The following is a 1,139,982-nucleotide window of genomic DNA, read 5'->3' as shown; positions in this document are numbered from 1 at the left end:
TTTCCTGAGCAAAATTTACTTTCAGCGAATATAATCCAAGAAAACTGGATTAATTCAAGTCAATTTTTTTCCTTTGGAAACAACAAAGATATTCACCACATTCTGACAGAATAATCTGCCTGAAAACTTATGAATGTGCCTCCTTGCTCCACAAAGCACCTGGGCTTCTATCTCTTGTTAGGATTGTGCTATTGTTGACCTCATGTAAAGGACAAAGGAGAAAGAACTGATTTTCTTAAAAAAAAACATTTTTTTGCTAAATCAAACAGTGAACTAGTGTTTCTATTGAGTCGTGATTACTTTTGTCTGTTACTGGCTTATAGGACTCATTGTGACAGATGTTGACTGATGTCCATCTGCCACTAAGTATTTAGAAATCCTTACTGCTCAGATATCAATATTGCATAACTGCACATCTGACAGCCCACTACATTTAAATGAGGTACAGATTGCTCCAGAATGATGCAAGAAATCAAAACACAGTTTGAGTCACTGAACCAGCTTAAGAAGGTACAGTGGGGCAAAAAGTAATTTGTCAGTCACATATCCTGCAAGTTGTCATACTTAAAAAGATAAGAGAGTTCTTTGATCTTAATCATAAGTATCAATCAACTGTGAGAGACAGAATGTAATCCAGAAAAATAAGCGAAAATACTGTTTCCACTGACTTGAGAAGTTCTTCTGTCCGCCACTCATTACTTGTATTATTGTTACCTATTTAAACTGGCTATCTGCAAAACAGACGCCTGTTCACACCCTTAAAAAGTCAGACTGCAACCTCTCCACCATGACCAAGACCAAAGGGCGTTTAAAGGGAACCAGGGACAAGATTATTCACCTGGACAAGAATAGGATAAATCAATCTACAAAAAGCAAGCAGCTTGTTGGGAGCAATTAAAAAAAAAATGGAAGAAATAAAAGATTAGCAACAATAACCATCCACATGGAACTCAATGTTAGATCTCACCTGGTGGGGTACAAATGATCTTGAAGAATGTGGAAAAAAACAAGCCTAGAACTACATTCCTAGAAATACATTAGGGCAACTAGTCAATGACCTGTAGAGTGTTGGGACCACAGTATTCAATTCAATTTTATTTATATACCCAAATATTACAACATAGTTGTCTCAACAGGCTTCACTAATGGAAAAAAAATAAAGCCAATTATAAATACAAAAGCTGATTAGACTAAGCTAAACTTGGCATCCTTGCCCTTAAACCCTCCTTCTTGGTAAGAAAAAACTCCTTAACCCTTGTGCTATCCAATGACCCCACCCTTACATTGACGTGTTCTCCCTACCACGACAAAGGTGGATAAAGGTGGAAAGATTTCATGTAATCCATGGACAACAGTGAAGATAAATCATTGAAGAAAAAAGGTTCAGAGCACTGTCTTGCGGGTTCCAGATGACCCCACTCCCAATGTTAAAGTGCCAAGGATAGCACAAGGGTTACAAAACGGATTAATAAATGATCACGAATAGAGGAGAGAGGAGAGGAGAAGTAGCAAAGGTTACTATAGTAACACACAAAATTGTTGTGTTTTCAAATCCTGCAGTTCTCCAAAGGTCTCCTTCTTAACCCTTGTGCTATCTTAGATGACCCCACCCTTACATTGACGTGTTCTCCCTACCATGACAAAGGTGGATAAAGGTGGAAAGATTTCATGTAATCCATGGACACCAGTGAAGATCACAAATCATTGAAGAAAAAAGGTTCAGCGCACTGTCTAGTGGGTCTAGATGACCCAACTCCCAATGTTAAAGTGCCTAGGATAGCACAAGGGTTACACCAACACATGTCCAGGCCTGTCTGAAGTTCTCCAGACACCATCTGGATGATCAAGAGGAGGATTGGGAGGATGTCATGTGGTCAGCTGAGGCCAATGTTTGGAGGGAGAAGAATGAGGAGTTGCACCCTAGAATACCATACTATTGTGAAGCACGGAGGTGAAAACATCATGCCTTAGGAGTGCTTTTTTGCAAGGGGACAAGACGTAGGATCGGTATTAAGAAAAATACTATGGTAAGATTTTGGGCAAAGACCTCCTTTTGTCAGTAAGAGCATTGAGAGCTTTTAGCCACACAATGATCCCAAACAAATTGCATGGGCAAAAACTGAGGTATTGGAATGCATGTCAAGGTTCTGTAGTGGCAGTCTTTACAGTGAGTTGAAAGTCCATGTTGTCCAGGGCCAGCTGCAAAACATCAAAGCTCTAGAGAAAATCTGCATGGAAAAATGGACCAAAATAGCAACCACAGTGTATGTAGACTTGGTGAAAACCTACAGGAATCCTCTGTCATTGTCAATCAAGGTTACAATACAAATTATTGAGGTAACCTTTTGTATTTGACTAAATAATAATTTTAGATAAGTACATTGTTTAAAACTCATACACTGTGATTTCCTGAATTCTTTTTTACTTTCTGTCTCTCATAATTGAAGTGTACCAATGACCTAAAATGACATGCCTCTCATCCTTTTAACCCTTGTGCTATCTTAGATGACCCCATCCTTACATTGACGTGTTATTCCTACCATGACAAAGGTGGATAAAGGTGGAAAGATTTCATGTAATCCATGGACACCAGTGAGATTCACAAATCATTGAAGAAAAAAGGTTCAGCGCACTGTCTAGTGGGTCTAGATGACCCAACTCCCAACGTTAAAGTGCCTAGGATAGCACAAGGGTAACGCTGGACAACTTGCAGATTCTCTGACTTTTTTCAGCAGATTCATTCAAATCTCTTTTGTGTTCATAAATAATTAAAACGTTGACAAGAAACTCCCATAACTCCACATCACCTTTTTTTAACAACACTACGTCTGGATGATGTATCCTGCTTTTTTATTTTTATTAAATTTAGCTGAGTTAACATAAGCTCCTCCTCAGAAAAAAACAAGGATTGTCTGTGCTGCAAAGACAAAATTTATCAACCAATATTTTATTTGATCTTATCAATTTGCAAGCAAATTTATCACATTTACATTAAAAGTTAACATGCTTTTGAAATTGCCTTTTTATTTTGTAACCTAGATAATGTCAATTAAATTTTTAATGAATTCTTGTTACACTGGCCCTCTTTATTTTCAAATGAAAAGTTAGCAGTTTTCAATAGAAAAGCTGATTTTTTTATACAAATTTTTAATAAAATTTATCAAATTACAAAAAAATTGATTCACCTAAATAATAAATTATCACTTTTTTTCTTTCTTTTTTTTTCTCTAACTTGTCCTGTCCAACAGCTGGGCAGGCAGATGAGAGCTGAGGGCCTCTTGTGTTGGACATATTTTACTTTAACAATAGGGGTTATTAATCTTCAGACAAACCAAAGGTATGTCTGAATAAATCCCTTTTGTAATTGAGGCCAAACTTTATTAATTTCAACCATGTTTAAAAATCTTTGGTGTTGGACCGGACGGAAAAGGAAAGAAGGGAAGAAGAGAGAGGGATGTTAGAGAGGGGGGAGGGGAGGGGGGATAAGACAATGAAGCAGCATAAAGCAACAAGTTTACTGGTTGTTTATCATTACGGTAAGGTTCAAATGTAGTACAAAAAGGGCGGGGCCTGTCCAAAAAAAAAATTATCACTTTTTATGCAAAATGTTTCACTTTCATCACATTTATAAATTGATTTTATGAAACTTTGTCTCCTTAATTTCTAACTTTTGAAAATCTACTCACAAACTCCTTTTTTGAGGTAATATTACTAGGAAAAGCTGCCTCTGCAAAGAGTTTGAGACTGTTTACGATCAGCATTGCTGACTCTGTAACTTTGCTGGAAAAGTTTTCCTTCAGGAGGAATGCAATCACCTTTTCATCTCGTCTTGTTTCATTTTCCTTTATGGTTTATTTTTTGCCATCTTATAGCTCCAGTCATGTTCAGTTTTGGTCTCACTCAATCATTTGCACTGATGCAGTCACGGGGTATTCAGCTGCATCTTGAAAGGGTGTTTAAAGTTTCTTTATACTTATACAAGACAGTCCTTTGATTTAATAAACTAAAACATGAAATAAGGATTTAAAACTTAATCAACTTTCTTCTATTAGACTTGACGAGGGTCCTTTAAAGTGCAGAGCTCCAAACCACCACCTACCTTTCCCAAATGGTTAAGTCTGCCTCTGCTTGGAAAATCAGACGTTAACCAAGCCTCAAACATTTAATCTGGGAGAAAAACAGTGCTATGGTACCCATAAGTTTAAAAATATTGCACCAACCAGAATAAAAAAAGAACTTCATTGCTGCAAAATTCTTGTCTGGTGAAAACTTCACAGTACATCAGGTTAACTAATTTACCATCTAAGTTATTAACCTGACTGAGACATGTTTCTGACGCAGAATGGGGATTTAATTTGAAACAAACCGAGGTACTAAATCAACAACCAGCTTTGAGACGACAGGAACTAAGAGGACAAACAGTCACAAAAAGTCTGATAAACCGTCACTATACTGGTCAAAGATGGCAGAAGGAATTGATGGAACACTTTCTGTGCATCGATTGTCAACATGTTATTGCTTCGACAGAGTGTAAATTGGAATTCACATAATTAATGAACAAACGGATTTCACTAAGAATGAACAATATTTATCCTGATACAAAGATAATATTTGTAGAAATTGACTTTATACAAATGGTTGCTGTTGTAAATGCTGCACAGGGTGTTTTCGCATCCTTAGCTGGGCTGATGGAATATTTTGTTTTTTTCATCCACAAATCAACAGAGAACATTTTTTTGTGAGTTTAAAAAACAATGCACAGAACGAAAAACTCACAAGGAAATGAATTGTGTTTTATCTACAAAGGTGGCTTTCCTTATCTGTTCATGCTCATCTTTTTTTATTATATATCACACTGATAAAAAAAACATCTTCACTTAATATAAATTAACAAGCAAAGTAATTAGATTTATAAATACAAACCATAACAGTTCAAAGCTATAAATTATTCCCAACATCAATTATTAAAAAAGAACAAAAAAAAACCCAAAAAACAAGACAATTGCAAAAAGAAGGATTTCACAGATAAAACTACACAAGACTGGAGCACTTCATTATTGTTGTCAAAATATTCCAAACTTTAAGACGTACTCGATGTCTCTCAGTGTAACACAAGGACCGGGCCACAACCGGACACACATGGCCTCACTAACAATAAATCTTATCTTATATTAGTATAAACTGTACCATAATTACTGAACAGTGAATACAAACCCACTGCGTTCATTTTGTACTCATTCATGCGTCTTCTGACTACAGGTGCTCTCCTTTCACATTCAAAACAGATAATTCTCCACTTTTGCTCAAACGATCCTTCACTTCAGAGTAGTTTAGCAGTAACAGTTCATTTTCGAGGTACTGGGATCCGCATCTGCTGCAGAAGCTGTGTGTTACAAATCCTTGCAAACACAGTCAAGGCTGTAATCATCTTCTTCCTGTGGGGGCAATCACTGTTAAAGAGATATTATAAACACTTGGCTGCTCTTAAATATGATATCTATATCATGGCATGAAAATGAGTAAGGGAACAGCTCTCATCCTGCAAATAAACTGTCCACTCAATTCATGTAAGGCTGCCTTCAGCAGTGTTTGGAACAATCCTGTTCCACCTCGACAGGTCCATAAACAGACCAGGCAGCAGTCAGAGCGATCTCTTTAAAATACAGAATTAAATGGGTGAATGGTCGCTGGGGTGTAGGACACTCGCTCATCCTTCACCTCCTTCTTGAAAAAGCAAATTAAGAATAAAGTTTCATTCAGTTTTGAAAGAATAGAGTGAGTGAGAAAGTGCCTAAGAGACCAGGATCCAGAAGAGCAGAAGCTGTTTTTCAGTCTGAGCTTCTTATCAAACACACACAGAAACAACGGGAAGGCTGTTTGCTGAAAGCTGATTTCCCAGCTGCCTGCACACTGTCGGGGTCAGGTGGAGGATATGCACTCTAGAGCAGGGAGCTGGGATCTTCTGGAGATGGAGGGGCTGTCTGTGTCGGACTGTGGCGCATGGGGAGAATGTCGTAATGGCTGGGAATGTGGCTGCTGCACGGAAGGTCATAGGGACTCTGGGAGAAGCCGGTGGCCATTCCGTTGGGTCCCTGCAGAATGCTTACAGTTGGCTCTGTGATGGTTTGGGTGGAAAGAACAGAGAGAAAACTGGTAAATATGTTTGTGAGACTGAAAAGGAACATATGGGATTAGGACAAACTAAAAGAAGATGGACTTTCTATAGTGCGGCAGATCACATTTTCACTTCTCAAGAATGACAAACCCTTTCGGTTGCACAGCATGGAACAGTATGAGTGGAGCGTAAGCTGCAGAGCCCTGCCGACTCAACACACCAGAGCAATAAAGCACTCACCAACTTCATAGACGTTCCTGCTCACAGTGCCCAGGAGGGTGGCGGTGCCGCCAAAGGGCACTTCTCTGTGGGAGGGGGATTTCATGTCCACGTAACTGCTCTCGGTGTGCTTGCAGGGCAGCCCTGGTGGGTCCCTAATGGTGGCGTAAGGATTATCGCTGTTCAGGGAGCAGGAACTGTTGCTACACATGGAACTCTTGACGTAATCTGTAAAAGTCACAAAACAAGGACAAATTCACTCACATCCTATGTCTGAATTCCCTCACCACTCCATAACTAAAAACCTGTATGATGCACAACTATTTAGTGTCCTGAATTTTAAAAGCAATTTGAACATCAGGCTCAGTACCTTTTTTATTAAATAGCAAATATTGCATCACCAGTTTCAAGGAGTGAAAAAATCTCATAAATTAGAGCACATTATTTGACTATTTCCACTGTGATATTATGATGAAAACATTAATGTTTTATTAAAAAAAAATTTAAACACATTTATACACAACGCAATGCATTGTGGTCTATATTCGCCATGCACACTGGAGACTTCTAGGAAAATTCTAGGGCAATGGATTTTGGAATAAAAGATTCAGACAGCTCTACAATAAGCCCAACGCTCTATATAGTGCACTAAGTAGTGAGTAGTGAAGGAGTTCAAACACAACTCTAGTCTTCAACTCCTATAAATGTTGAAATGATGGATTCCTATCAAAGCCAGTTTTATTCTAGAAGAACATTCACAACAATGTACGTTGACACAGTGCTATGTCAAACAAAAGCACGTTGACAAGTAACTAATGGTGGTGCAGTAATCAAAGTACAAAGGGGAAAGAGGGGAAAGCTCATCTCATCCATAACAGTCTCATCAGTGTGATAAGCGGCCTCATTAGAGACCACAGCTCAGCTGTTGTCACACTCCTGGGTCCCTTACATTCACCACTGACTGCAAAGTGTGGTAGACAAAGTGACGTATCAGGCACTGAGCCATAAAAAGCAATTAGTGTTAGATGAAAATCTCTGCCCACCGTGATATTGTCCAAAGTGTAGAGAGTTTTCACATAATTCACAGAGACTGTACAGATGGAAGAATTTGGGTCAGTGAAAGGCCACAGTTAGCGGGGGGAAACCCCAAATGGGAAATTTGCTTCATGGGTTGTTCAGCATGAAAGGATTTGGTAATTATAGTGTCAGTGTAGCAGAACGGGATTCCACATGCAGGGTAGGTCTGATAATACATAAAAACAAACTGTTTCTATGGATAATTAGTTACCTTTTCGTGAGCTTCTTTGAGTCTGTATTTCACCCTGTTGAACCTCTGGGAAAATGCAAGAGGACACAGTCATCACATGTTGCCGCCTGCACCTTTTGCTGTGTTTGTCTAATTTCAGGCCAGTCTTGAACCATTTAAACCTACATAGACACTTAACACAAGGACAAATAGGCAATTTGCAATATGCAGGTTGCCACAGACACACTTAATGTCAGAATTATAAGCCCCAAATCAAACGAAAGCTGTAGATCTGACTTGAAACTGACTCAAAGCAGTATTTGTAAATTATGTGATTTAGAATAACAAAAGAAAATGTCTTTATAGATCATAAATGTTTTTGATAAAGTATGTTTTATGCCTTTTGTCTCACTAGAAGACTAATCTTAAAGCATGTGATGTCATAACCTTATTTATCTGTCATTATTGCACAGATTCAGGGGCACCTGCCTCTTCAGCAAAAGCCACCCCCCCCACTTGCTCCCCAATTTTTGAGTCAATATTAGTATCATTTTTGACAAAGACTAATTACTAATTACTAAAAGCTTCGTTAAGCATTGCAAAATAGCAAAAGCAATATTTTAAATGAAATCTTGAGCCCCTCAAGTTCCAATTTGTTTTAAAAGATTTTCAAACAGTTTTTTTCCACTTGCTACACTCCCAAAGTCTTCTGTCCCTCTCCTGCCCCTCCATATAAAATTATCTAGCACCGCAACTGCACAGATCTAAACATTGATTCCAAAATCTGAAGCTAAAACTATCCTCAAAGCAATATGCTTTAGCTTAGTGTTTCATTGCAGGCACCCTGTTTTTAATTATTACAGTTTTTTCCTGCATTTTCTAAAGCAGCTGAACTGTAGGCATGTGCTCAAACCTGCTTGAAATTATTGTTTTAATAAAGAACTGATGCAATATTTTCCTGAGTCTGGGAAATGATTCAGCTATGTCTGGGCTTAGCATAATGATATTGGATGCATAAAAAGTTATGTAATGTGCTTCTTGTTTTGAGAAGTAATATTTAGGAAAACTCTAATAAAGAACTTTAACCATGCTTCATAAAAGCTTTCATTGTCATTATTGTCAGTTTTATGCCTATAGTTTTCAGAAAGAAAACATTCTCTCTTAATACATTTTAAATGTTTAAATGTACATTTTAAAATCATTTGAGATTAAAATAATTTGTATAAAGTAGAAATTTGTTCTAGCAATACAAATACAGTACAGGCCAAAAGTTTGGACACACGTTCTCATTCAAAGAGTTTTCTTTATTTTCATGACTATGAAAGCTGTAGAGTCACACTGGAGGCTTTAAAACTGTGAATTAACACATGTGGAATTATGTACATAACAAAAAAGTGTGAAACAACTGAAAATATCTCATATTCTAGGTTCTTCGTGGTAGCTACCTTTTGCTTTGATTACTGCTTTACAAACTCTTGGCATTCTCTTGATAAGCTTCAAAAGATAGTCACCTAAAATGTTTTTCACTTCACAGGTGTGCCCTGTCAGGTTTAGGAAGTGTGATTTCTTGCCTTATAAATGGGGTTGGGACCATCGGTTGTGTTATGCAGAAGTCAGGTGAATACACAGCTGATAGTCCTACTGAATAGACTGTTGGAATTTGTATTATGGCAAGAAAAAAGGAGCTAAATACAGAAAAACGAGTGACCATCATTACTTTCAGAAATAAAGGGTCAGTCAGTCCGAAAAATTGGGACATTTTTGAAAGTGTCCCCAAGTGTAGTCACAAAAACCATCAAGCACCACAAAGAAACTGGCTCACATGCAGACCGCCCCAGGAAAGGAAGACCAAGACTCTGCTGTGGAGGATAAGTTCATCCGAGTCAGCAGCCTCAGAAATCGCAGGTTAACAGCAGCTCAGATTAGAGAGCAGGTCAATGGCACACAGAGTTCTAGCAGCAGACACATCTCTACAACAACTGTTAAAAGGAGACTGTGTGAATCAGGCCTTCATGGTAGAATATCTGCCAGGAAACGTCTGCTAAATAAAGGCAACAAGCAGAAGAGACTTGTTTGGGCTAAAGAACACAAGGAATGGACATTAGACCAGTGGAAATCTGTGCTTTGGTCTAATCAGTCCAAATTGGAGATTTTTGGTTCCAACCACCGTGACTTTGTGTGACGCAGAAAAGGTGAACGGATGGACTCTACATGCCTGATTCCCACCCTGTAGGATGGAGGGGGCGTGATGGTGTGGGGGTGCTTGGCTGGTGACACTGTTTGGGACTTCTTTAAAATTGAAGGCACACTGAACCAGCATGGCTACCACAGCATCTTGTAGTGGCATGCTATTCCATCTGGTTTGCGTTTAGCTGGACCATCATTTATTTTTCAACAGGATAATGACCCCAAACACACCTCCAGGCTGTTTAAGTGCTATTTGACCAAGAAGGAGAGTGATGGGGTGCTGCACCAGATGACCAGGCCTCCACAGTCACCGGACCTGAACCCAATCGAGATGGTTTGGGGTGAGCTGGACCGCAGAGTGAAGGCAAAAGGGCCAACCAGTGCTAAGCATCTCTGGGAACTCCTTCAAGACTGTCGGAAGACCATTTCAGGTGACTACCTCTTGAAGCTCATCAAGAGAATGTCAGGAGTTTGTAAAGCAGAAATCAAAGCAAAAGGTGGCTACTTTGAAGAACCTACAATATGACATATTTTCAGTTTTTTCACACTTTTTTCTTATGTGTATAATTCCACATGTGTTAATTCATAGTTTTGATGCCTTCAGTGTGAATCTACAATTTTCATAGTCATGAAAATAAAGAAAACTCTTTGAACGTGAAGGTATGTCCATGTATGCATACAAAAGACTAATATCTCTCATTAAATCTGCTTTCCTGCTTTTTATTGTTTGTGTACTCAGTAGTGACCACTAAACGGTCAAATTAACAGAATACTAATCACGCTGTTTAGGTATGCACATTCTTAATTTCTCTATTCTTACATCCTGAAGGTGGGGTTGTTTTGACCCGATGTAAGCCATCAGAAGAAGTGGAGAAAATGAAAGGAGGACTAATGAGCTCATGGTAACCTCTATTCATCTCTTCTCCTGAGCTTTCTTTCTTTGTCTCAGCTGCATATCTTATCACTCCAAGAGCAAAAGGTTATGTTTAACAAGAGACCCTGACTGCATTTTTATTCACAGCATTCTAGTGCCACAAAGGTCTTCATTAATGACCCATTTGCCTTTGATCCTGAATGGAAAATGTTTCACGTTGCGCCCTTAAATCCAAATTCAATCTGTATGTTATAACCAGGGAAGGAGTGGAACTGACCTATGCCGTTCATGTTACAATAGGCTCTCCACTCAGCACCGTTTCTGCTTTTCAATGTGCTTGACTGTGGAAGGAGAAACAATTGGTTATTTTCTGCAGCATGCCAAAGCTAAATTAAACTTTGAGCAAACCTTAAGTAAAAAGCATATGTTCGTACTTTGAGTGTCAAAGTGCCGTCCAGGTTGCTGGAAATAGTTGAGACCACATTACACTGAGCCACGGTGTGGTAGCTGGGGTTGGAAAAGCACTGGTTGCTGCCGCTGATGCTGCTGTTCTGGCTCTGATTGATTTCAGCTCCACTGCTTCTCATCGCCACTGTACTGCCACATTCTGAGAGGTTCAAAAGATGGATGCATGTATGTGTCACATTCTAACATGGTGAATTATTTAGAATTTCTCAACATTTTAAATATGCAGAATAGCACAAACTGGAGTAATTCCTCCACTAAAATTGATGTTGCTTTTTAGTCAGTGATCAGAATGGTTTTACCTGAAAGAGAATAGTCAGTGTTGCTGATTTGCATTGTCTGTGTGTAGGACACACTTGGCTGGATCTCATGGCCCTTGTCCCTCTGCCTCTGTCTGTACCACACAAACAGACTGAGCATTGCCATGATGATGAGGAGCAGGAAGATGATGCCCATGACAGCCCCTGCAGACTGGCGCTCCGAGCCTCGTGCTGGGCTAATCTTTGTGTATGGGTTCAGCTCCTCCATCATCAGAGCTGCTACATGAAAAAGTACACACATAGTGGTCGATTTAAACAGTGTGTACACATCTGTGTTAGGGTTATAATGCAATACATAATATCAATTGGCTGAGTCACCTCTCACCTTGATCACAGCGGATGCCTTTATATCCGGAGCTGCAGTAGCAAGTTCCCGTCACATAGTCACAGGTAGCATTGTTCAGGCACTCACACAGCTGCTGGCAGCCGTATCCAAATGTACCAGCGGGGCACTCTGCATGGCAGAGAGGTGCATTAATATATCCATCCGAAATAAAGCACTTACTGAGCAGGAGCCAAAGTGTTCAGAGGACACACTCATCCAAAAGGTAATTTAACTCAGAGCTAAAATATGCAGGGCCTACGCAACTCTGATCACAGTTGGTCCCAATGAAGCCTGTGCGGCAAGCACACAGACCCGTGATGTGGTCGCAGTCTGCGCCGTTCTGGCAGTGGCAAACCTCTGAGCAGTCCCTGCCATAGAACCCAGAAGGGCAGCCTGGGAATGAGACGTAAGAAATCATAAGGTAGAGGAAACAAAAAGACTGGTAGACAGCATAAAGATTCAAGGTCATATTGCAAGGGACCAAGACAAATCAATACAGTTCAATGTCTCCACTGCATACTCAATAAGGGACAAAGTGAATGAAGGAAAATTAAAGATTTCCTGCTTCAGCAGAAAATGCAGTTATACTGTTAATATGGGCCTGAGGAAGAGGTAGGGAACAAGTCAACTGGGAAGGATGAGGGGGAAAAGCCATAAAAAAAGATTGTTAATTTATGTTTGATGTCATGGCACTGCAAATTATAACAAAAAAATTATTGGTGCTGGATTATGGAATTGAAATTACAAAACACATCCAAGTGGTTCTTTTGTCTTCGTCCCAAGCAAGTGTTTGTCTTAAATAGTAGATTAAGACTTAGTATGGACCTGTTACCCTTTATTGTCCAAAATGATTTGGAGGATGCAGTTCTGCATATTGACCAGTAGGTGTCCCTGTGTCTTTATAGAATGTAAGAGAACTCACTCTGTGTGCAGTAGAGACCAGTCCAGCCGGGGCTGCACCTGCACTCCCCATCATAGGGGCTGCACTGGGCTCCGTTGTGACAGCTGCACGAGTTGAGACAGTCAGGGCCCCAGTGCCCAGAGGGACAGACTACAGATGTCAGAGACAGAGTGAAGTTCATGGTCACACACACTCTCACATAATTACCCTGTGTCTGACATGCATGCGGCATGTGAAGCGCTGGACGTGTGTACGACAAAAGCCAAGATATCCTCTGTGTGGTTTGACAGCATAATACCTGCTACACTTTGACCCTTCCTCCACTTCACACACAATCAATTCTGATTATTACCCTCCACCTACAGTTGGCATTATGAACAGACGTGGGTGCCATGTTGAATATGTATTAGGGGTCGTGTTATTTGTAACTTGAGCACCATGAATGTTCACACACACAGATGTGCACACACACACACGAGACACTCCATCCTCCCATGGCATGGCAGCTCAAAGTTCCGGTAATGATCTTTGGCCTATGGAGCAGTAAATCAAAGAGCATTATGTAGTACAACAACCATTTAAGTAAGCCATGTGTTTTACATCATCTTTGGGCTGAGACCAGTTCTTGTGAATGTCTCGGGTCATGAAAATAATTAATCTGTATGAGGATAAGTGTTAGAGACATAATAGGGAGAGGAACAATGCGAGGCAGAAATGAGGTTTAAAAAAAAGATGGATCAGCGAAGTCGTACCTTGAGAACAATCGCCTCCTATCCAACCGGGGTAGCATTGGCAGGAGCCGTCAATGGGGTTGCAGGTGCCGTTGTTGGTGCAGAGGCAAATCTCAGCACAGCCCTTGCCGTACCTGCCATTTGGACACACTGCAACACAGGTCAAATAACATATTTGTTCTCAGAAGGTTTTTGCCATTTGTCAGTAGACTTAGGGTCACTGAAGGTGGAGTTCACACTTCTTCCATTAGAGGGTAATATGCTTTTTGAATCAACATGTAACGAATTGATCTGTTTAAACAAAAGGAGGAGTCAATCACTCCCTCCTGTGGCACAACTGCCCTATTTCCACCCACTAGAGTGGAATGAGTGATGCGACACAGAATTAAAATAGACCGTGTACACAGACCACTGTCTAAATATTTTATGAAATTAATATTTCAATGCAGTCTGGCACTCTTCTATCAGAGATGTAATTTCCATTGCAACTTCCATGGTGTGTTTTGGGTGGACAACAGAACAAATGGTATTCAAGGTAGCACTAATCATTGGGATCTAGGAGATGCAGCTGCACACAGATGAAACGTCGCATATAAAGAGAATAGTCCAGTGTTAGAAACATCTGAGAAGGCGCCTTGCTGTGAAAAAGATGGGTCGGACTCATTTTCATATCGGGTGACTTTAATGATTACATTTTAACTTGCTTTCCCCTCTTCTTGAGAGCTCTTTCAAGCTCCTTCAAGCAGGTTGTCATTAAGCCACGAGGTTGGCTCCCCCATGCTGCTTTTGGGGATTCGAGTCTCAGCTCACTAGGGGAGCTTCATTAGGCAGGGACTTTGTGCGCTGGACAGGGGATAGGAAAGGATGCAAATGAAGGTTCAGAAAAAAGAAAAATTTGAATGCAATGGTCACTTTTGTCCTTTCATCACCTGATGCCAAACGTAAAAAATATTTAAGGCAACAACAAATCAGGACTTACTCTTATCTTTACTCTTTTCTCTCTTTCTTCAGTTAAACTATTAATTTTTTATTTTTAAGACACTGCTCAAAGGCATTAAAGAGAATTTGAAAACCTTACATTGCCTTTCTGTAATTCATCCAAAAAAATCAATTACTAGAGATAAAAATCTATAGAACATCAATAAGGGGGAAGATTTTTAATACAGAATCTTCCTGCACTTCATGGTCAGTGAAAAGATCTGAACAAGAACGATGCAACACAATAACAAACAGTCAGAAATGACTCATTTTAGACTGTAAAAATGCAATTTAACAGATTGAAAATTTAAAAGAAATTATATATTTATTACTAATTTGTATAATTTCAAATTTAAAGTCCAAAAAAATGTTTAATTTATTTGCTTTAAGTGTTCTTCAACACATTTGACACAAAAACATTTTAAAAACATAACCTAAATCGAATGAAACCATTTAGAATAAATCACTGATACCTTAATGGCATCATTACCTGTCGACGTGTGTTGATTCCAAAAACCAAAATGGCTAAAAACCCAAAGAGAATTGCACAAGCATAATACTCAAATTAAGCACTTCATAAAAAAAGCTAATCATTTTAGATGTCTGTACAAGATATTTTCAACCTCTTTCCATAGAATTAAATCACTACAGAGGGAACGCACCAAAGACATATTGGCTTGTATCTGAGTTTTAATAAGAAGAGCAGATGTTTACATGTCGCTTCCTTTGTCTGTGTGCGTCTAGAAGGGAATTTACAAGCAGCTCCCTTTGCACAGTTACAAAGTGGGACATCAATATTTATTTAATGTGGTATTTGTTGGAGAAAGTGGGTCTCATCAATTTATTAAGTTTTTATTTTTTATTTTTAAGGCTGTTCTTTACGTATTTTTCAATATTTTTTTGGTGGTGTGCTCTAATAAATATTCAGTCATAGTTCAAGAGTTGTAACAAATAGTGTAACATCATGTCAGCTAAAGACTTACCTTTTAGGAATGGCTTTTAATACTCAATAGTTAGTGGTATTTTTTGTTTTACTCATTTTAATTTATGTTTTTATGAATGTTTTTATGTATTTTACTGCCTTCTGTAATTCTTTGCTCTTGGTTTTAATTATTTGTCTTAGTTTTTTTATTTTCCTTTTATCTATATTTTTTGTGAAGCACTTTTGGCAACCTGATGGCATTGTAAACATGGAACACTTAAACAACGGACACTAAACTGTTGGAGAAATTGTTTAATTCCAATCCAGAAGTACCATTTAATTGTTTACTAATGAGGCGCTGTGTGATTTTCAACCCTAAATATACATTTTGGGTTATTGTTTTCTCATAGTGAAAGCTAAAATGTCAAGAGTTGATTTACTTTGCCAAAAAGGAAACTGCAGCAAAAGGTCAGAAGAATTTAGAGGACTACTTGCCTTGATTGCACAGAGAGCCAGAGAAGCCGGACAAGCACTCACACTGACCGGTGACATGATGGCATGGCCCGGTGCTGTGCACACACTGTGGACACGTCTGGCTGCATCGGTGCCCGTAGAACCCCGGCGAACAGGCTGCACGCAGCAGAGCGTGTTAGTAGAGGACAGAAAATCAGTCATGAGCGTTGGATGGAACAAGAGGTATATAATTATGAGATGCAGCATAAGAGCGATCAAGGGAGCAGAGAAAAATCATGGATGGAGGAATTAAAAAGAGAAAAAAGAGAGACAGCAAAAGGCCAGCAAGAGCAGAAAAGTCAGTTATTATTGTAATCAATGTCAATTTATCTGCAGTCACAGATAGAATAGTAAAAGAGTTAGGGGAACTGCAAAAGTCTGCTTTATGACAGGTCTTGAGAGAAGTTTTATGGTTTAATATATCAGGAAACACAACTGCGTTAATAATGCAGGTTTTATTTTAAATATGAAAGTTAAGAGAATTTTCAGAGTCTGAGTGTAATATTACTAGTAATATATATGTAAAGTTATTAGTTGTGCAACCATAAAATAAGGGCTGTGAGTTCTACATATGAGCGTCTTGTATTAAAATTCTACGTTTGACCTAGACATTTTACAAAAAACTAACAAAAAAATTATTGATCAACACCTTTTAAATGAAAATATAATCTAATAAGAACTTATTTTGAGCATTAAGCAAGCAAATATGTATCCGCTTTTGGAGATGGAACAATCCTCCGATTGAAACTTGCCTGGAATAATACACCACAAAGCTGCAGCCATGTGGTTTCTACCTGATAGCTAAATTACCTGTGTATATTTGAATGAAGTTATCATTTCTCACAAAGAGGAAAAACATGTGTGGTTTGTTTAAATCTTATGTTCTACTCAAGATGATGTTTACTGGTCTGTAAGTGCGATTCTTGCTCCCAATCAGCAAGCTCCTCACTTGAGAGCGACTTCAGACAGACCCCATTCAGAAAGCAGAGCTGCTGCTCCCAGTGAGCATGCCCACTGATGAGCCTCAGGCGAGGACTGTGAATCTCCCACTGTGAGCTGGTTGTTAAGGACAGTGTGGGAGTGAGAGGAGTGTGTGCTTGTGTGTGTGTCCAGGGGGTGTTGTAGGGAGAAGGGGGTTGGGGGGGGGGGGGGTTGACGTGATTAAATGATAGTTGTGTGGAAGGATTTACACTCAAGTTATTATGACCAACAGCCAAGTGCCTCAGCTCAGTTGGCTCACCCTTTAACAATTCTTCAAAGATCAAAACAAGGTCAGGACTGTGATGGGGTGTGTTTCTGTAGTGTTACCAGTGTCACACAATTCTTTTTTTCTTCATGTCTTAGATGAAGAGGAGCTGCCTTAACATGAGGAAGAGGCTCACTTCTTTTGCATGAGGTCCCTCGGTATCCAGGTGCGCACACACATGTGCCATCCTCAGGAGAACAGGAGCCTCCGTTCTGACAGGAACAGCTGAACGAACAGTTGGGTCCCCAGAAGCCTTGCAGGCACACGTTGTCACAGTGGATTCCTGCAGGCATGTTAACAAAACGAATACTCTGTGAACGCACAGTGCAAGAGGGCGAAAAGCTGGAGTGCAGTCACATTTCCGAGCAGAATATCTATAAAGACGCATCTTCACAGAACTGCATCATATTATCCCTGCATTTATCCGATCTATGCATGGCTATTTAGCAGGCATGGACCCTCAACTGATTTTAGTAATAAAAAAAGAAGATTCTTCGGTTTGAAAAGTGTGTTTTTTTTATAGCACAGCCCATCTTTCACACTCCTTTCCTTCTTTCCAAATGTATTTTATTTTTGATCTGACTGGGGCTTCTTGCCAATGTACTGTGTTGATTAACAGGGTTGGACCTCCAGAGAGCCAAAGCTTGTCTCCCATTCTCTTTCAGCAAAGCTGGGGTTGTGTGTGGAGCTGAAGGGAGGTGCTCGGGCTACAAGAGCGCAGTCTGGAAGTGTCAGTGTTTGGTACAGCTCCAACCAACAATTGGAAAAACACAGCATCCTCGCAGGGTTCTCTCTGCGCGCACGAATGCATTAACACATCCATCAGAGCAACACGTTTCCTCTCGGCTTCTCAGAAAAGCCGGATGAAAGGAAGAAGGGTACACAGTGCGCTACATGCAGAGCTTCAAAAATGTAAAATAATGTATAACAATGCAGCCCCACACACACATATTTAGCGTCAAACACTCATATGTGCATGAGGAATATGCAGACTCTCATCCACCAGCCATGTTTGAGACTTCATTTAAAATTTCCTTTGAGTGGGAATATCTGAGGAAGGTGTTGCCATTAAAGTGGCATTAGAGCAGTTCCTTTAAATTAAACCTGAACTAAACTCCGGAGACTAATGTCACAGTGTATCCACAGCAGAGCAGGCGTGAAAGACTAAAAGAGAGGAAACGTTGAAACTGATGGGATGGAGGGGTTGATTAAGTCAGGAGACGAGCTTTGGACATCAAAAGAAGGGCAACACATGTTGAAGTGTGTGCGAGGTTCTGCAGAAGCAGACAAAATAAAAGGGGGGAATCAGTGACTGTCCTTACTGTTTGAAAATGACTGGGGACAGGGTATTGCACAACTCTGTATATGTGACAAATGGAGGGTTTATGGACACGGAGTGACAGAGAAGAAAAAAAGACAGACAGAAGCCTGAAGTCTCTTCAAAGAAGGTTTCTTACAGAGAAACTACCAGAGGTCCAACTGTCTGCTTTGCACGAAATGAAAGTAACAGCAAATATCTCTCTGACTTTTTAGCTTCTGCTCTCAGAGCACATGAGCAACTTTTTATACTACGTACCTGCTCTATGTATGGATGAGGTGATCTTAAAAAATAAAAAAGACATTCCAAAAAAAAAACAGACTAACCTGTATCTTGTATTTTCTGGAGAAACTAAATTGTATGTTTTTTTTATTTTTTACTTGTCCTGTCCAAAAGCTGAGCAAACAGATGAGAGCTGATGGCCTCTTGTGTTGGACATATTTTTATTGAACTGGATGGAAAAGAAGAGGAGGGAAGAAAAGAGGGATGAGATGAAGGGGGTAGGAAGATGATTGTAGAAGGGAGGGGGTAAAATAATAAAGCACCATAAAGCATCAAGAAATAAGATGCTAGAAGTTTACAATCCTTACTGTCAGGTATAGATGTATAATAACTCTAAAAGGGGCGGGGCCTGTCCACACACACACTCAAATGTTACAAACATACCTGTTGGCACCAAAAATCTTCACATATAATTATGTTAACTACCGTTCACACACGCATACTTATGCATTCACGTTAACACATGTGAAACATTTTATTCAGTCATGTAAACTATTTGTGCAAGGGTGAGATAACACCTGTGCTCGAGTTTATGTTCTTCTGGGGTGGATGATGGAATGTAAAAAAAAAGAGGGAGAGTGCCCAGTCATCCCCACATCAAAACCGTTGCCAGGACCCCCAACACCCGCACGGTATAGCAGTCTGCCACCCAGGCCAGGGCCAGCAGGACCATCACAGGGGCCCCAAATGCCAGAGTGCAAGGAGACACAGGGGAACAGAGAGTGCAAGCTCACCAGAAGAAAAGCCCCCCCCCCCACCGCGCCTGGGGGGCCCAACGCGGGGTCCCGCCCCGGGAGAGCACCTCCAGCCATAGATGAGCTAAATGCTAGCTCAGACGAAGACGTAATTGAATCTATAAGTGGGTACATCAGAATGGAGCGGAGCAGGGAGCTTGTGGTCTGCCAATTGTAAATGTTACGTAACAACTACAAGCCTTTTTCAATTGCACTCTATTGTCTGCTCCTGATTCACAATGATTTGAATACAAGAAATACTCAGATATGCAATTTTAAGCTTAATTTTCATGTCCTTGATCATGATAAAATGCTACAAGAACATGCTAAAAACACCCAAAACACAAATCTCATTTGAGTGGGTCTTTCATTAAATAAACAGCAAGATGACAGAATAGTATGTTAAACTCTCAATTTTTTAAAAACAGGTGGGATTATAGTGTTTGTAGCAAAAAATACTATTCGACTTTTTGTAAATGCCAGTTTATTCTATTCCTGACATAGTCCCGTGACAAATCCCACATAGTTCTCCATACATGTGTGTTTGCCCGACCCACTGGGCTGCTGCTGCTCCCAGTTCTGCACCCTGGTGACTCAATTAAGGCTGACAGATGGTCCCGACCTGTGCAGGATTCAGAGCATAAGAGGCCTGGTTTGCTGGCTCCGTTCTTACAACTAATAAAACCCACATTGTTTCCCAGAATAAATGCCCTAAGCTCTAGAGGCTGAATGGAGTGGGCTGCTGAGAACTTACAGGCTTGACCTTTCCTCCTGAATCTTTTCCCTCTCTGACTGCTCCCCACTACCCGAGCTCAGAGACCAGAACCTCTGCTAGGCCCCCGGAGTTTGACATTCAGATACGACGCTTCATTTTTTGAGCATAATGATCCTCACCCTATCCATGACATTCACACTTTCCTTCGAAACAGAGGGTGTACACATGTCCTTGTAAGTTTTTGGCAAGCCAGGGAATAAGAATTCATACAGTGGAAACAGCCTACAAAGCAAATGTTTTGACTTTAATTGAATTTTTGTTGAATCAGATTTCACAATAACCTGAGGATTATAAAATGCATTTTGATCTAATCTTTTTTTATTTGAAGACAAAGTTCTGTTGTTGTACAATTAACAAATGCATCACAATCTTGACTGCAATGCAAATAATCCACTTTAAACGTAACCTCTTAACTTAACCTGATTCAATTAACCAAACAGTAATTAGATGCTCTGTAAAATACTTGACTAACTTTTCTAATTTTATTTCTGTCAATTATTTTGAGTGATTATGTTTTACTTTTACTTGAGTAAAAGTTGTTGAGGTAAGGTTACTCTCACTTGAGTATAATATCTATATAGTGGACCCACCTGTAATGATTTATAATCTTGGTGCCATTTCTGTTCTTAACCCTTGTGCTATCTTAGATGACCCCACCCTTACATTAACGTGTTCTCCCTACCATGACAAAGGTGGATAAAGGTTTCATGTAATCCATGGACACCAGTGAGATTCACAAATCATTGAAGAAAAAGGGTTAAATCACTGTCTAGTGGGTCTAGATGACCCTACTCCCAATGTTAAAGTGCCTAGGATAGCACAAGGGTTACATGTGAGTCTGCTCTGCTTTTTAAAGGGACAGCACTAACCTGTCCAGCCAGGGTGGCAGCGACAGTGGCCACTCACAGGGTCACAGCCGTCAGCGTGGCCGCAGTGACAGCGCTCACGACACTCTAATCCAAAGGTGCCATCCTGTGAATGACACAAATTACAGAGTTATGCCTTCACACCTACAGAATAAGGACCAAGGGGAGACCTTCAGATAAAACAACTTACTGGGCAGGACTCATTACAGTGTTCCCCCCTCCACCCAGGAGAGCAAGCGCAGGTTCCATCTAAAGGGTCACATGCAGCGCCATATCCACACAAGCATGTCTGGTTACATCCCAGACCCCAAGTTCCACTGGAACACAGGATGGAGCAGTCCACACCCTGCCAGCCTTTAGGGAGAGAAAAAGGAAACATCAAAGAGTTCACAGCTATTTCAGAGGCTTCATGGACACCCAGCTACTTTACAGTATCCTATAGTTATATAAATGACCAAAAAATGGTCTGCTACACTGATCTTAATCTTAGGTTAATCCCCGAAGATTAATCTAAATTTAGGGCAAATGATTCATTTGAAAAGCAAATATTCAAAGTCTGTTTATCATCTCTGAGGGAAGTAATTCGGTTTAAAGCCAGCAGTAACACATAAACATGAGGCAGTAAAGCTATTTATATATGTAGCTTTAGGAATGTTGGTCTGTTAGTTACCTAGTATATCACTTTAGACGAGACGGTATCGCTCTGGACTGACTGTGCAGATTTAAATAAGATTTGAGGCTGCAAGTTGAGCCAAAAGGAAAAATCTGATTGACTTTACTGGCTTCTCAATCGTTTCTTAAGGACTTGAACATTTTAAGGACAATAGGATTTAAATTGTGTTTATTAATTCTATCTAGACAATGTCCTAGAGTTCTTTAAAATCTGTTTTTTTTTTTGTTAAGACTTTTTATGTAAAGTGCCTTTGGACAGCGTTTTTTTTTTTCTTTTTCCGAAAAATAAACTGAGTCGATTGCACCCTCACAATTGCTTTTATCTGTTCTTAGCAGTATTGCATTCTTCGGTTCCAGTGAAAACTTATTATTTACTATTCCTCCAGCTTCAGCACAGAACGTATCTATAAGGATAGTGTCTGTAAAATGTTTTGTTGTTGACACACAATCATTAATGTTGCATCCAATTGATTTACAACTAACAAGCAATAATATTAGACCAACATAGAGTAATATAATATTTAGCTAAATGATATTACAAGAGTCTGCAAGTATCTAAATAATGACTTGAAAAGACTGTACCTCATTAAATGTTTTACAGTGGTGATGAAGAGCAATGCCAACATGTGGTATGGAGTGAAGCCCAGAAGAAGGATGTGTAAGAGAACACTGTAAAAAATGACTTTATTGTGATTTGAAAGACATGGCAACCATAAAGCAAATGGATAACAGAGATGACAACGTGGGCTTGTGACTTGAGACTGTATTTAAGTTACACATGCAGTAAGCAAAATTATTGTTATTATGTTTTACTTAAAGGCACTCCGATTATCTTTTGATCATTTGGAAAAGTGTTGGTTCCTAGTAGTCTTTTAATTATGATTATGCTGTTTTTAGGTAAAATCAGAAAAAAACTGATGGTTTCTAGGACATATTTCTGCATAGCAACAGTAGTTCTTTAGAAATTGGCCTTTGTATGTGAGCGGGACCGTTAGTGCAGAGCAACCCCAACCCTCTTCCCCTCCCCTACTCATCGCTCAGAACAGGCAGCTTACTTTCAACGTCACAAATACTTTTTTTTTCCAAATGACATTTTTTGACTGGTCATAATTCCCAAAGATTTGAATAAAAAAATACTCAGAGATGCAATTTTGATCTTAAATTTTTCATGAGAAAAATGCCATGAGAGCATGTTTTAATACACAGAAACACAATTTTTATCATAGTGGGATTTTAAGTTTTTATTTTCGCACTCAACAACTAGACATTCTGACAAAGAGTGACTGCTTTCTATGTTTCGTGGTAAATTTGTGTCATACTAACACAATTAATGCATATATGTGTGTTTTAATAGTTGATTTGGGACACACCAGCTGTTGCAGTGATGTTTTTTGAATTTGAAACCATGAGCCTGATGATTCCAAAATTTGACTTGAAAAACGTACTTCTGTGCTGTAAAGTGAGATATTACTTTAGCTTTAGAAAGCCAGCCATCAATCGGTCCATTCATTCATCCATCAATGTACAAAGATAACACTTTAAAAATCAAACTATAAAGTGAAACAATTAACTTGCCAGGAGCAGTTATACTCTAATATAGAAAAAATGGCGGAGGAATTAAGCACCTTTAAAATCCAACCAACATTATTCCCTGATTTCTGTCTCACAGTTGAAGTGTACAGAGACCTCCTACATCTTTAACCCTTGTGCTATCCTAGGCACTTTAACATTGGGAGTAGGGTCATCTGGACCCCACTAGACAGTGCGCTAAACCTTTTTTCTTCAATGATTTGTGATCTTCACTGGTGTCCATGGATTACATGAAATCCTCTCCACCTTTATCCACCTTTGTCATGGTAGGGACCCCACGTCAATGTAAGGGTGGGGTAATTTTGACCCCACAAGATAGCACAAGGGTTGAAAGTGGGCAATTTGCAGAATCAAGAATTAACAGATATTTTTTTCTCTACTTTAAGCTGCGACATGGTACAAAAATTGTAAATAAAAATGATTACAGTAGTAAAGTTTAACTCAAAATTACCCCTTAAATAATTAAAATGTATTATGTGAATGTTAGGGAATCCTGCCTTTCTGGATTTGCATGTTTGCATGCTCTAAAACACCTGACTGAAATGAATAGGCCAGTCTGTTTATCTAAATCAGTAGTTTGGAGCAGGGGAACGTGTAAAACACAGAGCAGAGGGACCAGGCAACCAGCTGATTTATGTGCAACATCCTTCACCAAAGCAAACACTGAACAATAACAAATGCATAAAAGGCAGGCACAAGCTGGCACCGGTGTGTGATAAAAAAAATATATTTCACCCAAAAAATAAATAAATAAACAAAGATTTTACTGCACAAAAGTGCTAAAAAACTTCAGTTCTTGCATGCACTGGATGTATTGCACACTTATGAATGTTCATCCAAGTGAAAATTCAACCTTTCAAATAAAACAGAACACAGTCAGAGTAATATCTCATTTAATGAAGAAGTGGACACAAACTCATACCATGAGTCAATTATTATTACCTTCCCTGCAGCTGCAGGAGCCATCATGCGGGGAGCAGGATGCATGATTGTGGCAGGAGCAGGTGAACATACAGCTTGGTCCAAACAGACCAGGAGGACACAATGTTGCACAGTCCTCACCCTGTGGAAATAAAAAAAAATAAAAAACAAGGCCAATATATGAACAATAACTTATAATCATAAAGTATTTGTATATGCAGAGGGAGAAAACTGTTAAAGTTCAATTAGGAGGACCACACTTGATCTCACACAGCTATCACTTTCTAGCATCTAATTATGCACTTCACAGATTCTGACGGCACATACTCCCAGCCATGCTGTTAATGTCTCAATACATCTGTGTTTTTTCATCAAGAGACTGGCAAGACTCCAAGGCCCAGGAATCCACACGTTTAACCCATCCTTCTTCAGCCAAGCAGCGACTAAATCCATCCTTCTGTCTACCCATCTTCACTTCATTATTCGCCATTTCTCCTCACAGTGTTTAATGTTAATAGGCTGTGGTCCTTGACTTGCAAAATGATTGATGAAAGATGTAGACGATGTCTTAACATGAGTTCTGGAGAGGTTTTCAGATACTCCTACAAAGGAATTCATTTAGGAGAAACATTATGGGATGTAAACAGCAAATGTAAACTAAAAAAGGCACTGATGCAGTCATTCGGGGAAGTAACAGGTATGCGGCGTAAATGGACTGCACCTGTGCATATCACTATGTCCAATACTGGCAGCTGCAGACTTAAAGAATCTGGGGCAAATGTTCCTTACCATCAGCTTTTATTCTACAATGCTGGAGAGTCATTAATTGAAGACCAGTGGGTGACGATGAAGGCTCTTATTGGGGATGAAAATGTTTTCATTCTTCTCCTCATTGGTTTCAGGGAGACTTTGATTTTCCTTATGGGTCCACTTGCAGTAAGTTGTTGATGTGAAGGGTGCAAATGTATTTCTTTTAATAGATTTCATTTGCAAAACTAGTTTATCAAATCATTGGATGTGGGTTTTCTTCAAACTATTGATATGGTCTGAGTAATAAAGTATGCTTCAAACCTTTTTTTATAATGTTTTGTGTTCCCAAGCTTGCAGGATGGTTAAAAGCTTGGAAATTCTTGAGTTTTCCAGCAAAAGCAAGAAAAGACCAGGTTCGATGATTATTAGCCAGTCACAGAGTTACAATATTAATTTAGTTGTAATTCAACAAAAAAAAAACGGGACAAAAATTGCAGAAAAAGCTAAAAAGGGAGTGAGCTCAAGCTCAAGTTTATAACAAATACCAGTACTATTTCTACATCATTACTGGCTGGTTTTAAAGAAACTCCACAATGTAACAAAGGCAGTATCAATGAAGAAAAACTACAGACTGCAATCCTGACTCTCTTACAGCAGCTTGATATTTCTGAGTAATCCTAAGTTTAAATATGAAATTTAAAACTCATTTGGTGTTTTATTCAGTTCCACAAAATGACTCCATAACCTTAATGCATCTTTGATTAACATTTGTTTTTCTTTTTTATACATTTCCTACTTAATTTAAGCAGAATGAAAAGACACAGGTTTACAGTGTGCTGTCATGTGCTTTTTAAATTAAAAATACATTTCTGGAATAAACTGAAAATATACTTTTGGCAATTTTTAGAGCAAAAAAATAGCTTCACTCTCACTCCTGAGGACACTCCTTAATTTCCTATAAAATTATTAGGTCCATTTTTACAGGACAAACCAGCAGAAAACAAACACATGCACATTTCTTAGGAAACGGGACAAAAACCTGCTTAATACACTGTTAAACATTGCAGGAGCTTTAAGCAGTTCAACTCATTGGACTTTTATTTTGCAAAGGTTTGCATTTCTACTATATATTTGAGAGATCATAAAAACAGATGTACCAAACAGTGGCACAAACATATATTATGATTTAGCATTAAATTAAGCAAAAAGAGGGTACAACCCTGGCAAATAAGTTCAAGAATCTCGCAGGCACCCCTGACAGACTGCTGCATGAGAGATCTGCAGCCATGCCTGCAAGTCCTTTGCCGTTGCTTCAAAAGAAAGTATCTGGTAAAGGACACAGAACAGTCCCTCTCTGTCCTCTGCATCCTGCTGTCATTAGAATTGGCCTGCTTTAAAGGCTGAGCACAGCACTGCCCACCTTCACTAGCCTTGCCCCTTCCATCTTGAGATCACAACCAGTGCATGGGTCTCCACACCTCCTCCTTTTTAAACCCTGGATGAGTGACAGGTGACACAATGACTTAGAGTTCCAATTAGAGGCCCAGAGGAGTCCTGAGTGGATCTTGCTTCGCTCACCAGAGTGCTGGGGGACTGCTGGCTGCTCACTGCTCTCATTATCATTTTGAACTCAGTTTAAACAGAAGGCAGGAGATGTGCCGGTGGACGCCAGGGGCAGAACACACATCTTAAAACATCTCTCCTCCCCGTACACCACATAAAAGCGGCTGTCTGTGAATGAAATTTTTATCAATCGGCTGCAATAACCTTTGTTCTACTGAAAATGACAGCTTCAAGACTGCTAACAATAGCAGTTCAGCTACAGTTGTTAAGCTCAGAAAAGAAATTTAACCTGCCGTGGGGTTGGACAGAGCGGGTAGGTGCAGAGATTTCTGTCTTTCTTCTGAGCACAGGCAATTTACTGGTGACTGGACCCATGGATAAAATGCCATGTAGCCACAAATGACCACACGGATTTTGCTGTATCCATGACTGCATTGAATTCCGCATGGTTTCATTCTTGTGGCTGTCGAAACCAGAATTTGGGCTATTCTCCAGAGGGTAACGGCAGCTCTCTCATTAGTTATTTGATTCATATTCCTTCAGAGCAAGGAGGGATAGAAGTCTGAAAGTGGAGAATCATTATTAATACACGGGCTGTCAGTCCATTGCACGAAAGAAGTACCTTACATAACACAGCAGATGGAGGCAGCAACCAGACCTGAGACCCTGAAAAGAGGCCTCTTTGTCCTTGGCTAAATAAATACATTCATATCTATTAGTACCTTAATATAATCAAAGACCTTTTTTTCCAGCAGAAAGTCACTAGCTGACACCACATTGATTAAGCTTGTACCCACTGAGACTAGATGCAAATGGCAACACTAATTACCAATGAGTCCTTCTCCTCAGCAGTTCATCTAACCGCTGGATGAGTTCAAATTTGATGCAGCACCACACAAAGTGAACTTGTGAACCTTAACTATGGGGCAAGCGAAACCTGATGGGTGGTGTGTTTTTGACCACCCAAAAAGGCAGACCTTTCATTTAAATCCATATTTCACGATACGTGTTGGGAAACATTAAATTATTGAGTGCGTATAGGGAAGATTGTAAGGGACAGTGCATGAAAAGGTAACATGTAATCACTTTGTTCCAGTCAGAATGAGCATGTCCAATTACTACAGCTAAATCAAGCGTGCAGTTGCTCAGCCTGTTCTAACATTTTGCTTCGTTTGTCCCCTGATAGGTCTCTAGAACAAAGATGCAGCAGGGAGGCTTAAGTCTTATCAGTGGACCCTTGAGGAAAAGACTTCCCTTGCAGTTGGTTGTAACTCTTCCACTAGGCAATAATTGCAGACTGCATGAGACTGAGTTGTGTAGCAGGTATACAATTCTGAACAGTCATTTTTTGTTGTTTGCAAAGAAACAACTTTGTTAAGTTTAAAAGAGGGAAAAGAAAACATCACTCACCTCCCCTTACACACAAAAACACAGATCCTCTATTTGAGCTATGTCTGTTCCCATCTGAATGCCTCCTTTTCTATCCTGCCTCTGCCCGCTAGGTCTGTTTAATGTATCTGGCAGACCCTTCCCAGCAGCCGCCAAAGAGAACAGGTGGAGCAAATTAAGACGCAGTCTGCAGCGCTGCTCGGTAGCTCAATTCACCACAGTGGCCCGCTTTAAGACACAAGCAATTTCCGCTGAAGCGCATTACTCCCAGATTTGTACCTTTTTTTCCCGTTGCTGCAACTCGGTAACTTCAGATGAAAAGATAAGGAAACACAGTGGGGAAACTCATCAAAGTTGTACTGCTAATTTGACAGTTGTGAAAGGACATGCTAAAACCCCTTAGAAAAGATTCAAGATTAGAATTTATCTCATTTGTTGGAGGGCGACTAATCTGACTTTGCTCTCTATTTGTCGCTGCTGTTTTACAATGCCAAGCATGTTATGCGACATACACAGAGACAATTGTTAAAGTCTGCTCAGGGTTGTAAAATACCTTTTAGTGGGATAAAGTCTTGTGCTGCAATAGAACACATCCACAGAGTAATAAGCAATAACAGAAGCCCTCACACTGCTTTTGACCATCTGAGTACAAAAAGCTTCTAAAGCAAAACTGGGATCACATCAAATCAAGCATTTTTCAAAAGCTTTCTCCTCATCTATTCTTCCTACATCATTTGTATGAATGTTGCTTGATGCAGACTTCTTTGAATGTAAGGTGTGTGTTTGAGTGTGTCGTCTACATGTGTTAACTTTTAGAAGAAAACACAACCGATCCACTGGCAACATGTCTCACCTGAACAAAAAGTTAGTAAGTGCACATGATAGTTACCATGAAGCCAGGGGCACAGATGCAGACTCCTGTGACAGGATGACACTCAGCTTGGTTGGCACAGCTGCAGGAGAGCATGCAGCCCTCTCCATAGTATCCAGGTGAGCAGGTCTCATTACAGTAAAGCCCTGTCCATCCTGCAGAGCAAGTGCATTCACCAGAAAGTGGATGGCAGCTACAAAATAATAAGAGAAAATGTGGGACAACATTTTATTTTAACTCAAAGTTTTTTCACGAGTTGTTCTTGAAAAGGATTAAACGTTAAAGCTTGTATCAACAGTCATTCCTGAGCCTATACAGTTCTTTAACATGGATGGAGCATCCTTTTTTTTATCTTTCTGTTCGGGCTTCCAGTTGGAATCAGAACATTAACACTGTATTAACTATGAATGTTGCAGAGAAATTATGGATGAAGCAAAGGTCACTGTTAAAGGCAAACTGAATGAGACGGGTGAAGAACTCCAGACTGCAGAATGAACACTGAAAGGCTAGGAGCGAGTCAAAATTAAAAACGCAGAAGTCTTTATTCAAATGCAACAGGAGGAAGGTTGAGGTGCTTTGCTTCAGGCCCTGGTCATGTAAGTAGCATTTGGTGAATCTGTAACTTACCTCACAGTGTTGCTGCTGTTACAGGGGCAGTACTTGTCACATATGAAACCGTACAAGCCCGGAGGACAGAATCGTTCTTGGCAATTGGGGCCTTTAAACCCGGTCTCACACAAACAGGCTCCGGTGATGTGGTGACATTTTGCATTATTCTGGCACTCGCACTTCTGCTTGCATTGTGGACCGTACGTCCCCACGGGACAGTCCTCTTGGCATCTGGCAGGGATGAAAAATTTAAAATAAAATAAAAAGAAGCTAGTGACAACATATTTAGGTTTGTTCAGCTAGTTTGTTAGCAAAGATTTTTTTTTAAAAAACCATTTACTATTAAAGTTATTTCCCAGAAAAGAAATGAATAAATAAAACAAATAAAGAGGTTTGTGATTAAAAAAAAATCTGACTTTAGGCACAACTCCATATATTATGCCTATTTTAGAATCTAAATTATGAATTTATATTTAAAAGCAAGGCTAACATGATCAGCTTTTATTAAAGGACTTTTCAGGTCACTCCTGAAAGCAGTTAGCATTTCATCGCGTCTGAAGTGGGCTAGGCGAGACTTCTATTTTCCCCAACTACAGAAGTCCAAAATTATGAGAGGTTTCAGAAGCACTCCAAGAGATCAAGCAAGAGATTTCTGGCTAAACCTGGAAAAATGCCACACAGAGGAGCCTCTGGAGCTCAACAAAGCTACTGTATGACAGAAAAGTTTAATTACATTTGAAATTGTTCAAGTCATGTCCTACCCTTTAATTTCTCGATGGGAGTTCGAGGATGAGGAGTGTCAAATGCAATCTCACATTATTCCTTGCAGGTTAATTCACCTACCCCTGACACAATGAATGAGGGTAATTTCACCAAATAATAAAGTAAAGGAAAAGGCCATGTAAGGGAAGTGTTTCCATCAAAGAGACAATTACTTTAGGTGGACTAATAAATGCAGGCTACTCTGGGCTGCTCTGGCAGGCATTGGAGACTAGAAAGATCTGTGGATTTCAATGAGACCTTAATATAAGCACATTACTAAGAATTAATGAGCAGAACCCAAATAGAATGGAGTCCATGGTGAGATCAATGGACAGGCTGTGGATGAAGGCTGCAGACGTGAAACCTGGCTGGCCAGCATGCACTACAAGATTTATTACACATAAACACCTCTATTAAAAGCCTCCTCTCCACCTTCAGATGGAGTAATGGCCGTTTTTAAATGTTAATTTCTCTAGGGGCTTAGATTGTTCAAGATTTTCTTTGTTTTACAAGAAAAAAAAGCCAGGTTTCATTAAAAAAAAAATCAGCAACAGCAAATTTGTGAATGTCTGTACAAAACCGATGTTTTCTATGGTAAAAATGAAGACAAAATTAACATTTGAATAGAATAGGTTGTTGAAAATGTTAGTATTTAATAATTGATGTCTCAGAGAAGTCATCTGCCCACCTGCGTCCACTGAAGCCAGCTGCACACCGGCATTGCCCTGTAACGTGATCACACAGTCCACCGTTGCGACAAGAACAGTCTTTGCTGCAGTTTACCCCATACTTGCCTAGTGGACAGGGCTGGGCACAAACGGAACCCTTAAAAACACCAAAAACAACCAAAAATAGGATGAGACTCATAAGCCACAATTAACCAGACCTTAAATACCCCAAATCTGCTGTAAATCTTTTCTTCATATTTAAGTTTTAAAAAGCAATCACCGTAAGTAAAAAGAACTGTTTATTTACGATGAACTCTGATCAAAGCAGGTTTTGCTTGTGTTTTTTTAACATTTACTCCACACATCAGCTTTGCAATCTAATACCATTTTTCCAGGGGCACTGCAGACAACCAATCATTTTTCTCTCAGGCTTTTCCTCTTTTATTGCATTTTTACAGCTTGTGTGACCTACCGTCCAGCCGGAGGGGCAGGAGCAGTCTCCGGTGATGTGGTGGCATGTTCCTCCATTCTGACAGGGGCACCGCTGTTCACACTGAGACCCATGACTACCGAAGGGGCAGCGCTCTCCACAGCTGCCAGCACATGAGCCAAAAGTTAAATGTCTGGGTGCACACCCGCATTACTTCAAAGAAAATGTCAAAGGAGCAAACATGCTGCTGGTACTCACAAGGCTCCTGTGTACCCCGGCGGACAGATACACTCCCCAGTTTCATGGCTGCAAGTAGCCCCATTGAGACACTGACAAGGTAACTGACACCCCTTGCCATAGTAACCGTGCTCACAGGGCTCCTCACAGCGCCATCCCTGGTACCCATCTGTGCAAACACAGGCACCTGTGATGGGGTTACACTTGGCCCCATTTTGGCACTGGCACCGGTTGCTGCAGTGAGGTCCCCAGAAGTCATTCTCACAGCCTGCAGGCACACAGAGAAAGAATATCAAATAGGCCCCCCCAAAAAAAAAAAAAGATTTAAAAACAGTGTTTACTCTTTCGAATAATTGCTTTAATATTAACTATTTTAACAGTAAATTATTCACGAAATATTGTCTCTAATAAAACGAATAGCTCATCAACAGTGATAACCATTTCAAGGAACAATTCATTTAATAAAGTTCTGCTTTTTTCATAAAAATTACCCCTTCAATGCTTTTTAAAACAGAAGATTACCTTTTTATAATTAACATTTCAACAATCCCAAAGCCATTTTTTTTTGTAAAAGGACAAAACACCTTAATTTATTTGATTCGCACTAAATAATGCAAAGGTTTTTGTAAAATGAAGCTAAAATTTTCCTACTGCACCATTAAAAGTTAATTAGTCTGAAATTTGGTAGTCTATATCTGGTAGTATAGTCTACCAAAATATTACATAGATATTGCATACTACATACATGGCTAAAAGTGGCTACATTTGGGGACTTGTAGAGATGACATATTTTTAGTCCTTTGTTTGGGCTTTTCTTCCATACTCCTTCTCCACATTATTCAAACAAAAGCCTATCAACAGCCCTTTCCCTTAAATTAATTTTTTGTCTTCACTCCAACTCAAGGTAATCAACTGCATGAATGCAGGCTCATATCCAAGCATGCCCTCAGCAAGAACTAGACAAATGTGGTCCAAAGGGTCCTTCACAAAGCTTTAGTGACACTCTCACACAAAATTAAAAGGAACTAATACAATCAAATGACACAACCTTAAAAAAAATTCAGTTCTTATGGTGAAGCTTGACATTTCAATTGCTGTACTTCCACAAATCCATTATGTCCAATAATACCACCTCCAGCTTGACAACAACAGAAGTCAACACAAGCCTGCAGATGTTATCCTTAATGTGTTTATGCAAATGTTATTACTATCAAATGCAGCTTCTATCCATCAGCTGGATCCAGCACTTATAGAACTGAAACTGCCAGCAGACGTGATAAGAAGCACGGTACAACCAAGAAGCTATTACAGAACCATTTTGGTGTTTACATTTAGGAAGCGCTCCTGTAAGTTTAGTGTGAGGTAAATAATAACTGAGCTTTTGTTCTTGTTGCAAATGATTGGAAAATTGGTATGAGTGTCAAAAGTAAAAAAAACAAAAACAAATGCCTGAATAAAAATAATTTATCAGAAGATTTTTATTGTTGATATGATGCATCTGTTTAAAAACCGTTAAACAGTATTGCAAATTTGCAGATTTGTGCAGAAGCTGTTCACACAAGCCATGTTATAGATAACTCAGTATTATAGGATCTTCTTTGGGTGTGATTAAATTAAAAAAATAACTTAAGAATGTCTTTGTAATGTCACAAAATGCTATTTGAGGTTTGAAAGTTAGACCTATATATGGCTACAATTATTCTCTTTGACATTTATGCAAATATCCAGGAACTGTCGTCTCTAAGCAGCACTGTTCAGCAAAAATAGTCCTTCCAGATGTGAACTATTCACGTTAGATAAACAACCAGTGCTGCTTTGCATGGGTAAGTGCAGAGCTCACTCACATTACTTAGCAGTATTTTGCTGAATAATGTAAAAACAAACACATTTTTCAGGGAGTTGGTCTGTTTACAAAAGATAAAATCAATAACCGCAAGCAAACGGATCATTTTCAAGGTTAATTGAACCACGTTCTTATAATGCGATGTACAATCAGCACTGAGATCTTTACTCCCACAAGCATAATAGTTCATTGGAGAAAAGTGATGATATGGGTGATTATTGAAGCTTTGTTACTCCAACATCAGCAGTAGGATTATAGCAACAGCAGCTGTAGAGCCTAAAGTGGAAACCAAGCCTGTGATCCGATGAATATGCAACCATAGACTCTTGCATCATCGCAGATGTACTCCTTGAAACCCGAAGATGCTGCTTCCCCCATCTTGTATGCTCACTTTGCCAGAGCGGTGATCAGGCTGAGTCGGAACTTAATGAAGTCTCTTTCATGGATGACACTGAAGCCTGTTTTTGCAGGTTCACAGCAGGAAGATGATAAGCCCTCCCTGATAGAGGCAGGTCTGCTCTGAGGGGGGTCTCCAAAGTCTGGGCTGGTCCAGTATTACTCGAGCTATAGGAAAATCTAGAGGCCACACTGTGAGCTCCACACTGATTTGATCTAATCTGCTCCTGGCCTGCAGTCTGCCATGAATGAGATCCCTGAAGGCCGAGCTGCTGCCACGCAAACGACCCCAGCACATTAAACCTGAGGTGTGCGGGTAACCGCCGTAATGGATGAGCATTTAAGCTTCAGCTTGCTTTAGCAGCCTATAAGTACTCATCAGAGCTCCCTCAGCACAGCAGAAAAATAGGCAGTGTCAACATAACTGGGGGTATCATAACTTTGGGTTTCATCTCAAAAAATGGAGCATATTAGCAGCCAGGGCACTTTACTGGGGTTTTATTACATGCATAAATCAATGCACGATGTCAGAAGAAATAAATGCAGGTCAGAAAAAAATGTAATGAAGGTGGATTTGTCTTGAGCTCAAGTTGAGTTGTTTTCTTGTTTGTTGCAACTTAAAGTTTTTAACTTTCTTTAGCTTATAGTTAAAGCCTCAGCACATTGAGAGCAAAACCCATTACATCCCTGCCTCTGATGGAGAGCAGTTCTCAAACATTACCCAGAAGTCTCCCACTTCCTGCCTCTGACAGCATTTAACTGTGATTAAGGAGTCAGAGTTCATGATGAGCTCCAGGCAAAAACAGAGAGAAACAGCAAAGTAGAATAACACAAAGCATCAGGGCCTCGGTTTCTTGAGGGCACAGCTAAATTGTGTGCAATGATGAGGACCCCTGTGGGCTGTGGAGTGTGGGCAACAAATCAGTATCAAGGGAAGTTGCAGTCTTTCTCTTTAACTGGTATGGTTGGGGTCAGTGCACCTAACCAGAGGACACAGTCCCTTGTCAGCCTGGACTCTCAGTCCTTATAATGCATAACAGTTGAAATGTGAATAACCTCACACACACAGAGAAAGGTCCAATCCCAAGATGCTGAACAAAATCCCCTTGCCTGGAACAAAACAGATCACGATGAGGGATACAGGTAGGTAGGAAACTTTGGAAGGTGAACTCTGAAGACAAAGCTGAGAGAGCCATCATTGTGGTTAGTGAGCTTTGAAGTGTGCTCAGGAGTTTGCATAATCAGCGGCTGGCAGCAACAGGATTTAAACCATGCAGCTCTCAACAGCTGTCTTCTCTCAGAGGTTCTCCTGAACTTGGTCTCTACACCAGAATGTTTGTCACTGTTTTGTATCAGGAGCGGTCGGGGCCATGTAAGCTTCTCAAAGTTAAATTCAAAACGAGGAAGTGAGTCAATCTCTTTAAACAGAGAATATCTCATTCCCCACTCTGAGTTTTCTAGTTCATTTATTCAGCTGGATCCACAACAAAAGAGAACCACAATTATATCCGAATCGCGTCCAGTGTAAATGCAGACCACTTGAGGTTGCTGGTGCAGCGTGCTGTTTGCTGTTTTTTCTAACTGTAGCTGGAAAATCCCCATTATTGCAAAAGGGATGTTTGGCACTCAGTAAAAACCTCACTCTCCTAGGCCCAAGTCATTCATTGTCAAGTAACGCACATTACTGACACTTGAAGGATAACTTAAGACGTAGAGGCACAATGCCCTGCTCCTGAGAGCCTTTTCCTTTAGGCTTATTTTTCACAGCAGAGCTCGGAAGTGTGACTCATTGATTTGACAAGTTTCACTTTTCATCGTAAGACAAACTGTACGTTCCACACTGTGAGATTCACACTTTGCCCAATTTACTTTGTCCTTATATCTTTCTTCGAAACATAGATTCTTAAATTACACATATGGCCGGTCCTGGTTCAGACAAACCACAGCTTAAAAAGCAAGAAGGAGACAGACTTTCTTAAGACATTTGAAAAGTTAAAGTGTTTCCTACAATTTAGGTAAAACAGGGTTATGCACTGCTTTTTGAGACAGAAGTTGTTCCATAAAAGCCCTACTTAATGTGCATTAAGTTATTCATCACATCTACCCAATTCATGATCGTGTAGACTAAAAGTAAAAAGCAGACAGGGCTGGCTTGAGGTCTGGAGAAAAAGCAATGACAGATGTAAAGTCAAAGTTAAATGTCTCTCGGTTTTGTTAAAATGGAGCCTCTAAATGCTGCCAATATACCAGAAGACAGGCCCTGCTACCTCGTCTCTGTTCTGCTGACATCTGTTAACCACCCATTTATTTTTCCCTCTTAAAACGGAGACACTAGAAAAAAACTTCCACATCTACAAGAACATGACAAATGGGATACTAGGCATAAGAAGCTGCCAATAGTTGTGTGGACAATTCTGCTGAATTAGAATAACAGCGCGCTCATGCTTCTGCTGTTGGGCGTGTCTTCTGTCCTGCCCTAATTCATCTTAGCAAAGCTCCTGCCTGTTTGCATTTCCCAAAGGAGACGTGTGGCACAAATCTGAGCAAAGAACATACCAGAGCAAGTCTGCGAGGAGTATGCTTTACCATGCCATATGCTCAGTCCTGATACCACATTGCACTTGGATAGGGAAAAAAAAAAAGCAAGATCTGACTGTTGTCTATTTGGAGTCACTAAACTAATGAGCAAAGGACTTAATTGTTTTAGGACTGCACATTGCTGATTAAAATGTCTGGCTTAGTTGTTTATCCTGAAAAAAGATCTGACAATTTGTCTGAGTTCTATTTAGGATGTGAACTCTGATCAATATAAGTGCAGCAGGTGCCAGCCAACTCCTCCACAACTCAGCCCTAACAGGGTTAACAAGACCGGCGGTTGACCAAGACATACAAGGCCAGGTCATCTTCATTCTAAACAAGCACTTTAAAGTGAAGCCACCTAAAGAGGCCTCTCTTGCTAATAAAACTGGCTGTGTAGAACAAACTGGAAAAGATCCTTCGCCTCAGTGCAGTAAACAAGTCACTTGTTCAAAAGAACCTGACACGGCTCATGAAATCTCTTGGATCAGCAAGTTGTTACACAGCCCACTGCTCCCTCCAATTAATAATTTACCCTTCACCCTGTCCTGTGAAAACAAACACCTTTACACTTAGCCACAAGACAGAAGCAGTAAAAGGAAACAGAGCAGACGCATGAACTCATCCAGAGTTATGTATCACAACTGCCTTCACAACTCAAAACAGTCACTGGGATTAACTGGACAACTCAAAACACAATGTCACCCGGATAAAACCTAGTGTCACTATGGCTAATTGGCACATATTGATTTCCTTTTTTTAATTATTAATTCTAATTAGGGTGAAGTGGAATGTGTCGTGGGGCACCAGCAGTCAATGTGAAGGAGTGCAGTCAAGGAATAGAGACTGATGAGGGTTCATAAAAGACCAATATGACCCCCCCCCCACACACACACACACTACGACTACGTCATATATTATGAATGTCTATTCTTTAGGTAATTTACTATGTGATAGCTGTGTATTATCCTTAGCTCAAACACTGCCCGTAAATAGATAATTTTTATATTCAGTCATTTGCGGAACAAATGCTATTTTTTGAGAACCACTCTCCAGCAGAGGCAGGGATATAATGTGTTTTACTCTCAATGTGCTTTAACTACAAGCTAAAGAAAGTTTAAAACTCTTTTTATGGAGTATTTCTTGTATAATAAAATTAGACACAATGTGCTTAAAATAGCTTTTTTTAGGTACCATATTCTTCTGAGTATAAGCCGGTCCCAAGCCCGGATAAATTGAGAGGGTTGCGTCAGGAAGGGCATCCGGCGTAAAACATTGCCAAGTTAACCGTGCGACTCATCCTCGACAGAGAGGTTGTTTCGCTGTGGGGACCCCTGATGGGAAAAGCCGAAAGAGAAAGAAGAAGAGTTTTGGGGGAATTGTTCCAACGTGACACAGAGGATGAAGAATTCATTTGATTGAGGGATTAAAAGTGATATAAAGTGTTTGGCTGCTTTGTTAGCATGTTCTTTAGGTTATATCTGAATAATTGTTCAGATGTTGCGCTAATATTTCAATTCCTCATTCCACCATTTCATGAAGCTAAATAAGCATTAGTGTCTTACAGTAGTGAAGTCTGCAGATATTTAGTCTGTTGTTATCTATATTCTGTTATTGTGATTTGTGTTTCGGGATGAAATGTCTATTCTTGTTCTCCATAAGTGCGACTTATACTCCAGTGTGACTCATATATTTTTTCTTATTTATTATGCATTTTTTTTGTCTGCAGTCACTTATACTCGGGGGCGACTTATAGTCCAAAAATACAAAAACTAAACCATTCTAAATCTCCAATCCCTTTCTGTCAAACCTCTTTAAAAATACAAACAAGCACAATTTTTTCCCAAAACAAAAAGCTGAAATTATATTTGTTGGTATATAGTGAATGCAAATATAAGAAACGTCTAAAACATACACAATACAGCAACTTAATAAAAAAAAAGCAATTTTTCTTTCAAGTAATAAAAATTAATATGAGCCTAAATGTGATTGCATAGCAGTCGTGGTGGCAGCAGGTGAGCTCTGTGCTTCAGCAAATAAATAAATCAAGTCATAAGCCTTTATCAGCTCTGTTTTCCCCTTTGATCACAGGGCTGCACACTGTTGTGACTTAAGTATCTTAATTAGAGATCTATGCCTGACTTCATTTCCAGAAGTGGTCTTAATAAAGGAGACGCAAAACAAGAGAAAGCTGCTGCTGTCCATTGTGTCTTCATGATCCTAATTAACAGAGTGAAAATGACTGCTAAGCCTTCCCAGCCTCTAGTTAGGTCCTTACTTTGAAAACGAAAGCTGGACATACACATTTTTCTGCACTAAAAACTGTTTTATTTGATACCGAGCAGAGTTACAGGTGAATTAAGGATTGACCAATAGGGGGTACTGACATTTTTAAAGCAAGGTGTTTTGAAATCTGCCCCACTTGAATTAACTATGTACTTTACAGCTGTGGGAAAGCATAGCATACAAAAGCAGGGTCTGATGGAGCACTGCCAAACAAAAGCACAAAAACAGCCCAGCATGTGACACTAAACAAACAGCACAACCACCTGCATCTACAGGGCTGGCCCTGCTGAGTCACACATTCAATGTTGAGAACAAAATAGCTTTAATTTCACTGTGAATTGGGCTTAACTGACCATTATAGACACACTTTTCACTAAGCGTGTGTACAATGTTGGAAAAATCAATTTATAAAATAACATAATGGTTTTATTTACCATTTATCACTTTTGCATTTCTATAATCCTACTTGGCCTATGGCTTGTTTATCCATGCCTGATGGAATTACGAGAATTAATACAAACAACAAAAAAATCAGATTTTTTTTTATTTTAGATGTTTATTATAAACTGAGCAAAATTATTCATGGTTTCTGAAAAGATTCTTTGTGAAAAATCTGTATTAATATAGTTCCATCACAGCAAACAGACAACTTCAATTTGCATCATCACGTTCAAAACGTCCGCTCAAACTTATGACATGATTCAGTGTTTGTGCTTGGAAATATTTCAAGCTACTTCTGGAGGTAATAAGACGGCTATTTATTGTCAGCCTATATTGCGTCATAGACGCAATAGAAGGAAATCTCTTCATATTGCCTAAATATAGCTTTTTGTGAGTCGTTTCAAAATATCACAGTGACCACAAAGCCTGTGAAAAAGAGCTGCTCTCCTTTAAAAGACAATTTGTTGGTGGAACTGAGAGAAATTTCTGGATTAAGTGCAAAGAAGACTGTATTTATATGTACTTCTTTGAAGTACTGTATTATATTAAGTCTTAAAAAGTAAAAGATGCACATTTTTTTCTTGGATTAAACAATGGCTGATGGCACTTTAAGTTTTAAAAAAAAGTCATTGAAGCTGAGTATGATTGAATAAAAACAGTTACCAAGCAGATTATGTTAATAAAGTTGGCTAAACATGATCTATATATTTTTTGTGTCTCGTGACACATAAAAGTTAGTGCTTAGAACTATAGAAGTTAAAATTGTTATGACAATTTTGAAGGCAATTTTTCACAAAAAAACAAACAAACAGTTGCAACGTTGACGCCAAACACGTTTTTCAAGGATGTATTTATATAAAATAATAAAAAAAATATTTCTTTATCCATCCCACAATGGGGAAATTCTTTCTCCGCATTTGACCCATCCCCTGGGGGGAGCAGTGAGCTGCAGGCCAACCGCGCTTGGGGGGCCAAAGCTGGCTGGGGAGAGCGGGGATCGATCCGCCAACCCTTCGGTTATTGGACAACCTGCTCTACCAACTGAGCTAACCTGTTATTACATTTACGCATATACAATATTTTGGTGAAAACATGCAACGTAGAAATTTTTTTGTGATCAGGACCAATAATTTATTTTATCAAAATGCTGTCGATCAAAGCATTGTAAATGTAAATGTTTTAAAGCATAACTTATGAAACACTATAGAGCCGGAAGCAGAGCGCTGGTTTACAGAATCAAGTTATTGAGTTATTTTAAAAGTACTGAAATAAATTGATTGATGTGGATTGGAGCTATTTAAATACATTATTTATAGCTATAACAATTGGACATCTCTAATTATAGCGTTTTTGCAGGTATATGCCGTATACATTTGAAATGGACATTGAAAATAAGATTTCATTTGCACTTCCCCACTCCTGCAGGAAATACGTCATTCATGTGTAAAGTGTGTTGTCCCTTCATTACAAGGACAAACAAGAAGATGTTGCAAAGAAAAGAATCTACAAGATCTACATCTTATCTCATTATGACAGCATGGAATATGTCATTGCTAGGCAATGGCAAAAAGTCAAGCATCTCTTACCAGCCACTCTGGGCTTTGATGAACTTGAGCATTCAGCTCCTCCACACAGATGTAATGACAAACGCCAGCTGCTGTCAAAAATAAAATGGTGGACTCAATGAGAGTTTCAGTTTTTGATATGTTCTCTAAAAGAATGACAGAAAAATTGGAACGACATAAACTGTTGCATTTGTGCAAAAAAAAAAAAAAGTTAAGCTAGTTTTATTCAGGAATGAGGCCAAGCAACACAAGCAGCTGCACCTACGTGATTCCAATCATTGTTTTTTAAACCAGGTGATTAAGACTTAATATGCAAGGTTGAACATGTTTCCCCATGAGTGACTTTGATTTCTCTATTAATTATTTCATACTGTATGTGAGCAGAACATGAAAAAAACTGGCATTAGGTACAAAGACCCACCCACTGACACAGCTCTGTGACTGAACATTCTCAAAAGCCACGTTCTTGACTTTTATATTATTAACATTTTCTTCATTGTGTGCCGGCAAGCAACAGTTATTGTTTGTTCAGTCAAAGCAAAGATTTTATGCACCTCATGTGTTCAAGCATATGGATTCAGTATGTGTTTCTCCCCGCCATTAACACTAAACATGATTTAGCTTTAAGAAAGTCAGTCAGTCCGCCTACCTAATTAATACTAGCGATAAAGAAACACACACACAGAAGGAAACACAAGGATGATTGCATTTTAATGATCTCACATTATGCAAATGTTCATTATAAAGCCATTAATCTAGCACTGTGTTTCTACTTTCCTGTCCATCATAAATGGCAGCAACCTGACAAATTTGAACAAGAAATGTTGAACAGGTCTCATATTTGGAGCTCTCTACTCTTTGCTGTACATTAAAAAAAACGCAACCACTGTTAGAAAAGATACTCAAAACTATAACTGAGAAAATCCAACAGGATATGGATTTACAGAACTAAAAATCCAGAAAAAATATTGACATAAAAATCCTTTGGGTGAAAAATATCTGCCCAAATCCCTTTGAATAAAGCTGAAACTTAAACATAAAAATGGAAAAAAAATGTACAATCTGAAAGATCAAACAATAACTCAGACTTGATGCTAATCTAAAGAGTTGAAAAGCACTGGCAGGACACACATATGTTACACACCGAACAAAGAGCACAGGGGACAACACCCAAAAAGAAAGGCTGAATGAGGCATGACTACTGTGAGATTGCACAGATTTTCATAGTTAAACCCCAGAGTGTCTGGGATATTCCACTGCGGATAGAGGAAATGTATGGTAAGATCACAGGAAACACAATTTAATCCTCTGACTGCTCAGAAAATGAAGGCTATTTGGAAACGAACACTCTCCTCACAGTTCAACACAGAGGAGGTTATTTCATAATTTGGAGGAGCCTTTATGCCCGTAACTAAATAAACAACTTGAAAATAAAAATAAAAATAATTTTGTACTAAAAAAATCAGGTAGTGCTAACCTACAATGTAAAAACAGGCCACTTAGAATTAAGTCAAAAATTCTTAGCGGAATGGCAGATTTTCTTTAAATATGCAAAAAAGTTTGCCAATGGGGTAAGAAAAATGTTCTTACCAAAGAATTCTTATTTTAAGAAAACAATTCTAGTCACTGAGACATGTTTTCTCAAACTAAAGATATTTTCTATTAAAAAAATTACTTGATAAAACAATTTCTCTCGAAATCGTTTTTTTAAGTTTTTTGTTACTTTCTTAAGATTTAGTATTTGCAGTGAAAACCAATAATTTCTCACAATTTAGAAGAACATAAAGACAAAACATTGACAGAAACAACAAGAAGACCAGCTACCATAATTAATGACTTGTTAAATAATATGAATTGTATTAATTAAACTGTTTCCAATCGTTTATTTATCTTGCTTAGTAGTTGTTACAAAAAATATTACAATTACTAACAAATGGAAAACATTCATAATGATTCAAGTCTTAAAAATGTAACTAAATATCTGAGGACTTGAAGTGTTTCAACAAAACTGCAGGTGCAAAAAACCTCCAATGTAAGTAGTAGCAATAGTAAATGACAGGATTTTCTCTTTTGAGCTATGATTAACACAAAAAAATTACACAACTAAAAATATTCATTTTCTGTATATATTTCTGAAAAAAAATCCCAACTGTTTAGAGATTTTTCATGAAAGGAAAAACGAGAAGAAGAGGAAATCCAGCAGTTCTCAAATGAACGACTGGCTCTGAAAAGAGTTTTATTATTCTAGACTCTGAAACTTGCCAGGCACATGAATTATTCTCCTCAGTTCTCAAAGTCAAAGTGGAGTGAAAAGTGTACAGTGACAACTTAGGGAGCCTCAAGTGTGAGGAAGAGTGCTGGTGTAAATTTAAGAGGGTAGAGATAAAAAATCAGGCAATCTGTGAAGAGCAAGGTCAGTATGCGGTTTACATGCTTATACTGATTCAACAAAAAACTAAAAGGAAGATGGTCAGCTTCATTTTTTTTAATTAGTTGTCTCTTTAAAAATTTAGAAAATAATTTCAACTAAAATGTTGTGGATCCCTGGAATTAAATCCTATTTAGCTGAATGTGTTTCTCACATGACAATCGATCTGCATAAGAAATGCAAAAAGAGAGACAGAATTGCAACACAGACCTGTTTTTTTTAGACATAAAGTGAAAGAACCACAGGTGTAAAGCGTCTTTTGGGAATTACGTTTCACAGGAGTACTCTTTGATTTGTGATTGTTCCCTGAACCTGTCAGCCTTTTGTGTCAGTTATCTCCTTTAGCTCTACTGAATAGATATAAAATGCAGGAGACAGTGCATTAGGAACACCTACAGGACTGCATTATTCCTCACACTTTAATGTGTCAGTCATTTGTCAGAAAAAAGTAACAATTGTGGAATCAATCTTGTTTTTAATTTTGTTTTACTTTAGCAGTACAGCTCATTTAAAGTGTGTCTTTGAAGGGCACAAAATGAATCTTCACAAATAAATCATTGTGTCCGGCAATAATAATCTTTGCTTTAAAATTTCCTTTGATCCTTATCAGCTAGGTGCCCTTTTATCAATGTTTAGATTTCTAACCATATCTCTTTGTTTCACTTAGTACAACCCTGCTATGTGATAGTGTCTCCATATACTTTGTCCTCTTCTTTTTTTTCCTCTGTGGCAAAAAGGCACAATTTAATTAAATTTCAAGGCTTTTAATGTCTGTATCACTCTAATCAGAGAAGGGACGAGTCGTTTATCTTGACCTTGGTGGAATTAACAGAGGACGGTTTGTAGACGTTTATGAAAAAAACCGCTCTGCAAGGCTAAGATAAAGCTGTTTTTGATTTTTGATGTTGTTTAATAAAATTCAGACGTTACAAAAACTGTGAATATTTTAGAGTTAAGAAATTATAAAATACTACAAAACACATACATTTTTCTGCTATGATTATTTTGTATAAATGTAAATAAAAAGAACTGTAGCGTTGTGGAAGAATCCATTTTTTTAAGTTGGAACAACTTTTTTGGTTTCTTTAAGTTCCGCGTTTGCAGAAGTTAAACATTGACATGGTAGCTCTTCATCAGTCACACACTGTGGCCACATGGGCCGGCAATCAAAATAAGTTAGGGTAAAATGACTATCTCACACAAAGAAGGTGCAATGTAACCTTTTGAGGGGGTGACATGACTGCAGGCGAAGCAGAACACGGTAGAATGCAAAATACAACCCCAAATACCCCAGGGCCTGGAGGCAAATTTGATTAAAAGTTTGTTTTTCTTCACTCTCAACAAACGGAGGAGCTCGTCGATGCGGCACTGACAGTTAATTGGACTTGGCAGGGCCACAAGTTCATTCGTCAGCATTGTGTTGGGCTTGCCTGGGAGGAGCAGGACAATCGATGTCCCTGAGGACAGCCTGTAATCACTGCAACACTCCAATGAAGTCCAGGGTTAAACATCAGGAGATTGCAGGTGCACCAGAGGATCTGAGAAAAGACTGCTAATATGCTCCCTCTTCCAAATCACACCAAGGACACTGCGCTTAACATGTGGTGATCCCAAAAGCGAAGGCTAATCTAAGCATTTATTCATTAAAAAAAATCCTCCTGGGTCTATGAATTTAGGGGGTGATTATAATATTTGGTGCGAACATAAAAATAAATGATATATAAGACAGGATTAAAAACTGAAGTCCTTCTAGGGTTCAGTAGTAGTTTGAAAGCTCACAAAACAGCTGATTAAAAAAAACACTATGTTTTAACAACAACATTGTGTTTCTGTTAAATATCAGTGGGTGAAATCTGCAGTTCTTTTAAGCATTTAGTAGCCCTCTGTAAAGAAAATTAACTTTTGGTGCCTCTCTCTTGTTAATCAATGTGGTAAATAAATTAAAAAAACACAGCAACTGGGATATATTCATTTGATTTTTTTAACATCTAAAATTAGTGCTTAGAAATGATCAAATTAAAGCAAATTTTTCATCCAACTCAGAAACTTGTCACATTAGGTTTTAAGGTCTGGACCATTTGCTTGTGGCTTACGGAGAAACTTGGTTCAAAGGTTCAAAATAAATAAAACCCCATTAAGCACTAAAGAGGGTTTACAACACAAATCTCTGAAGTGCTCATTTATTGATAGGAAACAATGGTGTGGTTGAGAATTCTGCATTTGTTTTGATCACACCAGTCAAAAAGTAAAAAAAAAAAACAAGATTCTGCTGTGCAAAAAAACAATAGTCAGCCGATAGCGGTTAAAACAAATGTGATCAGCATTTGTTGGACACGTGATGCACGTTCAAAATTCTACCGGCTCACAGTTTCCTGTCATAAAAACAATAACATGCGGCCCCCATGACTTTCTAAGGACTACGATTTCTTGATTGCAATTGCTTAAATTATGTTATAAGCCGTTGTAAACCTGTGATGACATTCTGTGGCTACTTGATCCCCACAACCTGAAGGGCCAAGCAAGAATAACAGATTCATTTGTTTCTGTGATCAAAACCACAGTGGTTTGGACTTTGGAATAGGATAAATATTGTGTTATGTTCTTAATCACACAAAGTTTACAGTGAGCATTTAATCCTGAAAAATATTTAGCATTTCATATGAATCCAGCTCTAGTGTTTTTTTTTCCAGAGACTTTTTCTTTGATTTATTTCTGGTCTTCAAAAAGAAATTCACAGTCATTTGGGTACAAATGTATTTAGATGGATTTCTGTTCAATGTGAGGACATGAAAAGAATCCCAATGCAACGAATTGTTCATTAAAAAGTTCATCTACATTTAATGGTATTATAAGGGTTTGAAGAATGCAGGCCGAATGGTTGGTCTTCATACATTTTCACCTCGCCAAATCTGCCCCTCGTTGCAAAACATTTGGACATCCCTAGATGAATCTTCTTAAATTAAGCAGGACAAATGGTGTCAAATTCAGATAGAGTAGAAAAAAATACATGGTCAATGCTTAAAAAAGGCAGTAGTGGTTACATAGAGGAAATCTACAAGTCTGCACGTGGCTTGGTTAACAAAAGAACATTGCACATTTATGTAAATAACATACTTTTATGTACATGAGCACTACAAAGTGGTAACAACCTAAAACAGATATGGGTTCCAGGGGTTATTCTTTAGTTTTACTATAGTGAATTCCCTTTGAATGAGAAAACACAGCATTTGACAACAAGTCAAGTGTAACCCTGTGCTGTATTCTATCAGTGCAGAGTGGAAAATGGGCTTAAAAAAGCTTTGTTTTTACATAAGAATTCAGGTGATAGCTTATCTCTGGATACAGTTATCCTAGCATTTCCGCTTTTTTAGACACTCTGACCTTCTCTTAAGGACAGCAGATAAGGCTTTTTAATGTCCTTATTAAATCAAACCATCTACAAAAGCTCTCAGGGCTCTGCAGTGTGTTCTTGGAGCTCATAACTCTCTTACAGAGACTAATGACAGGAACCACAGTGATAATGAATAGTGGGTTTGAATGTTGTATCATCCTGACAATCACCACGATATGCTATCCACCAGCTTTTTGTTCTTAGGTTATATGCAAAGCCATCACACATGCATATAAATACATGCACACACATACACACACACTTTAGGCAGTCTCCCAAAGGTAATGGAGCAGTGAGCTCTAGGGGAATAATAAATCCTGCCTAATGGGATGGTGCAAAAAATCTTCAGAGCTTAGCAAAGTCAATTTGCACACTTGAGGCTTATATTTCCAGAAAATGTTATAGGTTTCCTATGATGCATGTGCAAAATGTCTTCAAAAGATTATAACTGTCAGCAAGAATATTTTTACTTATTAATAGTTAATTCATCATAGACATTAGCGTGTGTGAATAAATGTGTTATGTGTAATTAAGGATGCTGTCAGCCAAAGTGGGAGAGTCTACTTCAGTTCATATGAAGGACTCCATATCTGTCAGGCAAAGTCTCTCGACTTTGATTTACACCTTTCATAAGTTACTTTGAGACATGCAAAAAAAAGTAAGAAAGCTGTCTGAGCTGCATTCTGAAATTTCAGGTTGTCACAGCTCGAGTGGGGACATCTCTGTCCTGCAGGCTGATTTCTATGCTTTATTTATTTTTTTAATGACCACAACTGTCAACGTGAAACTAAAATGCTGAATGTATTTGTCCTTAAAATAATTGCAGATAAAATTAGATAGTTAAAGCCGCATGGTTTAAATAATTTAAATCAAGTGTAAACATCTCCATGACTTATCAGTAAGTCATTTTAAAAACAAGATACTAAACAAACAAGCGGACATGACGTGTTAATGTGTAAGGGTTTGTCAAAGGCTGAGATTCAGGAGACTGAGGGCAGGTTACAAGTTCAACTGATAACAAAATGAGACAACTTAACCAAGATGACTGAGTTAAAAACAACAAAAAAATGCATGATCAAACTAAAAAACATCTGCAAGCAAAAAGCAATAGGAAGATCAGGTAGAAATTAATAAACTGGAAGGAGTTAACAAAACCAGTTGTGACTAAAAAATAACGTGAACAATGAACAAAGAAAAAGCATAAAACCTCAGCCAACATTGAGGAGGTTCTAGTATGTAATAGTCTCTTTTTTCTTTTTTGAATTCTTAAGCATTTCTATGATTTAAGGGCCAGATACCTTTGCCCTACCTACAGCTGATTACCAGGATCAGGTGTGACCTGCCAATCAAAAATGCGAAGGCTGAGTTAGTTGGAAACAAGCCTCAGCCCTTTATACCCAAAAGGGATCAGTGAGTGTGCACATTTCTATTAATTTATATTAAAGTGTCCTTTTGTTTGGTATCAGCATCACCTTAATTCCAGAGTTAAAATGTGAAAGACATTCTATACACAAAAGAGTCCAGCAAACAGCATTAAAGTACTAATTCAATTCAATTCAATTTTATTTGTATAGCCCAAAATCACAACAACAGTCGTCTCAATGGGCTTACTACAAATGCTTAAAAGCTAACAAATAATTTGCAACTTGAAGTAGCGCTGTTATTCTTCTTTGTGTTGGCAGTCAGAAAATTCTGTGGGATTGAATATATGGGGTCTTCCTCTTTTTGAGACCAAAAGGCAAAAAAAAAAGGGAATTTTATGCGTCCAAATAAATAATGTATTGATTTGGCTTGTTTGAAGAATCATCTCAAAACCATGACAACAATGCGCTATAGCTTGACACTAGTGTTGAGAATGAATGAATCTCAGCACAAAAAATCAGCAAACGTTTCTCAAAAGAGACAGTACGTGACATTTTTATAAAGTTTAAACAATTTCCCCTCAGTGATTGAGACATTTTAGAACATTTTTGTACAGAGTGCTATAAGGATTCAGTTTACCCCTTTCAAGCAAACTCTTTGTAGAAGCTGGTTTTTGGGGACACACAATTACACATCTGCATTCTGAAACTTGCTGTAACGGGTGTGCAAAACTAGGAGGTAACCTAAACACTCGTCAGAGTGTATAAGAAATCACTGACTCTTCAGCAGATTTCCAGATCCTAGAAGGCTAAACACACAGGCTTTAATCTTTCATACAGGTCTTATTCGGGAAAGTATATGACCGGTACCGGTCTGTGAGTCACTTGATACCAGACTGCAGACCAAAAATACAAATGGTAACTTACATTATTTCTGTTTTGTTTCATTTCTGATTCTAAAAGGATTTTTTGGGGGGAAAGCTACAAGATTTTTGTCCAACAGCTGAGCAAGCAGATTAGAGCTGAGTGCCTCTTGTGTTGGACAGATTTTATTGTTACAATTGGGGTTTATGGATCTTCAGACAGACAGATTGTATATTTGTATAAACACCTTTTGTATTTGAGGCTAAGGTTTATTTAGGAAAATTATATTTGTGTACATTCCTTGTTGGACCAGACGAAAAAAGAAACAAAAGAGAAGAGAAAGAAACAGAGTGGGATGTCAGAGATGGGGGATAAGGGGTTAGAGTGGGGGTAGTCGATATTACAAAGTTAAAACATAAAAGTGTCGTAAGTAAACTAAATTACATATTTTAGTTCACACAGCAACAAACAAAAAAAAGTCTGCACACAACTATTTACAGGTTAGAAGCATAATCATACATTAATGATTAAAGATTTATCTCCCAAGATTTCTGCACATAGACAGGTACACACAATATTCCCATTATTATAATAGTATCTGACATTAAACCGGTCCACGGCCTAAAAAAGGTTGGGGACCACTGGTTTAAAGCATAAAAAAAACAATATATTGATCATCTGTCTTCTTTCAGTTGTAGTTTCTAATCTAAACTTTTTCATGTAACAAAACAAGTCATTGAAACAGGAATAAAAAACAGAAAGTCAGGCACAGGGAGACTTCTATACCTCTTTGTTAATAGCAGCGGTTCTTGTTAACTTGAATTGCTTTCTCTCTTTAAATTGTAAATTATTGCAAAACATATAAGCTGTGAAGACCTTTTCAAATTTTATAATACTTTTCATGACTTCTCAACCTCATGAGTTTTCTGTCACCACTTCCAGCAAATGTAATTTTGTAAAGGCTAAACATTGCTAAAGATAAATATCAGTCATTTGCATTCCGCCGTAGCACTGTATTTTTCTTCCCTACCTTTCCATTTACCCCTTCAGTCTGCTATCTGACAGTCTCTCATGTCTGTCTGAATGACAACTGACTTAGACTGTCAGCTACTTGATAAAGACATTAACTGATTGTCTAGAGGTTAAGAGGTGTAGGATGTGCTTGTGCATGTGCTGATTTTTTTAATTCACTCTTTGAATCCTATAGAACGGAGATTGGAAGAAATTATTGAATTGTTGTACAATCGGTCTCAGAAAACGTTGGAAATATTAAAAACTTGAGCAACACTTGATGTATACTTTTTCATTGTTAGGGCAGTTTAAAATATCCAGAAACAGTGTGTTAAGGAGATAATATTCAATAGAAGGGAAGCTAAAGGGTTAAGAGGCTGGTTGGCTTAACAGATTTTTATGGCAAACAGTCTTTCTCAAAATGCACATCTTTTTAATGATAATCTACCAACCCAAAGTACTTTAAAAGAGTTTGAAGATAATAAATCTATATTTTTATAATTTTCATATATAGACATTTTTGTAATCCAAACAACCTTCAAAACTATTAAAAGATGCAGCATTGTGTGTTTTTAAATCTAAGAAAGATATAAAAATGTGACTTTTTTTTGGCAGCTGTTTAACTTCAGGCATCTACTTTGGATTTGAAGCCAAATTTGCCTAATAATGTTTTAGATTAAATCAAATGATGTGATCAACACACATGTGTGAAGACCTATATCCATTATGGTGAATAAGTCACTGAAATTAAATTTCTTATTGCTTCACAATGCACTGAAAACTGACCCTTAAGGGTTTTTTATGTTTCTTCTCATTTCACTGCAAACAGAAAATACAGCATGTGATGCTGTAAAAAAAAAAGCAGCAGTCTCCATGTAAATATCTAAGAACGGACAGATCCAAAAGCCTCAATATTACCGTTGATAAGACACATTTTAAACTAAAATTGTAATTCTTGCAGTTTGGATTGAACAAATTAAACAAAATAATGATGCAGGTGTAAATGTTTCCCCTTAATAACAGAAACTACTGTTATATACCAAAAGGACACCAGTTGGTCGAGCTGTAGAACTTATTTTCACTGCTAAATATAAATATATTGTATATGTAAGGAGCATCAGCCACTACAGTGGTCCATTTTCTTTCCTCTTGAGAGAAGCATCATTGCCTGGGTGCTTTGATCCAATCAAACTGAGTGTGGCGGTTGGAATCAACTTTTACAATCAGCAAAGATACCCCTTCAAAATCATACAGATCGAAAAGTGTCTCCACACGCTTGTCTAATGAGGAATTCAATCAATGTAGACATCCTTTCTAGATGTTGAAGAAGGCAAATCTTTTTCTCTCTTATTTTTTCTTTTTTTGTTGACATCATCAACTGGAAATAAGGTGACATGTTTTTTATCATGCACAAACAGTACTCAAACACATGCTTCCACATGCTTATGCAGCACCTGAAAGATTAATGAAGATTAAACTTCAAAAAAGCAAAGTTAAGTGAAATTTAGACTGATCCGCCAAGAAAGAGTAAAGCTAGATATGAGTTTGCCCCTCGCCTTTGACAGCAATACATGTTGACTGTAGCTCCGGCTCACACTGACAATAATATATAAACACTTGACGTCTGCCAGAGGAGAGTGTTTTTCAGCCAAAATGAAGACTCACAGCAGCATTTTGGTCTGGTTTCTTTTTTCCCCGTTTTATTTTTATACCTCGTGGAAAGTGAATTGAACATAAAACAAGCTGATGAAAGGCTAAATTTGGTCTTTCCATTTGACCCAGAACAATGAAACTGCACCCTTAAAATTGTTTAAGCTAATAAAACATTTAAGCCCTAAAAATGAATGCTTTGCTTTTCAATTAACATAAAACAACAATTACATAGAGTCGTGCAACAGTCCGTAAAAAAGCGCTCATGGGCCACATTTATCAATTAATGACGAGGACAGCAGCCGCAAGAGCGGCTGCTTTATCATTTTAATACACAGAAGGATACCTCATGGAACACGGCTGACCAACCACATTAGATTTGCCTGTTAAGTGTGATAGATTTCTTGCAAGAACACAAAGGATGTTTTGTGGTTAACAAAGCTCAACTGCGGCCCAGGACTTTTCAGGAGCATTGATTTATAGAATCCCTGCACAAGTGCCCAAATGTTGTGAAGAAAGAGAAGTTCATTTAAGAAAAAACAAGAAAGGCTTTGCACTTGTAAAAAAAAAAAAAAGTCTCAGTGCAAGCTCTGGGAACATGTCATTACTTGACTGAAGCTCATGAAATCAATGCTTCATTACACCTAATATTTTTCAAGTGATAGCAGTCACAGCTAACTATACCTTTTGGAGACAGCAACTACATTTATCACTTTCTTTATTTGAAAGCTGTTATTACCGCAGTGTATAGTGACCTGGTGTGACAGACTCATCACGAGGATTAAATTGTGTTGAAAAGAGCTGACACTACTCAGCAAGAACGTTCGAACCCCAGAAACTCATAAAACAGAAAAACGTATCGTTTTTTATTCAATAAACTCACAATATCACCCAAAAACTACATTTCATCACAGCATTCTTTACACCACTAGGTCCTCCATTAGCTGCAGACTACAAACAATAATATCTCTGCATTCGGAGAACACAGTATATATATCAGCCGGCAAAGATTACTAAAGATGTGCTGTTCAGTTCAATAAGCAAAGCTCCATTTAACTGAACTGCTTCTGTAAAAACTGCTGCCACCCCTTTGCTTTTGGGTTTATATTTCGTTTCATTTACTTGATGACAGTTCTATTGAAAATACTTATAAAACACAGAATTTGAAAGGAAAACCATCATATTTTAATATCAGAAGAAAAATCAAATTAAAAGAGAGAAGAATACAGAAAAATAATTAAGAGGGCACTTCAGTAAAAATCTGTAAAACTTTAAAAAAAAGGCATTAAACCTGTAAAACAGTTTAATAGAACATGTGCAGCACTATGTGAGAAACACAAAACACCATCACTGATCACACTAACCACAACCACCATACATGTTTTCTGCAAACAGCAATCAACTTCCTGTTTTTCTGTTTTATCTTTCTAACAGCACGTCCTTGAGATGAGGCTAAGACACCTCAGAGCTCCTGACTTGTCGCAGGGTAGGCCTGATCTCAGTGGGACTATTGCTCCAGGCCAATGAATTGGTTAGCTGCAGCAGGTGGACAACAGCAGGTGAAAAACAGGCGATTTCATCAGTTTCCACAGACTTTTTCTTTCTTTCTAATCTCTCCCACCTTTTCACTTTCTTCTCTCTGGCTACAAATGGTCTAACTCTTTATTTCCACCACCTGACCCATATACAAAACTCCTTCCTGGTGGGTGCTGCTCCAGAAACTAAGTCCAAGCCTTTGATCCAGCTCCAGTTCGCTGGCTGAAAGGCTGTCACTTCAGCTTTAGGTCGCAGCATCCCACGGCAGCTCTTCATCTCCAAGCTTGGGCGACACACTTTATCGCATTTACACGTCCTTTGTCATGTGAGCAGCTCATTCTGCCCTCTCCTCAGCTAGAACCTTATGGAACTGGCTTTTTAAAGTCAACACAAACACCCCAACTCAAACAAAAAAAACATTAAAATCCACAAAGAATAAACAATAGTAACTCAATTGTTAAAAGTTTGCTCTATTGGGCCATGTGAACCAGATTCTCGAAACCACATTCTATCTGTGTCGACTGAAAGGAAAATTTACAGTCACAGACAAAGCGAAGGAACATGCTGAACCATTCACACGAAGGAAAAGGAGGCCAGATTTAATTTAAAAATTGGCACGCATTCCTAATTTCTGCAGATGAAAGCTCATAAATGAAAAAAGCCTGGAATCATGCCTGGTATGGAAATCTGAAGTTATGAATAATGCCTCTGTCTCCGTCATCAAGTCTGTCCTAACAAGGTGGATCGACTAAACACCTGTAGGCTGAAAGGCACACGTGGCTGCACTCCTAACAAACCACGAGTGGGATGACACTACCTGAGGGTCCTCAACTCCACATCAGTCCTGCTGGACCCTCAGCAGCCTGTGGGAAGCAGCAGCAGCAAAACAGCTCCGGCTTGTGATTTACGCCTATGAATCCACCTCCAATGGACTGGTGCTGCAGCTGGGGCGGCTGATTTACACACCAGTGCTAATCAGTGAATGGCTCTCTTTATAATGAAAACTCGTCGCAACGCTACTGATATGATTTTATCTGTCGTTAATCATTCCTAAAAAAATTGCTGCAGGCAATAGCAGCTAAATGCCATGGCATGGTTATGAATTGGAGGTCAGAAATGTTGATGTGGGATATGGTGACTGGGTCACTAGAGCTGCTATCTTTGTCAGGAAGAAAAAGAGCCCCCTGTATGCATACTTCTTTGCAAGCATAAATTCTACAAAGGAAGATATAGATTATTCCGGCTGCCTGGCCTTATAGAGGCGTCGGCATTTAACTGACTGCAGAATGCCTGGCTCAATCCTCCCATCCACTCTTCTAACCCTAGCAAAGTGGGAAAGGGGGAAACAATGGTTTGTTTCAGCTTGGCGCTGATCCATCATTTTACTGAACAAGAAATAGGCACCGGTCTAATCATGATTAGGACCATAACAGAGAGTTTGGTAGACACAGGGGGATGCAACCATCATTCATCCGCAAGATTCATCAAGCAAATCACTTCCACTTCCAGCAAATGAAAATGAATTCATTGTGACTTACCTGTTCCATTGGCTGTGCTTGCTAAGAAGAGAGGACACAAAGCTGAACAGCTTTGAGATAAACGGACATTGAGGCAAAAATAAATTCACAGCAAAGTCTTAAGGACTTACTGGCTGTGAATGTAATTTAGGAATAAATGAGTCTAAGTGAGTAATTGCAGGTTTAGAGGTAAAGTGCACTTACCACTGGAGCAGTCCAATCCTCCCCATCCAGGCTCACACTGGCATGAATCAGGCGACACGCAGCGGCCATGGACACACTCCTCAGTACACAGTGCTAAGACACAGAGACATCCCCTCATCAGTGCAATTAACACACACATCCTCATACTAACACACATGCAAGTGGAGTGAAAGAAATCATTAAACCACCTACAAACAACCTCTGAAATTACTGCTGGAAAAAAAAAGGTCAATACAATTTTAAACTCAGTACTTCCAGGTTAAGACTCAATCCCAGTCTTAGCACTCAGCTTTGACATCCGTCTCCGACACTTGACAGAGAGCTAAATGATTTCTTAAAAGAGTTTTTGGTTAACATTTTTGGTTTATTGCACAGCTTTACTCTCCACAACGAGCCATTATCAGCAGGCTGAGCCGTGACAGAACACGTTGTAAATCACCTCTAATGCTCTGCCATAAAGTGAAGCTTTAATGTTGCAGGTACGCTGCAGTGTTTACCAAGTGTGCAGTTTTCTTGATCATTCATATTGAGCAACACAACTCCAAATTGATCGGGGCAGCATTAGTATTCCTGAAACAGTCTTCTCAAGAATTAGGGGTTTTGTTGAGCTAGAAAAAAAGAGAAAACTTTTTAGTCTTTTTTGTCACCGTATTTTAAATCAAAGAATTACAGTTAAATAAAAATAAATTCTTAACTTTGACATATATAAGGCAGGGAAGGTCATTTGGCCGGTGATGTTAAAATAAGCAAGCTCTTATCTGAAATGCGGCCAAGCAAATATGACCAGTAAGGAACCCTGTCCGATGGGAATCGGCAGTCGAGGCTCGTGGAGGGATGATGCATAATCAAAAGGCAGTAAAGTAGACAGTCTGTCCCCTGTAGAGATCAAACCACAGCCATCACTTCAAAGTTCTGCTGGTTTTGTTCTCTACTTTGTGTCTTCTCAGGAGGACAACATCTGTTTGGGCTTTTTTCTTTCTTTGAGCAATAATGCAGCTCTGCGTGCAAGACTACGAAGCATGCAGAGAGGTCAGCGGGGGCTGGCTGCCAGCCCGAACAGAGCTGCTATAGATTATCACTCAACCAGACTTCGATTAGGATCCACCACCGACGAGTGAAATACAGCAGAAGAGACAGGAGTGAATCCAAAACACCCATCAGCCATGAATAATTGCAAAAATGCCCCTGCTTCAAAAAGCTACAGCAGAGATTGAAAGATAGTTTATAGAGGACTTCAGAACATTGGTCCTTTTGCAGAAAACTGTCTAATTAGAGTTACCCAGCATGAAGAAAAAGGAGAAAAAGCTCCAATATTTGTGCTGACGAAGGCAGCGAGATTGACTACCTGTAATCAATGTGTCCACACTATGCAGAGAACTCAAAGGGAAGAGGAGACAAATTCAATGTCACCATGATGAGTTGATTTCATTTAGTTTCAATCAGCAAATTCAGATTAGCGAGAACAGGGAAATGCAAATGTGTCAAAAAAAAAAAAGAAATATGGAAATTAAGTTTTGAATATGTGAAAAAAGGATAAAGCACACCCCTCTCTTGAGATCAAAACCGTTGTACTGAAGGGAAGGCATTATAAAGTAGGAGGTAGGTCTTTCATTTTAATTGAAATTCATGAATCACTCTGCCTAACTCATGTCTAAGGAATCTGTTGGAAAATTGAGTCTTTCATCTAGATAAAAGGCTAATCTAACTCATTATGCAGAGGTGTTATCAGAACAAGGAACAATGGAGCTAATTGGTGATTGCTGTGCAATGTTATCCAATTTGATATTTTTGGCAATCAAACTACAATATCTTATAGTCCCCCATAAAAAATATTATTCTAAAGCCTTGTGGTAAGCTCTACAAGTCTTGACCATGTTCTTTTATTGTTTTAGATTTTTTTCTCTGTAAATGTTAGCCGACCTTACATTAATTTGACTTTTTTAGCTTATCTGCAACAACTTTGCTCCACTTTATACTGTTTTGAATTTCCGCATCACTTGTCTTTATGAAACTTAGTTAAATTGTGCATCCATCTGTTGCTTCTTTAAGGAATTTTGTGACTATTAAAAAAAAACACCTCATCAGAATATATACAAAAGTGACATGATTATATTTTAGCTGTAAAAGCCCATTTAAAAAAGTGTGCATTGCAGAGTTTACCACATATTTTCATTAAAGGTTGCATTAATAAATAAAAAAAAGCAAAATTATGTTTTCTACCATGTCATATAGTAAAAAGCAAAGGGAAAATTACAATAATATACTACAAGTAATGAGGCATTCCCCCAAACGGTTACAAATACAAAGAATTGATGCACAGATTTCATTAATCGAGGATGCCTCAAGAGTCTCGTACATTAAAAGACATAAGGAAGCCCATATCCCCCATCTTTAACATTTTAAACTTTTAAGGGTAAGCTATCACCTTTATTGGAAGGGACTGACAAGTAATGTCACATAATTCAAAAAACCTCCATAAAAACCATTATGAAGCTGAAGTATTCAGTAAGTGATTTTGCATGCAGTATTTTAATAATTTCTTCTCTAGGTAAAAATGCTGCCACCACATTATCTTTAAGTGTTGACATAGTTACACTGCTGTTGATCTGAGTTAACCTGTTTTATTCTCTTTTGTTGGCACAAAAATGTTGAGGAAAAACTGTATTAAGGTGGCTGAAACAGGAAAGTTGTTGTAAAATGAGCTAAGTGTAAACATTGTGCACCAAGAAGGACTGGTCTGCCGCAGTCAAAGTATACAAAGGTACAAAAACAATAAAAAAAAAAACATACACTAGTTCATCAAAATGCAAATGCAAAAACTAATCAAAAGTCAACTACTTCTACAACTAGAGCAATGTTTTAATTATTTTCTGCATTGGACAGGCAAGAGCCATGCAGGAATCATCCATCCCTAATGCCTCCTAAAAAGATAGGTACTCATCGCGCTGCAAAGTCTTTCAGCCTCTGAAGATATTAGGAGCTCTTGTCATTAGCAAGTTCCTCTCACTCCTTCATGCACAACTATAATAATCATCCTTATTAGAAGGGAAATGAGATCCTCACATCCTCTTCTTAGGCTGGTAACATCTTAAGGTAATGACTTACGACAGATCAAAGGTCAAAGAAATAAAAAGGACTTGTCTTTGGAAACTTCAAGCGCTAATTGAAAAGAAAGGGATCCAAGTTCAATTCATTGTGCAGAAATTCAAACAACCGAGGTAGTGCAAAATAAATAAATAATATTTAGTGTGAAACAAAGTCAGTGTTAGTGGTAGTATAACTTGGATTTTAGCTGCTTTTAAGGTCTAGCATTTTTTGTCACTTCTCCGTGGAGCTAATGAGGTCGTTGGTGTACCACGACAAAAAAGAAAGAAGCAGCCAAGACTAAAAAGGCAAACAGTCCTGAGGCATTTCTGACTTTTAATGAAATATGTTTGATAAAAGACGCAACACCAAATAAAGAGTCCTTAAGAAAACGGGGACATTTAAATTTAGCCGACAGCAAAAAACGTCCTAAAATAGAAGACTAAAGTTCATTTTGGGTCGATTTACCTTATAAAGTTACCTTTTGTCAATGTGTGCATACGTGCCTCAGGAATACAAATCTTTTAATCCTGGAGGTGACTTCAGGGATTAAAAGGGAACGGTTTGCAAAGGCAGCAGAAAGCAAACACTGGCCTCTTGGCCTCCATAAACTCAGTCCCTCCACACCCCTCACTCCAGAGATGCAGGGTTAAACTGCTGTGTTGCGCTTAATACAAAATAAACCAAGTGTGTATTTTACAAAAAGAAAAAGACTAATTTTAGATGCACTTACTCAGTTAGTAGAATCACCAGCTTAGTAGTCTGAAAACCTATTAATGGAGTAATGGTTCCACAGTCAGTTAAACGGTTAATGAATGCATTATTGATCAGTCTGCACCTCACTGCTGAAGACCACCATACAATCACACAAGCTTGTTCTGTTGGTTGGCCAGCTTCCTAGGGAATGGCTACCCTGAGGCGATTAAAGTCTTGACAAGGACAAGCTGAGCTGTGGTCAAAGAGCAAACCCACATGGCCGCTGTCATTGTATTAGAAAACACCCCTCACCATGAAAAAGGGCTGGGGATGTATGTAAGTGCAAACTTATCTAAAGAGAATAAAACATTAGGTCAGAAGAAGATATCAAAAATAAAACTCTCAGAGGCTACTGTAACATGGTCTGTCTTTATTTGACCAACTAAAAAAAATTCAGTTTGAAGTGAAGGGGTGGAAACGGAAGCCAATCACTGCTAAGAAGATAAAAATTATTGTGAAACATCTTTATTAGCATGTTGCTACAGACTAATTTTTAAGGCTTCTGCTCATTTTAAGCTATTGAACTCAAACACAGTGTTATATTGGCTGCTGTCCAACCTCAGTCTTCAACCAGCACCTTCTTATTTAATTAATTTTGTAATTGCTATCCAATTTTAATTATACTTCCCTTGCTAGAAAAGTCAGAACTGGTGTAGATTATCTTTGTACACAAAATATTGTACATTTAAATAATTCGAGCCACATAATATTTAATAAATATACAGTGAATATGGCAGTGCGTTATGGCAGTGCGTTATGGCAGTGCGTTAACAAAAGTATTATAGGGTACATGACAGGAGTAGAATAGAGTAAGAGAGCGGTGGCGGCCTAGTGGGCTAAATTTGCAAGCATCCACTGCAAAGATCAGTTCTTTTTACTCCTTTTTCTCAGATGTCTTGCAGATAAAAGCTGAAATGTCATCAGCGAGGACAAATGAGTTAAAGAAAAAGGATACTCACGAACACACAAGTCTCCGCTCTCAAAGTAACCAGGGCAACACTGCGAGCGGCGCCGATACATGGTCCTCACTCCCCGTCGGTAAGCTGTCTTATAGCTGATCCTAGAAAATTAGGCACACACAGACAGCTACGTGATGGAAAGCAAGACTGAAGGACACGAAAGATACAGAGCTTAAAAGTTACTTGACATTTTGTTGCTTTTGGCAAATTGGTGGAAGGAAAAGCAATAAAAGAGAAATATCTGTTTTAGACTCTTGTCCTCAATATTATCGTAAATTTATGACAGTTGAAAGCATCTCTGTAAACAGATAAAATATGATAGGAACATAATTTACTGAGAGGTAGATAGTTGCTACAAGGTAACAAGTTAACAAGGGTTTTAATTAATAGTCTTCACAGACTTGGATTTGATGATTTTTAAAGACAGTGAAGATCAGCTAAAAAGCGATTGTACCTGTGTCTTGTGCATTTGAACCAGTTGAGGATGTCTGTGCATCTCGTGTAGTAGATCTGGTCAAATGGATGAGCATAAGACTCCTGGACAGTGACTGCATAGCTGAAAGGCAAGAAAAGACCCTTTTTAGCAAATATAAAGAGAGATTAGTTCACACAATATTGTCTATCCATCCATCCATTTTCCTGACCCGCTGTATACCTTTCAGGGTCACGGGGTACACCCTGGACAGTTCGCATAGTATAGTTTTTCTCAATATTATTTTATTTATTAAAATGCAACTAAAAGTAAAATAATCAAATAGAAAACATAATCTTCCAAATATTCCAAATTTTTATATGAAAAGAAAAAGAAAAGTTTAGGTCTTCAATTGATCATAATGGACACGTAAGCGCTTTGAGCATCTGGAAAAATGTGGGCCCTGAATGGGTTTCTCCGCAGTTTCCGTGGTGGCCCCAAACTGGCTTAAATGGGCACTTATTGGGCTAATGTACATCATATAGAATCAACAGATATATTATATTTTATATATATACTGTATATACACAGTATTAGTGTCCAAACTGAGAATATATATATTCTCAATTTAGACACTATTCAAATTCCTCATTTATATAATGGGAAAAAATAGATGTATATCTGGATGTTTTGATAAATAGAATGTTTGATGTTCAAAACACTTAAAAATATTGTGTCATCCTTCAGTATTCATGCTTTGCACAGTCTCTGGATAATCACAGTGAATGCAAGAGTCTACTGGAGGACATTGAGTCATTGTCAAAGCTCCCATTAATTAGCAGTTGTGATTTTAATCGTTTAGCTCCTCATGTTTTGCATAAACCTGCCATATTTTAAAGGATCCCAAAGGCAAAGTCTGCAGTTTCATTTAAAAGGCAGCAGATGCACACATGGAATAAACATGGTTTTTATTACAGTTAAAAATGAGGAAACACACATTTGCTAATATGCTTCACTCCATGTCTATAGGAGGACGTATACCCCCCTTAAAGACATGAATTTTGCAGTTCTGTTCTTTGTCGTTTAGATTGGTCATTGATTTTCCTGGTTTAGTTTGGAAAATTATAGGCTTGAAGATGTTTTCTAATGCCAGGTTTTGTTCCATTTTAGAACTAGCAACTTCTTTGAAAACATGCTTTGGGTCTGGTTGTTCTTAAAACGATGGTGACAGCTTTGTTAGACCCTAAACACTGAAATTAACTCTTAGGGGGGTGCAAACAAGTAACGCACATACTACCCTGCTGTGACAGTAAAATGTCACTCATAAATTTGACTTTTAGATAATAAAACTATAATAATAATAATATATGCATTTTCTTTACATCAAATACATTTTAGAAGATCATTTTTAATTTGGTCGGACAAATAGCTTCATACCCTCAAATCAAAAACTACAATCGTTCCTGTTTCTGTTTGTTTCTTAGAGCTGACACTGTAACGCTGCGCTAATACTCTTTATTCCAGCACTATGGATGTCATGATTGATTGGGAGGAGAGTACACTGATCAATCTGCTTGCATATTGCTTTTGAAGCTACGACTCCTCTCAGCTCCTGAGCTGTGACTTGAGCCGTCCGAAATCAATAACCCTGCAAAGACTTTTGACAGTAGATAAGGAATTATGGCTACAGGCAAATAAAACAAAAAAAATGATATTAACAACTGACAATGTCAGTCGTAGGAGTCTGAACTTTCAACTGACATCAAACCAAAATGTTCTGCACTGTGGTAAAGAGATGCTCACCTCTCCCAGTGGCTGCAGACATTGGGGTCATCGGGGTTGAGACTAAAGCCATTAGTGGTGAAGCTTAGAATGAGGAGCCAAGCCAGCAGGGCAACTGGTGACCCCATCCTTAAGTAAGCAGGGGAGAAAAATATATGTCAATGGAGAAATTGTAGAACATTTTTCTGCAAAACAAGTCCCTAAATATATACTGGGAGACAATTATCACATTTGATGTATCAAGAATTGTTAGTTGTAGAACGTTTTTTTGTGATTTGATAGGATGGATAAGTATATGATGCAAAAAAAAAAATATCAAATTTAATTGAAGAATATTTTTATGAATGACTAGATCATGAATACAGCTTTTTTTAAAGTTGTTTTTTTCCTTGCTTCACATTGTTTTTTCCCAGTTTGCCAATTAATAATGTCAAAAGATTTCTTGTTTTTGTTTTATTTTACAACAGATGTTGATTTCATTAAATACAAATAGGGTTATTAAAACTTGCCCAAAAACAAACAGATTTTACATAAAACTCTTGTGTTGCCTATGCTTATTAAGATCAATAAAAATGATACCAGCTGTTCACCTAACTGCAGCTCAAAGTGCATTAGTCTCTGAAGAAAACAACATTCAGTACAGAAAAAAAAGAAGGTGAAAATTAAATTCATTCTAAAAAACTGCAGCTGCTCCTCTGGGTGGTAAAATGTCAACAGTGAACAAGAAATACTAAGAATTTAAGGAGTGGCTGTCTGTGATCTAAAAAAATCTGTGCTAAAAAAAATGACTCATCAATACAGTTATAGAACCATTTGTATATTTTTGCTTTCATTTTGGATTTGGTCAATGTTCCATAGACAAAGAGGTGTGTTTAAATCCTGACTGATGATGCCTACCTTATCAAAATATTAAAAATATGTTTTAAAAACAAAACATTTTGTTTTATAAATGTGTTTTGCTCTGCTGCTTAGTTCCTTCATGAATGCCTTTGAAAAGGTCCATGCTTTCAGAGTCGAGAAAGAACTTTTTCACAAGATTTATATAATAAAAAAAGCTACAGAAAAATGCAAATGATCAGAGAGCGTGACAGTGATGGATTCTCATATGCAGGTCTTACCTTTGCATATCATCAAAGAAGATAAACAATGCATGGGTAACAAATGTGTGCCTGCCATGCATCATTTTTCATATGGTAATGCTTGTTTGACATTTACAGTGAAGTGGTGACAAAGTGTGATAATCTGGGACGGCTTTTTCAGAGTGAGAGGTTTCTTACTCGATCAGACAAGCAACCAACCAACCCATGCTTGTAGAGAAATTTCCTCTTTTATTTTTTTCATGTTTCTGTGCTCTGTACTACAGTGTTACACGCATTTTTCTGAGAAATGCTGCTCTTGAACACAGACATTTACATGTTTTGCTTCTCCTCCACATTTGATGGCCTCATTCAGATCACTCACAAAAAGAAATCAATCAGTTCTCCACTTAAAGTAAGTAACAATTCACGTGAATAGACAGACGTTGAAGTCATGTTCATTTCCTTAGGAGAATGATCAATCAAAACCCAACCCTTTACAGGCCACAGCTGCAGTTTCTGGAAAAATCCTGTTAAGTGCCGCAGCAGCACTGCTTGATGGACCAAAAAGCTTTTATTGTTTCTGTGGTTAGACAATCACCCTTAGTCATTTCTCTTAGGAACTATGGACATGCAGAATATTCTAAGCGAATACCTAAGTTGTCACATTAGTCAAAGCTCCATGCTCTCTGTCACAGGCCTGAGGCATACCGCCAAGAGGTGATAAAACCAGGTATATTCTGAATATAGGGAGGAATAAAATGTGTAGCCGTAATAGTTATGACTGAGAGCAAGTTAAGTACCACAGAGATCTTCAAGACAGAAACAGTCAGAGATCTAAAAGCCAGAGGCACATGGCCTGAAGCTCACCTAATCTTACAGCCTGTGGTCCCTGGACGTTTCTTTATGAATGCTGATGCGCTGCGGAAGCACAAAGTGACAGAAGTGCAGCTGTGCTCAGATGCAGACACTCGCCGGGAGAGGTGATGACAGGTCAAAGCTGTAAGAGGGAAGAAAAATAATGAGGTTATGATTACACAGTGAAGACACACGTGTCCACGTAGGCTCTTACGCAAATGTACGCACACAAACTCATAGATTTCTCATGGGATCAACAATATCAACAGGCATGTCGTTAAAATAAGCCACTTTACTCCATGCAGCCTCCTCATCCAGATACACCACTCTCATTCTGCTTCTCAACCTTCCCACATACCTACCGTTCACACTCACAGAGTCAACCAGAAAAAAAAGCCCACATAGACTCAAGAGGGGTTGGTAAAATGAACCGTTAACACTTAGCACACGATGAGTGGTTTGCCCACAATGTGAAAAGATTACACTATCTGCAGTCAAAAACAACGCTTACATCGCGGCTACTGCTATGACAATTGAGGTATACAGAGAAAATTTGTGTGCTTGTTTTCTTTCACACTACACTGCTTTAATAATTCCTCTAGAGCAGTGTTTTTTCGACCTTTTTTGAGCCAAGGTATACTTTTTCCTTGACAAAAATCCAGCGGCACACCACCAACCAAAAAAAAAAAAAAAAAGAAAGGGAAACTCTATGGTCTGTATTGATGTACAGTTTCTCAATGATCTTGCACGCATTTTTTGTAAAAATTACAGCACAAAAACTTTGAAGTTGCAGCTGTTTTTCCTAAAAGTTGCAATAGTTTTCAATAATAATTTTCATCTAAATAAGTTGAAAATGTGCCCAGGTAGTTTTTTCCTCCAGTGTATTGAAATGCAAGTTCATAACTTCATATAAACAAAATAAAATTATACTCTTTTTAAACTGTCATTTATTCTAAAATGTTTTGTTTGTGCAAGAGCAGCTGTAATTTTTGAACAAAGGAATAATCACAGAATGCTTGATACATTTTAAACCAAAAAGTTCAAAGTTCAAAGTTTAAAGTTGTAACTGCATAAAAATGTGAACAAGGTGAATTTTTATTAGTTTTTCTGTAGTTTAAATCAAAAAAATGTAACAAAAATGTATTTATTTTTGGGTGATCAAATTGTTTCGTTTTATTACTTATATTTAAATTTAACTTCAAGTTTTTCAAAAGTGAATAAAGTCTGTAATTGAATTTGTCCTTTAATCCAAACATTAGAAAGCACCTGTTTCTTTTATAAAGCTGACTTGGACCAAACACTGAAATCTCTGACTATAATTCTGTCATGACGTCGATGACGTGGCAGATCCAGTAGCTGAAAACCCGGAAGTAAACTCAGACCCGAAAATCTTGGAATAGATTTATTTTGGAAAGTCCAAGATTGATATGAAGTTAGTTTGAGTGTAGAAGGTAAGTATGGAGCGTGGATCGCTGTAGGCGTCCAAACCGGCGTCCTGAGGACGGCGTCGAAGATGGTCGAGAGCGTGGTAGGAGCTTGCGGTAAACGCTACGAGCGGGACCAGAGCGTAGTGAGGAGGACTTCGTGGCCTGAGCAGATGGACGCGAGGAGTTCTCGGGGAGGAACCAGCGGCACCCGTGGAGGAGAAGACCTGAAGGCGTATAACAAGGAGAGGCAAGTACGAGGCTTGACTTGAGTCGATCAACGTAACTTGGTGGCCAGGCATAAGCACCGGAGAGTGTAACGAACTGGCGTAGAATGCTGGGGTGGATCTCCATATGAAGGTCTGCAGGTGATGAGATGATGAAGGACAGCTGGTTCCAATCAGCAGAGCAGGGAGGGGGGAGGTAGGCTGACAGAGGCACCGTGACAAATTCCTTCGTTCTCCAAAAAAAACCTGCTTATTTACAGACGTTTGCATTTGTTGTGCTTCATGACAGTTAACAGCAGAGAGAGCTGAGAGATTCGATGCATTTTCCTTGAAGAGCTCCACAAAGCTGTTAGCAAACTACTCAGTATGAAACCTGAGCCTATTTTGATGAACAGGGCTAATATTCTGGTGATTATAAATATTTTTTGGATAAGTGAAATTTGTAATTTCCGCGACCCAGGGTTGGGGACCACTTCTCTAGAGGGTCAGAGAGCATGTTCAAGATTTCTCTCAATAAACACAATCTCAAAATAGGTTTTTTGTAGGATAAAACATTAAATTCATGATTGTGAACAATTGTTGCATGTCTGTAATGTGGCATTTAAACAAAATGCAAATTGGATTTAGATGGGACAATAAGCAAATATTTGAGAAGGTAATTGTGTTTATTTTTTCCCAAATGTTTAGCATTGTGAGATCAGTGGGAGCGGCATGCTTTCTCGTTTTGTATTTAACAGCTTATGAGGTTTAAGGGATTAAGTGTAATTTGGGTCTAAAATGTGTTTGCACTGGATCACAAAACTGTAGGAGGGAAGTGCAGTAGAGCTGAGTGGCCCACTCCACTATGGCCAGAGGTATAAATACACAGTTTAAAGGAAAGAAGCAGCAGTGTAATCAGTGTGAACCCCTGGAGATGCAATACTATATTCATTCATCTTCTTCTGTTTGTTCCCTTTCTGGGTCACGGGGCTGCTGGAGCCTATCCTGGCCACTAATGGGCGAAGGCAGGCGACACCATGAACAGGTCACCAGTCTGTCCCAGGCAATAATGTATGGAAAGTACTATTTAAATAAAGTTGATTGGATCTAATCATGTGATAAGTTTGTCAATGTATCTTACAGTCCCCGCAAATATTAAATAATGGCAAGTGATGAGCAAGGATGTATATTTTCTTCTAAAAAAAAACGTAGTCAGTGAATTTTTTTGAAAGAATGTTCAAGTTATGGTTTGTTTAGAGACCCCCTCCAGTAAAAACTGTGTTTTTGGTGTTTTTAACATGTTCTTGTGAGATTTATCTGATGATAGAGGACATATATGAAGAAAATTACGCTAAAAATTGCCTGAGTATTTTTTTATTCAAATTCCCAGTAATGGGGAGGGGAAGGGGGGTAGGATTGCACTGCCACAACTTACCGCCTACAACTCAGAGATGAATCGCTGCCGTGTCCTAGAAATTGACAAAGGTTTTCTAATTTTAGCTAAAACTATTCTCTTTCTCTTTCGGCATTTCCCATCATGGGTCGCCACAGCGAAACAACCTCTCCTTTGAGGATGAGTCGCATGGTTAACTTGGCAATGTTTTTACGCCGGACGCCCTTCCTGACGCAACCCTCAAAACTGTATAATCATAATTAAAAGACATCTAGGAAGGATTTCTAAATAGACCAAAATATGGTCAAAGTGGGATTTTAAAGAAGACATATGTTGTCCAAAAATGAGAAGTTACCCATTTTTCAAGTCTCCCATAGAAGATTTATTTATTAAATAGTTTATAAAGTAGATCCTTTTTCGGTACATTAAAGTTTTTTTTTTTTTTTTACTATCTTAATGTTCAGCATAAAGATAAAAAAAACTACATTTGCAGCTTTTGATTTGAAAACAAACTCGCCAAAGTATAATGCCAAATCCTGCCCTTTCGCTTTGGTCACACTTGACCGAGAAGGAGTTTAAAAAGTGCAGCACAGAACGTGTCAGCAGTCATTTTGACTTGAACAATATAAATGTCAAGGACAAAAATCTCTGTGATATTTTGCCGTGCCCAAACTCATCTGTACAATGTTTTTAATCTTGTGGCGTGATGTTATGTTTGTCTAAGAAAAGGCAAACAAAAGGAGTGCAAGATTGGGTAAAAGTAACAAAAAAACAAAAACAAAAACTTGGGAGAGAAATCACTGTGATTCAAAACCACTTGTGTCTCCAAGTCCCTCCCTTGTATCTTTCCCCTGGGTTTGCTCTTCTGCTCTCACTGTTCAACTTTAAAGAAGCCAGTTGTTGTCCAGAGACCACAACCGCCTTCCATGTGTTTTTCTCCACTTTGTCATCACTTTGATTACTGAGACTCTGAAGCCCCCCCCAACCTCCCTGTCAATGTGTAGCTGCAGCGAACAAACAGCTGAAACAGCAACATCCTTTGGACTGCTGATGGAAGACTTCAGAGTCAAGGTGTGTGCAGGCTACAAAATCCATTATCAAGACTTCTGAATCTTCACACGTGCATCCTGTTTAACCGTGGACATCTGCTCTAAAAGAAGCAACATTACTTCAAATCAGTCCCTTTTTCTTTGCCTATCAGCAGACGTCTGAATGAAATAATGAAAACCAAGTGTCTTTAGTGTTTAACTTTTTCAAGAGTAGCACAATTAACCATACTGTCCCCTGATGTGCCAGTTCCAGCACTACTGCATGACTAATATTCAGCAATATTCAAAGAATCTCAGGTGTGTTTCACCCTCATCTTGGAGCTCCCATTTTCCCAATGCTTGGTAGAAACCAGTCTCCGGGAACATAATTAGGTGTTGAATTCTCCTCCAAAGGAAAACCAAGAGAGAATTCCAGATTAAAGTCGTGTTGCATGGTGGCGTGCCGTGCGCAATCAGCTCATTTTCACACCTCTAAATCCAAGTGGAAGGCAAACATGAAACTTTTATAAGAATTCTTCCAACCGCTCAATCTGTTTTGTAATGACTACTGAAGGATTCCTGCAGCACCATAATTTGAAGTGATCTAAAGGTTACAGATGTTACCACACAGCACAGACTGCCAATGAGATACACTCACTAATGGCTGGTTCTGTCTCCGATGTCACTGAAGGCCATTTGCACAAAATACTTATAGTTACTGTGCAATATTTTCAGAAATTTCTGTTAACTTACACTTCACTATTCTCTAAAATTAGCAAAATGGTTCAATTTAGGAGAAGCAAAAACATTAAATGCCACCTTTTTTAAAGCAAAAAATTTCTGGCCAACACAATAAGGACTAATTGATTTTGCATTACGGTATATAGTGGGCCGGCTCAAAATGTCTAATTTGGAAAACTTTCCAACCTGGGGGGGTTCAGCATCCTAACATACTAAAATAATTTTATGGTTTTATACCTCGAGATCTTTCAAACAACTTATGTTGTGTCCTCAATCCACCGAGATGTGCTGCAAGGAAAGGAAATCAACATACTGTGACACACTCTGACAAGAGCAGTTATTGTTAAAAAGCACATTATTAGGAGTTTTTATTTTAAAGCAAGTTTCTCTATCTTGAATACTTTGGTAAATATTTCGTGAAATAAAAAATTTCAAAGATTTATCTTATGAGCTAGAGATTTTTTCAAAAATTACCTTCACTTCAACAAGCTTCAGTCTCAGAATAAATTGACATGATCTTGAATACGTTGAAAAAATGCAACGATACAGTACTAAGAGAAAAGTTCCAATTTAAATTTTAGAAGGCTCTTCTTATAATAAATATGCTGTTTTTATCTCTCGCTTTTGTGTTTTTATTTACTCTATGTACTGACACAGATTGCATGGAAAATAGGGCAATGGCTCTCCTGAATAATGCAAAAATACTGATCATTGACAAAAAAGTTATTAGATAAAAATAGTCTGCAGCGTATAAGTTGTCGTAGGCGGTTTTTTTACACCCTCCATGTGGCAAAGACTATTTTTTATTATTTTATTCTAAAAATATTAATTTTGTGTAAGATGATATGAAATGTTGGTTAAATGAGACTATATGCTGTGTAGAGCATTTGCTTATTCACTTTTCTACTTCTAAAATGCTAAAGATCTGTTTCTATTTGACCATCTGCATTGTGGTTTTGGTTTAGGGTGATGACATTTTTATCGGAAGTATGCAAAACACTGACAGAAGATTTAAGGCCGACCGCTCCAGACGCTGCACAAAGCAGTCAGCAGTAGCAACAAAACTTTCATGAATTTGATTCCGGCTTGGTTGTTAAGGCACCTGGGAAAATGCTGTGCGTCGTTTAACAGGAGCTTAATTCTGCCCACATGGTTTATTCATGTGGCAACCGCTGATATCACGACTCTCATAAATCACACAGTGCGGCACTCTGGACATCCGCACATTTGGGCAGGGCTCACTAATCTCAACACAATCTTTCATCTGAATAACCTTGCCTTACCGCAGGGCAGACTAACACCAGACACAGCCTGTTTGTGGTGTTTTTACTTTTTTTTCCAATCTGGGCACAAACAGTCTCTGCAGCCCATCTGAGCAAACACTGGTTTACATGCTCACAGAAATTAGGCCTCCTGCTTCTGACCACCAGCAATTTCTCATTATTGCCTGTGGTTGGACATCGGAGAGACAGTTATGGTTTAGCGTTAGCTTTATGAATTTAGAATGATACACACAAGGGAGGGGAGCGGGAGAATCAGAGGCCATCTGCTCAATAGCTGTTCAAAAATGTGACACTGACTGCTAACTTGACCGTCAACTTTAGTTAATAATCTAAAGCAAATAAAAAGTTTATCTTCGTTATTTCCCTTTTAAATATCATTACACAGATTTGTTAACATTTTTTTTATGAAACAGGTCCAGGCTCTGAGGTCATTAACATGCCCCCACTGACCTGTTTGCCACCAGCATGTTGCACAAGACAGCTAATTAGTGAAAGACCAGTTAATGAATTAAATGTCCCTCATTGCTCTGCCTGCTCTCTTGAACTCTTACCGTTCTGTACTTCAAGTTTTAAAAACAACCTTAGGTATCACAAAATGGAAAAACCAGTCAAATTGCCCTCTGTGCTCCATCTGTCAGCGCTCCACAGCCTGGCTGTGGCCTCTTGCTGCCACCAGGAGGAAGCACCAGTCAGGCTCTACATGCACCAGTAATGATCTTGTTCCACACAGACAATTAGCCACCCCGTGACTGATTGCAAGTAATGGGAACTGCAGGGGAACAGTTGGACACCTTTGGACGAATTGATGTGTGAATATTAGCCTGTTGAACTTTCTGCTCTCTCCAAACTGCATTGTCCTTAGTGGAGAAGAGAGAAGATTTGCCTGCAAGAATGGTTAGTACTTTACTGTAATTCTACTGCTTCTGAACACCTGAGGTCAAAATCAGCTGAAGGATGGCGCTGACAGAGAAACAGATGGAAAAAAAGTGAAAGGAAGGAGACACTGAACATGGAAGTAGAGTCAAGCTTAGCAGCTTGCCATGAAATGCTGAAACAACAGCAGGACTGCAAGGGCAATTTTACACTCCAATAGTTTCACGCCTCAGCCACCAACTCTGAACCTTGTGTCTTCTTTGTGTCTTCATTTATTTTTTGTCAGTGTCCAAGATGCGAGAAGCCAAGCAGTGAGTAACCCGTCGAAAATGTCGCAGGGTAAGCAGTGTGTGAAGAAAACACGGGGAGCAGGGAAGGGGAAAGCCATTGAGCGTGCATGCCGTTCTCTGAGTTTTTGAAGGGCCTGACATTACAACGCAGAAAAGAAATGGCATAAAATAATCTTATAGTGGGGCTCAAGTATTTATGTCATTCTTGCAAAATATGAGATCAAAGTGATCAAAATTATTGGTGATTAAAAGTTTTTGAGTCTACACTGATGGTTTAAATTTCCAGACTGAAGCATCAAAGGTCTTCAGCAACAAAATGTCTGCAGTTGTAGTTCAAAACTTTAAAACTAGGGGGGTAAGATTTCTTTAAAGCAACTATTCAATTCATGTCATAATTTGTGGTGCTGATGCAATTCATAGTTAATATTTTTTCATTTTGAACGATGTGATTCATTGACCTAAAATCGATCCAGGACATCTTTAGAAAAGTTCAACCAGTGTGACTCAGAGATAAATACCTGGGTTCTAGGGATGTAACGATTAATCAATTAAATGATTTCTATTCCTATGATCCAACTTGATCGATCTGCCTGAGGCAAGTTTGCATTGAATCGACTCAACCTATACCATTAAAAATTGTTTCACAATGAGATAAATTGAAAATCGATATTGGAAAATACATGGTAGGCTTAAGTTTACTATAACATAAAAACGACCAACTGCATTACAGCGGACAGACAACACACGTGATGACAGCAAAAAATAATCAAGCCATCATTACTGTCCAGTGTGTGGAAACACAGAATTTCACAAAGATATGTGGCCATATAGTGTGATAGAATGTTCTCATAATCTCCCCCTCGGATTATTTTGATGTGGAAAAACAAGAGTGGGGTGAACTTCATGAAGCTAAAATGTGAATGGATTTACCATTAAGTCTTGTTTAGTTGTTAGTACACGCTTAATTTTTACTTGAATATCAGAAATACAAGGAATGTGGAAAACACCAGCCACACTGTTTGGCACCCAGGTATTTATCTCTAAGTTATGGTTATTTATCCATCCATCCATCCATCCATCCATCCATCCATCCATCCATCCATCCATCTTCTTCCACTCATCCAGGATGGGGTTTTGGGGGCAGCAGCAAAGATGCCCAGACTTCTTCTCCTCGGCCACTTCCTCCAGCTCCTCTGGGGTGAACCAGAGACGTTCCCAGGCCAGCAGAGAGAAATAGTCTCTCCAGCATGTCCTGGGTCTTCCCCGGGGCCTCTGCCCAGTGGAACATACCCGGAACACATCCCCAGGGAGGCGTCCAGGAGGCATCCGAACTAGATGCCCGGGTCACCTCAACTGGGCCCTCTCAATGTGGAGGAGCAGAAGCTCTACTCCGAGCTCTCTCTGGGTGACAGAGCTCCTCACCCTATCTCTACGCACCCAGCCACCCTAGGGAGTATGTTTCCACACATTGGACTGTAATGATGGCTCAATTATTTTTTGCTGTGATCACACGTGTGTTAGCCACTGTGATGACACTTGATTTGTTTTGATTTATTGATTTATTTCAAGCATTGTAGTCAAAGCAATAAAGAAATTACACATATTTATCAAACTCATTCCAGAAATGTTGAAATGCATACTTGGTCGTTTAGACGTTATAGTAAAATAAACATTCCGTGCCCCTATCCAAATAGTATTTCACAATATGGATATAATTGATTTATTTCATTTTGAAACTATTTTATAATGGTATAGGTCCATTCTATTAACAACTGCCTCAGACAGATCGATCTGGAAGGATCATAGGAATATAAATAAATTCTTTGATTAATCGTTACATCCTTGTTTACTACTGTATGTCAGTGTGTCCTGCAAAAAAATATAAATAAACTAATGCAAGAGAGTAGTAAAGCAGCATATCCCACAAAGGTGGTGTTCTCAATAAATGTAAAGGATTATGAAGATTTGATATTGAGACGGTTTTAAAAAAGAAGTTAAATTATGTTGCACAAATGGATTAAGATGTTCCAATCCCATTGGGTAACATTTAATTTCACATCTATTATTTAATAGCATTAACAATTTCCAAAAAATATATAAAATTAAAATAAATTCTAAGAAGATGTACGTGTTGAGAAAATTAAGCGATGATGGTTTATGTGAAGGCTTTCATTAAAAAAGAACCATTTGAAACTACCCAAAACCCACATCTCTGATGTGCTTTCACTGCTCATGTAACACATTAACCTTCTGCATCACTTAATGATCACTGAAAGAGAACTGACCTGCCATCATGATCATTAAATCAGAAAATATGCTCCTGCAGCGTTCATGATGCAACCAGGTGATCTAAATTTGGTGAAGAGAGAGCTCTGTCATCTGAATTTGCATTAAAGATGGAGGCCCAATTTTTGCCACCACGACCTTTTAAATGTCCTTGAATCCACTTGAATTACAACACGCCTACTTAAATTGAAAGTTTGGAAAAAATGAGAAATAAATGTGCTTTGGGATACGTTAGCAGCACCACTTAACACAAAACATCTATGCCTTTGTAAGTAAAAACGACCTACTGGAGCTATTGATAAAAACTGTTCTGACATAATGTTCTATAAAGAAATGGACACTATATTTAAGAACATTATTTACCAATAAATGATTATTAAAAATTATTGGATAAAACAACAAGGATTTGCAGACGGAGAATTTTTTCTGATACTTTGCTAGTTTTTATTTTAAAAATTGTTCATCTTTTCTGTGGAAATAGTTGCAAACATATCTATGAAGACTCTCATTCATTCAGGTTGATATAAAAACATTGTTTACATGTCTAGATGTATGTTCAAAAGGGATGAAACTTTTATCAATTAAGTTAGGAATTCTTACATTAAAACTATTTTTCAAAAGTAGTTATTGGCTGCAACATAAAAAATTAACTTTCTTTCAAAATATAAACCTGATAATAATTTTTTGAGCCCCAGCCTACAGTTTATCTGCATTTGTTTTAATTTCCTTTTATTTTTTCAAACACAAAATAGCTAAACAAAGAAATGATGTGCAGAAAATGATAACATGCTTGAAAAAGTTTAGTTACATTTACAGTTACAGTTTAAATACATGCAAAAGTTTTAAGTAGAATGTTGGGGGGAGGGGTTGTTGTTAAAAGCAAGTTTTATTTGCATAATCCCCCCGCGAAAAAACACAAAACTTTTTGACAGCATTCTGGCTTGTCCTCAAGCAAACTGCAGATGGACCACCATGCACTTTGAGATCAGCAGCATTTTGCTTGCAGCATTGACCCACTTTTTTAGTTCAGTGTTCTCCTCATGGTGGGCCCTCCAACATGAACACCAGCCAATGTGAGAGATTCCAACCACTGTTTAAGTTACCCGGAGTTCTTTTATCACCTCATAAACTCTTTCTGCTCTGTGAATGATCTTTGGAGTTCCACCACTGCCGGGAAAAGAAAGGATAATCTTGAAATTCCTTCATTAAAAATAAACCTGACTGCCTGAGGATTTGTCGAGTCCAAACACAACACAAACACAACAAGTTGTTTATTTTAGTCCAATAAACACCAGTAACACCTTCTCCAGCCCTTTAAAAAATGTTTGCCAATGATAAAACTGACATAGATGCAGTGCTCTTTAAGCAATCAGACATCTTTGTCACAACAAGACCTCAAATTTTATCTGAAAATTAGCAATTTATAGTGAAAATTCACCCGTGTTTCAGTGCAAAATATTCAAACTAACTCATTGTATTTAATAAACCAACAAAGCATAATTGTCACCTGCTGGACTGGCAGATTTTAGTGCTTTTGACTGACTTTATGACAAAGTGAGTGATGGAATTTTTTTAATCTCACTTATTACTTTGGTTTTATGTATGTGGTACCTGCTTGTACCAAGTGTTAAAAAAAATAAAGAATTATTGTTAAAAATACACTATATATATACTGTCAAAATGTATTTGCTACACTCTTTCAACCTCTATTTCGCTGTTCATTAAACAACCACAGATGTAGCAGACAAGAAGGTTCTTGCCAGTGAGGGAAGAGTAAGGTATTGTGCCTCAAACTCAAGCTGTCTGGGTGGGATTGAATGAAAAGGTTTTGTCTGCAAGGCCAGAGACGAGATTGAACATTCTGCTGCCTGGTGTGGTATTCATGAGTCACTCCAGTTCTTCAGCAGCTAAGTCCCAGCTGTGGTTCAATTTGTGATCCATTCAGTGTCCTGACTGATGACCATTGATCACAAGCAATGTATCTGGGTGCTGAATAAGCACTGGGGTTTTATGGTATAGGGCTCAGCCTGCCTCAGTGATAAGACAAAGATCCATCACCAGAAACTGGAAGCGCTCCAGAGTTTTCCATCTCACAGCGATCACCCAAGCAGGGAGGAAATGTACTGTTTGCAACATTTGTTAAACAGGTGTAGCGCAGCATGAGGCTGAGATGATAGTAATATGTCATGGATGCTGATCAGTGCAGGAACGGAGCATACATTTCTGTTCCCTACATTTTATTTCTCTCATACAGAACACCTCAGTTTCACACATCCCTGAAACAGGTAACAATAAAAAAAAACACCATAATGCTATCATGGCTTCTATAAAAGGTGACAAAGACAAGAGGCAAGGTATCGCTCTTCTATAAGCTTTACAGTATTAATGGACCGTTGAGCATGGCGGATCATTTGTCTGCTTTGATCATTTGTCACACATCAGCAGCCAAACGTGACATGGACACAGCACTTACCTGTCTGCATGAGTCAGTATGAAGATCAGTCATCACAGATCATGTTACAAGCTAACTCTGTAGTGTGAAATGTTGAGACTTTAAAACACTAAGACTAAGGTCAGACTTTTTGGGTCTTTTTTTCTATTTTTGTTTACTGTCAATGTTTTTCAAATTGTTTTTTAAATTCCATTTGGCAGATTGTTTTTTTAAATATATTCTATGACTATTTTAATAGTAAATAGTATTTCTATATGAGTATTTCTATACGAGTATTAGAAATCTTGATAAATACATTGAATCCGTTTATTTTTATTAAGAAAAAAAGGGAAATCACGCCCATTTCAAGTAATTTCCCCAACACTTCAAAATGCTCTTAGTGCTTCTCAATACCCCCTTGATGCTGTCAAATTAACATGAAATATTAAATTTCCCCATGTTTCTTCACTTTTGCGTAGTAACTTCAATTCTAAGGAGGGAATGTCAGCCATAGTTTTTCAGTTAATCATAGTCAATTATGTGCATTTTAAATAAATTATTAAATAATGTTTGGAATCCATTAATAAGGCGTAAAAGCCTTACCAGCAAAAAGCAAGGCATTGTGGAAGCTATATACAGTATTTATAAATATACCTGAGATGGAGAGTGGCTTTTGGCTGTCTAAGGCACGATGATGAATAATAGCCTTATCACCAAAGCACAACACGCTGAGATGCTATCGCAGCTCATTTCCTCATCTCGTGGATCCTGTATCTCTAGTGGAATATTCGCTGTGCAGTCTCTCTGCACAGTTACTGACAGCCAATTCATGTCAAAACACTTGAGCATTCTGGCAGGGGTCTTTTCAGAAGACAAGGGGGAAATAGTGGCAGGTGTAAGCATATGCATCAGCAGTATTTGCAAAAAGTCACCAAATACCCACAAGGGACGTGCCTGTCATTAAAACAAACAAGAAAAGAACTGATGAGTGCATTAATCAGAGACTGACCAAGCATTGCTGAAGAGAGATAGTCCATGATGTTCCTGCACCTGAGGGATGGGGGATTAACGTAGCCCTGTGCCGGGGTTCCTGCATCTGAAATCTGCCTGAGCTCATCGTTTCTGCTGCTTGCTAAAAGGCTGTGGCTTGATATCAAGCTCAGGCAATCTTTTTCCCCAGCAGAGCATTGGATGACTGGCATCAATGTTGCGCATTGTCAAATTATTAATTAAATTCATGCAAGCATAATCAGATGCAGACATGGTGGGACCTTTGGGACAACAATTGAAGTTGGATCTAAATTGCAAACATCTTCTTGTTTCTCAACGCCAGCCAACTATGCGGTCGTAAGACAGAAAATCTTGTGGCCTTTAAAATGTTGCATCGCTTTGCACTTTTCCATCACAATGTGAGGAAAACAAGCATGACTTTCATTGCCCCCCCCTACTGTCAATTTTCACAACAAGTAATCTATTTATTCACTTGAAAAAAAAAACATGTTTGCTTTTACAGGCAAACAGCATAGCACAAACAGCAGTGTAACTATGCATGCAAAAACGAGACAGATGAGATGATATATGTTTTTTCATGTAATGTAAATACTGCCCCTTTCAAAAGTATGACAAAGTTTGGGGTCCTGCCTCCACGTGTTTCATTAACTTTTGCTAATGTAGTTGCTATGGCTCCGGGGTATTTGCTGAATACTCAGTGTTCTTTTGCCGAAATAATAAGATCTATCAGTCACCGCGGAGCAAAAACAGCTTCATTTGCAGAATAAAGGTCATTGTGGCTGTAACTTCTAGAGGACTCAGACAGAAAGCAGTGTACGCCATAGCAAACTTTAAAAGAAAAACCGCACTAAAGTATTACAGTCTGCTGAGACAATCCCCAAAAATCAGGGTCAACATCATGACAGTGTGAGGATTATGTGCAGTCTGCCCTGGTGAATTGAAAGAGCTCTTCCATTAGACCTTAGAATACCGCACAATCATTTACAAACCCTGAACCACTGCAAGCAGAGACATACAAGCAGGTTCTCTTTCAGCAAGGAAAGCACTGCTTACCATTTCTGCCAGCGACTGTTTCCAAATCTTTTATTTCATGACTGATTAACAGATTATTGAGACTGCGTGGGACCAAACCAGCAGCCTATCAAGCAATGATTGCATTTACTCAAAAATAAAAAGGTATGGAATTAGTCATCTAACTCAGACATAAATTTAAAGTGTATGTGCCTTGTTGTTTTTTGTTTGTTTTCTTAACACCCCCCCTTATTTCCAATCTACCGAGTGAGTGGGAATGTAAAATCGAAGTAGGACCATGGAAAGCATTCTTCTCCGTTTTCCAATAGAATGTGTTCTTGTGGAGTGAGAAAGCTGTCAGCCTTCCACTGGCACACTGCTACATTAATCAGCACTAATTAAACATATTGATTAAGCAAAACATGGGGATTTCCAGTTGAATAGCTTTACTAGACTTTAGGGTCTACCCAACAAAAACATCCTCAAAAAATTTGCACTCAAAACTCAAAGAGCTTAGGGAATTTTGACAAAAGGGGTATCTGCTAATTTTTTTTCTATAAATAATACCAAAAATATCAGTGTCTCTATGGCAAAAGGCAACAGCTGTCATTGAGACAAATGACTCTGTTGAGAGTTTAAGCTGCTGAGGCTAAATAGTGTCCGCCTGTTTGTTGCATTGGTGGAAAAAGCCCCTGGCAGTCATAAACCTAACCCTGCAGGACAACGTGGGGCTTTACAGCATTAACAGACTTGAAATGAAATGCTCTTAGCTTGCTAGGTAAACCATTAATTCACATAAAAAAGGATAAAAATACATTTTGAAGTACTAAAATCGGAACCGTTTAGAGATACTGTTGCCTCGTCGTAAATAACTGTTTGTTTTGTTTATTTTATTTTTTCTTTTATTTATCTGCTTACCATATCCAGACATTTTTTAAATGTTTTTTTTTTATCATTTATGTCAAACTTTAATTCTGTCAGAGTTGTTACAACAATACCAAGTGTAAGGCCCCACCTCCATTTTAGTGTTGATCCTCTGAGATAAAATGTGCAGAGTAAAAATGATTCTGTGGGAGTTATTCAACACTCTTTAGTGTTAAAGTTGTACTGATAGTGTCAATTATTAACACCCAAAAGAGTTATGTATAACTCAGCAATATGTTCAGTGTCACTTTAACACTGTGTAGATAAGGGCTAAATGTTATCTGGCTCAGAGCTAAAATCAACTCTTTCAGTGTTGCAATAACACCTGATCTAGCAAGATTCGAATAAACAAATACTCAGAAATGCAGTTTTAATCTTAAATTCTTTTATATATGTCTTCCACCATGAGGAAACTACTACATGAACATGTTAAAAACACCAAAAACATGTGTTAGTCTGAATGCATAAGTAGGCATGTGTGAATGTTAGTGGTAGTATGTCCATATAGACTTGTTTGTGTGGGAACCCTTTTGGAGCCAACAGATGTGTTTGTAACGTTTGAATGTGTTTGTGTGGACAGGCGCCGCCCATTTTAGATTTTTCATGCATCCTAACCTGTGATTATAAAGCTCCAGCAACTTGTTGCTTTCTAACGCTTCATTATCTTACCCTCGCTATAATCACCCCTCTACCCCCCCCCCCCCCTTAATCTGTCATCCCTCTCTCTTCTCTCCTCCTTTTCTTTTCCGTCCGGCCCAACAAAAAAATATTTACAAATATAATTCACATAAATAAAGTTTAGCTGAAATTACAAAAGGGGTTTATTCAAATATACATCTGGTGTATCATAAGATGCATAACCCCTGTTGGAACAGTAAAATATGTCCAACACAAAAGGCTTTCAGCTCTCATCTGTTTGCTTAGCTGTTGGACAGGACAAGTTAAAAACAACCATAAAAAACAATTTTCTTTAGAGTTGGCCTTTAACTCCTAAATCCAACCATTTTTGCTTTAGTCTTTGGTATAACCTGATTGTATTCCTGCCCAGTTTCAGGGCAGAGACACTACCACTTTATTACTCAAAATTGTCTCTCTGCGTATTTGAGTAGAGTGAGTAGGGGGCAGTAATTCATTGTTAATTGAGAGGAGGAAGCATTAAGCTAGTATGTCTCCTTTTAGGCCCTAAAAGGAGACATACTAGCTTAATGACCCTAAAATTTAGGGTCATCCTCTAGAAAGGTCTAAATTAAGAGAATCAACACACATGGATGATAGTTTAAAAAAATAAGAATAATTCACAGAAATGTGTTTATTATGCTTTTTTGTGTACTTTACCAATAATCTAACGCTTAAATTTCTTCACTGAGTAAAGATCCTGCTAGTCTTTAATTTAACATCCAACAGAGAAACAACCTTTTAGCTACAAGAAACAGGAAGACGTCTTTTGGTCAAGGCATCGTTCCTAATTAAGAGTTAGGGGCCGAAAACTAGATTTTAAAAAAGTAGATCTATAGAAAAATTTGTTTGTGCAGTTTAGATTAACTAATGAAAACTTTTCTGACAAACTAAAAGAAGAAGATCAAAAAGCAGAAAAAAGTTTAACCAGAAGCAGATTTCTTTTTTTACATCCCTCATGTTTCATCAACGCCTAGTTACAAAGCAAACAGATCTGAAGAACAAGTCAGTAAATGTGAATGTGAGGATAATGCAGCATAGATGTCATGTGTTGGTAAAACTTTAAGCCAATGAGACAGAACTGTAACAGAAGGTCTTCAGAGGACACAGCAGAGGAGCAGCATCTCATTCAGACTAAAACAATCTTATTTGGTTTAGTGTAACATGACTTTTTACTCAGCATGCATTGCTTTGTAAACATTGTATTTATAAGACAATGTGACACAGATCAATGAAGTCAAAAGCGCCTGTTATTTAAAGAAGTCACCCCTTGCAGGTCCACTGTATTTAATGCTGAACTTATGCCACCAGCTGCTGTTTTCCAAACACATCAAACAAAAAAAATATCCTGCGATTTAACAATTTCAGCTCTATAACACATTTTGCAGCTCAATATAATCTGGCATGATTCCTGCATGGTCACTAAAATGTGGACTTATTGGTATTGTGCTGCCTTAACTGTGTCTACTTGCTCACTCTTGAAAATCAATAAAATGGTTTATGGAGAATCAATAGTGAGACTGATATTTAATATCCTTAATCCTCTCCTTGCCTTTAAACATATCAGTGAAGTTCAGCTGGATTTATTTTAATGGGTTAAGAAATTAAAATACCAGAAGTTCCGACTTCAAAATGTTCTCAAACTGCACTAAATAGGGATAATAATTTCTAAAATCTACTGGTTTGATTTTAAACAGTACTCCCCTTTGTGCCACCACAAATGCGGTTCGATGAGTGTCGATGTAGACCAGCAATGGACCCTATAGCAAAAACGAAACAACAAACAGCATGGCTTCTCACTACAGGGCAAATACAGAGCCGTATATAGATCCATAAACATATAAGTAGAGACAATTTTCAGACAATAGGAATACATTTCGAAATATTAGTTACACCTCCTTTTATTTTCACACTTTGGAATTAAATGTCACAGTTAGATTTTTGCCCATTTTCCCCAAACTTCAGTGGTCAGAATTAATAGATGAGAGGACTTTGACTGCATTGTCTCACTGACCAGATACAACACTGTAAAAGAAACCATGTCCACATTTGGCAACATTATTATCGGAGCTCAGAATATTTAAAAATCGATATGCAAATGAGTTTACTATTAATATTCAAAGTCAAAACTTTTTTTTTTCATTTGCCATTATGTGCATGACATTTTGGAGAATTTTCCCACAGAAACAATACATTTCTCAGTTCTTTGATGACATGATCAGCAGCCTAAAAGTGAAACTCCCACATAAATTCAACTGAAAACTATACTTGAAAAAACTTGATAAGATAATGTAAATAATAGATGTGCACATCTGGATGTTTGCAATGGTGATGATGTTGACTGAGGAATGATGCTGAAGTGTAATTATAGACAAACAAAATATCACCCCACTTAGAAATATAAACAAAAATTGGCTCTTTGAAAACCTCCTGGTATAGAGCCAGAGTTGAAACCAAACCTGCATGGCTGTTGTGACAAGGTGCATTTGTAATAAACTGTTTTATGATAAATTGTTATAATACACAGAGCCCATCCAGAGCATCTGCCACAATTTATGCAGCTCCAGCTGAGCAAAAACAAGAGTCTGGCTTTTGCGGAGACTCATGAGTGTGCGTGTTTGTGTGCAGAAAGCACTAACCAGTTATTTGATATAAGTCATGGGTTTTACAAAGAAGCGCCTTGCTCTGTTTGTTTTGGGTTATTCTCACACAGGAAATCAGCATCTGTAATGATTTCATTATCACACAATGGTGCATATCTGATTGCAGTAGAGACTAATGCAAGTTTAATCAGTGGTTACAACTTGCACTCTATTGCCATCTAGCGGCTGAAAAATAGATGAGCAGGAATCTGCAAAGTGTTAAAAATTTCCGTCACCACGTTCACTTTTAAGTCGGGATTTACCTAGTGTTTTATAGGAGTCCTGGTGCTTGTTTGGGCCCCCAAAAAAACAAACAAACAGCACAAATGACCAGCAGGAATGTGTTGCAGTTAAAATAAATCCAAACAATAAAACATTGCATTCAACCACAAGAGGCAAACTTATCTAAAAATGACCAAAAAAGCGAAAATCAATTAGCCCACTCATGCGTACTGAGCGTTCAATGCACCAAAGCAGTTTTTTTTTTATCAGTTTGGTGTCAAACACCTGGGAGGGTGAGTAAAAACAAAACATTAGACATGCTGCAATACCTTGATGTTCACACTCTGGGAAATTAGATAGCTCTTTTCCTTGGCACGTTTTCAAGTGACAGAGACTCGCCAACAATTAACTAGAAAGCTCCATTTGTCATATCAACCAGCAGCACTTCTCTCCTAACGCCAGGGAAATAAAAATAAAAGGTAAAAACACTGCAAAGTTCACAGTTGTCCACTGGAAATGCATGTGTTTCTAGTTGATGTCGTTCATCAACATCTGCACAGCCGATTGTCAGCAGTGGGAGCCCGGCGGCGGCGGCGGCGGGGACGACCCGCATGCTGCAGCATCATTAGGCTGCCCTGACGACTCACTCAACACCGATTTTCTGGGGAAAGCGTCCAACTCACCCTTTGTTTCAGCATCCTTCCAATGGAAAAGTTGACGCTTGCAAACACAAGAGGAGTCACTGCGCGACACACTCCTTCATCTTCAGGAAGCCTTGAAACTCTGGCTGCAGGTAGTTTCTGGACTTAAACCCGAGCAGGTGAGACCAGATGACCGCAGCTCCTTCCTCCCGTCTTCCCTCTCCTCTCTTCGGACGAAGCGCGGCCCACTTTAAACTCTGGTGACGTCATGGCTGCTCCCTGATCCTCCCAGCTTCACACCTCCTGGCTCCTCCTGTACCACGGATGGTCTAGTCCAAAAATGTCCTCCTCGGGTTGGAAAGATGCAACCTGCAGGAAACAGTATAATAACTCCCTGCAGGACTGCAGATCAAAAATGGCTGAAGTATCTGAAATTATCTGGAGTGTGAACAGGCAAATTGCCCAGAACAGCATAATTATCATAATTAAAACATAGATTTCTGCAAGGATGCATATGCTCTGAGTTCATATGAACCTGAAACGAAAGATCCAGACACTACAGACAGGTTTTTCTTTAAAAAGATGCTTAATTTATTCAGATGACTGCTTACAGGTCAGCTGATAAAAAATTACAAAAGTATGAAAAGGAAAAATATTACCTTGGGCTTCAGGAAGTTTTGGTATCATTTCAAACTCTTCATTAGACTTTACCGGATTGTTGGGGTGTTCTGAAACATTTGTGTAGTTGTCAAAAGATCAAAAATAGTTTCCCAGTCTTCTAATAACAAAAAATAAGCTAAACATTGGATTAATTCTAAACCCTTCCTAAAAATTCCAATGCTTTAAGGAAATACTTCTTAAATCCAAAAGGAAAGAGATTACAGCCTGCATTGAGTAAATAATAAACTTTCAGATCAGTCTGTGAGTACAGCTTATACCAAAAATATTGTGACTGAAATAAAGTAAGATTCAAATTCAAAGGTGGCCATTTTATGGATTAAACAGATGTGAGTTTGTGGTCGGCAGATTTGTTTACCACCTGTTTCATTTTTATATAAAACATGTCTGATGCTAAAAACTGAACAGATGGAGTCATATCTTTAATGGAGTCGAGCATACAAGCTCATGTAAATACATTTCCCCCTGAGCATTTATATATATGGGCACAAGGACCAGTTGAATGGCTCATTAGGAGTTAACAGTTAACTTTGCATGGATGTGTTCAGCTGATCCGACCAATCACAATTTCCAAAAGAGGAACTTGTGACGTCTGACTTTACTGTTGCTCTGCTCTGTTTTGTTCTCAGTTCTTTAGACTGTTTAAATTGTGCAACCAAGATCCTAGATTGTTTTTTTAAAGCAAATACTAAGAAAATTATTTAAATGTTTGAGCAGCAATTAAGCCACAACTAGGGAGTGTGAGGGATCCTGCCAGTTTTTATGATGAGATTATTATTATTATTATTATCATTATTATTATTATTATTATTATTATTATTATTATTATTATTATTATTATTATTATTATTATTATTATTATTATTATGATTATTATGATTATTATTATTATTATGTAAAAACAGCTAAATTGGATTTTCTAGTTTTTTTCTCCTTTTGTCTTTCATAGTTGAAGTGTTTCTATGATCAAAAATATAAGCCTCTCATATCTTTTTTTAAGTGGGACAATTTGCACTATTGGTGGTTGACTTAATACTTTTTTGACCCACTATAACAAATATTTGGGGGTTTAATATAAACACACATTCAGGCATTTTACAGTAACAGGGAGTCTGTTTCCCCAAAAAGAATTCAACTGACAATAGTTTAACTTTATAAATTATCCAAAATACAAATTACTCTTCCACTGACATGGTAGCTGGGTCCTTAAATGATCATCCATCCATCTTCAGAACCTTCAGGGTCATAGGGCTGCCTGCTGGAGCCACCCCAGCCTATGTTTAATGAAGGCAGGGGAGACTTTGAATAAGTGGCCAGTCTGCTCACATGCACACTTAGGGGTAATTTAGAGATAGCAATTAACCTATAAAGCATGTTTTTGGACTGAGGGAGGAAGCCGAGGTGCCTGGAGAAAACCCATGCATCCATGAGGAGAACATGAGAACTCCAAACAGAAAGGTCCCAGCTGGGATTTGAACTAACCAGGTGAGGTAACCACTGCACCACCATCCAGTCCTCCTTAAATCACCTTGACAATATAAAACAGCTCTACCCTCAGACACCCTTTTGGATCAATACGAACTCCACAGTCAAACTCCATCTAGGTAAGTCAAAGAAAATGAAACTTAAACAAATTAGCACTTAACAGAAAGGATGACAGAACAAGAGGAACTAAATATGCAGACTAAATAAAGTTAGTTGTGCTGTGCTAAACAAACTAACTACCTGTGTGCATCTGTGGGTGAGGTACCATGGCTGTTACTCTAAATAACAAAACATGAAAATGATGTGGGAGGTGTGCAGAACTCAGAACTCCTGTGTGGTGCTGGACACTCCCATCACAGAGAGTGAGTGTTAGTTATCATCCTACCTGCATTCACACTACACGTCTGAAACCTAAGACCTGCAAGGTGAGAAAAAGGAAACACGTCTTCCACAGAATCTCATTGCAGTTTATCATTTTGTTTTTATAGAAACAAATCCACAATTTAAAAACAGGGAGAGTTGTATTCTTTTGAATTAAAAATATGATGAATCGAGAGCTTTGATGATGGCTATGAATCTGCGTACAAAGACAAATGGTTATTGCTTTCTATGAATGCGTGCAATCATATTTATATGCGCAATCAGTGTATTATCAAAGCATTTAAATTACAGCACATAGCCTTCCAAAATAATTATTTATAAGAGGAATTCTTCTACTTTACCATCAGTGTTTGAAATCACAGTATTTCTCAAGACATGCTTCATAAATCAAGAATCTGCTTGAAAATTATAAACAAGCAATACATTTTGTACTTTTATGTTCATATTGTGAGTAAATATGACACCAATAACAGTGAATAATGGAGATGCTTCATGAACACATTCAAAAGATGAAGACACTTTGAAAATAATTGGATAGTTGCAAGTTAATGTCGTTATAAAGAATTAATTTAAAGAAATATGACAGACACAACTGCAAGAAAAACAATCATTTACATGTTTATATTTTTAACAATTACAACTATTAACTGTTGACTAACATAAAGTGTTATTTGACAACCTCATTAAATGATTTCACCATTCTTGCAGCCATCGACATCATAGTCATTGAAAATTTCCTGAAATGCTCTACCTGCTTTATTCATTTCAATATTAGAATTACCAAAGGTTCAGTGTGTGATTTCATCTTCAGCAATACCCTCAACCCTTTAATACTTCCCTTTGTACGTTGGATATATAAATCATTGTTCACTCTATGTGGCTGTTTGCGAGTCTGAGTGATGTTATACAAGATTTATGAGCTCTCTTTAGATCTAAAACTTACACTAAGCCTTTGAGATAAGTAAGAAAGAAAGAAAGAAAGAATGAAGGAAGGAAAGAAAGACGTTTGTGCACTCCTTTGTGCCATCCATTTATAAAACCGCAGAGTCAAAAGTCCCAACAGGTAGCAATAATTCCACCTTTTCTTGCTATAGCCTGGTTTCCATTAAATGTGGTCTAGTAGTTGTGTATCACAGTTTTGAATCCTCAAAAGTTTAGGAAGTATCTGAAAGTTGTCATGCCCACTTTAATTCCCCTGCTAACTTTAAGGGTCACCTTACTTTGCCAACATTTTTCTGCTCTGTACAAAAGAGCAAATTTAAATTTGAAATGTTAGGAGGTAAATAAACTAACTAAGATTTACTAAAAGTAACATTTCCCTCCATTCAGTCATAAAACTACAAAGTTTAATAATTGTTCATGAAATCTTACATGCTTTAGTCAAGAGAATTTGACCACATCTAAATATTCAGTTATTCTTTTTCAATAGCTGCAATAGCACTCCATGGATTTCTTTTCACATTTAAGAATTATCGCTTAATGTGAAATTTAAAAAATACCATTGAAAATATAATATAATAAAGTATAATATATGACAGATCTGTTTTGTATCAGTTTTAATACATTTTCTTTTTGTTTCTTCCATACTTTTTTTAAACAAGGTTAATGATTTCTAATACAAAACATCCAAATATCATTCTCAGAAATTGTAATTATGTTATATATGACCAAATAGTTGATGAACATTCAGTACGTCTGTTAACCTGCCTGTCATAAGATCCCACTTAAGTTTTAAACTTGTACCGTCGAGCAAAGACGTGCTTTTTATTGATGAAAACTTCAGGAATGTTTTAGTGAAAAGTGTCAGACTTACCACTGTTTGGTGATAAGGAAGGCTTTGCTTATAGTGCATGATGCACAGTTTGTCTGTGTAACTGTTAAATGATGAGCCGAACTTGAGAACAGATGCCAATTTTACAACCTGCTCAGTTTCTGATCCTTCCAACAAACACAAGGCTAGAACTACACATGGTTTAGCAAAAGATCTTTCCAGTCTTAATCTTTTTTTTCCCCCATCATAAAACAGATGTGGCAGACAGATACATTAGTTTTCTCCTCTTGTAGGTGTGTGGACTGGGATTTTGTTAATTGTAAATTGCAGTAAAAGCATGTTTCCCACTTTGAACAGAAAACAGAGATTTTCACAAACAATGTCAGTTATTTTAGATTGCTTTGATTTAACATGGTTTAAAAAGGTTATTGGTGGGATTGTTTGACATTAATTACTAATATTTAGAGAAATCTGTCTTGCTGAACAAGTTAAAAGCAGTGAAAAGGTCAAAATTCTGCAATGTTTTAAACATACCAGTATCGGTAATTCAGATGGGGCAGTTCTTAACGTTTTGTAATGGTTTTGCAATAAAACAGCATTTTGAGATGAACAAGAGAATGTGCCAACATTATTAGACTGACAAAGCAAATAAACGTTCTGCTTCTGTCCCAACCCTCATAGGGAAATCCATGCAAATGCAGGAATGAGAAAAAATAAAAAGATGTTTTTAATCAGTGGGGAAAAAAATAATATCTTTTAATATTTCACAGTTTTATATGTGTGAAACCTTCTTGTTGTATGGGGTGGTGGGTCAAGAGCCTTAAGTTTATTATCTCCAACCCCAAGATAGGAACAGTGTGATGAAAACTGATGATCTTACATAACCAATGCTGATAGAAAACAGCATAGAAGAAAAAAAACTGACATAAATTCATTTTAAAATGCTTGTAAGTATTAGAGTAGAGCTTTACTGCAGTCTCAATGGGGAAGATCACTTCCATGTACTTCCTTGTTACATCACTCTACACACCTTTATAATTAGGCATTCTCTTCAAACCAAGTGCAAAAAACGCCCACTTTGTCTCTTTGCATTCTAAATGCTTCACCAGCCATCCTCCACCTGCTTCTCCACCTGGAAGAATGCTTTGGCATTGTTTGGTCATTAACCACCATTAGATTCTAGGCTCTCTGGTTTATTCATCTGTGGTTCATGCTTACAAATATGCAAGACGTCTTTGGTCCAGAGCCGAACCGCCAAAGACTATGGACTAATATCATGCACATTTTTCTGCATCACAAATAAATCTTTTCTGGAATTCCTTATGGTCTCTCCTTGTTGAAATATTGCTAATCTATGTTAAGTTTTCTCAGCAGTCTCAGTGAACAAGTTAGAATTCCCATATCAGTTTTTACACATTTACATTGATCAACTTCAGTGTAGCAGTTGGATGTTCTCAGTTGGCTGGATGTAGGACTGGTGTGCAAGAAACCAGGGTTTGCTTCCCAGGGGGCGCAATGAGCTTAACCCTTGTGCATCATTGGGCAAGACCCATCATGCCTCAAGTCTGGGTCTCCCTGTGCCGGTCCCCAGCCAGGATAAAATACAGGATTGTGTCAGGAAGAGCATCCAGTGTATAAATGTCTGCCAAACCACCTGTGAGAATCGGTGAAAGCTGATTGACTGTGGCAACCCCTGATGGGATGTGCTAAAAGATCAACAACAACATCAGTGATTCTAAACCTACTTGATTGGGATAAACAGAAAGTTGTCATGAAAAAAATAGTTTATGTGTCACACTAGACAGTAGTTTCTTTTATTCATTTTTTATATGACACCTCTGATTTTGCTTTGATGATCTGACATTATAAGATAAGACAGTCTGTTTGCTCTTTTCCCTGTTGCTGAAGAACGTTTATCCATAATTCTTCCATTTTTGTTTCATAAAACAGAGCATTCTGGCCTTTTGGTAAAAAAGATTTTCTACATATTGTTTGGACATCTAGCATAAGAGATGTTGAGAGTGTGAATATCATCTGAGTTAAAAGTTTTAGACATTTACTTTAATATTTTCAGACATCGTTTTTGCATCAGGAGACAGCAAACCAAGGCAAAAAAAACTTAAAAAAAACTTGTTCAGGCTGAGACATTCTGCTAGGGGCTGTGCAGCAGTGCTGGAAACCCAGAATATGCTGTGCCTTGTTTGATGCTGTGGATGTATTGCCTCATCCACCACTTCTTTGTCTGAGAGGTTGGGGATTTGTGGACAGAGATTACAGCAGAAAAACAGGCAGCTTCTGAAGCAGAGATAACAGCAGCCACTTGCTCCTGCAGGGAAGAGAAAAAGACCAGGAGCTGAGGAAGCAAGCATATACGCTTGGATTAAAGAAGTTACGTTCAAAGTGCAGCAGCTGTTTGGGGACAAGTTACTATTCATATTTTTATTGAATGGAAATCGGGTTGTCTGGTTTTTACTAGTTTTCACCTACCAAAACTCACAAGTGGGGGCACAAGCAGCTTATTTCGTGAATTTTTACCATTTTTAGGAAGTTAGTCTTTGGTGATCAGCTTTGCAAAAATATCTGAAAACTATCAAAGCCATTAGCATGATATTAGCGCGATCTATATGCATGAAATAACTACATACATAAAAGGAGGCTTAACTTTCACACAGATGTAATTTTTGCACACATTCACCTCCACTGTGTTGTTGTGGTTACTTGTGTACTTGCATCACAGAAAGAAGGCCCAGGTTCAAATCCCAGCTGGGACTTTTCTGTGTGGAGTTTGTATGTTCTCCTTGTGTTTGTGTGGGTTTTCCTCAGGCACTTCCTCCAAAATAATGCTTCACATGTCAATTGATCATTCTAAATTTGCCCATATAGGTGTGTGATTGTGTGGCCCTGCAACCTGTTCAGGGTGTACCCCCACCTTTGCATAACAGTAGCTGGGTTAGGCTCTGCCAGCCCCTGACCCCAACAGGGATTCAATGGAATCAAAAAAATGGATGGATGGATTTTCACTAACATTTCTGTTATTTCCTCTGGCAGCTGTACCTTAAAGAAGGCATCTACAAGAGCAAAGGTTTGTTCTCTCTTGAAAATGACTTGCAGGTGTTTTATTTAGAGTAGAGTCCAACTGCTTGCCAGGATTTATCTAACGGATATTTAAAAAATGTGCAGGAAGTTGAAACTCCAAATCCTTACCTTGAGTGAATCATCAGTCGAATAACTTTTTCAATGGTCCACTTCTAGACAGCATCACGAATCCAAATGTTTTGATAAAAGAATAATAACTGAAAAACATTAAAATATTAAAGAAATGTGTTTTACATACATTTTTTTTAAAAACAACAACACTGAATTTATTGAATGAGCTACGTTGTTACCCACTTACTTTCAAGAAGGAACAAATGAGGGTCTTATAATTGTTTTTTTAATTAGCTGACAAAAGATGGCAAAAGACACAAAAATCCTGGAGTGATGGCACAAAACAACTCCCTGCCTACAGAGTGGTGTCAATGAAAAAAATGACAAAGAAATACTATTTTATTCTGTTGTACTTGTATTGTCGTTCTTCTTGCAAAAGTTTTGTTGTTGTTTAACTTAAATTGTTAACATTTTGTGTGAGGTGTGTTTTTTTACTTGCATTAACAGTAAAATGATAATGATCATTTTAACAATCGCTTCATCTTGCCTCTTAAAAAAAAGCTGTTCAGTCTTTCTCTGCTATCTAACTTGATGTTGACGGAATGGTCCATTGCCACACAGGGACAGGGGAGGACAAAACACTTTCACACGAGCAGTCTTATGCCATTTCAGTAATTTGGGCTTTTTATGACAGATTTAAACTATTGAGGAAATTATTTTAGACCATGTTTGTAAATGCCCCCCACACACACATGTGCAACAAGTCCGCCCCTGTACAATACACGAACTTCCCTCTGCTGCACAGGACTGCGATGCCAGCAGTCACCGGCAGAGGGCGCACTGCAATCAGGGCCTGACATGGTGCCCGGAAGACCAAGGTGTAAACATTTTTGTGACGTTCAGCTCACGTCCACCCGTTAAGCGAAGCATCAGCTGCGCTGGGTCTGCAGGTCGTGACAGCACTGCTCCGTTTTCGTTCCACTGGTTCGTCTGGCCGCCTTGTCCCTCCGTCCTCACGGCTTTCATTCCACAAAAAGGCCGATTCCTGAGAAAAAACATGCAGAAGAGAAGGAAGCCAGAACCGATCCAGCTGAACCCGATTCCCGACGGAAACACACTGAACGGAACCGGAGCCTCCGAGTGAGTGTTGGCGATCAGCTGTTTGTCACATACGAAATGTTACATAATTATGTTTACCACAGGAATTTAGAGCTTTTGGTGTGACAATAATCTGAGACACTGTCTGCACCGACTGTGGGATTATTTATTTATTTCACAGTTAAAACTGATTAGAAAGATAGGTTCAAAAAGTACTACTAACACAAGAACCTCTATTAGAACAGTACTAAGAAGACGAGCAGTGAATCCAAAGATACAATAGCGTCAAATATTTGTAAAAATGTTTCAAATAAACAAAAATTGCAGTGTTTTTTTTTTAAATTTAGGGGATCTGCTTAGAGAATCAGAGAAATCAAATCTCTGTCACAGATTAGTGTTAATACAGCTCTCCTCACTGTGACTGATCTAATCATCACTGTGAAATAAAGTGGCTCTCCAGCTCTCTTCAGCTGATTTCTGAGGGGAGGCACTGTTTAGTGATATGCTTGTGTGGGTTGGAGGTAAAGAGAAAAAAACCAACATGATAATGGAGAAATAAACCTGTTGTGACACCTTGTTTAGTGTAAATCTGTGGAAACAATTCTTTGTCATTCCACCAATAAGCTGGATCCCATTACATAACATGGTCTTCACTATGAAGCCTGTTTGTGCAGGCAGGATGCTTTCTGGTTTCTTTATTAGATGCAGCCTCTGAAAGTGATCTGTAGCCTTTGCAAATGAGCACATGAAGGAAATCTAAATCAAGGATTGGGGATATTTTTTTTTAAACTGCTGAGAGTATGTGGTAATACTGCTGTTTAATGTAATGTGAGGATGCTAACCTGCAAACAGGTGTTGCTTTGTTCTTGTTGTTTTTTAAGCAGGTTTTTTGGGGTACATTCTGACAGTTATCTGAAACAGTCTAAAAAGCACTTTCTATATTCATATAGAAAAAAAAAGGTCCATTAAATTACACAGATTTTACTTTCCTAGCTCCATGTGAAACTCAACACTGTATGGCTCCATAACAGACTATAATGTGAGTGCTTGATGGCAGTCATCTAGTTTGGTATGTATTCTCCAGATCAATATTAACTGTAGAAAGCTCTTCTTCACATTAGCTCCTCCAATCCTGGCCCTTAGTAACATGTGATCCAAAATGTTGTTGTTCACCTTTCGGCATATCCCTTCAGAGGTCGCCTCAGTGAATCAGCTTTTACCGATTTACTGAAGGGACATGTGTTTTTGGCAGTGATTTTTACGTCGGATGTCCTGTATTTTTGCTGACTGGGGACCGGCACAGGGAAGACCCAGACTTGGGGGGGGCCCCCCTTGGGTCTTGCTCAAGGACCAACACTGGATGAAGCCTGGTTTCCCATGCGCCAGTCCTACACTCAGCTAACTGAGCCATCCAGCTGCTTGACATGTGATCCAAAATGTATTTTTTAGGTTCCGACATGAACTTTTAACAACATTGACTGACGTATGTCAAAACAGGAAATCCACTATTTTGCAAAAAAACATTTTGTGTGATGAAAAGAATGAGTCAAGTAACCATAAAGGTTAGTTATATGTATATGTCTAGCATTTCTAAGCATTGGGTAGTTTTCTATTGTCAGCATAATTTGACAAAAGTACGTTTTACTGTGTAAGCCTCATTCTCCTGCCTCCCTATGTTGTTTTGAACACACCTGTGCGTACAAATGTATCTCCTTAACCCTGTGGGTAGAAAGGGAATCAAAGATATAACAAGACAAAACAATATTTCATTAACTAATCTGAAACTCTCCTCTTGCTGCATAGAAGCCTACTCTTTTTTTTTTTAACAGATCTGAGTTCCTTCATTTAAGTTTCTTAATATTCATCATTTTTGTCATAAACTGTTTTCAAATCCACTGTTTTTGCTGACATTTGTCTGCAAGGCTCGGTGCAGAGCTGCAGAACGGGTTTCTTTCGTACCTTTATCTCCCATTAGATGTCCTTGAATATGACGCGAATGGATACAAGAAAGGCCGGCTACGTGCGCACACCCCCTGCACCTCAAGTGGTGCTGCCCCTGTGGTTGTTGCACCCACATATATTGTGTTGAGTGTGTTTCATGCTAGTTCTTTTCTCATCTCCTCCACCTCCAGCTCTTGTTGACAAAACACCCACGCCGCCCACATCTACATGTAGCTCGTTTCCATGGATATGCAGCCCTACTGACAAAAATAAAAGCACTTAAACCCTGTCTTTGCTGCATGACGGAGCATTAGAGGAGAGCTCAATGCCCAGCTTTGAGTAGTTATCAGTGAGTTGTGGTTCGACATGGACGTAAAATTCATAGCTGTGATGAAGCTGAAGGAGACCTCTACAGCAGGAGATCAGTCAATGCTCCTATGATATGTAGAAATCATACTTCAGGGCTGCGCAAAACTGCTATAGTACCGAAATGATCGGAATTCGTTTTTAATACAATGTAATTTGATTTATTTCAATTATTTTAATTCCAATTCCCATTTCAAACCCAGCTGTGTTTGGTTATGAAAAACTATTTCCACAAAACATTTCATTTAAAGTAGGTGAATATTAAAATGTCATTAATCAAACTAGACATTCTTATGGTAAAAAGTAACAGAAAAGGTTTGAAGACTGAAGGGAAAAAAAAGAAATAAGCAAAAGGGGATGAATGGATTTTGCTCTGTTAAAGGAAAGCTCTATTAATTTAATAGATTTTTTGAAACCCAAGAACATGTTACATTGCAAAACCTCTTCTCAAGTCTCCAAAACTCTAAACACAAAATGGCACTTTCTAAATGCACTGAACATGCTTTTGTGCATCTGACACAACAATCTGACACCATTTTAAAACAAAATGACACATATAAGTCACCGTCCCAAACACCTCAGTGGTTAACTGTTACCATTTCAATCAGGAAGTCGGCACGATAAAAGACCACAGGTGATCCACTTATTTTTTTTTTTTTTACAAAAATGGAAGATATAGCAGACAGGAAGAGGAAGAGGAAGGGTGAGAATGAGATGATGTTGAAAAGGTCTTGTGGCAGCTATGTGGCAAGATGCAGCCTGATTATTTCTCTTCTCTTTTTTTATTCTATATCTTTTTTCTGCACATTTGATCCGCAATTTTCATTTTCAGTTTACTGTTTTTGTGTGCTCATATTTGTGTTCCCCCTGATGTAAATGCATCGGCTGTGCATGTGTTCCACTGGAAAAGTTCCTGTTTCAAAAGGATGTGTGTGTATATGCAAAATATTCCTGTACATGTGAAAAATCTGAAGAGTTTTTATACAATTTAACTATTTTAAATGATGACAAAGCATATTAAAGATCACAGGGCTTTTCACCACACTAACAGTGTGGAGTTAGTTAAATAAAAATCTGGTAATAGGAATAAAGTGTGTGCCGCTTGATTTTGATCATGCTACAAGTAGTTTTGGTTACAGTGTGCCTTTTTGCAGAATGAATGAGGTATTTCTCAGTGTGTGTGTGTGGGTGTGTAGTTTTGTGAATATTTTGATGAAACCAGCATGGTTTGCAACATTGTGTGTTAGAAATTGGGGGGAAAAAAACGTCATTTACTTTAAATGAGGATGGAAGAGGTTTCTTAGTTGCTCAGTTGTTGGAGTGAAGAACAAACATTTATATTGTAATATTCCTTCACACAGCGGCTCATTGATAAATTCTTTACTTGAATGAGCACAAATGTGTTACAACTCTTTGTTGTGAACGTTGGCGAGGCTAAAGAGCATAGGAGATTTTCCCTTCTCCTTTTTCCCACTCCTGCTATAGGACACCTAACTCCAATCTGTCTTTATCCTCTTCTGTTTAAGGACGAACCTGGAGTCTCTGCAGAAGAAGCTAGAGGAGCTTGAGCTGGATGAGCAGCAGCGAAAGCGCTTGGAGGCCTTCCTTACACAGAAGCAGAAAGTGGGAGAACTGAAGGACGACGACTTTGAGAAAATCTGTGAGCTTGGTGCAGGCAACGGAGGTGTCGTCTTCAAGGTCTCGCACAGACCTTCTGGTTTGATCATGGCAAGGAAGGTAAGCCTTAAATGAAGTGTGGACTAAACTCAGTAGCTTCAGCTTAGAGAAAACTTGTACAATTGAACATATTGAGGTAAAACGAAAAATCGGAGTTCCTCTGTGTTGCAGCTGATCCACCTGGAGATCAAACCAGCCATCAGGAACCAGATCATCCGGGAGCTGCAGGTTCTGCATGAGTGCAACTCTCCATACATTGTAGGCTTCTATGGAGCTTTTTACAGCGATGGAGAAATCAGCATCTGCATGGAACACATGGTAAATCTATTTATTAAAAAATATATGAATTTCGTTTTATTATTCCAAACCAACCAAGTAAATGCTTCAAATTATATGATCATATAACATAACATACAATAAATTCAAAGGTAGCATTGAACTAAAATAGAATAACCTGTAATTTTGCCAGTCATATACTTGTTGTATTGCTGATTACAAGATCCTTTAGTATTGTTTATGTAAGAAAAAAAATGAGGTTGATGGCTTCATGTGCCTTTATTTTACTGACTTCCTCGTGTTTCCTCTGCATTCTGCTTGTAGGACGGTGGCTCCCTGGACCAGTCTTTGAAGAAAGCAGGCAAAATCCCAGAGCAGATCCTTGGCAAAGTCAGCATTGCTGTGCGTAGCCCCAACACTTCGCCTACATATTTCATGTTCCGAGAAATTTTAAGCAAGCTGAGCAAAGAAAAACATTTTTGGTTTAGCTAAATGCATTCCTCTGTGTTGATGTGAGGCGTTTTGGTTCTTGCAGGTCATTAAAGGGCTGTCTTACCTGCGTGAGAAGCACAAGATCATGCACAGAGGTGAGAATTTATTCTGTAGATCCTCCTCTTTCCAAAGAAGAACAAAACAGAATCCAGAACTATTTCAGAGCCTGGAAAGGGAATTATTTGGGGTTTTTTTGAGGCGGTGATGGAAAGCAGAAGGAATGGATGCTATGAACGTAGTATTCAACTTTTAAAAGATGTTTTTACTTGTACTTGATGAAATCTGAAGCGAGAAATGTTCTCCAGTAATTTAAATTTGTGAATTGTCTCCTTCAGATGTCAAACCTTCTAACATCCTGGTGAATTCCCGAGGTGAGATCAAGTTGTGTGACTTTGGAGTGAGCGGGCAGCTGATTGACTCCATGGCCAACTCCTTTGTGGGAACTCGCTCCTATATGTCGGTGAGTCAGGATCATATTTCTTCAAACGCCAGTGATTTTTTTCTTTTTTAATTGATGAAAATAAATACTGTCTGACCGAATGTGGATTGTTGTGCAGCCAGAGCGCTTACAGGGAACTCACTACTCAGTTCAGTCAGACATATGGAGCATGGGCCTGTCTTTAGTAGAAATGGCCATTGGACGCTTTCCTATCCCTCCACCTGATTCAAGAGAGTTGGAAAAGATTTTTGGGTTCCCTGTGGAAGGGGAAACGGCCTCCAGTGAATCTCCAAAACCACGCCCACCTGGACGGCCGGGAAGTTGTAAGTATGCGATGACATCTGTTCAGCTTGCCGGTACATGCAAATATGCAGAATTTACAGCTTGCTTTTCATTTCTGTACTCATCCCAGCATATGGACCAGACAGTAGACCGCCAATGGCCATATTTGAACTACTTGATTACATAGTCAATGAGGTTTGTTCATCTTTGTACATTCTGAAGTCATTTAATAGATTTGTGCTTAGACTCTGCTGATGCGAACACATTTGTTTTCTTAGCCTCCACCAAAGCTTCCTGCAATTTTCAGCTCTGAGTTTCAAGATTTCGTCAACAAGTGGTACGTATGGAAAACTTATTTACCTACATTCAAATGTTCTGCAAGCCACAATACTTTTGCTTGCCTCCTCTGCAGCTTGATAAAGAATCCTGCAGAAAGGGCCGATCTGAAGCAGCTAGTGGTAGGTAAGACCATCTACTGGATTTAGTCATCTGGAACCCTAATTCCCACTTTACTTTTCAGGTACATCCTTTCATCAAGCAGTCTGAAGCAGAGGAGGTGGACTTTGCTGGCTGGTTGTGTAGCACCATAGGACTCAGCCAGCCTCTGACACCCACCCACACCACCACCATTTAAGATGTTGACTAAAGAATTTGTATTTTTGAAATCAGCTTACACCAAGAATGCACTTAAGGATGTGCAGCCATTTCTAAACCCGATGTGTATAAAGTAAAATGCCAAGTGAAGCATTGTGCTAAAAGATTTTTTCTAGTAATTAAACTATGAAAAAAGCTGCTAAATCTTTGTGCTGGTTACTGTTCTGTGCTCTATGCTTAACAATCCCTGAGCTTATGTCATATTTTTAAACCTGGAAAATAAATATTTGAACAACAGCAGACTCCATTTGAAACTGGTTTATTGAATGAACTCTAGTCTGTATGTTCATGCCTTGGGCTTTTCAGCTCCCTTCTTCTTTGCAGATCTTTTCTTGGGCTTCAGCATCTTGGCCTTGATCTATGAAAACATTTAACACTTCGTTAGCAAAAACAGTCGCTACACTCATCTTGGGATGTTGCTGCGTAAAGTTGGACTTACAGTCGGGTCGTGCTTCAGGATGGCATGACGTCTTACTGTCTTGGCATACGGGTTCAGCTTGAACATAATCTTCAGGTTCTTCAGAGGATTCTTCTTCATTACTCTGCGGTTGATCTTTTTGCTGTTGTAACAAATCCTACTGTTAATATGAATTCCTGCTTTCTGCATTAAGTGCAAATACATTTGTGCATAACTCAGAACTTCCATGATAATCAGAGTTCAGAAACACGGACCAGAAGTGGAAATCATCACAGCTCGCTAGTTAAAGGTTGGAGGGTAAAGGTAAGGTTACGTACTTGGGGGCACGAAGTGCCTTCTGGATCTCCTCGCTCTTCAGAATCCTGCTTAGGTCTGTGTTAGTCATCTTATGCATTGGAAGGCTGGAACAAAAGATCAGCTTAAGTCCACAGAAAAACCAACTAAACCAACTTTACGTGACAGTGTTGCTTCAGCTCAGAACTTCGTTAAATATCACAAAGATCAAAAACACGGACCATGAAGTAAGAAGCTCATCATGACATGCATGAGCAACGTATGTACGGTAGTAACTGATGGACAGTGCTGAGACATACTTGTAGTCAACCTTCAGGGTGGCAGGCTTACGCCAGGTGCCGTACAGGTCATCCAACTTGCGGAAAGCGCTTTCTGTCCAGATGCAGAAGCGCCCAACGTGACCACCGGGAGCAAGTCTCAGGAGGTTCAGTTTGTTCACGTTCTGCAAAGTGATGCCTAAATGAGACAGAAAAACAGTTGTTGGTTTAGTAAAGTTATTTTAGCCAGTGCTGATTTCCACATCATAATGTTCATAAACAGATTTATTCTGGAGCAAAAGTTATGAATGCAAAATGTGTCTAGTAACCATAGCAATCATTTTCATTTGTTACACAAAGGCTGCAGGTTAATAATAGTTTCCAACAAAAAGATGAATTAGACAACAACAGATGGTAAATGCAATCATACAGAAGACCTGGAATATTCCTGAAGGCTTTAGTCAAACCAGCATCTTGGTTGTAGATTATGCACGGCCCTTTGCGCTGGATACGTCTACGATTCCTCATCTTACCCTTGCCCGCACGCATGCGCTGGGAGGCGTATACCTGACAACACAACGCAAGTTAGACCACTGCCCAACAACACAATGATAGAATACTGTGTGCTTTGAATTTAAACGCTTCGTTTCAGCAAGATCAGCAAGGATCCACCCATTGATGTAAAAATAAATATACTATTTTTTTAATTAATTAAACCATGTTGCATACAATCTGATCATTCTTTAAAACCTGTTAACCATAGCTAAACTAAATGTGTTTAGTTGAGCATTGCAGAGCATTTCACCTTCTTGATGTCATTCCAGGCTTTAAGCTTCTTCAGCAGCAGCACTGCCTCCTTAGTCTTTTTGTAGCCCTCAACTTTGTCTTCAACCACCAATGGGACTTCAGGGATTTCTTCAATGCGGTGCCCTGATGAAATGTTACATAAACAAAGTCCATACAGTTAGAGTTGTCTTTTTATTGGTTTAAATTTTGATTTGCATTAGTTAGCCGTTACGTTTCAATAAATTAATGAATTTAGTTTATCTGTATTAACCTGGATAAGGTATTTCTTCAGGTTACCTTTGGACATCACGAGTGCAGGAATGGCAGAGGCAGCCAGGGCAGAGCAGATGGCGTAACGCTTCTGGGGTGTGTTGATCCTGCGGTGCCAACGGCGCCAGGTTTTAGTCGGGGCAAACATGCGACCACCACGGCACATCTTAACGAAAGTCAAGGAGGTCTGATGCCACAGCAAGAAACACTGAAACGCTTCTAACCTGCTCAGACTCAATGATCACCAGCCATCTGCGCCAGTATAAGACGGTAGGCATTCTGTCACTGGTCACAGAGTCAGACGCAAATTACACCATCATAGCAAGTAGTACCGCTTTCCTAAAACTAGTTTAAAAAAAAACCCGGATCAAATGGATACATTTCCAAAAGCACCCTGGCCAGAGCGGTGAGTACCACCACCTCGCACACGTGGAATACGGGCCACAGCTCTTCCTGTTCCCCAGGACTCTGCACTGGTCTGGTGACCTGGAATACACAATTATACGCCTGAGTTTACATTTATATACACATCACAGTCACCTTTCAAAATAAGAATAACTAACCTGCCAGCTCGCTCACAGCATATGGCTGACGGTTGTTCTTGCGCATGTTGGTGTGCACAAAGTTTACAACATCAGGGCGAATCGGGGCCTTAAAGACTGCCGGCATCAATACGTTTTTGCCGACAGATTCTCCTTTCTCGGAGTACACCGAGATGAGAGGTCGGGCACACGCCTAAAGGAAATAAATGACAGTCATCAGGTAAGGAACTTTCAGAGACAACATAAAAGATCAAGTGGCCTTAATGAATTTTCAAATGCACTTATTGTTAAGTGTTACGAGCTGAGGCGATTTCCAATGGGTCTTCCTGTCGTTTATAACAAATTTCTAAAACGCTAGCTAAATTTTAAGACCTTAGTTGAAGCATCTTTAATCATATACTCAGAATTTAACAAAAAAAAAGCATGTATATGTTGAGCAAATCGCTGCAACAATCGAGACTGAAGTAGTAGTCACACGTGTAACTCGGCTAAACTAGCCTGTTAGGCCAAAATGGCTCCTCGTGAAACCTTCGCTAGCTAGCAGTATCTTGTTTTCATTTGCAGTTGTACAAAGAAAATGAGACAGCTGTGCGAAGCTATTTGAAACATAGTACAGTTACAGTACTCTAGATGAGCATGATCTGATTCTATTCGTAAAATCTCACCATTTTTGATAGTTATTTTTCGGCTCGCCGGGAACCACGCTCCACTCGCTATGGCGGCCACAGTGAAAAGGAAGTTGGTGACTTTTCTGTGAAGATTTATCCCTCCGCTTCCAGAGCGACGACTTCCGTTTAAAACCTTATGTGCATAGTTTTTTGTCCTTACCTAAAGTGAAAAATAGAATATGAAGTAATTATATTGATAATAAATATGACAATTAAATATGTTAAATTGATCATATTTTTTCCTAAGAATAAAAAAACCCCACTTTTTTCAATTGGGACTATATGTCGACTCCACGTTGGCGCATGAAACTAGAAAGCCCGAACTACTTTCCCATGTCTCTTTTGAAGGTAATAATATTGACTTTTTTGTGTGTTATTAAAATTATTTGTTTTCAAAAGTTGTTTTAATTTAACTTTAAATGTGTTGGATTTCTGTAAAACAAAATTATCGCTGATCACAATTTGACCTATGACCTGATGTCGTCACACTGTGGAGAAGCGCGGGAGTGTCAAAACATCAACAGTGGCTCACATTTTTAGCTATAGTTTGGGTTCTTATTTGCGGTTCTTTGTATTTTGAGCGATCGACTGAAATTACGTGATGGGTTCGAAGGTGATACTTAACGCTAAGGAGTTTTTCTCTATTCTTCGGTGAGTGCTGTTTAAACAGTGTCGACGTGAACGAAAACAAATCATTTATTTTACATGTCGCTTGACCAATTTCTATTATAATTTGTAAAGATGTATGTCGATTTCAGGTCGCTTCAGGTTGAAAGTAGCAACGATTCAGTCACATTTGAGGTAATTTTAGCTGAAGTATTTGCAGCGGTAAAGTCTCTGTTCTGGGTTGATAAAAGTATGAAGTTGTTTGTTTAAATAATATTTATTAATTCCAGGAGGACATCCATATTGTAAAAATGAATGGGGACAAAATTGCTGCAGTGAACATGTATTGTGGCAACCAGACCATCTTTGTTTGTGAAAAAGCTGTAAGTATTCTGAACTTTTGGATGGGTCAAATAATTAGGAAGTGGGAAGCAATTGATGACTTTTTTTCCCAATAGATTGGTTATATACTGATGTGGGTTTTTGATTTTTAAGTGTATGCATTTTTGATGCAGCTGATATTTAACTTCTGTTCTCTTTAATGCTGTAATGTCTGCTTTCTTTAGACCCCAAAAAAATGTCAACCAGAGAATCAGCAAATGACATCAAGCTGTGATGATAACGACGATGACGATGCTGCTGATGATGATATTGATGTTGATGATGCTGATGATGATGGTGCTGATGATGCAGATGCAGATGCTCTGCAGACAGAACTGGTGCCACAGCCACTCACAATCATGAAAGCAAGGTGGGGATAAAATGTTCAACATTTTGCTTATATTTACAAAACGTAAGGCCATTTTCCAAGCTGTGTTTGTAATCAACTGTTTTCCTGTCTCTAAAGGCAGTTGCTGTCTTGGTATACATTATCTTTGAATCCTGGTATGTCGATTGCTGACAAGAATCCCGCCTTACATCCTCTTTGGGTGCGCTGTGACATGTCTGACCCCGCTGGAACAACTTGGCTTGGGGCCGAACCAGTCTGCGTCGACACTAAAATAACTGCCATCAAACTCTACTCCATCACCTGCAAATGTATTTCTTGGCCATTTATCCCAAACTAACTCATCCTTGAATCAATAAAATCATATTATTGTAACTGTTTCACACGTTTTACTCATCCTTAGGTTCAACTGTGGACAAACGGTCTCTCATAACCTTAGAAGAATTAAAACAGGAGCATAAAAAAAGGCACAACTCGTCTTCTGTAAGTGTGCGTGAACTTAAGTTTGTCTGCATTTTATGATCCTTTGTTGACATACATTTGTCAATGCTTCCAGATAGGGATTAAAGGCAGTGCTAGATTCAGTCTGTTTGGCTCCACTGTTGTCGAGAACACGACAATTGAGTCGCAAAGCAGTGTCACAGTGGACCTGAAGTGGAGTCATGTGGAGAGTGTCCTTGAGGTCCCACCTCTGTCCTCGACTGCAACACTGGTGAGCAGCAGAGACTCACACTGCCTGTGTTTTAATAGAAAGTATTTCATTATTTTATACATCAAAGTATAAAAAAACAAATAAGGATTTTTCACGGAAATTTGAGCTTTAATGTCTGATTTTACTTCCCTTTTTTTGGGTCTTTTTTTAATTGCAGAATATTAAAGTTGCTACTGGAGACATGAGAAGCCCCATGTTTGAGATGTACAGAGAACTAGAGTTTCTACAGGTGAGTTTCTCATCAATTAAGCTATAAATGTGCAGATGGCCTTCTGTTAAAATAAACTCAAGTTTTCTGGTTTTTGTTTCTTTTTTAGACTTTAGCAGATGGTTTGAGAACGGGTGAGACTGAATGGATGGAACCTTTGGAAAGCATGTCAGCTGTTAATCTGACCAAATCCTACCTAGAAGGTATTAACTTTTAGAAAAGTGAATGCACCCCAAATACTCCATCTAGTGGTAAAAAAAAATCTTTTGTTTCTGTTTTCAGAGCTTCAAAGTACAGCAAAGACACCCCGAGATCAGCCAGCAAAGACACCTGAGGTAACATAATACTGTGCTAAAACCTTTTTTTCTTCTTCAAAAATGCACGTAGCAAAACTTATGTTGGATCTGTTTTGTTTTTTTGTCTGTTTTTTAAGACCTCAAAGAGGAAGTCTGAAACGGAAACTCCAATTTTCAACTCTTTCTTGGAAAGAGGAGACATGGACTTCGTGGAGCAGCTTTGGATTCGCATGAGAAAAAGTCAGTCAGGTTGTCTCTGCTGTCAGAACTGGGGTTGCCTTTCAAATGGACAGAAGGAACCATTCTTCTCCCACTTTCTTTCCACGGCAGGCGTAACCTCATACCAGGATATTGGAGACTGCCTGAAGTTAGTCATTGACGCCCTAAGATACGGTGACATCAAGCCCTGGGTAATTAGCAATGTAGCTTTAAAAAAAAACAACTGTTAATTTCAATGAAAGGATTTATAAGCACTCTGTTTTGGGGTGTTTTACAGATTCACAGAGACAGCAGCAGCTCCCTCAGCAAGCTCATTCTACAGTCCTACCACCAGCAGGTGGATCATGTTTCTCTGACAGGCATCACTCCTGTCAGCATGCTGCTAGAAATGGGTTTGGACAAGATAAGAAAAGACTACATCAACTACCTGATTGGTAACCACCTAACTATTGCTGTAAAGCTCCCCAACTAAAACACAAATACTTTTTAACCTAAGATTCTGTTGCACTTCTGATTTATAAATTCAAAGTCTGGGAGGACTTTAAAAAAAATACAAACTGCAAAAATTTTATTGCAAACATTTTTCTTGTTTCAGGTGAAGAGCTGACCACTCTGAATCACTTGGTAAGAGGAAAGTATTTTTAAAAGACCCATCTGACACTTCTGAGATGTGTTTCATCATAAAAACAATGTTTTTCTCAGTGGTATTATTTGAACACGGAAGTCGATTTGCAAGAGCAAGTGGCTCGACTCAGAAAACTGCACCATCTGCTGGACATCATCGTGACCAGCAGTACCTTCCTGTGTCTGCCCTACGACCGCCTCTTCCATCTCACTCAGTAAACAACTGAAGATTTTTATCGCAAGTTTAATCAAGCTGAAAAAGAACGTTACATTTTCGTTTCATTTGCAGATCATGCTTGCAGTACTACAAAACAGCCGCATATGATGAAGAGCACGAGTTTAAACTCCAGATCAAACCTGCAATGATCAGCCATTTCTATCAGAAGTAAGTTCTGTCTGTTCTGCCTTTTGAAATGACCATTATTTTGAAAAGCAAAAATGTATTCCTCTATCTTTAATGAGATTTTATTCAAGTTGGGCAAACATTTGGATCTTATTTTCCTTTGTAACTTTAGCATGATTCTTCTTTTTTTTATTCAGTTCAATTGTAGAAATCCACTAGAGCTTCTTTTTGGTATAGAAAACACTACAAACATGTATGTGATGAGTTCTGCTTAAGCAGTAGAAAAAGTAGTTTTGTGATTTAATCGAATGTCAAGCAGAATGTCAGAATGCCAAACAAACTGTGGAAGTATAACGAAATGTTTGCCTTATATTAATTTGGAATCTTAAAGGAGCGTCTGTTTAGTGAGAAGTCAACCCATCAAATCAGATCAAACAAAATCCATTTTGATCTCAACTTGCAGCCATAAACAACTTATTTTATTAAGAAAAAAAAATGTATAAATGCCACTAAAAGAGCATAATCACAAATGTTAAACCAGACTGGTTGGGTTTTTACCACAGAGAGCACCCCATTAAGTGGGGGGTGGAGGTGACCAGCGGACACACCCCCTGGGAGGTGCGGACATCCTTGCAGCTCAGCGACAGACCTCTAGTTGATCACGTCGTCTTTGAAACCGGTAATATGTCCCCCCCCAAAAAATCTGAGTTCTATTTAGTCAATATAATGATGATGAGTTAATTTCTTAAAATATGTTTTTTTCCCCCCAGATTATCCAACGGACACAGCTAGTGAGGACTGCGAAGAGCCTGCTTTCTTTTCAACCATGTTGTGCTGCAGCCTTGTCAGCTGTGCATAATTTAGTTTAAAATTGCACAAAAACATTTAGGTGTTTTGAGATTTGTGTTAGCCACTGAAACTGTTATTAAAAACCTGCAGTAACCCCTTTTTGTTTTATTCTGACATTACCTTATTGATTAAGTGTACCTCTCTGTCCATCTGTCTGTCCATTTTTCTTAAGAGAACAATGGCAGAGAAAATAATACATTCATTGAAGAAATATTGGCCAAACAAATTAGTTTAATTTAAAGTACAGAGGATAATAGTGGCTGTTAGCAAAAACAACATTGCACTTCAGTGTTCCAATATGGAAATCAATATATTGGAGGTGTATTCTGAAAGTTTTGCCTTCTAAGTTCCAGTATTTTTCCGGAAACTTTGTATTCACACTTTAAATTAACACTCAATAGTTTTCTCTAAGCTCTGTTCAAATTCTCACACATAACTCATTAAAAAGATAAGCTCTTGGACCACATGTGTGCACAGACTGTTGATTTTGGGGTTTGCACACTTTCTAGTTCCGCCGCCGCAGCAGGAACATAAGGAAGATGGCACAGAGCAGAATGGAGAGCGTGCACACGGTGGGAACAACGATCTCAGTCACCATCTCCATGTGGCTGGTCAGGGGGTCTGCAAGAACAAACACATCCATGCACGTTTTTGTAAAAAAAAAAAAAAACATTTTATCCAATAATCTGGGGACTTCTAATGAAGCTGCTTGTAATGAGGCAAAGTCACAGCACTCAAAGGGTTAACATTTCTCTGCTCATTTAAATCCGTTTTTTTTTAAATCACTTTTTCTGAGCAAAAGGAATTTCTTACCATGTATAAGTCTGAGAATATTGGCAGCAGTACTCCGCTGTTCCTCTATTAAAAGAAGCAAAAGTACTCACAGTGGATTAACAACAATTTAACCCTTTGAGGACTGCATGCATCTGCTGGGGAATATTTCACAAAGCTGCATTCAAGAGTTTTCTAAGCCAAGAAGATTTTAATGTGAAGCCATGGACAATTAGGATGCTAAATTATTTTTTTAAACTTTGTTTTAGAAATTCCACAGGTATCAGATTTACGGACTTAAATTTAAAATACGCTTTGTGAAATACTTCTTCATTTCTTTGAAGCTGCTGTAAGAACAGTTAAGCAGAACAGAATTAAAGCATGCTCAAAAGCTGCTAGCTAGTTTCTTTATTTGTAGTCTGCTGCAGAGGCTTCAGTCATTTAGTCTTTTCTTTTTATAAACCACACATAAAAAAAAGCACAAGTTACATTGATTTGGGGACATGCAACCCAAGGTCTAAACTTCATCATGCACTGGCCAAACCTTGGGCTTTTCTGCATGTTCCTGGGGTATTCTTCTAGCTGGAGGGGCAAACAAAGAAGATATCTCAGGAATTCTGCACCTCAGGACCTCGGGTAAATTTTGTTTTCCCTATTTTGTTTCTCAAAAATAACTAAACAACTAAGAATTGAGTCACCAATAGGCTAATTGTCATTTTCAAATGATTTATTACTCAAAAAAGCAGATTTTAATTTGAAATGGGATCTTTGGGATGGAATCTTAATTTGTTTACCCCAGCTAGTTTTTAGGCCGTATCACTAGATTGCGGTGGAGGGATGTTTCAGAGGAACTGACCTGCTGCCAGCAGCTGATTGCTTGAAGAGCAGGTTTCTACCGCCTTCCTCCTCCAGTTTTCAACCTGTGGATGTTCACCATAAAAGTTTCTTAGTTATGGAAAAACTTTTGCTTTGCTTTTTTAATGGTTTCAATTTTGTTGATTGGAAAGTAACCTCTCTTTGGTTTGGAAATCCGTTGGAGCTGATTACTTGTTTGTAAAACTGGACTGAAGCTTTGGGATAGCGAGGCTTGTTTTTGTTTCTGAAGTCCACATAATACAGTCCAAATCTCTCCGAGTACCCTTCATCCCACTCAAACTTGTCCAGTAGGGACCATGCGGTGTAGCCTTTCACATTTACTCCATCTTTGATTGCTGGGTGACATGTAAGAGGAAATGAGATGAAATTTTGATCAAGCAAGCGGGATTTACCACCAACATTAAAGTCACCTTTCAGCATCTCATTGATGTAGTCTTTGAAATACTGGATCCTCCAATCGTCACACAGCTCCGTGCACAACATTTTCTCAGAGACTCCATTCTCTGTCACATAAATGGTTGGGTTTCCATACTGAGTCTGGATTAGGAACAAAGCATAGCAATTCACTTTTCTAGTGTTGTGTGTGTGCAGCAGATAGCTTTTCTAGTGTTGTGGTTCACCTTGACAAAATTCAGCAACCGTCTAAAACCCCAGGGGACAGAATAGAGCCACTCTGATCCGGGGTCAGGCCAGCGCGGGTCAACCAGCTCAGCCACGTCCCGGTCAGTGAAGAAGCTGCTGCTGCTCCGGCCTGATGGGTTGTTCTTGTGGGTGATGTAGCGAGTGGTGAAATGACCGATACCGAGGAAGTCACAAGTCCCTTTGATGTAGCTCTTCTCTTGGGGGGAAAACGAGGGCAGTCGTGATGTCCCCAGCCCCTGTTGAGCACTCTTCCTTCCTGCATGGCAAAAAAAAAAAACCAACAAGTTAATTCCCGACTGATTAACAGAACAGAGAACTACCGGATCAAGTAGTTGCTGTTCACTTACCAACAAAGTCTTTCATCACCTGAGGGTAGTCACCATGAAAGATGGGGGTGGCGAACCAGCCCAGGGAGAATTGGACATACCTCTCAGATGCTTCAATGTCTCTCTGGTTGCTGATGTCCACCGGCTCACCCCAGTCCCCCGACAAAGAGATGCCAACCAGACCTGCACAAGTCAGCATTGGTTCTCAAAGATACTTAAACGAACAAACAAGTCTTACACACCAGTTTATAGAATTTAAATTTGTATACCTCTTTGTTTTCCTCTCCACTGTGTATCGTAAGTGTGCCAAACCTTAGCGTGAGCCTACAGGGAAAGGCAAGTGTTTATCTTTCAATTTATTACTAAAGTCAGATTTATGGGACAAAAGTTAGCCCCCCCACACATGTGAAGAGTCTAAATCCATATCACTTTTTTTTGTGTACCTTAAACATATAAAGGCACGCGTGGCCGCTTACCTTAATAATGTGATGTGCAGCTCTGTATGCCCCCGTCCCTCTCAACCTTAGCCCAGGGGCGTGTTCTCCGGTTTCATACCCCTCAACTGCTACAGACTGCAGATGGGAATGAAGGTGCTCAAGTCAGGCATTGTCAAGGTTGCTCTTCACTTACTATCATGGTTGTTGATGTTATCATTTCTTCCAATCAGTTTTATAAAGTTAATCATTATTTTTTAATGGAGATTTAGTGACTGTTTTTCCTTTAAAAATGGTATCATGAAGGCAAGATTAAATGGAAACTCTAGCTGTCAACTCACCCATGGATTGCTGAAGGTAATCCAGTGCTTCACTCTGTTGCCAAATCTCTCAAAGCACAAGTTTGCAAACTCATTAAAATGATTGACCATGCTGATGTTCTGCCATCCTCCATATTTCTCTTGTAGAAACTAAAAAAGCAGATAAAAGCTTGAAAGATTCATGAAGCAAAATCATGCTTAAGGAAGGTTAGTACTGTGTAAACCAACCTGAGGAAGGTCCCAATGATACAGCGTGACAATGGGCGTGATCTTGTTTTCCAAAAGTTGGTTGATCAGTTGATCATAATACTGTATTCCTCTTTCATTTATATGGTCAGCTGAAAATAACACCAGAGTTGAGATAGAAACACAATCTTGTGCCAGTTAGAAGCAGTTACTCACACTTTATTCCAGTGGGAATGATCCTGGGCCAGGAGATGGAGAAAATGTAGTGGTTAAGCATCAGTTCCTTCATCAGAGAAACATCATCCTGCATAAAAACAGGAAGTGGAAGCTTAGATTTTATTTTTCTGCCTACCCAGCCCCTTGTGGTTTTGCTAGCTTTGAGAAACTCCACCTTGACTTTGTAGTAGCCCTCACAAGAGGAATCTCCTGTCTCATTTTGTTGGATTTTGCCTTTTTTGTGACTGAACACATCCCAGATGCTCAGTCCTTTTCCATCTTTGTCCCAGGCTCCTTCTGTTTGATAGGCCGAGCCTCCGGCCCCCCACGAAAATCCTACAAAATGCAACATTTTAAAGCATAGATACCTTTTTAAAAGACCCATCTGACACCAGCTTGTTGTTTTTTTTTTTTACCAGCTGGAAAAGTGCCATAATAGAAGGAGCCGTGCTCGTCCTTTGTCCAGTCGAAGTCCTCAGCCGCAGACAGACACAACACCAACATAAGCACATGGCACACACTGACTGCACAGCTGGGCCGCATGGTACCTCTGAGTCTGCAGCACAGTTCCTGACTCGTTCTGCTCCACTCCTTCAAAAACAAGAAGCTTTAATCATACATGCCTGCAAATGTACGAGTTACAAAGACAAACTTGATAGGTCAAAATGTCAATGAACTGCTGGCATTCTGAAAGCATTCAATATTATGAAGCATGAGGGATGGGGGGGGTCCCACGTTTCTAATGCAATGCCTCTTTTCAAATTCAATGGAGTGTAGAAACATCTTGCTGAGGCAGACAGATCCCATACAAACTGTTGTTCCACCTCTGCAAGCAAAGCTAGTGTCACAGAGGTTAATGTATCTACAGTTCACATGACAACCATTTATCATATGCCCGGAAAAAAGAACAGGATTGTTTGACAAAGCAAAATAATTCAAAGTTATACTTTTTTGGAGCATCAATAACAAAGAAAACAAACCAAAAAAAAGATCAAACAATAATTATGGGTTAAAAATTCTTTTTATCAAGCATTTGGGGTCAGACTCATAAAAAAAACATTATTAGAAATTTATTATACAAGTATATCAGCTACATAAGAAACGTAAAAAAGGAATGTACCAATTTCACATATATTTTACACATTACAGACCACTCACTCTTCATAATTACAAATGTTAAATAAAATGTAATTACTTTCTGGTCCTGTTACCTGTAAGCTTTATGAAGATTGCATTTGGAGCAGGCTGGCCACCTGAGTCTGAAAGGCGACAGGGATTTTCCTGGAGCAGCAGAACATGTAAAAAAGCAGAGGTCTCTGAACCCCCCGTTTTCACATTGGCTGCTGAAACGCTACCCTTCTCCAGAGCTGTCCCTGCTGTCAGAGTGAAAGCTGGCAGTATTGTCGGGCAGCCTGTATTGTTTTAACTGTTTAGAAAATGCTGAATGGTTTTCTAAACGAAAGTGTTTGCTCTGCATAATCCATTTTCCTGGATTAGGTTGGGACAAAAGTATTAACACCATAACTTTAATTTTTAACCCAACTAGATTTCAAAATGAAAAAAATAGCAAGCTTGTAGACAACTGCCACATGAAAATTTTTTTATTTTTGTGCTTATTATTTTGTACACAGTGCATCCATATTATCTTCATCCGTTATGTTATATTTGAACAAGACAGCTTTGATTTTTCAGGGAATTTTTGCTATTTTTGTTATTCCCTAATGTTCAAAGTGTCACAAACGTTACAGTACAGGCACCTATTTTAACACAGTTTTAATGCACTTTACTTTACTCACACATGTTCTATAAAATTTGACATTTGACTGCAGGTAAGGACTGAAGGTATAATGTTGAAAATGAGACACACAGGGGATAATGCTAACTCTACAAATCCAAGCACTGTAACTCATTCTCTCAAAATAAGTTAAACATGTTAACTAATCAAAACAGAAAAACAACCAACCCAAATCAAATAAAAACATGTGTTTGGTTACATTAAGTTCACATTTGTCTTCAGTCAATGCACAGACGACCCACAATTCTCAGTAATCATCATCTTCCTCCTCATCGTCCTCAGGCACAATTTCAAGCTCATTTTCGTCTTCCTCTTCATCCTCATCTTCTTCCTCATCCTCTTCCTCCATATCACTATCCACAGCTGCGTTCAGTAGGAGTTTGGTGCGATTGATTTCACTCTCATCGTCAAGATTCATTTGAACCTAAGGGGGAAGGAAATAAGACAACAGCATGCCTGTGAAAACATTTGTCTCAAAATGAATCAGAAGACAATTTGAGTTGGTGTGAAAGAACAAAATCCTGTGAGCTCACTTTTATGGAAAAAAAAAAAAACCAAAACTTAAGTATGGGCTTTAGGAGTCTTCACAGCCAATATACAGATATTGCATTAAGTTAAGAATAAGCGCACACAGTGGATAAAAATGAAATAATTAATACAAAAGCTCCTTTACTTTAACTATGTCCTTTGATGCACTATAAAAAGTGTTCCAGATGTAAAGATCAACCATGTTTCCTTTTACTTTACAAAGTGGGAATTTTTCAGATTTAGTAACATCTTCCATTTTATCCATATGTTTATTTATATATTTACACAGCGAGCTAGGTTGTGGTTTTATGTTCTGCAAGTTCAGGTCGTTTACCTCAGTTTCAGTATTTGAACGCTGAGAGGCCGCATCTTCTGTTTGGGCACTGATAATAGACTTCAAGGTTCCTTCTTCAAACTGAGACATGACACAGATATAACATAAATGTCAAGTGAAAACCCACATCCATGAATTTTTCCCGAGCCTGCACTCACTTTCAAGCGGTTCAGCTGGTCTTGCAGCATGACTTTGATTTTGAGGAGAGTCTCCTCCTCCTTTTTCAACTCCTGCAAGCGGCTGTGCATGTTTCCAGCTCCAGTCAGACCATCACTCAACACTCTGACAAAGCAGAGACAAAGTCTAAGGTTTTCTAGTCTAGAAGTGTAGAGTGTTTTGCATGAAATAATTTTATAATAATTATAAAAAAATGTATAAAATAAGCCATCTTTATTAAACAAGTATAATTTTTATACTTAATTTAAATAGCATGAAAAACATTAACATTAGGTCCAGCTAAAAGACAAATTATATATATATATATATATATATATATATATATATATATATATATATATATATATATATATATATATATATATATATATATATATATTTGTGTGTGTGTAAAACAAAAACCTCTTAAATTACAGTACAATTTAATTAACGCATTTATGAAACGTAAACACACTAAAATATTTGGGTGAATTACACTTTGAAGTATTTTTCTTCCAACCCACACAAATTTGAATTCTATCTGCCAAACGTCTTCTTATGTAAAAAGATTATCATCAAAACAATACAACCCAACGCTAGTCAACGAACAAGCTAGCTTCCACCAGGAAACAGTTCTGCTCGAATTTGTTTACTTATCTAGGTTGTTTACTTACCAAGGTTCTTCTGGTCAATCTTCCCGCAAGACTACCATTACAAAGTCGACTGAATTCGGGAAAGGACTAAAAAAAGGTTTATCCGAAAGGATATATTTTGCATACAGACGTGCAATGCACATCGAGACGACATTAGTTCCTGTGACAAGTTTTAGATCATATCCGGTATCAAGATACATTCAAGTACTGTAGGAAATTTAAACAGTAGTCCGACCGTCTACGAGTTGCAGGTTAGAAACCTATGGTTTTGCATTAGGCAGTAACCTAATTCAAAATTTACATTTCTTCGGCAATCACGTTTTGAAGAGTAAATTTCTCTCAAAATATCGTTAAAAAAACTCTATCAGAAAATATTTTTAGAAGTAATTTTGAACTTCCTGTTCATGTAGAAAAAAACCGATCACAAGATAAAGTACCTCCTAGTCGGTGATTTTGAAGGCCAGTCTACTGGGCGACATCCTGTGGTGAATTGGTGGTAATCCCACGTTTGAGTCAATTTTTCTTTTTTGACATTTCTGTACTTTAACACATAATTTTTATATCACAAAATCTTCAAAGACTGGTATACGTATTAAAATAGATTTTTGTTATGATTTTATTTTTAATTGGTTGTCAATCGATGCATTTCAAAGAGAGTACTGAAGCGGCAGGTGTCAATCTACATGTGCAGTATGAATATGCCTGGGATTACTTTTTGTGCATAAAAAATTTGAACGACTACTGCAGGTCCTATAACAGTTTTTTTCTTCTTCATATCGTGCTTTTTTTCATCTTTTAAAGCTTGTACGTATGCCAAAAAAGTTTTTTTACGTTTGTTTTTAAAGCACTTTTGGTGGTGAGTAAGCTTCAGAAATAGGTTATACATAACACAGTTGTAAAGAAAAGCCATGGCATTGCCTGGCCTTAGACAAACATTTATCACTCTAGGATACCAACCTTCAAATCATTCAGGTTTTTCTGAATTCTTCCAACCTCCTTTGGATAAAACAAAAAAGCAGAGATGAAACAAGTTATTAATTCAATAAAAGCTCAAATAAGTAACAGATGGGCCCTACTAATCTGAACAAGATTAGGAACCACTCTTAATCAGTCTTCAAAAATGTTTAAAGAGGCCATTAGGTTTTTATAGGATTTTTCTTGCTAAGTTCATCCAGATGTGTGCATTGTTGATCACACAGCATGCAAGCACACCTGGAAAATAAATGGAGCCCAGCCAAAATGGAAACATACTTTGCAGTTCACACATATATGAAAAGAGGAAAGCAGTGGTAGGTAAGTTTTACACAATTCTTTGTTTTTGTGGGTTTACAGTTATGGCATTGTGAGGGCAGAAGTAGGAAATGACATTTAAATACTATGAGGTCACAAATCATATTGGTTTATTGGCATATTGTCACATTTGTGTTGGTGTCAAATTGTTTTCAAATCAAAATAAATATGTGAAAATGTGCTTTAATTGTGACAATCAGGAATTGTTTCAGTAGTAAAATCTCACTCCAACTACATTTTTATCTATTTTAAAAGGGTTTCCAGGGGTCTTTAATTATGATTATTATGATTATGTTTAATCTAAAAGCCTGTGACATTTTTTAAGACATATTTTCTGCAGAGTGGGAGTTCTTCATTCGAAATTCGTCTCTGAGTTGTAGGTGGAACTGTTGGCTTGGAAGTAACCCTATGCCAATATCCCATCATTCCCTTGTTTACACTCTTTCCCGCTAGCTTACAACCCCTCACAACCCCAAAATAGGATAAGTTTAGCAAATAAAAAAAATAAAAAGAAAGAAAAATTAAACGGCGAGCAATATCGGGGATCCAGCCATACAGATGCCAGCTCAGACGAGGAAAATGAAGACTGATGGATCTATTTGTCTGCAAGTGGATGCATCAGCACTGGAGCATAGAACGAAGGCTTTGAAGCACCCATGGCCAACTACACCTGGCTGCAGCCTGCAGAACTGCACAACATAGTGCAGGCTGCAGCCAGGGCTTACTCCCCATGGCAGCTGCTGCATCACAAACCTGAGCCTTTTCCAATGGCAGGTTTTTATCTGCTCCTGACCCTTTACGATTTGAATAAAGAAATACTCATAAATCCAGTTTTAATCTTAAATTCTTTAATATATGTCCTCCATGAAAGAAACAGATAGAATGCATCCAAAATTATTAAATGTACTTTCTTGTTGCTCTGTACAACAGCAAAACAATACCATGCACCCAAAACACCAAATGGCTGATGTTCTTTTTAGGGAAACAAACATCTAACTGGTTGCTAGAAACTGTCTTCACATAGATGTATTCATATTTCACCATATTGTGAAGTGTGACCAACTACAAAGCATTAAACGGGTAAAAGAAAATACATGGGAAACCTTGGCTGGATGAAAGTGGAGGTATGCATCAGAGCATCTCAGCAGTCTGAGACTGCAGCTGTCAGCTTCTCAGCGCAGACATGAGAAGCTACAGTGTGGCACGAGGGTTTGGGGCTTCGAGGTGGCTAATACCAAACAGTTAATACCACGCTCCTTATGAGGGACATCTGCTTTCTTCTTGTCATCACGAAGTCTGTCAGGCAGATATACAGAAGTTCTCCCCCTCCCTGACAGGGCTTGAACCTTTAGCTGAGGCCTTAGTGGCAGCTGAAGTTCAGCTTCTATTGTCTGGTAAGATTCGGCAGAGTTTTAAGGTATTCCTGCATTCTGTGGAATACAGAACTGGGCGTTTTTGATGTGGGCCTTCTTGAAGGGTACAGAGAAACGGCGTAAAGAACTTTAAACAATAAAAAGTGAGGTCTTATGTAAAGTTTAAAAAGTCAAATCAGGAATTCAGAGCTCAGCTTTTAATTGGAGCAATGAAACCCAGGGTACTAAACAAGATGCTTCACACATATTCACTGGAAAACTGATGGTGCTTTAAGATCACAGCTAATTTCTTCCAGTTGAAACTTCGCTGAACACAGTAAAACTACTCAGACGGCTCAACCTTGTGAGTAACTCTAAGTTATTCTAGAGTGTACTTTACTGTAAAACAATAGCCCTCAAAAGAGTAAAAAAATATGCGTTTTCTAAAAGTTTTCTAAAAAAACAAAAAACAAACAATAGAGTTTTTAAATTATTTTTTTGTCTTTTTTGTGTGGATGCAGAATAAAGTCCCTTCCGATTGTGTACATCTTCTGGGACAAGGAGAGACATAATGGGGATCGAGGGGAGTCAAAGTAACTTCACCCAAAGAAAGGCCCCTCATGAAAGCAAAGGGTTGAATGGTTCTAGGAAAGTGAGGCCAATCTTAAAGGTAAGAATATGCTGAGTTGTTGAACATGAGCAAACAAATTTGGTGGAACAAGAAATCAAAATGTACTCCATAGTCTAATTCTCCCAAGTATCATGAAACCACCTGACCTGAACTGTGGGTCAGGTCCTCTGTTTAAAGGTGAGGGGAAATGTGTAGGTGGGAGCTCTGGGATGTTTCCTCTTCAGCGTTACAGTGACGGTGACAGAACAGGGGACTGTAAAAAAAAAGGCTTGCGGGGACGGCCAAGCCTTTGTTCCCATGGACCTACCTAAACCTTTACATTTCCTGTTCTAAGCTCCCAAACAGATACGCATGCATTTTGGCACGCACGCACTATGTAGAAAACACATAATAACCAACAAAACCCTCTGCACGTACGCAGAAAGTCATGGAGAGGGGGGTGTCCACTCTGACACACTTTAGAATTAGAAGCTGGAATGAAGTTTGGATGCAATTTGTTGGTTTTCTTAGTCAGACTAAACCATAGTCTGCAGCATTGGTTAATTTTACTGGGTCTAGAATAGGAAGTGGTTATTTCAAGCAATCATAGCAAAAATAAAACTAAAGAAGACAAACAACAAAAATATATATCTATACAGAGATCTGATAAATCTAGCATAGTCATGAACCGATTGGGAAATCTATGTACATACAGTGTGCACATAGGTTTATTTAATATGCAATGAATATTTAGTTAAATGTTAAGTCAAACTGCATTTAAATACAAAATGCGTTCAACTTGTTTGCCATCTCTGGTCTGATTTCATATATATATATATATATATATATATATATATATATATATATATACTAACTGTTCCTAAGTATCATAGGAACAGCTAAGATTCTGCACAGGACCCTTGGAAGGGTCAGAGGGGCATTTAAAAAAAATGTAAAGAATAATAATTTCAACATGATTAATTGTGGAACTGTCATGTCAGGGGTCTGCATTTTAGCATTTCATATGTAAGTAAGGAAAATGTAACTGTCATGGCAAACGTGGGAACTGTACATTCATGGCTTTCTCAGCTCTTATAAAGGAACACAATAATACATACATTTTAGTTGTTTTAAATGGACAAATATTATTATTTGATGCATGTATCTATAGGTTTGGGCAAAAAGAAGTATTCCAAAAAAGACATGGTGAGAAGCATGATCGTATTTTTCTCATGGCAGCACCAGAAGTACCCCCATAAGGCTGCGGGTTACATTGTGAGGCCCCTGAAGTGTTATGAAAGGGCTGTGAGGGTGTTGCTTAGCAACTGAATGGGCAACTTGGAGTAATGAGTGTAGGGCTCAGGAGCTGTCTGCTCAGTGTTCCGGGTCCTGACAAGAACAGACAGGCTGGCCTTGGACGGCCTGCGTGGAGCTGCCACCATGGCCACCTGCTCACAGCAATCATCACCATCGCTCCAGCCAGCCACCGATACAGCACACAGACCCAATTAAGAGCCCTGCATGTCCCCCTTCAGCCAGCCATCACTAACACTCCTGCAAGTCTGACAAGGCTGTCTTTTTTCCTCTCAGCAAATCTCTAATTAACAGCATTGGCAGCGGTGAAGTTGGGCAACACAGAGCTGCTGAAAGGGGCTGGGACTCTGCTCGGGTAATCAGCTTAAATACAGGTTTATTTCCTGCCCCCTGTGCCTGGCTGCTTCCAGCAGAGATTGCATTCTTTTATCTGTTTATCTCCAATTTCCTCTGACTTGTGATGTGTCTCTCAGACACACTGTCACTTACACTCAAGGACAGGACAGTGACCCAAGCCGGCTGCTGCTGCAATCAGATAGTTTTAGAGGCGTGATCAGAGTTAGTTCTGACAGGCCGCGGCGTTTCACAAACTTTTCTGTCAGTTGACATGCTTACCACCTTCTTTTTCTGAAGTTGCACAACAAAAAGCGTGTAGCCATGGCAGCAGATGGGCAATTAAAGTTATATTACCCAGTCCATAATTTTCCCAAACCAGTTATCTAAAGAAATTGTTCTCAACGCTTGATGATACTGAACAAAGCCATGTTGGAATTGGCAAAAATGAAACAAAGTAGGGAGGAAATAATAGTGTGAAATGACCTCATTATCTGATCAGGATTAAGAGAGAAGCGTTCCAGCAGAGAGCAGAGGAATTTCCTTTCAATCGGGAGGTGTTTTTGTTGGACTCCTGTGCAGGGGCGCTGGAGGAAATATCCTCTTCCCCTATTTGGAATCGACTACTGAATCTAACTCCTGATTGTCCTGACATGCACTTCCATGTGCATTGTAAACTGAAATGGGCTAAAATAATGAAAGTGAATGTACACATCTGTTGGATTTTAACAACAAAAAGACAGAAAATCTGCTGGTTGTTTTTTGGGACAGGGAAGCCGTGGTGCGGAGCGGTGGACCTCTGATCACAGGGCTGCAGGTTCATTGATTGCCCATGATTGTTGAAGTGTCCTTTAGCAAGACACTGAACCTCACCTGGTGGCCTGGTTACTGCCCTGCATGACAGCCATGCGTGTAAATGAGAGCAAGGAGAGTGATGTGTAAAGTAATTTGGTATTTGTAAGAAGCTGGAAAATAATTTGTACATTCATTCATTACAGAAGAAAAACAAAAACAGACATTACTTTTTTTTTTTTTTTTTAGCAAACCAAGTTATTGACTTAATTTAAAACTTTACTTGATGAGTACTAATTCAGGTTTGTTTACTTAAAAGCCTTTAACAGTCATGTTTTTAAAAATGATTTTCACCATAAAAAAAATACTGAGCATGTTGATTACATTTATTATACAAGAATTACTGTTGATGGGCCCTGCAACAAAGGCCGCTATTTCTTATTTAGGGATTTTAAGACAAAAAGGTCATTTTATAGTTTTCAATTTCTTAGATATTAAATTTTGCAATATTTCTAACTAACATCACAAAAATGTACTTTAATAATTTTGCTTTCATGGTTGTTTTATTACATATGTCTTCAAGGAGGTAGGTCAGGTTCTGTGTAAAAGATGTTTAGCATTAAACTGAAAAAACAACAACAAGATTCCTTGTGTCTGTGAAACACAAAAACACAACCTGTGTACGCCACCAAAATTAGTTTTCGAGTATTTTTTCAATGGATGGAAAAATGCTTAGCTGAGAGCAGCTAATAGTGGTAGTTTTTGAATAGTTTCAAAGTACAGGAAATACCTTAAAATAATGACATTAGGGGGCACTCAGACTCCAAGCCTCACTGTTTACCTGCTGGGGGGGGTGATGAAAGACGGCTGTCATTTCTCCGGCTGCCCCTACACTGCCAGGGTCTACTTTGGCGAGCCTGGTCTCCAGAGCCCACATCTCATTTTGCCCTCAAATTCCCTCTTTCTCTCTGTGAGGTCGGAGCTCCTCTGGATGAAATTTTAGCAGTGGTGTGAGGGAATGGGTCATTCAGTTTAGCACCTTTACTAACTCGGGTAAAATAAAATACCTCTACTAATGCTGTAATTAGTGATAGTTTAATGATTGAGTATCAACAGCCTTCAGGGATGAAACACTTCGTTGTTTTGCTGCAGAACCTTGAAAAAACAAGACACTTACCGGTATCTGCTTTTTAAGTGAGAAGGGAGTAATGTGTGTTAATATGTGGACTGAAGGCCCCTCTAAAATTTCTTTTTGGCTACGTCAATGTTTAGGATTACAGTATCTGCTGGTCTTTCCACCTTAAAAGTAGTCTCAGTGGCTGGGATGATCGAATATCGATCAAAGACAAACTATCCTTGTCATTTCTTGATTTAGTTGATAACAGACTAGCAATCTTTAAATGTTAAGTGCAACAAATTACAAAAAAATAATCAAAAATTAAAAAAAGGAAAAAATACAGTATACGTTTTCTTACAGCAAAAAGTCATCACATAATAGCAGAGGATTTTGCATCTTACTGAATATTTTACTAGCCAGATGTGTGTGCAACAGGTAATAAAAGGGCAGAGAGCAACGTAGACACCTATAAAGCAGCTATTAATAACAAGTACATAGTGATAACATAGTTCAAGTATAACTACATTATGAGGGAATTTTTTGTGGTGCCCACCCATGGCGCCTAAACTGCCCAAAGGACCAGTCAATTCTGGTTAAACGTTTTGAAATCAAAAGCCTGGTAGTTTTGTTTGAGATACATGGTTGGTTGGATGTAGCTCCAAGTGATTGTCATTCACTGCTTCACTAAAGTTATGGAAAAACAATTTTGACTGTGTTGGACAACACTACGTGTAGCTGACCAAGACAATTAGCTGCAACATGCTAAATGAGCAAATTACATTCTATTCAAACAAGGATCCTACCCAACTAAAAAATAAATAAATAAAAGGACATGAACAAGAAGAACCAACATTAACAAAGAGCCTGCATGATGTAAATGGGTGAAGCAACAATTGTGCTTGTGTGTGTGTGTGGATGGGTGTTTGTAGTAGTGGCATGAATTCCTCTGTTTGATGTGAAAGCACAAATTCACAAGCAAGAATGGAGCGATGCACTGTTCAAAGAATGCAGGAAAAACATCAAACCAAAACAAAATATTACACTACTCAAAGGCCCACTCATATGAAAATTGTATTTTTTGTGTTTTTTACTAAACTAAAACTAAAACTGAGTACTTCGTTATTCGCATTGTAGTGAAACAGGAGGAGCAGAAGAAAAAATGCTGTTGAAAAAACCCTGTAGCAGTGACGAAGGTGCTACAGTCAGCAAGCAAGATAAATTATGATGGGAAATGAGGGTAGGCTTACTCTGCGCCAACAGTCCCGCCCACAGTACAGAAGCAAATATCTGATGAACTCCTGCTGCTCTGCAGAAACTATGTCCTTGAAAGCAACAGAGGGTTTTTGATTTGAGCTAAAAATGACATAATCATGATAAAAAGACCACTGTGAATGCTTTTAAAATAGTTTAAAAGATGATGGGAGGAGGGTTTAAAAAATGTTTACTTTTAAATTGATCAAAATTACTTCCATTGAGAAATTTTGTCATATATGTATTTTGATGATAGCCTTTATAAGTGCCAACAGACTGTTTTAAAACTTTTCAGTTCATCTGATGTGAACATGCATGTGGGTGCCTGTGGTTGTCATGATGTTGGAAATTTATACGTTTCATGGGTGTCAAATTGTTCAAAATTCAATCTTTTAAATAATGTCATCTCAATTTTTGTTATTTATTTCATTCATTAAAAACAATTATAACAACTTAACATTTAAATGAAATATCTTGTCTGTGTTCCAAAATTGTATTCAGACTAGCATAAATGAAAAACAATAACAACACATTTGGAAATATTCCATGCTCTCACATTTTTGTAAAACTTTGATCACAGTGAGTTCAAATGGTATTATATCATCGGTTAAAAATAAGATTCTCAGACATATTTTTCTGTATATGCCATGAATGCCTATGGTTGGGTGTTTTTAGTCTTTAACAGTAAACTGTTGCATGTGAAGTGAGGTCAGAACTACACTAGTGTCAGTATGTATTACATATCCCATGGTTGCAGCATGCCACTTTCCATCACTTTCCCAGGTTAGCCCTGCATCAGGCTTCAGGCTAGCCTACTGTTTACAATACCTCCCCTTTAGCCTGTTGCTTCTCAATGAAACATCTATTTATAGAAGCCACGGGCGTGCACAGAGTGATCTGCTTGATCTGAATGAGGTTTGCCGCTTTTGACAAGGTTAACTGGATTGAGGCTCACACGGATGGACAAAGGACAGGTCACACGAGCTGCTTAGGTTAGAAGACTACTTGCTTTTCTTGTATATTATAGTCGGTGTCACCACGCTGCCAAATACCAGACATGTGAAGAAACTGAGTTACACAAACATTTACTTAAGACCCAAACTCAGTTTTCCTCCTTTTTAATGTGGCAGTCGTGCACGCCTTTCCCCCTACACTCACACAGAACATGAATTTTGTTCATATGATGGGAATTCATCATAAAGTAGGATTCAGAGATGGTGAGGTAATGTTTACACATTTGGCAGGACCTTCCATGGGATGCGCTGCCAAATTTATATTTCTAACTCATGATTTAGCTGGTGGCTTAAGGAGAAATCACAGAAACAGCTTACCGGTATGTCTAAAGAAGTGTCTCAAAGAAAAGTGACAAACCATACCACTTTGACCATTTTTTACTTTTCTGGTGACCTTTTGGTAAAAATCAGATTCTGTAAACTTTCTGCAAAATTCAGTTAGGCCACAATGAAAGAAAAAAAATCTGTAAATTTATTCAACTGTTGAAGAGTCTTTTTCTTCTCTGACTCTGTTTTAACTTCTTGGCGTGTGGTAGTTTTTTTTCCAGACACCAGTTTTACAGCCAGCTTGTTCTTCTCCATTGTGCTACTGGGCTATTCTTGAACCTGCATGCTATAAACAAGGCTAAGTGCACTTTATCAGAGACAGTTTTGCAAGAGGATGATACTGTGACAGGAATGTGTTGAACTTTGTCTGCTGCCACCAAAACAGCAGGTCTGAAATGAAGGGACAAAGTTGCAGGAGCTGGTTACTGGAAATGAATACAAACAAAGAAATGAACAAAGAATCCCTGTTAAAGTCTCTAATTCCACTCACAAATCTTTAACAAAATTGCTTGTCAACAATTTTTATATTTACATTTTATTAGTTCAGACCAAAAAAAAACAACAATAAAATGGCAACATTTAAAAAAAGACTGAAAACCATAACATTTTTAGCACCAATTCACTTTTGTAAATAAAAAGTAAGTAAATCTTTATTTACATAATAATTATCACAAAGAGCGACTCACAAGGTGCTTAATGTTAAAACAAGATAAACCCATGTTACCTGGGTTTGGTATTCGTCTTTTATCGTTCTTCTTTATTCAAACATGATTTTATGTAACTTTACTCACTATTCGCCTGTGTTTCCTGTCAAAGCATGACCTTTTTTGGATTAGTTTCACGTGTTTTGTTGCACGGTTCTGTATCTTGTTTACTATAGTCAAAATGTACCCAAACCAACATGTTACAGTCTGGGAACCAGGCGAATCAGATGGCTCATGTTTCATTTGCTCTGGCACAACACGTCTGGCCTGCCTCCTATTCAAACAGGGTTCCACTTAAAATCCTGTATGCGAACTTCACAAATAAATATAGAAAAATGCATTGAATATAACAAACTTTTTAGTTTGCATTTTCTAACAGTTATGATTATGTTTAACAACTAATGTTGGTGATTTATCAATTGTACACACATCCATGTGGATGAGGAATCTGATTTGGGCCAGTTTTCAAGTGCAAACATGAACTTACAGTATATGTAAGACCCTCTTTATTTTTTCCAACACGTTTCATCTCTTGTCAAAGATACAGACGATCTTTAGTCATATTCAATACTGTAGTTAATCATAAGTTACAATTTATCAGTGTATCAAAGCTTTTACTATCGACTGATCGACACGGTTTTTTTTAAGAATAATTTGATTTTGTTAATTTATCTTATGTAGGGCAGAGTGAAATACTAAATTGATTCAATTTTGAATTGATTCAAGTTTACAATTTGATTCTTTTCCTTAAAAAAATCTATTTCTATTGATTTGTTGTTCACAATTTTCATCAAAAAACCAACTATATTTCATGATGAAAATCAAATTTCACACAACTAGTGATACAAATTAAACAAAAGTCACTAATAAAATCTTCAATTTTTACCATAAAAATGGACTAAAAGCAGTTTCTTGTCTAATACAAAATGCAAGAACTGGTTTGAAGGAAGTCAATTTATGAATCTGAATAATCAATATTATTATAAAAGATCAATTTGATATTAAATACATTTTGTAACCCTAGGCCCTATAGTAAAATATGAATAGAAGTTAACAGGGTTAAGACGTAATTTTAGATTTAGGAGTTAGCAACACCCTATTGATGGACTGGATAAGATAATAGAAAAACAAAAAACATTCATATATGCTTTTAGAAATGAATTTCAATTCATACTCATAGATTTACAAAATTACATATTTTTTCTGCTATTTCCCAAATTACATTGAAATTCCCATGAATGTCTTAATTCAAAGGTTTAGTTGATACAGTCTTCCTAGTTTTAATACTGCATGGTAAAAAGCACAACATGTTAGTGTTGGGCTACAACTCTATGTTTTGGTTGTTTCACAATAAAAGCCCAATTCTCAGAAAAATCCTAAAGACAAAACACTTTGTACAACTGTCTACTTCCCACGTCCCTTTGCCCCTAAGGCAACTCCCATTATTAACCAGTTTCGCTAAATCTAAATAAAGATTTGGTCTTTCTTTTTTTAATATTGAAATAAAGCCTCTTACAGATCTCTGTAAGCAGCTGATTTGGTTTCAAACATTTGGCGAGCCGTTAACTCAGAGTCTCCCAGAAAAAACATTATCAATGTGTGGTCAGGCTAAGCAGGGTTGTGATGGAGTGCAAATCAGTGCCAGTGTGGTCATGTTTGGACAATTTAGTTAGGCTGCAGAGATAAAACCCTCAAAGTTATCCAAACAGAAGGACTCCTAGATCTCACAGCCTCTCACGATCTTGATTTAAGTGATAGAAGTGACTAACAGGGGTGGCAGTCCGGCACTTTAATCCTTCTACAGCACAAATCAGCATTTTTGTCCATTTGTTTAAACTTAAGCTCATCCTTAAGATTTTCTCCATCCAGAGAACCACCCAAACAGAAACTCAACCACCCACACAGCTCAAACACAAAGTTGTACGTTTACGCGCGCTGTTATGAAACACAAGGGGTCTCTCTTACACACAAAGAGAAACTATTGAATACACGCAGTACACAGTATGTGTGGAATTTGAAAAACCAGAAGATGCTAAATAATGATGTTATGTTTTGGATGTATTGGTTCTGGGATTGTTTAATGACGGCACTTCTGAGTCAAAGCTAGTTTTCCTCAGATCAGAGACGGTTTCATTCATGACTTCAATTAAGATCTGAAAAGCCCTTGACTCATTTTCCAGACTCTTATTTTGTTTTATGTCTGGGACAGGAGGCTGGGAGCAGAACAGACAGCTCAGCTTTGCTCATTAGCTCTAGCACTGCTGCCAGAGCTGCATTTAACTTAATAATGAAGGCAAATTAACAGCAGCCCTGGCCGTGCTCCAGGTGCATTGTGGGTGAGAGCGTGGGTTTGGAGAAATTAAAAGAGAGTACCTGGTGAATAGAGAACGTTTGAACAAAAGCAACATAATAATCGCTGGAAACACAACACATTAAACCTGTCTTCTTTGTGAGACGGAATAGTTTGGCTTTTGCTAATTTGAATCAATTCAAAATTAGGTTTTTGATAAATACTATATTTAGTTTGTTTACACACAAACTCTGTTTTCTTAAGCTAATTGAATTAAAGTGATACTCAGTTCAGAGTAAAGCTAACGTACAGTAACTTAATTATTGTCAACGATACATTAAATTGCATGCAATTTCTCTGTACTGTCAAATTTTGGGCAATTTTTCAATCTTTAGTTCAATTTAGCTACTTTAGTTGGATTAGTACAGAAGGCATTTGTCTGGCCAGAGCCAGATGACACTGGAATGAGGGTGAATGGAGCTAAAATGCGCCAGAGGAGAGTGTTTTAAACTGCGGGTTAAGCTTGCGTGTGAGCGGGTGGAGAAGACATCCTCATCCCCTGGTGTCTGGACGCTGCATGTCTGTAATCATCCTCCAGTTCAGTCATTTGAAAAAGCGAGTTCTGCCAAGGGCTAAGTGGTAATGAATCCAAGCAGCCTGGGAAAGAGCACAACAAACCAAAGCTGTGCATGACAAACACTTTCTTTAGCCTGCATACGCCCTCCGCCATGGTTCATTTATACTGCAGAAGAGAGAGCATCATTAGGGCTGTGTGTTGATTTACAGTGTGTATTAGTCTTGACAGCTTTGTTTTCTAATTTTTTGACAGTATAAAAGCAAAGATCTCTGAATCCCCTGCTCAGACTTACATGGCGCCACTTTTTGCTTTACTTGTAGAGTCATTGGAAATCCTGCACATTATGATCTTTCCTTTCCACAGATTTCTGTACCAACACGCAATAAAACTTTACCTGGTTCTTAACACATATTCAAATGAGATTAATGCAACCATAAAAAGAACTCTGTTCACATAGCAACAGTTAATGTTTTCTAACAATAACAGTGTTTCACATAATTTAAAAGGAACTTTTTACAGCATTTTATAAGTTCATTAAAGTTCACTTTTCCACAAGTCTTGTGTGCTTTAAAAAAAAGAAGCTTTCACCTGTCAACCCATCGAACCCAACATAGTAGGGAATGTTGGCGAAAAACAATGTGCTGCGTAATGACATCATTACTGAAAACGCTCTCAAAAACATGTGAATAGAGATATTTCTGTGGCTTCAACTCATGCAAACACATTATTTTGAAAAATGCTCTTTATTTGGAACATGACATGCTTGCTAACATAATCAATCTCTTCTTTCCAACCCTGACGTTTCAATGCATGATGTTTAAGAAACAAATAGAGGAGCAATCTGACACTTCCCTTGTCCTTTGAAAACTTGTTCTCAAGTCAGACTATATCAGAGTCTTTTTTAAAGATTTTTAGATGAAAAGTACAACTTTGTGTACTGCAAAATACATTGTCAGTAGGACAAGCATTATAATCATTCCTGATGCTTTGTACACATTTTCAGGGCCCACAGGAAGACGTTTTTGGAATTGAGCTTGGCACCAGTCTCCCCCATTGTTTTCATATTTGTTTCAAAAGCTCTGTGGATGGTGTGCTTTTCCCTGTGTCAGCAGTGCAGAGCCATATGACTTTCAAACTCTGATATTGCAGTGTTGGCTCTCTCTGAGCAGCAGTATTCACCGTGGAATTGGGGAGAATTCTCACTTTAACACAGTCAAACTACTGGCACTCATTTGACAGCGTGAGCTTAGTACAAGAAAGTCAAGGAGTTTACAGAGCGCTACAGGACCGCCCCTCCCACACCAAGTTCAAATAATGTTGTTCTGGATGTAATCATCCAATTAGGGTTAGGGAGGCATTACTTAGCTGGAACATGCATCAAATTTCAAAGACTTCAAAAAGCCCATGAACTTCCAAACTGCTGATAAGATATTGGAGGCTAAGTACTATAGAATGTGTGTAGGCTAAGGAAAAACATTCCTGTGTGTCTATAATCACATGATATTGCAATTCTATTAGACTTGTAAATAAGAAGAAAATGTCATCTTCATTTTTGTTGTTTATAGTGTATATATTTATTTTTCTTGTAAAGAAATGCAAATGTCAAAAATTCGACTACATTTTGAGATGACAGACGCGATATGAGTGACTAGTAATCTGTCTATTAAAAAATGTCACTAGCAAAAGTCAGAAGCTGTAAATATTGAGCCGTCAATCTTTATTAGTACAGTAGTATTACAGCCCATCTCCATACTTGCAGTTTGTAAGTAGTCTGGCCTAATGGCATATCTGCGTCATACGTGTTCCCCAATATATATGACAAGTCAAAGCAAGATAGTTATTAAAATGTAACTTTCCTGCTCTAGTTTGAACTGAAAGAAAACATCTTGACCAAGAAAACTGGTGACAAGAAAACAAATAAACCTTTGAATACAGCTATGGTCTGTGTATGGAGGAGTTTGATTCTTGGTTTTTCTTCTAGAAATATGTACTGCGGCATAGACACATATTATTATCCAATAGGGCTTCTGGTATTTTAAGAATGAGGTAAGCTCAATTACCAACAAAGGACTTCTCTTACTGGCCTGTCGTCACTCAGGGGTGAATGTGTGCGTTTGTGTCTGTTTGGGCTGAGAAACAGGATCTTGACATTTTTGCATATTTGTGTGTGCTTCATTTTATTTTTATGTAGATAAACATGATGTTAAAATAAAAGTCCTTCTTTAGCCCAAAATGTATCTAAATATCATCACAAGAAATAGAAAAAAACATTGTTAGGAATTAGGCTATTGAATATTGATGCTTTTACAGTCTTTTTTTTACTTAATAGTATACATTTTATTACTGGGTTTGTGATTACTGATGTTATTACTCTTTTGGGAAAAGCTGAATGAGTCGCATGGTAAACTTGGCGATGTTTTACGCCGGATGCCCTTCCTGACACAACCCTCTTAAAGCAACCGGGCTTGGGACCGGCACAGAAGTAGAGAAGGGAACAGGGAGCAGCCTGGAGTCAAACCCAGGTTTCACGGACGGAAGGCGCCGCAAACCAGCACGAGCTAAACCGGCTTTATTAAAACATTTTTTATTTGAATTTAGTGGTTCAAAAAGGTGGTTGCTGGCACTCACTTATTTCCAAATGTAACCACATTTGCAAAAAAATGTGTGTATCCCACAGTGTAGTCAAAAAAATAATAATAAAAATTTTGAAAAGAAAAGGTTTATTGACTTTTGCCTTCAAGCTTAAAGTCTCATTGCAACTATGTTTTTATCTATTTTCAAAGCATTTCCTGTGTTCTTTTAAGTATGATTATGCAGTTTTTAGCCAACATAAAAAAAGCAGAATGGCAGGAGCTCATTAGGAATTCACCTCTAAATTGTAGGCGGAACAATTGTTGTGAAAGTTAGCCTCTGCTCATTTTCGATGATTCTGTCATGGTGCCTGTGGCAGTTCTCCTCCCCCTCCCCTCTCTCCTCTGCTCTGATGATTAGAACCAGCTGTGGACACTCACCTCATCTTCTCACCGCCTTCTTAAGGAGATCCAGCCTCAGCATTCATCGCCAGTTCGTTGCCCTTCACGGTGCTTAGTCTGGGCACCTAGTCCATTCATGTTCGCTACGTCTTCTCGCACCTTACCTTACCTTACCTTACCTTACCTTACCTTACCTTACCTTACCTTACCTTACCTTACCTTACCTTACCTTACCTTACCTTACCTTACCTTACCTTACCTTACCTTACCTTACCTTACTGCCGTCTCGCTCTCAGGTCCATCTCCACGAGTGTCCACCTGGAACAATCCTCTCCAAGATCTGCCGTTGCCAAGCCTCGCTCCCTGCCACGCTCCGCTCCAGCCACGCCACGACTCTCGCCTCATTTCAAATCTAGCCCCAAAGAGAACTCCTACTACGGCAAGACTGCTGTCGGTTCTGGTCACCAGCCGAAATCTTAACTCCAAAGACTATTGATTTTTCCAACCGGAAAAATAAAAACCTTTGTTTATCCATTCTACGTTTGAGTTTTCTCACGGGTTCCAGCATCTGGGTTTGTTAAGTCATACATATCATGACAGATTCCTGTGTTCACACTGTTTTCTGCTAGCTCACAGTCCCTACCAACCCCAAGCTAACATATTATAATTGCGTTTCATGATTTTGTGGAATGCCACACATACTTTTTTTAACATAACAATATATTACTTTTTTAAAGCGTTTAGTCAGTATTTTAATCAGTTTTTACGTTTCAAATTTCTCTGTTTAATATAATATATATATTTTTTTGTTTTTTATAGTCTCCACTTCCTGTTTTATTTTGAAACTATTTCTTCCATTGTTTTATCATTATGGATCTACTTTTAGTATGGAGACAAAATGAATTAATCGCATAAATAAAATTGCCTTTAACTATCCAAGTAAAACAACATTGATTTGAATTTGTTCAAATCAATTACCAAACTATCTTGAAATGTGTTATCTGAGCCTTTCATCTTTTTTGTCCTCAGCATAAAAAAGCATGGAGAAATGAAGCAGGACGTTTGCTACATAAGGCGTATTTCTTAAATACAACAGTATGCCATTTTGTCTGAGGGACAGAGGGCCTCATGCTGTGGTTACGTAGCATATACTAGAAATGTTTGGGTTCCAGCCTGTCCAAGGAGCCGCCTAACGTCTCCATGCTTCCTTATCTTAATGAGCATTAACTGTTTCTGTTCTGTGTCAGCTCTGCAGTTTCATGGAAGGGACAGGAAGGGAGAAAAAAATAGAGTAGGGGAGTCCGACTGAAAGAGCAAAAGAGATAGTGAAGCAGGGAGACAGAAAGAGGCCCTCTGATAGAAAAATTCCTGACAGCTGATAAGAGAGAGAAGGAGATCCAGTTTGCTGCACAGATAGAGTAGGAATGTGCAGCAGCAGATGATGACTGGGTCCATGGCTGCACTGCCCCTATCTGTGCCTGCCAAGACATATCACCACTGACTCCCTGCATGCAAGCCAGTCTGTTTCCTCAAAGAAAAAACACTTTGCTGCTTAAAGCTTTTACCCTTTCTGATTGTTGAACAGCAATATCATTCCCCTGTAATTTTGTCTCTATACTTCACAGCTCATAAGATTGTGGTACATAAACTATTCATACATGCAGGTTGTCTAACTTTAGTGATAATTGGCATACGCCAGAAAGTTCAGGGCTAACTTTTTCTTGGAAACACACAATTTCATGTGAATTACTGGCTTGCCACAATAGCATTAAAATGAACATTAGAGGAAATAAAATCTAGCTCAGACAGTCAGTGAGAGGGGGCACTTTAGCAGTGCAACTGAGCTTCCAGCTTTTTCATTTGCAATAAATCAAAGTGCATAGGTGTAGCCTAAAAAGGCCTGTCTCTCAGTCCGAGGCAGACTGAGAGAGGCTCGGGGCAGATTAAAAGTCAGTGTTTGTGTGGCCCAGACTCCGGCTCAGCTGTCTCCAGAGGTAATCAAACAAGTCTGTGTGGTTCATTAATTTGTCAGTCGACGCGGCAGCAGAGTGCAATGGCGACACAAGCATTCACAGGGAGTTTCTACTGACCTAGCTTAGCATGGCTTAAACAAGAGCAGCTAGTTAGTTGGGAAAGCTATGCCCTACTTTGCTGCAGGACAAACTCATGACACATTGTATTGGCTCATTGATAATTATCTCAGAGATTGGTGGGAATAGGGATGACGGTATAGTCTGATGGGTGCAAGTCTTCACTTTTCCCTTCTCTGACCAAAGTTTTGACCCAGAGTCCCAGCAGACTTACTGTCAACAGGAAACAGCAGATACAAAGCATACCAAGTACTCCAGATCTGAACTGCAATCACTTCACCTTTCAACTGAATAGAAAAGTAAGGAAGAAAGAGTCATGCAATGAAGCACGTCCTCCTGCATATTACTTTTTTCCCCCAAACAACTCAACATCACAGAGAGATAAAATCTGGCAATCTAGACAAGATTTTTTTTCTTTGGCTTGTAAAAACAAAGATAATCCATGAGCCAAACCATGGGTACAGTGCTAACGTGTGATCGTGTAAGAATATTTAACGGCATTAAAAGAAAAAGATGAGAAAGTCGTACATATTTTTCCATTCTTGCAACTCTTCCTTTCAGAGCAGAGAGCGCCTGACAGCAATCTACCAGCTCAGACGCCAGTCTCCACACTATCATCATGGTGTGATGAAGCAGATAGGACTGAGTGCGCTTGCTGCTTCACAGTACGCAGTCAAGCTTGACGATATGGGTGGTGTTGAAGGGGCGGAGTGAAAGAGTTGGGGGGGTGGGGGGTATTGAAAGATGTCTTGGCAATCTGCAATCTGTTGTGAGAAACAGCCAAGAAACATTCAGTCCACCGGTGTGTAGAAGACATCATGGCACCAGCAGAGCGCCAGCATTGCACAAAGCTGGCCAGTGGCTTAGGTCAGACGTGTTATCACTCATTATTTGGTAACATTCAGACTCTATCTTCATCTGCAGGGTCAATTTATTGTTTCCTGATACCTGGGATTAAAAAACAACCTTGTGAGTCTGGTATAAAAGCAGGTTATAGTCTGCACTGACTTCCTCAGATGTGCTTCTCCTATTCAAAAACAAAAAATGATATTACAGTGAGTCACACTGTGTTAGTGGAACCCATCTGCTACAGGAGAGTCTTTCAAGAATCAGATCTTAAAGTTAAAACCAGGATGTTTAATCAGAGTGACTGATGCTCCAAATAACATATATAATATGAAGTGATTTATTAAATAAAGAAACTGAATAATGAGATTGTGCTTGATAAAGAGGAGCCAGTGTGGCTCGTTAGAGTAGAATTAAAAATTCACATGAAGTTCAGGGATTTTGTACAGTGGCCTTGAAATTTAAATCACCCAGCAAATCGCTCAATGCAAAACATATGAAACATCCCAAGGACAATTAAAACAGTAAAACAAATAATAAAAATAACAACATGACATTTTAGAAATCAAAACTAAATTCCAAAAAGCAAAACACAAGGTAAGTGCTACGGGACATCGCTGATTGGATGATGACATTTAATTTATTACATGTAACTTTTTTAAATATGTCTTTAATGTTTGCGTAATAATAACATTTTTATAATTAGTATGCAGCAGATCCAATAGCGCTTCTTGCAAAATAACTTTCGGTTGAAATGCTGGACAATCATCAGCGTCAAAGCTGCAAATCTGCCCAGGACTAAGCTTTTCTGTTTTTTTTTTATTATGTATCATTTTTTTTTTAACATTTCATTTGAAATCCTGGTAACCACTTTTGTTTTTCAAAATGTTTCATTTTTGTTTTGTTTCTTTTTTTTTATTGTATTTTGATTTCTGGAATTTATTTTGTTTTATAAAAATACATTGTTGTTTTTTTATTATTTGTTCATCTTTTTGTACTTGTTGTTGTAGTCTTTAATATGTTTTGGCGTTGAGTGATTTGTTGGTGTGATTTGCACTTCAAGGCCACCGTAATTTTGCTGGAAATTCACTCAAAGCAAACCAAAGAATTCGCTTCATACTCAATTTAAAGGTGAGATTATGGAGACAATATGTAGATTATTTCTTGGAAAAATTCCCAAAAGGTCATAAACAAGCAAGCAGTGAGTTAGCAGGAGGTCCAGGGCTGATTAGTGCAAGTTAATCTTCAGAATTGTTGTCTGTCATACTCTGTCAATAAGATTGAAGCCAGCCAGTGGCATCCCTTTAAGTTTTAACATGTTGGGGATTTCCAAGTCATTTTCGAAACCTCCCATTAAAATAATACAGTCACTGTTGTAAGTAGCAAAACAGACAGCCGCCACAGAGTTATATAACTGAGACAATCTCTTTGTGCCAATACTAAATGTCCAGCATGTTAAAAACATGCATGGAAATATGTGGTTTAAATACTTGTATGTCTGTAATCTAAAATCTGTGCTTTTTCAGAGGATGGTTAAAGCAGATATGGAAAGTTAGGAGGGACACACTTACGTTGTCTTCTACACATTTTTACACATTATTAACACATTTATACACAGTGCACATAGTATGTGTTGTTAACAAATCAATAGACATTAAGAAGTAAAATTTAATATTGTCATGATTAAAAAGGATAATAATGACTAAAATGTTGAAATGCTTTGTAAAGTGCACATTCTCTAAAGTTAGCATTGCTTTTCAACAGTCTTTAGGAGCCATCATGCTTCATGTTCATGTTATATAATGTAGTCTGCCAAAATCACAGATTGCAGGACCAAATAGTTTTTTGATTTTGCCACTGTGCCATAAGAAAGGGCTCTGAGTGTTTGTGCTGGTGTTGGCACAAATTCTGGTCTGTGTTTGTAAGCGTTTCTGCCAATCAGAAAGCACATTTGATCATAATTGTGTAACACTGCAGCAAGGAGGTGAGGAAATCAAAAACAGATGTGGCCTCAAGTTGTGAACACGAGGGCCAGGGCTGTTCTAGAAGATGGGCGGGTGTAGGGGCAAAAAATTCCCTCCGTTATTGATTGCTGGCCCCATGGTGTGTTTGAGGCAACAGCAGGGTTCTAAAGGATAAGATGACTTTCTGAGTTAGAGTGTGCGGGTTGTTGATAGTCAGAAAAGTTAATGTTTCTGGTTTTTAACCCATAAGTATTGATTTAAACACTTCCTAATCTTTTATGAGCTTTAATAAATCACTACTGAAGCTCCGTTGTCAGACTTTTACGTTATTTGCAGCAGAAATGATCCCTGCTGGTTGATTTTCTGAAACTGCTCTCAATGAACAATCAGATTGAACCAAAATACACGCATTATTGTTTGACCAATGTTTTATCTTTGGCAGGTTGTGCTGTGAGGGAAGGAAAAGTTTTCTTTTGAAAGAAGGAATGCAAAGTATTCCCCACAATGCCACACTGCTGCAATTACTCCAGCGCCTGGTGGTGGGCCAAGACAATAAGACGACAGCTTGTGGTGTTGAGGAGGGGAGCAGTTCAACTTACACTTCTCTTCTCTGTAATAAGTGCTTGGGCTATCTGTATACCAGCTCTGTCTTTTAAAATAAACAGTTTAATAAGGATCTGATGCTTAAATCAATATGTTTGAAATGGTCAAAACTCTAAAATCTTTGACAGAAAGACAAAAAAGTTATTATTCTTTAGTGGTCAATGGAGCAGCTCTTTGTCTTTTAGATGCCTAAATATCTAGACTTCATTCTGACGGTCTAGCCTGGCTTTGTGAAAAGAGACAAAAGAAAAGAATTGAGATTAACCAGACTATGGGAGAGTGAGAAATGTGGGAAAGGAGCTCGCTGTTGCCAGAGTGTCTGCCTCCCTAGGCTCTGTCCAGTGCCGCCAAGGGCCGTCTGCCCTCCCGCCGCTGTTATCAGCTGGCTCAGCAGCCGCAAAGAAACAGCTAACCAAGGCACTGTTTATCTGTGCAGACTGTATTCACTGCACATCCCAGCCGCTGGGCTGCGGCACCACCCAAATCTGCCCGGCTCTGAAGAGAAAAGATTGGAAGACCTTCACTCAACGAGAGTTTAGATAGAGGAGACAGGGATACAGATCAATCGGCGACAGTTTCCCAATGCTGTCCGACACTGCAGCCCTCACAAAACCAACTCCACACTTTTGCCTACCCTAAGTAATTTTTCATGACCTCAAAAGGGGAATTTTATAACATGACATTGGGAAAAAAGTTATCCGAGTTTTATTTACTCACAAAGCAAAAAAGTGGAGTTTATTACAACCTTTGTTTAAATATGAATATGGTACTTACACCAACTTCAGCTAGTGAAATAAAATCATCCAGTCACGCTGCTTCCTTCCTTCCTAACTTATAGAAAACTTATGAAACTTCTCTAATGTAAAATTAATTGTTTACATTTTTTCCTGTCAGCTGGAATCACTGGAAGGCATTTATGTTCTTCCTCAAAATATTGATTAATTGAAGTTCCCTTTAAAAATGTGAGCATACATTAGGGAGAAAAAAATGGATAGATGCCTTTGAACCACCCGATTAAACTGTTTCCATCAGACCTGTTGACACAGAGGTATAAAGTCTATCATTTGGATACAGCCATTAGTAACAAACATTTGAGAGACAAAAGTAATCATTTCAAAGAGTTGCTATAGCTGTGGTAGGATGTGAAATCCTGGTAAAATGATTGATTTAATTGCAAAACCTACAAGATGTTACACAGTTGAGTATTGTTATTACAAAATAAAAGCACTTAAGACGTGCAGCAAAGAATAGAGGATACAAATCATCTTGTATCACAGTAAGGTAAAGCATCAGCTAGGAGACATCAAAGTGACCACGAAAAAAGCACAAAGCTATTTGGCAATATTGTATCCAAGAAAAAAGAACACACTAAAAAACTGTAGTGTTGTATGTTCCTCCTGGTATTTTTTCAGGTCTGTTTGCTCCACACTAGAGTTTGTTTCCTGGAATAGCATGCTACGTTTGCCAGGTGTGAAAGCTCCAGTGAACTGTCAGTATACCTGCTTTTAAACTCGAGAGTGGTTCAGTGACCGTGCAAATGCACACAGACTTTTCAGCGGACCGATGATCGCCAGTAAGCCCAAACGAGTTAGTGATGTGATCGCCTATCATTTCGTTTTGAAAAGATTAGCGGTCTGAGAGAAAAAACAATGAACCCTTAATTAGGAAAATATTTGTGTGATGTATTATCAATAATTGTAGTGTAGTAAAGAGATGGCGCTTGTAGTGAGAGGCATAACAGAAATAAGTCAGCCTTTTTTTTCCTGTGTTGCTTTTTTTTTGTCATTTAGCCATAGGGCTGCACAGTGGTGCAGTGGTTAGCGCTCTCGCCTCACAGGCCCTGGTTTGAATCCCGGAAGGGACATTTCTGTGTTAGTTTGGATTCTCTCCGTGCATTCGAGGGTTTTCTCCAGGCACTCCAGCTTCATAGGTTAATTGGTTACTCTAAATTGTCCCCTCTAAATTTGTGATTATTAGGCTGGTAACCTGTCCAGGGTGTGCCCCACCTTCATCCAACAGTGGCCGGGACAGGCTTCCACAACCCTGTGATCTCAAAAAGGATATAATAAGAAAATGGATGGATTTTTTTTTTCCTGGTTAGTGATTTTAATTTTGCCCTTAAATCACCAGCTGTGGTTGAATATGATATTTTCATGTGATTTGATCAGATTCTGCCCATCATAATTTGAAAATAGATCAAACCAAGTGAAGAACTAGCTTTTTTGGGGCATTCTTCATTCATTCTTGGGCTTAAGTATTAATTTCCACATATAAATAACAGTTGGCACAGAGTAAGCCCAAACTCACTTCCTATGATATCATTGTTTTCACTCTTTCCCCCTAGCTGACAGCCCCTCACAACCTCAACCTAACATTACCGGTAACAAAAATGGCCAGCAATATTGGAGCTATCCAGCCGTGTACAGTTTTGAGCCAGATGCCAGCTCAGACTAGGAAAACAAAGACGAACATCGCCTGCAAGTGCATGTTAAAAACACCAAAAACACAGTGTCAATCGGAGTGGGTCCTGAAGGAACAGTGCTTGGTTACTGGGGGATATCTATCCTTAAAAAAAGTCACTCATTCATTTAAAAAAGTAGTTTTTTTGTCCATGATGAAACAAACATACATTTTTTGTGTATGAATTCATATTTTCATTTAAACACACAAGCCTATTCTGGATATAGACAAAAAACAAAACACTTTAGCATCACATTTTCTCCTGCTTTAGCTCCTATTGTTGTTTTTTTGTTTTTTTTTGCTTTTTTCATTGTGGCAGCTGTCAACTCTGAGCTGCTGTCAGATGCACCATTGAGGCTGCAGTCTCAGGTTAACACAGGGGCACTAAAGGTTAGAAAGGCCAGACCAAAGCTGGAGTCGAGACGTCATGGGTCGGATGTCACCGGGAAGTGCGGACAGCCGAGAAGTCTGCAGGACAAACTGTTCAATGGTGTTGACTTTAAACTGCTTAGACTTCAGAGTGGCTGGATCTCTCTTCATAACCAGCCAAAGACCTTACACAGAGGGAGTTCTTCTACCATGATACTCCCAGGTTCCATGGAAGCAGAATACGCTGACCTATCAACACCACTTAATGAGGAGAGCATTTGGGAATTCAAGATGGCGTCATGTGCTTCCATGTCAATCCTCCTCTTCAGTGCATTAAATGGCACAGCTTTAGCTAAGAACTGTACCCTCTGTTGTAATGTTACACTGTAACTGTGCCAAAAAAATTAGAAATCAAGCTTTTTCTGACAAACTTTTTAATGTTGAAAATAAATGTCACATTTCTCTAAAAAAGATAAGAACAAGATAGTTCTCAGAGCAGTTACTTGAAATGTATTCAGTGGATGTGTGATAAAAATCCTGCAAACTCAATTATTATACAAAATGAAAGCCAGCCAATTTTAAAATGTGATTTACAATTGTGTAAAGAAAGCAACAACAAAAAAGAAAAGAAATGGCACATACTTTTCTCACTTACTTTTCCACCTCGTTTAAGCTCAAAAGCACTTTACTGTCACAACTCCCTTTCATGGTGGCTCTACCGCCACACAAGGCACCAACCTGTAACCACCAGGAGCACTGTGGGGTTCAGCACCTTACCCAAGGACACTTTGGCATTGAACCTGTGACTTTATTGACCCACTACTCCAAAATCATCAATCTTTATATAAAAAATGAATGACATCGAGAATTTTCTTGGAAGTAGAACAAGACTTAAGTGGTTTCACCAAGAATCTCAGGGCGAACCGAAGCTCAGTCCAATTGGAAGCGAAACAAGATTTCCTCCAAAGATGGGTCAGAGAGTGGTTCCTGGTCCTGGACCAGGATCCACTTGGACGAATTCAGAGTGAAAATTTGTTTCAGATTATTGGGGGAAAAGAAACTTTGGGTCACTTTGAGCTGACCAAATATTTCCAGTCTGAAAACTCCCTTATTCTTTATTTCTAAATAATCTGAAGTCAAACATGCCATAAAGTTCTAGAAATACAAAAAACAATAAAGTGTAACAGATTTTTATATTATAGTATGTTTTAAACAAATGCACCTGTAAAAGTACTCATGTTGTGTACTTCTGAACTGGCTTCCCCATCATCTGCCTCTTCAACACCATGCTGTGCTGTGATCTGGAAACTTTTCTCTTTCATACTTGGAGCCGTTTCGACTTCCCCAAAGTTTGATGTTGCCAGCTCTCCTAATGGTTTTTGTCTGGATGTGGCCCGAGTGACACAGCAGGTTTCTGTAGATCAAACTAAAGAGGGAAAGAGGCCTTCTTTTCACCGCTGGGCTGAAATCACAGACAGAAAAGATGTTTCTAATTACAGGCTTCTGTCTCCTCTGTGTCTCATCTCTCCCCTGCTTCTGTTTTATTAAATCTGATTATTGTATTTCATTTCATTAAACTAACTTACCTATTTCTATTTAAATTCTTGTCATGGTGATTGTATAGGATTGAAGATACAGAGAAGATCAGTTTCTATGAATGTCCTCTTGTCCCATAAATTACAAATATTAATGTATTTCAGGGGATTTCTGTAGTTTTTAACTAAAAAGTTTTCATAAATCCAACTTTGAAGTCAGTGACAATATCTTGACAGTTAGGGACATACAGCGTTTTTTATAATTCAAAAATTGTTTTTTACTTGTCTTCAGTCGTTTTATGTCTCAAAGTTCCCAGTGACCTTTACATTATATTATTTTAATTATAATTGTTTCATTGGATAATGCAGTTTTTAGCCAAAGTAATAAAACAAAAACAAACAGTTGTTTTTTTGGACATAGTTTCTGTGAAGTGGCAGGAGTTCATCAGAGTTGTGTGTGAGACTATAGACGAGGAGTAAGCCCGTTCCCACATCCCAACATCTATCTGTTTACATGCTCCCCCACTAGCTTACAGCCTCTCACAACCCCAACCTAACATTAGCCATCCAACGATAATGGCAAGCAAAATTGGAGCTATCCAGCTGTACCATTTTGAGCCAGATGTCAGCTCAGAAGAGGAAAACAGAGACAAGTGGATGCATCTGAATAGAGTTGAGCAGGGAGCTTGTGGCTCGATAGTAGCCTCTATGTCAAATCTACAAGCTTTTTTTTCATCTGGTCCTAATTCACAATATTTTGAATAAAGAAATATTCAGAAATGCAAGTTTAACCTTAATTTTCTTTATAAATGTCCTCATCGTGAGAAAAAGGCCACAAGAACGTGTTAAAAATGCCAAATACACGATTTTCACCTTAGAGTGTCTTTAGCTAATCACACAAAAAGCAAAGGCTACATACTATCAATTCCAAATATTTATTTATCGAGACACAAATGCATCCATAGTTTTGGTGGAAAGGTCTTGGCAACAACATATTAAATACCAACCAATTTCAATGCAACGGTAGAAAATAAAGCTGCATCCAAGGGTGTTTGAATCAATCCGACAAGAATCCCAGAAAAAAACTCCAGTGTTTACAAATTTTATGTGTCTTGCTTTAACTTTTCAAAGCAAACCAAAGCTGTTTGGTCCATGCCATACAGTTACAAAATCTGTTTGTTTAAAGGGGCATTTCCTAAAATTGGTGCTGACCAGAAAGACAAGTAAAACATCTGGCTAAACATCAATAGGCACCTGTACTCTGTACTGCTCAATATCTGCCTAAAAGACGTTTCCAAGGAATCCATGTTTTTCTTTATGAATTTGCTTTTCCCGACAGTAAAATCCTAAAGTGTGACAATGCGTCTTTTGTGTGTGACTGCTTGTGAGCTGTTGTTTAAATTTCAAATCTGAAGTAAAAGTTGTTTGGAGACTTCCAGGTCCTGCGAGAAATGCTTGAAAACTGCTTGGGCTTTGGACGTTTGAGGAGAGAGGTAAAAGAAAAGGAGAGAGCGATCACTTGAGAGAAGAAGGAGTGGGGGAGTGCAGGATTGGAAGCTGAGAGCAGTGTGAAGAAGGGGATCAGGGGAATGAATAAAGAGACAGAGACACAGCAGAGGAGAAGGCGTCTGCATCTACCAGCAGGCCATCACTGCAGCAGACATGGCTGGGGTCTCTCTCCCAGCGCCAGGGGCTCCAGAGCTGTGGCCACATAATGAAAGCTTGTTTGAGTTCACATTCAAACATCACAGAGAATGCTTGGAAAAACAGTGCCCCAAGGGCTAACTTTTATTAACCCAGCTAGGATTCCCACCCTTTAACCCTGTTCCCAAAGTCTTCCTCGCCTCTCATGTAGACTCAGAATGTCTGTTGGGTGAAAAAACTGTTATGCTGAGCCTGGATCCTGTAGTTGTTTAATTGTGAATCTGGTGGTGCTCGAGACTCTTCTTGGTTTTAAGTCTGTGAGAAAAGTGGAAGAAATCTTTTTACAAGCAAAATTAATTCAGAATGATTATATTGCACAACGTGTCTTTCTTTACATTTTGCACTTTTCCGTCTTGTCTGAGAGTTACTTTGACTTCTCCGACGTTCCTGTCTCTACCTTTAAAACATACACGAGCCGGCTAAATGATGGCACAGACTCACAGGGGAGGATATTTGACTAAGGATTTCTGATAATAAGATGTGAAGCATGCTTGCATCAGATAGTGGTTTTGTAGACGCGGAAAGGAGTGTGTGTTTGTGCATCTGCAGGTAAATAAAGCAGATATTTGCAATATCAAAGCAAATCTTAAGTTGAGTTGCAACAAGACTGCTCTTTTTCTATGATGTCGCAAAAGATGACACAGAAACTGGTTTGCTTGAGGTTCTCTGAGGGTTGCTGATCACCTTGGATATGCAACATAATTTAAAAAACTGATGAAGTTTCGATCACGGTAACTAATTTAAAAGCACCTGCAAGGTGGGTAATGAGATAACTAATCAAAAATGTCTAATTAGTAAGACACTTTGGTATTTAACTTTGTGTATTTCTTTGCTGACAGCAAAACGAAGTGGCTAGTTGAAATCTTGCACATTGGAAAAACTCTCTTCAGGTATTTTTTTCCTTTTTCCAGGTTTGTCTCTCTAAAGGGGCCACTCATTCCTTGGGGCTTGCAAAAAAAATCTCTCTTTAAAATCCCAAAAGTCATTGATGGTATATCAAGCCCCTGGATCTGCAGTGTCCGGAGATCAGTGAAGGGTTTTAGGTTCAGAGTCAGCCTGGGGGGTAGAGGAGAAACTCCTGTGAGGGCGGCCAGAGAGCTGGGAGTCACTCAGCCACAGAAACCCTGTGTTTGTGTATGGAACGCAGCGCTCTTATCTCCCGCCAGTGCTGACGCCACACTCTTCCTGTTTTAAAATTTACTGCTGATTTTTTTTTCTTCACTCTTGCATCAGTCCCAGCCAATCCTGTTGTTTTTTGGTGTTCTTGTTCTTTTCATGGGAGATTAGATAGAGTCACTGTGGCGACACCAAAGACAGAAGCCGTGCCGCTGTGAATACACAAAGTGTGATAAGCTCAAAGTATTAGCCTGTTCGGGGGGGTAAGTTGACTTACTGATGTTAGTCAAAAATATCACTTGTGTTTTTGCTTTCAAGTAGATGCCAAATTAAGGTAATTTTGGAGCTAAGGTGGTTTGATGCATATTTGCATCATTAGGTGTCATGGGGTTAATTGTTTACCTCTGTGTCAGTTCTGGCACTTAAGTTCTTAAAATGACAGACTGGTATCCTCTTTAGGGTGTAACCCGCCCACACCCAAGCGTAGCTGTGATAGGCCCCAGCAACCCTGTGACCCTGAAAAAGATTCAGCAAGTTCAGAAAATGAACAGATAGATGGAAGTTCTTAAAATGTTTATTATCTAGTGAACAAATATTCTAAATGCCACCATTTGTAGTTAGTCTCTGTATGTTTGTAAAAGAGCAAACTATATTTCCATTTAGGTGAATTTTCTGTTTGATTATAATTTCACTTTATTTATTTATACATGTTTTCAAGTAAAAAGGAACCCAGTTTTATGTGCAAATCTAAATTTGTTGCAGCAGAGAATAGATTTTGTGTGTCCATTCACAAACCTGTTACATTTCATTGTGGTTGTTTTGGTTGTTTTATCCTTAGACTTTTTCTTCATGTGCATAAAAGTATCTTGTCAAATAATAAATGCCACATATCTGCATAATTTTTGGCCACTTGCTGGAGCAAGCCATCTGTTATAAGACCAAATGTAAATGCATCTATAAAGCAGTGCGTGGACTTGTTAACAACGCTTTAAAAGGTTAGCAGAGGCAATTTTTATGAAGCATACTTGAACTTGACTGGTTTCATAAAAGATGTATAAATTCCCTGCAATACTATCCATTATCACACCACATTTTATTCTTTTTTTCTGTTTTTCTTTTCAGGCAGTCTCAATAAATAGTGCCAAATAATTAATTCTAATAGCAACTCAAACATTCTACTAAAAGATGGTGTGTGTGAAAGGCAGTGAATGTTGCTCATGTGTAATGCTATTGCACATTTCTCACCAATCATTTGTCTTGTTGAGAGGTGAGCAGCTGAATGTCTGAGCAGACTCCAAATCAAAATATGTTTTTGCTTTAAGTAAAGGCAGTATGTTTGTTAATGTTGCAGGTCAGTAAAGACCATGGTTATTTTTTCTTATAGCTGGTTGTTGTTTTTTTCTTTTTTTAAATTGTACTGAACAATGCATCTTAAACAGCAACAGCAACATGCTTTCATGCTTTAGTTTGAGGGTTTGATGTTTCTAGGTTGGTATTGGGTAGATTAATGCTGAGGCTTTTGCATGGCGCACAGATCTGTCTTTTTCTCTCTCTCTTCAGATGCATTTTGTGGATCAATTTATGCCACATTCAGTAAAAAGTATACACAGCATCCATCTGTCTAATTAAGTACTGACATAAAAAACAGAGACATCCGTGGTTGTTTCTGAGTGGCAAGACATGCTGTATTTCAAACTGTGTTTTTTTTTCTGTCTTCAGCTGCATAAGTCGTGTTTTGATGTTACACAGCTATTGAATCAGCAATGAAATGTTGACCAGGCTAGACTGCCATAATTGATCTGCAGTTGACGTCAAATGTAGAGAAAATGATGCCTGTATGTATGAATTTTATTTAAATGACAGTTTGTTTTAGCATTAAGCATTAAAATTACATCTTCTTGTCAGTGGTTTGTAAAGTCTGCATTTGACAGCCACTGATTCTTTGCTAGTATGTATGTTTGTTATAAACCAGGTGGACATTCTTCCTTTAACTCTTTAAAATGCCCATTTTTTTGAGGACTGTTTTTGGCCGCATTAGGAAATGTGCTGACAGAAAGATGTTAGAACATCAAAACAGCTCATATTTCATAATTGTGGGGAAAACAACTTCAGCAGCAGTGGGAAGTGTCTGTCTTTCTTCTCCTGCCTGCAGAAATCAAAAACAGCCATCTAAAATACATAAACACAGAAAGAGCTCCCTAACAGGGCTTTGCTGGGGTATTTGTGAGCGTCATAACCAGTCTTCCTCTTGGCTGTCTGGCCTACCCAGCAGCCTGGATGGCTGATTTTGATGGCGCCATGCACTCTGAAACTCTGCCGTAATCAGGAACACCGAGGGGCAGTCTCTATCACAGAGAGTTTCTTTCCTTTTCCTTTGTTTTCCACAGATTTCCTTCCTCGTTTTCTTAGATATTCTCTCCCTACTGATGTAAGTCCAAACAGAGGCCTATTTAGAAAGTAAACAGATGAATGAGGGGAGGTTCTGAGTCTGGCGTCCATGGAGTCAGGCACAGAGTGGAGACGTCTCGCTCCACCCGCCCTGTGCTGACACAGCCTGTAAATATACAGCATGACAAATGGCATGGCTCTGCAGCAGTCCCCTAACGAATCTTTGGCAAGCAGGCTTGATGCCGGAGAGGCTAGCCGGCAGCCTGTGTCTGATTCACTGTCACAAGAGACACATTGTTTATAGGACAGAGAAACACTGTAACACAAACACCAGTACCCCTCTAGTGGGTAACACTTTGGGAAAACCCTCAGTTTGAGGCTCAACGGTTGCCGCAAGGATACAACTGGATGGGAGATTTGCTGCAGCTCCTCATTGAAAAATGATCATTATTTTTTAAGTTTGGCCTTATATGTTGTCATCCCTTCGGGGAGCCCAGATTTGATCCTGGTCTCTTCTTCAGATTCTTGTGGAGGTCCTGCTCCAGAGGCAGGCTTAGATCTGTGTCATTGCCAAATATTTGCCAGGCTCGTTGTAAAGTGGGGTCATATATTTTTAAATATAACATTTATTTGCATGCATTTTCGTAATCGCTCATAAAAGTTTATTTTCTCCATGTTTGGCTCCATTTTGCAGAAATACAGACTGTCATGCTTTCCAAAGCATGGGACACTGCTGAAAACAAGTTTGAAAGCTGATGATAAATGTGTGGTGAAATATTTGAAAACACAATTACCTCATAAAAAGCACCCTACATTTTTCAATACAGATGACATTTGACATGATGCAGTGGATCAGCACAAAAACACACATACAAACACCTGCACAAGTGCACATGAGATATCACATGGCTTATTCTTTTTTATTCCAACGCAATGTACAAATGAACATGAATATTTCCTGCTACCAAAAAGACCTTGTTCAGTGAGATTCAGTCAAGACTTACTCATTTCTATCACATCATTTATCAAAAACCCCTATTACCTACATTTTCTCTTCCATTTTCTCTTTCTCTTCTTTCTTCTTCCTCTTTTATTTAAATACCTTTCTGTCTGATTCTATTTAATTTCCATTTGACTAATGACAAACAGTAGAAAAAAAGAATCATCACAGCTTTAGTTTCCACCAAAAATGCTCACAAGTCTCTTGTTATTGTCAAGCCTTAAGTCTTGAAACTACTTTACTGTCAAAAATAGTTAACCCTTTAACAATTAAGCTTTAGCTCCAGTGTTTACATTCTTTGGACTACTGTAACTCTTTGAACTTTTACACATTTAACACTGATATGCAACACTTGACAGTGGTGAAGCATTATTGCAATCCACATAAATGAGCTGATTCTGTCGCAGAGAAAAGTAGATTTGCGCCACTATGCAGTATTTTCACAAGTAATGTGTTGTATGTCAGTGAAAAACTGATATGAGAAGCTCCTGTTTCACGTTGATCACATTAACTGGGAGTCACGGTGTGTCAAACAGTATGTATTATTAAGGTGTCCGGTGACATCTCCAGTAATAAAGGGTTAAACAACTTGTGGAGTCACAATAGCCACGGTTAATTGTGCAAAATGTTTTGATCGGATCAAAGATCAGATTAGAATTCAATCATGTACATGGGCCCAGAAAAACGTTTTCCGATTATAACAAACGTTTAAAAGGGCCACAATTTCGGTCGGAATAGAAAATGTGTACATAAGCACTTATCTCTAAAATACCGGAAGAGAAAATGAGTCCCGCTGTAAACAAGCCGAGCCGCCACATTCATACATGTGGCAGCTCGGTAATATACAAGATGATCTTCTAAATGTGCTTTTATTATTGTGATATTTATTATGAAGCGCCTGTTCGCTCATCATTTTATTTTTAATCCGTAAGGTCAGTGCTTTTATTGTGGCGGAACGGAACTGAAAAGGGTAAGGAGAAGGCTAACACGCGCTAACAACATTAGCCTTGGATGAACATAAAATCCATGCTGGAAATGCCGCAAATTGCATCTTGGCTGCACGTAAATATATGGGAATAACATCAGCCTTCATTTTGTCGGGACATGACTGGAAACCATCCATGTGATTGTTTGAACGGTTTCTAAGGACTGAGCGGCATTCCTGCTTTGAAAAGCTCACACACCGCCCCAAAGCTGGTGTGTGAGCTGGTGGTCCGAGACATAGTTCTACCGGGAGACACGGTTCTCCTGAGTTCGGCAGCTCGTTCACCTAGAGCTGCAGGACGGATCGGAGTCCGAAGCCTCCCACACATAGCACACACGTAACAAAGCATCCTCCCTTCCCCTCAAACACAAAGCTATAAGTCCGACTGCTCTGCTCAGAGACATGGTTCACTCGGTCCACCGGCAGCCGAGCCCGGACCTCGCAGGGTCCGGACGTCGGGGGGCACGAAGCGCTCCCCCCCGGGGAGGTTCGCCCTCTCCCTTCCCTCCTCCTTGGAGAAGGGGGCGGAGTGCAGAGGCGTCCGTGCGTCGGTGTAGATACCGTGACCATTCGTCCTGCAATAATTGTTTGTGGTCCTTTCGACTAAGTATAACGTCATACTATGGTAACCCCACTTGGACACACTACGTAGCGGGGAGATCCACTCGGGCTCTACCTATTTTCGTTTCACGTTTCCCTTTGTAACCTAAAGTTCTTTTCCCTTGTTAGTTGTTTCTGACATTATTCTTTGTAGTGTTTATAGAGAGATTTTGCCACAACCCACTTTTTAAAAAGATCTGTGGCTGTTAGAATGAACCTGCTGCTCCACACAAGCGAACCGTGTCTCTGATCAGAGCAGTTGGAGTTTCGTAGCTTCGTGTTTGCAGGCAAGGAAGGTGCTGTGTTATAGTGTGCTGTCCAGAGAATTGTTCGGACCGCAATCCGTTTGGCTGCATTGCACTTAATAATATTCATAATAATAAAAGCATGTTTAGAAGATAATCTCGCTCTGTGTTGGAGCTCTGTTTGTTCACAACGGACCACATAATATCTTCTTCTATGGTAGTATAGTAATTTTTCCAAACCAATCAATATCTGATATGTCATCTGACAAACTGACAGACAATCACATAATGTGACATCAGCACTTGTCGAAGGACCCCGAATGGTTGTTGCAGGCCGAATGGTTATGGTACCAACACAGGTCGGTCCTGTTTGCGCTGCAAAGCCTTCTCTGGAGCAAAACACCTTCATGATGTAAAACCAGAGCAGTAGTGACCCACGATTGAAATGAACCGTTTACATGCACAACAATCAGATCAACAATCGGCATAACCCACCTATCTCGTTCGGAAAGAAAGTTTGATCCGAACGAGTCTGATCGGGGCAGAGTATTCCGAACGGCGTGTTTACACGACGCATTTTTCTTCCAATCAGGCGTTCATTCCGATTACTTTTGTTCATGTAAACGCAGCTAGTGATAGGTTGTGTCCGAATTTCTTCACCACTCACTACATAGTGCACTATTTAGTGCGTTCACCATTTTGTAGTGCTGTCCAAATCTACAATTCCAAAATCGAGTGCTCTAGAAATTTCCCAGAAGTCTCTGCGAAAATTCAGTGTACATTGATGTTCTCTAGATTGGCGAATATACACCACAATCCAGTGCGTCTGAACAATTTTTGCTATAAAAAATGTTTTTAAATGTATTTTTTTAATTAACCATTAACATTTTTATTTTCCGAACACAGTGGATTCATAAATGGTTGTCGCAAAATACTGATATCAATTAGAAATTAACTTCGATGATGCCAAATTAGCCTTTAAAAAAAAATAGTGAGCATGGTGTCTGTATTGGTTTTAAAATCCAGGGCAGTAAATAGTCCCGAACTACCGGTATATAGTTTTTTAGTAGTTAGGGATTAGGGTGTGAATTCAGACATAGCCTTAGTGTTTTGGCACTCCCAATGCCAAAATATAAACTTTTATTTTTACATCTGACAAATGATATCATGGAGCTAAATAACAAGAATAAACAAATCAACATTATTCACAAATCCTAGAGGTCCTAGACCTCAAACCTCGAGATGAGTCTTCAGGCCTTGAGGTCAAGTCTTGAGTCAAGTCTCAAGTCTCTGCATGTGAAACTCTAGTTCAAGAACCCATCTCTGCTTACAACCAAAACTGGAGAACCTTGTACTGTGTGCTGTGCTTCTTACTGAGCTTAGCTTTCTAATATTTCTCAAATACAGAATGTAGACAACACTGTCCTTTTGGAACTGCAAGGACACAAAACAGATGCAACTTAATTCAATTTCCACGTGTTTGAAATCAACACTAAATCAGAGGAGAATCCGGGTATGGCAATGAAACCAAACTATGTTGGATTATATATTACATGTAGCTCTGTTTTTGGAGATCTTCATCTGTTATAACAGCCATGTCACTCCTTGGCATGAAAACAAAGTCGGACAACAGAAAAATGGGAATGCAATCATACACTCCTGCACCCTTAGTGAAGGATCTAAGGATTTAGAAACAAAAGTCTGCCTTTGAGGAGTAGAGGTATTTGGGAGAAAATGTTATCTCCCAGGGGGAAAAGCTCTGTTTGACCTCTAAGGACAGACCTGAAAACTAACAAGGCGACACTCTTTCCGCCAATCCTCTCCACCAGGATTTCCTTCCCATGTCCAGGCCCACATGGAGCACCAGGGACATGGGCCACAGTGGGCCACCTATTGTGAGTACTCGACAAGTTCAGTGACTGAGGTCACACAAGGAGCCTGTGAGCGCCAGACTGGCAGGCGATTCACGGTTTCCTCTAAGATTGGAGATCAAGTAAATTGGAGGATTAGGAGTCACTAGCATTTAGGAATCCTAACTACCGCAGCTTCTTCCCTCCAGCACACAGCCGTGTTGAAGATGTGAATCATTATAAAGCTATCATCTATTTTTCATCAGCTGGGTCTCTTTTCAGCATACATGATATCCAAGCATCCTGGTATCATGACTAATTTTAATGCCACCGTGTTGTGTTATGTAGCATTAGCATGTAAACTAACAGCTCCATTAGTCATTCCTGCACTTTTCCCCCACATGAATACTCTGTTACCTCTTAAGAAGGGCCATTTTTCACAGGCTGCTGTGAGCGATAAAGGCGAGAGACTAACCAATTGATTTGATCTGGGTGGTGCTGTCAGGGAAGCCCATGGAGATTCATCTATCCAAGCACCAGTAATGACAACACTGTTGATAACTATCTGAGTGAGAATGATATACCCCTGCTGGAACTCGATAAACCTCAAAGAAGCATTCCCTGCTAGACAGTGTTGCTCCAATTTATGAACAATATTCACAAAATCGAATTTCTTGTAAACATCAACTTTAAATAATACATCCGTGAGATTTTTGTGTAGCTTGGCCACTTTATTGATGACTTTGATGAAACTGGGATTTGAATGTGATCAAAAAATGTTAAAGAGTTCTTTAACTTTCCAAATATCTCCCAAAATATTGCACTCGGACAGTTACAGTATTGTGCAAAAATCTTAGGCTAATATCTCATTTTTTAAACTATTATTCTGGTAAAGTAACCCCCACTCCAGTGACTCATAACTCATTGCTTACTTATGAATGATTAGAATGAATGCAAAGCAGTGTTGTCATTTTAATTGGAAATACAGCTAAGCATCAATTCCAAATCCTATGAAGGTCAGGCATTAAAAAGGCCTTCCTCCCAAAAAAAAACTTTCGTAGATTGGTAAGAAAACTACACAAATCCTTTTTAAAGTCTGGAGAACACATTGTCAAAAAAGGCTACCTTTTTAACTGCAATATAAGCCATCACTAATTTGAAGGTCTTCTTTTTTGAAAACTACATTATATTGTTTTACACTTGTTTTTCACTTTTACCTTAGAAGCAGGTCAGCCTCATTTGAGCCATCCATCCATAGTCTGAACCTGCTGAATCTCGGTAAAGGGAACTGACCACTGCAGCACCCAGCAGCCCCTTCAGTTGAACATATATGCAAAATCTTAAACACTCTAAACCGTGACTGCACACATCTACTCAATATAGGGAAAAGCATGAAAATGTGAAATTTGAAATCTGGTGCATCGGACTGTCACAAGCTTGTAGCTTAAAAATTTGGACAGTGAATTTGCATCTTACGAATGCATAAAGTGGTGGATGGCAGTGAAAGGAAATAACCATTGTGGATGAATCTTTCCGGGACTGCCATATCCTTCAAGGTACAAAAAAATGAAGTGAAAATTACATAGTATTAATGACAAAAACACTACTTGGTTTCAAACCCAGTTGCTGCCTTCTCTGCCTATGCTGTCCCTAATGGCTTTATGTGGAAAATTGAGTGTACTTGAAACTGTACAGATACAGGGCTAAGGTTGACATTTAAATTTGTGATGCTACAGGATGTTCTTACCTCTGACCATAAGGACCAAAGGAGCAGAGAGGGTCTCCCACTCTCAGTGATAGTGAATTGACCGTAATCACTATCAGCCCTGTGTTTGTGAAAGGCTCCCACTCTGTGCAGGCGGCTACATGTCTGACCTGTTTGTGGTGTGCCAAGGTTCTCCTCTGAACTAAAGGCTGAGACTCGGGGTCACTCTGTGTCTGCCGCCTCTATCTGCATGCCATTAGCAGCAATGGCTCTGATGACATGTTTTTCCTGAACCGGCCTTGTCTGAGCTTCTTTGCGGCTGGAGTTGCCCATGGCCTCTGGTCTTGAGGCTTGTCTATTTTAGGAGGTCATTTGGAGCCGGACACGCTGTCTCCCCAAAGCAGCCTGTCTCCTGATACTGATATCAACTGTTGGCTTTTAACAGGGAGTCACGGCATTTTACGAGAGTGACGCCAAGCAAGGCAGTTATCAGGACCCCAACGCCAGATTAACTGGTTGGTCTTCTATTAAGCATCCTTGAAAAGGGAAATGGAGAAGGGCCTCAAAGGGAACAATAACAGCCTTATTAAACATAGTCTGACAGAAGAGGAAAAACTCATAACTGCAGCATCTCAAAGAAAATTATAGCGTTACATAAGACATGTATTGATTTTGGATATTACAAACTGAGACTTAAAATCCAAATTTAACAGTAAAGATGATTTTTTTCTTCTCTTGCACTATATAAGTGGAGATTTATTTAAAAAAAAACAAAATAATAGGCTTGTAGTAATATTTTAGTTAAAACCTGCTCAACACTCCTGAAGACAGTTATTTACTTAAATAATTATTGATGTTCTGGACTAATTTATAGTTATAATCAATAGAAGACCCCTCAGTCTATGTCAAAGTATTTAATTCAAAACGTTTTTTAAAAAATTCAATTCAATTCAATTCAATTTTATTTGTATAGCCCAAAATCACAACAGTCGTCTCGATGGGCTACGAAGTAAAACATGAAATCAAAAGGATCACGAATACAAAGAGTTCAATAGAAAAATTCTAAAATGAACTAACAAACTGACTAAGCTATACTGGCATCCCTGCCCTTAGACCCCCCTTCGCGGTAAGGAAAAACTCCCAAAAAAAACGGATTCCGGAATAAACGAAGAAACCTCAGGGGTGCCCACATGAAGGAGAGATCCTCCCCCAGGACGGACAGGCGATTTACCAGAAATCTTAGAGAAGAATTAACTTATCTAAATCTACAACTACATATATAAAAGTCCAGCAGACGAGCTTCATCCAGCCGTGGTTGTGGGGACAGTCAAAGGCGCGAGTCGAGCCGGAGACAGGAACCACAGCCAGGTGTAGGAGCAGGAGCAGAGACGAGGTACTCGGTCAGGTACAGAGCAGAGACGAGCCAGAGATGAGCCAGAGGCAGGATCCACAGCCAGGTGTAGGAGCAGGAGCGAAGGCGAGGTAAACGGTCAGGAACTGGAGCATGGATGAGCCAACTGGAGTCTGGAAGCACTCCCACTCCCCAGGAGGGGAGAGGAAAAGAGGGACAATACATGAATCGCACTGTACCAAACAGAGGCATGGAGAACTAAATAATAAATTATGATCAAGAATAGAGGAGAGGAAGGGTAGAAGTAAAAAAAGGAAAGAGGACAGAACCCCAGTGCACCATAGTTACCCCAGCTTCAACTTCTAGCAGCCTTTTAAAAGAAATAGTTATTATTAAGTTTAATTTAAACAAATTAACATTAAGTTAAATAATCTCTGAATACTAACTAGTCTGACAATAAGCCTGTCCAAAGAGGAATGTTTTCAGTCTAGCTTTGAATGTAGAAACTGAGTCGGCCTCTCTTACATGAGCTGGGAGTTTATTCCATAAGACAGGGGCTTGGTGACTAAACGCTCTACCTCCAACCGTACTTTTACTAATTCTAGGAACCACAAGCAGTCCTGCATTTTGCGAGCAAAGTGTTCTCAATGGATGGTAAGGGACTATGAGGTCCTTAATATAGGACGGGGCCATTCCATGTAAGGCCTTAAAAGAAAAAAGAAAAACATTAATACTGCTATTGGTCATAACCACTGGAGCAGGAGCTATTTTTTTCAACAAAACAGTCAATAATTGAAATTATTGGTTATTAGCCAATTTCCATATAGAGAAAAAATAGTTTTGGAGTTGTTTTAAATATAAGAAAACCTTGTGAATTTGCCAATCTGATCTACAGTGAACAACTAAATCTGGCAAATGAGTCTGTACTGTTCAGTCTTGCAACTCTAAGCACTGCCCAGTCCAGGTCTGGATAAAAATCATAAATTGTGCATTTATATGTGTGATCTCATACTTGGCATGATGTTTCACTGTGGATTTTTGAAGGGTAAGATTTTCTAGCATTTAGAACATAAAAAAGAGCATTGTTTATGTCAAGTTCCTGACAGGAGAGTTCCAGACAATTGGACAATACAGAAACTGGAGCCCTCTGTATTCAGGCTGTATTTCAGTAGAACGTTTTTCTTTCTTCTCATTACTTTTTTAATCTGCACCATTGTGTTCTGTTTGTGAGCAATAAAATTAATAGAGACAATATAAACACGACCAAGAATCGTATCATAGTACTACACCAGCGTGGATTAATGTACATCCACCTATGTGGATGTGATCATGAATGAATGTTTTCCGAAGACAATCAATCATTTTGTTACTTGAAAAGAATCTGTCGGATCAGAACCGGATTACAAAAACTGTAAAACTATAAAATGAATTAACTCAGTAGGGGTGGGATTATATAAATTTGCTTCACTCCTTTTCAAGCAATAAATCAAGCTCTACTTGACTTTAGTTAATGATCACTGTATTTAAATAAGCAAAATGTGATTTAAGTGACTTTTTTTGTTTTGCTTTATTTTCTGTCTTTTTAAACTATGCATTTCAACATTTCTGTAATGAGTTTGATAAATATGTGGAAATTCTTTATTGCTTTGACTACAATGCTTGAAATAAATCAATAAATCAAATCAAATCAAATCAAGTGTAAAACTGAACTCACTGCCAGTTACTTTTGGTCTGAGTGCTTCTCTGGAACAGAGTTTTGGGTTTCAACTGCTTTTGTTGAAGTCTGACAGCAGTCCAAAGTAAAACTTTATAAAAACAAAAGGAACATCAGTACAGTTTATGATTCAAATTCTTTGTCTTTTAGACATGTGTCATGTGTAAAGCACAATAGAAGCATTTGGGACAATTAAAACCTTGATACACATATGCACACACTTTTAGACAGATCACACTATGATCTGTCAGAAAAGCATAAATGTAAGTTTGGTTCCTGCTGTTTGTGGCCAAAGTTTATCTTCTTCTCTCTTTTCAAACCAGTTAATTTATCCATCCATCCATCCATAGGGATGGGATAATTTAGACTAATATGTTTAAACTTTCTGATTAAATATTAAAAATTTCTTGTTTATTAAGTTGGAATATATAATAAAGAGGATTCATACTGAATAAAAACAATATACTTGACAAACGCTCAGAAAAAGTACAACAATTAACATGTTAACAACACTAATAATGAGAGGAAACATTCAACCACAAATTTGAAAAATACACAAATTAGATTAATTTATAATAAGCAGAAGAAAGAAACTTTTTTGGATCATTTCAGATCGTCCATGATCTGAAACCATCATCATGGATTATTCATGTCCTCTTACTAAGCTTGTTGTTAATAATGGAAATAATAGAAGCAGTAATATTTAACGATACAATAAAGCTGCACTCAGTAAGCCATGTGTCATTAGCTGATAAATTTTGTTTTTGAGTTATTGTTTTCAACTAATACATTAAAAACAGTAAAGCAGTTCCAGTTAGGAGGAAGATTAATTTCATTCAGCTCCTCTTTCTTTTGTTTCTGATCCTCATTCCTTTGAAGAATCAGCAGAAGTCAAAGTAAGTTCATCATAAATGTTATCCCATGGTGAGGTAGTTATCTTTGTTAAAAGTGCTTACTTGCTCTGGAATGCTTAAAGTATTTTTAAAACCATTATAAACTGCACTTTTCATGTTTTCATGTTTGCATGTTAATATGTTTCCCTTTTTAAAAAGACTAAAGCTAGATAAAACTGCAAATATTAGTTTTCTTGCACAATCTATACAATGTTCAGTTCATATGTTCAAACACTAAATAAATAAACTGCAACATTTCTTTAAAAAAACTGACACTGAAATGCTTATATGTATACATATACAGGGAAAATGATACATTTTAAATGTAAAATCTGTTATTTTTCTCATATGGATAGAAGCTGTGTAGACTACTGTGCTCTCATCATGTTATTTTCACATGAATGGAAGTGATTGTAGCTTCAAAACGGGTTCTGAGTTTGTGTTTGTAGTTTTTGTGTGGTGGATTAGAGGTTCTGATGAACAAAGCCTTTGCGAATGCCCAGGAGGTCAGCCCAAAGAGACACGCAGGTAAGCAAGCTCCAGTGCCTGTGAATAGGCTGATAATGGTGCGGATCAGAAGAAATGTGTTTGTGGAGCCTTGTTACTGTCAGCCAAGCCCGAAAGACATGAATTACCCTGAGTGATTGAAAAAGATGACAAAAAGGCCCTCCTGTACTTTTTGTCTCCACCACAACTAAAGTACTTCCAATCAAAGATTTAACAGTACACCTCCCCACCCCTTGGACTTTCTGTTTGTTACTTTGGGTTTAGCAAAAGAATAAATGACTTTCAGCGCATGATGCATGTAAACTCTGTGATCTTCAGATAGAAGGGCTTTCTACTTGATTTCTGAACACAGCATGTCCACCTTTGTTTGAAAAGCAGTGCTGCTGTTTTCCGGTGTGTGAGGAAGAGCTAGAGTTGTCATTTCAAGTTTGCTCAGAAGAAAAACTGACATTTAAAATTAGATTACGTCTTTAAAATGCCCTGTTTAAATTTTTTACAGTTTTTATTCACTGAGGAACTGAACAAAAAGAAGCCTTAAGTCAGTTTGCTAACTTGTAATTTTACCTAATAAAACCAAGGTGACAAGTACTTCAAGCCAAGCTGCATATCCTCTATATAAGTTCAATTACAAATGTGGATTTATTTTAGAAATTAACAAAGGTGGCAGTTCCCCAAATTACCACTTGAGGGTGGTGGCAAAAGGGAGCAATTTCCTTTTTACTTCCATGTAATAAGTCAAATATTACACAAACACAAAAAACTTTTCACATCCCAAATTTCAAAAACATTTCTATCAATTGTGGCTTTTTAAAAAAAAATGAAAGCTTAAATTTGTGCATTATTAGCACAATGTTATTTTTTAATTGGCAGGTGGATAGACCCATAAACTCAACAAAAACTCGACTTTTTTCTCCCCAGTCAACGGTTTTCAGCATGTAGATGAGGTGGCAGGAGCAAAACTCTTGTGTTTGCCCTATTCTGGCGTAATTTTTGCTATTTTGTATTCTGTGGATGAGATGACCTGTTGTTACGGTTTCAGTTTCTTTGCCTTTGTGTTTTTGTTCTCTTTTTGTTCTGGCATATTTTCAGTTCAGTTTCCTGTTTTATTTTGAAAGGTTTCCTGTTTTGTTGTAGTATTGAGTTCTACTTTTGGTCCCCATCTGTCCCAATTGTGTTCACCTGTGTCTTGTCTTGTCTGTGTGTATTTAAGTCTTGTCTTTCCCTTCCACATGTGCTGCTCCAGATCATGCTGTCCCCCCTGTTTCGTGTATATCACCTGTTTCTAGTGTTTCGAGTTTGCCTGCCTACAGCAATGGTTTGTAGTTTTGTTTAGTTTTTGAGTATTAAAGATCCTGTTCCCCTGGAATCCTCTGCCTCCTCCTCCTCTCTGCGCCTGGGTGCTTCCCTCAATCCCCCGTCGTAACACCTGCCCAGTGTATGAATGTTTTATTTAAGTTTATTGTCTGCATGATGTAGAGTTGTAGATAAATGATGTTTACTTACTGTATATAACAATTTTTCCACCTTCATTAAGTGCAAACATTCACACTCTGATTGCAGCAGAGCTAACTTTGACACACAAAACAGGAATCAAATCTGTGGATTACTGATCAGAGTCAACCAATCTACCTCTGCAACACTGTTTTTGTGTCATGTATCTCAACATTTAATTCATGGGACATGCATCTCACTCCCAGCTTTCAAGTCAATATGATCTAGGTCTTAACAGGTTTACACTGCTCATCCTCTTGGTGTGCAGCATCAGCAGTTAGAGCACATCTGCCCACAGGTCTCCAGAGGTCTGTAGAACAGAGAGGAAGGCCAGGGGACAGGCCAGGGTGAACATCTGCCCCCAGTTTCAGACCATCGTACTCAGTTACACTTTGAAGAACTCTTTCCCTGGACATTTTCACACATGCAACACACATGACAATGAAAAGGTTCAGAAACAACGTCTCAATCTGAAAACAAAAAGGCCCAGATGTTATTGGAAGCTGTTGAATTGAGGATTTTGAAACAATGAATCTGCTACTTATGGAGCGATTGTAAATCCACATGCCATAAAAATATTCAATTTAGAACCATAGAAGACCACTAGTAGTCATCGTGGTTTTCATAGGATTCAGCTTGCAGCATGCTTGCAGGACACAGCTGTTATTCAGCAAAGTAGTAAGTGCAAACAGTCAAACACCAGCAAAATACAAAGAAAAAGCCCGGTTTTGGCAATCGGAAAGATTAGGGTTGGAACCACAAATTTGTGGTTAAAATTTCCTGCACTGAGAATATGCAGGAACCTCTGACACTGGTTTTTGTTGCAATCTCAAATAGATACGGTAATTGTTATTCATTGTACACATTTTTGCTTTGACCAACTTACATTAATAATAATTAACAAAAACAACACTTAAAGTTAAACCGTTTTCCTCTTTAACAACCTGTAAGCTGGTCACCATAGCAGACTCCGTTATTGACTTAGTGTTGTTTATCTTTTTTTATTCCTATATGACTTAATAGTGAGAAATTGATTGGAGCTCATCTGATAACTGCTCAGTCCCCCCCAAAAATATTTTATTTTATTTATTTATGTTTTTTTTTCTTTTTTATGTATCCTATGCATTTATTTATTTTTTTCTTAGCTTTATCATTTAGATGTTACGCTGTGGGATTTTTGAAATTGATATTTAGAACTCTGGCCCCCTAATTGTGTAGTAATATGAGAAATGAACTTTATTCCTACACTCATAAAGAAGATACTGAAATTTTGTAGAGACTAAAGGCCTTAAAGGTTGACGCGCCAAAAATTTTGATTACAAGACATCCATCTTTCACCAAAGAAATACAATCTACTAAAATAAATATATAATTAAAATTAGCAACAGTCATTCAAAACCATTAAATGTGACAATTTTTTTATGTGAGGAGGAAAAGAAATTTCAGACATTGCATCATTTCATTTGTACAACATGAAATGAATCCCACTCCCCTGTGAATGCTCACACTTCACCGTTTTAAACGTATAGAGAAAAGCAACATTTAAATCTAGATTTAGAGGTCAACAGCTGTCATGTAAACATATGACCTCCTAATCTGAAATTATTATGTTTCTCTGAATACTGGGTATGTCTTTTTGGTGATGTTTCCTACCATCAATTCTTAACATGCTAATTGGGAATAAAGAAAATAATACACAGGGGGTCACAAACAACAGCACAGAGATTAAACATATGCCCAAAGTCATTTATTCATTAATTTCCCACTCAAAATGTGCACAAAGATCATCTGTCACTGCACTCACTTGCCTGTGCAGGGGCATGAACTTAAGTGACATCCACCTCATAATCCATAGGGTTTAACATCATGCTGACCCACCCTTCTCAGCTCTAACATCTTAAAATCTTCTGGGAAGGCTTTTCACGGGTTTAGGCGTGTGTGTATGTGTTTATGTGAGTGTTTGACTATCCATCCAGAAGTACATCTGTGTGTCTGGATTGCAACGTTTACTCTGATCCTTACCAAAGGTGTTCTATCAGGTTTAGGTCAGAACTCTGTGCAGGTCACTCAAGTTCTTCCACACCAAACTCTTGCCCATGTCTTCCTGGACTTCATTTTGGTCCACGCCAAGTTGAAACTGAAAAGGGCCACTCCTAAACTGTTCCCGAAAAGTTAAGCATCTTCATACTTGGTACAATGAAGTCACACAAGATCCATTATCCAAAATCCAAACTCATTCAAAAGATTATCAGATGAAGCCTGATTTGTCTCCAAAAAGAGTGTGTGTCCACTGTTCTATAGAGTCCGGGGGGGGCCATGACTTGCACCACTGCATCCAATGTTTTGCATTACATTTGGTGATGTAAAGTTTCAGTGGCAACATGGAAAGCCTTTCCACGAAGCCCTACACAGTTCCTGAGCCGTAACTCACTTCCATAAAAAGGCTTTTATAAATGTGGTTTAGGCAGCTATTGTTTTTATGCCTTTTTGACTTGAGATAAATTTGGGAAGTGGGAAATACGAAAACATCTGGTTTGGTCATGAATTGGTTCTATTAAAGCACATGTAGGCTGTGTAGATACTTTCCGACTGCAGCAACTTAAACAAGCTGTTCTGAAAGGATCCCTGCGACATCAGATGTAATTTAAGCTGTGCCAATTTCAAAGCATCTAATACGTCTGCATGCTCCTGATCCTTTCTGACATTTGTTTCACGTGAATCCATTCCAGCATGAGGAACAGCTTCGGTGACTCATGAGCCAGTGGGGTTTTCCTCGAAGCTAATTGAAAATTGCCTGACTTAAATGAGGCAATTCTTTGTAATAACAGTTTTCTTTTTCCCTGCCAGACATGTGATGGAGTTACAAAGGGGAATGTATTTGCAACAGGTGCTTCTAACACAGTGCAGGCATGACGTTCTCCATGTTCACCCTCTCTAACCTCCCTCTGCCCCAAAAGCCCTAAGCTTGCCAGGGAAACCTGATTCCAGTTCAGACATGGCCCACTGCCGTTGCAGCCGTCTTCACTGCTACAACCATGAGAGCAACCCAACCAGAAATGTCCTGTTAAAACTGCATGTGTGGGGTGGTGCCTTTTAGGAGATCCTTAGGAATTTATATTTCAAGGTATAATCAGAAACCATATTTGTCCATAAAAACAGTATCAAAATCATCAAATTTCATGTGTGTATTAAACATAATAATAGAGCAACATTGTATTTAGATTTAAAAAAATTATTTCAAATCTGTTCAGACAAAAATAAACACTGGAATAACCTTTACTATGAATAATGCAAAATTCATACAAACACTTGTTTAGACAAAGAAAAACTTGTATAGCACATAACTTGATGGCTGAAAAATCATATAATTTTAAGGACGACCTTTGGATAGCAACCATAGAATTGTGGTTGTGTCTTTGTCTCATCAATAACAGCAGATCTTGATTTCCAAAAAAATGAAGCTTACTGTGGCACTAATATATTATTCTAGAATACCAAACTACACTTGTTGTCAGTCTATAATTTTTTTTGCCATTAGCAGATTTGTGTTCTTCTCGTGAGTCTTCGCACAACTCTTCACAATGACAGGCTGACAGGGCAAAACAGGCTGTTGGAATGTTGTAAACTGGTACTTAGTACTTGGTTAAAGCAACTCTGACAGCATAAAACAGCCTCAGGCCTTTTTCAGAAGGACTTTACAAGAGTTCACACACCTTCTGTTTTAAGGTTTATCCTGTTCTTCTTGGCACTAGAGACCAAACTTTACAGTTGTCTTCAGATCTCTCCAATTGTGTCATTCTGAGCTCAGATCTAAAGTGTGACTCAGTTACAACATTTACCAAAAGGTCCTAGAGAAATTGTTCACATAAAATATGATGATTATTTATTTTTATTGAAAAACGTCATTGTCCTCCCCTTCATCCCTCTTGCATCTCAACCCTTTAACACCAGAGTTTAAGCTCCAGTTGACATTCTTTGGACTACCATGACTCTTAAACCATTTACACCATTAATGTACCGGTAATTCTAGCAAATTCCGAAGCAGAGAAAAGCAGCCTTGTGTTTATATTCAACAATTCACATTGGTGAAGTGTTGACACATTTAACAGAAATCAACTGATTCTGTCGCGGAGAAAAGTAACTTCGTCTCGATATGCAACACTTTATGTTAGTAATGTATGGCATATCGGTGCAAAGCTGATATGAAAAGCTGCTTTTCTCCCCATCAGAATCAGCTGATTCACGTTAAAAGGTCAAAGAGAATGTTAAAGGGTTAACCGATCTCACAGTACTTGTTGAAGGTGAAACTCTTGCACGATAATTATGCCATCATCATGTTTGACTGAAGGAATGTCATTAACTGGGAGCAGCACAGCGCCTCACGAGCTGTTAAATTTGTGGATATGTATTTCACCCCAGGTTGAAGAATCCACATGTAAACACCCTGATCATGTTACCACGGGCCTGGGTGATGTAGTCCTACATAAATGTCTGTGCCACTGTAAGATACCCCCACTATCAATCGCATACACTTGCTATGATTCCATTTAGAGCACATATTGGATTGTTGCCTGTCTGATTAGCATCTGGTCTAAAAAATTCCCTGCTGGTTGAGATATTGAAGTCTGCAGGTTCTTCAGTTCATTTGTTTCGAGATCTGAGGCTCAATGTGATCCTGTCTAGCAGGATCATTTTCTTGACTCTGCACCTTCACTGAAGAACCTTTGTGTTGCAACATGTCCCCTTTTTTGCTTGGGAACATTCAATGACAGAGAAAATAACTGTCATATGGAAAGGTGATAAGGACAAAAAAATGTGGTTATTGTTCAAAGAACTTTTTAATTTCTTACATGTATGCTTGTTCCAAATTGCAAAAAGTATGTCTTCTGTCTGAGTTTAAAGAAGTGGTTTGCTCGATTTCATTACATCAAAACAGGAGAGAGGAAGGAATTATTCAGTTGTGTATAGAAAAGAAAAGACAAAAAATATGTTCTATATGGATACAAGAAATGACAGCTCCCAAAGACAAAATCTGTAACAAAAACAAAAATTCAGATTTCCGTTACAGCAAAAAGAGATTCAAGGAGTCTGCTCTACCAGCAGAGGGGAGGTTCACATATGCGCAAAATATAATTCCTTAACCTACTGTATGCTTCAGCCTCAAATTGTCATTTTTTTTTTGTTTTTTTGGTTGTTTCATTATTTAAGTGTGTAATTTCTGCTCGGATGTGTTCAATTGTGAACAAATTTCATCAAATTCTGAGGAATTTAGAGTAGACTAAGGATAATTCAAATGAGCTGTTTGTATGTATGGTATAACCATGGAAGCATAGTAAAATGGAAAAATATTGTAAGGTCTCAAAATTCACTACACGCTTATAACACTTCTCATGTTCTATAAATTATGACTTGTTTGTGAAAGAGACAATATCAAGCTTTTTGAAGCTGTTCTGTCTTATTTGTTTATATCTGACACACTGTTTAATTTTTTTTTTTCTTTCAAAACTGTGGCATTTATGAAAATTGATTCTGTCTTACCCATACTAGCTGTTTTGGGTGATAATGTGAATAAATAAAGTTGAATGGAAATACCCTTAGAAGATGCAAAAAAGCAAAGCTCCTGTGTTGCTTAAAAACCAAAGCATACTTCTTGGGCATCTTGATGAAACTCCTAAACAAATTTCATTTGCAAAAATTCAGCAAGTGAGACACCCAACCCTAGTGTAATGCAATGCCCCTTTATGACTTTATCATCATCACAGCCTAACATTTGGTGACATCATGGGTTCAGAATGTCTTCTATAAAAACACTGACAAACTGAAAACACGTTAATTCAGCAAGGTAGGAATTGGAAATGTGTGGCTATATCATACCCTGAAAAAAGTAAAATAAAAAATTAATATGATATATATTTATATATAATATAAAGATATTCACTAAGCAGTAAGACAGGTAGTACTACAATAGAAACAACAGTCATGTTATTTATTATGTCTTTACAAGACCAGAATCTTGAGATAAGATGGAGACAGGATGGTAGAGATGTCTGTGAGCAAGAATTCACCGGTTATGTATTCAGCCAGACTAGAGACTGCAGTTTCTGAATGTGCGACAGGCAGTAAAATGTTGCCTCTGTTTCCCAAGCACAAACTATTTTGCAACATTACATCTGAATTACATCAATTAATAAATAATCTACAACAGTTTTCACAGTTTTATATGAACTGTGTTTTTTCTTTTCTATTTCAAATAGGGTTGCAGCATCATCCCAATACAAATCTTGTTTTACACCATAAGACTGGGATTTTTTTATACTTGTCTTGTTACTTGGGCTAGTTGCACTTTTCAATTCAGTTTTATTTTTTCAGCCAAATATTACAACAATAGTCGTCTAATTTTAAATAAAGTAATTGTGTATTAAACATGGAATCACAAAGAACATGAAGTCATAGAATTCAATAGGTAATGGCTAAACTAAACTAAACAGACTAGGTTAAACTGGGCATCTCTGGCCTTTAGGAAAAAAAAACTAAAAAATTGATTCCAGAAAGAAAGAAGAACCTCAGGAATGTCCACATGAAGGATGGATCCTTCCCCAGAACTTAGAGAAGAATTAGCTTATCTAACTCTACAACTACATGTTTAAATAGTCCAGCAGATGGGGTTTGTCCAGATGGAGTTGGGGGATGGCTGGGGGCACAAAAAAAAGCCAGAGGCAGGGTCCACGGCCAAGTGTAGGAGCAGGAGCACCAATGAGCCAGAGGTGAGGTCCACGGTCAGGTACAGGAGCACAAACTAGACTCGAGGTCCACGGCTAAGTACAGGAGCACGGACGAGTAAACTGGAATCTGTAATCACTCCCGCTCCCCCGTAGGGGAGTGGGAAAGAGGGACAACACTTGAATTGCACTTCACCAAACAGAGGCATGGAGAACTAAATGATAAATAAATTATCAAGAAAAGAGGAGAGTAGAAGTAGATAAGAATAGAAGACAGAACTCCAGTCCACCATACTTTTCCCAGCTTCTAAGTTCTAGCAGACTATTAATTGTTGTTGTTTAAATATTAATTCAAACATGTTAATAGTAAGTTAAAAATTATCTGATTACTAGCTAGCCTGGTAAAAAGCCTCGCCAAAGAGGACTGTTTTAAGCCTAACGTTGAATGTAGAAACATTGGCCTCTTTTACATGAGCTGTAACCCTCTCAATTCGTTGGACACCACTTTCACTGCAATGTTAGCAGAGAAGGGACCAGATAGTGAAGGCATGGCCACCATCCACAAACTGAGTGGAGGGGGTACAAAAGAGGGCAACCCGCTCAGAGGACACAGCAGCCTTGACCCTGTACACACGTAATGGGGGATGAACCCACAGGGACCATGAGAACTTAGGCTACACCACTGTTGGGTTAACCACCTTGGCAACTGGGAATGGGCCAATGAATGCAGGCACTAATTTTCTGCAAGAGATTCAGAGGAGAAGATCAGAAGCAGAGACCTAGACCTTCTGTATGAACTTCTGTACCATTGAATCAATCATGATCAGCCCTTTAGGAACAATTAGATCGAGAAAGGAGGGGAAGAACTCATGAAGCTTCACATTTTTTAGAAAAAGGCAATATTGGAGAAGGTGTTGCAGACCCCTCCTGACATGAACTGCAATAGATCTGGAAAAAAATCTAATTGTTATCCAGGTAAATAAGCACAAAATAGTTTGTCAGGTCTCCTGGAACCTTGTTCATATTTTAGAGGGTGGCTGGGGGATTTGTGATTCTAAAGGGCTACACATAATAACGTGTAGCCCCATAAGCCCCATAAATCTAAGTTCTCCAATCCTGGATTGCTGATGTTGTTCAGTTAAGGTTGTGCTGAAAAACCCAAAAAAAGAAAAAATCCAGGTCTTACAGTCTTCATTATAAGGAGAATTTGCAGCAGCAGGAGTTAGGGAACAAAAAGTCAGTGAAGCCAAGGACTTTATGCAAGTATGTACTCTTCAGGTATAACAAGTGGAACTCACGTGAAAGATACAGGAGAAGTTCTGCATCCAACTTTGATAAGAAGACTGACTCTACAGAGGAAAAGTAATTAATGACCTCTCAAATAGTTTGGTTCTAATCTGTAACCGTAAACTTGGTCAGGGCTTTGTCTAGAATCCAAATCCATGGACTTGCTCGGAGAGGGTTTTGGGTCCAAAAACTTGCTCTTGCTCAAGGCTTTTGCTGAAATTGAGATCACATGACTATCAGAAACTTGAGAATGCATAAATGGTCTAAGACTGTTAAAATATGAATGCTGATCAACACGTAATGAGACAGACACAGACAGACAGACACAGAGTGAGACAGGTAAAGGACCCTATGCTTGCAGATGGAACCAACTTTATGATGTCAAAATGCAGTGGAACATTTCTAAAATATATATATTTTCAAAGCCGACCTTTGGACATTCCTACTTTTTTGTGCCTTTAATCAATTTTATTTTCTTCTGCTTCCGTCATTGTTTGTTTATTTTTTATTACATTTTGTTGTATTTTTGTTTATCTTTCTTTCACTTTTTTCCTTCATCTCACTTTTCAAAACTGAGTTCTATCTTCATACAACTTTGTTTCTGTATGGAATTATGCTTTATTTTCTGGTGCTTGTTTTGTTCCTAAAGCCAGCAAACATGTGTGTCATGGTGCCTCTGTCAGTCTCTCCTCCCCCTCCCCTCTCTGCTCTGCTTTCCTGATTGGACTCAGCTGTGGACACTCATCTCATCACCTGCCAGCATACTTAAGGAGATCCAGCTCCAGTATTCATCGCCAGTTCGTTGCCCCTTTATCGTGCACAACTTGGTCTCAAGTTTTAGTCATGCTCTCTATATTTTTGCCTCATGCTAACTACTATTCTATGGCTCATCTTCAGGACAAAATTCCACAAGTGTCTACCTGGGTCCTATCTCATCACGAACAGCCTGATCTCCATCAGTCCTCCAAAGCCTCCAGCCACGCACAACTCCAAACCTCGCCACAACTCCAAGCCTCACCACAGCTTCAAGCCATGCATCAACTCACAGCCACGGTACAACTCCAAGCCTCGCCACAAATCCAAGCCTCACCACAGCTTCAAGCCATGCATCAACTCACAGCCACGGTACAACTCCAAGCCTCGCCACAAATCCAAGCCAAGCTTCAACTCCAAGCCACGTCACGACTTACCTCAAGTCCCGGTTCCTCTCCACGTCACAACCACAACTCCACGCTACATCACTGGTCCTCGTCCTGAACAATAAATTATCTTATTTTCCATCTAACACTCCTGTGCTCTTTCCGGGTTCCAGCGTCTGGGTCTGTTCAGCAGAAGCGGATCATGACTGATCATGACAAAACGGAATGAGGTGACAATAGTATCAAATAGATCAGGGGTCGGGAACCTATGGCTCGCGAGCCATATATGGCTCTTTTGATGGTCACATGTGGCTCGCAGACAAATCTTTAGTTATACTTTTATTTCATTAGACCAGTCCTTCTGGGACGCGATGCGATGCAAGAGGCGCGCAGTAGTGGTGGTGCTTGGAGAGAAAAATCTGTGCCAGCACTTTCAGTTTACTATTATCTATTATTTCACAGAGTTTGTACCAGCCGGAAACCTGTGAATTGCCGTGCCTAAAACTGCGCGCTCCCGTCTCTGAGAAAGAGCGCGCAGTTGCGGGGACGGGACGTCTGAGGAAGAAAGCAGAGGGTGGGGGGTTGTGGGGACAGGCCGCAGGTGAATCGCGCAGGGATTGTAAAAACGTAAAACCCGCTTCCCGTCACTCACTGCAGCGTGTGAGTGTGTGTTTGGCTCCGCGTCTGCATGTGATAAGAATGTCTCACATCTACAGAACATTCAGACCTACGATCACGTTTAAAGTCTCAACGCCTGCATGAAGCAGAAACTCACCACGTATCAACCGGACTAAACCATCAGCAGAACCACCACGAGAAATACTCATCATTTATTAGCAACAGCATAACAATGTTATAAAAAAGAATCCACAGACTTATTGTACTTTAAAAATGTTGAAATTACATCAAAGCACACATTCACTTGTATAATTAGTTTTAAACATATTGTCGCGGACTGAGTTTAACTTGGCTGTTGGGCCGCGTTAAAAGTTCTGGAGTTCAATGAACGCATCAAGCAGAGATCTGATTGGCTCTCAGTTCTGTCGCTCAGCCTGTTGTTAGGTAATTTGGACCAATGGGGTTCAGCTATGGGCCGAATAAGGAAAATGGGAGGGCTGGAGCGGGAGCAGGGGAATAAAGTTGGGAGAAGTGCTCTCGTCTCAGCGGGAGAGATTCAGGAGTTGCTGAATTAATTGTACGGCGTTTGTTGCGGTCTGCAGTAACCAGAATAAAGAACCTTAAAAAAGGGTAGGGTTTCCGTGCCTCAGTGTGGGAAAGGGACACTACATTGTTGTATGGCTCTTTCGAAATTACATTTCAAAATATGTGGCGTTTATGGCTCTCTCGGCCAAAAAGGTTCCCGACCCCTGAAATAGATGATGATCATCCAGTTTTTTTTTTTGTTGCTTCTATTTCTTTTATTCTATTTCCTATGACACACACATTTCTTACTGTAACATGTTTTGTGTTAATAAATCTTAACTTAATAGTTTCTTTTTTAAAAGCTGATTTGCGTAATTTCCCTGTTGTGAGACTTGCAATTTTAAAAACAATGTATTTTTATAACAATTGGTAAATATAAAGACAAAATTTGCTTAATTTTATTTACTGTTCTTTAAGATCTTTCAACACTGAAGCTTATTAAGCACAAATCAAGAAATAGTTCTTAGAAAATAATTTAATTGAATAACTATATATGAAAACTAACCCTTGTGTAATTTAGTGCAACTCTTATAGTATTTTTTCCTAAAACCTCTCTAATAGTATTTCCATTGTGAATATGTCATAATTATTCAACAGGTCTATATCATACAAAATCAACCTTTTGAGTTCTGAAGTGTATTATATTTGTTCATTCCTCATAATAAGAAACCCCAAAGCTTTTTTTTTTAAATCCGTTCACAAATTTCTGAGTATTCCTCTAAAAACTTGTACTCTGAGCACCAGCCTCTCCCAGCAAGCAGGTTCTCACAAGCTGGCGTAGACCAGTGAGAACAGCCCCTTCCAGGAAGAGTCTGCACTGCCAGCACCACCCCCTTGCTAAAACAAAAAACACACACTTTCTCCATGGAGCTATAGCGGTATTTGACAAAAACACTTTCCTTTTATATGCACAATATGCACACCCATCTTTGCAAAAGTTTGGATGTTTGTTTTGGGGGCGAAACGAAGAAACACCGCTGAGGTTGACTATAGGTAAGTCACAAAATGTGCGGCACCCACACAGAGAGAAAGCCAGTGCCTCAGAGAGCAAGTCGCCTTACTTCTGAGTAAGACCAAAGCTCAGAAAAATAACTCTGTACAGTTATTTACAACTCTGTACTTTCTGTACATATTGTACATTTTTTGTTGTTGATGTGAGTACAGTATTTCTATTTTATTTTATTTATCTATATCACTCCAAAGCTGCTGCAATTTCATTGTATCATCATGTACAATGATAATAAAAAGATTCTGATTCTCATATTTCACTAAAAAAAGCATACTTTTGTGTGCCAAAATTAATATGAAATCATATACATGGATATTATTTACTATAAAAGGCTTAAGAATATAGTGTAGGCCCTTTAAGATACACACAAAAACTAAAAATACCAGACTATTTCAAAATAAGGATGGATTGTACTGGAATTGTTTCAATTCAATTAATCAAACAAATAATAATACTAAAGAAGAAAAAAAAGGTGTATTCATTTAGGCATAGGTATATCAAACTTAAGATGATTGATCATCATTCAATTGGAAATTTAAATGAAGGATAATTAAATGCCATTATAATTAATTCTAATCTTAGACACAGTTCTGTTTAAACATACAATACATGACACATTGAATTCATTACATTTAAAGTTTGTCGAAACAGTTAAACTAATTGCATGAAAAGGGGTGGGAGGAAACAAACCTATATACTCCAATGGACCCCTATTATGATTTCCTTTACTATTTTACTTGTTTTTTTGTTTTTATGTATTTACCATATCTGGTTTGCAACTTCTAAACTCCTAACATTGCATTAATCATCATAAGTTAAGTATCAAAATGGAATTATTTCAAAATTGATACTTAAAAATGGCTTGTATTTTCATACATGTTTCAATGTGTTTTTAATTTTATTTATAACATTTGTTATTATAATATATAATTTATTAATTCAAAATAAAAATAGAAAAGCTTTTCAACGCATCCCACTGGGAAAGGTTAACTGATGGACTTGGCACCAACAACTTGTGCAGCAAATCATTAGAAGTCATAAATGTGTTTAATGTCAGGCTGCGTTCAATATTTTATGAATTAAGCTTTTTCATCTTAAGTATTGAAACTCCCCCTGGAGCACATTATATCTGACAAAGAATCATATCCTCCAGAAATATATTTAGATAATGAAATAAACAGAATTGCATTGAAAGCCGTGCGGCTGAGAACTGATGGATAAACAGTAAAAATACTGAGATGTGCATGGGAGTGACTGACTGAGAGCCCCCTTACAGCACAGATCCTGCATGCATGCAAATAAGTTTCAGAAAGTTTTTGCTTCAAAAACCGAGAGGTGACTGTTTCGCCTTTAAGAGTTAAGAAACTTGAAACCTTGTTTGCGCAACAATCAGTGCAGCTCACAGCCGCCAAAGTGTCTAGACTAGCACATGATGGTAGTCAGCCAATGGCTCCACCGCTCTCCTCGGGGGCCCCGTGTGTGTGCGCCAGTCTGTGTGAGTGTGTGTGTGTGTGTGAGAGAGAGAGAGAGAGAGAGAGAGAGAGAGAGAGAGAGAGAGAGAGAGAGAGAGAGAGAGAGAGAGAGGTAGAGTGGGGAGAAAAGAAAAAGAGCGAGAAACGGAGAAAGAAAGAAAGGGATCTAGGTTGCAGTTTGGTCCAGGTCTGAGCAGAGACGCAGGCGCGCGCTTCAGCCACGGATTCGTGTAGTTTCCGCTTTCATGGAGGCTTTGGCTGGGATTTAAAAAAAGAAAAGAAAAAAAAGAACATCTTTAGAAAGCGGAAAGGATCTTTTACTTCTGCTGTATTTTCATTGGATTTAATTGGATTGAAGTGGGCTGCCTCACGCTCTGCGCGCCGGTGTAGAAAGTAGATCCAACAATTCGGGGAACTGTCATGGACTTGATCTTAAGGCTGCTCGTTGGGATTATGTTACTGGACGTGTTGTGTTGTGTTGTTGCGTGTTTTTAACAAACACACTGAAGGGTCCACTCCGCCTGGACAAGAAGCCAGCGTCTGCAGCCGCTCCGTAGCCCCAGCTGAACGCATGCCTGTCAGTTGGAATGCTGCAGTACGTTTGCGTCGCGGGTCGGTTGTTGTAGATGCAACAAACTCGCCTTTATTCTAATGCACCGTCAGTGCTCATCGGTTGGCTGTGCATGCACTGCACGGCGGTTCGGTGTCATTGATGATTTGCAACGACAGTAAAAGTGTGTGTAGTCTATCCGTACACGAATAACCCCCCTTCTAGTAGTTCGAGGTGTCGTATGTTCAGGACGAAACGCTCAGGTCTTGTGCGGCGACTGTGGAGAAGCCGTTTGATCCCAGATAAAGAGGGGGGAGATGGAAATGGCACAACTAGTGAGGGCTGTCGGGACGATCTGTTCGGCAACAACCCGGAGAAAATTCCCAAAACGGAGTTCAGACCGATGACCCCGAGTGGGTCCTTTGGAAGAGACTTGGGGTGCGTGTGCCCCGTGGAGAGCAGCGGCTCGGGCGTCACGTCGGACCAAGATGAGGGCGCAGTGTGCGTCCAGGAACAGGGGAGCCCCCGCTCTGTTCAGGACAGCGAGTGCAGGACGGTGACGTGCTGCTTATTTAAAGACCGGGACCACTTCGAGGTTAGGGGTCCGGAAACGGCTCAGGGTAACAGGGATCCAGGGTCGTGCCACTTCATGCTGAGGAACCTTGGAGGAGGAGACGGCGGCTCTCCTGACGCGCACGAGGCGATGCCCCGCGTGCTGTTGGAGCAAGAACTGAAGTCCGCCACATATTCTCTTTTGAAAAGGCTAAAGGAGAAGGCGCTGGATACTTTACTGGAGGCAGTGGAGTCCAGAGGAGGGATGCCGAGCGAATGTGTCATGGTTTCCGGGACGGAGCTGAAGTTTGGTGGACATGCGGCGTCTCCACCGCTGCTGGTGTGTAAAGTGTACCGCTGGGCTGACCTCCAGCACTCGGCTCAGCTCAAGCCACTCTGTGAGTGCAAGAGCTTTGGGGCCCTGGACTGCCCCACTGTTTGCTGCAATCCCTATCACTACAGCCGGCTCTGTGGGCCAGGTAAGACCCCCCCTGCAACACATCCTTTATGATCAAACTGACCCCCCCAATGTTGATCCTGCAACTTAATTTTCTATTAGTCTACATGATATGAGAAGCATGTGGCCTAAATTATGCTGTAAACCTGTATTGTCACTCAGATTAGAGTTTCATCTGCTCTCATACTTTAGAAGAAGCATCATCATCTTCCTTCCTTCAACATGAAGCACAGTAACTCCAAACTAACCAAGGACAGCCTGGTTGATAGTATGCTTTTAAACATTTGAAAAGAGGCTCAGAAAACTTTTTAAGGGCCTAAAAATCTTCCCATGACAGAATAAAGCATGACTTTGGCCTACAGCATCAGAACCAAGTGTTTGTCCGTTTCCAGCACTCCTTATAACCCTTGTCACCTTATAGCTTTAGATCATCTATATATCTATTGTCAGTTCAGATGTTTTTAGTTGTTTTTTTTGAGTTTTTACCCCCATATGATAAGATTGTCCAGATTCAGATGTTAGTTCCTCTCCATTGAGTTGGAGTGAGCTCCTCAAGACACACAGACTCCCTGACCCGTATTAAACGTATTAAAACTTGGCTGCGGATGGGGCCTGCGATTTAGTTTAAACGCTGGGCCACTCAACCCCGCTGACCCATTGACAAGGCTTGGTGTCATGTGTAAAGATGCAAGCGTCAGTATTTCTGTCTTCTCACTGGCATTGAAGGCGTATTTTCCATAACATCCACGTTGTCCAGAGCCAGCGGGCTGTTGCAAACATTTTAAAGTCACAAGTTCAGCACTATCAAAATTCATATAGTTGGGAAATTGATGAGTTACTGGATCTCAAAAGTGGAGCAGGCGTCAGAAATGATCAGACTCAAATACAGTAAAGTTTTATCATAAGTTATTTTTTAAATAAGTAAAACATTTTTCATGTAAATTGTTGAACATTTGGTACATCTGCATGTGAAGCGCAGGTTTCCTTTCCACTAAAACCCCCAAGATGAATTGTGAGGAGAGAGGCACATTCCCTGCACTGGGACTGAGGCTCATAGTAGACATAGCTCACATGCGCTCATGCGTGGCTCAGTAGAGCTGGTATTTCTTTCACGCTATTCAAAAAGAAGGGGGGCTATGAATAAAGACTTTAATTACTGGTTTAGATTTTGCAAAACCAGAATGTAAAACATAGAGACTTATATCTAATTATTACACAGGTAATGAAAAGGCTTTGAGTCAAAAGAAACTCATTCCTCAGGTTTAATCTTGTGCTTTATTTTAGCATTATTTTCTATTGTTTGAGTATATGAAAATAAAGTTGTCCTTTAAAGTTTTTTCTCTCTCAGAGACTTAAAAAACAAAACAAAAAAACAGGCAAAGTACTTAAAGTACTGAAGTGGACAGAAACTTCTCCTTCCTAATTTGCCAGGCATTATACTTTTCGAATGAGATCAGTTTCAAGTTGCGCTTTAAAAGCCCTTTTGTCCTGAGGAGGTCCCCTCATGCCATTTAGGTGAAGGAGTGGTGATAATATACAGTTTGCATACTACTGGCGCCAGACTGACTAGCTGTGTATCTGAGTGACTGAGTTCAGATCCTGGCAATTACTGCCGCCACTCTTAAAGGACCCGCTGCTATTATGCTTTTCTCCTTCCCATTTTCCCTGCAGGCGAGGTCACAGTGTGCTCACAAAGTTTTCTTTTCTTTGTGCTTTCCCTCTTGTGCAAGCTATTTTCCTCACTTTTTTTTTATTAGATGAAATCAAGATCCTGAAAACACTGAATTTGAAAAGTAGAGATTAAGTTAAACTAAAAGTTATCGTCAGACTGCGGTTGTAGAAAATAAACTATTCTGGTTTAATAAAAATGCTTAAGAACAATGAACAAATAAAAGTCTTTTGTGTTGGTTTTAGAAGGCTTTTAATCAGCTTGGAGCCTAAAAGACTTGAATTTATAGCAGACTCTAAAGTGTGAATATGTGGTCTCTTGCTCTGAAATGGAACTATGGTGTTGAAGCCTCCCTTGTGGTTGAAATTTAGTTTTGTATTATATCATTCTGTTCCTTTTATTGAAGGCTTTGAACATAGTTTTACGCAGAATCTGCTATAGTAAGCTCATTCTCTAAAGTTTCTAAAGTGGATTAAGGTGTGCACTAAAGTTCGATTAGACAAGTTCCAAATATATTAAACATTTATTTTTTTCCAAACTTAACTGATTTTCTTGCCTCGAAATAGCATGCTGTGATGTTAGCGTTGTATTATAAATGTCAGCTGGATCTTGTCAGACTTCAAACAGTTAAACAGAATTGTGTTTGCACGGGGCTGGCGTTTGCAGAGAAACTTTGGTGATTCTGCAGCAGATTTTCCGCCTAACCTTTCCTCCTTCCTTTCATTAGGTTATTGATGTTGCTGTTTTGTGTTACAGAGTCACCCCCACCCCCATATTCAAGGCTTTCCTCTAATGAAGAACACAAGCCACTGGGTAAGTTTGACTGTCTGCAAATAGTTTATTTATGTGGCGGCTAAAGCTTGTTTATTTTTTTTGAATGTGTGATCTTGAAGTCTTAATATTTTGCACATATTATTTTCCCCTAAGCAGTATTGCACAAAAATGCAATAAGTCATATTGGTGAAAGTTGTATTTTGCCAATGTCATAGTATTTTGTGATGATTTGTTTAGTTTTTTTGGTAAAGTTTGATTTATTTGCTATGAAACATTACGCTGAATGATGCATGAATTTACCTGACAGGTGTATGCAGAAGGAACGCAGCATGACTCCACTCTTTGTTTACACATTCAATATCATTTGATCTAGAACTTTTGGAAATATCGTATGACTATTTTAGAACAACAACACTCATCTCAACACATGCAATCCTCTAAGGCAGTGCTTCTCAATTATTTTTTGCCAGGCCCCCCCTAGGAAAAGAAAATGTTTCGCGCCCCCCCTGACCCCCCCCCCCATAACCCCCCCCCACACACACACACACACACACAGACACACTCGCGCGGTGACAATACATCAGGTCAGTATCTATAAAATTTGTATACCTAAAATTGTATCTTTTAACACTAACAAAAGAAAAAAGCAAAATAAATCCACTTTCAACAAATATTAACTTTATTTAGCCACAGAAACCCTGTTCTAGTCTAAAACAAAAAAGAAGCTGAAAGTACCTGAAATAAAAAAAATCTGTCATTCCTTATTTAAACTAGAAACATTTTGACCAACTGAACCATTTGATGCTGAAAAAAATAATTCAATCAATAAATAATATTAAATCTAAATTGATCTGAAACATTAACACAGCAGCACCAATATATTTAACGTTTTTAGTCTGAAGAAATAGGTAAAAACGTGCTGATTTTTTTTTTCTAAATGACGGATTGTTTATTTCTGATCTCATAAAAGTGCAGCTGTTTTCCTGCATTACCTGCTGTCTTTATGTCTGTCTGACACCAACTAAACCACAGGCAGACAAAGAAAACATGGATGGAAAATAAAGACACGTCATCAAAATGTCTACAATAGTTCATAAAGAATGACATTGTTAGCATGAGCTTAGGAATCTAAGGGCAGCGGTGATCTTGGGCAACAGGCAGCGGTAGCAGTGGTCCGCGTGCCCCGATTCCCCTGGCAGACAGGGCCCACACCACCCCTCCCCTTTCGTTCTCACTCGCGCAGCCGCGGACAGACAGAACAGACAATAGGAACCGAATAGTGGACCAGATTATTTTCCAAGCACTGAGCCGCTGTCACCGCTGCCCCCACGTTAAATTTGCGCACCGGACAAACCTGTGCCTAAAACCGCCACCACCGCGCGCCCCCCCTGGCATCGCTTCGTGCCCCCCCCTGGGGGCGCGCCCCACTATTTGAGAAGCACTGCTCTAAGGACATGTTGGATGTTTTTGAAAAATTATCTTAAATACAAATGGATAACTCACTTATACAAATCATCAAGCACAAGCCGTTAAATGAAATTAGGAGATACGGCTTACAGTATTTTAAATCAACTGTGCAGGATCAAGTATTTAAAAAAAAGAAAAAAAAAACCCAAAGTACTATTGTTCTGAAAAGATGATTTCAGGAACAAAAGTTGTACTTTAGCTTCAGGGAAGGAAGAATACAAATTATGCAAGAATTTTAAATTCTAACAGCTTAACAACACACCAACCCTAAAATACAGACAATATACAGTAGACCTTTAATGTGAAAAAAGGAAATATTAAAGCAGCCTTCAAGTTTTTGACAGTTCACTTAATGTAGTGCTGAGACTGTTTTGATCTATGAAGTCATCTCTGCTGTAAGAAGGACAACGCCTACATGACAAGAATAGTCCCATCAACCACAAACAGGCGAAAGTGGGTTTTATATTGTGGGGTTGTCCTCTTTTTGCCACAGAACTAGTAAACATGCCTCTTTTAAAACATGTAGTCATCACAAACACGACTTGTTGTATAAACTGAAGTTTGCTAATAGTTGTACTTTCTCGAAAGGTTATGATCCTAAGGACATGTCAGTTGGTCAAAGCTGGATTCAGTCTTGTCAAGCTTTTCTATAATTTTAAAATTCTCTTCAGATCTGTCGGACTCCACGTTATCGTATACTGAAACCGAGGCAGCCAGCTCACCAAACAACACACAAGGGGACTTTTCAGGTGGGTGTGTCTTTACAACTGTTAGATTTTTCTCAAAGACGAAATGTTTCAATCTGATGTTATATATTAATCACTGCCAACCAGGAACTAAAGTGATTCAGACAATAAGAGAGTTGGTTAGAGAATTTAAGATGTGATATGAAGAGGTGGCTCAACATCCTGGGTGGCTCTGAGTGCCCAAATGCAGACTTAACAGTTATAACACTACCAACACTTAAACATCCGATAAATTGAGAGATAAAATGTGTCATTTATGCATAAAAGCTAAATATTTTATACATCGGTATGTTAGTAAGTGATTTTCCATGTGCTAGCTCAACTAGTTTAGAATGTCTGCAAGTTTAAGTTTTAAAGTTTTCTTTTTTTTTCCTTTACTTTTATCACAAAGAAGTTCAATGCATGGAAATGCTTTCCTTTTTCAGATGTACCTCATTTTTTCTCATTAGCGACTATTACAAGTGGCCCAAGTTTTGCAGATAAAGGTTTCATTGTGAGTGGAGCAGTTTCACAGAGGCGTGTGCATTGCCTTCAGACCTAGCCATCCTTTAAATGTTTTTCTTTAAGAAATATTTGAGCAGGATCAAATTGTAATGAGATCCAAGCTTGCTCAAAAAACAGACACACATATTTCCACGTGAGTGTGTGCAGACACACACACCGCCTTTAGTGTGGCTGAGAGTGGGCTGCAGAGAGGGGCGGGCGCTCACATGAATGGGGGCCACACTGCGCAAGTACAAATGCTCCTGTCCTCTGATTTGAAATGAAACACTTCTCTCTCACGGCATATAGTAAGCATGCCCCCCCCCCCCCCCCCCCCCCCCCCCCCCCCCCCCCATGCAGGGGTCACAACCAGCATGCGCAGCATTATGTGGACAAGGAATCAGAGCCCTTATTTTGGGGGAACGCATGGTCTGGCATTTCCTGTAAAAGGCTCTGCCTTGGCTCAGGGGTTTGGACACTGAGAACTTGACATGCCAACCTGGCCGAGAAGTATTAAGTCAGCAAGGGCTCTTGCTTCCCCAGTGCACACATACTGTCACCACCTTAGCAAGGCCCAGCGACACTCCCTGAGTCAACAAATGAGGGGCTTGTCAGAGCGCGCACCACAATTCCTCAGAGACTCTGGTTAGGGAGGATCTAGACATGCAAGGCTTTGGTTTCTTCCAACTCCAAGGCTGTTTTTACAGGCTGGGTGCAATCATTCTGCATTGGCTGTGACACACTCGGCCAAATAACTAGAGAAAACAAACGGCCAGTTCTTTGTGGGGTGTTTTCTGTATCAGTGACTTCACTGGTGTTGTATGTATGTCTCTGGTGTTAGATTGAAACTGTTTGGTATTCTCTAGCTTGGTTTCTTCAAAGAGTGTCTGCACCGAGTAAAGAGCAGTTATTTAGCAAATATTTACACTAGATTTCCAAAATATATTCCATTTTAATGACTGGAGTGTCCTCATACTCACCCTTAACAGGTAGATATGTGATCTGTGTTAAATTAAACCTCTGAAGATGTCTTTCTCCATGACTTGCTTTCTGCTCAGTTAGGGAAGTTGTTGATGTAAAACTATAGTTGTCTGAGGTTCAGGTCCCACCCATACTCCAGGAACAAGCTAATCTCTTAAAAGCAAGTCTAGTGGGTATAGACTAGGATGGGGTGTTGTTGAATAATCTCCTACAGTTTGCAGCCCTTGGCTACAGAAATACCCATTGAGCATTCCTCTGCATCAACCTCACTGGTTGAGAAGCCATTCAAGCTAGTTCTGTTATTTGTCAGAGAATGGTTTTGGAAATTTGAAATGACTTGTACTTGTAATCGATGACCATTAAGTCAATACACACTGTTTCGTAAAGGTAATAGTTCAAATGCAGATGCATTCATTTAAAAGTGAGACGGCTTTTATTCATGCAGTCTTGAAGGGTTTTCCCGTGTGCTTATTGCTGTTATAATGTCTGTTGTAATGATCCATATCGTGGGGTGTCACACACATTCACACACATTCCCGCAGACTTGTTTAAACATTGCTGTGTCAGTGTTTGCCCCCAGCAGGCTTTGTGATGTCAGTTCATATCATGAGCTGACCCAGCCTTCAGCACTGTACCCTGGATAAAGTATGCACCAGTGTGTGAGGGAATGCAGTTTTGCTGGTGCTGCTGCCCTCTTAGTCTGACCCTTTCCTCACAGCTGGTACTTCACCGTGTGAACGTATAAAAAAACAAACCTCAAAGCGCTTTCTATTGCTTCCCATTTAACTTTCTGTGATAGGGTTTCTACACATTGATTTTATGTCACTTTGTCACCAACATCAAGGGGGTTCCTTGTGTTTGTTGCTGCTGCAGGCCAACCATTGCAGTGAATTTAAAACGGTAGCCAGCGCAGCTTTGACTGTTGATCACTACACATTTTTTTGGTCATAAGGTTTGGCCATGCGTTGATTTGTGCTTAAAGGTACCTCTGGGTTTAAACTTTTTGTCAGACTCTGGCTCCTCCGTTTATCAGCCTCTAGAGGTCGTGTCCTCAATCAACCCAATGGAATTTGACAGTGTAACACAGTGTAGACGATCATGCTGCTGTGAGCTGAGATCCCAGGTGTGAATGACTGGACTCCTTCACATTTGTTGGGCTGAGTGACCAGAGGACATGTAGGATGATATGATTCACTATCCTTCTTTTTACTGTTCTCTTTCCGCTTCCCAGAAATAATGGGAAATTGGATAGAAGCATCGGAAAGATTTTAAGCTTCTAGATTCAGATAAACATTTCCACAGAATAGTTTTGATTCAGGTTTCTCTATGAGTATGTGTTAGTTGGAAGTGTTCTACAAAAACCAGTCTACACTGTTTCAGTATTGTGCAGCTGTACATGTACTGGTAATCTGACATATTTAAGCAGTGCAGATCTGCAAGTTGTAGAAAATGTTCTTAAATGGAGTTTTTTCTTATTATTGCCACCATGGTCACTTACAAAAGAAATAAATATTAATCAGTTTTTAGTCATTAAATCTTGTTTTTTTTCCGATTTGGGTAGCTATTTTCACGAAAAGCGGACTATTTATTACGTGGTGCGGCGCGTTGTCACTGCTGCAGTCAAGATGTAGCGATACAAAGCGAGATATATATTTATAAAAAAAAAAATACGCCCCTCTCACCCTCCGCGGGTGGTTTCTCCTCCAAGCTCGGGTCCTCTACCAGAGGCCTGGGAGCTTGAGGGTCCTGCGCAGTATCTTAGCTGTTCCTAGCACTGCGCTTTTCTGGACTGAGAGGTCTGAGGTCTTTCCAGGTATCTGTTGTAGCCACTCCTCCAGCTTGGGGGTTACTGCCCCGAGTGCTCCAATTACCACAGGCACCACTGTCACCTTCACTTTCCAGGCTTTCTCCAGTTCTTCTCTGAGTCCCTGGTATTTCTCCAGTTTCTCATGTTCCTTCTTCCTGATGTTCCCATCGCTTGGCACTGCCACATCCACCACAACGGCTTTCCTCTGTTCTTTATCCACCACTACAATGTCTGGTTGGTTCGCCATTACCATCCTATCAGTCTGGATCTGGAAGTCCCACAGGATCTTTGCCCTCTCATTCTCTACCATCTTCGGAGGTGTTTCCCATTTTGACCTTGGGGTATATATATATATATATATATATATATATATATATATATATATATATATATATATATATATATATATATATATATATATATATATATATATATATATATATATATATATGCTGATCGTCCCGATGGGTTGAATAAAGCATCAGTTCAGAGAGAAAGTTCACCTCTTATCCCTTGTTTTTGTCCAGATGATGAAGCAAATTTGTTGTTTTAAAGAAGCTAGCGCAGTGATACAGAACATTTAAGCTATGTGACCGGAACTTCTTTTTTCACCATGTAGTTATCCTGTGGTATATCACTTTTTAACGCACACCCAGCAGCCAATCAGAAGCGAGTATTCACCCAGACCATGGTATTAACAGGATTATAAAAAATTAGGATTTAAACTGTGTTTGTGACTATTTATGTATTCAAATCATTGTGAATCACGAGCAGAAAAAAGATTGTAGTTTTTACATCCAAACTACAATAGGCAGGCCACAATCTCCACTCAATTCTGAGGCATCCACTTGCAGACAAAAAGATTCAAGTATGTCTTCATTTTCCTCATCTGAGCTGGTATCTGGCTCCAAACTGTATGGTTGGATAGCTTCGATACTGCACCGCTAATGTTCGTCTAGGGTTGTAAGGGGCTGTAAGCTGGCAGGAGAGCACATAAACAAAGAAATAATGGGTAAAACTCAATGGCAAAAGTCCCGCCCACAACTCAGAGGTGAATTTCTGATGAACTCCAGCTGCTCTGGAGAATCTATTTCCTAGAAAACAAGACAGTTTTTAAAAATTTGGCTTAAAAATGGCATAATCATATTTAAAAGACCACTGGGGACATGTTTACAATAGATCAAACTGTTATTGGAGTGAGACTTTAATAAGTGGTGGTCTGGATCATATATAAATGATTGTTTTCATTATTGCAAGTTCAGTTTGCGTTGAAGATAGATTTTAAAATTTTATGTCACTGTTTACTTGATGCAAATGATACATTATTTAGGAGAACTGGGAAAATGCCTCCATGGTTATGTTCCTCTTTACTTTCAATGCTTTTCTAAAAATATATTTTGTGGGGGTTTGTTACGTTGTAGCAAACCACCTAAAAAGATGTTTTAAATTAAATGTAATTATTTTTTAAAGGACTTTCTTTAAAAATAAAAAAAAATAAAAAACATTAGCAAAGTTGAAGTTCTACTACTTTCATACCACCAAGTTAAAATGCAAATAATCTCTCAAACCTGGTAGAGCTTGGCGTCATAGTGTTTGGTTGTCTGACAGAGGTTGGTCCCTCTTTGTACAATTTGTTTAAGGACACGTCACATAAAGCAGGAATGATGCATGCTCTGTGTAGTAACTCAGTCTAGCCTGACACGGGGAACTAAAGTGGGGTTGAAGTTTACCTAGTTTACCCAGACCTAACTGTGTCACTTGGTTAAAATGTTGATAAAATGAGCAAAAGGACTTGCTGGAAGAGTGTGGCCATCAGCAGGTAGACCGATTTCCCACACAGAGGCCATACATAACTCCACCTTTTGTTTGACTGACTCTTGTGGAAGGCCAACCACGCCGTCCCTGTGTTAGGTCCACTCAGGCACTGCCTCACACTCATCCAGGAAAAACAAGTCAGTTGACGGATGTATGGGAAAGGGCTCAGATGAGTCACTACAAACTGCTCAGAGAACTTAGAGTTTACTTTGTACAAAGGTTTAGACGGCAAAAAAGTGTCCCTGTTTTTGTTTATACATCTTCAAGACTAATTTTCTTCCTCTGTGTCTCATATAAATCACGATTTACACCAGAGCTAAACAAATTAGGTTTAGCAGTCAATACTAATCAGAGTTGCCTGTCTGTGTTAGGAAGAGACCATCACCAAGGGCTAAACCATTCCCTCTGTCTGTGTCAGACAGAAGGAATGGTTTTTCCAGGAAAAATCAGTGCAGTGGAGTATTACGAAGTTTGCCTTGATTTAAACAAATCAAAGTCATGATGTCCTTTTAACATGAAGACTTATGATTCTATAACCTGATTTTTTATCATGTAAAAAATTACTGTTAAGAAATATCTGCAACTGAATGTGTCTCTAAAGTTCTAAGAGAAAGCACATATGTCCTTTATCACTCGTTGCACTCAATGTTTGAGTGCTGCTGAAAGTCTTGAATACCCCTTTTTTCTTATATTTTTCCTTTCAAGGCGCCAGACTTTGGTGAAATCTTTCATTGTTTGAAGCCATAATTCTCCAGGCGTTCCAAATTGCGTTTAAAGTTTTTCTTGGACATTTTCTTAGAGATTTTCTTTTTCATTTATGCTTGTACTGAACTTCTTTAGAAGATTAATATTTTTGTTCTTTGCTAAGTTTTCTGTTTTGCTAACAGTGTAACAGTACTTGGAGTTTCAAACAAAGGTCAGTGTTAATGTATGAACAAGTAAACAGCTGCAGCATAAATAAAATGGATAAACAGCACAGAAAATGGTCAGTTCAAAGAAGTCTTTTAAGCTCAAATGTGAGTAATCTGTGACAAATTGTTGGCATGTTTTTTTAGATAGTAAATGGTTTTTGTCATCTTAAAATGTCTCAGAGCTAATTGGACACAGCATATCATTCATGTGAGTACATCTAGAAGTATTCCCACAAGATATTATGCCCTGTGTTAACATGTTAGTCTTATTTCCAGACCCTTCCTCCATCCCTCAGACCTCGCAGCGACATAATGCAGACTCATCTCCCCCCTTGAAACCTGGCACATAGCCTCAGGTTTCTACCGCAGCCCCGGGCCTTCTCTGCGCCTGGCCGCCCACACTCCCTTAGGGCCCAAATGCTCCAGGATACGGGATGTGGAAATAATGTGACTCGAGTGCTTCCACTCTGCCTCGCAAAATCAGGTTTTGCGGATTGTTTATTTGAGGGGAAGGAGGCCTCAGACAAACATCCTGTTTTAAAAAGCAGCCTGGGTTTTGTAGCAGTGCAAGGCGGTGAATTGCCCCTTTGACAGCGGGGGAGACGGAGGAATGTTGAAGAGAAGGCCAGCATCTCAGGAGACGAAAGTTGAGCTCTTATGAGTCGTTTGTAATGTCCAGTTTGCAGAGTCTTTAACTGGGGGTGGACAGTTGAAGTTGCACATCGCGAAAGTTTTTTTTTTTGTCTGTGGCGCGTGAAGTCCTGTAGCCATGGTCCTTGTCTCAAGTATCTGTTCCTGTCCTGGGAGGCTGGCTTCCGTTTCCCCTTACGTAACACACATACACATAGAGAAAAGCCATTGATAAGAGCGATAACGCCATTTATCATTTTCCTTTTCTCAGCATTGTTAGGCTTTGCTTTGACAAAGGTCTGCTCTAGGTCTTTCTACCACATGTTAAGTCAGATAAACCTCTGTCCTTACACCCCACTTTTTCATATAAATATATGCCGTACTTTTGTTGTCTGTCCAACTGCAATTTTATGATATATGAGCAAATCTAAAAATACCGTCAGTTACTGCAAGAAAAAAAAAATATATATGGAGATTTATTTCCCTGTCTGTATCTTACAGCTAAAATAGGATTTTGGAAAACAAAATATATATACATATAATGATTGGTTTGGGGTTTTGGGAGACATTTTTCAGCCAAAGGTACTCCCTGGCATGAAGAAGTAATATGACCTCTATGTGCGGAGCGAAGGTCATGCTAATCTAAAGCAGTCCCTGAAACCTCTTGCATGTCAACAGAAACTAGCCTGCTGAGGCTAATGTTTATCTATCTGTGCTTGGCAGGCCACTGTGGTGCCAAAGCTGCTGGGTGTTTGACTGTGTTCTGAAGGGCTCACAGATAAAGATAAATCCTCATAGTGTAGTTCGGTTTCAAGAACAGTGCGGCCGTTTTGGGGTAAAAATTGACTGTTTTAATTTTGAAGCTTACCACAGGGAGAAAGGGCAACCAGTAGAAATAACAGGAGGTGTTCTGTGATTTTCTCTACATTCTCCCTGAGCAAATAAAGTGAGGTAGCTAATCTTGACATGTGCTCAGAGAGAGTTGCTGTTGTCATCTCTGCTCTCGTCATACCGCAGAGCAGCACTGGTCCTCACCAATGAGGCCATTCATTCAACTCGGGGCACAGGGTTACAGCAACAAATAGAGTATGCAATGCCATTAAATATGTACGGAATGTCCAACTGTTAGCTTTGCGTCTTCGTGTGCCCCCTCTCAATGCAAGGGGGGGGGGGGGGGGGGGGGGGGCAATACCCCATTTGAGCAGTCCCCTGAAAATTTGAAAGCCTCGCATTGGTCTCCATGAACATGTGAAAGAAGGTCAACTTGTTAAGTGCATGTTATTTTGTGAACGTTTTGGCTTAACTTCTTGTTCCATAAATGGATCTAAACTGTCTAAGATTAATGGAACTTTGTATTTGAACTTGTGATCCAGTTGCTGGCACAAATTAGGTTTAATATTTTTTCTCTTCTTCAATTTGGAAGAAGGTAAAAACCTATTAGTTTCTTTGTGTTGTTTAACCAGTCTATAAAGTCTACTCCGACCATTTTTTCATCTATTGTAAAAGCGATTCCCAGTGGTCTTTTAAATATAATTACGCTGTTTTTAGCCAAAATCAAAAACCTTGCGTTGTTTTCTAGGACATAGTTTCTGCAGAGCGACAGCGGCTCATTAGAAATTTGCCTTTGAGTTGTGTGTGGGAGTTCTGGGTCAGAGCAACCCCGCCCCCCTAGCCCTCCCTGTTGCTAGGGGAGGAGTGCAGGAAGTATGTGGTCTGCCCAGTGCATTTTCTGCCACAATTAAGCAAATTTTCAAAGAACTTTTTTTTGCTTCTGACTCACAACAATTTGATTAGAGAAGTAGTCTAATGTGCATTTTTGACTTCATTTTCTTTATGCATGTCATGAGAAAAATCCCACAAGAACTTGTTAAAAACACCAAAAACGTGATTTTCAACATAGAACCTCTTTAAGTGTGTGGATAAGCAGTGGAGGCTGGGGTGAAAGCAAAGAAAGTTGTTGTTTTGTATTGTGTTGAAGATGTAATAGATTTGGACAAGCACAGATCCAGAGCCTTGATGTTTACATTTTAAATTTTCCTCCATCTGGAGCATGATCTTCAAGATTTTTGTCTTCATTTCATTCTATGTTTTAATACGGGACTAAATGTGACAAATACAATTGATATATTGATTTTACCAGAAACTATATATTCAAATATATTGTAAGGCCATGAAGTGTGCTCAACAGTCATTTTTTCTCCCCAAGAATCAGTTTCAGACATGCTAATGTAAATACTTTCATCTGGTTTGGTATTTAGGGTAGATTATAACCACTTTTGCCATGTGTGCTTTGCTTATCTTTTATCTGTTTGCGTTTTTTAAGTCGTGGCGATGTGGTTCAGGATGTGCAGTCAGGCTGTCGCATTTCAGGGTAGGGTTTAAACCTCTTCCACTGTCTGTGACTGCCAAAACATAATTTACCTAATCAAATCTGGCCACATCCAGATCTTCATTCACAGGTTTTGAAGTGAAGAAACTTGTCAATTAAGGGAGTTGTTTACACTTGTATTTTAATTAATGTCTTGCTTGTTGTAAATTAGTGGATGGACAGAAACAATGTCTCTCATTTAAAAGCTAATGTTTACCGGTAAATGTCTGAGTTGCAGCAGTTTATGTTTCACCATAGTGCAAATGTTGTGGTTAAAAAAGAAAGAAAAACTGTGGTGCCACATAATCATGACAGGAGTTATTCTTCTCACAGACTCATTGGGCAAAATTATTGTTATTATTAATCTGTCCATCATAGCAGCCTCATCCTCCAGCCCAGTGGAAACCAAACACCAATCTTTCCTTCTAAATTAATCAGTTTAAATAACCTGATTATAAAGAGCTTCTTGTTACCTCTAATTTGAAAGATAACTTTATAAATTTAAACTTGCTAAAGTCCTTCTTGTCATGTCTGGCTCTTTTCAAGTGAAGGGTTTCAAACAAAACAAGCTAGTAAGATACTACTAGGTTAGTACCACTCACCTCTGGACCAGGTTAGAGTGCAACTGTCCCAAAATATGGTTCTTTAGGTAGATGTGATCACTTTGGTGCTGCCTCTCTGGAACTGGCCACTAGTCTGCCTTGCAGAGGTGTGCCGCTGCATCGGCCCCTGGACTCAAGAAATTGGTCAACGGTGTAATGATGGCGATCTGTGACAAATCTAGCTGCCTATAGGAGGAGTTAATGCTGCCCCTTACTGTATCGGAGAATGATTCAGCCATGCTTGTGCACTGATGGTAGTAAGAGTTTATGAGTGGAACCAGGGTCAACGGGCAGCTTAATTGGTGTGCCATGAGTTGGTCCTTAATCTTACAACTAAAATATTCTTATTTGACACTACGTTGTGTGCAGATTGGTTAAATACAAGTGTTTTTGCAAAGAAAGTGGAGAAAAAAAACGTTCACAGTGTATCCTAAACCTTAACAGTCTTAGCACAAATAGGAAGTTAGAAGGCAAAACAAGGGGAGGGGTTCAGGAATGTGCTGGGTCTGTTCTACTCAAACGCTTCAGCCTACTTGGCTCAAATCTTCCTCACACTAACGAACAAACACACTGACACAGACAGACACAAAAAGATAGGTTGCACGAGGAGGTGAAAGAGCACAGCCACCCAGCAGGATCTGCGCTGAGTGTTTTGCTATCGATGTTCTCTCAGACTTTGCTGCCCTTTGAGGCTGCCTGGAGGTATGACATATTCACAAACATCTCCTGCAGTTTTCGCAGAACTTTTTATGTGCTCTGGGAGACTGTTGCAGGCCTCTGCGGGGATCACCACCACCGCCAGTAATGCTCCATTAGTGCAAGGAAACTTGGAAGACAAAAGCCGTACATTTCCTCACCGAAAATAAACAAAAAATACAGCTTTTTCCACCTTAAATTGGGACTTTCACTCACGTGATGAGATTGTTTTGCCATATTAGGCTACTGTGTTTTTTACACCCTCTTTTGTTTATTTGTCTAACTCATAGACTCAGTTAGTTAATGACTATCTGGGACACGGGACCTTTCCTCCCTCATGCGGTCATCACGAAACACAAACTAAGAGAAAGTGAGGAGGAAGTGGATGACAATGTAAAACATTCCCATTGTGACCAGAAAGGCTTGGTGACAGGATTCAGTTTCTTGGGCTCCCACAATGTTTTCTCCCTGCGTATATCTGTGTCTCCGTATCTGTTGCTCCCTGCAGAGAAAAGCCAGACCTCCAGGAGAAAAATCCATAGACATGTAACAGCAGCTCTAGTTAGTGCATCTGTCAGATAAAGCCAACTTTGATGGCAGTGATAGTCCAGACGCCAACCTAAATGTGTCTTACTTGTGGTTTTCAGTCTGCCTATGGGAGATGTTTTCTCCAGCAGTAAAGCTGTCCCCTACTCTGAACTCGAAGGAGTTAGATGCTTAGATGCAGAATGGAGATAAGTGAAATAAATTGTATTGATGGGACTGAGGGAATAGGGATGGAAATAAACCAGATAATTTTATTAAGATTTTCACCAATACAGGGTCGATAGAGGGCAGAAACTGTTCAGCCCATTACCAGATTGAAAAAGAACTAAGCTGAGCTAAGGTAGAATGTGATCTCTTGCACAAAACAATGTTTTCCACCCTTTAATCTGCATTAACAAACTGACAGAGAAGTTTTCTTACTACTTTTCCTCGTCTCCTCAATAAGGTTTTGGATCCATCAAATCCTCGATTTGGACAGAAGTGATTCAGTATGAGGGAGGGTGGCCCTGTAGTTTGGTAGGGAGATGTTAGTACAGAGGGGAAGCTCTTGTTTGTATGCCTGTCCCTGACACCAAGCCTCCCATTCATCTCACTCCAAGGTTGCAAGGATATGTTTACCGCTAGGTAGCTCTTTTCTGCTCCTCCATGAACCCTGTTTCCTACTCTCCCCTGAGATTTTCAAGATCTCTTTTCAAGCATCACTGGATGATCATTAATGATTCTAATACTCTCAAGGCTGTGTACTAATCCTGAATATCCCCAGTGCTTGTAACTTTTTTATGGGAACCTCTGAAGTAGATTGGGTCAGTTCTGTCTGCCATAATTGTCTTTTATTGCTACATACAAATATATTAAATACATATATCCTCACATGAGCCTAAAGCTTTAGACAAATTCACATAGCTGGTTTATTATGCATATTCTGTGTCATGCTGATGCTATGAAAAATTCTGGAGCGATGTAAACAAAAACCTGCGCTTCATTTCCACGTGGTTGTGTGCTTATGTCCAAGTTAACCGGATACCTGTTCGTCCCTAGGGGAATCTTGTAATCTCTGACAAATGTGACAAACTTTGGCCTCCTTTTTTATTCTTCTGGAATTTGTCTTGAGTGCGCCCAAACAAATTGTAACTTTTGCTCTGGATTACTGAGTGTGACGTCACTGTTGACCAACAAATGCAAGCAGGACCTTTACTCTTAAAGGTGCTTTGTTCTGTATAACACAATCATTTTAATTGGAAGTAACGTTCATAAAACAATAGTTCATTAATAATCACCTGTTTAGCTTCCATGGAGAAGCCATCAAAATAGTTTGTTCCTTTTTCTATAACATGTCCTGTTGTGGTTTCTTAAAGGTTACATTTTTACGTATAATCTCTTGTAGAAGAAAATAACTGTTAAGAGTTAGTTCAAGTGTACATAATTATTACTTAAAGCAGTTTTGAACCCTTTTTTATCTTTTCGTTCCTAGTTTTTAAAGACCCACTCCAGGTAAGATTGTGTTTTGGGGTCTTTTTAACATGTTCTTGTGGCATTTTTCTTTTGACGGAGGGCATATATATAAAGAAAATTAAGCTTATAATACCATTTCAACGTATTTTATTTTTTCAAATTGATGGGAATCAGGAGTAAATGGAAAGGAGTTGGAAAAGGCTTTTAGCAGTCACTGAGGTCCTACAATTGGTGGGCCGCACACTCACTGCGCCACTCCATTCCGATGCATCCACTTGTAAATGATCAGATCCATGTACATCTTCATTTTCCTCATCCCCTCTAACATCTGGCTCCAAACGCTATGGCTGAATTGCTCCGATATTGCTCGCAATTTTTGTTACACCGCTAATGTTCGGTTGGGGTTTTGAGGGGCTGTAAGCTAGCGGGGGAACACGTAAACAGAATGATGTTGGGAAACAGGGTGGGCTTACTCCGGGCCAGCAGTCCCGCCCGCAACATAGAGGCAAATTTCTGATGAACTATGGCCGCTCTCCAAAAACTATGTCCTAGAAAACAACATAATAAAAGACAACTGGGAACACTATTATAATAGGACTGTAATAAGACTTGAATAAAATTACTTTGATTTTAAAAAAGCAATTTAGGTTAGTCTGAGGTCACTTGAAGGTATTTCTTGTCTGAACACTTGAATTTGTCTTGTCTGCTTTCAGTTTCATTAAGCAAATGTAGCCTTGTGTTTGTGGACAAATCTGATTTCCTTGTTATTATTATTATTATTATTATTATTATTTGTTATGATCTTTTCCAGAGGGGAACAGAAAAAGCAAACCACTTGTCTAGTTTTTGGGAAACATGCACTGTTATTGAAGTTAAATCCTGATTGACAAATTTGTAAGCACTATTGTGCAGTGTTGTACCAAAGACCAGCATTCTTGCCTTGACTTAAGCATTTTAGGCTTAGTACAGAGAGACATGAGACTTCATTAACTGTCATTTGTTCACATCATTCCCTCTGGCCATAGGAACAGGAAGTGAAGCGTCCATGGCAAGGCGGCACGTACTGACTCCAAGACTGACACTAAGAGGAGAGGCTTTTGAAAATAAAATAACAATAATAACATGCACCACCATTCTAATGAGTAAACAGAGCTGTTAAAAGGTGGCAGGGTTAAATGGATGCAGAGCACCAGTAATTGCTCCCAGCCGTCCTTTTTCCGCCCAGAGCCGACCCTCTGTAAGCCCAATTTAGAGAGATGGGTGTCCATGTTGTGGTCAGAAGGGATGAAGACACTCCCTTTTTTCTCTGCCTCAAGTCTTAACTTCAAGGTTTGTTCTGAGCTTTACTGTGGTTCGAGTCTGCATCACTTTCAAATCAAATAGAAGTAATTAAAGCTCCATAATCACAGCAATTCGGTTCGTAAACACAGTTTAATATTACTAGAGCAGCCAAATGTGACTTTAGCGTGTATAAAAATGCAAACATAAGCACCGATTTTGAGACAAAAGCAGAAATGTAGATCTACTTTTACCATCAACCTTGTAGTACCCCCTCCCTGCTAAATACAAATGTGGAATTGTATAATAAGCTGATAAGCTTATAAGGTGCACTGAAAATGACATACAGGAAAAAGTCTGGGTCTGGTGTTCTCCCTATCTTCTGTGTAGCCGATCAAAGCTCCAGGCCAAGTGTGAAAACTAGATCCAATTGACTAAATTGTTCCGTCTTTCATCTGTTCATCCAAAACGAGGGAAACATTGGCCATTTGGTCTTTTGTGTTTCTGTGTGCAGTTTTCAAACCAAGTTTACCTTGATGTGTGGGCTCCATTTGATTTGAGACAATAGAGGGCTATAAACGAGTTGGAGCTGAGTCCTTTGTGGGGTCGAGTGCGCTGCAGTAAAAGCTGAGCTCAGAGTGGAGGATCTGGAGTGTGGAATTCACTAATGGCACATGCATGTAGGGGCCCCTGAGGAGAGGGGGGTCATTTCAGCAATCAGTGTGTGCGCAAACACACAGAGAGCCTGTCTGCAGCTTACCCCCTTCGCAACACATCCTTACTCCCTCCAACTCTTTTTCTCCCCTCCATAACAGGCCACCTTCAACCAGCAGGCGTTTTTGTCTGCACAAATCTGCTCAAATATTTTAATAATCTTTGTATAAGTGTCTGTGAGTCACACAAGAGGAAGGTTTAGTTGGATGGGAGGTGAGCAAGGCGTTTTGTAGCTTTCGGTATTGTCGATGCTCCACCTTAAAGGCGTTTGTTAATGGGGCGGGCGGTCATTAAGCCCTGAGAGCAGAAAGACTGAAAGGAATGGGGCCACAGGCCCAGGCTTTAAATCCTCTGTGCCAATAGACTCTGTGAAGCAAAATAATGGCATCACTCTGTGTGTGAGTTAATGGGAGCTGATAGCATGAAGGCTGGGGGGTCACCGGGTCACAGGCTTGTGCTAAGTTGTCAGGGAGCTGAATGCCGTCCCTGGGCCCACAGCAGGGGGAAGAGCTAGGTGGAGGGGGAGGGGGACCCCCTGCCTGGCCTTCTCTTATCACCCCCACTCCTGAGGAATGTGAGGAAGATGAGCAAAGAGGAGAGTGGGGCTCACTCATTGAGGAAGGCAGATGTGGGATCAGGGAAGTCTGTTCATTTCATTCCTCAAATAAATGCTGGACAGCTATGGGCAGGGTGGACCTCAGCAGACTCCGAGAACAGTCAACATCATGCGTACGCATGTGTCTCTGCAGTGTGGTGAAGATCGAAGTCTACCAAGGGAGCTGTAACTCACTGTGGAGTGCTGAGGGCTGTCACTGGAAAGAGTTCACAGACTGCAGCCATGAAAACTGAATTAAGAGGCTGATTTACTGAGTAAAAATATTTAAGAACTAAATGCCAGCTCTGTTCCAGAGGTAAAAATTATTTTTATGTAAATTGGCTCATATGAAGCATTATAAAAATGTAGCCAAAGGTGTTGAATCCTGTCACTGCAACAAATGCAAACTGTGTTTTATCATTAGAGCGCCCTCTTGAGACAGAGTCGGGAAGTGCAGATTTTCAACTGACCTCACTACACCCTCAGGATATGTATAGTGTGTGTCTTTGTGTGTGGGTGAGTGAATGTGTGTGGGAGGGGGGGTGAGTTGGACATGCAGTGGTATTTATACACGGCTTAGATTTCAATACAGTGCCTCCTTCAGTATTTATAGGGTGGCCATCTGCTCTGAACAATAAAAAGAGATCGTTAATCCCTAAAACTCAACCCTTCCTTTTTTACAGCTCTGTTTACTTTTGTTTATGTTTTGTTGAATGACCATTTGTTTGTGTCTTATAGATGTCAGTCTGTCGCCTGATGCCCCAAAGCAGAGCCACTGGTGTAACGTGGCTTACTGGGAGCACCGCACCCGCGTTGGCCGCCTCTACACAGTGTACGAGCACGCCGTCAGCATCTTTTACGATCTACCTCAGGGTACAGGCTTTTGCCTGGGCCAGCTCAACTTGGATCATCGAAGCAGCACAGTACAGCGTACAAGAGGCAAAATTGGCTATGGGATTCTCCTCAGCAAGGAGCCTGATGGTGTTTGGGCCTATAACCGCAGTGACCACCCCATATTTGTCAACTCCCCCACTCTGGATGTGCCGAACAGCAGAACTCTGGTTGTGCGAAAGGTGATGCCGGGCTACTCCATCAAGGTGTTTGACTATGAACGTTCTTGCCTCCTGAGGCACACCACAGAGGCTGACTTCCTGGATGGACCTTATGACCCCAACAGTGTGCGAATCAGCTTTGCTAAAGGCTGGGGCCCCTGTTACTCAAGACAGTTCATCACCTCCTGCCCCTGTTGGCTGGAGATTCTCCTCAACAACCACAGATAACACAGATGAAACCTACAGACTATCCCAAATATCATCTACCCAGATTTAATATAAAGTTTTATATATTATATGAAATATATATTATACCTGTAAATATGGAGTCATTTTTACAATGTTACTATTTATGTATGGTGCAATGTGTTTATTGACAAGAGGAAAAAATGGAAAATGCACTTTTGCAATATATATATATATATATATATATATATATATATATATATATATATATATATATATATATATATATATATATATATATATATATATATATATATTTCATACCAACTTGAGAAAAGATACAATTGAATTAGGATGGGCTGGATCTGGTGTGTAGTTTTCATATACTATTGATATCCAGATAAGAAGCTAACACCATTCACACATTGGTAATAAAGTATTCGTATATTGATTCAGCTTCATGTTGATTTCATTAAATCATTATCAGTATTATCTTTTTTTTTGTAGATTTATGGAAAGCCTTTAACATCTTGTCTCCTATAATTTCATTTGAAATTTTACAAAAAATACAGTTCCACTCTGTCCTCTATAGTCAGTACAACAAAAAATAGAAATTGTGCTGTCCTTCTGCTCAGCCAAGCAGACTTTTTTATTTAATTCGGAAAAGTGGGGTGGAATATGCAAATGAGATGGGCAAGGAAGAGCTAATTAAAGGAGTCGGCATTTGTATTTTAGTGTAAAGTCAGAACCATTATTATGTTTTTAAGGCAAGCTAGCTCCACTGATCCAGATGCCCTTGAGGTCCTAAAGAGCCCCGGTAATGTTGACTGTGAGGAGATAGGGTTGAACGTGGTGGTGTAGGAGTTAGCTGTGAGGGAAATTAGGAGTTAAGTAGTCTTCCTATTCCTGTTTGACCAGATCATCACTGACCAGCTTGTGTCACATGGATTTAATTTGAACTGAGCAAAGACGCACCTTGAATCTACCACGATGATACTGGAATGTGTGCAGAGAAACCAGAACATTTTACAAGCCTTCTGGAATCCTAAAATCTCCTGCCAAACTGGATGTGGTTAAGCTGGCTTCCTTCATAATTGCTGGTCTTAGGTTGTCAGGTTGGCGGTGGTGGTAGTTAGAGGAGGGGTGCTGAGATCTCTGCCAACATTCAGCTAAAGAGGCATTCAGTCACACTCATTCTGACAACTGTGAAAGTTGCAAGGATGCATTTGTGTGTTTTGAGTGGGTTTAAGACATCAGGTTGAGAACGTTGTGGAGTACTTTTTAAGTGCAGAGACAGTAGAAAAATGTGGGTTTTTTTTGTTATAGTCTTTATATGAAAGCCTGTTGTCTGACTGTGTGTTCTGCTGAGTGCAGTGTATCTGTCCTTCACCTTCTCCATAAAGGCTCAGACAGCCTTTGAGCCTGCTGCCTGTCTGGAGCCAGCACAATGAAGAGTTCAAAAAGTATAGAGGAGTGGCTCCACTTTGCCTCAGTCTCAGCTTCCACTCTCTTCCTTACAACTGGGGCCATTAATCCTACTCCTTTGTGTCTCTGTTATGGGAAAAAGGCATGCAGCACCACTGGAGAGGAACTTATACACAATTACACGGGGTGGCAAGGAGCTAAAACTCAAAGTGAGCAGATTGCTTGAGCTACCACCAAGAGTGTGAGAGGATTTAAGTAGACAGAAGGAAAGGCCAGGCGACAATATAAAATCTACTGTAGCTGCCTTTCTGGGAGTGCTCCTGCTCTGCTCTACCAAACTGGAATATTTGTGGCAGGACGACTGCATCTCTGGCAAGATGCAGCAATGGGAAAAAACAATGTAAGCAGCTTCATGAGCAAGGGAATGGTATTGATTAAACTGCCGGTTTGTGAAAAGGTTTGTTCCAATTTTGGGCTCCAACAACAAGCCGTCATTTTGCTCATTGGTATAATATACTTAGCTGTAGGTGCAGCATTTGTGTTGATTGTAAACTGATGTTGAAGAGGGGCCCACAATGTAGCAACAGCGAACACTCATTGGTCAGTATAGGATACATGCAAGTCTCTATAGAGTTGCTTTACTGTGCACAGCAGGAAACAGCTTTTTAAAGATCTGCATTTTGATACCCTGTTATTATAGTTTCTGTCCTGCCAAGGCCTCTGAGCATTCTTTAGACTGCAGATTCCTCTACGTAAGCTTCCCCTTTGCTCTGGTTTTTGGTGTTCACATTATGAAGCAAAAGAGATCTGAATCAAGCCACTTAGAAACATCACTTGGGTAAATAAGAGGAAATGCGAAACAATGTGAGAATGTAGGTATTGATTCTGAAAAAGTTACAGAAGTATAAAAAATAAATAAGTTAGCTCCAAAAACCTCAACAGAAGACATAGATTTCCACATCTGTCCCCAGTAAAAGCACGGTGGGGTAATAGCACCTTTTGAAAAGAAGAGACATTACACAGCACTTGAACGCTTCCTGCTCTCTGCCTCATGAGCGGCGGGCCACGGAAGTTCTTTCACCTCGGCTTAGGGTGTTAATTACGACTCTCTGCAGCTCGCCACTTATTGGGCATGCTGGCACATGCAGCATGCAAGCGTGCAGGGGGATCCACGCTTTCAGGAGGGATTATGGGCTAAAACCCAACGCAAGATGGGGAAAAGGAGGTTTATTTATGTGGGTACTTTTCCATTTGTCAAATGCTAAGTTTTAGACAACTGATAAGAAGTACTGTGAACAATGTGTCTGTGCTTTGGGGTAGGAAATGCTCACGAGTGTGTTGTGTCTGAAGCCATCACCAATAGTTCATACTTGAAGTGTTGTTTAACTCAGAGTCCTACAGGATATTTTTGTTTGCAGTTCCTAAACGACAAAATGGGGTTTTGTTTAATGTGCCTGCAGGCTTCTGAGCGAGCCTGGAGTAGGTCATTGAGAAAGCATTTAAGATGGCTTTTCAAAAGCCAAAAGCAGCCCGGTCTTGATGCTTCCCTTCAGAACCCACCCTCCCTTCAGTAATTACAGGGTGCACAGGGGCCTCTCTGACGTATGAAAAGGATTTATTTTAGTGACTTTCCACAGAGGTTAAAAGAATGCCACAGTGTGTTCACATGCACGCACCGACACACACCCATAGGCTGGATTCTGACAGCATTTATCACCCGCCTACCGCTGCTTCTCAAGCTCACTGTCTCAGGTGTGTTATGATTTAAAAAAAAATCTGAATTAGTCGGTACAGCTCATCAGTATCTGAGTTGTATAAACATGTGACACATCGTAGTTGCTGCAGCTTATTTTAGGATAGTTTCTTGAGCTAAATCAAAATCTTTCATCTGAACTCCTAACTATGAATCAAACTAAGTTTAGAGGAAAAATGATCCTTAAAAACTCCATTTGTCCAGGTGTGGACAAACAGTTCTGTCATTGCTTGAGGAGATTAACACTTAAAAAAATTGAATTGCTGCATTCTGTGAGATAAAATCGTTAGTTTCCATGACACAGGCTTGGAGCTGCTTTATGTGCTATAATCAAATCCCTCTCAAGCCCTCTACCTTAGCTGTAAAGCAACAGCACATCAATGCCATGGCTACAGTTGTACAGCTCTGGGTTGCGGCTGTGCCTTTCTGTGGGTTCTTGGAAATGTGACTCTGGGAGAAACAACCATAATGTGCTTGGAACTTGTGTTTAACACTGACTAATGTAATCAAGAAGTAATCCCATATTAAAATATGTTATACTCTTTGATCTCAATAAGGGGCTCAACAACTGCTTTTCACAGGCCCAGTTTCTACTTAAAGCAGTCTAACTCAGGTTTTTTTTTTTTTTTTTTTCCAAGTGGCTGTAAAAGAGAAGATCTAGGAACGCACCACCACCCCCAACCATTTTTTCCTGCAGGCCTCCTAATATGTTCCATATTGGGAGTTTAAATGGGGTGGACTCAGGAAATGCAGTCACACTGCTTTACCTTCCAAGCTTCCAGCCTGAGGTTTGGCTTGCTGAGATGGTGGTTGTGTGGACTGGGGCTGATTGGATGGTTGGAGCTGCTGAGGTGGTAAGCCCGGCCATTTGGGCTTTCTTCCTGCTCTCCTCAGGAGCCGAGAAGTCCACGTCGCTGATTCTGTTTAGCCTCTCTGCCTATAGAGGAGCCACATCTTATTTAGTGCTAAACACTTAAGGCTCCACTCTGAAAAGACTTTTGAAAGTCAGACGTTTACATTTGACAAGGAGGAAACTGTAAAAAAGGGGGTATAAAAGTAAAAAAAAAAAATGTTTTCTCTGAGGAGCACATAAAAAAACTGCAGCATGAGACAGAAACCTCACACTACAAACTTCTTTTCATCTTGCAGCTCAACTGTTTTCAAAGCAATATAAGCTCTTCATTAAGCTTGAGTCAGAGCTCGAACCAACTCTTTCTTTGTTTGACTGGTTGTGGTTGTTGGAGTCTGCTCGGCAGTGTGAGGCAGCTCTCAGAGCCAATATCTCGAAGAGGAGTGCAGATGAGTGAGGAGGCTCAAATTCCAGCTCAGAGGTCAGATTTCGCATTCCTGGGGCACACACCACTGCCTGTTTCTACACTGACATACCTGCTGAGTGTATGAGTGCCAGTAAGGGGCAAGGAATTTGGTTATTAATGCTTGAAAGCACGAGTGTCCGTTCAGGCTACTGTCTCAAAAATCACAATAGTAAGATGCTGCCTCTCGTGTAATAGCAAAGTGGGGGGCAATCCCATGTGAACATGAAGATCAGTATAGTCCACATACAGCATTCCCAACCAACCTGGATTTCCAAAACAACTTATAAAACATGAAGCAGAACTCCTTCCAGGTCCGTTTGCCAGAATTGTTGCTTTTGAAAGTTAGGAATTTAGAGACGGGAGACCGCTGCAGCTCTTAACTGCTCGTGGAGCCTACTGGGCTGCTCCACAACAGCATTTTATTTCAACATGAAAACCTCACCAAACTAAACAAAACAACTTTTTAAGTATTTTTTTTTTTTTTTTTTACCAGAGGAGGGATATGAATACTAGATCTGCCACACACTGGCTTTCATTATTTTAATAACAGTGTTTATTTCATTGTCTCTGAACTAAGTCTGTATGAGAAACACGAGTGGGAGGTCAGCCAGTCGTAAAAATGCAGAGATTTCTCTTTTTTGCAAATACTGTGAAGAAAAAAGTCTTTTTAAAGATCAGAGGGGGCTGTGCAGCATATTCTCAGACTTTCACAACCTCAACTACTTAAAACATACAAGCTCGTCCTTCCTGTGTAAAAACATTTATGGTCTAAGATTTTGGGTTTTGCAATTTCATCACAATCTAATTACATTTACACTTACCGCTCAGACAATACAGCTATTGTCAATTTGTTGATTAAATTGATGAAATCAAAATATGATGTGAGTCCCCAAGTTCTATGCTTTGTGGGATCCCCTTAGGGGCACCATTGTCCCCTGGGGGCTTCTCAGCCAAACAAGAGCAGCTAGTGTTAAAAACACATTTTAATCCTCTAGGGCCGTGCAACATGATCTCCATCTGACATTCCTGGTCCTTTGTTTGTCTCCATTTCCACTGCGTTCCAGCTGCAACTGCTTCCCCCATCCCATGCCATCCAATATGAGGCTGTATAACATCTTAATCTGCTGCTGTCTTTCATCTGGCTCCTGTTAAAGCCTTAACAGAAAGACTGTGAATGCGAACTTCTGTCAGCACCTTGCTGTAAGCGAGTGGGGAGAGGTAGAGAGATAGAGAGGAGCAGACACAAGAGGGACGGTGAACATTTAGAGAAGCAGTGAAGTGGGCTGCACATGTTTTGCACGCTTGAAGATTTGCAGGAACAAATGTCATATCCTCAGTTTGTCTTTATTTTTTCTCACCGGTCATCCTTTTTTTTTTCCCTAAAGCACACAAATACTGAAAGTTAAAACTTTCACCCTAGTTCTGCACCTAAATCTGATTACATTATGCAAACCCCATGTTACATTTAGATGCCTAATCGATGTAAGTTGAATTTATTAACAAGAAGGTCAGAGGTTTCCACAATAGTTGCCAATTCCTTGCAGGATGGACATCTGATTTGAGCCAGGGATTTTAGGAAAGCGGGGGTAAAAAAAAACCAGCAGCTCATTCAATATTTACAATAACAAAGTTATGATTGTTAAAAAAAATTAAAAAAAACTTTGGACAACAGTTTCAACTTCACAGCTGAGTAAAAGAATAATGTTAAAAATTAAAAAGATTTATTACGGTTTGTTTCATTTTTACAGTGATGTTGCTTCACTGCAAAAATATTTTTTTTATTACTATTTTTGTTTCACAATTTAGACATTTTCAACCCTTATTATTGTGTAGTAGATGCATAGAATAGCAAATAACAGAGATATGAAATTAAAATACTAATATCGTCTATCACTATTAATCAATCATTATAATACATCAATTAATTAGTAATAGTTTACATCATCTTCATAATTAAGTCATTCCTACTTACAGTTCTTTTTATAGGTCTAAAATCAGTGGGAAAAGAATAAAAATTAAAGTACCTACTTTGATTTGGCCCAACTGAATTTAAATGAGTACCAATGCATTTTCCCCCTAGATTTACATAAATGTTTGAGTTTCAATAGTTCAGTAAATTTTAATCCCGTCGTTTAAAGTGAAACACAAAGATGTCTAGAAGCCAGGATCAGTTACATTAACTGCTGTGTTCTCTTGGATGTTTGCTGCCAAGCTCAATGGTTAGGTACTCAGATTCCTCTGCAGCTTTTTGTGAACGCCCATTCCCTTGCCTGTGGCAGCAGGTACAAGTGGCGGCAGCCTGTCAGAGCCTAAAGGCTTATTGATGTTCTTACAGCCATTAACATGGCAAGTAATAAATAACAAGAATGAGCCCCCAGCCATATGAGCCAGGTCAGCTCCAGTACAGTAGGACTTTAGGAAGCCATGGACTGTCATTAGGGGCATGCTTACCATGAAGCAGCATGCATTGCACTCTTTGTGTTAGATCCTCTTTGTGGCTCTCCTCTAATTGCTTACATTTTTTCTTCTTTTGGCCTGTGTGAACAGAATAAAGCAATCCAGCAGGAGTAATATAAATGCTGTAATAACTGCCCTCAGGTGGGTTCAAAATTGTCATAATAGCAGACGCCATGCAAGCAGCAAGAAAAAAGAAAATCCTCATTACACTTGCTTCTACATTCTTCCTGAATAGCCAGCATGCTGGAGCTTGTCACTTCTCCTTATAAAGTCTGATATTCATCTGCGTTGCTGCCTGCCATTTTCTGAATCTGCCATTCTTAAAGGGTTGTAATGACGTTCATTTTTAAAAAATATACATAAAGTGTTGTTTCTCAGGAAACCATGCCCCTGTCCCGAGCTTTCAGGTTTTCAGAATGCAGGTTTAAACTGAGGGCAAGGTAAATTTGGCCTCCAGGGTTAGTTCATTTTTGCTGGCACGGACGCATTTTTGGACACAACTAAGCATCTGCTAGTATTTCACTGGCAAGGCCTCAGTCGGTGAGGTACTGTATCAGGGGATTTCTCCCCTCTGGTGATGGCTCCAGTCCAGACTAAGAGCTCTGTTGACATGTAAAGAGAGGCTCCCTGTGTCAATGTGCTCACTGTGCAAGAATACAACAGAATAGGTAGGTGGTTGTTACAGTAGAACAGGCCAGAGACAGTCTGGTGGAGGCTCCAACAGACTGATTGTACATGAGGCGTCAGAGGGCTGTTTTATTTTGATTGGGAAAATATTTGTGAATCCATTTTGAGGTTACACCTACAGATGTGGGTTTAGGAGACAGTAGGAGTTTGTTTTCATCCTTTTCATCTTTCCCTCTAAGCTACCATCAACCCTCCCTTCCCTAACATGCCCCTAACACACCCACCTATCAGTATGTGCACACACACACGCACCCCATACACACAGCAGAGTTTTTAATATCAAAGTGCGCTGTTTGACAGGGCTAAGTTTCAAAACAAGGGCCCTTTTGTCGGGTCCCCCTCCAGCCGGGGAACGACAAGTACTTGTCAACCCTTGTTCAGTTGGAGATGAAGATGAAGAGAGGGGAAAAAGGGTTGGGACAGAATTGGCTTTTCTACAACGCACAAAAGACATTATTTAGGTGTCTGGCTGTGGCTATGAAACTGAATAACTTAATTGCAGCTTATTAAGGACCAGACATACTGTAGATATGAAAACACTTCATTTTTCAGATTCCCTTATACATTTAATATCATACTTGGTAGGGACATAATGTCTAGACGAAAAAAAAGGCTCCTTTGACCTTGCCAAAAAAAAAAAAACACTCAGACATAATTAGTGAAAATATATTATGCTGATATGTTATGCTGCTTCAAGCTTCCCTGATGTTTACCTACACAGTTTAGCTTAATAATATAGTACTTTGCAAATTATCGAAGAAAATAACTGATTCCTTCATCTAGGTATATTTCTCATTTTCTTTATTTCTTTGTTGTGGAATTTATGCAACAGTTTTTTGCCATTTTGTTTGACTCTCAAAAAAATACTAATGTCTGATTATTGCAATCCTTTAGCTTCCTCTTTTAAAGCCTCATTTTAGGCTATTTAGAAAAGTTTCTTTAATATCCAGTCGTAAGATAATAAGCAGTCATAGAAAATATATACAATCCTACTCTTTCATCAATCATACCTCTTAGAATGAAAACATCCCACCCTCTGCTTAAAACTCTTAAATATCATATTTAAGCCACATTTAAAATATCTGATTTACTGTTTAAAAAAAAATCCGAAATGGATAGAAAAGGTGTGGTAACTCCAACCAGAAGAAAGTTCTGAAGAAGAAATCTCACCGACATAAACAGCATATATCATAAAAGACACAGCAGCGATGTTGAAAAATCTAGTTTGTTGTTGTTGTTTTTTTTACTTAATCTGTTGTACTCTTTAAACACTAAGTATTGACACTAATAGATGCAAATAATTGAGCACATGATTATTTTACAAAAAACATTCCAAATTTAATTAATGCAATGTTGGTTAAATTGTAATTAAACAAGTTTTATTAGATCACAGTCATTTTAACATCATAAACATCCAAATGAATAAATCAGTCATCTTCCAGGAAATGTGTTCTTGAACCAGGGAAAAAAAATGAAAAGCCCTCAGGTCTTGTGACAAACAACAACACTTTCATTCCTCAGTTTATGATCATAGCTGTGACGTGCTGCTCAGCATAGATTGTCTAACAGATTACAACTTGACATGCTGTTTTTTTCCCACAATTTAATGGTCAAGTTGAACCTACAGCCCTAAGAGTGGTTATTTGATCATCATCATGAGCTGGAATTTTATCTCCCTGTTGAAACACGAGTGATCCTTAACTATCATCTAACAAATCCAACTTCACCTTTAAAGGAAAAATGTTTGTACCGAGGCAAACAAACTACGTGTAAACTCTGCTCTCACTTGATAAGTAAAGTCAGCATGTGTGCGTTTCAGGCTGCTGGTACAAAAATGTACATTTGAATTGAGCTATAATGTACACAAAAGCAGAATGGAGCACTTGTGGCTTCTGGCCAGACCAGAACCCAGATGTGCAGCTTTGTTTGAACCTTGTTCTGAGTTGTAAGTGTGCAGTGATGAGCTGCCTACTGGACACACACGGAGGAATCTGGACAGCAGATGACTGCTCACTGCTTCTTTATAGTCAAGCTGTTGGCCTAATAAGTGTTCACTACATGAAACATTAACAAAAAAAAACTCCCGAATGTGTCAATGTCACGACACAGATTTAAATGAACTTTCTTGTGCTCTCTAAATAGCACAGTTTTATATCATGATGTTGAGATTATGGGGTTATTTTTTGGTTTAAATTAGTACTTTTAAGTATTCTTTAAAAAACTTTTGCGTGAAAAACAAAACTTTGAAAATAACGTGTTGTTCATGTCTTCCCTTTGAATATTTTATCTTTTATGTCTCTTATAGGTTATATGAACATTGTTGTTGGCATCAAAAAGTCCTTTTGCCTATGCTAACTCCTCTTAACAACTGACTTTGTATCCCATGCAGTATGTTGGTTGTCAACTATTAATTGACATAGTTGGAATATAAACACAAGGACAGTTTAGCCAACACTGGTAACACATCAGCATACCAACTCAATTAATAAGTTACCAATTATACTTTTTCTTATTTTAAAACGTTACTAATAAAGTCCCATTCTGATAATCTTTTGAACAAATGTAAAAACTTTCCCAGTTAACTTTTAATAATGATTATGCCATATTTAGCTAAAATCCCAAAAAAATCTGTGCCATTTTCAAGGACATAGTTTCTGCAGAGTGTAGTTCATTAAAAAAAATCACCACTGAGTTGTGGGCATGGCTAATGGCAAATAACAACCCTACCCCCCTTTCCCTTCCCATTGTGGGGAGGGAAAATGTCTAAAGAACACGAACATGTTAAAAACACAAAAAACACACTTTATGGAGTGGGCTTTGTATTGTTTTTTTGTCCAAGCAATGCCAATCAGGTTTTTGATCACGAAAAGGTAATTGTTCAGTTCCTTTTTTAAGATAGCTTTAAGCTGCTGTTGCTGTCCGTTTTCTTTTGACTCTGAATTCTGAATAGTGGACCATTCTGTAAAATATTTAATTGGACAAATTTCCTATGATCAACTGTAAATGTGGGTAAATTAGTTGTCCCTCTATACTGAGCCAAACAATCCTGTCAGTTTCATCTATTTGCTCTTTCAGAGTCTATAGGTTTCTTAACTTGTTTCCATAAATACGTTTATCGTTCTTCTTTAATCCATCCCATCATGACTGTGGTTGTTGCTTCTCATACTGACGTGTGACCAAAAGATGAAAGTAAGGAGCGAGGTAAGACTTCTCTACTTTCCACCACTAGTTTGCTTTCCACTTCATGCCATACAGATACGACTATTTTGAGGAACTTAAGTAAGGAAAATACTTCCAAAAGAAAAAGAGTTCACATTCTTTTGGGAGTGGCAACGTGGTGAGTCCATGACGAGCACTGTGGATACAAGAGCACAAGAGGAGTGGAAGTGTTCTGTCATGGCTGAACATGGGCGTCTGGAGATGATTAGAGACCATTTGTTTCTGTCAGAGCACAAAGTTTCAGGCTTCACTCTGCGTGATAGATGAATTAATGGAAGTGAACTGGAAAGCATCAAAGGGACACACACACACACACACACACAAGTTAAATACGTTGACACAAAAACTCTGATGAGACTCCTTATGTTAGAGGGTCATTCTGCCAGACCAAATCTGTTTGTTTTTTTCATTCTTTGTGTGTGTTCTCTGCTCTCAACAACAGCATTTTGCATGCAAGTGCTATCCTTGTCACCCAACCAATCTTTTTGTAGTCCATCTGTTGTTTTTTACCTTATTGTCTCTATCCCCCCTCACGCACACACACACACACACACACACACAAACACACACAAACAGACATGCACATACATGATAAACATATTGGCTGATGACTTGGCTAATGCTTGGTCCTTGCCTAAAGAGTAGAGATAAAGACAGAGGAAAGTGGCGAGCGGTGCAGCACATCCCCCTCCCCTCCTGTCCTCCCCAAGGGGATCGGATGTTCTCAGCCGTTATAAGCAAGCAAAGCTTGCGGCCGGCAGACCGTCTGGCTCCAGTGCAGCCCGGGCACATAGACAATGCCAGACCTTCTGTCATAAGGTTTGCTTTCACTGAGGTCAGCTAAACAAGCCTCTAGGCCCTAAACGGATCCATGTGCACACGCACTCCTCTGTGCTTGTACACAAAGTGTATCTGAACTTACTCTGTTTGACTTACTTCTTCCCATTACGCAACAGTGTCAGTCTTGTGTTTGTGTTGTCTGTGTTTGCATTGTCACTGTGTCCTGCAGTCAGTGGCTTCACTCCTTCTTGAGGAAGGGTCACTGCTGGACCTGCTCAGCATACTTTGCATACCATGTTCATAACTTTCTTTAAAGCATTACAGTCTAATGTCACCAATTTGGTGACGTCAAAAAAGAAGCATTGGGCAACAAATAACAGATTTTACATATTCAAGCTCGGAAATTTAGGATTTCGAGGCGAAGGGATCTCTGTTCGTCAGCATGTAAATAATATGTTAACATTTACAGAGAAAGATTTGGATGTTAAATTTACAAATATTCATTACAGTTTTGCCCAAAGAAAATCGTTTCTATCATAATTGCAGCAAAATTTAACTTTGAAAAAATCATGATTGCTTTTGCAAATTATGATTTAAACACCAACATTTAAAACATACTAAGCTGTCAGATCTGCATTTGAAATGTTTCATCTTGTATTGCTTTACTCTTCAACCGACTCATCTAAACTTCACAAAACATAAACATATCAATCTATAAACTAATGAAAAATGTCTAATTTCCCTTTAAGTAACCAAATAAAAAATGTACAAATGCAATTACTTTTATGTTAGGATTTTTTTTAATGCAACTTTTTCAATACAAGATGATAAAAATCATGTGACTTTTTGAACTCCAAACCCAGCCTTGAGTCAGCCTGAGCAGATTTCTGCTTTCACATTTTCCAAGCATTTCGTGTGTTTCTACCAGTGAATTTGTCTATTTTTTATCAATTTGTATAACTTCCATTGTTAAATCAGGAAATCTTTATAAAATTAACAACAAAAATTATAGACGAATTTTCTTTAGGCATGTGTCTGTATTAATACAGTCCATGCAGGTTTGTCTCATTTAAAACTCAGACAATGCATTCACGTGAGCTGCATTTGTCTGCTCCTACGCTTATGCTTCCTTCATGACCCTTTTTCTAAAAGCAGTTAGTGAAAACAGTTTCACGGCAGTTCTGCTTCTGACCGAGAGGATGGGGAGTGCAGAGGAAAAACCTGTTGGTTTCCAGTGTTTGAAGATGCTCACAAGTGTCTGTTCACAGAAGAGAGACATTTCGAGTATGAGCTGTTCCAGCTGGGGCGTTTTTGCAGCCTGCTGCTTTGATTTCATAGCCACCCCCCTCCATTAACAACCCCATTTGAGAGTACTTTCATCAAGCTAAAAATCCCAACATACACTACAATAGCCTCACTGCATACGGTTCATGTGGATTTGAGAGATGAACTACAGAAAAGCAAAGTCGGCTAAGTGCACATGATTTTTCTAACACTAAGACTGCTTTGAAAAAGGTTAGGCATATTCTAAATAGTTATAGTTACCTGCCAGTGTAAAAAATGAAAACCCTTTTGATAGCATGCTGTTAAATAAAACCTCAGTCTTCAAAAATGCCAGGGAATAAATAACATTTTCTCGGCTAACCAAACTTTTTTTTTAACAGGAATAGTTTATATTGTCATATTCCAAGAGTAGGTAAACACAAAACACCTAAGAATAACAACTTAGAATGTCATTTCAAAATAATTACAGCCATGCATTTAAATTATCATTATATATTATTTTTTCATTTCTCCTCTCTTTACTTTTGTGTTCGGTGATTCTGTTCACTATTGTCTTCAGAGTCTCCTTTTCAGTCTCAACCACCCATTTCCTATCTGTGAATGAGCTGCCCTTGGATTATGGAAGCTTGTGGAAGTCTATGAGAAACATGTGTGAAGGCTTGGATGAAGCTGATAGGAAGTCCTTCATCAAACTGCTCACCCATGTTCCTGTCAAAGACTTAGAGCCAGCAGAGGGAGAAATACTCCAGTTCAGAGACAGAAAAACTCTCTGACTTCTGTAAAATATTATTTTCCTCTGACTGGGCAGGTGGAGAAAACCCCTCTTACACAGCTCTCTAAAAAAATTACAGAGCAATTAGGAAAACTGGATTATTCAATATGTTGCCTCTTTTTTAGTTTGATTCACAAAGACTGATCTGTGATCACAAGTTTGACAGCACATCCTAACAGGTTATTGTCATTCAAGATCATTGAAAGTAACAGAATAATGATGTCACACCCATGAAAAATATCAAAGATAAAGAAATCTGTATTTCTTGTAAGGTCTGAACATGTCACACATAATGGTAAGTGTGTGTGATTGTGCCTCTGCAAAGGGATCCACTAAAAAAATGAATTCCATTCTGACAAGCACCTAATTAGATGTAACATTGCCACCCTGTGGTCTCTAATTGTATTAACACGATCAGCATCTATTCGTTTTTGAAAACTATTACATAAAAAAGCGTGACCTTACACTAATAAAAGTAAGATAAAAATGTACAATTTTTAAAAATAAATTATAGGGATTTTTTTAATTTGATGTTGCTAGGTGAATGTTTTTTCTTAGGTATCATGATAAACAGGATAGGTGTTTTCAAAGAGTAAGAAATCTCTGCATTGACCCTTGCTGAGTCAAATCAGTTTAGACTTCTAGATTTGCATTATGAGGTGCTGTGTTGTGTTTTTTAGCATTCAAGTTTTTTGTGCCACATAAGAAATAAGAATCACAAAGAAACGTTGTATTGTCTTTTTTTTTTTAAAGAAAACTGTTAAAGGAAGAAAACTCCTCAAGCCTCACTTGCAGCCAAGTGTGTGCACGAGAATGGGCTAGAAAGAGAATGGAAAAATCCACAGCATTTGGCTAAAGTCGTGTCATAAAGACAGCACTAATGAGCAGGAGGTTTTAAAGGAGGGAGGTGGGGGAGGAAATGGTTAACATATGGATTTGAAAGAGCACAGGCATCACAGCTATGCTGTGTATTTAATGAAACAAGGTACTCCTATTTCCTTCTCCCTGTGCTGTGTCTGAAAAAAAAACTTTCTTATTCAACTTTTGTTTTCATTATTGAAGTGATACAAAAATATGAAAACAATCTGAAGAGCTTAAAAAGAAAGAACCTTAATCACAATTTTCTTAATTTATTGATATTAAAACTCTTTTTTTTTAGATTAACTAGTGTTTTACTGTTATACTAATAACTAAAACTTACAATTTTTTATTCATCCTGAATAGCTTAGGTTAAAACAACTAATGTCCTGCTAGAGTTTGTGCTATTGAGTGATAAACATAAAGTCATTTGTCAAACTCAGAAAATAACTGGGTTGACTTATTTTTATTTTTAGCCTCTTTACATTAAAAACCACATACAATTTTATTTAAATAGTAGGGCTTTAAATGAGTGATGGGGAAATCCACAAAGAGTGAATAACTCATTGCCCTATTACAAAAAAGAAAAGATATATATATATATATATGTGTGTGTGTGTGTGTGTGTGTGTGTGTGTGTGTGTGTGTGTGTGTGTGTGTGTGTGTGTGTGTGTAAATGTATGCAAAAAACAAAAAAACTACTGGAAAGCAGTAAATGGACTTGCTTCATTTTAGTGAAATAAGGGTAGTTTCAGCAAATAAACTTTATTGAGATGCATTATAGAAGAAGGTTGTTGAGACTTTTATTACCATCACCTGTGGTGCCCAGAGGGCATGTACTAATAAAAAAATCCAGACACATGACATAAGAAAAAGACAAGTAACCGCCCCATACCTCTAAAAAAAAAAAACACTAATCTGATGTATAGGAATGTATTTGCTTTTTCAATAAAACAAAACAAAACCTTGTCTTTTAATATATTTTTGCAACTGATGTATATGTTTGAAATGTATTTGTGTTTTAATTGTTTTTCTACACACTGGTGTGTTGTATTTTTTTGTATTTTCAAAAGTTTTTGCTTGATTGATCATAAAACAAACAATACACTAAAACTGAACAACTCAATGTTGTATTTGACAGATATTTGCTTGAAAGATCAAATGGAGCAAAGTTCCATAAACTCTCTATACAGTAAAAATGTAAATCTCTATTTTTACAATGTTTCATCAGGCATTAACCACCCGGTAAACCAAGACCAAACTTTTTAGCAACATTTTCTTTACCCTTTTTCCTCACCTTACTGTATAGGTAAAACGGGTTGCTTAAAGACAACAGTAAAGTTGTTTTGGGGTAACAACCGCCATGTTTTGTCCCAACAAGTTAAGATACAGTAGTTTTCCCTGAATAGATTTCATTAAGATCTTTGTTGTGGGGTTGTTTGATTTTATCACAGGGCCTCCTGAAGTAACAGGGAGACTAACAGTAAAAAATGGTTAAATGTGTATAAAAATACTGATAAGCTTTCACTTGTTGTTAAATATGGTGACTATGATGTGTGCACAAATGTTTAAGGTGTAAGGTCTAAAAACCTGTAACACTAATTTGTACTGTATTGAAAATTTGATTGACAAATATTTTATTGGAGAGAAGGCAAAATAGATACTTCTTCCAATGAAAGGGCCTCATCAGGTTACAATGCAGAAGATTACAAAGGTCATTACTGCTTGTGTACTTAACTTTAATGAGATCATTTATGGAAACACCAAAAATGGTGATGATTTCAGTAAGGCCACTCTGCTGCCTGCAGCTCTTTGAAATAAGCAAGTTTTAATGTTCAGGAGTAATGCTTAATTATCCATTCATGGCCATTTACAAGAATATTGCCACAGGGCCCCCGCTTTACAACAGTCCCCAGTCTGATAGAAATACTGCTACTGTGTGTAGTCAGAATTATTCACTGCATTACCCACGATTCATAGCATAATAATAATACAAGCAATTTAATGCATATGAATAGAATGAGTCTTGGCAGGGGATTTTCTGATTGCTCTGAATTTAATCATACAAAATTTGGTGGTGATGTCACTGACAGTGTACCAGATTATAAAGAAAGCTGTAAAAAAAAAAAAAAAACAAGCTAGATGCAAAGCTCTGTTGTTAGAACTTTTGATCCATAACAAAGGGTGTTATGCAAATGCAATCTTGGTAAAAAATAAAAATAAAGTAGACACAAAATCAATCAAAAAGTTAATAATTGGTTTCTTACAAATGTTGTCAGTTTCTTTTCCTGTTGTGTCTGTACTGTCTTTGCCTTTTTATGTCTATGTAATGCAACAATAAAGTTGCATCACAAACTTGCCTCTGCCAAGCTGGGTCAATTTCAATGTGCATAGTATCAGGTGGATGTTGGTTGTTGCATTAAATATAAGATAACTCTTTTTTCACAGCACTTCAAACAATACTGTACTTATATTATGACAATTTATTTTTACTACAAAGAACAAAACAGTCTACATAACCACCCAAAAAGCCAGGTTTTTATGTTTGAAGCTTGTATGTCAAAGATTTGTTTGTTGATGTTGTTTGATGTTGTTGATGTTGGTAAAAAAAAGTTTCTCTGTTAAAAAAGCATTTTCATTATGGTTTCAAATGTCAAGTAAGAAATAAATATCTAGATTGGATCCATTTAGGTGAAGAAATTAAACCGTTTCACCACAAAGTTAGTTGAATCTTATGTAATGATCTGTGGACAATGTATTGAGGTGTGTATCGAATCATGTTAAGGATATACACACCCCTATTTTTTTTTTTTGGTCAAAGTGGAATAAACCATTATTCATTTGAACTTGCTGCTAGTTTATACATATATATGCAAGAACATACATATATATGCAAGGATGACCATTAGCAAAGACAGCATTACTTTATCCTTTATGACTAATATTCAAAGCAACATCTTTGCTCTATATTTACACTAAGCTGTTGAGTGTCATGTCTTGGAGTTATAAAATAAAGCCAGTGGCCACTAGGTGGTGGTATTGCATCTGTTGTCTTTGAAGTGGCTTCCAGTTCAGCAAAGGAAAACGTAAGAATTAAAGGTTAGTTTCAGTACAGATACGTATTGACAAAACATACAAAAAAGAATAAATCCTGCAGAATAACAGTGGTAACGGTGCTAATCAAAGAATCGAAAACATCACGCTGCTTATAGCCTTGATGGAACATAAACAAGACACTTAGCAAGGCAATTGCATAGCCTTTTAAAAATAAAATCTGAAATAGCTACCTCTTCAATTTGAGATGTTAGTAATAACATAGTTTGGTTCTTAAGGTTTCTGGTGGGATGCTGATGGTGTCCCTTTTTTCTGCAAATAAACCTGAGCTCTTTGTATATCTGAATAGCATGAAACATGTATAGATAGATGGATGGTTGAATTTGATGGATAGATAATACTTTATCTACAGTGAGTACTGTAAAAAAAGATGACTTGTTCTCATAAAGGCTTGTATGAAATTATCATGGCAGGTCAACTAATGAAATAAAAGTAAATGAATTGCTTCTTTAAGTTATTTGACTAAAAATCACAGCAAAGTGTAAAAAAATAAAACAAAACGGAATTTCATAAAACAAGTAGGTTTACACAAGCAGGCTGAGAGGAGGATGCCACAGTACCTTAATGTTAACGGGCCTAGGGCTAGGAGAAGATTTGCAGGAGCTTTTAGTTGGGCCAGAGACTGAAAGATGAGAGAAAGGTCACTTCTTCCACACATATGGAGGTGCCACTTTCTGGCGAGAGATTGGTGGCTGCAAGCAAAAAGATAACAGCTTGCAGCACAAACAGAGATTAAAAATGGAGGCTGAGATTGTAGGGAAGAACTGGACCCCACCCATGTCAGACTGTTCTAAACAGCCACGTGTGATTTTCACGCACTGCCATTAACTGTTTGGGTGATTACAGGTTTGCCAGAAGAAATTGTGATGTCCTCAAAGTTTTAATCACATAATTTGTGGAAAGCTTTTCTTGATCCCACACAGTTTGTGTGATGGGGAGCCGTCATTACAACAGTATAAGTACATGCTATAGGAGGTGGCTCTTAACACTTTAAATGTCTTAGCAATTGGTCCCACAAACAATTTAGTCTGAAGAATATTTCTGTCCTACATAGACTATATTGAAATGTTTACATTCTAATCACCCTTACATTTCTATTGTCTTAGAATGTCATAACTTGTTCATCAAGTCAGAATCCTTTTGGCTCCTCTTACTATGTAAAAAAAATCATTCATCAAGTCAGCATCCTTTTGGCTCCTCTTACTATGTAAAAAAAATCATTTGCAGATGTCTTTAGGCCTTCTACCTGCCTGCTGTGACCCAAAGGAAAGTGTCTGACACTAAAGTGTCACTTAAAGAGGCTAAACAAGAAGCAACCACCAGCATGAAATCAAAAAAAATCTTAGAAAATGAGTTCTTACAACTTCTAGTTTCTCCTTGAGAATTACAAAAAAAATATTTCTTTACTAAATTTCATTTTCTTCTTTTAATAGAAAAAGTCCTCCGTTGTTTTTTTTAGTCCTCCGTTGTTTTTTTTGTTTTGTTTTTTGGTTCACTTGGTGTCAGGTTTATTCAAGTGATTTGTAGCACTTAACAAATATCACTGGATCAAACCACAGATTCAATCCACTTTCAATTCATGTAACATAGTTTCTTGTTTAACACAATTATTATTTAAATGTCAAAATTTTACTATAAAAAAATTATTTTGATATGAAAACCTTCTTACATGAGTAAGGACTTCAACCAAGCAAACTTTAATGTTTGAAAGTAGGAATTTATGAACAACAAAAAAGCTAATTTAGTACCAGAGAAAAAAAAGAAACTGTTAGAAAAAAAATCAACTAAGGAATATTGCACTTTCCAGTATTATATTTCATTATTCGTGATTAATATGTTTTTTAAACCTAGCCCTAAAATGACCCCAATATGAATTTTAACAGACTAGTTACAGGGAAATATTATATTATCAATTCTGAGCAGCTACAAACACATTTTTTTTAAAACGCCAACAGAATAATTTAAATGAATAATAATAAAACAGAAATTGTTAGTTAAAAAAAATATTAACACAATCTCACACCGAATTATTTACAACTCTGTCATTAGGAAAACAAACCTGATATTTCACTAATAATAATAATACATTAATGCAAGCTATAGAATAGTTGTATAGTGAGTAGGATTCAGCAGTCACTTAAAATAGTTACTTGAAAAGTCATAGAAAAATAAAAGATGTTTAATCTGAAAAATATCTTTTCAGGAGCTGCATTTACTTTACTACAGTAGTTTTGCTGACTATATCTGCACATGAGTTTAAATTCTTTTAAGACCAATCAACAGTTATGAATGTGTCCTTCAGTATTATTTTTCCAGTGACACTCCCAAAATAGCTGTTCTATTTATTTAAGGAGGAAGTAAGAAGACATGTTAAGTATGTATTGAAAACAGACAGCAGTCATTGATGGAAGATATAAATAACTAAAGAGAATGAAGAGGGGCTGGCCCCAGAGTCCCATATTTACGACCCCAGTGCACAGCTGTTTACTGGAGGCAGCAGCATTGGGGTCAGTTATCAGGTATACCATAAAATCTCAAATACCATCAAGGGCAGTCGCCTCCTCTCTGTCAGCTCTGAAAAGAGGCATCTGAAGTGAAATTAAATCACTTTTACGATGGGATCAAAGGGATTACTCTGAGGCTTTTCTATTTGTGGACAGTGTAAATGCAGTCAAAGAATTGGATCACTTTTCAATACAAAGTTCAATAAAAGCTTTATTTTTTCATCTTTCAAAAATAAAGAAAATGAAGACAAAAAAGCATTACAAACCACAGGGAAAAGTAGCAACTAGACAGGCTCCGGCATGTTTTTTTTAATTGCTATCTAACTTTTTTGTTAATTCTACTAAGATCATTTAAGTTATTGTGATGTTATCTAGCATGTTTAGTAATAGCCTGTTTGTTTCCATTGAATTCTTCAACTTAGTTAGCTATATTTACCCCAGAAGTGTTAATAAAAATGGTTCATTAGTAATGTTTAACTTTTTGGAATATGTAATTTTTTTTTTTACATTTTAACATTGTTGATTTCTATCTGACTTTTATAATTCCTTATTTTTTCTTTGCAATAGCCTACTTAGTTGGTTTAATGTTGCAGGCTTTATCGAATTCAACATAGGGTGGCTAACTACAGGATTTTATGTTTTTTCCTTTTTGTGAATGGAATGAGGGAGGGGGGGGGTTGTTATTAAGTAAAATGTAGCATACTTATGCAAAACTTTAAGTCAGTTACAGAGCCCTGGACATGACATTCAAAAATGAATAGTACATTTTTCTCTCAAGTAAATAATTTCTGGCCACACTTTAGTATCTTGTGTGCACAAATTCGTATTTTTTTGGCAATTTGTGCACACAAATTAGGGGGCATCAATGTGGCCACAAAAGAACACAAAATACTCATTTGCACACTCAAAATACTGATTTATACCCACAAAGTAAGTCAAGTAACTTGTACCCTCAAAATACTATTTTGTGCCCTTCAAAAACTAACTTCTGCGCATAAAATTCTAATTTGTACAGACCCCCGGAAATGACACAAAAAAATTAATAATTAACTGTGTTTTCTTCAAATAAATGATTTGTGGCCACATTTTTGTATTTTGTTCACCAACAAATTTACATTTTGAAATGTTAGTTTGCATGCAAGAAATACTAAATTGTGGCCCCAAATTGCTAACTGGTGCACACAAAATACAAATTTGTGACAACAAAATATTAATTTAAGGGAAGATTTTTTATAATGGCAAGTTCAGTGGCTAAAGTCTTCGATGATAAAATTCAAAAGCACTTGCTTTCTTTCTTTATCTCAATACTTTTTTTTATGATATGTGATATCTGTACAATAGCTGTATAGAAGGTATGTATGCATTGATAATTATCCTCTCTCCTCTTGACTTTTGTTCTAAACGATGCTTATAAATAAAGCTTTTATTTAAAAAAAAACTAGCCTGATGCAGGTGGAGGGCGGACCAAGTTGGTCAAAAGACAGGAGGAGGAGCAATCTCCGAGACAACCTGGTTGTCAGAGAGCTGCTGATGTTCTCACGGTGACAGGCAGCAGACCTGTCCGAAGTGAAGCTCCACCACAAGCCGCTGAGCCCTGCCTGGCCAGCTACCAACCTTCGTCTCTGCAGCAGGGAACTTGAGCTCAGCTAGCTAACCTCTCCTTTATCAACCAAACGGCTTTTCTGGATAAACCAACCTAACAACAACTACAGTGCCCTTTCTTTTGAAATAACATCAGAAATGTCCATACTGCCATTCACCCCCCCGATCGTTAAGAGCCTCCTAGGATGGAAGAAAGGAGAACAGAACGGACAGGAGGAAAAATGGTGCGAAAAGGCTGTCAAAAGTCTCGTGAAGAAGTTGAAAAGGACGGGACAAGTGGACGAGCTGGAAAAAGCTATCACAACACAGAATATGAACACTAAATGCTTGACCATACCCAGGTAAAGGCGGACTTCTTGACCAGAAGAGGTTTGAACTGAAGGCTAAACTTGCAAGCTACGTTTGTTGACAGCTAATGTTAGCAAACTAGCTAGCTAACCAATATCATTTTCATTAGCAGTTGCGTTATTAAAGCCGGTTTTGTCACATAAAAAACTATTATTTTAGGGTGCAAACATGTAATAAACGTTTATGTTTTATTCATCATGATTGCATTACTATAACAGTAAACGTTAACTTCTATTTGTATGATGTGCAAGATTTTAAGTGAAACTCAGTCAGTGAGCATGATCTGTCATTACATTACATTAAATACTTCACACGTGATGCAATGTAATTAGTTACTATTTAATGTTTCTCCCGAGTACAAACAGTTGCTTAACATGTCAAAGCAAGTTTCACCTGATACTAGAGCATCCGAAGTCCACCCTCTACCATTAATATCAGCTTGGAGCATGTAAAGGCTGTGATGCATCTTGGGAAAGTTGTGTTGAACTTTGTTGGGGATCCCCTTTTGGGATTCTAAACTAATATTTGATCAGCTTACAGCTTGAACAGGCTCAAGTGTCATTCCTTTAGTTTGAATGAATTGCTCATATATGGGTTTTCCTTGTTAAATAAAATTGTGGAAACCACGAGTCTGGTGGATCCAAATTGAATTCATATAGGAAGGTAAAACTTTTTCTTCTTTTGAATGGATCTCATCATTTGTAGACCTAGTGATCTACCACCCTGAGTGTTCTCCAGATCTCCAAACCTGCTGATCAGCTCTATCAGATGTCTCCACATTCTGACTGAATGGACACACTTGGTTCAGGTAATCAGCAGTAAGCAGTGCGGGGAGAGCTGGAAAACTGTCACGTTGGTAGATCTTGAGGACTAAGAATGAACAGCCCTGATCTATGTGATTCTGCATCTAAAAATGAACTTTAACATTTAAATAAAATAGTATTGAAATGATCTTACTAAAAATATTATCAGTAAGGTCTATGCTTTCTTTGAATGAACCCTTTTTACATTTTCTTTATCAGTACCAGTAAAAAGGAAGCTAATGCATGTTCTTTTACAGTCTTTGCATGTTTTGTCCCCCCTCAATTTTTTTTCCCAGCGAGAAAATGTTATTTTGCTGGTAAAAAGGACATTTGAGAAGAAAGAAAACAGTTCTGTAGAAAATGTGTTTAAACTAAATTAAAACTTTTAGTCAGTTTCCAGGAATGTGCTTAGGGCTTTATGCAGGGTGTGGACTTGTGTTTGAATCCAGAATCCGTCTTAGTAAGTTCAGAGTCAGCCAGCAGAATAAGAGCTGTATTGTTATCACTAATTTGTTGTATTTTCATCACTTTAATGTTTCCCGGAAAACAGAGGGCCTCTCGTTTTAAGTAGGCAAATGTTTATGTGACAAAAATGGATTTAGCAAGCAGGAAATAGTGCTGTAGCAAGATTCACTTATGACTACCTCACCTGGTTTTAGTCATTATTTGCTATTGTTGTTGTGGTTGTTTTTGAAGGAAAGACTTTCAAATGGACTTGTTATCACAGCCCATGAATTTTATGCAACAAAAACTGCCTAACTGTGCTGGAATGCTAATGAACATCAGGATTCCTTTCTCTTTTCTGCTGAATAATAAGATTGTGTTAGAAACGCTTTGTCAGTGACAAACAGGGGCAGGGCACCGGCCAGGGAACGTTCAGCAGAGTTAGAGGAACGCTGACCTCAGCTTACCCTGTAAACCATCTCTGCAGGAGGAGGTCCTGAAAACTAAGCCTGAACTATTTAGCTGTGTTCAGTGGCGTCTGGAAAGATTTTTATTTTTTTAAATATTAGATTGAAATGGTTGGTTGGAGGTGGTTCTGTTTATTACTATTTAAGCCGACATGCAAAACTTTACAAAGTGAGGCACTGGTCACAGAGAATGTTATACATGCTGAATATAACACGCAAAGAAGGATTTCAGCTTTGGCGTTATTTGGGATTTCTCCACTAATGTATTTTTTTCTTTCGTTTTTGAGGCTGAAAAAATTATTGCAATGGTATTACACATCAAGAGAAAACACCATGATCACAGCAACCGCTAAACATTAAAAAAATGATCAAAGGATAGGCATCTAATACTAAAAATGTAATTCAAATGTTTTTTTTTTTTTCTGATCATGTTCTCTTTTACCTTCCAAGAAAGATGGATTCAGTTTTATTGCCAATAAAAAAGCCAATCAAACAATGTTAAACAGGTTAAATTGGAAAAAAAAAGACAGAGTTGTTATAGTACCTTTTATTTTATCATAACTTATTTGTGTTTCAGGTCTTTAGACGGACGCCTGCAGGTCTCCCATAGAAAAGGTCTCCCTCATGTCATCTACTGCCGCCTGTGGCGCTGGCCCGACCTGCAGTCTCATCACGAACTGCGGGCTGTGGACCACTGTGAATTTGCTTTTAACACAAAGAAAGATGAAGTGTGTGTCAACCCCTACCATTACCAAAGGGTGGAGACCCCAAGTGAGTGGTACTGATTGCTATGTGGTGCATATTGTTGGATGCATTTGAGGTGCTAATCCTATCCTTTTTGTGTCTGCAGTTTTGCCTCCTATCTTAGTTCCACGCCACACAGATATTTCTACTGACTTCCCACAATTGGATGACTGCAGCCCATCCATTCCTGAAAATACAAATATCTCCACTAACACAGAGCCTCAGAATAACTATATTCCAGGTTAGACACATTTCAACCTTTTTTTGTAATGTATTTTTTTAACACAAAATCTTATTGTCAGATCATTTTTAACTTGTGACAATTTGGTCCTCAAGGCAAAATCTCTATTTTTCCCAGAAACTCCCCCGCCTGGATATATGAGTGAGGATGGGGAAACAAATGATCACCAAGTCAACCTCAACATGGACACTGGTGAGCCTCATGGTGGGACGTCCAGAAAAAGCTTCTTCCTATATCTTGCAACTCCTGGCGTTTCTTGTTGCTGCTCTTTTTGCAGGTTCACCCAGCATGTCGCCCAATCCTGTGTTTCCAATGAACAGTAATCTCAGTGAGTAAAAACAAAATAATCTGCATTTCATAGTGGTTTTAGGCCTCTGTTTTGGTCCTTTTATCCTAAAAGACTGCTCTACTATGCAAAACAATGGATTTTTATTTAAAATGTATCTTGACGCGGTTGCCTAATTTTTCTTTTATTTTTTCGGACTAAGAAAGACAAAAAGTATCCTTAAATTGCTCAATCTAATATCGTAAATGGTGTATACTTATATAGCGCTTTTCTACCTACAAAGCCCAAAGCGCTTTACAGTCACAGACCCATTCACACATTCAAACACACATTCACACACTGGTGGCGGCTCCGGTGCCGGACACTGGCGCCAACCTACCACCAGAAGCAAGGTGGGGTTCAGTGTCTTGCCCAAGGACACTTCGACTCATGGGCATGCTAGGAGGGAATCGAAACTGCAATCTTACGAACATGGGTCGACCACCCTACCGCTGCACCATGGCCGCCCACATTCCTAAGTCATCAATCAACATCAGCACCTGGATGTGTAAAAATCCAAAATCTTGGACATGTTTTCAGTTTGTGACTTTACACTGAAAAAGTTTGGCCTGAAAGGATTTTACCTCGACAGAAAACCTAAAATCCCTCTTTTATCTGTACCAATCCAGATTTACAGCCAGTGACCTACTGTGAATCAGCTTTCTGGTGCTCCATCTCCTACTATGAGCTGAACCAGCGTGTTGGAGAGACCTTCCACGCTTCTCAGCCTTCCCTCACAGTAGACGGATTCACAGACCCGTCCAACTCTGAACGCTTCTGTCTGGGCTTGTTGTCCAATGTGAACCGCAACTCTGCAGTAGAGCTCACACGCAGACACATAGGTACCCATACTGTGAGGACATAACCTCTGACTTCATATGAATTTTTTGTGTGTTTTTTTTTTTTGTATTTGGGTTTCATATTATCTGCAGCTTGTGTGATGAGGTACACTTGTTTCTGTATGCTTTCCAGGACGAGGTGTGAGGCTGTACTACATTGGGGGGGAGGTATTTGCAGAGTGTCTGAGTGACAGTGCCATCTTTGTTCAAAGTCCAAACTGCAACCAGCACTACAGTTGGCACCCTGCCACTGTGTGCAAAATCCCACCAGGTTAGTGCAAAATCCTCTTACATTAATCACAAATAGCAAAGCTGGATTCAGTATTTTTTTCTCTATCAAAAAGTCTAATTTGATTTTTTTTTTTTAGGTTGTAACCTTAAGATTTTCAACAACCAGGAGTTTGCTGCCCTCCTCGCCCAGTCGGTCAACCAGGGCTTTGAGGCAGTCTACCAGCTCACCAGGATGTGTACTATTCGAATGAGTTTTGTTAAAGGTTGGGGTGCCGAGTACAGGTAAATATTTTCAACTTGTTGCCATCGACCCGATGGAAAAGTACTGCGGAAAAAGCTGTTTAAAGTAACTTTTAAAAACACAAGAACTTATTAAGAACCCCAACAATACAATGTTCATTTGACTTTAAGATTAATCTGTAAACGTTGAATAGATAAAAGAATGAACCAACCAGAAAATCAAGCTTAAGTTCTTTGCTTTTAAAAAAAGAATCAAACCTGAATTTCTATTGTTGTGTATATCAGTGTAGGACAAATCCATATTCCCCCTCTACATTGGGTTGCAGACATCTGTGGTGTTAACTGTTAGTGACCTTCATTACATTCTCAAAAAGAAAATGTCCAAATAAAGACTAAAGTTTGTTTGCTCAAGGTACTCGTTTTAGCTGTTTACAATGATTGCATGCAAACATATTATAATTATTGTCCCACCAATTCCTGCATTCCTTGTGGTGATATATATATTACATTTTGCATCGTACAAAAATGGTTCTTCAGCTTGAGATGGTAACAGAGGAGAACGCAGGAGACATAAAGTGCTGTGAAGAGATTGACATCGGATGGTGAACATATCTGAGACTCTCTTTCCTAGAGGGGGTTCCCCGCTGAATGTCTCATCTAGTCATACGTGTTGTATTTCTGGCACCAAACACCTTAGAGAAAAAACATCTCTGGACTTAAATGACTTCAGAAATAGCTGGTTGAGTTTGTAGCATTGGTGAAGGTACTTATCTACCGTAATTAAAACGACTAGCCCTTGTTTTACTGTAGTTACCTCATCAAATTATCTTGTAGGGAATTTACATTTGCAATAATGTTGTTTAGCACAAAGGTCGTCACATTAATATGTTTTTTTTCTTTATCTTGTAGACGTCAAACAGTGACCAGCACCCCCTGCTGGATAGAGCTACATCTTAATGGTCCTTTGCAGTGGCTGGACAAGGTTCTCACACAGATGGGCTCTCCCAGCATCCACTGCTCCAGTGTGTCTTAGGAAGAGGTCTATTCCCATCCACAATGGAAAGGTTGCATAGATTTTAGATGAGGTAGGGTTAGAAACTCCATTCATCAAAGCCACGATCTCCCATCCTGTGCTGATAGCTTTATTCACTTACGAAACACTGTGACATGGAATTTTACGATTATGTTAGGCCTTATATATGCTTTTGTTGCCAAACATTTGTTCTGTTTTCCAGTTTTTGGATTAAATGGGTTTTTAATCATACATTCAGAGATTAGACATGCCTTAAACCCAGATATCTGTCTACCTCTGTAGATTACCTTGCTTTTTGCTAGTCATTTTTGAGTTTTACTCAATTTTTTATTCGTTTCTCATCTGTCAAACCATAAAATACAATTTCATAAAACATGTGATTTTGTCACCAATTAGAATTTACCCAATAGTCTAAGTACAAAGTACTTCCATGATGATTTACGTAATGAATCAACGCATCATAGATGCATTTGATTTTTTTTTAATTGGTATTTTATCAATGTCAATATTCTATGAAAGAGAAAGCCTCATTATTTCTGTGAAAGAATATTTGTATGAAAACTATTTTCCTTGGTGAAATGTTTTATAATTTATTTTTTGCAAATTCTGCAAAAAATCTGTTTTTATTGACGTTTTCAAAAAAATTAAATATACAATTATTTATAGTCGGTAATTTAACATTGATGAACAGCTTAAAACAAGGGTCCTGACTCTTAGGCCCCTCCTTAACTTGGCCTTCTTAGGTATGCATGTTTGAGCCAGTTCAGCTAGTTTCAGAGTGAACCTCAGGATTAATGAAGTTTAATTTGTATTTATTATCTACAGAGTGCTTTGAAAAGGAATAAAATAGACATAGGAAACCTTAAATCAGAAAAACACTGACAATAGCTGACGTCTTCATTTTCTTTCTTTGATTTTGATTTTAATAACACTGAAGCCAACATAATTTGCCTCATTTATTGGTTCTATAGAAACTGCAAGACTGTTCAGCTTTTACTTCTTTGTAATTTTCAACTTTTTTACATAATATTGTGGGGATAAAGGTATAAAATAATTTGATGTTTTACTCCTGTCCTTTACTTGTAATGTCTTATAAGACCAAAAAAAAGAAACTGGTGAAAATAAATATAAGTAACAATTATAAGTTACAATCTTTAGTCCATACTCTGTAATGAAAGTCAAAGTTTATGTAAAAAGTATTTATTTTTAATCGCAGCTTTCTGATTTGGGCCTCTTTAATGAACCAACACAGTGGATTGAATCTTGACATTTTGTTCTTATTAAGGAGGTATGCTATGACAGGTGAAAGTTTTTTTCATCAAGAACAAACTTTCCTTATTTATCCCGAACAGTAAATCCTGCTTGTGGGTAAATGATGCACTTCCACAGAAATGTGTAGAAAAGCTTTAACTGTTGCTCTGATCTGCTTGTGCAATAAACACTGTGTGCTACTTATGCATTATCATAACATAAGGCATTGCTCACTGTCCTTGCTCTGATGCAAACATGTTAATCTCGCACTTTCAGTACCGAGTCATGCAATCTCTAATTGTATGTATTGCAAATACTCAATGCATTTGGTAGTTAGTAGATCTGTTCCTGATTAATCACAATCGGTTTCTCAATTCCAAGTCTAGACACTTTTTTTGTGACCACTGTTACAAAGTGAAATTTTATTAAATAAAATGCATTGTTAAGATGTTTACCATCACTAAAACAATAGTAACTCTTTGTCATGTATGCAGACGACTTTGTGATATTCATTAAGAAAAAAATGCAGACAAATGCAAAGCTTTTAGGAATAAGTTTGATATTTTTTGAGATGACACATTTTCAGTGAAGTTAACAAATCACCTAAATGTAGCAGTATAGTTTTATAGATTCACTCTAACACAGCATATTGGTTTACCTTTTGATTAGTTACTTCTGCAGTAATAACTTATGTAGTGAGACACTGTTTACATTAGTTATGCTGCACCCATTACAAAGATTTACATGATTTTAAGAACTTTCAGGATTTCCCTTTTAGATTTAAACAATTCAAAAGGTAAGGCCAATATATATGAAAAATTTGTGTCTACTATATCCAGATTAATGCATGAAGCTCAAACATTTGTATGACTTGCATTACTGTCATGTATTGAGGTTCACACAGAGCTCAAGCATTTTGTGGGACATTGAGAAGACAAGTTTAGAATCCACCCACTAGGACATGTTACTTCTCAATTACTTTTGAAGAGTCAAATGCTTTTAAATGCTAATAAGCTTACAGGATCAACTATAAGCATCATCTTATACGTGGGAATAGGGAATCAATAGGAACAGAATCTTGTGAAAGCTACAGGTCAGCAAGAAAGATCAAGAGAGACTTTTTTTTCCTTTGTTTTCTTAGCTTTCCTCCCCAGATGATAGTCCACCTATTTCATCTTCATCACCACCAATGGCCATCCAAAAGGCTTTTGCCACCTGAAATTGAGAAAAGGATTGTAAAAAAAAAAAAAAAAAAAAAAAAAACCTCCAGATAAATTCTCTGATCTGTTAGACGTTGTTAGAAATTGAAAGATGATGACCTTCTCTGCATGAACTTTTCTTTGTTCATGTGGTAATGAAGACGCTTTATCTGCACAACAAAAATATAAATCAGATTAACCAAGCTTGAAATCTTGAAATTAAGTTGGACATTCAAATCATTGATGGAAAAAAAGAGCCAAAGAAGTTTTTTTCATTTCCCAATCACCTTTCATTTCCTTTAGTTTAGTGAACAGGCGCTCAAAGTTGTCCACATCTGCATCTCCAGCTGTGAGATTGGCAAGCTCCTGAATATCTAAATCCGTCATTGCATCTGTAAGGATTGGCAAAATAGGAATTATAAGTGTAACTTGTTGTCCTGACTGGATGTATATAATGCTCTGGGAAATTAGTTTGAAAAAACAAACATGGTTATTTACCTACAACAGTGTCCTGCTGTCCATCTGTGTTTACTCGGCTGTCTGTCTGGTTAGTCTCCTCATTAGAAGGAGGACTCTCTTCTGGTAAACTGGGGGGCTACCCCAGAAATAACATTACAGGATTGCATTAATTCCCCAAATCTATGCATATAAGTAATTAAGGAGTGATACATGTGTACATAGTTTGAAACAGCTAGTATAAAAAAAAGAGAAAGAATTAACACTCACTGAAGGATCCTGGCGGCTAAGTGGGTCGTTGTGTCTGGATGCCACCAAACTGCTCATTAAATTAAAACCCTGATTGTGTCCTGGAATGAAAAAGTATGAACTGTCACATTCTCTCCATCCTACAGACAAAACCATAACGGCATCCAAAAATACATCATCCAAAAATATATTACCATCTTTCATCTCCACACTTGACCACACATTAGCATTCAGAGCCTGAACTATTCTTTTAACTCCCGTGGATTCTGGAAAGTCATCTGAAAAGAAAAGAAAAACAAAACAAGTGTGTCAATATAAAACAAACTCAAATGGAACTCATTAACAATTGTAATTCTGCTGTTTGTCAACGTTACCATCTTCATCTGGAAGCTCCTGAGGATTAAGCTCTACAAGTTCAAACGCGTGAGCCAAACACCACTGCTGTGCTTCATGCCTGGTGACACCTACAACACGTTTTGTCCGTGAGATGGGATATAGCATTTACTCGAAGGATTTTTTTGTGTACCATTGATTTGATTTATTGGTTTATTTTAAACATTAATTTTAGACGGTAAGACAACAAAAAAAGAAAAAAAATCACACATATATCAAACTCATTTGAGATGTAAAGAATTTAAAACAGAAAACAGTGCTTATTGATCATCCTCAGAAAATGTTAAATATTTTATTCAAACAGAATTGACTAACCATCTTCACTGACTCTGTCACACACTAGAATGAGGACTTCAGGAGCAAGATCTGCTACCACTGATATCCAGGGGTTGAGCTTTTCTAAGCCACCCTTCTGTAAATGACAAACACAAATGTCTTTAATTTCATGATGATGTGATGATTAGCACGTGCAACTTAAATGTTTAGATTTTGAGATACATACCGTTTTACTATCGAAGTAAGCAATAAAAGCCTGCATAGACTGGGCAATTTCTGAGGACATTTGAGTGATTCTTGGTACAGTACACAGTCTGACATCTGCCGTATAATATTTGTTGTTGATGATCCAAGGATACCAGGCGACTGCTTCCCTTCGCTTTGTCGGCTCAGGTAAAGTCCTCGAATTAAGGATTTCTAAAACAAAACGCAGAGTTAGCAACAAAGTAAATGATGACAGCTAGCTTCTTCAACATTTTTGCAATATTGGCTATGCCAACACAAACATGCAAAAGCGTTTGACTCGACTGCCTACTCTAAAAATAAACAATAGCTCTAAAAGCGTAATATTCAAGCGAAGGCATTTATATCTGTCATCTACTGTGCTAAGGTAAGCTAGCTTCCTTTAATTTTGGGCTTCCTTCCAATCCTAAGAGTACTCACGTTTTACCAGCTCTTCTTCCTTAAAGTCACTATCAGAGCTAGTGATTAGGACACACGGAAGAGTCACATCAGTATTGTCTTCTGCCGCTGACATTTTGCAAAAACAAATGTAAATAGAAAAAGCTCGTCTAGCTTCCTGCTAACGCTAACAAATTTTGATAACCTTTCAACTCTGATTGTCAAGCTGCGTCACTTCCGGAACAACGTCACGACAAACCTGTATTCTACAAATGTTCCATTAAAAAAAGTCATTAGTATTGCCAGTTTGTTTAAAAAATGTATATAAATGATATATTATATTATATTTTTTAAATGTATTCTGTAAAGGTTCGATAAAAAACAGGAAAAACGGAAAGGAGAAAGGGAAAAAATAATGTAAATAATAGTAATCCATCTTTTCTGGTATTGCCGTTTTATTCTGGAAAGATGTTTTGTTGGGTCTTATATCAAAGAATATAAAAAAAGACTGGTTTGCTTTTAAATCTCTTGCTCATTATGGTCAAATTTCATATCCACAAATATAAATTCTATGGTCGAAAACCTTGTTTCATTGAATTCTTTTCGGAGATCAATTTGTGTTGCACTTGCAGTACACATTTTATGTATGTTTTTTCAGGTACAAGAGGATTTGAAGCAATCCAGAACTCATCTAGAGAAAATTCCTGACTCAGAGAAAACCACAGGACTAGCCCCAGACATGGGGGTTCACCAAGGGACACTTCGGGGTGAAGCAGCTTAGAGTTACAAAAGCAATGACAAAATCTATGGTTCACAGATACAGTGGAGTTTCTTGCTGATAATACATATTTTCTTTATTTGACAACATAAACAAGCTAAGGTGTATTTGAAAACAGTAAAAAAAAACTAAAAGGCAGGTACTGGTACTTCCATTCACTAAAGATTTGCAAATACCATGGTAAGGTTTCTTGTGTATTATAAAGTTCTACTGAGGCATCATGGATGCTGAAAAATAAACTTCCACAGGAAGTCTCTTGTGAAGAGTTTTTCAGATGTGCAACAAAAGAAAGATGACTGTTGGGTTAAAACAACCTGCAACTTCAGAACAATTCAAAAAGGAAAGAAAGACAAACAGACCTTCCAGCAATCTCGCCTAAAGAAAAGGGACTTTTTTGATCTATTTTATATAAATGTAACTGAAAACTAAGAGATAATGCAAGAAAAGATAGATTAACAGTCTTTATTGATGGAAAAGTCATATTTTTACATTGATTCATACATTTTGCAGCTGTACAGTAGTGTACAGTAGAGAGTACAGTAGTTAACGGACACTGTTTTTTGGAAATGTTCCAGGGTTAATTCAGGGAACACTTTTTTGTTTTTTATAGTATATTGTATAAATATTCTTTAACCTTTCAAAACTTGAGTGATGGACATGTCATATAATGTCAGACACAAAATATTGATTACTCGGATGTTAGTTAAGTGAATAACTTTTGTTTCACAATGCAAGAATGTTTTGAAAGAAGCTTTATGGGGCATCTTTGTTGTGATCTGTGCATTGGGGAAAACAACCCCTCCACAAAAGGATGGCACACCACAGAGAAGCCCCAATATCAGGCCAGGACTCAGAACGTCACCTGCACCTTAAAGTCAGAATGGAAAATCAAGAGAAATGGGGTCTGATACATTAGCTGTCCCCCAAGAACTATACTGTTTTGACATCTTTTCCCAAAAGACCAGGGTCCCATTCCCACCTGCCGCACAAAAACAATAAACCACTGAGTGCCACCACCTCTGAGCCTCACCAAGAGCCCCAGCAAATATTAGGACATGACATCCATTTTGATGATCTCCGGAGCGTTCATATTTGCATCTACTTACGTGGCCTCTACTTATTTTAATAGAACTCTCAAGTAATCAGGACACAATTAATCTGAATTCCCCATCAGCAGTTACAGCTAAAGAAGCTGCGCAGATGAGCAGGGAAATGTTTTCCAGATCAACCTTTTGACATCCATTTGCTCCGAAGAACAGGGTTTGCTCATTTGATCAACTCTATTCATCTGCTTAAAAGTTTTTGCTGACCTTGACTGCAACTTTACTCCATAAAAAAAATCTAATGATGAGTTTTGGATGAGAAAATATTTTAGGGATGTTGTTGTTTTTTTATTTTTTTTTTAAATCTTACTGTGTTAATCAGAAAAAACTGATTATGACACAGTAAAGACTGATGGTACATGTCTACATTTATAGATACCTCCAGTCCCATGCACTAAAACGCAATGACTTCAAGGTCACTTGACTCATAGATGACATCCAGCACTTGTCACAGGAAGGAAATTAATCATCGCAAAGTTGACAATAGCTTTAGATTTATCTTTACACTCTTTTTTTTTCCCCCAATATGTTTTTTGTAATCTGTATCTGACTTGAGAAATGAGGGCCAAGACTGCCACTCTGCTACAGGAGAGATGGAAGTGCTGGCTGCAGAGAGCGGAGAGCAGCAGATTGTAGCACATCAGCATTCTTCTAAGGAAACAGGTGCCTGATTGCTGCGCTATGGGCGAGTGGTTTACAGCTGTCTCCAGACAGAATCGACTACCTGGTCTAGCATGCCAATAAGACAGCCGTAGCTTCCCCAACTGCTAACCACTGGCTCTCTGCCTGCTGCAGCCTTCTGCAACTCACTCCAGCTCTTTTCTGCTACCAGCTTTTGCCAAAAAATGAGCTTTTGCATTTTTGCAATTTTACAAAAGGTTGCCCTTTTCCCAGCACCATCTGAAACAGATGTGTGCCTTTAAGGGGAGAATCTAACAGCACCTGGCTACTACCTGCATTCTGTCAGAACGCTCAGTGGTCTGAGGAGAACAAAGGAGAGGACATAAGAGATGTCAGGAAAGTAGTCTGAAGGAGTTTTATGAGTAAATAAAAGGTAAAGAACTAGAGTTTATAGTCAGAAAAGTCAAAATGTTTTTTTTATCATGACATATCTAAAATATATTTTAGGTATTCTTTAAAACTAAAACACTTTTCAATGATAAAACCTGGTTTAAAAATATTTCTTATTAATATTTAGGCTTTGTGGTTGCTAAAAGGTTTTAACCATGTTACAAAGTGATATTTTGCAATATTATAAAAACATTTGAGTCCAAGATAAAAAGTGTTGAATTAAAAAAAAAAGGAAAAGGAAATGGACAAGGAAATGTCCTTGTCATCTGACATATAATGTTATTGTTCAGGACATGTGACACGTTTATTTATCATTTATCATATTTTTTTCTCTTTTGAACAAAAAAACTCTGTAATAAGATTTCAGGTTTTGTAACCAAGGGGAACATCACACCCCATCAACCCATCAAAACCAGGTTAACTGACAGCTCTCTACAACTTATGTCACTCTCAGGATAAAATACTACCAACAGGTTATACTTAGCAGCAATGCTTAGATGTTTTAATGAAATATATAACCTTTATTTTGAAGTAAAGTACAAAGTGTTGCCCTTTTTGTCATTTTAAGTGTTTTATGTGTTCACAGTTGTGAAACAAAGATGTCCTTGTTAGTCAGTCCAGCAAAAACCTACAGTTCTTGACACAAGAGAAAACATACACGTTCATAAAATTGGTTAGTTTTTACAATTAGTTTAGTTACAATGCTGCAAAAAATACACAATGAGTTGATGTCATTGATTTTATTAAATGCCTGATATACTGTAATCGGAGAAAAGAGGCACATGCAGCTAGACTTCACAGAGATAACCAAACAGCTTGAGCCAGTAATATAGTGGGAAAACTGTCTGTGATTTCCTTCCAAAAGTAAATATTTGGTGGGTTAGGCAGCCAAAATGGAAAAAGAAATGCTCACAACTTATTTTGTTCAGCAAGAATAATAACTGCACTCCTATCAATCAACACTTCTATCCCTAGTACTCTAGAAAATTGGACAAAAAGACAAAAAAAGGCATAAAATATTCATATTTGTCTGATTGCATATTTTTAATGCAATTTTTTTATGCATTTGGTTCTGTTTGCTCTGCAGATTAAACCAGTGGATCCTCCTGTAAACAAACACCTTTTTAAAATCCTCAAAGGCCGAGTCGACCCAAAGGCAGCAGATTTCCGTCACTTCAGGGAAAGCTTCAGGTTGTGCTGGGGCAGTGTGGTTAATGATTTAGAGGCCCTACTTCTCAGGGACTCTGCGGTACCTTCAGCCGAGGTGCACGGAGAACGGCCAGTAGAACTTTGCCACTGTTGGGTTAACAGCTGGACAAAGACCCCTTCAGCAAACACTCTCCTTTCTGCTCTTGACAAACAGAAGGAGGCATGAAATCTCACGTCATGCCCAGGTCAGCGCTACAGACGAGGGGGAGGCACAGAGGCAGCTGCTGTTCACATGCAGTCCTCCTGGAGGAGCTATTTAGCCAGGAGAGCTCACCTGTGCAACTGCAGGTGGCAAATGGGCAGCTGGGATTATTGCCATGTCATGGTTATTGTACATTCAGATGCAACGTGTCAGGAAGGGCCTACAGGCCAACTGTTTTCGCTAGCTGGAGAATAATTGCAGCACAGCCCAGGTGATGTTCAAATCTGAACTCTACTCTTACTCTTTGACCCTCTTTTTCACTGATCTAAAAATGTCCTTTCATACTTTCTTTAAGTTTCTGTCACACTTTGGTAAATATAAATGTATTAGCTATTATTTTACATTGGGTCGCAGGTCAATAAACCTAAAGCATATACTGGTACAGGTTAAGAATTGCTTGGAATTCAATTCAATGTCTCATTTACTTAGAAAAAAGTTCAAAATTTTAAGATTTTTATTCCTCATCATTTCACGATGTGAAAAAAGTTTTTACTTTTTAAGTATATTCCAATAGGCACTTTAGCATGTTTAAATATAGAAAAAAATGTTTCATTTTTCGTACAGACTAAATAAAATAAAAGAAAATCTACTGCTTAGATCAAAACTGTAGCGTTTCAGGTCTAAAATTTAACCCTGATTTTAGAGACTCGAGTAGAAGAAAATAAAAAAAAAGATCAAATATATGCAAATAAAAATAAACAATTCTATATAATTGTATGCTTCCTTTCTTTTTAGTTGTTTTAATGTCATACAATAACATTTGATTTATAAATTTATTATATTTATCATAGTTAAAGAAATAGTGTTTTGTATAGTATATTTAACCAATTTTTTGTTTAGAGGTAATATAATTTTATGAACTTTAATTCTACAAAATTCAATGAATAAAAATAAAACTTGATTTAAAAAATATAAATAAAAATAAAATATTAAAAATAAAACTTAGATTTAAAAAACAGCAGTATAAATGTTTGTTCTGAAATAGTTGAACATTTTTTAAAATCTTTTTTCTTTAATTTATTATCCTATAATTTACACAGTTGATATATTGTTTTTACTGTGATATGTTGTAATTAAAAAACAGACATTATTGTCTCTAACATATAGATAATGATTTCCATACACTTAGGTTGGATGTGTAATTCAATGTATTTCATTTCTGAACATCCATTAGAATGCTGTCATCATACAATTTACTAACTATGTGTTCATTTAGGTTTAACATCATAGTGCATGTATACATGCACTGAATGTATGTTCTTATCTTTTAAACATTCATACCCTGTTAATTAAGCCCGCTAATGCTCCCCTGGCAAGAGCATCTTGTACCTTGCTGATTGAATTAATTGTAAGAAGATGTTTCTAAAGTAAGAGCTTAATTTAATTATGGTGGTATTTTATGCTTGGTTTGCTTCTGCATGCCTAGAGAGAGAGATAGGCTTGGTTTGTTTTTATCTGTGCTGCGTTGTGATGATTTGTGCATGCAAGTGTGTTATAATGTGTGTATTCTAACCCACTCCTTTCTCTCTGATCACTCCTTTTTTTTGTCACCAGCATCTGGCAGCCAACTGGAAACACATTCAGTCGTCCAAGAGGACCATTATCCACATCCCTTCATTAGGTAGCTTTCGTTGACTGCTGCACACGCTTTTTCTCTATCACACACAGACGCACAAAATTGATCTAGATGCAACCATCCCCGGTCTCAGCACTCAACTGCCCCAGTCTGTGGCCCTGGTGCAGATTCCTTCATTCAAATCACTCTCTGCAGGAAAGCACTCACCGGATGATGACAGTCCCCCATGCCAAGGAACTGCGCAATTTACTCTCAATTGCCATTTAATTTGCAGATTAAGCAAATGAAAAAACATTATGGTGAAAATTTACAAATCGCACAAAGGTCCTATTTTATTGCAGAGCAAGAACGCCACCCACAAAAGAAAAAAAAGAGAGGCTGCTCTGTTGTACAAGCACTGACCCGTTCACTCTATAACTTCTCTGCAGCATTCACATTCACACTGTGATCAGGCATGTGCGTTGTAAATCATTGAGCGATTTTCTAAAATTATTAAGCCTAATTACTAGCAGATGGAATGCTTTATTTGCACTTGGGGTGGCTACAGAGAGTGCTGTGTGAGCAAGGATAATTAGAAAGTTGAACCCCATTGTTGTTAATTAGCATGAATCCAATCATTTAATTACCTTGATTCAGCTGAGGATTCTATGTATGTCTGGCAGAAATCCAGACATACATAGCCTAAAATCCTGGTGGTATCACAGGATGTAGTTCAGTGGTGGCTGGACATGATGCTAAAGGGGCTTTGAGCACAAGACAGTCAAAGCACCTGCTTGTTATTACGCTGAAAAAAAATGAATTGGTGTACAGCATTATTAGATTTAACTCCCTTACTCCCAACTCTTGTTAGATGCACAATGTCTACATTATCATTTGCACATAGCTGAATGTTGATTTAGGGATGATCTAAGAATCAGTTTTCTTTTATTTAAAAATCTAAGAAAATGATCTGACACTTACAGCATCTGAACTTCAGAAGGTTTGATGTCCTCCAAAACATGCAAACAGGCAGACTGTGTGATGTCAAAGGTAGGGTCTCCTCTTTACAGGTCTGTCTATTTCAATGTAAACATCAGATTTGTGAAGATTTTTCCTGTTTTTGCTGTTAAATCACAGCTGAAAATGTGGAAGTGCTCTACATATGATCCCAGCATTTGGGAGAAACCCCCTGGACTGTCACACCAACCTCTGGAAGTGTGACGGAGACACAGATGGAGCCGGTGCCAGGACTGGTCAGGCGCGCTTTGTCATTCTCACACTGGAGGCTGTAGATTATTTCCCTGTAAGGATTTTGATAGTTTTCCCTTTTCAAATGGGAAGTAATGTGTTAGTATAACAGGTTTATGATGAAGTCTGTTACATTACAGAGGTGCCACAAGCCGGTGTGGCATTGACATTTTAAGATATTCAACTTTTTAGTTCAACCCCTGCTTCTTTTTATTTCTACAGATCCTTTTTCGGTATATAACACAAAAATCCTACAATAAACCAGAAACTGTACAAAAAACTCTGAGGGGTAAATGTTATTATCAAAAATTTTTGATCAAACTGTTTTTTTAATAACAAAGATTAAATTAATGTAAAACAGGGAAAAATAATGTGAAAGTGCATTTAAAAAACAGGCGAACCTCCATTAAACTGTACACTGTCAAAGGATTTATTCCAGGCATAACAATTATGCACTATAACTCTTCTTTTGTTTGTTTTGAACCAGAAATGTAAAACCTATTAGCCTTTTTGAAACCTTCATGTTCAATTTTCAATGAATTCTACTTTAATTGCAGGTTGGTGTCATTCCTACATCGTTGTAAACAACCGATGTGATTGGTAAACGCAGAGGTGAGTGCAGAGACTACTAAGGCTACGAGTACAACAGAACTGTATATTTTTTAATAGTTTTTACCGCTTTGGATGTTTAAAGTAAACACAGTAATACTGTAATATGCAATAATGACAAATTATTTTATGTCCTCGTACTGGTTTTTTAGAAAATAATTTAACTTATCTAGTCAGTTCATCTATGACATGTATGGAAAGTGTTGTTTTTCTGGGATGCACGTACCCATACGATAAAAGCTGCCCTTTATATCTTTCTTTTTATATCTTTGTGTGCTAGATTAAATGCACGACATGATGCGGTCCTCTTCATTTCTTTTATCGATTTCCCCACTGTTTTGTTGTGAAACTGTGCTAGACGTTTTGTTTAGATGAATAACTGCAACCCATGGCTGGCAGCGCATTCTGCCACTGACAGAAGGGATAATTCCGTGTGGATCAAATAAATACAGATGTGAAGTAATTAGTTGTATTCCCAAGGAACTCGTTGGTAGCACACATTAAAGATGTGAAGGATAGGGGAGGCTTCCCACAGGCAGCCTTTATCAATTCAACCTGCTGGAGCACAGGAGAGGTCAAAACCCTGTTGGCTATTTCGATAATAGATCTGTTGTGTGTACACAGTGATAAATCAGGTCAAGAAACAACCCTTGAAAGACTTAGACTGCTTATGGCCTTTCTCTTTTTTCTGAACCGTAACATGTGCCTAATCCATGCTGCTGAAGTACAGTCCACACACCTTGAAACGCGTCAGAGGCCCGATGGAGGGGAAGAAGGCGTACATAGTGGATGGGGTGGCTCACTTTGACGACCTGGCAATGGCTGATGAGTTGAAAGTCCCAATTAGAACCAGCTGGTTCACTGCTCTGCAACAGCAAATCTGAAGGGAGGATGATCTTTGCTACTGCTGAAGTTGAAGCTGAAGTTTGCAGTTAGTCCAAAATGCTGCTGCCCGTCTTCTAACTGGTACACGGAAACAAGAACATATCACTCCCATTTTAGCATCTCTTCATTGGCTCCCAGTTCGCTTACGCATTGATTTTAAAATTCTCCTATTTGATTTCAAAAGTCTCCATGGACTCGCTCCAAAATATCTGTCTGACCTGATTCAGGTGTACACTCCTCCCCGCTCCCTTAGGTCAACAAATCAGACACAGCTGGTCGTCTCGAAGACCAGGAGAAAACTGAGAGGTGACCGAGCCTTCTCGGTCTTCGGACCAAAAATCTGGAACGAATTGCCCCTGTACCTCAGACAGATAGACTCACTTAGCATTTCACTTTGGCTTTTAACTGAGTTGGAATCCGGACCTATTTTATGTGTTGTATGCTTTATATTTTCATGTGCTTTTATTAATTTTTGTGTTGTTCAGCACTTTGGTGAACCTTGTTCTGTTTAAAGTGCTTTATAAATAAAGTTGAGTTGAGTTGAGTTGATGTACCACCTGGTCAAGGAGATGTCTTTTCTCTGAGCCAGGTTCAACACTCCACAACTTTCCACTTTTTTTTTTTCACTAAAGATTCCTTGTGTTACTTATGATATCACACATTTTTCTTTAATCAGCTTCACAAGGTTCTAGCAAAGCTTATAGTTGAAAACATCACTGTGCTGAGCTGGCTTTGTAAGATGAACTCACATTACGGCAGTGATGTTTGCCATCTGACCCGCTTCTTCTGGGCCCTGCAGCAGTTTTATCACTATAGTCCTGATCTGTGGAACTCTGAATGGATTCAGGTACGTAAAAGACATTAAGTATTAAAGTAATTCACTTTACTTTATGGTTAATACTGTAATTTATGTGCTCATTTTGTAGATTTTGGTTAAATTGTAACAAAATTTGTACCATATGCTTCTTTTACATTTATTATTAAATTGTGGATTTTCTGTCTCCCTATTTTATTTTTTACAGAAAAGAGAATTTTGAGAGAAATCAGTGGTGTTATGTTAACATTTATATCAGGTTTCTTGTTTCAATGGAAAAGTTACATAATTAAAAAATTACAATATAAAATTACAAAACCAATCGTTTTTTTAGTTAACAATTGTAGGTGCCATTTGACAATGAGTGATGTTGTCTCATTCTGTCAATCACAGTTGAGATATTTGAAAACTATAACTCAAATGTCTCAAAAAATTCAACCTTTGTGCATTAAAACATATTTTATCCTTAAATAGAAAAACAAGTGATTCTTACCTATAACAACAGCAGTAATCTTGGTCATCATAGGATTCTCTCTCTCTCTCCCCCCCCCCCCCCCCCCCCCCCCCCCCAAAAATAAAAATTTCCACCTCTAAATGAACAGCTGGTTTCTTTTTTTAAAAATGAAAGTGCATCACTAATTATCACAAGCGACCGTTTGTATCTGCTGCTCTGGCATTACATGGAACAGTGTGTTTGCCTGTTTGGGTCTTAGTTACCTTTTTATTCTGACGTTATAAATGTATAGCAGGATGAATCTAAGATCTACTCAGAACAAATAAAACATTTTTAATCAGCAGTAGACCATCCATTTACTTCAGTCCTGATCTGCACACAGCTTCTTAGCCTGTGGCCCTTAATTTCTCATACACTTACAAAGTGGCCTTTGATTTTCTGTCATGTGTTAATTACTGTATTTTGCCATTTAACTAGAAGCTTTTTGTAAACTAATTAAAGGCTAATGATTGCGGGCTTGGAGCAGAATGATTTTACTTTAATTCCATTTGAAAGAACAGCAGTCATCTCAAGCTTCTCACGCCTCACTCTGTTTCATTCCTATTAGCTTGTTCTTTGAATCGGAGTGTAAGCATGGTGTGGGGCTGTAATTGTTGGGACTTGGGTGCTGTTAATTATGGCAGAGAGTGTCTGAGCCACAGCCAAGGTCCATAATGCTGGATGAGGCTGCACGGAAAAGCAATTTTTTTCCTTTTTTTACACCAGCTGGGGTCCCGGGGAAAGGGAAGAGTGCCGAGGCTCCCAGTGTAGGCCTACAGCCCAAGGGCTTTTGGGCCATATGGACACAAGACTTTAACAGCCCTTTAATTCTACACCTTGCTCTGTTAATCAAAGCAAAGAAACATCCTGTACTCTTCAATGCACAATTTATTGGTACAGCTTAGTTTTTGTTCCCTTAAAAGTGTAGAAGCTGAAAACAGCAAATTCACTTTGGAAGGGAGAGATTTTACAACAGTGTGCACACCAGATATGAACATGAATGTTTATATGAATGAAATGTTATCTTATCAGAGCAGAGAAATATTGAGATGTATACTTAAGATTGTTTGCCTACTTTAAAATGTATCAATCAATAATGTTACGTTCTACCAAAAAACAGTGCAAAAAAAACAATAATACCTTGAAATGTTTGCTATTTTGATAAATCATCATAGGATAGAGACAAATTAGTTTAAATCTTTAACTGTTTATATATATATATATATATATATATATATATATATATATATATACACTTTTGAGGAAAACTCACTACAAAATTCCTTCTGGCTTGGCAAGACAAAACCCAAAAACACACAACAAAAAAGGAGGACCCCCCCATATCTGTGTTAATGGGAGCCTCCACGGAGAAACCTATGTTTCTCTAAATATTGTAAGGTGCACAGCTTCCAGCCCAACGTTTCAGCCTGAAGAAAGCCCCCGGGCCTCTTTTAGCATTTACTCAGAGAGAGGTTAAAGACATGTAGATCTGCAACCATGCACTGCCTGAAGGGGGCCGTACACACACTTAAGCGCTCACACAGCTTGCATATGGATCATTAGGCACAAGAGGGTAAAAATTACGCCTAATAGCTTCAACAGATGGAATATCTCTTTTTTCATGCTGTGTACAAACAGATCTTGAGCAACACCTTATTTAGGTTATGTTTGTCAACGAAATGGGTCATTTGATAATCACTAACAACAAAGGGGTTCGTGGACATTTAATACAGACGTTTTCTGCCTAAATACTGCGCAGTGTGATGAGCTTGACTAACAAATTCATTTGAATTTTCAACTTTAATTTCAATTTCATTTTGTATCTTAAATGTTTGAATCCACATTGCAAAATGCTCTGGGAAAAACGTTATTTTTTGTTTTTATTTGCTCAAATTAAAACCTAAATAGAACTATATTGCAGAAAAGAGAATATCTAGTTTAACTTTCTCCTATTATTTTCAGAGTTTCATTTGAGTCTCTCGATTGTTCCTCTGTGCAACAGAAAGAGGAAATGGCAATCAAAGAGGCAGGGGAACATCTATTTTATTTATGACCAGATTGCTCGGCTTGATGCGGACACCAAGCAAAGGCTGAATCCTATCGAAGGGTAGAGTACGCAGTTTAAGTCCAAATAATTTACTGCAAAATACCTCTTTTTCTTCCCCTCCTGTCCTGCTGTTTCTGCGAACTGCATGGGCAAAGTCCCGGGGTGCGCCTGCTCTTCCGTTGAGAATGACAACCGTTCCCTTACACTTTTTGCTGCACCATTGTGTGCTTTATGGCTTGTGCAGAAGGAATCACTGTGTAGCATTTGACCTCGCCTTTTACAGTAGTTGAATATGATGATGGCTGTTACACGACTGGAATGTCAACAGCATAATCTCTAGTCCTGTCTCCAGTGAAGCCAGAAGCATATGTTCCAAACAAAGTGGTGGAGGAACAAACATTTTACCTCCTGCTTGACTTTACTCACTCTTCACATGCGTTTATTTATTATGTATTTTTAAACTGACGAACCCCAATATGTTCATTTTAGAAAACTGATAATTTAAAGTTTGCATGAATCCAACACTAAAGTGCATTAAAGTCTTTTACGTTGTGACATGAGACAGGAATCTTGAATTACTTGTCTGCTCAAAGTTAGTTGGAGAAACAGAAGTTTAAAATGAACTGCATAATTAAGTAGTGAAACCATTATGGCATTTCGTAGTTACAGAAACAAGAACGATATCGATCCCAGTCGAGCCCTGATTGATCCCCAGATAGATGGGGTTAGCTTAGATATTCATCAGCTGCCCAGTGGAGGGAGTTGTTATTAAGGGCAGGTGTTTGGAGGCTGTGAGTTAAGGCTATTAGACTCCTGAGGCCTTCTGATAATAGGCTGTCACTCACAAATAGACCCTCCCGCAGCATCCATCAGACACTTCGCACAGAAATTAAAGCAGCCAGCAAGGTCTGAAGGATAGCACACAGTCACCAGAGGCCTCTGGATAATGCACCGGTAATGTGGGGGACTCCGTGAAAGCTTTCCAAAAGGCCAAAATGAAGGCATTGTGTAAAATCACTACAAAGCATGTAGAATGTTTTAAATCCAACTTGATTTCAGGTGTGTTTAATGTTTTTTTTTAGGAATCTGTAATGTCTAAACTATAAGATGAGATCCCACAATAGCTTGTCACGCCCAAACTGCTAGAAGCTCTTGGTCTCCCACCTAGCCTTGCTTCCTGAAGACCTTCCTTAGACAAGGTCAGACAAACACAAAACGCTGTTCACCCTACCACAACTTTACAAAAATAATCATGTTCTTGTGGCCTTGCCAGTTTTCAGATGCCACCCATGTAACAAATGAAATCAAGTCATTTTGAGTGATTGTTAACCAGCTGCTGTATAAGTTCTGGTGCTGTTGGGTTGCAGGCCTTTACGTGTTGTTGTTTTTTTCCTCTCCCCCTCTGTCCAGGTGATACGGTGCCCCCACCCACCCACCCCCACCGCCTTCAAAGAGCATCACCTTCCTGACAGTTGATTTGCTGCTGGAGCCTGGGGGGACAGTGACCATTTTGTCTTGTGGAGACCAGTTTTACGGCTCCTGTCAGCTGGAGGCCGTAGGCTCCGCCATCCCTCAGACCTCTGTACATTCAGAGACTTTGCACTCCCACTGCATCCATGTGGGTCAGGCTTGTATGCACTATTTTAGAGCAGGTTATGTCTCTGTGGGCCTGGCTACCTTCATGGACCTCAACACCTTGGGACAGAAGGTGAGACAGACAGCCTTGGATGAAATGACAGATATGATCTGGGCTCCTCCAGCAGATGTTTGAAGACTTCTCTATTTTAACATATTGGTGGGGAAAAAAATCAATTTTAGGCTGGATCAGGGATCCATAAGAGCAGATAGATGCCTCCCATACAGTGCTCCCTTGGGATCCAGAAAACAAGACAAGGTAAACTGTTGGCACAGAGACCAAATGTGTCACAAGCCCATCTAGTAAACTGTCAAGTCTTATTGTGTCGATACACTGATTCCATCATTTAAAGCTTGCCCTTTAACCTTACACTAGAGAAGCACCTATCCTTCAAGCAATAGGTCATTCCAAAATAAATTACCAGTTTCAACGGGATACCCTATCAGTGTTTAACCCCCAAAGTAACCATAGCAACACTGTATTAAGGTCTTGTCTACTTAGTCAGTATTTGGTTTTGTTGAAAGATTCTTGAGCCATGATTGATATGGTCACCAATGATCACAAATGCTGTGAAATGAAATGAACATTTGGTTCATCTTGAAGATATTTAACCTTTTAAAAATACTAAACATCCAAAATGTTTGGGAAACAACTGAGGCTCCTAAACAATGAAATACATGGTCATTCCAATGATCTGTCCCATTGGTTCCTGCTTTGAAAATGGTATTTGGTCTTGATATTATATTTAATCATTAAACTAAGGCTTTTATCCAGGCGACTACAAAAGCAAATAGCGTACTTGCCACTAAAGGGATAGAATAGAATTGAACAGAACAGAATAGAATGAAACTTTCTTGATCCCACAAAGGGGAAAATACCTTGTTACCTAACTTCATTGAAAAACAGCAGATAGATAGTAAAGACACTAAAAATACACTTAAAAATGAATAATAACAACAATTATTGTCCAGTGTCTGTGAAGCATTCTAGGCTACAAACTGGAAGAAAAATCTGCGAAAGTGCCTTCTTCCCACAGCAAAGTGTTATAAAGTCTCTGACTGAAGGAGCTCCTCAGTGCATCCATGGTTGAATGCAGAGGAGGATGATGACGAAGATCGTCCACGATGGATTACAGTTCCCAAAACATCCGCCTCTCACCCACCACAGTCACAGACTGTAACGTCCCAGAACAGAACCGATCTTTGACAGATCTTTGACAGATCAGATTTGACAGATCCCTGCACCAGATCATGGAAACTCTTCTTGCTCTTGTCAGTGCATCTGCCCCCCTCCAGGAGCACACTTTGCAGAAAAGAGGGCAGATCCAAAAACACAATCATTAAATAGAATAGAACAGAATAATCTTTATTGTACATTGAATTACTAAGTTCTTTAAAGGAGCTTTGTACAAAAGGAACAAGAGCATCTATTCTGGAACAGAAAAAAGTGCAGAAAAATTTGTAACTGAAAGTGCAAACCCTTTTTTAAATCAACAAAAAAGTATTCTCAAACAAGAGAGTAGCAAGAACTGAAACTATGTTTCATGTAATCTAAACCTGGGGAGTTTTTTTTAAACAACTTTTAGGCTCATTGTAATGAAATATCTAGACTTAGGATTTTCCTACTTTTATGATTGTTTATTAAAAAAAGTTCTGTGTTTTATTTATTTGTATTTGCACAAAAAAAGAATAACTACTATGATGTTTTAAATGTTGAAATTCAAAGCAGAATGTTATGTATAAATGTTCCTTTAGTCCGCAGGTCTGTAACTGGTTCAGAATGAATGAAGACAGCCTGCGAATTAATTCTCATCCCCTGCATTGAGCCAAAAATTGAAAAGGATTCACCAACATTGTAAATAAGAATAGAGCATAAAACAGAACGGTCTTCAATAGAAGAAGGGGACATTCATGACAGACTCTCAGCCATCTCACCCCTCACACACAAAGCCTCTCCAAGAGAGAGTCACATGAGCAAACGTGTGTGGACTTAAACATCAATTTAGATTCAAACCTGTTGCTGAAAGCTGCTTACTTTATTTGATGGGAAGAAGTGGGTCACATATGTTTGCCCTTGCTCTCGCTCCTCACATTGTGGAACAGAGGGGCCCCAGCTGCCGCATCAGGATTTTTAATGAAAATGCAATGCAATAGAAAACAGGTACAATCCAGGCTTGCATTTTGCGCGTCTTTGTTGAGAACGACAATGGGTATGAGTTTTAGGGAGTTGAGTGCGTGGATTGGTGGAGTATGTCCATCACTCAAGCCCAGGTATCAACCTATACACTTGCCCCCAGTGTTGGCTACTGAACCTCTCACAGGTAGCTGTAATGGAGTACTATTCACCCCGCTAAACTATTGCTCAGAGGTGATGCTCCATACATGGCTTGCAAATATCTGTCTCTTTTCTAGAAATGTTTTTTTCATACAAAAACTATTGTTGATTTCCAGCCACAAATCAACATAATAATGTGGCTAACTTTAATGTTAAATTATTTGTAATTACAAAAAGACATAATTGATATGAATTATTAACTTTAGGTATTTAACTGAAGATTAATTACAGCTTTTTTTTCCCCATCTGCTTTTTTTCTATTGTGTGGCCCCTTAGAATTCATTTTTAAAACTAAAAAATAATATGTTCATCATTAAAAATATTGCAAGTAGACTGCCTTGCTTTTTTTATGATAGGCTTTACTAGAGCGGTTTATTTTGATGATTGCTGTATGAGAACATAGAGAAACATTGTTAGAAACTTCTTTTAAAAATAAAATGTTTAATAAAGGGTAAGTTAAGTATTTATGTTCAACAAAGTATCCAAATTTTAACATGAAGCAAATAAAATAACATGGGGTTATGCCTGTTTTTGATCTTCATGTTTAGGTGGAGACAAAGTACTAAGATTCCAACGAATGCGGATTCAGACGAACAGCAATTTGCATTCAATGGCAGCAACATTTACTTTGACAAATAGGAATAGCTAACAGAGGCACCCGGGTGCCACTTAGTTATTAACAACTCTTTCACTGGTGATTTATTTGCCTTTTTTTTTTTGAAGAAGTACCATAACTACTAGGTTATAATTGGCTAAATGAGCCCAGTTTAAGCAGATGTCTCTGTCCATACTTGACCCCCTAATATACTGGTAATGATGCCATTTACCAAACACATCAGAACTCTTCTTTCCAGAACAGCAGAGCCCAGAAAAACTACCCAAGGGTGGCTTTACTTCAGATACACTGGGAAACACTTTACACATAAATCCATATCAGGTCACTCCCACAAGTGTTGAACCAAAACTACATGGTAAGGGTTGACAGGATTTTTTGGGGGAAATGGCTGCATATATCATCTTGGTGTGATTAAAAGTGTGATTTATATTTATACTGTTTATTGTGTTTTGTCTGCAGGTGTGGGCTGTTGATCAGAACATTGCATACAGCAACCAAGTGGCCATGACCCAGATGCTTCTGCTGATGACTGAAGGAACGGTGGATTGGCTGTTTAATAGTATCAGTGACGGCGAAAGAGAAATGGTGTGGGAGAGAAACTGGAGGAAACTTATGACTGTTTACATGTTTTGTCAAAAAAAAAAATCTGTCAATATTTAGAGGCCATATTCCTACACTTCGTTCGGCTCCAGTTTTATTTTTATATAGAAAGAAATAACTTCACAGGATAGTTGCTTTACTTGTAACTTAATACTGTAATTATGTGCTAAACTCAATTGATGCTTAGGTGTTGAATTCATTATCATTTTGATAGATGAGCCTAAATAATGAGCACATTAATAATTCATACCATTTTCATTATGCATGTGTATGCATGCTTGAACACCTCATCAACCTGGTGCCAGGCCTTAAACAATAGGATCCTTTTATTAGCAGTATGCCCAAGTTTACGCTTGTTAATCTGCGACTTGTATTATTTTATCAAACATTCATTTAGTTGGTGGCCTGGTGCTTCACTGCAGCACTTGAGTCTCTGCAGCTGTTAATGGCTTCTGCAGTGGCCATCATTAGGGACCTGCATATTACAAACACAATTAAATCCCTGTTGGACACTTTTATTGTTGTATAAGAGCCCTGGCTTTGACAAGTGCAAGCACACAGCCTTCACAGCAAATTATGGGCTGTGTCCTGAGCTTACTGTGGCTTCCGCCTGCCCCTTTTTTTTTTAATCCCCCGAAAGTGGCTAAGAACAACCGTAATTCTTATCTTCTTAAGCCCTAACATGATTTTAAACTGTTTCTCTTGATCAGAATATCTCTATGACAGTAGATGAATGCAAACACGGCTCTCCGTGAAGGGCAGTTGCTTGGCATGGTGACACACAGCAAGGCTCGTCATGTGCTTGGCATGTCTTCTCAGCATTAATTGTTTTTCCTTGCTGGTAATTAAGAAAGGCCCAACACTTTGCCGAGTGTGCCTCCTTCTCAGTGTGTTTGCTTAACAGACATGCAAACTGATTAATGTCCCTAAGAAAGTGTTTGGTGTCGCCACTTTTACTCTAAACAAACTTTTAGGCAAAATTTTCAATTTTAAACAAAATATTTGCTATCTTACGTGATCTTGTTTTATTCTAACCTTTCTGTGTTGTACTGCCACATCCTCTCCAACATGTGCAAGCTATTGGATTCAACATGAAGGTGGAAATGCTCTAATATTATGTTGACTCTGCTTTTCAAGCTGCAACTATGACTCTTTATGTTATGATGGTTGAAGGAAAAATTTCTGTTACAACTCAAAACAGAATGAGCTGCTGCTTTCAAAGCACTGAACCGATTGGGTGGGTTTTTCCGACCCAGAGATGAACCAGGAACATAACTCACCCTTCACTGAAATCATTTAAAGTCCCACTCCGATCATCTTTTGAATTATTGTAAAAGCGTTCCCAGTGTTTTTTTAATTATTGTTTTCTGTTTTTAGCCAAAATAAAAAATATCGTTTTTTAGGACATAGTTTCTGCAGAGCAGCAGTAGTTCATCAGAAATTCACCTTTGAGTAGTTGGCGGGGCTGTTGGCACAGAGAACCCCCACTCCCTCTTCCCATCATCCATCTGTTTACAAGCCCTCCTTCTAGCTCACAGCCCCTCACAACCCCAACCGGACATTACGGGTGTAACAAAAATGGTAAGCGATATTGGAGCCATCCTGCTGTACAGTTTTGAACCAGACATCAGCTCAGAGGAGGAAAACGAAGACGTACATGAATCTAGCCGTCTGCAAGTGGACACATCAGAATGGAGCAGAGCATGGAGCTTACGGCCTACTGTAGATCCTGTCACACCTGCAAGCTTTTTCCAACCACATTTTTTATCTGCTCCAGTTTTTTGTTTACTTATGCAAGGCAGGAACAATATTTAAACCTCTAAGTATTGCGTCTGTCTCATTTTAGACAAAGCACAAACACTAAGTTTTTAGTTTTAATTCATCAAACTAAATATTATATTTGATAAAACAGTAATTTTATAATTTAAGTTTGGAGAAAAACGAAGGAAACTTAAATAAACAATGACTCTTTTGACTTGGGTTTGTCAACAATGTCTCCTCAATTAGTTTCATTTTCATTGCAACTCAGTTGTACGTCTATGTTGTGGGTAATAGCTCCAACCTATATCTTAGTTACTGTCTCAGGCTTGTGTCATTTATACAAAAGGGTGTTCTGGTGTTTGTACAGCAGCTTTAGTTTGATTTCTCCTTTTATTTATTGAGATTTTTGTTTAAACAGAATAAAAGCTGTGGTGTGAAGTCGTACTTTAGACAAATGGCTCCAGGTTGACATTTGGATAATGCTTTTGTCAGTTTAAATAATATTTTCTATAATGTAAGAAGTTTAGGAATATGTTATGTGTTTCTGTAAGTGCCCCTTTGAGGGACTTGTGACCTGTTTGGGGTTAAAAAAAACATTGGCAACCCTTGGTAGGGGGGGTGTTTGGACATCACTGCTAGCAAGCAAGAGATGTTTTCTCATGTCCAACACAAGAAGCCTTCAGCTCCTGTCTGTCTGTTCAGCTTTTGGACAGGACAAGTAAAAAAATACATTGGCTTGGATAGCTTGTATAGGCTCGAGGTACCCTAATCAGGGCAAAGCAGGAATGGATGGGTAGTTAGAAATTGGGATTAGGATTGGGGGTCTGTGTTTGTGTTCAAGTTACCTTGTTCAGTTTTCTGAACAAAGTAATAGTAATTGGATCAAAGCAATTCGCTGTGGCGACCCATGACTGCCAATAGGCAGTAGCATGAAATGATCTTGCCCAAGGAACCACACTGGTTTCCCAGGGTGCGCAATCCTGCTCTAAACCAACTGAGTTATCCAGCCACTAAATCATTGATAGTACAACTACTGTTTGTATTAATAAAGTGAGTATGATTTAAATATTGTATTTTCTGGTATTTGCTTACTGTTGATTTTTAGTTTCTCACTGATGGATTTATTTATGTTTTACAAAAATTGTGGAAAAAGCAAAAACTTTAGACTGGTGAAGAATGATCTTTTAAGATTAGAACTGAAAAAAAAGTTTTTTCAACTTATTTATTAGAAAACTTCAGGATAAACAGTACGGAAACAGTTAAATCATGCTGTGCTCACCACTCCTCTCTACTTGCAAAGTTATTTGCTAAATGTTTAATTTACCCACCTGCAAGAAAGTGATTGTTTCCTAGCTGGAAACATGTGGATCACTGATAAACTCGTTTGTTTGGGATGCCGTAAACAGAACAGTCTCAAAGGATTTCAAGCTGGCTCTGGTGACCTTTGCTCAGAATCTGTTAGTCATTCATCAAGAAAAATCCTCTAGTAAACTGCAAGGAGAAACCAACTTCAAGGAATTGTCTTGACATCTTGACAAATTGTCTCCATTTGCATCACTTTCATATTTAATGAAAGTTCAATAACAACTTAGTGTCGACTCTTAAAATCAAAAGCAATGCTCATGAGAAAATGTTTTATTCATTTAGTTAAATTGGCCTACAGGTAGGCCTAAATTTGTGTATTGGAAGTTGTAGACAACATAGAAAAATGCTGCAGACAATTATTAAAGGCAGAAAGAAATCAAAAGATTAGCCTTCTTTTTAGGGAGCTGCTACATCAAGGAAAGACGAAGCAGACATGAATCTATGCTAATAAAATACATATTTCATTCTCAGTGTTTAAAAAAAAATGAAAATCAACTGCTGCTAGAGAAAAAAAAAGTTTACTGACAATGCTTGGATTACCAATTAGAAACAAGGCTTCCTTTGAGTAACTATGGATTGAGATGGCAGCTTTAAATATCTGTCAATCGAATCATCTTCATACCAGAAGTGTGTTCTTTGTATACATAAGAAAAATATTTATTGTTGGTGTAGAATTAAATGTTGGGTTTAATTCTGTGAGTGACCAAGTCAAATTTGAATTATTTTTTTTTATAAAAACACAATTTTATGCTTTATTTTTACTTTGCATTTATAACAGTGTGAACATGAATACTAGCTGTGAAAAACTAACTATATTTGGATTTACTTTTCTAAAGTCAAATGCCACGACGAGGATTAAACCTGTATTTTCTCATTTCATCCCTATAATATAAAATATTACAGAGACTGAATTTTAAAGGCAATGAACTGCATTTCATAGCTTCTCTAACAATTTTTAAAAAAGAAAAAAAAACTGGCTTTAACCTACCTATTTTTGTCATTTGTTTTTAAATGTTAATATAAATGACACAGGTCAGGGATGAGAAGTTTGATAAATTTTTCGATTTCTTTGTTTTGTAAATGTTTTTATTTAAGTGTAAATGGACCAAAATGTATTGTCAAATCCTGTTGAAATTCTCTAGGTCAGATATAATTTTTTTTAAAGATATTTCGGGGTACTACAATGATCACTTTCACAGATTGCAGCCATTTAGTAACCTGAAGTAAATGGACAATACAATCCTCCTGAAGGATTTCTGCTTTATTCAACAGGCTCAGGTGGCCGGGATGTGTCCTTTCTATGCAGGACTATAGCTAGAGAAGCACAGAACTGTCTGTCTGCCTGTCGATCCATCTTTCATCTTTCTGGATTTTTTTTCTTATTTAAAATTTTTGTTCTACAGAAAAATCCAATAAAGTAAAAATGTATTTTGTAAGTGGGTAAGCTTTCCTTTTTATTTATTCTTTTGTTGGTCATGTTAGTTTTGTGGATACTTTTTTAAAGAGAAATATCGATAACCTTTTTGCTACATTTGAGTTTGATAGTATTTAGTAATACTATAACATTCTTGCCAGGCTACTTTACTTAAAGTCCCCGTATGAAAACTTTTTTTTTAAATGAAAACATTCCCAGTGGTGTTTTGATTATGATTGTGAAGTCTGTGACCAAAATCCCACAGCCTAAATGTCTTTAAAAGCCATATTTCATGTTTACCTGAAGCCTCTGTTGCCATAATCTTCTCTACATCGGCGTGCCCATTGGTCCTAAACTTAGTAGCTCCACCCTTTACCCCCCCTTTCTGATAGCTGCGTCTTGCATCAATGAAGAGTTTGACACAAGGGAGGGCCAAACGACACCGACTGACAGTCTCCAAAACTGAAACATTTTGAAATAACTTGCACAGCAAATAAAATGAAATACCAGAAAGAAAGTGATTATTCGCAGGTAATTTTCCAAATATGTGCGGCCAGCGCCAACATTTTTTCTTAAGCTGCGTTCACACCAAACCCAATTCACGCGGTGGAGGGAGCCAGTTTCAGTGTTAAGTCAATGGTACAGACGTGACCTGAGGTCCAGGTTAAGGTTAAGCAACGGGTTCGGCGCAAAGGTCTCACAGCTGCGCGATTTCGGCAGGACAGCATACCCGTCTGAACTGTTTGAACCAAATCGCCCAACAATACCCGTCCCGGGTGTATTTGTGATTTTTTTCTTTCTTTTCATCAAGAAAATAATAAAAAAGGTCACATTGTTTTATTCTTGTTTTTACCCTCTCTGGTTAATCTGTGACAGCAAGCCTTTAAACTCGGTCATAGCAAGAACACAAATGTGGAGAACACATTTGGCAGTTTAATCCAGCCTTAGACGCACTTAAAATACGTCCGGGCAATGCAGCAATGTGCCATCTTCTCTTTTCTGGCACTGGAAGTTTTGCACGCTGGACGGAACAAATCGGGGAGCTTGTGCAATGCGCATGCGCTACTGGGCTGTTGTGACATCACAGTCATCAATTGAAACCGAGCGTTTTGGCGGTTCACACCGCAGGCTGAAACAACCCAATTCTGATTTTTTTGCCCCTATGTGACCTGTATCTGATCTTTTCATGACAGTCTGCACGACACAGATCCGATCTTTTAAAATGTGATTCAGGCCACTTGGGTATGTGGTCCTGAATCCGATACGTATCCGATCTTTTGAAATGCGACCTCCGTCTGACCGGCCAAGCCACATGGATCCGACCCGTACGTCATTGATACGCTACAAACATCATCATTCTGCGTTGAAGTAGGCGGGAACGAGAACATAAACATCAACCATGGCGGATGATGCTGCTGAGACCAGTCAGTGGAAGAGAAGCAAGGTCACCAGCACATCCACATCCCCATTCCACAACAGTGGGTACAGACAATCCTGGCTCCAATGCCTTCTTAAAATGAGAAGATTTTAATTGTGCTGGCTCCTTTGTGAAAATAAATGTAATAATGCATACAGAGCTCCGATGTTGACAACACTGTTGTTGACATCCATTGTTAACGTTAGCTACTTCCGCAAACAACGAGTGACGGCGTTCACCGTTGAGTACTCTTCTGCGCATGCGGGTCACGTCTGGGTCATTTCACGGTCACACAGGAGATCACAAAAGTTCACATTTAATTGAAAATGTGAACGGCCTTGCAAAAAATTTAAATTTTTCAAAAAATCGGAATTGAGCATTAAGCCCTGCAGTGTGAACGTAGCATTATGACAGTTTGATTTAAGAGGAGAAATACTCGGAAAATGGAAAAATGAAAGGATTTTTTAAGTACATTTGTTCACTTTCATGAGAAAAAGAAGTATATGTCAAAAATTCAAAAAGCATCAATACCATCTGAGGGGGACTTTAAACAGTAAAATCATATTTTAGAAAGGTAAGTTTCCTTTCTACCCAAAGAGGCACACACATTGTTAAAAATGTTACTATTTTTCGTTTTTTCCGTCTTATATGTGTGTTTGATATTAACAATTGTTTATTGTGCAAGTAAGTGACTGTGAATGTCTGTAAATTGAAAAATGTACAATAAAGTTTGTTGGAAAAAAAAAGTTTCCTTTCTACCTATTGAAAAATCCGTTATTCATTTAAATACATCTATAAAACTGAATTTTGAAAACACATTTTTATTCTACACTATTATATATTTTTTTTGTTTGTGTGCATGAATTTCTCCTACACGGTCAAGTTGGGTAGGGCTTTATTTTAAGGAGGAACTTTTTAAGACCAGTCATGTTTCTGACCGGATACATTTAGACGTTGTACCAATTGGAACAAGAACGTCCGATAAATTCACACCACTGAAGTAACATTTACTGGTTTTAGCTGATTGTGTCAATAATCAGTGCAAATTATAGCATAATTTAAAATAAAATTTTCCGGATTGTTTTCTAAGGAGACTTTGCCTTAATGAGACGTTTATAATATTGTTTCTTTCTTACAAATGTGGTTAGAAATCGGTCCTTCCTTTTTCTGCCTTCGGTCGCTATGATGCATTAGCGAAAGCTAGTCTTTCTGCTTATTGCAGAAGTCATGAAGGACATCTTTAGGAGAATACACAGCGTGTTTCTGAAGGTCGCTCTCTTCCCGACTTCATTCAGCAGGTCAGGTCCACGGCCAGCCGCCTCCGAGGTGTTGACCTGCCACTTGCTGCAGCGTAACCTTCCGCCGTGGACCTCATTCTGCGTCCGCTACAGCGCCATCCACAACGACCAGTTTGGACTGTCCAACTTCAATTGGGGGGTTCGTGGATCCAACTATCAGATACTTCGAACGGGCTGCTTCCCTTTTGTGAAGTATCACTGCACCAAAGCACCTGCACAGAAGCTTGACTTTGAGGATAGGTTTTTCACCATCTTAAAAGTTATTAACCTGGGTCAGTACTATATATATATATAATTCACACAAAGTTTGAAAATGTTAAGAGGAAAAATCTGTTTGTTTGTTTATAAATAAATAAGTAGCTTGTGTCACTCTTAGCTGCAACAACTGCAATGATGTTGAATCATCTACTTGTAATAAATATTTAACATTGCCATACTAATTTGAACCTTTACCTCTTGCAGAAATGTTTGAATTCAGCCCCTCTATAGTGTCTTAAGTGACCTACTTATAAGGAACTTGCTGAATTACTTTCATTTATCCCTTTAGGCAAGTTATTTAGAAGTGAGTTTGTGTTTGAGTTGTGCTTCGGCATAACACCAGAGCTTAAGTGTCACCAACTAATCAGAAAGTTTCTTTGAATGTTTTTTGTTTGTTTGTTTTTTGATTAACACAGTATTGTTCATTAGCTGTGGCTAGTTGCTGAAGTCTTAAATCTGAAAAGCAGTCTCAGACCATCACACTGCCACTTCCATGCTTGTCAGTTGGGATGTGGGTGCCTCTTCTCCAAGACATGTACTTTGAATCTGTCAAATATTACCCAAAACTCGTTGAGTAATTATAGTTTTTCTTTTTTTTCTTCTTTTTTTTTGAAAAATGTATGACTGTACCTTTTACTAATTTTTTGGCCAGCACAGTCTTTCTCCTTACAACTCCCCATTATTTAAAAATGTCTCCTGACTCTTGACTGAATCTTGCTGTATGCATTTAGTTTGACAGTTATGTTTTATTTCACAACTAGACAACACACCCTTATGTCCTTATAGAGTGGTGATGTAAGAATGTACTATTTTAATGATAAAAGTTCCACATTTGTTTAATTTAAACAACTGATAATGGGAAAACAGATTTTTGTAACCAAATAAAATTGGTTTCAGTAAGTACATTTGACAAATAAATTGATAATCAAGCAAACCAAATTGTAAAATTAGGTCAGATCAATAGTTGACAGGGATGCCAAAAAATATGAGGGGGAATTTTTCTTTTCATTTTACCAATAGTCAGTTTACCTGAAAGTCTTATTCAGAGTAAGCAAATAAATTCAGATTGTCAACATTATGAGCACAAACGAGTGAAATTTGATTCAGATCCAACTCTTCTCTTCTTTCTATGTTGTATATGATGCATGTGTGTCCTGTTGTTGCAGGAATCCCGTGTCTGGCCTACGGTATTGGGTGCTGGATGGTGATAGGAGCCAGAGAAACCGTCCAGACGAGCGTTGGACCCGTCACAGTATATTTTGCATACAAGGAGGAGGAGGGTGCACAGTACTGACATCGCTGTTGACCACAGAGTTTAAACCATGTCAAATGATTACTCACTTTTATTATACTTATTTTACACACCTGAATCACTTCATTCATTGTCATTGCTTTAACAGACATGAAATCTTAAATGGAAAGGTATTAAACCAAATGTATATTAATTGTCTCCCAAACCATTAATAAAATGGTTTACAAAGATCTGATATTTTCATTGTTTTTTTTTAAAGAGACAGTGTAACTAAGCTGTTGCTGTATTATTTATCGAATGATAATGTGATTATTGTGGGACTGACACATTTACTTCTTTTCCTGTAGCAAATCTATGCACCCTTATCCTTTTTTTTTAACTAATGTTCTCTTGAACACAAAAGATTTTGCTCAAGAGAAAACAGTTTGCAAAGCAGGTCTAATGAAATAAGTTTTAATTACCAAAATGTGGCCTTTTGTCAGGAGTCATTTGCATGACTTCCTTAAGGCCTTCCCCCGGCCTTTGATTTCTGGTAATGTGCTTTGCTGACAGGGCACCCTTACCTCTGCGGCACACTTTTGCCCCCTTGGAGAGGCAGCTTGACAAACTGCCATATTGATTTCTCCCCTCAGCGTCTCCTGTTAATAGCATTTATCAGCGACCTCAATTTTCAGGCCTTGGCCTCTTCATTTTTAGCACAATAGAGCCAAAGAAATAATTTCTTGTTGTACATGGAAATCAATGCACCTTTTTGACCTTCGCTGAACACGAAGGCCACAGCAATGACTTCCACTTTATTCTCCATTTCCTGCTTTGTAAAACGTACTTATCCACTCATCAAATACATGAATATGTGACTAAAGAATTAAAAGCAAACCAGCTTAAACACTACGCCGCCTTTTAACTTACACAAATGGGAAAAAATGCTATTATTTTGAGAGGAAAGTAGGTTAACTACTGAATTTTAACTTTGAGGACTGTAACTTTTGCAGCTACTAATCCAAGCTTAAAAAAAAGATTGTGGTCTCAGTGTTACTAGTTGCAAGCCAGCCTTTTGCTTGTTGTCTGCAAAATGTCTGAACTTCATCAAACATGCATGTGCAAAAGCCTCTTAAATGGTGTGATGACACCTGACTATCTCTTTAATCACGCTAATTGCTTTGAACAAGGAACATTTAGACACACTTACAGAAATCTGATCTTCCAGATCTGGCATCACTCACACCCCCACCCCCTTTTCCTCCTTTCATTTCCAGCTTTTCATCAGGACTGAAAGTGTGCATGGGGAATGCTCAGGCAACCATGTCTTAATTACTCATTGACCCTTTGACCCATGAACTGCATTGATACCACCTGACACAATTGCACAGGCTTGCAGCTCGCCGCATCTTTGTGTTGCGGGGGTATTGCCGGATGATGTGAAATCCAAACTGCAGACCATGTGAGTACAATGTATTTGTTTACAGGGCTTCACCTTTGAGTCACTCTAAACTGCAGGGGATGTCACCCCTCCAGCTCAGGCACAGGCTTAGCGTTACACATTGAACCCTAGTCGCCACCAGAGCGGCTCTAAGGTATCAGGATTGCAAGAGAACTTCTGCAAGCTAAGAAAATGCATCTGCGTGTGGGCTGAGTGATGCTTTTTAAAATGGCGTATACTTGTATAGCGCCTTTCTTCCTACAAGGACAAAGCGCTTTACAGTCACAGACCCATTCACCCAGTCACACACACATTCACACACACATTCATACACTGATGGCGGCTCCGCTGCCAAACACAGGCGCCTGCCTACCACCAGAGGCAAGGTGGGGTTCAGTGTCTTGCCCAAGGACACTTCGACTCATGGGCGTGCAAGGCGGGAATCGAACCTGCAATATTATGATCATGGGTCGACCGCCCTACCGCTGCACCACGGCCGCCCCGTTTTTAATGGTCTCCTCCCATATTAAAGTGTCTAAATTACCCACAGTGTCTAATGCGGTAATAGGCGAACAATTAATGTTAGCTTGGCACCTTTTTAATTGCATTCAGGAGATGGTAATAAGTTTTGTCAAGGTGGAATCTTTAAATACTTGAACTGCTTAGAGTTTAGGTAAGTAAAGCAAACAATTGTTAATATTGAGTGCAGTGTTGTTGTGAAGTAGTTGATAGGGTTCAGCAGGGAAATTGCTAGTCAGAGACCACAAAAAAAAAGAAAAGAGAACAAACCGAGTTTATGTCCTTGATTCACTGATGGAGCCACTCTGTGAATAAATAATTTAATAGGCAAATTGCGCTGGTATTTTCTCTGTCATATAGATATATGGCTTGGCAGAAACAATTATGGTGGGAAAAAAGCCCCTGCAGCTACTGCCAGCGAGGCTATCATCGCGAAGCCTGTGGATCGGCCACCAGCCTCGTCTCTGCGTTTGCTCCGCGAGCAGCGGGGGTATCTGAGCCATCACTCACATCCCTTTAAGGATCACGCTGGAATTACATCTTGATGCGGAAGTGTCAGCCAATGTTGTCACCGTATTGAATGTGAGATGGCACCTTTGGAATTAAAAGATTAAAACTCAAACACAAACTCATTACATTTCACAAAGCATGTCCTTGGTGGTGGACATGTCGATCAGCTTTGAGTGGATTGTCCCCTTTTAATGTTTATTAAAAGTTTAACATTTTACTTATCCATTTTTGGTGTCAAGAGGAAATGTTTAAGATTTTGTGGTTGTGAATCCCAGCTTTTGAAATCTGTTTTGATTTTACGTCTTATTTTACTTTCTTTGTGACTGAAACATCCATCCGCCAGATCTTTCTTTTCTTGTTCAAAGACACTTGCAGCAGAGATTAATCTTGAAGATATTAAAAAATATACTACTCTTCAGGATTGATTAACCCGCCTAAGTTGTGCTTAAATTTAAATATACCACCATCTTTGCATATACCTTTATTTGAGTTGTCTTAAGCCTCTACATTCCATTTTACTCCATTGTTTTCCTTCTCAGTTTCCTGGAAATGCTGCCAAAGCCGGTCCCTCCATTCACACTTCACCCTGTTGACATTAAAAGAAGGATGGAGTTTAATAGTTTTGTTTAGGAGGGTGAAATGAACTATTCATTTTTATTATGTATTATGCAGTATTTAAAGTTTCAGCTCATTAAAAAACAGACACCCTCCACACAACCCCCCCAAGGCTGTCTTTTACCCCCCACCAACATCCAGTCAGGCTCCCCTAGCCACAGGCTCTGCTTGATCTGTTTTTCTTCAGTCAAAATTGAAAATATACTGAAATATTTATTTATTTGTTTATGCCTTGTGTCTCACCAAAAGGAAAAATGTCATAGCGTCTCAGTGGTTTAAACAAGCAGCATCAGTAAGTCTAGAAAAACACAACTCTGCACAGTTTTTTGTTTTTGTTGGTGCAATTTGTTCCACTAAATGTATTTTTCCTCATTACAGACTTACTGTATTGCAACTCATTTATTAACATATTGCCTAAATTGTAAACAAAATAGGAAGAAATGATTAGCAAGTAATTTAAACTAGTGTGGTTTCCAATTTTTGTTGTTTTTTAAGAGGTCAAGTAAATGCATGCAAATAAAACGATACCCATAGTTTTAGCATTTTTTGGGGAATTAATATGAATTTATTGTTGACTTATTTCTAAATCTCTGTGTCCTGATTTTATTCACATATCACACAGCGTCTTGACGTATTTGGTTATATTTTTTTACTTTTTTGACTTAATGGTTGTGTATCATGAATGGCAAAACGCTGCATATATTGTAATTTTGCACCTGACAGCCTGCCTCTCATTATTTGATCAGCCTGCTTCTTACTCGGTCACAACAAGCAGCAACCTACACAGCGGCCCGACGCTAAATTGGAGATTTACATTAAATACTTTGGCACCGATGCTGCATACAAACACAGAAATGGAATAAATCAATTTTGTTCAGAGAAATGTTTCACATGCTTTTTCGACGCAGCGTGATCTCCAATCTCTCTGCAAATGAGCTGCGCTGCCTTGTAATGGTTTTTGCTCCTCGTGGGAGGCCGGCGTCTCAGAAAAGCTGCTGATTGAGGAAGAAATGTAATACAGGTGTAAAGCAGACTTGATAGGGGTCTTACATGAGGGTTATGCATTTTAGCAGTGATATACATACTGTTACATATTTATCAAAGAATATGGAATTTGCTGGGTTGACTCTTTCTGCCCCTCCGAGACTTTTGGAGGGTTATTTCGGCTAGAATGTTGTTAATTCTGTTGGAGAAGGAGCCCATTATGTTGAATTAATAGGAATTAAGGGTTTAAATTGGTTAAGTAAGCACTTCATTAATCGTGAGTGGATTCCTACATGAAAGGAGGTGTGCACAGTGTTAGACAGACTTCAGAGGTAACAAAACGGCTCGATATGAAGTCAGAAATTTTGACAAAGCAGGAAAGTAAGGGTAGGATGGGAAATATAAATTAGTTTAATTTGACTGGTATAGATTTTATGTCAAAACTAAAAAATATGACTTTTTGGGATCTACAATTGGAAATGTTTACTTTTCCGGTTAAATGAAAGTAAAGAAAAGTGGATATTTGAAAATGAAAATATGATTGTGTCAAAACTGGTGATATGTATTAACATCAAAACAGGAAAAATGTCAAATTTTTTGTTAGACTGTAATGATATTTTCGATATGACTTTTTTGTTTGTTACTGCCCTGCGACAGACAAACTGAAGAAGCTTGAATCTGCTCAAGCGTTTCCCCGTGACCCTGCATGGGACTATGCAGGTACAGAAGATGGATGGATGAATGGATGGACCTTTTCTTCAGCAGAAGGACTGAATCTTTGGGTACGCTTCTGTAAAACTGTGATGTTGGCCTTTAGTTTGCACATGGAAGACGCCGCCGTGGCTGACTGTCAGGAGCCTCACTTGACAGGCTTCATGTAGTCAAGGCGGACTAATTGAGGTGTGTGTTTTATCTGGACCTGCTAATGATGATGAGGGAGCGGGAGAAGTAGTCTGTCCCCTTAGGCTGAGGAATAGCACGACTTAGCCAACCCTCTGTACTTATTGTCCAGCAAAGGGGGAATTCACTTAATGCAGTGTTTCAGAAAAGTGGATAACTGTGGGCGAGATCAATAAAGTAACAGAGCAGAAAATGAACGGCGTGTGCTGCGTAGCTGCGTTGTAGACATTTGCTGGAAATCGAAAGGTTTTTGTTTCCAGCTAAGTCATCAAACATGAATGCCAATCTAATGTGCATGAAATATACATATCAAAAGCATCTGGAGCTGTTCGTATTTACCAAGTGTATTTCTGTGCGCCGTAGAGGTTGTAGATTTGCTTGGATGAGCCACATTGTTCCTGTGCGGCCTACTGACATCGCTCGAGGGCAGAGAAGGATGGAACCTGAGAGGGGTGACAGTGATAAATAGCCCTTTTAATAACAGCTGCCCCACTTGGCTAGCAAGTCTCAGTCAGTGTCCTCTGTGTATTTATGCCTATGTTTATTTATGCATCCATAGCATGCAGAAAATCACCACCGTAGGGGTACAATCATTCTTTTATTTGTGATGTAGGGGGGGGGGTGCATTGGTTTAACTTTGGCAAAAGGGTAAAGTGGCTCATCTTAAACTGTGCAGAAAGCCATTTAACCCTCAGTTTGGTCTGTTTGTGTCTGTGTTGACATTTATTCACATTTCAGGGAGTTCTTGACTTCGTCCATAGTTGTAAACAAAACACAAAAGCTAAGTTTTTAAAAAATGGGCCTGTCTGACTTTTACAGCCACAAGGATGGCATCCTGTGGAGATTTAGACAATTAGTTAGAGATAAAGCTCACATTTTTTAAGAGCAAGCTCAATATTCTGACTACTAAGTCCGTTTTCTCAAGGTTCAGGATTTACTTTTATTTTCGAGACCCTTCAAATGATTTATTCACCCCTCGATCTGCATGGCTTTTAATTTTTTTGTGCCTTATTGTTGCTGTGTGACTGAAGTAAAAAAAAAAATCCCTTTTGTCTGCTGAATTATGACCTCAGGCTAGAGTTTGTGAATAGGGAGAGGGGAGGCTGTAGATCAGAAGTGTCAAAGCCTCTTCCTGGAGGGCACCGCCGCCATCGTTCTCACTCAAACCAGTTCCCTCTGTTTAATTGGTTCAATTAGTTAAGTATCCATATACAATGTTGTGCATGCATTTTTCACGACTCCTCTTAACGCTCTGCTTAAACAGAACAACTTCCGGCTATGATTTGCCATTTGGATGAATGTCAAAGAGAGTAAATGATTGCGCTAATTGAGTAATTAAAAGCAGATGTTGGAGCAAAAGCCAACAGCGTACACTTTAAACACTTTGCCCTCCAGAAACCCTACACTGTTTTTGACACCCCAGTTATATATGGTTATCCCAGAGGTGCCTCTGTAATAGTTACAGTTTCACCCTTGTGATTATTCAGTTGAAGTCTCCGCTATTGAACCAAAATGGTGTTTTTATGCCATTTTGACCAAAGGAAATGGTCTGGAAAAGAAAAGCCCATCATGCTGCCTAATGGCCAGACTCAGTGATGCACAGATTCAACAGAAGCTCTCGACAGACAGAGCACGGTGTCTCTGCTTTCAACCCATCTCTCTTACCCCCCACTGTCCTCTGGTGGGACACTACTGGCCTGTGCAAAACTCTTTGGAGGAAGATGATGTTCTGTTGTAGGTAATTAACATTGGAAATGTGCCAGTAAAGAGAATCAGTGCGCCATCAAATCACACAGGAACAGAGTGTATTTCACGGTTTTGACAGCTGTTGTGATTGGAGAATAGCTCCAAGGCTTTATACAAAGTGCCGATCAATAAGTAACAATTTTCTTATTAAAGAATAATTACTTGGAGGTTGCATAAAACTGTCAATGGCTCTTTCAGTTTACACTTTTATTGGAAATGTCTCATTGAAGAAATCCTTCTAAAATTTGATCTGGGATGGAAAGTTTTTTGTTTGGTTTGGAATAGAGAGGATTTAGTTATCTTTAAAACTTTTGGGCAAATGTATAAAAGGGAAGTTCTATCTATTATTTTTTTTATAGCACATTTTCAACAAATGTCATTTTAAAACTATGATAAAATGAAAAAGAAGAAAACACAAACAGCTCCGGCTTTTAGTCCTTTCTGATTTAGTCCAGTTTGTCAAACATTGATCAGTCTTTTAGGTCAGTTAAGATGGCAACAAATTTAATTAAGAGTATTTTTTTAGTTTGAACATAATGAAACTCTGGAGAGGAACCATGGTAGCACGGCTTTGACTGTTTCAAGTTGGAGATTTGAGGTGATAATAAAGTAGAAATTAAAATTCTCTATTTTCAGACAATAACATTAGAAATTAAATTTATATTAACAAAACTGGACAATGTCTTTTTACAGTATATTTCCACTGGTCTGCGCTGATCTGTAGAATGAAAAATAAATTTTAAAAATCTACTAAGCTTGTTGAAGACCAACAGACTTTATACAATATCTCAACCATTGCTTTTCATTATTAAATATTTCTTGCCTCCAAGACGTTAACAGAAGCTTTTTAATAGAATTTTCTGTCATTAGCAATATTGTGCAAATATTATTGTGCATTTCTTGAAAAATGTCAGAAGTCAGAGCTCTGTCTCCCCCTCTGGTGACCAGCAGGAACCACCCCCAGAGTTCTAACCACACTACATCTCCCAGCAACCCCAGCACACACATCCTGGATGTCACACACCTGACTCTCATTCATTCAACCAACCACAGCATATTTAAACACTGCACCGAGTGAAGCTCAGTGCAAAGTATTGTCTGTGCCACCCTGCCTGCAGCACCGAGCATTATACCTGCGTCTGAGCTTCTGTTTCCTGATCCTGTTTTGCCCTTGACTCCATTTACCTGCCGCCTGCCCTGACTATTGCCTGGATCCGGATTACCAGTGTTACTTTTCTCATGCTCTAATGCTCTCATGCTTGTGATTGACCCCTGCCTGCCTGACCCTGATTTAGCTTTGTGGACTTTTAGCTGAGCTAGTAAACCTGCTGCAGTTGGAAGCAGCTGTCTGTTCTTGTGAAAAAAATAAATGGTTCAAATGTTATAAAACAAGTAACTAGATGAATGCCGTCAATTACAGTGTATTGTTATCATGAATGAACTCAAGTTAATGTAAAAGTATGGTCCAGTAGAAGTACTCCTAGAAGTACTATTTTCACAAAGAGTTACTTATGTAAATTTTATTTGATACTAGAAATTGAACATCAGAAATGATTCACCTGCTAAGTTTTTTAAAGAGACGCTGATGGCAGCATCCTTTTAATGACTGAGAGAGCAAATTTTCCCAAAAGTAGTGCAGAGGGTTCCTGATAAATCATGCTATAATAACTCTCAGAGCCACATGCGTAGCTAATGAACTTAATAATTACTCATCCCTGGTTGGAAGAGCTTAGCCCGGGTGAGATGGAAGCAGTGGCTTCTAGAAGCCACAGGAACGGCACAACAGGCAACAATCAACACAGAGTCTGTGCCGGCATCAATCACAGCTGTCAGGCCTTTACCAGTCAGTGTAATTTGCTGGTGTTTTCCTGAAATGAGTACACCTTGTAAAATGTAGCTAAGATCACTTTCCCAAACACCTTGGAGCACAATATGTTTAAACCAATGAGATTTATGTGGAATGATTTATCACGCCACTCTTAGAAAAAATATTATTTTGAACTAAGAAAGTGTTTTATGGGCTCACAAAGGAAATCAAAAATAATGTCCTGCATGGTTGAATGTTAGGCTCCTCTACAGATGTTTGCCTGAGTGTTACAGCTCAGCAGCTTTTGTTTGATTTGCTTTTTTTTTTTGTTTTTTTTTATTGTGGTGTCAATCACTCAACTGATACACGTGCCACTGTGCAGATATCTAAAAATATCAAACTGTCCTGCTAATTTTTACCTGTCTGTCTGTCCGTCTGTCTGTTGTGAGGTTAACTGTAACTCTGACATTTGCACATGAATTGTTTCACATAAGTGTGGGTCTGTTAAAGCACAGTAATATTTAAATATGAGTCAGAGCAGGATGGTGAGTAACACTGGACTGTTCACAGATGCTCCTTTCTGCAGAGCTCCACATCGTGTTCTTTAATTCCCAGAGCCACATCTCAATCATACTCCTTGCTAATTTGAGAGTCACCCTCATTTCATTTTAAACGATTCATTTTTGGCAAATTTGTAAATGGCCCCAATGTGTTCCACAATTTAGTCAATTACTGTTTCAGCCAGCAGCACTCCGGGGACCAGGAACACACATTGCCTGGAGGTACCATCTCAATAATTGTTTCAGAAAAGTTGAGAATGGATTGCTAACGCTCTGTTCCACTTATTGAAATGTCAATTGGAGCCAAAACCCTTTTTGCTTCTCCTCTCACTCTTTCTCACTGCACAGTGATTGCTGTGCCTTTTCTTCCCCGAGTTCTAACCGTTAAGAAACAATAAAACTGAATCTGAGTTTTCTGAATTTTTCACAATTAATATCCTAATTTTGCTTCAGTCTAGGTTTTATAAGCTAGTTTTAAATATAAATAACCCAGAATTAATAGGTTGCCATAATTAATAAATCAGATGCACTTTTCCTGTCAATTGTCAAATAAGTGAAATAGATAACAGAACCCTGCTGTATACTTGTAATTAACTAATAATTACTGGGGTAAAATTAAAACATTATACTCATCAAAATTAGCTTTTAATGGGTACTAATTAAGAGAAAAGTCGTTCTTTATGACACCAAACAGTATGACCTAGAGACCCTCTTTAATTAAGCTATCATCAGCCTTTTTTCTTTTGTTCCACAAAATGTGTTATAAATGGCTGGAAAATGTGTTTTGGTTTGTTTTGCCACAAGGTCCTTCTCACACACAGCATCCAATCCAATTAACCTGAGCTGTGAGTTTGGCAACTGCTGATTAATTGAAGCACTTGGGAAACATTCAATGTGCCAGGATACATGTTAGATTTGGCCTTTATCTGTTGCCTTTGTCCTCCCTGCTGAGCCCAAGAATCTCCTCAACAAGGTGTGTTGTGTTACCTTGAATGAGGGGAATTAAAGTATAAGCATTTAGCTCACTTCAGCTTATTTATGAAGCACCAGTTCACAACTAAAGCTGTCTTGTGGCACTGAGAACAAAGCAAGAATCCAATGGATTCCAGTTCAGTTAGTCATTTCAGACGTGTTATGTGGGGGCCATTGACTATAACAGGATGGATGGAGAATGAGGTCATATGACCTAAAGATTTTTTTAATGTCCATTTCAATCTAGTTTTTTTTTTAATCTGTAATTGTCATCCTCTTGAATGAACCTGGCTATTTATTAAAAAAAAAAGAAACAGTCGGGACAATTAATCCTAATGGTTGCTGGAACACAACTAATAAGTTGGAGATTTGACTTTGTTTCATTACCAACTGTACAACATTAACATTAAGACTCAAACCCTCGAGCTGTTGTCATGAACAATTCTTGAATCAGGTTTATTTCTGTTTTAATCTTGAACTATTTTACATTGGAGAGAAGAAATACAAGAAACAAAGCTGGTGAACTGACCTGGTTCCAGTCAGTAACCATTTTAACCATTTTTAACCAGTTTTGTGTACCAGTGAAAGCTATGCAAATGACAATAAATGAATCTAAACATGCTTCAAGCTGGAAGTTATTTGCCATGTCGTGGAGAAAAACGACTTCTTTTATTTTTAAGGAAAGACATAATCATGGGGAGAACGAGCTCCTGTGCCACAATCTTGGCAGGGACAGGGAGGAAGTTGTTGGGGAGAAATCATTGAATAGAAAGTCTATGTTGAAGGGGAAAGAAATGCACACAAAGCTATGGAAAGGCATTGAGACTTTTTAGGGACATCCATTTATTTATTGTTTTACTATAAGATGTCTCAGTGGCATTGCTGCACAAACAAAAACTTGTTCAAAAAAACAGTTGCTTTGTTTAAAAATATTTATAATGATGCCACAGTGAGTTCATTCAAAATTTTAAGGATTGCTTTTTAATTTAAAGACCCACTCAGAGGAAAATTATGTTTTGGGTGTTTTTAACATGTTCATGTGGTATTTGTCTCATGATAGACGACATAAGGAAAATTAAGCTTAAAAATGCATTTCTGACTACTTCTTTATTCAAATCATTGTGAATCAGGAGCAGAAACAAATGTAAATGCATTGTTGAAAAAGCTCGTAGGTACAAACCACAAGCTCTCTGCTTGAGTCCATTCTGACGCATCCACTTGTAGATGACTAGATCCATTCAAGTCTTAATTTTCCCCGTCTGACCTGGAATCTGTCTCTGAGCTGTTTAGTTGGATAGCCCCAATATTGCTCGCCATTGTTGTTGTATCATTAAGGTTGAGGTTGTGTAAGCTAGTGAGAGAGAATTTAAACAATTGGATGACGGGAAATGGAGACAGGCTTATTCCACACCAACAGTCCTTCTCACAACTCAGAGGTGAATTTCTATGAACCGCTCTGCAGAAACTATGTCCTAGAAAACAACACTTTTCTTTTTTATTCTGTCAAAAAATGGCATATTCATAATTAAAAGACCACTAGGAACGTTTTGATAATAGATGAAAAGATGGTTAGAGGGTGACTTTAAAGCTACACAAGGGTTCTAAAGAAAAAAAGGGGGTGCATTTTTCCCTAAAAGAAACTTTTAGCAAACTTCTTCACTGGGTGATCCAGTTCACATTAGAGTCACTTTTGATAACTGGTGAGCATGTGCAGCATGAACTGAGGGTCAGTTGCACCTGTCTGTTCTGATTACTGGATGAGTAAGTCTGTGCTTCTGTGTGTAAGACCTTCTGCTCTATTCTATAATTAACTTTTGCCTGCGCCCATCAGGTTCCATTCCAACCTTGATGTGTCCATAGTGACTGTTGCAGGCAGCCAGCTTGCCATTCAGTATGTATTAAGCTGTCAGAGTGAGCTGCTTTCCTAAGCCGCCTGTCTTCACTGAACAACCCAGCCTATTAACTCCTATTGACTGTGACACACATGTCCCTCCAAAATGAGCGGTTCCGTATTGATTTTTTCTGAGCGCTTCTCACTTCCCCCTTTCATGCCGCCAAGGGTGAGATCTTTATCTTGACCGATTGTGTATGTTCATCGTATCACTGTTGCCATTTCAGACCCATAAACCCATTCCTGCGACCCCCCCACACCCTTTCGCTGCCTGTGTCTCATGGCTACTCGCAAGCAGCATCGCCTCAGTGAGACAATTAAAAGGCTTGACTCCCTTGTGTCCCCTCTTAACACTGTGGTCAAATGGAGCCGCAGACCTTCCACCGTCTCCCTTCAGGTTAATACAGCTTCCAATGTTGGACCTCCCCCCACACACACACACATACACACACAAAACACAGCTTTCCCAATCAATGGAGCTGAATAGAAGCGTGCCACATCCTCTCACTGACGCTCTTTCAGGCCGCTACAGCCAGAATGAACTGTGACAGCACGTATCGACGTCATATCAAGCTCCACTATCGAGAGAAAAATGATCATCTGCAGGTGAAATCAGTTATTGACATGCTGTGGAATAGCTTCCCACCCCCGGGGGACTTATTGATACAGTTTATTGCATATAAATATTTATCTAGTATGTGTCTGACATAGATTTGTCCAGTTTAGGTTTAGGGGTGTTTGTGTGTGGTCCAGTGAACGGTTGGTCCGTGGAGGGCCATCACTGCCTTGCTCACGCTCTCTGCCACTCAACCATGACTCTGCCTCTCCTTTGTGTTGGATTGTGTTTTTACAAGCAGCATGGAATTGCTTTGGCTGTTGCAACTCTCTTGAAGTTAATGGTAAAACAGGTTGTAATTACATTTTATTGCCTCTCACTGTGGAATATCAAAATGGCTTTACTGTGGCCTTCATATTATTTATTTTTTTTCACGCGAACACCATCAATGGAAGAGATGTTCCACTTTTTATACAAGATGGAAATTCAGAAAACATCCTAATAGCGTTTTATTTTAGTGAATAAGGGCAAAAGAATTTACTTTACTTGATAACCTTTCTGCTTAAGTAAGTGATATTTTTTCTGCTGTTCATTTTGTAAGGATATACCAATTACTTTAATACCTTTGGCAAAAAAAAGAAAAAAAAGATCAGCAAACTATTTTTACAACAGAAAGAAGCCTTTGAGAATTAATCCAAGACAATCTATGAAAATTCATCCAGGTGATGTTAACACAGATTATCCATCTTTGAAGGAACTGATTTAGAATCATTTTCTGCTCTTCCAAAATTCCTAAAAGAATTCAATTCTCTGAATCCATAACAATGTCATTCTTAATGTGCTGTGTAAAAGCCAAAGCAAAATATTTGAAAAAAATATTTTTCAGTCACTGATTCCTTTTTTTTGTTCTAAATACATTGAGAGCATCGTCATTGCATTGTGCACACAAAAACAACAAAAGAAATTCTGATTTAGCATCTGATTTTGTTACTTCTTCTTTAAGAAATTATTTTATTTTCCACTTGTTACCTGTAATATTGACACCTAGTTATCTGTGTAAAAAGAACCTTGAACAGTCAGACTGCAACCTCTCCACCGTACCCGGGACAAGCTTGTACACCTGATCAAGACTGGGATAAACCAGTCTACACTGGACATGCAGCTTGGTGAAAAAAGATCAACTTTTAGAGCAATTACTAGAAAATGGAAGAAATACAAGATCAGTGATGTGACACATGGAGCTCCATCATGCAAGATCTCACCTGGTGGGTTACAAATGATCTAGAGAGTGGTGAGGAAGCGTCTCAGAACTACACTGGGGAATTTGTCAATGACCTGAAGACAGCTGGGACCACAGTAGCAAAAGTTACTATAGTAACACACGCTACATTGTCATGGATACAATTCCTGCAGTTCCCCAGAGGTCCCCCTGCGTAAGCCAGCACATGTCCAGGCCCGTCCAAAGTTTGCCAGAAACCATCTGTATAATCCAGAGCAGAACTGGGAGAATATCATGAGGTCAGCTGAGGCCAAAATAGAACTCTTTGGTATAAAAACACCCCTCACCATGTTAGGAAGAGAAAGAATGTTGAGTTGCATCCCAAGGATGCAGGAATGCATGTGGTTCCCAGAATTTCTAAAAGTACAGTTGGAGGTAGAACCTTTACCCACCAAGCCCCTGACTTGTGGAATAAGTTTCAAGCTCATGTAAATGAGGTCGACACAGTTTCTACATTCAAAGATAGGTTTAAAACATTCCTCTTTGGACAGACTTATTGCCAGGCTAGCTAACAATCAGAGAATATTGAACTTATTGCTCCCCTACCTCGCCTACTGTAATGAAGTTTGGGGAATTAATTATAATTTTATTTACATCCGTTATATATATACTTTACACCGGTATTTGTATTTTTGCCCCACTAGATAAAGTGCGGTTTTGGAAGTTAATTTTATTTCCAAAAGGGAAAAAAATACTCCACACTGACCCTTTAACAAAATATACACCACAAATACCAAAGAACTAGTTGTGACACTCTTTCCAACTACTAGAATCAAGCACTTGTGATACTTGTCCAAGAACATTCTGCATTTGTGAAGCTCTCCTACTGAAGCCGTTTTCTGATTACCATTATTTCTTTCATATTGGGGGATTTTTGAGCATTGAAATTTGAGAAATTGCATCTGAATTTAACTCTAAATCAACTTGATCCTTCCTAAAGTCAAATGTGATTTATTTTAAGGGTAATGACGAATGTACAGTGGAATATTGTCTTTTAAAATTTTAGGCAAAAAACAACAACAGGGAAAATGTGATTGGAACTGAGAATTGAACAAAAATGAACAGAGAAAAAATCAAAACATGTCACGAAACTGCAAATAGCGACAAAAAAGAAAACTATTTATTTATACATGCTAAGGAAGCAATCATAGGAGGAAAAAGACGTGTAAATAAAAACTAAACTAACCGAACTCAACAAATTTTTTTTTTTGAAATTCTCCGTAGTCTGGTAATATTTACAATTATTAAATAGTTGTGAACAAATGTATCCTTGAATCTGGTCCACTCAACTTTTTATTTGCTTTGTCATCATAAACCATATGTGGTATTGATCTGCTTTCCTAATTGATACATCTGAACCAAAGTCAATCAACTCCACAACTCTGAATGAAGACTTATCTTTGCTGTTCCAGTCACAGTATTTGACCTTTCAAAATAAGTTTTGGTTCCACAAAGCCCTTAAAGGTTGTCATACAGTAGGACAAAAGGTACATCTGTGTTGTTTTTTCCTTATTGTTTTCATTGGAAATGTCTGGGGCCTAAAGACGTGCAGCAGCATGGTGTCATATTTATGTGATATTGATTTTTGCAGACAAGCACATGACAGAGTGACATTTTCTCCTGGATGATGCACGAGCATCGTCTCGTAAACATGACAGGCCGTCGCAGGTCAAATACCTCTGTTTCCCATCCTTCCCTGTGTCTCTATTACAGGCTGTTGACTTGTTGGCTGATTTATTGACCACCTTTCATGTTTGTTACCAACCACAAAAGCAGCTTGTGAGTGACTGATAGCTAGACTTCTCCTTTCCATTTGCCTCCCATCTTTTGCTTTCTCAATCCTGTTTGTGACTTTAAAGCTATGAGTGTTTTTGTTAATGCTGTCTTCTGTTTATGACACCATAATTAGAGTTAAGGAAGGACACCTAACTACCCCTGTTCCACCATACTGAGAAAGTCAATAATGCAAGCCCAACAACTTCTCACACAATTGAGCCCTGTGGAAAATCTATATGGTCTGCTGCGCTGCGTCTTTATGGGGCTGTTTCACAAAAAGCCACCAGCTTTGTGAGGGTTTTGTCCACTTTTAACTAAACCCTGAAAATCGATTAGGAGCAAAAACAGAGTCATTAAGTCCCAACACAAAATAGGCTGCTCAGGATGTTTTTGCTACACCTTACTGCATTGTTGTACTGTACAAGCTGTAAACTCTTTTTTTAGAGTTGCATCGTTTATACAGGAAGGGTGGTCTTGAAAAGTCCAACCCATACATTGGACTTTGTGGAACTGGTCACAGTGGACACCAACATATAGCTTTGTAGAAAATAGTTCTGATGTTCTGAAAGTCTTTCTTCAGTTTTGTCGGGTACGTACAGTATGTGTGCACTTATGTAAAAACAAAACTTTTTTTATATATTCTTAAACTCAGCTCAACATTAACTTACAACTTAGCTGTGAGGTCAAAGTCTTAAAAGGCCAATACCATGCAAAATCATTTTTTTGAGCTTTTAAGTGTATTATAATGTTCATTCCTAACGAAAAGAAACCCCAAAGTGGTATTTTGATCCAATCATGCCTTTCGGAGCATTCCTCTAGAAACCTGCACTCTGAACCTCTCCCAACCCATGAAAACGAGCGGATTCTCACAGCTGACATAGACCAGTGAGAACAGCCCCTTTGAGGAAGAGTCTGCGCCCGCTGCCCAGCCCCCAGGCTTACACAAACACACACGTTTTCCACTGAGCTAACGTGATCGGCTAAAACACTTTCCTTCTATACGCACAATATGCAATTTTTGCAAAAGTTTGAATGTTGTTTGTTTTCATGGGAGAAACTCAGGCAGAGGCCGGCTCCAGGACGACAAGATGACGACGGTGGCGGCACCCACTTGGAGCGATAGCTGGTGCCTCAGAGATCAAGTCGTCTTACGGGTTGGAAAAAAAGTTCAGGAAAACAATTTATATTTGATTTTCTTTTTAAAAACATACTATTGTTTGCAAAAGGTAATATATTATTATATACATGGATATTTTTTACTATAAGTGGCTTGAGAATAGCATGGCATAGAAGGCCTTTACTGTAAAGTTTATACTTCTTGACACCTCAGCTGTTGAGAGTGTCACAGAGTATAATTTATTGGACATAAACTATCAAAAAATAGTGATCCATTGTAGTCAAGTGAGATAATTATAACCCTGTTTCTGTAATTTTTTCTCTATTTAAATGTCTGTTTTGTTTTTTTAAGTGTAAGAGAAGTTTTAGACAAGCACTTCCTCTTGCTAATTATTTTATTAATAACGTTTGACTTGATTTCATTCTGTATAAATAAAGAGCTTATAACCTCACCTCTTGCCAATCAAATTTCTTCCAATGCACCTTTTTTAAGGATTGTTGTGAGATTTACACATTGCATTTATAAAGTTATTCACTCTTTGGTTCTATTTTTAAATGACAGTCCTTCAAACCATGATGGATTTGAGCTAAGAGTGGAGATACTGATAGGGCATGGTAGAGGTAGGACCTGCTTAAGTCACTGTCCTCTTGAGTGAATACAATAAAAAATGAAATCTTGGCTCATAAACTATTTCAATATAAATATTATATATTTTACAACAACCTAATTGTTGCTCTTGTGTTTTGCACAACTCTATACTGTGGCCTTCAATGTTAAATGAGTCCCAAGAGGTTTTTTACATGAATGGCTTTTTTAATCTGACAGTTTGAACATTTTCTTCTTCAGCTATTAAGGATTTATTGAATATGTCATGGCCTGGCAGCTACTCCCTCCTCCCCCCTCCTTCCTGTGTTGGACGCGACCAGCTGGATTCACTCACCTCATCTACACCTTCCTTCATAAGCTCCTCCTGGATCATCAGCCGGTGCCAGTTCGTTGTTCCTCCTATGGACTTAAACCTATTGGATCCTCACCTGGTCGCTGTCCTCCTACGCTGCTGTCTATCCGCCTCAAGAAACCTCCAGCCAGCCGCCTCTCCTCGCCATGGTTCAAGCCTCGCCCACGCCGCAGAACTCCCTCAAGGAAATTCCTCCTCAAGATTTCTCCAGCTAGCCTCAGCTCTTTGACTAGAGATAAACCTGTCAAGACCTATTTCAGATTAAACCACTTGAAACTTACCATTGAGTCCTAGCCTCCTTCCGGGTTCCAGCATCTGGGTCATTCTGAACTCACGTCCGCATCATGACAGAATATTTCTGGAAATTTGTCACAAAAAGAATTGATTAAGCAATTAATTTGTGTTAAAGAGATGCAAGTTCAGGTAGTACCAAATAGCTTTATGTAAAGAGTGATTCCTCCTAAAATCCACATTAAAAGGTCAACAGCTTAATTTTTTTGTGTGTTACGGTTGAGCTGTGGCTTAAATGAGGGAAATCTGAGTTTTTGGTGGAAAAAACAAAACTGAAACATGACAAAAAGCTAAAAACTGTACCAAGACTGACTTGACAAAACGGTTGACCTGTAAATGACGAACAGAAAGCCATTGGCTGTATTACTGAGGGAGGTTTCACAGCTGCCTCTGTTGAAAACTGAAGATAGGGGTGTTTAGGTACAATGAAGAAAGCACTAAACACAAAACATGTCTTATGCTTAAAGCAAACCAAGTGAATGAGGTTGAAAAATCCTTTTGACTGTTTTATTTCCATGCATGATGGTTACATTCAACCATAAAGACATGTCACTGTGATTAAAGGAAGGCTTCCCCATCTGTCAGTGCAAAAACTGAAATATTTTTTCAAAAGATTTTATATTTCATTCAAGCTGCAGCTGAGAGTCGTGTTAATGAGGCCAAAAACATGTTGTGATGACAGCCGTCAAATGACTTCCATGACAGTACACAAGCACTGGTGTAATTACAACAAAATGCCAGACACCATAGAGGTCTGCTTCTTTATTCTCTTGCTTTAATTATGAAATGGAAATTTAGCTTAAAAGGTATTGATTGCAGTTTCAGAAAAAGAGTAACCCAAAGAAAAAAGTCATGGGAGGCAGAACAGTTGTGTTGGATGGAAAGCACTTTGAGAGACAAAAGCCAGACACCTACCGTTTGGCTTGCTCTGGTAAATTTTCGTCACATAAGATTGATTAGGGGTTAAATGAGCAGGAGGTTGAGACAAATGTCGGTTATGATCACTTTTACTCAGCTGCAGAGTTCAGCCATTAATTAAACTGTCATTCTGGGACTTGTGCAGTCATTTTCTAAGTAACCGAATCCCCCAGAGTGAGGTGCGTCACTCACTTTACCAAGCAGGAGATGAACCAGTGAAGGCAGCAGGACAGTGGAAAGTTATCTGTCATGAATAAACTAGGCCTCGGAGGACAGAGGCAGGCCCTGCAACACAGAGCATAGTGTGGCTGCTGGATGGGACTTTCTTTTTTCCCCTCAGAAGACCCCACATCCCTGGAGATTAAATGGTATTTGTGTTGGATCCAACATGTGCCCCTGAAAAAGTAAACCAAACGTGCGTCATGTCAGTTCACCCTTGACTGGAAACCTAATAACCATGACTGAATGAACCAGTGTCATAATTAAATCATCACTGCTTCGCTTTTGGTGCGCCTGCAACCCTAACCGCAGCAGGAGAGGGGCATGAGGAACACGGCACCGTCGGCAGTGACAGTGAAACCACCAGCTGGGCTTTTCACCAAGTTGCAGAGGCTGATGGGGCGTCAGCCACCCACCTCACACCCACTCAGACCTTATCTAGATATCTGGGCTATCACTCTCTTAGTTACTTCTCCTGCAGCCTTACTTACAGCACCCACTCAGTACTTTAAGGAGGCATGGTTGAAATATTAGTCATTTGTGTCCTCAGCAACTTTTTTATAGATAATCTTAAAATATCACAGAGTCCTGCTGGTTAAGTTCATTTAAAATAAGATTTTCTGGTTAGGCACCTTGAACGAGGTGGGACATCAACATTAAAACAGACCAGAGGGATTCAAATTATGTCTTTCTGGTCTGGTGGTTTTTTTTCTATATCACATTTTCTCATCAATTTCTCCTGATTTTCTCTCAGTTGTGAGTCATGTTCTACAATCATTTTTAATTGATTTGCAATGCCAGAGGTTTTGGACCTGAAATGGCATACATTGATACACATCACACTGAGGCAAAGAATGAATACTTCCTCTTCATAAAATGCCTGTGTTTAGTGGCTGAGCAATAATGAAACAGTGTTTAATCTGTACTCCATGAATTAATTTTGATGCAATTAGTCAACAGTGGGGCCGCCTTGGTGCAGTGGTTGGCCTCTGATCGAAAGATCGTAGGTTTGGTTCCCGCCCTGCCCGCACATGTGTCGAAGTGGACCGTGGGCAAGACACTAAACCCCTCATTTCTCCTGGTGGTTGTAGGTTGGCACCAGTGTTCAGCAGCGAAGCCGCCATTAGTGTGTGGATGGGACTTTGACTGTAAAGCACTTTGGGCCTTCTAAGAAGGTAGTAAAGCGGTATACAGGTATACGGCATTTACCAGGAAACAGTCACATACTGAAAACACAAAAAGAATTCATGAAAACTGTGGACTGCAAGTGAGATCAAGAAATACCATGTTTTCCGCACTAAAAGGTGCACTTAAAAGCCTTAATTTTTTCAAAAAAACAACAACACTGCGCCTTACAATCTTGAGCATTTCCATATGGATTCATTCAGCTGCAAACAAAGTAGGGCCTTACTGTTAATACCCTAACACGACTAACGTAATAAGAAATATTATTAAAAAAAAGTTGGGAGTTGGCATGGTCACAGTAAAGTTTTTCAGTCTGTTTTTTTTACATGTTGCAAACAAGGTTGGGTGTTACAGCTATTGTTAATACACAAACCGAGCTAACGCTTCTAACGTGGTTAGGGTTAGGGTTAGGGTGTAGCTTGTCACAAACAAGTTCTAGAGTCTGTCAGTCTGACCGACCGACAGATTGGTCCCTGACACTTTTATCTCGCTTAATGCACCTTATAGTTTGGTGAGCCTTATATATGTTATAAGTTCAAAAAAAGACCATTCTTTGTCAGTGCGCCCAACAGTGCAGAAAATATGGTGAATGTACTCTATATTATTTCATCATTTTATTGTTTTATTTTACTTTTATCTAAATTATCTTTTTATATAATTTTGAATTTTTATAAATCCTATATAAATACTATCTTAATAAATCTTATCTTCCAAAGCTATTTTACAAAATTGACCAATAATATTAAGATTAGTTTCTGATATCCCTTGAACAATCAAAACCCTTTTATTATTTGCAGGTAGGGACTGACCAGAAACAAACGGTGCTCGGCTCAGTGCCGTCTCTCCCGATCTGTGTTACCTTAAAGAACAATAGCACATTGCACTGCATGTGTAATGACTGTGTACCTATCAGAGTTCATCCTGTTGAACAGAGGATATTAAGCGGGGCGGTTACAAAGGCCAGGCTTTAATTTGACCTCCCTCTGCCCTCTTCTCCAGTGAGATGGCCCGAGAAGCAGGCTGGTGGTTTGGGCAGTCGGTGATGAATGACTGTATTTGGTGGGCAGATTGTTACAGTTCCACACTAATTGAGAGGTCAACACAAAGACCAAATGTGGTAATTGAGTCACTTGACTGTGGTGAGCTTCAACAGTTCCTCTCAGCCTGCAGCCAGCCCTCCGACTCTGTACTTTTCTTTCTTGTTGATATGCCAGCTAAAAGTTGCTTCAGCCTTTGTTTATTAGTTTTTATACACAAACGTTGCTGTTCATTCAAGTAAGTTTGATTGTTTATCATTATAAGTCATCTAAAAATAATGCTTTTTGGTGAAAATATGTCTTAAAATATCTTTTTACTATTTAATTAATACATTCTTACTTCAAACTCATATTTTAACCTGTAAAATGACATTAAATAGTGTTCATCCTTAAAAACTCTTCCACCTCAAGTTGGTCACTTATGTGCTGTTTGTGTAGATTTTTATAACATTAGGCGATGGATTCATGCTGTAACAGACAGATTGCTCTTGAAATATTTGGTCTGAGCCTCATTTCTTTATTTCTCTCCTTCATTCGTTGCCACTGAGACACGGGTCCTGTGTCGTTGGATGAAATTTAATGGATCAGTTGGCCTTTGCATTTGCTTTGATCCTGAAACATGTGCTCAGCTGAGACTTGGGCAGAGGACCCATCCATTTACACCTAATGGCTATTGCCTTTGGATGTGTTGAGTTGTGAACAACAGTGTGTTTTTATGTGTGTGTGTGAAAAGCTACAAGGACAAATGCATTCTGCATTTAATGAGTGTGGGCCAAAGGGAACCCGGGTAGTTAAAACTGAGAGTTGGCAAGACTATTTTGTCCCTTGTTACCTAGCTCTTCTGTTGCACCTTTAAACTGCAACATGCCACTAAACCACTCTGATGGTCTCGCAGGACAAATGTAGAGGCAGCAACCCTGTGTGAATGGGATTGATGGACCACATTAAACTCTGAGCTACATCCTGCTTAAATGGCTTTGCACTCTAAATCTTTTCCACTACAGCACTGAGGGAAGGGCACAGATTGAGAAAGATTTATCCAAGAGATTGTTGGATTGCCGTATCGGCTGCATATACTTGTTTATTTTTTAAAATGCATGGCAAGAAACAAAGCTTTCTTTGTTTATGTTGGCACATTTCCCAAAAGTCTGCTTAAATGTCTACTTTTTTCCACAGACCCTCCTCCCTCCTCAGTGATTGTTTCAATGCACAGAAATATGGATGTTGTAATTACCATTTGCACAAACAAGACAGAAGCTTCATTGATATGCTGTGGCTGACAAGCGAGGAGCCTGGCAACAAGACAATGGAGGGGGCCGCCAGGGGCTCGACTGCACCAGGGACACGGGACCGTCCTGACTTCACTGTCAATTGCAGACGACCAACAAAGGCTACCCGTCATTCACTGCACACTAGCTTTTTAATTAATTTTCAGTCAGCTCTCCGCAGCGCTGTTGTGTGCTGATGCTGACCCGTAGATCTGAATGTAGATCCTCAGCCCTGGCTGTCAGAAGGTCAAAAGTCTGGGCTCCCAGAGCAGGAACCCTGTTTTCTATAACCCCGGACCCAGGGGATGTGACCATTTTGGTTTCTTTCCTTTTATCAGAACTCTCAAAGATGGATTTTTTACCTCTGTCTATAAGTAAATGAGACCCAGCTTAAGGTAACTGCAAATGTACGTGTCTTTTCCTATAAAGGCAGGTCTTATTTGAAGACACAAACAACAGACAAGCATGATGTAAGTCCATCCTCCTCCACTCCGGGATGGCATTGTTTGCTGGTAAATTTCCAAATTTTCATAACTGTTTGTTGTTATGTTTCACCCAAACAAAGAGAAATAATACAAAGATATTTAAATTTACAAATAATTGTACACATTTAATTATATGTATTGCTGCAAAAAGGTATAACAGTGACCTTGATTTTTTACATTTACTATATCACATTTAAAGTCACTAATCAACAGACCTGTTAAAACAACCAGATATGAATGGACATGCTATATTTTTGCATTCTTGTCAACACAGTCAAGGAATTCCAAGAATTGTATGTCCTACTGTTGCACTTGAACCTAACTACAAATATAAGAGTCCCTTATATAAGCCGGAACAGAATTTATAAAATTAATGTAGTCTCAGAGCCATTTTGATCTGGAATACTTCACAGCAGAAGTCACAACTTGGCTCTTACATCTCTGGAACCTTATGCTTCCACCTTGCACCCCTACTGTGCTTTGAGATCTGTTGGGGCTTAATGGAAGTGGGTTTTGCGTGGTTTGTGTTGAGTGAACCAACTGTCTTCAAAGAAGCTTTTAAATAAGTGCTCTTGGCTTATTTATGGTTTTATCTCTCCATCTCTGTGCTAACCCTCTTTTGTCTCTGCAGGGAGTAAAGTTTAGTCTGATCAACTAATGGCGACAGTGTTGGAGGCTTCTGAGCTTCCTTCAAAGCCAACATGCGAGTTGTTCTTTGCCTCAGCTTTCCGAGGACAGATTAGACCTTAAAGCACCTGATTTTCTTACTTAGCTCTGATTGTTGGCTATGCAGCAAATGTTTTAATGCTAAAATCTCACAGGAACTTTATCCCTGTTTCTCAAAAAAGAAATACTTAAAATATCCAAATTATTTAAAAATGGTTTCTGAGTCCGGCCCTAGTGGCGGAACAAGATCTTATCTTGTCTCTTTAAGCTTTAGATCAAATGGAGGACCATTTTGGTCACAATTAATAGAGCACCCCGTGAGACCAAGAGCCCATAGACTTCTTGAAATACTGAAGAAGCCTTTAGGCAGCCAGTTATATGGCTTTCTTCCCCGTCACTCACATTTGTCGTTACGGCACGAGAGCCTCTCTGACTATTCCCCAGTGCAGTGTATGCATGAGTGTGTGTGAGCTCACTGCCCCAAGCATGTCTCATTTCGAAGTGCTGTCACTCCTTGCTTCCTGGCATCTATTAACACACACCATTATCATGCTAATCTACATTGTATGATTACATAAAGTAATTTATGCACAGTTTTACTCCTTTGCTTCACGGAGAAGCACCCTCCTGAATGTTTTGGAAGGAACACTTCTCCATCGTGACTTCTCCTTAATTTCTTCTTTATATTTTGTCTGTTTACTTTAGTGCACTTTTCACACTAGTCCCATTACTTTACTCGGAAAAAAAATCCATAAAAGCTCTAACAACCCTTTTAAGGCTTCTACCTACTGAGAAAATAATAGTGGAAATAACTAACTGAACTGTGCTGCTTTGATCACGAGAGCAAGTTGAGATCACTCTCCTCGCAGTCTTCTTCGGCTTCATGTGGAAGATGGCAAAAATGCGTTTAGTATTGAAAGCGGAGGGCAGGAGATGAGCTCTCTTCCTCATTTATTCACAGCTAGTGGAGTAATTAGGAATGCAGAAGGCTGTTAAATTAAAACTGAATTGCACTTATTAACATTTTAACTACCAACCCCACCCTCTTTAGACACTAAACAAGGACAGTTTCAGCTCTAATATGCCTGAAGAATCCCGCTGAGGGGACTCTTTATGTATCTCTAAAACAAAGACGTGCTTTAAAGTAAGATCTCCCTTTTGTTTAAACAATCAAGCATTTAACATTCAACGTAATATGCTAGGGCTGCCTCCACGCTGTCAGGAAGCACAGCTCCAGAGCTTCTCAAACTCTGCTAATGGAACTCAACTATTTGTGGTCAGATTGGATAGCTAATGGTGGTCCCTTTGAGGGTGACTCTCCAAATTAAATAGCATGGATTCACATCTGTCAGACAAAACCAGGAAGCTCTTTGTAATCAATGACCCAAACCAAGAGAGGCTCTACAGGGGGCACCTCTGCTATGATGGCAGCAAGCATAAAGAGCCACCAGGGATGGAGGCAGCTCACCTGCGCTAACAGGCACCGTGGTTGGCTGGGTGGAACACACTGGAACCTGCAAAGGATTGCCAGCAGGGTTAATGTACATTTATAGAGCAGGTCAAACTACTTTAGCCAGGCACTGATTTATAATACGGGAGTGCAATGTGACTAAACTGTAAAGGGAATTCTTGTTTTTCTGAGCAAACATTGCCGTCGGTGTTGTGTTAGAATGTTGAACCCCATTAATTTTATCACTCCCCCTCTCTTGTTTCTCTACATCTCTAAATTTTGTTTGGAGGAGAGACTAGCAAGACCTCCCGCTGCTGTGGAGAATTTCCTCTCGTTGTTAATTTTCCCTGCTCCATATGGCGCCGCAGACACTTCACCTGCAGGCTGTAGCAGGCCGTGTAGCAGCCAGAAGACAACCTCGGGCTCAGGCTGTCATTTGAGCAGGCCCTGGCATCTGTCTGAGCAGAAGAGAGCACAGCAGAATAGGGACAGCTCTCCTCTCAGCCTGAGTTTGCCACCTGACAAAACCAGACTTTGAAATATAATAAAACATTATTGCAAAGACGTGCAACTCTACATATGAGCAGAAGGCTAAAAGCCCCTCACTGTTATTTCAGAGCTGGAAGACAGCCAGATATATCGTGCCAAATGTGTGCCTGGGATTCTGTTTTCCAGCACGTTCGTCCACATTTGTGTGTGCGTTGTCAGAGAACTTGGAGTTTGCCTATGGCAGATCCACGGAAGAGAGGGTTTCATCCTGGTTTGTCATTGATTAGAGAAGGGTCTTTAATTCCTTCCCACCCCATGTTGTGATTCATTTGCATTTTGCGTCAGAATGTAATGGAGTTTTGCTCCACGGTTTGCTCTGAAAATCTTGGAAGATGTGGTCTAATGTGCATGCAGCCGCTAGCAAAGAGCTTTCTGATTGATTGGGTCTCTTGTGTCAGCTCATTTTTTTATCCTTTCTTTCCCATTTGAGTAGGATTGTGTGCTTGTTGAGCACTTGGGCAAGATGACATTGTAAAGCAATATATGTAACATATTTCTTGTAATTATTAGCATACGGAGGGTTTGTATTACAAATGTGTGGGATACTATTGTAATGGAGTTCTGTGGTATTTCATCTCTAATCTAATATGTACGTGTAACTTTGTATTGCAGCTTTGTAAATGTTTTGTACAGTTACATTTACGATGAAAATAAATCTTTATTATTTCATCCTTAAACGTAAGCAAAGGTAACAGAAGGGTTACCAATATTATTCTCAAATATAACATGATTTGACATTATTTATGTAAATGAATAATGTCACCTAATTTGGAGAAGGATGGGTGACAGTTTGCTAATTACTGACTGATAACACTGTGAGTCGTTGTACTAATTTACGCCTGTAAAGGCTGTGAGCTGTCCTTCATTCCAGCATGTGCCCTCATTTCCCTTGAATTTCCAAAGTTTCCCGTTCACAGAGGTCTGATTTTCCCATTATGTCTGAGATGAGATATGAGGTTAGGGGAAGCTGCTGGTGCAACTGGATTGGCTGTGGGCTGGCGACCAGGCTTCCCTTTCTTGGCAAAGTTGGGAAATTGTGGTTATAACATTTGTCAGCCTCTGGGGAGGCCATGTTCAGGGTCAAAGCTAAATCTCTGAGCCAAGGGCGGAAGGCTAGCCGATAATTCCAGTACAGATGAGCAGAGAGCTGACCTCAGAACAACTGAGGCCGAGCCATGCTGGTTTCTGCCCACCTGCTCCGTAGCCAGTGGGATAGGAGCGAATTAAGGGGAGCTATGGGTGCATCTTACTCTGGTCTTAGCCTGTCTGGAGGGATCCCTAAAAGTCCTTGAACATTTACTGTTGCACTACATTTTCTTTAGTCCATTTCCAAAATTGTTGCTGCTCTCACCAGAGAGCTGGTTTGGAAGTAGCTGAAAGGACCGTCATTGAGTCTATTCTATTAAAAGATAACTGCAAAGTTTAAAGTGATGATATTTCCATTCTTTTTAATCCACATGTTGATTATCTATTATATCAAGGTGTTGCATCAACATGCAATCACTTTAAAACATCTCACCTATTGTGAGTCATGGCTCATTCAACTGATAAATATGTAAATTAAAATATTTTATAGTGGATAGCCAGCTTTAATCTCATTTGCAGGACGTAAACCAAATTAAATGAGAAAGTGTAGCTCATAACAGTTTCGGAAGAGTGTTGTGAATTCATCTCTGAATTAAAAGGGAAACGAATAAGGCACAAAGCTTGTTTTTTTTTTTTATTATTATTACAAATGTTAATGAAAAATGTTATTGACTTGAACAAATGGAGAATACACCTGGAAATGTATATTAAAACCCCTTTCCAATTTCTCTATGTAGTTTGCAATTATAGTTATTTCAGCAGTAGTGGGGGAATTAATTTTGCGTGAAGACTGATAATGCTAGCAATGTAGGAAGAATGGATATTGTGTTGGATAGGGGGTCTCTGGGTATTTACATGGTGTGGAGGGAGCAAAGCTTTATTTAATTGAGAGAATCAATCAATAACAGCGGCAGCACTTTGTCAGAGAAGGTCTTGTAAAACGAACAAGGGATTCAGAGTAGACAAGCTGAGGCTAGACAGATGCCTTACTAAAGTGCTGCATTTTTTAAATGAAGCAAGTGAACATTTTTAAAAATAAACATAAAAATTACAAGGACACGCATTTTTTGGATAGACGGTTTGGAATCAATAAAGAGAAATAAACACTTTTCGGATGTCCTTCCTAATTTCAAGAGATCTGTTTTGTTGCATCCATCTGAAATAACCCAACTACCACGTGGCCTCCTTTTTTCTGATTTTTTTTTTTGTTATTGTAATTTTACATTTTGCAGAAACCTTTTGTCTAAGTAAGGGAAGCTCTCAGTGTGTATCTATGCACAAGATTTGTTATCCCCCCCTTACATCTTCAAATCCACTTTGCTTCTCGAAAGTTGGTAGATGTTTTCTCATGCACCATTGCTAAAATCCTTTTTAGGCAGAAAAAAATCAATCTTTAAGGAAAATTAGTCCCCCTGCAAACTGGCAGCTATCCCACTATGCAAATTCGTGAGCTAATTCACATGATTTCATCTCAACTTCCAAGCAAATGAGATTTTAATTGAAAATGAGATCTTCTACGGAGTCTCTCACAGGAGATGTGCAGCAGGGAAATGATACTTTTCACAGATTGTTTTACAAGACCAAAGCACTTTTTTTTCTCCTTCTTTTTCATCTGTACCATTTGCAACAGCATAGTGGGCTTCTCAGCCTTTTCCCATGACCTGCAGGTTAGTGAGAGCGCAGAGTGAAATTAGTATTGTGCCTCAGCACCTTCTCCATATAAAAAGGCTGGCTATTAACATTTGTGTACTTTCATTATCCTAATGGTGTTAGCACATGTCCACAGATTGCCACTGCTGGTGCAACAATTTTGTCTTGCTGATCATAAAGTGTCCGAGCGGGTCATTTTGATTATGACATGCTAATTACAAATTGTCTCTCCGTGTCTGTGTATCCCTCCCTCGAAAACTGCAAGCGACCTACTGTCTTTAATAGTAAGCTTTTATGAGTTGGGTAAAAAGAAAATAGCAGCAAAAGCTCTCTGCCTACGTTCCTGACGGCTATGTGGCACTCATGCTTCACTGCTTCCCTTTAAACTTCCTAAATTGTGTTTCACAATAAATAGATGCCCAAGTCCTTAACTGCCAGTATTAGATTAGATACCATTATATGTAATAGAAAATTCTCTCCCTGGAATATTTTCATAAGAGTTTGAGGCATTTGATTAATCTGACCACATTTTATTGCATTAATGATTTTTTTTCTCCCCATTCCACTCTGCTGTAAAGATATTGGATACAGGCTAATGCTGTTTTTTTTCCTCTCCCCTCTCTGCTCACTCTCATTCATCCTCAGCCGTTATTGCAATGCATTGTTGATGAGGTGAGTCGGCGTCTTATGTGCTTTCACTCCTAAAGTCATTCCTAATGGAGTGGAAACCTTATATTTTGTTTCCTAATGAAGCACAGGAGTGGCAGACAGCTCCGCATGGGCTGTCCTGTGGCTGCCTGCAGGTTGAAGCCACCGGCCCGAGCCAAGCTGCTCTGAGGGAGCCAGCAGGAGATGCTGTGCCGGGGCAACAGACGGCGTATGCATGAGCTTATACGCAAGTTGCATAAAGAGCCTAGGAAAAATGTAAAATGAAACAAAATAAATGGAAAAAATGATTCAAAGATACACCAGCTAGCTTTTATGTAGCTTTTGCTTAAGTAACAGTTTAAGAAAAGATAAAGATGTTTGGTTCTACTGTCAATTTTCCACTGTTAAAATTGTTTAAGACTTTTTTCATTTACATGCTTTTATACTGTATATGTTAAGGTAATCAAATTGCTTAGACCTATCCACATTAATATTCTGACTGTTGCAGGACTGATTCTAAATCCATATTGGATTAGTACAAAGCCTGAAAGGAAAGCCAAACAACTAGCCAGTGTAACAGCGCTTACAGACGCATTCTGATGACAATTGTGTTTTTGTTGTTTTTAACTTGTTCTTGTGGCATTTTTCTCATAATATAGGAGACGTATTAAAAAAAATTAAGATTAAACTGCATTTCTGAGTATTAATTTATTAAAAGTGTTGTGAATCAGGAGCAGATAAAAAAAAAAGTCATTTGAAAAAGCTTAACACTTGCAGTGACGCAGCTGCTGCAGTCGGCAAACCACAAGCTGCCTGCTCTGCTCGATTCTGATGTATCCACTTACAGACAATTTTAACCTTCAACATCTTTGGCCAAAAACTGTACAGCTGGATAGCTCCAATATTGTACACCATTTTGGTTTCACCTCTAATGTTAGGTTGGAGGTGTAAGCTAGCTGGAGAGAGTATAGACAAGGAGATGATGGAAAATGAGGGCAGGCTTACTCCGCCTCAACAATCCCACCCACAACTCAGAGGCGAATTTTTAATAAACTCCTGCAGCTCTGCAGAAACTCTGTCGTAAGAAAACGACACAGGTTTTGATTTGGCTAAAATGGAGTAATCAAAGTTAAAAAGCTACATGGATCAATGTTAGAATAGATCAAAAGATGATCGATATTTTAACCATCAAAACTCTATAAAAGTTTTGTTGTTTTTGTTTGATTTTTATTATTTTTATTTTTTTACTTAGAAAACTACCAGGTGGTGGTCACATGTTATGCTATATTAGCTTCCAAGATGCAAAATATTAAAAGATTTAGACAAAAACGTCTTAAAAATCAGCTCCTAAAATTACCAGCTAACCAAGAAATAGGTTTGAGTGACCTAAGACACTTTTAAATGTATGCTTAGGAAATAAATCAGGTGTTCCTGAGTTTTAGTGAACTATTATGGGGAAAGTTGCAGATGAAGGGGACATTTCCAAAAAAACCTAAGCTGGAAAGTTTTAACTTTTGCTATGCAAGTGCTTTTGGTATGGAATTATCTCCACCAAGAAAAAAAGCACACAATAAAAAAAACCTCTTTAGACATTTGTCCCCTTTTTGCCCCAGACGTTCAAAGCTAGTGCATAAGGTATAGGCATTAACACATGATGTCACCATCCATTACTGAGAAGAATAAAGTAAGCAGATTACCTGTCCTCAAAATCCTGCTTTTGAGCCAATGCAATCCTTGGGATCTCTACACCTCTGAATCCAATGTAGAAACTAAGTTGAAATTTATTATGAGTTGATTTTTTTGTCTCTCCTCATAAGATTTAAAGTAATGCTATTAAACATAAATACAATACAACCCTGAGTTAGGGTAGACTTTCATCTTTAAGCCGTTTAAAGCTGCGTTTTTGCAGGTTGGAGGTTTTGGTGCATCTGCAGGAAGTCTGAGCTATTCTGAGCTGACATTTCCCACCAAGGTCACTTTTAAAACAAAATGTCTCCTCTGGTATCTGGGTCACAGCGCATTCTGTTACTTTCTCTGAAACTTCCCTCATTTTCTTCTTCCCACATCTTATAATTAAACACACACAATTATCCCAAATTTAATGGGATCTCAGGAGCAGGCTTTTATTTAAGAAGTAATGAATAATATTTTAATTGCATATGTAACTGTGGAATCAAAATGTGCTCCTCTCATCACGTGTAATTACTACCACATTTTTTTTGTGTGGTGTGGTGTTGACAATAACTGATGAGCATTTTCTTTCAATATTTTTGAGGCTCACAGTGTAACGTTTAATAATTGTGAAAATGATCCACTAGGGAAAAGAGGGGACATAAGCACACTAAAACATATGGACAGAGTCTTTTGTTTATTGATGTCTTTAATTAATGATATAATGCATGCCATTGAAGTGGTTTGACCTCTGATCCGATCATTATTCAGAGTGCAGAAGCATCAATCAAACAGTGCTTTTCTCAGATCTATTTCTGTAAACCCCTCAGGGACGGACGGTGCACCCACTGTATCCTCATTTGTATTCAGCTGACCAGAATCTGTAAAGATCATTTAGGTTTCTGTACATCAGGCACAGACACGACAAGAGGAAGAAGAAGACTACGCACAGTGCTGCTGAAGTTCATAAAGACTAAATTGGATGGTTCACTGGCTCAAAATTCGAAAAGTCATTTTCTTTATACGACTTTGGAGTATTTACTGCTTCTTTCCTCTCTGATCTAGCCTGGAAAATATATGTATTTACTCATCTTGGACGGATGATGTTTTCTTCTCAGTAATAACAGCCTCAGTTGTTTTATGCTGCCTCTCCACATGGAAATATGAATGTTTGCTTTTTGGATGAAGTGCTAGCCAGATTGTCTTGGCTATTTGGAAGAAGTGATTTGCATCGCTGCCCAGCCTGAGGTTTGGACGTTGTGTTGATGTCCCACTCCAGCAAACATCGAAGACCATTCTTTGGATACAGACACATTAGAATAAGTCATTCTGTTGTTAATTTATATGCCTTAATACATCACTCTGAGGTAACTGAGTGATGTGAGCAGCAGAGGGAACGGGCAGAAGAGAGACGGAGAGAGATGCCAAAGGGTGTTTCTTTAATATCAAATGAAATTGAATCCTGTGTAACTTCTCTTATACTGTTTTTTAAGTAGCTCCCAGGTTGTTTGTGAAAATCTGCAATCGGATTGGTTCAGACTTTCGGTTCCCTTAATTTCACCTCAGCTCCCAGATGTTAGGTCTTTGTCTCATTGCTGATCCCTGGCTGATCTATGGTGTTGTCTTTATTCTGCCTCCAGTGCGTTGTGGCTCTGTTGTGTTATTGGGTCAGGTGAATCTATCAAGGACAGAGAGTCAGACAGTTAACACACCAGGGGGATAATTACAGGGTGATTGGTGTCCTCATGCTCTCTGCTCTCACTGTCTTTGTCTCCTGCTAGCTTTGCCTAATGCCACAACATGCACAGCATGTGTGGCATTGGAAGTCAACCAACAACAACACCAAAAAAAAGTGAAAACCTGTTCAGTCCCTGCATCTTGGCCCTTTTACCTGTTCCATCTCTGGGGCCCAGTTTGAAACAGCTGTGTTTATTTGATAGAAAACATGTGCAACCATTGTTTACAGATGTTTGTGTGCTTACTTACACCAACTCACTGAGCAGAACACTAGAGAATTTGCTGCCACCTCATCTACTTCTATTATTAACCTAACCTCCAACCTATGGCTCATGATAGTTTCAGCAGCACCAGAGCTGCCCTGATTCTTTACATTCTCATGTCCTCTATGGCTTACAATTTACAACTTTTATAAAGGTGCCACTTTAATTTGCTTTCAAACAAAAAGCAACTCTCACATTGCTTTACAGCCAGGAACAAGTTAGTTTCTAATTAAGTCCTTGCAACAAATCCCCCTAAAGCTTTGCAAAAAAAACATCCTTAAGTCAAACTCAACTCAACCAATGCAGGAACTTTAAGAAATGTAAGCTTAATTTTAAGGAATGTAATAATTTGTCAGTTCAACATTGAACTGACAAATGCATAAGAAAGAAATATCATTTGAACCATACAGCCAAGGAAAACATTGTTTTTGTTTGTTTATGTGTATTTTTAAATGCACAATGTTCAGTTTTTTTTTTTTTTCTTTTTATTTATTTATTTTTTTTTTGGTTTGTTTGTTATAGCTTTGATTAATAGATAAAATGTTGTTAAGCACGAAAGGCATTTTCCAAACAAGTCTAAAAAACAAAAATTCCTTTATCGTACCGGTACTAGAATTAATATAAAATTTCAGGGTTTGGAGTTTTTTTAAATATCTTCATGTACATATATATTTTAGTATACACCACTACGAACTTTAGTTTATTTTTTTGCCATTTGACACTGATATCCTTTATGCAATTTCATTTGTTTTAATATATATATATATATATATATATATATATATATATATATATATATATATATATATATATATATATATATATATATATATATATATATATATATAAATATACATATATATATATTTATTTATTTTTTTACACATTTGTGTCATTTTGTAAATCGCTAAAGTTTTGATTATCATTATTTTTTTAAATAGTCTAATCTCAGATCTGAGATTTTATTAACATAAAAACCCTTGTTTTACTGTCATTACACTTTGTTATTCACATCAGTGACATCTACATCTCTTCTTGTCTATATGTGCTTTACAAAGTTTTTAACCTTGAAAAGGCTTTTCCTCTTTTTTTCAGTGATGCAGGATTTAATTTCTGTCTGACATGGTGATGACAAGTTTTTTGCACACCTTCTCACTTGCATGTGATCTTGATGGAAATCTCTAGTTCTCTGTTCACACACAGATACACACTTTACACTTTCCAACTTTGAGAGCTGTCAGTGGAGTAGCAGCAGGCCGTTCCAGCACTCTGGACAGTTCCTCCATAGAGACCTGCAGGTTGTTTGCGCCGGAGACCCTCACATCCCTCCTGAAGCCTAACTGGGGGGCACCAACGCTGAGTCCAGCGCTGAGATTTGTCACTTTCACTCCATGAGTGTCTATGTGTGGAGACATTAGTTTATGGAGTAACACCTCCCTTCCCCCACCCGTGCATATCATCCACCCAGAGCCATTCTATCTGTATGGAAATTTGTGCTCCACAGCTGGAATCCCACAAAGCACTGTCATCTACTAATAGTTATTATCGCTTTGGCCTGCTCCCTCACAAAACCCTGCAATACAAGCACATCGCATCTTTATGGTAATGCCCTACAATATAGCTCAAGGCTATGGAGCACAGACCTTTGTTATCATTACGATAATTCCATTCTCACTTGACTCCTCATTATACTCCTGAAGCTGCTCAGGGTTGGATGTAGACAAATTCTTGAATCTTTTTTAATGCATTGCAACATTCAGCTTACATAAAGTCCTTTAATTTTCAGGCTTTTTTATTATTATTGTTATTGTGAGGATTACATTTTTACAGACACTTTTATGAATTAATGGTGCTCTGCTGTAAATTCAAAACACAAGAAATATTGGAGCTCATCATAAGGTTTTTTTATGGTCACCACTTTCAGATTACTGATATTGTTGTGATCTTTTTATTATTTCAATGAAAATTAGAAATAAAACTGTTCAATTAGAGCAAAATTAATTATTTATAATTTTATTTTATACATACAAGGTGTTGTCAAAATATTGAATTTAGCTTAAATAAATCATTACTAATGTGACTGACATTTTTTTTGCTTAGAGAAGTTTGAAGATCATTTTTTATTCTCTCTGGCTCTGATTGTTCAAATTTATTTCCGAGTGGATAAGGTGCTACACAAGGCTGAGTTTTCCAGACTTTTCAGTTTTTACAGAAAAGAGGAGCAGGTGATTTGCTCAACATTTCTGCCGTGACAGCTTTGGGTCAGTTCTATATTCCAGGCAAAGCTCAGAGAGACACCGCAGCTTGTGTCCTTGCATCTCTCTCTCTGTGAATGCCCACACAAGGCCCCTGGATCATACAAAAAAGTAATTGCTGAGTGATTGGAACAGCTTGTCTTGTGCAGCCTGTGTCCCACTCTTGAAGGCTCTCCTCGGAGCACCCTCATTGTCACACAGCCTTTTAGCACCTTTGTTCCTGCCTTCCCCTAGGACCTCACAGCTCACCATTGGCAGATGAGTCCCTGCCTGTGACAAAAGGGTCCCTATGCTCAGCCTCATTTGATGCAGTGATGAACCCCCTCTCCCCTCTTACTCTCCCTCACACACACACCAAAAACAAAATGTTCTGTTTAGCGGTGGAGGATGTGTGGGTCAGGGCCCAGGGGCGGGCTTTTAGGAGACAAATAAACATCCCAGCAAGAGAGGGGTGATGTCTTGTTTACACATTAGCAACCATTTAGCAAGTCTCTCTGTTTTGTCACTGTCCCTCCAGCGGCCTCTCAGACATCTGGTCTTTCTCCACTGTCGACCTTCTCGTTCAGGATTGACAATCGCCTGCTCTGATCGTGACCAGAAGAACTGTGCAGTCAGTGTCCTATTAGCTTACATTAATGTTTCTTTGTTTCAACTTACCACCATAAAACACCTTTTTTTCTTCTTTTTGCTGCTGTTACACTTTAATTGTTGTTTTGTTTCACACACCATCAGGAAAACACATGCACTCACAAACTGCCTGTTTCTAATCCCATCTAATGAGGTGATGACCAACCACTTGTTATAATTGCTTCAGTCTCCTTTTAATTTTCAAGTTTATTAATCATACGTAGAGTTATTTAAGAATGCATAAATTAATCTTAGATTAAAAAGCCTATCAAAACCTCAAAACAATTAAAGAGTAAGGTAAGATTTCCCCTGGGCTGCCACTTTTATTTTAATAGAGAGTTCAGGTGATTATCATACTTTGATGCAGCACTGTGATTAATGCAGACAGTTTTAAATGAATTGTTTCCTCTTGCAGAGAAAAGTGGAATAAGCTCTGGCGCTTTGCCTTCAGATCAGTTATTTTATATAGATATATATATCTTTATATATATAGATAAATATATTTAGTTTTGGCTAAAAATTACTTAAGACCCCTTGATATTGTGTTATTTTTATTTATATTCACCATATAAACTTTCATGATGTCTGTTTATTTTAATTATTTGGTTCAGGTTTATCTGAGAACAACAGTAAATGTTCATCAAGCTCATAAAATTCAGACTTTTAGTGATTTACAGCCAAACAGTTAAAAGACTGTAGCCGTGAAGACATGGATCTGGTTACTCTTTCACCGAAGGCCATGCAGTTTGAGATACATTCTTAATTCGTTCAAAAATATGTGTCTATTAGAAATTCCGTTAAATCCCTCCTAGCATCTTAAGCATTTAATTGCAGGTTTATTGATTTTTCTAATCCAAAATAAGAGAGAAATTTTCGACATTTTGCTTTTCAAGCAATAAATCAAACTCCACTTGACTTTAATTTAATAATCATAATATTTTCTAGTAATGCATTTTAAGTTTGATATCTGTGATTTTTTTCATTTTCTTCAATTAATTATTGAAATAAGCTGATAAATCAAATCAAATCAAATTAAAACTTAACCCAAAAGTTTTGCATGGTGTGTTTATTCATTTGTTTTGAATTAATATATTTCTCTCACGCTATTTCATTTTTTTTCCGCTTTTTGTTAATATGTCAAAGTGAAATTCTTTAGTTTAGCCACTTTAATTTTTAATTCGTTTTTGCTTTTAAAAAACATAATTTTTAATTATTTTACTTTTTATAAAATTAATTAATTTGACGTTTCAAATAAGCAAGGCCGTTTTGCTTCATGGTCATGCGTGATTACGGACAGGTTGTCATTAATGTTCTGTCCCCCTCAAGTCAATGGGGCCAACGGGAACGTGTCTTCTTACCTTCATCAATATTACATCAGCGCGCGGGTCAGATGGAAATGATTAACCCAAACATTTATTGACATTCAAAAGTTAAATGTCCTTCATTTGGGATGAAAGACATTGTTCTCCAGTGTGACTCCTTCTAATTCTGCATGTGTGTGTGTGTGTGGGGGGGGGGTTAAACAAAAGCGGGGGCAGAGTGACCCTCAGAGCAGCTGCTTGTTGTCAGGACGCGTGGAGGCCGTGAAAAGCTTGTGAAGCCGTGGGAACCCAGCACGTGATGAAGTCCTGCAGGCCGCATTCATCAGAGGACCCTGACTGCCGGCGCACAACAATGTGTCTGTGGGTCCCTGCTGTTTAATCCCACTGCGGCCTCCTGCAGGCAGAAAATCACTAACACGGGTTTGCAGGGAAAAAAATCCACAATAATTAATCGAATGGTCCAGACGGAGAAAAATGTGAAGTTTAAAATAAAAAAAAATATTTGTTTTGCATCTCTTCATCCACACGGGGCCCTCAGGCAGCCAAAGGACTAAACACGGAGCATCCTCACCGGTCATGAATCTATACTTTAAAGTGGTTGCCCTCACGAGTGGGAGTGCCTTAAGTTGTGTTTCTTTCTTTTTTTTTTCTTCCTTTGCTCGTTTTCTGTCTTACGACAGCCTTCTGCCATGAGGACAGCGCAGCTGCTGGTGGCGCAGCACAAAGCTTCCGCGCACTCCGAGCGCGCAGAGGAGAGATAGGACAGCGAGGAGGAGGAGGAGGGAGGCGGTGCTGCACGGACAACTGCGTCCCATTCCTAAAGCAAACATCTTTACACCCTTCAACGCAGACTGTCGCTCCCGCATTCGGTCGATCACTCGCGCTGTCACTGACTTCGGAGCGGGAGCTGCGCGAACAGAGGTGAGTCTTCGGGCACAGATTTCTGCGCGTCGTTGACAAGGTCAACTTTTTTATGTTATGAAGCTTTAAAAAGCCCTCTTTTGACATTTGATTTGCTGTCTAAATATCAAATTATTTATATGACACTAATGTTTAAAAATAAGTTGCAGTCAAGCGGCGAAAAAATGTATGTTAGTGCCAGAAATTAGCCTTAAACATAAAAAATATAAATAAAATAACAACTTATAAAAATCGTCAAAAAAGTAAAATTAAACGTTTTATGAAGCAAAATCTTGAATGATTGTTATATTAAACATCTTTCCAGCTTTCGGGCCTCCAAGGATGGACTCCATACCCGCCGGACGAGACTCCAATTCCTCACCAAACTCCAAAGAACTTTCATATCCATCTGCAAACTTGAAGCCCAACCAGGTCGGAGAGACAATTCTGTACGGAATACCCATCGTGTCTTTGGTGATTGATGGCCAGGAGCGGCTTTGCCTTGCACAAATATCAAACACCTTGTTGAAGAATTACAGTTACAACGAGATTCATAACCGGCGCGTGGCGCTGGGCATCACCTGCGTGCAGTGCACCCCCGTGCAGCTGGAGATCCTGCGCAGGGCCGGAGCGATGCCAATCTCCTCCAGGCGCTGCGGAATGATCACAAAACGCGAAGCCGAGAGACTTTGTAAGTCGTTCCTGGGGGCCCACTCGCCTCCCAAACTTCCAGAAAATTTTGCCTTTGACGTGTCCCACGAGTGCGCCTGGGGGAGTCGTGGCAGCTTCATCCCGGCCCGATACAACAGCTCCAGGGCCAAGTGCATCAAGTGCTCCTACTGCAACATGTATTTCTCCCCTAACAAGTTCATATTTCACTCCCACCGCACGCCGGAGTCCAAGTACACGCAGCCGGACGCCGCCAACTTTAATTCTTGGAGACGACATCTCAAATTAACAGACAAAAGCTCTTCCACCGATATATTACACGCGTGGGAGGATGTGAAGGCCATGTTCAACGGGGGTAGTCGCAAGAGAACGATGCCGGGGGGTGGCTCGGAGTCCAGCTCCCCCTTAAAGTCACAAGGCCCCAACCACCCGCGTGACTCACCTGAGGTGCCCGTAAAGATCCTGAGCCGCGAGGACACGCGGGGTGCTATGACGAGCACGCGCAGTTACCCGGTCATCCCGGTACCCAGTAAAAGCTTTGGGATGTTGCAGAAGATCCCCCCGCCTCTCTTCCCTCATCCATACGGCTTTCCGGCGTTCGGCCTGTGCCAGAAGAAGGAAGATGGCATGATGGGAGAGCAGAGCAAAGCCGGTCTGCCCGGGGTCCTGTGGCCTGGTACCAAGGACAGCGCCTATCACTCCTTCCCCATGTTCTGGCCCGCGGCCGGCCCGCTCCCCATGCCCCCGTACCCACAAACTGCACACAAGCCCCCACCGGAGTTGCTCTGTCCCCCCCGGCCCGCAGACGTGGACATTTCTGAGAGCAGCGACCGCAGCACCAACACGTCCAAGGACAGCATGGTGGACAACGACCGCTGCTCCAGCACGCAGTCCACCCGTAACGAAGACGACAAGTCCGGGGATGAGGGGAGGCCGGTGGAGGGGGTCACCCTCCCGCCGAGAAAAATCAGCTACGTGTCCGCATTCAGGCCCGTCATCAAAGACACCGAGTGCATCGCCAAACTGTACGGAAACAGGAGCGCCTACAACGGTTATTTGTCGCCCGACTTCTTGAGCGAGAGCTCGAGCTACCGGTCGGCGTCTCCGTGCGTGGACAGCGACGGGGAGCCGGATGTGGACGTGGAGACCAACAAAACTCCAGAGGAGGAGGAGGAAGAGGAGGAGAACTCGCGGCTTTTGTCTGCGGCGTGTCCTCGGACTCCTCCAGTGGCGCACGGTGCGGACTCAGACTCCAGAGGTGCGCAGCAGGAGGGCCAGGGGGAGATCGTGGCCCCCTCCTCTGACCGAGAAGTGCAGAACAAACACTTGACAGAGCGCCTCATACCTGCACCCTTCTCAGCAGTGAGTGGCTTCAAATGAAACTGCAGCGATAAAAAACTAACAGTTCCTTGGATTTATTTTATTTTTCCAAGTGGTTGCATTTTGGGGTTCTAATCGTGCAGAAGAGTGTGTTCTTGTCTTTAATGTTCACTATTAAGCCTCCACACAAAGTCAAATAAATAAAATAAATAAACTCAACATTCATTTCAAATAGCATCAATTTTTTAGGCTTACAAAAGCAGCAATTCTGTCTCTTTTTGTAGGTTTTTACGCCGGAGAGGGTTGAGCTGCAACAAAGGAGCAGTCCCTATCAGTTCAGACCCACGAGTTACCTGACGGCTGTTCTGACGACAAATGGTTAGACAGCCTGTTTTTATTTATTCTTCAAAAAGAGAGAAATGAAAAAAAAAACATTCTAGAATAAAATCAAAGAGGGGGGAAAAAATCACATCGACTTATTTTCTCTTAAGATGAGAGTGCAAGTAAAGAGGAGCCGTCTTCCACAGTGGAGGAGGTGGAAACGAAAGCTTTTAATGGACAAAGCCTCGAGGAGAACCACCGAGACACAGATGAAGGTATGCATCATTATTATTATTATTATTATTATTATTAATTAGTTTAATCCAAGGGTATATTTATATTCAGGCAAAGACGCTCCTGTCAGAGTTCTCTCAGCACAAAGAGACATCCAAAATCTGGCAAAAGGTAAGAATCCCACCTTTATTATTACCATTAATTGTAACCTATTTCTGTTTATTATCATTATTATTATTATTATTATTTTGTGTGTTTGTTTTTCTGAAGAAGCAAATGCATGTAATTGTTTCCCTGTGTGTCATCCACCACTCTTCTGCCTGAGGGGCGAAGCTCTGCTCAGACATCACCGTGTAAATGCAGTTTAAATGACCTCTAATTAACCTTCACTAACAACCTCTTCTACATGGTAAAATAAAAATAAAAAATACAGCCAGATGTGGATGAAGTTTTCTAAAAATATTTTTATTTTTTGTCTACTTTTCACATTTACAAAAACTGTTTTTTTTCACATAACCCTGATTCGGGAAAAAAAAGACTAATCTTGCCCTGTATAGATAGTGACAGGCCTTTTTCCTTAGTTTTCCTTAACCATCCCTATTTTATTTGATTTTTAGAGGAGCTACAGAAGCAGCTGATAGAGCAAGTTGAGCTGAGGAAAAAATTGGAGCGTGAATTTCAGAGTTTAAAAGGTAAGTTGAGGGGATATGTATATATATATATATATATATATATATATATATATATATATATATATATATATATATATATATATATATATATATATATATAACTCGCCCATATTACTTTGGCACATTTCTCATTGACTTTTTCATATGTGTACTCCAAAATCTTTTTTTATGGAAAATGGTTGTCCTCTCTCTCATGTCATGTTTAAATGAAGACAGGGCTGAAGTGCAGCTTCTAAATATTCTAACAAGTTTTTTTAAACTTTTTTGTTTTATTTATTTTAAATGCACATAAAAAATTAAACGTGAAAAAAAACCCAACAACTTTATGATCAGTCTTGCATACTGCACCATTGTAGACATTTTTTGTCTTTGTTGTTTAAACAGCTTTCAAGTTCCACTTGGACTTTGACAACAATACACTCAATAAATGAAATATGGCAATAAAAACAAAAAAGCAGATATGAAGTGTGCAATAGCTAATAGTTTTTTTTAATTCCCTTTATTTGCTAATTCAAAGTTGATATTGAATTACTGTGGAAACAATTAAAGCTTCTCACTAAAAATAGACTGAGCGTATAATAAAATGGCACTTTTTGTATTAAAAAGTATTGTTCACAACAATAGAGGAGGGTCCATCTGGAACATACGTGTTAAATAAATCTACAAAGTAAATAATATTCCTACACATTTTCTATCTTTTTTGTAAAACTAGTAAATTTGCATTAAATCATGCTACAAGCAAATCATTTCACTAATGATGAACCGGCCTCAGACAAGCATAATTATTACAGCGACAATTACCCGACAATAGCAGTAGTGTTTTTCAAAGACATTTATTAAACTGTACTTCAACCTTTTTTTATTGATTGGAAGAGAAACTGTGGACCACCTACAATGCAGAGTAAAAAAACATTTTACATCCTCAGAAAAGAAAACATTAGAAACGAAAGAAAAATCCTGCATCATTTTAAGCTATTTAAAAGTATTGAATTTACTGGATTTACAGTTTTTAGCACAAATGTATGAAGTAAAGCTTTTTTTTAAAATATATAAATCGACTATTAAAGACATATAATGTTGGTTTTATTGAATATCTGTAGTTTTTCTTATACTGCCATTGTTCCATTTCTTATTAGTTTATAAAGAAAACATTTTGTATCTTTTTATTTTTTAATTTCATTGTGCCTGTAAACGCAAACATAAAAATTAATACATGAAATCAGGTTTCTCTTACGGTTTCTCTTGAGAACAGCGCCCCCTATGTCTTGCAAATTTATACCAGCCTTCAGTCAGCTTTGGTCAGTTTTAGAAGAAATCCATTCTGTCCAACCTTTTTGATCTTATTTTGTTTTCATTTATTATTTATTTTTCCTATTTGTTATATGTATTTTTTTCTTCGTGTATTCAAATATTTTTTATTGATGTAAATATTGGGATTCAACATAATTTTAAGAACAAATGCTGTGAGCATGAAACAATTTAAGTGGTCAGTAAAAGATCCGTAAAAACCTTTTTGTTATTTTGTTTTTATTTTTGGTTTGGTCCCTCTAGCTGCTTCTCCTCAAAACCGTCTATTTTGCTTCTCAGATAACTTCCAGGATCAAATGAAAAGAGAACTTTCTTACAGAGAGGAGATGGTTCAGCAGCTTCACATCGTTAGAGGTGAGAGCAATAAAGCAGAGGATGCGGACGCAGATGCCCTGCTTTAAGATGGAGAGTCATTCGGTAGACAAACATGGTGTAAATCTGCGTTTCAGCCGGAGCTCCTCCACCGCGCGCGGCGTGCTTGAACGCTGTTGATTGTTGTATCTCCTTCTTCATAGAAGCTCACGACGCTTTACACCATTTCTCCTGTAAGATGCTAACTCCCCGACACTGCACAGGATCCTGCTCCTACAAGTCCCCGCTGCTCCCACCATGAGGCGCGCGTGCGTCTGCTGCAGCTGAGAGAGCGCACGCGGGCAGCTCCAGAGCCCGGAAAGTGAGAAACCTTCGCGTGAACTCTGAGCAAACGAACTGGAAAAAGAACGATTGTGTAATTAGTTGTAATATTTAAAAAAGAAACGTATTTTCACCACATTTATGAACCCATCTACATAGTATACGTTTGTTTTACTAATATTATGCCATGTACTATTTATTTTTTGTGGCAAAGTGCAATGACAATGTATTTTGTATGTATTTAGTGTTTTGTTGATTTTATTTTTGTCAACACCAGTTTTGACCATCCAAATCATTGCACCTTATTTTCTCAGTGTTGGAAATTAAACTATTTATTTATGTATTTGTTTATTTATTTATGACCATTTTTTTTGTTTGTTTTAATGCAGACAAGTAGCTGACATTGTATGTTAAGCACTTTAAGCAAATGGATGGAAATCACTAAACATTATGAAAAAACTTTATTGACCATTCATTTGTTGGAGTTAGACGTATTTGATTGAGTCAGACTGCATCAACACAGATGTGGGAGGCTAATTTAATCCATCTGTAGTCTTCTAACGAGTAGCAACACATTCTATTTAAATTGGCTAATTTGTTCCTGTTCTGTTTGTTTCCATTGCCAATAAATAAATGACATTTTATTGAAAAAATAATAATTTATCTTTCTTTTTTATTAGAGCAATCGTTGTATCCATGAAAATAATGCTGTTTTATTCTGAAAAAAATACTTTTTTAAATGCAACAGCCAGTTGTTTTAAACAGGCTTTTGCTATTTTGTATTTATTTTTTCTATCAAAAACAAGTTTAAAGTGAAAATTAAAACAGTGATTCTGCATCCTTTTTAGTTTTTTTGCCTATTGAAGAATTATTCGTGTTTTAGGAATATTATGAATCATTTCAACTTCCGATCTGAACTGCATATTTATCTGTGCATATTTAATACGAGACCGCTGAACATGCACTCAAATTTGTTACAAACACTCAACTGTCAAAACCCTAAAATTGACATTTTAGAACATAGCATTTTGATCGACATATTTCTGTAATCAGTAAGCTAAACGTTCGGCATAATCCAAATGTCATACGAATACCAGATAGTAAAACCACAAATGTGGGCCATTTATTGTGGGATGTAAAAATTTGTTTATTTGAGTGGAATGCAAAAATTAAGAAATGTGGACTTTATCGGTTTGTGTAAGAAACAGAGTAAAAGTAAAACATTAAGCCTCAGTGCTACCTTTTTTTATTTCTGTTGCAACAGCGACCCCATCTGTGCGCTGGTGCAAACAAGTGAAAGAAGGATTTCCCCCTCCTTCTTCCAATGCTGCTCAGTCCCTTGGGTGACTGTGTTTGCGCCTGCGCACCTAATGGAACAAGATGGCGGAGAGTGCGGAACTGAAGGTAAAGCGGGTCTCCCCAGTAGCTTAACAAACATAGGGCTCACAGACTATCAGTATCATTTCTTCTATTGTCGCTGTTTTTGTTTGATATCAGGGACACGAATGGGCTAGTTATTTCGATATAAGACAACGGAACAACAGGACATACTCTGTTAGCATACTGGCTAGCTTGTTAGCATTAGCTTTGTTATTGTTGCCGAGGTTCCGTTAGGTTTTCTCTGCGGTTCACCTGCACAGAAGGCCACATTCTATCAACAACAAATACTATCGCCTAGCACTGTCGGTTGTTTTTAATCCAAAAGGATACTAATATAAAAGATTTAATGTTTTTTTAGTAAACGTTTTACTGATTGGTGTTGTGGGAAATGGGCTGTGGCTATACCCTGGAATGCAGGTTAACTTCATTTCTGACACATGGATAAAAGTCATATAGATATAAATATTAACAGCCACTGTGACCCTACGTAAAGTAAAAAGAAAAGAAAAGTATATCCTCGATTAAATGATCATATGAGTGTTTACAGATATCTAGTTATGTTTCATCCACGTACACTTGCCAGTGGTAGCTATTATGCTAACTAAATCTGCGCTGTCCACCTCGCCCTTTATGTTATTAACAATTTAACATGGATATAACACATACATTAAATTAACTCTTCTCTCTTTTAATCCATATCGCAATCGAAATTATTTAATGTATACTAAACTATCTACTTAGATCTATTCTTTAACATCATCGTGTATATGTGTTAGCATACTTACGAGCTAAAGGAGTCTCCACTGTTAACTTAAGATTATGATTGGAATCTGATTGTAAAAGCTTATGTCATTTTCATTTTTAGAGTGTTTAATTGTACCGTCTATTTCGTTTAACACACAATTTGTTTGCGTCGGTTTTTTAAACTTTATGAAAATGCAGTAAAAATTTGTTTTCGTTGTTGATCGATCATGATCATCATGCTATAACAAATTGTATTTTTTGTTTCCCCAAAAATTTGGTGTTTAGTCGTTTTTTACCTTATCTAATTTCTTAACACGTATAAGAGTTTCAATTAATCAACGACTTGTGAAGGAAGACTTTAATTTATTTTCTTTAAGCTGTTTTATTGCTAACACAAATCACTTTTGGCATAACCAGAGACAATACCAAACAAAACAATGCATGGGAAATTTGTTTGAAAGCTAAAAAGGCCACAATAAATTTGTTTTTTTAAATACCATCCAAATAAAGTCATTTTCACTTCAGACAGATTTTTCTTTGAAAATTATGCTCAATAAGATGTTTAAAAGTCTGAAAATCAAGGAATTCAAATAATTTCAACAATTCAATACATAAAACTGTTTTTTTTCTTGTTTTAACGATGTAGCTTACTATTTTCTTTCTTTTACCAGCAAATGGTAATGAGCCTTCGAGTTTCTGAGCTCCAGGTGTTGTTGGGCTATGCTGGGCGGAATAAGCATGGGCGCAAACACGAACTTTTGACCAAAGCTCTTCACCTACTCAAGGCTGGCTGCAGTCCTGCTGTGCAGATGAAGATCAAAGAGCTCTACAGACGGCGTTTTCCAACAAAAATGGTTTCGCCTGTGGACCTAGCTCTTCCCGGTGTTCACTCTGCATCCAGTTTGCCCGCTGGTTTGGCCCCATTAGGATTTGACAGTCACGGATCACCTTCACCGCTGTTGCCCGTTTCCCTACTTGGACCTAAGCATGAGATGAGTCTGCCTCACCTCTCCTCCGCCCTGCACCCTGTGCACCCTGATGTCAAGCTCCAGAGATTGCCCTTTTACGATGTGCTGGATGAGCTCATTAAGCCAACCAGCTTAGGTGGGTGCATGGCTACCTTGTCAGTTTTGTTTATAGTGAAAACACTTCTCCATCTCATACATACCAGTGAAGAGTTTTGGCTGTAGATATCTAAATGAGGTCATCAAGTGCAACGTAACTTATATAACTAAATATATATGTTTTTTAGTTTCCTCTGACTTGACTGTGGATTCTTTTCATAGTTTCAGACAACACTCAGCGGTTCCAGGAAGCATGTTATGCCTTTGCATTAACTCCTCAGCAGGTTCAACAGATCAGCAGCTCAATGTAAGTACAAGACTTCTCCTTTAAATATCCTCTCTGATCATCTTTTGGTCTATTGTAAAAGCATTCCCAGTGGTATTTTATTTAAGATTATGCCATATGTAGCAAAAAAAAAGTTGTTTTCAAGGTCGTGGTCGCTGCATAGCGGCAGTAGTTCATCAGAAATTCACCTCTTGAGTTGTGGCTGCTCCAGTTGGCACAGAGCAGGTCCCCCCCTCTTCCCCTCCCTGTTGCTGAGAACTTGGAGCAGGGAGCTTTCGGCCCCGTCATATTTTTTACGTCACAATAGACTTTTTTTCAAACTGCTTTTTTTCTGGCTACTGATTATCAACAATTTGTATAAAGTAATGCTTAGAAAATTCAAATTTCAGCTTACTTTTCTGCATGAATGGCCGCCATTATCATACGAATGCCGCTAAAACATGTTATACACAATTTTCATCAGACTGGGTCTTTAAATAACTACTATTGACCACTGTTCTAGGTTCAAACATGCATTGAATTATATTAAGTTATATCAAAATCTAGTTGTCTAATTTTGACTAAGCTCATCATTTGTTTTAAAATTCTTTAGGGACATATCCGGGACCAAATGTGACTTTGCTGTTCAAGTACAGTTAAGGTATGTCTCAAACAGTTCATTTCAGTGTCACTCTAAATGAACAAATGTATTTGTGGTATGTCTGTTTAAAGCCTCTTCTTATTAAACATCCTGAACTAGCAACATCCCTTGAATGCCGCAATTCGATTGTTTTAAGTTTGAGCAAATACATGTATTTAAATATTTCGCTTTATGTTTGTTTTTCTGTAAATACAATTTTAGTTTAAGTTTTTACTAGTAAACACTTCTTAGCTGCATGATTGTTAATATTGAAGGTGATTTGCCATTCATGTCAAATGTGGAAGGGTACATGCAGGGTTATTTTTAGTTTCCAGACCAGACACTGCAGGTGTGTGGACACGTTTCTACCATATTAGTAAATACATTCAAAATGTCACAAAAGCTCCACGTAGGGGCACTTACAGACAACTGTAATGTAAATTTAGACCATTTTTTTTTAAAGAAACCAATTCTTGAAAATACAAAATAATACAGCTGAAAGGTCTTAAACTTCTTTTGCGTTCAAGAGATGAACAGCTGTCTTTAAAAAAACTGAAATAATGAAAAAACTAAGCTATTAAACTAGAGCTATTGTAAAAGATGTTGCTTAAAAGGAGCAAACTTACAAAAATATAAATGTATGTCATTTTTTTTGTCTTTCAGATTTTGTTTATCTGAAACAAGTTGTCCACAGGAAGACCATTTCCCTCCTAATCTGTGTGTTAAAGTGAACGGCAAACCTTGTAACCTTCCGGTGAGGACCGGCACGTGACGTTTAAATGGATTAGTGCATTTCTTCCAAAGAAACTAATGAAATTTCCATTACATGTTGCCTGCAGGGATATCTTCCTCCCACCAAAAACGGAGTTGAACCAAAAAGACCCAGTCGTCCAATCAATATAACGTCTTTAGTTCGGCTGTCCACTACTGTCCCAAACACAATAGTGGTGTCTTGGACTTCTGAAATTGGGAGGGTAGGAACCTTGACACAATATTGTAAATCCTGGTATAAAATGGGACGGCATGATGTGTAACTATTGTTTTTGTTGTGTGGTCAGAGTTTTTCCATGGCTGTGTATTTGGTAAGACAGCAGTCGTCTGCCGTTTTGCTGCAAAGACTACGGGCCAAAGGAATCAGGAACCCTGACCACTCGAGAGCTCTGAGTAAGTCCCTGCTTTATTTGCCCTTTCTCTTCTGTTGTGTGAAAAAAGAAAGAAGTTGCTCCCTTTGTTTTCTCTTATAAGTTTCTGTATGCTTTTGTGTACATTCCCCACCCCCACCCAGAAAAACAAGGGGGGTTAGGAATGTTTTTACTTCCTTAAACATTCCTGGCAAAATTCTTTTGTTGCTTCTCTATAAAAGGAGGCCGTTGTTGTTCCAGTTCAGTTTGTAACAAATCTTCGTGTTTATTTTTATGGGTTAACCCCGAACCCTAACCCTAACCCTCCTGCAGTTGTGTTTTCCTGAAGAATGCGTTTTATAAAGAGATGAAAAACATTTAAGCCAATTTAGGAACTGTAAAAGCAGGTTTAGTCGCCACATTTGCTTAGAATTCCTGTTTCAGAAGTGGTGGCGTGCTGTGGCAGCAGACTTGTGTTTAACTTTTGTTTTTCTACTTATATCTCACAGTCAAGGAGAAACTGACAGCTGATCCAGAGAGTGAGATTGCTACCACCAGTCTACGAGTTTCTCTGCTGTGTCCTGTAAAAATTCTTTACTTACTTTGTTCAAATAATTGCTAAAAGTCTTATTGCTTGTTGTTGTGGGTAAAGAAGAATTTGATACAAAAGGCTAGTTATGAATCATGATGAATATAAACAATTCTTCAAAGAATGGGACAGTCAACACAAACTACTTTGTCTGAATGTTTTTTATTTTAAAATTGATTTCTACTGTGTCAGAGGCTGCTTTACCCTTCAACTCCTTTTAATCAAATGTGATGATTTGCTTTGTTCTGAAAACTGATGTTGCTTCTATGCTCTGTGTTAAAGCTGGGAAAAATGAGGCTGACTATTCCCTGTCGGTCAGCGACATGCTCTCACCTTCAGTGCTTTGATGCTACTTTATACATCCAAATGAATGAGAAGAAGCCGACCTGGGTGTGCCCCGTCTGTGACAAGAAGGCACCATATGAACACCTCATTATTGATGGGTAAGCACAATAGTTTGGTACTTTTTTGACCTGCGAAAGTCATTAAAAAGAGTATTGGTGTGGACACAGAACAAGTGTTGGGTCCAGAAGATTATGGGATATTTGCGTCTTCCACGTTCGATCCTATTTGAGAGATCTTGGAAGCTTTTGTGCACACAACTTCCTTTTTTTTAAGCTGTTTTAATGGGAGCCATTGCAGTTCTTTTGGAAAATATAGCCCATACTGTTGTTTTTAGAGGAATTTAGTTTAAGATGCAGATTGTTTGTTTTAACCAGAACTCTGCAATTCTACATTTTATAGCTAAACCTTTTGTGTAATTAGTTTTGTGACAGTTCAATGTTCTGGCTTCTGAATGTACTTAAATCTCTCAAAGCTGTTAAAGTGGTTGTTTTTGACTCAACAGCTCAAGGCAAATGAAGTGCATGTTTAATAAAAGTATTGAAATAGCTCATTCTCATTGTTTTACAGGTTGTTCATGGAAATTTTAAGTAGCTGTTCTGACTGTGATGAAATCCAGTTCAAGGAAGATGGAAGCTGGGCCCCCATGAGGTCAAAGAAGGAGGTGCAGGAGGTGTCTGCTTCCTACAACGGTGTAGACAGTGGTACGTAGCCAGCTCACTTCTGCCTTCGTGTTCTAACTGTCGCTCTGGAGCCAAACAGAAATGTTCTCCTTTGTTGCAGATGTGTCGAGAACAGAAGCGAATGAGCAGAAACGAGGATCATCTCATGATAATAAGAAAGTGGATGTGATTGATTTGACACTGGATAGCTCCTCTGAGGAAGAACAAGACGACGAGCCACCACCCAAAAGAGTCTGTCCGTCTCTGTCGCCTGTCTCTCCACCGCCCAACAAGGGGTGAGCTCGAAAAGAACAAAAAAAGCCGTTTTGTGTCTCTTTGCTCTCTTCTAACTTTTGTTGTCTTTTTATGTCTTCATTTAAGAGTTTTAAATCTGCACAACCAAGCTTCCCCTGTGGCTAGAGCTCCTAGTATGCCCCCTATGGAGACCAGCTACATTCCTCCACCGCCGCCTCTTATCCAGGATTACCGCCACTATTATCACACCAGTGATTTGCCAGGTAGGACATAAGAAGAATCCAAATATCGTATATTTAATCTCATTCTATCAGATTTTAGACTGTGAGTTTCATCAATTTGTTCTGTCTTAAATTAATTGTTTGTCCTTTTTTTTTTTTTTTCACAGACTTAAACTTCTTCTCCTTCCTCCAAGGAGACAATCAGGTACTTCAACATGCTTTACATGAAAAGTCTCATATGAAGAGCAACATGCTGACATTGGCTCAGGCGGTTGAGCAGGTCGTCCAATGATCGAAGGGTTCGCGGTTCGATCCCCGCTCCCACCAGCCAAATGTCGTTGTGTCATTGGGCAAGACACTTCACCCTCCTTGCCTCCAGTGTGGCCTCCACTGGTGTGTGAATGTGCATGAATGAACAGAAAATGGCAGCCACGCCTCTGTCAGTCTGCCCCAGGGCAGCTGTGGCTACAACAGTAGCTCACCATCACCAAGTATGAATGAGGAGTGAATGAATAATGGACACAATGTAAGCGCTTTGAGTGTCTGGAAAATCCATTATTATTATTATTATTATTATTAGTTGTATTGATTATTGCATTCAAAATATATCTATTTTAAATAGCCGGTAAGTCAATTCCAGAACCACATGTTGATAGGCCATCTTTTAAAAATGTTTATATTTCAACACATAAACAACTTCTTATACCAAAAATGGCGAGTATTAGATTAGAAAGCCACTCTGATGGTTTTCTAACGGCTTTATTAGATGGTAGAGTTTGCTGATAGTCTTTGCAGTGTTCGGATTATGTAAACTAGGGCTGCACGATATGAGGAAAACTTGCGATATGCGATATTAGTGATCAATATTGCGATAACGATAAATTTGCGGTAAATAAACAAATAGAAAAATAAACAAAAACATCATTCCCATTTGATTGCAACAGTTTAAAAATTATACTCCAAATGACCCTCATCGACATGGGGGACAAACGTCAGGGTGGCTAACCCTGGTCCTCAAGAGCCTCAACCCTGTCTGTTTTCCAATTCTCCCTAGACTGCTCGATAATGATAACCAAAATCAGGTGTGTTCAGTCAATCAGGATGTGAAATCACTTGAGTCAGCCAATCAACAGCAAGCTGGTTAAGGAGAGCTGGAAAACAGGCAGGGTTGAGGCTCTTCAGGACCAGGGTTAACATAATAGGCCTCCATCTGATTGGTCAACAATGGGAAGGCGTCCATCTGATTGGTCAAAGCATAAAGGGATTTATTTGATGTGTTAAATGCTTCAAGCTGCTAGAAGATTGTTTTAACACATTTTGGGTTTGCGATTTATTGCGATATTCGCCGTCTTTTGCGATATGCATATTGCAGAGCTGGATATTGCGATAACGATAAATTTGCGGTATATTGTGCAGGCCTAATGTAAACTGATTCAAAGTGCTGTGGACTTAAACAGCAGGGGGGAAAATCATTTTGGCTTCACTCCCAGAAGGACTTTACATATATTTTAACCTATAGATCTTTTGTATGCATTGATGCAAACAATGTTTGTTTTTTTAGAGCAGGATCAAATACATTTTGGGGGGAATTTTTCTTCTTAAAATATCTATTCTGACAGGGTGAAAGTTGTTAAAAAGAATGACTGCTTTGGGTTATGTCTTCAGCAGCTGACAGTGTGTATGTTAGGTAACTACTCACAATAATGCAAATTGAAATATTCTTGTTGCTTCAATACATGAAAAGCTTACTGTGCAGAATATTTTTTTATCCATGGATTTAGAATGTGAGTGTGGTTACTGTTCACTTAAGTAATTCAGTCTCCTCTCTCCTTCCAGCATTATAACATGGCAGTGATGGCTGCAGCAGCCGCGGCCTCAGCTTCCGCCCCAGAAGACCACGAACTGCTCCTGAACCGTTTCCTGCCTTACAACTCCTCGCAGTTATTGCGGGAGCAGCCGGGAACTCCTGGGAGCAGCACGTTAGCCGCCACCAACGGAGGGAGCAACAGCGGGAGCACCAGCAGCCTGGTTTCTTCGAGCAGTCTGCGAGAGCGCGACAAAGACAGAGACAGAGACGCCCACAGCATTTCAGGATTGTCGAGGTCTTCAGTTGAAGCGGCAGCAGCCGCCGCCGCCATTTATGGCTCCATATCTGACGTTATCTCTCTTGACTAGACCGACACAGAACTGACACTCAAGGGAGACCTCAAACAGGAGTTCTTTGTAAATAAAATAAAAAAGGAGAAGAAAGAATACCGTGCTATGTACAGAGAGGAAATCTATTTTCATTTTTACTTATCTTATGTATATAAACTTAGGACACCTCCTGTCCGGTGAGTTACTTCAGTTGATATTTTTCTGTGAATACTGAAGGGTTTTTCCACACCTCTTCATGTGGTCCCTTGATTATATTGTAGCTTTTGTACCTGGTTTTTACAATTTTGTTTCAATATTTCATGTCAATGGCATTATTTCAGCATACATGCACAGAAGTTGAAACATCTTATGAAACATATTTGGATTATAAAGCAAACAGGCAAGCCACAGCAACGCAGAATGAAGTGTTAACCCTTTCTGCTTCAAATCTGTTATTATTTTTTTTGTCATCACTGTAGATTTATTTTGGAGACATTCATGCTGTGGTTGTTTGTTTTTTAAGGATTTATTTATGATATAAGTTATGTCGGATGTCTGCTATTTTTAAAAGAAGCATTCCTTATGCCTCTTCCAACGTTGCCACTAGAAATATTCAATCAAATGTGATATCTTTGTGTGGTTATAACAGAATTCTATTTCCTCGCTTCGTTTCCTCAAATCCCATGTGAGTAATGTTTTAAGTTATTCGGGCTTTACGTAAAATAGATTTTTGAATTGGAAAAGTCGGTGTGTGAATGAAGGGCAAGGGTCCCACAATTGGACCTTTTATATATAGTAGACGTATATCTATATCTCAAAGAGCTGCAAAAATTTAGCATTTTCATTTTAAATCTAGCAGTTTACTTTCTCTATTAATCTTCTTGTGTACAAGAACAATTAAATGACCATTTACCACGTTTCTGTTCCACTTTTAAGAAAAGGCTAGTTTCTGCGCCTCTTGAAGTTAGTTTTTCTTTTAAAATAAAATGGTATGACTGTTCTCTTAATACAGATGAATCATTGCATTTCATCTTTTTTGTTGTAGCACTTGCCTTTTATTTTATTATGTTCTTTTTTTTTTGACATCAAGTCTGTGGAGCAGTGAAGTGTTTCCATCCACATCTACCTGAAATCTCACCGGTTTGAGTTCTATGCTGTTCTGTAGTGAGGCCACGGGATGCATAGCATGTTCTGTTTGTATCTGCAAAGCCTTTAACAAACCTGTCATTGCTTAGCCTTGGAGTGAATCACGTGATGCATTTTGGCCAAGAGGTTTAAAATGATTGAATTTATAAATGGATGCCTCCTTTTTTTTCTCAAACTTGTGCTTACTATTAGGATTATTTATTATCATATATATTTTCAGCATTTGTTTGATTTGTGAATATGCATTGCTGTCATTGTGATATTTCTTTTGTAATTATATTATTAATGCTATTTAAAGATGTCACTGTTGCTCGACATGCATTGTAACATTTTCAGTTTCTGTCTGTTGAATGATGTCAGTAACTCAATAGAAGGTTTTGATCATTTTAAAACAGCTACATGGTCTATTGTGTTAATTTATTGTTTTGACACTCATCAAAATATATTCATTTTTAAAGGCTTTTCTTAGTATTTCCCTCTGTTACACAAGACAGCAGTTTCATGCAGATTTGCTGAAATAAAAGTTCTCAGTATAGAAAAATGATTTCCTGTTTGTGATCCGAGAAAGGGCCTTACTTGGCTATTTAGAGCCTTGTGTCTATTGTTTTTTAGGTTTTATTTAAGAGGGGGGGTGTCTTAGTAATCTTTTTAACTCTTGCAAATTAATCTTTACTACATTATTTTGATTTAAATACCATAGAAAAGTAACCAGAACAAAAGCAAATATGAACAGAAAATAGCAATTTCTCAAAATGTATCAACCGGAACACGTGGTGTGGTAGTGTAATGCTGTAGCAGAATAAATTGTATACCTTTTTGATGGTGGTTTGAATGGATGTCCACAACACAAATTCAAGAGTTGTATTTTATGTAATTTATTGATAGCAGTTAAAAAAAAACTTTTTTTAAGGCGAATTACTTCTTCCACTGACTTCAAGTATACACAAACAGCCCGTCTTCCTGCGAAGAGCTGTGCACTCCAGGGATGTCTTCTTTCTTGTCTTTTTTTGTCGCACAATTTAAGCGTCATCGCGCAGACCATGACGTTAGTAGTGAGATGCGCCTTTGCTAACTGTAATGGGAGCTGGCGATTTTTTCAAAATTTTTATAGTTTAATCTGTGAATGGCGCCAAAACAGGACCCGAAACCTAAATTTCAAGAAGGTAGCCTCTTAACTATTGTCCGAGTGTCCGGATAACTGGCTGTGTTTGTTTCTGAAGCTAACGGAGGGATAAACACAGCTATGGAAAGAACACTGTCGGCGCGGAGCTAGCTAGATTAGCATTTATTGTTGTAAGCGTTTAATGTTTTAATCCAGTTAAATCTTGTGGTTATCAATGAATAATTGATGTTATTTGTCGCTAAATTATTAGTTTGAACAAAAGTTGTCAATTTAATGTATTGATATTTTAATTTCCCGCTATGCCCGTCGTTTTCTAATTGACCTTACCGCGCATGTCTCTTTAACTGCGTCTAGATTCATCACTAAACGCTTTATTTGCTTAATTTACATCATAAATATTTTTAATCGTTACAAGTAGTACCGCGTTAAATCACTAGACGTTAGCGAAGCAGCTAAAGCTAACTTCCTTTTTGTTTTCCCTCCTACTTCAGGTGAAAGAGTGCTGTGTTTTCATGGGCCATTGCTCTACGAAGCTAAGGTAGGCTGTCGGAGTTAGCCTGTCTCTTTGACGATGCGACCCTCCAACGTGTTTGATTCACTTTGATCACATTGAAGTGTGCCTGTTTTTGCAGTGTGTTAAAACAAACATCAAGGACAAACAAATCAAATACTTCATTCATTACAGTGGCTGGAACAAAAAGTAAGTTTTAGGTTTTTTTGTTTGTTTGTTTGTTTTTTACTACCTGCTGCTTAGTGAAGTTTCTTCCAGTGACTGAAATCCTGCTCTTCTAGCTGGGACGAATGGGTTCCTGAAAGCCGAGTGCTGAAGTATGTGGACAGTAATCTTCAAAAACAAAAAGAGCTTCAGAGGGCTAATCAGTAAGTTACCTGATGCTGAACTTTCACCCTGCACTGTGAAAACTTCAATATCCACTGATTTGACATAATTGACTTCCTAACCAAGTATTGTTTTTTTTTTGGAAATTTAGAGACCATTATGTAGAAGGAAGAATGAGGGGTGCTGTGCCGAATAAGAAAATACCTGCTGCATCGCAGAAAAATGATGTGTGAGTGAATGTTCTTTGTGTTGGTGGTGCACTTTGATGTCACTCAACGTTTTTGAAATTATCTATATATTTTTCTTTTTTAAATTCCACAGAAAAACCAAAAAGAACAAACAGAAAAGTAAGTGCATCATCCTTTTTTTTTTTTTTTTTTTTTTTTTAAAGCCAAGGTTTGTATTTTGATATGATCTGCTTGCATTAAGAGTTAAATATTATCCTCAATAGCACATTTGTTTTTGTGCAGCTCCTGGAGCAGGAGAGGGGACGAGTTCAGGAGGAGATCCAACGCATCCTCCACGAAAGAAGAGGGCGCGTGTTGACCCCACTGTGGAGAGCGTAGGTTTTTGTTGTAATCGTGGGAAAGCATGGGATATCAATATTCTGTATTTTACATTACACAGCAATAAAATAATGTTTTATCCTATTTTAAAGCTTCCAGGGTAAACATGTTTTTGTAATTTTTTTGTTCATGTTAATTTAGTTATGCACACCACTGGATCACATTATGTATATTAAAGGAGCTGAAATGGTGATTCATAAGAACTGTGTTTTAGCTGCACAAACAAGCCTTATTTAAATAGAAAATCCACCCAATTAGTCAATTGGGTGCTATAATCGCTGTTGACATTTTCCACTTTTGGGATATATCTGTTGTAGTATTTACTCATTTTCATGTACCGGTAGTTGAATTCTACTAGAAACCTGGTTCCTGCTACCTTCCACTGTTGTATTCATGAAATTCCTCATTTGTAAAGACAATTTTGCTCTAAAATAATCGCTCAAGTATTTTTTTTTTTTTTTTAGGAGGAAACTTTTATTAATCGAGTGGAGGTGAAAGTAAAAATCCCAGAGGAGCTGAAACCCTGGCTTGTTGATGACTGGGACCTCATCACGCGACAAAAACAAGTAAATGTTCTTTTTTTATGTTTTTACCTTCCCTTTAATAAAAGCGTGTCCATGCTTGAAGCCCTTAACCATATGAACTCTTGTCTCCAGCTTGTCCATCTACCAGCCAAAAAGAATGTTGATGGCGTTCTGGAAGATTATGCAAACTACAAGAAATCAAGAGGAAACTCCGACAGCAAGTAAAAGATCCTTTTCTTTTATACCAGCTACAAAATAAAAAGGAGACTGGTGTTGTGATTTTGTGTAGACGCACGTTTCTCTTTCCGAACGCTCAGGGAATTTGCTGTAAATGAAGTGGTGGCGGGTATCCGGGAATATTTCAATGTTATGCTGGGAACGCAGCTTCTCTACAAATTTGAAAGACCTCAGTATGCAGACATCCTGGCCAATCACCCTGACACTCCCATGTCTCAGATCTACGGCGCTTCTCACCTGCTCAGACTCTTTGGTATGCTATCACTTGTGTTTTTTTATTCATAAATTCCAGGTTTCCTTTGTAACGCAGCACAGTTGGCTGTTGCCTAACACAATGATACCAGTAACTTCTTTGGGTATTTAAACAGTTAAAACTTTACAGGATGCTACAGAAAAAATGAAGTTCTCACTTTCATATCATGAGCACGGTTTTCCAAACTTTAGTCCAGTTTTTGTCAACCATAGCCTCACTGACAGTGTGGTCTCATGCCTCATGTTCTGATATTAGTTTGACATTAAAGAAGTGAAATCCGTGAAAGACCTTTTAAGGATCAGATTTCTGATTGTTTATTAGTTTCTTTTTTTCTGTTTCTATATTCAAAGTGAGAATTGGAGCCATGCTAGCCTACACTCCACTGGATGAGAAGAGCCTTTCTCTGCTGCTCAGTTATCTACAGGACTTTCTGAAGTGAGCTTTTCTTCTTTTTTTTTCTTTCTAGTCTTCTAGTGCAAATGACGGTTGAAATGATGGTGTGAAATTGTCTTTCAGGTATCTGGTGAAGAACTCTGCTTCACTCTTTAATGCCAGCGATTATGAAGTTGCCCCTCCTGAGTATCACAGAAAGGCCGTGTAGAGTTTTTTTGTTTTTTTTTCTCGGATCCCCAGCCTTCATCCGTTGAACTTTGGAAATCTCATTTTCAAACACTGCGGTTCACCAAAAACAGAATTTGGGACAGATTGGACCTTTTTGGTTATCGGGAAGAATCCGAGCAAGATGTTAAAATGAGTCCTAGAACTCATTTTCCCCCCTCTTTTTATTTCTAGTTTTCTTTTTGAATGCAGCACATTTCAGTTTTTCCTGACAAACATTTCTGTTCAATGTTATCTTCTCCAAGAGTCCTTTCATCATGTTGCTCTTGAAAGCGTCATTATTTTGTAATAAAAAGGTTTTTCTTTTTTGTTGTTTTGTGTTCTGCATTCATTTTGGACGTGTGAGTTTAATGTTTTGTCTGTAGGAGTTTCTTTTTTTTAAAGTTTTGGAGAAAATCTTTGGTTTCTCAAGCGTTCTATCAATTTCTTAAGTTGCAAAAAATTATATTATGGTTGCCATTTTAATAAGTTAAAACCCCTTTTTTGATTAAAAAAAATAAACTGCTAAATTGGATGCTTGTAAAACACGAGAATTAAAGTTAATAGAGCTACGTCTTAATATTTGCTCGCAGACTAATTTACTTTTTCAATAAAACATTTTTGTGCTGCAGTAAATATTTAACAGATCATTTAAAACTTCTTAAACATTTCTTTGGACTTGCCTGAAATATGAACTGTGGTTTTCCATATTCCATTTGTGGCCTTTTTTCACACTTGTATATCTCTCAGAGAATTTTGATCTGATCTATTTTGAAATACTTTTAAAATAATTTCAGTGTTTTATTTATCCAGCAAGGGTTAAGTCTTTAGTCTGTTTTTAAACTAATTTAAAGCCAATTTAGCCTTAAGTATGGTTGAGCAGGCTGCATGGTGGTGGAGTGGTTAGCGCTTGCCTCTAAGCAAGAAGACTGGTTTGAATCCCAGCTGGGTCCTATCTGTGTGGAGTGTGCGTGTCCTTCCTGTGCATAAGTGGGATACATCCGGACACTGCGGATTCATTCTACATTCCCAAAACATGCTTCATAGGTCAATTGGTGACTAAATAGTCCCTATAGGCTTAAATGTGAGTGTGTGGTTTTCTGGTTCTGCATTTGCCCTGTGATGGAGTGGCAAACTGTCCAGGCTTTACTCAACCTTCATCCATCAGTGACTGGGATAGGCTCCAGCAACCCCATGAGCCCAGTGAGAGGTTCTGGAAATATGGATTAAACTGATAGCCTTCAACCTGTTAAAATCACCAGCTTTTTTCAAGCTATTCAATGGCTTATCTTTTGTTTTAAAAAAACAGACTCAGTTTACTTTCATTTAATAAAAACAATATTTTCCTGCTCTATTTGAATCAGGAATATCTTTTTAATGGGAAAAAGTTGAGTGTAGTTGAATTCTGTCTTTTTGGGTCAAAAATATATTGTGAGTGCAGACCAGAGTGGTCATCCTCCTTCCACTATTTTTCCACCTTTGCTGCAAATGTCTTAAAAGAAAAAGAGGAAATTACTCTTTGTTTCAGGCTGATTTGGGGCCTTTTCTGTTTAATGTCAGCAATTCTTTTTACAAGAACAATCTGGAACTTTTTAAGCTCTTATAAATCCAAATTCCCCCAGCTTTAAAAAAGAAAACGGTAGATGTATTTCACTGGAAATCTGTCCCCTATAGCTCTCTGATGGCTTATAAGAGTCCATCAGAAATGCTGACAGCCAGATCTGTTCATGGAAACACCTGAGCGAACACTCAGCGATCCGCTTGCCTTTACTGCCACGTTTGAGGCTTCAGTCGGTCTTCAGGGGCTTCCATGTGACCCAAGTGACCAAGGAAACCTTTTAAGGCCGCCGTTATGTGATAGATGAGGAAGACATCTGAATGATATAGCCAATGCTAATGAGGTGAGCTTAAATGGGACTGATGGTTTCGGCAGGTTTTCCTGCAAACGTTCTGCTCTGCCAAAGAGAGGAACCAGACTTGAAATGTGGTTCTTTTCCCTTTTGGGATGAAGTCAGTCTTAAATGAGAGTATTGAGGTCTTTCTTAAAGCACTATAACACAGATGCTGCTGAAACAAAGTGGTGCACAGCTGCAAACAAATACATCTAAAAAAAAAACAACTTCATTAAATTCAGATGAGTTAAAGCAAAAAAAAGATAAAATCATCCTGAAATAGAAGCCTCAGCAATGTTGGATTTTTAGAGATGTTATATAAAGAATGCAAGGAAGCTTTACACATGGACTATTTTTAATTTAACCAGAAGGGGGTAGATATAAATCTGACTGTCATCAGCACAGCAGTGAAGAAAAACTGTTTTCTCAGAAAGTAATTAAGAGAAGGAAGCATAGAGGGGGGGGCAGCCCCAAAATCAAGCCCCGTGGAACCTTGCTGGACAGTGGAGTTGTGACAAAAGGAAAAAATATATATACAGAATGGGTGATATTTAGGCTGCCAGATTAGATGTAGACCACCTAAGGTCAGTACCAAACCTTTGCACAGATTTATGTAGCCTGGACAACAAAACCATACGTCAAGGCAGTTCGACATCCGGAACTAATCAGCAGAAAACCGTTCTCTAGATCAGGGGTTTGCAACCTGAGGCTCTGGAGCCACATGTGGCTGTTTTACCCCTCCATAGTCGCTCTCTGGCTGAAGAGAAATAAAATAATAGCCGTTTTCAAAAGTAAGGGGGTACCTAATTAGTAATCATTTAGTTTATATGAGCTAAATTTGAAATTTTAATTCTTTGCTCTACACTTTTCCAAGCTTTTCTCAAAATCAGCACAGTCAAGATTTTTTGTGTTATGAAGTGATCTAGAAATAAGGAAATTAATATTAAAATGAGTCTAGATCCTTTTGCTCCAAAGTCTTGAGATAAAAAAAACCTTCAAATTTCACAATGATTGATTGCTGATTAATTTTAAAGGATGTTATTTTAAAGTTCAATAAAGTTAGACTGGAATTTATTGAAATTTAAAAAGTGCTAGTTTTAGATTTTATGAGGATTTATTTAAATGGGCCAACTTGTACTAGGATGATAGTCTAATTTTGCTTACATTTTGTTTTAAAATGAATCATGTTACACTAGTTTTTGTCACTGTAATCAAAATGAATTACAATTAAGTATAACAATTAAAAAAATGCAGACAACTTGCTTAGAACTAGCAAAAAAAAGACAAAACTTCTTGTTAGGCTGTAAAACATTCCCTTTAAAGTAATTCTATCTGACAATTTGCTTTTTACATCGATATTATAAGAGTTCTTGTTAAGTAAAATTACTTTCTGTATGGACAGATCATGTTACTACTTTCTAGCGATTTTCTTATTAAGATTAACTCATTTTTTATTTTTGCATTGTATATTGAAGTTGTTCTGAAGAGACTGACATTGTTCCGCTTAAATAAGCAAAAAAGCAGCTTTTGAGACCTATTAACATTTGCTTATTGTCTGAGCTGAAAGAGCTAGTCCTGGTCAGGTCCTGAAGGTATGAATTTTAGTCAATCACACCATGAATCCAGGTGAAAATGGGCTATGAAACCTGCACATGTCAGCAGTAAATAAAGGACCATCAGAATTCCTGCTGTTAAGAATTTAGGATGCTTTTCAATACTTTTCAAAATGTTTGATTTATACAAGCATCTACACTTTCCACTACGATATCATATAATTTAACAGTTTATCCAAAAGCCTAAGCCTAATATAAAGGTTCACAAAACAGAGATTTTTACTTCTTTGTATGTCAAGTATTCCAAGTTAGTTTCTCCTGTTTTTATTGTCAACAACTGTAGATGCAGCTATAGCTAATGACCACTAGATGGCAGAGACGATGCCAAAATGATTAGTTCCATTTGAGGTGGACTTAAAATTGTAGTCATTTTTTGGGCTTCTCATCTAAAATTGTTAATCTCTCTGATTTATTCTCCAAAATGATTTCCCTCCCACATAAGCAAAAAATAAAGTTGTCAGAATCAAAAAAAAAGCATAAAAATGTTATAAATGTTAACAAAAAATGACTTTTTAACCACTAAGACTATAAATATCCCAGATAATTAGATAATTTTGCAGACACCAACGTTTGCTCTATTGTAAGACAGTGGTATTGGTATCATTTGTGGTTGATAGCATTTATTTCTGTGTATTACTCCTGCAGAAAGGATCCATCTGCTTAAGCTCTTTGAGGCGAAAGACTGTCAAGTGTTTAATGTGGTTGTGAATGTTTCCCCAGACGAAAACTTAGTGGTAGACTAATTACACAATGGGCATGCAGCCTCGGTAGCACACAGCTGCCAAAGCCTTGTGTGACTGTATGTCATTAGTATTGGAAAAGTGCCTTTTCCACAAAAGGTTGCGGTCACTCTGAGCCTCTAAAACATGAAAGCACCTCTTCCGCTCTCCTGGAGAAGGAATTTGCGAGACATAAACAGCCTGTAAAGTGGAAAACTACATCTGTGTCCATTTGTTTTCCTGACAGGCCGCCAGATTTGGTGATTCTTACTAAGGTTCTTTCCAATAACAGTGAATTGGCTAAATAGCAGAAAAGGACGATGTGATCCATCTGTTTTCAATGTGGCGTGGCAGTGGTTTTATGCTCATGATCTCAGCTCTGCGGGGCCGTATGAAGCTGTGGAGACTTCAGAACGTGTGTGGGCTTTATTTTCTTTACTTACACCCTCAATTTAAAGTAGACACTAAAACATACCACAAATGAATAAGATGCACAATGGAATAGAGGCAAGAGGAGTGCTGTCCTGGATGACACAGATGGTCATAGTTTTATTTGTGATAGTTTCATGTTTCACAGTGAAACCAAAGAAATTCTGACCAAATTTTGTGAGACAAAAGCAGCCCTCTGTCAACAACATGAAAGTAAAAGAGCTGCAAAAGTGCAAAAACTCATCTAACACTGTTTAGCAGCTAGGATCAAATGAGCCATAGTTAAATGCTAATTTAATCTACAGGGACTTCACCATTTCACACATCACCTTTGCAGAAAACGGAGGCTTCTTTTGATGTCGAGCAGGGATATCTAAATCGCTGTGAACTGGCAGCTCTGAATATCTAAAAAGATAACCCTCTGTCTTCCTCCTTCATTAGGCGGAATACTGAGCTAAAATACCTTTTTCATGTCGCCACAGTAAACAGCTTAATGTGCTCCTCTTTCATCTGCTACTCCCCTGAGTCTCCATGCTGCTTTGATCCAAGCCTGAGTGTCTGGGTACGATTGCTCCTCTTCACTGTAGATTTGTCCCAATGTTAATTTGGATTTTCTGATAAGCCATTAAAAAAAAAAAAAAGATTGAAAAAAACGCCCACTCACACAGGATGCTGGTGTCATTTAACTTTCATTACTTTGAACATAAAGACTGAGGTCTTTTTACTAAATGGTTGCTTCTCTTTAAAAAAGAGAACCCTCATTGCTGTAAACCAAAATGCAAGAATGTTTGAAATATTAAATACAATATTAATACAAACTACATCATAATATGCACTGTGTCTGCTAATGCAAATTTATTTGGACAATAAAACCCTTTTTTAAAGTAAATAAAACACTTAAATTCCTATCTTCCTGTGCCGCCTGCAGAGGGCAGACTAGGCTTAGAATTAGGTCAAAACTGAATCATTTGTCAGATGATTTGCCATTTTAAACTGCACAAAAGTTAAAACAAAGGAATGGGAAATATATGCAACAAAAGTATTTTAATAATAGTGTAGCTAAGTGCCATATATAGGGTTTGCATAGAGGTCCATGGAATAGGTGGAGGTGTCTCTTTCAACTGAAGTGATCAGAGGTTTATCATTAAAGAACATCAGGGATGATAGCAGCATGTGTCATTCATGTCATTTTTCTTTTTTTCCCCAATCAGAAATCTAGAAATTATACAACCTACTTAACACAAATTCTTAGTTTACTCTTTGTACTTCATGTAAAAACTGTTTGATTCCAGAAAAAATAGGTAGCTTTTAAAACGTTTTATTCTTTTCCATTAAGAACATGCATGTTTCACAGCTACAGTTTGCAATATTAATGTAATGTTTAGTGCTAATTTCCAGATGTCCAGGTGCTAAAAATTGTGTATTTTTTGCAGTTTTCAATACAAATTTTAAAGCACTTAAAGAAAAACATCCATCCATTCATTTTCCTAACCCAATACATCCCTCTTGGGGTTACGGAGTCACTGGCTGTCCTAGCTACTAATCTCAACCCGGGACAGGTTGCCAGTCTGCAACAGAAAAGTCCTATTTTGATAAAAAAAGTTTTTCTTTGTATTCTCGTATATTAAAGTGAAACAGTTCATCTCTGTTATAAAGTAATGCAACATTTCAACTAAGAGGATTACCTGATTAAACTGCACATAAACCTCTGTAATTTATTATTGATATGTAGATTTTCTGGTATTGCCAGAATGTCACAAGTTAATATTTTACTATTTTAAAATCCTGTGAATTCTCTGCAGTAAACAACAGAATACAGATAATAATACAAACAATCGTGAACCATCTTAGGTTTCCTGAAGAAACTCACAAAATATGTATTTTCAACCATTGTAGCATTTTCATCTGGATGAATAGTTTGACGTGGTCAAACAGAAGGAGAACAGTTTAAGAAAATAAAAATGAAAAAATACTCATCATCGCTTTCTGAAGAATCATAGATGCAAATGGTTGAAGTTGTTGGAGAAAATCTAGTTTCAAATCAACTTTTGAATTGACTTGCATATATTTTTTAAAGACTCATGGATTTCTAACTTTGGTAGTTAATGTTTATGACATCTGACCTGGTGCTTCACTAATTGATCACGATTGGACTCATAAATGAAATTACTCCAGCAACAGCAGGAAAATTAATGTCAACAGAGGTTTTTGAGAAACATTGCATCTCATGACAGAGTTTTTACAGGCTCTGAGCTTCAATTGAGCTTCAATAGCAACAATTAAAAAAAAAGAAAGCTGCTTCATGGGCAGACTATTGAGTGGAATCTTGTTTTTCCAAGCAGGAAGGCAGTGGCTTGCTTCAGGTTTGCAGGATTGTAACAGTAATATCTCATTAGGAGGCTCCAACCATGACAGTTACATCTCCTCCGATTGTGCTGCCAGTCCGTTCCGGGCTGAGTGATTCCTTCTGACCTCGACATGCCACAGCTCTGCCCTCAGAGCTCAAACTATCCATGTGGCTTGTTGACAGCTGCTGCCTTCTGGGGCTGCTAAGGATTGACCTGATGCTGACCTCCTGCCAGTCTGCTGTTGGAGAGTAGAGACCAATTTAGACTGGAAAGGAACGTGTGAAGATGAGAGATGTAATGAGGAGGAGAGGAGAAAGTCTGACACTATCATACGGCACAAATTTGACACACACCTTTGCTGGAGTTGCTGAGTCTAAATTTAACAAATGACAGATTTCCTTTGTGCTTCTAGTGCTATTTTAAAGTTATAATTATTTGTTAGGTGCAGAATAACAAACATTATTTTCAAGTCATCAAGTTAATACACAGAGTGTTAGCTTTCTGTGCATCTATCTTGGTTTGATGACTGTAGAGGCAGAATGGGGTGTATTATTACACATTCATAGGGAAATGTTAGGTGTCCTGGATCTTCACAAATAGTCTATCATCAGCAAGCGCTGCACAGTTGATCAGAATTAGCCTAGAATTTTTTGTGGTGAATATCATACAGAAGTGGCGGAGAATCTGTTAATGATTTATGCACCATCTGCTGTTGATGGTTGCGTTTTGAATGTAAAAAAAAAAAAAAAAAACTGCTCTCGCTGGATGTTTAATCACCTGACACCGTTGTGTTGGAACACAACAACAAAGCTGTTGGATGCACCATAGAATGAGTCGCTCAGATGTTTTGATCCTCCTCCATGATACCATGAGAAATTTATCGCTCCAGTGGAGAAATGCATCTGAAGGCTCTCGGGAGGGCTGCATGCATACAGATATACAGATAGAAGCAGCCTGTCACTGCGATTCCCTCCCCAGGTAGGGTTGCCATTCACACAACCAGGCTGAGGATGCCTCTGCCTTAGCACTGCAACCCTCAGGCCCCTAACTGAAAACAGTCAGCTGCTAGTTTGACTAAAGGTGCGCCTGGGACTTCCTGCACGCTTCGGGACACTCTTCATTCAACCTGGTCTGTGGCTGAAGCGCGTGTCTGCAACATGAAGAAAGGGGGGAGTGTGTTCTGACTTTAGAAGTTGAAGAAAACTTTTCAGAGGGGATTCATCGCCCCTTAGCTGAGAGAACAGCATAAATTATTTGTACTGGCAGATGTTCGCAGCCCCAAATATGCATGAATTTGTAGAGCTGGCAGGCTTCCCTCAGCCAAACGTACTGGTTTTCACTATGCGTGCAGGAGCAGTTGTTATTTTGGCTGTTTTACAGAGAGCATTAATCTGAGCTGTCAGCACCACCAACCACTTTGGTGGAAATTATTTCTCTCCTTAATAGGGGAACTCTGGTGCTACATTTCATACGGCGGTCAGGGGAACATTCTTGTTGGGTCTGTCATCAAGTAAGTGTTCTCCAAAAGAGAGGCTTCTATACTGGGCCTACAGCAAACTCTGTTTCCAAGAGATGAAACCATACATGTACCTCTCAAATTTGTTCCTGCTGATAGAGATGGAGAGGGCCTCAAACCAGGAAACAACAGAAATTAACAGTATATTAACAAATCATCGACTTTTCGCCTTTTTTTTTTTGACTAAAGCTAAAAGAAAGTTGAAGTAAAAGGTCTGTATTGCTTGTAATGTCTTTTGGAAAACTACAACTTATTTATTTGCTTGTTTTAAAGCAACAGTTTAAACTTGATTTGGGAAATATTATTTTCAGGGTCGGCAATATGAAATTCTTTGATAAAAATTTGACAGGTGTACTGATTTAACATGTATGAGTACTATATTTGTTTGGAGTATAAGTGGCAGTTTCATGCATCGTTTGGCCGGGGATGCTAATTATATATATGATTTTTTCTTCTTTGTTATGCTTTTTTTTGGCTGCGGCAACTCTAGAGCAACTTATAGTCTGAAAAAATGATAAATAAAATGTCAAAGCAGTGGAAAAATAACTGTATTGCATAATAGTTCTGAAATAGTAATTTTTACATTTTGGATTTACAATTTACAGTCCCCACATTTGAAAAATAATAAAGACTGGCACTATAGTCCATTTCTGACCTGAAGCGAAACACATGTTTTAGCACCTTCTGTGGTCAGGTATTGTGACCACAGCAGTGGTCATTATGTGAGCTCTACTGCGCATTTAAGAGGGGGAAAAAAAGCAGCAATTTGTAACAGCCGTTGCTCTCGAAACAACACGTTGCTATTTTTCCACACCTTTTATAGGTGTGTAGTCATGACCCAAATATGCTTCACACCTGCGTGTGCAGCTCGCAACAGTAAAAACGAAATATTCAAGCTATCATCAGCGCACCAGCATTCAAAATAACAGTAATAAAGGTAGATGAGAGAACTTGAAAATGTCACGCTGCATCTAACTGCTGAGGGAGAGAAGTGACTTAAAGCCTTTCCAACAGGAGAGCTTTGGCAGACTGCCACTTAGTGAAGTCCCCCTGAGGGCCCTTACTCTTGAATCAGAGAAAATGGGAATTACACATATTAAAGAGGGTAAACGTCAGTAATCACAGCATTGGGAGGATGCTTGAGGACTCATCACGCCTGCCTCTGCTTTTTTAGAGACACTCGTTTCAAGGAGCCACTGCGTTTAGGAGCTGACAGCAACACTGCGGTTACACAACTCAGGAAGGCATCCACCTACAAGATTCCCCACCAGCATACCTCTATTTCTTCTTATTATTATTGTCATCAATTTTTATTATTATTATTATTATTATGAAGGCATGAACTGCAATGACACATTCTGACCATGTTTTTATGCTTCCATCTGTCTCCATGACCTCTTTGTGCTTAAATATTTCTCAAGTGATACAAACAGTATCAGACCAAACGTTTTGAATGCCATACAAGACTGGTCAAACACTACAGGATTTTAATTGTAGGTTTCGCAGGAGGAGAACCTGAGTGATGTTTGATACAGATCATTTTATGTTCAAGGACAATAATTAGGGTTTATGTTTTCTTTAGTTAGCCAGTCTGTTATATGTGAGAGGCAAAGCAATAATTCAGCTAATTTATCAAAACTCAGAATCACTAAAAGAGCAGTGCAATTGGAGGTCATCAGGTCATAAATGGTAGGACTGATTTTTAAAACTATACAATTTTTCCAAGAGAGTTTATTTACAAAATAAATAGGATTGAACCTTGTGCTGAGCTCTGAGGGACACCATGCAGGGGGCGACTTTAGATAATAAATTAACAGAGATAAAGGAGGAGATCATGGACATGGAGTCATGGAAGGAGAAGCTGCTAGACCCTTCCTCGCTTTGTGTTTGACCTCCAGCAGAGAAGGCCAGACCATCTGGCTCCTTACCTTATAGCTCACAGATAAAATGCCAGGAGTCGCTCCTCTTGACTTAATGCTGTTGATACTCTGGCAGAAGACAACTCTTGAGGGAATCTCAAGTAACCATAAATATTTAGGCACCAAAGAGCTTTACAGAGTTTGTATTAAAAGGATTTATTGTTACCACAGCAGATGTGTCAGTGTCACCATCTGAAGACTGGAAGAAGCTGGTGTTTACACCACTGCAATTCTTCTAGAAACTTCAACCAAGACAGAAAAACTGAACCCAAACGAGCTCTTTAGAAACAAGAATGCAAACACCGATCTCAGAAAACAGGTGTGAGCTCAAAAATCATAAATAGACAAACAAGTTGAGGCCTTTTAAGGTCTACTTTGGAAGTACCGGTTGTACGTCTCGGTATGCTTAGATGGAGTTGTTTGCTCCAGATCAACACTCAACCCACTTTTTATGTAAGGTATTTAGTTAAAAAAAAAACAGAACTTCTCAGAAGGATTAATATCATAGGTTTTATCTTTCTTTTAGGACAAGACATACGATGCTTTGCAAACCATAAAATACAGACCAGCTGCATTCTGCAGGGTCTGCTGGTATGTCAGCTTCTCCCCAGATAGCAGCTCTACTTTGGGCATCCCACAGCACATTTGGGGATCGCTGCAGCACCAACCAAAAAACAGAACATGTCACAGGTTTTTGATTTAGGCTAAAATGGCATCATCACAATTAAAAGACAACTGGAAAATCTAGATCAAAAGATGATTCAAGTCGAACTTCTGTTTTGCTTAAAAAATATCCTTTATTTTTTTAACCATGTGTTTTAAAAACTAACATGGGTTGTAGAGCAGAACAACATTTTTTGTAGACAGCAGGTTGCAGGTTTGCTTGTGGTTATGGTCACGGCTCTTTTGTGTCAGAGAGGGCGGCAGGTGTCAGGCTCCATGTCAAATCCCCATGTGAATTGTTTTTCTGGGTGACTCGCCTCCAAAAAATCAGGAAGCAGCTGAAAAATAACACCCTGCAAAATATGCTACAGTTTTTTTAGATTCCAAATATTAAAATTGGAATGCATTGTGAATAGGAATATGAGCCTGGAATGTAGCGACATATGGGAAACTTTCCATCATGTTGTAAGCTCACTGAAAGAGGTATAAATAAACAATCTGAGTCTTTTTATTGCTTCCTCTGTAGCAAACTGATGTTGCACTGACACAGCTGCAGTCCTGTTTCCCTGCTAAGCAAATCACTTGTAGCAGCAGGCTGTCTTTGCAGCCTTTCCTCAATTCCCTTCCTTTACCTTCTGTCTCCTCATCTATGTTGCATGAGGGTGTTATCTGCATCCCTCTCATCTCTGCTTTCCACCCCAGGTTCTGTCTGCTCTGGTGCTTTCATCTCCCTCCCTCAGGGGGAAAGCTGGACATCTCGTCCACCATCCACACCACCACATTCTCTCGTGTCCTGGCTGCTCTGTCCTCATCCTTTTTTTGCTGCCCTTCCTCTGCCCCTGGGGGCCACAAGCTGGCTCTGTCCCAGATTGCTGGAAAATCAAGATTCCTCATTATCCTGTTAACTGTACATTTATCTGACAAGGCAGAAGAGAGACAGAAAGAGCGACCCCTGGCATCATTAAGCTTTAATGGACAGCCTAGAAATGAAGGAGACACCATAAAAGCAAGAGCCGAACCAGACTTTCTCTTTAATGTCTCTGATCGCCCTGACAGGATTATTAATCAGGAACTAAAGGAATTTAAAACCTTTGCTCTTGGCTTCCTCACTTAGCGTCTTTAGCTTGTACCATTACATAGCAAGCCAGGGTCAGGAGGTCTGCAGCTAATTGGTTCTACAGGGTTTTGAATAACAATGAGCTGAGCCCAATTACTGAACTACAGAGAGGCGGAGATGAGATGCGAGGGAGGGGGACCCAGTGGAACAGGCACATGGAGAATGCGGGGTAGTGGTGTGTGTGTGGGGGGGGGCTGTTTCACCGCTACTGTCTCTCCCCTCCTCAGAGCGGGGATATTAATGAGATCAGTAAATGAGTGCTGGCATAGATGGGGATGTGCTGCTGGAGAAAAACAGCCGCCCTGCCCCTGCAGGACAGCAGCAGCTCCTCATTCCAAATTCCATTTGACTTCTAACCAAAGCTGCTCATCCTTTCTGTCCCAGATTTCCCCCCTTTTTCTCTGCGTCTCATCTTCATTTATTAGTGATGTTTTTTTTTTTCCTTCTCCACGCTTCAACACAGGGGATCGGTTTCGGCAGTCTTTTGAAAGGACTCCCATGTCTTAGCCTGTCTTGTTGAGCCTTTATTGTTGTCTTCAGGGGTTTGTATTCAGCAGTGGATAATGTAGTTAGTCCCAGCAGTTTAGAAGCAGTTCAGCTGCATGTTTGTACTCATTTTAAGGCACAACTGAGGTTAAAAGCTCGTCATATCATAACCCCTGCTGATTTGCTCCACACCAAGACTTATTTTTTCTATTTCTTATTGATCCATCCACTCACTCATCCATTAAGCTGCTTCTGCACAAGAAGGGAGATTACCCAGCACAGTATATCTCACATGGTACCTTTCTTACTCTGACACTGCTGATGAAACTGGTTTAGGCAGAAGCATTATCAGATTTATAGAACTAATTTGTTCTATTGGCAAAAGAGCTTTTCATGATGTTGAAAAGGATTTTTCTTTTTTTCTGACTGGTGTTGTTTAGTATTTTTTTTTGCCCTTGAGATATTGTATCAGTGCTGATCTGATCTATGCTCAAATAATCTCTTTCAAATTCATGAATTCGTGGTGAGCAATTCCCACTTCACAGCAGTCATCACTTTCAATAAATCCCAGAGAACCCGTCATTACACCTTGACCTCCTCATCCTGCTGCAAACTGGCGTTCAAGGGCTGCAGTTTGGAAGTATGATTTAAATATTGTTGGAAACCGATATCTCTTGTTTGTCTACAAGCTGGGCTTAACCTGCACTTCACATGCAGCGACGTTAATTGCTAAAGCTAGAGAGTTTATCCTTTTAGAGAGTTCATCCTTTCTGGATGGCTTGTTTTTGACAGTTCTTAGTTAGAGTTGACCTGACAAGGATTTCATTTAATCACACAAAAAAAGGAAAATTTGATGGTTAGCCGTTTAAAAAGTTATAATATATTTAATATACCCATTTTTTAGACCTCAATCTCATTAGTGTGATCTAAATTTGACCTAAAAACCCATTGTATATAACTTGGTACCTGTTTTCTCTCCTGTAGTGGGTTATCATTCCACTTTTCCTCACCATTTCAAAATGGCTGCGTCCATGAAATCTCAAAAAGAATACATGATGAGAGTAACTTATCCATTGATATTCATTTTTTTAAATTACTGTTTTGTAATGATGCAGAATTTGTTGATAATTAATTCTCCTTAATACAGTTATACCTTGTTAAAAAATGTGTATATTATATTTGAGGCAGTGGCTTTCTCTTCACCGAAAAGCATCTCTAGGGTTTACAGAGAAGGATCTGAAAAAGAGAAAAGATTCAGTGAGCGACAGTTCTGTGGGCGGAAATTTCTTTTTGATACAGACTGGTTCCAGCTGATAGAAAGGCTACAGTAACTCAAAAAAACACTGGTGACAACCGAGGTCTGCAGAAGATTATCTCTGAATGCACAACATGTCCAACCTTGAAGCAGATGGACTACATCAGCAGAAGAAGACCACACCGGGTTCCATTTCTGGAACAGGAAACTGAGGCTACAATTCACACAGACTCACCAAAACTGGACAATAGAAGATTGGAAAAATGTTGTCTGGTCTGATGAGTCTCCATTTCTGCTGTGACATTCGGATGGTAGGGTCATAATTTTGCAGCAACAACATGAAAGCATGAATCTATCCTGCCTTGTATCAACGGTTCAGGCTGGTGGTGGTGATGTAATGGTGTAGGGGACATTTTATTGATACACTTTGGGCCCCTTAGAACCAATTTAGCTAACACAGCCTACCTGAGTGTCGTTGCTGACCATGTCCTTCCCTTTATGACCACAGTGTACCATTTTCTGATGACTATTTAAAGGAGGATAAGATGGCATATCAGAAAGCTGGAATCATCTCAGACTGCTTTCCGTAAACTGCACAAAAGTTAAAACAAAGGAATGGGAAAAATATTCAACAAAAATATTTTAATAATAGTGTAGCTAAGTGCCATATATAGGGTTTGCATAGAGGTCCATGGAATAGGTGGAGGTGTCTCTTTCACCTGAAGTGATCAGAAGTTTATCATTAAAGAACATCAGGGATGATTGCAGCATGTGTCATTCATGTCATTTTTCTTTTTTTTCCCAATCAGAAATCTAGAAATTATACAACCTACTTCACAAATTCTTAGTCTACTCTTTGTAATTCATGTAAAAACTGTTTCACAAAAACAAGTTCCTTGGACTCAAATGGGCCTTTATAGTGACCAGATCTCAACCCAGTAGATCACCTTTGGGATGTGGTGGAACGGGAGATTTACATCATGGATGAGCAGCCGACAAATCCACAGCAACTGTGTGATGTCATCATGTCAATATGGACCAAACTCTCTGAGGAATGTTTGTTGAATCAATGCCACCAATCATTGAAACAGTTCTGGAGGCAAAAAGGGGTCCAACCTGGTACTAGCATGGTGTACACAAAAAAGTGGCAATTGAGTGTAGGGTATATCTCATCACAAAAATGTTAATGCTAACATTTTTTGTGGATTTCGTAAAAAGGTTTAAAACCATCTCAATTCCAAAACATTTGAACTTTCTATCAATTCTTTGATGTAGTGGGCTTTACCAGGTCAAGGTCTTCATTGCCCAAGACAAATCTAATATGTAATATTGTAATTCTTTAAGTTTTACACAGGTACTAAGATCTTTGATAATGTTCTCTGCTGATGAAATTCAAATATAGGCTTTGAATATTCACAACTAGCAACTGTCTGGTTTTGAATGAACTTGTGCAAGGCTGACTTGCAAATGCACCTTTGAGTTTTCTTTTCGACGCCATTCTCCAAAATGGATTTGAATCTCATCCTCTTAAAAGATGGGTGTCATTCAATCCAAATAATCTGGTAATGTATTCTGAACTCTGAAATCTGCATACTGGCGTACTGCAGCTGAGCTGTGGCTGTGGTCTCAGAAGAGTTTATCATTATTTCTCATTTATTTTGTCTCTCTAATTACCTAATTAATTCTGTTGTTTTGATTGGGGTGTTTGCCGTTTGTTTTGTGTGGGTGTAATCCTGTTCTATTTGTATGTTTGAAGGAGCAGTCTCGCTGAATTATTCATGCTGTGCTCCAGTGACAGCGCAGCCGTTTAAACTATGAAGGCATTTGTGAAATCCTCTCCTTCGTACAAACACACACAGCTTTCTCGCTCACACCTCTTTCTCTAAGTGCCTGAGGCATTGTAAGTGTTGGGAGGGGCGAGGATTTTCACGAGGCTCACAAGAACACCTCAAATGAGGCGATGGGAAAACATGTCCCTCTAATGTGTCTGACCGCTCTCTGCGATCCCCGAACCGACGTCTAATTTGACACCATTGTGTGACCTTTCATCCCCGCTTCTCACAGGAAGTAGTGCTCCATCCAAGCCATCCAATATGCCTGTTTGTGTGTGCGTGTTTGGGATGTGTGTGTGACCGGGCCCAGAGCCCATTGGGCAAGACTGTGGACACTTGAATCTACACAGACCTCCCAGGATGCTGCTGATGTGTCAAAAATGGCATTTGCTGATTGGATATCACCGTGTCATGCGGCGGGTTGGGTGTCCACTTCACACTTTCAGCTGTGACTTTCCTCAGTGCTGACTACACTTGATAAAGCCCAAGTAAGCAGAAGCATTGCATCTATTCGTGGATTGCTGGTGTCTGGTTTGGCTTTTTTTAGGGAAACGCTGCGTTTCCTCCTTCAGTGTGGTCTCCCTCTCAGAGAGCACTTTGTCAGAGAGAGAGAAGGAGGAGGAATATAGGGAAGAGGGAGGTGATGGTGTTCTCTGGGGATTGTATGTTTGTAGTGTTTACTGCCAAACCCTTAAGGACTTGCAGGCACTTTCATCAGCACTGAGTGGTACATAATACACACTTCCCTGCCTGTGTTCACTTAGCTTTTACTGTATTGTGTTCCTCTTGCTCTCATGTGACTTTTTTAAAACTGCACATGACACCTTAAAGTCCAAGAGCCATTTCGGCCATTTCGGCCATGTGTCTCCAGTAGGTCTGATTGTAATTTTGTAGTGGCTGCACATTTCTATTGTTCATTTGCACGAAGAGACTCTTGCACCAACTGCTGGCTTACAGCTTCTGTCATGTGGATGTGCCCCTCAGAACATCACTGTCCTTAAAATGCACAAGCAGGAGCTCTAACTTTTTCTTTTGATAAACACTATCAGCACTCCAGGCTCAGACAAAGCCGTGGGTATGCATTGTTTTCTGAAAAACTTATTTTTAATATGTTGTTTTGTCTCTATAGACTCTGTAGTCTATTTGATCTGCCCTAAACATACATCTTTAATCTGTGCTGCAGGCTACTTGAGAGGGAGTTTGAGTGTCACTGCAGTCCTTCCACGGAGGCTGGAGGAGGCCTGCTTTCACAGCTCTGCAACTCCCCCATGGGAGACCTGCAGAGGGCAGCATAACAAACACACTTTCACCCTCTGCTGCAGCCCCATTTCCACCTGCACAGCCATTGTCATCAACGTGGGTCTCTATTATCGTACTGGAATGATTCTGGGGAAAGAATATGAGAAAATTAAACCATCACAAGCCTGCAGGCGTTCTGCTGTTTGTAGAAGAGGAATTGAGAGCTAACTGGAGAGAAAAAAAATAATTATTTGAATGGAAGATTATGTTAATTTCAGGTTTTCCAGCAGGTAAAACATAGTTAGTTTGACTTTTACTGTTTGCAGATGTATTCCTGCATAAAACTAGGTCATCGGATTTCTATTGATTTTTTTCATGAAGACAATGAACGTATCCAATGCGGGTTTGAGCAAATTTGTAGGTGCGTTGTCCTTAAAGCAGATGTATTTGTCAATTTTTAAGTTTTAATTGCAAATTTTTGTTTTTATGGTAGTTTGATTTCTGCACTTCCGTCATGTAAATGTGAACTGAGCTTAGAGGTGATGTTGCAGCTACAACAGTGGTCAGAACAGACACACAGGGCCTTCACGACACAGTGCTAAATCTATTAGACTCTTTGCACAGTTTCCACAGGTTCAGTACGATCCTGTGAAGTCTTTTTAAGCCCTTTCCACCTTCATCTGAATGGTATAGCGTCGAAGATTGGCTGCTGTGTCAAGGAAGTTGTCAATCCCTCCAAGAGCTCACAAAAAAGCTTGTCCTCACTCAAATGGCTGAGTGCAATAGTTTGTGCAGCACCAAGTGTTCCTTTCATAGACTTTACAAGGCTCTGGGGATTAGGAAATTGTACCACATTCATCTCATGAATGTCAGGGCTGACAAAAAAGGAGCCCTCCAAATGCACACTGTGCCAATAAGCCGTACGACAAAAAAAAATTAAGAGAAAAACAAATCTCACCTGCCCTCAGCTCTTCAACAACATGGCTGCCTCCACAGTGCCTGCATCAGAAATTCAAGGAACATTCCCCGACTTCAAAGGTTTCCCCAGCGTTTTTTTTTTTTTTTTCATCTCAGTGCACCAGCCCATGGCCAGAACCACAGATTAATATTTCAAAACATGTTTCTTGCTTGCATCCCCCCATGCCTCCCCCCGTCCCTCGCTCTTTTTCTACATTCCCTCCTCTGCCCCCATCACCCCCCCCCCCCCCCGTTCCCTCCTAGCATCATCTCTCACACATGCAGCCCATTCCCTGTTTGCCACTTACTCTTAACCCCACCAACCCCCACCCAGCCAAAAAAAATGTGTGATATTTTTTCATATCTCGTGCATTACTGCTCTGCTGCTCCCTTCAATCCAATCACCAGGGCAGTATGCTTTATGGATTAATAAGAAATGATCCTAGAAGGTCCAGTCAGGCAGCTGAGGCACCAAAAGCAGAAGGATGAAGTGGTGAAACAGAGTGGGAGAGGGGCAGGGTGCCGTCTGGAGTCGAATTTTAATGAGTACCAAGGGGAATATGCCTTCGCTTTTTGCTTTTTTTTAATGTTGGTTTTGGTTTTTTCTGTGTGGTATCTTTCTAGTGCATCACTCTAAATCACTGTCACGCAAACAAGGTATTCCCATCATGCTTCTGGTTTGGCTTAATATCTGTGTCATCCTGTGGCACAGCCACCTCACCGGCACACCTGCTCTGCTACCCTAATTGAACAGATGATCTGCCAATTTGTCATGTTTATCTTCAGAGGCGTTCTGGCATCAATGCCCTGCTCTGCTCAGCCCCCTTAGAACACAGTGCAGATGTTAGCAGATTTCTTTTTTTTTATGACAGATCTTGTAGTCATTACTGAATTATTCATTGCTGCATTAATGTCTTTAGATAACATCTCCAGTCTTTTTTTTTTACTCCATCTCTTCTCTTTCTTCTTATCCTTCTCACAAGAGAAAATGCTATTATTCTCCTCTCTGACAGCAGAGCATGCAGAAAAATATAATTGCCTGTCTTGACTTATTGATATAAAAATAGGATTGAAATTATGCACTAGGGCTTGAAGGTTAGTTGAAAGTTATAATTCAGGGAAAGATGTTGCTCAGTGCAGCTTGGCTCAGTATCTGTCAAGAGTTATTCACTAGCAAAAAGGCAAATCAACGAGAGAAAAAGGTTCTAAAACCTAAAGGGTAAATTATTAAAAACTATGTTTGACTCTGTACAAATACAACATGCAGGAGTTTAATAGTAGTTTTGTATGTAACATATTTCTGTGCTATACTTTTATTTAAACAAACATTTGGTCTTTAGTTTAGCTAAATAATAAATAATAATATGTGCATATTGGACTGGTATGAAGCTTCTTCAACCAGCTGTAATAGATTTAACTTGTGGCATCCTTATAGGCTTGTCATAGTTAGATGGACTTTGAACACACACTCAATAAATCACTTTCACCAGTGGTAGTCTCATGTTCCTTCTGCTGCTCTGATGTCTTTGACTGGCTAGTCGCTACTCATGCCAGTCTCCATTTCCATGGCAACTGGGAGGATGTTATGCAGGTTGGTTGCTGGAAGCTAGACGGAGTCATGGGGAGCTGTTTGATAGCAGCTGTAGAGCAGCAGACAGCTCTGTCTGCAGACAGCTGGTCCTCTGCACATCTGCTGTGCACCATACATCGAATCAGTAGAGTGAATATTCTGGACGACCCATCATTTGTTGCAATTTACAGGCTGGTTTTAGTCTCCTTATATATTTTGGATTGTTTATATATAGCAAACTGGCCTTTTAAAAAAAACACAAACTTACTATATAGTTGGTTTGGTTTTGCAAAAATGTAATGTGGAGTAAAAATCATCATGATGTGTGTGTTTTTTTCACTCTCAGTCTGACTCAGAGATACTTTGATGTAACTGTATCAAAAAAAAGCGAGATTAGAAGCAGCAATGGCCACATCTCTCCTGAAAGGATGCTGCAGTTCACACCTCCACACCTGCTTCCTTTGATATTTTTTCTGTCAGCTGAGTGACTGTCTTCATCCTAAGGCGCAGGTGCGATCGCTCAAGCATTCATGTCAAAACTCCACTTTTTGCCTTTAGACAAACAGGTTACTCGAAAATAAATTGAATTTATTCAGCTCATTTTTGTAAAATAATTTCTGTTCCTGTCCTAAATACTGGGTTGTTCTGTCTTTGATTTTTTTTTGTAAGAATATTTTAGAGAAAGCATTATTGATTGACCTAAAAATCAGAAAGAATTGATTATTGGCTTGCGTGCTAAAAGATTCAACCGTGGCGCATTGTTGTTTTTTTGTGTTCCCACTAGATTCAGGCTATCATTGTAGATGACAGACAACATGCGTCAATATTTGCCTGCTCTTCTGTTTCAGGTCTCTCACAGAGTTTCTCAGCACCACGGTTCTCTCCTGACTTCAGTCCCCGCAGCGATACTTGATCCTGTTTTCAAAGTTGAGCACTTCTGGGGGAAGTTTTTCTAAAGCCAAAACTGCTTGTGTGATTACAGACAGATCGATACTTTGTGGTGTCTCCAGCCAGCTCACCCTGCTGGCACAGGAAATGATGCGATCCATGCAGCCCTGACATTGACAGACCCCGGAGAGGCAACAGCTTCACTCACTAGAAAAACTCTCCATTAGCTCAGTCGGGTGGCTGTGCCCTGTCATTTTTATGCTGCCAAGACTGTGACATTTGTATTATGAGGATGGCAAATGCCTTTCTAATCACCTGCTCGCGGCCCAATTTGAATTTTCATCAACTTGGATAGACAGTCCTGAAGATTCATCATCATGGACAGAAACCTATGCTATCCAGCAGTACCGGGCTGGGGACGGTCACGCAGCTTCTTTCTCCGGGCTACTGCCTTTTAGCTGCTGCTTTGCTGGTCACCTGTGACTTTTCTTATTTTTGTCAGGAAGCCTGGTGATGGTTTCATCTCCGGCATCAGCAGCAGACTGAAAGTGGTGGTTATATCCATGTCAGAGAGCAGCAGCATGTCGGGGCACAGCGTGTGGGTTTTTATGGCTGAGCCAACATCCCTTAAACCCGAGCACTTGTATTGACCCACCTTTCTTTTCTCTTCCACCCTCACTCTCATCCCCCACTGTTTTTCTTGTTTGAAACTGTATGCCCTGCCTGTTGTTATTGATTCCAGAAGATTGGGCCCCAGTAAGTGCTCCTTTGAGTCTGGTGCTATATTTAGAAAGGGGTTTTGTAAAGTTTTGATAGGCTATTACATGTATGGTAAACAGATGGACTACAAAAGGGAAAGGAAGCAACTTTAAATCAAAGAAAAACAATTTGAAGCATTTGCAGCTTAACATAATGACCCAACCATATTTATATATATATTTATGTTTTAATCACAGGTCTCGGGTCTCTACAGTACATGAACACTTTCATAAACTCGATCCAAAAGCAGATTTCACTCTGATGCTACATTCACACTGGGCATGTGACACACGTTTAGCATATGGTGTTCACACTGGATTGTCGCTACCCAATACTAGCACTTGTCTGCCAACTAAAGTTTGAAGAGGCTTGGTGTGAAATGTCAAAGAGCCCAAGATTGGTCTTAAAAATGTGTGTATCGACGCATGAATGTGGGAGTCCAGAAATGCGCGTATATGCACGCTTACATAGACTTTTCAATGAAAGTGCTCGCTTGAATGCACGTTGCTGAGGGTGGTGTGAATGTAGCTTGAAACCTAATCTGCTTTGGCGTGCTGTGACTGAAACAAAGCTACAGGTGTGCAGAAGGCATTCGCATTCGTCTCTGTTTTCTCAGCGGACACATGTACAGTTTAGACCAGCTTTAAGCAGTTCTTAAAAGTCTTTAAGGAGGAGAGATTCAAGCGAGATTTAAAGCTACGTTCACGCTGACCTCGGTTCAAGCGTCCACTTTCGATAAAAAGTTTGAGAAAACGGGCGTTTGGGCCTTTCGCATTAAAAACTATTGCATTCATGGGTAGCTACGCAGGTCTCTAAGACCGTTTTCGGGCTCTAAGATCTGAGACCATTGAACAGCCATCAAAAGAATGTGTGCTTAGCATCTTCTAAACATGCATCAAATGCCTTTTGTGAACGTAGCTTCACAATATTAGCAGCAAAATCTCCCCTCAGATCTGCAGGCCAAGCTGTTTAATGTATGCACACATGATGACAGACTCACGACAGCTGTAATGCATTTTACTTTTAATTCCATTAGCAGTGCATGGTCATCAATTGCTTTCAATGAATTTTCTGTGTGTCTCTTTTTATATGTGTGTGAGTGTTGGGGCGGGCGGTGCTTAGGTTAGTTTGGTCAAGTGAATGTCATTTGATTCCATTAACAATAACAGCACGTCTGCTGTGGCTGCATTTCAGTGGAGAGGTAATTTGGTAATGGCACAGCCCTTATTAGAAAGCAATTATTATTAATGACCAGTGGGTAATACAAGGGCTGATTTAGTACTTAAGGCTCAAGTTTTTTTCTTTCTTGTCTGGTCAGTGTGTGTGAGTGTTGGTGGTGGGTGTGCATGGTGAGGGGGCTGCTGTTTCCCTCAGATTTGATTGCCAACCCCACGCCATCACCCTCACCTCCCGCTGGCCTCCTGCCAAGCAGAAACATTGTCGTTATCAGTGTGCCACGGGCTGGGTAAATGTCATTATTGCAGCTCTCGGGTTCCTCCAGGGAATCAACAGCTACCCGTTTAATTTCTCTAACAGCCTGGGAAACATTTGTTGCATCATCAGCCTGGTCCATGGCAAACATCTATTGCTGCTATGCAATTAACGACATAGATCATTTACATAGTCACAGAGCTAATTTTCATAATGTTCCCTTTATTATCAGAGGAAGAAATTAACCCAGGAATTTATTTACACACCCACTGCAAATGGTAACTGTGTGCTAATTGGCTGTTAGATGATTAATAAGCTTATTGCACATGTTAATGAATGATGCACTCTGAGTTTCAGAGGTGCTCAGGCACTGTGCTTGTGTTTTGGCAGCTTAATTAGACAGATAATTATGCACTTGTTGCTTTCACTTTCAATCAAATGCCATCAAACATTTAAAAAATACTGAAGCTGCTTTTGTTGCTGTGCTTGTTTTATTTGTGCGCTCTTCTGCTAGAGGCAGCCTCCTTGAAATGTAGAATTTTTACAGTTTAAGATTAAATTAAGACATTTGTAAGCTATGATTATGGTGGCACTTGGATTTTAATGCTTGAACGAGTAGGAAATAATGAAGAAATGGTTGGTGGTAACAAGTAATTGAAACACTCGTGTCTGCATGTTGCACTTAAGAAAGAGGCCAATTCATTTCTGCCATCTGTCCTAAACCTTACACTCTTAACATGAGACGAAAAGGGTTTTTTTTTAACATCCAGAACTGTGATTGTTGTTACTTTATTGCAGGTAAAATGCTTGCAAGTGTGATGTACAACTTACCACGGCAAGCCACAAGCTGCCTGCACCACTACATTCTGATGCATCCTCTTGTAGACAAATAGATCCATGTAGTTCTTTTCTCATCTGAGCTGGTATCTGGCTCAAAACTGTACGGCTAATTAGTTCTACTATAGCTCATCCTCTTTGTTGCACCGGTAATGTTAGCTTGGAGCAAATTTCCAATGAACTACTGCTGCTCTGCAGTAACTATATCCTAGAAAATGCCTTTTTTTAGGTTGAAAACAGCACAATCATAATTAAAAGACCACTGGGAACACTTTTATAATAGATCAAAAGATGATCGGAGTGAGACTTTAAACAAAATGCTAGACACATTGTGCTTTTTTTTTAAGAGTAAAATTGTTTTTTCTCAAGGCATAAACAGTTTCAAGAAGATAATCGCCACAAGTTATCACTTTCCTTACAGTGGTTCCAAAGTGGAGCACCTTTGTATTTCTTTAAATTCAGTTGGAGGTTGCGATCTCTCCACATTGTATTGCTCAAAAGTCAGCAACTGTCTGGAGGTAAACTGTCATGGGAAGCTGACAATGCATATGTGACTATAAACCATCTTTCTTTCATCACTGATGCAGCTCTGAGCTAGAGTCCTGGTTGTTCTGCTGCTGTAATCAGAGAATAAAAGAACCTTCCCAGAACAATTCCCTGATTACAGCGCTCTTTACGTGTTGTGTTCAAGACCGAATCAAACTGACACAAAAGCAAAAGAGAGATCCCCCTGTAGAACAAGTCGAGATGTAACCACCCCGCCTTTAATGTGACTGCCACTGAACACTGTGAGCACCAAGTCTCTGGATCTGTTTCAGCTCATTAGCTCCCATACTTGGCGCAGATCTAACACGTTATACTTATATGTCAAATCCACTGAGAGAAGAACAAATATAAAAGAGCTACCGACTGAGATGTTCGAGATATTCAACAACAGATTCATTTCCTGTGGATTATTTTCACCGTTCAACAAACAAGTGATTAATTGTGCAAATTAGTTTAAGTGCAAGAATACAATCTTTCTTTTTGCATAAACAAGGTTCCTCTGTGATGTGTTTGTCTCAAATTGATGTGAGATTCTTTGCAGGGTTTGCCTTGTGGCAAGGTTATATTCACGCCTTGGGCTGTTCTGTATGCAGTTGTGCTCCCCGTCTTTGGGTAGGTTTTCTCCAGGTACGTAAAAGGTTCAAAAACATACATATTAGATTGAATGGTGATTTTAAATTGTAGGAATAGGTGTGATAGTTGATATTTTTCTGTGTGCAGATGACTTGCAGCCCTTCGTAGTCATAGCTGAACCCAAGGAGAGCTGGAATAGACTGTAGTACCTTGAAACCCTCAGCGGTTAAAAAAAAAGAATGAATGGACACGTACCGTATGCTTCCTGTGAAGCATTAGCATTTAACCTTAACAGAGTTTTACTGGAATGCCAATCCTGAATGCTGATGCACTGCACTAATCTACTGTCTCAGCCCTCCTGCAAAGACAGATGAATACCTCCACCACAAGCCAATGGCATTTCAATGGGCTCTTGGCCTCCTGTCAAACCTCAATTTGTGAGTTCAAATGAATGGTGAATTTCATCTTAATTACAAGAAAGACGAGCCAAGCTCAGAGTTCATCCTCATCTTGTTCAGTTTGCCAATTATGGAGCTGACTAGCAATGCAGAGGCTTCCACCCCACATTTCTCAAACTCACATTGTCCCTGGAGCAGAGCAGATTGGTACGTGCCCGCCGTCCCACTGCTGTGGTCGAAATGAGGGAGATGAGATTACTTTGTGTGCATGAAGACAGTTTCACCTAATATCAACTGGGAGCCTGCCCCACGCATACTAATCATGTGGATGTGCTCCTTCACATGAACTAGCTCTCACTTTCATTAGAGTACAAAATGAAACATACTTTTTTTTCCACACAATTGACATTCTGGGGGAGTGAGAGACTTCTGAGGCTGATAACTACAGCAGAGCCGAGCTCGCTATTATCTTTTGCTCATTTTTGTCAGTACTGAGAAGTAAACTAGCTACGAAGCACATAAATAGTAGAGAAATCAAGCCAGAAAGGTGCTTCTACCTCCGTTTAACTGCTGTATAAGAGATTGCTAATTTACATTTTGCCATATCAGATTAAATTTGTGTTCAGAAGATGATCTGTTCCACAGCTCAGTCATGATTATCCTGGTTGCAAGGACAGACTGGCTTTAGAGGCAGAAATTAATTAAATTAGTCCCGAATGGCTAATTGGATCAATTTAGAAGGCAGACACTGTTAAGGATAAGAGTAATCAGCTATGCTGCAGCAATCTTTTATTGCTAGGACACGTCTTGTAGAAAGACGAGGTGCGATCCAGAAGGTTAATGTAATTACTGTCCGCTTCGCTCACTCATTGTGCACAATAATGCTAATTAATCTAAGATCTCTGGACTATAATGAAGCGTGACAACCCAGGTAATTCTGATTATACTTCTAAGGACACGACTGAATATTCTCTGCTCCTCTAATATTTCAGGCTCGGTGATGATGATGATGATGCAATTAGTCCACTCATTCCTCACACTTCTACAACTCTGCTGGTTTCTAAGTGTTTGATCTGCTGCTATGTGGGAATATTTTGTTCTCACCTGTGTGCCTTTTTTGTATGAGTCATGCATTTTAGTCCAATAAAGGCGTGATTTACATTTTATCCATGATGAGCTCTCCCGGCTCACTGAAGTGTAAAGCGATGTAATGAGAGAGACTTGGCTTATGAACAGCGCATTCATATTCATTAGCAACAGACATTAACATATGATGTCTGTGACAGATCTGTGATGCATGTTTTATGAATGCAGTTAATGGCACGCTGACAGCACGGCAGGCCATAAAGGACCAGAGCAATCCACCAAATGAAAGCCACAGAGCAGCGGGACAGTTATTGATTCTCCCCTGTGTCCTATTGATCTCTGAAGTTTTCATCTGGCACAGATCTGCTAATCTGCTGTGTATCAGAGAGACACCCACTGTGTAGCCCATTGACTCTGCTATCAATAGCCACAAAGCTGGATATCATTAAATCCTCATCAGTTTGTTCCCCCTCGGCCAGCCACAGCAGACAACTGAGCACTGTGCCTGACCTCTGAATAACCACTGTCCACTGGATTGTTTATGGCCAAGGCTTTATGTGCCTGACGTTTACTGCCTCTCTTTTAATAGGCCTGTGTAACAGCTTTGCTGTACACAGAACTGATATTGACCCACTGTGTGGCTGGACCTGGCTTTATTCTATCAAGTGAGAAGATGCAGCTGGAGTGGAAAATACATTTTAGTTTTGTCAGTATAAAAAGATAATTAGAAGTCTGTGTGAGACAAGTAAAAAAAAAAAGTTGAGCATTTGATGTGTCCTTTTAAAACATGAAAACTTTTTTTTTTTACCAAAAACAGACAATATTGTCTATTTTTTTACTGTATTTGTGTAAGAATGACTTGCAAAGTCAAAATGTGCTTAACAAATGGAATCACACATGGATTGATCTTTCCATTCATTCTGTTGTCTTTTATAATCACTGAATACCTTTTTATTTCAATTTTCATCTTTTCTTACATTTATGCTTCATTCTTTTTCAGATAACACTGTGTACCACTTTTAAAAGTAAGAAAACAAATCTATCTGAACAGCCAGCAGGCGAAGGAAAACATTGACAATTTATATTTCTTAATACTGACACAAACTGACACAACAATCACTATTGTATACGCAATTAATATAATTACTTACCTTCAGTTAAAAAATATGCAGGTTTTAAATTTTAATTTTCAAAAAAAAAAATTAAGTTACCAAGCCAAAATGAATTAATATATGGATTATTCAGTTTTTACCTTTATTGTGTTTCTAATGCTCTATTGTTGTTTTACCCTTTTGCAATGTTAATATTCTAATTCTCATCTATCTCTTAAGTGGTTTTATTTTTGTGTTTTTGTTTTTTGTTTTGGTAATTTCCCTATGTTTTTAGGGAGACACATGTTCAAGGACAACAGATAAAAAAAACTGAAATTTCTTTGTCAAATTGTTCTCCCATACAACTTACAGGAGCTTCTCCACCACCACTCCTCCATCACTGAAGTCAAAACTGCTTTATGGACTTTTTCTGGTTTTCTGGTATGTCTCTACCATTGAGAAGTTTATTCATTAACACTGGAAAATTACAATATTTTAATTTTAAGATATTTATAAGATCTAAATGTTAGCACAGAAATGTGAAGATCACACATTCACATTTTCTCAAAACATAACACAACATTTGAGGCTCTACCCATTTAATCAGGTTGTTCTTGTCTTTAAACAATAGCCAGACTTAAGCCGAGAGTTGAAAAATTGAAAATCAGTTGCACATTGTTTTTTGTGATGCATGATCTCAACATCTAGTTGTTGTTGTGCTGCAGTGATCCAGAGGAAAATAAAAATACAGTTGAGTATAACTCACAAAGGAGAATGGCTGTTTTAAATGTTAAATGAACATCAGAAATGTTTCTCTTAAATGTCAGAAAGCATGGAAGCTTGGGTGTTGCAAAAAGGTGTTGGGGGTTACCAGAGGTTGAGGTGACGGGACAGACTAGTTCTCACAGAGCAGGAGGAGCCACTCTCCTCCAAAAGCAGTGGGACAAGGACAGGTGACATGAGGATCGATGATGCTTAAGATTTGGGGGCGACAAGGACAGGTGCAAGGGAGCTCCCTCCTACAGGCCATTAGAGACGGATTCTCCCCCGCTAGGGCAGACAGCATGATGAACATCTTCAACTCTGCTAATACTCTAGCTGATCAATAGCCTGTCTGCCTGCCTCCCAGAGGAACAGGCAGGAGCAGCAGGCATGACAGCTGACCCTCAGGTCACGTCTGAGTATGTGTGTGTGTTTGAGCCAGGACACATCCTTATACACATCACACAGGGGGAGACTGAGATGGTGAACTGAGGAGACTAATCAGGAGAAGCGACACGTTGACCTTTGACCTTTCCGTCTCATCTTATCTGTATGGATAAGAATTAGCTTGTAGCTCTTTCGGTGAATGTCTGCATGTCCTTCATTGAAACTCCACATTTATTTCAATACATGAAAGACATTTTTCCATCTAGCCGTGTCATCTTCACAGAGATTACTTTGTTCTGCTTTCTCTTACTCTGCAGTTCTCCTTTGCATGCAGTATAGTGTCCTCGTGAGCATGTACATCAACAGCCCCTCACCGTCTCCTTTGAGAATCAAAGTCGGACAGACGTGATCAGCAGTTGATTAAAAGTCATTTTTGCAGCAGTTTGCAAAAAGAGCACAGACTAACTCTAGGTTGTCATCTTGGCTTTTCTTGATTGTTTATTTTAGGCTTTCCTTTTTTATGGAGATAAAGCAACAACAAAAAAAGTTTTCAAATCAATTTGTAATAATAAAAGATGGTTGGTTGCATCACTGAATGAGCCGAAGATGTAGCTGATAAATAAGGTTTTAATGTAAAAGCGCAATGGACAAGCGTCAAGTCAACTAAGAAATACTCAACCTGATGATGAGTGATTGATTAAAATCCAGCAGTTTAGCCATATTGTTCAATGCCATTAGATAAGAAACAAACGTCTTCTTTCTCATTGAACTGATTAAAGAAAAACAACTTCCTTATTAGTAAGAGTAATAGTGATCACCACCACGAGAGAAAACACTTAAAGAACTCAGCCATTAGCTAAATGATATTTGATTCTATTTGAAAAGGCAAAAAAGTATAAAATAAAACAAAACGTTATCAAAAGAATAGAAGAAGGAATCAGAAACTGGATGCTGGGTCAGTGTCATGGTACCTCTGGGAGTCCTCTCATCCACCTCCCCTCTCTGCTCTCAGTCACAGATTGAACCCATGCTGTTGGCACTTCCCTCATCTCCACTGTAGTATTTTTGGTGGCCTTGCTTCAGTATTCATCGCAAGTTCGTTGCCCTCTATGGTGCAGTACTTGGTCCAAAGTTTATTCTCGTTTACCATGTCAAATTCTTGCCTTGCTAAGTTTGTAATCAAGTCTTCACTCTGCCTAGAGAACTTCCACAAGTGCAGACCTGGGTTCTACCTCAAGCTCATTACCTCCAAGACAGCGTAGTCTTCCAAAGCCTCCAGCCACGCCATCTACTTCAGCCTCGCTGCTACTCCAGCCGCGCCACGACACCAAGCCACGACCTCGCTCTTCATCACGCCAAGTTTCTCACAGCTGCAAGTACCATCTCTTACTGCCTCGTCAATACTCCGCTCAACCTCATTCAAAGAAATCAACATGCCTTCGATCCTCGTCTCGCAGAACTCCACTCTGGTGACAAATCCACAGACTCCTCAACAACTACCCCTTACTAAAATAAAACTTTACTTGTCACTCCTAGTGCGTGTTCTTTGTGGGTTCCAGCGCCTGGGTCTGTTCTCGTCACAGCCAAATCAGTCAGATCAAAGACTGAACCAAATGTCAGATCTTTGTCAAAAAACAAACTGTTCCCTATCTTGTCACAGTAAAATGTTTTAGACCTAACAGGATTTGTCAGTTCTCTGTTGTGTGAAGATCATGTCACTGATTCACTTAGAATTTGAGAACTTTCAAACAAGTGTGCAACAGTGCCGTTTATTTTTTTATTTTTATTTTTTTCAAATCATAACCAATGCATTCGTGCATCTGCCTGCTGCATGAGGCAAATGAACCTTTGTCGTAAGCGATGTTTAAATAAACAGGTTCAAGCAGCCTGACATTTTGGGATGTTTGCAAACTTACAAGTAACCAAGTGACTGATTATTTCAGTGGCAATAACCCTCTTAGATGTAAACTGCAGGTCAGGACTCCCAGAACTCTAAAGAACAGGGGGGTATTCCAGAAAGCAGGTTATGCTAGTTACCATGGTAAGTTTGAGGCTAAGGAAGCTGAAAACCTCAGCTTTCTGTTCCAAAAATGGAGGTATGTTTCAGGGTATGTCAAGTTGCCATAGCAACTCATGCTCTTAACATAACCTGGTCTGGAGCAGGTTTAGTTGGAGGTTAGTTTGTTTTCAGAGAGGTGAAGCAGCATGGCGTGTCCATTTGAAGATGATTTAGTGGATGTAAAAGCTCAAATATTTTTTCCACCGTGAGAGGGTAATAAGACCAGGTATGGATGTTTAAAGATAAACTTTTTTTGCATTGATCTAACTTTATTATTTGCTTCAGTTAAGATCAATCTTTTTTTTTGTTGTTAAGTAAGCTTAAAAATAACTCGTAGTTATCCCCCCAGATGGGGAGAATCTCCAACTGTCACTTGGACAAGTTTACAAATGAACTAAAATATTTTTTTTAAACCTGGCCAGGACTTTACCTTTGCTGTTCTGGCCAGTTTATCCTGGATTTTTTCCAAATCAATGCCAACTCTCCCTCTGTTGCCTTTACAGAATGAACTAATGATGCCCCTTGGTTGAGTGGTGAAACGCATCAAAGAAGACTTTAAGCCCAGACGCCAGGATGAGACTTAAAGTTTTCAGAATGAAGAATGTAATTTTTAATTGGATTCCTTTTCATTGCTGTATTACCTCTCATCGTCTCCATGTCAATAAATGACACTCTGCTGAAAGCCTTCATCTCCTGTCTGCTCCTGACTTTTTTCTTAGCATCTGTTGCAGAATCATCACAGACACTCTTTAATGACTTAATGATTCTCACTTGTGAGGACTGGTGCCTCCTAGTTTAATTTTCCTTGAGTTGTGCTTCCTTGTGTTCCTGTAATGTTCTGTTTTCTGGTTTTGTGTTTTTAGGTCACAGTTTCACCTGGTTTCATTTTATGACCAGCCGTTTCTCTTTTAAAGTAATTAGTCAGTCTATTTCAGTTCATAATGATCCAATTCTGGTGGTGAGGTCATCTGTTTGCCCCGTTCCTGGTTAGTTACCCCACTGGGGTAACTAACCAGGAAATGGTTAGTTACCCCAGTGGGGTAACTAACCCAGTGGGGTAACTAACCCCAGTGGGGTTAGTTACATAATGCAGTAACATAATGCAGCCCCATAATGGGGCTGCATTATGTCATGTTTTAGTACATGACATAATTTTAGCAAAGACACAAACACATAATCTATCGTTTCTGGACTCTCACAATACATTTTGTACATTTTCTCACAGATAGTTCCGACACGGCATTCGCAGTGCAGACTTTTCTTACATAATGATATGAAGCTGGAATGATCTAGCATTCAAAGTTCTTGAAGATATGACTCTTTCTACTCCCTCTTCTAATGACTTTGACTGATCTGGATTTTAGGTGCAGCATCATCTCCTTGCTGTAAAATACTATTGACAGCCAATGTTTTTATTCATGCAGCACTAACATTATAAAGTTGGCTCATCAAAGGAAACTATTATAATAGTAAAACGTCATAAAGAGCTGTGTTAATTAAGAAAAACTGATTAAACAACGATGCTGAAAAGTGATTACAAGGAGGTCACTGACTCTGCTGACCTGATTCTTTCAGGCAGCTCATCCCACAGCATACAAGCTTTAACTGCAAAAAGTTTGTCATTTCTGGTCTCCAGCCAAGTCTTCTTCTGGCTTTTCCCTTCAGGGTTGTCACAGCAAATCAACTCAGCCTGACCCTGTCAACTGCATCTTCTCCCACACCCCTCCCTCTGTCGTTGACCAAGAGTGGCACCGTCGCTGCAGGCACCCTGTTGGTTTTGTAATCACTGTCAGCTTTGGGCTTGACCAGTTTAGTATGTAAATCGTGTTTATGGTTTATAATAGATCATATGCTGTTCCTGAAACAAGCAGCTTGGTACAGGCATCACCCTTGTGCTATCCAAGGCACTTTAACATTGGGAGTGCGGTCATCTGGACCCCACTAGATAGAGCGCTGAACCTTTATTCTTCAATGATTTGTGATCTTCACTGGTGTCCATGGATTACATGAAATCCTCTCCACCTTTATCCACCTTTGTCATGGTAGGGTTAACACGTCAGTGCAAGGGTGGGGTCATCTGGACCCCATCAGATAGCACAAGGGTTACACAATATACTGCTATCTGACCCACACTGGTCTTTAGACAAACCTGTGAAACAATCAAACATCTCCAATCAAAAACTCTTGCTTGTGTTCTAAAAAAGAAAACCTCATAAATGTGTAAGTGACAGACTACGCAAACTTCATGAGAATTTTAAAACTCTCTGGAAACCATTGAAATGAAACCATTGAGAATGGTATTCAGTATAAATAAAACCAACTTTGCAGGTTTGGAAGACATCAAAACTACTGTAGACATTTAATTCCTTCCTCCCCAATATGAGTTGAATGTAATTTGAATGAATTCATGTGATTTCTTTTTTGGTAGTTTAATAATTGTTTTGGGCAAAATACAGTCAGGATTGCAGGGCAACCAAGGAGAAAAAAAGAAAACGTGATCTGCCTTCTGGTGTTAACCCTGATGCAAAGTTTACACCGACCATGTGGTGCTCGATCAAGGACGTGCTAAAAGGGCAATCTTGAATGCGCGTTTAGCCCATGGTGTTCAAACTGTACTGTCGCTACCCGCAACCCAGAGTTAGAAGAAGCTTGGAGTGAAATGTGGAAGCTGTGCTAATCTTGTGAATCTTGATCCAGGTTTTTTTTTCCACAGCTCTTTTCCGAAAAAAACTGTAATGTAACATGTAATTCCAGCTAGGAACAGACCGCAATTATTCACTTCTCCTTAATTTTTTTATTGGTTGGCACTTCCTTGAATTAAAGGATGCCATCCATTCATCACTATCAAATCCAAGACTCTGATTGGTCAAAGTTCACCTTGGTTTAACTTGCAGTATGCATTTTTGGCTGTGATTTTTTGTACATAGAGGTTTGAAAATGGTTATAGAAACTTGCGTTACGATGAAAGCGGAAGTATTGAACGCAGACGCTTTCACGGGAAGTGGCTGCTTGAACACGTGTTGCAGAGGGTGGTGTGAATAGCTTTATAACAGAAGGCTGGTTTTTGAACATTAGCTGATTCTACCAATTAAAACTGATTCTACCTTATGCACCTATAAGTCAGTTTATTTTCCCAAGTGTGCAACACAGGCACATAAATGAGGCCAGAGTAAGAGACAGATAAATATTGATAATGAGCCTACTTTCATCTAGGTTACAGCAGTTGTAAGAGCAAATAAATGAATGAGATTGGCTTCAAAAGCTTGTGAAAATGAAACACATAATGTTTTGTCATCACAAAAAATCTTGGTAAATCTGTTAACCATCAACTTCTTTTGGTTTAAAAGCGAGCATGTGAAAAAATGAAGAGGAAGTAGTAGTGCTTGAATAAGTGGTTGCAGTGCTGCACGAGTGGGTGGATGCGGATAACCAGCATGCTCTAAGGTGCAAACACACACTAAAAGTCTACCGTTGTCACTCACTGAGTCAAAACAACACAGATGCTCTGAAGTTTTTTCCTCCCAATACACTTGTATTATCGCACAGCTCCAGTTGTGGCTTCAATGGCGGTGAGACATCCTGACTTGGAAAGTGAGACTCCATATCTTGAGCAACCCCACAAGCCATAAACCACAGGCAGCAGCTTCTGCAGCCCAGCTTGCTGTGACTTCAAACACTAACAAGCTGGAATAACATTTTGCTTGGGGTGGCTTTTCCTTGACGGCTTCCAACTGCTGGAAAGCTGATGGAAGAAAGACAAGAATTATTACAGGCCTTGTCGCATTTGGATAAAACCTAACCACAGAGCTCAGAAATGAGTGGATCAGAGAATATGTTGTAGCTGCTTCCATCTTAGTGAAAGAGCAGAAGATCGGGAGTGGAATCAATCTGCTGGAAAATGAATGTCCATATCTGGGCCTACATCCTGCTGTGAGAGGCTTTTCAAAGCTGTGTTTAATGTAACTGACACTTCATATTGAATGAGAACTGCTTTAAAAAAAGCCACTTTAAATCTGTTAATGCTACAGAAGCACAGCTTTTTTTGTTGCCATGAAAAAGAAAGAAATGGAGCACCAGAACCGAATCATCTCACTGTGAAATAAACTTTCATTCAAAAGATTTTTATGGTTTATTAAGATCTGCCTCCCACTTCCCATTTCATAACAGGATATATGACATGACCGTGTCTTTGCAAGACTAAACTTACAAAGATAAACTCTAAAAAGTGGACAGATTGACCCCAAATCTGACAGGGAACCATTTTTCTGAGCCACAGTCTTATAAACATACTGTAACCCTTGTGCTATCTTAGATGACCCCACCCTTACATTGACGTGTCCTCCCTACCATGACAAAGGTGGATAAAGGTGCAAAGATTTAATGTAATCCATGGAAACCAGTGAGGATCACAAGCCATTGAAGAAAAAAGGTTCAGCGCACTGTCTAGTGGGTCTAGATGACCCAACTCCCAACGTTAAAGTGCCTAGGATAGCACAAGGGTTACACATACTTTAATTATGCAAAATCAAGACAGTTTTCCCTGGAGGCTTCAATATTCCATATTTTTTATTTATCTTAAAGTCATTCCCAGCGGTCTTTTAATTGTGATTATGTTGTTTTTAGCCCAATTGTTTTTTTTTTTTTAAACTGTGTTGTTTTCTACAACATAGTTTCTGCAGAACGGGAGTAGTTTATTAGAAACCTTTGAGTTGTAGGCGGGACTGTTGGCACAGTAAGCCTGCTTTCATTTTCCATCATCCCTTTGTTTACACTTTCTCTCGCTAGCTTACAACCCCTTAAATCCTCAACCTAATATTTGCTGTGCAACAGAAACAATAGTGCAATATTGGAACTTTGAATAAAGAAATACTCCCAAACGCAGTTTTAATCTTCATTTACTTTATATGTGTGCTCAATCATGAGAAGAATTCTGCAAGAACATGTTAAAAAAACCAAAAACACCATTTTCACTGGAGTGGGTCTTTAAAGGTCAAAGCATGACTTCATATCTGTAAGTTATGAAAGTTGACGTTGGCAATGCAGATTCCCAAAAAGGGAATAAAAAGTAGATGAAAAGAATGAGAGGATTCTCACTAACAATGTGTGTTCGCAGCAGTGCTGCTGAAAGGTCATATTGTGTGTGTGTGAGCACAAGCGTCGAAGACAACAGACATCAGCTCAGCTCAGCTGCAAACAATCCAGCAGAACAAATCTATCACAGATGCACCAACAGACAAACTGCTCAGGGCTGGAGGATGACATGACACTCTAACCCTGCCTCCATCTGGTTCCTACCGCAGTTCTTCCTCCTCTCACCTCAGTGTCAATGTGTAATTTAAGCCTGAAGTGAATCAAATGGGTCCATTTGGCCCATGTCTAGTTTAAACAGAGCTAGTTAATTAAACTATCATTTGGCAGATTCTTTAAAAACAAAACAGCAAGAGATGATTGTTGCAAGATACGTGCTGTTTATTCTCCTGGGAAACAGGCACGAGAGGAGGCTGAGACCACCAACCTTGACATGAAAATAAGGCAGGCAGGTTGTGGATGTAAAGCAACGAGCCCTCTCTAACCAGATAGATTGCTGCTTTCGTGAACCACATAAGACAGGCCTACATCTGCAAAACATTTAAGGCAACTCTGTGCAGTTTAGACATCAGACAACTGTGAAGAGGTGGAAATTGGGGATTTGGGTTTGCGTGATGGAAAGTTGTGTGGTTACGAAAACAGGATGAGTGAAGGTTGGTTATTCATCTGAGCTGGGTGGATTAAACAGAACACCTGTCTTCCCTCTGTCTGTCTGTTTCATATTGTAATAACCACAGCAGCTTAGTAAGACAAATTATGATGTATCATTCTAGACAAAGCTTGATTTTGTCATCAATAAATCTACTTTCAGGGTGCAGTGTGTTGTGCGTGTCTTCCAGAAAGTTGGATTAAATTTAAAAAATGGAAGCTGATGTTGGTGTGTGTGCTTTTCCCACACTGCTTTGATTTATAACAGCAGGTCAGGCTGCATTGCACTAAAAATAACAAAGAGGAGGCAGCACTTGCAGCTCTGTGATTGTATTGATTTTGATAGCTGACCGTAGTGTCTGTGTGGCTTGGGGGCATATTTTATCGAAAGCAGTAAAATAACAAAGGAGATGGACTGGAAGTTCTCTATGTATACCAATCAGAATTTATAAATTGCTCTATTACCTTTATTTCCCTTGGTTACTCTGGGAACATTAGCAATCACTCTCTCATGGGCTTGGCTCATAAAACTAATAATCTAGTGATTTAGTGCCTCGTGGCACAGTTCGCCCAGTCTAGCCTGCTCTAATCCATTCATCTTGCCACCTATTAGTTTTATTTTGGAGGGACAAATTGCTTTCTAAGAGAAAATAGGTCAATAGGTGTCCTCTGCAAGAAATTACTAACAATATAACAGTTTTTTTTTCCATGTATGTGTTTGGAGGAGCAATGAGACTGATTACCATTCCATTTGCATACTGGGAGGTTGCCTCAATTATCTTTTCTAGGCTGCATGACAAATTGCAAATAGTCAAGGTTATATAGGCAACACTTAATTTATTCGACATTTTCTTCTTGCCAAATGTGTGCGGATTGCTTGGTGTGCGTGCGTGCATGCCTGCACGAGTGAGCACGCAGCAAAATAAAGTCAGCATTGTTCTTCCTCTCTGTGTGATCAGGGAGATGGATGTCAGCGCTGTGAGCTGAGAGGACTTCTGCTGCATGGTGGCTCTGCTCCACTGTCCCATTAGCAGGCTCCCCAAGGAGCGGAAGACTTGGAATCAGGGGAGACAAACCCAGATTAGCTCGCAAATCACGGCCCTGGGGAGAGATACAAAACAGGGACTTCGTCACTCTGAGATTGTCTTCTAGCTGACGGTGCAGTTCAGCAACAGTCACTTTGAACTGATATGAGTTGGCAGCAGACCGCGGCACAACAGAGTCCACATAACTGCCATGGTTATTTAGCATCTGGATCACTGCAAGCCTGTGTTCCTCATTTCAGTGACTTAGTCTGTGTAATTTCTTTATGAAGAAGAAAAGTCACGTTTTATTTGACTCAAATAAGCATACCGGTATGGTACTATAACATGACAGGCATTCATTCCTGTGCTGTCAGAGAATAAATCCTGCAGTGTTGCTGCTTCTTCTCAGGGACTGCAGCCACTGCTGCCCGTGAGATGGTTGTTTTTGAGGCCCAACATGTTGCTGGATCTGTAATGAGGCCTGTGGATCCGTCCATGCATCACTCAGAGGTCTGTGGCTGCTCAGCTCGCCCCATCTGGCCAACCGCTGCAACCTCACCACTTCCCCTCCCTGGGTGGGATGACCATCGCAGTGAGCAAAGAGAGGGGAACGAGCAACAGCCCTAAATTGGTTGCCTAACAGATGTGGTCTGTGTGTTTGGTCTGTGTGGCTGTAATTTACTGTACATGAAATGGACTGAGCAGCTTTTAGACGGACAGACAGGGTGTATTTATGCATCCTCAAGTGAACTTCTCACAGTCACGTAGCGTCTTTGTGGTTTTTGGACCTCAGAGGGCATGCGTATCAGCTCGTCTGCACTTCCTCTGTTGGGACACCCACACCTACGCAACTGGAACAATGACATTTATAAAAACTGATGCGTGAAGTTCACTAATATCACTATCTCTGCACACTGTGTGCAGCTGACAGTAAAAGCAAACGCTAAAGGGTGGACCATTAGACTAAATAGAAGCTGACAATTTGAATTCTGTCTCCTCTGGGGATTCACTTTAACCAAAGAGCCATCTCCCATAGTAAACCACAGTTTTTTTTGTTAGTTCATAAAGGGGTGGAGGAGGGAGTTTGTCACATGAAGGGAGACATCACTGTCCCCCAGCGGCCAGCTTCTGTCCCCCACAGGCTCTGCTGATGTAATCTGCCAGACTAAAACTTACATTTACACAGGATGCATAGATGAGATAAGAGGCCCCGAGGCCGGCTTATCTGCTGCTATCGGAGGAGAAGAGCCGAGCCAGCTCTCCCTCTCCCCTCTGTCCTGCAACCCTTTTGCTCTGTCAGAATGTAGCAGATTTGTGTAATGACATCAGAGGGAGACTCAGGCCTGGCGACAGTAGCCCAGAGGCGCCCAAATCATAAACCTAATTGGTGGCTGTCGCAATTAAACTATATAGTAAATTTCCACGTTTTCCATGTGTTGCTTTATTGTTTTTGAAGGAAGCTGTTTTTAAGCCTCTTTTGGAGTTATTAAATAAAAATGTCTACTTTGCTGCATCAATTTTGCTAGTACACATTTGCTATGTATTTATCAAGACTTAAGTATTTTAGTACCTTGCTGGGTGATTAACCTAAAGCAATAATATTTTTAGGAAGTTGTGAAAAGCTAACGAGTACATAACGATAAAAATGTTGTAGACACTTATTATGCATCTTTGGCTTCTTTGCCTGAGGACCCAATATAATGGTCTGTATCTCTCATACACAGACACACTCTGTGCATGCAACTGGAGTACTTTTTGCCAGAGGCACCAACTACACTGCCACATTCAAAAATACAGTTTTTTGGCACAGCAAATTGGCTGGCTTCACAGGCCAGGGTTTAGCGGCTTTCCAACCTCAAAGCAAGAGGTCAGTGTGGAGAAAAAAACATCACACAAGAGCCACAATTGCAGCCCCCAAACATGAAAAGTCTCTTTTTATTTTTGACAGGCTTCCCACTTTTAATGGCAGAGTCTATGTGCTGCAAAAACAAACAGAGAGGCTTGGAGGGCGCAGGCTGCCAGCACCGGTGGCTTTGGTGGTGAGCTGGATTACAGGCCACGGTGGAGCTGTGGCTCAGATGGCACACACTGAGCTTCTCTCTGACTCTGCAACACTCAATTGAGCTCTCCTACTCTTTAGCAGCTCAGTGGTGAACACCACATTTCCAGATGTCAGAGCTGTGGCTTCCATATTAGCAAGTCCACACTGTTGGTTCACTTAGGTGTAAAATATTTCCTGCATATGGTATTTAACTGTAACTGTAATTTTGTGTCTGGAGAGACTTTATAGACTACTGTACTATGTTTCAACTCTGTAACCCATATCCCCATATCAATCTTTCTCCTGCCAGAGTAGATATTTGCTTTAAAAGAGAGACACTTCTGTTATTCAGTTTAGTTTCAAAGAGGATTTATGTGCTGTTATAAAAGCCAAATGCAGAGTCTGAAGTTCCATGTGTGCAATAAAGTCATACCAAACCACACTCTTTTTTGTGTGTTTGTGGATACGCTGCAGTGATGAATATGCCAGTGTTTGCTCCTCCCATTTCTGCTGCAGTGCCTCTTTTTTCCAACACTGCTAATGACAGCAAGCTTAATTAGCACCAGCAGATCCTCCCACTAGCTGTAACTTCATTAGCCATTGTCAACAAGCCAAGCAACACTGCACACAAACACAGCTCATTATGCCTCCGCTCTGTCTTTTGTCTTCCGTCTGATGCAGAACTTTGCGCTATTTATCTCGATACATCTCTTTTTATGAAAACGTATATAAATCTTTTAGTGTAATGAGGGCTCTACGAGATGGGACGGATGCAAAGCTGTAGAGGTCATTTTTCACTCCCCGTGAAGCTACAAAACGTCCAGTTTTGGCTTTATCTTTTAGGTTTAAGACTCAAAATAGATGTGGAGTGGTGAGTGTGTCACTCAGTCATGTTGTTGGTCCACAAATCCGATGGTTAGCATCAAAACAATTTTAATTGCTACAGAGTTCATTGGAGTCTGCTGGTCTACTGAGTGGACAATGGCAGCGACATGAATTTTCAGTCTGTATTGATTTGTTCTGTGACCTGTACAGTCAATTCACATCACCTCAAATGCTTTGGCTGACCCCTATGCAATCTTTGGTGACAAGATTAATGCTCTCGAATGAAGATCAGTGATGCTCTGGTTAGGTTAATGCTCTCCTAACCGTGACTTTGACAGAGCAGACACAACATTCTAAATCTATTCTCAGGGGATGAGTGTTAGATGACTCGCAACTGTTATATTCCGTGCATCCAATTTTATTTAAATTACTTTTTTTTGGCACTAAGCAGTGTTGTAAAGCTGCTGATCTAGAGATAACCACAAGTTTCAGTCCTGACAGGCAAGGATTGTCAGTCCAGTCTTTTAAAACCTCTTCAAAAAAATCCTCCTGGACTAAGCCAATGAATCCTCCAGGGGTGCACACCAAAACCTTCTCATGCAACTTCTGGTAAAAATAGAGATGCAGAAGGGGGTGTATTGTGCTTTTTTGTTGCTTACCCTGTCCCTTGCTAATCTGTTGAGCAGATGGCCAGCAATTACTTCTTTGTCTGTCCCTATATTGCCACTGGCAAGCCACCGGCTTTTCAGATTGATGTAATCTTTCAATATTTATGATTTTCTGGGATTTTTTGGGATGGAGATTGGACACAATCTGTTGAATAACGCAGACAAGTGGGAGGAGGGCAGAGAGAAACGAAATGCAGGCAAAGAGAATGGAGACTTAGAAGTCGATGCATCAGTACTAAAGACATAATTTTCCCTATTTGCAGAACTGCTACTAAATCCCACACAATTTAATCCCATTAACACTGACTAAATGTACCATTTGTTTTAAGATTGCCAGTGGTGGTGTTTATGCTAATAACTTTGTTACCTCAGGCAATTTTACAATTTTAGAGGGCACCGGCTAATAATTAGATTAATTAAAGAAGTCAATTTGAATCCACGTTTAAAATAAAAACAAGAACATTATAGTCTCTCAAAGGCTTTCATTTGTTGGTTCGGGCTTGCTTTCTCTCAGGGCTTCTGTCTCAATAATTCATTTGTCGTATGATCTCTTTTTTTAAGAAGCAAACTGGAACAAACACATTGACAGCAACAGCAAATAACATTATTAATGTTCTCCTTTACCTGGCTCACAAGTAACGTTTTAGCCGATAGAGCTCAGTGGTCAGCTGTCAAGCAGCAGCCTGGCTTTCCACACTGACAACTTACTCAACTCTGTTGTTCTTCTTTTCTCAGCCAAGCTTGTTTCCCCATGTCCCCTCCCTCCATCTCTCTTTTTCACGTTAATAATGTAAACCAGCAGCTCTTAAGGTCATAGAGCAATACTGCCCTTTGGTGAGTGAGTCATTTTGGGTGACCGTGTGACAGTCAGTGGTTCCAGGGCATCTAGTGGAGTCTGTTTGACATTGTGCTGTAACAGGGTGTAAGGCAAGGCCGGATATAGGCATGGGCAATTGATGGGGGGGGGGGGGGGGGGGGTCAGAGGGTGGAGTCAGTGAGACCATTCATTCAACATAAGATTTATAAGACCTATCAAAAATATCAAAGGAGAAGAAGGATACATAGATGAACTGATATGATGCATGGCTTTTTAAGCATTTTAGGGCCATGGAGGGGTATGACTCCCCAATCTCCCAGCACACCCAGACCTGCCCCCCCCCCCCCCCCCCCCCTTATATTCTACCTGCATCCCATAGTTTGGCTGCCTAGATCAAGGCCTGGTGTCAGGGAATCCTAAAAGGCTTCTCAGTAAAGCAAATGTGCTAAAATCTTGTGGATGATAACAAAGGTTTGTGGTCTCATGAGATTTCTCAGATGCTGCACATCTTACATCATCGTTAGGAGCTAGTTAAAACTGCATGCAGCGAGTCATCAACTCTGAGGGTACTTCATACTTGTCATGGGGGAGGTTTCACCTCACCTCTAATGCTGTTTGATGTAAGTTGACTGTATTGCTCACACTTATCCAAACAACTGAGACTTTCCAGCCTCAATAGAAATAACAGCATTTCTGCATAAGCTGCAAGTTTTTTTCTTCTTTCAGTCATGTGAAGTCCTTCCCTTGCCATGTGAATGTAATCATGAACCGTAACTGAGTTTAGGACCAAAGAATCCCTTTAATCACATTAGTCATTTTAGCAAACTGGATTAGAGTAACACAATCTTTGTTGTGCAGCTCAAGGTCCTTTCAATCATCTGCTAGAGTTTAATTCGTAGATCATTTTGATGTGGTTGAATCATTTTGCATTCCAAAATGTGTTCCCCAAAATCTGAATTTCATTCAGACACAGATTCTTGTGTAGAAAGGATTCCAATTACAGGTGTAAACTCCTACAAAAACGTCTCTACTTGTTAATTTTGTGAGAGAACAAGAGAAGATTTTTTTCAATGGTGGCCTGCCTACATCACACTCACTCCTGCGGTTCTGATTTGGCATTATAGTGTGAAGAGTGTAGCAGAGAAAACAGGCATAGGAAATCCACACAACCTTTTTGAAAACAGCATGCTTCATTTAAGTGGAAAACACATCCTGTAGCTCTGTTGTATGGTGGACACACAACATTGACAACACAGGACCGTGACAGCATTAGACAAGAACAGGAAAAGGAGGGAGAAGGAGCTCCACACTCAGCTACTAGAAGGTAAACACAAGGTACTAATGAGGCCTTTCTGTTTCTTAGTTGCTGTCTATTTTTGAATTTCACCAAATGTGACACATACTGTGCTGCATGCCCGATGATTTACATAACCAAGCTTTGACTAAAGATTAAGTTGATGGATGCTAAAATAAACAGATTGTCAGTGAAAGTTTTAGAGCTTTATAGTTTGATATTTCATAGTACTAACACTGTCTATTTACCAAGGCAAACCACAAAAAAAATGGAAAAATGACAATATTTGATTTTATTCTATGTAGGGAAACCCTGAAGTGCTGGTAAAATCATCCATCCATCTTTTGAACCCCCTGAATCCCTTTTGAGGGCACAGGGTTGCTGAAACTTATCCAAGCAACTGTTGGGCGATGGCAGGGTAAACTCTGGAAAGGTCGCCTGTCTGTTGCAGTGCACTGAAATCGTAATATTACATAATCTGTTTGTTTTTTTGCTTTCAGTTACATTTTTAAGGAAAACTATATGTGTCTGTTTGGTAAAAAAAAAAAAAAAAAAAACATTTACTAAGACTTTGTTTTTGATGGAAATGGTTAACAGCCCATCATTGAGTCCCTTTTTCCAAATTGGGATGTTTTTTGATCATGCTAATCAATGAAGCAACACACATTTTTCAAATCTTTTCCCAGAACTCCCCAAATTATTGTCCAACATATTTCTTTAATCTGTGGTGTATTGATTTTTAAATGACATCCCTCTTTTTAAAACCATTTTCATTTACCAAATGAAACAACAACATATAAAGAAGCACTGAAAAATATGTCTGCCATTCTCTCAGTATGTTTACATATTGAAATTATTGATTGGGATTTCACTAGTCTTCTCTATGGGTAGCAATGCTTATTGCAGCCTGTTAGCTGAGTTTGTCCCTGTCATTTTGGTAGGCTGAATGATAGGATTGAATCTTGGAAAGCCTGCATGTAGTAATTACGTCTAAGGTTGTCCCATGTGTGGGACAGTCATGAAGAAGGGCTGTTTTCTGGCATCAGCCTGCTATTACTGTCTTCTGTCAGTTTACCAGTACACTGAGGTAAAAAGTAAAGCCTTTGGGGCTCCTTCAGAAGATATTAAGTGTATTAGTTTGCAGAAAAATTTGGAACATAAAAAAAATTAAAAAAATGTGGAGCACGTCCATGTAACTAGCTTAGATTCCATGTAGTGCTTCTGTTTTTTGTGACTCCAGATAACATTCAAATATGCATTTATCTTACTCTTAGCTCTTTTTAGAAGGGATGTTGATTTCAGAAAACATTACTGTTTTTTTTGTTCTTCCCACTGAGCTATGGGCTGGTTACAGTTCCACATTTCCGTCACAGCGATTTTTGCTTGTTTGTTTTGTCACACTTTTTGTGTTTGCATTTTTTTCCCCCTTTTGATAAGAACTGTCATCCTCTTTTCGTTGATTGTTGTCTGATTACTTATCCAGATAACACAGTCATTTATCTTTCCACTCCTAACACTGGGCTCTTTGTTGTATGGAATCTGTGTGTTTTTGCACATTTGTGCTTCCTGCCTGTGAATGACAAGGCTCCAATGTGTTTATTTATGAATGTGTAGTATTTCAGTGTCTAGATCTCCAAGCAAGTATACCAAAGCAAAGAAGCTACACAAAAACAGCTATTGCTGGAACCGGGCTTTTATTTTCTGTTTTGTGAACAGGAAAGTAAGCAAGGCGTGATAGAAAACGGTCGAGTCATTTATTACATGCAAGTCACGTTAATGAGCCAGTAGTGTGAAATCTACAAATACGCCCGATAGGGTCATGATAAATAGTCCCACACTATCACAGATCTTTGCCTCATTGTGAGCTGTAAAAAAAAACATGGTTGTAAACTGTACACACTATTTCTAAAGAAAAGGATACATAAATTCAACATGTACGCTTAAACCGAATGAAGGAGATCTTTCAACGATGCACAATGTTTGCAGCTGAGTTATACTAAAAGTGAGTTGCTAAAGTTCAAAGTAGCTGGATTGAAGACAATCCCCGCTCTGTCAAGAATTAAAGCCACCTCTGCAAATAGGTCTGTGTGTAATGCCTGAGGGTGGGAGTTTCACCGAGGTTGGGGTTTCCATGTAAATAAACAGTGTGAGGGTCAGAGTGGGCGGAGGGCCTCTTCTCCCTGGGGTTAGGCCTATAGCCTTTTGTTGCCTTTAATCCAAGCACACACTATTGAAAAGCATAAGGGGGTGCCTGGGTGAGATTAGCCTGCCAACTCTTGTGTGTGCTCAAGTTTCTCACAGACTGCCCTCGTAATTTAAAGAGAAAAAAAAAAGACCCATGCCACATCCTCAAGGTGGCCGACAAGTAAGACGACTGCTGGATAATCTCAAACTTCAATGTCATGCAATATTTAGCAATCCTAACTACTCACCAAAGCTTTCATATGACTACAACTATATCAACTATTTGAATAAACTCAATGACATGACTGTAATTAAATGCAGTCTGTGGGTCATATCTGATGGTTTATGTTTCTCTTTATTTTTCTAAATGTTGCTTATAATTAAGATGCAGAGTTTTTACAGCAGCACTTATTATAATGACTTCTTAAATATCCAATAACGTTTCAAGATTTTGTTGTTGTTTTTTCAGTGTAAAAATGATAGGAACTAGTTGTCAAACACGACAATAATTTCATGGTGGTAAAACATATACAAAGGTTTGGACACGCCTTCTCATTTAAATGAATGGGAAGGTGTATCCACCTATTTATATATATATGTGTTTGTGTGTGTGTGTGTGTGTGTATGTATGTATATGTACATATTTTTTCTGCTTGTTACATAGACTCATGTAAAGGAAAACTTGCAGGTAGTAATGTTACAACTGTTTGCATGCTTCCTTTCTTCCTTTGTTTAATGTAGGCTCTCATTACCACGTGGTGGTAACAGATTGTTTGAACTGGAGAGAAAAGCCATTCGAAGCTAATTAAGCAGCCATTCCAGGCTCTATTCACAGGCAGAGGACCGGGGAGCACAGGCATTTGTCAGCGCTTGACCCCGCGTGGTATTGATTGACAACACCAGGTTGTGAATGACAGGCTCAGTGACAGCCGACCAATAGCAGGCTGCCGAGTAAGTGCGCCGCGCTGCTATTGGTCGAGGGGATTTAAAGAGGCAGCGGAGTCCCACGTGGGGTCAGAGCCGAGCCTTCAAAACAAGGCGCTCAGACATGGCTGATGTTCATATCACACAAAGGCAATCATCTTCTAAACCCCCGCTGTGTAACTATTACCTCGATGCTGATAGGTAGGCGCACGATGTTGTGCAACAACCACGAGACTCCTAAACACGTAAAATGAGAAAAAAGGTTAATTTAGTGAATGTTAACGATCGATTGGTCGTTATGGTGCCCTTCACGGTGTTTGCGGGGAATTACAAGCGGATTTTTAGTTTTTTTAAATATTCACTATACGTCTTTTATTTATTGTCTACAAACACCCACCCATGTTCTTATGAGAGTGAAAGGTAAACAAATAAATGAATAAAAACCCAACGCCCCCTCAAAACCTTTTTATCGTCGGTAGTCTAACCCCCCCACCTAAAAAAAAAAAGCTCAATTCCAGCGGTGGGGTTAGAAAAAAGAACATTTAAATAAAGCGCGGAAGTGGAATTTGACAAATGCGGATATCATCGTCGGCACATCAATGCCTGCTGTTGTTGTCGTAACTTACACGGTGGGACGGGCGGCCGATGCCTCGTGGATCCTGCGGGATGATGTCATGTACCGTTGCGCCCCACGTGGGGCCGTCGCTCTCCGATAGGCAGATGTGGCCGTCTTCCTTCCAAGTAATGCGATTGGACAGATAGGCTCTTTCGCGGCAGTTCAGCCCTGCTGCCTGTGTGTGGCAACCGGGCTAAACTGGACAACTGGGGGAAATGCGAGATTGTGGAGAGTACCATGTTACGCTTTTAAAGAACCTCTTCGAGTCAGTAGACAGATTTTTGGAAGCGGTTTTTTTCTTCTTCTCTTCCTCTCTTTTCGGGATTAACCACCGTCAGAAGGAGCACATTCCTTGGAGGTCCGCGGCTAACGAATAAAGTAGTTCATTCGTGCTCGACGTACCAGATTTTCACCCCCCCGGTTTGCTGGCTGGCTGGGTGCGTTCTGGACAGCGAGGATGCTTGACGAAAACGGCGTCCACATTACGAGGGATTAAACGCATGAATTATAACCGTCTGCATTTTCCCCCCTCTTCACTATTCGGGAGCGTTGGACGTTTCGGTATGTGTTTACTATGGTTGTTGTTATGCTACATATATATAGATCGATTTTTGTTCAGGCGCGCGCTCGGTGCGCCCTTTCGGCGGCTCCACGCCGAGGCAGACGGTAGGTGGAAGCCAGCTGCTGTCGGCTGTGGCCGGCCAGCACCCGCCTCCAGTAGCGACACTCATGGATTTGTTTGTCTAATTATTTTATTTATTTGTCAGAGCATTCCGGAAAATTGGATACGACCTTTTAAATTTTAAGAAAAATGACTTCTATTTGCCCTAAAATCTTTCCCCTCAAACGGTGTCAACAAAGACGCTTATATCCATGGAGATGCTTTTCCCCCAAAAAATACATTCATGCTGTTTTTTTAGTCTAATGTTGCAAACAACTTGAAGTGCATTAACTTGTTTTATTTACAGCCATAGGATTAAAGGCGGGTTTCTCCCCCCCTTCTCTCTTCCAACACAGGATTTTCACGACTTCCCCCCCACCACCCCTTGTCTGCCGAGACTGATCAAATTTCAACCATTTTGCCAAAGGACCTGCACACTGGAGATATAAACAAAGAAAGCATTTCAAGATGTACCCACAAGGCCGCCATCCGGTGAGTCTTCTCATTTTTTTGAAGAGATCTTAGCTGCAGGTTTCCTTCTTTTTTTAAAAAAAAACTTGAGAATAAAGGAATAACTGCCCCCCCCCCCCCCCCCCCTTCCCCGACCCCCCATCTAGAGCTGTTTCCCACCCCCACGTGTGCTGCATCAGGATATGCTCCTAAATGGATGCAGATTGTTTCCATGCCGGAAGGGGTGTACTTACAAATGACAGAAAAATCAAGACTTTTAATTCGACTTTGATTCATGTTGATGTAAACCCACCTGTCAAGATCTAGCATTGTCTTATTACTGGAGAGGTGTGATACCCTCCTAGAAGTTGTCTAATTTCAATCTGAGAGCCTCAGATTTTTTTTTTTTTGTTGTTGTTGAAAAACGTGTGTTTGAATTCTTTCAGGCTCCACATCAGCCGGGCCAGCCGGGCTTCAAGTTCACTGTAGCGGAGTCGTGCGATAGAATTAAAGACGAATTTCAGTTCCTGCAAGCACAGTATCACAGGTAAAAACCCAAATGTTGATATTGAAACCGTTGGCTTCCCACATTTGCAAAGGTTACAGTTCACGTTTGGCAAATCATGTTTAGTGGTTTTGAGTTGATGGTGGTGGGGATGCTTGAAAAATGACACCTTGTTGTCTATTTTAGTCTTAAGGTGGAGTATGACAAACTGGCAAATGAGAAGACAGAGATGCAACGCCACTATGTCATGGTAAGATTACCTTTTAAAATGGGGAGCAATTATAGTGCCAAATTTCAAGGCTTGTTAAAGATCCAGTTAGGGGTGGAGTGACACAGCTTATTGTGATCACCTGTACGGTGGCTAGGGCAGGCTGTGACAGGTACGGGCAGGCGGAAACCCCGAGGGGGTTGGTTGCAGCTGGTTGTTATGGAGGCGCTCTTCCTGAAAGGCAGGCGGGCGGGTAGCAGTGGGCCGAGGCTCCATTATAGCCCGACCCTGATCTCCGGGGGCTGACTGCGGCGTTGCCCTCCGTGTGTGCTGATCTGATTATTCTCCTAGGAGACTCCACACTCAGACATGTGCATGGCCATAAATTAGGTGTGAGCTTCTGGCGGAGGCCTGGAGCAGTGTGTGGGAAAATGTACCACTGTAAACAAGATGGAGGACGCGAAACCAGGTCGCGGACAATTTATTCATTCATCCATTTATTTTAATATTTATTTTTGCGCCAACGCTCTTCATAATCCTAAATGATCATCTTGTAATTTAGCGGGCGTTTTAGTCAAACATAGGTGTGTCACTGACGCAAGTCCAGACATGATGCAATCATCAGGTCTTCAGTGGAAGTTTACTCTTTTGTGGCAGGTAAACACACACTGCGAATGACTGAAACGAATGCAGAATATAAACAGATGAAGAAAAAAAACATGTCAGCTTGACAAGGAGGAGGGTTAGGTAAACATGTAGGGAAGTATCTCACAGCCAGCACAAAGTGTCATGTTACGACCATGGCTGTAGGGCTCTGATCTCAGACAGAATGGTCCTCTTGTTTGAGAGTAATTTTCGAAGAAGCTAATGGACTGAATAATGCATTGGCCTCATCAAATAGACGCTGACTGGAAAGCCATTTCTGCCCCGGCTGCCACTTGCGGGCTCCATGGATTACATTTCAGCCAGACAGACTGACCTGGCTGGAAATATCAAGAGTGTTGAGCAATCGCGTTACGCTAAGTAAACAGACATCATGGGGATCTGAGGGTTTAAGATAGTGATCAATAGATCTGACCCTTTCTTCTTGGTGTTTTCACTGCAAACAGCAAAAAAAGGGAAAAATCAATTTATTGGCTGTTGGCTGTGAGAGGAGTGTTTTTATTGGTTTGATCTGAGTAAATCCTTTCTAGTTTTTTGCGCCTTCAACATAACAGGATGATGCATTTAGTAGGGATGCAACAATTTACTTTCCCCACAATTTGGTTCAAACCTCAATTTTTGGATCATGGTTTTGTTTCTGTTCCAAATGTGATTTTTGTTTTACAAAACAACAAACAGCTAAAAGTTTGGTTGGGTTAGATTTGGATAAATGGTGTAACACGCAGTTCGGTTTTAAACAGAGAATTGTGGGTTTCTTAGTAATTAGCGTCTGGTTCAATTGGAAAAAAAAGTGGCTGATGCTTACCTATTGTGTTTCATGTGTTCTAAATGTAAACACTTGTTTACTTTTCAGTATTATGAGATGTCCTACGGGTTGAACATCGAGATGCACAAACAGGTATGTACCGCTGCTTTCTTTGCTCATAGTTTGACTCGTGGATTTTCTATGCTGCAGGAGAAAGTCAGAACCAGGCAGAGTTTGTAAAATGATCCAGGCATTAATAATGTGGTGAATGCAGGCCGATCTGTTGCACGCCAAACTGACAGCGTGACGGCAAACGGGTATACTGACCGGATTTGACTCAGAACGTTGATAAGATTAAAGGTAGACTTTGATGAGCTTCGCCTGTGGGGTAATGATAAAAACAGGCTGATCGGTCTGCTTTTGTTTAGTTTTTGTTAGCTGAACTGGAGTTATGAGTATAGAGCAAAAGTCAAAGAGTTGCATTTTGTGACCTTAGCTTTATGGACCGCACTATCTTGTATTGCTTCACAGATCAGTGCCCAACATAAAGATTATATGAATGAGTAATCCCAACATTCGGCGGCACAGCTCTCTCAAGGCAGGAGTCCCTTCCCTCCCAGCAACTGTCTAATGACAGCATTGACGGCTTAGTGGATTGGTGTGGTGGGGCAATCCACCAGGGTGTGGGGGTGTGTGTGTGTTGCACTGCCACATCTGTCAGGCCTCAGGCCCCTCGGATAGTTTCTGTCAGGCACTTATCGCCAGCGAGAAGAAAAAGGGGAGTGGGGGTGGGGGCCGAATAGACCTCGGGGGAGGGGCGACTGCCCCACTATGTAAACAGGTTAATCGACTGATCCATTTTAGCGCCTGACTTTTATCAGGAACCTCAACAGAGCTGATGGAAGTGCTTGAATAATTCATCAGTGGGGCCCTAACCTGCTGAACGGCATGTTTGTGAGCAAACAGTGCGGGCCCCATCCTCGCTGCTCCCCAGGCTTACAGCTCAGGCAGGGGAGGGGGAGGAGGAGGAGGAGAGGGTGAGGAGTGGTTAACAGACAGGGTTGGGATGGATTATTGGATGCACACAGGCGTATTATTTTCCTGCCAGGAGATTTATTCCCGGGTGAGGAAACTCATTCCTCAAACTGTGCCTTTTTCATTAGCGCGTAGGGACATCATTCAGATTTCTGAACGTACACACAGGCGAAGCTCCGGTGGACTGATGTGGCACTGCCACCCGATCCCTCTCTCCGTCAGCCGCAGCAGTTTATCGATACAAACGGCTCATTTCTGCTGCATGATGTCAGCCCATAATCATCATCATATGCTGCTTGTTTTTTAAGACCTGCATGGGGTTGGAGGCTCGTGTGTTGATTAGCTTCAGACGGAATTGGCTTCAACCTGTAGCTGAAAAACGCCAAACTCCCGCTTGCAGGAATCATTTGATTATTTGTAAAGGATCTTCCATGTTTCGTGCCAAAGCAGTCCTGGTCAGCCAGTAGACTGTTTGCATTGTTCATGCAAAAGAGGCGTGCAGTAAAAAGTGGTTGGAACTGAGTCCAAACACTCAGTGCTTCCATATTCTCCATCTGTCAAGTGGGTCTGGACTGCAGTGTAATAGTTTGAGGGTGTAAGCTTTTGGCTGACAGGCCCGCTTGTGCAAGCTGAAAGTTGCTCTGGATAACATGTGGGATGAACATTTTTTTATTTTTTGCTGGGGCGAATTTGTTGTTCTTTTAAATTTTGATTTACTTTTTTTTTTGAGCTTCCATAAAACCTATACCTTTTGACAGAAATTTACACTAAACATGTACAAAGACAGGTTTTTAAGCAACGATTCACTTTCTTTACGATTCAGTTCAGTCAGTTTTGTTCTGATTCAATATATGATTTTTGAATGACAAAACTACAAAAAACTAAAAATTCAACGAGGGAGTGCACATTTTCTGACAATTCGATTCAATGGTGTACAGCACGATTGGGTTTTTGATTGAGAATTGTGGCATCCCCATTATAAACCATATATTTTTTTAGATGTTGTGTGCTCAAACAGTGGACCCCATAAACTGTCCAGCAAGTTTACAGATAGACCCTGTGCTTTGTTCCTCTATTTAATACTTGTCAGTGTCTCAAGTCCATTTTCCCACTGCTGATAGCACCAAGCGAAATCCTCTCCGCACACCATTGACAAGCCAGCCTGAGAGTGCTCTCATAGTGGTGCTACACAGGTCAGAGTACCTGTAATTGTGTAGCAGTAGTGCAAAGCTTGCCTCTCAAGGGCTAGCTGTCATCTACTTAAAGTGACAACAGACACATTTTTATCTTCCAGTAAAAAAAAAAAAAGAAGTCCTCCCACCACTGCACTGTATCTGTTCTGACAGCAGCAGTGAGCTGAGCCTCTGCCATGTATTTGCATGTTGTGAGAGTGCAGAGGCTGGTAGTTGTTTAAGGCTCAGTGGATGAGACACCCCCTGACCTCCTCGAGCCAGCTGTCACCATGACACTAAGCTACACGGGAATGGACTGTGTGCTCAAGGCCTTTTTTTTTGTTGCAAATCCTGTCAAATGTTCGACTGCTATTTACATGGCTTATCTCAACAAACACAGATTATGCAAGTCCTGCAGCTTTTCAACCATTTCTGGAACTCTGTGTAGCTCTGAGTAGAAGGCATATCAAATTTTATTAATACTTCTGATCATAAAACCTTTATCTCACACTTTTATAGGGGGCTTTTAGTTGCAGGCAACATTTATTGCAGAAGATCACAGTTCCTTTTTTTTTTAACAAGCAGTAAGCAAATTTTGGGAAGCGATATCTCATGGATTGTTGTACTTTTATACATGCTGTCATAAAATGCTTACAGGTTATTGCCTCTGATCCAAAGTTTTACTGTATTTCATAATCTATCTGTAGCTTGTTGTTTGTTTTGCTGGTTTGCCTGACTAAGTGGTTATCCATGTTGCAGCTTGGGTCAGCAGGTCTGGTTCTGTTAGACATTACTCTCCAATCTCTCTGGCTCTGCTCTGAGGTAATATGTCTGGCAGCCCAAACTGCCTGGCATTTCTGCCATGTGTAATAAATAAGCTTGTGATGTGCAAAGTGCATTGTGTATGTGTCCAAGCAGCTTGGAATCAAAAAGAAAATCAGAGAATAAAAAAAAAAATCTCTGCAATATGTTTGTGTTCCGCAGTGGCCTAGGGTTGAACTGCGACTCATAAATTCCAAACATGATGTAGATTTGGCCAGGCGATTTTTTTTTTTTTTCTTTCTCTTTTTTTTCTGCTCCCAGTGAATTGCTCAGACTTGCAAGTCTCATCTCCCAATCCTGCAAGGAGAAGGAGGAAGAAGAAGCTGGCTTTGCAGTGTTTTTACAGAAGATGGGGAGGGTGGATCACGCCCCCTCCCACTGCTCTTTTTTATTTTTTTACCCACCATTCATTTGGTTCGTTCATGTGATCGACAGGCTGAAAATTCAATTTAATGACCTGCCTCCAAGCACGTAATATGATTTTAAAGCCTGTTACGGTCAAGCAGGGGTGCCATTTGCATAATGATCCCAGCCAGATAGGGGCTGCAGCCGTTGCCATGGTAGTTGGTAGACAAGCAGAAGAATGGAGGCAGGGCTCTGGATAAATGGGAGGCTGGGGGTGTTCGGGGGGGTGGTGGTTGGCTAGGCACTTGATTGCAGTGAAAAATGGCTTAAGCTCCATTCTTGGAAAGGCTGGGCTTTTGCAAACTGCATGCTTAACACAGCCCGCTCGCTGTCTTTTAAATGTTATTGATCAGAGATTTGAGGTCCGTTACCCGCAAGGTTATTATGGTTTGTTATCTTTGTTCACAGTAATTCTTAATGCCGATAGTCCACACTGTCACATGTAAGCAAACAGTGCAGTGCAGCTCTCCGACCGCCCCTTCCTTGGGTGTGGTTGTGTGGTTTAACTCTGAGGTTAACTGCAGGACAGTGCAGTTGCTGATGAAGGGGAAGAAGGGCAGAGCGAGAGGATCCTCTCAGCACAGCAGCACTCTGCTTGCTCATATCCGTTTAGCATGGAGTGCACTCTCAGCACAGCTGTGCTCCATCCCCCTGGGCACTCCTAATGTTTTAAATATTTCAAATGTCAATATCACGCTGTTTAGAGGATGTTGAGTCAAGCATTTCTGATTGCCGCAGTAATTGACTTAATCGGTGTAAACATTAAAGGCGGGGTTATACCAAGTCGACTGCCTGATTCATGCCCCGCCATCTTACGTTGGTTGTTCTTCTCTTTTTGCAGACAGAGATTGCCAAACGGCTCAACGCAATTTTAGCTCAAATTATGCCTTTCCTGTCACAAGAGGTAAGTTTTCCAAAAAGTATTTTTTTAAACGGATTTATTTTGACTGTGATCAAGAGAAGTTTCTTTAAAAAAAAAAACGCATTTATGCATGATTATTTGCTCTTATTTTGAAAGTGGAGTGACAAAATCAAGTGTAAAGTTTCAGATTTGGTGTGTCCCAACATTCTGACAGGAATTGTCTTTCCACAGCACCAACAGCAGGTTGCTCAGGCAGTGGAGAGGGCAAAGCAGGTGACTATGACCGAGCTGAATGCCATCATCGGGGTACGTGGACTTCCCAATCTGCCTCTCACCGTGTGTATACTCCCTTTTATTCCTTTATTTGAACTTGGATAGGGACACACCTGCACATGTATGGTCTGAACTGCACAAAGTCATGCAACACCACCAAAACATCTCAACATGTGTTTTGAAGAATGTGTCTGTTTCTGCAGCTTTAGCGTTGGTGACATCTTCTCTGCCTTGTGTGTATAAATATGAGCCCGGGAGCTCTTGAGATCCCCTCTGCAGCTTGCAGAGCTTGCATCGCTTTAATTGGCTCAGGTTTTAACGAGCAGCCTCGTCCCTTACTGTTGACCCGGATAGCTGTGGGAGCCAAAGGCTGAGGCAGAACAGACTTCAGGCAGTGCTCGCAAGCTCACACAGACAATGCAGACAAAAAGTCAGCACTCATCTGTAATGTTTGGCGTTCAACGCCGCTTCAAAACACCATCTGCTCCTCATTGATCAGCTGCACTCCTCCTGGCCTGCTGGAGCAGAAGTGATTAGTTTTACCCGTGACACAAAGTTCAGGCTATCTGAGATCTTATTACCACCACTGAATCTTTAGCATGCACAAGAGGCCAGCTCAAAAGGCAAAGCTGATGACTGGAAGCACATATTGGAATTCAATTGATGCCCCCTTGGTGACCTTTTGTTGGAGGATAATTGCTCCCTTGAATTTGTCTGAGTAAGTGTCGTCAGATGACGGAGAACTGTTTTTGTTTTGTTTTTTTCTTGTTGCAAAGAAAATACAAGCTTCTTTTCCTGGATGATAGTAATTTTTCCTTTGTGGCTTTTTGGTTTGTGTGCCATGTTTATATTTAGAGCAGTATATAGGGCAATATCGTTCCCATTCATTTGAATGGATAGCTGTGACCCATTCAGTGCTGGTCTCTGTTGGCCTGTGATTCAGTTAGCCGCATTAACGATTAACACAATACATATTTGATGAGCCTGCTGCATGATTTTTTCAGGGGTTCCTCCTGTGTGGCACCAAGCCTGCTTTATGAAAGTGAGGCCTCAGCAAAGTCACAGCAGCTCCTCGTGTCAGGGGAACTTGAAATGTAGCTACTGTATGTTTTACGAATACCTTTCCATCAGTTATTCATTAAGGAGAGGCTCTGTTGGCATGCCAGAACCCTCATGTATTTTGTAAAAGCAAGGTGGGGTGAAAGAGTATGTGCCAGGCAGACAGGCAGCAACCAGGAAGCAGCGGCATGTCTTATTGATGGAGCTGCAGGCCATTAGGAGAACTCCACTAAGATATTTTCTTGTGCTGAGATGAACCGTAGCGATGTTGTCTTCTTTGACGAGAAATAAAAGACTCAGATGTGGTCCCTTCTTCAACTGTAAGCAGATCCTTGTCTAATGTTATATGCTGTTTAGTAAAAAAGGGAAAAAATGTATTTAGTAAAGCCCTTTAATAGCTGGTGGACTGTATTTTGGGAGAAAGGGTGTGTGATCTGGCTTTGACCATTCTGTCCTCCTCTTTCAGCAGCAGCAAACTCCTTACCCTGCTCTCATGGTCAGTGCTATCCACATCTGTATTGGTTTGGGTGTGTGCACATGTTTGTGTTAAAGAGCGTGTGCATGGCACTAATTGTTCCCAGATGTTGTCACCATGGCAATTTTGCTACCATACTATAGACGGGTCTTCTGGATTCTTTTTTTTTTCTTTTTTTCTTCTGGGGCATCAGTGAGGGTTGTGTGGAAGAGGGATGAAGGGGAGGCTTTTATCTTAGAATATTTAATTAGTAGAAATAGGGCAGACTCTTTTCTTTATTTATTATTTCCTTCATTTATGGCCCTTTAATGAGGGCGTTTGCTGATCAGCCATGCTTATTACCCATCAGTGCCTCATTAAATGCAATGAGCAAGGATATCTCTCCCTGCCAATGAACTGGCTCCTTAATTTCCCTCATGAACACTGTATTATAACACACTCTTTCGGTCTCTTTACCCCCCCCCCCCCCCCTTCCCGTTTTTTTTTTTCTCCTGGCCACGTTTTGTATTCAGATTGGCCTTTGCCCCATGGAGCAAAGGCCAATCTGCAAGCTTAAAGACCCACTTTGAAGAAAATTGTGTTTTTGGTGTTTTTAACATGTTGTTGTAGCATTTTTCTGATGATGGGGAACACGTATAAAGAAAATTAAGCTCAAAATTGCATTTTTGAGTATTTATTCAAATAAAATCAAGAACAAACCAAAAAAGGCCATTTCCAAAACATTGTGTTTGTTGCGTAGAAAATATGCTTCACTCCATTCCGGTGCATCCACTTGTAGACGACTAGATACATCTTTGTTTTCCTGATCTGAGCTGGCATTTGGATAAAAAATGTACATCTGGGTAGCTCCAATATTACTTTGCATTTTATTTGCACCAGTAATGTTATGTTGGTGGTGCGGGACTGTAAGCTAGTGGGAGAGCGCGTAAACAGATAGTTAGGTAGCAGGGTTGCTCCATGCCAACAGTCACAACCCAGAGCTGAATTTCTAACAAACTCCTGCTCTCTGCAGAAAATGTCCAAGAAAACCCCACAGGTTGTTTGATTTTGACTTAAAACCACATAATTAAAAATTAAAAGATGATCGGAGTGGGTCTTTAAAATATTTTTTTAACAAGGAAGAGAAGGACTAAAGATAGAAAAGATCCTGCTCATACATTTCCAGACATCTTTTGTTGGTATGTGACTTTATCATGGCGAGCTCCTGCCGAGTTAATCCACCACCTTTTGGAATGACCTGTTTCTGATATTCCTAAAAAAATACGCACACATCTCGGGTCTATGTTTTGTTAAAAGGGAACTTTGCTTTTCTGCAGCAGCCACTGAATTATTCAAACTGGTTTGTAGACGGATAATAAATTGCTGATGTTTTTTTATTGGTGTCTTGGCTAAGTATTATTTAACCTTGCTTTAAACTGCTTACTTCCATGCTGAGTGCCTTTTAACTCCCATCTATTTCCCTATGCCGTTCAAATATTGATGGTGAAAATTGGAGGGTTGACTGCGTGCCAGCATGTGACCCCTGTTCCTGGCTCCCAGAGCAGCCTTTCACAAGCACACTCAAAGGCTGAGAGGGAATGAGTGCCAGCTTCTGGCACATAGACTTTCCTCTGTGTCTTACAGGGCTTGTCTGCAGATGTATTGTGCACTTTAAGTGTGAAAATCAAAGTAGTAAACAAACTTTTTTCTGCTTTGGGTGTAAGCTGTTTTAAAAAACGTAGCCATCAGCCTTTAGGTTAGAGGTGATTTCTAAACTCAGATTCTGCAGGATATTTGTCACGCCGCTGCATGAAATGGGGCAGTTAAGCCGAAGCGACGCTAATGCACACGTCTGGATGAAACGAAGCTTTAATGCTTTTCTGAAATTTCACAGAAACTCATTTCTGTTCTCCTGTTGTCGCTGTGATGCTGATTATTTTGAGCCATGGGAAGGTCTTTTATAATAACACGCGCTCTCCTCATCACTGGGCTTATGTTATGTGTGTTTAATATGAACCCACCAGTGATTTTAGCAGTGCTGTTCCTGACAGTCATAGACATGTGGAAGTTTGGCCTCGTGTGTGTGTGTTTGTGTGTGTGTGGCATGCAGCTTCTCCCTCCAACCCACTTGGTGTCTGTCTGTCTATCTCTCCATCTACTTACAGCAGCAGCAGCTCCAGGCTCAGCACCTCTCCCACGCCGCCCACGGGCCTCCAGTCCAGCTGCCGCCCCACCCCTCGGGTCTGCAGCCGCCTGGCATTCCCCCTGTGACGGGATCCGGATCAGGTCTGCTGGCCCTGGGGGCTTTGGGCAGCCAGGCTCACCTTCCAGTGAAGGATGAGAAGAACCACCACGATCTCGAACACAGAGGTGGGGGTTTCAGATGGAATTCTGGCCCATCTAGCTAGTTTATTTAAATTGAGATGTCCATTCACTTTGATTTAGACGAATCGAACAGGTCTAAAAGAAACAATTAAGTGCTCCCTACGTTGAGCAGAACCACCGAGCCTCGAGTTGAGGAGCAGATCCTGTTGGCTCACATTCTGTCTGGGTAATGAGCTGGTACATTCCCAGCCCATGACTACATAAGCTATTCAGCAGCTCCAATATAGAGTGATAAGAGGGGCCTTGTGCCCCGCAGCTGATTCACACACATTCAGCCAGGAGCATTTGTTATGATGTACTAACTGACATGTTTTTCTTCTTGCTCTCTTGGTTCCACTGACGCTTCGCCTGCCATCCTAACGTCTGCGAAACAGAGAACACGGTGAGTGTTGAGAACCGCTGCTTTGTCTCATCTTTATTGCTGGCTCACTTTGTAATCTGCTGTCATTAATAGGAAATTAGATTTTAAATATATAAATCCGGTAGATGGGGGAAACGACTGAGAGATTAAAAAGCCTTGTACTTTCAGCACAATTAAAGAGAGACTTGAACTTCCACTTCTTAAAGGATTTATTTGATCCCCCAGCACTGTCTTCTTTGTATACCAGCTTACTCCCTCTGGCCTTTTAGTATGCTATGAATATTTATACTCACAAATGGAGAGTTGTTTTTGTTTTCCATCCTGTCTGGTTGGACTTGTCGAGGAGTTGTTTGAAATACTTTTTGGAAACGGCTTGTGATGGTTGTGTGAGATTGTGTTTCTGTAGGTCGGGCGAAGTGAATGAGTGCAGTCATGTCTGAAGAATCGGAGCTCCCGGGGCGATTAGCACGACTGTTTTGTTTCTGTGCTGTGGTCCCAGGTCATCTGATAGCAGAGTGGTGACTTTGGTTAATGAGTCACACTAAGCATCTCTTTAAAGGTCAGCCATTATACAGACGGTGGCCCTTTGCCCAGGCTGCTAAGTCCATCAGACATTGTTCAGGCCTGCATTGCTCCTGACTTGCTTCGGCGCTCTGATGAAGGACACGGAGAACCGGGAGATCGTGACAGTTTGCTGGCAAATAGGAAGGCACTGTAAAAAGCCATTGGACACCTGCCGAGTGGCTCCCATTCTTCCTGTTGGCATTCGGAGTGAGCTGTCCCAGCTTGTGTGGGCAGGCTCCACCAAGAAGCAGCATTCAGTCCCACGCTATCAAGCTCATTGGCACGATCTAGCTTCTCTTTCTATATCAGGGCTCAAAGCTTGAGCTTTCAGGGTGCCCAAGCACGCCGCAACAATCAATGCCCAGTGCCCACAACATATAGTTCCCCTTTTATTTTTTTTCCTCGGTCTTTCTTCCCTTCTTTCTCTATCATGCCTAGCCTGGATGACTCTGGAGAAAAGGCTCTCTGTTCAGTCACAACACACTGTTCTTGTCCCTGTGAGGCTGTTTGTTGTCCAGTTATGAGGAGGAGGGATCCAAGCTCAGAAAACAAGCCCTCCTCCTTTCAGTCCAGATAACAGCCCATTCAGTTGTGCGGCTTGTGTGTGAGATTGGGCTTGGCTGGTGTCAGGGTACTGTTTGGAGCTGGCCTACAGCTGCATTTTCAGACTGTGCCAATCATTGTGTGAATAAGGCTTTTTTTAGTGTTTGGATTGGCACGGTGTGTTCTCTGTGAATTTGTAATGGATGAATGAATTGCTGCAGTCTTTTATGAAGGAAGACTAACTGTTGATAAAGCATGTTTGCTTTTCTGCTGGGTTTTTTTGCAGAACAACTCGATATCTCCATCGGAAAGCTTGCGGACAAGCAGCGAGAAGCACCGCAGCTCCTCCGACTACAGTTTGGACTCCAAGAAGCGTAAAGTGGAGGAAAAGGACAGTGTGAGCAGATATGTAAGTCATTAAAAAATGGTTTTTATTTTCCTTGGGCAAGTTTATGCACATTATGATCTGCATTTATTACACAAAAGAGGAAAAATGTTCACAATGATGATGTTTGAGTAGGCTTTTCTCTATCTCTGTGAAAACTCCACACATCACTTGTCTGACTTTCTGCTCTTCTTACAGGACAGCGATGGAGAGAAAAGTGATGATTTGGTGGTAGACGTGTCCAATGAGGTGAGCTCTGTTCCAGAATATAAAAAAACCAGACGCCATTTAGGCTTTTTCATGGACGCCAAAATCTGCTTTCGTTTCAACAGGATCCTGCCACTCCCCGAGCGAGCCCAGCCCATTCGCCGCCTGAAAATGGCATTGATAAACCCCGCCCAGCTAAAAAGGATACGCCCAACAGTCCAGCGTCTGTGGCGTCCTCTGGAAGCACCCCATCCTCCAAGGCCAAGGAGCTAAGTCATGTAAGACATAGAAAGAACTGCAGAATAAAATGAGAACTCCCCAGGAAAAATGTGCAAATAGTATCAGCTGTGGATTAGGAATCTGTGTTTTTAGTACGACTACATGTCAGGGATAATATTCTCCCATGTCAGGATCAGTCAGGTCTGCTCTGCTAAAAGCACGTTGTATTTAAGTATTTCAGGATTGTTGCTGCTGCTTCACTAAAAGATTAAAGCTAAAGCAGTAAGGGGATAAAAAGTGACCCATCTCCATTGTGACCATAATAGGGTTTAGATTAAATAGCAGTTTATGGCTATGCAGAACCGTGAGGGTTGTCAGAATTAGACTAGGTTTGCTTTCAAATTGTTAGCCTCTAAAGTGTCTGTTTTCTGAGATTGTAAATGTGCACACTCTTTTGTGCCCTCGACAGAATGACAAATCCTCTACGCCTGGCCTCAAATCCAACACCCCCACCCCCCGCAACGATGCCCCCACCCCTGGCACCAGCTCCACTCCTGGGCTCAGGCCCATCCTGGGCAAACCACCAGGCATGGAGGCTTTAGGTTTGTATCACTCCCTGTTGTCTCCAGACCTGAAGGAATCTTTTGTCTTTTGTTCTCATTCTAATCTACTTTGTGTTTCTGTCTTTGTCTGCAGCAGCACCAGCGTTGCGTACCCCCCTGTCCTATCCTACCCCATTTGCCATGATGGGCCATCATGAAATGAACGGAGGCTTGACGAGCCCCGGGGTGTACGCTGGTCTGCACATCTCCCCTCAGATGAGTGCCGCAGCAGCTGCAGCTTATGGACGTTCCCCCATGGTAAAAGTTTTTCCTGCTCTTTTTATACAATTACATTTGGGATGACAGAAGCAGTGCCCATAGTTCAGGGGCCAAGTGGGATTTTGCTGTGACCACAGCAGCAGATCTGTTGTTTAAGCACCATGTCATCTTTTAGGGGTTTGATCCTCACACCCACATGAGAGCCCCAGGCCTTCCAGCCAGCCTCACGTCCATTTCTGGTGGCAAACCGTAAGTGTTTTTCAACAAATATCTTTAAAATCTAAAAACTGCATCAAACCTTACATGTTTTTTTTTTATTTATTTTTTCCCCTACAGGGCTTACTCCTTTCACGTCAGTGCAGATGGCCAGATGCAGCCTGTACCCTTCCCACCAGATGCCCTCATTGGGCCTGGAATCCCCCGACATGCCCGTCAGATCAACACACTTAGCCACGGAGAGGTTGTGTGTGCTGTTACCATAAGCAACCCTACGCGTCATGTCTACACTGGTGGCAAAGGCTGTGTCAAAATCTGGGACATCAGCCAACCCGGCAGCAAGAGCCCCGTATCCCAACTGGATTGTCTGGTAAATCATTCTTGTTTTCCTCATCAACAACATTTATGCAATTAGTTCTTTTTGCTCGTTTCATACACATTCATTCCATTAACAATGGGATAATCCTTTGTTGAGGATTACATCCAGTGGAGACGGGAAGCACATCCCGCTTGACAGTTTGACTGCTAAAGCGTTTGTACAGACATGTTGGCGATCTCTTTAATCGCTGCCTGTTTTAAACTGATACAAGACTTTGGCAGGAAAATGTTAACAAAATATGAAACATGTGAAAATCTTCTAAACAAACAGGGGGATTTGGCAACTTTCAAAAGTGGTTCAGGTTCAATTTGAGAGTACATTTATCCTGGTTTAGTATGACCGCAAGCTTTTGTCTGAATTTTCCCAGATTTGTTCCGATATCTCTCTCTGGCTTCACTGCTCTGAGGAAATATTGATTGGCTTTGTCCTCTGCACAACAGAACAGGGATAACTACATCCGCTCCTGTAAGCTGCTGCCCGATGGTCGCACATTGATTGTTGGAGGAGAGGCCAGCACTTTGACCATCTGGGATCTGGCCTCTCAGACCCCCCGCATCAAGGCTGAGCTTACCTCTTCAGCCCCAGCGTGTTACGCCTTGGCCATCAGCCCTGATGCCAAAGTCTGCTTCTCCTGCTGCAGTGATGGAAACATTGCCGTTTGGGACCTGCACAACCAGACTCTTGTTAGGTGAGGAGGGGGGAAAAAAATCATTCCTAGTGTGTGGGCTTCAGCCCGGCAACAGAACGGCTCTTGTGTGAGTAAGTTTTAAACAGGATGTCAATAAACGCTCGCATGCCTTCTTATTTTCACTGCAGGCAGTTCCAGGGTCATACAGACGGGGCTAGCTGTATTGACATATCCCACGATGGCACCAAGCTGTGGACAGGCGGTCTTGATAATACGGTTCGCTCTTGGGATCTAAGGGAGGGTCGACAGCTGCAGCAGCATGACTTCACCTCACAGGTACAACCCTGAAGTGGAAGGAAACGAGCAACTACAAAAAAAAAAAAACAGACGATCTGACTCAGAACTGTATGTAAGTGCTGCTCTTTTCCATCTGCAGATCTTCTCCTTGGGCTACTGTCCAACTGGAGAGTGGCTCGCTGTGGGCATGGAGAGCAGCAACGTAGAAGTGCTTCACCACTCAAAGCCTGACAAGTATCAGCTACACTTGCATGAGAGCTGCGTCCTCTCCCTTAAGTTTGCCTACTGTGGTATGTAAAGAAGAAACTGTGTGCTCTATATCTCCTTACCGTATGTTGTTCTTAATTCTATAACTGCAGAAATCATTTCACGGTTTAAGCATTTTTCTCAAGGTTAGGTCTTGCTAAGCATTTATATATCTAATCCAAGGTGGTTTGTTGGCACTGCTGTTTTCTTTGCAGGCAAATGGTTTGTAAGCACTGGGAAGGACAATCTGTTGAATGCTTGGAGGACTCCTTATGGCGCCAGCATATTCCAGGTATGCAGATCAATACCCACCGTCTGCAGTGGGTCAGGAGTATGCATAGTTGCCTGTGAGAGGAAGGGCACAGTGTCCGCTGTCTGGCAGGACTATCCCATCAGTGAAAACTGAACCTGAAATATTGACCCGACAAGAGTCTTTTTGAGGGCTGTTACAGCAAAACTTGATGTCACTGCAATCTTATCCAGCCCTGCGTCAGCTAATCCGCTCCATTTAGATTTAAGTGCACATGAGTGTATTAATTGCCTTCAGGACTAAAGTTTTTATCTTTTTCTCTCAACAGTCCAAGGAATCCTCATCTGTCCTGAGCTGCGACATCTCAACAGACGACAAGTACATAGTGACGGGCTCTGGTGACAAGAAAGCCACCGTTTATGAAGTGATCTATTAGAGCAGGCTATATTTAAGCATGCTCCTGCTCAGGAACAGAAGACTCTTCCTACATCTTTCTTCCCGCACACAGACAGCATGGATGTTGCCTGCAGCCCTGGAGAAGATGGGCAAGATGTTTGGCAGAGCCAGACAGGAATAGATGCCTGAGCTGCACTGACAGGATTCTGGGTCGTTCGGCTCTGCCTTTTTCGTACCTACATAACACTTGTACAGCAAGTGCAGTTTCCAAGGCACTAAGAAGAAAATAATGTCTGGATTTTTCTTTTCTTTTTTTTTTTGTGTGTGGATTTTTTCCATTTTAATTCTGGATGTGGAGATAAAGTTCCAGGACAAACCTTGAAGCAGTGCTTCACTCTGGAGCTTTTCCATGGAGGTCTTGTGAAAAGTGTACATAATGGAGTAATAAATGGCCTTTTATAGATTTATATTTTGGTGTCCAGTTACGCTTGTGATGGTTCTTTCTGGTTCTCTCCGTGATTTTCTGTACCCTCTGGGGATGGAAATTAGATTAGGACTCTGTAAAAGGATATTCTTTTTGAGTTTTTCCCTCCTCGGGCTTTTTCAGTGTCCAGAATGACCTTTTTGAAAATCTAATTTGGATTTTTATTTTGTTTTTTATTACCCACCAACAGCTTTTTTTCTTCCCCTCCTTTGCCATACACTGGTATTTGCCCCGTGGATTGTAGCAGTAAAAAACTCTGCAATGCCCTTTTTGTTTCTTCTTTAAACTGGAAAGGGAAGAAGAAGCATGAAGGTGGACCTGCTTACCCCGGTCGACAGAAACTCAACTCTAAAATGATCTATGATTGAATGCTGGCTGTGTTCCATAAACATAACTAAAAGGATAATTATCAACTGGAGAACTGGTGGTTTTACAAAGGAACAGCTGCGATTTCAGTTCAGTCTGTTGATTCAACTGTTTTATTAAAATCTATTGCTCTACTGGGCAAAGTCATCAGTCTGTTTGAGTTAATTATTGCCTTACTTGTTTTGTTGGCCTATGACTGATATGCAAGACTCACATGGAAGACGCATAAAGATGGAAGGTGAAGCCGTGACCGCACCTGATATTTCAGCAGTAGTCTATTCTTTCTTCATATACAGTAACTCTTCATGGACACGAGCTAAACTGTAGCATCCATGCATCATCAACCACGAAGATTGTACAGTTGACAGTTGTTCATAAATAAACTTTTTTTTTTTTTTTAAGTAAAAAAAGTAAACGTTGCCTTGGCTATTGCCTTACTGGTTTTGTAGAATTTTTAAGGAATATTTCCTTGTGCAGGATCTTTATTTGCTAATAGTTAGCTGAGGATTAGCACCAAAAAAACAACAACTTTAGATTTGATTTGATAGTGAACTGAAGGTGACACCAGATGTTCCTCCATTTTTACTGTGTATGCCGTTTACCCAATGAGTGTAATTCCAGCAGATTCTGAAGTGGAGAAAAGTAGCCTTGATAGTAGGGAATTGCTTGTGAAAATGACAGAAATGATGACATCCATACGTCACTAATCAAGTCCGTTGGTCAACGTTCAACCTGATTTAACTTGCAACGTGTGTTCAATTGTACGTACAGCCCAAAAACAGTTCTAGAAACTTGCGTAGCTAGACTTTCAAATGCAGAAATGTGCATAAACTTATGTTTATATGGACTTTTCATTGGCAGTGGCCACTTGAATGCACGTTTCAGAGGGAAATGTGTAGGTTGCTGCATAGGGTTAACAGAGGCAGTTAATTTAGTTATGTTTCTTCCTCTTAAAAATTGGTTCTTTGAAGTCTACTTTACCCCATGTGGTAGTGGCAGTTGTAGCATCAGCTCTTCCAGACTGCAACCTGCATTTACAGCACATCCAATATCATCTGCCGGCTCTCCTTGACAGTAAATGGAAGTGCATCACCAAATGGCTGTAAAAGCATCTGGATAAAGGCTTAACGGCTGTCTCAGGAGACTTGAGCGGAAGACATTTTGGGTGCTGTTAAAAGACCTTTTTGCTTTGGCTTTAACTCCACCGATTACTGAGCTTACATTAATATTTTAAGGATCTAACTTGATGCAGCTTTCATGGCCCCACATTGGACAGGATTTTTTTTTTTTACCTTGTAGAGGTTGGCGGCGCAACCAATTTGCACATCTGTCTGTTCTCTGACACAGTAATGTCAGAGAATTATGAAGGGTCACCTTCAGAATAATGACATAAACACAGCCCTCCAGTTGCTTTGAGTGGTCTTTTGAAAGTTGAATGGTTTTTGGGTAGAGCGGGTTGAATAGTCCAGTCCGTCCACTCCAAAGCAATGCTCCTCCAGACGGCTTGAAGTTGTGAACCCTCTACAAGGCCGCCTCTCCTGAGATGTTGTTGTTAGATTATAAAAGCGGGGCCGGATGCTTTCAGCATGGAGCCGGCTGCCTCGCTCTGCTCTCACGGGCTCATTTGTTGAAGGCTGGGATCTTTCTTTTCCCACATTGCTCAAGTGTGTACTTCCTATGTGCATTTGTTGCTAACCCTTCTGCTCAAGTACAATTTCCCTCCTCTCCTAATCAAATAGTGGCATATCTGCGGATGAAAAGTTGGGCCTGTGAGTGCCTATCGGTGGACACTGAGAGGGTCATTGTCTCCCCTTCCGCTGATCCGTGTCTCAACAGACAGCTTTCAGCAAGTTCTCACACAAAAGGCCATGCTGCTCTCCACCATTTGAAGAGGGCAATAGTGCAGAATAAGAAAGTAGAGTGGCCTAAGTATTTAACAGAAGCTCAAAACACAAGAACATGGTCCAATTCCCTTTTTTGTCCTAGAATAGTTAGTGGCAACACTTGAAGACCATACAAAAAATAATAAAAAGACGGTACCAATGTAAAAACTTGGCTTTGTTTTTCTTTTTCAGCGTCCAGGCCATCACAGTTTGAAGGCCATCACAGTTTCTTATTCTTTCAGTTAGTCATGTTTTTGACCCTCTCCCATCGCACAGACAGATCCTTGTTTTTCCGTGTCTTTTTTGAAAACCGAAGCGATGGGCACAATGCTGAAATGCAGCATGATAATCCTCTAATCACCTGAGCATTGGCAGCCCTTGCTTTTATCAGCAGTGGATGTGAAAGCCCCCAGTGCCTAGTGATTACAGCATTTGATCTGGGTAATAATGTCTTCACTGTTGCCCTGCCTAGGACCCAGAGGCAGCAAAACTAATCCACAGTGCATTCTAGTGGAATTGCATTACACAAAGACCACCGGGGTTCTCTACTGAATGGGAGGGGTGGGGACAGAGGGGGTTAAAGGAAAGGGTTGCCATGGAAACAGGCTGCTCTCTCTTTTTCTCTGTCATGAGGATACACAAGTGCACACTCGTAACACACGCACACAAGCACTCCCCCCTGGGACAGATAAATGAAAGGCAGGTTCTGTGTTTGCTTTGAACAGACCCACCAATCTCTGAGCGGGCTAAGCCCCGATAACACCAAGCCTGTACAGTCACCAGCCACTGACAGCAGATAAGGACTCCAGCAGACCAGAGCAGTCATCACCCGACAACAAGGATGAACAAACCTGGGAGACCCGGATTCATTTGGATTAGGCTGGATTGCCACTGCTGCTTCTGATGCTGCTGCCGCTGTGCTCAGACTTCTGATGCTTACAGGAGTTGCTACATGAGAACATGAAGTTGATGTTCAGCCTGTGAAGGGTTTAGTCAAAGGGCTCAGCCCACACTGGTGGGCTGGGTTTTATTTAGATAGTGGGGTCAAGGCATTTTGGAGTTTTGAAAGGCCAAGAAGCAGGCAAAATCTTCCTCTGTGCTGAGGAGACACCTCACACGTTACCATTTGATTTGATTTTATCTCAGGGAAAAACTACCATGACAATATTTAGAGTTTGTTCCAAGTATCCACTAAAATCTACTAATTCAACACTGTGAGTGAACAGACTTTTTTTTTTTAACCAATACCCCGAGAAGAGACCTACATGCTCTTTGATGTTAAGATCAAGACAGCTACAAGTACTTCTTTATTATGTGCATTATGCTAAGATGCTAATTATTTTTCCACACACACTCCACGATTAAAGCACAGCTGGAGGTGTAGAAGCAACACGGCTAATTACAGAGGAAATGGTGATGTTGAACTAAAGTGCTGGGATCTGAATTTCTCCCTGTCCCTTTCTCTCTTTTAATTTACTCTCTGCTGCTCAACGAAATGGAGTAACAGGTCTGTATCTGTCTCTGGCAGCTGTCCTCCTTTAAAAAGCAAACTACTTTATATGTATCATTGACACAAATGAAACACTTGAAATTTTTACATCACAATTAGATTTTTGAGTTTTTGTTGCTACATAAGGCTTTGTTTAACATTTTGTTTATTTTATGTGTTAGAAAAAACCCTTAATCAGTTCTATGCTCAGAAGACCTTTTTTTATTAGGTTTTAGAATAATAACTGAACAAAAAAAAAAAAAATTAATTACATGTACGTCCTCCTATTAATAATTAGACAAAAGCCCAACTCAAAATGCAAGAGCAGGCACAAAAAAACAAGCACAACCCCTGATTTGGGAACTTTAAGCTTTATTTTTTTCAGAGAAACCCTCTTACTAACATAAATAAGGCTTCAGTTGACTCTACTGATCATTTAATGTCTGACTTAACTTTTTCTTGACCTCAGGTAATATCTGACTTCATGTGCTCGCAGAGAGGTTTCATGGTCCCCTGATTCCAAAGAACCTGTCCTTGTCCTGTAGCTGTAAAGTGAGCTTAATTACTATCCAGAATGTTCTAAACTTTATTTGATTTATTTTATCAAATCTGAAAAAGTCTAATAGTCTACTTCTCAATTTCAAATACTTGGTCTAGCCTAAGCGATTAGCTGAAAAGGAATTCCATTCCATTACTATTTTACAACGAAACAGTAACTTTGTGTTAATCATAAAAGGGAACAGAGGTGAAGTTAAGTTTGTGGCTCCTTTTCACTTGTGAAGCTTCACATAGTGTTTCCTTCTAACAGTAACCACTGGTGCCACCTTCAATGAACCACATTTCTCCTCAGATGAAAGAAAAAAACAAAAAAACTGTGGTGTTTGCCCTTCTCCACACAGACGTCATGTTAGACAACCCAGTCTCATCCTAAAATGTGTAGTAGCTACATTTGTCCACATTTTTAGGATGAGACTGGGTTGTGTTAGAGGTTACAGCTGAAATATAGTTACATTTGTTCAGTCAAGAGGACCCAAGTCTTCAGCTTTCTTCAAGAAGGCATTAAACAGTTACAACAGGTTTTAAAAGTATAACCTTTGTGTGCCTGAATAATAAAAAACAGTAAAACGTGTGAATTTTAAATCTGTTTCATGAATGATAACAGCCAACACTTTAATAAGTTTACTAATAAAGTTGCCTCCTTTCATTTAAACAATTTTAAAGTAAAAGAAACATACAAATCTATCATAAAAGAACAAAACTGATTTCTATATATTTGTTTTAAAACAGTTTTTATTCCTGTTCAATCTTTGCAATTTGTTAAGTGCGTCAAAAATATTTATATACCAAAAATATTTTACGACGTTAATAGTAAAAAGTCACATACTACTTTTCAAATAACACACAAAAGCACTAATATTAAACTCCAAAAACGTTATAGACTCCAAATTGTGTTTTATCCCCAAATGAAAGGCACTAATTCACTGGTAAAATGGATACAAATAAATCAAATGAAGGATTTTAAATTTTTTAAATTTTGTGTGAACTGACCCTGAGGAGATGCATCATGTCTGTTCATATTTCCTCGTCTGATGACAGAAAGCATGGGACTCTAATACAATCCTCACAAAGAAAACATTGTTTTTTATTTTATTTTTACTTCAGAACTCTGCAGTCTTCAATGGACGGATGCAGAGAGAGGGGCGCCTGCACTCTATGCTTTGATCACAAGAAGTGCCACTTTTAAGATTTTTTGGAAAGCTCCCATGCCTACAAGCTTAAAGTGCCCATATGACCCGTTTATTCCACCCTCCACTAAATAATTGTGTCATAGATGTGATATTTATTTTTATTTGTGCGACGTTGCAAACTGAATAAACCGTTTGGCACCCAGTTTAGCACCATTTACCAAATTGTGGGAGGCTGAATTTGCTTCCAGTCTCTATGGACCCCCACACACACAGACACACACACACACGCTATTGGTAAGAAAAAAAACGCTTTATTTTTAGTCCTGTTTGGTTCATTGAAGCTCCTGTCATTCCCAATGCCCCTGCTGCGTCTGACAAAAGCAGAACCTTTTTAGATTGGAAAGACGGAGGGGCAATATTTCAGATAGATCTGTTTTTTTGAAAATACATTATGACATAATCATGTTTTCTCCCTAAAAACCCTGGGGAAGTCTGTCTGTCAGATTGCAGTCCTCTTTTGGCTGTCTGGTCTGAACAGAAACAGCAGTTGCGTGTTAATAGAACCCAGAGGCCCTCTGAAACCTTACCCTTTCTGCTTTACACTCTCAGCCAGGAGATTAAAGTCAGGGAAACATTACAGGAGGCTGGATAATTGCCCCTGTGTCTCCAGCAGACAAAAGGCTTCGGCAATTCCCTCAGTAAATTGTCAAGAGAGACTCAAGGATCCTTCAAGGCTGCAGCAAATTGTACAGTGCTGTCTAACAAACTACCAATCTCAGGATATTATGGGGCTTCCATATATCCTTGGACATAATGACAGCTTGCAATGCTGTAATAGAGTGCAGGCACAAGATAGCTTTTGTGAACACACTTCCAATAGAAAAATTACTACCCTGGCCCCTAGTCTGGTCAGGGCTTTTTATTTTCGCTTTTGTTCCCATTTATATTTTGATTTATTCTTCCATCATTTTTATGTTCATTTCTGTTCAAAGCTGAGTGCTTGTTGCTGGCACCAACAGATGATTGCAACCTTTACTCTTCAGCACCACTTGATCCCCCTGACAGGAAAAAAAAAATCTGCAAGCAGTTAATGAGTCGTCTTCCATGCCCGGCGCTAAGGGTGACTACAAATTAACAGAGGCTTTTGTCATGGCTCTATTCTGCTCCATCCTCTTTCCAGCTCTTTCTCTCCTCATTTTTTGCCCCCACTCCCTCCTCTCCGTCATGCCCTTCCCTCTGCTCTTCAATTTTCTCCGTCTACCTGCCTGCTTCACGCTCCAGCAGCACCACTGCAGGAGCAGCTCCTTCTGGCTCTGAGCAGCATTCATTGTCAGCACGATTCATGTTTAGAATTAGCCATTTAATGAGAACAAAAGAAATTAATTGGTGGTTTAGGCCTAATGAGACGTCTGTGAAATTAACAGGCCTCGTCAATGGAAACAAATAAAATCCTTCAGCGTGTTGTTGGGGAGCATTATTGTGACAAAGCTTTTGACACAATGATGAATAGCAGGTCAGGAGAGACCATCTGTGCTTTTTTAAACCCCTGCAGGAGGGGGATGGAATGTGGGCTGGCTTGAAGAGATGGTGATAAAAGAGGGAGAGAGGCAAAAGGGAAGAAAAGGGATGGGAGGAAAGAGGAGGGGAAAAAAGGATCGGGGAAAAAGCTGAGAGAGAAAAAAAACACAAATTCACCAGCTTTATTCATCAGCCTTTAGCATGATACCGCTGTCTAACCATGGTTACAAAGGAAATAAAAAACAAGGATATTAGCATGTGAAAGGCTCTGGGTCTCTCACTATGCGTCCAGAAAGCCAAAGAGCTCTGATTTCGAGGGATATTTAACCTCCATTCAGACAGCAACAAAGGCCTGGCTGTCACGCTGAGAGCAGTGGTTAAGCCTGATTGGGGCTCAGGGGGGAGAGTGGGGGTTGGTGGGAACAGGCAGGATCACAGACCTCATTTGTTCCCCCTCTTTACTTTAGCCTGTCTCTATTCCCACTGAAGAGCGGCGTTTCCTCTCCACACCCCCCTCCTCCCTCACCCCGCCACCATGTCTCTCTCAAAGTTGTAAATGTATGACCTGAGGAATAAATTGGAAGGAGATGAGGAGGCAGCAAAGAGAGGCAATACGTCTCTATCATGTTGGGTGACCTTTATTTACAGAGTGCCCAGCAACATCTCTATCTGTGTTATGCGTCTGCCTGCCTTCCTTCCTCCTTTTTATTTTTTGCTATTATTTTTTAGTGGCTCTGTTTTGAAAGTTGTGGACATTTATCTGCACATCCTCAGCTCAGACAGCGACCCGGCCCCTGCTGTCACTCCCCGGCCACCCAGCGGGGCCGGCCCAGCCCTGCCCGTTTGTGTATCATGGAGAAACTGTTTGCCTTCCTGGGCTGATCAAATAAACAGGACATGTCTTTGGGGGTGGGAGATTGGAGGACTGGGGTTGTTTAGCTCCATGAGTGAAGATAAGGAGTTGTTTGATGGGGAAGAGAGAAACAAGAGCGATTTGGGTCTGCTAATCTGATTTACGCAGAGATGGTCTGGCCATTGCAGGGAGCTGTAATTACAGAGGGATTAGGGACCCCCCCCCCCAATAAGAAAAAGCTGCTAAACTACAGAGAGGAAAGAGATGGATGGCTTTAGATGCCTAAAACTGCTCAAGTGTGGACATTTAGCCAAAGTGGAATTACGGAACTGGTTCGCATGCATTTACACCCTTTTGTTGACACAGTTAGCTTGTTTTCTGTGGCCAAATGTACGGTGGCCTTGAAGTGCGAATTACACCAACAAATCAATAGACGCAAAAATGTATTCCATTAAATATTGGAAATCAAAACAAAATTTCAGAAACCAAAACACAATTACAAAGAAAAATCTTCTTCTTTTGGTTTATTGTTTTAACATTTCATTTAGATTTCTGGAAATTTTGTGTCCTGAAATGTTTTTATGTAAATTGGAAAAGGTGGGTACTATGGGACATCACTGATTGGACGACGTTTGTCCATCATCTCATCCAAAAGTTATGTGGCACCGGATATGCTCCGTACTAATCAGAAAACTTTTGTTAGTGTGAAGACATTTAAAACGCATAAGAAAAAACTCAAACATCAAAAATCAAGCGTCCTCATCCAATCAGCAATGTCCCATGTCTACCCTTTCCTATTTCCTATGTTGTTTGGTTTTATAACATTTTATTTTGATTTCAATTGATTTCAATTGATTTCACTTACTTTCGTTTTCCAGAAGATGTTTTTTTTTTATTACTATTTATTTTTCCTTTTTCCAATTGTTTTTGTGATCTTTAATATTCTTTTGCATCAAGTGATTTGTTGATTGAACTGCAGGGCCACCAAACAATTGTCATCAGAATCCCCTTTGGAGCCTGGGAACATCACAGGAGCATGCTAACATGTTACATTTCCGTTACAATGATTTATGGAGCATTTGGGTAAACATTTACACAACCCATCATTTCAAAGATGATCAATTTCAGCCTTAATATTGGTTTAACTATTTGGCATTAGTGTTGTAAAAGCCACTCTTCTCTTTATATGTCTGTAAATTTGAAAAGCGCAGCTGAATAATTACACTGCCGGAGCCGTCACTTCATCCACAAGAATGACTTGCACGCTTGGCCTCCGTTTCTAAAGTGTGCTTGGCTAATCCACTCATTGCTTTGTGCATTCAATCCTGTGAACCATAGGGCACCCGCTTGGATGCCCGTGCATAAATTACTGCCATGGAACATAAAGTGCTGGGAGGATTTTCCTTAACGATCGCCAACTCTTTAAATGCTTCTGCTTCAACAGTCGATACTGCTCAGCCCATTCAATTATTCAGCGGTCGTTCCCTCATTAACAAAATCCTGACCTTGACATGTCTGCCCTATTTCTCTCCCTTGACAGACTCAGCTCTCCAAACGACTCTGTTTGCTCTGATATTGGCTGGGAAATCCATGCATATTGATAAGTTGTTTGCAGTGTAATTGAAAATGTCAGTTATGAGGCCCATGCAGACAAAGGTCAGTGCCAAGAATAAAACCTGACAGGCGGTTGCGTACGGTGAATGGATTGTACTGGAATGGCAGACCTCCACTGGATATGACGTGTATCATGAGCATGTAGTGTAGAAACAGATTTTTATTAGGTTTGAAACAGGGTAGTTTAAATTACAAAAGAGCATTTGTGATGTTTGAAAGCTCAGATAATTACATGGCTCAGTTTCTCCGTTTCGTCCAGCTTTATGGATTGGTTTGCGGTCACTTGATTGAAATTCTAATCTGTTTCCAAAGGTCAAATTGTTCATCATTCATATCTCGTGGTCTGAGTAAACATCCACGTTTTGAAAACTCGATAAGATTTATGAATATGCTTATCAGATAGGTAACTCGCAATAACCTGAGGAGTAGCAGCTGCCCTGTGAGAGTGGTCTTTTCTCTGCAACCCCTGACGTGAAGTGTCAATCAAAGCATAATCTGTTTCCGTCTTAATCTACACCGCTGGAGTGTCGTACAAGGTTAAAGTGCCACCATTTCTATAAGCAGAGATTTTAGCTTCATTTCTCAGAGGACCCTGCTGGTTGACCATCCCACCCTATCCTGTCCTCTCTATAGGAACGGCACTGGAGTGACTGCCTGCTGGTTCTTTAATCGATTGCTAATGGGTTTCAATACTACCATTGAAGAGCTGCTTGGAACCTGTCCCTAAGACTGAATGAAGTGGAAATACCATTTGCAGCTTTATGAGCCGTTATACTGCAGTGAGAGACCTCTGTTCTGCATGCTTCAGAGCACTGCAAAGAGTTTTGCACCGCCGCTTGATGGTTTTTCTGATGTTGGCTCCAACTGCTTTCTCTGCTCAGTGCTTCCCATTTACACCATGCCCTGAAGCATTTACATCCATCCAATCTACTGCAAAATACTGCAGTTCTGCTTTGCTGCACTTTCGCAAGTCTTAAGATTTAGGTTAATTACGTGGAATATCTCTTTTATACACAGAAGATATGACCCATAAAAAAATCACACTGGTTTTTGCATTTAATAACTGCTGAGACGCATGCATTTCATAAAAATTGAAAGCTATTTTTTCAAACACCTTTTGTCCACCCTTTATGCAGCCGAGATGTGTGCAGTGTTCTGATGAGCTTTTTCTCTGGCTAAAATGCAAAGCTAAGCAGCCGCTGCCATTCCATATTTCACAGTCAATCCCAGCGGACGAGTGCTCTTTGAAACGTTCTGGGATGGAGATCCAAGTCTGGTTTGTCAAGTGCTTCTAGAGAGAAAACAATCTTAGAGAAATGTAAGCCATTCTTTTCTTTTACGACACCAGAGAGTAACGTTCTTGATGTCTCAACAGAAAGCTTTCCATTACAGCCCTTGCTGCCTGATGCCTTAATAGAATCAGCCATGTCAAACAGGAAGAGAAATAAATGCTTCATTGAACTGGAGTGTAGTTTAGTGATTGTAGGTGGGAAGGCTGAGAGGAGCAGGCTGCTGCGTGGGTGTTGATTCCCGCAGGGAAGGGTATTCCCAACCCTCGCTATCAGCACTTTCTTAGATGTAGTGAGAATAATTAGAATCCCTGGACTGCTCTTGTCAATGAACGTTTAATCTTCTGAAGAAAATGAACAAGGAAGCTGTAATCGAGGAAGGCAATGATTGTGGTGGCTGCCCCGATGGCAGCCGTTGCAGCAGCGTACAAAGCACATGTTTGTGTTTGTTCTTTCAAGCTCATCTTCCAAGTAGAGTATGACAGGATTTACATGCAGGCTTCTAATCTCTGTAAGCGAACCTGTTTCAGGATGTAATTCACATGGTATGTCTTTTGATTCGGATTAGTCGAGGCAATCCTCTTAACCCATGGCTTAGTATAACTTATCACTGACAAGGCCGTCTCGTGGAGCAGTGCAAATCCTCATATCCACCCCTCCCAGACTTCCAACTCGTAATTCTAATCTGTCCAAATCTGATCTGAGACTTTAACTTCCAAATACCTCTTGAAAGCCACAGCTCGAACTGCAGTTCAAGCAAGGCCTTTGGATTACATAGATTGAGGTTAGGGATTTCCAATATGTTCTTATGCTGTGGAATAAAACAGGTCTGGAATTAAAGCGGTGGTAGGATCCAAAGATTTTCAGCTCTTCAGTGTTAATTAAAAGGACCAGTCATAAAGGATTTGATGATGTTCAACTTGTACATAAAGTTTTTCCTAATATAACTTCACTGTGTTTTGCTTGTGAAAAAGGCAGTTTTGTGTGCTAAAATATACCTGACAGGCAGTTCATATTTAGAAACACTTTTATAAATATTTTATTAAACGAATAAGAAAAAGTTTTTACAGGTTACACTATATTTAATGACAGGCTTAAACATATCATCAAATATTCTAATGCAAGAGTCCTACTTCTGATCCTTTAAGGCTCTTTATAATTCAATAAACAGGATTTAAAGTGAAGCATGCATGCTCCACTTTCTCTGCCTCAGCTGAAAGACCATAAACGGGTTCTTATTAAACGGTGCAAGATTATGCCTTAATCTCACTGAACACATGTTGGGTGGAATAAAAGCAATTTTATTTCTGAAACAGTACTCCACACAGCTCTCTAATCCCGGCTTCTGCTGCAGAGTCAAATAGTCTTGCTGCCGTGTCAAAGCTGCAGTGTGTTTTGGACAGAGTATGAGATCAAGGTTTCATTGAAGTTATATCACAAATAATATACCTATGAACGAACAGAGGAGCACATATATACAGCCCAAAGACAAACTTTACAGTCAGAGAGGATTTTGGGTTCATGTATTATGACAGTGGTGAGACAGTGGTGTGAAGATGATGATAAGCCAAAGCTCTAAATCCCAGACTCAGCTGTCTTATCTTGAGCTGCTGGGCTGCGTGGCATGCTTTAATGGAGGTGGCTCACTGTCTGAGCTTTAGCTCCAATCGCATTAAGATTCCTCCTCACCTCAACTGGGTTTGTTTGTTGTCAGTTTTTGATTGAATCTGCTGAATTAGGGTTTTGTGCTTGTTAAAGTTACCATAGATTTAACTACCTTGTTCGAACACTTAATTTTTCACTATTAGAACAGAAGAAAGTGACACTATTTCAACCAATAATACCAGCAAAACAATCTAGTTAAGTTACTGTATTTTCTGCAGTATAAGGTGCTTTAAAAACCTTTAATTTTATTTAAATTAACAACAGTGTGCCTTCAAATTTAGAGTGCTATTGAAATGGATATAATCTGGTTGTGCTTACAGATGTCGGGGCAATTTTGAGAGGTACAGGGTGCTCTGTCAAAGTGTTTTTTTTTTTTACAAGTTGCAAACAAGTTTGGGTGTTTTTGCCAAAACGCTAAGATGGCTAACATGTATCAGTGTTATTACGTGTTAATAACAAGGTTGAGAGTTAGCGTAGTCACAGTAAATGTTTGTCTTAGCGTTATCAGTCTATTGGGTATTATTGTTAATATGCTAGTGTGGATAACATGTAGCGGTGTCTGATTGTTTTTATCATGTATTACTAACAAGGTTTGAGCTTTCTTTTTTTCAATGTACACAAATCTATTCAGAGATGTAACTATACTGGATTACAGCAATAAAGCTAATTTTCATACATTGTCCCCTTGTTGGTACACAAAAAAACAGTGAACGGAATAAAGAATCCCACACATAACACAATCACATCATAAAAGAAAAGCAGTAGAAAATGCAATAGTTATTTTTTTAGAAGCAGGACATAAGACCAAGAAAATGGCATTTGACACGACTGTAAGGTAATAAAAGAATAAAAAGAGAAGATAGAAAAAGAATTCAGGACACAAGATCAAAAGTAAAACATTTTGGGCATTAGAATATTCACAGTAAGGTTTGTTTTAGCAGTATGGTTCTGTTTTTTGGGTTTTTTACTTGTCTCATCCAGGAGCTGAACAAACAGATCAGAGCTGAAGGCCTCTAGTGTTGGACAGATTCTCCTGTTACAATAGGGGGTTATGAATCTTCTGACACACAAGATGTATTGTATAAACCTTTTTTTGTATTTGAGGCTAAGCTTTATGTATATTAATTATGTTTGTATACATTTCTTGTTGGACCAGACAAGAGAAGGAGTGAGAGGGAAGTTAGAGATGGGGGATAAGGGTACAAAGGAAAGGGGAGAAAAAGGGGGTTAAGGAAGTTGGTGGATGATTAAAGAAGTGGAGGGGGTAGAATCACAAAGCAAAAAGTTGCTGCTGATCAGTAATAATGATCATCATTACTATCAAGTGTAGATGTTAGTCAAAGTTAGTTTACAGGTATTGTGAATACGCTAATGCGGCTAACGCTTCTAATGTGACATGCTTTACAAACAAGTTCTAGAGCTACACTGAACGCAGTTAATAAAGTCTGACTGACAGATGTATGAACTCAACTTTGACTCTTTAGTCTCACTTTTGTAGTCTACCTTATGTTTGACATAAATTCTGAAATTGATTATTCATTGACGCTGCGCCTTCTAGTCCGGTGCTCCCTATAGTGCAGAAAATACAGTATTAGCATTTTTTGGCTAAAATCAAATCAAACTGACTGTATGTTTCTATAAAAGTAAACAAGGGCTAGCCTAATTGGTCTGTTACCCACATTTCAACTCAAGCACTGATAAACCCCCTGAAACAAAAAGGTTTCTGTGAGTTTAAGAAAGTTAATCAAATTTCTGTGCATTTTATCCAATGCACAATTTAATAAAAATAGACGAAAATGGACACAAAATTGGTAAAAGTAAAGTAATAATATTAGATTAGATCATTCATGAGAATCTGAATACCATAACTTTCAAAAAATGATAAGTTTGGAATTCTGAATATAGAGAAGTTGATTTGGAAACCTTTTCTACTCAAAAAAGTTGAAAAAAAAACAGGCTGGCATCCGCCCCGCTCCTTTATCCCCCTCAAACACACGTGTATTTTCGGTGACCTACAAACACAGCACACATATACACATGCGCCCTGCACACCCAAACCCTGATGAGTCTCAGTCTGTTTATTCAGGTGCCTGCTCGCTCGGCATAGTGATGAACTCCTGTGCAGAATTTAACACTCTGCTGCCTCTCAGGCAAATGCCAAAACAAATCTTGTCATAATTAGCAGTAATCCAGCTCATTACCGTCTGCTTAATTATGCTATTAATAGCACTTCCTGGGAGAGCTTGTTTGCTGCGCAGGCAAATGTTTGTTCCTAAATTAGCAGACAAGAAGACAGCTCCATTGTTCAAACAGCAGCTTTGACAAAGCAGAACAGGCAGGATTAACAGCAGACAGAACGGGCCACAAGCTCATCTCCGCTTGGAGCTGACAGGCAGGGAGGAGGCAGCCTGGGCCAACAACAGCACTCTTATCCTTCAAGCTGCTGTATAATCTACATAGTCAAGTACACACACACAGTCGGCACAGGCAGCTTGTCATGTCAGAGCTGCTGTGTACCATGAAAAAAACATGAGGGACAAGAATAGTAAGACAAGAATCCTCACATGGGTGCAGAAGGAATAAAGCTACTTCTAACATAAATATAAAAACATTTTAATACGTTTTTGTGGTATTTGTAAAAAGAGATGAAACAAATGTGTTTTATCTCAGGAGAATGCATCAGCTCCAAGCCAAATGCATCACACAAGCATCCTGCAGAAAACCACCCAGCTAACCCTATTATCTCGCAGGTAAAAAGGGCTGGGCAACTTAGTAGTGTGTGCCGAGTTGCCCTACAAAGCAATAGGCTCATCTCTGTATAAATGAATTGGATCTGTCTTATCCATCAAGCCTCCCAAGATTCCAATCAGGACTCCAGAGCAGAGCTTTTAAAGTAAATAAGGCTGCTGCTACGTAGACCAGTCACATTGAGCTCTGCACACTCTAAACTAAGCAGCTTCAACACCTCAAGCCCCAGCAGGCCTCTGCATTATAAATGGCCCTCTCTCTTTCCACCATGCACCAATCCTCTATACATACACAGTGTGCCATAGCTGGAGTAAGCAGAGCCCGCAGCACTGTCAGCCCATTGATGTACAACACTCTGTCCTTTGTTCGCTGTACACAAACACAAATTCCACATTAATATTTCACAGGAAATCCACTCTGCCCTTGTGATTTAAAGCTTTTTCTTGTTAACACTGCTGTTTTCTCCATTCTGTTGCACTGAATTATGAAAGCACAACTTGTCAGATCTGGACTTAGCCATTAGATTACACTAATACCAGAGATAAATGATAACTGACAAGTCACATGTGACTTCATCTTCTGTGGCTTGCTACGTTGCAGGTTTAGCATTTCTCCCTGAGGTTGCACTTGCAGCTATTAGTTAAAAGCGTGGCACTGCGTTTAACGTGATGCGCATCCTTCATGTGCGAGGGAGCATTTGTAATGCGCATGCAGGATATGCAGATCATACAGGCCTGTAATGTAGATGCGTTTTCCTCAGATCTATTTGCCGGAGAGTTAGAAAATGCACAGCCATGTGATGTCGCTTGTTTGTTCTTGTTGTCAGAGAAAAGGCAAGGATCAATGGATTTTCCTTGCAAGAGCAAAACATGGCAGACATAACGAAAGCCTTTCATGAAAAATGAATGAATAATTCATCTGCGCTCTCTTGCTGTGCTTTGTTGTGTCTCATACAGATGGGATTACAGAAGGCTAGATCTTGGAAACATATGAAAGATTAATTTGTGATCTGGGACACTGCTTGCTTACAAAAGGACTAAATAATGATTTTACTGAGAGTGGCAGAGATCTGGGGATGGGTGTGATGTGCACAGGGGCCCGGACACAAAGAGCCTGCAGAGAACAGAGCAAACAACAGTCAGAATTACATGACCTGACAGATATTTAAAAAGTTTGGAGAAAAAGTGAACTTGGGCTCCAAAGCATACTTTGAACTACTTAGATTGATTTGTTTTAGATTGCAGTCAAGGAGAACGAAGTGTTCATTTTTGAGACGACATTGTTAAAGTATACTTTAATTAATCCCAAAAGAGTAAGAGCGTTGCATCTCCTTCACACACGCAGGTCAGATACTCTGCAGCTGTAAAACCTCTTCAGCAGCTGTCAGGGATTAGCTGTCTTCCTCAAGACACTTCTTCAGCACATATGCTTACTTTCTTTCAAATCCAGCCCTCCTTCGGAAGAGATTACTTCAAATTAGCAGCCTGCTGTCTTGAAAAGTATCAGCAGTAGATTTCCTGCTCCCAATTTCAGATTTGCTGAATATGCCAGTAATGGGGGTAACTCAGAAGCAATGTGTATCTTTTATTATTGGAGTCCTCCAGTAATTTACCAGCAAGGGAACACAAGAAGCTGGCATGAACTCAAGGGGTGGCACTGCTTGTTGTTTTTGATGAGCTGTGCATGTACAAAAACAAAACATCTGGAGCTGCCATGTGGCCTCTCCATTTGGCCAACCCCATACCTCCTGGAGCCAGATGCACCCAAACAACTGTGAGCTAAACAGCATGAATGATTCATAGAGGAGTGAGAGGCATGGCTCACACTAGAGACCTGCCAGTTACTTTGACTGAAAATCTGAAAAGAAAAAGCTATGAATATGCAATACACTAGGCTGCTTGTGGGTTGATTTATGGAACAATATCATTCAGCCAACATGGCGCCACTTCGTGTATAGGGTTTTTTATTTTTATTTTTTATTTTTTTTTGGTCTACTTTAATTTTTACAAGCATGTTTGGATGTTGTGATAATGGCATCAGTTCTCTTTGAATATCAAAACAAGTGTTTTTCATTTTCTAGAGCTTGAAGGGGCTTGAACTGTCAAACACAATTATCAAATCTTCATGCACTTCTGGTCCTTCAGCAAAAATATTAAGCCCTTTATTAATTTCAAATTATCACAATTATAGCTAGAAGAAAATAAGAAAGCAGAAATTCAGGCACATCCTTTCAATTTTGGAGCTACTTTGGAGGAGGAAAGTATTTTACTACATACCCTTTCTTCACGAGCTAGTATCGCTGATATCAATATCGATACCAATACATTTTCTTGAAATGTTTGATAATAACATTTTTTTTAAATAAAACGTTTTTTTTTTGTTTATAAAGTGTATGATAAAACACAGGAAATGAAACTGTTTGTTAACTAATTGCAACAATCTGAACTGAACATGCATCAAATATAGAACAGGTAAATTAGTAATGGTATAATACAATAATAATAATAATAATAATAAACAGTAACTAGTGCAATTTAAAAAAAAGCTACTACAATGTAAAAAAATAAACAAAACAAAAAACAGCTCCACAAAGATGTTTTTTTTAAATAAAGGCAGTAATAAAAAAACAATGTTAAAAGTTAAATAAATTAAAATAAAAAAACAAAGCAACACTATAATAACGTTAAGTTCAAGGTGTGTGACAATATGTTCTCCGTATTTGACCTCTCTTCTGGGGGAGCAGTGAGCTGCAGACACAGCCAATCAAGAATCATTTTGTGGTTTTTATACTGGTAAATACAAAAATGTAGAGAACATAACAAACAATCCTCCCATTAGTGTTTACACAGACAGACAGTGTTGCGAGATTGGGCATTTCTCCGCTCAAATTGGCAGGGTTTTTGCTCAAATCGGATTGTTTTTTTGCCCAATATGGCAACACTGCAGACAGATAAGTACTGCGCTCGCATGAACTTCGTAAGTAAATACAAGCTCTTCACTGTGCATAAAAAAGAAAAACTGCAATGAAAGTATCAATCTCATCAGGCTAGTATCTATATTGCACTTTGGTAAAGATACTATTGATACTCAGATCGATCCTTCCACCCCTGCCATCTTTAGGTTTGAGTTGTTTACTGTCTACAGGTGGCCATCTCTCAATTCAAATGTTCTGTAAAGACATCTGCCATTTTTTCCTTAAACCGTGAGGAACTGTGAATTATAAAATAAAAATCATTTTCTCTCTTTTCTAATAGTAATTGTTAATACCCAAGGCTGAAAATCCATGATTCTTACCTCTTGAATTGGTAAAGCCTCTTAGTCAACTGTAGCTCTTTCAAAAATCATTCAGATGCTATTGTAAATATCTAATCTCTGTAACATTAATAAAAAGGCAAAGTGATTCAAATGTCTGTTTATGTTCTCATAAGAATTACATGCATAATGTTTTAGCTGGCAAAAATGTAAATTAGAAATCCTTATATTAATAGGTGGTAAAAAAATCAAATGTGACTCAAGGAACAATAAATAGTTTTAAAAGGTAGTTCAGAAAGACTCATGACAAATTACATTTTATTTAATTTTTTTTGCATTTTTTTTTTTATAAAAAGGCTTTGGCAGTTCTGTGGAGAAACATGTTGTCACAGTTCTGGTGTCATATTCCCCTGCTAATGTCATTCACTGTCTAGTGGGATGTGTTCTTACTGCTAAATAATCCATTCACAACTCCCACTTTACTGCATTACAAGGCAGTTTAAAAACAGAAACGATTAAAATGTTTTTAACAGTGATAGTTTTTAAATCTAAATTGTTCTACAAAGAAATTGTAGGTATCATGTTTGTTGTTTTAAAATCCTTTTACAAAAATGATCTTAGAAACATGCACACTAGGAGTTGTGTCAGTGGTTGATATTAGTTGATGAATTTTATATGATTTTACCAAGAGAGCCATAATAATAAACACGTATTATAAAAGCTTTTTGAATTTCTCTTTTGTTGCTCATACAATACTGTGAAATGTACTTTTTTTTTTAAATGCCATAGCAGCTCAACCATGTTCATCATTTTACCTGCATCTTTAATTGAACTATGAGCCTCTTTAAAAAACAAAAACAAAGAGACGATCTGAGTCTTTAAAAAAAAAAAGTCACACAAGCTAAAGGTGGTAGTTTGGATCAGCATCTGAGTTTGATTCCAAATGTAGTTATTTTCCTTTAAGCAGACATGGAAGTTCATTTGAACTGGGTTGAAGATCAGACAAGTGAACCCTGGTGTGGTTAACTACAGTCTGAATGAACAAAGACTATGCAGAAAGCCAAACAGAAAAGGTTAGGTTAAGAAGGAAAGTGGCAGACACATTTGTAAGACCCAAAAAGTGTGAATCCAAAGAAGAGAAAATTGGAAGAAGGTTGTGTTCTGATTAGGTAAGGTATAAAATGCAGCTTTCAGCAGCAGACTAGCCAGTTTTCTTCTCTATGTCCGGCCAGTTTGTTTCAGAAAATGCCCCAAAACGAGGAGCTGTTTTAACAAGCAAATGTTAACCACCTGGTTTACATGTTTTTTGTGTGTGTGTGTGTCTGGGGGGGGGGTTGACTTCAGGTTTGACTTCATTAGCATGAAAGTAAATCAAGCAAATTAAACATGGCAACATTTTTGACAATCCATTGTAACCAAGCGCAAGAGATCACCCAAGAACAAACTTTATTTCAAACATTTCGTTTTCTTCCAAAGAGCCTTCCAAACATCTCCAGGTGAACCTAGGGTTAAAAAGGTCACCAGGTCATCAGAGACATTTGAGATGTGACTTTTACCATCTTAAAGTAAAAGTTTTGTCAATCACAGCAGTAATGTCTGTCACCCGTGCCACGTGTTTGATCAGAACAAATATTCTAATCACATAAATACTGTTCTGCAGTACAGAGCTTATTAGCTAAAATGTCATTCATGACCTCTGATGTTAAGTGTTTGCTCTCGTTTGTAGAAAAGCTATTATGGTTGTCAAGTTAAATTACACCCACGACAGTAATTCTGTGACTAAAGTAGTCATTCAAGACACATTCAACGGTTTCATGAACTTAATTAAAGCGTCACCAGGTTCTTTTCAAGGATTAAACTATATGTTTGTGTCTCATAAATATTTTTAACTCATCAGAAGCAGGCCAGAAATTAAACTACACCGAAGACCAGTATTAATATTCTGTTTAGTCTGCTTTGAAATTCTGTTTTTGCTGAGAACTCTAGTCCTGACCACACCTGGTTTTCATTTGTAACAACCACAGCTGTGTCCTCTTTGTTGATTATTCCTCAGTAAGTATAAAAGTCTATAGTTGCTTTAAAGCCAAGGTTTTTTTTTTCATGTTCTTTGAATTTTCTTATTCATTAGTTTCGTTTCATGTAATAAATTCTGTTTCCACCAACCTGCAATCAGGTTCTCCACTAACCCCCATTCACGACAAGGACATTAAATCAAGTGCTTTGCTAACAAAAGCTTAATTTAGATTCATTTGTCATGAATTTCCACTTGTAACCCAGTGCAGTTGTCTTTGGAGTCAAGAGTTCCAGGAATGACATAAAAAATAGTTTGGAATCTGACACACGTCAGTAGAAAAATGTCCAAAACCAACGATGCTTCAAAAGCCCCGCATTTACAGACTTTTTACTTTCATCTGACGCCATTTCAAAAATACATTTCCGAGCAGTATTGTGGAATGAAAAAGTAAATCAACAATGGTGTCAAGACTGACTTTCATAGAAGATATGATATTTAGGCTGTTCATAAATGTAAAACTTGTATTTTTCGTTAGTTATTGATAAAAAAGCTAATTTGTAATGGGTCATATACTGTACAGTGGTTAAATAAATAAAGAAGAAACCAATTAGAAATCTCTATGGCAACTATGTTTTTCACATTCATACATTAAAATGCTTGCTGAGTATTAGAAATATTTACATGTCTGCATATCATTTTATGTCAAAATCAAACCATAAATGTTTGAAATAAATGAAATTGAACATGGAAATGTTTCAAAGAATGATGATTATGAGTAAGACAACAAATTAATGCTGTCTGTTGTGACATCTATTCACTGTGTTAGCAAGAACTTGTTTTATTTTCAATTTAAACAGTATTTGCGTCCATGAAAAAGAAATAAAAAAGGGGAGAAACCTGTTTTCATTGTCTGAATAGTATATTGAGCTGATTTTAGTTGTTGATTTAGAGTTAAGCAAAATTAAAAAAAAAGAATTAAACTGAGTTAAAGTGGGTCAATTAACAATGCAATTAACTAATACTGTACTTTTATCAATGTTTATTAAAAACAACTGAAAAAAGCAGAAAAAGTAAATGGTCTAAGGATTGTTTTCAGAGGTCTACACATTCCAGCTTTCTAGTGCAGACTCCCTGGATTTCATTGTCCCCCATATTGTGTTTCTGAGCCCCAGATGAACAGCATTAGTGCCCTTGCATGAGAATTAGATCGTGCCCTTGTGGTTGTATTTGTTTCTGGTTTATTGCGTTGATGGCAGCTTTCAATTTCCCCTCTGTTCCCTTTGGTTTCAGAACTAAGCTGCATAAAAAAGGATTAAGATTATGCTTTGAATGAGTCATCACTTTAAACTACAGATGGAGTTTACAGTTCAAAAGGGATTATAAATATTAAAGAGGGCGTTTTTTTCTTTTTCAAATGATTGGGTTTTGCTCCAGTGCATAGCTGAATCACACAGCGTACTTAAATTCGGAGGATTAAGCAAATATAAATCTTCAAGGTCTCTCTTATGACTTGGTGTGCATTTGGATTACCTCCTGAATAATATCCAATTAAATAAGGCATTGTTTCTGAGAGGCAGGCCTGTCACAGAGGTTAGTAAAAATGAGGGAGGATGACGTCCACATACACTTTGAAAAAAAGGCCTTAAGGGATCAGAAAGCTCAAAGGCTTTTTGCTCCGAGACATCCCAGACTTCCAGAGTTGTATAACTGAACACGACTGATTTTCCCATTCAGTCTGTTCTTTGTCTTCAGATCACCCAACATTTTTCCATTTTTTTGTGAACAGAGGAACTTTGTAATTACTCTTTTAAACAAGACGTGTCGTTTTGGACTCAATTTTCCAGGTAGCCTAATGATATCATTACTTCAGTAAAACACTGTTTAATATTAAACAAATGGAAACAGTCTGAGCTGACATTACTGTACAAGAAAAGTAATGATGTGACACTGCTGTGCTTTGTCAGTATTATCAAGTTCTCACTTGTTTGTAGACATCTACTCAAGTACCATCAGCTGACTTTACGACTACTGTCTTTTTCTGACTATAAGTCGGATGAGTCGCAAAATCACATATAAATCGCACTGCAGTATAAGTCGCATTTTAGCGAGAAATTCATTCAACAAAACATAGGAACAAGAATGGACTTTTTATCCTGAAAGGCAAATCATATTAATAGAATAGATAACAGACTGAACATATGCACACTTCATACCGTAGCACATTGCTGCCTATTTAGCTTCATGAAACATAGGAGGGATCTAGTATATTTGTGCAACATATGAACAATTATTCAGGTAACCATCACGATCATGCTAACATGTCAACTAAACTCTTTATATCATTTTAAATCACCAAATCCATAGAATTCTTCAATCTCTGTGTTACTTTGGAACAATTCCACCAACTTTCTGAACTGAACTTTCTCTCTGAACTTTATTTAACCCATCATGATGATCAGCATAACGGTATATTGCTTTTCTTTGCCGCTGAACCAGAGGTCTGAAGCGGCAAAGGGGCGTGTTGTCACGGTAACGTGACAATGCGCCGCACCACGTAAAAAATACTCAGTTTTTTGTGAAAACCAAAAAAATAACAAGAATAGAGTACTAAAAACTGGTTGAATATTTAGTTCTTTTGTAAGTGACCATGGCAGCGTCAGAAGGTTCAGGCTTCCACATCGTCCGTTAATTTCTGATAATGCACACTTCGTCGGCCATTAACCCTTACTTATACCACACATTTTAAATAAAAACCTATCCTGGCTGTTTGACAGCACGTTGACCGCTAAGCACATGAATGAATCGATATCCTCCTTTTGTGGGAACAATATTCTCTCATGTATTGACGTTTTAATAACCTCTCATGTTTCATCAGCTTTAATCGTTTAGCTTCCGAGTGAAAGAAGACCTATTTGTGAGTAAATCTGTTTATGTATGAACGTTAAGTACGTAAAAGGGTCTGCATTAGGTGTGTGTGAAAATCCTGTTCGTCCTGAAATAAACATGATTGGGATGTATACGCACTTTGTTCTTTCATAAGTCCTTTTAGATCCTCTATGAACTGCATATTTTTATTTATTTTTTCAAAATTGTTTTTATTGGGTTTTAGATCAGCAATATAAAACACGTGATAACAACAATGTATACACTTCCCCCCCCTCCCCTTATCACACCCATTGGAACAAAAAAAAAAGGAAAGAACCCCAAACAGAAAGGCGATACACATCCCATCACTAAGCCTAATATACAAAAAAACTAATAATAATAATAATAATAATAATAAATAACTAAAATTAAGACAATAAAATGGCAGTACAACATATGTGATATATCAAAAGCAACTCTACTCTCAAGGGAACACGAATAGAAGATGTGTAAAGCAATTGAACACACAAAAAAAAAACACAAAAATGGTCTTCATAAACAGAGAACAAATAGTTCAGGTCAGTGATAGTTTAAAGTGACAATGGGTGAGCGCAAATAAAATAAAAGAAATAACTAAAAGTAAAAGTACATTTTTTTGGAACTGCAGATTTTTTAGCTGCAAACTGACTTCTGTGTGGTGATTTAGCGTCACAAGAGAAGTTGCTTTGACTCTTCAGGTCACATGACCTTCTACCACCAGTTTTTAGGACATCGTGATCAACTGAGCCTTGTTGTCCTGGGATAGTCGTACGGTCGCCCTGAAGTGCAAATCACACCAACAAATCACTTAACACAAAAATATATTTAAGACACAACGACAATTAAAAAGGTGTTCTTTAAATGGTTTCAAAACAGCACGTTCTCCACCTGTTTGTCTTAGAGCTACACATTGTAACATTTAAATGTCACCTGAATGCCATATTTGTACATATAGTTGAAAGAATACATAACCATGAATGCAAATACCTCTCATGCCTCCCCCACTGCAACGTTCAGGAGTCCAGAGGAGCAAGAGGCCCTGTGTTAAGTGTGTTATTAGTACGAAATGACTGCAGTGTCAGACGAAGCAAAGCTGTCACAGCGCTGCAGCCATCATTAGAATAAGCATGAGAAGCTCTTGTCTTGGATGGAATCACATTTTAATCCGCACCACATTATTACTGCGGTGACGAAGGTCAGCACTCAGGCACTTTTAAGCAGGAATAAACCCCCTTGAGAGCTTATGATAATGTCTTCCCTCAATAGGAGATATTGGTCATATTTTATTTCCAAGCTTTTGTAGAATATGGCACGGCTAATGAAGAGCCTAATGTAATGCAGCTGTGCGGGCCTCCATGGTAACCATGAATAATTCAGCCTACTTGTTCTTTGGTATCCTTGTCTCAGGAGGGTTCTGCCTATATTGTCCATTATGACAGGCCATTATCCAGCCTTCAGCTTGCTAGCTCTCAGATGGTGCACAGAACCCATTTGTTACCCTCTTGCCCCTGGTAACCTTCAACCAGCTGGAGAGAATGATTGAGACTATGCTGCTATATAAACATGAGAGCAAGAGGTGCAAGAGGCAAGGAAAACGAAGAGACCTCTCCACACCGGGGAATTCAAGGAGGCCCTTCCATTTCATTACAAGTGCATATTACATTTCCATCCAGAGCCATCAGTTACTCTTTGAATACGAATGGCACTGACAGGCCATGTGACATATTAATGTGAATGCTCTATAAAAGATGCATTCCAGCGGTTTGCATATCAAACATTAACGTCTATTGTTAATGTCTCATGTACACCACTGGAAAAACAAGGTATACAAAGTTGCTGGAGAGCATATACTCCACCTTTGAGGCACATTCAACTGCTTAACAAGCAAGCTCTACTACAACTACATCCAAGCCTGTATTTAGACTGGACACGTTTGGTCTGCATAAATAACCCAGAGTTAATATCCCCTGATAATCCGGAACAAATTTTCAGTCTGAATACACCCAAGCAGACCCTTCTCCGGGACCAAGAACTGCTCTCTGACCCATCTTGCGATGGGATCTTTATTTGTTTCCATTCGGACTAAGCTCTGGTTTGCCCTGAGTTTCCTCATTCTGAAAATGCTGAGGTGCTCTGAGCAGAACAACTGGCCACCAACGGGCATTTTGAGGATGTAAACAGAGTAGGAATGTAGCTATCATGGCGATGAAACACATCAATTCATTGAAATGATGTTGGATAAATGCAGACTCATTAAAACAACTTTTAACGTGATAGACATTGCTTCTCACACTGTTTTTCCAGCAATCTTCATGTCATTAACACTTATCAGCATACCTTTATTGTGTTGTCTCCTCAGTAACCGCCTTGCAGCATGCCTCTGCTGTACCAAAGTAAAAAGTGTTGTACCTGACTTTGATGCAGATGTTCAAAATCGTTCAGCAATTTTTGAATACGTTAACTATCTTGACCAGGATTGCAAAGCACAGGACTTCCCATTATTCTTTTTGTCGTTGCTTTGCCCCGCCCTCGTAATTCCTGGCAAATGACTGAAGAGATATTTCATCACATGCTTTTGTTTACAAGCTATAGTTAGAAACATAAATGTTTAGAAATCTGAATACAGACCAAGCGCAAGGTTCAGAATTTGATCCATTCATTCATTCATTCATCTTCTTAACCGTTTATTCCCTTTCGGGGTCACGGGGTTGCCGGAGCCTATCCCGGCCACTTGAGCGTAGGCAAGGGATGCCCTGGGCTGGTCGCCAGTCTGTCGCAGGGTAGAATATCCTCAATCACACATCCATTTGCTCTCAGATTCACACCTATGGACAATTTAGAGTTGCCAATCAACCTATGAAGCATGTTTTTGGACGGTGGGAGGAAGCCGGAGATCCCGGAGAAAACCCACGCATACATGGGGAGAACATGCAAACTCCACACAGAAATGTCCCCCATTGATGTTGTGTTTTTCATGTCCCCTAGCCGGGACTTGAACCAGGGGCCTTCTTGCTGTGAGGCAAGAGCGCTAACCTCTGCGCCACCGTGCAACCCACATGATAATTTGATCCAGACCAAATAAAACTGGTGACCAAAGGAAATTTTCAGTCTGAATACACCCTTATTTTACTTATAGTATACTGTTGTAGTACTCTTAAATGTCTTATGACTGCAAGAGCTTTGATTGTCTAAATCACATAAAGGCATTATATGTTAATGTATGTCTGTTGCTATAGATTCCCTTTATCGATACAAAGCTTCACTTGACTTTGATCTCCAACAGTTGGTCCTTCTGAACATCTGTCACTTTCATAACATCTGTTAAGTCATGCTACATCTTCAGAGAAGGCTTTGCTGTGTAGATCTTCTTTGCAATATTTGTAGGATAAATAAAATGCATTAAGGTCAAAATAGTACCTGGAACAGTATTATAAGCAAGTTATTTTTGTGTGCGTTTGAAGCTATTGTTTTTTTGGTATTTTGGAGAAATGCCTTTGCAGAGGTCAGGTCCCACAATTACTGCCTCTCCTAGACAATGTAAAAACACATCTTAACACATTAAAAAGGCTAAATTAAAGCTATGTGTGGACATGTTAGATTGTTGTTGTAGATTTTTAATAATTAAAACCAGGTTTTCATAGCTATGTTGTTTTTAAGTCACAACCAATGTGTTCTGGATGTTTTTATACGTTGGAATATTTGCAACTCATTGCAAGAATCCTGGAACTATTTCTTTTATTTTTACTTAAGTGGATTTTCATCAAATAATCCTGAAATGTGTAAATATAATCATGATCCTAAAATAATTCTGCAGAGCTGGTGCAAGTGAAAACCCAACATTGGCGCTGACAGGAATCCGAACAATATTGCACATAAACAAATCCAACATCCCCAGACTAAATGTGTTATATCATCAGCATCACAATTTCTATATGGGGTTTTAATGATATCTGCTCTGAGTCTGCGGATTTTATTGATACACAGGGTGAGCTCAATAAAATACCTTTGGATAATGGTGTAAGCCTGAAACATCCTCCATCTGCTACAAAGTCAAAACAAAGGCAATGCAGGTAGGTGTTAGTTTTTATCAGGTATTTTCCCCTGTCCTGGTTCTAGTAGTAATCTTTTGATTAACTTATAGACAATAATGATTGGTTGCATCATTTAAATTCAACATTTGTTGACTTTGTCTCTATGCAAAATTCAATATAAAATGTCCTCCCATAGATTAAAGTAAGGAAGAAGCAAAGAATGAATTTGAAAGCCTACAAAGGAATTAGGTCTGTGATTGTATTTGGTTTGGAATGTTGTTAGTATTGGACTGGTCAGTGGAGGAGGTGTGATGCATTTGATTTAGTCATTAGAAGGGGCAGAACGCTGTGTGCCCTGGTACCTCAGCCATTTCAAATCAATGCATGTGGCGGGCCGTAAATCGATGAATGTGTTGCATCTCAGAGAATCATCAGCGGGCAGCCCCCTGAGGGCCCGGCCAGAGACGAGAGGGAGACAGCAAGAGGAGGGAGGGTAGGTACCCTCTCAGCTTTTGACCTCCATAATTACCCCGCGCTCCTTCTTAATTCCAAATGTGACCTGATTGAGATAATTGTCTATGGGAAACACAGTTGAATCTCACAGTGATCTGGACAAGCCTGAAACCCTTCAGGTTTGCGGGTTGAGCCACTGCTGTGCAGGAGTCTGATATTTAGCAGATGAGTGAATTGAGACTGATGTTTGTGTTCTTGTGATTCCTGGCCAGCCATTGTCCCAAGGGCAGGGCAGTGTAATCAGGGCTGTGATAGCATCTCATGGGGGGAGGAGGGACTGCAGGCTGATCCAGAGGGCAGATATATTTATCTAGGTAATGAGAGCCCAAACACTGTGCCTCTGTGGGGAGGGCCAGTGACATGGCCTGGTGCGCTGAGAGACCCGCCGGTGCCATGGCAGCGCGGTCCCCGTGCTGCTCATTAAACTTCCATCAGCGTGTGGTCACCATGTTCCTGCCAGGCCTCCAAAGTGCCCGTTATTAATTCATGAAAGCACACCACACATGTGATTGAGTCTGGCGAGCACTGAAGCATTGAAGCACAAGAGATGGGGAAAATATTGTGTGTGTCTGAACACCCGAGCCTCCACCAAACCCCTCCCACACTTTCCCCCTGGCAGTGTGCCCTTGAAAAAAAAAAAAACCTGAAACGCAGATACAGATACACTATGTTGTGAAACATTAATAGCCAGTGCTGCAGTCTGCCTACAGCTAAAACAAGAGTGATGCAGTTAATGTGAGTATGTTTGCGCACTGTGCGTAGGCACACGGGCACATTTATGAATGCATGAGGATGTGCATCTTTTAAACACATTTGCTTTAGTGTTTTATAAATGTGGGGGAGGATGTGGTGGTGTATTGTCAAGACATGGTGTGAATATATTACCAACAAATGTGCTGTTGTTTAGGAATAGGGTGCTTGTATATACGGCGAGCCAGCCTCCTTTATCTTGGCTCCACAGACGTACTCTCTAAGGCTTGTGTTGGGAGGACCACCTTTAAAAAGGAGACAGCAAATTGGCCTGGATATGGATTGTTGCAATTGAATTTAAAACATTAGCTTCAGGATAATAAGGGCTGCTACAGAGAAAATCTAGGAAATGCATTTGGTCATTAGAGCATAGAAGGATGGGACTAATGGTGCATGGGGGTGGACTTGGGTGGAGGCAAAAAAAAAGATGAAAACCATTTTTTGGAAGAATGAATTATTTCAGGGAGAGAGGAAGTGGAATATAAAAAAAGGGGGGAAAGGAGGGAGACAGCAAGAGAGAGGAGCGCTACATGATTTCAAATTAACCATTATTGTAGGCTGTGACATGTATTATGTCTCCTGAGGCTGTGAATCTTGAGCTCATTTTCACGGAGATGAGGGAAATAGTCCACTGTCACAGTTTGAACATGTACAGCTGGCTTGAGCTCCTCATCTTAGGGCTAATTATAACTCCTTTTCTTTCAAATCCTTACCCCAGCTCTCTGAGGCAAGTCCTACCATGCGTAGCTTATTGTTAGGCTCACTCGATATCCAATTAACAGAATGTTCCTCTCATTTCCTTCTCTTACCTCTGCAGTGCAAAATAAGACACTAACCAGCAAAAGTTTGATGTGAGTGGACAGCAGCACAGTGAGTATCTGTGGTATTAGTGGAAAAAAGGGTGCAATTTAGGTTTATAAATGGTGTAGGGATGTTCAACATAATCATTTATATATTAGTAGGGGAAGGTATTTACAGGTAAATGTAATTATTTCATTCTTATTTCTCATTTCATTTCTGATAATAAGTTTATCTTTTTAATATGACGTCTGCAAAAGATTCCAACACATTTTATGACAACCTGTCAATTTACTGGCCTTTTTGGGTTTGTTTACACACCAACATAGACTTACATGAAGCACTGACATCACTTACAAGTTCCATACTGCAAAAACAGAATCTGAAGAAAATAAAGAAAACCTTCTTTTAATTTCTAAGTTTCCGTCTTGCAAGAAAAAAAAATCTTATCAAGACAGATTTTCAAAAAAAATCGTAAGGCCTTGTTTTTGCTGTGTAAAGGTGAAATCTCCTACATCCAAAGGGGGGGGGAGTGGGTTTAATAAAAATAGGAGCATAGTACATCACAGAGCACAGCTCAAATAAATTTGTGTGTGAGAAAACCTCTGGACATCAACCTCATGACCTCCACTTTGGCCTCACCTCATCATTTACTCACAGCAGTTACTAAGCTGAGGAACATAGACTGGGCTGGACAAACTGTTTGGACCACTAGACTGTTGGATGACAAAAAGCTGAGATACAGAAAAGATGTGAAAAGCTTCAACGTTTGATTGCCTTCAACAGCCTTATGTTCATGGTTATTTTTACTGAACTAGTGTGAGTTTAAGTTAATCTTATGAGTGGAATAAATGCAGCTCAGTTCCTACTGGACTGCCTTGATGTGCTTTGTGCTGATTTAATTCTTGGTAAATCCCAAAGTAGAATTTGAAACATTTTGATTTGACGTTACATCAAAGAGGTTTATCAAAAAAACAGTGGTTGTTTTGACACCCAAATATAAGAGACCAACTTTGTGGCTGGAGCTTGTTCCAATTCATAAAATGAGACCAAACCTCGAAACACTAAAGTTAAGACTAAGGACAAGATGATCTGAAACTGACTAACAACCATCAGCCAAAACAGACTGAGAACTTATTCACTGAAACAGAAACAGCTGTGAATAATTGGCAACTGAACCCTGGTCTGACTAACACTTGAGGGGCTAAAAAACCTAACAGAAGACATTTTGGACACAACACCACTCCTTAAAAGCTTTAAATATCATCAGCTCCAACCCCAAATTGACTGATCCAACCTTGTTAACGATGAAGTAATGGGATTAAAACTACATTTTTATTTATTAATTTATGTTAAAAAAAACTGTGAATCTAAAAATCCTGTCCAAAATCATTAGAATCTATATACAGATATTTTAACTTATATCTGATGTCGAAATATGCCGTTTAAGCTTCTTCACTAATTGCAAGGGACTGGTTGTGTAAAGAAACTGGTAACTAGACTATATACAATACCTTAACTCATGTTTACTGGTTGAAAATATGAAAATAAATAACACAAATGTGCTGTTGCTGGCCAACCCGGGAGCAGCTCTTCAGTTTCATTACCATGTAATTAATAAGTCATGTTAGAGGAGCACTTCTTGTGTTAATGGCCACATTAAACTGCTATGTTTACAATTTTATCAGGTCACTATGCACTTTCATGGTGAGAAGGGTGGAAAGAGTAGCACTAACATTATATTTTAAACACTACATCACTACAACACAGTTTAAGTAGACAGATCTAACAGCTGACTTCACTCTGTCGGGTTTTAGAAACTTCTCTCACTGCGGCTGTTGCTTGCAGGTTTAACAAAAAAAATTGTTTTACATTTCATTTGGGATTCCATATTTTTCTTTATATACAATAACAACGTAAACAAAACTGTAATCATCCAAATCTGTGTTATGCTAAATCCGTGAACAAATAAAGTACCTCGTGATGCACAATATGTCATACTTTATCAAAAAAGGCACAAATTGATCAGTGATAATTATGAGTCAGTATAAGGGTAACAAAGAATGATATCGGAGTGACTTGAAGGGAATGAAACAATAGCAGCAGTTACATTGACAAAAGTAATTGGAATAAACGCTTGATCAGAATAAAAATGTGTGAGGTGGTGGAGGCGGCTTTTGAATGCAGAAATGTCGCTCCCCGCAGTCCTGAGAAACCGTGTAAACAATCACTTGAATTTGTGCTACCAGTCGTGTCCAGACAAAATAAAGGCTGATGTTATTCCCACATATTTATATGCAGCCAAGATGCACATTGCGGCATTGCCCGCATGGATTTTAAATGCATCCAAGGCTAAATGGAAATCGCTATTTCTTTAACTACCGCCGTTTCCAGTATTTTAGATAGTTCTGCGCGTGTCACAATGATTTCTTCTGACCAAAAGTGTGGAGTATGTAAAGTCTTTTTAGGATCATGTACACGGTTCAATTCTAATCCAATCTTTGATTCGATCAAAGAGATTTTGCACATATAATCACAGCTAATGTAAACTCCATTGTTCAATCTGAGGAGTATTCTATTAGGTTTTTCCCTAACAACTGAAAAAGATTATGTTTTTTACTATTCATCATTTCAAAGACTATTTACAAGAGGAAAGTAATTAAGACACTTCATAATCTTGGCAGCAATTAATTTCAGTCACTTCATTAGTTTCTGAAATGTTAAAACTAATGATCAGTACTTGAAAATACATTTAGTATGAAGCCCATTGAGACAACTATTGTTGTAATATTGTGCTAAATAAATACAATTGAATTTAATTGAATTTAACCCTTTCAAAAATGGCTAAAAGAAAAGAAAGTCTTAAAAGACTCAGACAAGGTGATTGCATTAGATGGAAAAAAATGTTGTTACTAAATGTTTTTATTAATATTCATGCCCATCTTTCTGAGGGCTAAACTTCCGATGGAACGGTGCCGTGTTATTGCAAAATGATCGCGAACGCAGCAGTAAAACTATTTGCACGACTGAAAGAGGATGATCAGCCAATTATTATTACTATTTCAAAGGATAGTTCAATCATGATGAAGGTCGTTTGCACTCAAGAAAGCAGTTTTTACTTCTGAGATGTTTTAAAACTTTGCCTTTTTCTGTTTTTTCATTCATCAGTCTGACCTTTACAAGTGCATGTTGATTGCTATTTCCTTAATGATTTAAGAAAAAGAAAAATACTTCTGCTCGACAATGTTTCACTACAATTTTGGAGCCCTCCTTTGACTTCAAGAAGCACTGTAGATTTTTAAAATAGTTATAATTAAGTGGCTAAAAATTCCAATTCAATCTCTACAATCTAATAAAATAAAAATTATTAAATGAAACAAGGGTTAAATAAAATAAAGGGTTAAATATCAACCTGAAAGTTATCGGTGAAAGTTAAACTTTTTGCACCACTGTGCTCTCACATTCCAAAATTATTGATCTTATATTAAAACGTACATGAAATCTTTTTTTTTTTTTTATTATGACGCAATCATAGTTCACGGTGCCTCAAACTGTCTCAAAAGTCATTTTTAGTATTGGCAAAACTAAAATGTGACTAATTGGAGAAAATAACATAACATTTGAGAAACATTTCACTAAACACAACACAGTTTTGATCAGGATAGACTTTTATTTGTACAGAAAGTGACAAATAAAATCATCCTGAAAAAAAAAAGACAAAGGTGAAGAACACAGATAAAAAACAACCTCTCAAACAGTGAAAATAGTATTTAACCTAAGACAGTCCAGACCCAGTCAGGAACAACTCATCACTCATTTGAGATAGAAATACCCCAGGTTTCTGCTTTTGTTTCCTTAATTTTCCTGTCTACAAAGAACTGTTAATAGTTATCTCTTTGCATCCATTATTTTTAAAGAAATATCTTTATTAATGAAATTTGCATCTAATAGACATATAATTAGGCCAATCTGCTCTTCATCTGATAAAGCAACAATAATCAATAACATCATATTGTTCGATGCTGTTTCAAAGTCTTACTGATGCTTGTTTCTATATTTTGATTAATCAGAAATAACTCCTGTGGTTATGTTGTAACCCTTGTGCTATCCTAGGCATTTTAACATTGGGAGTGGGGTCATCTGGACCCCACTAGACAGTGTGCTGAACCTTTTTTCTTTAATGATTTGTGATCTTCACTGGTGTCCATGGATTACATGAAATCTTTCCACTTTTATCCACCTTTGTCATGGTAGGGAGAACACGTCAATGTAAGGATGGGGTCATCTAAGATAGCACAAAGGTTAAAGCTTATCAATATGGTTACTAAACCCAATTACAACTAGACTCTTTTAGGACATTTTGGGACATTTCACGTTATTAATACCTGTTTATGTTTGTTGTCCTTTATACTTTATCCACAAGCTTTTATTTTGAAAAGCTCACCGAGTTGTATCAATGTTTAAAAGATAGTGTATAAATAAAGTTAAGTTCTAATTTGTTCAGGGATGTAAGACCTAAAGTTGCAGTGAGACATCTGTGTTAAATGTGCCAGAAATGTGTTGGTACTGTAGCTGCAGAGTTCCTGAGGGGCGCTGTGGAGGAACCGGTCCTACTGGGAGACAGATGGCAGCGGTCGCAGAGGTGTGAGGCATTTGCTGGCTCTGCACATTCACTGTGGGGCCAGATCTCAACACCTCACCCCTTTTGATTAATCAAGCCTGCTGCGGTTATTTAAAGCTGTGTATTAATCACGCAGGATAACAGAGGTGATAGATTAGGGTTACAGCAAAGTTCGGGTATTTGAAGATAAAAAGGTTTATTAAGGGTTAGTGAGGCACTGAAGCGGAAAAATAAATCGTCTTTAATCATACTTTTAAACATTTTTTTTTCCTTATGTTATTTATCACTGAGCTAAATTCTTCTCAGTCATCATTTGCAATTGGATATTGGCTGAGCTGTGCCAGCGTAATGGTGATAAAAATACATAATGGTAAGACGACACAGAATGAACATGCTTGAATTACTCCTTTTCCTGAGTAAAATGATATGACTGATAATTTGGAGGTGCTAATATGACAAAATGACACAAATCGCCCCATACGTGTTCTTTTTAATCTTCTGTAATATAGGTGTTTATTCATTCGGAAGGCGAATTAAGGCAGAGAGAGCTGGAGCGCAATTCTTGTCAAGCCTCTTTGCTGGTTATTAAACTGCTGTGTGCGAGGGAGAGGATATGCATACATCAAAACTTAACACGTCAACACTTGGTGATATGAGAGAATGTGTATGTGTCTTTCTGCAACACAGCAAAACCCACAGAATATAATCAGAACAAGGAGCCATCTGAATATTTTAACCCACCATATAACTGACAGCTTAAGGGGAACTCTAAAACAACACGGTTGCAGTTACTTGGGCTTAAGAAAGCAAGCATTTATGTCTATTAGTATGCAATAAGTGGCTTTTTATAAACAGCATGGTTGTCAGTGTAGTCACAATATTAGTTCTTACTGAATAAATTATGTTATTCATCAACAAGCACTCCCTCCACACTGCAATAACAAGTCCACAGTTTGCTAATGAGTGTCTAAAATGAGACAGTGTGGTTTGCTGTTAAATAGCACAGAGAGCTGTGAGGATCTTGTTCTAACACTTAAAGCTGACTTGATCTCCTGTCTTTACTCCTACCAGCTGCTCCTTCCTTCAACAGACACAAGCACATTCCACGGGGGAAAAAAAATCGGTTCAACCATTTATCTGCCAATCATACCCCAGCGGGTCAAACCAACAGCCCTCCACACCCCCTTTGGGGATAGCACGCTCTTTCAGCATCAGTTTGTCATGCGCCCTGACTCTTTCAACAAACCCTGCTCCATCTGTGTCAACGTAGGATCATTTCAAGATGGCGACCATACACCCAAATGCACACATAGGAGGCCACAGTTATGTTTGAACTAATTAATGGGGCTGAACTTTCCAAGGCATTGCAAAGCTGCAAGGTAGCAGGACCCAAATCTATATTTAAACTTTGGATGCAGCAAAGCTATTTAGAGCCAGGAACAGTATCCAACACCTCATTTGACTAAATTCAAATGAAAATCACAGTACAAACAGTAAGAGGACTGAGGGATGGTTGTTTGGTCACTGTGTGCGTGTGTTACGAAATGCAATAAAGTAATAAAGCAAAAACTTTTACAGGAATAAGCAAAAACAAAAAACTTCCTGCTAGAAAGTGTTGATCATTTTTAGATAAACTCAGTGTTTTTGTTACGTTATACAAACTATTAATTGGTTTAGGTGACATCATTGTCACAATTCAACAAGGTGAGGTTAGAGCTGGTGAGGCCCAGACCTCTCTCGACTCAAATTCACAATTCGAAGAACTCAAAAATAGTCTTTTTTTGTTTTTTAACTTTAGGATGAACCTTTCAGCGTTTTTTTGTTTGTTTGTTTTTTTCCTGCCTTAAAACTATTAAAAAAAATGTGTTGTGTCTTTGCTTTTACACAAAATCTATTTTCCTCCACAAAAGGTCGTTTTTTTTTTTTTTGGTTAATCCTTCTATTTTTTGTCATAACGCCTGTAAATCTCAAATTAAAGCTAACTTATTTTTTGTTTGACACTGTTTGTCAATTTGGTCTAAAGCAAAAAGATTTCCTAGAGTTTCTCCAAAAAAGAAATGAATAAATAAAACACTGGAAGAAGACTGCAACATTTCTGTGGACACTCATGTTTACAGTCAGATTTAACACCAAAATTAAACAAACTAGTTTGGTTTAAAAGACCTTTTCATTGTACAGTCATTACAACTGTGGGTGCAGTTGTTTGATCTTTAAAAAAATAATTTTGCTTTTGTTAGAGTTCCACTTTGCACAATTTTAGAAACATATTACTTAGTAATACTTTAATCATTCCAAACCCATCGTAAACGTTTTTTAAATCTTTATTATACTTGTGTTGAAAGCCTGAAACGTTTTTTTTATCATGTGTGTTGTGAAAGCCTAAAATACATTTTATATTTTGTTTTGTTTTTTTACTCCAAGTCATTTTATGCATCCAATGTCCCTGTAGGTTATATAATTTTACAGTTGGACATTTAAACATAAAACATTTGAAATCTGAAATGACATCCTTACCCAACATTTCCACTATCCTTAATGATCAATTTTGACCTTCTTGTCAGAAAATGACGATCAATCTCCTTTGGTTTCTCATAAATTCTCTTTCTACTATAATTTATGCAGATCTTTATAGTTTTTTAGAAAAGGTTCATCAAGCGATTCTGATTCTGTACTCACATGATGCCTCAAAAATGACTTCATATCCCATAATGACCTCAAGAATGATCAAATTGTAGATTAGATTTTTGCATAAAAATCTAAGCACAATAAAACACAACCTTTTTAAAAATGATACCTTCTGGCATATCTGCTTAATCAGATGATATTATATTGTAAAGGTGCACTTAGTAAAGAGGCAGCTCAGAGTATGGAGTATATGCATGAAAGCCAGAACACATGGAGGGACACAATGAGATTTAACAATAGTACAGTGGAGGTACAATCTGAGTTAATGCCCTCCAACAATCTAGCACTTGGTTGTTGCCTTAACATGGAGCTGTGGTCTCAGAGGCCCGCTGTCCATTCTGTGCTTGACTCTCTGGGGACTTTTAGGAAGGCACAATGAAAAGGCCAAGCCAGAGTGGGTGGAGCACACAGCCATGTCAGGGTGCTGAAATTTGTGCTTCTCCCCATCTCATTCTCAGCAGGGCCCTGTTACCACCTAACCCTCCCTTTACCCTCAAACATGACAGAGGAGCCGTTGGAGCAGCTGGAGCTGGAGATGCTTGTCAGCAAGGCGATCGTGTGTCCTCTGAGCCTGCCCCCTGTCTGTCCCATGGCTCTGTGGACTGACAGTCAGCATCAGCTGATTATCGCCACTGAGGCAGTAAAAGAAACCCACTTTGGCAATGACAAGCTTATGACCTGCAAGACATGCTCATATTGAGTAACCAACACTTCATCTAGAGGCTTAGGCTGTGTTACCTTAGCCTTGAGAACACACTACTGGGCAGAGAGTCTGACACATTAGCAACCTGTTAAAGGTTAAAGGCTCAAATTGTAGCCGGGGTCATAAATTGCATCTGTTACCCATACAACATGTTTATGTTTTTGTACACTGTAATAGAACTTTATTGCTTCTTTGACTGCAAGCTGAGCGAGACTCTAGTCGTATCTACAAAAACAAGTCAGATAGATCGTTAAACAGTACGTTTATACATCATTAATAAGGCGCTTTGCTAAGTCTAAATAAGTCATATTGCCGACCCAAGACAAGTGTGGAAACGGCAGTATATGAGTATGGCATTCATAAAAGTTATTTTAATCTCTCGTGACCAGTCGCGCTTGGTGTTTGTGTATTTTCAGAATCTCCGGGAGGTTAACACTCCCTGAGCACAGAGGCTCAGACAGACTACTGGTGTCTGGTATCAAGCTGAATTAAAGCTATGTCAACACATTCAGTCATCCAGGCTTACATGACAGAGAGCCCCAGTCGCCTCTTGTGTGAGCCACAGACATACAGTCACTATACAAACACACACACACACACACACACGCACACACACACACACACACTAACATTCAATATATTTCTTGTTGTCCTTTATTTTTTCATTAAAATTTGTTGTTGTAAAAAGTCAGCACAGGCATGAATTTGTTACACGGCGAATGTGCAAGGCTCCAAAGTCAAGTGTGCAATTGTTCCAATACAGTAAGGCACTAGTGACTCGCTTTTGTGTAAAGGAAACAGACCAAGAGACAAACTGCCACCTACTCTTATGGTAAATTCAGCTTGAAAGAGGCAATGTTGGTGCTGTCTCTAGACTCCTGTTGTTCTGTTGATTGCTTGTGCATGTGGCTTGTTAGACTGCAGAAAGTCTCGTGTTTGGCCCCAGAAATAGAGGCTTGAAGGTGACATCTGTCTGGGAGGTGGAGGGGGGAGAGGAGAATGCTGCGGTGTGCTGCTATAAATACGTTGCGGCCGTGACAGCTCAGAAGAAACAGCTGAGAGAGAAGCCTTGCAATGCTGCATACCTTCTGGTGACCCTGTCACTTCCACAGAGGTCTTTATTACTCTGCACCAGCAGCGCACCTTTAGTCACGACTGAAGCTGGGACACACTGAAGCTTGTGAGAGCAAAGTGGCACATTGTTTTCTGTGGTGGCCTTACGAGACATGGAACATGCGTTTATTATTATGCCTATTCATTCGGGCCTCCTTGAAAATCTGTTGTTCTGTGATGCAGCACACGTTTTTCAGCAAGCTGGCTTGTATTTGTCATCTTTTCCCAAACAAGTTATAGTTTGAAAGTTTTTGGCTGTTAAACTCCAACCCTGTTTTGTCTGAAGATATGTGCCTGCAGAAAGATATGAAGTAAATGAACAGCTTCAAATCTAAAACTCTGCAAACTATAAAACAAGTCATGCCTTAGCATAGTGCAAATGACCTCTTTTAGCCTTTGAATGACACTGGTGGCTTTAACGCCGGATACTGGTATGGTGGTACATCTTTATCACCTTTGCAGGCTTAGTGGCAATTTATAAATGGGTCTACTGTTACCACACTCAGGTTTCCATGCTGCCAAGGTCACAAACGTGTTCCTGTTACACACACAAGTCATACACAAAAAATTGGAGCGTTCAGGTGTTCTGGATTTATTTCTTGTTCTTATCTCACAATTTAGCTATTAACTGCAAGATGATACCTTTGCTCCATTTTCAAATAAGCCCCACATTGCTGGCAGTGCAAATGCCCACAAGTCACCCTGAAGTAATTCTCTGTGTTTTCCCTGCAGAGCTTTAACCAGCTCTCTGGTCCGACAATGACTGATGCTATTGTGTTAGCTTTATCTGGGTTCAATCGTGTGCTTATGTGTGAGTGTTGGATACTTACTGGCACCGGTGGATAGATTACCTAATACAGACCAAGCGCATTATTAGACCCCAGGGTGCAGGCTAAGTCACTCAGAGTTCTGTTTCTGACCTTTTAATTATTCATCAAGGTATTGCCTGGGATGTAACTTCAATTACCGTGCTGCTTGGCCGGGTCACGTGTTGTTAACACTGCTGTGATCCACTAAAGGAAACACTGCCAGCTGGAAGATGGACTGTGTGGCTTGGCACTCCACCCACCAACGCTGACGGGCTCATGTGATCACTGACTAGCGTCATTGAAGACCGGAATGGAAGGGGCGTTCCACAAATTTGCAACAGCAATGGGTACCTGAGAATATTGTAAAGCTTGCTGGGTGTGATCATTGGGATTCAAAGCTGAAGGAGAAACAACTTGAGCTGCTAATGAGCCAAGAAAAGAGTACAATGTGAGCACTTTTTTTGAGGCCCACCTGTGGTGAACAGGCAGGCTTTACACATGCAACCATGAACCTTCAGCTCACACAGCGACAGGGAGTGGAGAACTAGCCCAGAGATCCTTGACACTTGGACAGAAACAAGAGGCTGCTCTGATTGGAGTTGCCTAAACAAAGAACATCGTCCTGCCTGGAGTATTTCCATGATGACACGATTGTGTTATCTCGCTATTATTTTTGATCTTTGCCAGAGAAACCCAGTAAGCAAACTTTAATGATGCAGCTTTTCGTTCATAGGATCCATGACCTGGAGCTCCAGAGATAAATTTGCGCACCCCTATCAGACTTTGTGTGGGTGATCAGACATCCCATTTCTCGGCTGATTTGTGGCAATCGTGTGTGACTGTCCCCAGTGCCTGCCTCGCTCTGACAACCATGCCATGAATATCCAGGTAGTGATAATGAGAGCTGCTGTCATGGCGAGCCATGACTAACAGCAGTTTCATGCTGTGTTAAATAAGGGGCTGCTGCCTTGTTAGAGTCTGCCTCCTTAGGCCACATGTACCTTCCACCATCTGATAGGGAGACCTCAAAACCCAACTGGAAAACAGGTTGCTGTTGATCGTGTTGATCATGCTTTGTTTTCTGCTGATGTTTGGTTAGGTTTTATGTCTCCACCTCACCCAGTCACAGTGTGACTGTGGTGCATTTGTCAGTTATATAATTCTGTAAATCATTTTAACTGGCTATAACATAATGCCGTTAGAGTTACAGTTTCTAATTAGTCTTTTCGCTATCACTGCTGAGTTTAATTTTAAATGGGGGTGGGGCTTTGAGCCCATTGGTAACCAGGACATTATTATCAGTTGAAAGAGGTTTAGGGTCGTCTTTCCTCATTTTTATGGTGGCACATCTTTTTTCAAATTCAAGTTTCAGATTTCTTTTTTTTTATTTAAACATTTCTTTAAAGTTTCAAATATTTATGTTTTTTTTTTTAAGTTTTCAATAATTCCTTTAAGTTTACAGTGTGTACTTCCGGTTTAAAAATGTTTATTTTTTTATTTGAGATTTCTATTCTTCAAATTTACACTCTTCTTCTTTTCCTTTGAGCTTTTCCCTTCAGGGGTCGCCACAGTAAATCAGCTTACTCAATCTGTCCTCTGCTTTTTTTCAAATTTACAATCTGTTTTTTTTTTATTCATTTGAAGCTGATCCCAATTTGACCTCATATTTAGCATCATATGAACTAAGAAAAAAGTAAGTTCCTTTTAGATTAAAAGCATTTAAAGTCTGTAGCAGGATATGCATGATATTTTAGTTTTCTTTTTGCAAAAATACTTTCTGATACTTAATTTAAACAATTATAGCTAAACTATTTTTAGAGTTTATTTGCAAAACATGATGTAAAATCTGTCAAAATTAGGCAGAAAAATGGGTAACACTTTATATTAAGATTCCTTAACAAGCTTTGTTAACACATTAACAAGCATTATAAATGAATTTATAGGGTGTTAGTAAGACATTTATTAGTACAATAAGTCTAATAAGGTTAATAAATTACTTAGTTAACACATTTACAAGCATTATTATTAGGATGTTTTCAAGATGCTAATGATGCATTTATTGATATTATAGGTGCCTAACAAATGTGTCAGTGTTAATAAGCTTAATTAACAACCATTGTTAACAAATTAAGAAGTATTATTATTGTTTGGGGTTCTAGTAAGATATTTATTAGCATTATAGATGCCTGACACAAGCCGAAGTGTTCATAAGTTTAATAAGTTTTATTAACTAACTTAACAAATTAATAGGCTTTATTAATGTGTCAGATGCTAGTAAGATATTTATTAGCATTATAGATGTCTTGCAAATATCTGAAAGTGTTAATAAGATTTATTAACATCTACAGTCAGACCATTGTCTTCTAAATCCATATTACTAAACTACTTATAAGCTTTACAAATGTATTAATTAACTTTGTTAATAGTTTATTAATTGTTTTGCAGCACCTCATCTAAAGTGTGGACGTATTTTAGCACAAACAACCACAAAGCATAAAGATTGTAAAAAGAACTTTATGACATTAAAACAGACTAAACATACACAAATCGTTCTGTAAAAGATATATAATAATTTAATTCAGACAAATATATTTTTTTAAAACATATATACTGGTGTTGGATGACTCTAGCATCATAGCTAATAAGGATAAAGTATTAGCATCTATCCTGAGTGAAACATTCATTGCAAATCCCATCACCAGGAGACAGTTCTCTGCATTCAGTGCCAACTGCATTCAACCACTGTTGCCTTGCTTCAAAGTCCACTAGAAAGTAAGTTGCACAAGCCAGTCATTTTTGAAGAACGAAGACAATAAACGTACAGGAGCCATGCTAAAGCTAACACGCTAACCTGCCCATCTATGAATCAAAGATGGGCAGGTTAACCAATGTCACCATTGGCTAATGAATCTGTCAATCAAACTCATCAGCAAAACAGGCATGCTCGCTTTCAGCCAATTGAATGGCCTCTTAGACTTTGCTTTCACACAGGTGACGAAAAAAGCCCCGCCCATCTTTGATTCTGTACCGGTCGGTCGTTAGCGTGTTAGCTTTAGCATGGCTCCTGTAGGTTTATTGTCTTCGTTCTTCAAAAATGACTGGCTTGTGCAACTTACTTTCTAGTGGACTTTGAAGCAAGGCAACAGTGGTTGAATGCAGTTGGCATTGAATGCAGAGAATTGTCTCCTGGTGATGGGATTTGCAATGAATGTTTCACTCAGGATAGATGCTAATACTTTATCCTTATTAGCTATGATGCTAGAGTCATCCAACACCAGTATATATGTTTTTAAAAAAAAATTATTTGTCTGAATTAAATTATTATATATCTTTTACAGAGGGATTTGTGTATGTTTAGTCTGTTTTAATGTCATAAAGTTCTTTTTACAATCTTTATGCTCTGTGGTTGTTTGTGGTAAAAAACGTCCACACTTTAGATGAGGTGCTGCAAAACAATTAATAAACTATTAACAAAGTTAATTAATACATTTGTAAAGCTTATAAGCAGTTTAGTAATATGGATTTAGAAGACAATGGTCTGACTTTAGATGTTAATATGTCTTATTAACACTTTCAGATATTTGCAAGACATCTATAATGCTAATAAATATCTTACTAGAACCCCAAACAATAATAATACTTCTTAATTTGTTAACAAAGGTTGTTAATAAATCTTATTAAGCTTATTAACACTGACACATTTGTTAAGCACTTATAATATCAGTAAATGCATCATTAGCATCTTGAAAACATCCTAATAATAATGCTTGTAAATGTGTTAACCAAGTAATTTAATAAACCTTATTAGACTTATTGTACTAATAAATGTCTTACTAACACCCTATAAATTCATTTATAATGCTTGTTAATGTGTTAACAGAGCTTGTTAAGGAATCTTAATATAAAGTGTTACCGAAAAATGAAAGAAAATCCCACTAATTCCCTGCTTCTTTATGTCCTGCATTTTTTGAAATTATGTTCCCTTTCAAAACGTCTAGTTAAGATAACGCCCTATCTCACAGATAACAAGATTGCTGTCCCACTTTGAGTAAAGACTAGAATATTGCTTTGTTCATGCTGACCCAGCAGCTAAAGCAACACTCTTTGCTTTCCATTACAGCCTTCAAATTCTGAAGACAACCTGCAAAATGAATTCTAGGAGAAGAAATGCAAACACCAGGAGTTGAATGGATTATCTGTCGCTGCAGTCTTACCGTCTCTCGGATAGTGCCTTTAATTATGGAGTGTGTTTCTGCTGCATGAGAAAGCTGACATGAATAAAGAAGTTATTAAATAAAACCTGAACTTCATGAATTTTTGTCACTAAAAGTGGAAGCTCAACATTATACAAGCATGGCAGTTCAAATATGGTTTATGAATATACAGTAAAAAAATGGGCATTATATGATAGTTTTAGAAAAGGGGCTGATTCTCTTCACTCAGTTCTCATGTGTTACTGTCACCATGTGTCCACAGCAGAGTTTATGTATAGAACAACATTGTGAAACGGTGACTCGTTTTAATCTTTCACCACATCTTTCTTGAGGCTGGCGGTTTTGGCCACAATAATGCATCCTACAAATGTTTCCACAATCCAAAATGAGCTGCTGGGCTCATCCAAAAACCACAATTGAGCAGCTCTGAAATGTGTTCTCTCATCACTTCTTCAAGCTGTCAGGACTACACAAAACATCAGAAGATGCAGTTCTCTGTAGACTTTGAGACAGACCCGCGTGGAGTTTTCCAAGTTGTGTATGTGACGGGATGTGAATGAATGTGTATGTTCTGCGGAAAGGAGAGGCCTGTCAGCGGAGCTCTGACGGGCTGACCAACACTGAAGCCCTCTGTCATTACAGGGATCAAACTGTTCAAGGCCGAAGACTCTCACTTTTACCCCTCCCACCAAAAATATGTCAGGCTTACCTTATATACTCACACCACCAGTTACATGTTTGGGTACTTTGAAAGCCGTATAAGTTTTCACCTCTGACTTTTGAAGATTTTCCCAATCTAGAGGAAATTGGGTAAAAAAGCTTCAAAGGATATCAGCCTGCAGACTCTGAAAACATGCAGAAGACCATAAATGGTTTAGCATCTATAATTTTACTATTATAAAATATTTGTTTTGATTGTCTTTTCTAATGATTGTATTGCTGTGCTTGCTGCAGTTTTGCATGTAGGTTTCAAGCAAAAGTTTATATAAACAAGACATATTTGATTATCTAAAGTCCCACTTCAAGCATCTTGTGTGCTATTGTAAAAGCGTTTCCAGTGTTCTTTTTAATTATGATTATGCCGTTTTTAGCCAAAATCAAATAACCTGTGTCATTTTATAGAAAATACTGTCTTTATATCGGCAGTAGTTCATAGAAATTCACCTCTGAGTGGTGGACGGGACTGATAGCAGGGAGTAAGCCTACTCGCATTTCCCATCATTCCTTTGTATACACACTCTCCCCTTACCTTGCAGCCCTCAACACCCCTACCTAATATTACTGGAGCCACAAAAATGGTAAGCAATATTGGAGCTATCGTACCCGTACTGGATCCAGTTGTCTACAAATGGATGCATCAGAATAGAGCAGAGCAGGGAGCTTGTGGCTTGCCGTTGTAGGTTCTACTTCACATCTACAAGCTTTTTCCAAAAGCATTTTTTCGTCTGCTCCTGCTTACTATGATTTGAACAAAGAAATACTCAGAAATTACTTTTTAAACTTAATTTTCTTTAAAAACGTCCTCCATCATCAGAAAAATGTCACAAGAAAATGTTAAAAACAACACTTTCATTGGAGTGGGTCTGTAAAAGGAGGTCACATACGTGTTTGGTTTATTTAACTACATTACAACTAATGAAATGTTTTCATTTTTGATAGTCATTGCATTTTGTCAAGTAAAGAAGTCTTTTCATACATTACAGAAGTAGTGATGAGAAATCAGAACTCTGAGGACTGGGGTTTAGTAACCCTTGTGCTATCCTAGGCACTTTAGCATTGGGAGTTGGGTCATCTAGACCCACCAGACAGTGCGCTGAACCTTTTTTCTTCAATGTTTTGTGATCTTCACTGGTGTCCATGGATTACATGAAATCTCTCCACCTTTATCCACCTTTGTCATGGAAGGAATAACACGTCAATGTAAGGGTGGGGTCATCTAAGATAGCTCAAGGGTGAAAACTGTCAATAGCTTTAATACAATCCAGGCTAAATTTAGGGTTTGGTGAAAATGTGTTGAATGATACAGTAATGCCAAGGTTTTATGTATTTCACCACAGACCACAAGCTTTTCTTTACCTAATGCTGTGTTTTGTATCATATAATTGCTGCCAGCAGATAATTTTATATGTTTTGAAACATGCTGAGCTCGTTGATAATAGATGTCAAGAGTTGTTGTTTTTAAAATGCTCTTTATGCATTTGTGGGAGACTGTGAAGTTGGTGTGCTGTCACTCTGACAAGAAAGGTTTTTAAAGCATTGGGAGCCGATGTCATTCACTTTTATTTTTACCTGCAAGCACTCTGCACCCTTCCTTCTTTTCCTGGAAAATGACTCTTTGTCGCTCACAGAAATGCATGTACTTTTGTACAAATTTAAAAATAAGAGCAGAGGGAACAACAAAGCTGAAGCCTTATCTTTCTGTGTTAAAGAAGGACAAAGGTCATTCGAAGCACTTTTGTAAATGTTATTTGATTCAATCAACAGAGAGAAAATGTGATCTGATTACAGAGTTGCAAAAGTGATTTTATGTTACTCTTTTACTAACAAAAAAAAAGGGTTACACTTATCAGGGGTGATCGGCAGGACCACACAGAGATTAGGAAGATATCACAGCAGCCATGACTTTAGGAGGAACGCTTATTTTTGACAACCTTGACACCACATCATTGAGGCCTGGGTATCATCACAACTGCTGAATCAGTTCATTGTTTTGACTCATGAATTTACAGTTTAGAGTCATTTTTCATTAAACACGATTCAATTGATTTATTTATTGCTGATTTATTTGTCAAATTGCAGTTTTTTTAAACCAATGTTCTTTGTTTATGAAAAAAAGCATTTTACCCAACATAATTACAACGAATAATAACTTTAAAAACTAAAAGAAAAGCGTTTTTAAGCCTGAAAAAACATTTAAAAAAATGTTTTGAAACAAAGTAAATTATATTTTGCGAGTGAAGAACAATTTGATTTTCACTAATCTTTTGTGAGCCCAGTTTGCTCACTGGAAGGTTTGGTTCCAGTGGATTAATGTTGAGGTTTCGACATAGTCATCAATGCTTTACTTACTTAGCTGTTTGCCGTTTTTCTGTCTTGAGCAGTCAAATGAACGTCAGAATCCTCCATTGGCTTTTGGTTTTCTGATTTTACTAAGTCTATATTTTGTCATGATGACACACGCATTCCAGCATTGTGAAAACAACAACACAATGATGTAGCGACATCAAATCCAGCTATTGATCTACATATAGTTTGAAGTAGTATATTGAGGTAAGCGCAGAAACAGAAGTTGTCTGCGTTGAGCGAGAGCATTTTTCCCCCTCCTTCTCTACTCTGATTACTGTTGTTTTGGCAGCTGACGCCCAGTAATGGAGACCTGGCTGTCAGGGAAATTTGTAGCTGTCTGCTGCAGCACATCTCTTCATTCCAATCAGCAGCTGTCAGAGCAGCCGAGACCATTATTAATGATGGCCTCTAACTGCCTCACAAATGCTCCACACTATATGGGAGGCAGCAGTAAAATAAGGTTACAGTCTCTCCCAGTGTGTTGCTGTTGCAATGAGTTAATGAAGAGATCTCAAAAATAAAAAAAGCAACATAAAACAGTATCAACTTTTTCTTTTATTTAAAGGATTCAAGAGAGAAGTGTGGTTTAGAAGTTTAACTTCACGTGTTTTGATAAGTGTTGAATGTTCACGGTGTGATATGAGTCGCTTGCTGACATGTGACTTCATGCAGTAGTCACCCGGTTTGATTGACTGGAAATATTGCCTCATATACACTTCTTTTTATCCTTAAATGGTTTAGGTCCCGCTAATGGAATTGTGGTCATAAATGTGGGGGTGATAGAAAAAGCACATGTTTGTCAGCTGTTAAAAATGGGGCACAAGCATTCAAATGGCTCAGTGGGGAACAGCTGCCATATAAATCACTCACCTTTGAAATGCTGCAACGACTTGTCCCCCCAGCCAGCCCCCTCCATGTGTGAACACATGAGGGACTGTGCTCTGAGCATCTGTCACCTGGGACATGACACTTCCCCCAAATTATCTGCCAAAACTCAATCAGGAAGTTATGATTAGATGCAACAAGGTAACAAGAACAACCCCTAAATAAATTTCGAGGAAGGGGGTCAAAATAAAATGTTGGGACAGAGCATCTTTGTAAAATTATAGGAGAGTTTTGATTTGTTTTTAAAAGATTCATTCCCTCTTTCATTCTTAATAGTCCAACTGCCAACCTCTAAAGAAATCCAGAAACTCACTCTTAGGGCACATTTGTTAGACGGAAGGCCATCATGTCACAGATTTTTGCCAGTGAGTTGATATTCCAAAATAGCTGCTGCTTCATACAACCTTCTGCTGGTTGATTTATCTGTCCACTATGATCATCTTTTGATCTATTGCAAACTTTTTCCCAGTGGTTTTTTAACTGTGGTTTTTTTTAGCCACAACTAGAAGAAAAAAAAGGATTTTTCAAAGACATTTCTGCAGTTTCTACAGAGCGGTAGAAGTTAATTACAAAATCGCCTCTGAGGTGCTGGTGGGGCTGTTGGCATGGAGCCAGCCCAACCCCCACTTCCCGACACCTATCTGTTTACATTCTTTCCCGCTAGCTTACAGCCCCCTAACCCCGAACCTTACAGTACCAGTGCAACAAAAAATGGTGCAATGGTACATGAATCTAGTCGTCTACAAGTGGATGCACCAAAAGCAGAAGTTCCTTGCTTGTGGCCCGCCCAGCATATTTCCTACATAACTACAAGATTTTTCAAACTGTATTTTTTTCATTTGCTCCTGATTGACAACAGTTTGAATATAGAAATACCCAGAATTAGGGCTGCACGATATGAGGAAAACTCGCGATATGCGATATTGGTGAATAATAATGCGATAACGATATAATTTGCGGTATATAAACAAATAAAAAAACAACCAAAAGCATAATTTCCATTTCATTGCAACAGTTTAAAGGTTATACTCCAAATGACCCTCGTCGACATAGGAGGCAAACATCAAACATAAAAGGGGTCATCTGATTGATCAACAACGTAAACGGGTCCTTCCGATTGGTTAAATGCATAAATGGGTTTATTTCATTTGTTCAATATTTCAAGCTGCCATGAGATTGTTTTTTAGCACATTTAAGGTAACCATTTATTGCGATTTTTGACATCTTTTGCGGTATGCATATTGCACAGCTTAATATCGCGATAACGATAAATTTGCGATATATTGTGCAGGCCTACCCAGAATTAAGTTTTTAGCTGAAGTTTCTTTGTAAATGTCATCCATCATCAAATAAATGCCACAAGAACATATTCAAAACACATAAAACATAATTTTGGCTCCTTAAGTTGTACAAATATTAATGGAAAGGTGGGAAGCCTCATCTGTCATGTGTGTTGAAGAAAACTGTTTATCTACACTCTAGCTTTGCCTTCTGACATCAATCTGGAGTTTTTTGCTAAGTGAACTCATTCCTCTAAGACAAACTTCTTGAATGGACGTATGGATGTGTTATCATGCTCTGTTGTGACATGATCACAGCTGCAGATGCATCTTTGTAAATTAATACCACAGCATCAACATAAAAGAATCCCTCCAGATCCTAATATCTGAGTCCATATAAGGTTTTTGATCGGATATTGCTTTCCCAATTTTTTGTTTATGACTCATGTTTGAGATGTTCAGGGACCAAAAATTGTGTCATTTGTGTGTGTCTAGTTTCTAATTTATGTTTGCTTTAGAACCTGAAGCAACTGTTTTGATTTTTATTTGCCCATTTGATGTAGAAAGACTGGTGCTGCTTCAACTTGCCCTGGCAAGGTAAAATTAAGCTGCCACCTAAAGATACACAAACCTGCTTAGCAAACCTTTTCCAATTATGCTATCAGTACTAAAACCAGGATCGCAGGATCATAATTTACAAGTTTAATTTATAGAAGTTGGATAACCATGGTTGGCCCAGCAGGAAGGCAGATGACAACATGCCTGATAACTTTATATGTGGTTGCTCACTGCTGAAGCTTGCTACACCCAGCCCTGCTTCCCTCGCTCAGGGCAAAACGATCGGGTGCAGCACCACCCAGAACACTGGATGTTAGCACAAACTCAATGGTTCCAATGAGTCATAGTTACCTTTCATCTACAAGATTGTTTTTTCATCATTCCCAGGATAATGCTCTTGGGTGTTGAAAAAGTGGAGATTTCTGTACTGACAGCTAACAGTTAAGACTCAAAGAGGTGTAACAAGGTCATGGATTATCCTTGTCAAAGGTCATCTCAAAGAATAGCTTGTTTCTTTTTAGGAAGTTGTTAAAAACGATGAGAAATATGGACAGTAGGTTACAATTTTGTTTTTTGTTTTTTTTAGAGGTGTAACCCTTCATTTCTTGTCACACGAGTTTAGAGGTGATTTACTTTCGTTAATCCCACAGAATTCTTTCCAACGTGTCTCGGTCTGAAAAAGGAATGCGCGCACCTGTAGTGCTCTTCACTCCAACATGAGGTCTGTTGTGGGAATTCAGCAGCGCAAACAGTGCAAGATCAAGCTGATCGCTCTTCAGATAACATGCCTTTGTTTTGGCAACAGCCAGACATCAGAGAAATGATAGAGCAAAAGGAGGAATGATGATAATGATGATAATAGTCACAGATATATGAGGTGCTGGCGCCTCGGAGTCCTGTGGCTCTCTGTGGCTCATTAAAACCTGTTCTGCCTCTTGTCTCCACATTCCACAATGTGATAAGTTGTTTGTTAGTATTGTACAGGGCTCTGTCACATAACACACAATTACGCAGGTGTGTGGTTGAGGGTTGAGAAATGAAAATGGGTGTGAGTCAACACCCTCACTGATCTCAGTTTCAGCTCTGTGGCGTATTGCTAACCACTCAACCACCTGTCAGTCCATTGACGCACGCACAGTTATCAACACACCCTGCAGCAAATAACTAGGACACTGCAATCAAAGCATGCAAAAGATGCATTTCTTTTTGAGAGGAGGAGCGTTCACTTTAATTTATCTAGTGATCTATGACTAATAAAGTTGGGTTTAAAATTCAAGAGGTTGTTGCAACTCTGTTGTCACAAAGCAACAGTTAAAATAAATTAGATGAGTTCCAGTTTCACATATAAATTAAAATATTTAGTTGTCAGTTGCTATTACCTGTTTTGCAACAAATCTGAAGCTTCAGGGTTTTTTCTTACATTTTCTTTCAGGGCCTGAAAGATGATCTGACATTTTAAAATGTGGAAGGTTATTCTTGCTTGACGGAGTGTCAGAGCACTGTTGGGAACGTGCACTTTCATACTTCCCTGTCCTTGTTGAGCTGTAGCTTTTGATCATCTTTTTGAAAACACTGCAGCATTTTCTTGTGTTGGTTTTTTTCAACTGAGTCAGATGAAGTGATTTTAAATTCAGTCACTCAATTCATGGTACAGAAATTCACCTCATGATTTCTGTGATTGGGGTTCAGTTTTACAGCTAATTCCTTTTCTGCCCCAACCCTCAACATTGATCCGGACTTGGGACTAGTACATAAAAATTCGGGATCGTACCCTCATATGGTTGGAGTAACTTTCAGCATCTGATAGTATCAGGCAGTCCCCCATCACAAACCCAGCCTATAATCCTACTTTCCAAGTGCAGACGAGATTGGGCGTTTCCAGGGTGTGTAACTGACAAAGACAAATATTATTGCATTATTAACCTAAGTGTGTTATAATATCCTATCAATGCCTAAATGAATGTGCATATTGTGGAGATGAAAAATATGACCGCACTGGCTTGTTTATCACTTGGGAACAGTGGTGCTTTGAGCTAATGGCCAAATTAAGCTCGCTAATGTGTTCCAAATGTAGGATTTAATTCAAAGTGTAATTACTTTACCCTGGTTGTGAAGAACCAATATTTATGTGACACCTATGTAACCATAAAGTATGTGTATAGTAATAGTCAAGTCAATAATTCCTGAAAAACCACAGTGAAATATATGCTGATGGTTTAAAGATCCTCATCCATTAAAAAATTTCATTTCTGGAGAGTAATATTGTTTTTAAATGGCAGTTTTTCCCTATATCTTTCATTAGCAATTTTGGGCTACAGAGAGAACAAGAAATTGAAAATAAACAATTTTTCTCGTGGAGAAGTACAGTTATTAAGATGTTGATTTCAAAAAATTTTGTAAAATCATATCTTTTTTCTACCACTTTTTTGCTTTGTTGCCCTTTAGAACAGACAAAAAAATTTACTGTAAAATAACTGGGTTGTGTTTTACTTAGTATATGGTATCCTATAATTTTTGAAGTGAGTCACACTCCCCAGAACAAACATAAATGGTGATGGAATTTAGTTAATCTATCAGCCTTTGTGAGTATTATCCCAGACTGTCAGGGGAACTGCTAAGCCTCACTTTTCTGCATGTCAAACAGAGCATGATAAAAAGCCATAAAATCCTGCTGCAATAAAGTTCATTTTTCCCACATTGCACAAAGTAGGGCATGGATATGGAACCACAAGACTGTAACTCTTCCACGCGTTGTAAACCAATCACTCCCCTTATTCTTCGCCAGCACTGTATAATTTTGTGCTCAAGACAAACCTGGATTTGTAAAATATACTGTCTCTGAGGTATCAGTTCAGTCTTAAATACTCCGTGGCAGGTGCATAAAGTCTTTTATGGCTGAAAAATTCAAGGTCGTCTCTCTACTCCACACTTTTTCTGGATCTACTCTTGTACTTGTGAGGTGAAACACTTCTAGGCAATACTGGGTGTCAAAGCTAAACATGTGGACAGGATCATTGTTCCAGCGTGGGGTTAATGTGTGCTTAGACACTCAGCAGAGACTCATCTCCCGCCAAAGTCATCACATTCATGAAACTGCATTTAGACCTCATTCATATCATACAGTTTGGTAAAGTGGACACCTTTGACCTGACATACTGCTGCTTGATACACTGCAGGGTGCCACTTTAAACATGTTTTTCAAAAGAAACACACAAACAGACAAGGTTTTTACCGATTGTCCACACAATATTTGTCTTAAATTTGTTTATTCAAATTTAAGACAAATATTTGTTTATTAAATTTGTTTATTCAATTGAGTTGTTGTTGTAACATTCACTGATGATCTACAATAAACCTGTACACATAGGAAAACAAAAAACAAAATTGCAATGATTAAATAAATTCAAAAAATGCATGAATGTGAAAACCCAAACCACATTAAAGGATAACGTGCAGATAGACAGGAGAAAAACAGCAAGGACTGCATAATTAACAGTTATTACAGTCGTTCGGATTTAAACAGTAATAGAGGAAACAATAAAAAGTAAAAAAGTACTAAGATTCATATGGATAAGTGGATTTTTTTTCACATGTTCACTTTATGTGTACAATATTCTGTATACATTTCACAACTAGTCATTGGAATTTCAATTGTTGCCCTGACATGAAACAAAAATGGAAGCCATTTTTAATTTAATGCTGCTCAGATAAAAGTTTTATATACTTGTAATAAAGACCACAAACATCCACAGCAATAAATAGCAAATGATGTAAAATGTTGATTACAATAAAATAAAACTGTGACTCACAGCAAAAAAAGTAATTTGTGGATAACAGCTTGCTCTGACTTTGCTTTGGTTCGTTGTAATTTATATAAGTCTGTTGGTCTTTAGCATTTATGTCTTGCTTTTCATTGTTTTTTTTTCCCATCTCTCAAAATGTAACTCCATACCATGCATTTTTTCCACCAATTAAAACAAACAAAAAATTTATAGAAAAGCAAAAAACTAAAAAGTTGTATGAAAAGAATGGGACCTTGGGTATTACACTGACCAAAAATATAAACGCAACACTTTTGTTATTGCTCCCATTTTTTATGTTATGAACTCAAAGATATGAAACATTTTCCACATACACAAAATAACCAGTTCTCCGAAATATTGTTCACAAATCTGTCTAAATCTGTGACAGTGAGCACTTCTCCTTTGCCAAGACAATCCATCCCACCTCGCAGGTGTGCCATATCAAGATGCTGATTAGACAGCATGATTATTGCACAGGTGTGCCTTAGACTGGCCACAAGAAAAGGCCAATCTGAAATCTTCAGTTGTATCACACAGCACAATGCCACAGATGTCGCAAGTTTTGAGGGAGCGTGCAATTGGCATGCTGATAGCAGGAATGTCCACCAGAGCTGTTGCTTGGGAATTGAATGTCTATTTCTCCACCATAAGCCGTCTCCAAAGGCGTTTCCGAGAATTTGGCAGTACATCCAACCGGCCTCACAACCGCAGACCACGTGTAACCACACCAGCCCAAGACCTCCACATACAGCATGTCCACCTCCAAGATCGTCGGAGACCAGCCACTCGGACAGCTGCTGAAAAAATCACTTTGCATAACCACAGAATTTCTGCACAAACTGTCAGAAACCGTCTCAGGGAAGCTCATCTGCATGCTCGTCGTCCTCATCGAGGTCTCGACCTCACTCCAGTTCGTCGTCGTAACCGACTTGAGTGAGCAAATGCTCACATGCGATGGCGTCTGGCAGGTTGGAGAGGTGTTCTCTTCACGGATGAATCCCGGTTTACACTGTTCAGGGCAGATGGCACACAGCGTGGGTGGCGTCGTGTGGGTGAGCGGTTTTCTGATGTCAATGTTGTGGATCGAGTAGCCCATGGTGGTGGTGGGGTTATGGTATGGGCAGGCGTATGTTATGGGGAACGAACACAGGTGCATTTCATTGATGGCATTTTGAATGCACAGAGATACCGTGACGAGATCCTGGGGCCCATTCTTGTGCCGTACATCCAACAACATCACCTTGTGTTGCAGGATGATAATGCACGGCCCCATGTTGCAAGGATCTGTACACAATTCTTGGAAGCTGAAAACATCCCAGTTCTTGCATGGCCAGCATACTCACCAGACATGTCACCCATTGAGCATGTTTGGGATGCTCTGGATCGGCGTATACAACAGCGTGTTCCAGTTCCTGCCAATATCCAGCAACTTCGCACAGCCATTGAAGAAGAGTGGACCAACATTCCACAGGCCACAATAGACAACGTAATCAACTCTATGCGAAGGAGATGTGTCGCAGTTCATGAGGCAAATGGTGGTCACACCAGATACTGACTGGTTGTCTGAGTCCCCTGACCCCCTCAATAAAACAAAACTGAAGATTTCAGAGTGGCCTTTTCTTGTGGCCAGTCTAAGGCACACCTGTGCAATAATCATGCAGTCTAATCAGCATCTTGATATGACACACCTGCGAGGTGGGATGGATTGTCTTGGCAAAGGAGAAGTGCTCACTATCACAGATTTAGACAGATTTGTGAACAATATTTCAGAGAACTGGTTATTTTGTGTATGTGGAAAATGTTTCACATCTTTGAGTTCATACCATAAAAAATGGGAGCACTAACAAAAGTGTTGCGTTATATATTTTTGTTTGTGTATGTATTTAGTGACATTTTACTGAGCTTTTAAGCATACTTTCAAACATAATAGCACTTGTATCAGTAGTTGGAGTTTTTAAAATGTATTCAGGCCCTGCACCGGACTGGCGACCTTGTGCCCCGCCTTTACCCAACAGCAGCTGGGATAGGCTCCAGCAGCCCCTTGACCCTGAAAGGAAAATGGAAGGATGGATTGAATATGCATTCATCCCAAAGTTCTTTTACACAAGTAATATTTTACCAGCTGTCACAGTTTAGAACAAATCAGTTGCTCCGGATCTGTTGTCCAACCTGCATAACAAGGAATGACTGAATCTTTAAATTTGCAATAAAATTAAGATCTATCTAGAAGTAGCATAGCATGGTACTTGCAATATCTCCCAGTTCATGTTAAATGTGTAGTACAGTGATTGCTGTAACATTTTTTCATGGACCAGATCACCTTCTAAGAATCCACAGGATGGGTTCTTGTGCTTAAAGAGTCACATTCAGAGTAGAAAAAGGCCATGGATCCTCAGAAAACCTTTATGACTGTGTTCAACAGAGCGTCTTATTAAAACAGCCTCTTCATCACAGTGACCTGTCTTAAATGTGGAGGATTTATTTGCATGGTAAGACTTCTACATGTGGGTTAAAAAAAGCAACTGAGCGCATGAGGAGCCAGCACTCAAACAGGGAACGGAAACCATGCAAATTACCAATTTTTTGGCTTAGCTATTAGTGGGTTTTTTCGTTGTTTTTTTTGGCTGGCAATGCTAAAGATGGATAGCTTATCTGACGGTAAAAGCTGGCACAGCAGCATTAGTGCTGAGCTGGAGCGAGAAAAGGAACAATACGGCACATTAGAGGAGCAGCCAGCAGCCGCCACAAACTGCTCCAGACTTCTAATTAGCATTCATTAACAGTAGGGGAAAGAGCAATTATGGTCTTTAAGTAGTGCATTAGCTAATGTTGCTTTTTCACATGTCAGCAGATTCAAAGAGGAGGATTGTGCTACCACATCAGAGCCTCTGTTTTGTGCTGACTGAGAGGTTTTGGCTGATGCTTGTTATGACCTTAAAATACACTGCGGCTGTTTGTTTACACTAGTTATTGCTGCTAACAAGGGCACAGACTCAGTCAGACATGACTGACTGTTTGCTGCCATCACAGCTGCTGCTGGAGCTTAGGCATATGTGTGGCAGCCACCAAACCATTATCATGTTTTCATGCTTTACAGACTTGCTTGACAGATTTAAAAGCTTTCCATGTAATCTAAACTCTGTTTATAGCTGGATTAAATTTTTGCTAACAGTCTAGTCAAAGTTTGTCAAGCCGTTTGAACGCTAGACAAAATGTAAAAACTCTGAATAAGGATCTGTGACTAATTTAAACTGTGGTTTCTTAAACATACCACTCCATTTCAAACAATGCCAGAAACGTCATTTTGACTGCTAGAAACGCATGTGTACTGCTTTCACAAAAATATGTTAAAAATGTAACAATCTTTTCCCCTTGATTGTTTAGCCTTCACTATTCTTTTAAACGCAACTTGTATCAAAGTCTGTGCGAATTAACAACTCATAGTCTCAAAGAACCCATCCTTTGTAAAAATTGTCTTTTCAGTTTCATTTTAAACTTGTGCTGCTATGGTTTAGTTTAAGGTTTTTCAGTGATAGCACAAATACCTAATAAAAACAAAAGTCCTGGTTTAACCTCTTCATGCCATGTTGCACCTTTTTGAAACATACTATGAAATCTTGGACTCCACTTAATTTAGCATCACCTTAAAAGGAAAAGCACATAAGGATATGTATTTATGTAATTGAAAATAAATGCAGGCATGAAGGGGGTTAAAACTATCTTCAACAAAAGGCAACTGGGAATGGCTCCAACAACCCTGCAGGACCCTTATCAGAGTAGAGATGACGTATATTGGTGTTGGTTAGTTGGTTGGTTGGTTGGTTGGTTGGTTGGATGGATGGATGAATGGATGAATGGATGGATGGATGGATGGATGGATGGATGGATGGATGGATGGATGGATGGACGGACGGACGGATGGATGGATGGATGGATGGATGGATGGATGGATGGATGGATGGATGGATGGATGGATGGATGGATGGATGGATGGATGGATGGATGGATGGATGGATGGATGGATGGATGGATGGACAGAGAGAAAGTGTAGATTGTTTTGCAATCAAAGCTGCATTGTTTTTCAAAAGAGATGATAACTGTTTGCTCTGTGTCTAACCAGAAGTCAATTTCTGAGGGTGGAATTAAAAGAATCAGTGAGACTGAATGTTACAATAAAACCCAATGGCTTTTCCCTGACATGAAATCGTTAAGGTCGAACCTGTTAAAAAATTTAATTACACATTTCAAACACAATGATGGGATACTGTTTCCTTTGCTCTCTAACATAATTACCCTTTTATTCCCCAAAATTAAAAATCCTTTGATGTTATTAGGTGGAAGCAAACTGCTACTGTACCTCAGACCTTGTCCAAACTCATGAAACGTCCCTAATTCTATCAGGCAAAGCAAAAGATTTTACAACCAATAAATGAGTTTTTACAAGGTCACTTCACCTAATCTAAACCCTAATGTGAAGTATTTCAAGTATTGAAGTGGATGAAAATGACACATTTTCAAAGTCAAATAATTCCATATAATTACCTGGAACACGGTTGTCTATGCTCAAAAAATTCTGAAATTGGAGGACAAAAATTGAAAATATAAATCCTTTGAACTACATGTGTGGTTGAGAAGCCTACATTGCATTAATTTTCAGCGTCTTTAACATGAATGTTCTCTATTGAGGCTAGTTCCAACAAAGTAAAGGTTAGTGACATGTTAAGTAATAGAATAGAATAGAATAGAATAGAATAGAATAGAATAGAATAGAATAGAATAGAACTTTATTGGTCCCACAAAGGGGAAATTACCCAACAGATAACGACTCAGGTTTTTAAGTTACCAAGTTAATGTGTCATGATAACTGTTAGCTCTGGAAAGAAAAAGAATGAGAGAGATCAAACATGACTTTAGCAACAATTTGCTCTTGTTGCTTAAACAGTTACATGGGACTGCTGGTAATGTGCTGTTTTTTCTTTTCTTGTTATAATACTTGGGTTGGTTGACATTCATTGTGTTCCATTGTGTTTATCTTTGATCACCTAAGGATTTAATTGTGAGCAGTTAAAGGGTTTCAGGCCAGAGTCCAGATCACCTGATTTGCTGCTGGATTTTTCCTGGAAACCATGAAACGGTTTAAGAGACTTTTATTGTCATTTCCCAGTTGTAGAGTGTACATAAGCAAAAAAGCAAAAACAAAAAGAAAACGCCCCCTGGGTGCAAAAAAATAATGAAAATGTGTATCCAAATTAGGACTTTGCATCTTAATCAATGTTTTAGCATAGCTACAACATAAATATTCAAAAGCTAAACTGAGGCAGGCAAAAGCAAAATAAACATAAATACATAGCAAACAATGACAAACAAAGGGAGAGCCGTAGAGCTTATACAACATAGAGCAGCACAAAGAAGGCCTGACCACAAAACTTCGTTTATGTTGGGATTGTTGATCCTATAGACTTTAAGGAATAAAAAGATAAAACAGTGTTGCTCAAAAAAGTGCATGCAGGATAAAATATTTGTGCAAATCTCACAAATCTTGCTCCAGGATTTTTCCTTACAGTTACACGAAAGGCTTTGTGTCATATAGTTATGGACAGGCACAAACCACAATTATTAATTTTTAGTCATTGATCAATTTTCAAACGGTTGGGACTTTGGTGAATTAAAAGGGACGCCATCTACAGTAAACGCCACCAGATCCGAGTCCTAATTGGTCAAAGTTGGACCTGGTTTAACTTGCAAGGCATGTTCAATAGTCACACATTTTGTACATAGAGCCTGAAAACTGTCATTGAAACCTGCATAGCTACTCATGAAAAGTATGTCCAACACTCATGAAAGCTACTCAGGGACTGCTTAAACGAGCGTTGCCAAGGACAGTGTAAATGTAGATTTAGAGCTCCATTTTAAGCTCCATTTTCTGCTTCCATGTGCACCCCTCAGGACCTTGAAGCTGGACATGCTCTTTACACACTCCCCTTTTATGCAAATAGGCTGCAGATCTGTTTTCTTTCTCTTGAAATCCACGAACAACTTTGTCATGTCATTTGTCATGAAGGTGTTGAGGACTATGTTCCCTGCACACCATCCTACTAGTCTCTGGATTCTTTCTCTGTAGGTCGTCTCTTCATCTCCAGAGATGAGACCAGAGATGGTGGTGTCATCTGCGAATTTCACACAAGTCAGAGGTCACACAGATTTTCTGACAGTCTTTCCTGGAGTGTGGTATGAAAGGCAGAGCTGAAGTTGACAAAGGGCAGTCTGACATAGCATTGACAGACACAATAACACAGTCATGGAGAAGTTAACACATTTATTTTTTACAAAGATCAGTGTCTTGGGACTTTAAGTTGAAACAAACAGAAGGCGTGTATATTTATGTGATTTCACAAATGAGGCAGAACTGAAGTACTACTGTGTGTAATTCAAACTTTGTCAAGGAAATCATCATTTAAAAGAAATCATACTTTTTTTTCAGCTCTTTGAGTTTCTTCCTCACACCTCATTAACAGAAGTTATGCAATCAGATGGTGACAATATCAGTTTAACGACTGCTGTTTGTCCATGAATGAAAAGAATAATGAAACTTATTTTTTTTCCCACAGGTCTGTCAACAGGCCCAGGCTTGACTGCAGAGCGCCCTCAGCCCACTCTCCCAGAAGTGAAAAGTGCTGGAAGTCAGACTTCTAATCATAACATCCGCGCAAGAGGCAGGCGATAAAATAAATGTCATTCTTGTCAAACACGAATGCCACTGAAGCAAAAGTAAGCAGAAGTTCTCTGTCTTCCATTTTCTCATTATCTTTATTATTATTACCACAGCAGGCGGTCAAGGTTCACTGACAGAGCACACTTAACCGTGTTTCCTGTCACATACACACTTAACCAACACACACACACACGTATATATCTCCTGTCTCTGCTAACACCAGCCCTGGTCTGTGTGCTCTGCTAATATTGACTCCTGACTAACACAGCCTCTATTGAGTCAAACACAAAACTGTTTGACTAGAATTAGAACATCATTGAGATAACAGCCTTGGACCTGTGCAGGCTGGAGCTGTGGTGTTAATGTAAAGCAGACCAGGAGCACCAATGAGGGCGGTGAGGGTAAGGAGGTGGATTTCACAATCTGGTCTCTAAACAAATGTTTTCTCACTCTTAGACTTAGACTTTTATCACCCGTACACAACAGCAGCCACTTGCGAAACGTCTTTTTGTGAATTTGCACACACAGCGTGTGGGCCGTCCTCTGTTTATGAGTGTGTCACCTCTGTCATGAAGCCCATTGAGTGGCCATGGTTGTACAAATGTTTTGTCTGTGAGGTCACTGCGTGGTTTGTGTCTGTGACAAAAAAAACACCAAAAAACAAAATTCTGTCAAACTGCAGAAACACAAGCTTTCTTTGTTTGCTGAAGCATGCTTATAATCTGAATGTGGGCATTAAGTGCTTACCATCAGTTACACATTGAAGTCATAATGTTAACGCAACCGTAAAACACACAAAGATAATAAAAAAAAAAACATCTTTAAACTTTTCAACACTCATTCCTGTCCTTTATCTCTCACGTACCCATTTCACTATCTGGGTCTGCGATCTCTGCATATTTGTTTTAACTAAGATCTATATTTATACTTTCTGTGAGTGCTTGAATTCTTACTCAATGTAGTGTGTCGCGTTTTACTCAATTTATTTTCTTTGTTTTAGCTTGATATCCTACAATCTCCTGGAAACAAGAGAGTTAACATTCACTAGTCACTCCTAGAAAACAACTTTATCTTCATTGTCTTTATTGTCCAAAAACTTGTAAAACACATTGGATATAGATGTGACATAATATTATACTAAGAGGTGTACTGATAGATGCTAATGTGTGTGTTTGTGTGTTGAGAACACATGAAATGTGAAATGTATAGTACACCTTGAAAGTCCCTCTCCGATGAAAATCATCTTTTCTGTGTTTTTAACTTGTTCCTGTGGCATCTGTTTTATGATGTAGGACATATGTAAAGAAAATCTGTTTAAAATTGCATGTCTGAGATTGTTTTCTTTTGTTCAAATTCAAATCGTTGGGAATCAGGAGCAGATGCAAAGTGTCTGTTGGGAAAAGCTTTGAGTTTGGCGTACACGTTCCTACGGAAAGTCACAAGCTCCTTCTCCACTACATTCTGATGCATCCACTTGCAGACCACTACATGTCCGACTTGTCCAAGCTGGCATTTGGCTCAAAATTTATGGCTGGATAGTTCTGATATTCCACCCCATTGTTGTTACACCTGTAATATTAGGGTTGCGAGGGGCTGTAAGCTAGTGGGGGAGTGTGTACACAGATGGATGATGGGAAAGGGCAATGGCCTACTCTGTGGCGCCCACAATTCAGAGGTGAATTTCTAATGAACTACTGCCGCTCTGTAGAAACTATGTCGTAGAAAGTGACAGTTTTTTTATTTGGGCTAAAAACTGCATAATCATACATAAAAGACCGCTGGGAATGCTTTTAAAAAAGATCAAAAGATGAGTGGAGTAACCCCTTTGAGCTGACAAAAAGTAAATTTACACAAGAATTTGGCTTAAGTATATTTGATGCTTGATGTAGCTCTTCTGAGATACAACAAATTCAACCTGATTTGAGGTTCAAGTCTTAGCGGGGTGATGCAACAAATCTGAAAGTCTCACTCAGTGAAGCGCAGAAGAACATATGTTCATCATAGAAAATACTCTCACTCTTTTTGATCTCTGCTTTTCCGGACGATGATCAAAGGTTCAAAAACAGCTCACAATAAAAAAAGACCCTACTAAAGATTTTTTTTTTACATTTTTCTATAATATTTATGTCTATCTTTTGAATGTGGTGGGCAGTTTTCTAGCATGGTAGTCCTGAAGCCCCCACAGGTGTGAAGCTGGGCTGAAAACTAGTGACTGTGAAGGTCGGTGGATTTTATTCACATCATGCTCCTCTAAACATTCAGTGACCCCCGATGCTCTATGGACCGGAAGCTGTCATCAACAGAGCAGGTACCCATTATGGCTGGATGATCAGTGTGCAGTAGATGTTTGACAAAGCAGTTGTAAGTCGTGTTTCTGTCAGCTATCACTCACTAAATAAAACCGACACGGACCGCTTCCATCAGCCATCTGGGTCAGCGGCAGGGCGCATTTCCCAACCACATGAAAAGGGAAAGAGCAGAATCCTGGGCCTCGGCAGATGGTTGCGCAGCAATCTTTTCTGCTTATGTGGTTTCATTTTAGTCCTACAGGCCCTCACAGTATTTTGAATTGCCCTGGGTTATGTATTCACTCGGTCATGTAAGCTAAATGAACCATCCATAATGTAAATGAGAAAGAAAAAGAGATGGGGAGAGACAGGAATGTAAATCTGGTGGTGCCCCTGGTGTTAGGAAGAAAAAGAAAAAGGATGTCAGCATTTTCCCACATTTCACTTTTAAAAACCACCAAAGCTGTTTGGAGAGTCTAACTTTCCCACACAAATTAGTGGAAATTTGAAGAAAAAATGCAAGTATTTATGAGAGTCAGAGGTCAGTTGCATTTTATCAACCTCCTCCTATTTAAGTTTATTTTTTTTTACTGCTTGTTCAAATAAAAAACATGAAGTACGCACTAAAACATAACAACACTACTGCACTGAGTCACTCCACAATTACTCATTAACAGGGATATTTGCACTTAGCACTGCAAAGTATGATTCAAGCTATTTTGTGTCCTTCTTGAGAACTATTTGCTGGCGTTTGTCTGTTTCCGAAATGCCACAGGCAGTTTGACATTGGAAAAAATATTTGAGCGGGCATGCAATGAGGCGTATGTCAGATGAACAAAAAGAGCTGGCATCAAGGATGGATTTAGCTGCTCAAAGCAAGGAAAAAAGACAAGGGAGAGGCCTTGTCTGTTTTCCATTAGAAACCACTCTGTGTCTCAACAAACAGAGAGGATGCTAGCTAAACAAGCTTATTCAAGGGGGTTCTGTGGACCATGTTGGCTCAGCAAATCCAGCTCCACAAACATGCTTCAAAGAATCCAGCTATCTCTACACAGCCTTTGATGTGGGTATTGATCATGCAGCGGGATGTGAGAATGAGGGGATGCCGGGAAGGTTTTAGTATTCTGTTCTGGCTCATATAGAATAGATTATAGCAAAAACATGCGCTCCCAGCACGCTGCGCCTTGCTTCAGTTATCACAGCTGCACCATCATTTTCTTTCTCAGATGTGGACGCAACGAGTAGTCAAAGACGAGATCAAATCAGATCATTCACCCCAACTTCAGGTCACAGTGGAGGAAGTAAAGTAGAGTAACAAAATAAAGGAGTGCACCAGCATATTCCAAATGTTTCAGTCATTTTCAAAAGTATTTATGCATTCACATCCCAGCATTGTCTCCAGAACAACAGGTAAAACAACAGCATTGTTGTGATCGGTCTTGATCGGTGTCACGCTACGAAGTCAGTGAAAGCAAAGCAAACACTTCCCGAATCACACAGTCACACTGTATGCTATAGAAAGGCAAACAAAGTCTGTTCTCCTTAGCAAGCCGAAACAACCACCCACAGCCGCGCTCCTGTCTCACACTGAGACCATTAGTCACAATGATTTCTCTGCCAGCTGTCCTGGTGTTTGCTTTAGCTTGCCTCACAGGCAGCCTGAGCCTCATTTGAATTCTCACTCCAGTTTATTAGGCATGCATTCAATCATCAGAGTCCAGTAAGGCCGATGCAGATGTGCTCCTCAGGTAATGTCTGCTCTGACACCAAACTGAATGACATAAAACATGTTCTATAAATCATGTCAGGTGTTTTTATTTATTTATTTATTTTGCTGTTTTGAGCAACTGTTTACAGCCGCTATTACCTTTTGCACATTAATGCTCGTGCTGAACAAATGTAGACAGTCAAATAATGTGTGCACGTGGCTGTCCACCACTCCAATTTGCAATATGCAGCAAGCTATTTCAAAATAAACTGCTGATGTGTGTGTGTGTTTAGAAAGGCTTTTGTGTTTCCTTTTGCATGAAGTTTGTGTGGAGAGACCTGATTGAGAGCTATGCAGATAGAAAATCATGCGGTGCTATTTCATCCGTCTCCAAATGCCACCCATGATTGTTCACAGATAAGCTGGTTCCAGTGTGAATAATTTGCATGAAAGCCTTGGCAGGACAAAGATTTGAAATACCATTTGCCTTTCTATAGCAAACAAGGACTCTGATATTGCTTTAAAGCAATAATAATAGTTTTATTTAAATCAGTTGCACAAAAAATAAGAGGGAACACGCAAATCCAAAAGTAAAACAAACAAAAAAAAGATTGTATTTATTCAACAGAGAGTTAAAACAATCTTCCCCACATCTGAAAGCTGTTTAAACCTCCACTATTAAACCCTCATACATCATCTTGCATTGTACCACTGTCACCACAAACTTAGGCATCTTCTCTACTTTGAATTCATCAGCAAACTGCTTGCGGCGCTTCTTAAATAATCAGCGAACTGCATGCAAAGCTCTGTTGCTTTGCATATTTAACAAGATGTGATCAAGCTCTTGTGAAAAAAAAACCCTAAAGTTTTGTTTGAAGGACACATTGCGGTTGCAAAGAAAGTGAGTCACCGGATATAAGTCATGGCACACTGTCACCACAGTGAGGACACAGCCAGCTACAAGTGCAGCCAAGCCACATATACTTGGGCAAGGAGAATACACCGAAGTGACAGCTGCAAACACTTATTCAGCTGCCAAGAAACAAAAACGAGGAGGAAAATCTCAGCCCAATTTGGCAATACGAGGCCATGTAACAATAGCCTCCATTATTTTCCAATAAGATATAAACACTGTTTTAGATCGGAGGTCATTTTTTCTGCATTGCTGAGTTCCTCCACCAACAACCTATGAACTGCTCCACCTGATAATGAAAGATTGAGGACGCAAAACAAGATTTACTCATTTTTCCAGTATAGAGTGAGCTCAGAAAGGCCATCAGCAAAACGGTGACGTTCTGAATGAGCAACATGAAGGACCAAAAAGCAGCAGAGAAGGCAGCAGATGGTTTCTCTGAGCCACTAACCGCATGCACTTAAAGCTTAAAGCACTTTTCCTCCTCTGTGCATCAAAACAGCAGAAAAAACATGTTTTAACCTATGGGTGCCAGCGAGTTAGTGACTTTTTGACCTATGTGTTGTGCAAAAAAGAACGTGTGGGAGGTTTTTCGTTTTTTTAACCATTTTCATTGACAACTCTGAGCCTCGTGGCTTCACTTTGCAAACAAGACAGAGGCGAGCCAGAAAACAAAAGGGGGCCAAATAAATAAAGCCAACAAGGGGGAGCCCTGAGTGGCTGGGAGATGAGCTGGATGACAATTGACTGGCTGTCAACAGTCATCTGCGTTCACATATCTCTCTGGTCTGACACAGTTAGCTGGCAGCCAGCAGCAGCCTTGACACACGAGGATGTAGTTTAGAGATCATTGGTGGCAAAAGCTCCGCTCTCATGCAGTATTCACCAGCATTTCCCACAAACTGACTTTAATTGTGAGGGAGTGTTACGCTCGCCACTGAAAGAGAGCAGAAAAGCGTGTAATCGCTTGTGGTTTAAAGGACAACTGCGGTTGTGATTGAGTCACCCGTCTCGGCTCACCCTTCCAATCCGCAGTCATTCAGCTGATTTGATGCTGCTTTGAAGGCAAATGGAAACCACCATACTCCAGATGCCTCGTACAGCCAAGTTTAGTGTGCTGCTGGATAGAGTTACACTTTCATCACACCTATTTAAACTTGTGCCCACTTTTTACTGCCTGGTTCGGAACAGCGTGTTAATCATGGAAGCAGGGAGAGGTCACGGGCCTGACGCTCAAGCCAAATTTATCAGTAAATATCTGTCTTGAGACGAATGGATGAATAGATCTCAAATCAAAAAGAGATAAAACAGCTGCATAAAATTTAATACACTCAAATGAAGAAACTATTGACCAACCTGTAAACATTTGTGAGTATTTAACAGCTGTTTCAATCTGGAGCATATGAGCATAAAAAGCAGGAAAAGTGGATTTAAATAAATAATATGAACGTGCACATAAGCAGATGTTTCCCATTTGTAGGTTTTTTCTCTCATAAAAGAGCTCGGGGGCATCTAAGAGATAAATATTAATCTGTTGGCACACAATATCATAAAATGAAGAAATTAGGTACTAATGATCCAAATTATGAAAACTCGCTTAATATGGCGTTGATGTATGTTGAGAGTTATCCAAACATCTCTGCCTGAGTAAGGCGCACACACCCAAGGATTTAGTGTCTGCACCAAGATTTTATCGGGCTTTAACCCTCCTGTCATGTTCATTTGTGAGGAACAGAAATTATGTTCCCATCAATTTGACCCGGTGCATGTTTTATTAATTAAAAAATATCTGAAACCCAGAAAATCCTAACAAGCAGTGTGAATATATCATCACTGACTCCATTACCAATTATTCTTTCAAAAACTTAGTGAAATGGTGTTCCTTACCTCTAACAGGAAGTGTTTCAATTATTAAATAATTCACTCGGTTTTCTTAAAAATATACATGTTCAAACTTTTTACTGTTTACTTTTAAAAGACTAACATATAAAATACTATAGTTTTAAATAACATTGAAACATTAAAGCCGCAAGCGGCGTTGTATGGCCCGCAGACGCAACCCGCCTTCCACGCCCAACTCTACGCACCACCGCCCTCACCGCCCTCACTGCCCACTTTTAATAATGGCTAGTCAAAACTGCATATGCTAATTATGCTAACTATGCTAGCTATGCTAATGTGGCTAAAAGTGCTAGCATAGCGATCAGCATCATCAACTGACTCATAAAAACACATTACCTAAAATGCTAATTATGCTAACTATGCTAGCTATGCTAATGAGGCTAAGAGTGCTAGCATTGCAATCAACATCATCAACTGACTCAGAAAAACACATTACCTAAAATGCTAATTATGCTAACTATGCTAGCTATGCTAATGTGGCTAAAAGTGCTAGCTTAGCGATCAACATCATTAACTGACTCAGAAAAACACATTACTTAAAATGCTAATTATGCTAACTATGCTAGCTATGCTAATGTGGCTAAAAGTACTAGCATTGCGATCAGCATCATCAATTGACTCAGAAAAACACATTACATAAAATGCTAATTATGCTAACTATGCTAGCTATGCTAATGTGGCTAAAAGTGCTAGCTTAGCGATCAACATCATTAACTGACTCAGAAAAACACATTACTTAAAATGCTAATTATGCTAACTATGCTAGCTATGCTAATGTGGCTAAAAGTACTAGCATTGCGATCAGCATCATCAACTGACTCAGAAAAACACATTACCTAAAATGCTAATTATGCTAACTATGCTAATGTGGCTAAAAGTGCTAGCATTGCGATCAGCATCATCAACTCACTCGGAAAAACACATTACCTAAAATGCTAATTATGCTAACTATGCTAGCTATGCTAATGTGGCTAAAAGTGCTAGCATAGCGATCAGCATCATCAACTGATTCAGAAAAACACATTCCTCCATTGGTGAGAGCTATATGCCATAAGTAGATAAAAACCCCACTTTTTCCAAAATGGCGGCTATTCTGTTGATTTTATCTCCATAGCAACCATTTTATGTTTTGGTCCCCTTGAGAAGACGAACAGATTGACTTCAGTTTCGGACAAATCGGTAAAAGTAAACTTTTTGTTGTCCTTAGCAACAGTGGTTTTATGCTAACCACGCCCACATTCCTTATATGTCCATATCCAGTGTTTTTCAATGTATTCAGTTTCAGGCATGAATGCATGCATTCAATTTTCACTGTATTGTACTGAAAGGCATGGGAGTTATAACAGTGCGCCACTTTGCTAGCTTGCCACGCGCACGCCGTTCAAAATCTACAACTTCTAATTCCAACATTTTTTCCACAGTAGCTTGCCATTAATGCCCAAAAAGTTTCGAGACGATCGATAAAAATTCCAACGACAAGTTTACGTTTGAATCCAGTGGCAAAGGTGTTTTTTATAGAAAATTCAAGATGGCCGCCTTTTCCCGAGGTCAAAGGTCGACGAAACTCCAGAGGTAATTGTAGACTTATGCTACGGACATGCGAGTCAAATTTCGTGAAAATCGCTCAAAAAAAAGTTCCTTTTTCCATATTGTGTAAAAACGCGAAAAACTCAAAATGGCCGATTTTGGCACAAAATGGCCGCCAAACCGTAGGTCGTGTCGCCATCACGTAATGATTTCAAAACTTTGTTTGGATATACCCGACAAAGTTATCTGGGTTTCGCTAGCCGATTCATAAAAAAAAAATCCGAATTTTTTTTTTTTAGCCGAGTCAGCACTTTTTTTTTGTGATCGTTTTTTGTTTACCACGGCCACATTCCTTTATCAATTTTGTCGTATCTGACATCGTTTTGTTCAGTGTGGGCCAGGGAATCGTAAATTTCATTTTCACGACATTCCGATAAAATATGTGCAAGCTAGCTAAAATGGCGACGGTTGCGAATTCGCCACGCGCACGCGTTTTAAAATCTACAACTTCTAATTCCAACATTTTGTCCACAATTGATTGCCATTGATGCCCAAGAAGTTTCAAAAAGATCGATGAAAATTCCTAGGACGAGTTTTCGTTTGAATACCTTACTAAAGGTGCTTTTTTATGAAAATTCAAGATGGCCGCCCCTTCCCAAGGTCAAAAGTCAACAAAACTTCTTTGGTAGTTGTAGAATCGTGTTTGTGGCATGTGTATGAAATTTCGTGAAAATCGCTTTAACAAAAGTGTAGTTTTCCCATATCGTCAAAAAACACGAAAATCGCCATTTCTCTGAGTTCGCCACAAAATGGCCGCCAAGCCGTAGGTCGTGTGGGCATCCCATAATGATTTCATAACTTCTTTGGGATATCTCCAACACGCGTGTTTTGGTTTTGTAACTGTATTTCAAAATATTTTTTTTTGGCCCCATAAGCGATTTTCGGCCCATTCATTTTTTTTACGGGAACGCTCGCCGTGATGTCATCGTCGTGGGGGGGGTGACGTTCTCTTTGCCGAAAATTCATTTTCAATTTATCCCAGGTGTGTGCCAATTTTGGTGAGTTTTCGGGTATGTGGCGGGGGTCAAATTTGAGCTCAAAGACGCCGTTAGAAACGAGAAGAATAATAATAATAATAATGAAACGAAGCAGAAACAATATAGAAGTTTTTGCGGTTAGGATTTCCTATGTATTTCAATGCGGCCTGTCTTTTACTATAGGCTGGGCATGTCTTTTTGGCTTTAAACCTGTCTTTTGGGGGCTTTTTGGGGCTTTTTTGTGTTTTTGACGTCATTTTTGCGACTACAATTTTTACGTTTTTGCGTTGGTGTTGTGCGTGTGTGTGTGTATTTTTGTTGCGTTACACAATTGTCGTGTCGTTGTGTGCTTTGGGCGACCTTTGACCCCATTTTTTGGCGTTTTGACGCGTTTTTTTGACGTTTTGGACTTTTTGAGTGTTCGACCCTCGTACCAGTTACAATATGGTCCTTGCAGTCTATGACTGCTGCGGGCCATAATAATCTTGAAATTTTGTTTTACATACATGCACTGTGAACCAGAAAAAAACAAAATCACAATACAACAGACAAGCAATCGCAAAATGAAGTTGTGTGTGTGTGTCTGTACATCTACACAGCACAAGAGTGACAAGTCATCACACTGTGCTTTGTGCAAATTAATTTTGCACATTTCGCACAGGTCACGCTTGTATTGACCTAGATCCTGTCTCCGGCTCGACTCGCGCCCCCGGCTGTCCCCCCAACTCCATCTGGATGGAGCTCGTCTGCTGGACTTTAAAAATGTAGTTGTAGAGTTAGATAAGTTTATTCTTCTCTATGAGTTCTGGTACATCGCCTGTCCGTCCTGGGGGAGGATCCCTCCTTCATGTGGGCACCCATTAGGTTTCTGAGTTTTTTCCGGAATCCATTTTTTTTTTTTTTAGGAGTTTTTCCTTACCGCGAAGGGGGGTCTAAGGGCAGGGATGACAGTTTACTTTAGTTTTCTTAGTTAGTTCAATTTAGTTTTTTCCTATTGAATTCTATGTATTCATGATCCGTTTTACTTTTTCAATTACCGATACGAAGCCCATTGAGATGACAGTTGTTGTGGATTTGGGCTGTACAAATAAAATGGAACGGAATTGAAATGAATTAGACTGAGTTGAATTGAATTGACAGTCACATGAGTCACTGCCATCCTGGTGGGCCCTGGCACTGTCTTTTTTATGTTTTCTGAAGACAGGTTTGTCTGACGCATATTTGAGGATGAAGAACAATATATTTCATCATTCTTTGACATGAATTTCTTGCTTGGAGGAACAGGAATAACAATTCCCTCATCTGGTTCAAAATCATAATCATTGGAATCAGAATTTAGCTCAAGATAGTCTTCTTCTGATCATGATCAGTGATGACTTCCAGAGCCTCCTGGACTGTCATCTTTCTGCTTCTGCTGCTCATTTTGTAAAGGTCTGCCTGACAGAGAGTAATTGTTGGAAGGACTCCCATGCAGAGAATCTTTTATATGTTTTGCCCCTCCCCTGTTGAGTGTCCACTGAATGTGGGTTGAGTTTTCCTACGAGAACATAGATGGTTCCTGTCAAAAGTCATAACAACTATCCACCTGTGTGTGTGCGTTTGTGTGTGTGTTTGTTTGTGTGTGTGTGTCTATGTGTCTGATTGGGTTGAAATATGTCTCACAGCTGCAAAGAAAGCAATACTACTTATAATAAGACATCCTTGTACCTCCATTTTGACTGCCGGGTCAAATTGACCCGAACATAATCTATGTTATATAAACATGCAGGGGGGGGGGGGGTTGCATATATGTGAGATGAACCATTTTCATAATATCTGTTGATTATGCTAATTAAGGCAAGCAGAGGAAGTTTCATGCTGAAAAAATACTTTTAACTATTTTTTCTAGATGTTCAAACTTTAAAACGGGTCAATTTGACCCGGAACATAACAGGAGGGTTAAGCTGTACGGACCGCAGATATATTGCAAAATGTTTACTGCTGATGGGCACTATACCCTCTTCAGAGTGCATCACACCTGCGCTTTTATTCCTCAGGTAACAAGTGGTTTACAAGGCTCAGCTGATCTTTCACAGAACGCGCTTGAGAGCAGGTTATTTTTGCAAAGTGTCTGAATTTGTTCACCTGGTTAAGCATGCAAAACAGTGGACAAAACTAATTGGCCATCTACTTCATGGACGGGTGTAAACTTCATCATCTGCCAAAAGCAGCTTAGGACTTTTGTGTCAGAATCATTGAAGCAAAGAGTCAATAAAACACTGCAATTAGGCTTTCCTTTAAAACCCAAGACACTCTAATTGAGTGTGTTCATGTAGAACAGCTGAATTCCCTCCTGTAACTTAAAAAAAAACCCCACTGATAAGAAACACAATTTCAAACTATTCCAAGCTTGAAGCTCAGAAACAATGTATTCTGGGCATTCATGAACCAATAGTGCAGCCTTATGCTTATTTCAGGCTTTAGTGTGGAGTTTATTTCTTTCAAGTGTCTCTTTGAAGCCGCTGATCAGGGACTCAACAGGAGCTTCATAATAACATCTTTATAAAGCTCTCACTGCTTGCTCGTGAAGGGCTTGCATCGAGGACCTGAGGATAATAACGTTGTGCAGCACATCAAACAGAGCCCGGTCAAAAAGCAAAGCACTCAATATCTCATAGGAGTGAATTTAATGGCCACTGGCTTGCTCTGGGCTCTTGACCCTTTCCAAGAGGTTCCATGTTAGTCACTCTCCAGTGCTTTCCAATTGAAACCCAGCCAGACTGGTAGTAGATGAGATTTCAACGGTCGACTCTAAGCCTGGATGGCTGTACCACAAGCTTCAGCTGCTCATTACACAGGTGATGCTCAGCTGATAGGAGGTTAAAAAAAAAGTGGGGACAAGTAGCTAAGCTACTTGGCTTTTTTTTCTCGAGGAAGATTCCACTTTGCATTCCTCTTTTCACAATGACAAGCGATAAAGCCTTTATTTTCTAAACTAGAACTTAATACTATGAGAAGTTATTATATGGCTTTTTGTTTCTTTTATTGCAGAAGCAAAAAGTTTATTAAGGCAACAGATGTTTGGATTTACTGTGAATATTTATGTCTTAAAGTGAATGTTCTATTCTGTCTAATTCACTTTTAATGGAAAACAAATGCTATAGCAAGAAATAGCAAAAAAGTAAAAAAAAAAAAAAAAAAAGTCAGTTAAGAAAATATTGGGGAAAAAAAAAAAGTTAAAAGCCTGAAGCAGCTACTCAGTCTAATTGAGTGACTTTATAACAGACGTCTTGTTTAATAGTGAATATTGAATCAAGCATGAGCAAAAAATATAAATGTCATCTGGTGATTCAAATCAAATTTTGATGACAGAGTTGCTCCACTCTTAGCACAGATGTGTTCACAATATTAACATTTGTGAAGGGAAGAGGAACCAGTTTTTCAGGTTTGAATAATGCATCCCGCTGTTTGATTACAGACAAACGAAAGCAATTTGGATCAGTGGAAATTTCACACTTTATAGCAAGTACATGTTCAATGACTCTGGATAGTCTTAGTGCAGCTGCTGTCTGTCCTCCAAATTACAATGTTCTGCTGTCTTATGCTGCCATCTAGTGTCTGTGACTCCATCTGTAGGCATTCAGTCAAAGAAGACAAGAATTCAGAAAATGAATTTGATTCCAGGGTAAATATGTTTATATTTGACAGAAAAAACAGCACTGGAAGGCAGCAACTGTGGCTGCTTTAAAATCAGGTGCCAACATTTTTCAAAGCTGAAAGGCCACAGGAATCACATGTGACTCAACCCAGTAACAACTTGAGGAAGAAAAAAATATTCACAATCAAGATTTGGTGACCTACATACATACATATTTTGCATATATAAAAGTGTGGAAAATATTTAAATATAGTGACTTTAACTAATATAATAACAAAAGTTTAAATTATTGCACGGATTGAGAGTATTGAAGACAGGAGTGCTGCAGCCTTCAGAAGCAGTCAGGGTTTTCTGCGCCTAAAATGACAACAGTGAGAACCGTTAACTCCAGTCACGCTCAGCAGATAAACTCAGACTGAAACGCACAAATCTAATTTAGCAAGTTAAAAGCCTACTTGGTGATCCCGTGATGCTCATAACCAGGGCCCATGTTGGAGCCGGCCCTCATCTCCACAGCCACAGAGCACTGAGGACAAAGAAAATGTGCTAAATTAGAACTTAAATGATTTACTACAACAGCACAAAGAACACAAATCCACTGAAATGGGCGTTAACACCACCATGACCCCAGAGGTGAATGTTTTTGGTAAATAGTGTATACTTATATAGCGCCTTTCTTCCTACAAGGACAAAGCGCTTTACAGTCACAGACCCATTCACCCAGTCACACACACATTCACACACTGGTGGCGGCTCCGCTGCCAAGCACAGGCGCCCGCCTACCACCAGAGGCAAGGTGGGGTTCAGTGTTTTCCCCAAGGACACTTCGACTCATGGGCGTGCAGAGCGGGAATCGAACCTGCAATCTTACGATCATGGGTCGACCGCCCTACCGCTGCACCACGGCCGCCCCCCGATTATTTTATTTTATACAATAAAGCAGCAAATGTTTAAATACAGAACAAAAGTTTGGTCTTGTTGACCGCCATTTTCAAACCAAAAGGTGGAACTTTTCTTTAAATGAACGAGTCCGACTGTTTTACCCTCGTCTCCACGTCGGTCCAATCTCCTTCTTGTTGATCCCCACTGGGGGAAACACCTTCTGACGATTTCCTCTTGCGACTTTAGAGGAAAACAAAAATACAAACAAACACTTTATACCCATCCACACACATTATTCACATTACAAAAACAAAAAATCATAATAAAATAAACAAATCGATTCCCTTGCTAAGATGTTAGGTCAGTGAAAGTGAATTAGACTGTTTAAAATTAACGTATCATCGACCATATGAATTGAATAGTTGCTAAAATGAATCATTGCACCTCATTAACTTTCTTACGTCCTCCATTATGAGAAAAATGCCACAAAAACATTTTAAAACATTTTCATGAAATGAGTCTTTAACAAGACTAGGAGGGACCCGACCAATCCATTTTATGAAGGGATGATCATGAAACTAAAAATGTTGTTGCAACATTTTGTACCTGCATGTATGAGGTGTGATGCTATAGAAATGTCTTTCCATAAAATATTTGAACTCAAATGTCAGTTTCTACTTTAACAGCAGTTTAAACCACAAGCCGAGGGCGCCGTTATGGCCATCATGCAAAGGGAGCCGTTAAGATCCGAAAAGGACAAACAGCACCCTTTAAATTTACAGCTAATCCTCCATGGTGATGCATTAATGTGAACTCATAAAAAATGACATTTGATTTATGATGGCAGCCTCACGAGTCTTTTTATTTATTTAAGTACTAGGGGCATAGTGGTTTTTGAAGTTGAAGGGCAGGGGATAACTTTCTTGAAGCTGCATCAATCTGAAGTCTGGGTTTTTGGAGTTTCATGATACATTTGGACAGTTTTGATACATTTATGAGCAAAAGTGTGATAACTGAATTCTCAAAAAAAAAAACAAGGCTCTTTGGTAAAGCAAAAAGAGAAAGGCCAACACAGTGGTCCTTCTTCTATCGCAGAAGTTCTAAAAATAACCCAGAAAAGAAGAAATCCACCAAGTATTCATCTTTATTTTTTTTAGTTGTTAAAGATTTTTTAAGATTGTAAAAACCCTCATTACCGTACACACTTTTCTAAGACATTAACGTGTAAACACTTTTCTCTCTTGACTAAACTCTCAATGATCAAACCTTTGTAGAAAAATGCGTCCAGAATCTTAGAACCAAAACAAATATCTGCTCACAATCAAAGATTTATGAAAGTTTTGCAAACTGGACGCAGTCTCAATAAGAGGCACTGCACAGAGGAGAATAACTGGCAATGCTTTACAGCCAATCAGGACGCTGAACACAATGTGCTGACAAAAGAAAAAGCAAGCAAAATTGCACACAAAAAAAAGAAATAAAAATCTGAGAGAGCAAGACTCCAAAAGGTGAACCCCAATTTAGCGAGACACGACCATACATGAATATGTGATCAGGTTCTGTTACCTTGGGACTGTGGTGAGCTCCTGTTTCAGTGTCTCAATGTCAGTGAATTGAACTGCTTGACCTCCCCCTCTAGTCTTAATCACTTCCCCCTGAGGAGTTCAGCAAAAAAACATTAGAAAAGATCTTCATCAAAACATTTCATTTGTAAATGAAATAAACAACAAATTAAATCTTTCCATTTATTGGGAAACCTGTGAGGAAAACTACTGGCATGATTTTCTCAGAACACAAAGTAAAAATAACATCAAACTGGAGAAGATCAAACAAGGATGTCTTTGGCATCATTTTAGCAACATGCTTCACCTTAATGAGTTTGGTCTGGACCTCGCCATCCGAAGCGACCTCCTGGTGCGTCAGCACATATCTGTCACACTTTGACAGGGCCTTTTCATTGGGTGCAGACACCTGGATGGAATTGGGGATGACAGGCTGCAAGACTGTCCCCAAATCGAGGCTAGAGGTCGGCTTGTGGTCAACCCACTTTTCAGCGCCGGCAGAACGGGACCGCCGGTGCAGCGGCCGAACTGGTGTCGTAGTCTGCTCAGGTTGATGTGAAGATGAAAGGATTAGAATACAAACAGTGAAAACGCATATTTTGTGTAAATGATAAAGACTGAAATGCTAAACTTTTGGGGATTCAAGAACAAATCCAAAACTATAATTTCATGCCATCACCACCTACAGCTAACTTACTGACCCTGTAGCTTCTCTCTATTAGGTCTAGGGCATATGTAGGGGATGCAAAACAGGCTCCCTTTCTTCTCCTGTAGCACACTGTCTTCTTCTCCTGGCTGCTTGAAGGACCTGCTGGAGACTGGTCTCTTTTAGGCGTGCTAGCACTCGGGGTACCCTGCCTGTTCTCCAGAGCTGCCCGTTGCTCCCATGAAGTGATGGACTCAGCTACCGATAAAAGGCTACTGCTGCTGGGACTGGGAACATCAAACCTGGGGTTCATCTCAACCTCCTCAACCTTAGGAGAACTGACTGGCTGAAACTTTGTAACGGGAGTGACGGGACGAGAACGAACTGGGCTCTGGGGATCAAAGTGGAGATACACTATTACAGATGGGGAAAAAGAAATGGCATAAAAAAAGACTATTCCACTGTTAAAATGATAATAACCCTGTAATCAATTCAAGGGAAGTTTGTTCAATTATTTATGATTTTAGAAAATAAAGAAATGGGAAAACTTTCAGTCTCAATCAATATTGTTCTTGCTTAACATAAATGTCCTCCTGGATCCAGAAACAGCAGTAATAGGTAGCATTTAGGAAGGGTCTGCTTTTGGTCATTTTGTGTTCAGATGTAGCGTTTTACTGCTCGGTTTAGATCTTTATTCGATTTTTAAAAAAACCTTCTGTGCTTGCAATATCTTAAAAAGAATATAATAAAGCATATTTTTGACTTCTAACTACCATAGCCTGGACCCCCATACTGCTCTCATCACAGAAATACAGCAAACCCCAAACTTAATGAAAATTAATTAAACTGCAGATAAATAATAAAAAGGAACATTGAGATTTGCTAGAAGTTGAAATAAAAGCAGCAACAAAGATTCATTGATAATATCTTTTTCAGAACCTACTAAAACTTTGGTACATTGAGTTGATTTTTGAATCACATCTTGGAGGTTTCAGGGTTGTAGAACTTACAAAGAACTGATTTTAAAGATGTGACATTTTCAGAACCGGTTTTAGGAACTAAGTTTTGTGCAGAAACACTGACAATAGCAGTAAATGGTTGTAACTATCTTTTCTGCCTGACTGTTTAAGAGCTTTTAAAAGCCCAGTTTGTTTGGACTACTTGAGACCAGCAGTCATTCAGAATAATAACAAAGTAGGGCTGGTAATACAATTAAATTATTGAAGCCTTTGATTTATGATTCAATGTGATTCAATTAGCTATTAATTTGTCAATTTCCACCCAAAATCAATAACATTTGCCTTAAAAAAAATGATACAACTGGTAGACTAAAAGGCTGAAAATCTATTGATAATTATGAATTTTCACATGACATTTAAGAAAATCAGTTTTTAAACATTACTGGGGGTGAAACGGTTCAGGTATTTTATGAATACTCATTTTTCAAAGTAAAAAACAATTTGATTTTAGTACTTTACTTCTTAGGAACCATCCTTTTTAACATTACAGTAACCAAGAAAGTTTTGAGAAATTTGTTTTGAGATTGTTTAAAGTCATGCTATAGTAAAATGAAAAAAATTATTTAATTTGACTTATAATACTACAATATCTAAAACACCAGAAAAATCAATGACTCTTACATACAAGTAAAAAAGGCAAACATACAGGTAGAGGAGAAGGTGAGGCTGATCTCTTTGGTGGGGGACATTCGTCTCTGGAGGGCCTTTGAAGCCGGCTCTGGCGCGGTGGAGGATCAGGACGAGTGGAAGCCTTGCTCTCCACCACGATTGCTTTGAGCTGCTTCAGCTTTTCATCTTTCACCCAGAGTTTGTTTTGCATCTCAAGCTGCATCGCATTTACTCGCCTCTCCTGCACACACGCAAAAAAAAAACTTTTCCTGTGAGATATGTTCAATGCAGGCCTAAGGAAATACGTCATGTCTTGAGTTTTCTGTACTGAAGAAGTAAAACTCACACATTCTTTCTCCCACTTATGCTGAGTGTCTGAAACCACGCCGTGCATGCGCTGCTCCAAACGCCTCTTATCGGAGAGCTCCCTCTGCAGCCGGTGCTCCCGCGTGTCCAGCTCCTGCTGCAGAGTCCGCTTATCTTCTTCATAGATCTTTGTTGTTTTCTGCAGGATATCCATCTGAAGCACAAGACCATAAGAAATATAACTTCCATATATATGCAAGATTCACACTAAAACACCCCCCTCCTACCTTGTGTTCTTGCATTTTGGTCTTCTTTTCCAAGCGTTCAATCTCTGCCATGTTGTTCTGGATGAGTTTGTCCTTTTCTATCAGCTTTCCATTTTGTTCATGAATAAAGTTTTCTTTGGAAATGAGGTTGGAGTCCAGCTCCTGCAGCAAAGACTTCATTGTGTTGGCTACCAATAACACAGAAGACAGGAAACATAAGCCAAAATGAGAAACTGAATGATATTTCAAAGAAAAAGAAAGTTTGAGCTTTAAAAAAAAAAAAAAAAAAAAAAAACAACTGTAGGAACCTGCTCTGTTGTATTCTTCTATTATGGTCTGTCTGATCCTCTGTCTATTGTGCAGAGCTTCGATTAGCCGAGGCAGAGTGACATCATCGCTCGGATCGGTCAGCTCACAGGAAGGCAGAGGTGGGAGGCTGAGCACCAGGTTGTTGAGGAAGGCGGTCAAGTCTGCAGGACAAAAAAAAAAAAGTACACAAGAGGCCATGAAGCCTTTCAATAAACATGAATGAATGCAGCCCTTCTGCACTTATTTAAGATCCTATTGCACAACTCAGATAATGTCATGATTCAGACATAAAGCAGAATCCAAAAGTTTTTATTCCATTACATTTTTAGTAGGTATATTAATAGCTCCGAACAAAATCCTGTCTAAACTGCTTCTATCAGCTGATGAGACCTCGGCAGGTTTGGTGAACATCTTACCAGTCTCTACCGGAGCCCCGCGCTCATCCAGCTTGCACAACTCCTCTTTAAATGCCTGGTTTTTGTGCCGACGCCCAGGAGTGAGGCCACATATGGGCCTGTCTACAGGACGGGCCACTTCCACTTCTTGAGTCATCTCTGCAAACCGCATCACCAGCTGCACAGACAGAACCCGTCTCATGTCAGATTACACTAAATTCACAGAAATGTGAGGGGGAAAAAAACAAATCAGCAAAAGTTTGGGAAAGTAAGTTTAAAGAGATGTTTTGTTCTATACAACCACCACACAGTTTTATTTATTAAAAACAAAAGGAACTTGCCAGAGTTTCCTCATAGTCTTCACCCTTGGGATTGACACAAACAACCATTCTGACTTTTCCTTCTCCATCAAAGTAGTTCTTAAACAGGTGGGTCACTTTGGAGTCTCTATAAGGCACCATCTATGACAGAAAACTTTGATTACCGATGGTCTGAAGCATAACTGATGTCCAGATTTATTTTAGCAATATGCACCTTGTTTGTGCCGCACATCTGGTTCTCTCTAAGTATCTCGATGCACGTCCTCAGATTGAGCAAAGACTGGTTAATGTTACCTGCATTAAACACAAACTGTTAGAGCCGAGAGGCAACTTCATAAACATCTAAATTAAAGTGTGCTTGATAAACGACCTGCTTCCCGAATCCGAGTGCCTTCAGCTCCTGTCCTGCCGGTGCGTTCACTTCCAGCCAAGTCAACCAGGCATAGCTGACTGACATTTACCTGGTTCTTGTCCTGTTGGTCAGTGTTGAAAGTACAATGTACACAAACTGCTTTTCCTACATTTTACGCTCTTGAACAGCCGCCTGACCTGAAGAACATTGTCACCATCTTCATCAAGAGGAGCCTGGGCCAGTTTGATGATGAACACACTGTGTGAGCGACTCGACTCCCGATTCAACCGAGTGTTTGCAACTTTCCTCTTCTTTTGACCTGCAGAAACAAAACTGGCAACTTAAAAAAAAGTTTTTACCAATTGGAGCACTTTTATTTTTCACAATTACTTTTTGTGGGCACATTTCTATAATCATTACAACTCGTCTTAAACCGCTCAGCTCAGAGAGAAGATTAACAGATGTCATTTCCTGGACAGAGCCTGACAAAAAGTCAGCAATTCCAAGTCAGTTGCATCTAAAATCATCACTGCTGTACGTGGGCATTAAAGCTTTTGCCCCTCCCGTCTGACTGAACTAAAACATGGGTGTTTATTCACAAAAACTCACCTCTCCAGAATACTTGAAAAGCCTCCTCTGCAGACTTCACTTCAACCTCCATGCAGCCCGCCACATACATGTTGTGGTTCTGATCTTCTCTTAGGATTTTAGATTGGGGGGGTCTACAGTGACAACATAATCACAATTTTTATATCTAAAAAGATGACACACAACTGATGTTGCACAAACACAAAAGACAGACACATAGAGAGAGACATGCATTTAGCCACCCAAAGGAAACTCGGCATAAAAAAAAAACCTTGAAAAGCCATAGTTAAGCTTTGTAGCCATGCTTTTATGTAGGAAAGCTGTATTTGATGCAGTGAGTGTACCTACTACAATTACTGAATAAAATGTATTTAAACAAACATCAGTTTACTATTTAGTTCCAATGTATGCCTCAAGGTTTTCGCAAAAATGAGAGGCCAGAATAAGTTTTGGATCATGAAGTTAAATGAAAAAGGTTAACCATCCCTGTACTTTCATTGTGTCATGACAGTTTAATATACCAAAGGGAACAAGTGTTACTTTTACAAGCAGAAACATTTACTTTGTCAAATAAATTTAAAAAAAAGTGTAAAAAGTTATAACATCATATGTTACCCAGCAACTATTCTAATGTCTAATCAAAGGGTATGCACTTCTCACATACATAAACTCAGTGTTCTGGCGCACAGGGGTACCTCCACCATTCCACCTAGTAAAAAGAAAAGAATTCAATATTCCCTTTAGTCTGTGCCATCAGAACGATGGTTTCAAACACTAAACAACAGCTTTACCTCTGAATCACATAGTCAACAGATTTAATAGATCCCTTTCATGCACAAAGACCCAAAATAAACCCCAAGAAACTCACTTTGGTTTGACTGCTTCTTCCTGAGTTTCTTCCAGCAGGTCGTAGATGTAGTTGTTGTAGATTTCTATGTAAGACACAAAGACGCTGTAACTGCTGTCTTCGTCCACGCCATCTGCTTTACAAGCCTCCTCGGGGGCGATCATGTCTACAATTTCAGGCTCAATCCTTTGTCTAAAAGAAGAAGAAAATACTAAATTTGACTCATATTTGATTGATTTATGGAGAACTTATACAACCATACCAAATGTATTTACATTTCCCTTTTTAATGCCTAATTTAACAGTTTCATAAGGTTTAGCTGTAAGTATTTAGACCCACTAACTTTAAAGGCCATCATTTTGATTTTTCAGCTACATGTTTCATTAAACTTACTTAAAAACATATATTCCAAAAAGCCTCCAACAGCACAAAGCAGTATTTACCTGGAGGAGGGTGTTTTGGGAACAGACAAGTTGTTTTCCCGCCTTTGGCGCTCCAACAATGCATCAACCTCGCACTGAATTTCCATACCGTTTTTATCATCAGTCTTAAAAACCTGACAGAGAATAAGAAATAAATCCAAACAGATGAATACTGATTTAAAAAAAAAAAAGAAAAAGAAAATCTCTGTAAGCCACTCTTACATAACGTTTTGCTTGGTAGGGCCCGATACTGTTGAAAATCATGTCAAGAGACCGAGGCAGCAATCCTCCCTGACCTGGAGACCCGGTCATGGTGAAGGTCTTCCCACTTCCAGTCACTCCATATGTAAAGAGTAAACCTGCGAGAAGCAGAGTGGATCCGCTGTTTCAACAGAACGGCTTCAGACTCTTTTGAGAGAAAATAACTGCTAATAGAAATTAAGTGCCATCTGACTGCATTTCATCAACATCTCAGCAACAAAAAACTACTTTATTTCTGTATTAGGTTTTTAATCTTACCGTTTTTTCCATGAATAAGATCATCAACGAGAGGTCTGGCCACATGCTCAAAGAGCTCAACCTGAGATACAGAGACTCCAAAGACTTTTTTGAAAGAGTACTGCGTCTAAAAAAAAAAAAGAAAAAAAGGAGAGCATTGATACAGTAATGGTTCAAATATGTAGCCAAGAAAACATCGTCACTTCACACAAAACAGCAGACATTCCTGCTTTGTTTGATCCGTGGAAAATTATAACCATTTTTTCCCCTTTCGTAAATCCATATTTAGGGTTTTAATTTCAACCAAGTAAATAAACAAAGTAACAAACTACTTATGTAACACTTTTTTCCTGCAAACATGAACAAATAAACCAAAAATAATCTAGAGTGTTGCATAATCAACACATTGTGTTGGATTACATATTTGTAATATATCTCCTGCTGCAAAAACACTTAGAAAGTGCTGGAAAGTTATTGCAAAATACAACAGGTTATGGTTGTTGATGATGATAAAAAAAAATTGTCATTCTTTAAAAGGAAAAATAGGACAAGATCAAAATAAATAAAGGAATAAGAAAACTCCAAAAGGCAGTGAGAAGTAAAAGTCATAAATTCTCACCGCCATGCCCAAATGTATTACTACACCCAGTGCACCCACTGTCCTATATTCAGTTTCAGATACACACTTATAGATAAATACACATGGAAACATCTGACCCTCATTTGGTTGCATTAACCCATAAGAAGCCATGGTGACGTCAGTGTAACAGCAAAATACCAGAAATGTGTTTTTGTGGTCTACATTATTTAATTTTTCCAGTTCTTGTGGGTTAACTCTTCAAATGTATTTTAATAATTATTTACAGTTATATCACTGTTTAGAACAGCTTATTGTTTAGATATATAATCTAGTTTATGAACATTTTTGAGCCGTAAAAGAAAACATTTGTGTAGAATTTAGAAATAAGGGGCACATCATTTTAGTGCATCCATTTGTCACAAGGAATAACATCATCAATACAAGACGAGCACTCATGAACTGAATTTCTATATATGTTAATCCTTGTAATCTAGGGCTTCTTGAATCAGAAATGTGTTTACCTCTTTGTATTCTCCATTGCGGTTTACTTTAAAGCCTTCTGGAGCATGAAGTTGGATGGTGGTGCTGCTGATGACCTCAATGCAGCATTCTTCATCTCCTCCTCCTAGAGGCCGCACGCGACAGTAGACCTTAAAAAACAAAACAAAGCACACCATGTGGCTTAAATTTTATTGGAAGAGATTTCGCTTGATTTACTGACACTTACTCCAACCGGGTCTTTCTGGTTGTTCAGAGGCTTTTTTGGCCTGCGGGGTGTCCTGAACTTCCTGTGGAGAAAACATGACATCACTATAAGCGTTAGCTTTAAAGGGGGCCCAAATAATCAACTAAGCCAAACGTTAGTCTTATGGTTAAGCAACGACGTTATGCTAAGCTAAATCAAATCCGTTATTTAGTTCGTTAACTGTCAGTTAGGCGTGGAATCAAGAAGTAACAACAAATTGCACGATATATAAATACGTTTGTAACAAATTGTCTAAGTTAAATTAATAAAATTCACTTACCCCTGTCTGTTCATTGTAGCCTACTTTCGATTCCAGTTGTTGCTCAAATTTTGAATCTTCCCGACTCAGCCTCTCGCCAGAGAACTTTTCAAATCCCACAACCGCCAATAGGATCTCAGAACAAGGAACACGAGTGTGTTGCGTCACTTCCGAGTTGACCAAATTCCAAAAATATTTTTGCAAACACGCAGCAGTCGATGTAGTCAATTACTTTTTTAAAAAATAAAAGTAAATTTATAAAAGTAAGAAAACTAATCAAATATTAGAAGGAGCGAACGTTTACCATGAAAAAAGACTGTAATTCTAGTATGCTTATGTTGCATTTTGGGTAGGTTTGTGAATTAATTTACTGATATGTACATAAAGAATGTTATTTTTGCCTGTTGCTGAAACACGACATAATACATTTTCATATGGCAGTTGTTCTCCTGTTTATGGACATGCTGCATTATGATGTTTTGCACTTTGTGTAATTTTTTTAAAGATTAGCTTTGTTGGTTGCTTGTCTTAAAGTTTTTAAATTATTCAAATTTGACTACTTTTTTAGGCATGTTGAGCTAATATGACATAACTCGGAGCCTTTCAGAAAAAAATGTTTTCAAATAAACAGGGGAATGCACCATTGCATGCTATATATGAAATCAAACGTTTGTTTAGTTCCACCTGATGCAAGTGTAGTTTATCCATCTATCTATCTATCTATCTATCTATCTATCTATCTATCTATCTATCTATCTATCTATCTATCTATCTATCTATCTATCTATCTATCTATCTATCTATCTATCTATCTATCTATCTATCTATCTATCTATCTATCTATCTATCTATCTATCTTAATAATACTAATAACAATTATTATTACTATTATTATTGTTGTTGTTGCATTTAATAATGGGTGATTTTTAATTTGGAAAATGCTAAAACTATATACCATTCAGAAATTCAGAATTGATAATTAACTAAAATAGGTTTAACTTAAAATCTTACATCAAATTGTCCAGTTAAAAATGCACACACACAAAAACATTTTAATTGTACTGTTGACTGATGATGTGCAAGTTTCACAGTGTGTAGCGTTTTCTTTAGTCTGTTGTATTGTATCAAGTTTTTAAATAAAGTTTCTTGAAAAAAGGGAGAATTTGTAAATAAACAGCGCCATCTATCGCGCACCAGCTGTCATGGGCTGAAGTTACAAAACATCTGCTGCCATTAGTCACGTGCGCTTCCGTGTTATGCAAACATAGACTTTAGATTAAGGCGGTTCTCTTCCACAATTACAGGTAAACTGCACATTTACGGGGTTTTCTAGAGGAAAGATAGAGAAGTACACAGAAGTGGTTTTGTTCGTGTCATATCGTCGAACTCTGACAGACATGAAAAGAAGGAAGAACACGAAACCAGGTGAAAATGGACCAAAGAGTCAAGTGAAAAAAAGAACTGAAGCAGACTCTGGAGCATCACTCTCCAAAAAATTAAAGGAAAAGATAGAAGTGAAGACCTCTGAGCCAGGTGAGCAGTACTAACGGGACTGCATGAGTTTACTCTGAGGTCATCATCCTGATTTGAATGAATTTCACTGCAGAGCGTCCACCTGTCAAGCCCCATACAGCTCAGAGGAGAAATGGCCATAACAGCATCCTGCACTACATTTACAGGAACAGTCTAGGCCAAAGTCTGCATTCTCAGATGAGACAGGTAAGTCAGTATGGACAGAAAGAGGGGGCTGTCTGCTTTAAAAATAACAATAATAAAAATGCACCAACAACAGATTTAGTCTGTCAAGTGTAATCTGGAACCCAAATGCAAATCAATGCATTGAAGTGAACAGAGACGGCAGACCAGTTGATGAACAAGGCGCCCTCTTCTCTAGGCTTCTGTCTGAAGACTTGATTGGAGAAGAAGAATTTTACTAAACAGAAAAAAATCCCTAATGCATTTTATGGATTTTACCCAATAGTAACAATCAGTTTGGTCACAAATGATAAAAAAAAAAATAGTTATAGACTTTTGTATTTATTCTTTTTAATTGGTGGTTTAAAAACAGATTCTGAATATTCTATCTGAAATGATGGAATGTTGTTGGGTTTTTTTTCTTTTTGCTGTTGCCTCTTGCAGTGTCTTCAGGAGCCCTTTGTCCGCTCTCTCTCCGCCTATCATTTCCATGGTGCTACCAGCCCCTTCGATCGCAGAATCACCTGTCTGGAGTGGCACCCCACCCATCCCACCACACTAGCAGCAGCCTCCAAAGGTGGAGACATCTTTCTCTGGGACTTTGAAAAGCCCACAAAGAAAAGCTTCATCCAAGGGGTGAGCTCCTGAAAAAGCACAGTTTTAACCAAAGAAGTTGCATAAGATTTTTTTTTCTTTCAGGATTTCAGCTTTTTGTGTGTTCGTGCTTGCAAAACGTCACACAACTCTGCACAACCATATGTTTTAGATAGACTTGACAATGCATTTTTCATTCTTCTCATTAGATTGATAGGCTTAACCACTTACAGTTTTTCTCAGTCGCTTTAGTACAATTCTCAGATCAGAATTAAAGTTTGCAAATATGTGTGTGCATTTCTCAAAACAATTTGTACAAACAGCAAAACACTATGGATTTCTTGCAAAAGCCTGTAACTTGCTCAAAATCTTTAGTTCATCTCTGAAAACTAAGTCTTTATGTCATTGAACATGTCAGTGCCATCAGAATGTCAAGTCCTTGTGTCATTGTCTACGAACAAGACAGTCAAATGACTTAGTCATGTTGTCAATATAACTGTGTACTTTAGAGGGAGGTTCTGATGTAAACTATGGCTAAAGTTTTGATGACAATTATTGTAAAACGTAAGTTACACCTTTTTTGTTTGATTGCAAGAGACTGGACAAGATTCACATTTACACTTTTATTATTCATATTGTAATTTGTTGACAGACCATGTCATACCAACATAGAAAAAACCCACTGCAAACAGTAACACAAAGGGAAAAAAAAGATAGGACAATATTCTGTACAACAGTACAGGCAGTGCAGTAGGAATTGGTGTGGTTTTCCGACACGTCTTGTCGTTCCTGTATGTTAGGCCACAAATTCTCATCCACATCACAGCGAATATCTTCGCTTGCAATGCAGCGAAATATGTTTGTCACATTATGACAACTTGGTCAACCATTTTGCAGTTAATGACTTATACGATGAACTAATGACTAGGTGTTTTGAGGAGTAAGACTATTGCACAGTGAACTATATAATACATTTTGATCAACATGACATAAACAATTGATAATGTAGCAAAGAGCAGAGAATTGTACATAATCATTTGCATGAATGTACCAAAGCAATTGCAACTTGTTCATAGAAGTGAGAAACTGCTTATATGATGTGCACAAGTGACATCATGATGTGAAGATTGAACAAATAGTTTTGGGAATTTCATTCTGATCTGAGAATTGTACTAAAGCGACTGAGAAAAACTGTAACATCCCACTCAGCTGGACAGCTCAGCTATAGGGGATACGCAGTGCTTCCACAGTCAAGTGCGACAATTCCAAGAAGTTGCTCTAGCACATATGAGTCCTCTTTGTCTAAACATGGCTGCCCAACTCTAGTACCCAAGAACTGCCATTCTATACTTGTTTTCCAGCTGTGCCTCCACTCTCTGATTGATGGACTTCAGCGCAGAGTAGTTGGATAGTTGGGAAAACGAGTTGTTGCTTCTCAGAATCGAAGTTGCTCAAGCCCTCGGTTTCAAGTCTCAGTTCAGCAGTTGTCTTATGTCGTTGCATTTCCTGCTTTTGTGCCCAGAATGGAGCCGGAGACTTCATTGGAGGGATGAAGTTCTGCCCTACAGACTCCTCCAGAGTGTATGTGGCAACCGGTGAGGGGAAACTGACCCTGCAGAGCTTTGAAGGCCACCCACCTACCCTGCTGTCCAAAACGCAAGACTGTGACCACAATCATCACAATCTTTGGTCAGAAAACTAGAAAGGAAAGCAAATGCTTGGCAGTGACGAACACTCGTTTTCTTAAATGTATCGCTTTCAATTGAAGCTAACTGCTTTAGTTATAATTTTGAAAATGTAGAAAATTATTTTAAACAGCTTTTTTTTGCCTTTCAAAAAAAATCTGTCTGTCTGTCTATTGTTCAATGTAAATGTTTTAAAACACAAATTCAGTTTTTCTTTACTTTAGTGGGGATTAAAAGTACAAGAAATATTTAGTGGATAAACACTAGGAAATGGGAAGGAATCCAACTAATTTGTCACCTCTTTAAAGCCGTTTTGCTAGATAAACTGTAAAACAGAATCACAATTTTTCTTTTCTTTTCCCCGCAGCGTTTGGTTTTGCTGTGTTGACGTGTCTGTGAGCCGACAGACGCTCGTCACGGGGGACAACATGGGAGAGCTGTTACTCGTCAGTTTGAACGGCCAAAAGGTGAAACATTATTTACTCATTTTTGTGCATTTTTTTTCCAGACACCTTTAACTCTATCAGAATGTCAGTAATTTTGAATAGACTGTGCTTTCGTGTTTGTAAATACATTTATGATCACAATTAGACAGTTTCTATTCTAATTCTGTTGACTTTCTTCTCTCATCCATCTACTTATCCCCAAATAACTCGAAAAAACAAAGCTCATCAGCAGCCTGTTTCCTGGGGACTTTCAGGCAGAAGCAAAAGTTCTGTGTTTTATTTCCAAAGCTGTCAGGGATTTGAAGAAAAAGTTCGTTGGTGGTTTCACCATAAAGTCCAGATAAGGTTTGCTAAAAATATAAGATAAACGTGTTTCCAAGATTAAAAAGAGGATGATCTGTTTATCAAAAATGGGTGTGAAATAATCAATGAAGTGAGTGAAAAGATCTGCTTTCCTTGAAGGAAAATCATGAAACCCAATCAACAGTCATCCCATTGAGCAAGTGTTTTTCAATGGAGTTGGGCCTTGAGCAGTCAATCCACTGCTTGCTAAAAGTATATATTTGGAAGGACAAGAAGCAAATATTTGATCTGTTTTGTTGTTCCAGATTTTCAGTGAGAAGTTGCACAAAGGCAAGGTGACCCATGCAGAGTTTAACCCCCGCTGCGACTGGTTGCTGGCGACTGCTTCCGTCGATCGGACGGTGAAGCTTTGGGACTTGAGGAACATGAAGGACAGAAAGAGTTTCCTGTACGAGATGCCTCATGAAAGGCCTGTCAACTCAGGTTGTATTCCAAAATGTCTGCATGGCTCCATATTGCTCGCCTGCAATGTTAGGTTGGGGATGGGAGGGGCTGTAAGCTATCCACAGATGGATGATAGGAAGGGGGTGGGCTTACTCTGCGTCAACTGTCCCAACTCTGAGGAAATTTTTTATATGAATTACTGCCTCACTGCAGAAATTGCCCTAGAAAACGACACAGGTTTTTGGATTTTGGCTAAAAACGGCAAAATCACAATTAAGAGACCACTGGGAACGCTTTTAAAATAGATCAATAGATGATCGGAGTGGGACTTTAAACATGTTTGCTAACGGCCACAACATTTTAGAAACCTGATTAGAAACTCTAATCGTCTTTTCTGCTTACGCTTGACATACGTTTTTTCTTCTGAGGCTCACATTTGTTGTTACTTTACAGCTTATTTCAACCCTTTGGACTGCACCAAGCTGCTCACTACAGACCAACAGGACCAGATCCGAGTGTACTCATCCTGTGATTGGTCAAAGCCTCAGCAAATCATCCAGCACCCACACAGACAGTTTCAGCACCTCACCCCCATCAAGGTTTGTCAATTCTCTGCACACGCTTCAATCCATTGGACAGTCCAATGCTGTCACTTCTACAGCTTAGTTAAGCATAAACAACAAAAATCAAAACCTGACATTAAAAGCTTGGAAAATAATTTTCAGTCATTTGTGCATGACATAGCTCATGGTTTGGTAACAGATATATCTTGCAGTTGTGCTCAGAAAGAGTTGACTCAAGCTTTTATTTTCTATTCCAGCTGTTAAAACACATTTCCTTTTTTTTATAAGCATGAAAAGATCTTTCTAAACAATTATGTTAATTGGGGGGAATCTTATTCTGTAGGCCACATGGCATCCTACGTATGACCTCGTTGTTGCTGGACGTTACCCTGACGACCGCATCTGCTCTGGTGACCAGAGGACCATTGACATCTATGACTCCAACACTGCAGAGCTGGTTTATCAGCTGTATGACGCCACTGCTTTAGGAATCAAGTCTGTGAGTGACATTTGTCAGATCAAACAAAGGAAACGTGCAAGTTTGTCAGCATTAACAGTTCTGTATTCACAGATAAACAAATTCAGCCCAATGGGTGACGTGATTGGATCTTGTATGGGTGAGTTCTTCAGAAGCATTTGCTCATCCTTTTTTTTTTTTCGTTTAGTTTTTTTTTGAGAAAAATCTTTCTTAAGTTATCTTTTCATTGCTCTCAGGTGTGACGGTGCTGGTCTGGGACCACGATAATTCTCTAGTCAGCGGTCAGCACAATCCGAAGGAGGAATCCTCTGCTGTTGATCCGAGGAGGCAGCAGCGGAGGAGCCAGCAGCGCTCCAGCAGGGAAAGGAAGACGCCGACTTTGGAGCCAAAACTTAAGAAAAAACTAGCTTCTCTGGAAGAAACTGAGACCAAGACTAAAACCGGATGTTCCAAGAAAAAGAAAACGTAGACCAAGAAGTAAAACGGCCCATCACATTGTCTGTTTCATCGTTCCTGTTTGGATGTTTCAGATTGTTCCTTGTTTAAACAGCTTTTTTATCTAACAATAATAAATCTATTCTTTCATAAAAACTGGATTTATTGGTGGGACAACAAATGGAGAAAGATTACAGGCAGCTGATTTATTCACTCAACTGTTCACATTCAGGCGAACGTTTAAGCGTAATTGAAGAGAAAACTTCCTCGCAGGTGATTGACTGTGGTGTTTGCCAGCTGGAGGAGCACTTCCCCCCACGCCTCGCGTTCCTCTGTGCTCTTCTGACTGTAAGCCTGGTGGGCAGAGAACGCCACGCTCAGGACAACAGTCTCAAACTGACCCTGAGTCAGCGGCGCCTTCTGACCCTCCTCAAGAGTTCTTGCCAAGAGCTTCATGGAAGTCAGAGTTTTGGGAACGCCATCGTTGATCTGAGACAGGAAGTCTCGTCCTTGCCTCATCGATGCCAGCTCTTCGTCCTGCAAGAGGACGTTGTTATACCGGTCTACTGTGACGCCACCGAGCAAAATCTGTGCAGGACAGAAAACCGTGTTTTTGTCAGGAAAACAGCATATCTCCTTCAGCTGTGCACAGACTTACACATATGAGAGCAGAAAGTACCTCAAACATCAGATCTGCATCTGGGAGAGACGAAGTAGGATGTCTGCCTTCAGCCACAACTACAAAAAAACATTTTTGTGGAAAAAGGTTTCACTGATCTTAGTTTAGTCTTTGAGCCTCTCTGCAGTTAATCACTTTTTACCATCTGTAGTGCACATTCGACCCTATTACTATGCATCAGTCCATGTTTGCAGATAATCTTTTTCATTTACTTACCTGTAACGTGATCAAAACAAAACCACAAAATGATCAAGAGGGAGAATTTAAGATGTGGGCTCATGGTCTTTCTCCTTCGTCTTTCTTTTCTTGATTAGTTCCAACAAACTGAGCTCTCTCTTTACTCTGTCAGCTGACGGTTTTTTTCACCAAGGAAGATGAAATGTGGACTGAATAGCACAGATTTTTTCCAGCTTTGAGAAAGGAATCTAAATCCAGATGGAGCAATAATTTTGGTTTTTTTTGTCTTGATCTCGAATGTTCTGCCCCATACAGAATTCCTTGAGCAAAAAACGAATTAATGATTATAATAATAATAAAAATAATTTAAGAAAAAACATATGAACCAGCCAACCAATGCTGTTTAAAGCATAAATTAAATTTATTCTAATTCAAGTTTTAAGGAGGTGTGTCTTATGACTCTTCTTTTTTGTCACTGCAAAGTAAATCCAGAATTTTTAATGGTAGACATTTTCCCTTGATCCAAACAGTTAAGAAAATCCAATAACAGATGCTCTCGTTCTTTGCTTCACAAAAACACGCTGTAGAAAAAACATTCAAGATGGTGGGAGTAAAGGAAAATACTACTCATACCTCAGAAGAGGTTGTCATCCATGACGCTGGAAAATTTCCCCCCACCCTCGTTTGAAATATGTCATATCTAAGCATCAAGTGGAGGTGATTAGCTGTAGCGATACTCCTCACCACGAGGTGGCAGTAATTTGCTAACCCATCAGTTCTGCTGCTTGACTGAAATACTTTGTTTACTTCCGGTTTATCGCTCAGCAGCATATATTTGTTCAAGTAGTTTTGTTTAAGGTAATCACGTCTACGTATTTAAGACAATTTCATTAATGAAGAATTATTTCTGAGTTTATTTCGCCAATATTATGATTCATCCCTTTTTAACGGGAGCAGCAACCAGCTAGCCAGCTGAGGTGCGCTATAATGCTAGCTATAGTTAAGCTAATCAATACATCATCAGAGCTCTCGCCATTGCAGCTTAGCCGCCCAACATCCTTCCATCCAGTAGCCTTGTTAACTGTTTGTTGTTTATATTACCACGTGTCTTGTAATAGAAAAGGAGAATACAGAAGTTGGGACTAAACGTCTTTTCTCATGAACTTATCTTTATAAACCAATTATTTGGGCACGTTTATATCAATCATTGAATGGAATTGAGCTATTTGTTGTCTTATCCACTGTTTTCTTACTAGTTATGTGGATCTGTTTAACCAAGACAACTATGGTCAAGAAAGAAACGAATATCCAGTCATCTGCTAAAAGTTTGTTTATGCTCATCTTTGTTTTCCAACTTATGTTTCGTTTATGATTAAATTAATAACAGAAACGAAACACTCACTCAGGTGTTGCATTGCCAATGTCATTAGGTCATCTAAACAGGCCAACTAGGATGTATTTTGTTATTAATTAATGGAATACGGTTTTCCTCATCAAAATGTATTGGTGGTTTTTAGATTACGCGTTATAGATTGTAAATCTGTGTGTAATAAACTGACATGTGAATATAAACATGCGTATGTCTTTATCCGAAGCAACCAGCAAAGATGGAGAGCGGTGAGGACGGCGGCCTCAATGCCGGTGGTTCCGTGGGAGAGGAGAACTACTTCCTTGGATACACATTCACCGACCGCTCGCACTCCAGCCGTGTGGTGAAGAGTATCATGGACTTGTGCCTGGAGGATGGCCTGTTTGCAGATGTGACCATCACAGTTGATGACAAAGAGTTTAACTTGCACAGGCTGGTGCTCTCAGCACAGAGCAGCTTCTTCCGCTCCATGTTCACATCCAACCTCAAAGAGTCTCACAACCGCAGTATTGAGCTGAAAGACGTCAGTGCCACCGTCTTTCAGCTGCTGATTGATTACATATATCATGGTACAATCAAACTGAGAGTGGAGGAGCTGCAGGACACATACGAGATGGCAGACATGTACCAGCTGACCGCACTGTTTGAGGAATGCTCCCGCTTCCTTTCACGGACAGTGGAGGTCAAAAACTGTTTACAGGTGATTTTTTTTCCCCTTCACAGATTCACCATATAATAATTGAGATATGTTAATACATATTTTCTTCTGTTTCAGGTGATGTGGCTGGCAGACAGACACAGTGACCAGGAGCTGTATACTGCAGCCAAACACTGTGCAAAAATACACCTTGCTCAGCTGCATCAGACTGAAGAATTTCTCAATCTGCCTTTCTGTCTACTCCTGGACATTATCAAAGGTAACATTATGCCACGACATGCAGCGATTTATCACAATCCAATAAGTTATAAAAACCTTTTCTGTGTTAGTATCCACACTAAAAGCTTTTCTGCAATTCTTTGTTTATTTTACACTTGCATTTGCTTTTTGTTGTTGTCGCATGCATTGGTTTATCGAAACTTCCAAAATCCAGAGTAGTTAATTTGCATAATAGTGATTAAATGATGCAACATTTCAAAAACATTTCTAGAATTTCTGAATTGAGTCCGTTGCATTTCTGCTCAGATGGAGTACCAAGCTCTCAGAACCCAACAGTGGCCATCGATGCATGGATAAACCATAACAAGGTCGAGAGGGAGGAGTTCTCTTGCATCCTTAAAGAGAATCTTAAGGTAGCAAAAAAACAAGTTTCTCTTTGGAGTCAGCTCAACAGATATGTTTTCTTAGGAATACTAATTGATGTTTTCAAAGCTAATTGTTACGGGCATCAAGAAAAAAGTGATAGCACCCACAGAGCAAAGACTCTATTTGAACAAAAGTCTTCCTAGAATCGTCATGGTTCCAGTGAAATGCTTATATCACAGATCTGATTGATGACTGGACCTCCTGACCTAGTTTTCATCTCTAAAGTTTCTCTATTTTTTCTTATTTCAGGAAATCGGTGAGAATGTCCACATATACCTGATTGGCAAAGAGGAGACGAGGACTCATTCGCTTGCAGTATCTCTTCACTGTGATGAGAACGATGCGATCAGTGTGAGCGGTCAGAACAGTTTGTGCCATCAGATCACAGCGGCTTGTAAACATGGCAGTGACCTGTATGTGGTAGGAGGGTCTATCCCCCGCCGCATGTGGAAGTGCAACATGCACACTATGGACTGGGAGCGCTGTGCGCCGCTGCCCAGAGACCGCCTCCATCACACCATGGTCTCCGTCACATTAGAGGATGCCATTTACTCTCTAGGAGGTAAGACGTTGCAGGATTCTCTGTCCAACGCCGTCATCTATTACACTGTGAAGGACAATATGTGGACAGAGACCAACCAGCTGGATACTGCGGTGTCAGGAGCTGCTGGCGTCAACCTGGGCGGCACCATCTACCTGCTTGGGGGGGAGGAGAACGACATGGACTTCTTCACGAAGCCCTCTCGCCTCATTCAGTGCTTCGACACATCCTCCCAAAAGTGCCAGATCAAACCATACATGCTGCCGTTTGCGGGCTGCATGCACGCCGCCGTTCACATGGATGTCATCTTCATCGTAGCAGAAGGAGACTCCTTGGTGTGCTACAACCCTCTCCTGGAGAGTTTCACGCGGCTGCGCTTTCCTGAAGTGTGGAGTTGCATCCCGTCGCTGTGGAAGGTGGCAAGCTGTAATGGCTGCATATATGTTTTCAGAGACAAGTGCAAGAAAGGAGACGCAAACACTTTAAAGTTTAACCCTGCCACTTCTGTGGTCTCGGTCATAAGAGGTATAAAAATCCTCCTTACAAACTGGCAGTTTGTCTTGGCCTAACCATGTGTTCACTCAGTCGTCCACACGCAAACAATTCCAAAGAACAAAATTTTTTCCAGCAACATTTCTCTGGCTTCCTGTTTCTGTGATGTTATCGTGGACCATCTAGCAGAAGATTTGTGACGACCAGTAATGAAGTAACCTATTGTCTCCTGTGAAATGAGTTAATTTGTATGCACGATCTCATGCTTGTCGTACTGTTTTAGGCTGCATTTCAAGTTTTCGGTGTGGAATAAACAGAAAATGCAAAGATGTGATGATGAAGATGCAAAGACCTCACTCAGGATTAGACAGTACATGGCTCCATCCATCCTCCCATCTTGGTAAAGTAGCCCTGTGCAGAAAAACATCCCAAACCATAATGTTTCCACCTCCATGCTTGACAGTTGGGTTGGTGTTCTTGGGTCCTCCAAACTCGACAGGTTGAGTTGATGTCAAAGAGTTCCACTTTGGTCTCATCTGAGCACATCTCCTTCTCCCAGTCACTCTGTAAATCATGAAGGTGTTCATTGGCAAACTTTAGGCGGGTCTTCACACGTGCCTTCTTAAGCAGGGCTACTTTGCGAGCACTGCAAGATGTTAAACCATTGCGGTTTAAGGTATTACCAATGGTTTTCTTGGTGACTGTGGTTCCAGCTGCTTTGAGATCATCAACTGCCATGTTGTTTTAGACCTATTACTCACTGTTTTCATGATCATGGAAACCCCACCATGCAGGAACTAGTTGGATTGATGGTCATGTTGCCATTCACAAATTTGGCACAATTTGAATTCAAATTCAGTTTTATTTATGGAGCTTTTTCCTTCAAAGTGCTTCACATAAAATAGATAAGAAAAATAGTATTCATAAAAAACACAAACAAACATTCTACAAAAACGAACAGGGAAAAAAAGTTGCTAAAACAAGTTATGAGGAAATGTGAAAACTAAAAGCTAAGGTAAAAGGTTTTTAAGTTTGTTTGATTTTTTAAAAACCCCACAGTGGATGAAGCGCTTACATCCTCAGGCAGGCTGTTTCACGGTTCTGGAATGAGGCCTCAAGCGTGGGATCTGTTCTGACCTTTGGGACCCCCAGCAGACCTGCACCCTCAGGACCTGAAGGCTCTGGGTCATAAAGTAAAAGTAGTTCTGAGGAAGATGAAGGTCCAATTCCATTGAAACATTTTTATAAAATAATAAAAAAACTAAAAAAAATCAATCCTATAGCTGATTGGGAGCCGGTGCAAGGATTTCAAAATTGGTTTATAGTGCTCCTTCTTTCTGATCTTGGTTAATAGTTGTCACCCTAACCCCCAGCCTCTTGTTGATGGTTTTGTAGTCCATTTCAGTCTTGTGCAGGTCTACAATCTTCCCCCTTAAATTCACTTACAGCTCTTTAGTCTCTAGTTCTGTGACTGAATTTCAACCTAAACGGCTTGTCAATCTGCCCAAAAGGGGATTTATAGTTCAAAAACTGAAAACGTGTCATTCTTGTAGCCCCACTTCTCATCCACCTAATGACGCTGAAGACAAGGAGCAGCTTTTAGATGGATGGATGGTGTGGGATTCTGAAAAAAGGTTTTCAGTTTTGCTGCATAACTACTCAAAACGTAGCTTTTCGGGTATTCCCTCATTCTGCGGGCACACATTTTCATCCCAGACTTGAAAAGTTGAAGCAGAGAAAGCTGCCATCGAGAGGCAAAAACTTTGATCCTATTGATGTGCTGCACGAGTGTGTGCGGTTGAAACCCAACCTCAGGAACATGTCCGACTTTGTGAACTATTCTAAGCATCAGTTGCTGACTCTGAGGTGAGGGGGAGGCGAGGGTTTATAGGGGGGGCCCCATACGCATCTCCATAAGAGCCCTCAGTCGGAACGTCCAGCCACCACAAGTGCTTTCAGATACGGAGTTAATTAGTTGTTGGTAAAATAAAAGAAAGGATGTCGGATATAATCACTTCTCTGCTCAGATGCTCTTTTTTCTCAAGTTCAGTATTAAAAGTTAAAGAAATGAGAGAAAGAAGCACAAATATTCTTGATTTTGTCAGCAATGTTCATGTGAATGTAGATTGTTAGGAAGTAAAGTGACCTTGGGACAGTTTATTGAGGGCAGAACATAATTCCTGAAGGGACACATGGTCTAGAGTGACAAGGCCATCTGCTTTTGCGCCAGCACTAAGAGGAAGGTGGAGGGGGTGGGATGCAGGGTTGCTGAGAATTCCTTTTGCTTGGGTGTGGAGGGAGGAGATATTCTGGGATATCACAGTTAGCACCCAGCCAGGATACAAGATTTTTCACATGGAAATCTGAAGGGGGGGGGGATTTGTATCATTCTTTTGGGACATTTGTTGTACAGTCGGAAGGACATGACATTTTATTGGCCTTTTTAGCCAATAATCATTTAGTGACCATGGTGTTGGTGTGTCACCGCTCTGGTTCTGCGGATCCAGTTTCCCCTGCGTCTCAGCCCAGCTGGAACTGATAGAAGTGGGATTTGGTAGGCCTTTCGGCACCATCCTCTCTCACAGAATCTTCTTCAAGGATCTTCTTTCGCCTCGGATCTACTTCCTAACTGCCCTATGGAAGCTTTTATGCTGTAAACGAATGAATATTTTTATGAGGCACCTTGCTGCAGAGATGGGTCAGGACCAAACAAAACAACAAATCGAGAAGGGCCTGAGATTGTACCAGTCCAACCAGACAGACAAAGCCTTGCATGTTTGGACAAAAGTGCTGGAAAAGACCTCTGATCCTGGAGGGAAGTTTCGGGTGCTGGGATGTCTGATCACAGCTCACTCAGAAATGGGAAAATACAAAGACATGCTTAAGGTAAGCCTCTAACGCCACTCAGAATAAAACATTCAGTACATTCCAAATATTTTGATGGTTGCTGCTCAGTTTCTGGCTGATTTAAATAGTCTCTTGTTGCTGTTTCATAAATGATTGTGTATGAATGAGTTAGGTTTTTTTGTGTGATTACGTTTCATGCGAAGAGCAGTTCTTGTGAGCTTGGCTGCAACTCCAGAGTATGTCACTGAACGTCTGATCACTTTATGTGTCATCATGTCTGCTCAGGACTGGCACGGCTCCAGCTGTAGTAGCTTTTTGACATTTCCACAATGTCTCAGCAATCGCTGAATGAAATGAGGTCAAAGGTGGCAATCTTCCACCTAAAGCCACATTGAGATCATTTGGTAATTTGTGGCTTCCACAAATACGTGAGCTGCAACCTTAGAGTCAGTGTGAGGTGTCTTGTTGACATAATCCCTCTGTGCTCAAACAGCACCCCCCCCCCCCCCCCCCCTTCACTAACAGGGTTTAAATTAGTACTTCTTGAAGTAAAAGTGTTGTTAAAAAACACTTCTTGAAGTGTTGTTAAAAACTATCCAATTACTTTTTTGTTTTCGTTTTTTGCAACTTCCTCTCAATATCAGAAGCTCTTTATCCTTATTTTCCTACAGTATGCTCTCGAACAGATTGACACAGCCAGAGAAATGGAAGATCCAGACTACCTGACTGAAGGTTACCTGAACTTGGCACGCAGCAATGAAAAACTGTGTGAGTTCCAGAAAACCGTCTCTTACTGCAAAACCTGCTTAAACATGCAAGGTACCACTGTAAGCCTGCAGCTCAACGGCCAGGTATGTCTTAGCATGGGCAACGCCTATCTCGGCCTCAGTGTCTTCCAGAAAGCACTGGAGAGCTATGAGAAGGCCCTGCGCTACGCACACAACAACGATGACAAGATGCTGGAGTGCAGAGTCTGTTGCAGTCTGGGAAACATCTATGTTCAGCTGAAGGTACTCCCTCTACTGATGCTCACCTAATGATGGGATGGATGCATGGTTTTGTGGATGTAAGGGGTGCTAGAAAGAGTTCAGTCTTTTTTTTTAAACACCCAGTCAAACCTAATCCTGCTTGCTTGAGCTCTGTTTAAGATTATGATACAATACCAGAATGTCTGTAAGCAAAAGTCAGTGACGGGAACCCTGTGGAACTCTGGTTGTAGAGAGCAATGTTAGAATGATAGCTGATTGATGCAGGACAAGCATTTATTACATTCTGAATGAAGCTGATTAAAAACATTGAATGCTTGAAGCAACATAGGCTTGTTATGTAGCAGGAAAAATGCTCAACAGTTTCAAACAGGTTTTAACGGAGACCAAAAATGTGTCAGTAGAAATTCTATAGATTCCTTAGATGTTGGCAGCATCCAACAGATCCATTGTAACCCTTGTGCTATCTTTGATGACCCCACCCTTACACAGAGTTGTTCAGCGCACTGTCTGGTGGGTCAACCCCCAACGTTAAAGTGCCTAGGATAGCACAAGGGTTAAGATAACCACATCCTCAAAGTCTTACTCCCTGTTTGTGTCTGTCATCAGGATTATGAAAAAGCCCTGTTCTTCCCATGCAAAGCTGCCGAACTTGTCAATGATTACGGTAAAGGGTGGAGCCTCAAGTATCGAGCTATGAGTCAATACCACATGTCTGTGGCCTACCGGAAATTGGAGCGGTTGGCGGATGCCATGGAGTGCTGTGAGGTACTGTTTTCTAAAAAAACCATTACTTTCTGTAAAGATGACCTTGTGGAGCGTCTCAGAGTCTCTGACCCCTGATCCTAGCTATACAGATACAGTCGATTTTGTGCTGCTGACAGGTGCAAGCACCAGTTGTCCCCATTGCAGAAGGCCTAAGACCTAGACAAAAATATGCTCACAGAGGTGTTGCTTTAGAGTGTTAATGAAGAGAGTGGCTTAAGGCCTCCCTCTGTTCTAATTATGAACCAAGGGTGAAAAATAGCTTGATGTCATTGCCTTGGAGTGTAAAACTATAGTCAACAAAAGACGGGCACACATTTCAGATTTATTACATTTGCCAAGCAGATTACGCATTCTGTCATATCCGGAATACCAGCATCAAAAAGGTGACAGCTCACATTCCACACTACTTGTCACCTCCAGTGAAACTGAATGCAGTTATGTAAACTGCAAAATTAAAAAAAATCCTCATCACCTACATGCTGGTTTAGAGAGACGAGGGAATAGGTTTAAATGCAAATGTTGATTACAGGTTGGTGGGAGAACATTTCCTCTAAAACCTTCTAACTTGATCTCCAACAGGAATCAATGAAGATCGCTCTGCAGCATGGCGACCGTCCTCTGCAGGCTCTGTGCCTCCTGAACTTTGCAGACATTCATCGCTACAGGCATGCTGTTGATGTAAGGGGCCTTTACAGCATCTGTAGCACAAACCTCTGAAAATCACATTTATTTGCGACTTATCTGTATTTGCGTCTCATCTGTATTTTTTTTTCTGGTCCTGTATGTAACTGAACATATTTTTTTGTTGTCCTTCTCTGCTTGCATTCAGAAAGCATTCCCTCGATACGATTCTGCCCTGGCGATCATGACAGAGATCGGAAACCGTCTCGGACAAGCTCATGTCTACCTGGGAGTTGCAAAGTGCTGGCTTTTGAAGAAAGAACTTGATAAGGTTCATCCAGTTTTTTTTTAAAATAATTCTCGGCTACAACTTATGTCTGGATTTCATAGCAAGAACCTATCACCTCTTTTTGACTTGCCAGGCTCTTGAGTCTTTACAGCGAGCGCAGGAGTTGGCAGATGGAATGGGAAACAAGGTAAATGGATTCTCTCAATAAGGACAAATCCCACCTAATGAGTGAAGATAAAGTATTAAAAAATAATTAATTGGTGCTGAAGTTGTTTGTGATTTTGTTCTTTTTTTATTTTGTGTAAGCTGTGCACGCTGAAAGTTCACTGCCTGAGCGAAGGAATCTACCAAAGTCGTAAGCAGCAAGAAGAAGTCAGAGAGCAGGTGGTCAAGTTCCTGCAGTGCGTTGAGGAGCTCGAACTCTATTGCGGCATTTGTGGAGAGTCTATTGGGGACAGGGATCAAAAACTGCAGGCCCTGCCCTGTTCCCACATCTATCACCTCAGGTACGTGTTTGTTCTCTCTTCCTCAAACAGTCATATCTGCCATCAAATAGAACTCAAATAAATATAAACTGTGTTCTTAGATTATGTGTGGGTCCTCACGTGATCTCATGCTTCCAGGTGTCTGCAGACAAATGGGACAAAGGGTTGTCCTAAGTGTTTTAAGTCCTCCATGAAGCCTGGATTCGTTTGACTGGAAGCTCACACTTTTGCCATGGATCTGCAGATGTTGCGCAATTCTTCACAGGCTCCTGGTTGGTTTCCCAAAAGCAGGTGGCCTCAGGGAGAGCGGAAAATGTTGAAAGGAGCAGAAGATAACTGCTCTGTGTGAAGGATGCTGACCTGAACCAAGGGAGTTCCCGAGTGCAGCTCAGAGGAGTCGGATCGAGGCATCCAACTCATTTGGACATCATTCTGATGTTAGCAGAGGAGATGCTGTGAATCTGTCAACTTTCAAGATAAACTGGAGAACCAACATTTAATTACAGAAAAAAAAACTTTCAAAGCAACAGAACTTTCTGTCTGTCTTATGCATGATGACTATCTTAAAAAAATGAGCTAGAAAGTAGAATTAATTCCCACAGTTTTAATCTCAAGGTTTATTGTTAACATAAACATTAGAGTACTACTCTGTTTAAACATTTCTGTTGATATATTTATACCCCATTGCAGAGGTCATTTTTTAAAATGATGCTTTTATTTTTTTTTATTTCTCAACATACTAGAAAAAAACAATTCTAAATTCAACATCATATTCTATTGCTAATTTCTTTTTTGAGTTGCTTAGTTTGTTTTATAAAATCTAAAATCTCTTAACTATTCAAAAACTAATATGTCTTTACTAACCAGGTAATAGCAGCAGCTTTTATTCCTTAACATTTGAACAAGAGACTGGATCAAAGCACGTCATTTCGATAGAAATTCTTTCTGTGTGTGTCATCTAGGAAACAATCTAACACAAAAGGAAACCTGTTTATTGGTTGGGTTTTTGACCAATCAAAAAGTTACTCCGCTTTTTGGCAAAAAAAAATTGTGCACACAGTTTATTTTATTGTATCTCATTTTTGTATATTCAATGGCATTAAGAGAGAAAGCTCTCACTGGAACAACTTTATCAGTGAGCATGTTCTATTTGTGATGCTGATCATCAACACAATCCTGTAATTGTTCAGTACAATGTTACTATACTTTTTTCTTAATAGTTATTGAGTGTTTACCAATAATATTCCATGTAATTTATTAAACAGCTACTGTTATGAGACTTTTTTGATGAGGGAGGGTACACCAAGCTTGCCTTGTTTCACAGAAATTCTTGTTTAACTGTAGAATAATTATAGCGATTTTTAATGGTATTGTTAATGAATAATTGTTTTTTTTGTGGTAAGAAAGAAATTCTAACATAGGCCAACATGTCTTGAAAATTTGGAACTGATTTTGAACTACACACAGTGTCACAAAACTGAGACTTACTTTGTTCTTGGCTTTATTACGGAGACATCACAGCACAGGCACTTCTAATTCTCATTTTGGAAACTTAATTTTTCCTTTCAAGTTCTCTGCAGTTCAGAAAATGTTGATTATCTATGCATTAACCTGTATGGAGCCTTATCCATTGTTTATTTTCTGCTCTGACTACAGAAAAGATGCCATTAACATTCAAAACTACCTCTGTTTATGCTGCCAAGTGTCAGTTAATTCAGTCACTTCACAGCTATAAAATCCATACAATATATTTTTCTGAATGACTGTTTTCTGGCTTGGAGCCTGACTGGAATGCCTGGCTGTCTTTATGCATTTAGTCAAACCTTGTTTTTTGAAAACACTGAAATGTTTCATTATGGCAAATAAAAAAGGGCCTAAAAAACAAAAGTGCTATTACATAAAAAGGATATTCATTTCCAGAAAGTGCACATGAACTTGATGACGAGTGAAACATCTTTTACGTCAGTATGTACAGCTGTAAACTTAACCTGTCCCTCCAGCTCATCAAGATTTACTGGATTCAGTTCTGCGCTCGGATTGCTCCTCCTACTGTAACAAAACCTGACTAGAACAAGCTTGTTCTCATACTGCAGCTTTAGAGACTCTTCAACATGATGGCAGCGAGGGCCATCATCTCTGAGGACTTACACTGTCCTCAGTGCTCTGACATTTACTGTCTTCCTCTTCTTTTAGCATGTGGCCACAATGTTTGTAACCATTGCTTAAAGAAATTCTGGGAAATGAAAGGATGTCGACTGTGTCCCGTCTGTGGCAGTGAGTCTCCCTCTGCTAGGCCTCCTATCAATCTGCAGCTTAAGATAGCAGCAGATCAGCAGAAGGCCCAGAATCTCTACGTCAAACACGGAGATTGTTTGATTCACAACGAGCCGCTGAAGGTGTTCTGCAACAACGATCAGGAGCCCATCTGTCTGATCTGCCAGATATCCATGCAGCATAAAGTGCATCAGTGCTGCCCGGTGGAAGAAGCAGCCCAACAGAAAAAGGTACAGTAAAAATGGGAACATTTCATGGGTGTGGGATGACATCCAAAAAGCAAAAAGAAATTTGCATCTATAATTGCAAAATTCCTTAACTTTTACTACTTGCCAGAGCTGCTGCTTTCATTTAACTGTTTAACTTTGGAATTTCAACGTTTATGTCAGATTGAAATCTCAGCCATTCTGGACTCTTTGAGAAAAACTCTCAAAAGCCTGTACAATAAAAAACAGCAAATGGAAGAAACAAAAGCCTACATACAGGTAAGCTGTTTTCTAAATTTACATTTTTATGTCTTTTTATGCCTTTACCTTTTTTTCATATGAACACACATTTTCTAAGTGATGTTTAACTTTGAATGTAACTCACATTTTTATCAAGGCAGAAAAGTTACATTTCACCATGACATTTGCTTTAAGTTTTTTGTTTACAATACATAACCGACTTAATTGGCATGGCAGGCTCAAAGTGCTCAAGTTGAGGAAGAAATTAAGAACGAATTTAGGATTCTTCATCAGTTCCTCTGGGATGAGGAAACCAACCAACTGAAGGCGCTAAAACAAGAGGAGGACACCAAAGTCCAGGTCATGCGTAAGAAGATGGAAGACACCGTGAAGCAGATCCAAAGGCTTTCCTCCACCATCAGTGAAACCGAGTCTGCTCTCAAAGTCAGGGATCTGCCATTTTTACTGGTAAATGCTTTGCCAGTTTTTGCTGCTTTTAACACAGAAGCTTGAAAATTGAATTTCTATCAAAACTACACAGTCAGTTTAATTGAAAGTATTCCTTATTGACCTCCTGTGTCTTAATTTTACTTGGGACTACAAAATTATTGACAAATAAATGAAAAGGTTATTTGGCTCAGAATGCACACTTGTTTGGCTATGATCCCTTACATCCACACCCAACAGCCAATAAAAATCGAGCATACACCTGGACCATGACAGAAATTAACGCACTTCGCTGAAGCAACCATCTGAGTAAGTTTTTTTTTTTTTTTTAACCCTTGTGCTATCCTAGGCACTTTAACGTTGGGAGTTGGGTCATCTAGACCCACTAGACAGTGCGCTGAACCTTTTTTCCTCAATGATTTGTGATCTTCACTGGTGTCCATGGATTACATGAAATCTTTCCACCTTTATCCACCTTTGTCATGGTAGGGAGAACACGTCAATGTCAGCTAAGATAGCACAAGGGTTAAGAGTTTTATAGCTTTCTTTTTTTTTTTTAAAAGCAGGAGATCGTTTTTGAAATACAAAAAATTCAGCTTCAATTTCCGGACACAACAGCTATGGATAAAATTTTTGACCTAAAATAACAACATTGTTAAAAATAAACTGAAAATTCCTTTTTTTTTTTGATACACCCTGAATATTAAGGTATGAAAATGTTGGTATTGAGTTTTTTGTTAGAAGCCATCTATATAAATCATTCCAGAAAGTTTTTCCCGAACTGCAATCATGAAAGAGGAGCTTTTGAGTTAAATTTTTTTTTATACATGCATAAAATATCCTGTATATTAAATCTCATACGTAAAAATTCCTTCAATGTGTAGATGTTGTTCATCGTTTTAAAGTGGACCTCTTTCATTTTTTGGAGGTAAGCGGAAACAAAGAAAACATGATCTAATGTGAAAAGTGTCTGTTTCTGAAAAAGTGTGGGACAGAATCTTCCTTCTAACAGGAAGGGGAAATAATTTAGCTGTCAAGGAGGCTCTTAAAAATTTGTTATTGCATTTGCACATTGTCAATATGCACATTGTCAATTAACATTTTTGGAGGTTGAGGTAAAATCAATCAATTTTTTACACTTGCTCTGGTTAAACAGGCCAACTCTGTAAAAATTGCTTTAACAAGTCTTGAATATTCTGTGAATGTGCAATCCAAATTGTACTTGTTCCGTAACCCTTGTGCTATCCTAGGCACTTTACCATTGAGAGTTGGGTCACCTAGACCCACTAGACAGTGCGCCGAACCTTTTTTCTTCAATGATTTGTGATCTTCACTGGTGTCCATGGATTACATGAAATCTTTTCACCCTATATCCACCTTTGTCATGGTAGGGAGAACACGTCAATGCAATGGTGAGGTCATCTAAGATAGCACAAGGGTTAAATCTGTATATTTGAGAAATGTTCAATCACTGTCCATCAGGTGAACAATTGCCAAGCACACCAATGGTTGGTGTGCCTAGCACAACAACCTACTTGGCACACCAATTGTTTTTTTCCCCGTCAGAAAAAAACCAACCAAACAGGGAAGTCATGTTTTACCAAAAACCTAACTATTCTTACGTCAGATCTCTGGTGCAAAATTATTGTAAAAAGGAACTTCCTCATTGTTCAATCAGTAAACAATTACAAGAAAGAGAAAAAGAAAATAGGTCGGTTTTAATTTTATTTTGTTAAAGAGGGAGAGCATCAATGCGCTTTATAAAAATAAAAAGCTAACATTTATAATTGTTTTGCTATGAAAGGGTTTGATGATATTTCCCAGAACTGGACAGGATGAGGAGCTGTGATCAGTGTAGTAAGGAGAGGAAGAAAAAAGAAAAAAACACAGCAAACTATTTTAAGGATTTTTTCAATAAAAGGTGAATGCAGATCCGTAAACAAAGATCAGAACACTTTGTAATTCTTACGGTAACTGGTCCAGAAACAGAAAGGGTCGGCAACAAGACATGAGCAAAATGGGCTTGACAGTGACCACAAAATTAAAACAAACAGGAAGAGATGAGAAAGAGCAGCTCAGAACAGATAGGAGTAATGAGGATGATGAGGAGTGAAAGGAGTGGCAAGACCTGATTGAAAACAGCTGCAGGAGGTCTGGCAAAGCAGCAGAACATGACATAAAAGTTATTCTAAAATTATTTTTTGGGTCAGATGCAACCCATAAAATGTGAAAGCTGAAAGAGGATTTATTTTATTAATATTGTGGGCTTTTAAGAAAATACACAAATTATGCATTTATAATCAATACAGTACAACAATTGTTGCTATTGTCAAATATTCCATCTATACTTGTATTTCTGGATTTAAGAAAAAGTGTTTTGGTCTTTCGATAAATAAATCTGTTAGTGTTGAAAAAGTGTGTATCTATTTACAATAACTCTGTATAATATTGCATTTGGTGACTTTTTCCTCTATGTTCTTCTTTTAAGGGTTACAAGGAAACAAAGAAAAGGTATTTTCAACCAACTCATAACTACTATCTTCCCAGAAACCATGTTGTAATGATTTTAACATCTTATAGGGTCAAATGTAACATCCAGGAGCCAGAGTTTATCCGAGACATTCTGATCAATTCTGCAAAGCATCTGGGAATACTCAAGTTTAAAATTTGGAAAAAAATGGCCAACACTGTCAAATATGGTGAGTGAACAGCTGCCTACGTTTATAAGTCAGATGTTCCGTATCAGAAGTCAACCAGAAGGAATTTTGTTTTTTAGCTCCAGTCATCCTGGATCCGAACACGGCACAGCCAAACTTACAGCTCTCTCAAGGCCTGACGAGCATGCACTACAGCAGAAAGCAGCTCCTGCCTGACAACCCTGAACGCTGCACTAACCGTGTGTGCGTCCTGGGCGCCACCGGCTTCACATCTGGACTTCACAGCTGGACTGTGGAGTTGGGCCAGGTCAAAGACTGGCACATTGGAGTGGTTCGAGAGTCCATCAAAAGAAAGAGCACAAACTGCTTGAACCCCGATGAAGGGTTCTGGGTGATTGGTCTGAGCGATGGAGACTCACTGTGGGCTGAAAGTTCTCCTCGCGCCATGCTAACGGTGAAGCAGAAGCCTGAAAGGATCACTGTGAAGCTGGACTTGAACAAGGGAAAGGTCGTCTTCATCAATACTGCTAATTCCACTGTCATATACACATTTAAAGACAAGTTTACAGAGAAGATTTATCCCTATTTTTCTCTGGGCTTAAATGAGGAATGGAAAAACTCGAGCCCTTTAACCATCTGTCCTCTGACAATCAGTGTGAACACAGAGTAGATGTGTATGGATTCTGCAGAGATCCAGAGTAGTTAGTTAAATGCCAAATGTATTTCAAAAATGTAAATTACAAGCACGCCACAAGTTCGTAATTTGCACAGCTTTAATTTTCCTTACATTTAATTTAAGAAAATCACTGTGTTGATTGGGGGACATTAGTTTTCCTTTTCCGTGCCTTTTGGCTTCCTCTGTGATGCCATGTCCTTTAATTTAGAGTCCAGTTTTCTCTGCAGGTGTGCCTTCCTATTTGGATCCATGGACTTGTCTTTTTTGCCGCTTCCTGCATAAAGAACCCCCTCTTTGCTGATCCTCATCCGAGCCTGCGACTTGGCCTTATCTCCACAGCCATGAACCTAGAGGGAATTGATGAAATGGCAGTTTAGTAGAAATACTTGGTCTTAGAGTCAAAAACTCGTCTGATGAGAAACCGAACGGTGGTGGGCTTCCAGTTGGCGCCTTACCTCTGGTATGTGATGACTGAGGCAATACTGCCTGTTGCAAAACAAACAAAGCTGTCCGAGTGTTAACACAGATGCTTTACACTTGACAAAACTACAAATGCTGTCAGCCTTCATGACAGCGCTGATGAGAGCATCAAAGTCATCGGCGCCGGCGACGTCACAGGCTCCCGGCTTTGTTTTGCTTTTCCCTGGAAGCAGAAAGAAAGATTCGGAGTTAAACTGTTGCTAATCTTACCTAAATGAAACGCTTAAGCCGTTTTGATCAAACCTTTTGTCTTTTTCATTTGCTGCTCCTTAGCTGCAGGGATACTGTTCTGCTGCTTCCTCTGAGCAGCCTCCTCCCTCCTCTTCTGCTCCCTCTTCATTCTCTCCAAGTGTAAACTTTTCAGGTCTAATGACGGTTGAGGCAACGGGTCACTTTGCAGAATGGAAGCTGCCTCGTTCCCGTTGGAGACAGTTTCTTCTTCCTGGGTCAGTTCCTCTTGTCTCACTTTCTGAGCTGGTGGTGATTTTAGGGGCCTGGAGACTGTTATGTGCCTGTCACTGCCCTCTCCTTTACTTTCATGAACCAGACCTAGCTCCTCAGCAATCTGGTGGACCAGCAGACGGTCGTGGGAGTTAAAGGATGCAGGGAACTGCAAATCACTTTGTTTTAAGTCCTTCATAAAGCTCTCCACCTGTTCTCTGATCTCAGCGCGTCTACTCTTGCTTTGCTCTTGCTCAGACGTTGCTTGGTTTTGTGACCCAGCTGTGTTTTCTTTGCAGCTGTTCCCAGACTTCTTCTGCACCGGCTTCACCTTGCTCGAGGGCTGATCTCTGGTCTTCAGTTTGGTGGATGTAGACGCAGATGTGGTCTTTACTTCTTTGCGGGTGCGAGTGTAGTTCTGTGGTACAGTATCCTCCAGGTATTCGAAAGCTGTTCTGACCTCGCCCATTTCAGTCATGTGATCGACCAGGGACTTCAGGAAGGCGTGGTTCTGCACAGTCTGAGTGTCACACACCACAGCGATGTGTCTTCTCGCTCGTGTGACTGCTACATTTATTCTTCTGTCTTCTGACAGAAATCCAACTTCCCCTTAAAAAGAAAAAAACATTTTATAAAGATTTGTTTTTTTTAAGGATGTCATGGGTCACCCCGATAATGATGCTGGACCATGAACAGAGGAGCCACCTTTTCTGTTGGACCGAACTAATGAGAGCACTACAGCTTCTTTTTCTCTGCCTTGGAATCCATCCACTGACTTTATCTCCAGCTCTGGATGCCGAGCAGAAAGTCTCTGACGCAGAAGATCAACCTTTACAAAAATAAAACATCATTGCAGATCAGGTACCTGCAGAAGAGACAGCTTCCTTTTCTTACACCAAGTCAAGTTCTTTCAAAATGTCAACTATTTTTATTATTTGTTAAATCTCTGGGAAAAAGTACTAGATGTTTGTGACGTGCTTTGTTAAAAATACAGTGAAGTCAGTGTGCTCTCTTTTCAACCATGTCTTTACACCTCTATTCATAGCAGCTGGGGGAGAGACTCACTCCTCGCTGTCACTTTGTTTTGTGCGCCTCCTTGAGCGTTCAACTTAAGTCCCATTACATCACATAGACAGTGCAGCTAAAAATAGAAAACACTATTAGAACAAAACCCTCTGGCAATTCCAGTGTGTGACCTGAATGCTGCCGGTTGAAGAGCGGAGACACAGAATCTTTGTATTGACGTCGAAGGAACTTATTTAGCATGCAAGCACACTTAGAAAAGAACTTTTTTTAGACCACAGATTAGAGTTTATTAACTAATATGATGGAAAAAGAGAGCTAAAGGTAAAGTTGCTGAAGTATAAGAGGATGATGGTGAATGAAGCCTTTACATGCAATTAAATGTTTTAGACAAGACTACCTTCTTTGTGTAACTAAGAATAAAATGTGAAGAAACTGTTTTGTTTTGTTTTTTAAACGTCTTTTAGATTAATTGCTTGATCATTTGTATTTTTAATAGTTTGTTTGTGTAAAAACTGTCTACACACAAGTCTGTCAGTTGATTGTGAGTCTACTGATCACTGCTGCTGTCACACTGATTTCTTGTGAAGGATCAATAAAGCACGTGTGTTTTCTCTGGATTTAAAGCTCCCTCAGGCAAGTCACTTGTTTTCAATGTCTGTCAGGAAGCTCTGCAGTCTGCTGGCGATGTGACCGCAGACAGCACATCTCATTCCACAGTCCAACGATTGGTCCATTTTGGAATATTTTCCATCTTAAGGAAAAACCAAAACTATGAATCAAAGGTATCAAGACTCAGAATGATAGTTGAAGTCCAGACAGAGGTAATCTGACAGATATCATTGTGTTGCTATTTTATCTGGAGTTTCATAAACAGGATGTGACATAATGCATCACTCTATCCTTTGTAACACGTGACCTTTAACCCAACATTACTTTCTATAGTAGGACAGATTGAATGCTGACATGATGCTCTCCTCTGTTGTGTCTTTAGAGGAAAATAATAAAGGTTTCAAAACCTGTTGTCTGACTAATTATCTGACGCTACTTACAAAATTAAGAAAACTTTGAGACATACTTGTATCTGGCTGTTTCTCATAAAAACTTTGAATTTTTCCAATGATAATGTGTTTCTAATCAGATCTAAAGAATCTACTGAGAAACTTGTCTCTGTGTGCTCCAGAAGAGCCTTTTTTATAACGGTAAATAAACAACAGAGTAGTGGCTTTTTTGTAGCATTTCATGTTTTTTTTACATACAACAGATTGATTAATCATCATACAACCTTTAAATGTTTTTTCATGATTTATTTTAGCTATGAACAGTGATAGAACACTCCAAGACTTTTCCATTTTGGAATTTAAATTTAAAAAAAAAATGTGTTTTTTTAAACGTGCAACACATCAGTTGTACTTTGTTGACTGAAAATCTTTACATTTTGAACTTGCATGAACAATTACAATTCAATGAGATTAATTCTAAGTTTTTATTTTTGGTCAATTTTTCTATAAATTCCAGATTCATATAAATTACAGTTTAATCATTGAAACTGTTTTAAAACAGCAAAAAATTCATGACTCTGATTTACCTGCAGATTGTATGGAGCGATGACAGCAATGTCTTTGGCTTTAACACCAGCTTCAGTTAAGGCCTTTATGTGCAGTTCAACAATGTCTACCTCACCTGGAGAGACATGAAGCGCAGCACTGTGTAAAAAGGCGAGTAAAATCATCCAGTTTTGCTCTTGCTTTAAAAAGAACTAACAAAGGATGACCTTGGTTGCCTTTGGACTGTTCGTCTGTGACCTCCATCTCTGTCAGGCCGCTTCCTGCCGTGTCGATCAGAAGAAGTGGAGTGCTCGTCTCGGCGACAGAGGCAACGCCTGTGAGATCTCTGTTGGATCAAGCACATGTTTAATCATCTGTTTGAAATCTTAAAGTTTCCTTTTTGATGTGAGGGCACTAACTTTAACAAATGGCTTTCCACCGAGCAGTGAGCTGTTAATTTCCCTTGGTACATCTCCTTGGAGGCCCACTCCATGATGGCACTGTTCATTCGGTACTGGACTGTTAACATGCGGACCACTACATCTCCATAGATCTGAATAACTCTTTCCATGAGACTCAGAGACAATCCTTTTGATGCAGCTCTGTTAGAGTAACAAAAGAGGTAATAATAGTCACCAAAGAGCAATCAAACTAAAACATTTAAAATGCACTCATTTCTTGAACTGATGAGGTAAACCGTATAACTCATTAATAAAGTGTTTTTAGAAGTAAATGCCAAAGAGCCAGTGCAAAAAAAAAATTCAAATAGAAATGTGTGTTTACGCTTGTGATTTGATTGTCGGAGGCAGTTGCTTGTAGTCCCCAGCCAGAATGCATTTTCGTGCTTTCAGCAGTGCAATCCAGCAGCTGCTCTCCAAAGCCTGAGCACACTCATCTATGACCACCCAGTCAAAATGCTCCGCAGGCAGGAGCTTCAGAGGACCATCATCGCAGGCCCCTAAAGACACAGACAGCTTCCTGTCACTGCCTCACATCACTGCAGTGAAGCTGAACTGTTGGTTTCAGTCCACTCACCGGTGTTGGTTGACAGCACAACATCTGCTCCCTTCAGGATTTGGGTGATGGCTGTAGCTTCCCTGGATTTTAGTTCCTTTTTCAACTCCCCTATTTCTCGTTTATAGTTCCCGCGCTCACCTTTCTCCTTCTTCATTCCCATCTTAAAAAAAGAATAGAATAGAGTTTGAAATAAAGTTGAGGTGCAAAGAACTTTATGTTACTACAGAGGGGTAAGAAAAATACTCACTAATACTTTATCAATATCTTTCCGGATGTCAGCGATGATGTTTGCGTTGTCACTCTGAGCGAGGATGGCATCCAGCGAGTGTTTCTGGATGGACTCCAGCAGTCTGGCAGGGTGTCCCAGTCTCAGGACTTTGGCTTTGCACTGTGCTAACCTTTCCACTAAATTGTCCACAGCAACATTTGAGGGGGCGCAGCACAGCACCTGCATCGATGCAAGAACCCCACGCATTGAATCAAGTCATTTTCAGATGTAAAAAAATAAACCAATGGATTGGATACCTTCTGGCCTTGTTTCACTGCCTGCAGGATGATTTCCACTACAGTGGTGGTTTTTCCCGTCCCGGGAGGACCATGAATCACAGCCAGTTCTCTCTGTGACAGAGCAAACATAACAGCTTCTCTTTGGGAGTCATCCAAGTTTGAGTTAAAAAACTGGACTTCAACTGACAACAAAAAAAACATAGAAAAGAATTTAGACATTTGGAGAAATAAACAGGATTTAAAAGCATTTAAGAAGCTGTTTAAATAGTTGATCATAAAAAGAATTACTTACTTGGTTGTGAATGAGATGATGGTTGTGCGTTTCCAAAAAGGACATTTATAATATTGCCAGCTGGTCCATTGCTATATCCATTTAACACATTCAGCGCTCTACCAACAAATAGCCAAAATAAGATTCTGTGTTCACTGATGAAATGCGGCCTATGGATGATATCCAGGTCACACATCTTACCGTTTCATTCGCTTGTAAGTGACATCATTGGCCAATTTTAGGAGGTTGTATAGTGAGTTTGTATCCAGGACAGCATCATCCTTTAGAATATCAATGGCCACACTTACAGATGCTTGGCTAACTCTGGTTACTATCCCTGTGCATATCTGTGAGGTTGCACTGCATCCAGCCGCATCATACAAGCCAACAATATCGCCTGCAAGAAAAGACAACTTTAAGTGAGTAAAAAAATTAGCAAAAATTCTCCAGCCACATTAGTGTTAAGGTGTCAGACTCACCGGGACCAAAGCAGTTGCTAGGAAGAGAGGAGAAACCAAGATGTTTTCTTGGCTCTAGAACAAGAACTGTGCGTCCGTAGAGCCCGGTGAACTGACTGCCTATCTGCAGTTTCAGCAGACAAATGCCTTTGCTTTGAAGATCCTTTAGGGAACGGTTCTCCTGCCATGTTCTAAAGGGAAACAACAAGTGACCAATATACAGGTACAGCTATCAAGAAAGATGACAAACAAAGATGTTCTGGGAAAAAATACACATATGTTTGATGGCATTATCTAACAGTACTAAACCAAACTTGAAGGTTGACATAATTCACACCTATTGAAGTTGGCCAAGATAATAAAAATCTGAAGATGAATTAATAAATGCACAATTAATGCATTTTCTTCCTGCAAGGAAAACTTTTTTATGAAGCTAAAAATCCAATTTTGATTTTTTTTTTAAACTGGCAGAGCCAATGACTGATCCTCAGGCTAAAACTAAAAAACAAGCCTTGTTTTTCTTTACATTTTTTAAAATGAATTGCTAAGATCTCTCACATCAAACACCAACAGGATATTTATGGACAGTTACATACCTGGTTTCCTCTATTTCTGCCTCTCGCTCCTCTTGTAATAGTTCAAGGGTTTTAGATACAAATGTCTCCACTTCCATTGTCTACAGTAAAAAGATGACAGAGATGATCTGAAAATGAAATCTGTAAATTCATATACTAGGAGAGATGGACAAGAAACAAACCACATTTATAAATTAATTTATGCCATCCGAGTCATGGCACTCATATAAAATTTAAGTGACAATTAAGGAAAAATCTATTAATTCAAATATAAATTTATTCAAATATTTTAATCTCACTTAATTTACCTGACATTTAAATATTTTTGAGCCCATATTTTCGATTATAAGAATTTCTAAAGATTTAATCTATTTGCCTTGTTTTGTCCTTGATAAAAACTAAAATTCAACTGACAAGAAAAACGACAGAAATATAAATGTAAAAATGACATTATGGTTAAATTTTTAGTTAACATTCATCACAAAGAACATGTGGTCTACAGTTTAATTCAACGTTTTGTCGTTTCTCAACTAGAGAACATTCGATGAGTTATAGTCCAAAGTCCATAAAATTAGGTTTAACTTTGTTTACTTAACTTAAATTTAAGAATTGTTGAAGTAAAAACCAAATGCTAACAACAAGCTAGGTCACACGATTTCACTGACAAACAAAAACACTCACTTCAAAACCTAATAAGTCACCAAAACAGCAAGTAAATGTACAGAAGGAAAGCAATGTCTGTTAAATATCTCAATAACATGATAATCCGCTGCGAACCTGCCTGTTCTTTGGATTTTTTTTTTACTCGTGTTATTTTCCCTAAACACACATTCGAGCTAAGCATAAAGAGTGTTCCATACTGCCACCTACTGACCGGAGGACCAATCTTCACTTACTGAATCATTGCGGAGAATGATGTATCAATTTATCCCGTCGTAAATGTCATTTAATTTAATTTCATTTATATTCAAAATAAGGTGCTTTACTTCTTTCATAGAACCTTTTACACAGGGAAAAGCAGGACTGAAGAAGAAAATAAAAAAATATTTGTGCAGTCCACTTCACTGATAAAATAAATAACATTAGATTTAATATCACCCAATGACCACTAACAGTTCAGTCTGTTGCATTCTGTTTGCCTTTTAAGAACACACTTGAGAGTTTTGCCTTGATTGATGCTACAAAGATTCGTAAAGTGATTTCCCAACTTAAAAGTAAAACCTGTTCTCTGGATCCCATCCCCACCTCTCTTTTTAAGTCGGTGTGTTCATCCTGTGAGGAGGAACTCCTGAATATCGTTAACCGCTCTCTTCAGAATGGGATCTTTCCCACATCCTTAAAGACTGTTATAGTGAGACCCACTCTGAAGAAGAGCGGTTTAGATGCTTCAAATCTATGTAATTACCGACCAGTGTCAAACCTGCCATTTTTAAGTAAGATTTTAGAAAAACTAGTTTTTAATCCAACTAAATGATTTTATTAATAAAAATAATATTCTAGAAAAATTTCAGTCTGGTTTTAGATCACATCATTCCGCAGAGACGGCGCTGGTCAAGGTTATAAATGATCTCAAGTCCAATTTTGATTAAAAGAAAACATCTGTTTTAGTATTGCTGGACCTGAGTGCAGCCTTCGACACAGTTGACCACGCCATTCTTCTAAACAGACTGCATGACATGGTTGGAATCACTGGAACTGTGTACAGCTGGTTTGAATCCTACCTCACAGGAAGAGATTTTATTGTCAGTATAAATGATGCATCATCTGGGAGGCACGGACTGACATGTGGTGTGCCACAAGGTTCAGTACTTGGCCCCACACTTTTTAACCTTTACATGCTACCGTTAGGTGATGTCATCAGGAGACATGGCATAAACTTTTATAGTTACGCTGATGACACCCAGTTATATGTGATGTGTCTCCTGATAACATGGGACCCATTGATGACCTTTTAAGTTTGTTTTAGATATTGAAAACTGGATGGGAGAGAACTTCCTAAAGCTCAATCAAGGCAAAACTGACATTTTAATTGTTGGTCCTGAAGCTGAGAGAGAAAGGGTCCATTCCTATTTATCAACTTTTAATCTGAATGTGTGCAATAAAGTAAAAAACCTCGGTGTGATTTTAGATGCAGATCTTATCTTTGAAGCACACACAAAACAAGTTACAAAGACTGCATTTTATCATCTTAGAATTATTGCCCCAGTGAGACCCTTTCTCTCACAAGCCAGTGCTGAAATATTAATCCATGCTTTTATAACATCTAGGATAGACTATTGTAATGCTCTTCTTTCTGGTTCTAAGAGAAATACTATCAACCGGCTGCAGCTTGTTCAAAATTCAGCTGCACGCCTTTTAACCAGAACCAGAAAGAAGGAGCAGATTAATCCAATTTTGAAGTCTTTGCACTGGCTCCCAGTCAGCTTCAGGATCGATTTTAAGGTTCTTTTATTAGTTTATAAAAGTCTACATGGAACAGGACCCTCATTTTTATCAGATTTACTTTAAGTCTATAACCCTCCCAGAGCCCTCAGGTCCACAGGTGCAGGTTTGCTTGTGGTCCCAAAGGTCAGAACTAAAACCCACGGCGAGGCCTCCTTTCAGCACTGTGGGACTCGCCTGTGGAACAACCTGCATGAGGGCTTTATTATTATTTGTATTATTTTTTACTATGTTTATAATTTTAACTATTATTTATATATATATATATATATATATATATATATATATATATATATATATATATATATATATATATATATATATATATATATATATATATATATATATTTCTCTTTTTTATCTTATCTTTTTTATTCTTTCACTGGGAAGCACTTTGAGATGCTATATAGCAGGAAAAGTGCTATATAAATAAAGTTGAATTTGAATTTGATTAAAACAGTAATATGATACAAAGGATGAGGTGAAATGTTTTCAAATTGAAATGTTTTTGACGAAGATGACCTAATAAAAAATCCTGCCACATGAAGAACTCTGTCCAAAATATAGAATAGAAAAAAATTATAAAATTATGAATTGTATTTATTAAAAAACATTATGTTTTAGATAAATATGTGTAAAACAAAGAATTTTAGGAGTTGTTTTATATTTTGAGACAAATCTAAACAATTCATGCAGTACCGTCTAGCACCACCAGGGGTGCAAGTAGAACCTCTGCAACCTGTACCGCTGTCAAAACAAAAAGCCTTTACTTTGAAAATCAGCGACCGCGGAAATGATCTAGCTGCGATGACGTTTCACAAACACGTTGAGCTAATTTGTACTTAAACCAAACGATTGACCATCAACGCTACGCTTATCACAAAGATGAGGTTTTTGTTTTGTGTCTAGAGATTAAAACGTGAACCATTCAGTCCAAACGGATGATATGGTGCTTTTTATTTTGACAGGTCGCTGCATACGAGGAAAACAGGAAACCCCTTAGCCAGCCAGTTTTCATTTGAATGCCCATTTCTCTATTAGAAATGAAAACCACTTTATTACTGCTGCATGTTATCGGTTGCTGCTCCCTGGTCGCTGCCACTCTTTCAAAAACAGATGCAAAGAAGTCCTTTAAAGCTGAGGCTGAGGTGAGAGTTCTCTGTCCTGTTGATGATCCTGCATGTTGTTGAACCTGAATCTCTTACCCAGAATCCCATCGTTTAGAACTCTCCAGCCGAACTGTCTGTTTTGGAGAGAGGCCTCGTAGTCTCTGATCTTCTGTGGAAAGACATAGTGAAAGAGGAGAAGAGGTACTGTGCTCACATCAAGAAGACCTTTCAGGGACCCGTGCTGGGATACATCACACCAGTAAGTCTGACATTCACCAACACTGCTTCCGAATCCAAGCTTAGGACAGCGTAGAGTCTGTTTACACATTTTCAAACTAGTACTTACTTTGAAAGTTATGTCTTTTTCCAACAAAAGTTTAAAAAAAAATAGAGTGGGATCAAATCTCAGTCCCGTCTTTGGTCAGAGTTACAGAATGCAAATCTGTGGTTTAATGTTTAATCTCTTCCTCTTTGGGCTCACTTTTCATTTATTTAATCCTGCAGTGGAATTCTCATGGCTACGACATCGCTAAGATCTTTGGCTCCAAACTCACATCCGTATCTCCAGTTTGGCTTCAGCTCCGTCGGCGAGGACCAGAAGCGTTCGAAGTGACGGGACTTCATGACCATGACCCCGGTAGTTGAGCCATCTCAAAGTGCTTAAGTCAACTGGGAAGCTTCTCGTGTTCTAAAAGAGGTGAAACTTTTGTCCTTTTAGGCTGGGTCAAAGCTGTACGCAAGTCCAACAAAAAAGTGCGGATGGGTGAGTTTGTGATCTCCTTACTAGGATCCGTTTGCGTGAGTCAACTCAGATATGAAAGAAATCTTTGTTTTCACTCGTAGTTCCTCGGCTGTTATTCGACGGCTGGTCCTACCAGGACTACATGAGCGTGTTGGGAAGCGAAGATGAAATTGAGGAGCTGGCTGGGGAGCTGGTGGATGTTGCAAAGGTAAGAAAGTGCTTTCTGCTGACGCAGTGATGCGTTTGCTCAGTGTCCATCTGATGAGAATGCTATGGCCTCACAGACAGAAGGTTTTGACGGATTCACCCTGGAACTTTGGAGCCAGCTTGGAGGAAACAAAAGAAAGTGAGTTTTCTAGCTCTCGTATGATTCAGATTCGAGCTTTGTCAGAAGAGGAATTAACTGAACTTTTACACATGCAGGGAGCTGGTTCATTTAATCAAGCACATTTGTGAGATTTTAAAGGCCAAAAGACTAGACTGCATTCTTGTTATTCCACCAGCTCTGACAAGGTAAGATAAGCAAAATACACCAAGTAACCTTTTTTTTAAATCAAGAAACAACTTTTCTACAAAATAATATTCATTTATTTGTTAATATTAGCACTGGAGAACCCGGGATGTTCGGCAGGGACGAATTTGAGCAGTTGGCCCCTTTTGTGGACGGATTCAGCCTCATGACATACGACTACTCTAGTGGTGCCAGGTAAAATGTAATGCAGTCAGATAGCTTTAATGCAAGACACATTGTCTTGTTAATGACTTTTTAATTGTCTTAAAAAGACCAGGCCCAAGCGCTCCCCTGCCCTGGGTCAAAGATTGTGTTCTTCAACTCGCACCCAGCGCCGAGTGGAGGCAAAAAATCTTGCTTGGACTAAATTTGTATGGTCTCGACTTTGCAAGCCAGGGAACAGAGCCGATCCTGGGGACAAGGTAAGCTGTGGTGATGACGCTAGAAAGAAAAGGATGTTTTCCTTAAAAACCTTTGATCATTTATTGCTGCAGGCCCAGAGAGATACTGTCAGTGTAAAACTTGTCCGACTTTTTTTTTCTAATTTAGGATTCTTTTACATCAGATTCTTAAGAGTTCAAAGTTGGGGGTGGTAAACGAAGTTTTCCGACAGCAATTTTTAATTTTTAGTAGCACATATCGATTTCTTTTTGTCAAATGCATTAACATAACAAGGCTAATTTGTTAAAGTCCAACTCCAACTATATCTATTGTAAAAGCATTCCCAGTGGTCTTTCAATTATGATTATGCAATCAAAAAGCCTGTGTCATTTTTTAAGACATATTTTCTGCAGAGCAGCAGGAGTTTATCAGAAGTTCACCTCTGAGTTGTGGGTGGGACCGATGGCTCATAAGTAACTCTCCGCTGATATCCCATCATTCCTTTATTTACACTCTCCCGCTGGCTTACAGCCCCACACTAACATTAGCGGTGCAACAACTCGGACAAGGAAAATGAAGACGTTAATGGAGATATTTGTCTGCAAAGTGGATGCATCAGAATGGAGTGAAGCAGTACGACTGCGGCTCGCTCATTTCAATTGCTGTGTCACAACCGAGTGCTTTTTCAATCGGCAGGGTTTTATCTGCTCCCGAATCATCACAATTTGAATAAAGAAAAACTCATAAATACAGTTTTAATCTTAAAATCTTTATATGTTCTGCATCATGAGAAAAAAATGCTTCAAGATGTTAAAAACATCCAAAACACCATTTTCACTGGAGTGAGTCTTTAACTGTAGGACTCGAGGGTCAAAATTAGAGCAAATAAGTTGTTTTGATTCCATACAGAATGCTTTAAAATGTCCAAAAATTAATAAAAGAAAACCCACTTTTTCTTTTTGCTTTACAAATACTCATTATTGATTATCCAGAATGCAACAGTTTTTTTCAATTAAAACTTTTTGAATAATTTTTATTTTTCATTTTAACGCTAATACATAAAAAATAAAAACAAGTTTAAAAAGCAAATATTTTGATTATTATTTTGTGTATGCTTTAATATTTAATGTCTATAGAGAGGTTATTGCAGCTTTTTAACATTTTTGGCTTATCTGTGTTTACTTGCAGGTACATTGAAATTCTCAGGGAGCACAGACCAAAGCTCCTTTGGGATGAATATGCCGCCGAGCATTATTTCAACTACAAAAGGTACTGATTTATTGAATGATGCTGTAACTGTAGCCAAAAAGAAAACAAATGCCCTTCTCCTTTCTAAACAAGAATCTTTTTTCTTTATAAGGAACAATGCAGTCAAACATGTGGTGTACTATCCATCTTTGAAGGTAAAAACAATTAACTTTTTTTGGAATATCTGTTTGAAGTTATATTGGACTTTTAATTAAACTTTGATCATTTTGCAGTCGATCAACATGAGGATCTCGTTAGCCACTGAACTGGGAACAGGAATATCCTTGTGGGAACTGGGACAAGGACTGGATTATTTCTATGACCTGCTATAGTCCAGGATTTCTCTCTTTTTTTGTTGTACACAGAACTCTGATATAAAACCTTACCCTGGATTTGTTAATGTTTAACTTGTGTTAGGGCAAATACTGATGAAACTGACTAGTTGGTTCTAAAAGTACTGGAAGCCAAAAAAAATGGAATTTTGGGTACTTTATTGTGATTTGTTCAAAGTGCAATAATTCATCTGCGTTTTGACACAGATAATGCATGATCATCAGAATGTATGCGTTACAATGCAAGGCTTGTCAATGTTCACACACCGATGATGCCTGCAGTAACCCTTCGGTCGTTTCTAGCAGACCTGTTTGTTTGTGCTTGAAATATTAATCAATCTCAATTTTTTTAAATGATCATCTAAAGGGTAGATTTTGTGGATTCTGTTGATTTGTTTGCTTCATAGTGTGTGGTATTTTTCACCAAGATAAACGTTTTCAATTACATGCAAATGTCCACCGAGCAGCTTTTATTTAGCATTGCAAAGGAGGATGAGATTATTCACAGCAAGTGATGTTGACTGTGTGTTCTGTCCGGTAATGAGGTGTCTGTCTATGACTACATGGACAGCGTCTTCTTGACTTCCTGAAAAAAAGACAAATGTGATGGTTTAAAACAATCAACAGAGTCTTAAAGTTCCTTTTGTGTTGGGGCGATGCGTGTCAGCTCACCAGTGTACGATCCCCCACTGTCTTTGACAAAATCTTCCACAATCATCGGCAGGTTGGCAAAGTCCGGCTCCCGCACCAGTTCAAACACTGACGGCTTATGAGGTTACGAGGGTACATTAGCTCAAATTATGCACCTGTAGAAAGCACTAATCCAGTTGCAGGTTAAAGGTATACTCACTCCTGTTAAGCTATAGCCACTGAAAATCCACTTTTGCCGCTCAGTGGAGCAACACAATGCAGACACTCCTTGACCCACAGCACACACCAGCTCTGCAAATAGGACAGAAACAGTAAATATGTACTTTGTTTCCAAAGTTTTAGGTCTTTACGCTGGCCTTAAACTCACTTTGCTGCGAGATGAACTGTGTGAGGATGCGGTGCATCGAACCGCTGTGTGCTAGGTCATTTAGTGCTCCAGGGCAGTCTGGGATGAGCAGCGCTTGGTATCTGGCACCTTGGAAAAGTTAGGATGTAACCCAGCAGGTTCCAAGAAACAAAGAAACAAATGAAAATGAATGCTCTCACCATCTATGGATTCAAGTTTGGCAGGGGTTGCGTATGATTTCAGGTTGAAGTCCTGCACCCATCGAGCTGTGGTGTCGTCAACCCCAACAAAGTCTATTGGTTTCCCCTGCAAACAAAGTCAAATGGATTTATCAAGCATATTGATAATTTTGTCTGTGGCTGAATCAAGTACCTCCAGCCTATCTTCTCTATCCTCATCCTTTACACCATGTCCATGTACCTCCATGTTGGTCTTCCTCTAGGCCTCTTTTCTGTTCCAGTCTGCTTTTCTATCCAAAACATCTAACATTAGCTGTTCCTCTAATGTATTAGTTCCTGACCCCTAATCATTTTCAAAGAGAACTTCAGCATCTTCAGCTCTGCTACCTCCAGCTCTGCCTCCTGTCTCTTTCTCAGAGCCACAACAACATGGCTGCTCTCGCCACAGTCTTCTACACCTTTCCTTTCATTCCTGCTGAGACTCTTGTCACATATCACACCTGAAACCTTCCTCCAGCTGTTCCAACCTGCTTGTACACACCTTTTCGCCTCTTTCCCCACACTTCCCATTGATCAGGACTGTTGACATCGTCTTCTCTCATCAGCTCTTCAAACTCCTACTTCCATTTTTTTCATCACACTTGAGGAACGCATCAACACATTTCCATCTCTGCCCTCGACCTCCCTAACCCGCTGCACATCCTTCCATCTGTTTCTCTCCCTCCCCTGTACATATCCACCTCTCCCTCCTTTATGTCCACCCTGGCATTCAGGTCCTCAAACACCCTTTACCATATCCACCTTCCCCCTTGTGCTACATTTCTGTACTTCTGTCACTTTGGTGTTCCACTTTTTTTTTTTTTTTTAAGTAAACCTTTTCCTCTAAACACGTCTTAATTCCACCAAATGGTCTCCTTATCTGATTTCCTCCTTCCAGTCTCCACGAGCATTTTAAGTGTTGCCGTCCATCTGGAAGAACCTCCGGGAATTGACCTTTACCCTTTAGTTAGTGTGAATGGAAGTTTTCTTTTGAAATCACAATGCACATATAAATACTAATTCTATATACGCTTTGCAACAAGAGGAAAATCACAAAGAATTACAGGGTATATACAGAAGAACTGAATCTCAATTATTCAGTAACTACTGGGTAACTATTTCATAGTTATCACCTCTCCAGAATTTCTCCTCCTTTGGCTTACATACTACCACTGACAAGACATCATCACACCTTCCAGCATCAGACTACTCTCTTCGCCTCCACAAGAATCTCCTCATTCGGGATCACACCCACTCCCTTCCCCTTTCCATCATGATAAAACAGCTGGAATTCTTTATGCTTTCTCCCTCATGATCTGCTCTCCTGAACGTATTTTAGTGACAGTGGGGGTCAGTTACTCTCACATTAGCAGTATGAGGCTGAAACAAAGTAATGTTGCGATCATTTCTGAACATTGGACTGAATCTTGGCGATGATGTGAAGGACTCGCAATGACAATGATGAAAATATAATTGTTTATTTTTTTACCCCTGGTGTGGCGATCTGGAGATTAAACGTGGAGCTGCAAAGACTGAAGCACTGCAGGAAAGACTTTGCCGAAACCCCTGAATGAATGAAGCAAATACTTAAGATAATAAATCATTTATACGTTTCTGCTGTTGTACGTAAATTTAAAGAATCATAGGTTTAGCCACAGAGCTACTACCACCATCATATTGATTATTTCAAAAATACACAATATAATAATACAACAACTTCGAAACCCACCTTGAGGAGAAGCACTCGTTACTATTAAACAGGTTGGTTTCGCCGACATGATCAAATATTTTACCAGAAGAAGAAAATAAGGCTAACTGAGGAGATTTATTTTGTTGAATGGTTCGAGGAAGAGGAACCACAGTCACCTGACAACAACATCCGGTGGAGTAGTTTCAGAATAAAAGTTTGAAAGTAGGGGGGGGGGGGAATGAATGAAAACCCCAAATGACAAATATACTTTATTTGAATTAAGAAAAAACAAAAGAAAAAAAAAGTAGTTATGACTTTAGATTATGTCACTAAATACTTATATATCATAATATAAATACATTGTTATACACCCCCCTCAAAAAAAACAAAAAAAAACTCAAACACTTTGCTCTTTAAAATCCATTGGTGTGATGAGAACTCTATGCAATGTTAATTTAGTAACATTTAAGACGTAAACAGCCAATGCTGTCCTGCAGCGAAGTATCTTATCAAATGAAAGTCTTAATCTCATAATTTTAGAGAAATCTTGCCACTATTGGTTTATGGTTTATGAAAATGCCCTTTACAAAACGGGAGCAGTGATCAAAGGGTTCAGTATCAGTATGGATCTTCTTTTAAGCTCCTATAAAGGCAACACGTGAACATCATTCCCACAAGCTGAAAAAAAAGCAGGGAAAAGAAGGGTTAGGTTTGTTTTACTGCACACATTCTAGTTTAAAACCATAGATTATTCTTTATTTTAATCACACTGGTCAGGTTGCTACCTGTAAAAATGCAATCCCAATTCCAACTGCTCCAAGAATGTATAACTGATTCAAAATGAAATCCTCTAATTTTATGATGCAGCCCCCCTGGAAGCAGACAAAGTTAAAAAAACTCACTGTAAAAGATTTACCCTTGTGAGATAATGGAGCGCTCTTTTTACCTCAACTTTGTAAATATTGGAGGGGTGATCCCTGCGACCGCAGAATTCAGTGGGAGTTTTACAGCAGCTGTCAGGAACTAGCTGCTCTTTCCCTGCCTGGATCCAGACACTTTCTCTCCAGTCTGAGAAGTTAAAACTCCCACAACACTTGAACTGAGATCCCGTTAGAAAAGATAGAAAGAGAGAAGAGGGAGAGAGTTCTGTGTTTCATAAGAAAAATCACTCAAATGGACATCTCAAGTTATTATTATGTGCATTTTAGGAATTTTTCTGCAATCATTAGAAAACACAAGAGCTTGATTTTTGCACACTTCCTGTTGTAGTCTATCCACAGCCTGTGTGATGCTCTCTTCTCCTGGCTGCTTGTACTTCTGCACCATGGTGCCTTTCAGGTTCTGTCTGAGCTCCTCATCCAGCTGTGAGAGAATTCACACTTTAGTGTTGCAAAAAAATAAAAAATAAAAAGATTTGACACGGACACAACTTCTTCTGTCAGTAAAAATAGCCTCTGGTCAGGTTTCTTTCCTTCCATGCCACATTCCAATCTACCTGAGCAATGCCCAAGCATGACTCAAAATATATGAGCATAGCTCTAGCGACCCCAGCTTACAGCAGGAGCATACTCTGCATGAGTTTTTAAATAATTAAAGCATTTCTCATTTCACTTACAAAGTGAAAGGATAAAATAATTAACATGAAGAAAAACTAGAAATAGAAAACACACAGTAGGTGATTACCTGGTTGCAGAAAGGGAAACACTGGAGCAAAACAGGAGGGAAGAAAGGAGGGTGAGACGGGTGGAGAAACAGGAGAAATGAAAAACATGCATAGAAGGGCATGCAGAGCAAATCACACTGCAGACTTCAGAAACTAAATCACGGGGTGCAGTAAAGGCATTTCAAAAGAAGAACAGTGAACTGAGCAGATAGAATACAAACAGAAATCCAACAAAACATCAATATATGTGTCATTATCATTTAAAAAGGCAACTCCTTGACTGAACTTTTATTGTGTTAAAAAGAAGCAACTCACATCTTGGTAGTTAATGTAGGCCATGACACCAGCGATGACTTCCAGCAGAAAAATACACAGTAACAAAACTAAATACTGTGGAGGACAGAATGAAATGAACACCTATGAATAGACTTTTGCATATTTTTGACTACGTTTCAACTCACGTGTACACTAAAGCATAAATTTAATGGTGCAAACAGCAAAACAATAAATCGCTGCAAAGTCAATAAGCGAAGCTGGATGATTTCCTGAAAGTAACTAAAAGTGAAGTTAGCTGGATGCAAAAACCAGAACTAGAAATAGAGATGTCAGATTTGCTTTTGAATGTGATCTTCTGATCTCAAATGCTTGCCTCTTCTTACTCTCTTTGGCCCAAGCAACCGCTTGTGATGCCCTTCATTCCTCTGACATGAGCAGCACTCTAAATGAAACTCTTAAAGGCACACTCTGCATGACTTTATCTGTTATATCTGAAAGGTTCATCTGACATATCAAGCGTACCGAGAGCAAGCAGGCTAGACACAAGGTCACCAAGGATTATCTTTCACTACTCAACTCAGAGTCACTGCACTCAGTATAAACAGGACCTTGGAAAACATGTTGGTTACTGATTTAACTTAATTTAATTAGCCTTTTTGGTTGTTGACGAACTTCAATATGTTGTTAAAAACAGTTATATTGCTGCTTTGTGGAACTGATCAACTTACCACAATCAACAGACTCCTCATCTCCTTTAAAGTGGCACAGCAGCCAACTATCCCACTCATAACCACTACGGCCCCAGCAGCTATCAGGGTGTAGGCCGAGGCTGAGTACAAGTTAGAATTCAGTAAACTGACGTAGTCACTTTTCTCCACTAAAGTCCAGACGCCCACGGCCAGCACAGTCCCTCCTGCCAGCTGAGACAGCAAAGCAGATCATCTCACAACTTTTATCACAGAAAATGTTTTGAAAAACTAAAATCATATTGCAAATAACAAAAGCCATGAGGTCAAATTGCTTTAATTCGCATTTTTAGATGTACCTACACATTTCTATGTTTTGTAAAAGCTCAAAAGAAATAATTATTGGTAAAAACAATAAATAAATAAATGAATTTCCCAGATTTGCCATTATATGAGTTTGACTTTGGCTTTATATTGTGGGGTCTTTCTGCTAAATTTTATAGTATCTTACATTTTAAAACAACAAACACAAGTTTCAGACATTGATAATAATTAGTTATGACTGCAGCATTGTGAAGTTTTCTGAAAACATAAAAGAAGCTCAGATGAAAGATAATCTTTTACATAATGCAACAAAAGTCAACATTTTGTGTAAACTTACCCAGAAGAGAATATTGAAGAGAAATAGCAAGTATTTGAGACAAATTGTTCCACAAGTCTGTTTTTTTTCCCCTGGAGCTTTCATTTGATTCATTCTGCAATATTTGTTGGTGGTGCCTGTTGGATTGACAAAGACATTTTGAAATATCTTGAAATAAGTGCTGCAAAGACTTCATTGTTACAACCATTGACTGTATGTATATGTACAACTGAGGAGACAGCAACATTATCAAAGTAAGTGAAAGCTTTCACCTGTGCACTCTTATGAAGCTCAGTTTGTTTTTCGACAAAGCTGTATTCATACACAATGTCATGTGTGTATCTAATTTATATCAAGTTTTTACGGTCAACATAAAAGAGGAATTTCACTTTTACAGTCAAAAGGCAATGATATTATATAAAGTTCCTTTAAAAACTGTACAAACATATTTTATGAGAATTAAGTTTTCTTCCAAACAACAATCAAGTCTGTAAAAATAGTATTTAAAATTGAGTCCCAGATTAAATCAAATATGTTGTGGATAAAGCATACTTACCAACTTGTGTGACACAGCAAGCAGAGTTGAAACTGATTTATGGTTTATTAAATAGTTTTTTTTTTAACTCAAAAGGAGAATTTTATGGACTTCAATGTTTAAAGAGTTTGAGAATTATAGGTTTTAAAAGTGATTCTGTCAACACAAATTAATAAATCTAAACAGATGACATTGCAAAAGCTATTAAAACAAACGTTCCACAACAAAACTTTTCATTTATTGAACTTTTTTTTACTGCAACCAAAACCAATACTTTTAAGCAATATGTTGAGCTACTTTCCTCGCATAAAGCTCTGAAAAGCAATTCTTAAATTAAATAAAAGGAATGCTTACCTTATTTTACATAAAGGTTTGTTATAAATTAGGGAATATCTTTTTGGATCCCACTAATGTCAGTGTCGGTACGCTACTGTCCTTCAAGGTGAACACCAACAGCATGAATTCTCAGATGACAATCAGACCCACGTCTCTTGCGTGAGCGTCTGACTGTCTGTCCTCTTTTGGCTTAACAGGCAGTTCCCCTTCACAATCTGCACAGAGAACTTGTCTGCCCCCATCTGGTTTCATATATTTAAGAGCTTTGAGTGTGTTTAATTTCAATAAAAGACCCCAACATACAAGAAGTCATCAAAATACACACTGTATTGACAATATAGCCAAAATATAAATGCATATAAAAAAGGACATTACAGACATGCTTTGGTAAAAATTGCAACATTCGTCACAATATTTTTCAGATGATGATTGTGATCCAAAAACATGAAAAATCATTCTCTGCATCACATAGGAAATATAAAGATAAAAAACAAAAAAATGAAAATCTGATTAACTCAAGCCATACTCAGCCAGTTCAATCATGAGCTCATCTAAGTTGGTACTGGGCTTGCAAAATAAAGCCTTGTACTGCTGTGTAAACCAGGGGAAAAATTAAAATGTATTTTTTTTCTATTTTGAAGGAAGACAAAAATTACTTGAATTTATGTAATGCCTTTACCGTCACCAGCCTCCTGCCCTCTGCAGCCGTCACTTCTCTTGTGTGATGGCTCAAATCTAGGTTGTTCCCCATCAGCATCAGCACTGTGCCTGCAGTCATCTTCTCCTGGGATATAAACACAACTAATTGAGTGTTTTAATGCACACAGAACAATGTGGTGAAAACTGTCTTAATATTTATAAAATACAGAGAAACAAAAATGGTTTTACAGTTTTCTCAAATGCTAAAACACAAAAGTCAATCCACTAAACCAAATATCCAGTTTTCTAAACACATTTACTAAATCTAACCACCTTTTTTCAATATCATAAACACATTTCACATGAAGATACACTTCATAAAACACAATCATCCGTTCTCATAAAACCTAACACATTTTTCTTTGCTAAAACACAAGTTGCAAAAGAACTCTGCTCATATTCTCAAATGAAAGCTCATGTGATGCAAAATGCTTACCACAGTCAGCAACATTTGAACACAATGAACACAACTGGTATCATCCATTACACACAACGACTCAAAATTGAAGACACTTGTTGCCCACATGTATAAAAGCAAGTTCAGAGTGCACAGTTTGATGAAGATTCTAAAGTAAACAAACACAATGGATGAAGGAAGAGTCAAGGGAAGAGGAATTCGAGTCAGAGGAGGAAGAAGAGCTGGCCATGGAGGAAGAGGAGTTAGAATCAGAGGAGGAACAGAGGAGGAGGCCAACAAGGGAGAGGAGGAGGTCCAGGAGGGAGAACAAGACAACCTCGCACCATCATTACGAATGTGATGTTAGCAACACTCTTTGACTATGTCACTGTCCATGGCATGATAATGGCTGAAGCGGACAAAGATTCCATCCAAACCTGAGTAGGTTCATCGTGGTCACCACCATCAGGGCATTCTACCTGCATAAACGAAGGCAAAGAGGCTGTAACATCATTGGCCAAAGAGCCACCCTGAGGTTCCTGGCCAATGGGGGTGTTATATTACTCTTTGTGTGGCCACTGGTTTAGAGGGGCTTGTCCACCGGCATGCTGTACTTGGGTCTTACAACACTTAACGTCTCCTCACCCTCCTAGAGAAGCTAAAAGTCATCCTCCTGGACCACCAACAACACCATCCTTGGCCCACACATCACATTTATGTGATCATTTGGGACAATGTAAGCTTCCACAGAACAAACCAAATCAGAGTGTTTCACCACCAACAGTAACCACCTTTTAAAAGTCTGTCTGCCACCTTACTCCCCTTTCCTGAACCCCATAGAGGAGTTCTTCTCATCGTTGAAGATGGAAGGTTTATGACAGACACCCATACACTAAACGATGCCGCGCGGTGATAATAGTGTCTGTGTAGTGTGAATAAGGTAAATAAAATAACTTCACACCCTGATCATGTTTTCAAGAGTATAGTGTGCAATAGATTCTGTTTTTGCACTGAGATGTGTTAGTGTAGATGCAGAATTTACTACCGATTTATACTCTTCATATGAAACTCACAAATCTAAATGCCTAATCCTCTGCAGAGATCTAAGAACACCCATTACTATAAAGTTCCTACAAATTCTACTCACAAATTGAGAATTATGTTTTCAGTTGTTTTGCTGTTGTGTGTAATGATCTGTATAGTGTTTACATTTTTGAAAGCTTCGAGCTGCTCTTTTGCTGTGAAAGTTTGAGTTTTGAAGTGAGAAGGTGTGGTTATGTTTATGTAGCTTTAGAAAAGGGTGTTGTGACAGACATTGGGAAACATGGAGGACACGTTTGTGATATGTGTTTTAGCATTTAAGAAAAACTGTAATAGTTGCAATGTTGGATTTTTATTTAAAGGGCCTTATTGGTTTTGATTCCTTTGTTGTTGGATTTGACAAAGATTTACTTTAAAAAGGAACTTGAAAGGATATGGGGTGAGACATACACATTTTATTTATCTATTTATTTAAATAAGAAATGAATGCCAGTGATGTGTCTCTTATTTAACATTGAATTTCTCATGTGTTTGTAATATCAAGCTTTGGTTGTTCCATATTCTGTGTTTAAGCAAAGCTAAAGTTTCTTTCAAAGGTTAAACATTACATATAAGTTGCAGTTCATTTTTTAAAATATATTGAATTTGGCCTGTCACTTTACTTCACTGCTTAATTTTGGTCCACTGTAAATTTGAGTTTGACACCCCTGAGTTAGCACATGTAGGCTAAAATTTATTCTGATGTCACAAAGACTTTAGGGTAATGACATCATCGATGTCATGATGATAAATGATATCATCTGACGTATCATCGATGTCTGATGTAACAAAGACTTTGGGGTAGTGACATCATCGATGTCATGATGTCAAATGATGTCATCTGACATATCATCGATGATATGTCCCTAAATAGAAGCAGATTTTGTGAAGAAAACTTCCAGCTCAGCCTTGGTCCAAAACTGTGTTTTATTGCAGCCCAGCTGTTGAAATAAGCCCCGGATAGTTTTCCGCTGCATTCCTTCACCTCACTGCAGTTTAAATAACCGCTGAGAGTAGTTTATTCTACTGTACATTTTATTTTGGGAATATTTTACACATATTTTCCAAACAAGCAATGGCTTTTCATGGTCAACAACATTTCTCCAGGAGAAACAACTACCAGCAGCCCCACCCAAGTACCATGCCCATCAACCCCCACCAGGGTTATTATGGAACCCAGGTTCTCCCCAGACATGCAGAATCTCACTTCCATGCAGATTATTTTATTGCCCAGTTACATCAAGAATTGGAGGAAACAAAGCTACAACTGGCCAAACAAAAACAACTAAAAGAGAAATTCATTAATGATGGAAAAGAGATCAAGCGGGAACTGGAGAGGCTACAAAAATACGCCCATCCAGACGTCTTGAGCGCCGCCAAAGTCTCTAACCAAGTTAGAAGCGACATCAAGCAGAGAAAGAAGAAGGACCTCCAGAGAGATTATGAGGAATTAAAAGTGGCTTTCCTAACAAATGAGCAAAAGTTTTCCAAAGAACTGGAGGCAGAACGTGAGAAAAGTAAGATCCTTCAGCGAGAACTGGAAAGTCTTAGACAGCAGCTGGATTCCAAAAGTCAACAATCCAGATCTGAGACTCTCCTGAAGGAAGAGATTGAGCATCTGAAGGCAGCTCACCAAGACCATAACGCCCAGATCTCAACTACCAGAAAGGAAGTGGAAGTCCTGCGTCAAGAGCTGGAACATGAGAGATCTGTTTTCTCACAAGAACTGTTGATGAAGCAGCAGATCATCAAAAGCTTCAAAGCGGAGCAGGACATTTCACTCCAAACCACGGCCCAACAGATCGCCACCATGACCGTCGCGACCTGCAAAACAGAGCTGAAGTTTCAGGCAGAGCTGCAGAGTCTGAAAGTTCAGCTTCAAGACAAAGACAGCCAAATCCACCAACTGCTGGAAGAAAAATCTGTCCAGCAACAGCCTCCAGTCCCTGTGGTCACTGTGATCCAGACCACAGAGGACACTCAGGAGACCAGCCAGCACTTGGAAGATGGAGGTGTTCAGGTCATCAAAGAGGACTCTGAAGAACTTCCAGAAGCCAAGAAAAAGTCTCCATCATTTTGGAAAAGGGCAAGACATTTTCTGGGTCTGAAAAAATCCAAAAAGAACAAGAAGTCAGCCAGAATTCAGCCAGCTGCCTAAAAGAAGGACTCTGGATAAGAGCAAAGGCCAAAACAAAAACCTTCTACGTCTAATCCTCAAGATTTTGTGTGTTGTTGAAATAGTTTAGACAGTTTAAAGATTGTTTCATATTTTAATTTAGGTTTTAAATATTTTTTGTCATTATAGCTGTTTTAAAAATGTTTAGTTACTTCATTTATATTTATGTAATAATAGTTATAGTAAATTTGTAAATAATATGATAAATAAAAAAAATGTTATCATTAAAAATATGTTAGAAATGTTAATATTAAAAAAAAGACATGTTAGAAGAAGGTTCCAGCTCAGCTTTGGCCCAAGACTGAGTTTTATTGCAGCCCAGTAGTTAAAACAAGCCCCTGATAGTTTTCAGCTGCATTCTTTCACCCCCCCACTCCCCAAATAAGAAACAATGGTGATGGGCACGCCTAGATTTAACAATCCAAAGTTTCTTCAACAATTCGGCCACTGACTGCCAGGTCTGGACCTCCAAACCCATGAGGAATATCCTCATCCCTAATAGTTTCTCTACACTCTGTGGAAAAATCCCCAAAATGAGCTTCAAAAACAGGGGCAGCACATTGGTCTGTTGGTTGACATGGTTGACTGACAGGACCGTGTCTGCGTGGGTTTCCTCCGAGCGCTTCGGTTCCCCCCCACTTTTACAAATGTATTAGTAAATATTTAGTACCCTTTATAACAAGAATAAATCAATTGTAAAAATAAAATCATTCAATTTGATCCAATAAAATAAATTATCAGTCACCAAATTTATAGGGAAATAAGTCAAATAAATCCTGGCAGTCCTGTGGGTTTTCTCCGAGTCCTTCGGTTTCCCCACAGTAATTTTTAGTGATTGGCTAGTGACTGATGAATTCCCCTCCCTGAATCGCCACCTTATCGTGGTGGAGGGGTTTGCGTGCCCGTATGACCCCAGAAGTTGTGTTGCTGGAAACATTTGCCTTGTTGGGCTGTTTCATGGTAACTGCTCCTGGGGGATGGGCCAGACTAAGGGCGATTCAAACAAAAAAAACATTTTGTTACAGGATATGGATATGGAGTGAGTGGTGCTCAGACAGTGGGTCCTTGTTACAGCTGAAACAAACTCAGACAAGGAGCTATGATGCTTTCCAAACGGTACAGTTAAAATTTTCACCATTTCAGTCTGGACTCAGGGGAGGAAGTGGAGGGGGGCGGAGACAGTCTAGTAAGCTGAAACTTGGTCAAAGCACAAGGCCATCCTAGGTTCCTTTCATGTTTGGTCAAAAACATAAAGACACTGATAATGGTATGCCTGCTTTAGCAGGTTGGGGTTCGATTCCCTACGGTGTTCTGCAAAACATTTGGACTTTTATACATAAAAAGATGAACATTGCAACCAAAAAGCTGGATCAATGCTTATGTTTACCTTAGGATCAGAGAAGAGAATGAGTGGAAGACGGCTTTCAACATTTGAAATGCTTGGTTCTGCCATTGAGCCTAACTGACACCCCCACTGTATTTTGAGTCAAGATGAACAATGGAACTTCATGGTTTTCTGTACCTCTTTGTTTTTGTAGAACTTGATCTTGATTTTCTCCAGGAATCAGCCCCACTACAATCATCATGTCTGCTTGGTTTTGCGGCCTTTGCTGGAAACACTTTGAATGTGTAAGCAGAAAAATGCGAGCTCCACTCTCCTTTTTTTTCCTTGTCCTGTCCAACAGCTGAGCAAACAGATGAGAGCTGAAGGCCTCTTGTGTTGGACATATTTCCCTTCTACAACATGGGGTCATGAGTCTTCTGACATACCAGATGTACATTTGAATAAATCCCTTTTGTAATTTATGCTAAAATTTATTTATATTTATTATATTTGTGACAGTTTTGTTGCACTAGATGGAAGAGAAAAGGAGGGAAGAAGAGAGGGGGGATAGGAGGGTGAATATAGAAGGTGGTGGTGGGGGGGGGGGGGTAAAATCATATAGCATCTTAAAGCAACACAATTATTATGGCTTTCAGACAACACAACAGGTATTGTACTTTATTGCTTTCCTTGTCACAATACAATTTTACAAGCCTGTGAAAGTAGTCTATTGGTTTCAAATCAGTTGTTACTGTATTGTAAAATATGTCAATTGACAACACGTTTCCTTCTTTAGAGTTGAAAGAATGCCACACAGAGGTGGGAGGGTTTCCGTATTTACAGCAGCACAAGAAACCCGCATTGTGGAAATGGTTCGTGAGAACAACCTCATCAGACTCCAGGAGATCAGACACAAAGTCATTGCAGATAATGTCAACTTTCAGAACATAGACACAATAGACAGAGTTCTCCGGCGCCAAAAGATGAGGATGAAACAGATCTATAGGGTTCCCTTTGAGCGTAACTCTGCGCGACACAAAGACCTGCATTACGAGTACAAGTAAGTATACATCCATGTTCACAGTACAGTTAGTGGAGATACTGTGTTGCTCAGTGGCCTACAAGACAATACTGTGCTACCTCATTGACTGTTGCTCTAAACACCTGTGCACTTTCACATTTTCACAGGGGATATTACAGTTAGACGCGATGGCCAGACCTCATGCATGAGGCTGGCTTTAACCTGCAGAAACGAAGGCAAAGAGGCCGTAATATCATTGGCCAAAGAGCAATCCCTGAGGTTTCTGGCCAACGGGGGTGTTATATTATTCTTTGTGTGGCCATGGGTTTGGAGGGGCTTGTCCTCCAGCATGCTGGCTGTCCTTGGGTCTTACAACACTTAACGTCTCCTCACCCTCCTAGAAGGGCTAAAAGTAATCTTCCTGGACAACCAACAACACCATCCTTGGCCTACACATCACATTTATGTGATCATTTGGGACAATGTAAGGTTCCACAGAACAAACCAAATCAGACTGTTTCACCACCAACAGTAACCACCTTTTAAACGTCTGTCTGCCACCTTACTCCCTTTTCCTGAACCCTGTAGAGGAGTTCTTCTCATTGTGGAGATGAGAAGAACTCCTCCGCATGTGGCTCTTTCATGCCTGTGCTGTGGCTCTCAGTATTTTTGTAAAACTATCATGTTCTAAGATTGCCGTGGTGCCTTTAACACTGCCAGGTAGCGCGAGCAGGCAGGAGGGACAGAGCAGTGTGAATGCGTGGAGGGGGCGTGTCTGCAGCTGTGAACGCCGACCAGAGTCTGTTATGGGATGGAAAGTTTCTCTGGAATGACAGTCAGTGGCGATCTCATAGGGTACACATGAGCACCCCCCCCCCCCCAAAAAATGAATGGAAAACAAAGCTGCTAGAATGGCCCAGTCAATCACCAGACTTGAATCCAATTGAAAATCTTTGGAAAGAACTGAAGATCCGGGTTCACAGAAGAGACCCCCGGAACCTTGAAGATTTGAAGGCAGTTTGTGTGGATGAATGGGCCAAAATCACACCTGAGCAATGTATTCGACTGGTTTCTCCATACAGGAGGCGTCTTGAGGCTGTAATCACCAACAAAGGTTTTTGCACTAAGTATTAAATAAATTTCAGTAAGCGTGTTCAATACTTATTCCCTGTGCCATTTCACTGTATTACACATAACTTCATTTATGGACATAAATGTTTGGATTTCTTTCTATGTGTGCATTACTTGGGTTGATGCCGACATCTGGTGAAAATTTCATGTCAATAGCTCGATTAGAAATATGTTTTTAGAGAGAAATGTTGACGTGTTCAATACTTATTTTCCCCGCTGTATTTCACATTGAATTTCTCATGTGTTTGTAATATCAAGCTTTGGTTGTTCCACATTCTGTGTTTAAGCAAAGCTAAAGTTTCTTTCAAAGGTTAAACATTATTGAATTTGGCCTGTCACTTTACTTCACTGCTTAATTTTGGTCCACTGTAAATTTGAGTTTGACACCCCTGAGTTAGCACATGTAGGCTAAAATTTATTCTGATGTCACAAAGACTTTAGGGTAATGACATCATCGATGTCATGATGATAAATGATATCATCTGACGTATCATCGATGTCTGATGTAACAAAGACTTTGGGGTAGTGACATCATCGATGTCATGATGTCAAATCGATGTCATCGATGATATGTCCCTAAATAGAAGTCGATTTTGTGAAGAAACTTCCAGCTCAGCCTTGGTCCAAGACTGTGTTTTATTGCAGCCCAGCTGTTGAAATAAGCCCCGGATAGTTTTCCGCTGCATTCCTTCACCTCACTGCAGTTTAAACAACCGCTGAGAGTAGTTTATTCTACTGTACATTTTATTTTGGGAATATTTTACACATATTTTCCAAACAAGCAATGGCTTTTCATGGTCAACAACATTTCTCCAGGAGAAACAACTACCAGCAGCCCCACCCAAGTACCATGCCCATCAACCCCCACCAGGGTTATTATGGAACCCAGGTTCTGCCCAGACATGCAGAATCTCACTTCCATGCAGATTATTTTATTGCCCAGTTACATCAAGAATTGGAGGAAACAAAACTACAACTGGCCAAACAAAAACAACTAAAAGAGAAATTCATTAATGATGGAAAAGAGATCAAGCGGGAACTGGAGAGGCTTCAAAAATACGCCCATCCAGACGTCTTGAGCGCCGCCAAAGTCTCTAACCAAGTTAGAAGCGACATCAAGCAGAGAAAGAAGAAGGACCTCCAGAGAGATTATGAGGAATTAAAAGTGGCTTTCCTAACAAATGAGCAAAAGTTTTCCAAAGAACTGGAGGCAGAACGTGAGAAAAGTAAGATCCTTCAGCGAGAACTGGAAAGTCTTAGACAGCAGCTGGATTCCAAAAGTCAACAATCCAGATCTGAGACTCTCCTGAAGGAAGAGATTGAGCATCTGAAGGCAGCTCACCAAGACCATAACGCCCAGATCTCAACTACCAGAAAGGAAGTGGAAGTCCTGCGTCAAGAGCTGGAACATGAGAGATCTGTTTTCTCACAAGAACTGTTGATGAAGCAGCAGATCATCAAAAGCTTCAAAGCGGAGCAGGACATTTCACTCCAAACCACGGCCCAACAGATCGCCACCATGACCGTCGCTACCTGCAAAACAGAGCTGAAGTTTCAGGCAGAGCTGCAGAGTCTGAAAGTTCAGCTTCAAGACAAAGACAGCCAAATCCACCAACTGCTGGAAGAAAAATCTGTCCAGCAACAGCCTCCAGTCCCTGTGGTCACTGTGACCCAGACCACAGAGGACACTCAGGAGACCAGCCAGCACTTGGAAGATGGAGGTGTTCAGGTCATCAAAGAGGAATCTGAAGAACTTCCAGAAGCCAAGAAAAAGTCTCCATCATTTTGGAAAAGGGCAAGACATTTTCTGGGTCTGAAAAAATCCAAAAAGAACAAGAATTCAGCCAGAATTCAGCCAGCTGCCTAAAAGAAGGACTCTGGATAAGAGCAAAGGCCAAAACAAAAACCTTCTACGTCTAATCCTCAAGATTTTGTGTGTTGTTGAAATAGTTTAGACAGTTTAAAGATTGTTTCATATTTTAATTTAGGTTTTTAAATATTTTTTTGTCATTATAGCTGTTTTAAAAATGTTTAGTTACTTCATTTATATTTATGTAATAATAGTTATAGTAAATTTGTAAATAATATGATAAATAAAAAAAAATGTTATCATCAAAAATATGTTAGAAATGTTAATATTAAAAAAAGACATGTTAGAAGAAGGTTCCAGCTCAGCTTTGGCCCAAGACTGGGTTTTATTGCAGCCCAGTAGTTAAAACAAGCCCCTGATAGTTTTCAGCTGCATTCTTTCACCCCCCCACTCCCCAAATAAGAAACAATGGTGATGGGCACGCCTAGATTTAACAATCTAAAGTTTCTTCAACAATTCGGCCACTGACTGCCAGGTCTGGACCTCCAAACCCATGAGGAATATCCTCATCCCTAATAGTTTCTCTACACTCTGTGGAAAAATCCCCAAAATGAGCTTCAAAAACAGGGGCAGCACATTGGTCTGTTGGTTGACATGGTTGACTGACAGGACCGTGTCTGCGTGGGTTTCCTCCGAGCGCTTCGGTTCCCCCCCACTTTTACAAATGTATTAGTAAATATTTAGTACCCTTTATAACAAGAATAAATCGATTGTAAAAATAAAATCATTCAATTTGATCCAATAAAATAAATTATCAGTCACCAAATTTATAGGGAAATAAGTCAAATAAATCCTGGCAGTCCTGTGGGTTTTCTCCGAGTCCTTCGGTTTCCCCACAGTAATTTTTAGTGATTGGCTAGTGACTGATGAATTCCCCTCCCTGAATCGCCACCTTATCGTGGTGGAGGGGTTTGCGTGCCCGTATGACCCCAGAAGTTGTGTTGCTGGAAACATTTGCCTTGTTGGGCTGTTTCATGGTAACTGCTCCTGGGGGATGGGCCAGACTAAGGGCGATTCAAACAAAAAAAACATTTTGTTACAGGATATGGATATGGAGTGAGTGGTGCTCAGACAGTGGGTCCTTGTCACAGCTGAAACAAACTCAGACAAGGAGCTATGATGCTTTCCAAACGGTACAGTTAAAATTTTCACCATTTCACTCTGGACTCAGGGGAGGAAGTGGAGGGGTGCGGAGACAGTCTAGTAAGCTGAAACTTGGTCAAAGCACAAGGCCATCCTAGGTTCCTTTCATGTTTGGTCAAAAACATAAAGACACTGATAATGGTATGCCTGCTTTAGCCGGTTGGGGTTCGATTCCCTACGGTGTTCTGCAAAACATTTGGACTTTTATACATGAAAAGATGAACATTGCAACCAAAAAGCTGGATCAATGCTTATGTTCACCTTAGGATCAGAGAAGAGAATGAGTGGAAGACGGCTTTCAACATTTGAAATGCTTGGTTCTGCCATTGAGCCTAACTGACACCCCCACTGTATTTTGAGTCAAGATGAACAATGGAACTTCATGGTTTTCTGTACCTCTTTGTTTTTGTAGAACTTGATCTTGATTTTCTCCAGGAATCAGCCCCACTACAATCATCATGTCTGCTTGGTTTTGCGGCCTTTGCTGGAAACACTTTGAATGTGAAAGCAGAAAAATGCGAGCTCCACTCCTTTTTTTTCCTTGTCCTGTCCAACAGCTGAGCAAACAGATGAGAGCTGAAGGCCTCTTGTGTTGGACATATTTCCCTTCTACAACATGGGGTCATGAGTCTTCTGACATACCAGATTTACATTTGAATAAATCCCTTTTGTAATTTATGCTAAAATTTATTTATATTTATTATATTTGTGACAGTTTTGTTGCACTAGATGGAAGAGAAAAGGAGGGAAGAAGAGAGGGGGGATAGGAGGGTGAATATAGAAGGTGGTGGGGGGGTGGGGGGTAAAATCATATAGCATCTTAAAGCAACACAATTATCGTGGCTTTCAGACAACACAACAGGTATTGTACTTTATTGCTTTCCTTGTCACAATACAATTTTACAAGCCTGTGAAAGTAGTCTATTGGTTTCAAATCAGTTGTTACTGTATTGTAAAATATGTCAATTGACAACACGTTTCCTTCTTTAGAGTTGAAAGAATGCCACACAGAGGTGGGAGGGTTTCCGTATTTACAGCAGCACAAGAAACCCGCATTGTGGAAATGGTTCGTGAGAACAACCTCATCAGACTCCAGGAGATCAGACACAAAGTCATTGCAGATAATGTCAACTTTCAGAACATAGACACAAAAGACAGAGTTCTCTGGCGCCAAAAGATGAGGATGAAACAGGTCTATAGGGTTCCCTTTGAGCGTAACTCTGCGCGACACAAAGACCTGCATTACGAGTGCAAGTAAGTATAGATCCATGTTAACAGTACAGTTAGTGGAGATACTATGTTGCTCAGTGGCCTACAAGACAATACTGTGCTACCTCATTGACTGTTGTTCTAAACGCCTGTGCACTTTCACATTTTCACAGGGGATATTACAGTTAGACGCGATGGCCAGACCTCATGCATGAGGCTGGCTTTAACCTGCAGAAACGAAGGCAAAGAGGCCGTAATATCATTGGCCAAAGAGCAATCCCTGAGGTTTCTGGCCAACGGGGGTGTTATATTATTCTTTGTGTGGCCATGGGTTTGGAGGGGCTTGTCCTCCTCCGCATGTGGCTCTTTCATGCCTGTGCTGTGGCTCTCAGTATTTTTGTAAAACTATCATGTTCTAAGATTGCCGTGGTGCCTTTAACACTGCCAGGTAGCGCGAGCAGGCAGGAGGGACAGAGCAGTGTGAATGCGTGGAGGGGGCGTGTCTGCAGCTGTGAACGCCGACCAGAGTCTGTTATGGGATGGAAAGTTTCTCTGGAAAGACAGTCAGTGGCGATCTCATAGGGTACACATGAGCACACACACCCCCCCCCCAAAAAAAAAAAATTCCTTTCTTTCCCCCTACACTAAAACCACCCATTTCCGGGTAAAAATTAATTACATTTACGTTAGGGTTCCCCTACTATCCTGTCACCTTGCTGCTACGATGACCGTATGTTGGGCTGTCTGTGTAGAACACACTGGAGGGGGGGGTTGCACGCGGGGGAAAACAACGAACTGGTAGACAGGTAGGGGCGGGGCTTAGACTCACCACTTATGATTCCAGACCCGCAACAAACTAACAGCTGCTTCCTAATAAATAATAGTTTTCATCCATAAAATTAATATATATTTTTGCTGTTGCGTGTAATGATGTGTATAGTGTTTACATTTTTGAAAGCTTCGAGCTGCTCTTTTGCTGTGAAAGTTTGAGTTTTGAAGTGAGAAGGTGTGATTGTGTTTATGTAGCTTTAGAAAAGGGTGTTGTGTTTAGACATTGGGGAACATGGAGGACTCGTTTGTGAAATGTGTTTTAGCATTTAAGAAAAACTGTAAAGTTGGCAAACATGTAGGCTGATGAGATTGCTGTTCCACCTTTCCCTGGATCATAGCATTTAAATTCAAACTAGTATTTTGCATGTTTTTCCATTTAGTCATTTAGAAAACCTCCACCAGCTCACCTTTACAGAGTCCATCCATCCTCTCAGTGCAGTGAAGGAGAGGGAGTCAGTTATGTCATACACAGCAAGGATGATGTCAGTTTTTCTGTAAAACTGCTCAGTGATGGTTCAATACTTGCTTAAAGAATTATTGGAGCAAAAAGTATGCTTTTAGAAAACAGCACGTTAGTTTATTTGGTAAAAAACAAAGTTTGATGAAGGTTTCTGCAACATTTCTGACCTTTTCTGCCTTCTTACATGGGATGACCCCATCCTGTATTAAAGACCTTATAGTGCCTTACCACCCAAACAGAACACTTGGTTTGCAAAATGCAGGACTGCTTGTGGTTCCTAGAATTAGTAAAAGCACAGTTGGAAGTAGAGCCATTAGTTATCAAGCCCCTGTTTTATGGAATAAGCTCCCAGCTTGTGTTAGAGAGGCAGACACAGTTTCCACATTCAAAGTTAGACTGAAAACATTCCTCTTTGGAGAGGCTTATTGGCAGACTAGCTAGTCTTCAGAGAATATTTTCCTTACTGTTAATTTGTTCAAATTAAATTAACAATAAAATAAAGTTGTTAGTAGGCTGCTAGAGGTTTGAAGCTGGTGAAACTGTGGTGCACTGGGGTTCTTTCCTCTTTTCTCATCTACTTCTACTCTCCTCTATTCTTGTTAATTTGCTGGACTATAAATATGTAGTTGTAAAGTTAGATAAGTTAATTCTTTATGAGTTCTGGTACATCGCCTGTCCGTCCTGAGGTAGGATCCCTCCTCCATGTGGACACACCTGAGGTTTCTTTGTTTTTTCCAGAATCCGTTTTCTTCAGGAGATTTTCCTTACCACGAAGGGGGTCTAAGGGCAGGGAGACCAGTTTAGTTTAGTCTTTATAGTTAAAGTTTAGTATTATCCTATTGAACTCTATGCATTTATGATCCTTTTTGATTGTATGTTTACCTTACAATTACCGGTATGAAGCCCACTGAGACGACTGTTGTTGTGAATTTGGGCGTTATATGTATTATTGAATTGAATTGAATTAAATTGAATTGCCCTGCTGTGTCCCAGAGCTGCAGTGTCAATTTGACAGAGTTCACGGTTAAAGTCTTCATCTGGAAATCTATACCTAAAATAACACGACATGGTTTCTGTCTGTCCGTTTTTGCAGAAGAGAGTGATTTAAGTACATTTATTAATAAACCAGTAAAGTCTTAAACCACCAGCAAAGGGCATAATGCAAATTGCCAGAAATGTTGTTTACCTTCTACTTTAAGCAGGAAATTATCAAAATGGAGCATAGTTTTGTAAGATGGATTTAGTCTTGGTCAAATGAACCTTGTATGTTGCATAGAACGGCTTTTCATGGCTTCATGCCACTGGTTTAGATGGTATTTTAAGGTCCCCTTTAAGGCATTTTTAAAGCCTAAAAATGGCTTAAAATTACTCATAAAACAATGAGTAGTCCACGGCCGTGTAAATTTAGGTGTCGGTTAGGAGTATTTAAACAAGTGCAACTTAAATTCAATGCATAGAAAAGTTTATTTCCGGTATAAGTTGCTTCTGAAAACAGGCGTGGCATATTTTATCCAGGAAGGAAATAAAGAGTGAGCACTTTGAGCTTATTTAGCTGTTGTTCTTTGAGGTTCTTGTCTCATTCAAGTGAATCACTATTTTACACCTTTTTCATTAAAAAAAACCTAATGAAATGCTTTCTGTCTCCTTTTAGAAGCCTTTGCGGTGTCACCTGACATGATAACAAGGTTGCCTGTTGGCTGTTTTTTTTTTATTTGAAACAACCCTGCCTCCTCATTCGATTATGTAATGTTATCATCTTGGTGCACCTTGTACTTCATTCTGCTCAATTCTTGCAACAATTGCAGTAAGGGAATCAATATCTGATGTAGAAAAAAAATCTGGAGCACACAAGGTAGAACAGAACTGCTTGGATCATTTTAAGGGGAAAACCTGTCAGATAAAAAAAGTAAAATTGACTTCTGTCCATATATATGGGATTTTCTTTATAATGGTTTTGTTACTGTAAACACACAAATAAAGTTTTAAATATTCAAACGGTATAATACTCAAACTTAATATACCGAAATGTACACACATTACACAGTAAAAAAATACAAATTTTTTGCTTAGTAGCTAATATTTGAGTGAAAACATGCAGACTTTAAACATTGCTTGGATCGTGTACACATACATTTTTTAAGCAGCTTAACTGTGAAATATGAACCCAAACAAACAAAAAAGGAGCCAAAATTAGAAAATATAAGAAATTCACCCACAGAGTTTGATAGTTTGTATTAAAGATGTGAGTTTTTGTATTGTTTTTTTATTTTACATAACATTTTAAAGTTTTTTGTCATTCCTGATTGCTTCTTGCCAACTGATTTATCAATCAACCGCTTACCTATTTTCTAGTTGCTATCTCTTCCTCTCTTTTTGTGCAAGCTAGCATAGTATGACCAATGAATGTAAGCTGCATGTCTGCCTCTTCCTTCACTTTCATTTTCCATCTCTTTTTCCACAATAAATCAGCTTAAAGCAGAAAAGCATTCATCCCTGGGTGGACTTGACAACAGCCGCCAACCGATTACGCCAGAAACTTTCTCAAAGCTACTATTCATTTTTAAAAATCTAATAAGAATCATAAAGGCACTCAATTTTTCTTCAAAGTTTCCCTAAAAAAAGGATCTCCTTTATCACATTTACCAGGTATTGCTTCATAAAGAAAACGCAACTGGATGTAGTTTTTAAACAAACCTTTTCACTGGCCTGTCTTGCAGTAGGTATTTCCATATGACTGACCCTTTTTTCTGCAAGGCCTTTGCAAAAACTGGAGTCTAAAAGTATTTTTGTGGGGAAAAAAAGTGTTTAGACGTTAGTTGAGTTGGAAGTGAGCCTCAAGTGTGGTGCAATTTGAAAGAATAGCCTTCAAAAAGGTGTTTTTGAAGTAAAGAGTTTCACACAGAAAGTCTTAGTTTGATGCGAGGAAGTAGTTTAAAGATGACATTTATTCTGTTTCAAAGTATTTTAACATAACACTGATTTTTTTTACAGTCACTTTTCAACAACACAATAATTTATTTATAAATTATATTTAAAAAAATACAACAAACAGGTAGCTTCTATATAGTAAACAGTTTTTTCCTGGCTGAAAGTTGCATGTTTGTCACATTTTCTCAACAAAAAGTAGAAATTAGACTTTTTCTTTCTTGAAAGTGGATCCAGCTTATAAGAGCCTACTAAACAAATTATGCTGAACCAGCAGTTATTTGTGGAAAAACAAGACAAACATTAACCAGCTGTGTTCTGAAGGTAACAGTAAATGACAATTCAGCACAATCGCTCGCCTCACTGACCACAATCACTGAAACAACTACATAGGAATGCAGGTTTAAATATTAATAACCCCCATCAGACTTTTATGTGACGTAGCCTAGGGCGGATAGATGTACTGTGACCGAGGGGAAGAGAAGTTGTCACTGTGGTAGCAAGTATAAGGCGAAAAAGGAAGGGTAGAGTGTCTGTGACCGACCCTCCTCTGGGGTTGTTGTTGAGCATCTTTTTCATCTCTTAGCTTTCTGTTCATATCCCTAAAGCAAGAAGTGAAATTTAGTTAGAGGCAAAACTATTCTTTGTTTGGATCTATGCAGAAATAAGATGACTCAGCGGCAGACAAATCTCAAAACAAAGACATTATATTTTAGAAAAGTCAAAGAAAATACGTTTTTCCACAATTTAAAGAAATTACAGCTTCACTTTCAATTATCATCATTAAGTAAAGGTTGAATTTTGGTTATAAAGCCCGTTAGGGATTTTTCAAATCAAATTACATCATATAAACTGTTTTTAACTAATTTGTGTTAACATTAAATAAGACTTTTTAAAACAAAATGATCAAAATTAGAGTGCTGCATACCTCAAAATCTCAAGTTGCTTCAGGAGACTATCCTTCTCTTTCTTCATGTTGCTCGACACCTTTATGACATTTCTATGGTTAAAAAAAAAAACAACAACACAAAAATGTTGTGAACTGCTCCAGTTTTAAAATGCAAAAACCAGTACAATCTAATTTAGATCAAACTGTTTAGGTATTTTTACTGTCACCTTTACTGTGTTACTATCAGTGCACAGCAAAAATGGAACCTTGAGAAAGTAAAAAGAGCTTTTCTTTTCAATAGAAAAATCATCTTAGTTTCAGAAAAAAATGTCTTGGTCGAGAACTTTTTTCTTAAAATAAGAATTCTTGGTAAGAGGAATTTTCTTAATCCATTGGCAGATTGCCAATGCCAATCTGCCATCTGCCAATGGAGTAAAAATGTTAGACTTATTTCTAAAGGGCCTGTTAGGTATTTCCATGGTTTTTAAATGTCTCAGAAAATAATACAACCTAAATACTGTAAAGTAAGTAAATAGAAGAGCATGTGCTATGATGATTTCGGAAATAGTGTTATGTCTCCTTCAATTCATGATTGTTCTAAAAAAAACTGCACATTTTTTATTCATGATCTGCAATTAAGATTTCTGAAACCGTGTTATGTCTATTTTTTCTGATGTAGTGTCATTTTTAATCAAAGTAAGGATTTTTCTAGTGAAAATAATCTGCACCTATTTTAGACAATTGATCTGCATGTGTTAAGTTGATTTCTAAAATAGAGTTATGTGTATTTTTACATAATAGTTCAGTAATTCGTGTTTGTCAAGTGATTTATTGATACTTAAGGATTGTTAATTTTATCTGATAAAAGTTATGGACCGGATAATGATAAATGATCAATGAAAATGGTACAGCAGAACAGGGGTGGGATTATATCATTTTGCTTCCTTTCACTCCTTCTCAAGCAATCGTTACTTTAATGTCTAATTATCCTAAGTTTGATACTTCTTTGTATAAATGTATAACTGCTGATTGTGTTGTTTTGTGCATTATTCTTGCTTTGATTGCTTGAAATAAACCATTTCAAACCAAAATAAGTTTTAAAAAAAAAACGTTGGAACTTTTTCCATTGTTTCCCAGAAAGGTATGATTCAAGACATCTTGTAGCATACAGTTACTTTTTTCTATGGCGCAGTCTGCTCACCTCTGTTTGTGCACGTCTTCCTGGGCGGCGCTGGCCTGCAGCACGCTAAGCTGATTCATGGCGGCCTGCAGCTGCTCCTTGCTGCTCTCCATCTGCTCATGCAGCTGGATATTGAGGCTGCGCAGCTGCTGGTTTTGCTCCTTGATGTTAGCTTGCTCGCGGCTTAGATGTCGAATTCTGGTCTCGAGCTGCAGGCAAGGATCGGCCCTGTTAACATTTGTCGTTTTGTAAGAAATGACTTCTGTCCGGTTTTGACTCACCTCCTTCTGTTTGCTCAGCGTACTTTCCACCTCCTGCTCCCGCGTCTTCAGCTCCTCTTGAAGTTGTTGATTCCTCTGCTTCTCTTTAATACTTTCCTTAAGTTCAAAAGAAAATGAAAAACTGTTAAACCAAAATAAAGTGCCACTAAGATTCCACCTTTAAAAAAAAACCTAACCAAATCACCCATACCTCTGTCAGCCATCTCTCCCTCTCCTCTTTGATTTGATTTTCCATTTCTTCATATATGGACCGAACCATCTGATCATGCTCACTCTCCCTTCTAAACACATCAAATAAAAACAAACTTGGAAGCTTGATCAAAGCATTTGATTCAGACAGAGGGGTTCCCAAAGTGCATCAGTGACCTGCACAGAGCTTGTTCCAGACCGTCTCGTTCTTTAATGGCGTCCTGCAGCTGGGACACTGTGTGGACCAGGATGCTCTCCAGGGTGCTCAGCAGCTCCGGTCTTTCCCTCTGGAGCTCACACCACAGCAAGCGGAGCTCCTGCTGACTGACACACAACACAAGAATTATTCTATAAAAGAATCCTCAACAAAGGAAAGTATATACCTTAAACACAACAAATTAAAATATTATTAAAAAACTAACAAAAAAGGATTTCTTAAATTCAGCACAATGGAGATTTTTTTTGTCTTATTAAGAACTGGGATCTAGAAATATGAAAATTATTCGAATGAGTCAGAATCATTTAGCTCTGGACAGTAAAAAAAAAGCTTGATTAAAAAAAAATCAAAAACCCTCAAACTGCACTGTGATTTTTGGTTCAATTATAAAGATGTGCCATTGTCGTTGCCGTTATTTTGGTAGCAAAAATGTACATTTATGTTCTAAAAACTTGAGCTGGTTTTTGATTTTATGAGGATTCATTAGAATGGGTCAACTTTATTAAGATTGTATTCTCATTTTGTTCAAAAATAATAATTCCAATTTATTAGACTAGTTTTTAATTATAATGAACTACAATTAGGTTTATAGAATTCTAAAAATACAAACCATTTGCAAAGAACTAGCAAAAAATACTTACTATTGGGCTGTAAAACATTAAATTTGAAGTAATAATATCTAAAACTTAGCTTTTTGACTCGGTCTTTTCTCTTTTGAATGCGTCTGTGGAATTTGTCTCTAGATATCTTGTTAAGTAAAAATGACTTGCTGCATGGACCTTACTACTTTCCAGTGATTTTCTTCTTAAGATTAGAGTTATTTTTCCTTTTTTTGGGCTCCCTCTTTTGCAGAGTACCTCTGTCTACACTCAAAAGAGAAGAGTTGGACTTTCACTGGACTGTGGTGAAGGGTGTCAAATACTCGTATAGATTTGGTGTTAAAAATGATCAGAAAACCTTATTGGAAAAGTCAGAGTATTAACCTTGTGTAAAACATTTACAGTATATCCCTGACATTTAGCGTTCTATTTTACTTTGACGATATTATTTAGTTAGAATTTACCAGGGGGTGCAGAAATGTAGCCATATAAAATCTTTTCATCAACCTTTCATCAGCCTCAGAATTTGATAAATAAAAAATACCCTGTAAATTAAATCATGTATTTTTGCTCTTATAGTATCATGCTTTAAAGAGTAAAAAACTACAAAATAAAACAAAATAGAATAATAAATAATAGAATAAATAGAATAAGAAAAGTACAAATTTCGTCTTAACCATTGGGACAATTAACAATTAATTGGAAAAAATGTTTATATAAACCAGAAAAGGGAGATACTAAAAAATGTTTAAGCATTAATGAAACTTAACAGCAGCAACAAGCTGAGATCGTACTCTGTGAAAATCTTTTCAGCTCCTAGCTCCGTTAGTATGTTGATAAATGAGACTGCAGATGGATCCTGGGACCAGTCTTCTTTGTCTCCATCCTCCTCTGCTCCATCTGGACTCAGGTCAGTTGTGTTGCCCTGCCTTATCAGCTCACCTGCACCACAGCCAGAGAAACTGTAGAATTAAAGAAATGTTCTTTTTTATGAATTGGAGTTTTGTCTGATGGTCTAAAAACCCTCACCCAGCCCTGTTTTAAACTCAGCAACAGTAAGGAATCCATTTCTCTCTTGGTCCAGACTTTCAAACACCATTTCAAGTTGTTCTGGGGGAAGCTGCAACTCTTCTTTGAGCCGCTTACCAGAAAAACAAAAACAAACAGGATTTAGTCCTAAAACCCTCGTAAATGTTGCTTTTCCACCTTCTTCATAGAGTACCTGCATGTCCCGTTTTGTGATGAACCCTTTGCCCTCTTTGTCACACAGAATAAACAGTTCTTTGGCCTTGTCCATGGTTTCTGCTTGCAGATATAACGGCATTTCCCTCCGTGTGTGGGTTAAAACCTGCACACTGTGCCCCCGGCGCAACCTCGGGCTCCCAGCTGGCAGGCTCCGCAGTCTGGCGCTTACGGGAATAGCCTCACCACTGCCTTGACCCACCAGCAATTCATTAGACCATTTCGACATTTCTGCAGGGATGCACGTAAAAGCTGTTAATGGAAACAAAAAGATTTCATCATTAGATCCCCAACTATACACACATGGGAACCTACTGGTTTGGCATCTGCTGCCAAGAAAAAGACGTTCAAAATATGTTTTCTTAAGGCTAAGAGCAGTTTATATAATGACAAATTGGGTCAGCTCTTATAAAAAAGTTGCACTCACTTGTGAGAAACCTGCAGTAGGCCTACTCCCTTGTCAAACATAAGGTGAACAGCAAGATAAACAATGTGACATCTACAGCTGCTGTAATCCACTGTCATCACTGCATTTTATCAGTGTTTTAAGGAGGCCACATTACACACATTACAGGGAAAGTTTGGTTCAAATTTACATTGCAAATAGAAACAAAAACTTAAAAATTAAAAAGAAACATAGCTCTACACACACACACACCTGCTGGCCCGATGGGCACCCTGTCTGTTAAGATCTGGGATTCCCAACAATGGGATCGAAACAGGATGTGCACAGGGTAAAAAACCGGATGGTGTCATATGAGAAAAAGCGTGTGCTCTTGAAGGGTAGAATAGGTTAATGCAAATGAATCTTTGGCAGTTGTTTGCATTGTCAGAGCAGCCACATTTGCAAACAAATTTATTCTTAAATACCAGGAGAAAAACATCCCTCAGCATTTCCAAGAACAATTACACAAAAAAAAAAGATTTATGGCATAAGCACTGAACCCTAAGACACAATTATATTAATTACAAGTTCAATTTGTTCAAAAAAATGAATTAATCAACTCAAATTGACATATAAAAATAATTATATGCATGTTCTTATCCTGGAAAAGTATTGTCAATTTAAAATCCCTCTTAGGCCAAATCTATTATTTAAAAAGAAGGAACAAGTAAACACACACAACATCTAAAGTAAGTAGCTTAAAACAAATTATGTAAACTATGTGTGGTAAAGATTCCCTTCTTCGGATAACTGCAGCAGCCACAGCAAAGGTTGAATTATTTTTAAAACATTTTTAAAAATCTGATATATATAAATAAAGTCAATGTGACAGAATATGTAATGTAGAAAAACTTTAAAAAAAACTTTGCAGGGTCAACTTTTACTGAATGATTAGTGTTGTTATCCAAAGCATATGGTGGGAAAACACACTTTGACCCCAGAAAAACCATGTTTATCTAAAACTTGAGATTATTTTAAGGGTTGCAGTTCTGTTTCTAACAAGTTTTACTCTGAAGACTGCCCTCTGATGAAATCTAGAAACTTCTAAATTATGAAGCAACTTTTTAATTTGAAGAAGATAAACTTAACTCAGCTTTTTGCAGCGGTTGTTAAAGAAATACAGCCCCCTTGGCATGTAAATGCCGTTATGCGCCATAACTAAAAGGTCCTGAAGACAACCAATGCCAAAAACACGCCGTAAGTTTACATTAGTCATGTGAGTGAAGTTAAGAGAGTTTTAACAACTCACCTGCTCTCTGCACTGAGACCAATCCACTACCTTTGATCACGCTCAGCCCATTTTTATAAGTCTATGTACTAAAGTCGACCGCCAGGGGGCAACCGTGTGCATTAGTATTTTACCGTAATGTACAACGTAAAATAAAAACTGAAGTTTTTTTAGGGCCAACATTCAAAGAAAACGGCGAATTCGTCACGTAAGACGTCTACGGTTATTACGGTAAACGTAACCGTTACCATGGAATTACGGAAATGCATGTTGCTGCTGAAAACCGACGGTAGTTTTCGACAATAAAAGTAAGTTTGGGTTAAATTGAATGTGTGTTCGTGGGTTGGGGAGACTTTTATCGTAACATTTCCCTCCAGGTTAATCATGCTAAATCGTTCTTGCTAATATAACGCAGATGAGATGAGAACAAAAGATGTGTGGCGCGTGTTAATCAAGCTATTTCTCTCTTGTGTTAACAAACAAGCCACTTTGTCTTCCTTTGTCATCCGTCCCACAGATTAGCCGGATTAAAATCACGGTAACGCACTTTCCTTTGAGACAAAGGGGAAAGCGAGGGTCACAACAGACCACAAAACAAGAGATTGTAGTGCCCGCGTAAATTTAGGTGGGGACAAATCTATAATCCAAGCTTTGACCTTTACGCACCTGCCTGTGTAACAGTGCGTTGATGGCTTTACCTCTAATTTAGCTGTCCGACACAGGGTTACATCAGCTCTCTTGTTATGCATGAGAAAGATGAACGCTTTGCCTCATTTAATAACTTGGTTCCTGTTGTTTCTCTGCTTGTTCCTCTTCGGCGCAGCGGAAGGCATTTTCCATACCAAGGATGAGAAACTGCAGCGTTTAACATGCTCCAACACCTTCCATCAGGATTGCTGGTGCTGCTGGAGTCTCCACAGACATTTTCCATGCTGGATAACCAACATCATGCTTTTAACCGCAGAAGAACCAGGACTGAGTAGCACATAGCTACCAGAACTTTATGTTTTGGGAATGTCCCCAAGGCTTCTGGATCTTTTGTGCTTAAGTATGTGAGAGATCTGTGACCGAATAGCAGACATTCAAATAGGAAAAACAAGGATCTTTCTTTAAAGATGCTCCAAACTGGAAACTACTCCTTGCTGTTGCTGATCCAGTTGTCTCTGCTGGCATATGACCTTTTTGTTAACGCCTTCAGTGAACTTCTGAGGGGGGCGCCTGTCATCCAACTCGTGCTTTTCATGTAAGTTAAAGATCAACAAGATCAATAGACGTAACTAGGCTATAGCTCCTCTTAGCTGGTCGTTTGTTATAGATTTGCTGATGACACATCAGCTTCGGCATCGGGAAACAAAAGGTTTCAGATTTGGAATAATAGATGTATGAAAGAAATTGAGATTTTTTTTAATTGCATAATTTACAAGATAATTGTAGAAAAGGGTCAAACAAAAGCTGTAAAATACAATCAACATAAATTTTTTCAAATCACTCAAATATATACATTATTTATGTAGACACTTATGTACTATTCAATATTTTTATCAATTTTGTTTTTTTCCCCATTAGGATTTTCTTTTTCTTAGTCCTGCAATTGTATTAAAATATGGCCTAAAAACCAATTTTTAAAAAGAAATGGTTGTTTTAGCTTAATCAATTATTTGTATGCATGCCAGTTTGATGCAGAACCTTCTAAAGTAACCGAAATGATGTGTTTGCAGCATCCAGGACATTTCCATCTTGTTTAACATGATCATCATCCTGCTGATGATGTTCAACACCTACGTGTTCCAGGTGGGCCTCGTCTCTCTGCTGCTGGAGAGGTTCAGAGCTCTGCTGCTGTCTTCGGCTCTCTACTTAACCCTCAGCATCTGCTTTCACTGCTGGGTTTTGGTATGCTCTCCTGCCTTAACGTACAACGAAAAATGCATTCTTTTTTTGGCAGCATGTTCACTCAAGTTTGTTAAATGCTTTTTTTTTTTTAATTTTTTTTTTCGTAGAACCTCAGATGGCTTGGGTCAAATCGGTTTGTTTGGACAGATGGTCTTCAGTCTCTGTTCGTCTTCCAGAGAACAGGTGCTTTCATTTACATCCTCCAAAATAAGTGACATCCACACCAGCTCTGCGCTAACGTCTTGTGTCTTTTAACAGCGGCTGTGTTGTATTATTACTTATACAAACGCACAGCGGAGTACATGGGAGATCCAAGGCTGTACGAGGACTCTCTGTGGCTGCGGGACGCTTTCGCCAGAGCTCGCCAATGAAAACCCGGAGTTTTGAGAGAAAGCAAAAGAAAATGTTGAGGCGGAACACCTACACATGCAGTGCAAGATGGGGCAGACCATCTCACTTTATGAACAAAACGCTCATTTCTCACATTGCAAAGCGCTGGAAAGGACATGAAAGTGACTGAATTCTTCAAGCGAGGCCGACAGGAAGCCGTGCATGTTTGCTCCTTCAAACTGGCACACAGGCAGTTAAAAAGGTTTATGCTGGCAGGTAAGCCAAGGGTGGCACATGTAGTATTGCATTAATCGGGATTGAGTCGGTTAATCTATGTGGCCTTGCAAAACACTTTGGATTAAACCCTTTATACGAATGAAAGGAATATTACAAGTTTAGAAAATAACTTTAATACAAAGGTTTTGTCTGTTTTGTTTTTGCAATTGTGATCTCATTGTAGAAAAACTCATTGAGGTAGTTTTGTTGTTTCTCACAATAAAAGACATTTTTACCTTTTATTGCACTTTTACTATGTTTACAAAGTGAATGTATTCGTACGACGCGGACTTTATCTAGCCGTGTGGATTTTGAGTCGGGATCTTTGAACAGTCTTCACGCCGTTTTTATTAATCCGTCTGTAACTCTGCAGTAATCCATCTTCAGGGTACTAAGTATTATCCAGGCGACTAGGTTAAAAGAGGTGCTCTATTTTTAACCCAAAAGATTAATCAGGGATTTAGGCTTTACGCACCACTAGTGAAAAACACCACAAATAGCCATCAGAGTGGAAAATTAACTCATTTCCAGACAGACCTCCTTTTAACATGGAAAAATGAACAAACAAAAAAAAAGAGACTCAGAAAGTTGTACAAATCTGCCTTTACTTGAGTCCATATGATCCAAAAAAACCTGTCAGTGCCCTCCAACTAAATCCAGAATCCTGAAAAACATGAGTGAAGTCCTTTATTCTGCTGGAATGTTTTCCTTGAAGCCAGTTATCTGAAAAATACAAATTTGAAGGGAAAAACACTTAATGTATTTCTTTTTTTAATTTGTTACACCCCCGTACCCCCACAACAGCAGTTGGAACTTACCTTTAAACATAGATGCCGACCCAAAGTAGTAGGAAGAGCACACCAAAGCCCATGAACAGCGAAGCCACAAGGGAGATCAGCAGCTCTTTATAGATGTCCCTTGTGTATTTTGTTGATGTAACCTCATATCTGAATCAACGTTAAGGCAAACCCAGACAAAGGCACAAACAGATTTGCTTTCGTTTTTTTTTTGTGTGTCAGTGTCATAAATTTAGCAGCATGTAAACGCTGCCAATGTTTCTTCAAGGTCTTCTCGAAAATGAGCATTTTCTTTGTTTGGAGGTGTTCCTAAAAAAAAATCTCAGCTTTTTACCAGCCACTTTATAAAATATAGTGTGTGAATATTCAGAATGTTGTCCTAACTCACTAAAAATATTGTTGACAAAAAAAAAAGTATTTATGCTGTGGTTACAAAAGGCCAAACAACCAATCTTTAAACTGGTTTCCCAAGTAATAATAATAATCGCTTAAATAAAACCATTTAAGCGATTATTATTGCATATTATACGACAAAAATATGTCAATCTCATTTTAAATTTAAAGGTAAGACGATTTACAGAAAAAATATATTACAATTTGACCAAGAATTTTATTTTAGTAAAACAAAACAAAAAAAGCTTGAAGACATAAAATGAAATGGATGATTTTTTTAATAACATGTATTTTTATCTTTAAGAAGTGATCGTTGTTAGTCATAAAGTAACATAATAGGAAAATATAAATGGTATTATTTCCAAAGATCTTGCGGATCAATAACATTTTCATCAGGAAAAATGTTAATAATTTTAACAATTATTAAAAACTGCCGTCTTTTACCAACGTGACTGTTGCACAATCTGGAAACACAGATCCAAACATTAGTTTCAATCGGCCTGAAGCAAAACTTCTCTGAAGTCTCCAGCTGATCCAAAGTACTACAGCCAGAGGTTTTATGAGGATTAAAAAATATTTTATTTATTTTTGTCTAAAATATAGATAATACAAAACCTTTTTTTTTAACGTGTATTTATGAGTGACAATTCTTAATTATATTAATAATATATTATAATATAATTATCTAATAATTTTTAATGTTTTTTATTTATTCCAACATAGACTTAGGACAGATGTAACCGGTTTCCTGTACTCCATGTGACATACTACTAAAATACCTTTTTTATTTTTTTTATTTTAAGTCTTTAATATACTTAGTTGGAATACTTCTGATTACAGCATTCTTTTAAGATTATATGTATTAATGCAATATGACAGATGTTTTTGTTATCTCGTTCTGTAAAGTTAAAAATGTTTTGCTCTCAAATTATGAGTAAAACTAAGCATGAACAGAAACTGGGTCCTTTAAATCACCATGTGAATAAATAAAGCTACGTTTTAAAATATTTAAAAAAATTACAATGAAAAGCATATTTGTGTGCAGTTTCCCCATTCTCAGAGGGGGCGAGGACTAACTAAGCTGACGTTTTTCTAACCTACTGCAAATATTCTGTTGACTGTCCAGCATAATAATGATCCTCAAGGTTTTCTTTTTCTGGCAAACGACCAATATAAGCAGAATATTTGACAAGCAGGAACGTTTAAATACATTTCCTGATTACACAAACATGATCAAATGAATCCGAAGGTAAAGTTTGACTCATGAAGGCTTTTTTAAACCTTTACTAATCTTAACGAAACCATGGAAGGATACACGAAGAACCAGGCGGTGAAGAAAGTACCAATGGCCAACAAGACCACGGTGAGATGGGGGAACACTGCCGGGTTCACCGGACTGGTGTATCTGGTCATAGCCTCGAGTTCCTGCAGCCACGTCGAATAAACAGGTGAGAAATAAACAATTTAGGAAACCATTTAAATAAATCGTAAACCATTCCGGGGCCGCGTTCACTTAAGTGGAGTTACTATTAGCTAAAAACGACCAAGCTAATTTGTCATTTATCGTCAAAATACAGTTTTTAATGCTAAAATATACTACAAAATGTACTTAGAAATCTAATATACACACCAATTAACGTTACGTAAATGTATAAAACATGTACACTTATTTACCATTTCTTTTGAATGAAGCGAACCTCTTGCAGATGTCGACTATGGTGAAAAGGCCACGTACGGACTATTGCTTCCTGGATTTTTCTTCTGACGTCAGTAGGTGGTATGAATGCCCTTAGTCTTGCCTGTCAGGCATACAGGGGTTCATTTCCATTAATCTTTCAATCTGTACCCATACTTTATTCATATTAAATTTCATGCAGGTTTAAAAAAAATAAAAAATAATTTATATTAGGTCAAAAACACACTCTATATGAAACGTAGTATAGATTTTAGGTCAGCTCTTTACTTGTTTGTTGCCTGATAAGATGTGTCAGGGTTAAGAACTGAAAAAGATCTTGGAAAAACTCTCGACTGCCATCCAGTGGACTGTAGGAACACTTTCTCAAAACTACACTATAGTAAAGCACATCTAAACCATCCAGTAACCAATTTATTTACTGCATGCAATTACAGTTTTACAGCATTTTTTAAAACCATAATGCCATTGGGAAGTCATATTAATCCAGACAGTAAATTTAAGCATTGTTTATTTTCTCATAGTGCTAAAATTACAGATGGGTATTTACGTGTGCCCAAGTTTACCAATAACTGCTCAGCTTTTAAAAAGATAATAGTTAATATATTACTGATGCATTAAAAACATACTGAAGACAAAACAACAAAACCATCAAACAGAAAGAATAAATGGTAATAGTGAAATAAAGCAGTACAGTTACACAAAATGCAGTTGGTCTACCTGAAACCAGTCTGACACTCTGGAGACAGGGGGAAAAGAGCAGTTCATATATTCAGTGCAAAAAAGTGCTACAGTGGTTTCAATATGACAGCTGGTGCATTATAAATTAGCTAATATTGTACAAATGACCAACAAATGTATTGTGAAAATATTGTACACAGTTATCACATCATAAAATCTGAGATCTTTGTCTAATGGCTGTTTTTCCTATTAATAGTTGACGTTACATTGAAGTTACAGTGTTGTTTGGATTTTGGACTACAGAACCATACAGATTTATTAGCAAATAAAGCATGCTGTCTGTTTTAAAAACTAATTCTTTGAAATAGAAAAAGGCCATTTAGAAAGCAAACATTACATATATCAGCTCTATCAAACAAGCTGTCATTGCATAGTCTTAGTTGAATAGAAACATTTGAAAACACAATATATCTGGTGTGAATTTTTTCATAATGATCACTGCCTTTCTGAGCAAATCAGTTTCTTTTTGCTCTATGATCCAGAAATAAAAAAGCAAATCAAGCTGTGATGTATTAGTTTAGAGAAAGGATTGGGAATGCACCTCAATTGATTTTTGTCATTTATTGCTGTACCAGCATTGCCTAGTTAAGGAAATACAGTGTAAGCTATTCCAGTGTTTTGTGAAATATTGTCAGTGTTGGACTTTATTGTATTTTCACTGTAAGATAATGAGAGCTGCATCTACATCATAATGCCATGTGTTTGCTGAATTATTTTGAACAAACAGTCCTCCAGGGGTTTTTCCAAATATTACTTGACGGGTGGGTTTTAAATTTACAGCATGCAACTTTGATTCATGAGCATCACATATGAGTCTGCAATTAGTTTGACAGCCAATTACATCAAATGCAGAACATGCAAACAGTGGACACAAAGCCTCAAAGGGAACTTGCCAGTGTGCACTACTGAGGTATGTTTATACTGCGAGGCGTTTAGGAGAATTCAATGATGTCCCCTTCAGTGTTTAAAATTACTGAAATATGTTTTTGTAGATGCTGGTTTCAATGCACACACACCTCATCATAATAATGGCATTTAAAGCTGCTGAAAAGGTAATTATGGCTAAAGATAAGACTGGAAGACACAATGATCAGTAATAAGGTCAATTATGTACATATGGGTTTTGTTTTTACAATTAAGCAGGGTCGTCTGAAATATCTTCAGAATTTAACCTCCAGTTGTCACAGGGAAAAGTAAACATATGGAGAGTATTACAGTGGATAAGTTCAATAACATCACAACATACAAATGGAAATTTATAGGAGAGATGTAAGGGAGCAGAATGAAGGCAGTGGTCCTCCTCCTCACATACAACTGTTCTGAATGACAAAATAGAAATCCAAGAGCGTTGATCTGTTTTCTTCAGTGGCACAACTTACTTCATTCTGTGAAGGAAAAATGAACAAAAAAAACAACAATTATGACAACTTGCAGAGCAACCAGGTAAAACTTGCAACATAAAGCAAAGGCCTCATCATTCATAGGTTTGATCTACTTACAGACAGAGATAAACGAAGGTGATATCTGACCACTTGGAAAGACAACACAGGCACCGACCACAGGTGATGAGTCCCCTTAAAGACAAGCAAGAAGACAAAAAATGAATTCTTTTAGGAATATCTGATATCTGAGAGGTTCTGTGGTGAAGAGGTAGATCAGAGAATTGCAGGTTCAGTCCCCATCTTGCCTAATAATGATAAATACCTTTGTTGATGGTCTCTGTGCAGCGTATAGCTCTGTTTCTGTGTGGTTGTGGCACAAACGTCCTTTGATGGTTCCACACTGTTTTGCCCAAACGCTACTTGTGAAGCTAAAAAAAAAAAAAAAAGAACTTTGTTGAACACATTACTTCTTGGTTGTCTTCCACAGATTTCTGCAAACTTTATGACAGGATTAGGAGTTTTTTGCAGTAAAAAATGTTCTGCAATTGTGGTGACAGTGGCTTCTTGATGATTTTTGTTACAAAATCCTTCTTGATTTGATTATTATGATTTCAATCTATCATTTCTGTAATTTCCAGTATTTTCCAGTATACTTAGTTGCTAATTAAAACTGCAATAAATCTGTCTAAAATCGGTTAAAGCAGATTTCATCTGCCTAACTACAACATATTTTTAAAGCCTTACAAAATATTTCAGAATCTTTTAAAAAGAAATAAACATGGACATTATTGATTTTTTTTGTGCAGTCATGTTTTGTACTCACGTCATATTCAAAGTAATGTGAGAGAAAGAGGAGTTTCTCAGTCCATCAAGAGAAATTGTGTAACTAGAGTCAAGATACAAAAAATGACATGTCAAAACATAATCATCAAAGAATTTATAACCAAAGAGTAAATGGTTTTTCTTTTTTTTCTTTTTTTTACAACTGTAAGAGCATCCTAGCATTGCAGCCAGAGGAAGCTGTGTCATCATGTTAATTCTTTCTCAATTAACTCAGGCCTGGTGTGGTTGTGGTTTCATACCTGCAGCTCTCTGCTGTTGTACAGCTTTGTGAGATTATTTCTGAGTTTGTTTCCACAATATGGACTCCAATAAGGGAGGGAGCACCCTTTCCTCCTTGAAAACATAAAAAAACAGTGAAATTAAAACTATACCATACTTTAAACAACATCTGAAGAATTCATTTTTTCTGCATAAGGTATAAGGTTTTGACATTTGACATAAGAAAAATGGACATTGATTGTGCTGTGTTTGTGAATTCACCCTTTTCAGTTAGGCTGCGTTGTCTTCGTGGCACAGGCTGCGGCCCCCCTGGCAGGCGGTTGGTGGACCCCACCCCATCCAGATCTGTGGAGACAGGCTTCTTGGACTTGCCCAAGTACATGGGTGTTGAGGTGTGACTCAAACGGTTTCTATTGTGAGCGTCCTTGTCCTTTTGCATGGACTTAGCCTTCCTATTAACAGTGCCTGGTGTGGGGTTGAGGCTGTTCAAACCTAAGAAACAAAGAAATGTGCACAGTTTGAACCAGAATTAAAAACAAAAACATATTTGCTCTTGTATATTTTTCTTACCTGTAGTAGATTGGTTATTACTTGGTGTTAAAGTGGTTGCTGATTGGTTGTTTAGAGCTGTGGTAGAACAGCAAGATGCTAAAACAAAAAAGGAAGAATAGGACTTTTATTCAATTATCATAATCAGATTGCATCATTGTGGTTCAAAATAACCATTGCAGACAAGTTTTCTTCACCTGGTGCAGGTGTGGGGGACAGGGGGCCATAGAGAGTCTTGTGGGAGGATCTCAGAGCCGCTCCTGACCTGAATCAATCAGAGGAGAAACCATCAGTGAGACACTTTTCTGCCTTCTGATGAACTTCAGTGTGCTTAACATAATGCTCAGGATCATAAAAGAGAAAAGTATTCATTTCCAGCAGACTTAAAGAGTTGACAGAAATAGGATAATTTGCTAGGAAGATGTGGTTATACCATGTGCAGACAGGAGAACAGAGATTTACAGAGGCAGTGAAGATGGGCATCCAAGAGATGTAGAAAACACAGGAAGACACATAGCTACAGAAAGCAGGGCAGATGTTAAAGACAGACATTACTGGAAAGGTGGAAATTGATCAACTTAGTATTGACTTAAGTCCTTACAAAAGTCATACCTGTCTTTCCCTGTGACGTCCCCTCTGTGATGGAGAGTGAGGATGTACAGGACAGACATTGAGATGACGCTGTGGATGCACAAAAAACTGATGCATCATGTCATCAGAGAGCTTGGATTTGGCAAATTTCAAGTTTTTTTTTTTAACTATGTCACCTGATCCTCATACCTGAAGGCCATGACGATGACCAGAGCCAAAATAGTGCCCTGCATGAACCTCTGACTGATGCAACCTGGATCTGAAGGCGAGCTCTGCATTAAACAGTAAACAATGAGCCCCATGTACATTATTTCTTAATTAAAACACCAATAACAGTACACACCTTGCTCCCAGGCTTGACTGTCTTCTTCTTGAGGGGGCCACTTCCAGTTCTGCTGAAATAACTTCCTGCTTGGCTTCACAGACAAAAGCAGCCAAAGTAACGCACTCGCTCGCTTGTCTTTGCCCAGAATTCTCTGCTGTTGCTGCACTTCATCGCTCACCTCACTGTGCCTCCGCTCACGGTGCTTTTCATGCTGTCCAGGCGACGAAGCTTGGCCAGTTTCCGACTCCACCTCTCCAGCTCATCGATACGGGTTTCCAGGTTATCTGTGAGCTTACAGAGCTCTTTGACAGCTCCAACATTCTCCATGAAGATGCGCTCCTTCAAAGATGAAGAAGGAATCAGAGTAGTTCTTTATGTGCAAGCACCGTGAGCACTGCACCCTCATTTACCTTATTGACAACTAAGAGGTTGGGAATAGTTTCTCCATTGGCACAAACCACATCTCCCCCCTCCTTTACTGCTTCTGGCAAGATTTGCTGAACCTCCTGGGCAATAACTCCTGCAGGGGAGACATTTTAGAAGTGAAAAAAGAATCAAACGACCAAATAAGCAAAAAAAAAAACAAAAAAAAAACGCTAACATTTATCTCATGAAATTGTTTAAAGAAGAAAAATAATGACATCAAACTTTAGAACGACAATGTTATCTTTAAAATTCACACAGTGGGTATTAATAAAGCCTTTACCAGTCTCTGCAGTGTTCTCTATGCCCACTGTGGCAGCAAACTCAGGCTTGTAGTGGTAATGGACAAGCCTCATCTGGGAAATGCGTTTTAAATTGTCTGTGGTGTCGACCTGTGAGAAGACAGAACAGCTGTGATGCCTGTGCAGAGTGCATGAAAACACGATGCAGGTTACCTTTATCAAAGTATGATCTGGAAAAGAATGCAAGAATTTTTGATGATGCTACACCTGAACATTCTAGTTACCTTTAGCAGGTTGGTCTAGTCAACATGATTTAAAAATATAAATATATACAAAAACTGACTGTTAAATATGACAGGTGATGAAACAACGCATGCTCATCTTTCAGCTGTTTTTAGAATCAGAGTTGCAAAAGTCAAACAACAACAAAAAAAGTTTTATTGCACAACCAGGAAGCAGTTCAGAGTGTGGATATCTGACAGCACAGTTCAGCCAAACACATCAACACACATCCTGACCTCCTGGACATTTTCTTTAGTCCTGATGTCAGACGGATGTACCAAGGAGCCCATGACCTTCACATTTCCATGGACAACAAGGGCCTCATCTGGGCGGTCATTGTTGATGCCCACTCTGCCGTGGTGGTACACCGAGTCGGGCAGTTGGCCTCGCTGCCACAGCACCTCGTTGTCACTTTCAAACTGGCCTGGATTGGATGCCTGTCTCAAAGAAACACAGAAGAAGATACACAGAGATTTAGATTATCAGACAATTTTTACAAAATCACACTTAATCAAATATAGCTTAGAATGAAGAAAAAAGCTTATTTCCTTTCTTGTCAAGAGTCTATGAGAAGATCTGTTTCGTCTTTTGATTAAAAAAAAGAGTTGTTAGGGGGCTGATTAGAAGATCATTTGTTTTCTTGGTTTTTTTCACTCACAATTGCTCGTTTTCTTTGTTGCCAGTCTGAGTTAATAAAACTGTATGACCACATTTTAGAATTACTGATCTTCTCGTTTGTCTTCTTGCAAAAAAGTAAACAGGCTTAAACATTTACATAAAAATGTGAAATAAGATGCAGTCCCCCGGAACCAAATCTGCTGAAAATGAGGAGGTATTTATGTGGCAGTCAAATCATTCACTTGAGTCTTCTCAGGAAGTTGTCCAACCAAATATAAGCTGTTATCACACACGTCATGCATTTTTGGTCATTACAGTACCATTGCTGTCCAGCAAAAACAAAGCATAACTCAGAATTTGAGGATTTAAGTGTCAATTTGAGAAGATTATATACACACATCTATAAATGTATATATAAATTTCACCCCAAAAGCTTAACATTATTTTTCTTGACTTGATCGCGATGCTTTAACTAAGCGATTGTCACAGGACAGCAACAGTTTGCTTTTTGTCACAGGATATGATTGTTGTAGGAAGGAAACAGACATGGCCAGACGTTACCCTGACGATGATCCTCTCAGATACATGGGCAGCCACAGTGTAGGTCTGACTATGGGACTGCGCGTGCAGTGCTACCACCAGCATGAAATACCTGCATGATAATTTGATGAGGTTAGCCCTGCGTAGTACAATAAATGTGATTTAAAACTTTTCACAAAAAAGAGTGTTTCTTTGCGTTTCTCACCTCTGATCGGGATTCGGTTTGCCTTTCTTTCTCATGTTATTTGCTGTGGTCTCACTAAAGTGGAGCCGCCCAACTGTGACTTTTGTTACCTGCTCTGGAGGCAAAGTGACTCTGGAAGAAACAAAGTCATTTGTGTATGATAAAAAGTTTCTCCTGCCATTCATGCATTATTTAAAGTATCTCTCCAATCATTTTTGAGCTCTTGTAAAATCATTCCTGGTGATCTTTAAATTATGCCAAAATGTAAAAATCTGTGTCATCTACTAGGACATGCAGAGCAGCAGTAGTTCATCAGAAATTCTTCTCAGAGTTGTGTGACAGTTGGCAAGGTGTAAACCTGCCCACATTTCCCATCATCCCTTTGTTTACATCCTCTCCAGTTAGATAACGAGCAATATTTGAGCTATCCAATCGTATAGTTTTCAAATCAGATGGCAGCTCGGACGAGGAAAACAAAGTCGTAAATAAATCTAGTGGGTGTATCGGAATGGAGCGGAGCAGGGAGATTGTGGCTTTGCTCATTGTTGCACCTCTACAAGCTTTTTCTAACGACAATTTTTCGTCTGCTCCTAATTCACAATGATTTGAATTTAGAAATACTCAGAAAGGCAGCTTTAAGCTTAAATTTCTGTAACCCTTGTGCTATCCTAGACACTTTAACATTGGGAGTTGGGTCATCTAGACCCACCAGACAGGAACCTTTTTTCCTCAATGATTTGTGATCTTCTCTGGTGTCCATATGGATTACTTGAAATCTTTCCACCTTTATCCACCTTTGTCATGGTAGGAATAACACTTCAATGTAAGGGTGGGGTCAGCTAAGATAGCACAAGGGTTAAATATGTCCTCCATCGTGAGAAAATGCTACAAGAACATGCTGAAAACACCAAAACCACGTTTTTTATTGGAGTGGGTCCACATGGAAGGAGTCAAAACTCACAGCACTGGTTTGAAGGGCCTCTTGCTGCGGTCAGACTGAGACTGCTCCACACTTATTGTCTGATTCATTGCTTCCACCTGAAGATAAAAATAAAAATAGTTCATTAAATAATCAGAGAGTAATTATAGTCATTGGAATTTCATTACATCAGCTATGATTATGATAGGTTAATGAAGATACTTCTGCAAGTCTGCAGAACCCAAGAAAAATAAAGCTGTTGAAGCCTTTACATATAGATTTTACTCTGCCATGCAGCAAAAGGTTACTAGTTATTAGTTTCAAAAATTGTTTTGAAATTCTTTGGAATTGTTGTGGAAGAGAAATAAATTTTTAAAAAATCAAAATGTTTGCAGCCAACAACAGATTGTGGATCTTTCTTAGATCTTGGACAAGCTTTGTCACATATTGATTGTGTGGATTTAAACAGTGTAGCTTTATAGATGTTCACTTGTGCAAAATTATGAACGTTTTTATGGAGAACAATGCATTCTGAGTCCACCTTGTGTCCTTTCTTCACCTTTACTCCATTGAGTTTGAGGTAGAAGCAATCAATGGGCTGCAGGCCTTCATTCGTCTTGACATACTTGGGATCTCCCAGCATTCCGACGTACACAGTAACCTGGAAATGGTTTTTCTTCTGGCAAACAAAGGCATCATCAGCCAGGGAGAAGTTGAAGCCTTTGTCGGCATCTACGCGGTACGTTGGCATCGGACTAAACACAGGGAATAAAATTATAGCATAAATGAGAATATGATTCTACATGTTGCCCGAAGTATTTCTAAAGACAAAGAAATATTTGCTTCTGCAGCTGAGGGTTATGAAACATTAGGGTAAACTAATGTTATCTTAAGAACAATGAAGAGAATTTGATCTTTTAGAATACTTGGAAACTCTGGAGAGGCGTTTAAGCCCTCAGATTGTCAGTTTGACCCTCACAATTGAAGAAATTGTCATCTTGACTGAGGTGCGGTGTGCCCACAGTTGAGTTGGTGAACCAGGTGGTTTTGATAACATATCTGAAAGGTCTAGTGAGTTCATTTTAACCTTACTCCCTATCTATTTTGGCACGAGAAGGTGCGCTTTAATTTTTTTTGCTTTAAACCCTCTTCGTGTTGCCTCTCGAGGTCGAAACCCTGCGCTGCGTCACTCCCCCGCACAGTTCACTGCTGAGGAATTTGGAGACCTCTGCTAGCCAGCTATTCGTTTTTCACTCCCGCTGTTATCCTCTGTTGAATTCAACCAATTAAAACTCCTAATAGTTGCATGTCTTTGGAATGCTTTCAGCTCCCATACACACATTTGTCATTCTACCTACAGCTCTTTGCAGTTGGCGTCGTAAAGTGGTGTCCATTTGTTCTGCTGGTGGGGTTGCCATTTGATGCACTGATAGTTTGGGTCCAGGTAGGCGTTGTCCGCATCCTGCATCAACCCTAAAAATAGAGTTTCAAATGGCTACTATGAATATTGGATTACTCACAGGTAAAACTTGTTTCTAAAGTCTCTGTGTTAAGGGTTAGTGAGAGCAGGTGAGTGTGAAGTAGAGGGAGTGAGGAAGGGAAGAAAGATGCCTGCCTACCTGGTTCTTGCTTGATGATACCTGTGAGGATTTGGGAATTTAAGGTGCTGTTTGGAGAGTCAGAGTGCTTCCTCTTCTTCGCCTGGTGGACGGGGATGCCTCTAAGGGAGGAAATGAAAACATACAGTCAAAGACTGTATAGACTAGCCTGTGTAGACCTGTGTAGACCAGCCATCCTAAACAACACGTCTGCTCCATGTCGCATGTCTGCACGACTCACTCTTGCCCCTGAGGATGCTGCAGCAGCTGATGGAGCATCTGTGTCTGCTGCATGTCCCCGCTCCCGCTTGTGGCTGGTCCAATAGGGTACTGCGTTATGATGGGCTCAGGCTTCAGGTACATGTCCCGGTGCATGTTGGGATAGTGGCCGTGTGACGGCAGGGGTGGGGTGGGAGTCATGTGACACATGTTCTCTGGGGTCATGGTCCTGATCATATGATGATCTGAAACAAGGATCAAGCCACGTGATCACTTCCTGTCTTTGCTTGTTGCACCCTCCATCCTGTTCTAATTGATGAACAGTGCACTTCCACTAAATACCTCAATGGAGAAATGCATGGGGAGATAACATTATTTTACAACTTTTAAACACCATAAAACACAGGCATGTGATCGATAAGAAACAACTGATAAAAACACTCAGTTTAAATGTTACTGTCAGTCAATAAACGACAGAGTCCGGACACTTCTGGTGTTTTCTCTTATTGATTTGTCAATTGTTTCATTGTCTTTCTATTCCAGCCAATCCTGAAGAGGAAGGAGACAGACATTGACTTAAACTGTTAAGGTTCGGCTCCTTATTTGCAAGTCTAAGTTGCTTGAACTGAGTCCGGAATTGTCTGGTTTCTCCTTTTTAATATCAGAGGCGATGTCACTCACCATTCACCTGCTGAGGGGAGTATGGCTCTGAGCTTGAGTCTGGTGGAGATTCAGGTAATGTCCTGAAAAAACAAAAACAACAAGGAAACAGTGGATGTTACTGTCACAAACGAAGTGAGGCGTTTTCAGTCATCGGTGACTTGGTAATGCTGGCGTGCTGAAACCGTCTGTCATGCAGGAGACCCCCTTGATTCCTAAACCTCCATCATGTTTCGATGAGTACTGCTGGTTGGGATCACAGCAGCGCAGTTCTTCTCTGAGTCCGAACTTTTTTTTTTTTCAGGATGCAATTTGACTCTCTTGGACTGTTATCAGTCACCCTCCCCCTCTTGACCAGCGCAGGCTACATTTGAACAACTGAGCCTTTAAAAGGCACTGACCTCCAGCGGATCTGAAGAAAGGTGTCGGTTTTACATTGCCCGCTTAAAACGTTCTAAATCCCGTGCAGCAAGGGATAACTTTGCGTGTTTTAAAGAGAGTTAAGAGTCAAGTACCGCTCTCCCACACATGTGCTTGCTTGTTGATGGTTGTTCTCACCCTGGAGCGTAGTGGCCCCTGTGCTCAGGCTTGACGAGTGCCTGTTGCTGATGCTGCTGGTGTGGTTGCTGCTGTCCCAGGCAGGGGTAGTTATGTCGGAGCCCTAGGGAGGGAACCTGAGGGTAGGTGCTCTGACAGCTTGGGGGCCCGAGTGAAGGAACTCCTTGGCGAAGCGGAACAGGGGGACTCACACTACACCCCAACCCTCCAGAGGAGGAAACTCCCGCCTGAGGAGATGAGTAATTTGGTCCTGGGGTGCTGTGGACCTCAGAGAAACAGCTGTAGGGGGGGTAAAAAGGGATTAGCCTTATCAGGAAAAACAAATTCCTTTGTAACGACATGATCTGGTTGGGTTGGCGCATGTTGTTTTGACGTTGCTAGGCAGGTTTGGAGTCCCAACTCACATGTCAGCGCTATCGTCCTCCTTGCTGATGTACTCTTCCAGGATACTGGTGTCAATGTTGGCAGGCTCCAGAGAACTGGTAATATCATGACCTGTGGGGAAGGAAGGGTCAGGAACAAGGGGAATGGCGGGTGCAGGGGGATCGGGGTGGGGGAGAATGAAGAGCATCTGGGGATTAGCTCAAGGAATCTTTCAGCAGCTCAGTGCCACAGCAGCCCTGGTTTCAACAACCAGAGCTCCGCTGTTGTAATTGTAATTCCCTGGAGGAATTCTCTGAAAACACGTTACTGTTTGAGATAACAGAATATTAATCGACTCCATGACCTTATCTTTTGTTGAACACTCAGGACTATTTAAAGCGAGAAATTGTAATTTTCAAAAAGACATTAGAAGATTAATCTTCAGGAGGTGGATGTGATCACCTGATGATTCAGTGTCTACACATACAAACTGGAAAAAGATTCTTATTTTTTTCCTAAGATGGCTGCAGCTGCATCTTCTCCTTTCAGGAAAAATATTTGTAAAAAGATAAAAAATGAGTGATTTTTCTTAGTCATTTTTTCATTCCTTTAAAGCAATTAGTGTTTACTTTCATGAAGGAGAAAAAAGGTTTCCTTCACTGTTTTTGGCACCATTTAGCTACAAATACATTTATAAGCGAAAAATCTTTTCCTCCACATTTTTTTAAAAACCCCAGGGTCATTTTCAGCCCTTTGATTGACAAAGCCTCCCAAATCCTGAACACATGACCTCACCTAATCATTAAAACAAAGGCATGTAGAGTAAACGCATTTTTACACACTTATTTATGACGCAGCACGTCACCCCACCACATGGATATGTTTCATAAGAAATGTATATTTTTGCCAAACCCGCCATTGTTTTTTCTAAACAGCAGGTTGTGGAAACAAATTTCTTATAAACGAGGATTGGACTGATGGGCAGGACCTCAGAGGTATAAGGACCCCGTATGGGTTGGCATATAACCTCCTTTTTTTCTCTTTTTTCCTCAAACACACTTGCTCACTCTTCCTCTAACAGATTAAGCACCTACTCAGTTGGGAATGTAAAGAATTTTTTTTTTTTTTTTGCAAGCGTCAGGAAAGTCTCAGATTTTCCATTTGTCAAACCATTTACTGAGACTGTTGTAAGAGATGAAAAAAATATATATTTTAGATCGATGGAGGTCGTACCTTTCTTTCAATGGTTTCCCACAATGTGGGACACATAAACTATTTTTTATCCTTAAGTCTTTTAAATGTTTTGTGTCCCACATTGTGGCAAATGGACCTTGAGTCTGTAATAAAGCTTATTATTATTAATTAAACTTATAAACAATAAGCGCTTGTCACACCCCAGCTGTCAATTGATTTCATGCAGCTGTAACCCAAACTCTGAACTCTGTTACACTTCAAAAATATAGAAAAACACATGCTTTTTTTGTAATTCTATTCTATTCTGTTTTTAAATGTAATTTTAGTCCTACATTGTGTCCTTATTTACACATAAAAAAACAGTTAATTTCCCACTTGTATGGATTAAGCCAGACTTTTGCGTTTGCCTATCTGACCACTCTCATCATAGATAGATAGATAGGACGGATGGCAACAGAACTCTTAAGAAGATATTTACATTTAAAATTCTCAAAAATTAGAACTAATGTTACAGTTTTGCCTGTGCAATAATTTTATTTATGGAAACAAAATCTTTAATTTAAGTCTAGTAGAGGATTTAAGAGCTAAAAATCAAAATAAAAAGACTTGTGTTTAGTCCAAAATAGCAGTTTCATCACAGAAAACTGGTCAGTTTCTTTCAAAGATGAATATTGTTGGATTTCGAATTTTTACAAAGTTACCACTATTTATACACTGTAATATGCCAGGATGCTAATTAAAAAAAAGTGATGTACAGATATTTTTTTCCCTTTTAAGTTTGGTTTTACAAAAACACTGACCAACACTTGGCCAGTAAAAACATATTCTTGTAACTTTCAAGCTTCAACCCCTTAAAGCTGCTCGTCTCCAACCAATTAAATAAGATTTATTTTTTAGCTTTGTCAATTCCTCACTTTTAATTTATGTCTAAACCTGCCTTTCTTTACATCTGGTTAATATTTCTTGATGCATGCCAGTGGTAAACTTAAAAAAAGCAGGAGGGTTTCCTTTAAATAAGATCCAGATGTGCACCCAACTCATAGAAGCAGTAAATCTGAGCTGGCAGTCCTGATAACAAAAAAATTGAGAGATATGGGGAAAGGTACTGGAAGACAGATGGACTCTGAGGAGAGCTGAGGCAAAAGAAGTGCCAAATAAAGTTTGACATTCAGCGTCAGAGGGAAAAAAAGAAAAAAAGCGAAGGGAGAATGCAGGTGGAGAAAGAATTAATCCAAAATGGAGTGTCGAAAATTGTCTTTTTGGCCCCAGAAAGGAGTCTGACATGCTGAAAGTAAAAGTTGGCATTAGATCAAGTCAAAACTTTGGTCTTCTAATGTAAAACACAAGTAAACTTTCCCTAATTTTAAAACTTCTATTTTGATATCAATATACTCTAATATTTCTCTTTTCCTATTTTTAAACATTGTAGATGTAAATGTTGTGTTTAAAGAAATTATGAAACTATTTTAATATGCAGATCTTTGAAAGAAGAACCATTTTCTTAAATATGTCCTGCACTCAAAAAACGTTCACTTTGAATGAACATAAAAAAATTATGGAAAGGATTTCCACATGATTAGATTGCGTTACTTGAACAAAAATGAATCATGTTGGTCCTACTTAATTTATTTAGGTTGGCTCAACTTAATGAATTTAGGTTGGGTCAACTTAATGTATTTAGGTTCAAACTAATAAATTTAAGTTGATTCAATTTAAATAGAGCAGTTGCACCCAACTTTAAATTGATATTGTTGCTCACTCTAAAAAGAAAAAAGTTGATCCAATTTAATTGAATCACTTCAATTGGTCACACCTAAGTAAATTAAGTTTATTTAACTTGAATTTCTATTTATTTCTATAATTGTATTTATTCATCTATAATTGATATGTTGTTCCAAAGTTACAACCAATGGGTCTTCTAATTTTCACATCAAAGACATGAATTACCCAGCAAAGTCCCACATCACAAGACAGGAGCTCAATTCCCGCGAACTCTGTGTTAAGTATTGGAACATTAACATTTTACCACACAAGGGGGTTGGTCTTCATCCTCTACCAAACTTTAACTCATGGTGCAAAAAAAAATAAACATAACAGTTTAAATCACTAGTTAAAACAGAGTAAAACAGCTAGACAATAAAACCCGTGGACAAAAACTCACACTTAGACCCCAATCTGCCCAGATAGACAAAGAAAATGGTATCCCACAATTCCTTGCGATTACTAATGCATCCAATTTAATGGTATCATGTTGGATCAACATGATGGAAATTAGTAACTTTTAAATAGATTCTTTTTATGTACAATCGACATGATTCATTCATGTAAGATTTACAAACATAAAATTTTCTGGTTGAAATGACAAGTTACTTTTTCGTTAACTTAATTGGCTGGTAATTTCCTTTTTTTGAGTGTGAAAAGATTGTCTTTCTTAAGGGAGAATGCTGAAAGGTTTTAGAATCATTCGACTTTGTTCTTTTTGTTGTGTCAAAATCATTGCTTGTTATCAGTGCTTGAGTTTCTGCTCTTTAATTTTCCATGTTTCTGTTTTAACTAAGTAAATAATCATCTGTGCGAGGCTGTGCATGTACAAAGAGTTTATTACTTTTCCTTTAAACCAGAACCCAGTGGTCATTTTAAAATGATTGGCACACCTTTAAAATGTTGCAAATGAAAAAAGAAAGATCCACCACTACAATTCTAGTTTAATTTTGTTTAAAGTTTGAGTTATAAAAAAGTGACTTAATTCTTTATGGATGAATGAAAGCATCCATTAAAGAAAAATATATGATAACTTGTCATATACATTTTTTTTATATTTTGACATATTTAAACAAATACAATCATTTATTGAGGTATTTAAATTATTTTGTTGTGGGTCGAGAGTGTTTGGTTTACCTTATGTTTCCATACAGCTGTGAGTTAACTGATTGTGAATTGCTGCATTAAATTGTACACTTTGAATCTTTGCTTCTAAAAAAACAAAAACATAACATTGTGAAAGAAATTTTATTCTATTTGTATCAATTAGATGAACATAAAGAACCACTTCACTTTTTGGTGTTTTTAACGTGTTCTTGTGGCATTTTTCTCCTGATGGAGGACATATATACAGAACATTAACCTTAAAGTTGCATTTCTGAATATTTCCTTTTTTTTTAAATCGTTGGGAATCAGGAGCAGACGATGGAAACAGTTTGTATTTGTGACGCAGAAGCTGCAATCACCCCTTTACCAGGCTGACAGGAGCAAACTAATGCTCCAGTTCTAATCCTTTAGATTGATCAAAAAAAAACCTTCACAGCAGTTTACAAGAAGAATTTCCCCCTGCACTGGCAAAAAATAATTTTATTTAACACAGTAATAAACTGAAACCATAAATAAAATTGAAATGGAGAACAATTTAGAAAGGATATGTCATATTCCAAGACAAAAAAAGTGTTTAAATTCAAACTAAAAAAAACATATTTGGAGACATCTAATTAAGAAGATGATCAATATATGTATATATGTATTTTCCATGTTCTAACTGGGATCATAACTCTATGGTCCATTAAAGTGTTTATAGGTGTGGTAAAGTAGTGAAATAAAACTCCTGTAACTTCCAATCCCTGATTCGTCTTAATGTGCTGTGAAGTGAATGTGTACATTTCCCTGTCTTCTATGTTGTTCTGTGTCCAGCTGTGTTCAGGGAGGAACAGTGACATGATTGTCAGTTCACATTCGATACAGACTAGCCTTTTGAGAGATTAGGAGCAGAGAGGGGAGTGTGTGTGTTTCTGTGTGCGGACATACGCGTGCCTATGTGTAAATGCACTTGTTTGTTGGTGTATGTACGAACGCGCGTGTGTTATGCCACTGTCCTAATAGCTTGGTTGTAAAATACAGAGGGCCGAATGTGTAAGGGACCATTAAACACGATTTGTCTGATGACAGTCTGGAAAAGTAAAGCTGTCGATCTTAAAGTTAAGCTGTAAATTGTATCAATTACATTTTTACACACCAAAAAATCCACACATTTATAATCCTCATTTTGTTTGCCTCAAAATCTGGAATTTTATTTTTTACAATACCAGTCCAAAAGTGAAAGTTTTTCTCACTAAAACTCTCTAAAAGCTATTATTTTATTTTACTCTAAGTGACATTCCAAAGCACTTATATGATAATACTAATAATTAACACATTCAAACCAAGCAAACGAAAAAGACCAAAGTCCATTTGTCCATTTGACCAACATCCAGAATGTCAAGTAAGCTTAAGTCAACTGTGCTGATGCTATAAACAGCTCCAAAAAATGACATGTACACACCTACATTATTACTTATTAATCGTTAGGAAAGATGGCATTTTTTTAATTGAAAGTAACCTTGTTATCAACAGGTCTGCCTTCCCTCTGCTTCTCTTTTTAGAAAAAGGTTTAATTTTACCGGCTCCTCATCTTACTTTACAATGTAATACCTTTAAAAATCACCTGCTTGAATCTTTGCAAACCCATGAATAATTATATATATTATGTATTGTACAACAATCAAAATAGGGAGGAGAAAATCTGTTGCATCCCTACAGTGATAAATTCAAGACGATTGGTAAAATAGAATTACATCACAATTAGCGTTGATTAGTAGAACTAAGAGAATTTTATTGGATGGAAGCTAGGACATTAAAATGGACAGAGCAGCACAAAGTACCTGCACGCAGCCAAAGCATGATGAAGCTCTTGAGATGACAACACCTGAAGCAGAAGACGAAGAGGAACAATTCCTGTCTATTTCTCACATCTTTCCTCACGCAGGCTGAAAGACTTTGTTGTGCCGACCTGGGAACTACAGATCTGAAAACAAATGTGTGTGTGTGTGTGTGTGTGAGACAGAGGGTTATAGTGTGTGCATTCCTATGTGCTAAAGATATTGTGTGAGCTTTTTTTTTTTTTTAATGAGGATTATTCCCCCAGTCATGGGAAAGGGCTGTACCAGTCTACCTCACACAGCCCTTGTCGCACACAAGCACTGGTCTCACCGGTGGACCTGCTCATAGAGATTACAGGAGAACGGAGGCTGGGGCTGGTGTGGGGAGAGGTACACAGAGTATAAGGTCGCCTGAAGCGCAGAAATAGATGTAAAAAAACAAAAGACGGAGAGGAGTAAGATGATGAAGAACGTTTTTATGGTGTTTGTTTAAAAAAAACCTCACTTTACGTCTAACACCTGCTTTTATTTTTAATATCATTAATCACAAGAGATACATCTGTCATTACAACATTCTCAGCTTCTATGAGTTTTGCAATCACTTTTCAAAGGATTGCACAACAATGCACAAGAAAAAGTGAATCAGTCCGTTGAAGTCAAGTTTCCCACAATCAGCAGTGAGAATGACTCTGTTGGCAGTGAGGAGTTAAGGTAGAACAATGCTTATTAGTTTACCATGTTAAGCCTGGGTGCTCAAAAACAAAGCGGTCCTCTAATGGCAACTTTTTGCATAACCCATAAATCAAAGCAGCCAGTAAAACGTTGCTTGTTTAACTCTGGTTTTCCATCTCAAAAACCAACAGATTTTAAAGACTCACTGCTGAAAATTGTGTTTTTAAAAATGTTCTTGTGGCATTTTTCTCACGATGGAAGGAAAATTAAGCTTAAACTAGTGTTTTGACTATTTCTTTATCTATATCATTGTGAATCAGGAGCAGACCAAAACATGAAAAAGCCTGTGGCACGGACAAAGGTGCTACAATTTGCAGGCCACATGCTCTCTGCTTCACTCCATTCTGATGCATCCACTTGCAGAAGTCTAGATTCACGTACGTCTTCATTGTCCTCATACGAGCTGGTATCTGGCTCAAAACTGTACGGCTGGAAAGCTCCGATATTGCTTGTCATTTCTGTTGCACTGGTAATGTTAGCTTGGGGTTGTGAGGGGCTATAAGCAAGTGGAAGAGCGTGTAAACAGATGAACAGTGGGAAATGGAGGTGGGCTTACTCCATGCCAACAGTTCTGCCAACAACTCAGACGTGAATGTCTAAAGAACACCTGCTGCCCTGCTGACACTGTGTCCTGGAAAAGGAAACAGGTTTATTGATTTTAGCTAAAAACAACATAATCATATCCAAACAACCAACGGGAACACTTTTACAATAGAAAGATGATTGGAGTGGGACTTTAAACACTAGGAGACAATTAGCTGGATGGTGGATGTTGGAACTTGGATGATCATCATCATCTCAGTGTTTATAATGTGCATCAAAATAATTTAAATACCATCAATTTAAATTATGGAGCCCAGAGGTGTAATCCCGCTGTTGGGCAGATGTTGAATTAATATTCTCTTCACTTTTTCGATTATAACTGATAAACAGCTTTAACTTTCTAGATGGCCCATTTACTGTCCCTATTTTCTTTCAGCACCTTTGCCACAACTACAGTCAGAGAATCCACCTTTACAAAGGAAGTCTGGCTCTTAGAAGGGAAAAGTGCAATGCTTTTCGCTTCCACGCTCACATCAACATGAGATCAATCCGTCTTTTCGCTTAAAGCCCTTGGCGTTTCTGCGAGTGTCTGTTTTGGCATCTAAGTGAGTCAGAGAGGAGAAGGTCAAGTTTTGGGGGGGGTTGGTGGTTCCCCTTCTCTCAGCGCTGCGGGCTCTCCCCACCCTGCGTCTGCACTATCTCACCTCCTCACCCTGTCTGCTCACTGTCACTCTAATGGAGCCGGAGTGAGAGGCCAAAGACCTGAGCAGAAATGCCAGCCTAACCTCATTGTGTTTTAACAGCTACCATGGCTATGTCAGGAATGTACATTAATGCAAATGTTCACATATTTCACTTCTGCCATTAAAACAAAGTTAAGCAAGGCTAAAATCCTTTGTGATGATACATGTGCTAGTTTAAGGGTCAAGAAGAACAGGCACTTCTTTATCTGATTATTGATTATAGAAGATGTAAAGGATTATCCTTTTAGCTCCTTTTTCCAAAAGAGAGTTAATCTTATGAAGAAATAAATAACTTATAGGGACAAATGTTCAACCAAAGTTAATATTAACAAACAAGAAAGATAACGTAAAAAAGAATACAACGGAGAACCTAATGTGTACAAGCTGACATTTTTGTCCCAGTGAGAGTGGCTGAAATAAAGCCAAAGTGAGATGTAGTCTCTTACTCCCTAAAGCAAGAATGTAAACACTCTAAATTCCTGTCAGAATGGCAAAAAACCTTTGACAGTCATGGATGGCTGTGTATATTTAAGTCAGCACTTAGTGTATACTATAATAAAGTGCTAATCTCCCTCAAAGATTACTGTTCTGGAGTGTGTCTTTCATTTGCACCTGACTTTAACCACTTGTTTACTCAAAAGTCTAATTGTTAAATTTATAATCAGATACGCACACATGATGTGACTTTTTTGTGGAGCTTCATTCACACGTCCTGGATTTTATTGAAGAAATACTAGATAAAAAAAAAACTTCTAGAACTCAAAATATGAAGATAAACGTAACATAATTGCAGGAGAACATGGCTCACAAAGTCCACTTGCAAAACACACCATTTATCTTGACTTGAATTCCTACACCCTTTCAGTCCCACCCTCCTCCACCACTTTTTCTGAGGATTCCCACTCCAACTAGATCTGCTACCCATCACCAGCACTTTTGCGCCCTGCTCTAGCTAACCTTTCAGAATTCCTGTCGTTTTAGTTTTTTAGGCTGAGGGGGAAAGAACATCAGCAAAGAATACAGATGTCAAGGGGGAAAAAAACACTGCATGGGAAGAAACATCATCATCAGCCTGTATTAATTATTCTGTACATCCAAAAAGCAGGTAAGAGACAAATGTTCAAAGTAAAAACCCAACTTATGGTTCCATTATAAACCTTTTCTCCTCACACAAGTCCTGAGTCAAAGTGTTAAATGTGACATAAAGATTGGCTCTCTTACCTTCAAAAAACCTCTGTAACGCTTCTGTTTCATCTACCACGTCCATCCTAGCGGGTCCCACATAAAACCTCCATCCATGAAAGTCTCCCCTTGTCCGAACGAAATCAATTCGGATGGGGGAAACGTTCACATGTACATCTATTAATCCAGATTGTATCGATTTTTCTTGTCTTTCCTTCTTTTCAATCCAAAGATGTCCTTTTCTTCCTCTCTTCTTCAACAAGTCCTTATGTTTTGTGCTCAAGTCTCTGTAAAATTGTACTGAAGTTACACGAACTAGGAAAAAGAAAATAATTTAACTGCTACTTTTTCGATACCGTGAAACTTTCCATATTAACAAAGTTTTTTGAAAAATTAAAGCGCAACTTTAAACTCACTCCATCTGTAGTTTTCTTTTCGCAAAACGTATCTTGAAAGTAAAATAGGTTTTCCCCAAAAACGAAAAAAAAAAAATCGACGCGTAAAAGTAGAGAAGCGTGTGCGTAAATCGCGCATAATGTGGATTCCGGGAGTCTGTTGAGTCGATTCTCTCTCTCTGCCTCTCCCTCCCAGACAGACAGACAGGCAGGATGTGAGTCGGAGGAGAGCAGCTGAGGCAGGTGAGGGATGTGCGCCAGGCGGCTGCGCTGATCCACAACATCCCCAGACACATCCCCGGATAAAAAGCTGTAAAAAAAAAAAAAAAGAGTTAGGGAAATATATTATAAAGGTGCCCAACGCACTTATACTGACGACATGTAATTAGGATTTACATTTTATTACTATGCTAATCATCGCGTATCCTGTCTAAAACTGGGAAGCTTTTATTTATTTTTTTGAATGTTTTATTTAAAAAGTAATTTTTCATGTATTTTTCTTATTATTTTGGCAATGCTGGATCTTTAAATGAAATTAGATATCTCACAGTTATTTTATATGAACATGAAAACATGAGCAAAAAACGTTATTTTAAATTTGGACTCAAAAGAAACAGAAATGCTACAGAAGACTTAAAGACAAAAAGGAGGTTGTAAAAATTAAATTATTAAACAAGTTAAAACAAATAGATATAAATTAACAAAGATTTTCTATCAGGTTTATTGTTGTCCTTTACTGTTTCAAGATGTGAGGCATCTAATTGTTTTTGATTTATCTTGTGATAATCCACCAATGTCAAGTCTGCAAAATCCCATCAGCATTGCTCCAAGAACAAGATGGTAAGGATATCATAAAAGAACTTCAGCAACATCCCGGAACTTCACCGTTTGTTGGCTTTAAATCAACAGATATAAATATGAAACACTGGAACAAGGAAAAGGAACTTTCCCCCCCCCAGGAAGTATTTTAATCCCCCTCACCCCACCCATCCGAGGTAAAAGGACTGATGAAATAACAGGTGTGTGTAGCATTACATCTGGAGAAATTCCACCTGAATGCTCCATAAACAGAGCATCACTTAAACATGGTGGTGGTAGTGTGATGATCTGGGATTGCCTTGCAGCTGGCAAAACATTGGTTTTAGGTTTGACAGCTTTTCACAAAAAGGCCCTGCTGGTTTGGACAATATTGTATTCACTTGAAACAGTATAGTCCTCATGCCAAAATGTGTTATCATTTAGTTTAGCTCTTTATTTATTTATTTTTTTATATTTAAATTTACGCACTGTTGTTTTTACTTTTTTGTCATACTTAAATTTCCCTGAGGGAGTTATGCCAGAGGGTAAAGGTTAATTCTTGGCAGAAGTTTGAAATAAATGCAATAAAAGAACAAGTTAAGGTAGCTTAATATTTTTTTTTTCACAGAAGCATTCTTGCCTTCCACGACAGGTAGTTTTTTTTTTTTTTAAACTCACTCACCTCTACTCTTCTCATTGATCTAGTGGCAGACATTGGACAAAACATTCATGCAGGTAAACTCCTGCCAATCAGTGGTTTTAATTAGCACTCTTTATGGGGACTTTTATGAGTTCCTTGATCTTAACAACCGTACAGCAACAAGGGTGTTTTGTGTCAAGGCTTCCCAACGGGAGGATTCGGGAATGATCCATTTCTCTCAACCTTATCAGCCACCCCCAAACCCTCCCCCTCCTCCTATAACAATGCCACTGTGTGCAGCCCCCACAGCCTGGACGCCCACCTCCCCTTCGCCCACATGTGAGATGCTGTTGTGTTGTCTTGTTCACCCACAGCTGGAGCATCTCGCTCTCCACCCATCCACCCCTCTGCTTGTCCTCCGTTTTACCCAAACAACGCCTCCGTTCTTCTGGCCACACTATACAGATTGTTTCAGAGGACAAGCAAGAAAGAGAAACAGATAGAGGCTACAGGGACAATGAAACAGCTGGCTATGTTTAAGCAGTTTATTTTCACGTTTGTTTCTCTTATCTCAACTGTGTGGGGCTTGAATTCTAATAGTACATGGGGTGTGCATGTAAACTATGTAAATTATGTGAAGTATGTCTCATGAAGAAACCATTAAAGTTTTTTTAGATGCAGATAAAGCTGAAGTTTAATACAAACATTTAGACCAGGCAGATTTCAGATGTTTGTGTCAAACACAAAACACAATCTTTTATTATAAATTAAGGAAATAAACATGCAGTGACATGTCAAAAAAAGCATGTCACTTGTGGCTTATTAGTTTGAAGATCTAACTTTGAAAGCAGGAACTTGAAGAAGGTTTAACAACATTCTTCTCCATGGCATCGTGGTGGATATTGCATTCCATTGAAGTTCATAAGCAATTCTGTTTTCTGTCTGTTTTCTGTCTGCTGCTGAATTTTAGTCAGCATTTTTTTTTTCTGTTTCACTGCAACACCTCGATTCACTTTGCAGAATTTGTGTTGTGAATTTCATGGAGAGAAAACAGACTGACTGGATTTGTGTGAGCATGATTCTTGATTTGTAACTTATACAAAACATTTTGAGCGAATCGTGCAATAGTCCATTGGCATGTACACTCAAGTATCAAAAATGTACAAATATAAAACACAATTTACACACGCAAAATTTGTGTGAATTTATTTTATTTGACTGACACGTTTTCACAAAAAGGACAATAGAATCATTTGGTTGACTATTAATGGGGTGTTTAGATTCTTCAGTCAGTAAAAGTCAGATCAAACGTTACTTTGCTGACAGTCTGCAAGATGTGTTTTTGCTGATTTCATGTGAAGATATTTTTAAAATCAAATGTAGTTCAGGGCAAGAAAATGTACTTCTGATTGTTTTAAAAGTTCTTCGTGTATTTAAACAGATTGTGAATTAAGATAATCTTTAACTTTATTTTACTTGCCGTGATATTTAATGGAAAATTGCTCTTTTATTTTAAAATTGGACATGCTTTTCCTGTTGGGAAGGTTCTTGCTGCTGAAGACAGAATGAATTGAGAAATCAAATGATTAAACATTAATAAATAAGATGAATGAATCAATGAATGATGATAGTTTGATAGGCTGCTACATTTTTTGGCACTTATCTTTTTTCTTCATGCAAAATGGCAAGTTGGACTTCATCTTTCAGTCTTTACAGTAACGCCTTTTTCTAGGACACAGGGTGTCAAATTTTTTTGTTTATGTAGTTTAATTATATTATTAGATTTAAGGATGTTTAATTTTGCTGCTGTAATCAAACCGTTATAATTTCTGCAAGATCTTTCTTGTTTTATCTGACTGTAGTTTGTTTTAACTGAATTTGAATCATTTTCTTCTCTTCTTCTTTTCTTGCTTCAACAGCTTAAGCAAGCACCATTTAAGGCTGATTTAACAGGTCATAACTTCATTTTGTTGTGGAATTCTGATAATTATTAAATATGTATTTATCTATGCCTCTTGACATTTGCTTCTGATGAAAACAACACACCATCCAGGTCGACTGCCAAGGGCACACTTCAAAAAGAAACAAAATAATTTATTTGTGCTTAATAGATACAAGTAAAGATTTTGAAATGGATATCATTATGGTTTTACAATAATAAAAAATGCAGTTTTTGACATATAAAAGTAAATATTTATCATTAAAAGAAAAAAAATCCATTAAGTGGTGGTCGTAAAATCGTCTTCCAGCCAGCAGGGGGCGGCGTTTCCATTCTGGTAGTCGGAGAGGAAGACAAAATGGCGATTGTTGGAACAGGTAGGTGAATGGACGCGTTGCTATGGATATAGACCACACTTTTATGCTAAAAGTCTTAAAAACGCGTAATTTTAAAGTGTTCGGTGTTTTTTCTTGTTTCGTTAATGATGTGTGTCTTGTAGGGCGGTCTGTGCACGCGGGTGTAGTATCCTTTCAAAATAAAATGAGCTGTCAGTGTCCCTCCGCGAGGCTCAGAATGACACTTAACTCTGTTTCCAGCTGTCTTCCGTTCCTCTGCAGCTGCTGCTCCGCCTCACCAGCATCTATTTCATCGTTTATTTTCTGTTCACTCTCGGTTTGCTCGTCAAAAAGAGTGAGTGACGACACAACCCTCTTCGGATGTGGCATGCCGCGTTCACAATAATCCCTGGATGGTGCGTTTGCTGCCCGCAGGTGTGGTGTTGTCCTATCCCCCGGATGCTCTGGTTTATGATGTTGCACTGCTGTTCCTGCTGGCTGCCCTGGAGGTTCTCCACCTCCTCTGTGGTGAGACAAACCTTCCTCCTGGATACTTTCAGGGCAGAAGCACTACAGAGATATATGGAGATATGTTGGGGTCCAAATCGTAGACTACAATGAATGTTAATGCTGTAATCTAAACTCAGACTTTAGGATTAAAAAGGGTTGTTAAATGTTTACTTTCCATTCACATTCACTTATGAGGAAAAGTCAAAGGGCTTTGACTAAAGCTTTAGCTTTTAGATTTTTATTTAAATTAACAAAAATAAAAAACCCAAAGAGTTAGTAGTTTTCAAATTTCTTATCCAAAACCAGATTAGCTTGGGTATTAAAACGTTGACACATTTTAACTAAGCAATACTGGAACAATTATTAACAAAATGACCAAAACGTGACTATAATATGTTTTTTTTAACTGACTTTAGTAGAGTCAGTCTATAGATGTGATAAATGTGTATCATAAACAGATTTTTCTTACAGCCCAAATGAAATAGAGCTTAAAAAATACGAAAAAAAGCTTTGCCTAAGATGGTTGCAGACACAGATCTTACAATACCTCCTTATCTTTTACACGTCAGGACAGTTTTTTTAGTCCCTTAATTTTTTTTATCCAGTTTTGAGTCCATCTTGAGATTAAAGAGTTTGCAGTGATGTTAAGAAAGGTGTGTAGAGGCTGCAAAAAGATTCTTTTCTGAGTTTTTTTTTTGTTGCAATTGCTTTTATGCATTTAAAATTATTTATATGACAATGATCGGACATGTTTCACACTAGAGTGCAAATCCTTTGCAGTTATCTGTTTTGAATCTAAATGATCTGATTTTCATCAGCTATTCACTTTTAAAATAAAATAATAAGTGAAATATGTTTTAACAAGATCAGGAAAATATAATTAGCATAAAATCTAAATGAAACTTAAACAAACCAATGAAAAAGCAACAACGAATGCAGGTTATTGTTATAAAAAAAGCATAAGCTGCTTATAAGGAAAGATCAATCTGCAGTTTTTAAAAATATTGTTTTTTGTCTACTTTTCCAACTTTGTGGAACAGGTTGATGTTTAAGTCAGGAATTATTTACAACAGTATACAAAGAAAGAAACGTCTGCTGATTTCTCTCTTTAACTTATTTTATGATAATGTTTCTTTGTTTTTTGACACTTTGACCCGAAAATGTTGTCGTGTTCTCTACAGGTGTGAAGGGTAACCTGACTGAGAGTGGGGGCTACATTCTGGCTAACATCATTGTGACGGCTGCGACTATCCTGTTGACGGTTTACTTCCTGGTTTGGCAGACTTATGTCATGCGAGCGGATGTCATCATCAGCGGCATCCTTCTGGCTGCGTATAGCTTAGATGGAGTTCTGGCTGTCAGCACATTAGCCAGATTTGCCAGGTGGGTTCAATTATTTTAATGAAGGTTAAAATCCCAAAGATTGATTTAAAAAAGAAACACTTGGTCTCATTCAGGGCTAAACCACAGATCGGAAAACTGCAGGATCTGATATCTAATGTATTCATCACACGTCATTTATCTCCAGAGAAGATGGGCTTTTATTTATTTTGATGGACAGCGCACGTTGGTGTACTTAGCAGCTCATGTTTGTTTTGATGGGCCTGACAGCAGTTACGTCTTCTTTTGTCCAAATGAAACAATGAATGAAATCAAACTCGCTGTCCTTTCGAACTTACCTGAATTATTGATACGAGGGCTTTCGTTCAGGTGATACTGTAAACCTAACGGAGCAGCGTCACCTTTTCAAGCTTTTATTTCCAGAAGGTTCTTCTGATATAATCAGGGAAGGGTCGGATTGAAAAAAGAAATCTTACAGGAGACTGTGTGAGGTGATATAAACCCTGTGTTTGCATGGCAGACTGTTTGTTCAGAGCATGAGCTTAGCTTTAATAAAGTTACAGTTTGATGCAATAACAGATTTTTCTACTTTATCTTACAGCGCCTACTCATGAAGAAGACTGCCCTTGATTATCATCTATGCTTTAACTGCAAACTTGTCAATATTTTGTGTGATAAATCTTGAATGGAACACTGCTGGACGGTTTGACTGTGATCAAAATAATCTATGTTTTTTTCCCTGTTTTTTGCTATAAAAATGTGTAGATATCAATTTTGCATTGATTGTTTTGCATTTATAATAAAAACATTGATAGGCTTTATGTTCCTTTTTGTTTTGTCCAATAGGAGGCAGGATTTCTCCTGCCTCCTTGAATAGATGTTTGAGACGTGAGGCAAACACATTTCAAACAGAAATTAGTTAAAACTTGCCAAAATAGAACCAGTTTAAAGTGCTATTTGGCAAACTATAATATAGCTAAAAAATAATAATAATTATAAAAAAAAACAGATTTTCATGGCTGTGCTTTTGGAATTTTCTGACTTTTTCAAACAAGTGATTTCTCTGAACTCACTATGGAAGTTAATGTTCAAACTCATAGACAAGGTTTCCAAAGTAACCACCTTTAAAACACTGGACATATTAAAAATACCAGGGCTTGAGCAACTGCAAAGCTGGGAAAAACACTGACTTTTCTTTTTTTCGTTAAGAATTTGTCCACTATGTGGAGTCAATCAGATCTCCATTGTGTTAATGCTTGTTCTCTCCTGGTGTTAAAATCAGAATCACAGAATAGAATGCTGAAACTGGGAACAGTTCCATACCACTGCTTTCCCTTCAGCCACCTTAAAAATCATTACCCTTCCTGCTTTTCAGCAGAAAGACTAACCACTGGAAAATGGAGGAAAATTTACCACCAGGGCGTCTTCTAAAAGCTCTCTTTTTTATTGCAACTAGATTGTGAGCGTCATGTGACTGCTGCCATGTAGGGCATCCGTTAAGCACTTCCTGTCTTTTGCAACAGGAGTCACAGATAATGTTAACACCTTATCATTACACTTTTGCACTCATAAAACTAAAAAGAAAAAAGTCCAAACCAATCTTTCAAAAGCCCATAAAAGTGTAGAAAAGTTTGAAAAGTAAAAACAAGCACTTTTTTAAGAAAAATCTATTTTTTCCAACACTGAGTTTACACAAGATTTTGTTTACATTTGATCTCAAACTCACTTAATGGAGATGAATGAATAGGTTGAATCACCGGGGCAACCTTTAAGGCCTCAGCCAATATCCGAGCAACCTTTAGGCGCAGCTCCTCCCCCTTCTGTAAGCTTGTGTTACCTGTACAGTCACCTTCACTCACCTGAGCTGCACCACCCGCTTCTCCAGTCTCTGCGTTTCTGAGAACCGTCAGCAGCACTCGGCAGCCTGAGTTTCACTGACCCAGCAGTTTGAGCTGCTTCCTCCAAAGAGAGTGGTTCCTGACCCCAGCAGACTGCAGACGGGGCTGGGATGGCAGGCTGATATTGGGCCGGTCTTTCAGGAGCTGACTCGCCCTAATCCAACCATCCAGCCTGGAGTTCCCCTCTGTAAGTTCCCACAGCTAAAAGTGACTTCAACCTTATTTTGTTAAGAGGCAGACATGCAGCCAGTCAGGTGAGATCAGGTGAGTCGAAGCTGAACAAAAAGGGAATTTGTTGGTTAAGAATTGAATTTGGTCGAAAGATGTTTATTTCTAACATTTATTTGAACACTTCTGACCAAAAAAAAAGTGTAATCTATTTGATTTTCATGAATAAAGTCAGGGTTTGAGGTAAACAAAAACAAAAAACATTCATGCGTCAGTCATAACAGTGGGTGTGCTTTATGGGCTTTTAAGGTTCTTGTTTGTTCAGATTGTGTTTGCATAAAGGAAAGAAAACCATGATTGAGTAGCCACGTTTGATTGTAAATTATAACAAACCGAGTTGTGGTTAGAGGACCAACAAGATCCATGTGGGCAGTTCACCTTAAGATGAAGAAATTGGCAGCAAGATTCAAACAGTTCTGGCTCTAAATTTGCATTTTCCTCTTTAGATGCAAATATTTTCAAAAAAGTAGTAATACAATGTAGGCCCATCAGTTGATACAAGTCAGAACGCATGCAAACAAAAAAGGGCGGATCTGAAAATGTATGTTTGTGTGTAAAAGTTCACTAAAGGATGATATCAGAAGGCTCTTTAAGAACATGATTACATTTCCTGGTGGTGCTTGATGGGCTAAATAACCCTCTTAGTCTGGGATCGGATCCGATGCAAGCTTAGGGACCAATTGAGAAACCCAGACTGTAAATGAAACTGTGGCAGTTCTAATAGAAACATGATCAACAGCTTTCACAACATGTAAGGTGATCAGTTCAAAGAGTTGCGTGGCTTAAGGGGCATAAAATCTGATATGTTATCGGTTATAAAATACTTTTTGGGGGCTGGAGGCAAAGTTCAAACCAGAGATAGAAAACTTGTGTAGTTGTGCAGTTCTTTCTGAAATGCCCCTCATATGTGGATGCCTTTAGCTTGATATTTCTTTTAGACTGCATTATTTAGTCTGTGTTATTAGCACAGAAAGACACCAGCAGTGCAGGTGGAACAAACACTTTTCAAGTTTATGACTCCATTGATGCAATTGTCTACATGTCCTACAGAAAAATGTGTTTATAGTTTTACGCCTTCTTCCTGTTGTGACAGTAAATTCAACTGTTGTAGTTTCAAAACGACTGCATTTATGTCCATTAAAGTGCAATATTTGAAGCATAACTCTTGAAGAGATATTGGAATGAACGTGATTCATTCCAATATCCATTAAAAAAACATACAAAAAAAAAAAAACATTCTGACTGAAAACTAAACTCTTTTTGGTTCAAATTTCCTAAACTTTTCCTCTACTTGATCTTTTGTATTTTGCAAGCTTTACGTAAGGAAAGAATGAAACTAGCTGAGGCTATATTTAGTCAGGAAAAGCAGCATAGGTAAACAAGGACCTCAGGGAAAACTAATTAGACATCTTCATCTAAGCCAGTAACCAGACATTTCATTTTTATCTTTATAGTAAAGTAAACACAAAAAAATAAATCTAAAAAAACCTACATACTTGTTTTTTTTTTTAAATACAAATATATTACTAGAGTGCATCCACAAAACATTAACGTAGAAAGACAGACACCTATTTAGTATCAAATATATCAACAGTTCTAAAATTCAAAACAGGGATAATTATGAACAAAAAATAAAAATAAACCTTTTAGCATTGTCTTTAATACATTTTAAAAATTCTTAGACAGTTGAATTTTTGTTTTCATTGAAATTAAGAATCCAATGAGTCTTGATTCTAGTTTTTAAAAATAAGTCTGGGTTCTTTCTTTTAAACAGTGAAAGCAACATTTCTTTTTTAGCTCTTTAGGGATTTTGAAGTACACTCTTAGCCCCCCCCCCCAACACACACACAAAATTTTAAGCTGCTAGTCAGTTCAGGTAAACCAGAAGTTCATGAGCATGCTGTCATGTTGTTGTCATGGGAGATTGTTCTGTTGTCTTTGCAAAACAGATGTTGAGTGCCAAATCTGGCACCTGCATGGGCCCCACATTATCTTGGGGCCTCAGGCGACTACCTCCACTGCTCATTGTTTATCCATTCCTCTGTTCATGCACCGCTAATTTAACTTCTTAAAAAAAATGTAAATAAAACTAAAAGAAAACTGTAGGTCTGGCTATGTGTAAACAAGTCAAGCATCCTGAAGCCTCTGGTCCTTTTGTGAGTAATTATTGTTTTTGTCCAGCTACCTCTGAAAAAAAGAGCTGTCATTATTGGACAATAAGCACCCATTAGTGGACACAATGGAGGTGTGCAGGCAACTGTACACTAGGCTGACAACACATGACACCCAGCCTGTCCTCTGGCTTCAAGTGTCTCCCAAAACACTGGCAGTAGGCCAGAGGTGTGAACAATGGCGTGCAGATGAGATGAGCGAGGAGATAAGGGCAGAAAGAGGAGGTCCATCGTTCTGTGCAGATTTCACGGAAAATAAACAATCCTCACTGCAGTAACCTTCTCTCTTGACCTTTAACTGTTTATTAAGAAACAGCGGTGGGGATATAAGTTTTTTTTTGTCTGAAATATCTTCAGAGATGATCTGTTTCAGCTGACAATTTTATATCTGTCAAGATAAGCCTGCTTGAGCACATCCCTACCTCTTATCAGGCTTTTTGTTTTTTTCTTATCTGCAGTTCAAAGCTGCTGAGGGCGATGACAACAATGATGGAAATTAACTTAATTAAGATTTTGTGTTTTGCTTTTACCCTGAACTTCCTGTTGACATTTTGATGTTTCAATAACTCGCACTTATTGAGTCATTCCTGCTGAGCTGTTTACTAAATACAACATGGCTCCTCGGAGTCTAAAAGTCACACGAAGCGATTGTTATCACAAGTGTTAAATGCAGCTCCTTTAGTCCTTAACAGATAAAAGCTTATCAGTATTTAGTGGTGTGATATAGGACATTTCAGGAGATTTTTCTGTCAGACACATAGTTGATGGTTTCTTTAACTGCAAAGGGGGCTGTAAACGTACTTTATATTACATAACTGGTTATGGCGAGTCTTGGCAGAAAGGTTATCCAAGCCATTAAGGGTTCTCTCCCTTTTTCTGTGGTCCCCAATTCTCTTGGATTTAGATGCAGCATTGTTACCCGTTGCTTTCTCGTCTTTGAGGCCATTCTAATTATCAAAGAGTGTCTAGTCATCAACACAGTAGATCTAATTACTCAGTTAGTATGAACCTGCTGTCTATTTTTGTTGCAAACCAGTCCCCCAACTGTCAGCATGCAGGCCTAACACCTGGCTGTGTGCACTGGAACAACAGACTGGGAGGTAAACTCACACCATCCTGTGTCCTTAATGAGGCACCTTAAGACCCTGGGTTTTGCTCTCCATTGCCAACAGTTTATTGTTACTTCTTTATATAAAGCTATTTTGTTATTTTATTTTATTTTGATATTTTATTTACTTCTGAATGTATAGCTTTTAAGGGGGAATTACTGTAAATAACTGCAACTCATGCTTTAAAAAGTTATTACCGTATTTTTCTTTTTTATCACACTCTTACATCACATGAACAACAAGCTAACAAACCTAAAGAGGACATATCAAAACCAAAGATGGACAAATGCAAGGAGGTGTGCTATTCTCATCCTAATCCCAGATTAAAAGATGTTTGTTGCAGAAGACACTTAATAAAAGTCAATGTCAATAGAAAAGAATAGGAATAAGTTGAAGAGGAATTAATTAAAGTGAAATCAAACATATGTTTAAAAAATGTATTGTTCACGTTATTTGGTCTAATATGAATTAAGTGGGAACAAAAGGTAATTTTTGTTCATAAATTTGATTTGAAATAAGTGTGTATTTTATTCTTTTATTTATCAAAACTGTACTGCTTTTTTTGTTTTCATTTGTAAACTTGTGGAAATCAAATGCAGAAGCAGCAGCTTCTATCGCTCATAGTCCGTTAATACAAGCTAAAGAACAATTTTTGAGTAAAGAAAGAAATAACAGCAGATGCTTTGTTATTAATACAAAATAATATTCATTTTATTAACTCCCTTTTCCTCTGTGTTTTTTCCTAACAACAATTATCTGTTTTAACAGGGTTTTTTTGGGTTAAAAAAAAGATTGCAGATTTTGGTGAAGGGATGTTTTTAAAAAAGTTTTTAAAAATTGAATTAAGTAGTTGCTCCAGAAAATTACTTGACATGCTTGGTTCAATAAAAAAAAAAAAATATCTGTACCACTCATACATCTGCTGTTATACATTTACTTGTATGAATCCTCCTTAGTTTCTCATCCATAAATTCACTCATCTTGACGTCACTGTGCTAAAGTTTATGTGCATTGATATTGTGAGGAATTGGGATAAAATACCACAGGTTCTGAGTTATAACCTTTTTTTTTGTTAAGGGTTGGGACCAGTTTTTTAGTTTAAAAAACACATTTTTGATGATTTAAAACTAAGTTAAGTTACTGATACCAGCATGTACATCTGAGAGTTTGAAAACTTCATCTGTGAAAGGAGAATCAAAAAACATTTAAAAAGCAGGACTCAAAATGTAAAGGGAGTGCACTGTCGGCCTTTTATTGTTCAACATTTAAACTGGCCTCCATTTAAAAAAGAAGGGGTTAAAAAGGCTAGTCTTCTGTACAGCATCCTTATCCGTCTCATTTTCCTCCCTCTCTTCTCTTCTCTTCTCTTTAACCAGGTGGATGCCTGAAATCATGAGTTCGCCAAGATCTAAATCGGGGGCAGCCAAGTGAGTTTCATGCACATTTTTGTGGTTTCCCTCATTCTATTTGGTTTTCAGTGTTAGATAACTGTGCTGTGGTTCTGTCACACAGTTCAGACTACTAACCCAGTTTGTGCAAAGGTGCTGTGGGTCAGGGACTTTGAACACAGAGCAGCTCTGTTGAGAATTGTTTGCTTTGCTTGGATTCGTGACTGCAGCCTCCCTCTGTACTCCCCCACCTCTCCCTTTTCCACTCTCACTTTCTCCCCTTGGTCCATATGTTCAAAATCTCAGGCTAATCTCCCCCATTGCTGAACAACCTGTTCCATGTTGATCAGTCGTTTTATTTTTTGTTAAAGTTAAGAATTCATAGGAAGTGGTGTTGAGAGAGAGTTTGTGACACAGGTGTGTGAGGTTAAAAAGATGAAGGCTTTTCATCGTTACCCCTTCACTCCTTCTTCTTGCCATTGCAGTGGCGTGACCAGATCGGACAGCAAACTCAGCGCCAAGGCTCTTTACGGTAAGAAACTTCCTGAACTGCTAACACACAACAGTTTAGGAGGCTCTATTCTATTCAATTTAATTCCTAAACTATTATGCATTGATGTGATTTTCTTAAAATCTAATTAAAATAACAATAATCAGTTTGAAACACAAAAACTAGGCTAATCGTTTTACATAGCTGACACTGAGCCACTCACAAACAAGGCACATTAGTAAAAACTGACTCAACTGTGTCAACATATTTAAAGGTAATCAACAGTTGAAGTAAATTTTGCTGTTAACCTTCTTTGTTGTTTGTACATTTAGTCATTTTTCATGCTGTTGCTTCCGATGACGTGTTTTCCTGATAAACAAGCAGCTGCTGGTTAACTTTTTCAAGGTAGTCAGTCGTCACATATTTACTGTCCTGTTGACACCAAAGAGATTCGTGTGAGTTCGTGTTTGAAAAAAGAATCATGCAAAAAGGGAACATTTCCATCGTCATGTTGGATAGTCATCTCATCATTGGGGGCTTCAATCCCGAGGTGATGAAAAGTTTTGGTCTGGTTTCAAGGATTTACATAATCAGATTAAGAAACCTGTGGCAGAATAGCGTTACTCTTGCGATTGGATGACGTATTTGTGTAGTTTCTCACAGTTTGCATGGTTAGAAACACAAATCACAACAATATTTGGTCTGCGATGCAAATGGCCTCATCAGGAAATTGGTCTCTTTGCTGCTGCCTGTGGCATGTTGCTGCAGCCGCTTGGCACTCCTGGACTTTTTCTCTCCCCTTAACGCACAGGCAGATAAGAGAGGTCCAAGGTCCCGCTGAAAGCTCCTGTCATGCTCAGGATAGCAAGTCAGGTTCCTCATGGAACGGAACCTGACTTTCCAGCTTTGCGCAGGCTGTAATCTGCCTTTTTTGTGCCCGTACTTTGAAAGCAGATGCATTAATGTTGTACAATGAAGGACAAAGAGAGATTTGTGTATTATGACTGCAGTGTTTCATCTACAGTGGTTGCAATACACCAAAGCGGTGCATTGACATGTATTCCAGCTGATGGATGCTTGTGTTAGGTGTGTGTGTGTGTGTGAGAGCACTGTGCCACTGTGTTGGGTGTGCCTGTTTTTACTGCCTACCTGGAACAGGGTGGGGTTATCCATGTCTTGCAGATGAATAAAGGGCGCATTGAAATGTGGTGAGGAGAAGGCGGACTCTGCCCCTCTTCCACCTCTGGCCCTTCCCCTCTCTGCCACAGATGTGAGCTCACTGGTCCCTGCCAGCACTCCTTTCTGAGCTGCTGACACGCAGAAACATTTTCCAACCTCTTACAGGCAGACCAGCGTATCTTTCTGCATGAAAGCATTGTTCTAAATTTAGAATTTGCCTCGAAAGAAACTGAAAAGCAGGTCGTTTCTAAAATCATTCAACATGGCAGCTTGTTGTCTGTGGAATATCTCCAAATGTCCACAGAGCCTGCACCCCCTTTGTGATTATCCTGAAATATCTCACAGCACAGCCTCTGTTGTTGATCATTGGCACGCCTCATGCGGTGAGGCAGATGGTCACCGCTACCATCCCTCAGCAGGCTGATAGAAGCGCTCCTGAGAAATAAGATGGCACACGCACAATACCTAACAGTGCTTGGTATTTGGATAGACTGCTGCTCATGTCCAGCATGTCTGTTAGCAATCACAGAGCAATCTGCAGTATGCAAATGACCGTGTCACTCACTCGACGCGATGCAGCAGACAAGTGATGCAAATGACACAAAAAGCCTCCCACCTGTTCCGTTATCAGCTCTGGTGTCAAACAGAAAAAGGTCACACTGGACTGATTCTTAAGGGCTTAAAGACTCACCCCAATGAAAATTGTGTTTTTGACATTTTCTTGTAGCATTTTTCTCATGATGGAGGATATTTATAAAGAAAAATTATTTATTCAAATTGTTGTGAATCAGGAGCAGACGTAAAAATGCTGTTTGAAAAAGCTTGGAGATGTAACGTAGGTGCTACAACCGCAGGCTACAAGCTCCCTGCTCTGCTCCATTCTGATACATCCACTTGTAGACGACTAGATCAATTTTTTTTTCCTTGTCTGAGCTAGAACCTGGCTCAAAACCGTACGGTTGGCTAACTATAATGCTGCTCGCAGTGGCGGACTTAGCAGTTTGGGGGCCCCAGGCAAAGAATAAGATGGGGCCCTCTGCAGCGGTTGTATCAATTATTATTTTTAAATCCAATCAAACAATCAAAAAAAGGGGAAGAGGAAATAAAAGAAAACACACATATTTAAAAACTAAAGGAGTTGTAATTTAAGTTATTAGCCTGGCCTTTTACTTTTCATGAATTTAGGTGAGGTAGCTTAAAATATAAGCAAACTTCCTTGGGAAACGTAATAAAGAGTAGTTTGATTTTTTAAAAACTTGTTCTTGTGAATATAAACTTGTGAAAAACGTATCAATAAAACTATGAGAACTCAATTAAATTTCATATGAGATGACTCCAAAAAATATTTGTTGTTTTTATAATTGCGTAGTTAAAATGAAATTTTGTGCAACACCAACAGCACAATTTCTCCCAAAAATGTATATATGCATTCATAAAGCAAGAGATCTCTTGTTTATATTAATATCCCAAAAAACACAGTTGTTTTTCTGCCTAATTCAGTCCTTTCAGTGCAGCTTAACATCAGATCTGAAAATGAAATAAACGGCAGACAGTGAAATACATGACCTTTCAGAAAGAAAGGGACGACATAGCATAAAAATGTCTGGAATGTAAAAAAACAAACAAAAGCTTTACATTATCAGGATACACTGAGTAAACTAAAGGGACAATCAACCCGTCTTTACTCAGGATTGTGTAATCTCCCATGCAGCAGAGCTCACAGTCTGGGCGGAAATTAAACAGTAAATACACGAAAATACAAACATTTTAAGGATAAAATGATTAGAATCAAACACACAAAATCCGTTTAAGGAACAGGTTAGAGACTCATGTTTATTTTATTATTAGTAAACTTTACATCTTGTGACAGCAGGGATGTGCGAAGATGATGACCGACCGCTCCAACTGTCGTCTTCGCACATATCTGCTTGAAACGTGTTTCAACCATGCAGGAACTAAAAGCCCCTGAACCGATCCCTAACCCGTCCAAACTATGTCCATCCAACTATAGCTATATTTGCCCGCAAAGTCGGGATAAAAACTGCCCTATATAGCTGGAAACCGCCCAGTCTGGCAATGCTCACTAACTTGCGAGTCTCTCGACTTGCTGTTGACTGGAATGTACCATTGCTGCAGAAGAACAGGGGAGGACAAAACACATTTAGGTGATCAGTCTTATGCCAGTTGAATAACTATGGAATTCTATTATATTTAAGACACTGTTATTAAGTAATCTGCTAAGGGTCCCTGGAGTGTTGGGGGCCCCAGCCGTTTGCCCACCTTTGCGTAATCGTAAGTCCGCCTCTGATTGTCCACCATTTTTTTTTTTTCTTTTTTTTTTTTAACTTGTCCTGTCCAACAGCTGGGCAGACAGATGAGAGCTGAGGGCCTCTTGTGTTGGACATATTTTGCTTTAACAAGAGGGGTTATTAATCTTCAGACAAACCAAAGGTATGTCTGAATAAACCCCTTTTGTAATTGAGGCCAAACTTTATTAATTTCAATCATGTCTGAAAATCTTGGTGTTGGACCGGACGGAAAAGGAAAGAGGGGAAGAAGAGAGAGGGACGCTAGAGAGAGGGGGGGTAGGGGGGTGATAATAGGAGGGGAAGGGGGATAAGACCATGAAGCAGCATACAGCAACAAGTTTACTGGTTGTTGATCATTATGGTAAGGTTCAAATGTAGTACAAAAAGGGCGGGGCCCGTCCACACACACACTCAAATGTTATAAACACACCTGCTAGCTGCAAAAATGTCCACCTGTCGACATGTACACAAAACAGATAGTGTTCACACACGCATACTTATGCCTTAAAACCAACTAGTGTGAAATATTTCAGTCATTCAGTCATGCAAACTGTTAGTGCAAAGGTGAGCTAACACAAGTGCTCAGGTGAGTGTTTATGTTCTTCTAAAATGGATGGTGGAACGTGAAAAGAAGGAGGGAGAGTGCCCAGCCATCCCCACCCCAAAACCCCCACCGCAGCAGCAGCGGCAGCCGGAATCCCCCCAACGCCACACGGGAACCGGCAGGGAACAACCGCCGCCCGGGCGACCAAGCCCGCCACCCAGGCCAGGGCCAGCAGGGCCACCGCAAGGCCCCCAGAGCCAGAGGCCAGGGAGGCACGGAGGGAAAGAGAGCGCCGCCCCAGCCCAACCAGGAGAGCAGCCCCCCCGCCGCGCCGGGAGAACCCAACGCAGGGCCCCACCGGAGAAGGACGCCCACAGCCCCAAACGAGCACCCCACCCCCACCCAGGAGTTCCGGGCATCCCCCCGCCCCAACCCCAGGTACGAGCCAGGACCCCCCAAGGGAGACCCGCTCCGCACTCCAGGCAGCCACCTGCCCGGCCCACGGTTGGTCCAGGGAGGAGCGAGGCAGGGGGCCCGCCGCCCCCGCCCAGGAGGGGGGGACCCTGGGGAAAAAAAGAGGGCCCACAAGGGGTGTTGTAAATATGGCCCGACCAGGCTCGGCCACAGTTGGAAATTTGGCGGGGCCCAGCACTCAGGAGCAAGGACCAGAACCCACCCCCCAGGGACCAGACACCCCCGGCTCAGATGTAATGTGAACCCCCCCCACCGCGCGGAGAGAGCACCGCCGGGCCCAGGAAGCCGGCACCCCGGGGACACGGCCGCCGTTGCAAAGGGGCCCGTACCCCCCACCAGGGAAGAGGCAGGGGACAGATGGACCCAGGTCCCACCTTCTTTGCAAAATGTGTGTGCGTGTATGTATGTTTGAGAGGGTGTGTGTGTGCATGTGTGTGTGTTTATGTTGGGATGTATATATTGAGGGGGGAGGGGTGTGTGTACTAAGGGGGGTGCAGTTAAAATTGGCGGGTAGGGCACTAAGGGGACATCTCCTGATTACTCACAGTGACGTCCCCTCACCCTCCCCACCAAGGGGCCCTAAATTTCTAAGGTGCGGTTAAAATTGGCGGGTAGGGTGCTAGGAGGACATCCGCTGCTTGCTGGCAGTGATGTCCAAGCACCCCCCCTACCAAGGGCCCTACATGTCTAAGGTGCAAATAAAACCGAAAGAGGGGGGGCCCACTCCATACGGCAACCATGGGAGGGGGGCCACTGGCTAGTAAACCCCCCCCCAAGGCTCATCGCAGGCTAAGCCCCCCACCCCCTCACCCTTTTATGAGGTTATATGAGGAAGGGGGTAAGTTGGGGACAGCTGATAGACTGTCCCCGGTGGTCAAACAGCTGTCCCCCGCCCCCCCCCCAGCAAGGGGGCCAGGCCCACCCAGCCCAGGGGCCCCACCCCCGGAGGCGCCGACACCCCAGGCCCAGCACCACCCCCCCCACACAGAGAGAGAGGAGCCAGAAAGCGCTGGCCCCCCCCGGAGCAAGCCCAGGCCCCACCCCCAAACGCCGGCCCTAGAAGAGCTCTGGTCAGGCCTTGACGGGACCGAGGCAGCCAACCGGCCGGGGAAACCGCCGATGGCCTCAGCGGAGACCCCGACCCGTCAACCCCCCCTGCCCCGTACCAATAGTGCCCCCCCCCCCTCCCCCAGAATGCCCCCCCACAGGACAGGGCCGACAAGACCCCCCCCCAGACCCCGCAGCCGTAGCGGATGACACCCAGAGCCACCGGGGGCCCCAAGAGGGTTGTCCGTCCCGCCCCAGAGCCAGGGAAGGGCCGATCCCAGCCCCAGTGATTGTCCACCATTTTTATTACACCAGTAAGCTAGCGGGAGAGCAAGTAAACAGTGGGATGATGGAAAGTAAGGGCAGGCTTGCTTTAGCCAACAGTTCTGCCCAAAACTCAGAGGTGAATTTCTAATGAACTCCTGCTGAAACTGTGTCCTTGTAAACAACACAGACTTTTAGATTTTCGCTAAAATTGTCATAATCACAATTAAAAGAGAAATGGGTATGTTTTTACAATATATCAAAAGATGACTGGTGTGGGACTTCGAAACCTTTCAGTGTTTTGAAACTTTTCCGACATTTTACAATTGAGAAGAATGTCTCTGTCAGTAGTAGTAGTTTAGATGCCATGCAGCTCAAATGGAAAGCCCTTTTTGTGTTAAATAATACTTTTGATGACTGTAGGTGAAATTTCTGTCAGCTGTGCTGGTCGTGAAAACACTCTAAACTGAGTAGTTCGTCAGTACTTTTTAGGGAAAAAGTAACTATGCACAAAGGAGCCACAGTTAGAAATGAAGTTCATGAGCTTTTCGCCTGTTGTTTGATGGATTTAACATTTTAATGTTCCAGCTTTTTATTCAAATGTTGTCTAGTAGTTATCTTTGTACATTACACCTTTGTTAGTCCAAGGAACTTGGTTCTACAGTTCTACAACAGTGGATCAGTTGGAGTCACAAGGGGTTGAGTCAGACGAAATGGCAAAGCTCAGGTTGTTTAAGACAGCTTTAATGCAATTACTTGATTAATCTGTGTTTTAAAATCTGCCAGACTGCTATGTCAGCACTGACTGTAAAACTGTGGATTGGTCTACCTGTCCTTCAGGTGTTTTCTCTTTTTTTTTGCAAGCTGTTGCAGCACTGTCAATTGATTGGTATTAGCGTTAGTCATTAATAAAGCACGAGGAGAGCTCAGCTTTCAGAGCCACACCTGACGCTTGCGTTTCACTTGTGGGGAGCCAAGCAGAAAAGCACGGAGAGGAACATTGCTCATGTTAATGTGGCCACAATGAAGCCGCTGCTTTTATAATTTCATTGGTGCCAGGGGCATTTGAGAGCTCTGAGGAGTGACTTTGTCACCACAATGACTATATGTATTCTAAAACATTTTGTTAAGTGTTCTGCAAATAGCACGGCTTTTGTGTGGAAGTTACCAGAAAGTACACAAAGAGAAATGTGTCTGTGTGAAGAGGAGCCTGGGTGGCATCAGAATGTTGACTCAGTTGGGTGGAGATTGGAAGATATTTGATACATCGGCTGGAGGAGGAGTTGATGGAAGTGTTGCTCTCCTTTGACTGCAATTCTTATCAGCTTGTTGTTCACTTGGTAAATAGGTAAAAAAAAAACACAGAAAAACTCTTTGATATTAGACTATTTAGCAATCAGTGTTTAGATGTTGTGAAATAATTTCCCTCACATTGTTTTGAATTTTTTATTTTATTGTCTATTGGTAGGTCCAAAAATTTCCAGTTTCTTTCAACACATCGGGCATGTGATGCACGTTCAAGAACGTGCTTTGCAGGTATTTTTGAATGCGCTTTTAGCATACAGTGTTCACACTCGACTGTTGCTACCTGATACTAGTGCATGTACTCACAGTTAGAAGAAGCTTGGTGCAAAATGTTGAAGCGGTGCAAATCTTGCTCCAGCCTTTTTGTTTCTCAGCTCTAACTTCCAGCATGCATTCAATGGCCGCTGTGTGTTTTGTGTGTAGAGCCCGAAGACTGACTTAAAACCTTGCATCGCGATGGGTGAAAGCGAGTGTATTGAACACAGAAGGCCACAACACGCATAAACACGCATTTACATCGACATTTCAATGGAAGTGGTCGCTTGAACCCACGACTCTGAGCCCAGTGTGAACGTAGCATTAAAATTTATTTGAAATGAGGAAAAAGTTTAAAAGAATTGAAATCCGAGGAAATCCTACTGGTAAATTTGTTTGGTGAAAGTTTGTATCTAGTTATGACCTATTTGTGTGGAACTGAGGTCATATTTGTCACAGTTTCACTAAGAAGGTTAAAATTAAGACATCTTGGTTGCGCAAGTCCTGAGCAATATAACTAAACTAGTTATAAAACACAGACAAGTCTTAAAGCCGGGGGAAAAGCATGCCCTTGTTCCACACTAAATTTATAGCATCTGGACTTTTAATTGGACACTTCAAGAATGTAAACTGGGAGTGGTTCTGTCTTATTACACTTTTTAAAGCTTTCAAAAAAAAAAAAATAAGACATTAGTCAGTATCTGCTTGAAAGACATAACACTGTGGGCAGGGCAAAACTTTTATCTCTCAACAAAAAACGAGAGCAGAAAGCTTTTGATGTGGAAGATCTGACCTTCTGGATAGCCTTGACATTGCTTTTGATCTGCTGTCAGTTTAAAGTTGTCCTAAACCGAAAAGCTTGTGGTAATGTCAGAGCGTTGCCATGGTTCTGCCAGAGAAGTATTTGTCCTTCAGTTGAGAAGAATTTTGGGGAAGATCCACTTCTAGCCTTTCCTTGAAAAGACAAGTAATTTCATACATTTGTTTCCCAGTTTTCTCAAGAGCCTTGCATACAAGCTCCAGCGCTTATGTGAATGAGAGACAGTTTACCACACTAGATCTGATAAGTGCAAGCCAGCAATACGGCATTTTGACAGCCATGTTGGTCAAAAGCCAAGGGTGAAGATACAGGATGGCACTGTCTTTGTCTTTGAACCCTAAAGAATCTGTACCTTTAAGAGGAACCTTTGATCTTTACTTTTATGTTGGTCAGCATGCTCGAATGCCCACTGGATCAAATGCAGATGCACACTCTGATTTCATATTCAATAATTAACTTCCCTGATCCTTTCGCTCCTCTTTCCTATTGGCTGGAAAGTTTTGGAACCAAAGCAAAGGGAACTTTTTTAAAAAGGTCGACATTTTTGTTCAAGATCAGTCAAAGAGTGTGTAGTATTCATGGAGCAAAATGAGTAATTTATTGGTTAAAAATCATCAGCAGCAGAGATGACAGTTTGGTTGCTTTAAATTTTTCTTTTATCTCTCATCTCAGTTCTACTTCCTTATTGCCTCCAGGGCTTTTTTAGCTCAGACACTAGAGCTTTCTCTCATTTTTTGGCATTGGCTCAGAGGACAACATGTGGAGCTATGGTCAGTGTTATGGATCTTTCTAGGCTTTTTTTGGGGGAAAAAATTAGATATTTTTCTACTTTGTAATATTTTTTTCTTTTGTTGTCTACAGAGCAGCGGAAAAAATACTCCAACTCCAATTACATCACGCATGAGATATCCCAGTATCATGTCGAGGTAAATTCTTCATAATTTCATTGACTTTGATGGATGTGTGTGCTTTTGGAAAGTTTTGATTTAAAAACTTAAGCAAGATGTGTTTTACGATTGAAACAGGATCGTTAATGTATAAAATATTTGAACGCACTTTAAAATAAAAATAACTTTCTGGAATTAATTTTAGATTTAAAAAAAAAGCTATTTTAACAGCTTTAGAAGTACTTGTCTGTTTACAGCTCAATATGGAAAAATTAGATTAAATTGATCAAATGATCGAAATTTTAAAAAATGATAGTCATCAATTAAAATTTGCATTTTTAAAAGTTTGGCATACTTTCATATTTCAGATGCCTAAATGGAAATTGAGCATAATAGGGAAAAAAATACAGTTGTTTTTTTACCTAACTGTTAGTGTCAGTTTTTTCAAAAGTGATTAACCTTTGTGTAAAAAGACAAAATGAAGAGGCGTTAAAAGCAATGTATAAATGCTCTTTCGCCTGGAGATAAAAGGTGACAAAAGTTAATCTTTGAACTGAGTTTGATTTACGGGAACTCTGATGTAATAAAATAAACAGCCCTGTTGTTACAGCTGTCAGGAGGGCAAAGATATCCTTTTAGTCAGGGGTTCAACTAAACTGTACAACAAGACCTTGTGAAATGATAGATATGGAATATTTTAAATAATAAAAAATGGACAGCAAATCAAATGTAAAATTCCTGCTGGAAAAAAACTACTACCTTCTAAAAAAGCAAGACAAAATATAGAATCTAATGAAGAAATGTTTCAACGAGCTGAGTATTAAGTGATAAATGTGCTGTTGCGCTTGCGTGATAGGGTGTAAAAATTGACTTGTCATTTTCTTCTACCCATTCCTTTTTCAAGCACTTTATTGTTTTATGTTTGTTTGTTATGTCTGACTATGTTATTTGTGTTTTAAAAAATAAAATGATATCAAATGATATGAATGTTTGCTTGCAGTAGCTCAGGAAATAGCTATCTTAATCAGGAAGTATTGTTTGCTGATTGCCTATCTTAACATAAATGTAAAATAAAAGATGTTCACACAGCCTTCTACAACATGAGGTCAAATTTGTGAGGTTTCAAAAAAGTCATAAAATATGGAACAAAGGAGAGAAGGAACCCAGTGTTTTGCATCATTCATGTTTCATGTGGATCTTTCACAAAATCCACGAGATGCATTTCAAAAAGTTAAAACTACATTTAAAAAAATGTAAAAAATGAATTTTTGTTATCCATTTTTTACACTATTTTACTTTGGACTAATAATATTGAGAGAAATGTAAGAATTATGCTAAGTCATGCTTTTTTAAGTAATCTGGAATAATAAATAATAAAGAATACAAAAATGCAACAACAAAATATTAAAATATGTAAATAATATTACCAACTTACCAAAGGTTTAAAAAAATGTAAATCTTAAATTTTATTTTTTTTACTCATTTTAAGTTTTAGTCATTGCATTGTTTCTTTTTCAGCATCTCTCCACATTTATGATGGACAAGTCTGAGTCCATCATCACAGTGGATGATGCCATCAAGAAGCTGAAACTTCTTGATTCAAAGGATAAAATCTGGACGCAGGAGATGCTCCTGCAGGTCACTGACAAGGCTGTCAAGCTGCTCGACTGTGACACACAGGTAAGACACACAGGTGTTTGAAGAGGATCAGAAGCTGCCTCTGCATTTTAGGCTGTCTGCTGTTTCTACAAATAAGTCACATACTTTGATGAAAAAATATTTGTGCAAAATATATCAGAATTTGAAAAGATACAGTCAGTATTTTCAAAAATGTATTTTTCATTAATCTATGTTCCTCTTTATGAAATTGGAAGTTACTATCAGTTATTTACATGTGTGAAAAGAAATTGCTGCTACCACTTTTAGTAAAAATGAATCTATAAAAGTAAGCCATCATTTTTTGATGTGACCCCTTATGAGCCCTGATCAAAATCCTATTGAAAATCTATGGAAGAACCTGAAACATGACATCTGGAGAAGTCACATGAAATCAAGAAAAGTTCTCTAGTTTACATGGCATAAAATGCCTTGCTTGGGATTTTTTTGTTTTTGTTGTTCTAGCAGTGCAGCTTTTAATTGTTCATAAAACAGTACATTTTAAGTTTTATCTTTATGTTTATATTTGTATTTATAAAATCCCTATAACTGAAGTGAAGGACAATGGGCCATTGAGCTGTTTTGTATTATTATTTTACACTAAATAAAAAGTAATAAAGACAATGATCTTTTTTTTTAACATACCAGGAGTAGGATTGTTTGTATTTTTGGTCAAGATAATTTCACATAGTGAGATTTTAGATCTACTGAAACATACCTTAGAGACCTGGATTTGGCACTGGCTCCAGTTAACCATGTGTCATATCAGTATTTTTGTCACTGGACGAGAGGTCAAATAAGATTACTTTTGGATGACTCCTCAGTCAATATAGGTAGGACTTGGCATCTGATCTTGTTTTTCCTGCAGGAAGAGCTGGAGAACTTCCCTCTGCCTACAATCCACATGTGTCAGACGGTGCTGAATCAGACACGATACACATCTGTGCTGCTGCTTGTGTGTCAGGACAAAGATCAGCACAGACCTGACATCCATTTTTTCCACTGCGATGAAGTTGATGTGAGTCCCAGTTTGATTATTGGACCTTGACCTTGTTTTTGTTCATTAAATGTTCATTCATTAACAACATTCCTTTAATATATATGATTTCATTTTACTTCATGAAGAAAACTAAAAGAACTGCAAAACACAGCTGTTTATAAAATGTGACACTACTGTTAAGTAACTTTGATGATTTCTTTTAAACATTTATCACAACATAGCTTTAGGATGTGTAAAAAACAAAAATGCTCAAGGACAAATTCTTCTGTCTCCAGCAGATAGTTTTAGTGCAATTGTCTAGTCCATTAAAAAACAGCATCCCTATGCTCGAACATCCCAAGTTTAGTCTCATTAGCAACCACGGTGTTTGACATATTTTGTAATTCAATGTACATTTTACCATTTTTAAGTTCAAGATGACTCTTGAAAAACAATAACTGCCAAAACGGATTACTATATATTTTTTACACTAATACCATTGTCATTTAAAATATAAGCATAGGGGTGAAGTTTCTCGATGAAGGGACGGGTGTCCTTCTCAGTTGGGGCTTTTTAGGTAGTTTGAAATCCTTCCTGACTGTAAAAGGTCAACTGATGAAGTGGTTTGCAAGCAAAAATCACTTGTTGACCATTTTAAATCCAGTTACATTTTTTAACTCAGGTCGTTATTTTTTGTAAGGGGATTAAAAAAGTTCCATAATTCATGTTTGAGCAACAAATTTGACTTCTAATTTGGGTTAAATCCAAGAGATATGGTCAATTCTTAAGTACATACCTGACAGTAAATGTATCTAAATGTTGAATTTTATTTTACTTTGGTCCTATTTCTATTTTTCTGTCTAATTCTTGCATTTTCATATCTGATTATCTGGTTTACCGCAACAAACAAAGTGTGAAAAACAAGAATTTGCTATATAGGAATTACAATGAGTGACCCAAATTCCATTCAGGTGTAAGCACCCTTCAGAAGAAAAGTACATTTTGACATACGTAAGGACCAGTGAGATCATTGTTTACTGGAAATACTTTTTCCCTGAATTTTGATCCAGTTTCAGATGGGAAACTAACACTTTAACCAAGCTGAATGTGTGGCTACAGTTCATAATTTGACATTGTGTGTTTCTTTTAATTTCATTTAGGCTGAAATGGTTCATGCAGACATCGACAGCGCCCTGGGAGACACCAAGCATGGAAAGAATATGAGACCTCAAACTCTGAAGTGAGAAAACATCTGCATATGTACTGTACTTGCACACATTTTAGTTTTTATTCAAATATTTTCTTGATGACTTTGTGCTTTCTTCCTTTTCATCTTTAGGGTGAACCAGGAGAAAATGAAGCACCACAGAGAGACCATCCTCCCGCCAGGCCCCAGGGGCCCTCCTCCCCCTGTCAAAGGACGGGTGTCAGCACCTGTGAGCATGCAAGGTGAGAACATCCTCACTCTTTAAACAGAGCATGCAAGCTGCAGCTGTCGCATTTTTTTATGCAGCTCTATGATTTTGTTTATGACGGCTTTTAGACAAACGATCTTCGGGACAACACGACTCAGAGTTTCATGAAAACCTACCTCAGCGCATAGAGAAGGATGTGGTGAGCGTGTCCACCATCATTTTGTTGCACAGCTTTTAGTTTAGATCATCCCACTCATATGTTTTATTTTTTTTTTATTTTTTTGTGCATCTCCTTTAGCAAATCCTCAATTGCGCTCTGGATGACATAGAGATCTTTGTTGCACGGCTGCAAAAGGCTGCAGAGGCCTTTTCCCAGCTCAAACAACGCAACAAGAGTAAGAAGAATAAGAAGAAAGGACCAGCAGGTCTGTCCCCCTTTCTTCTCCAGTGATGGCATGAATGCAGTGACAATATAGATGTATTGCTCACAATGCCATGCTTATGTGTTTGTTTGTTTGTTTGTTTGTTTGTTTGTTTGTTTTCTGTGGCCTCTAATGGAGTGATGTTTGTGTGGCCGGTTTAGGCTTCTTTAAGTTGGGATTCAGTAATATTGATACTCCTGATGACTCTGTGTTTCCAGCATTTGAAATAATTTTGCATTTTTACTTTTTGAAATCAAAACATTTGAACCAAAACGGAAGTAGGAAGGTAGTATTGATATTACTGATTCATGGTTAGCTGCCCAACACTGACTGTGGTGTGATTTATGGATTTTCTTCTCTTTCAGGGTGATGCGTGTTCTTCATGTTTACTGAGATACGAAAAGACCCTTTTGTCTTTGTGTTTTGAAGACCACTACAGGGCAGAATTTTGTGTAATAAGGGTCTCATGTGAGGAGTTGAGATTCATACATTTTTAGTGGAAATTCCTGAAAATGTGTTGATCCATATTAGTTTACCCCTTTAATATCATAAGTTATGAAAAGTTTTCCCATGATGGATGTTGAGAAAGTCAGAACCTTTTGTCTGCAAAGCTGTTTATTAACTGACCGTAACGGCAGCTCTAAAACCTTGACTTTGAACCCTGGGGATTAAATGAAGCTGTGTCCTGAGTGGCCGTCGAGTAACTCTGGAGTCTGTGTGTGGTCATTGTTGCTCTGCTTGTTACAGAGGGCATGCTGACCCTGCGAGCCAAGCCCCCCTCTGAAGCAGAGTTCATTGACAGCCTGCAGAAACTGAAGCTGGCCCTCAACCTCTTGGTGAGCTTTACAACTCTGAACCTAACCTTACCTTTTACCTAATGCTTACTCTTCATCATGTCAGCACTGTCTGTCTCCCCCTCCCCTGCAGACCAAACTGAGGAAACACATACAAAACCCAAATGCCTCAGAACTAGTTCATTTCCTCTTCGGCCCCTTGGAGTTGGTAAGAACTGATTTTTATTCTTAAGTAGATTTAGAAAGATGTGAAGATTAGTTTTCTTCTGGGTGTCCTTAATCCACATTTTACTGAACTTTAAAAATCAAGCTTAACAAACTAAATTCACGGAAACGGTTCAGCATGACCGCACTGTTTTCCTCCAGTACTGCTTATTGTTTTTGCATTCTCTGGGCACCACACCCACTTTTGCTTGTTCCACCCTCGCCTGACTGGACGGACGTGGCTTTCATCCTCTGAATAGGTTCATGATTAAACTTTACCAGCCGACATCTCAACAGTTGATATGCTGCGCACATGCTGAGTTGCAACTGTGTTACATAAAGTTTAAAGAGCGATACACAAAATGGTGCATGAGAACTTTGGAGCCAACACGGGCTGTTTGTTCAGCTTAAAATTTTGATTTTGACTGTTTTTTTATTGCTTCTCTTGAATAAAACTAAGACATTTATACACGTAAAATTGTAAAAAAAATAAAAAATAAAATAAAAAACAGTCAGCAGAGGTGATGACAAATTATTATCTTCACTTCCTTCATCTCCCAATAGGAGTTGCCCTGGTTAAAAATGGCGTTGTTCAGCACTAACTGTGGCCTTATTTCCCCTTAAATAAGTTATCTTTAACTTTATTCATAAATCTACACTAAAGTCTTGTAACTTTACTCTATTGACTGCAAGTACCCAAAATCTTCCATTTACATGACCACTGCTTTCACTGACCTCACCACTGTCATCACACTCAAACTATCTGCCAATATAATCTTATCTCTGACCTAATTTGTCTTGAGCTGCTGCACTTCCTTCCCATCCTCATGCACGGCCCTTTCCAACCTATCACACAAGATGTCATGTGACTTTTCCCACCTTTACCTGAACCTTCAACTGCTTCACCCTGTGTCCCACTTCTCCCTCCTTTCTTTTGTCTTCTCAGTACCCTACCTCGTCCTAACAAACCTTATTTCCAGAAAGTGATTTGAACATCCTTGTGGTGGTGACACTGTTTCCTAGAACCTACTTTCTTTAAGTAGTTTACACACTTTGCATCTTTCACATTTTTTATATCATCCTATAGCTGGATCAATAATCTATTTTTCCTTTCTTGCTCACATATATGTGTGGCTCATAAACTAATACCATTGGAAATTCATTTTCCGGCTTCAGAATAATTATGACACCCTTCCGTGCAAACTCCATTGTTTAAAAAAAAACAAAAAAAAATCCACCCGTTTCATGACGAAATCGCTTGACCCCTGTTCACCGCTACTTTTTCATTTTTTTCTCCTAAATACACACAATATCCAACATCAATATTAACCTTTTTGTATCATGTCAGTTAATTTTTAAGCTTTCAAAATCCCTGCATTCAAAGACCTACTCTTCATCTTCTTGATTTTCTTCTTCATCCTCTACAATCAAACTAGAATGTGTTTTTAATTTGATGAATCTGAACGTGTCTTCAGGTCCTGCAGACCTGTGGAAGTCCGGATCTGGCCCGTTCGATCATCTCTCCGCACCTGTCTAAGGATACTGTTGACTTTCTGCGGGGACACCTTACTCCTAAAGAGACGACTATCTTTGAGCTGCTGGGGGATGGATGGACCAAACCCAGGTGAGGTGCTGCTTGACTTGATATGTTGTTCTAAGGTCACTTCTTGAATGTTTTGGTGACTTTTTCTACTGCAGAGCAGAATGGCCCAGGGATCAGTGTGCTCCTCCTTATTATCCAAAGTTTCGGAATGGCTGGGAACCACCAGCAGAGCTCTTCCTGACAGCGTCATGGGAGACTGAGGGCCCATCTGGGCAATTCGCTGGGCAACATGGACCTCCCTTCAGCCCAGATTATAGACAACATTCAAGTGAAGATGTAGGGGTCTTTGTTTGTAGCACGCCTAAAATCTGAATTATATCACTGAAAATATTCATTTTCTGTGTTTTTTTATTTCTAGTATTACGGAACTCATTCCTCAAACTCATCAAATGGGTAAATAAAAAAGATCTTGTTTTTTTGCTTGTACAATTCTAATAAGACCAAAATATGAAATAATTTTTTTAAAAACGTCTCTGTCTCTCAACAGCTCTTACAGTGAGAAGCCCAACAACCGCAAATTTGCAAAGATCCGCTATAATTTTGTAGCACGGAATGCCAACGAGCTGTCGGTTCTGCAGGATGAAATTCTTGAGGTTGTAATGACAAATTATTTTAGTCCTATCATTATCTTGATTGTCACTTCATTATGATGTTAGATTTTCTAAATTAACCGCTGTTTCTATCAATTGAAGTTGTAGAGTGTGACATAGAATGTGTCTGTCCTGCAGGTATTAGAGGATGATAAACAGTGGTGGAAGCTGCGTAATCGGAGTGGACAGGCTGGCTATGTCCCATTTAATGTTCTGGACGTCGTGAAAATCGAGGACCCAGACGTTCCCTACAACCAGGTGATTTATTAGTTACACAACAAAGCATTTACTGAGATCTGATATCAGCAGAACATGAACTCATTTCTAAAGTCCAATTATCATTCACATGAAGCCATATGCCTTACATAATCAAAGTGCATTATGGGTTATGCAGGAAAGAATTACATCATTACTGCATTTTGACTTGTTCATAGAGCGATATGGTAGCGGCTGGACGGCTCAGTTGGCTGTATGTAGGACTGGCACACAGGAAACCTGGGTTTGTTTCCCAGGGGCTGCGATGAGACTAACACAGTGTGGGTCCTTAGCCAAGACCTTTGACGCAACTGCCTGACTATGTAGCCACAAGGAGACCCAGTCTTGGATCCCCTGTGCTGGTCCCCAGTCTGGATAAAATACAGGGTCGTGTCAGCAAGGGCATCCTTCATAAAAATCTCTGCTGATTCGCTGTGGCAACTCCTGAGGGGATATGCTGATAGGTGAACAACATTTAGCAAAATGGTGTATTTGACTACGCCTTGTTGGTATACCTATTTTTACAGCCCTGCATACTTTGTACTTTGTGCCAAACTTGAACTTACTTTAGTTTCAACCACCCGATGATTTCCACACTAATGTACGCATTCTGTAAGATTAAACAGTGTTAGATAACAAATGTTGATTATCAATCTAGCTTCTGGGTTAAAAGTACAAAGCACAAAGACAACAGATAAAATGATGTTAATAGTGTGTGAAATCTTTCACGCAGTCATGATTACGAGTAACAAAAACTATACCATTCAATGTAATATATAGAAGTAAAGGGCTCCGGGGATCCAGGATTTAGAAGGGTGGAGTGGAAGGGATTTATTTAAGAAAGCTCCAAACAGACAAAGCTCAAAAACCAATAAATTTAACTTATCTAAAGGGAAAAAAAAACATTCTGAAAGAGCCAGCAGTGAATCGGCTCAACTTTAAAAATTATACATACCGTAATTTTATAAAAATCTGAATGTCTCCCCAATACATCATCCTTTTTTAAATCTTGTATCAGTAAATCTTGTGACTCCTGCAAACTCTGGGTTTACTGCTGCAGTGTTTGTAAGGCCCCACACATATTTTGTTTTTGCCTGCAGGCAAAATTGTGAAACGTGGTTGATGTAAAAGACAAACCAGTTTTGTTAATTAACAGTCTCGTAATAGCAAAGTTTGTTTGTTTCTACATGTGCAGAAGAGCTTCATGACTTCACCCTCGGGTTCTGCGAGCCGAGAAGACAGTTTTAACAAGGGCATCACCAAAGACAAAGGTAGTGTTATATACTTCAAAGGAAATAGAAACACTTTAAAGCATTTGTTTTATGTTAATAACACCCATATGTCTGCAGCAATGGATGAGGTCAACAATGAACTACTCAAGAAAATCACGGCCAGCAAAACCCAACCACCCAAATTGATCCATGTGAAGCGAACACCGAGCACACAAGTCCCTCTGACCTCTGACTCAAACCCAGGCCAGGTGACAGCGTGGCTCAATGCAAAGGGTTTCTCAAAACCGTAAGTTTCTCGTGAAACTTGTTAGCCCCCCTTTCAAAGGCCACAAAAACATCAGTTTCATCAACCCCGTTTGGTTTAGGTTACCCTTACACACACAGGTGCTTCTCAGGGACACTTGAATGCTTTAATATCTACTTTTTAACATTTATAAAGTGACTCAAAGCTCAAGTGATATGATTTAACGATTACAATAAGTTTTCAAAGATGTCCTTAGTAAAAGTTGAACAATTAGTACATGATATTTGCATTTCGGCTTCCTGTGCAAACGATTGCAACATTAAAGTATATGCTTTAGTTTTTAACCTAGTTATAAGTCATTGTTTTTGCTTTTATTTTTACAGTTGATGTACATTTACATCAGAAACCACTTAATTTTTATTAGTAAGTTACAGACAAAATAACTCATTCCAGCTAATGTGTTGTGTTTTGAAATATGAAAAGTTTGCATCTGAACCAAATACAAAGCTCAGCTATCCAACAGCAAAACATGCATTGCAAAATTCAAATAAAAGCATGAAAATCGACCAATATTTTTATTTGATTGTGCTTTCTGTAGGACTGTGGATTGCTTGGGAATCCTGACCGGAGCTCAACTCTTTTCCCTGAATAAAGACGAGCTGAAAGCCGTGTGTGGAGATGAAGGTGGACGAGTCTACTTTCAGGTCACTGTGCAAAAGGAGCAGGTAGAGGTCAGTGTCAACCTGCACATGTGTGCATGCTCACATCCTGCACATCTGTTTTAAACTACTGTGTTTGTCAGGAGGTCATTGTTGTTCTTTTTTTCAAACTTTCAAGTGTAAGAAATTCCTTAAACCCTTTCCTTTGGGGCCCTTTTATGGACAAGTTAGTACTGGTTCTTAAATCATAGTTTGTTGAAATTGCGCTCCACTGTGAAACTGTCAGAGCTACACAGCAAAGCTGCTAAAACACAGAGAGTGGGATGGGAGAGGGTTTAACGTTGAAACTTTTTGACCAACTAAATTCTACTTTTTCACAGAAATCCAGTGGGAGTTCAGAGCTGCAGGAGATCATGAAGCGAAGGCAGGAGAGGATCGACTCTGGTGGCACAGACTGAACCTGTTGAGCAGCCCAATGCCCTGCAAACATTTTCCTTCCTCACACCTTTCAGCGTGCAGCAACTTACTAAACCAATCTACTTCTTGTAATCTAAGAAAGAAAATGACAAAATATCTTGTACATTTATAATTGCATATTTATTTTTTATCATGTGTGCGCTACTCATTTCAAATGATGTCACATTTGTTTCCCCTAAATATTAAAATAAAGAACTGCCGAAAGGATGAACACAGGAACTCATGTACAGTTTTGTTCGCATGCTTGTCGCACAATTGTGATGTACATTAGAAGTGTGACTGATGGTAAAAGCAAACTGGTGATATCTCAACTGTTTACAAATTCCTCGGTATAATAAGTTAAATCTCTGCTGTTGCTTTTCCAAATCAGTGCCAGAATGTTTGAAACATTTTCTTATGTATAGCCAATTCTTTTCATATAACTGTTTACAAAAAACAAACAAAAAAATTGAAATAAATAAAACATGTTTTGTTTTAATACAAGCAGTTTTCTGAAGTAGTTTCATCCTGGTTGGCAAAGGCCAATTGGAGCTAAGTATTATGGATTATAATTCTGATGTTTTGTAAGAGATTTTGAACATTTTTGAAGAGAAGAACGTGGAAAATATTGTGCATGATGTCATTTGAACCCTTGTGCTATCCTATGGGGTCAAGATGACCATTGACGTGTTGTTCCTACCATGACAAAGGTGGATAAAGGTGAAGAGAATTTCATGTAATCCATGGACACCAATGAGGATCACAAATGATTGAAGAAAAAAGGTTCAGCACACTGTCATGTGGGGTCTAGATGACCCAACTCCCAATGTTATAGCAGCATGGAATTATGCAATGTTAGGATGCAACCTAGGAAGAAAGTTTGCTGTAGAGTTGTGTTCTGATGTAAAAAAGAAAAAAATGAAGAAAAAGGGCTGTAAATACTGTGGTACCCAATGTTAAAAATACAAGAATAAATACTATGAAACCTTTATATTGGTTTATATTTTGTTTATTTGTTTTGTCATGACGGTATTATGAAGGTTGCAGAGTGGGCAACTATGTGTATTAAAGGAAATAATGACTTTTGTTGACAAAGACAATTTCATAAAGAAAATATTCCAAAAAATATTGAAAATCTACACAGAGCTTATAATTCCCCAGTATACATTACTCAAAGAAAGTTAGCCGAGTTAGGACTTTCAGGTGAAATTTTGCACCAGTGTAAGTCTATCCAACCAAGGTATTATGTTGTGAAGTAGGACATTTTATTAAAAGAAAGCAATAGCAATGTATTTGATTAAAAAAGAAAAAGCTAACAACCGTCATTGAACAGAAACTAGTTATAAATTCACTGAGAGTGACAGTGGCACGTTGTGCTGTTTACTAACAGATTTGTCTGCTAACATGATCTTCCATCATTTTTGAAGAAACTTGAGCTGAAATGAGGTCAAAATGATCAAATGACATTTAGTTAAATCCTCAAATTTCATCTGAAAGTCAAAAATCCTAAACTTTTTGAATCAGGAGTATAATAATGCTCCCTTCTTGTATCTGTAATTGTTTCAAGGTAAAATTTGTTTGAAATCATCCCCTCTCCTCAAAAATTTAGCAACAACAACAAAAAAAGACCTCTAACAATTACATTAAATGAACACCTATGTATCAACAGAAAATCCTTTTCAGCACCTGCAAAAAGGAAAGAGGATTCTAGTATGAATACAGGAATTCTCAAAGGCTAAAATGTGCTATCTAATTTTATGCAACACCTCCTTCCAGGCCCATTTTGTCATTTATGAAGATATGCATCAAGCCACAGATCCCCTGACTTTTTCAGAGACCTAAAAAAAAGGATAAGATAAAAATTAATTTGATATACATTTAAACAAACAAGAATTATTGTTTTGTCACTAAAAACATCTTCCCCTTGTTGCTCTGGTAACCAAATCAGCACAATGACTTGATTTTGCAGCATCATGAACCTCACACACTGTTTTTCCTTGTCCTTACCTCACAACATCCACCATGCCTCTCCATAAGGATTTCATCTCATAAGGAATTCCATGTTTCTCACACAGTGCACGGACTTGTGGCGCCACCAAGTGGTAGTTATGACGCGGCATCCTGGGAAACAAGCTTGAAAGAAAGAAACAGAACAAGTGTTTAACCTGACATCAGTATTTTCTTTTGTTTTTTGGTATTCTTGACGGGGGGAAAAAAAAGAGTTATTAAAGAAAATCAAATCAGACTTCATGACAAAGGTCCTGTAATTGTAACTTTACTTACTGGTGTTCAATTTGAAAGTTGAGGTGTCCAGAGAACCAGTCATTGAAGAAGGACTGTTCAACATTACAAGTGGACACCAGCTGAAAAAGGAGACAAAATGTAAATGTAGCTGTGTTCATCCTCCATCACACAGCTGTCACTTTTTAGCATTTGGCTCAGAAAAACAGACCTCAAATTACACTTAAGTTTCATTTATCTCCTTTCAAAATGGCACTAAACGTGTCGTATGCCATTGAAACAAATAACAGATAAGTATTGCTCATTTAGTAATATTCTACTCTCTTTTATCTATCAGGTGTAGAATAAACTCAAGTGAACTTCTGTTTTGGGCATTTTAATCTGTCAATATTAAAAATATTTACTTTCATATTTCTACACATTGTCATGTTGGTTTTAAGAATAGAAACATATTTTTCACATTTGAGGGAGACTTTTGAATTACCCAAGAACATACTAACAGCCTAGGATTTGAACCTCCAACCAACCAATTACGAACCAAAAATTAATACATTGCCAATGCTAAGGTGTCTCTAGTCATAAGATTTCCAAAGGACACAATATTATTTTAATATTAGACACATAAAACTGTATAGAACAACTGTGAAACAACAGTTGGGACTCAGTGAAGTACAGCCAACCTTTTTACACAGTCCCCAAACGTGTCAGTGCAATCTGGGTTAAAAAAAATAAAAAACTCCCGACTATTTTGTCTTATGTTTTGACTGTGAGCACAAGCAAAGACCTTGTGAATTCATCCGATTACGGGATAGAAATAAAGACATCAAGAACGGATAGCTGCATGAAAATTACATCAAACAAATGTCAGGATTTCAATGGCAGAACCAAGATTAATCACTTTCCAACCATAATTTTTTTGAACTCTGGTACAGAATTATAAAATGGTGAAACTATGTTTTTAGAGAAATGCATTACCTGTGTGGTCATCCAGTCCTGCCGCTTCTCATGCTCCATCTCCATTGGTAAATGGTTCATTTGAGTTACCCACACAAACCAGTGACTCTCCAAAAATCTGGGAAATCAAAGGGCTTCACTTTAAATTTCTCTCTGTGCTGGGTATTAAAATTGTCAAAAGTCAATTTTGATGATAGGAAGCAGATCATTAATGACAAGCAAAAGAAAAAACAAGAAATAAACTATATTATTTTAGCTCACCTGGCAAACAACTGGAGTGCAAATGAGCCCCAGAAGCCATACAGAGGTACAAAGCAGAAATAGTAGCGAAAGTAATACGTCATTGCCCAAGACAGATCCTTAAAAAAATGTAAATGTTTATTTTAGTAACATAACTGTTAGGTTTCAGTAGTTGTGTTAAATGAATGCATACATTTCTTATAATAAACCAAATTGATCCAAAAAGAAAATACAGGCTTACCACCCAGTCACGACGGGTAATCATGGTGTAAAATATGTTAAAATTGTAGAATACTGGAATGAGTAGAGGTGGACCCACTAAGAAATGCAAAGACAATAGTTCTTTTTAAGTACACTGCTATGATTTGTAACATTTTTAACATCTATGAATACATACAAAGGAAGAAATACTCGTGTTGGCGATTGTAGGGCATTTTCTTGATCTTTTTTATTCCATACTGTAGTAAGAAAATAGAGGTGAGTAAGCTTTAAAGCTCAGTAAACTAAAAAAATATTTTACTTGGAGAAACTTGCCTCTACTGGTTGAGTGTTTCCAAGTACAAAGACGTCCATCACATTAATATCAGGGTCCTTCCTAAAGATATTGGGTTTGGCATGATGCTGGAAATGTCTATGATTCCACCAATTGGCTGAAGCTCCCTTTCAAAGAAAAAAATCTTTACATCTATGTCTGTTTTCTGGTTAAATTCCTACATTATCTAAAGAAAAGTTACCTTTAAATGTCCAATGACAAATTTGTGTACGAGGTGATTCCATTTAGACTTCCTAAAGACAGATAGATGACCAAAGTCATGCTGCAACCACCCTGCCTGTGCCTGCAGAATTTAAAGATAAATAACTGTTAGAACTGGAAATATTTTCATCATCAAAAAGATAACTGTGTTTAAAACTACCTGAGCAGTTGCCAGCAGTGTTGCACACAGGAAAGTCATTGTCCAGCTGGTTCCCCAGTAACAAACAGAGAGCCATGCGAGTGCTTCCAGCAGTATGATGTGACCCAGATGAAGGAGGAAAAACAAAGGCTTAGCCTTAAACAAACCTTCTTTTTCTGTCTGGACTCGCAGGGAATCAAAATCTTTTATTATGGAATCCTGGAAAGCACAAGACATAAAGGATAGTCCTGAAAGGCTGGAAACACAAATCTTTTTATGTAAGATCTGTGAATCACACAAGAGCTTCAACAACTCCTTGAATCCAAAAAAAAAACTCACATTCTTTTCTCTGTCCTGGCTGGGCTCTGTTGCTGCCAACTCTCCAATGTGCAGAGGCTTTAGAAACTTTTGAACAAAGTCCTGATCTGGATGAAAAGCAGCAAACACCTCCTGAAAGGCAAAAGCATTTTAGTTCCCTATTTTAATTTGCTGAGCCTAGTTAAGTGTACTTTTCATTTACAAAATTGTATTTTCTCTGACTAAATGACAAAAATTAAGGGATTGTGCAAAGTATCTACAAATGCTGATACGTAACTTACCATTGAACTGGATCAGGTGCATTAACAATCCAGTATGAGTACATTTACAACAACAGCATTTGTCCTTAGCAATATTTTATTACTCAGAATAGAAGTAAAGTTTGAAACCTAAACAATTTAGGAAGTTCAGCATCCATATCATAAACAGTTGCAGTGACAAGCTAACAGAACCCTGTTCTTAGTTAGCCAGCAGGTCATGTTCAATTACAAGTAAAAACCCTGTACAAAGGTCAAGGTCAGCCTCATTGGCATTTCAAGGATATTTGCATTTATTAGCCTACTACACAAAAAGAAAAACATGGCACAGAAAACTGATGATGGTGACAAACCAGGAAACTTTGGACTTTGCACTGCTTAAAACTAATTATATTTGCTTAGTGCCAAAAAAACGTTGTTTTTTTTGTGTAATCTAGTTTTTAATATGGATATGATTTATGCTATGTTGCAGTAGTTGCAATGGATTTCTATCAAAAACAAAATCTAGTTTAATAATTATTGGATAAACATTATTTGACAAATGTTGGGAGAGTGGATTTATGTGCAGATGCGTTTCATGACTACAGAAAATAAAAAAGTTGTGGAAACTCAGTTTATCTTTTAGTTTACGTAATTTTTTGCAGTTTGCTTGGTGATCCAGTATATGAAATGTTCATTCTCATTACAAAGATTTTACTTAGTAGTTTTTCCCCATTTTTGACTACTATTTTTTTTTTTGGTTCAAACAGCTTGCCATACATTTAAGGGCATTTTCCAAAAGAGCTAACACAGATTTCAGGTTTCTATGTATTACTAGTGTTTTTAATTTGTTTTTTATTAATTATTGACACATTGTTTTATTCCGTGGAGCGATTGCTCACTAGTATAAATATGCCAGATTAGTATAACTGCTGATCCTCTTAGTTTTCCAAAAGTCCTGCACAAAATGCCCACTGACTGTCCCAATGAAATGTGCAGCAAAGATTCAGTTGTCCTGACATGCATGTTAAGATGAAACATACTCACCGTGGCATCCTCTCCTGCATAGTGGCTGATGACTCGAAACCCCCCTGGGTGTCTTTTGGCCCAATTTGTGACGTTGTAAACTTTTCGTTTGACCACCAGCCACTGATCGTTCCTGTTGCTGTGCTTCTGCACCTCTTCCCAGGTGAAAAAACCAGTCCCTTTGCCGCTGACCGGCTCTGTCTGCTGACCTCCACCTCCCATCTTCACTGTTGGAAATCCACCTGCAAGCTCGAGGAGTCTGACGAGATTCACACTGGAATTAATGTCTGAATGAATCAATGATGTCTCATCATTATAGGAGTGCTTGCTGAACTAGTCTGCAGACACAAGATTTGGGTTGAAGTAATGGAAAACAATATATTAGAGGGTTGAAATAATCCACCTCATCATATCTTAGGTTATTAAATGATCAAACACAAACGATTCGTCTAATAATAATGAAAGAAAACATTAGGATCTGCATCAGTGCGTTGTAAAGTGTGTCATCTGTGGATTTACTCGGAAATAACAAAGAAAACGGAAGCTGGCTGTTGTTGTAAACGCGCCAAGCGACAGTTTGCATATATACTAAAAATATTTCACACTTACAGCTTCCAGTTTTTGACTACTCTCGTCGGGCTTCAGTCACATCACCAGACCGGCAAAAGTGAATTCTTGTTCTCGAGGATCCGTTTTATAAACATCATTTAAAAAATCAGCTGTCGTCACGGATGTTCTGGCCCCTCCCTCCCTCCCTGCCCCCCTCCATCCCTGCGAACTTCGAGCAGATCTTTCGAGGTTTTCTGGCCAATCGGCGCAGCCGCAGCAGGCCTTCATCCTGGAACAGAGCCACGGCGACGTGGGTCGGGATGCTTGTGCGAACGCAAGGCGGAACATTCGGAGTGGGCTTACGGGCCGGCTCCGGGAGGTGGTGCTAGTACCACAGCGGGATCAAACGGCTCTTACGTAAAGAGACCTGCAGGTTACTGGAGTTCGTTAGCCTTTCAGACCGACTGCCTTTTCAGCTCCAACTCATTCTGACCTGGATCATGCATCCACCCTGCAATTTAGATGGCATTTACAATCCCGCATCCCATGAAAAGGAGTCTATTTCAGAGAACAATCATGATCACCTATCATAATTAATATCATTATTATGATAAGTTATTGTCTTCATTTGCACTTTTCTAATTTGGAGCCAACTATTTGCATTTGCTGTCAATTTTTCTTTAATAGCTTTTGTAATATGACATAATCGGTTTTACAAAGTGAAAATCTAATCAATACAAGCATTTTACAACGACTGGTGATGAAAATGTTGTTTTTTTTATCTAAAAATGAATGTAAACACGTTTTTTTCCACAAAAAAAAATGTTCAAACGCAATGCATTGTGGTATATGTTCGCCAGTCTAGTAAGCATCAATGCACACTCATTCTTGGCAGAGACTTCTGGGAAATTTGAAAGGCAATGGATTTTGGAATTGTATTTGAAATATAGTGTTTCCATCAAAATAACATAAATAAGCAAAGGTGTAGGACAAAAATTGAATGTGTGCCTTTAATATGTGGTTTATGGAATTAAATAGGAGATAACATTTACCTTTTGGGAAAAAAAAGATATATTAAACCCTAAATGTTTTAATTAATTAGTTTTACATTTTATTTCCTGTTTGATTGTGGTTGAATGTTATTAGTCTATATAATGCACTTCTTATTTCGGTTTCCTTTTTGATGCATCAGCTTGTTCTATGTTCTCATACCTTTTCTCCAGTAAGCTCCCAAATTCAAACTTTTCTTACAGTGCTACCCTTAACCCTTGTGCTATCCTAGGCACTTTAACGTTGGGAGTTGGGTCATCTAGACCCACTAGACAGTGCGCTGAACCTTTTTTCTTCAATGATTTGTGATCTTCACTGGTGTCCATGGATTACATGAAATATTTCCACCTTTATCCACCTTTGTCATGGTAGGGAGAACACGTTATTGTAAGGGTGGGGTCATCTAAAATAGCACCATGGTTAACCACATGTGTAAAACCTTATTTGTGGAGACGACCCAAACCAAAAATAAAAAAGAATTGACTGTTTTCTTCTCAAATGACTGACCCTTGTAGTTTGTCAAGTTGCAGCAGGTAATGCTACTTTGGAGCTTATTCCACTTCATACTGTCTGACTTCATTTACATTGCACCACACTGTACCTTATGATCAAAGAGATGAAGTCATTTGTAGCACACATGCCATGAGTCAGACTTTATTGCTTTTAATTTATCAAGCTTTTAGATAAAAATGTTCAGAGTTAAATAAAAGTTAACTTTCAGAGTCAGATTCATCTATGCACAAATTAACAAGAATTGTTGCATTCAAAAGTTCCTTCTTCCTCCTTTTTTTGAGTTAAACCATTATATCATCTGCAATATCCACTCTAAATTTTCTGGACATCCTTTATTATGACTTCTTATCTGAATAGGTGTTGATTTATGCTGCTAAGAAAGCAAGGAGTGGTCAACACAATTTTTATTGAGTATAGATAGAACATAAAACAATAATTGTAGCATAAGTTAGAGGTTTAACACAAAAACATCCTGGAAGTTAATTGAATAAGTCATCCTATGGTACTTATCAGTATAATTACTTGGATGTCTCAAATCAGTAGTAGTAAATTTGCTCTTCAAAACATCAGAGTTGATCAACATGTCACATGAGAACACACTTTATTGCGTTTGAGTAAGTCTACTATTCATAAGAAAAACACAACCTAATTGGCTGAATTTTGCTACAATGGAAAACGAGCAGGACTTCTTTAAGATGAAGGTTGTCATTTATGGAGGTATGCGTCCAGCCAGAGATCCCCTGAGGTCTTCAGCGAGCTGAAAAAGAAGGTTAGAAAAAAATAAATAAACAGGTCAGGTCATGAATAAAATAGCAGCCTCTTTGTCAGTTAAGCATTTGATCTGTTTGTAACGGGAGACAGCGGACATTCTGGCTGAAGTGCTTAAAGACACAAAGTCACATGGTCAATGTTTTATTTCATTTTTAACATTATGTGTTTCTTGTGGAGATGGCATACCTGACAACATCAGCCATGGCCCTCCATAAGGATTTTATTTGGTAAGGAACTCCATGCTTCTTACAGAGTTCACGCACCTGTGGAGCCACCAGGTGGTAACTGTGACGAGGCATTCTGGGAAACAAACTGAAACAAAATGTGAAGAGTCAGAAAACCAGCAAAAAGTAGAACTTTATTGGACTCTTTAATGTTCTCATAATTTACTAGTCTATGTATCACAGTTGTATTGGGGCTAATAACAAATATTTGGCTCCCATATGGATCAAGATACACCATCAAAAAGCTGTTTTTCTTATTATCAATTTTATTTAACAAGATACATTTATTGAAAACGTTTCATTGACATAAGTGTGGAGATGGAAAATGATAGTTTGACTGTATTTCCTGGTTTGTATGGAGGACTCAAAAACTAAACTTACTGGTGTTCAATTTGGAAGTTGAGATGTCCGCTGAACCAGTCGTTGAAGAAGGACTGTTCAATGTTACAAGTAGCCTGGAGCTAAAAAAAGAAAAAAAAGATGAAGGCCCAGGTATGAATGAGTTAATGCATCTGTTCAAGTCCTTCTTTTTGAAGCAATACTGCAGAATACATGTATGAAAAAAACAACACAACTGTAAACAAACTAATAGTCTATTTACTTGGTTGTCTTTTGCACAAGAGTCTAATGGGACGTTTCAAAGTTTAACATCTAGTAAACTTTTGAATGTAAAGGTTTTGATTCTTTGAATCATTTCTATTCTGCCTTGCTCATTTTTGCTGAAATTAATCTCTTACATTTGTACATATTTTACATAAATATTGTTATTTATTTAATTAAGTGGAAGTGACAGGAGCAAAATATATCCTAGAAAATGTACAATTCTGTTTGTCGCTATCTTTTATGAACAAATGAAATAAAGAAACCAACTAAAAATGCATGTTAGGGAAATGGAACAGTAACTGCAGACATTCTCAAAGTTGTTGTTTTCTTTTTAACAGACTTAACGTCTTTTCAAAGCTGTGACAGGGAGCCTCTCTCTGTCAAGGCTTCTGATGTGTTTTGTTTAGTCTTCTCTCTGCTGAACTGCTCCCGTCTTTTCTCTTGTCTTTGGTAGATGAAACAGATGTTTGAAGAATAAAAAAATAACCACAATGACAAGCACAGTTCAGCCTGTATAGTAAAACAAACACTTGAACGCTTCTAACGGTATTTGAGCTGAAGATTGTGTACTTCATGCAAGACAGAACTTTTTTTTGTTTTGGTAATCTTCAAAATGTTGTCTCTTTGTAAAAAAAGAGTTTTTACTTTTACGGCCTTTTGCTACTGATAAAAGTGTCATCTAAGTGTTGTATGTCATTCATTATGGATATTTGCTCATGAATGGTGGCCAACACAACCCAACAAGAAAATCTTACACAAAATACCTGCTGAGATTTTCTAAAAAAATCAAGCGGTGAGGGCAAAAAACCCTAAAAATGTGCCCCTAGACAGATGGAGTAGGAGCTTATAGTATGTAGGCGTCAGGATACATAGACTTTGAATGACAAACATACCTGTGTGGTCAGCCATTCCTGACGCCTCTCGTGATCGATCTCCATTGGCAAATGGTTCATCTGAGTCACCCACACAAACCAGTGACTCTCCAGGAACCTGGAAAAAATGTATATTAAGGTAAAGCACGGGACAACAAATATGTTAATAAATTTTTTTATTACTTTGATCAAATTTAAGAAAAATTCAACTTCTTTACCTGACAAAGGTGATGAGTGCCACTGAGCCGAGGAAACCATAAAAGGGGATATAACAGTAGAAAAAGCGCAGGTAGAATGACACGTACCAAGCCAAATCCTTTGAAAAAAGCAGATTGAGTGGTTTTTAAAAAAAATATAATTCATAGTTTTTTAGTCAGTTTAGATGGGTTAATTTAAATTCAGCTCAAATATGGATTTCATATCAAATCGCTTTGTGTCTCATAGGTTGACATCCTACCACCCAATCACGACGGGAAATCATGGTCGTCAGTATTTGAAGATTGAACACCACTGGAATGAGTAATGGAGGTCCCACTGGAACAGAAAACAGACTTCATTCTTGGAGAAATCAATGACAGTTTGGGGTTTTAAACAGCTTTAAGCATCCATACAGAGAAAAAAGTACTGGTGTTGGTGATTGTAGGGCATGTGTTTGATCTTTTTGATGCCGTACTGTGAAGAAAAGATCAACAGAGTTAGTTGAGCAGCTTCGATCGATGCATTTATGAAGCACTGGAGGTATTTATATTCTGAGCTACTTGCTTCCACTGGCTGAACGGCTCCTAAAACGAAGAGACCTGACATATTGACATCAGGATCTTTATCCAGAACATTGGGTTTGGAATGATGTCGGTAATGTAGATGATTCCACCAGCTGGCTGAGGCTCCCTAAAAATAAAAACAAAACATAAAAAAAATGTAAGGAGACTTTAAAATATAAAGGAAAAACTTCAATTGATCTAAAAAGTTACCTTTAAATGTCCAATTACAAACTTGTGCACAAGATGATTCCATTTAGACTTCTTAAAGACAGAAAGGTGGCCAAAGTCATGCTGCAACCACCCAGCCTGTGCCTGCAGAATCAAAGTACTTAGAACATTTCATTGCAAGGTACTCAACCAAAAGATCTTTTGTTTTATTCACCTGTGAAGTTGCCAGCAATGCCGCACACAGTAATGTCACTGTCCAACCTGTCCCCCAGAGCCAGACAAGGGTCCACGCGAGGATCTCCAGCAGGAGGATGTGACCCAAATGGAGGCAGAAGAACAAAGGCTTTGTCTTAAACAAACCATCTTTCTCTGCCTGAACTCGTAATCTTTCAAAATCCTCTATGATTGCAATCTGGAAGAAGAAAAAGCTTAATGAAGCAATGCAGCCTAATTATTGAGGGGCCTCTTTGTTTAGGCGAAAGACAATCAAAGATAATCTGACAGCTCACATTCTTGTTTGGATCCTGGCTGGGCTCTGCTGCTGCCAGCTCCCCGATCAGAAGAGGCTTTAGAAACTTTCGCACAAAATTTAGATCAGGATGAAAAGCTGTGAAGGCCTCCTGGAATAAAAAAAAATAAAATAAAACGCAAACATGATGTATAAGATGCAGAAAGTATCAAAAATCCAAATTTTGCCTTACTTTAAGAACTGGGGGACATCTAAGGAATGAAACAGTAGGTGGGTGGACAGTGGTCACAATTTCTTTAATTTGTACCCATTTCCAATAATTCACTGTCATGGTACAATGACTTAATTACTAGTTTCACTCATGTCAGTCTGAGAACAAGAGTTAAACATCACATATTGATATCGTATCAGTTTGAAATGTTTACAAAAGGCTTCATGTGATGCAATTCTAATTACTGCATTTATCCAAATGAAGTTCTTTATTTTAGAAATTGATTCAATATAACTATTTGTTTTAATATAAACTAAATAAATGAAGGAAGTGTATAATGTGTTAAAAGGCATTATTTCATATTTATCGTTGTGTCACAGGAAACTATTCAGGCCGAAATGATAATATTACTAAAATAAATTATCCAGATCTTAACCAGTCTATTCATTTTCCATTAAACTAGTTTGTAAGAAATATTCAACTAAAAATCAGTTAAAACCTGGAAAACAAATGTGAAGATATAAGGAAAGGTTTTGAAAAACTTTGATCGTCATTTTAGAACTTATATTGTAAAATAATAATAATAATAATAATAATAATAATAATAATAATAATAATAATAATTTCCACATAAAGTTAACAGGAATTCATGTTTACCGTGGCATCTTCTCCAGCATACAGGCTGATGACACTTGACCCTCCTGGGTGTCTTTTGGTCCACTGAGTGATGTTATAAACCTTTCGATTGATCACCAGCCATTGATCCTTCCTGCTGCTGTGCTTCTGCACCTCCTCCCAGGTAAACACACCTGCATCTCTGCTGCTGCCAGCCTCCGGAGTGTCTGCCAGCTGTCCTCCACCTCCCATCCTCTGCTGCTGTTTGTCTCTGTGTTCTTTAACAGGAAGAAGCTGCACTTTTTTCTCTCTCGTCGCCGTTTTCACTTATTTCTTCTTGCGGTTGCTCGTTTTCACTTTCAGTCAGTAGTTGTCCGTAGTGCGCTAGGGGTCTAAAATATATCGGTACAAAGTCACGGTTAACTCTCACAGGAACCCAACAAACAGTCGTTGAAACAAAAGGCACCCAAAACAAGAAAGTTAAGCTAATGTGTCAGGCTAATATGATGTTGTGACGAGCAGCTGTTCACGCGCTGGTTAAAAAAAATTAGCTAACATGTTGAAAAGAAAATAAGCTAACAAATTCGCCTTCACTTTTTTTTTTAACACAACAGAGGGTCCTTGCAAGGCGCACTAATACACTGACCAAAACAGAAAAGAAAACAAAACTTACATTTAGACTGCCTCGGTTTCTCCAGCTCGAGATCATATCATCATATCATCCCTGATGGGCTGCATTCGCTTTGCTTTAGCATCATCATTAGGACGAACTTTGAGCGGAATCATTCGAGACTTTCTGGCCAATCGGAGCGCAGCGGTCCAACTGGTCCAACTTTTTGGACCGCTGGTCACAGTGCCACATCTGCTCACCTGAATGTTGCGGTCTCCTGAGAGACTAAAGGGGGAAAATGCAGGATAAGGAGTCAGTTATGAACCATTACCTCGAAATCAGGAAAGATCTTTAACAAGAAAACGAGATAAAGTTTAGAGTGAACCCTTATCTCAGATTGCTATTCCAAAACGACATGATTACAAACTACACCTTTAGTCCTGAAATGATTTCCACACCTTTGAATGTCTTTAATCAAGTGTGTGCATTTCTTGTTTCTCAAGCAAAAGAAGAAATAAGACCCAGAATTCCCTTTTTTTTTTTAAATGTAGCAATAGGTCACTGTTGCTAGGCAACTCTTAATTGAAATTCTGTCTTAGTCCATCTTAGGTTAAACAGACAGCCAACAAACGTTTTGGTTTCAAACAGAAACCAAATAGATAGTTTTTGCAAAAAGATTTGTCAATTTTCTGTATTAACAAAGATAAATGGCTTTAAGGGGGACACAACAAAGTTAAACTGCTTTTATGACTTCTGCAATTATTTGAAAACACGCTAATGCATATTTTTACACCTTTTTTTTCAATGCATCATCATTAGTTTTGCATGCAATGTGTCAAATTGCACTGAAACGTTCTGATACAATTTTTTTTTCACATGCATCTAAGAATGTAGAGTTTGTTTATTAACAAAAACTGTAAATATAAAGAAAGAGAAAATATTGTTTGTGTGTTGAGTGCATCGCTGGATTGATTCTTTATATTTAACAGTACAGAAAAACAGTCAGTTTTGGTGTCCCTGGCTGCAGAGAAGTAGGCCAAAGTTCATACATTCTTTGGAGAATTGGTATCCAAATTTCTTCTTTTCCTTTCAGCTTTTCCCTTTAAGGGGTCGCCACAGTGAATCAGCTTCTTCCATATTCTCTAACATATAACCAGCTCTAACGAAATATGCAAACTGGAAAACAAAATTAGGCTTTATTTTTAATAAGCTTTGATGGTATTTTACAAATATTGTCAAATATAAAAAAGAAACCGTTTGCAATAAGGAATGTTCTGAAAATACTTTTTATTTACTTATTATTTTTGACTTAATCAGTCTTTCATAGCTGATTATAAGATTATAAAGACATTTATCAGGAACTTTTAAAAATTACATTAAAGGAAATAAACAAATACTCGACATAAACTCAATTCAAGTCTCAAAATAGTTTTTTTTATTACAGCAAACATCTGACAGTACAGAATAATTGTACTCTGTAGGGGTTCACTAGAAGGAGCTTTACAGTAATAAACTTTAAAGGTTAAACTTGAGAAATTCTAAAATAATGAACAAGTTCATTTCACCTTTTTACTAATCCAACTGTTGTTTGCGACTTAATCAATATTATTACAATTGTAAACATTTACAAAATGTTTCTAATTCAATTTAATGCAGTATTTTTTGTTTGTTTAAAAAAATTAAACTTAACACATGTTTCATGCAAACAATTTCAACCAATTCACAGTTTTAAAAGTTTTCTTTATTTTACCAATACCTACTCAGAAAATTCATATCAAAAACCCAGATCCAGTCCATAACAAAACTAAAGACTTTATAATTTAAACTCCATTGAAAACAAAGTATGAATCCAAACTGTTGAACTGGATCCACACAAATACAATCTTTTTTAAAATGCAAACAGATGTTTCATTCGATTTTCTTTTCGATTATTTGTGTAGGTATGCATCGAGCCAGAGCTCTCCCGAAGTCTTCAGAGACCTGAACAGAAGTGAGACAAAATGCAGAAATAAACATTAGTTGACAGCTTAAAATCTGGTCAGACCAAACATTTAATGTGCTGAGTGTCGAACCACTTTTCTTCCTACCTGACAACGTCCACCATGCCTTGCCATAAAGACTTCATCTGGTATGGAATACCATATTTCTTACACAGAACACGGACGTGTGGGGCAATCAGGTGGTAGTTGTGGCGGGGCATCGTAGGAAACAAACTGGAAGAAGTAAAAACAGACACAAGGTTTCCATGCAGCATGTTAACCTGATGCATTTTTAATGATATCAACTAGCGGCAGTGTTTACAGTTGTCAGCCTCAGGTAACTTGATGACCCCATTTGTCTTTGGAGGAGGGTTTAAACAGTTACTCTAATCATGTTTTCAGTACAGACACATTATTTAGCATAGCTTCAGAAATAAAGCTTTTCTAAGACATTACACTGACTATGATGCTTATTATGAAAGCAATTCAACTCCTGCATGGCTTTGTTCAATGCAAAAAAAAAAGTTTTTTGTTTTGTTGGACAAACTGATCGGCTAACCTATAATTATGTGGCTGTTAATTCTTTTCTTGTGAGTAATGTAGAGTATAGGTACAGAGCATAAACTACTACTCAGAAAGAGATATTAGTAGATGCAACAGTTTTGACTTAAAAAATCATATCAGTGAATTTTTGCTATAATGTATTTACCTTTTTGACAAATATTTGGTGACATGATACAGACTAAAACTTTAGTTTAGTGCCGTATAGTAACCCATTTAAGGTTATAAAACTATAGAAAGTAAACATGAAAATGAGTAAATATCATAAATGAAGCAACATTAGCATATTTATATCAACTTAATTTGAAGTTCCATGAAATTGTTGATTGTTTAGTGCATGTTCCTTTAACTAATTACGACACTTTTATGAAAGTTTCATTTTTTGGGAAGAAATTAAAAAGTTTTACCAAAAAGACAAACTTTTTGTTTTTTATAGTTTGGCAAAACTTTTATGCAAGTTTTGTTTCTGACTTTTTTGCATCTATAAAATAGATGAGTTTTTTTTTAAAGCCCCCTTTCATTGTTTTGTGTTTGAACATATAGTGGATGTTGTCTTGGTAATTTCTGAGACTGCAATGTTTTACTTACTGGTGTTCAATTTGAAAATTGAGGTGTCCACTGAACCAGTCATTGAAGAAGGACTGTTCAATGTTACAAGTGGACTGCAACTGTAACAGAAGAGAAGGCAGGTAAATGAATCGATCATTTATGTTTTCTTTACAGCTGTTCAACTTCATCCATTAAAGGGAAAATTCTAATGCAGTTTTTCTCACGTTGATCAATGACCTCACTGCGTTTTCTCATTTGAACGAAGGTGTATCTTAAATACATTAAACGAGCAAAAAAAAAAAAACAGTTCTGAGGGAACTCCTTCAATTTACAAAATGCACTCATGTGTACAGAAGAATCAGAGCAAAAATATCTAAACCTAAATAATAAGTTTTTTAGAAAAAACAGCTTTAGGAAAAGCTTAATATATATGTATATATATATATATATATATATATATATATATATATATATATATATATATATATATATATATATATATATATATATACAGTACAGACCAAATGTTTGGACCCAAAAGCTTTAAAAGCACCTCAGATTAGAGACCAGGTCAATGGCACACAGAGTACTAGCAGCTGACACATCTCTACAATGAATCTACCATGTTCATAGTCATGAAAATAAAGAAAACTCTTTGAATGAGAAGGTCTGTACTGCATATATATATTTATATATATATACAAATATCACTTTTTACTTTTCATGTTTCAAAGGGGAAGGTTTTGATAAACACAAGTTATCTGAGTTTAGTCATTTGTTTTGTCTGTTCTGGTTGGTCGAAAACCAATTAACTTTTGCCCATTATTTAGAATCCTGTAGATTATCAACTCTGACACCCTAATTTCTGCCAAACATGCTACCTGCATCGTCACCCAATCCTGGTGCTTCTCGTTCTCAATCTCCATTGGCAGATGGTTCATCTGAGTCACCCACACAAACCAGTGGCTCTCCAAAAACCTGTGATGGGACACAGGATTTACTAAACATGCTGTAAAAGTAAATGATTTAAAAAAAATGTAAAAAGGAAAGCAATTATTTCAGTATTAAAAAGCAGTTTTAAATAGATCAGTAACATTAGCCTGTGGGTAACAGCGTATCTTTGAGTGTTTTTATTTTTTTGGGTTGAAAATGGCCAAAAATCAGGACTCATTTAATGATTTCAGCAATACTTTCCCTCTACGATTACCTGACAAAGGTGAGGAGGGCAAAAGAGCCAAACACACCATACAGGGGTATATAACTACAGAAGAAGCGAAGGTAGTAGGATAAAGACCAAACCAGATCCTGGAAAAGAGAAAGTCATTCAACATCTTAGTTTGTCATAAAATATTGTGTATCCATCAAATCCTTATAAACAAAAAAACAACTTCCTGTCTAAGATTGTCCTGCACTTCCAAAAAAAGGTTGTCTCTTACCACCCAGTGACGATGGTGAACCATGGTCTTCATAATCTGCATGTGGAAGTAAACTGGAATGAGCAGAGGTGGACCCACTGAAAACAAAACACAAACTGATTACAAATGCTCTCCTTTTGCTCCTTTATTTATGTTGACATCACTTCAACTTACAAAGAAAAAAATACTGGTGTTGGAGGTTGTAGGGCATGCGTTTAATCTTTTTAACTCCGTACTGTAACAGAGATACGCAGAGTAAAGTTAGCAGTTAGGATCAATGTATATTTTGAGGGGATTCGTGGATTACTCTTGCCTCCACTGGTTGAGTGTTTCCGAGTACAAAGATGTCCAGCATATTGACATCAGGGTCCTTCCTGAAGATGTTGGGTTTTGCGTGATGCTGAAAATGTCGGTGATTCCACCAGCTGGCAGAAGCTCCCTGTCAGAAAACAGTAGTTAAAGAATGTTGTAAAAGTCTTAAATGGTTTGTAAAAGTTACCTTTAAATGTCCAATGACAAACTTGTGCACCAGATGATTCCATTTGGACTTTCTAAAGACAGAAAGGTGACCAAAGTCATGCTGCAACCACCCAGCCTGTGACTAGAAAGAAACAGATGTATATATTGTTTTAATAATAAATAATATTCTTTAACAGCAGTTACATTAACAGATAACTATGCTCTAAATACCTGAGCAGTGGCCAAAATGATTGAGCATAAAAATGTCATTGTCCATCCAGTCCCACATATCCAGACAATTAGCCACGCAAGGGCCTCCAGCAGTAAGATGTGACCCAAATGGAGGCAGAAGAACAAAGGCTTGGTCTTGAACAAACCTTCCTTCTCTGCCTGAACTCTTAAATTCTCAAAATCCTGTATGATGGAAGCCTGGGAGCAACAACAAAAAAAAAAGTCATGAAGTCTGTACTTAAAAAAATGAACACAATCTTTAGTGGAGAAGTGAATCTATAGAGACTCACATTTTTGTTTCTGTCTTGGCTGGGCTCTGTTGGTGCCAACTCTCCAATCAGCAGAGGCTTCAGAAACTTTTGCACAAACTTTAGATCAGGGTGAAAAGCCGTGAATGCCTCCTGGGTAAGAAAAGTAAATATTTAAGATGGTAATTTATACAGCATTTGATCAACTTGTATTTAATTTAAATACTTCAGATAGTTATAAAACAATTTTTTGGTAAAATAATGTGATACATTATTCATAAGATCCTATTTGAATATTTATAGTATATTATATATTCTCTGTTGTGTTATTTGTTGGATTACCTTCCATAGCATACTATATCACAAAATATTGGTTGGAAAACAATTTTTAATTTTTAGATTGGTTGTGATTATGGCCTCAGAGAAAAAAGTGACAGTTCTGCTGTGATTCACATCAAGAGCCTCTGCTGTTCCAAAAACAAAAAATTGTAAAAAGAGTGAGTGACTCAGGGTTAACCCACTGGAATCTAGCACCCACCAGCAATAAACTGCATCGACAGCTTGAGTCTCAGACCGAATGCTCCGTGGCAAAATTTTGAACGCCTCATGCCTGAATGTACAATGAGCAACATGAATGTGAACCTCGTGTCGTCATGTTCTGGCAAAGATCAGGCAGAGAAATGTGATCCTCCATAGTCAGGAAGCATTCTCTAATGTCTCTTTGAGAAAGGAGAACTGCCACCGGACTTAACAAGAGGTGCTGACCTCAATTTCCATGTGATTGTGCCCAAATAAAAAACAAGAACAAAAAAAAATCCCTATTTAACTATAAATCGATTTGTGCTCGTAGGTAGTAACACATTATAATAATGTTAAATGTTGCTTTGCTCACGTTTCCGAATAAATTTCTGTCCACACCCTTTTTATAAACCTTTTAAAGAGAATGGCAAAAAATCAAAGCAATTAAGTTTGACTGGTCAGTGTTCTTTAGAGATATCTGCCAGTACTGCATAGGATGATGTGTCACAGAGAAGAAGTTGGTCAAAGGTCAGAGTTTACTATAGGTCAATTACAATAAAAATACTACTGCTCAAACATTGTGAATAATAGAGCCACATTAATAAATAAACACATATCTATCAGCTGTCTGAAAATGCAAAAGAAATAATATTAGCTCTGTTATTGATGACAGCTGAGGTAGACACTGGACTCTCATTGGTATAAGAGGATGCCTAAAATCCTCTTTCCATGAACAGAAAATACGTTTTTATACAACAAAACCCTAAAAAAAAATGTGCATAATTACCGTGGCATCTTCTCCAGCATAGTGACTGATGACACGAGACCCTCCTGGGTGTCTTTTGACCCATTGAGTGATGTTATAAACCTTTCGATTGATTACCAGCCATTGATCGGTCCTGCTGCTGTGCTTCTGCACCTCCTCCCAGGTGAAAACACCTGAATCTCTGCCGCTGCCAGGCTCCACGCTCCCAGACAGTTGGCCTCCACCTCCCATCCTCTCTGCTGCTGCTTCTGACTTAAACCAGCTAACGGAACAGTCTGCTAGAAAGCTTCACACCTGGATGCAAAGAGACGGTCTTCATAAAGAATGCAGAGAGCAGCACAAGCAACAGGAGAGGTTATTCAAATAGACATATTTATCAATAAGTGATGATGAAATCACACAAGATTATGTTAGAAATAAATATTATGACCTGGGAAGAACAGCAAGAAATTGTTCTTTTGAAATAAAAGAAAGAAGAAAAACAAAAACAAAAAACGTGCAATTTTTTTCTACAGTCAAAACCGTTTAGGTTTCTAACTTACAAAACCCAGATCCTGGCTGTTGTCTCCAGGCTCCAGTCGCATCAGCAGACTCCGTTCAATGCAGATTCGTTCAAATAGCCTGGCAAGCATCATATAAACCATCCTCTCATTGTCCTCCCTGATAGGAGGGGTTCTCTCTCCTTCACCATCACCGGCAGGGCGAACTTCGAGCAGATCATTCGAGACTTCCTGGCCAATCGGAGCGTAGCGGTCCTACAGTTTGGACCGGTGGTCACATGTGCCACATAGGTGGAGGGAGGATGTGAATGTTTGTGGGGCCGTTACGGAAATCAACGCGGAAATGACTTATCTGGAGGACGTGGTGTCACCTATGGACCCGATCCTGGAGTTCTGATCGTTTCCACGAAAATGCTAAATGGATGCATTTGTGCGTGGGCAGATCAGCAGCGGCGACCTGCTGTGCATGTCGCGCATCCTCCAGCAGATGGCGCAAATGAGTTCCTTTTCTCAAACATCAAATACCTGATGAAAATAGTTTTTTTGGTGTTTTTAACAAGTTCTTGTGGCATTTTGGTCAGAATGGAGGACATATATAAAGAAAATTAAGATTACAATTGTATTTCTGAGTATTTTCTTTTCTATTAAATCGTTGTGGATCGGGAGCAGACGGAAAAATGTGTTTGAAAAATCTTGTAACAGTGACCAATGGGCTTTACAGTCAGGGGACCACAGGTTTCCTGCTCTGCTCCATTCAAATTGTAGACAAATAGATCCATGCACATCTTCGTTTTCCTCATTCGAGCTGACATATGGCTCAAAACTGTACGGCTGGATAACTCCAGTATTACTTGCCATTTTTGTTGCACCTGTAATGTTAGGTTGGAGTTGTGAGGGGCTGAAAATTAGCAGGAGACAAAAAGATGGGTGATGGGAATTGGGGGGAGGCTTACTGCCAACAGTCCTGCCCACAACTCAGAGGCAAAATTCTACTAAAGTCTTGCTGCTCTGCAGAAACTACTATCTAGAAAATGACAGGTTTTTGGATTTTGTCTAAAAATGGCATAATCATAATTAAAAGACCACTGGGGATGATTTTAAATGCATCAACAGATGTTGACGTAGTGGGACTTTAATTCATTTTTTTTTCTTTGCAGCAATTAAGAAAATTAATAAAGTGATGTTGTTATGTTGTATAGTCTGGACTCAGCACCAGCCAAGACACACATGCAGGTATTTGAGGAATGCAAATACGCCACAGCGAGTTTACCGCAGCCTGAATGCAAAGAATGCAAAACAAAATCATAAAATCACAAGAGAAAAACCTCAGGTCACTGATGTCAGATGTCTCACCACAGAGTCAGCGACAAATGAGAACATCATCTCTGTCCTGAAATGACCACAGCTGATCATCTCCTCAAACACCTCCGAGGTCCCAGATTTAGAAAACCAATTCATCCCACATTTTTGTGACTTTCAGATGAAATATTAGAAACAGTTAAAGTGTCGATTACTATTAAAGCTAATAGATTTGCAGGGTTTTATTGAGGTGTCTGTCCGTTCCCTTTTTACAGGTCATTCGGGTCATTTGAGTGAGATGCACGATGTGCAAATCAGCTGTTTTGGTCCTCTGCATTTCAAAGATGATTATCTTCAACGGAGCCTGTCCCCCTGTTTGTCCATTTCTGCTGCCATTGCTCATCAGGCTGACAGAGGCGAAGCTCATCTGACCTCGCAGCATTTCCATGCTTTACAGCATTCGGGAGCCCAACTGCAACTGTCTTTAGGTATAAGTCAGGAATGAAAACTGATTTTCATGAGAAGTAAATAAAAAATGGCCTGTTTCTCATCTACATTTAAGAAATGGGTGTTTTTTTTAATATTATATTTACAGGGTAAAAATTCTCATTTTTCTCATTTAGAAAAATACAGCTTCAGTGAATATAATAACCTAACCCATGTCTAACTTTAATAACAAGTAAACAAATAGTTCTAAACATACTTAAGTAAAATAAGTACCTGTATTGTGATAGTAAAAAATTAAACTCATCAAGAGGTAAAGCTTTTGAAACTGAGAAATTGAAATTCTGAGTCTATATTGTGGACATTTATGGTCTTCCAGGAAACCTCCATTCTTTTTCAGATACAGGAGGTCTATCAGTGCTGTCAGCAGAAAGGGCAGGCTACAGGCTGAACAAATCACAAATCTATGACAAGGTCACAAAGAGACTAACTACTCACAGCTGCCGATGCAACTCAACCTGTTAGTCACTTTAAGTGCAATTTGGAATCAGCAGCTATGCCAAAAGAACATGATACGTCTGCACAGAATGGAACTTGTCATGCAGGACTTGAAACTGGATCTTTAGGTTGTAGTGAGACAATAGTGGCCACCAGAACACCATGTAGTTCCAGGGAATATGTATTTTCTTTTAAACACAATTTTTGTGTTTTACCTGTAATAAATCTAAAAAGGATACATTTGATCTTAGTTTGACGTTGATTCTTACACCTTTTGCCTCCGTTTCCTTTTTTAGGTTTAAAAATAGCATGTATGTGTGTCAATGTAGACAGAAAAAATACACACAACAATGAAAGAAAATTGGGAATTAATTTGACTTGGAGAAATGTGTGAACTGTCTCGTTTTGACTGCTGTTTCTTACCACGTACACTGAAGTCGATTTTTCCAAAATAATTACAGAGTTCATTTTAATTGGTATAAATAGATGAGCCACGAGTAAAGAGCAATGAGAAAGTGAAATAATTAACACAGTGTTTAAATCAATAGAAATCTAATGTAGTTATTATAACTATTGTTTTTCAACAAGAATACTGATCATTTTTTGCAACAAAGGGTTTCTAAGAGGGCAAATGTCTTTCTACTTTTGAGTTGGTATTTTTGTTTTTCACACAAAACTAAAAATGCCGTGAACTTCTGACAAAAACAAAAAAAACAAATGCAGCCATGAAAACACTGCAGTGCTGAACAGCTTTAAAAAGAGAAGCAAGAGGACAGAGGGGAAACAAACAGATCACTGAGAAGCTGCATTCCTCCTATTCTGAAGAATAAAAAAGAAATTGTAGTAGAGGCTAGTAATAAAAAGAGGATTTCAGAATTATGAAAGGGTGGTAAAAGAGGCAGCTGTAAAAGTGTTGGAGGCATAAAGATACAGGGACGAATACATACTGAAAAATGAATGTGGGTGACAACGAAAATGATTAAGTGTTTTGGAATTAAAGTTGATTAATACAAAAAAAAGGACTCCTCTTGTTCATCCAAAGCACTTTACGCAATATTCATGCCGTGTGTGCAATATTCATTCTATGTGTGGAATACCCACTCATATGTGCAATATTCACCCCACTCTAACTGTACAGTATTTATGTCTTATATAGCTCCTTATCCTTTATTTTATTTTATTCTACCTTTTTATATTGTTGGAAAAGAGTTGCTGGAAAAAATTTCATTGTGCACTGCAGAATGATAATAAAAGATTCTGATTCTGATTCTGATTGGCATGCTCAAAAGACATGTATTTTATGATTAAATCACTGCTGTGGTCCACACCACAGCATCAGCTGTTATTAATAATTTACCATCCAAAGGAATATCAATATGTTCAAATTTCTTATCAACAAACTTCTAAGTAGCTAGCTAAGTAATCAAAGGACTTTCAGACAGGGGCATTTATTTCATGGATTATTATTTTTTATGTACACCTTTTGTAGCTGGTTAGATCTTAACAGGATTTAATAAACATGAATTAAAAAAACTATCCATAGTTTTAGTTGTGTACTGCAGACAACAAATGTTGTTAGAAATGTCAGGAATGTTCAATAACGCAATTGCTAAAGGTGACCTCATACATTTTATGAAATTATTTTTCAGACTTTTATCATCCGTCTGAAACTCCAAAAAAAGCATTGTCAGATCTGAAGAGGTATCAAAAATAGGAATTCTCATTATTTACAGTTATAGGTGCACAGTTCTTTTCAAACTGTGTTTTGTGACAGTTTGAAAAAAACTGACAGACAGACACCTCGATAAAACCCTGCATAGTAATCGATACTTTAACTGCTTCTAATATTTCATCTGAAAGTCACAAAAATGTGGGATGAATTGGTTTTCTAAATCTGGGACCTCGGAGGTGTTTGAGGAGATGATCAGCTGTGGTCATTTCAGGACAGAGATGATGTTCTCATTTGTCGCTGACTCTGTGGTGAGACATCTGACATCAGTGACCTGAGGTTTTTCTCTTGTGATTTTATGATTTTGTGACATTCACACTTGATCACTTTCCAACTGTTGTTTCTAATTGCCATGTTTGGTAAGCAAAGTAAACACTTTTTCATTTGATTGTAGCTAAGATGGACATTTAAATGGGAAGTCATACTTTTTTCAACAGAATCTTGTTTTTCCTTCTTCATTTTGTACTCTGTACTGAAAGAGTCATTTCCCACAGTAAAATAAGTGTACATCACTAATCATGTATTTAAGAATCACATTATATATTTGTCTTGTTATCCCTAAGCTTTAGAAATCTCCTTTATTCGCTCGTACTTCCACAAAATATTCTCATAAACTTAAAATTATCTTATCACAGAGCTGTGGGGTTTTGTACTGATTCTAAATCATTACTGCTGACTGTGTTTGTTCTAAAAGGTTGTATAATTTATTAACGTTATGCTCTTATTTATAGGGCAATTTCTAAACTACTTTTACTTTATTTGTTTAATTTCATGACCCAGTGGGAGCTTAGAGGTCTATGCCCACGGTTCCCGTGACCTATTCCTACTTGCTATTTCCAGGGTCAGCACAACCATAGAAAAAAAAAGCATCTGTATGAGATGATTGCTCTGCAAAGAATCTGCTGTGACAACTATAAAATTATTTATACCTCAAGAATAAATCTCAAAGAGAATATCTTAAGCAATTTTGTGCAAGACAAATCTATAAAATGGACATATACAGACTGAAAGCTGTCATAAGATTTGAACTTGCATTTTTTCAAATCACACAAAAAATCTGGTGGTTGGAGCCAGGGATAACCTCTTAAACAAGCTTAGCTGTTTTATTTTTCAAATACTTATGAAATAATCACAATTGATACCCAGAATGGTATCAAAGCAAAACTGGATCTCAGGTCTTTTAGAAAACTCTCCACATTTCCAAACTACTAAACTTAAAGGAGTTGGAGGATTCACTGCAGCAGCCCTAAAGGGAGAGGCCAGAGGCAAAGAAGCGGATTTTCAAATGCTGCTAAATGTAACACACTAACAAAATGTATTAGTCATAAGGGCAGTTTTCTATTTTTTACCAAAAATTTAGTTGAATCACACATTGAACCTGTTCAAGTCTAACATGTTTACTATTTCGGCCCTGCATCATCTGTGCGCAACCACTACCTTTAGACTAGAGTGTGTGTGTGTGTGGGGGGGGGGGGGGGGGGGTATTTATGCTTGTTTATTGCAGATTGGTTCACTGTTGTACAATCAAGTCATTGGTGAGCATTGGCAGAAGAGCTTCTCAAAGAAGAAGTAACAAGGACAGAGTTATGCTTATTTGTTGGTAATAAATACCTGGTTTTTTGCAACATTATACAAACAAATTATTTTAAAATGTTTAATTTCCTGGATTCTTTTTTCATCTGTCTCTTACAGTTGAAGTGAATCTATGATGTGGTGAACATTACAGACATCTCTTTTCTACAACTTGCAAAAATGGTGACAATTAGCTTTTTTTTGCCTCATTATAATAAACTATAAATGCAATGATGCAGCAGATTTATTTAAAAAAAACTCAATGGTAACCTAGGATTCTTAAGATGAACAGGGTGACGACAAAGTTTACTTTCTTTTCACGTTGCGTCTCTTCCACGCGCCAGAGCGCGCTCGTGCGCTCTGGCCATGTGACGTGCGTGTCCCTTTGCTCCGGTTACGAGGATGGGACGCATCAGGCGGATGAAAACCTTCGGGCTGATGGCGGAAAAGCGGCCAAAATATGAGGGGCAGAGTCCATCAGTCAACAGTGCAATTTTCCGACGAGCAACTCCTTTTGGATTAGAACTGCGCGAGACCTCGTCTTCTGATGCCTCATGCTGTATTAACTTCTATTAACTTTTCGTTCCCTGTCCTTTCCCTCAGCCCCGCACACATCACTGGGTTTACCCACAGACAACAGAGGGCGAGGACGGGGAGCTGTGACATGACAGTTTTGTTTCCTAAGGTGACACTTTTTCTACTTTTTGGTCTGGATGGATCATGTGATACTGTAACTTCAAAGCATTTTTTTAAACTTAAAGAAAGTCAAAGGTAAGCATTGTTAAACTAATTTAAAGCACTTTTTGTGTTTTCTGTTTTGTTTTGTTTTTTTAGTACAGTTTAAGCTATCATAATTGTTCTTACTTCCATGTTTGTTTTTTTGAACAGTAACGAAACTGATGAAGATGATTGCAGGACTCTTGATTGGTGTGGAGCTCAACATTTGCAGTTTCTGGGCTCAGCTGCAAAGCAGCATTGGCTGTCAGGCTGAGGGTTAACTTAGAAGCAGCTTCATCAAATGACTCTGCCCTGACTCATCTCAGAGTCAGGGACTGCTTGGCACAGCATGGGCAACTCCTCCAGGAAGGATGAGGGCGAAGAGGAGGAAGACGGGGCTGTTGATGGTGAGGAAGCAGACAGGAAGAAAAAAGAAGAGGAGGAGGAAAAGGATGACGTTGAGCTCCCACTTGGGGTGGAGGAGTTGTTGGAGAGTGGGGATCCCGTACTTGACTTGAGCTACCGTAAATTTAAGCGCTTACCTTTGCGTGTTTATGATCTGCTGTACTTAGAGAAACTTTACGTTTGTGGGAATAGTCTACGTACTTTGCCAGAGAGAATCACCCAGCTGCAGGATCTGCGGATACTTGCCCTCGACTTTAACAAGATTGAAGACGTCCCTTTGCCGGTGTGTCAGCTCACCAACCTCACCCGTCTCTACCTGGGCAGCAATCGACTAATGAGCCTTCCCCCTGAGGTGAAGAACCTGCAGAATCTCAGATGCTTGTGGATGGAGAGTAACTACTTCCAGATGTTTCCAAAGGAGCTCTATGATCTGCCCCATCTCAAGTCTCTGCAAATGGGAGACAACCGGCTAAAAGCGCTGCCTTCTGACCTGTGTCGCATGGAGGCTTTGACAGGATTGTGGCTGTATGGAAATCGCTTTGAAACCTTCCCAACTGTCCTGCTACGTATGGAGGGCTTGGAGATCCTGGACATGGACCGTAACAAACTCACAGAATTGCCCAGCCTGAAGCGCCTTAAGTCCCTGCACCTATTCTCCTACGACCACAACCCAATCACTGCACCTCCTAAAGTAGGAGAGGAGGTGATTGTGGTCGGTGAAGGAGCAGCAGAGTTCATGGAGATCCGTGAGGCCAGGAAGGAGAGACGAAAGGCTGCAGAGGAAGAGGCAGAGGCAGAAGCTCAGGCTGAAGCTGAGGCTGAGGAGGAGCCAGTCATTCATGGCATCTTGAAAAACAGCAACTCAAAAGCAGCATTGAACGGAGCTGTGGTGACCATTGAAGATACAGATGTGAAGGAGGAAGAGCAGGGAATCAGCTCAAAGCCTCCAGCCACAGACTTTGACGGAACTAATCTGGAATATGACGAAGAGATGGTTGAATATGAGACGGAGGAGCTGATATGTGAAGGAGAGGGATTAGATTATGAAGGAGAGGGGCTGGAGTACGAGAGGGCAGATTTAGACTATGAGTATGAGGAAGAGGAGGAGGAGGAGGAGGAGGAGGAGCAGCAGGATCGAGGAAGGCAGGATGAAGGGGCATGAGAACTCCATCAAACAGCTGTGCAATCTGCAGGCAGATAGACATGGATGATGGGGAATTGGCGCGGCACTCTCCAACTTTTTGCTGCTAATTTAGTTTATAGTGAAAAGATATGTGCTTTATGCTTGTGCGAACCTGTGACATCTCACTCAACATCCAGATCAGGTAGCATGCGTGCGCAGTGGGAATGATTATTTTACCTTAGAGTGGTTATTTTCCGTTATTAAATTTCTGGCTGAATGAATCCGTCTCATTACTTTGTCAGAAAACATTTAGTAAACAAGCAAATGCTGTTTACTTAACTGTCACACAAGTATTGCCACATAATAGGGGTTCTGGGGTGTGCACCTGATAACACGTTGACATATTTTATTACAGAAAAACAGTAGATGATGAACATTAGAGTATTTGTCTTCAAATCATGAAATATTTAGGGAAAGTTAAACATAAACCCCTTTAGCCCCCGTCTGTGTTTGTGCAGATGGGTTTGTGGGTATCAGTGCCAAGTTGGAGCGTGAGACATGCGGGATCATCAGAGGACAAATAGCAGGGGTGCCTCACCATAAAAGGTAAGTCGCATGGGAAGATTCAAACAGGAAATGGACATAGAAAAAAAACCCTGCAGGAATATATTCACTGCCCGCCGCAGGTCAGAAATTTAGCCTTCGCCACCACTCTTCTTCTTGTCAACATGAAACAGGCCTGCTCCTTGTTCTCATCTCGTCTCTCTTAATTCCTGTGAGCCTCCGGTGTAATCCAATACTCTCTGTCTCCTGTCTTATCCCCACATCTCATTGAAAGAGTGAAATATTTATGTCAGTGCTAGAATATTCATGCTTGTACTTCTGTGACAGTTTGCAGCTGGAGCTAACACGAGAAAAAAGTCCTCTGTAAGTTCTAAAACAGAAAAAAACAAACTTCCATATATCTTTCATATTTTTGAACCAGTGCAATCAATATCAGACAAAGTATATCTCAATAAATGAAGCAAAATAGTCAAATTCATTTATATGTAAAAATGTATTGTATTTTGATGAAACTTTGGCTATCACAGTAGCTTTGCACTGTTGCATCTTTAGAGCGCATCCATGTCAATTAAATCCAGGCTTAAAAACTGATCATTTTCACAACTTTATAGTTGTTTAATTTGAAAATACTAGAAAAAGTTCTTAATTTATGAGGGAATAAAATCCCCAATTTACAAAAGAACAAAACGGAAGACAAATTTTGGAAAGAAAGGTGGAATATTTTACACTAAAACTTAGGGAAAATATAAAAAAAAGGGTAAATTGTAGTACAATGTTCTAGTTTTGAAAAACACTTGGCCGAAAAAAAGAAAAAAAAGAATATAGTGATCAATAAGAGGAAAAATTATGTGGTGCTCCCTTTAAAGAGCAATTGAGTTGGTCCACAGTAATGCTTGGCTGTGGAGCTGGGGGTAAAACTGGTCTTGTCTGCTCATCCCACAGCTGTAGGTGGCAAACCTGCTGCACATTCTTCAGACATCCACATGGATCTGTGCCGGAGTGCTAACAGTCTGGGTGCTAACATTTTCCATATGTTAGCAGCTGCAACAATCTACAAATACAGTGTTTTTGTTTTATTGTTTTGTTTTTTGCATACTGAACTTTACTGGCTGAGAGGGACATTAATAAACACAAAGGAAAAATAATAACCTAGCAAACTATCTTAGTTTTGTCATTACTTTAAAAACTAACATCAAAAAGTGAAATCATAGGTTGATCAAAATCATTCTTTTGATCTTAAACATGAGTAGTCCAAATTGTAGAAATTGCATATTTATGTATACTTTTCCCATGTGACAATAGCTGTTTTGTAACTATTCCACTAAATGAATGTATTTTTCACTCGTTCCATCAGGGCTGAGAATCAATCTCCCAAAATACTTGTGTGAGTAATCCAAAAAAAAAGAAAGATTTATGTAAGGCAATGTTTTTTGGAGTGTTTTGAGCTGACCAGGTGGGTGTTTAGTCTTTAAGGCCACAGCTTAGCAGTAGGGGAGTCTAACTACCAGCTCCATCCACAGAAATTGAATATATTATACAACTACAAAAACTAGCACCTGAAAATTCAATTTTCTTCTTTTAATGCAATGCTTTTCACTTAGTAAATGAGTAAAGGGGGCCCAAAAAGCTAGGTTGGACGTGTTGTCTCTGAACACACAACATGTCCATCCTTGAGGCAGATGGACCACAGCAGCAGAGGACCAGCAGGAGGCTGGTTTTTCCAATAGAAGATTGGAAAAAGGTTGTCTGGTCTGATGAGTCTCCATTTCTGCTGTGACATTCGGATGGTAGGGTCACAATTTGGCAACAACATGAAAAGCATGGATCCATCCTGCCTAGTATCAATGGTTCAGACTGGTGGTTGTGGTGTGGGGGATATTTTATTGATACACTTTGGGCCCCTTAGTACCAGTAGAGCATGGTTCCAACGCCACAGCCTACCTGAGTGTCGTTGCTGACCATGTCCATCCCTTTCTGACCACAGTGTACCATTTTCTGATGGCAACTTCCAGCAGGATAAGACGCCATGTCATAAAGCTGGAATCATCTCAGACTGGTTTCTTGAACATGATAATGAGTTCACTGGACTCAAATGGCCTTCATAGTTACCAGATCTCAACCCAATAGAAATACATTTAGGAAGTGGTGGAAGGGGAGATTAACATCATGGAAGAGGAGCTGACAAATCTGCATCAGCTGTGTGATGTCATCATGTCAATATGGACCAAACTCTCTGAGAAATGTTTCCAGTATCTTGTTGAGTCAATGCCACCAAGGATTGAGGCAGTCCTGGAGGCAAAAAGGAGTCCAACCCAGTACCAGCAAGGTGTACCTAATGAAGTTGCTGGTAACTTTACATCTCATCCATAGACATTTATCCTTTCAGTGATGCAATCTGAATAAGACATTTAAGACACAAACATGTTGGTGAAACTGCTGTCTTCACCTTCCCCCCACTCTTTCAGGTTTGTTAATTCTGCCACAACTGTGATCTCCATGCTGCTGTTTCCTCATTTCGAAGGCTCTATTTAATTAATGCAGAATAGCTAAACACTAATCCACATCACCTAACATAAGATATTTAGTTTTATAAATGTGTCTGTTTTCCATTATGTAGAAGTACCTTCACATCATCATGACACAGGATTTACCATTAGCTGCTGTTTGCACCAGCTCTTAGTATCTAAAGAAGTGGCAGAAGAAAAGTTTTGCTATCAATCTTTAACATCCACCTGTGTGCATGATGATTAAGACTCCGCTATAGGGTCTGAACATCAAACACATGCTATAAATATTTGTCATAAGAGACAGGATCTCATGCTCAAGTTAGAACAAAAATGTCCATAATCTGACTCCAGCAGCTGCTTACTCTGAAAGTCTTGAACATGCCGCCTCACCTCCACTGTGAGATGCTGTGCTGGATTTACTGTAGTATGTTGCTGCTCACTTGTCAGCTGCTCCATCAGACAGCATGCCAATCTTCCCCAGCTCAGCCATCTGTGACTGCTGTAATGGAAGCTTTCACTGATAACAGTGATGGATTGAACAAATTTGGAGAACATGTGCACAATGCCATAATTAGAAATCCAGACAAGTAAATGTTGCAACTTGATTATTTTATTCTTTAGCTGTTAAATAAACTTATCCTAACAACTGATAACTGTATTTTGGAAATCATTTTTAACATTTTGTTTGTCTGACAGAGCATAGGACAGTAATGTAGATGCTTTTGTTTGAAACAGCAACTCAGTAAAATCGAAGGAGAAGGTTTTGTTTTCCCAAGACGCACAAAATGCCAGGTTGTTGGTTCACCCCGAGGGGTTGTTCATGCTTTGTAAGTATCCGTTGCTAGGAGATTTCACACAAGTACAGATAATTAGAGCTGAAAAGTAAAATGCTGCCACACGTGAGTTGATATTGGCCTGTGAGGTAATGATTATCCTTTTAATTTTTCCATCAACACCCAGCTGCTTTGTTGGGCCGCCGTGTCAAAGGTGTCTATACAGATAAGTTCCGCAACTACAGAAAAGAAGCTCGGTGTGAAAGCTTGGAGTTGTGATTAAGGAAAAAAAATCGAAATAAAACCTAATCTAAATTTAACAGTCAGGCAGATCAGTTGATCTCACAAATCTGCCCTTTGGTCCTGCAGACTGTTGATTCACATGACTTTTAAAAGTTCAGACTCATGTTCCAGGCTTACAACTGACTCATCTTCTAAAGTACACCAGAGATTAAGGGATAAAAGATGTCAGGATTGAGCTTGCATTGTGGTAAATTGGTTAACCCTAAAGGTAGAAGAACCTTGTTATAATCCCAGTTTGGAAGAAAACACTATATACCATACAGATGCCAGAGTTCATGAGCTGCATCATAATCAGATTTTATTGTAACAGATCTCTCACCGATGTTACCAAAGTGGTGATTTTTTGTCAAAGCAGTAGCGTCATACCTACATTTACTTCCTATTCACAAAAAAAAACCTAAAAAATTAAACAAGGAACTATAATGGGACAGGTTCCAGCAGAAAATCTATGAGCAACACTCTGAAGGAGCTCCAAGAAAGGTCAGTAGCCAAAAGGGTCTCAGAAAAACAGGCCAATTAATCACAGCTACTTGGAATTGGGGGCCGAAACAAGACCACCACAAACTGGACTGAACTCCAAAAAAGATGATTCTGTTCAAAAATTCAGTATTGATGGTCAACACACAAGAACACAAGAAGCATGATAATAGATGAAGGGCTTGAAAGAGGAAGTAAAGAAAGATGCGAGCAGGGAAAGCAGCAGTGGTAATTGGAGCAGTCAGTGCTGTGACCCTCAAACTCTGGCAGTGATTTCAGCAGATTCCAGGAACAGAATATCTGACAGCTTCTCGTCTCTGAACCAAGATAAAATACCTCAGGTTTCCTTTTTTTCTGATGGAGCACCGACAACTTGAAGAATTAGCGCCCCAACTAGGGAACGTAATGATTTCATATTACATTTTCATGTTCCTGAATATTGACATTGTGTTTTTAAATGTGCACATATCTTATGGAATTTATTTAATCCTATTTAGTTCAACTTTTTGTTATTCTATTATATTAGAACATTTGGTGTTGAAAAAGCCCTACTCTGACATGTGAATCTCCACCTCCAGCTTCCATTCAATGACATTTCCAACAGTTGTGTGGAAGCTGACCTGGTCAGTTCCTGCATTTCTCCACTGGGTGGCATTATGATGCCACCCTGGCTCTGATTTGACTCCAAGGTTATATAAAAATGATGGATGGTTTGAAATTTGCATGACATCTTGATTTAAAAAAAAAAGTCCTACTAAATGAGGTAGTTGTGTTCCAGCCTTTTTGGCAGCACAAAAACATCTACACAATCTATACAACTTGCACACTTAGATTAATGTCTGAATCTCTAGGATGCTTGCCCTTTTAGTAGGTAGTACAAATGTGAAAAAATGATAAAAGTGACTTTTTTTTTGTGGAAAAATAAACATTTTTTGAACCTACTTTTTTTACTGAAGAGGGTGGTCTTTTTTCTTGCTTCTGAATCTCACACACCTATACACTTTTGATCTCGAAGGATCTTGAAGCAATCCAAACATTATTTTTCTCTCCTTCAGTGTTTTGCAGCCAGCTGGGATTTGGAATCACATTATAAAACGGAGTCTTTTTTGTGCACTGACAGGCTGCTCACAGCAACTCCATTTTTAAGCCTACTTCTTTTTTTTTTCAATTCTCACCTCCTATTTATTCTCTTGCCATCTAATTTCCCTGGACTATCACTTTTTCTTCACCTCTACAACACCACTTCTTGCTCCTTTTCTTCCCTTCATCTTCAACACTGGCAATTGATAGAGCCTGCCTTAACCAAGCTGTTGCTTGTCTTACCACTCCGCAGCCTTTCTTGCTTGACATGCTGTCATGCCAAGCTTGGAACTGTTCATTATCGTCGCCGGAAAATAACTACAGGAAAACGCCTGGATCATTGAAACTGACAGATTCATTTCATGCTTCTTTTCGGTTAAACACAATGTGCACATTATTGGCATCTCTAATTATAAATTCATGTGGACCCACAAAGATGAAGTCGACCGCATGCCTATTTTCATTCCAGTCAAAGATTACTCCAGAGGATTTGACTTTATAGAGCAACTTGAGTGTGGCAAGTCAGAGTGGAGGAAATGATGGAGGCACCTGCTCTCCTCCGCTTTAAATGAAAAAATCTGGGGATTCTCAGCGTGCAGACGATTGCTCATCCCATCGCAATGCAGCAGTCTGTGTTTCTTCTCCATCTGCATAATTCACACATAACAAGAGGGCTCTCATATCAAGGCTTGGTTATGAAGAAAGCCTTTGATGCTGGTGGCTGTAGCAAAGGAGGAGACAAATCCTCCACCATCTGCCACAGGTTGAACTTTAGCACTCTAATTGTAAAGGGGGTTAAACAAGACAAGGAAGACAAAAAAATAGATGGACTTCTAAAAATAGACAGAGGTGATGCAAGCGATGGGTCTCCCGTTGTGATGAAGCGTTTGCGTTTGCCTGCAGCCGTCTGTCGTGGCTCAGGGAGGATAAAACCTGGGCCTTGTCTGTAGGTGCTGGCCTGTGTCTTCAGCCCGGTAGTGTGCTCTGAAGGGTTTTTCTGTCAGTTTAACTTGTTTTTTTGTCTGCAATAAAAAAGGCAAGGATTTAATGCTTAGGGACATAAAAAGGCCCCCCCAGACAGGCCCACCTGTCTCAGCATGTGCATTCTCAGAGGGACTTTTTGTTGTATTACCTCAGTTGGATTTCTGGACTTAACAGGCAAATCTGGCCTGCCTGCTTTGCAGTATATCGCAATGGTACTATTTTGTCATGCTGCGTTTCACTCAGTTGTGGGGGCCGCCAGCAGGCAGACCCGAGTGGAGAGAAAGGACTCCAGTAAGACATTTTTAGTCAAAACAAGCACCCGTCCTGACATTTAAAAGACGCACTGCTCATCGCAGTGGGATGAAACAGATTAAATTAAAGGGAAGATGTTCTTTACCGTCCTGTTGATGCTCAGGAAAGGGTCTTTGTATGATTATGCAAATATACCTGAAACACACAGTCTGTTTGGTTGTCAGAACAGAGACAAAATTGCATAAACAACAGCAACAACAGATAATTATTTGCATAATCGGACATCATTTTTGACATAGGGTGAAAATTTACATGAGACTTTAGCATGTAGCAGAGTGAATCATTCCTACCATGCTGACTAATGTATTGATCACAGCACATAACACTGCACATGTTTAATTGCTCTGCGAAGCCACAGCAGCCTTTGAAAATAGACTCTTATTTTTAAAAAAATGATGGTAAGCCTATGTGCTAAATAGTAACGGTGGTATTAAATCTTTTAATTACCTAATTTTTCTGTGTAATTACACTGCAAACACAAAGAGCACCCCGATATGTTTATGATTATGGGTAATACGGCTGTGCTTCCCTTGGTAAAAAAATATGTTTATTTTTTAGTTGGATGTGAAAAAGATTTTAGTGCCTTAAAACATTTTTGGTCTATTTTTGTGATTTAAAGAATAAAATTGTTACTGCTCCACATCTTTGCATGTCTGCATAGCAATTTGTGAGCAATTTTCAAGCACAAAGACTGTGAGCTGACAGTGCAGAAGACTCAGTAATTACCAATTACAATAATGTGAAAAATGTCAATCACAACATGACCTTTTCAAATATGTCTTTTGTCCAACCAGCGCTTCCAAGACACAAATGTGGTGATTTAGTTTTCCGTCCTAGATCATCGGGGAGTGTTCAATTTTCTAGTATCTGAAACCTATTCATTTTTGGCATTTAGGAGTAAAAGTCTAAGTATAGCAACTGGTGTTCAGGGAGTGACCAAGCATGAGTTTGTGATAGATTAACAATGAGTTTAGCGCTGCACAATACCCCAATGTATGGCACAAATTACCAGTGCTTGTCATTTACTGCATCTCCCATGAATATTAATTTGTAGTCATCCAGCTAGATGAAATGCCACACACATACAACGCAATATCTAAAACATATGCATTCAATATTTAAGTAAAGTTTTGCTTAGCACAAGTGCAAACTAAATTGAAAAAAATTGCAAAAAATTAATTAATGAATCAGTGTAAACATTGTTCAAGTGTATTTTGAACCAACAAAGGGGCCATCGCATTTTTAAAGATATGGATGAACAAAGGTTAAAGACCCAATGAAAATCGCTATTTTGGTGTTTTACCAAGTTCTTGTAGCATTTTTCTAATGATGGAGGACACATATGAAGAAATTAAGCTTAAAACTGCATTTCTGAGTATTTCTTTATTCAAATTGTGAATCAGGAGCAGTTGATAAAAACTTGAAAGCGTGACATACATGCATCCACTTGTAGACGACTAGATCCGTGTAAGTCGTCCTTTTCCTCATATGAGCTGGTATCTGGCCCACAACTGTATGGCTGGATAGCTCCAATATTGCTCACCATTTTGTTTTTGGTACTGGTAATGTTAGATTGAGTGTGTGAGGGACTGTAAGCTAGCAGGAGAGAGTGTAAACTAAATGATGATGGGAAGTGGAAGCAGGATAACTCTGTGCCAACAGTCTCGCGGCTCATCTTTTTAGCCAAATCTTGGCCAAAAATGGCATAATCATAATTAAAAGGACTTTATGAACGCTTTGATGCTTTGTTCTGGTGGTATTCATCAGGCACAAGTAATGAACAAACCAAACTCAACGAAATCCGAGGTCATCCAGTAAATGTGTTTTCTTAACAATAGATCTGTGATGGAAAATGAAAAATATATTGACTTATAAAATGTGCCCCTAGAGAGTAAATTAAAAAGTATACCCTTAAAATGAATAGTATTATTATTCATTAAATTTACATTCATGCAAGAAATTCAAACTTTAAAATATAAGTTGGTGTTAATGGTTTCTCTTTATTCTGGTTTCTCTTTATTTTATTTATTTATTTATTTTCCACTGGTGTTTGTCTTTGTGTATTTTATTGCGCGGGGGTAATTGAATGTATTTTATTGTATTTTATTGCATTTGTTTTTGTTTTTATGTACAGCACCTTCAGCTGTCTTCTCGTCATGAAAAGTGCTACATAAATAAAATTAATTTGAATTTGAATTTAAAGTCAAAAGAAATGCTATTTGCTGTATTGCAGGAGGCATTGCTAATTATTTTTAGCCATACTTTACATAGCAAATGTAATAACGGTAACAATCTATATTGTATCACAGTAGACTCCAACTATCGCACACATAAAAGACGACGTAACTATAGCCGATGCTACAACTTTGATGCAACTATTGGACAAAAATGAAGACAAAAAAAAAAAAACATTTTTTAGGAATACTCCATAATGAACCAAATAATCCTCTGAGGGGCTGCCATCTTAGACATTAGTTTGCTTTTAGGAAAGAAGATGTATGAAGTAAATGGCAGCAAATTTGAATCGTTAAAATTGAACAAATTTGTTCACAGAAATTGGAACTGGAACCATGGACACAATATTAAAATGAGAGGAATGTTTTTTGCTCCCAAAGGTTTTAAAAGAACTTCTCCTTTCAGCTGTTTTGGTACCACAGCTTGAATCATAAAAGCAGTCATTGTTTTGGATTAAAACATGGAACTGTGATTGTGCCCAACACATAAAATCTTGTGAAATAAAACCAAACCTGACAGACAGATGAAGATCAGGACACAGTTGTAGTAAAAATTATTCTTTAATACAGAACAAAATTAGAGCTCAGCTCCAAGGCTCCGTCCACCCAACACACTTCATAATACAGATGAGTGGAGGAGAACAAGAAAATCAACATGTAAGATCACAGTCCGCTCGGCCAAAAAACAGGAGAGGCGAAAATAAACATGGAACGCAAAACCAAAGTGCTACTGAGCGCGACTCTGAGACATCCTCGCCTCCTGATCTGGGCTACGACCATGGGGACATGCTCCTTGGCGTCATGAAGGGCTCTCACACCTTCTCTGCTTCAACCCCCCCCCTGTCAACAGCACCTCAAAGCAGGTACTCATCTTTCAGAAGCAGGTGAGACCAGAGTGCAGTTGGGTTTGGAGGAGCACAGGGTCATGTTTGGGGTTTTTGTTGATGGTTTACAGCTCTCAAATGGGACTTGACCAAGACTTTTGGGTCAGTGCCATGGCTGTTATTGTATGCCTGCTTTGCTGATTATCTATCAACTGTCGCTTGATAGATGCTGGGATGGAATGTTTGAAGTTTTGGAGGTAATGGGATGAGGACAGGTGGGATGTCTGCAGAGGCCGCCCAGTAACAACCCCTTTCTATACTAGCACAGGGACATCAACAGAAGTACTACACAGATATGTACAGAGCAACCAAGCAACACATTGAAATACTGACTAATCAATGCAGGATAGGAAGGGTTTTTACAGTCCAAAATGAATGCACACACCCCAGTACTTTTTAGTGAAGTTGGTCCAGTCTTTAAGGCTCTTTATAATCCTGCTCTTGCTACAAACAGGCAGTAGTGAAGCCACCACGACATAGATTTGAGTCTCACATCTGTGCTTGACTTCTGAATATGGCTGCTTTGTGTTTCTATACACTGAGCTGACAGTTACCCTCCTCCTCCTCAGTGTTTGAAACGAAAGAAGGCGTCGTCTTGCATGTATTCCCTTTTTTGTGCCAAATCACGCTCTGTTCCACACAGTTCTGTTAAAAAAAAAAACAGGTGCTCTTCGGTAGTGTTGAAGGTGACGGATGGGAGACGCTAATGGACAAAGAATCCCAGATAGATCAGGGTGAATGGATTACGGTGAAATTAGACTCTGGTGGTGTATGCATTACCATCTGAATGGGGGGAGCAAATGAATGATCGAGCAGAAGAAGTGGAAATCTATATTTGGTGGAGGATTAAAACTAAGCGTTGTAATGAAGAAACAGAGTGGACACAAGGAAGCACACACGTAGAAGGAGGGCATCTGCCAGCTTCATAAAACATATCTTACACCTTAACACACACACACGCGCACACGCACTGCTTCACATGACAATCTACATCAGAGAGAGGAAAGAGGAGGGAGGCACTGCACAGAGAGAACTAGCACTACCAAGGACAGACGCACACCTAACACACTGTACAGGGTTCCAGTCTGCGTTCCACGGCACTCTCCTGGCTGCCAGAACCTCGCTGCGTCTTATCGTCAAGAAAAAAAGAACAGCCAACAAACAAAGAAAACAGACAGGAAAAAAACATACACTTTGGATCCCACTGGCGATAATAACAAAATATACCAGAAACAAAACTTAGGATATAAAAAGAGCCAGTGGCACCGGGTTTTACAGAAAGCTTTTTCTCAGTGACTGGCTTTTGTAGAGCTTTGAGCTTTTTCTTTTAGTCTACCAAGTATATACTTCTAACCTTACCAGGCAGCTAAAATCTATACAGTACTGTCATTTTTCATATATTTATAGATATTTATACACTATACAAAGTTGGCAAAAATACATAAATAAATACAATAAATCAGATTGTACACATCACAACTGTGTGTTTCAAGATAGAGCACTCTTTGTTAAAGAGGTCGGCCATGGCAAGTTGAGAAAGGAGGCGAAGGAACAGGAGTGTTACCCTTTGTATCCCTTAAAGCGGAGAATTACCCTCAGATTCAGAGCGAAGCCCAATATCAGTGAAGTGTATTGCTTTTTACCTCCCTGATCAAAAAGGTCCAGTTTCTGACGGCAGTTATAGGCTGCTTGGCCTGAATCACATTTAAAAGCAGTGAAGGATCTGGATATTAATGGTCTATTTTTAGACTGTCTGTGGCCTTTTTTTTTTTTTTTTTTTTTGCCTGGTTCTGGCAGATGGTGTTGAAAATGAAGGTTGAACTGCACCTACTGTCTTTCCTGAAGAGAGATGATGGCAGGAACAGCATGTCAGAGGTCATTACGGGTTCTCATAGCAAAGAGATAAGCTCCAGCACAGACTCAGTCAGACACATAAGGTTGTGATTGACGGAAAACGATGAGGTGAAGGTACCTGCAGAAAAATATCTGACCTTCCAATGAAACATCTGCAAACTTGGATTAGATGTGACATATTTTAAAGATTTAGAAAATGTTCTATTCTTTCCCTTTTGTGAATGATGAAGCTGTTATTGGTTATGTCAAGTGGCCGTTTAAAGTCTAATTCTTACAAAAATACCAGGCTTTTTCTTCCTAAAGTTTGACATCTCATTATTTTTTCACTAAGTAATATATTTGTGTCATTCTGTACTACACAAAATAAGACCTGAAAGACCTGACTAAGCTCCTGTCTTTCATCCCACCTTACTTGACCTAGGGCTTTGAGATGTTGGTCGTAAATGGGTGGTTGGGATTACAGATGCACACAGTGACAATGAGCATCTTGAACTTAGTGCAGGGGTCTGCAACCTTCAACACTTAAAGAGCCATTTGAGTAGATTTCTCACTGACCACAACCCAGAAGGGTCCACAAAGTCTGACATCTCCATTTAGAAAAATAAAGACACTGATTTGCATTTAAGGTAATGGTACTATTATATATAAGTATATCTCAGTATATAAATGAATAATATAATATAAATAAACTGTTGTTTTTTTGCATAATAAAACTAACATAAAGATAAAATACAATTCATATTACATGAAAAAGTTTATAACTTTTAACATAGGTTCATATGGCTTCCTTTCAAAATAAAAGACACTGTATCATATAGGATTATCTTACTGCAACAAATGCATAAGTAGGTTGCTTACTGTCAACAGTGAAAAAATAAAAAAGTAAAACAGTTTATTTGACCTTTTGTGTTATATCTCAGTGAGAAATTTGTAAATCCAACTAACCACAATTAAATTAGAAATAATTAAATTATTTTTACTGTATTTTTTGAATCATTAGATGCACCTAAACTCCTTGAATGTGTTCAAAAATAGAAAATCTGCCTTAAATTGCAGTGCACCTTAAATTCTGATTGTGTTTAGACACCACCAAGTGATTTTCTGTGCTACACATTGCTCCCTAATCTGTCAACATGTTTTAATACAACTTGTGATACGTACTGTCCTTCAACTGTTTGTGAATTAATTGAATAAAGTTTGAACTATTTTACTTTTAATTGACTTTACTACAACCTTGCTTTACAGCTACTTTTTAAAAATCAAACCCCTTTTATTCTTCTTTAACCAGAGAGCCACAGTGGACGTTTAAAAGAGCCACATGTGGCTTCAGGGCCGCAGGTTGCAGACCCCTAGCTTAGTGGATGGTGCCCCTCCCCTAAGGATAGGGTACAAAGCTACTTTTTTCACTTCAATAGTAGTCTTTCAAAATATTTTAATCATCTGGCTAAAATGCCACACAGAGGCCCTTCTGTTAAGGCTTTGTGGGCGTGTCCAACTGGGAGGAGACCCATTGTGGACCCCAGATATGCTGAAGAGATTATTTCTCTCAGCTGCTCTGTGAATATCTTTGCATTCCGACTGGATTAAGGAAACAGGCAGAGAGAAATAAGTCTCAGCATCTTTGTTGAGTCTTCTGACCCTGCATCACCATGGAAAAGCAGCAGGTGATGGATGGATCAGATTGTGATGTTCCTGCTTCATAAATCCTTCTCCCTTTTCTGTAAGTGCCGCTATCTCAGAATAAAGCCGGGGTGATGCTCCCTGACCTTTCAGAGCCAGGTGAGGTCAGAGTAGAGGTAGATTTGAAGTTTTGACATGTGCTGCCAATTAAAGAGACAAGTTGTAAGCACTCAAATAATATTTCCAGGGCACGACAGATGGGTTGTTTTCTTTCATTTGGAGCGCACTTCTTCCTTGACACGTGTTCATCCCCATGTGTGACCCCGGCTCACAGCAGCCATGAGTCAAGATTTAACAAGGAAGACCTCATCAGTGTCAGAACATGGCCAATCCTGTCTAACACAATGGTATTACAGAAAATCCCCAAGCCAGTAAGCAGGGAGGGTGAGGGTTGATGCCAAGCGACTGGGGCAGAGGGACTCCACAGGGAGGTGAGCAGCCCTCTCACACATGGCAACAGGGAACGCTCTGCTTCAGATGCGAATGCAGTGAGAAAACAATGCTTATGGTTTCAAATGCATGAACACAATTTTGCTCAGAGTCACAAATTAAGGGGGGTTGGCAGTGTTTCTACAGTAAATATGGGATGTACAGGGTATCACTCCCTCACTTCGTTTGTCTTGCCTGAACCGCACAACATCTCCAACAAAAACAAACAAACAAACAGAAAAAAAACACAGCCGACATCAAAACCCTTATTCAAGAAGGGAAATCGGCTTCATTATCATCAGCATCACCACTGTTAGTCATGAATGTCGTTGTTTTCTTCATTTCAGGTGACAAACGAAAACTCGACATATGACAAATGCAAATTCTTCACCAACAATATTTACATAAAGTTATTTTTTAGAACAGAAGGATGTCCTTCTCAAGATTTGGTAAAGAAATCTAAACAACACAAGAACATCAAGCACACACATACACACTGACTGACAGTCAAATGTTGAAAATAAGCAAAAAATATATTATTACTTATTGTTCTTCATAGTCATTGTGTTACTATTCAAACAATGCTTACTTGAACCCTGATTGGGAGAAGTCAACCCGGTTTTTAACCAGAAGACTAGAGCAATTTAGAGGGTGAGGGTAAGGGAGAGGTGAGGGCCGTCTGCTCAGGGTGAAATGCACACACAAGACAAAGGTGACACAGATGACTTCTGGGCTTACTCAGCCATTCCAGTTTCTGCAGAATAAAGTACTGTGCTTCCTCCAGGACAAGATTAGTGCAGCCCGATTTCAATCTACACACACACAATGCGCACACACAACACTCTCTGATACATGAAACACTACCAATTCAATATTGCATGACCAGACCAAAGCAGGCACCTTTTCAATAGAATATATCACCAATGTGTTGCATATAAAAGCTGAACCCATCTGGAAAACCTTTAGTAAAATATTAGAAACAGGGGAAAAAGTAAGACAACCCTTTGATTTGATTCAACAGTATATTTTACTAATCCTTTGGCAAATGGGTACCCCCCCCGCCCCATGGCCAGCAGAGCAGCAAGCTCCTTAGAAAGCAAACAGACAAGGAAAAGCTGTTAGCGACAGTGAGGAATTGAGCACATCTGTGATGAATCACCGCTGTGGAGATTCATAGATGAAAGGAAGCAGGTAAATCCTCCATTAAAATATAGCATTACTTCATTTTGTGACACACTCATGAGCCGAAAGGACAAAAAACACATGAAGAAAGCAGCTAACCATTATACAGTGTTCACACGGGGCATGTGACATGTCTTCAAGAGCGTGCTAAAACCAAACGCAATTTTGTTGTAATTCATCTTTTGGAAAATCCTTTCAGAGGTCACCACAGCAAATCAGCTTTCATAGATTTGGAGATTTTTATACCGGTTGCCCTTCCTGACACAACTCTGTATTTTATCTAGGCTGGTAACCGGCACAGGAGTTCGTAAAAATGATTTAGCATATGGTGTTTACACTGGACGGTCGCTATTCAAATGTCCACCATGTCCACCGCCTGCAGTTGGAAGAGGCTTGGTGCGAAATCTCAAAGTGGTGCAAATGAATCTTGCTGCAGGTATTTTCTTTCACAGCTCTATTCCGATTTATGAAATGGTGTCATATACCTTCAGCCGGGCACAAACTTCTGTGAATTAAAAGGGATGCCATCCAAACGTCACTATCAAATCTGAGTGATTGGTCAAAATTCAACCTGGTTTAACTTCCAACATGCGTTAATTGGCTGCCTATTTTTACGGAAAGCTCGAAAACGGTCCATAAAAAATGGCCCGAAAAATGTGCATAGCAACATGTGAACACAAGACACTTGAACATGGAAGCCCGAAACGTGCATATACACACACACATTGACTTTACAATGAAAGTGGTCACTTGAACGTGTGTTGCCAAGGGTGGTGTGATCGTACTTCCTGGATTTCTTTAAGTTCTTCTCATCTTTAGGGCGGATATGATTGTCTGTAGTACATTTAGGATAACTAATAATGAGCGCTCCAGTAGGGATCAGTAGCCAGCCTTAATAATCAAACTTTATTCCAGAAATTAGCAGGGAAAACTAACATCATTCTTGTTTCACTCAGCTGGTGAGGCAGTTTTGAAAAAAAGTGTATGACTGCCATGTAAGCCCTATAGACTATAACCAGTTAACTCAAACAGTAATTTGCCTGCTAATTGGTTCAGATGAAGAATTGTTGCCGTGCTGTAAAAGAGTAGAAGACCTGAACACAAGCTGAATTTATCCGAGAGCATCTGCATCCCTGCCCGGCTATATTTGTCAGCTCCGAATGGCTGAAGGTCGTTTTTGACTTAGGTGGTGCCAAGAAAACAAAACATATTTGGAGCTGTGGGACAAGTGGCACTGCAGTAATCTGGGATATGGAAACCGCTTTATCATTTATTTCGGTGCCATGAGGCTGTTTGACAGCTGGCAATGACAACATGAGCAAATATAAAGCAAACATGTTGTGGTTCTAAAAAAAGAAGCTGAGCATTTGTCTTCTTGTTTTCTTACTATTTATTTTTTATTTTTCGTATTCTCAGAAAACCCACGAAGGCTCCCAGTCACAGCAGTGTAGCAGGGAGGATTTTATGCTTTGGAGTCCATTAAAATTTAGGAGTTTGTGTATATCCAAACAAATCTGGGGCATAAAATTTTAAAACCTGAAGTCCTGGAGCCCTGAAGCTTTTCGGAATCATTGACATTACTATGCTGCATATCAAAATTAAAACATGTTATATTTTTACAGATTCAGTGATTCTATAAAGCACAGACTTCTAACAGAAAGATGACATTTTTTAACAGTGCTCACCTGTTCTTTTACTGTGTAAATGTAACTGTCATTGTTGATGTATATCACTCACATCTGCTGAAATGATCAGTCCAAATAAAATATATTTTTTTATTAGGAATAGAAATAGCAAACTAAACTTTCAGCATAATCTTTCTGCAGAATTATGATTCATCACTGAGCCACACTTTCATCCAGCAACTCCCACAGTCCACGACTGCGTCTCTGCAGTCCAGCAAACTTGTTTTCCTAACGGTGTTTGAAATGAAGCTTTTCTGTTAGTGACTCTGTTTCCATCAGAGTGGTTTGATTTAATCATAAACTGTAACTTCTGTTTAAGCACCTTTGTATTAAATGTTTCTGGTAAGATTTTCTTAATTGTAAACGTGTGTAACTTTAACATTTTTGTTCTGATGCTTCTAAGTCTTCTTGTTTCTGCCAAATTTTTAACAGAAAAGAAATTAAACGTTTTTTTTCTTAATATTTTACATTTTAAAAAAAGTTTGTAAGGCTATTCATGGTTTCAACTGAGCTTTTGGGGGGAGCACAATACCAAAGTCATGGTTAACAACAAATTAGAGTATGTTAGCCATATTCAAATGCAAATACGTTTGCGTAGACTGAACTGAAGATTACAAGGTGAGGTTTTTTATGATTATGACTATATATTTGTTTACTCTTTCAGTATTTACAGTATTCTTCATTTGCTTTAGGAAAAGCTAATCATCTCTTAAAAAATCACTCTATTCTTTAGCTTTCCGACATTTTAAGGACAGATTACTGCTGTGTTTAATATAAAACTTGTGCAGTATTTTGCCGTCAAGCAGCGTCACCTGTAAGCTTTCTGTCAGAGCTTTGCATTCTCTCCAAGTCCTAAAACATGCATTCTAGATAAATTACTGATTTTCTTTTGGTCCAAGCTCTTTTAGGATAAAGGAGGAGACTGTAGCAAATGAGATTAGGACTGAGTCCATAAAGGAGCACTCATGTTTTCTGATGCTTCACGTTGTGTGTTTTTTGTTAAGGATAGGAGTTACTTCTGTAGCAAGTGCTCCAGGTCCAAGAAAGCAAAAATTGCTCCTTTCTGTCTTTGTAATGGAAGAGTAATGTACTGTGACATTGCAGGCAGTGGCTGTCAAAACAGTGGGCCCTGTTCCACTGCTGCCCAATTGTTCTGAAGGGTGCTGGACTGGATCAGCGCATCGCAGCAGCCAGCTCCTGTATGGGGCATGAAATATTCTCCGCATGCCGTGTGCTGCTCAGAGCAGCTCATGGAAACGCTCGGTGTGGAGCAACACGGATCACAGGCGTAACTGCATCTTTATCTTTAGCACAAATTCGAGCGAGCATGAAACTCGTCTGAAATAATGGGAACTGCACTAAGCCACAAAGATGGGATTCATTTCATTTAATAGTCAAACCCCTCTTGAAAAGACAACCGTGCAGTGACACAAAACAGTCAGAGCTAAATAAAATCAGAAAAGGACAAAATTCAGCTTTTAGCAAGTTTTTGCTGCAGGATGTGCCTCACGGACCACCGCGCCACTGTACCGCTACAGTACTCTCTGCTGCTCTCAAGCACTCAGTGCAGAGACGATATCTAATCTGTTTCAGCAGGATCTCAGCGGCAGATCAAGCCATCATCTAATATCACACCCATCAGTGATACAGTTCCTGTGAACTGCAGCTATAACTCAGAGGTTTTAGTCAGTGCAGAGGATGACTTCTGCTTGCATTTCTGCATGTTGCTCAACTCCCTGGACAGAAGTGCGGACTGTTGCTTGTGTCTCAGACAGGCTTCTTGGTGATCGACACACCGCTGGGCTGATCCGCCTCTGTGTGACACACAGACGAGTCTGATGCTACAACTTCATCCTGACCTGACATTTCAGACACTTGCGCTCTGCCACCAGGAGGCTGTAGCTGCCATACAAGTACACACATTCAAACACTGCTGCACAAGGGATGACAACAATGGCAAAAATAGGAAGATGAGAGCCCCACCTTCTCTGTGATCTTCACCTCATCCCCAGACCCTGAAATCAAACAGACCTCACCTCTCCCCGACTGCTGCCCGCCCCCTCAGATACCCCTCCCTTGATTTTCACCACAGCTATAATCATCATCAAAACTATCATTATTATTATTGTTATTACATTTTAAAAAGTGCAAAATGAACTCCCCCGCGCCCTCTTTCGGAAGGCAGGGCAGTAGAATATGGGGAAAGGATGGCAGTAAGAAGAGCAAGAAGAGCACAAAAGGAGAAAGAGAAAAGAGAAGATTTCTGCCCATTTTCAACCCATTTTCCTCCTGTGAATGCACACTCACCAGCAGGCACACGTTAACATGACACACCATAGAGTCAAACCTGGTGGAGATCAACGCCCACCAGCCTAAAACAAGAGCACAGGGCAGCACAAATATGTCATAGTGTGCACACAACCAAATGCATGTACACAAAGAGTACAAATTGAAATCTTTGCTTGTGTATCAACTTTGGAAGAAGATTTAATGGGTTTCAAATAGTTTCTCCAGTAGATGATGCTGTGAAAAGTGACATCATAGAATCTCCAGATAGAAAGATTTGTTTTCTTGTTTCTTTGTTGTTGCTGCATCGACATCTTCTTTTTTCTCTCTCCGTGTCACGACTTGTTAAGTCTGGAAAAATCAGGAGTGAACCCTTTCACAAGTTTGTGTTCCCACTTTTCCACTTTGCAAAAGTTCTTTTTTTTTGTAATTGTTTTTAATCTCTTTTTCGATTTTTAAAGCTACAGCACAGCACCCACGGCACACAGACGACAAGGAAGGCTCCAGAAAAATGGGTGGGGCGAGGCAAGTCATTTACTAATATTGTGCGCGAGGTTAAAGGTGGGTTTATGATAGGAAGAGAAAACGAAAAAGAAGAGCAGAGAAAGAGAAAGATAGAGGGAAGGAAACATCACTCTGGAGTTCAGCTTGTTTCACTGCAAACCAAGCATTGACTGTTTTCAATAACCTCAGCTGAAGTTTAATCCACTTTTTAAGAGGGGGGGGGGGACGCAGAACAGAGCTTGTAGCACACTTAACAAGGATGATAAATATAATGAGACAGAAGGGATGTGAAAAAACATGGGGTTCAATATGTGTGAATATAAGGGACAATCTGTCAATCTATCCTATAATAATATATGTACATATAGTACATACTGTATAATATTGTAGTAATCGTACAACAGGAATAAAGGAGATCAATCACTGTAGAAGTTTCTCTGTGATCTACGGGACTGGCACCTTGGATAAGGCGACAGTGCAGTTCAAAAGTTAGGGATCCAAAAAAGAAAAATGCTTATTAGATCATGTGGATAAATACACAGACGTACAGACAGATAGAAATGAGGGGGGGGGGGCTTTTGGCAAAGTGGAGACAAAAACTGAGACACAACTGCACAAGTACAAGGAAGAATTGGGAACAGAAGCAAAAAAAAAAAGAGGAGAGGAAATTGAGAATTCGAAAGAAAAGAGAAGAGTTTAAAGGTTTAAGAGAGCAGATGGCTAATTGTACCCGTGTTTTGCAGCCTGGCAGCAAGTCAGTCTTGTGCATAAGGAAGGGAGTGGGAGTAGGGAGAGGGAGGGGGGATAGGAGATGGGGCCATGGAGGAAGCTGGGTGGTGCGATCAGGCTTTGAGAGCGTGCCACTGGGCGACGTTTGTACGCGGCCGAGCGAGCATGTCTTTCCAGTGTTTCACTTCTGCAGGTCCACTCTTCCATGAAAGGTAAATCTGAGGGCAGACCAGAAACACAATCACTGTGTAACCTCCATAACATGTCCCAGACAAGAACAATTGTTGAACCGCTTCAACTTTTTGAAAAAAAAAGAGTTTTTTTTTTTTTTTTATAGTCATTTAGGTAAATTTTGGTTCATTCCAGCTCAGATAACACTTTTTCTACAAGATTTACTTTGGGGGACATTGTGTTGGAAGAAATTAACACATCAAGATAGAGGTCTCGGTTCATCAACAAGCTAAAACTACGGTGGCCCATGAACATGTTGAAGAAGAAGAAAAAAAAATTAAACCGTGAGTAATAGTAATCCATAATCAACCATGAAAAACGATAGTATTAGTTTGAACTTTAACTAGACACAACTGATCAGTGTCATTTTGATTCAAAATTTGTCTTTTTGCACATACAGCTACACAAGTCAAATAAATGACAGAAAAATTAGGCTTATGACTTGAGCAATGCCCTCAGGTCAAGTTGAAATGAGGACGTTTCACTTCATGTGGAAAAAAACCAGCAAACACAGCTGTTTTTTTTAGAAATTCAAAGACAGTCTTAAAAAAACACATCTTTTTTTTTTAATGCAATTAAATCCTAAAAGCCTCCAAACCTTAATGAGCTGGAAATGTTTGCATAAGAATAATGGTCAGAGAGCAACATGGGGTGAAGCAGACTGTCAGATGTTATTAGTGCGAAAAGAAGCCTGAATTAATTTAAAATGTATATTTTAACATTTGAAACTTGTAAATTCTCACACATATCTTTGCAGATAATCATCACAGCTGTAAGGATAAGAATGTTTGCAGTTTTAGTTGTATTCCTTCCATAGAAATTATCTGGTTTTTGCTCTGTGCCAAAATAGATTGCAAAGGTGATGGGAGACAGATTTTCTCATCTGTAAAACTGACTGGTCATTTGCACAGATTTCTATGTTTGTGCTAAGCTAACCATCTGCCAGGCTTAAGTAAAGCGACAAATGCAGGAGTTATCAGTGATTTAGAGGCAGCTGTGGCTCAAGAAAAAAGGTGGCAGTACAGTGAGCAGAAGGTGTTTGGTTTGGTGCCCAGTTTCCAAGTAAAGATGTTGTAAACTCTTCAGGAAAAACACTGAAGCACAGATGGACTCTGATATGTTCACAAGGAACATCATCTGCTATTTGCAGTAAAATCCAACAGAATACAACAATTCTTTGATTAGAAGTTTGAAATGATTCGTTTCAGAACATTTATGAGACATTTCTGATGAAGATAAAGACATAATTCAAAACAGCAAACCAATATAGCAAACCAACCCTAGTTTAATATGTCAGAATTTCAGAGAACTTATTGCATATTGCATTTGTTAAGGCAAAATATTTTTCGCAACCAACAGTAAATAATTTGTGGTAAAACACTTAAATTTACTGCAAAGGTAGAAAAAACAGAAAATGATCTGTGAGTGTAAAATTCTGCTCATGTAGCTTTGAATTTTTGTCCGTTTTTATACCTTAGTCAGGTTACCGGATGTCTTAGTTCCTATTACCCTTACAGGTGGATACGGGCTGGCTGCAGGTTTTAAAAAAAAAGGGGCAAATCTGCATGAGGAGTGCAAGTATACTGCACACGATTTTAAGGTTGTAGACCACTCGGTGGTTCACTGCGGGCGACAGGCCGTAGTGAACACCTAAACAAAACCTAAGCCTCACTAACGACTAAATTGCCGTACAACATGGCATAAGTGTGATTAACTTACATTATCCCTACAAATACTTCACAATACACAACAATGATACGTTCCACTTTCATGACGTCCCTTAAGGTGGCTGTTCGGGTCCAAGACACACCTGCACTCCCTTTAAGATGCAGCCGCACCTGTCTACGACCCCCCACGGGTTTAGACAACCCAAAAACCCGCAGCACCCATATGGGTCAATCCCTGTTTGGGTGCCTGTGACTAAGGCATTACATAACTCACTGTTAAAATGCTGTGATCCCTATATCCCACATTGCAACACTGACTGTGTTGGCAATGTGGGATATAGTTTAATGTAAAGTATGATCGTACTTGTTGAAGTTTAAGTATGTTGCTCTAAACTGATTTATTTTGCTCGGATTCAATCAGAGAAAGCAAAAAAAAATCCTCATGACATCAGGTTACCTTGCCAATCACGTCGTTGCGGCTGAGCCGGTCCTTGTCCATGACAGTGATGACGATGGTGGTCTCCCTCAGCACATGAGCGGGCACGTCGAAGGGGAAGGACTCATTGAAGACTGGGTTCAGACAGCACTTAATAACCACCGTCTTCTTCTTCTCTACACGCTTGTCCTTGTGCATGAGCCACACTTTCACATAGGGGTCTGCAACATAGATGCAGTGAGCAGCCGTTCATATTAGCAGAATCACGAAGATGCTCAGGAATAGTGGATTTTAGGGTCAGATTTGCAATTACCCTCCTTATTGTTAAGTCAAAAAGGCAGCAGGGAAGCAGTTACAGAGTCTGAGCTCAAGGTCAACCTATTCCCAAAGCTGGAAAACATACAAATGAGGAAGTATTTATGGAAATAGTGGCCAGGGGATTCAGGCTACGTTCACACCGCAGGCTGAAACGACCCAATTCCAATTTTTTTGCCCCTATGCAACCTGTATCTGATCTTTTCATGACAGTCTTTGAATCCGATACGTATCCGATCTTTTCAAATGTGACCTCTGTCTGAACGGCCAGGACACATGTATCCGACCTGTACGTCATTGATACGCTACAAACGTCATTATTCTGCGTTGAAGTAGGCAGGAACGATATAACATAAAAATCAACCATGGCGGACGATGCTGCTGAGACCAGTCAGTGGAAGGGAAGCGAGGTCACCGATTTGATTAATATTTGGGGTGACAGCTCTATTCAGGCCAAACTCCAGGGTTCTTATCACAACCGGGCGTTTTTTTTTTTTTAAATTTCCAGCGAAATGGCCAAGCTTGGTGTTGAACCTTTCCCACGATTACTTTTTTTTTTTCTCCCTTTCCGACCGCGGTCAGAAGCGCGGTGGACCGAAGGCGTATCCCCCTCCGGGGTTCACTTCCTCGTTTGGACCCTTAGATTCTCCAGGATTCTCCACAATGGGTTAATAAAGAGTGCATAGGATTTATTATGGGGGAAGCCTTCTTTTATTACCGTTCTCCTTCCTCCCTAACACACAACATGAATGTGCGCCCACACTGCCCCCCTCATTCTCTACCTTGCTGCACGCACACTCTCCTCTCTCTTACACACACGTGCACGGCCCCAGCACATACACATCCCTATTCCACAACAGTGGGCACAGACGATCCTGGCTCCAATGCCTTCTTAAAATGAGAAGATTGTAATTGTGCTGGCTCCTTTGTGAAAATAAATGTAATAATGCAAAAAGAGCTCCGCTGTTGACAACACTGTTGTTGACATCCATTATTAACGTTAGCTACTTCCACAAACAACGAGTGACGTCGTACACCGTTGAGTACTCTTCTGCGCATGCAGGTCAGTTCTGGGTCATTTCATGGTCACACAGGAGATCAGAAAAGTTTGCATTTAATTGGAAATGTGAACAGCCTTGCAAAAAAATTGGATTTTTTCAAAAAATCGGAATTGAGCATTAGGCCCTGCAGTGTGAACGTAGCCTTAGTCTAACTATTCTAGGGAACTTAATAAAGGTAACAGCTACCACTCTTACACCTGGAAGGATTTTACAAAATAAAAGGGGGAAAAAAACTTTTCACAAAAAATGCCTATTTTAAAAACCAACCAGACTTGGCTGATACACATTTGGTTGGAGGGCTCCTGATCCTCATAGATAAACAGAAAGATAGAGGTCATCTGAGAGATGCTTGATGCAATGTCACCTTGCGGCCGCAGTTATCTAAAACAGACAGTGACTCTCCTCTGCACAGGCAAGACTTTAAATATTTGTAGAGGAAGGCAAAGCGGCGAGTGAAGCCACAGACCCTTCATCATCCAGAGAATGAGGGATGAGCAGCAAGCACAGGTTGAAGAAAGAAGAACGTGAATAAACATGGAGGAGTGTCTACCTGAAGTTCCACCGATATCCATGGCTTTAAGATTGCGAGCTTTGATGATGTTCACAGTGATGGTGTTGGCAGTGGGGTTGTAGCAGAGAGACACAAGCAGTTCTCCTCGTCTCCCCTGAGAAGAACATGCGTAAACACAATGGAACAAGAATCCTCCTTGATAAACCTACTTCATAAAAAAATTGTGGCATCTTATATGGCTGTCCTTTCTGCCCCAAAGCTCTAGTTCAAAACACAGTTAGTCTGGTCTTGTGCAGTGGCCCTGAAGTGCAAATCAAGCTAACAAATAAACACAAAAACAAATAAAAGATTACAAGTAAAAAAGTAAAACAAATAATAAAAAAACAACCAAAACACAATCAATTTCAAAAAAATGAAAACATATTCAGAAAACAAAAGGAATTTCCAGAAATCAAAATAAAATGTTAAAAAATTTAACTCAGTAAGAAACTAGAAAACATAGATACTATGGGACGTCACTGATTGGATATCCCATAAGATACCTACTTTTTCAGTAAATTTCTTGTGTTTCGTTTTTGAACATTTCATTTTGATTTCCAGAAGTTAGTTTCTTTTCCAAAACGTTTCATTTTTATTTTGTTTAATTTTTCTTTTAAATGTAATTTCTTGTAATGTGTGGTTTTTTTTGGGGTTTTTTTTTTGCTTTTTAAATTTTCGTTGTGATCTTTAATATGGTTTTGCATTGAGTAATTTGTTGGTGTCATTTGCACTTCAGGGACATCGTAGTCTTTGCCAAAAAAGTAGCTCATCCTAAATTTGCATCCACCAGGCCAACATGCTGAAAAGCGTCCCCAAACTCGTCCCACTTGCTTTAATAAGCAACACGGAAATAATGTGCCTCAGACAGCCTCTACCATCTTACACTGCCATCACTGCAGGGCTTGAGCTCCTTCCAGAAGGTCTTCATCTGGCCCAGTTCCACTTTGTTCAGGGGAATTGACACCTCTCCAATGGGGTCGTTTCTGCTGAAGCGGTCATAGTCCAGAACCTGCAGGTAGAGAGTGCGCTCCCTCACCTTCTCATATGGGAAACCTGAAACAGACACAGAAGCTGATAAAACACTGCCAGGAGCAGCGAAAGTCCCAAAGAGTGAGAAGCTTGTATCTGACAGTGTGGCAGAGGGGGGTGTTATCAGCAGAGTGCTAACAGAGGGGAATTTGACAAAGGCCAAAGTGCATGTAAAAAGCGATTGTCAGTGTTTTCCCAAATGACCCACAGCGATCATTACGGAGAATTCCTCACTGGGAAGCCAAACTCATTCATTTTTCATCAGCACTTGTGATTCTCTGGAAAAGATTTGGACTGCATCCACATTTTTCTTTCTCTGTCTAACCATTGCTGTCAGGCAAAAACATTGGAATTTCAAAAGGGACTGGCTATGAATGTGAATGTAAATCAACAGAATAAATAAGTAATTATTTAAATATCGTCAAGCGTCGTAGCGTCAATTTTTCAAAATGTAAAATTCTTCTCAATAAGCTCCGAGACTCATATTTTAATACAATCTGGTTTCCATTTTTAATTCCTGATAGGGTGAAAATTGTCACATTGTTTTAAAAAAAAAAGATTAGGTAAAATAATCTATTTGTGCGAGGAACAACAATGGACAAAAGATCTCAAAACAAAGTAGTCAGGAATTAATAATTTCCTAACAAGTTACTTAAATTTATTTTTCCAGGAAAATTGAATGTCATTAGTCTGGAGGGTTCCTTGTTTCAAACTAAAATCCAAACAGCGTTTGATGGCAATTTGTCAAGAGCTCAGTCCAGATGGTACTGATGAAACCTGCAAGTTTTATCAGTAACATTGGGAAAAATGAAAGAGGTTTATGTTAACTCTAGTCAAAAGTGGCTCAAATCTCTGTTCCTAAAAGCTTTTTTTAATGAAAAGTAATACATTTTTAAAAAATTGGACCAAATAAGAACAAATCAGAAATCCGGAGTCTTAAATGGGTTTGGATTCTGTACGTATTTTTTAAGTTAAACTACTGAAATATTCTGGAGGTCTCATCTAATAGCTTTAATTATCATTTTGCCTGCCTCATTTTTAACTGCACACCACCCTGTCACTCCTGGAGGATTAATCCATGTTGCCACCAAACTAGAGATTAAATCCTACGCCAATTTACTGGATGTCCTCCATTTCCGGGCAGCAGTCAGAAGTTTTATCTATTAAAGTTATGGACAGAATTTTGTACAAAAGGCAGACCTGGCAGTTTCCTGCATCAACTGGAAATGAGCCTGGTTTTTCTAGCAAGTGCTCAGAAAGCTGCAGGGAGACTGAAAACACTCATTGTGACGATCCCAAATGCCCCACTCTCTCAAAAAGCATCAAACAGCATCAACATTTTTCTTTCTTTTTTACTGGAACATGATGTCACTCAGTGTCTGTAGTGACGCCAGCTTTGATGAGTGTTTAGAACACAGACCTTCAAAGAGGAAAGTTTCGTTCCAGTGGGGGTTTAGGTTCTTCCTCTTAACCTTGGTCTCCAGCTTGTGCTTCTTGTCGGGCAGCAGGTAGATTTTAACAAAAGGGTCTGAGGTTCCGGAGAAGTCCTTGGCCGGCAGGTCCTGGCCTTTTAGGACTTTGACGGTGAGTGTCGTGTTCTGGAAGCTGTAGCCTATGCTGAACTGGATCCGGCCCAGCTTTTCACTGATAGGCCCTTCACCATCGTCATCCTCTGAGCCTGGTGACAACTGCAGGGCCACAAATGCAAAACAAATGAGTAGCGAATCTCAGAGCAGCCACTTGCATGAAGAGTTAGGTGCAAGGTCATCAGCAGCACACACAGACAGACTTTGACAGAGAAAAGAAGTAAGGTAGTGGGATTTTTGGAGCTCCAGCTTCTACTCTGAGGCAAACATTAGTCAGAGTCACTCTTTAAATACCTTACTAATTTTCTTAAAAGGAAGGAGGCGCTCAGATTGAAGATACAGAGCTTAAGACCACATTTTGCTTTCCCGTCCACTGTGACTTCTTTATCATTACCGTGTACTAAATGGCCGCAATCTGATAAAAGCAACAGATAACGAGTGAGAGAGCATACAAGAGACAAAGTGAAAGGAGATGAGACAGAGTTGTGTGAGAAGCATCAATAGTTACAGCTACAGAAGCAGAGTTCAAGGTTGGTATTCTGCAGTAGCAGCTGCTTTGACAGTTCCTTCTTTTCTCCCTGTGGCTCTGCTTCCTGACTGTCTTTTAATGGATTTTCCTTTCTTAACGTTGCATTTACAGGAAAGAGGAGTTTGATGAATTTGTTTTAACAAAGGTTACTTAAATTCACCTCTGTGTGGAATAAATATTTAATTGTCCAATCAAATATAAGGAGTAAACATCACATGGCTGATTGTGGAGCCTGATGTGGTGCTTTTTGTGAAGTTTTATTTTTTGTGTTGTTTTCATTTATGCTCTGATTTGACAGTCGCATCAGGTTTTAGTTTTTATTGATAGCCGCTGTAGGTGTTCTTAGTTACCGGCCGGTCAAAACTCGAGTCTCCACCCATCTTCCCATTTCAAACTTCGAATTTTTGCTTTGTCCAAATGAGTTCACATTTTGCTTTTTGTTTTGCCCAAGATTTATTTATTAAATGTAGTTTCTTCTACTCCTGCATTCGGGCCCTTTCACAACTCCTGACAGGCACGCTTATTGTTAGCGGTAGAAACACACTTCAGACACTCAGAAAAACAAATCAATATTGTGTGGCTCATTTTAAATGAAGAGAAAAATCGGAATGAAACAAACAGGCTTGTTGTGCCGTTGTGATACTTTCCTCTCTTTCTTGTATCAAACATCAACTATTATGACACAGGAGTACAAAAACAAACTAAATGCAATTACTGAGTTACTTTTTAAACATAAATCTTTCTAATATTTGCCTTCAATCATTCACATTTAAAAGGTCTTAAAATAACAATATAGTAATATCAGCTCAAGGTTAACATGCAGTATGCAAACCAAAAAGCATTTTTAGAGTGAAATTTTCAAACAGACATTCAGGCATAAATATTTTTCAGCAATATTTATTTACCAATGAGAATTTTTTGATTAAAATAAGTGTATCACTTTAAATACATACAGTCATGCCAAATTATAGGCAACTAAGAATGCAACAGGAGAAATCATGGCTGACCTCCTCAAACCATTGAAAATTAAAATATCTGCCTAAATCTATAAGTTTGTTTATTTTACTCTAACAAAATAGAATGAATAATATTAGAAGACTTGCAGGGGAAGTTTTTTGTGATCCAACTTATTTTGATTTTTCATGTCAAGGTAAAAAGACCCATTTGCGCAACAAATGGCTGATGCAGAGGAACAAGTGAAGAGCCATGATGAGAATCGGGTTACAAAGTTACAGACAATAGGGGACAGAAAGGAAAAGCTAAAGATATAAGTAACCCTACCTGTGAGCTTGAATATTAACATTTGCCTTGTGTACTTTCACATGTCAAGTTAGGTATACTTAAATTATTTCAAAGTGGTGAATCTACCAATAAACTGGTTTTATTTCCTCATCATACTAGAGGTTAGCTGCCAGCTATTTCTATCACACAAGCCTAATTTGGCCAGATTTGGAAACCCACCATGATTTTTAAAATACAATAGATGAAAACCTGGCAGAGGTTTTACTTAAAGATATTTATTTTAGTGACGATGAACTCCCCCTGTGGGTCTAATTATTCCTTTATCTTTGGTGATTTGTGTGTAATTCTGTGCCAGATGAACATCTGATTGGGTTCATTTATAACAGCTTGATGTTCATTACCTTTCCACTGAAAGGATGAGGTACTAGCGGACGCTGTGTATGCTGCATGACAGTTTGCACATTAATTGCTGTTGCCAAAAGCTGCTGTTATTTCTCGTATGTGCCACAATTTCTCCACTGCCCTTTAATTATGTGATATGTGCAAACCAGAAGGTGTTAAGTAATTCATGTGACAGTATTTTGCCAGGTCCCTTATGTAACCACCTCAGCTCTTATTTGCTTCAGGGCTTTAATCCCTGAACCCTTTTCTCTCAGCATATTGAATGTCTGCTCAATTGATGATTCAAAATGACTGACTAAGGTGACCTATTAAGAACTTTCCCCCTTTATCCTTGAAATAAAACTCCTGTTTCTCTGGCAGTTTCATCAGTCCACTCATTGTTGAACAGTCTAATCAAAATTTCATCTTTTGCAGATGGTTCAAAAATGCTAAACAATATCTGCACCTTGACATAGCAAGAAATTATTTGTTTTTATCATTTCTTTTGCATTACAAAAAAGCACAGCCTGTTGCCCCATGCATTCACATTTTTGAGCGTTCAGCAGCTTGATTATCCTCACAGACAAGAGGGCACATTTTTCTTTCTTGTGTGGTAATTTTATATAATGGTTGCAGGTAAAAAACAAAAAAAAGCATACATTTCATTCCGTTGAATAATAAAGTGATCTACTAAGTAGTAGAGTCAGGTTGCACAGCACATCTAAAAAGGGTTTTTACTCGTTATGCTATCTGCACCCACTGTTTAATCTTTTTGGCTTTTGTCAGTAAATAATTAAAAAGATAAATCCAAATTAAAAAAATAAGATTACCGTAATGTGGGTTTCAGTTAAGGTTCTCCTAAGGGTGATGAATAGTCTCCTCACTCTTCCGTGATTTTACAAACAAAAAAAAGAAGTCATCCAGGTTTTACCCACTATAAAGTCCCATTCCAACCCCCTTTTGATTCATTGTAAAAGCGTTCCCAATGGTCTTAATTATGATTATGCCGTTTTTAGTAAAGATCCAAAAACGTGTCATTTTCTTGGACATAGTTTTTGCAGGGTAGCAGGAGTTCATCAGAACACCATTTACGTACGGTAACTAAAGAAATCCAGAAATATTTAACTCCTGATCAAATGTTTGACAAAGTCTTCATGGTTTGCAAAGCCACATCATCTGTTGTCTCTAAAGTACCATAGCCTACAATGGATTTATGCCGCCGGAAGTTTTTACAGGGAATGAATGAGAGACAGCTGAAATGATGAGGTCAAGAAACTTGGATAACTTAATTATAGAAACTCTTCAACAAACACAACCCAATCTGCCAGGGGTGGATGTTTGTGGAGGACTTAAACACAGGAGATATGACATGTGGAAGAAACTTCATTCATTCATAAAACTTAAACAAGGCAAAAACATGACTGATTAAAAAGTGAGAAACTTAGCTTGGAATCACTGTTCTTAAGAAAATGGCGAGACAATTATCTACAACAGTGTTTTTCAACCTTTTTTAAGCCAAGGCACGCTTTATCCTTGACAGAAATTCCGCGGCACACCAGCATCCATAAAATAATAATAAATAGTATGTATTGACATACAGTCATCCACATTTTGGTGATAATTTTGGCAAAAAAAGCTGGAAGTTGCAGCTGTTTTTTCTAAAAGATGGAATAAAGTGAAGTTAGTTTTCAGTAATAATTTTCAACTAAATTATTTGAAATTTTACCCTGGTAGTTGTTTTTTCCTCCAGTTTATTAACATGCAATTTTATGTAACCTCCCAAAAAAAACACATATATTCTTTCTAAATAGTGATTTATTTTTTTATTTTTTCAATGTTGGTGCAAAAGCAACTGTAATTTTTGAACAATATGATCACAAAATGTTTGATAAATGTTACACAAAAATACTAACATTCATGTTTTCTGTAGCTACACAAAAAGTGAACATGTTAAGGTTTTATTAGTTATTCTTTTTTTCTTAATCAAAAATGAAGTCTTTGAAAACTTTAACAAAAACGTTTTATTTCTTTATAGATGATTAAATTGTTTCAATTTAGTTTAACTGTGTCTGTTGGCCACTTCACCTTAATCCTGTTTCCTAAATGTTTTTATTACTTCTATTTAAGCTTAACGTTTCATTTTTCAAAAATGACTGAAGTCTGAAACTGAATTTGTTCTTCAATCCAGACATTATTAGAAAAGTGTTTCAGTTAAAAAAAAAAGATGACTTGGACTTGTTAATAAACACAAACCTTGAAGGAGAACTAAACTGTTGACCTTTGATTTCATCAAGAAGATTTAAAAACTCTTTGATGTGTGTTCGTTGGTGTTTTAAGATGTTTAACAGGGAAGACTCAGTAGCGCAGAGACATTGTCACTTTAACAAAATGCATTATGGGAGATTGGTGATGCCAGATAGACTAGCGTCTCTGAGCTTCATTGTTTTGTTCACTTGTTCCACGGTCTGACACCGGATTCTGTGGAAAGCTACACCGCTAAAGACGAGCTTTAGCTGGTATTTTTGTTAGAACTGGGAGACTTTATGAGCAGAATCGGAACAAGGAAGTGAAGACTTTAACCACTTCTGATTGGTCAGACTGATGACGTATGATTAGGGGTCCAAGAATGATTGGCAGAGACAGTTAAAGGGGTGGGACTTTTCCGAAAACAGAGCTGAAGCTGCGGCTAAATCGCGGTACCGTCATTCTTATCAAAGTGTCTTTAATAGAATTAAATAAACACAAAGAAAAAAGTATTTTACGATCTTTCATATTCCTAACTTCTCAGTGTTTTATCGGGACCTGTTTGGATGAACAAAGAGCTGATATCCTGGAGATAGTAAATGTTTATAGATCAGTGAATGGGTAGGTTCCCAATGCACACCTGACCATTTCTCGCGGCACACTACTGGTTGAAAAACACTGATTTACAACATAAACAGCTATGAATTACACAAAAATGACTGTGGGATGAATAAATCTGAAATCAGAGCTAAACACAAAGCATGACAAATAACACACAAAAAAAAGAAAATAAAAAACCCTCACACAGCCAGATGCAAAAGATTAAATTTAAATCGTATTTTAAAATACAAATGTGTACATTGACACTTGTGTTTCCCATCACTTTCAAGACAAAGCCTTGCAGAGAAAGCTCATCTGCACCTTTTCCTGATTTTTTGAAAACCTCTTCAACTTTACAAGACCTTTCTAGTGTGTTGAGTACTTTCACTATATACTCTCAGAAGCACCTTGTTCATTTGCCCCTATGTTTAATTTGCCCTTTGACAAGAACAGACCAACATCAAAGTCATCCGAATCTGTGGGATGAGGATGTCTGCTGTGCTGTGTAACTGGGTCAGACTGAAGAAGCATGAAATCACAACAAAACAGAGAAGTCTTTCCACTAAACGTTTCGATTACATTACTGCCCACACCCCACATTGTAACTTAATATTGTCTTTATGCGAAGATGGTTATTACTTATATAATTTGTTATAATTTGTTTGTTATAATTTGTGACACATTGTTTTTCTTTTTTGCAAATTGATCAGGTGGTATCTGTAAAGAAATCCTTTTTTTGTTTGTTTTTTACAGAAGGCTGTTTCTTTCAAGGAGGCAGACATTCTGATTATTATTTAAATTGGTCTAATTTTTCAGACTATATAATATTTTTTACTTCAGACAAGAAAAGGTTTTTTTCTAGTCTTTTTACCTTGAATCGATCATACATAAGTGGTTGCACATCACAAGAAAGCAACTTTAAAACAAAGAGAAACGCCTTTAGCTGAGTAATTTGCTGAGCAGGTTTAGGAATAAATAAACTAGCTATCATTTGCACGCTCTCCACACAAAAAACTAAACTGCTTCTTAACTTTTTCACTTAGCCTCTTTTCTATTGTCTGTCCAAGCTTCTTTTCCTTCAGGCACTATTCATTTTCTTCTATACCAGCCTGTTCCTGCTCAAACCTTCAGGCTGCTGATAGTAATGCAGATGATAACACAGCCACCACAAAGCTCTCAGTTCTCTGCTGCACCTATGGACTTGGATTCCCTCAAGGATCATGTCAAATCTTCAGTCACCCCAGACAAATACTTTAAACTTCAAAGGCAAAAACATGTCTTGCATTTTCTATTTATCTTTGACTTTATAAAACTTTAGACCTTTTCACACAGTACCATGGAAAAAATGCCTTTTATGTTTGCTGATATTTCAGACTGCAGCTGCTTGTCTTTCGACAGGATCCAAAAACATTTGAATGCATAACCTCAAGTCTTGATTTTACAGGTAATTTTACTATTTTAAGGTGAGCTTTTAAAGCAAGAAATGAACAACATTTTTGGAGATGGGAGCTTTAGTTCTCGTCTTAAGATCCTATTTTCTTTATAAATCTGTCATCTTAGGTCAGGGCTGGCCAACCATAGTCTCTCAAGAGCCTCAACCCTGCCTGTTTTCCAGCTCTACCTGCACTGCTTGATGCCTACAACCTAAACCAGGTGTATCAAGTCAATCAGGTTGTGAAATCACTTGAGTCAGCTAATCAGCAGCACACTGGTCAGGGAGGACTGAAAAAAACAGGCAGGGTTGAAGCTCTTGAAGACCAGGGTTGGCCAGCCCTGTCTTAAGTTAATATTTTTAAATCTTTTCTATTCCTTTTGTGTAAAGTTTATTGTACATTTATTTATTGTGTTTCTCTAAAGTAGAAATGCTTTATTGCAACATTAATTATTTTAGTAATTTTATTATGTGCAACACTTTGAGACTGATTGGTTAATTGTTAAAAAAAAAGTACACTGGTAAATAGATTGGGTCTGTTCATATAGACTGAAAAAGCAAAGATGATATGCAATCCGATATACTTCTTACCATCACCATGTCTCCAGTGAGAGAGTTGGCCAGGTCAGTAACAGAGGAGTGGCCATCAGCATCTGGAGGGTGACCTTTGGGGCTATTAGCTGGCTTGTTGCCCCTGTAAACAAAAACATAGTTTGACAGAAGGAACGCAGTGAGAACATGGCAGGAGCAGAGTCATCAACAGAAAGACAGAACATCTGAGCACACAGGGAGTCCAGCCACCACCTGCTTAGCGGTTAAAAACTGCCTATCTGAGACGATCACTTTGGTCCAAGTTTGCTTTGGATAGATGTCACTTCAAAGTACAAATGTGTGGTCGGCTGCTATCGCGAGTGAAGCCAAATTAAGTCCGCCAGAGATTCCACACCTTAATGATGGGCGCCAGTATGGACAGCTACTGATGTCGAGTCATGTTTGATGGCGATTTGCATGTGAGATGACTCCACCAGTGTGGCATACATCCACATATCTGACAAGAAGTACCTCCACCACATGGACAGACACATTTTCAGACACAAAGCACAATCACTAAACTTTAGACGCAACATCAGTTTGATCCCCACATTCAGCAGAAAGTTTCTGATCAACACTGATTCCCTTGGAAGATGAGACACACAGCAAATGAAGACATATATATATAAATATATATATAGCAACATAATGTTACTATAACAACAGTGGACAGATAGGTACAGCAGTATGCAGAGGATAGAAACTCTGTTTCATTTCTTTGTTACATTGACAACACAAATGATTTCTGGAAACACAAAAGAGAGAGCAGGGGTCTCCCCTGGCATGGCTGGCACAAAGGTACACATGTTAATAGATGTTAGGCTGACTTCCTGCATATGAGGATGGTGGAAAACATGTGGGAGCAACCATCAGGGAGAAACACCCCTATGTTCATCATGAAAACAAGAACCACAGAGTGTAGAGAAAAGGAAACCAGAGGACAACAGCTTATAGAAGAGTAGATTGATTAACTTGATAAACAGAGTTTAAAGCAAACACAGAGCAGGAAAGAGTCTGATGCAAAAGTCTTTGTTAATGTATGGTAACACATCAGAGACACTGTACTCCATAGAGGTGGCTGGTTGGGAGAAATGGAGAGACAGAGCACAAAAACACAGTCAGACAATTAAATCAATGAACAGACAAAGCGAGGAACAGACACACAAAGAAAGGGACAGACAATAATCAGACAAGAGAGGATGCTGAAGTTGCAAACACGCATTTTAAACACAATGATAACTGTTGATAAGAGGAAACGCTTAAAAAGCAACGTGTGGAATACACAAGCAAGCTGAAAATTATTTCTCTGTACAAGAAGAGATAGCAAGTGTTAACAGCATGAACAATATGAAAACCAAAACCAAAGAGAGCAAACTTTTTACAAACACCAGAACATTAGAGAGAAAGCGAGCTGCAAAAGAGGTTGGAAATGAAGGTAGGAAAGCCTGTAAACACAAGAGAGGCTTAGTTTGGTCAGTCTGATAAGTACAGACAAGACTGAAGAACTACACACACACAGTTACTCTGGAAAGACCACACATGCTAAAAAAAAGAGAAGAAGAGCACAAAAAAGAGAAAAAGACAATAAATATGATTGATCATCAGGATGCGGACAACAAGAACCATCCCTCTTTAAGAAGAGAGCTCAAAACAAAAGAGAAGATAAAATACCAAAGAGAAATACCATATCAAAAATGAAAATCACTGTAAACACAGAGGGGACAAATAGTAAGAACATGGGAGGAGCACATTTAGAGTGTTACAAAACAGGGAGTTGATAAAAAAAAATCCCAAAACTCAAAGTATCTTCTCAAGAATACCCAGATTTTCCAACCATTTAGCAACACTCTAAAAGAGGGGACCAGGGACACAGGGGCCAAAGCATAGCCTGGCATTGGCTACATGTGCATATTTAATATATGCAAGTAGTTGTCACTCAGAGAGTGAAGGCAATGCCTTGGACAGGCAATAAGCAAGGAGCCCACAGAAAGTCTGTCTGTCTGGCCAGCATTTACTGTCAAGCCTTTCCGAGATGGTTTTGTCGGACGCACTAAACTGCAGATTTGGATGAGAGTTTTATTTTTTGATGCTGATTGTATTAATGTGAGCAGTTTTGCAAAAGACAAGGACAAAAAGTGAGGTAAAATATACTGACAGTTTAGACAGACAGAAAAAGCAAGCAAACAAGACGAGCAGACAGACAATCACTTCAACCAGCAAAGGGACTGCAGCGAGACGGGCGTGAAGGAGGGATGTTCATAAAGGTAAGGGAGTTCCCTTTGCGATGCATTTAGTAACATCACCAGGAAACCAAGGAAGGCAACAGCCTTACCATAAGGCAGAATTACTCCATACTGCAGGCCAGTTTGAGGGGAGAGGCTCCTTTGGATTTAAGTCGGCACCCCCCTCCTCCTCCACCCCCCAACGTATCGATGGGAGAGAGAACATCTTCAATTATTCATCCTCCTTCATGCTTCATTCAGGAGTTGAGTGCGTTCTCAGGTAAGAGCCACTGTAGCTATAAGAGCGGCCACTCACTAACTCCACAGTACCTTGAGGTGGCCCTCTGCTCCCTGCCTTCGGGCTCTTTTCATCAAAGCGGTCAGACTGCTGCTTTGTGAGAAGCAAAGTAAGTGTCCTTCTCCAGATTCTAATTATAAGACCTGAAAATTAAGTTGTTTTTTGTTTTTTTTTTATCAATTTTCTTTTAATAAATAGATAAATATGGGAATATTAATTGTGGCAGATGGTGGAAATACAATTGCTGGTTGTTAGTGCCAAAGCTTTTTTTTCTCTCCTACCCCTTGGGAGCTGATATGGTTGATATGATTGTGCATAGCCTGCAGTTATCTAGAGTATCCAGTGGGAGGCAGAGTGGACTTAGATCAGATTCTCCCACAGCTAAGACACAGAAAGTGGGCTGTTGGCATAGCAACGACTCTTGAAACACAGACCATACATATGGGGGTTTGGGGTGTCTGTGACAAGAGGCAGTTGGGAATGGGCGCAACGGGAAGGGTGTGTTTAGAGGGTTGCAACAAACAGGCAAACACACTGAGAACAAAGAAGGTTTAGGATATATGACAGGTACGGGTGAGAGCCTCGCAGACACACATTCACATCAGCGGACATATGGAGGCAGGCGGGGCCACTTTGGGTTTCACCGTCCTGTGATACTATCCTGTTTTGTTACCTGACCGAGGGCCAGCAGCTCGAAGAGGGGGGGAAGGGGAAGAAAGACACTCCACTTCTAGGCTGGAGAGAGACGCGAGAGAAAGAGCCCAACCCAACCCCTCTTTTTTTTTATTTTCTTTTGTCAGACATTCAGACCCCCCCCCCCCCCCCCCCACTGCAAACTATCACACTCAAAACAAACACTGACACCGTCAAGTGATGTATTTCAATATCTGTGTTCGGTTTCACTGCCACCCACTTGATCCATAATTCTTTAAACGTGCAGCATGTTTCCCAGGATGACAGTGAGAACCACTGCACGCCGCTGCTTACATAACTCGTCATCCTCATGAAACACATCATCCTTCACACTGAAGTCAGCCTGGCTGCACTCTCCCCTGGAACGCAGCTACACATTTTGCCACCACTTGTTAATATGGATGCTTCTACTCTTGGCTAATTATTTCATACATTTACAAACTAGTGTATATATTAACATACAAAAAAAACTTAATGAAAACCCATTTCAGGAATTTAAGCAATAAATAAAACCTGCAGATTTTGCTTAATGCATGTGTGCATACTCTTCTTACCAATCCTCTAATGGAAACAGAAATCTTTAGCAAAATCAGTCCCTTCCAAGTGCTGATCTTTTTATACTTTTTGAGTTTTATTTTTATTTTTATTTTGAGAATCCATGAAAATGTTAAACGCAACGAGTAAAGTGTCTGCTTCATCTCTGACAGCTCATTGTTTTGCCTCCCTTTATGCTCTCCCACAACACTCTGCAATTTAGCATTCATATTTCAGAGCTCAATTACAACAACTAAGCAATCATGCCAGGTAATATTACCTTTTCTAAAGCCCTATTGAAACTCCAAACGGGCCCACCTAATGTTCTAAATCATGATTAATTTGAGAAATTGACTCTGCACCTGTCCTGAGGCAGGGCATCGGTGCTCCAAATGCACCTAACAGCTTACCCCCCACCCCCCCACTGTCATCCAACTATCTTGATGTACAAGAAGAGCATGTGTACCAGCATGTACCTGCTGGCCAGAGTACAGCAAGTACTCTCTGAGTACTTTCACTCAGCATAGATGGATTTGCTTGTCGAATTTTTTTTCTCCCCCATTCACTTTTGACCCGTTTATATATGGATGGATGCATATACTCCACTCGTCCTGGTTTTGTAATTCGCTTTTCTCTGCCTTAATGCAGTCTACTCTCCCTGTGACCAAATGGATGTCAACATTCCCACCGTGATGTGCGGATGAGCGCGCTGGCCACAGGACACCGCAGCCTTGGGGACCATCTTAAGCAGACCCCCCGAAGACTCTGCTGATTAATTAGGCCTGCAAAATCCATCTTACAGGAGGAGCGCTGTGTCAGACTAACATGGTATAGCATAAACAATTAGCATGTTTATGCACAAGCACGCAAACAGATTCTATCATCCTGACTCAGATCAATACTGTTTTTTTTTCTTGGTATATAAAAAAAGAATCTGAACTGACTTCTAAAGAATTGGTGAATATTTGGTGGCCCAGAAGTGAAATCACTTCATCATAAATACAAAAATTCTTAAAAAACATTCATTTAAAGCATCCAACAATGATTTTTTTTTCAAAAAGAAAACAGACCACAGCACAAAAATCAAACAAAACACAACCCATTCTAGCATAATAAGGACTTAAATAAAGAAAAAAACTGAAAAATAATAAACTCCCCTTAAATAAAATAAAATAAAAATCCATATCAGAAAAGGAAAAACACAACTAAGCAATTCTATTTATTTTAATGAGCTTTTTTTTGTTGTTTTTGAAATCTCAGATGTTGCCATGCTTTTCACCTCAGGGCCTCTATATGTATGTGACCTTAGAATGACCGAAAATTACAGAGAAAAACACACCAGCACATTCAGATTTACCCCCGCCGTCTGGAACTAATGCAGTTACAGAACAAACACACAAGAAAGAACTTAAACAAACACCCATTCATATTGATTTAGCTAAAGGAACCATAACTTCCATTGACTCTGGTAGTCTTTTATGTCAAGCTTAGCAATGTAATAAGCTCATAAATTATGAGGTGATATTATGTAGCCCACATGACAATTAACAGGCAGAGTCGAATGGATTGCATTTTGTTTTTGAGGCACAGAAATATTCAGACATGCGTATTAATATCTGCAATGCAAAAAAAAAGAAAAAAAACATGCATGGGTGAATAATTGAAAAGCCACAGGCAAGTGGATTGAATGTTATCATGGCACAAGGATACACATTTGTCTCCATCTGTTCTGAACCTGCTTTAGTGTTTGACTGTTCGCTTGCCACTGAGAGACAGATCTCAATTTAAAAGTCTCAGGTTTTTCGTGGCTTCTCTGCGCTCTTCGGTAGAACCTGCAGTCTGTGCTCACTGAATCGCGACTGAAATGTAGGAGAGAAGACCAGCGAGGCATTAACAAGCCGCTCTAGCATGCTAATTAAGCCTTCTAAGAACCCCAATCATAGATAGCTAATATAAACATATCATCCTTTCCTCTTAGTCTTTTGACCAACACTGCAGTTTAAACTGTCAGGCCAGTCCTGACACACATCATAAGCACACAGCCACTCAGTATGCTGCTCCCTAGCCGCTGAGCTCACAGGTTTATTAAATGAGGGCCCACAAAGCCATCATGGCTAGTGGGAAAACGCCATGGTTATATGGATTGCTTTTAACTGTAGTCAAAGAACACAGAAGCCTTTACTCTGTGTTGTTTGTGCTTCAAGCACTGTACATACATTTCTCCCTGAATAAGGTTCTTAAGCTAATACCAATGCAAGCTCCATGACGTTGGTTTACTTCCTACTGTACTGTTTCTCTGTTAACCAATACACAATTGAGAATTAAACAATAAAAAGGCATAATACAATATAGTTTATTGAAATTTTTTAAAGTAAATAGTGCACAAAATTGTGTTTTGTGGAATTTTTGTTTGTTGTTACAATCTCATCTTGTCCTTTTCCGTGATGTCATTTAGAGATGTGCAGCAGGGCACATCATTTGACTTGCACCAATGACAAATCGGTCAAATCTTTTCCACCAGCACCAACAAGTTTGTTCTGTAGCCAAAAGGGTGACCAAGTCTGGGTCTCCCTGTGCCGGTCCCCAGTCTGGACATAAAATACAGGGTTGTGTCAGGAGGGGCATCCAGTGTAAAAATCTCTGCCAAACCACTCGTGAGAATCAGTGAAAGCTGATATGCGATACGCTGAAAGGTGAACAACAATGAGTTTATTCTGCCATTTTGTGCTATTTGGAGTTTGTTGGGCTGAGTTGAGCGTTTGACTGAAGAATACATTCCCAGTCAAAATGGGAGCAGGAAAAACTGCGTAGCAGCCTTCTTAGCATGAGGTTTGGGGCACCAGAAGCTCATTAACAACACCAAATGGTATAACTAAGTTGTTGAGTGGTGGTGGAGAAGATTATTTTTTGACAATTCATAGGATTTGTGTAAAAAGAGCAACATGTAGCTGTTTCCAACAAAGATATTATCTATCAAAGATACATTTCTTGACTTTTGTCCTCAGTTTAGATGACCTGTAGAGTGAGGCTAGGTAAAACAAAAGTTTGTTTTTTTTAATTTTGAAAAGAATTTTACAATAAAGAGAAAATTTCTTTTTTCATGCAACATTGTCCTGCTTTAACTTTGAATTTCTTTTTTTAATACGTGTCTTTATTACAAAAAGGTATTTAGTTCTCATTTTAGTTATGTTTGCTTCTCAGGTGTATTTGGTTTGCACCCTTGTGCGTCTGTGGGACATTGCTTATCTTTGATGGATGATATGACTTCAATAAGTAAAAAACTATTAACAATGTACTAATACTGTACAACTTGAGTGTATTTTAAATAACTAAGGCTAATATTTTGTAAGGTATTTGAATAAACTCAAAGCTTAATAATGGATGTTGGTGATGGAGGAAAACTGGTGCCTCCAGTACACGTGCAGTTTTTTTTTATTCATCAGTAGCAGAGAGAATTCTCTTTGATGTTTGCACTGATGGCGTTAACATTCGTGAATCACATTTACTAATCACATTACCTCCAGAGGCTCTGGACTTACCTTTGCCAGTGATGTCCAGTTCAAAGCAAGTGTAATAAATTTAGGAGGCGTAACATGAGAAAGGCAGGTGGAGATGAGTGATGGGAATGACACACGCTTGGATGATATGTGTGTACATACAACGTAGGAGCATGAGTGGATGAAAGAAAGGGTCTCTCACATTTTGACTGTCCTTTGTCATCACATCGGAAATGTCTCAGTCTCAGAACAAATATAAGTTGTTTTGTACTCATGGCCACACACTACACTATTCAGCACAACGACAAAACTAATGTCTTTATGCATTTACAATTCTAAACATGAAAGAGCTCTATGTTTTATTGCAATGATAAAAGAACAACAGACCTACCAGAGGCTCGCCCTCTTTCTCTGTCTCTCTCTGTTGCTTTTCCCTAATGACACTATCATTACCTAATGACAACTTTCTTATGGAAATGTATCCAGCTGCCTTTGATGTGCATTCTGCTATTGTGTGCTGTGTAGTATTTTGTTGTACTGACAATATCTGTTGTTACTTTACGAGATACCTGCCCTGCACAGAAACACATCTAAACTACAGCAGGAAATTCAACTCTTCTCTCCAGAGCTGGAGAACATGGGTCAATGTCCGGTTTCACCACGCAACTTATCGGCTCTGTTTTACTGCCAGAGTGTAATAGCCAATAGTGACTTCAAATCCAAACAATGACAAAGTGTTGCCTTGTTTATATTCAGTTAATAATAAAATGACTTACTCTGATAAACTTAGGAAAAATACAACACACTAGTGTGGGGTGCAAATTTAAACTAAAAAATTAACTTTCCTTTGTTTTTTAATTCAACCAAATTTTACATGTATTATCAGAGTTTATAATGATTTACATTCAGTTATTTAAACAAAGTTATTAATTTATATCTATATACAGACAAACAGTCTTTGTGGCAGTGTTTGTGAGTGTGTCAGATTTCATATTCATCTTCTCCATTCACTTTTCTATACCAGTACAAGGTAAAACATGGTTGATTGCTTGTTTCTTCATAACTACAATATGCAACTGGCTGTAAATGCAAATTTTTACAATGCCACTATGGTGTTTGTATTAGGTATTCCCTTTCCCCATGATTTGGTTTAAACCTCTACTGTTGGGTCACGGTTTTGTTTAGATTCGATATAAGATTTATGTATTATACAGCCAAAGGAAAACCTGAAAAGAAAAAATTCCAAATTACAAAAGTAACAATAACTATAAAGAAAACCCTTTGAGTTGGCTTATACTAAGCTTGATGTTATGTAATTAAACAGTTAATGAGTAATCATTCTTAAATTTTAACTTTAAAATGTTCATCCTCTCCTATAATATGGTAGATGCTCCTCTGATGGAGGTGGGGGATTTTGCAGTGATGACTTAAAAAGTTTGCACTTTTGCCTTGACATTATATTATGCTAATTTTATCGATCAAACTTTTATCTATGTCATGATTTTTTTCTCTTTCTTCTAAAAAGTTTTATTTCAATCATAGCTGTTTTTTGTTTGTCTTTTAATGTTTTCATGTTTTTAGATAAACGGTTTACAATACCATCAGAATAATAAAAAGTATTCATTAAAACCCAATTTAAATGTTTAAGAATGTGAAGTATGTATTCACTAAAGCAAACACTACTGGATGTATAAACCAAGTAAAAAAAGTACAAGGGATCAGCCTGATACTTTTTTCATGTGTTTGCACAAATAACACAAATGCATAATCATAAATTCAGTTAAAACAATGCAGTATAAAATTCTGTGAGGCTGAAATAACTTGTTGAGATGTCCTGATTGCCCTTCCTGTGATTTCTACACATTTGTAAGACAAGAAAAAAAGACAAAGCTGCCTTTTCTCCTTTTGTGAGCATATTTAGATTGAACAACACGCTAATAACATGATTGATTACAAATCTGTGAAGTCAGTGCTGATGCCACAGACAACTTCTACCTTCAGTTTCCAGGCTGTTTTTAAATGTAGCTGCCAATTAAAGTCTGTTAAAAACACTCATTATAAATTCAAATTTGTCATTTTTAAAAACAAAAAATTTAATAATGACTTAAATGGAATTACTGTACGTCTTAGCTTTGTGACAGACGAGTTGGGTCGTTCGACACTTTCATTATAAACAATCCTTACTTCTCAATTGCAAACTGCCAGTCATTACGTTCAGAGTAAAGAAATTAATTGAACTGCAAGCTAATCCTAAAAATGATCCGCAGTGTGCCCAATTACTGTTAATAAAGATAGATCCTTCCATGCTGTTTAGTCTAAGAACAGATTTCTACACCAATTTCAAGAGGGAGAACAGACAAAATGGATGTAAAAGCATGAACAAATATCCCCCCTCTTTGCCTTTGTGACGTTCATGGTAATCCTGAATAATGAAGATAGTTTGGATGTTCACAAAGGCAGCATTTGAGCTTTTTTGTGACTCCATGTAGAGTATTGGTCACATCACGCTTGGGGGCAAAACACTGAAATGAAGCGAAATAACCGAGAGAAACTAGCTGTTGGCATAGCGATGCTGTGAAGGCAAATAAATAAAGGAGATTATTTGTTTAGCAAAGAACAATTCAGGCAAGTGTGGAGTTTCACACTGCAGCTGTGCAGTTTGGGTAAGAAAGCAGTTACCATCTGTCTTGTAATGGAGCCCAGCTTTTAAATCATGTGTCAAACTGATAAAAGACGTATGAATGAGGAATAATCAGTGTGACGGGTACAACAGAATGTGTTCGCTTTCCTTTGCCATTTTAACTCAAGCTATGTGCTATTATCTATTTCCTAGGTGTGTCTAATTTCTCAGGGTATGAGGCGAAGTAAAAAGGGTCTAATTGGGCTGCAGGGGAAATTGAATCTGCGGCAGGTACCTGAGGCTGGAGCAAACACAACCTCCACTCTGAAGCCTCTGGGGGGGTACACACCGCTACAAATGACCCCAACTACTATCTGTAGCCATGAAATTACTTGAGCTGCTTACTTCACACGGCACACCCCATGTACTCATTTGTTAAAACTGTTCCAATTCCTCACTAGAAAGCAGAGCCAATTACTCCGATATGAGCAGGGCTGGGGCATCTTTGTGAATTAGAGGAAATATTTTGGACTTCTAGTGTGTAAGTTGGCTGACAAGGAAGGCGGTTATTTTTAGCTGCATGTTTATGTAAGTGACTAACATGTTGTGGAATAATGAGGAGGCTCTCTGGATCCTCTGTGGAGCTACAGAGACGAGACTCTCAGCGCAGCAGAGGGTGATTGAAGGAAGCTAATGAGCACGAGGGGAGAAAGAACACAGGAGCAGAAAGGACTGGGATAATAAGAGCATGAAAATGCAAGGGAGATGCAGCAATTACTGGTAGGAGGTAAAAGTGAAAAGGAAAAAAAAAAAACAAATGATGAAAATTGAGAAAAATGTGATTGTGATCCAAAAGATAATTATCATGCTCATGAAAAAAAGACCACCGTCATTGGGATAACTTGCAATACTTTTATTTTTAGCACTGTTATTTAAAGCATGGAAATAATTTGATTTGAGTGGTACAAATTGTGATTTTCAAAATAAGATGTAGAGACGATCTCATGTCTGTGATTTATGAGCTCATTACTGCTTTTTGGCAAAGCCCCAAAATGTTTTCTCATCTTTGTACCTCAGCTTTATAAAAATATTTTTCCCATGTTAAGTTTCATAGTCAGCTCTCAATTTTTTTTCAACAAAGCCATGAGGTACTATTTCAGGTGCACTTCTGTGGCTTCTAAGTGGAGTGACTCACTGAAAATATCTCAAAACAAACTCTTCTCAACATAGATTCAAGTCATCTCTTATTTTTCTTTCATACTTGTATCCTGTACCCTCATTCTTGCACTGACACATCGAAAGAAAACACGCACAGCTCACTCTCATACATCATCTGGTACCTCTTCTCAGGAGGGGGCTCCTGATTGGCTGGTGGGGCAGCCTGCGCTGTTTCCTGCAGGTCAGGGATATTGGCAAAGTCATCTTGCTCTGCCACACCAATGGCCAAAGCCAGGACCACCAGCTTCCCCTCACTGGCTCCCCACAAAAGAGCACAACAGGTAGAAAAACAGAGACAGAGAGATAGGCCAGAGAAAGAGTCCAGATGTAAAGGACAGAGGAATCGAGTATGAAGAAGATGTGGTGCAAGAGGGAGAGGACAAGGAAAGGTCATTTTAGGTGGCAGTGACAGAAAGCTGAGTAGTGGCGGGAAGAAACAGGAAAAGACAACCCAAAAAAGTTAGCACTCCGTCCAGGGAAGGATATTAGGAAGGCTCCTTAAAGCAAAAGGCCAAATTACTAAGAAAATGATGATTATTTTAATGATGTGTGCTTACAGGTACAGCCTGTATTCACATCTCACACGTAACTGATTGGTTAATCGTCCCTAATGGATGTGATATTCAGCAGTTTGCATATCTGCCTCCACACGTGTGAGAAACAACACACAACCCAATCATTTCTCCTGATCCCTTACCTGCTTCCCTCCTGATTCACCTCTCCCTTCTGAACATACAAGGCATGTTTCTCCTGAGTTAAGATTTTATTAAGTCTCATTAAGAAGATCTGGACTAATTGTTTCTATTTGAGCTCTGGAGTATCTGGAGGTGTACAGAGTGTCATTATTTTCTGGGTCACTGCTCTCTCACTCCTCTCATTTCCTTTTTTTTTCTATTCTAGCAGAGTAGCTTTCCAAATCCCCCGTTTCTTCTTCATCCCTCTCCCCTCCGCCTAATTCCCTGCCTCCTCATCACTGCCTCCTTTCCTCCTCCCTGTCATACACACCGCAAGTTCTATAGCTTAAGCCCTCCACCACTGTACCAGTTTCTGCTAAGAAAATTTGAGACTGTCAAGCTGTGGTGAGATATCACCCTAAAACTTCACAATTTAATCTTTTTGCACGCCATTGAAAGCTTTTTCTTCCTGCTGCTGAAAGGCTGTATATTAGCCTCTGTGTCATACATGGAAACGAGCGGATTTTCAGACTGTTGGGCCTGATTATTGCTTTTGTTAGCAGCATAAGTTGCTCTCATGATCTGTCAAAGTGAAATCGACTTTATACTGCTTTTCAACGAACATTTAGGTCAGTGAGCTCAATTCAAAATGTATCATTTTGCATTTGTCACTTTTAACAGTGATTTAATCCTAATTTATTTTAATTACAATCTTACCTTAGATAGTATTCAAAATAGCTTTGGTTCTCATTCTCATTCACAACATCAGGCAATGACATCCAAATTACAGGACAACTTTAGGAATTTTCAGCTATTTTATGGCCAATCTTTTCCAAAATCGAACATGACGTCTCATTTAAAGACCCACTTTGGTGAAAATCATGTTTTCGCCGTTTTTAATGCATATTTCTCATGACGAAGGACAAAAATAAAATAATAGTTAAGATTTAAAATACATTTCTGAGTTTTTCTTTCTTCAAATCGTGAATCAGGAGCAGACAAAAAATGCTATTGGAAAAAGCTTGTTTGTGTGATGTAGAAGCTAATCAATGTCCCACCAGCTCCCTTTTCCACCCCCCTCTGATGCATCCACTTGCAGGAGACTAGATCCATGTACGTCTTCGTTTTCCTCATCCGAGCTGGTACAGCAAAACTTTACCGCGGCTCCAAAACTGGAGCCAACCAGCCATTTTTGCTTCACTCCCAATCTTAGATGGGGTTGTGAGGGGCTGTTAGCTAGCAGGAGAGCATGTAAACAGATGGATAACGGGAAGAGGGGGCGGGCTTACTCCGCCGACAATACCACCCACAACTTAGAGGTGAACTTTGAAAGAACTATTGCAGAAACTATTGTAAAAAAAAACAACACAGGTTTTTTTTTTTTATTTAGGCTAAAAACGGCATAATCATAACTAAAAGACCACTGGGACCCTTTTACAATAAATAAAAAGATGACTGGAATAGGACTTTAAATGCTGCTTTGTGGGAAAGTTTTGTAAAACCTTCCTTGTTTCATAAAATATTACCAGGGTCAACATTTTGTTTCCAAAACCAAAAAAAGCACAGAATTCAAATTAGCAAACTATTTTCATACTCTAATAACCAGAAGAATGTATCAAACAGAACTGAGAAGCATGAATTCTGGTCCATGCAAACATATGGTAAAATTGGAGAAAAAAAATACCCAAACAAGCTCAGCCGCAACAGAAAATATTGAGACATCTTTTTGAAACAACAGCAATGGCTGATCACAGGTACCGTTGGCACGGCAAGGAAAACATCAGCTAAGAAAACCCTCCAGGAGGTAAACATATCATTATCCAGGTCTATGATGAAAAGAACATTTTACAGAAGAAAACTCCAATGGCGCACCTCATCTTAGATCTAAGAAAAAGCAAAGCCAATTTAAATGTTGCCAAAAATGACTGACTTTTCCTCATTTCATGGTGCTAACGTGTGGACAGGGCTAGTATGATTGCTGTTTGATGCTTCTCCATGCTGCTACCTTACAAGAACAAGAATTATACATTCAAGGCTATTTTTAAAGTGTCACTCAGTTCACCTGATATTAAGAAAGCAGAGAGGGATGACACTTTTTTGATGCTAGAATAAATTATCGATTTAACGCCAAAAAGCATAAAGCCCAACGTCCCAGACGATCCATTTGGTTAAACTTCTCAACAGGATAAATATCTGTGTCAATGACACCACTGGATTCAATGAGCAATAATTTACCCAGACAGGGAATCTGGCCAAGACTGAAATTAACTGTCGTGAACAATGGGTCACGTCTATTACTGGACCTCTGTGTCGTCAATCAAATGAGCCGTTGATGGAAACACACTGACAATGACCTAAAAATCACATTTGCAAAGATGAGCACTAAAGCTGACGACCACTGGCAATGCTGTCAATGACCTTGGTGCGTGTGAGGTGTGCTACATCGCTGATGTCCGGTTTGTTCCTGGCATTAGTTCAGCTGTGAGACCCGCAGAGGCTTTAATGGACAAAAAAAAGAGAAACAAGTGGTGAGAAGCTACTCTAAAACTGATTCACTGAGCCCATATAGTACCTTGACAATGTCCTTGCTCATGCTTCCTTTCTTCACCCTGCCTTTCCCCGCCTCTCCTGGGCATTGGGGCAACAATATTTTGCAGAGCCAACAGAGCAGATGACATAAGATCAATGTGTCAGGGTTAACACTAATCTCTGTGCAGCTGCTTAACCCTTATCTCACACTGATGCAGTGATGCAAAAAACTATTTAAAAATGCAACATAAGTGTAAAAGTTACCATTGAACTTTAATAATTTACATTTGAATTGATGTGTCCCCTAAAAAATAATGGCAGCTAAATTGTTATTTTTTTAAAAAAAAAAATTGTGTTTTTTTTAGACCCTTTGTCAAAAAACATGATGGAGTGGGAACAGCAGCTCTATTCTGCAATGACAACTGCAGCAGACACAATGAATGCCACTGAAACAGATGTTGCTGTTTAGCAGGGCATCCAGCGTAACCATTTAACAATCCTGTGTGGGAATGGCAAAGAAGTCGCTCGCAAATGTCACACCTCACCATGTTTCATGCACATGACTTTCTAAAAATAGAGCCAACATTTGTTCTTTTTTTTTTTTGCCGCTGATTGCTCAACAAGAGGCTCGGGTGTGCTTCATCACAGCTCATCGGGTCACAGCGCCGATGTTCAAGACAAATCAAAATGCTTGGCTTCAGTAACCTTTAAAAATAAAATCTCATAAATTGTCCCCCAACTAATGTCATATAACAGACAGTATAAAACAACCATGCGGCTTGGAGATAAGGCAACAACTTGTTTACATTCATGAATCTATACCTATTAGCATTTTTAATAGCTTTTTCTCATAAGCTTATTTACTGACCTTTGTGTTTACATTTATCATTCCATATTACCAGAATCAGCCATGACAGACTCAGCTTTTGTTGTGGTAGACAGCGTATTTTCCTCCCTCAGCAGAACAGCTGGATTTATTAGAAGTCATGCAAAAAGCATTCACCGACTCAGATGCAAACACACACAAATTCATGCACACACACATACAGGAAATATTTTGACAGACCAAAGTAATATCCTTCCCTGGATTTTTAATGCATTTAAAAAAAACACACCAGTGGATTCATTTAAATACAGGTTAGTTGGCACTTAAATGCTTCTATTAATGATAATGTTTGTAAAACATTACAGATGAAAGATCAACTTCAGACACATTCATAAAATTACTTATTGCATATATAGCAACACAGACAGACACAGGCTTATAGGGCAGCATCAGCAAAATCAATTCAAAGGAACAGATATTAAGACTCACAGGAAGGACTTGACATCCAGGCCTCGATTCCGCATCTGATCCATCATGTAATCCCAGCTTCCGGGATTGGCGCGCGTGTGCCCTCCTGCTCCACCTCCCCTGCAGCGAGAGGCACCTGCTCCTGCTTGGCTGCCTTGAGCCCCCTGGGAAGCGACTTGTGTACCTGCACCTCTACTATCACCAGTGCCACCTCCTCCCTGTCCTCTCCCAACACCACCACCTCCCCCAGGGTGTCCAGGTGTTGTGTGTAATTGTCCCAAGCTCTGGGATGTGGTGGGGGGATGGCCGAGACCAGGGCCCGACGGATGGATGAGAGGCTGCTGAAGACTCTGCTGGCGCAACAGCGTCCTAGGCCGGGTAGGGCCTGAGTGGATGTGCTCTAGAGTGGAGGTGTAGGACAAAACTGGGTCCCCAAAGCTGGGTGGACAGAGGAGCAGGGAGGAAAGAGAGCGTGTTGAAGGCCACGGCCGACAGAGAATTGGATTATGAGAAGGGGTGAAGGAGCCAGATGTAGAGGAGGAAGGAGCAGGAGTAGAGGAGGGGTGAGAAGAAGAGTGTTGGTCAGACGTGGCAATTTCACGAGATGAAGTTAAGAAGAGATGAAAAGAATTTTTAAAGATCAGGCACGGTGGCACAGGGCAGTAGAGAGGAACAGCAGAAGAAGTCAGGTTGAATTCAGGATGGAAGAAGCAAAATTCATCCATACAGTAAGTGGGGTATTGTAGAAAGATGGAGTTTGAGGGCAAAGTGGGGGAAGACACAGAGGGAGAGGTGTTGGGAGGTGGAGACAAGAGAAAGAAGAGAGAGACAGAGAGCACCATGAGGCAGCAGCAGTAACTGAAGTAGAAGAAGTAGCAGTAAAAGGTGCAGCCTGAATGAGGATGTGCTGTGAGCTGCTCGTGAAGCTGAGTGGAGCAGCGGCGTACAGAGTGGGAGCTGCTCCTGGGTCGTGAGTGCGGGGTTTGCGCGCGCTTGCTTGAGCGTGCGTTTCGCAGAGGAAACGGCCGGATGTTCACTGTCCGTATGGGGGTGGACCGTCTCTGCACCGCATGGCCTCGTTGAGGTGCGTGGCTCGAGGCTTTGCAGCTTCCAGGTCTCCCCGATGAGCGCTTTTTTGCCTGATAAGAGATCCCCATGTCTTCTTCTCATCAATCAACATTCTCATCTCTCTTCTCCTTTCTCTCAAAGTATTTTTGCTCTTTTAAATACATGCTTAACCCCCAGAGAAATCTCAACAGCCAACCAAGTTGTGCAGCACGACTCCCTCTCTCTGCCAGCCTCTCTTTTCCTTCTCCTCCCTGTATTAAATAATGTTTAATTGGAAAATTGACTTTCCTAAAATGTCAAACTGGATAATTATGAGCAATCCTTCATTGCTGCCAACATATTATTTCCTTAATTCCTATGTTTTGGCACTTCTTACCTGATCTTTTTAAATATTTTATTCTATTCACTAAACATATCTTGCTTTGGTCATTGAGTAACCCAGACTACTGGAATTAGGTCACAGGAGAACCACTCACATGATGTAGGTGCAGTTTTCTCTTCTTTGCGTTACCTCTTTTAGTGTAAATTTTGGTCCCACATTCATAATTTATTCATGATCACGAACAAAAATCCTAGAAATAGAAGGTTTTGTAGAACAGACTTAGTTGATGAAAAAAAAAGGGCTGCACACTGAGAAACAAAAACGGTGAGAGCGATAGACACAACGATGGAGGAAAGACACAAAATGGGGTGTGAGACGCAAACACAAGAGACGCAGACACTTATAGCAGCCCGAAAATAGAATCCAATTATAGACAGGGGCAAAAAGAAAGATGAGAGGAGGAGAGAAGGAAGGAGGGAGTTAGTGATGAGCATAAATGTGTTGTGGAGGAAGAAAATCGCAGGCATGAAGTGTCAATGAAAGGTGAAAAAAATCACACAGATCCAAACTTTAACTGCCTCATTTACAGCCTGCTGAATATAGACTCCACATCATGTCACATGCAGTCAGTAAAAAATAAAAAACAGCCTCATCTTAAGAGGGTTTTGTTCCAGTTACTGAAGTCTGTGGTGAAATTCTGAATTTGAGCTTGCAGGCAGATAAATTCCTCACGTGGATAAATTATGCTTCCCTTTCAGCTTCAAACTATGCAGGAAGCTTAAATGTTCAGCTGGGCTGCCTTGTGTTAGCTAGTAAGTGTGATGCAGCACAAGCTTTTGTTATCTTCTGCTGATGGGAGTTCATATTTCCCCAGAGCTAACACCTTGATCCATGCCCAGTCACTCACCTTCTCACCTGAGCTGCACCCTCCTAAGCCTTATTTGCATATTTTTGTTTCTGCTCCCCAAATGATTCATTCAGCTAATCTTGCTGCAGAAGAAACAATCAAAAGCAACATTTTCAATGTCCCGAGTTGTGTGTTGTTGTTGCAATGCGAAAGAAAAATGTTTTTTTTTTTCCTCCTGGTTTCTGCTTTTGAACTCACTTGCTGGGTCTTAATCCTCCGGACTGCACGTGGCCCTGGACCGTCTGCCACTTCCCGGCTTTCACTCCTTCTGTCACCATGCTCTTCACGCTGTCACTGCGATACGGAGCCCCCCCAGCATCCCCATGCCCTGTTGCTGCCCCCTTCTGACCCCCTGAGACCGCCCCACTAGGGGATAGAGATCCCACAGCAGACAGAGAATACAGAAGAACAATAATGACAGGCAGAGGAGAAAAAGAGCACAGAAAGTCAGAAAGTCATATACAAGCGGGACAGTAGCTTGAGCATCCACATGGTCAGCAAAGTGAGACAGATCAGTAGAGTGTGTGAGGAGGCAGGCCTTGATTTCCAGGCCAAATTAAACAAGGGCGGATGAGAGAGATCGGCAATCCAGTGTGGTAAAAAAAAAAAAAAGGAAGTGGTGCAGAAGAAAAAGTAGGAAGAGGCAGCAGGAAGAAAGGAATTACAGATGGAGCCTGTGGAGGGTGGAAAACCAGCAACAAGTTCCTCCTCTGGGCCTTAAGGACTAATACTTTAACAGCAACAGTGTGCAGACACTTGTCATTTTACTTCTTATTACCTTGTTCCTTTGGGCATTATGGCCTCAAGTCATGCTCCTATGATCTATACGGTGAGTAGTTTGGAGCAGTGATGGCATTTACAAAAGCACCTGACCCCAAAATTCACTAATTCCAGTTTGTTTCTGCAACCTAATCGTCAAGATTTCTTCTAAACTATTTGAATTTGATTGAATTTGATTATCCAATAGATTCAGCAATAATGATCAGGACAAAGTGCACCAAAAAAGCCCCAATAGGAGGAATAAAGAAAATGGATGTAATCTAAGCATGCTCGCCTCCAGAAAGCACACAAGGCAACACAACTCATTTGACTTTAAAGGCAGACAACTCAGATTTCATCTTAAAACTGCTGCAGTGATGATCAAAATTAAAGAACAGTAGTGCCCTCTGGTGACATGACTACACCTCATTAATATGCACAACATCCCAGCTCCTAAAGACAAAAAAAAAACAACACATCTGAGAGGCATCTGAGACTTTAGCTTCTGCTGTGAATCCATGCGAACATGAGAAACTAAACCTGCAGAAAGGTCACCTTTAACACATCAGCAAATGACAGGATGCTTCATAGTCAGCCATAACGCTGGCACAGATGATGCTGTCAGGGTGATGGTCAGAGCAGGACACATAGGTGTCAAGCACATTTGACAAAACCTGGCAGCCAGGTTTTGACAAATTTCCATGGAAGTCCGCAAACATTAAAATTCCAGTCAGTAATCCAGAAACTACACTTTAAAATAAGAAAAATGGCTGCTGTTCTGTCATTACAAACATTATTTAAAAATTGTTAAGGGTAAAGAAATGCTTAACCTTGAAAAAACAAATCCTTCAACACAGTGACAGACAAAATAAGGCTCTGTGTCATGTCAGACGCTGGAAGCTGATGATCTCCAGAGAAATTCCAAAAAAAAGGAAAAATTATTTCCCAGCTGCCCATTGCTTTGGTGATATATTATTGGTTGGAGTCAAGAGGTTGCTTCTGCTTTTCAATGTGGGAAATTTCATCAAAATAGAGTCTCAATTAGCTGAATATCTACATCCTACTGATTCACATGCAAATGATAAAGCTGATATTTCTGCTGCTAATGCAGAGAAACGTCCATTACTTTTCATTATACGAGGAGGATCTAATGAAAAACCTATCTATGAGCAACACATTTGCCTTAAGAGCTTTTTCAAAAGAGGCGAACATAACAGAAAGACAAAGGTCAAAAGCTAGCTTCAGGAGTTTTCATCTAGTTCCTCTGTGGATACCTTGCATCCTTTCTGCAGGCAATCGGTCCTCAACGGGTTAGTGTAGCAAAGATGGACGCTTATAAGATGTTTCAGCCTGATGCTTGGTGCTGCGTGTCGTCTTTTTGTGTTATTGTCAATTTTTCTTGTTTCTCTTGACATTTTTGAAGTGTAGCTTTCAGGGATCGCAACACTGGTAGCAGAATGCCTAAGCTCAGAGTCCTGTAAAGGCCCAGAGGAAGAGAGGCGTGACCTTGCTGAGGCTTTATTAGATTCAAGTGCAGAGTGAGTGAAAAAAAAAGACTCATTGCAATAAGAGAAAACACTGTTACCTTCCGAAATAACATACAGTAGATGCAGTTCAACAGCTTCAATGTTAGTGAAGAACACTCTCGATATTATTCTGATGGGAGTCAGAGAGAGAAGCCACAGATGGATGTAAAACTACACTGGTGCCACACTGCAACCTGGTGTAACGGTCAACCCTCCACAACGAAAGCAACGACGACAACCAGCAAAGTCCAGGAAACACAAGCAAAGAACAAAGACACACACACAAACTCAAGAGAAGATCAGTTAAAGTGTGCATATCTCTTTGAAGGAGAAAATTTTGAGGGTTGTCCGTCTCCATGGTCACCCCATGGGAGAAAGAGATGAGAGGTTAGAGGTCAGGAGTTAGTATGGAGCGGCAGGGCTGTAGGGAGTGAGGGGCGTCCGAACATTTGCTTCATTTAAAGGTGCTGAAAAACACGGAGAAGCAGCAGAAACTCGCCTGAAGGGGAACTACATGGCGGTGCTGCTCTGTGGCTGCAGCAACACTGAAATGACTTTCACAGGAAATTATAATGCGGATGTGTGGTGTTTTTCTATGTACATGTTTCCAACCAGATAAAAGTTATCATTAGCAATCATTTGGGCTCTTAAGTATGGCAACACTGGAAGGGTTATAAGCCGCTTCTATAATTTTTGGATGATTGCTTTAAGGGGGAAGCAGGTCTAGAAATGCACAGGACTGCAACACTTTGACATTTATGAAATGGGTTTTTTGGAAAAGCCTGTGGCTAAACATCACAGCGTGACAGGATTGTGTCTTCAGTTACGGAAAAATAATCAGGAATATTAAGAAAGCCAACATCCGCATTCAGCGTGTCAATTTGCTGTGTGGCTACTGGCAGTGTCTGCATAGTAAAGAAAGGGAGCAGTGTAAGAGGGGAAAGATGGGACATAAAGGAGGGAAAGCACAGAGAAATGTGCAGAGGCTCTGCCCCTGCCTCATTACAGCCCTGCACGGGGGGGGAAGTCTCTTACCAGACTTAGACCAAGACTCACTTGAGCGTGAGGCGAGGATCTCCATATGGGGCATATGGAGAAATGTTTAGTACGAACTCCTTGGGCGGATAGGAGCTCCACCTCTGCTGCACTGTGCTGCTGTCATTGTTATTCCAAAAGTCTCTGTCTAGATCACTGTGGCCAAAGAGAGAGACAGGTCAGAGCAACACAACTACGGACAACCCCGGCACCATCCAAGAAAAAGTCGCTCCTCCTTGAGAAGATGGCGCAGGGCTTAGAGGACACGCTGCTCTTACAGCTGCATCAGATGAGAGTTTAGATTTAATCAGACCCAGATTTTCTACTTGAAGTATCACAGACAATTTACAATAGGCTTACAAATAAAAACAGAGCAGCCAGAGTGTAGAGGCATTCACCAGAACTGAGCAGCAAAGACAAAGAGGTACAAAATGGCACAAATTGAAAGAAAAAGGGGGAAAAGAAAGACAATTTCATACCAAAAGAGCTTGTGATCACATTTTGTTCAAAAAATGGCACAGCTGAACAACACCGAACATTAACAAGTCTGCAGTCCATCCTTGAGGTGAGCAGTGGGAAAGCATGAATACGAGGCAAGAAAGGGAGAGCTAAAACGCAGACACAGAAAGTAGAGGAGGAAACAGGTGAGCAGAATCACTAATGTCATACAAGTCACACAGCAGTAGTCAGGGCTGCAGGGCAGGGACAGAGGAGGAGAGAAAGGCAATGCACAAAGAGTAGGAATTTGAAGCTGAGATGACTAAGAGCACACCAATGCATCAGGAGCCAGTCAGAAAAGAAATGCACAAATTAGGAGATCAAGAAACCCCAGTCAGAATACATTCACAAGCAAAAGCCCAGTTTCACTGCTCAAAACTGTCAATACAGAAAGAACAAAGCACACCGAAAATCAGCTGTGAAAAAAAATCAGGCTTTAGGAGAGAGGTAAAAAAAATATCACTGGAGGTATGAACTGGAAAGCAGAGGTATTTTTCTGCTTTTTCTGGTTCTGTCATATGGATTTGTTTTGTCAAGGACACAGTAAACCTTAACCTGAGCTTCAAACCTGTAAGGAACATGACAACAACTTGTTCCAGACATTCATTTTGACAAGGAGACTTCAAGCCCATTTTTCTTTTACCAGAGCTGGCACCATCTTTGCGAAGCAGAGCATTTATACTTGCAGGGGTGTCAGCCAAAAGCTTTCCAGGTGAGCTAATGCCACTTTAATCTTGAATGACTTATCAATCTAACCCCACGTTGTGATTTTCTTTATAAGCGTGCTCTTACAGAGATTGTGCAATTCAAGATAAAACAACAGGGGGGCTCGTTTACTGCTTTGTTTGTGCAGAGGACATGGAGGGACTCAAAGTTGAGCACAATGGAGTTCATTACCACCAGACCCTAACCAGTTACTAGGCACTTACTTGATGGCTTTCTTCTCCCCTCGCCCACGTGCAGAGTCTGGAGTGTCGGCTGCTTCCACTCCCGGCTTGTTCCTCTTCCCCTGAAGCCAGTCGGAAAGGAAGGGATGACAGACAAGGCAGGGAAAAACAAAAGGTTTGCTTAGATTTGTTCTTTGGAGCTGTGTTTTTGCTGTGCTAATTTCAAGTGTAAATGCCTCTCCTATTATCTCACAAACACAGTGCCGTCAGCCCTCATGTTACCCTGATTATACTAATCAAAGACAAATCAAATCTGCTGTGAAGAGCCATTTCTGACTATGATAATCATTGGCACCACCCTGAAATTTACATGGCAATTGCCTCTTTGAGGTAATCCACTGGGTACTGCAGCAACGCTTCTGGAAGTCCGGCACTACTCTGATTTCAAATAGCTAGAGCATGACCTGCAGTAACCATGGAAATAAAGGCAATTTAAAAGGCCTCAGAAAGTAAGGTTTGCTGTAAGCTTTCTTCTGGAAAAGCTCATTACAGTCAACATTGTTTCACATGTGTTGCACCACAGGTAATCTCTTTTGACACGTTTCTACTATTGGAAGAGGCCGAAGCTCAGTTTAAAGCTGCCCTTCCAAACGGACGTCATAAATGCATACTGACCTGGATGCTGCAAAGCACACCATGACATGCATAATGGCACACCTCCGATACTACTCAGATACACATTATAGTCTCACCCCTAGAAACGGGCAGATGATGAACAGACTCCAACCCTATAATGGCAAAGCTTCTTTGCCATTATAGGGTTGAAGTCTGTTCATCAAAGCAGAATGGTCTGCTTTGTTCAAAGCAGACCATTCCTAAAGAGTCATGTAGGAGCTTGTTTGCTAGAATTGGATTATAAACATAAATGTATGTTCTTGTCATGCTTACCATCTTAATTCTGTGAACACCTGAATTCAATGTGGTAGACAACAACCAGACTCAAACATAGTAATTCAAAGCCTAAATCCTAAGCAAAGGGGCAATACTTTGGTCACCGAAGCTTATTTTGATAAAATAATGTAACTGAAGCCAGAAAGAGTTCACCCAGTGACCACCAGGAGCCCTTTATATGAGCACAGCAGCCCCTACTTACTCTGATGTACAATGGTTCAACTTTACAGCAGAAAAAAAACACCAACAACCTGGTTTCAAAGTCCAATGTTCCCCCACCTATCCGCCATAAGGCTGTGTTGTCATAACAAATTCACAGCTAAATCTTTTGCATAAGATAGCTTTATTTTAGAATATGCAGTGAAACTGTGGATAAAAAGAGGAGTGGTCCGTAATTTAATTAATGAACATATTCCAACAATGTTCCTGCTTATTTAACAATTTTTGTAAAGGTCAGAGTTTAGTGTATTCTGTCAAGATGACCATGCAGCTAAACAAACACTCATCAAATGAGCTCAATATCAACCAAAGGTCACATGACCGCACACATCCTTCATCTTTGTTACTGTCCATGATTTAAAAATAAAATCAAAACAACTATTCAGTTCCAGACAGGTTTTTTCGTTACATTAGGTGAAGTATTGGGGGTTAAAAAGCTGCCCAAAAATTCAATTGTAAAGAAAAGAAGAATAGATTTGGCACAATTTTTTAAATCATGGTATTCTGCCCAAAATTCAGTTTTGCTTCTTACCCAAGCTAGCGTTTCCCAACCCTGGTCCCATGGAACATAGCCCTGCATTGTTTTCTATGTTAGCCTGCTTGAGTACACCTAATTCAACTCATCATCAAGCTCTGTGAAAGCCTGGTAATGGCAGTCCTTAACAACAGGTGTGAGCAGGTTAAGATTGAAATAAATGGAGGACAGTGTTCCCTGAGGACCAGGGTTGCGAAGCACTACCTTGAGGTTAGTTGCATTAACTTGTTTTTCACTTATTTGTGTTCTGGCAATCTAAATATTCATTCTATGTTCCTGTACATAGTTAAAGTAGATATTTAAGTCTGTAATTTGTTAAATGCAAATGTAGAAGTTCAAAATGCCCCTAGTAGCCCACACACATAAGCTTACTAACCTTAATTCAAACTTTATATATTGTGCCTTTGAGAGATGCAATACCGGTTTCCTTGAGAAAGTTGACCCTTACACTGCTAATAAAAATTACAAAACCCAAAGCAGCACCGGTGATGACAACAATTAACACATGAGGCCGTCTGTCCGCTATGATCAGCATTCATTTGTACTGGATGGCTGATCAGGGAATGACAGGAGATGAGCACTCCTTAGTTTGTAAACTAGTTTCTATAAAGACATTTTTTACATTGATGTACTTTTGACATGCAAGTGCAATCCTGAACGTATCTCTGCCATCTGCTTGATTCCTCAGCCGAGTATGAAGCATCTCAACAGGGGCCCAACTTTACATCAGGAAGACTATTCCTGATCGTGTTGATATTGAGCTGAGGGTATTTCATAGTATCTCACATGCTGGTTGGATTGTTACCATCTATCTGTTTAATGCTATAAGACTATTTGATATGTTGACTATAAATCTGAGCCATTAAGTGTGCACTTATACTTGTATGTCCAGGTGAAAGATTTGATTCTGTACCAACAAATGCAAAATGCAACTGTGACACCTTAAGGGATAAGTTCAGTTGTTCATATATGAGGAAAAATATTAAAATAGACTCATGTATCAAGAAGGCAGGAAGACCCAAAAATCAAGACAGAATCCAGTGCAAATAGGATGTGGAGATCTGAAAATGGAAACGAAAAGACAAAAAGATGTAACCAGACTGACCAATTGACAAAAGCTGTATGGAGTGGCTCGTGATACAAAGAATTGGCAAGAAGGGACAGGTGCAAGGGGTGAATTGTGTGAAGTAAGAGTTGCAGACAGACCTGTGTGGCCTAGATATGAAAACAAGAAAAAGAGTCATATGCTCTGCTGTGAGACACCTACTTCTTTTTTGTACACACACTTTAGACCGCCCCTCAAGCTCACTGACAAGAATGAAAAAGGAACACTACAAAAGCTCCTGTCTTCAAGGTAGACAGCAGAACTCTATGGAGATTATTATGACAAAGCTCAGCAGCTCTATCAACTCAGAGGCAGGACACGATGAAGGAAATCAAGTCAATAACCCAGTGTGTGTTAAGAAAATCAATGCAAGATTGAACAGCCCAGCCCCAGCTTTTTGTTCCAGTTCCAGGGCTTTTTTTTCTGTGATCACAGAATTGGCTCCTGTCTTTGAGCCGTTATGACATGATGACTCCAGTCCAAATGATGAACACATCATAGGAGTCGGACATTTCCAAATGACAAAGAGCTGCCAATTACAGAAGAAAACAACTGGCTGACAAGTTTCTACAATCAGCGCTATTCAAGCAGAGCATGTTTTAATTGACATAATCAAAGTCTTGAACAGTATTTAAGGGAGACTGCTGCTGTAAATTGTGTCACTGGAAGAATATATTGTTATAACTGCTTTTTTTTCTAATCAGAATAACAATTATAAATTACAAAATAGAATGCATATTTGATTATGTATCAAACGTGAGCAAAAATGACAAATTATTATCTCAAGACATCAAAATTTAAACAGCAACTTAAAAAGGATTGTGACTGCTATGTAAAAAACTGATCTGTATTAAAGCCCATAGGTCTGTTTACAGTTATTTTTTTAGTCAGAGTAAATCATAACAATACTTTACACACTATAAGGCACACTTGAAAGCCTTCATTTTTTTTCTAAAAACAACTGTGCACCTTACAATCTGGAGCGCCATATGTATTGTTCTGGTTGTGCTTATGAAGTCAAAGCGATTTTGAGGGGTAGACAATATTCTGTCAAAATGTTTGGTTGGGTGCCATTGTGAATACACTGAAGTGATTAATGTGTAGCGGTGGCAGACTGTGTTTTTTAACAAGGTTGGGAGTGAGCGTAATCACAGTAATATTTGTTTTAGCGGTGTCTGTTTTTTTATATGTTGTAAACAAGGTTGGAAGTTGCAGGTATCGTGAATACGCTAACGCTGCAGCTGACACTTTCAATGTGACTAACATGTAGTGTGTTACAAACATGTTCTAGAGTTACTGTGAACACAGTTAATAAAGTCTGACCGACTTACCTCTGACTCGATTGTCTCACTTAATGAGCATTATAGTTCGCTGCCCCTTATTTAATGACGTAAGTTCAAAAATAGACCATTCATTGACGGGGCACATGATGGTGCGGTGCGCCCTATAGTGCGGAAAACACGGCGAGATTATTTTGTAGTGTACTTCCAGATTGAAGAACTTTTGAAAACAAGAGAAAGTGGGCTCATGTGCAGTTCATGAAGAAAGTCCTAGGCATTTGTTACACAATTTCCTTTTTACTCAGCACTTTGAACAATTTTGCAGTTTTTTCTCTGATACAAAACTGCCGAACTTTACAACACATTGACAGGTGAAAATTAGATCTTCCCCCCTCTCTCTCTCCATGTATTTTCTACTATACCCACTGTCTATCTCCTCTGCTCAATATACACATTGCAGAAGACGGTTAAAACAAAGAGAAATGTGTGAGGTGTGTGAAAATAAATAATTAAAAACTTGAGATGGCAGCATCGAAAATTTATTGTAACGTCCGGCTGCACGTAATTAATAGTCAGAGACGGACGTTTCCAGATATGAAGCCTTTAATGTTGCTTAAATGGTTGCTGTCGGCCGCAACCACGCCAAACACAGCACAAAACAGAAGACTTGCCCTGACGCTGTCTCCTCATTTGATTTCCGTTCACACTCGCTCTCACGACACTCCTTTATATTCACTTGCTCCCCCGTCCCCACCCACACTCTTCCAATCATATTCATCTAACTGACTGGAGCACCAATGTAAACATAGAACACAACAGATTCACTTAACGGTGAGGATAGCAGCACAGAACAGATTAGCACAGCTATATGTCGGTCGCTGCAGTATGCTTGTATGTATGTGCATTATCTATTATGCATAAGGGATGGTGGGCCAAGACCATGACTTGTTTCGGAGACTTACAGCAGAGAAAAAGAACCGCTGTGCTTCAGAAAACTATTTCCCTTTCATTCTGCAAAAACAACATAATCCTAGTAATGCCTTATTCAGGTGTCCTTCATTTAAAAAGGACATTTAAATAATCCTTTTTCAGAAAATTGACTTACAAGTTCCCAAAAAATAACCAGTTTATATTTGAGTGGCAATTCGTTCAAATTTAATCTGCACATGTGCTGAAAGGGAAGCGCTTGTGACTGGGTAACAAACCTTGGAATTGGAACCAGAGGTGCTAGTTTGAATCCCATTCCAGATGATGATTTGGAAACAAACGTGGGAAAAAAACAATTTATTTTTCTGCTACACCATTGAAGATGGGTGACAAATGAAGCGTTGTTGGACTTCCCAGGATGAGGCCAAGAGTTTCCCTTGAGAAACCCAACATGAGAGGAGACAGAGTTAAAAGTACCACTCCGCCTGCCTCAACTGGCAGTGCAGCGCCTTCCAACACCCAGCTGTGTTTGTTTGCTGTGAATTAGCAGGCAGCAAGAGTGTGCATGCTTGCTCAATATTACCCACATCACACCATAATTAGAGAGGAGGGCACTATTAAATGGATGTCTGCTACTTGTTTTTAGCATCTGTCAAAACATTAAGCAACTACATACCTGTGTGCTTTAGTACTCCAGTCATAGAGGCAAATAGCATGGATAGGGCTAAGAAAGTAGCCAAAACTATGTCCACTAATATTTTAACGTGTAACAGTAATATTGAGGACCCACAAAATGTGCTGCTGCCATAATTCTCCCTGACATTTCACATTCAACTTCTATACTAAATGAATTCCTTTTTTTCCTTTGAAAGGCATAATTACCATCATCTGATTCAAAACCATCTCTCTTCAAAAAATTGTAAGGGAAGCCCGAATGAGACCGCGCGAGGATGTGAAAGATGTCGAGTCCAATCGCAGCCACACTCACAACTGTGTCATTCAAACAGCACAAGGTTCACAAGAAGCAGGCGGAGGGTTTCTGAATGCTAAACAGTCACTGCTGCTCAAACAGATGTTAGAGACACCACCTCTGATGGCTAAAGATCCCTACCACCACCTACAACACCATCCCTGCTGACATCTGTGAGCTCCACAGCACAGGGGCTCCATAATCGCATTATGGGAGCATCATTTTACCATGATGCATTTAGTTGCTGCTTTTAATTACAAGTGACTTCATTTGATTTATGATAAACTTATAAAATTCAGTGAATTAAGTCATTTTGAAGCAAAAAAAATTTTGTTACGAAGAGGAATTACAAGATACAACCCAGACGAAGGTAGGTTAAGCCTCTTTTCTGCTTGGAGAACCAAGCTGAAAAGAGGCTTCAGGAAGACATAGGAGGTATATGAGGAGTTTTGCAATATATAATTTCACTGTTTGCCAAAGCCAAATCGGCACTTGTCCAAAACATTTTTTCTATGAAGAACTGAGTCATAAACAAAACTGGCATGGGTCCAGCCTCAACTGACACAAGAAGCTTCAGGCTAACAATTGTTCTTAGGGAAGCTGACGTGGTTAAAGCGTACTCACAAATGTTTGAAAAAAACAAACCTTAAGGTGAGACGAGACCTGTTTTGATTGTTGGCATTTCTAAACTACATCTAGAATATTTCGCACAAGGAAAAAAACCCTGTTGTACTTGGAGGTAAGCTGCATTTATATATAAGGGCTGTTAGTCAAAAGTAACTGTGTGTATGCAAATTATACCACATGCACACTATAATCATGTGCTTAGTGATTGTAGTTCTGCCAAAGAGAAGAATAAAGTGATCAAGGGGTATTGAGGCAGAGGGAAACATATTTATCACAAAAGTATATTTCAGAAGAACCGATTATCAAGCTAACAGGGCTTTGTGGGTGCTAGTCACAAAGAAAAAACAATAAAATCTAGAGGATTTGGTAATGGGGAAAATGATTTTCAGCAAGATCAGTATATGTAAATAAAGTAATCGGAAACACGTTTCTCATCATAATAAAAACAGCTTTTCATCTCAGTCACGCTTAATTATTTTGTACATTAGGCAGCTGCATTTATTATGGTTTTGCACCCGTTGGCAGATGACATTTTTCCAAAGTAAGTGGTTTGAGCACTACAAAGCTCTTAATTAACATCTTAATTCCACCACCACCCTCCCCCAGCTGAAACAGATACACCCTGAGGCATGGTACGAAAGGACCGGGACAAAATGGACTAATATGAAAAAATTTATAATTTACATATAAGAGAAAGCATATTTTAATAACTGATCTTGACCTTTGATGGGTCAGGAGGAACACAATCCCTTATTTTTAGCTCTGAAGCTACTTTTATAGCACTGCTGCAGGATAAAAATAAGATTCCTCCACAGCAGCGCTCAGGAGAAGACCTCAGGGACTTCCAAAGATGATGACAGCAGAACTACCTCCATCCACCACGGGAAACTCAGAGTCATTCGCTGCTCTATTTATTTTAAAGTGGAATATCAAAAGTAATGTGATGCTGAAGCGACAGATCTCTTGTTGCACCACTGTTCCCTTTCTGCATGGACCATTTCCTCTCTGCATGCTGTTACGACATCAACTAGTAATCTAGACACCTCACCTTGGTGGAAATTCTTGCACCACAAATGGTCTTATGTAGTGAACCATGAGATGGTTGGAGTCTGGCACACACCGCGGTTCTGCCACCTCACTTCCTCAACAGAGGAAGAGAAAAGACTGAACTTGAAAGAAGTGATTTGTGTTCCTGGGTTTTCCACGCACAACATGAGTCAGAATTCAATTAATTTCAAAAGCTTGCATATCTATAAAGAATCAGTCCTGTGAGGTGGCAGTGGGGACAACAGCTCTGTCTGCGTAATGGCTACCCCCTTTTAATCAATCACATTTCATAACACATAATCACAATGACACGCCCTCTATCAGAGGTCAGCCAGTTTGATCTGAAGAATTCTTCCTCACTAGGTCCATGTATCAGGACAGACTACTAATATCGGTGAGATTAGTTTGTGTCAATGAGGACTGCTAAAGCACGCCCTCTTCATAACAGTATGTCATCATGAAAAATAAATCACCTCTAACACAAAACCCAGTGTTAGTATTCTACTTCTGAGCCAAACAGACAGTTGTGTACAGATTTTATTTTATATAGCTCTTTATGTCGATTTTTTTACCCCAGAAACTATAGTTAGTTGTATTTTAACACCTGATTGTTCTAACTATCAGAACAATACAACAAGATGAGGGTCAAAATGTGTCACTGTATCATAAGTTGAAGATTAAATGTAAATACTGAAAGCATAAAACAATTTATCACCCCAAAGTATAACAAAGTTATCTATCAGTAGAAAGGAAAAATTTAATTTCAGCAAAAAAAAGTACATTTTTTATACACAAGGCATACAAAAACAATTTTGTGTATCCATTTGTGGAGCAAAGCTGTGGAACAAAACCAATGTCCAAAAATAAAAGATTTTAAGAACAAATTAATAGGATCATTGATAGATCTCTACATATTCAAGAAATAAATAAGCTGTCATATATCTGAAAATATTTACGAATACAAATTTGAATCGTGTGAGGATTCAAATAAGATTTAAATGGAACCAAATGAGTGTTTTTACATGACAAATGTGTGTCAGATGTTTCCACATGTGCATGCTTCTACATATATATTTATCTATAGATGTAGTTAGATATATGTAGTTGGGAATTACAAACTGAATGTTTACTCACTAGAGAGGGAACAGGACTATCATAGATGGTGGGTGCACTGGGAGTGGTAATACATTTGGTCTAAGGCATGCGGGTCAGATTTTGTTAAGTTGTTACTGCTTCTCACTTTATTATTTTTTTACATATATATTTATTGTGATTATTTTATCTTGTCGTATTTTTCCTTTTAAAGTAAATATCTAAAATAAAATATTACCATGACACATGAGTACTGGTGTCACTACTTTACCATTTCAGAAGTTCTGAGCTACATTTTTCCTATCTTTAACACTTTGACAAATTATTTAGCACAAACCAGAATTGGATTCCTTATACAATCCATTTCAAGCTTGCAATCTCTAGTCCAATAAAAAATAAAAAAATAAATCACTGGTCTGTGTTCACTAGTAGGTGAACTATATATCCACTGCAGTGGATATAAAGACAATGCGCTAAACTTGAGAGTATAAATGATCCAAAAAGGGATGTAAGCAGCTTGGGTTTTATATCGAAAAATTAACATTACAAATCCAAGAGTGGTACACATAAAAAATTGGAAATTGTCTCATTGGTAAATGTGTAGTGAGGAGGTTGTAGCTGCTTTTTCAGAGAACTAGCTGACCCAGCTGGGTTTTCTTCTGCATGCTTTTCCTCCTTGTTTGATGCTTTTAATCCCCAAACAAGCAGGTGTTGCAACTGTATTGTTTTCAGACAGAATGATCTGTCCCCACATGGTGCAATGTGCTAGCTGACCTGACCAGATGACAGCGGGACATTTTCTGCACTCCTCACTCTGTTCTCAAATACGCAGAACTGCTATAGTTTGTCTTTTGTTTTGTTTTTTGATTTGTTGGATTTAAAGTCTTCCATCTGTGTTTACATTTATTGTCTTGCTTCTTGATATTATCAGATGTTTCTTGCTGTTAAAAACTTGACTTCCTGTTTTCATTTCTGCAGATGGATACACCAGTTTTTCATTTAGCAAAACATTTCCCATAGTAGAAAGCCTTCCCACTTTCTATAGTGTCAGATCCTTGTCATTATTTTTCTTTTTTCATCTCCACTTCATGTTTTTCAGCGTTTCCCCCTTGCAGGGTTCCATGTATTGAATCTTTTTTGTCATTTGTTTCTTATTGTTCTGCCTCCTCAGTGCAGCATTTTGGTCTATTATTATTACTTTTTTCTTCACAACTAGTTCAATGAACCGTTTCGTCTTTTTTTTTTTAGAAGACTTTAAATGTAGTATCAATAACCAAGATGCTGGAAGCTCAGATGCTAGTGCCCACCAAGCTCATCATTGTAATTCCCCCCAAAGAAAAAAGATACTACAGTTAAATTTTTGTTGCTTTTTTTCTGCCTGTAAGAATGAATTGGGTCTTTTTCTTCATCATCCTCACTCCAGGTCTTTCCTCTGTCTGTTTTTCTTCTCATCCATGAATACAAGTCTTTAATGTTGTTACTTAATCGTCTTGCTTTTGTCTTATAGCACATCTTCCAATAATTGTGTGTTTGTCTGTTTCTTGTCTGTTCAAACCCCAACAGGTAACAGCATAAGGCCTCCCCAACTGCATCTGGTATTTTGTAAGTTTCTACCTGTTTTTCCATTTAAAGGGACTTGTCTGCACTTATGCTTATTGCTTTCCCAGTATGGGAAATTACACTAATGATACTTGACTGCAAGACATGAAGAGATAGAACACAAACACTGCACCAAAGGTCAGAAGAGAGATATCATCATTCCCAAACTGCACGATTGGGTGCCAAGCCCCAGTAACAAGCCTCAGCAGTCTTAACACAAGAGCCTTTGACCTGAGTTTGAAGATCGTAACCAACATGGGCACCAGTGACCCCTGAAGCAAACTACAAAGATTAAGTGAAGTACCTACTGAAAGTCTACAAGAGGAATGAAAGCAACTTTGCACACAATCCTTTCTACAACCATCATTGAGACAGATGAACTGATGTACAACAGTAACAGGGATTCTTGAGGTTCTTGACTTTAAGATAAACACCACACATAACAAGCAGTTCCCTCCATGGAAACAAAGGCCAAAGACAAAGATCAAGGCAGCATGCACAGAACTCATCCAGCTATCAGAGCTGCGAAAAGGTGTTCTAAAGAAAAGGATACTTAAGAAGTACAACCAATTTAAATGTAAACTACCAAGCAAAGACTTCCAGCCCTAGAAGCCCATCTTAAGATACACTAGAAAGATAGAGGGCATAAAGCTAAGATAAAAAAAACAATCAAAAAAACAATCAAAAGTGTAACAACATGGGAGCAGACCCGCAACAGATAGAGACTGAACAATAGTGACAAAGCATTTGGTAGAAATAAACAAAATTTAAGACCAATGCTCAGCAGTTAGTTACTGGCTGTGGTGGCAGCAAACCCTGTCACGCCCACAACAAATGAGCAGTAACCCCCCTTAGGCACTGGACACTTTCTTTTTAATACGTTTATTATTTTAGGCTCTTTTTTCTTTAATAAACGCACACGTTTCTTTGAGTTAAAATTGACATATATTCTTTGTTTTCAGTATTTATTTGTAGCACATAGATGTACATATAATTGTTTAGTTTACTCATTTTAGTCCGTTTAATTAATGTCACCTGTTTAGAGTTGACAGGGCTAAGGGTGTGGCTGAGGTTCTGCTGTGCTGTGAGGCCTGGCCAAAACGGGAAGTCAAGTCATCACAGCCTTTAAATCAGGGGTGTCAAACTCATTTTCACTGAGGGCCACATCAGCATAGTGGCTGTCCTCAAAGGGCCAGATATCATTTAATGAAAAATAAATGTACCAACTCCTTAATGTTAAGTAACTCAGTTATTCATTGTAACTTTTTAAAGTGACAACTACAGTTGCATAATAAACATATGTTTGCTTGTTACTCTAGCATAAATCCTTTACATTTGATTCTTTCAGGTTATTTATATGGACAGTGTTTAAGTCCCAATGTATAGTTGCCCAATCCGATATTTTAAGTCAGATTCCCCCTAGATATGAATGAATACACACCAATTTTAGTTTTTTAATTTAAGAAATTAAAAACGTTTATGCTCTCGCGGGCCACATAAAATGACATGGAGGGCCACATTTGGCCCCCGGGCCTTGAGTTTGACACATGTGCTTTAAATGTTCCAGTCAGGCAATTGGGCAGTCGCCATCCACAGTAGCCTCCAAGGGGAGAAACCATGGACTTTTCAATGTTTATTTGCTTTAGTTGCTTCTGTTGGTTATTCATTTTGTTCTGATTTTGCACTACTGTTTTTGTTTTTGTTTGTTTGTTTTGTTTTCCACCAAGAGACCAATTTTTGTGTTTAGTCTTTTCTGTAGTCTTTGTTAAATGTTGTTAGTTTCCCCCCAAATTTTCTAAGGTGGTCTGATCAGCCACTATATATGTTCCCCTGTTGTGTCTTTGGGTAGGTCAGTTCATTTCTGTTACTTGGTCTGTTCAGTTGGTTAAGTTAAAGTTAAGTTTGTTACCTGGGTTAATTCTGTTTCTGTTAATCTCTTTTAAGGGCCCAGTTTGTAAATTATCTTCCTTTTTCTTTGGCCACTCGATCCCTCATACCGGCTATGAAAGCTTACTGTACTACATGACCGTCTGGCAGCACAACTGAACCGGCTGCTAGTGGATGGGACCCACCCTGATCGGCAAACAAGACCGGACAGTCCTGAAGGACCCCTGGAAGGGTGCAGTCCCATCCAACTATCACCTATTGACCACTTAGAAGTGGTGGCTAGTATTGAAATCACACATCCATTCACTCTTACACTCACACCTATGGACAATTTAAAGTTGCCAATTGACCTATAAAGCATGTTTTTGGATGGTGGGAGGAAGCCGGAGACCCCGGAGACAACCAACGCATACACGGGGAGAACATGCAAACTCCACACAGAAAGGCCCCCCATTGATGTTCTGTTTCAAGTCCCCCAGCCAGGACTTGAACCAGGGGCTTTCTTGCTGTGAGGCAAGAACGCTAACCACTGTGCCACTGTGCAGCCCAAGGGCATATATAGAACACTAAAACCAAATGGTTAGCATAGTGTACTGAAACATTTGAGCAGTGCATGGACTGGAAGTACCAAAATCAAGATAGAAAAACATAACAGAAGGTAGTTGACTATGAACAAGCTAGGATTCTGCAGGACTTCCAGATTCAGACAGACAAAATGAGTATAGCAAACTGACTGAATACACTAGTTCAGGAAAAGAATAAGAAGGCCTTATTGAGCCTGAGATATAGAGACATCAGGGAGAAGATTAAGAAGTATCAAGGGCTATGGAAAGAGATGGAAAAAATGTAGAAACGGAAGGGAAGGCAACAGTATTCCATATGGTAAATGGAAAACTCCAGCACTCCAGAGAGGCTCCAGCAGATTCCATGGACAACATCCAAGTCTCTGTTCAGAAGAGCACAGACTGAGGAACATCTAAGATACTACACAAGACCCTCAAACTCCCAGACCTCTGGTAGAGGGCCAAAACCTGAAGAGAATCAGTTATTCACAGAGTGAGTTGGGATTTTTATTACTATCATTAGTCTTTAGAGTCCTAACCTTGGTTGTGATTTTGGTGTTCTTTTTTCATCAAGAGTTTTTCAAATGAAGTAACGTAAGTATTGTGATTATTTTTTTTTGGGATGTAATAAAATCAAAAGGTGCAGAGGAGAGTCAAGAAACTCAAACTTTTTAAACCTGCTGGATAGAGTTGCAAGCTATAAGTTTAGTTTCTGAGGGGATTTCAACCCAAATTTTACACAAATACGTTATTACGTTTTTGACCTTTGGAAAATTCCGCAAACATCGTCTTTCTCACTGTCCAGCATTTATTCACATGACATTTCCTAAGATATTTGTAATGTTTCTACACATTTTCCTTTTATTTGTGTCTTTTTCTGCTGCCCTCACAATTTTCATGAGAGCTCTATGATTATGAATTTGCATACTAGTAAGGCAGCAAATGGAAACGAGCCACAGTGGATCTGTTCGTCAAGGTTGAATGTTTTTGTGCGTTGCGTGTACAAACTCACCAGCTTGCGTTGACACCATCCACAGACGCCACAGAGAGCCACCAGCCAAACTGCACACACTGTCACCGCAAGGGAGACCAGGAAAACACTGAGGGACACCGAGCCTGCACACACACAAAGGGAGACAAAAAAAAAAACAGTGCATGATGCCCCTTTGCATAAAATAATTATAAAACATGGTTGGAGTTAGTCATGTCCCAGCATACACACTGACAAGGACAGATCTGAAGTGAGGTCAGGCTTTCTCACACCACCTTTACTGATCACATGAAGCTGAGAAAAATACAATCTCATGGCTAAATGCTTTTAGTCGGAGGATTTCGATACATTTTCTATAAGGACCTCAACCAGGTCTCACTCAGCTGCACTCACGTCACTGTCATGGTGTCACGCCTTGTTAACTGACAGGCTGAAAGTGAAGGGGTGGGGGGTGGCTCATGATTAATGGGTATCAGTAGATGCCCAGTGAGAGAGGCAGCTCTGGAAGAGTCATAAAAAAAACATCATTCATTGCTGTTCTGGAGCAGCTGTGTGCGTGTGTGTGTGGGGTGTGTGTGTGTGTGTGTGTGTGTGTGTGTGTGTGTGTGTGTGTGTGTGTGTGTGTGTGTGTGTTTGTGCATGCATGCATGTGTGTTTGTCGGTGGACATCAATGCTTAGTATTGGGCTGCACGTTCTCCCCATTTAAACAGGATCCCTCAGTTTTGTGCCTGCACACAGAAAAGATGCAAAAATATTTAAAATGGTGTTTTCCTTCTAAGAATTCAGATCCCTAAGAATAGAAATAAATGTGTCAGAATGCTGTCTCCTCAGTGACAAACACTTACAAAAAGCTGTCCCTTCCCAGTGGCAGTGTCATTCCCTTTCTTTGCATGTCACCACTGTCTGGCCTTTTCAGTTTATCTCTCCATCATATCCATGAATTATTTTCCTCTTTACCACGTCCTTTGGGAGAAAATCAGCTCAGAAAGGAGCAACAGTGGCAGTAAGGTTGTCTCATACGGAAAGGTACAACGTTCCCTTAGCCTCAACTTCAGATTTGGAACAAGGGGAATGTTCCCTAGAGGACACGCAGAACAGCAGTGTCTGTAGAAACTTTTTGTGAAGTAGACTTCATGGGCTTTCTACACTCCGGCCGTGGTTCGGCAGACTTGGTTACATGGTGCAGGGAATCCCAAAACAAAGTCAACCTTCAATGGGTTTTAGGAGAGAGAAAAAACACCCGAAACTGTTGTTTAGGGAGATGCTGCCAAAATAAGAGCTGGCCAGAAAGCAAACAAACTTCAAAAAATGCTGGCTTTTACTACTTAGTAGTTTCCCCTTCATCAGCACATTGCGCTTGAAGACGAAACGTCAACTGACTTTTTGTGATTTGGTGCTTTTCAGATTTACCTCATAATTTTCTTTTGTTTTTCTAAAAATGCACAGACTTATTCTCTTATTTCTGCTGGATATGGAGCTTGCAGTCATACTTTTGGTAAAACGCACCATGCCTCACTTGTGGTTGAACCAAGAACTCCTTTTAGAATTGTTTAGTCTGCATCAAAGTCCAGATAAACTTTCAAAACTGACAAAGGTAGAACTTTTTTTTTCAGCTCTCTCCTGTCTAACAGCTAAGCAAACAGAAGAGAGCTGAAGGCCTCTTGTGTTGGACATATTTTACTGTTACAACATGGTAGGTAGGAAAATATTTAAATAAATATATTTTGGTCATGAACATACAGCCCAAACATTAACACAAACAAAATTAATCAAAATACACGAATATTGGCAACAATTAAGTCATTTTTTTCAATGGGTTAAAATTAGTGAAAAATAGACCTGACACATGAAATTCATCAATTGGGTTTTTATCTATTCAATGACAACATGCAAATACAGACTTGATAGATTTGAAACTGTTCCCTTTTGAGTTTTTAGGGTAGCCAACACCAAAGGATTTCAGAGGTAACATCTATCTTAATTGACTAATATTTAATCTAATTGCTTTTATTAACTCTTTTTTATGATTCAAATTAGAGAACTGTGGAGAATTTGGTTTAGTTTTTTGTTTAGATTTTATATGCGTTATTAGCAGTTAATGGTAAAATGTGCTTTTGGCCTTTTAAGGCCAGATGGTGATTTAATGACACTTAATGGTGCCCTGGAGTTTTCCTGTAATCACATTTCCACTCCCTTTGACTGTTAGGAGCTTTTTTACATCATACTTGTCTATAAATAAGTCTTTGACCTTCAAAAATGGGATTGTGCAATCTTTCCTATGTGAACATGCATACCGGTATATGTTTTAATCTTTCTCAGTTTATTTGTGTGTTAGTAGCTCACCTAACTGTTTAATTTAACAGAACCAGTTTTTAACAAAGATATTTGCAGTATAATATAAAATAAAAGCCATTTGTAGTTATTCTTCATATTACTAATATTACATCTTTGTTTGTTTTAATCCAATTTGCATTCAAAAAGTAATACATTCAAAAAGTAAAAGTCAAGTCTAACTGCTGAAGTCCTATATTTAATGCCATTAAAATGACCTAAATAAATTAGAAAGTCATATTTCTTGACATAATAGCCAATTAAACTTGGCATAAGTCGTTAAAGTGAGTTAATACGAATCTTTGCTATAAAAAAAAACTATTTACATTTTATTTTGGGCCGCCAGAACCACTATCTCCACTTGCTTCATTTTAACACCACCAAAAAATCAGGTTAAAAATAACATTTAAAACAATACAGTCTAAACATGACAATCGGTCTAACAGTTGCCCTGACGACCGCACGTTAACTTTGTTTATCATCTTACAAAAGACTAGACCCCAACTAAAAAAGTCATTATTCAACTCTTCAATGTTGCTCTGATTGTAAAGATCTGATCAGGCTAATTGTCATTAGAATCAGGCGTATTCCTTATTCCATCTTTAGTTTTGGTGAAAAAGAACTGCAACGGGGTGCTGACATCGAAAGTGTCAATGAAACTTTTGTTTTCTGAATGAAACAGCATCCTAATTAGATGCTCAGAAATACACACTTTGTACTTTTTACAGTTTACTGCACAGCAGGACATCATCTGGGGCAGCAATGGATCTGGAACGTATAGAGTTGGATTGTCACCAAGCTTGGGGCATCTGGTAATAGCAGAGCTGAGTGGCTCAATGATGGATGTTTGGATGTGTGTTCAGATCCATGAAAGCCAGCGTCCTGTGCTCCCGCTGAAGGTCGGAAGGTGGAGGGGGGTGGCAGGTAGGTGGGGGTGATATGGTTTATGAGCCATAGCAGTCATAGGAGCCATGGGAACAGAAAGCATCCCCCTAAAATGCTTCAAAGAGGGGTCCACTTTGCTATGAACAGTGGACTCTGCTTCCCATTCAACAGAACTCCTATCTGCTTTTACAGAAGGCTTAAAAGTACAAGCTGTGCTGGAAGATTAAAAGAACGGAATATACTGTGCTGAGGTTTTAGGCAAATATGCAAAGCTTCACTGGCTGCAGAGGATCATTAGGGTGTAAAAAGACGGCAAAACATGTAGATATCACAGCCCTTAGGAAATTGTATTCATCTGTCCTGCTGCGCACACCTTTTTCACTGTTTCAAATAGTGATGCATTGGTGAAGGGAAAACCTCACGTCTATTCTGAAAAGTAGAGAATGGCAATATAACCTGATCATTTTAAACCCGATTTTGAATGGAACTCTTTCAAATGGAAGGAGGGGAACCCCATCGGTCATGGCAAAACTGAGTAAAAGTGAAAAGTGAGGCAAACAAGCCAGTGAACCCTTTGATCAAAAGCCTTTAGAAGTCAGAGCACTCTTGAACTTGAAAGTGGCTTGTTTGTTTTAGATTTCAGTGGCTGTCTCTTTTATATGCACATAAAAGCGAAAGTAGATGGCCCTGCGATGAATGGTGCCAATGATGTTTTAAACGGCTTTGTAATTAACCCTTTGTACTGATAAGAATGACAAGGATGAGGTCACAAAAGAGGTTAAATGCGAATGCTTTTATGGCAGAATGGTCTTTAGTACATATCAAGCTTTGCGGTGGTCACACAGCTGAAGGTGCAAGCGATCCGGTCCACTCCCAGAGCTAAGGTGCCGGGAAAAAAGGGCCGGTACTCACGGGTGGAAGACATTGCTAATTGGAGAGGCAGAACTGGAGCAGCGTGCAGTCAGCATGCTGCCAAACTGTACTTGTATGCTCTGAGAGAAGCACCACAGAAGCTTAGCGTACAAAGCTCAAACAGCCTGTTCACCACTTCAAAGTTCACGCTTCTTGAACCAGCTTAACTCAGTTAAAGTAAGGATGATCCATCAGTGGTTCCATAATTGTAGACAGAGGTTATACCCTTGCCCAAGTCAGATGGTAATCTAGACAATGATAAACCACCACCGATTATTGGACATGTTGGTGGCAATAGGTCCATTTTCATTTGAGGACAACTTTTGCCTCAATGAGTCTTAAAAAACAGAGGTTAAAACTTTTCATGCTGACCTAAACCATCAAGTTGTTCCCTATAATCTTTCCACACAACACTAAGTTCCTCCTCTTTTACTGTACTGTACTTCACTGTGTTAAATAACACTAACATAATTGGTAAATGACATATACTTTTATAGCACTTTTCTACCTTCTTAAGGCCCATAACACTTTACAGTCACAGTCCCATTCACCCTCACACACACACACATTCATGCACTGATCGCGGCGGCTCCGCTGCCATACAAGGCACCAACCTTTAACCATCAGGGGCGATATGGGATTCAGTGTCTTACCCGAGACACTTGGACACACGTGCGGGCAGGGCAGGCAATTTTTTAATCAGAGGTCAACTGCTTTACCTCCGCATCACGGCCACTTCTAATTCACTAAAAGAGAGCCAGACCATCACTAGCTGCTAATGCTGGCATCATCACAGCTGAAGTGGCACAAAAAAGTTCCTTCTGGAGATCCCAACATTGAGACCTACTTAGTTTAGCACACTTGGTCAACATGCTCATTGAATAGGGGTACACTACTGCTAAATTACACCAATATGTTATCCAATCATCCATTTTCTAAATCCACTTATTCCCCTTGGGGTCGCTGGAGCAGAATCCAGCAACTATTGGGCTAGGGCTTGGTACATCCAGGGCCACACTGAGACAAACAACCACACAAACTCACTTTCCACAAAGATCCCCCTAAAGTTAATTTAGAGTTAACGTAGAGTTTACTTTTCAGCCAGCAACACTCCTTGGTTTTAAATATGACACACGTAGTCAGATGCAACCTCCACAGCATTTACATCATGCATCAGGTCCAACAGCAAACTGCATTGAGAGAACTGTCAGATAGTGCAATCTACAACACACAGTGCAGAACAGTCTGGTGTCAACATCCCCACAGCAGATGAAAAGATCAACCTCCAGTCTACCCTTCATCCTGTGCAGAGAAACTGCAGCAAGGCTCACCGCAATTCCCTCATTCACATGCAACTGTCGTAATAACAGTCCTGCGACAGAAATCCCTGGAAAACAGCTAACCAAGTTACTGTGTTGAATAAAGCACAAGGCTTGGACTATTAGGTTTTAGTTGTTTTCTTCTTTTTCTTCAAATATCCACCTCAATGATTTGTTGCAGTGCAGAAACGGATTAAACAGAACACTAAAGTAGCAGCTGAGAATTATCTACTGCTTCAGCAATTTTAATCATTGTTGCAGTGTTCTCTCCAAGCTACCAGTTCCACCAGCCTGGACAGATGTCTATTGTAAAAGATTACATTTTCTAACACTGAAAACAAGTGCTTCTCTCAACAAAATATTGAGTAAATAAACTTTACTTTTTTTTTTATTGGAGTGTAAGTCCCACTCCGATCATCTTCTGATCTTTTGTAAAAGCATTCCACGTGGTCTTTAAATTATGATTGTGCAGTTTTTAGCCAAGATCAGGTTCTACATCACAGCTTCAAGCATTTAACAGCATATTTTTCGTCCTGCTTCGCAAGAATTTAAATGATTTAAGACTCAAAAATCATTTTTTAAGTGAAATTTTCTTTTTATATGTCCCACATCATCAGAAAAAAGACAGAAGAACCTGTTAAAAAATACCAAAAACAGGATTTTCATTGGAGTGGGTCTTCAAGTCATTTTAGAAGACATAGTTCAGTTACACTATTAGGTTTCAGTTGATAAAGTTTGACTCAAGTAAGGCAAATACCAAATAGAGAAACACATTTTATTTTAGTTTTAAATTGTTCTCCTTTAACAGATGGGTTTTTATGGGATCCCTCTTTAATGAGCAATATGTCAGTATTACTTGCATGCCAGCTGTACGCATGCTTAATATGTCAATTTTTCAAAACATCCTTTTATACTTTTCCATTAATGTTTGCTTCTGGGTTTAGTTTCTAACTTTTTTCTACTGGCATTGGGCTGATTAGAAGTGGGCACTCGAATTCTATTCCCTGCCAACAAAACTTAAAAAAGAAATTCATATCAACTGAAACAACAGTAGATGTTCAATCCAATTAATTACCCTTTTCAAGCTAATTAGCAATAGGAAACAAGCAAAATTGTTTTTTGTTTATGGAAGAAAAAACATAATGAGAAAAAAACAGAAAATATAATTCTGCAGCAGACACTAGAGCCCCATGCGCTCCAAATCACAGGGTTGTGAAGCACATCAGTAAAATTCTGAGAGGTAGCGGGCACCTGTGGTGAGGCTGAGTGTCTCTTGCATCCCCTGTAGGTTACATGGAGCTTTGCCGTTTCTCTGGCCCCAATATGCTACCCGTGGCTCAGGTGCAGCACTGCTGCGCAGTCAAAAGAGGCTTCTTCACTGTTAAAGAAACAGCACTGCCACCCACGACCGTCTCAGATGAAGGATAAGACCCGTCTCTGCCCAGTGACAAGCGAGGCTGTAGTTTGACTAACAAGATGTCATGTGACACAAACAAGTTGCACATATAATAGCACCATCTGTTGTGTGACCATTTAAAGACGTCCCAAAGGCAGGACGCAGACAGCAGGTTGTAAAGACCAGGAGCGACCTTTAATAGCAGCCAGGCTGATTCAAAATGGACAAATCTGTAGGAAGGTGATTTAAAGAAGGTGAGTGCAAAGAAAAGAAAGGAAAAACAAAAGCAGCTGCAAATCAAAATCATAGCTGCTATAGAGGCCAAATCAGCCATGATCCACATACAACAGATTTACAATTAAATGCAGGCGCAAAAGCTAACCTATGTGTCTTAGCTATAAATTTGATATGCATGGTCCGATCCACCATAAGAAGGTGAGATAAATGCAGAAAATGAACAGTAGATACAATCAAGCCTGGAAAAATAGAAACTTAACTAAATAATAAATAACAAAAACACTGTCGGACAGGATAGACTAGGACATCAGGACAAATCAAAACAATAAACTTGCATGGGCTAAAGCAAACATGGAGCATTTTGTGCTTCAGGCTGTCAGGGAAGCAGCATTAAACAGAGCCAGTAAACACAGACAGGAGGAGAAACGTGCACAGAGGTTATCCATCATCAAGTAAAACAGCAAGACAAATGCATCAATTAACTAAACTTGGGATGTAACAACAAACAACTAAATGAGCACATGGAAACCAAAACACATAAAACACCAAACAGTAAAAACGGGCAAGACCAGAAATTATGCAGACCATGAAAAACTCACACAATCTGTCAGTGTCTTGCATGATTCCTTCTCTCAGCTCTGCAGCACAAAAATTAACTGACCAAATTAAAATAAATGATTTCAGTGAGTGAACCACACAGAGAACACAGACTTCCAAAAAAATTATTTCTCTCCTTTTACAAACTAACTTTCATTTGTGTCGCTGTCTTACATGAGGCTCATCTCAATAATGAATTACTAATAATAACAGCATTAGTGTCTGAAGAAGTCCACACTTTAACATGGGTTAATTGGCATGTCTGCTTAAATATCGTCCTAATGTTATTATTTGTCTGTGGAGCTCATAGACTAACTATCTTTCAGGAATGAATGAATAATTAATTATGGATTCAGCTTCTCATCAATTGCGCCTTCTGACCTCATGTTCCCTTGATCAAGAGGGAGTTCTGCCCTCGACTCTGAGTGCTCTGCCCAACCTGCGCCTCCTTTGTCTCACACTGGGACAAACAACCATTATAAATTATGGGCACTTGATCAAGCTGAATGATCTTCTGGTGGCCAACAGGCTTGAGGGTGTTAGAGCCACATCACAGTGCTCCAAACAAGCTATTATTCACCAGTCCCACTGGTGGCCTTGACTTTATTGACTTAAGTCTGCATTGTGGTTGTTGATACACTGAAGGTGGAGTCGTTTCCATCCCAGTAATGAGCTTGTGAGCTTTAAACTAAGGCAGTCATGGTCACCATTATTCAAGGTTTGGGAGCATTACATTACATTAAATTGCCTCTATACACTCTGCTTTATTTCTTCAAAGCAGGGTGGAGGTTCAGTAAAAACGGCTTTTTTTTTAAATCAGATTTACTGCATTTTTCAATCGTGCCTTATTCCACAAATATCAACAAGTTGACTAATGCTTAAACAGCCTACTAACTAAGTTCCTTATTTGATGTCTCTAATTAGCATCTTTTTCCATGTTTGCATGATGAAAGGCAAAGCTAGCAGGAAAGCTGCATTTTTTATTGAATGAGAAATCTAAAAAAAAGTTCAATCTAATGCTCTTGCAGACCCACTCCAAAGAAAATTGTGTTTTTGGTGTTTTAAACATATTCTTGTGGGATTTTTCTCATAGGGACATACATAAAGAAAATAAAGATTAAAACTGTGTTTCTGAGTATTTCTTTATTTAAACTGTTATGAATCAGGAACAGATGAAAAAATGCAGTCTGAAGAAGTTTGTAGCTGTGATGAAGGTGCAACAGTCGGCAGGCCACAAGCTCCCTATACGCTTTCTGATGCATCCACTTGCAGATGAACAGATCAAAAGATGATCAGAGTGGGACTATAACATGTTTAGCATTTGAAAGGAATTTGGAATTTTGATAATGTTATTACTTTATCTTATGCATAAAACAAAACCTTGAAAGTTCAAGCTTCAATAATAAGCATTAACGTGTTTTTTATTTTATTTTCTTTTGTTTAAAAGAAGATTAGATTTTTTTTTATAGCTCTAAATCTGACCGTAATGATAATAAACTTCCAGTAACTTGTTGCTTTATGATGCTTTATGATTTTACCCCTCTCTTCTATAGTCACCTATCTCTCCCTCTCGATGATCCCTCTCTCTTGTGCAGTCTCTTGTCCAGTCCAACAAAAAACTGTTACAAATATAAATAATATGAATAAAGTTTAGTATAAATTACAAAAGGCGGTTATATCGGAATAGAGCTGGAAAAGAAAAAGCCCGGAGCAAGCTTTGGACATTTCGCACCAAGCCTCATCCAAATGTGAGTACATGTCGGACAGCAACAGGCCTGTATGAACACCATGCTAAACTAACGTGCAGCGTGTTCTTGAACACGCCACACATGCCCAGTGTGTTCAGTGCATCACATGACTATGACTTCATGTCATAAACCTGCACTACAACCCAATTCCCTTTAGCTTTATTTGCCAATCACACTACAAACAGCTATTATAGTGAACGGTTAGGGGACACAGAGTTGAGTGGAAACTAAAAGACTTTTTTAAAAAAAACTGTTAAATACTATGCAAAAAAAATCCAACAAATTACAAAGAATAAAAAATCCAAACTGGCAGACAAACACAGAAGGGAGTAAAATGGAAGCAATGGTTCGCCACAAACACATAAGCCAACACAGAAGGAGATAAAGACAAAGGCCCTAAAAGTTTATGTGCCTGGAGTTTATACTTGAATGAAAAACAGGTGTGAGGTAATTAGCTAATGAAAGACAGCTGGGTATTCGGAACAAGTGGGAAACTTAACAGAATTAACAAGAACAATTTCACAATAAAACAGTAAGCAAAGCAAATGCAGAGGAGCCATCAATGAAAACAAGCCACTGAAAGCTAATGCAGAAATAGATTAATGAATCTCAGCAAAACATTCCAGCTATAAAATGACATAAAACACAAAAATCGCAATACTACACATGTTTTAAAATCCAAACAGTTCCATCTTGATCTCTCTCCTACCCCCTACCTTTTTTTTTTTTTTTTTTTTTACAGACCTCAGCCTGTAGTGTAGCTTTCAGGGATGAATGTTCTCTGCTGCAGCTGTTAACTGCAATTGTCAGGCAGCTCTGAATAATTTCTGTCTACCATCACACCTGGTTCCTGTCGCCCCCCTCCAATTTGACCCAAATCAATTTAATAAAATGGTTTAAATATTGTGTCATTTGGACAGCCTAAAATTAGAACTCCAAAATGATGTTTTATTAATGTGAAAAAGTAATACCATCATTGAAATATTCCAAAAAGTAAAAAAGAGTTTATTTTTTCTTTTGACACTTCAATTTCGGGTATTTTTGACATTTTCAAAATTTCTGTGTGATTAAATGGGTGCACAGCACAACAAACAAGTCCTTGTTTTGCAGTCATGGATCTTGAGTGCCTTGCAGTCTCTGAGTCAACCACAAAGTCCGCAGTGTATTCTTGAGTCAAATGTGAAGCCATCTGTGCAACAGCTAAAGCTTGGCTGGAACTTGGTCATGAAACAGAGCAGTGATGCCAAGCACACCAGCAAATCTACACAGTCTTTGAAAAAGAAAAAAAAAACAAATCAAGAATAAAGATGTCACTAAGGCCCAGTCAATTCCTGTAAGAGGACTGAAACATTATAGAGGGGCTGTGAGCGGACCTTGCTGTAACAGATTCCTCCCAATCACTATGAAACAAACTGTTGTTAAGATCCAGATGTAATTATTACACTGTTATGTTAACACATTGACGAGAAAGAGCATTTGTTCTAGTTTGAGATTTTTACATGAATTTCACTTTTAAAATGTTTTTTTTTACTATTGCTTATGTTGAAATCACTAACACTGAAAAACAGACCCACTAAGGTTCTGCAGCTCATACTCATTATGGATTGTCCTGCAACATCTAAAGCTTGAAGGAATGTCTTCCCTGATTATTGCAAAACTGAGGATAACAACTGTAGTTATTTCAACACAAGAAATCATTTGCTTATTGCTCTTTACATTTTATAGTTTTAACTTCTTCTACTTTCTCTTGCCATGAATTTTATTAACAAATAAAATAGTTATAATCTCTTTTGCCAACATTTGATCATGATTCATCAAGCCTTCTACACCCACCAAATGTAAACTTTTTAATCATCATTTGCCATGTTCCACTATATAACTTTTAATTAATTGAATGCCTTCTTGGCCCCCTGAGTGGAAAGTTTCTTTTCACTTACGGCCATTCTACAACCGTCAGACACGCAATTTGGCTGCATCCACAGACGCATCCCCGTCCACTCGACACAGCTCAAGCCGAGTCACATGAAAGGATTCCGGGTCTCTTTGAGATGCGAGGGAAGCATGAAAGTGAAGAAAAAGCAAAGCAGGGAAACGCTGAGTGGGAGTGAAGGAAGAAGGGCTCAACTTCAATGTTATTGAGAAGAAATTTGTGGAGCTTGTGCATCTGCTTACAGACCTATAGCCCCCTTCTGCCCACATCTTCAGCTCAGTGCTGGTGACATCAATCAAGACAAAGAGGTCTGGATGCTCCAGATGTATTGTGGGGGTGGGTTTTTATAAAATCTAATCCAAGTCAATTGAAATCCTTTTGCCTTAAGGTATAGAAATGCATGCATAAATTGTCTTTATGTTGTACGTGCTGTATGCACACATACCTGCACACTTTTAATATCTATCTTTTAATTTCCTGTCACTTGAAAAATATTAGCCTAAATATTCCGTCTTTCAAAAAGGAAAAAAAAAACAATTATGCGGGTGTAATTAAAGTATTGGCAGGACAAGTAGAACTTTAATTGAATGACAGCTAAATGACAATGAAATGACAGTGAAGCAGCCTAGTCGCAGCATATCTGATAGTTTCTTTGAAAACCTCATCAGACCCAATGCAGTTACACAGTGAGCTGAGTTTGAAGCCTTTTTACATGATTGGGAAAGACACATGTCCCCTGAGCAAAGTTCATATAAAATCCAAGACGCACTCCTTCTGTCATAAATGAATTAATTTAGATTCATGACCATCTCTGCCTTTGTCTTCTACATTCAATCAAAGACAGTTCGTAAAATAAAAACTTAACGTTTTATTATAAGCTTGAGCGTGGTAAAACCCTAACCAAGCTGGAGACCCGGTCCGGACAAAGTCATCTCCCTCTACACTAAAGGTCGTTTTTTGAACTGCTCGGGTCGCATTGCTCGCAAGACCATTGGAAGGGAATCGCCCCAATCACTGAGAAATGTGACAAAAGCTGATGGCATCTTCCACGATAGGAATTTTACGCCTGTAGTACTGTAGTACGCCATTTAACCTGAACTTGTTTCAAGCACTTAGAATACACAATGGCAGGGCAAACTTCATCCAGAAGAATTGTGTTGCCATTCCACATTCCCAGATTTTGAAGACAATGCCGCTATTACTGCAGTCTAAATACATCACGGGTTAGACATTATTTTATTCTGACTCAGTTCCAAAAACAAAAATAAAAGAACACATTATTTTCTCTGCATACTTTCTAATACATATATAACTTTAGCTATATTTGGTCAAGATATGGAGCAAGTGGGAAATCATTTCCAATTTGCTTTTTTTTTTTTTTTTTTTTAAATAGTTATTTTAGTATGTGAAGGCTTCCAAAATAAAGAAATAACCTGTTGTACCACCTACTCTGTCTAGCACCATGAATTAACTAGATGTAAGTACATTCAGGAAAACTGCATATGAAAAAATAAACTTTATATACATTTTTATAAAAAACAGAATCCCAAGAAATAAAATAATAAAATACCAAGCCACTGAAACTCAGGAGACAATCGCATCATCAGGTTTGAAAAGTATAAATACCACTTAGTAGTTTGTCACAGTTATAACGGACAGTCACAAGCGAAACCGTCCAACCTTAGTATGGACTAGACCACACAATTGCATTATCGATTGATACGATAGCTGATCGATACGAAGTCTGAACCGGCCTTACAGGAGCATCCTCAGCTGACCTGATGTCCTCCTTCAGTGCTCGTGTTTCTCCCAACATCTTTGTCTTTCTGCTACATTCCCTGCAGTCAAATCCTCACATGATCAACTTGGTTTAGTGTGTGATGAGTGACCGCTCTCCCCCCCCAGTAACCACAGCCTCCTCTCAACTGGTGTCAAGAGGTACTGATAAGAGGATGACAAACAAGTGTATGACAGCTTAGTGAGAAAGAGCGAAAGGTTACTTTAAAAGAAATAATAGCCCTGGTGTCTGTATGTGCAACAGGCAGCTGTAATTTAGGGCTAAATGGGTGAGCGGGGGGAGTGCCATTCAGCACTGTATATGTTCAGACTGTACTTGTCAAACTGAGAGTAGATCACCTTTCCGGCCGCCACTTTACCTGCAGCAGACCTTTCTCTTCAACGTGCTACACATAAAATTCTATTATAGTCGTGTCTTCCTGAGCACTTTGGTCTTGGAAGAGGCCCCAGGGACGACACTGTATTGGCTCTGTGTCAAGAGAAGATTTAAATACATCCTCTGCTTTCAGACTCCAGCTGGAGTGACACCACAGAAAATAACCCTCATTAGCATCAACCAAAGTCAAAAGAAGGACAAATTAAAGTAATGGAATACATCCAATCACATACATCTAAATGCATTTCCTTCTGCTGGTTCAAGCCCCCTCCACAGAAAAGTGTGTTACATAATCATTGGCGGAAGCAAACAGCCAACATTTTTCCCAGAGTGAAGGTTTTGAAGAAAGCTTTACGGACCTTCAGCTCTGCTTGACGGCTCATTGATGGGGCCTGGCTGTGGAACCGTTAACTGTTTACGGGTGGGCTGCAGACAGGGACTTATTGACAGCATCATGCAGCCATTCGCTTGAGGGTGCGACACTCCAGAGCTCCTGGGAAATATAGTTTTCCCCTTTCACCGGTCCTTGTGGCCTACACTACTGCAAGGATAAGCCTGTAATTTTCCTTCTACATTAACTTAATTATACAGCACCTGAGGACGTTTTAACCCAGCTCCACAATGTAATATCCTGTCTTTTTCTTTCTCACTAGCACCTTATCAGTTACTGTTATGGTAATACAAGCCTGACACTCACACAGGGAGGCTGTTGCGGCAATCAATATCATTACTGTAATATGGTTAGTGAGTGGCCATGATACCTGCAGGAACTGTACCATGCTTGTCAGTGTTTTTCACGTTAACTGCCGCAGAAGAGTTTCCCATCTGCCTGCCAATGCAACAGAGAATTAATGGCAGACTTGGCAGCTGTTAAACACAGTGATACACACACAGGCTCTGAGAGCTACTTGACATTATCACCATAACATCATGACAAGGATGTCATTTGGTTAACTATTGCTGGCATTGCTGAAGGGGAAATCATAAAGGGAGTGTAAATTCAGGCTTGAGAGGGATTAAGAGCCAGAAAGAGAATTGGTTTTAAAGGCTCAAAATCACACATGACCACATGCCACTTTGATCAGAATATTAATGATTAATGTGGTGTTTCTGCCTCAGACATTTAATTGAATGTTAAAGGAGTGGTGTTTGATTCTCTCACTTTCTCAATGTTCTTAAGACCCTCTTGAGGGTCTGCAATTGTGGCCTGGCAACATGCACAATTAGATGTCTCACAGAACCTCACTGGCACTAAAACTATTATTTATTGGAAAAAGGAATAAAAACAAAGGTTATACATTAACTTCATCGATGCTTGCCTAATTAACTCCCTTGAATGAGCCATAGTTCTCATCAAGGATAATGGGCCAGATGAAATGGGCAAAGAACAAGTGATGCTGTTGAGGTAGCCTCTCCAACCTCTATCTCTACGAGGCGCGTTAGATTTTTAAAAGGACAAACCGAGCAGCTGTTTGATTTATATGCAGCCTGACCTTTAAGCCAATTTAGAGGCTCTTGAGAACAGATTTGCAAACAGTCTGAAAAACAGAGATTGTTCTCAAATCACATTTGATTGTATTGAACTTCAGTCTTCCTATATAAACCATTCTTGCTCAGAAATTTGGTTACCTTAAATCTTTATAACTTAGCACTTTCGATAAGACTAGTTTTAGCCCAGTGAACAAAGTCAATAACAAATATTTTATGTAGTTTTACCCTAAATTTAAATGTTCCTTTCCAGACTTGAGTTTTACTGTCTGACTTTTCTCTGAAACCCCATTAAATACATGTGCAGACTCTTAACCCATTTTCCATTACAGAGTTTGGCTGTATTTGACCGTAGAGGCTTTGAGTTTACTCATCTTTCTTGGTTTCCTGCTGATATTATACCCTTGGCATAAATGGAGCAGCTCATCATCATTTGGCTGGGGGAAGCTGAGATAGGATACAAAAGTTCTGTCTTCTGCTTTTGTGAGTTCTTCCACAAAAAGGTGCATGACACCTTCGAGGTAAACAAAGTATGTTTAGCGCAGTGAGAAAGTCGTTTAAGGCTACGAGGTGGCCAATTAAAATATTAACAAAAAAAAGCAATACATTTTGGCTGACAAAAACTAGCCTGTAGTGTCTAGCAGTCGGGGTCTGTAAATAATCAAATACCTCTATTTAAAAATGATTGCTGCGAATAGAACTGTAGATTATAGTGTAGACAAAAAACATGTTAGCACAAGATTATTATAGTATAAAATATGAAAAAATATTCATACTGTAATAATATCAGCATAAAAAAAATTCAAAATGTTGGACAGACGGCTGCTTCAGTGGGATAAATGAGATTATCAGTCTAAAAGAACTGGATTTTTGTAGATCTAGTGAAGGATTTTGCAACTCTACCTGAATATCTGATTGCAAGTTTCTGCTGTATTTTTCCAGAGCATACCGGTGCCCTGAAGAAGCAGAGCTGAAGAGGAAATGATGGTGAGACATGGCCTGGTTATGCGTAGAGCAAGGTGGGTAGGCAGGGTGATTCACTTGAAGTTTCTGGAATATTTCCCTGTAGATTTACCAATATGCAGAATAAGAAAGAGAGAAAAGCAAAAGACTGGGCATGGCGTGCTTACAGGTGCATCTGCAATGAAACCTCATCTCCTGTCGCCTCTGACACTACTTCTTTTGTGTTTCTGGATAATCCAGCGTTTAACAGGGAGGGGTTCACCATAAGTGTGACTTTGTAGTTCCATGTGTGGTCTCCTCTCTCTGCCACTAGGCTGAGTGATTGTGCAAAACATTTGCTCAACTTCAAAGACCAAAATAGGATGAGAACAAGTAAAAAAATAAATAAAATAAAAAAAACTGAACACAGAGTACTGCCAGCTTGCCCTACCTCCAGGCTGCAGGCTGCAGAGGGAAAGGGGGGCAGAAACCATGCGATAGGTTGGCTATAGCTGTGCAGTCTGGCTGGATAGGATGTTCAGGGCGCATGAGCATGCAGGTCTACAGATGCTTAGGGCTTTCAATTAGCCTGCTTCCACTGCAAAGCCAAAAAAGAAAAGCGGGCAGTTTACTCATCGCACATGTCACTAATTTCCTCACTAAAACAGCTGTGAATCACTGATGATTGCCAACTAGGTTTAAAAACAAGTAGTGTTTCATGTAATATATTTATTAAACACATTTTAGATTAAATCTTCTGCATTCACGGCATCGTCTAATATCACCTTGTGAATCCACCTGCCAGCAGTCGACACCTCCATCAGTGAGAAGCTGCAGCTGAGCAGAGGAACATCTCTCTGCTCCATCACAGATCTACTGTAAAGATAACGAATGCTGTTTAGTACCGCCCCTCCTGTACTGATTTCGAAACACTGTCCATGCTGTTTCCTCCTCACAAATAACTTGTCAAGTCGGTAGGGTGAAGCTGCAGTCTGAGCCTCTTTGTGCAGACAGGCAGGGTTTTGCTTTCACACAACACTGCATACTGAAGTCTCATGCACCACTGACAGCTCCCTTAAAGCTGTTTGAGCAATTTGATTGCAGCAGATCCTCAAAGTTGTTTGGGTGCATGAACACCTGCATGATGAGCTGCTCACTGATTTCAACAAATGTGTGCAGGTACAAGCCTTTTTTCACACCACTTGCTCTGTATAAATTCCCATTACAGTTCAGCACCACAGGATGAGATCCTAGCACCTTATGGAGGCGCCATGTCTGATGTTAAATCTGAACCTTGAATCATCACAGCTTTACTTTTGGATTGCATTGCAGCCACACCAGTTTCTTGCTTGAAATCCTGCATCAAAACAGGAATGGAGAAGAAAACTAAACATTCAGAGTCATCAGATATAAAAACCTCTCCAATTAAAGCACAACAGCAGACAACAAGTGAAGCAACAAATACTAAATGTCTATCAAAAAGGAATCCTTTAGACCAGTGAAACCACAGGTCACAGTGGGTGCATGCATTGAATTTTGCTTTCCTCTCCAGTGCACACAATAATGACCTCAGGTCAAAACTACAAACATGGTCAAATCCCAAGGATGAGCACTTCCAACAGTCACTGGTTTCTCTGACAATCAGAGAATGAAACAATCATATAAAGTGGTACTGAATCTTTTTTAACATTTAAAATATTTTTTATAGATAGTTGTTTTACTTGCTATTGTTTAGTATTAAATCTTATTATGCAATAGTGCATAAACCTAAATGAATTTGATTTAAAGGAAAGGATAGTTTTGTGCTTGAGAAAGATACAATAAAGATAAACTGTGTCCACTGTGCTTTGCACCTGCCCCTCTTTCAACCACTCATTTTTATCTTTCTTCCTCTGCTCCAGCTGATCCCCAGCGACTGTGCTTGTGATCTCGTGGTAGATGGTAAACTGAGAGGAGGTTTCTCATGGTCCATGTCTTGCCTGTCAAATGTATTTGGGCTGCAAACTGTGATTAATATACAGTGGGAAAAAAGAGTACAGCACGCCGTGTCCAGAGGAAGAAAAGGGAAATGAAGCAGCTGAAAGGACACAATGTATTTCCACTGAACTCCCTAGGCAGATCCCAGCACACACCACACACTACAAATACTCTTCTTATAGCTGCAATCACTTGACCTCCACCTACTGATTTAGTTCCTAGAAATTGCTTTTTTAGTCAGTGTTCAGCCAGTTACCAGTCAAGCTTGAAGAGGTGTTTCCTTAATGCCCAGCACTTAATTTTATATTGCAAGTGTGATGAATCGCCATCTTTGTGGTGGAAAACAAAGTTTAAACCACAACAACCCAAAAAAGATCAAGTTTATTACACAAATAGCAGTAAACGTGTAAAAAGTGCAGATAAAATCAATAAAATATACTAAGCTTCTCCTCAAAGAAAAATATTATTTGTATGAAATCAAAAGTTTCTGCAGCCTTTATCTTTAAATTTAATAAGTAACATTTCATTAAATTGTATCTAATTTTTCCCAATCACAGATTAGGGTTTATAAAGTAACTGCAGAAGCTTCATGTAAAAAAATGAATCATAAAACAAATTCTTTAATGGATTACATGGTTAAAAATCCTCCAACATTTTAATGGTTTATGCACGTGCTATCCAGCCATTTTAACAGGCTCTATTTGTATCTTCCAGCTCATATCCTGAAAGCAGTCCAAAGTGATATTGACCGGCAGTTCATGAAATGCAGTTAAAACCCAGTTAAATATTTCATATAAATAGCCTATTACATAATATGAATATTTTAGAGGAGATAAATCCTGCTTCTGTCTTGGACTTGATGTTAGACCTGTGAGTGTGTGTTAAAGCAGTATTATAACAATCACCCACTAGAAATCATCAACTTCTAAATAAACGGTAAACAACTTTGAGGACTAAATGTAAATACCAAAGATGAGTCAAATGCACCGCGATTTGTTTTCATATTAGGTGCCAAAGATCCATGTATAGCTTTGGCATAACCTTGGGCGATTCATGTTTTATACATGACTCTGCCTTGGTATGTCTCATGTCAATAAACCCTGCCTGAGCAATCCTTAATTGGATTTGTCAGGAGCTGTAACAAGGAGGAACACTGTCAGAAAAAGCTGGGAGCCACATGCCTGTCAACCCTCAGCCACGTCTGATGCGCAGTCATTGTATGTTTCCCTCACAGTCAAAGCCTGCTCACTGGAGGATCTCGCATCACACTCATCATCAAATATTAACAGGAATTTTTAAGTGCTGCTGCTTCTGAAATGGTCTTTATAATAAACACTTTGCCTTTCCTGCAAGTGCCTTTGCTGAACCTTTTCTACGATCTCATTAAATCATAGAAAACATGTTTGGCCCCTTCTCCTCAGAAAACCAGATGTGGTGCACTAAAACCTTGTGTTTATGATCTCTGGGGAAACTGAAGAAATTTAAAAATAATCCACGTTATTTAGGTTTTTTTTATTTTAAAAACATTATTTTACTCTGTATAACTTGCAAAATGCACCATGTACTTTTTCACTTGTGGTCATATCAGATCAAAGTTTCCTTTTTCCTTATTTGGTCCTCACCTCTACTCGGCTTTTTTTTTCCATCTAAAATGAGTTAAGAAAATGTATTTTAGAAACAGTAACCCATATTACCCACCAAAAGATGGTCATATACACATATTTCCTCTCTAACAGCTCCTTTATCAAGTGAAACTCCCCATCGTCTTATTAAGTGGATGCCGAGTGTCTCTCACAACAACTTGCTGTTCTAATCACAGAGAAAATCACATCAAAATCAAACTACTTCAGCTCAATCAGCCTCATCTTTTTGTGCAGATACTCACAAACAGCACCACCATGGAACCTCTGGCAGGAAGCGCGTTCCAGTCCGAGCACTGAGCGTTCCCAGGACAATTATCATATTGTGGTTTTAGGCCTCTTGTTTTGATTACATAATCGGCCACGCTTATTGGGTGCCGAAGAGTTGGACTGAATCACAGCGCTGTATGGGATCTCTGTTTGATCTGCCTGTTTGTTTTTCCGGGCTGTGCAGCAGGATTCAGCCTGTACCCAAATATCCTGAGTGCACAGAAACTACACCAAGAGACTGCAAAGTCAAGATTTCTTTGTTTGCTTGTGTAAATGCATGTCTGAGGGCAATGGAGAGTGTGCCAAGTCTGTAGGCAAATAGACTCCAAGTGTAAGTGGCCAAATATTGAAATATTGCTCAATGTCACGACTATTGGAGTGTATAATTCTTTGCCTTTTATGACTCATTAGGAGTATCAGTGGCCCGTCCCAAGCCTGAAGACCATAATTACTGAGGAAAGTCTCAAGGTGGTCAGCATTAATCAATGAATTTTGAGTGAATTAAGTAGGATCTTTGGCTGCGCAAAAGTTCATTTCACAAAGACAAAGAATGGGCTTTTTGTACGCTCCTATTTGTTTGTACCAGTGCCATGAAAGGCACATTTCAGCTTTGTTGCCCAGACCAATCGGAAATGTGCTGCTTGGACGAGTCAGCCCAATCTGGTGTGCCTCAGCCTCACTGAGTCCAGGGCTCAGCTCTCTGAGCTCACTCTCATGCATGCACAATTGCTTGCATCCAATTCATTGTGCTCTTCCAGCTGCACAAAGCCAAAGCAAACACAGAACGATAAGCTTGTGACCACAAAAAAGTTAGATGGCTGGTAGGAGCAGTAATAGGGGCAACAAAATCAGGTAATCCAGTGTATTTTTGTGCTTTTGAACTAAGTGTTATGACGATCTGCACAAATGCCAGGACATTTAGATCTGCACAAACACATACACAGGGTTTTCTCTTTCACATTTAAATATGTAAGACCATACTTAACGTTAAAAATTTAGGATGTAGATTTAAAAAAATCTGCTTCTAGAATTTACTGTGATAATCCAAGAAAGACAGGAATCATCAGCAGTTCTGTTGACAGGGATTTTGACGGCTAAAGGATCTCCAACAGGGAATCAGAAAAACCCAATTAGAGGAAGCAAGTAGCTGAAACAACAAAGGTTTTTTGTTGCACATGAGCACATAGCTATCTAGAATGAAGGTGGTGGGCTGGGAAAGTTCTGAATTTTAGGACAGATTTTCTTTATTTGTCCTGATGGCTTAATCTTATGACCTCCAGTGTGAGTTAGCTTGCTTTGATTCTCATCAAACTATTCCCCAATGACTTTTGCTTTACAAAGAAAAAGTGCTTTGATGACCAGTAATAGTGTACTACAGTTTTTGCAAAGGCAAGAAAAAGATTTTTATTTAAAGACTAATAGAAGTATTTAACAAATGTGCCTATTTGCTGATCTTTTAGATCAGGGGTGTCAAACTCATTTTCACCGAGGGCCACATAAGCATAGCGGCTGTCCTCAAAGGGCCAGATATAAGTTATACATGTAACTAAATGTTGTGAAAAATAAATGTAACTACTCCTTAATGTTAAATAACTCATTATTTATTTATTAAAACTTTTTAAAGTGACAATTACAGTTGCATAGAAAACATTTGTTTGCTTGCTACTCTAGCATAAATCCTTTGAAATTTGATTCTGTCAGGTTAGGTTATATGGACAGTGTTTAAGTCTAATGTATAGTTGTCCAATCCGATATTTCAAGCCTTATTCCCCCTAGATATGAATAAATACACACCAATTTTTATTTTTTATTCTAAGAAATTAAAAACGTTTATGCTCTCGCGGGCCACATAAAATGACATGGCTCGCCACAATTGGCCCCCGGGGGCCTTGAGTTTGACACATGTTTTAGACAGAATGATTGCCATCTTCACTTATATGAGTACAAGACTTCTTTGATGCCTTTAAGTTTGTTTGTTTTAATTAAATAGTTGGCTCCTATTGTGTTTTGCAGAGGAAAAATCTAGTTTTTTTTAGATGACTGTGGGTTTCATAGTTGTTTATTTCAATTTTTTCATTTAATGCAAAAAAAAAATTACAAGAGTGTAATGATTTTTTTCCCCCACACTGCTTAACCCTTGTGCTATCCTATGGGCTCAAGATGACCATGACAAAGGTGGATAAAGGTGGAGAGAATTTCATGTAATCCATGGAAACCAGTGACGATCACAAATCATTGTCTTCATGACCCAACTCCCAATGTCAAAGTGCCTAGGATGGCACAAGGGTTAAGAGGGTACACCTTAAAAATTCAATGCAGGGTTATTGTGGATGCAGTCCATTTTCCTTTTAAAAACTGACGAATTGTGCCATCTTTGTAAATTCTAAATGGATTAATAATCTCTCCATGAGGAGGAGTCCAAAGAAAGTATGGAGAGCCGTGAGGAGCGAGGAGCTGAGTGTGGAGGTGCTGTGACCCCCGGGTCAGAGATGTTAGGAGCAAGGGGCTTGTTTGCTGTAAAGGCATTATCAACACAATTCTAAATTAGAGTGAGAATACAAAAAACCCCAAGCAGCATAATGCTGTAGCCTCAAGCATTGTTGTCATTCACCACTAGCCTTTACAATGGCATTTGGGGCATAGTAGGAGATTTCATTAGGAAAAATAGGGAAAAAACAAACATGCTGTACAAAAACTCTTTTTTTCCCCACTGACTATTGATCAGTCAAACAGGGAGTCTTGAGGGACTTGCAAAATCAATAGGACTGATGGCAATGAAATGCTATCCCTTGATACATTAAGGCAGACATGAAACCATGAGAACAAATTCCTCTGATCTTTTTCCAAGAGTATATTTAGTAAAAAAAATTACATTTTTGCATTGAAGTGAGTTGAATGAGGGCTTACTGAGGTTTGATGATGAAAGCTTTGCCTGGTATCATCATATGCTTCTGGGAAACAACACACACAGACAATGACTCCCCTCCTGTTCGTGACCCATCCCACTTCTCCAGAACAGTTCTCACCCTCCTCATCTGCACAATGTGTGTACTTCCTAACCCGTTGTGATGCAGCAACAAGCTGCTAATGGAAAACAGTAAGCTGCAGAGTGCTAGCCACAGTCAGAAGCAACCCTATTGGCTCAAGTGGAGTCCAGGAAAACTGATCATTCCATCATTTTGGTGCCAATTATGAAACAGTTAGGGGACCAAATCCATGGAGAGTGGATACTTGTACAGCAAAAAACGGCAAACAAAGATGCATCTCGCCACGCTGATGACTTCTGAGGAATTTAAAAATTCGACATCCAGGAAGGAGGAATTGCTCAGGCAGCCAAGCTGATAAGTTGACGCTCACAGAGCCCAATCTGTCAGTCTGATTACCTTGCCAAGAACAAGGTGCTTAAAATAAATTTATTCACAGATTTGTTTTTCTTCTAAATACCAAGATACTGTGTGACTACATATTAAACAAGGAAATGAACACCCCAACAACTAGTACTCACTTCACTGAGGCAGCAGCAGGTCACATTCTTATCCAGACACTTATTTCCTGATTTTGATTGAAAAACAGAGTCATTTAAACCGCAAACAAACAAACCAGTGATTTTTGGAGGTACGTGTGAACTTTGCTTAAGAGGAAGGCAGCTATTTAAATGCAATAAACAGAATTCCAGAGCCAGAGGTTTTTCACCTCTACAGCAAACTCAAAATAAAACTACCAAACTCAACAAAGCAACAGCTCCAAAGCTTCCACATCATAATTTGCGTAAGCTGTAAAACACAATAATGATAATTATAGTAAAGGCAACTACTCGCTGTTTTTAGGTGCTTTTCAGCAGGAGTATTTCCTGGACTGGAAGAGTTGAGAGGCAAATATCAGCACAAATCATTTATAACAAGACCCATAATGGGCTGATTACAGCGTGTTAGTGCTACACTTTGTGCAGTTGCTAACAGTGCAAATGACACTGACGAGATTTAGCACAAAGACATTTCTTTTTCCATTATTTTTAAGCTAAGTTTGCAATCAACTAGCTTAGTGTGTGGTGGTTGCCAATCAAATTACATGCATGAAATATCTTGGGTCCATTGACTGCACAGGAGAAAGAGCTGAGTGATAGTGGGTACCCAAAAAGTCCCATAGACATCTATTACTTTTGTTTGTCAAAATAGCTATTCTTGCTCTGCCACCTTTTTTCAGAAGTTCTTGGTAATCTTTTTTTTTCATTTCATTTTTTCCTTAAAGTTATAAACTGACCAATCAGATACCTCAATAAAAGTATCTGGTCTCATATCAAATGTTGGAAAGTTTAATTGACAGATTCTCACGACTAGCTGTCGAGTGGTAGGTTTGTGGACTTCAAACAAACTCACTTATGATTTGCGAGGGTGGTTGCCATTGAAATGATAACTCAGACTGAATGGGACCGATTACGGCATACTGACGATTTCTGGTTCCAACGTGTTAACGACAATATCGCAAAAAATGCAGACTGAATTGACTTCATTTCGTTGGAGCCGAAAGTAAACCATTTTCTATGAGCAACGGCACATTGATCAATTTTAAAAGCATTCTCAATGGTCTTCAAATTACGTTGTTTTTTTTGTTTTTTTTAAAAATGGGGTTATTTTCTAGGACAAAGTTTCAACAAAGCTGCAGGAGTTAATCAGAAGTTCACCTGAGTTGTGGGTGGGACCATTGTCACGGAGTAAGACTGCTCTCACTTCCCATCATACCTTTGTTAACACGCTCTTCTAGCAGCCCATGACGCCCCCAACCTAAAATTATCAGTTTAACAAAAATGGCAAGCAATATTGAAGCTTTCCATCCATACAATTTGGAGCCAGATTCCAGCTCAGACAAGGAAAACGAAGACGTACATGAATCTATTTGTCTGCAAGTGGGTGCATCAGATTGGAGCGGAACATGTGACCTGCCGTTGTAGTATGTCACACCTACAAGCTTTCATCTGCTCATGATTACCATCATTTTGAATAAAGAAATACTCAGATATGGATTTTAATCTTAATTTTCTTTATAAATGCCCTCCGCCATGAGAAAAATGCCTCTAAAACATGCTAAAAACATCAAAAACACAACTTTGATTGGAGTGGGTCTTTAACCCTTGTGCTATCTTAGATGACCCCACCCTTACATTGACGTGTTCTCCCTACCATGATAAAGGTGGAAAGATTTCTTGTAATCCATGGACACCAGTGAAGATCACAAATCATTGAAGAAAAAAGGTTCAGCGGACTGTCTAGTGGGTCTAGATGACCCAACTCTCAATGTTAAAGTGCCTAGGATAGCACAAGGGTTACAAGGTAACTTTTGAGATGAGCGTTTCTGGTTTAAAGCTAATTATCAAACCTTTTTCGCGCTTCTCTGGTTACCTACCGACTACCAAACACAGCAATAAAAAGATTATAGATCATTTATCTCCAACCAAGCGCGAAGACAGGATCATTTTGTAAAATTTTCACTGGGGCTTTTACGCTGAAAAGGACTGTGTGATCACTGGGAGTTTAATTTAGGGATTAGTAGTGATTTCCATGAAGTATTTTTGGATGATGGACTGGAAAGAAAAATAAATGCCCTAAGAATGAATGAGTACATTAAGGAGGAGACTCTGAAACAATGGTGAGTAGCCTCAGTGTTCAAGTGTAGCCTGAACTCTTGACCTCCTGTGAAATATTGTGACCGTGTGTTGTCACGACTTCACAAGGCGGACCTCACCATCGCAGATTTTTCACATCAGCTCATTAAAAACTATAGCAACTGCTCGCACACATAATCTCTCCAGCGTCTAACATGTAAACACGGCTAATATGTTTGGAGGCACAACAGCGATCACATTTCCGGGAGACTCTTTGCATGGTGGCAGTTTAATTAAATAGATAATGGTTTCAGCAAACCACACCCCCGCGTTGAAAACATTTTGATTGTACATCGACAAACAAAAACCAACACAGTCTGACATGTAATGAAGAGTCGGTTCTTTGGATGCGAACAAAGGTCTTTGTATCTTTTGCCTTTGGAACTAAAAAAAAGGGTGGCAGGACGTTTCAGCTGAACTGCAGCGTTTCATCTTTAAAACACACATATTTAGAATGCACTGCTGACAGGGGAACTTGCCTCAGTGCAGTGGACATCACTGAGTGGTGGGAGGAGGGAAGAAACGGCACACGTGCACTGGATCCACTCGCTTGGCACACACAGGTCCAGTGACCAAAATAGCACAAGTGCATCAGCACTGCCTCTAAGTATAAAGTTTAAAAAATTAAACTGCTGCTAAGACTGCGAACTCTTCAGAAGCAGTTTTAAGAAGCCCTTTCATCCTTTGCCTCCTCTGAATTTCATCAGCTTCCAGTCTTTGCTATGCAGGCCTTTGCTTCCGTTAGTCCGTTCGTTTTGTGTCCGCACAGACATATACACTCAGGGTTTCGTCTCCTCTGCATGACCTTGACTTGCTAGCACTCCAGGGCTCGTACTCTGCCTGTGCTCTGCTTCTGCTTCACTTTCTCTCTCCATCTTTTACCACTCGCTTCCACTCTATTGTCTGCCCTTCTAGCTGCTGCCTCCTATCAGTCCTCCCCCGGCCAGCTGATGTTAACCGCCGCGGTCCATTCTCTGTTTCTCCCCTAGAAAGGAGCAGAAGATGGCCAGGAAAGGAAAAGCGAAAGAGCTCCCCGCTCCAGGCAATTAGACAGCTGAGCAAGTGAAACATAAAAATAACTAAAGCACTGTAGAAGCTGAATCAATAAATGCAGCACATGGATCGTAGCCTCCTGTGCCAAATATGATATCGTAGCTTCCACCAACTGCTTCACCGAAACATCAGTTTCCTCATATTGGCACAAAACTTTTCCTTCCTTTCAAATACAAATGGCATTTTTTAAGCTTCCCCGTGCTCCTTTTAAAGCATGATCCAACTTTGTCATCTCAAGCGGCTTCCTGTCTCACCGGAAAAGGACGAGGAGCTCTCTCAGTAGAAGAGCAGGTCTAAATCCGCGTCTCATCGCAGGTGTTTCCACAAAAGCATTTAATTGCCAACCGCTGAAGTTTGCTTCTCTGACTCTGCAGATTCTTGAGCTTTTTTGGCTCCGCTCACATCTGTGCCATAAATGGGAGCTGTTAAACATTTAACTATCCATTCACAGCTGAATAAACCTAAGCTGAAAGAACAGTGGCCTATTCAATATCAAACAGGCCGATTAAGCTCGCTTCATAAATACTCCCTTCCAATGCCAGTTTATACCTTTCATATCCAAAGGTTTGTGCGGAAATTATTCCCCAATGATCTGAGCAGGCAGAATATGCTGGTTTAATCCAGGCTTTGCAACAAAACGAGCTGACAGGACAACAGGGTGGCATGCAGTTGAATCGTCATGCTTTAAACAATATTTGGTGAGGAAATGCGCAGCATAATGAAATGCTGCAATATCTCCATTAATCCCTCTTTAAAGTTTGATCAAAGACACAGAGGCTTGTTGGGGAAAGCTGCTGAGCCAGATACCTTTTCTCTTGCCTGCAGCTCTTTTTTTCAATTCATCCTACACTAAGAGGCATGGACATTACAAGGCTGCCACAGCAATCGCCCCAAATAATTTCCCATCCTACATTAGCAAAACAGCCATGAAGTACAGGGACATTATCAATTTCTAAAGGGTAATAATAACGGAGAGGTAGGGAACCTGGCGGTCCTCTACCGACGTTGCATGTTCTGCTAAAGGAACCACACACATTTGGATGAGGCCATTTGGGTACATTCCCTTTGCACCTAAATGTCACCGGTTGCATAATTCTAATTTGCAGATGCCACCAAAGAAGATGAGGCTTTTTTTAATTCAGATGTTAATACAACACAATTATATTGCAATAAGTGCTTCATATGCAGCATTCACAAGTGACAATGTTGTCTCTGATGAAAGTAATGAAATCACCAACATTTTTACATGTGTGTTTTGATTTTAAGATTTTAAGTGAAATCATTCCCGTTCATTGCATTTCTCATCTACAATGGAGCCATCTTTTAGCTGCATAAGATTTTAATTTGCAGATTCGTGACCAAATATTACAACAATGAAATAATAAATACATTCCAACAGATGAGCTATTTCGTCCAGATTGTGTATGCCAGACCTCCAGACTTAAAGATTGTGGTCAGAGGTTTGGACTCCAGCCCAAAATCTATAGACAAACTTTATACAAAATCAATAATGAATCTGACAGCTTCACTGTATTCAAAAAGAAGAAGAGAACAGAGCGTGAGACAACATCACATGCATTCAAGGCCATTTGTCCCTGATGCACAAACCCTGTCTCCAGGCAAAGCGCCACCATAATGTGCATTTAAAAAGGGTAAAAAAATAAATAAAGTGAAGCTCTAATTTTGTGGATTGTTTTCTGATGAATTGGGCTAAACTTTGCTGCAATGCTGTTCTCCCCGAGGAGGCCATGAAGCTGTTGGGGTGATCAGCCTTCTTCTTGTCAGTTTTACAGATCAGGCCAAATCTCTGAATAATGCATGACGCGATTCCCCCTGTGAACATCTCTCCCAAAACTAACCTCTACTTGAACCCTTTTCCCACGACGTGATGTCTGTATAAAGACATCAGTTCCACAATCAGTTCATCAAACAGCCATCATTGTGTGAAGCAATGAAACTTCTCCTTGTTTCGGTTATTAAATAAACTAATAAAATTTTTTAAAAAAAGCTGTCCTGCATCCCCGCTGGAGAGATCTCCTTCAAGAAGACGGAATAGAAGTGGTTCTTCGGAATTTGGGTCAGTCTTCTGGTTTGCATCCCGGGTTGTGATGGGGTTGTCATCAATTTCACACTTGCTGGTGAAAACAGAAAAATACTCACCATAAAACTTCATTCCTCCAGACAGTCAAAAATATTGTTCAAAATGTCTAATAAATGTGAAGTATTTTAGGCCTTGATGGGCATTTGTTGGTTCCTAACAGCAGACTATCTGAAGAAGACTGAATAGTTACTGAAAGCTTTCTAAAAAACAATGACAATTTAGCCCTCAAAAAGAAAAGACAATAACAGGGTGTGAAGTTAATCCAAGTACCTACTCCATTCTACTTGCTTTAATCATTATTTTTAAATCTGAGTTTAAAATTAGTTGAAAGTGTCATGTCAATTTTTTTTTTTTTGGCTAAAGTGTAGGTTCCTGTGGGAATCATCAGACCCACAAATGATCAACCTGTTTGCCCTTGCCCCCTTTGATCCTCTAACACCATAATCAATACATTCCTGGCAAACCTTCCTCCCTCCCCCTGCCACTCCACCTTGAGAGGCCATGTGAATGTAAAGGCCCCAGCAGTGCGGAAAGGGAAACACCTTTATATGCGATTCAAGTGAAGACGTCGATTAAATATGGAGTTTGACTTGAAAGAAGGCATCGACGTGATGGGAGATATCGATCCATGACGTTACAGCAACACGGAGGTCCACAGAGACAGACTTTGAGCTAATAAGGCAACAGAAACTCCAGTAGCACAGAGATTGGTCAGGATGGGTGGATACACACAAAAGATTTCCGTGTTGCAAATATGCGCTTTTTCAAACTGCATGTTTTCGTCTGCTCCTGATTCACAGTGGTTTTGATTAAAGAAAAACTTAGAAAGGCAATTTTTAACTGATCAGAAAAATGGCACAAGAACGCGCTGAAAACACCAAGAACATGATTTTCATTTTGGAGTGGGTTTTTAATGTTTGAACTCCTGCCTTCATATAGATGTTTCCATAAAAGTTAAAGGATTAGAGGACGTTTTCAACCATGCTAAACACTGCTCACTGTCAAAATAGATGACATGCATGTCTCAATGAAACTATTTCAGGTCTACAAACTCTCCTGGCAGGTTCAATGCACTAATCTCTGCAATAACAAGTACAATAAACTGTCTAGTTTTAAATATGAAGTGTTGGCTTTTACAATTCATTTCCCATTGATGCTAACCTTTCTCTTATTTTTGTTTTCATTTCCTCTCTTTCTTTTAGAAATACACTGAAAGCAGTTGCACTTTCAGTTTTAGTGAACAATGCTGCATTGCTACAATGACAATTGAGTTTGTGAACTTGTTTTTCTTCCTTTCCTTGCATAGAGCCTTCAGTCAGCCTTGGTTGAGGCTTCATAGATAAACTAAATTAATTCAATCAATAAAAGTGCTTTTCATAAACATTCCAATACCAAAGCTGTTTTATCTTGATTGCAAAACCTGTTTTGTTCATGTATCACATCCCTTAGTTGAACATATTTTAGATCTATTTCTGTCTATTAAGTAAGAACAGCAACGTCTCACTTTTGTTTTGCTGTGTTGGAGGAAAGGCCATAAAGACAGTGCTTGGAATCAAGACTGGATTTGAGGTGAAGCTTTAAGAAGTCTACAGGCCTACTGACATTCCCAAGTTTCAAAGATCGGAATGTTTGCTGGGTTTTATATTCCTAAGGCCTAAAATCCCCAAATGTCCTGCAGTGCCAAGGTCCTATATTCCAAAGGTCACTGCTCTATTCCCACATAATCCCACTCAAAAACATGTTCTGAAATATCATTTGTTTTATCAGAGGTGAAATCAAAGTTCAGGTGAGTAACTCCCTGGTTCTCATAACCATCAGCTCTTTCTAAATCTGGAACAGCCTGCTTTTAGCCGCTGTAGATTAAAAAAAAGATGAAGAAGAGAGATTTCTGTCCTTTTTAGACACTAAAGTTCCTTTCTGGGCATTGGAATCCAATTTATATATACTTCAGTGATGCAGCATCTTGCCATGCACGAGCCAAAGGAGGGAATTCAATTACACGTTTCCAGCTGCATGTGGGCACAGTGCTGTTGTTAGCTCTTGCCTTGATCTCACGATGTTAAGATATTCAGTGGTGTTACTGATGACGGGATTTCATCCAGAGGTATTGTGAATTTAGTGCAGCTGAAAGTAGAAGCTTTCTTGCTTGTCAACAAGCAAAAAACGAGAAGCTTAGTAACAGGAATAAATCAAATTTGTGGATTTTCTGGAAAACAAATATTAGAAAGGAATTTTATATGTAGATGAGCACAGATAATGACCAAATTAGCTCAATGTCTTCTGCCTATCTAAAACCAAGACCTCAATTCATTTTATTCAAACTAAAAAAATGAAAGAGTACATGGAGGGACAAAAAATATAAACCCAACCAAAAGTTAACCAGAAACCAATTAACTAAAAAATGCTTTTATTTTTATGAATGACAGGAGACAAAATGCTTACGGAAACTAAGCTGAGTCCCGACTGATGTTAAAAGAGTTTGTTCTAACTTTTTACACTGGTGGACAAAATTGTTGGTACCCCTCAGTTAAAGAAAGAAAGTCCACAATGCTCACTGAAATGACTTGAAACGTTCAAAAGTAACAATACATTAAAATTTATTGAAAATTAAATAATCAAAATCAGCCATTACTTTTCAGTTGTTGATTAACAGAATTATTTAAAAAAACAAACTTATTAAATAGGGCTGGACAAAAATGATGGTACCTCCATAAAAGACTGAGAACTAATTGCCCAGGGGGTCATGATGAACTCAGGTATGACCTTTCAATCAGTCAGTTTGACTATTTAAAGGGACACAGATAGTCACGTTGCTGTTTGGTGAAAAGGTGTGTACCACACTGAACATGGACAACAGAAAGTGAAGGAGAGAATTGTCCCAGGACATTAGAAACATAATAATAGACAGACATCGTAAAGGTAAAGGCTATAAAACCATCTCTAAGCAGCTTGAAGATCCTGTGATGACAGTGGCACATTTTATTCAGAAGTTTAAGACCCACGGGACAGTAGCCAACCTCACTGGACGTGGCCGGAAGAGGAAAATTGATGACAAATTGAGGAGACGGATAGTTGGAACTGTATCCAAAGAGCCCAGAACAACCTCCAAAGACGTTAAAGGTAAACTCCTAGATCAAGGTAAATCAGTGTCAGATTTCACCATTCGTCATTGTTTGAGCCAGAGTGGACTTCATGGGAGACGACCAAGGAGGACACCACTGTTGAATGGAAATCATAAAAAAGTCAGACTGGAATTTGCAAAAATGCATGTTGACAAGCCACAAAGCTTCTGGGAAAAGGTCCTTTAGACAGATGAGACAAAACTGGAGCTTTTTGGTAAGGCACATCAGCTCTATGTTCAGAGACTCAAAAATGAAGCATACAATGAAAAAGAACACTGTCCCTACTGTGAAACATGGAAGAGGCTCAGTTCTGTTTTGGGGCTGCTTTGCTGCATCTGTCACAGGGTGTCTTGAAGTTGTGCAAGGTAAAATGAAATCTCAAGATTATCAAGGCATTCTGGGTAGAAAAGCGCTGCCTAGTGTCAGAAAGCTTGGTCTCAGTCGCAGGTCATGGGTCTTCCAACAGGACAACGATCCAAAACACCCAGCCAAAAACACCCAAGAATGGCTCAGAGAAAAGCGTTGGACTATTCTGAAGTGGCCTTCTATGAGCTCAGATCTGAATCCCATTGAACATCTGTGGAAGGAGCTGAAACATCCCATTTGGAGAAGACACCTGTCAAACCTGAGACAACTGGAGCAGTTTGTTCACAAGGAGTGGGCCAAAATACCTGAGGACGGGTCCAGAAGGCTCATTGACAAATACAGAAACCGTTTCATTGCAGTGATTGCCTCAAAAGGTTGTGCAACAAAATATTAAGTTATGGGTACCATCGTTTTTGTCCAGCCCTGTTTCATTAGTTTGTTTTTTTAAATAATTCTGTTAATCAACAACTGAAAAGTAATGGCTGATTATGATTATTTAATTTTCAATAAATTTTAATTTATTGTTACTTTTGAATGTTTCAAGTCATTTCAGTGAGCATTGTGGACTTTCTTTCTTTAACTGAGGGGTACCAATAATTTTGTCCACCACTGTATAACCCTTGGGGTATGTTTCCTCATTTTTGGGACCATACTAAGCCAGACTTTTCAGAACATGTCTTCTAATTATCACTTCAGCTCTCCACAAGGCGCACCCCCCCACACACCTAAAAAAATGCCTAATTAAATTAGATGGTGTTCTTAAGCCCATTGAAAAACATACAAAAGCTTGGTCTCTCTGTAATTTTATCAGAGTTGCTAGCATCAGCAGTGAAAATGTATGTAACAGTAGCAAGTGTGTAGTTAAGCTATTGTTTTTGGATGAACAAGAAAAAGAAAGATATGCAGTTGCACCTGGAGGGATAGAGAACAAATAATTGCACATTTTGCTTGTACTGGACAAGAATAAGTGGGTGTGTCCAGCTGTTATCCAGAGTAATTAATGTTAAATCTCCAAATGACATAGAATGTTTTAGGTAATCATCAAAGTTGTGGAGGAGGGTCCACGGAGGGCAACTTTATGTTTCAGATAGAATTATTTTTTTTCCTGAAAATAAGGTTGCAGAGAATATTTGAAATATTTGGTTGTATTCGGGGGAAACGCATGAAGCTGATTTATTTGAGAAAAGGCTGGAATTGAACAAAGGAAACCCATTAGAAACAATGCCAGAAGCAGTAGGGCAAACTGCCAATAGAAAGAGCCTGCAGACAGGATCATATTTGCTGCTTTGTGACCTTTGCTGTCAAGAAATATGGATAAAAAAGGAATTTTATGAGTTTTATAACAGTTACTAGTCTTTTTTGTTAAATAAACATGGCAAAAAAGTAAGGATTTGTGTTCAGTGGATTTTTCTGTCTATTGTCCTTTGGAATGGTTCAACATGGGTTTTGCTAATGATGAATTTGATAAAATTTTTGCAAATGCCAAAGAACTTCTTCTAGTATTGATTCTTAATCAGTGTTTGGTGGATTGGATGATTGACATATGTAGAAAAAAGATATATTGGTGAATGTGAAGATTTCGGATTGACACTGGTTGGTTTCCAGTGAGAGAGAGGCCAGTCAACACCGTTACACTTCCTCCATCGAAATATGTCAATTTATGGGTCAAGCTTTCAGAAAAACAAATCTCTGAGTCTTCTTCACACTTCATGTTCAGGTTCCAGCATAAAAAGGGCTGCTGGTGATTGGCCGTCATAGCAGAATTAGGGCAGATTGGTCTACTGGATTTTGATATCTACAGATGACAAAGTTAAGTGTCTTAGCTCTGATAGTGAAACAGTCTTCTCGGCGTGTCCTCTGTTTGGGATCCCTACCTGGCAACCTATGTCCAACATTCCCCAATGAAATTGTAAATGGTGTGTACTTTTATATCGCATGACCACCAACTTAGAAGGCCCAAAGTGCTTTACACCATGCACATACTCATTCACTAATGGCGGCTCCACTGCGGAACACTGGCGCCAACTAGTAACCACCAGGAGCAATGTGTGGTTCAGTGTCTTACACTTCAACACATGGGTGGGCAGGGTTTGAACCAAATCTGCAATCTCCTGATCAGAGAAGAACCGCTCTACCGGACCACTCCCACCTATAGAGAGATCGCCCTGCAGTTTGGAGATGGTAAACACTCAACATTATTGCAATCAAATGTGGCATGCCAATTCTTGAAGCAAACATCTACTCACTCACTGCAGCAGGGCACATGATCACAGAAGCCAGACTATATGAAATTAGGATTCAATGGCAACAACAAGACTGTTTTGGCACAGAAATTTTTATTATATAACTCAGCCCTAATCCATGTTCCTTACACATGTGACATCATTTAAAAGGGTAATAAAGGCTTTACAACAGCAAAGAATACATCTTATCATCTAAAATCAGTCAATTGGTTTTCAAAAGTACCATACCAGTATTTTTTTATCTCTTATTACTTAGTTTCCACCTAAAGTCCCACTCCGGTCAAATTTTTATCAATTTTAAAAGCATTTCCAATTATCTTTTAAACAATTATGCAGTTTTTAGACATAAATGTTTTTAAAAACTGTTGTTTGACATAATTTCTGCAGAGCGGCAGTAGTTCGGTGGAAATTTTTCTCTGAGTTGTAGGCAGAAGTGTTGGCGCGGAGTAAGCCCGCCCCTACTTCCCATCATTTCTTCGTTTACACTTTTTCCCTCTATTACAGCCCCTCACAACCCCAACCTAACACTATCAGTGCAACAAAAATGCCGAGCAATATCAGAGCTATCCAGTCGTACAGTTATGTGCCAGATACGTACGTGGATCTAGTCGTGTACAAGTAGATGAATCAGAATGGAGCAGAGCAGGAAACTTTAGGCTTACTGGCTTCAACGTCAAATATGAGTTGTCATCTGCTCCTGATTCCCAATGATTTGAATAAGAAAGAAATTTGAAGATTCCTTTTTTATATACACGCCCTTTATCACGTGAAAAATACCTCAAGAACATGTTAAAACACAATTTGCATCTGAGTGGGTCTTTAACCGGATGCTATTCTTCAGAAATGTGAAATATACAGTAAGAATTTTGACATCTTAAATGACAAATCCATACTCCAGTTTACACAAAAAAGCCTGCTTGGCTATAAAAGAAGGGAAATAAAAAGCATCATCTGAAATGAAAGCTCTTTTTATATTTGAAGTGCATCTTTAGTTTTTTATTCTTTACAGAGTTTTTTTTTTTTTTTTGGTTGAATGTGTCAGAGTGGTGGTGGTGTTTGGGGATGCATTTATCTATTTTTCTGTGTGAATCAGCCGCTTTGACGGCGGTGCTTTCATACCGCCACCATTGTCTCATCCCTATCTGCTGCTGGCCGCACACATCCCTGGTACAGTACAGTGTTTGAGATCACATTATCTCACATCACAGGGAAATGAACAAAAAGCGGCTCCTCCCACTCTGCCTTTTGCTCCTGAACGCCTCCCTCGCCCCCCTCCGCACCGGTCCTCGGTAGCAGCAGGTGTTATTCTCATCTAACCTGAAGATTTCGCTGGTAATGAGCATGACTTCTGAGCGCCGGGAGACTTGTCTGTGCTTCATGGCAACAGCAGGGGACCTGGGTCGAGTGTGTTTTGGAGCGGCAGGAGGAGAGATGGAATCACGCCTCGGGTGCACGTGGGAGAGATTACTCAAATATTCCTCTTTTGTATCCCTCCCTCCCTCCCTCGTGCTCCTCCCCGCCGCCGCTCGGTCACCTCGACACCTGCCAGGCGCGCGGGAGCCCCCGCGCGAGGCAGAGCAGTTGACACGAAAGGCTTCCGCCGCGGTGACCTTGTGTTAGGATGCCCTTAAAGTGCTGCAAACACAACTCCGGGGACGCCGCACACCTGCGGACCCTCATTACAACAGGTAACCACGGAGCGGACGCGCGTGCCTATAACCTGCACTGATATTACATAACAACAGCCCACACTTTTCACCAGCGTCCCATGTCCACTACATCTAAAAATAATAATAATAAAATAAGATGTTTCCAGCATCCTCTCATTGAGTCACCTCCAAAAGAGGAACACCTTGACTGTGTCGGGATGCTCTCCGCTGAGAGTGGCTCGCGCTCACCTTTGCTGCCGCCCTCTTCCCTGTTCAGATACATGGCTGTGCTGCTTCAAACGCGACGTCTCAGTGATGCTGGTGGTACTCCTCTGGCGTACGTCGTGAACTCCGCTGATGTGGTTAATAGTAGTGGCTGTTTACTGTTTTTGTTGCTCCTCAGCAGCCTCTCCTCTCCTCCTAGTGGATAGGTAGGCTAACCAGTTCCTCACTGTACTCCCTCCCTTCTCTTCTCTCACCCAACCTCCTTCTCTTCCTCTCTCTGTAGCTCAGAGGACAAAATGGGAGAGTGACTTGTGCAGCTGTGTGAAGTCTCTCCACTTTGATCATGCTCAACTTTGCCTTTTTTTTTCCTTCTCATTCTTATGATGGCTGTCATTTTATTTTCTAAAAGCTTGAGGTCTTTTTTCCCCTTTTCCTGCAGATGAGATTCTTATATTTAAAGACATTTTCACAATGGGCTTTGTTGCACATTAGAATGATTTTGGTTCACTTAATTTTTTGTATTTACTGCACATTGTAGTTTTGGTCGTAAAATGGAAAAATAACATAAAAACCTTAAAGACCCATGCCAATTAAAGTGGTGTTTTGGATGTTTTTAACATATTCTTAAAGCATTTTTCCCATAATGGAGGACATACAAAAGAATGTAGTTTAAAAAAGCCTGTATGATACGTAAAATCCACAGTCAGAGGGCCACAAGCTGCCTGCTCCTCTCTATTCCGATGCATCCACTTGTAGACCAATAGATGTACGTCTTTGTTTTGCTTTTGGAGCTGGCTGCTGACTCAAACGGCTGGATGACTCCAATATTGGTTGCAATTTTTGTTGCACCCATAAGATTGGGGGTGTGATGGGCTGTAAGATAACAGGAGAAACTATAAATATAGGGGATGACGGGAAGTTGGGGCAGGCGTACTCCGAGCCAACTCAGAAGCAAATTTCTAAAGAACTGCTGGCGCTCTGCAGAAACTATGTCTTAAATAAGAAAAAAAAAAACGTTATATGGGCTAAAAATGGCATAATCATAATTAAAAGTCCACTGGGAACACTTTTGCAACAGATCAAAAGATGATCGGAGTGGGACTTTCAAATAATTAGCGTGCATACAAGTGAGAATGTGGACATATGTGCCACCTGCCTCTTTTCTCCACCCCTGAGAAGAACCGGTTCAGGTTTGCACCACTGATCGTCTCTCTTCAGACTTGGTAGTCCCCTGAAGTCTGTTTCTGTCTAGTTCCTGAGCTGCAGCAGGATGGACTGTCTCTATAGCACCCATTTAAGAAGGGGTGTGGTTCCTGTTGTGTGTTTTGAGTGTGTGCAAGTGTGTTCAGTAGGAGTATAACTATTCATTTTAACAATGATTTGATCCATATGATAATTTGACGTTGCCAAACTGATTCCAAGTCGATTTTTGGTTCATTTTGAACAATCCGATTCGATCACTGACAGGACATCTTTAGCCAAAAATTCAACCAGTGTGACTCAGAAATACCTGGCTACTGAACAGTCCAGTTGACATCTTCCAGATTCCTTGGATTTCTTGCAAGATAATCAAGTGTAAATAAATATGTGTACAAATAAACAAGAATTAATGGTAAATCCAGTCACATTTTAGTGTCATGAATTTCACTTCACCGTTGTTTTTCCACATCAAACTAATCCAATAGGGAGTATTATTAGAACATTCTACCACACTGGTTACATGTCTTTGTAAAATTTAAAGTGTTCCCACACATTGGACTGGAATGGTGGCTTGATCAGTTTTTGGTGCCATCATATGTGTCTTGTCCGCTGTGATGACGCTTGGATGTTTTTACGTTATAGTGAAAATGTCTAAATCCAAATGGTATTTTCCAAAACCAATATAATCGATTTACTTCATTTTTAAAAAAATGGTACAAGTCAATTCTATGAACAACCTTCCTCGGACAGAAGGAAGTTTGTTGAGTCAGATAACCTTTAAACATACACATCGGCCAATTATAACTTCTAAACACATTGAATTAAACACTGGGAAATGCTGCACTTCTTCTTAAACCATTCAGACATTGATACCAATAAGGATTCATGCAAATTCTTGTATTTTTAGCAAATAAAAATCCATCATTTTAATCTACACAAGGATTCTCGGGCGGTATTTGAGTCATTTTATTTGCAAATTCCAACATTTTCTAAAAGTTTCATTGTTTTAAAAATTGAAATTAGTGATGCGTAAGTGATGCATAAGGCATGTGCAAATTTATCGACCTTCAAAACCCTCAGACCTACTACAGCTGTGCACTGATGATGCTGTTCTGTGAAGTTTGCTGACCACATCAGCGAGCAGAGGGCAGACACTAAGAGCTCTTAAGGAGTAATTGGCTCCGCCCTGTGTCACGTTTTGATGCAAGGTTAGGTGGCTGCTATGCAAATACAACCAATTTTAGTAGCAGAAACTAAATGCAGATTCCTTTATTCTTCCACTCTGTATTCAGACTGTCCTACATCAGACGCACACACCCAGCTGAGGAGGTGCAGAAAGACTGATTTGTCCCTGACCTTGACACAGTACTCACAAAGGGACAAAAAAAGACAGGAGGCAATTTAAAACAATTTCTTCCATTATTTTTCCTCATGTTCTCTGAGAAATTTTCCAATTTTGTGCTGGAACTTCTTCCCGCAAGACCTTGGTAGAAACGGACACGGAGCATTAGAGTACAAATGCAATAAGCCATGGCAGTTATAAATCTATTCCGTAAAGCCTCAATTTATATGTGTTTGCAGGCCGGTCATCGTGGGGGTAAATGTAGTGTCATCAATCCTTAAAATCTACTCTAGGTGGAGAGCTCAACAGTGTCTCCAAGACGATTTCATTGTTGTAAATTGGAGTTATAAATATGCATGGTTTTCCTCACCCCCCTTGCAATGTAGATGTCTAATATTTCCATTCACTAAGGTGGCTCTCTGATATCAAAGATTAGAAATTCAATAGGATGTGAGTAGAGCTGCTATGTGGATGCAAATGCTGCACCATTTGCAACACTAAGGGTTTGCCTGCGTTTTGTCAATAGACCTAGAGAGGTCATTTACGCAGTCATTTCCATTTGATCATATTTTGTGGTGCTATTTGTTCACATATTTTGCCATTTGTTGGGACAAATCTCTGCAGACCCATTTGACCAGTCTGTTTGCAAACCCCCCCCCCCCCCCCCCCCATCTCTGCTCCCAGCAACACTGTCACTGATGCATTTGTCTCCACTGCTATCTATAAATACCCCCTTCTCTTCCCCTCAAAAACCTGATTCCCATTGATTTACTGACCTATATACTCATCACCACCCCCCCCCCTCCTTCCTCCCTCCAGCCCTCTGCTCCTTCACGTTGATGGCCCCTTTGCTGTCTCCACCTCCTTTACTTCCTGTTTACTCCATCACCATCCATCTCACCAGGTACCACCTCTTTCTCCACCTCGTCTCCTCCTCTTCTTTCAAGAAAACCTAAAAATAGTTCAGGACGCAAAGTTTCTGTCGTGAAGCTGGCGCAGAGACAGCAGCTGTCACTCACCCCCCCCCCCCCCCCCCGTTTTTTTGTTTGTTTTTTTCGGGTGGTGTGGTAAAGTGAGCCGCCGCCTGTGTGTAAACACTGGAGTAGCTGCTCTGATGAAACAAGACTCTCCAGTGAGGAGCAAAAGTCAACACGAGATCTGAGGGAAATGACATCCGGATGGATGGAGACACATTTAGAAGACTGCAGAGGTGTGCATGTGTGTGCGTGTGCGTGCACGGGTACATGAACGTGCAATGATGTAATTATGCTGCAAAAACAGGAGCTTGGAAACCAAAGCTTTTGAACAGGAATGTTGAATAAATAAAAGAGGCAGAGCATTCATAATGAATAAGCTGCTGTCATAAGCCTGGATTGTTATGGAGTCAGAAACCCCCCAAAATGAGATGAAAAACACGTCCGTGTTTTACGGAGATCACACAAGATTTAGGCTGAAAGACAGATTTGATGAGGAAGTCACACAGGTAACAGAAAAATGTGTCATTATTGCAGGATTGGGATTTTACTGCAACCCCAACCTAAAGTTACTGCACACCTGTAGTGCAGCTGCCGACTGTCCTCCCACCTTTGGAGGGGGCTCTCCTGCGGCACAACACTGACACCTGCTGGTCCTGAGGGGAAGCAAACCAGCCGAACGGATGAGGATGCTCTGTGTCCCGAGGAGCCTCAAAGCCATCCTCGTTGCCTTCAAAAACTGTTCGGTTTTGGCAACAGCCCCATAGATAGAACCCATAGTGTCAGTTTTTGGTTGCGTTTTGTCAGAAAATAGCTGCCTCTTGATGGAAGCTGCAGGGATGCCCGACCTTCTGCACAGACAACAGCTCAGACCAGGCGCTTCAAAGGACAGTCAGTTTATTGAACAGCAAATTGTGACAGAGAACACAATAATATTGTTTAACATGGCGTTTCCAGAACAACCGTCACCCACCACGTGTACTCACTAACACCCGCCATGTCACACAGACTCTGTAAGTGGAAAGCAGGGGGTTCTTGATTTAAAGTGCGTCTTGCACATTTCCTCTTGGAGGAAGAAAACTAAGGGGCTTGAGGTGAACTCAAATCCCAAAAAGACCTCCAAGCTCCCCCAGTTGCATTGGTCATACGAGTTGTTGTTGACTGTTGTGTTTAGCGTTGTCTGCGGCCTTGATTTGTTGCATAGCAGTGATCTGGGTCATTAATTCCTCAGTGAATGTGTAAAGCACGAGATTAAAAATTGAATAAACTCTTCACTTTAACTGGAATACATTTCTTAATATCTACATTACATTCTTATATTTGATTCACATAGATTATGTACGGGTTCTACATTTTTTGTGTCCAACAGATGTTGGGTAACATCTCTCTTGTGGCTTTTATAATGACCAGAAAGTCTCAGCCCTATGGTTTTACCATGTGGATAAAAGAAATGAAAAACGTTTTGACAGAAATAATTCATGTCTGCAAGTCAGCACACGGGCTTCCAGTGATTTTCAAAGTATTCTCTCACGTGAAGTCATTCTTTTGTGCTTGCTTAAATTGTTTTACACTCCATATCAAACTTTTTGTGGGTTTTTTTTGTCCCCCCCACCCCCATGTGCTGACCTGCATCCAGCATTCTGCAGCGACAGACTCCAGACCGAGCAAACTGCACGTGATTGCAACAAATACACCCAGCAAAAAAGCAAAGAGAAAAATACTGCAGCGTCACTAACAACTGCACGTTAACTACAGCACTACACAATCAGACACACACACACATAACCCAATGCACAAAGTTGGTAAAAAGCACAGCTGAGGAGAAACCATTTATATGAAAATTTAACAATAAAAGCAAAAATCGGATAAAAAGACTCTGTGACAGACAGAGGGAGAAGTGGAAGGACTGGAAAACCAAAATGTCAACAACACAAAGGCATCGTGATCACAAGCACAGCATTTATGAAACCAAGTTGGATCATCAACAAAACGCTATAGTCATTTATAAAGTGGAGCTAGGTGGGCCTTTTTTCCCCCCAGATTCTTTAAAACTGGCCTGTAGTTCCATCATAGTTGGAGGTGTAAGTAACTGCCCCCTCCCTGAACTATGGCTTTCAGTTTCTGCTTTTGCCTTAAAGAGGCGGCACCAAAAAGACAGACTGATTCCACCTTAAATCCACTCAGCCTGCCTGTCAACCGTTTACATTTCATGTCCTTTTTATAAATCATACACTTCAAACTGCCCTCCTATCAGCATTAAGATTTTTTTTTGTTTTTTTTTGGTCCTGTGATTAATTTACTCATTAGTTAACTAAAAGCTCTGGAGAAAATGGCGTCTCCAAAAGCAACCTAAGACCTCGCCGCTGTTGGCATACGTTAAAAAAAAACAACAAAAAAAAACATCACATTGCATTTGAGTTCACATCATTGGACGAGCTTTTGCTCCTTCCTTCTGTATCCCCACACTGAACATAACATTTGAGAGGAAGGGGAGAGGTAGGTGTGCAAATAAGCCATAGTTTACGAAAAACAAGAACACATTTCACATCATCTGCATATGTACAATAAAATTCAGGTGGACAGTTTGACACAAAAAAAAAATCAGACAGCTACAAATATATAGTGCTTTTTTTTGATGAGCAGAAAGGAATATTGATAAATGAAATTCCCTCCCGACCACAAAGTTGCTATGAGTGTCAACAAAGCAGCCCCACTGCTTGACCGGTGGGGAGCAAAAGGAAGGAATCTGATTGGATTCTACTCATCAAGGTCACCTTGATCTGTGGTGAGATAAAGCCATGGCAAGGTTTCGGCGTTGTTGTGATACATCAACAAGATACGGCAGTGGCCGCTTAAAGCAAACAAAACCTCCAAAGCAAACGAAGCAGAGAGGGTTTGGTAAAGAGAAATCACACGACGCTTACAACAACAAAGGTTTGATCTTCTGATACGCAGAGATTTTCATTAGCTCTTTGGGTCCTGTCACTGAATTCAAGTTTGGACAAAGCATTAAAAAGAAGTAAGACCCCATCTGTAAACATAAATATTTCTGTCTGTAAATGGTCTAAAAGGACTTTAGATGTATTTGCATCACACTGGATGACTGTTCTCACCATTTTTAGATATAAGTTTAAGATACTTAATTCCACCAGATGACTTCAAGCTCTATTTTGTAAATACAGAAAAATGGACACAAGCTATTTCTTTGTCACAGCAGCCATGAATGTAACCCCCCCTCTATGACCACACTGATTAGAATCGGACCAGTTTTGCCCCACAGATGCTTTCTGTGCGATTCTGCATCAGACTTCAACAATTGGGACTGTGTTGTCTGCAGACAAAACATCGCACATCACAGCTTTAGCCTGAGGGGAAACCAGGAAGTCGAGACGTCAAAAGATTGTGGTAGCTCTTAAATCTCAAATGAAACCTGATCTACTTTAAAAGCCAAAGTAATCAAAGTCTGCTTGAGGTGGCTACATTAGAACCATTTCCTGTACAGGAAGGAAAGTGGTTCTCACGATGGATGACTAAGATTCTGCTGGTATCACATCAACACTTTTCAGCATAAAACACATTTCTTAAGTTCATTGTGTTTGATTATTTTTAAGACATAGAGTCTTGATCTTTTTTTTTTAATTTTCCACTAGAACTTTTATGTTTAAATATCTTTCTAAGTGAAAACTGTGCTCTTCATATACAATTTCCTTTCAAATTATTATTTCAAACTGAATAGGCTCGCCTCCTGTGGGATTAAAAGAATTCAAAAGCTTGATGATTTCATGTCTTGGTGCAGAAGGGCAGCAGAAAAGGGGGGGTACATCTACTGTGAAAACCCAACATTCACATGTTTAAAATGAAAAGAAATAAGGAAAACAGCAATAAAATGTCAAATATTCCTTTAAGATGTTCAACTGGGTATTCGTGGCTTCTTTTCCAGGGAGCATCCTGGAAACGGTGTGGGCCACTGCAGGCATCTTGGCTAACAAAGGCTCCTTCCTGAACTTTTTTTGAACATTCAACACAACTAAATGAAAGCCTACGGATTGGTCAAGGAATGACTGGGATAAAAGGATTCTATGGGTGGATAAAATGATGCACCGTGGAAGGGGAAAAGGCAAAGAGGATGTGCTCTTTAGTCGTGTTTTTTAGGCATGAAGCTGAGGATAAATTCCCCGACGCCCAGGAAGTAGATCACCTGGGCGATACCGAACAGAGGGGCGATGACCAGGGCTCGACAATACGCCCCCTTCAGGAAAGCTGACGGGCCTTCGTTGCGCATGATTTTCCTGGAGAGCAAAGAAAGAAAGAAAGAAAATTTATAAAATACTTGCAGCATTTGTCACGTTCTAGAGAAAGGATTCTAGTGAGCACTCAAGACTTGAGCAGCCTAGACACAATGGGGTCACCTTATGCAGTCAGTCACTCCACTGTATGTGTCTTCTGTGCTAGCTCTGTTCAGGGACTGCAGTCTGGTCTTTATTACTGCAAAACAATGAGCTAAGGTTAGTATATGACATCAAGCATCAGTGCATGGACTGCTGCAGCCCCCCAGCTCACCATCAACGGGGTTGACAGCGACGGCTGCCGTGCTCCCCGCGAGGCAGCCTGATATAAACGAGACATAAAAAGGAGCGGGGCCATCCACGTCTTTTTTACCAATGTTGTTCAGGTTGGCAAAAAGAGGAAAATAGATGATGGAAAAGGGAACGTCCCTGGAGAAAGACAAAACAAGACGGAGATAAATGAGTGGGAAACAAAAAAAAGGTTGCTGGTCCAAGACTCACATTGCCAAATGTGTCTCACCTGAGCAGAGTGGCACCAAGGCCCTTATAAAGCCCAGCAATGCCCTTTTCCTGCAGTAGCTGCCTGGTGAGCTGCATGGCTGTGGGGGACTTTGTCTCCACGGTTCCAGCTGCAACCGTCTCTGGCATGAGTTTCCTCTGAGCAGCTGCAGCACAAAAGAGCCATCTTATCTCCAGAAGAACTTTAAATCCCATATTAAATCCCAGACTTCAAAATAGATATATTGTAAGATCGCTTGTATGCATTATAAAAATGTAAAAAAAAAAGGGGGGGGGGGTTGAACTGCAAAACATGGCCACATGGGGTCACTCTTTCTCCATCAGGTGACTGAAAAGTGTATTTCTTTTAGTCTTACCAATCCTTCCAGCATCCTGGAGCTGGATTTTCAGCATCTCCATAGGAGTTGTTACAATAACCTGCAAAAAGACAACGCAAAAAATAATAATTAAAAGTCGGTGTGTCAGTGTGCACGCCGTGAGCAAATGTTTTCTTCAGCGGAAGCATGTTGTTTGAATGTCAGGGCTGATTAGCTGTGATTGTGTGGAGTGTAAACCTACAGGCATCCATTAGCTCTATGTCACGTCTTGTTTTCCTCTATAGTCACTCAGTAGTAACTGGTTAACTGGATTAAGAGTGAGACGACCATGTTCACAGGTGCAATCTTAATCCAAAGTCTTCTACACTTAATCTAATCACATTCCTGCAGCTTGAAGCCTTTGCCCTCATTGACAACCAGCATTTCCATCTGACTCAGACTCTGAGCACAAGCGTGCACTCCCTGATCACTCACGTTAGGCGCCACATAACAGGACATTACTCTGATCCGAAGCCCTTCATTAAGACAGAGTATCGCAGGAGACCACGCAGTCACACATGAGACCATTTCCAAACTACAGTTTGGTTTAAAGGCTAATTCTGGATGCATTCAAATCCAAATGAGGCAGCAGCAAAAGGAAACAAGGAGCAAGTATACAGTAATGAGTTGAAGTTGAAATTTTAGGATGGACAGAGGGAAAGCAGCACCTTCCTCACTCACCTGGCATGTTCCAGCCCCACAGCCAGCCAGCATCTCTTTGACCAGAGTGAGTTTTCTAAAGGAAAAAAAAAACAGCAAGAGGCGTTAGCTACACTGTTTTCCATAATTTTCTCAAAGTTCCGGTGATGCTAATCTTGGATTTCTATTTCCACACGCCCGCGATGAGACCAGATTAATAATTTACTTGCAGAGCAGCAACACAAGTCAATCATTCATCAGCCTTTGTGTTTGTCACCATAGAGACGGAAACAAATGTCTCCGAAAGTTTCAGGTTTATCTAAGCATGCAGTGTTCAGGGAGGGAAAATGCTCTCAGCAGTGCTGGATGATGTCGGACATGTGATGCCTTCGTGTGCTACATTGTAAACGGGATTTCGGACAGGACTACTGCTGAGACACACGCTTTGCTTTTAGCAAGAGCCGTTACCAAAACCAGCGTGGAACGCTGTGCTCTCAAGATGACAGGAAAGGACAACATGGAGCTTTGGTGGGACTACAGCTAGCTGATTAGTAAACAGTGTCAGTAAACGTGTCAGAACTGGAGGAGCGGGTCTGTGGGAGTCAAGCCGTCAGCCCTCTCGTGCCTCACCCATCTTTGGAGAGGTGCTGCCTGAAGAAGTCATTTGCAGCCAATTTGATGGCTTTTTCTGGCGTTACCAGGGTTAAGTTCACAGCAGCTCCTTGAAGAAAAAAAAGAGAAAAGGAAAAGGGAAAAAAGGAGTTTAGCGTGGATTTTTTTCTATGCAGACACACCCCTTTATGTGAGATGTTTGATTAATACAAATAAAAGCAGTAATGCTGTGAGACTAAAGCCGGCATTTCTGTAATTATAGAGGACATATATTAAGAAAATGAAGCTTTAAATTGCAGTACTTCTTTATTCTAATTGTTGTGAATCAGGAGCAGATTAAAAAAATGCTATTTAAAAAAAATCATATTTATGACAGAAAATATGCTGAACGGGCCCACAAGCCCCCTGCTTCCCTCCACAATGTGGGTAGTAAAGGGGGCGAGGTTGCTCCACACCAACAGTCCCACCCACAACTCAGAGGCAAATTTCTAATGAACTACTAACACTGCAGAAACTATGTCCAAGAGAAAAAAGTTTTTTGTATTAATTTGGCTGAAAATGGCGAAATCGTAATAGCCCAAAAGATGATTGGAGTGGGACTTTAAAGTACAAGATCTTCAAAACCACAAAATTCCTCCCAAATCTTTAGCTTACCTCGGTACATCCCAAAATACCCTTCTGACCGAATGGTCTTAATAAGGCAATCTGACCTGAAGCACAACAAAAACACACATGGTTTGTGAGGTCAAGCAATACCAAAAGCTTTTAAAGTTCTGGGAGTTGCAGACAAACATTTCCTACATGCTGGTGTAAAGGCGGGATCCATTTTGCTGGTTTTGCAGGCGAGTCTTAGCCAAGTCAATGGGAAAGACACAGGTCACTCCAATCAGGCCAGCGATCCCCCCATTGATCAATTTGGCAGGCAAACTGGAAGAAGACACAAGAGCGTAAGCACTCTGTACACAGACGGCTTGAAGCTTTTGAAAGTAACATCCCCCCCTACCTGATCTGCTTGTCCGCCATTTATCTTGAGGCTCAGATGGTCACAGGTCAACGCTCTTGTTTGGCGCCCTCACAGCTTCTGTTTGTTTCTTCTGCTTGTTTAGTTAGTTGGGTTTGAAATCCAGGCAGGATTAAGAAGAACGGTCTACTTTTTTCCTAATTTGTATTTGCTGCTGAAGTTATTTCAAGTAATTCTGCGAAGAAGCAAAAAGAAAGAAAAAAAAAGATCAGCTGTCATTTCAAACACTCCAAGAAAAACTCCCAATGCAAATCTGAGCATCTCCAAAACTCAAACGGAGCATTTATTGCTAAGTTTTACAGAGGAATGTTCTTCACTGATCCGTATTTATAGTATGAGGTTACAAATAAACTCGGTTCAACTGTTAACTCCAAATCAGCAGAATAGGGTTGAATAAGAAGCTCTTTAACTTGGGAAAACTGAAAGTCTGCAAATCAATCCAGATAAAGTCTTAAACAGCTTAAATGTGAGGCCTGCTGTTCCATATCAAAAACAACAACAATCTTTTTCTCATTTTGTATTCATTTTTCACAACTGCGAATCAAACATTGTTTTTTTTTGTTTGTTTTTTTAAGAAACATTAAGGTTTTTTTACAATAAGAGTTTTCAGATCCTTTCATTTCATTCGCTTTGGGGGGAATTTAAGTCTTTATCAATAAAATTCTGAATTTTCATTTAAAGGTATCATATTCTTGAAACGGTTTTATAAAGCATGAGTAAATAAAAGAGGTTTTTTAAAGGTTTCAGAGTCTTTTATTCTGTTTTTCATCAAATCGTGATTACATTTATCCATGTTTGAACTAGGACCCATCATCGCTCAGTTTGTTGAAAAGCCATCAATAAAAAAGTTAGACACATAAACAGGACAAGAGAGAAATGATCCAACCACAAAGCTTAGGTCCCACCACCCGATGAAGGAATGACAACACAAGTTACCCATTTCCTATTCCCACTGGCCTATTATTATATCCTTTTCATTAGTGCAATCCAAATGTGAACTTGAAAAAATAGGTTGCTCTGGCAACTCTGAGTCTCCAAGATCTCAACAAGAAATTTTTCTTCTACAGTTTCTGTAATTTTAGTAAAGCTTCCATTTGGCTGAAATCCACTTTTGCAGCTATTATCGTAAAAAAAAAAAAAAGATAACTATTGGTGGATCAGTGACAGAATTGTGTGAGGACAAAGACCTTGAAAAAATTCTGTCTGACATTTGAGGTCTTTTAGAGCATCAACATGCCATATAATCATTCTAAAAGCCAGGAAAGGTTTGGAAGAAGACAGTGGACTTTCACAGAACACCTTTGGAGAAGCACTCCACCAAGCAGACAGCAATGTTATCAGATACCAATCAAAATGTTCCATCCTGCTTAAATAAAAAAAGTAAAGCAAACAAGCATGTTTAAGGGAAAAACCGTGGGATCATCTCCAAGCAGACGGAAGCTCCTGTAACTACAACTATAAGCTATCCAGAAGTTGAAGGTCCACCGGATTCCCTGGGCTGGGCCACCAGGACATGAATGCAAAACAAACAGTTATTAAGTCCCAAGAGTGGCTAAGAGCAAACAGCTGAATATTCTGAAGTGTCCTATAAGCTCCGATTGAAATCCTATAATATCTGTAAAGAGAGCTGAACCATGCTTTTGCCAAAAACAACCTTCTGAACTGAGATGGTTGGAGCAGTTTGCTCTTAAATACACCTGTTAAAAGTTTCAAAAGTGGCATTGACAGTTACAGAAAATTCTTTGACTGCAAGGACCACCTAATGAGGTTCTCCAAAAAAATATTAAGAGAAGAGTGCCATTTTTTTTGTCCAGGTCGGCTATCCCTGCTATGGAAGGATTTACACAGTAATATAATTGGCCGCTTTATTAGGCACATCTGTCCAACTGCTTATTAACACCAGTTTCTAATTAGCCAATCACACGGCTGCAACTCAATGCATCTAGGCATGTAGACATGGTCAAGATGATCTGCTGCAGTTCAAACTGAGCATCAGAATGAGGAAGAAAGATGACTGAAGAGACTTTGAACGTGGCGTGGTCGTCTGTGCCAGACAGGCTGGTCTGAGTATTTCAGAAACTGCTGATCTACTTGAATTTTCACCAAAGCCATCTCTAAGGCTTAAGTTGGTTCCAGCTGATAGAAAGGCAGCAGGAACTCAGATAACAACTGGTTACAACCGAGGTCTGCAGAGGAGCATCTCTGAACGCACAACATGTCCTTCCTTGAGGCAAATGGACTACAGCAGCAGAAGACCAGCAGGAGGGTGCCACTTCTGTTAGCTAAGAACAAGAAAGCTGAGGCTACAATTAACACAGGCTAAACTGGACAGTAGAAGATTGGAAACATGTCTGTTCTGGTGAGTCTCTATTTCTGGGGTCATAATTTGCCGTCAACAACATAAAAGCATGGATCCATCCTGCTTTGTATCAACAGTTCAGGCTGGTGGTGGTGTAATAGTGTGTGTGTGGGGGGGGTTTCTTGTATCTTATTTCTTGTTCTTAATACCAGTAGAGCATGGCTCAACGCCACAGCCTACCTGAGTATTGTTGCGGACCATGTCCATCCCTTAGTGTACCATCTTCTGATGACTATTTCCAGCAGGATAAGATGCCATGTCATAAAGCTGGAATCATCTCAGACTGGTTTCTTGAACATGATAATGAGTTCACTGGACTCAAATGGCCTTCATAGTTACCAGATCTCAACCCTGTAAATCACCTTTGGGATGTGGTGGAACGGGAGATTAACATCATGGATGAGCAGCCGATAAATCCACAGCAACTGTGTGATGTCATCATGTCAATATGGACCAAACTCTCTGAAGAATGTTTGTTGAATCAATGCCACCAATGATTGAAACAGTTCTGGAGGCAAAAGGTGGTCCAACCTGGAACTAGGTGTACTTAACAAAGTGACCAGTTAGTGTAGCATTTCAAGTTTTACAGATTTGACCCTTTTTTTTTTTAAATGGGTGGGGGATGTCTGCAAACACTTTTTGTAGAAGGGTGTGCAGACATCCCTGCATGAGCTGCAGAACAGAAAGCAATCTTTCTGCTTCCAGCTGCTGACCCAGCTAAGAGCAGCACCGAGCACCACAAAGAAGCAGATGGCCTGAAGGAATATTTAGCACTTGTAATCCATTCAAAACCTAAATGAGGGCTTGTTGCCGATATACCCCTCTATTTGGAGACGATTACGCAAAGTGATTTACAAAGGAAACTATTTTATGCAAACCTGGAACCACTGTACATCACGTCTGCACTTCAAGATGCACTTTTTAATCAAAAGGTGTCTTTATTGTGAAACTAGAGCCCTACAGAGATGACAATGAAGAGGGAAGCAGGAGAGAACATGTCTGATCTAGCAAAAAAAAAAACTTCCTATTTTTGGTAGAGTGGCCTCAAAATGAGAAGATGCCTCCAATTTCCCCTTTCATTCTCTCCTCCCCCTGCATGCACCAATCACACATGCACTCTACACATGCAACCCGCCGCCTCCTCCTCACTCCTTCCCCAGCCCTCCCCCATCCCTTCCCTCAGTCACGAGTCACGACTCCCAAGTACAGCTTTTCCACCTCAGATATCTACACTGAAACTCCCAAGTCAGCAAAGTGCGTCCGTGTTCAACGAAAGCCTCGCTAAAAACACAGCGCCTGTGGATGTTGAGGTTTCCAGTTATCTGAAGCTGAATGCTGCAGCTGTGTGCTGTGTTTAGTTTGGATGAGGGATGAGGGTTTTCATTGGCTGCTCCAGGGGTTTGAAGGCAGAGGAGGATTCAGGACAGCTCAGCTTCTCCCTCCTGGACTTCCCAGCTCACCTCTGCCCCAGATCATCTCTTTTTCTCCACCAATCCCGATACATCCCTCACGTCTTTCGTTATTTATTTAAAGAAAGGCCGTAGTCTGCCAATTTCCCTCCTCTGACTGAAGATGTATGCAGCGTTCCGATCGGAGCCGTCAGAAAATGCAGAGCAGAGCTGACATCTCCATCCCTCTCCACCCTGCCACCATTCGACGAGTCAGCTTGGCTCCATGCAAGCACGTCAGCCATGCCCCGACCGCACTGTGTGTCATGACAACTGGAGTCTGTGCAGAAAAAACTACGCTCTGTGCAGCATCCACTGCAAAAACTCACGAAATAAAGACAGAAAAAAAAAACAATCACGAAAAAACCATCAAGACGCTGCTGTGAAACCTCTCCTCTGTAGATCCAAACAAGCATAAATGATTAGACCAAAACACACTCAAACAAAGTAATCTACAGCATCTTTCATCCTCCCACACCTTTTAAAGGAGGTCATGTTTAAGGTTTATACGGCTGGAATTGAGTAAACGATCAGGGATTGCACAACTCTGAGAAAACCTTGAACTTAACAACTCCAGCCAGTGGACTAGAGCAGCTCCAGGACACATTTGATTAAACAGAGAGCCGACAGCGACTCAGACTGATAACAGTTCTCTTTTTGACCCTTGGACACTAAAGCAAGTTAACAATTTGTGGTGTGGTGACAATGCAGGTTTTAATAGTTAATGCAAAACACGATCAAAGTAAAAACAAATGTAATTTTTTAAATGCTTTTCTATCAGGCAAGGGCTTTCAGCTGAATGCTCAGGCAATGAAATTCCTTCATAAAAGAGTCCGACAGTGTGGTCGTATAATGGTTTGCATCAAAGTGCAATACTACACCAAAGATGGAGGGCAGTTTTGCTAAAGAAAAGACAAAGGTTATCCATTTGTACTCAATCATATTTTGCTATTATTAAAAACATGCTGAAATTCCCACCAGAATTTTTTAAAATTCACCAAAAAGAACACAATTTCTGTCACTTTCTTAATGTGTTATGACTTTGGATATGCACCAAATTTCCATGAAAATGCACAAACAGGACATGTTTTTAAAAAAAAGCATGTTATTTGTTATGAATGCTTTACAATAATTGGGAAAACCAAATAGATTAATAGAAAAACATGCAAAGTATGTTTTTTTACCCAATGCAAATTCAAGAATGGTCCATCACAGCTCCTCTGCTGCTCCTTGTTTGGCATTTCTAGGAGGGTAAACGTCTTGCTCTCTGAGTGACAGTGAATGTAGTGAAAGATTAAAGGAAGCTCTGAGATAGTTAGCTAAAAATCACGTGACTTTTGCAGCTGAGAAGACCGCAGAGACAAGAAAATCACACAACTCGCCTTGTTAGTTGGGTGTCAGCTGTCCCTCATAGACTGGTTTAGCAAACTGCAGTGATTGGATCTGCAGAACTGTTTCACAAAAGCATATCTAAAGCATAGAGGATGTTGGATTTGTTCTTTGAGGTACACAAGGTAAATTATTAGTTTTCTTGAATAAATAAATTGCTTGGATTGTTTTCACCCATAACATAAGAACCCATGGTGACATCAGTGTAACAGATGAGAAACATATTAGAAATGGTTTCTGTGGTCCACTTGGTTTGTGGTAAAATACACTAAATTTTATTTTTCAGAAAAATGGGTCTGAGTTATTATGGGCTAAAATGCATTTTTATTAATCCCTCACAAAAACAAATATCGACATTGTCCTTTAAAATGAAAAGACAGCTTCTATTTTCATAACGTTTGGCTTCTGTAAATATAAAGCTGTTTATTTTGGGAATCTGCTCAGCTATTTTCAACACAACAGCTGAAATTTTCTAGTGTCACGGACAGATTATTTCCCCTCCAATGCATCAACTGGATTATAATCTTAATATGTGCTCATGAAAGCCAACTCCAAGAGTTTTTTTAGTTTTTTCCAGAGGAGTGCGATCCGGAACAGCCCTGCTTCACAGGGTACACAAAAAGCTTTACTTTGAGCTCACCTTACAGGCATTAAAGCTGCACAGTACCGTACTGTTGGAATCACCTGTTGCAGATTACAAATATCAGGCTTCTATGCAACAAGGGGGGAAAAAGGCCTTTTTGTGCAGGAGAGGTTTAGAGTTTAGTCTGAAATGGCAAGCATCCCTATTGGCCCAGTTTCTTTATTCATTTGGGGCTTTGTTTCACTGTTTGGTCTCCAGATCAGATTTCCTGCTGTCCTTTTACACACAATAAAACAATTCAGTATTGTAAGGATTGCAGATTATATCAAGGACTGGTTGTTAATTTCGTAGAATTGAAAAAGCCTCATAAGAGGGGGAAAAAACAATAAAAGAGATTTTTTTTAACCACGTACTTTGATGGAATCCACCCACATGAAGGAGAATCTACACTTTCACACAGACGCAAAGTCTCTTACTATCGTATAAGTTCGCTTCCTTCCACTCCCTTTCAAGCAATATTTATTAATATGTCTAATTATCCTCAGTTTGATAGGTCATTGTATGAATTTATAACTGATGATTGTATTGTTTTTGTGTACTATTCTTATTTGATTGCTTGAAATAAACCATTTCCAAATCCAAAATCAGCTTCACATCATTTCCGCACGACTGTGACTTTTAGCAATAACTGGCTGTGGGAATTTAACCCACTTCTGGGTTACATATTGGCAGTTCTGTTTGGTTTCAAATCAAATTTCAGCAGGTCTAGTGGAAGGTTCACAATGTAATCATATAGCTGCCTAAGAATGGCTCACCTCATCAATTATTTCTGACCAAGTGGAGATGCTTTATTACAGCTGCTGGCCATCCTGTCCTGATGATAATGCAGCTATGTCTATTTTAAAACCAAGCACTGCAAGACAAGATGTAAGCTTGAGAGGATCTCTGGGGGAGTTTGAGGCCTCCATGTGGGTGATAAGGAGACTCTGTGAGGGGATATATACTTTGAAAAACTGCTCCCAGTAAAGAGAAAGAACACATCCTCTCATAGGCACGGGGGAACATCCCCCTAAATGTGATGGCTCGCTAAAATCCAAAATTAACTGGAGAAAAAAAATTGTAAGGATGGATGGACAGACAGACAAACATTAAATAAACGTAAAAAGTTAAATGTACCCTCCATGGGGCACAAATAAGTGCCCTGCCTGTGCCTGTCCCCAGCCTGGTAATTGCAGTGGGAAGTGTCAGGAAGATTATTCAACAAAAGAATTATAAGACACATCAAATAGATCAAAGGAGAAGAATAGGAATATGATGATATGGTTTTCTATGCATTTTAGGGGCTCGGAGGGAGATGACACCCCAAACCCTCAGCACACCCACACTTGACAGCCCCCTTGAGCCCGAGTCAAAAGGTCCAAAGCTGCTTCCGCTTCATTCCATCAACCACGACGGTGCTTCAATGCCGAAAGAGCATCTTGAAGGAGTCCCTGGACCAGATGCGACTCGGTTACGATGGCAACACCCAATACCGAGCGAGCCGAGTGTCCTTTAAGCCCCCACCGCCACCAAACGGGAGAAAAGCTCCACTACATTATACCGCCATGACCGTTATGTCTGAGCCTGCCTTATGAATTAAATGTTATGCTAGGGCTCGCGCGCGCGCTCCTCGGTATAACGGTTCATCACTCCGGTTTCATAACGGTAAAGCCCCGACGACAGCAGCCGTTTCCGTTAACATCTTTCACCCACCGCTGAGTGAAAACTACTTGCCACATGACCAAGAAAAAAATGATTTCCTTCCTTTTTTTTCTCTCCTCTCTGTCTCTCCTCCTCAAAGGGAACCACCTCCCCTTTCATGCTTACTTTTTTTCCATTTGGTTAAATGGTATGTGCCATATTTACATGATTCTCAGGTGAGAATGTCCACAGCACCGTTCGGGTTCTTGACCTTATGAGAAGCGCATCTCCGTTATGTACATACCGGACCGTTTCCGCGTCTCCTGTGAAGTGACTCACTGACTGCGGCGGGAAGTCCGTGCTGGTAAATGAGCGTCTTTGGCTGACAGAGCGGAGCGGCTAACCTACCGGTTTTTTACTAGCAAGGGAGTCCAGGAAAGGAGGAGGTGGGAGAGGAGGCGACAGGGGAGGAGAAAGGGAGGGGGAGCAATCTGGCAGTGGAGTAATAAAACGCAAGAAAGGGGATTTAAAAAGGGAGGCCTCTAGTGGTTTGTAGTGGAATTACACACATTTTCTACGTGAAGAAAAGGTGCAGGGATGGGGGATGGGAGGCGACGTCATCATGACGATTTATAAACAATGACCTTGGGTTTAAAAATAGAAATATGGAGAGAAATGCAGTATCTAGAAGGGTAGTTTAAATGCATCAATGAATGCAAAAAAAAAAAAAACAGAAAAATGCTTGAATCCAAAGAAGTGCAGAGTTTATATCACAGGTTCAAATCACATTTAAATTAACACTCAAACATTTGATGATTCCAGCGACTTCAAGTTGAACTGACAAGAAGATAAATCTATGTATTCTCAGGAATCAATGGCACAGGACGCAAGCATCTTTTTGGCACCAAACTGGTCGCGTTTTTGCATATAATGAGATTTTTCAGTCCCTCTTGCTCCTTCTATTTGAACACAAAGCAGTAAAAAAAAAAGCCACTTGTCCAAACAACGTTAAAAACCAATATTCATTTATGCATGATAAAAAAAAAAGCAGGTCGATGGAAGGATAAGCGCCAAATTAAGGTTGTAGGTCGACATCCCCAGCTACTTTTGCAAAGCGACAGCGAACTGTACAAACACTGTCCGACCAAATATTTATGAAAGCTCTTCAAAAAAACTACCAACTGTGTATAGGAGTTTTATAGCTTTAAGAAATTGCTCCATTTTTAAGGCTGGTGATCAATGCTTCAGACTGCAGCAGTTTTCTCTGTGTTTTTGGAGGAAAATTCCATTTTTTTAAATTAAATAAATAGACATCCAATGTACTCTAAGGCTTTGTATTTACAATAAAAAATATATTATCCATAGTAAAATGCTAGGCATGTAGTTTATCCCACAATCTTTTCGGGTTTTTAACCTTTTTCAGAAGACACATCTGCCTTGTATCTGGAATAAGGATTACATACAAATAAATTAAAATGTCATATATAATTTGGGGTGCAGCGATCAAGAGAAAAGCCTGGGCCATTTAGTTCACATAATACATACATGACTCATTGGAGATGGTTATTACAAAAATAATAATAAAAGTCCTGAGGTCATATTGGTCCTGTGCAAACAGGGCTGCAGTCAAAACCATGTCAAGTTACTGCACCATTTTAACCAGATTTCTATGAAAAATATGAAATTATTGTAAACGTAATTGCTTTAATACCTTCCTCCTCCACAACCGTGTTGTGAAACCACATGGTGGCTGTCATAACCTCTGCAAATAGAGACTTTTGTGTAATGGGAATAATAGTCCAGAGAGCCAGACAAAATGCTTGTGACCCACAGTAAACAGGCTGCCATCTGCACTCAGTGAGGGCTTATCTACTGCTGCGCTTCAGCGGGACACGAACCCTCTGCTTCAAGGCCGACTCTCCTCAGCGACTCCGAGTATTTTCTCCTTCCTATGTTGACGATGTCCTCAATCTCTTCAGCCAGGTCCCTCCTGCCACTCTCTATCATAGCGGCTGTAAGTCGGGACACTGCCCCAGGCCCCGCACTCTTCTGCCGGTGGGCCCAGTGAAACAGCATGTGCAGCACCAAGGCGCCCAGGTTCTTGCTGATAAGATGAACACAATCGAGACATTAACATGAGTTTCAAAAATAGATGCACATGCACTTGTAAAATGATTTGTTTAAATAAATATGGAAATAGTTTAAGACAAACCACCAGATTTTCAACATTTCTAGCAGCAAATCTTAATGTGAAATACGTGCCTTTTCATAGCATGAGAAATGTTAGAATGCATCAATCTGCAGCTGGAACCTGAAAATGTAACTTCACATAATGCGTTAGATTTCCCCTTCAGGAGGGTGTCATGAGCATGAGGGAAGGGGGAGGGCCCAGATGAGCAACAACAGTCAGTGTGTAATCTCCTGCAGCGTCCCAGATGGCTCAATGATGGCCGACACTGCAGATTAAAACAATCAAAAATCTCTCCTGCAGTGAGAGTTTTCCTCCGGTTACAGAGCAGCTCACGCTGTCCTGTTCCCAGAAGTTTCCTCTGGGTGTGCGTGCAGGTTGATTACATAATTCAGTCACGCACATTCTTCAAGCCAAATTCTCTTTCTGGACAAACGTTTCCAAACTCTTCAGATGGTTTTTTCTTATCTTCTTTTTATTTACAAAAATGAATCTCAAGAGCAAACAATTACAAATAATGTTTGATTCATTTGTGAAATTATGAATTATGTACATATAAACAAAAAAAGAATCCCAGCACTATCAACATGCAGGACTTTAAATGAATGCATGCCTGACTGCTTAATGTTTTTATATTAGTATGTGCTAAATTTGCCACCACAGGAAAAAAGTTTGTTCTGCAAGGTTTATGTTAATAAGCCTGGCTTTTATTTTTACCTACCTGTGTTTGTATTCAATGCGCTCCAGCTCTTGGTAACTTAAGCCAAGATTGATGCCAATAACACGCCAGTCCTGACCAATCTGAAGAGAGATTGACAGCAGGTTGGCTTCTGTCAGGTAACCGCTCTCAGGGTCACCCAGGTTCAGAGGAGGATACTGTTGCTCATCCAAGATGAAGCTGTTGTCCGAGTTTAGGGCCTAAAGGAGAAGAACGTTGTTTGTAGACGGCGATACAAATAAAGAAAATCTCTGGATTATATGATGTGTACAGAGAAAATAACTTAAAGCAGCTAATAGATTTATGAATAAAAGCAATGCTTCTTTAACTGACTGGAAGTCTTAACGGGAGCGTGGCGAGCCACTGGCTGTCAAGTCCTTTCCTCTTTTTGGCCACTTCCTCTGGAAGATTGCTGGGAATATCTCCTCTGTAGAAAGACACCTGCAACAGAGCAGAAAGGCACTTTCAGTGGGGCTTTTTTAAACAAAACGTTGGATTCAAGAGACAAAATAATAACTACATCCTTTAAAAACAAGGTGGAAATATGGGGAAAATGGTGTACATTTAAATTGTAGGAAATTAGCAGCAAACTGCTGGATCTTTTACTCGGAAAAGATAAATCATGTTAATCTTGGAAGATCACAAGTTCCCTTTAATACATAAGTCGTTTTTCTCTGACTTTGGTAACTTAGCAACAACCCGGTAATTGGGAGACAGAATTTCAGAAGCTTTTGCAAATGGTCTAAAGATCATTTAGGGAAAAAAATAAATGAACAGAATGAAGGTGATCTCCACTTAAAAAGCTGAAATAGTGACTCCAAAAATTGATTGAATTTTAAAAACAACTATTTGAAACCATCTTAAAAGGAATAAACTGTTTGTTTTTGATGTAAGCATTTCATAATTTTATTCATGAAAGTTCCCCCTTTCTTCATCTTAAATCACTATTAAACCAAAGAAATTTGAATTTGGAAAAAAAGTTGGAAAAACTGAAAGATTGATGTTTTTTTTATCTTCGATTTTAAATAGTATTCATTCAGTATTGCAGCAGCAGTGATACTCAAAGAACATTTTTTACAGAAAATGCACACTTTTAATATCATTAAAAAGGCGGGCAAATACTTCAAAGAGGGAAATGATAGTTCAATAAAACAATTCTGAGAGGAAAAAATGAACAGTCAGAACTCAGACAGCAAACAACAAGCTTTCTTTTCCAAGAATGATATTTATATTATAGAAACCACATATAATCCATCTTTTTGTTGTTGATACCAGGATAATAATTCAAGACACAGAGAAGATTACATTTATTAAACTAATTCTTTTTTTTTAACTAATCCATGGAAACAAATGCTATCAAGATTAGAACTGAAATAATATCTAGATACTCTCTAGATTTCTATTTCTAGGTATGGACCCAAGATGATGTCTTAGTCTCGCTTTGGGGATCTATATAAAATTTGTGAAAGAACATGGCATGACTAACTTGAAACAGGTTTGCCCAATTAAGTGAAAAAAAGAATTAAAATCAGAAATAAAGAGGGAAAATAACAATGAGCACTGTTTTTTGTCTATAATATGTCTGGTGATGAAAACTTTGTATGTCAGGTGTCATTACGTGTTGTGGAAATGTAAGATGTGCAACCCGAAACCAAAATCCAAAAGATCATTTGCGTTTCTTCCCACCTGTCCCCTCACAGGTCCCGTCTGACCCTGGACTGGACAGATGTACACCTCCTTCAGGTTCTTGAGGCTCGAGTAAAACACAAAACAAAGCCGTCCGCTGACACAATCTGGACTGTCTGGGAACAAAACCAAGAAAGCACCATTTCCTCACAGCACACAGTGAAAGCAAGCAGCTTGGGGAAAGCCATTATGAAACAGCACATGTCTCTAGGAGCTTGTAGTCACAGAGACTTTATACCTGTGCTGATATCTAAACCTCTCTCAAAGCCAGCGAAGAACTGCTCGCCTTCCAGCAGGTCACACAGGTCAGAGGGTTGGGGGCCATCATATTGCTCTGATAAAAACTTCACTCTGCTCTCTACCTGTGCAGGAACCACAACAACAATTTTTAGGATAGCCATCAAAAGGAATTGGTGAATTATAATCTCAGTAAAACAAAAAAGGTCAAAGTGAAGTTGTTGGTTTTTTTGTATAATACTGTCCAGATTCAATGAAGACTAAAGTAGCAGCACAGAACAGAATAATCCCTACCTTGTTCGTAGGCAAACACTGCAGCAGAACCTGGGAGGGATCAGTCCTCCTCTGAAGCACAAGGAACTGGACTTTGAATTGTTTTAGGCGTTGGTAAACCTTCCTGACCACCCCACTGACACAGCGCTGTGTGGTATACCAAAGCCAGTACCTGTGCAGGCAATGCAAAGTGGCAGGAAAACTGCTGTGGGTGTTGTGTCAAGCAACAACAGCTCCAATAAAAGCACAGAGACTCACCACGAAAAGTGGGTGATATAGAAGATGGCGTACAGATGGGTGACATAGAGAGACACCTGGGACGTAATGTCGGTCCATGTTTGGGCAGCAGGATCTCCGTGGAGCAGATGCAGGCAGGACAGATCCATTGTGTGGCCTGCGGAAATACTGCAGATGTTAACGGCTAATATTTCACTAGGTTTGTATGTTACGCCTGAAATAGAGCAGGTTCTGAAATACCTGTGAGGCCAGATGGGAGTGGGATCTGAACTTTGACTGGCTGAAGGAAATGCAGGCAGGGATTCTGGGAGAGGCAGAGCAGGGGGCTCACTCTGGCCTGAGGGTCGCCACACAGAGTCTGGACTGTTGACTCAGAAACCTGCAGCACCTATGGGGGGATGGAATCACTCCTAAATGTGGCACACTCTTTTGCAGCCGCAATGGAATCATTCAGGAAAACGCTTGTGCGTGAAGCTAATGTCACCTGCAAAGTCACCGAGCGAGTCTGTGCTGTGGAGTCAGGAGGAAAGTGAAGCTTGATTCCAGGATCAGCGCTGGAAACCAGCAGGGTTTCGGCGGGTGTGACGGAGCAAGTGTCCAAAACTGGTCTGCCCACCGCCATAAACCAGGAGAAACTCCTCACCGAACAGCATGCCAGCTGGAAGAACAACCGGTCATTTTTCCAGTCATCTGAATTACCGTGAAGATGCAAACACCTTCTTCTGGGGTCAGATTTTCATATTTACCCTGACTGGATGGCCCCCAGGATGGCAGCAGTTGTTCTGGCTTCCTCTCCTCACATCAGCAGCTAAAGTACTCCATAACTCTCCATCAAACCTCCGCACCACTACTTCTCTTCTTTTTCTTCGATGATACGGTACACACACCTCCACCGGCTAAAAGTTAGAGACCTTGAAGTGAGACATTTTTGAAAAGCAAAAAAAAAAGAACCAGCTGAAATGTTCTTTTTATGCACACAAAAGAAAACTGTAGTCATAGTGTGTTTTTTTGGTTTTCTTATTTTTATTTTGGGAGTTTGTTTCTTGTTTTTGATTCTTCAAGCTGTCCAACAGTTAAGCAAACAGCTGACAGCCCCTCATTTTGGACAGATCAGGGTTCTGCTTTAAACTCCTTTGGCAAAACAAGAGTTTAAACCTAAAATCTGCATTAACAGTATTTGAAACTAAACTCAATTTGTATTAATTTATTTTTTTGAGTTCTGGACTGGACAAAAAGAAGAGAAAGAAAGAAGGTACAGACAGATCTACCAAAGCAAACACAAGTACACACATAACGATTATCATTTACAAAATTATTCCCATTTGTTTATGTGCAACAGTTTTAAACAACAACATAAACAGACACTTCTGCTTAGACGTCTGTCACCATCTTTAACAAGCCAGTGAATTTATAAAGTGCATTGTCGAATGCTTAAATTTAAAATTATCCGACTTTTGCTATTACATTTTGTAGCCAAAAATTCTTTCAAGACTTTATATTCTCACATGCTCCAAGTACAAAGACATTTTTTATGTCATTGTTTTCAATGCATGATGTTACAATGACAATAAAAGCATATTCAAGCTAGTCTGGAAGATCTTCTGGTTGTAAAATCAGCACAGGAGGCACATTTTAGAAGTACCTAAACCTTAATGTCAGACTGCACTGCAATAAAAGAGCTGGAGAAATGCTTTTTTCAATCAAAAACTGTTTTGAACGAGAGGTAACTTTCATTAGATACCATACATGCTTTTCTTTTTTTCATTCATCTTCTTGACCCATTTTATCCCTTTCAGGGTCATGGGGCTGCCCTGACCCCCACCACTCGTGGGTGAAGGAAGGGGACATCCTGGACAGGTCGCCAGTCTGTCGCAGGACTACAAATCACACACACCCATGCACACTCACATTCACAACTAGGGACCATTTAGAGTAACCCATAAACCTTTGAAGCATGTTTTTGAAAAGAGTCCCCAGAGAAAACCCACACATGCACAGGGAGACCAAGCATACTCCACACAGAAAGGACTTGACGACGACAAGGGCGCTAACCACTGATCCACCGTGCAGCCAAATACATGCTTGTCACTGGTAAAAGGCAGCAAATGTGTTTTCTTTTCAAATAATCATATGCATATTGCTCATTTCATTAATTTTAAATGAATATATCTAATTATCTTAAATTTACAGATTTAAACTATTTTTGAAAATAAAGTTATATTCCGTGATGTTGACATTGCCAAAGCAGGTTTTTTTGGGGGAGGGCACTGCCAGGCGGCCGTGGTGCACCGTAGGTAGGACGGTCGACCTCTGATCAGAAGATTGCAGGTTCAATTCCCGCCATGTGTCGAAGTGTCCTTTGGTTAGACACTAAACCCCACCTTGCCTCTGGTGGAAACCTGGGGCCAGTGTTTGGCAGTAGAGTGCATGAATGGAACTTAGAGTGTAAAGCGTTTTGGGCTTTCGACTAAGGTAGAAATGCGCTTTACAAGTATAGACCATTTACCATATTTAGTTTGGGTTGAATATTGTTGTTTACATTTAATAAATACATTTAACTAAGAATATCATATTTATACCTTCAGAAATTCAACACCGTGGGGACGAAGTTCCAGTGGACGACTTAGTAGGAGGTCGTGTTCCTCCAGCCACACCCACTTCCTGTTTGGCCTCTTTTCCGCCCAGCTCAGTCTAGTAGTTGTCAGCAGGCAACGGCAGGGGAACACCAGCTCAGCCCCCCCGGGAAGAAATACATGACACCCAGCAGGAGTAACCCAAAAACTATGGAACATAGACAAATCTTTAGTATAGACACAAATGCATTACATGATCAGATGGCTCTTAATGTTACTATCCCGCTGTACCTGTGCTGATTAAATCCAAGGTGCAACTCAGGCATTTCTGTCACTGATCGACCTGTTTAAAGGAATTAAACAAATGTTCTGCTGATAAATGTGTGAAGCAGATAATTATTTGAGAAAAATCCGTGTGATTTCTTTCAATCTGTACCCAGTGTAGGAGGGAGAGGAGGAGGTGTTGGAGGTTTTCCCAAAGGATTGTCTCGTGCATCTATTTTAAGCTGAGGCAGTTTGTTTAGACACGATGGAACCATACGGAGGTGATTGCTGTATATAACAAGTTCCCTGAGAGAACAGAGAGATCCTGCAAGAGGACAGAGGAACATTATATCTTCACGTTGGTTTAGATCATTAAAAATGTTGCTCACCCTTAAACCCTTACCCATGCTCTCTGGAAGCTGCTTTAGTTTGTTGTGGGACAAGTCCAGCTTTACAAGCTCACTCAGACCACCGGTTTCTTCAGGTAGTTTTTGCAGGAGGTTGTGCGACACGTCAAGTTCCTGCAGTGTCTTCAGTTGACTTAAACTTGGAGGAAGGGACTCCAACATGTTCCCCAGGAGGGAGAGGTAGGTTAGAGAGGACAGCTGGCATATCTCAGGAGGCAACGCCGAGATGAAGTTGTGACAAAGCAGCAGTGAGGAGAGCAGAGGCAGGCTCAGCAGGCAGGGCGGCAGACAGGACAGCTGATTGAAGGAGAGGTCCAGGTGCACCAGGTGTGTGAGAGAAGACACAGATGATGGCAAAGTGGTGAGGAGGCCAGGCAGAGGCGTCCCCTTTGAGTCATACAGACGGTGTCCTTAAAGAAAATAAGGCAGGTCAGCGGAGAACGAATACAACGTTGCAGATATGTCAAATATACTTTGAAATATTACCCCGGATAGCAAGTGAGCGCAGCTCTGTCAGGTTTGACAGCACATTCAGGGCACCGTCCAGCCCGGATCTGTCCTCAGAACCAAGCCTCAGGTACTGGATGCCCCTCAGCTCGGCTGGAATGGACCCCCATAGCAATGGCAATGCACCTGCTCCCCCGGGGTACACATCCAGGGTCAGTCTCGTGTCAGTCAACACAGCCGAGAGCTCCACGGTGGAGGGCAATGGTGGACTCAGAGACAAGCCAGAAGAATGGGAGGATGAGGAGGAACATGAAAGCACCATATCGTGATGGCTGAAGGAGCAAGAGGTGGATGAAGAGTTTGATATGGATGGATCACAAGTACCCAAAAGGCTTGAGGGAGATGCACTTTTGTCATAGTTTTCTGGATCAAAAGCTCCTGCTTGGCTTTTAAGCATCAAATCACGTGACATACTGACTCCAGCCTCCTCACAATTCTCCTGAGCCCCGTTTGAAAGTGTTCCCCGCTCCCTTTGAGCTTCGGTTGGTGTACTTAACGGGTTGGCTGCCGGTGCAGCAACCTTCTCTCCATCTTCCAACTCATTCTGTTGCGTGTTTTGAGCAGCCGCCTGGACCCCACCTTCTTCTTCATCAGAACTTTGGTCTCCTTCGCCGCCTCTCTCCATCAATACAGTTCACACATTTTGACAACAGTAATAAGCCGACTGACAAGTCCTTTTCAAGTTTACATTAGTGCGTCAGATGAAAAGATGTCAAATCTGTGGCAACAAAGATAACTGGTAACCGTTACCGACATACGTTTTCAGCCAGCCACGGAATGAATGTGCCTTTTTTTTAAAGCCAACACTAGAACTACATTTTATTTCATGCTACATTCTTTCTTTTGCTTACCAACTGTCGAAAAAGTTACATAGCTAGCGAAAAACACAGCTTCCGGATGAAACAAGTGATTTTGAAGTAGAGGTATTACGTCACAGTTATAGGTTCGTTTAGATTTCCTGCGTCTACCGGTTGGCGAGGGGCGGGTGTTTGCACACGACACAAATGGCGTGGAGAGAAAGTCCCGCCCCTCTTTTTGTTCAGTGTCTAACAAAAACAAGCGTCACGGTGAAGGCACCGCCAAAGTTTCAACGCTGGGCGGGACATCATTGTCAACTTGAAAACGTGTGCGGCATTGTCTCAACACGGACACTAGATGGCGTTGTTGGTTACAAATGTTAGCTGTGTGACAATAATGTCATCACTGTTTAAAATGTGAGGCCTTGTTTTTTTTTTAAATAAAAGTTTTATTATCTAAATTAATACAAATGTCCCTCTATATATGAAACTAAATGTATATTTTGGTCTAATCATTTAAGAACCTGGTAAATAGAGTGTGTCATGTCTATTTTCTAGATAAATAAGTGTCAGTAACCATCCTTTACCTAATCTGGATAAATTATTTCTGCCCTCCTCTAACAGTAGGTTTGATCTGGTTTAAGTTATATTCAAATATCATCTGTAATTTTTTTAATCTTTTTTTTTAAATTGTACTTTGTTATCTTTGTAAGAAAAGAACACAACACAAACCAGCACAGCACAGCAGATATCTAACTAGTTAAAGGTTCACACAAAATCTAGGTTAGAATAACATGTTGAGATATTTTCTTAAAACACTTATTACTTTGAAATACAAAATGTGAGCCTCCTTTAACAAAGTATATCAGCTATTTCTCGAGGTGATCCAGATAAGGCTGCCACGTCTTGTAGAAAAATGTCGGAGTTACCCTTTAACCGGGCACTGAGTCGTTCCATCGGACAAACTTTCCATTGAGTAACGGATGGAGGTTTCACTTGTATCCATTGTAGCAGTATACATCTCCTAGGCAGGTGTAAAGGTTTTTGGATCAACCTCATACTTCCAGGTAACACAGGCAACCTTCCTGACTGGCCTAAAAGAAACAAAGTAGGGTCCAGGGCAAAAGATTTACGAAAAAATTGAGCGGATCCCTGTAGCAACAGTTTGCCAAAATCTGGAGATCAACTGACACTGCCAAACACAGTGATAGCAAGTTCCTACAGTGTTTTTACACTTTATACAGAGAGATGAGCGTTGTGGTTGAATCCTAAAACCTGTGGAGTATATTGGGTCTTGTGTAAAATTCAGTATTGGTTTTCCCTGAGTTTGTTACATGTAAATGTTTTTTTTGTACACACAAAAGCATTTGACCAAGTTTCAACATCAAGTTCAATCCCCAAATCTGCCTCCCAACGATACCCAGATTTCTCACTTGTGAGAGGGTTCGATGCCATAGCAGAGCAGAGAGAAAGGAATTTCTTCTTGGAGGAGGCATTTTTATTCAAGTTGAGAAGAAAGAATTCTACTGGGTGTAGGATTGGTTGGTTACCTGGGAAAGAAAGAGAGGTCCGAACAAAGTTCTGGAGAAAACCTAAAAAATCTTGGTGTGATATTCTAAATATATCTTGAATTTGTCCAAAAGACAGAAAATCACCTTTTTCTAAAAAAAATTGCAGACATGTTTTTAACCCTCATCATTCCATTTGTTAAATATCCAAAATAAACTAATCTAAGGGTTTGCTACGTTTAAAATATATATATATATATTTTTGTCTTTTTTATTACCTTAGTGTGAACCAATAAGGTGATTTGTGTGGCAACACCTCACTAAAAATGAGAAACAAATGTTGTGATTTATCATATTTATTATTCTAACGTCTATTCTATATGTGTATAGCATAGATGTGAAAGTATGAAAGTATTTTTTGTGAAACAGCTTTGGGGTTTTTTGTTGGTTTTATTTGATGTGATTGTTGGATTTCTGCCTATATGCATATTATTTATTATCTTTCTGGATGTACAGGACTTTGTACTGTATAATCTGTATAAAAAAGTGTTGTAATAATAATCATAATAAATTTGGATTGGATGTTTCATAACAAGATATGCTCCAAAGAAACTCTCAGTGTTCTTACCATAACCTTTCCCAGTATCCCTGATCTGTTTGTTTCCTAATTCTATGAATAGTTTATTCAGGGAAGGAACACAAAAGTGATAGGCCCACTGTAGAGGGATGTTTCTTCACAGTTTCGTCATTACCAACACTTTTATTGTTTTTCTGTGAGGACTTTGCGCCTCTAAATACCATTTTTCTCAATGAACGTCTTTTACAATCTCCTTTCTTAGCTCTGCTTCATAAAAACAGCTCAGATAAAACACTATCGTTGTTTCAGCTGTCATCGATCTGAAAGCAAAAGACAGATCTTTTACAGCGGCCTATGCCCAGGGGGAAATCAATGCACTTTCTTCCCAGTGACATAATGACATTTATTATAACAAACAATCCCAAGAAGAAGAAAAAATCCCATCTCCCGTGGGGTTCCCTCCCAACCAAAGTATGATTCCAAACATGTGGTTAAATTGAGCAAGAACACAATGATACACCGCGTTCTGTCTTGGGACAAACATTTGACAGTTGTTGGAACGTTTCTGTGCGACGCGGGCTGTGATTGGTCAGGTTGTCACCTATTCCAATTTTGATTGGTCGAAGTCTTGGACCAGGTCGCCTCTGATTGGATAAAAGTATTCTCTGTGCGACCTCCTCCCAATATACGCAGCAAAGTGCAAAATAACAAGTCTAAAAAGTTTACTACGTATGTAATAACAGTCTAATACTTGCCTGGTTTTTCTTTAGTTTTCTCTAAAGTTTTATTTTGGTATTTATTTTCATTTCATTAAATGCAATCGTTGCCTTTAATGAAAAAACGCCGTCGATTTGTTGTTGTAAGCTAGAAATTCCTAGGCAAAGTCCGGTATTATAAAACGCTAAATAAGCTTCACCGACCAAGGCGTGCACCGTTTTGAAGGCATGCTGTTGGACCTTGTTTAACTTGGATCGTCTCGGTTTTTACCGAGTTTGTAGCGTTCTGTCGCCGTGAGCTTAATCTTTCTCGGTGCCGGCATGTTTCCGATAGACTCGCAGTGGAACATCTCCTTCGCAGGCTGCGGCTTCCTCGGGATCTACCACATCGGCGTCGCCAGCTGTCTGCTGGAACAGGCGCCGTTCCTGGTGAAAAACGCCAGACACATCTACGGCGCGTCCGCGGGAGCCCTCACCGCCACGGCCCTGGTCACCGGAGTGTGTCTTGGTAGGTTAAAGTCATTTGCTTCAAGATTTGATGTGGGGGGAAAAAGCAGAAATGCAGACTGAACACCTAGTTCTAAATTAAGTGCGCAAATAACATGACTGCACTGCAAAACATTCGTTTTGACTGTGCAATTTTTAGTTTTCATTTAAGTCATCCCTCAATACATCATCATTACTGTCTTTATCAACTAAAATTAGTTATATTTTAATCACTATTAGTGTTTTTTACTGTAAAAAGTCTAAATTAATCAAGAAGCATCTTTAATTCTTTGTTGGTTATTTTTTAATTATAGTGCGGATTTATTCTTTTAATTTTTTTTAAAGTGTTCTAGAAGTGCCAACACAATTTTTCCTTAAAAAGCATAGAGCCGAACAACAGCCAAAAGACACAAGGTCCTTTCTCACCCTGCATGTAGCATCTTTTGTCTTCATCTTTATCATCTTCATCCCTGTTTATCATAAACATAACACTAAACTTCCATTAAATCTCCATGTAGCATTACTTAGAGCTTAGGTCATGATTTCTTTTTCTTTTTCCTCCAAAAGTGAACACAACAAAATACATTTGATTTAAACGGACTGCCTTTTTGTGTTTCTGATATATATATATATATATATATATATATATATATATATATATATATATATATATATATATATATATATATATATATATATATATATATATATATATATATATATATTTGTAAGACTTCAGGATGAATGCAAATGTATGCTAATTTGATTGCTTTTTTTTTAATGATCTGCAGGAGAGACTGGTGCAAGCTTCTTTGAGGTTGCTAAAGAGGCAAGGAAGCGCTTCCTTGGTCCCATGCATCCTTCCTTTAACCTGGTGAAGATTGTGCGTCTTATGCTGCGGCGCACGCTTCCAGCCGAATGCCATCATCAGGCCAATGGGCGCTTGGGGATTTCTCTCACCCGGGTCACGGATGGAGAAAATGTCCTGGTGTCTCACTTCAACAACAAGGAGGAGCTGATACAGGCATGAACACTCATTTTGTTGGCACTTTACTACTTTAAAATAAAAATAAACCAAGACAGCTTTGGTTTGTTTTATAGTCCTTAGAGTTTGAAACATCTTCTTCCAGTTTAGATATGTATAACCTGTAAAAAATATTAAATTGCTTTCATCTAATTTCCAATATTTTTTTTATTATACCTTTCTTAAAACCATAACTCTCATCATAACTCTATTAACAAAAGTATGTACATTTTACAAAGTTTTATAAGATACATGAAATGAATAAAAATAACTTTATTTTAATTTGCATTATACCTATTTGAGTGCATCTGTTAATTTAAATAAATACTGACACAGTCCTTATTTCCATTAAACATCCTAACTATAATATTATGTTCCATGTAGTACCTCTATCATTTATTCACTATGCAAATGTATATAAAGATATTTGAATATCATTATCTTAAAAGAACTTTTCACTGTTACTTATATTTATTAACTGTTCTATTTTTAACGCAATTTTAACAATTTATTGAGATTAGGCTTTTTTAGTGACTAACATTATTCTCCTCTTTAAGGCATGCATCTGCAGCGCTTACATCCCGGTGTATTGTGGATTCATTCCTCCCACGCTTCAAGGAGTTGTAAGTAAATCTTGTTTCCTCACTTGTTTTCCTCATTTAAAAATGTTGCTCTAATTTTCATGCTGACAAAGCAAAAAGTCCTCAAGGATTTATCTGGTATAAGCACAAGACAACAAATACGCATGTTTTGTCTCTGTTGTTGTTGTTAAAAAGGAAAAAGGGGTCACGTTCTGCCTACTTCTCCTCTTTCCTTAAATGGTTTCTAGTATTAGTTTAGTCACTTTTGGCAGCATTTTCTTTTTTTTTTTTGCAGCCGTGCCAATCACAGCCCTCCCTTCCTTAAGAATGTGTTTGCAGTGAATGGCACGTGCGTGTAAACAATGGCGAGAAAATTCCAGCTCTGTTAGTGATTGTCTGCAGTCCTGCACTGAAGGGGAAGGTGAAAGTGTAATTATTGCTTCTTTTACCCCCCTTTCTCTTGGCAGAATGTGTTTTGTAGAGCAAAGATGCTTTGGAAAATAGTTGCTTCTCCCCTGTGTTGTTTTTTTGGTCTGTTGGTTTGAATGGAGGGCTCCTGACTCAAATATGGGAGTGGTGCAGCCCAATGTGACCATGCTGGCATTGATTTTAAGCTTGTTCTTTGCCCTTTCACTTGTTGGCAAGATTTTTTAAAAGCTTACATCATTTAAGAAGACACATGCTTCATGTAGCTTCAAGCTTAATGTTTCATAATCTTCAATAAAATATCTGCCAGTGCGCTGAATCCAACTCTCACCAAAAGTGACCTGGTAAAGCTCTAGAAGGCTGAGGCCTTTATTGATCCCATTCCGTCTTTCTGCTGATGTCTGTCTGTTACTTTCCAGCGATATGTGGACGGAGGAATCTCAGACAATTTGCCTCTGTACGAGCTCAAAAACACGATCACTGTGTCCCCTTTCTCTGGAGAGAGCGACATCTGCCCCAGAGACACCTCCACCAACATCCACGAGCTCCGCTTCACCAACACCAGCATCCAGTTCACCCTCACCAACTTATATCGAGTCTCCAGGGCACTCTTCCCTCCGGATCCAATGGTAGGCGCCGCCTTCTGAAACCCGGCGCTGGCACAGACAGCTACTGATAAGCTGATTGCAGCTTTCAATAAGCTCATGTAGTTGATAAGATTTTGCATGTGTGTTTGTGTTCAGGTTATGAAGGCCATGTGTAAGCAGGGATATAAAGACGCGCTGCACTTTTTAGAGAGAAATGGTAAGAGTTATGGCTTTTTTTAAGTTCCTCCAGGATGTCTGAGAATAACTCCTGCTCAGTAACAAACAGCCCAATCGATCTGTTGTCCTGTGACCGGAGAATATTAGTATTTACACACCATATCACCCCGATGCCCTATCATAACCTGTATTTCCTATGACCATGTCAGCAAATCAATAAACTGCTTTCATTCACGTCAGTCTTAACTTTCTGTGCTTACATGAATCAACTTGTATTTTTCTAAGTCAATATGTGGAAGTGGGTTGATCGCTCTGGGTCTGTTAGGTAATGGGGATCAATTGAGAAGCGACCTCACATTGTCGATAGTGATAATAAAGTAAATTCTTTCTCTTGTAGGTCTGCTTCATTTTAACAAACTTCACAGAGGGCCAGCCCTGCATGTGAGCGGAGAACAGAAACAGGCTGGTGGTGAGGAAGAGGATGAGGAGAAAAGGGAAGCAGAGGACAAGTCACAAGTGGAGGAGAAGGCAGTGATGGTTGTTGACACCTCCTCACTAGATGAACACATTATTGAGTACCTCCCACCGGCCCTTCACAAAGGTAACTCCACTAGGTTTCACACAACCCTCGAGCCTCAATTGAATATCATTTTAATGCCGTGGTATAACTCCATTCTTCAAACATCGAAGACTTCTTTTAAATAAAATCTATAGTTTACTGCGACAGACTGGTGACCTGTCCAGGATGTTCCCTGCCTTCGCCCACAAGTGGCCGGGATAGGCGGGTTAAGAAGATGAAAAATGAATGAGTAAATCTATAGTTTAAAAAAAGGGCATTTTTATGCTTATTATTAGAAAAAATAATTAAAGTCTCAAACAAGAGTATTTAAATGTCCTCTTTGACCTTGAGCTACAGTTATGTCAAGCTGGACCCATAAAGTCTTATCAAAAGCAGTGATTTGGAATCCATTGTATAATAACCCAGATTGCTCCGAATGTAATTAAAGTTCATAACACAGTGGCAGTAAAACTTTACCCTCGCTCTTGTGTTGTTGAGATGCTTTGGCTTCCTGTGTTGCTCATAAACAGAATGGAACACAGATGTGTAATTTTGTGTCTATACCTCCCTCTGCAGCTCTAGTTGAGGCCTGCATGGAGAGGAAGAGCCTCGTGCAGTCGCTAAGCAACCTTCTCCCAGTCAGGATGGCGTCAGCCATGATGCTGCCCTACACTCTCCCTCTGGAGTCGGCCATGTCCTTGACCCTCAGGTTGGGTGACTTCACTACATCCTCTGTTTGATTGTGTTCTTACTTCAGCAACAGATGCTGATTTTTGAAGTTCATAATGGTTTTTGCATCTTAAACTTTCTGTTTAACCTGGTTTGCACAGTATTAAATTAGAATTCTAAACATATGCAGTGTTCCCTAGCTATCCGTGTTCTGCATCCTGATTGGCTGGGGACCTTGTCAATCAGTGTCCTGTATGGTGTCTCCTGTACAGCTATGTGGAGCTCTCCAAATCTACATAAATCCCTAACAGATCTTTGTTTTCATTTAATACTACTGGGTTTAGTTTTCCACAAAGGTTCGAACGTTGAGAGTTTAAACAAGAGAGAAAAGTGTGAAAATGTTTGTTTGTCTGAGAAAAATGCAATAAGTGTGTAGTGAGGGGTTTTATAGCCTTAAAACGTCTGTAATTCTACTTTGCAGATTCTGCCAATCGCTAGTTACTTTTAGAAGGCATCCCCGGATAAACGAGGGAACACTGTATATGTGTGTGTTTGTATTTTCTGTGAACTGACAGTGATTTATTGCATGTGTAGACTTCTGGAGTGGCTTCCAGATGTGCAGGAAGATGTGGGATGGATTCGAGATCAGACTTTGAAAATCCTGCATCACATTCTTTCCCGGGCCTCAAAAAGCGTTTCCCGGCATGTCTCTGCCAGGTACTTTATTCTGCACTTAGACATTCAAATAGTGGCAGAAATTGTGCCAAATTATGTAATAATCCTTTTGTTATAAACATAACTTTGTGCATTTTCCACTTTCTGTATAGAAATAAGATAAGATTGTATTACTTTTCATGCGGAATGGAATATACAGTAACACTAATCATACACACTGGTAATGGGCCATTTGAGGAAGACTACCTTCTTTTAGAACACCGTATTTTCCACGCTATAAGCCACACCAAATAATAATGCGCACTGTCAATGAACGATCTATTTTTGAACTTATGTCATAAATAAGGAGCACCAAACGATAAGGCGCATTAAGCGAAACAAAAAAAATCAGAGATAAGTCTTACGTCTGACTTTTTTTAACTGTTTGGACAGTAACTCTAGAACTTGTACCCGTTGGGTGCTTGAATACGCTTATAGCATATGGTCGTTCACACTGGACTGTCGCTACCTTATACTAGCACATGTGCTCACAGTTGTTAGAGGCTTGGTGCGAAATATTGAAGCGGTGTAAGTCTTATGAATCTTGCTCTATTCCGATATATGAAAGACTTGGTGTCATGTAATTCTGTCCGAACACAAACTGCATTCCTTCATTTCTCTTCCATGGTCACTTTTCAACAGTAGGCACACTGCCGTGAATTGAAAAAGACGCTATACGTCACTACCAAATCCGAGTCCCTGACTTGTCAAAGCTGAACTGGTTTAACTTTCACCACGCGATCAATGGCAGCGCCTTTTGTACGTGGAGCCCGAAACTGGACTTAATAAGCACAAGAGCTTTGAATCCAGAAGCCCGAAACAGGCTTATACATTGATTTCTCACTGGAAGTGGTCGCTTGAATGTACATTTCAGAGGCCAGTGTGAATGTAGCGCAACTCCCAACTTTGTTTGCAACACAGAAAAAAAAGACACATGGCACTAAAACAAGAGTTTCTGTGACCGCACTAACTCTCAACCTTGTTAGTAATGTAAAAAAAAAAAAGAACACAGTTCGACATTGCTACACGTTAGATGCATTCGCGTATTTACAAAATGAGGTGCTCCGGATCAAAAGGCGCACTGTCGTTTCTTGAAAAAATGAAGGCTTTTACCTGGGCCTAACAGTGGAAAATACGGTAAATGTACCCTACTATACTTTTTATACTCTCTATATAGCTGTAAACACTCTCAACAGATTGTTCTGCCATCTGGAGTTGCACCACTACCGCTCTCTGCCATCCAAGTCCAGCTCCACCAGCCTGTTTCCTTCCTGGGTGAATGAAAGCAGCCCTTCCGTCCAGGATGTCTTTGTCCGTCTTGAGCAGTACAAGAAGCAGCTGTTATCTGGGGTTTTCTGCATCAACATGGACCTGCAAGGATCCTTTAAAGCTGGAGATCTGTCACCCGATAACACAACCAGAAAAGACTTCCCAGCACTCGGCGACAGAAGCAAACCTTTAACTAGATCTCAGAGTTTTTGGTAGGCCTTCGCTGCAGATGTACTCATTCTAGATCCAGAAGGATGGGAATGCTCTTTTATGATGTGTCCTTAAAGAAATGTACATGTGCGATCTGATCAGCCACTTTACAGTGTTTGTGAACAATCATTGAAGATTTTCACACAGTTTTGCCTGACCACGAAAAGAAAGTCTCATTCTCAAGTGCAGTCTAGCAGTTTGTAGTACAACTGCTGGGTGTCATTTACTTTACATGTGTACTCACCCCTGTTCAGACTTGAATGGCAGGATGTAAAAAATAAAAAAAGAAGTGGATTTGAAGTAAAACAATGATAACAGGACAAGTGTTTATGTTTTTAGTGGAATGTGGTCAGACCGGGAGTGCACCAGCGTTTTCCTGCCTCTAGTCACTTCAGGCTCACAGGAAGCACAGAGCCAAATGGAAACCAGTGTAGGTGCTTTGTTACAAGTTGTTACTCCGTTAATGTGAAGCAAGCTTCAATGCACCTTTTGTGGGGGGGGGGGGGGGGGGGGGAACCCTCACTCTGTGAGATCTTTGTTGCTAATATAATGCAAGCAACTTTGTGAATATGTGTCAAATGCAACATAATTTAGCAATTTTTTTCTGGTCATCTTGATTGACAAATTCTTTACTACCTACAAAACATATCAGCATGCAAATGACTTAGTCAAGTCCTTTTTATCTGAGTTGCACTTTATGTTCTTAGGTTCTGACCTAACTGTCAAAGTACTTTCTTTGAACTTCCTGTCATGTTTTCATTTTTTTAATCAGCCATCGTGTTGTGTGTAGATCTTCAAAGCAGTCATTTACATGTAATGTATAATGTTGAAAATGCCAGAAAAATGTTTGTGAACATGAAATAAACCAATACTGATGATGAGTGATGAAGCTTTTTTTCTTTTCTAAAGTTACTGGAAGAATTGTCTTGATAGCTGGTAATAATGTGACTTGCTTAGAGAAGTAAACTAAAAGAGAAAAAATAGTACACATACTTTGCCAAAATGTTATTGTAGATGAAGGAGATAATGTTGCATATTTTGATGTTTTAGGTTTTCATTTTTTTAATTACTGTATTGCACTCACACACACCGTGCAGGTTGTGTTGATTTAGGGCAAGGCATGTTTATTTGTTTAGCCTAAAACATTAAAAGTAACATTTAAAAGAAATATTAAATCATTAAAAAGGTATTTAAAGGAGGTTCAAATGAACTGAATTTAAAGTAAGCTTAAAGTAACTATGTGGATGTAAATTTCGGGATAAACCTTAATGAAATGCAGCTGAGAACAGGTGGGTCTTTAACCTGGAATTAAATAAACTGAGTGTTTCAGATGATCCAAGGTTTTCTCAAAGTCTGTTCCAAACATGTTGAGCATAGAAGCTGAATGCAGCTTCTCCATGTTTAGTTTCTGACTCTGGGAACTGACAAAAGACCTGATCCAGATCACAGAAGAGGTCTGGATGGTTTACATTGGGTCAGGAGGTCAATCACTTATCTTGGTGCTAAAGCTAAACCATCCAAAGATTTAAAAACCAGCCTGGTTTGACCATAAAACGTATAACCAGTTATTCGTGTTCTGTTTAGAGTCACAGAGGGGCTGGAGCCTATCCCACCTGTTATCAGGGAGAGGTAGTGCACACCTTGTACAGTTAAGTTTGCATTTGCTCTAGTGCAATAAATGTGATGCTCAGAAAGATAAGCAAAATAATTTGCCTTACCCTTGCTTATGAAAGTCAGACACATTGTCTGTGTTCGGTTCTGGTTGCTTAAAACAAACACGTTATTATCTAAAGGTTCAACATTAAAATTTCCGAGCCGCACCTGAAGGCACCGTGTGACGACCACTCTGGGACGTTTAGCAGAAGTTACGTCTTCTTTTCCCAAGTCTTTCCACCAGGGGGCGCAGCCCAGGGATGCTCATTCCCAGCCCCGCTCTCGTCCTCGTACCATGAGCTGAATCTGTCCGGGACAGACCAGGGAAGATGGCGGCCACTGACCATTCCCGGTCCGAAGCTGCCAAGCAGCGACGGCAGGATCAGTTGCAGCGGTGGCTGGGCTCGGAGACGGACCAGACGGTGTCGGAGGGCCGGGAAATGTCGGGGGGTTCCGGGACGCGGCGGGCGAAAGTACAGTTCGCACAGGGAGCTGTGTTTATGGCCGCCTGCTCCGCCGGAGACCGGGAGGAGGTGGCGGCGCTGCTCCGACAGGGAGCTGACATCAACCACGCCAACGTAGACGGACTGACAGCGCTTCATCAGGTGGGGGGGTTTGAACTTTCTGTGTGTTTGAAGCAGACTTTTTGTTCGCTTGCCTCCGCCGCGCGGACAAACGTCGCCCACCTATCGAACGGCGGCGTTGATCCGTTCATGATCCTCGCAGCCAGGAGTCACCGTCCAATCCCGTTAGGTAAAACGCACTAAACCCTCCTAAACCCGGCTAACACTTCCATAGCATTTACCACTAGCGGCTTCCAAAGTGAACTCATCGTTTCTGGATGTATTCTTGAAAAGTAGATCCAGGCCGGATTTCTGGCCTGCGTAAAAGGGGGAAAACTTGGTCCACTTTTTTTTTTTTTAGCTCGGGATAGCCGCCTTATCTGCTCTGTTGTCATGTAAGCCTGTGACAGAAAGCCCCCCACCCCCTTTCCTGCAAATCAGACCCTTTTAATGCAATCTTAAGGAGCAATCATTTGATCGTGTCGTGCTGCGTTGCTGTGCCCTCCGGAGCGCGAGCCTCTGCAGAGCAGCTCCTGCCTCCTCAGTCATGACACTCAGGTCTGGACATCATCACTGTCACAGCAGCCCTCTGTCTGTCATGCAGCACTTCCTCCTTCACCGCCTGTCCGTTCTTCCACAAGACCAGATCACACTTTTAAGAATGAAAAAAAAAAAGAAGAAGAAGAAGCAGGTCAGGTCTGCTTTTTCCCTTTGCTGATGTAAAAAGTTTCTGCTGGTTTGTGTAAACAGCCATGTTTAGGATCGGTGTGGTCCCCCCCATCCTGCCCTCCGTCCTCTCCTCCCCTGTTGCTCATCTGTTGCCCGGCGACTTGATTTAAATATAGGCCCGCACTCCACAAACTTTCCACCCTCTTCATCCAAAGCCTTTTCTGTCTTCTCCCCAGCACCCTCCTCTTCCTCCCTCTTCTTCCTCTTACTTTTTTTATTTTAAACTCCTTTCCTTTCCTAGTTCCCCATGGAGGGGACTTGAGGGATTTCAGATGAGGAAATGGAAAACATTCCTCAAACGGCACAAGCTGTCGCTGTCAAAGGCGATTTCCACAATGACTCACTTGATGACCCAGCCAAAGGAGGCTGCGAGGAGGCTGTGTGTGCTCCTTCGTAGCCAACTGGGGGGCAAGAGTAGCCCACTGTTCATTCATTCATTGGACTTGGAGGACCCCCTTCCATCCTTTTTTTTCCTCCCGTTCCAACCGATCATCTGTAGCTCTCACATCGTCCACCATCTTTGTTTTCTCCACCATGCTGTCTGACTAATTATCTCACATGGAGAGGAGCTGAGGAGGCTCGTTTCGGCTTTGTGATTAGTTGATTTAGCCCCAAATCAAAGCCTCTTAGGCGGCTTAAGTCGTGCCCGACGGGCGAGGTTCTGCGCCGACGCTCGGGGCTGCAACGTCACGGCGAGCAGCTGTTGGAACCGCTTCTCCTCTATCATTTGCGGCTTTGGTACCAATCATCCCATCAGCGAGTCGCAGGGAGGAAGCTCCTGATTTCAGTAATGAATGAAAATACACCGTTTACACCGCCGTAAACTCTCACTGTCACATGCAACCTTCATGATGGATTGCTATGAAATTTTGTCCAAACATCCGCGGATCACCCTGAGGGTGGATGCGAGAGCCTTTGGTGGTTCACCATCAGCGTGATATTTGTGGTTTCTAAAGAAATGGCGGTTGTGCGATGGATCGCTGTAAAATTTGGTGCAGACATCCATCACTCACTATGAATCCTAACGACCCCGCCCCCCTCCTTGACTTTTGGTATGGTGACCCCAGGAGGTCAACATTTGAGCAGATGATGCCACAAGGAACGTCGTTTTGGAAAAACTTTCAGCTGCAGCCTCATAAATACAAATATGTTCACATCTGTTTGGAAAAAAGACAACGCTGCGCTGAATAAATGTACAACAAGCATCTAGAAGCATCTTCATGACTGTAGTAGTGCTGCTAACTGCTGCACACATGCATGTAGGGGGATTACAACATCCATGCAGCTTCATTTAAAATGCAGTTTGACTGTAAGTTTTCATTTTGAGGGTAAAACTAATCGTTGATTTTTCATTTTTGGAGGTTTTGTTTTTTTGCTCTGATTTAAAATAATAAATACAGATGGCGTTAAATGAGATTCAGCGTCCCTGTTGTTTGCCTGTTGGAGTTTGACACCTCAACGACCGGCTTCTCTGCAGCCGTGAAGCGGCTGATAAGAGGTTTTCACGTGGGATCAGCTGTTTCAACAGGTCAGCAAAACGGCAGACGGAATTCCACCTTAAGAACTATTATTTACAGCAAACAGCTGGAACACAAAGTCGCGGTTTTAGACCCGGTAGGAGGAGCGGTGATGGTGTCTGCATGCAGAGCGTCAACGCTTGGATTCATGTCATACATTCAGTGCTGCAGCTGTTTAAATCCGGTTCAGTTAAACCTAGTCCAACCAATTATCTTTGTTGTGTCATTTGTTATCTGCTTTTTTTTTTTTTTTTTAAACCTGCAGCATGTCCTGCTTTATAGTATTTGACTATAAAGCAGGACAAGCTCGTGATGAACCGTGATGTGGCATCATCATAAAGGTCGCCTAACCCGACCGTTATGTTTTCAGAAGGACTGACATCATTGAATTTCATTTTAGCAGCAATAAACACCATAAATAAGAACATTTCACTCAAACTTGATTTATTTGGACATTTTTTGGACACGCTGGAGTTTGGTTGGCCTGCAGCTTTTTTGCTATCTCAAATAATGAGTCTAAAGTAAAATCTAAAACCTGACTGTTTTTTGCAGAAGACAACATCTTAAACGGTTCATAGAAATCTTGTTGTCTGCTGTTTGTCCTTTCATCCATCGTAGGTTGAATTAAAGCAGCATTTTGGACTAAAATCTCACGAGGGCCTCATGCAAGTTATCTTGGGACTTGACTTGGATCATGCTGAGATCTTCAGGAGAGCTCCCCCACAGCAAAACGCTGCTAAATGGATTCAGTGTTTCCCTCCCGCCACAAAATGACTGTTTTGGAAAGCACTTGAGGGCTTTCAGCAGTCCACTTAGCAGAAAGTCATTACAGCGAGCAAACACAGTGGTCATTGTTTCAGGCCGGCTGCCTCCATCCACTTTTCCTGCAAGACTTTCCAATAAAACGGCCCTCGTTCGGATGGAAATGTCTGTTTGTGAGGGTGTGCGTTTTCCACACATCAACATGTCAGAATAACCCCGCATGGATCCGTCTGTCTTCGTCTCAGGCCTGCATTGATGAAAATGCGGAGATGGTGCAGTTCCTGGTGGAGAGCGGGAGCGACATCAACAGAGGGGACAACGAGGGCTGGACTCCTCTGCACGCCGCGTCCTCCTGCGGCTTCATCCAGATCGCCAGGTGAGTGCTGACAGGCGGCGCTCCGTCACATGCCACGCTAGGGTTATTTCTGTGGCGCTGAGCGTGCGCAGCAGGCCTGAAGATCGGCGCTGACAGCTGTGCTGCATCTGCATGTTTTTTTTTTTTTGTTTGGCGGTGGCTTGAATGAGGACTGAATCTCTCTATTTGAAAGGTACCTGATAGAACAGGGAGCCAATGTGGGAGCCATAAACAGCGAAGGAGAGCTTCCTCTGGATGTGGCCACAGAAGATGCCATGGAGAGGCTTCTTAAAGCCGAGATCAAGAAGCAAGGTGGGATTTTGCCCTGGATTTTGAGGAAATGCAAAAATAATCGATCCATTTGTTTATTATGTAGAAAAACAATTCTGGATCTGCATCAGTTTCATTTTTTGATGCTCAATGTTAAAAGTATATTTGACTTCTAAACTCCAATGATTAAATAGTGTCTGATCAGTCTGCTACACAACAGTACAAGTAGAATTTGGCTTAAATGTCACTTTCCTTTCTCCATTCTGATGCTAATAGTCATGTCTGCGTGTCCCAATGTACTATAGGATGGAGTAGCATCTAGCAAATTAGCATTTGTGTAAACGATTGTGCTCAAAGAGCAGAAAAGGAGGAACCAAAGAAATATGTTTTTTAATGGGCCTAAAATGTTTTAGTTTGTAACATATGTAGCATTAAATCCCTGTTTTGTTTTTAACATCAGGATTTGTCTGATGAATGACAAACAGGAGAACTTGAAATCTTTTCTTTTTTATTTCGTTTTTAAATCTTCATTTACACAAAATGTAACAAATCCAAACTTTTTATCGTGGTTTTAGATGCAGGTGTTGTTGTTTTTTTTTGGATTTTACTTTGAAGGACTTGTCAAATCATCAAGCATTACAATTTCTTCTTTTTTTAAATGATTTCCATAGCAAAAAATAGTGATTGTTTTGTTTTTGGTAAAATGTTTTGATAATATCTACTGTTCTTGGGTTTGTTAAGGGTAAGCGATATATATTTTTTTCAATTTTTCCCCTTGTTTGCATCACAGGAATCGACGTGGACAAGGCCCGAAAAGAGGAGGAGAGGGTCATGCTTCAGGATGCCATGGCGGTGCTGGAAGGAGGTGGTACCTTGACTCCTCACCCAAACACCAAGGCCACGGCTCTGCACGTCGCCGCTGCCAAAGGCTACATTGAAGTCATCAAGTGAGCATGAGCGCAGACTTGTGCCGCTTTTGTGCCGTTTTTCCCTCCAATGGCGTCCTACCAAAGCCTCTTCCTTCTTGTCTTCCTCCACCTGTTGGCTCCCCCGCCTCCAGGGTTCTTTTGCAGTGTGGGGTGGATGTGGACAGCAGGGACACGGATGGGTGGACGCCCCTACATGCAGCAGCTCACTGGGGACAGGAGGAGGTGTGCAGCCTGCTCGCTGACAGCATGTGTGATATGGGAGCACTCAACAATGTGGTGAGGCCAAGAAAACCCTGCCTTGACACCAGGTCCATCTCTGAATCTGCAGCCTGTATCCAAACTGATAAGGCCTCGCTGATGTCCTTGTAGGGGCAGACCCCTCTGGATGTCGCGGATGAAAACCTGGTGGACACCCTGGAGGAGCTGCAGAAGAAACAGAACGCAGTGAGTCTGCCTTCACACGGCCTCCCCGACTACCTAACCCGGTTAGATAAACCTGATATGATTTACGGCGCCGCAGAAGCCAATGTTCTCAGTGTTTATGTCTGTTTATATTCCCCTTCAGTTACGCAGCGAGAAAGAGAAACAGGCTCCTGTTATTGAGACCAGTCCGCAGATCTCCATGGTACCAGTTCGCGCCCGCAGGTCAGTGCCAGTGTGTTTGTGTGGGTGCACGCTGTGCTCATCCTCCACAGAATCCCATTAACCCCTGTTCCAGTTGTCTGCATGCAGGTGTGACGTTAACAGCCCCAGCATTCCTTTGAACCGTTTCCCCTTTTGTCCACCTTTGTTGAACCAGATTGACGCGGCCAAAGTCCCAGTCTCAGTGTCACAATGAGGAACGAATCAATCCGTTTCAGCTCAGATGTTGGCTAAGACGATGACGCTGAAATCTGCACAAGGGCTTTTAATGCACCATATTTAAGCTTCTAAAAACTTTATAAATTCCAATTGTTTCATAATTTAATGTTGCATGTAAGAGACCCGAGGTGTTGAAATATGAATTAAAGTAGAAATAAATAAGTTAAAGATAAATCTGCTCACAAAATTTTACAGGAATTTGTGCAGCTTTATTAGTTTTAGTAACATGGGATGTATTCTGACTGGGAAAACAATTTGGTCTGGACCCAGTCCGCTTAATTTGGTCCAGATCCGGTTCTGATCCTTGCCTTATTCAGACTGCCTTCAAAGTGGACTTTCCTGTTCCAGACTAAAGCTTATAAACAAAACCACATGACTACAGATCTCTTCACTTATTGGTCAGGAATTACGAGGGCGGGGCAAGGGAACTAGCTGCAGAAATGATTCAAGTCCTGCGTTTTTAGTTCATCGAAACTTTATATTTGTCTCGCAAGTTTTTAACGCCTGTATCAACACTCTGAGACACGCTGCAGGGCAGTTACTGGCTAGAAGACAGCTAAGAAGATACACTGATGAATGTTAATGACGTATAGTTTGTTGAGAAAACGGGGATTAAAAGTTGTTTTGATGAGTCCAAATTCATCTGAAATATTAAGTCCCTTCTTCTATTTGGCCAACATTGTGATTTATATTTACAGTACTCCTGTAAAAAAAATTTAAATGCTTATTGTTTTTAGATTGTAAACCTTGTAATTTAATCTAAAAAAAATTAAAATAAAAGATATTTTAAAAAGATCAGCTGCTGGTAGCATTGCCCGTCAAATGATTCTGTCCCCTGGAATTAGAGAATTAAAAAATTGTAGAAAATATCAAGCAAAAAAGTGTGTAGAATTTTGGGAAAAATATTGTTCTTTTGACTAAAATAATGTCCTTTTTATGTCAAATTAAAACCACCTGAGCTGTGTTTAGTGCGACACTCAACAAGTTCCTGTCATTTTCTCACAGACTATTGCAAATATAAACCAAAATAGGGAAAAGAAACAGTGGCGTTTTGACGAGTTTTATACAATAATCTGTTAATGTGAGTGAGAAGCCGCACATGCCACCACAAACTGTGACCCACTGTTTCACCTGCTGCTGCTGATTGGTGCATGCTCGCTCTAATTGGCTGCACATGCAATGGTTGCCCTCACTGATGCTCCCCGGCATGCCACCTGTTGTTCCACCCCACCTTGGCCCCACCCCTTCCAGGACCTCTATCTCTCGTATGAGCAGCAAGGAGAAGATCGGCCTGCACGAGCGGGAGAAGCACCCGCCCCCCTCCCTCCAGAGCACGCCAGCTGAGGAAGAGGAGGACGACGGCCAGGCGGGACAGAACCAGGCGAAAGCTTCCAGCAGCTCCAGCTCGGAGGAGGAGAGCGAGTCGGAGAGCGATGGGGAGTCGGGTGAGGCGGCGACTGTGTCCATTTGAAATCGTCGTTAAATGTTTGCGGTTTTCTTATAAGGAGCGTGTTCTGTGCTGCTACAGAAAAAGCCAAAAACAGAGAAATCATAAACAACTTGAACAACAAACGAAACGCCAGCAGCCTGCTTTCTACCTCCATGTCAGCGAGTGCCACTGCAAGTCAGCCCAAAAAGGTTGTCCGATGAAAAACACCAAATCTCTGTTTTTTTTTCTATATCAATGACAGAGATGCAGATTATTACAACCGTGGCTTAAATCATGTTTCGTTGCAGGAACTGAGCAAGCCTCCAACCACCGAAGCACCAGGCTCATGGAGGACTTCTCTGAGGAAGGCGGGCAGCTCTGTGACTCTGGGCTCAGCTGGACTCTCAGATTCCAGCCAGGACCCGAGCAGACCCACAGAGTCCGTGCTGGGAATGAGCCGCTCCGCCTCCAGCCCCCGCCTCAGCTCGGAGGCTGACACCAAGGTACAGTTGGACAGAAGATGCACCAACAAGTCATTTTACAGCTGGAACAGAAGAGCCAAAGGCTGTCCCGCCCCATTTGTTTCCAGGAGCCGCGGCTCGCCCGAGTGCCACCCATACCCACACGGAGGCTGTTCAGTATTCCCGATAGCAACTCCGACAACAGGTAGGCACTGGCTCTTCTGTGTTTTGCACCTCACAGAGCAGATTCGGGTCTTTGCATCTGGCCTTTTGTGTCTCTCTCAGCTGGTTAAGCCGTAGCTCCTCTTACACCAGACGCCTTCACTCTCAGTCAGGGAATGAGCTCACTAGTTCCACCCCTTCTCTGCTTCACAGGTCAGTCACAGCGCTCACTTCCTGTCCGGCATTTGCTCCACAGTTTGTCTTTTTGTTGTTTGTGTAGTTAAAAAAAACTCATTTGTGTGCGTCTGTAATATTGCAATCGGTGCTTTTCTTATCACCAGTTCATCTTATGGAAAAAGACTGGATGATGCGGGTGTGACCTCTGCGTGTACAGGAACGAGCTCTGCTGGGCTCGGCCGCCTCAACAGTGTCTTAGCTCAGAGGTACTTGGTTTGTGTTTTGCCCCCAAAAATTGCCTTTTTATATGAAAGATGTAAACGTTGTTTTTTTTTTTTATCTTCCTCAAGGGTTCCTCTAGAACAGACGGAAAAGAAGGATTCTACATTAATCAACACTTCAAATTCCCAGAGCACGACTACAGGAGAGCAGGAAACCAAGCAGAGGCGCAAGTCAGTTAAAAAAAAAAACAACAGAGTGTAGTAAAGGGGTCCTGCTTTAGAGCTGAAAGGGTTTATTTAATTTTTGCAGGTCGTATCTGACACCAGTGCGGGACGAGGAGGCTGAGGCGCAGAGGAAAGCTCGCTCCCGACATGCGCGGCAGTCCCGCCGTTCCACTCAGGCACGCATTCTCCTGCTCAGATGTTGACCGCTCTCCAACCAGCTGTGTGGGGCCTTTTGCATCTGACTTTTGTCTTTCACATAAAGGGGGTTACACTCACAGATCTCCAGGAAGCAGAGAAGACCATTAAGACCATGAAGACAGACAACAAGGGACGAGAAAAGGAGGAAGAGGAGAAGGAGAAAGAGAAGGAAGCCAAACAGAAGAAGGGAGATGAGGGGGTGAGAGCCAAACACCAGGTTCACTGGCATTGCTGCATTTTTGCCTTGTGATATCACAGCATTATGGGGGGGGGTGATGGTTGTTTTAACAGGAAGTGAGCTGGAGGTCTCGCATCGCCAGCCTGCAGAAGTCAGACCTGCTGGGTCTCACTCAACCTGCCGGCACGCCACGGCCTCAGACATCTGACAGGAGAGGTACTCGCCACCGTGTCTTTCAAAACACCGCAGTTCAGAGTGTCCTCTGAGAACGAACTGAAAGAGCACGGCTTGGGTTTGCTGCAGATGTTGAGGCCAGCACAGCAGAGAGTGAGATGGAGCAATGGGCCAGAGAGCGCAGAGAGAGGAGGCAGGCTCGGGCCAGGAGGAAGGCGCATAGGACCGGGGAGGTAACCGCTGCAGGTTCTCTTCGCCTGAAAACACAGCCGCACCGCAGAACAGTCTGAAGGCTTCTGTCATTCGCAGAGTGAAGACAATGAGCCGAGTGGAGAGGAAGAGTTCTCAGGGAGTGGGCTGGATCCACAGGTTTGTTGGCACTCGTCCGTGTTCTCTGAGGAGCAAATCTAGAGAGAGCAGCTTTAAACGTTTGCTTTTCTTCTGATTACAGAAAGGCGGACACACAAGTTCCAGGTACTGTTTGAACCCGATCTTTGACCCGTTTGATCATCCTGTTTGCCAGCACATGCAGCATGATAGCAGCTCCGCTGACCTCTGCTCCCTTCATCCACTCAGGCTGGAAACGTCTTACAACGACCGCACCCAGGGAGGAGGATCGGAGGGAAAAGATTTCAAGAAGGTCAGCAGAGAGCTGATAACTGCTCTCGGCATTCGTCCTCCGTTGCTCAGCTGGGTTCTAAATGCGGTGTCATTATTGGTCAATTAACTTTCACATTCTAGCTATTTTTTCCAGACTTAACGGCATGCAAAACCAAAATTTCCATGAGTGTTTGCTAACACAAGCCCCTCCCCTTGACTATAAGACTTTGCGTGTTGTTTACAGGGCTCAGACTACACATCCATACTTATTTTTAAAGAAACGCAAACTCGGCTGTTTGAAGCTGTTTGTCTTAGCTTTCTGTCTTGGCTGCTCCACGAAGACAAAGGAGGAAAAACCTGTTTTGTTATGACGCCTTGCAATAGGCTGATATTTACTGTGAAGCAAATGCGGGTTTTCTCCATTTAGTTACAGTTCAAGAGGAACCGTAAACAAATGGCTTTCAGTCTCCGATTCTGAGCAGCCGATCTGATTAGACTAATCTGACTAGCTGCAGTCTGAGACGATGACAAATGAGAGCACTGGTTTAGTTTTCTGCTTATGGAATCAAATGTAGTCAAACAAACAAACAAAAAAAGTGTTTCAGATTAAAACCTAATATTTTGAAGGAAACTCTTTAGGAAATCTGTATCAAAGCTATTTTTTTAATAGTGACTAATTTCAAATTGCTAGCAGACTGTATTTATCAATATTTGAAATACTGACGTAAATTCTGTGTTGTTTTTCAAATGGGCTCAAATCTATGAAAATCTTAGGAGAGGTCATCTTGTCTGCTCACATGTAGCACACCAGCTGAAACCCTGAAAGCACAACACAAATCATCCATCTTCAGAACCTGCTGAATCTCTTTTTGGGGTCACAAGGTTGCTGGAGCCTATCCCAGCTACTGTTGGGCAAAGGCGGGGAACACTCTTGACAGGTCGCCAGTCTGTGGCTGGGCCCAAAACATGATTTAGTGGCTTCTTTTTTCTCAAGCAGTCGTCTTTCTGTTTGTGTCAGCTTTTTGAGGAGGTGTCCAGAGAAAATAGCCAGCTCCAGTCCCAGCTGCAGGACACTCAGAGGATCATCAGCCAGACTAGGTTGGACCTGGATAAGGCCACGCAGGTGAGGGCCGAACAACCCACGGGTTTAACTGTTCTTTGGGGATGATGCTGACGGTTCGTTGTCTCCCACAGAGACAGGAGCGCCTCAGTGACTGTTCGTCCCTGCTGGAGCTGGAGAGGAAGGTAGAGTGTCTCTGCTGTGGGTGCTGGTTTTATTTTGTTTTTTGCAGCTTCCTCTGCCTCACCACTGCTACCTCTGCTGTTTTGTTATGTTGTCCTCTCACTCACTTAAATCACTCCCTCACTTGTTTTCACTCAACGTTTGTGCTCCTTTTTCTTGACGTCACATCCCCCTCCCCCCACACGCTGCCCCGCCACACGTTTGGCTGGCATCAGGACCGGAGGGTGTTGGAACGGCGCTTGGCAGAGCTGGAGGAGGAGTTAAAGGTGAGGCTCTCATCAAGGCCAGAGACACTCTCTGCATGATTGTGCTTGAGCAGCTTGGTTTGAGCTTGAGCGGTCCAGCCGCGTGGTGAGGACTCGGTTCAGAGAGCCGTCTGCGAGCAAAGATGGCGTGAAAAGGTTTGGCGTCATAGCTCGTAGGTTAATTTGCTTTCGCTTCATGTTGGTGTACGTTCTACCCGCCCTTCACCCACAGTGAGTTTTCCCTAAACACATGAGATATCACTGCTCTGATTGTTTATATTTTTCTCTTGATCCTTCCATTTACACAATGTGACTAAATAGTTTTTGAAGTATGCTTCATATTTTCTAACTGATTATTTATATCTGTCATCTTGTTCTTGTGTTTGCTTTTTTTTAAATGATGTATCCTGTTTGAAAACAGTTTTTTTTTAATATAAATTTCCCCTTTAAGACCCACCCCAGTCCTTTTATCTATTGTAAAATCTTTCTCAGGGGTCTTTTATTATGATTGTGACATTTTTAGCTAAAATCCCAAAAACCTGTGTCGATTTCTTGGACATAGCTTCTGCAGAGCGGCAGGAGTTCATTAGAACATTGGTCGAACCTTTTTTAACGCCGCGGACAGGATTGACGTCACACAAAGGTTTCACGGACGGCTGATGATTACTGTACAGTAGCATCGCTATGATGAAGGAGGAACAGAGACGTGACAAGATGAACCCGGAGCTTTTAATGTGACAAGCATGACATTGTACATCGCACAGGTGTCATCGTCCTCTCCCCTTCCCACACTCATGGTGCAAAAAAGAAGTACTGTCTATTAAATGTAGCTTTCTTTTTTTGGAAGTGGAAGGCTTCTCTTTTGTCTCCTGTCTGAAGATTCATAACCGCTGTTGTTAAAGTAAAATACATCATGACATTGTACATCGCACAGGTGTCATCGTCCTCTCCCCTTCCCACACTCATGGTGCAAAAAAGAAGTACTGTCTATTAAATGTAGCTTTCTTTTTTTGGAAGTGGAAGGCTTCTCTTTTGTCTCCTGTCTGAAGATTCATAACCGCTGTTGTTAAAGTAAAATACATCCAAAACAAGAGGCCTTCAGCTCTCATCTGTTTGCCCAACTTCATTTTGTGGCTTTTATTTTGATGGGGTTTGTGTACTTGGGTCATTTGGACATTAGTGTAAAGAGGCCCATCCTGAGGCATTGGTGTCTGTCGTTCAGGTTAACATTCAGTTCCTACATTTTTGGTATTTTTCTTTCTCTGTGTGACATTTATTTTTGATACATTCAAACAATTTCATTCAAGCACTAAATCACATACCTTTTATTTTACAACACATCTGGAGGAAGGAAAGTGCTACATTATATTTTGCCTCCTTAAACAATTTTTGCTTCAAAGCTGCAAAGATATGTGTCTGTTTAATCATTTTTATTTGTTTCTTTTTTAATCTTTTCTTTCCTACAGGCTCTGGTTGACCTGAAAGCAGACAACCAGCGGCTCAAAGACGAAAATGGAGCACTGATCCGTGTCATCAGCAAACTCTCCAAATAGAGTGAAAGAGACCTGATCTCCAGGGAACACCCCCCACCCCACCCTCCACATCATCTGTCTGTCCCTCCTTCCACACATTCCTCTCAGTGCCAAAGAGTGAGAAAGGGTTGGGGAATCAGGAGAAGATCTTGCACACATGATCACGACAGCTCGATGTGTTTTTTTTTTTTTTTTTTGAGAGCTGAAGTGTCTTTAGTGTGCCTTAACGCTCCGCTGCCACAGGAGGACCTGTGACTCCCAGAACATCGGACGCCACCGTGCATCAGGGGGACACATATGCGCACACAGTCCTTTCTGTGCATCGATTATTCCTTGATGCACCTTCCACTGAGCACACAAGATGGCTTGGATCATAAGAAGCTCCCACTATGTATTTATTCTTTTAGTGAACACGTCACACGTTCAAGTTTCCCCACTTAAATTTGAAAGTTTGTTGTGTTCTGAAACCCTGAGGCACGTGTCAGGGCCTCAACCTGACAGCGGGGCAACTTCTACTTATTTCTAGTGGGTTGTTTTGGGGGGGGGTATTTTTTTTCTGTCTCCACATGCGATTGTTTGAACCCACCTACCTCCCCGTCTATTATTTTTTACTCTGTGACCACTCCATGCTCTTAAAAAAATAAAAAAAACGTCACTCGACCACAGCACTTTACTCTCCGCAAAGCAATAAAAGATCTGTGAGGCTTTGCCCGTCCTCCAGACAGCTTCAGCTCCGAGCTGCTTCTTCTCACCCTCCTCCTCCTCTTCCTCCTCCCGGGATTGAGAAGAGGCAGACGTTTAGCTGAAGTTCAAAAGTTGAAATTGCTGTTCTGTCAAGGCCTATCATGCTATGGATTGTTTTAAATGTTACATAAGATTATTTTCATAGGTTTCATGGTCAAGTCCTCTTCTGAAGAAGCATGGTTGTGTACATAAATGCTAGTTTTGAGTAATACTCTTTTTGAAGTCAATTTCCATGTAGCCTTGCTTCCCATGTTTGTTTTCTAATATATTAAATGAATGTCGACACCCTAATAAAAAAAAAAGTGTGTTTGTAGACGCTTTTCAACTTTTATATCCTATTTATAAGTTTCGTTGGGATGTAGTATGTTTTTTTTCTTACCGTCTCCCTTCCTGTACAGTGTCTTCCATGACTTGGTTTTCCGGTTTGCAGATGTTCTTCATCAGTTGTGGGGGGGGGGCAACAGCTGCAACATTGCAGCGATAACGCACCATGAGTCTAAGAGGTTAGGGCTATGCAAATGCATTTACAGTATGTTGGCTGAATGCGCCGCTTGTCCCAGCCGGGCAATGCATCAGTGGCTGGACAAACAGAAACCAGGACATTCAGACATCTGGGTAAAAAGATTCCTAGTGTATTTTCAGCTCCTGCGTCTGGAGTGCGCTCAACCCAAGTCATCCATCTGTTTGTCTCATTGGGGAGCAGAGAGATGGACCACTGTCATGCAGGGAAGGAGAGCGGACAACAAGTTGAGCTCCTAATAAGGCAGGGCGGGCTATGCTGAGGCACTCTCTCTGTAAATATCCCTCAGGTCTGAGAAAGGCAGAGGAAGGGAGCTGGGGAAGAAGAGGGAAGCAGATGGATTCCAGCCTTATATGGCCACAGCAATGCTTTTCCCAGGGTTTGTGGCTCCGACTTCCGGCGTCATGCCAGATGCTGCACAAGCGGCTCCCCAGTGCCACCAAGAGGTGCAGCTAATGCAAAGCTGCAGTCCAGCTAATGGGGGGGGGGGGGGGGGGGGGGGAGCTTAGAAAATGTGATTTAAAACACACTCGACAGCTTTTGAGGCAAATATGAACATTGATGTATGGATGTCAGTGTGAGCATCTTCAGGTTCATGCTCCCCTTAGCAAAAAGTAATCTAGAAGTACTGCAAGTATACAAAGTCTATGCTAAAAGTCAGGCAGAATACTTTGAAGTTTACTTTCATATTTATATTTACTGTAAACAAAGTGTTCCAATTTAGTCTGAAGAAGTATTCAGTTAATATACTTCCTATACAACACGTACATGGTCTATGGTACACTATCTACACTTATACCTAAGTATACTTCATAAAATAAACTTCAGCTGTACAACTTTTTGTTAAGGGTCTACATTACTTTTGAACATGTTCAGTCAACAATGATGAGCAAAAGCTGGATTAGCACCATTGCCAGTCATGGTTGCCAGTCATTGAAAGGTCATATTGAAGCAGCTGTCAAACAGCTGTGTCTACAGGAAACTTTGATGAATACATTTTCTCCAGCATCACTCAATGCAAAAAAGAGATTTGCACCAACAAGCGTAGAAGATGTGAATCATGATAGTTCTTCTTTTACGTGTATATTTCAAAATTCTTGTAACGGATATTAACATTAAATGAAGTATTCTGTTAAAAAATAAGCACAAATAGGGAGTCATCCTGAGTTCATGAAGCTGGGGGTTTAATGCCTGGTTGCAGGAGATTTGATCATTAAAAGAAACTTTGAAGTTTTTGATTTAGTTTAATGGTGTGATTAAATCAAACACGTTCAGTGACCGGATGAGTATTTTTATCGTCTCGGCGCCAGATACTGTCTTACCCCGTAAAGGAATCCTTTTAAGGACATCCCTTAGCAAAAAGTAGTACGCCTGAAGTCTATTTGTATAATTGAATATAAGTATAGCAAGTATACTATATAGACCATGTACTTGTAGTGTAGGAAGTATGTTAACTGAATATTTCTTATGACTAAATTTGAAGATTTTAGAAATAGATAGTACATAAAAAGTAAACTTCAAGTATACTGGCTCACTATTTGTAAGGAGCAGGGGTCACATCTTGAAGCTCCGGGGCCACATGTGGCTCTTTTTAACCCCCTTTGAGGAAAAATGCAAACAGTTAGAAATATAATGTTTTGGTTTAGTTGCTTTAGTTTTGTCGTTTATGTTTTTAACATGTAAAATCAATGAGAAAAATGCTGGTAAATGTTTTTAAATCACTGTCAGAGTTGTTTATTGCTGTATAAATATTTTTTTAAATTATGTTTATATCTTTTTTTTAAACTTTGGATTCTACACTAATGTTGTCATGTTTATAATCAGCAGTAAAATGAGAAAAGGGAAGAAAGCTCTCCAAAGTCATAATAATAAATAATGCCATGTTTGGCATTTTTAGTTCATCTTATTTTGAAAGGACCTTGTATGTTTTGCTTTGAAATATAAAGGGAGTTAAAATGATTAATTATAGAAAAACATTACACTGTAATGAGTGGTTTAATGGTAACAAAAACATTAATAAAGTGTGTTTTTCTAAATGGTGAAGTGGGACTTTGTGGCTCTTGCTGGATTTTGGCCAGTAAAAAACTGATGCAAATGGCTCTTTAAGCAGGTTGCAGAGCCCTGGAATAGACTAAGTACACCTTATTGTACACTAAACTACTTTTTTCTCATGAAAAGAATTGTGTGCAAAAGTTGCACACGTGTGTTACTTTGCTTAGTATTAAACATGTATTTAAGACTTAAATTAAATGTGTGGTGTGGAGTGAAGTAATCTGTGCCTAATCCTTTGGAGGAATCCATGTCGTGTTTTCCTGCAGACCTCCACTCATGGCCAGAGTTTCTGTGCAGCACAAAGAACTGTGAGGCCTTCTTTTGACTCTGCAAAGCCTTTTGACTCTACTTTACAAACAACTTTAGATCACTTTGTTCTTCTTAGATTTAAACTCTTCCAGAAGTCAGAGAAGCCTTTTTGACCTCCTTCAAAGTAACGATGTAAAGAAGAAGCTGCTTGGAAACTAAACTGGACACATCTGCACTTCCCCACCACCAACACTACATTCCTTTACTTTTTTATTTTATTTTTTGGCAGAAACTGATGCTGCTTCCTGTTCACGTGAGGCTGAGGCTTTCAAGGTAAGTTTGAGCACTGACACAAACCAATCAGCTTTCTTTGAGCTTGTGAAAATGTCTTCATTAATGTAACTTCACCTTTTTGCATGACACACTTTGGTTCTGTCAAACCATGTGACACATATGTGTCAAAGTACACAGTGTGCAGACATCTATGAGTCTGCTGAAGTGGAAGGAATGATCGAATTACTTAAACTGGAATCTCTTTGTTCTTTTAGTTGAGGAGTCCCTGTGTAAGTGTGGAAAAGTCACCAACTCGCCATGTCCTCTGATTTGGACCCTTACGTCTTCACCACTGACACTTTACCCTCGGATCCCCGTTTCCTTCCTCCCCTGGCAAACGGGCTTTTGGGTTGGAGGGTGTTCAACAGCGTCTTGCACATGGGTGGTGTCTATAATGGAGAGGGTGGACACTGCCACAGAGCGGATGTTCCCTGTCCTGTAGCTGTGAAGGCTGAGATGGAAGATGCTGTCCAACACATCTACAGCCTAAACACCAACACAGGTAGCCTGCAGAGCTGCTATTTCTGATCAAAACACAAGGGTTCCTTAATGTAAGCTCAATTTTTTCTTTTCTTTTTTTAACTATCTAGGCATTTTCACCCACACTCTGACCTCAGCCAGCGCAACAGCCTCCCAGTCCTTGTACTGTCACAGATTCTACCCAAACATGATTGTGATGGAGGTTCTGCTGGAGCGCCAGGTGACCTCAGATCAGCCAGTCTCTGTTAACCTGCTCAGTTCATTCACTCCTCAAAGCAAAGACATCGTTTTCGAGACTGGTCCTGGATATAAAGGAGGAAGGTAAGGGTCACAGCGTAAACTTTCCAACTTACAAGTGGAGACTGTTACACCCACACCGTTTTCCCTGTCCTGCCAGCTACATTTTAGGACAGACCTCAACAGCGGAGTTCCCAGGAGGATCCTGTCCCTCTGTGCACTTAATCTGGACGCCTGTGCCCTCCACTCTGGTGCTGCCACCGGAGCAGAGCCAGGCTCGCTGGGGCTTCATTCTGGTTGTAGCCAACAGTTTGGACTCTGCTCAAACCAGCTTCGATGAGGCCTTGGGCCTGATGGCGACCGGCAACCTACGTCCGTCTCATGAAAAGGCTTGGAAAGAGCTGTGGCTGCAGAGCAAGGTGGAGGTATCGGGATCACATGATCTCAACAAGGCTCTGATCGGTTGCATGTTCTACCTCCTCAGTGCCTTCCCATCCATACACGATGACTCCAGATCATTTGGAGGAGTCAGTCCTGGGGGGCTGTCTAACGGCGGGGACGGTCAGGACTACTGGGGCCATGTTTTCTGGGACCAGGTGAAGCTAATGCCAATAAATCCATTTCATTGTACAGTCCATTCTAAACTATCCAAACCTTCATGTTATAGGACATTTGGATGTATCCTGGGATAGCCCTCTTTTACCCCAAGTTGGCCCGAGCAGTGCTGGAGTACAGGGTGGGGACTGTAGATGGGGCTAAAGACAACGCGCAAAAGCAGGGCTTCAAGGTGATGATGACTTTAACAAGTTCTCAGGTTTTACAACCCAAAACGTTTTCCTTTCTAACTCTAGGGAAAAAAGAGGCAGTGTTTGATTAAACCCTAAAGGCTAATTACAGAAATGTACCCAAAGATTATTTCTAATAAACTTCTACTACAATCTCAATAGCCACTTTACTTGCTGCCAGTTAGCTGGATCACATGTGTTCAGCCAATCAGAACCTAGATTCAACCAATCATCAGGTGTATTGGACTGTAATGGCTGGAAACCAAAAGGATCTCAAGCACCAGGGTTTGACTGCCCTCCGTTATAAAAACTAACCAGTATTCTGTGGTAGATGGTAAAGGTTTTGCAACAACAGATTTCAACATCATTCTAAAGCAGTGACTTATTTTACTGATAGTCATTTTTAACATGAAAAACTCAACATTTTGACTCCTAAAATCAGAAAAGCATCCTTTGAAGTTTTTTTTTTTTTCATCCAAAAAAGCTACGTTCTACATGAGCTTGATATTGCAGCATTTTTGACAACACCATCCCCTGTCCGGAGAGGATTCAGTTAAACAATTACAAGAAAGTTTTTAACCTCAGACCTTTAAAGAACTGAAGAAAAAATGTCTGATTTTATCGTTTGGTGAACCAAAAGCAGCAAAGACCCTTTAGGCAGCGTGTAGCAGCTCCACATTTAGATTTGAACTCTGAAGATCAGATGCTGTCCCCGCAGGGGCTGAAGTTCCCATGGGAGAGTGCAGTTTCTGGGAGAGAGGTGTGTCCGGAAGACATTTACGGACAACAAGAGATTCACATCAATGGAGATGTCACACTGGCCTTCCAACACTATCTCTACCTCACGGAGGTTTTTAAATTGATCTTTAATTCGCACCTTTTTTTAAAAATTTTTAACGTTGTGATAAGAACTTCATCTACTTCTTGCAGGATCTATCCATGTTTAAAGAGGGACGTGGCAGCGAAGTCGTCTATGGTGTTGCTGAATACTGGGTTTCCAGAGTAAACTGGAACCCAGATGATCAGATGTATCACCTCTTAGGTAATGATCGTTCTCAAACAGATTTAAAGATGAAAAGTATGAAGTGATATAGGCCAAGACATTGCAAACAAAACTTTCTAAGTAGCAAATGAAAATATTAAATATTTGCTTTCAAAACCTTTTTTTCGCTTTCAAAAACTTTATTTTTGCTTTCAGAAACGTTATTTTTGCTTTCAAAAAATATTTTTGCGTTTGCAACTCAAATGTTTTCAAATGCGTTGTGTCTCATCTAGCTTTCTACCTATCTTTGATTTTTTTGTTCCAGTTTCGTGACATATCTGCCATCAAACAGCCTGCTGATTGGTCCAGATTCTAACCAATCAAGTGTCTCTGTCTCATATTGACGGTGCTTGGAGACAGACACAGACTTTATTGTTTGAAATGTCTTGGCATATATATCACTGCAAAGGAAAGAGCAAGAACTATTTTTAAGTTATGGCAGTTAATGTTATTAATTTTTCATGCTTTATTTTCATTGTTGAAATGAATTTTAAAGAGTAATTCTCTCTCTCTATATATATCTACCGTATATATTTATATGTATCTATATCTATCTCTCTCTCTATTTATATATATAACTATATTTAACTCTCTCTCTATTTATATCTATCTATCTATCTATCTATCTATCTATCTATCTATCTATCTATCTATCTATCTATCTATCTATCTATCTATCTATCTATCTATCTATCTATCTATCTATCTATCTATCTATCTATCTATCTATCTATCTATCTATCTATCTATCTATCTATCTATCTATCTATCTATCTATCTATCTATCTATCTATCTATCTATCTATCTATCTATCTATCTATCTATCTATCTATCTATCTATCTATCTATCTATCTATCTATCTATCTATCTATCTATCTATCTATCTATCTATCTATCTATCTATCTATCTAAAATGTTTGGGAATGTTGGAGGACTCAAAACAAGTTGTTGGGAATAAATATAGCTGAATGCTCCACTTCTCTTCTCATATATTTAGGTGTCATGCCCCCTGATGAGTATTACTACAATGTAAACAACTCTGTGTACACAAACGCAGCGGCCAAACTCAGGTATGGGTATCAGCTTTTTAGATGTCAGCTTGTGAATGTCAGTTTTCCACAAGGTCTTTTGTTTTTCTAGCCTCCAATTTGCTGTTGAGCTGGCCAATCTTCTTCAAGATGCCGCACCGAAAGAATGGCAAGAAGTGGCAGAACACATCAAAATCCCTTTTGACCAGGAGTCCCAGTACCATCCTGAGTTTGATGGCTACACCAAAGGTGAATACTTGTGCACCATTGAACCAAATTAAATGATCAAGCATTTGGACGTCTTATTTTATTTTTTCATCCGGTGCAGGACACCCGGTGAAGCAAGCGGACACGGTTTTGCTGGGATATCCTCTTGGACTTCCAATGCCTCCAGAGGTTAGGAGGAACGATCTGACGATATACGAGCAAGTAACTGACCCTAACGGCCCTGCAATGACGTGGGTAAGCCATAAAGTGTTTCATACTTGGTGCTGCTTAAAAACAACACATTTGTAATGTAAATAAAAGGATAGGAAATAAGTAAACTACAAGGGCACTCAGGATTCCTCCATCGTTACTAAAAACCTACATGTAACAAGTAATACTTAAAAATTAAATTTACAGTGCATAGTCCAAGTTCTACCTTTTAAAATGTGTAAATTATGGCTACAACACATGCTCTCATTAGAATAAAAAAAACTTTCTATTGACTCGTGAATCTTTGTGTTCATTGCCTTTATTCTTTACTTTAAGGGTATGTTTGCTATTGGCTGGCTGGAGCTGGGAGAAGCTGAGAAAGCACAGCTTTTACTTGAAAAATGCTTCAAGAACATCCAGGGGCCATTCCAGGTATCATTTGGCAGCTGTGCTCTTTATGATTTCAATCATTATTTATTGAAAGTCTCTCTACCTGTCCTCACAGGTGTGGAGTGAGTCATCGGATGGCTCTGGCGCAGTCAACTTTCTCACGGGTATGGGGGGGTTTCTGCAAGCTGTTCTGTTTGGTTACACAGGATTCAGGTCAGTGCTGAGCCCTCTCACCAAATTCAGTGCCAAACCATTAAACATGCAATTCAAAGTCTCTGATTCGTTCACCTATTTTCTTAAGAGTTCAGAAGGACTGCCTGGCCTTTTCCCCACTACTTCCCAATGACATACAAGAGCTGTGTCTTCGTGGAATGAACTATTTGGGCAGTAAGATGGACTGGCTGCTCAGGAAAGAGGAAGTCTGCATCATACTCAGAGAGCAATCTCACAGCGATGACACCTTTGATCTGCAAGTTGTTCTGAAAGAGTCCGGCATGAAAATCCCTCTTACACCAGGTAAAAGCAACAACTTCTGGCATAAAAAGGAACATTTAATGCAACAAAGGCTTATTTATTTGATTTTAAATAATTCGAATCCCTTCGTTTAAGCACAAATTTCACTAAATGCTCCTTACCTGTCATTTCAGGAAAACCTGTAACTTTTCATCGACAACCTGGTTCCATATGCAAAGTGGAATCTGCAACCTCCTGCTGGCCTTTCTGAAAAAAGAGCATTGATCCTCTGAATAACATTATTCACAAAACAATAGTAGCATAGCATGTCTTTTTATATATTTGTGTTTTGTAATATTGCATGCTTACATTTTAATAAATCAATATTGAAAGAACTTCATGGAATAAGAGCTGAGTATTCTTTGTCTCTCAAGTAGTTCAGCAATTTGGTTACCAAAAATATCAACTACAGCTGCTGTTTGACAGTGTGCTAAACAACGCACAGGTGGAAATGTGCAAATATGATGACATACATTTTAAGAAAACGATAAGAATAATTAATGAATATCAATTTTGGTAAATAAAATTACTAAATGCTGTGAAATTCTTTTGAAATAAGTGATACAGTAGCCTCAGTTGAGTAAAAATGTGTCCTCTTGGGAAAAATGTAATTGAGACCTTTTTACATCAATAAGTTTGGTGATAAACAACATAGCAGATTTTTTTGTTTATATTGTCAGATCACAAGACATTATTCCGTTGAAGTTTAACTATGGTGTCAAATTCATGCCTAAACTATTTGGCATCAAAACTGTAAAACCAGGAATCAAAACCCGAATTCTGCAAACCAAAACCCAAAATCTGCGAACCAAAACCCATAATTTGCAACCAAAAGCTATAACCTAAAGCGCAATCATATTTCTCAGGTGCTGATTTGTTTTCTCGCTGTTCTGAAATCGCCTTTTTGAGTTGCGCTTTTATTTTGAAATCGTCTTTTGAGTTGAGCTTTTTTTTTTTGCGGTTGCGATTCTAAAACCTGTCACACACGTAAAAACAGCGCCACGTCAGTCAACGGGAGGGGAGGCGGGACATCCCCGACAGCCAGTAGCTCATTGGCTACCGAATGACTCCGAGTCTTACGTCAGCGTCCACCACCTAAGAGCGCCAAAATCGTACCAATATCAGAGACAGTCATGGCGAACCAGCAACCGGAGGTAAGTTTTTCACATCTCAAGAACAATCAAACGTGTTCTCTGTATAATCGGAGGACGCCAGCATAGTCAGATGAGCTCCACCAGTGACTGCTAGGGAAAAAAAGTAAGATGTTGCATGATAAATCATCACCACCACTCATTGTAAAACAGTGAGCTAATGTGCTAGCTTAATGCTTACCCCCCCCCCCCCCCCCCCCCAGCAAAGTAGATGGTTTATTGATAATTATTTGAGTCTTTGCGGAGGGTGTCCGCTCCTTTTTAATGCTTTTTTGTTCTCATGTCATTACTTGTAACCATTTCCATTTACTGTAACCAATGTTCGCCTGTGCTAGCCGTGTTAGCTTAATGCTAGCGGGTTATTCCGGCTCATTTCCTGACCCACCCCCCTCCCGTAAAAAAGTACCGGTAGTTTATTGATAATTATTTGTGAGTCTTTGCAGAGGGTGTCCGCTCTTTTTTTACTGCTTTGTTGTCATTTCATGACTTGTTTGGATAAAACTAAGTCGATTTTTACGACAGTGTCAGGATCGAGCATACACGACAGTGTTAAGTCCACGGTGGATAAAAAATTCTGGAGGAGATTAAAGTCGTAATGAAGGATACGGTCAGACGAACTGAGACCGGTGTATTAGAACGATTACTGTGGGTTTTTTGGGGCTCTTATGCAATCTTTACGGGTTTGACATGACTACAGCACAGTGAAATCATCAACAGGGGCAGTTGATTATACAATATTGCATATTGTGTTGAGCTCTTAAGCAGAAGTGTAATCCGGTGCGGTCATTGGTAGGCTAGAAGTTCCTAAGATAAAAGCATAATGTTTAATAATAACCTTCTTTCTTTTTTTCTTTCTTTGTGTATTTATTTATTCATGAATGAAGGAATTATTGGAAATTGTAAATCTACTTTTTTTTGCAATCGCCAGAATGGATACTCTGAGATACTGTCAGCTGTACAGACCCTGGTGTCTGCCCTTCAGCAAAATCTACAGCAGAGCCAAGCTGCAAACAGGGTGAACCAGGGACCTGGTCCAGTAGTACAGCAACAGATGGCTACTCCTCAGCATAGCCAGACACCACACCAAAGTGATCAGGGACAGAGTCAGAGTCTTTTAGCACAGCAACGGACCACATCTGTACAGCAGGAAATGAGCAGGTTCTATTATAATTGAAAGTTCTTTGTCCTAAGTATTTTAGTGTATTTAACGTTACAGTCACAAATTGAAGTATTGAAGTATTTGTATTTCCATTTATAATTACTAAAATTGTTGACATATGTTAAAACAGAAATATAATTATGAAGTGCTCATTAGTATGTGGTTTCTTCTGTCTCAGGTCTTTTCCAGCTCTCTTCCGGAGGCAAAATGCTACTGGAAAAAGACGTTTTCCAAGTGCCTCAAAAATATGCAAAATGTCCAAGTTAATGAAAGCGTTTTCATGCAACTTCTGCTTGCTCAATACAAATTTAAAGTACACCCCCTCTCCTTCAGAGGAATTACAACTTTTTCAGGCTGGACTAGGCAAACGAAGCATCAGTCTTTCAGAGAACCTAAGTCATTCTGAGGTATGTCTATGGTACAACCATATCACAAGACCTAAATTTAGGTGGTTAATAGTAACATAAAGTAACTATCATTGTTGTGTTTGTATTAGACTTTTGCACAAAAGAAATTTGAATCTCTGAATTTGTCATAAGCAGGTTGTTTCCATCTAACTTGTTCTAATAAGTTTCTCTTGTCCTGTCAAACTTCTCCAAAAAAAAACTTTAGTATAACATCCCAACTTTGAAGATGGACAAAGATGCCTTTTACAAATGATTGATTGCCACTACTGCTTTTGAGAAATTTGTCACTGGATGATCATTTAAATGGTTATTATTCAGGGCTAAGGCTAATGTGTAATGCAGTAATAATATGTAGTTCAATAGCACGACTCCATCATATAAATGAGGCCAAAACCAACTGGAAATTGCTTTTACTAAATCCAGCAAATAACCAAATTATTGGAAAGCCTGAAAAATTGAGATAGAAAAGGGTTTCTTTATTACTTGGAAGTTTCTTCAATATTTGTTTGTGTATTTTGTATGGGTATTAGAAGTGCACGTAAAATTCATGAACATTAATAAAATGTATTTCATGCTTCTCTTGTTTACCTCAGCTGCAGAACCTGTTGCATGAAGCATTTCCAAAACTGGAGGCGTTAACAGGAGGATGGCTGCTTCATAAATCCTCAGGTTGTGTGTGGGTTTTTTTTCTTCCTAAACACTAACTACTTATTACTTGTATTTTTCCCTTTTTTATTCTAAAATTGAATATCAGACACCCATAAAACTTTGTTCACTTTCACACTCAATTTCTGGGTAAAGTTGCTTCTTTGCAGCCTGAATGTTTAAAGCAATTCTTTGTTAACTGTGTAACATAATTTGTCCTAACCTTTATAGGAAAACTGCAATTCTTTCAGAATCTCAATGTGTCAATATTTGTTATAGGTGGCAATGGAAAGAGACAAATGATACTCATAGCTCCAGATAGCGAAGGCTATACAGGGGCACAAATAAAGATGGTCTCCCTCAGTGGTAAAGCAACTCTTTATATAGTTCCTCTACAAGACGAACTCAACACTACTCCTTTACCCCCTGAAGCGAAAGAATTTGAGAGCATGCCTAAAGCAGCATGCAAAAGTTGCCAAAAGCTATTTCCACTGCAAGTTCTGGCTCTCCATGTACATTCATGCCCAGTGATGTTAAGCTCATCTGATGAGGAAGAGGTAATGAATAGTTATCCATATTTGAGCATTAGACATATCTTAAAGGTCATATGCATGTCATCAATACAACTCATTTTGTATACTATTTTCAGCCTGGTGAGGGTGAATGCCCCATATGCCACGAAACGTTTCCATTTGTGGACTTAAACATTCATGCCAGTTCCTGTGGAGAAAGGTGAACCCTTTTCCATAGCTTAAACATTTTGTGCAACATTAATTGCATAATAGTTTTGGCATAATGTCAAATTCACTGCTTTTTCATCATTTCCACAGGTCTGACAACAGTCTTGAAACCAACACTGCATCAGATACACTTTCTGACAAGATTTCTTGGCAAGTAATTATATGCTGTGAAATTGTATAAAAAGCTTACACGTCTTGATCCAAATCACGTAATTTTCTGAACAGTGAGGAAGATGTTTTACGTTGGCTTGCTGCCCAAATTGACCACACAAAAGAGTTCAGCCTTTGTGTGGCACGAGAACAGTTGGTGGAACGGGGTATGATGCTCTGGAAAAGACAAAAGCGAAGTTCCCCCATCAATCCTCTTAAAGTTACTTTTCTGGGAGAGTCTGGAATTGACACTGGGGCACTGCGTGTGGAGTTCCTGACAGGTACTTATGTTTGAGGAATGAAACAACATTTTATTGTTGTTTATTGTTTATTGTGCATTCCTATGCATTTCTGTATCACCTACTTGAATGTCTTTTTTACTTTTGTTTTAGAGTTGATTTCTGGGATTGGTGACAGGCTCTTTGAGGGTCAAGAAGGGAAAGGAAGAATCCCAAAGTATTCCCTAAATGACCTTGACAATGGTCTCTTCAGGTGTGTAATGTTATCTCAGATTCTTCCCAGAAATTTAAAATGAAATAGTGCAGTGTAGAGGCCTTCCTTCATGTACAACTGAAACATATTTAAATTCATAGTTGGTTGAACATTTTTCAAACTTAGAGTTTTTAAGAGTTGCAGGGGAAGTCTTTGCAGCGAGCCTTGCACAGGGTGGTCCAGCTCCATGTTTCCTACAAGAATGGTGCTACCAGTTCCTGGCAACTGGTGAGCTGATACCCATAAGCAAAGATGACATCTTTGACTTGGAGTTGTCACCACTGATTGAAGCTGTAAGATCAATTTATTGTTTGATATTTAATTTAGGTATTAAACAAGTTTGTTACTAAAACACTTTTTTTTTTGCAGATTGACGAGGCGAACGATATGACAAGCTTCACAGACCAGATTGTTAATTGTGGCTACACTGGTCCAATAAATGAGGAGCATAAAGCTAGCATAATCAGGTTTGTCTGCAAAAAACAAAATTCTGGTTTGTTTTTTTGTCGTCATTTTGTAAACGTGCCTCTGCATTATGAAGACTGGCATAATCCTGGTATGAGTGGTACAGAGCAGAGAAAATTACTAGCAAAAACATACTTTGTATGGTTTTATTCCTGTTTATTCCACAAATAAATAGTAATTATTAAATAGATTATTAAATAAATTATTTCACAAATAAAGATCCATAGAAATAGTTATTATAAATTAGGTGGTGGTTTTAAAATTTAACTAATCCTGTATTTCTGTGTTTCCTGTAAGGGCAATTGTCTTGCATGCCACAACAAAAAGGACAGCGATGCTAAGCCAGCTACGACAAGGCTTAGATGTCTATGACTTCTTAAAGGTCATCAAAGGAAATCCAGAACATTGCCGTGGTCTGTTTGTTGCAGGCAATATTGAGAAAGTAAGTTTGACCGTTTAATTAGCTAATATGCTCTGTGCTCTTTTTAAATTGATACACACCCTCTGCATTATTATAGGTGGATTCACACTACATTGTGTCCAGACTTGCACCGGAGTTCAGTAGCTCCACAGTCAACCAACTAACAGAAAAAAAAATCTTAAACTACTTTCAAGATTTTCTGCTCGAACTTGAGGGTAGGTTAGATCTCAATTTTTCTCTCCCTTTATTTCTTCGTTAATTATTGAAATTCTGTTTTGTTTTTTTCTTTTAAGATGCAGAACCCGAAGACCACGACGAGCCCTCTGTCCCCGGTGTGATGCAATGGCTTTCTGGCCAGGCTCACAGACATCTCTTGTTATCAGACAGGGAAGCATTTAAAATAGTTGTTCGTTTTAACCACAATTGCTTTGACAACATGCCTGGTCACACCATCTGCTTCCCTGTTGTTAGTGCCTGCACACAAACTGTGACTTTTCCAACAGCTCATCTCAACTCTTTTGAGGAGTTCAAAGAGAGTATCTTGATCTCTCTGAAGTGTGGCGCAGGATTCCACAGAATCTAGTGTTTCAACAATTTTTGTTTTGTTAAAATGTAGTGTTTCAACAATTTCTTTTGTTAAAAACTAGTGTTTCAACAATTTGTTATTTTGCAAAACGTACTGTCTTTTTGTAAACAAAAGGAATTTAATGGATCAAACATAAAAAATTGAAGTTATACAAAATTCCAGTGGTGGTTATTGACCATTTATTATTTTATTTTGGTTGAGATCTGTTCATATTGGTAGTTGTTTTTTACATTCTGCTGTGATGACATACATAGTTTAGTACAGAAATGTAGATGTCTTGGCCATGGTTTTCAGATGTCCCACGAGGGTTGAAAAGTTGGGACAGTTGGGACAGGTCTGAGTCAGAGAGGGGACAAGCCACAGACGGAACAACAACTCCAACCGTTTCCTGCTCGGCCTGGTTTGAGTTAGACTGTTGTCCAATGTCCACAGAACCCTGTACACACAGAAAACGAAAGTTAAAATGGGAATATATATATTAACAATGCATCGACTGTTAATTTACAAATTCTATTTTTTTGCCACAGCATTATAAAAACAGCACAATTGTAGTTAAAACTGCTTGTTTTTGTTATACCTGCGCATAGACAGGTGGATTGATGGGAGTTTGAGCTCGGCCCATTGCCCACAGTTGGTTGGGGGTTAAATTTTGTTCACTGCGAAGGGAGTGGTTATCCCACGTGGAAATGAAACTTTCCAAGTCAGCTTGCAGTCGTGGCAAAAACACATAATGCGCAGCAAAGAGATGACGACTGTCAGACGGGTCCAGCAGTCCATCTTCTTCCAAACAGTGAAACATGTTGTAGTAGATGACGGTGACAGACATCCACACATCCCTCCACAAACGTTCAATTCTGTAAAAAATACATAAAATGACTCCTTAAAATACAATTTCAATATGTTATGGAGTATTTCAGAAATGTACAGCCACAAATATGGCCTAGTAAGTACAGTGGGACACAGAGAATTGCTACCTATCTTAAATATGTTGTGAACTTTATGTGCAGCATTGTTTATTATTGTACACAGTACAAAATTAAATCTCAATTTATTTGGATTTTATCCAAAAAATGACCCAGGTCTAAACAGTTAAAAACATTATGATTATGGCCCACATTTTCTTTAAATTACTTATTCAAATTATTATTCGCAGTTAAAATGCAGTTGACACATTCTTCACAAAGCTGTACTTGGAATATGGGAGCCATGTTTTTTAATACTTGTCCTGTCCAACAGCTGAGCAAACAGATGAGAGCTGAAAGCCTTTTGTGTTGAATATATTTTACTGTTACAACAGGGGTTATGAATCGTCAGACACACTAGGTGTATTTTTGAGTTAACCCCTTTTATAATTTAGACTAAACTTTATTCATATCTACATTTGCAACAGTTTTTGTTGGACGGGACAAAAGGAGGGGGGGGTAGAGAGAAGGATGCTAGAGAGGGGGGATAGGAGGGTGATTATAGAAAATGTGTGTGTGTCTGTGTGTGTGTGTGTGGGGGGGGGGGGGGGGGTCAAATCATAAATCATGTTTATAGTCATTATATGGGAGCTATGTCTTACCTTTGATTATGAACACTTTTGCCAGCCATGAAACTGCCTCTGTCACACCCACGGACTGCAAACATCCATCTTGCTATGTCCACATTTTCACAACCTTGGTCTGCTCTAACCCTTTAGATGCACAAAAAAATATTAGCTGGTTAAGTTTCAAGTAAAACATAGAGGACAGAACTGCTCTAAACTGAAATATCACCTCTGCTCTCAAGCATTTAAAGTAAAACGTTTTGTAAAGAAAAAGGTCCTGTGACAGGAAGTTACACGGTTCTGGTCTAAATAAAGCTTAGTGGTTTTCTACACCTCTCAAGTCTGCAAGAGAGAATTTAGGTACTGACAGTCACAAACCTATTAGGAACACCGTGGTCCTCCACTGAGCGCAAAAAAAACCCTAATGCTGTTGAAGCTTTGTTGTTTGTTGCTGCTCCCAGGTACATTATCTGTGGGGTGAGATAAAAAGGGGAAAAATGTGGGAAGAAATAAATATATGCCAGTTAGGTGATATTTTAAACACAATTAGTAAAATAATAGTATGAAGGGCAAACAAAACAAACCCTCACCTTTCGTGAGAAGCCATCTATGGCTCCAAATATAACAAAACCATACCTGCAACACAAATTCAAAATAACATTTTTTATACTATTTCAAGTGCAACAGATGAAGTATAATATCTTGCAGATTTTCTTAGATTAGATTGAATCTGACTTGCCTTATCAGCTTATGGTTTGTATCTAGGTGAACTAGGGATAGTGGAGCAGGTACACTGTACACACGCCTCTTCACACATCCAAAAGTAGATCTTGTTAGTCTGCCTGAGACACCCGCCCCATCTACACGTCTCATAGATTTCCATATTCTGGTCCATGTAATGCGATGTCCTAGAGCCCAAAGTTTGCCTTTCATAATTCTAAAGCCAATAGTGGGGTTGCTTTTTTTGATGCTGAAAATAAGTTGATCCAGCTGGTCATCTGATATATTGCTATATGTGCTCTTAACTGTCAATCCATGCCTTTTCAAAGCCCGATTGATCGTTCTCTTGGATACACCCATTAGGTTTGAAATGGATGGGATCGACAAGTCGGTTTCAAGGTATTCTCTCAACTTTTCTTCATTCACCATGATTTTAGGACGTCCCACATTGTTGTTCAAGAACTCAACTTCCACAGCTGGGCCATGCTGTTGCTTATATTGTGTCAGAAGTTCATGCAGATTTATGAGAGCATTACAAACATCTTCAGGAATGCTGACTTGGTTTGAAACAGAGCGAATGAATGCCAGTTCATGGGTACATGTAAAAAGTAGATGACCCAAATCCAGCGGGTGTGAAACTGCTCTCTCTATGTTGTTCAATAGTCGTTGCAGCACTTCCCTCTGGAATTCCTAGAGAAATGTTGAGAAACCCAATTTAGGTTATACATTCTTTGACATCTTAAAACATATTTTGATTTATCGTGGTGACAATTCACTGGTTCTTACTCCTAGGTTAGATATGACCAATCCTGACACTCTCTTAAAAATCGACAAACCCTGTCTCCGAATTACCACCCTATGCCCTATATAGTGTACTATATAGTGCGTTCGCCATTTTACATTGTCGGAATCTACAATTCTAAAATTGAGTACACTCGAAAATTTCCAAGAATTCTCTACGAAAAACCAGTGTGAATCGATGCTCACGTCATTGGCAAATGTAGACCACAATGCATTGCGTTTGAATTTTTTTTAAAACGACGGGCGCATGCCTGATGAGAATGATTAGTAACTTGGCGGTTTATTTCTGAACAAATACAATAAATCTACACCAATGTGTCACGTTCTTCGTCATCACAAAACAGTATATTCATAGTCTTCGTAATATGTTCATATTTATTATGTTATTAAAATAGATATTGTCATAATCGGCGTAAATGCAGTCGTAGTTCCCCTCCAGACCAAGTGGTGGCAGCAATGCGCCTTTATGTTTCCTTGTCAAGCGGCGTATAAGCAAACACCCGAAGGATAAGAGTAGCGAGCATGGTGTCCGAATTGCTTTTAAAACTCCAAAACACTATATAGTGCCGCACTATATAGTGTTTAGTAGTTAGTGGTTAGGGTGATTATTCGGACACAGCATCAGTTTTATTAATACAAGTCATGAAATGAGCCGGAATAACCCGCTAGCATTAAGCTAACACGGCTAGCACAGGCGAACATTGGTTACAGTAAATGGAAATGGTTACAAGTAATGACATGAGAACAAAAAAGCATTAAAAAGGAGCGGACACCCTCCGCAAAGACTCAAATAATTATCAATAAACCATCTACTTTGCTGGGGGGGGGGGGGGGGGTAAGCATTAAGCTAGCACATTAGCTCACTGTTTTACAATGAGTGGTGGTGATGATTTATCATGCAACATCTAACTTTTTTTCCCTAGCAGTCACTGGTGGAGCTCATCTGACTATGCTGGCGTCCTCCGATTATACAGAGAACACGTTTGATTGTTCTTGAGATGTGAAAAACTTACCTCCGGTTGCTGGTTCGCCATGACTGTCTCTGATATTGGTACGATTTTGGCGCTCTGAGGTGGTGGACGCTGACGTAAGACTCGGAGTCATTCGGTAGCCAATGAGCTACTGGCTGTCGGGGATGTCCCGCCTCCCCTCCCGTTGACTGACGTGGCGCTGTTTTTACGTGTGTGACAGGTTTTAGAATCGCAACCGCAAAAAAAAAAAGCTCAACTCAAAAGACGATTTCAAAATAAAAGCGCAACTCAAAAAGACGATTTCAGAACAGCGAGAAAACAAATCAGCACCTGAGAAATATGATTGCGCTTTAGGTTATAGCTTTTGGTTGCAAATTATGGGTTTTGGTTCTCAATTTATGAATTTTGATTTGCAGATTTGAGTTTTGGTTGCAAATTATGGGTTTTGGTTCGCAGATTTTGGGTTTTGGTTTGCAGAATTCGGGTTTTGATTCCTGGTTTTACAGTTTTGATGCCAAATAGTTTAGGCATGAATTTGACCTTTAAAATCATAATACCAACCTTCCAAAATCCACTTCAAAATTTCTCACTGCCTGCAAAGCGAGCATGTGTGGGCGGAGTAAAACTGACTCCCACTGAGTCATAATTGGTTGGTTTAAATCCGCGTGTTGGCATAGCTCCACCCCCAAATTCCGTTTGTTTTATTCAGCTTTTATTCCGTTGCGATCCGTTTCCGCTCTTTGCTCGATTGGCAGATTTTGCTTTTAAGGTAAATGCCGCCCCTCTCGAACAGCACGGTGAACAAATCGAGCACCCACTCCCATCGAGCTTTAGGATTGGCTTGAAAGGTTTGAAGTCGTTCTAAACGGTTTCAGCGGGTATTTGTGGAGGAGAACTGTTGTTGTCCGAGACTTCTATGTAGCCGGGTTTGTACACTTAAAGAATATTAACGTGGTTATTTTCTAACGGGTATAAGGAAGGCTTAGCGTTCAGGGATCGCGCAGACATGAATATGATATTTTTGGTCTCGAGCCTTGATGTTAAGGAAAAGTATTACGGCTCGCTTACATGTTAGCTTTGTTATCTGACGGTAGCAAGCTAATGCGCTAACGTTTGTCATTGGATGCCAGCTACAAGACATTATTTTAATTATACCAGACAAGCTTAGATTAGTCTAAATATTCGTTTTTGTGCTTAAGGTTATAAATAAACGGTTTGTGGGTTTTTTCCTAGTTGATTTTTTTTTCCTATTAACCTCTGTTAGCTAAGCGCCCTAGTTTTAATTAAGATGAGTTATTTTTATGTAAAATTGACGGTAAATTATTGTCTTCCTAATATTTATTCAGTATTTCGTGTTTTAACCCAAGCAGTGAGATGTTAGCCTGTAGTACATGCTGTAGTTAACTTGTTGGTGATTTTCCTGTCAATATGACCGCCAGATAATATAATTTCCTGCGAATTTGAGTCACATTTTTTTAAATAAAATTTTAAAAAGGTCACATTTTGACCTTTCCTTTTATTTTAACTTTAAAAAATGTTTTCCTTCCATGTAAACTTTATGTAAAAGAACTAGAACTTATTTTGTGCAAGAACTTAAAACATTTTTCAAGCTATGATTTAGGGCATGTTGATTATATTATAAAATTTGGAGTGTGGTCGAAAATGTTTAAAAGACCATGAATTCCAGATGGAACATCTTTCTCCAGCAAAATCAATGATTTACTCAAGCAAATAAACAATTCTCCATCCTTTGTTTATCAGTTTGCTTTCAGGTCATCAAGATGAATTCTGTATTATTATCAGTTCGCTCCCTAATGCAAATGTTTGAGGGCAAAGCAAAAGAGTTCATGAATGAAATCGACAATGTTCACATGGTTTGGCTGGAGGAGATCCAGCAGGAAGCTAATCGCATTTTTTCTCGGTGAGTTTGACTTGATGATGGGAAATATTGTGTATTTTGTCCGAGTTTTGTGTATTTATATTGCAATTTAAAAATAAATTGTGTGTATTTTAACATTTCTTATATTAAATTAATTATTTTTTAATTTCAGAGATTTTAATGCTGCCCCAGAGTTGATGCCAAAAACGCCCTCACAAAAGAAGAACAGTCGAAGGAAGCGTGTCTCTTTGGGGCGTCAAGAAGAAAGTCAAACAAGAAGAAGGTCAGTTGTCTAAATTACTGAGCAAAAGTTTTTTTTTTTTTTTTGTTAAACGTTTTCTTCTTCTTTCTGACCACACAGATTTTCAAGGGGAAGACGCAGCAACCTCCGTGGTTCTCCTGTCAAATCTCTGAACTTGATTGCTGAGGAGCCAATCGCTGAAGGTTCTAGCTCTCAAGCGAGCAACACAGCACAACCAAAACGCACCACACGTAAAAACAAACAAACAAAGCCAGACGTGACAGGAGAGGAGAACACTTCAGTCGACGACAATGATGCGGAAGCATCACATAACGAGAAGCCAGTTCTCCCGAACAAAGATGTGGATAAAAAGGACGAGACGAATGCTGAAGGTGTCACGTATGAACAAGCGTGTGACGCAGCGCTGTCTCCGCCTAAAATACCCTTGCCTGAGGTAGTTGTCAGAATCTCCTCTGAGGAGCGTTTGTCTGCTGAGTTCGTCCAACAGCTTGAGGATTCTCCTGGGCGCAAAGCAGTTAAAGTCCCCATTGCCAAACCTCCTCGGAAGACGAGGCGGAGCTCAGCGCGCTGCTCCCTCAAGGTGCGGCATTCACTGGCTGGCCTCCGGCACAGTATGACCCAGGCGTCTGTGCACCGCGCCTCCCAGCGGTCTATGCTGAAAAAAAAAGCGACTCGCACTAATAACTCCACTTGTAGCAGCAACATTGATGGTAAGAAGCAAACAGTTCTCTTTGCAACGTTCTTCCTAATTTCTTTCTAAAATGTGGGAATCATTCACTTTCTGCTTTGGCTTTACCAGAGGACTCTCCCATGGATACTACTGACGAGAATGATCACGTGTAAGTCATCTAATCTTCTTTGAGTGTCATTGGGAAGCTGCTTTAAGACTGACTTTCTGGTTTTAGTTTATAAAATAATTCTGCTGCCTTTTTTAAGAGGAGTATTTGTCTGCAGAGCTGAAACATCCATCATATCTGGATTGTAGATGAACATCACTTGTATAAATGTGCTGCAGCTCTCTATTTACCACAAATAAACCTTTTTTAAAGTTCCTGTTGTGTTCACAGCCATAGTGAAACCGAGCCGGTACCTGCAGAAGCTCCATCTGCAGAGGCTGTGCCTGAAATCTCCGAGGATAATTCACAGGTAAACGCCTCATTTAATCAGCCATAGGTATCAGATTTCCCTTTCTAATTCAGTGCTTTGTTTAATATTTTCTTTGTATTTCTCCTTCTGACCTCAATGCAACAAAGGAGCCCGTAAACGCACCTCTTGAACGCATCACTCGCTCCATGGCTGCAAATTCAGAGAAGCTGGCCCCCTCATCAATGCCAACCAGTAAACCTAAAGTCAGTTCTCCAGTTAAAACAGGTTTGAGCTTTTCTTTTAAAAAATGTTATTATTGTATTTTCATTAACTGTTTTGCATGATTTAATGACTGGGATTATCTTCCATTCCTCAGATGTCGGTGAGAAACAACAGGGAGCCAAGATAGTTCGGCAGTACGTAGATTTTGTCCATGCTCCACACATACTGTTTGGCTGTGATTCATTTATATTTAGCCTCTAATGTCTAGTACATTTGTAAACAGGCATATATGTTTGTGATTATGCTGAAACTTCTGTTCTATTGGTTTCCTTTAATGGCTTCAGGTCGAGCCGCAGCACTAAGCGAAAAGCACCAGATACTATAGAGGACAGTCCAACAAAGAGGTTATCTCCTCCCAAAAAGACTCAGAGTGTGAGTAGCACAGATTTACATTATGTGGTTAAATATTATGGACAAAACTAATCAATGTTGTTTGACCTTGTTGAACGTTTTTCTTCTTTTAATGTGCAGGCAGTCAAGCCCAGCATGAGATCTTTTCTCCACACGGTGCAGAAGAATCAGATGCTAATGATGACTCCTAACTCTCTAGGCCGCTCCGGTGTCATCAAGTCCTTCATCAAGCACACCACTCCTTTGAAAATTGATTCCAAGGTAAAATGGAGTTTTCTCACACAGACGGACAAGACCACCCAACAACTGACCCAACTTTATCAGGGGAACCCAGTTTTTCTAATCTAGACCTACACAGTGGTCTTTACATGGTCTGGTTATGCTTTTAAATTTAATGTTCTGACTTTAAAAAAAAATTCTGTCAAAGTTTAGTTGTGAACATTAATTATTCTACTGACAGCTTAATAAGTGTAAAGGGGTGTAACTGGGAAAACTGGTGATGTACCAGCATACCAAGCAGGTCCCTTTGGAATTCTGGTTTTTAAACTAATCTCTGGTTAAATATGTCGTATTATGACGTGACCCACTGATATGGATGTTTTCTTCCCCTTCAGATGAGCCTTGGTTTTGTGGTAAGTGTTTTTAGGAACTGGTGTGGTCATTGAAGTGCACACTGTAGACGAGCCCCTTTCCCACTGCCACCGTTAAAGACCCACTCTGGTGAAAACTGTGTTCCTGGTGTTTTTAACATGTGGCATCTTTGACATGTTAAGATTAAAATAGCATTTTCCAGTTTTTAATTTTTTATACAAATCACTGTGAATCAGGAGGAGATGAATAAAAATGTAGTTTTGAAAACGCTTGTCGTTGTGGCGTAGAAGTTGCAATGAGCAGACCACTAGCTCCATGCTCTGCTCCATTCTGGTGCATCCTCCTGCAGACAAATCGATCCATGTACGTCTTTGTTTTCCTCGTTGGTGCTGGGATCTGGCTCAAAACGGCTGGGTAGCTCCAATATTGCTCGCCATTTTAGTTGCAGCGGTAAAGTTGGGGTTAGAATGAGGGTGTCTGGGGATGTAAGCTAGTGGGAGAATATGGAAATGATGAGTTCTCAGCAATGGGGGGAGGAAGGGGGGGGGTTGTTTCAGCTGTGCCACCCACAACTTGGAGGGGAATTTCTATTGAACTCCTGCTGCTCTGCAGAAACCATGTCCTAGCAAACGACACAGGTCGGTCATAATTAAAAGATGACTGGGAACGCTTTGAAAATACTGTAGATAGAAAAAATGATCGGAGTGAGTCTTTAATGGATCTTACTTTAGGAAAATTCCCAACACTAAATTCCATAGAAAATATGAGAAATCAGGAAACATTTATTGGCAATTTACAGACATGTACAAATATAGAGAGCAGAAGTCGGTGTGTGTTAGGGGCTGTTCCAATTTCACAATTGTGTTTGTTTTTAAGGTCACTTTTACTAACATCACCCCTTAACATAGACCTTTTCTTAATCACTAGTGTCTAAAGGTCTGATCATAGGTGTGGCTGCTTTAATATCACTCTGAGGGACACATTCTTGCTGTGACATCATGGGTGTCTTTTTGTGGGTCTTAAAATGTGATTGTTTTGCGGTGATGCCTTTTGTTTTTCTCTTTCAAAAAACCTTTGTTACTGTGACATCATCAACTATAGATCACTGGCACAAGAATAAACTCTTTTTTTTTTCTCTGATTAAAGTTTTTGGACTAAAGGCATTACTATCGGACAGTAAGTTTTATTTATTTATTGTGCATCTTTTTGTTATTTATCTTTTTTCCAGACCAAGGAACGTTACAAGCTGGAGGCACTAAAAAAGAAGCAGGAGCAAGAGGAGGAAAGGATGAGAAAAATGGAGGAGGAGAAGAGAAAGAAGCAAGAAGAACTTAAAAGGTCACGCATCTTTTAAACTGAACACATTTTAACAGACTGCTGTGCACGATTTTAACTTTATTTTGAAAACCTCCTGCTACAGGAAAAGAGACGAGAGGATAAGAAGGGTGTTGGAGGCCAAAGGGAAAGAAGAGCAGAGGGAGGAGGAAAAGAAAAAGAAGATTGAGCAAAAGATGGCTCAGATTGACGAGAAAAACGACAAAGTATGTCGTCTGTCGGTGTAAAGTTGAATTTGTCACGCCGAGTGTTCTCATTTGGAAGCCTTTACCTTCCTGCAGCGACAGGCAGATGAGAAGGCCAAGAAGAAAGTGGCCATGAAGCGTCAAGAGGAGCTGGAGCTGAAGAAGAAGCTGGAGGAAGAAGCCAAAAAGAAGAAACTGCAGCAGCTGGTGAGACGGTGCTCTTGTTGCTACATTGTGCCACATTTTATGCGTCATAGAATTGTAAGCAATAGATTTTAGGGAAACGCATATTTGCTCAGAATGAAGGGTTATGGTTTTGTTTTGGATTGTATCCATCTGCTTCAACTCCATACTTTACATTTCTGATAAATTTGACTCTGTTTTTACAGATTCTGTTTAGTGTGGCAACTTGGCATGAAAGCATAATGTATGCTGGAATAACACGCTTTTCCCATCATATCTTGTGACATAAAAACTCAGGAGGAGGAGAAGCGGCAGCAGGAGTTGATGGCAAAGAAGAAGGCAGAGGAAGAAGAGCAAGTTCGCAGAGCGCTTGAGCTGAAGAGGGAGCAGGAGCGTGAGAGGGAGCTGGAGAGAGAACGGCAAGCTGCTGCTGAAAGGTTTGAGCTTTCCCACTTACTTTGTTTTCATCAACCCTGTCACATTATATTACATTTTCTATTAAAAAAACAAAGCTGACTGGTTGTAGACAGAAGCCTCTTCAGTTGTCTGTTTCTTAGGTTCAGAATCAGAAAGAAATGTAACTTGGTGAAGACCCACTTCGATCATCTTCTGAGCTTTTTAAAAAGTGTTTATAATGATTATGTCATTTTTTAGGACATAGTTTCTGCAGAACTGCAGTAGTTTATTAGAAATTCCCCTCCGAGTCATAGGTGGAACAATTGGCGTGGAGTAAGCCAGCTACTTCCCATCATTCATCTGTTTACACTCCTCCCTCTAGCTTACCCCAACCTAACATTATCGGTGCAGCGAAAACTGGTGAGCAATATAGCAGCTTTCCAGCTGTACATTATTAAACCAGATTCCAGCTCAGAAGAGGAAAACAAAGACGTTCATGGATTAGTCGTCTGCAAGGCGATGCATGAGAATGGAGCATAGCAGGGAGCTTGTGATTTAAATAAAGAAATATTCAGAAATGCCGTTTTTAGCTTAATTTTATTTATATATGTCCTCCACCATGACAAAAATGCCCCAAGCACATGCTAAAAACCCAATTTTAATCGTAGTGGGTATTTTTTTGAAACAAACAAAACATTTGAAAAACCTGGTTATTCATCTTGGTTCAAGGAAACTATCCTGTCAACATCTTTGTGGTGAAACCCCAATATGTTTGTCATTTTTCAACAGGGAGAGAAAAGAGAAGGAAAAAGCACTTGCCCTGCAACGAGAACTTGAGAGAGCGGTGAGAGAGAAAGAAATGCGGGAGCTAGAGGAAAGGAGGAAGGCGTTGGAGGAAAAACGAAAACTGGTAAGATGGGAATCATCAACAGTTGGCCTTGCCTTTCAAAAATGCTTCATCTTCTTCCATTGAATCCTAGTATTGATGCATTGTGACTCTAAACCCAATGCCTCAACGTGCAGTTCTGCTTTCCTCCTCTAGGAGGAGCAGCAGAGGATGGCTGAAAAAGAGAAAGCTCTTAAAGAGAGAGAAGAGGCCAGGCTGAAGGAGGTTGCTGCAGAGAAAAAGGTACATTCAGGGTCAGCAGATAAAATGCAGCTTATCCAACAAATGGCTCATTTCTCTTTTGTCCCTGGATTTACACAAATCTATAGTTTGAACAGTTGATTTTCTCGTTCCTAAAAGGACAGGGTTTTCAGTGGTTGGCTGGCTGATTTGCTTCCAGTCACAGAAATCGAGTCATGGTGAAAAAATGTTGGAGCAGTGAAGTAAATCTGTTAATCAGATTGAACTCATTCCTTGTGTCTTGCATGTTTCAGACTTTAGCTTTATTATGTAAAATTAAGTGTGTCAACATTCAAACTAATGGCCATTTCATAACTGTACTTTTTAAACTGTATTCGAAGCATCAGTTGCTTCGTCCTTTTAAAGGGACAACATATGCTTCACAGAAAATGTACTGCTATTATAGCTTGATAATCAAATCTTAAATGTTTACGAACGACTTATAAATTCACCATTTAACATAAAATTGAAATATATAAACTGGAAGCACAGATATGACTTAAGGTAAAATAAATGAAAGGTTTTTTTTTCTTTTCTTTTTTTTGGGTGAAAATATGACAAACTTTTACCGTCTGTTGATTATTATTTTTTCCTTCTCCACATAAACAAAGACTGTTGCTGTCCTGAACATGACTGTGGACTTGGAGGTAAGAACTGGGCTTTGCAGAACACCAAACCTATTATTGTTCTTTAGTAACAATAACCCGTGCATTTATGTTTTTACTATTTTTCGTTTCTTGAAATGTCCTCTCTTGTCAGGCTGGACTATGTTATAGTTGGTTATGCATTTGTCTATTTCATGTTTAACATGTTCTTTATTTTACGGTTTCAGAAGTCTGTTTTGAACACACCTGACAAAAAAGGTTGCGGACTTAATGGGACTTATAATGTGGTAATGGGTGGATTTTTTTTTTTCCTAAAACCCCTAGATATCTCTAAAACCGCCACCCTCTGTATGCTGATCATCACTTTTTTTCCCTGCAGGAATCCTCGCCACAGTCATACGCCATCACTCCAAAAGGTGCCAACAAACCACTGGTGACCTCAAAGAACCTTGACGATTATGGGATGGACCAAAACAGTGATGACTCCACAGATGACGAATCTGCTCCTAGGAAACCCATTCCTTCCTGGGCAGAAGGTACACCTGACTGGACTTTTAGTGTTGTACTTTAGGTCTCTACTGTGGTTTGCTGTGTAGAAACATGCATCTGTTCTTCTTCTAGGTCCCTATCTGAAGCAGATAATTATGAAGCAGTACTTCAACCCCCCTGATCTAGATTCTTACTTTGGGACTGTTGAACCACCAAAACTGGAGAACATATTTTACAAGAGCAAGCCTCGATATTTTAAACGCACCAGCTCTGCTGTGTGGCATTCACCCCCCGCTGGAGCAAAGTAGTGTTGGTCCACTAATGCAGTACTCTTACTGTAACCTGTTCTATAAAAGCTTGATATTTGTTATTTTTAAATAAAGTTTAACTTCTTTCCTCCTCCTCTTGATTTATCTATCTGTGCAGATTATTTTTTTCTTTGTTAAAGCTGTTTATTTCATTTAAAGGCATTTGTCTCTCAGCAATCAATATCACATTTGACTATAAAATAAATGTTGTTTCTTAGAAAACCACTAGGCATGTCCAACTCAGGAAAATATGATTTATATTTTAAGAACTTAACCTTCAATAAAGTAATATGCCAAATTTGGCTTGATGAATGAAAGTGTCTTGTTTTTTTATTATATTAAGAAATTCGTTTTATTTACTATAGAAATGAAAAAAAGTGTGTTTTTGGAATCTCTAGAACAAAATATATCGTGATAATATCTATCTCACGGGCAAAAAAAGCAAGGCAGGCCTTCTCGGCTTCCGTAATTTACAACTTTCTGAACTATTCAAATGTCGCATTCACTGTACCTCGGAGTTGCTTGACCTTTTTTTATTTAAAATTGCTCTACTAAGCGACGTACTATGCTACTTGGAAGCAGTCATGCTTTATTTTTATTATTCGTTTGTAGTCTTGACAAAAATGTGCTGGATTGTCTTGTTTGAGCATGAATTGAAATTAAAACACTGCTTTCCGACTGTCGGTGAATGCCGCCATGATAACGGCGCGTCCGATCTATTTGAGGTCTCTGACGTCATTACTGGATGCTCCTGCTAAGCTGCACATCGTGTAACGTTCAGGAACAACATTCGCGGTGGAGCATTTAAACGTAAACATTGAAGAGCAACGCGAGGAGCATTTATTGCGGAAGCTGCAAGTGCGCAATCAGCGGGTCAGGTAAGCTCATGGCTTAACCTCTGAAGATCAGCGTGTTATTATGAGCTAAGTCAGCCCACTCCACCCACAGACCTGTAATGACTGCAGCAGTCACAGAAGGATGTCAACAAAATTCAATCAGCGTGTGTTTCAGGTCAACATTTGGCCTTTAAAAATATTGAAATTCATCCGCCCCAAAATGATTGTACTGAACATAATTTTTTCCAATGTTAAAGAGTTTGTTATTACTTTTTAAAGGTGTGATCTACACAAAAATGAATTCCCAAATCCGCCAAAACTTCAACCAGGACTGTGAAGCTGCCATCAACAGACAGATAAACTTGGAACTGTATGCTTCCTATGTTTATCTTTCCATGGTAAAAAAAAAAAAAAAAAAATTAAACTCCTTAATAATAAACCTGCCTCTAACAGAAAAATCACTTAACATTGTGTTTTTCCCTCTGTTTAGGCCTACTATTTTGAAAGGGACGATAAACATTTACCCAATTTTGCTAAGTTCTTTAACTCCCAGTCCAAAGAGGAGCGAGAGCATGCAGAGAAGCTGATGAGTCTGCAGAACAAGCGTGGAGGCCGGATTTTTCTGCAAGACATCAAAGTGAGCAAATGTTTTATTCTATTTTTTTGGGCCTTGCCTCTAAAATAAAGAAACATTGTGGAGATATGCGAATTAGCTGCTGGAAAGTGATAGTTATTTTTGCTCCATGTTTGTTCTAGAAACCCGATAGGGATGAATGGGGCAGCAGCCTAGAGGCTTTGGAGTGTGCCCTGCAGCTGGAGAAAAGTGTAAACCAATCCTTACTTGACCTTCAGAAATTGGCTACAGATCATGGCGATCCTCATGTAAGAAGCACTCCTAAAGAACATTCAGTACAGTCATTTTGTCTGGCTGTATTTAATATACATCATTTTGCCTGTGTATGTCTTCTCCCTACAGATGTGTGACTTCATTGAAACCCACTTTCTGGATGAGCAGGTGAAGTCCATCAAACAACTGGCAGACTGGATCTCAAACCTGCGGCGAATGGGAGCCCCTCAGAACGGCATGGCTGAATATCTCTTCGACAAACACACCATGGACAAGGAGGCCAGTTAAATCCGAACGGCGGCGTCCACAATGCATGCAGGCTGCACTCATTTGCTGGGAGTTTGGAAGTTCCTGTGTTAATGCTTCATATAAATAATAGAAGGTCTACCTAAATAAAAGCAATACAAACCTTTAAATCAAAGCTGCTTATGTATTATTTAGAATATTTTGTGTCTCGAGCAGTACCTGTTTGGGAGCTGCACTGCCAAGAAATATATTCATGTGATGAACATAAATGTAATGGAGAAATGCAATAATAATAATAAAACAGAATTATCAGGAAATAAAAATGTAATCTGTTAGTGTATTATTTATTTTGTAACAGTAAGAAGTATTACATATTTTTGTCTTTCAACAATATTGTCAGAAATGAAGAGCCATGTCTCTATTATTTGTGATTTTGTCTTTTTGTTTGGTTTTATAAGAAACTTTTCCATTTTAGTAGAAAAGTTTTCCTCTATTTGTGTTGGTTGTATTAGTTATATTTTTCTTTAATCACAAAATTCTTGCATTTTCTTTAAGTATTTTTCCATGTACAGGTTAATTCCCAAAAAATATGACAAAGTTTCATTACATGGGCTTACATGTTTATTGAAAAATATAAATGTAAATATAGATCACCAAAGAAACACTATTAACTGGGTTTAAAAAAAACACAACTCCAACAAGAATTTATATTACAGTTTGTTTGTTTTTTGCAGTCTCTTTTAAAATATATTTTTTAACTTAAATAAAATGTTATTGAATATCTTTGTTTAGGACTTTAACCCTTGTGCTATCCTAGGCACTTTAACATTGGGAGTTGGGTCATCTAGACCCACTAGACAGAGCGCTGAACCTTTTTTCTTCAATGATTTGTGAACCTCACTGGTGTCCATGGATTACATGAAATCTTTTCACCTTTATCCACCTTTGTCATGGTAGGGAGAACATGTGAGTTTAAGGGTGGGGTCCTCTAAGACCCCACCCTTAAATCTAAGCACAAGGGCTAGATGCTCCTTTTTGTAAACTTGCTAAGAAGATTATTTAAAAAAAAAAGAAACTCTACAAGAAAAAATGTGTGAAAAGCTTTACATGACAGCCTTGGCATCTGTTCCTCAGACTGCATTGCTGCATTCTCACAGCTGTTGCCACAGAGCTGAAAGATGCTAAATAAAGTCATTGAGATCTATTGGTCCCTGTTTCAGGACCCAGTGAAGTAGACGATCTTATCAAAAGCTGAATTTTTACAATTCTATGACAACTCTGTCACCATAATTTTCTGGAATTCCTGCCTGTGAAGGAAATTATTTTATTATTATCATTGTTTAAATGTATTTGTTTAAACGTGTCTTTAAATGTTAACTCAGATTGACCTTTTCTGAAAACAGTTGTGTGTTTGTTCATCTGCTGCTCATCCCAATCCCAGCAAGAGAGGGGGTTTTACGGCACACTGTCCTTAGCTGATAAGGGATACTGTTTGAAGTTAGAATCCACCAAATGGGTCATTATACAACACCCCCTAATGAACTTTTTCTCTTTGTCTTGAAAATGTTACCTCCTTCTTGTGTTCTTAATAAAAGCAGCACGAGGAGAGGCAGACCTTTGAGAAGAAAAGCGTGGTAGACGTTTTCTGTCACTCTTGCTCCTCTCCCTCGTGCATGAGAAACTTGATTCTTGTTGTGGTTTGTTGTTTATAATTGTGTTTTTCTTTAATGTCTAGATGCATTTATCTGACACTGCCCCAAATTGAGACGATAACTATGGCTTTGGAGATCAATGCCTAAGCTGATGATCACTGAGAAAACTTTTGCTAAGTTTTATCAGCCGTTCAGCCTTGCATAACAAAATATTACTTTTTTTCTTCTTCTGCTGTTGTCTCCATTATCTATTTTCTGTCTGCACATTTTTTTTAATTTGGGTGTACATAATGGAGAGAAAATAGTTTCAAAACATTTAAATTTTACGCAAAGGGTGTCAAACTCCAGACCTCAAGGGGCAACATCCTGCTGCTTTGGTAAAAAGCCAGTCCAGTTTACTTGAACCATGTGTGTTAGTTAGCAGGTTAGTTGGAAAAAATGTAGGATTCTAACCCTTGAGACCTGCAATTTTACCCCCCAGTTCAAGACTAATATCCATGCAATAAGTCTTTACTTGGACCTGAAACCCTCACAGTGGTGGCTGCTGTTGCAATACCACTGACCACCACTAGGAAAAAACTTCAACACACTCATTAAAAAAGCTGACTTTTCCTTTAAAAACACAGTTTCTCAATTTACATTACAATAAAAAAAATTGTTGGATTTTTTCTAATAATATGGTTATTTCAGCAGAAAAACTAATTATTAGGCACAGATTTGCCCTTAGATGGACATTTCTTCCTCCAGATTGGTTCAAAACTTCACTGTATAGCTTCAAAGCTTGAGCACCTCATTGATTATATAACATGTATCAAAACATACATTTTTCTCAAACTAACAAAATGACAATATTAGTGATGTCCTCTTTTCATTTCCTGTTTCAGAACCGAGTCCTCATCTGTCAGTCCTGCTCTTTTCCCCCTGTGGCCTTTTTAATGCCCCCATCCACAAGAACACAGAGCAGATCCCCTTCAGCCAATGAGATTCCTGAATCATTGGGTGAGTTTTGTGGATTTGTTTCCTGCTGTGATGGTCCTGATGTGGATATTGTAATTGTGTTTTTACTCAGCCCTCCATTGGTGCTCCCGTTGCTAACCCTGGTGTTGGAGCCAAAGTTTGCGTGGTTACTAAAATTACTTTGGCTTGTTCCATTGCAGAGACTTCCTGTTGGGCCAAAGTTGTTTGTGGATATTGCATTAATGCTGCCCGAGCTGCTGCTGCTCGGATTACCTGGATTTGGTGCCACTGCGTGAGAGGGGGGAGTAAATGAAAACACCTTTTCCACACTTCCTGCACCTCGAGCACTCGGAGGTCCAGACTGACTGTTAACTGAAGGGAGGGTGTCCAAAGTGAGGCGGGGAAGGAGAGGCCGACGAGACAGCAGCCCATGTCCTCCCGGTCTGAGTTTAGAAATTGGACACAGTTCAGGTGGTGGGTCAGGAAAGGAGAAGGCTGGGGTGCTCTGCATCTCCCCATCTTCACTTAACCATGGAAATGCAGAAGATGGAGGTGGTGGGAGATGGTTGGGGGTGTCAGGAGGCAGTGGCTGTGAGCTAACCATTGGAGGGGACATGGAGCCATTACTGTAATCCCATTCATTTTGAGTTCTCCGTGCAGGTCGGGGCCGAGACAGTGGGGGTGGCACACAGTGGATGGGTGTTTGCGGACAGCTGTAAAATCCCGGCCTGTCATACAAGGGCATGGTGGAGAAGGCGCTTTCTGGATCTTGCACCTGGTTCAAAGGCTGACGGATCTGACTTGGAGTTGATAGTGCCTCTGGGTGGAGGTAAAGAGGAAAGCGGCTTAACGGAGCTCCAGGGCGGCGGCGCAGCAAAGAGACTCGAGAAGAGCGAGGAAAGCTAGGGGACTGGACTCCAAGGAGACGGCCAAGCCCTCCAAGAAGCGGGGTGGAGTAGTTGGCCTCCTCGTTTTCTTTGATCTGTTCAAGGTTGGACTGAAACTCCATCTCCTCCTTAGGAACACTAGTAAAATACAGAAAAACATTAATAGCAAGTAAATTGGGAAAACTTCATTCCAGTTGACATAAATAAAAAGTACCTTATGTCCAAAGCTGAGCCCATAAAGGAGGGTTTGCGGTGTTCAGCACTGGCAGCGGTGTAGGGAGGCTGTGGCTCCGAGTCATTCCAGTACACGTCTTTTTCAACCAGTGGCAGGCTGTCATACATCTCATCCACTGACAACAAAGATACCTGTGAAACAACACAACCCACTGCAAGTCAAATAAAGGGTTCCTTTTATTCATCAGTCATGAGATAGATCACTTTAGACTCTCACCTGCAAATTGCGATCAACAACCCAGTTGGTTTCAAAGTCATCGTCATCTTCACCAAAAGGATTTATTAGCTGTTCGGCCACCTGGATGCCACAAAATACTAATGGTAAATAAATAAAATAAAGAAAGACTGGGCATGGAGAATTTAGGACATATGACCATCATGTCAGTCTGACCTTTAGCCAACCAACATAGAAGAAGAACTGCAGTAGGGTAAAAACAGGCAAGTAGAAGTCCACATCATGACCAGGGTAACCCTGAGCTGGGTCCAGAAACTGACGACCAATCAGACAAGCCAAGAAGAAGCTGTAGACTGCTACTGTTGCCACCTTATTTAAAAAAAAACATGTTTTCAGTAGTGTTCTATTAAGATGACTCAGTCAGGTCTCTGCCACAATTAATAACAAATAATAAGCATTTGCTGGGTTTAGCGATGTAATAGTGGAACCTGAGTGTAGACGAGAGGCAGGCTGATCCAGTCATAACCATACAGCTTCATGCACTTCGCCCGCAGACTGTTCAGCTCCTGCAAGATAAAAGAATGTGGCAAGACTAGAAAATCTGTCAAATCTGATATCTTCAAAATGTAAATAAGCTTAAGCTTTTAAAACCTGCAGCTGAACGCTCAAGAACACCTACAGTCAGTATAGCTGTGAGTGCCACGTCGTTGTTGATGCGACCTTCAGTGCGTGCTCTCAAAGCCAGGTTGACAAACCACATACAGGGCACCCAGAACTTGTTGTGTGGAGATGGCAGTTCCTCAAAGTGCCTCAGCTCTTCCGAAGTCATCAAACCTCAAAGGGGCAAAAATGCACATGGACTGATTTTGGACCTGTCATGATGATTCAAGACTCTTAAACTATACCAGCGGATTTTAACCATTCCTGGTCCTTGAAAGCTACAACCCCTGACTGACTGATCCAACAGGAGACCAGTTCTGATGATCAACCCGCAAACAGTGCAAGGATGGCTAAAAAATGGGAGATCTGATGAGGATCAGGGTTTGGCGGCCATGGCATAACATATCCTAGAAATAAATGTTGACGGGTTTTTATCATGATTTCTTACCTGCCTGCACCAGGTGCTCCGTGGTAGGGAACCTCTTGTAGACGGCTGTGCTTACAGAGCGATAGATGAGCACACCGGAGAGGTTAACGTAGCGCATCAGAGCTCTTCTGGTCAGCCTGGAGGCCTCATCAGTTCCACGAACATGGCCTCCCACTAATGCCGCCAAACGGTCTGGCCAAGGTATGTTCTCAAACTGGCCCCACCAACGTGACACAACCAAGGTCACATAGAAACCTGGGTACAGAGGAAAATACAGGCTTAGATGACAGCTTGACTGATCAGAAGAATATGTCAGCTATAATGCAAGCAACTGTCAGCCAGACTCACCAAGAACAAATGATACAGGGATGAGTTCAGCATACCGGTCACAATATATTGACAGCCTCTCAAAAAGCCTCCGCTGGTCATTGTCTAGCATATACCTTGTGGGGGGAGATGGGGAATTAAAACAACAGCAAAGTGGAGGAACTGTTCAAATACACAACCATTTGCTAAATTGTATTTGGGGTATATTATAATTGGAACTTGTAAGAAAAAATTTTAACTTGTATCAAACTCAATTTTATTCGACAAAAAACAGTAAACAGGAGGATTATACTGTAAAGTTCAGGAAGTATTTAAAAAGTGTAATCTAGGTAGGTTTTGCTTGTTCGCCCTCAAACCATCTTTTTTTTTTTTTTACTTTTGGAAGTTTTTAGAAAAAATAAGCCAAAATTATCATTATAATTAATTTATTTAACCTAAAATCAGAAAATTTAGAAATAATTTTCTCATAAACAAACAAGATGATTAGGTTCTTACTCTCTAGTGTAGTGTAAGGAGCATTTTCAGTAAAAATGTTCTTCCTTGAGCTTGGAAAAGCTAAGTGATGCCTCTCTTGTTGGTTCAAATAACATCTCTTGTAGCTTAAAGAGCATCCCATCAGTTTTTACCTGTAAACGAGGCTGAGGAAGTAGTAGAGCAGAGTAAATATGATGAGCTCTCTGTAAAGTAGTTTATAGATGCTGCCCTTCCAGCGCAGAAGCAGGTGAAAGAAGGTCCCCAGACCTGCATCAGCAACTCTCCGGGAGTAAGTCACTGTCATTGCTGCTGCTTCTTCTCGGCCAACTTGCTGGTTGGCTGCGTCTTGGCATGAAGGAATCCAGCGTAGCTTTCTCTTCTGGGTTTTGTCTCAGCTCCACTTCAGCAGTTGCCCTGGTACTCATAAGGCCAGTCGGGTCATCTGGATTCACACACAAAAGGCAGGGTTCTGTTCTATTATATTAATTCCATTATTTAATCCTAACCTCAATTATCAGAACCAAATTAATTAATTTTAAGAATAAAGCAGCATCTTCTTAAAATCAAATTATTCCCCCAAACATACGAATTTAAGGCTGCCCCGTGAGAGTTAAACTTAAAAAAAAAAAAAAACACCACATAAAGTCCTCAAAATGTGAACTGTATCCACTCACTAGTAACAGGGAAACTGTCTGGCCATGGCGCTCTCTGTGGCTGATGATGTGTGGTGGCAACGTCCAGGAAAACTGTTGGAGCAAGAAAAGTAGGGGAGAAAAAGAGTGCAAGCGACTCTTGTACCTCCGGTCACTTGATGTGCTAATCTGTTTCTGCAACAAAGCTGCATTGTGAGGGCCAGGTTCCGATAATCTGAGCAAATCTGCGGAACTTTCATACTGCCACAAACAGGCTTGTCAAAGGCGCAAATGTTGAGTGGATGGTCTCAGCTTTAAGCTGCCTCTTTGAAATAAATCTCCAAGAAGCAGAAGTGGATTCATCCTCTCAAAATTTCAATTATTTTACTTATTTTTTGCACCCCCTCAATCCAGCGAAACCCCATCTAAGGCTATTTTAATTATGGAAAAATCTTGATCAGGTGAGACGGTGTGTGGCCCCCCTCCACTGGAAAAAATGTGCAGAGCTGAACTGTGACTGGTCGTTGACGATTAACCCTTCTGGTCTGACCAGACCAACAGCAGGGTAAGTTGTGACGACTGAGGAGACACAAACTCTTAAAATAGGCCATTTTTAACCAGTTTTGGGAGATTTTTTTGGGTGCAGTGGGACTGTGTTTTGTTGTTGGTGAGTACTTTTTAAGTACTTCTATACTTAAAAAAATCAAATCATTCTATAAGTGAAAAACAACCATGCCCTGCATGTGTTCCCTGCAGATCAAGGGCAGAACATGGAACAGCTCATTCATTTGAAACTCACTCGAGTTGTAGTTTGAACACAACAGAGGTCAGTTTTTGACCTCTGCTGGAAACAATAAACAATTTTTCTTTCGTCGAACTCTTTCCTGGAGCTGAACAGTCACGTGAAGTGGGACACAACTAGAAAGCTCTGATGGGTTCTGCCTGACTGAGACACATGGATGCCTTTGAGGGAATTCACAGGGTCCACATTTCCCCATCTCCACCACCCTCTTCTTCATCCAGCCTGGGATATGAGGTCCTCAAGAGTGGGCGATCTGGAATAGCAGTGTATTCTTCATCTGTCTTTTTTGGCACTCCTAATTTTCCAGCAGTCAGACACAAGTCTGGCAGTTTCGCACAGGATGAACGCTGTGCTGTTGGACAGTAAGTGTTAAATTCTAAGGCTTTATGGCAAGAAAATTGATTTGTTTTTCTATTTTAATTTAAAAAAATAACTAAGTGAACTTGTTGTCAACTATCAAAATCTACATGTCTTCTCCCCCCTTTTTGATAAGTTTATTTTATTTTATTTACTTTAATTCATTTATTTAATTTAGATTATCCTTAATATACTAAAGAGAAAACTTGTTATTTTAAACTCTGTGAACTGATGTGATTACTTCAAAGGAATGATTAACATAGATTGATCTAAATTTTGGGTTATACCAGAGTAACACGTTTTAGGAACAATGTGAACGCTTAAATCGGTTTCAGAAAAAAAGAAAAAAAGCAAGAAAAATCACGGCTTGTTGTTATCGTGTCGGGACAGGACAAACTGGGAGTGGATGCGCCGTCATGTGACTTGTGACAGGGAGGAGGGCAGAACACTGATCAGTATTTTTATTTCATTACTTTGCTTGGAAAGGGCGATAAGAAAACGGCTTTCCTGGACGGTTAATTAAAGTGTTTCATTTGTCCTCCATCTCCCTGAGTTTGTTGGTGATTTTTCCTGAAGCGTCTCTCTGCTTTTGTTTCTGCTGATTTTATTGTCTACGTCAGCGTCCGCATTCCTCTGCTGTTCTTTTAAACCGCTGAGATTAGTTTCACTGAAACTCGCTCACGTTAGCTCAGCTTCCACGGAGTTTTGTGATTGAAAACCGACAAAAAGTAACCGGCAGAAGCTGGCACCGGCGCGGGCAGAGGGGACCTTATCCACTCACTTGGACGCTGACTGGTAAGGGCGGATTCGGAACACCTTTGTTTGTTTTCAGGAAAGTCACACTGAATGCTATCTAGCTTTGTTTGGTGACGTGTGAGCAAGAACAAAATGTTTTTCCTGCATTTTCTTTTACATATATATCTAGTTAGGGATCAAACTAATTCCCACCGAGACCAATTTCTATGAAAGCATCAGGATTGGTTGTGCAGTAGCTCAGGGTTTCAGCTGCGGTCAGGGTGCTTCTGTATGGCAAGCCGTTATGATCTTAAAATCACATCCTTGAGCTCAAACTGTATTAGCTTTTCTTGCAGCCTAATGCTAAAAAGTCTAACTAGTTAACTAATCAGAGTCAAAACGGAGTTCTGCTTAAGTATTTTTTTTATTGCACATTCTAATTAGTTGCATACATTTTAGACCCACTAGTAAACCGGGGACACACGGGCTCCAGTTCACCAAAAAAGCATTTTAAACTGTCACAACTACTAACGTCTATAATACTACGGAACTGGTAGGCATTTTTGTATATCTTATACATTAATACCTACATTTTCCCCTTTTATGTTATGTTAATCTGTTTGACTTACTAACTACTAAACCCAAAACTGGTTTGAAAGATAGTTTACTACTGTAATTTATTAAGTAGTTTACTGGGTCACAGTTTAGACTGCTACTTGTCAAAATTGCAGTTACAGTTGGTCAATAAGAATATTGTAAAAATAACTTATTAATATCATAAATGGCTTTTAAAGTGACAAGTCGAGTCTATTTTAGTCAGGTTCTGGAGCTTGATTTATGTCGATGATGCATATAAAGTATATCAATTTAGTCACAAAAATGCAGATGTCCTGATGGGTTCATTTCCTGGTCATTATCTATCTAACAAATAATCACGATCACTGACCAAATCAAGGTCATTTCAACACTCACCTCAACACACAGATCAATGATTTCAGTCATGATTAAGGTTGTTCTGACCCTTAATGCATTTACTAGATTTTTCCTGAATCAAAGTCTCAGGTCATTTATATGGACTTTACAGCTTGCCATACAACTCACTAAAGTTATGGCTGCAACTAAATGAAAACACATGCAGAACATTCAAGTCAGTAAACATTGTGTCAGGTTCATTTAAGATAGAAGATGTACATCTAACCCAAGCTGGAAACTGAAAGTTACTAAACATAAATACTGATAATATTTATATCTGGATCTTTGTAAGTTTTTGTCCTAGCATTTATAGCTCTTTGATTGAAGGTTTTCTGTTGATGTTAGCAACAACTGCTTGCTGTCACAAGCCACTAGTCATAAGACAGCACAACCAAATGGGTTGTAAAAGAGCGACTGTTCACATCCCATGTCTTTTTGAAATGAAATCTTGAAAATATGATGGGTTAAGTAGAACCTTTCCTATTATTTATTTTAAAGCTAACCATCTGGGCTGCACCTGTGCTTTCTTTTATTCTGCTAATGCATTCAACTTGGGCTTTTAATCATCAACAGTTGTTCTGTTTTTTCTTTTTACACTTTTTGCTTTTATTATAATCTTTAACATCTTTGGGTGGAGATGAATGTGATTTATTGGTCACTTTTGACGTGTGCTGTTTTGGGCTTCTTTTGTTTGTGGTCTTCTGCAGATTGGTAGACCTGGATCCAGAGCCGGACCTGAGACTGGAGGGAGGGGTCCAAGGTGGGCCCCCCTCGGGCAGATCTCATGGCGAGCTCACCAGGCTGCGCAGCTCTTCACTGGAACTAAGAGAAAAGGAGATAAGAGAGAAGGGCTCTGAGATTCTTAGAGAACAGTTGGATGCTGCTAAGAGGGTGTGGTAACCTACTTTATACGCACAGGCATAAACAAAGAGAGAATTGAACAAAAAAGTTGACGGTGCAGTCTTTCTTTCCCAGTTGATTCGTTGTTTTTTTTCTGTCCATCTCAGGAACTGAAACTTAAAGATAAGGAGTGTGAGCGTCTGTCACAAGTCAGGAACCAGCTGGAGCAAGAACTTGAGGAACTGACTGCCAGTCTGTTTGAGGTTAGCAAAAACTACAGTTTCCTGTGTTGCTGTAGAAGTGTTAGGGACACTGTGTGCCAAACTATTTGGAACAAAAATATTTATTCATGCATGAAAAGGTGAATTCAACACATTGTATTTGACATTTTTATATTATTTTATTTGTATTAGATTTCAAGTGTTTTTATGCTTGGTCCTTTCTAAAGCTGATCAACGTCTACTCTATTGATTTAGTGTAGTGATTGTCTTTTATCAGAGAAAAATGTCTGGTTGTCTTTCAACAGGAGGCTCATAAGATGGTGCGTGAAGCCAATGTGAAACAGGCAGGAGCAGAAAAACAGCTGAAAGAGGCTCAAGGAAAGGTGTGCACATGTTCTTTTGTGCTCATAATCATGATACTTTGAACAGTAATGGCCTACATCAAACCCTTTAAAAATGTTTTAGAGTATTTTTTTTTTGCTACCAAGTCCATTTTCACAACTGTTCTTTGGCTTTGTCCCATCAGATTGATGTTCTGCAGGCAGAGGTGACTGCACTCAAGACTCTGGTGCTGACATCGACGCCTTCCTCACCTAATTGGCAGCTGCATCCACAGCTGCAGACTTCAGGTACAAGAGGGTCATACAAACATGTCGGAGGCCATGTCCGCAACAAGAGCGTAAGTGGAGTTTTTCCGACCTCAGCTGGGAAGCTGGAATCTTCATCCCATTCTATTCCATCTGTGGCTAAAGAGGATAGAGAGGTAACCAAAAAATATTTGGGATTTGTCTCTCTCTTTTAGTGTTTTTGTAACTCTGAACTCCTTCTTTTTCTATACCTTAAGCCTCTTCTTGAGTCAGTTTGACCTATGTTTCCTTATCTGTCTTCTTGTCCGTCTTTGGTGTGTCCTGTCTTCTCAGTCTTTTGTTCCTGCTCTTCATGCTCTCATTTTCTGCTTGCTATCAGGTCAGTCTGTCAGGATGAACTCTTTGGGACAAGCAGGTGCCAACGCTTTATTCTTGAAACAAATATTGAATGCAAAAAAAATCGACACGTGTATTTGATATGTTCATTAAATAAACATGCAACTTTCTTTGTATTTTTTAGTGATTTGTGGTTTATTTGGGTGGTAAAGCTTTGTGTCAAAATAGTGGAAAAACTGGTGCTCAAAACCCATATTATTCTAGACTTTTGAGTCATCAGGATTGCCATAGGTACATTCACACTGCAGGGCTTGATGCTCGATTTCGATTTTTTGAAAAAGTTCAATTTTTTTTGCAAGGCCTTTCACATTTCCAATTAAATGCGAACATTTGTGATCTCCTGTGTGAACGTGAAATGACCCAGAAGTGACCCGCATGCGCAGAAGAGTACTCAGCGGTGAACGACATCACTCGTTGTTTGCGGAAGTAGCTAACATTAACAATGGATGTCAACAACAGTGTTGTCAACAGCGGATCTCTTTTTGCATTATTACATTTATTTTCACAAAGGAGCCAGCACAATTACAATCTTCTCATTTTATTGGAGCCAGGATTGTCTGGACCCACTGTTGTTGAATGGGGATGTGGATGTGCTGGGGCTGCGTGCGTGTGTGTAAGAGAGAGGAAAGTGTGCATGCAGTGCAGTATTCTCTGCTGCGCTGCGCGCACACTCTCCTCTCTGAGGGGCAGTGGGGGCGTGCAATCATGTTGTGTGTCACGGAGGAAGGAGAACGATAATAAAAGAAGGCTCCCCCCAGCAGAACTGCTTTTGACTCTTTATTAACCTGCTCTGGAGAATCGGAGGGTCCGAATGGGGAAGTGAACCCCGAAGGAGGATCCGCCTTCGGCCCTGGAGAAGGTCTCCCCCGCGTTTCTGACCACGGTCGGAAAGGGGGAAAATAGTCATGCGGGGCAGGTTCAACACCACGCTCGGCCATATAGCTGGAAAATTTTTCAAAAACCGCCCGGTTGCGATGAGAGCCCTTGAATTTGGCCTGAACAGAGCTGTCACCCCAAATATTAATCCAATCGGTGACCTAGCGTCCGTTCCACTGACTGGTCTCAGCAGCATCGTCCGCCATGGTTGATGTTTATGTTCTAGTTCGTGCCTACTTCAACGCAGAATTATGACGTTTGTAGCGTATCAATGACGTACAAGTCGGATACATGTGTCCTGGCCGTTCAGACAGGGGTCGCATTTTAAAAGATCGGATACGTATCGGATTCAGGACCACATACCCAAGTAGCCTGGGTCACATTTGAAAAGATCGGATCTGTGTCGTGCAGACTGTCATGAAAAGATCAGATACAGGTCGCAAAGGGGCAAAAAAATCGGAACTGGGTTGTTTCAGCCTGCATTGTGAACGTAGCCATAGATTCTTTACATCATTCAACCTTGGTTTACAGATAATTGTAATTGTCTGTTTTCTATTTTTCCTGTTACTTTCACTCTTATGTTTTTGAAGTTAAAGGAGTTGTGCCACCGAGTTTCTATTTCCTGTTTGCAGATGGACTCAATTCTGTATACAGAGTTTTTGTTGTGGAGGGAATGTCCCAGTCTGGACCGATCCTCTGCCTTTTTGAGCCGCGTTTACAGAGAAGACATTGGACCTTGCCTATCCTTCACAAGATCAGAGGTCAGAATGCTTCTTTGCACAGTCTTAAATTGATGTGTGAAGTAGTACTGATACCCGTGCTGGTGTTTTCCTACAGCTGTCCCAGCTGGTTCAGGGTGCAGTGGAGAGCAATTCTCTTACCATTGAGCCTGTGGCCATACCAGCTCTGCCGATGATCAAAGCCTCTTTTATAGAGTGCGGAGGCCCAAGGTGAGTTACCCATACCTTTAATGACCCTTTTTTAGTCCCCCTATTCACTTCTAAATAGCCAAATCAACCTTGGGTGTTCACTCTTTTGGTGGCCTTTGCTCATCCACTGGTCATTTATCAGTGTGGTCCTTTCACTGTCACAATAGTAGTGTGTGAATCATTGGCCATACGCCTAATCTTCTTTTTGATCTAAAAAAACCCCTCTCTTTTTCTGTGGTTATAGGGCTGCAGTAGAAACGTAAGTCCAGTCAGGAATCTATCATTCGATCAAACTTTCACTAATCCACATGACTGTGATCTGAGCTGGATCCTACCGTACAGAATGTGTTTCAGACTTTAAAAGAATGCAAACTAATGATTTTATGCGTCTGCTTTTGCATTAACGTGCATATCTTTGGTCTTTTTGTGACTAACCTGGGTTTTGAACCTTTTTCTATTCTAGTTTCCTTAACTGCCAGTTTTCCAATAGTTTTATTACTAAACATCTAAAGAAAAAGTGCAAACTTGTTTGCACCTCCATTCTTGACTGTTGACCTCTGTTTATAGAAAATGTGCATTAAGTGGCCTGTCACGGGCCTGCCAACATCGCATCAAACTGGGTGACAAGGGCACGTACTATTACATCTCTCCGTCGAGCCGTGCGCGAGTGAGCATTAAGATTTCTCTGTGAATTTTATCCTAAAAGTGACTGGTGTTGTTGTGAAGTAAAACCAAATGCGAGTTCTGTTCACATTTTTACAGATCACAACTGTTTGCAACTTTTTTACCTATATCCGGTACATCCAGCAGGGCCTGGTAAGACATGATGGTAAGTTGGACTTACTGCTTTCCTAACTCTTTGTTTGATCGTCCAGCTGACAGCTTTGATTGCCTTTTTTTCCAGCGGAGCAAATGTTCTGGGAGGTGATGCGTCTTCGCAGAGAGATGGCTGTGGCCAAGCTAGGCTTCTACCTCACTGACCAGGGCTAGAGGTCCACCAAACACTCGGCAGATAGCAGTGTGATCACACGAGCCCCAATAAATCACTTATAATCAGGAAAAGTTGTGCCAACATGCAGATGTTTGATTAGCTTTTTGTAATATTTATGCTGAAGGAAAGGTCACCCAACAAGGGAAAAAGAATTTGTTAAATAAAAAAAAAGAAGCACAGGAAACTTAAGATTAAGGAAATTCTAGAACACTCACTGATTCTGAATAATGTGCTACTGTTGTTCTCCAGTGATTCACTTCTGTGGTGTTATAAAATATTCGAAACATTTCATTGTTAAGACTAAAGATGAACTATTTATCACACTTCAGGCTCTGAAAGACTATCCATATAGTTCTTCTGGGTTTTTCCTTGTTCAGCCACCTCAGGAAAACTTTTTCTTACTGAAATTATTCTGAATACAAAACATGGCCGCTAAGAGTTTCTTTCTCAGCATGGCCTTCACTGTGCCTTCTTATACAAAAACATAAAACAAAATACCTGTATTTTGCCTTTTTGCCAAAAAAAAAGTTTATCCCAAATAGATATCACCATGAAATCCCAATATCTCACAGATTGACATAGTAGAAAAACAAGCTTTTATAACATGTAGTGAACAGTACACCAAAAGCCATCAAGTAAATTGAACAAAAGGTAAACACAGCCATATGACACTATGAAAAGTAACCTGCTATACATTCGGCTTGGCTGGAAACATTTTTTAAAGTGTTTTGATGGTAAAAAATGAAAAAGTTTGTATTAGAGCAATAAAAATAACTTGTAAGGATATTAGTAACTGTGTTCCATTAAAAGCAAGGCATCAAAGCCTGACTGACTTATGTAGTTGGTGTTATTTTTAGATCACAATCGGAAGTGTTAGATTCCCTGACGTGGTATTAGAAAGGTCATTGCCTGGTTGCCCTGACTCACACACACACAGTTGCCCAACAGGTTTGTAAGCAGGTAGGAGGCTCATGAAACAACAAGGTAACACCAAAATCCCTCAGAGGAGATTTAAAGTCTCAAAATCTCTATTTTGAAACAAACACTAAGACTTTTAGGTTCCGGATGGAATCGGCTTCCACTCTCAGGTTCCGGCAGACTGTAGGTGATTCAACGTTTGACCTGCAGTGTTTATTTTATAAATGAAGACCGTCAGGCAGGATGCGACCTCACTAAACATGGCACAGGATAAGCAACTACACTAGCAGAAGTGGTGTTTTGTTTTCTTTAATGACAATTGTTATAAATGAATCGGGTCATAAATGCTGCTCTTTCAGACAAATGTACAACTTTTCCAGATAGACACAGTTTGGGCTGGTTAACTGTTAGCCGGGCAACATTCAGTGTTGTACAGCTCCTCTGTTTTTGGAAAATATCTGCAAAGAAATTGAGTTAATATTTAGATGCAGTCATGGAGGGGCAATTCTCAAAACGATACTATAAAAAGCTTTGTCATATTAACCTCCTGACTACCAGCAATGCAATTTCTACACATGAATATCTCGTAACCACTGCATACTACTAAATTAACTACTTTTGATAACTACAGAGGACATTTGGGGCTGTTCAATGATGCTAAATGTGAAAGGGTCGGGCTCTGGGAATAGTTTTTTCTGTGTGTGTGTGTGTATTTAAACATTTTTGACTGGACAGATTTTTTTCTGGATTAGATTCAGTGCTTCACCTTCGGTAACAGATCAGAATCATTGCCACCATGGCCACGCCCCCAATCACCAGAATCACTGCAAAGGCGATGGAGGCAGCAGACGGTCCAGAGGACTCTAGATCGCAGAATGAAATGTTCAGGATTAGGATAGTCATGCGCATTGAACATTTTGTAAAATGAGCTGAACTGACCCGAGCAGATAAAGGAACTAGCTGTGTTGAAGCACTCCAGGTTTTGTGGACATGGAGAAATCGGTTCCTCACATTCATTGATATCTAAAAAATAAAATAAAATAAGTGAACACTTTTTGCAGCAGGAGTTTATGGTGGATAAAACAAACAAAAAGACCCTTATTTTTAAGGCAAAAATATGCAAATTACTTTCTGCTACTGATTTTTTTGATTAAAAATAAGAGCACCTCATGAAGCTGACCAAACTATGGTCATTTTTTTAAAAACATTCACATTGAATTCATGCAACATAACTTCAGTTTACAGTTCTCACCATGACATGCTGGTGGGCTGGAACTCCACTGCTGGCTTTTTGGATCACAGCTGATTGATGAAGATCCCACCAGCTTAAACCCAGAGTGACACTGATAGAAAATCACAGAGTTGCAGAGAATGGAGTAGCCCGACTGAATTCTGGGTATTGGACCGCAGCGGGGATCTGATAAAGAGAGAGATAAAAAGAAATGACCCCGATTTTCATCTCGGCATCTCCTCTTGGCTCCTCACCTGTGTCTGGTTCCTTCCAGGGGCTGAGGTCCAGGTGGGGAATGAGTGGGTGGGAACAGGCCAGCATATCCTCTGGTCTCTCAGTGCGGGAGAATGGGTCCACAGGGACCCGGGTGATGTGGCTGTTGTCACAAATGATCCGGGACAGAGAGACTGTCCTTAGTTGTTCTTTTTGACTTCTGCTGAAGACTCCTTTCCTTTCCCACCAAAACCTTTTTCAAACAAACACATTTACATTAAACTTTTTCCATCAGTGCTATTATGGACTCTGTTTAGTTTTAGTTGTACCTGTCCCCGTCCCTGAGGGCTCTGAACTGTCTAGCCAGGAGGCAGGAAAGGAGTGGTCCGACTCGACCTCCGGGCAAGGCAGGCTCAGATATGGCGCCCACCCACACGTCGATGTTGTGTGGGGTCCCATATAAGAGCTGGAATTTATGGGCCAAGGTGAAGTTACCCAAGATTTCTGCAAGTTCTGATGTAGTGTTGGGAGCAGAGAGTTCACAAAACCTTCTCCATGAGCTGTATCCTGATCAAGAGCAGGAGAATAAAAGATACGAAGATTGATTTTTCTACAGTCTTTAAGTATGGGGATGTAGTGGAAGAAAAATGGTTAAGATATTTTGTAGAAATGCTGATTTTATTCAATTAGAACTTGTAGAAAGTGGGTTACCAGGTATGCCGTGATCCCGGCCCCTCTGAAGGTTCAGGGCGCCAAGGTCCAGAGGCATCCCTCCCTGAGCCTGGAACAGCCGCTCAGTCAGCTCCTCCACCATCATCTGACCTGGAGTTTGGAGCTTGGCTGGTGACAGTAGGAGACCCCGCAGCACAGGGTCGATGCCACCTAAAGCACCAGAAGAAAAGGACATCTCGACCCATAAAGATTTTTTTATTTTATTTTAGAAGAAGGCACAAAATACCTTCCTGTGTGACCCTCCAAGAAGCAAACAGCGACTGATGCAGGGGCAGTGGGGGGTATTCAGAATTGTAGGTGTATCCTGGCCCCAGCCTAGTCACCACCGGCTGCACGGTGACGTGGGCAAAGCGAAATGCAGCAGTTGCGAAAGTGTTGGCAATGCTGGGATCCACGCCAGGATGGTATCCGTGGTAGGGAGGCATCAGGCGAGACATGACACTCTCACCAAGGACCCGTGGCAGGTAATGCTCCCATGTGAGGATCTAAAGTGTTTTAAAAAAAAAAAAAAGGAAACCTGATGGAAAAAGTCCACGGAGTGATGTGCTGATGATGCTGTACATACCTGCTGCATGGCCCCAATGATCTTGCGAGCCTCCTGATAGAGTGTGTCTGGGCTCCAGTGAGGGTTAAGACGGTGTAGCTCTCTAACCAGTCTATTGTGCTCTCTCAGAAAGACCGTATGCAGAGCAATGAGGCCTAAATGTTCATTCACTCTGGAGTCACCTGTAAAAATACCAATCATGACCAGAAGCTACTTTAACCCTTGTGCTATCCTAGGCGCTTTGACAATGGGAGTGAGGTCATCTAGACCCCACAAGACAGTGCGCTGAACTTTTTTCTTCAATGATTTGTGATCTTCACTGGTTTCCATGGATTACATGAAATCTTCTCCACCTTTATCCACCTTTGTCATGGTAGGGAGAACACGTCAATGGTCATCTTGACCCCATAGGATAGCACAAGGGTTAAAGCAGCCAAACGGCTGATATTCAGTCACTTACCAGCTTGAAAGCATGACGTTATGTTCTCTTGCAACTGGGATCTGTCTAAGGCCCTTGTTTTGGTGCTGTTACGAGGGCCACAGGGATCCAGATGCGCCTGCAGGCGAGGCAGGAATGGCATTAAAGGCAGATCCTGGTCTGAGTGCTGCAGGTTGACGGCCATTGCTCCGAGAGGAGAGGACTGGTTCCTCAGAGCTAAGGCCTGTTCGGCAGAGCTGCCGTACACCATGTTGGCATCTATATATGAGGTGATGGCGTTGAGCTGCTCCCGGTGGCGATGAGGCAGATCTCCAGGGCTGCAGCTCGGAGCAGAGCGGAAAAAGGGCATGCAGCTCTGGACACCATTACGAGGATCAGACAGAGGAATCTGAGGGAAACAAAGACAAAAAAATGCAGCCCTCTGATTTCACATTTGAACCAAAAGGAATCTAGCAGATCTAGTGAGAGTTGGTTGTGAAATGTTGCCTTAACTCTGTTTTTCCAACCGTTTTTGCACCAAGGTACACTTTTTCTTTAATAAAAATCTCAGGGCACAACACCAACCGTAAATGCAATTAAAAAAAGAAACTCTGTAGTCTGTATTAACAATACACAATCATTCTTATCAAAGTGTTTTAAATAAGAAAAATTTCTTATTTTTCCTATTTCTACCTACTCAGTGGGATGAACGCAGCGCTGACATACTAAATGAAGGGAAATTAAATAATTTCCCACACAATCTTCCACAGCACACTAGTGTACCATGGCACAGGGGTGTGAAGCGCACCTGGATGGGAAAGCAGGGCGTGTTTCTGCTGCAAGTGTGCGTGCAGTCCGCTCCAGTCTTAAAGGTGACTGTGCTGGGACTCTGCGGGGTCAGCACCAGGTCATGGTCGATCCACTGACCCCAGTCCACCAGCATGTGGGACAGCATGGAATCCTCCGATATGTTGCTGTTGTGGGTGAACAGCACTTCCTGTGACACGAGCCGCACCTGGACAAGAACCAAAAAAAGAGCTGGGTGTCAGCATCTGTCAGGAAGGGAGGGGACGGGTGGAGTCTCTCACCGGGGGCAGGCTGAAGTTGTTGTATTTGTGTTTGGGGTCCCATCCACGAGGCATCCCCCACACATCCTCATACTCCGGAGGCAACCAGCGGGAATATGGGATGTTGGCAGCTCCCCATTTTGGATGCTGCCTGAACAAAGAAACAACAGAAACATTTGGGAAAATGGATGAAAGCCCATTAACAGCAGCACAGCTGTTTTCCTACCACCTCACCGCTGACCTGTTGTTGCACTCCCCTGTGATGGACCTGTAGCGCTCAGACAGACAGTCAGTCTGACAGGTGGGTGTGTGCACGTCAGTGGCGCAGCCGCTCACCTGCAGCAGATTCTCCATGTCTTGTTCACCGAGCAGCTCTGAGAGATCAAGGAGGAAACATCCTGACAAACTCAAGAGGCATTACATAAAATTTTAGCAAAATGTTGATGAATTTTTGAGACAGACACAAGCATCTCCTAAAAATTGCCTTTTAGTACCGTATGGATTAGGCTGTTTCATGGTGTTGGTGTACACCATCTCCCTGATCAGCTCCACCGTGTTGTCCAGGAGCTCAGCAGCCTGGATCTGAGTTCTGGTACTAGTTTCAATCTGCTTAAACTGAGCCAGCAGGTCAATGGATCTGAGAGAGCTTTCAGACCAAGACTTTTTCACCCTAAAAACATGTATGTTATTCCGTCAGTCAGTTTCTGAGAGATACGATCATATAAGTGCAGAATGAAATCTGTCTACCTTTCCTTTGTGTGGGCATAGGCAGCATCCGTCAGCTCAGTCGCTCGATGCAGAGCCTCGTTGACTAACGCTGACCCCAAATACACAGTTCCTGACAATACAGAGCAGGTTGTAGGACATTCTCACCCTGATCATCAAAAGATGCAGCATAAAAATCCTACCTGAAGTGCCATCCAGCACTCTGTTCAGAGAGCCATGCTCGGGAAACGAGAGCAGAACAAGAGTCAGTCCAACCAGAGAGGCAGAAATCTGGAAAGGGACGTACCGCAAAATATCTGATACAATTCATCAGATTAATTTCAAGAAGAAAAAGCAGAAACTCACCACAAGAGCCATCTCCATCCTGCTGATCCTGCGGCTTCTTACTGCTGTGCTCCTTCGAACTCAACCAGAGAGCCAGCCGGTGGAAGTGAGCGTGTGCCTTCAGGTGTTGGGCTTGCTGTGTATAAATTGGCAGCGAAGTCATTAGGTATGTGCAGAATCCTCTTATCTGGGCCTCTGGTGACAGGAAGGCAACATCAAACACAGAAGTCGACCTAATAACCTTTCAAATCAAATTTACTTCTGCCTTTTCTCCCTCGATGACAGCCTGTCAGGACAGAAACTCGACGAAGTTCAACAGTTCTGACATAAAGGACCGATTGACCCAATTATTCTAAAAAGTAGCAGAAATGTTCTAACGGAAATAAACATGACATTTTAATAAAGGTGCAAGGGAGAAATAATAGGATTATGTTGGTTTTACTTTTTCCTAACCCTTTTTGGATTTGTAAAATTAGATATTTTGTTTAAATAAGTTATTTTATAATATATTTACTTTTTTAGGTGCATGCTATATGCTTTTCATCCCCATATGAACATAAGAAAAAAAAGTATTTTTTTTTAAATTGTCAACTTTTCTTAAAAAAAAAAAAGAATCCTCTATGTTTGAATCCAATGACTTCTTTCTCGTCGACACAGGTGTTGGAAGACACTGGGGATTCTGGGAAATGATGCCAATCATCAAAATAAAAGAACAAAAAATCTTTTGAATGAAATTACCCCCCTACTCATAAAGAGTGGATCTGTCCGATTGGAACTTTTTAAAAATCAGGCTTGAAGACGTCTCACTCTCTTCTCTCGCCTCTTTGATGTTCCAGGTGTGTGATAGCATCAGCCCCATTTCATTACACCATTATTCATTTTTATCTCTCCTGACCCACATTACACATCACATTTGACAGTATTTACTGGAAGAAAAAGAATATTTCATGATCCTCAAAAAGGTTTAGGGGAGGGAATCTGGACCATCCGATGACTTTTAAAGAATCCAAAACTGCATCAAAAACATGTTTTCTTCTACTCAGCTTTCATCCTCTGCAGCAAATTGAACTAAGTTGTCTTAAAGAAAACACCGTTATATTCCATAATCATGTCCAAAACTTTCTCAGTTTTTGTGATCTTTTAAGGGCTACAGCATAAAAAAAAACATGGTAGTAAAGCACAAATTATTCATATTTACTGGAGATTTTTTTAACACATTAAAAAAACAACAAAATATGAGGGTTCATTCAGACTTTTATTTAAACATACAACATTAAGACATTTCACACAATCAATACATTTTTAGAATTTATTTAGTCTTTGTTCATAAAGATAAAATATTTAATGTTTTATTGTTAGTGCTTAAAAACCAGGGTTTTTGTTAAAAAACAAACAACTTTGGGATGTCAAACACATTAAACAGAAAACACTGTTGTTAAATACTTGTTTTGTTTTTCTACTGGCTTTAAAAGGCATCACCGACTTAATGAAAGCTTTCATGTTTGAAGGAGAATGAGAGAAAACATCCATGATGTATTAGTTTTACTTTTTAGTTTATAACCTTTAGGCATGTTGAGACCAGAGGAAGCGGTCACAGCGCTCCAGCATGGTTTGAATCATCGCCCTAAAGAAAAAACACAGCAAATAAAAAATCTTTGTATTTTAAGATCATCTTTGATATGCCACTTCTAAAACATTTTTCATTAGTCTTCACTAATCAGACAACGGAGCTTTGAAGGTGAAAACCCACCTCTGCCTCCTCTCGGTGACCCTCAGCAGCTCACACACCAGTTTGGAGTGAGGAGAGAGGACTAGCTGGACTCCGCATTCCTCCAGCATCGACAGGGCGCGGTCCGGACCGGCTGTGCGGGCCAGCATGAGGGTGAGACTTTCAGGACTGATCCTTCCTTCGCAGTCAGTCGAACAGCTGCTCCCGTTCACACCTGCGGCTTGCTGGGAATTTGCTGCAATGTCATGGTGCTGCTGAGACAGCTGGATCAGCAGCTTCCATTCTTCCATAGTGTGGGGTTCAACACCTGGAATAATTTAAGAATGCACCCCAAACATTAATGAGACTAAAAAAATCCACAAGATTTCTTGTCATTAAATAGCAAAGATTTAGTGTGAATTGATCATCAACTCAAGCTCACTCATTTCTCAAATATGTCCCTTAATACTGGCTGGGTCTGCTGACATAAATAATATTTCAATTTAGTCAGCAGATTAGTTAGATTACACAAATATTCAGCTTCCCTGCTTTTATTCTAACCTCAACAGCTCTAATCCCACTTAAAAACAAAAAGTAACCGAGTGCACATACATAAAAGTGCACTATGCTCTTTCCATCCTCACTTTGGGATGTTTATCAGAAAAGGATCAATTAGAAATTTAAAAGATGAGGATAAGAACCCAGACTGCAAAAGTCAAAAGCTGCAGAAATACTGTGCAGACAATCTTACAATGCTGGGTCTCATCAACTCCCAGCAACATAAAATGCACCAGAAGTCTCTAAAACAATGAATAGTTAATGTACAAACATGATTAAAAGTTCATCCTAATATAATAAGATTGATAACCTATGAGATTTGTTTTCTATTGGAATTCTCATGGATTTGTGTTGCCTTAACTTAGCGTTGCATGGTTACAAGAGACTTTTTTTTCCCTTTAACATTTAGGAAATTTTAAGTTGATTTGATTAAATCTAATCAACCCTCATGACTCAGACTTTATTCCATTTTATTTATAAACGCAATTGAGTTTGTTAAAATCGAAAGTCTGATGACAGACCTTTTGGACTAAATATATTAGTGTTTTTTTTTTTTTATTCGAGTACTGTTTTCAGCCATTTCAGTTGCTTCAATATTTATTTATATATTTTTTTAACCAAGGTTTGCATTAAAAGTTTCATGGCAGCAGGTTTACCATCAGGTTCCTCCAACAGGGTGATGTCGTCCAGCTGACAGATGGCTGAGAAGGCTTCAGATCGATGCTGCAGCTCCTTGCACAGATGGAGGTAGCCAGTCCAGTACCTGTCAACACATTTTTGTTTGAAATGACTGCAGACCTCACCTCTAAATATATTCCTGACAATGCTTTGAAGTTTGGAATTACCCATGACTCCGACACATTTCGGCCATTTTTTGCTTGGAGGAATAATCTGCAGGCAGGCGGATCAGCAGAGAAAGAAGTCGTCCATAACCCCAAGGGAAACAGTGCGAGTGCCACCTTCAGCAGAACGCAGTCATTTACACCAACACTTATTCTTGTTCTACAGCTTCACAGCTCGTGATGTGGCTACAGCAAAATCTAATAAATGCACGAATAAATGTATAGCATTGTTAACCTTGGCTGTCCATTAGGATTCAGTGTGTCACAGTGTTTAGGTGCATCATGGGTAAGAGCCAGCTCCAGCCAATCCTCTCTCAGTGACTCAGGTTCAAGTAGGGACTGCAAAAAGTGTAATCTGGCAGAGAAAATACTCTAAGATTTAGAATATAGAAGAGTTTGGGGTTTTTCCATAGAATCATTGAAGCTGTACCTGTTCTCCTCGGGTCTGGACTGCACCAGATTATCCAGGTACGCCAGGAAGTGGCTTCGGTCAGCCATAGCCACAACGTCAGCAGGAGTTATGGTGGGGTAGAAGTGGGAAAAGGAGCGCACAGCTGCCTCCCCGTGCTTCTCATACAGCCTGGGTGACAGGACAAACGGTATTTTAATCCTACAACCCCAAAATTCTCAGACAAATGGACAGTTTTACACTTTTTTAGTTGTCCTTTAAGCACAGGATTCATCACAGTGGGTACAGCCATTGTGTTTCTGAAGCAAATTTTTTAAATAAATAGCTGCAGCCAGAAGCCTCCTTTTTAGGCCTTTTATTAGGTACTAAGATTTTTTTTTTTAAAGTCCCACTCCAGTCATCCACTGATCAATTTAAAAAGTGTTCTGAGAGGTCATTTATTTATGATTGTGCTGTTTTTAACATAAATCCCAAAACCTGTGACGTTTTCTAGTTTCTGCAGAACGGCAGGAGTTCATCAGAAATTACTTCCTCTGCACCAACAGTCCCGCCCATCCGTCCACCCTATTTCCCCATCATTCCTTTGTTTACATGGCCTCCCACTAACTTACAGCCCCTCACAACCCCATATAACATTACAGGTTCAACAAAACTACCGAGCAGTATTGGAGCTATCCAGCAGTTTTGAGCCAGATATCAGCTCAGGCGAGGAAAACAAAGACGTACATGAATCTATTTGTCTGCAAGTGGATGCATCACGATGGAGCAGAGCAAGAAGCTTGAAGCTTGCGGTTCTAGGTCTTATGCCTCACCTAAAAGGTTTTTCTGATGACTTTTTCCCATCTGTTCCTTATTCACAACAATTTCAATAAATAAATACTAAGACATACAATTTCAAGATTAATTATTTTTATACATGTCCTCCATCATGAGAAAAATGCCACAAGAACATGTTAAAAACACCAAAAACATCATTTTCCACGAAGTAGTTCTGTAAATAAATCGCCTGCAGCCTCTTGGCTTTGGATTTAAGTATGAATTCAGCTCACTTAATAGGTATAAGCTTAACAACTATAAAAACCATGCTACCATGTTCACAGCAAAAACTTATACTTTTGTCTAAGTTGTTAATGTCTTTTGTCCGTGTTGGCGTTTATAAAAAATAAAAGCTGATGGTGACCTGTGCAAATGAGCAAGCAAAAGAGGAGCTTTCCACGGCTGCAGTTCTCTCAGACTGCGCAGAGATTTGAGCAAATCCTTTTTCTGAATGACCTCCACCACATTACTGGTCTGAGTGAGCTCTGAGGAGAAGAACAACGACAATTCTGTTATGCAGAAAAAAAAATTGAAATAAAGCAGTATGTTCATTTAAAGATAATAAAACAAAATAATAAATAAATAAGTTTCCTCCACTCCAGTTGATGTGAGCGTGGCAAAGTGCCACCTCTTTTTTTCTTAATCTTGTTTAATGTATTAAATTGATTGTACAAACATGCTAAACATATATTAAGTTGGTTTTACTGTAAAAACAGATAAAAGTCTTATCTACTTACTGTCTTTCTTTGAGAATGGAGTAAATTAGAAAATGAAAAAGACAAGTACAGTCGCTCAGTTCAGAGGTATTTTCTCACCAAACATGGCCTCCATGAAGGAGCTCCTCACATCAGGCTGCTCCTGATAACACAGCAGACACATTCTCCGCACGCGCTCGTGGTCCAGCAGAAAGAAGTAGCGTCGCAGAAACGTTTTACACTCCACTCCTCCTTTCTGCTTTTTAAAGCAGCTTAGCTCAGTGTAGACAGTAGCTAACTCAGTGAGTTTGGATAGCAGCTCCGATGGGATAGGCACAGGCGGCATCACTCGGAGAGTCTCTGGAGGGCTCCCACATACGATAACTTCCTCACTAAAGTCGGATAGCTGCTGGATCTCACACTGGTCAACTTTTTCTTCAAGCTCTGAAGACTCCCTGCTCTCCACTGTAACAGTCTCTGAAGGTTTCCCTGGTTCTGACAGGAGGTTTAAAGTGCTGCTTCTCCCCAGCTCTCCTCCATTCTGGTTTGATTCACTCACAACAGCTGATCCGAGGTTAGAAGGTCCTAAGATTCGCTCAAGAACTGGCAGCCACTCCAGCAGGGCTTCTGCCAAGTGAACTGGATCTAGTAACACCAAAGGATCTTGTATTTCTGAGCTAATGTCAAAAAACATTAAGACAAAAAAAATAGGACACATTTGTTACAACTTCAATAGAAAAAACAAAACGGTTATTCAATCTTGCAGAGCATCACATACTTACAAAGTTCGCTCTGTAGCTGACCAAAGTTCTTGCATGTCTGCCTCCTTGTTCAATATTTCATCACAAACTCTGAAATATCAACCGTGACTGTCTTAATTCTACCTAATCTTAAATTACAAAACAAACAAAAAAAGCACACTCAACTTACTCATTCTCCATTTCATCAGAGTATGAATTGACGATGGTCGATGTTTCTGCTTGTCCGCTCTCCTTAAACTCAGGACGCTGAAAGAGCTCAGAGTTCATCTGGAGGGTGTTGATCTTTTCCGTTGTCTTCTTGACGAAACTAGAGACACTGGGAGGAACAGAAAATAATCTAAAGGCAAGTTTTGCTACATTTCAGGGGACAAAACGGCTTCAGATGAAGGACAAAGTAAATTTCAAAAACATTGATTGGGACAAAACTTGACACATGTAACATCAAAGATGAACATCCTTTCAGTGGCAGAAAACTGTGCTTTTGGTAAAAAAGAGGAAGTGAACTGCTTGAAAACACAGCTGCACTCGACTTTCGGTGCTTACAGAGAAGAACAAAACATCTAACCGGAAGAAAAACCACAAATATTTCTATTTGCACTGAAAAAGCAACTTGTGCATGGGTCTTCTATTTAAACCTGGATGCAGCTGGGTTTTATAGTTCTCTTTGGTTCTTTAATTCACCTGTCTTTGACGGCCTGCAGCGCGATGCGAGGAGGTTTGGAGCGGAATGAAAGTGGGAGATGAAACGGCAGCCCTTGCTCTGATCGGTCGGCCTCCGTGCGCTCGCTGCTCTGTGGATCTTAGTAAAGATGGAGGCGAGAGTGGGAAGAAAAACAGATGGATGGAGTACTGAGGGGAGCGACACGAGGCAGTGGAAACGATGAAAGTGAGCGGAGAAAACATGCCAGACAACACTGCAGGGAAAATGGACACAAAATGCTGTACAATGCAAATAATCGTGACATGTGATGGAAAAAAGAAAAAGAAACAATGCCAGCATTTTGACAAAGTACAGATTTTATTAGTTAAAAGTAAGTAAAGAGAACCATCAAATGCACATATCAGCACAGCAAGATTTGTGATTAAAGAAAAAGCAAACAGAGGCTAATTTTTAAATTATTATCAGTTACTTATATAATTTGATATTCTAACAAGTCAAAATAGTGTTCCTCCTTTAAGGTATTTAATTTTTTTTTAAGTTTCAAACTGACAATAACTTTTGCTTTAAAATCACTAGAATTAAGCTTTAAAGTGCAAGCGTAAAATTAAGCAGATAAATTATTAATAAAAAAAGAAAAAACATGTAAAGAGAAACAAAAACAAAGAGGTCTTGTGTTTGATTTAGTATCACTCAAAGTTTTTAGAAAAAACTCCCAACAGAACGCTGATTTAATAAGAAATTGAAAAAAAAATGTCTGCAAACTAAATAAATAGCAACAACCTTGCTGACCCCTCTGTCATTCAGTAACTTACCGTGATCAGGCTGATCCTCTTCTGGCACAAAGCTGAACTCTTTGAGCTGCTCCTCTTCACACATGGACTGATTCATGAGGGAGCTCGTCTCCTCATCCGACTGACTTCCTCTGCGGCTGATCACACGATAGATTCCACAATCCAGGACATTGAAACTCTCCTTAAAAGACAATGTTTTGAACATCCCTAATTAATAACAAAAAGTTGCACTCTTTAGTCTCAGTTGTATTATAAGGATGACAGAAACGTTTTCATTTCAACAGTAAAATTTTGCCCTAAAGAATGATTTAACTTTAAACATCTTCACAACCACCTCTTATTAAAAAAGTGAAATACCTTTTTTTTTTTTTTTATTTCTTCACCTACATTTTTGAATTGTTAAAACCAACTAAAGAAAAACATCAATGGCTGACTCGTTACCATGGTAATCTGCCACAGAAAAAGGTGTACATTTGGTTTTAAACCACGTTTTTCTGTTCCAACAATTATTGAAGGCGTTCTTTCTTACATGGGAGGAGATGCTGCTTCTGCGGCTGCTGGAGGCGGAGTCCAGAGGCTCCAACTTTGTGATGACTTCCTCTAGCTGGCCAATCAGCTCTGAGTGTGTGCTGGGACTGAGCTGAGACTTCAAGTGTTCAAGGCGGTCGATGGGAATGGACTTCCTGGCCTGGATTCAACAGGTTGGATTAATAAATGTTCAAGCCTTAGAGCCTCAGGCAAACCATGTCATTTCTAAAGCAGGGAATGAAAACATAAACACACGGCAGTATAGCTATGACTCATTAAGTACAATAAGCTGGATCAAATACTGATGTGTTTTTGTATTGTAAAAAAGTAAAACTTAATAAAAAGGATGAACTCATTGATTACAAAACAGTTTACCAATCAATTTTAATAGTTTCAATTTTTGTGGTTTTTACATAATAAACCCAGAGAAGGCCGATAACTGATGACTCTGCACGAGACTATGCTAGTTAGCCTTGCATCATCAGCTGAAGCCCTCTTACCCTGCTGGTGGTGATTACGTGCTGGAACATACAGGCGACGGTTGCAGCAGGAACCCAGGACTCCCTGCGGAGCAGACGCTCAACGCAGCGATCTGCAGACAGCATGGACAGGTGCGAGAGACGGCCGTTGCCATGGAGACAGAAGAGCTCACCTCTGTAGACCGCAATATCCATCAAATCTAATACAAAACATAGTAGGTTAAGGTTAAATATTACTGACAACACTTGTGCTATATAGTCATATATTTTATTGAAACATATTTTTATACTTAGTCACCTAAACCTTAAGTCTTGCACTTTGCTGGACAGTCGTGCAATATATATCACTGCATACTTGGACTAAGAAAATTTTAATTTGGAATAAAAAAATGAATTGAAATGTACCTTTAGTGGTTATTAAATAGAGTTTTGGGATATTTTTGCAAAAATATATTTTTTCACATCTTTAAAAGAATAAAACAGCACTTATGTGGCTTCTACACTCCTCCAGTCTGCTGTTAAGTTACAGTAGAAATCATCTCATCCACCTTTGACTTCAGTCCACAGAAGCACTTGTCCATTCTGAGGTATGAAGACATAAATGGCTGAATCTGTCCAGGTCAACAGGTTTTGGTCTCTGTGCACATAAATTAAAACATCAATTAGACAAATGATGGACTCACAAAAATGTGGTTTTATAAAATGCTAGTAAAAGCTTAGATTACCCAAAGAGAAGCAGTTTAGGAAAGGCCAGCGACTGTGGAGTCCTCTGCTCTGGACTGTAGCGTGGCTCTTCTCTACAGGAAGAAAAACAAATACAGTAGGAAGAACAAAAACAATCGAGAGACAAAGGAAAAACTTGCCTGTAAGTGATAAGAGGAAGTGGAGGACATGCTAGTAACTGTTTGAACTGATGGGTACTCAGAACTTCTCCATTAAAATTAGCCTCCCATATTCTGGAACCCGGCCGAGCACAGTACAGCAGAGGAGACTGGCCTAATAACCCCTTGCTGTGTGAGTAAAAACAGGCGCCGTACTCCCCGTCGCGCTCTTTATTTCCAACGCGCCAGAACTTCTCCCTGAGGGCAGCCAGAGATCAATCATTATTTACGTTTAAAACATAAGTAAACTAAAAAAAATGTATTTAGAGATTAGGATGTTTTAGGTCATTTTTCCAAATGGGACGAGCACATTGATGAGCATTCATTCTCCAGGAATCCTTTGAATAAGCTCCTCCCTCATACTTTCCACAGTAGTTTGCCAAGCTGTCACTGACCTCTCTGTGTCAGCGAGGTAACAGCGACTTAAGGATGACACCAGCAGACGGCCATCTTGGCATCCAAGCTGAACAACTCTGGAGTCCACAGTGGTGACAGTCTGCACCGGGAAGATGACAAATGCTGATCCCTACAAACAAGAGAATACAGCATGAATACAAGTGAAAATCAAGTAAAGATGGCAGCACCAATAATGTTTTTTGGGATAAAGACAACACAGCAATGATATCCTGATTACTAACACGCTTGCAAACTTATTGTAAATATAAATACAAGTTACTGGTAAAACTTTTTTTTTTCTTGAGTATTTTTGTTTGGAACACTCTAAGGTCTTAACCTTGCCGAGTTTAGAGGATCCTGCCCGCAGAGACGTCACTTTTCCTCCAGAGTCTCCCACAAAGACTCGGAGTGTACTGGTGTCCCAACAGAGCGCTGTGATGGTCTGACCTCTGTGCTCCCACGACACGCTGACCCTCTCCGGACGACCTCGTCGCTCCAAATGCAGCTCCCACACCACGACCAGACCCTGGCTGGATAAGCACGAGTCATGAGGGCAACACAAGGAAAATACGACCAAAGCAAGAAAAAAAAACAGTAGCTTTGCTTTATTAACAAACTAACCTTGTTGCAACAGCGACAAAGTCTTCGTCGTGAGGGCAGCAGGCCACATGTGCAATGGATCCCTCCTGAAAAAGTTGTTTTTTCTGTAAACCTTTGATAAGACTTACAAAAAAAATATGTTTCTAGTATAATTGTAAACCTTATGAGTGAGGATGAGCTTTTGTTTCCAGTCCTCCTTCTGAATCAGGTGCAGGCCTCCAGCTGATGTCCCCAATGCCAGCCACTTTCTAGATACTGCCAAGCAAGTGCACTGAAACACAAGAGAAACTCCCTTTACTTACAAGAATAACTTCATTCTTGCATTTTTTCTACAATAACTACAAGAAATTAATCTTTAAACACTAAAATATAAATTAACACACATGTATCACATATTATTTAATCTGAAAAAAACAAACATCTGATGTGACACAGTGGCAAAGCCTACCTTCAGCCTGCCTGAATCCAGCCGTAGAGCAGAGAGAAGGGGATCAAGGCAGTCAAACTCCGCCAGCACATGGCTGTGGTTCTCAGGCACAACTGGAATCAGGGTCATCCTCACTGATGGTCAACACACAGGTTCATTAGGCAAGCAAACCCCAAAATGCAAAAAAAGCAAAAGGACTGTAGGATGAAGTCCTAGCAACACCACAGCCTTCAGGCAGCTGTGCCTTCATCACATGACGACTGTCAAAAGTGCATCGACCCTTCTAAATTAACCAGTCATGACTTCACTTTACACTGCAGCCTAAAAAAAGGGGTAAAAACGGCAATCGGAAGGGATCCAAAATTATTATAGCAGCAAGTTTTATAAAGTTCAAGTAAACAGTAGCGTTAGAAATCATCATGCCACCATCAAACATGCACTTTTCACGAGTATTTTAATGAGAGTTGAAAGAGGAAACAACTATTATGTTAAGGTGGTTGAAAAGTCAGTACAATATTGACTATGTAGGCGTTAAATCTGAAAAATAGATAAATATGTTGTATCTAGCAGGAGAAACGTCAGCAAACGCTTCACTCACTGAAATAGCGATGAATGATTTATTAATCGCAATGACTTCGTTGTAATTCTTTTGAAAAAGAGTTTTCTGTTTACACTTTGAGGTGAAGGAGTCACGTTTGAAGACACAAAAAATGAAACAGACTGACTCACACACACACACATTAACTCTAAATTGTTAACAACATTGCTTGCTAGCCTCCGTTACTAACTGCCGCTGCTCTGCTGTGTAGGTCAAGTGACAGAGAAACAAACCCCAGCTGCTAATTAGCAATTTACGCCACGACTTTGCCCCACACAGTCAAAAAATTAAAATGATCGAAACCTCACCAGCGGCAGCATTAACGCATTTTGAGTAAAAAAATAAAAAGTGATAACAAATTAGCCTTTAGCTAGCATTCGAAACTTAACGTTCTCCTTCGTTTAATGTTAGCTTGACTTACCAACCGGAAGGGGTGACGCTTGAGTGTTACCGCCTGTCAAACAGTGCTTATTGCGATTTTTACATCCCCGCTTTTGTAGATTTTGTGGAGGCAAGCAGCGGTGAAGCCCACGCCAGACCCGTGACAGAAGCACTCAGCTGATGAGAGGGAGGGGAGGAAGAGGGGCGGGCATTTCCTGAAAGCCGCGTGCCTCTGGATGGGTTGTCAATCATTCAAGGATCTAAGGAGCCCATTCAATCAATACAGACGCAGGAGAGAAGCTACAACATCTGATGCTTAAAACTAAAGTGGACATAACTGGATTTTAGGAGTCAATTAGAAAATAGACAGCATCAACAAAAACCTCACTTTATTTCTGTATTCAGAACAGACATGTAATGAAAACATAACAAACCAGTGCTGGTGTGATTTGAACACACGCTAATGCACAAGAGTATGAAATATCTTAACAATATTGCTTTATTCTTGCCCTTATCTGCTTCAGATTTCCTTTAACACTGTTCCATGTGCTCAGATGGGCTTTTTGACCACCAGCCTCCTCCTGCTGCTCCTTGCATTCCTTAAAATGGTTTTGGCCATCTTCTTGTTGCACCTTACACCTTCAACTGTTGTCCTGAGAGACGTGTTCAGCTGCAATTTGGTCATTTAACGCCTGCTTCTCTTTCTTTTTCAAAGTCCCACTTAAACGTTACCAGCAGAGATTCTTTAACCACTTAGAAAACACACACAAAAAAGCATGAAACTAATTACAGTAATTTGTGACCGAGATGCAGTTTGTCTCTGTGGAACGATCAGGGGTTTGAAGCAGCATCTCTATATCACTAAGCCCTTAGGAACTATGTTCTGTTGGGCTGGGGTGTGCAGTCTCCTCACAGAGGTCCTGAGGCCTTCACTGCATCATCTGTCTACATTTCGTCTCTCCCGTGTTCTCGAACCACGAACACAGGTCAGGTTTTCCTCATCATCCGACGAGTTTGCCAGATGTGGAACTTGCTGTAGGCGGTCTGCAGCATTTCCTCCAAGTGCCCAGTGAGCTGTGGGAATGCCAGAGATTATACAAGCGTCACTCACATGAAACATGAAGTCATCTGCCAAACGGTTGATACTCACATTTGTACCTAAATACTGGCGCTGAAGCTTCTCTTTGAAAGGAGACAGCTTGGTCATCTGAAATCTTTCGAGGTTTGACTTCATTTTTATCACCTGGCAAAACAAAAAGCAAGAATGAGCTTCATCGTTTGTGAACGTCAAGGTTACATTTCTGTCATTAAATAGAGCAAATTGTGCTTCAAAATCTGGAAGATTAGGAAATATGCAGATGGTTTTAACATAGAGTAATTACCTTGTCCTCTAAAAATGATGTATTTACAGGAAAACAAGACCAGAAGTGTCTCAACAACTCTCCAGCAGCTACATAAAGATGTTTCAACTCCCCTTGAATGTCAGAAGGGACCATCTCTGTAGAAGGAAGAAAGGTGTTGCTGTTTTGTTCCCCAAAACTTTTTATAAAAATACATAATAAAAAAAAAAAGAATAAAACTTTTCTAAATGATTCCATCACCAGTGAAAACTACAGATTTTAAATATCGGAACTCTGCGTGACAAACGTACGATTTATGGCTTGCTGTGCTCCCCCCTGCATGAGGACACCCCCTGGAGAAAGCGCTGCAATAGCAGAACTTGCTGCAGTGCTGGACATTACCTGCAAAAAAGAAATACTGCAGATTAACACATTTATAAGTCAAATAAAATATCAATTACTTCAATTAGAAATCACAAAAAGCATATTAGTTCATTTTAAAGTAATATAGAAACTTTCATAATTTCTAGATCCCTTTAAAACCTCCACCAGCGTGTGAATGTGTGTGTGACTGTAAAGCGCTTGGCGCCTTGTAGGTAGAAAAGCGCTATATAAGTATACGCCATTTACCAAAACACCTAAAAATAATAAGGAAGCAGTCAGGATAATACGTCACAGATCTCTCCATATGATTCATTTTATTGTTTAACTTTGAAATGCAAAATTGCATAAAACCAACTAAAAAGGAGATTTAATCTTGAAAAAAATATATAACCTCAGTGCAGACTGTGTAAATAGCATCCATGGTGTGTCTTTGCTGTAGCAAGATGGAAGATTTAAAGTGAAGGAAACTGAATGCACCAAGACACAGAACAGCTGCCAAACCAGATTTATTGTTCATAAAATAAGAATATTCTGACAAGTGAGAGAAACATAAGAAAGAAATAATGAAAGAAGTGTGAGGAATATCAAGGACTGAAAGCAGATCGAGTTCTGTTCAGGGAAGTGCAGCACTATAAACTACCGTACATGGACTTTAAACAGAATCATTTTTAGTTTTAAGCCCACTGATAGGAAGAAAAACCTCATGGGTTACAAAGATCTACTCAGCAATCAACCACTGCTGAATCACATTGTTTCTGGTTAGATTGGAAGGCAATCTCTAATAATAAATGAGGACAGACAATCATAGGAAAATCTGTTTAAAGCATACCGAGAGCAGGGCGACTAATGGACCGACGAGCAGTTTAGCTTGAATAAAAACGCAAGGTGGGGATTTTTAAAAAGAAAAATGTACAGACCGCTAAAGTGTCTGAGACGGCAAAAGAAGAAAGAATTACCCTGTAAACGTTCACAAAAACATAGTAATGATCTAACCTGAGTAAGATTGGGTTTGTAATGGGCCATCTCATGCTGGATACAGTTCACCGCATTAATGATGTCTTGGCTGGTGGTATACTTCTGGGACTGCAGTGGGACAGGACCATGGGCATACCTTATTCAAAAACAAAACATGAGGTCAACTACATTGGCATCTTAAATCATTTTGCAGTTTGATACAACTATTCTCAATTACTTTGCATCCCGACATTTGATCAAATTCAAAGGAAATTTTGGTTTTATATAGGATGGAAAATTGTATGTAGTGTTTTTGTATCCGATAGGATTATATAGCCAGGAAGAAAAAAAGTTGCTAGACTTAAATCCAGACATACTCCACCTGTCAGACTTCTTAAGGTTTAATGCAACCGTTTTCCGTTTGCTTTCCCTTTGTAGATCCTCATATTCTATGGCTTCTTGCAATTTAACCTTAGAAAGCATAAAAAAACAGTTGAGTGAGAGAAGGAAAACCGCACTTTCTAGTAACGGTGCAGTAAAGACACAAACCTTTTTCACAGGAGGCTGAAAGAAGTCCGAATCTCTGGAGTTTCCATCTGTGCTGCTCGTCTCACTGGCTTGGTCAGCAGGCACCTCACTTGAAAAAAATGAGGAGTCAGTGAAGGGATGACGACAAAAGCAGCTTGCTTTTTAGTTTAGATGAAAATGTTGGCCTTTACTTCTTGCGTGAGCCTGCTGCCAGGACCATGGCACTGTGATGGTTGAACCGCTTTATAATGGCAGCATTGCTGCTCTCCTTCACTGTCTTGTTTGTGTTGGAAGTTGAGGGCAGTGCTTGTTTTATTCCGTAACCCTGGGGGAAAAAAAGATGTTAGGCTTTGCTGCTAAAAAATTAAATGAAACAAGCCTTAACTCAAATGATTAAGAGATAATATTGATGTGGTAGCAATGACAAACTGACCTCATCTAAGGTTTTATCCTCCAATGACAACAGGTCAACCAAAGGATTCTTCACTCCTTTATTTACAAGAGACATTAACCCTACAAAAGAAAGAAAGTCACTTGATCTTGTGGTTTTGTTTTATTTCTAAATAAGTGACAGTATCAAGAAAAAAATAACACAAATTCTAAAATGTTTACCTTTTTCATCTTGTTTGGCACATTCTGAGAAGATATCTTGTGTTCCTGTGTTGATGCGGTCTCTATGAAAATAATGGGACTGGAAAAAGCGTGTCCAGAACTCCTTCTCAGTGAGGCTATGTGGCACATTTTCACTGTACTTCTGCTTCACTGCAAGTATAGATCCACACGAAAATATTTAGTCAACAGGAACATCAGCTGCACATTTCATGAAGAAAATGATGAGGCCACAATGCCTCTATGAGTTTGTTTTTTCCTTTCTAATTTGAATCTAAAGCTAAACAAATTTTGCAGAGACCTTTTTTCTTAAGTAAAGCTTTAGTGTTTATGGGACGTATTTGTAACTGCTTACCTGCAGGGTATGTTCTGAAGATGGATTCAATGATATCTGTTGTCAAATTATATCTCAGACCATTACAGCCATCGGTCTGGGGTCGAATGTCAGCCTGTAGAGCACATACAAGATGTGTGTTAAAGTACAGCTGCATGTAGCTAGTTAAAGCGGAAAACTGTCCAGTTCAGAAAACTTACCAGAAATGCTCCAGATATGCCCACTTCCTGTTTGTTGGAGTAGGGTGCGGGCTCTGAGTTATTTAGACCCCCTAATCTGTTGGCCCAGAACTCCTCAGCACTGATCACTTGGCTTACAACAAGGTCTTTGTAAAGCTGGAAAAGCACTGGATCCTCTTGAAGCATTCTGCAGGATTCAAATGTTACAAACGTGAGTTCAGACATTTAGAGGACAAAGGAGTAAATAACCCAGGCCCAAATAAATTCTAAAACGACATGAATTTACATCAATTTCACCCCTGGCCTTTGATTTGAAAATAAGAAACACTTATAATGCATGAATTTTCAGTGTTTTTATTTTCATCAAATCATGTTAAGACAATCGATCATTTGTGCTCACTTATCAATTTAAAATTAGTCTCATATTTTAGGATATATCCCTTAAATAAAAAAAAGTATATTTTCATCATGTCAATATGCAATCTTTTTATTAACAAAAAAACTGTAAGTGCAATTGCTCAGACTTATTTTATTACTGATGATGGTCAAGTCAAGATAACCAACTGAGGTTCATGGATTCCACAGACTATAATAGGGCTGGGGAAGACATTCAAAGTGACACCATTAACACATACTTGGTATCAATCATATATAATGATTTTCTTCCCAAGACATGGAGAATGTAACCTTGCAGTGCCATTAATAAAAAAATGATAAAAGTGTGAGTATAAGTTACCATGCTAAATAAGTTAACAGTGGAATAATGGCAAACACTTTATGTATTGCCTTGAAGTTATGAGGTGTTCCATGTTGAAGGCTTAAGTCTACAACATGAAAGTATTATTATTGTTGCCAATCATTTACACATGAACTTTTGAGACTCTGACTTCAATTAACACATAAAAATAGGAAAAATAGCTCTGACCTGTTTTTTTCCTCCAGTTCTTTATTGGCTTTCTTCTTGAACTTAGGCAGTAGCTGCTGCAGCAGCTCCTTGGCAGCTTCTCTGTCTTTAAGTGCAGTGCTCTCATTGGCAAAGTGGAATGTGGTGCTCTCGCCTGTATGAAGGACCAATTGGAGCTGAACTTTGGCTTTGCCATCAGGGCTGATCTTCTGACCTGTACAACAATGCAACATGTAAACACACTTTGACATGATACCATTTGAGGACTGCTTGTTGTTTAAAAGGCACCCAAGACTCACAGCGGATGTCTGAGTACGGGTGACTGACTGTAAAGCGGTCTTTGCCTTCTGGACCCCAGGCTATTCTTTCAGCCATCAGGTAAAGTGTGCCATCCTGCTTCCTCTGGCGAACCTTTTTTACCACCAGCAAGACCTCCTCTGACAGAGATGCCATGGCTCAAACAGGCACCTAAGAAAACAGACGGACACACGTGACGTAAGCAACTGGGTCCTAAAACTTGCGACAAACAGACTTAACTCTTCAAAGATATGTATAATTTTTAAAGAAAGACCTTCCTATCATTATTGATCTGCAGCCAGATATAAATTACATAAATTCAGCAACATCAGGGAACCATATGACTGAAGGATGTTGACGACAAAGAGATGTAAGCTTACTGTACGAGGTGCTAAATCGTCCAAATCCTCCCACGCAGCATTAGAAAGTCTTCACACGTGCATTTCAAGACGCGCTGTAAATTTGTCCTTAGTTACATAACGCTAATACGATTAAAACACAAGTAAATAAAGAGAGCTAACCAGACTGACGTTAGCTAAGTGAAGAAGAAGAACGTAAAACCCAGAAGTCGGCAACAAACTTACTATACCCAAAAAATATATCAGCCTTTCGAAAAATACATTTTGGCAAGTACACACGTTATCTCAACATACTGTAAATGAAACTAAACTAACTATAAAACAGATTATTTTGTACAAAACCGTAGCTGTTCTGACAGTGAACAATCTGACTTCAACGCCGACATAACTGCCGAGTAGTGTGTTACACTGAAAATCCTCCGGAAGAAAATGTAACAACAGGCGCAAGTTCCTCTTAGTGTAGTCACAGGAATCGTGCAAAGTAAGATAAATCCTACTTTGGCACAGCACTGGAACCGAATCAGAACTGCAAGCCACACAATTTAAAAAAAGAAGAAGAAAAAATAAACAAATAAAATAAAATCAATACACGTGACGTAAAACAAAATAAAAGAGAAAACAAAATTATTCTTTTGGATCAAGACAGGGGTGTAACTCATTTTGGTTCGGGGGCCACATTCAACCCGTCTGATCTCAAGTGGGCTGGACCAGTAGCGTAAAGGCAAAATAAAGCTTTATTCTTGTTTTTTTTACCCAATTGGAAAACATGCCTCAACCAACATGGTAGCCTGATCATTTCTTATTACACGTTCATTCACAGAGGCCAATGGATCTTAAATAAAATTAATTTCACTTTAAAAAATATTGGTTTATTCAATTTTATACAGACTGAATATTTTAAACCTGACACTGAAGCAATCCTGATAATAAATTCAAGAGGGGCTACAGAAAAAAATTATACATCTTCCTAAAATGTAAACGTCCAAACGATGACAAAATTACACTAAATCAAACTTGCAAACATTTGTGAACATAAGAGTTTTGTGGCAACACATGCCTTCATCCTGACCTTTGATGAAGCGCCATCAGTGACCAAAATTACTTCATGTGACCAGTTCACTCCAACATTGTCCAGCACAGTAACTAGAGAGCTGACTATGTCATCAGTTGTTGTTGTGTCCATCAACTCCAGAAACTACACTGTGACGGTCTCTTCAACACCTCTAATAAATATGCACAGCTGTACATATCTGTGATGTTGGTGTTTTCATCAATAGTGACTGAAAATACAATAAATTACTGGATTCCTTCATATGGCCGGCCATGTTTCCTCAGAGATCTTGTGTCTGGAGTCGTAATTCTTGACAGACTCGTGTTTAAGGTCAACTGCTTTTTGGGAACAATACTTCTGCAGCCTTCAGCATTTTTCAATAAGTTCATCATCAGAAAATGGTTTGGATGTTTGCTCTTATTTGTTTGCAATAAGGTAGCTAGGTGTCACTGCTCCATCACTGACGTCACGGCTTCAGTAAATCCAGATGGTTATTTATCGGTCCAGCTAATAGTTGCTAAATCTTTTTTTTTTCTTAACTGCAAATGGTGAAACTTTTCTTTGTGGAGAGTTTCATAGTGGTGCTGAATGTTATATTCTTTCAGCACTGCAACCTGTTGATTACATACTAAGCATGCAGGTTTGCATTCAGCTCCGTAAAGAAATCAAACGCTTTCCATTTCCTGGAAAGCTCAGGACTTCACTTCAACCTTTCTTTTCTTTTTGACAAAATTTTGGTCATTAGGGTGTCACTACAGATCATCCTTCAGTGATGAAGCTCACAGGGAACCCAACTACTGCCTACCCAGACACAGAGCTCTTAGTTTTCGTTTTTGACACGTGCAGAGTTATGTTGTTTCACCTGTTAATCTTTTCCTTTGCTCCCCCTAGTGGCGGAATTGCGCATTTCCGTTATTTCTTTAAAAATTCATAACTCGCCACAGGAATGGACTAAAAACTTGCTTTCTTTTTTAAACATCCTTATGATTTTTACTCTTCATGTGTGGGCCGGACTTAACCACCTGGCGGGCCGGATACGGCCCGCGGGCCGTATGTTTGACACCCCTGGATTAAGGGATGCTGCTCACTTTATTTCTACCTGAATAGTACTTCCAATCGTAATTAGGGAAATCCCTATTTTCTTTTGCTTGTCGTAACTAAATAATGTATTTTTAAGGTCTTCTCTTAGAAAACAGCTTGGTCAATGGCTCCTCCTCTGCAATACTTACCTTTTCAAGGCAATATCACAGTTATGGACACAGAAGCCTATACACTGGACTCTCTGATACGATTTATTAGACTCTGACATGGAAAAAAATATAGGCAAAAATTCAATTGACACAATAATCAGAGTTTACTGAGTCCAAGTCAAGCATGCAATTGTGCAGGAAAAAGAGATATTTCTTCTAGAGATATTGCCCTTGGTAATTCCTAAAGCAAAAAAACATGAAAAAAACACCTAAAAGTGTATCAAACCAAGACATATATTTTTATATTATGTGAAAAGCTGGGCCTTCTCACTATTAACAGCATTACACAGTCAATGCTTGGTGCTTCCTCAAATAGAATTTGTCACATGCCCTGCCCCAGGTCCACCAGTTTTGACAGAAGCCCCGCCCCTCTATCTCGACAAAGGTTTTTGAAAGGTCTATCGTTTGTAATAAAATCAAATTAGGAAAATTAAAGAGCCCTGAATATGAAATTCAAAAGAAAAAATGAAAAATGTACCATCAAATTGGTATTTTGTATGCACAAATTTATGTTTTATGGCCACAATTCAATCAAATAGTTCATGGTCACAAATTAGCATTTCTATTAGCATTTTGTGGGCACAATTTAAAATTGTGTAGTTACAAATTAATAGTTTGTGGACAAGAATTTTTATTGATCCAAAAACTAGTAATAGTAATGGAAGATACTGAAATGCTAATTTGTGTCCATAAATAACTGATTTGTGCCCATAAAATGCCAAAAATAAAATAAAATAAAAAAATAATAATAATAATTTATGGGCACAACAGCTAATTTGTGGGTGCAAAATGCTTTTATGTGGCCACAAATATTACAATTTTTGTTTGGTAAAAAGGACAAAAAAATACTAATCTGTAGTCAAAAAAATTCTAATTTGGGCTTGCAAATTTATTTTTTGTCCCACAAAATGCAAATAAGATGGTAATTTGTGGACACAAATAACTAATGTGTGTCAACAAAAAGGTGATTTTTACACACAAAATTTGAATTTGTGCCCACAAAACACTTTTTCATGGCCCACAAATTATACATTTTTTAATGTCATGTCTAAGTCTCCTTAAAATTTAAATAGTATTTTAGAAATTTATTTACACTATTTTTTGTGTTTGCTACAATACTTTTTTTAAATTTTCTACAATTTGCAGCAAGAAAAAATCAGTTTGTCAGAGAAAAAGTTGAAAAGAAAAAGAACAAATTTAATTGTGATCTAACTCAGACGGAGATTGTGCTAATGTTGTCAATAGTAAACATTCAAATCAGTCATTGTTATTTGAGGAAAAGGTCGGCGCAGCAACAGCTGCATAGATGGCTGAAATTCAGTGATCCTGCAATTGCTGTCATGCAATTTAATCAGTGACCAGATGAGGGGATCAGAATGATGCTTGAGAGGGGCAAGATGGAATGACTGTGCGTCACTCAGGACTTGGTCTTTTTTGATCTACAAGAAAACACGTTTTTCTCGTGATAATGTTATCACAAGAAAATGGACACAAAAAAAAAAGAAAAAAAAGTAAGTTAGGTTGTTTTCGGCTTTCATACATTTTGTTGCTTTATTGGCTTTTATTTTTAAGTCTGGATTCAACAATGGCACTTTTAATGTTAGTGATTTAATCAAAACACAACCTTAGGGGGTACCATTTGTTAGACAAAAACACACAAGAGATTTTCTTTTGATTTGCTCTTTAATGACATAGTAGAGAAAAGTTTGAAACATTACATTTTTAAATGCAACAAAAAAAAAAAAACTTAACAAAACAGAGAAAGCCCCGAATCCAGGTTTGAGAAGTTAAAATAAAATCAGACCCAGCACGGTTGTGCTTTTTTGTTTGCAAGAGTAGAGTTGCTAGACACAAAAGTCTGAGTTTTTTGGTCTGATATATGGTTTTAATTATGGTCATTATTGTGCTTAGATTTCTTTCTTATTTCTTCTTGCCCTCTTTCTTCCTTCCCCTCTTTCCTCCTTCCCTCCCCTTCATTATTGTTTTCCTTCCCCTCTTTCTTCTTTCCCATCTCCTCATTCTTTTCATTCACCTCTTTCTTCCTTCCCTCCCCCTTTTCATTCACCTCTTCCTTCCTTCCCTCCCCCTCATTATTGTTTTCCTTTCCCTCTTTCTTCCTTCCCAGCTCCTCATTCTTTTCATTCACTTCTTTCTTCCTTCCATCCCCCTCATTATTCTGTTCCTTCCCCTCTTTATTCCCTCTCTCCCACTCATTCTTTTCATTCCTCTCTTTTTTATTTCTCTCATCCACATCATTCTTTCTCTTTCCCTCTTTATTCTTCCCCTCTTCCTTTTTATTATTTCTCTTCCTGTATTTATTCTTCCTCTTCCACTCTCTGTTCTTTCCCTTCCCCTCATTCTCCTCTGTTGACATGTCGTCCTCCTCTTCACATTCTCCATCTTCACAGCCACACTCTTCCACCAAAATGTAGGTGTGACTCTGCTTATTGTCATCAGCACAGATCATCTCCACAGTCTTATTACTGGTGGCCAGTTCTTTACAACAGGAACAAGAATGCATCATCATGTCATCCTCCACTGAATACCTGCACGCCAGACACACAAAGAAATCCAGTGTTTAGAGCAAAATAAACCATACACCTTTTTAAGTTACTCTTGATATTAAAACAGAATTGGCAAATTAAATATAATTGATTACTTCATAAATATTTAGTACATTGGCATTAGTCTTACTTTGACCAGGAGGCTCCACAGGATCCCTCACAGGATGTGAGCTCCACTGGTTCAATTGATTTGCAGTTCCCTTTCACCAGGAAGGTGGTGGTCCTGTTCAACTGACAGCTGTAGCGAGGAGTACCTGTGAAGAAAGTATCTTTACTAGGACCAAACAACTGCAGAAGATTCTTCATTCCAGAGACCTTTGGGGATTCAGAGTTGTGCCATGTTGTTCAGTAAGTCTTTTGTGCTTCTGTTTAGAGTCCCACTCTGCTTATCTTTTGATCCATTGTAAAATCATTCCCAGTGGTCTTTTAATTATTATGCCGTAATTACACAAAATTAAAATACCAGTGTTGTTTTCTAGAACATAGTATCTGCAGAGCGGCAGTAGTTCATTTGAAATTTGCCTTTGAGTTGTGGGCAGGACTACTGGTGTAGTGTAAGCCTTCCCTGACATCCTGTCATTTCTTTGTTAACACTCTCTCCCACTAGCTTACAGCCCCTCACAACCCCAACCTAACATTACAGGTGCAATAAAAATGGCAAGCAGCTATCCAGTCATACAATTTTAATCCAGATCCCAGCTCAGACGAAAAAACAAAGACGTACATGGTCTGCAAGTAGATGCAGAGGAGGGAGCTTGTGGTCCGCCGACTGTAACTATGTCCCTATTTCCTTTTTCCAATGGCATTTTTTCATCTCCTCCTTATTCACAACAATTTGAACAAAAAATACTCAGAAACACATGTTTAAGCTTAATTTTCTTAATATATGTCCTCCATCATGAGAAAAATGCCAAAGAACGTGTTAAAAGCGCTTTCAAAGCAAAATCATCTGATACTGATTTGGAGAGGTGAAAAGCTAGTAAAACCTGTTAATAATCCTGTGACAAAGGCTGTTGCATAAGTGTGTTTTATACTTTGATTATAAGGGAACAGAAACTCTGAAAACTTGGTGTCTTGGTTTTAAAATGTAGTACTTTTATTAAAACTCCAAAATCTCAATGTACTGCTTTCCTGTTTTCATTTCTGCTCCTTTTAAAAGCACAGGAAATTATGGGTCACTATTTAACCCTGTACCCAGTTTTCACGTCTTTACAGCATCAAGCTTCATGTTCTCCTTCACTAAATCCTAATTGTTTTCCTGAAGACATCCTTCCTGGCCTTTGCATCCTATAATAAACCTTTTAAAGCGCTGGGATGCAGGGCAGTTGTTCTACTTTTTTCCCCCGTGACTTCAATTAATCTGATTATTCTTACAAAGGTACATTATACCCCATTACTCATAAATGTTGCTAAATCAAAAAAGAACTCAAACTAAACAGGAAAACTTTAACATTAAAAGGAAAACTATTTTCTTATATTTTAATTCTCAGACAACTAAAGATAGTAGACTTTCAGCCCTTTTCTTCTTATCTTGACTTAAGTTGGCTCCTTTGTGACCCTATCCTAATCATTCCCCATCAGCAGTGAACTGCAATGGTAAAGCCCTTTAAGTTCGATCCCAGAAGTGTTTCATTCATTCATTCATTCATTCATCTTCTAATCCGTTTTTTTTCCATTTCGGGGAAATAAGGGCCTGTCCCGGCCTTTCCCGGCCACTTGAGGACGAAGACAGGGGACACCCTGGACAGATCGCTAGTCTGTAGCATCCCAGTAGTTTTTATGAATTCAGTTTTTGTCTGAATCTCTGATAGATCAAGACGAGATTACTATGTCTGGTTGTGTTGGCATCTAATTTTTCTCAGTGCTGTACCATCTGTCCATTTCACACCAGTCACAGAGCTGTAGCACATCTGTCCTCCATGATGCTATAAGTTGACAGAAAGGGAATTTTTTTGCATATTGACAAAATGTATAAGATGTCAATAGATTTATCCAATCTAAAATATGGAATAGGGATCAAACATTAGTATATTGGGCACATCCATACAAACTTAAACTGACTTACACATCACAAAAGTAAATGAATAAGCAAAAAACATTTTAAATTTGTGTGAAAACTTTTTGGGTGTTCAACATATATTGGTGTTTTCCGAAGCAATACAGAATCCTGTTTGAGTTTTTTTAATGAATCCACTTACAAGTTTTGCAGCAGCCATTTGCGTCAGTTTTCTCTGTTCCCTGAAATACAAATAAAAAAAACTTAGCTTATTTTAGACAAAAATGTATATGAAACAGTCGATTCTAGTTTTTTCTTTTCAGAGCAATTAGTTTTTGTTTACCATGAAAGCAAAACAAAGGAAGTATATTTTGTATTCATAAATAGAAATATCCTATCTTTTCTTCTCCATTATGGTGATTCTTAGTCAAAAGACAACCAAAAGGAATCTTTAAAAAGTTGAAAGCTAACAGAAATACAGTGTTTCCTATTTGAGTTTTTGACTATACTCACTGGAATGCAGTTGTCGGGATCATATTCAGGACAGGTTGTTTGGTTTCTGGAAACAATGAAGTCTCCATTGACCTTTTGGCAGTCATACTTGATACAGTTATCATTTGGTGGGGACCATGACTCAGAAGGCTGTCAAATGTGTAAAAATGCAGTTAGTGAAGAAATATAACTAAGAAAAATTGACAATAAAATGAAATAAAGTATCATCATGATGCTTTCTTTACCTCCAAAACTACAGGAGAAGAACCTTCTGGTGGATAAAAAACACAACCAATTGGAATACAGGATCCACAGCATTGGCCAGGCTGATCCATGTGCACAAAGCCCTGTTTGAAAGAACATCATTTAAGATGGTTTATAAACTCTTACAGGGATTTATATTGAAGTTAAGCTATAGGGTAATCCTGCAGACATACCTTATCGCATGAGTCAGAGCACTCCTTTTGATGACAGTCAACGGTGTTCAGCTGGGTGCTGGGATCCTGGATGTCGGTGCAGTGGCAGATTTCACATGTGCTTTTGGAGAACGTTTTATCAGGCTACATGAAAAAACATATATAGTCTCAGCCAAGTTCATTTAGAAACTTTTGTAAAAAAAAATGTTCACATCAAAACTCCAACTCTAATTTCTTACCTTGTACTCGGTGTCATTGTAGACACAGACACCCTTTGGCACTTTACTCGACAGTGTAAAGGAGCACAAAAACAATAGGGTTGAGTTTTGTTCTTCATTGATAGATAGCTACGTGTCATTCATTAACAGAGCTTACCACAGCTGAAGACAGGACAGCAGCTTTCATTTGAGACATGAACCTTCAGTTCAAATCCCAGTTTACACTCTTGGCTTTGAGGAGAGCAGCTGTTCTTATCACACTCTGCAGGATAAAAGGTCCATCAAAGGGAGAGCAAATAAGTCAATATCTGAAGAGATTTCTGAAAAACATCTAAAAGCAGACGTTCCACGAAGATAGATGATGGAAAATACACTCCTAATATTTGATTTAATTTTGAAACATCATTCAAAGATATTTCCATTTGAGTCATCACTAAAGCCTCATCATTGAAACGGATTCCCATTTGACACTGATAAAATCTAAATACCGTAACTACAAATATGCAGGCATTTATGTTCCTAAGCTGCACGGTTTGAGTAACGTTGAAGAAAAAAATGGCTAACAAATATCGACTGAATTTCAGGTTGAATCCAAATTCTTCCCATACCCCGACGGCTTCTGCCTACCCCTCCAATTGTAAGGGCATTTGCAGCTGTAGTGGTGTTCAAACTTGTTTTTTTAATGGGTATCTGTGGTGACTTAGGGCTGAGTATCCCTCAGGCGGGAGGAGGATCTGCATCGCGCTGTGCCATGGAAGAGAAAAGCATTTCTGCACGTGGGGGTGCTCTGAAGCACATTTAATGTAATAAATGACTTTTTGTTTTAGCATGATTTTTTATATGACATCGGTTATAAAAAATCAACGTTGCTACGTATTTTCAGAGCTCTGGCAGCTATGTACTCACATAGCTCACCGGTGACTATTCATGATGTCATCAAGTGGTAGTGTCGCTTGAATTTGAAGACACTATTTTTCCATAACTCTCCACTTGGAGAGCTAAATAAAGGGGTATGTAGAAGCCTTAGGGGTAGGGAAAGAATTTGCATTCGGCTAAACTACCTGAAGTAAATGATCACATAAAAAGACCAGATTCATATCATAAAGTTTGTATGTGGTTAGTTTACTTTTACTATTTTTTGGACCTATGGCTTAACATTTAAAATCATTTAGGGGGCATTGTTTAAATAAATTAATGCTAAATCAACCATTTAAAAAAAAAGTTTTTTATGTAAACCAATTGGTATTAGTTTTCTCAACAATATATAACCAAGATAAAACAAGTGTTGTATTGATATTTGCTCCATGTTAAATATGTTGCCGTAAAGTCTAAAGTCACTCACCGCATGTCAGTCTTTCACAGCAGTCAACTGTTCGATTTACCAACACCTCACCATCCTCTGTGCACTTTATCGGTTCTTGATTCGGGCACGCCAGAGGCCTACACTCAACACTTTGAGTGTTGCTGTCACAAACACACTGCTTGCAACCGACCTGCCACTTCTCACCAAGCTGTTGGAGTCATAGAAGCCAGTGAGCGTTGGCACAATTAACAAAAGGTTCACTGAAACTTTAGAATTCTCTGAAACTCACCTGCTTAGGCTGGCCATCAGGACCAGTGCAACCTACAACAACATACACATTTCCCTGTAAAATAAACTCTAACAATGCACATCTCATGGGTTTTTAAGGGAATGGCAGGAATTTCTTACAGGAAGAGACACAGATGTCGGATGTTGGACTGAATAGAGTCATTCCATCTGGGCAGAAACATCCCTCCATGAATTGAGTGCAACCTGTGTTCTGGTCATCCCCCTCCCCCTGGCACTGCTGCAGGGACTTTTCATTGTATCTGAACAAGATAAACATTAACAGATAGAAAAATATTTGCTCTTGTTTCTTCAATAAAAATCCAACTTCATTGATAAACTCGAATTTTTGGTACAGCGCTACATCAGATATGAGCAGACCCCAGTGAATGGAGCTTATCACAGAAATAAAAGCATTTAAGTAAACTCAAGCTCCTCGCTGTTCTCACTAATTGACAAGCTGATGTTACTTTTTTTCTATGGGATTTGAGGAGTTTGAATACCTTGCATTGCAGGTGGGTACAACAGTTGGCCCACAAGGCTTGTAGACTTTATTTTGTGGACACTTGTATTCTGCACAAAAAGAAATTCTATTTAAAATTTTGTATAAATGCATACAGCATAAAAGAACTTTGTTTCCAAAAGAGAACCCTTACCACATTTGCCATTTGTAGCTTTCCTCCATGACACACAAACAGATATCTCAGCACACATCAGGGCATATGCCTCCAGGCTGGAACAGCCCGCAGAGATATTTGACATGTGGCAAACATCAAATTTACAGGCCTCATAAAATGCTTTTGGTGGAATTTTTTTGTGGCATTCCTCAAACACCCTTTATAGATGAATTAGAAGACAACATTTCACTTTAGATGTTCTGTTGAATTCATAATTTCACTGTATTTTTTGTCAAATTCTTACTTGCTCATTAAAATGTCACAGATTTCAGGTTTGCAAGATGATGGAGTTGGTCCAGGAGGGGGATTAACTACAGGAGGTTTCACATTGCAATATGGCTTGCTGCTGTCAGGTACACGCCACTCAAATGCCATCTCAGAGCAGAGTGGGTGAATACTTCCATCAGGTAATCTGCAGTCATTTTTCCTGTTATTATCGCAGGTACCTCATGAAACAAAAGAGACAAAAATGTTTTGTCAGCAGAAAAAACAATCACATTGAGATTTTTAAAAAATGTTATTATGCAACACCAACATTGATAGAAAACTGTTGTTTTTGTATACATAGGAAGTTGGCACAGGATTCTATTGTTCAAGGCAACTGGAATTTATAGTGATGCATAATGTGGGCTTTGAATTAAATGTTGAACCAAACCAAAGTAATTACTCCTAACATCAGTGAACAGACTTTAATCAGCCAGAAACAAGCAGCAACAGCAGCTGATGTTGGGTCAAGAAGTGTTATAGTTTGATTCATGATTTAATGTTTGATGGACTTAAATCTACAGTATTTTTTTAACAAAGAGAAATGGAGACCACCTTGCAGATGGCATTTTTTATGAAAAGTTTACTTATTTACAAAAATAATCAGAATGAATTGAATTCTACTAGTTTAAAATGTTGTTAAAAGTTAAACATTTGCAAATATTTTTACGTGCTGCATCATGGAGCTGTCTTTTGGGAAACTTTCAATGCTGTATTGAGCAGGAAACCAGTCAGTTGATCTACAAGCAGGAAGTGTGGAATAGAAGTTATAATTTACCACATTGTCCCTCTGTGTTTCCATAGAAAAGAGAAAATGGCAGTTCGACACTGAATAAAAGTCCTTTGAATGTCACAACGGCTTCAATTTCAGGGATCTTCAAAAGAAGTTCAATTGCAGTGCTTGTGATGATGAGATCTTTGGTTGAGTAGGCTGGAGTCACTTGTTTACCATTGATGAAAACCTAAAGATTGTTGCAAAGAAACATCAAAACATTAATAATACATTAAAAAGCAACAAAAAAAATCTTCAGTTATCTGTGGTCAGACTTACCATGTTTACAGTTTTTAGTCCTCTCTTTTGTGTAAGAGTTATATTATCATTTTTATAAAAAATGTTCAAAGCTTTAGCACAGGTCACAGTTCCAGAGGGATTGCAGTTTTCGTTGTCGATATGAATCTTAAAATTATGTCGTGGTATTATCTCTTTGATTAAGACATAGGTGCAGTTTTTCTGGAAGCTGTAATATTCGCCATCAAAAGTCTGATAATGAGGATCTCCCCAGCCAGAACATACACCTATAAGTAATAAATGATATTGTATTAAGTTGCAAGCACATTTAAAAAAGAAAAACTTATATAGGTTCTATTCCATGTAAAATCTTGAGATCATTTTTTGGAACTTACATCTGCATTCATAGTGGAAACAACAACCTCCTTCATCGTAAACCCTCACCGGTGGCTGGTTATTTTCACAAACAGGAATAGTTACTTGTTTACATGGTACATGGTTTAGGATGACTTTGCCATTCTCGCATTTTTCTGTGGTGCATTTGTCTGACTTCCAGGATTCCCCATTCTTTGAAAAGTAAAAAAGCACAATAGGCAATTTTTTTGATGGTGTAAGAGAATTAGAAATTGAGTTTCCCAAGTGAACACATGAAACAGTTTTTTCAAACAGACCCACATATTATATCCTCATTTTTGAAAACAGTTTAGAATTGAAGTATACCTTCCTGGGTGGTTTGAGGAACAAGCAGTCTAGTGATACTCTGGATGTCGTTGTGCGACCATGAACTGGTGTGGAAGAGCTTGCGGTGCTGATTGGAAAACTTGGTGAAGTCGGGGGACGTGGTGGGGTTGTAACATTACATGGTTGGAAAATATATTCAATTTTACATGTCAAACTGCAATGTGCAATAAAGCACCAGCCTCCTTTATCAGTCTTGTTGTATATGTGGCTATCTGTGTGTTAGAAAGACAAAATAAAAAAAGAGTAAAATCAAAAAATGCTTAAATATCACCTAAAAGGGAAAAGCAAAACCAAAAACAAGCCCATAAAATCCAGCTCTTAAGAAAATACGGAATTATCTAATAACTATCTCAATGACAATATCTTATTTTCCGGAGTACAAGTCACGTTTATTTCTTAGAGTGGCCAGGGGTGTCACCTATAATCAGGAATCGACTTATTTGTGAATTTTAAAAACATGAATAGGCTCATATATTCGGTATTTTCCCAGTAACAACCGGTTGCACTCAAGCGATTGTTTCCCACTGACACCCACTAGAGGGGATTGTAGGCACATGTATTGGTATTTGCTGCTAACAGCAATACAGAAGAATTAGTTAGACGAGCAGTCATTATTTCGGACTGGTCTATATAAAAAGATTTGACTGAATTCTACTGAACACCTGTGGGGAGCAGCATTACACACACACCAATGTACAGGCTGCTGGAAGCTATTAGAAAAAGAAGAAGAAAAATGCAGAAGAAGAAGCGGCATCCAAAAACAAACATGGCGGGGAATCTGATCCTTTTTGCTCCTGAATGTTAGGATGTTTTTCTTGTTGCATTGAGAGATTATTATTTTTTTTCTCTCCTTGGACGCGGGACACCATTCATCAAACTGGGTCACATACAGATAGAAGAACATCTATATACACCGTCATTCAAATGCAGCTCCTGCAGTATGCAGTAGAAGGTAACGATCACAGTAACAAAAAAAGACTGAATGATATTAATAACCCAGACAAGGAGATGTGATTACAGAAGCTTTTGTAGAGCTCTTCAAAATACACTGACCAAAAATATAAACGCAACACTTTTGTTATTGCTCCCATTTTTTATGGTATGAACTCAAAGATGTGAAACATTTTCCACATACACAAAATAACCAGTTCTCTGAACTATTGTTAACAAATGTGTCTAAATCTGTGATAGTGAGCACTTCTCCTTTGCCAAGACAATCCATCCCACCTCGCAGGTGTGCCATATCAAGATGCTGATTAGACAGCATGATTATTGCACATGTGTGCTTTAGACTGGCCACAAGAAAAGGCCACTCTGAAATCTTAAGTTGTATCACACAGCACAATGCCACAGATGTCCCAAGTTTTGAGGGAGCGTGCAATTGGCATGCTGATAGCAGAAATGTCCACCAGAGCTGTTGCTAGGGAATTGAATGTCCATTTCTCCACCATAAGCCATCTCCAAAGGCGTTTCCGAGAATTTCGCAGCACATCCAACCGGCCTCACAACCGGAGACCACGTGTAACCACCACATCCAAGACCTCCACATCCAGCATGTCCACCTCCAAGATCGTCTGAGACCAGCCACTCAGACAGCTGCTGAAACAATCGGTTTGCATAACCACAGAATTTCTGCACAAACTGTCAGAAACCTTCTCAGGGAAGCTCATCTGCATGCTCGTCGCCTTCATCGAGGTCTCGACCTCACTCCAGTTCGTCGTCGTAACCGACTTGATTGGGCAAATGCTCACATGCGATGGCGTCTGGCAGGTTGGAGAGGGAGACGAACACAGGTGCATTTCATTGATGGCATTTTAAATGTACAGAGATACTGTGACGAGATCCTGGGGCCCATTCTTGTGCCGTACATCCAACAACATCACCTCATGTTGCAGCATGATAATGCACGGCCCCATGTTGCAAGGATCTGTACACAATTCTTGGAAGCTGAAAACATCCCAGTTCTTGCATGGCCAGCATACTCACTGGACATGTCACCCATTGAGCATGTTTGGGATGCTCCGGATCGGCGTATACGACAGCGTCTTCCAGTTCCTGCCAATATCCAGCAACTTCGCACAGCCATTGAAGAAGAGTGGACCAACATTCCACAGGCCACAATAGACAACGTAATCAACTCTATGCGAAGGAGATGTGTTGCACTTCATGAGGCAAATGGTGGTCACACCAGATACTGACTGGTTGTCTGAGTCCCCTGACCCCCTCAATAAAACAAAACTGAAGATTTCAGAGTGGCCTTTTCTTGTGGCCAGTCTAAGGCACACCTGTGCAATAATCATGCTGTCTAATCAGCATCTTGATATGGCACACCTGCGAGGTGGGATGGATTGTCTTGGCAAAGGAGAAGTGCTCACTATCACAGATTTATACAGATTTGTGAACAATATTTCAGAGAACTGGTTATTTTATGTATGCGAAAAATGTTTCACATCTTTGAGTTCATACCATAAAAAATGGGAGCAATAACAAAAGTGTTGCGTTTATATTTTTGGTCAGTGTAAATAAACTTTATCTGTCAACATCCTCCAAATCTTCCGTGCATTATATAAATGAGATAGACAGTACAAGCCTCCATATAGTGATAAGGCAAAAAACTTCAGACAGTAAAATCTCCACACGCAATGGGAGTGTCTAATAGGTTATGAACATATTTTTGGACAAACATTGAATTAAATGTCAAAAGACAGAGCGGACGCCAGTTTGACTCATGAACCTGGTCTGGCATTACACCAAGCTTGGTAAATTCGCTCATAAATGTTGGACTTTTCTCTTAAAAATGCGACTTATACTTCAAGGCAACTTATATATGGTTTTTATTCTTTATCATGCATTTATTGGCTTCTGCAGCTTATACTCCATAGCAACATATACTCCAGAAAATATAGTATTTAGTCCAAATGTCAGTATGTGGAGTAACAAATAAAGCTAAATAAATAGAAGTCTTGTTATAATAAGCAAAAATAGCTTCAAAGGAGTCAAACTGCTTACCTGGATAGTAGGTCTGGTTCAAGTACTTGCAAGAACACGGCGTGGTTCTGCCAAGAGTTGAAGATGCTGAAGGTACAACTGTACTGGTGCTAATTATTGGTGCTGTAGATGTTGCTACAGAAGCCTGTTCTGTCGTGGTTTTAACAGTAAATATGGGAATTGTTGTTTTCTCTGTAGTTACTGTGATGACAGATGGTCTTCTGGTTGTTGAAGTGTTTTCTTCAAATGTTGTGGTCGTTTTGCTTGGCGGTCCTGTGGTTGTTGTTTCAAAAACAACTGTATTTGCACTAACTTTTGGTGCAGTGGATGTTGCTGCAGTTTCAGAGGGCTGCTCTGTTGTGGATTTAACAGTAAACATGGGATTTGTTGTGGTTTTCTCTGTAGTTATTGTAATGAGAGGTGGTGTACCAGGTCTTGCAGTGATTTCTTGAGATGTTGTGGTCGTTTTGCTTGGCGGTCCTGTGGTTGTTGTTTCAAAAACAACTGTATTTGTACTAATTATTGGTGTTGTGAATGTTGCTATTGTTTCAGAGGGCTGTTCTGTTGTGGATTTAACAGTAAACATGGGATTTGTTGTGGTTTTCTCTGTAGTTATTGTAATGAGAGGTGGTGTACTAGGTTTTGCAGTGATTTCTTGAGATGTTGTGGTCGTTTTGCTTGGCGGTCCTGTGGTTGTTGTTTCAAAAACAACTGTATTTGTACTAATTATTGGTATTGTGTATGTTGCTATTGTTTCAGAGGGCTGTTCTGTTGTGGATTTAACAGTAAATATGGGATTTGTTGTGGTTTTCTCTGTAGTTATTGTAATGAGAGGTGGTGTACTAGGTCTTGCAGTGATTTCTTGAGATGTTGTGGTCGTTTTGCTTGGCGGTCCTGTGGTTGTTGTTTCAAAAACAACTGTATTTGTACTAATTATTGGTGTTGTGAATGTTACTATTGTTTCAGAGGGCTGTTCTATTGTGGATTTAACAGTAAACATGGGATTTGTTGTGGTTTTCTCTGTAGTTATTGTAATGAGAGGTGGTGTACTAGGTTTTGCAGTGATTTCTTGAGATGTTGTGGTCGTTTTGCTTGGCGGTCCTGTGGTTGTTGTTTCAAAAACAACTGTATTTGTACTAATTATTGGTATTGTGTATGTTGCTGCAGTTTCAGAGGGCTGTTCTGTTGTGGATTTAACAGTAAATATGGGATTTGTTGTGGTTTTCTCTGTAGTTACTGTAATGACAGTTGGTGTACTAGTTGTTGCAGTATTTACTTCGAAAGGTGTGGTTATTTCGCTTGGGGGCACTGTGGTTGTTTCAAAAACACCTGTAGTTGTACTAATTATTGGTGTTTTGGATTCAACAGGAAATATGGGATTTGTTGTGGTTTTCCCTGAAGTTTCTGTAATGACAGATGGTGTACTAGCTGTTGCAGTGTTCTCTTCAGATGTTGTGGTCATTTTGCTTGGGGGCCCTGTGGTTGTTGTTTCAAAAACAACTGTACTTGTGCTCATTTTTGGTGTTGAGGATGTTGCTGTTGTTTCAGAGATATATATTGTGTGGGGTACTGTTTTTTGTTCTTCAGTTGTTTTCCCTGTGATTGCATTAGTTGAGGTTGAGTGACTCAATGTTGTTGATGTTGTGGGTGGTGTTAATGAGGTCTGTTTTGTGTTTGTTGTGCAAATATAATGGCAACACTTTACCCGTATTTCATAATCAAGGCAAAATCTAGGCCCACCCTGGTCTTCCTTATTACAAATTAGTCCATGTTTAAGGTCACAGGTTACCTTTTGACCAAGGTCTTTCAAAGGTATATCTCTGTATTGCTCAGCACGACATTCTATGTCAATGGGTTGTTTACAAGCACCTATAGCTGGATCAGTAATGTTATCAAATATTTCACGATCTCCACCTGTTGATGCAGTGCCAGGGTATTGATTATTTATCCAACTTGACCACTTGCAAACAAAGCAGTCACCAATAGTTGTAATAGGTGTTGTTGGGAGTTCTGAGGTAGTTGTTTCAAAAACAACTGTATTTGTACTAATTATTGGTGTTGTGAATGTTACTATTGTTTCAGAGGGCTGTTCTGTTGTGGATTTAACAGTAAACATGGGATTTGTTGTGGTTTTCTCTGTAGTTATTGTAATGAGAGGTGGTGTACCAGGTCTTGCAGTGATTTCTTGAGATGTTGTGGTCGTTTTGCTTGGCGGTCCTGTGGTTGTTGTTTCAAAAACAACTGTATTTGTACTAATTATTGGTGTTGTGAATGTTACTATTGTTTCAGAGGGCTGTTCTATTGTGGATTTAACAGTAAACATGGGATTTGTTGTGGTTTTCTCTGTAGTTATTGTAATGAGAGGTGGTGTACTAGGTTTTGCAGTGATTTCTTGAGATGTTGTGGTCGTTTTGCTTGGCGGTCCTGTGGTTGTTGTTTCAAAAACAACTGTATTTGTACTAATTATTGGTATTGTGTATGTTGCTGCAGTTTCAGAGGGCTGTTCTGTTGTGGATTTAACAGTAAATATGGGATTTGTTGTGGTTTTCTCTGTAGTTATTGTAATGAGAGGTGGTGTACTAGGTTTTGCAGTGATTTCTTGAGATGTTGTGGTCGTTTTGCTTGGCGGTCCTGTGGTTGTTGTTTCAAAAACAACTGTATTTGTACTAATTATTGGTGTTTTGGATTCAACAGGAAATATGGGATTTGTTGTGGTTTTCCCTGAAGTTTCTGTAATGACAGATGGTGTACTAGCTGTTGCAGTGTTCTCTTCAGATGTTGTGGTCATTTTGCTTGGGGGCCCTGTGGTTGTTGTTTCAAAAACAACTGTACTTGTGCTCATTTTTGGTGTTGAGGATGTTGCTGTTGTTTCAGAGATATATATTGTGTGGGGTACTGTTTTTTGTTCTTCAGTTGTTTTCCCTGTGATTGCATTAGTTGAGGTTGAGTGACTCAATGTTGTTGATGTTGTGGGTGGTGTTAATGAGGTCTGTTTTGTGTTTGTTGTGCAAATATAATGGCAACACTTTACCCGTATTTCATAATCAAGGCAAAATCTAGGCCCACCCTGGTCTTCCTTATTACAAATTAGTCCATGTTTAAGGTCACAGGTTACCTTTTGACCAAGGTCTTTCAAAGGTATATCTCTGTATTGCTCAGCACGACATTCTATGTCAATGGGTTGTTTACAAGCACCTATAGCTGGATCAGTAATGTTATCAAATATTTCACGATCTCCACCTGTTGACGCAGTGCCAGGGTATTGATTATTTATCCAACTTGACCACTTGCAAACAAAGCAGTCACCAATAGTTGTAATAGGTGTTGTTGGGAGTTCTGAGGTAGTTGTTTCAAAAACAACTGTATTTGTACTAATTATTGGTGTTGTGAATGTTACTATTGTTTCAGAGGGCTGTTCTGTTGTGGATTTAACAGTAAACATGGGATTTGTTGTGGTTTTCTCTGTAGTTATTGTAATGAGAGGTGGTGTACCAGGTCTTGCAGTGATTTCTTGAGATGTTGTGGTCGTTTTGCTTGGCGGTCCTGTGGTTGTTGTTTCAAAAACAACTGTATTTGTACTAATTATTGGTGTTGTGAATGTTACTATTGTTTCAGAGGGCTGTTCTATTGTGGATTTAACAGTAAACATGGGATTTGTTGTGGTTTTCTCTGTAGTTATTGTAATGAGAGGTGGTGTACTAGGTTTTGCAGTGATTTCTTGAGATGTTGTGGTCGTTTTGCTTGGCGGTCCTGTGGTTGTTGTTTCAAAAACAACTGTATTTGTACTAATTATTGGTATTGTGTATGTTGCTGCAGTTTCAGAGGGCTGTTCTGTTGTGGATTTAACAGTAAATATGGGATTTGTTGTGGTTTTCTCTGTAGTTACTGTAATGACAGTTGGTGTACTAGTTGTTGCAGTATTTACTTCGAAAGGTGTGGTTATTTCGCTTGGGGGCACTGTGGTTGTTTCAAAAACACCTGTAGTTGTACTAATTATTGGTGTTTTGGATTCAACAGGAAATATGGGATTTGTTGTGGTTTTCCCTGAAGTTTCTGTAATGACAGATGGTGTACTAGCTGTTGCAGTGTTCTCTTCAGATGTTGTGGTCATTTTGCTTGGGGGCCCTGTGGTTGTTGTTTCAAAAACAACTGTACTTGTGCTCATTTTTGGTGTTGAGGATGTTGCTGTTGTTTCAGAGATATATATTGTGTGGGGTACTGTTTTTTGTTCTTCAGTTGTTTTCCCTGTGATTGCATTAGTTGAGGTTGAGTGACTCAATGTTGTTGATGTTGTGGGTGGTGTTAATGAGGTCTGTTTTGTGTTTGTTGTGCAAATATAATGGCAACACTTTACCCGTATTTCATAATCAAGGCAAAATCTAGGCCCACCCTGGTCTTCCTTATTACAAATTAGTCCATGTTTAAGGTCACAGGTTACCTTTTGACCAAGGTCTTTCAAAGGTATATCTCTGTATTGCTCAGCACGACATTCTATGTCAATGGGTTGTTTACAAGCACCTATAGCTGGATCAGTAATGTTATCAAATATTTCACGATCTCCACCTGTTGATGCAGTGCCAGGGTATTGATTATTTATCCAACTTGACCACTTGCAAACAAAGCAGTCACCAATAGTTGTAATAGGTGTTGTTGGGAGTTCTGAGGTAGTTGTTTCAAAAACAACTGTATTTGTACTAATTATTGGTGTTGTGAATGTTACTATTGTTTCAGAGGGCTGTTCTGTTGTGGATTTAACAGTAAACATGGGATTTGTTGTGGTTTTCTCTGTAGTTATTGTAATGAGAGGTGGTGTACCAGGTCTTGCAGTGATTTCTTGAGATGTTGTGGTCGTTTTGCTTGGCGGTCCTGTGGTTGTTGTTTCAAAAACAACTTTATTTGTACTAATTATTGGTGTTGTGAATGTTACTATTGTTTCAGAGGGCTGTTCTATTGTGGATTTAACAGTAAACATGGGATTTGTTGTGGTTTTCTCTGTAGTTATTGTAATGAGAGGTGGTGTACTAGGTTTTGCAGTGATTTCTTGAGATGTTGTGGTCGTTTTGCTTGGCGGTCCTGTGGTTGTTGTTTCAAAAACAACTGTATTTGTACTAATTATTGGTATTGTGTATGTTGCTGCAGTTTCAGAGGGCTGTTCTGTTGTGGATTTAACAGTAAATATGGGATTTGTTGTGGTTTTCTCTGTAGTTATTGTAATGAGAGGTGGTGTACTAGGTTTTGCAGTGATTTCTTGAGATGTTGTGGTCGTTTTGCTTGGCGGTCCTGTGGTTGTTGTTTCAAAAACAACTGTATTTGTACTAATTATTGGTATTGTGTATGTTGCTGCAGTTTCAGAGGGCTGTTCTGTTGTGGATTTAACAGTAAATATGGGATTTGTTGTGGTTTTCTCTGTAGTTACTGTAATGACAGTTGGTGTACTAGTTGTTGCAGTATTTACTTCGAAAGGTGTGGTTATTTCGCTTGGGGGCACTGTGGTTGTTTCAAAAACACCTGTAGTTGTACTAATTATTGGTGTTTTGGATTCAACAGGAAATATGGGATTTGTTGTGGTTTTCCCTGAAGTTTCTGTAATGACAGATGGTGTACTAGCTGTTGCAGTGTTCTCTTCAGATGTTGTGGTCATTTTGCTTGGGGGCCCTGTGGTTGTTGTTTCAAAAACAACTGTACTTGTGCTCATTTTTGGTGTTGAGGATGTTGCTGTTGTTTCAGAGATATATATTGTGTGGGGTACTGTTTTTTGTTCTTCAGTTGTTTTCCCTGTGATTGCATTAGTTGAGGTTGAGTGACTCAATGTTGTTGATGTTGTGGGTGGTGTTAATGAGGTCTGTTTTGTGTTTGTTGTGCAAATATAATGGCAACACTTTACCCGTATTTCATAATCAAGGCAAAATCTAGGCCCACCCTGGTCTTCCTTATTACAAATTAGTCCATGTTTAAGGTCACAGGTTACCTTTTGACCAAGGTCTTTCAAAGGTATATCTCTGTATTGCTCAGCACGACATTCTATGTCAATGGGTTGTTTACAAGCACCTATAGCTGGATCATTAATGTTATCAAATATTTCACGATCTCCACCTGTTGATGCAGTGCCAGGGTATTGATTATTTATCCAACTTGACCACTTGCAAACAAAGCAGTCACCAACAGTCATGGGTTTTGTTGGGTATTCTGTGGTTAATAAAGGTTTTTCTGTCAGCATAGTTGCAATTGTGCTAACAGTTCCTGCAGACGAGCCTACCATGGTTTTCGCTGTTGTTGTTTTTAAGGGATTTACTGTGACTGGTGTGGATTCAGTGACTCTTGAAGGTGTTATAGGTTTTGATGTGGTTTTTTGTGTTGTTTGTATGCTATTTAGTTCTTTTTGCTTTGTTACAGTTGTTTTTTCTTTGACTGTGGAGAATGGTGGCATTGAGGATGATAGCTGTTTTGTTGTTCTAGTTATTTGTGAAAACCCTGGTACTGTGACAGTTAAAATAGTTGAGACAGCTTCAGTTGTGATACTAGAGGTTTTATGACTATTTTTTGTACTTGGTAATTCTGTTGTTGTTTCTGTGAAAGAAAAAACAAAATAAAAATTTAATAGATAATGATGAAAATATAGGTTTTCAAAAAAATAATGACAAAATCATTTCGCCCTATAGTTCTTACCGCTCCTGGTAAAGACAAAGACTGTTGTTGATGGTGTTGGTAAAGTTTGACAAGGTGTATAATCTCTAATAATATTTCCATTCTTTCCACAAACAGCAGTGATGCAGGTTCCATTTCCATCATGTGTATTATAAATTTCATCTCCATACTTGAAATATATATTATTATAGAAACACTTGCAAGCTGTAAGAATAAGTCAAAAATAGTTTTTAGTTCTTAACTAAATAGTTTTTCAAATGTGTCATATATTATATTAGCAATTTGACAATAATTAAATTAAGTTCATAATAAAGATGTTGATCATGTTACTTACCGTGTACATCATAGGTACAGTCTGTTTGTGTTACAGAACAATAACTAAAAAAAGAAAAATCATGCAAATTTAAGTTTATCTTTAATTTCTGATGAAAGCATCAAAATGTTTTGCTTTTGTGTCTCATTCATAATCCAAGAACTGTTACACTAAGTGTAGAAGTATTTTTGTCTTACCAACTGTAGCAATTTTCATTTGCAGGCATGAGCTCTCCATCTTTATAATGCTTCCCTTTATCATCATAGCAGCCACATTCTTCTTTGGACACACACTTCATTGAAACTTCTTCCAAATATGATCTTTCAGAGGGGCAACTTGGATAACAACCTTAAAAAGTCAAACATACTTATAAATATCAACACTACATTAATATAAAGTTAAAAACAAAGTCTTGTGAAATTGTTTGTAAAATACTTATCAAAAGGAAAATTTATAGTATATATAAACTTGTCCTAAAGGCCTTTACTTTTATCAATAGCGGCACACAACTTCAAATGTTAAATATTTTACAATATTCAAATTTCATGCATCATTCATCTACTAGGCATTTTACCTTCTAATGGTGGAAGTTCACTGTAACATGTTCCTGAGGGATTTCTGCAGGTCTTCATACATGGTCTTCCACATGGTGCATAATGCCACTCACACTCTCCATCAGGGTTGTAGAAATCGCAGAACACAGCTAATGAAACAGGAAACATCAACATAGTTGAGCATTCTCTTTCTTAGTGATTGGAAATTTAGCCTAACCACCTTTAGTCAATTAATGTATTTAGAAAAATGGAGATTCTAATGTGTGCTTTTATCATCAGTAAAATTAATTATTGTAACGCCCTGCTTGCTGATCTTCCAAAAACTAACATTAAAAATGTTCATCTTTTCCAGAACTCTGCTGTACAGGTTCGCACCAAGACCAGGAGGTGGGTTCATATCACCCCAATTTTAAAATTCCTTTATTGGGTCTCCATATGCTTCCGGATTGATTTTAAGATACTTTTAACAGTTTTTAAATGTCTTAACGGTCTTGCATCTTCTTATGTATCAGATCTTTTAGACAAATGTGAACCCTCGCGGACCTTAAGATCCTCTGGCACTGGTCTTCTAACCATTCAAGGGGTATAAAACAAAACTTATGGAGAGGTATCTTTCAGCATTATGGCCATTGTTTATGGAACAGTCTGCCAGAGGACCTGAGAGCCGCAGAAAGCATAGTTGTTTTTAAGAAAAGGCTCAAGATGCACCTTTTTAACCTGGCTTTTAGGTAATTTTTACTACTTTTATAATTTTATTTGTTTATTTTATTTTGTATTTATTTATCAATTTTATCTTGTTTTATGAATTTACACTAGATTATTAAACATTATTTTATTATTCCTTATTTTAATGTTTTATTATTTATCACGTTTATTAGTAGGTTTACGTTTTAATGCTCATTTTTATTTGAAGGTTTTTCCGGTGCTTCCTCTGTTGGATCCTCTCCCCCTGGATTGGCTGCTGTTCAGCCGCTGCAGCTCTAGATGGGAACCTGCATCGCCACTTAGCTTTGGTGAGGCTGGTCCCCGTCTTTGATGCAGCTATTCACAGAGAGGGAAGTTTCCAAATATTAGCCCTTTATCGGGCTCACCCTATTTCCTGTTGACTATCCCCATCAGTTAGGGGGGTAGGAGGTGTGAAAGGGGTGGGGGGTTGAATGTCAGTCTGGGGAGGGGGCTCTATTTATTTTTTTTGTGCTTGTTTTTACATTATTTTTGTTTTGTTTTTTAATATAAAACACTTTGTGGTATGTTTTTTATGGGAAAAGTGCTATATAAATAAAGTTTGATTTGATTAGAGAAAAGTCTTAATACACGTAATTTTTGATTGGAAAAAAAAAGAAGCTTTGAGATGAAAATAAAATGTTTGCACTGGTGATCAATCGTCGTGTGACAAAAGTAAAAAAAGGAGTAGCAGCTAAATTTCAAGCTTGTGTAAAAAACATAATTTCAGAATGCATCTCAGAACGCATCTTAAAAGCCTCGGAGCAGAACGCTGCTGCTGCGAGGCTTTTAACTAATTCATCCAAGTTTTAACACGTCACCCCATCATTAATCCAGCTGCACTGGCTCCCCATCCGTTTCCGTGTTCATTTTAAATCCTGGTTTTATACACAGCTCTTAAGAACCAAGCACCGGTCTATATTTGCAGCCGTACGTCCCCAGCAGGTCCCTGAAATCATGTGACCAGGGTCTGCTGGTTGTTAACTGAACCCGCTTAAAGACTAAAGATGACAGAGCCTTTTCAGCAGTGGCTTCATCCCTCTGGAACTCCCTTCCTCTCAGCCTCAGATCTGTAAACTCAGTGTTTTCTTTTAAAAAGCAACTAAAAACAAATCTTTTTGAAATTCCTTTTTATCATTCTTTTTATATTCTGTGTTTTCCTGTGTTTAACCATGTTTTATTGTGTTTTAGCGTGTTTTACTGAGAAGCACTTTGTATTTTTATCTTGAAAGGTGTTATTCAAAGAAAGTTGCTTATTATTATTATTACTATTATTAACCTAAATGTGGCAAAACAGCAGACTACCAAAATTAGAAAACTTTTTTAAGTAAAAGCAAATGTTAATGATTCAAACTTTATTTAAAGTAGAGAGTTTGTGATAAAATAATATAGTCAGATTATTCAGTGTAATGTTTTTATAATAAAATTGAATAAAATTGCCTTGGATCTAAACATATTACGATCTGAAAATGTAGGATGTACAATATCACTTTAGTTGTAAATCATGAAAAATGAAAGAATCGAGAAAACACATACGGCAAATGGTGGGAGTTCTCCATTTTACACAGACTCCAGACTCATTGCAGGCTGCAGCGTAGGCTGCAACTGTTGAGCAGAAACATTCACAGTCTCCTCCTGTATTGCAGGCACATGTGTCTCTCACACAAGCATCATAATAGCTTTGGGGATCCACCTACAAGAAAGAAGTAGGTGTCACAACAAGTAGGTCATGAATTCTAGAATACAGCGTCAAGTAAAAATGTGGGCTTTTGTCATTATCTTACCTTGGAATGGCAGAGAGCAAACACGTCACTTTTGATGATGTCACAGTGTTTTAGCGCCCACGCTTTCTTGTGCGAGTACAGACTGCAGGCGTTTTCTGTTGTGTTCGCATTTGGACATTCAGTAGACACTCGCCAGCTGTTTCCAAACTCTGTGGCATCCGTGACAACTTCTTTTCGTTGGGTGGTAAAATCGTTCTTGATATTTCCATCAAAGTTTCCACAGAGACCACACACTTTTCTCTAAAATTATATACAGTTAGATTTCTTTGTTAATACACTGAAGTTAGTTTGTGTTTGACAAATCTGTATGTAGGTGTACCCACCTTAAATGTTGAGCTCAGTCTGACCATAAGTGTTGTCTTCTTATCCCAAATTAGAACAAGACCATTCTTTGCCTCAATGACAAGATACAAGCCCATGGTGTGCACTTTAAAAAGTACGTCAGAGCCTTCCTTTTGCTTTATAACTTTGACACTTTCATCTGACAGAATAATTTCTGTATTCTATAAGAAGCAAAAATTGTCATTTGCAATGAAATATTTTCAGAAAAATGTTTTGAATAAAACCAATAATATTTCATGTGGTCATCTAATACTCCTGGAAATGCGAGTACATTCAGAGACGTTAGTTGTTTCGTTTTATCCTTGAAATTGGAATTTAAGAATTAAAGTATGTTAACTACGGCTATTGTGGCTAATTTGCAAATTAAATAGCCCTTATATTAATTTCTCATTAAAGACCCACTTCAATCTTTGATCTTTGTATCACAATGAAGCAGAGCAGGCTTGTTGCCCACCCATTGCATTTTCTATGTAACAAATACAATCCCTTTCATGTGGCATTTTTTTCATCTGCTTCTAATTTGCAATGATTTGACTAAAGAAATATTCAGAAGCACAATTTGAAGTCTATTAATATATGTCCTCTATTATCAGAAAAATGTCATAAGAACATGTTAAAAACACCAAAAACACACTTTTCATCAGAGTAGTTTTTACAAATTCCTTATTTTGAGAAGTTGGTATTGGATAGCCATTATGAATACTGTTTTTTGAAATTCTTTACCCCCAAGAAGAGCTTAACAGCTGTGGAGCAGACACTTTCAGTCGCAGCGCAGACCATCTCAGTCAAAACCCTGAAGGTACCGTCCATGTCATTCCCACAGTAATCCTAAAACACACTGATGTCAGCACACAAGAATCATGGCTTGCAACTCACAGCTAAACATAAAGATACCTGAGCAAAAATGTAGCGACAATCCCCATTGAAGGTGAACCTCTTTTGGTCAAATGTGATGTAATGCCCCTCTCCATATATTGTACAGGTGCTGGTACAGTCTTTCTCTGTGCACTCCCAGTTTCTGCTTTTGCACGTGCTAACATTCGGAGTTGAGCAGACAGCAAGATGTATCAGCTGAATTTCCAAAACTTAATTATTACCCAAGCATGTCAGAACTCACCAGGTGTTGCAGTTTACAGTTATTGTTTGTCCGGGGTTGTACAATTCTCCATTGTGCGAGCAGGGGCAATCATCCTCCTTTACACAACCTCCTTTACCGTCTGACAGTAAGCCATCAGGGCATACACAGCCTGAAGTGCACTGTGTACTCATCTAAGCATAACATGAAATTTAATGATTGAAGATTTTTTCTAAGAATGTAATATATTTACTGCCAGCTGTGAATCAGAAAGTCATTCTTACACATTCCGTGTCCAGAGTCAGGCAGGTGTTTTGACACTCTGCTCCTTTTTCTCCTGTACTTGCACTTGAGCAGTTGAAGAAAACCATTGGATCAGAACAAGCTGTTGACAAAAGTGTGATAAGAAGGTGAATGCAAATGTCGTGGTTAATTTTTTTGTTTTACTGATTTCTTTTGCACTTACTTTCAATTGTGTGCTGTCCAATGCAGCTCAGTTTCCCACTATGGCAGGTGCTAACAAAAAAAAGTACAAAGAAATAAGTGTAAAGTCTGAAAACTGCGTTTAAACAAAAAAGCTACTGCAACATTAATCAACATTTACTGAAATTGTTCATTTACATGCAAGGATGTGTGTTGAAAATAGCTAAATTTTGTTATTTCCAGGTAAAATGTTGTTGACATTTTGGTGGGCTTACATATAGTATTACATTTTATCTTATTTTAAAGGAGCTGAAATAAGGAAAAGTACAAGAAGCCACATAGGACAAAAAAAGAAGGATCTAGCGGCATGACAGAAAGTTAAGAGTTTTACTTTGAAAATTGATTTAATCACACAAAACAGAAAAGGGGGACAAGAGTTTGTTAAAGAAAAGGAAATATAAAGGTATTGCAGTCTTTATGATTATATTTAAATTTCAAATTGCATTCCTGGTGTTTTACTCCTGCTGGAAACACAATATGACAACAAAGTTATGAGTTATTTTGTACTTATTTTGATTAGGTTCTATTTTTTAGATTTACTACTGTCTTAGTAATCCAAATGTAACATTTCTTTGGAACTTTCATCAGTAAAAGCATGATTTATTATGACTTGTTATAATTTTGGGACTTGAACACATTTGCATTGAGGTTTCATGAGGGGTGGAACTGTGGCATATTACATTTACTGCATCTTTATAATGTATTGTGGACTATGTTTCTCAAGGTCACTAATGGTCAAAGAAAAAGCACTAGTCATAATAAAATGGGTTGGATTAACAGTTTATAGGTAAACTTCATCTTCTCCTACAACTAAAATAGTGCTTGAAGATAGTTAAATATTTTCTAATATACTTACCAACTTTGTCCACTGACCATGACAACCTGGCCAGGTTGTACTGGAGTGTCGCCCATGTAGCAGGAGCACTGTGAGGCTGAGACACACACTCCACTTTCATCAAGATAGGTTCCTTCAGCACAGCCACAGCCGTCCACCAAGGTGAACTGCATTGGACATGTCAAGTCAGGCTGACTGAGAGAACGACAGGTGTGACCACAGCCTGTCATATTGTACTTATACTCAAAGGTGGAAGGGCAGTCTTGTGTATATTTAGCTGTTGAGAAAAAAAAAAAGTTTGTTAATACAGAAAAATCAAGAACAACTCCTGCCATATGTGGACAGGATAACACTTACAGCACATGTTGCTCCTCCACCCATCAAACGAAATGCCTTCAGCAGCGCATGCATGGACGTAGGAGGAGATGGCGGCACACATGCAGTCTTCACTGTTTTCACAGGCGCATGTGTCATAAACACAGGCCTGCCGCAAAAAACAAACAAACGGGATAAATATGTTTGAGACTCAACTGAATGAGAAAAAAACATAAACACAAGAACAAAAAATTGAAAAAATAAGAGAATCAAACATTACGTTTTCATAGTCTTCTGGGTTGATCTTAGAATGACAAGCGGAAAACATTCCAGTGGGGTCTGACAAAAGGAGGCACCAGTTTTTGGCAAATTTTTCTGTGGGATAAGAGAATACATGTTTACATGAGGACTGTTAATATTCAAGCTAAAAATGAGCAACCATGATATCTACATTCACCTTTGAGGATGCTAAGAGCGCAGGGATCTTCTAGAACAGCTTTCACATCAGGACATGTTGCTTTGACCTTCCATGTGTTGGCAAATGTCACTGCGGTTCCCTCAACTATTCCATTTGAGGTTCTAAAGTCATCAGCCTCAACATCATTGAAATCTCCACAAAGACCTAAAAAGCATGACCCATTTAAGTAAATATGTTTGTAAATTTTCAACACAAATAATGTGTACTTTAGATTAACAGGCAATCTTTTTTGTAAAAATGTCAAATCAAACCCTTGAGTTTTTCTTTAAAGGACACATCTGCTTTGATGTAGATCTGCATAACAGGCACAAGCTGAATTTCAATATCAAGCCCAAAGCTGGTGTGAATTATGATAAAGAACGACGATGGTTTGAAGATTGCGATGTCATCTGTGAGGCAAGAAGAAGCATTGTGTTTATAAATTTCACAAAACCCTTACTATATGTGTTTTCATAAATGAGGCAAACTAAACACTTTACGCACCCATGAAAAGAGGAAGTTTAGGGGAAAAGCTGTTGTAAAAAACGTCTTTGTTGTCTTTGACGTCAATCTGCATATTAAGAAAAGAGATTGCTTTGTAAAAACACACTATTTGGATGATTTAAAACTGTCATTGTGTGAAATAATACTACTCTTTGTAAATGGTTACCGTGTGATTTAGATGCTTTAAGGTGACTGAAGACAAGCAAGTTGATTTGTCAGAATTTTTACATTTAACCAAATCTCCAAGAATGGTAAAATAGCCATTAGTTTCCTATGATCAAAAAGACAGAGATGAAACATTTTTCTTTAAAAAATTGTTGTTGTGGTTTTAGATATATCAATAAAATTGGTGTGTTGTAGCTGTGCATAATCATTTTGATGAGTTATTTGACCTTGGAAAAAACATATGAACAGTCTCCATGAAAAGTATAAGCTTTATCATCAAAAGTTGAGATGTGGGAGCCACCCAGGATGGAGCAGACACCAGGGCAGTTTAAGTCCTCACAATTCCAGACTCCCTTAAAACAGGTGCTGGCAGACAGACAGACAGACAGACAGACAGGCCATTAGATTAGATGATTCTTTAACAGGGCGTGGCATTATGAAATATTTCTAAACCAAAAGAATTCCTATAAAAGAACTTACCATTGTTTACATGTTTGATGGTAAGACTCTCCTTGTTGGAATAACTCGCCATTATGAGAGCAGGAGCACTGATCAAGAGGTACACATCCAGTTTGTGAGATGTCATCTAAGACGGTCCCTAAAGGAAAGAACATAAAAGGATTTTCATATTTTTCATGCACTAGAAAATTAGCATAAACAAATTCCTGTAAAAGTCACCAATTTGTCTTCAAAGTGTTCACAAATGTCTTAGTATGTTCCCAAATTATTTCTAATTTTAATATGGCAAATTTAAAGGGATGTTTTAAGGCCTTCTCGCTGCAGAGCACTGTATCACTACATCACATTTACACAATAAATCTGCATAGGCTACATATTGACAGCATTCTACATATGTGTTGACAAATAGCAAAATGGGACAAAAATGTTATTAAAAGAAAAGAAAACAATGTTTAATATAATTCTTTTATGAACAGCTCTGACATTCAAAGTTTAAATGTTCATGTTTAATATTTGATTAAAGTCCCACTCCAATAATCTTTTGCTCTATTGTAAAAGCATTCCTAAATGTTTTTTTTACTTATGATTATGCAGTTTTTAGCCAAAAAAAAACAAAAAAAAAACAGTGTTGTTTTCTACAGAGTGACAGTTGTTCATTGAAAATGTACCTCTGAGTTTTGGATGGGATCGTTGGTGGGAGTAAGCCTGCCACTACTTCCCATCATTCATTTGTTTACACTCTCCCTGCTAGCTTTCAGCCCCTCACACCCCAACCTAATATAACCGATGCAACAAAATTGGCGAACAGTATTGGTGCCATACTGAGCCCAATGCCAGCTCAGATTTGGAAAATAAAGATGTATGGATAGTTGTCTTCAAGCGGATGAATCACAAAGCAGCAGAGCAGAGCAGAGAGTTTGTAGCTTGTTGTTGTAAGTTCTGTATCACAGCCACAAGCTTTTTTCAACTGCATTTTTTTCTGCTCCTGATTCAGAACAATTGAAGAACGGAGTTCTCAGAAATACAACTTTAATCTTAATTTTCTTCATTTATGTCCTCCATTGTGAGAGAAATGCCACAAAAACATATTAAAAATATCAAAAACACGATTTTCATTGGAGTGGGTCTTTAACCCTTGTGCTATCTTAGATGACCCCACCCTTACATTGACGTGTCCTCCCTACCATGACAAAGGTGGATAAAGGTGGAAAGATTTCATGTAATCCATGGACACCAGTGAGGTTTACAAATTATTGAAGAAAAAAGGTTCAGGGCACTGTCTAGTGGGTCTAGATGACCCAACTCCCAATGTTAAAGTGCCTGGGATAGCGCAAGGGTTGCAGGCCTTTCTCTTGCAGTTACATATTATTGCCACCAGGGGGATACCACACACTTCACGCACTGATTCTTTGTTTCAAGCTGAGTTAACAGCTTGAAACACCAGTAAAACCAATATTTTCCCAATCACAAAATTAAAACTAGAGAAAAGAGTGTAACATTTGTAAAAAGTAGGCATATCTACTTTAATAGCAAGATAAAAATGGAATTCCATTCACATTTCCAAAACATACAGGGTCTTCTACAATTCATTCAATTAATTTAAAATCTTTGGGGAATGTTGATTGCAATTTTTCTTCCTTAATAGCAAATGTTTATTTAATAGTTTTTAAACAAAAAAATTCCAAGAACAACATTCTGCAGGAAAACTGTGTTCAGTTCTATGTTAGAAAATGTAAACTGAGGAAGGGACATGAATACCAACAATCTATGGGGTTTAGATGAAGGTCTACTGTAGTTTTTAAGACCTTTAAAAGTTTAATTGGTTTTGTAAATGCCAATTCAATTTCTGCCTGTTCAATTTTCGTCATTTGGTTCCCCTTAAATGTTGTCATCCTTCTGATGCATTTGAAGCAATCATTCCTCAATCTAATTAATCTCCAACATTACCTTAATTTAGCATCTACTTGAAAGAAAAATCTTAAGAGATATTTTTTTATAGCTGGAAATAAATGTAGATGTCAAGGGGTTAAAAACACAACATTTTTAGCAAACACAACTTTGTCCTATTTCCAACATTGGAACGCTTCAAAAGTATCACCGTCAACTCAGTTACTGAATATTGCTGATGCATTTATTGTTGAAATAGAGACATACCAGCTGGGCAGAAGCATCCATCGACGCAGTGCTCATCACACATCTGGCTTCTCTGCTGGTTGCTACAGGTGTCAGTGCAAGGGCTGCCACATTCCTGATACACCATGTTATAAGGGCAGGATTTTGCTGCTAAGGACAAACAAGTGTGAAACTTCTAATAAAACTCATCATCAATAAATAGTGTTTATTCTTGAAAATGAGCCACAATTCACAATTCTTACTACACAAATGTTGGTTTTCCCAGCTCTGTGGTGCACCACCTGCATGAGCACACTGTCGGGAGTATTCTGACATGGTCGAACACAGACATTCAGTGTTGCTGCTTTTACAGGAGCAGAGGTCTTTCATGCAGGCTTTGATGAAGGGGTCAGTGTTCAGCAGGTCTGGACAACTACTGAAAGCAGGTCCAGCAATCAGATCTTTGCAGAGACTGATTTGCGGGTCCTGCAGATTTGCAATCATTAATCAATAAAATTGTACAGTCATGTATTATATGTGAGATTTTTTAATTTAAGTTTAAATTTGACTTGCTTGATTTGTACAAATTTGGGATTGGGAGGGGACAGATTCACAGTTTCCTGATGGATCCTTCACTTGAAAACTTTCAGCATAAATTTCAGCATCGATGAAGTTCTCTGTGGAGCAAGGAATTTAACATGTTCTAAGAATGATTTATGTATGTCTGTTTTATGCAGAATTAGGTATTTACCTGACTGAACTGAATCATCAGCAGAATTGATGTCACCAAGATCTCCACAAAGACCACAAGTCTGATTTTGAAATCTTGAATCCAGCTCCACCTGAAAAAAACAACTTTTATTGTTAATAAATACAGACAGTACAAAACAAAACATGTACAAACAGTACAAAACATGATTACAATAACAATGAGCATTATTTTTTGTGTTCAACTCAAAAGTGGGCAGGAACAAAACCATGAGCCTTCTTTTTTTAATCATTTTATTTTGTGGAGAGCTGCGGCTCGCATCATTGTGTGGCTGTGTCTGCGAGAGTTTGTATTGATTATATTTCAATAAAAAATAAAATACAATAAATAAGACTGGAATAAGACAATGGAAAAAAAAACAAAAAAAAAACAAGAGCTTGTTTCTGTTCTTACAAACATTAAAAGTTAATGTGATGTTTTTGGGAGGATTTTTAAAATTGTTGTTTTAGATTGATAAATATTTCTGTAATGCAAATGAACAGAGAGGATACATGGAGTAGATGTTTGTAAATTAATAAAGGCAAAAATGTTGTCAAAAATTATTAGGCTATCACTTATATGACTCTGTATTCATAATGCAAAACCAATGCAGCTTTAAGTCAAATGATTGTTAAAGACTGTGAGGAAATTCTTTCAATGTAAAAGCATAGCAGGAAATCCATTTGATTTAATAATGGGGTTATCCAGTATGCAACTACCCAAATATTTGCTGGACTAGAGATACCAATGGTACATAATATAATAGGGCCAGCACTCGTTTGGACTACCACTGAAAGGGGTTCATCTACGAACAGAGTGCTAAAATTCTTGTCAAATATTCTCAAGTAGGGCCCAATTTTGGCCCAAAGTTGTTTAAAAATGAGTTATTTTTTTATGGTTAAACAAAACTTATTCTCAGTTGTCTAACAATCAAGTTTTATTTCAATTATATTGGAACGTTTGCTTTAAAAGTTGTGCAACGTTGTATTTTATGACCAAAAAAAGTGGCATTGCAGTGGTATAATTATCAGCTGACTTGGAATTTAACAGTTTTTTCTGGTATTTATGCATAAAAAATAAAAACAGACACACCCAAAATGAGTCTTCCTGATTCCACATGGCAACCAGGCCCAAACTTGTCTCAATTTTGACATAGGAAGAAAAACTGCCAATGGAAAGGCCAGCCTTTTTGTAAGGCATGGTAACACTAAAAAAAGGAAAATGGGTCATTAGTATAATAATATCTGAGCATCAATATAATCGGATTGTCTAACAGGGGAAGCAGTAAACCTATTAAAAAAAGTTACTCACCCATTACCATCAACTGTGATTGAACTGCTTGCTAATTCCACCACCAAACCATCCAGCTTCATAATGACCCTCTTGATGGTGACAACCCCTTCGACCTCCTCTCGCTGTAGCTGTATATTGAAAACCTCATAACTAGTTTTACAGTGGGTGGCGAAAATGTAGTTACAAGTGAATGGAAACTGGAAGAATTTCCCTCCAAAAGTCTTGAAATGGTAGTTTCCCCATGTGCTGCAGAACTGGTGGCTGTTGGGGAGTGTCACTTCTAAGGGGTGGGGGAGACTGAGTCATTACACAAATAAATATTCATTTTATTTTTAATTCATTATCTCAAAAGACAAAATGATTTACCTCGTATTACTGGCATTTTTCCATCACTCATCGACATATCTTTAAAAAAAATGGACTAGTTTAGCTGTGTTTAACAATCCTTATTGTTTATAAATTGATAAGGATTCCTCTCAACACCAAGATACATTTAACCCTTTTCTGCTCCAGTAGTGAACATACCAGTATGAGATGGAGACGGTCCAAGACACAGGATGAGCCATGGTATCACCCACTCTCGAGGCATCTTACCTGCTAGTATGGTCCTTGAGGAGTCGTACCTGTGCTATGGTGGATAATTGACACAGCTAAACACCAATACCAATTTCATCTAATATAGTCCCTTGTATATTTACAGTTTAGGAGGGGCATGTGATGTTAGGGTGTTAGGGTGCATGTGGGTGTTGGCACTTGTGTTTTTTGCTTCTTTCAACATCACACCCATGAAGGGGTTACTTATAAAAACACTTCATCTGTATTATTTTTCAGGTGCAATGTGTTAGTGGAGCTTTTGTAAAATTTGATATAAATTGAAATGTCAATACAAGAAACTAAAGTCTCATTTTTTTTAAACATTTTATTATGAAAATATGAATCAGTTTTCAGAACCAAGTTAATGAAAAAAGCAGGAAGAGTAGCATGTGTGTTATACAAACAGGAATTTCAAACTTTTTTTCCACTGGGGGAGATTATGTGGATTAACGGACTGCGCCTTAATAGCTCCTAAAAACACATGCGAAGATGAAAAAAGTTAATCCAAAAAAAATTATTACACACAGTTTAAATATTTGCTAAGATTAATCATTGACAGGCTTAAAATTTTTGCTTATCTTGAACTTGTTTGCTCTTTTTTTTTTTGCAACTGATACTGTGGTTCCCCAGTTATTAAACTTGTATGATTTTTCTGAAAGTAGTTATGTGTTTGAATTCACAGTACCAAAAAATATTTAAAAAAAAAACTGTCAGTAGAACTTGAAAAAAAAATTACACTACATTTAAAATATTCCATAAGTTCTTTGAGCTCAGAGTTATCTCATAAAAAAGGCAAACAAACATGAAAATGGTTAAAACTGCAGAGAAATTAGACAGATCAGAATTTTTATATATTTAAGAAGATAAAACTTTCGGATTTCAGCCTCAATTAAGAAGCAAACAAGAAATATTTTGGTGCAAAAAAGAAGGTTAAAACTCTGCATCATGAATATGTTTTTCAGCTACAAGTTAAAAATGAAAGTTCAAGCAACTTATGTTTCACGTTCAGAAGGGAAACCTCAATATCTTACCAATTACATTAAAATGTTTTTTTTTTAGCTTCTGACTTCTCTTAACTGCTGATTTGTGTTATTGGGGATCATGTAGTTGCAGTAATAAATTAAGACAGTAATTCTCCTTGAAACATGCAGGTTATAAATAATACATTGCCCATAATTGTGTAATACGAAGCTTCACATACATTTTTTTGCACTCAAGTGTTCTTCTTTTGCAATTAATGCATGTAGAAAAATTTCAAAATAAAGTACACATAATAAATAATTTCCTTTCAAAGGGTACACCTTTAATACCTTTGACACTTTGATTTTGATCACTTGTTACAAATTAAAATGTTGCTATTTGGAGTTATTATTTTTGACATATAGGCTTTTATTTTGTGAACGTAATCCTTAGTTATTACCTAACGACAACCATGACATTAGCAGAGAAATGTGTTCTGAAGGGAGAATTAAATAAAAAGACAGATAACTCAAGTTGCCAGAAACTAAATGAAGCTTTTAAGCAGGTTTTGGGGGGAAAAAATGAACCTTAAAAATGATTAAATTGAATCCAACAATTTCTTACAGCAGGAAAATGACAGAAGTTTACTGTAAACTGCATTAACCAGCTCATCAAGAGGGATGTAAGCATTTGTTGGAATATGCTTTCTGTCATATTTTTGTTGTGCTTCACTGAAGATTATTTACTGAGGAATGTTTTACTGAGAATTAAAGTTAATCATGTTTACATAGATGCATACTGTACAAGCCTTACTGTCCTCACTGAACAAACACAAACTAATCTTCTTCTGAGAAATACAAATACTTCCTTGTCACAGTGCTGAGAAAAAAAAGGGTTTGTTTTCTTATCGTTACCCAGAATCAGTCAGACTAAAGTAAACAGTAAAAGGAGAGTGATAACGTAGAACCAATTATTACTGACCTACAGTTTACAAGCAAAAGCTGCAATGTTGTCTTTGGAATTTACTGATCAAACAACAGTTTAGCTATTCAGTGAGAAATAAACAAATGAGAAAAATAGGTTTGGGAAAGAATTAAGGTAAATGTGACATAAATTCAAAAGTAGTGCAGTTTTTCTTTTGAAGTTGAAAAATACAGTTATCACAAGTCTGGCTGGCGACCTGATAAGGACGCATCTCGCTGGCTGCAGCAGCCCTGTGACCCCAAAAGGGATTCAACGCGTTCAAAAATTGAATGGATTGATGGACAACATGATTCTGCCCAGAAATCAAGAAACCATGATGAATTCAGCACACCGGGAATAGAAATCATTGAGGGTTTTCTATGCAACGTGTTAGAAAAGAACCAACTTGCAGCTTCTCCTTCAGTAACTTAAATCAAACCATTATATATTTTTGTACGTCAAAAAAATCAATGCAGTTCCTTCTTTTTATTTGAGTGTGAACAGTCATTCAAGATTAAACAGGTATTTAAATTAGATTTTTTGTTTATTTTATATTATGTAAACATATTACATGACATACAGCTATAACACAATAACCAATAATGTTTTCCTTGTGCCTTTTCTGAACTACGACTAACCTACTGACTTTCTTAACCAGGAAAACAAAGGGCAGGGGGGGGGGGCAGACTTTCAAAGTTGAGTCAGCTTTTCAATGTACTTACTATATGCATTTCTTTCTGTGTCGGTGGGCTTCACTGGAAAGCTGTGTTGTATCAACTTTGTTTGTTTCGTTAATGTTTTTGCTATAATCTAGTTATAGTTGTCTTGACAACTAGATAAGGGTCTAAATGGCATCCTTTTTTCTTTTAAAGAAGAGCACATTTTGACTTAAAAAAAAGCTCTTCTAGTTTTTTAGTCTTTCAGGACAAACTCAATTATTTGTTTTAATTTTATCTCATGTTTTACTGTAAATTAAATACAATCCCTAGCTGCAAATGTGTGTGTTTATTTCAATTCATTAACATAAACGTTCTGATATTTAGTTAAAATTTTAATTTGAGCACAACTGATCTATGACAGTGGGGGGTGCTTGTAAAAAGAAGGGACTGGGATGCTTTAACCTTTGTTTTATTAATTATCAAGTTTTATTTTAACACTTTCTTGTAGCTAATATTAGTTTGGTTACAGGTTTGAAGCAATTCATATCAAGAAAATATGTGATTACTGCACCCACTCTCTTAAAACCTACATTCTAACAATTTTAACGATTTAATGGTTAGCTAGCCAACAACATTGGAGAAATGATTTAAATCATTGTTCATAGATTAGAAGGAGGAACAAGAGTATACTAAACATTCACAACAGGTGAAAGTCTACATTAGTGTAAAATTGAGACGATAACACATTTGTTTGGATGCATCAGTTTATTTGCTTAAAGTATGCAGTAGAGTAAAAATCACTTAAAACGATATGATGATTATAAGAAGGAAAAGAAGAGATAAATTTCATTGCCAAATATATGAAAGGAAATGTTATCACTGCAAGGTGAAGCTTCGCTTCCTGCGAGCATGTTCAGCATCAGTGCAGCTTGTTTGGCTACAGCTGCACTCTTCCACAAACATGTAACTAAAAGGGAGAATCCTTCCATTTTTGCACACCAGGTCAATAGTGCGATTGCTGAAGCGTGCCTCTTTACAGCAGGAGCATGTATGTTGCATAGCAGCCTTTGGTGCAGAGTACCTGAAGAAAGCAATGGCAGGTGTTCATTATACTGATATTTTTTTTGTTTGCAGAATAAGCAAAAATTTATTTCTTACCTGGTAAAAGTGATGCAGGATCCCTCACAGTATGGCATGTCCACCTCTTCCTTAGACTGACAGTCATTTTGTGAAACATGGGTTTTCATTGAAGTCACATTACAGGCACTGTCTTTCTCCACACCTTTTCAAGAACATTTCAGTTATTTTTATTTTTTGGTTGATAACAGAGTAGTAAACAATCCAAAAATATTGTACTCACAGATTTTACAGCAGCCATTTGCTGCAGTTTGGATTGTGTCCTATGAAAAAGGAAAAAAAAGTCGATTTAATTTCAGCGTTGTTATACAAATTATCCTTTCAGGTTTGAAGAGAACACAACTTACTGGTTTGCAGTTGCTTTGTTGGAATGGCGGGCAGACAACAGAAGAAGTACTTATTGTAAAAGTGCCCCCACAGCTGTATTGTTCACAGCTGTTCTGGAGTGGTGACCAGGTTTCTCCTGGCTAGGATTCAGTGATGTAAATATACAAACACACACAGTTACAATTTTAAAACAGGTATTCAATATGTAGCTACATCAAAATTTTTATTTAGATTCAATAAAAGTGCTCTAACTACCATCAGGAGGTGGTCGGTACCGTTTACACTGACCACACAGTACTTCTGCACACATTTTCCACAGCAGTCACCTGAGTTGGTCTCCTCATATACAAAGCCCTGAAAAAAAAAACACAGTGAAGTTGATCCTCAGATTTTTCAAACCAAGAAAAAAACTGCTGGATTGTGCAGAAATTATACCATCATTGTTCTCACCATAGCACACTTTTGATCACATTGCATGGGGCTGCAATTTATTTTCAACAGCCCAGTTGTTCGGTCAACTTCGTTACTGCAAGTGCAATCCTGACATTTAGAGGTTGGAAATGATGACTTGGGCTATTAAAGGAGGGAGAAATGTGTTTATTGTTGTGTATCAAGCCACGCTTGACCATGTGATATCAGAGTATGACAAGATAATAATAAATCAAATAAAATCTCATTTACCATATATTCAGTCCCATTGTAGACACAAACATTTTTAGGTTCTGGAAAAGAGAAAATATGTAAACTAAATGACAAAAAAAGTACACTTTAAATTCCATCCATGCATCTTTCTCCGCTTATCTGGGACCGGGTCACGGGGGCAGCAGTCTAAGCAGAGTTTTAAATTCCCTTTTTCTAATAATAATTTTAACAAAGATTTAAAATTAAACAAAAGCTCACCACATATTAATTCTGGACAACATTTTCCTTCAAGCATTTTCACCACAGCTTTATGTCCAGCTTCACATTCTGAGTCAATGTTTTTGCAAGTGCTGAGATGGCATTCTGTGACGACAAAAATGTTTTAGTTGCATTTCAAAACAACCAGTAATATCAGATCATGCTAAGCACATATATACACTTACGGCACGTGAGGAAGGGGCAACAGGGGTCTTCTGGATTCGTTTGGTTTACAAGGACAAAACCTTCTGTGCAACTAGGGACAGCTAGTCGTGGGCATGTTTTTGGAGTGCAAGTCACGGTTTTTGTAGACTTGGAACAGGTGCACTCCTGGCACTGGTACTCAAATGTCTCATTAAACTATATTAAAAAATAATAGAACAGCATAGTTTTTATATCTTCTAAAAGACAGAGAATGCTATCAGTAATTGAACTGTTGGCTTACCTCACGAGGAATGCCTTTAGGATCAAGACATCCTGTTGTAATATAAAGCAAACTGGGTTAATTTGAAAACTGATAGACTAAATAATTCTAGTCAATTGAAGCTTTTGAGAAAAAAAAATTGATATGTATTATCCTTACCACACTTTTTAACGCATATTCCAGACTGTCTGTTAAACAGTTTCATTCCTTCAGGGCAAAAACAGCCTTCAACTGTGTAGTTTGCAAACACATCACTGATCTCTTCTTGGGGACTGTAAAGTCAAAAAGAAAAAAACAACTTCTGAGTTGATTGACATAAATGGATTGTCACTTCCCATTATGACCTAAAATAGCTGTGGAATTCACAGTAAACCCCTAAATTTTTCTTTTTGAACTTACTTGTCTTCACAAGTTGGTTGTTGAGCAAGACCACAGGGCTTATAAACTTTGCCTGAATCGCAGTTACTGTCTGTTTTTTAGAAAAAGAATTGCATTTGTTTTGCTTTTTTTCCTATATGCAAAAATGCCTTTATAATGATTGGCAAACAATATGGAGTTACTTACTGCACAGCTTAGTGTGGTTCCTCCAGTTGATGCAAACACCAGCCTGAGCACAGGCAGCAGCATAGGTTTGTAAACTTGTGCATTGCACTGCTGGGTTGGAAACATAGCAGCTATCATAAACACAGCCTTTGTAGAAATTATCTGGACTGACTGAAGGATGACAATCTTTAAAGGGCCTGTGGGAAGGGGAAGACATGTCCCATTAGAACAAATCTATGTTATAAGTTAACAGCTCTTAAATCTAACTATCTGGACTAAAGAAGGCACACCCTTTATTTATCAGATCACATAATGAATGTTCTGTTTGATGCTTGCAAGGTGGCTCTTGTGGTGGTTCAGGTTCTTCGGTGGGCAGTGGAGGTGGGGGTGGACAGTATGGTTGCTTGATGTCTTTTGCTACCCAGTAGTCAGCCATAACTGCACATGTACTTGCAAGTCTGCCCCCTGGCAGCATGCAGTCATCAGTCTGGTTGTTGTTACATGTGCCTGTTATTGGGATTTATAAGGCAATAGGTTACTGACTTTTTAAGTTATGATTTCAAACTGCAGAATACCAGAAAGAGACCTTACCACAATGACCCTGTATATTGTTACCAAAGTACTTATATGGTAGTTCGATACTGAATCCAGTCATCCCAAATGTAACAACAATTTCTAAGAAAGGCATCTCTAATATCAGGTCAATTCCAGAACTCATAATTTTAAGTCCATACTGTGAATAAGGTAGTTGAATTTTTGCTCCATTTCTTTGTGCCTAAAAAAGAAGATACAATTAAAGCAATGCTGGAAATAAGGCCATAGGCCACTAATTATTTTAAAAAGCTGATTACAATCTACTTTTTACATTACAGTTTTCTGAATCTCAGTATAGTCACTACTTTTTAAAACTGTAAACATCTACTATACCTGAAGGTAAAAACACGTGACAAATTCAAAGTATGATGTGTGACACAGAGGTCTTACTTACCAAGGAGTTTTAGGGCCTGTTTGCAAAAAATCTTTTTTTTAAATTACGATTTCTGTCGTAGATTTACGAGAAAAAGTCACAACTGTTAAACTACGAGATCTTGAGTCGTACATTTACGTTAAAAAACTTGTAAATTAAAAGTTAAATAGTTTTTTTAACGTACATTTACGACTTAAAATCTTGTAATTTTACTTGTTTTTTTGGTGGCCCTAAAACTCCATCGTACTTTCTAAAGTTTTCTTGTTCATATTAAAACTGTTCAGGGTCACATGAACATGTTTTTCCGATTCCTCTTTTTTTTTTTTACAAAAATTGTTAAAGTAATTTGGTAAACTGGATTCTAACAGATTTTATATTTAGAATTTAATCCTGGTGAAAATGCATATATTATTAATAATAATAATAATAAAGAAATACTACAAAAATATATGGTTTTACCTCCAAATCAGGTCGACCTCCAGCTGGATTATGATTAATAAGTTTCACAGTTTGTGATCTGAATGATATAATTATTGATCGTGGACAAGAAACATCTTCTCCGACATCACAAAAAACATTGTCGATATAAATTTTGAGATGATATTTAGTAACAATTTCCTCTACTAAAACATAAGTACAGTTTCCTTGATAACTGTAGTAGAGTCCATCCACAGTGATGTAATGTGGATCACCCCAGCCTTCACACACACCTTAAAACACAAAAGTATAAAGTTAAACTTCTTATATGAAACTACTATGGATGCTTGTACATCATATTACAAATAGTGCAATTTTCAAAATATTTACACATACAAATTCTTGTGAAATTAGCACATAAGGTATAGTTATCTTTTCATATTAAAACAACTTACAGTCGCATGCATAATGCTGACAGCAGTGATACTCATCATAAACAAGAACTGGTTCCTTTCCATTGGCACATATTATTGGTTCAATGGTAGGACACTCGTAAGGAACTAATTTATACTGATTATCCCCTACACATATGGCCATTGTACAGTTGCACCAGTGAAAGAATTCCTTAAAAGGTAGAGCAAAAGGTCGTTAGAAAATGTATTGCACATAATCTACACAGTAAAGACATATTAGAAAAAGTCCATGCACCACTTTTAGTATTAGTAGTACTCCACATTACTTTTCAAAAATTCTTACCCCAACATCTAAGTTATCACAGCCAGGTGTAGTTAAAGGAATAGTTGTAGGTGTAGTACTAGTAATGGTTGTTGTAGTGGAAGTAGTTAAACGTAATGTAGTAGGATTTTCTGTAGTTGTGGTAGTGGTAATTGTAGTGGTTGTAGGTGTTGTAGATGTAATGAGTGTTGTGGTGGGCGTTTGCAAGCTTGTGGTTAGAGTAGTATTAGTAGTAGTAGGTGTTTTAGTAGACGTTTCTGTAGTCGTAGTTGTGGTTGTAGAAGGTGTTGTGGTAGGAGTTTCTGTGGTTGTAGTGGTAGGTGTTGTAGTAGGCATTTCTGTAATTGTAGTTATAGTAGTTTTAGTAGTGGTTGTAGTTATGGGTGTTGTGGTAGGGGTTTTTGTAGTTGTGGTAGTTGTAGAAATAGTAGTAGGTGTTGTGGTGGGAGTTTCTGTGGTTGTAGTAGTTGTCGTAATGGTAGTAGGTGTTGTAGTAGGGGTTTCTGTAGTTGTGGAAGTGGTAGTAGTAATAGATGTAGTTGTAGGGGATGTGGTAGTGGGCACTGTGGTAGGAGTTTCTGTTGATGTAGTTGTAGTAATAGTAGTAGGTGTTGTAGTTGGATTTTCTGTTGTAGTTGTAGTAGTAGTAATTGTAGTAGGCGTTGTGGTGGGTGTTTCTGTGGTTGCGGTGGTAGTAGTAGTAGGGGTAGTGGTAGGGGTTTCTGTGGTAGTAGTAATAGTTGTTGTTGTAGCAGGTGTAGTTGTAGGGGTTTCTGTGGTTGTAGTGGTAGTTGTAGTGGTTTTGGTGGTAGGCGTTTTGGTAGGAGTTGCTGTTATTGTGGTAGGAGTTGAGGAAATTGTGATTGATGTTGTTGTAGAATACACAATTTGAGAATTTGAGGTCAATTGATTAGTTGTTTTTGTGGGACCAGTAATTATCCTTAAAGTTGAACTTTGACTTGTTGTAGCAGATAAACTAGATGGAAAATAAGTTGAGGGAATAGTAGTTGCAGTAGTAGTGGCTGTAATGGTAGGAGTGTCTGTGGTTGTAGAGGTAGTTGAAGTAGTAGGTGTTGTGGTAGGAGTTTCTGTTGTTGTAGTAGTTGTAGTAACAGTAGTAAGTGTCGTAGTAGCAGCTTTTGTAGTAGTTGTAGTAGGTGTTGTGGTGGGAGTTTCTGTGGTTGTGGTAGTTGTAGTGGTAGGGGTTTCTGTGGTTGTAGTGGTAGTTGTAGTGGCTGTGGTAGTAGGCGTTGTGGTAGGAGTTTCTATTGTAGTAGTTGGAGTAATAGTAGTAGGTGTTGTAGTAGGAGTTTCTGTAGTAGCTGTAGTAGGTGTTGTGGTGGGAGTTTCTGTAGTTGTGGTAGTTGTTGTAGTGGTAGTAGGTGTTGATGAAGGGGCTTCTGTGGTTGTAGTGGTAGTTGTAGTAGTTGAGGTAGTACTTTCTGTTGTTAGGGTAGTGAAAGGTGTGGTAAGATTCCTACATGTATTTGTAGGACAACATACTCTAATCTTGTAGTCTAAGCATTTTCCTGGACGCCTTGGCTGGTCCTCTTTTTTGCACATCAGCCCATATTTAACATCACATTTGACAACCTGATTTCTATTATGCAAAAACTGGTCGAGAGTCATCTCTGGATAATCGGCAGACCTACAATCAATTTCCTTGGGGTTATCACAAAGGGAAGGATATTTTTTTATGATGTTTTCATATGTTTCCAAATCATTTTTGTCTGACCAAGGATCATGCACATTATACCAGTCTGACCACTCGCATCCTAATGTACATGGGGTAGTAGGTGTTGTGGGAATTTGTGTTGTTGTTGAGGTTGTTGTAGTAGGGGTTTCTGTAGTTGTGGTAGTGGTAGTTGTAGTAGGTGCTGTAGTAGGAGTTTCTGTAGTAGTTGTAGTTGTAGTAGGTGTGGTGGGAGTTTCTGTGGTTGTGGTAGTTGTAGAAGGTGTCGTGGTAGGGGTTTCTGTGGTTGTAGTGGTAGTTGTAGTGGTTGTGGTAGGAGTTCCTGTTGTTGTAGTAGTTGTAGTTAAAGTAGTAGGTGCTGTAGTAGGAGTTTCTGTAGTAGTTGCAGTTGTGGTAGGTGTGGTGGGAGTTTCTGTGGTTGTGGTAGTTGTAGTAGTAGGTGCAGTGGTAGGGGTTTCTGTGGCTGTAGTAGTAGTTGTAGTGGTTGTGGTAGTAGGCGTTGTAGTAGGAGTTTCTGTTGTAGTAGTAGGAGTAATAGTAGTAGGTGTTGTAGTAGGAGCTTTTGTAGTAGTTGTAGTAGGTGTTGTGGTGGGAGTTTCTGTGGTTGTGGTAGTTGTTGTAGTGGTAGTAGGTGTTGTGGAAGGGGCATCTGTGGTTGTAGTGGTAGTTGTAGTAGTTGAGGTAGTACTTTCTGTTGTTGGTGTAGTGAAAGGTGTGGTAAGATTCCTACATGTATTTGTAGGACAACATACTCTAATCTTGTAGTCTAAGCATTTTCCTGGACGCCTTGGCTGGTCCTCTTGTTTGCACATCAGCCCATATTTAACATCACATTTGACAACCTGATTTCTATTATGCAAAAACTGGTCGAGAGTCATCTCTGGATAATCGGCAGACCTACAATCAATTTCCTTGGGGTTATCACAAAGGGAAGGATATTTTTTTATGATGTTTTCATATGTTTCCAAATCATTTTTGTCTGACCAAGGATCATGTACATTATACCAGCCTGACCACTCGCATCCTAATGTACATGGGGTAGTAGGTGTTGTGGGAATTTGTGTTGTTGTTGAAGTTGTTGTGGTAGTGGTTTCTGTGGTTGTAGTGCTAATTGTGGTGGTTATGGTAGTAAGCGTTGTGGTAGGAGTTTCTGTTGTAGTAGTAGTTGTAGTAATAGTAGTAGGTGTTGTAGTAGGAGTTTCTGTTGTTGAAGTAGTAGTTGTAGTAGTGGTTTCTGTTGTTATGGCTGTGGTTGTCGGCGGAATTGTAGAGATTGGACATGATTCAACACATTCCTGGCTTTTCTCATCAAATATTGGTTTATCGTTTGGACATTCAGGAAAGCAACCTGGAAACAAACAAACAAACAAACAAAAAAGAGGTAGCATTTAACAATTACGTTTTTGTGTGTGAGAATAATTTAAAAAGAGATATGAATTTGCCAACTTACCCTCAAGCTTGGGTAAAGTGTTTCCACAAATTCCTTCTGGATTTGAACATGTCTTATAACAAGGCGGGTGGCAAGGGTTGTAGTGCCACTTACAATCAAAATTACTATCACCATGATGGTTATAGTAATCACAAAACACAGCTGGGAGAGAAAAACAGTTGTGTTTTGTTATGATTCAATTGTTATGATTAAATGACAGTTTTGAACTATATCAATACATTTTTGTCTGTTTTGGAATTTTAGTCCTCGAGTTTTGCAATTACTAATGATACCTTTTTAATGGTTTACAAGTCCTTCCATTAAGTTACTTAACTATTTATTTTAAAAAGGTAAAGTTTTTTTTAAAAAGAGTAAAAGGTTCAATAGCTTTGTGAAACAAATTATATGAACATTTTCATGTACTTCAAGGGCTGGATAAAGTCCTGTGCCTTAATTGCAAGCAGGTAAAAGCAATGCTTAAAGAATTCAATATAAATCGTCACTATGTTACATCATAACAACTGGGACAAATTTACCGGCAAGGACTGCAACAATAAGCTCCAACAACTACAATGAGGCTATGCTGCACAGCAGATTTTTACAAAAATGGCTAAATCCAATAAAGAAGTGTCAGAAGCTAGCTACGTTGTGGCTTTGAAAATGGCCTGGCGTAGCAAGCCCTTAAGTGACGGGGAGTTTGTAAAAAGAATGTATGCTAAGAATAGCTGACATTGTATGTCCAGAGCAAAAGAAAAAGTTTGAAGATGTAAGTCTGTCAAATGATACAACTATTAGACGAATACAAGATCTGCGCAGCAACCTTCAACCGCAACTGGGAAAACATCTGGACGGTCTGGTTAATTGTACAAATGACACTTGGTCATTACAGTTATTAAAAACAACTTTTTTCTGTTTATCCAGTTTTTTTCACCAAAATTGTCCCCCAGTATAATGTTGAGTTCCTTATTGCCACTTTCTCTCTGATCTAGACTATAAAGAATTGATCAGAGAAAATTCTTATTAAACTCACTGAAGGTGTGTATGGTAAACATGTGAATGTTTGGTGATGGAAGGTGTAGTTAGTCAATTATTTATTTGTTTTAAAATAATGAGGCCTGTTGTGCTCCAAAATCAAGCGAACTTGTGGAAAGTTTCATACAGTAGCTTCATACTTTTAATATTAGAAGATTGAAGGGACAGAATATTTCTAATTCTGATCCTTCTCTGCAATTATATGTTAGGATTTATTAAATTTCTATCCGAACTACAAAATCCTAAAATTAGAGCAAAAGAGTTTACTTACGGCAAATGTCGGGAGTTCTCCATGCAACACAGACGCCAGCCTCATTACAAGCTTGAGCGTATGCAGCAACCGCTGAGCAGAAACACTCACAGTCTCCTCCAGTGTCACAGGCACAGGAGTCTTTCACACAGTTGTCAAAGAATTTTTGAGGGTCTACCTGTTAAAAAAAAAGGTCAGTTTTATTCATGTCTACATTTTTTAGCACAAATCCGCTATTTTGTAATGCACCGCAAACCTTGTTGTGGCACTGACTAAAGGTTTCTCCTGTTATAATGCTGCACATCATTTTTGACCAGTGATATCTTTTTTGCTCTGCATCACAAGGATCAACATTTACGTCCACATCTGGGCAGGTACTGTACACTTTCCAGCTGTTTGCAAACTCCAATGTGTTTCCCACTATCATCTGACTCTGCGTGTTAAAGTCATTCTGACCATCACCATCAAAGTTCCCGCACAGGCCACAGACTTGATCCTGCAGAAAAATAAAACAGATTTGAGCTATGCAAAGGTTTTAAACTGCTGTTTGTATTGTTGTTGTCAATGATGAGTCATTGACAAAAACAGCAGTTAAACATTTAAAAATGGACATTAGAGCAAATATCTATAGAGCTACAGCTGCAGATTAGCGTAATGGGTAATAATCTAAATGTTTGCACAAACCCCACCATGCATCATTGCTAACAAAATACATCATGGGTTTATGGTGCAACTACCTTAATGTGGATTTGATCCTGAAATTAATCACTCTATTTAGCATTCGAAATGATTCACTTTTTATAACTTTGATACTTAAAAGGTTACTGTTACTCACGGTGTGCTTTGGTTCCAACCGGATCCGAACTGTTGTTTTGCGATCCCACAAAACTGCCACTCCAATGTCAGATTCTATCACCAGGTATAGGCCTATTGTCCTCACTCTGTAATTAGGGCTACCAATTGCTTTTTTCTCCACTTCATATTTACCCTTTGTTAGTTTGATTTCTGTTCCCTGTAAAAAAAAGCAGATCTCAGCTTGAAACGTACTTACCATGAAAGAGGCTCTAAGGGCAGGGATCCCCATTTTAGTTTAGTCTGTTTAGTTTGTTCCGTTTAGAATTTACCTATTGAATTCTATGTCTTCATGATCCTTATGATTTTATGTTTACTTTACAATTACCAGTACAAACCCATTGAGATGAATGTTGTTGTGGTAATGGGCTAAATATAAATAAAATTTAATTGAATCAAATTGTACAAGTGACAGTATTTTCCTTTGTCTTCTTTCAAACAGCTGATGAATAGAAAATATCAAATCTTTGTTTATTTTGGAGTATTGTTACCTTTAAAAGGATTTTGTAGACTTAAAATAATGTCCACACATGTAATAATAATTATAATATTGGATTAGATTTATTCTGCGCTTTTCCAGACGCTTAAAGAAATGTGCCCATTATTCATTCACTCCTCATTCATACTGGGTAACTACTGTTGTAGCCACAGCTGCCCTGGGGCAGACTGACAGAGGCGTGGCTGCCAGTTCACACCTACGCCTCCTCTGACCATCACCGGGATCATTCATACACTTTCAGACACCAGTGGAGCTGCACTGGAGGCAAGGAGGGTGAAGTGTCTTGCCCAAGGACACAACGACAGTTGGTTGGGGGGAGCAGTGATTGAACCACCGACCCTTCGATCATTGGACGACCTGCTCAACCGCCTGAGCCACTGCCTTCTTGGCCAACAAAATTTGTGCATCAGTGTAGGTGCAGAATATTTTTGTTGTAGTTGAAGAGTCTGTGGTTGTTGTAGTAGTTTTTCAATATTAATTTATCTTTATGAAAAAACATTTGTGCCTTTAAAAAATATTTACACTTGTGTGAAAAGGTTTCTTGAACACCTTGAAAAATGATTTTCTGTCTTAAGAAATATTTGCCAGGTTTTTAAAAGGTGCATGGATGTGCACAAGTTATTTTATTTATTATTGTTGTTATTAGTTTTTTTTAACGAATGCTCACACACTGATTCACACACAGTTACAACCTCATGAAAATTTAGTCTAAATTCATTAGCGAGTCACTTTTCCCCATGTCATTATCTGGCAATCAGCTGCAATCTCTTAGGCAATCGGAATGCTTAATGTAACACAGATAAATGAAAAATATATTTCCTTTGGTTTATTTGTAGTTACATTTCATTAATCATACATTGGGATGACTCTCTTGTGTCAGTCTATTATTTCATCATGTAAACAAGCTGTAGTAAGAATTGAAGGATACAAATTTCATTTTTTCTGCTCTTACCCCAAGATGAATTCTGACATTTTTGGAACATGTTGTGCCAGTGGATCCACAAGGAACATTTTCTGTGATAACTGCAAAGCTGTTCTCAGATGTTTTATTGCCACAATTATTCTTTAAAAGAATTAAGAAATTAGTTTATTTTAAAATGTTAATGTCCGGCAAAAATGTTTAAACATGAGCAGTTGACATTACATTACTAAAAAAGCTTGAAAGAAATTAAACAAAAGTTTTATGGACAGAATACATTTTTGAAAATGCTGATGTCAATAATTCTTAACTTTGATATTCCTAAACAGAGAAAAAAGTCATTGAGGTGCTTCAAAAGAAGAAAAACTGATCATTTTTATTAGCTAAACATTGAATGTACTGCTTAGGACATAACACCCCAGATCATTTTCAGTATAACTGAGAAAACGGAAACTAATTATGAAACTCTTATTTTTTTTCTTACTAAGACGTTTTAATTACCTTGGTGGCAACGTAACTACAGAATCCTTGAAATCCATATGTGCGCTGATCAAAGGTATTATAGTGACCACTTCCATAAATAACACAGGTTTGTGGACATCTTTTTCTTGTGCAATCCCATTTTCCACTTCTGCAGGTACTAGATTTATCAGAAATGATTAGAATAAAGTTTTGATTTTTGAACAAAACAATTCAGTCTAATAGTCATGTTTACTGCTTTTATTTTTTTAGACATCTGAAGTGTGGCCTTACCATTTGTTGCACTGGTTTGAAATTTGTTGACCAGGATTGAAGAGATGACCGTCATGCTGACACGGGCAATCACTTTGATTCACACAGGAACCTCTGCCGTCATCAAGAAGGCCGACGGGACACCGGCAGCCAGATGCACACTCTGTGAAGTCCTGGAGGGAGGACAGATATTAATCAGAGGAAAAGTCAAATTTCAAACCTGTATTTGCATAGCTAACAACTTAACCCACATTTCACACAAACATGTCTGATATGCAAAAACAAATGACTTACACATTCCAAACTCTCCACATTTAAACAGCTCTGAGCACACTGCAGATCAAGTTCTTCCTTGGTTGCAGTGGAGCAGTTAAAGAAAGTTTTTGGGGACGGACACTCTGTGACACAAGAGGAAACTTTATCAATGTGCATTTTATCAACCACTAATGTGAATTGTGGACAAAAATGATAAAACGCACCTGCCAATTGGGCCTTCCATAAATGGCAGTGGAGCTGTCCATTAGTGCACACACTACAAAAACCAAAACACAAATTGTGTCAAGACACAAAGGTTCAACAAAGAAACCTAAAAAAAAAAGTAGTGAAAACTTCAATGGTGTATGTGTGTGTGGGGGAGAGGGGGGACGACTCACCAGTGCTCGTCTTTGAGGGTAACAGACTTTCCTGCCTGGATGTAGGCTCCATTGTGATAACAGGAACATTTGTCAACGGTGACACAAATGTCGTCTTCATTCAGATAGAAACTGTCAGCACAGGAACATCCATCCACAGGCAAAAAGTCAGAGGAACAGCTCTGCTGGTTTGAGCTCAGGGATCTGCATGTCAGCTGGCATCTTTGGTGTATGTAGCCAAAGATCTGAGTTTCTGGGCAGGTTGTGTATGCTGCTATTTTGGTGAAAAAAACAAAGAGTGGTCACTTAACAGATGTATGTCTTACAAATGGAAAACGGGTGAAATAAGGAAAGAGCGCATCCAACTTCATGTACCCAACTATGTACATTTACAGAAGTAGAAAGATTGTTAGCAGGTGCATCAGTCTCATAGTATTTTCCATCTCTGTAATAACTGGATCAAAACAGCCATATTTTACAAATTTTCACCAAAAACAGCCACTGCAAAGGAACTGACAGCCTGACAGAAAGGTCAGAAATGTGCTAAAAACAAAGTGGAAAATAAACAACCAGCTCTCTAAACAAGAAATAGCTGTAAAACAAGAAACAAATGCTGACTATGCATGGCTCCATTGTAAAGATGGAATTAATACATAGTTTACTTCATGCCTTTTTCCAGAAGAAAAACTTTTTTAAAACGCAGACAACAAAAATTATTCAACTTACCTGCAAAAGCCACAATGATGTTCAGGTGTGCAAGGTTGTGGGGATTTACATGTAGAGCAAGTGTCTCAGAAGATATCACAGGGTGTATAAAAGCCTTTAAAACATTTAGCCTTAACATAAAGAAAAACTCTTACCGCACTCGCTTCCTCCCCAGTTTTGTAGGAACACCCGCTTTGCAGCACAAGCTCGAGCATAAGCAGAGAAAACAGCACACAGACAGGCCTCTGTCTTTTCACAGCTGCAGGTGGAATACAGGCATCGCTGCAGAACACAAAGAAAACTCTTAGACGTAGTTTTTTTTATTCAGATCCTTTGAGAAAGTCTTAAGGTGTACCTTATAGAAGGACTCAGGATCCACTACTGAATGGCACTCTGTGAATGTGCCGTTTGGATTTTTAAGGGATGGGCACCATTCTTTGGCATACCTCCCTGAAATAGATGAATGGTTTCACATGGGCACTGATAGATTTTCTTGAATAAACTTCCAATTTAGATTTTATTATTATTATTTTTTTTACCATTTTCACTGTTGAGGGAACATGGGTCATCAAGTCTTATGTCAATGTTTTTGCAAGAACTATAAGTCTTCCAAGAGTTAACAAAAGAGACTGCTGTTCCTTCTACTATGCCCTGAGAGGTCCTCATGTCATCAGAGAGAACATTGTTGAAGTCCCCACATAAACCTGGGAAAGTAAACATTTGGATCGGAGAATTAGAATTAGAAATGGCAAAATATGTTTAGATTTTCTACCATATTCAGCTTTCCATGAAAAGTTGCAAAATCTGTTGGGATTAAGTTACAAAAAAGTTTTGTTTCTCGACTGAGTTTTTCCGAAGATATTCCGAAGATATTAAAGTAAAAAACACTTTCAAAAGAATTTCACAGAATTTTTTAAAGCTAGAGCATACAGTCTATTTGTCCTATTTGGATATGCATGGGTGGAAATAAAAATGTTATCTTCATGTCTCTAAACGATTTAGGACTTCCAAAAAGTTACAACAAAAGCTATATATTTTTTCTGAACAAAGATTTAATGATGAAAAAGTGGATATTTTAGAACATTCTAAAACTTACCACTTGTATTTGTTTTGTAATTCTGTTCTAAGCTAATGTAGACTTGCATGACAGGGGTGTGCTGGATCTGAATTTGCAACCCAAAACTAGTCTGAAGCATTATGTGAAAGGAGGAAACATCAAATATGTCGATATCTCCTACAAAAAAAATGCACAGAACCAGATAGATTGTTTGATTTTTCAACTTCCTTTAAAATAATAATGTTGCATTCATTTACCTATTATCTGACTCACCTGACTGATAAGGCAGAGTTACTTGCTGCATATTGTGCTCAACTTTTCCGTCTGCAGTGAATACCAAAACCTGAGCAAACATGGAAAAATCAGTCAACAGTGTTGCAGTCATCATCACCTGGGGCCTCATTTATAAAACTTTGCGTAGGATTTTCATCAGAAGTGGCGTACGGATTAAACATAGGACGTGCGTACGCACAGAAATATTCGGATTTATAAAACCGTGCGCATGCACATCCTACGCATCTTTCCCTTAATAAATCACAACCAATTCTAAATGCAGCGCAGCTTTTGCGGCTTCATGACACGCCCATAGTTGCCCATAAATAGTCCGTGAAACGCCCACAAATGAATATTCATTGATTGCGAAATCATGGCAAACACAGAGAGGAAATCAAAAAAACATAACTTCACTCGATGTGAAGTAGAAGTTATCGTTTGCGAGGTGGAAAAGAGGAGAAAAATGTTGTTTGGAGGGCACAGTGTGGGCATTACTAATGCCAAAAAGGCACGTGAGTGGCAAACGGCGGCAGACGGCGTAAATGCTGCAGCCTCACAAGCTCGGACCGTGGCCGAAATAAAAAAGAAATGGTCGGACAACAAAGTCGAGGCAAAAAACGTCTGGTGCTGCATCGCCAGAGTGTGGGGGGGGGGGGAGAGATAACCCCTCTTGATGAGAGACTGGCGGCTATTATTGGGGAATCCCTTTTAAGTGGAGTGGTGTCTGAGGCGCAGGGGGAACACCGACGCGCCAGATGCACCGGGTGACACACCCCCAAAAGCCTGCAGAGGTCCAACAGGACGGCTCGAGGAAGTCGGAACCGGCTCATAAGCCAGTCGTCCTCGCTTGCCAGCAAGTCTTCTTGCTGTCTAAAGATGCGTTCACTCCGAATTCTTCCATTTACCACATCTTCTAAGAGCGCAAGATCAGCCATTGTGCGTCATTACTCATTGTGATGGGGCTTTTTATTTCCATCCATTTAATTGCATCTGACAAGCTACAGATGTCGGTAATAATCGACGTGGAAAAGGGAAATTGTTCAGCGAAAATGTAATTTCTTGTTGCTTTCTGAATGGTTGAGACATACGCCATACATCGTTTTATCAAAAATAAAACAAACTAAAGGCATATGCATGAATACCATAATTCCGTAGCTTATGAAGACATGTTTTACTATGTAAACAACTTTCCCTAGTGGACAATTAATACATCTAGCTGTCTATCTAATGGCATCTATATTTGCTCCGCCAGACGGACACATTAACGAGAATATCAGTTTTGTACATTATTTCGTTCTGTTAACTATATTATTTATGAGGATGAATTGCACAACATGTCAATATTGCAGAACATATTTCACTTTTCTTTTTGCAAATAAGTGTTCATTTGAATTTCTGTTGTAATTTTCGTTTGATTTTTTTTGTTTGTTTCACTGCTGATCGATCAAACGGTTGTTGGTGTAGGCTGTTAATTGTAAGACTTGCTTTGTGAAGTCTTCATATTATTTATGAGACGCAGTATTGTCATTTTCACATTCACGTGTTTCTTCCATCTGCCGACGGCGTCGCCGTTTCTCATTTCACCCGTTTTTGTGCGTACGCCTGGGTCAGAGCTTGCGTGAAGGACCGCACATTTTCCCATCAAGTTTGCTTTTTATAAATCTCAATTATTGCGTAGAGAGTGGCGTACGCCTTCTTTTGTGCGAACGCAACGTTTATAAATGAGGCCCCTGGACTTTAAGAAACAATAGAACTTGTTTCACACTCACATTGTTTCTGTCATTGTTCAGCAGGAATTTAAGAGTCTTTAGGCAGGTGTCATACTGTAGGTGTGTGCAAGGTTCCAGCTGGGCAAGGATCCTGAATGCTGGACTGGAGCCGACCTGAAAAGTAGTTACAGACGATTAGCCACACAAAAAGTTAAGACCTATTTTTAAACATAGCCTGGCCTTTTGCTACATCCCCCATCCGCTGATTCACCTGGCTTTTTACATTGACCAAAGTGTAAAGACACTCTCCATGGAAGGTGTAAGATTTCCCATCAAAAGTAGTGACATGTGAACCTTCCTCAACTGAACATTGAGCTGTTGTTAGAAGGTTATCACAGCTCCATTTTCCCTCATAACACTTGCTGAAAATGATAAAAAAAGAAGGTTATGAGAGTAAACAAGAGGAAATGTGCTTCACAACAAATTAGATAAAGGAGGAAAATACCAGGAAATTAAATTATAAGAGTGCATCAAAAGAAGTCTAAGGCAATGATTAATAAAATATACACACAAAAAGAATCATTTTGAAAGAAACAAAACACCAACATTGATATAAGTAGTGTAAAAATTAGGTTTTGCTTTGTTTCTGCTAATGTTACAATTTTTTACATTTACTTATATTCATTTCATGAAAGCACCACATACACAACCACACAATAATTAGCATTCATCTTTCTAGTTTCTATAAATTCCAGAGCGGTTAACACAAATTACAAAGCAAAGCATGATCCGAAAGGGGCATACAGAACACAACCATGAGTTAAAACAAGCTTACGTACATCAAATTCTACAATCCAAAGGTGTTTACTGAAACTATAATTTTTTACATACCATATCTCTTGGCCTTGTTTGTACATCTCTCCAGAGTTGTAGATTCTGTCGCGCTTGCATTGACAGTCGGACTTAAAAATGCAACCCTTCATAGAAATATCGTCAAAGACAGTTCCTAAAAAACATTTATACATTTTAAGTGTTAAAATGAACATCTAGTTTCTGATAAGAGCTAAATATAAAGAAAACCAACCAGGAGGACAATAACAGCCATCAATTTTATGTTCTTCACACATTGAACTTGTTTTTTGATGTGTGCAAGTATCCATGCAAGGTGAGCCACTCTCCTCAAAGACCATGTTGTACGGACACTGTTTATCTGCAAAAACACGTTTTTAAGATACAATTACATATGATTACTTATTCGTATTTATAGAAATAAATGGAGATAATCAAAGGTAGACAATTAAAAAGAAAGTTTACCACAAAACTGAGGTGACCTCCAGTTGGGAGGTTGTCCTCCCGCATGGGAGCACTGTCGAGAAAACTCTGACAGTGTACTGCAGACACATAAGTCATCTGAACTGTTGCTACAACTGCACATGTCCTGAGTGCAGGCCTGGATGAAAACGGCAGGATTAAGGTGTTCGGTGCAGGAGCTCCAAGAGTCTGAGAGGAACAAATCTTCACAGTGGCTTTGCTACAAGGGACAAAAAAGGACAAGTGATATGCAAGGAATCATATTTCTGGACAGAATTTCCACTGTTAAAACTAGATTGATTGAAAACTTACAAACGTTTTGCAGGCCTCTGTTGCATTCATAGCTTTCAATAGGTCCTCTTCCTCTTCATGTGGATCCTCGCATTCATCATTTGGAAGTTGGACTCTCTGTTTGTTACCAAACTCAATGGGACTGATTTCACGACCTGCGCAGGTTCGGTTCATGTTGTCACAAACTGTTTTTCCACCAATAAACAAACCAAGCTGCCATGTATACCATCTTCTATAAACTCATTGTTGCGGGGAGAACCACTGAAGTCACCGCAAAGACCACAGGTACGATTTGCAAAGTCCTCATCAATCTCCACCTAAAACACACGACAGAGTCTTACAATTATTTAAACATAATTTTTTTAACTTGAAAAGCCATATAAGACTTCATAAAAAATGCTTTAAATAAACAGAACACTTGATTGTGATCTAACTGAGCAAATCTGTCTGACAGGGAAAGACGGTTTCAAGGAAATCCCAAATTTTTCAGCCGTTAACACCCACATGTACCATAAATATTACTAGAACTCACTGACTCAACACGGAAATGAAAATTTTAGTCTTAAACTCAAACAGAAATGATCTTAATGAAAGAACTTTTGATTTTTACCAGGACTGAATCCTCATCATTCCACATGACGGTAAAGCCAAGTTTGGACTCGAGCTTAGTGTACACTTGACTTTTTTCCACTTTAACCCCACCGTTGTGGTACGGCAGCATTACACTAGTAAAACAAAAGTCATCATTCAAACAAACAAACAAACAAACAAACAAAATAAATATTTGTTAAACTCACAGAGTATGAACCTACAGAGTATTTAGAAAAATGCTGTACCTTGCTTCCTCGTTGACAATGACTGCACTTCTGCTTAATTGGAAAGACAGATCGTTGGCGGTGACCTTGATGTAACTGATTGTAGGGTTTCCATCAATCATTGCCCTCTTCAGATGCACTGAAAAGGCTTGATAGGATGAATGGCATTCTGAGACCAGATTGTATTCACACAAACCAGGAAACTGGTAGATGTAACCATCGAAGGTCTTAAAGTGCTCTCTGCCCCATGTACTGCAGACGCGGTTGATGTGGTTTTGAACTGGAAAAACAAACAAAAGAATGCATGCAGGAGTTGTTTTGAGACACGATTTTAAACCATTATGAAGATCTTATATACTATGTCAGTAACATTTTTTTCCAGTTTAAACATGACACACTCTTATGCAGAATCTGTAAATATCAACCTAGAATTGTCATATTGTATGAGATATTGGTAAGAGAACAGGCATTGGATGTGGAATATTGTGTCTAGACAAAGACTCTTAAGAACAATTCAAAAGAACCTCAGAGTACAAAAGTGTATTATTTTTAATCATTGGCCACTTTGGACAACAACAACAACAACAAAAAACTCCACAAGCTGCATTAACACACACCTTATTTCTGTTGCAACAAAGTGATTTTTAAGCTACAAGAAAAATAGTTGACCTAAACTTCCCTTCAAACTGATCATATGAAAAACTTCTGACAGCTTTTGCTTCCTTGTTATAGACAAACAATTATAAAATAACTTGGATTTTGCAGTATTGGGTAGTTTTAGTCATAATTCTGTGACAGCATTACTTTTTTTTTAATTCACCGAAAACATCTAAACTTTGATACACTGAATAGAAATACAGAGTCTCAAATAAACAGTCGACCTCAGTCAATTTAATCCTATTAACTAAGGTCGACAGTTTAAAAGATTATATTAGGAAAAACACACACTTGACATTAATTAAACTTATTTTTCATCTAAGATAGTGCAACAAATGAATAAAGGGTACTCAATTGTGAAAGTTAAATCTCATTATCCTTCTGTAGAGGTAATGTTTGGGCAGTGATCCAGTTTCATTTAACCTGAGAGAGAGCAGCACACACTGATTATGCACTGAGATCAGGTTGCTCTTGAAATTCAATCTAATTGTTTTCTTGCCTCAGTGAGGCATATTTACTCAAATACACAACTACAGATTTGTGATACATAATTGTTCCCCCTTGTTTTGTTTCGTGAGGCATGTCTCTTGGTAAATAAGCTCTTCTTAACAAAGAGTGTTTTGGCTTCCTTTCTATTTTTTTCTTTTTTTATTAAACTGTTTTTTGCTGTTGTTATTTTGGATCAATCCCGAAAACTTTCTGCAACTGATTGGTCTGACATTGGTTTTCTCGTTTATAGTTCATTTATTTTTGAATATAAAAGAAAAAAAACTGTCAATAGAAAATCCCCACTAAATTATCGATCATTTTGGTAATTTCATTTTTATTTTTTACTTTAATAGCGCATAGATGGAGATTCATACATATATTTCACTTCAAATAAAAGGCTGACCATACGTACCAGTTGCAGCAGCAGACAGTCCAACACACAGGGTTAGCCATGCAATCGCCCATTCTTTAAGCATCCCAGTTGTTGCCATGGTTGTGCTGATGGAGAGTCGAGCACCCCAGGAAGATGCAAGGTTATATAGCCCCCCCAATTGTTTGCAGTTTAGGAGTGGCTACCAAAAGATTCTGGGTGTCAACCTTTCCAGTTCCTTCGGCTATCGTATTTCCACCCATTCTTCTGACTACAATTCCTGTTTTTCTGTTATAAAGTCATTGCAGAAGTAAATACTCTAAAAGAGTTTGCCCTGCTTTTCCTTTTCCTTCCTTCATGCAGTCTTTAAAGATTAGTGTGTCACCTTCTGCTTAATGTTTAAAAAGTGTAGATCATTGGGATATAACTCAATACAAAAGGCCTCTATTTCCTCATAGAGTTTAACTAGTAACAAAAAATCTTGGGTTTCCCCGGGTTCAAGGTGAAGACTTAAAACCTGAGGATTTTATGATGGAATTATATCCATTTTAATACAAAATGTGTTAAATGTTATTGTCTCTACTGTTGTGCATTTGTTGTAAATGATCAGACTAACCTAAAATAAGCAAGTTGTAACTTAAAAAATATTGACATAGTATAAAATTAAGTCTCTGTGAGCACAAATGCAACATGTTCATGTTGCTTTTTGTGTGACTAATGAAGCAAAAATGTTAAATTTTTGGAAACATCAACTAACTGGCAAAATATCAATGAGCCCAACACTTTGACTGAACCAAGTTTACATTTTGGTGTCCGTACTCCCACATGAAAATAATGATTTTTAAATAAATAGTTGCAAATTACAGAATTTAACCCTCACTGTTTAAAACTTTTCCTATGCCCACTTTCATGACTGACAGAACTGCAAAGTTTCTCAATTTTATGTATCAAATGTAGACACAGCCACTAGTTGGAAGTTCCCAAACAAAGCTGAGTACATATTAACAATGCAAACATTTTTATTCTCAGGAATGATTGTCCTATGCTACACTGATATTTGCTTTTAACAAACAGGATTACATGTGTCAAAATAGGATGCTCCTCAGACCACAATTATGCTCAACATGAATGCCTAGAAACACACAATTCCATTGTTTTAAAAGTCTTCATTTATTTTTTCTTGTTTTAATTTCCTTTAATATATATTTGTGTGTGTGTGTGTGTGTTTTAAATGTGTGCATTTATAAATGTTTGGGTTTAGGTTTTTGATTACAGTTTATGATTTCAAATCAAATCAAATCAAACTTTATTTATAAAATAGCGCTTATCATGCATTTCATGCAGCTCGAAGCGCTTTAACATTAAAAACAAAAAACACACAACATTACAGTAAAAACCCAACCCACCCTACACCCTTCCCACTCCCCTCCATGAAAGCACATGACCCACGACAATGAATGTTGACTACCAATGCAAGTTAAAATAAATAAATAAATAAATAAATGAATAAATAAATAAAAAAGCAAGCAAGCAAGCAAACAAGCAAGCAAGCAAGCAAGCAAACAAACAGACAAACAAACAAACAAGCAAACAAACAAGGCTTGGCTCTGCTGTGAGGAAACGGCATTTGGGAATCTCTTCATACCAGGAGCCAGCCCGGCCACGGGAGCATCGCCACAGTGCCAACCCAGACCGGGACAACACCACTTCACAGCCGTGAGGCTGCAAAATTAAACCCCAGCCGCCCCAGCAAGGGCAAGAACTGCAACAACAGCCACCGGGCAAGCCGGCAACCCTGGCAGAAAAGACTCCCACAAGAAACACTGGGGCTAAAATCACAATAAGATACTAAAATTATAAGATTTATTAAAAAATAAATAAATAAATAAATAAAATAAAAAATAAAAAATAAATATAAAAAAAAAACTGAGAATAAGATGCATAAAATGAAATGAAATATAGTATAGAATATAGCCTATAATAAAACTAATAGAATAAATTAGCAGTTAAAATCAACTAAAAGCTAAATTAAAAAGGTGGGTCTTGAGCCTCTTCTTAAAAACCTCTACAGTCTCTGCGGCCCTGAGGCCCTCCGGCAGGCTGTTCCACAGGCGAGGACCGTAATGGCAGAACGAAGCCTCACCATAAGTTTTGGTCCTCACTTTAGGAACAACTAAGAGGCCAGCACCGGAGGACCTCAGGGTCCGCGAGGGCTCATATTTTAAAAGAATATCATTCAAATAAGAAGGCCCAAGACCATAAAAACACTTATAAACCATTAAAAGAACTTTTAAATCAATCCTGAAACGCACAGGGAGCCAATGCAGCGACTTTAAAATCGGTGTAATGTGTTCCCGCCCCCTGGTCCTCGTCAGAACTCGTGCCGCTGAGTTCTGCAATAGCTGTAGATTTGAAATAGACTTTTTGGGTAAACCAGAGAGCAGGGCATTACAGTAATCTAAACGACTGAAAATAAAAGCATGCATTAGCACTTCTGTGCTGGCAAGAGAGAGGAACGGGCGGACTCTGGCAATGTTTTTAAGATGATAAAATCCTGTCTTAACGACATTTTTAATGTGTGGGATAAAATTTAGCTCAGAGTCAAAAAGTACGCCCAGGTTTCTCACACATGGAGAAGGTTTAAAATTATGAAGATGTGGTAAAATCATCTCTCTCTTGTCTTCAGAACCGATGATTAAAACTTCAGTTTTGTCCTGGTTGAGCTGTAAGAAGTTTTCTGCCATCCACAACTTGATATCTAAAATGCAGTTTAAAAGAGTGTTGACAGGTTCAAGGTCATCAGGAGACACAAATATGTGGCTGTTTTCTTTAATTACAGACATAAAACTGTTTGTACCCTTTTAAATCTATTGTCTTCACTCATTCTAAGTTAAATGAAAAATAAATATATACACGTTTGCTGAATACAAACTAATGAAATCATAAGAAAAACATTTTGTGCGAAGAAAGCTTATTTCCCAATTTAAGAGCTCTTTGCTGATCTCTACCAGCAATTGATTGAATAAAGAAGAAAAAAGAGAACAAAAAAAAACTTTTTTGCAAATACAAAAATCAAACTTTAAGCTACAAACTGTGAAAAAAAAGATAAACTGGTAAGTAGCAACTTGGAATATTAAAAAAGTCGACCTTTTGTAAATAAACATACCTCCCTCTATAGCCAATACACATTTGCCCACCAATACATCTTAAATACATGTTTTTACCAAATAACACGTTTTTAGAGGGGAAAAAAAGGTTTAAAATCCAGAAACATCCCAAATATGCAGTTTTTCTGTAGTTTAGTCCTTTTTCTTAAAACTGTCCAGAAGACCAGACTTATCACTACCACACTGTGTGATGGTGGACATTTGATGAATAAATTAAAAAATGACAAACTTTGAACAATGGAAATGACAAAAAGGTGACAAAACAGATGATCTGACATTGTTGAACTGAAACATTGAACAGAAATGAAAACAGCTGTGTCTAATTAACAACGGTGCAGGGGGACAAACAGAACATGAAGATCCAACTAAAGGGCACCATCCTTCCACCACCATTCCCCAAACAGGCAGGCATTAACATATTAACACTAGAAGTTCCGTAGAGCAGCCATTTGGCTTTTCTACCTACAATGTAGGGACAGCCAAGTGGCTGGATTAGTTAAAATTTACATGCCCAAAGAGCAGCCTTCAACATAGTTTGCACATGAACAGCTCAGCCATTAGGTTGTTCTTTTGGCATGCAAAAAGGACAAGCCAAGTGGCTGAGGAAGTTTTCACTTTTTCCCCTCACCTCTGTCACTTCTAGTAAGAGGTCACCACAGTTTGGTTTTTCTTTTTTGGCTGAGATTTATCGTTCATGCACAAGAGACACTTCTTTACCGACATAATACTGAAATGTTCAAGCAAAGAAATCATGTGGTCAAAGTCATATCTTCAACCCACTACTTGTCTGCGCATACTTGGTACTGCCCCAAAATCTCCTTTCTGCATTTGCCACATGGTGTACTTGTAGCAATCAACAAAGCGCACTCTGGCATTATTGTTCTTGCACTGACTATTCACCTGGCAAATTGCCCGTTTCCCTTTGCCAGGTATGGGAGCTTGTCACCAAAAACGGTATTCCTTTTTCAACTTCTCAGCTCCCGCATGTACTTGTGCAAGGTTTTTTTACTGATTCTGGAAGCTCCCAGTGAATTTTTCCTGGTTGAAAGTTTGATGCAGTTGGCAAGAACAAACCCACAAACATTGGAGATTGCAGGAAACCTGTCAGTCCCAACTTGTTCCATGCGCGTGCCCTTGACATCAAAGTGTAAATGCCGCATGATATCTTTGAAGTGGTTTCTGACCATAGTTTTTTTAGATCAGTGGATTTCCCATTTTCGCCAACCATCTTGCATCTTGCGTTTTGCATGGATGGAAGTTATCCCCCCCCTCACAAGGAGGATGGCAATGAACCCCATTAGTTCAGGGAGGGCCATGAACCAGCTGTCATCTTCTGTCTGACGTTCATGCTGAACAACACAGTCCCGAATGGTCTGAAGCATGTTCAGAGTGAGGAAACACAGGAAACTCTGTAAGCGAGTCGACACCGTACTTCTGACCAAAGCAGTTGGCTCTTCCTCAGCAGTGTAACATTCAATTGTGCTGTGATGGAGAGGCCTCCCAACCTTTTCTGAATGCCACATCGTGCCATCTTTTGCTTTTTCTGTTGGCACAGTGTGTCTCCTCTCTGTCGTCCTCTCTTTTCTGATGGCAATGAAATCTCCTCATCAGTGATCTCATTTCTGAGATCTGAGCAATGAAAACCTTCAGCAATGTAAAGTTATATGTTGTTTCACTTGTTTATTTTAATTTTTTTTTGTTTTTTGTTGAATTCTAGTTGAAACTACAAATTCCAAAACATGTCAAATAGGCCTCCTTTGCCTCCCCAGTCCAAGAAACATGTGGTTAAATTAAATGACTAAATATCTCATAGGTGTGTATGTGAGTGTGCCTGGTTATTTATCTATGTGGCCCTGCAATGGACTGGTGACCCATCCAGGGTGTACCCCTCCGCAGTTGCTTGTGACTAGCTGGGATGTGCTCCAGCAGACCCCTGTGATCCTGACCAGGATGAGCAGGCCCAGAAAATAAATGGATAGACAACTGCTAGAATCAGCAAATGAGAACAAGATGTTCATGAAATCTTATCAAAAGAAATATCAGTCTGAGTCCAGCTAAAGGACTTTCTCTTCTCCCTCAGAGTCAAATGGGTTGAATTGCTCCAGGATCATTTTCTATGTCTGCTCAGGGTAGTAAAAATAAGGCATCTTGGTTTTTCAGTTGACACACTGGGAGTCAAAGTTTGTCAGAGCTTGGAGGCTCTTTTGAAGCAGAAAAACCTCCCCCACCCTGATCTGAGCAAAGAATGTGGTTAGCTAGGACATGTCTTCATCCAGATGATCAGGTAGCTTAGTGCTGCATTTACAAATGAAAGGTGGCTAATTGAATGCTGTTGAATTAGTCATTTCGAGCCACCCAGCCATTTGGCTGTGCTCTGGACGCTGCAGGGGGAGTGAAAAATCCTGGGCGTTCTAGTGTTAAAGACCCACTACAATGACAATAAAATTTTTGTTTTTGTGTTTTTAACATGTTCTTGTGGCATTTTTCTGTTGATCGAAGACATATACATGGATATATGTAGCCTGGAGAAATGATGTTGCCTCACAGGACACAATGACTGGGGTTTTATACAGCAATTTATTCTTGTAAAAAAAATAAAAAATGCCAGACTTGCTCTCTAGACAACACAAAAAACAGGTGGTTCTGTGGCAACTGGATTTGTCAAAAGATTTATACAAAACTTTTAAATGGCAACAAATAAAATACGGCAGTGGACTAGTTCTTAGCTGTACTTCACATTTAGGAACACTGAAAATGGCGCCGCCCTCTCACACGGTACACAGGTGTAATGGTGCCCTCAATACCACGACTCTCGTTCTCTTACAACATCACAGATAACTTTCTTTCTTGAAGAGCTTTTCATTCATGCGGAAAAAACAACGGAGTCAGAACGCTAAAACAGGAAGACAGGAAGCCTTGTGTTTCTTCAAAATAAATGTTCAACGGTGACTCCCGCGACACTGCCCTCTACTGGCTAAACACGTAATGGCACATGACAGCTAAGTTGCAAAAACAGTCAATAGTCACACACAAAAAACCGTTACAATATTTTAAAACTATAACAAATAGAACAACCAGAGGGAATTGGCTGGCCAACTACCACTCTACTACATTCTCCCCTGCAAATAGTCAGTGCCCACAATGACTACACAACCTCAACAGAATCAAATGCACCTTGCAATGCTTTCTCATACAACGCTGTTCCCAAACTAGTTAATACCTGCGCTGTCATGTCCGTACTCACTGTAATAGCATTACAGGCTGACTTTGGCAAATGAAAAGGGTTCGAATGAGACCCTGCAGTTGTTCGCTTGCTTTTCCTAATGGCAGGAATTGGTGCTGGGCTGGCATTAGCGTCCACACTATCACTCTGTCTCAGCTCCGGTTCTGGCACCCGGTTCATGGCAAGCGACTCATTGTTCTCCACAAGAAAGTCAACCCCTTCAGATCTTCTTGAATGACTTTCATCTGGATTTTCTGAAACAACAGAAGCTGACCCCTCTATATCAGCACATTCCTGTGGCTGGCTGAAGTGAGGGAGAGGGTAGATATCCTCTACAACAAATTCAGGATCTTGGACCCTTGGTTCATTTTCAAACCCTGGCTGAAGACAGCTTTGCCACTCTTTCCTGGTTCTGGGTTTGGGCGCCGGCGGCACACAAGGTCTCAACTCTGACCTATGAATCCGTTTAGTGGGACCTCCCTCAACAGGTTCCACCGTGTGCGTTGTGCCTTGTATGTCCACTACCTTATAAACAGTTGGCCCCCAAGCATCTTGAATTTTGTGTCTTCCCAAAGGTCGGTGGCGCAACAGCACTAACTGACCAGTGTTTATCGCGGGACAATATACCTTCTTGTTAAGGTAAGAAATTCTTTCAGCTGCTTTTTGCTCTGTGTATTCTTTCGCCCTCACATGAGCCTGTTTAAGCCTTTCACGGTGAATGGACAACCAGTCCTGTTTGTGGTCGGTCACATGCTCACTTCCTAGTAGTGCGTCAACAGGAAGGTAGGGCTCAACTCCAAAAAGGAGGAAATAAGGTGAATAACCCGTTGTGGAATGAGGGGTGACATTATAAGCATGCACGACCTCCGGCAGGAACTCTGTCCATCGCCGTTTTTTCTCTGGTGGCAGTGTTCTCAGTAAATCATGAAGTGTTCGGTTGTATCTTTCACACTGAGCATTTCCTTGAGGCCTGTAAGGGGTAGTCCTGGATTTTTTCACACCATACAACTTGCACAGTTCTGCAATGATCTGACTTTCAAAATTTCTTCCTTGGTCAGAATGCAGTCTTTGAGGCACACCATACTTCATAAACCACTCTCTTAAAAGAATTTTGGCTGTGGTGTCAGCTTTCTGATCCTTTGTGGGAAAGGCCTGTGTAAACTTTGTAAAAACATCAGTCACAACCAAAACGTTTTCACGGCCATCTGAAGCTGGTTCCAAGACGGTGAAATCAACAGCAATCACCTCCAACGGTCGAGATGCCATGAATGCCTGTACTGGTGCATTGATCTTTGGCTGGGGCATTTTTGACAAAAGACATCTTTCACAGTTACTGATCCATTTATCCACATCTTCATAGAGGCCAACCCAGAAACATCTGTCCTTTAACAGTTTGACAGTCCGTTCTCTACCTTGATGGCCCATATTATTATGAACACTCTCAAGAACCTGGTCCTTGAGACAAGAAGGGAGGAGCAACTGCCATACTTCTCCATGGCAAGGCTCTGACACTACCCTGTAGAACAGGCCTTCTCGCTGCTGAATGAAACTCCATTGTTTCAACAACCTTTTTACAGGTTTTGACAGTCCTGCCCTCTCTTTTGGTGTTGGTTTCCGTTTTTTATCCCAAAAGACTTTGAACTCCTGGAGGGTGAGGTCATTTCTCTGAAACTCCATTAACTGAGCTCTGGTATAACCTGGTAATGTGGGAGTGTTGCCTTGTTCTTTTGTTCCACCAGTCCCGAGCTCCATTGCACGGATTTGCCTTATTCTGCAACACTCAAGACCTTTTTCAACCACATCCAATTCTAGTGGTGACCCTCCCCTGATCAGGTTACACAGAGGAATACAATCATCCAGGTCGGAATCAGGATCTGTTTCAGACTCCCCTGCAAACTCTTGTCTTGAAAGAGCATCTGCTGCTGCATTACAACATCCAGGGCGATATTTAACCTCAAAGTCAAATATTGACAGTTGGGCCATCCACCTCTGCTCTATTGCACCCAACTTCGCAGTTTTGAGATGACATAATGGGTTATTGTCAGTCAGCACAACAAACTTGGAACCAAGTAAGTAGCTTCTGAATTTTTCTGCAACAGCCCATTTCAGGGCTAGCAACTCGAGCTTCATTGCGCTGTAGTTACGGTCGTTTCTCTCTGCTGGACGTAACCTACGACTAGCATAAGCAATGACCCTTCTGGTGTCTCCTTGCTGTTGAGACAGAACAGCACCCAGCCCATGCAGACTTGCATCTGTCTCAACCATGAAAGGCTGTGTGAAATCGGCAAATCCCAAAATGGGTGCAGAGGTCAGTGTTTCCTTCAACAGTTCAAAAGCTGAGATACACTCAGGAGTCCACAAATCTCTCAACTTCCCCAACTTTGTCTTTGAACACTTGTGCACTACATCATGCAGTGGCCCAGCAATCTGAGAGAACCCTTTAATAAACTTCCGGTAATAACTACAAAATCCCAGAAAGGACTGTAGCTCCTTCACCGTGGTCGGCACCTTCCAATCCTTAACAGCTGAAACTTTGGACGGATCCGTGCCCACTCCCTCTGCTGAGACCTGATGACCAAGAAACTTCACAGAGCGCTGCAAAAACGCACATTTTTGGAGCTTCACTTTTAAACCAGTCTCAGCTAACCTCTTAAGAACAGCCTCAAGTCTTTCCAAGTGCTGATCGAATGTCTCTGAAAAAAACAAAATATCAAGATAAACCAGTAGGATCTGAAAAATTAGATCATTCATGGTAGCCTGCATAAGTCTCTGAAATGTGGCTGGTCCATTACAGACACCGAAAGGCATTCTCACATATTCATAGAGACCGAATGGTGTAGTGAACGCAGTTTTTGGCCTGTCTCTTTCATGCATGGCTACCCGATGGTACCCACTGGCAAGATCAATGGTAGAGAAGAACTTTGCACCTCTTAGAGCATCAAAACTCTCGTCAATCCTTGGAAGCGGAAACGCATCTCGCTTGGTCTTTGAATTTAATTTCCTGTAGTCAACACAGAGTCTCAGACTACCATCTGTTTTTCTAACCAACACAATTGGTGAGGCATATGAGCTGGAACTTTCTTGTATTACCCCTTTCTTCAAAAGTTTACCAATGTGATCCCTTACTTCACTGTACTGAGTGGGAGGGATCCGTCTGTATGGCTGTGTCACAGGCATGTCATCAGTTAAGTGGATTTCATGTTGCACTTTGTCTGCATAACCCAGATCCTCATCTTCTGTTGCAAACACAAAAGAGAATTTGTTTAACAGAAAATCAAGTTTAGCTTTCTGTTCTGGTGTACAGTCAACATTAAGCTCATCTAACACAGACTGGACATCTGCAGGTGAATCGGTAGGTTTGCTAATGCTTACTTCATCCACATCTGTGGCAATCCGCTTAAACTGGACTTCACAGATCTCATCACTTTTGACACTGTCAACTGGCATCAAAACTCCTAGCCTTGTCTTGGAATTTAACCAAATATCCTCATCTGACAAATTCATGACTTGAACGGGAAAAAGGTGCTTCTCAGATCCTACCAGAGTTGGTACAACAACCAAACCTCCAGGTAAGGGCACAGTGGTTGGCTCTAACAGCATTTTGGGCCCATTTTCACAAACAGTTCTAAGCCCTTTACACATGACAGTAGCAGCAGCCAACGCTGGAATGCGACATGGAGATTTACTAGCAACTCTAGCAAATGTGGTTCGAGTCACTACACTAGCAGTCTGCACTCTTTGAAAAATTTCCCTCCAACTTGACTCTAACCCCTTCTCCAGAGTGGTATCAAACTGACTGTGAACAAGTTCTCTGCACTTGCTGATAACATTCATGCCTAAGAGACAAGGAACAGAAGGAGAATTTTCTAAATCTCTTACAATGAGGAAACCCCTTTCTGGGATAGTGATCCCCATGGTCTCAACTTCCAGTTCCACATAGCCAATGTAGGGTATGTTCAGTCCATTAGCGGCTGTGATTTTTAGCCACTCAAAAGCAGGGTGCACCCTTGAATCTTTCCCAGACCAGTGTTTGTTGAAAAAACTTTCGGAAATTGTACTAACTTGACTACCAGTGTCAAGAAGACAAGTGGCTCCAACACCTTGCAGTTTTATCTCCACTGTCTTGCATTTTCCTACTGCTCGCTCCAAGACTGCTTGTCTGTCAAAGACTTCTCCTGAAGAGCCAACTGCTTGCCCCCGAATTGTCTGGCTCATAACAATCGAGGGTGAAAGTTTTCCTGTGCTGTTGGAGGGGTCAATGGAGTTTCAACTGACACTCGGTTGTTTTGGGGACACTTCCTGGCAATGTGTCCGGCACCTCTGCACTTAAAGCAAATTGGTTGACCATCCGGGGTGAACCTAGGCTGTGGCCGTGCTCTGGGTCCGGCTGACAGTGTGGGTCTCCACATCTCACTCACAGTAGTAGCCAGAGCAGTCAGGCTTTTGCTTAACTGAGTCAACTGTTCTCCTTGATGGGCAATAACTCGTTGAACCTCTTCCAACACTGCATTACGGTTATCTTGGCTAGCTGTCTTAATTTCAGAACACTGGACGTCTGAACTCTCGGACTGTACTTGGTAGCTTTTTACAACTTTTGAGCGATGTGATCTGTTATCTTCCATCTCCCAGAGAAGAGCTTCATTTCTCACATCTAACAAATTGGATTGTGGTTTCTCTCTGACAAGCTTTCTAAGTTCACGTCTGAGAGGTGCTTCCCTCAAACCTTCAATAAACTGATCTCTCAGGATGGTCTTTTCATCTGGTATGACATTTGGTGACTGCTTCTTTACAGAGTTCAGAATCTGTGAAAGTGCATGGGAATAATCACGCAGGTCCTCTCCTTCTACTTGTTTACGATTGTAAAACGTCTGCAAAAGCTGAGTGGTGCTACGTTTTTCCCCGAAAGCATTTCTTAAGTAGCCAAACACATCCCTGGACCCAACCGAGTGACCCTGCATACATAATCGCACTTCCTCTAGTGCTGGGCCACGTAAAAGGGAGAGTATAAAGTCACACTGCTCTTCAGGTGTCTGCTCTCTTGATCTTAGAGCTCTCTCAGTCTCTTCAATGAACTCCTCTAAGAACCTTCCATCTTTAACAGGATCTCCAGTAAAAACCTGAATTTGCCGTTCTCTGGGAACATAGATGTAGGAACGAGCAAGAGTATGGTTGCTGTTATCTCTCTGGGCCCTGGTCTCATCATTTAACCTGATGAGATCATCCCTCAACCTGGCTAGCTCTTCTAGCTGATCTTGTAACTCATTATTGGGCTCCTTACTGAACCGTAATGGTGCACTTGCACCCTGAGCTGGCATGTCAGTACCATTACTTGAAGAACCTTCATCTCCTGACCCAGACAACATAATAAAATTAACAGTCTTGAATTAGTACACTTTAGGGTATAATATATAAAAGTCCCACACTTGTGCTCAGGATACAGTCTTTGACTCAAACCACAGCTAAAGTTGACTTCTTGCAGATCTGGCAATCTTGATTGCAGGCAGGCAGATTGCAGTTACTCTGGAGCTCCTCAGCACGTCTCGCACTCGTGATCGCTTCCACCACAGTCTTTCAACAAGTCCTGCAGATATTTCCTGCAATCTTCACCACTGCCGTATTTTTAAACTAAAAGTAACCACACTGTTGCAAAAAATAATATAAATCAAATGAAAAAACAACTTGCTGTTTTATGTGACCCCACTCCTGGTACCAAAATTGTGTAGCCTGGAGAAATGATGTTGCCTCACAGGACACAATGACTGGGGTTTTATACAGCAATTTATTCTTGTAAAAAAAATAAAAAATGCCAGACTTGCTCTCTAGACAACACAAAAAACAGGTGGTTCTGTGGCAACTGGATTTGTCAAAAGATTTATACAAAACTTTTAAATGGCAACAAATAAAATACGGCAGTGGACTAGTTCTTAGCTGTACTTCACATTTAGGAACACTGAAAATGGCGCCGCCCTCTCACACGGTACACAGGTGTAATGGTGCCCTCAATACCACGACTCTCGTTCTCTTACAACATCACAGATAACTTTCTTTCTTGAAGAGCTTTTCATTCATGCGGAAAAAACAACGGAGTCAGAACGCTAAAACAGGAAGACAGGAAGCCTTGTGTTTCTTCAAAATAAATGTTCAACGGTGACTCCCGCGACACTGCCCTCTACTGGCTAAACACGTAATGGCACATGACAGCTAAGTTGCAAAAACAGTCAATAGTCACACACAAAAAACCGTTTCAATATTTTAAAACTATAACAAATAGAACAACCAGAGGGAATTGGCTGGCCAACTACCACTCTACTACATATATAAAGCAAAAAATTGTATTTCTTTGTATTTCTTTATTCAAATCAGGGGAATCAGGAGCAGATGGAAAACATTTTGTTTGAAAAACATCTTATCTTTTTATATAGAAAACACAGGGCAAGCCACAAGTGCCCTGTTTCACTCCAAACTGCAATTGTTAATTTCTTCTTCATGATTAATTATCAAACGGTTGGCACTTCTGTGAATGAAAAGAGACTTTATCCATACATCACTACCAAATTCAAGTCCCTGACAGGTCAAAGTCTGACCTGGTTTAACGTACTCACGTTCAATGGCTGAAAGCAGTTGTAGAAACTTGCATAGGAGTTGCGTGAGAGTTATGAATAGGAAAACCCAAAAGGTGTAAATACATGCGTTTACAGAGATTTTCTTCCACAGTAGTTGCTTGAACGCGTGTTGCCGAAGGTGGTGTGAACATAGCTTTACTCAGAGGATTCACTTATGCCAATTTTGTCAAGCAACCAACTGCTTTGGGCACAGGATAACAAACCAACTGTCCAGGCTGCAAGCTGGGAGTGCAGCCCCCCGTATGGTCTCATTCCTGCCAATATCACAGCATCATTCGGCATGGAGTATTTGGAGGATGATGAAAAACAAGAAGAAAATTAGTGAAGACAAAGTAATTGGCAAACATTTATACCATGGTGCAGGTGAATACTCAATTCTGATTGGCTGCTGGGTGTGGATTAAAAAGTAATCATCCACAGTGATAATACACACCTAAAAAACTAAGATAACAAAAGTTCAGATCAAACAGCTTAAATGTTCTATATCACTGAGCTGGTTTCTTTAAACCTGACTTTGGCTTCAGCATCTGGACAAAAACAAGCGGTAAGAGGTGAACTTTCTCTCTGAACTGATGCTTTATTTATCCCAACCTAATGATCAGCATATACATTATATCGCTTTCCTCTGCCGCTGCAGTCGAAGTCGCGCGTTGCCACGGTAACATGACAATGCGCTTCACCACGTAACAAATCGTCTGTTTTTTGTATAAAAGCGATTTAAACTGAAAAAATAACAAGAATAAATTACTAATAACGGATTGAATATTTATTTCTTTTGTAAGTGACCATGGTAAATGCAGGATAATGGCCTTTGAAGTGTGCATTATCAGAAATTAACGCACTTCGTGGAGGACGCTTTATGCTTCCACGACGTGCGTTAAGAGAGGGTTAATGGCTGCCAAAGTATGCATTATCAGAAATAATGCGCGATGTGGAAGCCTGAACAATCCAACGCCAAGCATCGTTTTTAGGCACGTGGTCATCCTGTGCGTCATCCTTTTTTAATGAACACCCTACGGCCAATCAGAATTGAGTATTCACTCGGACCATGGTATAATTTCTAATAATGCACACTTCATCGGCCACTATCCCTTACATAAGTGATGCTAGAAATGTTCTTTTGGTCAAACTTTTGTTTTGCTTCTCTGGTAGCGGTGGAGCAAAATCATAACATGCTGACTACTTTCAGTTTTCTGAGTTTATTTGCTTAACAATAAGAGGAGTTTGAGTAAACAGCATTATGTCAATACAGGTAAAGGATTTACAGTCAAGATCATAATCAAAGCAGCCATGCTGATGTGATAAGACACCTCCTTGAATAAATAACTTGCCGTTGCCGAGAAATGCATATTGCTTTCCCATTTTCAAGCTCCTGCATGTGGATGTGATCTAAACTCATGTTTGCCCTTGGAGGAGTTCATAGCTAGATTGGGAAGTGCAAAACATCTTGTTTAATTTTTTTTTATAAGCAAGTAAACAATCATCAGCAAACACAAATTTAAAGTTGCAACCAGTCAAACAATTGTTTATGAAAGAGTTTTCATAAGTATCTCCTGGGGTGTTATATGACTAAAAAAAACAGTTTCTAAAAAAACAAATCTGTTTGTTCCCTGCATATCAATTGTTGGAAACTTTACAAATCTTAATATAAACCTTTAGATCTTAATATTTCTGTCTTATAGGGGATTTGCTTGATAAACCAATATGAACTTTTGAGTTTAAACTATGGTCAATGCCAATTTTGTTTATTTTGTTTTTAGCAGCCCTTTTTTATACTTTCATTTGTTTTTTTGAGTGATAGTTAAGTCTGAACCTCTAAGAAAATGATTGTTCACAAAGCACCAACTAAACAAAATAACAAGATATTGTCACACCTATGAAAATAGCTAAAATCCCTTTTAAAAACTATATAGATACTATTAACAGATTTCTTAAATAAAAAGAGCTGAAAAAAAGAAAATAGATAACCGGTAATATGCGTTTTCATCTATATTTTTTCATTTGGTATATGCTCCAGTTATTGTTACGAATTGTTTCCAGGGAAAAAAAATAGAACAAACTCAGGAGTGCAAGACACCAGATTTATTTAGTTTTTAACTTAAAGAGCCCAGGCCCCGGAGAAACACAGCCAATGTACGGATGCTGAGAAGAAAGGAGAGGGTTAGTGACGGGAAATGACCTTGATTAGTCGGAGCAAAAACAGGCTTACTGGAATGAGGAATGTGATCCACAGGTAGAAGAGAGGGGCGGAGTGAAGTCCTCAGTACAGCAAATGGATGGAGGTGTGACTCCAGACACAATAGTCAGAAAAGACAAGGACACTCGTAGCGTGGTAGAACTCAGGAGCCTGGGGCTCAGTCACAAGCACCCTTGATTTCACAATCCAAAGAATCTCCAGCAGGTTTTCTGGGAAATAGTTCCAAAATTGCAGAGCTCCAGGGATTAATGAGGCTTGGGGCAAAATGGTGTGGCAGGGAAGCAGGCGCAGACAACGGCCGTAGCAGCATGAAGCTGAGAGCAGAGGCTGGAGAATGGGATGAGCAGGTTAGCTGGAAGCCAGGCTGAGTGGCGAGCAGACAGGTAGACAAGCTGGCTGTTAGAACAGAGCAGGTGAGTTGACTGAATGCTTGCAGAGCAACGATCCGAAAGGGAGAGAAGGGCAGAGGAAGTGATTTATAGGAGCAGGCACAGGTGGAGAAAATCAGACAATTAGCAGCAGCAGGGCAGCTGTAGCCATGACAGATATTTATTTAGAAGATACGATGGAAATATTTTTAAAAATGTTTTATGTTCTTCTGTGGATGCAAATGAGTCTGTGTGTAGTACCTGTTTTACAAATAAGTAAAATTAAAACCCCAAATACAAAAAATGGATGCAGTTTCTTTTAAATATACTGTTATAAATGAAGATAAAACAGTTGTGTATTAAGACAGCATGTATGTGTCAAAATTGATCTCCCTTACTCATCAATGACTCATAAGATTCAGTGACCGCCATTACTTGACCAGTTTGTTTGTGGAAGACAAAAGTACATGTCATTGTGATTAGAGGATCTTTTAAAAGCTATCTGTGCAGTCATTTTTTGAGAACTTTTTTAGCCAAAACCTTTTACTGCAATAAAGTAACTTGCTGTCTATCAATTAGCACACTACAGAAATTTTATGTACTATATGAATATAATTTAAACATCATCATGCATTAGATAAACTAATAATGTTCACATAATGTCCATTTTATTTATAAAAAAGCCCTTTCCTTAGTTATGGAACTTCACAACACACAGCAAAGCACATTGTTCTGTCAACACCACGTGTGTTCTAGAGAAGTACAAAAAAGTTTTCTTGACCTTCTGTAAAAGCACTGAAGAATAAGTTGTGACTACAAAACATGAAAGAGACGCCCTTTTTGAGTTGCTTAGTTTCATTTAATCAGCTGATAAATACAATACATAGTTCATTTGGATTTACTATGTCAGAAGTTGTGATTGTGAGACGGGAAGGAGAAAAAAGATTTACATATTTTAGTTGTTAATGTGAATATGGATAGTTTTGTCACTGCAGTGTGAAGCTTCGTTTCCTGCGAGAAGGTAGTCCTGCAGGCTTGGTGCAGGCCGTTTTTCCACAGCCACACTCTTCAACGTGCATGTATGTGAACGGGATCTTCTCTCCAGTTAGGCACAGCAGGTCAATGGTGCGATTGCTGAAGCGTGTCTCCTTACAGCAAGAACAAGAGTGTTGCATAGCAGCAGCAGCTTCAGAATACCTAAAGAAAGCAGGTGTTCCATCAAATATAAAATCGAAATTTGCTTGATACTTAAAAAGAATCAGTGACATTGTATCATTCTTACTTGGTGAATGTGTTGCATGATCCTTCACAGTATGGCATGTCCACCTCTTCTTCAGCTTGACAGCCATTATGTGTTACCCGGGTTGTCATAGAAACCACCTTGCAGGCCTTATCTTTCTCCACACCTTTTTGTTTGAAAAAAGCTTTGTTAGCTTGATTTCAGTTTGACATTTTTTCCACAAATAACATAAAAATGCAGCACTTACAGATTTTACAGCACCCATTTGCTGCTGTCTGAATCGAATCCTGTGAAAGAAAATAAAAGCACCCTATCACTTTGAACTCTTCCACACATAGAGCATCCAGTTTAATGTGCTGCAAAGTGCGGCTTACTGGTTCGCAGTTGCTCTCTTGGAACATCGGGCAGATTATGTGTGAGGTGACTGTTGTTAAAATGTCATCATTCTTGACACAGGTGTATTGTTCACACTTGTTGCCAGGTGGTGACCAGGTTTGTCCCTCCTAAAGAGCAGGGATGTGGGGGTGCCGAAACACACAAAAGTCAGATAACACAAGGATGATAAAATATGAGAAGACAGGATTTCATTAACTTACTGTCAAGATATGTTGGGTACTGTTGATTTTGATCACACAGTCTTTCTGTACACATTCTCCACAGCATACATCAGAATCTGTTTCCACATATTCAAATCCCTGAGAAAGAAAGAAAGTAACGCACATTAAGCAGGCTGGAAAAATCCCCAAAATCTATCAAGAAAAAAATGTTTAAATAGATTTTTTTTTTCTTACCGCACCACAGTTTTGGTCACACAGCATAAATTCGCACACCACTTTGAACAAACCAGTTTTTGGGTCAACCTCATTGCTGCAGATACAGTTCTGACATACATGTGCAGGAACTGATGCCCCAGGCTGACAAAAACAAAAATAGGAGTTTATAATTACGTTAAACTGAATCATGTTCAACTAAATTAGTTAAAATTAAAGTTAATTTGTTCTAAAGTTTGAAAACTAAAAGAAAGACAGCTCTTTATTTACCTGATATTCAATTTCTTTGTGGACACAAACTCTTTTTGGCTCTAAGAAAGAATCAAACAATTATCAAGGATAGTTTTAAAAAAAAGTATTTTTTAGGATAATTTAGTTGAAGCAGAAGTCAGCATCTCACCACATAAATACTCAGGGCAACATTTTCCCTCAGGAACACTCATAACAGGTTTATATCCAACCTGACAGTTTATAGTGTTGGCAGGACAGGTACTGATTTGGCATTCTGTGAATGCAAATATTATGAATGCACAATTCAGTCTCAAGGGGAAATCCTAAAAAGCAAAAAATGTAAAGATGTATAAATTATACATATTTTACCGCAAACATAGTCATAGCAGCATGGGTCTTCTGGATTTGTTTGGTTCACAACCACAAAACCTGGAGTGGTACAGTCAGCGTTATGTGGTGGTGGGCATGTTTTCGGCTTGCAAACAATAGTTTTGGTGGACTCATCACAGATGCAATCCTGGCATTTGTATTCAAATCTTTCATTGAACTGAAAAAAAAGTTATGGTTAGAAATTTGTTATTTTTTGCTAAATAATGTATTTGGATTTTGAAGTGGACATTGTTCTTTTGTCTTTCTATGTTTTGCTTGTTTGCTTTCACCTCTCGAGGAATGCCCTCAGGATCAAGACATCCTAGAAAAAAAAAAACACAACAACAAAAAATTACAACAACAATAAAAAAAATTATGGCCACAGATAAAAATCAGCGATATTATTGCTTACCACACTTTTCAACACATATTCCAGAATCTTTGTTGAAGAGTTTCATTCCATCAGGGCAAAAGCATCCTTCAATTGTATAGTTAAAGCTTGGTTCATTGGGACTGTGAAGGTAAAAATATTGAAATTACACTTGTGAAATGATTGGCTGAAAAAATGAACAGGTGATTATAATTTGAATCTCATACTATCATAACAGTACACTTGCAAATTACTTAATTATTGGTTATTTATTAGGGGCCCAATTATTTCTGGAAGCTTACTTGTCTTCACAAGTTGGCTGTTCTGCAGGACCACATGGCTTATAAATTTTGTCTGAAGGGCAACTATAATCTGTTAAAAAAATAACACAAAAAGAGGTTATTGTTTTCTTTCACCAAGTATACTCCTGTCAGTAGTGCAAAGAATCCTGTTTTCTTGGTTTCCATTGTTGATTCCATAGATATAAATAACATTAAATGAATGATTACTAACCACACAGTTTTGTGTGATTCCTCCAGTGGAGACAAACACCAGCTTGAGCACAGGCAGCAGCATAAGTTTGCAAGCTTGTACACTCCACTGCTGGGTTGGAAACGTGGCAGCTGTCAAAAACACAGCCTCTGTAGAAATTGTCGGGAGAAACTAAAGAATGACACTCTGCAAAAACACTAAAAAGAAACAAAACAAAAAAAGAATGTTAAGCATGGTTTGTTTGGCCTAAAAGGATAACACTGAGTGAAAAACTGCAGATCGAGTCATCCAGACAAACCTGCTTTTGATCAAATCACATATAGAATCAGGGTTGCAGGGAGTTGGCTCCACTGGAGGCTCAGGTGGACTGGTGGGTAGCACAGATGGTACTTCACAATCTGGTTGATAAATGTCTTGTGCAAGCCAGTAGTCTGCCATTATAGCACAATTTTCCACCAGCTGGCCCCCAGGCAACATACAGTCATCAGCCTGATTGTTGGTGCATGTGCCTGAGAATTAAGTTTACACTTTAGTGTGCCTTAAAATAAATATTTCTTAACAACATTTAAATAAGTTCTTACCACAGTGGCCCTGGGTGTTTCTTCCAAATGACCGATAGGGAAGGGTAATACTAAAACCAGTCATTCCAAATGTAATTACTACTTTAAGGCGAGGGATCTCAAAGACCAAATTGAGGCTAGAACTCAAGACCTTCATTCCATGCTGTGAATAAGGTAGTCTCAAACTTTCACCATTTTCAAAAGCCTAAAAAAATACATAAAACAAATATGAGAAGGTTAAACATACTTTATCATTGCCATTCAACTAGACTAAAAAAAATTATTTGTTGTGAAACAAACAGATTAATTAGAAAATAGTATTAAAGTCAACAGAACCAAAATATTGTGTAATGTTACCTCTAACCGTGGTGCTCCAATCAAGTTATGATTTACAAGTGTGATAACTTGAGAATTAAATGATATAATAATTGATCGTGGACAAGAAACATCTTCAGTGGGATCACAATAAACATTATCAACATAAATTTTTAGGTTGTGCGTTTGTGTAATCTCTTCCATCAAAATGTAAGTACAGTTTCCTTGGTAACTGTAGTACAATCCATCAAATGTGATGTAATGGGGATCACCCCAGCCCTCACATACACCTAAGGAAGGACACATCATTATTTAAATATATGTGTATATAATAACACTATAAAAGGGATAATAGCCAAGTTAAATCTGCAGAGAAAACTTACAGTCACAGACGTAATGCTGGCAACAGTAGAACTCATCATAAACAAGAACAGGTTTCTTTCCACTGGCACAAGTTATATTTTGAAGAGGTGGACACTCATATGGTATTATTTCAATTGTACCATTTTCAATGCATCTGGCCATTGTACAATTGCACAAGACAAAGGTTTCATTTTGCTTAAAAACAAAAGAAAAGACAAATTAATATTAACATCCCAATAAAACAGTTAAATTAAAATGAAAGAGCTGTAAAGATGCTATGAATAAACAGAGGAAAATAATGCATGTAATGTTATTAAAATGCACTATGAATGGATTTACATATGTAGCTTTAACTGTAATTAGCAAAGAACAAAAAGATTCTTACGACAACATCCCATTCAGGACATGATGGTGTGTAAGATGTGGGTGTGGGTTCCAGTGTAGATGGTGCTGTAGTGGGACAAGCTTCCGTCTTGTTCATAATTTTGCAGATATCTGAACATATCATTGTCAGGCAAATGCCGGACCCAATGTGGTACATGTCAAATATTACCTCTCCTAGACGTGTGAAGAAAAAAACACAACATTAATAAAATATCATGGCAATTCCTGATTTTCTTCATATGATTTATGCTTTAATCTTACCTGGTTTATAATGTGTGCCATTTATAATGCAGAAGCATTCCGTAGTGGTTTGTGTAGTACTGTCTGTTACAACTTTGTCTGTTGCGGGTGTTGAGCTTGTAGAGGTTGGACCTGTGACTATCGTAAAACTTGTGGTTATCGTAGTAGATGTGGTTGTGGCCTTTGTTGTGGTGGTCAGCTCTGGGGTGGTAGTGCTTGCCACAGTCGGTGTAGTTGTGGTGGTCGACTCTAGAGTGGTAGTGCCAATAATATTGGGTGTAGTTGGTGTTTTTGGAGTTGTGGTAGAGTGCTTTATGGTAGTTGTGCTTTGTTTGAAGGGTGTGGTTGTAGCTTTTGTTATGGTTGTTATCTCTGGTGTTGTGGTTGTTGCTACCGTGGTTTTAATTGTTGTGGTTGACTCTGGAGTGGTAGTGGTGAAGACAGGTGGTATTGTTGTTGAAGTTGTGGTGGTTTGCTCTGTGCTAGTTGTAGTTTGTATGGTGGGTGTTGTTGTTGCCTTAGTTGTGGGGGTTATTTCTGGTGTGGTTGTTGTTGCCAAAGTGGTTGTAGTTGTTGTGGTTGACCCTGGAGTGGTAGTTGTAAATTCAGGTGGTAAAGTTGTTGTTGTTTTTGGAATAGTGGTGGTTTGCTCTGGGGTTGTAGTGGTTTCTTTGGGGGGTGTCATTGTTGCCTCCGTTGTGGTGGTCATCTCTGGGGTTGTTGTTACCACAGTGGTTGTAGTTGTTGTGGTCGTCTCTGGAGTGGTAGTTGTGAATTCAGGTGGTAATGTTGTTGTTTTTGGAGTAGTGGTGGTTTGCTCTGGGGTTGTTGTAGTTTCTTTGGGGGGTGTCGTTGTTGCCTCCGTTGTGGTGGTCTTCTCTGGGGTTGTTGTTGCCACAGTGGTTGTAGTTGTTGTGGTCGTCTCTGGAGTGGTAGTTGTGAATTCAGGTGGTAAAGTTGTTGTTTTTGGAGTAGTGGTGGTTTGCTCTGGGGTTGTTGTGGTTTCTCTGGGGGGTGTCGTTGTTGCTTCAGTTGTGGTGGTCATCTCTGGGGTTGTTGTTCCCACAGTGGTTGTAGTTGTTGTGGTCGTCTCTGGAGTGGTAGTTGTGAATTCAGGTGGTAAAGTTGTTGTTTTTGGAGTAGTGGTCGTTTGCTTTGGGGTTGTTGTGGTTTCTTTGGGGGGTGTCGTTATTGCCTCCGTTGTGGTGGTCATCTCTGAGGTTGTTGTTCCCACAGTGGTTGTAGTTGTGGTCGTCTCTGGAGTGGTAGTTGTGAATTCAGGTGGTAAAGTTGTTGTTGTTGTTGGAGTAGTTGTGGTTTGCTCCGTGGTAGTTGTACTGTGTTTGGTGGGTGTTGTTGTTGCCTCAGTTGTGGGGGTTATTTCTGGTGTGGTTGTTGTTGCCACAGTGGTTGTAGTTGTTGTGGTCTTCTCTGGAGTGGTAGTTGTGAATTCAGGTGGTAAAGTTGTTGTTGTCTTTGGAAGAGTGGTGGTTTGCTCTGGGGTTGTTGTAGTTTCTTTGGGGGGTGTCGTTGTTGCCTCCGTTGTGGTGGTCATCTCTGGGGTTGTTGTTGCCACAGTGGTTGTAGTTGTTGTGGTCGTCTCTGGAGTGGTAGTTGTGAATTCAGGTGGTAAAGTTGTTGTTTTTGGAGTAGTGGTGGTTTGCTCTGGGGTTGTTGTGGTTTCTCTGGGGGGTGTCGTTGTTGCTTCAGTTGTGGTGGTCATCTCTGGGGTTGTTGTTCCCACAGTGGTTGTAGTTGTTGTGGTCGTCTCTGGAGTGGTAGTTGTGAATTCAGGTGGTAAAGTTGTTGTTTTTGGAGTAGTGGTCGTTTGCTTTGGGGTTGTTGTGGTTTCTTTGGGGGGTGTCGTTATTGCCTCCGTTGTGGTGGTCATCTCTGAGGTTGTTGTTCCCACAGTGGTTGTAGTTGTGGTCGTCTCTGGAGTGGTAGTTGTGAATTCAGGTGGTAAAGTTGTTGTTGTTGTTGGAGTAGTTGTGGTTTGCTCCGTGGTAGTTGTACTGTGTTTGGTGGGTGTTGTTGTTGCCTCAGTTGTGGGGGTTATTTCTGGTGTGGTTGTTGTTGCCACAGTGGTTGTAGTTGTTGTGGTCTTCTCTGGAGTGGTAGTTGTGAATTCAGGTGGTAAAGTTGTTGTTGTCTTTGGAAGAGTGGTGGTTTGCTCTGGGGTTGTTGTAGTTTCTTTGGGGGGTGTCGTTGTTGCCTCCGTTGTGGTGGTCATCTCTGGGGTTGTTGTTGCCACAGTGGTTGTAGTTGTTGTGGTCGTCTCTGGAGTGGTAGTTGTGAATTCAGGTGGTAAAGTTGTTGTTGTTTTTGGAGTAGTGGTGGTTTGCTCTGGGGTTGTTGTGGTTTCTTTGGGGGGTGTCGTTATTGCCTCCGTTGTGGTGGTCATCTCTGGGGTTGTTGTTGCCACAGTGGTTGTAGTTGTTGTGGTCGTCTCTGGAGTGGTAGTTGTGAATTCAGGTGGTTTTGTTGTTATTTTTGGAGTAGTGGTGGTTTTCTTTGGGGTTGTTGTTGTTTCTTTGGGGGGTGTCGTTCTTGCCTCCGTTGTGGTGGTAATTTCTGGGGTTGTTGTTGCCACAGTGGTTGTAGTTGTTGTGGTCGTCTCTGGAGTGGTAGTTGTGAATTCAGGTGGTAAAGTTGTTGTTGTTTTTGGAGTAGTGGTGGTTTGCTCTGGGGTTTTTGTGGTTTCTTTGGAAGGTGTCGTTGTTGCCTCTGTTGTGGTGGTCATCTCTGGGGTTGTTGTTGCCACAGTGGTTGTAGTTGTTGTGGTCGTCTCTGGAGTAGAAGTTGTGAACTCAGGTGGTGTTATTGTTTGAGTTGTGGTGGTTTGCTCTGTGGTAGTTGTAGTTTGTTTGGTGGGTGTTGTTGTAGCTACTGTTGTGGTGGGTATCTCTGGGGTAGTTGTTGTTGCTACAGTAGTTGTAGTTGTAGTTGACTCTAGGGTGGTCAAAGTAGATGCAGTAGGCTGGCATATGCTCACTGGACAGCAAACTCTTAATTTGTAGTCAAAACACTTTCCTGGTCGTAAAGGCTGATTTTCTTTTTTACATATTAAGCCAAAACTTATGTCACACTCAACAGTTTGTTTGGTTTCTTCTATAAAATCATCAAAATCCATATCTGGACTATCCGCCGAGCGACAATCGATTAACATGGGATCATGACAAATCTGCAGACCACTGTTTGTAATGTTTTCATATGTCTCCCAGTCATTTTTATCAGTGGTTGGATTATGTACATTATACCATTCTGACCAGTCGCATGTTGGAACACAGGCTGTACTTGTGGATGTCGTTGTCTCTGTTGTGGTGGTCATCTCTGGGATTGTTGTTCCCACAGTGGTTGTAGTTGTAGTGGTCGTTTCTGGAGTGGTAGGTGTGAATTCAGGTGGTAAAGTTGTTGTTGTTTTTGGAGTAGTGGTGGTTTGCTCTGGGGTTGTTGTAGTTTCTTTGGGGGGTGTCGTTGTTGACTCCGTTGCGGTGGTCATCTCTGGGGTTGTTGTTCCCACAGTGGTTGTAGTTGTTTTGGCGGTCTCTGGAGTGGTAGTTGTGAATTCAGGTGGTAAAGTTGTTGTTGTTTTTGGAGTAGTGGTGGTTTGCTCTGGGGTTGTTGTAGTTTCTTTGGGGGGTGTCGTTGTTGACTCCGTTGCGGTGGTCATCTCTGGGGTTGTTGTTGCCACAGTGGTTGTAGTTGTTGTGGTCTTCTCTGGAGTGGTAGTTGTGAATTCAGGTGGTAAAGTTGTTGTTGTTTTTGGAGTAGTGGTCGTTTGCTTTGGGGTTGTTGTGGTTTCTTTGGGGGGTGTCGTTGTTGCCTCCGTTGTGGTGGTCATCTCTGGGGTTGTTGTTGCCACAGTGGTTGTAGTTGTTGTGGTCGTCTCTGGAGTGGTAGTTGTGAATTCAGGTGGTAAAGTTGTTGTTGTTTTTGGAGTAGTGGTCGTTTGCTCAGGGGTTGTTTTGGTTTCTTTGGGGGTTGTCGTTGTTGCTTCAGTCGTGGTGGTCATCTCTGGGGTTGTTGCTCCCACCGTGGTTGTAGTTGTTGTGGTCGTCTCTGGAGTGGTAGTTGTGAATTCAGGTGGTAAAGTTGTTGTTGTTTTTGGAGTAGTGGTGGTTTGCTCTGGGGTTGTTGTAGTTTCTTTGGGGGGTGTCGTTGTTGACTCCGTTGCGGTGGTCATCTCTGGGGTTGTTGTTGCCACAGTGGTTGTAGTTGTTGTGGTCTTCTCTGGAGTGGTAGTTGTGAATTCAGGTGGTAAAGTTGTTGTTGTTTTTGGAGTAGTGGTCGTTTGCTTTGGGGTTGTTGTGGTTTCTTTGGGGGGTGTCGTTGTTGCCTCCGTTGTGGTGGTCATCTCTGGGGTTGTTGTTGCCACAGTGGTTGTAGTTGTTGTGGTCGTCTCTGGAGTGGTAGTTGTGAATTCAGGTGGTAAAGTTGTTGTTGTTTTTGGAGTAGTGGTCGTTTGCTCTGGGGTTGTTTTGGTTTCTTTGGGGGTTGTCGTTGTTGCTTCAGTTGTGGTGGTCATCTCTGGGGTTGTTGTTGCCACAGTGGTTGTAGTTGTTGTGGTCGTCTCTGGAGTGGTAGTTGTGAATTCAGGTGGTAAAGTTGTTGTTTTTGGAGTAGTGGTCGTTTGCTCTGGGGTTGTTTTGGTTTCTTTGGGGGTTGTCGTTGTTGCTTCAGTCGTGGTGGTCATCTCTGGGGTTGTTGCTCCCACCGTGGTTGTAGTTGTTGTGGTCGTCTCTGGAGTGGTAGTTGTGAATTCAGGTGGTAAAGTTGTTGTTGTTTTTGGAGTAGTGGTGGTTTGCTCTGGGGTTGTTGTGGTTTCTTTGGGGGGTGTCGTTGTTGCCTCCGTTGTGGTGGTCATCTCTGGGGTTGTTGTTGGTACAGTGGTTGTAGTTTTTGTGGTCGTCTCTGGAGTGGTAGTTGTGAATTCAGGTGGTAAAGTTGTTGTTGTTTTTGGAGTAGTGGTGTTTTGCTCTGGGGTTGTTGTGGTTTCTTTGGGGGGTGTCGTTGTTGCTTCATTTCTGGTGCTCATCTCTGGGGTTGTTGTTGCCACAGTGGTTGTAGTTGTTGTGGTCGTCTCTGGAGTGGTAGTTGTGAATTCAGGTGGTAAAGTTGTTGTTGTTTTTGGATTAGTGGTGGTTTGCTCTGGGGTTATTGTGGTTTCTTCGGGGGGTGTCGTTGTTGCCTCCGTTGTGTTAGTAATCTCTGGGGTTGTTGTTCCTACAGTGGTTGTAGTTGTTGTGGTCGTCTCTGGAGTGGTAGTTGTGAATTCAGGTGGTAAAGTTGTTGTTGTTTTTGGAGTAGTGGTGGTTTGCTCTGGGGTTGTTGTGGTTTCTTTGGGGGGTGTCGTTGTTGCCTCTGTTTTGGTGGTCATCTCTGGGGTTGTTGTTCCCACAGTGGTTGTAGTTGTTGTGGTCGACTCTGGAGTAGAAGTTGTGAACTCAGGTGGTGTTATTGTTTGAGTTGTGGTGGTTTGCTCTGTGGTAGTTGTTTGTTTGGTAAGTGTTGTTGTAGCTACAGTTGTGGTGGGTATCTCTGGGGTAGTTGTTGTTGCTACAGTAGTTGTAGTTGTAGTTGACTCTATGGTGGTCAAAGTAGATGCAGTAGGCTGACATGTGCTCACTGGACAGCAAACTCTTATTTTGTAGTCAAAGCACTTTCCTGGTCGTAAAGGCTGATTTTCTTTTTTACATATTAAGCCAAAACTTATGTCACACTCAACAGTTTGTTTGGTTTCTTCTATAAAATCATCAAAATCCATATCTGGGCTATCAGCTGAGCGACAATCGATTAACATGGGATCATGACAAATCTGCAGACCACTGTTTGTAATGTTTTCATATGTCTCCCAGTCATTTTTGTCAGTGGTTGGATTATGTACATTATACCATTCTGACCAGTCGCATGTTGGAGCACAGGCTGTACTTGTGGATGTCGTTGTTGCCTCTGTTGTGGTGGTCATCTCTGGGGTTGTTGTTGCCACAGTGGTCGAAGTTGTTGTGGTCGACTCTGGAGTAGAAGTGGTGAACTCGGGTGGTTTTATTGTTTGAGTTGTGGTGGTTTGCTCCATGGTACTTGTAGTTTGTCTGGTGGGTGTCGTTGTAGATACAGTTGTGGTGCTTGTCTCCATAGTAGTTGTAGATTGGGTGGGAGGTGTAGCTGTTGTTGCTGCACAGGATTCATTGCTATGTATTACTGTTGAATTTATGCAGATTGCATAGTAGCACATTCCCAGATTGTCAGTCACATTATAAATGACCTCATTTTCCTCATATATCGTCCCATTGTAAATGCAGTATGGGCATGCTTCCACGCATGTTTGGTTTTTTTCATCAAATATTGGTTTATCCTCTGGACATACAGGATAACAGCCTAAAAGTATTAAAGATAGCTGGTTAGGTTATGTCTCCAAATCCCAAAGTAAAATGAAATCCAAGCACATAAATTTGCAATGTAAAATACTACCTTCAAGATTGGGTATTGGGTTACTACATATTCCATGTGGGTTTAGACAGGTTTTATAGCAAGGTGTGTGGCAAGGATGGTAGTGCCATGTGCAATCGTTTGGGTTGTTATAGTAATCACAAAAAACAGCTGGAAAAAACAGATTTGTCATTTAGATATTAAAATACAAAATCAAATAAACATACATTTTTCATTGCAGCACATTGATTACTTTTTTCTTAATATTTGTTTATTTAAGTCAAACATTTTTAGTTTTATTTTATCAGTCTTGACGTTTTATTTTTAGTATGTTAAGAGGAAGCAAAAGAAGATAGTAAAGTTCACTCAGGTACTGTTGTTATGTTTCATTAAGCACTAATTGAGGAAAAGGTGCATTTCCTAATGCTGTAATTCCTTAACTTTACTTTCAATTCATCTACTTTCTGAACTGGCTCAATCCCTTTCAGAGTAAAAGGGTTGGTGGAGCCTATTCCAGCTACTGCAATGGTAGGGCACGGTACACCTTGGACAGTATGCAAGTCTGTCACAGTGGAGTACAACCACATCCACGCACATCTACACGACAATTTAGATTCAACAATCCACCCACGACACATGTTTTTTGACAATGGAACACTGACAGCCAGTGAGAGGAAGTCGGAGTGCCATTCACTTCACATTTACTTTAAATTACTTTTACCAAACAACTTTTTATTGTATGGTAATCAGTTATTTAGCATAATAATTTGGAAAGGAAGAAATAAACATGTGGAAAAGTGCAACTGGAATGGGAAACAAGTATATAGCCAACAGTTTGAGTCCAAGAGAACAGGAAAGAAGAAGTTACAGTGTAAGTACTATACAAGCTGAGCAAACAGACTGAGATTGACAAAAAAAATAAACAAGTTTCTTTGGCATCTCTTTTTTGTGAAATAGATTTCTGGCTTACAAAAGTACTTTGATTAATGATCTCACATAAGACAAACCAGAAATGTCTAATACAACTAGTATCAGAGTAAAACAACTTAAATTGACTTACGACAAATGTCGGGAGTTCTCCATGCAACACAGACACCAGCCTCATTACAGGCCTGTGCATATGCACCAACTGCTGAGCAGAAACACTCACAGTCTCCTCCGGCATCACAGGCACAGGAGTCTTTCACGCAGTTGTCATAGTAAGGCTGGGGGTTGACCTGTTCAGTCATGAATGATTGAGGATTATTTTTTCAGAAACATGTTTGAAACCACTCAATGTCTTAGAGCTAAAGATTTCTTTCAAACCTTAGTGTGACATTGATGGAATGTTGTTCCTGTTATTATGCCGCACATCATTTTAGCCCAGTGCTGTCGTTTGGGTTCTAAGTCACAAGGATCAACATTCTCTTCCACATCTTTACAGCTGCTCCTCACTTTCCAGCTGTTTGCAAATTCTAGTGGATTGGTAACCACCATCTGACCCTGTGTGGTGAAGTCATTCTGTCCATCACCATCAAAATTCCCACACAGGCCACATACTTCACCCTGCATGAAACACAAAAGGCATAATGTATTAGAATAACATAAATCACATTGAGGAGTAGAGTAGACTTTTATACTGACTTAATTTGTACTGCATTTGCTGTATCAGTGCATTTACTGCATCAGTATGAAGTGAAAGGAATCAATCACTAATGACAAGTTATACAACTAAATTGTTTTAACTTAAAAGCTTTTAGTTAACACTATTAAACAGTTATTGTTACTCACACTGTGTTGAGGTTCCAGTAGGATGCGAATAGTTGTCTTCCGATCCCACATTACTGCCACACCAATGTCGGATTCTACCACCAGGTACAAGCCTACCCTCCTCACTTTGTACTTTAGCAGTGCTCCAACCTCAAGGTCCTCCACTTTATAATTACCCTTTGTCAGTATGATTTCTGTCCGCTGTAAAGCAAAGCAGACTCAGCTCTCTCATTTCATCCTTTATAAAAGATTGATTTGTATATTATTCTGAATATATCAAGTACATGTTTTTTCTCTCACCCCAAGTTGAACTTTGACATTTTTGGAGCATGTTGCATTGGTAGATCCACAAGGAACGTTTTCTGTGATAACTCCAAACCTGTTTACTCCAGTTTTATTGCCACAGTTATTCTTAAAAAAGCAATTCAAGGTTTTGTTAAACATACTCAGGTCCCAGTTCAAACTCAACTTAAACTAAATTACTCAGGAATTTAAAAATGAAAACATAAAGTCATAATGACTTATATTTTAAAATGATTGCTCACTGATTAATGACGATTAAGATTTAAGACACAGCAAAAAATGTTTTTGCCATAAACTTAAATTACCTTCATGGCAACATAACCGCAGTGTCCTTGAAATCCAAATGTGCGATGATCAAAGGTATTGTAGTGGCCACTTCCATAGATAATGCAGGTTTCTGGACATTTTTTCTCTGTGCACTCCCATTGGCCACTTTTGCAGGTACTAGATTTTTCAGAAATGGTGAAACAGAAAATCCGAAAATTAGAATACATATAAATTAGAATATATAAAATAATTTTCAATTCATGGAGACAAGTGAGATTAAAGTAAGGTGTTACCATTTGTTGCATTGTTTTGAAATTATTGATCTTGGGGCATAAACCCGACCATCATGCTGACACGGACAGTCACTTTGTTTTACACAGGAACCCCTGCCATCATCAAGAAGGCCACTGGGACACCGGCAGCCAGATTCACAGTCTGTGTAGCCCTGGGATTGCAGACAGATTAGAGCCATGGTGCTAACACTTGAGGGTTCAGAATATCAGTATTTTCGTTTTTTTGTTTAAGGGATAGTTATTATTCTTGGCTGGATATTGACCAAAGAACACTCACGCAATCATCACTGTCCAGATTTAAACAGCTTTGAACACACTGCAGTTCTGTCTCTTCTCTGCTGGCAGCAGAACAGTTGAAGAAAACTCTTGGAAATGGACATGCTGTAACTTAAAAAGAAAAAGCATTAACATTAATCATGCATTTGTGTGTCATCTACATGCAAATTAATAACAGACATTTACCTGCTGATCGGAATCTCCAAGAACGACAATGAAGCATTCCATTGTTGCACACACTAGCAAAAAATAATATTAATACAACATACTTTAATGAAATATTAAGTGAGGAAAAAAAAGGGTCAAACAGCAATTGATAAAAAATACTCTAAATCTAAATCCATGAAAGTTATTTAAAAGTATGGTGACTCACCAGTGCTCATCTTTGATGTTGATTGACTTTCCTGCTTGGATGTAGGCTCCATTGTGATAACACGAACATTTTGCCATTGGAACACACATGTGGTTTTCATTCAGGTAGAAGCCTTCAGCACAGGAGCATCCATCTACAGGCAGGAAGTCAGAGGAGCAGCTCTGCTGCTCTGAGCTCAGGGATCTGCATGTCAGCTGGCATCTCTGATGTTTGTAAGAAAAGACCTGAGTTTCTGGGCAGTTGTTGGTGTATTTATCTGTTTGGAAGACAATTTGAAAGCAGTCAGTTTTTATCTTTGGAAAAAATGAAATGCATTCACCTCCAGTTCATAAGTCTACACCTCAGTGCACTAAAAAATAACTTACTGCAGACATTCTCACTCCAGTCCGTCAGGAACACCTCCTTTGCAGCACAAGCTCGAGCATAGGAAGAGAAAACAGCACACAGGCAGGCCTCGCTCTTCTCACAGTTGCAGCTAGAATACATGCATCGCTGCAGGACAAAGTGTAAATTTTTTTAAGCAAAAACATTTTTTTTCCATTCTGAAGAAGCCGGACCAACAAGTTTGATCTACCTTGTAGAATGCTTCAGGGTCCACCACTGAGTGACACTGTGTGAATTCACTGTTTGGACTTCGGAGCAAGGCACACCAGTGTTTAGCATACAATTCTGAAAAACACGAGTCATTTGTCCTTCTGTGGCTGAAGTAATTTGAATGACTGAAGTACAGAGCTAATGTATGGAAAACAGTTTACCATTTTCAATGCTCAGGGAACATGGGTCATCAAGTCTTTCCTCTGTGTCACTGCACATGAGGTTAGCCTTCCAGGAGTTAGCAAAAGATCCCGCAGTTCCTTCCACAATCCCCTGAGGAGTCCTCATGTCGTCACTCAGAACCATGTTAAAGTCCCCACACAGACCTAAGGAGTCAAGCAAAAAGCCAACATTTTACAAAACACAGAAAAAGATGAAACGTGATAAGACAATCACATTTTAACTTGGAAATAAACACGTAGTTATTGTAATGTTAAAAAGTTTTGTAAATCAAATTAAAATTATTAATGATTTTTTATTAGGTTGGGTTTTAAGTTATGAAAAGAACATTGGCTAAATTGAAACATTTCTATAAAGTTAGTGCTCCTTAATAAGTAATTATTTTCAAAGTGAAGCAATTTCCTGCTGTTTATCCAAATAAACTCATAGCAACAAGTTAAAGATGGATTCCAAAAAACACCACAGCTATAATTATTGCAGACGATAATTTAAACCCAAAAAGAAAGAAAAAAAAAGAAAAGAAAAAAAATAGAATTAAGCATGATAACTTGGAAAGGATGAAAATAGAATTTTGGGAAGGAGGTGATATGTACAGTGATCCTGAAGTGCACTTAACCGAAAAAGACATTAAAGATAACAATCACAATTAATAAAGCTAAACAAATAATAAAAAAGCCTTAGTTTCCCTAAAAAAACATTTTGAAAGGTAATTTCCTGAAATCGAAATGAAATGTCAAAAATGAAACAAAAGAAGAAAAGGTAGGTACTGTGGGACACCACTGATGGATGAAGATCTTTGTCCATCATTTCAACCAAATGTCATTTGGCATGAAGCGATACTGGACACCAATCACAATACTTTTATTGGTTACCAACAGGTTTCTTTTTGTGTTTCATTTTTTAATATTTCTATTTGATTTCTGTATTCTGTATTTTTATTTATTCTGAACTGTGTTGTGGTTTCAAAAATCTAATCTTGTTATTTTGTTTTTTTGTTATTGGTTTTGCTTTTTTTTGTCTTCAATATGTAGTTTTTTCTACGTATATTTTGGTTCAATTGTGTTTATAATATCCCTTTTTAATTGTCTAGTAAACTAACATTATTGTAATCATCATTGCATCATTAAAAAGCACCAATGTGAAATAACTGAATGTAAAAATGCAAAAGCATGGTGTAAAACCTACCGCGCGACTTTGCTTTGTAACTCTCTTCCAAGGTGATGTAGACCTGCATGACGGGAACATGTTGGACTTGAATTTGTATCCCAAATCTAGTCTGCATCATTATGTGAAAGGATGAAGGCTGGAATATGGTGATGTCTCCTAAACAAAGAGAAATGTGGAGGGAAAACTGATTTATAATTCAAATAAACAACAAAAAATAAATAAATAAATAAATTTTAAAAACATGCTCCGTTTAGTTCACCTGAGTAGTAGGGCAAGCTGACAGGCTGACTATTCTGCTGAACCAACCCATCTGGTGTGAATGTTAACACCTGGGAAAACATGGAATAACTGCTTAACAATTTGTAGGTAAGGAGCACAACCCCCATTTAAATAAGCGATGTTCAACTCACATTGTTTCTGTCATTGTTCACCAGGACTTTGAGGGTCTTCAGACAAGTGTCAAACTGTTGGTGTGCACATGGCACCAGCTGGGCAAGGATAGTAAACTTTGGGCTAATTTCATCCTAAAAAACATCAGGAGATCAAAACAAATTCAATAAACATTTAATCAACACAAGTGTATTCTGTTCAACGGCATAAAATCTCTCAATTCACCTTTCTTTCCACTTTGGCCAGAGTGTAGTAACAGTCTCCATGGAAGGTGTACGCTTTCCCATCAAAAGTAGTGAAGTGTGAGCCCTCTTCAACTGAGCACAAGGCACGTCTTTGAAGACTCACACAAATCCATCTCCCTTCAAAACATGTACTGTAACAAAAAAAGGTAATACAGAATTTCATTACACCAATAAGCAATACACATTGTATTCTGTTTACCCCAAAACACATTTTACAAACCATTCCTCTGTGTCCTGTCGATACACCTGTCCAGCATCATAGATGTTGATATGCTTGCACTGACAATCAGACTTATCAATACATCCCCTCATGGAAATGTCATCAAATACAGTTCCTGAAATAAAAGACAGATTTGAAGTTTATTTACACCTTTTTAGCAACAGAAGAAGTCATTTTTAGTGATCAAATTGGAAGAAAACCAACCAGGAGGACAGAAACAGCCGTCAATTTTGTGTTCCTCACACAGAGAACTTGTATCTTGATGTGTACAAGTGTCCATGCAAGGTGAACCACTCTCCTCAAACACCATGTTGTACGGACACTGTTTATCTGTGAAGACATTTTATGTAACCAAAACAGGTTAAGAAGAATGAGAAATTGCTTAGGTATTTCATTGATAAATTTACAATTTAGTTACAATTTTGTTTAATGCTATTCATCTCCTAAAATCTTGGTTTTTAATGATTTTCAGGTGAAACATGAGCTGTATCTTACATTAAAAAGGTCAATACTTGGGATTACCTTCATCTTAGACAAAACATAAGTCAAGACAATAACTGAAAAGAAGCCAAAGTGAAAAACTTTACCACAGAACTGAGGTGACCTCCAGTTGGGGGGTTGTCCTCCAGCGTGGGAGCACTGCCGGGAAAACTCTGACAGTGTGCTGCAGACACAGAAGTCATCTGAGCTGTTGCTACAGCCGCACATGTCCAGCACACAAGCCTGGATGTAAACCTCAGGGTCAATCAGTTTGATGCAGGAGCTCCAAGACTCTGCAATGAGCATTTGTTCACAAGGGGTTCGCTGTAATGGACAAGAAGGAACCAAGTGTAAAGTTGATGTCTTACTGCTCAAAACATTTTGATTCCATTCTTTTTAAATGATGTGGAACTCACAAACTCTTTGCAAGATTCATCTACTGTCTTGGTCTGTAGTAATTCTTCCTCTTCATAGGGATCCTCACAGTCATCATTTGGCCGATGGGCTTTGTGTTTGTTGCCAAACTCAATGGGGCTGATTTTGCGGCCTGTACATAATCCAATATCATGTTAGACTATTTAAGAAAAAAAAAACAAGATTTAAATCAATGCATTTATGTAAATACCATTATGCATGAACTCATTGTAGACTGGAAAGCCGTTAAAGTCCCCACAAAGTCCACAGGTGCGATTTGCGTAGTCATTGTCAATTTCCACCTAAAAAACAGAAAAAGGTGTAAAAATTCTTTTAAAAACACTTTTGTAACTGATAAAGACTCAAAGAAAAAACAGCAACCTGCTACTACTGCCTCATAAAATGCAAAAACAATCTGAGTTGGATAAACCTTTTTTTAAAGATCCTCTTCAGTCATCTTTTGATCCATTTTAAAAGCGTTCCTAGTTGTCTTTTAGATATGTTTATGGCGTTTTTAGCAAAAAGTATAAAAACCTTTATAGTTTTTTAGGGCATAGTTTCTGCAGCAATGCAATTTTCAAACAGGCCACTCAAATGCAGCTGGCTGATGAACATGGCAGATGATGCAAATACACCAGAAAGCTCTGTGAGCTGGACCTTCCTAGTTTTTGTGATGGTCAGATGGTTTTTTTAATTTCAACTTTTAGTTGTCAAAAACAATGTGCTCACTAAAACAATTTTTAAAATGTTTGACTTTGTATTCTTAGTAATAAACTTGATTTGCTAAAGAAAATGTTCTCTACAGGAAAAAAAAGACCAGGAGGAATAATCATTATAGTTTACATAATCATTGAACATAAATTAGCGTTGTGTGCGGTTTTATTATAAATTCTTTTTTTGTGGGTTGTTTCATCCTTTACCATGACAGCGTCATCTCCGTTCCACATAACAGTGAAGCCAACTTTGGCCTGGAGCTTAGTGTAAACTGCATTTTTTTCAACTTGGACACCCCCCTGGTAGTATGGCAAAGTGACACTGAAGAACAAAAAAAAATCAGATTTATTATGTATTTTTAAAAATAATCTTTTGTTGTTGTTGTTAAATCTCAGTGTTCTCTTCTTTACTCACAGCTCACTGTTGACAACAACACGAGTCTTGGTGATGTGGAAATACAGGTCATTGACGGTGACTAGCACATAGCTGACTGTGGGTTTTCCATCTTGTTCTGTTCTTTTCAGATGCACTGAAAACTCTTGGTAGAGCTCATGGCAGTCTGAGACCAAGTTGTATTCACACAAACCAGGAAACTGGTACACATCCCCATCAAAGGTCTTAAAGTGCTCTCTGCCCCATGTGCTGCAGATGCTGCTGACATGGTTGCGAACTGAAAAGGAAAAAAATCATGTTTGAATCAAGAAACTATCCATTAAATGAAGTGTAATCTACAATATCCTATTTTTTACCTTTCTTGATATCTCAACATATAAATAATTTACATTGGGATGATTTTCAAAAAGCATTGCACTGTATGTAAAATGTGAGGCTTACCCAGTCTAGTCTGCACCTCAGTGACAAGAAAGACAGCAAGAATACTCAGACATACAGATCTCCACCTCATTGTTACCACAGCGGGCCTGTTGTCACCAGAGGCTGCGATGGTCATTTGGTGCTTGGCTTATATTGAGATTGTACAAGTTTTTTTTTTTTGCTCACTCCCACTTTTTAAAGTTTTACAGCCAAGACATAGCAAACATTTGCTGAATATATCTATGACGTGTTTCACACAACCCTTGCAGGTACGGCTGACACCCTCGTCAACTATTGAAAAAGCAATAATGTTTTTGTTTTAGCCAGGAATCTCTATACCACTAAATGCATATATTTTTTTCACTTTTGTTTTGAATGAGTACAAAGAAAATATCTTACTATGTCAAGCATTACAAAGTAATCTCAAACTATTTAGCTGTTAAACACCATGATTAAGAATGGGTGCAAATGGCAAATCTAAATTGTGCATTGCTAGTGCATAAACAGTCAGTGAGTCATACCCTTATGATTATTCCTAAATGGATCTATCACAGAAAGGATGGAAATATATATAAAATCCAGACTTAAAAAGAAAGCAACAAAACATCACATTCTGCTGTTTTCAAAGTACCAAATACCTTGTGTTTAGAGTGCAAATATCTTTTAGACCATTGTAAATGACATATATCAAAAGTAAACCTTTACTAACTAAACTATGCTTCCAAACCCTTAATAATAAAATAATAACTACACATTTTCATCCAAAAACACCAACATCAAAGGACATTATACAAAAGATTAAAATCTTGCTGAAAAGTTTTCACATTAAAACTGAAAAAGAGGCAAGAAGTAAGAAAAAATGAAATAACAAAAAATAAAAAATAAAAGCTTAACTTGTTGCTGTGATGATCAAAGCAGAAGAGTAAGGAGCAGTCAAATTAGTACAATCTTTTATCTGGGAATCTACACAGACTTGCCCCTATGGTGGTTGAACTCTCATGTTTATGCAAATCACTATCAGAAACTGAATTCTGTTCTGTTTGTGAAGTGACAAAGTTCTTTTGTATTTGTACCAAAATACAAATAGGGTTTTGTGAGAAATAAAAAAATTAAGCATTAGAGCAGTATTTATATATAAAAAGAAAAATATGTAAACAAATAATATTAAATGAAGACTAGTGAATGAGTGAAACTCAGTTGAATTGATGATATAAAATTATACTACCAAAAAGTCAATATTTGTTTTCATGGAGTATAAGTACATCCTGCTTTGTCTTATCTGCATGTGGAGTTATGAATTGCACAGGATGTGCATTTAAATGGACAATACTACATCCTTGATTCATATCATCCTCTTACGGCAGAGTCACATTGACACAAGAGGAAATTGCATTCTCCACGCATTTTTACAATACGTATTTTTCTTTTTGTGTGTAACTGTCCTGTATGTTCTGTAAGTGTGAATCTTTATCCTTAACATAACATTTTCCTAACATTAGTTTCTGAGCCAGGCTGCTCAGTGAGTGTGCTTGTTTGGTGGTTAGAACTAAAACTAAATATTCAAACTTTATTTTACAATTAAGAGATGTGCAACAACAATCTCAAAGTAAAGGTTCTCGTCACTTGAACTGATGAAGTATGTGTTTTTAACTGGTTTTCTAGTTAAGTCAAATAAAAAGTATATTATTGTTCTGTCATGGTCATTTCCCTTAAAGTGCACATAAAGTCATCTGTCATGTCCTTGTACAGTCATTTAGCTCAAGCTCCTCCAAGTGTAAATAGGGCTTTGAACCACTCCCAGTGAAGGACAGCTGTATAATGGAAAAGATTATTACTGCTGTGTTAAACAAAGGAGGATGATACTCGTAACTTTAAAATGCTGGTATCATGTTGACAGTGTTATTTAAAATTCAGTTTTGGTTTTGTCTGCTATAAAACTTGTATTAGAACTTTGTACAGTTTTGTTTAAATACAATTGAACGAAAAATTTGAACTTTCTTAAATAAAAAAGAATGACGTTTTTTTATTCTGTGGTCAAATGTATTGGAAAAGAGACTTATTCAGGCTTCATTTGCTCTATTGGATGAGTAGTAAGCTCTGGTCTCACGTTTTTAAAATCCTTTTTCGTTAATATCTTGATTTCCACAGGATTAGGAAACAACCAAGCAGGACATCAACATTAACCAGGCAGCAAAAGTATAATAAGGGAGTATCTTTGCCAAGCAATAACAATATCTAAAATAGTAGTAATTTCAACATTAGTCTATCAGGAGCATGATCAAAACATTTGCTGCTACAAACCCTATGACCCAAGTTTTTTGGGGTCATCTGTCATTTTGTATATCGCTGGATCCTTGATATTGCTCCCAGGATAAAGCTTGAATGTTACATATTGAAACGTTAATTGCATTGCAGAAGCTTAAGTGTGAGTAAAAAGTAATGTAAAATTAGGAATTAAAGACACGGTAAAAAGAAACAATTCTAAAAAATTATACAATCTCTACATTAAACATGGTGAAAACAGAGATTTAGGCTGTTTTTATGTTCAAAATGTTGTGTAATAGACACTTCCCTTAGAAAATCTGATTATGACCAATTAACAGGGGTGCAAATAAAAAAAGTACCAGAACTTGCCATCTCAATCACATTCCCACTCAGTTGTAATGTCTCGTGTTTCCTGTAGGAGGCAGTGTACGTTTTACTGGCACATGGAACGAATGACCCGCATGCGCAGTTGGGGTTATGTTGACAATGGAGACTGAATAGCTTATCTGCATCCATAATTCAAAGTTAAATCTCTTATTAACCTGTCTCTGCTTTGTTTAGACGCGCAACTATGGGTGAGTCAAGAAGTAACAAGTTTAAATAAGAAATCCTTAAATTATAGTTAAGAATTACTATCGTACTTGCTTAAACATCTGAGATGCAAATCATGTGTAGTAAGTTTAGCAGCTTAAATTTGAAATCGTCACAAGGATAAACAGTAGGGGTTATTGATTTAGTGAGTCTGCCCCTCATTGTATGCCTTTTGCCTTCCATCATCTCTATCTATCCAAATACGGAAAAAAACAACGTCTGTGTTTAACGGCAAGCTCAGCAACAACAGAAAATAATTGCTAATAACGTAGAGATAAGTAATACATTAGACTAGAATTGCTTTGGCTGTTTTCTCCAAATATTTCTAGTAACTTGATGTCGGAATTACTTTGCGGTGCGTTGAGGACTATTTCTTTATGTAGCAATAACTTCCAGCGCTTAAAAAGCCGAACTGCATTGTGGGTGTTTTTTGTTAGTTTATTTTTATTTATTTTTATTTTTATATATTTTTTTCTTTTAAGAAAGTAATACTGACGATGCTGAGCAGAAGGAGGAGAACTTCTCATCTCCAGTCATGGACCGTAACCCTTCACCACCTCCAGAAGAAGGAGATGGACAAGAGGCTGAAGATGCGGACGCCATCGGAGACACCGTTTACAGCAAACACTGGCTTTTCAGCACCTTGACTCGCCTTATTCATGTAAGCCAGCTGTCATTGATAAAATAATCAAATTTTAACCTAATATGCTCTTTAAAAAAGAAGCTAGCTCCTTTAGCTAAATATAAACATTGACATGCATTAAAAACTATAAAAGTTTTAAAGTGGGGGTGAAACTCCAGGCCTCGAGGGCCAGCCTGCTGCTGGATTTCTAGAAATCCTGCAATATCTGCTGCAGATTACCTGGATCAGGTGTTTTTAGCCAATAAGGAGCTTCAATGGCAGGTTGGTTTGGAAAACATGTTGGGACACGGCCCCCCAAGGCCTGGATTCTGAGAACCCCGCTTTAAAGGGAGACTGCAGCTTTAAAACTTAAATAGTGTTGGTGAATGTCACTAAGTTATAATTTTTTCCCAAATTTCACTCCCTGTCTTGCAGCTTTTTCTAAAAATCTGTACAGCTAGCTGTCTCGTGTGAGTTCCTGTGCTCCACAGGGAAATCGATCCTGCCTGAATGTTGACCTTTCCTTGTAGATGGTCAGTGAACTTTCTGAAGAGAACCCCGAAGCTCAAGTGAAGCTCACCGATGATGATGAGGAAGACCTGTGCAAAGTCTGGGATATGGCCATGGATAAGGTACACTTTCCAACTGTGTCACGTTACAAAGTTTACTTGGTTTTATTAATTGAACAGCTTCCATTTAAACCAAGTTAAATATAAATAGCATTCAACCAGAACACTAAAATCCATCAAAATTACTGGTGTTAAACTTAAGTTATCCTGAAAGCAAATAAGAAGGTAAATAAGTGGTTATCTGTAAAACTTTCCACTTTAGCATTATTGAATTTAAACATAATCTATCAAAACTATTACCCACATTTATTTAATTTCAACATTGCTAATTATGTCATGTTTTACATTTCAAATTGGAATTTCTTTCCAAGTTTATGTATTTGTGGTCCTTTTTTGTGTGCTGTGTGTAGGATGTGGCCCGTTTTCTGCAAGAATTTAAAGCTGCTGATATTCTCCTTGGAGTCATATCTAAATCCCGCTGTCCACGTCTCACAGTGAGTAAAGTCTTACTTCAGATCTTGCACTCTATCTCAGAATGTAATCGGCTTTTTCAGTTTGCTTACAAGCTTTATTAATTTTCCCTGTTTTTTTTTTTTTTCATCAGGAAATTTGTGTAGGAATACTTGGAAACATAGCCTGTTTCCCTGACACTTGTGTTACTCTCAGCCAAAAGGAAGACTTGTGGTTTGTAAACACCTAAATTATTATTATTCTTTTCTCATGCTTTGTGCTAAAGTTTCTAATTGTAAAGAAAGCAACTCCCTTTGTGGCCACAGTGCTGTGCTGTTGCTTCTTCTTGGAGATGCAGATCCACCAACCCTCCTGGAAACCAGCAGGTGATATTTACACTTTTTTTTTTTTGCTTGTAAAAATGCAGATCGGTGAAAGACAAACATGCACCATCTTTCACTATGTTTGCAGATTGCTGCTAACCTGTTTATCACACAAAGATGTCTGCTCTCTGTGGATTCAGCGAATACGACAGCAGACGTCAGTGTGTCCCAACCTCTGTTTTATCATGTCCAGCTCTACCAACAGTATGGCACCGATTTCATTCAATAAAAAGCTAAATAAATAATTATAACCAGAAAAAACTTTGGCTGCAAAAAGATTTCTATTCATATAAAATGTATACTGAATGGTTCAAATATGTGAATATTTGATGTTTTTTTTTATCAGCTGATTTGCTTGAAAAAGTGGGGGACCTGGTTGATAAACTGTTTGACCTTGATGAAGAGCTGATGAAGACCTGGATCACAGATAAGCCACAAGACAAGAGGGGGGATGAAAGTGACACCCCGCTGGACTTGACCTTGTGTCTTCTAGAAGCCGTCAAGCAGCTTCGGTAAGAATTAAAGGAAAGATTCTTTATTGATCTGACATATTTGAATGATTATTAATTACTTAGCAATATTGTTGGGGTAGCATTTAAACTACCCTAAAGTGACTCAAGCTTCTCTATTTTCTAAAGGTCAGAGAAATTAAATGGCATTGAAATTTACCTTCACATCTTTCAACTCATCACCACTGTAGAAGAAGGCTGTGAGATTTTTGGTGAGACGCTTATTTTCACAATGTTCAGCTGAGAGATAAGGTGGGCCTTGATGAATAAGACAAATTGTGATGCTTTTTTTTTTTTTTTAGCTGCTCCAGACGGCCCAGGGAAAGCAGTGTGGGACTTTGTCTGTGATGTCGTCTGCAAGGACCTCTGTCAGCAAAATGATCTTGAAGTTGCCTTACATGAGCAGAAGAGCACTCTGGTTCAAGCTTTCGCCGTGCTGCAGGCTCTCTACAGATGTCAGGATCAGTGGAAGAGCAAGGCTGACCCGAGTGGGTTTTTAAAACGTTTGCTCCACATTGAAACTGAGGCAGATGTGTTGATTACTCTGCAACTGGTGGCAGACATGTTTACTCTGCTGCTGCACTTCCTATGAGATTAATTGGACTTTCTTTGTTGCTTTTAACTCCAGATATAGATCTTATCTGGATCATCTTGCGGTTGTGCCAGCACCGCAGCGAGAACAAAGAGGCTGCGACCGATGACCAGCTGCAGGCTCTTTTTGAGATCACCTCTGAGTTTCTAGCCGACCTTTGCATTCACATTCCAAAGGTAACATTTTGAAGGAATTCTTTCACCTTTCTCGGTTCTGTCAGGTCATTTGTCCTGCTGATAAACAAAACTGTTTTAAAGCACAAATTCTGTCAATTTTGCTGTTGGAGCAGCAAAGTGTTTTTTTTTTTTAAACAAATGTTTTCATGTCACATTTCCCGAGATGTAATCATATAGCGTTTATTTCTCAATTTGCCCTTCATGGCAAATCACCAAAATGACTGGTTATTTTAATACATAATGTAAAATTAGTTTAGTTTGAATTGAGTTGTGTTAAAATTGCATGAGATTACTTAACACAGACCTGATTGTGTTTGTTCTTCCTTGAAGGAGACGGTCGTGGACCTGGTTAATAAACGATACTTGACTCGAGAGACTTGTCTCGCTGCCGCCAACAGTTTACTTCCCAGTTATAAACCCTCAGTAAGTGCTCCCTTCACATGGCTTCATGCATTATATGTACGTCTGTGGTTCATACTTGCACAGTTCTGTTTTGCGGTGAGCATAGTGGGAGTTCATTCTTTTGTTTTACAAACAAGAGGAACTAGACTTGGATGCATTTATTTATTTTTCTTTAATACTTTATTTCTGTTTCTACCTACTAGGGCTGCACGATATGAGGAAAACATGCGATATGCAATATCAGTGATCAATATTGCGATGACGATATAACTTGCGATAAATGAACAAATAGCAAAAACAACACAAACATTTCCATTTCACTGCAAAAGTTTAATTTAGATAATAGTCAAAATACCTTAAATTAGTCTCCAAATGACTCTAGTCTAATCAGGAGGGCAACACCTAACATCCGATTGGTCAACAACGTGAAGGGCTCCATCTGATTGGTCAAATGCATAAAGGGATTTTTTAAAATGTATTAAATAGTTCAAGTTGCCATAAGATTGTTTTTAACATTAAAGGTTTACCATTTATTGCGATTTTCGCCAACTTTTTGCGATATGGATATTGCACAGCTTGAAATCGCGATAACGATAAATTTGCGATTAATTGTGCAGGCCTACTACCTACAAAGACAAAAACAATAGAACTGGAAATCATCTCCACACTCCCTGATCAATTTGATTTGGATTCACAAGCTCACAATTCTGATTGATTTGTAATTCAGATCAAGTACATGTTGATTTATCTGTCATAGATCCCATTTAAAACCAATTTTGTTGTTGGTTATGAAAACCTGTTTTAACATAACTACCAGTTGTCATTTCGGTTAAACATCAGTAGAACTTTAAATTGTAGTTATGGTTTCTTACCAAAAAAAAGAAAAAAATGTTCTCGTAATAAATAAATTAAAAAAACAACATTTATGGATTTGATAAATTGAGATTTCATTTTAAGTGGAAATTGATTAAGTGAAAAGATACATTTTTTTTAAATTCAGCTATAAAACAACACTTAGACCTTGTTTTCTTATTAAAGCATCAATCATTTGAACTCAGAGCAACATCACAGTTTATGTCTGATTATAGGAGTCTTTTTGTTTTGTAGTGTTTTTTGTAGATTAAAATATTTTCTTTTTAGACTGTCTGCATTCTAATAATAATAATTTTTTGGTGTCCATAAAGACAATCAAGTCAGTTTTTATTCAAATTAAAAATATTACATGTCAATTGCATTTTCTTTTTACTAAACCTGGTCCAAAATGCATAAAGTTGGTTCTGCTTCTATTTTAAAAAATACAAAAAAATCTCCATTTGCTTTTTTAGTGGACTTTTTTTTGCTTGAAAGCTTAATTAAATCATTTGTTATTATGTCTGTATAAACTTAAAAATGTCTTTTGAAAAATCTTTAAGTCACTTAGTAAAACTGTGTTTGTGATCTTTTTTTTTTTAAATCTAATATCCATAGAACTGCTCTGGTGGAAAATGAACCTTGTGTTTCCATAATATCTCTTCCTCCTCCCTTGCAGTTTCAGCACCTCCTGGCCGCATTGTCAGAAACTGATCCCAAGTTAGCAGACGTGATGACGACTCAGTTTCCTGATTGAGGTTTTCTGCAGTTCAGTGTTCAGCACTCATTCAAACTCACATAGCTGCTTTTTATAGCAGCCAGTAGGTCTTTTTTAAATATCATCCTTCTAGTCAGAATATTTGCATTTCCATTGGAAAGAACCCAGCATCAAAGGCAGGCTTTATCAGCTATTTTTTATTAATGTGAACCTGCCTTTTGTTATTGGTTATCAGATTACATTTGTGTTGATATTTGACATTTTAAATGACCACAGAATGCTATTTTTGTACCAGTTATTCAACAGTGTTTCATTAAAAAAGGTATTAATTGAAAATGTTTTTATTGTCTCCTTTTATATTAGGGCACAGAAATGAAAAGCAAACACCAGGATCAACAAACAGGGTTTTATTCATTTAAAAATAGTTTATTAATCCTGGTTATTATTACTTATACTGACTGGATGGGAGTTTATGTTTTTAATAAAGACAATGTATGATAACACGTTTTTGCATCATTACAGTAAAATCCTGCCGGCCAGAGAGAAGAAAAATGATGAAATGAGTTTGCTTGCTTATTTTCTGGCAACATTAAATGTTTTTCGTGTATGTTTTTACAAATATCAATTTCCACAAAAGGCAAAACAGTTCTGAGTCATCTTTCTAAGCATATGAGTAAGGATGCTAATGCAGATGACAACATCAAGTGTTTTTCTGAGGGTGACAGTCACTCAGATGAAAGGCGTTGTAGCCTGGGAACAATAAACTCATTTGGTTTCCAAATGTGCCATTTCACGGAGAAGAGGAGGACAGCCTTAAGCATTTCCAGCAAGCTTACGAAGGCTCTGTGAATAAAGCATCTTTTTAATTAAAGCTTGGATTGATATGTAGAACACTCTTTCTAATGGAAATCCCAGAAGTACGTGTGATGGAGACGGTCCTGTGGAAGGGAAAAAGTGAGACCCCCCCCCCAACAGGAGTTGAACCTTTAAATAGACGTGTGATACACATGGCTTACCTACAGGACGCGCTTGTGTTTTTCATGGTTGCAGTGTAATCAAGCTTGGCCTTTCAAGACAGCTTGTGCGTGAGGACTTGCACTCTGCTGGCTGCCTCGTCTGCAGGCTCCGCTGCAAGGCAAGTCATGTCACACAGATCAGCATGGAAGCCAGATACCTCCTGCTGCTCAGCCAGACCGCACCGTCAGTCTGCCAATCTTCACAAAAACTTGATATGATCAGACTTCATGAGCACCCAGCAGCTGGTGTGTGAATGCTGGATTACCCTGCACATCACTGGCAGAGGGGTCTTTCAGGTGTTGTGACACTGATGCTGAATGTCAGTGACTCAGTTTGCTCTAAAACGCTGTTCACCTGTCATCTTCTTTGGATTGGCCTGAAATTTTGCCCCAGAGGAAAATGCATTCTAGTTCTCTTGTTCTTAGTTTTTTGTAAAAGTCAACTTTTTTTTTACTTACAAAGTAAAATATTATCAAATGTGAATCACTTTAAAATGTTTAAGACTTTCATTGATGTCAGAATTAAGCAAGTACCTGTTAAACCATAAGAAAAAATGTTTGTAACAGAAGGTTTAAATGTATTTCTGGGGTTTCTTGCATGAAAGCAATACTCTGTTACAAAACAAATTACAAAACATAAACATATGTTACAGAGAAAGAACAAAATAATTGTCATATTCGGTAAACTGTCCGTGACTGTAGCTGTCAGCAGGACTGATCGTGAATGCACGGGGAGGACGTGAGCAGTTTCACGATCTTTGATTTGCAGCCGTAACCCGTTCAGCATCACCTGGCTAGAGGATGCTTAGAAAGACACATGATGCTGCTGAGGGCAATCAACCCCAACCCTCATTCATTTCCTGAGCTCCGGGACTCTATCTCCTGTCAACAGACTGACAATGACACAGTCCACTTACCCTTTAATCATGTGGGATTACCTGTTTCTATGTTGTTTCATCTACATTTGACTAAAATGTGATTTTAATTTTTGGCAATTTTAGGTGAGGATCTTTTGTGTGTATTCTGTTTTTAAAATGAGGTCTATTTGTCTTGAGACTATATAAACTTAGGCATTTTAATGTTTCTTAATGGCACGAGGAAAACTTGTAGCTGCAGGAATAAAGAAAAATATTTTTATAGTTTAGCAAAAGACAATTTTAGTATCAGCATCAATTATAGCAGAATATTTTTATGTTCAAAGTTAAAACTAAGGAATTCATAAAAATTTGTACATTTCTGGCACATATTTAGAGATGATTTCCGATGCCTTATCCATTTTTTGTGTAACTTTAACCCTGTGTACTGCATGTTCCTTGGAACAAGGCAGGTGTTTATGGAAGCTGTTTGGTGCTTGTGTGCTCTGACTCCTGTCACCGTGCAGCATATGCTGCTGTTTGCTTTGTGATGAAAGAACTGGAGCTAATTAAAGCAGCTCAGGCCTGCTGCAGGAAGTGTGCGTAAGCAGACCATTCACAGTTCCCACGCATTGCTTGTTCAAATGCGTCCCTCCATCAGCTGAAAGACTGGAATCCCATTGATGAGGAGCAATCAGAAGACCTTGAATATCTGGAAATTTAAACACTGGTGTTATAACCAAAGGAGTAAAGGGGAGCTAGACCAAAGAACAAGTTATTGTTTGTGTACTGGCAGCTCAGCAGGTGGAGCTTCGGTTATGTAACTTCCAGGTCCTTCATGACTAATAGTGTTTTTATGCCGACAGAATCATCACCTCATCCCTGATGTGCTCTTCACCGTGTCGAGAATGTTCCTCACATTCAAAAACTACTTCTTCATTTTAACTCCAAAGTGGACTTATGAAACATTTCCATTCAACACCAACTTCTGAAAAAAAAAAGGAAAATACAAATAAGAGCAAATACTAAATAATAAAATGTTAGATTAGTCATGTTGTCAGACTTATGAATTTTCCCAAACGAAATGTGCAGTTTTTACTTTTGGGTGACCAGTGGGCTGAGCAGCCTGACATTAACCCTTGTGCTATCCTCGGCACTTTAACATTCTGAGCTGGGTCATCTAGACCCACTAGACAGTGCTCTGAGCCTTTTTTCTTCAATGATTTTTGATCTTCACTGGTGTCCAAGAATTACATGAAATCTTTCCACCTTTATCATGGTAGGGAGAACACGTCTATGCAAGGATGGAGTCATCTAAGATAGCACAAGGGTTAAGTCAGTCATCAGTTGGAGGTTTAAATCCCAGACTAGATGATCAGTATGTCCTTGGGCAAGACCTTTTATATTTCTGTAAGGCTATACCGTGCCTGACTACACATAATGATGAATTGTAAAAGAAAACAAACAAAACAAAAAATAAGTGTGAACTGCATTCTATAAAAACATCTGAATCTAAATCATCTAAATGATTTTTTTTCTTTAAGTCTTCACCTTCGGGAAATTTGTGTTCTGAACCAAGCCAAAGTACAGTAACACCATGTGGTCAGTTTTTGATTCATACTTCTTTGGTCCAATTGGATTTTGTTTGGGTGATTTTTTTTTATTTTTTACATTGAGCACATGTAAAACAATTGCTTACTTCAGAATTCTTGCTTTTTTAGTTGATTGTCAAATAGATCTGATGACATTTTTAAGAAAAAATGTTCAGTAGTTAAGCCGCTGAAGGGTCTTTAACATCAGTGTGTGAATGTGTGTGTGCATGGGTGAACAGGACTGTGATTCTAAAGTGCTTTGGCCTTTTAAGAAGTTAATAAGGCACTAAATAAGGATGTACCATTTATCATTCACCAAAAAAACACAAATACTGGCCCAGCATACTTTAACCCACGAGAACCCATGGTGACAGTGAAACAGAAAAATATCAGAAATTGATTCTGTGGTCCACTTGGTTTGTGGTAAAATACACACACTTTTATTTTTAAGAAAACATGGGTCTGGGTTCTTATGGCTTAATTTACATAAAATATCCCAACATTTTAAAAAGTGTTTCTTCGCAAAAATTAAATTTAAGAAATTGTCATTTCAAGTTCTACCTCGAGTCTTCGGGGCGGTTTGTTATGTGTGAGATTAGCTGTGAGAGATCTCTTGCAGCTTGATGCTCAGACACTGTCAGTAAATCCCTCTGATTGGAGTGAACAGAACTGGGACAGACTGGCCACTGTGTGACTCAAACCCCTTTAAACATGTCTGTCTCCAACCACAAACATTACAGCAGTTTGTGACACTTTAAGTTCTTAAAATGTGGGTTTTTGTAAGATTTAAAAAGAAAAAAAAAAGGTTCAGATATTTCAGACATCTTGCTGTTTGTGTTTAAGAAAGCAGAGAATAATGATCATAAATACTGCTTGCATTTGAAGTGAGCATATTTGAAATGTAATGAAATCTGATAATATCCATAATAATGCATGGCCCCATGTTGCAAGGATCTGTACACAATTCTTGGAAGCTGAAAACATACCAGTTCTTGCATGGCCAGCATACTCACTGGACATGTCACCCATTGAGCATGTTTGGGATGCTCCGGATCGGCGTATACGACAGCGTGTTCCAGTTCCTGCCAATATCCAGCAACTTCGCACAGCCATTAAAGAAGAGTGGACCAACATTCCACAGGCCACAATAGACAACGTAATCAACTCTATGCGAAGGAGATGTGTCGCAGTTCATGAGGCAAATGGTGGTCACACCAGATACTGACTGGTTGTCTGAGTCCCCTGACCCCCTCAATAAAACAAAACTGAAGATTTCAGAGTGGCCTTTTCTTGTGGCCAGTCTAAGGCACACCTGTGCAATAATCATGCAATCTTGCAATCATGCAATAATCATGCAATAATCAGCATCTTGATATGGCACACCTGCGAGGTGGGATGGATTGTCTTGGCAAAGGAGAAGTGCTCACTATCACAGATTTAGACAGATTTGTGAACAATATTTCAGAGAACTGGTAATTTTGTGTATGTGGAAAATGTTTCATATCTTTGAGTTCATACCATAAAAAATGGGAGCAATAACAAAAGTGTTGTGTTTATATTTTTGGTCAGTGTATTTACTTTTATTTTTCACTGGTGGTTCTAAGCATTATGTGAGTATCTTGGATTGTGTTTTCTAAAATGAACATGTGACTTGTTTGCTATAACACATGAGAAGAAATTCTGTTAAAAATACACACATCAATGGCTAATATATTATATTATAGCTTCGAAGTGTCAAACCTAAGTATTCACTGCTAAAAAATAGTTTATATAAACACATTTGCTGTTCTAAATCTTTAAAGCTCTTGCAACCGTAACAATAGAACGCATGAAGCAAAACAGTAATATATCATTGTGAAATACTTTGACCAACAGTCCCCCACCCCCACCCAAACACAGCATCTTGAGCACCTCATAAAACTGCGACCTCCTATAGATTTACTTCATGCAGATTAAATCCAGGAACTGTCAAGACTTGATCACAACATCTGTAGCAAAATGAGGTGGAGTTATAAATGAAATACATTGGTAAACATTGTTATAGAGTTTCAAATATCCTCAGATCAGTTAATTTAATGTAAATTAACTGATCTGAGGATTACTCAGATAAAAAAGTTGAAAGTTCTTTCTTAAATCTCTGTTGCTGTGTTTCAGATCAAATAAACCTCACTCAAGGAGGTGAACACACATTTATTAAAGATTTTATTATTTTTACTCAGAGCACATTCTGCTTCCTGTCACTGATGTACCACATTGATTACCAAAACAGAACAGATGCTCACGTTTAGCACACAGCTGTTCCTTTCAACTCATTACAGTCCATTCAACACCATGTCTGGACAATTATTGCTTTAGTCAATTACATCATCTGCGGTTCTAAGGGGAAGTTCTCCTCACTGCCTCCTGGGTTGTGTAAAACATCCATTCAAGTCACGGGTGATGAAGACCAAAACCACCTGAGACAAGCAGAGTGTGAATCATCAGTACATACAGTGTATCCCTGCACGATAGCTTTGACCCGAGGAGGATCTGAGGGGACAGACACTGCCGTAAAGGTGACCAAAGCTTAGAGAACATTGGTGGTTATGTGTTTTAAGTAATGAGGCCTCTGGGGGCTCAGTGATCCCTCATCTTCTTTTTGTCGGCAGGAGCCACTGAGAGCCTTTTCTCCTGATTGTCTTTGACTTAATTTAAATCCCAAAAGGGGTTTAAAAACATGATGATTACAAATGTTTACAACACAAGGGGGTCAAGGGTGTTTACAGGGCAGAGACGTGGATTTTAAAAAGGGGGTCACTTAAACAGAAAGGCTGCTCGTGCGTACCTATAACATCAAGTCTTCTCTATTTTAATCAGGAACATGATGTAGTTTAATGATGAGTTAAAAGAAAATAAAAATATAACATCTGTTCATACTGAATGTGCTCAGTCATAAAGATGCATAAAGGTACAGCATATTTGCATATCAGCAGACACTTTGATAAAAACTTCTGAATAATGTCAAAAATGTAATTCTGTAGTTGGGTTATGAAGTTGTTTGTCTAAATTTGAAATATTAATAGTAAAGATTGAAATTATTCCTTATTTTTTTACAGTCCTTCGTTGATTATGAAGTTATAGGACTCCACTGTATTTTCTAATGCAATACAAATCGTGCATAAAAACCCTAAAATATACCTAAATAACTAAAATAAAAATTCATGAACTAGCTGCTGCAAACCTTGAATTTTTGCAGACTTTTTTGCATTTCTGGTTGAAATAGTCTCCTATTTTTATCCACAACTAGTTTTAAGTCATTATTTTATCTTCTTGGTAAAATCCTAAATATATATTTTTTTCTGTAAAGCAAGTTTCACTCTTGCTCTGGAAAAAAATTACCTTTTTTATCCTAATGACGTGCGCAATGCTGCTCGATTTCCATTTGCTGCTGACGGGCAGATTATTGCCCCCTCCGTTTCTGAGTGGAATTAAAAAGCCAGGCCAGGTGCTTCTCGGGGTAGACAAGCCCCCTTTAGGAAGGAAGCCACAATTGGTCAGTAGGAGTAAATTAGATAAGATAGAAAACATAAAAAGCGAAGTCAAGCTGGAGAACTTGAGCATGTACTCAAACAAACTTGAACTGCCGCGCAGAGGAAGATCTTTTGACTCCATGAACATCGGCTTTGAGGAGAAGCTGCTGAATAATGAGGTAAGAACTGTGACAATCGGAGCAACTGAGGTACAAACTTCATTTGGTTTTAAGAAGCTATTGGCATTGAAAACTGTTGTTGTTTGTGTGTGTGAAGTCAAAGTATCTAGAGCATTTTCGTGTAACTTTTTGACCAGTTTAATTGGTGCGCAGGTCATCTTCAGCTTCCACTTTGTCGTTAATGCAGATTATTAAATCCTTATTGTTATAATGAACTTTACCTCAAATGTTTAATTGTGTTAAATGATATTTTCCACTTGAAATCTCATGTTTGTTAGTATTTCTTGTTTTTCTCCCCCCTTATCAATTACAAACCAACCAAACGGAATTTACGCAACAGGCGGATTAATGACACATTGTGGCAAATAATAATATAAATAATAATAATAATATAAAAACAATCGTGCATAATATAATATGAATTTAAAAGTAAATAATCCTTATACCAAATGATAAATTAAATGATCAAGAAAACATTTCCTGTTTAGATAACAAGGATCTCTTTTGTGATGGGCTGTTAGCGGTATTTTTTCTAAATTAACTTTCATTGATGGTCGTTAAAAACCTGTTTGCTTCTGCGATTAAAAGCTGCCAAACGTCTGATGAGATTCTACCGTGCGGGCTGCTAATAATAGGCTTCCCCGCTCTCCAAATGAGATTGCTGTAAGGGGATTGCTTGAGACAGAGACAAGTTCATCTTCGTTAAACCGAGACGCAAAGAGTTGACCCCGGCTCGTCCTGATCCAGACTCCATGCACGGATGCTTTTGAGGACTTTACCGACAAGAGTTCACCGGAAACTGGTCCGCCGCGCGTTTTACACCATGTTCGAAGGACGTAACCTGGTAGGGACGGATTAAATCGACTTTTTAATATGATTCTCTAAGCCTTCACAATTTGGTCTTAAAAGACACAATATTTTGTTTGCGTTTATGGTGTAGTAAACACTACTTTTCAACAAAAGCATCTGAGAAGTACCGAATCTTTCTTTTGGACGGTTAGTTTTTGCCATGTTGCACTTGTGCAGCCTGACGCAGGATTAGGTGAATTTTCCCCTGGCGTGCGCAGCCGTGCGTCAACGAGAGGCCGCTGTCCGAGGTGCTGAAATGGACACGCGCTGCTCAACCTGCTGTCTCCTGTAGCTAGGTTTTCATCACTTATTATGTCGTTTAAGCGCAAAAATATGGAAGCATTATTTAGTTGTAGCAGAAAAAAGGGAAAATGTTCTTTTCTTCTCTTTTCTTTTGGAATTTTGGAGTTAGTAATAATTAATTTCAAGCCATCAAAACCATATTAAAACTGAATAAGAAAAACAACTGAAATACATATTTATACAGAGATATATTAAATTTAATTAATTATTAAATTATTGGAAATTATACATACATACACATGCATGAACATATATAAATAGGTCAATTATAATTACTCTTCATAATAACTAGACCTATTAGCTCTTATACTACATGACACATCAAAACCATTGAATATTAAGTTTGTCAAAATGAGTTTAATTAATTACTAAAGTTTTCCACCCCTGTCATGTTTATGTTTTTGATCTATTCTTTGAAAGGGAGTGTGAGGAAGATATCTTATATAATCTCACCTCTATTATACTTTGTTTAAATTTTAATTTTTAATTTTTATTTTTTTACACATTTTTGCTTTTAACTCTGCATCTCCACAAATGATGCACATAAGACAAGATGTTCAAAAGTGTTTTGGATCAATAAACACTCTTAAGTGATTAGAAGTTCCGCATTCACGTCATCACGTGCGCTAAGCTTTGGTTCAGTCGCAGCAAATGCTCTACGGGAACATGACACAGCTATAACCAAATTAGGATGGCTTATAAGCGAATGATTGTTGAATATAGAATAATAATTCACTAAGGGGCTGTTTCAGTTCTAACAATCTATTTTCCCCCCAATTTTAGATAAACAAATCAACCTTCAACAAAATTGAAGAAAACACAGAGAAGCAAAATACATCAGAAAAAGGGAGAGCAACAATTATCTTTTCCCTTAAGAATGAGGTGGGAGGACTTGTGAAAGCACTCAAACTCTTCCAAGTAAGTTATTTGAATGAGGCCATTTTCCATACAGGAATAAGTCTTGAGTTTTGATACAATTCAAAGGCAAAGTGTGATTAACTAAACCTGTTTGTCATTGTTTGCTGCAGGAAAACCATGTCAATCTCGTGCACATTGAGTCCAGGAAATCCAAAAGACGCAACTCTGAGTTTGAAATTTTTGTGGACTGCGACAGCAACCACGAGCAACTGAGCGAAATCATCCATCTGCTTCGGAAGCATGTAAACATAGTAGACATGAACCCTCCAGATAACTCCTGCCTACACGAGGAAGGTGAGAATACAGTGAATGATAACCTCTCAAGTGATAAAGTCTAAAATCACACTGAAGCAGATCTACTGGGTTCTCTTCTTAGATATGTATGATGTACCTTGGTTTCCGAAGAGAATTTCAGACTTGGACAAATGTGCAAACCGTGTCCTGATGTATGGCTCTGAGCTGGACGCCGACCACCCGGTATTATAGCGGACTGATGACTGGCCTTAAAATCTCAAATGTATGAATATTCCGCTGTTTTAAGTGCTACATTTGTCTTTATTAGGGTTTTAAAGATAACGTGTACAGGAAAAGGCGAAAGTACTTTGCTGATCTTGCTATGGCCTACAAACAGTAAGTCTGAAAGTTTTCAAAGCTGTTTTGAATATGATCAGGGCTTTTGTCACATTACATTTTTTGTTGATCTTGTTTCAGTGGAGACCCAATACCCCGGATTGAGTTTACAGAAGAGGAGGTCAAGACTTGGGGTGTAGTGTACAGGGAGCTCAACAAACTGTACCCCACTCATGCCTGCAGGGAGTACTTGAAGAATCTGCCTCTGCTGTCCAAATACTGCGAATGTCGTGAGGACAACATCCCACAGCTGGAAGATGTCTCGCGCTTCCTCAGAGGTGGGTTGTCATCCTTTCATTTATCATTGTTTGTTTCATTTTTAGAAAATTGAGCCAATTTTGTAAATGTCCTTTCAGAGCGAACCGGATTCACCATCAGACCTGTGGCTGGGTACTTGTCCCCACGAGACTTCCTCGCCGGTTTGGCCTTCCGTGTTTTCCACTGTACCCAGTATGTCCGGCACAGCTCTGACCCCTTATACACCCCTGAACCGTGAGTACATCCCACTACCGTCCTCAAACGTGCTGTTAACTTAAACACAAACTTATCAGTCTACTTTAATCTTTACACAGGGACACCTGCCATGAGCTGCTGGGTCATGTGCCGCTGCTGGCAGAGCCCAGCTTTGCTCAGTTTTCTCAGGAGATCGGTCTTGCTTCACTGGGGGCTTCTGATGACTCAGTTCAGAAACTGGCCACAGTGAGTGTTGCAGTCACAGGCACATCTACACAGACCTAGTCCAGATTTAAAGCGTCCTCACATTGCGCTGTTCTCTGTCACAGTGCTATTTCTTCACTGTGGAGTTTGGCTTATGTAAACAAGAAGGACACTTGCGAGCATATGGAGCTGGACTGCTGTCATCTATTAGTGAGCTTAAGGTAATGATATTACTGTAAACAAGAATAGGGGATAACCCACAACCTAATTTTCTTTTTTGGGTGATGAGAAACAGTTTTTTCAGGATGATGATTATACAGTCTTTTTGTAATTCAAAAATAAAATGTTTTTTTTTTGTTATTTCAATTTTAATCCTATACATTTATAAAATAGTCTGAAGCTTCATTGATCTTAATTGCTGGGATTGTGTCTTTCACAGCATGCTCTGTCTGGTAATGCAAGGATAATGCCTTTTGATCCAAAAGTTACATCCAAACAAGAATGCATCATCACAACGTTTCAGGACGTCTACTTTGTGTCCGACAGCTTTGAAGAGGCCAAAGTCAAGATGAGGTGTGTTTGTTAGCTTCATCGTCTCACACTCAGAAAACAAAAACACATTCATCTTATCTTTATTAACAACTAAATTGCACTTTTGCTGGGTTTTTTTTCCAGAGAGTTCGCCAAGACCATCAAGCGCCCCTTCACAGTTCGATACAACCCCTACACCCAGAGTGTGGATGTGCTCAAAGACACTCTGAGCATCAACAGCGTGGTGGAGGAGCTCCGACACGAGCTTGACATCGTGGGTGATGCTTTGAGTCGACTCAACAAGCAGCTGGGCGTCTGACTGCCCACACTTCAGCTGAAGCTAGCCTCCCACAGCCCATCCGTGCACGCTGCGTCCCCCCCAACACTGTTGTAGAGATGTTGCTTGTGTATCGTTCCCCGTCAGCTCAATCGCTTTTTTAAGCTGAATATTCTTTTGTCGATGTAAGTTGTGTGAATGACTATATATACATATATATACATGCATTCGATGTGTGTTGACTTCTGTGTCAGTGAGCCTTTCAAACCCAAAGAGCTGCTTGATCTGAGACACGATTTAGCTTCCATTGTACTTGGATTGTTCTTGATCATGCAACTGATGTGCTTTCATGGTTCTTCACTGCACTTTTACAAATCCCCAGCTGTTACAAACACTTCCCAAAGCTGTCACTGCTGCTCTTGTGTATGACATTGTGATACTTTTTGTTACTGGTTAAAGATTTCTTCACTTGTATTCTTCTTCACTTAAGTGATACATATATCATGTACCTTGTTATTGTTTTATCTGGGTGAACATACTTTTATGCTCTTCTTTGTACTGTCTAAGGAACTTATGAAAGTAAAACCTTTAACTTCTATAAAGAGAAAACCTTTCATGACTGATTGTGACAGATCTGGCCCATTAAGTAATTGATTTAGTTTCTAATGGATCCTAAAGAAATTATTAATATTATTGCACTCTGCATTTGAAATTGTTATTTTTCTACTGTAAAGAAATGTAGAAAATACTTCTATATTATGTATGAAAAAAAGACTATTATTAATAAAGTCTGTTCACAGTCTGTTTCTCACACTTTTTTAATTCTCAATCATTTGGGAAAAAAAAGTTTTTTTATACAAAAATGTACTTTACATTGATTTACATAAATTAAAAAAAAAAGGTCTGGTCATAGAAATTTTTAATTCAAATAAATTTGATTTGCTATAGAGATCAACGTGCCGCCTCTTTTAGCCAGTTTTAACCAAGTATAATAGGCCTATACACTTGCAAGAAAAGGTAGGTGAAAACTTTGGAAGTCCTTCGACTTCTGCATGAAATGAACAACAGTAGTCACATTAGAAAAACATAGTCTGCTTCAACTAAAAACACACAAACGATAGCTTTTCATACACTTGTTTTTTTGTTGCTTGTTTTTTCAGTGGAACCCTCCTCACTAATAAAAGAAAACATACTTTTCTTTTCCGATAGGCTGAGACATGAATAGTAATTTTATTATTTTAAAATAATCTATTACATATTCACTCGTGTACATTTTCTCAATATAATTCCATAAAGAACTTTTATTTGCTGATATGTGCGGGTTTTTTGTTTGTTTTGTTAGATTAGTTCCACTGCTTGTCACTGTAATAAACATATCTCTCCACTTGGTGGCGGTAATGCACCAAGTCCTTTCTTGAAAATCTCAATTGAACCAAAGAAAAAGAAGAAAAGTCCCATGGAACGTAGCTCGCTGGAATTTTGTTTACACACCTGGGTAAGTTTTTTACCTGATAAATCGTTGTTGTCAACATGTCCAAATTTCATCTCTGTGTCTGATTAACTTTAATATTTAAGTGGAACATGAATCAAACACTTTTGGCGACGTAAAGCGAATTACCCTGTTGTTTATACAAAGCAGCACGCTACAAAAAAAAACGAATTAACTAAGACGAGTGTTTCTGAATCTGACCTCTGTAGATTTGTGTTGTTTCAGGGAGCCAACAGTTACGGGCAGCTGGGACAGGGACATGCGGAGGACCAGCTTGTTCCTCGGCTCTCTGGAGTCTCAGAGCTGCAAACCAAAGTGATCCGGGTCGTGAGGGGCGGCGGGGGACACACCGCTGTCATCACTGGTACTGGAATAACCGAGTTTCGACACACATCCATCGTTATTCAAACGTAACTATTTAAGATCTGAGAGGATATACTTTAAACATTCCACAAGGGAAAATCTAAAGAGCATTTAATGGAAAATATGGCGAAAGAGAAAGAGACTTTATGACTACATGATATAGAAAACACACGCAAAACAATAAACACAACCAAAATACAAAACTACACACACAGAAACACTACATTAGTCTGTGAAATGTATACCATAGTTCAGGAAAGATTTCGTGTTGGGTCTTTAATCAAAGAATACACAAAAGGACTCAGGTTTACTTTTAAATCTCTAGCTTTTTTTGTCCAAATTTCATATTCACTAGGGCTGCACGATTATGAAGAAAACTCGAGATATGCGATATTATTAATTAATATTGCGATAACGATATAATTTGCGGTATATAAACAATTAGCAAAACAACCAAAAATATTATTCCCATTCCATTACAACAGCTTAAAAATTATACTACAAATGACCCTTGTTGACGCAGGAGGCGAACATACAACATAATAGGGCGCCATCCGATTAGTTAACAACGTGAAGGGCTCCATCTGATAGGCCAAATGCAGAAAGGGATTCTTTCGATCCATTAAACACTGCAAGCTGCCATAAGATTGTTTGGCCACATCTAAGGTAACCATTTATTGCAAATTTGCTGTCTTTTGCGATATGCATATTGCACAGCTTGAAATTGCGAGAACGATAAATTAGCGGTATATTGTGTAGGCCTAATATTCACAAATGTAAATTCTCTGGTAGAAAACCTTGTTTCATTCTAATCTTTTCTGAGTTAAATCTGTATACAAATAGCATTCGTAATGAGAAGCAAAAAGAAATCAAATCCTTGTCTGTATGTGAAGGATGCAATTTTTTTCTTGCAAAGTTTAACCCCCTGGCTTATTTCTATTTCTATTCTTGTTATATATATATATATATATATATATATATATATATATATATATATATATATATATATATATATATATATATATATATATATATATATATATATATAGTTATGTTTTTGACATTTGCAATTGTGTTCTTGCTGTGTACCTGAATGTGAATTTTTGTAAAATGGCATAATGTTCAATAAAGTTTTAAAAAAAGCTATGCGATAGTTATATTAATCTAGACATTTATAGCTATAAAAATAATTGGAAAAATACATTATATAAAAACAGCTATAGGAAAATGTCAAGCTTTTTATAACAATGATTGAAGTCAGTAGAATGCATTATAAATGACACCAACCCCAGTAATTAATACATTAGGTTTTTTGTTTGTTTTAGTGCCTTTTTTTTGTATCTCCATTGATCAAAATCTATATTTTCTGTGTTTATTTATATAGTGTGTTTGATTTTTTTTCACTAGTAACAATTTTCCTGAAGCTGAAAAGTCAGACGCATTTATTCCCCTCATATGTTTAACGTGGGACAAAACGTACCTGTGGGCTGTAAACAGATGCCAGAGTAAGCTGTGATGCTCCGGTTTACGGTGAAGGCTGAAAAAATGACCAACCTGAACAAAACCACCTAAAATTGATCAAACCGTATTTACCTATTTACAGGCTGTACCTGTAAGTGAGACGAATGTACAGCTTCACCATAAAAACACGACACACCAGGAAATCTACAGAGGAACTTTCCTGTACAGACATTGAGTTCTTGATTTTGAAAAACTGTATTTTAGACCAAACAGATCAATAACTCAAGTTTTTGAAGAAAAAAAAGTATAAATGTTAATGTTTGTAAAGTTTTTTTGTGATCCAACTCTTAATAAATATTGTTGAACCTTTTTATTTCTAACTGTGGTTGCTTCTGATGATTCAGCTTGTTTTATTGAAGCTATTTGTTCTGTTGTTTTGTGTTGAACAGAGGGTGGAGAGGTGTTTGTTTGTGGGCAGAATCACAAAGGTCAGCTGGGAATTGGTCACTGTGCTGACATAGCAACTTTTCAAATCTGCCCCATCTTTAATCAGAGAGTCACAGATGTTGCCTGTGGTTGGGATTTCTCTCTTCTGCTAACCGGTAAGAAATATTCACAACTGAACACAAAGTGCTTTTTCAAAGCAAGTTCTCACTTGAAAGTTTATCTCTCCTAAAGTGACTGAAGCGAGGCAGAATTAAAGTTGGGACTCCCTCATTAAAGTCCCACTCTTGTCATTTTTAGATTTCATTTCAAAACTGGACTTTTCCAGGACATAGTTTCTGCAGAGCGGCAGGAATTCATGAGAAATTCGCTGATGAGCTGTGGGCGAGACCGTTGGCATGGAGTAGGTCTCCCCTCATTTCCCATCATGCCTTTGTTTGCGTTATCTCCTACTCGCTTACAGCCCCTCACAACCCCACCCTAACATTAGCGGTGCAACCAAAATGGCGAGCAATATTGGAGGTATCCAACTGTACAGATGACAGCTCAGACGAGGAAAACAAAGTTGTACATGGATTTAGTCGTCTACAAGTGCGTCCACTTGTAGACGACTAAATGTTTTTTTGGTAATTAATGGCACTCTGCTGTTATTTCCCACCCACAGAAGGCGGTAGACTGCTAGCATGTGGCTCCAATGCATTTGGACAGTTGGGTGTTGGAGAGACAGTCACTCACATTGCAGACCCACTGCTTGTTGAGGTTAGATTTCATGAAGTTGATGTCATCCATGAAAACGTTTAGATTTGAACATTTAATACAAAGAAATCTTGAAGCAAACCTAATGCCGTATCTCAGTGTTTTCTACTTAAAAGCTGTTTTTTTGTTTGTTTGTTTTTAGTGTCTGAAAGAGCCAATAGTGAGTGTTGCAGCAGGTCTGAGACACTCACTCGCAGTTAATGGTAAGCAGCACTGCAATTTGTCTTCATATTTTTCTCTGCATTATTTCTCCAAAGTCATGCCCTTGTGATTTTAGACTCAGGCTGTGTGTATCAGTGGGGGAATGGTCTTTTCAGTCACGCCAAGCGAGCCCTCGGGCCAAACTCTGTTCCATCACACCTGCGCTCCAACGTTCCTTGTCTTGTTCCAGGTAGACGATAAAGAGATGAGAACAGGAGACAAATGCTTTCGATTTTGGTGTAACCACTGCTGATGGTTTGTGCCGCAGGTCTCAGTCAGAAGAAATCAGTCCTGGTAAAAGCAGGTTCAGCCCACTGCGTGTGCCTTACAGGTGCAACTTGAGGAACTCATTTTCTAAAAAAAAAATATTTACGCTATGATAATTAACACAGTCAAGCTGAACTTAGTCAGCTTTCAGTTTCTCTTTTTGTACTTTTCTCAATCATGTTGCTTCTTTTTCTGCTCACAGAAGAAGGGGAACTGTTTCTATGGGGAAGCAACAAACATGAGCAGTTGGGCACTTCTGAGTCCTTCTTGCCTTCTCCCACTCCTCTCAGGCGGTCTCTCCTAAATGGAGAAAAGGTTTCAAACGTGTGGAGTGGATGGAGCCACATCATTGCTCAAACAGGTATAGACACCCAATGACATGTATGTCTAAGATGACTGCCAGGATTGGTGGATTTTACTTGATAGGTTCTGTTGTGATTGTGTTTCAGAGAGTGGTCGAGTCTTCACCTGGGGCAGAGGAGATTACGGACAGCTGGGTCGACCAAATTCAGACTCTCAGACTCCAGAGGAGCTGTTAGCAGGCTTTATAACAGGAACTAGCCAAAGCAGGGCCGTTTGCTGTCCTGCAGAGGTCCACGTCCTCCGTGGAGCAACACAGGTTAGACTCCACCACAACCCAAACAACCTCTAAAGAAGAAATACCAACAGTTCTATGATTGCACCACAGAACTGTATTACTGCTACTTAAAGACCTACATTGAAGAAAATCACATTTTTTGTGTTTTTAATATTTTCTTTGGATATTTTTCTTTTTTTGGGGGGGGGACTGATGATGGAGGACATGTATAAAGAAAATTAAGTTTAAAAAAGCATTTCTGAGAATTTTCTTATTCATATTGTTGTGAACCAGGAGCAGAAGGAAACAGTAATTGGAAAAAGAGCTTATTTGTGACACTTCTGCTCTGAGCTCTCAGCAACAGGGAGGGTAAGGGGGCGGGGTTGCTCCGTGCCAGCAGTAATCAAAAGCAAATTTTTGATGACCTTCTGCCACTCTGCAAAAATTGTCCTAGGATAGACACGTGTTTTTTTATTTTGGCTAAAAACGGTGTAATCATGGTTAAAAAACCACTGGCAATGCTTAGAAAATGGCTTAAAAGAGGATCAGAGTGGGTTTTTAATGACTGCAACAAAATATTTTAAAATGGAATCTTTGAATTTATCCTTTGTGCAAAGCAAGCAGGTGTTTTTAAAATAAAAAATAAATAAAAAAGTAATTAGGTGCTTTCAACAATTCTGGGTCTGTAGAGAACAGGATCCTACTAAAAAAGACAGTCTGCACAGAACAGTTACTAAAATGTGTGTTTTTATAACGCAACCCAGTCAGGATTGTGTTTGTTATTTTGTTGGTCCACAATGCATTACTATGAGCTGGTTTTTTGTTTTATGTAAAACAAATCATATTCTTTCACTAAAGGATATGGTGTTATGAAATTTAAGTTTATTTATTTTGTTTTGTTTTTATTCAGCCCAAAATCTAGCCAGATTCTTCCTATATGTTTAAATATTTTTTTTTATTTTCCTCAAATTTGAATCTTAAAACCTCTTGGATATTTCTTTTTTTTTTTTTTTATCATCAATACTTCCTTTGAAGTATATGTCCAAAATCAAATATCAGATCAACTTGGAATAAAATAATTACATTTCTGTTCAACGCTGAATATGTCCACTAGAGGGCACTAGACCTCCACAGCTCTAAAACAAAAGCAGGGGAGGATTCTATATAGGTAAAAGCCTGATACTCTCCATATAAAAGAGCCTTTTAGTGATCACCTTCAACACACACTCATCATAATGCATCTCTCTGAGAGACAACCACTTACATAAAGGGAAAGTGCAGGCTAAGTCCTGATTGTAGTAGTTAACCTGTGATATGAATAGCAGCTGTATGCTAGGAGATGGTGACCAGTAAAGTAGACATGAGGGATGGGCAAGGGCAAGTGCTGGATCAATCCTTTTACTGCACTCGCATCATCACTGCAACACTGGTGGATGTCAAACCATGGTCACCTTGTGTATTTGTTCAGCAGAAAAACAAGATGAAGCTGCTGAGTGAACTATAAATCCTGACCTACCTTTCTTTACATTTGAGTCCTTTGAATCCAACGTGACAAAACGCTAAATTACACGGTTAAAAATGATGAGGTTTTTTTTTTTAAAGTGGGATTTTTCTGCAGGTTTATATAAGGATTAATCTATATTAGATTTATCTTCATACATTTCAGCATGATTCTATAAACAAAAACATAGGAACAGTGAACATGCTGGTTTAATACCTGTCAAAGTGAATAAGGAAAAGAACTGGCAGCTGTAAAAACTCAATGGGAAGAAGATGTCACTTTTCATTTCCATCAGTCCATGTTAAGACAAAACCTAAAATATGTCAGAGGAAAATTAAACCCACATAGACAATGAACATTTATAGACCTTACAAGCTAGAAATGTTTGTCTAAAGGAAAACTGATGTTTGCATTTTTTTTTTGTTTCCCCAGATCTCTTGTGGATCCGAGCATAACCTTGCTGTTGTTGGTGAGCTTTTTTATACAATGATTTTCTTGCATTTTTTTATAAATTTTCTACTCCGTTCTTCTGACACAACACAAAAGAAACAAAAAAAAAAAAAACATAACACAAGAAAGACTGCTTAAGATGGTGACGGCAGATTCTAGTTTATTAGAAAATACACTTTTTAGTGATAAAGTGTTCCAGCAGAGATTGATTTCTCAGGGTTTTTGTGTTTTATAATCTCACATCAGTTTGACCCGCCCACCTACAAACCACACGCTGTCACGTTTAACACGGCTCAAGTCGAAAACAATGTCGCCATAGTAACGGATATACCAACGGCACATATGTGAGTTGCTCTCAACTGCCCTGCAGGATTTTAATGTTTAATCCATTGGTAATTTAGCTTCAAGCAAATATTTCTCCCTATTCTTAAACAAAGAAGCAATGCTAAGTAGTTTTTAAGCTCTAAAATGATGAGTTTTTTGAGACGATGCTGCTTGCTTAAAGGGTTCATGTGTGTCATGCTGCAGTTTTTAAAATATTTATATTTGTGACAGAGGAATGATTTTCCTACTGAAAATAAAAGATATTTATTATTTCTTATTTCCCCTATGTGAAATTAGTCCAGCACATCTAAAAAGCCAAACATGTTCATCTGTACTATTTAAAATAAAAAAAGTTTATTTTTATTTCTATCTTTTCTGTTTTACAGTATCTGTTTATAACATGAAGATGTCAAAACATGAATATGTATTTTCAGTCAGAACCACTGTTGCATAAACACAAAGATCACTGTGGTTCTCCATCTGTCACCATTTTGGTGTCTAAAATGGTAAAAAAAATTGTTCTATTAAATGTTTTATGTCTAATCATTTTATATCTTTTAGAATGATTTTTTTATGGACATAATTCCTTTTCCCAGATGTTTCTATGTGAACAATAATTTTAGCTAAAGTTTGACAGACTAAAAGGCTTCACTTTAGCAGACGGATGAAGCCATTCATGGTACAAATCTCCTCCCTTAGAAGAGCTTTTATTGGTTTCTGTAAGTGCTACTGACGGAAACCTGAGACGCCCTTTGTGGCCCGACACGACTGACTGAGTCCTTCAAAGAACAAGCATTATCCACAGATAAGTCATCTCTTTCTTTGGTACCGAGTTTGTCTGCAAACCTCCTAACATATGATAATAAAACATCTAGGATTTAAAATCCTCCAGAAGCATCAGACGGTTTGTGAGATCAGCTCATCTCTCTGTGGCCTTCGCATCAGGATGTAATTACAGATGCGTATCAATGACAGAAGTAATTACCCCAACGGCCTGTGAAAGCCGAGTTAACCCACACTCATTAGTTTTTTTGCCTTTTAGATGTTTCATAAACTGTTAAGATTTACATTAGATTTGAAGATGGAAACTGCGTCCAAAAAACAAAAACAAAACAAGAGTTCTGATCCAAAATGTTTGCTATTCCCTAAAAAGCCCTCTTTAAAAAAAAAAGGGGGGGGGCTTCCATTCCTTTTCAACTCTGGTAAACGTCACCTGTTTTTTCACTGTTATGAAACTTTCTGGATGTTAAATCTTTTACATCAAATTTCAAACTCTGACCCACTTTCTTGTGCCACGAATAAAAATGCTGCAAAGGTAACGCCAAAAACAAGTCGAGGGTCTAGAGGAGAAAAGGGAAGAATGTTAAACACTGCTGGTGTTTCTACAGTAAAAGTAGCCATGCCATCAATGTTCTGTGTTTAACCACTTATCACAATAAACATTATTGATATGTCATTGGTCAGAGAATAGCGGGCGGACTTTTTGTCTGAAACATGTCTCCATAGTTTCTAAAGTTGACTTAGCAGATGAGAAAGGAAGATTAGCAGCGGCAAGGCTGACAGGAACCTCCAGCACCTCACTCCTCCGCCATGCTGTCTTCCCCTTTTCTTCTCCTGTCTTGTGCGTGGTGGCAGGAGCAATAAAAAGGCAAAACAGGATTGGAAGCAGGGACCAGAGTGCTGCTATTTCTGGTTCTGAAGTAGGTCAGGCGGAAAGGAACAGAGAGCGCTGCATGCTGCCTATGATATCTGTTGCCTGCTCAGGCCTGTGCCCATTTACACCTGAGAAAGGGGTCTGTGAGCGTGAAGCTCATCATCCTCACTCAGACCTGGGAGATGGCCAAAGAATCTTCTGGCACACGTCATCAAATCTGAGGAAAAATGCTCGGGTGAATACTTCAACTTGAACGGTGCTCAAACCTTAGATGCAATATTTTTATATATCCTGTAGAATCGTGCAAAAGTTAGGCTAAAGAGGCATTTCCTGCAGATGATGTCCATGTGGCACTCTCAAGGAGATGTGAAATTTGACTATTTTTTTTCATTCTTGTTTTTGAGCTGAATTTTTGAAGGTAGTTGGTTACCATGGAAACCCTGTTGTGCCGTACTCCAGCCTGCGGGTCCATGCATTTGAGCGGAACACCAAAATAAGATAAAGAATGGCATCCTTGAAACCACTAAAAGAATGTCTTCTGCACACATTTCTGCAAAAGATCGGACATTATTGCGTCCAGTTTTGGATTTGTGAAGCACAATAAAGGCTAGGCCAAATAGGAGTTTGTAATGCACGCGCCCCATCTGGCAGAGTGTCACACGGACATAAGCTGCTGGCATGAAATCTTAACTTAGCTCTTAACTTGTGCAAACATATGTGTCTACTGGCAAATTCGAAAGCTTGGAGGCTGCCGCTTTTCAGAGACGGACTGAAAGCACAGAAAGAAGACGAAGCCTCTCGCTGGAATAAATGATTATGTGGCATGAAAGGCACACAACAACAAAAAAGCTTGAAGATGTGCTACCCTTGAGAAAGCAAACTCGCTTCTGTTGCCATGGCAATGGAGCCTATTAGGTAACCGTGTTGCCATGGCACGTGTCTCCGCTGTGATGCAGACCTGACCACACCCTCCAACAAGCTCACCAGCTGTGAAAAGCAGGGTGGTGTTATTACAGGCCAAATGTAGGGATCAGAGGAGCTCTGTGTGAGATGTGTGCCTTCTGTTTTTTTCATCTTTTTTTTAATTCGCCTTTTTTTCTGTATATTTGTTTTTGTTTTTTGCCCTTGTTTCTTCTGGATGCTAATTGTGCCCGTTGCTGTTTCTGCCTTCTGGCAGCTTCACTGACCCAAGACCACTTTGTGTTTCAGGGGATCGTCTCCTGTCATGGGGCTGGAATGAACATGGGATGTGTGGAAATGGTTTTCAAACTAACGTACTTCATCCAGGGCTCATTTCTAATCTACGTGCTGTTCTGGTTGGCTGTGGGGCTGGACACTCCATGGCAGTGTGTACGAGGATAACTGTTTCCACTGGAGCAGAAAAACGACGCAGCATGAAATTATAAATTACAGGAAACTTTTTTTTCTGTTTCCCCTTGTCTGCAAACCACAGTTCACCTTTCCAAATGGCATTTAAGCAAACTACATAGGTGTCACTTTCAAGTACAGATGTCAGAAAAGCAGTCTGGGAAATCTGTCATGCTGCAAGGGTCACAGTTCCTTCAGCCTAGCTGTCAGTTTGATGAAGGTGATGTGAAAAAAATGTAATGCCATTGCAATGTTTGTCCTTAAAGTCAAAATATTCTGGATTATGTTAGGGGATGGATGAACTGATACAAAAACTGATTTTTATTCCAATTTCTTTTGTTTGTGTGTGTAAGGAAGTCCCTGATTCTGGAAAATGTCTCAGGCATCATATACGTCATCAATCACAGCTGCAGGACAATATTTCCATATTTGAAAGTCAGTCACTTGTTTATTTATATTTTGCTCCTTTCTACCTCTTCCTTACTTCAAGAAATAAACTGTTATTCATGGATTTAATGTAAACTTTGCACCTGTGGAATACATCCAATTTTTCAATAAAGACTTTCAAAGCTAATAAAAAGATGCAATTTTTTATTAAAGTATTTATGCTAATACTTGTGGTTTATGCTAATTAAATGATGACCCAACTTTCTCAGAAATTTTGCATAGCTTGATGTCATTTTTATTTTGTTAGTTTGAAACAATAAAAGGAATTGACACTCATTGAAAAGTGATTATTTCTATAGTTGTTTTTTTTAATTTACTATTTATTGTACAGATCGGAACGATATCGGTCAAAAAAGACACAAAAAAAAGGGAAAACAACAAACCAATCCAAAAAAGTCACTGAACTCCGTAAAAATAACAACCCACTGAATGCACGTTGTTCCAAACACACTGAAACCTTGCTGGATGGCACACATTATTTGCCTCTTAAGTTGTGTGTTTGTAAGGTTTCTTTTCCTGTGTCAAACAATGCACTGTTTCCATGCCTCTCCCCCTCTTTTGGCAGATTCAGTTTGCTGTCCCTGACTGCACACAGATTTAGGCAAGTGGTAGGCAGTGTGTTTGCAGTTGAGCAGTAAAAAGTTGGTCCCTTCTAACTTCAACACACAAACAGTGTTTGTTTCCTTTCAGATTTTAACTAAGCTTGATCCATAAGGGACTTTCTCATTTCTTTTGTGCGCTTTAGAGAGCTGAACTGTGCTGGTTATTGTTAACTAAAAAAGACTTTCAATGTGTGAGTGAACTCCTTACTGGCTAAAACAATTCGGGTAACAGAGGCACTTGTCCAGTTTGATGGTAAAGGTTTGTTATTAGCTGGTGGTGTTGATTAATATGCCAAATTACTAACGAAAAAAAGTGTATGATGTCAACAAGAAGTATCACTTATTATTCTATTTTCTTTCTAAGCCTTTCTTTTTTAATCGATTCTTGATAGTTCCGAATTTTTGACAAATGCTCACATCACCACTTACAGTTTTAAAGTCTCTTATATCAAACTTCTTTTTTCTTTTATGTTTTCTTGGCTGCTTGGAAAACATAACGGATGGTTTTTAAAATTTCACTGGTGCAAAACAGTGCAAAAGTCTACAAAGATGTGACTATGACAGTGCAAACGTAATTTGTCCTAAAATGTCAAGTCTGGCTGACATTACAGGTGATTTTCTTTGTTTTTTTTTTTTGTTTTTTTGCTGAAGGTATCTGTGATTAAAAAAAAAAAAATTGGAGCGACATTTTTTTTCGACAGAGGAAGCACACAAATATAAGATGAACACTCAAAACATTGGTACACACAACTTTCAGCACACAAAAGAAGCGTATTTACAGCACTAGCACACACTGAAAATAGGCACACAAATTACAACACTGTAACCAGTCACAGATACTGAGCTACATAAGGCTTGACAACAAAACGTCCTCAGTGCTACATCTATGCTGAGTTTGTGAGGTACAGGTTCTCACTGTCGCACCCCTTTAAAAAAATCCTAAGTAATACACACAACAATGCTTTAGCACTATCAGGTGGGTGATGGGCCATTATGGGTCATACACATAGTGGTTGGTACACCATGGTTCATAACACAAACTGACTCTGTTGGTTGTCTGCTCCGCTGCTGTCGTTGGGTCTCTATAAACATATAAAAAAAACAATAACAAAAATGAATTATTACACAAATAATGCAAAATGATGGACATGATGGACATGATGGCGATGAGTAAAGAAAATGTGCTCCGTTAGTTCCTCATGGTAAACATGGGTTTACCATGTTGTTCCCATGCTTAGAGAAGGCGTCAGACATCAGACTGGTGTCTGAATGCGGAAGGTTGGACTCCGGGTCGGTTAATGAACATGCCTAATCATGCTGCGCTTTATAGTTTGACGTAGAGCAGGTCAGTCACTGTCATGCGTTTGTTTGACCTGCATCATGCTCTCACAGTAACCTCCTCTGTGTGAATCCCCCTGACTCCAACAGCGGCGGACAGAGGGTCAAACAGTTGTCGATAAAAACAAGCGCATGTATGTCTGCATGTGGGGTTGCATAAAAACAGAGTCTAAACGCTCATTGTGTAAAAAATTTATTTCATGCAATGACTTTGTATTTACATGTTTTAGTTGAATACTTTTCTCTTGCATAAAAGTACAATACATGCAATTACCTTTCTCAAAGTAGACTTACATTAGACACTGTGCTATTGTTCCTCCCCCCTTTAAATTGCATTACCATTTAATTCACCTGTATTTCTTTACATCAAAACGTCACACTAATATTATAATTTTAACTTTTTTTTTTTAAATAACGTCCATTAATTACCACAACAGACATGACTAGAAATGTAAAACTGCTCATTCAGAGTAAAACAAAACTTGGATGAGTTGCTGGAATTGCTATACTACATCATCTTCTACAAATCAACACCTCTGATTAGTCTACATAAATTTTGATAAAGTGCCCTGAAAAACTTGTGCATAATAAATGGGACAGTATCAGTACAAGTGACAATAGGCTGTTGCTGCTTTGAACCAATGGACATACATACAGAAATATAGTCACTGTGACATCTGGTTAGTCCTAACTTGATTTGTGTTGGCTCTATCAAGTTGCCTTTTTCCCCCTTTGTAGTTTGTGCTTTTTATACAAAAATTGGGCCATTAATCTGTTTTTATTGTTCTTTTTTCTTCTTTTTGCCTGTTATTCTTTAATGCTATGTCACCCTGCAGGGGAATAAAAAAGGTTTCCTTATTCTGATTGCTGGTGGAAAAAGTTACAAAGCACCCCTTCATAAAATAAAGCTTTTCCAACACTGCTATAATAAAGATATTTAGATGTAATGATGCTACACTTAAGTAATCTTTCCATCAATTTTTTTCTTTGCCTCACCAGGTATGAAGGCACCATTGATTTATAACTATTTTGTCCTTCATCAATTTAGCGTCATGGCAGTGACAGTTGCGGCAGCCTTTTAATACTGTCTAAAAACCCATGGCTAATGATGGAAAGAGATCTATTTGTGCTCATAACCACATAGGTTGGCTTTAAAACTGATTTTTCAAGTTAACTTGTGCTAATCTTAAAAGGAAATCCCCATCAAATAAATAAAAGATTAATAATGCATGAGTTTGGGCGAAGGCAAAAAAATGGCCGCTACATCAAACCTTTCTGCTATGACTGAGTCTCTTTTTTCATTTTTCTATTTTTAAAGCTGTCTCAAAATGCATAATTATGACAAGGCTTTTACAAAAAAAAAAAAAACTTTTTTTTTTCCTTACAGGTGCTGCACATCTGCTCATTTCTATAGTTGACCATATTTTTTTATGTAGAACATACAAACAGTTTTGCGTCCGTTCACATTATCTGTTTTCATCACTGGTGGCATAGAAATGGTCATCATCTCCATTTTGCATCAGATTTTGCTAAATATTTTTGTAATGGCCTGTCAGCTAACAGTGAGTCTTCTCTGGAATGCTTTTTTTTTTCAATCAAAACATCTCTGCTTTGCAAATTACAAAGCACTTAGCAGTTGCCTTAACAGCTTTTTAGACATATGTTTAAAAGCATTTATAATTCATGTCCAGCATACTGTTAGTAGGGGTTGCTTTCTGCCATTTTTCTTCTCACAAAAATCAAAAAGCATATGGTATAAAAGTTTTTAGCAGAGAAATAGAAGAGATCAAAAGCAACAGAGCAACAGGCAATGATGTAAACACAGGAAGAATAATGGAGTAAACCTGCAGTTCACCAGTGCTTTGTCTGTAACTGAGGTGACCCATGCAGAGTGGCATGTGCCAATGTCTTCTACTCTAGGATAGGATGACACACCCAAGGAGAACACTTGGGAAGCTTGAGTATAAGCACAATAAGAATACAGTTTTCCAGAAAAATAATAAAGCAAAAATGGAAAAAAAGAAAGCAGGAGCGAAGGCAAGTGTCAAAGCAAAATCTGACAGGAAAGATAAGAAAGAAGTGTGGACTGGCCTTCCAATGGCATTGTGTCTGCTACTCAACCATGCTACATAATGGATGGGATGGGAGAATGTGAGTGCTGCATTAGACAGGGTGGGCTGCAGGGCAGGGCGGACACTGAGGACACTCCAGAGGCATCCCCGCTCATGCCAGACATGCTGTTAAGGCTCCAAGGCTTTTCATAACCTTCAGTTGAAAAACAGAGAATGTTCTGAGTACACTGCAGCACTGAATCCATGACAATTTTTTCGGTGTTCCTTACTGCTAACGCTAGACCTGTTGCTTTCTTGTTTTTGTCTCGAATGACACAAGTCAACACAGACTTCAAACGCATTGTTGTTCTCCATGCATTGAGCGCATCAGGAGTAGACCAGCATGCAACGGGTGGTACTGGAATGGCTTGGAGTAAAACACTGGACAATAAACTCTCAACAGGCAGGCACCTCAGGCAGGGAATGTTTTCATTACTGCAGGCAGAATTATGTGCTTCATACTGCAAATGGCCTAAATAATTTTCAAAGACTGTTGTCTTTTTAAATGTAAAATAAAATTAATTGAATAGAGTTGTTGACAATTTTTGTAGAAACCAGAAAACAAAAAAATTGACATAAAGTTATTAGACATGAAGCTTCCTATATCTGTGTTGTGCTCCATCACCATCCTTATAGCACCCATCAGCAAGACATTTCATGCACCGTTATGATCAAAAAGAATAGTTGTAAGTAAGAGTATTTATCATTAAAACACATACAAGATGCACGTGTAGCACATGAACGCGTTCTTACGCACGTAGGACATCACACTCTACATCATGTAAAAGTCAAAAATAGCTTTCTTACTGGTGGATAAATAGGTGTATTACAGTGTGCATGGTATCAAAAAATATATATCATGTAAATGTGGAAAACTAGTCTCAGGATATGTGGTGATTGTGCTTGGCCTTAAAATATATTTTGTGTTGGACTATATACAAAATCCCACAGGTTGATTTGGGAGAAGCAGCCGCTGGGAGATTACGTGAAGGCTGCTCTGACCGATCAGACCGTTGGTGTGGGAGCAACTGTGGGACATTTGCGGTGTGACATTCAAATAGACAAAGAGGAGCGTGTCCTGTCTATGGTCTATAGGGTGTCAGTGTTTGAGGGGGGCTTGTGATTGGCTATTACTGTACGTACCCCTCTTCACTCTGCCCCCAGTGTGGTTTGGACGCTCAGCAGTGGTGACCAGAAAGCAGGGCCGCTCTCTCTCGCTGGGGCTGAAGATTTCTTCCGGAGAAATAGCCTGGTCTATGTGGGGACAGTCTTCATTAGCCAGAGCCGCATTAGCTGCCTCGCCATTCAGCTTGGAGTCTTGAAGCAAACAAAACAATCTTTTTAATTTTGAGATTTTTTTGCTGCACTCTCAAAGTAGGTGATAAGTTGTTGTGTTTTTTTTTCCAATCTGTCCTGCTTTACACTTTAAGGCGCATAGGGATTAAACTGTACGATAAACCTCACTGCACGGGTTTAGTCTGTTGTTTATACTGTTTGAAGTTCAGCTGTTTCATAAAAATTCCCTTTTCCTTTATCATCAGTACATTTGAATGAACTTCAGCAGACGCCTGCTTGTGTTGCTCTTAATGTTGCAAATGCTTTTTCCCACTTGGTTTTAAGAGAGAGCAGGAGTGAGTCACTGCATTAAGAAGTGTAAAATCAATAGCTAGATTACTCATGGTTTGCCTCTGTCTCTTTATTCTCCTATCCCAAATTGAATTTACATTTTATTACATATATTATTGACTGTCTTTAGAAGTTAATTTATTGGTTCAAACTCATGATGAATCATGCAATTGAAGGGTTACCTGAATGGCAGTTAAGTCAATTCACAAGGTCAGAAAACAAGAGTTACACAGCACAATATATGAGGATGTATGTCTTACCTTGAAACTTAATCTCGAAAACATCGTCATTGGCAATGGGACTTGGATGCTGGGAGCTGATGCTTGCTTTACAGTAGTTGGGAGAACCTGGTTGGGGGGCCCGAGGGATGTGCCTGTTCTTTTTCTTTGGTAGTTTCTGTTTCGCCATAGCCAATGAGTAATACATTCCAAAGTTGTTGACAATCACAGGAACGGGCATTGCAATGGTAAGCACACCTGCCAGGGCGCACAGAGCTCCAACCAGCATGCCAAATGTCGTTTTGGGGTACATGTCTCCATAGCCGAGGGTCGTCATGGTCACTACAGCCCACCAGAATCCAATTGGGATGTTCTTGAATTGTGTGTGGTCGCTAGCTCGAGGGTCGTTGGGGTTAGCGCCAATCCGTTCAGCATAGTAGATCATAGTGGCAAAGATCAGGACACCGAGAGCAAGGAAGATGATGAGGAGAAGGAATTCGTTGGTGCTGGCCCTCAGTGTGTGGCCCAGAACGCGCAGTCCCACAAAGTGACGGGTCAGCTTGAAGATTCGCAGGATCCGCACAAAGCGAACCACCCTCAGGAAACCCAGCACGTCCTTAGCTGCCTTGGAGGACAGCCCACTGAGGCCCACTTCCAAGTAGAAGGGCAGAATGGCCACAAAGTCTATGATGTTCAGCGCGTTACGAATGAAATCAAACTTGTTTGGGCAGAAAGTTATTCGCATTAGAAATTCAAAAGTGAACCACACCACACAAACGCCTTCAATGTAGGTGAGGTAGGCTGCCGTCTCTGTCTCCTGGTACGTGTTCTCTGTTGTGATGTTGTCCAAGTGTTCCACATATGTGCGGTTGACGATTGGGTTGAAAGCTTCGTGGGTCTCCAGACAGAAGGTGGTGATGGACACCAGAATAAAGAACAGCGAGGCCAGAGCTATCCACTGAGCAGGAAAAAGGAAGAGGAGAAGGAAGTGAGATGGGAAGAGGGTAAAGAGGAGAAAAAAACAATAGTTCATGAAATGTTATTGAGCTTAAAAACATCCATTCCTGACAGGAAATGCAATTCGATCTACCATCTCAGACAGAGGCATTTTGTTTGACAGTGAGAACCACAGCTTGTGTGTGTCTTGATTTTGTAGAGTCATTCTAGGGACTACCAGTATGAGCTTCTTTGTCCTCTCCTCGCCTTAGTTTTTTTTCAAGGTCATGGGAATTTCTTGGGTGTGCTACATGCAGAATAAGAAAGACCTAGCAGCAACAAAAGGGGCTCTGGCATTAATTCACTTGTCTAAATTTAGCCAGGGCTCCTTCTGTCGCAGCCCTGACTGTAGTAGGTCTTCCCTGCACAAGGTCAAATTGCTCAGACTCCTGTGACTGTAGATACCCGTAATTATCCTAAACCCCAAAGTGTACTTTATACCTCTTATTTATTTATCGGAATATCCGATTTCCCCACTTTAGGTTGAGATTTCTAAAGCAACTGAGTGTGGCAGATCCAGTGTATCCCCGGGACACTGATTGCAATCCTATCCTTATGTTATCTTTGTCTCATTACAGGGTCCTGGTTTATAGTACTGCTCCTGCTTCTTCAAACAATTACGGAGAATCAGCTGATTTATCTTAGGGATAAGAGGCGTGAGGACAGAAAATAAAACGATAAACACGAAGAGAGCAATCTGTGTAGTGCAAAAGCTGGATCAATAACAGTTTAGTTGGGCATGGAAATATGCAAGGTTCCTTGGTGTCTTTTAAACTAATGGACGGTTAAGCAGGAAGAAGGAGTAATGACGGATTTTGGGGAAGATGTAAGTTGGACGTCTGGGTTGTCCTCTGAATGAAGGAAACGCTGCCTGTTTAGCAGTCACGTCCATTCACAGGCAGGCAGACGTGCAGCACAGGATGGAAAACAGGCTCTCATTATAATGTCTCATCACCAGGGGATTCATTCCATTGTTCTGAGGAAATCACTTCTGCTGGTGAATGTCAGCTTCCCCTCTATGTTTGAATAATGTCAAGATGGGAGTGTTGAATTCTGAGTCAAGACCCCTAAAACCACATCCACAAACATGTTTTATTGAAGCACATTTCAAATATGATTGCATTAATTTAAATTGTTAATGAAAGGAAACGTGCAAATTTGCTACAATATTTACTCTTTCTCACAAGCTGTCTTACATAAAACAACAATGATTTGTGTCTGTGTTTGGAGCCTAAATATTTTCTGATGTTTTATCAAACTAAAATGTGGATTCTTTATAAAATTACATCAATATAATTTGATGTGTCCTTCAAAAATAGATGTTTACAGAGATTAACAACCAGAAGCCTCCATCATACCATGGTAACTTTCCTTTTTATACTCTTTTTGAAATCTAAAACTATTAATGACATTCTCATTTCTTACAGACTAGGAGCACTGCCTCAAAATCCACAGAAGTGATTAAGGTCTCCTCTGATACGCCTCTTTCATTTCATCCATAGATGCCTCTAGACCAATTATCTCTCTTAGCCAACATCCCACTATTCAAACCATTAAACAAAAGCAGTGTCTTATTGGTGCAGGCTGCAGGGAGCATGATACACAAACACAAAATCCTCTTATTGGCTAAATCTGACTGTTGCTGGCAAACAAGAGACTGACAGTGCAAGGCAGTGGCATGTCCTCTCCACTGATACATCCACTGTGACTAAAGTCTGTAATTAACTCTGACGCTCGTGTCTAATTAATCTCTCTGCCAGTCTTGGGAGAGTCTCTGTAAGTCCTTGCTCTAGTTTTGTTGCTGTTGAATATGAGACAAGTGTGTGAGTGTATGTGGAACCACTCCCAAAACCCTAGAAAGGGTTCAAATAAGCAGTATGTAGCACACAGGTCTTTGTGGGGCCAAGTGTTTAACACCTTTATGTCGTATGTTGCTAATTCCAACGTTTATAAAGGACTCAATGAATTTATCATCCTTCAACAGGAAAAACATTGAAGAATGTTTTTTTCTAATTGGAAATAAATTCAACCATGCAGGGATTCAAATTAACTAGAGGTGAAAAATTACTGTCACCATTAAGGCAAATCACATCCAGATGGAAACCTGCCGATGTGACTGCTGAAAATGTCACATCCAACAGCAACCTCATTTTTGTTTGGAGGCCTGCCACTAATAATCTGGTGGTGCCAAAGAGCAGGTTTCCTCATCTCCAGCTGACCCGTTTAACCAGAGAGCCCTCAGATCCTTTGGAAACATGAGCACCTCTATGAGTCATAAGGAGTTATCTGTTCCTGCTGTAAGATAGATGCATGTAAACAATGTTTTAAAACAACTTTTTAGGATATTTAGATATTGGCTGACTGTGGAAACCCAGTGCAAGGTCAGAAATCCCCTCCTGGACTCACCTAAACAGCAAATGCAGTCTGAAGTGATTGATACATTTAATGAGAATTTAAGCAGGTCTTGTGTGACAAAATCAAATAATATATTAACAGAATTATATTGCTGTTTAAAATCCACTCACCCTTGCATATTTAGAAGAGTAAGGGTCCTCAAACAGAGCCCAAACGCGCTTCTGCCAGCGGCTCCACAGGCTCCCACTCCTGGCATCGGGGGAGTCCCCCTGCGCCAGCCTCCTTGTCATTTCATCCACCTCATCCTCAGTGTGTTCCGGCTCTGGGTCTGGATCATCGCTCCCCAGGTCTAACAGACCCCCCCCACCGAAACTATCAAGGGCCTCCTCCGCCTCCCTGTGCTGGCGATAGGTCATCCAGCAGCATGGCTCCACGTCTGTCTCATCAATGCCCCAGAAGGCCAGCTCCTCCTCATAGAGGGGCCCGCAGACATCAGCCGGGCAGTGCAGTTTACCTGTTCTGTAATAATTAAGGATATGTGCAAAAACGCCTGGGTGGCGGTCGAAGAAAAACTCCTCAATCTTGGCATCATAGTCAAAGTGGTTGGGCGCATCAGGCTCGGCCAGCCAGGACAGGCGGGTTCCAGGTAGGGTGCGCAGGGTGCTGCGGTACGTCTGATGTCTGATCCCTCCCACGTTTATCACAATGCGATCCTTGTCGTCGCTCAGGCCCATTGCGTCCCTTAGGCATTTCTCCAATAGGTTCCCCACATCGCAAAGGTAAACAGGCGCACCTTGTAACTATGCACACAAGTGATGAGGCTGAGGCGCACGATTACGCACACAAAAGCACCCTGTCGTCTCTCAGCAGCTGAGAAAGGAATCAGAGCTCCTTCGTTTCAGGCCAGACTCCATTCACACCTGGCATGTTCTGCAGAACTGGAGGATCTGAAACACCTGTAGGGACCGTGAAACAGCCTAAATCCAAACCGACTGGAGCCAAAGGAAGGGAATAGACGTCACACCGCTGCTAGATCCAAGATGTCGAGATAGGAGCATGGCAGTCTTCCTCCCAACCAGGAGGTGATAACATCGAATTCTTCAGACCAGATTGCGCCGACTGATCAGACAAGAGGGTTTGTGACTTTCACAGCAAGGTGACTGCCGTGGTGCTGAGTGGACAGCGCCTGGAGAGGCTGCGCGCTTCGGTCCCCGCTGCCTACAGACTCGCCTCCTTCACACCCCGCTCTGCGCGCTCCCTCTCCGCTTTGACGACGCGCTGCCACGAAGCAGCAGGTCTTTGTCTCCACTGATGACTGCTACATTACGCGGAGACTTTCCCCCTGTCGATGCAAAGCGGGACATGTCCCCCCAAGCCTGTCTGATGGAAGAGCAGTCGTGTTCTCAGGGCTGCTACACGATCAAAAACGTGAGAGGGCGTCAAGCCTCCACAATAAAAAAGAAGAAAAAAAAAACGCCCGAACTGCCTGTTCTCCTCACCGGGTCCCGCTCCTCTCTCACCTCACAATGAGCATGCCCAATCCAGAAGCCTGCATTTTGTCTAATTAAACGCCACCAAGTCTCATATTTAAGGAGTTGGTGACAGTCAGAGCTGCTCGTTTATTTACTCATGCATCTATTCCACTGCCGTCGCGTGGAGTGGTCACGTGGAGCCTGGAGGGCGCTGCACGCACCGCTGGCAGGAGAAGGTGTGACCGTGAGCGCCCAGAGGTGCAAAAAATCTGTTTCTCAGAGCTTTGACGCGGATGGATGCTTTCACTTAGATGTTAACTTCATTTATTTATTCTCATTAATTGACACCCAAAACACTCCATTATGACCAAAAATGTAAGGGGAAATAGAGAAGGTGACTTTTCTTCCTCACCCAACTCTGAGCGCATCTAAGGTTGTTTTAGGGGGATTCATTCTGTCACTTTGCCAGCAGAGGGCGCTGCTAGTCCCATGATTCTCAAGGTTTGTGTGCTTTAACTTGTTATTCACCCCATCTGCTGTCAGTAATGGGGTCTTTGGTGAATGGGAAAAAAGAATAAAAAGGGAAAACTTTAAAATAAACATCAATAATAGCAGTAATAACTCACTGTTTTTCTTTCTTTCATAAAAAAGGAAAACAACTGTGGGCAGTTCCTCACCTCATTTTCACTATTCATTGAGGAGGAGTCTGGCGCACAGACCCTCAAATGGACTAGATAGGACTCCTCCTCTGACAAAGACCGTGTGATCCCTGGAAGTACATAGGTCTCACAAACCCTTGATTTGGGCAAGTAGAGCATATCCAGGAATTGCTCAAACATGGCTGTTGCGGGCTGCACGAAATGCATAAAATATATGTTATTTTTCTTTAATTTCATTTTTTGGGTAAGTCTATCTTTATTTACTTTGTTTTGTTTTTGCTAATGTAGCTTTTGTTGATGCTTGAACAACCTGTTTACCTCTTTTTTTATGCTTAAGTATGAAGAAGAAAAATGTTTGTTCCAAAAATCAGAAAAACCTTAAATGTTCATAACTAACATTAAAGTAAGTTAACCTACTATAACTTAAAAATAACAATATTTGGCTTCATGAAATCTGCTTTTTAACAGAGGAATCCTTCTTTTGGACAAATTTTGAGTTACAGCATGCACGTTGTTTCCTTTGTTGGTTTGCTTGTTTTCAGATTTAAAAACAAACTCTTAAGCCTTCTCTTCCTCCTTCTGCTATTTTTTCTTTTTGGATTGAGTTTCCTGTTACTTTGAGAACAATGGGAATTTCGACAGCATAACAATGATGGCAAAGGTCTTGAAATAAACAATGTCAAGAGTTGCCGCCACAACTTTTGGCTGCGCTGCTCCATCGCCTGGTGGGATGGTATTCACCAGGACATGACCTGGGTCACGGAGGTTTCAGGATGTTCTTCTCTGAAGGAACAGCACAATAAAGTAAAAAAAAAGGGGCCAAATACTTCAATGAGGATTTGAACTAGAGTTGGGATTCTGACCTTGTTTTTTGTGGCTTTTTTTCCTATTCAGATTTATCTGAATTTACACAAATGTTTCATTAAAGAGTGGAAGTGGAGGGGGAAAAACAGTTCAAGCCTTTTTCTTTTTGGGACAGCTGGCCGGAGGAGTGATCCTGGGAATGGCCCTGTGGTTACGCCATGATAGTCAAACCAGCAAACTCCTCATTCTTCAGTTTGATGGCCAGCAGGCACCAAGCACTTTTTACATCAGTGAGTATGAACCAGCGGTCCACAGTCAACCCTTTCCCACCACAAAACTAAAAACAAGGGAAGAAAATCAAACAGAGGACTCAATTTAGTCAATTTGAAAAGGAAAATACATTTTGAAGTCACCAAAGACACACCATTTGGGATTTTACAGTAAAATAAAACTTTACAAACATTAAAGCATTACCATGATTTATTTTTAAAACAGGAAGTTACTTTTTTAGGTGTTGTCCGGATGCCTGGTAACAGAATTCAGCTGTTTATTTTTTTAGTGTGAAAAATATCACAAATCCTTACGTGACATTTTGCAAAAGATTTTTTTTAGTTCAAGTAAAAGTTCACAACTTAAAACAACTAAAGTTTTTAACAGACAGTGAGCAAAAAATGTACATCTGTGACCATGCCAAAAAAAAAGTAAATTATTTTTGTTATTTTCTAAGTCAAGAACTTTTTTGTTGTTGTTTTTGCTAAATTCATAAAAGCTCTTCATAAATGAAGTGAATTTTTCACGAGTTGACTCTGAGAGTTGATGGATAATAATCATCAATGCAGTTGCCTCACTTTGTGTTCAGTTTTTTTTCATATATTTCCCTTGAAGTTGAATCTTTTTTGAGACATTGTTCTTACTAACTTTTTGATATATTTTCTTACTGAGTAAAAAGCTAATAAAGCAAAGAAAGCGATCCAATTAAGATACCATAACAATGATGTCTAGAAATATTAGGGGCAGCTTGACTTTTTAAAAGACATCAGGAAACAGGACCTGCGTAAATCCGCAGCTTGACTTAACTATGACCCAGCTGCATTGCTTTTCACCTTTTTTGTCATCACACACTCCCCTTTGTTTATTACTGTCTGCATTTACACTTGGGACGGTTGAATCTCAAGTCTTTTTGATGTTATTTAAAGAAAGCAGCAGATGTTCCAACTAAAAGCGGAGGCGGGTGTTGACTCAGTAACATTAAAGCCACTTCTTCTGGCTTTATTACTCTCATATTTGTGAGCACAATATTTAAGTCCTTTCAGCTCCACTCAAATTAGCGTTGCGTATTAGGCTCTGTCCACTACATGAACTTATGACGTGATGATGTCTCCACTTTTGACTGGAGTAATTCATGGAAACGGCCAGAGGGCTGGTGTACTCGAAACCAGGTAAACATTTTAAACATCCATCATCCTGGTGTGCTGCGGCGTTGAACTTTGTGAGCCCATTAATTTAGAATTGGGCTCCCGCTGTTCTACCATACTTACTTCTCAGTAAGTATACAGCGCAAAGACGAACCTGTGCTTTATATAGAATAACTCCACACTAGTGATTATCAAGGCAGGGCGGCAGCAGAGGCCCACCCAAGAGAGATCAAGGCATTTTTTTCTTTTTTTAAACCCTCTCTTGCATACACGCCCTCGCATAATTTAACCAACTTTGTACCTCTGCATATTATCCTTCAAATTAGAGTGTGAAGTGGGTGTTTTAAGCACCCTGGCAGGCCAAAGTACTGTTTATGTAAAGCTAGAAATACACAAGCTCTTTCCTCTGTATCTTGAAATCATTATCATGGCAGTTGTCTGGTCGAGTTTCCTCTGCAGTTCTTCATAAATTAATAGTTTTACTTTCCTAAATTAGCTTAAATTATTGCTGAGGAGTCGATGGGAATGTTTTCCGTCAGTGTGGTGGATGTGAAGTCGAAGCCATTTAGTGGAAGGCTGGGATTAGGAGGGGGCTCATCTGGAGAGGATGAGTCCTCTGTAAACAGTTTTCTTTCATTCCGGAGTCTTTTGTGACACAAAAAGACAGGAGTTAAAGCTAATTCCATCATTTTTCAAGATGAATCTTTATGTAATCCATCACTGTTTGTTTAGGCACTGTGATTTGGACCTGATGTCAAAGTTCTTCTCACTTTTATTGTTTTTAAATAGTGGATATGAAACTCAAGAGTGACTTGAAGCTTTTGTTATCCCACAACAGAGACCAAGAAAAATCTTCTCTAGGGATCTAACATCACGTGTCTCCTTTAAAGACTCCAGCCTTCAAACCTCAAAGGGTGTTGTCATAGTAATGGTAGGCAGTGGAAATAATGGCTCCATTGCTGCATTGCAGTTTCTGCCCCTGGTAGCCGTTTCTTAGTGGAACAAAAGTCTAGGGGGGCGGTGGAGGGTTAGAATGGAGAAAGTGTAAATGTGGACCGGCTGTCCATGACAAATGAGGTGTACTGTGAGGTGTTGGGGGCCTGCTGACATGTCAGAGTCTATTTCTGCTGGTCCTTTTTAGTGTTTTGTTGGTCTACATAAAAATGTGCAACTTTATTGAAGTGAATGAGAATAGAAAACCTAGAAATGGATCCCCCCCCCCCCAAAAAAAAAGTGACTCACAAAGGCGACAAAAACATTTTTAACTTCAACTAAATGATTTCAATTTCACAATAACTTGCATACTTTTGACATAGTTCATCATTTAAAGCAAGCTTGAAATTGTAAACAGTAATTTAGAACAAAGGTGTTATTGAATAAAATTAAGCTGCACCTTTAATCCAGTCTTTAAACTTTCATTCTTCTTAGTGCAGAAAACATACCACCATTATTTCCTGTCTGAGCTGTTACTTGACCTCTAAACTGTGCTCCACATACACTTCCTGTCACCATAGAAGGAAAAAAAACAAGATAAATCACCAGTTAAAGCAGGAAAGGCCACCCTATTTGTTTAGCACATTTCAAATTCAGAGGTTATTGAAGGAAGTTTATATTTCTAAAAGGAAGGTCACTGCAGAGTGTCAAAGCAACAACCAATGAGGGATTTAAATTCTTTAAAACCAAAATGAAGATGGAAAAAAGTGTTTAAACCATATTTTCATGAACAATACTTTAGAGAAAACGATATAGGAAGAAAGGGCCAAAAAAAACAAAGTCACTGTTTTTAGTTTAATTTTGAAAGGAGCTAATGTTGGGGCAGATTTTGCATCGACAGGTAAAAGATCCTTTCTATTTCCAGGTTTGCAGGTCATATTGTATGATGTTTTGGATATCAGATATCTAATTAATTTGACCAAATTGTAAGGGAGTGTACAAAAAAAACGGTTGGTGCACGATTTTCTAAAATATAATGTTATGCTTTGTGAAAAATGTCTGTATTGTAGTTTAATTCTTCTGCAGTGCAACATGCTGTGTCAGCGTTAAAACTGTTCAGCTGAGATGTTTCCTCTCAGGAAACTCAGGAGAATTTCATTTGTACGTTTGATTCTGTTTCAGGTTTGGAGAAATAAAAACATGAGGCCTGTGTACTTTAACAATTCTAGTGCACTTCCTCAACACTTCATACATTGCATCAAGTGTAGAGAAAAATTAGGCCTCTGCTAAACTTTGTTGTCTTTCACTGACTTTTCGCTGCACCTGACCCGAGTCAGTTTCACATTTTTGTTTAGCGGCTGCCACTCTGGCCAAGCTTGGATTTCAAATGTCCTCCGACTCTCCATTTTATCTGTCTGATACCACAAATGTGTGTATATTGATTTTTGAGCCTTTTTTTCATGCCTCCGTCTGTTTCCTGGGAAGCGCTTGGGGTCAATGGTCACGGGAGATGAAGGATTGTGGGAAAGGCATTTCCTCTCCTGGCGGGCTGCTCTGTGCAGTCAGTTCGGCCTCTCTAACTCAGGATCTGGGAGCTGTTTATCTTCAGGATGTCAATAATGTCATGTCACCTCACAGAAAACGTAGGCAGAACATGCAGGAAGTCCATTACTAAACATTGTGTGGAAAGGAGCCAGAAAGGTCTTCCCCTGACATTGTTGCCCCCTTGTGGTGTCAGGGACATAGTGTAGCAATCTCAATTTTAAAATGTTTTTTGAGTACAGGTGTGTATATCCTGATAGCGGTTGGAGCTGTGATGATGCTCGTGGGCTTCCTAGGATGTTATGGTGCCATTCAAGAATCTCAGTGTCTGTTGGGAACTGTAAGTACCTAAAGAATCTGACTGTGCAAATAATTAATTAATTTCTACAATTCTCCTTTTTCACATGTTTTGAGAGTTTTTGATTGATTACCTGGTTCTTTTTCTGCAGTTCTTTTTCTTTTTGGTGATCCTCTTTGCATGTGAAGTGGCTGCAGCTCTCTGGGGTTTCATGAACAAGGACACCGTACGTAAACTAAGACACGCACACGCATCACTTGTAATTGACGTTTCTGCCTTTGTTCCAGTAAACGCCAGTGACGCTCGATTACCTATCATCCACAGATTTCCAAAGAACTCATCAATTTTTACGACGCTGCTTACATCAAGGCTGTGGATGTGTCAGACCCCACCAGTAAAGACTCAGCCACCAAAGTTCTGGATGTTTTCCACACTGCAGTATGTTAAAAGCAAAATCCTTGATTAGATTTGTATTCATCCCAGAAAAAGATTTTTTTTTTTGTGTGACCTCTTGCTTCTGCCCCTGGTTCCGCCTTCAGCTTGACTGCTGTGGAAAAGGAAATGACACAGCTCTCTTCAAACATGTTGCTGCATCTTTGTGTCCAGGAAAAACTCTACAGAATCCTTCACAGGTATGACTGCATTTTAAAGGAAGCTCCTGATTTGTCCCAAAAAAAAATAAAGATGGACACCTGGACAGCAAGGTGACCAAATTCTATCCCTCCTCTACCTTCTCTCCTGTACAGAGGAGTAAAATCAAATCAATATGTAGAAAAAGTGTGTTTTAACTGCTGAAAATTTGCATCTCCCTTCTGGGCCGCCTAGTTTCGGGTGGATTAATACCACCTTTGAAATTTCATGCAGGATAAATCTGTTTTACTGTAAAATGATGTAACAGAGACAGTTTGGAAGGGCATTCCAACCCCTCCCAGATGCCATCATACATCTGGTTCTTTTAATTTCTTTGAATCACGTTAATACACACCTGAATGATACACGCCAACTAACTGACAGAACCTGCCCCTTACAGAGGAGCTCTTACTTAATCATAATGAGTTAAGCAACAGCAGTCTTTCAGCTGCTTGCCCTTTTAATTCCATGGGGGTTGAACGTAGATTTTCACTCACTGCCCCTGCGTGTTGGCTCAGTTTTGCTCACTTAAGGAATTACAAAAGAATGACCAATAATTGATAGGATAATAATAGATAATTGAAACATGACTGTAAAGCTTTGCATTAAATCTTTTTCTCTCCTTAGAGCTGTCACACAAAGCTGACATGGCTGTTCTCAGAGAAGCTCTACCTCATCGGACTGGCTGCCTTGGCGGTTGCCGTCATCATGGTGAGTTGCAAAACACACGTGTCGTACATCTCACTGAAGTTTTTAATCGGCTGGTGCAGTCTCTTTCAACCTGTTTGGACAAATGGAATTGAATCCCACCTTATTCTCCTCCATTTAGGTCTTTGAGATGATCTTCACCATGGTACTCTGCTGTGGCATCCGAAACAGCCCTGGAGTCTATTAAAAGTCTATCAAGCAGCAGCAAACTCCAACATCTGTTTTTTTTTGAGTCTCCAGTCTCTGCTGTGCGCTGTGGGGTTTATATGTATCATTTTATTTTAGATCAAGTCATTTTTTTTAATTTTAAAAACATTGTGAATCTGTTGCTATTAATCTTTACTTTCTAGCAGGCAGACATTTATAATTTACAGCATACCACATGCCAAAGTTCCAATTCATGAATGCATGCATTAAAAAGTGTCTTTCAGTCATTGTTTTTGTTCATGTGTAAATTGTACATACACTTATGTTGTTAACATTCAGGAGTGTGACAGTGTTATTTAAGCGGCAAGGATGCTTCTACTTCAGTATGACTGTGTCTCTCTTGGCCCCTTAGTGTATTAACTTCTGATGCATTTTTTTGATTAATCAGAACGTTTTTTTTAGGTTTTCTTTACTCAAAGATCTAATAAAATGTGCAACTTCACTTAAATTTCCGTTTTTTATTGTTTTTTCCATGTAGTCTGTGAGATGAGGCCTTTTCTCTTTTTTCTACGACTGTCATGCAAGTTTTTAAAATAGCGGTACAAAAAATTATGTCTCTTTAAACAATATTTATGTTTATATGTAACCCTTGTGCTATCCTAGGCACTTTAACATTGGGAGTTGGGTCATCTAGACCCACTAGACAGTGCGCTGAATCTGTTTTATTCAATGATTTGTGATCTTCACTGGTGTCCATGGATTGCATGAAATCTTTCCACCTTTATCCACCTTTGTCATGGTAGGGAGAACACGTCAATGGAAGGGTGGGGTCATCTAAGATAGCACAAGGATTAATACTACGTAGTTGTGGTTTTTTATTTTATTTTAATGTGTTTTCCCACAACTCACCACAAGGGGGCACTGTCACGTGACTCTCATGCTTTTAAAATCCCAAACTCATCCAACTTGTTCTGGCGTTCTGAAAGCAGACACACCCAAGTGTTTGTTCTGCCAACAGGTTTACTTTCTCACCAGAAACAGCTCTGATGTCAGACGTGGCGGTTCAAATTTCAATATGGCCTTGAGCTCAAATGCTTCATGTGTGGAATGTCTATGCACAGAAAACATTCTGACACTTTGCATTGCAAATTTCACATTGGATCTCTAAAGCAAAGTTGCTGTATGCAGATGGGTCTTTCAGTTTTACTGAGCTTATCCGTCACATGGTCACCGCTGAAATAAAAGCTGCTCTCCGTTTCGAAGCTGAGAATTTAACTTTTGTCACTTGGCTGCGGTTTGAAAACGTCTGCAAGCCTCACATTTTCTAAAGTGGGTGTTAGTCTCAACATGGAGCCATCGGCCTCTATGGACCATCTTTCCTGTTTAGTAAGATAAAGCACATAAGAACACGACAGTTGGTCTCGCCACAGAGTTCAGATTTCTTTCTTGAAGCAAAAACATGTTTCTCTAGTCGAGCTGTTAGCAGTGATTTATGCCTGACTGCTCCCTAAATTAAGCCTTTCTCAATCAGACAATGTTTTACAGTTATGTAATAAACACAAACTCCTCTGTTCTTAGTTAAGAAATTAATGTAATCTTTGCTCTTGAACATTTTTGGTTTTCTCAAACTTAACTCTTTTTTCATAACTGGTTGAATCCATTTTTTCTTTTCAACGTAAGCATCTTAATGTTAATGTTAAAAATGTTAATAATCCTAATAACAATATAAGGACCAGCTGTTACATAAAATAGTTTCACAAAATAGTGTTAGTTATTTTGACCACATTCAATTAAACATTTGGCCTAAAAAAATCATTTTTAGGGAATTGCAATTTGTTATTTTTAAAAAGGGGACCTGAATGTACCAAAAAACAAAACATCTATCCTGTTCTGAGAAAATCGCACAGGAGAGCACACAACTTTACAAAAACAGCCCCGGGCAAGCCCTCGTGAGTGAACAGTGCAAATCTCCACTCTACCATGCAGAGGATTTCAAAACTTTAAAGTACATCTACAGCTTCTACACTCCAAAAAATGATGTGAAGAAGTTTTTCTTCTGCTTCATGTGAACCTAAAAAACATTCCTTTTTACTAAATGACTTCTCTCAAAGCTGAATCTTTTTTTTAGTGGCACTTAACTCTGACTGTGTTCTATTTGACTCAGTTTCTGCTTGCTTTTTGCACCTTATTGATCTCTGCCAAACAGTTAATACAACACTTAGATTAAGCATTACAGTGCAGCACAATAGTGTCAATTCAGGCATAGCTAAGACGTAAACCCTTTTCTATCTCTCTGGTTATAAACTATGTTAAAAAGGAGAGACAATTCTGATGATAATTGCTTCCACTTGTTCCACAGAATCATCTGTGGAACTTAAAAAACAAGCAGCAGATGATGTTGACTATCACAGTTGTACAAAAGTCAGGGAAGGTCTTGCCTCTTGCACTGCCTATTCTGGTCATTCCTATGGAACTGTATTTACAGAAATATCCCTGCTTGCTGACACGACACACAAACCATAATCCCCCCTCTAAGGGTACAGAATACACTGCAGCAAAAAAAAACAAAAAAAACGTGTGAATTCCTTTTTTCTTGTGTGACACATAAATGTGTAAAGTAAAAGTTTATTCCATAGAGTATCAACTTTAATTCAAGTTTTCTTTTTTAATTTAGACACAAACTTTACAGTTTGTTTTGCGGTTAACAGCAAGAAATTGGATTTGAAAAAACAGCAAGTGTTTTTTTCAAACTGTCATGAGTTCAGATCTTAGATTAAAGTTAAAAAAATGTTGTTTAAATATGTTAAGTAACTGTTTAGGTTTAAGTTATACTTTTATTTTTAAAATTAAATGCATGACTGGGACAATAACTTTGTATCAATAATAGCAACATAAATGCTTAAGAAAACTTAAAGCAGATTTGTGCAAACAAAGGTTATTTCTGTCTCCGGGTTCACACCACTTTTCATTCTACCAAGTGCCAGCAGCAGGTTGATGCACAGACAGATGAAGTCATTTTCAGACACAGGTGGGTTCAGTCAGAGTCTGCAGAAACTGCTGATCCCACATTCTATTCCACTGACTGGGTCAAGTTTGAAATGTTACAACAGTAATAGCCCTAAAATCATTCCTATGAAAGAAACATATGTCATCTAGAAAAAGTGGCATTTCTCTAAAAGACCATGACAAAGGCACAGTTTTCTCCAAGGAGACGGAATTTAGTTTTTGGGAGGCAGCATAGAGTCATTGCAGCTTCTCACCCTCCCTCCATCAGCACACCCTATAGTGTAATTCCTACTTTTGACTCATCTCTTTGTCTTGTGTAGGTAAGACTTTTAATTTCAGGGCGTGACTGATTTAATCGTTTAATATTCTGCAACTCCAGACAGTCTGGAGCAGAGCACGAAGAGAACTTCAGCAGAAAACATCAGCACTCATTTTCAGAGATTATGGTAAGTTTAAATGTAAAGTTAGATATATATGCTCAACTTTTTATTGCAAGCTGGATAGCAAAAGTGAAATTCTATTTATGTGGATACATTTTCTCTGAATTGACTTACTTGTGGAACCAAATATTGTTCTTGCTTGCCTTTATTCTGTAACAAACTATTTTTTGGAACTACTTTTGCATCATACTTTTCGAGTAAGGTCAATCGTAAATGTTATCATGTTTTTTAAAATAGTTTTTCTTATTTAAGTTGCTGTTAAAACAGCAGGATTTGATCGTGTTTAAAGAAAAAAAGTCCTCTGCTCTTTTTAAAAAAAACAATGTTCTTTATAAAAACACTTTGCAGAGCTTTTTTTATGCCATTAATTTCTGTTTTGTTAAAACAACGACAGAGTGGAAGACGGAGGTCAGGAACCTATGAAACATGTTAAACTAAACCCTGATCAGGTTTTATTCCTTCTGATTTTAGTTTTTTTTGCAAAGTTTGGGTAAACTATCATTGTGCATTGCACAATAACTTGTTGCTAAGCCTTAAAAAAAACAATGTTGAAGAAACTAAGGTGCAGCTCTTACTTAATTACAGAGCGTGGTTATGCCACACCTTTTAGCCGTCATGCAGCCAACATAACTCATAAACGAACTAAATAACTCCTAAGGTATGGCATAAATCTTTGACTAGCTAAACCCAGGTCACAACCACATATTGATAAAACAGGAATAGATTGTAAGCACTATGACCTTTTCAATGACCTAAATCAACACCTGGTCATGTCTGGTGCTTCATACATGATACATTTTTATATTTTAGATAATAAATAGACAATTCCCGTGCCGTATTTCCCTGAGAAACAGAACAGGCTAATGTAAATGCTCAAAATGATACTGCAAACATTGAAATAAGCTGATTTTGCTATAGTTGGATTGACTCAGAGGAACGTTTGTTTACTTTTTGTTACCATAGTAGTATGTTTGTTCCACCGATTGAGCAATCTTCCTCAGCACTCAGTACAACAAAATGAAAGAAACACTTTTGAATGACGAAGGAAGTCATGTCTTTGATTGCACATACAGAACAGGGGAAAAGGGGATCATTGTAAAAAAAAAAAAACAGTAAGAGGAAGAAACCAGTGAACTGTCACCATATGAAGATCTCATGCCATATCATTATTGCAAATTACTTTTTATATGTGGCGCATAAAATGGACTCTAGCTGTTCTGGTAGTGTAGTTTCTATGCATTTGTGTTTCAACAGCATTAGACTTATGTAGATGGGTGACTTAGTGTTATCTTCTCATCTTCTGCGGGGAAAGTGACCACATTTTTAGAGTAAGTGAATATGAAAAAAAAAAAAAGATTGCAGATATGCAATGATGAGCTATGAGACACCACGATCACTTACTAAGGTGGAAGGTGTGGAGGTGTAATCAGACATCTGATCACACTTTGTGGGGTGACTCACTACTGAGATGTTTGAGGACTTGTCTTATCTTGTAGGAAGAGGATTTGAACCCGTCTCATTCGGGTTATTGTCAATGAAAAGATCCGGTCCAAAGAGGAGATGCTCGGTTCTTAAATGTGTGTCTGTTAAAAGCAATGTTGAAATGCAGGCATGATGTATTACACTAAAGAAATGAATTGATATTTAAAACTTTTCTGAAAGATTCATGTTTTCAGTTAAAGCGAGAATGAACTCACCTTTAATGAAGGGTAAAAATAAAGTAATAAATTGTAAAATCTTGAATATTTTAAGATATTTTATGGACTAGCTTTTTTTATTTTTCTTAAATCAACAGTCAGGAGTGGGTTCATAGTCTTGAGTAAGCTGTGTGTAAAAAACTGTACAAAAAAAGTAAAAAGCGAGGGCCCTGATGTTTGACTTCAACCCTGCTTGACCTTTGAGGCATGCCTCTATCACGTCTTGGATTGTAATAAGGTGCAATGTTTAAAAGATGAACGTTGCATAACATTGTTTATGACTTTCTCCTTATATTTGACCTAGTCAGTGAAGTTAGGCTTATGTTCTCAGTGAAAGTATTTCAAATTTAGGCTTAAAACTACATTCATTGTGTTCCTTTTCTCTTTGTCATTATTTATTTGTGTTTCGTTTCCAAGAACAGCTCAGTCATTTGTTTGACTCACTTTAAGAGTCTTATCAGTAAAGGGGCTGGCCCACCTGTGCGTCAGGTACCTCTGTCCTTGTTCGTGGAGGCTCCACCTCCTGTGGTCCTTCAGCTCTGCGCGCTCTGTGCTGCCGCCCTCCACTCGGAATTGCCACGACGCAGAACGCGGACAATTTTGGCACGACAGAGAGCCGCTCTGGTTGTCCTTTTAAACGTGCCACCATGAGTACTACATTCCAAGAGAGCGTCTTTTTCTCTGCCTTGCAGACCCACAGCTCGTCCACAACCTACGCCCTCCCGTCTGACGTTCGCGCCGGGAACGGGGGCGCGCAGTCGGACGAGGAGGCCAAAGCGCGCCGCGTCCAGGAGCAGATTAAGCTGAGGATGGCGGAGAAGTCCACACTTCCGCGGCAGAATGGAAAGGCTTCCTATCACCCCATGTCAGGTAAATAATATCTACAGTTTTTTAAAATGCCCTAATGTGAATTTATGTTTATCAGAACGCGCACGGAGTCCCCTGTTGTGGGGTTTCCGAGCTGATCTGGGGTCAGGGCTGGAAAAAGGTGGAATTACAAAAAAGGTCAGGGCAGCAGAGAGAGCAGGAACAGGTGTTGATGTCATCAATGACCACAGTTCAAACTGAGCTCATGTAGATCATTACAGGTCTGTGCCGTGGGCAGATCATGTCAGTCAAGTAAAGTGTGGGAATCACTTGATTCAGCAACAAGTCAGTTCTTTTTGGTTGAACGCATTTCGGCGGCTCTGGTTGTTTCGCTTTATCCTCAAAAAGTTCTTTTGTTTAAGCACAACACAGGTGAGTTGGGTGTTCCAGCTAGGCATGGGAAAGGGTGTGGTTCTTTTGAACTCTTGCCCCAGCTGAATTCCTGTAGATATTCTTCTCCTCAGCTCACCTGGATATTTCAGAAAATGTCCTGAAGCAAGAGAAAGCCTGCAGTGTCGTGTCTCTGTATATGAAAGACTGTTAATGTGTAACAGGTCTTAACAAGTGCTGCTTTTATGAACTCCCCTGATAGCAGGGCGAAGGTGAGAGCCTCCCTCAGAGGGATTGGGTTTCAGACCTTATTCAGCTTAAAGAGATGCGGGCAGCCTGGGAGATGACAATGCACCAGCTGTTGAGTGTCTGTTGGTAAAATGTGCATCATGCTTGTCTGACTGGGACGTCCTGGTGCCCTGGGTTTGATGCTGAATAGTTTTGGTGAAACTCCCAGTGGGGGGGGAGGAACTTTGATCGCATTGCTGATGTTCTGCAGTCAAAGAGCTGAGTGTGGGAAATCTGTCGCTGACTGAAACTTGTGCGGTTGCTTTTTGGAGACATTCCTTTCTGTCATTTAAGTCAACCAACCTGCAGAAGGAAAAAGCAACAGAATTAACACTTTTGTTTATTTGACCTCTTAACTTTGTGTTATGTTGCAGCACCAAGAAGAACTTTTTTTTTCTTCTTCAAACTCACTCTTCTAGTTTAAATTTCCCAGAGGTGCAGATGCTGCCTGTCTGAACAGGCAAGCGTGCTGTCAGAGCAGATTTTAAAAAACACAGGAGTACATAAACACATCTGCTTTTTTTCATTGCATCCATTATACTTGTCATGTTTTACCCTGGGGTGTGGCTAGAGGAATAAAATGGATGCACTGCTGTGACAAGTTATCAGTTGTCTTTTGTGTGCAAAAAAAAAAGCACATTGCAGCAAACATGGCTGCTGGTTTGAGTGGTTTGTGGCTTTTTTGGGGACTTCATAAAGAAGGCAGGGCTGGTTTTTCATGAGGAAAACAAAACGCCCAGAGAACTGCAAGAATTTTGACATACAATAAGCGACTACAAATTGTTTTTGTGTATTCCAACAAGTCTGAGCAGAACATTTATTTTTGAATTAGGTAAAAATGTGAAAGTAATAATAAAAACTAATATATTCAATGTTATGAGGGGAAAACAAGTTTAAAGTGTTTTTTTTTTTGGGTGGGGGGGAGGGTACTCCGACTTTTGCCAATAGGTGTGTTTAAGTGTTTTGAACCTGAGTCACTCCTCAAACTTTGCTTTGAACCAATGTGCGGACTTTGGAGTTAAACCTTTGGAGTTTGCCAAATATCAAACAAGTGTCAGAAATCATAAGATGAATGTGGTTTTCAGGCAATGGCATGTGGTGTTATATGCAAAACAAACACAACCGAAGGCACTAAAGGCCATATTAACAGTTAAGACAACATCCCTACATGACCCAACAGGATCTTAGGGGACTCAACATTTATTATACACATGTAGTTAAAATCTAGGTCTGGGTATTGCTGCCAAATTACTAAATCTACTCAATTTAGATTTGCAATATTACATAGATTTTTGAAAAATCATTTTTAAACAAATGTAAATGTATTTGTCAAGTTTTCAATCTAGTATCCCCTTTGGTTAAAAAAAACGAATTTCCTGTAACTAACTATTTAAACTAAACGTAGATCTAACTTAAAGTATTCATTTAAAATTTCCATCCATCTTCCAAACCTGCTTTAGGGTTGCTGGAGCCTATCCCAGCCACCGTTGGGTGAAGGTGGGGCACACCCTAGACAGGTCACCAGTCTATTCCAAGGCAATACAGAGACAGACAAACACACACACAGAAGGGGCAACATAAGGTAGGGTCACGGTCTTATCTGGTTTAGGCAAGCGTTTCCAATCAAAGCTGGACCGTCACGGCGCATGTGGTGTGTAGACCGAATGAGTAGCTTTGCATCATTATAGTGCGACTACTGAAAGAGCGAAGCTATCAACATTAACGGAGTTCATCCAGCTGCTCAGTTTCTTCTGCTTGGCTTTTGCTACTTCGTGTAAACGAATACTTTCATGTTGATGAGAGAAATTTGCAGGCGGCGAAGAGAAACGTTGGCGCTGGTTTGGCGCTTTCTTTTGTCATAATGACCGCCAATCAGCTGATCACCAATTAACCTATGACAAATGTTTTTGGACTGGGTGGAAGGAACATTCCGTAAGTATTTTGGTTTACTTCCAGTCACGTGATACACATTTCATTTTAAAGGCAGTGGAAAATTCTTTTATATACACAACAAACAAAAACCCTTATGGGAAAATGAGACAAAAACAGGACTTGGAGGACTCCGCATTTCCTTTTAAAATATCCACATGTACTTAGAAACTTCCTAAGATTTGATTAAAAACTCAATAGAACCCCTTGCATCATTAATAAAAAAAATGACATTTTGAAAACTGTTTTTTTGTTTATTCTTCTACTTCCCTTATCACATTTAATAAACTTACACAAAGTTTCACAATGACATGATAATACACAACCTACAGCTGTGTTGATTTTCATGACGCGTATTAAATCTCTCTTTCCATCTGAACAGATGTAAAGAAAGTACGTCTAAAGCAATCCCTGCCTTAGACATACTTTCTGTTCTCTGTTTCTAGCACACTGAAGGAAATGATGTTTTGTAATTCCTTGGCATCTGATCAAAAATGACAAACTTAATTGCACCTACAGTTAGAGTATGATTAACGTGGTTTTGCTGCACCATTTTTGGATTTTCAAATATTCTCTGTAAACAAACCTGTACTTTAGCATCCTTCTTTTACCCCTCTTCTTTGCCACATCCTGAGTCCCCTAAACTGGAAATAGGCTAATTTTGAATGAGTGCAAAACATAGACATTTTTCTGTGTGCTGGGAGAGTCTGTATAAAGTCTTTGTGTCTCAGGTAAAAATGGTTCTCAAAGAGAACGGTAACATGAGCAACCCCTGCTTGTGGCTGGTCAGATTCTGCTGCCCCAGACACTGGGAACACACTGTACCATTATTAAAAGCATCACATTTTAGATAGTTTCATTAAACTATTCAAGTTCTGCCTTTGTTATAAAATGAGTTACTTTTTTTTGTTTTTTATGTATTTCTTTTTGGCCAAAGATGATGAATTGAATGAGGCTTTTCTGTTTTTCCCAGACTATGGGGGCACTTCCACCATGAAATACAGCACCTACAGCCCAGGCGGCTTCACCTCAAAGTCCTCCTATATGTACAACGGCTCCAGGACAATGGTGAGTATACATTTGAAAATGTTAGATTGTTTGATAAGCAGCTTTCCAAGTTGTTGCAGGGTACGAGTCATGCGATCATTTACCTGGGTCAAGGATACAGCCCATGTGGTATTTCACACATCAGCGCTGAGTTTTCAAGTCCGCCCTCGAGATTTTTTCGTTTAGTGTTTTTAAATAGAGACATTGTGTGTCATTCATGAATTAATGTGTGAGTCACTGGGTTGTGCCAAACATTTTCTGTGATGCAACCAATTAATCCGCACATACATGATTGCTTCACACTAATGTCATCCGTAAAATTAATATCATTTATTGGGTTTACTGGATTTAAAGAAAAATAAATGGAGTTGGCAAAATAGAAAGGAGTCTGCATCAAAGTGAATTTGTTTCCATCATCTAACTTAACTTAACTTAACTCTGGTGTTTGACAGACAGAAAAGTCTATTCAAGGTTGTGGAAAATGGACAAAAGATCAAATGAAACGTCACACTCATAAATAATAAAAACAATTAGATTAAATAAATATCCTGTCTGGAACATTCTCATGTATAAAGTAAAATGTTTTGTTAAAAAAACAATGTTGTTGCATAGTGAGGAAATAAAACACTTTATGTTCTTAATTTGTTATTAATTTATTTTTTTTCGTCCTCAAAAAGTATCGATAAGAGTACCGATAAGAGTACCGGATCGATAAGCAGTATGGATAAGAGTAGTAGTATCGTTAAAACCTTAACGATACCCATCCCTACTAATGAATTGAGCGTTCAATCTGAGAGGTTTTTTCTTACCTTCCCTCCTCAGGGTCCTCGCATATCCCAGCGGGCAGATTTCAGCTCCCGGTCTTCAGGTCCAGCCATTGCTCAGTTTCAAAGGATGAGTGTTGGTGGTGGAGTTGCAGGTGGGGGTGGGGGGTTTTACACAGAAGATGCTTACCAGGGAAGCTCGAGACAACACAACCGAGTAGAACCAGATGCAATGTCAGTGCATTCGATGCGACAGGTGGCTGGTGTGAACAACTGGAGGTTTGACGATGATGATGCTCGAAGCATGATGTCTGAACGCGACTCTCCCATGAACCACCAATTTACTCAAAGTGCAGTCAATGGCTACGGATCTCAGATGAGGCAGAGCGCTGTGACCCAGATGGGACCAATGCACCAATCTTTAAGTGGCATCAATTACCCAAATGGAGGAATGTCAGGTGGGGGGGCAGAGTACAACCAACAGCAAATTTCCTTTAGAGGCCCTTCACACCGTACCATCAGCAGGATTACAAACAGAAACCGAATGAGTGTTAATTCGATGCCTGGGAACCTGATGTCTCCAAGTGCCAGCAGCTTTGTAAGAGACAAAACCGATGGAGGATTTATAGCTCAGGGTAATTCCCAGGGAAATCTGATGCGCACAGCCCCCCTGTCCCGTACCATGTCCATGAAAAGCATCCAAAGTGTTGGGAGAGGTGCTGACATCTATGGTGGGCAGATGGAGCTTGGGGCCAGCATGGCAACTCTTAACCAGTAAGTAAAGACCATTGCAGTTGCATTGCATTGTGTTTTATTTTTATTTTTACAATTTTTTTAATAGTGGTAAAATATGTTCACCTGAAGTACTGGATATATATAAATGTTACTAAAATGCTCATGGGTTGGGTTGAAACGTTTGTTTTTCTTTAACTGTAAAGCAAATCTTGCTATAACTTCTAAGTTGTCAGAAAAAGCAATGCATTCTCATAATTATGGCTGATCATTTTGTTTGTGTAGAATGTCTTGCTGAAATTGATGAACTAGTGTGGTGTGATGGTGTTGCAATTGTCATGTGTGGGAGGGTTTACAGGGAGGATTGTGGGTGTCCTAAGAGGATGTCACAGCGGTATGACTGGTTTGGGTGTGGCACCTCAGTCTGAGGCCTTGCATTTTACACATCCCTCAGCAAGCAATTACATTTAATGGGTTTGCCGAACACTGTGGGATTCGAATCAAACTAAGGCAGATGGGGCAAATCAGCTGACTGTGAACTATTTCTGTGGCTGCTGTGATCCAGAGTATAAATTTATGTTCCTGAACCAGGCATTAGCAATAATGCTCTGTTGTTTTCCCTTGGCAGGGCGGTGGAAATGGACATAGAAACAGCAGTGACATACATCAGATCATCGGAAACAGGGGATCAGAAACTTGGGGCTGCATCCATACAACATCAGTGTTACAACAATAGCGAGGCAAAAGATGAGGTACTTTGCACAAATAAATTATGACCATGAGTCTGTGACATTTTACCCCAAAAGAGCCAATTGGGACTGTTTCTTACTGACGAGAACAACAAAATCCTATTTCACTTTATTTATATTTTTGTGACTAATAAACCATCCATTTATAAAATGTAGCTTTTAAATATTTACAGTAATTGAATAATTACAGTTTATAATTTCCTTTGTAAAACAATTTCAACATATTTTACTTTTGAAAGAAGACCATGCAAGTTCCTTTAAAAATAAAACACACCTTGTGTTAAATAAAATCCTCCTGCTGCAGCAGATTTTCATGAATTAAAATGCAAGAAAGGCAAGTCGAAAATGGCTGTTTCTACCGTTATGACTTCGGTGTGCCTTCATCCTGTTTCTCCTTTTACTATCAAATATAAACAGGAGGACTTTGGTGCAGAATCCAATAAATAAAAAAAATCTATACGTGCTTTAACCTTATCCTAATCACAAACCCCTCTGACAATAGGTTTTTCTCAGATATCTGACATGTTAAAAAGTCTTAACATAAATAACAAAACTTTATTAACTAAAACAAGATGATGTATGCAAGTCCGTTTACATGTCCGAAAATCCCCTTACCAATCAGAACAAATTCTTTGGAGGCAGAAACTATATGACAAAAATAGTTTCTGCAGTAATTTTTATTGCATTAGTCCCTTTGTGTTTTGTTTTTCTGATAATATCATGCATAGAACATTGGTCTTATATTAGTAGTAAATACAGAGATGACTTTTGGCCAATTAGTTTACCTAAGTCTAATCATGGGAAGGGTAAGGAGGAATCTGGTCCACATCTTTTTCTTGAGGTCATCCTGACCTCTCTAGAGTTGAGCCACGTCAAGACATTTGATCATTTTCTGTAAAGGACAAATGTTTTAAAAATAAAAGCAACATTTTCCTATTAAATGCTCGATCATACACGCTTTTTTAATGCTTAAAAGACATGCCTGCTTATGATGTACAACATGGTTAAAAAAAAAGCTAATAAAGTGTCTTTATTTGCTTTCTTGTTCGCTTATAGGTCCGTAAGCTAAAGGCAATAGGTGATTTGGTGAAGCTCTTCAACAGCAGAGACGAGACTGTGCGACGTTATGCCACTGGTGCAGCACGCAACCTCATCTATGAGAACCAGAAAAACAAGGAAGAACTGATTAAAAAGTTTGGCATTACCGAGCTGATCAAGGCACTGGGAGAGGATGACGACGAGCTACGCAAAAATATTACAGGTATTAAAAAAAAAAACAACAACATAAACTCAGTCTTATCTATTTGATAGTGAAAGATTGCATCAGTCTAAGGAGATAAAGGTTTGATCCCACAACTTGCAGAAGAGCACAGCCCATTGAACTGAGTTATAGTCGCTTCTGAGATTTGTTTTTCCAAAGACATTGCTTTTAAAGACTCTACAAGCAAATCTTGAATTTAAATCTCCATTTGACATCTGAACAAGAATCATGACGCATGGCAGCTGCCAGCTCTTACTCATAAAGGGTGAGACTCATGTAATTCAGACTATTCTCGCTATCCTGTTGTGGTTTTCTCTACTGCATTGAACATACCACACAAAACAAACGGAAAAGCTAACTCAAAATTATGTGATCTGGTTTATTTGCTACAGTGTCACTTCCTCTGGGAAGGTGACATTTCTTACTGTGGCAACTTTTAAACTGTTGAATTTTCAAAGCCAAACCGGTTTATTCAAGTGGTCAATGTAGATATAGAAAAATGATTCTGAAGCAGAGTTTTCACCACAGATCAGGCACGCGCATTCCAGAGAGACTTGGAACCAATTCTGGTTAGCTTTCAGCTTTCTCAGATGAGGTGCAGATGAAGCAACGAGAAAAGGTTACTTTGCAGCTCAGTCATGTTTCTCCAGCTGAGAGACACAGAAAACACAGATTGAGACTTTTCATGCAGTGTCCTTCACTTTTTATCGCGTTTCAAAGACGTATGCATTCATAATAATAAATATTTGCACACTTTTTATAATAATCTGTCTCCATGAACTTTAGGCTAACAGGCAAGTATGTATTTAATGAGAAGGGCATGGAATAAGTCTTATTTAATGTTTTGTTGCACAAAACATCCCAAGCTGGAAAAAGTAAACACTGTTGACTTTCCACAAAATCAGAGTGCTGAGACTTAACACACAGGTTTTAACTTTCCTATGGGTGTTCACTTGTGTCTAACTTGTGTTTATTTAACTAAATTTATTTAAGTTTTTGCTAAAAGTTTCATTTTAGTTTGGGAAGTGCAATGGGCTAGAATTTCATATCCTCCCCCCAAATAAATTAGAATTAGAAATGTAATGAAAAATAAGAAGAATTCTACTTCCGTCTGAACAAACAAAAATACCTTTTTGCTTTACAGTAATGATACATGATTACCAACAGGTTGGCTTTTTGGAACATGATCTTCATCTCATTCTTGGGCTTCTTTGAGTGTCCATTGAACTTGATCTGTCAGCGACCAACGCTGTAGTCTTGTGGGACATGTGGCGTGTCGGAGTGCACAGAGAGGTTGAAGTAGATTAGAGGGCGTATACAAAAATGTGAGGCAGGCCGTTTTCGTTGTCTGGGCCTGTGAACTGAAAAAGTGAATCGGCTGCTGGGCTGAGCTGGCAACACCCGCTCACTTTTTCCTTTTTGGAGTCACACCTGGATCTGTCGCAGTAAGATTAGACAAATGTCTGAGTCACAAGGATAGTAAGAGACTCGAAGCAGCTGTCCAAAGTGTTCATCTTAATCCCTCTAATTTGCTAACATCATGAGATTTTAAAAGATAATTTACTGTTGTAGTTTTTTAAGATTAAAAGTTTTTCAATTTAAACAGCAGAATGCAATTCTTTAAAGACCCACTCCAATGAAAATTATGTTTTCATATGTTCTGGTGGCATTTTTCTCATGATGGAGGACATGCATAAAGAAAATTAAGCTTAAAATTGCGTTTTTGAGTATTTCTTTATTCAAATTGTTGAGAATGAAGAGCAGCCAAAAAATATTGTTTGACATTTGATATTTAGAACCTACAACGGCAGGCCACAATCTCCCTGCTCCATTCTGATGCATCCACTTGCAGACAAAAAGATCCATGTACGTCTCCATTTTCCTCATCCTAGCTGGCATCTGGTTCAAAACTGTATGGCTGGTAGCTCTGATATTACTCGCCATTTTAGTTGCACCAAAGGGAGGATGTGAAATGAGCAAGCCTACTCCCTGGCTTACAGTCCCACCCACAACTCGGAAACAAATTTTCTAATGAACCACTTCCGCTCTAAAGAAGCTATGCCCTAGAAAACGACACAGGTTTGTTACATTTTGGCTAAAAACGACATAATCATGATTAAGACCACTGGGAACGCTTTTAAAATAGATCAAGAGATGATCGGAACGAGTCCTTAATGTATATTTGGATGGTCTTTTCAGTTAAATGTTCCTGTCGAGATCAACTGTTCAATGGTAACTTACAGATCCTAGCTTTCCTGTTGACACTCAGCAGTGCCCCCATCAAAATTAACTAGACTCCAAAGGATCAGTTCTCCCAAATTTTCAAAGATACCTTCTTTTATAGAAAAAATCACACACAAGAGCATTGTTTTGATTATTTTCGTTGTTTTGGTCCAGGTATCCTGTGGAATCTTTCATCCAAAGACCCGCTGAAGAAGGAAATAGCTAAGGAAACGATTCCCGGGCTCACCGACAAAATCCTCAAACCTTTGGCGATGAGTATGATGGAGGAAGCTGCAATAACTGACAAACCTGAAAGGCAAATCAGTTGTGATGACTCTGATGACAGTGGTGAGGTTTACATATCACCACCTGATGAAGAAATCTTCTGCAACACCACAGGCTGTTTCAGGTACCCATCAACAGATCTTTAACCTTAAATCTTTTGAATATTTCCAACCAGACCTTTCCAACCATCATTAAAAAAATGATGATTAAAAACATTTAACGTGAACATTGACATTGTGCTTTCCTTTTACAACTTATTTCCATTTGCAATAAATGTGTTTGTTTCTATCTTTTCTACATTCAAACAAAAATTTAGCAGTGGTGGAGTTTTCTTTTGTTTTTGTTTGTTGTTTTTTGTTTTTGGGTGCTAAGCATTTTTACTGGAATTTGGAAACAGGAAGGAGATGGAGACAAACAATCTACAAAACAATTAATGATTTAACCAAGGTACCTACAACAAGACTAGACAATCTATGTGAGATTATCCTGTAAACGGAATTTGGCTCCAGAGGCATGCAACAACGTGCAACTTAAAAAAACATTCGTGGACAGGGAATTTCCAGAAGGTTTGATTCTTACCCTGAAATGAACCTGAATTTTCTTTATTTGACACAATCTTTGGTACCAACCAATGGCAACTAGAAGTTCAGAGAGAAGGACGAACATTGAAAAATTTCACAAAAAGGAGAATTTTACAATTTGAAGGAAAACAAAAACAAAATGATTTAAACGGAAAAATAAAGCATGCTTATTTGTTTTTGCACAATTTAAAATTAGCAGACTTGTGTTAAACAAGTCTGCTAATTTTAATCTAAATCTAGAACTAAATCTAACTAGAAGTTTAATCTGATTCTAAACTAAATGGTCTGATTTAAAAAAACATTTTGATTTGTTTTTTTTTTACTTTTGGTATTCACTTTTAGCACCAAATACCCCAAGTTGATCAGATGGTGCTTATAAAGGACCAGTTTAGTTCTCTGACCTGTTGCTTGTTTTATTCTGTGCAGAAATCTGAGTTCCGCGAGCGCTGAGATCCGACAGTTGATGCGATCTCAAAGCGGGTTAGTGGAGTCCTTGGTGACGTACATCAAAGCTATGCTTTACAGGAAAAGGTCAAACAACAAGGTAAAAGTTGAAAGCTTTTGACCTTTTGCTTGTCTTTTGTTTTGACATTTATGAGACTATTGGAAACATAATGTACAGAATCCTTAATAAATATAAACACTAAACATAGAAAGTATTTTCTATGCTTTTACTAACCAACAAACCAGAAAGGGGGCTAAGTTGTTACATAATAACAGATATGTTGTAAAATAATGGTTTAAAGGAACAGAAATGTCTGGTTATGGTCATAGCTTAAATTAAAGTTTCTGTCCAAATAAGTTACACCAGTTTCAGACTTAAGCTGACTTTGGTAACTCTTTTTTTTTTTTTTTTTGCCAAGATTTTCCAAACAAGAAAATCTCAGACTAAATGTAGTTATCTTTTTTATGCAAAGGCAGAACAAAATATTGAACCTTGATTTTTATATGATATTGATATTGTGATCTGGATACTGTACTGTTTTGGCACACCCGTTTTCCTTCCTCCACACCTGTTTTCCTCCTTATGATGATGCAGATAAAACAAGGAATTCAAGATGAGATGAGAAGTTCCCATTAGCAGCAGGGAAAATACAGCAACTGCTGCAAGCCAAAAAGCTCCTGCCATGTTTACATTTATCTTCTTAATCCACTTTGACCTTTACACTTTTCATATCTGACATTTGATCAATATTCAGGCACATCTGTTGTGAGTTTTTTACATCCTCCATATGATCATTTTCAATAAAGCATTGATTTAAACCACTTGTTTTTCTGTTAGCTTTAGATTGATCCCTTATTACATGGCATTAGTTGCATTAAAGAAATGTATTTGAATTGCTTTTTGCACATGAGCCCAAATAACCCAATAAAACAATTTTGCTGTTTTTTTCATCAATTGATTTGCATCAAAAGCCTTGGACTGCCCAAACCTCTTTGAACAGCGCTCTTTACATTCACATCTATAAATATGGTGAATGAAAAATTATTTGAATAATTAACATTAAACAAATGTCGTAAGGTTGTTACTTCAGCAAACCATTAAAGCCAGGGATGTAGCATTTTCTGTATTAAATATGCTTTTTCTCATATTTTTTTTTTTTTTTTTTTAGGGGGTGGAGAACTCTGTGTGCACCTTAAGAAACCTCTCATACGAGCTATACTCTGAACTTCCCAAGTCTATACAAGACCGCCTGGAAGGGGAAACTGGGGACAGTAACGGTGATCAAACAATCGGCTGCTTTTCTCCTCAGAGCAAGAAAGTCAAAAATGTGTGTAGCGGTTAGTGTCTGCTTTGCTGTAATTTAGGACCATCTGTTTTAATATGATGTCCTGTTTTGGGTTTTACAGAGAAAGAACCAGGGTCATTTCACACCTACAGAGGCTACAAAACTTCCAACAGATACCAACTGGCTTTGGCACCCTCAAATCTTGGGAGTGTACCATAAAGTTCTGCTGTCGACGGACGTTAACTCTACCACTCGTGAGGCGACTGCCGGAGCTCTTCAGAACCTCACTTATGGAGACAAAAGGGTCAGTAACGTTTTTAACCGGATCACACCAAAAGAAAAAACATTGTTCCATATTTGAAAGTTCTTTTGTCTGAACCTGCAGTGGCCTGGGGTGCTGTCTAGTTTTGCTGAGCAGAAAAAGATTATCCCAACCATAATAAAACTTCTGAACACTGAGAGAACAATGGAGCTGCGTTCACTCACAGGCTTTTTGAGGAATCTGGCTCGCCACACCAGCAGTAAAGATGACATGGGTCAGTCTTGTCCTTTTCTTATCACTCTTAAAAAATACTTTGGCCTTTAAGCCCATATAAGGGATATTGATCTTATTGCTTTGTTTGTTATTGTGAAGTGAGATTTCTCACGCCAACAGACTTGTATCACTTCTGTGTGTTCCCATCACTTGTCAATCAAGCAAAATATTATCCCAATGCTCCAAGTGAATGGCTCACATGTATACATTAAATCAAAAATACTCACAGGTTTAAGAAATTCAGAATTTTAAGTCGGCTGCACGGTGGCGCAGTGGTTAGCGCTCTTGCCTCACAGCAAGAAGGCCCCCAGTTCAAGTCCCGGCTGGGGGACCTGAAAAACTACATCAATGGGGGACCTTTCTGTGTGGAGTTTGCATGTTCTCCCCGTGCATGCGTGGGTTCTCTCCAGGGTCTACGGCTTCTTCCCACCGTCCAAAAACATGATTCATAGGTTAATTGGTCACTCTAAATTGTCCCTAGGTGTGAGAGTGAATGGGTGTGTGTTTGTGGATATTCTACCCTGCGACAGACTGGCGACCTGTTCAGGTTGTCCCCTGCCTTCGCCCACGTGGCCGGGATAGGCCCCGTGCAGCCCCGTGACCCCGAAAGGGAATAAACGGTTAAGAAAATGAATGAATGAAAGAATTTTAAGTCAGTGAAGACCTTTTATCAAGGTGTTTCAAGTAAATGCTTAAAGGTCAAAGTTGTGTAAAATTTTAGTTCATGTATGGATCAACAACAGTTTTCTGGCAACAAAAGCAAATCCAAAAATTGGTAATTCTTGTAACTTTCTTATACATTATCATTCTTTAAGGGACCAAAGAATCTATTTTCTGGTCGCTGTTTATTATGTATTTTTTAATCAAAGTTACTGTGAATCTGCTGGTACATTTGAGAAATAATTTGTTTGGAAACTTTTATTTATGTATGAACTTTCACAGGTTTTTAAAAACATTTTAACCATGTCAATGTTTGTGTACATTAGCTAAACAAGTCATAAAGGCCGTGGTGGAGAAGTTGCCTGAAGAATCCTTACCCCAACTACAAATCCCCATGATTGTCAACATTTGTGGTATTTTAAATAACCTGGTCATCGGCAGCTCTCTGGCTGCTAAAGAGATCGCCGAATGTGGGGGCTTGGATAAACTAAAGACAATCAGGGACACTGAAAGCTTATGGTAAATGACATGTTGATGAATAATTTCATAGCTGTTTTTGAACATATCTTTATTCATTTGTTTGACTTAAATCTAATAAACTTTTATTTCTTATAGCCTGGATGAATCGAAGGCAGCCAAATCAGCTGATACAGTCATAGTCAACGTGTACTATTACAAGAAACACCACAAACTGTACAGAGATGTAAGTATCTATGAAAGTAACAAACAATAATCAACTTTAAGTGTTTTTTTACCTGACTAATGAGGACTCAAAATCAATACCTGGTGTCAGATTTTCAGAACTTTTTTCATGAAATGTAATTTGCATAGAAATGTAACTCATAGGATGTAGGAAAAACCCAAGAGAGTTGTAAAATAGGCCCACTCAGATGAAAATAGTTTTTTTGGTGTTTTTAAACATGTTCTTGTGGAATTGTTCTGATGATAGAGGACACATATAAATAAATGTAAGCTCAAAATTGCATTTCTTAAGTTAGTCTCCTCGCTAACAATTCCGCCCATAATTCAGAAGTGTATTTCTAATGAACTACTGCCCTTCTGCAGAAACGGTCCAAGAAAATGTTTTATTTTGCCTAAAAACAGCATAATCATAAATAACAAACCTCTGGCAATACTTTTAGAATAGTTTAAAAGATTATCTAAGTGGGACTTTAACATAAAAGTAGTAGGAGAGGAGAGTGTTCATGTCATAACTACAGTCTAATACTAATGACACCAACCTATTAGTTTTATCCTCCTAAAGAAATTCTTAAGAAATCACAGAAAGCGGAACCAACCAGCTGATAGATCAGTTACGCAGAGTGTGCAGGGTTTCTCATCATAGCTGTGCAAAAACCTTCCATCACAATCGCTCACATAAACTCTGATCTTAACTCTAGCTCTTGTCTGCTTCTAAAATGGACATCTGGATGCTGATAGGCTACTTAAAATCCAAAGTTTACCTTTTAGGATGTTTACAGGAGGTTTATTTAAAAAAAAAGACATTTCAAAAATACTCCATTTTTACTGTCAAACCTTTATTTTTTATAACCCTTGTGCTATCTTAGATGACCCCACCCTTACATTGAGGTGTTATTCCTACCATGATAAAGGTGGAAAGATTTCATGTAATCCATGGACACCAGTGAAGATCACAAATTATTCAAGAAAAAAGGTTCAGCGCACTGTCTAGTGGGTCTAGATCAGTGTTTTTCAACCTTTATTGAGCCACGGCACACTTTAACCTTGACAAAAATCCCGCGGCACACCAGCATCCCAAAAAAAAAAAAAGCAGAAATTCATGGTCTGTATTGATCGACAGCCCCCCCCCCCCCCCCCCCCCCCCCCCTGCCGCAATCTCACGTGGGTTTTTATGATAATTGTAGAAGTAGAAGTTGCGGCTGTTGTTTCTAAGACATGAAATAAAAGTTAAATTAGAAAATTTAGAAACTGTTTGTTTGTTGTGGTTTCAAGACGTTTCACAAGGTCGACTCTGTATGCGCTGTCCCTTTAAGCCAATGCATCATGTGAGATGTAGTGTGAAAACGGCAGAAAAAGGGCAGCGTCTCTGAGCTTCATTGTTTTGTTCACCTGTTCCACGGTCTGATACCGGATTCTGTGGAAAGCTACACCGCTAAAGACGAGCTTTAGCTGGTATTTATGTTAGAACTGAGCAACTTTATCAGCAGAATTAAGAACAAGGAAGTGAAGACTTTAAGCACTTCTGATTGGTCAGACTGATGACATGTGATTAAGCCTTCAAGAATGATTGGCGGAGACAATTAAAGGGGCGGGGACTTTTCCGAAACTGCTATAGCTGCAGGTACATCGCGGTACCGTCATAATTATAAAAATGTCTTTAATAGAATTAAATAAACACAAAGAAAAAGTCATTTTAAGATCTTTTATATTTCTAATTACTCAGTGTTTTATCAGGGCCTGTTTGGATGAACAAAGAGCTGAAATCCTGGAGATGGGAAATGTTGTTAGTGCAGTTAATGAGGGCAATTTCCCACGGCACACTTGACCATCTCCCACGGCACACTAGTGTGCCGCGGCACACTGGTTGAAAAACACTGGTCTAGATGACCCAACTCCCAATGTTAAAATGCCTAGGATAGCACAAGGGTTACAAGCAGGATTTGTCCTTTTTAAATAAAAACACATGATTTCATTTATTAAAACAACAAATATATTTTTCAATGATCTTTTAAAGTTTTTCAACCAGTCTTCAGGCTTCTCACATTTAACAAGAAGTTAAAATATACACTCTGACATGAAGTCAAAACTTTCTCACCAATACGCTTTCTTTGGTGTGTGCGTGCATGTGTGAGAGAATGATGGATTATGCTTTCTTCACGTCAGTTGCATGGCACGTGTTCAAAAACCATCTATCACGTGCTCGTTCAAGCTGCTGTTCTTTCATTAAGCAAACACACCCAGTTGGGCAGGTCCAGATCTTGAATTGAAGCAGGTGATTTTACTGCCTTCTGCAGTTCAGACCTGGCCGCGCCCAAAGGTGTGTAGCTTCAAAACAAGTCACAGCAGAGAGAAAAAAAAAGATATTTAGCTATGCGCACTTTTCTGTTCAACATTGTGCTAGATTTCCTCCTTAACAAGCAATTTGTGACTGTTTTAACTTTGATTTGTGTAGCCTCTTGTTAAATGGCTGCTTGTTAGTTACACTCAGGTCAGATAGGTTTCTATCAGTAGAGGTAAACATAAAAATCACGTCTTTTTCAGGGATTTTACATATATTAAGCATAATTAATGCTGCACTTTGTATTTTGTCTTGCAGAAAGGGTACAACAAAGCATTTTTTAAGCAGAAGTTTAAGTAAAGGAAAAGTTATGAAGTTCATCCTTGATCTGCAAGACTTTGTGCTAAGGCTACAAACACACAGCTAAGTGGAGGAAAAGACTTTGTGTTTTACCTCAACAAACATCTCTGGAGCGGTACCTGTGGATCTGTTGGGATTATATGGATGGACTCTAATACACATTTTTGCACCTTAATCATTAACTCTGTTCTTACACGATGATCTAAGCAGCAAGTTTCATTTCCTGCCTCAACAGCATGAATTCAGATGGGACAGAAGCTGTCAGTGGAATCAACAAAATGGACAGCTGAGGTTTTCAAATTAACAGCCAAAACACAATAGATCTAAAAAAAAAAAAACAGGTTTTTTTGTAAATATTGCATTTACAGATTTTGGGTATTTTATATTGTGCTATTCAGTTTTCTTTAAAGTGTTTTAGACAATTCTTTTTTTTTAACATTTAATTGTAAATATATATTTGATCTATGGGACAGATTTTTCTGCATATTTTGTTTTTCCATTTAGATGTATGTTTGAAGCAAAATGTTCTCTTAAATGTCATTGATAAAACCATTATGTATTGTTGAAAAATGTCTGTTAAGAAACCTGTCTCTCAATTTTGTTCCTTTACAAACCCAAAAAAGGAATATTTGCCACGTCTTTTCTGATTGTAACCTCAAAACTCTAACAGTTGAATGTGAGTCCGTGTTAATATCCAAAATTTGTTTAAAAACATGAAAGTTAGAGTGAGAATATTTACAGCTGTATGGTGTAAATGATGTTTTCTGGGTTTTGCACGACAATTGTTTGGTTTGTTACTTTTGTAATGAAAATGGTTGTTTTGGAATTAAAGTCTAATTAAAAAAGGATTCTTGGAAGTGAATTGCCTTCTGTTAAGCAAGCATGTGATTTAGTAACAGACTCGTACTAAAATGTCAACCGCACCCTGTTCATATTTTCTCCTGCTCAGGCAGGAAACCAAGACTATTGCTAGTGTGCACCTTTTTAGTTTCTTTAGCTCACTCAAGTCATTTTGCAGGATAAATGAATCTTATTACACTTTTCATGGTTAAATATACATCTTTGTTAACTCTGCTGTTATTGACACCTGTTAATAAAAAAAAACAAGACTTGAGTAATTTTTTTATTTCAGTTTCTCTGCAGTCTGTTGGAGCCAAAAGAACATGCTTAAACAGTTTGTCACTTTAAAACATTTTTAAGTAGATATTACACAAATCTGTACAATTGAGAAAAGCAATTTTATAATTGAAAATTGAAAAGTGGAGGACTTTGCAGTCTTTACTTTTTATTTTAAGATAAGTGCGGATCAGATGTCCTCAGTGACCAGACAGTAGAAGTCTGAGCGTGCTCCATAGTTGCGTGATCCCAGATCTGACACGTCTAAGTCAGAAGGTTTTGGCTCCACTGCTTTAAGTGGTGCAGCAGGAAGGACGGGTGCCTTACAGGCGAGAGCCCTGTACACAGGCAGGCGGACACCTGAAAACGAAATTTTTGTCCAAAAAAACAACAAAATCAAGCCCACTTTCATTATGAGTTGTAAACAAACACTGAGAATTACCAACCATATTGCCTTGTGTCAGTAAAGAGGAAGAAGGTAGAAGATCAATGTAAGAACTATATTCTCCACAAAGAAACAAAAAACTAAAGAAATGCTACAAATGTCAAGAAGGGAAAAACATTTTCCATTCTGTCAGTAAGGGGAGTGCTTGAACTTTGAGAATACAACAGTAATATCAAAAATCTAACACGATGTTTCACCAATATACAGTCAGGACCATAAATATTTGGACAGAGACACATTCTAATTTCGTTTCTGTACAGTGAATTTTAAATAAAACAACTTAGATGCCATTGAAGTGCAGACTTTCAGCTTTTATTCCATGGGTTGAACAAAAAGATTGCATCAAAATGTGAAAAACTAAAGCATTTTTTACACACAATCCCTTCATTTCATGGGCTTGTAAGTAATTGGACAATTGACTTCCATGCTATTGAATGGGCAGGTGTGGGCAATTCCCTTGTTATGTCATTACGAGTGAAGCAGATAAAAGGCCTGGAGTTGATTAGAGGAATCGTGTTTGCATTTTTAAGATTATGCTGTGAACAGACAACATGCAGTCAAAGGAGCTCTCCATGCAGGTGAAAGGAGCTGTCATTAAGCTGAGAAAACAGAAAAAAACCCATGCCAGATGCTACAGTATTAGGAGTGGTAAAATCAACAGTGTGGTACATCCTGAGAAAGAAAGAAAGCACTGATGAACTCAGCAACGCAAAAAGACCTGGACGTCCACAGAAGACAACAGTGGTGGATGATGGCAGAATCATTTCCACGGTGAAGAGGAACCCGTTCACATCAGTCAACCAAGTGATCAACACTCTCCAGGAGGTAGGCGTATCAATATCCAAGTTTACCATAAAAAGAAGACTGACTGAAAATAGATACAGAGGGTGCACTGCAAGATGCAAGCCACTCATAAGCCTCAAGAATAGGAAGGCTAGATTGGACTTTGCTTAAAAAGCATCTAAAAAAGCCAGCACAGTTCTGGAAAAACATTCTTTGGACAGATGAAACCAAAATCAACCTCTACCAGAATGATGGCAAGAGAAAAGTATGGAGAAGGCGTGGAGAAGCTCATGATCCAAAGCACACTACATCATCAGTAAAACACTGTGGAGGCAGTGTGATGGTCTGGGCGTGCATGGCTGCTAGTGGCACTGGGACACTGGTGTTTATTGATGACGTGACACAGAAGCAGCCCAGAGAATTCTGAGGTGTTCAGAGACAGACTGCACAGATCCAGGTGAATGCAGCCAAACCGATTGGGCGGGATTTCATAATACAGATGGACAACGACCCAAAACATACAGCCAAAGCAACTCAGGAGTTTATTAAAGCAAAGTGGAATATTCTTGAATGGCCAAGTCATTCACCTGATCTTAACCCAATTGAGCATGCATTTCAGTTGTTGAAGACTAAACTTAAGACAGAAAGGCCCACAGACAAACAGTAACTGGAAGCCGCTGCAGTAAAGGCCTGGCAGAGCATCCAGAAGGAGAAAACCCAGCATCTGGTGATGTCCATGAGTTCAAGACTTCAGGCTCTCATTGCCAACAAAGCGTTGTGAACCAAATATTAGTAATGACCATTTTGTTTTCAGTTATTTCATTTGTCCAATTACTTACGAGCCAATGAAATGAAGGGATTGTGTTTAAAAAATGCTTTAGTTTTTCACATTTTTATGCAATCTTTTTGTTCAACCCATGGAATAAAAGCTGAAAGTCTGCACTTCAAAGCATTTGAGTTGTTTTATTTAAAATTCACTGTGGTAATGTACAGAAACTAAATTAAAATGTGTCTCTGTCCAAATATTTATGGTCCCAACTGTATCTGCAAATTTCTCTTTATATTCTTGCTTTGCAAAATAATAAAAAATGCTATTTCACTTTGAGGACTATATTATATTTAATACAAGAACTGAGCAGGTCAAGTTTTTTTTTACACAAACATTTTGAACAAAATGTAACTTTCTATTGAAATCACAAGATTTATCTTCTTTGCATTTTCCAACAAATCATTCGAATTATTAAATGCTTGTCACAAAAATACTTGTTTTTAAGGGGCGGCAGCTCTTACCCAGGTCTCCTGCCGGGTCGATTTCTGAGCGGCAGTCCAGGTAGTCGGGATCAAGGGTCAGCATGGGGTCTTTGTCATCCTGCAGCATAGTCTGAGGATCACCAGCTGATTCCTTATGAAAGAAGACGTGGCGAGGCATGGCTAAAGCCAACTCCTTCCAGAAAACAGAAGAAGGAATCTAGACACCAAAAATACAAATAATATCAGATAGGGGCGTAATGGTACACGTAGTTTGACCAAACTGGTTCATTACAGCATTTTCGGTTCACTTCTGTACCGTTTTGTATTCGTTTTTTTTTTTTTTTTTTTTGGGGGGGGGGCGCAGAGCGTGGCAGCGCATGTGTGTGTGTGCTCGTTCAGGGTGTGCTGCTCAGTTTGCTGGAACAGCAATAAAAAATGTTTCCTCCAAAAGAACGGAGACTACTTCTATTATGCATCCGCTCTGGAGGCTCTGATAGGATCTCCCCCCCCTAGTTTTCCGACCACGGTCAGAAACCTCATCGCAGGAGGTTCAACCCCCCGAAGATAGCGTATTGCCACAGATTACACATCTAATCTGTTAATGCCCTTAAAATGGCTTCACCTGACTCTAAAAATCAGGTCTACAAGAAAAAAAAATGTGCAAGTTAAATTGTTGGGTTTTTTTTCAGGCCAGTGTTAATCATCCAAAGTTTTTGGTTCCTGATAGCTAATAATTGTATTATTTTATATAGCAGATCACCTACATAGGTTAATTTTATCGTTGTTATATAAAATCAAATACATTTTGCAAGACATTTTTTTCTGCCTTTTTTTATAACGAAAAAATACTGAAAATGTATCATATCGAGCCCTATGAAATTCTGAACCTAATTGGGATTTTAGTATACTGTTACGCCCTTAATATCAGATCAGTCAAAGGCAAAGTAGATTGAGCTTTTACAATGCATAATATTTACAGTTACATTTCTTCTTTTTTTTAAATAAGGCTTCTCAATTTTTCTTCACACAGATCTTAGTTTAAAACCGAGAAGCTGACAGTTTTAGAGTTTAACATCTGTTAAAAAAAAGGAAGCAACAAAACCAAAACAAAATTTTCCTGATATTTTGAGTGTCAACATAAATACCTCTTTTGAACACTTCTAAGAACTATGACATGCTCTTCCACCAACCAACCAACCAAACAAACAGACGTTGACTTGTTAATTATTTCCACTGACAGACAGTACTGTCTGTGCTGTTCCTGCCTGCAGTTATGTACGTCAATTGTAGTGGGCAGGGCTAAGCTGGGGAAAAAAAGCAAACCTTTATGTCACCTAGCAACAAGCACCAGCCTACATGTAGCAACATTTGAATTTAAATCCTCTGAAAGTCAAATAACAGGAAATACAGACACACCCATTCTTTGATAATCACACCCATTAACAGGCACTCCTGAAAGTGTAGAACTCTCTGACCCCGTCAATTTTTTTGCTGTATTTTACTAGTTAGCTGCATTTTTACAGTAAGATATGGCAGCTTGGGTGCAGAAATAAATGTTTCTCTCAAAAGTTGTGTGTAAACAGTAATGCACAGAGGCTCATACCACAGAGTTGTGCCTCCATGTCAGTACGGTGAGGCGATGCTGGTGCGCACCGAGCTGCTGCTTGACCTCAGAACTCATCTGCTTGTACTGCCCGTCCCACATGATGAGGATAGGCTGCTGACATATCTCCAGTAAGTGCAGCAAGCCCTGTCTGTAATCACAAATACAACAGCAGCAACACTGACATGCAGTGGCTAATCTTTATAATGCAATCATTTTAAAAAAATGTTGATTTCAGCAGCAGCTTTTAGGTTTGTCTTTTGTTTCAATGCACCTTTGCAAGTCTCACCTGAAATTATTGAAGCACCAGTCCTGCTCCAGGTAGGCATGAGAAAGGAGAACAATAAGACGCCTGGAGCGACTCATGTTCATTAGGAGCTCTGCAGAAGGTTCTGGGTAAGGTAAAAAAAAAATAAAAAAATATGAAAGGTAGATTTTTTTTTGGGGGGGGGGCACATACAAGACAAAACAATAAGGAAAAAAAAGCTGAGACTTGAAAAAAACAAACAAATGTGTTTTTTTTAAAGAAAAACTGTAACAAAGGCAGAACGTTTTGAACCCAAACTTTTTTTGAGGTCTTACCTGCTCCGGGTAGAATATCATTGTCACAGAGTTGAACTTTGTATCCACTTTGATTTTCCAGGTGAGGTTTGAGAATAAAGTTGACAAACTTTCTGTCAGCGTCATTGTTCACATATGAAATGTAAGCATCGTATAATTTTCCATCTGTGAGGTTACAAACACAGCACAGGTTTATACAGGACAAAAGGACAAAGCAACTTCAGCATGTGACTTCTACAGAATCCTTACCATTAAGTTCATAATCTCCATACAGGTTCCTGTACCAGAGCTTGATATTCAGGTGGCACTGAGAGTAAACAACAGCAGCGACAGTTAAGAGGATGAGGAGGACGACGGCTGCAATAACAGCAGCTGTGTGGCTGGGATTGTCTGACGCCGCATGGAAGAAAAACCAAAAAACAGCATAAAATTATTCAGTTTTCCTTTTCATTGAAGCTTTTCTTTTAAAGTAACATATTTCAATTCTCTGGAAAGGGATGCACTCATTTTTCAAAAGTAGACTATTTGTGACAATTTATGATGATGGAAGTTAAAGAGCCACTCTGAGGAAAACTGTTGTGGCATTTTTCTGATGGACATCTATAAAGACTATTTAGCTCAAAATGGAATTTCTGAGTATTTCTTTATTCAAATCATTATGAATTAAGAGTAGATTAAAAAAATGCTGTTTGAAAAAGCTTGTAGGTTTTACGTAAAATCTACAAACGGCAAGCTACAAGCCTCCAGCTCCACTCCATTTTCTGATGCATCTGTTTGCAGACAGATGTATGTACGTCTTCATTTTCCTTTTCTGAGCTGTCATCTGGCTCAAAACTCTACAGCTGGATAGCTCCAGTATTAGGTTTAGGTTATGAGGGGCTGCACTACTACCGCTCTGAAGAAACTATGTCCTAGACAAAGACAGGTTTATTGATGGTGGCTAAAAACCACATAATCATGATTAAAAGCAGACGGGGAACGCTTAGAAAAAAAAAAGATTTAAAAAATCCTCCGACTGGGTCTTTAAACTCTTCAGTACATCCGAACTTATCTTACCGGAATTCTGTATGACAAAGTCCAATGAACTGTTCTTCATTGTGCAGCTGTAAACGCCGTAGTCCTCTGGCTCTTTAAGGATGATCTCTAACAGACTAAATACCATCAGTTGACCATCACCAGATGGCCTGGAAAAAAAAGAGGACAAAAACCTCTGTTAGCAACATTCACTTCAAAGAAGATATACAAGCATAACCTTATATTCTAAAAGCTGAAAATGACCATGATGATGTGTTGTATGTGTGGTTGCTAAGGAGCTGGCCATTTTTGTGCCACTGCAGCGTCAGGTCACATTGTTCCTCTGATGAGTCCCAGAGGAGGGCGGTGCAGTTCAGCTTCACGGCAGAGCCCACCCTACCCCAAAGTTTGCTTGAGCCTTCACTGGGTTTGAACTCAGGGGGTTTGGCACACTGAGACTCTGCAAAGACACACCAGCATTATTCACAGTAAACTCATTTTAGACCTTTAGACAATAAAGCTTTTTATAATGACTGCCACTGGATGGCACCCCCCCCCCCCCCCCCACAGTTACAGTTATGTAATCCTAACACAAACATCTGATATTGGAAATTCATTTTCCCCTTGAAAACATGATATGACTCACCCTTCACTCTGAGGTGCACAGTGAAGGATGCTGTGCTGTTGTCCTGTACCACACAAGTGTAATTTCCTTCATCCTCAAAGCGGATGCTGGGAAAGTCGAGAAAAGTTTGGGTGACCTGACTTGGGAGCCCCCGGCAGTCCTTCAGCCATGTAATCTGAATCTGGGCCGAGCTCTGCGGTGGAACAGATTTTAGAGGGCACTGCAGCCGATATGGAAGAGCTCGCTGGCCCACATACACCACTTGCTCCTCAAATTGGCTTTCATTCACACAGCTCTGGCCTACAAAAGGAAATGATCTTAAGTTTATTAAGAACACACAAACATTGTCACTTTTGCAAACAAAAATCTAATTTCCAAAGGAAATCATTTATTAAAACTCTGAACATCGTTGAGAGATTTTATGAGTTTTTAAACTTGAAGGGGTTAGAAAACAAAAAGGCAGATTTTTATTTAGTGTTTAATGTGAACACATATTTAATTTTATTTAAAAACTTTGCATACACAGTGAAGCCTTGACACAGCATTAAGCATGCTGACAAATGCAAGCAGTTCAAATTTTCCCTTTTACAGGACACACAATCACATTAAAAGAACAAACAAACAACTTAGTGAAATTGTCTTTCCAATTGTCTTTTAAACTAATTCAGGATTTTCCTTTAAATTAAATATTCGAAATTTGTGATACCCATGTGTTCAGCACATACTTAAACCAATTTCTACTAGTTTAAATGTGCTTTTTCTTTTCCTTGCTATTTAAACAAGAGCATCAGGGCCGAAGTTCAGACTTGGTCCCGTTGCTAGGCAACAGTGGTCTCAGGTGACTGCCTGAGTGACTGCGATCCTTTGACCACACGTGCACTGACCTTAACGCCGTGTAACCGCACAGAACTAAAAATCTGCCCGCGTTGCACAATTATTCCAGAAATAAACCTTAAGGACAAGAAAAAGAAAAGTTTCCACCTGACTAAATATATCGATGTCATGATGTATCCTTACCGGTTACGAGGAAAGTCCTGTTCCATAACAACCCGGAACAAAGCAATATGACACCAACCACAATCACAGCCATGAAGCTAAGTCTTATGCTTCTCCGTCGTGTAGTTGAAAACTTTGCCAACAAAGTTGAATTTACATCGCGTTACTGTCTGAGAACCTTTTTTTAATAGTTTGGTTTATCACGGAGCCGCAGGACCGAACGCAAAGACATCAGCTTTCCCGCATGATCAGGTGTACCTTGGCGAACCTGAAGCTCTTTGACGATTGGCCCCCCAAAGATCACATGACCCTTCTGTCAATTCTCACCTGCGCTCTCGTCAAATCCCACAGGGGGGGGGCGACAAAATCAAAAGTAACCATAAAGTTAAGCTGCGTAAAAGTCCCCTAGTATGGAAGCGATTATGTAGAATAAATAAAAAGCAAAGTCAAAATCAGAAATGCTTTTTCATTTTCAAAATGAAAAAGCATTTTTTGACTCAAAAATATAATGAAAAAGCAAACCACCAAAATGCTTTTTCATTTCCTTCCTCAACACAGCTTATTCTGTCACTTATTAAAATTAAAATGAAAATGGTATTTGACATTTCATTTTCAAGACGTTCCATGGTAAATGTGTAGCATAATTCATTTAGAAATGTCTAATTTGACATTCAAAATGGATTAATAGAAATGCTTTTTAATTTTCAAAATGAAGCTGCATTTTTTGACTCAAAATTAAAAAGAAAAAGCAATACTTCAAAATGCTTTATCATTTTATACTTCAACCCAGCTTTTTCTGTCACTTAATTAAAATGATAAAGAAAATGGTATTTGAAATTTCATTTTCAAAAAGGTCCCTGGTAAATGTGTAGCATAATTCATTTAAAAAATGTCTAATTTGACAATTAAAATGGATTAACAGAAATGCTTTTTAATTTTCAAAATGTAGCTGCATTTTTTGACTCAAAATTAAAAAGAAAAAGCAATATTTCAAAATGCTTTTTCATTTTATACCTAAAACCGCTTATTCTGTGTCATAATTAAAACCAAAATGCAAAGAGGGGATTGCATTTGCATTTTAACATCCACCCCGCGCACCTTGTCACAATATTCATTTCGAATAAGCATTAGCAGAGAGGAGGCGGGGCGATGACGTCACTGCTTTCTCCGTGTGTCCGGCTGCTGACTGACGCACACACACGCACCAGGAGCAGACTGTGTGAACTTCTGATGAGTTTCCACAGCTTCTCAGGAATACATAGCAGCATGTCCGCCTTCTGCGATCCTCCTCCTGACGCACCGCAGACAAGCTTTTTTCTTTGGACCGCCAGCTGCCTTCGCATAGCAGAGCGCGAAGCTCCCGACGATCGCTGAAGGCGGAAATGCTGCTGCGATCTGAAAAACCATCATATGAATTTGTGTTTCCAGTGGTGTCCAGAACAAAATAAAGACTGATTCCCAGATATTTACACATTTATTTGCAGCTTTGCGGTGAATTTGCTGTCATTTTGAAAATGAAAAAGCATTTCTGGTTTAGACTTTGCTTTTTATTTATGCTACATAATCGCTTCCATACCCTAGCTTCATGGCATCTGTTTCTCATCAATTTCCTCGTCAGATGAAATGACAACAACAATAATAATAATAATAATAATCATCATCATCATCATCATCATATGTATTGAAAAATAGACAAAAAAATTCTGTTTAAACAAACATGCAGAATATGACCACTAAGTCAAAATGAAACTAAATTACTGTCATCCTGCTGTGACCATGCGTGTTCACAAAAGATATCTTTGTTTTATATTGGACATATTTTAAACACTAAACTTAGAACTCTAACATTGAGGACTAAACTGCAGGCTATAGCAAACTTCTTTATTATGTGATTTAGAGCTTCCATTAAAAAGCCTTACTGGTAATAAAGACCAAGAAGATGGAACTTCTCAGCAGCACATCTCCCAAATACCCTCTGATAAAGACACATTCTAAAACCGTTTTTATTCACAGGGACTTCATTTATTCACTAATATAAAATACAAGATTGCAAATAATTTTCAGTAACAAAACAGCATCAGGCATCACAGCACTTTCCCTTTACAGTGTAGAGCAATTTAAGACAATCAGCAGTCAGTTTGCAGTAGCAAGAGTATAAATTAGCTTTATGCTTTCAATAAAACACTTTATTATGGCTCACAAAGATGGAACCAACTACAATGCTTTATCTGTTAAAAAAAAAAAAACAACTCATAGGGCACGATCATTGAAGTCAGTCTGTACACACATTTGAATAAGAAATAAAGTTCTATCATCAGCATTTCCTTTATATAAATCCATTCAGCAAGGTCTTCACATATGACAGTTCAAATTTAGAAAAGAAAAAATGTCCAACATTTGAACTCTTCGTGGTGTTAATGATGGGGTTAAAGCTCTGATGGTGTGAATCCCAACTGACAAAAGCGTAGAGTTTTCAGGGTAAACTGTGACCCACTTTTGGATGTTGTTCAAAAGACCTGCAGGACATATTTCATCTTTTTAATTTATAGGTATTAGAACAGAGATGATTCACATTTATACAACAGTATTTACCTGGATATTTGCTTAAAATGTGAATTAATTTTTAAAAACAGGCTCAGACGAAATTCAGTTCTATATGGCAAGGTAAATTTACTTTGAATGACAGAATTAAAATAGCTTCTATTCAGTTTTATTTGTATATTATGCAACTAAAACATATATTATGCAAATAAAATTTGCATAATATATTATGCAGAGTTAAATACTTACTTTAGTTTCTCTTTTAACTTGACAAATTCATCAGAGAGTTTTGAGTTTTTCACATCCATGGGAGCACTTGGTATAAACCGTGCTGCAATGAACCTGCATATGAGTAAAACATGCTGCAACCAGAGAGGACAGAGTGAGCAATGCAAAAAAACAAAGGGTTACTTCATTTTTGCAACCTAAGAAAAAATGTCAAATTGGACATTTTTTAGGAGGTCATACTCCAGAGACTATAAAAACAGATAGGAACATGCTGCTTTTATAAGGTCTTACCTCAAAAAGGATGACAAAGGCAAAGCGCACGGCTAAAATGAGCCAGAACTGAGGAGTACGGTTGTAATCACTGTCCCTGTAATCTTTGTAGCTGTGAAGAGGAGCAGGCCGTTATCAGTAATTCTTTCAAATATCAGAATGAAGGTGAAAACTGTGAGGGCCATCTGCACTCAGGGCTTTTAAAGAGGAATAGTGAGGTGACAGTTCAGCATCACACATTTGCCATAAAACAATTGCTCCATCACCACACTAGGAAAGCTTTTAGTTCTTTCCAACCTTGACAGAAAATATGGAAAAATTATTCAGGGAGAATGTTTTTGTTGTTTGGTTGTTTTTTATATAAAAAATCAATCACAAATGTATAACGTGATTTCTTTTTATGTTAAGGAATAAAATAATACACAAAACGTTTTGAGGACACTTTTTCTACACAGACAATAATGTATAATAACTGTATCTAGTCATAAATATGAAAACTAGTCAGCAGTAGAGAAAAGTGGTGGTAAACCTGAATAACCTGCTTACCAAGAAACAGAGCTTAAACCTCTTATCTGCCTTTTCAAACAAACGGTCAAGCATACTTACAAAACAAATTTTAAAAAACGTTGAGTAAGGCATTAAGCAGCTAAAAAATGAATGATTTTGTATTGGTAGGGTTGTTAAGGGTTAATAGAAACTTAGGCTTTCATTGTTTCTCAGAAAGACAATTTAAAGAACAATAAACAGTTAATACTCAAGCTATTTCCAAGTGAGTGTTGTCATGTCGTTTTATGTTTCATTGTGTTGGTTGTGGGATGACAGGAGGGTTGAGAGAATACTGTTTTTTTTATCATTTCATTTTGGTTTGTATTTAACTCTGTAAAGCACTTTGCATTACTGTAATCTTAAAAGTACTTCATAAATAATCAATCAAGTTCAATTTGATTTGTTTTGTGAGTTACATCTTGAGAAAATACAAAGTGGACGACAAGGGGCTGCAGCATCCCCTACTGGCAGGAGTATGTAACTGCCAAAAAAACAATTTGAATTAATAAGTGAACAGAAATATGTGACAGAGTGCCTTGCGATGGACTGGCGATCCATCCAGGGTGTATCCCACCGCTGTCCAACAGTAGCTGGGATTGACTCCAGCTACCTCATGGCCTCAAAAGCGATTAAGCAGGCTTAGAAATTGATTGCTCTGATTTATTCATTTGTATCCTTTAATGAACGTTTGGCAGATTAATCCTCAAAAGTAAAGTTTGTGTGCAGAATTACAGATAATATAGCTTTCCAATATGATAAGGTTTATTGATAATATTTTATGAAATCAATTATTAGAACCATGAGTTAATGAAGACAACATTTTTGTCATCTGTACTTCTGACAATTACTTTTTACTTAAAGCGATCTTTGGAAAATATTTAATCTTTAAAACATTTTTTAAATGTTTTCTTTCTTTCTTACTTTCCTTGTTTTTTTCTGCCCCAGCAGCCATTTTATTTTAAGAGGTACTTTGTTTTTGTTTTTTTAATATCCAATTTAGAAGTATAGTAGAAGTTTTAACTTCAAATCACAACGGACATGTTTTGATTCTGTATATTTGAAAGTTTTGTCTAATTTTTATTCCAAAGTCAGATTTGTGTCTTCAACTGTAAAAATTGAAGGTGCAAACCTGCATGAAGTGACATTTAGGCCCGTGGAAGTGACCATCTGACTTGGAGAAATCTTAGCCTTGCCATCGCCCAGTGATGCAATGGAGAGGCTGTTGTTGATGTAACCAGCCATGCAACTGAAAAAGAATGCAGAAAGTCTTCACAAATGTGCTGCCCAAGAATTAGCTAAATGCCATTAATCTCCAACTAATGAACATCCTTACTGTGTGTTAGTTCCGTTACCATTGGCACATGGGCCGTAATAGTAGTGGTACACAAGTCGAGGGATGAAGTCTGAGGAAATGCCAATCACCAGTCCGTTTGCAATGACAGCTAAGACACCAATAACCTCCAATATATTGATCCATACACCTGAGGAGAAGCCAGCAATGCATCAAACATTTTCAGAGCTGTTTTAGTTTTCACCCTATCAGATAATCAGAGGCTAAAAACAGACCAGACCCTTTTTTATGTACCGTAGTATGCATAATATCTAATATGCATGCAAACACAAATAATTCAAGTCAGCACATTTCCTCACCGATGTCGTTGGTTTTCTTGGGAACAATCCTGCGCTCCAGAGTCACCATCTTAATGGCATCCAAGCGAATTTCAATTATATTATTTATAAGAGCCAGCAGAGGAGCAAGGGGAAAGGCTGCCACAAATATGGTGGTGAAGCTGAACTGGATCACTAAGGACAGATATGATACATTTTCTGTTCACTGTAATGGCTCAAAAGCACCTTAATATTTATATTTGGAGATTGCAAAGTTGTCAGCTCATACCCATCTCCAAAAATTCATTGAACAGGCTGAAAGAATCAACTTCGCTGAGCTGATGGTTTTTGACCCAATCACGATGTTTGCAGTAGTCGCACATTTCATTTCTTCCCATATCTGAATCCTCTTTTAAGTAGCAGGCTTGGCATTTCCTCTGCAACTTGGGGATTTTTTTCTTCTTCAAAAACCTGCACAACCATCTGATGAAACCAAAAGATTTAATAAGATGAGGCCAACACTGTTAATCCTGCATATCCTTGGTCAGATTATCAGTACTTACGGGCCAGCAAACTCAAACACATTGCCGATGATTTGCTTCAATACCATAATAAATGTCATTTGGATGAACAGGTCAGTCAGGCATCCACTAGGGTGACACTGAACAAAACAGCAAACTGTTTACAACCTTTGAATTAAATGCCACTCTTTTTCATGGTGGAGCACTGATATAAAAAATTTAGATTAAAACTGTGTTTCTGAGTTTTCCTTTATTCAAATCGATGTGACTCAGTAACCGGTGAAAAAATGAGGTTGGAAAATGTTTGTAGAAAAGGACACAGGTATTTTGATTTTGCAGAAAAATTGCATAATCATAATTAAAAGACCAGTGGAAACGCTTTAAAAATAGATCAAAAGATGATTGGAAAGGGACTTAAAAAACTGTTTGGAAAAGAAAAAAAATCCCATTCAACAGTAAAGCATACAGCTAAATATCAGATTTATATAAATATATCAATGTAGTATGGATAATTCCTTATTTATTATCTGTTTAGAATAATATCTATTGCTCACTTCTTCAAGCCTCCATGCCCCTGCGAGCCGAACGTAATCTCCAGGATGGCCATTTATTCTGTACGGATCAACAAAAGCACAGTGAGAGTTGGAGTTGGAGAGAAAACTTAAAGTCAACAAAGGCAAAGGAGAAGGTTTGAAAAGTTCCATGAAGGAGATAAAACAACTTCTTACCTCCCAAGTAAAAATGCAACATAGAAAAGGGAAGTGAAATAGGTGAAAAACTGGAAGGTGAACATCTTAACAGTGAAGCTATTCTCTCTTGCAGAGAAGGACCTTGTTCTCTCTGACAAAGAAAGAAGTCATTTCAGTGTTTGGCGACTCAACATCAGTATATTACAGAAAAGTCATTTTGGGTCCTCAAATTAGACAATAAAATCAGAACTGCAGCATGCAATAGGGTAATTTAAAACTACTGCCAACAATCTGACAAACTCTCTGAATCAATCAGATATAAAGTATAGTTGTGGTGAATTCAAGTGTTAAACCAAATCTTCAATAAAACCAAAATAAGATAGATGGCTTTGCATAAGTGTAACAGGGCGGATTATGTCATGATATGTCGCAAGGGTTAATTTGTTTACCAAATTACAACAGGATCCTAATTTTCCATGTTTTTAATAAATCAACCAAATAATGAAAGTTCAATTCAGTCCTCCTTAGTTTCTATCAGTTTTGTGAAAAATTGTAAATGCAAGTATCATTTATTGAAGCCTGTACTTTCTCAAAGAGTCTCTCTTCTCACAAATATTTGTTTTTATCACAGCATGTACGGGCATTTCCAAATCTAATCTAATCTAATCTAATCTAATCTAATCTAATCTAATCTAATCTAATCTAATCTAATCTAATCTAATCTAATCTAATCTAATCTAATCTAATCTAATCTAATCTAATCTAATTTACGAAACATACAATGCCCTAATATTGTATAACAAATAAAATGCACCCCTCCCACACAAACACACTCCCACGCACACCTGATATAATAAACCAAAAAAATATTTTCTAATAACACGTAAAGTAGAGATATCTGGGTTAGTACTAAAGTGGGGAAACAATGTTTGGGGACCTGTCCTCAAGTTCTAATGTTTGTGTAAATGGACACAGAATCAGCTTTGCTAATATGCTGTTCGGAGTATGTTTTAGGTATACACCATTAAATTGTTCTTATATAACTTATCTGTTCTAATTGTCCTGATAACTGATGACACAAGTCTAAACGTACCTTTGTCAGAGAGCTTCATGGCTACAATTCTGTTGACCTGTAAACAAACACACATGCTCAGCCTCACAAATGATATAGCTAAACACAGATCCAGTTTTAAAGATAGATTACCTTTGTCATGACAGTGATGAGGATGTAATGGAGGAAAGCACCGAGCATCATTGCGCCGATGTTTGAGTGATGGCTCATAAACTCCCATGATTCCTGGGCCAAAATGCTTGAAACCATTACCCTGAACACCACCAGTGCAGTTGTCAAGCCAATGATCACCAGCATCTGTGGGAACATAAACTGGTGTTTTTTTCTGTTCTTGCTTTTCTACTCTCATTTGCTACACACTTTAAGCAAAGGGAGAAGACATTTCTCACCATAACAGCAACACAGAGTAAAATCAGGAGGCTGTGTGAGTAAGAGTGCTGAAATAGTTTTCTTTCACACTCAGGATTATTAAGAATCTCCAGAATCAGCTCCTCCTGTAATTGGATTTGAAAGTGGAGAAAAACACAGCAGAAAATTCATTTGAGGAATATCAAGTTCAGCTAAAGTTGGTCATAGTAATGGGGGCGTACCTCATCCTGGTTCCAGTCAGACACTCTCCATTCGCACATATACGAAGCTCGGTTTCTCTTCCAGAACTCCAAAAAAAGCGTGGCTGTTAGGTAGAAGAGATTGATTCTGGGTGAGATGATGGAACCTTCTACTGAAGGCTGTTTCTTATACTGTAAAAAATGTGCGTGAACATGTTTGTTTGAGTTTTCTCGGGGGTTAACTGATTTTGTCTGTAGACAGGATTTGTATGATTTCTGTCTGCATGGCCCTGTAAAAAAAGAGCCCCCTCTCTTGGATGCAGTCTTGATCTGGAAAAGGCTCCAGCCACACCTTGGCCATGAACACCTTGGGGTTGGCCATGGTTTTCTTTAAGGGTCTACACTTGAACCACAGCTGTTCACTTGAATCTACTAGACATTATTAGGCTTAAAGATGCTCACATTTGTTTAACCTTTTAACCTGTGAAAGCAAACATTTATTTTACTAAAACTAATTTTAAACTATTATTTTTGTATAGAAACTGTTTCAGTTGTTTCATTACATTCAACTGAATAATTAATAAAAAAATTAGAATTTAATGTAGCATTTTAAATGTAAATCCAATGGGATTAAACTTCACCCTCTACTTATCATCATTAAATTTAGTTTCACAATATGTTTCATAAAGTAAAACAATAATAATATACCTTGAAAAGAAAATATGAATAATAGAATCAAAAACATTTGAGACCTTTTAATTTATTTCCATATTTTCAGGAAATATAACCTTAACTGAACTTTTACAGTTCTTTAATTTTTTCTATTCAAACGTTTGAATGTATTTTAACCTCTAGAATACAGTATATATGCCTAAATTTACACTCTTAAAACTGGACCCAGCAAAATACCTCCACAAGAACTGAGTTCCCTTTTAATTTCCAGTGCTCTTATCAACAAGATTATGTGCTGTGCGTGTATTGCTTTTTTAAAACCGGGATTACAACTTTTTGTAAACTAGTGCATAAACTCCACCAAAACCAGATGGCCCAGGCTGATAAAATGCCTTGATGAACAGGTTCTGTTGGTTATATTTCCTTGTCATTGCTGTCAATGGACAAATTGAGCTGTGACATCACCCATACATAGAAAATGCCTTAGCTCCGGCTCTCACGAAATGAGGCAAAAGCCCTCACCCCTTTTTCCTGATACAGGCGCCGCCATGTTGACACCAGTCGACAGTGATTGAACAGAGTGGCGACAGTAGTTGCCATAGATACGATGACTCAGAGCGACTCGGACCGATCACTGTCGACTAGTTTCAACGTGGCGGCACACGTATCAGGAAGCAATGGTACTTCCTATTTGGTAACACCAGCAGGGAGGGCATGAGCTGTTTATTAGTTTTACAGTCAATGTACTGGCCCTTAAAACAAAAGTTAAACTGAGGCAAATTGAGAACTGAGTAGAGTTGTGACCTGCAATGACAACTGAGTTTATGTAAAAAGATAACAGTGTTGAACTGAATTTTAAACCAGATTAAAATATTATAAAAGGCACTTGAGTTTTAAATATGCAAAATTACAAAAGTTTGAAATGGAGGTGTAAACAAACTCACTCCATATTGCCATGACCATCGCAAAGAACACCGTGCCTTCATTGTCGAACAGCAGGGTTATCTGTGGGCAGAAACAAAATCTGCATTAATATCAAAAGCAAAAATGTTGAGCGATTGAGTATTTACTTTTCTAATGTTTGGTTGTACCTTAGCATAAGTGCATGTATCTGAGAGCCTCCACACTTTGCAACCCGTGTCACAAAGTGGACACATGACTATGTCTGCATTGCAAACCTCTGTTCTATTAAGAAGAAAAGCAAGAGTGGATTTATTACACAAAGAATGTTTCAGCATGGCTTAACTTTTAGAAAATACTTACAGGAGGGGTGAAGAGCTGAAAAAACTGAGACCGTACAGAAAGACGATGACTCCAATGACTGCAGGAGGCACCAGGAGATATGTGTACCAGCCCAGCCACAGGAAATACAAGGCCACCTTTTCTCCAAAGTAGTCCCTGACAAAGAAATATTCCGACATTAGAAAGACGGAGCCTAGTGACCTTGTAAGGGATAAAATAGGTTGAGAAAATGGAGTGATGGATGGATTAGAAAGAGAGCATTTACAAAGTCAAAGCAATAATGTAACTTTCCAAATTTAAATTTTATGACAAACAAAATATATTGGATTGGATTGTTTTGGATTCTTCACCACAATCCATTCAAAGTCTTCCAGCCTTACATCCTCTCCTGTGACCCAAATGTTTTCTCAAAGGCTCCCAACATGCAAACATCTATCAGACAAACTGATGTGAAATGTAATGCACAAAGGGATTTCATCAAAAACAACGCATGCTAGTGACTTTGTGGAATTTCTGTACTACTTTACTGTTTGAAATTCACCAGAAGTTTTAAAGCCATCATTCATCCTCACTGTATCTTAATGCAACAACATTGCAATTAGTAATCCGTGCGCACGCTTTACTAATCCGTGGGCACCCTTTAGTAATCTGTGCGCACAGTTTATCAGATTTTTTTCCCTTTATAACCACTTGCACCCGGCGGGCTCCGTAAATAAGTGTTCATTTGAATTTCTGTTGTAATTTTCGTTAGATTTTTTTTTTTCACTGCTGAGCGATCAAACGGGTCTTCGTGTAGGCTGTTAATTGTAAGACTTGCTTTGTGAAGTCTTCATGTTATTTATCAGAGGCAGTATTGTCATTTTCACTTTCACGTGTTTCTTCCGTCTGCTGATGGTGTTGCCGTTTCTAATTTCACCCGTTTTTGTGCGTACGCCTGGGTCAGAGTTTGCGTGAAGGACCGCACATTTTCCCGTCAAGTTTGCTTTTTATAAATCTCAACTATTGCGTAGAGAGTGGCGTACGCCTTCTTTTGTGCGTACGCAACGTTTATAAATGAGGCCCCTGGTCCTTACTCACTGCCCTCAGGTCTCTGCTCACAATTTCCAGCGACATTACTGTATCTCTTGTTAAAGACAATATCATTGTAAAGGAAACGGTTGCCATCTGGAGAAAATTCAGAAAACATTTTGGTCTACATGGTCCTTCAATAATATCTCCCCTACTAAAGAATTGTAATTTCGCCCCCTCCGTCACTGATGCGGTATTTAAAATTTGGCATAAAAAAGGACTTAACAAAGTCAAGGAGCTATATACCAATAATATCTTCCCAACCTTTGCTAATCTTTCAGCCAGGTATAACTTGCCTAACTCACATTTATTCCGTTTCCTCCAGGCAAATGATTTTGTGAACGATTCCCTCATTACCCTAACCGCCCCCCCAAAACTTTTCTAGATACCTTATTGGAGGTGGACCCACAGCAGAAGCATTGTACAGTATTTCAGTTCTAACTGAAATGATTGATACAATAGTCAGTAGGTCAATTTCCTACATGAAAACCACCTGGGAAGAGGAATTACAGGTGACTTTGTCTGAACAACAATGGGACACAGTCTTAAAGTTAATACATTTGTCTTCTATATGTGCCCAACATGCCTTGATCCAGTGCAAAGTATTTTACAGGACACATTACACAAATGCAAAACTATCCAGAATTTATACGTCCGTCTCTAATAAGTGCAACCGTTGTGGACACTCGCCAGCAAACCATACCCATATGTTTTGGGCCTGTTCCAAATTAAGAAGTTTCTGGACACATGTTTTTAACATGCTCAGCCAGGCATATGGAACGACGCTACTGCCTAATCCAGTGTCCACTATCTTTGGTTTGGTTTTGCGGTTGATATGAATCTCTCTGGACCTTGCACACGTGCTCTGGCACTCACTACCTTGTTGGCCAGACGATTGATTCTGCTTAGACGGAAACTCTCTGATCCCCCCTCACATGACTATTGGGTAAAGGAGGTGCTATTTAACCTGAAACTTGAAAAGCTGAGGTTCTCACTCAAAGGATCTCAAAGTTTAAAGAGACATGGCATCCATTTTTATCACAGACAGAAACACTAACATTACTCCCAGAGGCAGAAACTGACTGACCCCCCGCCCCCCTACAATTTTTATTATTGCTCCTTTTTTTTCTCAGTGTCTATTCATCTTATCTTATCATCATTATCTTATCAAATTTTTGTTTTGTTCTCCCTTTAGATGTAAGCATTTAAATTCAATAATCATACAAATAACCCCCCCTTTTTTTCTGCTTTATTTTTTTTATTTAATTTATTTAATTGTGCGTGTGTGTGTGTGTGTGTGTGTGTGTGTGCGTGCTTGTATATGTTCACCTAAGTAGAGACTGGATCTCTATTATTATTATATGTGTGCGTGTGTGAAAGAGTGTGAATACGCATGACCTGGATATGGGAATGTTCTGTGTTTGGGTTGGGAGGAATATGGGGAAACACAGAGCTGTATTGTCGTTCGAATGCGCTTACCTTTTGAAAATATGCTCTGTTTGTTAATGTGTTTTAAAAACTCAATAAAAAAAGTTGGAATAGAATGTTTAAAAAAAGTTTTGTCAATATTAGATGTGACCATTTTTTGTGATGATTGTTTTGACAAGTTTTTCAGTTTTTTGCACTAAAATATGTTCAGTATTTTGTTTTAAGCCCATTTTAGGTTGAGGTTTATTGTAATGATTTACTTTTTTAAAAAAATAGGAAAAATGAATGTTACACAGAAGGGTTTCTGGCATTCACGTTTCTATGAAGCAACTTTTCTGGTTTTCTTTAGCCTCAAGGTTCACCTCTCCTTGTTTGCACTATTGCTGATTGAATGACCTCAGATCACCTCCTTTTTTGTGTCTTATTTTCCTACAGATGCACAAAAACATAGATCAGCTCAAATGTTGGCCATAGAAACAGTAACAGACCTCTTGTAGTACCATTCATTCATTCATCTTCTTAACCGTTTTGTCCCTTTCAGGGTCATGGGGCTACCGGAGCCAATCCCAGCCACTTTGCTGGAGCCAATCCCAGCCACTTTGCTGGAGCCAATCCCAGCCACATGTTGGCAAAGGCAGGGGACATCCTGGACAGTCTGTCGCAGGGCCACAATGACACACCAATGCACACTCACATTCACACCTGGTAGCACCAATTAAATGTAAAAAAAAATGTATACGGTCCAGTGGAGATCAGGCAAATTAATGGGTCAAACACAAATGTAATGAGGCGAATAGAGTACAAAAAAAAAAAAAACAATACAAGCAAATTCTGTACACTAGTAATTGACTTTAAACAATATTTTTAACATCAATTCACCAACTACTGCTTCAGTAAATGGCAGGCATAGATTGGAGGCACTTAAATACTAGAACTTCCTCAATAGTTGCTTCAGATCAAGCACTGTGCTTTAAAAATACAAAGATCTTAGCTATAAATATGGAAGAAGAGCCTGAGGGGGACCTATAAATATATTTAATTTAAAAGATTAGTGATTAGCTGGTTTTTCGTCTTTGTGTGTTTTTTTACTTCTCAAGTTGATTGTTTGTCTGGCCAAAGCCTACTTGAAGTGTGTCCCCAAGACCATCCTAATGTGAGAGCGTTGACTGTACACGTGAACTGAACTGAGTGATCCCTCACCCCTGGTGGTCCAAATAGGAAGTACCCACTGGCCAACATCCCATAGTCTTCTATTGAGAAATAAACATTACTCAGTCAATTTATTTGTCAGAATAACAATTTTTGCTCAGGTACCTTTTTTTGAATGCTCTTGCTAATCCAAATGTTTTTTCCGTTTTGTTTTTTCTTTATTGGCAATTATTTAAGTTATAAACTGACCAATCAGAAGCCTCAGTAAAAGCACATGGTCCCTGCTGGCCCCCACCTCAAATGTTTGAAATATTTGATTGACAGTAATCCCTGTTTACTTGCTTCTGGCTCCAACATGGAGATATCTGTGTTGCGAAAAAATGGTAACTGCTTAGTTCAATTTCACTGGAGCTGGAAGAAAGGTATTTTCTATGGGTGATGTCACACTCGCTCAGTCCAGTTCTATTACCCAGTCAATCTGTGAAAATGCTTTTTGCTGGTATACCTTTCAAGAAAAAGTTTACAATGAAGTCCAGACAAAGCTGCAGATAACAGAAGGAAATTAAACTCTTGTGCCTGAGACTCTGTTTGCATAGCAGTATTTAGTATCAATACATTCCCTCTCCCCCCCAAAAAAAAAGTTACCTGATACTGTAAAAATATGAAAACTGAACGGACTGTTGTACTGCATTCTATACCTGATATCAGTAATGGGTTGTCCTTTGAGACAGGCAGTCCATCGTGCCCAGGACTTCTGCAGCTGTCTTTGTCTCTTTTTCTGAAAGCAGAGGCACACGACAAGCATTGACTTTTCTTTTAAGCTGGTGTCAGTCTTTTTAAAATAAATTACCTCATCTGATTTCACACAACTGAGAGCGTGCAAAATTAGTATGGCCTGATATCACAATAATATTTGAATATACATTTAATTGGTTCTGTATGTGTTCATAGAGCAGAAGGACAAGGATGTTAATGCTTGTGTGGTAGTATATGTATCACTGCATGCTGTCACCCATGCCCAGCTACTGCATGTACTGAATGACTCACTGTTCATATGACTATTATTGCCGCTACTAAAACAAATATTTTGTTTGGGAACAGTTTATTGTTTGCAATACCACTGTGTTGTTTTAGAAGTGTTAAGAATAGACGCTTATTTGTTCTTAATTTTTGTGTAAAATATTTCCTTAACAAAATTTGATTGTCAAAAAATGTGTGAAAAATCTCTTTTTAAGGAATCCTACTAGCTAAATCAATACAGACATTTTTACAAAGTTTATAAAATGTTTTTCTGTCGCCAATTTTTATCAGGCTCCAGTCTCGGCCAGCCAAACCTGTTTTGGAGAGCATGCATATTTTAGTTTTCAAGAATGATCATCCTGCAAAGAGAATGAGTTCTACCTCGTGTAAGCAGAACTTTGCTTCAAAAACTTTATTATTTAAAAGACACCGGAGACTTTCTGTGAAGAGAACAGATGACAGGACATTTAGAACACAGTTTAAACCGAGGGATTTGGATTTGAAATAGTTCTATCACACCTCCTGATCTGCTTTCGGTGTGATTCAAGACGAAGTGGACTATCATTAACCTGAAACACAGACAGGCTTCACTTATAAAGTTGAACTCATAGCTGATGGGATAATAAATGTCACAAATTCAGTGGATTCCTAAAGAGCTTTGTTCTTTTTAATTGAACGATCATCAATCAACAATGAACTCTTGAGTAAATAAAATCATTACTTTTTTCTCTTGTAGAACTTTGAGAAAACAGCAGAGATTGAGTGTTAGGAAAATGTAAAAGCTCTGCCCACTGGGCACAATATGTCTATTAGATAACTCATAAACATCTATTGTGGATGTCCACTGGACATCTTAGACAAGTCTTGCTATGCTACTTTATTACAACTCTACCAATAGTGTTTTGAAAGATATCTGCATTAAGAGGCCTCCTACACATCCACCTTTACCCATCTAATCTTTGTGTATTTTTAAACACTCACCCTAGATGTATAATAAATACTGCAATTTTACATCGATCTATACACCTTCAGAATATTCTGAATCCCTTTTGAGGTCACAGAGTTGTTGGTGCCATCTCAGTTACTACTGGACAAAGGTGGAGTACACCCAACAAGGCCATACACTCACACGTGGGCAAATTAAAGACACCAATTAATCCATATGAAACAGAGTTGGGAGGAAGCTGGAGAAAACTTGCACATGTACGTTTCCCAGCTGGGATTTGAACTGGTGTCTTCTCACTGTAAGGCAACCAAGGCTCACCACTACGCCACCGTGTAGTAAAATCTACCTTCCAAGAAGTATCAAACATTTCAACTAATATCTACCTGAGGTTTAATGGGCTCAGAAACTTGAATCAGAATGACAATCTAACATATAAGTGCAATTTCATGTGTGAACATCATGTTATTTTACTAGAATCCAAACATTCATTCATTTCATTTTCATGTTGTAAACCAGTTTTTCCCTTTTGCAGGGAGAAAATGGCTAGGTCGCCAGTCCTCAAGTCACATGCCCATGCACACTCACATTCACACCTAGGGAAAATTTTAGAGTAACCACTTGATGATGCATGTTTTTGGACGGTGGGAAAACCCATGCATTCTGTGAGGCAAGAGCCCACACCATTGTGCCACCGTGCAGCCAAAACCCAAACAGCACATCTTAATTTTTCAACAAATGAAAACTCAACCCCCTAAAACAGGAGTCTGCAACCCTCCATTGTGGCTCTTTGGCTTTGAAGAAAAATGATAACTATTGGAATAAAACATAGGTTTGTAGTTTTGGTTCATTTGTTTAAGTTTATTAGGTCTTCTTAGTTATGTTAAAATTTTCAACATATAACTGAACAAAGCTATAGTAAAAGTTTTCATCTATTGTCTGAGCGGTTTATTATTAGAATAACCTTAAAGCACATTTTCTTATCTTTTGCTGCACAACAACTGCTGTTCAGAGGCAAAGTATAGAATTGTATTTACATGTATAGATTAAAAAAAAAGTTTTATCCTGTTCATATTTGATAGTAAAAGAAGAAAAAGGATGACAGCACATCAATGTCACAATGATAGAAACACCTTTGACTTTGCTTTTCTAGCAGTTTTATTTCAATTAAATCTGCTGCAGCAGGAGGAGGATCTTTTTTGACAGTTATTTGGATGTATTTTATTTCAAAAGGAACTTGTATGTGCTGCTGTTAAAATAAGTTAAAATTGTTGCATATAAAAACAAATATAACACTTTATACTTAATTATTTAAATATTCTAAAGCAACATTTTACAAATGAAGGGCTTAATGACCAAGGAAACATAAATGAAATGTGCTTGTCTAAAAACAGAAGTGGGACTTTGTGGCTCTCACTGGGATTTGGTCAGTAAGAAACTAACCCATGTGGCTCTTTCATCGTCAAATATTGCAGACCCCTGCTTTAAAATAACAATACAGATAGCAACAGAAATAGGATGCAAAAGGCTGGCCACCTATTCAGGGTGTACTCCACCTTTCCCCAACAGTAGCAACCCCGTGACCCCAAAAGGGCTTCAGCAGGTTTTGAAGATGATTAGATGGATGTAAAACTGCAGAATTTGAATTCGATCAAGTAAATGTTCAAAAAAGTTGTTTAATAGACATCTAAAAATATCCAAAGATTAGATGGCAACAGGTATATGTGTAGAAGACCTTTGTATGCACCATACTACTTGTAGATCTTTCATAGAGTAACAAAACAGAGTTGTCTCAGATGTCCAGAAAACATCTGCCATAAATGTTTTTTAGTTATGTAACAGAAATCTTGTGCCTGGTAGGAAGAAACTACCCAAAGGGCTTGTTTACAACGTGCAAGGCATGATGGGACTGCAACAAAATATTTGTGGGAAAGTCGTCTGCCTAAGATCTAGACACGGATGTGCAATTGGCCTCTATGAAGATAAATGATGCATGTCTATAGCTGGAAACATTTAAACAGCCATGATTGAGATATCTAATAGATGTGTCCATGCCCAGTGGGTAGGTTTACCTTATTCTGGGAGGCACCACATACATACTTGAGTACCAGTTAGGGTCATTATTAAGCAGATGTCTGTACTTGTGAAATATTTCATCAGGTGCTTGTACGCCATAGAAAATTAGGTTATCATCTTCAATTTCCTAAAAGAAGAAAGAATTACTTGATTAAAACAATGCGTTTGAAAAAAAAAAAGAAAAAAAAGTTTTGTTTTGTTGTTTAGGACCCACCTTCACTTTGAAATTCTTTTTCTCCAGCTCATGTATATATTCCCTTTGTTTGAGGCTGTGGACTTTTTTGCCCACCAGGACAAAGTCGCAAGACAGTGAGGTGAGCTATGACGCAAACAAACAACAATATTAATAAAGCAATGCAAGCAGTTCTCAAACAAGTAATCGTGCAGAGTAAAGAGGCACCCTAATATTTGTACAATGACAAATTGGATATAAAAAAGTCTTACCGAAGGAGGATTATATTTTGATGCTCTGCCATTTTCTCTCACCACTCCCATTAACTCTAGCAGTTCAATGCTGGGCTTTATCACATAACAAACAATCAATAACACAAAAAAAAATGTTTAAGAGTAAAATAGGGCGCAAAACATGACAGACATTTACATTTTTATGACTTAAATAATTCCCATGCATCAAATGGAACTGTTGACTAATCTTTCTTTTTTTTAAAAAATCCCCCTTTCTACCTGCAAAAGAATCTCGTCTAACTATAATGCGGGGGTGTGTTAAGGAATGCTAAGAAAAACAACAGCTGAACCTGACTCACCCTTTAGCACAAAGTAAATCTAACCTGGGTGAAAAGCCTGTCAATCAAATGCAGTGATACTCTCCCACACACAAGGGGGAAAGGTGAGGCCAACCATTAAAAAGCCATTTAATCTTACATAAACACATCCATCTTTATTGCTACCAAATGTGTAAAATATTTTGGATCTCTTATGTGAGGGTGTTGGCAGACCAGGGGAGAAACAAATGTTTGAGCTCTACTGTCCCCTTAAAATGTTAAAGGTAGCCTTATCCAGCTGTCATACAGGGAGATGAAGGAGAAATGATCACCCACCTGCCTCCTGTGGGCGTACATGATGAGCAACGCAGCGACTTCCCAGGTTACAGAAAAGCTTGAGCCACCATCCAGGGATCCTCCGCGACCGTCAGCGCATGGACGGGTCCAACTAGGAAAACCACACGAGAGGCTCCTCAGCAGTAAACATGGACACAGACTCCTCTGTAAATATAATCGCTGTTGCTGCTCTAGACATGTATCTGAAAAACACTCTACCTGTTGCTGCTTTTAATTTCTCTCAGTAGCCTCCAAAGGTCCTCTCTCCGGTCTTGTAGCCTGAAGGTTTGGTTGGAGAAGGAAAAAAATCACACTGAAGTCCATTGACGGTTTTGCAGAAGCCGTTGGTTTGGTTTAACAGGTGCGATGGAATGGTATGTGGGTATTTTTTTGGTTGTTGCCTCCTCCTCAAGGAAACACGATGCCACACATGACCGCTAGGTGGCAGCAAATACGCCGCCTTTAACCGCCTGCTTGACCGCTAACTTGGCTGTGACTGATTCTTCCTACACACGTTAGTCAGCAGCACTCACTGACATTTAACGGGAAGAGGACAGCATCAAATAATAGAAGTAAGCATTAAAAAGGCATGTGCAGATAGAGCGCATCTAAAAGCATATACTTACGATAGAAAGGTTTTAAAAATTGAATTACTTAAGCAGAAGTAAAAAGTCATACACATATCTTCTTAAGCGACAGCAATAGACAAGGAGTCTGCAACCTTCAACACTTATCAAGACATTAAGGTTGATTTCTTACTGACTATAACCCAGAAAGAGCAACAAAGTCTTACTTAACCCTTTAGAAAAATAAGACATGGATTTGTCTATTGTTACTATTGTTTTGTTTTGTTTTTTCAAAAATAAAATATAAAAAGAAAATAGCTGTTTCTCTATAGATAAAATAGCTTGACAGAGGTTCACATGACTTTCTTTCAAAATAAAGGACACTCTGTGACACAAAGGATCATCTCATTGCAGCAAATGTGATAGTAGATGGAGAAATGTCAGCAGTGATATAAAAACATATTATTTTACATTTACTGTTTATTTTACAATTAACTAACCCAAATTAAATCAGAGATAATTAGGTGACCCTTAATGGTTTTTTCAAACTATGAGGCACTCTTAAAATCTTTGAATTTGGTCAAATATAGCTAATCTACCTTTTAATCTGGTTCTCCTTGATTCTGGTTGTACTAACTGATCTCCAATTGATTTTCTGTGGAGATCTGTAGAAAATCTGTCAAAATGTTTTAATTTGACTTGTGATACAGAGTTGTTTGTGAATGAGTTGACTTAAGTTTGAGTTATTTTAATTTTTTTAATTTGACTATAAACTTACTTTTTAATTTTACTTATTTAAAACATTTTCATTTACCCATAGAGTCACAATGAAGGGGTAAAAGAGCCACAAGTTGCTCTGGAGCAGCAGGTTGCTCAGTAGTCATTAAAGTATAAACTACTAGTTTATAAGCACACTTTTTGACCTCCTTGAATTGGTCAATAAAATGTAAGGAGTCAGTCAAAATATTAGTAATTTGCAAATCGTGAATTAACTAAATAAAAATTAACTTGTTTTTTGTTTACCTCCCGTTTAGAAACTAACAACATTTTGATAAGATGTAAAAAACACCTTTTGCCATTTTAGACTTGCTGATATTTTCCTGCAGATGTTGGCTACTTTTACTGATATTTAAACCTCGGATAGACCCAGCATCAAGATCTAGTATCAAGTCACTCATGTTTTCAAACTATTGAAAATGTTTTTGTTTTACTTGTTTCAACCCACAGTACTGCTCTGTGTTACCAACATCACAATTGTCATCACCAAGATCTAAAAATATTGTTGCAGGCAAACTGGTCTGTTTATCATTGTTGTCATAGTTGAAAATGAGCAAAAAGACACATTTTTATACTGCCTTTATAAAACCTTTGATTATCTTTTCATGCAAGTAACTTACAATACTAGTTTTACAAACACAACCTCAAAAATTGTTATCCAAAAAGGTAGCTGTAAGTAGAGTTCTTCACAGCTGAGCATAAGTAATGATAAATATTCCTAATTAAAGATTTAGTAAATATGGCCTAGTTTTGTTTCATAATTATAACTGCTGGGAAAAGTCATTCCCTAACTCTGGTACAGTAATACACAAACAGCTTTGCTTGTAAGTTCTATAGATGGCCTGCTTTTCAGTCTTGCAGTTTTTCACATCAAGTTTAGGATTTTACCTTTTTCTTACAAAACTCAGGATACTTTGTACTTTCTAAAACTACAACCAAGTCAAGAAATTTCCTTAAGCATCTTCCTTTGTAAATATTGTATTAAGGTTTTTATAGCTGCAGGTATTTGTTTTTAATTAGTCAACAGATTGCTGTCATACTTGTAAAATAAGAAAATGGATAAATTATGAAGTGCTCTTGAAGATTTTTGGCTAAGTTAAAAAAAATTAAAAGATGTAGCCCTAACCTTTATTAAAATCTCTTTGAAAAAACTTAAGCCTTCAGAAATTGAAAGAAGTAATTTTTTATTACTTGTGGCCATATCTTATCTTTATGATAATGTTTTTAATGATTATTAATAGGTAATAAATTAATATTAGTTTGTTCAAATCTGATCATTAATGAACAGTTTTTTTTTTTTCGTTTGTATCTTTTCCCCATTTTTTACTGACAATCTAATGCTTAAAACTGGTCATTTACACATATTATTAATACATCAAAAGCATAACTTGCTGTTGACATGATTTGCATTGTATAAAATATATTTTTGTTTGCCATTAATTGGTTTCTACTACCTTAATAAATCAATAAATAAGGTTTTAGTTTTTAATACTTTTTTTAAATCTCACTGCGGGAAAAATTGCAGACATTTTTGCAAAAAAAAAAAAAAAAAATTGTATTATTAGGTGTGTGACTAATTGTAACACTGAGACATTTCTATTTATTTTAAGACAGTGGAATGTATTCCTGACTCTCATTGGCCTTTTGCCTTAAAAAAAGAGATAAATAATGTGAAATTAAGGGGTGGTCCTGAACCTTGTTATTACAGATGACTTTATTATTACTGTTGGAAACTTTGGAAGGCATGTGCTCACCCAAGAAGACCCACATCTCAAGGAGGAGAGGCGATATGAGGCTGGTGTGGTAGCATAAATAAGCAGCTGTATTTTTGAGAACAGACACACCCCAAAGAGGAGGACAACATAATTACACCGGCACAGGGCTGAACAAACCACTTCAAGGAAACATAAGAGGTTGCTGCTGTTGAATTTTGAGCAGAAGTATTGAGTACAGAAATGGCTGGGAAAGGCAGAAACGTGCTGAGAGACACGTTATTTTAACTACTCATTAGAGAGGAACAGAAACTGAGATTGTCTGGGAATAAACAACCCTCTATAGATCACCCTTCCTCACTGCTGATTCAATGCAAAGATTCACATGAAAGTTAGTTTTACACAAGAAGTCAAATGTCTGTTTTCTGCATCCTTGAGGATAAAGAAAAAATCGTTTTCAGTATTGAAAGGGAGCCATTTCAATATCATTTTGGCCGTGGTGCAATGGTAGGGCGGTCGATCCCTGATTGGAAGATAGAATGTTTGATTCCCTGCCTTGTTTCGATGAACCCCATGGGCGTTCATCGACACATGGGCACTGAACCTCACCTTGCCTCTGGTGGAAGGTCGGCGCCAGTGTTTGGCAGTGGAGCCGCCATCAGTGTGTGAATGGGTGGAAGGTAGAAGGTGGAAGGTAAAAAAGCGCTATACAAGTATTTACCTTTTAATTTAAAATAAAATTTTAATAACATTTTACTCAGGAAAAATAAAACAATTGAAGCATTTAGGGGAAAATGAAAGCAAACTTAATATAAACCAAGGTTCCAAATTATCTGGAGTATTTTAGACTGATTTGGCCCTGCAATAGAACAGCGACCTCTTCGGGGTGAACCCTGCCTTCACCTGAAAGTGAATGGGATAGGGTACAGCAACCTACTGAAACCTTATTTAAGCCCATCTGCTGGACTATTCAAACATGTAGTTTTAGAGTTAGACAAGCTAATTCTTCTCTAAGGGTTCTGGTACATCGCCTGTCCATCCTGTGGGGGATCCATCCTTCATGTGTACGCCCCATAAAGTTTCTTCTTTTTTTTTTCCCAGAACCCGTTTTCTTTAGGAGCTTTTCCTCACCGAGAAGGAGGGTCTAAGGGCAGGGATTCCCAGTTTAGTTTAGTCTGTTTAGTTTAGCTATTACCTATTGAATTCTATGACTTTATTTTCATTATGATTTGTGTTTATTACACAACTACCGGTTTGAAGCCCATTGAGACGACTATTGACTAATATTGGGCTGTATAAATAAATTAAAAAAAAATATTAGAAAATTTGAGGATACATTGTTTTGTTTGGTGTATAATCTGCACTGAAATAAACTTTTCAACTTGACAGCAAGATTTTACTGTGGAATGAGGAACCACTACTATTCTCTGCTTGTTTCACTTCCTACATTCCACACACTTGGTTTAATTTCCAGAGTAAGAATCCAGCAAGCAACAGTTTGTAACAGTTATTTATCTCTTCCTTTTTTGACGATAAAGGATTCTGTGCAGAAACAGTACAACATCTTTTGGTATGGACATGTTGGGAAGAGTGTGATGTTGGGCCGCATCCAAGCTTCCATCATCACTGGATGTTGTAGAGTTTGCTTACTGGCTGAAATATTGCAACGCCTACATAAGAAGCCTGATTATTGACAGCATCTCAGGACTCAGATAGCCACCCACCACCCACCTGGTACACAGTTTCTTCAGTCCTGAACTGAACCCCATGGTCAGTGACATGATCTTGAATTTTCTCACCGAGTAATGCCAGTCTGCCACAGCCAGGTTTGTGTAGGCCGTGTTATTTGTGGGGCTGGAAAAAGAGCAACATTTATAAATGTGAGTTTCAGATCCTTTGATGAGATCAACACTTGCCATGTGAAGAAGAGATTTCACAGGTCTTTCCTTTTTGTAGCGATGCAGCTATCCAAAAACATATTTGAGCTGGCTTTTTCACCTAAGACACTTCTATTGTTCTAGGCTTTCCTTTTGTTTATTTTTATATGTAACCTTACATAAATAAGTATATGTTGTTCATATGTTTATATATTTGTATTGATACATTGTTTGTATTCACATATTGGCTACATAGTCGACAAATGGACCAAAAATTACATCTTATTCTTAAGGGGGAAACAACATTAAAAGACAAAACAGTGTCTGCAAACATTGCAGTTTTATGTTTAGTTCCTTTTACTCTAAATTGTATAGTGCGGGTGTAACAACTAATCAACTCAATTGATTAATCGATTTATAATCCTACGATCCAACCAAATCGATCTGTCTGAGAGACAAGTTGATGAGTGAATCAGGCTATACCTATATTTCATGTAGGTGTTTCGTTTGACTTATTTCTATGTTGTCCCATTAGAGACTAAGAGAGGGGAGCTCCTCCGGGATATACTGCGTCCGTTTGGGTGTTGTTGTCGCTTGTTTCATGAATCTAAGCGTCAGTTCACATGAAAGACTCCCAACTATTGGCCTGTGGTGTGGAGTCACTCCCCTAGACCTCCCTCTGGGTCGAGGCGCTGCTGCTGCAGTGAGCGGTCAGTGGGCGAGGAAGGGCAGCCAGGCGAGTCACTGCTCGGCGAGCTGGTAAGGAGCACTTCTGGGGAGCAGTCGGAGTTCAAGCGAAAGGAAGTTGGTTCAGAATTCCCCTGCCGGGGGCACAAGTATTTTTTTTAAATTTAATTTAATTTTTGGACTGTTTGTAAGCGAGGGCCATCAGGCACTGCGTGGCCACACCACCACCATGCACCGGTTAACGGGGAAATCAGGAGGGGACAGTTTAATTGAGATGAGCCCGACCGACTCCTTCAGCGGTGAGTAACGGAAAAACAAAGACTACTTCTCCCCTCTTCACACGGTGGTTTACTTTATATAATCTATTTTTATAGAGTTTTGATAAAAAATATTAAAAAAATGTAATGCCTACAAGGAATACAAATCAAAATATACCCTCAGAATGGTATGTCCCAAACTATCCTGCTATTATTACAAATGTTTAAAATTAAAAAACTTTCACTACCTCAGACCAACTTCTGTTTATTAGGTCAGTATAATAAAAGTAAGAAACAGGCTGCTTTTAAGTTTAAACTACCATTTCCTGTCTTAAACTGTTCATAGTTGTTTTTTTAAGCAGCTGTGATTTTTAGAGCAGCCAGGGTGTAGCAGCTGGAAACAGTTTGTCATGATCTACAGACAGCCACTTTGCCATCCAGCTTCAACCCTAACCCTCCCTGCTTCTGACTGAATGAGGAAGTTAAACAGATACATGGTGGGCTGTGTTCTGACTTTTTTGGCCATGTGTGGATGATGGGCGTGGGCTGTGGACTGAAAAATGAAGCACTTTGGATGCTGATTCTGAGTACAGCATGATGAATCAGTGCAGACGAGCGGCTTTTCATCTGCTGCAGTCTGTTGGACATTTCTTCAGCATTGTCTCTGCTTCGTAACCTTGTTATTGTGTGCTGCTGATATTGCGATAACCGAGGAAACTGTGTTTTACACTTCTCTTTCTAGCAGCACAAGATGAAATCACAGCAAGACTCTAAATGTTGATATTTAAAACAAAGTGACATATTTGATTATACCACAATGTCATTGTGGAGTCCACTGGGTATATTTTTGATACAGATCATCTTAGTAGTTAGGTGATTATAACAGGGTTTATTTTATTTTATAACTTTAGAGCTTATTCTTTCTAAAAATGAATCTAAATTTCAAATGTTTTAGGTAGTTTCTGTTTAAGAATGTGTACCTGAAACCTGCAATTCTGCCTAGTGTCACGTTAGTTTCTTAACCTAAAGTTATTTAAATGTAGCAGCCATCATGTTTATGTGCAAATTGCAGGACCAGAGATTGCAGAATTTATCTGCCAAAGCTGCAATTTTAGTTCTATTTTCTGTGATTTTTATTTGTTGGACTTGACTTTACAAAAACTTTTGTTGTAGCCAAGTTCTGAAATGGCGATTGATGAATCTGGGTTCAAAACAGATTTTAGTAAACACTTTTTTTGGTTCTGGGGTTACTCTCAACTAAAATAGAAATAAACATAGAGAAAGAGACTCACTAACAAGTAGCTGTGTGTTATTTCTGCTGCGATCAGCTGTTCACTTCTGAACAAAGCCTTCACTGTGAGGCATACTTGAGGAAAAACCTTTTGGCAAACTGTAACAGGCCTGCTAAGACTGCACCACTTGCAATGACCAACTGTTAAAGAATATGTTCCGCTGTTCAAACCTCCTCTCTTTCCGGAAAACAAAGAATATTTATTATAAGGAGAGAATTGTTTGTAATAGCTGACATTAGGGGTCAAACAATGATTTATCCAAACATTTGAGGTCGCTTTTTGCTTTAAATTGGAAATCTGTATGTAGGATTATTCAATTAAATTCAGCAGCAAAATACCAATATGTCACATTTTAAACTTTTTTATTAGTAAAAACACAAAATGTGAATTACAAACTTTCTGGCTGACACTACTTTCAATATTTTTTTGTTTTTTTAATTGAGACTTTGTAGGTCAGTTTTTGTTGAGCAGTCTGTAAATTATGACTATTTATTCTTATTTTCATCCCCATAAACCAAAAGCTTGCTTTTACCTGTCAGATGTCATCCGCTTAGAAATTTTGTGCACAAACTATACAAATAGGGTCACATGAATGAATAACAGTGATCTTCTTTGTTCCTTAGTTATAATAGAATACAAGTGCAGACTGCTCATTTGTTTTTACGGTGTACATGGACATTTTGTTTCATCACTGCTTAACAGGCCAATTTTTAAATCCGGCGACTAACCACACATGGCTTCCCTTCAATTTAGTGTCCATTTTGGGTTTCCATGCCTTTTGTTGTGTTTTTTGATGTGGTAGCAAATTCAAATATTTCCATAGAGCCTCACAAAGCTGATTTGACTATCAAAGTACTTTGTTTGAGTTCGAAGGATTGCAGCTGTAAAGAGAAAAAGTGAGATAACACAAGCTAAAGACTAGCCAGTAAAAAGTAGGCTACTTTCACAAATGATGCTGAAAAAGCAGTTTTCCTTAGTGTTTATTTTGTTTCAAACCCTCAAATCCTACTTTTTTTGTCTGCAGCCTTATTGATTTAGTCCAAAATAAATAAAGCCTCAAGAAAACCAATAATTTAGACATCTGCAGTTTTATTTTTAAACAGGTCTGAAACTGCAACCTTTTGCTTGTCATTTATAACAACATTCATAATGTTTTAGTGTTTTGTACTTTTTCCCTCTTGCCTACTACTGTGTTTATGTAAATCCTTTCTGAAAAGATTGTTACATGGCATGAATGGCATTCTCCTACATTTTATTTTTTAGTAAGCTACTATTTGAACATCCACAAAGAGTTTTTCCCATTCTTGCTCTCTGCTCATGAAGTGTTTTGAGTCACAGTAACATGGCTGTGTATAGTCTTTCACAGTGATACTGTCTTCAATGTGTTGTACAAATATAGACTGCAGCTCTGACCCTGCCTGTGCTCTTCTCTTTACTTCAGGCATCTACTCCAATGCCTGAAACTGTTCAGTCTGCCTGTTCCAAACCACTGCTCTGACTCGATCTTTTGCATCTGTTTTTAACTGATTTTCTTTTAAGGTTTGTATTTGTAATGTTGCCTTTTTACCTTCCTCTCTTTCAGAGGACTTGAATGGCTATCACCAACATGCCTCATCCAGCATGGGATCTTTCCAGCAGGAGGAGTCAGGGGTAAACACAAAAATCACAACGTGATCATTCATTCATTCATTCATTCATTCATTTTTTTATGAGGAACATAAAAGAGCATCACTTCCTTTAAAGTCCAACTCCGATCATCTGATGATCTATTTTTAAAAGCGTTCCCAGTGGTTTTATAGTTATGAGTGTGCTGTTTTTAGCCCAAAAAAAAGAAAAAACTGTGTTCCTTTTTTAGGACACAATATCTGCAGAGTAGCAGTGTTTCTTTAGAAATTCACCTCTAAGTTGTTGATGCGGAGTAAGCCCGACCTTACTTCCCAACATCCATCTGTTTACACACTCTCTTACTAGCTTACAGCCCCACACACCCCAACACTACTGGTACAACAATAAAGGAGAGCAATACTGTAGTTATCCAGCTGTACAGTTTTGAGCCAGATGTCAGCTCAGACATGGAAAACAAATACGTTCATTGTTCTAGTTGTCTGCAAGTGGATGCATCAGGATGGAGTGGATAAAGTGTGACCCGCCCCTTGTAGTTTCTACGTCACACCTATAAGCTTTTTCAAATGTTTTTTTTTCCATCTGCTCCTGATTTGAATAGATACTCAGAAATGCAATTTAAAGCTTAGTTGTTTTTTTACATATATCCTTCATCATAAGAATAATGCTACAATAGCATGTTTAAAACACCACAAACGTGATTTTCATTGGAGTGGGTCTTAAAGTATACCTTTTGAAGTATCATAGGTAGTATTTCTCTTACCATTTGTTTACAGTTGACACCTAGCTTGCGGCTACTGAGATTTTGAGTTTAAAAAAACATTTCAAAATCCCTGACAAACCTGTGCTCTCCCCCTTTCACACTGTCCTTGAAGTCACCTTTAGTAATCGATGTGTGCCTGGAGACGTGCGAGTCTCTGAGGAGCAGCATAGCCTCCCAGGCTTCCTCTGACCAAAGCAACACTCCACGGCATGACTCTTTTACCTTAGAACAGATCGATGTTTTGACTGGGGTAAGACACCAATCGGGTCTATGAATGCATGCTGCTGTGCTCGTGTGGCTTTGAATCTTCCGTGGCAACTCCGTTCTTAAGCTCCTAACTGATTTAGACTTCAGTCATTTTTGTAGGTTTTTGTATTTTATCTTAAAGAAAATGTGTCACAAAAATACCTGGTGTGTTTGCTGCACTCATCCATTGGTTGCTGCTTTAGCATTTATGCTGTTGACGACGTTGTCAGGCTTTCTCTCACTGTGAACTTGGTCCTTCCACAGTTTTGGAGAAGGCGGGCGCTATTCCTGAAGTATCGTTCAAGGGTATGGGATGGTAAAACAGGCTTGTGATGTGATGCAGCCTTGTGCTTATGCCTCTTATTTTCTTCTTGACAAGTGCCTGCTCATGTCTGTTTTTTGCATTAGGGAAAGAATCCGTATAGATACTTTGTTGTGGAGCTCTGATGCTGGCTCCTTTGACAGCATGTTGTTTCTCTAGAGACTCATGGAAAGATGCTCTGACGAGTCCCGAGAATTCATAAATATGGAAACGGGCTTTTGTCTTGCTGTTTTCACACCTGCGATAGTCGTTTGCTTCACTGCAGACAAAGCAACAACCTTCTAGTGTTAGAACAACAGGACAGGTGTGCCCTTGCACATGCAGTGCACACATGCAGTTTTACAAGCACTGGAAACTGGGGAGCCGGTTCTTTTGCTGTAGTTTTTTGTGAGTCTTTTTATGTCCATGCATAATTTAAGGGTAGAGTATGTTGTGGTATTAAGTCCCTGCCATGAGCTTATGACAGGACAAGAATGTACTGTAGCTAAGCATATATTTACCTTCTGAATCCCTTTATTTAAGTTAAAGTTGTAAAGCATTATAATTAAAGTTTATTTTTAACACTTTTTACAGTCAGCTGAGAGTGAGATCCCCCTTTAACACTTTTTTAAACTGCTGATTTGCTGAGCCATGTGTGCTTACATCTGTTGGTTCCCCCCAAATTATTACCATGTTTACAGAGATCTGAATGGACTTTAACTCTAAAATGTATTATAATCCTCATCATGTTGAGATTGTATTGCGTACACTATATTCAGATCTAACATGTGGTTGTTGTGGCTGAAAAGGGTTTCATTGCACAGGATGGGCCCACGCGAGTGTTCATGAATCAACAGATGAAAATTTCAGTGTTTAAAAATCAAACCAACAAGTACAATCTAAATATACTAAACTGTCTATAAAAAGCTGAAATGGCTCATTACCTTCTTGACTTCAAAGGTAATTGATAGATTTCTGGAATCCAGATCCTTTTACATGGTGTATTTTTTTACTAGTGGCCATCTTAAAAAGGGGACAGGCTTACAAGTGCTGAAACACCCAGTATTTAGGAATTATAAATGTATAGCCGTCTGTGGTGGCAGAGCAGAGGTGAACCCCTGCAGATGCAGTGATTCTTTATAGGTGATCTGTAATTACAGCAAATAAGAGGGTTTCTGCTGCAACATCCCAGTATAGAAAGGATCCACCCTTCTATGCTAAACACTCCAATGCGGTCGCAGAGGTAAAGCGTACTTTCGGTTACAACATATGTATAATTTGAGGAGGGAAAGTGGTACAAGCCTTGCGAGTACTGATGTTCTGCACACATTTAGTACTTCTGGCTCTCCAGGAAGCCATAATAGGTGCATCAAGGCCATGAATTGGGCAAAAAAAACTATATTTGCATTGGTTTTTAGCTTGCGTGTTCACCATAATTATCAAATATATTTTCCATTGCATGGAACTTCCTAATGCCAGGAACGTCCTGCTCAGGTTATCAAGCTTTTCCTTGTTTGTTCACACCCTTCATCCGTTGGCTATTTTTAAAAATGCACGGACAGAAACAATAGCTCCACCATATCAAATGTTTGTTGAAAACACATCCTATTGTGAGGGTTTCATGCTAATCAAAGCAGGAACAGTGAGAGATAAAGGATGCAGCAACTATAGAATGAAAAAGGACACCACAATCTAGAAATTAAAAACAAATACAAAGCTCCAGAGCACTTTGTTGTTCGAACAGAGATTTGGTAATTATGTGAAATGTGAGACAACTGTTTGTACAGACGATGCTGCTGTCTTCTTATTAGATTATCTGGCAGCTGTTCTGCTGATGTCATTTTCAGAACCCTGCGCCTCTCTCCAACTGGCAACCGTCCTCCTGCTTCTTGTGCTTTTTTCCTTTGCTCTATGACTGGGAAGTGGGGGTTTATGGGGGAGTATTCTGTTCAGGTCAGTGAGCTGTTTGAATCTCATCAGGGTAGAAATCAGTGGAGTGAGACAGACAGTACTTTCAGGGCTGGTCTTCCCTCCCTGCAGAAAGGCTGCGCTGCTCTGTGATGCAGCCGGCCTTTCCGCTGATTCACTGCAGCCATCAACTATTATAGGACATGGAGGTAAAGTGCACTTTCTTTTTCCCCCTCCTCCCTTTCCAGCCATGAACAGACGGACTGAGCAGACTCAAGCTGGATGAAATGACAGCTTTTGTGTTTTGGTCAGGTGTTTCGTTGTTCTGGATGGTTTACAGTGATGCGGCTACAGCTTTAGTTGGACTTAGGGAGGTACATTGTACCTGGCTATTTTTAGCAGCCGAACAGCTGAAGCAAAAGTAAAAGCAAAGCAGCCGTGCCTCGTCCCATCTGGGAGCATTCCTTTGCAGTCCTTTTTTCCAGACCTGCGTCCTCTATGAGGCTAGCATTAGCTGGACCACACTGTGGAAATCTTTGCTGCCCGCTTCAGCAGTACTCCATTGAAACCCATTGTTTTTGTTAAACCAAAAAGAATTGAGAATGTTTTGTCAATGCCAACCCCATCTAGTTTCTCCTGAGATAGAGCAATAGTTATTCCTTCAGCTTTCAGAGTTTCCCTGTGTTAGCATGCTGTTTGGAGTGAAAAGCCAGTTGTCAGTAGTTTTAGATTACTAGTAAAGACACGCATGGTTTGATCGTGTGCCCTTTGACGACGTTTCAAAGACCTGTTGACACTCTGCCTGTGTGATTGTGTGTTCAGTATCTGCATTTCTCTCATCTTCTTGCAGATTCAGAAACAACAACAAAGCAAAGACTCTGTGTTCTTCCGTGACGGAGTGCGCCGCATTGATTTCGTCTTGTCTTATGTCGATGATAAAGATGGTGAAAGAAAACAGGTAAATAAATATAAAAGTGTCTCTGGTCCATTCAGGAAGGATATGCCCAAAGTGTGTCAGCAGATTCCTCCAAAAAACAACACAGATAAAGTTGTTGCTGATTCCCAGCTACTATTGTTCTCTTCTTAGCCAAAGGATGTTTTTCAAGAAATTAGCATTTGAAAAGTTATCTCTAGCCACATGTATTCTTGTGTGCACTCCTCTCTGTTAGTTCAGAGTGTGGAAAGAATTCCAGTGTTTAACAACACTGGACTGTAAGACTTCACTCCAAAGTGCTACAACTCTGAATCTTAACCCACACTCTCCATCAGTGAGTCAGCTGAAAACTTCTTGCTCAGGAATGACTTCATTTGTTCCACACTGCTTGGAGGGGCTAAAGGGAGACCTCTTCCTGTCTATGAATCAGATTCTTTTGCCTTTTTTGGATGTGTTAGTAAATTTTAGTTTTAACAAGACAAGTGTTCCTTTGACAATATTTCATAAATAAAAACAATATCTCAGATTGCCTTATGGTTGCTTTTGCCAAAGATCTTGCTGGAATTGTTATGATTAATTTGAATAAGGTCACCCTTATTTACCTGAACTGATTTGTAAAGTATTTGTTTAATTTAAATACAGTGTCACTGCCTTTGTTAACACTTCCTAAGTACTGAATTAAATTGATTACATTAGCAAAATAATGAGTAAGTTCACAATTTGATTTAATTTACAAATTCATATAGTACAATAATGATTAACTATTTTAAGGTTTCATTCAAAACCTACTCTGTTTTTAACATAATTTAGTATTTAAACAGAACAAAAGGTGAAACTTTCTTTAATAAAATTATGGATTCTTACATGTAAAGTTAACTTAAGGCTGTTTTTTTCTTGAAAAAAGCACAAAAATGACTTTAAAGGAAAATCCATTCATCGATTTGTTAAATTATTGATAAGAAAATATCTATTGTATTATTTTGTTTTTTATTCCGATAGGTACTCATATACAGCATCTATTTATTGTTGGTCATTTTTTGTTAAATTGTTTTTTTATTTTTGGGTAACATTAATTTTTCAATCTGTTTAGATATTATGTCACCATAATGAGTCACCATTCCTTTTTTAATGTATCAAATGTGGATTTTGAGTGTTCCTGTGTCATGATTTTTGCATGCTTTCACTATTTTCTGCCAAAAGGAGAGGAGGAGAGTGTTTGAAGCCAATTTGGTGAAAGTGGGCCTGGAACTGGAAATAGAAGATAAATCAGTAAGAGGCTTTTTTTATGAATATAACTATCTAAAACAACAGCATTTAACATGCATTAGCCCACAATGACAACATATAATATTCATTTTATGCCATAATCTTGGAAGAATACCAAAGTGAAAACTTGAAACTAGATTTACATGTTGAAATTGTCATCCTAATTGTCTCTTTGCCAGGAATCTGACGATAGAAAAACCTACTTTGTGAAGATCCATGCTCCATGGGAAGTACTGGCAACCTATGCAGATGTGCTGAAGATCAAGGTTCCATTCAAGGCCAACGACATCCCAGACAACAGTGAGATGCCCATGAACTGGTTGTCCACTCCTTTTCGTCTGCCAGAGCCCATCATGCAGCCTGAACCAGACTTTTTTACCGCTCCCTTCGACAAGAGTAAATCTGATTTCTTCCTAATTGAGGACCGAGACAAATTCTTCCTCCCGTCAACTCGGAACAGAATAGTAAGCTTCTGTTTTGTTGGAGAGAGAGACTAACGGACCAAGTCACATATTTAAAACATTTCTTCTGATGTTTCAGTGAAGCAGAAAAGGAGTTTGTTTAATTGCTCAGAACCCTGAAGCCATTTTTTTCCTTTGTCTTTTTCCTCAGGTCTACTACATCCTGTCTCGATGCTCATATATTCGTGATGAATGTGGAGAGAGAGACAAGAAGGGAATCAAAAGACTTCTCAACAACAGCACCTACACTGCAGCCTTCCCTCTGCATGATGTGAGCCTCTTTCTGTGAAAACCTGTCCTTACAGAAGAAATGTTTCCAACGTGGTTAGCTGTGTTCCTTTTACAAAATAGAAGGGCTCCCTTGCTTTGGGATGAATTTATTCAGCAATGAGGACATCAGATAAATGTGTGTTTTGTCTGCCTGCAGTCAAGATATTGGACTAAATCAAAGGATGTGAACTGTGACAGCGACAGATACAACCTCTACAAATACTGGGCTGGATTTTTCAGTTTCTTCAAGGAACAACCACTCAATCTTATTAGGTAAGACCTGCATACCTGCAGATCTGATCCAGTGTTTATATGGCCGGGAGGGAGTATAAACAGCAGTAATCCTGCTGCACTTTGTTTTTTCCACAGGAAGTACTATGGAGAAAAGATCGGCCTTTACTTTGCCTGGCTAGGATTCTACACAGAAATGCTGTTCTTTGCTGCTGTTGTTGGAACGCTGTGTTTTGTTTACGGAGTCTTAACCTATGACGACAATGAGTGGAGGTCAGTGGAGAAATGTAGAAATGTAGAAATGCTTAATTTCTCAATGTGCTACAATTTTTCGCCTGCTCTTGTTATTATATGCCCACAGTAAAGAAATATGCAGTGATGAAATTGGAGGCAATATTGTCATGTGTCCACTTTGTGACAAAAAGTGTGGCTTTTGGAAACTCAACACAACCTGCAACTCCTCTTGGGTGAGTCATTTTATACCTACTATTTTTTATATTTAAATTAAGATGATGACATTCCAAGAAAAGTAGTATAGAAATATATATCTGACTAAATGTATTCATTCTATGTTTGTTTTTCAGCAATCGCATCTATTTGACAATGTTGGAACAGTGTTTTTTGCCATTTTCATGGGAATATGGGGTAAGTGTGTGTATTTCTGCTGCTACAGTTGTGTATTTTAATACACTGGAAAAAATGTCCTTTTCAAAAAAAGTTTAAAAAAATACCAAACTGTTTCCATTGTAGTAAATGAAAAAAATCTGCCAACTAATAGAATTTGTCTTGGTAAGATGTCTTGATATAAATTGTGATTATCTCTTTAAAATCCCACTGTTCTTTGTTAATTATAATTGTTAATTACACAATTACCCGTATAAAGCCCATTGAGATGACTATTGTTGTAATATTGGACTTTATAAATAAATTTGAATTGAATTGAATCTTTTGATCTATTTTAAAAGCATTTCCAGTGGTCTTTTAATTATGATTATGCTGTTTTTAGGCAAAATCAAAAAACCTGTGCCATTTTCAAGCACAGTTTCTGGAGAGCAGCAGTATTTTATTAGAAATCTACATTACTGGTGTAACAAAATGTGGGGCACTATAAAATCTATCCAGCTGTACAGTTTTAAACCAGATGCCATCTCAGATGAAAATGAAGACGTACTTGGAGGTAATCATCTAAAAGTAGATGCATCAGAATTGAGCGGGGCAGGGAGCTTGATGCTTTTTCCAATTGGGTTTTTTGTCTGTTCCTGATTCACAATGATTTGTATAGAGAAATACTCATAAATGAAATTTTAACCGTCATTCTCTTTATATATGTCCTCTATTATCAGAAAAATGACAAAAGAACGTTAAAAACACAATATACTAATTTTTTTATCAGAGTGGCCCTTTAACACAAAATTAAGTCTTTAAATTAGCTAAGAACACTCATATTTAAATATATTTGTAACACGGGTGCCAACACGAGGGGCCTACTGTCAGTCCAAACATTCCAAAACCGCCGCAAATGAGCTGCGCATTTCACAAAACAGACAAAATCAGCCATATGTTGTTGATGGTGAGCAAAACCTGGACGAACTGTTAGCTCTAAGACTAACTTCAAACATACCGTTAAGAGATTTGAAGACTCAGACGCAGGTTACCAAAAAACAGCAAGAAAGTTCTAAAATATTGAAACATTTACTTAAGAAAATCATTATTTAAATTGTATAAATAACATTCAATAAATAAAGTATTTTGAATAGCAAATTATCTTAATTATTTCCATGCTGTGATGTCCTTGCAGTGACTCTGTTTCTGGAGTTTTGGAAGAGGCGGCAGGCTCGTCTGGAGTACGAGTGGGATCTGGTTGACTTTGAAGAGGAGCAACAACAGCTGCAGCTCCGGCCAGAGTATGAGACCAAGTGCAACAGCCGCAAGCTGAACCGCATCACTCAGGTGTTTGTGTGAAAATGAACCACTAACAAGATCCTCCTCTGAAAGTCCAGCTCTCAGTTAGTTGAGCTTCTAGTTGAGGGATAGGGTGAAGGGCACTGATAACTGCATCTGCTGTGTTCACAGTGTGTTCACACTATTAGGACAAAAACGTGATTAGAATTCAATGCATTTAACTAGCAGGTTGTTAACAGTCTTGTCTGGGCTCAGATATATTTGCAAATTGCACAGAAAAAGTTTTCTTAATCTCCCCACCGTCTTTAGGAAACAGAATGGGTACTTGACAGGACCATTTCTGATGTTTTAGCGAAGTTGTTTCTGTGTTGGAGCACCGTGATCCTCTGGGTAAGGGTGGCACCTCACGAAGAATGCAGTTTGACAAGGAAGAGGTTTTGTTGTGGTGGATTCCCTGCAGAAAACATGTCTGAAAAGACTCCAAAGTATTGGTCTCCTTCTTCTCTGCATTTGCTATTTGTCTCCTGGCAAATTAGCACTTTGCAAGTTTTTTACCCAAAACTGTATTGAGAGAGGTTAAAAAATGCAAATAGGTGCTAAGATTGTGGGCACTATAGCTAACAGGTTTTAAGGAACCTGGTCTTCTGGAGCTCTCTTTTCAGATTATAACCAAGGACGACTGACTCCAGTGTTCATGCTTTGCTTGCTTCTGATTTAGGAAATGGAGCCGTACTTACCAATAACAAGCAAGTGTGCACGCATTTGTCTGTCTGGAGCTACCGTCCTGTTGTGGGTGAGCATCATATTTAATGATACAATTTTGATCAGACCTCCTCCTGACCTTCCCCTTTCACCGTGTCTCTGTTCGTCTGTTTGTGCTGTTCATCACTAATTTTTGTAGGTCCAGGGCCAGTATGCATAAATTTGTAAGAAATAGGAAGTAATCGGAAATGGTTAGAATTGTGAGTGCTATAAGACATTTTTAGTAAAAGTTTTTAGCTAAAGTTTTTTTATTTCATCTGTGCTGTATGCCTTGTGTATGCAGCATATTTGACAATAAAGCTGACTTTGACTTTATACATAGTGGCTACTGATGTTTTATTGTCTTATTGAAACAAACAAAATGGGAATTGAGTGGCAGGTTTGTTTTGAGGTGTTTGTGTACCATCCATGTAAGTTATAAGACCAAAAATCATCTCACTTTTTGCAAAAATCTTTGCTTGTCTTTCTTTTCTTGTTCTGTGTTTTGCCGTCGTCTTTCATTTTGTGTCTCTCCCTTTCGTCCCAAAGATATCATTAATCATTGCCTGCATCATCGGCGTCATAGCATACCGCCTGGCGGTTTATGCAGCCTTCGCAAGCATCATGAAGGACAGTCCCACCTCAAACCTGGAGGTGGTTGGCCCCTACATCACACCTCAGCTGGCCACCTCTGTCACCGCCTCCTGCATCAACTTTGTTATCATCATGATTCTCAACCTCATGTATGAAAGAGTGGCTGTTTGGATCACTGACATGGGTGAGGAACATGACACTGGATCCTGACGGCAGGAGGGACGAGGGTAACGTGTAAATAAAATATATATTTGGTCGTCTTTTGCAGAAATTCCAAAAACTCACCTGGAGTACGAGAACAAACTGACGGTGAAGATGTTCCTCTTCCAGTTCGTCAACTACTACTCCTCATGCTTCTATGTGGCTTTCTTTAAGGGCAAGTTTGTTGGCTATCCAGGAGATTATGCCTACATGTTTGGCAAATGGAGCAAACTGAGAAATGAAGAGGTACCACTGACATTTGTTGGTAAACTGTGTATGTGTGTTTCAGCCAGTGGTTTAGTTTTTGTTTGTTTCTTCCCCAACCTGCATGTGTTCAGTGCGACCCGGGTGGCTGTCTAATTGAGTTGACCACCCAGCTGGTGATTGTGATGACTGGCAAACAGGTGTGGGGTAACATCCAGGAAGCTCTGGTCCCGTAAGTTAGTACTCTATGACAGGAGCTGAGACTGAATCACTGAACTAAAAATGTTTTCCAAGGATGGAATCTGTTGAATAAGCTTTAAACATGTCAGTATTTAAATGTGACCTTTTTATTCAGCTGCAGTTCTTCAAAAACCTCCACTTCTGAGCCTGTATAAAATTTGAAAGGATGAACTATTACTTTCTGGTTTTGGCATATTATCAAGTCAAGAAAATGTGTGTAGTTATCATTCAGTGAGATAGAGAGAGGACAAATTGAGCTGACACAATTAAGATTAAACATAATTTTATCTTCACATATGCTATTTTTTTGTGTCTGTTTTAATCATAACATTTCCCATAAAACCTGTCCATCTTTATATAGTGGTCTTTCCCCAGTCCATACAGTACCATAGGTATTAACTTTTGAAAAGAATGCTGTAACAAGGCTTTTTAACTGAACAAATGAATTTGTTATTTTTGACTTGATTAGATAAGAATGAAACTTTCTGACTCACTGAAATAAGTTTGTGCAGTTATTTCAGTAAGTCAAAACACATGCAGTTTATTTAAATTCAATGAAAACATAATTATGTGATCACATTCAAAGGGTCAGACATTTAGTTAGTCATGTATAAGTGCAAAAACAAATGCTATGCTTTCTCTCAGTTATTATAATAACTGTCTTTTTTTCATTCTAATCTGTGTGTTTAAAGCATTTTACTGAGCGCTCTCTGTCGCCCCCTTGTGTTCTATAGGTGGCTCATGAATTGGTGGGCCAGCAGGAAAGCACGAAGCTACCCAGAGAGCCTGTATAGCCGCTGGGAGCAGGACCATGATCTCCAGGGCTTTGGTCAGCTGGGTCTCTTCTATGAGTACCTGGAAATGGGTATGAGGACAACACATTATTCTACACAGATATCTCAAAACTAAAGCACAAATGTACCTTTTTTAATTAATATCACCACCAAGACAAGATTGAAGTGGATTTCAGACAAGACAGAAATTCTGAAAGTTATTCAGATAAAAGACAAAATACAAATTGTTTTAAAAATGCTGATTTACTGGTGTCCTGCAGAGGGCACTGTTCACCTTTTTTCCCTTTTATTTTGTTCTTTGACTCTCTTTCTTCCTCTTATTTTATTTATTTATCTATTTTGCTTCTTCTTTCTTTCTGTCCCAGTAATCCAGTTTGGATTCATTACGCTCTTCGTGGCCTCCTTTCCCTTGGCTCCACTCCTGGCTCTCTTCAACAACATCATAGAGATTCGAGTGGACGCCTGGAAGCTCACCACTCAGTTCAGACGTCCTGTAGCTGCCAAGGCCCACTGCATTGGAGCCTGGGAGGAAATCCTCAATGGGATGGCTGTACTCTCTGTTGTCACCAATGTGGGTGCACACAATGTTTTTTCTCCAATGCAAAATGTTGCCATATTTTCAAAAAAGCATGTTTAAGATATGTTTCTTTTTCTCGTAGGCATTTATTGTGGCTTTTACCTCTGATATGATCCCCCGTCTCGTGTACATGTATGCCTATCAGCCAGAGGGTGAGATGAATATGAAGGGCTACATAAACAATAGCCTGTCTGTGTTCAACATCTCAGAGATCCCATTGCCTAACAGGCCAGAGGACGGAGAAAACCCCCTTTGGTTCAACAGCTCTATCACAACCTGCAGGTACAACTATCAGATTGGCTTTATAAAAGTGTATTTTAGAAAAATACTGATAGTCTAAGTTATTTTTTTTATATAAAAGGGCAACCAATGCACTCATGTCATGACACTCCGCTGTAATAGATAAATGAAACAATAACACATTTTTTACTCTTCATTTATAGGTATCGAGATTACCGTAACCCTCCTGGGCATGAGAACCAATACTCCCACACCATGCAGTTTTGGCATATTTTGGCCGCCAAACTGGCTTTCATCATTATTATGGAGGTAGTTTCTGGACTCATTTCTTGCAATAACTATTTGAATTATGTCTCGCATTCCTGTCCTGTGACCATTTCAGCTAATACACTGGCAAAAACAGCTTAGTTCATAGTACAACAGAGAGGTTGTAGTAATCACATGTTTGATTAAATTAATCAGTCTGACAGATTCTGTTAAAAATGCATAAATTTGGTGATTCCAACCACTCACATATCCTTTTCCTCTACAGCACGTTGTTTTTCTGGTGAAGTACTTCGTGGCCTGGATGATTCCAGACGTTCCCTCAGATGTGAAGGCAAGAGTCAAACGTGAGCGCTACCTAGTCCAGGAGTATCTCCACAACTACGAGGTGGAGAAGCTGAAGATTCAACTGAGCCAACAAAGCCACAGCGAGTGCACGTGCACGCCCATGATTTACCCATCTCTAACCAAACACGAGGTGCTGTCTGAGTGCCTTTAGTACAAAGACCTGCTGGTCAGTGTGATGGACATTTTTGAATGCTGCAATGTGGTGAAATGTGATACTGACCAACTCTTTGCTGCCTCTCTTGTGTTGTTTTACCACACACAACATTTTTTTTCCAAAGAACTAATACTTATGTCCCTTCACAGCCATCACTCTGTTACTAAGTTGAGTAAAAAATAAGGGTTGGATGAAAGACCAAGTCTGCAGACATGCTGATTCTTTGAGGCATTTCAATCTGTCTCATATTTATGGCGTTTATGTTTTGAGCAATGAGGACAAAGTTTGACAACTTGTTTTCATTTTTGACTGTTAAAGTGCTACTTGAAGACTTAAAGCCTTAATACACTCATATGTAGTTCTGCAGGGCAAATGACTGTGCTTAGACAGTAAAATGCACTTGTGTCTTCTCTTGAAGGTTTATCTTTAAATTCAAATTGTAAAGGTTGCTACACTAAAGCTGAACAGATTATTTTCTTTATAGAAGTCACAGTATAGCTTAAATTATGTTCGGGCTAAATATACAAATTATCCATTTTTTTTAATATAAATTCCTTTTCTTGTTAGAACATTTTGATGCTTTTATTTTTGTGAGCAAACACAAAATTAGCCCCTCAGTGAACAGTGGGTTAAAGTTCTAAAAAATACTTATTGATGTAGCTGTATTACCATCCTGCCTTCTGTTTTATCCTATTGAACCAAAGCCAACACCTCCTACAAGTTTTTAATTTTTTTTTTTTTTTTTTTGCTTTGTTTTTTAATTGTAAAAATAAAATCCAGACTATTTTATTCATCTTTATCTTGCACAAGGCACTTAAAAAAACGTGAATATCCAGGCATGAGCATGTCAACTTGTCATTACACTACATATTTACTATCAGTGTTTGCAAGCTGCAAAAAGAACATTAGCTGTGCTGTCAGAAAGGAGATCTCTGTTACCACTTATTTAAATGTTTTATTGTTTCAGTGTCTAACATACAGTGAGAAGTACCGGTAGTTTTAGTTCATAAATTATTTGAAGGAATTTTCATATATATTCCATTATATGCATAAATATGTTTGATTTAATGTTTGTTGAGGGATTTGAATTTCATGTAAAATTGCTGAGTGATTGTGCTGCATATTCAGGTTGATCTGATTTCATGTGTGAAAGATCAGACCATGCAAATTCTCAGCAGTTACAGTTTGCCTTATGAACGCTCAGTGGTCTACTGAACCCACACATTTATGCCTTAATGCATCAAGTGCTTTTCTTTCTATTTCCTTTTACAAGTTCTCTCCTGGTATACTTTAGTAATTATGCTTTTATTTTGTGATGAAGAAGATAAAAAGTAAACGTTTACCATGAACAATTTTTACTCTAATACATTTTCTTTGTTTCTGTCACAAATAAAAATTTGAATAAATGACCCGTTCCCATGTTTTTGACGTACTGAGTTCTTAATAACATGCAAGTTTGTCTTCACAAAGCAGATGGTCAGGGAAACTTAACTATTCAGTGTTAGTTCACACTAGTGGGTGTGGTTTACACTCAAATATGCTGGCGAGGTTGTCAGACTTGGCAGCAGCACCTTTTAGAACAAAGACAGGGGTTCAGCCAGGATCTAAAGGGGGTGGATGGGTTTCACGTACTGTGATTTTAAACAGGCATCACTCAGACTGACATGAACAATTACAAAATTTAAATATTTGATGCTCAAGTTAAAACCTGTCCTTTTAATTCACCTTCACGTCGTTTATTAATCCAAACAGAGAGGGGATTCCCTCCTGAACCAGACTCCTCTTGGCCTTGCTAAGTCTTTGGGATCTAGAAGGTGGGGCTGCATTTGGGCTCAAAGATGGGGATGCCTTAGTCGTTTCCTCAGCATCTTCTGTTACGTTGCCATGACGCATCCGCTGCTCACTGGCGCCACAGAGGATCTGAAGTGTAAGGAGCAGTCCACTATTCAGCTTGTCCTGGCTATAACCACCCAGTGTGGTAACACCACTTAGATTTTATTGTTTAAGATTTCATTCAAAGGACAGCACTGCAGCTCCATCAGCTGCAACTCTAGTGATGGTTGCTTCACTGTTTTGCTCTTCTTGCCCCATCAACTGCTGCGTCGTGATACAGACAGTGCACCCCTCACAACCCCGCCTCCTGGCGCCCTGCAGGTCTAGTGTGCATGTGCTTTTGCAGCTTCATCGCTTGTTGAAACCAATTTATCTATGTTTCCAGCAAATGCGTGAATTTTTCATCAGTGTGCAAAGATTTAAATGAATACACTGGGGGAAAAATTGAACAGAGGAAAAAAAATGATGTTCTGATGGTCATCTTCTACAGCTGTTAATTAATTTAATTTTATATTCATTTTGCAGATTTTTGTTCCTATTTTATGGCATAATTTTTGTAAATCTAAATGATCTTCCTCCAAACATAAAAAATATCCCACATTACGTCAGTGTATCCCATCCTGGCTTTGGTTTACTGTACTTCTATTCCTTACGCAACACTGCCTCTCCGTGGTTGACTGCAGGCTGAAGGCGCCTTTACAACGCGGTCCCACGCGGGCAGCGACGTATTTTGTCGACCAAACTCCAAATTCTCCATTTTCACTCTTTTGTAAAAGTAATCAGTCAGTCAGGTAGTCACCAATGAACTTGTCTCTGTGGTGAACATGATGTGCAAACGCTACAGGTCCATCTGTGCTGAGAAATGAGAGGATTTGAGGGCACCATGGATGCTGCACACACTTTTCATTCTTTATAAACAAATATGCCTTCATAAATGATAGGAGGGTGGGATGTTATACATTAGGGAGCGTCTTGAAAGATTTGGAAGTTGTAATAGAATTGGAGCGGAGAGGAGGAGGGAGGAGGGGCGCAGCGCCGAGCTGCTGACAGGTAGATGGGCTGAACGCTGTCCGCGGTGCTGAAAGCTCCCCGCGCAGCCGTCACACCGGAGATCCTGCACCTCAGATTTAGAGTGGGGCTCTTTTTCTTCCACCGGCTGGAGCTTATCACTTGATCTCCAAAAGATTCATTTCTGAAACCTCAAACTTCCTTTAATTTTTTCAACGTCTTTTTTGTTCCTCCTTTCTCATCACCGCAGGATTTTAAGATGGCACTGCACGGATTAACAGCGCGCAAGGCAAAAGCGGACTTATTTGACTACTGTTTTGTGACTGCGAAACCAGCCCTTTCAGACTGAGCTTGTAACGCCTTTTCTTGCACGTTTTTCAGGAAATTTTGGTGTTTTTATCACAAAGACGGGCGATATTCGGATTTTAAATACAATATGCTGTTTTATGCTGCATTTCATTTTGTTATAGCATAGTAAGGTTCTTTTTTTCTTAGATTTTTTTGGGGTTGAGTTAGAAATGGAGTCAGGCAAGGAAAAGGCTCTCCCTACAACCAAAGAGGGGATTAAGCAGCTCGCAGGAAAGGCCCTGGGGACTCTATACAAGTAAGAGGAAATCATACATTTATTTTAGTTTCTTTAGAAGCACAAACCATCCAGGTGTTAAGATAGAATAATAAAATGACATTGGGTCTGATTTCGCTCATCCTTGCTCCAAAATGAAATCAGAGGGGAAACCCCTGGGTTTGGGCTGGAATCACGTCGTGTGGCCCGAATATTTAAGGATCGGTTATTTCCCTGGGGGATGGATGGTCCCCCTCCATCAAGAGCTGTGTGTGTTTTTAATAATTAATGAATCAGTACGAGTCGTGACACGAGGGCGGAGGGTATCTATTACCTTGTGTATCCATGTGGTCATTCAAGATCGAAGAACTTAAAATCAGTTGACTCCCAATATTCTTAGAGTCACGACGATATAGGCTACACCCACGAGAAATGTACTAACTGATGCCTGCTGCGAGATTCACAGATTCACACCGGCTTTATGGGTGTGTTTTTTAGATTTGTGGAACAGATTCTTTTGTATTTTAATTAAATTTTGCATCAAAATGAATTTATGTTGGCATAGAAAACAAATCTGAATGGGTTATGTGAAATATGTGGATGTGTATTTTATGGGTCTTTTATGGAACATTTTGTTTTGTTTAAGGTCCAAAATGAGGCCTTGCATTTGAAGCAGTCGCAGAAACTCAAAGGTGGAATTTAAAAAAAAATCTGTAGGCAGGCCTGCCATTCCTCCAGTTGAGGCCTTCACATTTTTTCACATTGCCACGTTTTTTTAAGATTTACTTTGGGAAATTGAATAGATTTAGAAAATGAATGCGCATTTACACAGCAGAGAATAAAAACAGTAAATACACGAAAAACGACAGATGGATGACAAAACGTTGAAGGTCATTTTTTTCATTCGGTCTTCAGTCTTTTTATCCTGCTTTAGAGGCAGAAATCCATTTAAATTAGGCACAATTTCTAAGATTTGTTTTTAAAAAGGCGAATTATGAAAGATTAGAACCTAATAAATATAGACTTTTTTGCTAAAGGTTTTAAAGTCCTTTAACAGGGTTTGTTTCTTTACCGATAAGAAAAAATGTAGTTTTGAGAAAAAACCCGGAAAAAAACTAAATTTTAAGGAAAAAAATGCATTTGGAGTAAACATCCAAATGAGCTAAGAAAAAGGAAAGCTTTATCCTGTTGTATGATGGGCTTGCGATGCAGGAGGCTTGAAAAGCGGCAGCAAACAGGTGAGGTGATCGAGCTGACGGAGGACGGGAGACCCCGAGAGGATCCGGAGCGGAAGGCGCCGCTGTGCGACTGCACCTGCTTTGGGCTTCCGCGCAGATACATCATCGCCATCCTGAGCGGGCTCGGCTTCTGCATCTCCTTCGGGATCCGCTGTAACTTGGGTGTGGCTATCGTCAGCATGGTCAACAACAGCACAATCCATCAAAACGGCAAGATCATCGTGAAAGAGGTGCCTGTTAAACTCCGCCCACCTCCACATCATGGCATGCGATGATGAGTAGCAAGGTTTTCTTTATTTTTTTAAAGTGATCAAGTGTTCTCTTCATTTTTCTTTTTGGTCAACATATTTTTTCTTTATATTTATCTATAAAATGTTTCAAGTTGATCAACATTTTCTGTTTCTCCCCCTTGTTTTTTTTTAAAGAAAAACGTGCATTTTGAAGTCCAAAAAAACATAACAAATCAAAAGCAAATATGTTCCTTTTCTGTCTTTAAGAAAGCAAAATTTAACTGGGATCCAGAAACTGTGGGGATGATTCATGGCTCGTTCTTCTGGGGATACATAGTTACTCAAATTCCAGGAGGGTACATCTCCTCAAGACTGGCTGCAAACAGGTAACAAGGATTCCCAACAAACAATGTGGGTGCTGGTCCATGTCTCCCTTTTTTTTCTTTTTTTTTTTTTTTTTCTTTTGTGCAGAAATGAAATCTGCTGCACATGCTCACATTGATGCTGGGTTGAAGAAACCAGCTGATGAACTGGGGATTTGGCTGGTACCCGCAGGGCGTGCCTCCTCATGTTAATGAGGTCCCATGAGACCACCGTGTCTAATCCTTTATGTTGAGACGCATGGCAACCGAGGAGGCCAAAGCTTTGTGTAAAAATGTCCTGATCGTCCATCGATTTCAGTGACAACTGATTAGTCAGCTGCAATTACCCCCAAAAAAATTGCAAAAATAAAAATGAAGAGTGATAAGTGAAAGAATTTAGGAAAAAACTCCAACATTCTTCATCAATTTGCTGTTAAAGTGCTGTTTTTATCAGAGGATTTAATAGGATATAACTCAGCATGCCAATTCATCTGAAGCCACTGAAGCCTTCTGTTGCAAACACTTCTTATGCTCAGTCCCTTGGAAACAGAATAGCAGCCTGATGCATGTGTGGCATCCAATTAGGACCACTTTATCTTCATTATAAGAGTTTTTTTTTCCTTGTACAATGTTAACAACATTTTGTTTCACTGAGTTTGATGTAGCAACAAATAATCAACTGTTGGTGTGTTTTCTTCTTAACAAGACGCTGGTTTTGCTTTGACATCTCTGCACACTGTTTATCCAGAGTTTTCGGAGCTGCCATCGTGCTGACTTCCACCCTGAACATGTTCATTCCCAGTGCTGCACGTTCTCACTACGGATGTGTCATCTTTGTGAGGATATTACAAGGCCTGGTGGAGGTACTCATGCACAGTTTGCATGTCACATTGTACATTAAAAGCTGGAAATATAATGGCTGAGTGCCAGCCCTGAATCCTAGACTGATCATATTGTTTGAAGCCTCCTGTTTTTTGTTTGAATTTGAGTGCAAAAAAAAGGGTCCTATAATGAACATGCTCCATTTATTTGACTGTACACAAACTAATTAGCAAACATCATGAAACCTTGAATGGAAGGACTTGTGTGCCGAGCTGAAACAGTTCACACAGAGACCACAGTGGACAAAAGAGATACAAACCACTTGATGCAGGCAGCGCCCGCTGTTCAAGAAGGGGGAATCGCTTTAGGATAAGGGATGCTATTATCCGATTCGAAGGTTGGCCTCTTTTGTTATGTTGTTTGGCTGCACACCGTTTCAATAGCGGTTTCAATAGCTGCTCGGGACCATTGAGAGAGAGAGAATGAGACGGCTGCCTCTGCTTTGCACCTCAACTTATAACAACAAATAAAGCATTAGCATTTCAGGGTATTTCCCACTGCAAGCCCCAGCAATTTGTGCCTATCAATAGTTGATTGTATGCCACTTAGTGTTTAACGAAGATTTAATGGGAGCAATTTGAATTTTATCCATGAAGTGGGGAGTCTGCTTGAATTTGCACTGACTCACACCAGAGCCATTAGTCTCTATTAGAAAGGTCAGGTCCAATGCATGTCACGTCTGTTTGTTATTAACTGCATTTTGTCCGATGAGTCTTTGACAAATAAGAAGAGACCACATTTATCTAACAATTAAAAGCTGTGAGTTGAAGAGCACAGAACAGACAAGTGGTTGAATTATATTTCTGAGAATCACAGTGTGACTGTGACATGTTGTGCTGTTGTGCAGGGAGTGACTTATCCAGCCTGCCATGGGATCTGGAGCAAATGGGCTCCACCGCTGGAAAGAAGCCGCCTGGCAACCCTATCTTTTTGCGGTACATCTGTGTTGTTTTTGTTTTGATCTAAAGTTAAATACAGATTCTGCCACCACATTATTGCAGGTTTAGGATGATACAACTTTGCTTTAAAAATACCTATGTCTACAACGTTTGCAAGAGCCATAGTGGGACAACTTGCAGGCAAGATTGCATTCTGCTTAGTCACGTTGGTGCATCCTTTTTAGGATCCTATGCAGGAGCAGTGATAGCCATGCCTCTGGCTGGGGTTCTGGTGCAATATACAGGATGGTCCTCAGTCTTCTATGTTTATGGTGAGTAGAGTTATAGATAAACTTCAGTCGTAAAAACTCTGATTTAAAAAAAAAATTGCTATAAGAACAAACCCCCCTTTTTTAAACAGTTTTAATGGTGCCACATTTGAAAGTAACATGCATTTTTTAAATGAGCAGCAGATCTAAGTATATTGGAGTTGTACCTGTGGAAAAACTTTGCCAAATCTTCTCTGTCAATGCCAGAGTGGTTTTTCTTAAATTCTCCCTTCTAGCTCAAAGAAAAAGGTCATATTGCCAATTTACCAATTTCATTCAGCGGCGTGTGGACGAACCATACACAGTCTGGCACCTCCTACTCCTGCTGGTCACCAGCCTGGTGTTCCATTCTTCAGTCGGCATTTGTCACACATCAGCCGGTGTGACTGCTGGTCACTCTGGCACCATCACAGAGATCTCATCCCCTTGCCTCCACTCAAAAATGGATCCTCAGTGCAGAAATTAACAGTGTTTCCTGCATTTTTCTCCACACTTTGTTCCTCAAATGCATGTTCCTTACAGCCGTTCTACTATTTGAAAGAGCTATAAACAGGCTTTACAACAGTATAAAATTAACTGTCAAGAAGAAATTGTTTCCTTACTTTAAGTGCTAACTTTTAATGGGAAACGACTCACGTGAAGCTCTAAAATATAAAAAATGTGAAATTGCAGAGCGTTCCCACCTTGTCATTTTTGTTGATAGGGTCATTTGGGATCTTTTGGTACATGTTTTGGATTTTGGTGTCATATGAGAGCCCAGCAGAACATCCAACCATCACTGAAGAGGAGCGCCGGTACATTGAAGAGAGCATTGGTGAAAGTGCCCAACTTATGGGCCCATCAGAAGTGAGTCCCTGGTCTGCATCTTTTGATTTCTTTCACTGTCATATCCAAGCACCTCTCACTGTCTATTAAATGTTTCCACAGAAATTTAAGACCCCATGGAGAAAGTTTTTCACCTCCATGCCAGTCTATGCAATCATTGTGGCCAATTTTTGCCGAAGCTGGACCTTTTATCTGCTTCTCATTAGTCAGCCTGCATACTTTGAAGAGGTTTTTGGCTTCGAGATTAGCAAAGTAAGCATTTATTTTCATGATTCCTATTTTAAAATATGGTTGCCCTGAGAAAATAGTAATTGTATTTAATAGGTTTCAATGTTAAAACTTTTAGCAGCTTTATTTTCAGAATTTACACTTTGAATTAATCTGATTAGGTAATTTCTGGTCTCAGAAATGGGTCATTTACAGCCACAAAAAATTATTTTTTTTTACTTTTGGTTACACCAAAGCTTAGTTCTAAGTTGTGAACAGGAGCAAGAATTGAATTTAGAGAATCAAACAAAGATATTATTATCTATGAATGGTATGGAACAAACCAGTGCTTTAAAAGAGAAAATACATAAATCCATTCGGTGTTTAAACTCCAAAGGAATTGGATTTGGATAGAATAGTACATGACACAAAGTTGATACCAGTAGACAAATATGAACATGCAAACATTTTGGAAACCTCTTTTTATTTTTGCTGTTTTTTTGCTTTTATGATGCATTTATAGAATGTAGGAAATTGTTGGTCAGTCACTGAATTTTAAATAAATATGCCTATCCATGTAAAGGTGCAAATTTACAGATTGTTTGACACTATAATTTATAACACCTTTTCTAATAAATGTATTTATTAAAAAAAAGTAGTTGTATCATGTTTAATGGCATGAAAATGAACAAAATATTTATTCTTTATCAAAAACTACCAACAGCACATTGTCCTGTAAAGACTTGATTTAGTTAAATGATTTGCTTCTTCCCTCATGAATCCCATCAGGCTACAGAATGTGGCCAATTTTCAAGCTGACTCGATCTTTGCTCTGAGTCGACGGCGTAAACCATGACTCACGTCACACTGACAGGTGTAATTTAGGGTCTGTATGAGATTTTGCTGCTGCTGAGTTGAATTATTACCCACTGGAGTCAGCAGCTGAAATGCAGAGAGGGACACTTGATATGACACCATTGTGACAGATTCTTTGTAGTTGTCGCAGTTGCTTCAGAGGTGTGTTTGATGGTTTCTCAGGTGGGATTACTCTCAGCTCTCCCTCACTTGGTCATGACCATCATCGTGCCTTTAGGAGGCCAGTTAGCGGACTATCTGCGAAGTCACAACATCATGTCCACCACAATGGTCCGTAAAATCATGAACTGTGGAGGTGAGGTTCTACCATTTTAATCCACTGTCTTTTTCTGAGGATGTCTCTTGAGTTGACTGCTGGCCTGTTGCTTTCAGGATTTGGTATGGAGGCAACACTCTTACTAGTGGTTGGGTACTCTCACAGCAAGGGTGTGGCCATCTCTTTTCTAGTTTTGGCTGTGGGCTTTAGTGGTTTTGCAATATCAGGTAAGTCTTGAGCCTAGTTGAAATTACAACAAGCTACAATAATATTTGTCATTAGAACTTAAAGTTCCCTCTTTTTGCTGCAGGTTTCAATGTAAACCATCTAGACATCGCTCCTCGCTATGCCAGCATCCTCATGGGTATTTCCAATGGTGTAGGGACGCTTTCAGGCATGGTCTGCCCGCTCATAGTGGGAGCAATGACAAAAAACAAGGTGAGGCTTTTCTGATTTTGTTTATGCAATACAACTGGATTTTTAAAGTCCTGGAAAACCTCCAAGACTTTTTTGTTGCCTTGAAACATTATATATTCAACATAGAACGGTAGATACTAAAAAAATAAATCCATTAAAAAAAATTTGTGGACTCATTTCAAAGTCGAGAGCTACGGTTTTACCACCAACCAGCTGGCCCTTACCAGAGCTGACTGTGTTGCTAACAAGAAATATCACCAGGTGGTGTTATGGAACAGAGGAACTTGGTGATGGTATAGAATAGAGAAGAGCCAGGGCTTTTATGAGAACACTGACAGCCCATACAAGTAGAAAAGAACAGGGGAGTTGTCCCATGACTGAAGGCTGAAGAACATTTTTTCATGTGCAGATATTGTCACGTGTCATCATGTTGTCCAGAAGGCATGAATGCTTAAATCAGAAATGTACCCTTGCACCTGCCCCTATGTTTTATGGAGTATAGATTTTCTAACTCTCTTTTAGATGTAGTGATTGTAATATAACTAATTTTCCTTCAAAAGTGGCGCTGTTTGTAATAATTAAATGAGTTAGTAATGATTTAAAAGTTACAAGACTGTTTATTTTGCATGGTTTTGCACCAATGTATTTCTGGCTTTTTTTAAATTAAATTTGTTATTCTTTTTTTAATTTTTAATTAAATTTGTTTATCTGGTCTGATAGACCCAAAATAACATTTCTTTATCAATAAAGGTGATGAATTTAGGTAAGAAAGGATATACTGGAAGAGAGCAAATAAGTAAGACATGGAGGAGGATTTTGTTTTTAAAAAAAAAGATCATTTGTCTGATAAAGGTCTAAGTCACAGTTTGCAGGGGGAAAAAAAGAGTAACTTTAAAAGCTCTCAAGTTTTGGAGAACCACGTGATGATTTGAAAAATCTAAACACATACTAAGTCCTTTAATTTTTTATTACCAGACCCGAGAAGAGTGGCAGTATGTCTTCCTCATTGCCTCCCTCGTGCATTATGGAGGAGTGGTGTTTTATGGGATCTTTGCATCCGGAGAGAAGCAACCATGGGCCGACCCTGAGGAGACCAAGGAAGAAAAGTGTGGATTTATCGATGAGGATGAGCTAGCCGAGGAGACAGGTGACATCACACAGGGATACGGTGCAATGGCAGGCCCGGCCAAAAGCTACGGAGCCACAGAGCAGCTCAAGGAGGGCTGGGTGCAGGACTGGGATAAGACAGAGGAATACGTTCAGGAGCCAGCAGGAAAGATGTATGCTCAGCGGGGTTACTCTTAAGCCACAATTACGGAGAGTCGGTTTAAAATCTAGCTCCCCATCACTGGTTGCACAAATAAAAGTTATACCAGATATCTAAATGAATTATGTGTGTTAAAGTAGTTGAAAATAAAAATGTAAAGAAATAGTTTATGGCATTGCAGAACAATCCTCATTAGATAGATTCTTGCGTTTTTCATCCCATCTACAAAACGTAGGACTTCAGTACACGTACAGACAGCAGTTGTTAAGAAAGCTGCAGACCTACTTAGGCACCCAAACCTCATTGATCTACTTGAAGAACATGAGCCAGACGACGCTGCATTTGACCATCATGTAGAGTCCTTTTTCTGAAATAAAACTCTGATTGCACTGAAATAATAAGTGTTCTGAAAACAAAATTCTGTTTCTGAAATGTGTTTTATGTATTGTACATACCTGTATACTGTTTCTGTGAGACTATTGTGGATTTTGGGTCGTTGATCTGTGTTAACATTACTATAAAAAGGCCATATTTTTCATGGACAGTACCTCTTCAGGGAGATGTCTGCTTGCAAAAAAGGTCCTCTTCTTCTCAAGCGAGGCCTACAATAACATAGGACAAAAATGGCGTGAGTGAAATTAAACAGTAGATGTTGGTGTGTGTTTGCTGCATGAATTTTTTCAGATAAATGTTTCCGAAGCAGCTGCTTCGCAGTCACTGATAGTCCTCATTCTGCCAACTGCTTTGTTGTAAGATAAGTGTCTTCTGCCATTCAGAATAATAAAACAAGCTAATCAGGTTCTGGTCAGGATGTGACACACACAAAAAAAGATGTTTGAAGGAAAACTGCTCAGAAGACATTGTTTATTGGTGTTCGGTATGCACTGCAATAAGTTCTTTGTACCAGCCACCACCCATCACGCTCTGTTCTATAATGTAACAAAAGCCTGCTGTATCTAACTGTACTTGTTTTGAAGTCATGTGATGATCAACATTAAGGTGTGTGTTTTAGGGAAAATTCCTAGCGTCCAGCTTTAGTGCTCACCATGCAGATGATGTTGTCACATTTTGACAGTGAGGAATGCAGTACTTCGTGCAAACAACTAAGCTGTTTGTGATCTCTTGGTGTTTCTTGGTTACCGCCGCGGCAAACAAGAATACTTCGCTATCAAAATTGATGTTGTCGCATTTGAATGACCCACATGAATTAATAGATGGCTCTTCCACTCGACTTCATGCGCTTTATAAACAGTTTTGTTCATTTGCTGTATGAAATCTGCAGGAATGTTTAAAAAAAACATGAATATTTAAGAATGTTTAAGATGACCAAAAGATGCTATAATGGCTTTGTGCCTAAAATTTCTGTGGACATATAAATGTGATTTTATTGCTTCAAATATTGTGTTTATTGAAGAGACTTGTTGATGTCAAAAAGTGTTATGGAAAATACTAATATCATTTTATATATAAAAAAAAGAAAAAAACAACCAAAATATTTCTAGTTTTTGTCTTTTGTTCTCATGTTTTTGAGGTGTACAGCAGTTTTACTTGATTGAAAGCAGGTCACTAAACCATTTTAACTTCTTCAAATGCTACATGTCATTCATTTTGTAACCAATAGTGAGCATATCACAGATTATTGAATCGTCTAACCTGAGAGACAGAAATGTTGATGCTACTAAGTTTCATATCATTGTCAAAACGATTCATTTTCCAACTAAAGGTTGTAAATTTAACATTCAAATTTGCGCCAGTGGTGTGAATGCCCTTGATACATTCAGTTTATATTATTTAGAAATAATAGAAAAAAGCTAGGACCATGCAAAGTGGAGTGGTAAACATTAGAAGTGTATTTTTTAATTCTGCACACTGGAGCTCAATGCTAAGCCCTATATGTAGCAGAGTCCGTTACTGATCCTGCTCCTTCATCAAGTCCAATCAACGGACAAATCAATATTGTTTAGATGTAGAATACATTACTGCTTTACACTGTAAATCTTGCTATCCAAGTATAAATTTGTATTTTCTAAAGTGTCTGGCTGCAATAGAAGAACTGGATACATTTGAGTGAGACAAGATGAAGCAAAGTTGGTTCGTATGTTGTTTTATTTAACCCTTGTGCTATTCTAGGCACTTTAACATTGGGAGTTGGGTCATCTAGACCCACAAGACAGTGCACTGAACCTTTTTTCTTCAATGATTTGTGATCTTCAGTGGTGTCCATGGATTACATGAAATCCTCTTCACCTTTATCCACCTTTGTCATGGTAGGGAGAACATGTCAATGTAAGGGTGGGGTCATAGGATAGCACAAAGGTTAAATAGTATGTGTCTAGTTTAGGGACCAAAATGTGCCATCTCAAGTATGAAATGGTTGGACTAAATTGCAATAACAAACTGATGGAATACTGCCATAGAATAATAAACTCTTTTAAAGTTGTTGGAGTAAACGTGGAACCAATAGATTTGCTAAAGAACTCAGAATCCCAGTGTTCTTAAAAAGTACCTGTTACTACAGCTAAAAACTGATGAGGTATGTTTAAGATGCTGGAGTCATAGGGAAGCCCTTCAGCAGATCAGGCTAGCTACATCATCGTTTCTGCCCAAAGTGCCCAAATGATCTTCACATAACGGGAGCTAAGAAGCAACAATGTTGAGACGTTGAAACAGTCTTATGTTCAGAATTTCAGAAAGAACCAGAGGTTCTGATCTTTAGTCACTAAGGTTGTGTCCAAACTCATTCAATACTTACTCCATAGTACACTATATAGTCTGGTTGCCATTTTGTTGAGCTGTCCAAATCTACTATTCAAAATTTGAGAGCCCTAATTTCCCAGAAATCGCTGTGAAAAAGCAGTGAATATAAACCATAATGCATTGTGTTTAAGCAATTTTGTTAAAAAATTTTTATTTTGATTAATGTTTTTTAAAAATATCCAGGTTTTCATTATCAGGACACAGTAGATTCATAAATAAATGTTCAGATTTATATGGTTTTTAATTCGGGAAATCAGTGATGTAAAATATACCTGTTTAAAGAAAAGTAGTGAGTATGATATCCACATTGCTTTTGAAATCCAGAGCACTAGATAGTCCTGGACTATATAACTTTTTAGTACTTAGGGAGCAGAGAAGTAACCTGAACATGATCAGGGGTCAAAACCACAAGAGAAAATTCTGGACATGGACCATGAAAAGATGGCTCTAGGATGTCTAAGTCTATAACAACAGTGAAATAGAATAAATATATCTGTAACTAGTCTGTGGGAGTTCTGCAGTCAAAGACAACAGGAAATGACAGAGCCAATGTCCCAGTGAGACATCCTCTGGGACATTGGACATTTTGCTGAGCAAAAGAACTCAGGTGCAGTCTCAAAAAAACTTCCAATGAAAGCAAGAATGACGAAAAGGGAGCAAGAACTGGAACCGATGCCAGCTTCAAAGACAATGACCTCCATGAAGGGAGTAAGTGTAGCTTTTTCTTCCTTCTGTCAATCATTTTTTTCTGTGCTTGAATCTATCCATCTATTTATCTCAAGCACAAAGTAACAATTGAACAATATGTTTGCCCTCTTTCTTTTTCAGACAAAGGACAGACATGCCTGAAGCATGTGTGGGTGTTAAGGTGTTGAAAGCTGGTGTTGTCCACACACTTTACAGTAACCACACTGAGTGACTGCTCGATCATAGAAATCGGCTCCATGTCCAAATCCTCCCCCTGAAGCAGAACTGGCAACAATTACCGTCAATTTTAGATTTCTTTTTCTGGGCTTTTTCTGCACTGCTGAGAAACCAGGCCATTAACACTCAATGCTGCATGTCTTTCAGTGCACATGTTAATTTGACAGAAAACACAATTGCATCAGCACTCGTGTGGAACATGTTTTCTCATGCCTAACCAGCCTGAGAGGTCACGGCTGTTAATCCAGTGGCAACCTGAGAGGATGCCTGGTAAATGAGCAAAAGCTGTCTACATTTAAAGGTGAATAATGCTTGCCACTCGTCAGTCTGGATATATAGCTCAGCAATATTTTGATTCATTTTTTTCATCTCAGGCATAGTCATTGTGTTGCTTGTCTGGATGTGTAATCCGACAGAGTGAAGGCAGACTGAGGAGTTGTCAGTAGATGAGGCAGGTGCAGTTTAGCTCCCAGGAGACTTTAATAGGATGGGGTTCAGCCAGAATGAGTGTTTGATGACGGAGCAGCACGTTCCCGTCGAGACTCCACCCGCATGCGATTATCCTCCTGATCCCTCCGCCACATGTCCACAACATTCTCCCCGTACTGGTGCCCCAGTACCCTGTAATTTCCAATTTAAAATTCAACTCAATCTTATGCTAAAAGATCAGGTAATTACAACCCTAAACTTCCATGCAGTGTTGCAGTAATTAGTATTTCATGACAGGCTCTTGCATAACAATACATCACCTAAGGGCAAACACAATTTTATACTCAGTCCTTCTTGTTATTGGATTTATTAATGGAGAGCCAGCAAACCCAACTGGATATAAAGAACATAAATCACGGCTCTTCACTCACTGTGATAAATCTTGAAGCTGAGAAAAAGACTTTCTAGCTTTTCTCATTTTAAAATGTTTTTTTTCTTCCACATTATTACTAGAGACGAGATTCTGTCAGTGTGCACAAAATCCTCCTTCTGTGATATGCAAACGGTGCCCACTGCACATGAGCATTCCGCTCGGCTCTTGTTGGTAGTAAAGACAATCTAATCAACACATTGATCTCTGTTCACTTTCCTGTCCTACTTGAACATTTTTACCAACACCTTCGCTGTCTCACTGCGAGTAGACACCAATCCAGTGAAGGTGGATTGTTTTTGCCCAAATCTGCAATAGTGTTGAAATGGCAATAGATCCAAGAAAGGAGGATTGCTTTTTCCCCCTTTTGTACATCTCACTCAGAGCCAGCATCATTCTGCTGCACGAGATGCAATCTATCACAGATCCATCTGACCCCCCTCCCCCATATCAGATTACACTGACACCTTCACACATGCTCATAATTCATGAGATGCACAAAACAGAGAGGATTTTACATGATAGGATCAGACTGAAGCACTTTCAGCTCCGGAATCTGGATAAAATGATAATAGAATGAAGGACACATATCTGATTTCACGTGCAAGAATTTTCTTTAACAGAAAATACTCTTTGCTCATGTTTTCTTTTGTCCCACCTCCAAAAATGGCATTTTTTTAAGCAAAAACCTTTAAGATACATAGTACAAATGACAAATTCTCCTTCATAAGAAAATACATTAAACTGCATTTCTAATTTATGATTTTCTCTTCTTGTTTTTTCCCCGTCATCAAAGCAAGAAATCTTTCTGCAGACACAGCACCTCCCTGCGGTGTCTGTGGAAAGATTTATATCTCTTTTTTTTTTAGATGTACCAACACTCACCACAATATAAAAAAACAAAAATCAACCTTTTCCTCTGGAAAATATGAGTGCAGCACTTTTTGTGGCATGCTGTGAGCGGGACACAGGTGTGCTGAGGGTGGGGTGGTGGATTGGTGGGGGTCCGTGCCACTGTGATCTATAACTGAGGTCACACAAGGGGCTGAGGCGGAGTGGTTTAGGCACAAGCCCAGGGAGGGCTTTACCGTCCTGCACCCACCCCCCCTGAGGACGCCCAATTCACACCACCAGATGGTGGCTAGATCTGAGTTTTAATGAATGTTTGCCTTGCCCCCCCACGCCCCTCAGCCTCCACCTCAGTGCAGTTTGTTGCCTCATGCTGACAGAGGACAATATCCCACTGAAAAAAATTAGCTAAAGGAGGACTGAGTTGTGGGCAAACATGCAATTGTTCAATTTTCCTCCTCACGGGGAATTTGGTGTCAGACAGGATTGAAACTAACAAATACTGAATTCTGTCAAAAGAAACCGTTGGGCATGTCATTCTTCAACGCAGTATATGTGTTTCAAAAGGTTGTCCGGGGCTGAAAAGTGCCTCCACATGCTGCAGCGGGATTATTCTCACTTTATATTAAAAACAATTATACATAAGTAAAACAATTATGCAGATTTACCCTAACTCATCCTTTTATTTATTTCCTGATGCATCGTTAACAAAGGCCAATTAAAAATAGCATTAATCCTGCAGATGAACAATGCAGAGAAGTCCAAACTCACCTTGCTATTTCTTTTTTGCAAGTTTCAGACAACACATCTGAATCATCACAAAGGCTGCTCACCCACATTGTCAGTTATGTAAAAGGTGATAAATAAAAGCACAATATGTAAAAACAAGAAACATTTCTAGGGTTTCTCTTTAGTTGTGCTGTAGAAGTGATTTTATTTAACTGTTTTGAATTTATTTGACTGAAAATCATGCAGCATGCTGCATATGTTTTTTATTAGTGGGAAATAAATTGGTTGTGTCCGTGGTGCCCTGTGCTCACTGACCCTCATATGTCTCCACACAAATTGCTATCCTGGCGTGTTTAACGAGCCGTTTCTGTGTTGGTGTTCCCTCCCCACATGGTGGCTGGGGCTCTAATCCGCTGCCTGACAGACGCATGTCACACACTAGCTATTCACACTGGATGGAAGGATCTCTGATTTAAATATCTGATCCTTCACCGCGGAGGTGCTTAAACACAAGAACAAGTGCTGAGAAGCGTAAACTGGCAGTCAAGTCACAAGTCTGGCACTAAGCCAATCAAAATGCAAAAGTTTAAAAGTAAATCCAGCATAAAAAATTGCTGGAAAACTTGGTGACTGTGACTTAACTTATGTCATTTATATGTGTTTAGATAGTAAAATATATATAAAGAGGACAAATAATGCCTTTGAGTATTTTTCTTTCTTTCTGTTAGCTGTTTTGTTTAATGCTCATCAATACATTTTTAACCCATAAGAGCCCAGACTCTAAAAGGAAAATTATTTGGGATATTCCACAGACCACGTGGACCACAGAAAACATTCCTGATGGTATTCCGTTACACTGATATCACTGTGGGTTCTTATAGGTTAAATTCTAAACACCAATTCATTGGAACAATTTACCAGTTAATTGTTTTTTTAAGTTTTATTCCAATGGTATGATAAAATTAACTGTCAGCCTCCCTTTGAATTCGAGGGAAAGCAATGGTAGCATTAATCTCTTCATGTCTGAATTTATTTCCGATATACAAAAAATTTGTTTTTTATCAAGGTAGTGCTTAATTGAGTCCTGGATTTAATGGTACATTCCAAATTACTGACATAAATTGTGACTGGGTTAACAACTACTGGTAAATGTCGTATACTTACTTAGCACTTTTACCAACATAGCTTGAAGGCCCAAAGCTCTTTATAGTCACAATGATGGCGGCTCCACTGCTGAACACTGGTACCAACCTGTAACCAGCAGGAGCAACGTCAGGATCAGTGTCTTGCTCAAGGATACTTGAGCACATGGGTGGGCAGGGTCAAGAACCGATCCTGCAATCTTTCAATCAGAGGTCAACTGCTCTACATTGGCACCACAGTCTCTAATGTTTGCCATCTTTTCCTTATAAACCTCAATCTAAGGTTAAAAATGATGTATATCAATAAAACAAATCCAAAAGTTATCTGAATTGCTATATTATAGACAAACTATTATACAAGTGGAATAAAAATGAAAAAAATTACATTCATTTAAAAAAAGTGACCAAGAACAGACAGAGGTTATAAGTTTTCATGTTTATTCATATAATATTTATTTTAATTAAGACACTAAAGACAAATTGCAATTGTGGTTTTTCATATATTTCAGCATTGAAAAAAACTTGCCAGTCACTTCTTTAACTCTGACAGTATGTCTCCCCAAACGCTCAGGCCTCTGGCGTCAAAGTCTCCATCTAAAATCTTTAAAGCAAGCAGCTCATCCTCTGCATTCCTCCTTAAAGACGGACAGGCATCAAACAAGTCTGAAAAGTGCTCGACCATTTCCTGAAAGGACAGCGATGGTGCTGTGCCTTCAGGAAGCCATTCTCCATCGTTCAGGCTGTACTCCATCTCTGACGCCCACTTTTTCAGAGCACTGAAGTATGCATCTCTAAATTTCCCATGTGCTCTGGCTAGATCTTTGAGAACAGCAGAAGGCAGTGTGGAGCCCATGTGCTGCAGCATGCCGTGTTCTTTCTGCAGCCAGTTCAACAGAAAACTCTGTGAAGAGGTTTGGGTGCCTGAATCGGATGCTGTCAGCAGAGCTGCAGTGATGACTAGGCAGGAATGGTGGGCTGCTTCTTCAGACAGCAGCAGGACAGAGTGTAAAAAGTGCTCGGCCTGTTGGGGGTCACTGCCTTGGCTCAGCAGAGCGTCCAGCCTCTTCATCAGCATCTCCCCCTGCACCTCAGCGTCAGCATCAACAGCTGACAGCCCTGAGAAAGGACACAGGACTTTACACGCTGATTTGCATTGGATGAGGTGGCTGCAGAGTCCAGTGACCTCCTTGTAGTCATAGTATCTGCTGGCAACGTCTTTTTTGCCAAAAAGTATCTTCATGGTGGAAATGGGCAGATGAGGGTTGCTGAGCAGAGCCAGGAGCAGCAGATGCTCACAGCGGGGGAGGTCCATGAAGGAGACCTCACGGTAGTCTGCAAAAGCATCTCGCAAACGTGCATTGGTGTGTTGCAGCTGCTTCTCCACGACTCTTCTGCCGGCAGAGTTAGTGTGGAACCTGGTGTACACGTGCTCGCAGTACCTGGCCCAATGAAACGCTCTGGACAGAGTCTTTTCATCCCACTGACTCATCGCATCGCTATAAGCCGCCACAGCTAGCAGCTCCACCGCGCTAGCCACATTTTTTAACACCGCCTCCATGTGGCGCTCTTTGCATTCCGAGTTCAGCTTTTTTGACTCCGAGGGGAAGACAAAAATACAGATGATTAGCGTTTAATCTCCAACCCAAATGGAGTTTGAGTAATGGGCTAACTCTGGCTAACATCCACCTAACAGAAAAATGCCAGAAAAAGTCCCGCCGAGCATTCCTTTTAACGAACCTGGCCTTTTAACAACATAACAGATCAAAACAAACATACGTAACTGCTTAAAAATTTCTGCTATTGTAGTAAACTCACTTTTTTAGCCAACTAAGTTTAGTTCCGGTTGATGAGCAGCGTGAACTATTGCGCATGCGCTGTAGCTCACTGACAAAAAGCAAGTTTGCAACCTTTCAAAATAAAAGACCAATTGAAACACGAGTCTTCTTTTTTTGTCTTTGTGTTTACTTTTATTAGTAATTTAACAATGATTGAGTTTTCATGTTGTGTAATTGTATATTTCTAATTTATGATGAGTAATTTTCTTGGATTATTTTCGAATACATTTGTCCAATTAAGTAACTGCACAACAACTGGTTTTTGCAATCAACTGCAACACCAATGTTGAACATCAGATTTGACAAGTCGCATGAAAAGTGATTATTTTGATGTGCATAACAGGATGTAACTGTAGAGCTGATTTGCAGAATTTAAAGTCATGAGGCAGGAGGAGGAGGAGGAGGAGAGGGAGGGGGGGGGGTCCTCCACCAGGATCAACTTCCCTCCCATCACCAGCAGCACTGTGCAGCGGGTATTCCTGAGTTGATGTGTGCTGTCAGACCATTGTGAAGTACACACCGAGGGACCTCCTCGGTCCATATGAGCTGAGTGTTCTGGAGCCTAACCTGTGCGTCGGCGCACCGTAGAGAAGCATGCAAACTGGGATTCTGCAGCTCCCTGGACCAGTGAGAGGAAGGTGCGCAAAAGCAGACTGAACCCTCAAGGTGAGTGGACTTATTCACACCGTTTTCTGTCACGCTGTGATCAATTTGCATTTTTGTTTGAAAAGTATTAAACTGATGATTGTAGTTTGCCTGTTTCTCCTATCACATGATCTTTATGTAGAGTTTGTGCCTGCAGCCTGTTTGGCACAAACACTGAACTTCATGGAAGTTAAGAAGGCAATAACTTTTTTTTTAAAAGTAAAAGAGCAAGAAACAAACAAAAAAACAAAAACAAATGCTGTACAAAAATAGCAACATGACATGTTTTCTGCAGACCCATCTTTCAGTTAGTGTTGGTTTTAATTAGAGTTGTCAGCTTCCATGCAAACAAAACTCATTAGGTGGGACCTCTTGATCTCATTTTCAAAGTGCTGAAATGTCTTTTGTGGCTCTTTTAATTTCTGACTGCTGTAAAGAGTGAGACAACGTCAAACTTTTATTATTGTTGGAGAGGATTTTCTCCTACTAAAATGTTTAATAGGCCAAATTTACACAGTCGTTGCACTAACTGAGATGTTTTCCAAGCATACTTTGCTCCAGACATATTGTCTAAATAGAGGCAAATATACATTTCCAGCTGAGGAACTGAATAAGTCTTTAGTAATCAAGGTTTTTATTCTGTATGAAACCCATGCTGTTTAATGAAATTCCTGATTCTGTTAATACTGCTGGGGACTAGGTGGTACATCAGAAATTTGCAACACCCATTTACATAAACACACCGTTGAAACAAGGAGAATTTCCTTGTTTGAGTAAATAATACATTTGTGAATCTAGGTTGTAAGGCAAAGATGTCATGCAGAGTGAGCAGAACAGAGCCTCACTTGTGTTTTGTAATTAGTGTAATTCGATGGTCAACATTCCCATCCATTTGGCTGACTTGAAGCATTCTACAACCAGTATTATGATTGCCAAAGGCTGAGAGAAATTCCTGTTTGTCTCCACACCTATTTGCACTGGAAACCCAATCTCTTCCTCATTTAAAAGTTGTGTCCAAAAAAAAAATCCAGAGCAACATCTGCAAGTCAAACATGCTATGTAGCAGGGAGATGTTTTGGGGCTTAAAGTTCAGAAGGTCAGGTTATGAGATGGAGAGTGAAGCCTGGAATGTTTGGCAATGTTTCTTTCAGGGTCTCGGTTGGGGGAAAAGGTCACGTCTGTTCAAATGAGGGAAATACCAGTTTGACTTCTGTTGGGAGTCAAAGTATCTTCTGTGACTCCATGTGGGAATCCTTTTCCTTATTTAAAAATACAGGTGTGCACAACAGATTTTGAGATTATCTTGCTTAAGAAGGATGTTTTATAAATGTGTTCCCTAATAACATGCTCTTGTTTATTTGCATATTTGCAGCACAGGTACAAAGTGGTCTAAGTCTCCTCGTTCTGTCAGCTGTCACCAAAGTTGACAAAGGAATGTTGCACCTTTGTGTAAAATGTTGAGCTCTACAGTTTTCTTGTGTAAACATTGAGAGGCTGTCCTTGTAAAATTGCTTGAACATCAAGGTCTTGATGTTTTGGCATCACACTTGGTTTAGACCCAGAAGGGTCCCTGAAATGTTTTGCGATTTTAAAAGGTCAAATTCTTTATATTCAAAGCAAATATTCTGCCATCACACTAGATGAATGATTTGTTTGTGGCAGCCACACTTCCATATTATTTGCCTAAACTATTCTGTTTTTATTTTCCAACCCAAATGCAAACGTGGGATGTTCATACACTGAAACATCAGGGAACACCCAGATGTTTAGAGGGAAGCAGATCATGTCATCATCAAGCAGATTTCAAATGTCCCAGTGGTGTTTTTAATCATCTGTAAATTAGTTTACTGGAAAAATTATGGAATTTCTGAAAAGAACCATACTTTTGAAAAATATATCCATAGCTGTGATTCTAAAATTCTTAAAAAGTCTAAAAATGAAAACTATAATGTTTTGAAATATTGAGATTAAAACGTCTGCACAACTGGACCGTTGTCTCCTCACTGACTGCACTTCATCATTTCAGTCAATATCTGTTGCTGCCACGTTGGACTAAGTGTTATAGAACTTAATACAAACAATGATAGCTAATAAACATGGTGGTAACCACAAAACCTCCCCTTTTATTAAATATTTTCATATTGATGGCGAATGCAATTGATCCTGCAGGAGTCAACTGTATTGGACGGATTTAGAAGCGAATGACTCCACTACAGATGACATAGTAACTGAAAGAGCTCTTTGTTTGTTCAATAAAACTCTTGTTGTATGGGTCTGGCTGGTATGAAAGTGTCTTTTGTCCAGTAAAGTAGTGGACTGGAATCATACCATCAGGTGAATTCTAGTCCATACCAGCAGTCTGCCTTGAGGACAAAAGGTCTTACAACTACTTTTTTTTAATGTATTTTTGTTTGATTTTTTTTTCTTTTTAGATGTGAAGAACACGAGTTTGAAGAAAAACCCTTCAGAAATGACATGAATGTAAAAAAACCAAAATGTATCATTATTCTAAATAAGTTTTGAAATAATTTCTCTGGTGATTAGAAACTAAATAAATACATCAAATGCGGTTAATTCTGCATTAATTGATCAATCAGAGACCAGAAATCAGTCATATCTACAAGTATTGATAAAACTTTAATAATCTTTTGTTTAAATTAATCCTTTATAAGGATGTGACTTTCCTCCATCATGATATTGATTTTTTCTTGCCTTTATTCTTCAGCACAACTGAAACTGAATAAGACAGTGTGTGAAATGATGTAGTTTTTAACGGATGTGAATGTAAACTGTGACTTGATTCTTTGGAAGCACATAATATTACATTAAGTACAAGAAAAACTTTGAATCTCTTTTATGTTATTGCTCAAAACTAGTTAGTAAGTAGGTTTAAAAAAAGTAAATTTTGCAGGTGCAATGTTTACACATTCACTAAAGGACACAGAGCAAGTATGGAAGAAAACAGCATAAATTCGACCTCAATACAATTTACAGTATAAACTTCATATGTGAACAAAGATACGGGAAGGAAAGTCTTAAAGTGTAACAAATCAGGGAATATTGTAAAAAGCTGAGAAATTGTTGCTTCAACTATGGAGTTTGCAGGCTGACTGCATTGAATGACATTGTTACTTTTATTGTGTCTACTTTAATATTTATATGAATTCCTTACTTAAGAGAAAATTAGCTTCACATGCCTGGTCTTTCCCTATTCCTTTTTCCAGGGCCTCAGACGGGAACCATGTGTAGCTCTCTGAGCCCGAAACAGTCTTTTAGCCCTGGGCTGACGGACATGCAGCAGTACCAACATTGGCTCTCCAGTCGGCATGAAGCCAGCCTCCTGCCAATGAAGGAAGACTTAGCCCTGTGGCTCACTAACATTCTTGGTACGGTCCTCTTTTATACATCTCTGGGTCTCAGTCAGTCTCAGGTTTATTTCTATTTTGTTGGTACAGTTTAGTTAAAAGAAACCCTCCTATTTTATTACAGAAATCTGTTGCAAATTAAACACACAGTGGTTGCTGATTTTATGTAGGAACAATGATCAGACACGCGTATGTGGATAGATGTGGCAAATCCTGCATATTTCCTCCGCTTGCATTAAAATGCCATTGCTGATGTAAACACCTGTGCAGGGCGCTAAAATCAATCTGAGGCTCATTAAAACCTTTACAATTTGCAGACCCAGTGAACCAGCTTCAGTGTTTCCTCACTTTTCCACAAATTACCTTAAATGAATAATGGGCCCCATTAACTTCTGTTAAATAATGCAAGGCCCTGCTGACATATAAGCAGAAAATGGATCCAAAGCTCTGTGATTTGTACTTAATTCCCACTGTTTATAATAATAATAAATACATTAAACACAGCATTAGGATGCAGGGGAGAAACAGGAAATTTTGTAAAATCTTCATATTTTAGCTCCCAAAATACTCCTTTATTTGTACCTTGAAAGGCTTTGCTTCTCGATAGTTTACATTGCACTCAGATGCTGATATTACACTTCTGGTTATTTTCATCACCGGTGTGAAGCCCGCTGAGACAACTGTATTGTGATATGGGGCTATCAATTAAATTGAATTAAAATTATTCATTTTTCGTACCTGATGTGGTTTACAAACATTTCTATTTTAACTACCATAACTGAAATCATAAAATGAAAAATGAAAAAAAAAATCCTCCTTGATGATAAATCTTTGGGCAAAGCAAATTTTCAATAGATAATAAACTGCAGTATTTTTTTTATTTCTGTTTGCTTTTGTTGTTGAACGTTGTTTTGTTTTTTTAGAAGATGCTGTGGTTTTTAGGTGTTTGTAGATACGGTTTTAAGTCTAAAAACATCTGTGTTTTTAGATCTTTGTGGTCTAAAAGGACGAGTTTAAACATCATTTTTTTTAATTCATTGTAATTTTCAGTCAGCCCTCCTATGTTTTTTTTTGTACTTTAATCCAGAGGATAGTTTGCAGAGGTTGTCCTTATCCAGGTCCTTAATCTAAATGCAAGCAGTTTCAGATCCTGCAGCCGATTCCTGTTTGTTTGTTAACTTAAAACAACTCTGTGATCTAACCTGTTACATCTAACTGTCTGTTTGGACTGGAACCAGCTCAACTAGAGATTTCCAGTTTGATGTGCTGACAGATCAAGGATTTGCAGAAGCATCCATGTGCCTCAGTGGAAAATGTAGCTATTTTGTTGGTTTAGCTTTATTTGCATTGAGGTGGGAGGGGTGCAGTCAAGGCTTTATTAATGGTAAAACTGTTTTTTTAGGTTAAAGAAAGGGATCAAATGAGGTAGTTGAGTCTGCAAGTTCAGATGGGAGCCTTGTGGCTGTATTCTTTTCACACTGTTAGGAGCGGGGGTCAGGAGGGAGCATAGGAAGGGGGACTCTCACTCCCTGAGTATTTTTCAAGATTTCGTTCTTTTCTGTGCTCGATTGTAACATTTGGAACTCATTAAACAATGAACCCCCAAACCCCTCCTCCTTTATGAAACAGAAATGGGATTTTAAAAAGGAAATCTCTCCAGTTTCTTTCCACAGACTGCACCCCCCCACCCCCACCCCCAACCCCTGCCACCACCTCTTATTTCACGATGATCTAAGGAAGAAAGAATGGTCCTCTGGAAGTCAGTCAACTGGACACCACATGTTAATCATCAATATATCTCTGCAATCGCGCAGCCTAATGAGACTGCATGGTGCTTAACCAGATGAGCACTTTATACCTTTATACCTTCTTCCATTCATCTGCTAATAAAAATGCCATCCAACATTTTTTTTTAATATTTTAAATTTCAAAGTTTGCCTTTTCCCTTAGCTGCCGCAAATCCAGCACAGTGAGTAAAATGTCATGATGTCTGAGATCTAATAATATCTCAACAAAAGATGGACTGGAGTTTTATGTCTTTTAGGTGTTTTCCACAAGGTGTGTCAGTTGATTTTATGTGTTCCCCACTTAGGTCTGGAAATCACAGCTGAGAACTTCATGGATCGGTTAGACAATGGATTCCTGCTATGCCGGTTGGCTGAGACCCTCCAGGAGAAGTTCAGGCAAAGTATTGAAGACTTCCCTAACCTTGGCAACGGCAAGGTAAAGAGAAACTGTAGAATAACCGTAGTTTGTGTGGTGGAGGGTACAGTAAAAACACTCATTTGTAGGCTAAATCCCGTCTGAAAGGGTTCCCAGACTAACCTTTTATAGAATGAATGATTTAGCAGAGGATTGTTGTTGAGCGAGAAAACATTCTTCAAGACGCAATTTATTAGATCAGATTGAGTAAGAGTCACTTTGGTCTCAAGTATTTCAACAGTTCCCCAGCTAAAATCCACATTTAAAAACATTTTTTTACATAGGTCCTTAAATTATTAATGGGAACTCAGCGGTTCTGTGCACTTTAGTAAAACCAAACTTTTTTAAGACAAGTAAAAATATTATTTACCATAAATTTTCTATGTCCCTAATGTATTTTTTTTATAAGACCAGGAAAACCCAGTGTGTTCCAACTCTGCAAAGAGCATAATTTTAGTGCACAAAGAGGGCGATGGGGGATGGGAATGGCAGTCTCCAGCAGGGCAATAAGGGAAAAAAAAGAAAAATAAGCCTTCCAAGGACACATTAACTGATGGGGCCCCACAATCCCTGTGAGAATTGGAAGAAGTTTGGTGAGTTTTTAGTGAGGGTTTGTGAATTAAAAAAAAAGCTGCCCTACTAGGGCATATTTGTGATTTACCCCATACAATATGGGCAAATGCGTTTTTTTAACGTTTTGTTTAAAAAAATATTGCACATGTGAGGTAAAATGCTTATATGAGCTGCAGTGCAGGTTTTATTTCTGCAGTGTATGAAAAATATTGATAGAAAAAAAGAGATTCTTACTTTTTGTTATTTCTTTTTGTTATGAGCTCAAACCCACTGACTCATCTATGCATCTGAAGTGTTCAAATAAAATCAAGTGCTGAAGGAGACATAACGATTATCCTGTAAACACAATGGTGTGTGAGGACACACTCGTGCCCAGCTGGATGATGTGGTTCCAGCAGGGGGAAACACTGATTAGTTCATGTTGTCAGCTCAGGGGAGGGGAAGCCAGGGATCTTTAATGGCTCTTCAGCGAGACTTGTTGATGTTTGCAGCGAAGCATTACTGCGCCGATGACGGTGGGTCTCCTGATCTAAGTGTGAGGGAAGCAGCACATGTGAAATAATTGAGTTGGCTGACTGTGGCGCCGCTGGAGAGAGGAGAGTGAAATACAGAAGCCTAATGATTACAGAAAGAGATTTCAGCAACAAACTTATAGTTTATCACTGAATGTAAATGATGTTCTTTAGGTTCAAGACTTTAATCATGATGAAGCTTTTCTGTTCCTCAAATTTGGTACTCATATGTGTCTCATCTTAGAACACAGCAAACTTAAGTCAGCAGAATGTTTTTTTCTATAGGCAAGCCTTCTGAATTAAAAACAACATTGATCCGTAAAAAGGTTTTTATTTAGGAGGATTCCAATGCCTCAAATACATAAATGAATCTACAGACAGGTAAAAAAAGATGCTTTAATCCTTTTCTATATTCAAGGGAGGAAGTTACCTGCTTAAATGATAAATGCAAAGCGTCACTCACCTGTGAGCTCCAAGGTGGCATAGCTGTTGTTCCATCCATTTTCCAAACACACTGAATCCTTTTCCCATGGGGTTGCTGGGGCCTATCCCAGCTGTTGGGTGAAAGGAGAGTACAGCCTGAACATGTCAGCAGTCTATTGCAGGGCTACACAATCACACACACACACAATATAGATTTACCAGTGTTTTACACCATGTTTTTTTAGGATATAGGAGAAAATCTGAATGTCCAGAGAAGACATGCAAACTCCACACAGAAAAAGCTGGGATTCAAACTAGGCCTTGTCATTGTGATATGAGAGTGCTAACCACTACATCAACCTGCAGCCCATATTGGTTCTTCAGACTGAGAGATCTAGCATTTTTAACCCTAATAGAAAATGTCTAAAAATGTTTTGGAGCCAAGAATAAGAGATAAAAAACTGTTGGGAAGTTAGTAGAAGAGATTAGTTGCTAACTGATTTATTGTGCATAAAATACACCCACAAATATTTGTGTTTAAAAAAGTAAAAGCACAGCTCTTCAGTGAATAGAATTGTAAGTTGGACAGCACTATTTTCTATAATTGCTAAAGAAAATGTAAAAAACAGTTGAATTATTTAGATTTTGCTGTAACCTTTTTTTAAATAGATTATTTGTTTTAGGGCCATTCTGGTCTCTTTAGCAAAGTAATGATCACTTTCTGTGCCCTTTACAGCTAAAAGGGGTCATCTAAAAGAAACTAAAAACTGTCCTGACAAACACTACACTTGCCTGACATATTTGTCTTTAACCATCAACAGGAAATGATAATCTGCCAAAATGTCAAACGAGAAATTTTGTTCAAACAGCTGTGTGCGTGTAAACTGGGAGCTGTCAGTGCTTATTTAGAGTTCGGTAGATTCTTTTTCCTTATTGTTACCATCTGTCTAAAGATAAAGTTTCCCAGAGGCTCATGACCTTATGTGCAAATAAAAACACAGTGGTGCATGAGACAACAATCCACATCATAACTAATAAACGGTTAATAAGTTTTGTTAGTAATAAAAATTATTGCTTGCTCTGCAGCCAACCTTCCTATTTTTGCACTTGTAACTCGACAATGCAAATAATTCCAGAAAAAGGTTTCAGAGGCAAGGCAGTAATGAAAAGAAAAATACCCACAAAAGCTTGCATATTTCCCGCATGAGCTCATTGCACCTTTCTCAAAGCACAGAAACACATATGCAGCACAAAAACCACAGCAAAGAGCATAAATCTCCCCCCAACAGGCCGTGTGGGGGCTGAAAGTCTTAAACGTGTCATTTGATCCCAAGTAGTGGAAGGCAAGCAATACTGCCCACTTTTCTAACCCATCATCTTATGTATTGATCTGTATGGAGAAGTCTCAATCCTGGACTGACCCCAGAGTCCCAGGAGAGATCACGTGTACTCTGTTTCCAAATTGTAACTGATACAAAAAGGATCATGATAAAACACTAATGTCAAAGCTAATCTTTTATTTCTTATTAACTGTGATAACGTGGTTCCTCCGTCTCAGGCTCATTCCTCTTTTACCTCCTGTCTCTTGAAGAGAATCCCTAATCGGAGGATTCCGTGTCGGCAGAGTGCTCCCTCTGGCTCCTTCTTTGCCAGGGACAACACAGCAAACTTCCTGGCCTGGTGCCGTGAGGTTGGAGTTGGAGAAACGTGTCTCTTCGAGTCAGAAGGTTTAGGTGAGTCTGTTTTGTCCCCAGTCTAATATCTGAATGCAGGACAAATTAGGTCCACAGACAAAGGAGGCAGCACTGTCCATTCCAGTGCTGTGGATTCAGATTTCTGTCTCCTGTGAAAGGCCTGATTGTGCAGGTACAGCTGGTTTCTAGAGCGGCTTTTCTTGTCTTTTTTTCCCCCCACAGAGATTTAGAGGTTGCACATCTCCAGACTCTGAATCACTTTTTCTGACATCGACAGGAAATGACATGAATAGAAATTCACTTGGGGAGAAAACTTTTCTTTAAAACTTCATGAATAAACAAATAAATAAAAGTAGCTCAGATGAGAAGGTGTGTCTGTGTAAAAACAGGTTAAAATTACTCAAACATTTTCTTTAATTTCTTTAGTCTTTAATTTGGAGCGTTCCTCCTTCTCTCCTTCTTCACTCAAGTCTTTCTTTTGCAAACATTCCTCAGAATTTTTCTCAGTGAGGTATCCTTGATGGACAGTGGCGTCTGGCAAAATGTCTGTAGAATATGACGCATTATAGTGCCAGAAACAAAACTATGCTTCTTTTATTTTAGAGTTTAGGTTTTTTTTCAACATCTCTAATGTTTTGAGTCTAGAAGCTTCCTAATATCCGCGTAGAGATTACAATCACTTGCTATAGACGTACTCCATAACTTTGATAACAGCTGACAAATGCTTTTCTTTCTTTTTCTTTTCTTCCTTAAACATACCAGTTCAGCAGTAGATGTAACAACACCAGGTTTGCATATATCTGTCCAAATTGCATGATGTGGTATGTCTCATTTGTCATACTTCTTTTCTCCACCCTGTCCATTTGATTTAGTCGTTTTGAAAGGTTAGAGTTAACATTTTTAATCCATAACCTGCTGTATGTTACCAGTGTGAGCAATTCTCCTGTTCCATTCACTAAAGGGAATTGAAAAGGAGATCACTTGAATGCATGAAGTTTGTGGTTTTTGCTTTTATCTGCATCTCACCATCACAAAACCACTCACATTGTAATGTGTGACTGTACCTACCAGATGCTGAACTCTGATATCTCGCTGTAGTTCTTCACAGGGAGCCGCGGGAGGTGTGCCTCTGTCTTTTAGAGTTGGGCCGGATAGCCTCACGGTTTGTTTAGATTTCTCATTTCTCATTTTTAAAATGCTGTTTATAGTGCAATAGTTCTTTAGTAGTCTTTTCCTCATCTACAGGTACAACATAGAGCCTCCAGGTCTTATTAAACTGGAGAAGGAGATTGAGCAAGAAGAGAAATCTCCTCCACCTCCTCCATCGCCTGTAACTTCAGCCCAGCCCCTCCCTTCACCTCCATCTTCTCCTTCTCCATCACCTTCCCCATCGCCAAGTCCGACCAAAGTGACTCCAAGCAAAAAGAGTACAGGGAAGTTGTTGGATGATGCTGTAAGTCACAAATGTTAGCAACTGTTTTGAATTCTCTTATAGAGAACGTGTAACTTTGTCACTGTTATGTGTTGCAGGTTAGACACATCGCTGATGATCCACCCTGCAGGTGTGAGAATAAGTTTTGTGTGGAGAGACAGTCACAGGGTCGTTACCGTGTTGGAGAGAAGATGCTGTTTATAAGGGTGAGCATTTTTCTAAGAAGCATTCGTGCTTCAGATGGCTTTGGAAAATCGTTTTATTTTGAGCAACTACACTTCATTGCCTAGATAGCAGGCCTAGTGCCAAAATATGAATGGATTCTGAATTTAAAGTAAAATGGTATTATAAAAACTAAATAAATTTAAATGAAAAAGATTTAGTGAGTTAATTGCCGACCACTTTTATCAATTTTTTTCACATCTAAATCTCTTTTTCTCATGTTTAGTCATGTTTCTTATTTTTACCCAACAAAATGAGTTCAGTGTGAATGGGTTTGAAGTAAATTGTCTTTTTCAGGCTATATGTGCATATTTGATTTCAAGAAAATACTAGTACTTTTTTCTTTTTCCAAAATTAATCTATTAAAATTAATAACCTAATAATTAATTAACCTAGATTATTCTTTTATGAATCGGCAGTAATTGCATTAAATATATTTATATTGATTAGAATTTACCAATTATATCAATGTCCCAACATGGAAGGCAAGCCCACTCAGAGTAAAAGACATCCTTTGTTTCTTTGCTACAAACTCCTAGTGCCTGAAAATGTTCTCTCCTCATCCAAATATGCCGTGTTTGAATGCGCTTCATGTGTTTTTTTATATATTTGCTCCTTCACACATGCCCAAAAAGATCTTCATCTGATATTCACAGCAGATCTCATTACAGGAAGATGTGTCTTCGGTGTCTAGATGGAGGCATGAAAGCTATTTCAGATAGATAAATGAAGGCTAACAGCTTCAGAGAAGTAGCATCAGTACCCTTGAGATCCTGGTTACTTAGCAACCCGGAAGCAGGATTCACACCTCCAAGATTGTGATTCATGCTGATGGTATTTTTGAGATCTCCAGCCCTGAAAAACTGACTTTGCTCTTGGATGCCCTCTGCAGTCAAGTCTTAACATTGCAGCCATTAGTGCCAAACCAAACTGTCATAGTGAGGTATAAAATTGACGTTGCTGTTTGCATTTTTACTGAAAATAATGCAACGCGCAGTAACTCAATGAATCTCGGAATTATCCTGCAACACATCTCAAACGTGTTGCTGAGCATCCAAGAACAAATGGTGAGTTAAAGTATTGGTGCATTTCAATCTATAGTTCCCTATATGTTTCCCACCACAAGTATGCTTATATTTTTTGTACAAGGAACACCATAACCAGCTTTAAAGGGATTTTTTTCTCTGTTTGACAAGAACTAAAAATAATGACATTATTCGCACACTCAGGGGCTGCTATCACAGTTACACTGAAAGAAACACACTGCTTTAATGTCTGCACTTAGCTCAGCAAAGTTCCTCACATCCTTTCTTCTTTTTGTAATTTATTTCACAGAAAAATGTGAATTCGTTGTAGACTGTTCTATTTATGAGCAGCTTGGGAGAACAGCAGCGATGTGCACCAAAGCTGCAAGTCTGACTCCACAATAACCTACACAACTTTAGACAATGACCTTCTGCAGTCTCTGAATAAATGAGCTGCTTGTGTTTTCATTGAATGGGGGGGGGCATCAGCGTTTTAAAACTGCAGTCGTAGGACTTTGGGACGTCTTTGGGCTGCTGAGGAGAGACTAGTTTCGAGCAAAGGTCTCTGCCCAGAGCATCATGATTGAAACCCTTCTGCATCACACAGGTATATTAAATCTGCTGTAACAAAGCCGGAGGCCCAGAGCTGCTGATTGGAGGTGCTGCCCCACTGCTGCCCTCTAGATTGATTCCTCTAAGAGGCTTATAAATGTTGTATGTTATGCTGGAGGGCAGGTTGACTGTGAACTGACCACATTGAAGGGACAATGTCAACACATTTTCTTTTTTTCCCCTCAATCTTTGCATTGTTGTGTCAGAATCCTACTATCTGTGTTTTTCTTTAAAGATTAATGAAGCATCCTGATGCTTTTTAAAATCATAAATTTATTCATTCTTTATCTTAATGGGGCACTAAAGCAAACAAACGTGTTTCCACTGAGACGTAATGGTGTGTTAAAGAAGAGTAAGGTCAACAAAACCTCCACAATGAAGCAGACATGTTTTATGAGCACGGCCTCTTGGGAATGCATGTGTTTGATCACTCAGTGTACCAGCGCTTCATATCTATTTATTTCTTTTCTTAACTGTAATTTGCAATGTTGCCATGGTAGCCAGCCTTTGGAATGTGCCTTTATTTGCCAGACATAATTTGAAGCAAACAGGGGGGGGTACTGTAAAAGAAAATCATTTGTTGGCTTCAGAGTTTCCTTGTGTGAAAGTGTGTGTGTGCTTTTGAATGACCATTTTAACCAAACTTGCAGCTTGAATCAAGTTGATTTGGCACAGAAATGTCTGGTTCTTGGACATTTGCAACCCAAAAAATATCTTTTCTGTTCTTCCGATATATATGTGTCATTCTCTTCAGTAGCAATGTCTTTTAATAAGAGCAAGAGCTTCACTAGGTGGACAGCACCACAATCAAAGCTTGCAGCAATGTGCATTCTAACACAAGCTACATGCAAAACATCTACTTTTATGCAGATGATAATGAGAAATGTCACAGTTTTAATCTTGTGAATGAACAATGAGCTTATGAGCCTTACAGCACTGCTGAGAGGTTGTTTTTTTTATTAATTGCTAATAAAGGAAAAATATAGTTTCATATTTATGTAGACACATATACTGTGAATCAACTCACTGGACTGCTTGGCATATTCCCATCACTGTCTTTGAGGTGAGGTTGGTAAACCAATCGATGAGCTTAATCAGCTTTTTATTAGTCAGTAACCAGCTCAACATGGTGTGTCTAATCACTGCAAGCCCCAATCATGAATCAATAAGTGATCGTCCCAAATTCTGCAAAGATGTCCAACCTAAGCTCTCATTAAGGAGAAAAGAACATCCTTAGGGGGGATCAGTAAATCGCTCCACTTTGAGGAACATTGCAAGTGTTAACATGAGCTGCTTTCCCTCTGCAGATGCTGCACAACAAGCATGTGATGGTGCGAGTAGGTGGCGGCTGGGAAACATTTGAAAGCTACCTCCTGAAACACGACCCCTGCCGCATGCTCCAGTTCTCAAGGGTGGATGGCAAGACATCCCTCATTAGCAGCAAAACCCCCAACATCAAGGACCTTTCACCTGACAGCTACCTGGTGGTGGCAGCTCACTATCGCAGCAAGAAGTAAAGACGTGCAACAGAAAAACAGCTACACAACAGTACAGAGGACCACCTTGAGTTGTTGCTTCTTGTACTATATTAAAGCTCTACGGATCTGTAGGAAGAGAGAGTACGACTCTAAAAAAGTGATTTGTATTTTCTTGGAAAATAAAAAAAACATGTATATCTGTAATGAAAGCCTGGAAAAATGTAAATTAAAAGTTTAAAGCAGACAATTTGATATTTTAAAGTGGTTAAATAGGTGCATTGGAAGGGGTTTCTTTTTTTGTATTGCAACTTTACTTGAAATGATAAACATAAAGTAGGTTTGTTTATTCATATTGAAGGGGGAAATGTAAGCACCTTTTTAAAGAAGATTTTTACATCCTCATGACATTGAATTTTAAAAAATGAAATTATGAGGGGTTAGAGTAAGGAAAACTTGTTTAGAATCAATTATCTTTTTTTTTTTTAAATTATCATTAAAGTGCTATTACACATGTCAAATAGCAATCAAAATACAAGTAGAAACACTGCAACCCAAAGAACCTTTTAAACTTTTTCATAACGGTAACATTTCTTGCAAATTCTGGTAAATAACCTTCACTTCATGAACGATAATGTATGTGCTTTAAGAAAATGCCATGCAATACTTGTTTCTAATTCTCATTGATTCTAATATGTAGTATAGAATAATCCAGTCTTTTTTATTTAAAGAACATAACCATATGTACCACTGATACTTATTGATTCATTACTACAAGCCTGCACATTTTTTTACAAGGCTTTTTTAGTTATTTTTTCCCTGTACGTTACTGCCCCCTAGAGGTAATTCACGAAAATAACAGCTTTTCATTTAGATTCCTACATTGCTACTAGCAGACGCAAGGCATTTAATTTTCTGCATTATACTTTAAATTATAAGCTTTATTGTGATATTAGTAACTTGCTTTAGTATACGACCCTTGGTTGCACAGTGATTTACAAGTTTGTGTGTAAAATAATCTCTATTTTTAAGATGTACATTTTTAATAAATTCGCCAACATTGTGACTTAAAAAGGTTTTAGTGTGCTTTTTCTTTATTTATCTAATCAAGTCTTTCATAGTGTAAAATAAAAAAAATAAATAAAAAAAATCAGACAAAAATGGCAGAAATGTGACTCATTTAATTTTGCAAATAACAGATTTTGCATTCTAGAAAACAGCAAGAGCACCGGAAGCATTCAATAATAAAAGGAAGGCTGTTAGAAATGCAAAGTCACTGTAAATATTTCATCTCATTTTCCTCCAACATGAGGGAGGAAGAGGCTTTCTGTTCAAAAATTGGGGACATAGTTAGCTGCAATTAACAATTCAACCAAAGTCTTAATTAGGTCAGGCATCATGAAAGTGTTCAGCACAAAAAATTGAAACTAAATCTGTATAGAAAATAACAAAGAAAGGCCTTCATTAATCAAACACTGGTGAAGTGCATTAGGTCAAACCCTAGCTTACTGTCCACACACAACCTTTTTTTCCCCCCCAAGTTTTGCAAAGTGAAGGGCGTTTCAGTGGCTTCTTTTTTTATGCTCCTTAGTTTCCTGTTCCTGCTGAGACAAAGGTCTCTGAACAAACCATTAAGGTAGTAAATAATTAATGAAATATATATAGACCAGGTTGTGAAACAGGCAGTGTTTGCTTGCAAAACAATGAATTGTAACCCAAAAAAACAACACCACACCTAACCTTTCCCATACACAGCGTTTCTCCTCAGTACACTGCTCAGCAACATTCAATAGGGACAAGTGCAGCTAATCTAACAGAAGGCTTAAAAACATTATATTTGCACTTTTTTTGTGCTATCTAAAGCAAAACAAAGCACAACCATTGCAGATAACTGCTTTTTTTGAGCAAAATATGAACTTGGCTACAATCTTCAATTGTGAAAACTCAAAACATTGAATTAACTATTAGCCCAAATCGCAACCAACTTCAAAATAAGAGCCTTCATGTGATCTGACACGGGTGTTTTTCCACACGCTTCAGTAACCTGGTTTTTAGGGTAAACCTGGAGAAATCTGTGCGTTAGTTTTAGTTAGTCAGATTTCTTCCAAACATTTATTATTTATTTTTCACTGATTTCTCTGGAAAAAGAAATAGCTGAGGGAAATCCAGTTTCTAAAATCCCCAACTTTGGTTACAAAAAAAAAAAAAAAAGGTTTTCGGTTGGCATGACATTTGAAAAAACTCAGTTACTGGAGTCCACCTGCTTAGATAAAGCAGATGGGTGTCTTATCACTTAGAAAATTTACCCTAAATCTTAAAAAAAAAAAAATTGTTTTAATTAGTTCCTGGCTTTTCCAAAATAAAGTACCAGGAAGGGCTTTTTGATGGTCATCATCAAAGACTCTCCTGGTCCTTCACACTCCAAAGGTTTAAACCTGTGTGAAACAGCAAGTACAGCCCTGTTTTGTTTGGAACCATGTCAAACTACTTTGCTTTCAATCTGACAGAAATGCAGAGGAAATCATGGTTATGTGGTCAGCAGGTTAAGCATCGTTCAAGTAATCTAGCAGGGATTGTTCCTTCAAAGGGGTTTGGACATCAGCATTTAGACTTTACCGTCCTGATTTTCAGCCCACTTGCCACTGCAAGAGAAATAGGACAGAAGATCAGTGACATCCAAAAATGGTTTAAAAACAGTCAAGTTTGAAACAGCTCTAAATCACCCAACAAAAGAATAACATGTTTGAATCAACAACCAATGGTAGATGTTTTACAGTTCAGCTGATAAAAATTAACTGTTCCCTCAATTTTTCATTGAAAAAAAATTACAAAACAACGAGTATGGCAAAAAAAAGCACTTTGGATTTAGCTTAATAATATTAATACTAGATTCACTTTTTAACAAAAATAAATAAATAAACCCTAAATTAACCTTTAATCCGCCGCCACCTCCACCAGACACAGAGGTCGTCATCGCTTGTTTCTCGACCTCCTCTTGCTTTTTCCTTTTCCTTTCCACTGCTTCTGGATTTTTAACCCCCCTGTACGTTGTCTGGAAAGAAAATGGGGGGAAAGCAGCTCATTACGACTACATTTATGGATTACTTAAGTAAAAAATTAACCACAGTAAACATGTGTTGGTTGAGCAGCCAATCAAAACAAGCCAGAAAATGTTAAACGACTGTAAAAAGTGATTTACTGTGATTTCCTGCTAACTTTAAGATGGCCTTTGAGTTAGGACACAGTGATTCAGCCTGCAGCAGATAAGTGTCACTTGTAGGGGGGTGGAAAATCAAAATATTAAAAATAAATAAATGAGAAAGAACGGTGACTTAGAACATAACGTTGTGGTAGTTAGAGTGCCAACTGATCAAAGTTTTTCATTCTGTTCCATGTCTACTTACCTGGACACTTTTGCATGGCTACGTCTCTTACGGGATTTCAAGTAGCTTTTCTGCACAATGAAAACATACTTACCATGATATAAAGTCAAGTTCTCCCAAAAATGCAGACATCCTGACATATTATTGGGTATTTAGACTAATGCACTAACTCTACACAAAGATCTTTAAATGTGGTCATGTTTAGTTTTTGGAAAAACTAAAATGTTCTTTGTGTTTAGACTAAGTTATAAGTTTTGCTATCAATATTTCTACTTAAAACAATGTAAAACTCACTAATCTCAGAAATGTTGATGTTTTAATGAAGATGGAGCAGATCTGATATTCTACTGTAACCTCAGATTAAAAAAATGACCGTTTGCAGGATTATACCTTAGATTGAAATGTTGTTTTTTTTTAAGATCATAACGTTTTAAATGGAATGTCAAAGCTATAAGATTCAGTTAGTGATGCTTATTAGCTTCATCACTCATACCAGACCTCACATATAAACCTTAATCACATGTTTAAGCTTTAAAAACAAGCGATTCAGAGAACATGTCTAATAGGTCTGGGACTTGTTAGGTTGTCCTGGTACAACTGATCGCTTCTCTTTGAGGCGGAAGCTCTCAAATAAGAATGTAAATGTCAAATAGCTTTAAAAAAAAGATATAATTCAGTTCCTTCTTAATGCTGTTTCTATTATTATTTCATGACATGCATGCAAACCAAACCGGAGTGCATCTAATGCTCCTTGAGTTGTAAGGAAGTCTTACGATTGGCTGCATGCCAGTATTATCCTAGAGTTTTATAAAGCGTTTCCACATCCAAATTAACAATACAATGTATTTTAAACATACAATTAGCTTGTCCCTCACTGATGTTTCCATCTGTGACGCTTATTCTAAACAGAATCCACAACACTTTTCTGAACACTTATTTTCTCTCATGATCCTTCGTTCAGGGATGCCTGGCATTCAGGCAATCGTAAGGAAAACATCAGTTAAGGACCCACTCCAAGGAAAATTGTATTTTGGAGGTTTTTAAAAATGTTCTTGTGACAAATTTTCAGCTGACGGAGGACATATAAGGAAAATTAAGATCAAAATTGCATTTCTTAGAATTTCTTATTCAAATTGTTGTATATTGGGAGCAGACAAAACAATTGCGTTGGAAATAGCTTGTGGAGGTGACACAAGTGCTACAATTGGCGGGCCATAAGCTCCCTGCTCTGCATCTGCTTGCAGACAAATAGATCCATGTATGTCTTTGTTTTACACGTCCGAGCTTGTATCTGGCTCAAACCTCTACAGCTGGATAGCTCCAATACCGCTCGCCATTTTTGTTACACCAGCAATGTTAGGTTGGGGGTGTGAGGGGCTATGAACTAGCAGGAGAGCATGTAAACAGATAGATGATGGGAAATTAAAAACTACTCAGCACCAACAGCTTTGCCCATAACTCAAGAGAGGCGAATTTCTAAAAAACTATGCTGCTCTGCAGAAACTACGTCCGAGAAAACATCACAGGTTTTAAATTTTGGTTAAATATGTCATAATCATAACTAAAAGACCACTGGGATCTTTTGAAAATAAATTAAAAGATAATTGGAGTGAAACTTTAAATAAAAACACGGACTTTTAACTTCCTTTTTGTCTTTTAAGTCAGCTAAAGCTTGATAACTCTCTTCAATGATGTCATAACTTAGCGTATAAATATTTTTTAACTTTTATTTTCCACATTTTTACTAATTTTCTCTTAAGTTGCTAAACTGAGAGTTCAAAGTTTTGAAGGGTCCGTTATGAACAGTGAGTCATAAGACTGAGGCCTCGGCAGCATGTGTGTGCAACACGCCCGCATGCTTACATTGAGTATGTTTAGCCCCCAGAGCACATGGTATCCAGTCTGTTACCCCATCAAAGGCACACAAAAGTGCAGAGAAATGAGAGGCCCTAGCAGCAGCTAAACACCCTGAAAACCAGGAGGAGCAATGAGAAGCAGTCAGGAGGTTTTTCCATGATAGATCAAGGTTAAACATGCCTTGCTGAACGGGGTCCACAGATGTGGAAAGAAATGGTTCAAAGCTCTTAGAGAAAAAAAAAAAATCACAAATTTGCAGCTAAATTAACCCATATTGATGCTATTTGAGCTGTAAGGACCAGGATAAGATAAGAAATACTGCATGTGAGTATGTTGGCAGTCACTTTAAAACACTGGGAACATAAAGGACAAGTTGAGATTTTAGGGGCAAAAGAATTCCTCTCTCCATGCCCCTCACCCCCGCCTACTTTCCCTTTTCTGTTCACTTAAAGCCGTCATATAAAGTATTTGTGTACATGATGTCTAAACATCATATTTTCCAAGCTGACAACACTGGGTAGGTGAATGTCATGTGCTTCTAACCTTGAAATGTAAACAATAAACATGTTTCCTTAACCTCAAATTGGTGGATTCTGCTTTAGAATCGCTCATTACATTGTGGATCCATTGGTGCACTGCCTTTTATATTTTCATTGAGTTACTCCGATTTGTATTGAACTATAGAATTTCTTATATTTGTGAAGAATCTGAAGGCTAGATTGAAATAAAATGAGAGGGGTGCGAAGAAGTCAGGGTCATACCTCTTTTTGCCTCTTCTCAGCAGCATCAGCTAACTGTCTTCTTCTGATCTCCTGTGAAAAGGGAAAACTTTGGAAACAGGCTGTCCTCGTGAGCTTAGAGCATGCTTAACATGCCGCACGAGCCTCAACAACATCCACTTCAACACTCTAGGGCCCGTTGGCGTTCCACACACGTGACGAACGTGTGTAATTTTCATCCTGACATTACTTTAGTTTTTACGAACTGGGATATCCGTGTGGCAATCTCAACTGTAATGAAAAGCTGTGTTTAACTTACAGGGTCTGGAGTGACAACTACGTCGTCCGCTGCTCCACCAAGGCACGGCAGGCACATTCCCATTCTGAGTAAATTATCCACCAAATAAAAGGCAACGAACAGAAAATATTAATTTTAGCTCTGTTTTGGCCTTAAAGCAACTAGCTATCTAACTAGCAGAAAGGTTCTCCCGAAATCACCAGGGTGGTATGGAAAGCAAAACAAGTGGCGGCTTCTACTCCCATCAGCTGGGTCGTCGGGCATAACGTTTGCTGCTACTACTAGCTAGTGGCTATTAGCAACGGAGAGCGACGGAGACAAATGCATTTCAGCTAACGGGCTACAAGGTATCACTACGAGGCAAACTGGCTGCTTCTCCTGGCCGCGTAATAAATTATCTATCTGCAAACCTTTTGTTTAGACGCCACGGCATTTAAGAAATATATATATTTATAGAGTTTAGCCCCCTGAGCCAAGTAAATTTTCCTGTGCGTTTGTTTACTCCGCACACAAATGTATCGAGTTGCGTTCCATTGCAATACGTAATTAAAAATGTTCACACGAAATTAATTCAGCCATAAAAATGTAAGTGAACAAAGGGGTTATTTTATTTGCTAAAGCCCAATTAAATATTTGTAGTAATACTACTACCACCACCACTACTACAAATAGCATTAAAAACATGTTGGGGATATGTTTAGTCAAACTGTTCCGTGCTTGCTCACAGTGTTTGAACGCAACGTCAGTTCTTGCTGATCCAGCGATCCAGCAGCTCCACTTTGTGGCCAAACTGAACATCTGTTGCCATGGTTATAGTCTAATAAGTTTTTGTTGTGTACCCATTATCACTTTTAACTGAACATCAGTTGCCATGGTTATGGTCTAATAAGTTGTTATTGTGCACCCATTATCACTTTTATGTGAAATCGATTACCCATAACTGGTACTTTAAATCTTCAATGCAGAATCGAAAGTTTACAAAATGAGAAAACAATCACAATAAATGCCAAACTGGATTTAAAGTATGAGGTATATGCTTATGAAATACATTTTCTAAATGAAATAATAATAGTCTGTAAAACATGAATAAGACAAAAAAAATAAGTAAATAAAGTCAATAAAGGTCTGAATCTGCTTGACGACCGATTTGCATGTTGTCAAAGTCAGTCCTATCTGTTGGAGAGTGGACGTTATCGTTATCTTCTCATGCTGCAGTTTGTTATCAGACTTTCTGAAGAGAAATCTCCACGTGAAGTGAGTGATGCACTGAACAGCAGCGGTTCTGTTGAATCAATACTCCACAATCTTTTCCTCTCGACATCTGAAACTCCACCCATTCATCTCCCCAGTAGCGACCTGAATGTTTCACAGCTTCTAGTACTGTGTAGTGGGAATATCAGGCTCAATGGAGTGGACATGGTTTGGCACTTAAAAATAACAATTTAGAATTTTATAAACAGGAAATTTGTGCTGTAGTTGTGCACACAATGGAATTGACCACATCAAAGGATAATGACAAATTTTCAGGTAGGTTTACCTCATCTTTCATGAGGCATTTTGAGTTTGTAGTTAGCTGCTGAAAACAGGAAGTGCAGCAAAAATTATACACAACTATATGGCTTATATTAAATAGAATATGTCTTTACCACAATATATTGAAAGGTTTGATAATTGTATGTTCATTGGACTTTTTTAAAAGCTCAACAAGTATAAAATGTGTATATAATGTGTTTTTATGGTGTTTTTGCTTTTTTACCTTTGTCAACAATTTTCTAAAAATTAAAATTGTACATAGCTCACCTGTTTTTTAATTTGTTGTTTCACCTAATAAGGTGAAACCATTAAAAAACATTAGGATGAACAAGAGTTCAGTCATTGAATTGCAAATCTATACTTAAATCTGCATCAACTTGACGAGAAAGCTGACATTATAGGTTTAATTCAATACTTAAGTGGGATTTTTTTGCTAATGGAATAATTATAGATGTGTACAGTGTTTTCTAAATGGACATAACGTTGTTTGTTTAAGTCTAATGGTAAAGTGCATGCTTTTATTTTAACATCACTATGGTTTCACCATGGCTGTTGTAGACCTGTGATGACATATAAGTGGTCAGGCACAGACTGGCTACTTTTAAAGACCGGCATTATGGCTAAGCATGACTCTGTTTTTTCCATATGGTAATTGCTTAGGGCTAAAAAGAAATCTGTTAAAGGTTTCATTTTCTGATACAACACATAACTGTGATTTTAATTTGAAATGAGTTTGGTGAACAAGGTTTAGTGCTTTTAACCTCTGACTCAGAGCATTAGCTGTTGCAATGAATGACTTGGCTCCAGATGTTATAACTCCCAAAGACTACTACTTTAGTTCTTTAGAATATGAGTGCTGCTTTCTACAACATCCTAACTACAGGCCACATCTAGGAGTTTATTAAGTTTTGCCTGAAAACCACTGCCTAAGCAATACGACATGGATTGGAGGAAGAGGGGTAGTGTTATGTCCGTTCAAGCACTTATGTGGCCTTAAGTGATCTTTGATGGCTAATGTAAGTTATTTGAGAAACCTAAAGTACAAACATCAGCCTAGAGTACCTGCTACATAATGGAAATAAGGTGCTCTGCGCTGGAGATCCGCCCCGTAGCTTACATGTAATTTTGCTGATAAAACATTTGTTTAGTTAACAGTTAGTTACTTTTCTGGCTACATTATATCTAATTATTTTAGTACTTGAAGTAGTTTATGCAAATTTAAAACATACATTTGTATTTTTACATGATCCCTTAAGCACATGTGTATTCAGTGTTATTTTTCCTTAAGTATAGTTCAAACTAAACAGTGTGGTGATTGTGTGTGTGTGTGTTTTTTTTGATAGATTGAATTTTTAAATGATGAGTGAAATCCTACCTATCTAGCATAAGAGCACCAAATAGCTGCATTTTAGGAGAGGATTCCTGTAAAGCAGGTTTGAAATGCATGATAAGCTAATAATGGGTTTGCTGGGAAGTTCACAGATAAAACTCTTTCTCAACAGTCAACCTGGGTAATGGCTCTGTAGTTTCAATGTCATCAGATTGATATTTAATTGCACACCGTCTGCAAAGTTTTAATAGACACTTAGCACATTTCAATAAAGTGCTTTTGTCTGATAGAATGTGGAACTATTTTCTTTTTGTGTCAGCACTGCACTCAAACTGATCTTTTGAATGCTGGAATATTGTCTTTTGCAAATTAAAAATGCCTTTTATGATCTTAGTTTGCATAAAACCCCTCGTAATATAGGCGGCGTTTCTTGTGGAGTATATAATTAGGAGATGCAAAAGGGTCTCTGAACCCGCAGAGTTCTCTCTGTGAGTGTTTTCATTTTAAAAACGTTTCTAATGCAGTTTGAATCACATCCACAATGGAAAGTAAACATCAGGTGCAGTTAATAACATTCAGGAGTGAAATATTTTTTTAAATTGTATAAAATAAATCTGAGGTAAGTCAAAATTAAATTGTAAAGACCAAATTAAGAGGCTTTACTTTTAACTTTTTAAATTGACTCCCAACTAAATGAATTACCAACTATTTCTGTTTTTGCTGTCATAATCATTTACTAATATCTGCTTCTCTGAATGGAGCACATAACTACGGTAGTTAGTTAACTTTCAAAATATTGTCACAGCTCCAACTTATTAGACTATATATGTCAGACTTGAATATGTCAAGTCTGACATTTTTCACGTCAGACTTGATTAAGAAAAGATTTCCCATTGTTAATAATCTGCCATGTTATTTTTGAAAGATCCACTCTACATATTTACTAAAAGAGATTTTTGAACAAAATCCATAGAATTCCAAGATGGAATGGTTATTCAAATGATGGTTTTGGAAGTTTTTCTATCTCAGTTTGAATATAACATGGGCAGTCCCATGGGTCTTCTGTTTGTCGTAGTGGTCAATCCATAAGTACTCGTTTTACACTTTATTTTGCTTGAGTATTTTTGTGATTGCATCAAAAATTCCAGCCATTCAAGGTGTGCACAAGCTGAATCCTGCATCATAAAGCCCTGTAGCAAAAATCTATAATTTATTCACAAATTAATTCAGAAATCTTAGTCAGACTCTTTCATTGTCAAACCAGGGCTTCAGTGTCCCTCACTAGTATCAGGTCACATAGAGGTAAAAGACATTTTCAAGACTATTTAAAAATGAATGAGTGCTGTTACATGATAGGGGAGGGGGGTGCTGTGTCACAGCAGTTATTAATCTTAAAACTTGAGCTATTAAAAAAAAGCTATTTTTCTCCATCAGTAAGATAAAAAAGAAACTAGCACACCATGAAATCCTCCCTTCAGCTGTTTACCTCTTTGGTTTGGGATTGACAGGATCATGTCAACAGGAAATGCTCCTTCCTCTGCTGGTGAATCCTTCATGCAGCCCTTCTGGATCTGTTTGGGAGACTTCTGTCAATCCCACCATCAGCCTCTCGGTTTCCTTCAGCACCCACTCTGAAGACATGAACACCGACTCCAGCCAACATACTGGTGAGTTTCCAGGCTGTAACCAAGTGGTAACCATTACATTTATTGACATAATAACTTTTATTCAAACATGCTGTTTAATGAAGAGGGAGAAGGGAGGATTTTTTCCCCCCACAAAGTGAAACTTAAGTCATGACCTAAATCTGTTGAATAAAAGAAAATTAAAAGAAGAACCTACAAAGAAACTGGAGAGAAATCAATTGTTTTTTTATTTATTTAGTAACTTTTCTAACGAGGAAGACTTTTCCTACCATGTTGTTAAAATTGTATTGCTGACAGTCAAATTTCAGTTCAATGTGTTCAGCTCGTTGCATTTTTAAATGAATTTCGGAAGTCATGCACAGTAATCAAACTGTAGCTCAATAGGCAACCTTCTAAAGTAAAGGTCAAATGTCGGCTTACTCTGTTCAGCACGTGTTTCTTTAGCTATTTTTTTTTTAATGTTTGTGTTTTTATGTTGCATCTAGGTCAGAAATAACACAAAACACAGGGATTTTGGTGGCAATGGTCTACTTCTGCAAAAAATGAGAAAAATGGTGTGCATCAGCCTCTTTCCCAAATGTTTATCTCCATCATTAAAGGGATGAGAGAGATGAATGGGACTAGGGGTTCTGTCTGTGTGGGTTAGGGGAGGGGAGGGGATGGAAATTTTAAATTTTATATTGTGCTTGTTTTATGTTTTTGTTCTGGTGTTAAGCACTTTGTGTTCTGTTGTATATGAAAAGTGAAAATCAAATAAAGTTTGATTTGATGTTTGCATGTTTTAAGACATTTCATCTGTAGCTGATCAAACCCGTTCTTGGTTTGTGGATCAGTGTAAATCCAGCTGGCAGCATTATCCCACAGGGTGGCAGTGTTTTACCTTCCTAAACCACATTTTCTTTGCAGCACTCTCATCTGACCTACATCTATACAGTCAGCAATGAGCAAAGGTACCATTTTAAATTAGACTGACCCTGCTGTGAAAGAGCTTCTTATTTATTTATTGAGCACTGCAGTGGAAAAAGTGTATTTTCACGGTAGCTAACTGACATTTGCGAGAGCCGAGTGGCACAGCCCATCATATTCATTCTCAATACATGTAAGAATAGAAGGAAGGGACAGTGACCCACTGCGCTGCAGGAAAGCAGATGGTACTTGAATCCATGACAGATGCCTGCACACTCCTCTGTATGCCCCCCCACAGGAAGAGATTGACGCTCAAAAGCAGGGTCACAGATCAAGTTGACCGGGGTCAGCACATCGGGCGCTTATAGGCAGAAAACAAGAACATTTGAAACAATTTCTCTCATGGAGTTTAGATCACATTTGAAGGCCCTGCTGTTCTTGAATCTGAAATAGAACAAATGACATCAAGAACTTTTTGAATATATTCCATACATTTCCATGGGTGCTTATAAGCTTATTGTAGTTGCAAACTGTTGCATCTCACGTTTAGAAGAAAATGTTATAGTGTAGAAAAAAGTAGTCTATCTGAACTGAATTGACAGTATTTTCCATATTTGGGATCATAGATAAATGAGAGTATTTTTTTTTTTTTTTGGTTAATATGCTTTTTGGTGGCAAATCAACTTTCAAAATCTCTGAAATCTTATCCAGTAGCAGTGTTGTCATCATCTGAAGTATCCGGTAAGAGAGTTGTAGTATTGATCACTGAAACTGTTCTCTTATAACCTCTTGGTATTAAATGCCTCGCTAAAAAAGTAATCAATCCATATGTTAAGTGATACCTCCATCCTCTATGACACCCCAATAGGTTTCCTGCTGCATATTGGGCATTGGTGTCCAAACCTTTTGCAAAGAGGGTCAGATTTGGTGAGGTGAAAACATGTGAGGGCAAACCACTCTTTTTACTATTTCACATGCCTTAAATTATAAATGAATAATTTAATGAACATTTTGTTGCAATGGCATACTTTTCATTTCTTCTTATAGAAAAAATACATTATCAATGTCAATTTGCCCATTTTTTGCCATTCCCCTTGTATGTGGTAGTACCTCTTCATGGGGGATATGGGAATATGAAAACGTAATTTGGCCAAGCACAGTCAATAAATTGTACAGTTTCTGAGAGTCAAATGTTATTGATTTTATGAAAGGAGCCAAATGGGCCGGACTTTGGACATGCCTGATATAGGGAACGCTTGTTTTGACCTACTGTAGTTTAGATATTGTGAAGCCTATCTAATCTGCTGGAACTGCTGCTTCACTTTGCCATCATGCAATAACCTGGAGCGTCTGAGGAGCCCTGACAAGCCGATCGATTCCGTCCATCAGAACGGCGCTGCTCTGGTCTTTTTCTGCAGCTTATCTGGACTCTGTAAATCAGGACGGAGGAGGATGCGTCCCTACCAGGACCTCCCCTCCCGCCCGTCACCATGACAACAGTCGTGGCGGATGGGGAGAGAGGGGGAGCATGCGGAGCTGAGAGACAGGTGTTGCTGGGGGTTTGCGCATCGTCCGTCCGCAAACCCTTGCGGCAGGATGGGAGCCAAGTTGATGCCAGCGCCAGTGCGCCACAGCTCCACACGTGTTGTGCAGTCGGGTTTCTCCAAACGCGGATTCTAGATCGTTTCAAGAGACTCTAACTTAGTGAACGAACGCCGCCATGGTGCACCACTCGGGCTCCATCCAGTCCTTCAAGCAGCAGAAAGGTTGGTCGCTGCTGAGAGAATTGCATGTGCGCCTGCGGTTTATTTGGGAGTTACTTTTGCGTCCTTGTTGAACTGTTCTTTTTGGAGAGGGGTGAGGAACGTCGCGGGTTTTGCACTTGCTGTGAGGCTTTGACCCCCCCCCCCACCTGCTCATGGGACGAGAGCTGATTCTGAACCCTTTCATTTCTACCCTGTTGTTTAATCAGTCATATTAAGCTGCTTTGGGAATTTGAATGTCCTGTGGGGATCTGATCACATGGTTTTGGCTGAAAGTGGCTTCTGATATTATTTCGAGAAAATTAAAATTATTAAGTCATGTAGAGCCATTCATTTAGACTTTTTTTATTGTTTATATATTTAAAAACCTTCAAGCTTGTTCTAGCTTTGTTATTATTATTTATTTGCCACAGAAGTGACAAAGCATCGTGTGATGTAGTTATTTATAGCCTTTACTTGCGCAAATTGTTATTTAAGCTGTAAATGAATGTTAAGAAACATCCAGATGGATGATTTAAGACTAAAGTTTTTTTTGGGTGGGGGGGGGCAGATTTGAAGATATTTCATTTAGTCTGAAACAATTTTATATTAGTATTAGTTTTATTAGATTTAGAAGCACCTTTAAAGACAGCACTACATATTAGTGTTTATATTTCTTTTATTAAAATGAGGACATTTTCTGTATTTAATGGAGATGTTACAAATAATCAATGAATCAATGCAAGGATTAAAATCCTACGATCCAACCAGATCGATCTGCCAAGTTGGTAATTACCGGTAGATGGAATGAAATTGGCCTACATTATAATAAACTTATGTCAAAATGAATCAATCAGTTTTGGAAAATACCATTTGGATTGAAGCACAGCATATGTTGCAATAATGTTGCAACACACATGTGATGTCAGCAAAACCTGATCACTCAGTCATTCTAGTCTATTGTGTGTAAAGACTTTGAATTTTGCAGAAATGTGACCACACAGTGTGGTATAATGTTCTTATAATGTGCTTGTGTAATTTTGATGTGGAAAAACAGCTGAACTTTATGAAACTAAAATGTGAATGAATTTCCCTTTACGTTTTTTTATTTGTTTATACACATATTTAATTTACACTTTTTGTCTTGCAAGAAATACAAGGAATCTGGAAAACTTAACCTGCACTGTTCAAATCATTGTTAAAATGAAACATTACACCTATATTATTTAAATGTTATCCTTGGCTTATAAATTTAGTGTCTTGTGCTCTCTCTTAGTGAGTAAAAGAGTCTTTTCTCCACTAATATGAAGTTTGATTTTGTTATGTTTTGTAATGATTTATTTCAGTATTACACATTCTGACTTCACTGCAACAAAAAACAAAATATATTGCGGTAAATGATCTCAGATTTATTTGACAGTCTTCCTACAGGCCTGAATGAGTGGGCAGCTTTTAGAAAAGTGCTAAGCGCACTTTTAAATGATAGCCAAGAGAATGAATTATGTTCAAAACCCTGCCCAAACAAAAATGCACAAATTATTTCTGCTTTGACTCAAACTCAATAAGTACTGAAAGGTTTAGGAATCTTTATGGTGCTTCCATTTTTCGAGGCTGAGCAAAGTCAATATTTGTTGTGTTATATTTGTGGAGAAAAGATTCTGATTCATTTGAGCAGTTGTGAATTGTCAGAGATACTGTAAATTTATTTCCTGTTACTTTTGTGCTCACTTTTTGGCTGAAAAGTTCAGCTTAAACAAGTTATAAAAGTTAAGATATCGTATGCTCTATAGGTACATGAGCCATTTTACCATGTTCACATAATATAAATTTCTGGAGACTTAAAGTTATGAGAGCCAACCTCTGTCAGTGTTACGTTGGGCTGTGTTGGTGGTTTGGTTCCTTATTTTCGTGCACCCCAAATAATTCTACCTTTATCAAATATAAGTATTTAGCTCCTTACTGACTGAGTTAAATGTATTTTATTTATAAAAGGCTTTTTTCTTCTTTTATAAACTAGCTGGAAAGCCAAATGTTTCTTTGTTTTAATAACAGTTTTTATTCAAAATGCATAAACTTTATTGGTATGTGTGTGTTTGTGAGTATAAGCCTTTGCCTGTGTGGTTCAATAAAGCCAACTGTCCTCTTATGCAAGCCGGCAAATAGCTTTATAAATACAGACATTAATTTAAGATCAGATGGCACAAACACAGTATCATCTGTTCATAATCTTTTTTCATATGCAGTAATGTTGGCCTATTATCAGTTACAAGTATACTTCACCCTCTTTTTCTGTTGGGTGAAGACGGATTTTAAACATGGCCGATGAAGGAGACACCTTTTTTTTTTGTCATTCTGTATGCAGAGGTTATCTTTTTCAGTTATAAATACAATAGCATCTCAAGAGTGAAAACAAGAGTTTCTTGACTCCAAATGTCCAAATATTGTCACCACAACGGTACAATTAAACAAAAATGATCATTTCTGCATGAAGTGTTAAGGGAAGTGACATTTGTTAGCCCATCAACATGCAGATGACCCTGTTGTAGTAGAAATTACAATCAGTGGTGTAAGAAGATAGTATTCTGTTAAAGGAGAGACGGATAAACAGATTGAAAGGAAAGAAAGACGTTTAATCTGTTTAAATGATGCAATCCAGCGGTTTCACCAGGATTATATCACAGAGTCCTAAACTGTGGATAAAGAAGAGCCATCTGCTCCGAGGTGTGTTCGTGGTCCGTCCGTCTGTCTGTCTGCATCCGCTGCACGTGACAGACACCTGATGGGAACATTGTTGTGTGTGGCTCTCATTACCTCCTTTCTTACTCTTTGTGCATTTCTATTAACATTTCCTTGTTAATGTTAGGGTTCCTAATTACACCCTGTGTGAGTGAGCGTGAAAAACAAAACATGACACTGTCTAAGTTAATTAGTTTTGATATTAATGAAGATGTATTGCTCTCTTTTCCTGTTTCCTGTTTAATTCATGAGTTAAAGTCACAAAAAGTCGGTTAAAATTTACTCAAATATACATCTTATTCATAGGACCAACAAATGACTCAGCAAACCCAACAAATTATGACAATCATTGATAATTATCCTAAACGGATAAGGGAATAAGATATGGATAAAAGTTCATATATGAGTGGTAAGATAACAGCTTTCACATCAATTTATATGATTCCATTAATATATTCTGACTAACAAAATCTATTTTTGCCTACAAATGGGCAATTCCCCAGAACGTTTCAACTGCTGAGAAGTTTGGCTTAAGTAAAAAATCTGCAATCATGCAAAGTATCTTTAAAAAGAACAGTGACCTTTCAGTATGGGTCAGTTCAGGAATCAATGTCTCTTTTTATCATTTATAAAAGGGAATTGCAGTAATCCTTGTTTGTCTCCACAAAATCCTATAAGCTGAATTTAAAGCAAACCTCTAGTTATAGTATTAGTCATCAGTGGATGTAACCTTGAGTTCATCTTAACTCATTCATTACATGTAGCTAAAATACTGAGCTGTGTATCCGTTTTTCTCAGATGAACCAAATGAGCGCTCAGTAAAAATGTATTCTTTTGATTTATCAGATTAATTATGAATTCACTACTTTGCATGAATTATTATTTCTTTTTGGTTCTTTCCAGTAATTACCATTGCAGTAAAAAAAAGGCAGTTGCTGAATATATTGCTGATGCTAAATGCACTTGTAATGCTCCCTGCAAACTGCTTTTTGCTCTTTGTGTGAGTCCTTTGATAAGCTGCCAGGTGGAGGAGGAAAGACTAACTGCTCCCAGAATGTTCCTGCAGATCCTCCTGTTGTGAACCAGAAAACAAGTAGTGCTTCATACTTTCTCTCATATTTTACTCATAAAATCCACAGACTACCGTTGGTTTGGATCTGCAGCCGAGTCACACAGCTACCATTGAGACCTTGGTACCGGTGTAAATCACAGGAGATAGGAATTCTGAGCTAAATGTTTCCAGCATTTCTGGTATTTCAAAAATGAATATGTTTCTCAGCCATTCCCCAAGTTAAACTGTTTGATTCCAAAACAACATGGAGGCTTAGATTTAAATAAAACTTTAGTCCACAAAGTGTCAAAAACAAATGGGGAAACAGCTGAGTTGAAACTTCCACCAGGTGTGATCAGGAATCAGGGGAAGTGCAGGAACAGCACCGAACTGACTAAACTCAGCCACTATGAAACTAAAAGTGGTGCCACCCACTAGTTAAACAAGAAGAGAAAGAAGAAACTAAAAGCGAGTTAAATAAAAATAAAAAAAACTTCAAGATACTGACATATGTACTTTTTAAATTATTTTTTCACTAATGGTTGTGATTAAATGTAAGCACAAAGAGTTTATCTGCAAGCGTTGCATTTTCTTGTTTTTGCTTTGTTGATTCTCAAAACGGAAGCATTTACTCCTGATGGAGCATATTTCCAAGCAGGTTACTGCTTTAACCTAAGCAGATTTTCCACATGTTTCATTCAGAAAAATAATACTTGACACTGTAAAAGAAATTAGAAATGACAACTTGTATCTTAACAGTGTTAATGTCCAAGAGTATAATATAATTAGACAAATGACAATTCTACAATTGGAAAGAGATGATGTGGAATCGAGATGAAGGACTTTCCCCATTTGAAAGCTGACACTGAAGCCCTGCAGCCTGAACGTGGATGAATAATTGAAATACTGAGTGGAGGAACATAGATACAGGGATGATGGGAGGCAACCCACTGACCCGAATTCTCTATGAAGTAGTTAAAAGTCTTGATGCTTCAGGATTCTTACTGAGATTGTGGACAAAAGCATCTCCAGTTAACAATTTCAAATTTACCTTTTGCTTCTCAATCCTGTTTTTCTTTGAGTTTGGTATTTAAAAAAAAACATTAAGACTTTTAGCATTTTTATTATAAGATTTAATAGTTCAGTTATAAAGCAATTTCACTTAATTGCTTAAAATTGGTGGCTGTTATACATCCAATTTGTTTGTAGGATAAGCCCCTTGAGATGTGTCATCTCATTTTCAAGGGGGTCCTTGACATACAACAAAACAAGCAAATACCGACAGATACAGTTGAGCAAACTTTACATATATCAAAAATATGAAGACCTTAAAAAATACTCTTAGGAGATTAACTCTGAAAAAAAATAAGAAAGAAGAAAACAAATATCTTCTGATTTTATGTTATAACTATGATGGATAAGTAATAACTATAGAATAAACCACAGTGATCCTGTTTCCACTATTGTGTAGTTCAGTTCACTGCAGTTTAGCTACCCATTATTACACATTTTTTAAGTTAAATTGTTTTTGTCTTACAATAAATAGTTTGAAACCTTTGTGCTTCTCTTTAACTTCTATCAGAATATCCAGACCGAAATCCAGACTTCTTTAAGTGGACCTGGATATGCTGCAATTGTTCTTAAGAATTGTCTTATTCTTTAACACTAAATAGTAAAAAAAAAAAAACAAGTTGGGTTGTTTTTTGACAGAAACTGATGGCGGAGGACCCAAAATGCAGGAGACCAGGCTTGGTGACGGGAAATAAAACATTTAATAAACAAACTGAAACATGACAAAACTATGGGGAGAGCCAAACTGGTGACACAGAGCAGATGACCTGACAAGGATGAACAGAACCCAAGACACTTAAATAGGCTGAGGGTAATTAACTGAACTGAAGACAGCTGTGGATCATGAACCTTAAAGTGGAGTGACTGACAAAAAGAAAACCAAAAACATGACCAAGAACAAAACCAAACCACTGAATCCTTACAGTTTTTAATCCAATTTAGAGGTTAAAAGGGGACAACCTTTTTCTGGATTATATTAACTCAGGAAAAAAAAACCTCAGGAAAACCATAAAATGGGTTAAAAGGAAACTACTATAACCCATAAAATAAGTATCGCTCCAATTGCCCAAAAGTATATCCCAACATGATTAACCCAAGAATTGGGTTGAAGAAATAACCTGTGTTTTAAGAGTGGAAAAATAATTCTTCAAACTGTGACAAGTTTTTGTTTCTTACATGTGAGGGATTATGGCTATCATCAAAAAGTGTCCATACATTCTTGTTGAAGTTGCTTTCAGTGTTTGTTAAGTTATATTGTTGTATAAATGAGTCAATGGAAACATTCTCCTGCACAATGCTTTTTCTTTTTCCTTGTGAGATGACCTCCCTTATAATTTTCAATATTAGCTGACTATGGACTCTCGCTGGATGAGAGGATAGACAGGAAAGGTCAACTGCCAGATATATGTTAATATCACGGAAGCACTCATAAAGCAAAGTAGTAGAAGGATACTAATTAAAAGCTGCAGAAACCCAAACCCAAGATCACAACCTTGCTTTAATTTATTCATCCAATATATTTTCTTCTTTTTTTTTTCTTTTCTTCCTTTTCTTCCTTTTTTAAATGTCTTTTGCACCCCGCATGCAGCTTATGAAAGACCCTCAATTTGCATTCTCCACAAAAAATGCAAGATTAGATTAGCAATTTTTTCATAATTTTAAGGAGTTTGCACCTGACACTTGTACAGAAGCAGGTGATGACGAACATCGTCATGGAGCCTTAGAGAGATATGTTTTTCTTTTACTTCATCAACATCAGCTTCAAATTTTCCATAGAAACAAGACTCTCTAATTAGTCAGGTCTTTATTAAACACAGAGAGTCCTTTGGGGACGGTGCATCCGTAGCCATGAGTCTGCTTGCTCTGATGTGCTATCTCAAACAAGTTGAGCTTTGCTGGTGTCAGCTGGGATTTCTGATGGTGCTGTTTTTTTGTTTGTGGCAGGCAGGAGCCATTTTCTGTTGGTAATCATAACAAAGTTGATGCGATCTTCTCTTGTGAAATTAAATTACAGAACACATCGATTCTTTCCCAACATTTAACAGAGGCCATAAAAGAACACATTCTTTAACTTCTACCACAAATGCTTTCAAGTGTTTTGGCACAATGTGGCCCAAATGAGCTTTTGAATGCTGTTGCTTAACAACCTGCTGCAGTAGAAGATATGGATTCAGAGCAAGAAAACAGAGAAAGCAAAATAAAGCAGAATGTTGTTGCAGGCATCTTTGGTAATGAAGCATTGAAAAATCAGTATTAAAACACGCGTGACACTGCACAAACAGATTTATTTAGAATTTGCTCTTCATTACTGTTTTTGCGACTTATTGCATGCATTTATTTATTATTAAAATGAATTTTCCTGTGTATGTGTATTTTAGTGCACATTAAAAATGTGGCACCTTCTATATGTGAGCTGTACACGTTCGCTTTCATTCTGTATCAGTTTCTGAGTGCAGGAAGCAAAACTGTGTCACCCATAGTTTTCCCCCAAGCCTCTGGATTCACATCTTTATTGGCTTCATCTTCACTGAAATCTGGGAAAATCCCGAGGAGATGAATGTAATAAAAATGAGTTACTGCTCAGCTTGCAACATTTTCAGTTGAGGCACTCAGATAGAATTTTAAAACGCCTGTTTCAGTTCAGTGTTTCAGGAAGGTCGCCGAGCGACTGAGGTTAAAGAATAAGTCATGCTCCCGTTTAAAGAGGATGCCTTGGTATGATGAATAGGAATGTCGGGGCTGCTGCACTGAAGCTGCAGCCCGGTTCAAAGCCATGAAATCATCGTGTGTCCTTTGGTGGGACGTCATGAAGCCAAACACGCTGCCGGCTCTCCCAGAAGTAATCTTGGTTCAACAAAATATCCATCCCACCATCATTTCACTGAATGGTGACAATGATTTCCAGTAGAATTAATGAAACAAGAAAAGAGGAGGTAGGTTAGAGCAATGCAGTTAGAACATGGATCTTTGTCAAATTGACTGCTGCCCTACAAAGCAAAGTTTTATAATGCAGCATTAAGCTCATTATCTTAATGTGTCGAGATCTGTAATTTGATGTAATGGAAGTGCAGATGGCACTTTAATGCACTCCAGGAAGGACAGACATTGACTCCGGTTTAGCCCATGCAGGGATGGACTGACTAATGTCATGTAAGTTTCCTGTCCTTATTGCTAATTCCGTCAGTTTTTAGCCATTATCCACCGGAAATGGTTTCTGACGGTATTTGTTTTTGCTTTTTGTTTCTTTTATAAATTGCCTAAGGACACACAAATCCATAAATATGGAAAGACCAGCAGAACTATGATAAGGGAATAAAAAAAGGCATGTTTTAAAATAGAGTTTGATACAGTTAAAGTTAACTCTAAATAAATACATTTCTAAAGTTTAATGTTCACTATTGTAGTTTAGCCTTATAAGTATTGAATAGTAATGGTCATCAAAACATTGGATTTGCATCTCTACTTTCACTGGGACATCAGATGATTAATTTAAAAAGGCAACATAGTGTATTATATTTAAATTTGCTCTCTGACTTAGAAGAGAGTAATTCAAACTGTCAAATGTGAGGCTGCCACAGAAAGTATTTTCCTTTGACTCTTACATCTGGACAGTTTGACATGTGAGCAGGTTGAAGTCAAGGGTTTGAGCTGACTGTCAGGTTGCTTTTCTAGACATCTAATTATCTTGTTGGAGAGGCTAAAGGTGAAGAAGTTTGGTAGAATCGGGCTGTAGATACCAGCTTGTCTGCAGAATATTAAACTGTAATGAGACAGTTGTTTTCACCTCTCCGTAGTGACTTCCTGCTGAATGTTCTTAAGTGTCAGTAGGTGCATTCATTCATTATGCATCATACAAACACCAGAAACAAAGCTTGATATTTCTGCTCTGCTGTCTTCAGGTATGCACACCAGCATCAGCGAGATCCTGAAGGAGAAGAGCCTAAAACCATCTCGTCGTAGCCTGCCCTGCTTGGCCCAAAGTCAGACCCACCCAATCAACCTCAACCTCTTCCTGTCTGTTCCTCTGAGCCCAGACCCTAAACCAGAGATTGAGGGCCTGAGCCAGAGCATCAGCACGTCCTGCAGCATCCTCCCCCCTCAAGCAGGTCAGTTTGCAGATATTTTCCAAAAACCATTAGTGGATGCAGGAGCAGCTTCAGTCTGATTGATCACAGAACTGAGAAAGCCACACAAAGAGAGGAGACCACAGAGGCGTGAGAGTAAACCCCAGACAGAACAACCTATATTTCTAATACATTTTTCACAAATATAAAATAAGTAAGTCTGCTCACAAATGGAGCATTTTAACTGCAATTCAAAAAGTTGATAATTTTTATTTCAAAGGTTTAGATAGTGTCTTATCTAACAAGAATGCATCATTTCTCAATTTAAACTGGATAGAATTGACTGGTTACCAATCAGAGTTTCCCTTTTAGGATGAAAGCAAAATGACACATTTTTACTTTTATTTTTTAACCGGGTGACGATTTGTGCTTTTAAAAAATGTCAAAATTTACAGCTGTCTTCTGCACTTACACAGCGGGGGAAATAAAGTGGGATAACACAACTGGAGAGACAATGATGTGCCCTTGCTGAGATGAATAATGTGGAGCACCCTGTTAGTGAAGAAAATCATTCACTTGATGTTGTTAAGAATATTCAGAGGCAGGGGAGAACAAGCAGGTGCTATTTTTGTCTCAACAAAACTAGTGCAGGCCTTCCTTTAACAAAATTTGCAGGTCTGAATATTTCCACATTTTAGTTCATAACTGGGAAAGACTATCAAGAAATCTCTAGCAAGAAGCAGCAGTTTTTATGCAATAATTTGCTCTATGACATTTAATTTAAAGTAAATGCTTAGGTTTTACATCATGCTTAGAAGACTGCAGACATGATCTACCAACCAGCAGTGGTTGATAGACGGTGCCTGGTCTCTCATTCATTGTCTCATGGGGATCTCAAAATGCCTAACGGTAACACTCAGAAAACGAGTCAAATTTAACTGCTGCTGCTGAAAAAAAACACCATTAGTTTAACATCATATTATATATAAGTTACATTTCTATGGTCTAATTTTGTCTTTTTCCTGTCCCTTTCCTATACATTTCTATTCCATTTTTACATTTTATCAAAGAAATTGGTAGTTGTTTAGTCACATTAGCTTTTTATCAGTTTATCAAACCCAATTACTTACTTATTAGCAAATTAAAAAAAGGATTTTACCAATTTTTTTTATTTTGCTGTTGTTTTGTACATAAATCATGTATCGAACCGAAACTAAACTGTTAGCCAAAAAGTGAGGTTTGAACCAAATTGTGGGGAAAGTAAATTGCTGGATCCCTAGTTGATACTACTTAACATTCAATTTTCAATTTTCAAGGTATTTAAACCATAGAACTGGAGATGTGTTCTCGAAGCATTTTATCATTCATCCTAAAAGCTTCTCCGTTTCTGACTGCTGAAGAATTCGAGAACAGAGATTGTCCAGTTTTAACCCTCCTGTTATGTTCCTGGTCAAATTGACCCAGGAACATCATCTCTGTTACTCACAAATGAACATAACAGGAGGGTTAAAACATAGACTATATCCGTATGATAATAAATTACCTTTGGCGCACTAAAGAACATTTTTTAAAAATAAAGATGAGTTATTTTCCCAGCTAATTTTCCTACCCGGAAGTAAGACGACTCCAACTCTGAGACACCGCCTTTCGCTTAGTAAGGGTGCCGCCCAATTCATGACCTCAGCAGCGTGTCTTTGTTTCGCCCGCAAAAACACAAAACATACAAAATTTTGCAAAGATGGATGTGCGTATTGTGCATATATAAGGAAAGGATTTTTTCCAATCACCACTAGCTCTACAGAGAAAGTGTGTGTGTCAACCTGGGGGCGGTGCTGGCAGCGCAGACTCTTCCTGGAAGGGGCTGTTCTCACTTTTCAACGTATGAATGTTAGAACCCCCATCGAATTTGTGGGTCAGGAGGGGCTGGTGCTCAAAGAGCAGGTTTTTAGAGGAATACGCAGAAATGCGTGAACAGATCAAAATACCATTTTGGGGTTGTTTTTTTTTGTGAGGAATTAACATTATAACACACTTTAAAGCTCAAAAACCTGAATTTCATTTTATAGGCCCTTTAATGCTGTTTTTCAGTTTCTTGAATTATCTGTTTTATGTATACCTTCACACTCTCTCCGGAGCTAAATATTGATCTGGTGACAAATGTGTTCATAATCAGTGGATTTCTATATCAGTTTTATCCTGGCAGCTGCGATTTAGCCCAGCAAAAAAGCCTGTTTCTCTTACAGATTGGAGTTTCACACACTTTTATAGACCACTGTGTTGTAAATCACACCCAGGTAATCTTTATGGTTGTGTGGTGTCTGTACAATAAAACTCTGGCAATGCTATAAATGTATTTTTTTTAAAAAGTGGTGTTTAAATTGCACCGTCTCTTGCCACAAGTAATGAATTTGTATAAATGCCTTTATTCTACACTGTGTGACAAAAAAAAAGGCAATTTTATGCTTTTGGCAAGAAATTGAAACTATGGGGCTACTGCATCATCAGCATACATTTTTTGGAAAGGCGGATACTTTGTGTTTTGCTTCACAGCATCTGGCTCCAAAGACATTTTGTTTCTGTTCAGGGTGACGAGTGAAGAGAAGAGCCAGAGAGGAGGAAAAGAAACTGGTGTACTTTCTGCCTCTGCACAGGGATCTTTTAGATTGCATCACGGTGTTGCTTCCTTGCTGCACCCACACGTGAAATTAGTGTTCAGCTTAGATCTCATTTCAAAGTTGGCAGCCAGATTAGGGAAAATATTGACATGAGCAACAAAGACAAGCTGCATAGGCCAAAGTCGTCAGTTCAGTAATGGTCTTATTGATCCTGCTCTCTTGTTTTTTGATACTGAAGATGGCAGACAAAACCATGTAGAAGAGACTGAAGTGAGAACATGTGAAACAAGAGCAGACCAGCCCTTCCTACTACAAAAGCCAATCAGTCGAGCTAAATTTGGAGCCCGCACAGTTTCTCTACAGGTACCAAATGCAAAGAAATACACTCCTTCAGATTCCACAACACTCTTAGGATGGACCACTGAGAAGCTTTGTCTGAGGAGAATCTTTCTTTCTCCAGGAAAAAGATCCGTCAAACTCTTCTGGCCTCTTTTTCCGAGATGGGAAAAAGAGAATCGATTACATCCTGGTTTACAAAAAGTCCAGTCCACAGGTGGAGAAGAGGTGCACATTTGAGAAGAATTTGAGAGCTGAGGGTCTCATGCTGGAGAAAGAGGTAAGAGAATGGCTCAAAGTAGCATCACTTTTCAACTTCATCGTTTGCAAACTAAGTGCTTTATGTTTTTTTACTTAAAAGCACTCCCTGACAAACAACGACATCATGCTTGTGAAAGTTCATGCTTCCTGGGATACACTTTGCAAATATGCAGAGCGGATGAACATCAGAATGCCTTTCAGGTAGCTAGAGAAAAGTATTTATGTCTAAATTAAGGTTTTTTTGTAACTTTTGGCAAATTATTGCACTGTCTAACATTTTTTCTCGTTTTTATCCAAGAAAAAAATGCTACTTTTCAGACAAGAGAAGCAAAGGCCTTGGCAGGTAAGAAGATTAGACACATAAGCCTGTCATCTCATTAGGGAAGAAGTTAACTCTTTAACACCAGAGCTTTAGCTCCAGTGTTGACGTTCTTTGAATAAGCACAAATCTATAACTGTTTATGCAATTAACATAATTCCAGCAGATTCTGAAGTGGAGAAAAGCACCGATATGCACTGATATGCAACACTTTACAGTAGCATAGGGCTTACAAAATTAACAAATAACCAGCTAAGCTGCCAGAATCTGTTGGAATTAGGTGAATTCCGATAACGGTCAGTTACAGTTATGGTAGCTTAAAATGTGAGTTATTTAGTTGTTGCCAGCAACATCTGCAGTGTTAAAGGGTTAACACCAGGGCTTTAGGTCCAATGTTCTTTGTATTACCGAAACATTACAGTAACATGCTTACTAAACGAATGTAAACCAACTGGTTCTGACATGAAGAAAAGCAGCAAAATCAGCGTAAAGCTACTTTAGAGTTACAGAAATTGCGCAAACTGTCAGAGTTAGTTTATTTTATATTTATTACTTGGGACATTTCCAGTATTAAAGAGTTAACAAACTGTGGGCCTCTGTGAGTTTTAGTTTGTAATTATTACCCTGACTCACATTTTTATCATTTACTCCAGTGCGGCTACAACATATTTTTACATTTGTGCTATAATTATACGGTAAATACTACATTTTTTTGACTTTGTATTTATCATAAAAATTCAAGCGATTCATTGAACTTTCACACCTTTTGGGAAAACCATTAAATTTACTTCTCTCTGCAGATCGCAGAGGGTTTTTTTCTCTGCTGACTGTGGCTTCCAGTTGCAGGTTTTTCGGTGCAGATAAATGGAACCACACAATCTCATTTGCATACTATTCTTTGATGTGATGTTTCGACTCTCTGCTGAACTTCAGATGTCTGTCATATTTTTTCCTTTGGATTGTGTATAAAAATAGCACAGCAACAACTGAAATGTACAAAACTGAAGTTTTTTTTGGATGAAATCATAAACTGTTTTCCCACAGTAAAGATTTTAGGTAAATGCAGCATTTTACATTTTATGTATTATATGTCATATAGGATATGGAGAAACACTTGTTGGTTTCTTTCCAGTGTTCTAAATGGCAATGAATGTTTTATTAACCTAAACATGTTGAGTGATGAACTAATAACTGCCTCTACCAAAAAAAAAGTAAAATTTTCTACAATGCAACAAAAACTTTAATTTTTGACTGAATCTGTAAATTGTTTAGAAAAATTAATAAGAAACCCTTGAATCTATATAACTTCTCATTTTAACAGGATAAGTGTCTAGAACAGAGCAGATGAGGGGGAAGACAGATGAAGCACTACTAAATATTGAATTAATTCAACAAGGCAAACAAATGATGCTGCAAAGTCAGGATATCTAATATTACTGGCTATACTGAGGAAGAATGTGACTGGTAGAAAGCAGCTGTGGTACTTAACCAAAACCTGTTGTGACACATGACAGAAAGAGACGGGACACAGTAGAATTTGATACTATTCTCTGTTTATTTGATCTATGGTCAAACAAATACTCTCCAGATCACTTTTTGTCTCCTGACCAGATACAAGCAGCATAACAGGCATAACATTTATTCTTAAGAGACTACGAATTAGAATAAATCCAGTTGTGTTGGTAATATGGATTTCTGTCTGGGAGCTGTGCATTCTCAACGGCACTCCTGAAGTTGTCCCTTCACAAGTTTGTATCCAGCAGAAATGGCTGTTTCTCAGAAACATGGCATTTGAATGAAAATTCATGAACAAATTTCTGGTGACATGTAAAAACCGCAGATTCCTCAACAAAGCAGGACTAGCATCTTAGCTGTTTTACAAAACAATCCTAGAATCTATATGTCGTGTAGAGTCAGCAAAGTTCATCATTTTCTTTAAAAGTGTAGATAGAGTTTCAACCTGGTTTTGTTTGAGGGATCACTAAAGCAAAATTAAGAGCTGGAAGCACAGAGTTTAAAAAAAAGAAAAAGATGTAAGAAAACAATTGAAATAAAGATTATATTCTTTATGGGGGTAAAAATTTGGTATTTGTTTAAAAGTTACTTTAGATATGTGCAGCAGAAACATGTTCAAGGAGTTAAAACTTTTACAAATGAGCACAAATCTACACTGCGGGAAGGTGTAGCCTAAAATAGGAAAAGAACTCTAATCTTAAGAAGAAATTCACTGGAAAATAGTAAAATTATCTGTCCATGAAGCAACGCATTTTACTTAATAAGAAATATCACAATAAGTATCAAAATATAGAAACAAGGCATTCCACAAAAGCATGCAAAAGGGAAAAATAAGCCTAAATTGCCTGAGTTACTTCTAAATGAATGTCAACAGCCCAATAGGAAGTGTTGTTTTTGCTGGTTCTAAGCAAATGGTTTGTATTTTTTGAGTTTCATTTGCCTAAACTGTAATTACAGTGACAAAAAAAGGGTCTATTAAAATTGAAATGGCTCAATTTAGTATAAAATGTACCGGTAAACTAAAAGATGAATACAATCTTTTTTCGACCATGAAGTTGGACCATCTTAATAAATCCTCATAAAATCTCGAAATGGCTTTTATTCTTATGCATAAATCTTAATTTTTGTTTCCAAAATACTTTCTATGAATGCCAGTCTACTTTTTCACCATTTATTGAACTTTAAAATAACATTCTTAAAATTGAACCATAAATTACAATGCAATTAGAGTTTATTTTTAATCAAGTTTCTCTATTGTCCAGAGTATGGAGCAAAGGTATTTTGCCTCATTTTAATGACTTTGTTTTTTTTTAGATCCTAGCTCTTAATCAGACAAAAAAAATTCTTAGCTGTGCTGACTATGAGAAGAGCTTGGAAAGGTGTGAAGCAAAGACAATTTAAAACAACTTCAAACCTGCTAACATATCTTGAAAGTCTAATAACAAGGTTTGGATTCTTTGCAAATATCAAATGGTTTGCAGTGAAGATGGGGAGACAAATCTCCCCACATTTTTGACATAACACCAATCCAAATGTTACAATATTTTGTATTCTGCAACATGATTGTGTGCGTTTAGATTTATGTATGTATGTACCTAAAAAGTTACATTTTGATTTAAAACTGTTAACAAAAGGATAAAAAGATTATTTTTGTAGCAGGGAACCTATTCATAGCAGTTGTACCTGTATAATGAACCCAGAGCTTAAAAATATTCATCTGAAAACTAATCACAAGGGTGATGTCAGAACTACATGCAGATTTACAATTTTCAGAGGGGGAGTTAGGCTTTTAGGGGTTGTACTGGGGCAATAGCTTTGGCTCCACATGAAAGAAAACAATCTTCATATCGATCTGTGGGTAAAATCCTGTTGTGTGTGTGTGTCTGTGTGTGTGCAGCAGGTTTCATCTAAGATGTCAACAGATAAAGAACTGGTTTCCCAAAAATCCCATGAAGCTGGACAAAGAGGCCCTGCCCGACCTGGAGGAAAGTGACTGCTACACAGCTCCCTTCAGCAGAGCGCGCATGCATCAGTAAGAGTAATGTTCACCCACTCATGGATGCTGCAGTGATCATTAACAAATATGATCACGGTGCCACCGAATGGCATCCTGAGACAATAGTGATAAATCATCAGCACTGTGTTTTTTCCTCCCAGGCTACACATTTGCTTGTGGATCTGGATCTCTCTGCTAAATGTAGAAGACACGGAACAGAAAACTTCACGGGGATTCTTATTTATACATTATTATGGCCTGCAGCAGTGACTGACTGCATAGACCATAATGTTTTTTCGCAGTTGGAAAAATTTCTGCACCTTTGAACCAAAATTTGATCCCCGCGAACATGCGCGAAAGTCACCAAAATAAGCATACACCTGCCATCAATACCATACATAAGTAATTTATATTCAAGAAGATCTCTATTTATTAAGTCAAATGCTTTTTTAAATCCACAAAACAAACAAAGGTACTTTTACTTTCTTGCAGTCTAGCTCTCACCACCAAGGACAAAACATAAATATTGTCAAAACACGCTCTATTTCTCCTGAATCCATTCTGCTCCTCTACAAGGAATTGGTTTGTTTCTAGATATTCAGATAACCGATTATTTAAAATACTAGAAAACACCTTATACACTGTACTCAGAAGACTAATGCCTCTATAATTCAGAGGGACTCTTTAATTTTAAATTAAATCTGAGCTCAGAAGCCAAAGCAAGAAGATACGATCACAAATTAAACTAAAATATTTTTCTTGAATTTTTGCTTTAAGTTTTCAGGTGTTTTTTTTTTTTTAAAGCGTCTTTTTAATAAAAGGCATCATGTTGTGTTTTACAGAATCCCACTTTGTATCAGTTATGTTATTGTTTATTTTAGATTATGAAAAAGCCATAAATTAGCATGATCTTTGACTGTCGCATGATGGTTAACTGAAGCATTTTGATTTTTACCTTTTAGTTTCACTATCAGCAATAGAGAAACATTCTTCTCAAACTCGACCAGAAGCAGAATAGTTCATCATGTCCTGCAGCGCACCAAGTATGAAGATGGAAAATCTAAGATGGGTACGGTTCTTCAATTGCTCATTCTTCACTTCACTCGTCATGGTTGAGTATCAACCAGCACTAGTTTTTTTAATATAGCATATTCACTTGACTCTTTTTTAGTACAAGCATACATGTAACTTTCCATGGCTGAAGTGGGTTTTGGAATAAACGTTTTTGTATTCGTTTTGACCCATCCATGTTTAGAGTAACCAAAAGAGAAAGAATCTAGTTCATTCTGTATTTGTTCTGCGTTTAGTGCCTGCAGTTTCTGTAAAAATCCGGCTTGAAGAAGTTATTTGCAGCTTGGAAATTTTTACCCTGAAGTTAACAGGATTCCACCATTTTGAAGCAAAAATTTTGTAGATTAATGATAGTCTCAGAGAAAATAAAGGTAACCAAAAAGTAACCTTATGTAAATGCTTGCTTCAGCAGTTCTAATGATGTGGGTCTGACTTTTCTTCAGGCATCAACCGTTTACTGGGTAACAACACATATGAGGCCGCATTTCCTCCACATGAGGTCAGTTAAGTTCCGTTTCTACTGAAGGGGCAAGAATAAGACATTTTGGTTAAATGTCAAATGCAACTCTTGAAAAAAGTTAAAGTAATTCAACTTTCAAATGTCACCCGTTTATGTTGGGAATTATTTTCTGTGTTCTGTGTCCCCGCAGGGCGGTTACAAAAGTCGGCATCCCATTAAAACTCATGGTCCTCAGAACCACAGGCATCTTTTGTATGAGCGCTGGGCCCGCTGGGGGATCTGGTATAAATATCAGCCTCTGGACCTCATCAGGTTAACACTATTATTATATTTTTAATGGTCTTGACTTTTGCCCAGTCATACCTCTCATTGAAATTTGAGATGCGCTGATTTAGAAATGACTGCAGAAACTCCTTCAACACTCCAACCTTTCTTTTTGTGTGATTTTAGAGCTGAGAAAATGTACTTTCTTGCCAAAAGCACAGATACAAATGTTAAATATTAAATTTTATTTTGGCTTTGAGGCTTTTATTTGTTAAATCTTAAAGTTAACATATAAAGGTAGGCTCACTCATTTTCTGGAAGTCACATTGTAATTTTAACACTTGCAGTTTGGTTTTTTTTAGTCTACTTGCTTCCAGCTATCTTAAGTCTGTGGGGTTTCCTTTACGCGTGTCCCTTTCCTCAGCCAAAATTCATAATGAACCAGGGTCAACAAATAAGCTCATTATTTCAAAATAACTGAAACAGTTTTTATAGAGACTTTTTGAAACAAGTGTAATCTAAAGGGCTATCTTCTTAGTTTGTAAGTGCTAACTGTGAAGCATAAAAAAGGCGTTGACCATCCCTTTCTGTTTTCCAGTCAAAGAATTATAGCAAGTTGGTTAATTTCCTCAGAGTAATGCTGAATTTACCAATACTCCATCTGCTGAGCTATTATTTAAAACATATCTGAACCCAGCCAGCAAGGCCATGTGTGTGCCCCATACGGTTGAAGTAGTGAGCAAACCCACTGAGTGTCCACTCAAGCCAATGTGGGCAAACACAGGTGGAAACTGCAGACAAACCTATCTAGGGCCACTTTTAAACCATAAGGGGCCTACTTGGCCTTGCTGACTGGGAACTGATCATAAAACACCTTTGTTTTGTAGTTTGTGCATCTTTGAAGAGTGTGTCACAGTAAAAGTCTTGAATTCACCTGGAAAGCTTTCCATCCATTCCTCCTAAAAAGTGTTTATTTCTGTCTATTTTTTGTTGTTGTTGTTGTTGTTAAAGACTGATATTATTCTCAGCGTGCCTTTTTGAAGGTGTCTGTTGGGAATTCAGAGTTTTTGTCAAGATTTTGTTTTCCTCTTAAATTTTAAGGCTGCTGTTTGTCACAATGTTGTGCTCTTAAAATAAATGAAATTTAGTCCTTGCTTTTCCAATAAAAAGTTTTCTTTAGGACACGACCTGCAGTCTAAAGGGATGGAAGTCCATCTATTATCAATGAACTGTTGGACCCTTTTCTCTCTTAACGCAGCTTTTTTCATTGAAAGTAAACCTTTGCATTTTAAATGTATGAACCAATATAGCGTATGCTTAAATTTCAACAGTTTTGATTTTACGCTTGTTTTACAAGATACTGAATTTCTTGTTGATAATGCAGAAGGATTCTTTTAGGACTAACTTGTACAGTTAAGATTTTTTGCAAACGTCATCCATCAGAAGAAACATTTAAAGTCATCTTCATTTAATCTAACTTTTTTTTTGTTTTCTGAAAATTCTGCACCCCTGAAACTACAATTTTTATCCCATAGTCTTTTATCCCACACCGCTCTTTTTGTAGACAAACCCTTTGTCTTCTTCAGTACCTCTTCAGGATCAAGAAGCAGATATTTTTTTATCATATTTACACTGGCAGCTCCTTTGTTCAAGGAAATGTCTAAATTCTCCCTCAAATGCACCTTGAAAGAAAGCAGCCTGGTTTAAACAAGTGTTTACAGGAATTATTTGTGGAGATTTTTTTACCACACTCTTTGTTTGTGTTGCTCCCAGGCGCTACTTTGGAGAGAAAATTGGTCTTTACTTTGCGTGGTTGGGTTGGTACACTGGCATGTTAATCCCTGCAGCCCTCGTCGGTGTCTTTGTCTTCCTTTATGGACTTTTCACTATGGACTCAAGCCAAGTCAGGTGAGTGTACAGTTATGTTGTCTCCAATCATGTACACATGCTCTAAGTGTGGAGGATCTGTGATTTGTTATTCCCTATTTCAGTAAAGAAATTTGTGAGGCAAACACCACCATCATGTGCCCTATGTGTGAGGAAACCTGTGAGCCGTGGACGCTGAGCGACAGTTGTGTCTACGCAAAGGTAAGAGCAGATTTTAGAATTCAGACTGCCATGAGAGATATATATACTCACTGGCCACTTTATTACTTATTTACTAACTGCTCGTTATTGCAAATTTCTAATCCGCCAATCACATGGCAGCAACTCAGTTCATTTAGGCATGTAAGCATGGTCAAGACGATCTGCTGCAGTTCAAACTGAGCATCAGAACAGGGACGAAAGGTGACTGGAGGGAATTTGAACGTGGCGTGGTTGTCGGCGCCAGACGGGCTGGTCAGATTATTTCAGAAACTGCTGGGATTTTCACCCACAACCATCTCCACGATTTACAGAGAAGGATCTGAAAAAGATAAAAATATCCAGTGAGCGGCAGTTCTTTGGGCAGAATTGTCTTGTCAGCGGTTAGAGGAGAATGGCCAGACTGGTTCCAGCTAATAGAAAGGCAACAGTAACTCAAAAACCACTGGTTACAATTGAGGTTTGCAGAAGCACATCTCTGAACACACAACACATCCAACCTTGAAGCAGATGGACTACACCAGGTGCCACTCCTGTCAGCTAAGAACAGGAAACTGAGGCTACAATTAACATAGGCTAAACTCGACAATAGTGGTGAAATGGTGTGGGGGGTGTTTTCTTGTATCTTATTTCTTGTTCTTAATACCAGTAGAGCATGGCTCAACGCCACAGCCTACCTGCAACAATTACCTGAGTATTGTTGCTGACCATGTCCATCCCTTAGTGTACCATCTTCTGATGACTATTTCCAGCAGGATAAGATGCCATGTCATAGAGCTGGAATCATCTCAGACTGGTTTCTTCATCATGATGATGAGTTCACTGGACTCAAATGGCCTCCACAGTTACGAGATCTCAACCCAATAGAAACACCTTTAGGATGTGGAGGAACAATAGATCTGCATCATTTATGAGCAGACGACAAATCTCCATCAGCTGTGTGACGCTATCATGTCAATATGGACCAAACTCTCTTACTTTCCAGTACCTTGTTGAATCCATGCCATGATTAAGGCAGTTCTCGAGGCAAAAGGGGATCCAACTGGGTCTACTTAATAAAGTGGCGAGTGAGTGTTTTTATTTCAGTAATTTTGAGGACCCAGACTGATCCAAAACTATCAGTAAGAATTGTCTGTGCTTGTCAGAAGAATGCAGAGCCCACATTTGAGTCTGATTCAAGCAAAACTGTGGACACCAAACCTGTGGACTCACAAGTCTTCTCTCCTCTTTTTTTCATATTTTAGGTGACTCATCTATTTGACAACGGTGGAACTGTGTTCTTTGCTATCTTTATGGCTATCTGGGGTAGGTTTGGTGTTTTTTTTTGTTTGTTTTTTTGTCTGTTGCCTTGGCCTCACTATCTGTTTGATGCAAACACTTTTGCAGCTCAGATCTATTTATTCAAGAGAGTCAGTGCTCATGCCTTCGCTTCCCACTCAACTTCTGTAAACGCATTAAGTTTTTCAGGTGGGAATTTTCAGCACAATAAACAGGCTGTGGTGCAAAAACAAAAAGGGCTGCAGTCTGTAACGTGCTGGCAGAGAATAAATAATGGTCCGCTCTTACAGACTGTATTTGAACTTGCATGCGGATGTAATTAGCTGGATTAACCTCTCTCCCTAAAGAGAGGGTTATCGTTCGCCTGGCAGAGATCTACAAATGGTGGCATGATACTGGTATAACTATAATATCTTTCTAGCGTGAATCCTTTTTCCACATTCTTCTCTCTGCCAACAGGGAAAGTAATCGTGAGTTTCAGAAGGGAAAGCTTGGCTCACTCTCTTCTTTGTTTGGGCTAAATGAGGTCAAGGAAGGTCCAGTTTTTAATCCTGTTGAAAAGCTTTCAGCACCGTTGAACAAAAGAATACTGCGTGGATTGAGTGCTCCTCAGCTTTGATGTGAGCTTGAAAAATGTGTTTGCTCTAAAAAAGCATTTTTCCGGGATTTTTTTTTATTACTTATGTGCTTTTTAATTTTACTCTAATCAACCTTCAAGAATCTTGTGGTTTTTAGCTTTTCATCAGTAAAGCACAAAGAAGAATCCAAATTTCATAAAAGAACATGAAAAATGTAAAAATAAAATTATATTTACCAGTGTAGAACTTCTTTTTATGATTTTGAAGACAACCTTTTAACAAATATAGAGTAAAACCTTTTTTTTGTAGCTTAATCTTTCGTTAAAATGTTTGTTTAGTGTTGGAACTTATCAGAGTTTTCACTGTAAAATCTTGTTTCTGATGCTGCAAAATAGCAATAGAGAGACACAAAGGAAGTGTCCCCCCCTCAAGGATTTAACTTTTGAAATTCTCAAACAGAAAATGTCACAACCTTATAGTTGAACTGCTGAAGAAGAGGTTTGCTGTTGCTACTTCTCTTTGCTTCCTCACAAAGCCAAAGCGGAGTTTAGACCCCTGCTGTGATCAGGCTCCTCATTTATGGAAGCGACTGCATGAGCTGCATTCAAAGGATTTTATCATAATGAGCTGGAGGTTTTTTTATCAGCATTTCCTTCTTGGTGCCTGTTCCCGTGCATTCAGTCATGTGTGGCACATTTATCAGAGGAACAATTACATGGTGAATGCCTGATCTTTTCTGCAGCCACTGTATTCCTGGAGTTTTGGAAAAGGAGAAGAGCTGAGCTGACGTATGACTGGGATCTGATTGACTGGGAAGAAGAGGAGGTAATCCAGCTATGCCGTTCAAAACAAACGGCAAATTTGATTACTTACTAAAGTGGCTTTATTTGTTCATCAGGAGGAACTGAGGCCTCAGTTTGAGGCCAAGTACTCCAGGAAGGAGAGGGTTAACCCCATTTCTGGCAAACCGGAACCCTTCCAGCCCTTCTCGGACAAACTGAGCCGCCTCATGGTGTCTGTATCTGGAATATTCTTCATGGTAATTCCTTTGATCTTTGTGTAAGCAGTCCTTTTGAGATTCCAGCTCAGTGTTAGTTCACACCTTTTGGACAGCTTTGTGTTTGCAGTAGTATAACAGCGCCCCCTACTGGGAAGAAGTATATTTTTTATAGAAATTGTACATTCAGGTACTCTTAATTAAAGCACTTTCAATCTGTATTTGTTGATATTAGGTTTTTCCATAAAGTTACCTATTTAATATTAAAGTTTTTATATGCTTTGAACTAGAAGATTCTCTCTTGCCTTTACCAGATTTCCCTGGTTTTAACCGCCGTGTTTGCTGTGGTCGTTTTCCGGCTTATTGCAATGGAGAAGTTTGCTTCCTTCAGATGGCATTTTGTTAAGAAGAATTTACAATTTGCCACATCAGGCACTGGCGTCTGTCTCAACTTTATGATCATCATGTCTCTCAATGTGGTGGGTGTCTGCACAGTCATCATCTGGCACATTTGCATTTCCTGTCAAAAAATGTTCATAAACTGTTAGTGCTGCTGTCTTTTCTTTAACTTTTTCAATTTGACATTTAGAATCTCTTTTATTTTGGTAGGTATATGAAAAAGTGGCCTATCTGCTGACTAATTTAGGTAAGTGCTACACTTTTTAAGATCTCTTCACTTCTTGGATAAGTGCAGAGTATTAACTTTGTTCTTCTTTGTCAGAGCACCCACGCACAGAGTCTGAATGGGAGAACAGCTTTGCTCTGAAAATGTTCTTGTTTCAGTTTGTGAATTTGAACAGCTCCACCTTTTATATTGCCTTTTTCCTTGGAAGGTAAGCCAACTTCTCTTAACCTTGTGTTTGTTTACACAAAAATACATGAGGGGCATGTGCAAAGAGGACACCACGTATGCAAATTTCCCTCTACTTCTTTACAGTACCATTTGGATATGATTATCATCGTTATCAAAACACTGACATAGCTGATATTCTCATTTCTTCTAAGTTTTCTCGATGAGTTTCCCTGTGTTTTGATAACTGAATCAGCACCTGTTTATTTGCCCAGGTTTGCTGGCAGGCCTGGAAAATACAGTAAACTCTTTAATCGATGGAGGCTGGAGGAGGTGAGTGCAATTAGGCATCAGAATAAGTCTGTAATCATATCAGCATCACCAATGCTGATTACTACACTCTATATTTGGGTGTGTTTATGTAACCGAGCGATTTGTCTCCCTGGTAATCTTCTTTTTGTCTGTGCATATCATTTATCCTCCTAAATTTGGAAAATAGGCATTTTAATCATTTGAAAACAGAAGATAATAGTTGAGCATGCTCCTTTGTTCTCTCATAACTTTACATTATCAGACAGGAAACACTCATTCTCCAGTTGTTTGTTTTTCAAATGTGTTTTTTCTCTCTCAGTGTCATCCAAGTGGTTGCTTGATTGATCTGTGCCTGCAAATGGGAGTGATCATGTTCTTCAAACAGATCTGGAACAACTTCATGGAGCTTGGTTATCCGTAAGTTGCACATTATCATAATGAAGTGCATGTTTTTCTCTAAATTCATCGCTAAGAACACTTTTTTTGAGCTTATTTCAATTAAAATATTTTTTGGTGCAGAAAAACATCCAAAATGTGTGTGTTGCTACATGGAAAAGCTCAAAATGAACTTGTTGCCCTGTCTAAGAGAATTTATTTACTTGACTGTTGAATTCTTGCGTTCTTAGTCTGTTGCAGAACTGGTGGTCCCGTCGAAAGATCAAGAAAGGGGGTGGTGGTGGGCAGAATGTAGAGACCCAGCTTCCACAGTGGGACAAAGACTGGAATCTGCAGCCGATGAATGCTCATGGATTGGTGGATGAATACCTTGAAATGGGTAATTCTTCGCATTTCTCTGCTGTGTTTGACTAATACATTAAACAAAAACTGTGACTCACAATGTTTTATTTTTTTTCTTCTGCAGTTCTCCAGTTCGGTTTCACCACCATTTTTGTCGCTGCATTCCCCCTGGCTCCCCTCCTTGCTCTGCTCAACAACATCATTGAAATCCGACTAGATGCCTACAAATTTGTCACTCAGTGGAGGAGACCAATGCCGGCCAGAGCTACGGATATAGGTTTTTCCATCATTATCATGTCTGTTCTTTTTTAGAAGAGATATTCTATCCCATTCCTCACTTTCTGCATCCTTGATTCCGCTCCTTTAGTTGCTTTTGTGAACCATAGTTGTTTCCTCCTGTGAGATGTCCACTGGTTTCCACAGCCTTATATAGTATTTATAAATATTAATGGTGTAAAGATTCATTTTAACGATTCGATTCATATCATAATTTGTAATTGCCGAATTGATTCATAGTCGATTTTGGTTCATTTTTAACAATCAAATTCGATCCGATTCACTGATCTCAAATGGATCCAGGATATCTTTAGGCAAAAAGTTTGCTAAGTTCAGTTCACTGTTGTTTTTCCACATCAAAATAATCCAAAGGGAACATTATTAGAACTTTCTACCACACTGTATGGTCATGTGTCTTAACAAAATTCAAAGTGTTTCCACACTGGAATAATGGTTGATCATTTTTGCTGACAAAATGTCTGTTGTCCACAGTAATGAGACTAAGTCGTTTTTACATCATAGTGAAATAAACCCACCGTGCCTCAATCCAAATGGTATTTTCCAATATCGATATAATCGATTTATTTCGTTTTGACGCTATTTAGTAATAATAGGTAGATTTAATTAACAACTTGCCTCACAAATTGATCTGGTTGGATCATAGGACTATAAATCAATTAATAAATTAAGTCGATTAATCATTGCACCTATGATAACAATTTGATGTAAAAACATTCAGAAAAAAATCATTTGTTTAGTTTTTATCTTTTCAAGTTGGAATCATCAGTACCATCTTCTTTTTCGCTAAATTAAAAGTATTATTTACACATAATTTTTCTTTTCTATCAATACAGTTTACAAACTAAAGAAGTGTTTTTTTAAGTCATTGATTTTAAAATTTCCAAAGGCCAAAATTTATAGAAAGAACCTTTTTTTTCAATAATAACATGATGTGGTGACTTAAGATATGCATGATGTGGAGATGAATACGCCTCTCTGTCTCCTTCTGTGCCACCATATGCTGCACCTCATGTCTCATCAGCCCACATCCTATATGATAACAAACACCCTAATAAATGCAGTTCTTTATGTATCGCACAATTAAACCAAGAGTGCATCCTGAAAGGTTCTTCAGCGGGAAAGACAAAAGCCGATCACACAAAAATAGAATGCTGACAAATAATTTGTCAATTAAAATAAAAATTAAATGCAACAATGACATTACAAAAAATGAGCCATCAGACTCGGTTTAATGAGAATTGCATTCTTGTAGTTAAGCCTGCTGGAAAATTTTTAATCAACAACAAAACACAAAGAAAATCATCAGTGTGACAACAAAAGGCTACAAGAACAGTTTTCTTCTTTTTCTTCAATGCATTTTGACCTTGTGGCTACGGTGGCCCTGAAGTGCAAAGCATTCAACAAATCACTCGATACAAAAACATTTTTAAGATCACAACAATTAAAAAAAAAAAAAAAATTTAAAAAGCAGCATTACATTTTAGAAAACAAAACAAAATTTCAGAAACCAAAACTTGAAAAACAAAAATGACAAAAAAAAAACATTTCAGAAAACAAAATTAATTTCCAGGAAAAAAAAGGAAATATTAAAAAATGAAAACATTTCAGAGAAAAAAAAAATCCAGAAAAAAAATGAAATATTAAAAAATGAAAAACATTTCAGAAAAAAAAATTCCAGAAAAAAAATGAAATATTAAAAAATGAAAAACATTTCAGAAAAAAAATGAAATATTAAAAAATGAAAAACATTTCAGAACACAGAATGAATTTCCAGAAAACAAAACGAAATCTTCAAAAATGAAAAACATTTCCAAACCGGAAAAGGCAGGTACTATGGGACAACGCTGATTGGATGATGATTTTTGTCAATCATTTGAACTGAAAAGTATTTTAAATGAAGCGATGACGGATTTTATCGTCCAAACAACAATGTACTATAATAATCCACGTATTTCCCATTTATATATCAAATAAAAAATGCAGCAAACTGTTAATGAACTTTAAAATTATTTTTTTAACATTTCGCCTGACACACGGTCACCCGGAAGTAGTTTGTGAGCACTTTTACTTTGAACGCTGTGCGCTAATGTCTACGGCTGCGACGTTCACGCTGTCAATCATCTCTAGGTAAGAATCAATTCTGTGATCTTTTCTTTTGTCAGTCACATGTCTCTAAGGATGTTAATTTTAGGATGTTAAAGTGCTGCTTTGAAAAGATAATTTCTTTTTATCTTGCGCATGCGCAAAAAGAACCCGATGGAGACGAACCGTCTTCACATGATAGCCGTTCCCGTTTTCGGTGACAACATGAGAGAAAAAGCTCCGAGCCAGCCTGATTCTGTGATTTATACAGTAATTACAGTAATTATATGGCATCAGTGTTGCTAAAAATCGACTTTAAGACTGAAATCAGTAAACAAGTTCTTATGGGAAATAATATTTAAGTGCATTGTATATTTTAGAACCATGCATATACACATATACTGAAACTTAAAAATGAACTTTAAAGTTTATAAAATACTTAATTGAATTAACATGTGATATTTCTGCAGGTGAAGTTTCTCAAAGCGAAGTTCCAGAAAGATTTGTGCTGCAGAAGAACAGATGGCAGCTCTAGGAATACAAGAAGACTAAAGTCATTCATATCATTGTGCAGTGTACAGGCAAGTCACCATGATTTATGTGAAATGTAATCAATAAATATTATTTAACCTTAATATCTATTTTTTTTTTTAAATTGCAGGTCCTTTAAAAAAACGTCTTTAACCTGCTGCATAAGCCTGATTAGTTGTAAATGATGCAGTGGGGAGTGAAAAACAAAGCACAATTCCTGGCTTTAGTGTCCGGCTGATGATCTGGAAATCACATCTATGAGGAATCGCATCAAACACTTGTACAACTCCAAACAACTTAATGTTCCTTTAAGCAAAACTCCAGTTTAAAATGTTCATATTAGGCTTGCTTCATTTAGGAGTTTTTCCATGTTTACCATTTTAGGTTTTAAAGCTTTATTAACAAAGATGATGTTTGATTTTTAAAGCTGTTGTTTAGAAATGTTTTTTTGTCAATGAAAAAACTGAATGCTGATGTGAGGATTGTAATAATGGATATGAAAATAAACAAATTTGTTTCATAGCAATGCAGTATATTTATTGAAAACTTAACATGAATACGTTATTCAGTAACAGAAACAAAGAAACGGTTGTGGATTTTCCTTTATGGGCTTCTTCATGCAGTCAATCAAATGTTGCGCTTACAATCAGCATTTACTCAGCGTACCTGTCAGTAACATTAGAGGAAAAAATGCATCTGGGAAAAGTCTGTTTGTGCTTAACAACTATATCAAAAAGAGTCATGTCAGGGAAGTTTTGTCCACATTGCTGCTCAGCATCACATCCAGAGGAAGATGCACAGGTAAGGGACCCCAGTTCCTGCTCGTACATGCTTGCAGCTTCCTCTGCACTGGACTCCAGCTCCATTGAAATCCCTGACAGAAATAAATTAATAAATTAAAAATCCCTGACAGAAAAACATCAGCTGCCGTTCATCTTTCATTCAGGAAAAAGTTGAGTTCATCAAAATGAGGAGAAAATGGGTTAAACCAGAAATTCATTAGGGAGGGGTCAAAACACCAAACTCAGAATAAAATACATTATTTCAGTCTTATAAAAAATACAGTCTAAAACAATTTGGTATTCCTCCTCTGCCTGAAAGACTAAAACGTTTTTTTTTAAAGATTTATTTTACACTACAGACTTTGCCACCTTTAGTTACACACCTGTACATGTCTGATGATGTGCACATCAAGTCATTTACTGTCATGTTTCTGTGCACTGACACACTCTAAAGTCACAGATCTTAATAGTGTGAATGAGAAGCATTCATAAATGTTATTCTGAGACACAAACTGCTGCAGTTTACCTGACAGCTTTGCTGATTTATGCTGCTGGTACACCTGTCTGAGAATCCTGCCCACGTGACCCCCCCCCCCCCCCCCTCTCCAGCTGATGAGGTAACCTGTCATTAACGTATGACTGAAGGATCTTGGATCTGTCTGTAAACACCCACCTAGAAATCACGTTTAACGCTACATTTATTAGATCAAACAAATGTGCTTCCATACCTTATCAGTGGATGGCGGGACTGCATTTCCTGATGTGCGCCGTCTTTAACACCCGTTTCTTCGCAGCTGCTGCTTTAGACAGAATCCTCTCACGACATTTTGAAACATTTGTAAACCTGGTTGGTGTTGATATTTCTGGGTGCGTTCTGTCATCACATCCGCTAAATATTCAAAGATTAAAGTTTATGTTAACGTTTTACCGTCCCTTTCTTTGTTTACCTGCAGAACGGACGTCATCCACACAAACTACTTCCGGGTGACCGTTCTGCTTCAGACGAAATATTCAAAAAATATTTTAAACCTTCATTATCTGTTTGCTGCATTTTTGATTTAATATGTAAATGGGAAATACGGGAATTATCATGGTACATTGTTGGACGATAAAATCCGTCGTCGCTTCATTTAAAATACTTTTCAGTTCAAATGATTGACAAACATCATCATCCAATCAGCGTCGTCCCATAGTACCTGCCTCTTCCGGTTTGGAAATGTTTTTCATTTTTGAAGATTTCGTTTTGTTTTCTGGAAATTCATTCTGTGTTCTGAAATGTTTTTCATTTTTTAATATTTCATTTTTTTTCTGAAATGTTTTTCATTTTTTAATATTTCATTTTGTTTTTCTGAAATGTTTTCATTTTTTTTGTTTCATTTTGTTTTCTGGAAATAAATTTTTTTTCTGAAATGTTTTCATTTTGTAAAATTTCTTTTTTTTCCTGGAAATTAATTTTGTTTTCTGAAATCTTTTTTTCTTTTTTTTCTTTTTTCTTTTTTATGTTTTGGTTTCTGAAATTTTGTTTTGTTTTCTAAAATGTAATACGCTTTTTAAATTGTTGCTGTGATCTTAAAAATGTTTTTGTATCGAGTGATTTGTTGAATGGTTTGCACTTCAGGGCCACCGTATGTGGCTGCTGTTGATGAATTTTTCACACATAATAGGTTTAATATCCCACAGAGAACTCGTGTTTCATCCTGAAGCCCTGTCAGGTTTAAACTGATGACTTTCATGCTCATTGTTCTCGGTTTTTATAGGAACTAATGTTTAATTGACATGGTGTGTTTTTTTTTTGTATTACAGGTATCTGGCATGGCATTTTGGAGGGGATTGGTGTTCTGGCTGTCATTACCAACGCCTTTGTCATTGCTATCACCTCTGACTACATCCCCCGCTTTGTTTATGCCTTCAAATACGGCCCCTGCATGGACAAGGGCCAGCACCACGAGAACGAGTGTGTAAAACGCCTGGGATTTTAGCTTATCTGTAAGGATAGCTTGTGCTACTGTGTGACAGGTTTTTCTGGTCCTTCCAGGTGCCTGCAAGGCTATGTGAACAGCAGCCTGTCTGTGTTTGATATGTGGGAGGTGAATAACAGCAGTATGTCCAGATACTGCAGGTACAGAGATTACAGAGCACCCCCCTGGAGCTCGGTACCCTACAAGTTTACCCTGCAGTTCTGGCACGTCCTGGCTGCCAGGTTGGCATTCATCATCGTCTTTGAGGTTTGTCACCACATGCAACTAAAACATAATCTGCTCACAATGTAGCGGTTTCAATCTGCTGTAATATTTTTAGCCTTTGACTTTTTTTCAATTATAACTCTTAAACTCTTGGGGAATTTTGTATAATTCTTAAATACAACTTTTACCAAAAGCTAGAACTTAAAAATGAGATTTTCATGTTTTTTTAAGAGATAAAAGCTCTCCTGTTTTCCTCTTTCAGCACCTGGTGTTTGGAATCAAGTCATTTATTGCATACCTCATTCCTGACATGCCCAAGGATCTCTGTGATCGCATGAGAAGGGAGAAGTACCTGATGCAGGAGATGATGTATGAAGCAGAACTTGAACATCTCCAAAAGGAGAGGAAGAAGAACGGGAGGCAATATCACCACGAGTGGCCTTAGCTTTGTCCTCATGTGTCCTCTACCAGCCGCTTATGGATCAGCTCGCATTATTGCTTATTTTGTGTTTCTCAGCTTTGAGAGTCTAGCTTGTCGATTCTCTGCACCAAAGACAACCTCTTGAGATCCTCTCCCCCACTGGTCTGGCTTCAGTCCGAGCTCTGACTCAGAGTTCTCCCCGGCCATCTGTCCCACGTCCTAGTTTCTGCTCCACCCTCCCCGGTATCTCACCTGGCTGCGTCCACCAAGATGCTCTCAGCTTTGTGCTGTGTCATAGCTTCAGCTGGAAAATATTTGCAATTTGTAATGTTTACTATGCAGATCAAGGGCTGCAGATCACCGCTCACTTTTATCCCCCACCCCACCCTTGCACTTTGTGTGGCAGCTAGCACTTTGTTTTAATTCTGCAGCGTTTCAGCCCACAGCATGGACACATTTCCTGCCTGACAGCATCAGCAGAGCTGTTGTCACAGAAACTGTGGCACTAGACTTTTTTTTTTGTTTTTGTTTCTGGTAACAATAAAACTGACCCTATTCTTATAGAGTTACTATATATTGCTGTCGAAGCATGCTGATTGATGTCTGCAGGTGTTTCATTAGCACAGAAAAAAAAAACTACTTCCACCTCATCAACCATGGAGGATGTTGACATCCATCCAGTGCTTTTGAATAAGAGTTTGCATGGTAATGCTGTTTTGTACCTTTTAAAAGACAAAGTCTTGATGCCGAGTTTACGTGTGTGTGTGTGGGGGGGTGCGTGTGTGTACTCAGTGTGAGCTGTGTGTTATCTCTGCTTCTGCTGGGTTCGACCGTCTTGAGGAAATGTAAGCTTTAGTGAAATATGATTGTGCCTACAGTCTAACAATGTGATTGCACACCACAGTTGTGTCACCAACATCAAATCTGCCCTGTGTTGTGCAGCACGTGATTTCAATGCAAGAAATGTTTTTCTCTGGTCTTACTTACATCTGATCTGCTGCAAACTCCCCGAACTCTTTTGTAAGGGTTTCTTTTGGATGTGGGTCACACCACGATCTCTACGAAAGTCTGTGGTTTCAGTAATACGACTCTTGCCATGAACCATGTGAACACTCATCCAGCAACAGTCACAGATCCGCTCTTTCTTTCTGCTTCTCTGTTTTATATTTGCTGCTGGAAGCTCCAAAGTGTGGTTGAAACAGGGGACATATTGGAAACTCTTGTGGCTTGGATGTTTCAAATGTGCAAATACCTCCATCCACTGTCCCTCACTATACAAAAATGTATGCTTCTGTTTTAGTTTTTTATCAAACACTCAATCAAGAACAGCCCCCTCTGCCCGCTCCGATGGAAAGTGTTATCGTCAGGTTTTGTTGGATTCATATTTAACTGTGAACGTCTTTGTTAAAAGTCAGTCCTAATGAATGTGCAAAGTGAAATTAGGGAAGCTGGAGTTATGACTGACATTCATGTTTGAGACTAAATCCAAGTCAGGATAGTTTTTAAGTCCCACTCTGATCATCTTCTGATCTATTTTCAAAATGTTCTCAGTAGTCTTTTAATTATCATTATGTTGTTTTTAACTTAAAAAAAAACTGTTGTTTTCTAGGACATTGTTTTTGCAGAGCAGCAGTAGTTCTTTAGAAATTAACCTCTGAGTTGTGGGCGGTACCACTGGCAAGCCTACCCCCTTCCCATTATCCATCTGTTTACACTCTCTCCCAGGAGCTTACAGCCCCTTCTAACCCCAATCTAACAAAAAAATGGCAAGCAATATTGGAGCTATCCACATGTACAGTTTTGAGCCAAATTCCAACTTAGATGAGGAAAACGAAGACGTTCATGGATCTATTTGTCTGCGAGAGGATGCATCAGAATGAAGCGGAACAGGGAGCTGATGGCTTGCCATAGTAACTTGTACGTCACACTTGCAAGCTTTTTTCCAATGGCATTTTTCCATCTGCTCCTGATTTCCAACAATTTGAGTAAAGGAATACTCAGTAATGCAATTTTAAGATCAATTTTTATTATACATGTTCTCCATTTACAGAAAAACGCCACATGAGATTGAAAACACCAAAAACACAATTTTCATCAGAGTGGGTCTTTAACACTGGAAACAATCAACACCAATGAGAGGCTTTTGTGTTTGGTTTATAGCTGCTGCCCTAAAAACACAACAAAACAACGTTTGATTGAAATATAGATAAATGTAAACAAAATGTTGAAAAATGACATTACAATGAATGCACAATGTTTACCGTATTTGGATGTGTGTTTTCTGCTTTAAACTGATTTTTTTTCTACTTGTGTTACATGTAAATGTCAAAGTAACACCCACATTTCTCAGGTGTCCTTGGAAGGTTTAAAAATAATCAACTTTTTATCATATTTTCTAAGAGGCTAAAAATGATCCTGCTTATTTTAGATAGACACTTTTGCACTGTTGTGCTTTTGCATGACTTATAGTTACACCCACACAAAAAAAAGCATGGTTGACACGTTATGTAGTTTTTTGAATCAATGCAGTTACCATATTAGAGATCAGAAACTCCTGCTGTAAACACATGCTGCACGCTGTAAGCTGCAGGTTGTCAAACGCCTCTTTGTGCTCGTTTTCAGTTTATCGACTCATCATCTGTTTCAACAGGGGCAGGCAATTTCATCCCTTGTTATGTGAACAATGAAAACCTATGCATGCTGTTATCCTGGAGTGCTTTTTCATTTTGAACAGATGCAGCTGTTAATGTATTGGTACATTTGTACTGTAGAGTATGCATGTCCTAACACCTGCTTTTGACTAAAATAACTTTTGTAAAGTTGTTAACATCATCTCAAAACATATCACACATGGCTAATTTTTTCCTGTAATGTTTAGATTTGAAAGTGGGCTTATGGTGGGTTGATTGATCAAGCAGTATACTTTATACTGTTGAAATACTTTCTTTAAAGCTTCACAAGAAAGCATTCGTTTGGTACGTTTGTTCACAAGTCCAAACGTGGCAATGCACATCCAGCTTTTACCTGACATGTTAAGATTAACAAATATCAGCCATTTTATGTTGCAAAGTCCAGCCCTGTTTTGTTATATATCAAAACCCTGTAAGTTGAGTAATATGGAAAACTTGTCGGCACACCACGTTATTAATATGTTTTTATGGAGAAAAGCCTTTAAAAATAGTCAGACGTTTTTGCTTTTTCAGTTTTCTAAAAGTCTTTTCTGTCCCTCACATTTAAAATGGTTTATGTATGTAATTATTTACCTTTTGAATGAATTCAGAGAAAATTGAAACTGTCCTATTCGGCAAAAACAGTGCTCTGACCAACTTAAATTTGACTTAAAAAGTGGACATAAATATAAAAAGCCGGTGTGATTCAATCATTTAAAAAAAACAACTTCAAGACATTCTTTAGAAAACCTGAAAAATGATTATTAAAGAATGCTTTAAGAGATTACAATAAGGTTTGATTTTTCTGCGAGTAACTTCTTGAACTTTTTAGAGCAAAAATGTTTTTTTTATATTGCCTGTCATGAGGCTGTATTACCTCAGCAGATTAACCTCATCCCTCCTGGAATTTGATCCATAAACTTCTGTTAAAAAGATATTTTACCAATAAGAGCTGAGATCTTTAACCTAACTCAAAAGACTTTTTGTGAGGAATGAATGATTAAAGGACTTTGGGTGTCTAAGCTGATCCATTTTTCTCATTATTTCTTGATTTGATCTTCATTAGTACCATCATCGTACTAATACTAAGGCAGCACAGTAGTGGGATCAAGTTTTTGTGCTTTCTGGCAATAGTGCATAGGATTGACACTACTATTGATAATGACCTTGTGCATATCAGAGAGTATAGCTGTCTGGGGGGGGGGGGGGGGGGTAGTTTTCAGTTGTATGTCATGCTAACTAATAGGATTGTAGGCAACCTTAATGTGGGAGCACAGTGGCTTCAGCACATACATTTAACTGAATATTAAGATATCAGTCATGACATAAACTATCAATTGCATTGTTTACTTAAATCCTGTTTACATGTTTAAACACTGAAATGTATGCATATATAGTAACTGAATTTATTTGGATATCCCTCTTTTCTGTAATAAATCATGGATTGTATCTTTTAAAGTAAATGGCTTTTTGGATTATTATTTCTGTACGTATGGACAGTTTTTAAAAATCGTTTTTCAAATGAAAGCATGCAGAAGGCCACCCTTGTGCAGACACTGTTTATTTTTACTAACTTGTTATTATAAACCACAGGCCTTTTTTGCTAAATGGTGCTCATGAAAGATACTGTTAAGCAGATCAGGTATCTATAACGAGCCCACTATTTGACATCGCAATACTTTCCGAGCACAATATTGAAGTTTATCCGACAGTCCTGCCCAGCTGCTTTTCCATGCATGTCGCCTCAGCAAAACACCAGTCTTCATTTTTTACAAGATCTTAATATTCCAGAAGAAACGAGCAATATTGTGGCTTACTTTCAGTTCTGATGACAGATATTTCGTGTTTTAACAGTTTCCTTTGTAAAGTCGCCCACGCTGAGATCTTTGTCCGACTACCAGATGTTACGTAACAGACGAGCTACAAGGATTTCATTGTTGAATCAGAGGAAGGACGGATGACACATTCTTATCTTGAAATGTTACAGCTCTGTGTGAGGCAAAACATTGATGTACTGTAGATGGAGCATAATGGAAATCCAGGCAATTAATTCTGTATGAACACAGCAGTGTGCTATTATTTGATTTATTTTTTGTTCACGCTACATTTTGTTCAGTTTGCCTCATGTAGGAAAAGTATGTCTGGAGAAATGATTTTGAAAAAAATCAAAGAAATTTGCTTTCTACATAAAGAAAGAAACCAAACACAAATCTGTGTTCCAGCTGAGGCTCACATCAGGCTCCCGTTAGTGGGTTTTTTCTGCAGGGCAGCAGTACAGTAAAGCCTTTGTGTCACTCTTCCACTAAAACAACAGGAGCATTGCTCACTTTCTGAGCACAGCAGTTTTACGCATCAGACCGAATTTCAACCACAGCCTCGAATATCAGTAAATTCAACCGCCTCTTCCATCTCCGTGAATGCAACAGACGTAATGATGCTGTCTGGATTTATGGTGAAGATCATTTGTGGGCCTTCGGAGGTTGTAAATCCAACCGGTGTGTAAACAGGACAGGCAGCAGAGAATGACCACTAGAGGACAATGGAGTCATAAAAATTATGCACATTAAGAGAGAACTCACAACAAGGACACACTAATAACACAAGCAGAGGGACGGATTTGTAGTTGTTCTCTGGATTTGCACAATTTTCCTCAAGATGTTCTGATGGACTGGCAGCCTCACAAATATTTCAGCTTGCACTTTTTACTAAATCTTGGGGGTAAGTTATGTACTAACACATGCTAAATTACAGCCGTCACTACAATGGTGCAATCACAAACCCATAAATGTACTACGTGTAAAATCTGATGGCATTCTTACCACCCCTATTATTATAATTTAGAGAATTTTCTGTGGATGCAAGAAATGCACATTTGAATCCAAACATGTGAATGTTTTTCTGCACACATACAAGAAATGAGGCTTTGAGCAGAGCTGCTGCTGAAGACAGATGAGGTGACCTGAGAAAATCTCCCACACTCAGAAGCAGCTCTCTTGAACTGCTATAGATAGTTTGATTGATGACGGAACTGACACTAAAGGGAAAAAGAAACCAGCTGTCCTGCAGCAGCAGAATTCTAATGAGCAGAATCAGTGTGCTTACTATCTAAGGGGAAAATATTTAGGATTGTTTTTTTTGGTTTTTTTTCATGAAACATTTTTGTTTATTTAAATATATGCTGGGGTAATAAAAAATGTAAGGGTGTGTATGAATAAATATATGCCACTTGGAGAAGAATTTCTTTATCTTTATACTTTTCCAGCTAAATATGTGGGTTAAAAAAAGATTTATTCCAGTTCACTTATTAGGTGTCTGTGTCATGATTTCAAGGCAGGGCGAACCCAGATGCTGGAACCCAGAAAGAGGTCCGGGACGTGGCAGGTAAGAAGGGTTTATTATTTTCTTTGAGGCTGGCAAAGAGGGTTGGTGAGAGGTGATCCAGATGGATAGTCTGTGGCACGGCTGGAGGTGCGGACGCGGCAGTTCTCTGATCCTTCCTGACAGCAGGCTGGAGACTGTGCTGACGTCACTCTTGGACAGGATTCCTGGGACAAGGAAACAAGATTAAGTGCTAGAACTAGAAATTCAACCAGATGTACTAGAGCTAGACGAGACCAGGCTAGTCACCATAATGGGCAACGATCTGGCGCTGATTATTGGCGTTGGGTCTCCTTTTAAGCAGCAGAGGTTGATGAGTTGAGTAACGGCAGCTGGAGAATAATCAGGAGCAGAGTGGAGCCAAGCTGGAGGGGGAGGAGTCTGACAGAGGCACCATGACAGTACCCCCCCCTCAACGACCGCCTCCAGGCGGTCCCGGACGCCGATCCGGGTGGGCACGATAGAAGTCAGAGATCAGGGAAGGGTCCAGGATGAGGGAACGGGAGACCCAAGAGCGTTCCTCCGGACCGTAACCCTCCCAATCCACCAGAAACTGGTGGCCACGACCCCGGCGTCGGACGTCCAGAATGCGGCTGACCGTATAGGCAGGCGCACCATCAATGAGCCGGGCGGGCGGTGGGGACGCGGAAGGCGGGCAAAGCGTGCTGTCCTGAACAGGCTTGAGCTGAGACACATGGAACGTAGGGTGAATCTTGAGAGCCGCAGGTAATCGTAGCCGGACACAGGAGGGACTGATGACCTTCTCGATGGTGTAGGGACCAATAAAACGAGGAGCAAGCTTCCGAGAGGTGGCATGAATGGGTATGTTCCGTGAGGACAACCAGACCCTCTGACCTGGCTGGTAGGTAGGGCCCACCACCCTGCGACGATTGGCTGTCCGGCAGTTGCTCTCCTTGGTGCGGAGGAGAGCAGCCCTGGTTAGATGCCAGATGTCTTGGCATCTCTTGAGGTGGTCCTGAACCGAGGGCACTGCCAAGTCTAGTTCATGAGAGGGAAACAGCGGTGGTGGGTACCCGAGGGCCGCCTCAAACGGAGACAGACCTGTGGCGGAGGAAGGGTGAGTATTATGCGCATATTCAGCCCAAACTAAGTACCTTGACCAGTCCGTAGAATTACGGTCAACGAGGCAGCGCAGGGAGGCCTCGAGCTCCTGATTGACACGCTCAGCCTGCCCGTTAGATTGGGGATGGTATCCGGAAGTAAGGCTGATGGTGGCGCCCAAGGCTGTGCAGAAGGCCTTCCAGACCTGAGACACGAACTGGGGTCCGCGGTCTGAGACGATGTCCAATGGCAGCCCGTGATGGCGAAACACGTTGTGAACCAGAGCGTCAGCAGTTTCTGTGGCTGTAGGCAACTGAGGGAGGGGAATGAAATGCACGAACTTGGAGAAACGATCAATGACAGTCAAGATTACAGTGTTACCCTGAGAGACGGGAAGGCCAGTGACAAAGTCGACAGCTATGTGGGACCAAGGACGGCTGGGAGTGGACAGTGGATGGAGCAAACCGGATGGAGGACGGTTGGAAGTTTTTGAGCGGGCGCAGGTCGGACAGGCAGCCACGTACTCTTTGACGTCCTTGGCCATGGAAGGCCAGTAGAAGCGTCGACGGAGAAGATGTAGTGTTCTGGCTACACCACCATGACAGGCGATGCGAGACGCATGAGCCCAGGTAATAGTGTCGGACCTTAAAGATCGAGGCACATACAAGGTACCAGGAGGAGGATCAGGATGGTCGGTATCCTCACCTTGAGCCTGAATGACTTTAGTCTCGATGTCCCAGGTGAGTGCCCCAATTATGTATGTGGAGGGGATGATGTTGGTAGCGGAGTCGGGATCGTCGGAGGAGCTGTATTTGCGGGAAAGGGCGTCTGGTTTTATGTTGCGACTGCCTGGTCTGTAGGTAATGGAAAAATTAAAACGGTCAAAAAACAAACACCAGCGGGCTTGACGAGAGTTTAATCTTTTAGCAGTACGGAGGTATGCCAGATTCTTGTGATCCGTCCAGACTATAAATGGTTGTGCCGCTCCCTCCAGCCAGTGCCGCCACTCCTCCAAAGCAAGTTTGATAGCGAGTAGTTCTCGGTTTCCCACGTCGTAATTTCTTTCTGTGGGGGTGAGTTTCTTAGAATAAAAAGCACAGGGTTTGAGCTTCCCGGTTTTCTCCTCCCGCTGGGACAGGACCGCCCCAACCCCAGTGTCCGAAGCGTCGACCTCTACCACAAACTGCCTGGTAGGATCAGGTTGTATTAGAATGGGAGCAGACACAAAAAGTTTCTTGAGGGTGTCAAAAGCATGCTGGGCCATGGTGTTCCATTGAAAAGATCTGGTGGTAGATGTGAGCTGGGTGAGTGGAGCGGCGATACTACTATAATTCCTAATGAAACGACGGTAAAAGTTTGCGAATCCGAGAAATTGCTGTAGTTTTCTGCGTGTGGTGGGGGGTTCCCACTGGGAAACTGCTTCAATCTTAGCTGGATCTGGACGGATACCGCCTGCCTCGAAAATATACCCTAAAAATGGAATGACGGATGAGTGGAACTGGCATTTCTCGGCCTTGACGAATAGCTGATTCTCTAAGAGCCTTTGCAGAACCTGACGAACATGAGCTGGGTGTTGACTGGGGTCTTTGGAGTAGATGAGAATGTCATCGAGATAGACAAACACGAAACGGTTGATAAAGTCGCGGAGAACGTCATTGACAAGACGCTGAAAAACTGCGGGGGCGTTAGTAAGGCCGAAGGGCATGACAAGATACTCAAAATGACCCAGGGGAGTACTAAACGCGGTTTTCCATTCGTCCCCCTCCTTAATCCGGACCAGATGATAAGCGTTACGCAAGTCAAGTTTGGAAAAGATGCGGGCCTCCTGGATGGAGTCGAAAACGGAACTAATGAGAGGGAGAGAGTACTTGTCTTTGATGGTTATTTGATTAAGTTCACGATAGTCGATACAGGGCCTGAGAGATTTGTCTTTTTTCTGTACGAAAAAAAACCCGGCACCGACGGGGGAAGATGAGGGACGAATGTGACCAGAGGTGAGGGCCTCCTGTATGTAACTTTCCATGGCGGCCTTTTCGGGCCCGGAAAGATTAAATAGTCGACCCTTAGGAAGGGGGGCGCCTTCCAGTAAGTTGATGGTACAGTCATACGGCCTGTGGGGGGGAAGCGAACTGGCTTTGGATTTGCTAAAGACAGTGCGTAAATCGTGGTAACATTCAGGGACGTTAGAAAGATCAATCTGCTCAGAAGTAATCACCGGGGTGACGTCCACTGAAGGAATGGCAGAGAGCATACAGTTAGCGAGGCAGAATTTGCTCCAATCAGTAAGCCGGTGATTACTCCAATCAAACTGAGGATTATGACGTTGTAACCACGAAAACCCCAATACGACTGGGTTCTGAGGGGAGTGGGTAACAAAAAACTGGATGGACTCACGATGGTTGCCGGAGGTGACGAGAAGTACGGGTTTGGTACGGTGAGTGATGATAGACAGATGCTGACCACCCAAACCAGCGGTTTTGACCGGGACTTGAAGTTCTTCTGTGGGCAGAGACAGCCGAGAAACAAGGCTTTGGTCTATGAGACTCTGTTCAGCTCCAGAGTCAATGAGGGCCTGGGACTCAACAATCTTGGATGCATGACATAACTTGACAGGAACATAGAGGAAGTGCTTGGAAACAGGGGATCTATCACCCGCCCGCGGCCTGTCGTCTAGCGGGGGGCTGCGAAGTTTAAACGTGCTGCACACTTATTGATAAGATGTCCAGTTTTACCGCAATAGAAGCACGCACCTTCAGCTCGACGTCTCTGCCGCTCCTCGGAAGAGAGCTTGGAGTGCCCGATCTGCATGGGTTCCTCAGGAGGACTGCTGGAATGTTCAGACGTGTGAGCAGGTGAAGAGTGCGGCGCATTACCTTGGGCTGAACGCACGGGACTTTTGCGGGGATTTGAAGTCCGTTCATGACGTCTCTCTTTTAGGCGGGTGTCTGAGCGCAGGGCAGCGGTGACCAGATCCTCAAACGAGTGCGTCTCCGGTTGCGTACATAGATGGTCCTTTATGTCATCATTCAGGGATTGATAGAACACTCCTCGTAACGCGGGATCGGTCCATCCTGCCTCCACTGCCAGGATCCTGAAATCTATGACATGGTCGCTGACGGACCGGTTACGTTGTTTCAGGGTTAGCAGCTTACGTGTGGCCTCTTCCTGCTTTTTGGGATGATCAAAAACCAGCTGAAACTCCCGTATGAAATGTTCAAAAGAGAGGTGAGAAGTAGGGTTGACTGCTAAGAACGCCTGAGCCCACTGTAAGGCTTTGTTGCGAAGAGAATTAACAACCAAGGTTATTTTGCTAAGGTCGGACTGATAATAACTAGGAGCTTGTTGGAATAACAAACGACACTGGAGTAGGAAGCCACCACATGCCTCTACGTTGCCGAAGAATGGCTCAGGTTGCAACCGGAAGTTTTCCGGACTTGGAGAGGAAACGGAAGTGACGGCGTTACTAGGAGCCGGAAGTGTAGCCGTAGCAGCGGGGCTAGCTACCCGACCAGATAAATCCATTAAAGTCTGCGTTAAACTATCCAGGCGCTGAAACAGTTCCTGCTGGGCGGACGCAACTTGAGAGAGGGCGTCGGCTTGACGCCCTAACGCGATACCTTGCTGGCTGACCGCGTAGCGGAGTCCCTCCGGGTCAGCTGGGTCCGGGGTTTGGCCAGATCGTTCTGTCATGATTTCAAGGCAGGGCGAACCCAGATGCTGGAACCCAGAAAGAGGTCCGGGACGTGGCAGGTAAGAAGGGTTTATTATTTTCTTTGAGGCTGGCAAAGAGGGTTGGTGAGAGGTGATCCAGATGGATAGTCTGTGGCACGGCTGGAGGTGCGGACGCGGCAGTTCTCTGATCCTTCCTGACAGCAGGCTGGAGACTGTGCTGACGTCACTCTTGGACAGGATTCCTGGGACAAGGAAACAAGATTAAGTGCTAGAACTAGAAATTCAACCAGATGTACTAGAGCTAGACGAGACCAGGCTAGTCACCATAATGGGCAACGATCTGGCGCTGATTATTGGCGTTGGGTCTCCTTTTAAGCAGCAGAGGTTGATGAGTTGAGTAACGGCAGCTGGAGAATAATCAGGAGCAGAGTGGAGCCAAGCTGGAGGGGGAGGAGTCTGACAGAGGCACCATGACAGTCTGTGCTCTTTTCACACGTCAACTTTTGCAGAGTATTGGGTTTGTTACTAAGAAGGCTTTTTTTTTAACAGAAAATAAAAGTAAATGTTGCTGCTGTTTTTCATCCCCACGCGCAGTTCTGAAAAATATTTCTCCCAAAAGACTCCAGTGTTTAATGCCTCATCTGGTGCCTTAGCTAGAGAGACAGAGACTCCCTGATTACATACTTGACCTGTGACCTTTTCGCGGAGTGGAAAAAGCTGCACCAAAAACTCCCTTGCAGATCATGTCGACTGCTTCCCCATTTTCCTTGTTACTTCCCTAAAAAACATACATATGTTCATCACTACATCTTTAAGCCTCTTTAATGTTGCATGTTGCCTCTGTTGTATCATTTGTATCTTTGTTGCTATAATTTTAAATGTGTTTTGTGCCATTTTTATTGCTCCTGTTTTTTACCCTCTTTGTTGGGATCAAAAAGCAGATTTGTCAGATCCGCTGATGCAGGTTTTTGATAGAGATTACAGTCCAGAGTGAGCAAACCAAGGAAAAGAAATGTAACAACAAAGACGTGTCTACATCTGATTTTGTCTAGAGATGATTAACAAACACAAAGCAGCTTCTTGTATGACTTGCATGGATGGAAATCGCAGTAACGGTTGCAAATTATGGCGGAAAAGAGCTTCCAGGTTGAGGTTGAAGTTGAATGTTAGCTTTCATCAGAGCAGCTCCACATAATTAGTCTGTTTGAGGTATCATGAGAAAAAAGAATCCAGGGTACAGTTTGGAATATTTATACATGACCTTAAGGTCCTGTGATTGTTGAGGCTCTTCTCTGTGAACAGCTGGTGAGAGTGTGGGCTATGAAAATATGATCAGCTGTGAGTCATGTTTGTTTGGAAGGCAAAGCTGTAAAAATGAAGAAGGAAAAACATACTTCTGAAAGGTTTTAGTGGCCTGAATACATGGTAGGACAGACAACTTATGTACAGATGATGAAATGAATAGCAGAAAATAATAAGAATTTAAGTGCCATGTTAAATATAATATTTTGAATAACTTTGTTTAAAGTGAAAGACAGAAACATCTTTGGTCACAAAGTAGCAAGTCACTTTACGTGTCAAATTTTCTGTGTTAAAAGGTAACAAATCCTGGTGAGTGTGGTATTCCTCAAATGAAAAAAGATACTGCATGTGGTATTTTGACTTAAGCATGAAGTCATTAAAATTCACTGAGAGTGTGAGCTAGTTCCATGTCTCGGCAGCCTCCCCCTCAGCCTGCAGGCCGTTGACTTCCAGCTCATTTTGATCGGCCCTGTGAAGAAAGCCATTTCCATCTGAAAGGCATCTCTCCAACACAAACATGGCAGAAACGTTGAGATCAACAAGAACATCCCTTGCAGCTCCACTAAGTTGTATTTGTTGCTAACATCAGGCGGTTTCACCCTGCAGTGCCTTGTTCTGCCCGGCCAGCGTGCTCTATTAGTGTTTATGCTGACAAACACTATTTATTCAGGTGTGTTTTTTCAAGACAGAGCAGAGAGAGTCTGAATGTAGAATGGCCTTCAGCTATCAGTGCTTGTGTTATTCATTCAACACTATTCAGAGGTGTAACAACAATGAACATTACTTTTCCGAGATGGATTTTAAAAGCGAGTTGGTAGGAAAACAAATTTGCTGACTTTCTGGTTTTCTGCAGTACATCTACAATTCTGTTTTTAACGCTTACTAATATCCCATGACAAAGTTTCCTTTAGCTTTGTTACTAAAAACCCCAAAGACCCCAGAAATAAAACTTTTGTATGGGTATCAGTCCTACAAGTATGCAAGTGCTAAACAAAGTTTTATGTGTTTACATGACCACCATCCAGCAGAAAGAACCGCACATCAAGGCTCACACCCCTCAGAAATA

At 39.1% G+C, this 1,139,982-nt stretch overlaps 67 protein-coding genes, 5 long non-coding RNA genes and 4 other non-coding genes across 168 annotated transcripts; 37 read left to right on the top strand and 39 right to left on the bottom strand.

Moving 5' to 3' along the window:
• Positions 1–4,329: 4,329 nt before the first annotated feature.
• megf11 (multiple EGF-like-domains 11) lies at positions 4,330–82,785 on the bottom strand. Of its 5 annotated transcripts, none has more exons than XM_020704029.3 (27): positions 82,600–82,785; positions 63,489–63,618; positions 61,564–61,671; positions 59,803–59,904; positions 59,349–59,449; positions 54,550–54,642; positions 54,367–54,387; positions 31,501–31,747; positions 31,285–31,405; positions 30,833–30,969; positions 29,401–29,613; positions 28,792–28,966; positions 24,222–24,342; positions 21,208–21,371; positions 21,021–21,123; positions 17,179–17,325; positions 15,779–15,913; positions 13,405–13,533; positions 12,674–12,802; positions 12,016–12,144; positions 11,752–11,880; positions 11,409–11,645; positions 11,076–11,248; positions 10,919–10,982; positions 7,623–7,667; positions 6,356–6,562; positions 4,330–6,115 (listed from the first exon to the last, which is right to left on the bottom strand). In XM_020704029.3, the coding sequence occupies exons 3-27, from the start codon at positions 61,668–61,670 to the stop codon at positions 5,940–5,942; spliced, it is 3,405 nt and encodes a 1,134-aa protein (XP_020559688.1). In that variant the 5' UTR covers position 61,671; positions 63,489–63,618; positions 82,600–82,785; the 3' UTR covers positions 4,330–5,939. The 5 variants fall into 5 exon arrangements, with proteins under 5 accessions (XP_020559688.1, XP_020559689.1, XP_020559690.1 ...); XM_020704030.3 differs by having other exon boundaries at positions 11,409–11,642; XM_020704031.3 differs by lacking the exon at positions 54,367–54,387.
• Positions 82,786–90,864: 8,079 nt separating this feature from the next.
• Positions 90,865–97,481, top strand: map2k1 (mitogen-activated protein kinase kinase 1). Its single transcript, XM_004069617.5, has 11 exons — positions 90,865–91,159; positions 94,951–95,161; positions 95,273–95,419; positions 95,702–95,779; positions 95,913–95,964; positions 96,205–96,329; positions 96,427–96,631; positions 96,721–96,785; positions 96,869–96,927; positions 97,003–97,048; positions 97,111–97,481. Exons 1-11 carry the CDS (start codon positions 91,077–91,079, stop codon positions 97,222–97,224), a joined length of 1,185 nt encoding a protein of 394 aa, XP_004069665.1. The 5' UTR covers positions 90,865–91,076; the 3' UTR covers positions 97,225–97,481.
• Positions 97,482–97,487: 6 nt separating this feature from the next.
• Positions 97,488–100,617, bottom strand: rpl4 (ribosomal protein L4). Its single transcript, XM_004069618.5, has 10 exons — positions 100,477–100,617; positions 99,833–100,004; positions 99,649–99,755; positions 99,297–99,435; positions 99,019–99,143; positions 98,651–98,780; positions 98,256–98,412; positions 97,980–98,063; positions 97,684–97,804; positions 97,488–97,602 (listed from the first exon to the last, which is right to left on the bottom strand). Exons 1-10 carry the CDS (start codon positions 100,477–100,479, stop codon positions 97,531–97,533), a joined length of 1,110 nt encoding a protein of 369 aa, XP_004069666.1. The 5' UTR covers positions 100,480–100,617; the 3' UTR covers positions 97,488–97,530.
• Positions 97,874–97,940, bottom strand: LOC111947588 (small nucleolar RNA SNORD18). The gene has a single exon (XR_002873468.1). It is a non-coding gene; the product is annotated as a small nucleolar RNA SNORD18 (small nucleolar RNA).
• On the bottom strand, positions 98,133–98,204 carry LOC111947589 (small nucleolar RNA SNORD18). The gene has a single exon (XR_002873469.1). It is a non-coding gene; the product is annotated as a small nucleolar RNA SNORD18 (small nucleolar RNA).
• LOC111947590 (small nucleolar RNA SNORD16) lies at positions 99,495–99,593 on the bottom strand. The gene has a single exon (XR_002873470.1). It is a non-coding gene; the product is annotated as a small nucleolar RNA SNORD16 (small nucleolar RNA).
• Positions 99,894–105,524, top strand: zwilch (zwilch kinetochore protein). 3 transcript variants are annotated; one of them, XM_078948711.1, is made up of 18 exons: positions 99,894–100,031; positions 101,238–101,280; positions 101,376–101,468; positions 101,652–101,836; positions 101,933–102,123; positions 102,216–102,295; positions 102,369–102,524; positions 102,682–102,753; positions 102,842–102,935; positions 103,015–103,067; positions 103,166–103,268; positions 103,359–103,438; positions 103,525–103,681; positions 103,843–103,871; positions 103,950–104,086; positions 104,161–104,256; positions 104,778–104,893; positions 104,985–105,524. In XM_078948711.1, the coding sequence occupies exons 1-18, from the start codon at positions 100,018–100,020 to the stop codon at positions 105,071–105,073; spliced, it is 1,788 nt and encodes a 595-aa protein (XP_078804837.1). In that variant the 5' UTR covers positions 99,894–100,017; the 3' UTR covers positions 105,074–105,524. The 3 variants fall into 3 exon arrangements, with proteins under 3 accessions (XP_078804837.1, XP_004070037.1, XP_078804836.1); XM_004069989.5 differs by lacking the exon at positions 99,894–100,031 and adding an exon at positions 100,948–101,130; XM_078948710.1 differs by lacking the exon at positions 99,894–100,031 and adding an exon at positions 100,971–101,130 and having other exon boundaries at positions 101,221–101,280.
• On the bottom strand, positions 105,277–110,239 carry lctlb (lactase-like b). Of its 4 annotated transcripts, XR_002873408.2 has the most exons (16): positions 110,046–110,239; positions 109,251–109,425; positions 109,010–109,170; positions 108,835–108,922; positions 108,661–108,770; positions 108,454–108,582; positions 108,155–108,250; positions 107,948–108,002; positions 107,700–107,861; positions 107,331–107,608; positions 107,121–107,247; positions 106,846–107,045; positions 106,691–106,754; positions 106,324–106,416; positions 105,877–105,921; positions 105,591–105,684 (listed from the first exon to the last, which is right to left on the bottom strand). XR_002873408.2 is itself a non-coding variant. In XM_023955780.2 (15 exons), exons 2-15 carry the CDS (start codon positions 109,375–109,377, stop codon positions 105,569–105,571), a joined length of 1,758 nt encoding a protein of 585 aa, XP_023811548.1. In that variant the 5' UTR covers positions 109,378–109,425; positions 110,046–110,239; the 3' UTR covers positions 105,277–105,568. The 4 variants fall into 4 exon arrangements, 3 of the variants coding, with proteins under 3 accessions (XP_023811548.1, XP_023811549.1, XP_023811550.1); XM_023955780.2 differs by lacking the exon at positions 106,324–106,416 and having other exon boundaries at positions 105,277–105,684; XM_023955782.2 differs by lacking the exon at positions 105,877–105,921 and having other exon boundaries at positions 105,596–105,684.
• A 178-nt stretch (positions 110,240–110,417) lies between these two features.
• On the bottom strand, positions 110,418–112,496 carry snapc5 (small nuclear RNA activating complex, polypeptide 5). Its single transcript, XM_078948712.1, has 4 exons — positions 112,322–112,496; positions 111,650–111,773; positions 111,492–111,572; positions 110,418–111,053 (listed from the first exon to the last, which is right to left on the bottom strand). Exons 2-4 carry the CDS (start codon positions 111,737–111,739, stop codon positions 110,877–110,879), a joined length of 348 nt encoding a protein of 115 aa, XP_078804838.1. The 5' UTR covers positions 111,740–111,773; positions 112,322–112,496; the 3' UTR covers positions 110,418–110,876.
• Positions 112,497–168,590: 56,094 nt separating this feature from the next.
• On the top strand, positions 168,591–191,269 carry smad6b (SMAD family member 6b). The gene is made up of 4 exons (XM_004069613.5): positions 168,591–170,068; positions 172,472–172,528; positions 174,628–174,705; positions 190,319–191,269. The coding sequence occupies exons 1-4, from the start codon at positions 169,279–169,281 to the stop codon at positions 190,858–190,860; spliced, it is 1,467 nt and encodes a 488-aa protein (XP_004069661.1). The 5' UTR covers positions 168,591–169,278; the 3' UTR covers positions 190,861–191,269.
• Positions 191,270–212,427: 21,158 nt separating this feature from the next.
• On the top strand, positions 212,428–219,777 carry smad3b (SMAD family member 3b). The gene is made up of 9 exons (XM_004069611.5): positions 212,428–212,930; positions 215,229–215,422; positions 215,502–215,636; positions 215,754–215,828; positions 215,914–215,964; positions 216,591–216,803; positions 216,934–217,071; positions 217,169–217,313; positions 218,181–219,777. The coding sequence occupies exons 1-9, from the start codon at positions 212,728–212,730 to the stop codon at positions 218,302–218,304; spliced, it is 1,278 nt and encodes a 425-aa protein (XP_004069659.1). The 5' UTR covers positions 212,428–212,727; the 3' UTR covers positions 218,305–219,777.
• Positions 219,778–220,097: 320 nt separating this feature from the next.
• aagab (alpha and gamma adaptin binding protein) lies at positions 220,098–222,988 on the bottom strand. Its single transcript, XM_004069610.5, has 10 exons — positions 222,792–222,988; positions 222,355–222,545; positions 222,168–222,264; positions 221,834–221,923; positions 221,654–221,737; positions 221,481–221,560; positions 221,253–221,349; positions 221,042–221,146; positions 220,875–220,924; positions 220,098–220,770 (listed from the first exon to the last, which is right to left on the bottom strand). The coding sequence occupies exons 1-10, from the start codon at positions 222,883–222,885 to the stop codon at positions 220,693–220,695; spliced, it is 966 nt and encodes a 321-aa protein (XP_004069658.1). The 5' UTR covers positions 222,886–222,988; the 3' UTR covers positions 220,098–220,692.
• A 2,860-nt stretch (positions 222,989–225,848) lies between these two features.
• iqch (IQ motif containing H) lies at positions 225,849–241,741 on the top strand. The gene is given in 6 exon segments (XM_078949217.1): positions 225,849–227,199; positions 227,201–227,260; positions 228,667–228,733; positions 232,063–232,260; positions 236,176–236,471; positions 239,809–241,741. Coding segments are annotated over 6 exon segments (1,260 nt in total). The 5' UTR covers positions 225,849–226,761; the 3' UTR covers positions 240,010–241,741.
• Positions 229,653–230,578, top strand: LOC144992561 (uncharacterized). The gene is made up of 3 exons (XR_013656614.1): positions 229,653–229,717; positions 229,805–229,970; positions 230,473–230,578. It is a non-coding gene; the product is annotated as an uncharacterized LOC144992561 (long non-coding RNA).
• A 5,105-nt stretch (positions 241,742–246,846) lies between the features above and the next one.
• On the top strand, positions 246,847–248,944 carry c6h15orf61 (chromosome 6 C15orf61 homolog). The gene is made up of 2 exons (XM_004069609.5): positions 246,847–247,476; positions 248,629–248,944. Exons 1-2 carry the CDS (start codon positions 247,134–247,136, stop codon positions 248,754–248,756), a joined length of 471 nt encoding a protein of 156 aa, XP_004069657.1. The 5' UTR covers positions 246,847–247,133; the 3' UTR covers positions 248,757–248,944.
• A 2,703-nt stretch (positions 248,945–251,647) lies between these two features.
• On the bottom strand, positions 251,648–266,566 carry LOC144992560 (uncharacterized). The gene is made up of 3 exons (XR_013656613.1): positions 266,307–266,566; positions 254,002–254,105; positions 251,648–251,749 (listed from the first exon to the last, which is right to left on the bottom strand). It is a non-coding gene; the product is annotated as an uncharacterized LOC144992560 (long non-coding RNA).
• A 19,834-nt stretch (positions 266,567–286,400) lies between these two features.
• skor1b (SKI family transcriptional corepressor 1b) lies at positions 286,401–292,387 on the top strand. 2 transcript variants are annotated; one of them, XM_004069988.5, is made up of 8 exons: positions 286,401–286,572; positions 286,877–288,582; positions 288,825–288,918; positions 289,032–289,136; positions 289,207–289,266; positions 289,713–289,787; positions 291,375–291,449; positions 291,614–292,387. In XM_004069988.5, exons 2-8 carry the CDS (start codon positions 286,894–286,896, stop codon positions 291,706–291,708), a joined length of 2,193 nt encoding a protein of 730 aa, XP_004070036.1. In that variant the 5' UTR covers positions 286,401–286,572; positions 286,877–286,893; the 3' UTR covers positions 291,709–292,387. The 2 variants fall into 2 exon arrangements, with proteins under 2 accessions (XP_004070036.1, XP_011474388.1); XM_011476086.4 differs by having other exon boundaries at positions 291,611–292,387.
• Positions 292,388–292,997: 610 nt separating this feature from the next.
• pias1b (protein inhibitor of activated STAT, 1b) lies at positions 292,998–302,834 on the top strand. Its single transcript, XM_004069608.5, has 14 exons — positions 292,998–293,132; positions 294,524–294,956; positions 295,139–295,223; positions 295,795–295,842; positions 296,485–296,575; positions 296,661–296,795; positions 296,880–296,985; positions 297,452–297,525; positions 297,814–297,974; positions 298,444–298,577; positions 298,657–298,831; positions 298,917–299,053; positions 299,179–299,216; positions 300,848–302,834. Exons 1-14 carry the CDS (start codon positions 293,109–293,111, stop codon positions 301,184–301,186), a joined length of 1,980 nt encoding a protein of 659 aa, XP_004069656.1. The 5' UTR covers positions 292,998–293,108; the 3' UTR covers positions 301,187–302,834.
• A 402-nt stretch (positions 302,835–303,236) lies between these two features.
• On the top strand, positions 303,237–306,760 carry morf4l1 (mortality factor 4 like 1). 2 transcript variants are annotated; one of them, XM_023955779.2, is made up of 12 exons: positions 303,237–303,456; positions 303,908–303,954; positions 304,049–304,116; positions 304,209–304,295; positions 304,406–304,483; positions 304,576–304,601; positions 304,725–304,816; positions 305,285–305,386; positions 305,477–305,565; positions 305,662–305,834; positions 306,185–306,269; positions 306,351–306,760. In XM_023955779.2, exons 1-12 carry the CDS (start codon positions 303,417–303,419, stop codon positions 306,433–306,435), a joined length of 972 nt encoding a protein of 323 aa, XP_023811547.1. In that variant the 5' UTR covers positions 303,237–303,416; the 3' UTR covers positions 306,436–306,760. The 2 variants fall into 2 exon arrangements, with proteins under 2 accessions (XP_023811547.1, XP_078805467.1); XM_078949341.1 differs by having other exon boundaries at positions 303,342–303,456; positions 304,381–304,483.
• A 36,596-nt stretch (positions 306,761–343,356) lies between these two features.
• Positions 343,357–353,084, bottom strand: LOC105354219 (uncharacterized). The gene is made up of 2 exons (XR_908891.3): positions 352,944–353,084; positions 343,357–343,640 (listed from the first exon to the last, which is right to left on the bottom strand). It is a non-coding gene; the product is annotated as an uncharacterized LOC105354219 (long non-coding RNA).
• Positions 353,012–371,144, top strand: tle3a (TLE family member 3, transcriptional corepressor a). Its single transcript, XM_023955773.2, has 21 exons — positions 353,012–353,494; positions 353,951–354,086; positions 354,491–354,591; positions 354,736–354,799; positions 356,274–356,318; positions 360,441–360,503; positions 360,693–360,797; positions 364,413–364,617; positions 365,007–365,014; positions 366,387–366,509; positions 366,684–366,734; positions 366,818–366,970; positions 367,381–367,513; positions 367,608–367,771; positions 367,908–367,981; positions 368,069–368,318; positions 368,768–369,015; positions 369,144–369,291; positions 369,392–369,542; positions 369,714–369,790; positions 370,077–371,144. The coding sequence occupies exons 2-21, from the start codon at positions 354,063–354,065 to the stop codon at positions 370,182–370,184; spliced, it is 2,295 nt and encodes a 764-aa protein (XP_023811541.1). The 5' UTR covers positions 353,012–353,494; positions 353,951–354,062; the 3' UTR covers positions 370,185–371,144.
• Positions 371,145–443,479: 72,335 nt separating this feature from the next.
• On the bottom strand, positions 443,480–454,235 carry kif23 (kinesin family member 23). Of its 4 annotated transcripts, XM_023955765.2 has the most exons (24): positions 454,091–454,235; positions 453,793–453,853; positions 453,587–453,715; positions 452,507–452,612; positions 452,210–452,346; positions 452,009–452,121; positions 451,587–451,757; positions 451,383–451,427; positions 450,740–450,852; positions 450,328–450,449; positions 450,149–450,251; positions 449,993–450,072; positions 449,800–449,919; positions 449,480–449,636; positions 449,063–449,224; positions 448,776–448,942; positions 448,529–448,702; positions 448,220–448,423; positions 446,610–446,945; positions 446,216–446,449; positions 445,913–446,001; positions 444,508–444,586; positions 443,920–443,990; positions 443,480–443,821 (listed from the first exon to the last, which is right to left on the bottom strand). In XM_023955765.2, the coding sequence occupies exons 1-24, from the start codon at positions 454,102–454,104 to the stop codon at positions 443,806–443,808; spliced, it is 3,003 nt and encodes a 1,000-aa protein (XP_023811533.1). In that variant the 5' UTR covers positions 454,105–454,235; the 3' UTR covers positions 443,480–443,805. The 4 variants fall into 4 exon arrangements, with proteins under 4 accessions (XP_023811533.1, XP_023811535.1, XP_023811534.1 ...); XM_023955767.2 differs by lacking the exon at positions 446,610–446,945; XM_023955766.2 differs by lacking the exon at positions 451,383–451,427.
• On the bottom strand, positions 450,569–450,664 carry LOC111947591 (Z30 small nucleolar RNA). The gene has a single exon (XR_002873471.1). It is a non-coding gene; the product is annotated as a Z30 small nucleolar RNA (small nucleolar RNA).
• A 1,008-nt stretch (positions 454,236–455,243) lies between the features above and the next one.
• On the top strand, positions 455,244–460,868 carry ddb2 (damage-specific DNA binding protein 2). The gene is made up of 11 exons (XM_020704020.3): positions 455,244–455,373; positions 455,465–455,602; positions 455,676–455,788; positions 456,209–456,400; positions 457,881–458,047; positions 458,411–458,510; positions 459,098–459,275; positions 459,690–459,835; positions 460,143–460,298; positions 460,371–460,416; positions 460,514–460,868. The coding sequence occupies exons 2-11, from the start codon at positions 455,467–455,469 to the stop codon at positions 460,744–460,746; spliced, it is 1,467 nt and encodes a 488-aa protein (XP_020559679.1). The 5' UTR covers positions 455,244–455,373; positions 455,465–455,466; the 3' UTR covers positions 460,747–460,868.
• Positions 460,869–460,903: 35 nt separating this feature from the next.
• LOC101159257 (protein FAM180A) lies at positions 460,904–462,369 on the bottom strand. Of its 2 annotated transcripts, none has more exons than XR_013656612.1 (3): positions 462,202–462,369; positions 461,392–461,450; positions 460,904–461,300 (listed from the first exon to the last, which is right to left on the bottom strand). XR_013656612.1 is itself a non-coding variant. In XM_011476077.4 (3 exons), the coding sequence occupies exons 1-3, from the start codon at positions 461,669–461,671 to the stop codon at positions 460,953–460,955; spliced, it is 471 nt and encodes a 156-aa protein (XP_011474379.1). In that variant the 5' UTR covers positions 461,672–461,808. The 2 variants fall into 2 exon arrangements, 1 of the variants encoding a protein (XP_011474379.1); XM_011476077.4 differs by lacking the exon at positions 462,202–462,369 and adding an exon at positions 461,608–461,808 and having other exon boundaries at positions 460,953–461,300.
• On the top strand, positions 462,296–465,602 carry kbtbd4 (kelch repeat and BTB (POZ) domain containing 4). 3 transcript variants are annotated; one of them, XM_004069600.5, is made up of 5 exons: positions 462,296–462,426; positions 463,164–463,637; positions 463,713–463,854; positions 464,121–464,227; positions 464,490–465,602. In XM_004069600.5, the coding sequence occupies exons 2-5, from the start codon at positions 463,176–463,178 to the stop codon at positions 465,348–465,350; spliced, it is 1,572 nt and encodes a 523-aa protein (XP_004069648.1). In that variant the 5' UTR covers positions 462,296–462,426; positions 463,164–463,175; the 3' UTR covers positions 465,351–465,602. The 3 variants fall into 3 exon arrangements, with proteins under 3 accessions (XP_004069648.1, XP_011474377.1, XP_011474376.1); XM_011476075.3 differs by having other exon boundaries at positions 462,389–462,545; XM_011476074.4 differs by lacking the exon at positions 462,296–462,426 and adding an exon at positions 462,603–462,893.
• A 1,905-nt stretch (positions 465,603–467,507) lies between these two features.
• On the top strand, positions 467,508–473,156 carry rapsn (receptor-associated protein of the synapse, 43kD). The gene is made up of 8 exons (XM_004069599.5): positions 467,508–468,159; positions 468,792–469,130; positions 469,716–469,874; positions 470,454–470,552; positions 470,704–470,826; positions 470,918–470,971; positions 471,091–471,290; positions 471,408–473,156. Exons 1-8 carry the CDS (start codon positions 467,935–467,937, stop codon positions 471,478–471,480), a joined length of 1,272 nt encoding a protein of 423 aa, XP_004069647.2. The 5' UTR covers positions 467,508–467,934; the 3' UTR covers positions 471,481–473,156.
• Positions 473,157–473,247: 91 nt separating this feature from the next.
• LOC101170090 (zinc-binding protein A33-like) lies at positions 473,248–480,736 on the top strand. 2 transcript variants are annotated; one of them, XM_004069985.5, is made up of 6 exons: positions 473,248–473,773; positions 473,933–474,028; positions 474,227–474,457; positions 476,925–476,947; positions 477,017–477,135; positions 477,213–480,736. In XM_004069985.5, exons 1-6 carry the CDS (start codon positions 473,381–473,383, stop codon positions 477,761–477,763), a joined length of 1,413 nt encoding a protein of 470 aa, XP_004070033.1. In that variant the 5' UTR covers positions 473,248–473,380; the 3' UTR covers positions 477,764–480,736. The 2 variants fall into 2 exon arrangements, with proteins under 2 accessions (XP_004070033.1, XP_020559678.1); XM_020704019.3 differs by having other exon boundaries at positions 476,925–477,135.
• On the bottom strand, positions 477,849–484,959 carry ighmbp2 (immunoglobulin mu DNA binding protein 2). 4 transcript variants are annotated; one of them, XM_011476072.4, is made up of 16 exons: positions 484,770–484,959; positions 484,110–484,216; positions 483,535–483,704; positions 483,257–483,452; positions 483,077–483,174; positions 482,803–482,966; positions 482,525–482,725; positions 482,296–482,437; positions 482,044–482,218; positions 481,680–481,862; positions 481,488–481,606; positions 481,302–481,396; positions 479,396–479,519; positions 478,493–479,299; positions 478,225–478,412; positions 477,849–478,116 (listed from the first exon to the last, which is right to left on the bottom strand). In XM_011476072.4, exons 2-16 carry the CDS (start codon positions 484,184–484,186, stop codon positions 477,919–477,921), a joined length of 2,937 nt encoding a protein of 978 aa, XP_011474374.1. In that variant the 5' UTR covers positions 484,187–484,216; positions 484,770–484,959; the 3' UTR covers positions 477,849–477,918. The 4 variants fall into 4 exon arrangements, with proteins under 4 accessions (XP_011474374.1, XP_011474375.1, XP_078805466.1 ...); XM_011476073.4 differs by having other exon boundaries at positions 484,110–484,189; positions 484,866–484,925; XM_078949340.1 differs by having other exon boundaries at positions 484,866–484,921.
• Positions 484,960–487,310: 2,351 nt separating this feature from the next.
• On the top strand, positions 487,311–491,300 carry chid1 (chitinase domain containing 1). Its single transcript, XM_004069596.5, has 12 exons — positions 487,311–487,678; positions 487,755–487,898; positions 488,144–488,276; positions 488,358–488,402; positions 488,483–488,589; positions 488,666–488,727; positions 488,805–488,894; positions 488,986–489,087; positions 489,165–489,314; positions 490,462–490,542; positions 490,634–490,676; positions 490,755–491,300. The coding sequence occupies exons 1-12, from the start codon at positions 487,553–487,555 to the stop codon at positions 490,851–490,853; spliced, it is 1,182 nt and encodes a 393-aa protein (XP_004069644.1). The 5' UTR covers positions 487,311–487,552; the 3' UTR covers positions 490,854–491,300.
• Positions 490,027–494,025, bottom strand: gatd1 (glutamine amidotransferase class 1 domain containing 1). 2 transcript variants are annotated; one of them, XM_078948709.1, is made up of 7 exons: positions 493,798–494,025; positions 493,558–493,634; positions 492,051–492,156; positions 491,872–491,979; positions 491,704–491,795; positions 491,526–491,619; positions 490,027–491,439 (listed from the first exon to the last, which is right to left on the bottom strand). In XM_078948709.1, the coding sequence occupies exons 1-7, from the start codon at positions 493,844–493,846 to the stop codon at positions 491,324–491,326; spliced, it is 642 nt and encodes a 213-aa protein (XP_078804835.1). In that variant the 5' UTR covers positions 493,847–494,025; the 3' UTR covers positions 490,027–491,323. The 2 variants fall into 2 exon arrangements, with proteins under 2 accessions (XP_078804835.1, XP_020559676.1); XM_020704017.3 differs by lacking the exons at positions 493,558–493,634; positions 493,798–494,025 and adding an exon at positions 492,223–492,425.
• On the bottom strand, positions 494,015–498,077 carry cd151 (CD151 molecule). Of its 2 annotated transcripts, XM_004069595.5 has the most exons (9): positions 497,913–498,077; positions 497,045–497,160; positions 496,426–496,617; positions 495,737–495,811; positions 495,442–495,462; positions 495,016–495,120; positions 494,705–494,857; positions 494,544–494,630; positions 494,015–494,436 (listed from the first exon to the last, which is right to left on the bottom strand). In XM_004069595.5, exons 2-9 carry the CDS (start codon positions 497,135–497,137, stop codon positions 494,377–494,379), a joined length of 786 nt encoding a protein of 261 aa, XP_004069643.1. In that variant the 5' UTR covers positions 497,138–497,160; positions 497,913–498,077; the 3' UTR covers positions 494,015–494,376. The 2 variants fall into 2 exon arrangements, with proteins under 2 accessions (XP_004069643.1, XP_011474372.1); XM_011476070.4 differs by lacking the exon at positions 495,442–495,462.
• Positions 498,078–514,162: 16,085 nt separating this feature from the next.
• cracr2b (calcium release activated channel regulator 2B) lies at positions 514,163–520,675 on the bottom strand. 3 transcript variants are annotated; one of them, XM_011476069.4, is made up of 10 exons: positions 520,452–520,675; positions 518,738–518,988; positions 518,545–518,656; positions 518,310–518,457; positions 516,877–517,023; positions 516,701–516,791; positions 516,511–516,606; positions 516,251–516,438; positions 515,089–515,160; positions 514,163–514,762 (listed from the first exon to the last, which is right to left on the bottom strand). In XM_011476069.4, exons 2-10 carry the CDS (start codon positions 518,984–518,986, stop codon positions 514,606–514,608), a joined length of 1,260 nt encoding a protein of 419 aa, XP_011474371.1. In that variant the 5' UTR covers positions 518,987–518,988; positions 520,452–520,675; the 3' UTR covers positions 514,163–514,605. The 3 variants fall into 3 exon arrangements, with proteins under 3 accessions (XP_011474371.1, XP_004069642.1, XP_078804831.1); XM_004069594.4 differs by having other exon boundaries at positions 518,738–519,009; positions 520,452–520,624; XM_078948705.1 differs by lacking the exon at positions 520,452–520,675 and adding an exon at positions 520,292–520,373 and having other exon boundaries at positions 518,738–519,009.
• On the top strand, positions 520,599–523,166 carry tmem138 (transmembrane protein 138). Of its 2 annotated transcripts, XM_020704016.3 has the most exons (6): positions 520,757–520,807; positions 521,254–521,478; positions 521,546–521,673; positions 522,149–522,320; positions 522,428–522,503; positions 522,579–523,166. In XM_020704016.3, the coding sequence occupies exons 3-6, from the start codon at positions 521,546–521,548 to the stop codon at positions 522,689–522,691; spliced, it is 489 nt and encodes a 162-aa protein (XP_020559675.1). In that variant the 5' UTR covers positions 520,757–520,807; positions 521,254–521,478; the 3' UTR covers positions 522,692–523,166. The 2 variants fall into 2 exon arrangements, with proteins under 2 accessions (XP_004069641.1, XP_020559675.1); XM_004069593.4 differs by lacking the exon at positions 520,757–520,807 and adding an exon at positions 520,599–520,738 and having other exon boundaries at positions 521,254–521,673.
• A 348-nt stretch (positions 523,167–523,514) lies between these two features.
• Positions 523,515–525,931, bottom strand: tmem258 (transmembrane protein 258). Its single transcript, XM_011476066.4, has 4 exons — positions 525,791–525,931; positions 525,432–525,541; positions 523,745–523,873; positions 523,515–523,649 (listed from the first exon to the last, which is right to left on the bottom strand). The coding sequence occupies exons 1-3, from the start codon at positions 525,791–525,793 to the stop codon at positions 523,747–523,749; spliced, it is 240 nt and encodes a 79-aa protein (XP_011474368.1). The 5' UTR covers positions 525,794–525,931; the 3' UTR covers positions 523,515–523,649; positions 523,745–523,746.
• A 372-nt stretch (positions 525,932–526,303) lies between these two features.
• Positions 526,304–546,757, bottom strand: myrf (myelin regulatory factor). Of its 15 annotated transcripts, none has more exons than XM_078948693.1 (27): positions 546,184–546,757; positions 537,107–537,197; positions 536,703–536,981; positions 536,166–536,227; positions 535,507–535,729; positions 535,287–535,387; positions 535,026–535,140; positions 534,227–534,422; positions 533,710–533,786; positions 532,770–532,880; positions 532,586–532,676; positions 531,643–531,843; positions 531,166–531,274; positions 530,870–530,979; positions 530,638–530,798; positions 530,478–530,550; positions 530,324–530,406; positions 530,156–530,224; positions 529,977–530,060; positions 529,741–529,808; positions 529,565–529,642; positions 529,256–529,486; positions 529,015–529,108; positions 528,756–528,818; positions 528,255–528,360; positions 528,050–528,124; positions 526,304–527,935 (listed from the first exon to the last, which is right to left on the bottom strand). In XM_078948693.1, exons 1-27 carry the CDS (start codon positions 546,227–546,229, stop codon positions 527,855–527,857), a joined length of 3,078 nt encoding a protein of 1,025 aa, XP_078804819.1. In that variant the 5' UTR covers positions 546,230–546,757; the 3' UTR covers positions 526,304–527,854. The 15 variants fall into 15 exon arrangements, with proteins under 15 accessions (XP_078804819.1, XP_023811531.1, XP_078804816.1 ...); XM_023955763.2 differs by having other exon boundaries at positions 532,571–532,676; positions 534,209–534,422; positions 546,184–546,756; XM_078948690.1 differs by having other exon boundaries at positions 534,209–534,422; positions 546,184–546,756.
• A 3,427-nt stretch (positions 546,758–550,184) lies between these two features.
• Positions 550,185–552,919, top strand: LOC101157050 (transmembrane protein 80). Of its 3 annotated transcripts, XM_004069592.5 has the most exons (6): positions 550,185–550,293; positions 550,416–550,438; positions 550,513–550,606; positions 550,687–550,779; positions 551,943–552,144; positions 552,704–552,919. In XM_004069592.5, the coding sequence occupies exons 1-6, from the start codon at positions 550,275–550,277 to the stop codon at positions 552,714–552,716; spliced, it is 444 nt and encodes a 147-aa protein (XP_004069640.1). In that variant the 5' UTR covers positions 550,185–550,274; the 3' UTR covers positions 552,717–552,919. The 3 variants fall into 3 exon arrangements, with proteins under 3 accessions (XP_004069640.1, XP_078804834.1, XP_011474363.1); XM_078948708.1 differs by lacking the exon at positions 552,704–552,919 and having other exon boundaries at positions 551,943–552,315; XM_011476061.3 differs by lacking the exon at positions 550,185–550,293 and having other exon boundaries at positions 550,300–550,438.
• Positions 552,920–553,285: 366 nt separating this feature from the next.
• On the top strand, positions 553,286–579,970 carry eps8l2 (EPS8 signaling adaptor L2). Of its 3 annotated transcripts, XM_078948704.1 has the most exons (22): positions 553,938–554,187; positions 558,885–558,935; positions 559,382–559,428; positions 568,279–568,353; positions 568,445–568,509; positions 569,989–570,150; positions 570,995–571,144; positions 572,266–572,345; positions 572,445–572,554; positions 572,649–572,719; positions 572,819–572,945; positions 573,690–573,778; positions 573,870–573,944; positions 575,416–575,564; positions 575,639–575,819; positions 575,902–575,936; positions 576,031–576,136; positions 576,272–576,391; positions 577,584–577,659; positions 577,738–577,906; positions 578,463–578,595; positions 578,904–579,970. In XM_078948704.1, exons 4-22 carry the CDS (start codon positions 568,341–568,343, stop codon positions 578,979–578,981), a joined length of 1,989 nt encoding a protein of 662 aa, XP_078804830.1. In that variant the 5' UTR covers positions 553,938–554,187; positions 558,885–558,935; positions 559,382–559,428; positions 568,279–568,340; the 3' UTR covers positions 578,982–579,970. The 3 variants fall into 3 exon arrangements, with proteins under 3 accessions (XP_004070031.1, XP_078804830.1, XP_011474359.1); XM_004069983.5 differs by lacking the exon at positions 568,279–568,353 and having other exon boundaries at positions 553,286–554,187; XM_011476057.4 differs by lacking the exons at positions 553,938–554,187; positions 558,885–558,935; positions 568,279–568,353 and having other exon boundaries at positions 559,167–559,428.
• A 2-nt stretch (positions 579,971–579,972) lies between these two features.
• Positions 579,973–585,654, bottom strand: LOC101156814 (acyl-CoA Delta-4 desaturase-like). Of its 2 annotated transcripts, none has more exons than XM_011476060.3 (14): positions 585,497–585,654; positions 584,909–585,146; positions 583,647–583,757; positions 583,329–583,526; positions 583,149–583,250; positions 582,949–583,074; positions 582,812–582,872; positions 582,656–582,732; positions 582,436–582,533; positions 582,196–582,292; positions 581,263–581,342; positions 580,987–581,112; positions 580,746–580,817; positions 579,973–580,665 (listed from the first exon to the last, which is right to left on the bottom strand). In XM_011476060.3, exons 2-13 carry the CDS (start codon positions 585,107–585,109, stop codon positions 580,766–580,768), a joined length of 1,329 nt encoding a protein of 442 aa, XP_011474362.1. In that variant the 5' UTR covers positions 585,110–585,146; positions 585,497–585,654; the 3' UTR covers positions 579,973–580,665; positions 580,746–580,765. The 2 variants fall into 2 exon arrangements, with proteins under 2 accessions (XP_011474362.1, XP_078804833.1); XM_078948707.1 differs by having other exon boundaries at positions 584,909–585,225; positions 585,497–585,612.
• Positions 585,655–587,385: 1,731 nt separating this feature from the next.
• LOC101156571 (acyl-CoA Delta-4 desaturase) lies at positions 587,386–592,871 on the bottom strand. 2 transcript variants are annotated; one of them, XM_078948706.1, is made up of 14 exons: positions 592,762–592,871; positions 592,367–592,588; positions 591,736–592,085; positions 590,908–591,018; positions 590,613–590,810; positions 590,441–590,542; positions 590,232–590,357; positions 590,081–590,141; positions 589,927–590,003; positions 589,688–589,785; positions 589,491–589,587; positions 588,376–588,455; positions 587,957–588,082; positions 587,386–587,756 (listed from the first exon to the last, which is right to left on the bottom strand). In XM_078948706.1, the coding sequence occupies exons 3-14, from the start codon at positions 591,943–591,945 to the stop codon at positions 587,705–587,707; spliced, it is 1,338 nt and encodes a 445-aa protein (XP_078804832.1). In that variant the 5' UTR covers positions 591,946–592,085; positions 592,367–592,588; positions 592,762–592,871; the 3' UTR covers positions 587,386–587,704. The 2 variants fall into 2 exon arrangements, with proteins under 2 accessions (XP_078804832.1, XP_004069638.1); XM_004069590.5 differs by having other exon boundaries at positions 592,736–592,840.
• An 844-nt stretch (positions 592,872–593,715) lies between these two features.
• On the bottom strand, positions 593,716–599,962 carry fads2 (fatty acid desaturase 2). Of its 2 annotated transcripts, none has more exons than XM_020704003.3 (13): positions 599,573–599,962; positions 599,052–599,324; positions 597,788–597,898; positions 597,498–597,695; positions 597,307–597,408; positions 597,121–597,246; positions 596,982–597,042; positions 596,829–596,905; positions 596,600–596,697; positions 596,274–596,370; positions 595,432–595,511; positions 594,391–594,516; positions 593,716–594,283 (listed from the first exon to the last, which is right to left on the bottom strand). In XM_020704003.3, the coding sequence occupies exons 2-13, from the start codon at positions 599,259–599,261 to the stop codon at positions 594,232–594,234; spliced, it is 1,338 nt and encodes a 445-aa protein (XP_020559662.2). In that variant the 5' UTR covers positions 599,262–599,324; positions 599,573–599,962; the 3' UTR covers positions 593,716–594,231. The 2 variants fall into 2 exon arrangements, with proteins under 2 accessions (XP_020559662.2, XP_023811529.1); XM_023955761.2 differs by having other exon boundaries at positions 599,052–599,343; positions 599,573–599,713.
• Positions 599,963–603,586: 3,624 nt separating this feature from the next.
• On the top strand, positions 603,587–607,598 carry lrrc10b (leucine rich repeat containing 10B). Of its 2 annotated transcripts, XM_078948688.1 has the most exons (3): positions 603,587–603,751; positions 605,676–605,843; positions 605,961–607,598. In XM_078948688.1, exon 3 carries the CDS (start codon positions 606,139–606,141, stop codon positions 607,354–607,356), a length of 1,218 nt encoding a protein of 405 aa, XP_078804814.1. In that variant the 5' UTR covers positions 603,587–603,751; positions 605,676–605,843; positions 605,961–606,138; the 3' UTR covers positions 607,357–607,598. The 2 variants fall into 2 exon arrangements, with proteins under 2 accessions (XP_078804814.1, XP_004070030.1); XM_004069982.5 differs by lacking the exon at positions 603,587–603,751 and having other exon boundaries at positions 605,342–605,843.
• A 9,495-nt stretch (positions 607,599–617,093) lies between these two features.
• On the bottom strand, positions 617,094–714,602 carry syt7a (synaptotagmin VIIa). Of its 7 annotated transcripts, XM_078948683.1 has the most exons (13): positions 714,341–714,602; positions 678,074–678,177; positions 664,302–664,381; positions 662,896–663,030; positions 659,753–659,920; positions 657,279–657,695; positions 652,883–653,014; positions 641,679–641,781; positions 634,494–634,761; positions 632,928–633,097; positions 632,045–632,159; positions 630,140–630,339; positions 617,094–628,002 (listed from the first exon to the last, which is right to left on the bottom strand). In XM_078948683.1, exons 1-13 carry the CDS (start codon positions 714,372–714,374, stop codon positions 627,898–627,900), a joined length of 2,031 nt encoding a protein of 676 aa, XP_078804809.1. In that variant the 5' UTR covers positions 714,375–714,602; the 3' UTR covers positions 617,094–627,897. The 7 variants fall into 7 exon arrangements, with proteins under 7 accessions (XP_078804809.1, XP_078804810.1, XP_078804811.1 ...); XM_078948684.1 differs by lacking the exon at positions 652,883–653,014 and having other exon boundaries at positions 714,341–714,601; XM_078948685.1 differs by lacking the exon at positions 662,896–663,030 and having other exon boundaries at positions 714,341–714,601.
• A 4,110-nt stretch (positions 714,603–718,712) lies between these two features.
• Positions 718,713–725,399, bottom strand: slc25a22a (solute carrier family 25 member 22a). Its single transcript, XM_023955752.2, has 10 exons — positions 725,248–725,399; positions 725,046–725,171; positions 724,899–724,954; positions 724,263–724,353; positions 723,675–723,729; positions 722,994–723,054; positions 722,639–722,783; positions 722,393–722,547; positions 722,242–722,317; positions 718,713–722,121 (listed from the first exon to the last, which is right to left on the bottom strand). The coding sequence occupies exons 1-10, from the start codon at positions 725,265–725,267 to the stop codon at positions 721,968–721,970; spliced, it is 939 nt and encodes a 312-aa protein (XP_023811520.1). The 5' UTR covers positions 725,268–725,399; the 3' UTR covers positions 718,713–721,967.
• pidd1 (p53-induced death domain protein 1) lies at positions 725,303–742,743 on the bottom strand. Of its 2 annotated transcripts, XM_011476055.4 has the most exons (16): positions 741,794–742,743; positions 741,304–741,717; positions 741,073–741,225; positions 740,928–740,979; positions 740,643–740,844; positions 738,810–738,959; positions 738,548–738,721; positions 738,304–738,451; positions 738,085–738,220; positions 737,848–737,998; positions 737,555–737,678; positions 737,317–737,432; positions 735,964–736,071; positions 735,634–735,830; positions 734,623–734,828; positions 725,303–725,440 (listed from the first exon to the last, which is right to left on the bottom strand). In XM_011476055.4, the coding sequence occupies exons 1-16, from the start codon at positions 742,437–742,439 to the stop codon at positions 725,403–725,405; spliced, it is 3,015 nt and encodes a 1,004-aa protein (XP_011474357.1). In that variant the 5' UTR covers positions 742,440–742,743; the 3' UTR covers positions 725,303–725,402. The 2 variants fall into 2 exon arrangements, with proteins under 2 accessions (XP_011474357.1, XP_078804792.1); XM_078948666.1 differs by lacking the exons at positions 725,303–725,440; positions 735,634–735,830; positions 735,964–736,071 and having other exon boundaries at positions 734,704–734,831; positions 737,331–737,432.
• A 2,635-nt stretch (positions 742,744–745,378) lies between these two features.
• On the top strand, positions 745,379–752,995 carry pnpla2 (patatin-like phospholipase domain containing 2). The gene is made up of 9 exons (XM_004069979.5): positions 745,379–745,920; positions 746,690–746,922; positions 747,480–747,545; positions 748,349–748,558; positions 748,673–748,733; positions 749,091–749,294; positions 749,829–749,961; positions 750,516–750,638; positions 751,832–752,995. Exons 1-9 carry the CDS (start codon positions 745,734–745,736, stop codon positions 752,118–752,120), a joined length of 1,506 nt encoding a protein of 501 aa, XP_004070027.1. The 5' UTR covers positions 745,379–745,733; the 3' UTR covers positions 752,121–752,995.
• Positions 752,996–753,926: 931 nt separating this feature from the next.
• On the top strand, positions 753,927–767,655 carry zmp:0000001167 (protein phosphatase 1 regulatory subunit 12A). Of its 8 annotated transcripts, none has more exons than XM_020703997.3 (25): positions 753,927–754,372; positions 757,584–757,714; positions 757,887–758,005; positions 758,754–758,910; positions 759,024–759,168; positions 759,262–759,336; positions 759,458–759,537; positions 761,029–761,198; positions 761,282–761,391; positions 761,491–761,685; positions 761,772–761,848; positions 761,929–762,018; positions 762,147–762,248; positions 762,333–762,434; positions 762,514–762,604; positions 762,691–762,825; positions 762,918–763,020; positions 763,108–763,211; positions 763,288–763,347; positions 763,430–763,452; positions 763,555–763,618; positions 764,597–764,701; positions 764,773–764,823; positions 765,037–765,087; positions 766,533–767,655. In XM_020703997.3, exons 1-25 carry the CDS (start codon positions 754,097–754,099, stop codon positions 766,617–766,619), a joined length of 2,703 nt encoding a protein of 900 aa, XP_020559656.2. In that variant the 5' UTR covers positions 753,927–754,096; the 3' UTR covers positions 766,620–767,655. The 8 variants fall into 8 exon arrangements, with proteins under 8 accessions (XP_020559656.2, XP_011474352.2, XP_078804794.1 ...); XM_011476050.4 differs by having other exon boundaries at positions 761,005–761,198; XM_078948668.1 differs by lacking the exon at positions 761,929–762,018.
• Positions 767,656–770,116: 2,461 nt separating this feature from the next.
• pgghg (protein-glucosylgalactosylhydroxylysine glucosidase) lies at positions 770,117–775,725 on the top strand. Of its 2 annotated transcripts, XM_020703994.3 has the most exons (15): positions 770,117–770,222; positions 770,453–770,496; positions 770,712–770,998; positions 771,087–771,297; positions 771,374–771,809; positions 771,881–772,000; positions 772,717–772,848; positions 772,929–773,040; positions 774,040–774,112; positions 774,183–774,319; positions 774,399–774,532; positions 774,824–774,919; positions 774,993–775,090; positions 775,179–775,393; positions 775,525–775,725. In XM_020703994.3, exons 3-15 carry the CDS (start codon positions 770,755–770,757, stop codon positions 775,599–775,601), a joined length of 2,085 nt encoding a protein of 694 aa, XP_020559653.1. In that variant the 5' UTR covers positions 770,117–770,222; positions 770,453–770,496; positions 770,712–770,754; the 3' UTR covers positions 775,602–775,725. The 2 variants fall into 2 exon arrangements, with proteins under 2 accessions (XP_020559653.1, XP_004069635.1); XM_004069587.5 differs by having other exon boundaries at positions 770,177–770,496.
• Positions 775,726–776,475: 750 nt separating this feature from the next.
• Positions 776,476–781,762, top strand: LOC101168115 (uncharacterized). 4 transcript variants are annotated; one of them, XM_023955749.2, is made up of 14 exons: positions 776,476–776,544; positions 777,470–777,699; positions 777,879–778,107; positions 778,701–778,776; positions 779,032–779,309; positions 779,402–779,484; positions 779,583–779,642; positions 779,718–779,923; positions 780,035–780,134; positions 780,271–780,427; positions 780,504–780,601; positions 780,897–781,041; positions 781,118–781,235; positions 781,314–781,762. In XM_023955749.2, exons 1-14 carry the CDS (start codon positions 776,524–776,526, stop codon positions 781,601–781,603), a joined length of 2,091 nt encoding a protein of 696 aa, XP_023811517.1. In that variant the 5' UTR covers positions 776,476–776,523; the 3' UTR covers positions 781,604–781,762. The 4 variants fall into 4 exon arrangements, with proteins under 4 accessions (XP_023811517.1, XP_078804799.1, XP_078804798.1 ...); XM_078948672.1 differs by lacking the exon at positions 777,470–777,699 and having other exon boundaries at positions 776,544–776,647; XM_023955748.2 differs by lacking the exon at positions 776,476–776,544 and having other exon boundaries at positions 777,228–777,699.
• Positions 781,763–785,770, bottom strand: LOC111947536 (uncharacterized). Its single transcript, XM_023955751.2, has 6 exons — positions 785,669–785,770; positions 783,725–783,770; positions 783,513–783,604; positions 783,171–783,281; positions 782,184–782,460; positions 781,763–782,042 (listed from the first exon to the last, which is right to left on the bottom strand). Exons 3-6 carry the CDS (start codon positions 783,599–783,601, stop codon positions 781,833–781,835), a joined length of 687 nt encoding a protein of 228 aa, XP_023811519.1. The 5' UTR covers positions 783,602–783,604; positions 783,725–783,770; positions 785,669–785,770; the 3' UTR covers positions 781,763–781,832.
• Positions 785,771–786,329: 559 nt separating this feature from the next.
• incenp (inner centromere protein) lies at positions 786,330–795,021 on the top strand. Of its 4 annotated transcripts, none has more exons than XM_020703660.3 (21): positions 786,335–786,395; positions 787,388–787,547; positions 787,678–787,788; positions 787,867–788,477; positions 788,567–788,606; positions 788,835–788,913; positions 789,021–789,138; positions 789,230–789,269; positions 789,420–789,507; positions 789,607–789,747; positions 790,101–790,118; positions 791,306–791,415; positions 791,498–791,618; positions 791,694–791,804; positions 792,078–792,217; positions 792,966–793,086; positions 793,219–793,305; positions 793,914–793,949; positions 794,135–794,194; positions 794,287–794,443; positions 794,529–795,021. In XM_020703660.3, the coding sequence occupies exons 2-21, from the start codon at positions 787,408–787,410 to the stop codon at positions 794,702–794,704; spliced, it is 2,505 nt and encodes an 834-aa protein (XP_020559319.1). In that variant the 5' UTR covers positions 786,335–786,395; positions 787,388–787,407; the 3' UTR covers positions 794,705–795,021.
• Positions 795,022–795,416: 395 nt separating this feature from the next.
• On the top strand, positions 795,417–796,956 carry fth1b (ferritin, heavy polypeptide 1b). Its single transcript, XM_023955747.2, has 5 exons — positions 795,417–795,582; positions 795,820–795,938; positions 796,031–796,177; positions 796,297–796,422; positions 796,517–796,956. Exons 2-5 carry the CDS (start codon positions 795,837–795,839, stop codon positions 796,673–796,675), a joined length of 534 nt encoding a protein of 177 aa, XP_023811515.1. The 5' UTR covers positions 795,417–795,582; positions 795,820–795,836; the 3' UTR covers positions 796,676–796,956.
• Positions 796,957–798,883: 1,927 nt separating this feature from the next.
• best1 (bestrophin 1) lies at positions 798,884–803,283 on the bottom strand. The gene is made up of 10 exons (XM_004069976.5): positions 803,101–803,283; positions 802,579–802,868; positions 801,974–802,068; positions 801,647–801,880; positions 801,218–801,372; positions 801,027–801,104; positions 800,755–800,907; positions 800,581–800,661; positions 800,344–800,495; positions 798,884–800,267 (listed from the first exon to the last, which is right to left on the bottom strand). The coding sequence occupies exons 2-10, from the start codon at positions 802,728–802,730 to the stop codon at positions 799,187–799,189; spliced, it is 2,181 nt and encodes a 726-aa protein (XP_004070024.1). The 5' UTR covers positions 802,731–802,868; positions 803,101–803,283; the 3' UTR covers positions 798,884–799,186.
• A 311-nt stretch (positions 803,284–803,594) lies between these two features.
• rab3il1 (RAB3A interacting protein (rabin3)-like 1) lies at positions 803,595–811,597 on the top strand. Of its 2 annotated transcripts, XM_011476043.3 has the most exons (12): positions 803,595–803,725; positions 803,815–804,222; positions 806,632–806,815; positions 806,932–807,027; positions 807,291–807,368; positions 807,512–807,748; positions 809,477–809,605; positions 809,682–809,794; positions 810,018–810,032; positions 810,341–810,440; positions 810,536–810,602; positions 810,678–811,597. In XM_011476043.3, the coding sequence occupies exons 2-12, from the start codon at positions 804,014–804,016 to the stop codon at positions 810,761–810,763; spliced, it is 1,314 nt and encodes a 437-aa protein (XP_011474345.1). In that variant the 5' UTR covers positions 803,595–803,725; positions 803,815–804,013; the 3' UTR covers positions 810,764–811,597. The 2 variants fall into 2 exon arrangements, with proteins under 2 accessions (XP_011474345.1, XP_011474346.1); XM_011476044.3 differs by lacking the exon at positions 810,018–810,032.
• On the bottom strand, positions 811,204–817,057 carry epx (eosinophil peroxidase). The gene is made up of 17 exons (XM_078948671.1): positions 816,959–817,057; positions 816,796–816,883; positions 816,635–816,725; positions 816,382–816,557; positions 816,129–816,261; positions 815,909–816,038; positions 815,629–815,835; positions 814,863–815,229; positions 814,424–814,584; positions 814,085–814,343; positions 813,838–814,008; positions 813,456–813,693; positions 813,168–813,379; positions 812,935–813,099; positions 812,622–812,705; positions 812,449–812,545; positions 811,204–812,140 (listed from the first exon to the last, which is right to left on the bottom strand). The coding sequence occupies exons 1-17, from the start codon at positions 816,974–816,976 to the stop codon at positions 812,083–812,085; spliced, it is 2,655 nt and encodes an 884-aa protein (XP_078804797.1). The 5' UTR covers positions 816,977–817,057; the 3' UTR covers positions 811,204–812,082.
• Positions 817,058–818,173: 1,116 nt separating this feature from the next.
• hps5 (HPS5 biogenesis of lysosomal organelles complex 2 subunit 2) lies at positions 818,174–828,713 on the bottom strand. 4 transcript variants are annotated; one of them, XM_023955734.2, is made up of 23 exons: positions 828,509–828,713; positions 827,511–827,623; positions 827,223–827,333; positions 827,084–827,148; positions 826,800–826,992; positions 826,462–826,592; positions 826,049–826,264; positions 825,911–825,982; positions 825,734–825,822; positions 825,207–825,385; positions 824,708–824,866; positions 824,200–824,359; positions 823,408–823,525; positions 822,896–823,042; positions 822,748–822,816; positions 822,086–822,642; positions 821,635–821,755; positions 820,476–820,625; positions 820,281–820,400; positions 820,049–820,162; positions 819,860–819,966; positions 818,688–818,973; positions 818,174–818,561 (listed from the first exon to the last, which is right to left on the bottom strand). In XM_023955734.2, exons 2-23 carry the CDS (start codon positions 827,616–827,618, stop codon positions 818,501–818,503), a joined length of 3,333 nt encoding a protein of 1,110 aa, XP_023811502.1. In that variant the 5' UTR covers positions 827,619–827,623; positions 828,509–828,713; the 3' UTR covers positions 818,174–818,500. The 4 variants fall into 4 exon arrangements, with proteins under 4 accessions (XP_023811502.1, XP_078804787.1, XP_023811501.1 ...); XM_078948661.1 differs by having other exon boundaries at positions 828,396–828,510; XM_023955733.2 differs by having other exon boundaries at positions 825,911–826,264; positions 828,509–828,702.
• A 127-nt stretch (positions 828,714–828,840) lies between these two features.
• gtf2h1 (general transcription factor IIH, polypeptide 1) lies at positions 828,841–834,809 on the bottom strand. Its single transcript, XM_004069585.5, has 15 exons — positions 834,378–834,809; positions 834,000–834,168; positions 833,722–833,914; positions 832,818–832,983; positions 832,639–832,732; positions 832,287–832,436; positions 832,108–832,187; positions 831,866–831,999; positions 831,696–831,783; positions 831,529–831,617; positions 831,186–831,303; positions 830,120–830,210; positions 829,851–829,966; positions 829,619–829,711; positions 828,841–829,542 (listed from the first exon to the last, which is right to left on the bottom strand). The coding sequence occupies exons 2-15, from the start codon at positions 834,151–834,153 to the stop codon at positions 829,456–829,458; spliced, it is 1,653 nt and encodes a 550-aa protein (XP_004069633.1). The 5' UTR covers positions 834,154–834,168; positions 834,378–834,809; the 3' UTR covers positions 828,841–829,455.
• A 3,512-nt stretch (positions 834,810–838,321) lies between these two features.
• Positions 838,322–869,085, bottom strand: LOC101166869 (uncharacterized). Of its 2 annotated transcripts, none has more exons than XM_023955726.2 (48): positions 868,943–869,085; positions 868,784–868,822; positions 868,436–868,697; positions 868,217–868,331; positions 867,128–867,218; positions 866,950–867,053; positions 866,640–866,862; positions 866,419–866,547; positions 864,286–864,403; positions 864,033–864,171; positions 863,807–863,911; positions 863,641–863,707; positions 863,409–863,546; positions 863,137–863,301; positions 862,960–863,054; positions 862,722–862,848; positions 862,386–862,641; positions 861,513–861,562; positions 861,331–861,431; positions 861,089–861,240; positions 860,866–861,004; positions 860,695–860,799; positions 859,953–860,132; positions 859,630–859,869; positions 859,382–859,538; positions 857,143–857,271; positions 856,766–856,916; positions 856,590–856,633; positions 856,277–856,459; positions 849,632–856,177; positions 846,602–846,834; positions 846,277–846,448; positions 845,924–846,168; positions 845,651–845,834; positions 844,853–845,054; positions 844,588–844,766; positions 844,435–844,504; positions 844,055–844,194; positions 843,936–843,967; positions 843,686–843,854; positions 842,501–842,605; positions 842,365–842,405; positions 842,147–842,269; positions 841,955–842,056; positions 841,731–841,859; positions 841,420–841,459; positions 839,352–839,475; positions 838,322–839,203 (listed from the first exon to the last, which is right to left on the bottom strand). In XM_023955726.2, exons 1-48 carry the CDS (start codon positions 869,004–869,006, stop codon positions 838,543–838,545), a joined length of 13,365 nt encoding a protein of 4,454 aa, XP_023811494.2. In that variant the 5' UTR covers positions 869,007–869,085; the 3' UTR covers positions 838,322–838,542. The 2 variants fall into 2 exon arrangements, with proteins under 2 accessions (XP_023811494.2, XP_078804780.1); XM_078948654.1 differs by having other exon boundaries at positions 866,419–866,544.
• Positions 869,086–872,339: 3,254 nt separating this feature from the next.
• Positions 872,340–891,198, bottom strand: LOC101166622 (mucin-5B-like). The gene is made up of 41 exons (XM_078948658.1): positions 891,038–891,198; positions 890,654–890,744; positions 890,449–890,582; positions 890,140–890,356; positions 889,910–890,035; positions 889,717–889,831; positions 889,097–889,247; positions 888,886–888,999; positions 887,117–887,186; positions 886,883–887,020; positions 886,326–886,490; positions 886,142–886,236; positions 885,942–886,068; positions 885,103–885,355; positions 884,929–884,981; positions 884,744–884,847; positions 884,471–884,622; positions 884,219–884,357; positions 883,751–883,861; positions 882,283–882,459; positions 881,704–881,943; positions 881,469–881,625; positions 880,187–880,327; positions 877,065–880,084; positions 876,764–876,932; positions 876,351–876,601; positions 875,516–875,699; positions 875,215–875,431; positions 874,946–875,121; positions 874,781–874,850; positions 874,541–874,653; positions 874,403–874,434; positions 874,143–874,317; positions 873,958–874,062; positions 873,739–873,779; positions 873,508–873,630; positions 873,313–873,411; positions 873,078–873,197; positions 872,954–872,993; positions 872,752–872,875; positions 872,340–872,674 (listed from the first exon to the last, which is right to left on the bottom strand). The coding sequence occupies exons 1-41, from the start codon at positions 891,146–891,148 to the stop codon at positions 872,470–872,472; spliced, it is 8,445 nt and encodes a 2,814-aa protein (XP_078804784.1). The 5' UTR covers positions 891,149–891,198; the 3' UTR covers positions 872,340–872,469.
• A 16,640-nt stretch (positions 891,199–907,838) lies between these two features.
• LOC144992444 (uncharacterized) lies at positions 907,839–908,419 on the bottom strand. Its single transcript, XR_013656407.1, has 2 exons — positions 907,981–908,419; positions 907,839–907,913 (listed from the first exon to the last, which is right to left on the bottom strand). It is a non-coding gene; the product is annotated as an uncharacterized LOC144992444 (long non-coding RNA).
• Positions 908,420–909,173: 754 nt separating this feature from the next.
• muc2.1 (mucin 2.1) lies at positions 909,174–928,737 on the bottom strand. 3 transcript variants are annotated; one of them, XM_078948657.1, is made up of 47 exons: positions 928,599–928,737; positions 928,179–928,434; positions 927,971–928,085; positions 927,262–927,352; positions 927,053–927,183; positions 926,744–926,960; positions 926,361–926,486; positions 926,157–926,271; positions 925,917–926,067; positions 925,712–925,825; positions 925,561–925,630; positions 925,320–925,457; positions 924,116–924,280; positions 923,935–924,029; positions 923,726–923,852; positions 923,361–923,616; positions 923,174–923,226; positions 922,989–923,098; positions 922,712–922,863; positions 922,457–922,595; positions 922,149–922,259; positions 921,870–922,049; positions 921,405–921,644; positions 921,160–921,316; positions 920,142–920,270; positions 918,951–920,048; positions 918,438–918,779; positions 917,757–918,269; positions 913,692–917,585; positions 913,432–913,604; positions 913,067–913,241; positions 912,726–912,973; positions 912,390–912,573; positions 912,107–912,317; positions 911,830–912,005; positions 911,619–911,688; positions 911,359–911,459; positions 911,237–911,268; positions 910,947–911,124; positions 910,747–910,851; positions 910,617–910,657; positions 910,368–910,490; positions 910,173–910,271; positions 909,951–910,079; positions 909,824–909,863; positions 909,619–909,742; positions 909,174–909,533 (listed from the first exon to the last, which is right to left on the bottom strand). In XM_078948657.1, the coding sequence occupies exons 1-47, from the start codon at positions 928,711–928,713 to the stop codon at positions 909,323–909,325; spliced, it is 11,820 nt and encodes a 3,939-aa protein (XP_078804783.1). In that variant the 5' UTR covers positions 928,714–928,737; the 3' UTR covers positions 909,174–909,322. The 3 variants fall into 3 exon arrangements, with proteins under 3 accessions (XP_078804783.1, XP_078804781.1, XP_078804782.1); XM_078948655.1 differs by having other exon boundaries at positions 913,692–918,269; XM_078948656.1 differs by having other exon boundaries at positions 913,692–918,269; positions 922,989–923,100; positions 923,179–923,226.
• A 2,538-nt stretch (positions 928,738–931,275) lies between these two features.
• saal1 (serum amyloid A-like 1) lies at positions 931,276–937,039 on the top strand. 3 transcript variants are annotated; one of them, XM_004069584.5, is made up of 13 exons: positions 931,276–931,417; positions 931,916–932,094; positions 932,586–932,687; positions 933,035–933,118; positions 933,229–933,308; positions 933,401–933,460; positions 933,546–933,661; positions 933,804–933,969; positions 934,096–934,178; positions 934,269–934,454; positions 934,595–934,734; positions 935,065–935,157; positions 936,665–937,039. In XM_004069584.5, the coding sequence occupies exons 1-13, from the start codon at positions 931,414–931,416 to the stop codon at positions 936,740–936,742; spliced, it is 1,371 nt and encodes a 456-aa protein (XP_004069632.1). In that variant the 5' UTR covers positions 931,276–931,413; the 3' UTR covers positions 936,743–937,039. The 3 variants fall into 3 exon arrangements, with proteins under 3 accessions (XP_004069632.1, XP_011474341.1, XP_078804805.1); XM_011476039.4 differs by having other exon boundaries at positions 931,284–931,417; positions 931,920–932,094; XM_078948679.1 differs by having other exon boundaries at positions 931,300–931,417; positions 931,942–932,094.
• A 6,636-nt stretch (positions 937,040–943,675) lies between these two features.
• On the top strand, positions 943,676–948,830 carry tph1a (tryptophan hydroxylase 1 (tryptophan 5-monooxygenase) a). Of its 2 annotated transcripts, none has more exon segments than NM_001278807.1 (11): positions 943,676–943,853; positions 945,789–945,923; positions 946,034–946,217; positions 946,300–946,400; positions 946,486–946,553; positions 946,635–946,831; positions 946,910–947,045; positions 947,126–947,252; positions 947,336–947,431; positions 947,650–947,783; positions 947,886–948,830. In NM_001278807.1, coding segments are annotated over 11 exon segments (1,443 nt in total). In that variant the 5' UTR covers positions 943,676–943,763; the 3' UTR covers positions 948,061–948,830.
• A 564-nt stretch (positions 948,831–949,394) lies between these two features.
• sergef (secretion regulating guanine nucleotide exchange factor) lies at positions 949,395–959,453 on the top strand. Of its 2 annotated transcripts, none has more exons than XM_023955744.2 (11): positions 949,395–949,513; positions 949,733–949,871; positions 951,781–951,933; positions 952,440–952,534; positions 952,674–952,734; positions 952,809–952,922; positions 953,001–953,063; positions 953,202–953,360; positions 953,449–953,618; positions 955,510–955,546; positions 958,715–959,453. In XM_023955744.2, the coding sequence occupies exons 1-11, from the start codon at positions 949,475–949,477 to the stop codon at positions 958,909–958,911; spliced, it is 1,227 nt and encodes a 408-aa protein (XP_023811512.1). In that variant the 5' UTR covers positions 949,395–949,474; the 3' UTR covers positions 958,912–959,453. The 2 variants fall into 2 exon arrangements, with proteins under 2 accessions (XP_023811512.1, XP_078804806.1); XM_078948680.1 differs by lacking the exon at positions 958,715–959,453 and adding an exon at positions 956,551–956,964.
• A 79-nt stretch (positions 959,454–959,532) lies between these two features.
• kcnc1b (potassium voltage-gated channel, Shaw-related subfamily, member 1b) lies at positions 959,533–970,226 on the bottom strand. 2 transcript variants are annotated; one of them, XM_011476037.4, is made up of 4 exons: positions 968,737–970,226; positions 965,258–966,173; positions 964,515–964,688; positions 959,533–961,004 (listed from the first exon to the last, which is right to left on the bottom strand). In XM_011476037.4, exons 1-4 carry the CDS (start codon positions 969,298–969,300, stop codon positions 960,895–960,897), a joined length of 1,764 nt encoding a protein of 587 aa, XP_011474339.1. In that variant the 5' UTR covers positions 969,301–970,226; the 3' UTR covers positions 959,533–960,894. The 2 variants fall into 2 exon arrangements, with proteins under 2 accessions (XP_011474339.1, XP_011474338.1); XM_011476036.4 differs by lacking the exon at positions 959,533–961,004 and adding an exon at positions 961,441–963,525.
• A 505-nt stretch (positions 970,227–970,731) lies between these two features.
• LOC101175317 (CD81 antigen) lies at positions 970,732–977,682 on the top strand. Its single transcript, XM_004069582.5, has 8 exons — positions 970,732–970,941; positions 971,677–971,791; positions 975,634–975,731; positions 975,841–975,915; positions 976,014–976,127; positions 976,229–976,321; positions 976,947–977,030; positions 977,149–977,682. The coding sequence occupies exons 1-8, from the start codon at positions 970,876–970,878 to the stop codon at positions 977,212–977,214; spliced, it is 711 nt and encodes a 236-aa protein (XP_004069630.1). The 5' UTR covers positions 970,732–970,875; the 3' UTR covers positions 977,215–977,682.
• Positions 977,683–980,485: 2,803 nt separating this feature from the next.
• Positions 980,486–1,000,752, top strand: pkp3a (plakophilin 3a). 2 transcript variants are annotated; one of them, XM_023955738.2, is made up of 14 exons: positions 980,486–980,626; positions 983,010–983,187; positions 986,705–986,799; positions 987,601–988,316; positions 988,903–989,026; positions 990,080–990,284; positions 992,682–992,916; positions 993,800–993,917; positions 994,987–995,145; positions 995,225–995,407; positions 995,489–995,639; positions 996,625–996,817; positions 996,914–997,001; positions 999,597–1,000,752. In XM_023955738.2, exons 1-14 carry the CDS (start codon positions 980,624–980,626, stop codon positions 999,636–999,638), a joined length of 2,490 nt encoding a protein of 829 aa, XP_023811506.1. In that variant the 5' UTR covers positions 980,486–980,623; the 3' UTR covers positions 999,639–1,000,752. The 2 variants fall into 2 exon arrangements, with proteins under 2 accessions (XP_023811506.1, XP_023811505.1); XM_023955737.2 differs by lacking the exon at positions 980,486–980,626 and having other exon boundaries at positions 982,797–983,187.
• On the bottom strand, positions 1,000,749–1,008,326 carry sigirr (single immunoglobulin and toll-interleukin 1 receptor (TIR) domain). Its single transcript, XM_023955743.2, has 10 exons — positions 1,008,054–1,008,326; positions 1,007,058–1,007,336; positions 1,006,676–1,006,871; positions 1,006,454–1,006,581; positions 1,005,647–1,005,787; positions 1,005,419–1,005,562; positions 1,005,126–1,005,228; positions 1,004,837–1,004,987; positions 1,003,273–1,003,450; positions 1,000,749–1,001,114 (listed from the first exon to the last, which is right to left on the bottom strand). The coding sequence occupies exons 1-10, from the start codon at positions 1,008,124–1,008,126 to the stop codon at positions 1,000,945–1,000,947; spliced, it is 1,563 nt and encodes a 520-aa protein (XP_023811511.1). The 5' UTR covers positions 1,008,127–1,008,326; the 3' UTR covers positions 1,000,749–1,000,944.
• Positions 1,008,327–1,010,032: 1,706 nt separating this feature from the next.
• On the bottom strand, positions 1,010,033–1,027,119 carry LOC101164886 (anoctamin-9). The gene is made up of 25 exons (XM_011476033.4): positions 1,026,931–1,027,119; positions 1,026,712–1,026,823; positions 1,026,098–1,026,172; positions 1,025,868–1,025,972; positions 1,025,650–1,025,780; positions 1,023,154–1,023,203; positions 1,023,016–1,023,074; positions 1,022,313–1,022,392; positions 1,017,991–1,018,125; positions 1,017,819–1,017,912; positions 1,017,672–1,017,732; positions 1,016,098–1,016,180; positions 1,015,897–1,016,001; positions 1,015,640–1,015,804; positions 1,015,529–1,015,565; positions 1,014,475–1,014,586; positions 1,014,301–1,014,358; positions 1,013,789–1,013,886; positions 1,013,515–1,013,708; positions 1,013,268–1,013,420; positions 1,012,951–1,013,098; positions 1,012,747–1,012,863; positions 1,011,093–1,011,183; positions 1,010,823–1,010,935; positions 1,010,033–1,010,548 (listed from the first exon to the last, which is right to left on the bottom strand). Exons 2-25 carry the CDS (start codon positions 1,026,730–1,026,732, stop codon positions 1,010,506–1,010,508), a joined length of 2,328 nt encoding a protein of 775 aa, XP_011474335.1. The 5' UTR covers positions 1,026,733–1,026,823; positions 1,026,931–1,027,119; the 3' UTR covers positions 1,010,033–1,010,505.
• A 4,983-nt stretch (positions 1,027,120–1,032,102) lies between these two features.
• Positions 1,032,103–1,049,562, top strand: ano5a (anoctamin 5a). Of its 7 annotated transcripts, none has more exons than XM_020703968.3 (23): positions 1,032,230–1,032,402; positions 1,032,523–1,032,629; positions 1,035,462–1,035,529; positions 1,036,378–1,036,515; positions 1,036,776–1,036,817; positions 1,039,571–1,039,678; positions 1,040,855–1,040,923; positions 1,041,100–1,041,384; positions 1,041,533–1,041,652; positions 1,041,809–1,041,924; positions 1,042,021–1,042,155; positions 1,042,244–1,042,349; positions 1,042,467–1,042,527; positions 1,043,681–1,043,832; positions 1,044,503–1,044,577; positions 1,045,075–1,045,303; positions 1,045,388–1,045,566; positions 1,045,659–1,045,756; positions 1,046,499–1,046,629; positions 1,046,924–1,047,129; positions 1,047,218–1,047,417; positions 1,047,579–1,047,684; positions 1,047,908–1,049,562. In XM_020703968.3, exons 1-23 carry the CDS (start codon positions 1,032,245–1,032,247, stop codon positions 1,048,136–1,048,138), a joined length of 3,120 nt encoding a protein of 1,039 aa, XP_020559627.1. In that variant the 5' UTR covers positions 1,032,230–1,032,244; the 3' UTR covers positions 1,048,139–1,049,562. The 7 variants fall into 7 exon arrangements, with proteins under 7 accessions (XP_078804788.1, XP_020559629.1, XP_020559627.1 ...); XM_020703967.3 differs by lacking the exon at positions 1,044,503–1,044,577 and adding an exon at positions 1,044,094–1,044,174; XM_020703969.3 differs by lacking the exons at positions 1,036,776–1,036,817; positions 1,044,503–1,044,577 and adding an exon at positions 1,044,094–1,044,174.
• Positions 1,049,563–1,050,843: 1,281 nt separating this feature from the next.
• Positions 1,050,844–1,060,804, top strand: slc17a6a (solute carrier family 17 member 6a). The gene is made up of 12 exons (XM_004069581.5): positions 1,050,844–1,051,586; positions 1,052,757–1,053,012; positions 1,053,280–1,053,398; positions 1,054,123–1,054,237; positions 1,055,104–1,055,191; positions 1,055,380–1,055,466; positions 1,056,167–1,056,309; positions 1,056,391–1,056,540; positions 1,057,534–1,057,666; positions 1,057,744–1,057,854; positions 1,057,938–1,058,065; positions 1,059,020–1,060,804. Exons 1-12 carry the CDS (start codon positions 1,051,501–1,051,503, stop codon positions 1,059,347–1,059,349), a joined length of 1,746 nt encoding a protein of 581 aa, XP_004069629.1. The 5' UTR covers positions 1,050,844–1,051,500; the 3' UTR covers positions 1,059,350–1,060,804.
• Positions 1,060,805–1,066,992: 6,188 nt separating this feature from the next.
• Positions 1,066,993–1,068,491, bottom strand: fancf (FA complementation group F). The gene is made up of 2 exons (XM_020703987.3): positions 1,068,387–1,068,491; positions 1,066,993–1,068,165 (listed from the first exon to the last, which is right to left on the bottom strand). Exon 2 carries the CDS (start codon positions 1,068,127–1,068,129, stop codon positions 1,067,101–1,067,103), a length of 1,029 nt encoding a protein of 342 aa, XP_020559646.1. The 5' UTR covers positions 1,068,130–1,068,165; positions 1,068,387–1,068,491; the 3' UTR covers positions 1,066,993–1,067,100.
• A 346-nt stretch (positions 1,068,492–1,068,837) lies between these two features.
• On the top strand, positions 1,068,838–1,083,660 carry gas2a (growth arrest-specific 2a). Its single transcript, XM_004069580.4, has 8 exons — positions 1,068,838–1,069,072; positions 1,072,276–1,072,437; positions 1,074,509–1,074,639; positions 1,077,718–1,077,859; positions 1,078,919–1,078,982; positions 1,079,066–1,079,273; positions 1,079,351–1,079,458; positions 1,082,419–1,083,660. The coding sequence occupies exons 2-8, from the start codon at positions 1,072,293–1,072,295 to the stop codon at positions 1,082,626–1,082,628; spliced, it is 1,008 nt and encodes a 335-aa protein (XP_004069628.1). The 5' UTR covers positions 1,068,838–1,069,072; positions 1,072,276–1,072,292; the 3' UTR covers positions 1,082,629–1,083,660.
• Positions 1,083,661–1,083,747: 87 nt separating this feature from the next.
• On the bottom strand, positions 1,083,748–1,089,380 carry svip (small VCP interacting protein). Of its 2 annotated transcripts, XM_078948681.1 has the most exons (5): positions 1,088,865–1,089,380; positions 1,088,588–1,088,638; positions 1,085,991–1,086,040; positions 1,085,519–1,085,638; positions 1,083,748–1,085,228 (listed from the first exon to the last, which is right to left on the bottom strand). In XM_078948681.1, exons 1-4 carry the CDS (start codon positions 1,088,925–1,088,927, stop codon positions 1,085,557–1,085,559), a joined length of 246 nt encoding a protein of 81 aa, XP_078804807.1. In that variant the 5' UTR covers positions 1,088,928–1,089,380; the 3' UTR covers positions 1,083,748–1,085,228; positions 1,085,519–1,085,556. The 2 variants fall into 2 exon arrangements, with proteins under 2 accessions (XP_078804807.1, XP_023811513.1); XM_023955745.2 differs by lacking the exon at positions 1,085,991–1,086,040.
• Positions 1,089,381–1,090,237: 857 nt separating this feature from the next.
• On the top strand, positions 1,090,238–1,130,965 carry ano3 (anoctamin 3). Of its 4 annotated transcripts, none has more exons than XM_078948665.1 (26): positions 1,090,238–1,090,370; positions 1,093,215–1,093,373; positions 1,104,758–1,104,964; positions 1,107,776–1,107,900; positions 1,107,998–1,108,153; positions 1,108,235–1,108,335; positions 1,108,433–1,108,477; positions 1,111,869–1,112,000; positions 1,112,927–1,113,033; positions 1,113,479–1,113,534; positions 1,113,686–1,113,807; positions 1,115,533–1,115,667; positions 1,115,751–1,115,847; positions 1,117,089–1,117,149; positions 1,118,443–1,118,525; positions 1,118,599–1,118,739; positions 1,119,012–1,119,176; positions 1,119,307–1,119,343; positions 1,119,419–1,119,530; positions 1,119,763–1,119,820; positions 1,120,119–1,120,216; positions 1,120,426–1,120,574; positions 1,120,662–1,120,814; positions 1,126,033–1,126,183; positions 1,126,265–1,126,454; positions 1,126,675–1,130,965. In XM_078948665.1, the coding sequence occupies exons 1-26, from the start codon at positions 1,090,331–1,090,333 to the stop codon at positions 1,126,855–1,126,857; spliced, it is 3,063 nt and encodes a 1,020-aa protein (XP_078804791.1). In that variant the 5' UTR covers positions 1,090,238–1,090,330; the 3' UTR covers positions 1,126,858–1,130,965. The 4 variants fall into 4 exon arrangements, with proteins under 4 accessions (XP_078804791.1, XP_078804790.1, XP_023811503.1 ...); XM_078948664.1 differs by having other exon boundaries at positions 1,090,239–1,090,370; positions 1,111,866–1,112,000; XM_023955735.2 differs by lacking the exons at positions 1,090,238–1,090,370; positions 1,093,215–1,093,373 and adding an exon at positions 1,095,754–1,096,024 and having other exon boundaries at positions 1,111,866–1,112,000.
• LOC144992443 (uncharacterized) lies at positions 1,122,875–1,123,716 on the top strand. Its single transcript, XR_013656406.1, has 3 exons — positions 1,122,875–1,122,961; positions 1,123,387–1,123,497; positions 1,123,578–1,123,716. It is a non-coding gene; the product is annotated as an uncharacterized LOC144992443 (long non-coding RNA).
• Positions 1,130,966–1,139,982: the final 9,017 nt, after the last annotated feature.

The sequence above is a fragment of the Oryzias latipes genome, chromosome 6 (genome assembly GCF_053564925.1).
Source record: "Oryzias latipes strain Hd-rR chromosome 6, Olatipes_Hd-rR_3.1".
In the NCBI taxonomy this organism is placed as follows: domain Eukaryota; kingdom Metazoa; phylum Chordata; class Actinopteri; order Beloniformes; family Adrianichthyidae; genus Oryzias; species Oryzias latipes.
Note: the sequence above shows the minus strand (reverse complement) of the source record. Positions and strands in the feature narration are given on the sequence as shown.

Coding starts and splice junctions, on each gene's coding strand:
- hps5 (XM_023955733.2), bottom strand. CDS start 827,618: ATGACCCTGATTCCAGTTGTGCCTGAGAACCACAGCCATGTGCTGGCG. Junction 825,823..825,910: donor CCTAAACTGCTTCTCTTTGG/GTAATCTAAGCT, acceptor TTATGTGCACAG/AGACCAAAACCTGTTGACCT. Junction 824,867..825,206: donor ACGTAATCACCACCAGCAGG/GTAAGAGGGCTT, acceptor TGTTGAATCCAG/GCCAGGAAGTCCATTCCCAT.
- aagab (XM_004069610.5), bottom strand. CDS start 222,885: ATGTCAGCGGCAGAAGACAATACTGATGTGACTCTTCCGTGTGTCCTA. Junction 221,350..221,480: donor TTAGCCGCCAGGATCCTTCA/GTGAGTGTTAAT, acceptor TTTCTGGGGTAG/CCCCCCAGTTTACCAGAAGA. Junction 221,147..221,252: donor ACAGCAGGACACTGTTGTAG/GTAAATAACCAT, acceptor CAATCCTTACAG/ATGCAATGACGGATTTAGAT.
- zwilch (XM_004069989.5), top strand. CDS start 101,081: ATGGGTTCGAAGGTGATACTTAACGCTAAGGAGTTTTTCTCTATTCTT. Junction 103,068..103,165: donor AGCCAGCAAAGACACCTGAG/GTAACATAATAC, acceptor CTGTTTTTTAAG/ACCTCAAAGAGGAAGTCTGA. Junction 103,682..103,842: donor CTACATCAACTACCTGATTG/GTAACCACCTAA, acceptor TTCTTGTTTCAG/GTGAAGAGCTGACCACTCTG.
- fancf (XM_020703987.3), bottom strand. CDS start 1,068,129: ATGGAGGCGGTGTTAAAAAATGTGGCTAGCGCGGTGGAGCTGCTAGCT.
- LOC101175317 (XM_004069582.5), top strand. CDS start 970,876: ATGGCTGTTGCGGGCTGCACGAAATGCATAAAATATATGTTATTTTTC. Junction 971,792..975,633: donor ACCAAGCACTTTTTACATCA/GTGAGTATGAAC, acceptor TTTTGAGTACAG/GTGTGTATATCCTGATAGCG. Junction 977,031..977,148: donor TGGCGGTTGCCGTCATCATG/GTGAGTTGCAAA, acceptor TCCTCCATTTAG/GTCTTTGAGATGATCTTCAC.
- cracr2b (XM_078948705.1), bottom strand. CDS start 520,358: ATGGCGCATAACGGCATTTACATGCCAAGGGGGCTGTATTTCTTTAAC. Junction 517,024..518,309: donor GCTGAAAAGATTTTCACAGA/GTACGATCTCAG, acceptor GTTGTGTGTCAG/TCAGCAGGAGCTCCGCTTGC. Junction 516,607..516,700: donor GGGAGAGATGGCTGACAGAG/GTATGGGTGATT, acceptor TTTGAACTTAAG/GAAAGTATTAAAGAGAAGCA.
- ano5a (XM_020703967.3), top strand. CDS start 1,032,245: ATGAATCTAAGCGTCAGTTCACATGAAAGACTCCCAACTATTGGCCTG. Junction 1,043,833..1,044,093: donor AGCTGAACCGCATCACTCAG/GTGTTTGTGTGA, acceptor CACCGTCTTTAG/GAAACAGAATGGGTACTTGA. Junction 1,044,175..1,045,074: donor GGAGCACCGTGATCCTCTGG/GTAAGGGTGGCA, acceptor TTCGTCCCAAAG/ATATCATTAATCATTGCCTG.
- kcnc1b (XM_011476036.4), bottom strand. CDS start 969,300: ATGGGCCTGAGCGACGACAAGGATCGCATTGTGATAAACGTGGGAGGG. Junction 966,174..968,736: donor ACTCTTCTAAATATGCAAGG/GTGAGTGGATTT, acceptor TTTCCTGCTCAG/TGGATAGCTCTGGCCTCGCT. Junction 963,526..964,514: donor TGGGGGCAGAGTGAAGAGGG/GTACGTACAGTA, acceptor TTTCAACTGAAG/GTTATGAAAAGCCTTGGAGC.
- LOC111947536 (XM_023955751.2), bottom strand. CDS start 783,601: ATGTACCTGGGAGCAGCAACAAACAACAAAGCTTCAACAGCATTAGGG. Junction 783,282..783,512: donor GACCACGGTGTTCCTAATAG/GTTTGTGACTGT, acceptor GTGCATCTAAAG/GGTTAGAGCAGACCAAGGTT. Junction 782,461..783,170: donor AAAAGTGTTCATAATCAAAG/GTAAGACATAGC, acceptor TATTTTTTACAG/AATTGAACGTTTGTGGAGGG.
- LOC101166622 (XM_078948658.1), bottom strand. CDS start 891,148: ATGCTGCCGTACCACAACGGTGGGGTTAAAGTGGAAAAAAGTCAAGTG. Junction 884,982..885,102: donor ACCCTCAAAGACGAGCACTG/GTGAGTCGTCCC, acceptor TGGTTTTTGTAG/TGTGTGCACTAATGGACAGC. Junction 872,876..872,953: donor AAATGGCTGCTGTAAAATCT/GTGAGTACAATA, acceptor GTTCTTGAAAAG/GTGTGGAGAAAGACAGTGCC.
- svip (XM_023955745.2), bottom strand. CDS start 1,088,927: ATGGGAATGTGCCTGCCGTGCCTTGGTGGAGCAGCGGACGACGTAGTT. Junction 1,088,639..1,088,864: donor TAGTTGTCACTCCAGACCCT/GTAAGTTAAACA, acceptor CCCTTTTCACAG/GAGATCAGAAGAAGACAGTT. Junction 1,085,639..1,088,587: donor CTGAGAAGAGGCAAAAAGAG/GTATGACCCTGA, acceptor TTTTCTTTCCAG/ACAACGTACAGGGGGGTTAA.
- cd151 (XM_004069595.5), bottom strand. CDS start 497,137: ATGAATCAAATGAAAGCTCCAGGGGAAAAAAAACAGACTTGTGGAACA. Junction 496,618..497,044: donor TCTTCAATATTCTCTTCTGG/GTAAGTTTACAC, acceptor TTGCTGTCTCAG/CTGGCAGGAGGGACTGTGCT. Junction 495,121..495,441: donor GTTTCCCTTTCTGCAACCAG/GTAATCACCTAC, acceptor ATTCTCTCACAG/CTGGATGAGGAGCTCAGACA.
- kbtbd4 (XM_004069600.5), top strand. CDS start 463,176: ATGGAGAGCGGTGAGGACGGCGGCCTCAATGCCGGTGGTTCCGTGGGA. Junction 463,638..463,712: donor AGGTCAAAAACTGTTTACAG/GTGATTTTTTTT, acceptor CTTCTGTTTCAG/GTGATGTGGCTGGCAGACAG. Junction 463,855..464,120: donor ACTCCTGGACATTATCAAAG/GTAACATTATGC, acceptor ATTTCTGCTCAG/ATGGAGTACCAAGCTCTCAG.
- smad3b (XM_004069611.5), top strand. CDS start 212,728: ATGTCCATACTGCCATTCACCCCCCCGATCGTTAAGAGCCTCCTAGGA. Junction 215,423..215,501: donor CCAAAGGGTGGAGACCCCAA/GTGAGTGGTACT, acceptor TTGTGTCTGCAG/TTTTGCCTCCTATCTTAGTT. Junction 216,804..216,933: donor GCTCACACGCAGACACATAG/GTACCCATACTG, acceptor TATGCTTTCCAG/GACGAGGTGTGAGGCTGTAC.
- pidd1 (XM_011476055.4), bottom strand. CDS start 742,439: ATGGAGAGAGGCGGCGAAGGAGACCAAAGTTCTGATGAAGAAGAAGGT. Junction 738,221..738,303: donor ACTCCCATCTGGCCTCACAG/GTATTTCAGAAC, acceptor GTATTTCCGCAG/GCCACACAATGGATCTGTCC. Junction 735,831..735,963: donor CGCTCCCGTTAAGACTTCCA/GTCAGTTAAAGA, acceptor CTTCTCCTTTAG/GCCCTAAACTCGGACAACAG.
- tle3a (XM_023955773.2), top strand. CDS start 354,063: ATGTACCCACAAGGCCGCCATCCG. Junction 354,800..356,273: donor TGCAACGCCACTATGTCATG/GTAAGATTACCT, acceptor TTTACTTTTCAG/TATTATGAGATGTCCTACGG. Junction 369,791..370,076: donor ATGGCGCCAGCATATTCCAG/GTATGCAGATCA, acceptor TTCTCTCAACAG/TCCAAGGAATCCTCATCTGT.
- myrf (XM_023955763.2), bottom strand. CDS start 546,229: ATGGACGTGGTAGATGAAACAGAAGCGTTACAGAGGTTTTTTGAAG. Junction 535,730..536,165: donor CTCCCCTCAGCAGGTGAATG/GTGAGTGACATC, acceptor TCCTTGTTTCAG/ATCATCATATGATCAGGACC. Junction 528,819..529,014: donor ACAACAGCAGAGAGCTGCAG/GTATGAAACCAC, acceptor TCTTGACTCTAG/TTACACAATTTCTCTTGATG.
- LOC101168115 (XM_023955748.2), top strand. CDS start 777,362: ATGTTTAATAATAACCTTCTTTCTTTTTTTCTTTCTTTGTGTATTTAT. Junction 779,643..779,717: donor CTTTCTGACAAGATTTCTTG/GCAAGTAATTAT, acceptor TTTTCTGAACAG/TGAGGAAGATGTTTTACGTT. Junction 780,428..780,503: donor TGTCACCACTGATTGAAGCT/GTAAGATCAATT, acceptor TTTTTTTTGCAG/ATTGACGAGGCGAACGATAT.
- pias1b (XM_004069608.5), top strand. CDS start 293,109: ATGGCGGAGAGTGCGGAACTGAAG. Junction 298,578..298,656: donor CTACAACGGTGTAGACAGTG/GTACGTAGCCAG, acceptor CCTTTGTTGCAG/ATGTGTCGAGAACAGAAGCG. Junction 298,832..298,916: donor TCTCCACCGCCCAACAAGGG/GTGAGCTCGAAA, acceptor TCTTCATTTAAG/AGTTTTAAATCTGCACAACC.
- LOC101164886 (XM_011476033.4), bottom strand. CDS start 1,026,732: ATGTACGCCCACAGGAGGCAG. Junction 1,016,002..1,016,097: donor CTGACTGGAACCAGGATGAG/GTACGCCCCCAT, acceptor ATCCAATTACAG/GAGGAGCTGATTCTGGAGAT. Junction 1,010,936..1,011,092: donor CCTTTGTCATCCTTTTTGAG/GTAAGACCTTAT, acceptor CTCTGGTTGCAG/CATGTTTTACTCATATGCAG.
- best1 (XM_004069976.5), bottom strand. CDS start 802,730: ATGACAGTGACTTACTCCCGGAGAGTTGCTGATGCAGGTCTGGGGACC. Junction 801,373..801,646: donor GGAGCACCTGGTGCAGGCAG/GTAAGAAATCAT, acceptor TGCCCCTTTGAG/GTTTGATGACTTCGGAAGAG. Junction 800,908..801,026: donor TGCCTCTCGTCTACACTCAG/GTTCCACTATTA, acceptor TTTTTAAATAAG/GTGGCAACAGTAGCAGTCTA.
- gatd1 (XM_078948709.1), bottom strand. CDS start 493,846: ATGTCGGCGAAACCAACCTGTTTAATAGTAACGAGTGCTTCTCCTCAA. Junction 493,635..493,797: donor AACGAGTGCTTCTCCTCAAG/GTGGGTTTCGAA, acceptor TCATTCATTCAG/GGGTTTCGGCAAAGTCTTTC. Junction 491,440..491,525: donor CAGTGGGGGATCGTACACTG/GTGAGCTGACAC, acceptor TCTTTTTTTCAG/GAAGTCAAGAAGACGCTGTC.
- zmp:0000001167 (XM_011476050.4), top strand. CDS start 754,097: ATGGCGGCCACTGACCATTCCCGGTCCGAAGCTGCCAAGCAGCGACGG. Junction 762,249..762,332: donor AACAGTGTCTTAGCTCAGAG/GTACTTGGTTTG, acceptor ATCTTCCTCAAG/GGTTCCTCTAGAACAGACGG. Junction 762,435..762,513: donor GAAACCAAGCAGAGGCGCAA/GTCAGTTAAAAA, acceptor TAATTTTTGCAG/GTCGTATCTGACACCAGTGC.
- rpl4 (XM_004069618.5), bottom strand. Junction 99,436..99,648: donor GCCAGGGTGCTTTTGGAAAT/GTATCCATTTGA, acceptor ACTTTCGTTAAG/ATGTGCCGTGGTGGTCGCAT. Junction 97,603..97,683: donor TCCTGAAGCACGACCCGACT/GTAAGTCCAACT, acceptor ATGTTTTCATAG/ATCAAGGCCAAGATGCTGAA.
- pgghg (XM_020703994.3), top strand. CDS start 770,755: ATGTCCTCTGATTTGGACCCTTACGTCTTCACCACTGACACTTTACCC. Junction 770,999..771,086: donor CAGCCTAAACACCAACACAG/GTAGCCTGCAGA, acceptor TTAACTATCTAG/GCATTTTCACCCACACTCTG. Junction 774,533..774,823: donor ACGGCCCTGCAATGACGTGG/GTAAGCCATAAA, acceptor CTTTACTTTAAG/GGTATGTTTGCTATTGGCTG.
- LOC101166869 (XM_023955726.2), bottom strand. CDS start 869,006: ATGCCTCGAGAGTGGGTGATACCATGGCTCATCCTGTGTCTTGGACCG. Junction 866,863..866,949: donor CCCAAATTTGTACAAATCAA/GCAAGTCAAATT, acceptor GCAAATCTGCAG/GACCCGCAAATCAGTCTCTG. Junction 863,547..863,640: donor TAAACTTCCTCTTTTCATGG/GTGCGTAAAGTG, acceptor CTTGCCTCACAG/ATGACATCGCAATCTTCAAA.
- LOC101170090 (XM_020704019.3), top strand. CDS start 473,381: ATGATGGCAGCGAGGGCCATCATCTCTGAGGACTTACACTGTCCTCAG. Junction 474,029..474,226: donor AAACAAAAGCCTACATACAG/GTAAGCTGTTTT, acceptor TTGGCATGGCAG/GCTCAAAGTGCTCAAGTTGA. Junction 477,136..477,212: donor GGCCAACACTGTCAAATATG/GTGAGTGAACAG, acceptor TTTGTTTTTTAG/CTCCAGTCATCCTGGATCCG.
- map2k1 (XM_004069617.5), top strand. CDS start 91,077: ATGCAGAAGAGAAGGAAGCCAGAACCGATCCAGCTGAACCCGATTCCC. Junction 91,160..94,950: donor AACGGAACCGGAGCCTCCGA/GTGAGTGTTGGC, acceptor CTTCTGTTTAAG/GACGAACCTGGAGTCTCTGC. Junction 95,780..95,912: donor TTGGCAAAGTCAGCATTGCT/GTGCGTAGCCCC, acceptor TGGTTCTTGCAG/GTCATTAAAGGGCTGTCTTA.
- saal1 (XM_004069584.5), top strand. Junction 933,119..933,228: donor CCCGCTGTCCACGTCTCACA/GTGAGTAAAGTC, acceptor TTTTTTCATCAG/GAAATTTGTGTAGGAATACT. Junction 933,662..933,803: donor CATGTCCAGCTCTACCAACA/GTATGGCACCGA, acceptor TTTTTTTATCAG/CTGATTTGCTTGAAAAAGTG.
- ano3 (XM_078948664.1), top strand. CDS start 1,090,331: ATGGAATTGACCACATCAAAGGATAATGACAAATTTTCAG. Junction 1,093,374..1,104,757: donor CGACTCCAGCCAACATACTG/GTGAGTTTCCAG, acceptor TGCTGTCTTCAG/GTATGCACACCAGCATCAGC. Junction 1,126,455..1,126,674: donor CATTCATCATCGTCTTTGAG/GTTTGTCACCAC, acceptor TTCCTCTTTCAG/CACCTGGTGTTTGGAATCAA.
- LOC101159257 (XM_011476077.4), bottom strand. CDS start 461,671: ATGAGCCCACATCTTAAATTCTCCCTCTTGATCATTTTGTGGTTTTGT. Junction 461,451..461,607: donor TTGTTTTGATCACGTTACAG/GTAAGTAAATGA, acceptor GTTTTTTTGTAG/TTGTGGCTGAAGGCAGACAT. Junction 461,301..461,391: donor ATGCAGATCTGATGTTTGAG/GTACTTTCTGCT, acceptor TGTCCTGCACAG/ATTTTGCTCGGTGGCGTCAC.
- LOC101156571 (XM_078948706.1), bottom strand. CDS start 591,945: ATGGGAGGTGGAGGACAGCTGGCAGACACTCCGGAGGCTGGCAGCAGC. Junction 591,019..591,735: donor ATGCTGGAGAAGATGCCACG/GTAAACATGAAT, acceptor TTTTTATTCCAG/GAGGCCTTCACAGCTTTTCA. Junction 589,588..589,687: donor GCACTCATCACCTTTGTCAG/GTAAAGAAGTTG, acceptor CATTTTTTCCAG/GTTCCTGGAGAGTCACTGGT.
- incenp (XM_020703660.3), top strand. CDS start 787,408: ATGAATTCTGTATTATTATCAGTTCGCTCCCTAATGCAAATGTTTGAG. Junction 792,218..792,965: donor CGGCAAGCTGCTGCTGAAAG/GTTTGAGCTTTC, acceptor ATTTTTCAACAG/GGAGAGAAAAGAGAAGGAAA. Junction 793,306..793,913: donor AGGTTGCTGCAGAGAAAAAG/GTACATTCAGGG, acceptor ACATAAACAAAG/ACTGTTGCTGTCCTGAACAT.
- tmem138 (XM_004069593.4), top strand. CDS start 521,546: ATGCTCCAAACTGGAAACTACTCCTTGCTGTTGCTGATCCAGTTGTCT. Junction 521,674..522,148: donor ATCCAACTCGTGCTTTTCAT/GTAAGTTAAAGA, acceptor ATGTGTTTGCAG/CATCCAGGACATTTCCATCT. Junction 522,321..522,427: donor GCTTTCACTGCTGGGTTTTG/GTATGCTCTCCT, acceptor TTTTTTTCGTAG/AACCTCAGATGGCTTGGGTC.
- fads2 (XM_020704003.3), bottom strand. CDS start 599,261: ATGGGAGGTGGAGGCCAACTGTCTGGGAGCGTGGAGCCTGGCAGCGGC. Junction 596,698..596,828: donor TTCACCATCGTCACTGGGTG/GTAAGAGACAAC, acceptor TCTCTTTTCCAG/GATCTGGTTTGGTCTTTATC. Junction 594,284..594,390: donor GGCATGGTGGACGTTGTCAG/GTAGGAAGAAAA, acceptor ACTTCTGTTCAG/GTCTCTGAAGACTTCGGGAG.
- snapc5 (XM_078948712.1), bottom strand. CDS start 111,739: ATGCACAGCCGCTTGCAGGAGTTGAAAAAGGAGGAGGAGACTCTCCTC. Junction 111,573..111,649: donor ACCAGCTGAACCGCTTGAAA/GTGAGTGCAGGC, acceptor GTCATGTCTCAG/TTTGAAGAAGGAACCTTGAA. Junction 111,054..111,491: donor GTTCAAATACTGAAACTGAG/GTAAACGACCTG, acceptor CTTCCCCCTTAG/GTTCAAATGAATCTTGACGA.
- LOC101156814 (XM_011476060.3), bottom strand. CDS start 585,109: ATGGGAGGTGGAGGTCAGCAGACAGAGCCGGTCAGCGGCAAAGGGACT. Junction 582,873..582,948: donor GAAACACTCAACCAGTAGAG/GCAAGTTTCTCC, acceptor TTCTTACTACAG/TATGGAATAAAAAAGATCAA. Junction 581,343..582,195: donor AGGACTGGATGACCACACAG/GTAATGCATTTC, acceptor CTCCTTTTTCAG/CTGGTGTCCACTTGTAATGT.
- pnpla2 (XM_004069979.5), top strand. CDS start 745,734: ATGTTTCCGATAGACTCGCAGTGGAACATCTCCTTCGCAGGCTGCGGC. Junction 748,559..748,672: donor TCTTCCCTCCGGATCCAATG/GTAGGCGCCGCC, acceptor GTTTGTGTTCAG/GTTATGAAGGCCATGTGTAA. Junction 750,639..751,831: donor TCCCGGCATGTCTCTGCCAG/GTACTTTATTCT, acceptor CACTCTCAACAG/ATTGTTCTGCCATCTGGAGT.
- ddb2 (XM_020704020.3), top strand. CDS start 455,467: ATGAAAAGAAGGAAGAACACGAAACCAGGTGAAAATGGACCAAAGAGT. Junction 458,511..459,097: donor TCAGTTTGAACGGCCAAAAG/GTGAAACATTAT, acceptor TTGTTGTTCCAG/ATTTTCAGTGAGAAGTTGCA. Junction 459,276..459,689: donor TGAAAGGCCTGTCAACTCAG/GTTGTATTCCAA, acceptor GTTACTTTACAG/CTTATTTCAACCCTTTGGAC.
- fth1b (XM_023955747.2), top strand. CDS start 795,837: ATGAATTCCCAAATCCGCCAAAACTTCAACCAGGACTGTGAAGCTGCC. Junction 796,178..796,296: donor TTTTTCTGCAAGACATCAAA/GTGAGCAAATGT, acceptor TGTTTGTTCTAG/AAACCCGATAGGGATGAATG. Junction 796,423..796,516: donor CAGATCATGGCGATCCTCAT/GTAAGAAGCACT, acceptor TTCTCCCTACAG/ATGTGTGACTTCATTGAAAC.
- gas2a (XM_004069580.4), top strand. CDS start 1,072,293: ATGTGTAGCTCTCTGAGCCCGAAACAGTCTTTTAGCCCTGGGCTGACG. Junction 1,072,438..1,074,508: donor GTGGCTCACTAACATTCTTG/GTACGGTCCTCT, acceptor TTCCCCACTTAG/GTCTGGAAATCACAGCTGAG. Junction 1,078,983..1,079,065: donor TTGGGCCGGATAGCCTCACG/GTTTGTTTAGAT, acceptor CCTCATCTACAG/GTACAACATAGAGCCTCCAG.
- c6h15orf61 (XM_004069609.5), top strand. CDS start 247,134: ATGAAGGACATCTTTAGGAGAATACACAGCGTGTTTCTGAAGGTCGCT. Junction 247,477..248,628: donor CTTAAAAGTTATTAACCTGG/GTCAGTACTATA, acceptor CTGTTGTTGCAG/GAATCCCGTGTCTGGCCTAC.
- epx (XM_078948671.1), bottom strand. Junction 812,546..812,621: donor TAGTTCCTTTATCTGCTCGG/GTCAGTTCAGCT, acceptor TCTGCGATCTAG/AGTCCTCTGGACCGTCTGCT. Junction 812,141..812,448: donor ATTCTGATCTGTTACCGAAG/GTGAAGCACTGA, acceptor ATTTCTTTGCAG/ATATTTTCCAAAAACAGAGG.
- eps8l2 (XM_011476057.4), top strand. CDS start 559,332: ATGAAGGCTTTTCATCGTTACCCCTTCACTCCTTCTTCTTGCCATTGC. Junction 571,145..572,265: donor TCCACTGCGATGAAGTTGAT/GTGAGTCCCAGT, acceptor AATTTCATTTAG/GCTGAAATGGTTCATGCAGA. Junction 578,596..578,903: donor TGCAAAAGGAGCAGGTAGAG/GTCAGTGTCAAC, acceptor ACTTTTTCACAG/AAATCCAGTGGGAGTTCAGA.
- lrrc10b (XM_078948688.1), top strand. CDS start 606,139: ATGGGCAACTCCTCCAGGAAGGATGAGGGCGAAGAGGAGGAAGACGGG.
- smad6b (XM_004069613.5), top strand. CDS start 169,279: ATGTTCAGGACGAAACGCTCAGGTCTTGTGCGGCGACTGTGGAGAAGC. Junction 172,529..174,627: donor TGAAGAACACAAGCCACTGG/GTAAGTTTGACT, acceptor AATTCTCTTCAG/ATCTGTCGGACTCCACGTTA. Junction 174,706..190,318: donor CACACAAGGGGACTTTTCAG/GTGGGTGTGTCT, acceptor TGTGTCTTATAG/ATGTCAGTCTGTCGCCTGAT.
- muc2.1 (XM_078948655.1), bottom strand. CDS start 928,713: ATGACCATCGCAGCCTCTGGTGACAACAGGCCCGCTGTGGTAACAATG. Junction 927,353..927,970: donor ACGGAGATGACGCTGTCATG/GTAAAGGATGAA, acceptor TCTGTTTTTTAG/GTGGAAATTGACAATGACTA. Junction 910,658..910,746: donor TTGCCCTGAGTATTTATGTG/GTGAGATGCTGA, acceptor ATTCTTTCTTAG/AGCCAAAAAGAGTTTGTGTC.
- pkp3a (XM_023955737.2), top strand. CDS start 982,965: ATGAGTACTACATTCCAAGAGAGCGTCTTTTTCTCTGCCTTGCAGACC. Junction 988,317..988,902: donor AGCATGGCAACTCTTAACCA/GTAAGTAAAGAC, acceptor TTCCCTTGGCAG/GGCGGTGGAAATGGACATAG. Junction 995,146..995,224: donor AGAGCAAGAAAGTCAAAAAT/GTGTGTAGCGGT, acceptor TGGGTTTTACAG/AGAAAGAACCAGGGTCATTT.
- tph1a (XM_020703664.2), top strand. CDS start 944,614: ATGCTTTTGAGGACTTTACCGACAAGAGTTCACCGGAAACTGGTCCGC. Junction 947,253..947,335: donor CAGTTCAGAAACTGGCCACA/GTGAGTGTTGCA, acceptor TCTCTGTCACAG/TGCTATTTCTTCACTGTGGA. Junction 947,784..947,885: donor GAGGCCAAAGTCAAGATGAG/GTGTGTTTGTTA, acceptor TTTTTTTTCCAG/AGAGTTCGCCAAGACCATCA.
- gtf2h1 (XM_004069585.5), bottom strand. CDS start 834,153: ATGGCATCTCTGTCAGAGGAGGTCTTGCTGGTGGTAAAAAAGGTTCGC. Junction 832,188..832,286: donor TGCCAAACAAGATGAAAAAG/GTAAACATTTTA, acceptor TTTCTTTTGTAG/GGTTAATGTCTCTTGTAAAT. Junction 830,211..831,185: donor ACAAACCCAATCTTACTCAG/GTTAGATCATTA, acceptor TCTTTTTTGCAG/GTAATGTCCAGCACTGCAGC.
- rab3il1 (XM_011476043.3), top strand. CDS start 804,014: ATGGATGCCTTTGAGGGAATTCACAGGGTCCACATTTCCCCATCTCCA. Junction 807,749..809,476: donor TGGCTAAAGAGGATAGAGAG/GTAACCAAAAAA, acceptor TCCTGTTTGCAG/ATGGACTCAATTCTGTATAC. Junction 810,441..810,535: donor CTCCGTCGAGCCGTGCGCGA/GTGAGCATTAAG, acceptor ACATTTTTACAG/ATCACAACTGTTTGCAACTT.
- chid1 (XM_004069596.5), top strand. CDS start 487,553: ATGCCCATTTCTCTATTAGAAATGAAAACCACTTTATTACTGCTGCAT. Junction 489,088..489,164: donor GACTACTCTAGTGGTGCCAG/GTAAAATGTAAT, acceptor TGTCTTAAAAAG/ACCAGGCCCAAGCGCTCCCC. Junction 490,677..490,754: donor TGTACTATCCATCTTTGAAG/GTAAAAACAATT, acceptor ATCATTTTGCAG/TCGATCAACATGAGGATCTC.
- slc17a6a (XM_004069581.5), top strand. CDS start 1,051,501: ATGGAGTCAGGCAAGGAAAAGGCTCTCCCTACAACCAAAGAGGGGATT. Junction 1,054,238..1,055,103: donor TATTACAAGGCCTGGTGGAG/GTACTCATGCAC, acceptor GCTGTTGTGCAG/GGAGTGACTTATCCAGCCTG. Junction 1,057,667..1,057,743: donor TAAAATCATGAACTGTGGAG/GTGAGGTTCTAC, acceptor TGTTGCTTTCAG/GATTTGGTATGGAGGCAACA.
- skor1b (XM_011476086.4), top strand. CDS start 286,894: ATGGACTCCATACCCGCCGGACGAGACTCCAATTCCTCACCAAACTCC. Junction 288,583..288,824: donor TACCTGCACCCTTCTCAGCA/GTGAGTGGCTTC, acceptor CTCTTTTTGTAG/GTTTTTACGCCGGAGAGGGT. Junction 289,137..289,206: donor CCACCGAGACACAGATGAAG/GTATGCATCATT, acceptor ATTTATATTCAG/GCAAAGACGCTCCTGTCAGA.
- rapsn (XM_004069599.5), top strand. CDS start 467,935: ATGAATATTTTTATGAGGCACCTTGCTGCAGAGATGGGTCAGGACCAA. Junction 469,131..469,715: donor ACATCTATGTTCAGCTGAAG/GTACTCCCTCTA, acceptor GTCTGTCATCAG/GATTATGAAAAAGCCCTGTT. Junction 470,972..471,090: donor CAGATGGAATGGGAAACAAG/GTAAATGGATTC, acceptor ATTTTGTGTAAG/CTGTGCACGCTGAAAGTTCA.
- kif23 (XM_023955765.2), bottom strand. Junction 450,450..450,739: donor TTTTCAAGTATTCTGGAGAG/GTGAGTTTTTGT, acceptor TTGTTTCTGCAG/GTCAAAAGAAGAGGAAAGTT. Junction 449,920..449,992: donor AGATGTGCGGCACAAACAAG/GTGCATATTGCT, acceptor TTTCTGTCATAG/ATGGTGCCTTATAGAGACTC.
- tmem258 (XM_011476066.4), bottom strand. Junction 523,874..525,431: donor TTCACCGCCTGGTTCTTCGT/GTATCCTTCCAT, acceptor ACGTTGATTCAG/ATATGAGGTTACATCAACAA.
- ighmbp2 (XM_011476072.4), bottom strand. CDS start 484,186: ATGGAAGTGGAGACATTTGTATCTAAAACCCTTGAACTATTACAAGAG. Junction 482,438..482,524: donor AAGATATTGATAAAGTATTA/GTGAGTATTTTT, acceptor TCTTTTTTTAAG/ATGGGAATGAAGAAGGAGAA. Junction 479,520..481,301: donor TCGCTCCATACAATCTGCAG/GTAAATCAGAGT, acceptor ATTTTTGTAAAG/GTTGATCTTCTGCGTCAGAG.
- sigirr (XM_023955743.2), bottom strand. CDS start 1,008,126: ATGGCTGTGATTGTGGTTGGTGTCATATTGCTTTGTTCCGGGTTGTTA. Junction 1,005,788..1,006,453: donor CTTTGTCATACAGAATTCCG/GTAAGATAAGTT, acceptor ATGCGGCGTCAG/ACAATCCCAGCCACACAGCT. Junction 1,004,988..1,005,125: donor TGGTGCTTCAATAATTTCAG/GTGAGACTTGCA, acceptor TTGTGATTACAG/ACAGGGCTTGCTGCACTTAC.
- LOC101157050 (XM_011476061.3), top strand. CDS start 550,316: ATGGATATAGACCACACTTTTATGCTAAAAGTCTTAAAAACGCGTAAT. Junction 550,439..550,512: donor GGTCTGTGCACGCGGGTGTA/GTATCCTTTCAA, acceptor CTCTGTTTCCAG/CTGTCTTCCGTTCCTCTGCA. Junction 550,607..550,686: donor CGGTTTGCTCGTCAAAAAGA/GTGAGTGACGAC, acceptor TGCTGCCCGCAG/GTGTGGTGTTGTCCTATCCC.
- lctlb (XM_023955780.2), bottom strand. CDS start 109,377: ATGCGGCCCAGCTGTGCAGTCAGTGTGTGCCATGTGCTTATGTTGGTG. Junction 107,046..107,120: donor CATCAATGAGATGCTGAAAG/GTGACTTTAATG, acceptor CATGTCACCCAG/CAATCAAAGATGGAGTAAAT. Junction 106,755..106,845: donor GATTTCCAAACCAAAGAGAG/GTTACTTTCCAA, acceptor GAACATCCACAG/GTTGAAAACTGGAGGAGGAA.
- sergef (XM_023955744.2), top strand. CDS start 949,475: ATGGAACGTAGCTCGCTGGAATTTTGTTTACACACCTGG. Junction 951,934..952,439: donor TTTCTCTCTTCTGCTAACCG/GTAAGAAATATT, acceptor TCCCACCCACAG/AAGGCGGTAGACTGCTAGCA. Junction 952,923..953,000: donor CGTTCCTTGTCTTGTTCCAG/GTAGACGATAAA, acceptor TTTGTGCCGCAG/GTCTCAGTCAGAAGAAATCA.
- megf11 (XM_020704029.3), bottom strand. CDS start 61,670: ATGGGGTCACCAGTTGCCCTGCTGGCTTGGCTCCTCATTCTAAGCTTC. Junction 59,450..59,802: donor TTCAAATGCACAAGACACAG/GTACAATCGCTT, acceptor CTAATTTTCTAG/GATCAGCTATAAGACAGCTT. Junction 29,614..30,832: donor GCTGGCTTCAGTGGACGCAG/GTGGGCAGATGA, acceptor CATCCCTGCCAG/ATGCCAAGAGGACTGTCCCG.
- slc25a22a (XM_023955752.2), bottom strand. CDS start 725,267: ATGGCGGACAAGCAGATCAG. Junction 724,354..724,898: donor GTATTTTGGGATGTACCGAG/GTAAGCTAAAGA, acceptor TTTTTCTTCAAG/GAGCTGCTGTGAACTTAACC. Junction 723,055..723,674: donor GTGGGGCTGGAACATGCCAG/GTGAGTGAGGAA, acceptor GTCTTTTTGCAG/GTTATTGTAACAACTCCTAT.
- syt7a (XM_023955754.2), bottom strand. CDS start 658,414: ATGGGGATCTCTTATCAGGCAAAAAAGCGCTCATCGGGGAGACCTGGA. Junction 634,762..641,678: donor TCACTGGAGACATGGTGATG/GTAAGAAGTATA, acceptor GTGGCCCTGCAG/TTGTCACCAGGCTCAGAGGA. Junction 630,340..632,044: donor GGATATCGGTGGAACTTCAG/GTAGACACTCCT, acceptor TCTATGTTGCAG/ACCCCTATGTGAAAGTGTGG.
- morf4l1 (XM_023955779.2), top strand. CDS start 303,417: ATGGCGCCAAAACAGGACCCGAAACCTAAATTTCAAGAAG. Junction 304,484..304,575: donor GCATCGCAGAAAAATGATGT/GTGAGTGAATGT, acceptor TAAATTCCACAG/AAAAACCAAAAAGAACAAAC. Junction 306,270..306,350: donor TATCTACAGGACTTTCTGAA/GTGAGCTTTTCT, acceptor ATTGTCTTTCAG/GTATCTGGTGAAGAACTCTG.